Source organism: Cyrtonyx montezumae, unplaced genomic scaffold (genome assembly GCF_038088225.1).
Source record: "Cyrtonyx montezumae isolate F1298 unplaced genomic scaffold, pur_monq_1.0 scaffold_3, whole genome shotgun sequence".
Lineage (NCBI taxonomy): Eukaryota > Metazoa > Chordata > Aves > Galliformes > Odontophoridae > Cyrtonyx > Cyrtonyx montezumae.
In genome coordinates, this window is record NW_027072034.1 from 20,078,090 (window position 1) to 21,231,522 (window position 1,153,433).

The 1,153,433-nt window shown below is 37.2% G+C and overlaps 6 protein-coding genes and 1 non-coding gene across 7 annotated transcripts; 3 read left to right on the top strand and 4 right to left on the bottom strand.

Annotated features, from left to right (window-relative positions):
* Window positions 1-237,881: 237,881 nt before the first annotated feature.
* Window positions 237,882-968,677, top strand: GPC6 (glypican 6). The gene is made up of 10 exons (XM_065740816.1): window positions 237,882-238,191; window positions 468,840-468,998; window positions 642,927-643,318; window positions 774,900-775,065; window positions 901,898-902,028; window positions 909,070-909,213; window positions 913,762-913,791; window positions 959,452-959,588; window positions 967,870-968,045; window positions 968,475-968,677. Exons 1-10 carry the CDS (start codon window positions 237,882-237,884, stop codon window positions 968,675-968,677), a joined length of 1,848 nt encoding a protein of 615 aa, XP_065596888.1.
* LOC136051399 (histone H2B 1/2/3/4/6) lies at window positions 542,282-542,719 on the top strand. The gene has a single exon (XM_065740844.1). The coding sequence runs from the start codon at window positions 542,301-542,303 to the stop codon at window positions 542,679-542,681; it is 381 nt and encodes a 126-aa protein (XP_065596916.1). The 5' UTR covers window positions 542,282-542,300; the 3' UTR covers window positions 542,682-542,719.
* A 21,319-nt stretch (window positions 968,678-989,996) lies between the features above and the next one.
* Window positions 989,997-1,009,146, bottom strand: DCT (dopachrome tautomerase). Its single transcript, XM_065742899.1, has 8 exons — window positions 1,008,846-1,009,146; window positions 1,000,635-1,000,934; window positions 997,937-998,037; window positions 996,773-996,939; window positions 993,828-994,007; window positions 993,598-993,733; window positions 992,361-992,562; window positions 989,997-990,190 (listed from the first exon to the last, which is right to left on the bottom strand). Exons 1-8 carry the CDS (start codon window positions 1,009,144-1,009,146, stop codon window positions 990,009-990,011), a joined length of 1,569 nt encoding a protein of 522 aa, XP_065598971.1. The 3' UTR covers window positions 989,997-990,008.
* Window positions 1,009,147-1,018,116: 8,970 nt separating this feature from the next.
* TRNAF-GAA (transfer RNA phenylalanine (anticodon GAA)) lies at window positions 1,018,117-1,018,189 on the bottom strand. The gene has a single exon. It is a non-coding gene; the product is annotated as a tRNA-Phe (tRNA).
* Window positions 1,018,190-1,020,568: 2,379 nt separating this feature from the next.
* Window positions 1,020,569-1,032,543, bottom strand: TGDS (TDP-glucose 4,6-dehydratase). Its single transcript, XM_065740843.1, has 12 exons — window positions 1,032,470-1,032,543; window positions 1,032,174-1,032,240; window positions 1,031,736-1,031,804; window positions 1,029,613-1,029,703; window positions 1,028,478-1,028,620; window positions 1,027,772-1,027,870; window positions 1,026,891-1,026,950; window positions 1,025,047-1,025,090; window positions 1,024,637-1,024,802; window positions 1,024,065-1,024,123; window positions 1,022,113-1,022,210; window positions 1,020,569-1,021,726 (listed from the first exon to the last, which is right to left on the bottom strand). The coding sequence occupies exons 1-12, from the start codon at window positions 1,032,532-1,032,534 to the stop codon at window positions 1,021,626-1,021,628; spliced, it is 1,062 nt and encodes a 353-aa protein (XP_065596915.1). The 5' UTR covers window positions 1,032,535-1,032,543; the 3' UTR covers window positions 1,020,569-1,021,625.
* Window positions 1,032,544-1,032,633: 90 nt separating this feature from the next.
* On the top strand, window positions 1,032,634-1,051,839 carry GPR180 (G protein-coupled receptor 180). The gene is made up of 9 exons (XM_065740818.1): window positions 1,032,634-1,032,754; window positions 1,033,647-1,033,805; window positions 1,035,786-1,035,980; window positions 1,038,876-1,039,056; window positions 1,039,250-1,039,299; window positions 1,042,997-1,043,154; window positions 1,049,245-1,049,436; window positions 1,049,789-1,049,866; window positions 1,051,525-1,051,839. Exons 1-9 carry the CDS (start codon window positions 1,032,634-1,032,636, stop codon window positions 1,051,681-1,051,683), a joined length of 1,293 nt encoding a protein of 430 aa, XP_065596890.1. The 3' UTR covers window positions 1,051,684-1,051,839.
* Window positions 1,051,840-1,071,879: 20,040 nt separating this feature from the next.
* Window positions 1,071,880-1,073,493, bottom strand: SOX21 (SRY-box transcription factor 21). The gene has a single exon (XM_065742900.1). The coding sequence runs from the start codon at window positions 1,072,871-1,072,873 to the stop codon at window positions 1,072,031-1,072,033; it is 843 nt and encodes a 280-aa protein (XP_065598972.1). The 5' UTR covers window positions 1,072,874-1,073,493; the 3' UTR covers window positions 1,071,880-1,072,030.
* Between the last annotated feature and the right edge of the window lie 79,940 nt (window positions 1,073,494-1,153,433).

Consider the following 1,153,433-nt stretch of genomic DNA (forward strand, 5'->3'; position numbering starts at 1 on the left):
CTTTCATGGTAGATAGCCTGTTAGATGTGGATCAGTTGATACTAAGACATCAAAAAGATTAACCAAAGGTTAAGCTAGCACATGATTTTGATTCCAAGAGAAACTTGAGTAGAATTCCAAGAAAAAAAAAAACCAAAAACAAAAAAAAACCATTACAGCAGCATATGGTAATAGCTATAGCCTACAAGACTACCTGAGGCAGAAATGGTTTGTATGGATTTTTCTGACAGGAATTTGTCTAGTCTTCCTTTGAGTCTATTTACATTTTTATCATCCACAACATTCTATGTCAAGGAGATGCACAGTCTGTCCGTAAATGTGTTTTGAACCTGGCAGCTGACAGCTTCATTTGATACCTACTAGTTCTTTTGCTGTCAAGGGACAGGGAACAGTAGATCAGTTCTCTGCATGCTCTATCATTTCCCTCTTAGTTAATTCCTTCTTTAGAGAGTTAATCTACTTATTTACTTTTCATACATAAACTGTTTCATACTTTTTATCTTATTTGTTGCCCTACTTTATCCATACACGGTTCCTCTATACTCTTTTCTTTTTGTTTATTATTCTTTATTCATCTTTAAATGCATACAAAGACGTTTTACTCTTTAATTTACCTAATAACATTTGGTTATAGGCCTAATCAACCAGATCATTAATGCTTGTTACATCTCCCGAAAGTTAGCCAATTATGACAAGACAGGACTAAAACTGTGGCTATTGACCTTCAAGATATAAGTGCTCTCCTGATCCAGAGATCTGTGAAACTCTGAAGACAGCTGCCATCTGAGAACAAAAATGAATGCAAAGGGCATAGACATAAGGGATTCAATTGCATGAGAAAAGAAGGATCGAACTTATAAGCTAACAGGCGCATAAAAGAACAACTTCTAATATATTTTATTATTAAAATTCAATAAAATGATAATGAATCTCCATGTTATTTCCCACGTGTCTCAGTGGGCATTCTACAAAATAAATAGAAGAAAGCTATGAATCAAGTATAATTCAGACTGCAATAAATAAGATCAATGAGCAACCCTAAGGGTAGCTCCAGCACAGCAGTTTGCTACTTTTTATTAGTTATATAAATAGCCTCAAAATATTTTGTCATATGATATCCCCATGGTATCTTTTAAAAAATAAACAAAACCTTTTAATCTTCCATAAAGATTGTAACATGTTATTCAGTCTTGCAGACCTTTGCCTTACCTCCATGTACAGCAAAGGCTAATTTGTCACATTTAAGCCTTTCACTGAAACCTGATGCTCTCTTAATCACCACCTGAAACTCTGTTCTGTTTATCCTCTTTTCGGTGATGGGTGAGCAGGACTTTATTAATGCAATACCTTCTTCAGTGGTTTAGTTTTATCCTTTAATATTGATCCAACAGTTTAAATCCATTAAGAAGGTGTGAATAGACACTGTTTAATAAAATCCACAATAGAAAAGATAGGTCATAGTATTATCTTCTCTCCTACACCTTTTTTGTCCTGTGATGCTTTAGACCAAAGGCAGATTAATGAACATATGTAGATACTGTGTAAGTTGGTTCACATATTTGTCTCCCTGTTGCTTTTTAAGTTATTTATTCAGTTTTTAATATTCAAATATTGCAGTTTTAAAGTAATATTAATATTATAAATGTGATTTCATGTTCAAAACTCACTGAACTTTTCATACAGGCTACATGCCATATGTATGATATGTTATGATCATATATATGTTATGATCATATATAAGATAAATGATCTTGATGTTTTGAGCCAATAATGAACAGTGGTAACAATTCACAATAATCCTAACGAAGTGCTTTTCAAATGCATAGCATATTCAGTATGACAATATTAAGGATAATAATCTGAATGACGAGACAATATACCCTCAGCAACTTTGCAGATGGTACAGGGAAATTGTGAGGAGCTGCTTGGCAGCGTGGAGAAATAGGTCAGTAAGAAAATAATGAAATTCAGCAAGGAGAACTGCGAAGTCCTACACCTGGAGAGGGACAGCCTCAGGTACCCATGCATGCTAGAGCCTACACACTTGGTAAAGCAGCTTATAAAAGAAGTCCTGGGGTTCCTGGTGCTGACAAAGTTGAACATGAGTCAGCAATGTTTTGTGTCCCTGACAGAAAGAAGTTTAATGGTGTTCCGGGCTGCATTAGACAAAGACTTACCAGCAGGTCTAGGGAAGTGATCCTTCCCCTGTAACCATCAATTGTGAGGCCACGTGTAGAATATCATGTCTGCTTACAGGCTTCCCAGTATGGGGGAGACTCAAGTATACTGAAGAGAGTCCAGCAAGAGACCACAAAGGTGACTAAGTGTCTGGAGCATCTATAGAACGGTTGAGACAGCTGAGACTCTTTGGACTGGAGAAGTATCAAGGGGATCTTATCAGTGTAAGTCAAGAGCTGGAGGAAGGGTGCAAAGAGGATGGACCCATGCTCTTTTCATTGATGCCCAGTGCCAGCACCAGAGGCAGTATGCACCAATTCAATCATAGAAGGTTCTCTCTGAACATCAGTAAATGGTTTTTCACCCTGAGGACAACCAAGTTCTGTCACAGGTTGCCCAGAGAGATTGTGGAGTCTTCCTCTTTGGAGGAAAGTGCTTGGACCTGGGCTTGGGCTCCCTGTTGTGGGTGGCCCTGCTGGCACAGGGGATGGAGTAAAGGGACACAGAGGGCCCTTCTAGCCACAACATTCTGTGATTCTCGTTCTGTGGTTCTGTAAAGGAGATGATGAAAATTCAGTCTTATTCATATTACCAATCACTTCTTGGAGAAAGCTCAGAAGTCACATTCTTGTAAGATAAAACTCGATTTTTGTAAGACTGGAGAAGTCTTCAAAGCGTATTGTTCATGAGTTATGATACACAGCAATGTCAGTCTGAATTTATAGTGCACACTGCTCTAGGAAAAAAAAATGGAGTGATAGCTTCCTGCCATATTATTTTAGCAACTAAAGTAAATGAGCATAGCAAGAGGTGTCAGTAAACAAGACAGAGGTAATTTTCTTTGACTTTTTATTACCTTTAGATTTAAGTTATAGAGCTTTGAGTAGTAGCTAACACTTACATGTCTAGGCATGGAAAATACAAAGACTTCTTAACAGTGGTAGTGTTACCAACATGCTTTGCTCTGTGAACTCAGGGATGCAGGCTGGTTCATCTCCTTCCTTGAGAATCTTCTTAAACACTTGTTACTGTATGACTGTCAAAAAGTAATAAATGTGTATCTGTAAAGTACAAGTTTCAGAATAGTCCAGGCTGTTCTCATGAAAAACAGTTATCAGTAGCAGCAAAGAAAAATACTATTTCACTACTAACACACTGTGTGGGTGTTTGCATAACAGAGATACTAGTTTGCATGTATATCTGTTGGGGAAAGGAGCTACCAAGAAACATTTGTATATTGAAAGATACCTCAGGATTTTTTTTTTTTTTAAGATATGAGCTAGCTATGCAAACAACAAACAAAAACAAAACAAAACAACAACAACAAAAAACAAAACAAGAAAAAAATAGAACACAAATCTTTTATCTACTGACTGAGCAATAGTCCCTTTCTGTAGGACAAGAAGGAGTTTGCAGTTTTCACAGTTCAGTACATACTTTCAATGAAACTATTATGCTGCTGTTGACTCAGCAACAGACTGAAACCTGGATAAGCAGGAAATAGTTTATGTGGACTAGGTTGTGGAGCTGGAATTCTGAAGGATAGTTCTGTGCTATTTTACATCCCTGCTGTCTGATGGTGGTCTGTCCTTTCTCTAAAATCCTCTCAATATTTTACAGTCCTACAGATGAAATAGCTATATACTTATAGATGTGTTTCTGATACCAGAGTACATAATGATCTCTGAATACAGGCAGAAGAAAGTGAATAAGATGACAGAGGTATTACAGATATGCTCTTTTTATTTCACCCCTTCCATCTTCTCATCTTGAAGTCTGGTTAATGTCAGTGAAAGCTGACAATACTCGATACTCATATACAAACCATCACAGAATCTGTCATGTGCCAGCTAACTACAGTTCATGTCAGCTCTCAGTGAAGGTAAGATTCCTCCCAGTCTTTTTTGCTTTAGTCAGTTTCTTGTTATGTGAGAATTCACATACTATAAGCAAAGCCCAAAATATTTGGCAATGAAAATATGAGTACAAACACAGAATGTAATACATACATATAAGGCTCATGCACCGAGCAGGTAGTGAAAAGAGGGCAGAATAGTGCAATATATTTTTTTATTTTTAATTTTTCTTCCTAGATTTCCACTTTTTACTTCCGCAGGACTGCTGTAAGATGTTGATGATGCACTACCAATGCAATTATATGAAATCTTTAGTTATTGCATAACCAAGCAATTTATTATCTCTTTTTTGTCAGGTGTCAGAGGTATAATCTTACCTACTGGAACTGCAGGGGTTACTGCCTTGTGTAATTGCCGCCTTCTTAGATTCTGTTATTGCTGCCAGTTTCCACTGAGCCAAATCAAACCTGACAGCTGGCCAGATGCTTCTTACGCCAGTCAGCAAGACTTTGGTCCCAAAAGAGCATCTGGTCAAAAGGAAATGTTGTGGCAAACTGTACAGTCAATGTTGTTCCCTAAAAATGCCATAGTAAATACTGAAACAAAGGTACTGAATTAATTCACTAATAAACCTTGTTTTTTAACAGTGGGGCTGTTCATTTGATTTTTTCACCACAAATTCAGTTTGTCTGGTGCTAGAGAAAAGATATACTAAGCCTTTTAAGTACGTAAAATCTGTATGTCATATCTTTATTACAGCCTGTGCAACCTATAGACTCAAAGGCAGCTGCTTAGAGTGTATGCCTGCAGCACAGAATGCATTTTTTTTCACCAGTATTTGTTTAGTGAGATCACAACATTAATTTTAATTTGGAAGACCTTTGTGGAATGGACTCATAGATAGCTAGAACATTTTAATTTTTACTACAATATAATGAACAGTGAAGATGGCGTCAGGAAAAGGAAGTCTTCCTTTCTCAATATGACCTTTACTACTTCTGCTATAGAGTGTGGTACATATATATTTCTGAACACAATAATAATGCTTAGTATGGAAAGGCTGCTTGTTCTTTCATTTAAACTTTTATTTTCCCCTCACTTAACATTATTGGAATTATAATCTGAAAAAGAGACCCCTCTCTGCCTTCCTGTATTCAATTGTTTTAACAATACCACATAAAATATCATTCTGGTGTCTTCTATCATGAAAACAAGCTGATATTGTATACATACAAATTCCAGCATATGAACTCCATTTGTCGTCTGTAGTTATTTTCCTTTGATTAGAACATTTCTAGTGGGGAAAAAATGATGCCATAAAGTACTCCTAGTGCAATTTGTTTACTGAATTAACAGGATCGTTTTTTCAACATAGGTGTTTACAAATCGCAATCTTGTTTCTGTGTGTACATCAGATTATCAGCTTTTACTTCTGTTGGACTTTCTCCAGTATGAAAATGTCCTTTGAAGTTGTTACACTAAAGGAAATCTCACACAGTTCATGTAGGCAGTGCACACAAGGAAGTGGGGAGAGAAAAAGGGGTAAAATCAGGATGTAAATTCCTGGCTTCTTTCTGTGCTTAGAAGTAAGTGCAAATGTCACTGAACCTTTATCCTAAATAATTTCAACTTATTTTTACAATATTTAAAAGGCAGTTGACAAATACCCTCCTTTTCCTCCCCCTTTGTTTGTACTAAGAACATGTTAAGTGAAAATTTTTGAGGTTTGTGTTGGTCTGGTATTAAATTTTATATTACTACACAGTAGATTCCTCATGATAGTTTTGTTTGTTTTGCCAGTGAAAGGAATGTTCTGCTTGCAAAGTTTAAATGTATCTTGCATTTACATCATTTCAGAATTAAGGGCACAGGAGTAAAGATTCTATTCATTTAACTCCATCTTAATTCACCATTTTCATTTTCCAACTGAAGGGCTGGAAATTTTACATCTGTTTACTAGTGGCTACACACCATTTAACACACTAACACCAGCCAAATGGTTAAATGCAATGCTTTTTACGTATGCTAGAACTGACTGCAGTTATTATTACCCTTAGTTTAAAGATAGTGAGATTAGTTCCTGGGGAAAAATTCTAGTTAAGCACCAATTAGTATATGGCTCTTTTCTTCAACATTGCCAGTGCAATCTAGTGTGACCTATGGACAGTGCTTCAGAAGACCTAAAGTTAGGCCCAACCGTTGTTCTTATTATGCAGGGAAATAGTAATTAACCTCTCTACATTTCCTCTCCTTTTCTTCAAAGGAGTCATTTGTGTTCAAATGTTTTGCTCACAATGCATGTTCTTGATTGTTCTTTTTTTTTTTTTTTTTTTTTTTTGTTCCCAGAAACTGTTCTATCTCTTCTGTTTCCCAGGCAGATGCCCTGGACATCCCAAGGTTGTTCTTTCCATGTTTATCAGCTGAGGGGACCAGGAACACTAAAAGCAGGACCAGCTGATCAAAAGGGCTGGAACTTCCTGCTCTGGAAACCAAGCTGAGAAAAATAAAACAAAAAAACATACAGGGGTTTGATGTTGTTCCACTTGGAGCTGGAGGAACTTCTATACAAATAGATAAATGAGGAAACCAACACAGTGAAAAAGAACACCTGTGACTTGATCCTGCACTTATGGAGTTTAGAAACTTTGAGTAGGAATGCTATACCACTGCCTGAGAAACTACCTGAGACACTAAGCAGTGTTTAGGAGGACAGCTTGATGCCTTGAGGACGTCTGAGAGATCTTAAGATGAGGTTTCAGAACAGTTGTATGTAGGTGAGTGTGACTGACACTTCTTCCCACTTTTTTAAACATTTTTCATCTTTCTACATATCACCTAGACTAATTGTAGACATTTCACAGAATATGTGAGATGACTAGGATTTATATGCAGAATACTTTTTCAGTCAGAATGACATCTAAATATTTCTTGAGCACCTCCAGGGATGGTGACTCCATCACCTCCCTGAGCAGCCCAATCCAGTGCCTGACCACTCTCTCAATTAAGTTTGAAATTTTTCCTAACATTCAGTGTGAATCTCCCTTGGTGCAACTTGAGGCATTCCCTCTAGTCCTCTTGCTAGTTAAATGGGAAAAGAGGCCAGCCCCCAGTTCACCACAACTTCCTTTCAGGTAGTTTTAGAGAACCTCATCAGGGCTCAGTACAGAGGGCTGATCACTTCCCTGAATCTGCTGGCAACGCTGCTTCTGATACAAGCCAAGATACCATTGGCCTTCTTGGCCACATAGGCACACTGCTGGCTCATGTTCAGCCATCCAGCAACCAATACCCCCAGATCCATCTCCTTTTCACTTCTACCCTCATTTAAGTCATCCATAAAGAGATTGAACAGGATACGCTTCAGTCTCAAACATCATGACCTGTGATATAAATTACCAATATGCTGTGACTTGGGATGACTCAATATAAATATAATACAAAGTTTAACTTATATTGGTGCTCATTTATCTGAAAGCGAGTCTTACTTAGGAAATCAACTTACTTCAGCTCAGCTTCCAACTGAATGGCTGGTGAATATATAGAAATGTTGAAACAAGCATGTAGGGAACTACAAGTTTTATTTTAGTTGTTTTAAAAGGCCAAACGAATATTTTTTTGTGTTTGCTGATCATTATTTGTTTTCTTGATATAAACAAGAACTGTCAAGATAGTTTAAAGTAACAGAATAATAAATATATTTTATTATCATTATATAGCATTGAAAAGAAACAGTCTGTTGCATTATCAACCTTACATGCACATATGATTTCACAAAAAAAAGTATGTCTTGAATGATTTTTATATCCACTCCTTATGTTAGTTCATGAGGTTTATGATATATATACAGTCATTAATTAACCGCCAATATGGATTTCAGTTCTGTCTTAAGATGAAAGAAATCTTGTGGAAAATCTCGTGGAAAATGTGGCTACAATGTGGATGAATAGGTAGAAGCTAAATGAATATAAATCATTTAAAATAAATTAATTGTTTCCAGTTAATTATTTGCTCAATAAACAAAGAAAATTTAAATATGGTTTATAAAACTGATTAGTTACAGTCCTACTTACTTCTGTATGTATTATTTTGCATTAGCATAATAAAGAAGAAGAATTAAGGCGCTCTCTCCACAGAAAGTAAAATATAGTACATCACTTAATGGATTATTTTAAAGTTACAAGTTTTAAGAATTTAAAGCTATGTGACTCAAATTATGCCCTCCAATGCACACAATATATTCAATTTAAATGAATATTGATTGACTGGCACAGATGAGAAGGCTTGGTTTTCTATAACTGAAGGAAAGACAATGCAGGGGCACGGTTGACATTGTCAATAGGCAACCAAATTCTTGATAATAAATCTTTCTTTATGTCTTGTGGGTTTATATTTTCTCTCCCTTCCCTTCCCTTCCCTTCCCTTCCCTTCCCTTCCCTTCCCTTCCCTTCCCTTCCCTTCCCTTCCCTTCCCTTCCCTTCCCTTCCCTTCCCTTCCCTTCCCTTCCCTTCCCTTCCCTTCCCTTCCCTTCCCTTCCCTTCCCTTCCCTTCCCTTCCCTTCCCTTCCCTTCCCTTCCCTTCCCTTCCCTTCCCTTCCCTTCCCTTCAGGTGGGCAGACCCTAGAGGGACCAGATTCACTGGCACTCTGCGTTGGTAGAGCCAACAACAAATGGTGACCCCGACGTGATAGCCTGTAAGCCCGTGGAACCAGGACCACGGAAGGCTGGTAGGGCGAACGTTCCGCGGAAACACGCTGACTTGCAATAGTCAGGTGAGTGGTGCCTGTGGAGTCCTGAGCGCTAAGTCCGTTAGTGGCCACGGAAGTCAGGAGCAGTGAGGATACTGTGGCCGGCAGCTAGTCATTCCTAAGTTGCGATATCGGAGCCGTGCCGGTATGGAGCAACTAATTAAGGTACTCCTTTATTTGTCTAAGGATTACTACGGCAAGACCACTCCTTCCAAGAAGGAGATTGCCAAACTTATGTCTGCTCTTATGGGAGGATGCTTTATTTTCGCCCCCTGGGATGTGTTGCATCATGAGAAATGGGAGGACATTACATCTGCCCTAGCACAACACTCCATGCAGGATACCACGACTAAAAAAGCCGCTGAATTAAAAACTTGGGGTTTAGTATTGGGCGCGCACAAGGCAGCTCGGGAGGAAGGGAAACTTTTGCGTGCCGTGCACGAACTTGATGATCTTGAGATGTTCACGGAAAGAAAAGGGGGGTCGGGAGGCTCTTCTCCTTTTTCAGCTGACTATGAAGGAAGTGGCTCAGGACCTTGTGCAACAGACCGTTGCAAGAGGAAAGATGACGAAATATTTTCTGCCGATACTGCTAGCATGAAGCCGCCTCCACAGCCGGATGAGTCACCGTCGCCGCCTCAGCTCACTCTGACGGCCCCGCCTCCATATCCGCCATTATATCCTTCTTTGCCGCCCTCTACCAAGGGGCGGGTCAATGATGACCCCGCCTCTCTCGGTGGGTGGCAGGCAGATGATTCAGGGGTGGGACCAGGACGCGGGCGGGAGACAGATGCTTTGGGGGAGAGATTTGGATGCATGGACCGTGAAAGTGCCCATCTGGGCGGAGCCTCTCTGCGGAGAGGTGAAGTACATCTGCAGCCATTAGTCACAGATTGGACAAAGATTAGGGAAGCTTTAGAGGAAATGACCGAAGGAAGTACAGCGACCACTGCTAGAGAAATCTATCGCCTCGGATCCTGATAATTCACAGAACAGACAAAGCATATGAGAACAAACACCTCGGAAACACACTATATTTGGCCTGATTACACTTCTGACCATAATCCCGGTAGGACTCGGGGTGGTAATGGGGCCACAACCAGGTAATGTTTGGGTAACTTGGGTGAATCAGACAGGTTGCCAGGATTTCTGTTTAGCCCTACAGTCGGCCACCTCCCCCTTTAGAACTTGCTTAATCTGCGTCCCTCTAAATTACTCAAGAAATATTTCTATGTTTAAGGGTTATGTGAAAAACATCAGTCTCTGTGAATTGTTTTATAATGACTCAGCGCCCAACATGTAGCAATGTCTCATACAACTCTTAAATATCACGTCCCCTTGGAACCCACAGGAATTGGAGTTGTTAGGCTCTGAAGGAAAGCAGAATGCCCATGAATCTGGTCCCTCTAGGGTCTGCACGCGAAGAGCTGCCTGACCAGGGCCAAATGACTACATCTACACACCGATACGGTGAACAGCAAGAGGTGTTTATTGTTAGCAACAGCATCCTTATATAAGTCTAGGTTACACATGCGCACTACTACTCTTAAATGACTCAGCATTCTTTCTTCTAGTATATTCTAGAAACACTTGTTTATGTTGATCCAGGAGAGACGATTCTTCTCACGATATTTCATTGTCCTTCTTGCCTTGCAACAATTGCCCATGCTGCATGCATTGGTATAGATGCACTTCAGCTGAGATATCTGCCTCACCCCTTTCTCCAGCACAGCCTCCTTAGGCTCTTTACTGGAGAGCCCTGTTTTATCCCCTTCTCCCATCACAGCTAGTTTAAAGCTCTCTCAATGAGTCCAGCTAGCTCCTGTGCTAGGATTCATTTCCCCCTTTGAGATAGGTGCATTCCATTTAACTCAGATATCTGAGTTAATTAACTCAGATATCTGACTTGTAGACTCTTGAGTTAAATCTGATCCTCAGTTGCATCTCAAGTGCATCCCTGAGAATTTTGTGAAAAGGTTTTTCTGTGTCTAGCAGAACTGTTAATATGGTCTCAGATGTTTAAGATAAGAGTAGAATGGATAATATCTATGCTACATTTGATTCTGCTTCCCGATCTCAAAAACAGATATAATCATCTTATTTTCCTGACTTGCCTACTCTTCTTGAGCTCATCTACATTCAGATGTAAGATCTGTTGTAGTTGAAAGACCTTCAGCAGAATGCCTTTCATAAAGCTTAAACAGAAGCTGTGCCATTCAGATATGCCTGGCAGAAGGAAATATATGTTTTCCAAAGGCTACATATGTTCCTAAACAATAGGAAAAATAAATTCTGAAACTATCTAAAAAAGGATATTTAACTTCTTAATATCTACCTAGTCTAAAGCTAGCCCAAATCATTTGATGCTAGTCTGAGTCTTATAATGCTAGCCTGAATCTTTTGAGTTTAATGACAGTTCAGACATAGTGGAAGAAAACTCACTGAGCTGAAACTCATCTTCTGTTTTCCTGCACAGCAAGAACTTCTAGAGGCAGTAGAAGGCCTGAAGTATAGATATACATTAACAAAAACATTATTTGAATTTATTAGTGTTTAGTCCTATTTTTATTATAACCTTTTCATCATTACCTCTGCATTTTCACCAGCAACGAAAAATAACTTATATGCTACATTTGTAAAAGTCTGTGTGTCCCTCCAGAACATGGTTTGTCTTCCATATTGTTGTTTCCACTTTTGGCATGGCATCACTGTGCTTACTGTGCTCGCATCCTCACTGAGCTTACATTCACTATTTGGTCTCAGCAAGTATCAGTGAGTGTCACTAGGTAAGATTATTTTCCACATGGAGAGATTCAGTGATATAACTTGCTTCACATGCACCTCCATGTCAGAGGCCATTTTGTCAGACTGCCCTTTTACCGCCATCCATCACACACCAACAAAACTGAATTGAATATTGTTGGGAAGTTTCAACCTCTACTGCCATACCACAGACATCTTTGTCTGACATCATATGCCAACGTAATAAAATAGGAAGCATTACTTTCAGAGCAGGCCTCATAGATAGTTATGTTTGTTGTTAATAGATTGAACAAGAAATAGGTTATTATAGTTTTATGCAGATGTATTCTTACTTCTCGCATTGAAATCATATCAATAGAAGTCAGTATCAATAGCTTGAATTACACTCACATTTGTAATTTAGATCTATTTAAATTATGGGATGGTGTTCAGAGTTGAAAGTGTATTATCTCCTATAATGTTAAGCCTCTCTGTTGAACTGATCATTATTGAACTGATTTTGCTTCTAGTTAGCAGTACTTGAAATTCACTTAATACTCTAATTTGGTGTTTGTCTCCTTGTTTAAATTTTAATACTTCACAACGTAAGTTATTTTAATAGACTCATTATAGCGATATTTTAATTGTTTTTGCTGAGGTGTCCATGAAAAGAGTAATGGGTTATGACTCAGTAACTGCTGAGGCTTCTAGTGAGATCATTTATGCATTCTTAACACACTTCTCTTTGAATTTACTCCCCAGTAAAATCTATTATCTAAGGTGAAAACATTCATTGACTTGTAATGGTAATAATAGTATCTGGATTTTTGAGTAATATTTTGCATATTATTGGCACTGAGGATAAAATAAAATGAGCAAAAAATCCAAAGGTGTTAAAGATAAACGCAGAGGTCAATGTGAAAGAGAAAGACATATAAATATATCATGGCAAATGAATTCCTGGAGAGAAAATAGATCTATTAAAGGGATAAAATAGTGCAGGCCAATGAAACATGTGGCAATTTAGAAACAGTTGATGTTATTTTGATTTGAAAATTTTCTTCAGAAAAGTAGTAATATGAAGACTCCATGAGGGCAAGATTGAACATGTGCAAATCAGCCAGCTGAGATTCTGTGCTTCCCAAGACATTAATGAAACTGTTTAATAACTAGAGGAGATTTTTCAAAGTTTAGAAGGACAAATGATGTTCTACTCCACAAGTTATAGTCAAGACCCAATGACTGCATATTTTTGTGTATATACTGAAGAGGGACATTATATCTTGTTACAAGGAGAATTATCAGCAAACTAAACACATACATAGGTAGTTTTCTTTTTTTTTCCTCTTAAAAAGAGGAAGAAATGAAAATGATGGCAGAGTCTCAAAAGTGTGACTTCCATTTCAGAACCTTGCTATTCTACAAATGAGGCCTTAGTGTGAGAATTGTAATGCAATTCCATGGCAATAAAGTTGGATAAGAAAGAATCATTATATCATAAAGAATCACTTTGTTTTGTGATGTAAATTTGTTTCCTATACAGAATTTGCTGATAAATATATTTTTTTAATTTATGACCAACAAAGGTCATAGCTGGAACAGAATGAAATGAAACTCTGTCATTAAATGAAGGTATGAGGTTAGAAATAATTTTGTTTTTTATGTCTAGGACACTATGTTAAGAGATTGGTGTTATGTATATTTTAATAAATTTACTTTCATGGGTGTCAACCATTTACAGGCTGGTTCATCCAAGTTCTGTGATGAATGCGGTGGAGGGATCCACAGACCCACAGCCCAGGAAGTGGAAGGGGGAAAAGGGGAAAACAGACAGGGGGATGGTCCTAAAAACAAAACAGCAACATCAATCTGAGGGGGAAAGCTAATTTACTAAATGAGACAATATAATGCAGTATAATTGGAATTGAAGCTAATACATAAAATGAGAAAGAGAATGTTTGAGAACTGAAGTCCTTACAGTAAATGCTGAAGATGAGAAGGCTAGGGAGCTCACATGCTGCTGGTATGATCCAGAAGGGAAAGAGAAGGATCTCATGACTTGCCAACAGGTTTATCTTTCCCTCTGAATGGAGAATAGAAAAACATTCAGTAATGCAAAGTCCTCTGGAGTACATAGTTCTTCCTCTTTTGAGGCAGGTATACTTGGAATTATTGTTAATCCATGAAACTGAAGCATTAACTCTTTAACTCTCTGCACAGCATGGTGTTATGATGTGGAATAGTGATAACAAAAATTCATAAAAACATGACAGTCAGTTGAATGTATATTACCAGCATGTTGTCACTGATTGCAGTGTGTTCAGAGCATATCCTAATTTTGTTTTCAAGAGTCCCTCCTGTACCTCCATGTCTTGTGGTAGCAGTATACATACACCACATTTATAGCACTGCTCTGAATGTGAGTCTATCAGGGGAACTTTGTGAGAAGAAAAGAACTGCCACACAAATCATCTGCTATCATACCCAAAGGCCTCATTCTAAATAAACCTAAAGAGCATTGCAACCCTCAAGATAGATCTGCTCGTTCTCAGGCTTTTCATAACTTCACTGAAACATTTGTCCTAGAAATCAGAGAGAAATCACAAAAGTCTGGGTCAAAGTTGCAGCTACTGTTCCAGACAAATTACTGGGACTCAAAAATTCTGGATAAATGTCCTTCTATAATTGCTTATAAATGAAGAATTGAGCCAACACATCTGCCTTTCCTTTGCAGGTAGTATGGCACTGTTTTGCAGAGCAAGAACCTGCAAAACCCAGCACTTCATGTCAAAAGGAGGGCAGGTGTTCTTGAAGATTCAAAGCAAGTGTTTTTGCTAACCACTGCTACATGGACTCATTTCATTTTATTTTACATAGTATCCACTAATTTTATGGTCAAAAATACTCAAAAACATCTTCCAGAGATATACTTTTTTTTTTTTTTTCAGTGACCATGAGACCCCAAAGACACCTCTAGATACTAAATATCATTCCCTTAATATTCAGTGTGGTAATGGTGAACCTGATAGATATGAAAAGTAACATAATTTGTAGAATGAAATTTGAAAGAAAGAAATCTTGAGCAATGTAATGTTCTTTTGTTCTGTGTAATTTAGAAAGTACTCATTTTTCCATGTGCAAACATGTTTTCCCTTTTGTGTTAGAAATGGACTCAGTTTAACACAACTGATCTAAATGAATCACTCCTGTCCCTGAAGAAGTTTAATATGTTGTAAAATAATTAATATTGTTCAGCAGTTAACTAAGTAAATTTGTTCCTGATATACTTATTGCAGTGAACAGAAAATGAGGATTAAAGTACCTAAGATTATAACTGAACTTACATCCTTTTCAAAATCCCATGGAGAAAAGCATTGCTCTACCTTTAATCTATTGTGATATAATCTTTTATTATATCTGTACTGAACTTCATAATTCTTTATTAACTCCCTGTACAACTATTTACTGTTCAGAATTGCTACAGGTTCCTTTCTCAATCCAAGTACCCTGGCTCTAATGAAAAAAAGAAAGTCAAAGAAGATTATTATTTGTGTAAGACACTTTAAAGAAAGATACTGAGGTGTCAAATGTATTGGTATAGAGATATAAACCACTCAGAACTAGCACTTAAGCATTTCTAATAAATAAATAAATTGGTTTTATTTGTTATTGTGCCAATATTGAATTAATGATCTTTTTAATGATATGCCTATATTATTATTATTTTTCCCTCTTTTATAAGTATGAACTGAAGTATGGATTTTGAAGACTAGTGATTAAAGAAAGTATGAATAATTTTCTAAGGGCAGCTCCTCAACTGTAATTACCAGACTAAAGGCCTGACCATGGTAATCTTAACAAGGATCAGATTAATTTGCAGCCTAAGAGCACTGACATTACACTGATGCTTTACTAGAGGTCTTCTCTTCATACACAATTCTTGAAATTGGCATTTGTTGTCATTGGTCACTTTACCTCTCTGATCTATCATGTACAGTGCTTACAGAAGGCTAATTAAATACTTTTTCTTTTAAGAAACAAAAACATTTGGTGTTTTGAACACCTCCTTTTGCTGAATTATTTATCCTAGGCTAGCTAGCTTGATCAAATACATTTTTGATCAGTTTTCCTTTTCTACTGAGTTCCCTGGATAGGAATTTTTATGGGCTGAATTTTGATGGCCATACCAACGTTTCTCTCTTTTGCTTACAAGTCAAGGAGCAATAAAATTATTTTCATGACATGTTTCTCTTATAAGGTCAAGTATAATTTAAAATCTGAGAAGGTTATTCATTATCTCTAGGATCCAATCCTGTACAGAGTTGCGCATGGTTTACATGCTGATTTCTCCTTTAATGTCTATTGATAAGAGCACTTTGGGTGTTTGATATCTGATACGAAACACAGCTTTTTACAGATGGAGAAAGGATATTGTCACATAATAATATCCCATAGGATAGCTCTTAATTGCTATCTCTACTTTTATGTCTTTACTGCACGTATATAAATCCCCGTGCAAAGATAAATCTATTAAAAGGTGACCTGCTAAGTTTTTAATTTAAAAAATAGAATTCTGCTCTCCCTCTCTCCTCCTATTTTATGATCCTCAACTAAGAGAAAATAATGCATCTGGGATTAGAAATATCATAATTACCTTTTTAAATATAAAATTAACACCAGAAGAGATTGAGAATAGAGTAGCTCCTTATAAAAGCTCAAGTGAATAACTGCATAAATGTCTTAGTCTAAGGCCAACAATGGGAGAAAAAGCATAAAGTCATGTATTTATATATTTAAAACATCAAAATTATCTATTTTTTTCTGTTTATGTTTCAGTGTCTTGCAGCCTGAATAATCATGTATTATCTGAGATCATAAATTCCCAGAATCTGAATCCTTTTTTGAAGTCTCACCCAAAATCTCAGAGGAAGGAAAAAAAAAAGTGGAAAAAAGATTCCTTGACATCATTAAGCTTTTGATCTATCCTTGACAGATTATACCTTTAGCTTTTGTTAACAAACACAACAGAGAACTTCAGGAACTTTGACCAGAAAGCAGATTCTTCATTAAAAGAGATACAAATATGTTCTTACTTATAGTATCTCTGAATTTGTCCACACTATGTTTATTTCTGTACAGTCAGCCAACTTTAGTGTAAGACTTAAATATTGTCTCATTTGACTCTTGGTATAGATCTGGTCATGCCAAAGAAAAGAAACTGGAAACTGCTGAAAATGAGAAAGATCTGAGGCACAAATTTTTTCACTTACAGACTAGTTTCTTGTCTTCCTCAGAGGAATTGATTATGCCTCTTTACTAATTTGTAAGGGTCTGTCTTTAGTGCTCTAAACTACTCAGGCCAGTCAATAAAGGCATTGTGCATTTTGAATGGCTTTGTTGAATCAGATGTTGAAAACAGGCTGGAAATACTTCTGCTTATGGTCACATGGAAAACAGAATCAAGATTTTTGCATACAAATACCAGAAGATAATAGAAAAACCATTGTTTAATTAGCTTGTCTTCATATTCCATACAGCTCCCTGTATTTTATCTCTTTGTAAGTGTCATCTTAATCTTTTTTTTTTCTTAATTATTATTTTTATGTGTATTACATGAGACGAATTTGCATTCTCCAACCAAATGAAAAAAATCAACATTTCAAAATACTTGAATTTTAATGAATCTTCCAGTTTATTTTGCAAATATGTTAGTGGAAGTTTTGGTGACAGAGAGCTGTTAGGTATTGTGTGCATGTTTTATAAGGGAGGAAAGGGAGGTGGCCAAATAGTGGGATCTTGGCTTCATTCCATGGTAAAACAGAAGGTAATTCTGGTACTGTCCAATCAAATTGCTCAAAGTGTTTGCTGGAACTGGCTGCTGTCTTACCCATATATTGTGTAGCGTGAACATTTACTGTATGTATTTGTCAGAAAGATTATTCTGGGTGTTCACAGTGCAGCATGATTTCTTTCCTAAAACAACTGTTCCGGGTCTCTAGAGCAGATGGTGTCACTTTTTTCAAAGTTTTTTAGTGGACCATCACTAATCTTGTTTTGCATTGAGTAAAAAATATTATTTCAAAACAAACATTTGAAAAGGGGAAGTTAAAAAAAAAAATCACCTCAGAATCAGTCAGTATTACGAAAATCCTTTGTGCTAGGAAAATAATCAGATGAATAAATACTATTGTGGGTATAGTATGATTCATTCTATATCCAAAACAATTGAGAGCATATTTAGGTAAGATTCTCACTCTGTATTTTGCTTTCTTACATAATTCAAAGAATTTATCCTAAAGCTGCAAGCGATGAGGTAGCCTGTTTTTAATCTCATGAAAATTAAAAATTAGTTGCATGTAAGTTTCTTTAAATTTCCCAGCTGTGATTGTTTCTAATAGTTGCAATGTTTGCTTAGAATAAGTAAAATGAAGCTTCAATACACAACTTATTTAAGGGATTAAAGGAAATAGGAGTAAAATAAATAAATGGCTCAGTTTGTCTAGGTTCTCCAAGTACTTATTAAGATCACATGTATAAAATATGGACAGTACACTTCTAAAACAGTTTAAGTTGACTTAAATTTGTGTTATTTCAATTACTTCACTCTCACACTTGTCTGGTCCTGAAAACTCAACAGGGATGCTGCCTAGATGTGTGACATGAGAACAGGAATGCCAAGGCACAGATGAAATTGAACCTGACAAGTGACATGAAAAATAACAAAAAAGTATTCTATTAGGTACATTAGTCAGAAAAGAAAGGCCAAGGAGAGTGAATCTCCTCTGATAAATGAGAAGAGTGCAATGGCAAGAACATGCATGGTATAAGCTGACATATTCAGCAACTTCTTTGCCTCAGTCTTCACTGGTAGTCAGGTTTCCCATGTCCCTCACATCCCTGAACATCTAGATGAGGGTTAGGGGGACAAAATCCATTGCACTGTAAGCTAAAAGAAAGTTTGAGACCAGTTGATGAGATTGAGCATGTAAAAATCTATGGGGCCCATAGTCATGCATCCAAAGCACTGAAGGAGTTGACTGATGTAGTAGCCAAGCCACTCCATCATATTCAAAAAGGTGTGTCAAGGTGTGTACAAGATGACTAGTTGATCTGATATAGCTACTATTGCTTTACCAAGTTCAAATTGTCCAATCCGATGGTTTTCCATGATGGAGTAACAGCATCAGTGCTCAAAGGATGGACTTCTACAAGGCATTTGACATGATTCTGCATGACATCCTCTAAGGTGGAGAAATGTGGATTTGAAGGGTGGACTATTTAGCAGGTCAGGAATTGGTTCTATAATCACAGCCAGAGGGTGTGATCAATAGCTCTATGTCCAAGTAGAGACTGGTAGAGGAGGAGTAATCCTAAGATGTCTGTCTTGGGACTAGTGTTTTTTTAATATCAGTGACCTCAGCAGTGGGATTGAGTGTGCTCTCAGCGAGTTTGCAGATTATGCTAAGCTGAATGGTGCACCTGGTACAACAGAAGGAAGGGATGCCACGCAAAGAGAACTGGAAAAGCTTGTCAAGTGGGACCACATGTACCAAATGATGTTCAACAAGTCCAAGTGCATGGTGCTGTACCTTGGTCAGGACAGTCCCAGACGTGAGTACAGACTGGGACATGAGCTCACTGAAAGGAGCCTCGTGGAGATTTATTTGGGAATTTTGGTGGATGAAAAGCTAGACATGAGACAGCATTGGGTATTTGCAGCCTGGAAAGCCAACTAAAACATGAGCTGCATCAAAAGAAGCATGACCAGCAGGGTGCGGAAGTTAACTGTGTATCTCTACTCTGTCCTCATGAGGTCCCATCTGGAGTACTATGTCCAGGTTTGAGGCCCCCAACACAAGAAAGACCTGGAGCTGTTGTAGTGGGTTCAGAGGAGGGCCACAAAGATTACCAGACCTCTGGAGCTCTCTATTATGATAAAAGGCAGAGGGAACTGGGTTTGTTCATCTTGGTGAAGAGAAAGCTACAGGGAAATCTCACTGAAACTTTTCAGTATCAAAAGGAAGCTTATAAAGAAGACGGTGGCAGACTTTTTACATAGCCTGATACCGAGATGTCAAGGAGGAGTGGTTTTAAACTACAAGTAGGAAGTTTTAGGTTAGATCTTAGGAATAAATTCTCAGAGGGTGGTGAGGCACTGGAACATGTCGCCCAGGGAAGTTGTGGATTCCCCACCCCTGGAGGTATTCAAAACCAGGTTGAATAGGGCCCTGAGAAACCTAGTCTGGTGGATGATAACCTTGCCCATGGCAGAGGGGATAGAACTAGCTGACCTTCTGGGTTAGTAATGGGGAAAAAAAATTAAAATAAGAGCTGGTGATGCAGGAGGGACACCTTATAAAATGTCCCATATTAAATCCACAATGTTTATTATTAATTATTAATTATTAAAAGTGTATTTCTTTGCTTCAGTATAGCAATTCATTTACTTTAAAAATATCTAAACAGTTCCATGCATAAATATTTTTATTTCAAATGAATAGTTTGCACTTTTTTCATATTAGTAGAAATGTAATACAGTATTGAATATTTCAAGCATTCATTGGAAACTAGTCATGGAGTTGAATGATGTAATTCTGAGTGTATACTGGTATAATGTATTGCCAATAAACTCAAACAGCTTGGAATTCAGCCACTAAAATCCACCTGCAGAACATTTATTTTGTTCCTTAGAGGAAACCTGGTAAATCCTACCTACAGGGAGTCAAATGATTCTTGTGTGAATAATGGAGAAATGATGCTATCCTTCAAAGAATTTTTTTTCATGTTAATGAAATATGAATATTTCTTTAGCTACAATTGAAGACAGAATCACATGAAAGCTCAAATAATTCAGATGTTTGTAAATCAAATATATGTTATTTCTATCTGCTCTTTTTTCTGTCCAAACTCCTCTGAATCTGTGTATGCCTTCAGGGTCATGTCATGGCTGACTTCTCCCTGCTTCTCTGTACCAGGTGCCTTGAAGAGTACCTTATCAAGGGCTTCAGCATCAACCTCCCAGTAGAATTCCAGGAGATATTCAGGATGGTGGCATGTGCATGTGATAGATTGCAGTAATTCCTGTGCAGAGCCTTAATTTGTCTAAAGATAACAAGAAATTAGGAGGTGAAAAGCCGTTAATATGAAATGTTGCTCATTTCTCTTTCTTAAAAACTCCAGGTATCATTTATTTTATTCCACATTGCCATGTTTGCCTACTGTTTCCATAACAGAAAGAATTGTCTGTTTAACAAAAAAAAAAAAAAAAGAAGTCACAAAACCTCTTCTGTTTGGTCCTTTAAGTTTTATAATTTTATTTAGGTGTCATGGTTGTATGTCTTTTTGTTACTGGTATTCCACATCATAACATCATGTAAGGCAATGGGAGTTAAAGAATTACTAATGCTCCAGTTCTGCGGACTGCCACATTTTCAGTTATCTGGTTCTCAGAGAAGAACTACATACCTCAGAGGACTTTGCTTTCCTGTTTTACACTCAGAGGGAAAGATAATACTACATGCAAGTCTGAAGACTGCCCCCTACCAATGCCTCAGAAAGTGATCCAAAAAAGACCAAAATATATATGTTAAGTAATTTTTTCTACATTTAATTGAATGTATCTCACTGAATAAGACTTCTTTGACTCACTCTGTACACAGTATTAACTACAAAAAGTCATCAGCAGTAATGAAGATCAATATGATATTGCGACTTGTGTTCAAAATGTGTTCTGATATGATTTGTGGCTTTTGAATATTCCTCCTTACTTCTACTTAGAGTAGAATGGTTATTCATTCAGACTGATGCAGAGAATAGTCAACAAACATTATAAAGTTCATAGGTCCTCCTGCATGCAGGTTGAGAAAATGACTAGGTTTTTTAACAATACATTAGCTTTAACCATTGTTAAATAGTTCTCTTGGACATGACACTGATAATACCATATATTATTTCCTCATAGCCCTCTTCCTCTCTGCCTTTTTAACTAAGAGTGCATGAATGAAAGCAATGGAATTAATTTAACTAATGAATTGAAAGGCCACATGACCATGAAGTAGCATGAATTGGTCTATGAGACACACTATTTTTCTGAAGAAAGAAACATTTCAATGACCTTTCATCATCTAAAGAAAGTGAACAATTATAATCATAAACCAGGACTCATTAGTTTACAGATTAGGAAATTTTAATATATTTTAACATTGTTTAAACTTGAATTGCTTCTCAAGTACACTCTTCACAGCACAGACATTTGAAGAGACTTGCTTTATTTCAGATGTGTATTCAAAAATCTATTTGCAATAGGGTTTTTTGTTGTTGTTGTTTTGTTTGTTTGTTTTCAGTTGGGTGAGGTGCCCAGGACCTTGACAGGCTGTAGAGGTGGGCCCATGCAATCCTCATGAAGTTTAATACGGCTTAGTGCAAGATTCTGTACCTGGGTCAGGGTAATCCCAACACAGATATAGACTGGGCAAAGAATGAAGAATTTCAGAGTGCTGGCTGATGAAAAAATCTATATGAACCGACAATGTGTGCTTACAGTCTAGAAATCCAACAACATCCTAGTCTGTATCAAAAGAAGTGTGGGCAGCACATCAAAGGAGACGATTTTTCCCCTCTTACTCTATTCTCATGAGACCACACCTGAAGTACTGCATTCAGCTCTGGGGACTCCAACATTGAAAAGACATGAACCTGTTGCAGAATGCCATGATCAGAGAGCTGGAGCTCCTCTCCTATGAAATACAGGCTAAGAGGGTTGAGATTGTTCAGCCTGCAGAAGAGAAAGCTCCAGGGAGACCACATAGTGGCTTTCCAGTACTTGAAGGGGAACCTCCAAAAAAGACAAAGAGGAATTCGTTATCAGGAAGTGTAGTGATAGGACAAAGTGTTACAGTTCAAAACTTAAAGAATGTAGATTTGACTTATGTGTTAGGAGGAAATTCATTCAGAGGTAGTGAGACGCTGGCATAGGCTGTCTATAGAAATTGTAGATGAGCCATCCCTGGAGGCATTCAAGGCCAGGTATCTTAGAGTCCTCTTCTGTCTTTTGGTTCTATATCAGTAGTTTACATCAGCTGGGACATTTAAACTGACAGCCTCTACATTTAATTGATATTTCATGGCACTGGTGACACATGGCACAGTCTCCTTAGAGCAAAGCCATAGATTTCTACAAATCCCTTCTCTTGTTGCTACATCTGTCTTAATTTTAGGTAGCATTCATTGTCTGTATTTTCACTGCCTGTATTCAAATGGAGAAAGTTGCTTAGGAAGGTGTCTAATGGACTGGGAATTTCTCTTGCATCATTTTCTTTTCATACTGTCAATACTTTCAATCTATACTGTTACAAGACTTGTCTGTGAAAAGTATTTGTTCCTAGACATTTTTTTTCCTCAACTTGGAAAAAGTTATATATACTGGAAACTTGTCAGGACAGGAAAGCAGAATGTCATCTGTGGTGGTTACTCAGATTTTTTCCTTTTTCTTTTCTCTGCATATTAAAAAGCATTTTGTAATTGTAAATACATAGAATGACTCCGAGTATTGTCTTGAGTAAGCACAGAGTACTCCTTACAAAAATGAAATGATTGCTCCTGATCTGATTTCTTAATCTGTTACACATTTTCTCTCCTTTAACTTTCCATTAGACTCACCAATGTGTGAAATGTTCTTCATGATACCCACAAATGTATTTTAGTTATATGATTCCACTTTCAGTTAAAAAGCAAGATGTGTTACAAATGATTTTGAAATTTTCTCTATGCAGTTCACCTCTCATTACTTTGTGCAGGGTGTCTGCTGGGCTCTCACTGCACTTTAAATTAAATGGTGATCAAAGTCTCATGGATTTAAAAATTTACTCTGATCGTATTTCTGACCAGGAACTTAGGACATGACGATATACTTTATTAGTAAGACATCAAAACAAAGAGCAATCATTTTTTTCTGTTCGGTTATATAAGCAAGCTCAGTTTCATTTGGTGCTTTTTAATATACTGAATCTCTACATGAGCTCTGATTTGTATTGCTAAATAAAATACAATTTATTAGTATGACATGGTGCAATAGCTTGCATGACTAGAATGCTATTATGAGTGGCTATGTTCTTCTTGGGAAAGGCAGACCAGTAAGACAAGATGGTGGAGTTGTTCTTTATGTGAGACAATAACAGTAATGCATCAATCTCCACCTAGGGGTGAATAATGAATGAATGGAGATCTTCAGAGTAAGAATTACAGGGCAGGTTACTCTGGCTTATACTATTGTGAATGTTTACTATAGGCCACCTTATCATGAGGAGGGAGTCCATGAAGCCTTCTACAGACAGCTGAAAGTAGCCTCACGATCACAGACATTGGTTCTCATTAAGGACTTTGATCATGCTGATACATTCTGGAGAAGCAACACTGCCAAGAAGTTCCTGCAGAAAGTTCATGATAAATTTCTGACACGGGTGTGGAAGGATCTGACAAAGAGAGGTATTCTGCTGGACCTTGTTCCTACAAATAAGAAAGTACCAGTTGGGCATGTGAAAGCTGGGAACAGTCTTGGATGCAGCCACCATGAGAATGTGGAGTTCAGGATCTTGCATGGAAGAAAAAAAGGCAATAAGACTGTAGAACTGGACTTCAGGAAAGCCAATTTAAACCTCTTCAAGAGCCTACTTGGAGGTATCCCAAGGGTTACAGCATGTCTATTAAACCTTTCAGCTTGCCTGGGTTGCACTGAGTGAAGAGGAACTGTTTTGGGCTGCGTATAAGTAGGTTGCACTGAAAGCAATGCCACCTATTTATTTCCATGGAAACCACAAAGAATACAAAAAGCAAAATTACACTACTTGATAGTACAAATTCTGAGCTACAAAATGCTCTTTCTAATCTCTCTTTTTGTCACCATCATTAGCTATCCATTTTCACCAGCGACGAACAAGAGCCTGCATGCCATACTGGCATGAATCTGCACCAGTGGAAATAACCACTGTCACCGTTGCCACTGCTGAAACCCACCACCTCACTGTGCCAACATTCCCTGTTTGGTGTCCATGAGTGTACAGCAAGTATTAATTAATGTCTGCATGAAGGAATTCAATCACACACCTTTGCTTCATGTGCACTTCCAAGTCAGATGCTATTTTTGGCAGACAGCCCCTCTACTGCCATTGCTTTTGTGAAACTAATGTATCAGAGAAGACGTTGAAATGTGTAGGGAGTTCTCAAGGTGTTCATCAGTGACTTCTGATGAAATTGTACTCTTCCTGTACTTCATCTTTGAAAATAGTTGTTCACAAATGTGCATATGTCAAAAAGCCATGAAATGAATAAGGCAAGAATGTGAAGTGAGGGACATTTTCTCTGATAAGACAGGTCTTATAAAAGTCAAGTAAAGAGACTCATATTTTTCTTTGAGTTGAATATCTTTGCAATTCTGTGAGTTCTATTTGAAAGTTTACAACTATTGGGTGTTTGCATGGGGCCTGGGTAGGCTTCTTGATGGGGAAGAGCCATGGACTGTGAGATGGACATGCTTGGATTAGATCACTGTAAGATAATGAGGCCCAAGAAAGTTGATGGACATTCAAGTATCATTTCTTCCAAGCCCAATATTGGTGCATCCCTAGGAGCAAGAAATTAGGCAAAGGTGGCAGAAGACCCTCATGGATGAGCAAAGAGATCACTTGATGCAAAGCTCACACCGAAGAAGAAAGTCTAGTGATTGGGAAAAGGGGTCTGGCCACTTGAGAGGAACATAAGAATGTTGTTTGGACATGCAGGAATGCAACACAGAATGCTAAGGCCCACTTAGAATTAAAGCTGGTGAGGGAGGAGGTCAAGGGCAACAGGAAAATGTTATACAGGAAAAGTATGTCAAAGTGATAGGAAGACTAGGGAAAATATGGGTTCTCTGCTGAATGAGGTGAATATCCTGTTAACAGAGTACACTGAGAAGTTGGAGCTACTGAACCCCTTTGTTTCAGTCTTTACTCCTAATACTTCCCCTCAGGAATCCCAGACCCTGGAGATAGAGTGAATCTTCCTCTTGGTCAAGAAAAATCTTGTTAGAGAACATCTAGGCAAAAAATCAGTGCACACAAATCCGTGGCTCTAATAGGATGCATACACAAACACTGAGGGATCTATCATCTTTTAAAAGTCATGGAGAACAGGAGATATGCCTGAGAACTTGCAGAAAGTCAGTGTTACTCTAGTCTTCAAAAAGGGCAAGAAGAAGAAGCTGGGAATCTATGGGCCAGTCAGTGTCACCTCAATCCTTGAGAAGATGATGGAACAACTTATTCCAAGAATGTGAAAGAAAAGAAGGTTACTAGAAGCAGATGATGCAGACCCACCAAGGTGAAATCATGCTTCACCAATGTGATAGCTTTCTATTGTATCATGACTGGCTGGGTAGCTGATGAGAGAGCAGTGAATGTTCCATATCTTGACTTCAGTAAGGTGTTTGTTACTGCCTTCCATAACATCCTCATAGATAAGCATAGTCAGTGTGGGATAGCTGAGTAATGAGATGGACTAAGAAGTGGCTGACTGGCAGAGCTTAGTTGTGATCAACTGAGCAGTCTAGTTGGAGGCCTGTGGATAGTGGTGTTCCCTAGGGAACAGTTCTGGGACCAATCTTGTTCCACTTCTTCATCAATGACTTGGGTCATGGGATTGAATGCACCCTGGCAAGTCTGCTGATTAAACACACCTGGGAGAAATGTCAGACACACCAGAAGTCTGTGTTGCCATTCAGTGAAACCTGTACAGACTGAGAGTTGGACAGAAAGGAACCTGATGAAGTTCAACAAGGGCAAGTGTAGAGTTCCATACCTGGGGAGAAATAGACATATGCATAAGTACATGTTAAGAGTTGATGTGCTGGAAATGAGCTCTGTGGAGAAGGACCTGGGTGTCCTGGAGGATGACAGGTTGGCTGTGAGCCAGCAGTATATCCAGGAAGACCAATGGTATTCTGTAGTGCATGGCCAGCAGATCAAGGGAGGGTCATCTTCCACTCTACCCTGATTAGGCCACACTTGGGGTGTTGTGTCCAGTTCTGGGCTCATCAGTTCAAGAAACACAGAGAACTACTAAAGAGGGTACAGTGGAGGGACACAAAGATAACTGGATCATCTCCCTTATGAGGAAATACTGCGAGACCTGGTACTGTTCAGAGTCAAGAAGAGAAGACTGAGTAAGGATCTTATAAATACTTCTAAATATCTAAAGGGTGCTCATCAAGTGGATGGGACCAGGCTCTGGTGGGCACCAGGTGATGCCCGAAGACAACAGAAGTGGCAACAAGCACAAACTGAAGCATAGGATAGTGATAGATCACTGGAACAGGCTGTCCAGAGAAGCTGTGGAGTCTTGTTCTCCAGAGGTACCCAAAATCCAACTGAATGATTTCTTGCATGATCTACTCCAGGGAATCTGCTTTAGCAGGGGGTAAAATAGATGATCTCCAGAGGTTCCTTCAAAACCCCTGTGAATTGGTGATTCTGTGCTCCAATTTTTATTTCTCTGTACCCATCCTAGTTTAAAAGGTATTTGCCTATAGTAAAGGTAGCTATATGTATATATGCATAGCTGCTCAGTGCATATAAATATTTCATTTGGTCCTGTTTCTTCTCCTAGTACTAGTAACATCTCCTTCTGCAGATGAAGGAGAGGATTAACACAAATAAGATCAAAATCACTCCATTTCCTGTTTCTTTACTGTGACAACATAGGAACTGTAGAAGCAACTACACTACTAAATCAGTCTCTTTCATTAGGTTCCTAAAGTTAGGAAATTCAGGAATTGATTTCATTTTTGAAACTGACTCTTGCAGAAACAACATGTTTCTTAAAATGTGCTTTTTAGTAAGGCTACAGATGAACAAAAAACATCTTGCTCCTATGTCAGGCTTCAAGTTTGTATTTTAGAGGGCAAAAACTTCAGCAAATGCACTGTAAATTTTTTAAGATTATTTTTGCTGTTTCTCTGAATCCTACCTAAATACTTTTCCTATCTGTGATTTTTAAAGTTTGCTATTTTTCCAAACAGTAATGAAGGATAAAAATTTTCACAAACCGTTATTAAGACCGTTATTAATAAAATAATGCAAAATTTAAACAAATACATTTCTATGATTAAGTAGCATGTTTATTTTCTGTGTTGGGCTTAATTTTTTTTTAAATAGTGTTGCTACATCAAGAATGATGTTAGAAATTGTGATTCCCAGGGTATCAACTTCACTTTTTATTTCTTGCTTAAATCACAACGAAGTTTTTAAGTTATCTCCTCAGCCTCCATACTAATACAGGTGATCAGACTCCAGTTAATCATTGTTTTTCATGCAGTGTGAGAAGTAAGAAAAATCATGACATTTCAGTATTGTACCTGAGTGTAAAGACTGCAGGATTTGTCAACAAATACATTCAGAGATTCAGCAGTTTATAATAGTTTAAGCCAGCATGCAAAAAAAAAAATCCTCAGGAAAGTTTTGAAGCAGTTTCAGCTCTAAATCATTAGACTTACTGTCATAAAATACATTTCATTGTAAAACAGGAAGATAAGAGATTTGAGCTAGCACTGCGGCATTGTGATAACAATCACTAATGGTTTGATTCTAATTCAGAAACATGTTGACTCCTAGAAGATAAATGAGTCTCCAGAAAGAAAAATGAGTGTCAGTAACACTCTTTACACCAATACAATTGCCTGACCTAGGCAACATAAGAGTCTTTGTTCTTCAATAAAATTATTTGTCTCCTGCCACCTCCCAGAGTAGAAAGCCTTAGAGAGTAATAATGAATTGTATTTTAGGACACAATTCTTAACTCCGTCAGTGAGATTCATTAGCAGCAACATGAAAATCAAATAACTGAAATGGGTTTAAACTGTGGTATCATAGTAAAACTGTCAAGGTTGTCTGAACTTTGTGGGTATTTTGCAAGAACTTTAATCTGATATTTCCAAGTATCTATTGCTTAAGCCTGTTTTAGTATCTTGAAATTCAAAACTTGAAACAGTAAGATTCTGTTTTCAGTAAAAGTGATAACACAGTCTAGTCAACTTACATTCAGCATTATTAAGTGGTAGACCTGTTGAATGTAAGTTACCACATGAGATGCTCACACACTGACTGCTGTCTTTGAGACAGGGACAACTGAACAGCATATGAAAATGTACTGTCACAGCAGCCTACAAAAGTTTGCATTGAATTTACCTTGCTACAGGATTTTCTGCTTCCAGGAGTGAAACCATTATGGTTTGAAGTGACCATTTCTGATATTGCTGTTTAGTTTAGTGTTAATTAACATAAAACACACAAAAACAGAATTTTTCTTGTACAAGGAAATAAAGCCATATTACTAGAAAAAAAAAATATATATAGGTACAACAGGATATACAACATGGAAAAATTGACCTCAAATTGCTTTCCCAAATTTATGTACAAATATATGACAGAATTTGGGATAGAACACAGAAGTGAAATCCTGACTAATTTAAAAAATGGCAAAGATAAATTGTTTTAAATAGTATTACTTTAAGTATTTCATGATAGATTCCCTTAACTTCACTTCTGGGCCTTGATTATGGATTCTATACTACATAATATACTTAGGTTGCTATGAAAGTAATGCCTTTTCTTTATTTCCATGAAAATTACAACTATTTATTTCCATGGGTACAAAGAGCACAAGTGCTATTCAATAGAGCAAATTCTCAACTACAGAACAGTATTCTTCAGCATAGTCATCATTGTTAGCTACGCATTTTCACCAGCAATGAACAAGTTCATGCATGCTGCACTCATAAAAATCTGCATGGCTGTCTGGAGTGTGGCTCGTCCTTCATGTTGCTGTCACTGCACCACTCACCACCCTACTGTGCCAGCATCCACTGGTTGGTCTCTGTTAACAGTCAGCAAGCATCAATTAATGTCAGGGGATGCAGTTTTTTTTACATGAAAGAATTCAGTGACACACCTTGATTTCATACACACTTCCAAGTCAAATGCCATTTTATCAGGCTGCCCCTCTGCTACCATCTCTCACCATGACCAAATGTAACAGAATATTGGTGAGAGGGTTCAAGCTCTACTGTCCTGACACCACTGTCTTCCTCTGATGTCGTGGGCCAACACAATGATACAGGAGGCATTATTTTTGTAGATACCCTTGTATAAAATCATTAGTCAAAACGGAAAATGTAGCATACATAACAAAATTAGTTTAGTGGCCTCTAATTCCTTCCACAGACAAGAAGGAAATGTGAGATTTGTCAAACTATACTGGTGGGATAGTAAGAAATGTTTTGCCTTATATTTCCGTGCTAGAATTACTGGGTGTCTTGTGTCTAAAGAAAGCATAAATGTGTGCATTTTCCAAGTTTTCTAGATGTTACTGGGTAAAAATTCAAATGACAGTATTTTAGGAATCATTAATTATGCTCAATTCTCAATTATCATCTAATGCCCAGAAAAAAATGTTAAATTGAACTATATGAATTATTCATCACCTCCAATACAATATGAACACTCTTCTTGTTGAGTACTAAGCATATTTAAGTAGTGTTGTAGAAGGTGAATACCTTTCTCACAAAAGAATACAAGCAACTATGCCTTGATATTTATGAACTACAGATCCCAAAGAATCAAAAAATATATACTTTAGGGTAAGAAACAAGGAATTATAACTGTTAAAAATAATTTTAATAATATATTTGTTTATACGGGCTTCTCCAAATGTAACACTCCCTATTTTATTATGTTGGCTCACAAAATCAGAGGTGGATGTTGGTGGTGTGGCAGCAGAGGTTGAACGTCCCACCAATATTCCATTACATTTTGTTGTGGTGAGACAGATAGCAGCAGAGAGACAGTCTTACAAAATGGCATTTTATATGGAAGTGCATATGAAGCAAATATATGGAATTGAATTACCCTCTGATGAAAAACTACACCCACTGACATTCATCTGTGCTTGCCAAATGTTTATAGAGCCCAAGCAGTGGATGCTGGCACAGTGAGGTGGTGGATGGTACATTTCAGCAGTGATGACTAACACTGGTCACCTCCACTTTAGCAGATTTTTCTGAGTCAAAATGCAAGCTCTTGTTCTTAGACAAAAATGTCTAGCTAGTAGTGGTGACTACGTTGAAAAATAGTGTTTTGAAGCTGTCAATTTGCTCTATCAAATAGTGTTATTGTGCTCTTCGTATTTATTGTTGATTCCATGGAAATAAATTGGAGGCATTACCTTCATAGCAACCTACACATATAATGACTCTGCACACTACCAATAATAAATTTTTCAGTTGTGTCTTCAAGTTTAGTGAACATAGCCTTTTTAGCTCTGAATTGTTCAACATTTTTCCTATGTGTTACAATTTCTCTTTTGATTCTCTCTCAGTTCATTGAAAAGTTGATCATAAGTATCTGACAGGGTTTTCCTCTCCATCTGCAGTTATCACGCTCAGTACGCAGTCACTGGATAATACCAAGTAACTTTGTAGCAAACTTTACATTGTAAATGATAATTTCATAGTAGTTAGGAAGACAGGAATCCAGGAGGTTCTGAAAAAATCACATTCCCCATAAAGATCAACACCCATTCCTGGCAGCTGTTTTTCTTTTTCTTTTTTTCTTTTTTTTCTTTTTTGATGAAACATTCTAGAGAGGGATATATACAAAGTAATATAACTTTTTTTTTAATTTATTTACTTAAAGCATTAGTATAACTTCAATTTCATTGGGTATGCAAATACTTATGTTTCAACATGAAACACAGTCAGGTAGAGAACTTGTGCTAGGTGCATGGCCATACTTGCTGCTCAACTCTTATCTCCCTTTATATCTCTATTTTTGACTATTCTCACTAGCTCTGCTCAAAAAAGAAGAAGTTACATAGGAAGATATGTCTAAGCAGTATGGATAGAAGATAGAAGCATGGATCATTCAAGTCTGTTCCACAGGACTGATGTCTGACTCGTTCTTTTTAATTTAGCAGGCCAGTCATAATCCACACCTCAACCTCAATTTCTAACTGTTATATCAATTTGAAAACACTTTGAGGAAAGTCTTATTCATCTTAGAAAGACAAGTACCTATAAAAGACATCTGTATTTACTTACTGAAGAATCTGAAGACAGACCTGTGATTAAGTGATATCTATGTCTAATTTAGTGCCTAAAATAAGATACAACATGTTCATTAATACATACATTTTATTACAATTACATTCAAAATTTAACAACAGTACTAGTACTTCAAATAAACTTTATAAGGCAGAGGAAAAAGGAGTCAGCAGTCTAGATAGTTAAAATATAAAATAAAAAGTATTTAAAATTACATAAAAGTAATAATTTCAAAATTATGATAATGAAAATTCAATTCAATTTTATCATATTTTTCCATTATATATATAATGGAATTTTATTTTGTGAAAAGCTTCCTAAAGTATTTTTAATGAATCAAGAAGGAGACACACAAAATGTAGAACTGTCATACAGAAGATAGGCACTGCATGATGTTGGCTGGCAAGTTAATTAATGTTTTAGATGATTATATGAGACCAGAGTTTGGAAGCATAAACTAATAACACATCTACTGTAGTTTAGACTTGTATGGATAAATATTTATCTACATCTAACACTGAAATTTGTACCGTGTGAAAGTATGAGTTTTATGTTAAAAGGAAAATTTCAGAAAATACATTCAGGAGTAAATTTAGGGGAGTTTATATATTTTATATATAAACTATAATATATATATTACATATTTAAATTCCAAAATTTAAAAGTGCACATATATATGCAACAATTTATGTCATTTCAAGTATACCCTGAAAACAGGAATACTTGTACACTGATCTTTATATAATAACAAAGTACTTCTGGTCATCTTGTAGCAAGTTTGTACAAAATGTTAATAAAATTATTAATTTTAGGAAGAATTTGTAAGTTCCAGAATTATAGGAAATGAATATATTATCCTGTACCTACTGTTACACAGGAATGTTCACCACGTAGACAGTATCTTCATATAAAATACTGAAAAAATATACCTGCATCTTCACCATTTTTGTTTTCTTTATGGAGGACAATTTATTGATATTTATACTCAGAAACTTGTTGCAGCTGTCCATATGGAAGCAAACAGTATTATCTGTGATGTTCTTGAGAGAACTGAGAGAGCTGCTTACATTTGTCAATTTTGTTGCACTGATGAAGCCCCCATTAGTACCACCAAAGGACAACCTGAGCCAGGTGGGTTGTCACTGGGAATCTCAACTCTCACAAATACCTGAATTGATCTCGAGGTTATGTCCATTAAATAACAATACAATCATGAAAAGTAAACCTTAGTGAGAGGCAATTAATCACAGAATCACAGAATTGTAGGGGTTGGAAGGACCCTCTAGAGATCCCATGGGGGTCCAACCCCCATTTAAGTTTACCGAGTATAAATGTTTCCTTTGCTTTTAGATACTGAGAATTCTCCTACCTATCTTCAATTCTAGAAAATCTAGAAATTCTAGAAATTATTTCTATAGCTCTTTACTAAAATCTGTAGCTGTCTTAGGTATCCAGACAGCTTTCTCAGATGCCTGAAGTAACCAGGCACCTATTATTGCACAAAAAATACAACCCTTGGAAACATATATAGACCTGATTCAAAATACTCTCTTATGGTACATATTCCAATCCCATTTTTTTCACAAATGGTCAATTTTTTATCTGTCTGAACACTGGCTAAAAATGGAAACTACAAGATAGACTGCCTCTATCTTCCCTCTTGTTTTTCTTTTTTTAATCACAGCACAGAATGGAAGAGATCTCTCCAAGAAGTGTGAATAAGATACATAAATATCCTAATCACTACAAGGATTTTAAATATTTCTGTGTTTCAATAATAAAAACAAATGCATTGACAGCAATTAAAATTGGTGAATTTTACACCAGAGACAAGTTTATCCTGAAAGCTTTTCTATTTCACTATCAAAAGGATATTTTTATGTGTACTGATAAGAAAAAGAGGCAGAAATGTGTTTCCCATATCAAATAGTGCTTATTATTCTGTTATTGAAGCTGCCCCAGCAACCAGTGACCTGCATGAGAACTTGTGCTGACTAGCTCCACAGGTGTCCAAGCTTAATGTAGCTCTGGAGTGCTTTTAATAGATAAGCATACTCTGTCTGCTGTGGGAAAGAAAAATAGGACAGGCAATCAGACAACCATCTTCCCTAACCTGAGTGGAATACTTAACATAAGTCAAGGATAAAGAAAACAATCTTCTCAGAGCAATGCTTTGAATTGTTGCTGAAGGAAGATAATACTCATATGTATGTATGCATGTGTATGTATATGTGCACCCGTTAAGAGCAATACAAGTACATCAGATGAAAGACTGCTTTGTCTGCTTCAACTTGACGAAGTAGAAATCCTTTCTACATAATAATCTAGTTATTGTGTTTAATAAAATGGTTAGAAAATTTCATATAAAATCAGAAATATATAATGAAAAACATACTGACCCATGAGGAAATGAAATCTTCCTCAGTCATTTTAGTTATCTAAAATTAAAATTTTAATGTTACTGGATATGATAGCATAGAATAAAATCTCATTAGGTTTTATATTTTTTATCACGCTTTACCCTTTATTGAGTTTTATTCCCTTTTTATTGCCAATAACAATCTATAGTAAAATGACTCCATTGTAATATTGCAAATCATAGTTTCCCTACTACTGATTCTTTTCTTTCTGCTGATGTATACATGAACACATTCGAAAATGGAATAACAGATTTTTTTCTTGATTTACTAGAATTTTTACTATTATTATTATATTAGACCTAAATTCTAAACAGTTACCTATTTATATTTAATATTTGTGATTTAAGTCTCAAATAAGTATCTAGAGGGCATGAATTCTACTAGTATGAATTTAAAAGACCAAAGATTGCTCATTGGTTTATCCGTCACAGAAGCTTTAAGCACTTCTGAAGTACAGGGCATCTGTCAACCAATGGAGTTGCAGTATCAATAAGCTGATAAAAAGACAGAGAGGAAATATGAATTATTTGGCTGTTTTATTATCTCTGAACTGTCATCTCACATCTCAGTAACACCGATGTGAATGGAAGATGCATAAATCAATGTGAGCTCACTTTAACACTGGCATGTAGCTGAAGTTTTGTGTGCTAAAGGAAAATTATATATAGGGAGAAAAAAATTGCAGAGAAAGAAGGCATCCAAGAAAGAATATTTATGTCAGTTTCTCTTCAAATATAACTTGTGATATATAATCACATAATCATTAAAATTGGAAAAGACCTCTAAGATCATCTAGTCTAATCACCTACCAACCACCAATATTGCCCACTAAATCATGTCTCTAAGTGCTACATCTACCTTCTCCTTAAACACCTCTAGGGACAATGACTCCGTTGCTTCCCCGGGCAGCCTGTTCCAATGCCTTAACACTCTTTCTAAGAAGAAATTCTTCCTAATATCTAATGTGAACCTCCCAATATAGGCTAAGATTTTCCAAATATTCAACGTTCTATGTGTATATAAAGAAAAAAGAGATTTGAGAAAGACCAATCAGGTCTAATTCTTTTTTCTGAGGTGTGATCTCTTTAGGTGTTTAGTGCTGTGAAAGTTAGACTTCTCTTTAATTTTTTTCTCTTTAATTAAAACTGAAATATTTATATAATCATTTTTCCAAAGCTTGTTACTGATGTAAAATTTTAGCTGTTAAGAGGCATGGCAACCACTTGAGAGTTAACAACATTGCCTGTGCACGTGTATTTAAAACAATGAGCAAAAGGATAATTATATTTACAAGTTACAAAGGTCCCTTCGATTTTGCAATAAGAAAGTCAAATAGTGTAGAATTGCATTCCACACATTCACAGTCATTCAGGATTATTTACTACTACTCAGGAAACAGAGTATAAGAATTTATGTTATCATGATCACAGAAGAAATAGGTATAAATGCCATTTCAAAAAAGAAATAATCTTGATTTTGTTGTTGTTGTTTGTTTTTCATACTACCTTTTTATTTGGCATTTGTTTTTATTATTCATCCAATATTTTAGAGATCTTTAAGGTTCTAGGTTCAATCACTGTGCAATGATAAGACAAAAGTTTTTTTTAAATGTAGATCATAATCGATATAATAATTGATAATTATATATGAGTCTGAAGCCTGCAACTGTAAAGAAAAAAAAAGTGTTTAATGTAATGTATATAAGTTGTCTCCTTAAAGAGATGATGAAATTCACACTCCGGTGAAATAAGAGAGAGCTTTTCCTTTCTTTTCAATTATGCACTTCGCTTATGGATTCAAGACTCCTGGCATTTCAGAGAGGAGGTCATGTCTCAACAAGAGTCCCCTTGGCTCTCTACCATTATGATATGTGTCATAATGGGAACAAGAGGTGAAGCTGATCTTGAATATCAAATTTTGAAGTCATATATATGTATAACATATGGTGGTCATAACTCTAGATTAACCCTGTATACATTTACTTTTTTGGAAGACGTTATCTTAAGATATTTATATTTTTCTAAAGAGATTATACTATGACACAAATTTCAGAGTACATGAAACAGAAAATGCCATAGGTCTACCAAATATGGAATATGCACAAGAAATAAAAGTGAATGTTTTATTGTTGGTAGCTTTTTTTTTTTTTTAAACTAGAGAACTAGAGAATACTTCTTCAGCTTCACTGTACCAGCACCACTATTATTTTTTCCATTGCATTAAGAAAGAGGAAGGGGAAAGTTTATTTATGAGAAACTGATGCTTGTTATAAAGAAAGGGAAAGATGCCATCATCTGGAGAGGTTCATCCAGCCTGCTTGTTTCCACTGCATGTTACCAGGCTCTCTATCTCCCTGCATGAAACCTGATAGTTTTAAGGTGTCCCTTGTTGCCTTTCTGCTTCTAAAACAGTTCAATCTTAGGTCATGCAGTGGTCAAGATATTGTGTACGCTCCTTCAATAAGGTTATAAATCATATGGATGAAAAAATATGCTCGTTGATTATTATGGAAAAGTACAGTATACTTTTTCATCTTTTTCTCTTCTCAAAGTGAGATTTTATGTATGCATAAATGGGTTCTTCTAAAATCAACTAAGAAAACTCTTTCCATTACTTACAAAGCAGTAAAATATTAACGTTTAAGAGCAATGAATTAGAACTTTGATGTGATCTTATGAACATATGATCCTCAGTCTAAAAAGGGTGTGCAGTCATTAGCAAAGCTTATGAAATAAAAATAAACTGAAATTATTGTCATATGATTTCATTAAATGATTCTGAAAATTATGGGTAAACAGAGACAGAATAAGATTTTATTTCATAAAAATTTAAAGTTTTTGATCCACACTGCAGAACAGATTGGATCCTGCATTTAGATCCTCTTCTGGTCTTATAAGACTTGGGCAAATTTATTCTGATACTATTTTAAAAAGAAGAGTAATGTTAATAACAATTTGTCTTCCAACAGAAGAGTGTAACCCCTTCAGATTTGATGTTCTTTCTCTTCTGGGCCATGTTTGAACAGATATTGTTATTCATCTTGCTGATATTAGTGCCCTTTCTGATAAAATATAACATGCTCCCTTTGTTGGTAAAACCATATAAAACACATTTTTTCACCACAGCACTGTGACAAGTGAACAGCATTGTGGCATGTGATATTACACATTACAAGCCTAGATGCATAAATCCATAATTGACAAAAAGAGCAACAAAAACAAGAAAACAAAACCAAGGATTTTAAAAATACATATATTTTTAAGGAAATATCCAGAAGCTGCTTAGATCACATGCCCTGCTCAAATAGTACATTCTTGTCACTGAATCACAAAACTGTGGGGTCTTGAAGGGGCCTCTGGAGAACATCTAGTCCAACCCCCCTGCCAAAGCAGGTTCCCTGCAAGTTCCTACACAGGAAAGCATCCAGGTGAGTTTTGAATACCTCTGGAGATGGAGACTCCACAACCCCTCTGGTCAGCTTGTTCCAGTCTCTGTCACCCTCAAAGTGAAAAAGTATTTCCTCATGTTTGTATGGAACTTCCTATGTTCCAGCTTGTGCCTGTTGCCCCTTGACTTGTGGCTTCACACCATGGAAAAAAAGCCTAGCTCATTCCACTTGACTCTTACTGTCTAGATGTTTATAAACATTGAGAAGATCCCTTGTCATACTTCTGTCTGTCTTCCAAGCTGTCCAACTTTCTCAGCCTTTCCTCATAAAGGTGATGTTCCAGGCCCCTAATCATCTATGTGGCCCTCCACTGGAGTCTCTTCAGTAGTTCTCTGTTTTTCTTGAACTGAGGAGCCCATAACTAGTCACATTACTCCAGATATGGCCTCACCAGGGTAGAGCACAGGGGAAGATGAACCTCCCTTAATCAGCTGACTACACTCTTTTTAATGTACCCCACAATACCATTCTTGTCCACCATGACACAACATAAATCCCAGAATCACAGAATTGCAGAGGTTGGAACGGACCATTGAGATCATTGAGCCTAACTCCTCTGCTAAAGCAGGTACCCTACAGTAGGTTGCACATTTAGGCATCCAGATAGATCCTGAATTTCTCCTCAGGAGGAGACTCCACAACCTCCCTGGGTAACCTGTTCTAGTGCTCCACCACCTTTACCATAAAGTTCTTCTGCATGATAGTATGAAACTTCCTACATTCAAGTTTTAGGCTATTACTCCTTGCCCTATTGCTACACACCACAGAAAAGAGCCTGGCCTCATACATTTCCTCCCTCTAGGGATTCATAAACATTAATCAATTAGATCCCCCATCAGTCTTCTTTTTCCCAGGCTGAACAGAACAGGTTTACTCAGTCTTTACTTACACAGGAGATGCTCCAGTCCTTTCTGGACCTCTACTGGACTCTTTTCAGGAGATCTGTCTTTTTTTGAACTGGAAAACCAAGAACTGGATGAGCACTTCATATATATACTCACCAGAGCAGAGTAGAGGGGAAGGATCACCTCTCTCAACCTGCTGACCATGCTCTTTCTAATGCACTCCAGGATGCCATTGGCCTTCTTGTCCACCAGGGCACACTACTGGCTCATGGCCAACCTGTTGTCCACCAGGACAACCAGGTCCTTCTTTACAGTGATAATCTCCAACCTGTACTGATGCATGAAGTTATTCCTCCTCAGGTGCAAGACTCCGTGCTTACTCTTGTTAAACCTCATCATGTTCCTCCCTGCTCAGGTCTTGTTGAACGGTAGCACAGCTTTCAGGTGTATCAGCCACTCCTCCCAGCTTTATAACATCAGCAAACTTGCTGAGGGTGGACTATGTTCTTTCATGCAGATTACTGATGAGGATGTTGAACAAGACCAGATCCAGCACCAACCCCTGGGGAACACCGCTAGATACAGGTCTCCAACCAGACTCTGTGCCACTGATGACAACCCTCTGTGCTCTGACAATCAGACAATTCTCAACCCACCTCACCATCCACTCATCTACCCCACACTTTCTAAGTTTCATAACAAAGATGTTGTTGAGGATGGTTTCAAATGTTTTGCTGAAGTTAAGGTACACAACATCCACTGCTCTTTCCGCATCTACCCAGCCAGTGATCACATCACAGAAGGCTACCAGATTGGCTAGGTAGATTCATAGGTTCATAAGGTTGGAAAGGACCTACAAGATCATCTAGTCCAACCATCCTCCTATCACTATCCCTACCCAAGTACTAAATCATTTCCCCTTGGTGATTCCATGCTGACTATTCCTGACAACCTTCTTCTCTTCAAATTGCCTGAATAGGGTAGCCAGCACAAGTTTGTTCCATCACCTTTCCAGGAACAGAAGTGAAGCTGACTGGTCTGTAGTTTCCTGGATACTCCTTTCCCTTTTTGAAGATTGAAGTGATGCTGACTCTCCTCCAGTCTTCAGGTACCTCTCCAATTCACCAAGACCTTTCATAGTTGATTGAGAGTGGTTCCGCAACCACCTCTGCTAGCTCCCTCAGCACATGTATTGTTATAGTAACAACAATAATAGCAACAATTAGTTTCTTGTCAGTAAATTCCTAGGAAAGAGTCAAGTCATTCACTTGGAACAAATGATTGGTTGATCTCTGATTGTTGTGGAAGAAAAATGTATCAAAGACAAATGTATCACCTATTTCCGAAGATGACTCTGAACTGTAAATTGTTTAAAGCTGGGAAAATAGCCTGAAAAGTATCACACTTTCCATACTGATCCCTAAACATTAGCTACAAGCTGTTATTAGACATAAGGACCCACTGAATATGAACTGTAATCTGACTGTAATTTTTCACTCATGTTGTTTTGCTACATGATTTGCTCTATTTTCAACCCCTGTTCCTTTATTATTTAATTAAAAATGTAGTATTGGTACGTGGAAAAAAAAATTAGGAAGGTCAGGAAGAGCACATTCAAGTTTTCTATGGTATCATGAAAGAATAATAAATAGAAAATTAATCTGCAGTACTAAAATATACACTGAACTATGAAAATGCTGACATAGATGACCTCACACAGGAATTCAGTGTAACAGTGACATACTCAAGAACAGACCACTTACTCTCTGCCCAGAGGCCACATGTAGTCTTGGACAGTTAGTAACATGGCCCCACAAGATCGCAAATTTTAACATTACTATGTGATTTTCAGTGATATTTTTCATAAGTTGATCATGCTTCATTTGAGCACAGACTGTATAGGCAACAACAGAACCCTGTGGAGGGGATGGTACAGTGATGTGCACTTTGTCTCTCACACACGCTGTTGAATGGAAGCCCACGTATATTACGTTACATACACTTAAAATGCTTGTTGTGTAAAACTTAGCAAATACCCACAATAAAATTTTGGCATATGTGTGTGTCTGTGAAGGCACATATTTTTGTTATTAAGGAGACATGTAAATTTTCTTATTCAGTTATTAAACTTGGGAAAATCTAAAATTGCCAAAAAATAACCAACTGATAAGACTTCTGAAAGCCAACTAGCAGAGTACTGTCTACTAATAAAAAATGAAACATGTAGCATGGAAATTTTTAATTGTAAATTTTGGAAGGGTAAAAGTGACCGCAATATCTGCAGACCCTGTACCTCCACACAGAAAAATATGACTGCAAGAGTTGTGATTTTCACTGCCAACATGTTAATCTAGTTTTTAACTGTTGTGGTATAGGAAGTACAAAAAGTTTACCAAAAAGCTTGTTGCTCATTATATTGCTGTAATTACACATACATATTTATGAGAAAAAAGCAACTTTTTTTTGTATAATTATGAACATAAATATGTTACCTGCAAATTTTCAAATGGAATGCATAGAGTTACAGACAGACGTTCAATTGAAAGAAAAGCTTGATCATGTCTCTTTACTAGACTTTTATAACTGCTATATTTCCAGTGAAAAAATATTCCTTGCCACACGATCATTTCTTATTTATGTCATCACTCTTTGCTGTATCATAAGTAGGTTACTTAGAAATTAATGCCTCCTATACATTTCCATGGAAACTACCACAGATACAAATAATGCTATTTGACTTAGCTACAAAAAACTGTTTCAACAAAGCTACCACTATTAACTATGCATATTTGTTACAAGTCTGCATGGCGTGCTCACAAAAATCTGCACCAGAAAAGCTGAAAGCTGTACATGACTGTCCAGAATGTGGCTTGTTTCTCACATCACTGTCACTATTGTTGAAAACCATCACCCACTGCCTCAGTATATTCACATTCACTGTTCGGTCTGCAAAAATGTTCAGCAAGTTTCAGTGAATGTCAGTAATTGCAATTTTTTCGGTATGGAGGAATTCCTTTCCTCGTACACACTTCCATGTCTGACTGCCTTTCTGCTGCCATCTGTCACATGGCAAGAAAACAATGAAATATTGGTGGGAAAGTTCAGCCTCTACTGCCGTACCACCAACATCCAATTCTGACGTTGTGAGCCAACTTAATAAAATAGGAGGCATTACTTTTGACAAAACCCTCATACATTTCTGAACAACAGTTTTCAAGGCTGAAGCACAGGATTTGATCAAAACTTTCAGATGAACACCTTGAGAACACACTAAGAATTTCAACCACTTTCTTCAAAGCAGATACTGACACATTAGTTTCACATAAACAAGGTCAAATATCTCACTAGACTTATGTTGTTGATCTTTTCTTTGTTTGTTTAATTAAAAAAAAAATCTAACTGTTACATATTTTCTATGAGACACAAGACAATTCCTCTTCTCTCTGTGGATCTCTGGAGGCCAAAGTACTGGTGACCCATGCCCTGGAATCATAGGGATTGGAAGGGATCACAAGAGATCATTGAGCCCAACCCCCCTGCCAAAGCAGGTTCCCTACACCAGGTCCTAGGGTACCCAGGACCCCACAGCAAGATGGCAATTATGATACAGAATTCCTATGACCTTCAGGAGCTGCAGCCCAGGGTCAGGAAAGATAATTTGTAACAGCCCAAATGTCACTAGCTTTGTTTTGGCAACACAGCTGAGTCTGCAGTATCTCATTTCTGCATTTTTAAGAATGAACTTTGAGCTTTTCTCTGCAGTCTTCCCTGAAGTAGTTTCTACCTGAGTCAGGTCTTGCAAGTTTAAGTATTTTTCTTTTACTGCTGTAATTTTTAGTTAGTTAATTATTTTGTTTTTATTTATTTTCATCCAGCATTAGTTACTGCTTTTATTTCCTACAAACCCTATATCATTTGTATCCTATCACATCCACAGGTAATTTCAACAAGAGCATTTCATGTTGCTATTTTTGCTTTCCACATGCTACGTGATATCCTAAAGTCTTGAGAACCAACACATTCATTTTTGTCAGTAGGCATTTCAAAGGACCATCTTTGCTGAAGTTTCTTGTTTGCTAGAGGAGACCTCACTGATCAGGGAATTTATAAAATTTTACTGACTGTTTTAAAGCTCATGGTGTTTAAAATGAAAAAACAATGTTGTTTAAAGTTTTTCTTGAATAAAACGTGGCATTTATGTTCCACTAAAAGAAGGTTAGAGAATAAAATGTTTTTTGTTTGTTGGCTTTTGTTTTGTTTTGGTTGTTTGGTGGTTTTTTTTTGTTGTTGTTTTTTGGTTTTTGGTTTTTTTTTTGCTTTTTTGCTTTGTTTATGTTTACCAGAGTCCGTTTCAGGATGCAAAATACAGAACATAATGCTAGAGTGTGTACTAGCACTACGTGATGCATTATGAAAACTTTTTATCACATTGAGAAATAGGGGAAGGAGACTGTATCACAGTTAAAAAGCAGTAAAACAGTTAAGCACCTCACTACAGTTGGGGGAGTACTTTATAAGAGTAAGCTTTTCCAGGCTGCTGTGCCACACACTCTGACAGAACCTCTTGGGCACTTCTTGGGATGAGGAATTTATCCTATTGGGAAGCTTGACACCCTTCTGTGACTCTGCTGCGGACAAGAGAGAAACACTGGATCATGAGCTAGCTCCCTCTTCCCTCTACTTCTTTTTATAAAATTTTCTTTCTCAGTAAGGAAGCAATAATATACTGTCCATTTAAAATATCTGCAGTACAACCAAAGAGAATGGGAGGATATAATCATATTTGCTCCCCATCTGCTACTTATGCATGGATAAGGTCATCGTTGAGTCAAACTTGCGCACAGCTCTGTTTAAATCCTTTTTTCTAGTGCCAACTTACTTAATTCTTGTTTGAAAGACAATACAAAACTCAATTTTGTCAGAGCTTATCAGAACCATTACATGAAATTAACCTCCAGGGCTATTCTCCATAAAACTCCAAAAAGCTCATTTTAATAGTTTACAGACAGTTAAAGCGAGACAGTCACAGAGAAAAGTAACACATTGCTTCTCAGTAAATAAATGTTCACAGAAAATACTGAAATTACTAAAAATGAAAATAAATTAGAATATGGAACCTATTAGTTGCGCTTAAAAAAGAGGCACAGTTATCATTAGCATCAGTAACCCTTTCCATCAGGATACAAGAACTATGGAGCAATAGCACAAAAAAAAAAAGAAAAATTAGCTTACCCCTTCTGATGTGGCAACTCAAGAGAAGCACAACCTGTAATTGAAAATATACTGTTTCCTTAGTTGCTAACTCTTAAATGAGGGTGAGAAGGACTGGATCCAGGATTCATTCCTTCTGATCACTCAGGTGTACTGTTTGCACCCAAGCTCCCTGGGTAAACCACACCTTCTCAGCTGGTGCTCAACCATCAGGTTAAGCTGTGATCTATCAATTCTGCTGCAGGCACAGTGTTTGTTGATGTACTTATTCATGCTCCACCTGCATTTATTGGCCCATTATAGTGCATGACTGCATGCTGTTACATACTTGGAAAGTGTAAATTGCTTTATACATTTACATTTTCCTCCTACTGGCTGTTTTGTTGTAGAGGATTTTTTGAAGCAGCTCTTTTTATTACAGCAGTCAGACAACATCTGATGGTGGAAAAGTAGTTTAGACCCATCAAGTATTTTCTAATTTTTCTACATGAATGCCTAAAATGAACATGTTTGGCTTACTTTCTGATATTTCAATCTAATTTGAAGTTTTACGAATGATTTTTGAGACTGCTATTTTAATTTAAAAATGTTGAACTTCTAAGATTCTAATTCATAATTATCACTATATATAATATATATTTTCTTTTCAACTCTTAAAAAAATTTTTTATAGAACTTGACAAGTCATTGATATATGCTGTCTAGTCCATATTTAATTGAAAAATGTGTTAAAAAAGGCATGTTAAAACAAGTAACAGCAGCAAGATAATAGAATTGTAGAATCACCAGTGTTGGAAAAGACCTTCAAGATCATCTGTCTAACTGTTTGTCTGTCACCAAGAATGCTGACTAAACCATGTCCCTCAACACACCTAAACATTCCTTTAACACCTCCGGGATTAGTAACTCCACCGCCCCCATGGACAGTCTATTCCAGAGCCTGGCCACTCTTTTGGAGAAGCAGTATTTCCTGCCATCCAACCTGACATCATTGTCTGTTTTAGTGCCTTTTTGCCAGAAACTGTCCAATTTGTTTTTTATTATTTTCCTACACAATATATTATTATTACTACTGTAGATTTGAATTAATAAATCAATAGTTAATTTAATAGAAATTTTCCAGTTTATTGATTTAAATTATATTTGTCATAAGATTTTCCTTTTCTTTTTCATTTATTGTAATTTTTGCTATTACTACACCGTTCTATTTCTACCATGACTGCGCTATTCCATTTTTACCAGAAATTATCATCTGAAAGCTTTACAAGCAATTAATTTTTAAAATTTGTCTTGAGACAAAGTTCAACTTCCAAAGACTGTATCAATGCAGGAAATAATTTTCAAATTGCAACACAGCAGTATCTTTTGTTTCTAATTACTAATAGCAAAACAAAATAGGATAAAATAAAAGCTAAACAGGGAACAATGGTAATACACAGTAATTGTTAACCAGAAAGAATATATAGGGTAAGAGTAAATAGCCTCAAATTGCACCAGGATATGTTCAGTTTGGATATTAGGAAAAAAGTATTCTCTGGAAGAGTGGTCAAGCATTGGAACAGGCTGCTCATGGAGGTAGTAGAGCCACTGTCCCTAGAGGCATTCAAGAAATGCGTAGATGTGGTAATTAGGAGCATAATTTAGTGGGCATGGTGGTGATGGGTTGATGATTGGACTAGATTAGCTTTTCCAACCTTAATGATTGTATGATTCTAATATAATCATAATGGATTATGCTCTCACAAATTTTGAAAATTAAAAAAATATATTCAGTAAAAATCCTTCTGGTGTTGGAATCTTTGTGTCGTGTTAAGATCGCAAATTTATTTTAGTGAACATTAAAATATTACTATGATGATGGAGTTTGAAGCTTTAAGGAATAGTTAATGTCTGTTTCTTACTGTTAGCATAATAGTGCTATTCCTAGTAGAGGAGTTGTATGTGATCAGTTTCCTCAACTAACTTAGAGTGTACTTGATTGATTATTTCAAAACTGAAAGTACTTGACGAGTATTTTTAGGTATGAAATATAAGAGGTTACGTACCTTCCTAGCTTCATTTTTATGACCTGAATCTGTATTATTGCCCAAACTTATGTAGTATTATACAAAAACATAACAGAAATTAACTACACAAAGTTTTGCTTTCCTCTAAGAATATTTTTTTTTTCAATGTTGAAGCTATATTGACTTCCCTCTTAATATTTAAATATCTGCTTCTCTGTGCCATCAATATACGTTTTTACAAAGTCTCAATTGACACAATATTCTGGTATTATATTCTATTGAGTGTAATTTGCTACTGAGATATCAGTACAAGAGATAAAATCACAAAAATGTTGCATACATAGACGAACTAATTGGATATTTAATATAGAATATCTGTCAGTCTCAACTTTATACTACAACATTTAAAAAAAATTAAACAGTGAATTCTTCTTCTATCGCACGAGCATCGTGAATGATCCATAAACAAGGAATTTGTTGTATAAAAATGGTTCATAACATAAGAAAGGTTTATGGTGGTACATATAGTAGGAACATAAATGTAAATGCAAGATACTTCAGAAAAACAAGCATGTAAAAATACATTACATTTTTATTTTAAGAACAAGTACTTCTTGTTTATTTTGAAAAGATATCAGACACAATTATACTGCATAACAGAGTGCAGTATCATAACTGCTAAGCTAATGTAGAGCTGCTTGAAGTTGCTATATGCAATGTTAAACTAGGTAGACTTAACAGCATGCAATTTAAATTTGTTCTGGGCTTAGCAACCTATTATGGCATCCTAGCAAATATAATGAATTCATCATCACCTTGTTTTTACACCAGGCTATTACTATTTTAATTAATATAGTGTGTGTACACCACCCTCATGGCAATATCCTTAAGGTCCCCTTACAACCTAATCCTTTCTATGATGCAGCTTCTATTGGAAAGAGAGAGGTCGCATGTTGTAACAGTTTCGTTTTTCTACTAGCAGTTGTGTACTTCCAATCTGGTCTGTCTTTCATTCCTTTCTGTCAATAATGTTATAAATAGACTGGTTCAAACTAAAGCATCATTTGAAAGCTTTGCATCAAGTCTCAGTGTCATTAAGGAATTGATTGTTATGAAATTGTAAATTCTAAGTTGCAGCACGTTTTTAGCTACCAAAATATATGTAGGTCCAAGAAAGAGATTTTTTTTTTGTATTTTCGTAGTGATTACCATCTATGATTTATAAAGTAGAATTTATTTCCAGATTCATATCATCCTAGATTCATGTAAGGCCAACCGTCAAGCACAGCTCTGCTGCAGAAGTACTCCAAAGAAGAGCAGTCCAGTTACATAACATTAGCACTGATTCACTGTTCGGAGCTTGTTTATATTATATTTTATGTCATATAACCATGTATTTATTTCAGCATGCAATTATATTGAGAAAATAATTCCAAAAATGGGGAGGTATGAAAATGGAACTTTATTAATATTGAAATAAAACAATGTTCACGTAATAAACTTAATAAATTGTTAAAACAGTGAAAAAGAGTAATAAGTTGTTAGATTTAAAACAGAAGCAAGACTAACACTTCCTGCTCTGGCTTCTGCCTATGCTAAGTACAGTTAAAGCAATTTTGGATTAAGATACTCTTTCAGTTTTAATTTAGACAGAAAGGAAAGCAGAAGGAAGCCAACAGTTGTTTTTATGAAGCAAGGAAGACCTCTTGACTCCCAGCTCCTGGACTATAGTTTTGTTGCATGTACAACCTCCAGACTAATGACACTGGAAGACTCATGCTTATTGAAAGATAACTGACTTTTAATTGAAAGAACAAACACTGCAACTACAAGAAGTTTCTCACTGTGTTTGCAATCTTTTTGTTGTGTTTGCCTCAAAATCATTCAGGTGGCCTCCACCATTTCATCAGGCTGTTACTGACTGTTATCTACAAATCCTGTCATCCTCTGAAGAGGGAAAAAGTAATTGCAACGTCCTATCTCTAATGTGGGTTCTCATATTTTTCATAAGAGAAAAGTACGCTAGACAAAGCACTTTGGTCTTTTCCATTTTGTTCATAAAGAGGGCTAGATTATTAGAGTGAAGCCCTCTAATGGGAGATCCAAGCTTCAATACTGGTGGAGACGTTGGAGAACATCCTAATGCTAATGCTGCTCTTAGATGTGTTAAATATGTTTTTAGACCAGGGCACTGGGATATAAAAGCAGCTTAAAATCACTTCTGCATTCCTTCTTTCTCTGTTCTGAGTGAAGATCTGATTTGGTCTGGGGTGTGGATGTATTTGTAGAAACAAAATCTGCCAGGGCTATTAAGTGGCAGGACATAACTTTTTCACAGAAGTCCTAAAAACTACATTGCTCGAGAATGTCAGAGTTCTCCAGGGAAACAATGTTTCTAAATTATTTCCTGCTTATTTGATTCTTCTCAAGCAGCGTCTTCAGGTCCTGCTTGACCAACCTCATCTCCTATCACTGGGTGACCTGCCTGGTGGATAAGAAAATAGCTGTTATCATAGTCTACCTAGACTTCAACAAAGTCTTTGACACTGCCTCTCACAGTGTTTTCCTGGGGAAGCTGGCAGCCTGTGGCTTGGACAGGTACACTTTTTGCTGGGTAAAGAAGTGGCTGGAGGGCTAGGCACAGAGAATGGTGGAATTGAATCCAGCTAGCATCTAGAAAAAAGTGACATTCCTTGGGGATCAGTATTGGAGCCTGTCCTATTCAATATCTTTACTGATGGCCTGTATGACAACACTGAGTGCATCCTCGGTAAGTTTTCAGATGATACCAAGCTGGGAGGAAAAGTGGATCTGCCTGAGGATATGAACGCCCTACAGAGTGGCTTGGGCAGACTGGATTGCTGCACTGAGGCCATTGGGGTGAAGTTCAACAAGACCAAGTCTGGATCCTACACTTAGGCCACAACAAACCCAGGCAATTCTACATGCTTGGACCAGAGTGGCTGGAAGTGAGCTTTGTGGCAAAAATGGACAATGTGGGGTTTTGTCAGTGCTCAGTTAATCACGATTCAATAGTGTTCCTAGGCTGCAATGAAGGCCAATGGCATCCTGGCTTGTATTAAAAATAGTAGCAGTATGAAAATGGTCATCCCCATTTACTAGGCTCTGTTGAGGCTGCACCTTTAGTACTGTGTTCAGTTTTGTGTCCCTTACTATAAGAAAAACACTGAGGGCCTAGACTGTGTCCAGGGAAGAGCAATGAAGCTGATGAGGAGTCTGGAGCACAAGCCTAATGAGAAGCAGCTGAGAGAACTGGGATTATTTAGTCTAGAGAAGAGGAGGTTCAGGGGAAATCTTATTGCCCTTTACAATTACCTAAAAGGATGTTGTGGCAAAATGGGGATCTCATAGAAATCATTGTGTAGAAATCTTTAATAAAACATCTTTACTTTCTCTGTATCTCTTCTACTGCACTCTTTCACAAAGGAAGATTCAGCACATCAATATATCAGGATGTTTTGTTGTTTTTCTTTGTTGGTTTGATTGATCTTTGTTTTTTCTGTTTGTTATCATACTTAAAATTTGCCTTTTTTATGATGGACAATCAAATGTTGATAGAACTATCTTTAGTAAATCCCAGCTCTCTTACCTCTGTGGCAATAACTGTTTAGAATCTTTGTATATAGTTCATCTTGCTTTGCTATGCGCTCTAATTTGCACTAATCAACACTGAATTTCATTTGCCATTTTATTGCCTACTCAGTCAATATTTTGACATTGTTGTGCACATCTTATCAGTTATCTTTTATTTTTATTACACTGAATACCATAAAATTATCAGCAAGTTTTATTCTCACTACCTACCATCTTCCCTAGAGAATTCATGTGTTTACTGAGCAACACATAGCAGGAGAAAGAGGGACCTAATTTGGATGAATTCTATTCTGTAAGAAAACAGAGCACTTGTTTTGTTGTTTGTTTTCCAATTTTTGATCTGCTATTATTATCGTATATTAAGCAGGCTAGGCAGGCTAAACAGGCACCTGTCTAGTATGAAATGGAGAGGCTGATGACCCTGCCTGTGGCAGGGGGGTTGAAGATTCATGATCCTTGAGGTGCCTTCCAACCCAGGCCATTCTGTGATCAGTTCTGTCAAGAATGATTTATGTATAGATGAGTCTACTTTGGGGAGAAGGGTGTGGACTATAAGATTAATTGTATTTCCTGCCAACACAGTTGGTTTTGGGTTTTTTTTTTTTTCAGATTCTATTATAACTGTTAAACACTGCTAATGAGCTCTGTTTTGATGGAAAAGGTAAAATTATCACCTTAAGCTAAACAATTTGTCAGCAAGTTAACAGAGACCATTCTTATTTCATTGCTTCTTTTATCTGTGAGACATCTGTGACTTAGATCTTCTACTTGTTAAGAAATTTAATTTTTTTAGGCATTTTTTCCAACTGTGTACTCCAAGTTTTTAGAGACGTCTTCTGTGCATATATTAAAAAAATCAAACAAGGGTTTTATCACATGGCTGGAAATTCATAGATTCGTTTTAGTTTTATATGTTTTACAATACTTGCTCACAGTAATACACTGCAGACTCTTGTACTGTTTTTCACAGACAAGAAAGTCTGAAATCTGGAGCAGGTCCTTTTGCTGAGCTCTGACTTGTTTCTCAGAAAGCATTTACCAAAGTTAAACACTTGCCATGATCAAGAGCCCTTAAGTTTTTTACTTCTTTCTACCATTTCATTTAGTCTTTCTCCCTGGCAGAGGTTTTTGAATGGAATTTAGCTCCAGATTCAGATATTTAAATTCAGTTGCCTAGATGTATATGCCTTCTACCATTTTCAATTCCATAGCATTTCTAATTTATCTACACTAGACTGGTAAAAATAACATACAACATGGGAGCTCTGTACATTTTGGGAGCAGGAGCTGAGATTCCAGTCTTAAATACAATCTTAGAACATCCAATCTTGGAATATATTTCAGATACTTCTTAGACATCTGTGATTAGACACCAGTTATATGAAGATAACTGAGACATGCCTTTCAGTTGTTTGTTTTGCCATGAAGTTGGTAATCAGAGATAAAATGAGAGATTTAATCTCTGATAGGGTATCACACACTAATTTCTTATTTTCTCACTTCATGCTACCACTCTACTTGTTCTAAATATGTTTATTTTGTTGCAAGTGCTTTTTCATTTTTTTACTAATAATTTTTTTCTGCCATTTAAACACTGCTTACTTGACTTGATCTACACTTGTGGGCAGGTGATTTTTATTGAAGAAACTCTCTATATGTACCCTAATATCTGTAAACGCTTGCAAGGTATTACCTACTTGTACAATAGATTTGTCGAGATTTGTTTATTAATTAGATGCAGAAAGAAATAAATTATTTTGCCGTTTAACTAGCTCACAGACTAGGAGTTTAGATAACTTCTCAATATGTCAGTACGCAAGAGGAAATATTCTTATGCCTCTAGCTGAAATAGCTTATGAAATTATTCCTCACAGCTGCTTGTTGCTGGCCTTACAGCTGAGCTGTTATAACTGATCATGCTAATTTCCAGTCCATTTCTGTGCAAAGTGAAATAGATTAGTTAAATCTAACACTGAATCTGTTTTAAAAACAGACTTTTCTTGCACTGAAATGTAGTAGGTTTCCCGGTGAAACAGCTATGATTTTAACCATTACTGTTATATGGAAAGGAGTAAAACTAAGGGAAAAAGAACATTTGGGTAAGCGGTATGCTTCGAATGGAGATTAGGTTAATAAAAGTAATGAAAGTTTGGTCTTACAGGAAAAAATAAAAATAAAAACAAACAAAAAACCTCAGAAACCCCTCTGATTTTCTTATATTGTTGGCCATGCACTCTCTACATTGTCTAAAACAAAATGTGCATTTTATTAAGTCAAAAAGAACTAAGATTATTTCTATGAAATGCTCATAACCTCATCATTTCCTTAATGTGACTGAATTTGCAAAGTCACAGACTAATTACATCATCAGTTTATGCAAATCTGAAAAAAGTTGCCTGTAGGTGGCCTAAACCATCAGTTGGCTTGGAAAATCTTGTAGAAATAGAACAGATACATCTTCAGGGAAGAATCTGAGCAACATTGTTCCACATTCTTTCCTTTTTTCTCATACTGGCTTAAAATATGTTTCCTGTGGTAAGGCTATATATTCAATTGCTGAATGGCTCCATCTAAAATTATAGAGGTTAAGGGAAATGAATTCTTAATTTTTTTTCTTCCTGGCTGGTTATATGTGCTCAAGAACTCTTCTTTGAGAATATTTTCAAATATTTTCTTTGGGAGAGCCAAGAGGGGTTGTATAGATCCTTCATCATTCTATACCTCGATATGTCTATAGTAACAAGCACACACAGAGTGGCAGCAGAGATAACGCCATTGGACTCTGAGCAGGTCTGGCTGTACCTGATATCATCTGTATATGAGCTTGTGAAGCACTATGGGCTCCAGCACTAGCTTCTCTTTGCCTGTTCTTCATCAGTATAACCAGTGCAAACAAAATAAACCAATTCTGCATGAGAGATTAGCTCACAGATGAAAAAGTCAAGATTTTGAAGGCAAGCAGTATAGAGGTTTTGTCGAGTGCTTACAATACTTTGATTTGTTTGCAGCTACATCTGTATGTTTCACAGCCACAATTAGTTAGGCTGAGAGTGCTTCTAGGTTGCTCTCTGAAAGCCATCAGCAGCTATGAGAACAGCAGTACATCCAATTGCTTAAAGGCCAAAAGGCTATAACCTGTTCTCAGATATATGTTTTACCATCTGGGCTAAGACAATGTAACATATCTGGGAAAGAGATAATCATCCTATAGGAAACTCCAGATGCTTCACTGCTTATGGCACATCCTCTCATTAAATGAATCAACAGCTGCAAACATGCCTAATTCTCTCATCAATTTTACTTTCTTGAAATACTGAATTATGTTGGAGAGTTAGCTCTCCCTAGAACTCTGGGAGAAACACTGCCTCCGAGGAACTTCTTTGTTGGCAAAATTACAGTGACTGACCATGGATAGATCTTAGGGGACAAAGGCATAATTATGGATACAGAATCATGTATTTTTACCTCTATAGGATAGTTTCTGGCAACATTTCTGAGAATATAGGGGTTTTTCAAGAGCATGGGGTGCAATACATGGTCATTTGAATAAATATATGGCATGTGAACCTTGAGCAGTTATTTTTCTTAAATTTGTTTTCCAATTTTATTTTTGTTTGAACAAAATTAATTGTGCTTTTCATGTTCACTGGAACTACCTAGAAAGGAAAGAACAGAAGTAAAGGTGAGTGGCTTGGTTTATCTAAATACTGTTTTAATCATGACATGGATTAGTTAGATGGAAAGAGCATGTTGGAGCTACCTTTCCCTTTCCTCTTTGCTTCTTGGCATTTTTAATGCCTTGCAATAGGAAGTAAAGGTATTGGACTGAAACTGAGTCTACTTTTTTTTTTTTTTTTAATGAATCCACATTGGGTATTTCTAAGCTTAGTCTCCTAATGACCCTTGGCAGATGGATTGCAAAGACAACAGTAATATATTAAAGTATGAGGGATAAAAATACTTTCCTTTGAAGTTTACAACAGTAACCTCAGGAATGGGCAAGGAAAAGATTTTCCTGAGTATGCCCATTTTTCTCCTCTATAGTTTAATCTATGCTTTTTTTTCTTAACTTCTAGGTTGCATTCGCTCTATGCTATCCCAAGGATAAAAAGAATCTGTCTCTGAAATTAAGCATTCAATTTTGATACACCTTTGAATAAAAGTACCCTATCCATTGTGCTCTGTTTCTTAGTCTTATAAAAGATTCTGTGACGGAGCTTTGATCCTGAAATTTTACTTTCCCAATTTGTCTACTTTCATTCTGAAATCAAATGCAGTTATCAAGCAAGTCCAAGGCTGCTTTTCATCTTGGATATAGAAAAGAGCTCAATCTGCATCTAAAAGCATGTTCAAACCATACAGTTTGTTCCCATTATAGAGGCAGATACTGAATTATGCAACAAGTTCCCAGTGAGCAATTACGTTTTAATCACTGTAAAGATTTTTTTCTGCAAAAATACTTCTATAGGTTATTTATTTCAAAGGATAGGGATTGTGCCCATATAACTTAAATGGGAAAGTGTTCAACTTCCCCCAGACAAATTTCCTGGCAGGCAGCATACATGAGGAGAGCAGTAACTGATACTGAAACCACTTTATTATTATTCTTTCTTCTTCTTCTTCTTTTTTTTTTTTTTTTCCAACGAATCTTTAACACAGCATGACCAATAGCAAAGACTCAGTTTGCAGTTCCATTTGGCCACTCATGATTCTCTTTCTTGAATTAGAAACTCTATGAATTATTTTTACTTTTCTTAAATGGAGTGTAATGTTTACAGTATTTACCTTCTGTGCTGCTAAATTGAATAACCATATACTACTACAAAGAATGGCTGAAAATAGAAGCTCATTATACAGCAATGTTTCACTGCAGTTAATGTTAAAATAAAGGTTTTACTAGAAGTGAATATATGTAATATTGTTCGGAATTAATGATTTACCTCCCATCTGACATAGGATATAAATTGTGCAAGCTAAGATTTATCTTCAAAAATATATTGCATGCACTTAAAAATACATGCATTTATTTAAATTTCAGGCTTCAGACAAATTTCGAAGTGGGCTGCTGCAGGGCTACCAGGAACATTTTGTGTATTTAACATGGGAAAACAAAAAAGATGAGTGTATTAAAAAAAAAAAAAAGAAGAAGAAGAAAAAAAAAAGAAAAAAAGAACACTTCTTTTGTTGATATTTCCATAGAGAATTTGAGCATTGTCTGTAACTGCCTCTTGTGCTTCCCTGGTAAACAAAAATTTTCACATTCAGTTATTGCCTGCACTGTCCCTCAAATTCAAAAGCTTTTTTGTTTTCAGTTGTAAAAAAATTACAGCCCATGGTGAAAAACATGCCAAATGAAATAGTTCTACGCATAGAACAGGCTTGTATAGCAAATATAGAATCAAGTGTGGCTGTGATTGCTTAATCCATCTCTGGCAAGAAGAATAAGGGCAGGGGAGCATGTTTTGAAATAGCAAGTGCCAATCCATTTGGAGATTTATAAAGCAAAATAAAAAATTTCAGCTCCACTGAGGAAAACATTGCCCAGTACTGGTGGAATGCAAACATTCATCAGTCTGCTCCAACACCACCACCCTGAGATTCCAGAGAAACTGCTGTGAAACTGCTGTACTCCACAACCATCTGCTGAGTTGTAGAACCAGTTGCCTGAATTGACATGCATAGGTATTTAGATAAATAAAATGATGTTTAACATGAATCCGTGAGACATATTGCACATCCATACAGATTGAATCATGGAAGATCTCACGACCTAGAACTTGCAACCAAATGTATTAAACTCTGTAAAATATGAATGGACAAATGAATTTTATAACATGGACTGTATTATGTTTTTGTGATTTTCTCTAAAAGCTCAGTATTTACAGTGCCTTATTTCACAGAAAGAAAAAAAAATAAAAAATAAAAATTTGAAAAAAGATTTTTGCAATGCTCATCTGAAGGTAAAAATATACTTGGACACTGGGGATATCACTAAATCACTCATAACAGCTTGTTCCAAATCTTTTGTATTCCATGAGAGGTAGTTAGGAAGTTCAACATCATAGATATTATTTCATAATCTCTTTTTTTTAATTATATATCTATTTTAAATATAATTTTCAAGAACAAATATTCAGTAATAACTGGAATATATTATATATAAATGTAGTTAAAGGATGAGATACTACTAGTTCTATGTGTAGACTGGAGTCCTTTCAAATCAATATGCTTGGCCAGATGTTAGACGAAGTCTTCACAGTTTGCTAGATCATTATTAACTTTAAAGATCTTAAAAATAAACCAGTACAGGACTAAAGCTAATGTTTTCAGGAAACTGTTACCTGTATTCACAGTTTAAATGCGAGAATATTATTTTTCTTTAAATCTAGCTGTTGACATAATTGCCTGAGAATCTCGTTTTATATATTTATTTTTCAAATGCATTCATGATTGATTATGAAAAAAGAATCCTAATTTATAAAGCAAGCATAACATAACAGTTCAGAAATGAGACAGTAACTTGCATGGAGACTTCACATTTATTAATTTGTTTCCTTGTCTTTTTTAAGACTATTTTATGATATTTATATATTTTATTTCACTGACTCTCTGTTTTAAAAATTTTTGGTTATCAATCTGAAGCAGTGAAAAAGCTGTGATTACAGATTTTCCCAATGAGACCTGTAATATTTGGTGTGTCAAATAAAAATAAGCAAAACAAATAAGCATACATTAGAAGCTAGGAGTGTAAACAGAGAATGGAGGAATCTGAAGCTAATGCACTCGAATGTTTAGTAGTGTTTGTTATGAATAGAAGAACTGAAATTTAAATAGGACTCCTCCTGTTTTGACAAGCTACTTGCCTCACACTTACGTCTCCATTCATTTTTTGTTTTGTAGCCACAAACTCTACTCTAGCTGAAATGTATAGTACTCTTGTCTGAAAATGTTTTTCTTTTCTGTAGTCAACTTCCCCATTTTTCATTTTAGAACCTACTTTCTTGGCTCTTATATTTAACTCATACTACCATTGCAATTGCCCTTCCTAGTTTGCCAGAGAAGCTATTGCTTCACTTATTACAAATTTATCATCATATCTGGTGTACTTAGCTAATGTTTGCTCAGTACTTTGAAGACTGAAAGTGGTATGTAAAGGCTTAGCACATCCTGGTTATACAGTCAGATTCTGTTTAAGTTATGTGCCCACTGTATTTATAGAATAATTAAAAGGTACTTGGATCCTTGAAATAACAGAAGCATATTTCATTTTCCACCATCCTAATTAGGATATATTATATTATTATCAGCAGAATATTCTATTTAATTGAAATGTGAGAAAACCTCAGGAGTGAAGTCACCACAAAGATTTGTATTTGAATAAAGCTCTGGTATAAGGTTCTATTACTAATGCCACAGGTATAGCAGCTTCTCATTATATTTTCATAATACAGTACTTTTAAATGCTGAATAAGAAATGGTGAAATACTAGCTGTTCTAGGATTAATGAAAATTTTAGTGTAGGATATATATATAGAGAGAGACAAAATTTCATGCCAAATGGAAGATTTCATGCTTTGGGAAATGAACTACTGAGGGTAATGAACAGTATATTTTATTTACTAAATATATTACAAGCATGTGCCAGATTAATAAATATGAGGGTTGCAATCAGGACAACCTTAACAGTAATGATGATACTATATCTTATGAAGAGGATACTGCCACTAAAAACTACAAATTTTGATCAATTTTCTTTGTTTTATTTGTCCTTTTTATTCATAGATGCTTCGTGCATAAATGTATTAAAAAACAGCCTAAGGAAAGTAGTTTTAAAATTATTTTTCTTCTAAAGTAGAGTTTCATTCTATAGTAGTATCTATTCTTCTTGTACTGTCAGCTAGTGAGACCACAATAACCAACCATGAATTTGTCTCTGCCTTGGAATGACTATTTCATCATTAGCTGGTGGAGCTAGGCACATAATGAAAGCCACTAGGAAATACACTTTATATTAAACACTTATTTCTTTTATTGTGATAAGAAGAGAGAATCAGAGAAATCCAGGCTTTGTAAGTTTCAGTGTTCATAATAGTCAGGTACGCCTTATTCTGAACTGGTTACAGGTCTATGACTTCATGTCTGTGTGATGGGAGCAACATCCAGAAATTTTACTTGAACAATTAGTTAGTTTAAAATTGGTGCTTTGTATATAGAGCAAATTATATCCCAAGTAGGAGTTTTGTGTTTTTCACTACTTGCATAGTTACCTTGTAGATAAATCTAAGATATACTTGGATATCGTTAGTGCTTTAAGAGGAACTTTTCTGAATCCACACTTTTCCTAAATGTTTTCACATTTCAATCAATAAAATTTCTTTTCTTGTAGTATTTAGAATGATCTATACCTGGACACAAAAAGTTTTGATTAACACATACAATTCATAAAAACAACTACATGCAAAAAAAAAAAAAAAAGGATGGATTTCATTTAAAATACAAAGAGTAAGTGGAAAAAAATCCAAGGTACATAAAAGTACCTCCTATGTACCACTGAAAGGTGTAAAACTGATGTGGTAATAGTGAGATAAAGTAACTACTAAAATCAATTTACTTACAAAATTCCATTGTGAGTTCCTCTTTTTATGTTGAAATTCATTTACTTTTTGTTCATTACCGTATAACATTATAATAAAATTATATATAAAATTATAGCACAATTTTCTTAGACTCTACCAAGACCTTGAATGAAGCTGATTACTTGATAAATGGTGTTGTGTCTATACATTCAAAAGTAAAAAAAAAAAAGTATATAGAAATTTCATGAAAATATATCTAGTCGTGAAAAGCTGCTGTTATCTAAAAATTTGATTATTTTATTTTTTTCCAGATGGCCAAACTATTTCTTGTAAAGTCTTGGAAGCAATGAAAATACTTATTAAGTTTTGCTATCATGTTACTGGGAGGACTTCAAAAAATACACATTTTTAAAAAACTTTGTAATAGCATTCTGACACCATGCTGATAGATTATTCTTTTCCAACACTGTGGTTAGTGTTTGAAGGCTTTAGTAGGTTTTCTTCTTTCAGTGTTACTGAATTTGTGAATAATCTGGATTTCAGGGCCACTCTGATATACAAAATTAGCTTCTTCGCTTTCATTGTGAGATCATCGTGATAGTTATAGATTGCTAAGTATATGACTATGCATCACAAATAAGGTAATTAACTGTTACACTTCCAGTGACATTTGTTTTCTTATTCACTTGCAATTCTGTTTCATTCAATCAAGGAAGAACTAATTTGCTCATCTCAACAAGAAATTATCATATTTTGTAATTGATTAGGAGAACGCATATTATATTTCTCATTTCTCTTCAAAATCTCTTTTACACACTAATAGAAAATGCCCTCCAGTATCTGGAGCAAGGACTAGGATCTGGTATTCCCCTCTTCTGCATAACATCTTAACCATCAGGTGATAGAAAAAAACTCCTTATTTAGATCATTCACTCATCTCTGGGCTGAAAATATATCTGTATTGAATCTGTATTGTATCACCAGTTCAATCTACTCTTAGTTATTGCAAATACAAATTATTTTAAGCTAAAATAAGTTGGTGGAAAACACAGATTTTCTTTTCTGGAGTGCTCATGTAAACAGGTTTGTCAGAGGTTAACTGCAACAACTGGCCTTGATATCTTTAATTACAGAATCACAGAATAACAGAATTGTAGGGGTTGGAATGGACCTCAAAAGATCATCGAGTCCAACCCCCCTGTCAAAGCAGCTCCCTAGCCCAGGTTGCACAGGTTGGTGTCCAGGTGAATGTCTCCAGAGAAGGAGACTCCACAGCCTCTCTGGGGAACCTCTGCCAGTGTTCTGGAATGGTGATACTTGAAGAATAAATAGTCCAAATTACCTTCTGCAGTTTTGAATTTACTTTGTCTGTTTTCTAGTCTGGCTGGGCTTGCACTGAGTCTGGTTTATACTCCACACACAGTAACATTATGCTGTAACAGAGTGGATATTCTTTATTGAGGGGCAAGATACATTTACACTGTGTAAGGATAAATGCAAATGCACAACTTCAGGGCTGCTCCATGGTTGTTCTGTTCAAATTTCAGAGAGAGAACCTTGTGTCTATCCAACTCAAGTAGCCAGGACAAACAAGTCTGAAGTCAGACTGTACCAGTCTTGGGTGGAGAAAGACAGTCCAAATGTCAGCCGTAGAATTTTGGGATGAAATTCATCTTTTCATTGGAATTAATATATAATATACATTGTCTCACTTAAACTCTTAAAATATGAGATTTGGGATATAACAAGTGGAACTGGTGTCAAATGGTGTGAATAACTTTACACAAAAGTCATGAGAGTTGAAATGTTAAATGGGAAAAACAATCTACTACTGAAACAGTTCAGATTTATGAAGAAGGTATGTGTAATTGACATAAGCCAGAATCACACAGAGAATTATTGTTATATAAAAACTGTCAAACTGGAAAGTGCTGTGCTATGAACTCATATAAACAGTCCTATCTGAGTCCAGTATTATTTTAATTAACAGCCTCAGGGGTGAAACACAGGGGAATGTAATGTTATTTAAAAAGGTAAAAAGTTGAGGAAAAATAAAAAATATTTTTGAAGCTAATGCTTTTGATGATTGATAGAATTTTTTAAAAAATACTAGTTTGGTAAGATGAAGAAATTACTTATGTGGTTCAGAATAGATTCAATTAGAATTACGTAACCTTTTTTCTCTTAGAAAACAAACAGTTAAATTACACTGCAGAGTAACTGAGGAAGCAAGAAGTGCTTAAAAATAATTTCATTTTATTTTTTCCTTGACTAATATTAATAAACATTTACTGCAATTGTGATCTAGATTTATCAAGGTTTATGTCCACTCATTTTTCCAATATTTCCTAAGCTTACCTATGAGGATACTATGGGAGACAGTTTCAAAAGCTTTGTTGAAGTCAAGATAGACAACATTGACTGCTCTCCTCTCATTGACCAGTCAGTCATGACACCATAGAAGGCTACCAGATGGACTGGGTATGATTTCCCCTTGATGAATTCATGTTGTCTACTCCTGATAACCATCTTTTCTTCCTCTTGCTTGGAGATTATATCCAAAACAAGTTGTTCCATCACTTTCCCAGGGATGGATGTGAAGCTGACTGGCCTGTAGCTTCCTGGCTCCTCCTTCTAGACTTTTCTGAAGACTGGAGTGACACTGCCTATCCTCCAGTCCCCAGGTACATCCCCCACTCTCTGTGAACTTTCGAAGTTGATAGAGTGGCTTAGTAATCGCTTCTACCAGCTCCCTTAGCTCTCATGGCCACAGTCCATTGGAACTCATGGATCTGTGTGCATTGTGTTTGCCTAAATGATCTGTGGCTATAATCACTTCGTGCTCCATTAAGATTCTGGTGTGTGAACTGATCAGGAGATCTCCTGTCATTTTTACAACACAATCAATACAATCCAGAAACAGTCTTTGGATTCATTTAATGAATGAAGAAGCAATGAGGTCAACAATGCTCCAGTGAATTGCTTGTTATTTTCTGGAAGTATTCTTCTTCTTATTATTAATGTAGAACACCTTTCTTCTCTGTGTTTTAGAAATAGTGGTGTTAGCGAGTTTTCACAGTAAGAAACTCCCTCAAGAAGGTGTATTAGCACATTTGTTAGCAGAATATGGGTGAGACTTCCTGTTTTAACACTCATAAACTTGCTTTTACTCCTTAAGAACTTTACTTCTACTGATTGCTAAAAGGCTCATCAATCTTATACCAGAAGTGAAAACATGAAACGTGTATGAGGAGTCAACGAGAATTAAAATAGTACTTCTGATTTTATGTTTGAAATCACTAGGCTCTATATCTAATAGCTGATATTTACATAAAGAAGAAAATATTTCATTTGAACAATTGTCAAAAACACTTTTATTCTAAAAATATTTGATTTCTTTTTAATCTGAAAAAGTTAATGAAAGTCTTTTGCTACAAAATATCTTTATGACAGATAAGTATCTTTACAACAGCTTTATAACAGGTAAAAATAATAGTTGACACAATAGTGATGAAAAGAGTCTTTCCATATGTAATATCTAAACATTACTTTGTTTTTGCTATGCAATTGTGCCTATAGGAGGGGATTTTAATATTGAATATGTTTTCTTATGGGGAGCACTGTTAGAAAATAGCAACAGCAGTGTCTAAATCAGACTCATCAGGCCTCAACACAGTCTGGGTCTCAGCTAGGGCAGCTTCTTTGAGCAGTGGCATCATCAACACAGGTAGTCCCAGGTTGAGGGCATGTGGGAGTTCTCCCTGCCCACTCCCACTACATAGTTCAACAGAATGTAAACGTGAGGGAGTAAGGAGTAAGAGGAGAAACCAAAGGAGCACAGGCTGTTAAAATCCAGAGCTGGACAAATAAATTGAAGAACCTAGGGAGTATCTAGGCATAATATGGCTTCATTCTTTCTTCCTCTTTTACCCTTTTCAGACATAAGTGAGTGATAAACCACCCTACCAGAGCCAAAGCCCATATGCCTGTAATGCTAGCAGACGCCAAAGTACTTCACTTACAACTAGACATTAGAAACAGCCTGCCTTCAATATGAAACACAGCAATCTCTTAAGTCTAATGAGATTTTTTCTTAGCACCTTCTAAAACAAAATCCAATCTTGTACACATCCATCATCTCACACCTCCTGTGACATTTTCTCCCAACTCTTTTAGCAGTCATGAACTCTTCCTTGCTCCTTTCCTAGGTGGCCTGCCTTGTATCAAGGTTGGGCAGTTTCTGAGACTCACGGTTGGACCTCTCCCCAGTTCTGCTCAGACAGCATTTTAATGTGGTGGAATAAATCATGGAGCTCTCCAGCTGTCTACCACCACTGCTGATTTTCTTGGCTTCTGTTCCTCAGATCATAGGTCTTCACTATCAGTGACAAGCAGTGAGGCCAATCACATTCCCTCGAAACTGTCTTAGTCCTGATGTTTGCTGTGGGATTTTACTTCATGATGCTGCTTCTATGGAGGGTCTGGTGGAGCCATTCCCATCCCATGAGCCCAGCACATGGTCACTTCTATATGTCAAGATTTTCCCTGTGTATTACTAACATGAATGATAAAGGTTACTCTCTTTGATTCAGAATTGTTTTCACACTTAGTTCTAAGCATTCTTCCTCTGGGTCTGTGGGTATATTACAGAGATGTCAAATTTTAGGACTGGTATTTCCTTCTGACTTTTTTACCTTTTTCAAATATATCTACTTGTTATTCTTTCTCTATTACAGAAGCATGTGTTAGCTGTCTCAGAGGCTGAGTAATACGTGTATGTACATGGAACAATAGCTTGGCAGCCTTGTAACTCATTGGATTCCCCTCATATCACACAGTCTTTGCTGTTCTGGTATGATTTTCAATGTCTTAAAATCAAGATCTTCATTTCATTGTGTACTTTCAGCCAAAACCTCTTTGTCTGAAAGCTGTGTTTGAGTGCCTGCAGCTTGTTCTATGTGGTTTGTACTGCTTCTCCCTTGACATTCTTTGCCTAAAATGCTTCGTGTGCACCCTGGGTGCCTGGGACTGAAGCCCTATTGTCTCTGCTACAACACAGGTGGAGGCAGGCTGATTTTAATAAGAATTCATTATTATCTGGGGCTCCAGCCCAGTGTTTAATATCACTGACTTGTCCCTCTCAGTAAATCAGAACACCTCTACTATGTAACATTAATCAAACTAAATACATAGGCTGCTCTGAAAGTAATGCTTTCAACTTATTTTCATGGAATTCATGATTCCATGAAATCATGATTCATGGCATGATAACACTGCTCGATAGAGAAAATTCTCATCTACAAAACACTATTTTTTAACACAGTCATCATCACTGGCTGTGCATTTTTGTCAGTCATGAGCAAGAACCTGCATGCAAGTGCTTGTAAAAATCTGCACTAACAGAGATGACCTGATGTTGCCACAGCTGAAATACACCACCCTCTGTCTTAGTCTGCTCAAATCCACTGTTTGACTGTTTGGTCTATTTCAACATTCAGCAAGCATACATTCATATCAGCAGACACTATTGCTTCCACATTGTGAAATTCAGTTCCATCCCTTTGCTTCATACACACATCACATGCTGTTTTGTCAGTCTGGTCCTCTGCTGTCACCTGTCACATGGCAGCAAAATGTAATGGTGTGTTGGTGGAAAGGTTCAGTCTCTACTGCCATACCACCAACATCCTCCTCTGATGTCGTGGGCTAATATAATAGGAGGCATTACTTTCAGAACAGCCCTCATTATATTAGAAACAAAATATTCAGTAGCTGGTAATGAAGCAGTACCTTTTCTTTATCCCTGTGTGGAGTACTCTTAAATCCATACACATCTCTTATTCATATGTTCACCTTTTCTAAGCTTCCAGGCATGATGATTTTTATCAAATGATAATGTTTAACAATAGGCAAATAATATTATCTAACAGGTGAAATATTTATTCTTACAGTTGCCAAAGATGATGATAAGTGCCATGCAATGCTTCTGTCCTACACCTAGCTATTTATTCCTGCAGAATATGGTCCTTTTAATGGCTTCCATTTAAAGTTTCTTCTCACATATTTACTAAAATCTCTATCACTTTATAAACAGAAAAGTCCACATATCCACACATTCTTGCAAGTATTTCCATAAGAAAATCAGGATATGTTTACCATGAGAAGAAATGGTTGCTTTGACCCCTGTTCCCAGGCTTCTGAACCACTGATCGTACTCAAACTATTGGCCCTTGAAGTACCTTTATCTTGCTACACCGACTCATTCTGGATGACTGACTAAGAAAGATGAGGTAGGATCATGGTTAAGACTAAAACTGTATTAAACAGACAAAATAGCTCAAATCAAGTATTTATATACAGGATATAGTATTATATATTTTATGAGCAAGTCATTAAACAGGTGAGACTCCATATGGGAACTCACAGATCTGGCTCGCTGGTCCACTTAATACTAAGACATGTTGCAAGCAGGTGCTAGTGCTCAAAGCTTTCGTCTGTATGCAGTAATGCATTGTTGGCTAGACTATTTAATGGTAGCTGTATAAAATCATTCTGTATTTAAAAATCAGGTATGTGTGTTTGAGTTTTGATCCCATTTACTTTCATATAGATTAACCTATTATTTTAGTTGGAAAAAAACAAAAAATTATTCTAGTATGGGGTTTTAAAGTTTCTTCTGAAGCTACTGATACTAGTAGTATTTTAGTTTTCACAAGGAAAAAAAGTACAGAATTTAGAAACTGGAAGTTTGAGTGATTACTTGATTCTCACAGCACTGGCAAGAATATACATTTTTATCTTTGTAGATCTCCCTCAGTTTGTGTAGCTCTTTTCATTTGTTTACTATATAGACAAGGCTGAAAGCCGTGATCATTTTCTGAATAGGTGAATTTTTTTTCCAGGTTCAACTGGAATCTTTCTTGTCTTGGAAAGTCTTTATTAATTCTAAGAGCTCCTCATGTTGCTAAAGTTGGAACCTGTCTTCAAGTGACCAAAATGACCATATTTTGTTTGTTATTAAGGAAATGAATGTGATTTATATTGACTTTTTTATACCTGCTACATCTCTGTGCTGTAAAAGCACATCTATTTTAACTGACAGAAGAGCCACAGCCATTTCCTTTTCCTGTAAAAAATAGAAGTCTGTAGACATATATTCACTACAAGTCTTTTAGCTAGTGGTTTTTCCTAATAAAAAAGTTTTCCCTAAAAGGCGGCAATTGCACCAGGAGCAGCCCAGCAAAATCTCAACCTCAGACCTATCTTCTTAAATGCATTTGTATCAGACACAAAATTTTAGCTATGTAATAGCCAAAATAACTCTTTAGGCTGATGGAAAAGAGAGGAAAGAAGAGGACAAAACTACCTAATCTTTTAGTGTCACTTGTGCCACATGTCGTTACTGTGGGTGATTTCTCTATGGTAGTAATTCTCACAATTGTCATCCACAATATCATTATTCTAAAATATTTGGGAACACCCACTTCTGTAATGCTCTTGCACTCATCTCTTCTTCATTTTTCTTCCTCTTTGCAGTATCCAAAATATACTCACAAATTACACACTTAATAGTACTTTCTGGATAGCTGATGAACCATCCTCACAACATTTGCAAATCTATTCATGAATTCTGTATCCATGAATAATGGAAGTAAACACTTGCTGAAAATCTAAATACTTTATTCATAAATAAAATGATATGAGATGGAGAGAAAATAATTTTGGTTTATTACAACTCCAGGTGGCACAGTGTAGCTGCCTACAAATGCATTTTAGAAGTTTGTCACAGAGTATAATGTGTACTGTATGCACGAGAGAAACTGATACTCTATAAACAGCACGTGTCAATTCAGCAACGATTTTCTGGTGTAAATCATTTCTTTTATTGTTGTTGTTGTGGTGTGGATATTATTAGTATTATTATTATTGCTGTTGTTGCTATTACTATTATTACTATTATTGTTGTTGTCACTACTGTGCCAGCCAGGAGTCTCCTCACCCAGCTGTCATCCTAGTTGGACATATCTTTGTTTTGGCTGAATTTAGATTACAACAAGATCATACCTGAGTTAAGCACCACTGTGTAGCACATCCTTTATAGCTCTTCATTGGAAAAGGATGGCTGCACCCAAACTCCCATCCAGAATAACTAAATTGTGTTTTCCCTTATGTTTAGCCTTTCCTGAAGGATATCTAGTTTCATGGACAAATAGTATTTTTAATCACCGAATCACAGAATAGTAGGGGTTGGAAGGAACCTCTAGAGATCATTGAGTCCAAACCACCTGCCAGAGCAAGCTTCTACCCAATATTAGTGGATGATCTATCAATTTACCAGTAATTAATGATTTACCAGTAAATAATGATATCTGTGGACAGTAGCATTCCCATACGCTGGCTTAGGTGCCAGCTCTGCTGGCATTACAGGTACAGCCAGAGAGAAGCAGGACCTAGGTTTATTCATCCCTACCGAGGAGGTGGGATTGCAGGTCTGCAAGAACAAAAAGGAATTACAGCAACCTCAAACGTGTATAACAGGTTGTGCAGCTCGCATCAAAGTGCCTAGCACCTCTGCTACAAAAATGATGCAGCTTGTTAGGGGTTGGTAAATCAGGTGATGTTCATGCAAGAGATGTAAAGCAAGGCAATGTCAGGGCTGGCTCTAGAGACAGCCATGAGAGCCCCTTTTGCCCAAGGGCTTGGCAGCTAAAACCAATGCTCTGTTGGTGAGATTACTCCACTAACTGTTCTTTTTCCTAAATAACACTCTACAGGGTGAATCTGAACTACTTGGCACAATAATATTTTCTAATAATAGTGTTGTTTTAGCTGTGATAATATAAACATAAATGAATAAAAGTCTGTAGTGGGAATATCTTTTATTTTGTCAGCTGCTACAGTTAAAAAAAATAATAGCCAAAATACAGAAGCTGCCATTAATCTGTGGGCTATAGCTACTTCACAGGATACTAGCGAATCTGGTTCATGCAAACAGTGTCACTGATCCATTTTATAATTTTAAGTTTTTTACAAAAAATGAAAAAGTGAAAATAGTAAAAAAAATCCTTGCCCAAAGGAGATTTTGAAATTATATTCTCTGGTTTGAAAACCCGATTGGAACATGCTTCTTCCTTAAATAAACAAAGCAGAAAACACTTGTCTTGAAATAAGCCCAATATAAGTAATCCTATATTTAAGCAATTTGTCTGGGTTTTTTTCTTGTTTTTGTACTCTGAAAATGGTTGAAGAGGCTGGCAGTCAAAACTAGTACAGAAAATGGAAAAATATCTTGCAGCGACCAAATAAATTAACTTCTTCAGGACATTTTAGGGTTTTTTTGTTTGTTTTTGTTTTTCATTTTTGTTTTCTTTTTAATATTGGATTTACTTTAACTGTGCTCTTGACCCTTGTGTCATTTTAAACTGTGTTGTGTTTTGTACCTCATGTGTGACCTCTAGCACTATGTGAATATTTCCCAACTTCCCAAGACAATTTCCACTTTAAGAATATTTCATGAACATTAATGCTATTTTGCAAAGTTACTTTAATGTTTGTCTTTGATTTTCAAGGCATTTTTTTCTTTTGCAGTTCTTTCTCTGGTGCTTTTAAACTCTAATGGAGTACCACCCTGGCATTTTCTGTTTAACTGGAGGCCTAATAGATTGGCAAAAGGATCAGAAGTACTCATTTTATACATTTTTTTGAAAATGCTTACTGCTTTATAGTTCTGACTTAGTAATTAAACTGGGATTGCTCTCTCTTTTGATGGAAGCTCATTTGAAGAGTACTAAGGAACAAACAATATTGGATTGCCAGTAACAGTGACAATTCCTATATTTGGGTTTTATCCATCATGTTGAATTTTTCTAGTGTTCTACTAAGTAACCTTATTTTCTACTGAATTCAGAAAGAACTGATAATGTTCCATATTCTGCTGGATTGATCATTTGTGATCCTGACACTCTCACTGAATATCATTACTGATATTCAGGCTAGGGATTTGGACTTACTTTTGCAAAATATTTTATGTTAAAAAGATATTTCTCACTGAGTTAAAACATACAAAAAAATCAATCAATTGAAGGAACAACTATGTTCCTATGTCTAAAGGTCAAAAATGATTCATAGACTTCCTCAGTATAAATAAGTGCTTTGGGTTGAAGAGGATAGGCTTCAACAGACAGTGGCTGGCAGGGAGAAAATAAAACAAAGCAGCTGTCCAATCACACACTGCACCCATTTAGCCTAGCATTTTATGGTAGCTAGCATCCTTTTAGCAAAATGAAATATAAATTCAGAACTAGAATATCTCTTTGCATACACATGCATTTATTCATAGTTTTGTGTTGATTATATAAGTCTTTTTCTAGATATGAACCAAGGAACTCATTTTCCTCTTCTACTTCTCTGTTTTAAGAAGCAATGACAGTACACATTAAATACATCTCACACACACAAGGGTCTGAGTAAATTCATACATGGTGAGATTGTTTCAAAAACTATATAATCAGTGAAATTCTCCCAGGAATGTTCAAGAAAATATAGTTTCAACAAAATTTGTTGTAGGAATCTTTTATAAAATACTAAGGCTTATGCATCTGGCTTTTGTATATCAGAAAATGTGATACTTTAGATTAAATTAACGTCTGTTAAAATATATTTGCAGTGCAAAAATATAACATAAATCCAAAATAGAAGCTTATATTCCTTCTTTAATGTAACAATATAGAAATCCTTTAGGGTATTTACATTTTTTGAATTTATTTTTAATGTTAAGAAAAGTAGGAAAACAAATACTAATATTGATACAACTAAAGTAGGAACAAGTAATATATATTTGAATATACTGTAATGCATGTTATATTGTCTTCTTACTATTCATTTACTGATACATTTTTAGTGTGCAGAAATCCTTTTGAGAGGGTTCAAATGGGACACAATACATTTCCAGTATTTTTTTGCATATGGAATGACAACTGCAAAGAAAATCTCTGACAATCACATAAACATCATCCTCCCTCATGAATATAGCTTAGCTATGTGAATGTAAATGTTTTTTCTTGATATATGAAGACAAATCAGGACAAAAACCAAATCAAACAGCAGCTAGTGAATTCATGACTCTTTACTATGGGAATTTCATTTAGGACTGCAATCACACTAAAGTTTTAAAAAATGGAGAAAGAAATACACCATTTGCTAAAACGTTTTTATTTGCAGTATGCTAATTTGCTCTGGTGAGGTCTTTACTGTCTTTCATTAATTAATGAATGGAGCCCTGGGTGTCCATTCATGTCCACCTGGGAGCCCTATGTATTTGCCTAGGGTTTTTCTGTTCAGTGTCCAGAAATAGGTGAAATTGATCAGATCAAAGTTGTCTCCTAGACTCAACCTGGGAGAAGGACACACACTTTCTACCAAGTAAATTAAACAGTTAGCATGTGCTGAGATTTCTGAGAATGTTACAAATCTAAAAAATTCTACATCACATTTTGGGAGTGTCAAAAGAAAACAGTTATGAAAATTAATATAAGGGGTCATACAAGGTTTTGGAAAGTGGTAGAGGATAAGGCAGAGATGAAAGCAGTAGGATGAAAGAAACAGAAGAGTGAATTTATCCAGTGAATTCTACAGTGTCAGAACAAGTACTGAAATGGTGGAACTGACAACAACGTCTGAAGAAGAAAAATAAATACAAAAATGCTGTTGAATGTGCCTGAACATGCAAGGGAATGTTTAGTACGGTTATTTTTTATTTGATTTTGAGTTGGGAAGAAGTTACCAATTTAGAGGGAGAACACAGCATACACTGATGGGTATAGACCCTGAGGAGTGCAGGAGCATGATCTGCAACAGAGATCTCCTTCACAGCTGTAGTCAAAAAGGAAACGGCAAAAACCTCTGGAGAAGATGCCAAGAGTAACTGACAAGTAGTTTCATGCTCTAACCTTTTAGTTCTGTACTTAATAGCCAGTAAAAATAAATGCCAAAGGCAGATCCCAGTTAAGGATTCCCAGTTAAGGAAATTACACCTGAGTCTGAGCTTCCTGCACAAGTTATGTATTTATGAAAATATTATTTTTATCAGTACAATTTGCAGACTACATTGTGTCAGTTGGACATTACTGCATTACTTGCAGTATCACATACTTAACCCTCATATCACTTTTTCTTCATAAATTAGTATCTTCAAAGTAGAATGTACAACTAAGAATTCTGTGATTAGATTCACCTTGAGAAGAGTTAATTCTTTCTGCTGGCTTTGGACTTGCTTCATTCTCCTGGTACTAATTCAGTGATGTTTTTTGTTATTGTTTGTATTGTTTTTATCGTTGTTGTTTTTGGGAGGGGTGGGGGAGGGAAGCGGGGAGGAGATTCATCTTATACTGTCTGAATTAAATTTAGTAGTATTTTCCATCTCCCTGCCTTCCTCACCCTAACTTTTCCATAGCTGCATAAAAGGATGCTGATTTGGAAAACAATGTTTACAGGGAATAAGAGAATAAATCTTCTCCCTTTAAGGAAGTACCTCAGGAAAATGTGTAGAATGTGTATAAAAGCGTTCAACACTAATTAAATCAATCATCACTAAAAATAAGATGTTAAACAGTTTTTTTAAGAAGTTCTTAGCCAAACTCTAATTTAACTATGCACTTTGAGAACAAAACCTTTTAATACAGTATCAAAAGGCTTTAAAAAACATGCTTTACCCAAGGCATGTTCATTTAGCTGATGCACAGGCATATTAATTGTCAACGAGAGTGACTCACGCCCCAGTGATGCTGATTTTGCCTTTGTCGGAACCTTTGCATATCAGATGCTTTAGTAGTGTATGCTGCTTGAAGCACTGGTCTGTACTTCCCATGGGCATAGTCCTTTCCTTTTGTAACTGCTGATAAAGGTAATGCACCAGTGTTTTGGCGAATGTCTTGGAGGACTGGAAGGATCAGGAATTCAAGATGAGTTTACAGAAGACCCTGGGCATTAGGCTAGGGGAGGTTTCTTGGAGTTTTAAAATCCATTGCTGACACCCATGTACTGAGCACACCTCTTTCTCTGCCATGACCTGTCTCAGTAACAACCTCATTTTTCACTCCAGCTTTCCAGCCTTGCCAGAAGCCTCTAGAAATCTGATTCCATTCAGCCATACTTTGCTACTGTCCACCTCATTCAACTCTATGCATGCCTGGTCTGCCACAATTTGTGCTTGGTTTCTGTTAAGAGGAGAAAAATTATTTTCTTCCTCTTGGGACAAGAAAACCTCTTTTTTTTTGTTGTGTGGTTTTTGTTGTTGTTGTTGTTTTTCCCACAATGCTGAAGCAAGCTTTGAACAGACTTGGAAATTAAAAGGAATTGATCTGAATCTTAGCAATAGCTTCAATCTTCAATTAAAAAATAAAAAAAAAAGTTTTCAGCAGACTGGACACAAGTGTAGTGGACAAAAAAAAAAAGAATAAGAGAATAATTCATCTTGATTGAACAAAAGGTAAAATTTTAAATAACTTAGGTGAACATGTTAAAGCTCTTTGTTGCCTGTCTTGATGCCATTTGACTGTTGAATGACAAATACAAGTTTTAGGGATATCAAATCCTCCAAAGAATCATTTGTTATTAAAAATACTTCATCAGGCTTTCTTGAAATATCAGGAGTAAAGCTGCTAACATTCTGAAGAACTTCCTAGAGAAAAAATAGTATGTAACTGAAGGAAAGTCTCAGTTTCCATGATATATTTATGGTGTCCCTTTTACAATACATACACATAATGATCATAGATTAAATTAATCATGTTATGCAATTTGATCTACTAGTTTAATAATGTTTACGTCTCAATTAATATAGACTGATTCAGCTAAACATATACAGGTGTGAACTTTTCTGGAGTCACTTTTTGTTTATCTTTGTGTAATTGGGAACATTCAAACATTCAATCCTGATTGCACTCTACCACTTCCTGAAGGGAGGTTGTGGTGAGGAGGGGATCGGCCTCTTCTCCCTGATAAATAATGACAAGATGAGAGGGAATGGCCACAAGTTGTGCCGAGGAAGATTTAGATTAGATTTGAGGTAAATTTTTTTCTCTGAAAGAGTGGTCAGGCACTGGAATGGCCTGCCTAGGGAGGTGGTTGAAGTACCATCCTTAGTGCTGTTCAAGAAGCGTTTAGATGAGGTGCTAAGGGATTTGATTTAGTAGTTTAGTTGGTAGGGATGGTGATAGGAGCATGGTTGGACTAGATGATCTTGTAGGTCCTTTCTAACCTAATGTATCTATGAATCTATGAATCTATGAATCGAATCTATGAATCTATGAATTGGGTGCATTATTGTCCTGAGTGTTAGTAGCACCAGAGATGATCTGTTTGGAACACCTTTCTATGAGGACACAATGTCTATTTCTTAAACTGAAATAGAAGGGAGACTTACAGCATATCCACTGTTTTTCCATCCTCACCTTTCCACAAGTGATAAAGCTTTTCCATGGTATTAAAACCAATTTATTCTGATCTAATTACCAAGAACCCAATGTGCTTGTATTTTGGTAAGTATCCTCCTTGTTTAGCAGTGAAGTAGTTATAGAAATCTAACAGTTTTTCCTATAAATTTTGCCAGATTAGCTTTTTTTTTCCCCTGATTAATTATAATACCTGTCATATTTTTTAATCTTTCTCCATTTCTCCAATGCCTGAAAAATGTTCATAACTTTATCATTCTCCCTTATATCAATATCAGATATCATTTCAAAATAGTTTATTTCCTGTGCGTTTAAAATTATATAGGTGAGTGTTATATAAATCCAGATATAAGGTGTTTCTGAAGGGATAAAAGGATAGTTGTATTTCTGTGTCTACATTTGTGTTTTGTGCATATGCCATCCATGTTAAGCATGACTTTAAACAGAAAAGCAATCCAGATTTTGCAAGAGATAGTTTTCAAAACGAAAGAAGTCTAATTGATGTCTAACTATCTGGTTAAAAAATCAAACAGTGAGATCCTCAAAAACACTCTGCTCTGGGGCATTGACAAAGGGTTTCACATTCATATATAGTCTTGTAAAATCAGTAATCTCATTCAAAACACATAAGCCATTGATTATAGTAGAAGTTGAGATGGAGTTATGAGCAGATTAAGGTTGTTTACTTAATGTGCCACCAACAAATACTTTCCTTTTTTCCTGTCTATCCTGATTATGTTCATAGTTCATATTTAAATATTTAACTGTTATTCAGAAAGAAGTGAGCTGAGAGCAGTCCTAAATATCCTGCTTTTTAGCACCTGGCTCCTCTTAGGCCCATTCAAGGCGTCAGGTTTCCTAACAGAAGAAATGTCAGGGAGATTTAGGTTAGGTATTAGGAGGAAGTTTTTCACTCAGAGGATGGTGACACACTGAAACAAGATGCCCACAAAAGCTGTGGATGCCTCACCCCTGGAGGCATTCAAGGCAAGGCTGGATGTGGCTCTGGGCAGCCTGGTCTAGTAGCTGGCAACACTACTTCACCAGAGGTAAGTACAGGAGGATGATCATCTCCCTACTGCTGCTGGCAACACTATTTCTGATACAAGCCAAGACTGGTCTTCATGGCCACTGAGGCATACTGCTAGCTCATGTTCAGCCAAGTGTTAAACAAAACCCACAAGTCCATTTACTCCACATGGTCTTCCAGCCACTCTACTCCAAGCCTGTAGCATTGCCTGGGGTTGCGGTGGCCAAATACTGTACTCAATACTTGGTCTTGTCAAACTTCATCCCAATGGCCTCAGCTCAGTGATCCAGCCTGCTGAGATAGCTTTGTAAGGCCTTCCTATCCTCAGGCAGGTTGACACTTCCTACCAACTTACTGTCACCTGCAAACTTACTGAGTGTGCATTTAATCCCCTCATCTAGGTTATCAGTAAAGATACTGAACAGGACAGGCCCCGGTACCAACTCCTGAGGACTATCCCTTGTGACCAGTCGCTAGCTGGATTTAATTACTTTCACCACCATGCTCTGGGCCCAGCCCTCCAGCCAGTTTCTTTCCCAGCAAAGGGTATACCTGCCCAAGCCACAAGCTGCCAGCTTCCCCAGGAGAATACTGTGGAAGACAGTGTCAAAGGCTTTGCTGAAATCTAAGTAGATAACTTCAACCCTGATCTCTTGTCCACCAAGCAGGTCACTCAATGATAGGAGATCCAGGCCTGATCCTCAAATTGTCCCACATGTGCCACGTGGTCTCTTTCAAGATGATCTGTTCCATAACGTTACCTGGTGCTGAGGTCAGGCTGACAGTCCTGTAGCTCCCCAGACTCTCTTTACAACCCATCTTGTAGATGGAAGTCACACTGGGAAAGCCTCCAGTAGCCTGGGACCTCTCCAGTTAAGCATGAATGTTCCTTGATGGCAGAAAGCAACTTGGTATTCACCTCTACAGCTCTCCCAGCACTTTCTTGTTCTCACATGACAGTCTTAAAAAAAAATCAAAGGAACTACTGTCCAGATAAAGAAGTTGCAACGTGGATTAAAAAACAAACAAGCAAACAAACAAACACTGGAAAATTATTTTAGGAAAGAATTAACTGTGGCTTACTGTTAAAATGTAAAGGTACTTACTGTATGATATCACAGAACTCTATCCAAGGCTTGGTAACATATTTCACTCATAAGAGTGGAATAAAGAACATTTGTATTAAATTTAGATGTTACGAAACTCTAGGTCTGCAAGTACTTTGGAAAATCAGAGAATATAAAAAGAAGAGAGAGAGAGAGAGAGAGAGATCCATAGTAGTAATAATATGTGTAAGAAGAACATAACTAAGTAGGAAGAAAGGCTTGTTCTTAAGTGGAGACTGTGGTACAAACACAAAATGTGGGAAAAAAAAAGGAAGTTCCTTAGAAAAGTTGCATGGAGGACAGCTGAATGAATGGTTGACAATATTTATTATTGGAACCTTGAGAGAACAGTTTTGCTGTTGAGATATATAAACTGCAATGACATACAAATTATTTTCAAAGCAGTTTTTGTTTTCTTCCCTTCTATCCTAAGTGTTTAATTACCAAGCCAAAGAAACAGGGATAAGAGTTTGGATGGTAACAGTATCTGAACCTACTCAAAGTAAGACTTCTGCAGTACTACCCTTGTTACCTACTACCAAATGGAGTGTGATCAGCCACTTACCTCCTGGGCTGAATCACCTATGTCACAGAATCACAGTCAGAAGAGTTGGAAGGGACATGTGGAGATCATTGCACCTAACCCCCTGCAGGTTCCCTAGAGTAGGTTGTACAGGTAAACATTCAAGTGGGTTTTGAATATCTCTGGAGAAGACTTCTACCTCTGACAGGTTGGCTGCAATTTGCTATATTTTGCCTATTTATATTTTGCAATGAAAATATTCCAAACAATTTTAGATATGTACTTCTTATATTACTTGCTCTAATTTCGAAATAGACAAGTGCTCCTTTACCAGGAACCTGCCCATGATGACACTGAATCACAAGATATCATTATTTAGAAGAGCAACTGGATAGCCCACCAGACATGTCAATAATACAACTAGATATTAGGCAATATTCCTTAACTGTAAGTTCTTTTTATTTTATCTTGGACTTCAGACTGTCTAGAGGAAGCATTATTCAGCTACTTTTCTATAATGTTCTTCATTTTCCTTTTCAATCTCTTTTGTTTTGTTTTGTTTTTCTTTTTCCACAATGTAAATTTCATGAGGGAACAAATGTTAAACCTCTCTAAAAGTATTTTATTTCATTAAACCAAAAGTAACCAAAGATCCTTGTGGATCTGAATGTGGACTTAATTAGTTTAATCACATAATTTCTCAAAGAAAATTGCTCTTCTAGTAGTGTAAATGAAGGTCAACTTCTAATTCACTGAGATTTTCTGTTTCATCATTTCTCAGTCATATCTTCTTGGGAAAGTTTTGGAAGTATATATAATTTAATAAGTATTAGAGAAAATATAATAAAAAAGGATGTACTTTTCTTCATGTACAGTGCTTTCTAATTTTTTTCCTACATTCGGTCATGCAAGATAAAGTTCAAAATACAGTCAGTCATACACCCTATTAACATTTGTCCTCAAGGACAAAGAAGGCCAGAGGAACTATTGGACATAGCTAGGAACTTTGGAAAAGTGAAAAGATCACTTAACTGGTCCATTAGAGTGAATTTAAATGCACAGCCACAAAGTTTCAAGTTTCCTGAGTGGTTTATGGCAGTGTTCTTAGTATAAGAAAAGTTTGTTCCACTAACATTATGCATTTATTTATTTATTTTAATTTTAATTCATTCTTTCTCCTTTTAAAGCTTTTGGAAAAGCAAGCTCTCTTTGTCATAGTCAAATATACTCATTGTAATTGCAAAATCATAAGTATACAAGGAAACTGTCACTCTTTTCAAAAGGTTATAGATCAGATTTATAACCATGGCATTCATACCAACCATTGAACCCAATGTTCTTATTGGCATTGCAATTCAGTAACTCCACTGATGTCTATCATCTTCATCACTGCGGACATCAGTAGTTTATTCATTTTATGAGAAAAGAATAAAAAAATATTGTTTCCCTGAAGAGTTTGTTTTTTTCACTTGTTGGTGCACCCTCTTCTGAGAAACCAGTGCATTATTTCCTGGAATTACCTTGTCTTTGTACTACATTATGGTACGGCAGATGTCATTAAAAACCATCTACCCTTGTGGGGAGAGAGGATTAATGTATCAGAATTTATAGCATCTACATTTCAACTAGGTACTTCACAGAAAACAGTGGGGTTCTACATGAGAACTGAGATTGATCTAACCATCTGAAGCTCATAGCAGGACGAGGCATATAAGTTAGTTAAAGTATGAATATGAGAATAAACATGAAAAAAGTGCAAAAATAAGAGAAAAGAGTAATAAACGTGTATTTTGTGTTTATACCTTATGTAGGTTAAGGCTTTTCTTGATAAGTGGTTTTAACATTTTTCTGGGAAAAAAAACAATATTCTATTGTTAAATTTGTATTAGTAAATCAAATATGCTAGGGCCTGATTAGAAGATGAGTGCCAAGGCAGTTTAAAGTCACAAGTCTAAACTCCTCATCCCTTTCTGACAGAGAAGAAAAAAATATATTATTTATTCTGTTTACTGAGAAAATCCTACAATGTGTTCTCTTCTTCAGACGACATCTGAAGAAGTGGATCAAAATCATTCCAGGGAGCTAAACTAACCATTACCAAAATGCCACTCATTAGGCTTATCCTCCTCGTTTGTGTAAATTGTTCCCATAAATGAAGTTTCCCAGAAAACTTCCCAGAAAAGTTTCCCTGTTTTATTGGGACAGTTCAAGATCCATCAGTCTCATCTACTTCACCTATTATCTGTATCCTCTGGCTCATGGTAGCTGCTTAGGTAATAATTTACATGAACAACAAGAATATAGTTATCATTAATCACTTCCTGGCATATTTTTCCAGTTCTTGCGAGTCTACAACTAAGGTATTTCTTAAGCCAGAAATATCTGCTTTTGATGGTAAAACATTAATGCACTTTCACGCAACTGCCTAGATGTGAGCTAAATGCCTAAGCTTTAATTATGGTTAGCAGACTTACATATAGTTAGTGAACTGTTAGACAAGACAGTCAATAGAACCTCAAGAGATATTCAATTCACGCTAAAGTAAATATTTGAGGTTCAGGTACTTAAGCACAAATGTCAAGTTTCATCTGAAGTACTCAAGTTTATCTCAGCAGCTCTGGACAAGAAAGGAAGGGTTTATTGTTCATTATCAGATTCACTGGTCACTTGAAGGATTTTAGGACTTCAGAAATAACACAAAAAAGTTTAAGGGAATAAGCTGGGCCTTTTCTATCTAATGCTTCTGGCTGGCTTTCTTTGCAGTAGTTCTGTAACACAATCAAGTTTGGTTGGTTGGTTAGTAGGTTGGTTGGTTTCATGTTGATCTGGTTTTGATTTTTTTCATCTCAGTATGCTTTGTCTTGCCTTAGTGTGTTTTGCATCTAACAGTTTCCACTACTATGCCTTTGATCCTTTTAGCAGGAAGAGTGAAAAGCCATTTTTGATCCAATTAACCATTATTTTGTACTCTTAATATCTATCATCATCCCTAGACATTAGAACTTCACACTGACAATCAAATTGAGAATATCCAGACAGAAGTTTTTGATGAGGTTTGAAATTTATCTTTTGGGCTCTACATAACCTTCCAAACAACTTAATTGCCCCAATTTGCTCATTCTTTCCTGGCGAATTTCCATTCACTTGATTTTTTCAGGCTTTGTACTCCTGCCAAATAGTAACTCACTTGGGATCTTTAACATTTTGAGTCTTCCACGGCATCTCAAATACTATCTACTGTCTATTTCAATTAAGTTATTTTTCTTTAAAGTGTTTTTCTGAAATGATGCCCAAACCACTTGTGTTCTCAATCATCCTACTTTCCTCTTATAATTTTATTCTTTTTGGTTATTTTTTTTCTCATGATTGATGCTGAATATACTTTTCACCCAATGTTCTGTTTGTGAAAACACTAAAGTCCATGGAAACTCTTCTATTAAAAAAAATAATAATAAAATTAAAAAAAAAATCAATTTTTCTAGAGAAATGTACTAGTCTTGAACTGTAAATATTTCACTTGAAGTTTCCAATATACATGTTGGATTCTTCCTGGTGAGTCAAATTATTTGAGATTAATTGTACTCTTCATGACAAATGAACAATAAATTAATTATAATCATAGTATCTTTGTACAGCTTCAAAATGAAGGTAGTGGTCTTCATTACTGTACATTAAATCTTGTTTTCAGTGTAACCATGAATATTTTTCTTAGATGACAGAATTCTTAATTCTTAGAATTAAGTATGATTGGCCATGTTTTAGAGTATATTCAGTAAATGAACAGAGAAAGCTGACAGCAACAGCTTGAGATGTTTGGTATATAGGCAAGAGGTTCCACCACTTTAAAATATGACTGGGGCAGAATGAGGAGTGTTAGAAATGTAGAACAGAAATGATTGATTCAAAAAAACCACGTACTTTTCCAAAACACTAGCCAAGTACTCTAAGCCACAGAGAACTTAAAAAGCTTAAAATAGAAGAAGGCTAAATGTGGCTCTGAGCAGCTCAGTCTAGTGGCTGGTGACCTTGCCCAAAGCAAGAGGGATGGAACTAGATGATCTTTGATGTCCTTTTCAATCTAGGCCATTCTGTGATTCTATAATTCTTCCAGTTTCTTGTAGTTTCCTATTTCATAATCTGAATTATAAAATAACATTGAAAAGGAAACCCACACAAACTTAACAGAGTTCTCTTAATGTGTGCATAATTTTCCTTTCATGAAAGTGAAATGGTGTGTATCTTTCATTCTCACCATATATAAAGCTATTTTATTGAGAACAGTACATCAGAATGCACTATATTTAAATACTTGCTTTTGCTGTTCCAAGGTGGTAGACTAGGGCATAGAGAAAGAAGTCATGTGCAGAATTTTTTTTCCATTTCTTGAACACAGAAAATCTTCATCTTTGTCATTGTTTTATGATTTTTGGTACTGGTATTCCACATCATAACATCATGTAGTGCACTTAGAGTTAAAGAGTTAATGCTCCAGCTCCGTGGATCATCGATAGTTCCAGGTATACCTGTCTCAGAAGAGAAGAAGAACTACATTCCCCAGAGGACTTTGCAATGCTTTGCGTTCTTATGTGTTTACGCTCAGAGGGAAAGATTAAAACTGTCTGCGGTCATGGGACACTCTTTTCCTTTGGGATCGACTCAGCAGTGGGTGCTCACTGCCGCCCCGCCTTCAGCATTAGCGTAAGGCCTTCAGTTTATCAGACACTCTCTCTTGCTCATTTTATTTGATTTATTAGCTTTAATTCCAATTATATTGTATTATATTGTGTTATTTTGCTTTCCGATATCTATTTAGTAAATTAGCTTCCCTCCTCAAATCATTGCCGCTGTTTTGTTTCTAGGCCCATCTCCCTTTTCCCTTTCCCCCTTCCCCTTTCCTGGGGCATGGGTCCGTGGGTCCCCCGCACCAATCGTCACTGAACCGGGCCGAACCTGCCCGTAAACCACTGACAATCTTTCTGTATTCTTGTAGCCACACAAGTGGGGGCAAGTATGACAGTAAAAGAGATGGAAATCAAAGCTGCATTGATTAACTTTCCCCATTGGCTGGTGATGAAAGATGATTCTTCTGTGATTCTAGTTTTTGTGCTGAGGATATTTGGCTTGTGAATCTTGTCATTACATCTATCTGCTGCTGGTGTGACTGTCACACCTATTGCTTTCTGAAACAATTTTCTGTGTTTTTTTGGTTGTAATAACGTTATTCTTCAAGGAAAATACTATTCTTATGATTGAAACTATGATAGAAAGAAGGGAGATTGAAACTGGAAAACAATAGCTTATGAACTGGAGCCCTCTATGGGCTGATGGATGCTGAGATTTGAGTCCCTATTGAATTTGAGGCAGATATTTGTCCCTCTTTTCAAGTAAATTAAACTACCTCAACTTCTGCAAAATATTTTATACTGTCCCAAGAAGCATTCTTATCCCTAAACTAATGAGACATAAATTTGATAGATGGACCATTCCATGAGTAAGTAATTGACTGAATGGTTCCATTCATATAGTTGTGGTCAATAATGCTCAGAAAGGTGTCAGTGCAGAACACCACGCAGATGTTTATTCAGACTAGTACTCTTTGCTGGTGTCACAGACAGTGGGATTGAGTGCACACTTGACAAGTCTGCTAACACCAAGCTGTGTGGTGTAGTCAACATTCTGGAGGGAAGGGATGTCATCCAGAAGGACCTCAACAGTCTTGAGAGATGGGCCTATGCAAACACTGGGAAGTTAAAGAAGGCCAAGTGTATAGTTCTGTGCCTAGGTTGGGATAATCTCAAGAAAATGGATGGAGAGCAGCTCTGAGAAGGACCTAAGGGGCACTGGAAATTAAAGATCCTTGAGGTCCCTTCCAACCCAAGCCACTCTCTGGTTCTGTGATGATTCTGGTTAATGAAAAACTCAACATGAGCTGGCAGTGCATACTTACAGCCCAGAAAACCAGACGTCTTGAGCTACATGAAAAGAAGTGTAGCTAGAAGGTCTAGGAAGATTATACTTCCTCTCTACTCCACACTCATGAGCAAAAAAAACCAAACAACCAAAACATTTATATAGCAAGCTAAAGGTATTGGGATCATTGGGATAAAATCTGGGTGTTACTAACATGTATATTTCAGAATACCATTTTTCGTTTCATCATCATCACACACCACTTGGAAAGAAGCAATAAAACTAATATCACAGCTTTCTCCAAACTTATATGTTCATAAATATAGCTATGTGAAGTGTGATTTTTTTTCTAAATAATCATAAATTAAAAACACAAAAAATATTAATAGACTGTAATCCAAAAATATGAAATAAAAATATATTGTATAGTATAGTTTATTATTGTATTAAACATTATAAATTTAGTCCTGTTGTACACTCTTCCATATGTATATAAAAGGGATGTCTTCAAATGGTCATGCACAATCTATGAAGCAAATAGAGGTAGAAATCTGAGAAAGATAGATAATCAACAGAACTGCACATTCTCGCAGTTAGATGTTGGATCTGACTATCAGACTTAAAAGAAATTTAGAAACATTTTGCTTCTTATAAATTCCTTCAGATATTCATCTAGATAATATTTCTCTTCATCACATTTATTGAAGCTGTTTTGTCCACAGGCAAAGAAGGAGATGAATTACAAGCTGATTATGTCATCAAACGGTAAATATAAATATCATGCTGCCAACTCAAATCAACTTCGGTACACGTTGCAGTGAAAGTGAATGAGCATCTTCTACACATACACTGATAGGCGCCTAGAACCATTAAATGGTATCCAAGTCAAAGGTATTCAAAATGTGATAATTGCTATACAGGTGTTACAGAAAATTTGTGTTTTTTACTGTGACAGTAAGTAGCTAACACAATTCTTGATAGTCCCTGAAACAGCTCTTGGTATTTATGTGCAGTGAACTGAATCATATACTGTGTATCTACACTTAGGTGATAAATATTGTTCTGATTTTATCAGACCATTGATTTCCCAGGTGGGATTCAAAGAACATCAGAAAGGTCCTAGAGTTATGTTTATTCCTCCCAGTGACACATCCCTCCTTCTATGCAGTCCCCTGATGTTCAAGATTCCAGGTACTTCCTACAGTATTAGATGAAAGCCCTCCTATCTAGTTTACTGGTCTATTCAACAAGGCCTTGATTGCAAACACACATAAGGAATGTGGAAATCCATATTTAAATCAGTTCAATTCTGAACTCTGTTCACTAGCATCTTGCTTTGAAATTATAAGGTGCTGGTTATGAAATTAGAATATGTGCCAGAGAAATGAGAGTGAATGGATGCACAAATAGATACACTATGAACAAATAAACAAACAAAATTAACAATGAGTCACAAGGAAGTTAAGTGTAGCTGGAGCTGATATAAAAGCAGTATAAATCTAAGGAATTTATCACAATCAGGTTCAAATGGATGGACCACCGAGAGGATGGCTTAGAAGCAACAACCAACCATACAAACAAACCAGGAAGTCCCATACTGGGCTGAATGCATTGTGTGGGAAATACATGGAAATGCAGGAATTACCTGGTAGACAAATCATCAACTCTGACTGCTACATCATGACTGTGACTAAGATGAAGGTTAGAACTTCCAGTGCTGCACCAGAGAAGTCATTTTTTCTCTTGCAAAATGAGAATGTCAGGATTCATAGCAGTTTGAAGACCATGGAACACATGGTTAATTTTAGCTGGGCTGCCCTACCATACTCATAATATAGTTTGGATTTGGTGCCTTCTGTTTTGCATTTGTTCAGTCTGATGAAAGATGGAATGCTTGGGCAACATTTTCCTAGCCATCAAAGCAGGTATGAAACAGTGGATCACCTCTACTGGTGCAGATATTTATGGGCATAGCATGCAGGTTCTTTTTCATTGCTGGCAAAAATTCATAGCTGTTAGTGGTGATCATGTTGAAAAATAGTGTTTTGTAGCTGAGAGTCTGTTGAGTTAACACTGTTAGTGTGCACTTTGTATCTATTGTAGTTTCCATGGAAATAAAAAGGAGGAATTATTTTCAGAGCAACATATATAGATTTACAACTCAGAATTAAAGTTATCTCAATTAAATATTCGAAATCTTTCTTGCACTCAGAATTTATCTCCCAGTGCCCTGACATAATTACATTCAGCTAAAAATATCCTTAGTTTTATTTTCTAAATTGGATTATTGCACACTTTGAAATCATTGCCTATTATTCCTATTTCTTTCTCTGGGTGAATCCTTGCTTTTGTTTTAGTTTGTGCCAGAAACAAATTGAAATAGAAGTGCTGAGCACATGGATATGCAGCAGTTTGCCCAGAAATAAATGCTTCACAGCTTTTCTTCTCTTCTTTCATATCTTCTCCCTGTGGGATAGTTTAGTGGCTTGGATAGCATTAGTAACAGAGATACAAAGTACTGTCTCAAGCTAGATATTATTAGTGCACATTTCATCAAATCTAAATATTTTGAAACAATAGTTCTCTGAATATTTGAGTCGATTCTAAAAACCTGCAAACATTACTGATTTTTACTGCACTTCACATTTTTTAAAAGACAACAAAATAATTCTGGTCTTGGAGATAAATTATTTTTTGGACTGTTACTGAAAATATTTAAAAATAAAAGACATTCAGAGTAACAGTTCTTTATAATAAATTATCATTCAACTCTGACAATTCATAAGTAGCTACATAAATGCTATATATGAATAACTTTTCAGCTGCTATTTATTTATTTATTTTTAACTTAGAACTGCTGTAGTCAGGAAATTCTTTTATTTGGATTTCAATGCAAGACAAAAAGCAACCACTCAGCCTCAAAATAAATAGAAAAACACAGACCAGCTGTTAATAATTCTTACACATCAGGTATTCATTGCTGTGTAAAACAAAATTAAATTTTGGCAAAGAACTAGGAAATCTATTTAATATGGATTTCTTTAACAAATATATATATATTACTTGGAAAAAAAAAAGTTTACTGTTTCACTGAGCACTATTTTGTCAGCTTCTCAGCAATGCTCCTTGTCTAGAAAGCTGAAGAGAATTCTGTACGTGTCATATTTGCTCTACGTTTAGCTCTTGGTATTAATCTCAGTCTGTAGATGAAGGGGTCATTTTTAAAAAGGTCTGAAATACTGAAATACCAAAACACTTCTGCTGTAAAGTTTCCACCAACAATATTTGCCTTACAGTTTGGCAATGAATGAAAAGCTCACTTTGAGTTTCATTAGGTAATGTGAGAATGTCATTATCCCTAATAGAGTTAATATAGTGTAAAGAAGCATGTAACGATATGACGTCTTAATTACATTGAATCCCACAATGAAAAGTGTTAATTTTAGTACTATTTTTGTTTACTAAAATGCCTTTCTAAAACTAAAAAATACTTCAAGAAAAGTATACTAGCATCTATTTTTTAAAATTTAACTATTTTAATTATTTTAACTGTGTTTCAGTAGTCTTGTTTAATATCTGATAAGAACTGTCACAGTTATACTTCTGTAGCACTAAAATATATTAACATACATACAGAGATATATCAGAGTGTGCCTCTAAAAACCATGCACATAACATTGCTATGTGTATTAGAAAAATAAAACAGGGCATTTAATAAAGGGGGGAATAGTTATTTCTATGTGTAAAGAAATAGTCAAAATAATGAAATATTGTATATCTATAATCATTTATAAAAAACAATTCATTTGTTAAAAACACTTTATAACTTATTTTTATAATGACTATACATTTCTTAATTATAGTGGGGGGTTTTTTCAGAGCATAAAAGAAAGATAGTTCAATAAATATTGATATGTAGAAACCTACATTGTACACAGAAAGGGCTTCATAATCAAGACTTATGAATGTTAGTGCTAATATTTCAATAGTCACGAAAGATAGAAATTGAAAGTATATATCCAGACACAAAAAATCTATGTACTTTTTGGATATTTTTGACTAAACACATCCTTCAAGAAATTGTAAATGTACTGAATTTCTACACTACAGAAAAGTTAAAAATTTTCAGGGAAGAAATTTGAGCATACAAAGCCAGAGAGTAATGTTATATAAATATATAAACATATATATATAGTTTTAAGAAAAAGCTTAGCTAAAATATCATTATTTTCACACTTCATTCTTGGAGGCACACAATAAATCACTGACCTTGTAAACTCAACCTTGCCAACATTAGTAGACGCAGAAAAGGATGTAATAAAACTTATGGTAGACTTGCTGGCATACACTTTGTTTTCCTTGGCTTTCTATGCATGTAAAATGACCACTGGGCTAGGATTTCTGGGTTTTCAGTCTCTCAAATGTCATGGAAAATGGTAGAGACAGTACGATTTTAAATATTTTTCTATGGGGAAAATGTTGAAACAGTATAGGGTGTAGCCACAATTAAACCAACTGCTGTGAGCATGAATAAACTAGGTAATCATGCAAATCTTGCCCATTTCCCATATACTCCATCTTTAATAGTCATTTGATTCTATATCAACATACCTAATCTATACACCAGTAGACTTTTTTTTTATTTTTATTTTTTTAAATAAGGAAGATAGTTCATTTTTCTATTAAAAAAATATCTGAAAGTAGATCTGGTTACTCCAAAATAAATCTATATTTGTTTGCATTTTTTGTAAAGCTAAATGATCACACTTACTTTCATTTTGATTTGAATCAGTATTCTTTCTGAATATTTGGACCAGATTGCTTCACGCTTCTGTGCCGAGGGAATCAGCATATGAAGTAGAACCAGTGAAAAATCAAATATTTTTTGTTATGCAATCTGAAATATTGGTCTAGGAGATGCAGATATGGCTAGAATTTTTTTCCTTCATATTCATTCTACAGGGCAAAAATGCTGACTAGAGCCTAGCTGTAGTTTTAATACTATTATGGAAAACTTAGATCATGAAATATTTTAAAGAAATTCTATAAGAATATGGTGGTTTTATGATTTTTTGTTATCGGTATTCCACATCAAAACATCATGTAGTACAACTGGGAGTTAAAGAGTTAATAATCCAGTTCTGTGGATCATCGATAGTTATGGGTATACCTATCTCAGAAGAGATGAAGAACTACATACCCCAGAGGACTTTGCATGGCTTTGCATTTTTTCATTTTCCACTCAGAGGGAAAGATAAAAAATGTTTTCATGTAATTGAGACACAGGTTCTTTCCTTGGGTATTGACCCAGCAGTGGGTGCTTGCAAGCTGTGTTGCTTTCAGAGTTTAGCGTAAGGCCTCTGGTTTATCAGACACACTCTCATGCTCATTTTATTTGATTTATTAGCTTCAATTCCAATTATATTGTGTTATTTTGCATTCCAATATCTTATTTAGTAAATTAGCTTTCCGTTTCATTGCCACTGTTTAGTTTCTAGACCCATTTCCCTTTTCCATTTTTCCTTTCCTCCTTTCTCTTTCCCAGGGCATGGGTACATTGGTCCCCCACCCCAATCATCATGGAATCAGGCTGAACCAACCCATAAAACACTGACAAAATAGAGACAAAGATAAAGGGAAGTTACATGATAAGAACAGAGGAAGATTACTCATTTTCACTCATTTGTTTCGCAGGTTCTTAGCAACAATAAAGAACCAATAATAATCACCTTCAATTTCAGAACTACCATATTTTTTCTGGAGAAAGTATTTCCACAGAGGAACACTTTGAAAAATATCATCTGAATTGAGACGCACAGGGAAGAGAATCAGGATAGAATTTCTAGCACAAGAGACTAAGCTACGACAGTCTAAGTATATTGTGTCAGATAAGTCAGTCTTCAGGCTTCTAGGAATTTTTTTCTTTATAACTTATACATTCACTTCAATCCAGTCATTCCTGACATAAAATGTCTCATTATAGGAAATTTATCTTCAATTTTGTGTGACTTTGAAAGATCATTATCGATTGCAAATTATAAAAGTTCAACAGAATGTGGCAAAGTGAGTAAACCATAATCTTATGGTAGTAAACATTTGAAATGTATTTGAAATGACTGCTGTGTTTCCAGGTTTTTAAATAGTAAGCATTCTCACACCTGATTTATATAACCAGCTACTTCAGCTGAACAGATAACACTGAACTATGGATAATGTGTATTAATTCCCATTCAAGATGATTTTGATCTGCACATAGATTAACAAGTCCATAACGAAAAAGATTCCATTTCAGTAATTAAGTCATTTTGATCTTGTGTGTAATACAAGTCACTAAATTTGATGAAGTGCATATTCTCCTAAAGTATCCATCTATATTCCAGATCATCTAAAAACAAGCTTGGGAACATATAATCATTGAGGTCTACGTTTCTTCATTTTACGGTTTACACTGTATTTTTATATTGGTTTGACTAACCACTCCTAATGTGAGCTTCTCTGGGGTTACAATATTTTTACATACCACATAGTTACTGTAGTACTCTGTGGTCAAAATAGAATGCATCCGTAATACATTTTTATTGAATTTTCCATTAAAATATAAACAATCTGGTTTACTTATATTGCAATACACCAAGTACAAAAGTGAAAGGATTTCATTTTTTCATTTAGAATTAAATCAGTCCTAAGAATTATAATTTTGCAACAATACACAATTGTGCTTTCTAAGGATTTTGGTGGACTTAAGGCATAATATTTTCTGTTGCCTATTTACATACCACCTGTGTGGAGCAAAAGTTGTATCTTCCCAAAATCCATCTCGTATTTGTAGTTTGTATCTGGAGAGTTAATCACTGAAAATAAACATTATACAAGTAGATATGTCTCTACTTTCAATAATGTCTAGCAATTTAAAGAATATATGAGGTCTGCTCTAAAAGTAATGCTTCCTGTTTTATTATATTATCTTACAATGTCAGAGGTGGATGGTGGCATGGCAGTAGAGGTGTGAAAAGTTAATTAAAAGACAGAAGACACACTTTATCTCTTCCTTCCAGATGCTTCTCATCATGAAATGTCATTATGGCTAATGATGTAAACTCATTGAAATCATACAAAATTTTTGAATCATGATGAATAGGAATGTTGTTGGAAAACAACTACACTTTGAATGATAGATTCAAAGAACATTGCAGGGATCCATAAGGCATCCATAAGGATTATCCATAAGGATAGTTGAGCCTAACTCCTGACTCCACACGGAACCATCAAAACATCAGACCAAGTGTCTGAGAACATTGTTCAGATGCTTCTTGAACCCTGGCAAGCTCAACTACTTCCCTGGCTGCCATCCCTCTGATGAAGAACCTTTTCCTAAACTGCAGCTTGACCCTTCCCTGACACATCTTTATTCTGTTTTCATGGGTTCTATAACTGGTCATCAGAGAGGAGAGATCAACACTTGCCTCTCTTCTCTTCATTGTAAGGACACCTCCAGAACTGAAGAGGTTAAGATGAGATAGGAACAACATCATAGGCAGAACATGACATTGTAGTGAATGATAAAATAATTCAGACTTTGCTGTAAAAGAAAGAAGTATTTTGAGGATTTTTCCAAGATGATGAAGTTCAATGAATTTACAAAAAGTCTATCCTTTGTATTTTTGCTTTCATAGAATCAGAGGATCATAGAATGGCTTGGGTTTAGAAGGGGTCCCCAAGGATCATTAAGTTCCAACCTCCTTGCCACAGGCAGGGACAACAACCTCCAGGTGTGATGCTAAACCAGGTTGCCTAGGGCCCCGTTCAACCTGGTACTGAAAACCTCCAGTATAGGATGCCTCCCGGGATGGGGTGTCCATAGCCTCTTTGGGCAACCTGTTCCAGTGCATCACCATCCTCTGAGTCAAAAACTTCCTCCTAAACATCTAACCTAAATCTCCGCTGTCTTAGTTTAAAACTATTCCCCTTTGTCCTATCACTATTAACCCATGTATACAATTGTTCCCCCTCCTGTTTATACCCTCCCTTCAAGTACTGGAAGGCCACAGTGAGGTCTCCCCAGAGCCTTCTCTTTCCAAGCTAAACAAGTGCAGTTTCCTCAACCTTTCCTCATAGGAGAGGTGCTCCAGCCCTCTGATCATCTTAGTGGCCCACCTCTGAACCTGTTCCAAGAGTTCTGTGTCTTTTTTGTGCTGGGGGCCACAGGCCTGGATGGAGTACTCCAGACGGGCCCTCACAAGAGCTGAGTAGAGTGGGACAATCACCTCCCTCTCCCTGCTGGCCACCGCTTTTTTTAATGCAGCTCAGTATACATTTGGACTTCTGGGCTGCAAGCATGCACTGCTGGCTCATGTCCAGCTTCTCATCCGCCAGGACCACCAAGTCCTTCTCCGTAAGGCTGCTCTGCAGCAGTTCTTCCCCCAGTCTGTATAAATACCTGGGATTGCCCTTTTGAATCTCATTAGGTTCGTACTTGCCCACTTCTTCAGCCGGTCCAGATCCCTCTGGGGGATAGCTTTGCTTCCCTCCAGTGTATAGACTGTACCGCTCAGCTTGGCGTCATCCTCTAACTTGCTGGCAGTGCACTCAGTTCCATCATCTATGTCATTTATAAAGATGTTGAAGAACATCAGTCCCAAGACCAACCACACCACTCATGACCAGACTCCACCCAGACACAGAACCGTTGATCACAATCCTTTGGCTGCGACCATCCAACCAGTTCTTAATTCATCAAACAGTCCATCTTTCAAATTCATACCTCTCCAATTTAGAGAGAAGGATGTAGTGAGGGACCACGTCAAAGGCTTTGCAGAAGTCCAGGTAGACAACATCTGTCATCCTTCCCCTGTTCACCAATGCCATCACTCCATTGTAGAAGGCCCCCAGATTGGTCAGGCAAGATCTGACCTTGGTGAAGACATGCTGGCTGTCTTGAATCATCGCTTCTTCTTGTACGTGCCTTAACATGACAACCAGGAGGATCTTCTCCTTGATCTTTCCAAGCATAGAGGTAAGACTCACCAGCCTGTAGTTCCCTGGGTCATTCTTTCTCCCTTTCTTAAAAATGGGAGTAATGTTTCATTTGTTCCAGTCACTGGGGAGTTCACCCAACAGCCATAACTTTTCAAATATTATGGAGAGTGGCTCAGCAACCACATCAACCATCTCTCTCTGAATTCAGTTTCATGAGGAGGTCTAGGGCTTGTTCCACTGTTACAGTGGGATGGAATCCATTCCTCTCACTCACACCTAGAGTTTCAGGGTCCTGGCAGAAACCATGAGCCTGACAGCCAGTGAAGACTGAGGCAAAGCACTTACTGAGCATCTCAGATGTGGGCCACAAAGATGATAAGGTCCTGGAGCACTTCTCTTATGAGGAAAGGCTGAGAAACCTGGGTCCATTCAGCCTTCAATAAAGAAGACTCAGAGGGCATCTGATCCATGTCTATAAATATCTAATGTGCGTGAGACAAAGGGATGAGGTCAGACTCTTCTCAGCTGTGTGTGGTGATAGGACAAGGGGAAATGGCCATAAGCTGAAGCATAAGAGTAAGAACTTCACTGTTAAGGGTGACGGAGCAGTGGAACAGGTTGCACAGAGAGGTTGTGTAGTCCCCTCCTCTGGTGATGTTCAAGACCTGCCTGGATATCTACCTGTGCAACCTGGCCTAGGGAGCATACTTTGGCAGGGGGCTGGACTCGATGATCTCTAGATGTCCTTTCCAATCCCAACAACTCTGTGAGTCTGTGATTCAGTTTTTTCCATGTCTGAAGAAGCCAGTTCTTCAACTTCATTTATAAGAGGGGAACACTCTCCTTGGTCTGTCTCCTCCAGTCTATGTGTTTGTAGAACACCTTCTTGTTATTTTTCACATCCCTTACCAAGTTCTTCTCCACCTGTGCCTTTGCTTTCCTGATCTTTTCTCTACAGATTTGGACAACGTCCCTATAGTCTCCCAAGGCTACACAACCCTGCTTCCACTTCTTGTACATTTATCTCTTTTCCCTCAGTTGAAGCTGCAGGTCCTTGCTCAGACATGCTGGTTGCCTGCCTACTCTGCTTGATTCTTTCTGCTGTGGGATGGAGAGCTCCTGCACTTGCAGAAAAGTGTCCTTAGAGAGCTGCCAGCTGTGTTCTGTTCCTATGCCTTTCAGGCCAGTTTTCCAGGAGATCCCATTCAGCAGTTCCTTGAGCAGTTGGAATTTTGCTCTCTTGAAGTTCAGGGTACTGACTCTACTTTTTGCCAGTATTGCATTCCTCCAGATTACAAACTCTACCAGGCTGTGATCACTACAGCTCAGGCTGCCTCCAATCTTAACCTCTCTAAGACTCTTCTCTGCATTGGTGAGCACCAGGTCCAGTAACCTCAGGTCAGTCCATCAAGTACCTGGACCAGGAAGTTATCCTCAACAGACTCCAGGAGACTCTTGGATTGCCTGCCATCCACCATGCTGCTATCCCAGCAGATATCCAGGTGATTGAAATCCACCATCAGGACAAGAGCCTGTGAGCACAACACCTCACTCAGCTGAAGCAAGAAGGCCTCATCAACAGGCTGCCCCTGTAGTAGACAGGCCTGTAGTAGACCCCAATCACTAGATGTACTTTACTGGATCATTCTCTGATTTTCACCCATAAGCTCTCAAACTGGTCATAGTTGTTACTCAGATATAGCTCTTCACAATCTATCCTCTTCTTAACATATAGGGCAACTTTGCCTCCCCTCCTACACTGCCTATCCCTTCTGAAGAGCCTGTAGCCCTCAATCACAGTATACCAGTCATGAGATTCATCCCACCATGTTCCTGTAATAGTAACCAGATGATAATTTTCCAAGCACAGCATGGTTTCCATCTCCTCCTGCTTATTTCCCATGCTGCATGTAATAGCATAAAGGCACTTCAGCTGGGCTTTCAGGAACACTACCTTGTCTAGAGGGGCTTTTCCACAGATTTTGAAAAGAAATCTGAAATTTTCCCCCACTGCTTCTTTGAGAGACACTCGACTTTCTTCCCCCACAGGATCTAGTATAAAATCCCAGACTATTTGCTCTGTCTTAGCGAGCTTAATTGTATCTCCTTCTCCCTTCCTACCTAGTTTAAAGCCTTCTCAATGAGCCCCACTAGCTCTTGGGCTAGAATAGTTTCCCACTTAGAGACAATTCATGCCCATCTGTAGCTGTTAGACCAGGAGCTGAGTAAATTGCCCCATGGCAGTGGCGGGCAGCACTGCCATCCCAGAGGCTTTTTCTAAGGCAAGGATCATGGACGTGGATCTGTTGCCCTGGGAAAGCCCAAGCCATGTCAGCCACTCCCGTGAGAGCTGCCAGGCCACTCTGTTAGCTCAAGGTTCCCCTGGTAAAGGAACCAACCGAAACCCCCATGTACCTCATGATCAGTCATTGTGGTTCTGGCTGGGATGGCTCTAAAGCAGCTAACCTCAGCAATCAAAATCTGCCCTTTTGTTTATATGGAGGGAATAGACACAGGGGCATCAATGTTCTTGACCCTTTTTTTTTTTTTTTGGTAATTCAATTTTTGATGTGGGCTCAGGTCAGTAATCAGCAGTAGACTGTATATACTTCTCAGTCTGTTTCTGAGTTCTTCATTATATTACAGTTAGCTGACACCTTAAATCCTTTGCCACATAATAACTTCACAACTCTTCTTTCTCTTGACAGCACTTATCTGAGCATACAGTGAGGTAGTTCTAAAAGTTACCTTAAGACAGAATAAAACTACCTCAACAAGAATGATCATAGATCTGTTCACTCAGCCCTCCATATTTGTTCACTATGACAATCTTGCATGCACTCGTGTATGACAGCAGGTGGGTTTATACAGCTGATAGATATGAGAAAAATTCTGAAAGCACTATGCCATAAAATGTGGAAATTTTACTAAATGTGCATTACAGCAAAAATGAAGGAGGACACTTTAAGATACAAACATTTGGAGTGATTAATTAATCTAATCTACAGGCTGTGTTAGCTGTAAAAGATAGAATTACTGACGTTCTAGATGGACTTACCAGAATAAATTGCAAAAGTTACTTCATCACTTTAGCAATGGAAATGGATTTAGTTCTTATTGCACTTCTGCAAAATTCATGTTTTATACCTTCATCTTAAAAATAGCATCCAGACAAATAGTAAGATATTGAAATGTTACAGTAAAATTGGACATTAAATCTTTGGAATATGAAAGGTTAAAAGGAAAATAATATTTAACTTTCTTAATGAGCCTAAGTAGTAAAATTCTGCTTCAACACAACCTTTCTTGTTTGTCCATTACTTCCACAAGTTTCAGTTCAACTTCATCCCTTTGTTCTAGATGGTAGATTTCTGCAGCTCAACATTGATTATAAACCTTCTAGAGAAAACTGGAAGAGATTAAAAAGGAACCATGTGGGTAAATTATTTTGAAGGACACTAATCCATATTAAACTCCTGATTCATAGGATAGAAAATAGCACTGATAAAATGAAAATTCAAAGTAAGAAAAAACTGTAATTTCTATGTAGTCTGCTTTACAGGCTGTTAGCCCTATTATTATTTTGTATTGATTACAAAGCTTTTGCTTAGGTTAATGAAAAAGGTTCTTCAATAGATAAAAAGATTGAAAATTGGATTTCTTCACCTAGAACTGTCATTATTGACAATGACAATTCCTGTATGCAGGACCACTGAAGTAATAATGAATGTGTTTTATAAAAAATGTGGATTTAGAGGCCATTGGGAGGGAAGGTAATAGCATTAGAGATAAGGAAGGTTACTGTGGCTGTCTCCCTCAGAGGAAAAACACAGTTAGTTTTCTTTATCCAAAATGAAAGCAAGTATTCTAGATATGTAATACTATGACATCTGCTCAAACAAGCCTACAAGCCAAAAAATATAAATTAATAATTGCAAAAAAAAAAAAAAAGTAATCCACTTGTGATTCTTAAGAATGCATAAGAAATAAATATGTTTTGTTTTGTGGCATTCTTTATTTGTGTTGCATTAACTCATAAATGGAAATACTGAGTTCATTAATATATAAGGTATCACTATTAAGTTAAAATCAAGACTTTCAAATACTAGACCAAAGTCTTAATACCTGCTGATCTTATAGTTCAAATGACTTACAGTAAGATCATTTGTTATGATCTTTCTCTGATGCACAGATTTCATAGACTATGTGCAGTTAAACTTGATATGTTGCATTCATTTCTTAGTATGTGATAAACCACGCAGAATTCTCTTAGTTAATGTTATTAGGCAGACATATTAATTGCTTTCTAACAGTAACTGTATTAGTATTTATTTCTCTGTAGATGACTACTTGTGTCTTGATATTCTCTGTGCATTTATAATTGTTATTTGTACTGATTTGTGTACTGTTACAATGATAAATATATAAAATCAAAGAGGAGGATTTTAGATCAAATTATCTTAGATTAAATACCAAGAACTTGTGAAACTTTCTGCAGAAGAATTTTTATGTTTATTAAATGAAAGGACCATAGAAATGTTTAGATTGGAAATGATCTGTAAGATTAGTTAGTGCATAGAGCAAAAACTAAAAACAGCTCAGTGTTTGAAAGAAGTCTTACCTGCACCTTAAGGAACACTACATTATATAGGCAGTGGTGTAGCTTTGCCAGAGGAAACTGATGTCACATAGTAGATGAGATAAAGTAAAGCCAGATTACTTCAAGGAGGATACAAATGTAATGATTATCATCATACTTTATATGTAGAAACAAAAAAATGAGTCATTGATGATAGCCCCATATGAAGGCCAGTTAGATGTAAATTTTCTGTTTTCTTTGCTCCTAAGCAAGCATCATCTCACTTTTCCATCTTACATTGTTGCACATAGATAAGGCTTAGACCTTTTGTATTCATTCTCATGGTACTGACTTGGGATCTGAAACAAATTCCCAAGATACTTTTCTTAGGAATAGCCATGAAAACCCATTTCACTGAAATAAATGACTGTCAAGTAACAGAGGTGAAATGTTTGAGGATATTTAGAAAATACTGCTAGAATTTCTATGCAAATACAGGACCTTCCTATGATGCTAAGCAATTCTCTGAATTTCAGTGATTTCACTGGTTTTGTCTACACTGCCAAGTAACTTGTGAGTTGTCTCTTGGTTTCAGTTCCACTGCCTACATAGTACAAATGTTAATTCATGCACAGTTTAGTGTTAAGAAAAACCATCTCTATCCCTCCAGAACAAGTTCCAAGTTCTGTAGATAGTTCTTTCTAAAGACTGCTTCCAAAAGGTAAAGCAAACCGGACAGGCAAAGGTTTGGATTTCTCTACCTTACTAAGTCCTTCAATAGCAGTCTTTTCATTTTCAAACCACTTTCCCATGCCTGGGTATCATATCCCAGAAACTGTAATATACTCATTCAGATTTGTTTTATAAAAACACCACCTGGTAAGTTGCATCACAGCTTTTTTTCCCTAGGTACTTTGAGCTAAAACAAACAAAATAATAACTGGAACATTGAGCCAAGAAGACCACTTCGTGTGGCTGAGAAGTGATGCAGGACACTGCAGTGTGTAGTAAAGGTTTTTCCAGAAGTTGCTTCTGTGTATTGCTATTACTGAGCATGGTAGACATAGGCCGTCCAGCACCACCTTGTCTCAATGATCTCCTTCTAGGATGTGTATTTAGCTGTGTAAATACAGCTACAATGACACCTCTTATACTTCAGCAGGAAACTCCTTCATGGAGTACTGTATCCTCAGAGATATTTGAAAACACTGGAATCTGATTCAGTATTTTAATGGCAATATGGCAGTTCTTCATCCTACCCTTTAACACCAGACAAAATTAATGCTGAAACCATGAACCTATATCTGAGTATTCCATTTCCTTCTTCAGAGTTTACTAATGTCTCTGTTTCCACTATAGTGGGAACTGCAATAAATAACTCTAATGGAGGAGACGATTTAGTTGTCCACACAAAAGTGCTAAATGCCACTGGAGATACTCATAATCTATCAAAAATATTCTGTTGTGATTTAACTCAGCAGGTAGCTAAGAATCATAGAGTCATTCACTCACATTCCTGTCAGTAGTTTAGGGGCTGGTTCAGTCTGATTCCATGACTAAGGAGGTGAAGAGACCCACAGACCCACACCCTGTGAAAAGAGAAAAGGGGGGAAGGGTAGGGAGATGGGCCTAAAAACAAAACAGCGACAACAATCTGAGCAGGAAAGTTAATTTACTAAATAAGACACCAGAATGCAAAATAACACAATATAATTGTAATTGAAGCTAATAAATCAAATAAAAGGAGAGAGTGTCCAAAAACTGAATATCTTACTCCAGTGATGAAGAGAAGATGGCTAGGGAGCATGTATGCTGCCAAGATGAGCGGAAAGGGAAAAACAAGATGTCTTGTGACATGCAAACAGTTTTATCTTTCCCTCTGAATGGGATAGTGAACGGAACAGTGAACAGTCCTCTGAGATACGTATTTATTCTCTTCTGAGAAAAGTATACCTGGAACTATTGATGATCCATGGAACTGGAGCATTAGCTTTTTAACTCCCAGTGCACTACATGATGATATGCTGTGGAATACCAATAACAAAATATCATCAAACCATCGTAACTCCCCTCCCAGTGGGCAGTGAGAGAGAAGTGTAGAAAAGAAAATGATGAAAAGTAGAGCTCATGGGTTGAGAAACTATTTACTAAGATATTTACAAAGCAAGTGATGCACAAGCTCACCATCTGCTGACCAGTGACCAACCAGTCTTTGAGCAGTGGACGTTCTTCCCATTCCTGTCCCACTGAACTCTGAACAGTCTGTCAATTATTTTCACATGATGTCTTATGGTATAGAACACCACTTAGGACTTCTTAGCTTAGCTATCCTGATTCTCATTCCTTTCAGCTCCTTGTGTCCCCCAAGCTCCTCTTGCTGACAAGACTGCATGAGCCAAAATACAGCATCATACCAGATAATAGGAAGAAAAATATCAACTCTTTACCATCTGAAACCAGGATGTGTTCTTACAGGGCTTTGTAAGAAATATGCCTATTTTGGATGTGCAGATATATGCCAAGTGCAAAATAATCATCATCTAAAATATCAGTATATGTTATATAGACTGCACAAATACAAAAAAAAAAAAAAGTGGAATGAATAATGTCATAAGAATTATATGCCATTATCTTCTTAAATTCGTCACTTTAATATCTGCATAACACTTCCTTCAGTGACATTAGGGATGGTGTTCATACATAATCTCAGTATTTCTGACACAAACTAACCCTTGTAGCCACTAAAGGAAAGGAGATGAAATTCTGCACTGACAAAACAGGAGTTCACCTGCAACTTTAAAAAGGATTTATTGAATATTTTAATGAATGTATTTAAAAGATACATTCGCCTTCATATTTAAAATGATCTCATGCAACTGTAAAGTTGTAAGCACATTTTCAGTGTGGGTATTTTTCTGGCTTTTCAGTGGTTTTTGATTCCTTCCTTTCTTCTTGCATAAGGTAAAATGGCTGTAGAGAAAGTAGCATGAATTTATGAGAATTATGAGAATCATTCACTCTATTTCATAAGGATTATAAATGTTTATCCACTATGCTCCAGGGCACACATTAATCACTGAATACCAGACATTAGGGGTCCCAATGGTCTGGTTACCTAAATTATACACTATATCGTATTGTTTCTCTCACTTCTAAAGAACTAAGCTATGGTCATAGCTAGATTCAAATAGTAAAATACAAACTTTACTGTTATGGAAAAATCTATGTATTTTGGTTTTGAATCTCTTTCGCCTTGCAGTTACTGGCAACCTGTTGGGATTGATCCACAAGATAAAATTATATATTGCACTCAAATTAAGACTTCAGACCTCTTAGAAAGATAGAATGGTAACATAAATGAAAATCATTTTACAACATATAATTTTAGTATTCATAAACCTTGTTCTCTATGCTAATTCATTAATTTAATTGATGGGGTAGAAAGTATCTAAATGTTTATATACAGAGGTTGTACTGAAAGTAATTCCTCCTATTTGTTTCCATAGAAACCACAATCAATACAAAGAGGACAATAATACTATTTTATAGAGCAAATTCTCAGCTGAAAATATTATTTCCCAATATAGTCACCACCACTGGCTATGTATTTTTGCCAGCAATGAATAAGAACATTCATGCCGTGCTTATAAAAATCTGTACCAGTGGAAGAGACCCACAGTGTCATAACCAGTATGATGGCATTGTTGCTGAAAAACACCACCTGCTGCCTCTCTGTGCTCCCATTCACTCTTTGGTCTACATGAACATTCAGCAAGAGTCAGTGAATGCTGATAGATGCTATTATTTCCTCATAGAGGAATTCAGTCACACCTTTGTTTCGTATGTGCTACCATGTCAGATACCCTTTTGTCAGGCTGTCCTGCTGCCATCGATCACACAGCAACAAAATGTAATAGAATATTGTCAGGAATCAGAGAATCGCAGAATTGTAGGGATTGGAATGGACCTCTAGAGATCATTAAGTCCAACCCCCCTGCCCCAGCTCCCTAGCCCAGGTTGCACAGGTAGGCGTCCAGGAGGGCCTTGAATGTCTCCAGAGAAGGAGGCTTCACAACCTCGCTGTGAAACCTGTTCCAGTACTCTGTCACCCTTACTGCGAAGAAGTTCTTCCACACATTTGTGTGGAACTTCCTATGTATCTGTGACCATTTTTTCCTATCACCATACTGTGCTGAGAAGAGACCAGATTCAAAGGATCAATTTCTATTGCCACACCAACGACATCTGCCTCTGACAACATGAGCAAACGTAATAAAATAGGATGTATTACATTTGCAGCAGCCCTTGTAAAATATGCAGTATCTTAAATATATAAGTAACAATCATTTTAATTCGTAATATTTTCCTTAAAATACTACAAAGAAGAGGAACAAAAACATAACACTAATGGGATATTTTACCTTGTTTTTGTGAAACTAATGCATCAGGCCTGCTCAATGGAAGAAGCTGCAATTCTTTGCGAGATCCCAAGATGCTTATCAGAGATTTTTGAATGTAATTTTACTCTTCCTGTATTTCATCCTTGCCAATTGTTAGCAAATGTGCACATTGTCAAGAAGTGATGACATGAATAAGGGGTGATTGTGAAGTGAAGGATATCTTCCTCTGGTATGACTTGAGTTAGTAGTGCACGAACAATTTGGTTGTTGCTGTGTGATAGGTGTGTGCCTGGGATCACTCTACAGAGAAGAGCCAACAGGGTCAGTGGGAGGTATGTATTGTGAGTCATGCTGGGCCACATGCCACCTGCAAGACATGGGGTTGGACATACATGTTCTACTTCCATACGACCAAAATCTCCGACACTGTGGGCCAGCATAACAAAATAGGAGTCAGTAGTTTTGGAGCAGCCCTCATAACAGTAGATTCCATAAGGCAAAAGCCTTCATTCATCTAAATGAATCATTTTGACCCTTTATGCCCTTTCCTCACATACGTTGAAGCTAACAGAGCTTAACTGATAAACAATCTTGAAGTATTAAGAAGTTCAGCTGAGTAAACTGATTTATAATTCAGATATGGCAAACTGATGTGTACTGCTGGGTAATTTATTCTTCTTTAAAATCAAAACCTGAAACCCAACGAAGCTCCACTGGAAAAATTCTTGAAAGTTAACATTTTTTTTAGCCTTTTTGGATCAGCTGTTAATTTCTTTATTAAACAAAAGCTAAAGAAAATAAAAAAGACACATCTTTCACTGTGTTTATTTCTGACTTAATTCTCAGATATCTTTTACATCACTTTTCACCTTTTATAAATCTATTCATTTAAAGAACAGTTAAGTAATATATGTTACTCCTGTATTTCTTGTTATTTTACAGCCATTTTTGTTGTGGTTTATTTGTTTGGGTTTTTTTTAATTACTAGTGCTGAGCTGTGAAACATTTAATATTTATAGAATCATGGAATATTCAAGGTCAGAATGGACCTCTGAGAAAACCTAGTCTAGACCTCTACCCTTTTTCATTCCATTTTCCACTACCTCATGTAAACGCATACAATACTTGAAGAGTGTGACTTACATGCACTGTATGTGTACTATAATGAGGGAGTCCTCATGGGTAATACAGCTCATGCTTTCTTTTTTAAGTATAAATACATCATTTTCTACAAGTATAGATATAGCATAAAAATATGAAAACAACATCAAGAAATTGTTTTCCAGGTATCCTTCATGATGTTTTTCTTTTCAGATATCTTTTTCTTCCCTCACTGAGACTTCATGGACAATATTACGTGAACTTCATATGGAATAGTCTCTGAATACTACTTGTAATAATACACTGTTTGTACTTTTCTTTCAAATAACTAGATACTTTCAAGAATTTTGTGATACTTTTTAAGATTAATGGTATAAAAACACTGTTTAGGGAAGGACCTGATATATACCGAATTATAGTTTTTCTTACCTAGTGACTTTTCAGTAAAGAAATTTGTACAGTATTTAAAAGCAAGAAATGAAAGTTGTCACAGCAACTGCTATGTAAAAATGGAAGATATATGAGGTATTTTAACATGAATCTGTAATCTTGATAGGGTAAATACATTTTTAAATGTTTTTTAGATATTATGCACTTAGGAATAGAACCCAGAAAAGAAAGGGAAGAGAGATACCTTAGGAGCTCTAAAGTTTCAGCTGGCAAAAGTCTGGTGAAGTCAAGAGAATGTTTGGTAACTACAGTTCCTTTTTAATTTGTGGAATGCTAATGCAGAGTCCTCATTTATTTTTTTATTTCTGAAAATTTACCAATACCATTTCTGATATTTAGTTGATATTCATCAGTGTTGTTGTATTCTTGACGCAATAAGTTTGTTTTAGCTCTTGCTATCTGTAAATTTCTGAAACCATTACTCTGACATCACTGTTCCTTCATTCCTTTTAATCTCTGTTCTTTTCTTTTAATCTTTTCTTCTTTTCTCTTTTCTTTTCTTTTCTTTTCTTTTCTTTTCTTTTCTTTTCTTTTCTTTTCTTTTCTTTTCTTTTCTTTTCTTTTCTTTTCCTTTCTTTTCTTTTCTTTTCTTTTCTTTTCTTTTCTTTTCTTTTCTTTTCTTTTCTTTTCTTTTCTTTTCTTTTCTTTTCTTTTCTTTTCTTTTCTTTTCTTTTCTTTTCTTTTCTTTTCTTTTTTCTTTTCTTTTCTTCTTTTCTTTCTTTTCTTTTTTTCTTTTCTCTTCTCTTCTCTTCTCTTCTCTTCTCTTCTCTTCTCTTCTCTTCTCTTCTCTTCTCTTCTCTTCTCTTCTCTTCTCTTCTCTTCTCTTCTCTTCTCTTCTCTTCTCTTCTCTTCTCTTCTCTTCTCTCTTCTCCTTTTCTCTTCTCTTTTCCTCTCCTCTCCTCTATTTAATTCTATCTTCTTCTGTCTGTCTAAAATGTTATATTTCCTTAATTGACATCAATGAATTTATGAACAAATAAACGTGCACTGTAAGAGGTCACATTTTTACAGGTACCCTGATATTGTAAATTGCATTTCCAGCTTCATATTAAATATATTTCTACAGTACTCCAGTTTTTTTCTTTTGTTTATCTAATCTCTATTTTTTTTAGCCTCATAAAAGTAAAATAATAAAATAATTATCTCATAAAGATTCTTCATGATCTTTCTTATTAATTTGGGACGTTTCTTCAACGAGTTACCAGTGTTTTTTCCCAGCTCATGTGTTATATTGAAATTTAGATTATACATGTAATGATTTAAATAACTAATAATTGTCACGGTGTTATCTGTGACAGTGACCCAAGGGAAACCTAGAAGGGAGAGAGGAGAGAAAAAGAAACTGCGTCAGTGGCCACACGGCCGCCCGAGCAGAGCCGCGCTCCAGGGGGGAGGGGGAAAACAGCGGGAAGAGATTGGTCTACAAGAAGACAACAGCACGATCTGAGAAGGAACAGTAACTTTACTAAATATAATAAAATTGAACAACTGAGAGAGAGACAAAATTTCCAAACCAAAAGCCGTGAGCTTACATTAAGGAGGAACTGCAGGGGAAGAACACGTGCTGAACCTCCATGGCGCCCAGGCAGAGCGCCGCCCAGGCAGAGCGCCGCCCGGCATCCAGTGCGGAGCTCCGCCCCTCTGCTGCTCCCACAGCATTAACTCCTTCACTGCTGCATGATGCTCTGATGTGGAATACTGACATCAAACCACAACACCTGCTTAAATGAATTTTGCATACAATTTCATAGTAACGTTTTTTTGGTTTTTTTTTTTGTAAAATACATATTCTACAATTTTTCCTATTTTTCTGAAACACTACCCCACCCTTATTCAAATTCTTCTTTGAGACTCATTAAAAGTGTTCACACCATAAGAGCTGTATTATGCTTCTTTCAGAATATCATAAGAAAAATGAGACATGGAGAGAAAACTTTTCCTTTCTCTTCTTGAAAGCCTTGATAGGGTTTGTGTGCTACCATGCACAACAGAAGTTCATTTGGTAGTCATTTTCCCTTGAAAAATCATCTCAGTTCTGATAGATAGTAGGTAATGAGGCAAGGTGTTCAAGGTTAGACTCCAGATACACAAACACTTTCTAATTTGGTGTCAAGCTAGGCCATTATTAAGGGACGTTCTTTTTAAAATCTTTCAAATGTTTAAAATATTTGAAATCCCAGTATGGGTCCTTGGTAGGCAAGCTTCTACTGTTCAAATGTCATAGCCAACTTCTGGCATATTTTGATTATCTCAATAGAAAAACTCCATTTCAAATGAAAATCCTTCATGACTTTAAATATAACTTTTAAAAATCAAAGTTAAAGTCTGTTGCTGAATATTGCATTACTGCTCCAGTTATTCCAGAGATTTTAGCAGATCAGGCCTCAAGGCTGTCAATACCTTTACCTTTCACAGATTTAAATATCTTTAAAAGATGCTGAAGAACATTAGAAATGCTGTAAGTGTTCCACTATAATAAGATATTGCAATATATACCACTGTTTGGTGAAATTCTTTGGCTGATTAATCTTTTCTGAAACAGACTAGGATAAAATTTTAAATTGCAGCCACTAACTGTGTTTTGAAGTTAATGCTGGAAACAGAGATTTCTATTTAAAAGTGCTGCTTTATACAGGTTCATGAAAATCTTTCACCTGGATTTTTATTCGTTCCCTAAAGATTTATCTTCTGCTCTGCTACTGTTCCAGTTTTCCCTCAGTAAAATCTCTGAATCATAGCAGAAACTTCTGAATTCCACCATTTTCCTACCTGGAATTCTGCAAGGCCTTTGACACGGTCCCACACAACATTGTTCTCTCTAAATTGAAGAGGTGTAGATTTGAAGAATGGACTGTTTGATGGATTAGGAATTGGCTGGCTAAACACAGCCAAAGGGTTGTGATTAATGGTTCTCTGTGTCAGGGTGGAGGCCGGTCATGAGCAGTGTCCCTCAGGGGTCGGTCTTGGGGCCAGTGCTCTTCAATATCTTCATCAATGACATAAATGATGGCATTGAATGCACCCTCAGCAAGTTTGCAGATACCAAGCTGAGTGGTGCAGTCGATACATTGGAAGGAAGGGAAGCTGGACAGGCTGGAGAAGTGGGCCCATGAAAACCTAATGAGGTTCAATAAGGCCAAGTGCAGGGTGCTGCACTTGGGTCGGAGCAACCCCAGGTATTTATAAGAACTGGGGGAAGAGTTTGTTCCTATGTTTTGTTCCTTTCGCTACAAATATTTGTATAGTTATTACTGCAAGTTTTCTATGAACTAGGAATATTAAATTCATTTATAGGAAAAAACACCTCCATGACTGATTATGATATGTGAAAGATGGTATACGTATCTGAATCTGATGCATAAAAGGATGTATTTATTTAAATAGTACAAATAATAATTATGATTTAAATAAGTATAGTCTAGAATTAAATTTAAAGACTTTTTTTAAGATAAAATTGTGATAACCAATTTTTTAGAAATGTTTTTAATTCAGTGATATTTTTTGTAAGATCATGTCTAAGTATATTTTTTCAACTTCTTACTTCAGTAGTCATATCTGTGGGCTTGTGGAACAAATCTATGGGGATTAATAGATGAAAGGCATGCTGTATGCTTACGCTGCAATTCTAAGGCATATTCATTTAACATTAGAGATTATATGTAGCACCTTGGTATTTCAGTTGGTCAAAGGAAAATATATTGCTACAGCTCAATGTTTTTTAAAAACACTTTTTTCAAGAAAACTTCCAAAATCTGAAGTTTTCTTCAGAGAGGGAAATAAAAAACTCTGAGATAATTCATCTCATAAAAAGAAAATTATTCCCTTCCTATTTCCTGTAATACTCTCAATGAAATTTTCCGTAGATATTAAATCTGCCTCTCCATTCAGCAATTAATATTTAGGCACATCATCTTCAGATTCAAAACACATACTCTAATTGAAGACAGTTCTTACTCAAGTGAGGTACCTAAGAACAGTTTTTATAAGTGTTTTACACACTGGAAAAAATTTGCTTTGTTTTACCCAGAGTACTTGGTGAGCTCAGTTTTGGCACATCTTAGAGCTGGATTTTTGTCTGTCTGTTAAAGTTAGTCTTTTTAGATATGGGAAATTTTCATTGACATCCTGGAGAAATTAGCCCTAAACATTCATTTTGGTTCTACTTCCAGAATGGCCTTGGAAAAAAGCCCTTTAATCTACCTTCTTTGATGATCCACCAAATACCCATTCAGTGAAGCGCTGAGTGTCTCATCTTTTTATAGACAGGCTGCTACTAAATGTGCATGATAAGGAGAAATTTCTTCTCTCCTTGTCAGCCTTTATCATTTTTCTTGCTCCTTGTGTATCCACTTGCATTGTACTCAAATAGCTAATTTTCACAAATTCCAGGTAAGAGCACTGGATCAATAAATCCACAAAATAGCAGTCTACTCTGCTATCTGAGTACAGCAGCAAGAGATAAATTCATTCTAGCAGATTCTTCAGGTAACATGATTGACTTCAACTGACTCTAATGTATTTTTTCAAAGCTACAGGAAGGATATTAGAGTACATATAGCAGGTTCACAAAGAGCAGCTTTCCAGTTGCTTTTAGATAAAAGGAGTATTTTTAACTCAGGAAACAAAAAAGTTGTTCCTTTCAAAAATGAAGATTCTCTGTAGGTTCTGTTAAATTAGCTTAACAAAGAGGACAACACCATGAATAAAGTATTTATACTTCATCACAGTCCAAAAATAATAATAACTAAAAAAATTTTTACTAGTTTACTCATCTTTACAAATTATTCAAAGTAAAGAAGTATTTAAACAATGAATGAAAAACAGAAGACTGTAAATTCAGCATCAGTCAAGTTGTGATGAGCTTCATTCCAATAGTAGAACTTATTTACTGAATTATATATGTATTAGACTAATTACATAAATATTGACTTTGCTTTACTTTTTCAGTTTCCGTGTAATTACAATGTCAATATTTGTTGTATGTAATAACACTGACTTTGGACTTGTTAATTTTGATTGATATTGTTATATAAGAAAGTCTAAAAGTATGAATAGCAAATATAAGGACCTGATAAAGCTTCCAAATCTAGATGTGTCTCCAAGACTTTTGTTTTTTGATTGCTTAACAAGGTACAGGAAATATATTTTTTATGATTATGCCCTTGTTCCATATAAAGCTCTCTACTGAGATGGACAGTATTCTATCCTGGTCCAAAAAAGTAAAACTCTTCAGCCCAGAAGTCAGTAAGAAAATTCCTATTTGAAGTTAGGCAAATTGCACCAAAACTGAGGTTTGTATATATCAACAAACATAGTTTGCTGTGTTCTTTACATCACGTTAATTTGGGATACAGATAGAAGCAATTTCATGTGAAATTATTTTATTTTCCCTTTAGATCCAAGAAAGATGTAAGTAGTGTATTTCAGTCTGAAAATGTTTGTTGAGATATATATGCACAATAAAATCTTTGTTCATAGCTGGCAGACCTTTGAATTATTTTCAATGATGAATAGTCATACTCTTTACTGTATCTTTTTAATTTGGCACTAACATGACAATCAGAAGCCAGTGACAGTACATGTGCTGAGGATATACACACTTTTTCTAGCTGCAACATGTTGCCAGAATTGACAAAGACATGCATCATCCTGTATTTTCTTATTTGTCTCAGCAGGGATGCCAGACAAGACAAACCTCAGCGATGTAAAGCAAATCCATCAAACCATCAATGCCAGCACTTTACACACAACTGGAGCAGGCTGTACAACAATAGTGGATTATATGACATTTATGCCAACTAGTTTGGTAAACTATTTCTCAGTCTTTGGTAACCGTTTTGATCTGTCTCGTTATATGTGTCTTATTGTCATTTCTTTATTCTCACTCACAATCCTGGAATAAAAGATTAGTAATATGTTTGACAGCTTCTGTAATATCAGCTTATCTGATCTTAGGCCTGAATATTAACAAAGTTGTTTGTATAATATTTTTCCTAAGTTTTTAACACCTGTATTATCATGCACAATCTTGTTTTCTTAACAATATTTTATGTAAAAGATAAGTATGAAAATATTTCTCTTAAAAGCAAATTTACAAAAAGATCACAGAATCACAGATACACAAAACTGTGGAAGGGAGGCATGATGATAGTCTGGAGAAAACTCTAGAGTTTTTTTTAGAGATTCTACTCAGAGCAGAATCCAGTTGGTACTTAAATGACTGAAAATGGAGACTTTGCAGCACTTCTGGGGCATCCTTTTCCATTACTTGAACCATCATAGGAAACATGTTTTCTGTTCATTTTATATTTAAATACCTATTATTACCTATTATTACCTATTGTTACCTATTGCATTTCAGCCTTGTCTGTTGCCTCTTGTCCTGTCACTAGGGACTCTGAACTCTGTGCTTTTTTCTCCGTACCTCCCTTTCAAGTGTTTATACGTACTGATAAGATCACCCTGATGTTTCTCTTCCTTGAACAGTACAAACTGCTTGAACAGTCCTGGCTCCCTAAGTCTTTCTTTGTAAGAAAAATTTTTCTATCTTTTAAAAATCTTAATGACTTCGCAGAACTCACTCCAGTACATCCGTGCCTCTCCTTCCATGGGAAGATCTGGATACAGCACTGCAAAAGTAGACTCTTCAGGGCTCCAGAAATCACCTCCTTTGTCCTGCTAGCGATGCTTTCCATAATTCAGTGTAGGAGGCTTTTGGTTGGTTTTGCTTCCATGTCACATTTTTATGCCCCGTTCAACTTGTTATCCCAGGTCCTTCTTCATGAAGCTGCTTTCCAGCCAGTCAGCATCAGCATACACAGTTACATGAGTTATTCATCCCAAGATGGAGGAGTAGCATTTCCTTTTACTGAACTTCATTAAGTTTTTATCTGAAGATTTCTCCATCCTGACAAGATTCTTTTAAATGGCAATAACTATTTGTTATATCAGCCACTCAAAAATAAAATAGATATTAATCACTACATATGCATGAAAACATATAATTGCATTTTATCTGGAGATAACAGAAAGGCTTGGATTCAATTTTGTGTTAAAATATCCCAATCTGTATGCCTACATAATAAAGAAGGCACTAAGAAAGGTATTAAAAAGTGTCTGGTCAATTCCACCTGACATTTCCTCAAACATCCAAAACATCCTTGTGAGACCGACATATATGATACATGATTTATGTGAAATTCCAGAGGCTCCTTTAAAAGGAAGCCGTCTGGTTTGGCAGCTGGTGGCTAAGTGGAAAAGTCTTGAGTATCCCAAATCCCAAGTAGACTTAGACAATTATGTGTGGGTCAGTGAAGCATACATCAGATGTCCATCAGTAACATCGGGAGCTGAGATACCCACCTGACATGGTGATAAATGCAAATCTGAACCATAACATGAATTCCCCCTCATATTCTTACACTTCATAAACAGATAAAAATGTTCCACAGTGCTAATAGTACATTATATATTACTATTAAACAATTTGATTATCCTGCCATGGCTAAGTCCTATGTCATTCTTACTAGAAAGTATTCAAGAATATTTTGCTTTTATTTCTCCTTTATAGTCCTCTATAAAACTAAAGCCAAAAGAAAACAATACAAAAAATGTACAGTATTATATGTACTTACAGTGAATGTAAAACTCTCCCTAGACAGAAATACATATATATATATATATTATATAAGAGAAATATAAAGGCCTATATGTAAATAAATATTTTTATTTTCAAATGCATGTATTAGTCATTAGTGCACAAAGTGTAACATACAGGTAAACAAAAATAATATTCAGAAGTGCAAGTGAACGTCCATGCCCAGATATTAAACATCATTAATAAGCATGTTTTACATGCTTTACTTAAAGATTTTCATATGCATGTTTTGTAAATAAGTCCTTCAGTTTCACTTGTACTGCATTCTTAGCATACACTGAATCTATGATACTGGTAATTTAAGGGAAGAAGATATGATTTCATACTTTTCCCCTCTCATACCATCCCAAATCAGCAATCTGTCTAGGTCTGCATTTTTATTTTTATTTTTTAAACAGTGATGAGTACCAATCCCCTCAAGGGAAATGGAATAAAACTTTGAATAGGATATTCATAACTAGAGACAAAATTCTAATACCTGTTACTCAGAATTAGATTTACATTCCAAAGGACTTTGTTTCCATTCCTCACTTTATTGTCTCGTACAAGTACTTACTGATGGCATCAGATGTTCATACATTACAGTTTATTCTACAGCAGCTTAAAAGCACAAGCCTCATTTTCAAATAATGATATCAAGTAGATCCTAAGGCTTCATCACACATTAGTTATTGCTCTTTATTACTTCTCCGTTTGTTCACAGATAGTTTGCCTTATTTCCTACAGTGCATTCATTCAAAATAATTGCTAAAATTCCTTCTGGAGTGGAAAACTATGTCTCTCCTGTCTCTCTATATCTCTTCATATAGATTCTGGGACTACTGAGGTAAATCTGAAATTCCCTAAATGACTGCATTGTCCTAACTCCCCTCTTATTCCATTCACCTCTAAGTACCACCACACATTCTATATCATTGCCTATATTGTTCATCCAGGCTCCATCACATTTCTTTCATTATACTTAACATGTCATGAAGAACTTGCCTCACAGGAAACCAAGGCTCTTTGTTGGTGTTTCTCAAGATTACCTTGGAAGGGAGACAACTCTGCAAGAATCCATCAGAGCATGGCTGTAGCTCCAAGCTTGGCAGCTATAAAACAAACACATAAATGGGCAAACAATGAAAGAAATACCTGAAACATTGTCTGCATTAAAGCCTACTATAAAAGGAAGAATAGTCATTGGTAAGCAATGAGAAGAAAAATGAGAAGTATAACAGGGAAAGCAAGGTATGAAAATAACAATAATAAAAAAAACCCACATAGATTGGACAGTATGACAATAAAGGATTAAAAGGATCTCTACAAAATAGCAGACAGTATGCAGTATGGATGTAAGCCAGTCTTTCTTGGTGTGCAAAGCTCACACAAGCAGCACAGGGCAGCATTTCTCAGGCAATGACCTGTGTCTAGGTTGCTCTGAGTGCTTTCGTTTGTTTCCTCTCAGCCATTTTAATAGTCTAAAACTTCTCTGTATCTCAGAAAACTTTTGTCAAATAAGATTATTGGGGTTGCACTGAAAAATTTTTATATATGACAATGTTGTAAAAATATCAGTTTTACTTAACATATTTAATCACTCAGCATTCATATGACATTCTTATTAAAATTGTAATAAATATCACTAATAAAGTTGTGCATCTGGTTTCAGTACACCAAAAAATAGCATTGAACACTAGGTGAGAGACTCATAAAGGATAATTTCTTTGGGGAAAGTGCAGTTATTTGAAAAAAAACAACAAAATGCCAGTAGAATATAAGTATAATTAGAAAAATACATCATTTCAAAAATCCCTGATATTTTTATTTAGTAAGATGGAGATATTTTTCATGAGTGTTCCATTTTTAAAGAAGAAATTCTTTATATGTACATATATATATAAATGTATCTTGGACCTGATTAAAAAAAATGTAATTAAGTACAGTTTTTCTCATAACCAATGACCTCGCAATTGAAATAAACATTTTAATATGACATCTTTCTTGAGTGTGGTTGGTGAAAGAGAATAAAAAGCATTTATTTCCTTAGGAAAAACAAAAATCACTGTTCCTTCAATGGCTAGTGAAAGATGAGCACGTAACAGGATGGAGAGAGAGAGATAGACATACACTGTTAATTTTTCTACATCTGTAATTTTGTTTCTTCAGATAACATTCACATTCAGATTACAGAAAGTTTTAGATTTACTTGCCTAAGATCTCAGATAAGACTTAATACTTTCATAGTTCACCTTCATATTTTCATATAATATTTACATCATCCTAGAAATACCAATTAAAATAAATGGTGATGTTAATTCTACTTATGCTTTTTAAAGCTAAGTTCTAATCTGAAAGAATTGTGTAAATGAACATCTTATTCAGCAAATTATGCCTTTTTCTGTGTGTTCTGACTCATAACTGATCATAATAGGAGAAATATGAAAAAAAAAAACAACCTTATTTGTGACCACATTAAGCTAAAAAGATTAAATGTTCCCAAGGAAAAAAAAAGAAAAAAGATTCTGCCCCTGGAAAGCTCAGCAAGTTGTTAATAACATTCTATCTTCCATATCTAGCTTACTGGTGATGTACAAACAAGAATTCTAGCTTGACTTCCTGATACACACAAAGCCTGCATGTAGGGTTGTTGGAAATTTTATCATTTACTCTATTTTGTAACTTGCAGATGTGAAATTCTAGACAAAATATTCCTGGCACCCCATGAAGCACTTTTATCAGCTCACAATGAAGAACATGCAGAGCTTCTGTTGTTGGGAGGACTTGATCAATTTATCTTATCACCCCTTGCAATGCACAGGTCTGTGCTAAGATCACCTGCTGTGCATGCCTAATTTAAGGTTCACAGCTGTTTCTCTCCAAGTCTGTCAAGCAGTCTAAGTCAATTGTTAGTCTTGAATGGAAGTCACACAGAAGTTTTTCTCATTGTCAGTTTCTGAATTTCCAGTTTCTCTTAGTGCCACAGTCTCCCATTCGTGCTGTTGAAGAGTTTACAGGACTGTGTAGTGAAACAGGTCAGAGTACTAATGACTCAAAGGATCTTCTTGGAACACTTCACCTTGCATATTGACGGCCAATCAAACCTAAGTCTGATCTTTGTAATATATATTCCACATATGAGTGCCTATAACAGATCAATTTCTAGTCAGTCGGCTGTAACATACTGACCAAAATATGCATTAATATATTTTAGCCTGAGTCACTTCTCTTTCTTTGTCCCTTGTAGATATATCTGTAGGGAATAAAATATTCTTTCCTGTTTACTTGCTATTTCCTTTACCCATACAATATAGGCAACTCCTTTGTACTGGCTGTTGAAAATATTTTTCATGTTTGTTGACATTCCTGTTTTCTGGCAGTAGTGTTTCTAAAATAATAATCTTTAATGTTTATTATTTCTCAAAAGATCAAAAGTTTAATCACATAAAACAATATATGTGATACCTAATCACTGACAAAAGTAAAGGGCAACATGATCCTTAGGAATAAATGTTGCTTGTCATGTATTTGTACTGTCAGAGCATCAGTAGATCTGCTAAGTAGTGCTTGTGCCAAGTTCTTCTTTTATATATTTGTGTAAGTATAGAATTCCGTAAATATAACTGCAAGCATAGCTTGGCTTTGTACCACCTGTGTGCAAAACTGAACCAGTGCATTTAATACAATAATATTGTTTTTAGAAGGGCATCACAACATTACAGGTAATAGCAAAATGTATTTCTCTATTTTAAAATGGTTAAAAGAACAGTGTGACAAAAAAAAATTCAATTTAGCAAAAAAAAATATTAAATATCGAAGTTAAAATTTTAACATTTTTATAATCTAAGTAACAAATATAAGAGGAAACTACATGTGCTCAGATATGTAAGTAAACTTACACGCTAACAATCAGTTAAAAGAGGTATTTTGAAATATTGTCTTACTGTCTTTGATTTCAGCCTTTCACCATGAAAATTCTGCTATCCTTTAGACATAGAACAGCTGCTGACAATGAAACATCTGTGAGAAATATTGAGGTATACTTTTGATAGTCAAAAATTTTCCTACACTGTACCACATTAGTTATAACGCTCTGTGAATAAAAACCACAAGAGATCACCGTTATGAAAGATTGCCTGTGACAGTAAGTATCCATGCAATTTCGAATCCTGTAAAACATCCCTTGATTAAAATAATATAAAATTTCTTTAGTCCTACCTTTCTCTCTAGGCAGATGGGAAAACTAATTGATTTGAACTCATGTATCTAGAACCTAATGTCTCACTACCTGACTATCTTCTGCACTCCAGATTAGTGCAGCTGTTAAAACACAGGTGCTTATTTTTACTTTCAATGGCTTGTTTACATACAAAGAGGAAATGAATCACATATATAAAGCAAAGAATTTACTGTAAATATAATTAATATTTTAGCAATCCAATAATCATTATTAATCAAGATTTAATTATTACAGAAAAGAGCATAATTGCCTAGTTACTTTTATACAGAAAGAATGTAAATAAGTGTACTATGATAAATATGATATATACATTTTTTTTCTAATTTTGTGTTCACCCTTCCACTCTTCATTTAGTTCTTAAAATTAGTAGTTTCAGATTGCTGAAGAGAATGTGATGAGGTTGTCCCAGAAAGGAAAATGCTGATGTTGATGGTTTATTATTTCTTACCTCCATATCTTTTTAATGTTTGCTAAAATATTTGTGTACCTTTACTCTTCCTCTATCGTGTGTGATTCATGCTTACATACGAATTTACTGTTTATGGTTAGATACAACCTACTGGTTCTCTTTTTTACCTTTTTTCTTTTTTTCTTTTTATCCAATTTTTATTCTGTTTCTATAACTGGTCACAGGTGAGCAGTTTATAGCCCTGGGGTCTCCAGGACAATCCTCATGCCCTGTCTTTTATTATCCTGCTCCTGTTCTCCTCTATTTCACATCCTGTATCTATGGTTCTCAAGTCTTCTGCTCCTGTACTACATCTGGATATCTCTCCATTGTATCATTGTGTTAAAATCATAAATATTCTACATATACAGCTTGTTACTGCTGTCTGTATGAAACAGCCATTGTCTCATATGAGGATAAATGAAAATAAAGTAAATTTGGTGTAGCCACCTGGACAATTAGGAAAAAAAGATGCCACCACAGATAAACCAACCAAAACAAAACTGCAGGCAGATCAAGAAGAGTTTGAGCAAGTCTGATGTGCTTTGATCTAGAGGCCTTGGAAACTCAATACAAGTCTGACGGATGCTTTCCAGCAATATTGTGCTCCAACAGTATGCTGTTACACTGGGATCCTCTGGGATGCCCACTCCTTCCTGGTGCTGCATAGAGGCAGGGACTTTCTCAGACCTATTATGCATTATTTCTGACAGCTCCCAGAAGATGTCCTAGGGCACCCCAAAAGGCAAAAGAAGATTGTGTCCAGCTGAACTGAGTCCTCATGATCAATGGAACACCTTAAAGAATTGATTTCTTTCATACTGAGAAAGGTATCTTTGGCCATGTATGTCTGTCCTGGTAATTAACAGAGTAGTTGAAGACTATCTAACATTTAACATACGTTGTTGAAAGAGGTAAATATAACTTTTATCATAGGATTTGATTCAGCTAATTCACTCAAACTATTATTTCTTGCAGAAAACTACCTTCTAAAGCATTTAACTCTTTGCCTTAACTTACCAGGGAATTTGATTACTTACTGGTCTTCTACACCACCAGAAATTCAGGCCAAGTCTGGATTCTACTTCTTAAGAGTTTTGAAATTGGATTCACAAAATATCATACCACAGCTTGAATCTAGATTATTATCCACTTATGTATGGATAAAAGAAATATGCCACTTTATCTAACTTGATTTAAATCAATAATTAGAATCTGAAAAGCATATGCAAATGTATGTTTCTGCAATACAAGCTAACACGAAAGGTTCAGAAATTGCCAGAAAAAGGAGAAACTAGGGATACAGTTAAAATCACTAGCAATTGCAGTGTGTATTTAGATCTTCCAGACAAGAAGTCTGCAGAAATATGAAATGTTATCGTGATTACTATTAATATTCTAAAGTCATTTTCATTTTTCACTTTTACCCTTAGGATCCTTTGAAACAGGAATAAACAAACTCTGATAGATTGTCCAGTTGTTTTTGCTCCATTGATGTATGGTAAGAAATGTTTACCTTTCTGTGTATTTCACACATAGTACAACTGCATCTGAATATACCTCACAGGAAGCTGCAGATACAAAAGACCATACTTCTTGAGAAGACTTGAATATAATTTCTGCTCAGGTCCTCTTATCCTCCCCACTTCAAAAAAAGCTTATTCTGTTAACAATTTTCTTTTTTTTTTTGTTTTTTGTTTTTTTAATAACTAAGAGAACATTCGCTGGAATCGTTTGATGACAACTTCTTTCTCTCTTCTTTCCTTAGTTTTTTTATTGGGTTGAAAATACAAGTATTTCTTTAAGTTACTGTTGAATCTTTTTTGATTTACTGATTATTTTTCTAGGCAAATCAGTTTTACTGTGTACTTGGTGATCTTATTCTGAAGAGGAAAAAGATTCCTCCTTAGAGGATGTGAGACACAGTCACTCTGTTTGCAAATGCTTGGGAAAATAAGGAGCTGTTTACACAGTACTAAAGAGGTGAGAATTGACAAGTCTAATCAACCTGTAAACCACCTCTTTCAGAGGCAGTGATTTGTTCTTTTGCTTCATGGTTGGACTTTGCTAATAGCAACAGCTGAAGCACTAAGTTGATCAATAAACTTTGAATAAAACAGAAGTGGATAGAGATAGTAATGGCTGCCTTCCTTAGCTGCCATGCATGACTTTGCAGGTGTACTTGTCTTTCAAATATTTCTGAGGTTTGATGAACCATCAGTTTATTTATGCTTCATTTTTATCTTGACCTTGTTTAAGGCCTACCTAAGTGAACTCTTTTATGTAACATTGTTTTCTACCAGACAGATAATGCTCACTGAGCACATACAGTGCAATTGAATTTTCCACTCTTGTGGGTGAATTTTTAACCGCACTTGCCTACATATGTGGTAAAAAAGTAATAGAAATTAAACCTAGTCTTTGTTACTTTGAATCTGTTTCTATCAGAAGAGTTAAATATCACTATAAGCCACATAAAGTGCTGAAAACATTTCCCACTGTTTCACTTGAGTTTAATTCTCACCTGTTTCCTAAGTATCCATCTCTACTAGTTTGGGATATTGATGAACATCTTTTGGTTTTGATGACCAGCTGTTGATGTACAAATCACAGTTTGGCATTCACTCAAATACTTTCTGATATGATTTTCTTAAATGTTTTCTCTCCTTCCTGCCGTGATGGACCCCACACACACAGTTAACCTCTGGTATTTATTGTGTGAATAGTAATGCTTTTCAGACACTCCATGCAGGACAACAGGAGTTAACAATGCTGACAACCTTATCAATGAAAAGCAAAAGAAAGAGTTCCAGATTTTTTTAATTCTCTTTTGCACCAAAATTTTTAAAAGTAAGGTAAAGATAAGAAAATTTTGGTTTAATCTCCAAAACCTTTTCAAATTTTTGAGTAATTCTGAGAAGAAATATGTCTCCCTCAGTAACAAATTTGTACAAAGCATTTGTGGCAAAAAATTAAAATCACATAAAACTGACCTTATTCTGTATTTCTAGAAAATAACAGGAATTTCAGATCATATTATTGGAGAGATTTATAATCTCGTGAACTTATTTGCTCATATAATATTCATTTCTGTTTCAAATTGAGATAGATTGTGTTAAGGAAATAAAACTTACCAAATTTTGTGGCTGACCAAGGAAATGCAGATGAAAATTGCTCCTGAGATTTTCTGTTCAGTCTTCCATTAATTAATATACAATTACCCTCAGTGCTTTTTAAATCCCCACCCATAGGGAGTTGTGCTGCCTCCCTGGTGCCCAGGTCAGGGACATCACCAAAAAACTTGCAAGTCTGGTTTGATCCTCTGATTATTATCAATTACTGTTGGTTCAGACAGGCAGTGATGAAATCACTCAGGAAAGCCTGTGAACTATCAAAAGGGATTTCAGGGGTTTAGGGAGGTTGGTTAAGGGAGTGAAGGTACAAGTGGTGTTTTCCTTTCTGCCTTCTGGGGTGGTGAGGGATACAGAGCTCCCTGGGAAAACTCAGGCTATGAATAAGCGACTGAAAGGCTGGTGTCACCAGAGGAACTTAGGTTCTTGGGGCAGTTTACTCAGTGCCTGGCCTGATGGCTGTGGGCAGGTCTCACCTGTCTCCAAGGGGAAAGCGAATTTAGGTCAGGAGCTGGCAGAGGTCTCTCATTTAGAGAGCTTTAAATTAGGTTTGAAGGGGAAGGGGAGAAAATATTGCTCAATAGGGTGGAGCAAGAAGTTCAGAGTTGTCAACTAGATCTGATGGGGGAAGAGGGTGGAGGTCAAAAGGACAGAGAATGTTTTGGGGACATTGTTGTTGTAGGAGATTGCAGGGAAATTGTCCTGTAGGATCTTGTGAGGACTCCCCAATGGAGTCATCACTGCAAATTCCCCACCTGAAGTCTTCTTGCATCCCTTTAGAGACACCTGCACCTGCTGATTCCCTAAAGTGTCTGTATACTAATGCACAACAGCATGGGAATTAAACAGGAAGAGTTAGAGGTCTGCATGCAGTCACAAGGCTGTGATCTCATAGCAATCACAGAGACGTGGTGGGACAGCTCACATGACTGGAATGCTGTCATGGATGGCTATGTGCTTTTTAGGAAAGAGGATGGCGAGGCAGGGTGGCAGAGTTTCTCTTTATGTAAGAGAGCAGCTAGAATGTATCAAACTTCACCTGAGGGAGGGTAATGTGGAGAGCTTGTGGGTCAGAATTAAGGGTCAGGTTAGTGTGGGGGACACTGTTGTGGGGAGGAGGAAGTTGATGAGGCCTTCTACAAGCAGCTGGAAGTAGCCTCATGATACAAGATGCTGGTTCTTATGGGGGACTTCAGTTATCTGAATATTTGTTGGGAAAGCAACATTGCCAGGCACGCGTGACATATCCTGCAATGTGTTGAAGATAACCTTCTGATGTGGGTGGTGGAGGAGACAATGAGGAGTGGGGAGTTACTGGACCTTCTTCTTATTGATAAGAATGGGCTTGTTAAGGAAGTAAAGGTTGGGAGCAGATTGGGATGTAGCGATCACAAGACAGTGGAGTTCAAGATCTTGAGTGGAAGAAGCAAACCAAAAAGAAGGATTGCTACGCTGGACTTCAGGAGAGCCGACTTTGATCTCTTCCAGGACATTCTTGGAGCTATCCTATGGGCTAGGGTGTTAATAGGCAAGGGGGACTGTGAGAGCTGGTCAGCATTTAAACAGCACTTGTTCCAAGCTCAGGATCAGTGCGTCCCTGTGCACAGTGAGAGAGTGGGTGGTATGTTTCCATAATGGTAAGAATTATGTGAAAGGTAAGCCACATTCTAGACAGCCATGTGCAGCTATAACGCCACAAAACTGAGAGTATCTTGATCAGCTTGTCTGCATGAATCATCTTATGGTAGTGACTATGAAAAGGAAGACTTTGTAGCTGAGAATTTATTCTATCAAATAGTAGTATTTTTCTCTTTGTATCTGTTGTAGTTTCTGTGGAAAGAAATAAGACATAGTTTTAGAGCAAGCTATGTATTTTGCATCTCTTATAATCGTCAATTTTAGCTTTTTTTTCCAATCTGACTGTTAATATTCAGTGAAGATCTGTTTCTTTGTTCGTTTGCTCATGTCCTGCTAAAAGGAAATCCTATTATCGTTCTATATAGACTACTCTTACAACTATTTATGCCAAAAAGTCATTAATATGAAGGAAAGTAAGTCAAAACGTCAGCTAAAAGATATTGGTATGCAAAATTCAGCTTTGGCTGCCAGACATACTTTTCAGCTGGCATCTCTTTATAAATTATACAGACTTCAATTCTGAAATTAAAAGAATCCTCTAAATTCATAGAACTGTATGTTTCCTTAGGAAATTTCCTGATGAAACTAATGAGAGAAACAATAAACTTCAACCCTTACTTAATGCTTTTGAGATAGATCTGAATATGTTTAAGGAAGTAATTCTGAGTTTACTATTTGAAATAGTGAATGTCTGCATTCCGTGAATTAAAAAGTTCCTCTGTCTTGCATTAACAACAGCTTTTCACTCCAAGTTGCACCATCCATTTTGAAATTTCTGAATCACTTAAGATGAAAGCCACAAGATATTTTATTACTCATAAGTAATAAAAAAACAATAATGAAATGTAAGTCAGCCCTGGCAGGAAAATCTCATAAGGCTGAGGAATTCCAATGAATACAGACTTTTCAGTTTCAGAAGGAAAATAACGTTTCTATTTTTTCCTGTTAAGTGTCAAGGTAGGTTACACTCTCTATCATACATATTTTTGTAGGTAATCATGTTGATATTTCTTTTTATATACATCATCATCTTCATTATAGTGCTCTTTTCTCCTTTCCTTCTACATTCACTTATGAAGTTGATAACATATAAACTATCTGGGACCATAAAATCCTGAAGGATTAGTTTATCACAGTGGTTGGTTAAGTCAAGGATTGATAATGCACCTATGAAATGTTTTAGTTTGAGCTTGTATAGTTTTAGCCAAATTACTAACACTAATTGCTTTATTCATTGGCTTTTTTCCAGAGTCCTTTGAAGAACAGTGCAGTTTTAGGCAACTAGTATATCAGATGATAGACAACTTCAGCAAAGAGGCTGAGGTTTGAGTGAGCAGAAGATGAACTGCACCAATCTCTGTAACTGATTCTTCCAAAATAGTGTTCAAGATGATAGTTTGACAGGGCAACATCAGGATGACTGCAATGCTGCAGTGAACGTTGTTTGTTCAGTGGCTAGATAAAAGATGTTAGATTCTTGCACTGTCACTCTGAGAGATTTCAGAAACACAAAAATGGCTTATATAAAAGACCCATAAAGTTATCAAATATTAAAGCAAAATTTAGTCTACATTTCATGGAGGTTAGCAATTATCATTTCTCAAACACTGCTAGTTGATTTAAATAAAATGTTCTTAAGAATTTGTGATATATAGCACATTGTGTTGAAATAGCTTTACATCAAAACTTGACACTGGCTTTTCAGCAAATTATATCTTAGCTGCATGATATATGTGCATAGAATGTCTCTCAGACTGTGAGGTTAAAAAAAAAAAAAACCTCTTGCTTGCTGACCTACCTCTGCCCTTTATTTTCTACTATTCAGGCTCTATCTCATTTATTCAAAAAGCTTTAAAGCAGTGGGTCTCTGAATGAAATTGAATAATTCAATTTGCCAAATTCAAATATTCCATGTAAATGTTGTTCCATTTTTTTTGCTTTTTTATATAGTAAGTACGAGATTTTTATTTCTATTTATATTAGCATGACACAAACAGTTTGAAGTAGGAAATATTAATACAGTACAGTGTAAACAATGACCAATTTCTTGTGCAAAGAACCTCTAACAGATAAAAATTCCTTAAAGGATCTTATCTCTTCCAAAATAAAATATTATCAGCAGTTCACTCTCATGGTATATTGGCATATAACCCAGCCTTAGACAATTAAAATAGTTTAGCAGTAGCACCAGGAGGCTATGAAAAATGTTGCAGTAGATTTTTTTTTCCAAAGATTGAAAAAGGTTGTATCACTTCACAGCACCTCCCATAAGCACCTGTTATTTTAAGAAACCATGAAGTTAAATAAACATTATGTAATGAATCTGGGATTTTATTTAACTGATCAATTCTTTAGACACAATTATATAACATTTATGGAAGTCATTTCTGAAAGAAAAGATTATTAGTAGTCAACATGGATTCACCAAGGAAATATTGTACAAGACCAACTTGGTAGCCTCCTATAATGAGGCAGATGAGGGGAGAGCACTGAACATTACATACCTTGACTTCAGCAAGGATTTTGCCACTATCTCCCAAAACATCCTCAAAGGTAAGCTTAAGAAATGTGGGATTGGTCAGTGGAAAATTGAGAAATGATAGAGTTTAGGGGATTGAAGTCAACTGTACAGTTTAGCTGGAAGCCTTGTGCTAGAGACGTTCCCCATTGGTTGGTATTACGTCTGATCTTATTTAACATCTTCATCAATGACCTGGATGGAAGGATAAAGTGCACCCTCAGCAAGTTTGCTGATATAGCTAGGAGGAATGGCTGACACACCTGAACGCTGTGCTGCAATTCAGTGAGACCTGAACAGGCTGCAGAGTTGGGCAGAAAGGAACCAGATGAGGTTTAATAAGAGCAAATGTAGAATCTTGCACATAGAGAGGAATAACCACATGCACTGGTACAGGCTGGGGGATGAGCTGCTGGAGGGGAGCTCTGAGGAGAGGGAGTTGGGTGTCCTGGTGGATGACAGGATGGCCATGAGCCAGCAGTGTGGCCTGGTGGCCAAGAAGGCCAATGGGATTCTGAGGTGCACTAAAAAGAGTGTGGCCAGCAGGTTGAGGGAGGTGATCCTCTCCCTCTCTTCTGCCCTGGTGAGGCCACATTTAAAGTACTATATCCAGTTCTGGGCTCCTCCATTTGAGAGAGAAAGAACTACTGGAGAGTCCAATAGAGGGCTACAAAGATAATTCGGAGCCGGAATCATCTCTCTTATGAGGAAAGGCTGAAAGACCTGGGACTATTCAGCCTGGAAAAGAGTGAGAGAGGATCTTACTGATGCTTACATACATGAGAGCTACTCCAAAAATAATGCCTCTTATTTTATCATGTTGGCCCACAACATTGGAGGTGGGTGTTGGTGTTTCATAGCTGAGAATTTGTTCTACTGTATAGTATTATTGTGCTCTCTGTAGCTGTTCTAGTTTTCATGGAACTAATTAGAAGGTATTACTTTCAGAGCAACCTATATATCTAAAGGGCAAGTGTCAAGTTTATGAGGTCAGGCTTTTTTCAGTGGTGCCCAGTGACAGGGCAAGGGGCAGTGGGCACAAACTAGTGCACAGAAAGACCTATCTGAACCTGAAAAAAGTGTTCTTTACTTCAGAGGTTCCAGAGCACTTGAATAAAATTCTCATGGAGATTGTGGAGTCTCCATGTCTGGAGATACTCAAAACCATATAGATATAGTCTGGAGATACTCAAAACCAGCTGGATGCTTTCCTAGGAAATCTGCCCTAAAGAACCTGCTTTAGTAGGGGAATTGGACTAGGGGATTGCTAGAGGTCCCTTCCAACCCCTTAAATTCTGTAATTCTTCAATATTCAGTGGTCCCTACTCCTGGGAACACTGAAAATGTTATTTACATCTATCTGATGGAGATCATATTTAAATTTGAAGCTTATGTACTCAGTACTCAGGATTTATCTCACAGCTCCTGATCCATTTCATAGAATAGAATCCTAGAATTCTTAGAGTTGGAAGGGACATTTCAAGGTCACCTAGTCCAACACCCCTGCAATGTATAGGGACATTCACAGATGAATCAGGGTGCTCAGAGCCTGGTTCAAGCTGAACTTGAATGTTTCCAAGGATGGGTCATACACTACCAGTCTGCTCCACCTTCACTATAAAAAACTTTTTTCTTATATCCACTCTAAATCTGCTCTCTTTTAGTTTGAACAATTTCCTATTTCCTATCACAACATCCTGAAGAGCCTGTCCCCTTCCTTCTTATAGACCCTCTAAAGATACTGAAATGTTGCTATCAGGTCACCTCAGTGCCTCAGAGAGGTGTTCCATCCCTTCGATCATTTATGTATCCCTTCTCTGGATGATCTCCAACAGATATATATCTCTCCTGTATCGAGAACTCCATTTCTGGACACAGTATTGCAGGTGAGATCTCACAAGCACAGAGTAGAGAGAGGGTCAAGATCACCTCCCTCAACCTGCTGGCCATGCTATTTTTGGTGCAGCCCAGGATACTTTCTGGGCTGCGAGGCCACATTGCTGGCTGGCTCATGTCCAACTTGCCATCCACCAGTACCCCCAAGTCCTTTTTGTCAGGGCTGTGCTCAATCCTTTCATCCCCCAGGTTGTATTGATCATGGGGGTTACCATTACTAATGTGCAAGATCTTGCCCTTACCTTTGTTGAACCTCATGATGTTCTCCTGTGCTCACTGCTTGAGCCTGTCTAAGTACTTCTGTATGGCATTCGATCCCTCGTGTGATTCCACTATGCCACACAGCTTGGTGCCATCCACAAACCTGCAGAGGGTGCACATAAACCTCATACTTATATTGTAGTAATTTGTTAAAGTAAAACTTTGAGTGTATATTTAGGATTCTTTCTAGCTTTACATTCTAAATTACATTTATGCTAGGACATCATGAATGAATACTCATTTGACATATTCTCAATCCCAGCTGCAATTAAAAGCTATAGACAAAACACTCTTTTTCTAGATGTTATTATAACTACACGTTCTTAAATGCACAGAGTACAGCCTAGCTAATTTTATCAGCAGTGAAGCAGAAGTATAGACTGAAAATATTCATAGTTAGAAGTAAGAAATATCAACCTAACTGATAGCTGAAGGCTTTTTTGTGATTTTTTTTCCCTGAAAGAGGCAAAAATACCTTGGCCAAAATTTAAGTTAATAAGACTCTTAATTTTTGGTTCTCAGGAAAGAAAATAAATTTCATCTTCTAGCAAAACTCATTCTCAAATAATTATTTCAGAAATAATAACAATAAAATTATGGGATGGGGAAAAAAGTAAGTCAGTTAGTACTTTTAATTCTTCTGGCTAATCTTCAGACAAATAGAGGAAATGGACAAAAAAGAAAAAAGTTATGTACCTCCAGCTCCACATAGCAGGAGATTTCTAGGAACCAGAACATGTCATTCTGTAACAGACTAATATTTTATACCATTGCCTCAGTTTGCTGATGAACATGTCCGAACATGTCCAAGCTAGTCCTGGGCAAGGGTTGTGAAATCCTTTGTCTAAGGGACAAGCAGATGGGCATGTCCTGAGGCAACGAAAGAGACATATGCTGCAGCTGAGTGGCCGCTGTACACTCTTTTGTGTGGTACTCATCTCTGTGGGGAGATAGCCATCTCAGAATATGCTTGCCTGGCACTCTAGCATGGGATTTGCCACATAGGCAAGAGAAATGGAGGATAAAAGAGGGATCAACCACCATGAGATTGGTTGGGTGTTCTTCAATTGGAAACCTCATGAGCTGATCCCTGCTGCTGAACTCCCTCCTGGGCCTGCTGCCTGAGACATGCTGCTTTCTCCTGGACCTCGCCGCTCCTTCGAGGTGTTCTACCATCTGAATCCTCCTGAGCTGATCACTGTTCGCTGCTTCTCCGGTGCTGACTGACGCTGTTCCTGGACTTTTCCCTCGCTGCTTCTTCTGTGCTGACCCGGTGCCGCTTCTCCAGGACAGCTGCTTGCTGCTCAGGGCTGCCCGTCGCTGCTGCTGTTCTCCCCGCTTCTGCCGCCCCTGCTCTTCTGCCTCGGACCGTCGGAGCCGCTTGCAACCGGACCGCCCCTGGGATCCTGGCTGCTGACTTTCCCTGCATTGTACAAACCCTTGCTTCTTTCCTATCTTTCCTATCGCTTGCCTTCCCTTCCCCATCACCCTTATTGGTAACAGTGTCTGCTTTCCCCTTCCCCATCTCCCTGGTCAAAATTGGTAATAAACTGGTCGGACCAACATTTGAACTGTTGCTTCTTAATCTCACGCCGGGTATATACATAATCTAAGAACCTCGTCTCCCTCCTTCATACTGGAGTGTGACCCATACAGGCAAATCACTAAGACTATATTTAGAAGAGCTACGCATAAATTAAGGCATTTTCCTAATATGTTTTCTACAGTTGCCAATTCTAAATTTAAAAGATGCAGTCTTAATGGAACAGGAAATTTCTAGTGAATGTAAGATACTGTCAGTGGTTTGTGGGCCAGTTTGGCCCGGCTCCATGACTAATGGGGTGGGGGACACAGAGACCCACACCCTGGGAAAGGGGAATGGGGAAAAGGGAAAGTGGAGGGAGATAGGCCTAAAAACAAAGCAGCAGCAATGATCTGAGAACTAATTTACTAAATAAGATATCGAAATGCAAAATAATGTATTGAATAAAGCTTTGAGAAATCAATTGAAAAACAAAAAATCAGTGTTCTCCACAGTTCTTCTCCAAACATATATATATATATATATATAACTTTTAAATATATAAATATATATATAGTATATTTAAAATATATACCCAGAGTGTGGGTCCATGGGTCTCCTGCCCCTTTAGTCACGAAACTGGGTCAAACCAGGCCATAAACCATCGACAAGTGTATTAGCTTAAAGAAATCTACCATGGTATACCTTATATTTTGAAACTTTTTAAAGGAACCCTGAAATTCTGAAAGACCATGCTGTGAATGTAACATAAGTTGTGTTTGAAGACAGAAGAGGTGGAAGTCATTTCACCTCAGCTCAGTCTTTTGAAAGAATAATATTTGGTTCAGGCCTGTCATCCATACACTCTCTTAATCAGCTTATTATAGTCTTCTGTGACAGGAAAAATGAATCAGTCTCTGGAGATGTATATCTTCCTCAATTTTCTGTATAGACAGCCTCTATGACTAAATTACATTAGGTACCTAACTTTTTAGTTAGCCAATAACAAGACTCATCCCCAACTCAGATGTCCAGCAGGAGAGAAAGATTTAAGACTGCCTTAATCATCTCTTCAACTAAAGAAATTCTAAATACATGTATAATTATGAAAACCTTAATTAAAAGGAAAATATTATTATGTAAGGAAATTAAATTGATGTTAAGTATCTGAACTTATGCACTTATATTTGACAGCAAAGCTAAAATTTAAAAGTTAAAATTTTAGTTAACATTTTCTTAGAAATCAGAACAAACCATTATCTTGCCTTGCATCTGACAACTAACATTACTAAATCGGTTTGGCAGGATCACACATAAATTTATCATTCTGCTATTAGATATAAATTTCAAAAACAACTAAGTCATTTCCAAGAAATGTTGATGGGGAGAGTCTAGACCTGAAAGGAAAGGCTGGTGCATTTTAGATCTTTCCTAATGAAAGTAATGAACAAAGCAATAACATCAAATGGATTAAATATTACATTAGCAGCCTATTTCCAAAGGTTTGATGAGCCTCTTGCTTGATTCATTTGGTATTTAAAACTGACATGTAAGACTGAATAGAAGTTTGAAGATCTGAACAACTCCAATTTTGTATAACAAAACAAACCCAAAAGCAAAAATGTTCCTAAAGAAAACAAACCCAAAGCCAAAATTTTGCCCAGGTGGTCAAGAAGAACATGGTATTCTGGCTTGTATAAGAAATAGGCTGCCAGCAAGAACAGGGAGGTGATTGTCCCCCTGTACTCAGCTCTGGTGAGGCTGAACCTTAAGTGCTGTGTTTAGTTTTGGACCACTTACTGTAAATAATACAAGGCCCTAGAACATGTCCTGAGAAGGGCAACAAATCTGGTGAGGGATCTGGAGCACAAGTTTTATGGAGAATGGCTGAGGGAACTGGGATCAGTTAGTCTGAAGAAGAGGAGGCTCAGGGGAGACCTTATTGTTCTCTACAGCTACCTGAAGGGAGGTTGCAGTAAGGTGGAAGTCAGCCTCTTTTCCTGTGTAACTAGCAATAGGAGAAGAGGGAACTTAGTCCCCAGAGGTGTTCAAGAAATATTTAAATGTACTAATAGACATGGTTTGTTAGGGAAATTGATGGTACGTGGAAGGTTGGACTAGATGAAATTGGAGGTATTTCCAATCTTGGTGATTTTATGATTCTGTAGTTCTTTGAATACTATAAAAAAAAAAAAAAAACATTACAACCGCTGTTACTGCCAACAAAACAGCAATAAGAAAAGGCTTTAGTTGGTAAAGCTCTGCTTTAAGGCAAGATTATAGAGTAATGCTCCCTCAGGAAATGACTCAATTTCACAGATGTATTATACAAAGGCTAATGATTCTGTTGCCAGTATTGAAAACACTATTTTCCAGTGGCAAAACTAACAGTAAGTTTATATTACCACTAATTTTCTGGCTATTTTTCTTCATTCATCACCTCATATATTCCAACAGTTTTGCTTCTAGGTAAATATCAATTGATATGGAAAGAAAACATTTAAATGTGTCATAATTCTAATCACATTTGTAACAGAACTATTAATATTTCATGTTCATTTCTCATATATCAAAGAGATGAGATAAGCATCTCTAAAATACAGAGTCAAAGAAATCTTGTTTTGTTTGCTTGGTTTTGGAAATGATCAGTAAAGAGGATTAAGATCTTCCAGCAGCTTCTACTACCTTGAGAGAAAAAAAGATCTATTTACTTGCCAACTTATGAACACAATAGTATTCCTGAAAATAATGCTATACAACTATATTTTAGTAATGCTCAAGGGGTAAATAAAAACTATTTTTTGGACCATGTTTTATTGACTGTTATACTTACTGATGGAGAAACTCTCCTATAAGGAATGTAAAAGTTAATGGCAGGAATTTTCAACTGTATGGAACAATTATTTTACCGTGACAGAATAGAACTGAACAAAATGAGGCCTTGAATTTATTTACATTAGCTTTTTTTTTTTTTAATCTCAAAGATATTATCTCTGAAAACAGTCAAGATCTGCTGTTCTGTCAAATGTGAAGGTATAAGTTTTTATCAAAATATCTTGTTTAAAGTCTAAATTTAGAAAAATATATTCACCAAGGAGTACTTGGGAATGCGTTTTCTTCTTTAACATAAGAGTTGTCATATCTCCAGGGAAATTTTCTCTGCAATAAGTATTAACAATTGTTGACAAATGAAAGAGAGGTGTGGCGATAGGAAGAGAAAGAAAAAAGAGAGGGAAGGAAAAGGAAAAAGAAGAGAAGTATGAGAAAGAGAAGGAAAGAGAGAGTGAAAACAGGAAAGGGGAGAGGCGGGAGGAAGACAAAGCAAGGGAAGGCAAGATGCAATAAAAAGGAAGACATTTCATTTCTTTTCTCTCAATCACCTATTTCAGAACTATTAATTTTGTTGTTCATATAAATGTCCAGCCTATGGACAATAAATTCCACTGGTTGATACTACATTCAATTTATGTGTACATATATATATATTCTTGAATTTAGTGATAATTTTACACGCAACAACAGTTTTTTTCTTCTTTGAAAAGAAGAAAAGAAAACCTCTAGTTTATTTTTCCTGCTACCTTCATAGGCAGGATCAATCTCCTAGTGAGCATAAGCTTGCATCTTTCAAGTACTTCCCCCATTGCTTGGTTAATGTTACATGTTAAGTAACATGGCATTGAGAGAAAAGGTCATAATAAAGAAAGGCATTTAAGTAAAACAAAATAATGTTTAGTGGTTGTAGAGATAGGGTAAAACTTTATTTAATATTTTTGAGAATTCATTTAGCACACATATTAAAGCTCATCTTAAATCTTGAAAAAAAGCTAATGATTAAATTCTATAGTTATCTCATGAAAGAGAAGCACAGCGCTTTGCTAGAAGTCACTGAAATAAAACCATTTATGTCTGGATGATAGAAAACGTTAGTAGGCAAACAAACAAACAAACAAAAACCTATCTTCAGTTTTGTTTTGTTTTGTTTTTTTTTCAGGTAAAACAAACTGCATTAAGGTCCCTAGTACTTTAAATAATACATTTTGCCTATTTCTCATTTCCTTCAATAACAAAGCTTTAAAAAAATTTGCATATCCTTATGTTTGGATTTCCTGAAATACTCTGATAAAAGCAAGCTATGTTAGGTAGCATGACAAATCTTATAAATGCCCTCCATTTCTTGTGACAAAAATGTCTACAGATTCCTCTAAACAGCGGGCTAAATGGAGATCACTGGTTTGATTGAAAGCATACTTGGGCAAAAGGGACCACCTGGAAATGCATCACAAGTGACACTACTGAAAAATACTGCTGAAAGCATTTCTTTCCCCTGGGTGGCATAAATTTTTCTACTTGTGCTGGTCAGCTCACTTCAGTACATTTATCTACAGAACTGTGCTTCTTGGAAGAGCCAAACTGCCATATGGCATAATAAAGATCTTGCTTAATAAATCCAGCTAAGGAAATATTTCTTCAAGTGGTTTGTTTGTTTGTTGTTTTGTTTGTTTTGTTTGATAGTGCAGTTTCCTGGTTGTGCAAAAATCTGGGTCTGATCATGAGGACAGTGTACATTTTACAGAGTTACTACTTCTCTATTACTTGCAACATTGACTTTCAGAGGCAGGAACTATATTTTTCTGCTGATACATGTCTGTCTTTATGAGATTCTAAACAAATTAAATGTAAAACAAAAGGTGATATTGGCAAGCAAAGGTGGTATGTAGTGCTTGTTTATTTTTCTTCCTTTTTGTTGTTTTTGTTTTCTTTTCCCTTCTCTTTGAAGTGTAATTCCAAAGGAAAATTTGCATTCTGATTACAAAGCCAAAAATTAAATGCAAGTAGCAAATAAAAAAGAGAAGGATTATTGCTCCCCATATCCATTAAGTCTTACATCAAAAAATAAACAGGTACCATAGCTAGGATTTCTAGGACAGCTACCCTTTTATATAAAAGCTGAAAAATCCATTTCTTTAATAAAACTTCCAATTTGTCATATATTGAGATGATGTGTGTGCACCTATTTTATAAATACTGTCTTCTAGTGCAGTCAAATATTATCCATCATATGTGTAAAAATTATAGCACAATAGATCTATTGTAAGCACTTTTGTTGCTACAACAACTGAATGGTGCAGTTGAAACACTGGAGGGAAGGGAAGCCATCCAGAAGGATCTGGACAGGCTGAAGAAGTGGGCCAGTGTGAGCCTAATGAGGTTCAACAAGGCTAAGTGCACTTTGGCTGGGGCATTCCCAGGTATTTACACAGACTGGGGGAAGAACTGCTGCAGAGCAGCCCTGCAGAGAAGGACTAGGGGGTCCTGGTGGACAAGAAGCTGGACATGAGTCAGCAGTGCACACCTGCAGCCTGGAGGGCCAGATATATCGTGGGCTGCATTAAAAAAGGGGTGGTCAACAGAGAGGGGGAGGTAATTGTCCCACTCTACTCAGCTATTGCAAGACCCCATCTGGAGTACTCTATCCACGCCTGGAGCCCCCAGAACAAAAAAGACACAGAGCTCTTGGAACAGGTCCAGACGAGGGCCACTAAGATGATCAGAGGGCTGGAGCACCTCTCCTATGAGGAGAGGTTGAGGGAACAGCACTTGTCTAGCTTGGAGAAGAGAAGGCTTTGGGGGGTCCTCACTGTGGCTTTCCAATACTTTAAGGGAGGGGGATAACATTGGTTCATTACTTGACGAGAACAGTCATGTTATAAACAGGAACAAAATGCAAAGACCTTTAATGCCTTCTTTGCCTTTGTCTTCAAAACCAACAATGGGCTCTGGGATCCCATGTGTCCCAAGTTGGAGGACTTTGACTGATAAATCCAAACATGTGCAGGTTTTGCTACTTTGTCTGGATGCATGTAAGTCCATGGCATCCAATAGAATTAATTCTAGGGTACTCAGAGAGCTGGTTAATGTCATTGTGAAACCTCTCTCAATTATTTTTTAATGGTCTTGGGAATTTGTAGAGTTCCCAGAAGACTGGAAGCTGGCAGACATTGTTCCAGTTTTCAAGAAGGGCAAGAAAGAAGACCCTTGTAATTACAGGCCTGTCAGTAATCTGTATCCAGTTTATAAATAAATCATTGAAGAGAACTGATCCTAAAATTAATGTCAGGGAGAACCCCACTAGTGAATTATCACCAACCTCATGTAAACACATTAACCATATCCCTTTGAGTCCAACCCATCAACGGATTTTTCAACCACTGTATTGTGTACTTGTTAGCTATAAACTGGACATTTTATCCTGGAGATTCCTGTGAGAGTCAATACTGAAATATTTGCTAAAATCCAAAAAGATCATATCTACTGGCTTCCATTTATCTAGATAGGTAATCTCATCACAAAAGGACATGTAGACATTTCTGAGGATATTTCTCAATTTACACAAATGCAAAAATCTCTAGGTGTTTGTTTGTTTTCTCTTTTTTGTCTGCAAATCTTCCTTACTGAAACTCTTAGAACTTGGTGACATCATCTGCTGTGCTTGACACTTATTTATGTATGTACCATTTGTTTCTGATAACTATCCACCTATTCTACATGTCTATATCCCAATTATCCCAACCATCCACCTGTCCCTCACGCAGTTCTGCTAATCTTCAAAGTAAAAACAAAACATGAAATATTTTTTTGTTAGAATCTTCTTGTCTAAAATATAACATCCAGCACTTGATTTTTGCTTTATTTCTTTTTTAATACTTGTATTATTTGGTTATTTTTCTTTTCATTTCCTTACTTCTTCAGTGCGGTAATATGTAATCTGTTCTCCCCCTGTCCCCACTGGTAGTGAGACTTACTGAGTGTCTCAAGTTCATGTGGAACAGTGCTACTCTAATACTGCCTGCCTATACAAGCTATCCATATCTTCACCTTCCCACTGTTTCCTGCATTTCAGTTAAACATGCAGTGAGTCAGATGAACATGTTGATCCTGCTGGAAATTTATCACAAAAAAAAAACCCAAAAACATTTATTTTCAGTCTCAGAACCACTTCTCAGACAGAAACTGCTTTCAAGAGCACCACTTCAGATGAAGAAATGCACAGAACTCCTTCATTTGAAGTGGTTGCATCTTGAAAGATCTGCCTAAGGTTAAGAAGGCCCTATTGAGGGTCCTGAACAGGCTGGATGGATGGGCTGAGATCAATGGGATGAAGTTCTACCTACCAGTATCAGATCCTGTACTTTGGTCACAATAACTTCATGCAACGCTACAGGCTTGGGGCAGTGATTGAAAAGCTGTGTGGAAGAGAAGGTTCTGGGGGTATTGGTCAACACTTTGCTGAACGTGAGCCAGCAGCATGTCCAGCTGGCCAAGAAGTCCAATGGCATCCTGGCTTGTATAAGAAATAGTGTAGTCAGGAGGACTAGAGAGTCTTTCTTGGCAGGGCTGTGCTCTGTATACAAGCAGAGCTAACACAAATGACTCCTGGTTTCAGCTTTCAACATTTCTGTACAGCTGGGCACTGTCTAAAGAAAGGATTGCTTCTTGAGCAGGAATAAGAAGCTAGATCTGCATATGAATGAACCTTTACACTCAGTGACAGAAGATTCTTAAGAGAACAACAATGAATGTAACAACAAGTTAGGCAATAAATAATGCAGTTTAGAAGAAAATTTTCAAAGCAGCAATGATTTAATCCAGAAAATCTTTCTGACTTACTACTTACATGATAAGTTCGTGGTCATGATAAGTTCACTTACCTACTTCCAGAAAGAATTGTATAATTGCAGATAAAAAAGCCAAGCTTCCCTCTGTAATCAGCACTGGTGAGGCTGTACATCAAATGCTGTGTTTTGGGCCCCACAGTACAAGAAATACATCAAGGCCTTAGATCACATTCAGTGAAGGGCACTGAAGGTGGTGAGGTGTCTGAAGCACAATTCTTATGAGGAGCAACTGAAGGAACTGAGATTGTTTAGTCTGGAGAAGAGGTATTTCAGAGTGGCCTTATCACTGTCTACAATTTCCTGAATGGAGGTGTTACAGTTGGCGGTTGTTTGGCAAGGCTCTGATGGAAAATGGGAGAACATCATTTTCATAGATCCCTCTGTTAGTGTCCAAATTCTTGAGGTCAGAGCTTTCCCATTTAGGTTCTTCTTACGGGCCAAAGGCGACCTACGAAGGAGAAGCAGCCGTTGCTGATGAGGCCTCCAGCTCTCAACCTGGATAACCTTAACATTAACTCCTAGGAAAGGGCAACAGGAAGTTCTTGTGAAGTGGGGATTGGCCTCTTCTCCCAGGCAATCACAATAGGATGAGAGGGAATGGCTGCAAGTTGTACCAAAGGAAGTTCAGTTTAGGTGCTGGGAAAAATTTCTTCTCCAAAATAGTGGTACTGCATTAGAACAGGTTGCCCAGAGAAGTAGTGGAGGTTACTGTCTCTGGAGATGTTTACAGAAAGGGTGGATGTAATACTCATGAACATGGTTTAGTGGGAAATAATGGCGGTAGGTAAATGGTTGGACTAGGTGATCCTAGATGTATATTCCAATCTCAATAATTCTATGATTCTATAATTCTATGATATATTTCTACCTGTATGATATCTAACAGGCAGTTACCTGCTTAGTGTATAGAATCTTAGGTCTTTATGTAAATTAACACCTTAGTAAAACCTATAATCTTAATTATCAGGCCTGTAGAGACTTTTATATTATTAATTGAGTAACAAAGACTCAAGCACTTCATGCTATATTTGACATCTTTCACTTATTATTCCTTGTATCAGTTCTCTACTAGAATATGATGCAATTGTCTTTTAGTTCCTACAAAAACTGAAAGAGGAAACCAATGTGTCACAGTTAAATTTCTCAGTGATGCTGTAGCTATTTTTTGTCTTTTCATCAGTGTCTTTCTTTGGAGTTCAGACATACTGCCACCAAAATTATTTTCCATTTTATCACTCAGAATTTGGTTTCTATCTTCTTCAATTTGGTCTCTGTCTCCCTTAATTTAGTTTAACAGTCACCCTCCTTAAATCTTTTTATTACTCCATCTCTCTTTTTCTTTTTTCCTTTCTATTAACAGGCCACATAATCCACTATGCACTTTCTGTTTAACATCCCTCTGTGATTGCAAGAGCAAGCTGATAATCATCTGCTGTATGACCTTCTTTGTCAAATTGCTCCCTCAACCTCACTTACACCATGAGAACTGTGCTCACTGCTAAGTACGGTTAATAGTTTATATTGTCCATTACTTGCATTCACTGCAATGAATGTACCTTAATGAAGGATACAGCAGCATTGTAATAAAACATTTTTTGCATTTCTTGGCATTTTCCATGGTCACTGACATCAGCACTTTTTGTTCCCCAGTGATTTCACTACTTTAATGGTCTTTGAATTGAGACTGTATATTGATCTTTCATGAACAGACACTTTGTCTTTTGTATATGACATGCAGTCTCCATGTGCTTTTAAACACTTGGAATGTCACCAACATAATAGGGTTATGTCATCTTAATATAAGAGAAGGGAAAGGAATGATTCTCTCCATATTTTGAATGAAACTCAAAGAAATGTCTGAGCTTATAGAGGCCTACAAAAGTCTTAGAATATGGAAACATTTTTTTTTGTGATTAGTAAGAATGATTAATGATAAAATTTAAGATCAGACAATATAACAACAGCCATCATAGAACAGTTTCTGTTATAGTTAAGCATCTTCTTGATGCTTACCTCTGTAAGTAACTTCATCTTTTCAGCTGCTCATAGAATTTATAGGTTTTTTTGTTGATATTATTGATTACTGATATTACTGTAAGTGCTGATGTTTGTTACTTTAACACACAAAAAAGAGAGGTATTCATCAAAAGAAGCATGAAAGGTGAAAGAATAGCAATTTAGGGAAAATATTCATAAATATCCAGTAAATAAATAATTAAATTCTTAATTTAATCATCATAATCATGACTTCTAGCTATAATAATACAATGCTCATATCATCAAGAAATGCCTACAAAATACAGAAAATTTGGATCTGGTGTTTATTCCTGGCATATGCTCATCCATTTTTAATATTTATAAACTGCTTTCAGTGTATTGGGGAATTTTTTTTTTAATATTGCAGTTTTACTTGTTCTTTAATATACATAAAAAAAGGCTTAGACTGATTAACCTTCCTTCCTAGAAACTTTTCTTAGTAGTATGAGTGATTTTATATGTTATCTGAGTACATTTTAAAATCCTGAAGTATACTATACTTAACTTTAGAATACTTTAAGATAAGGTTTAAGCATTAGTTTAAAGGCAGTTTGTTGTTCATTTACAACAGTACAAAGTCGTTGAAAATGAGTGTAAAATTTCTTGTACAATATGTGGCATATGAACAATCTCAAGTGAATATCATTGTCTGTCCAGGGCACTTGCTGTTTCATTGTCCACTTTATTTTCCATTATTTTTGAGCATTACAGTGGAACAGCTTTCCCAACAAGAGACCTAGTTAACACTTTATGAGACAGATTTTCAGAACTCCTTTTGAGCTTTGCTAAATTGAATATGTGAAAATAAAGTTGTAATTTTTAAGAGCAGTGCAGCATTTTGCTACTCTGATTTGGAGAATGAAATCACATGGTACTGTCCTGGGAATAGTGATTTTACTCACTGTGAAGTGCACGACTATTATTCAGTTTGATTGATTAAGGAAAGTATTCACTAAATTAAGATTAAGCAAAGTCACCACCTAATGTCATCACTAAATGTAATCAGGTTCATGACATCTAGCTCATCTAAATTAATCTTATATACTTTTCCATTTTTTAATAAACAGTAGATTGATTCTAGTAATTATTAAGTAGTAAGCGGAGAGTAAATAATCACGGAATCACAGAGTTGTAGAGATTGGAAGGGACCTCTACAGATCATCTAGTCCAACCCCCTGCCAAAGCAGCTCCCTAGCCCAGGTTGCACAGGTAGGCGTCCAGGAGGGTCTGAAATGTCTCCAGAGAAGGAGACTCCACCACCTCTCTGTGCAGCTGTGCCACTGCTCCCTCACTGCACTGTGAAGAAGTTCTCATGCAAATATTTGCAGAATGTCCTATGCTTCAGTTTATGGTCATTTCCCCTTGTTCTATTGCCATGTACCACTGAAAAGTGTCTGCCTTGTCCCTTTGTCTCCTGCACCTTAGATATTTATAGATGTGGATCAGATCCCTTCTGAGTCTTCTTTTTTCAAAGCTGAACAGACCCAGGTCTCCCAGCCTTTCCTTATGAGTGTGATGCTCCAGGGTCTTTATCATCTTTGTAGCTCCTTGCTTGACTCTTTCCAGGAGATGCCTGGCTTTTTCATAATGGGGATTCCAGGACTGAACACAGTACTCCAGGTGAGGTCTCACCAGGGTTGAGTATAGGGGAAAGATCACCTTCCCTGACCTGCTGACTACACTCTTTTGAATACACCCTGGGATCCCATTGGCCTTCCTGGCCACCAGGCCATACTGCTGGCTCATGGCCAACCTGTCATCCACCAGGACCCCAGGTGGTTCCTCTCCTCAGAGCTTCTCTCCAGCAGGTTAATCCTCCAGTTAATCCAGTTAATCCTCCCTATGTGCAAGACTCTACACTTGCTCTTGTTAGACCTCATCTGGTTCCTCTCTGCCCAAATCTGCAGCCTGTTCAGGTCTCACTGAATTGCAGCACAGCCTTCAGGCATGTCAGCCATTCCTCCTAGCTATGTATCATCAGCAAACTTGCTCAGAGTGGGCACAATCCCCTCATCAAGGTCATTAATGAAGGTATTGAGCAAGACTGGCCCCTGCACGGACTATACAGGAACACCACTAAATACAGGCCTCCAACTGGAGTCTGCACTGCTGATTACAATCCTCTGAGCTCTGCCAGTCAGCCAGTTCTCAACCCGCCTCACCATCCGCTCACCTATTCCACATTCCCTCAACATTTTTCAAAGAGAAGGATGCTGTGGGAGACACTGTCAAATGCTTTGCTGAAATCCAGGTAGACTACATTCACTGCTCTCTCCACATCTACCAGTGATGACATCATAAAAGGCTACCAGGTTGGTTGAGCATGGCCTCCCCCTGGTGAACCTGTGCTGACTACTTCTAGTAACCTCTTCCAATTGCCTGGAGACGGCATCCAGAACAAGCTTTTCCATCATCTTTCCAGGGACAGAGGTGAGGCTGACTGGAATAATAAACATAAATAACTTAATAAATAATACATAATTCAATAATTGACAGGATATGTGAGGAAAAAAATAAAATAATAAAAAACAACTTTTAAAACTTGCAAGTGACAAGGAAGGAAGAACACATTTCAACTGATTTGATGTGAAGTGTGCTGGTATTATATAAACTAGATATACTTTCTGCTAAACAGTTCAGTCACTTCTGGAACAAGATGAAATATATTTATTGTCAGACCAATGAAGTGAGAAATATCCTTTAGTGTCTGGCTATTTGTAAATAACTCTATTCCATTGTTTCATTAGCAAAACATCAAGCATCTTAACACATCAAGTGATTTATTTTGGGATGTGAATGGTGAATTTCTGTGTTCCTTTTTGAGATTACTGAAACCAGAGCAGATGAACTAATAAATTTCCTTTTTACAAAATTTTATTTTCTATGTTCTCAAGAGAAGAAATCTGACAAAGGAAACCAGAAATCTGGTGACTCAAGGCAGTGAAAAGACTGTTCAGTTATGAGCCCAGAGCATAGAAATGATCTGGATATACCAAAATGAGTCCAATGAAGGGCTACCAAAGGCACTGGAGCATCTCAACTATAAGTGGCTGAGAGCTGGGACTATTAAGCCTGGATAAGAGGAAACTTGGGAGAGATCCTATCAACATGTTGCTGAAGAGAAGATGCAAAGAATATTTAGCCAGGCATTTTTTAGAGGTGCCTAATGCCAGGACAAGAGACAGTGAGCACAAACTGGAACATAAGAGGTTCTGTCTAAACATCAGAAAGTACTTCTGTGCAGTGTGTGTGACAAAGTATTGCCCAGGGAAGTGATGGATTCTTCCTCCTTGGAGATCTTCAAAAGCCATCTGGACATGGTTGTGAGCAACCTGCTCCATGTGGCCCTGGTTGAGCAGAGGAGTTCGACCAGATGACCTCTAGAGGTTCCTTACAACCTATACCATCTGTGATTCACCAGAACAAAAACCAATTTGTTCTAAGATCTATAATGTTCTATCTTTCACACTAACAAGAAAGTCAGATTTTAACTTACAGTATTTAAAACAAGATCACAGTGTGACAATGCCAATGAAACTACCTCATCTGTGTTGCAACTGCACATTCACTTTCTGAACTGTATTTAAAATTCTAGTTCTAATTGGAAAGAGTAGAACGTAAATAAAATGTTATCACATGTGTTGACTCTGTCCCCTGCTATACGCAAAAGAGAAAATGAGTCATTCTGTTAAAAGCTTAAAATTGAACTGAACCAGATTGTGATCAGAGCTCCTTTTTGAATAAAGAAAACATTTCTATATGACAGTGTGAGATTTGATCCCAGGCTGTCATTTACCCATGGAAATAGCAGTAATTGTACCACTGGATTATGCAATTTTTACTTTTCTGTCTCAGAAACTGATACTACTACTCATTACAGGGAGGCAAGAATGCAACCTTATTTCTTCTTGCAATTCTTAAGAGTTCATCATGGTTATTCAGGAAGTACAAATACTCAGCCAGTGTTTTTTAGTTATTTTTAGCATTTTAAGAGAGATTACAGCAGTCAATTTATCAGACTAATGGTAAAGCAACCATAGAACTGAGTTTCAATGAAGAGAAATATATTTTCATAACAGAGCTTGAAGCAGTAAAAAACAGATTGGGACACACCCTGAATAATAGTCATAATAAATTAAATTACCAAATGATCAAAAAGATTCTGTGGATAGTTTGTTGCTGTTGCAGTTATTCTATATTAAAATATATATTATATATATATATTATATAATGTGTATATTCTATATATTATAATATGTTCTATTCTTTTACATTACATTATATTAAATTTCTATATCAAAATGACTTTGACAGGTGAAAAAAACATTCTAATTATGGTGAAATGTGTAGATGTTTTTCCCCAGTGCTGAAATAAACATCTTTGTAAATATGATGCTCACTAATTCATTATTTTTCTTGCAAATATGACCAAAAAGGATCAAGAAATAATGGACAATTTCTATTCATTTATTCCATACCATTTACTATGTCTAATGCAGTTCAATCAATCCATGGTGAAATTAGGAATGAAAAATTTATGAATACAAAACAAAATCCAGCTCCAGAAAGCAACTTATTCTCACTGACTATCTTGGTCCTGTTCCCAAGGTTGCTATATGTTTTATAGTAAATAGTCATTGAATACAAAACAGTTGTAACTCAGTAGACCAAGCCTCCATCTGCCACACATGTTCAACCTAAGCATATTTCTTCAAATACTGTGAAGATCTACTAATTGAAGATGAGGATTTGGGGATTTTTTGTGGGACATTTGATTGGACTTCATTCATTAATTCCAATTCTAAATTTCTGCATTTCACTTTAAATGTCCTAATGAGTAATACATTTTCTAGGACTCCCTTCTTATTCAGCTGAGTTATTCAGCTGTTGAAGTATATATTTCCATGTAAATAAAGAGGATCAAATGGTGGCCCACAGGCAGTTTTAATTTTAATCATCAATTTTTTTGTTGTCCTTTGTTCCTTATTTATGTTATAAATGTAGATCTTGTTTATTTGTCCACCATGTTATTTATTGTCCACCATATTATTTAGTGTTTGGTAACCCTGCTCATGGCAGGGGATTGGAACTAGAGGATCTCTAATGTCCCTTCCAATCAAAAACTTTTTATAATCCTACGATTATTAATTCTCTCATTGGTTGGGAATGACACGAATATTCTAGTCCTCAGCTATTGCAGACAATATTCTGTCATGGTGGTTTAAGAGGAAACTTCATAAATCGGCTATTTCTTCAGCAAAATAAAGGAAAAAGTACTCAGTGAAACAGAGACATCAAATGAACATGGAGGATGAAAAAAAAAAAGGAAAGGATTTTGACCATATAAAGTGGCTTAAAATAAAAATACCTGAGAGGTACTTGATGTTCACCATCATTATAAGCACACATAATGTTTATGAAAACATTTTTGAATAAATATTTAATATGGTCTATGAAGGATATAAGGAAAGGAGAACTTATTTATTTTCCCCTTCTTGGTTTGGAACATTAAGGGAAGAGTTTCAACATTTTCACCATGAGCAGGATGTGGATTTTGCAGGGAAAAACATAGAAAAAGGCCAGGACACAAATTTAAAGGCCAGAGGTGTATCTGGTACAAAGTTCAAAGGACATTAGCTAGTCCAGAAAAGGACAATCTAATTTACTCCTACTCAAAGGAATTTGAAATCTGGGAAGAAGAATGCACAGTACTCTATTCCAGGCAGACAGCAAAGCTAAAAGCTGAAATCTGTAAACATAAGGCCTACATTACAAAAATTGCTTGCTGATTGGTTAAGAAAACTTGCATGTCAACATACATTATGTTACTTTGTTGTGATATAAACACTACTTTCTGCCAAAATAAGCCAGTAATTGTGACCCATGTTTCTTTTTAGATTTTATTTTTCATCGCAGAATGTCCTTTAGTACATCTTTCTGTTAAGAGGAAAATAAATATGAAATTTAAATAAATAATAATGAAAAAAACAGCTCTATATAATCTATGCTGAAATAATTCTACAAAAAAAAAATGCCAAAAATGTACATTACCCAGAGTATTTTTTAAAGATTGCTGATATTTTCATAGTTAACACTTCCTTTATTCAATGTGAATACATAATATATACTGGATTATTATCGTTTTCTTGGTCTTTTAACATGATATGACAATTGTTAGAGTTTTCATTAGAGGACTTCCTCATCAGGTTTATCGTTCAGAATTTGCTACTGCAACTGCTAGCAGTACCAGTGAACAGCGAAATTGAGAATGGTACAGCTGATAGATTTTACCCTATATCAGCTTTGTGCTAATTTAATGCAACACAGAATAACATTTGTGTTATTTCAAAAGTAAAAGATGCTACCTGTGGGATTAAATCACTATCAGAAGTTTCTCATTCTGTTATGTGTAAGTCAACACAGCACTGAAAACAGGGATTTTACAAACTTCATTTGTGATAATAAGCTTAATGAGCAGCATTGAGAAATGTCTAAAGAACTGAATTATGATGATATATTATTTGCCACATAAAATTTTGTATTTTTTATGTCTTAGTTCATAAAAAACACACTAGCTCTATTGGCACACAATTAAAAGTGGAAATAGCAATGTGCATTTTAAACATCTACAGATCAGGTCAATCACTGCAGTGAAAACAATCTCCAAAACAGGCATAAGATGTAAAATTAGACCACTCAGACTTGCTTCTTTTGAAAGCAGATGTTTACAGTGTTTTGTCATGTTTTCTGTTCATTAAGCAGTAAAATTCCCCAGTTTTAGTGCACACCATTGACAGGGAAAAGGGGAAGAGATTAATATACGAGACCTATTTCATTAAGACACGAAATTATAAAATCTGAATTTGGTGTCAGAGGTAATGATTGCGCACCAACCAAACAGAATGACAACTAACTTCACAATTATATGCAGCTGCAGAAGAAAATGAAGAAAAAGTTTTTAAAGGCTTCATATTTAGAGACTTGTTTTGGCTATCCAATTGCCCCTCTGGTCCCAAATCTGAAAATCTTCTTTATTTGATTTTTAGTATGTCTGAGAATTTTAGTGTCTGAAAGGCACGGTTTAAAAAAACTACCATAAAAGAAATTTATCCCATGAAAGAAACACAACATAAGCATAAAAATAAAAACAATGATTTCATGGAATATGACTTTATTTGAAAATAAACACAGCATCTTTTGCCCTAATACTGTCTGAGTCTTCTATATTGGACTAACAGTTATGATAGAAGATACACAGGTGACTACTGTCCTTCCAGAAGAGCATTTACGAGGAGAGAATTAAAAAAAGTAACTAAATTAATGAGTGCAAAATTATGCTAGGAGGAAAAGGATATAGAGTCTATCAGAATTAATTCCACTATGGACTACAAGAGTTTTCTAGTCCCTGTGGTATATCAGAAACATAAGAAAAAAGAGAATAGATAGGCCCCATATTTCATAATTCATAATACAATGATCTAGTGTAGAAAATTTCAAAATATTTTTTATACATCTAGATTTTCTCTATTTAAACAAGATTTCTTCCATAGAACTTTGACCAGCTTATATATGAAGATCTGGTGTCTCCTGTTTGATGTCATATCTTTCTGAAAACCATTTGATGTCCTTCGTTTGTTAAATTTTTACAGTGTTTTGTTTAATCAAAATGATCGTTATTGTTCAGAATGTTCTGAAGAGAAAGAATCCTTGAGTAGGATACAGAATCATAGGATCATAGAACCACAAGGTTGAAAAAGATCTACAAGATCATCTAGTCCAACTGTCCACCCATTACCATTGCTACCACAAGCTACTAAACCATATACTGTAGCTCCTCATCCAGACATCTTTTGAACACTGCCAGGGACAACGACACCACCTCCTCCCTGGGCAGGCCATTCCAGTGCTTGACCACTCTCTGGGAGAAAAAGTTTTTCCTTATGTCTAATCTAAATCCCTTGCGGCCATTTCCTTGGGTCTTGTTTGCTGCCTGGGAAAAGAGGCCAAACCTCTTCCTTATCACTACCTCACTTCAGGAAGTTGTAGAGTGCAGTGAGGTCTCCCTTGAGCCTCCTCTTCTCCAGCCTAAACAATCCCAGCTTCTTCAGCTGCTCCTCGTAAGACTTGTGCTCCAGACCCCTCACCAGTTTCATTGTCCTTCTCTGAACACGCTCCAGGGCCTCAATGTCCTTCTTGTAGTGAGGGGCCCAAAACTGAACACAGTACTCGAGGTGCGGCCGTACCAGAGCTGAGTACAGGGGGATGATCACCTCCCTGCTCCTGCTGGCCACGCTCTTTCTAATGCAGTCCAAGATACAATTGGCACTCATGGCCACATGGGCATACTGTCAGCTCCTGTTCAGCTGAGCATCAACCAACACCCCTAGGTCCCTTTTGTATAGAATCATAGCAGAAGTTTTTAGCAGACACTAGTTGAGAAAAATCCTGAAGCAACAGAAGATGCAAACAAACAGATATGTTCTGTGAGATCTATAACGATGTATTAAAAAGGCATAAAGAATATGTATTAGAAAGTAAAGTAACAATTGACAACAGTGGTGGTAGTCATAAAATAAAAGCAAAAGGCTGAACAGAATGATAAAACAGTTTTGAATGTTTGCTTCTCTTATTCAAGGCCAAGATCATTTTGGCAAAAGTTACTTTGTTGTGGGTTTTTACTTTGTTCCTATTTAAAATTTTCCCTCTTATAGTAGTAAATGCCTAGAACTGTGAATTTCCATTTATTTTATCCTTAGATTGCGTCAAGCAAATAGAAACAGTGCCTCCACTGCTGTTCAAGACAGATTTTCTAAGGTTCTTTTGTCTTGGTGAATGCCCAAGCCACATCCCAACTACTGTACTCTTACTTACACAGGATAAGGTCTTTTCAACGTGGAAGCCATCACTTCTTTTAAATGATTACTGGTCTAGATGTCTAGGACATGAGGTTCATGTTTCCTATAAGTCAACTGATAGGCATAGAAAGCTAAAGACAAGGACTGCTGAAGAAAAACCAAACACACACAAACTTGTTTTCTTCCAGGTGTTCCACATAGAATCTTTGACTCTATTGCAAGTTACAAAGGAAGCTTGAGCTTATTAGAACTCTAGACTTAATTATACTCAGTCTGAAAATAAACAAGGAAAGGATAGAAGGTGGAAAAGAGCAAAAGGTAATCTACTTTACAATACAATCAACATTTGTAGTTAGTAAACTGATAATACAGACAGACTGTGTCAAGAATTTCTGGTGGTGTTTCTACAGAACAGACTAGTGAAGGTGTCTGTGAGGTGTAAAAGAGCAAAATACCTGAATGACTTTTGTCAAATCAGAACAATTTCAGGGAACTCACTTTATATGCCATATATATATTTATGTTTATATAGTCTAGTGTTTATAGAGAAAAAATAATTTCTCACCACCACAAGAATCATGAGAGGAAGATCCTGCTTATGCCTAAATCATTTATGTTATTTTAAAACACTTCTCATCCTTAAAAGTAATAATAATCTATTTCAGTCACGATTGTATAGTAGTTAATAATAAACTCCCATACTTCAGTAAATACAATTAAAATTTTTCATTAGCAGAATACAATTTTAACAACCAGCAACATCCTCAGGGACTGTTGTTGTAGTCTACTATACGTATTTCTTAGTATATAGACCTTATTAACTTCCTGGTCCACCATCAAACCTGGCTAGGGAAACAGTTTAAAAGGAAATGTATTGTTTTACTTCAGTCCTGAGAATGATTTTGGAAGAACTAATGTTTATTTTGATGCTGCAGTTTGTTGCTATAAAAGGTGAAAGAGAAAGACAAGTAAGGAATTATAAATTAATTCTAATTGAGTCTAATCTTTGAAAAATGACAAGATAATGACCATAAAAGAAGTGTAAATTTTATTTGGAAGAAAACAGATAGGCAATTAAAAATAAAATTAAAGAGAAATAACAATCTGCTTGAAACTATTTCAAAAGCTTATGTAAATAACTCTTGATCAGGTGAGCTGGAAAGAAACTTTTCAAGAGGGTGCAAGAAATTTCATAACAGAAATTTATCTTTAAAATAATTGTAGTATGAAGCTTTTTATAAGAAGGATTTTCTTTTTTAAGCATAAGCACCCTTTGTGCTGCTGTATAATTGATATTCCATGAGTTTCTTTTTTTATGTCATATATTTCTGTTGGTTACTTTTTTAATGCTAACATATGTACAACTAGTTAGACAAATATAATACGAATTTTGAAGCAAATATTAATGAAAGTTTACTTCTGTGTTTTTTATTAAAATTATATATATATGTATATTCCTCTATCTTAATAACTCAACATTTGTTTCTTTTCTTTCCAGCAATTCTTATAATCTCGTTGTTTGTCTCATGTAGGTATATTAAAACTGAGCTATACTGTCTCAATATAATGCAGCTCTGGGAAAGCATCCAAATATGGGAATGCTCTTTTATGATCAGTACAACAAAACTGGATAGATTACTTTTATCATAGTCAACTAAAAAATACGTACAACCAAGGAGTTAGATGCTGGGAATTTGAATTTAACAAAAAACAGTGTAACAGTTTTCCTGATTCATAGCTAACATTTTCAGCATTGATACTCTTTGAAAAATATTTTACCTTTTACAGCTATTTTATTTGTAGACAACATCATTCAAATAGTCTTTTATGGCCAGCTTTTTTTCCTATGCAAGTTTTGCAGACAGAACCACAACAAAGTGGTGTTGTGTAATGTTTAAAATCTAACATAGTACAGCTGCAATTAAACAACATCTCATTACTTGTAAAGTGTTTCCAGTCAAACAGTCTTTTTGCTTCAGTAGTTTACTGGTTTCCTCATCCTGGAATCTGAAGGTTATTTGAAAAGAAACAGACAGATAATTTGTCTTTGCTGGAAGAGTAGATTAAGGGAACATTTTAAAAAGAATGAACTCTGAAGGTAGCAGAGTAGAGTGTCTAAAATATTATTGGAAATAGCTTTCCAGCGTTGTTTATGTTTTCTGGCTTCAAGTACAGGCAGTGCAGGATTATGAGTGTCAGCTAATAAACATGACAACTCCAAAAGGGAGTCATGAAATGACAGCAAAACATCTGGTAAGTACAGCAGCACCTAGAAATCCCAGAACTTCAAAATCATGGATTTGAAATGGCTGTGAAAGGCAGCAAGATATTAAATGTGCAGCCATTCTTTCACAGGTCTGTAGCAGGTTACTTGCCATGGGAAATAACCTACAAGTCATGTTTTCTTGCTGTTGGGCTTTTTGCCTTTGTGATTTTGGGATTTATAGGACAGCCAGAGCACTGGCAAATATTTAAAGCTACATGACCTTTATGGAGCCTTTATCAATGAATGACCTTAAATAACACGGTTAGTTTTAGTTACAATGTACCCTGATTGACATTGAAATCCCTGTTCTCCTAAAATCTCCTCTTAACCTTTGAACTATTTCCTGAAGTAAAAGGAGTCATTTGAAGAAAAAGGTTTGTTATTGCATCAGATGAAAGAAAATGCCCACTTAATCTTCTCAAGTGCAATTTGCTCAATGTAGATCACCCCAATTGCTGTTGAAAGCTGAGAAGCTATACAGCTTTTATTATTTTCTCTAGAGACTGAATGACAAAGTTCAGGATCATTTCAGAGAATAAAGTCTTCCAGAACTGTAAAGGAGAGAAAGTCACAGGTCATCTGTAACCAAATATTTTGGAACAATAGCTTGAGGCATAATAAACATGCATACAATCTGTAAAAAATTAGGCCCCAAAAGCAATAAAATGTGAAGATTTTCTTTGGATAAATTCAGTAGAATAGAAAAGAACAAACAAGTTGGATGAAATAGATTCAAAACATCATTCACTCCTTGTTATGGAGCTTAAATTAAATTCAGATCAGTTTCTGATCTAATCTGCCCATCACATTGTGTGTGGACATTTAGAACCTGAGGCTAATACTGACAAAACCAATCACACGTACAGCAAATTGCCTTACCTTTAAGAAGGCTCATGCATATCAAAAGCGAAAAAAAAAAAATAGGGATAGAGTCAGAGACATAAATGAGAAAAGAGACAATGGGGCAAAAGATGTGTGTACTCTGTGGTCCTCCAGGATTGTTGTTTGGTATTAAATATAATTTCCCATAAATAAATGCTTTTCAAAATGTTGAAAAGATGGACATGATAAGAAATGGTGCCACCTCAGAGGATAATATGACTAAGTCAACAGAAACAAGGTGAGGCAAGAAAAATGAAAAAGGAATGGGAAAGTAAGGGAAGGACTTAAAATATGTTTTCTGGATGAAAACATTTCTTGTTTTCTAATTCTACTTCAGTTGAATTCTGCACATATCAAAATATGTGTAATCAAGTCATGCCATGTACTATTTGAGACTATATGACACGCTGACCTCATTAGACAGAGAAAAATAGAACATGAATGATACACCAGCAAGGTGAATTACAAGGTTGAAGAAAACTGTGGCAAACACTATACAGCATAACATGTATGGAATATCATTCGAGCAATATAATTAAAATTGCAGATATTATAGCAAAATGAGAAGCTAAATATGCCAGTTACAATTTACAAGGAACAGGAAGAAACTGAACCTGAAAAGTGTGTTTGCACATTCATTTCTAAAGTTATCTGTACATTGAAGGGCATGTGTACACATTCTGAATTCTGTGAATCACTGCATACCCTGTTAAGTAATGTAGGGATGGTTACTAATTATTATAATAAAATATATGATAACAATATTGGTAATGAGAAAAGTAATAGATGCTCTGAAAGTAATGCCTCCTATTTATTTCTATCAAAACTACAGATACAAAGTGCATGGTAACACAATTTGAAAGAGCAAATTCTCAGCCACAGAACATTGTTTTTCAACAGTCTACACCATTAGCTATGCATTTTTGTCAGCAATGAACAAGAGCCTGCATGCTGGACTTGCAAAACCTGCACCAGTCAGGGTGACCAACTGTTTCACAGATGCTGTAATGGCACCATTGCTGAACTGCACCACTCACCATCTCACTGTACTCACATCCACTGGCTGGTCTCCATAAATGTTCAGCAAATGCTAACAGATGCCAATGGGCACAATTTTTTCCACAAGGAGTAATTCACTGACACACCTCTGCTTCATACGAGCTTCCATGTCAGATGCTATTTTGTCAGTCTGCCTCTCTACTGATATCTGTCACACAGCAACAAAATGGTGGGAAGGTTCAGATTCTACTGCCAAACCAACATAATAAAATAGGAGGCATTACTTTTGGAGCAGCCATCACAAATTAAAGAATATATAGATTGTTGTGTAGAAGATACATTAATCTAGATGTTGCCTAAGAATGAGTAAGAAAAATACATTATTTGATCTTATTAAGAAAACAATCGACAAACAGAAGAGTCCAAACTGCCATTCCTTTGTAACACTGCTACAGAAGTTTGGCCTCAATACAAGCTTCTAGATACTCTGAGATTGTATAGTAACTTCTGAAATACAGAAATGAACATCAAAGCATACTTGAGGCCACAGCATTAATCCTTCTGTAAAACTCATCTATATTTGAATATTGGAAAGCTTCAATGGTATTGAAGTAATTGGATGCTGTGATACATGTTCTAGGGAGTAGATTCATAAGCAGCTGAGCTTGTTGTAAATCACTTCAGAAATAATTTTCTCATTGTTCTGAAAGCAATTGGAGACAAAGGCTGTATTGTTCTCATGCCTTTCAAAGCAATATAATAACTAATGTTTACAGATAGAAGGAAATATGAGTTCAGAGAGAAAAGCAGGAAAGCTCACCTCTGTAAGCATGGCCACTGCTCTGGTTCAGCATAAGCTAGTGATGAAACAAGACTCTAGAACAAATAGGGAAAACAATCTTCTGAAAGTACCTGAATTGGTATACTGACTGTTGAAGATGTTTGAATAGCTAAATTAAAATGATATGTTTCAGATTTTACATAAGATTACTTGAGTAACCTTTGAGATTTGCAGCTTGAAAAACAAATCTTAAAATTCATACTGTAACTACTGCTCCCTCTTTCTGCCCTATATCTCTTCTCTTCCATCCCACGTCAGTGATCTACTTAGGTAACAGTTCTGATATGCATCTTACCAGCATTTTCTATTAATTTGGCCTATATATTTATCACTGTCTGCCATAAATTACAGTGATGGTTGTTGACAGAAATGTTCCTTAAAGCTCTTTCTGCTTATAAGAATGAGCTAAGGAGTTCAAAAATTTATGCAGCACATTTTATGTTCCCAAAATATCATTTTTGAATAGTAGATGTTAGGGTGAGTCATTGTGATTCTGATAACCTAACTGCTTAATTCCACCATAAAGTCAATGCAAAGAGAAAAAAGCTTTGACTGCTGATGCTTTGGGAGCTCAAATGCCTCAGTTAGATTGCTCAATTGGGTAAACACCTTTAATAAATTGAAACTCAGAAAACGTGAAGTCGACTAAAATCATACTGAAATCATGCATTCTAGTAAAAATTGGTCTCTTCCTCATGGCTGGAAAAGAGATTTTTCATATTAGAATTAAAGCATTGTTGAATGAAATAATATTCCCTCATCTCACTCCCTGACTATAGAAGTTTTATCTCATAGGATATATATAGTCATTCTGTTTCAATGCAAGATACGTAAGTGATATTCAATCAATTCTGTTGCTTTACAGACTGCTAGCCATAACAAAACTTAAGAATGCTCCACAGCAATGAGAAAATTTTGAAGGAGACCAAGCTATACTAAGATCCTGCCTGAGTTACTAACTATGGCTGAATTGTCTATGTTTGACCTCAGTACAGTCAGAATTAAGTTACCTGGATCTAGCCTATTGAATGAATCTACTTAATGCTGAAGCTTCTGATAATTCAAAATTCTTCCGTTAATCTGAAGTTGATCTGAATTGTCTGGAAAATCTCCATCAGTTTGCAGGAAACAAATTTCTTTTTAAGAAGCTGGAGGAAGAGAAAAAAAGAATAAGCAATAGCTCATTTTGGGCCTTCTTTTCCTTACTTATTCAGTGTAATAGAAAATCATGAATAAAAAATGCCAAATGGGAAGCAAAAGTTTCTGACTGAATAAGTAGTTGTAGGGCATCTATGAGGTCACAGTTTGAACTGGTGATTGAGCACCTGGTGAAGGAGTGTGTCTGACCCAGGAAACACAGGCAAGTTGCTTGTACCTGTGGAACCACCCTGGGTTCATATAAGGGCCAGCCTCAGAAGATAGAGCATCACTTGGACCTGGGCTTCTTTCTGAATAGAAATGCTTTGTAGTCAGTGATCACCTTTATCGGTTGGGTGTGTTAAGTTCTCTGTTTTGTGAATAACTATTGGCCTACTTGCAAATGCTTTGCTTGTTATCTCCAAGAACCTATCAAAGTCATTTTCGATGAAAATTGAACGGGTCATTCAAGCAACCTATTTGGAAGTACAAAAGAAAAAATATAAAGCTGATTTTCATGTTGAAATTTCTGTTTCACAAGACCTAGTAAACATAGAGGTCATATTAAAATTATCTGAAGAGGTGTGTTGGAAGCCCACAGTGCCCTGTACAGATCACTGCTCGGATCTTATAGAGTTCTCTGTTATTAAAACCTCTTATAAGTTCAGAAGTGAATCAAGATTTGGAAAGAACAAAGTTATATGAAAAGTAGGTTTCAAGCTAAAAAATAGTAAAATAAGAAACTTTATTTCTTAGAGGGAAAAATAGAAGGAAATTGTGAAGGTGGAGGGTAAGTCTCTGTTTTAGCTGCCTGACATTACAAAATCCCCTGCAATATGTTAGTCTTGATTAAGCACTTCTGTGCAGAACTATCTTAAGGAAAAGTGTATTTTTAAAAAATGAAAATAGAAAAAAATCTTTTCTCACCTTTCAAGATTAAACAGAGCTTTGAACTAGAACTATAAACCAAACAATTCTTAGCAGCAAACATCAGGACATTCTTGATTTCAAAATTAGATCCTGTGGTCTGTATGCTTTTGAACAGCAGGCATTCCTGATGCACTTTGTCTGATCTTTACAACCTCTGCAAAAGCAAAACCAGTGTTTCAGGAAGTTCCACTTCATTCTGTAAATGTTCTAGTAACTTATGAAAAAAATGAAAAAATCCCTCATATACCATGGCTATTAAAAAAAAAAAAAGTATTAAAAAAGACTGCAACAGACTTTAGGAATGAAAGTATCAACAACAATTCCAACATCTCCAGATACTTCTGATGGTGAGCACGTCAGCTCATTCCAAGGACTTACCTAAAGAATAATGAGATCTGTGAGAAAGTTTTATTCTACATTTTCAGCTTTCAAGGAGCTATAATAAACTGTATGAGCTTAGGTAATAATTTATTATATTTAAAATGGAATCTGTATAATGCATTAAAGGAAACTGAATGCTTACAAATCATATATTTGTAATTCATATATTTATAGACCTAATTTTTTGACCAAGTGCATACATGCTGTATATTTTTTAGTCATATGCTTGATTTTTATAGCATTTGTTTGTCTAAAGGCCAAGACAAGGACTTGTCAGCTTATTATATTACCCTGCCAGTAAGAAGGCTGTGCCATTTGTTTTTTTGCTGAATAGTAAAAATGAAGGCAGTTAGATGGGGGGGGCACTGTCACTTGGGGACTGGCTGAGCAGCAGTCAGATGATGATGAGCAGTTGCACTGTTATTCTCTTGTTTTGTTCATTCTTTTTGTTGATATTTCTATTGTTTCGGTTATTGTTTTTCTTTCCTTTTTTTCTCCTCCATTATTAAACTGTACTTATCTGAATCCGCCTGTTCTTGCACTTTTCTATTTGGTCCCCAAAAGGGTGACCAGGTGAGAAGTGATGGAGGAGAAGAAAAAAAAAGTGTGGTTTTCATCTATCTGTCAGGTTAAACCACAACATACAGATAAATGTATATACTAAAACAAATCTCAGAATAGGAATTGATTTTTTTTATTATTTTTATGTTTTGTGTAACTTTTTCATATTCTTTTTTCCATTTAAATGCTTTTTTTTTTTCTCTTAAGGAAATGCAAGCATATCACAGTCAATGATGTCAATGTTTACAGCATTCTTCCTAAGCATGTTAAACATATATAGAGATAGTTGTTTGCAACAGAGAGTTATATAATAGTTGGAGATACCAGAAAAATATCATCAGAAAGTGAGGTGTTTTTTTACCAGCCACAATAGCCCCTGCCCCCCAGCCAGGGGGGGGAAAGGGATAATAGAGTGTATTGGACTGTGTGGATTCGATGGCCTGGCACATCAGAACCACAGAAATATAAGGCCCTGGTGGACACTGGTGCACAGTGCACTCTAATGCCCTCGAGTCACCAAGGGACAGACTTAATCTATATTTCTGGGGTGACTGGGGGTTCCCAAGAGTTAACCATGTTGGAGGCTGAAATAAGCCTCACTGGTAAAGACTGGCAAAAACATCCTATTGTGACTGGCCCAGGGGCTCCATGTATACTTGGTATTGATTACCTCAAAAGGGGATATTTTAAGGATCCCAAAGGGTATCGATGGGCCTTTGGAATAGCTGCTGTGGACGCAGACAACGTTAAGCAGCTGTCTGCTTTGCCTGGCCTATCAGAAGATCCGTCTGTGGTGGGGTTGCTCCACGTGGAGGAGCAACAGGTACCGATTGCTACAAAAACGGTGCACAGACGGCAGTACCGAACCAACAGGGATTCCTTGCTCCCCATTCATAACCTGATCCGTCAGCTAGAGAGCCAGGGAGTGATCAGCAAAACTCACTCACCTTTTAACAGCCCCATATGGCCGGTGCGTAAAGCCAGTGGAGAATGGAGGCTGACGGTAGATTACCGTGGCCTGAATGAAGTCACACCCCCACTGAGTGCTGCTGTGCCAGACATGCTACAACTCCAGTACGAACTGGAGTCAAAAGCAGCCAAGTGGTATGCCCCCATTGACATTGCTAATGCCTTCTTCTCAATTCCATTGGCCACAGAATGCAGGCCACAGTTTGCTTTCACCTGGAGGGGCGTTCAATACACCTGGAACCGTTTACCCCAGGGGTGGAAGCACAGCCCAACCATTTGCCATGGGTTGGTCCAAACTGCATTGGAACAGGGCGGTGCTCCTGAGCACTTACAATACATTGATGATATCATTGTGTGGGGCAATACAGCAGGAGAAGTTTTTGAGAAAGGAGAGAGAATAATACAGATCCTTCTGCGAGCTGGCTTTGCTATCAAGTGAAGCAAAGTGAAAGGGCCTGCACAGGAAATTCAGTTCCTAGGTATAAAGTGGCAAGATGGACGTCGTCACATCCCTACAGATGTGATTAACAAAATCACTGCCATGTCTCCACCCACTAGTAAGATGGAGACCCAAGCTTTTTTGGGTGTAGTGGGCTTTTGGAGAATGCATGTTCCAAACTACAGTCTCATTGTGAGCCCTCTCTATCGGGTGACGCGGAAGAAGAATGATTTTGTGTGGGGCCCTGAGCAGCAGCAGGCTTTTGAGCAAATTAAGCAGGAGATAGCCCGTGCCGTGGCCCTGGGGCCAGTGCGGACGGGACAGGATGTAAAGAACATCCTCTACACTGCTGCTGGAAAGGAAGGTCCCACTTGGAGTTTGTGGCAAAGAGCTCCTGGAGAGACCCGAGGCCGACCCCTTGGATTCTGGAGTCGGGCGTACAGGGGGTCTGAGGAGCGCTACACTCCAACTGAGAAGGAGATCTTAGCCGCGTACGAGGGGGTTCGAGCTGCTTCTGAAGTAATCGGTACTGAAACGCAGCTCCTTCTGGCACCTCGATCGCCAGTGCTGAACTGGATGTTCAAAGGAAAGGTTCCCTCTACCCATCATGCTACTGATGCCACTTGGAGTAAGTGGGTTGCGCTGATTAAGCTCGGATGGGGAACCTCAGTCAGCCAGGAATCCTAGAAGTGATCATGGACTGGCCTGAGGGTAAAAAGTTTGGAACAACACCAGCAGAGGAGGTATCACATGCCAAAGATGCCCCACCATATAATGAACTACCAGACAATGAAAAGAGATATGCCCTGTTCACAGATGGATCCTGTCGCATTGTGGGTAAGCACCGCAGATGGAAATCTGCTGTGTGGAGCCCCACACGACGAGTTGCAGAGGCCACTGAAGGAAAAGGAGAATCAAGTCAATTTGCAGAGGTAAAGGCTGTCCAGCTGGCCTTAGATATTGCTGAACGAGAGAGGTGGCCAGTGCTTTATCTCTACACTGACTCATGGATGGTGGCAAATGCTTTATGGGGGTGGTTACAGCAATGGGAACAAAATGGTTGGCAACGGAGGGGTAAACCTATTTGGGCTGCTGAACTGTGGAGAGACATTGCTGCCCGAATAAAGAATATGGCTGTAAAGGTGCGCCATGTAGATGCTCATGTTCCTAAGAGCCGGGCAACTGAGGAACAACAAAATAACCATCAGGTAGATCGAGCTGCCAAAGTCAAGGTGGCTCAAGCAGACTTGGACTGGCAACACAAGAGTGAATTATTTTTAGCTCGATGGGCCCATGAGACCTCTGGCCATCAAGGAAGAGATGCAACATATAAATGGGCTAGAGACCGAGGGGTGGACTTAACTATGGATGCTATTGCACAGGTTATCCATGACTGTGATACATGCGCCACAATTAAACAAGCCAAGAGAATGAAACCTCTTTGGGGGGAAGGGCGATGGCAAAAGTATAAATATGGGGAGGCGTGGCAGGTTGATTATATCACCTTGCCACGATCTCGCAGTGGTAAGCGTTATGTGCTCACCATGGTGGAAGCAACCACTGGGTGGCTTGAAACATATGCAGTACCCCATGCTACTGCCCGAAACACCATCTTAGGGCTCGAGAAACAAGTCCTATGGCGACATGGCACTCCAGAGAGAATTGAGTCAGATAATGGGACTCATTTCAAAAATTCTCTTGTACATACTTGGGCCAAAGATCATGGCATTGAGTGGATTTATCATATCCCCTATCACGCACCAGCTTCTGGTAAAATTGAAAGGTATAATGGGTTGTTAAAAACAACGTTGAAAGCAATGGGTGGCGGAACATTTAAGCACTGGGAGAAGCATTTGGCAGAAGCCACCTGGCTGGTCAACACTCGAGGATCCATCAATCGCGATGGTCCTGCCCAATCCAGATCTCTACCTACTGTAGAGGGAGATAAGGTCCCTGTAGTACATGTAAAGAACATGTTGGGAAAAGCAATTTGGGTCCTTCCAGCTTCTGGAAAGGGTAAACCTCTCCGTGGAACTGTTTTTGCTCAGGGACCTGGGTCCACTTGGTGGGTGATGCAGAAGAATGGGGATGTTCAATGTGTACCACAAGGGAATTTGATGTTGGGGGAGTGCAGTTGGTAATTCCATGTATATACATATATGTGTTGTGTGTGTATTTAATGCATGTTAATCATTGTTCTTCTATACATATATATCAAGCATGATGTAGTGATGTGGAATAAGGGGTGGAATGTCATGGTTTTATGATTTTTGGTACTGGTATTCCACATCATAACATCATGTAGTGCATTTAGAGTTAAAGAGTTAATGCTCCAGCTCCGTGGATCATCGATAGTTCCAGGTATACCTGTCTCAGAAGAGAAGAAGAACTCCATTCCCCAGAGGACTTTGCGATGCTTTGCGTTCTTACGTGTTTACGCTCAGAGGGAAAGATAAAAACTGTCTGCGGTCACGGGACACTCTCTTTCCTTTGGGATCGACTCAGCAGTGGGTGCTCGCTGCCGTCCGCCTTCAGCGTTAGCGTAAGGCCTTCGGTTTATCGGACACTCTCTCTTGCTCATTTTATTTGATTTATTAGCTTTAATTCCAATTATATTGTATTATATTGTGTTATTTTGCTTTCTGATATCTTATTTAGTAAATTAGCTTTCCTCCTCAGATCGTTGCCGCTGTTTTGTTCCTAGGCCCATCTCCCTTTTCCCTTTTCCCTTTCCCCCTTCCCCTTTCCTGGGGCGTGGGTCCGTGGGTCCCCCGCACCAATCGTCACGGAACCGGGCCGAACCTGCCCGTAAACCGTTGACAAATAGCTCATTTTGGGCCTTCTTTTCCTTACTTATTCAGTGTAATAGAAAATCATGAATAAAAAATGCCAAATGGGAAGCAAAAGTTTCTGACTGAATAAGTAGTTGTAGGGCATCTATGAGGTCACAGTTTGAACTGGTGATTGAGCACCTGGTGAAGGAGTGTGTCTGACCCAGGAAACACAGGCAAGTTGCTTGTACCTGTGGAACCACCCTGGGTTCATATAAGGGCCAGCCTCAGAAGATAGAGCATCACTTGGACCTGGGCTTCTTTCTGAATAGAAATGCTTTGTAGTCAGTGATCACCTTTATCGGTTGGGTGTGTTAAGTTCTCTGTTTTGTGAATAACTATTGGCCTACTTGCAAATGCTTTGCTTGTTATCTCCAAGAACCTATCAAAGTCATTTTCGATGAAAATTGAACGGGTCATTCAAGCAACCTATTTGGAAGTACAAAAGAAAAAATATAAAGCTGATTTTCATGTTGAAATTTCTGTTTCACAAGACCTAGTAAACATAGAGGTCATATTAAAATTATCTGAAGAGGTGTGTTGGAAGCCCACAGTGCCCTGTACAGATCACTGCTCGGATCTTATAGAGTTCTCTGTTATTAAAACCTCTTATAAGTTCAGAAGTGAATCAAGATTTGGAAAGAACAAAGTTATATGAAAAGTAGGTTTCAAGCTAAAAAATAGTAAAATAAGAAACTTTATTTCTTAGAGGGAAAAATAGAAGGAAATTGTGAAGGTGGAGGGTAAGTCTCTGTTTTAGCTGCCTGACATTACAAAATCCCCTGCAATATGTTAGTCTTGATTAAGCACTTCTGTGCAGAACTATCTTAAGGAAAAGTGTATTTTTAAAAAATGAAAATAGAAAAAAATCTTTTCTCACCTTTCAAGATTAAACAGAGCTTTGAACTAGAACTATAAACCAAACAATTCTTAGCAGCAAACATCAGGACATTCTTGATTTCAAAATTAGATCCTGTGGTCTGTATGCTTTTGAACAGCAGGCATTCCTGATGCACTTTGTCTGATCTTTACAACCTCTGCAAAAGCAAAACCAGTGTTTCAGGAAGTTCCACTTCATTCTGTAAATGTTCTAGTAACTTATGAAAAAAATGAAAAAATCCCTCATATACCATGGCTATTAAAAAAAAAAAAAGTATTAAAAAAGACTGCAACAGACTTTAGGAATGAAAGTATCAACAACAATTCCAACATCTCCAGATACTTCTGATGGTGAGCACGTCAGCTCATTCCAAGGACTTACCTAAAGAATAATGAGATCTGTGAGAAAGTTTTATTCTACATTTTCAGCTTTCAAGGAGCTATAATAAACTGTATGAGCTTAGGTAATAATTTATTATATTTAAAATGGAATCTGTATAATGCATTAAAGGAAACTGAATGCTTACAAATCATATATTTGTAATTCATATATTTATAGACCTAATTTTTTGACCAAGTGCATACATGCTGTATATTTTTTAGTCATATGCTTGATTTTTATAGCATTTGTTTGTCTAAAGGCCAAGACAAGGACTTGTCAGCTTATTATATTACCCTGCCAGTAAGAAGGCTGTGCCATTTGTTTTTTTGCTGAATAGTAAAAATGAAGGCAGTTAGATGGGGGGGGCACTGTCACTTGGGGACTGGCTGAGCAGCAGTCAGATGATGATGAGCAGTTGCACTGTTATTCTCTTGTTTTGTTCATTCTTTTTGTTGATATTTCTATTGTTTCGGTTATTGTTTTTCTTTCCTTTTTTTCTCCTCCATTATTAAACTGTACTTATCTGAATCCGCCTGTTCTTGCACTTTTCTATTTGGTCCCCAAAAGGGTGACCAGGTGAGAAGTGATGGAGGAGAAGAAAAAAAAAGTGTGGTTTTCATCTATCTGTCAGGTTAAACCACAACATACAGATAAATGTATATACTAAAACAAATCTCAGAATAGGAATTGATTTTTTTTATTATTTTTATGTTTTGTGTAACTTTTTCATATTCTTTTTTCCATTTAAATGCTTTTTTTTTTTCTCTTAAGGAAATGCAAGCATATCACAGTCAATGATGTCAATGTTTACAGCATTCTTCCTAAGCATGTTAAACATATATAGAGATAGTTGTTTGCAACAGAGAGTTATATAATAGTTGGAGATACCAGAAAAATATCATCAGAAAGTGAGGTGTTTTTTTTTTTGTTTGTTTTTTTTTTGGCTACATACCAAAATGATATTGCTTGATGTATTCTCTTTTTATTACTTTTTTTTTTTTACTTTATTTCATTTAAGAAATACAGATGTAGAAGATAAGAAAGTGTATAATGAAGATAAGGAGATAAGGAATGAGAGAAACAGAAAATAAAAAATATATAATTAAAAACAAAACAAAAAAAAATCCAGGAACCTGAAATTTTAGTCTCCTTTTCTAAAAAGACATGGAGGGCAGGTAAAAACTGTGAGAACAGGACAAAAGTAATGAAATTTTGATGCAGGAAGGAACTGAATAAATACTAAACAAGAGTAAAGCTCTTAATTGTGTTTTATGCAAGAATAACTTCAAATGTATTGTGATTGAAAACTCTATCACATTCCAAATGATATTTGTTGTCAAGCTAATCATGCCAGAAGTTACATCAGCATTAAATTGAATGTCTATAAAATGCACTATTTTGGGCTCACACATAACTAAGTCTACATCCAGACATTTCAATTCCAAACTTTCCTTGTCAGTTTCTCTTTACTGACTTGGTCTGCAGCCAAATTCTGAAAAAGTCTTAATGAAACAACTAATAATTGCAATCGTCAATATATAGATACCACAGTAAGAGGTGAATTAAAATTGCAATAGTGCCAGACCTGGATTAGATTGTCAAGGGACAGCAATTAATAAAGAATGATGACTGTTCTCTCTGCCTGACGCACAGCGCAGTGCAGGCCACTCAATGAAAACTTTCAGATAAATTTCTAATTGTTCCATGCACAAGGAGTTTAAACTTTAGAGAATGAACAACATAGATACATAGTTCACCATAAATAATTCATCTTGCCTTCATCACTAAAGATAAATAAAAGCTCAAGTAAATCTACACTAGGAGGTCAACGGAAAATAAGACTTACCAGATCCTTAAATACTTTGTTTCCTACAATGTACCAGGAAGGCGAATTACTAAAGAATTCTCTAGTTCAGTATCTAAACAAAATAACTCTCTAAATTCAACAGTTACACACTAAAAGGCTACTATGGATAAACCCCAATAAACATTGAAATAAATCATTGTGATGTGACATGATAATTACTGTTTCAGAATTGTTTTTCTTAAAAGCTGTCAATTTCAATTTCATTTCTTTGCATTGTCAAACTACGTTGTTTACATGTTGAACCCCCAAGTGAACAAGCATTAGAGAAGAAAATGGGAACTGTATTTAATCTTAAAATAAACAGTAAGACTTTTCATGTGTATTTTCACTTCCAATTCCTCACTTTGTTACTTTTACATGAATTAAAATTGATCTTTATTTCAGAATTTTCTAATGTTTGCAGAAAATAAAAAATTCACTTAATTAAAATATGTGTACCCCTCTAAAGGATCAGTTCTGGAAGAGCGTCCCACTTAAAAGCATCAAAGGTCTGAAATTTTATCAGTTTTTTGTAACGTTATTTTTTTGACAATAGTACTTCTTGGTGTGAAAAATTACCTTATTATTGCACACACTGAAATCATTAAAAATATTAATGATATAAAAGAATGATACATTCACTCCTTGGAGTTTTATCAATACTTTGAAATTTTGACTTTGTCTTTCTTTTCAACCTCAGGAGTTCTGTGGTAGCAGCTATGGCTGGGTCTGAGCAGAGTATTGAGTTAATCTGTCCTTTAGCATCTTATACTAAGTCTTTCATACTGCAGTCTCTTAAAAAAATTCCACAAGTGTTAGACAGTGCTGAAATGTTCTTTGCTATACCTTCCATATTGAGTACTGAACATCACTTTTCAGTCCATATCTGAGGATGAAGTTTCTTTTCTTGCCTTATTATGGATGGATTGTCACTGAATAATGAGCATCTTGTTCTCCTTTGGCAGACCTAGCACAAGCAGAGTCAGAGTGCACCCTCTCAACTCATAGGGTTACTGGGGTTCTTGGCCTGTTTTATTTCTTCTACTCTTCAACAGACATTACTGGCTGTGGTAATTTAATAAACCAACACACTCTGAGTGTAATTTGAAATACTAAAAACTCATTCAGAAAGATCATTCAGTTGTATAGGAAGTACAGTACCTTATGACAGAAAGTTGCATGCCTGTGTGCACTGAAGCTAGAAAGACAGCACAAAACAGTGCTTTAACTATGAGCTAGGAACCACTCCCATGAAGAGACGGTTAGTTCATTTTAAAGAGAGCCTAAGAGGGAAAGAAATGAAGCAAAACACTTTGAAGCAAACGGCTCAGGGAACTGGTATGACTCCCAGGGGCACACCATGTGAGCAGCATACACACTCACAGACACAGGCTGATACAACTGTCTGATAGTGACCATTTACCTTTCCTTGCTCCAGTCCTCCATTTGCAAAAGGGATGTATGGGAACTGTTGAATCACAGCCTGAACCACTCACTGATCTCCTGAGGTGAGCGCTGAGTCAGCCATGGGAGCACAGGTGAAGACAATTCACCTGTGTGACTGAAAGGGGTGGAGTCTGGCTCCATCTCTCCTAGACCTCATTTAAGGGCTGACCACCACAAGAGAAATTTCTTTTTTTGGAGATCACTTCTTTGGAGTTTCCTATTGCAGGCCTAGGACACAGATGAGTATCTCTCTTTATTTCAATTGCCTCTTTTCTATCCTGGTAATTAATCTTTTTAATTATACTATCTATAAAATATATTGGCTAACAATACCATTTGGTACTATTCATTTTGTTAATTTTACCCCTTACAAGAGAACACCAATGTTGCCCTATCTGAGAGGCTGAAAAAATATATGATATTTCACAGACACTAGGAAATCCTGTCACTGTTGAAATGAAAGGAGAAATCATTTCTAACATCAAAAAGTGTTTTGTTAATCAAGCTGCAAAGGATAATTAGGTCTTCTTCACCATGTTGTTACTAATGACAGGACGAGAGGGAATGGCCACAAGTTGCGCCGGGGAAGATTTAGATTAGACCTGAGGAAACATTTTTACTCTGAAAGAGTGGTCAGGCACTGGAATGGTCTGCCTAGGGAGGTGGTTGAGGCACCATCCCTAGTGCTGTTCAAGAAGCATTCAGATGAGGTGCTAAGGGATTTGATTTAGTAGTTCAGTGGCTAGGGATGGTGATAGGAGGATGGTTGAACTAGATGATCTTGTAGGTCCTTTCCAACCTAATGAACCTATAAGTTCTGTATCTCCTCATCTGTCTGGAGGTTTGATTGCCATTTGGAGAACAGCATGGTATAGTGTATTCTCTTCCATCTTATTTCAATATGGAGTGGGCATATACATATATTACTACTAAAAACATCAAAGAATTTGAAAGTGGGAAGCACGCTCCACTCTGAGAATTTAGAATGTGCTCTTTAGGAACTTTAAAACTATCTTGTACATGTCATAAACAATCATATGGCTCAACTTGAAGATAGTTTTTTAGGAAAGCAATAGCAGTAGTGAGGCTGTGCTCCACTTTTTACGTTTTTATTTCTTGCTAGTAAAAGAGAGGCTAGACAGCAATATAAATGTGTTTAAACCACAAGCTTTGAGACACAAAGTCTTTCAAACGATTGCTGAGAAACATTAAGTATACTGTGAATATGCAGATTTATTTATAAGGGTCTGTTTTTGACATGCTGAAAAATAATTCCTGTCAGAACGTTCAAATAAATGAGCTGAAGAATTACATAGAACAAATTTAAAAAATTGCCTTGCAAAGTAGTATATCAATAAGCTTCTCTGGCCACATTGGTCAGAAGAGCATAGCAGGAAGTATCTGTTTTCAGGACAAAACCCATATTCTTTATATAATTAAATAATAAAATGACAATTATGCCACTGGAGGGGAAGAAAAAACAAAACTTGTGTGTATAATTCATACATATTACACTGACATTTGTGAGAGACAGCTGCTGTCCTTGTAAATTTAACATATGCAAACATAATGAATTCACAAAATCACTGAGTGGTAAAAATTGGAAGGGACTTCTGGAAGTAATCTGGACCAATCCCTGCTCAAAGATGGCCACCCAGAACCATATACAAATGGCTTTTGAGTCTTTTTCTGGAGAGCTACTTTCCATGCAAGTAGCCCCAATGTGTCATGATGTTGGGGTTTCTCCTCCCCAGATGTAGGACTTTGTTCTTCTCCTTGTTGAAAATACCTGACATTCCCAATAGCCAATTTCCCAAGCATATCAGGATTCCTCTGGATGGCTGCACAATTCTGGTTTGTCTGCCACTCTTCCCCGTTTTATGCCATCAGCAGATCACGAGTGTCATCATTCAGATTATTATGGAAGATGTTAAGGAGGAATACCAGTACTGATCCCTGGTGTACACTACTAGTTACTAGTCTCTGTTTATTCTTGTTCCACTGATCACTGGCCCCCTGGGCCCAGATGTTCAGCTAGTTTCAATCCACTTCATAGTCCACTCATCCAGACCATATGTCAGCAGCCCCTCTATGAAGAACCTGTAGTTGCTTGTTTTAAAACCCTCAGCTGACTCACTACTCTACCATCATAGAAGGCAATAGAAACATAGAATCATAGATTCTCCTGACTTGGAAGGGACCCACAGAAATCATTGAGTCTTACTTCTGGCTCCACACAGGACCATCCAAAATTCAAACTCGATGAGAGTGGTGTCCAAATGCTTTTTGAGCTCTAACCGTCTTGGGACTATGACCACTGCTGTGGGGAGTGTTACTGCTGTGGGAGTTCCAGTACTTAAAATGGTTTCTTGTGAGAAAACATTTCCAAATACCCAATGTGACCTACCCCTGATGCAGCTCCATACCATTTCTTCTGGCTCCACTGTGACCACAGAGCAGAGCTTAGCACTGCTCCTCTGCTCCCTGTGGGAATCTGCAGCTCACTGTGAGGCCTCCCCTCAGCCTCTTTCACTCTAGACTGAACAAATCAAGTGAATTCAGCTGCTCATCTGTCTTCCCCTGTAGGCTCTTCATCATCTTCATTGCCCTTCTTTGGACTGTCTCTACTAATTTTATGTCCTTTTTATATTACAACACCCAAAACTGCATTCAGTGACTGAAGTTAGGTGATATCAGTACAAAGCAGAACTGGAAAGTCTCTTTCCTTGATCTTAATTTGCAAGTAATGCTGTGCCTTATGCACCCCAGGGTGCAGTTGATCCTCTTGGCTGCCAGTGCACGCTGCTTCTCATATTTGACTTGCCATCCACCAGAATTTCCTGATACATTTCCATGGGGCTGCTCTCCAGCTTCTCACCCTCAGTCTGAGTGTATATTTAGAATTGCTCCATCACAGATGTAAAATTTGGCACTTGCTCTTGTTAAAATTCATGCTATTGGTGACTGCCCAACCCCCTAATTTCTCAAGAACTCTCTTAAAGGCCTCTGTACTCCCAAAGGTATCAACAAGCCCTCCCATTATTATGTTTATTTTTAAATCCTACTTTTGATGTCAGTCAGAAAAAGTTCTTTCATTGCATCTCTTAATAGTACTGTATAGAATCATAGAATCACTGAGGTTGGAAATGACCTACAGATCATCCAGTCCAAACGTCCACCTATCACCAATAGTTCTCTCTAAAAAATGTTCCTCCACACAATGTCTAAACATTCCTTGAATACTTCCAGGGCTACTGACTAACTCCCTGGGCAGCCCATTCCAGTGGCTGACAACTCTCTGGGAGAAGAGGTATTTCCTAGCATCCAGTCTGAATTTTCCCTGGCGCAACTTGAAGCCACTCCCTCTAGTCCTATCACTAGTTACAAGAGTGGAGAGGCCAACTCCCAGCTCACCACAACCTCCCTTCATGTTCTTATAGAGAGCAATAACATCTCCCCTCAGCCTCCTCTTCTCTAGACTGAACAACCCCAGCTCCCTTAGCCACTCCTAGTAAGGCCTCTGCTTCAGAACCCTCACCAGCTTCCTTGTCCTTCTCTGGACACTCTCCAGAGCCTCGATATCTTTCTTGCGGTGGGGGGCCCAAAACCAAACACAGTACTCAAGGTGCTGCCTCACCAGGGCTGAGTACAGGGGAACAATTACTTTGCTGCTCCTGTTGTCAACAGTATTTCTGATACAAGCCAGGATGCCATTAGCCTTCTTGGCCACCTGGGAAAACTGCTGGTTCATGTTCAGCTGAGCATCAGCCAGTAACCCCCCCCAGATCCATTTCCTCTACACAGTCTTCCAGTCACTCTGCCCCAAGCTTGTGCTGATGCCTGGGGTTGCTGAGGCCCAAGTGCAGGATCTGGCACTTGGTGTTCTGAAAGAAATACTATTAACGGAAATAATCTCAAAGTTTCACATGGGGTTTTTCAATTTAAAAAGTCATGATTTATTGAAATGATCTTTTTGTAAGAGAGTGGCACAGAAAAAATATGTATTTTAACTGTCAAAGTTTTTATCACTTTTTAAAATTCTGTTCTTCAGAAAAGAAGACTTTTAATAGAAGAATATAAATGTATCTGTAAAATGAAAACTAAAAGACAAAATTATTTGAAATGTTTTAAAACTGTTGTAGAATGTTTTGATTAATCTTTATATCTGTTTTTCTTTCTTGCATTTTCATTAAGATATATTTGTCGTGAATTACGTGTTCCTTTCTAATTCAGAAATTTTTTTTTGAATGGGAAACAAATGTCACTGTAGATTCTCTAATGTTCATTAAGATAGTATTACAGAGCTGAACTTATTCATTGATCATATATAACCATATTTTCACATTCAGTTATTTCTTTTTAATTCTGTTTGACAAGCAGAAAACTCCCCTCTTCTTTGTCAAATACAAAACAAACATAGGAGTTTGCAAAAAAATAACCTACTTCTGTTTGTATAGAATCATAGAATCATAGGGGCTAGAAGGGACCTCAAGAGATCATCGAGTCCAACCTCCCTGCCAAAGCAGGTTCCCTACACCAGGTCGCACAGGTAGGCGTCCAGGCGGGTCTTGAATATCTCCAGAGAAGGAGACTCCACAACCCCCCTGTGCAGCTGTGCCACTGCTCCGTCACCCTCACCGTAAAGAAGTTCTTGCTCACATTCGTGCGGAACCTCCTGTGCTGCAGTTTCTGTCCATTTCCCCTTGTCCTGACTCCACACACTGCTGAAAAGAGTCTGGCCTCGCCACTTTGTCCCCCACACCTCAGATATTTATAAACCTGGATCAGGTCCCCTCTCAGTCTTCTTTTCTCTAGGCTAAACAGACCCAGTTCACTCAGCCTTTCTTCACAGGGGAGATCCTCCAGGCCCTTCACCATCTTTGTGGCCCTGCGCTGGACTCTTTCCAAGAGATCCCTGTCTCTTTTATACTGGGGAGCCCAGAACTGGACACAGTACTCCAGATGAGGCCTCACCAGGTCAGAGTAGAGGGGGAGGATCACCTCCCTTGACCTGATGGCCACACAAATTGATACCAGTTACAAGAATGTTTCAGCTGATTTCTTGTTTTTTAATAGGTTCAAATCACAGCTTTTGATGGCCAAAACATGGAAAGCCAAAAACTAAGATTGCATAGTGCTATTCTTTATAAAGTAACAAGAACAAGAAGAAGACAGTGCACTGTATATTTTACACAGTATTTAAAAAGAAAGAAATGTGAAATCTAAACTCTTCACAAGAGAAGCTAAACAAAAGATTTTTAAGCCCCATATACTTGTATTATATCAATACATAAAATACATACAAATATATATAATGATATGCAAAATTTTAACGCACAAGGAAAACAGCTGTTGGACCTTTCTTTGGTGTCCATAGGTAAAAAAATATGGTATAAGTATTTGCACTAAATCAAATCTTAAAAAAAATGTATTTTTGTGTTTAGTCATTAGTGTTATGTTTTATAGCTCATAAATCATATTATACTTTATAGTATCTGAAACTAATATTGGGAGATCTAAAAAAAAGCTTATTTAATACTTACATTTATGCTTGCGACTGATCAGAGACTAGTATTTTTATTTCAGACATAGCAAAGTAGAACACATACACTAAATGCACTACAGAAACTTGTTTTCAGTTTATCCTTAAAGATGCTTTGTAGTAGAATACATTTAAGTTTTGTCTAAACTTAATTCTATACATATTCCTTCCTTCTTCTTGGCTGAAATTTCAAATACAAATCAAGTTACTCATATACTGCCTCAATAAAGTGTTCATAGCGCAATTAAAAACTTAACAATATCATCCCCAGGGTATCTGCATCACTTACGAGAGTAATATACTTGCAGAGACTGGACATATAATGTCATAGAATTAAAGAAAATCTAAATATAGCTCGCTGAATAACCTTCTTTGAGATATGAGAAGAATGCGTGCAATATACTATACATTCTGGTAGAGTCAATGTTTTCTATTATATTACATTTTCTGGGGCATTTATACTTATGTTCTCTGTATTCTATCTAAGCAGATAAAAAATGTGATAAGGAAAGCCATTATTTTCTTTCTTGTCAATCCTTAGATATGAAGAGTTTGGTGAGGTGGGAACAGCAGCAGCAGCAATAAGAGAAACAAACGCCTATTTTTTTGAAGAACGATTTGTATTTTTCCCAAACTGTTTGAGGAGATCCAGTGAATTATTCACTACAAAAATTATATAAACAACTGTAGACACAGTGTTTTTTTCATTCAAATTAGTGATTGCTCTGAACCAAAATAATAGATATGAATATATAGAATCATAGAATCCTTATTGCAAGGGACCTTAAAAGTCATCTAGTCCAACTGCTCTGCAGTAAACAGGGACATCCGCAGCTAGATCAGGTAGCTCAGTGCCCCATCCAATATCACTTTGAATGTTTCCAAGAATAGGACTTTCATATCTCTGGGCAACCTACTCTAGTTCCTCACCACCCTCACTGTAAAAGACCTTTTCCTTATGTTCAACCTAAATCTACCCTCTTTAAGCTTGAAACCATTTCCCCTTACCACAGTTCCTGCTCAAGTCTGTCCCCTTCCTTCCTGGAGCTCCCATTTACATACTGAAAAGCTGCTACCAGGTCACCTCACAGCTTTGTCTTGTCCAGGCTGAACAGCCTCAGCTCTCAGCCCGTCCTTGCAGAAGATGTGTTCCATGCCTTGGATCATTTCTTTGGCGCTGCTCTGTACATGCTCCAACAGGTCTATGTCTCTACTGTCCTAAGGACTCTACATATAATTTTACTTTACACATATTTGCAACTTGGTAACAGTTTCTAATTTCCAAAATGGGATCAGAAGACCACTTTTTCAACATGTCTTGCATTTCTTTATATTAGACTAACAATGAAAAATTGGACCATGAACAGTAAAAGAATCAATCCTTAACAACATGCACAATTATGTCTGCAATGACAAAGAAATATTCTTGAAAATCTAATCAAAGTAAACTAACTTGTTGAAGGACTGGAAGGTCAATTTGAGACAAGGGACTTGATAAACAGAGTAAGTCATGTTGCTCACAAAGCTGCCCTGACTTGAGATGTTTGTCTTCAGAGCTGACTCAATTACACTTTCTTTCCAGTTAATTGCATTCTTGATTTGTCAGCAATGCTAAGTTCTCTATTAAAAGCTGATACTTCTAAGTGTCTTCACAAAGCAAGTTCTACTGAACAGCCTTGATGAAGTGTCACACTCTGTTAGAGCTGCTACCCTGCCTGCAAGTCTGATTGTGTGTGAACAACTTGTCAGTGTTTTTACGGGCTGTTTCAGCCCGGTTCCATGACAATTGGGGTGGGGGACCCACGGACTCACACCCTGAGAAAGGGGAAGAGGAAAGGGAAAAAGGAAAAGGGAAATGGGCCTAGAAACAAAACAGCAGCAACAATCTAAGCAGGAAAGCTAATTTGCTAAATAAGATACCAGAATGCAAAATAACACAATATAGTTGGAATTGAAGCTAGTAAATCAAATAAAATGAGCAAGAGAGAGTGTCCAATAAACCAAAGGCCTTACACTAAACACTGAAGGTGAGACAGCTAGTGAGCACCTGCTGCTGGGTCAATCCAAAAGGGAAGAGCCTGTGCCTCGTGACACACAAACAGTTTTTATCTTTTCCTCTGAGCAGAAAATGGAAAAATGCAAAGCAATGTGAAGTCCTCTGGGGTACATAGATCTTCTCTTCTGAGACTACTGTACCCAGTGCTATTGATGCTCCATGGAGCTGGAGCATTAACTCTTTAACTCCTACTGCACTATATGATGTTATGATGTGGAATACCAATAACAAAATCATAAATGAATAACACAATTATACTGGAGGTATCAGTTAATGAAATTGATGTTGAAATGAAATAAATCCCAGGATGACAATATGATAATGCCATAACATGTTTCAAAAGAAAAGTACAGCTATCACTATTTCAACTGGTTTCATTATACTATAATTGCTTTTGATATCCTGCAAATGATTTCAAAGGGCTGCAGAAAGAGTATATGAGTTGTTTAATTCATGCAAACAAGCCTGAATTCACTGTTTACCTTTCTATATCCTTCATACTAAACACAGCCTTCTTCTTAACCACATATCTTTTTAGACAAAAGGAGGCTTTATGTAAGGATGTGCCCTCTAGTATTTCTAGTATAGAAGTGAGTTCATGGAGGAGTATGAAGGAGTCCACTGGTTACACAAAACAGCTTGGTTTTCACTGTCTTCTTGAATGGCAGCTCCTCCTGTTGGAGACAAACATTGACTGAAATAAATTATTGCTTGTGTTGGGAGGACATTTCTTGTCTTCTTTTGATAGAATCTCCATAGGAAACTCCCTCATTCATCCATCCCACCATCCATTTGAAAGGTTGTGTAGAAGGAAGAGTGGAAAGGTTGGTATACAAAAGAGTTGAAAACTCAGCTTTCAATTCCCAGATACAGGAGATTTACAAGACAAGAGGGATCTTCACTTTAGAGTCTAGTGCTCAAAGCACTCTATCAAGCTGTGGAGTTCTGGAATATGCTCCATTGAAGAGTTGCTGATTTTAAAACACCAGTAATAATGTAAAGAACTGATTCCCACTTGGGTTTCCCAGATGCTAGGATAGCAATGCCTTAGGCCTTTAGCTCTGGAGAAAGACTAAGAAGTGGTCTGATACTATTTATAGTTTCTTCAGGCTTGAAACTTGTGTCCTGCATGACTCGGTCCTACAGAGAGAATAATTTACGAGAGTTGTAATCTTTGTTATCATCATGCAATTCATTTCATTCTCCTCTTATCTCAGCACTCATTATTATAAGTTCTATAAAGTAATTTCAGTCAGTATTCTAGAAGACATTGATTCACAAGGTCATAAAGGGTTGGGGAATAGGATGTAATGTATCACATAAAAAACTCCAGATGTATTTTTCTCGGTATTGTTCAGCTTACTTCCTTGTCTGCTGTCAATGTATGCATTCTGATTGAACGTATTTTTCTCTATGAGTCAGAAAAAATAAAATGGAAGACACTGTACAGTGTGCAACATACTTTCACCTGTTTTTTCTCATGTAGTTAATACACTTACACACATTTGGTATTTATTTAGCTTGCTCATTTGTTCAATATATATTTTTTATAATTCATTAGAATAGATACATAAATCTGGCAGACACATGAAACTGCCTGGGAGTTGCTATTCTTTCAGCAGAGGTTATCATGCAGATCTAAACCTTTTCATAAACTAAATATATAAAAATGATGTAGAAATACAAGATTTTTCCTATAAAACTATACTTCATAGAATTCAAAATACAAGAATACCTGGATGCATTTCTATTAAGAGAAACATGGTAGGAGACAAAAATATGACACTACAGAGACACTGTGCTATATTTCCTAGAACAGCACCTCTCATCTGCAGCCCTTTTCAACCACAAAAGAACGTTTCCAAAAATATGACAATTACCTTCAGCAGAATGTATTTCATTTACAATTTAATGAACAAACAAACAAACAAACAAACAAAAAAAGCCCTAAATGTGGAATATTTACTTCCTATTTTTCTATTTTCCTGCTTTGGTTGATACTTAGCCTGCATGTAAACAGGTATCATTTCATGAACCTGTTGCAGATATCTTGCAGATCACTGTTGAGAAACAGACACAGATTTGAACACTCCATGAGCTTGTTTGATTTGGCCCTTTTATTCAGATAAATTATTCTGAGTAGCATTAGCTGCTATGAATCATTTGCAGTTAGTCTAAATTTTGCTAGAAGATTTCTGGTAAAGCAAGGGATAAAAATTAGCATCTTGTTACATACATAATGTACACTCTCCATTTCAAACTCACAAATATATGTGCACACATACATACATTTTACAATATTTTCTCTTGAGATTTGATTCACACTGGTTATGTTAAAGTTGTTCTCTACAGTTTGATCTTAAGATGTTAATGATTTCCTTGAAGGTGCTAAAGTCCTAAGACCTTCATGTCATATAACACCTATGGTACTAGAAGTCCTATTCTAGAGGTCTATTTCTGCAGCTGCAAAATCTGCAGTATTTTTGTCTGACTTCATTGGAAACCGTGTTGTACTTTTATGTTGAAGTAAACAGAGCTAGCAGAAAGACTGACGTTTAAGTGAATTCATAGATGACTGGAAACTAATAACTATTTCATCCTGTATTCTTAATATGTTATGAAATGAGGTTTTGCCTCTATTTTAACTTGTATGAAAGAAATGTCATGAGATGGGGGAATATTCACCATTAAAATCCCCAAGGAACTCATTATAAAGATGAATTGATTAAAATATTGAAAAAAAAGAGTGAGAAGTTAGACTGAAAACAAAAGTGAATATTGCAAGGGTTTGGCCTTATATTTCAGGACTTATGTTTTTAATGTGCTCTTGTTTCACTGTATTTTGGCCCTTTTTTTCCATTGAAAAATTATTTTTGGTGCCAGAGAAGATTTGGAAAGCAGCAGAGATACTGAGAGAACTTTAATATAACTCAGAGAATTGAATGGATATTTCAGAGTAGAAAAAGAAGAGGCAAGGAAAAAAGAGATTTTCTTGTTTCTCCTCAGAAAAATTCTGATTATTTCATTCTACAAAATGTTACATTCATTGCAGCACAGTGAATGTTAAAACATAAGGAAAAAAATCAGTAAGTTATTTAAAAAATGGTTCTGTGGAATTTTTCAAGCAAATCCTCTCTGGCAGTAAAAGTATTTATTAGTAATTACTAAGTATTTATAAACTTTTTTTTTTCTTTTCCTTTTCTTAACTTTGCTTAACACTTCTTTGGGAACTAGCTCTTGGTGGCCCTGCTTTATTAATATACAAGATGATGTTACCTAGACAGTACAACTGAGCTTACTTTGAAGGTGTCTGTCAATATACAGAGTTTAGTACAGTCCAGGCATTGTGCTTTCACCCTGGTGCAGTAGTGAAGTATCGTCCAGCAAAGTGAAATGCTTTCTGAGTACCAGAATATCCCTGCAACAACTCCTTATGATTTTACATAGAGACTTGAATTACAGCAATGCAGTAGAGATGAAAACTCTGAGTCTTCTTTTTTCAAAGCTGAACAGATCCAGGTCTCTCAGCCTCTCCTCATAAGGGAGGTGTTCCACACCCTTTATTATCTTTGTGACCCTCTGCTGGACTCTTTCAAGGAGATCCCACTCTTTTTTGTACTGGGGAGCCCAGAACAGGACACAGTCCTCCAGGTGAGGCCTCACCAATGCATTCTGTTTAATGTAGCAGAGTATTAATTATTTTTATAAAATCTAATTTATAAAGATTTGGTGCAAAATTCAAACCCTTAGGGTTAAGTTCTGTTGATCAAAAACAGATTTCAAAAACTTTTTCTATTGCTTTGGGATATTCCCTTTGATCTCCAGGTGCCTTTTATAAAAGGCATGGGCTATCCAAAGATTTCATCTCGTGTTTCATACAAGATTTCATATTTCATAGCCCTGAACTATCTGAGCACCCAGAGTAGTTCATACTATATACATATGATACCCTAATCTTTCTCCAAAGTTGATAAATGCCTACCTTTCCATTACACTCAAATGATGGCTGGTATCATGTCATCAGATACATAACTCTCTAAACTCACTTAGCTACAAAGCAGTGGATGAAACAGTGCTGAACTGCACTGACTGAAATATCACTATGTTCTTCTATTCTGTCCATACTCCTCCAGAAGTGTATATGGGACTTCCATGGATCTTCTTTAGGGTTTGTCAATGAGTGAAATTTAAAAAGGCACTGATGACTTTAGGTGGGCATCTGAATCAAGTCTAAAATCTCCCCACAAATACAATGGCATTTTAGACACTAATTTACAAACAGAATCCTAAATGTAGTTGTCTAAATCTGTGTTGTAACTTGTCCACACTAGCAATGAACTTGCTTTCTCTACAAAGGAGCAACATAAAACAGATATTTAAAATTTGAGGATACTACATTTAATTTCCCTACAGTGACTGATGTTTGTGTTACTTCTGCACAGCCATTGGCTGTCAAGGCCATATGACTTGAGAACAGTTCCTATGACATTAATGAGAAGATTAAATATTATAGTAGAAATAAAAATAAAAAATAATCAAAACTTTTAATAAAAGTATTGCTTTTGTGAAAAAAGTTATTTTGTAATATGAAAATAATCTAAATTCAGATACAGTTGATTACATATCTGAGACTACAACAAAGCATTATACATAGAGACCTTTCCAATTATTTTGCATTAAACATCTTCATTACTTTCTCTCCAAGTCACTATTTGTAGCTCATGACATTCCTGCTTAACAGAATCTTGTGTCTGACAACTTGATTGGAAAAATGCTGGTTTCCATTTCTATTAAAAAGAGATTTCTTTAATACAAAATTAATCAATTCACATATAAATTTATTGTGTAACTGAGAGGAATCTATATTCTTTTATTCATTATTTTAGTCATCACTTTATATGCACCACAAAAGCTTATATAGCAAGTACCTGCAGCTGTTTTCTAGCAGATGGCCATAGTCAGCAGCTGATTTTTTACTGCTGTTGAGTGCACAACATTTAATTCAATGACCCAATAAAAAAAAAAAAGGCCTACCAGCCTTTTAAAATTATATAATTTGTCTTTTTTCTTTCCGCTTGCCTTTTAATTGCCATATAGCTTCATCATAGTATTTCCTCAGGTTGGTTAAGATTGATAGGATTTGATATTTTTTTATATTGATTCCTCCTGATTTTTGAATTAGTACTCTATCTGCCCACTGCAGACATTCTCCTCCCTAGGGGAAACTTATGTTGGTATCCTTAAGACTTAAAAGATATTTCAATCGTGTTTAGAGAATAGCTGAGAAATTGGGTTAGATGTGTCTAAGCACACTGTAAATATAAAAATAATCCACTTGGACTACAAGACCAAAAATGAGACCAATTGGTCCAAGCTACCTTGTAGGCTACTCCTCCTGGGAGGTAGCAGCACCACAGAGATTATTAGAGGTTGCTTTACAGGTTTTTAAGCAGTAGTCTGTGGTTCGATGTTGGCCAGTAATAACATTTAAAACAAATAAGAGCTAATAGTGTCCTCATAAGTGCTACTTTTTTTTTTTTTTCTGCTCACTGAAGTCTGATGCACAACTGCCTAGAAAGGTACGTGCATGTAAATAAACAGATATGAACACTAAGAAAGTTTAACTGAAAAAGTAAATAATGCACCCATCAAACTGTATTTATTCACTTGTACCTTCTAAATGACCCTGATTTTTCATATTAACTCCATAGATAAATGTATATTTCACTGTAGCTCCTTTAATATTCTTTACACTGGCTTAGTAGGAACTTTGTAGAGAAAATTTCTCAGTTCAGGTGCTTTGAATTTCTAAAGCTTATCTGAAGGTCAGTAATTTCTACACAGAATTGAAGAAGGAATGATTGGGGTTATTGTATTCAGAAGTCACATGAAGTACAAAAATCACTTGTGAAAATTTAAGTTCTGCCTCTTCAAATACTAGGATCTACATAACAGTAAAGTCACCATAACCCAAGGGAATAATTTAGTGAAGACTTCATAGATCTCTGGTTAATATATAGTTTCTGCTAATCAGAGTTCACTTAATCAGCACTCCACTTGATTTTAGAATAATTCATTCTAGGATAAATTGTGATTTAAGTGTCTTAGAAATCACTCATACTTTGCAGCTTGATTGGCAGATATATTAGGCATTCTTAACCTTGCTCTTGCCACCCTTGCAAACAGGTTTCTCCTTTTCCCATTTACACTTCATTTTGACTTCTAATGCTGGCATGAATGTCATGAGTAAAGATAATGAAGAGAGCAACTCAAAATCAAAATACTGCAGCTGTTTTGTTCTAGCCTGTAGTAAATGGAAATACATGATCTGATAAATAGAGAATTAAATGTGGAAGAAAATTTTCAAAGAGAAAAAATCGAAAGATCTATAAGTAAAATATCAGGTGAAGTGTTTGCTTTATTGCTGGCTCCTCCATGTAGACTGCTAAATAGAATAATATCTTGGTAGCTGGGGGCCAAGGCACCTTAACTCTAACTCTCTAGTTTCAGCGATGTATTTTACAAACATTTTTAAGTTGCTTGGAGAATTTAATCATTTTTATTTCTCCCCCTACTCTCCAGCAGGTAAATTAGCCCTAGCATATGGATAAATCTTAATCAGCACTCCATTATGGAAGCTGCTGTATAATCATTTGGGAGCGTTAACATAAAAGTTGTTACACAATAACTTAAGAAAATTTGGCCCTTCTTTGAATGTAATTTTGGACAAAATGACCTCCAGAGATCCCTTCCAAGTCAAATAGTCCCAGAGACTCCAAAGCCTGAGTTTTCTTTCAGTGAGTTTGTTTCTCATACTGAAGACAGATCATAACAGCTCAGCACCCCATCATGGGAATAAAGTAAGGATCAGAACAAAACAAGACAAACTACCATACTACTACAACATCTAATGTCCTTCACACAATAATCAAGAGAATTAGCTACAAGGAGAGTGAACTGTAGAACTAATTTTTCCCACTGACAAATTATGGCAATAACTATGTCCTCTACTTAATTCAGGACCTATACACAGATGAAAGAAGCTTAGATTTCAGTGCAGCATCTCAACAGGACTGCTGAGAGCTCTTATGCTTGTGATTTCACTGATACATCTACCTGACTGCAAAATTATGAGTTCCAAACATAAAAGAGATCTCGTAGGAATTACTGAAGTGGCTATCCTTGGTACAGATCTTTAGTGGAGTCTTTGCAGTTTTGTGGGTTAGAACTGAACATGGTGAACTGTTGTTCTTTCTTTTCATATGTTTCTTTAATCAAAGGTAGACATTTGAAAAATCTTTTAGACTAAGAAAGTAAGGTCTAACGTTAGCTTTTAACTTATCCTTGGAATTACAAAACATGATGAATTTAACATTTTTTGTCCTTAATGTGCCTATTATATTTATTCTATTGTAATGTAAAGTACAGAGTTTACCATCTTGCACAACAACGCTAAGGTACATTGATCTGCTTGTGTTGTAGTACACCTACTTAAGAGTACACTGAATTATCTCATTCTCTAGGAACAGATTGTTATTTGAATGTGCTTCTCTGCAATTGGAATGGGTGTTTGAGTGATAACTGATTGGATGACCTACCCACACTCAAGCAGAATATAGGAAGTAATACAGCATATTAAATTGAGGAAATAAATCTTCTATTATTACTGTCTTCTAAAACACTAATGGAAAGTTCAGATTTTTATGGCAGCTTAAATAAGAACTAGAAAATGATGAAGCAGGCAGGATTAATTGAATGCCCAGGAGATATCACAGTTGCTGGTCAGCCATCTACCTGCTGGTCTCCTGCAGTCATCGTACAGTACATCAGTGTTCTCTGTCCTCCCTGCTACATTCAAATTGCCTATTTGCAAAAGCTGGGTACATTGGTTTTATTTTTTTATTTTTTTATATGTTTGACAAGCTTAATCTTCAAATTGTAGGGTCTATTATTGTGTTGACTTTATATGTTTGTACATAAAACTCAAAATTTTTATCTAGGATACTTACTTGCTCTGTAACTGACAAATCAGCAGCATCATATGGAAAGTTGTGCTGGGGCTGTGTCCAGTACAAAAATATGTCTCAATCATTTTCCTTAACCTCATAACCTAAACTGTCTTCAAACTTTATTGTTTTTAGATTTATCTTTCATAATATCATGTCTGGTGTGCATCAATATTATGTTTACTCTGGAAAGAAAATTCAATCTACAAAATTTAAAAGAAACAACTATAGCAGATGTTTACAGTTGACTATTGTTTTTGCAGAATGGGTTTTGTTTCAGAGTCAGTTAATATTTTGTTGGAAAATTAAACTCCTTTCTTGAGGTGCATTGATTTAGGGTTTAACACCAGCTGTCAAGATATAAGTTAATTACTATTTGGTACTTTTAATTACAAGATACAGTTCAAATTCTTTAGGACAAGGTAAAGTGAATAACAGTTGTCACCAATAATTACAGACAGTTTTCAACACCCTGCCTTAAAGGCCCTGAGGTGCTGCTTTCTTAAGAGGTCAAAGATTAATGAGTAAAAGATCATACTTCCAAAACTTCTGGATGACATTTCACTTGCAGAATTGTTTTATTTATCCTCAAATATTCCTTATCATTCATTTTTAACATTGTTCAGACCATCAAACACATTTAACTTCTATTCTTTTGTGCTTAGTCATTCCAGGAAATCTCCATGTCACAGAAACACAGAAGTTGGAAGGGACCTGTGGACATCATTTAGCCCAATCCCACTGCTCAAGCTGGTTTCCTAGAGTAGGTTACACAGGAATGCATCCAGGTGGGTTTTGAGTATCTCCAGAGAAGAGACTCCATAAACTACATGGACAGCTTGGTCCAGAGCTCTGTAACCCTTCATATAAAGAAGTTTTTCTTTGTGTTCAGATGGAACTTCCTGTGTTCCAGTTTGTGTTTATTGCCCCTCAACCTGTCACTGGGCATCACTGAAAAGAGCCTGACCCCATCCACTTAACTTTCACCTTTCAGATATTTATAAGCACTGGTAAGACGCCATTTCATTCTTCTAACCTCCAGACTTGGTCCCAGATCTCTCAGCCTTTCCTCATATATGTGATGCTAAAAAAGATCAGGGGCTTCTATTCAACTTCGTAGCCCTTCAATGGACTCCCTCCAGTAGTTCCTTGTCTTTTTTTTTTTTAACTGAGAGTCCCAGAACATATAATTTACTGTTGCTTACAATGTAATACTCACAAGGTTTGAGGTGAGGAAAGACCTAATGGTGATGAATCTTTTTTTTTTTCTTTTTAATAAACTCCCAGAAAAACCTGATAGTCAAAGTATAGCCTTGTGCAAGAGAAAAATAAACAGAAATCTTGTTAAAAGTGAAATGGTCTAAGAAAAACTGTTATTGCTTCTAAAATTCACTGATAACTTTTTTTTCTCCTATCCATTATGTGTGAAAAACATAAACAAGTAAATAAAAGAAGAAATTTAGATCACGCTACTTCTTAATTAAACTCTAATGGATCCCCTTTGAGACCTATATGAACAGCAAAATTCATATGTAGTCTGATTTACATCTGTGCATAAATCTGGTTCACAGGTGTTTACTTCTTCTATCTAGCAATAAGCCAGTTTTGAGGACTGGCATGTGATCTAAATCCTCCTCTCATCTCTTCTAAGAATCACAGCCCAGAACATCCAAAATAAGTGTGCTACAAACTGTGAAACTGCATTTCTCTTAAATATCTGCACTTTAGTACTATTTAACCCTTCCTCAAAAGCCTCCTGCAACGGACAAGTTAGTTGGAAAGTAATAGCAGAAGACAGAAAGCATAAAAATGGAAAATGGTGCTGATAAGACAATTCCCACTGACACCAGCTGCTTTAGGTGCCTTCTAGTGATTATAACTTCACTGACAGAAATGAGGAGAATGTGTGGTTTCATGATAGTGTTTACTGAATAAGAAAATCACAGAATTCCTATTTACAAGGTATTTGTAATTTTCATTTATACATGGGCATGAGTGTATGTGCACAGACAGTGATATAATTAGTTCTCCTTAAATGGAATGATCTGGAAAGTGTTTGAGTTGTTGAGAGATGAGATATTACAAAGAGGTGAATAGAGCTTACATCTTCAATGAAACTGCTCCATGCTGAAAAAGATTATATTTGTTTTAAGTGTTGAACTTCAATTACATATTAACCCACAAACTACACAAATTGCCTTGAGATATTGGCACCTTCCTACAAGTTTCTTCACTAGCTTTAGTCAGTGTACTTTACTTAAGTAAGTTATGCCCTACTAGGATAGACGCTGTTGTGCATAAAAGGAGTCTTAACTTCTGGACTGACTAATGCTTGTTCTCTACAATCATTTTTTTCCCAGAACTTCTGTTGACCTCCATGAGCAACTGTGGTAAGAATGGAGTTGCCAGACATCTCAGTGTTTTCTGCCTGATTTGTCTCCAGAGGAGATGCCTTCAAGACGCCTGCTTATGATGGTATGTCTGAATGCAAGAGGAATAACAGCATGTTAAAAGCTTCAAAATCAAATTGAGCTGATTTTGTATGGGAATTCTTGTGTGCTTTTCTTTGAAGAAAATCATCTAACTTTGTTTTAAGATGATTTAGGTACTTGAGATTTTTAAGTGTACAGTTAAAGTTTTGTTAGAAAAGATCTCATTTCAGTTAAATGTAAGTCTTTTTGACAGAACTGTAAGTGAAACGTTCAGAAGAATTGCTGTCCTCATGTTAGTTTTCGAGTTTTCACTGAGAAAAAGAAAATACATGGAGAACTGTTCAGGGACAAATTAGTTGGGGAGGCACACACTAGAAAGTGTGAGATGGGGAAGTATCTTAGTCTCTTAATGAGCATTTCAGTTATGTCATTTTAGGAAAGGTGCGAATGTTCAGTGCTTACATGTATAGTGTACATGTAAGCAGTTACAGCTCTGAAGTGAATCAATTTATTAGAACAGTTTCCTTCAAATTGATTTCTATAGGCAAATAATAATGTGGTTTATCTTCAGTGAATGACTGGCAGTCATAACTTCTAGTCATGTCTGACAAGCAGAAATATTGAATCCAATAAGTATTTTCATTTAGATAAAAAATAATTGATCACAGAATTTAAGATACAAGCCAGAAATATAGGAAGGAACTAAAGTATCCGAAAGAATTATGGGGGGGCATATTTTCATCACAAATAAATGAAGGCTCTGAAGGTGACAATCCAAAGACCTGGCAGCAATCAAAGTTGATTATACTTAGGTACTACTGAGGATCTATAATGTCTCTATATGCCAGTTCACTGCTTATATGAAGACTATTATAATATTTTCTCAGTAAATAATTAAATGATGTAAAAATGATAGTTTCGCCTTCGTGAAACAGCTTTAAATGAGCATTGTGAACATGTTTCAGATACTTTGCTACCTTGCTTCCTTTCAATTCATTGAATCATGGAATCATCAAACAGTCTGGGTTGAAAAAGGACCTTAGTGATCATTGAGTTTCAATCCCCCTGCTGTGGGCAAAGTTGCCAACCATTAGACCAGGCTGACCAGAGCCACATCCAGCCTTGCCTTAATGCCTCCAGGGATGGGGCATCCACAACCTCTATAGGCAACCTGTTCCAATGTGTCACCACCCTCTGAGTGAAAAACTTTCTACTAACATCTAACCTAAATCTCCTGTCTTATTTTAAAAACCCTTGCCCTATCACTATTAACCTGTTCAAAAAGTTGTTCTCCCTCCTGTTTATACCTTCCCTTAAAGTACTAGAAGGCCATGATGAGGTGTCCTCAGAGCCTTCTCTTCTCCAAGCTAAACAAGCCCATTTTCTTCAGTCTTTCCACATAGGAGATGTGCTCCAGCCCTCTGATCACCTTAGTGTCCCTCCTCTGGATCCATTCCAAGAGCTCTAAGTCTTTCTCATGCTGGGAGCCCCAGGCCTGGGCACAATTCTCCAGTGGGGCCTTGCAAGAGCTGAGTGGGACAAACACCTCCCCCTCCCTGTTGACCTTTTGTTAATGCAGTCCATGATACAGTTGTCCTTCTGGGCTGCAAACATGCACTGCTGGCTCCTGTTCAGTTTCTTGTTCACCAGGACCCCCAAGTCCTCCTCTGCAGGACCTGCTCAGAATTGCCAGTCGCCAGCCTCCTCTACTTGATTTCTTCTGCTGGGGTATGGAGAGCTCTTGCACTCACAGAAGGGAGTCCTTAAAGAGCTGGCAGTTCTGTCCTGTTTCTATGCCTTAAAAAATAGTTTTCCAGGAGATCCCATCCAGCACTTCCTTAAGCAGATGGAATTTTGCTCTCCTGAAGTTCAGGATCTTGACTCTACCTTTTTTGCCAGTCCTGCATTCCTCCAGATTGCAAAATCCACCAGGACATGATCACTCCAGGCCAGGGTGCCTCCAATCTTAACCCCTCTAATTATACAGACTTTTTACATAGAGCCAATCATATATAAACTGGCAAGATATGAACAGATAGTAGGTTAAGAAAATCAAGAAAACCTTGGAAAATAAAGGGACTTAAGATGCATTACTCCCTCCTATTGATTTTTAAGACATATAAGTTTATGCACATCACTTTAGCTGTGAGATTTGTCAATACCATCACCATGAAAACTCAGAACTCTGGAACACACATCACAACTGGGCATCAGCAAAATCTAAGCTGACATCTTCATAATCATTTCTGTTACTACAAGTATTTTACAAATAGGACCTTTAGTGCTTATGCAAAGAATGGTAGGTGAAAACACTTTTCTTCTGTTATAGTCTTCTGAAAGATGCAAACTAAATTGACATAGACTCCCCTCTGTCAGCACAAACATCCCTGCATAAGGGATTTTTCTTACACAACGTTAGTAAAGGATGAGGTTTCTTCATACCCTCATCTATGAAATCCCTGCTCTCTCTCCTTTTTGTCTGTGTTGAGTAAAAGCTGTGGTGGCATTGGCAGAATTTGTGAGTCACAGAAGAATTGCATCAGGATGAGTTTGATGTGGGGCTATAAAATTAGGTGTTCATGTCTTCCTCATTCAAAGGTGATTCCAAGGAGTATGGGGAAAACTAAGTAGTGCTTGGGGACTGTAATGATGTTAATCTGTGATGTGGTTGTCGATACACCACTTTCTCTATGGTGATATACTATTTCTAGGAACCAGTCTATGTAATGTAGGTTATGTTCCTTTGCTTTCTATAGGATACTACTGGGCCTGCTGCCATCGCTCTTAATCAAATGTCAGTGACACTGCTCAGTAATATTAACTGAATTATTGTGCATAATGTCATACATTATAATTTTTTATACTTCTATAATTTTCCCTTCTCGGTTACCAAAAAATTGCTACTCTGCTGGATAAATGAAATGCAGGCAATTATACATCATATGCACAATTATAGTCTAGATATCATAGATGCGTGAATATATACATACAGTACATACTACTATACTATATAGAATATATATATATACACACACACATACTTACATATTAATATTAACCAACCCATACCAAGGTATTCAAAGTTTTAGCTGATTAGTTAAACAAATTTAGTGAAGCATAAAATGCATTTATGTCAGAAACGAGCTGATATTCCACCCCCTCCAGTGACAGCAGAGGTACTCTAAGGTGTGGTTCACAAAATTTATGCATCTTTACCATTAGACAGTTAGACATAGTTATACATGTATACCAGTATCTTCAAGATAGTCCTATCTTCTTGTGAACTTATCATGACAGTAGTAAGTCAGAAAGATTTTCTGGATTAAATCATTGCTGCTTTGAAAATTCTCTTCTATACTGCATAATTTATTGCTTAACTTGTTACATTAGTTGCTGTTCTGAATCTTCTGTCACTGAGTGTAAAGGTTCATTCACATGCAGATCTAGCTTCTTATTCCTGCTCAAGAAGCAATCCTTCCTTTAGACAATGCCCAGCTGTACAGAAATGTCGAAAGCCAAACCAGGAGTCATTTCTATTAGTTGTGTTTGTATATATAGCACAGCCCTACCAAAAAGGATTCTGGGTACCCAGTTTGCATTGATAATAGTGGGAATTGCCGTGGCCTAGATGCAGGGTGATGATGCAAGGATTTAATGATTATAGTTACATTTTCTCAACAATTATGAGGGACAACAACAACAAAAGTAGGCATTTTTTTGTTTCAGTTTTTTTTTCTTTGCTAACATGAAAAATACAGCTCTCGTCTCTAAAAAGAATTTCATTGCCACAATAAATTAAGCATTTGAACTTGCTATCTAAATACTACACTGAATTAAACTTATGGGTCATGTAACACTTCTAAAATGAACCGCATTTATGCCTGCAACAACGAGTAATTAAACTATTCAATGATCTCCATTATGCGCCTAACAAAAAGGTTCAGGAGAGCAATTAACACACTCCACTACAGCAAAAACAGTTATTAACCAACAGTAAAATAAACACATCGAAACAATAGGTTTGTAAATTAATAGTTTTGTAATGATAAGATCTGCAAAGATTAGCAGCTGTTTGAGAACTTAGTGTAGAAACACAGCAGTCTTTTTCCATTCCTAACAGAAAAGGTGAATGCCATTTATCTTGCATTAGGTAGATAAATAATTACGATCTAAAAAAAAAATCAGCATGGGTGGTGAATGTGGATTTGAAATTATCCTCTGATTTCAGAGCTGTTTTATTCACTATTACGTAGGATAAATATTGTTTTTTTCACCTGTCAGTAATTACATTGGATTTATAATAATTTTGAACCAAATTTTAAAATTAACAGCAGGCATCGTAATGTATTGTAGAATTCAACTTCTGACTTTATATGTTTCATTTTTACTGTAAATGTTAAATCTTCATTATTATTTTTGTACTGAACCATAGCATGTCTATTTACTTTTTTCTTCTGATTTTTTTCTCAGTTTTTCTTGGAGATTTCAAACAAGGATCAGGAGTACTTAACAGACAATTAATGGTGCTAAGTACCCCTCTTGTGCTCTGTATTCAGCGCTGAATCCATTGCCACTTAAAAGAATATGCCCCATTATTTTGTTACCAGTGTTGCTGAAGGAAGGACAAGGTTGGTGTCATGGGCCTGAGTTTGTTTATGGATGTGTGCATCTTCCTTTACTCCTGGAGGACAGGCTACCAATCTAACGTTTCAACGGACAGATGGGGGAGTAGTTTGGGAGGCCGAACTTTGTTGGAGGAGTCTGTCCTTTTGCTCTTAAGCTGCTCTAATGGCCGAAGCTATTCTGTAAGTGTGACCATGGCCGTCCAGATCCAGACCTGCTGACTCAAATTCTTGGCTCCACCTAAGGACAGTTCTCTAAAACAAGCTTGCCTGGCGATTACTGGACTCTTGTCTGAGCATAGTAACTAACTGTCATAAACGCTCAGAGTCCAATCTGTGTTTTTGGAATATTTTATTACAATCAAAAGGTGAAAAGCAATAAGCAAGCAGCGCTGGGTGTGCCGGGAAGTTTCCGCTCCACCAACGACGCACTCCAAGAAGATGGTTCCCTTTTCTTTTATACAGTGTCTTATTTAAAATTCCCTGAAGTCCCCTCCTCCTTTCCGTTAATCATTTTATTCTTTTACGCTTGCATGGCTAGTCACTAGGCGGTCGCACATTCCTTCAGGTGGTCTTTGGGATGAAGTCTGTTTGTCTTCCTCAGTGCCCTCTGATTCATCCCTCTGGGCTCGGCCTTGCAAGATTTGTGTTTGAGATGCTTATCTCTGCCACCCCTTGATTAGAGGAATGCCACTCCGGCTCCATCTTGCAAGGTTTTGTGTTTGAAATGCAGATAGAGTTCTGTTCTCAGTTTATCCTTCCATGCCTTAGAAGGAAATTTTATTCCTTTAAGCAATTTTCTCTGCCGATTATGGTTAAGGCTAGATTACAGTTATTGTATCAGCATCCTTGACACTGTCTTTTGACACGAATCACATCCACATGTTTTACACTTAGTTTGGGAATAAATAATTGGTTGTTATTGTTGACAAAGAATTGTTGTCCACTGGCACTTTAAAGTCATTCTGGATCCCAAGGTAAGTTTAATAAAAGATCTTAGTCCTTTTAGTTTTGCTTTTGCCCTCAGTCTTCTGTATTTATGGTTTCAAACCCTCCTATGTAATTATTTCATAATTTCATATCTCTTAGCCTCCTTCAATTAAAAGCCCATGTATGCAATAAATAATAAAGAAATTAGGACAACAAAAAGAAAATAATTAATTTCATGAAATCTGGTTACTCTGTGCAATGATTTCATGGACCAAAGTTGTCAGTATAGTGAGTTCAGAAAATTTTTACCCATGGTTACATTTCCCCATTTCCTTTATGTCATCTTTCTAAAATTATGAAGAAAAATCCAAGAAACCTTATGAAGTTTTCTTTGAAGTATTTGGTGCTCCTAGGCACTGGAATTCATCTTGCGTAATGGTTTGTACTGTATATGATTCCTTCTTTCTCTGCACTTTGATTTGAAGCCATAATCAGTTGAATAGCCCACATTCATGTAGACCAGCTGATGATGTTGATACAAGGGATCTTATTTTTGTATTCAGCCTCACCTCAGACATGTGGTAGCAGTGTCTCTGCCAGCCAAAACAAATGTCTTAAAAATGGGTTTAATACTGGCAGTTTTTGCAGCAGAAGTTGCCTTTAAAATGTCCTTCTGTAAGTAAGAAAAGATAAGTGAAGAAGTGAGATGTTCAATAGCTTCCTTTGCATTTCTTTGAGTATACAATTTATCAGCTTTACTTCCCAATAGAAATATAAGAAGAAAAAATGTCATGCTTTTAAAGCTCAGACAAACACTGTAGATAAAATTACTTGACTTTGTAAACACTATTGATTACAGACGTGCCATCCCTATCAAAGAAAATTTTTTTATATACATATACAATAAATGCATGCGTTTTAGAACACTGTTTTATATTTACCTCATTCTGTTTTTATTAGCAAATAAATCATTATTTTGATCATGAAGAACTAGGAATAAATAATAAAATGAGAAGAATAGCAAAAGCAGCAAGTCTTCCACAGCACCTTCTGGAAATTTCTCCTTCATCATAAAAATGTCTATCAAAAAGAGCAGGAGCTTTTCTCACTCACGTTTTATTTTTGCCAATACTAGTAATTCATCATCCTGAAGTCCCTTAGAAAAAACAGAATCAAATGTTAAAGAAACACAAGAAACTTAGAGGTTTGTACTGAAGCCATGCAGAACCAAGACCAAACCATGCAGAAAACTGAAGGGAATTCCATTGCAATTTGCTAGTGTACCCATTTTCTGTCAAGCTCATATGTGTGTCTTGTGGCTACATGAACATTCTCCAGTTCTCACACCTCTACATAAAGGTAAAGGCTGTCTTTTTCTATGTACTAGTAAATACCAGAAATTAAAGCCATAGAGCAAGTTTAAATCAACCGATACATGAGAATCACATCAGAAGGAACATAAATATTTACATTGTGGGATTGTTTAGACTGGAGAAAAGGAAGCTCAGGGGAGACCTTAATGCTTTCTATAACTAACTGAAAGCAGGTTGTGGTGAGGTGGAGGTCCAGCTCTTCTCCTGTGAAACTAGTGATTGGACTAGAGGGAGTGGCCTCAAGTAGCTCCAGAGGAGGTTCAGGTTGGATGTTAGGAAAAATTTATTCTCGTAAAGAGTGACAAGGCACTGGAATGGGCTGCCCAGGTAGGTGGTGGAGTCACCATTCCTGAAGGTGTTCAAGAAACATTTAGATGTTGTACCAAGGTGCATGGTTTAGAGAGAAATATTGGTGTGGTAGGTGGACCATTGAACTGGATGATCTTAGAGTTCTTTTTCACCTTGTTCATTCTATGATTAAAGCAACATCAACAAAAACCAACACAGACAAACAAGGAAAAAAACAACACATAGCTAACTTTAACCCTAATAAAAATAGGCATTGTATATGCAACTGTGCATAAAGATGCAAACAATCTGCCATTAATTAAAAATACTGAGATTACTATCTGTTCTTACCAAGAGATATTCCCCTTTCATCCCCATCCAGTTAATACCAGAATTCCTCCCACTGTCTCAGGTTGTTTTTACATTTTCATTTTATACTTTATTTTAAATAGAGGTCTCTGAGCTGACTTACTATATGCCTTTCTCTGAAGCGCAAAGCTTATCCCAGCAAAAGTTGTCATTTCTTTACGTTGCCTTGTTTTCAGCACTGTGCACCTGCAGCCCAGAAGGCCAACTATATCGTGGGCTGCATTAAAAAAAAGGGTGGCCAACAGGGAAGGGGAGGTGATTGTCCCACTCTACTCAGCTCTTGCAAGACCCCATCTGGAATACTCCATCCAGGCCTGTAGCCCCCAGAACAAAAAAGACACAGACCTCTCGGAATGGGTCCAGAGGAGGGCCACTAAGATGATCAGAGGGCTGGAGCACCTCTCCTATGAGGAAAGGTTGAAGAAAATGGGCTTGTTTAGCTTGAAGAGAAGGCTGGGAAGACCTTATTGTGGCCTTCTAGTACTTTAAGGGAGGGTATAAATAGGACAGGGAATGACAGTTTACATGGGTTAATAGTGATCAGACAAGGGGGAGTGGTTTTAAACTAAGGCAGGGGAGATTCAGGTTAGATATCAGGAGGAAGATTTTCACTCAGAGGGTGGTTATGCACTGGAACATGTTGTTCAGGGAGGCCCCATCCCTGGAGGCATTCAAGGCAAGGCTGGACATGGCTCTGGTCAGCTTTGTGTAGTGGTTGGTGATCCTGCTCCTGACAGGGGGGGTAGAAAAAAGATGATCTTTGAGATCCTTTTTCAGCTCAGGCCTTTCTATGATTCTATGCTTTTCTTGGCTTTTTTTTTTTTTTTTTTTTTACTTTTATTTCCAGTTAGTATTAGTATTAGTGTTACTTATTAAATACTACTTTTTTTTTTTCACAAGACAATTTGTATTTCTCTACAGTAGCTTTGTAGTGTAGTTTAAGCTGAATTTTGTTTGTTTAGTTTTTTTTTTTTTAATGGCCTAAAAGCAATATAATACTGTTATGGAAATGCAATTGAGAAAAGATGAGAATATTTTTTTCATATGATTAATGTAACTCTTGCACTTTTTCCTTGATATAAATAAAGCCAATGGGAAGACTCCTGATAAATTTAAATCTGATTTAACTATAAAGCAGAAATTTTCTGATCCTGTGTCTTTTAAGCATATAATCTATATGAGCAATACTCATAGATTGTTTTGAGCTCTTAAATTTGTTTTTATTACATAAGAGATTGCTGCAATGAAAAAAAAAGAAAAAAAAAGATTCAGGAATACATTAATCTTTAATGCATTACTCTACTTACTCTCTTACAAATCAGTTGACAGTAGATCTTACCTAAAATCATTAATCTCTGTAAAATAAATGCTGAGTTTGGCTTATATCCAGGCAGTATGTCTTTTAAATAGCTGATCAAGACAAAGTTTTTGAAAATTATTCTCATTACACTTCGGGTACATTTAAAATAAGAGGTAGCAATCCCACTTCTATGGTCAACAACAATATATATTTTTCCAGTATGTTAATACCTAAACTCAGTTGTAAGCATTGTATGCTTTATATCACAGAATCACAGAATTGTAGGGGTTGGAAGGGACCTCTAGAGATCATCTAGTCCAATCCCCCTGACAAAACAGCTCCCTAGACCAGATTGCACAGGTAAGGCGTTCAGGCAGGTCTTGAATATTTCCAGAAAAGGCAACTCCACAACCCCTCTGGGCAACGTGTTCCAGTGCTTCGTCACCTGCACTGTGAGGAAACTCCCACACGTATTTGTTCAGAACTTCCTATGCATTAGTTTATGGCCATTTCCCCTTGTCGTATCACCACACACTGCACAGAAGAGTCCAGCCTCATTCCGTTGCCTCCTGCTCCTTAGATATTTATAGACATGGATCAGATCCTCTCTGAGTCTTCTTTTTTCAAGGCTGAACAGACCCATGTCTCTCAACCTCTCCTCATTATTATCTTTATTATCTTTGTGGCCCTCTGCTGGACTCTTTGCAGGAGATCCCTGTCTTTTTCGTACTGGGGAGCCCAGAACTGGGCACAGTACTCCAGGTAATTATCCAGGTACTTATCTATTTCCTACCATACTACTTAATGCAGATGGACATTCTTGCATTTCACTAGTTTGGATGTGAAGTGGGTTTTCATGAATTTCTGTACTAACTTTGTAGATCTATGTAAAGGTTATTTCCAGATCTGGGATTTCCAGAGTCTGGTGATAAAAATGATCAGGTGCTTCTGATTTCAAATATTGGATCCTTCCTTTCACATACAGGAATGTGCTTACACTTCTGCAAGCTGTTTCCTATTCATTTTATGTTATAACCCTGATAGAAATAGAAGAGAGTATATTTATCTCTTGCAGTGCTGTGGAAATGCAGTTACAATACTGTATTCTGAAGCACCTCATTTAAGATTTATTTGTCTAAATACATATTTATTTATAAAATTAGAACTGCTTTTGGTTTTGCTTAATTTATCTTACAGTAGTCTAACTCAAACTTCACAAAAATGTATACTTCATGGCTTTTCCTAATTAGTGTTTTCCTTCTATCTTCTTCCATCCAAGTTTAATCCTGATAAATTTACAGTAATATTTCAATCAGGAAAGCCCATGCTGCATTTCTGCAAGTTTATTAATTAATTTCTTTATTTCTACTTTTCCCAGAATTCTTTCCAGAAGACTGATTTCAATATGGAAGTGTCTTGGGATTTCTGTGAATCAATATACTTAGTTTCTCAGCTCATTGTTGTTATTTCTCTAACTTCATCAAAATCTGTCCACTTAATCTGGGAATATATTTTTAATTTAATTAGTTTAAATAAAAAGATTTTAAATTGTTTTCTATTATATTATTACAAGAAATACCCAAATCAATATAAGTTTAGCATCACTTCTTTCTGATTCATAATGGCAAAGCAAAGAAATCAGCCAGTTGTCACTAATCTGAATAGACAGTATTAATACCATCATTAGTCACATTTGTTCTCCAACACTGTATTTAAGAAGTGAAATCCTTCTGTAATGATACAGTTCTCCATTCAGCATCAGACTGGTCTTTGTATATCAGTTACAGCAAAATTAATTTTGAAGTCTTCTCTGGTGATTAAGATCTTACTGTTTTTTGAAACTTCATTTAGTTTCACAAATGTTTCTTTGGAAGGGCATGAAAACAGACAAAAACCTTTATGAAGGCTGAAAATAAATTATTGAATACAACATAATATGTAGAAAGACTTCTTGTAAAAATGGTTAAAAGAGCCAGCCTAAGACAGGAAACTGAGTAAAATTATTTTACTTCCATTTATGATTTATACAAAAATTCTGTCATAGAAAACTAGGAATCAAACTCATGTAAGGTATTGTAGAAGACTTAGGTATATTTGGAGACAAAGAATAATCAGGAGTCTGGGAGCCCAGGATGTATCTTCACATTTGCCATGTGATTATATTTGTAATACACATCTGATAAAATAAAGTAAATAATAGAAGCATCAGTTAGAATGGGAGAGAAAGAAAAAAACATATTTTTGCAGGGATAAATCATCTGCAATTAGAAATTCTTGAAGCAAGCTAATTTATCTTTACAAGACACATAAAACATTGTCTGTACTTAATTCAAGACTCAACCCCTGTGCTTGACATAGCTTTCCTCACCTACCATGATAAAGTAATTACCTCAAGTTATGAAATAAGCTACAACAGAAAATATTTAACAGTTCCAGTCTGGTGAAGACATCTGGCTGGAAGGCAGAAATTAGTGCAATTTTTCTTCACTAAGATACATCCTAGACAACATTCTCAAAAAGTCAACTAATTTTAAGTTTGAAAATATTTTTTAGAAAAGAGTATGTCTTTAAATGCAGTCAAAAAAAAAAAAAAAAAGAAAACCTGCATACTTCTTTTGAATTGGTTACATCACTTTAGATTGGACAGCGGGTGCTCACTGCCGTCTCGCCTTCAGCATTTAGCGTAAGGCCTTCGGTTTACCAGACACTCTCTTGCTCATTTTATTTGATTTATTAGCTTCAGTTCCAATTATATTGAGGTATTTTACATTCCGATATCTTATTTAGTAAATTAGCTTTCCTCCTCAGATTGTTGCTGCTGTTTTGTTTTTAGTCCCACCACCCTTCTCCTTTTCCCTTTCCCCCTTCTCCTTTCCTGGTCCATGGGTCTGTGGGTCCCCTGCCCCAGTTGTCATGGAACCAGACCAAACCAGACCAAACCAGCCTGTAAACCTTTGACAGCAGTAAAGTCATTAGAGAAACTTATTGCTAGAATGTAAATATTATTCTTTTATTGTAATTATCTTTTCCCTGTTGTCATTCATATTTATTAAAAGCAGACCAAATTATATATGTAACAAGTAAAATTCCTTAAAAAATATTCCATTGAATAAGTGGTATGCATCAGTCTGGATGACCTGTTGCATTGCATCAGTTGCAAAAGTAAGTTGGTTACTTTAAAATAAATGCTTCTTTTTCAGATAATTGAAATTGAGTGACATGGATTGAGTTGTATTGATGAATTTCATATTTGGAAATTTTACCAGCTTTCTTTTAACTGTTTTCAATATGCTTTAAAAAAAAACCTTGCTTTCTTTTTCAAAGGGGCTTAAGAGTCAAACTGTGTGATCTGTAAAAGGTAATTTTAAATTAAACCTGTAATTGCCCTAATAATTAAATTTTAGACTGTGTAGGGACACTTAAAAAAAAAATCACAGAATGTCAGGGATTGGAAGGAACCTCAAATGATCATTTAGTACATTCCCACTGCTGGAGCAGGAATGTCTAGACCAGATCACACAGGAACGCATCCAGGCAGGTTTTGAGTGTCTCCAGAGAAGAAGACCCCACAACTTCTCTGGGCAGCCCATTCCAATGTCCTGTGAAGAAGACTTTTTTTTCTTGTATTTATGTGGAACCTCCTATGTTTCAGCTTGCACCTGTTGCCCCTTGTCCTACTGTTGGATATCACTGAGAAGGGTATGGCTTCATTCTCCTGACACCCACCCTTTATGTATTTATAAACAGTAATGAGGTCACCTCTCAGCCTCCTCTTCACCAAACTGAAGAGACTGAGCTCCCTCAGCCTTTCCTCGTAAGAGAGATGCTTCACTCCCTTAATGACCTTTGTGGCTCTGCACTGGACACTCACAAGCAGTTCCTGTCCTTCTTGAATTGAGGGGCCCAGAACTGGACACAGTATTCCAGATGAGGTCTCGTCATGGCACAGTAGAGGGGGGAGGAGAACCTCTCTTGAACTACTAACCACAACCCTTCAAATACTCCCCAGGATGCCAGTGGCCTTCTGGCCACAAAGACGGTGATGGATCATGGTCATCCTGCTGCCCATGAGGACCCCCAGGTACCTTTCCCCTACTCTGCTCTCCAGCAAATGATTCCCAACCTATACTGGTACCTGGGGTTGTTCTTGCCCAGATGGAAAACTCTGCACTTGTTAGAGAGAAGGGGAGAGAAGGGAAGTTATTCTGCAAGTGTAAGTTTATACCCATACTTTTTAATATGCAAAAACCCTCACATGAGAAACTGAAAGGTTTTCCTATCGTCATGGACAGGGAGATTAAATACTTAATCTGATAAAACATGGGAATCATGAGATTAGTAAGTATTACTTGTTATACCTCCTCTGTACATTCAGATTTCACATCTTCCTCGGTTCTTGACTTAATACTGAAATTGCACTGTTTTAAGATTCATTTTCAGTATATTTTTTTAGCTCAATACAATTTTTTCTCATCATGAATAACTTGTAAAATGAATGTTACTATTTTTTCCATTGTTTTTTTCATACTGTTTCCCTTCTAAAGCTACAATTGACTCATAATGGTTGTGATAGGACCATTCTAGAGACTTCAGAAAGATTATTTCCTTTGAGTCATTACCTCTCCAGAAATAAAATACCTAATTTTTTTCTTTTTAATTTATTGAATAAGCTTAGGTTTTTAGACAGCTGTTAATTCAGAGTCCTTTTTCATTTGCAATGAACAATGAATTATTCAGTCTTACAGTTCTGACAACTTTGATGCAAATTATATTTTCTTAAAGCAATAAGTTCATTAATTTCACTAAGCATTATAATATATATGTTTGTTTAGTTATTGTATTCTGTATGACATACCAGTTCAGGGGATATTAGTATTTTATAAGTGTACTTTTTTTCCTGATAGCAAATTATGTAGTGAACTTTTCCACTGGGATTTTAGATCATCTATTTTTCCTTTGAGCACCACTTACACAGTCTTTTCTGGCAGAGAGAAGTTGATGAACAATTAGCTGTTCACTTAGGGCATCTTCAAACTTATCACCTTGCTATCTTAATAAAATAAAATAAAAAAAAACCTGTCTGTTTTTTCATGCTGTTCGTAATGCTGGTAGTACTAAGATTGGTTCACAGATCAAAACTGAAAGAATCCCAGTTTAGAATTGAATACATTGTCCCTGAATCATGATGACTGGGTTTGATTTCTAAAGGGTGTTACAAACATTTAAAACAAATACTAATCATTTCTGAAAATATATACTTTGTTATGAAGAACCTATTTTGCTTCCATGAAATTAAAACTTTTAGATCTCCATTCCTTTAATTTTTAAGCCATGTATACATATTGTCACCTCTGTTATTCTAGATGATTCAGATGATACTGGTAGGCCACCAAATACAATAATCTAATATAATCTTAACCAATTAAAAGCAGTATTCATTGTTAGATTAAAAAGAGTTACACCTATTTTTCATCTGTCTTAGGGGTACCATTCATTAAACTTTTGACCTATCATTACAGAACTGTATTTCACCATTTATGGAGAAGTTCACATTTTAAGGACAGTAATGATGTACTTAAGGACAAGTAAATTGACATCTGGTTTAAAATAAAACTGTAGTTTATAACTCCCCAGGAATTTCTTAAGATAAACTTTATCTAAGTACATGATATTGATGATGTGGTTTAGCATTTATATTTTCATTTTTCTTCCTACTAAAGTTCAGTGTATCTGCTTTGACAGTACAAAATAGTATATTTGTAATTTTGCAAAGCATGAAACTACTAAAATAATTTTTCATTACCTAACTTTAGGTAATGACAAAAATAGTAAGTAAATAATAAAATGAACAAGGAAAAAAAAACTAAGATGTTTTTGTAACATAACTGTATGAAAATTTTTCATTCTACTGCATGAAAATCCTTTTACCAATATAAGACAGATGGAATCATGAAGGCTAAGATAGCTGATTGAAATTTCCCAGTGAACATTATTCTTTTCTTTTTTTTTCCAAAGTGTTTTTTTTTCCCTTTGATTTCTATAATTTCAATGATACTCTCCAATGAATAGTAGGCGTATGTCTCATGATAGTTCCCTAATCAACATAAGATTTGTAAACCTTAGATGTTAGTAATACAAGTGGAGCTTGATATGCTGATTGAGTATGGATCAGGGTGTAAGCACCATGTCCAGGCTCCAGGACGACATAGCTGGGATGGGAATTTGTGGTACTATGGAACTGATAAACTTCAGAGTTGTCACCCAGAGTGAGCAGCTGTTCTGTTGCACCAAATACAAAAAAAAAAAAAAAAAAAAAAAGAGTATGACTAGAATTACTCAGACTCCACCAGAAAATGAGAAAATAGTGGCCTAAGAGAGAAGGATTTTTTGGGAAATACCACAGCAGAGAAGAAGAGAGAGCATTGCCAACTTCTGGGACCAGCCTCTTCTCCACCCCACATAGTGACACCAATTGGGTAAGATTCACACACTCAGTTATGCTGGGTCCTTCCCTGAGATATGTAGAAATCTCTATAGAGTTATTCTATAATTTAATATGTTTACAGTCAGCTGTATTATTCACATTCTTGGTACCTCAATCCAAAAGAATATGTAAACTGTTGCTTCAGTATAGAGCACTGTTCATTAAGCTAGTCATGGGAGTTCCCATTGGGTGTGACCACATTCCTTATGAGAGGCCATATGAGCCCATTTGAACATGATTATATGAAGGTGCTTCATGCTATAGGTGAATCTGTGATAGTGAGACTTCTCATCAGGTGCATCAAAACTCCCTAAGGTTAGCCATGTTAGTCTACTTCAACTTGATCTCACCTAGAGCACAAAATTGAGTATTTAACCCTTAATTCAATAGATGCAGAAAAAAGCTTGAAATATACAGAAGACTGGCATCCAGTTTTGGAACAAGCAATTTATGCATTTTAGTATACTTCTGCTTTTTTAAAACACATGACTTCAGGGAATATCTCAATAGCACTAACAAAGACCAGCCTATTGTATTACAGATTGGGAAAAAGGCAAAATCTTGCTCCGAATCACTCTCTAGAAGAATCTAACTTTAGAGACTAAATTATCAACTGAGAAACCTTTATCTCTCTATTGATTTTTAAAGCAGCAAATTATGATCAGCCTCCCTAAGCACAAATTAATCCTTAAGAAGAGTTTTTCCTTAATTAAATCGTGCCCCTATATGATGTCACATAACAGAATATTTCTTCAGTGGTTTGTTAGTGCAGGCAGCCCTATGAAACTGTTGGCTCTGCAAAAGTGTGCTAGTTTTGGTTGAGATATAGCTAATTTTCTTCATAGTACCTCTTATGGTGCAGTTTTGCATTTGAGACAAAAACTACATTGGTAATTCACCAATGTTTTCACAGCATCACAAAATCACAGAACTGTACAGGTTGGCAGGGACCTCTAGAGATCATCGAGTCCAACCCACCTTCCAAAGCAGGTTACACCAGGTCGTAGTCCTACACCAAGACCTACACCAGGTCGCACAGGTAGGTGTCCAGGTGGGTCTTGAATATCTCCTGAGAAGGAGACTGCAACCCCCCCTGGGCTGCTTGTGCTCTGTCACCCACTGTAAAGAAGTTCTTGCACATATTCATGCAGAACCTCCTGTGCTGCAGTTTCTGGCTGTTTTAGCTGTTGCTGAGCAGTGCTCGCACAATCTTCTGCTTCTCACATTTCCCTGCCAGTGAGGAAGCTGGGGGTACACAAGGAGCTTGGACAGAACATAGCTGGGACAGCTGACACAAGTTGACCAAGGGAATATTACATAAAAAATGTTGTTCTTGCTAATAAAAGATAGGAGAAAAAAGGAGAAGAGCAAAGAGTAATTGACTTCCCAAGCAAATCTGAAACGTCTTGGGCCTTGCTTTCTTGGAAATGGCTGAACAGCTACCTGCAGGTGGGAAAAAACCAAATTCCTTGTTTTGCCTTATTCACACAGCTTTTGCTTTACCTAATAAATTAGATATATCAACCAGTGAGTTTTCTCAGTTTTACCTTTCTTATTCTCTTCCCTCTCCCTAGCAGGGAGGAAGGAAGTGGCTGTGTGGTGCTGAGCTGTCTACTGGTGTTAACTCATAACAAAAAGCATGGGGCAAAGGGAACAGTATGCAAGTTATATCACAGACAGAAATCAAAGAAGAAATATCCTGGAATATTCAAAGTTAGAACAAAAACATCATTCTTTGGAACACAGGAATCATTTAGAAATACTGGAATTTTATTGTCTCAGAATGTCAAATCTTTTTCAATTTTATTTTGATGTATAGAGAAAAGCAAAACTGTAAGCATAGGTTTTTTTTCTAAATAAACAGTACTGAACTGAAGAAATGCTCAGTTTCCATTTCAATCAAAATTAATTGTAGGCCTGTGGTCTAAGATAGCTGATAATCTTACATTTGCCTTCAGTTATATTTTATGAATATGAAGCAGTATGAGAGTAGGTTTTGTTTTTACATGTTTGGAAAGCACAGAAAGGTCTGCTTTGGACAGTATTTTCTTCTAAGACACTTGGACTCAGAAGCATTTGTGGTCTGTGATACAGACATTTGAAAATGAAATGAACATGCTACCAACTGCTCAGAGAGGTTAAAACTGTTCTTAGATGTAACTTTCACCAGTGGCAGTCCATTATGTATACATACTAAAATAGACAGTGAGTGCTTAATGTCCACAACCAATCTCCTTAATTATGCATCTCTGAGATACAAAACTCGTTTTACATGTTTTTGTCTGTAAATATACTTTGTTAAGTCACTCACTAATGATTTACTTTCAGAAAATAAGCATTTCCCCAATAGCAAGGTCACACACATCAAATTATCCACATTTAGTTAATAAGTGTTACTGTATATAAACTATAGAGTAGAGAAAATACATTAGATCACTATGTCTCTGATTCCCCAACCAAGAAGTTCTGTAGGGCTGCACCATTCCTGATACGATTTGGAAAATTTCACTTGCCAAACAAATTCCCAAAACAACCAGGTCAGATCTCCCAATGGCTTAAGCAATCACTCCTAGCCATCTGCTTTGGGAAAAAAGAAGCTAAATGTCAAGCAAGCAGCACCTGTGGATCCTGTTTTGTCTCACAGACCTCCATTATCTCTTACTTCCCACTACTCAGAAGTGAGCATCCTCCTGACAGGGAACAAAGCTGCATTTTGACATCTTGAAATGCTTTTAGTACTCATTTCTGCTCAGCTCTATTAACAAGGTAATTTTGTGCCAAGAGAATAAACTCTCACAAAGTAAACTGCATTTATAGCTATTTAGGAGACATTTATACCAATTTAAACTCTTAATTGTACAGGAGATATATACACTATCAAAGGATGATTTATACACTTTTGATCTTAGTTATCTAAGAAAAGAACTGAGTAAATCACATTTCAGTCTTAGAATGTTAAAAAATATACTTAATTGTGCTAAATCTTAATTACACTGATTTCACTGGTATGGATATTTTTAAAGTATGTAGCTCTTTATGTTATTCAGTACATTGTTATTTCCTACTAGTTGGATACTTGCACTTTCAACAGTAGGAAGTTCATTGAAGGTTAATAAGAAATTCTGAGTTTTTTATTTAAATGATCACTTTAACTGGAATCATAAGTGAGACATCCCAATTTTTTAGAACTATTGTTTTATTGGGTTGTGGTGTTTTTGTCTTTGTTTCTTTTTATGTATATTTTTTGCTTTACATTATATCTGCTATATATTCTTTTATGTTTTTAATCTGCCTTTATTCAATTAGCCATATGGTAAACATATTCCCACAAAAAGTGAAAATTTAAGTTATTAGTCATGCTTATATTTATATGCTAGCATTATGCATTTCCATTATTATTGTTTTTATGTTCATTTTCATGTTGCTATCAAAACTCTTTCTGGATTACCTTCTTTTCATACTAATCACAATTAACTTTTCAAGAATTTAGAAGAATAAAATGAAGACTGTAAAATCTGAACTTAGCTCAGTATAGATGGATAAAAATTAAGCTAATGTAACAAATATTGCATTGAGTTTTGACTAGATTTGATCAGGTAATTCAAGAGTGTAGTTAGGGATACAACTGTGAAGCATGCACATCACTGAGTACTCCACTGCTCAGGAGATAATGTTTATGATTAACTTAGATCAATTAATTGAGTTTTAGTACAATGACATTTTATGTTTATTTATGGACATTGACTTGTTCATCTACTTCAGACATCTCAAGACTACTCCATATTCAGTAATTTAAAAAAATACTTCAATGATGGAAATAATTTTTGCACCATGAAGGAAGTTTAATATTTAAATATAAATATAACTGTATGAGCATAGCCAGAGATAAATACAAGGTCAGAAATGTCATACATAGAAAGGAGAAATATAATGTAGTATTTTACTGTCATTCCACTAAACATGCCGGTAAGCCAAAACAAGGTTTACAACAATGACTATATATATTGTCACACTATATAATGTTTTTACCCCTTTTGCAAATTCAAGTGTTAATATTTGTATTAGAATCAACCATTGTTTCTCTAAACATTAAATATTTTTAACGTATCTTTTACAAACTTCTAGAAAACAAACATCAGAATTTCTTCTGGATTATCTTCACTGTAATTGCAGGCAACTATTCAAGAATTTAGGAGAACAAAAAAAATAAAGGTAATAAAAATTCAGTGGGGATTAATAAAAAGATAAGCTAATGTAACAAATATTACATTACATTAAGAACAAATCTGAATGGACATAAGGTGGAAACACTTGGAAATTCTCAAGATAATTTCTTCAATTTTATTTCAATTTCTATTGAACTACTCTTGATAATGGCAAAAGTACTCCGTTTGGTTTTACTGTAGGGTACCAATTCTCATATAAATGCAGCCAAGTAACTAGGACTATTGCTGATATCCTGATAAAGATAAACCTTTTTCACGTAACTATCAAGCAAATATAAGGGAAGACAATAATGACATTAATGTCTCCATTTGCATCTCCCTTCAAGCCATGATTCAACCCATCCTTATAAAAATAGCAGAATCAATAAAAGTTTACTCTAAAATCATTGAGACTGGACTTAGACTCCCAAAATTAGGAAAGGTCATTCTTGTACTTTGTAATTTTGAAAAAAAAAGTACTGTTTTGACTGCTCTTCTTGCTGAATTTCTAACAACAAGAAAGCTTCCCTCAGTAGAGAAGTGTTTTGACTGTGTGGGTAAGATACATCTAACTTAACTTTAGACAACTGTAATTGATCTCGTTTACAGGGCTTTCTTTAGAGTTAACAGAGATAAGCAGGCAACTTAAATTAACATATTTATCTATGAAAGTAGACTGGGCAACTAATCAAAATAGGCATGCTGATTCACATATTTGAATCCAAAATCCAGTCCTAATTCTAGATATGTTTTCAGTGAACCAAATGCCTTTCTCTTTCCTCCTGCCTTCTTCTCTCTTCACAGTTCTTATTCCTCAGAATATTATGAAGATACTTTTGCAGTCTTATTAAGAGAGATTAAATACTAGTTTAAGTAGATAATCAATGTCTGCTAAGATAGATCACCTTATTAAAGAGAAATTTAATTTTAGCCATCTCCAAAATCTGAGACATACTATATAATAAAAACTCAGGACAGTTCATCAAGGTTAGGTTCAGAAAGAAATGTATTAGATTAACAAGAGCAGAAATAACTACACACAGTCAAAGTAAAATTAAAAATCACAAATGTAAGGGTAATTTCTGTCAGTATAGACAAAGAAGAATCATGGTTTATAAATCTCTTGATTAACCTTAAATGACCTTCTGACTTTTCAATTATCCAGAAAGAAAGAATATCTACTTCATTATAAAAGATATTTGTTTTTGAAGAGGAGGGGCAGCTATTTTAATGGTAAGTTCTGAACTGAGAAGAAAACACTAACTTCTGTTATCTGCTTAATTACTTTCTTCTTTTCTGGTTAATACAGGCTTCACTTTTCTTCTTTTTTATGATTTCATATACAATCTGATCTACATCTTTTGTGATGCAAAATTGTTGCCACTTCTATACTGGTGGCTCCAGAAGAAATGTTTATTCTCTAACGTGTAATTAAAAAGCATATACCAAATTACTGGTGGGAATTGTATCATGAAATTGGACAAAACCTGAAATCTTTGCTTCATGTGCATGTGGGCATTAATAATCTCTTCAAATTTATGGGATTAGTGATTACATTTATGCACAGAATTGAGTGTGTAAGTGAAGTTAGGTTAAAAAAAAAAGCTAGGTTAAAAAAAAAAGTTGTACTTGCACGTGTCATTTTTCTGTGAACAATGTTGGGTTATCTCTACATGAAAGATTCAGCTCACAGCAGAAATCACTTGGTGAAAACATCCTTGTGACCTTGCTTGCTACATGTTTAGAGCACTTACCTCAGTGTGCAGATATACCTTTCCTCTGTGATGAAATAAAGTCAGATGGTGTATTTCAATATAATATATTTAGAAGTATTGCAAGCAGGAAGACAAGATTCAAAAACATGAAATGGATCAGATCAGTGCTGAGGTCCACCAGCATCATCTGGTGGCACATGGTTTTGCTAGTGTTCTGTAGAATCATTAAGGTTAGAAAAAAGATTTAGCAGTTGGGTAGGGATAGTGATAGGAGGATGGTTGGACTAGATGATCTTATAGGTCCTTTCCAACCTTATGAACTTATGAACTTATAAGTGCTAAGATCATCTAATCCAACTAACCCATTCACACCATACCCAGTAAACCATGTCACTAAGTGCCACATCTACCTCTTTCTTGAAAGCCAGCAGGGATGGTGACTCTCTAGGCAGCCTATTCCAATGTGTTACCACTTTCTGAGAAGTATTTCTTCCTAATATCCAAGCTAAACCTCCCCTGAAGCAACTTGAACTCATTCCCTCTCATCGTATTGCTGTTGCCTGGGAGAAGAGGCCAACATTCACCTCTCCACAATCTCCCTTCAGGAAGTTGTAGAGAGTGATGTCTCCTGTGCCTCCTCTTCCCCAGACTGAATAATCCCAGCTCCCTCAGCCGCTCCTCATAAGACTTGTGCTCCAGACCCCTCACCAGTTTTGTTTCTCTTCTCTGCTCCAGGGCCTTAATGTCTTCTTGTAGTGAGAAGCCCAAAACTGAATACTGTATTCGAGGTGCAGCCTCACCAGAGCTGAGTACAGAGGGAAGATCATCTCCCTGCTCCTGCTGGCAACATTATTTCTGATCCAAGCCAGGATGCCATTGGCCTTCTTGGCCACCTGGGCACACTGCGTGCTCACCCTCAGCTACCTGTAGATCAGAACTCCCGTATGCTTTTCTATCACACCGTTTTCCAGACACTCTGCCCCATGCCTGTAGTGTTGCCTGGGCTTGTTGTGACCAAGGTGCAAAACCCAGCACTTGGTCTTGAACACAATCAGCCTCAGCCCAGCAATCCAGCCTATCCACATTCCTATGTAGGGCCTTTCTACCATCAAGAAAATCAACACTTCCTCCCAGTTTGGTGCCATTTGAAAACTTACCGAAGGTGCATTTTATCATCAGTAAAGATGTTAATCAGGACAGACCCCGATACTGACCTCTTGGGAATACCACTTGTGACCAGCCACCAGCTGGATTTAACTCCATTCACCACCTCTCTCTTGGAATATCCTTGCAACATCTTAGTACTCTTCCTGAGTTACCTGCTTCTTCTTGTAAAGGTGTTAAATTCTTTTTTTTCTGAACTCTCAGCAAAAGTTCACTGTACAGCCAGGACAATATTCTTCACCCTTGTTGTTCAGGACTATCTCCCAAGGTACTTTCCTAACCAATAGGACATGGTATATTGTAAAGGCCAGACACAATATAATATTTTTTGCAATTATTTTGGCATTTGGGGTGAGACAAAGCATTATACTCATTCATTATAGGCATATTTTTTTCTTGCTAAATTTTTGGAATTCAGTCATTGCTGCTAATTCAGTTACACCGAATTTCATTTCTCCCAGTTCTCTTCTCCTGTGTACCTCAAAGACTTCCAACTCCTACTTGTGCAATTAGACATAGAAGAAAATATAGAAATGAAAATCAGGAGAGAGATCTCTGTTGTGCCAACCAGATCTGTAAAACTTTGCAGAGTGTTTTTAGAGGTAGCGGGAGAAGGAAATACAGTTCACATGACAAGATGCCAAAAATACTAAACAACTGATTACCACATGTTATCTTGTGACCAGTATTGCATAAAATTTTAAAATAAGAAATCTATTTTTCCAAAGACATGCATAAGTCAGACTGGTCAGGCTGGATCAGGCTCTGGACAATGTGATGTATCTGTAGATGTTCCTGTTCATTGCAGGGAAGTTAGACTAGAAGACCTTTAAAGGGTCTCTTCTACCTCGAATTATTCTGTGATTCTATGAACAAAACGTTAGTCCATGCCTTCCCCACATAATTTGACATAGATGTCCAAAGACACATTTGAAATTAATGATATCAAAGTTACTTAAAAATTACCTTCTTGCCTCTGACCTTTGCATGATCAAATCCTCCTGAAAGATGGGTAGAAAGAGTGAGGGGTGGAAGAGAAGATTTTTCCTTCCTTTGTATCTAGCTGCTGTTCCTATACCTTATGTCTATAGGAAGACATATCTTGTCTGTGTTTCTAGCTTCAAAAATTCCACTTTTACACAGATTCTCATGATAAAAAGCTACATTATCTGTTTTCCTTTCAGTCTCAGGTGCACCTGGGATAGAAATTTTTCTATTTTAATTTTGAAGCTTGAAACAACAATGAATTGTTTGAATCGTGTCAACCACAGAATAATGTGGCAGTGTATGCATTCTCCTTTTCTCCCCAAACTTGTCCCTGATTTCTTCATTTATTTCTGCATTTAGGTGTTTTGGTAAAAATGAGCTCTTAAGTTTTATAAAGGAAGTGTGCATTCACTATACAGAAAATAGGGGAGGTGGAAAACACTGTTTCTACAACAAACAAGCACACAGAATGATTTTTTCATAAAGTTTCCAAAAGGAAATCTTTTAACATATTTATGAGTGAAAAAAAAAATCATGTAGAGCAATAGATGACTATGGTCTGTTGATCAACAACTGAATCAAACACAGGCAGATGACAATGCATTAACGCATTTGTTCCAAGGCATCCAGTGTCAGCTGCAGTAGAACTTCCTATTAACTTCCTTCTTCTTCATTTCCACATGCCACCTAGTGACGTAACACTGAATCACAGTACACAAGCTTTTAGAACGACTGGGAATTAACAGCTTATTGTGAGCTGGTGAGGAGACTCTCGTTAGGGATTTAAAGCTTGTCATGGAAACAACTAGTAACACAGCATGATTGGCAGCTTTACTTATGAGTGAAATTTTATTTTCTTGCAGACCTCCAAGGACACAGAAGCAAAACTAAATAAATAAATAAATAAATAAATAGAATGTATCTGATTGATCCAAATTTTATTTCCACTATTTGTGTCCATGAAAATTAGAATACTAAAAAACAAATGAACAAACAGAAAAAAGTCATTCAGATGTTAAAATAAATTTAAAATTTTGTAAGACAGCATGTTTGTTAAAAGACTGCATAGCAAATTCAGTTAATGTATAGAAAGAGCACACAATCCCTTCTTCTAACTTAGACTTTTAGAATATGTAGCCTACTTACCTCTGCATATTTTCATCTTTTAAAAAAAATCATAATTCTATTAATATGAGTCCTGCATTTTTGTATTTTGATTTTCTAAGAGAACATAGAGAAACAGAGAGAGCATGTCCTTTCCATCTGCAGCCTAAGGTCATGTTAGACTGATGTTTTGACTTTTGTACACAGTATTGCATTTCTCAGATAGAACAGTGGGATTACAGACTTTGTCCTGGGAATTAGAGATTTTTAAGATGTTATTTTAGCTACTTTATTAGAAACAGCTGCCCTAGAAACTCACTAGATTTAATTATTATAGCTTTAAAATCAAAACTGTTTGAGAAGGCACTTCAAAATAGAGATATTGTGATCTCTGAAAATTCTTCCTGCATAGAGGAAAGATGCTAATGAAACAAAATGATGGGGTACTCGTGATGTTTATCAAAATATCATGTCTGCTTTCTCTCAAGTGTATTTTTATTGTACACTGTCTGAGAGGTTCTTCATTACATACACAGTCCAGACATTAGAGATTCAGCATGACTTTATGTAATGCAGATCAGAAAGCATTTGATGATGACAATTTAATATTTGAAATGTAATGAATTATTTACTTTGTGGCTCCAGAACATCATCCTCTAACTTGCCACTTTAATAAAATTAAGCTGTGAAGAGGTACAATCTCAAAACAAAACAGGATACCAGACAAAATCAAAAAGACAATTATTATACAAAACTGTTAAAAGATCTTATAAGTGAATACTGTTCCCTTTGAAGGACTACGTGATTGGTAACATAATAATAATAGTGAGATGTTTGCCTATACTTTTTTTTTTCTTTTTACCTGTTAATTCTTGACCTCTTTCCCCAGAAGAAATATCTCCTAATCTGCACTTGTGAAACCAAAGTTAAAATAATCAAATCTGTTAAAGATTTATCTGTTGCCTTATTCGGCTGCAATTGTGCAACATTAAAGACAGACACCCTGCCTTTCAACAGGATTTAGAAGTTGCAAATATGAAATATGTTCTCCTGCTTTGTAGATTTCTCTGCACATGGTATGACTTCACAGTTATACTGTTTTACAAAGATCAAGCATAAATGTATTTGATGACAGTCCATTTGCATTGCTTAGAGCCAGCCAGACTTTTTCTCCTGACAGGATTTATGTTCCTGTCTTCCTAACTTCCGAAGTCTACCATTTACAGGCATAATTTAGACATTTAATTTTGAGATTAAATGGAAGTGTCAAATGTCTAAGCAGAGAGTGTGTTTGTAATGCCAGTACTTCATGAAAAAAAACCTGGGTTGGTGGTTCACCAGTACTTGACAAAAGGCAGAGTGGGGAAAGGGAGATGGAGTAGGCTTATGGACTGACAGGAACAAATCAAAATACTTCTTTAATTCAGGAGCTAAATATTCTTCTGTGACTCTGCTGATTCTACTTCAGCCTGTCATAGATGTCAGCCTCAATAAATGGGAGGATGGGACTGATTCATCCTTCCTAATGCTGTGCACTACAGCTGACCTCAGTCTCTCTTGAGAGTTCCCAGAGCGTGCTGAATTTATTGGTGTAACCTCTACCTCATAACTAAAATTTTGAAACATTTTTTTTACTTCAGTTTAAGTGTATAACATACATTTTAATTGAAGCAAACTCAGGGTAAAGAAGGCAGCACACACTGTGCTGTGCAGGGAATCTACCTTTGAAAGGTGATGTGTTCATTTGGTATTTAAACCCCTACTGTTTTGCAGGGGGAGGGAAAGGGAGCATACAGTGTAATCTGCCATAGGCTGTCAGTGATGCATTTACCAGACAAGGACAGTGTCTGTTAAATTTAAATGATAACCTATTCTGGTTGAAGCTAGACAGAACAGCTTCCTGCAGCTACTTTGCAAGAGAGTAGCAGTTTTGGATGAAGTAACTGACTTGTTAAGAATGTTTTCCAAAAACCTCAAAGAAGCAAAGAGAGAAGGAGAAGGTGAAGAGAAGGAGGATGAGGGAGGTTTTATGTTTAGTGTCCAACTCTGAGAGTAGGATTCTGAACTCATTCAAGTATATTTCCCTAAAAACAAGAGTGTTTTCTCAAATGTTAAAGAAACTATGGCCACTTCTTTGGAGTAGATTATTGTTAGTAACAGAACACTTTGCTGTAATAAATCTATTGAGCAATACATTGTGCACCATATCTCACTCAGAGGTAATAATTCCCATAATAGACTGAAACCATATGCTAAAACTATTGAATTATTATTATTATTATTATTAATAATAATAATTATTATTATTATTATTTATCCACAGGAGTTGCAGAAGATTTTACAATCAGGTATTAGGTTAATTGCATAATTCAGTCCACTTATACCCTGCCAAATCCTAAAGGGAAACTCTTTTGAATATATACTGCAGAGAAAAAGAAGATAGGGAGCAGACTGATGACCATACCGCATAATCACAAGTTCCCAACTAACTTCCTATTGAGACATCCCAGCCATTTTTTTTTCCCCAAAATTAAAACTGAGCAGGATGAGGGATATAGTCAGTTCCCAAAAGCATAAGGAGAAAACAACACTACACATTCTTCATAGAATCACAGAATCATAGAATGGCCTGGGTTGAAAAGGACCTCAAAGATCATCTAGTTTCTACTCCCCTGCCTTGGGCAGGGTCAACAACCACTAGGTCAGGCTGCCCAGAGCCACATCCAGCCTGGCCTCGAATGCCTCCAGGGATGGGGCATCCACAGCCTCTCTGGGCAACACGTTCCAGTGCGTCACCACCCTCTGAGTGAAAGACTTCCTCCTAATACCTAACCTAAGTCTCCCCTGTGTTAGTTTAAAACCATTCCCCCATGTCCTGTCACTATCAACCTGTATTAGCAATCATTCCTCTCCTTTTCTTCACCCTCCACAGTCCTATAAAAACAATCTGAAGACATTTAGCAATCTGAAACACCAGCACTCTCCTATACCTTCCCCAATGCATGCAACAGATAATTTCACTTTCACACTAAAACACCATTGTAGTGAGTTGCAACACAGCCCTTTGTTATTTCAGATACTCCAAACAGAGGGGCCCAAAAAAAAAAAAAAGGAAGAAAAGATCATGAAATAATATTTATGTTCCAAAGATGTTCTTCCATCTGCAGTTCAGAGATGACCCAGGATTTTCTTGTAGATGTTCAGTCCATCAGCGCTAGATTATGCTGTTTCTATATATTGTGTGTCTGTGCATCAGAGCGAAGCAGTAGGTCTGGAACGCACGGGTTGTTTTCTGGCTCTCTTATGGAGCAATGTACCTGTTTTGTATAGACTGTATGGGTAGGATCATTTTTCTCAGGACAACCCAGTCATGCATAATGTTACCCACGTCTAGAACACATAAGCAAACAACCTATACTTTAGGAAAATGGGCTTGCTTGAGCTATGTTGCAGTTCAAGGTTGGAGGATGAGGAGTTTTGTGATAGGGTAAAAATGTCTGACATAAAACATTCTAATATTAAGCCTAATACAGCCCAGCAGCACAAAATATACAAGTGACTCTGCCAGTCAGTGAATAAATAGAGTCAGAGAACAGTAAGGAAAGCATGTCCTGATGATCTTTATTTAAAAACACCCTTCTATTAAGGAATAATTCACTCTATGCCACTGACCTGTTACATATAATTTGAACGTGGAATGTTTTCAGGCTATGTGCTAAAGGAAGAATTAACTGAATATATGAGTTGTGTATGATCCTGAGAGTATTAAATTAACTTCTTCTAATCTAACTCATTATTAATAATTAATGCTATATCACTACTATGTATCATTCTGCATGTACATTAGTAATTTAATACTAAGAAAAATCAATAATATAAATCAAGTAAGAAATTTAAGTGATATCAACATAACTCAATTGTAAGCATTGGGGATTTTCTTCTTCCTTTCTTTTTTAAAAAATGCTGTAGTTTATTGCAGCTTAGCTGGAGAAAAATGGAATAGTAAAAAGTAAGTGGAGAAATAGTCCATTAACAACACATTTCCAATGTAAGTTTCTCAGTATGTCAAAATATAGTACATTTCGAAGAGCAATTGAGGGTTTATACAATTGAATAAGTCATTGTGTTGCAATAGATTCACACACCTCAGCTGATGGTATTTTCTAGTATACATGCTCCTAGCTTGTGATCAGATAACTTGAGCTAGCATACCTTTCTTCCATTAACTCTCTGGCTGATCCCTAACCTTCAAATTAATGTACAACACTGAAATACCACAGGCGAATTGTTAAACAAACAAACAAACAAACAAAAAAAACCTACCTAGACTTTTAAATGTGTGCATTTTATCTTATACTGATGGAATGACTTCATGGGATTCCAGGGTTTTCTTTACATCTGAATATGATAATCAATCCTTATTGCGAGGGAAAGATATATATATATATTTATATATATACTTCTATATTCATATGCATATATTAAACATATTTTACCAAACCAAGAGATAGCTTAATAAAAGCAGTGCTCTCTTATCACCTCTCTTAAAACTTCTGCATCTTGTGAAGCTGTGTTCAAGAATACATTCCAGGTGCAGGCTGTTGATGAGTGATGCTTCCCACTGGTCCATCTTAGGACCAGTGCACTTTAACATTTTTATCAATGACCCAGACAGATTGAGGGCCTGAATGTACTCTCAGCAAGTTTGATGATGACACCAAGCTGAGAGGTGCAGTTAGTACAATAGAAGGAAGAGATGTCATGCAAACTAACTGGGACAAGCTAAGAAAGTGTGCCAATGACAACCTAATGAGGTTCAACAAGGCTCATTGCAAGGTCAGGAGAATCTCAGATATGTTTACAGACTGGGAGAAGAACGCATTGAAGGCAGCCCTGGGAGAAGTACTTGGGGGATTCTGATGGATAAAAAGCTCAACATTAGACAGCAGTGTGTTCCTGAAGCCCAAAAGGTCTACTGCAGCCTAGGCCACATCAAAAGAGGAGTGCTTAGTGGTTTTTGATGGTTAACTCTTACACACATAACACTTTTTATACATAATTCTTATATATTACCTAGAGATACATAGAGATTTCCTACTATTGCTAAAATATTCTAATGTATGAATTAACAGTAAGTTATTTCTATTTAAAATATTTATTAATTTAACAGCATCCACTTAAGATATAAAGAGCTGTTTTTCAGAAATAACAGTGGTTTAGTGCTACCTCTGCAGAATGTCTCTGAAGCTATTCTTTTAAGTAAAATGGGCACCAACCAAATAAAACTATATAAATGTAAATAAAATATATTATAAATGACCAGGAAAGGGGAAGTAAGCAGATATTTGAATAGCAACATTATCAAAAATAAAGTTAAATGTAGACAGGAACATTAAGCAAGAATATTGTACAATAAATAATAAACTATGTCCCTAACCAAATCCATAAATCAGACTTTACTCATCTTTAATCTCTCTCTTGAGCATTGTAGATGTAGCTTCAGTTGCCTAACTACAACCCTGACTGGTGTTTGATCCCTGGGACAGCCCAGTTTGCCTTAAAGCAATGCATTCAGTCTTCGATCCATGCCCTGTGCCAAATTTAGGCTTCATTTTCACTCTAAATCATATCTCTTCCCATATTGCTTTTAAAAGACTTCTCTGATTCACCTCAAGTCAAAATTTGAGAATATGCACTCTACAAAATTTCCTGGTGATTGTTGTGCAGCCATCAGAAATACACTCTAGAAACGGCACAATAGAACTTCAGTCCTGCCTCCAGGGTTCATCTCTGCCTCCAAGGTTCATCTTCAGCTGTCATGGTATCATGATTTTGGTATTGGTATTCCACATCATAACATCATGTAATGCATTAAGAGTTAAAGAGTTAATGCTCCAGCTCCATGGATCACCGATAGTTATGGGTATACCTGTCTCAGAAGAGAGGAACTACGTTCCCCAGAGGACTTTTTGTTGCTTTGTATTTTTATGTTTTCTGCTCAGAGGGAAAGACAAAAACTGTCTGCGGTCACGGGACACGCTCTTTCCTTTGGGATGGACTCAGCAGTGGGTGCTCGCTGCCGTCCGCCTTCAGCGTTAGCGTAAGGCCTTCGGTTTATCGGACACTCTCTCTTGCTCATTTTATTTGATTTATTAGCTTTAATTCCAATTATATTGCTTTATATTGTGTTATTTTGCTTTCTAATATCTTATTTAGTAAATTAGCTTTCCTCCTCAGATTGTTTGCTGATGTTTTGCTTTTAGGCCCTTTTAGATTTGCAGATTTTTTATGTTTAAGGCTTCTATGTTATAGCCTTCTGTACCCTCCCACACAAGAAAAAATGAACACGACTTTGTCTTCTTTAACTCTCACTTTAATTATTGACCTTCTTTCCCATGAAAGTTGTAATATTGGCCAAAAATATCTTTTCAAAATGGTTTTGTATAATGTCAACTACACCTAAGTATTTTTAAGATATATCTCTATCTCTTTACATCTTCTACCTTACAAGCTGTTTACAACAGTTAATTATTGTTGAAATGCAACTAAACTAAAATCAGAAATCTCTTAAAAATAATAATAAAAATAAAGTAAAATTGTGGAAAGAGAATTTAGAAACAATTATTTTGATGAAAAGTTAAATTTCAATGTTATCTGCTATAGTGCACTATATATTGTAAAAACAGACATTGGTGTGTCATTTTTACATGAAAAGGAATTCAAGACTGCAAGACCTTTTTTATAAAATTAGCTGTACTAACAGCACAACTCTTTCAAGAGTAACAACGTAATAGTAATTAAAACAAAAACCAAAACCAAAACAACAGAAATCATTAGAAGAATGTGTCAATACATGAAGAATTTTATTCAAATTCTAAAGAACTGTGGTAGTGTTCAGTTTTCAAATCTTAAAATAATAAAGGACTGAAGAAAATGAGGTATCAAAACCCTTGAAATCTTAGTTTTTTCAGACAAGGTGCTAATAAGAGAAATGCAAGTAGTGATGCATTCTTCGGTTTTATGGACTAAGAAAGAAATCTAGCTGTGGAATTATTATGTGACTTAGCACGTGCTGCAACCAGCAAAGATTCTATTTAATTTCATTCTGAAGTCAAGTTAGCTCTCCTCACTAAATTTGTACCTGTCTTGTGCTTACCTTCCACACAACAGGAAAATGAAGACACCTTATGCAAGTGTGTTTGATTACTATTAAGAATAAACTTTTATTCAGTGTTCTGTTTTCTGTATTTTCTTCTAAGGCAATGTAGTGGCAAAGACTGTCAGCAATTAAGATATTTCATTATTAGATATCTTGAAACAAATACAGGATAAATGCTTATAAAATAAAAACTGTTGATACAATTAAATACCCTGGATTAGGTGTCATCTACAAGAGCACTGGAGTAACCACTTTGACAGCATATAGATGGACACTTGCTAAATATAATTAAAATGAATCTTGTTGAATATTCTGTGAAGTAGATGACTTTATGTTGAAAGACTGAAGATTATCAGTCAGAATAAACTAACTGGATAACCAATACAGTTTTTCTCCTGTTCTCTGGTAAAAACAAAAACAAAAACAAAACCCAAACCTTTTATTTTGATGTTGGTGACAAGAATGGAGCTGCTACAAAAAAATTTAGATAATTGCCCCAAAGATTTTCCAAAGAAATAACTTTTCTTTGCTGTGACTCATGCAACATCAAAGGCTAAAAAAAATAAATCCCGTTCTTAAAATTTGCTTTATTGGTGGGAAGACTTGCATTGATATTTGAAACAACTAGAGAACATCTGAGTCAAACAAATAAGCAAGATAGCGAAGTGCAAGAAAGCTTAAGCTTTCATGTAAAGTGTGTGTGAAGAAATAAAGACTTGCACTAAGTGATTTGACTAGTGAAGTGCTGTGAACTTCTGAAGTTGGAACTGAAGCATTTGTAATTGCTGTTTGGGCCTTAACATCTATGACTGCTGGGTACTCATTCACTTTATTTCAGAAAACTCAGGACAAAAGAATAATTCAGTTCTCTTACATGCAGTTTTGACAGTTGATTAAGTTTTATTCTAACAGACATTAAAATCAACTTGGAAAATTGAAAAAGAATGCTTTTGACTGTTTTATAGACAGTAATCCTCTGATGGCTCAAATTCTAATTAGCAAATGTCCAGACATTTGAAGCCATTCGTTATAACAGGTGTTTAATACCTTTACCATTTTGTTTTTAATATTAATAACAAATAATGCACTTGTTTTTATGTGGCTGCAGGTACAACTCTTGAGGCAAAGATAGAAATATTTATAAACGTTACAGAACAAAAGGGTAAGCACATACTTAAATGTCAGAAATTATTCTCAGTAAGTGTCAAGGTACTTTGGTACCTCAGACATAAAAGGAAAGTCCAAGAAGGTGTACTTCCCTGATGAATGACACAAGCAAGCTGGTAACAACAGACAAGAAGGCTGAGGCACGTGTCTTCTCTGATAACTGCTTGCTACGTACATGTACACATATGTGTACAACAAACACAGAAAATGTTCCTCATTTCTGTTCTCCTATTTATTTTTTTTTTCAGATATATGACATTGTTTTTCTTGATCCTTTTTATATTATACTACCAAACCTATTGTTTTTTGTGTGAGGTATCACTGACTTTGCACTGTCCTGTTTGGACAGAGGAGTAAATTTTTTAGATTATTTATAGAATTTTTCAAGATCATTTTTGATTGAATCTTATCCAACTGTGTGCTTAGAGTATAAGTGATAATTTCATATGTTCTTTAACATTGTCTTCTGTCCAAAGGATATACACATCCACATGTTTCAAGGCATTCACATTTAGGCACTTAAGATTGAGAATTTATTTTTCCATAATGAGATTCAGATTTTCAGTAACATTGACAGAAATTAATTAAAAAGTCTTGCTTTAATTAAAATCCATTGCTTAAGGGATGCAGGTGACTGTTTTGTGTTTCAACAAGTGAAAATAAACCGTCTGTGCTGTGATGACTGGACAGACAGTGATATCCATCATCCTCTTCATCTAGTTAATGGACAGGACAACCATCTGCATGATGTGTGTTTCTGTGAATTCTGACATCATGCATAGCAAGAGATCATAGTGCATTAAATCATGATAAGTCATAATCAATAAGTGGTTTATCAGCAGCTTTCTATTACTACCACAGCTTTTACTGAACACTGATCATCTCATTTTCAAATGTTGTTTTTTGTTTCATCAGTCATAGTGATATGCAGTTTTCCCTACCAAAATCATGGCAATCAGTGATTTTTCATCAGGCTTCTAAGATCTCAATCAGCTCACCTTAAAATCACCAGTCTTTATTGCAAACAAGTCAAAAGAGATGATCCTTTCCCTGTGCCCAGCACACTGGAGACCATATCTAGAGTACTGTGTTTACCTGTAGGTTTCCTGCACAAGACGGACATAAATGGAAAGAATCTTGAGGAGGGCCTCAAAAATGATCAAGTGACTGGAGCACCTCTCCTGCAAGGAAAGGTTGAAATAGCTGTGTCTGTTTAGCCTAGAGCTCAGGTAGAATCAATATATATAAATAACCTGAAAGGAAAGTGTAAAGAACATATAGCCAGACTCTTTGCAGTGGTATTTAGGACAGGACAAGTGGCAATGACCTTTTTTAACATCAGGGAACACTCTACTATGTGTGTGACAGAGCACTGGTGCAGGTTGCCAGGCAGTTTGTAGAGTCTGTTCCCTGGAGATCTTCAAACACCATTTGGACATGGTTGTGGGTAAGCAGCACTAGATGGTCCTGCTTTAGTGGGTTTGGATAAGATTACCTCCAGAACTACTTTCTTAACCACCTTGTGATTCTGTGAAATTTGTCACAACCATTATAAAGATGATGATGAAAATGCACTTCAACCTCATAAGTGTAGGAAGGAAATTATTATGCGTAGTGCTCATACAACAGGATTATTTGAAATCTCATATCTTATATAAATAACCTATATGTATGTGTGTATTTGTTTTTAGTGTAGCAATCTTGGATTCCTTCTAAACATCCTTCAAACTATTTCACTTAAAGATGTCATATTTAAAACTAATAGAACATTGTCTTGATGTACGATCATTGTCAGTGCCAGATGAAAATTTTTGGAAAGCTACCTATTTGTGAAACAAGAGATGCTTTTGGTGATGAATAAAAAAATTGTATATTTAGTGAAGAAATTAAAACAGTAACAGAAGTTTCCAGAATTAGCTGTTCTGTCTGCAAAAGGAAATATAAATTGATATTGTTAAACTAAAATCATTGATATATTGTTCGCTTTGAATTTGTATCTACATTAGTATCAATAACTTTGAAGAGGAAATCAATGATTTCACACAAAAAGAGGGTATTTAACATGTCATACTGTCAGAGATTATTAACATTTCAGAAAGAAAAGGGAAGAGTGTTAGTTTGACTCAGAATAAATACATTTAACAAGGATTTTTGTAGGAAATACTTTACTATTAAACTGATAATACATATATTCATGTTAAATATTCTATTTTTATTGTCAGGTCATGATGTTTATATTAGAATATATCCTTCCATATTTTTAAAATTAGTCATATGATTAGTCTTTTAATAATTATTTACATGCTAATGTTAAAATCACAGTGTCAGATATTTTAAATAATATTGTTAAATAACAGTTCAGTTCTAAGATCAAAGTTTAAGCCAGATATAACTGAAATAACTCTTCACAGTATTTTTCTCATCTATTGCAATAAATATTTCACTGTTGCAATTCTAGGATAAATGTCACTGTTAATCAAATGGATGTATAAACAACTGTATTGGAATAAATTGAAAAAGTATAATCAGCCCGGTGTGCAAATAATCCTGCATCTTTTCTGGCAAATATTATTTAATCATATACTGACTATGGACAGTGATAAACAACAAGCAATTCACCACAGCAGTAGTTAATTCCTCCTCATTAGTTTATTTCATTCAATTTCCCCTGATTTGAGAACTTAACTGCCTGAACACCCAAGCATCTCTTCTTCCACTGTTGCCATTAGAGCAGTAAGTGCTCTTTCAGCTGACAAATGACAGCCGAGATTTTCCCTCTCTTCAGTGCAATCATGACAGTGATCTTTTTCTGTAGGCTACATCACTACTGTGAGAATCAGTAGTGATGTTTGATCTAGTTACTTAACTCAACATCTTAATGATAGCAGATTTGGGCAGAAGTTAGGTGGTGTCATAGTCCCCAGTTCTTCTGACGACCACTGGAGGACCATCTTATACAACCACAGGTGCAAGAAAGACTTCGATGTAGTCTAACAGTGCTTTTGGGGAGAGACCAGCATTGCCAGCGGCAATGTCAGACTTTGGAGTTGGTCAACACATACATTTATGTATTTTAATTTCACAATTTCAAGACAGACTTCTGAAATTCTAGCCAGGACTTCTGTATTTAATAGGTTTCAGATGTTTGTGCAATCAAGGTAATGTTTCTATCTGGTGATATTAAAGAGAAGAATGTAGATACACCAGCCACTACTACTGCTATTGTCTAGAACTGAAAAATTTACCACAATTTATTTACAGAATCAGATGTTTGGCACCATATCAGATAACAAGTCCTTATATAAAGGCTTAAGCAAAAGCTTTCAGTGCAACTACACAATCTGAGACTTAACCTGTGCTACAGATGGTAATAAATGGAGCAACCAATGAGCTTGGAGACACACTGTACTAGTGTGTGGCAATTATTTATTCTGAATTTATGTCCTGTTCATTTTTGGAATACTGCTGATACTGAATGCTTTGGGAGTTGTCAGGGAACAGACAAAGGGCAATTTGTAAAGTTAACTAGTTATGGAAATGAACATTTTTAAACCATGAAATTCACTAATGAATTATTGTGCTTTACTTCTTGCAACAGCACCCTCTTTTGAAGCTACTCTGAGCTATGTAAGAATTTGTAGCTATCATCAACAGATCTTATTCCCATATAAAAGGCAGAACTATCTCCCATTATGATTTCCTCCTGGAAATACTCCCTGCAGGAAGATAAACATATGGTAAATGTGAAAAAGTTAATTGGCTATATACTGACTGTAAAAGTTAATTAGCTGCATAGTGTTCCATATATTGGTATTTTAAAAATTTACCTTCAGATGTCAGAAGTAGTCCTTTCATTTTCCTGGATATGTCACCTCAAAATTAGCTTTCAGCAAAGTTCAATCCAATATAGATCTTTCTGTCCAGAGACTGTATGTATCTCTTACAGAGAAATGTTACACTCTGCTGATAGTCATCATAGAGAAAAGAAGTGCATCCTTAGTATTCTTTTCATCTGAATTTGTGAGTGGCCTGTCAAAAGGTAACCTGGGGCAGAAGCTCTAAGTTTTAAGCCAAAACAACTCTCTGAATTGATTTGTTGTCTGGTCACATAAGTGTAAATGCTCAAGAAGCAGAGCAGGAGGGGAGTGTTACATGTAATGTGGGTAGAGTAAACCTATCAAGAGACTATGGTTTAACACTTCCCATATTTTGCTTCAATGACTAGTCCACTTTTGAACCTCAAATGCTGAAGCTTAATTTTGACTCATATTTAGTCCTGGAGCAAGTTTCAAAACATGATTTCTGTTAGAGACGGGGTATGTGAAGCTCACAAGACTCCTCAGTATGGTGCAACAGTGATTTAACAGAAATGTACTGACACCTGTTAATGGCCATAGTCAGATTCTTACATTTCTTATAGTGCTTACAGTCGAAACACATGACTAACTGTAAAACAAAAAAATCTGCCAGGCTTCTCCACTAGAGAACAGAAACTGTTTAAAATTCCCATGTAGCTGATCAAAAATTGCTCAAATAATCACGCTCTATTGTGATCCTGATTTGATGCTCCTATAAAGTGCTGCCTATGAGGAAAAACATGGAATCTGCTAGAGATTACAGATACTTGAAAGGTGGGCTTCAAAATACCTGACACAGGGCCTTTTAATGGGTTTGGATCCTACCATACTCTAGATGTTGAATTTTGCTAGAAGGTAGCATTTTAAAATGTGGTATCATGCTGAATGTCAAAGTGGTCTATACTCAAGTCACTGTTAACAAACACCATGAAGTCAACACAGGAAAGGAACCCCTGATCATTCACATCACTTTCATGAAATTTCCATCTTGTAACAAAACTGAGGGGAAAAAAAAAGCAAGATCATCAGTGAATGAATACCAATATATACCCAGCTCTTCTCACCACTGTTTCTGACTTAATTGGATAGTAATACACTGACAAATGCTATTTTAAATTTTAATTCATTCTTTCTATGGAGATTATTTCCAGTGAAACAGCAGAATTTTCTGAAGTGTGATAAGTCCTGCATATTTGAAGCAGACCTCACTGGATATTATATACAATTCTAGTAAGTTTTTAGATTAGAATCTGCTTTTTTATTTCTCTGCTGACAAAACTTGAATAGTGTACAATGATCCTGTGTTGGTCAAACAAAGCATTGACCTGGCTGTTTATTCTGTGTTTGACAGAAAATAAAATAAATAAAATAAAATAAAATAAAATAAAATAAAATAAAATAAAATAAAATAAAATAAAATAAAATAAAATAAAATAAAATAAAATAAAATAAAATAAAATAAAATAAAATAAATAAATAAAATAAAATAAAATTCTGAGATGCTAGACTATAAGCCTTTGCAAGTAAAGGCAAACATGAATAAGCTTCAAGAAAGTTTTGTGCTTCTTAAAACAGCATAAAAGTAAATTTTTAATGCTCAGGTGCAAAGCTAACACTTGACAATCTAACAACTATTAACAACTGGTCACTTCATTGTCAGATGGTTTTACCATCAGGTGTGCTTCTGTTCACTTTTTATTCCTGTGAGCTTGATAAAGTATATGAGCTTTGAACACATCTAGTACACAGGCCTTATTAAAGACCATTTTTTGTTTATAATTATTACTAATATGAGAAAGAATAGAGGGAGAAGGAGAAGAAGGATGGGTATGCCCAGGGTCTTGGAAAGTAGATATAGGTGACCAAAATTCCTGCCTCTCTTCAGGCTAAAGATCCACAAACTGTAGAATCACAGAGTCGAGTCCAACTACCCACCTACCACCAAAATACCCTCAGTACCTTAGTATCACATCTAACTATTTCTTGAACACTTTTTGGGATGGAGACTCAGCTGCCTCCCTGGGCAGCCCATTCCAGGCTGATCCACATCATAAGGTTACTATGAAAGTTCCACAGTAGTTATTCCTCTATGCAATGAGATTCTGGCTGCGCTGAGGAATGTAATAGAATAAGGAACAGAAAATATGTAAATTGTCAATGTGACCAAAGGGAGATGAGTTTCGTTCTTTCTCTCTGAGCAGTGAATAAAATCCAAGTTTTTATTTCTACACTGAGCTATTTTCTAATTTTGTAAACTGAAGCATAGGAAGTTCTGCACAAATGTGCATAAGATCTTCTTCTCAGTAAGGTTATGAAGTACTGGGACAGGTTTCCCAGAGTTTCTGGAGTCTCCTTCTCTGGAAATATTCTAAGACCCGCCTGAACGCCTTCCTGTGCAACCTGGTCTAGGGAGCTGCTTTGGTGGGTGGGTTGGACTAGATGATCTCTATAGGTCCCTTCCAACCCTTACAACTCTGTGATTCTGTAAACTAGTCCTGAAATGTAGGAGATGGGTACCACTACTACGTACTGCTGATGCTTCTTTACTAGAGTCTTTCATTGCACAGTCAGATATGTGCTTTCTAGGATCTCGGTCCTAAGTGGTGAAAGCATCTGTTTTATCTCTTAATTTCCAAGAAACTGGCTCTAGGGTTTCATGTAGGAGTAGCAATTGCCTACCTTTTAGGAATGCAGCTGCTTTAAATGTTTTTAATTCTTTTTTGAGGGAATAGCTTTTCTCTCCCAGTTACGTCTGTATTCTACTTCTGAGTTCCCTTTGGACAGGGTGGAAAGCAGAGACCTTTACAGGGTTTATATACAGGGAACAGTGAGTTCAAATAAAAATTAGTTATGAGAATATGAGTGATGTCATTTCTGAATGAAAAAAAAAATCTTCCCTTTAGCTTGTTTCTGTAACTAATACAGATGATAAAATCAGCAGGTTACAATATGCATATCTGTTCTATGAGATTTAGAAGTTCATCCTAGCCCTTTCCAGCTGCACATTCATCATATCTCAATTGTGCACATGATTTGCCTTCTTCACATAGTGTATTTTCATTGGAAGAAATATTGGCAAAGCATTCAGATGGGTCCTCTGACTTGAACCAAAGAAAGATCAAAACCATAATGTGTTCAGGGAGAACATCTATCTCATCCTTTGGACATCTTGACAAAGCCTGCCTGCATAGAGCATGGTTAGGACCTACATACTTACTAAAAACAACAACAAAACAAAAACAAAAATAAAAGCGCTCTATCACGAGAGTGTATACAATGAAGTATGTAAATATAATTTATAATTTTGAGCACAAATTACTTACCCTACAGAGCAGCCACGAGATTCTGTATGTCCCACAGTTCCCTGTGAGTCACTCCCCACACACTTACTTCAAAATGTCAATAGATGTCCACAGTGTTTAGTTAATCTTTTTTATATATGTCAGTGTTCTCCTGAAGAGTGGGAGACTGGCTCTATCCCAGACAGTGATATGAACGGTCCTGAAGGTCTGGCAAGTCAATCTACATTTTTTAATATGGAGGAAAGTCTAGATGAAATTCCCGTGTACCATTGTATAGATTCATAACTGATGCCAGGGATTTGAGAGAAGCATTTTGAAACCTCACATTCATTGGTTAGAATTTTTCCAATGTCTCTGTATCTGTTATATATTTTTGGAGTGCAACTGAACCTCATTACTATATCAGGCAGGCTGGGCAGGTAGTCTCAAGGGTAGCTGTTCTTATGAAAAGACAGTAAACTGGCCTGTAAGAGAGAGAGATGTGGATTAGAAATGTATGAAGAGGTCAGAAACTGTGTTACAAGGGGGTTATTAATAGATATTAATACATCATTTGTTTTCCTGGAACATAATTGAAGTTAGTAATGTTAGATGCAGTTGAACAGGTGCATGAAGTCTTTAAGGTTATGAGGTTCAGAAAGATGCCAGCGGAATCTGGATTTGCTACTTATTTTCTCTGTCAGTGAGTCTAAGTACAACGTAACTATTTACCCTTGATGTTTTTGATTAGTATGGATAAAAACAATCTTATTATAAACTTCAGTATGTTTGACGTAACTATATTTCCAGATTTGAAGCTGATCTTTACTGACTAATATGACTCACTGTTTATACTTTTATATGCTATGTGAGTTGAACAATACAGCCATGTGGTGCTTCAGTTACCGAAAAGCAGTCAAACAGAATCATCACACCTGGAAGACTTTTATCTCAGAAAATGTAATTCGTATTCATGCTGGAAATACATGTATGTTCTTAGTTCTGTGAGCTTTAGTTACTGAAGTATCATCATTTTCCACGTAATTTTATTTTTACTTTCCTGTTTCATTGGTAGATGCTAACCAAATGCTCAGCAGCCTTGAACCCCTAATCACCTGTCTACATCTTTTAATCATTCTAAGAAATGTAGAGAACTAATTCTCTCATTTGCTGTCTTTTTACCCATCATCTCCTTCAAATTTTTCAAAGAGAAATGTGAATATTATGGCATTTTCATTGATCATCTCTTTTTAATGCTTAAACCTCTTAAGTATTTCAAGAAATATACTTAGATAAGAAAAGAATGCGTATGCCCTAAAGTATCTAGTAAGAGCCCTTGATTTCACAGAATCATAAAAGCTGAAAGAGACCTCTGCAGATCACCTACTCCAATCCCCCTGCTAAAGAAGGCTCCTTTAGAGTAGCTTGCACAGGAAGGCATGCTGGTGGGTTTTGAATATCTCCACAGAAGGAGACTCCACAGTTCCCAAGTGACCAGACCCTTTCTCCACATTCTGTAGATTCTCTTCTTTCATTTTTCCATGAGCTCCTTGCTCATCCATGCAGCTGCCCCGTCACCTTTGCCTTATTTTTTACTGTGTTCAGTTTTGGGCCCCTCACTACAAGAAGGACATTGAGGCCCTGGAGCGTGTTCAGAGAAGGGCAACAAAACTGGTGAGGGGTCTGGAGCACAAGTCTTATGAGGAGCGGCTGAGGGAGCTGGGATTGTTCAGTCTGGAGAAGAGGAGGCTCAGAGGAGACCTTATTGCACGCTACCACTTCCTGAAGGGGGGTTGTGGTGAGGAGGGGGTGGGCCTCTTCTCCCTGATAAATAATGACAGGACGAGAGGGAATGGCCACAAGTTGCAACGGGGAAGATTTAGATTAGACCTGAGGAAACATGTTTTCTCTGAAAGAGTGGTCAGGCACTGGAATGGCCTGCCTAGGGAGGTGGTTGAGGCACCATCCCTAGTGCTGTTCAAGAAGCGTTTAGATGAGGTGCTAAGGGATTTGATTTAGTAGTTCAGTCAGTAGGGGTGGTGATAGGAGGATGGTTGGACTAGATGATCTTGTAGGTCCTTTCCAACCTAATGTATCTATGAGTATATGAATCTAAAAAAAAAAAATGCATCTGAAACATCAGTAGTCCAGTGATGTCTAAATGAAGCCTCTTATTCTAAAATAAGTATGTGCATATTCAGAATGCAAAAAATGAAAGAATAGATTATTCAGTAATAATTGTTAGCTTAAAAGTAAAAATTAAGCCACTCTCAAAGTGAGATTTTTATTGTGTTAGAGGCAAAATTGATGTGGAATTGTAATTATAAATGCAGATTAATAGGTAATTGAATAAATAAATTAATGTTCAACAACAACTGCAACAACAAAAAAGCTCAGAATAAATTTCTTTCACAGACTTTTAGGAAAACTGAAAAATGAGATACAGCTTAACATAGGTACAAACCAGGTTTTATTTTTTTCTCTTTTACTGGGATATCATATGATTCCAATTTATTTTAAATCAGAAGCTCACACAATTATTGCAGATTATATTATTCATGCAGTTGTTATGCAATATTTAAGACATCTTTTGAAGGAGCTTTGTATACAAGTGAGTGTTATTTGTTATCCAGTTAAACTAGGGTTGTATTTGGACAAACAAAACTATTGGATATAAGGTGGATCAAATTCATTGCTTGTGTACTGGTTTACTTCCTTTAAAGCTAAGTGAAAAATTCATTCCACATGCTCATGCAAATATTTAAATAAATAAATAAATAAATCATACAGCAAATGTATAATATTGTACTTGAGATTAATAGGATCAAGCTGTCTGATATTTTCCTATATATATATATATATATATTTTAGTTTAATGGTTTTCCTATATATATATATATATATATATTTTTTTTTTAGTTTAATGGTTTGAGCAGTTCTCAGATTTGGAATCAACAGTTTTTTTTCCAAAACATAAAACTAATACCATAACCCCCAAAATTTGGCATGTCATCATAACACACTGTTAATACAATTTTAGGTACCTCATTGGTCTCATTGCTCACATACCATTTTCATACTTTTTTTTGATTGTTTGTTTGTTTTTCCCTGTACTTTTAAATCTTGATATAATTTATTTCGTTTAATATATTGCATACAATTTTTGTATAAATGTAGAATTTTAAAAGCTGAAATAATATGTGTGAAGGAGTACGACAATGAAAGCCAATCTTATGGTCTATTCAAGTTTCAAGATTTCTTGATTTTGAGGTTTTGATCCAAATCTTAAAAGGAATGATATTTTCAAAATACTATTTCTTATTTTATGAAAAGTGATGTACTATTAAAAAAAGTTATGAATTAAGTAAAATATTTTTTCCCATACTATCTTCAAAAAGGAGGATGTTGTAATGTGCTAAGAGTCTGATGAGTTATAGCAGATTTAAAACTCAGGGTTTTGTTTTTGTTTGTTTGTTTTTTAATTTGCTTAACAGTTAATCCCATCAAAAGATAGGTATTTTCAAAGCACTAACATTGATTCAAAATCAATTCCAAATGGGAGAAAAATGAAGACTTAAGGTAATGTTAATATTTATTTACTATTTACAGTACTCCAACAAGATAGAAAAGAATAATAGAAAGTTTTCTCCCTTTTTATATGTAGCATCAATGCTTTTATTAAGGTTTTCTGCTTTCTAGGGATAAACTCAGAATAATTTTTTAACTGAACTTTAATTCATAATCTGGTTGTGTCTATTTTGAATATTTGCATACAATTTGCATAAACAATTCATTTACTATCAAAAGCTTTTCCCAAAAGATTGAAAACATACTTGTTAATCTGCTTTACATGAGGCTAAAGTTAGTTACCTGAGCTCATTTTCTACTACTATTCCTTATTTTACTACAGTAAAATATCATTGTTTTGAGATTCACACTGTGCATTGATGGCTTTATCCATATAAATATTATTGTTTGAAGTTTTTGATAGTAGAGTTCAGTTCACTCAGAATGGATTATTTTGTGATTATATTCCCTTGATATTAACTGATGCTATGCAACTGTTCAGCTGAAAATTAAATCCTGAACATCTGAACATCTCAACACTATAAATAGCTTCTTTATATTCTCACGTGCATGCTCATAAGCAAGGAATTAGTGGAACAGGCTAACCCCATTCCCATGTCTGCCTTTGAACACTGAATTGTTAATCTTTTACCTTTTGTGCTTCTGGATATCTCTATGCTCCATGATTTCTTCTCCAAAAGGGAGATGCAAGGGTATTGTAAAATTTATGTTACTGAAAAGCATTTGCTTAGTTGAGTGACATAATAGGGTTCAATAGCTTCAAATCCTTAGGTGATTGGCTTGTGCATTCTTCACACTCAGCATCACTGTCGTTAGTGAACTAGAGAGTTTCACAGAGTGTAAAAACAAAGATCATACTCAAAGGTTTGCTTCAACCAGCACTATCAGTAACGACACACACATGTACAAGTAAATAAACAAGTAAATAAGCATAAATAAGAAGCTGAACCTAACATAAAACTCTTAAACATTAGAAACATAGAAAGTTTTTTGGAGCTTATGATGTTTCAATAAAATAGCATCAAAGAGAAAGACAGCACACTTTTCTGTACTCTTTGATTGGAATCTGAATTGAAGCAAGAGTGACAAGGACAGAACCAGTTGTATGTATGTAGGTACTTGAGTACATAGGTACAGAAGGCTGAGCATAATTTCATATACCTCAATTATATGACATAAGAGAGATCTTATCAATGGCTAAAAATATCTGAAGGGAGGATGAAATGCAATGAAGATGCAGCCAGTGACATGACAAGAGGCTGTGAGCACAAACTGGAACATCGGATGTTATGAGCATCAGTAAATGCTTCTTTACTACGTGACTGATGGAGCACTGGCACAGGTTGCCCAGAGAGGCTATGGAGTCTCCCTCCTTGGAGAACTTCCAAAACTGCCTGGACAAGATCCTAGGCAACATGCCATGGGCAGTTGTACTTGAGTAAGAGGAACTAACATCCTCCAAAGGTCCCTTTCAAATCCAACCATCCTGGGATTCTGTAATTCTTATATTATCCATGGGTTAATTCTTTTTCCATGTTGTACAAAGATTTCATTGTCATGTGGATTTGTAGGATTTATCATCCCTTTATTAGTTTAATGTAATTACCGTGGCTGAATAAGTAAATTTTCCGGACTTTGGTGCTTGTCATGGGCATAAAGAATCATCACGTTTTAACATGATGTAGAGGTGGAAGAGTTGCATAAGGCTCTTGGAGAATTTCGCTATTTGTGGTACCAACAATTACCAATTCCTTGGTGTTAAGTTTCCTGTTTTTGCCTACCACGAAAAATCTCCAAATTCTCTTACTTTTGGATCAGATCCTGTACACCATCTCTTGTAGAATATTCCCATGATTACCATGATGTTCCAAGTCTGCACCAATGAGATTTAACTGATAAGGAATCTTTGCTAACACCAGAAGGAACAAGGCTTCCAAAAATCATGCAAAACACAACAAATTTTATATTTCAGTCTTCATGGCTTTCTTACCTTTCCTTGAAGGTGAACTATTTCCTTAGACACAGTGTTTGTTTGTCCCAGCTATTTCATGTGGCTTTCTGATTAATTAAGCATGAGTCTTTGACTTTTTCTTTAGGATACCAAATGTGTTTTGTCGCAAAGATTTCTTCAAATTGCTGCTTACACTTCCTAATATTTTCTTTATTTTTCTATGGAGTCTCTCCACTACAGCATGCTGTGCTGTAGTAGTTTAGTCTCAGTGCTTCAGAGATACTGCATTTTTCTATCTATTCCCTTCCCTCTTCCCCTCTGCTCTGCTCCAATCACTCCCTTGACTTCCAGTCTTTCCCAGATCCTTTGTTTTTGATGTCGTGTTTTTCAGAAGGATAGTGAGGAAGTTCATTTTTGTAGGACTATGTTCCTGAATAAATAGGCCTTTTGTAATTTTTCACTGGGACTGATGCACAGAGGTAGGAGCTGATGGAGAAATTATCAGATTTTGATGATAATATTGCAAAACAATCATCTTTTTGTTAGTATTTATTCTACATGGTATTGCGGAATTTATGTGGCTCCATGTTTACCAATAAACTATTATGTTGTTTTCTCAGTAAAAATCATTAATGATTTTTCATTTAATGCTGAATAAAAACAATTAAATTGCTTTGTTTTAGAATAAATGCAGTTTATTATTATTTTTTAATGAAAGTGTAGCAAGGATTTTGAGATGTTATTACAATTTAATTTGTTTATAAACAATTCATCTTCATGAAGCAGATATATTTTAACACTTTCATGTTGTCTAAGGACATATCTCTAAAACGTTATCTTGGCTTGCTTATTGGTCTGTGACTTTTCTTTCTTGCTTTTAAGTGCTTCTATGAAGCTTCAGCACTATGTGAAAACACTCAGTTTTTAAAGCCAAAACTTTCAGAAAATATATTGGAAAAAAATATTCTCCAATACCAGTAGGACAGAACAAGATTAATTTTCAATAAGATTTGTGTTTTCCTGTTCTTTTGAACAATAATTTTAGTCATGTTTAAATTGATTAGAATTTTAATTTTTTATTTGTCTGTTGTATGGACTTATAAAGACTCAAATGAAAGAACCCTACATTTATCAGAATTGTTAAACAATGTTACTAAAAAAATCTAACAACAACAAAATTTTTCTTGACTCTGAAGGAACTACAAATGTTGCAGTCATGGATCTTACTTTTTTTTTTCTTCTTGAATGGGAGTTTAAGTGCTTTTACAAAATTGTTTCTTATTTTCTTTTCAGTTAGAGTTTTGTCTCACTTAGAGCTTTCAGTTTTCTGAAGAGCAGCACAGTAACCAAAGAAGGCCAGACTCTCAGTCTGTTGTCAGAAATCCCCTCTGAAAATCCCGTCAAACATTTCTATAAGCTTGTCCTTATTTATGTCATTGGACTTGCAAGTACTCTCAAGAATGTGAATATATTATGCTATCAAATTGCACTCTGCTTCTGAACGAGGACAGTTCAATCATGACTGTCCCTTAGCAATACCTACGGAGAAAAGAGGATGATGATAAAATTTAAAGATACTAAAATTCTCAAGCATTAAACAGTAAGAATGTGATCCGGAAGCCACTGAAAATTCTTATGACAATCTTAATTTCATATTTCATAGTGCCTAAAGTTTTTGCTTTATTTATTTAAAAGAAGAAAAAGTAAGCAAGTAAAGTAAATAAGAAAAAGTATGAAAATTCGGGATTCAGATGATTTGCATAAAATTTAAAGGCTGCTTAGACCATGAAAAACAAGGCATATGTGATCTTTCCAAATGTATATGTTAAAAACTTTTTTAAGAGAGAAAGATACAAGAAATATTGATCAGTTTATGAATATATTCTGTCTTAAAGGTGCTGGGTACATATTAGTGCCTTATTTATTGACTTCAGTGTGATAATTCCATGCATATAATTCATGACTTGTACGTTTTCATTTGTATGGAAATTAGAAAGAAATCATGTCAACGATTTTTGATAAGTTATGTCTAGCAACTTGATATGTTCTTAGGAGGCTGCAGGTTTGGCAGCCAGAATGAATGTTAAGCTTTGGAGCAAAATCACTGGAGCATTTGATCAATGAGGGGCTTTACTTGGTACAATGAGATGATTTAATACTAACTTAATAGTGTATATTTGCACTTACAATCATTAAATACATAGCTATGTTTTTCCAGATTCTCTACATGTCCCACAGAAAAACCATGGCCTTGGTATTAGTCACTACAAGATGTGTGGAATTTCATTATGCAAGTAGGTCACTGGTAACCTCAAAGTGCATGTGCTGTTATAATGTTGTGTGAATGCAGAATGGAATTGCATTTAAAGATATGCAATTTTGCTGAAGGGTTTTGGAGAAAATTATGAAATTACACTATACTACTTTGCTGTGTAGTATACTGTCTTCATACTTCATTAGTGAAAAAAGCGAATGGTCAGCACAGTAATATCTGTATCAGCTAATACTAATGTTTTGTTAATTGAACTAATTTTCAATTCATTAATTTTCATCAAGGTCAGATCAAATTTTTTCTTTTTTCTTTCTTTTTAAATAATAATGTATCACACGATTTATAAAATCACCTCTGAACTGTTGGTAAAGGAAGCATTTCAAAGTATTCTGGATACACCTTTTAAATCCCCCTAGTCTTTTTAACTGAAGAAACGATACATTTCACGTCAACAACTAACAGTCTTTATAACCTCAAAATACAGTCAAGGATAACAAATTGCATGGATGTGAAGTAAATTGATTTGAAGTATCAAGGACAAGTAGTGGTGGTGACCTACAGAGTGGAAAGAGGATGCAAGTTAACGAGGTGGATATAATGAAAACTCCCTGAACTGACCTGTTACTCTCCACTTTGAGGTAGACTGAGCTATATGACTGCACCCTCAGGAAGGAAGTAAAGCTGACAGTTCAGAAGGATTTAAATATATAAAAAGCCATATCTAGCAGGGTCTTTTTAAACTCCTAAAATACACAAGATATGACCAAACAAACTAACTAACAAAACTGCTTCTTTTAATACACAGTAGAAAGTGTTACATCTCCAGGAATAAAACTTGCTCTGTTTTGCATGCAAAAAATATGTGAAAGGATGCTGAACTGTACTTTCCATAGCGATCACTTTATATCATGCTGGATTGAATGGATACCCAAAAAATGTTCAGAGCTTTCTGCTGCTGGAAGCTTGTTTCCAGTCACCCATTCTCCTATTGACTTTCTTTCAGAACATCAGAAAACTTCACTGTCAGGTGGGAGGGAGAATGGGTTTACATTCAAACTGATGAATCACGTGTATGATTAATTAAGGCTTATTCATGTAAAGAGGTTCTCTACACTCTGACGTTGATTTCTGTGAGCTTAAAGGGAACAAGGATGTTATTTTACATGTCACTAGTGATAAGGTGGAAAGTAAAAAAAAAAGAGATTTCTCCTTAAGTGCATGAAATGAATATGAAGCCATTTTCTCAACTGATCTGGAAGGATTCAGTAACTTCATAACTTCTTGAGTACACAGGCATCTGTAAAGCCCAGAAACAGTTCAGTAGGTGTTTTGTTCCAGCTGTTGATAATAGCCAGAACTGGTGGGAGTTACATTCAACAGTGGAACAAATAAATGCAGCTATGTCTTATCTAAGTCAAAAGCTTCAAATTTATAATTAGAATTAAAATGGTTCATTTGGAAGGAACCTACAAATATCAAAGAGTGCCACTGCCTGACAACTTCAGGGCTAACAAAAAAAGCTCTACAGGTATTGGTAAGGGCATTATCCAAATGCCTTTTGAATCCAGCAGGCCTGGGTAATCAATCACTCCTCTATGAACTCTGTTCCAGTGTTTGATCGGCTTCACAGTAAAAATATCTCTATTGCCATGTAAAATTTAGTACGACATCCTAACAACTCTTGGTAAATCCTATCTGAGCTTCATTATATAAGCTAAGTTTTTAATGACTGGATCAAATATTGCAGTAAATTACCTGAGAAGGTTATAAAATACAAGAGTTGAAAACAATGCTTAAATACTGAGGTCATGCAATTCTGCAGAAGTCTATTCATTTTATTGAGAAACCTTAAAGCTTGCATTAGAACACTTTGAGTATCCTTGTATTTCTTTTATACATACTGTCTCATAATATTTTAGGATTTGGGTTTTTCTTTCCATTCAATAAAAGTAGATACAGGACAGCATACATAACAAAGCATGCATTTTTGTTTGTTTGTTTGTTTGATTAAGTGCAGATAAGGAATGATTTTCCTTTTTAATCCCGTTTCTCTCAGAGAAGACTTTAAAGTCCTTTGAAAAATGGCAAAAGATTGATACCACTGTGAAATTTACATAGGATATCACAGAGATGGTATGTAATCTTTAAGACTTTCTCCTGTGTTGGAAATGTTTTGGAATTCAATATATTAAACCATCTCAGATAAGTAATAAAATTGAGATGATTTAACCTTAACATATCTTTGTTGGCTTTTTTTTAATAGGTAAATATTTGTAAGTAAAACTATCTTTTTTTGGCGTCTGTTATGCTGTGAATCTAAAACCTTATTCTACCATCCACAGAATATTTTTGCTTAGAAGTTCACGGAGAGATTGATAAAAAACATATTCTAGCAATAAATGTGTTAGAGGAGCACTTTTTTGCAAGGATGCTAGAAGTTAATCAAGAGAAGATCTACTTTTTCCTTCCTTGTTTTCTACAAAGCCCTGGGAAAGGAAGTTATTTATCCATTCTCTTTAGTATTGTTGTTGTGGAATAAATATTCTCTTTCTTATTTTCCTCCTTTTATCCATGGTTTTGATTACTTGTTGTGAATATCCCTTCTAATTATTTTCAGTTGTAACGTTAAAATGAATATTGTTATTGCTTTGTCAGCATTTCATTCCACCAGTACATTCTCTACTGAGAAATAGTGTCCTGGCTATACTCAAACCAATCAGTTTGGTCAGAGGTTTTTCTTCCTTGCTAACTTCATTTTCTTTAAAAATGTTGATATGGATGAAGTTCACATAGGTGTCCTCTGTAGTTTGTGTTTTCTGGCAGAGTATTCACAAAATAACGTAGATTAGAAAATGAGAAAAAAGGAAACACTAATATAATGATGGTGGCCCATGGGAGAGATCTCATTTCCATATAAAATATGTGCAGTATTTTCATTCCTAGATTAGAAAATGGGATAACGGGTATTGAGACTTCAAATGGTTGAAAAAGAATTCAGCTAAGTATTCTGAGGGAACTCTTAGCAGAAAGTGTTGAGCGTTGCTCAGCAGTTGCCATCATGATCAAGATATATTTAGTGATAGAACAGATAGGATAAAGCAGAAATATTTGGGGTCATTGAATAAGTCACTAATGTTTTGTTGACAATCGCAAGCTGAGGTCATTCTATTTTTGAACATCATCTTCCCCTGTTAAGCTCAAATATTCTGGTTCCCTTTAGAAAGTGAATATCTTTTAAAATTCTCAGAAGCTAACACTTTGCTCAAGATTTGCTAGATTCAGAACATCTCATCTGTGGCTAAACATACGTGCATAAATTCACCCCCAGTGCAGTTCATATGGCTACCTTACATGTGTAATATATTTACAGTGATCACTGTCAAGAGAAATTCTCATTAACACTTGTCACTTTTAATTAAATATACAGTAAATATAGAAGCTCTATAATAACATTGTAGAATATAAATCCTATGATAAAATTGCAGATAGACTGAAGATCTAAAATCTTATTGATAAAATATGACGTTTATCTCCCATTGAGATTTCAGGCTGTTACCTTCTTTACTTCTAACAGTTTGGCAGAACTGAGTGGAGAATTATTAGCAAATATTGCCCAGAAAATCCCAAAGCAAAAGAACTAGAAGCGTTCCTTTTAGATATCCTTAAAACTTTCATGTGTTCAATGTATTTTGAGATTTTTTTCTATTCTGTTGCTTACTGTAATTATTTTGCAGACATATCATTCATACACACTAATTTGAATTTTGCATCATTCCTTGTTATCATTTATCGTAAATTAACCTTTCATGTTACCAAATAAAGTATACAAAAAGGGATCAAATATTTTCATTTAACTAAAAGATGAAATCTTTTTCTTTCCAATCAATAGATAATAGAACTGTAACATGTTACAGCATACAATCTTTTTATAGGTCCACACTCTAACTCCCTTATGATAAATAAAGGTCAAAATTTTATTTCCCTCCCAGATTAATTTTTTAGTAGAAAAAAAGAGAAGAAACAAACTACCAAAAAAAAAAACAAACAAAAAAACATTAAAGATTACAAATGAGATTTTTTTTCAGTTATAACTAGTTTCTTTTTGCAGTTGTTGTATATAGTTGTCAAGAATTTGCAGGGAAAGAAAAAGAGTGCCTTTATTAGTCATAAATTTGGTAATAAATCTTTCTCTGCAAGAAGAGAGGTCATAATCTGAAGTCTGTGTGTATCATATAGGATATATGTTTGGAAACTCTAAACCTACACCATCATTTTAAAGAAGTGAGCTTATCATTCAAATCTCCTTTCAAAACAAGGCATGGCACTATTGCTGTTGATGGTCAAGGGAAAGATCCAATGTTTTCTTCCTGACTTTTTGATCAAGTAATATAAAAGTATGATAAATAAGTATGCTGTCCCATAAATTCATGATAGTCATTCTTTTACAAAAACAATTTGTCACTGATAAATGTAAGCTAACAATTTCAGCATAAAATTCTTGGATGATAACATCTCTAAAAATATTTATATTCCTATTTGCAGTCCAACATCTTGTTATTAATTGACTAAAACAATATCCTATTTTAATGTTCAAAAACCTTAAACCATCTCTGCACGAAGGAGTCGGATTTCTTTCTCATCTTATTAGTTTTATTTACACATGTACTCTGGAGAATATGAAATAAGATGTAGCTTTCAGATTCAGATGATCTAGCACTTTTATGTGAGCACATAAACATATTTCTAGAAGCTCAGTGAAGATATTAAAGGGATGAATTCAAGATGACAATGGAGGCAGTGAGTGGCATCTTTTCTTCCCACCACAGCAGAAAATATATACTGTACAGTATTCATACTGTTCTCTTTCACTCCAGTAATCACAGTGCATTTCAAAATGCCAGTGTAACTTCGTCACAAACTGATAAAAATGAGTAGATCATGTGACTCAAGGGTTGCATATGGGATATGGAAATGTGCTCTTCAGCTAACTATTTGCATGTGGCTTACATGTCCCATGCGTTAACACTTGAATTATTGAGTCTCTTCTGTTTTGAATCTTTCTGCTTAATCCTTGTGTTTTTCCAGTATGTGTTAGGCTTAGTATTCAAGCAGTGTTCAGACTTGCAGGTTACAGACACAAAGCAGCAAATCTCCGCCCCAAACTTTTCTGACAAAATTGTATGAAGTTTTAAGCCAGAAGATTTAAGATAAAAACTTTGAGTAAATTTACAGCAAGGAATCACTATGTCACGGGCAAATAGGGCTTCAGGGGCTCCTTGACACTTCTGGTCTATAGCACTCAATATTCAGGATATGTCTGTCCCACCCTACCAAAACCAAAGGCTACATGTTGAACTAGTTGGCAACGTTAGTCTTAAATAATTAGAAATAATGCAGAGATTCATTTACATATTTTATTCTACAATCTGGTATATATCTAAGGAATATTACTCCATTACTCCATATCAGTGTTTTCATTTTTGTTGTTTGTTTGTTTGTTTTAATGCTTTTTTTTTTTTTTTTTGCAATACATTTTTGCATGTTATCAATGATTTGAGTTCATTTTTTTGTCTATTTATCTAGAATTCCTTCAACAGCTAGAGTCGTGAGACTCCAGTTAATCTAACCTGAAATCCAGACAAGGGAACTCTGCATGAAGGGTAGACTGAATGGTAGACAGGTATCCGCAGCTGGACCCCCTCCAGGTGAGGTTACGTGCCCATAGATTCATACAGCCATACATTATCACCGGGGAACAAGCCATGCACACACCTTTATCTTCTGGGTTCCCACAGTTTCAGTACTGTTTCATCTGCCTTGGAATATATTTTTAAGGCTCACCATTTAGTAGTTGCTGTAGAGGAAACTGTGAAGGACTTTCAGCAAAGGGCAGACCAAGCAAGTTTTTCCTTCTCTGACAGTGGCTCAGTGCAGGTTCCTATGCAAAGAATAGAAAAGGACAAAGTTATAGAGAAAATAACTGGTTACTCAGGTCGTTCCTGAGTCTACTCTGTGTACTCAGTCATTCTCAGCTTACTTTTTTTCCACTACCTTGTCTATTCTCTCTGCAAACCCATGGAAATATGTATTACATTCTATACAATCATCTGTTTATTATCCCTATGTGTACTCCAAGTCAAGGAGTTGTAGACATTTTCCTGTTACAAGTGCAAAGAAAACGAAGAAAATGATAGAACTCTACCTGAAGTGTCTTTTTCTTTAATCCTCATAAATGGCTCCTTCTCTACCTTTATCCAAAAACCTGGCCTTTCTTTTCCATGCACATTTGTGTGTCCAGGAATGAATGCAACCCAGCAGCCTCCCCCTTCACTCCATTCACTGACATTCCTAAAAGATCTTTTCCTTCTGTAAAGAAAGATAAAACAACCAGAAAAAGCTGGCAAGGTGAGCGTGACAAGAAATGAAAAGGAAATCTAGTCTCCAATAAAATCTCAAGTATTATCATAATGCATATTCCAATTGAAGTTTAAGACGGCCTGTATTTTTGCTGAATGTATAAGGTTTTGTGATTCGTTAGACTCCCATTCATTATGAAAATAGACCAGCAAATTACATCTTTTGCAAATGGAATCATTAGAGCTGTAATTTACAAAATATATTAAGCCCTTTGATCTTTTTCAGAGAACATATCACATACTTTTAAAGACATTGCTCAGAAATTGTAATTTAAAAACTATAAACCTTACATTCACAGATTTAAAGCATATATCAGCCTGTACTTTTCTACCAGAAATAATGTCCATGTTCTGTCTATTGCCTAACGTTGATTCAACTTTCAGCTGAACAGAAAAAAAATATGACTGTGGAAATTGGTAAGATATGAATGCAAATTGTCATAAACAGAAACCTTTTGGCTTTTGTATTACTCTGGCCTATTATCTGAATAAGTTAGACTTTCTGATAATAATCTATAGCACACTGAACGCTTTAAACTCTGTGTGGTATTGCTAAAGCATTCCCTGTAGTTTCTTTTCTGATATAAGCATCCACCCAAAAAGAAGCAATATTAGTAAAAAAAAATATATTAATTCATAGTCTGAGTGCTATTTGGAAATTACTAGTTTTCTTTGACTTGCATATCAAGTGCTTTTTATTTTTAGTAGTTACTTTCTAATGATAATAGGATGGTGCAAGAAAAAAGGATAAAAATATACTTAGGCATTTTTAGGAATCTTCATTGTAATCTTCTTGTACAGTTAAGAATCAGAACAGATGTTGCATCTTATCCATGGATTAACTGAAGAGGAGCATATTTATAAAAGTACGCATCTGAGAATAAACCTGATTTTGTGTATCGTTTTATTTATGAAAAATGGCTTTTAACTACTGAAAGGTCTAGTCAAAATCTGCCTGAGCTGGAAACCAGTCACTTAGAAAAACATCATCATGATAGTGAAAAAGAAGCAATATTTAAAGTGTCATTCCATGGTCAGTTTAAGACCTGCAGAGATATATAAATACTTTGTTTTGGAACTTTGCCAACATTTATTCAAGCTTTAAAAATATTTTTTACTTCAGTGAAATTGAGTGTAATAACAGAATTTCTCTATATACGTGCACTGATGATTTTGCTGTCTTATTGTAAAGATAAGTTGCGATTTAAAAAAAAACATTCAAATCTTCCCCTTTATGGAAGTGGCCTTTTTTAAAGATAAACTAACTGTAGGCACTTTATTTAATAGAGAATGCCATATGGTTCGTTATTTGTAATAAAAATGGGCAGATAAAGTCACACCACCTGGGGGAAAAAATGACACAGAAGTAAATATATATATATACACAGATTTATGTTATTATGACTGGCAGCTCTGAATCATTTTCTGCAGTCATCACCTAAAAGGAGCAATGGTTCTGTCCAGCATTTGAGTACTTCTGCTGCAAAGCCCAGGCATTTCCACTTACCCATTCAGTTGCTATGATATTTACAATATAGCCATAAACTTCTAGAATTTGTTCACAAAAGGTTTCATAAAATGAACAGCTAAAATAAAATGCTGCGATTTGCCCAAAATAGCATATCATGCAGTTTTCAAGAGCAACCATTATTGCTTATAATTAATATGGTATCACTGATTACCACTTATAAACCTTTCTTTATGGGAACCTAATCCTCCTATATTATGCATAACAGAGCATATGGAATCTTAGATCATTTTTTTTACCTTCTGTCTCTAAAAAATACAGAGGAAAGAAAGCTAGTTGTATTTCATTATTTTGTATATTTAGCAGGTCTGTTTTCTTGGCTTTGATTCCGAAAACCTTTTCTATGAGGACTTATCTAGCAGCTGTGTTGACAATTCTATTTTTTCAGTGCAACTTCAAGAGCAAGATGACTTCTTCACACCTGTGCCTCTAGAGCTTTTTTTTTTTTTTTTTTTGGAATGAATTTGGGCTTTGCATTAATTTTGCAGAAAATATCATACAGTTGGAAAAAAAAAAAAAGGTTTCCCTTTCTTGTATAAAGTGAAAAAGGAGATCAATTTGTTATGTGCAGAGAAAAAAATTCTATGAAGGCTTTGGAAACAACATGAAAATAGGAGTACAAAGACATTTTCATGCTGTCATACAAGCCTTCTTTGAACTGGCTATTAGAGATTTCTACTGGGGCAAATTCATTATTCGATTTCATTCACAATGTTGCCTCAACACCATGAAATTAGGGGTTTACGGACTTTTTACAGTGTCTACCTGGGGTAGATACTGTAGACTAAGAACATACTCTTCACATAAGTTCTTCATAACAGAGTTTTAGTGAAAAAGGAACATGTTCAGATTTCCCCGTTGGGATGCATGTAGAAAAATCCTGGAGTGTAGGTGACTTGTTCCTAAATATCCAGAATGTTCTCCATATTCTAAAAAAGGACATTGGAAATTTTCATGAGGTTGGATCCCCTCTTTGATGAAGATAGGATCCTGCCACTCCCACACACAGAATGACAGCTTCTGAAATTCTTCAAAGACTTCTCATGCAAACAGGGCTAACATCACAGAATTTTTTCTCCTGTAGAAATCTATGGAAACATCAGAGTCACTCCGGCAGCAATAATTCTATTGGACATCTGAGAATCTCACTGATTATTGGTTCAACCTGTGAAACCTCTTTGCTAGAAATCTATTATGTGAAAGCTGCAAATCTAAGGAGCACGTAGATTTAACGGTGAATCTAGGAGTCAGCTTCTTTTTTGTAAATTTGAGTTATAGAACATTTTGACATTTCCCAAAGCTTTATTGTCAAGTCAGATGAAAAATGCTTTTGTCAATATGGTCCCTTTATACCCATGACATCAATGAGAGTTTTTTGATAACACCTGAAAATAAATCAGTGTATCTTTCAAAGTTACATCGTTTATCATGTTTACAAACTGAAATAACTGAAAAATAAAACAAACAAAAAAGCACAAAACTTCCCCATACAATCTCATTTTCATTCCTATGCACTATACATTATCATTTTCTAAATTCATAATCATATTTTTCCACCATGTCCTTTAATTGTTTGGAGCTCAAGATGATGACTGCTTTGCAAATGATGTAGCAATTCAATATTTGGTTTTGTACTTATTGTTTAGAGGTTCCACGTATCTTTTCTGGTACAACATAAAACTGTCTCAGCAATGTGGGGCAGAGCGTTCCAGTGACTGGGGGAACTGATGCTGTCTGCTGCTCCACTTTGCATTGATGTTTTTATTATGATGTGGTGTGAATAATTACTTCTAATCCATTTGTTACACAAGTAGTTGGAAGCAAAGGTTAAAAATCATTTGTCTTCCACATTTTGGGCACAACTGTAGGAAAATAATTTGCAACAAAACAAAACAAAACAAAACAAACAAAAAAACCCAGTCATCAACACTTAATACGAATTAACACTTATTTAGAACAATTTGAGGCAGGGAGCAAGAACAAAAGCTGTGATCATGGTAAATCTGATCAGTAGATGCATGGCAAACTCTTCATTCAAGGTGAGATCTATGCAGCTACATTAAATGTTCTTGTTGGAGAGGATTCTCCAAGAGGGTAAACGATGGATTTTCAGTCTGGTTGCTGAACAAGTATAATATTAAATATATATATATATTTAATGTTATTGTTTCTTTCCACAGAAATTGAAGAGAAGTAAAAGCATTCCCTGGTGATTCAAATGTTCAGTTTCAGTAAAACAAAAGGTTTCTCTTTGGTGCTTATGCAAATTAATTGAATGTATTGCCTCCCAAAATTTATGTTGGTTAAGACAAGCTTTTACCAGTTCAGAGGCACCAATACATGACAACTCAGAATCAAGCCCATCTCAGCTGGAGATCACTTTAACTGGGAAGGTTATTAATCACCATGTCAAGCAGAAGGAAGCAAGACTTTGTTCACTATTTTATATGTATATTAAGTTGTTTCTAATTCAGCAACCAATATTCACTTGTCACTCCTAAAATAACAAATTAAAGACCATTTTCATCAGACATGAAACACACCAGTTATGTGTTTTTTATAGTCTAGGACAGATGAAAAGGGATGGATATTGTGAAACCGTATTGAATATCCTCATAGTCTAGGTCTTGAAATACGAGATACTTAATTTTGTGCCTATCGTATTTGACAAGAGGTGTTACGTTTCTAAGGGATTTCTAAAGCCACTGGCTTAGAAAACATTCTGACCTGGGCTTTCTTTGGATCTCATCCACTTTGTACAAAATTAATTACATATGTACTGAGAACACACAATGATTCTCCCATGTGATGAGTAGGAGATTTGTTGAAGTGGTAAAAATATCTGTTTTTAAATGTGAAATTCAATTAGAGCTCTTGGGAAAGCAAGTGCTCCTTTACCTTTTAGGACTCTGATGCTGATGGAAGCCTCAGCCATTGATGTCAGAAGCAGGATTCAACGGAGGACATGAGCCTGAGTTTCCCACAGCACTTTTCCCTATAATACAAATGTTACAACGTTATCGCCTAATGTAAATCACCGATGTACTCTCTAAGGCATAAACTCAATTGGTATTTGCAAAAAATGGATGGGCAAATGAGCATCACTTTTCTTGAGCAAATTTACAGTTTTCTGGAAAATAAGTGGCAGTTAGATGTGCTCCTGTGTTAATCACAAAATACCTTTTGCTCTTTTACAATGATTTCTGCACTTCAAACCAGCTTGCTCTGATTTTTCTCATTTACATCTTTGAGATTGTGTCAAGTAATTTTCCTGTGGGTTGAAGAAACATGCAAGAAGATTGGATTGTGGGGGAGTCTGTCATGCTTGATATGTGGTAAACCAGCTCTTGGCTGTGACCACAATACAAAACAGAAGAAATCAGATACATGTAACACTCTCCACATCCTGTCTTGGGGTGAACAGGATGTATCTTAAGATCTGCAGAAGTTTAGATTTATATGGTGTCCCTACAAGCAGCTTATTATATGTAGTGGGCAGGTAACACATGGAGTTCTCCATTTTGGTACTGCTAAAGTGGAAACTTCCATCCTGCCCTCCACTAGGTGAGGCTGGATGATACTGTTTGATATCACTACAGCACCCATTCACAAAAAAAAAATCTCCTCAGGAGTACTAACAAAGACTGTGAGATAACTAAACCTTTAAAACTAAGAAGCGTGTTAAGATTGAACAGGCTCATTAAGTGAAAGAACTCTCTCATCAACATCCTACCCCCTTCCCCCTCCCAGATCTTTGCCTTCCACCCTCATCTCACTGGCCCAGACCCAAAACTAATATTGCAGTTACTGTGACACCGTACTGTTACCTAGAAGTTTGGATGAATTTGAATGCATCTTGAATCATGATACCGGTGTGGCATTGCTGTGTGCCTCCTCACTGGTAAGTGTTCTTGAGAGCTCGCAGTCTTTTATCTTTGTTGTTAGCCCTGCTTTGCCTCATCCTAGGCCTAACATCTCTGTTTGTGTACTTTTGACAAAATACCATACATCTCTACAGTACTCATAAAAGGAACTGCAATAAATCCTTTCAAACTCTAACTTCAGATTTTACTATCAAGCGCTTCAGAATGGAATATTTTTCTTTCTCCCAAAGTAGAGACAAAATTCACCTTGAAGGAATTTTCTTCGCTTCCTTCACTCAGTTCCCTGCAAATGCTCATTTGCAGGAGAGAATTTATGGCTTCGTCCTCTGTTCTCCTCTCCTAGGGTGGCACAAATTACCTGGGTCAAGGACTGCCTTCTTTTTCTTCCCCTCATCCCTCTCTAGCTCCCACACAGGGACATCCTTAGTCCTCTCTCGCGTGGATGATGGGCTCCTCCTTATTCTGGCTCTTCAGCTCCAGCATTTATGTGAACAATTGATGGTAATTAATGAAAATCAAAGTGTTTATGGGACCCACTCTAAACCCGACATTAAAGAGAACAAAACTGCCAACGAGTATCTTTTTGGACTTTTATAGTGGGCAGTTTATAATTTAGAGGCTCGGAGTGGCTGGATGTTGGATGAGAAGGAAGTTTTCAGAGCTGTGGGTGGTTTTCCTTCCTTCCTTCCTTCCTTCCTCCAGCAGATAGCGATCCACGCCGGGATTTCCTTCCCGCTCCCGTATTTCAGCGATGCAATGTGTAGCACGTTTCGGCGAATGTGTGTGTATGTGTGCGATGTGTGTGCGCGCGTCTCTCCCTGGCTCTGGCTGCCTCCAGGATTGCTCCCTGCCTGCTTCGGGAGCCCGCTCCGGCGCTGTGCGGAGCAGAGGTTTCCCCGGCTCTCGTCAGTACAGGCACACGCACCACACGCATGCACACACACACACACACGCGCGCACGCACAGAGCCGCTGTCCAGTCCATCCCCACGCCGCCTACTGCCTCCACCACCTCCAGCCTCGCAGCGGCGGCGGGCACAGCTCCGCGGCGGATCGCACCGCGGCTCACCCGGCTCTCCGCGGGCAGCCGTCTCAATCTCCACACCCTAGAGGCAGATTTTTCCTTTCTTTTTCTTTCTTTTTTTTTTTTAATTATTTTTTCCCTTTCTCTTTTTGATTTTTTTTTTGGCTGGGGAGGGGGCGATTTTTGCCGAGGAGACGCGGGGACGAGGCTGCCGCTCTCCTGCCCCCGCCGTGCGCGCATGTGTGCGTGTGCGAGCCCACCTCCCCCCCGCCTCGCAAAAGTTTGCCCGGGCGGTCGGGGGGCTCCCGGTCCGCCGCCCCCGCTGCCGGGGGACGCGGCGCTGCGCGAAAGCGCGGAACTTGCGCGCCGCGCCATGCCGGCTGCGCGGGGGGCTGCGCACTGGGCCCTGGCGGGGCTGCTGCTGCTGCTGCCGCCACTGCCCGCGGCCGCGGGGACTGAAAGCAAAGCGCGGAGCTGCGGAGAGGTGCGGCAGGCGTACAGCGCCAAGGGCTTCAGCCTGGCCAGCGTGCCCTACCAGGAGATCGCAGGTACGGCGCGGGGAGCGGCGGTGCGCACCGCCCGCGGCTGCGGGGTATGGGATGGGCGCTCTGCGCGGAGCGGCTTTGCCGGCCGGCGGCACCCGGTGCTCGGTGGTATGCGTGGAGATAAAGGAATACATAAAGGCTGAAAGAAAAAAAAAATTCCTAACGGGAGGGGGGGGAGGGGGGGCGAGAAAAAAAAAAAAAGAAACAAAAAAAAATTTAGAAATAATTATAAGAGGGCGCTGGGGATGCCTTAGCGGCGGTTTTGTTCGTCTGCAGAAACTTCTTGAGAGTTGCAGCCGGGTTCCTGGAGGCTGAAAGCTGTTCCGCAGGGGATCCCGCCGTGCGCGGAGGGAGATAACTTTGCCCTCCGCCCGCGGGGATGGGGAGGGTGGAAGGGGCGGAGGGGGCGCGGGGGAGGGCAGCACCGCACGGGCCGGGCACGGCCCCTTGGGGCGCTCCGTCGTCGCCTCAAAAGAGCTGAGCGGCGGCAGCTGCCGGGAGGGACTCTCTCGCACGACCCTTCGGCTCTTGGGTCTGCCTGCCGCCGAAACGTGCCCACAACAGGTTATCACTCCGTCTGCCTGCGAAGGTGTTGGGCTTGGCTTTTACTGTGATTTTCCGGCTTTTCCCTGCAACCTTATCCGTATCGCATCTTTGGGAGTGAATGAGTAAAAAATGTGTCCTAGGCGGATAATCTCTTAGCAATCAGAGAGCGTGACAAAAAGAGAGAAATAATATGGGGAAAGGCATGTGCGTGAGCTGCTCAAATTGGGCTGCTCGAGCCCTCAAGATAGATTTCTGCTTTGCTGCTGCCGCTTTGCTGTGAGGCACTGCTGTTTGCACGGTGAATGAGGAGCCCCTCGGTTTGCTCGCTTCCTTAGAAAGTTGGAAGGAGGAGGTTTTTCTGGAGGTGAAATAAAGCCACAGTTCCTCACTGTGCAGCACTTAGCACTTTTCAAAGGAGGAATGATAAATGTGGAGAATTTCAGGACAGTGAGAGTGTGGCTCACACTGGGAAGGCTTTTCCACACTGCCACTGCAGCAATGCTGAGCCCATCTCTGCACGGCACAGTGGGTCTGACCCACCAACATGCATTGGGACGAGGCAGGAAGACACATGGCTGTTCCTGTCCCGCAGGCACCTCCGGCCCTTGCGCTTGCTGCCAGTTATCTTGTCCTTTTATGCTCTGCTTTAAAATCTCCCCTTAGGTTGCTCATCAGTCAGATACAATCTTTTTTTTTTTTTTTTTTTCCCTGAAAGTTCCCCTACGAGCTGTAACACTTTGGCTATGCAGTCATGCTTTCCTTTGTTTAGCTTACCTCTACCTGTCTTAGGACAGGGTGGTGAGATATACCCTGTCCCCTTTAAAAATAATAATGACATACAGTGAATTTCAGTGTTCCAGTGACTCTGGACTGACACTTGTTGCTTTCAGCTCTTAGGCTTATTTACTTTCTGAATGTAGAGCACAAAGTCAGTATGCAGTTTTCAGGGGCTTCTCCTGGCAACCCCAATGGCAAATTTCTATTAACATGTGTTGGTACAGAAAGACTCAGTTACATCCCAAGATGCTCCTCAGCTTCTTAAGATTTAGATGTAATGTATACTTTCTGGTTAAGAAGTTTGTAGTTCATGCGGATGTAATGGGCATCTCAGAAAAAAAGAACTCACAATTGTTTTCTTTGTGGCCTCCCTGCCATGGTGCTGGTTGGTATACTGACCTACAAGCAGTTTGCGTGTCACTGTTTGGGCTGTTGGAAGGTCCAGATGTACTTCAGAGTGCTGGTTTTGGAGAGGTGCTGTGAGGCTGTGCCACAACGCTGCAGCACAGGCTCCTGTTAGCTTGGGAGCCACCTATGTGCAATGAAGCACAATGTTGGAAATGTTTAATTAAAGCAACCAACACACAGTTTTCAGAATAACTGCTTTCATTCTGTTCTTTTCCACCACCCTGGTGTGGTTAAGGAAGCAGTTTGTTACTGCTATGAAACAAGTGTAGTCTATCAAAAGCTCTATGCTTTAAAGATTTCAAAGTGCTTCATTACATTCGTATTTCTGAACAAATGTTTTCAAAAGATTTTGCATCTTGATAAAAAGTTGGAAAATAGTAGCACACAGCATGGCTAATGTGTTTTGATTTAACGTTATTCATATGTTTCCATTTCCCATTTCCTTAAAAGCTCTTTTCTGGCTTTCTGGCCAGGGTTGTTGGAACTTGACAAACCAAGCGGTGTTGTGGTGCTCTTGTGCACAGAGCTCTACAGTGTGCTCAGATGGGAGGCAGCAGGCACAGAGCTGACTTTGCTGGGAGGAGCTGCACATCCAAACTCATTTCATAGTTCTTTGTAAAGTACTTGCAGTGAAGTTCTGAATGGAGAAGGTTTAAGCTATAGATTTTAAAGCTGTAAGGCAAGTTTTTCCAGTAGCCTTTTTCTATTTTTTATTGTTTTTAATATAAGTGAAATGTGTGTTGAAGTTAGCAATGCTATGATTATGGCCACCCCCTGTGCTTTCTCAGCAATGCTAAATTGTTGAAAGGAGTGGTGTAGCAGCTATTTATTACCAACCTTGCTGCACCTAATGCCTTGTCTAAGAGGCAAAGTCTGGTGCTGAGGCTTTCACTGAGTATGGCACACGAAGCAGGTTTACAGCTTAAATCATCGGAGTGAGTCCTCCAAAAAGGAACTTTGCCAAGGAATGGTGGGGGTGGGAGGACTTGGTCCTGTGCAGACCAGCTCTGGACAGCAGGTGGGCAGCAGTGGCTGCCCTTGTGTAATTCATGCTGCTGTAGAGTGGAGTGTCCTGCACTTGGAGAAGAGTTGAACTGTCATACTCACGCTACTGTGATCCTGCATTTAGGGGCTCTGAGCAGAGCTCCTGATTGGTTTTACAGAAGTGTTTTGCTGTAGGAAAAGCTGTCACTTAAAGAGTTGATAGAAAAGTAAAAAGCCACTGAATGTATATGTTAGCAATACTTCTTTAAATCTGGATGTGATTTCAGTAACTCCAGGTATCTTACAGGAAGCCAGGAATGAGAAACAATGAAGTTAGAGAGTATCCTTGCCTCAAACTGTTCTGAGGGAATGTCTGGCTATTTCAAAGTAATAGATGTTTCTGAATTGTAGCCTTTCACTTTCAGTAGATCTTTGTTTTTTAGCAAAAGTTTTTATTTTCATTCCTTCATTTAGCTAAAATAGTGTTTAGGCAGTGATGCATTAAAACATATAAAATATATATTGGAAAGGTGAAGAGCATGTTAAAGAGGTTTGTTTCTTTTGATTTTTTTGAATAGTTGCCAAATAATATTGTATTTAAAGAAACACTCTGGTAAAATGTCCAACTGTAAAGATGCTGATTTCTAAACACTCCTTAAGAAATTAGAGAGCTTTGTTCTCCTGTGCAGATGATGAACAAGGTGAGATTCTGGCAACGCAGAGGCACTGTAGGGAAAGTAACTGAAATGAAAGCAGAAGCAAACCCTTCATTTCGGAGGTTTGAAGGTCAGGAGTCACTTGAAATTGTGCTTTGATGAATGGGTTTCATACTGGCATAATACAGAGATGTTGACTGAAGAAAACTAGCAAACATAATGCAGTTGCTTGTAGCTCTAAAGTGATAATAAAAATAATGAAAATAAACTCAGTACTCATTATGCAATTGAGCTATTATTTCACATCAGCTGTTCCAAGTGATGAATGTCTTGCTTTCTTTTAGATAGCTCTAACATGTAATGATACATGGAGGGAACAACAGTTGAAAATCCTCCCAACTTAGTTAATGTTCTCTTTTACTGTTTCTTTATTGTGCTGCTGACAATTCTGCACAGTACCTGCATACCAGAAGACGAATGGGGGTTCACAGAGAACTTGTGTAGCATCTCATCTCCATAAAATAGGAATTACTTTATTGAAATCAGTAACATAATTGATGCAAACTTGTAAAACTTGATTTGGGCCATTAGAGATATATTCATTCCCAAATTTGTTGGTGAAAAGAACATGGAAGTGGAATTTGGTGTAATCTCTGCTCTTTTTTTGTTTTAGCCCTGTTGCTGAAGTATTCTCTACTTCTGCTATTTCAGCAGCAAGCACTTCTTTGGTCACGCTCCCTTATGGCCTCCCCCATTCTCTGATTTTAGGTGCACTGGTGCACATGAACATGTGCTTTTACCTAGGGGAAGTATAGCTTTTCTGAGACCTGGCTGCACTGTCACTTTTGCATATATTTATTGGTATGCATGTGACTGGTTCCATTAAAGTGGATACAACCTATGTATGCACATCTAAACCTAGAGGTACTCCTCATATGCTCAGGGCCTTCGAGGAGAAATAGCATGTTTTTAATGCTTATGAATAATTGATCCTGACTGAGAATTTTAAATCTCAGCATCTGGAGTCTCCTGATCTGATTTTATTGTAGAGTATTTTGGAAAAAGGGATTTAAAACAGAAACGGCGGTGCTTTAATAATTAGTGTGATGATGAATTTCATTGTATTGTACTCTAATCATACTTTTTTTTCTTTCTGTCAGCAATCTGATTTATAATCAAAAAAGCACACCTCTAATATTTTCTGCGCTTCTAACCGTTAATATATTAAACCATTCTAATGTTATATTAGTACTGATTTCATCATATGCTATTGTGAAATACTCCTGAGATTAGGTGGTGTTCAGACACCAGAGAGGTCAAGCACTATGTTAAAAGCTCAGGCCATTCTTTTTATATTACTGCAATAAAGAATGTATTCATTTCATTTATATTACCACTTCGCTCTCATAAAAGGTCAGTTTCATCTGAATGTACAATTACTTGCAAATGGCAAATCTTATAACAAGTGATCAACAATAAAAGCTTTTCTGGGTAATTTGTCTTTAAAATTACCACCTGCCATTTGTTTGAATGACTCAAAGATCTTGTAATATCACTTGAAGATCTCTGTCTTATTCCACATGATGTATGTAAGAAAACCACACATACTAATATCCCTTTCTGCTTAGTAAAGTAAAAATGCATAATTACATTTAAGTTTCTAGTTGAAATAACAAGGATGGTGCTTAAAAATCCATTACAGTATCAAAGTATCAGCACTCCCATTACTAGCAAAATGAAATTATGTTTTCAATGAACTAAGACTTCGTGCTACCCTTCATACCTGGTTAATGGGTGCTGTCTCCCTGGAAAGGGAAACTTGATTCTGCGGCTTTGACTGTTCATACTGTCAGGCACAGTTATTTTAGTAGCTTAAATAGATGTGAAAGAATTAATACTTCACCACTGGTTCCCAAGAACAGCTTATAAGGGTTGCAGTTTAAAATCAGTACTGCTGTATGCTAAACAAGAGAAAACATTACAAGATGCAAAGTTGTGTTGCATGTGGCAGGAAAACACGTCTGGTGAAATCCTTTGCAGTTTATTCTTCTGCGCTTAAAACTGCCTGGAACATACTGAAACTAAGGCATGCTTTCTTCACTGTTTATTGCTACGGAGCACACGCTCACCAAGTAATCTTCCCTGCCAGACTTTTAGCTCTTCCACAGGAGGTTGTCACAGAGACCACCAGCTCCCTCGCACGGGCTTTTTTCACCACCGTGACCTTTCCCTTCGCGCGAAGCCGAGCCGTAACACTTTCTTCTGCTGAGCCAACGCCAACAGCTGTCCTCGGGGGCCTGCAGGCAGCTCCGGGCCCGGGGCCTGCAGCCCTCCCTCCTTCCCCGGCCGCGCTGCATAAGCCGGCTGCGCCCGGGAGGCGGCTCTGGCGCCCAGCGCCGAGAGGCCCGCAGGCGGCAGGGCAGCACTGCTCCCGGCTCCTGGAGGAGCGGCTGTCTGTCCTCCAGAGGAAGCGGATAGGGCTGGTGCTTCCAGCACACGTAGCAAATTGCTCTCTGGCTCTCGTAGCCCGCGCGGTGCGTTACCTTGAGCTTCTAATGGGCTTTTAACAGCGTTTCCAGCTGAGCAGCAGATGTAAGGGATACGGAGCGCGGAGAGATGGGCTGCGTTTTCGTACTGAAAGAAGCATTTCTGCGGATGGAGGGATAGCAATGGAGCCTTGGACCTGCTCGGTGACCTGCTGGGTTAAAAATAGCAGGGAAAATCTCCAGAAATAACTGGAAGAGTCCAATGTTTTTAAGAGATGCTTCACAAAGGCTGTTAAGTTAGGTATGCTTACAGAGTAATGCTGTCAGTTGTATCTCTGCCTATGTGTACAGGCAGGTAAAATCGTGACTTTTACCTGGAGTGGCTTCAAGGCCACGTGTAGGCACTGAAAATATTCAAGACCCACCTGGATGCCTATCTGTGCAACCTGGTGTAGGGAACCTGCTTTGGCAGGGGCTTGGACTCAGTGATCTATAGAGGTCCCTTCCAACCCCTAAGATTCTGTGATTGTGTGAAAAACAGTTATTAACCAACAGTAAAATAAACACATCGAAACATCAAAAAAAAAAAAAAAAAAAAAGAACAACAGCTGCACATTTACACAGAGAGGTATTTGCAAGCCAAGCTGAATCTTTATTTCATGGGACCCATCTAAAAAACATACGTGCAAACATGAGTTCAAACATACGCACAATAAAAAACAGCTCAGAGCTCAGTTCATACACGTCAGGAAGATCAAAGGCCAAGTCAGCTGTGGCAGCCCCATGGCTTGGGCAATCCAATTAGTTCAAACCCAGTGCTTGCTTAAGAAGTAAGCAGTGTAACCTGCCTCTAAGGTAAAAGCAAGACCTCTCTGTTGCCAGGAACAGTTCTTTCTGTATCCCCATAGCAGCAGCTTTTGCCATGACTATGGTGACAGGCTCATTTCTGTCGCAGGTCCCTTCAACCTATATGTTGAGTGCTTAACTTAGACTGCATGGATGTCCATCTGGCTTTTGTCTGAATTCGTCTTGGAGAAAAGTTGACACATAAGTCTGTTTCACGACTGGTATCAGACTGTAATATAGCGTAGCTTGAGAATGTGGGTGAGTTCTGCCATGGTTATGAGAACTCGGAAGGTATGTGGATGTTCCCCACATCTGGATAAACATAGTCTGTGAATGTCTTGGTACAGTTGTGTCTAATGTTTGCACTTGAATTTTAGGCTGTGGTATTCCTTATAACCTTGATTTTTCCTTTGATAACTCATAAAATGTAGTTAATAAAGGAAATGAAAATGACTTCCTTAAACTGAGTTATGTTTCAGGAAGTGGAGCGTAACACTGGGGAAAGGATCTTTATGTGCAGTTATCCCACCAAAAATGTGATTGTGCTGATGGATGGTTGTGGCCAGGAGTCTCCCACTAGACTGCTGTGTGCATTTGCTCTAGGTTGTTTTCAGTCCAGGATACAGTTTCATGTCTTCCAGAAATGTTCCCTTTTCAATTGCACTTTTCTAACTTTTGTTTTTCTGTTGTTTTCAACCACAGAACAGAGGTGAATTTTTGGACAAAGTGTGTGAATTTATGGTTGCAGCATTTAAATCTAGAGAGACCCTTCATCTTGCCTAGTGAGAGCCACTAATCTGTGCAAGGCTTTTGGAAAGTCTTCTGTGAGTGTAGTAGTCTGACTTTGCAGTCCAAATGTGCAACTCTAGGGGTAGTAATGCAAGCGAAGAGTTAAGTCAAGGAACATGGGAGAAAATACAGGGTAGACTGAATTGCTAGAGAGTGTAGTATCTGGAATATGAAAAAAAACCCAACATCATTGCTTGAGTCACTTTGCAGTTGCTGTGTTAATTATTAAGGACTTTTTCACAGTTAAAACCCTATCAGTAGATATTTCCCTGTTGTTATTATCCAAGTGATTAAACATCCCATACAAAACAGACTGTGGTGACTGGACTGGTCATGCTCCAAATTAGAAGTTCTAATCAAGATGTATGAGTGTTTCTACTGTCAAAGAGCTTGTTTCTTTGTTTTCTGGACAAAACACTTTATGATTCAAGCCCAGTGCATAATATGTAATTACTCCATTGCAGACATAACAATGCAATTTTTGCACAGTTCACTGTGTCATCATAATTTTATATGACTGTGCTCCATAACCTGAGAGAGCAGACTGTGAGTGTCTAGGCTTTAATTTCTTTAACCCCCCCCCCCCCCCCAAAAGAAAACAAAAACAAAACAAAACAAGCAAGAAAACAAAAAAAGCAACATCAAAAACCAAAATACCTAGCCAAAACAAAAAATATCAGAAAAAAGTTGTAAAAGGCTTCAGACTGAAGTAGAAATGCCAAGAAAGTGGGACTCATCCTTTTGGAGGTTGCTTTCTGGTAGATAACTGATGATTGTAATGAAGCTGTAAGAGAAGGCTTGCTTTCTTTTCTTGCCTGGCAGCACCATGCAATGTGCCAATAGTTAACAATATTCTTATAGTTTATTAGAAGAGAAACTACCAGCAGCTGAGCATTCCTGGATATTATCCTCAGCTTTGCACTTGACTTTATAACTGTGTTGTCAAAATTTGACAAGCCATACTGGTAAAGTCATCTGTTCTCCAATACTGAATAGGCTGAACATCTGCCTGGGACGAGTGATCATAGTAAGAGCACTTCACTAGCTTAGGGAACTCTCTGCTTGTTATGTTGATGTGTGATCGTTAATGTGGTCAGTTTACTGGGCGTCTGCTGGTTTTATTGCACATTGAAATTTGGGGTTTATGAGGCAAATGGATCGGATTATTAGACCACAGTTTTATATACTGCTATTTATTGTTGTTTTCACGTTTTAAATCTTTTCTGCACCTGAGGGCACCCATTTACAGTTATTCGTGGCTTTGAGGTGTAGAACAAAACTGTGCTCATAGTAGGGTTGAAATATAAATTGTTAAGAGCAGTGGCAGAGTGATTCTTTGCATGTCAGATGTATCCAGTGATCAGTCAGTGGACTCTAGAAACTGTTGCAGGACATTTAAATACTGTTTGATTTGTTTTTTCCCAAACGTATTCTAGTCCCCTGGAAGTTCTAACAGTGCAGTGGTTAATCAAAGTAGAGGGGTGATTACTACCTAGTGAGGACTGGCCAAATTTGAAGCGTTTTCCAGTTTTTGCCTTTAAACTGACATAGTGTTTGACAAAGAATGTAGCTGCAAGTTCAAACAGTGACTATGTCCTAATTAGTTTCACAAAATTCATTGACAGTGTAAACGCATATTCTAAATATTTACTTCTCATATATTAACATTTGGCTTTCCAACTTTAACGTACATGATAATAGTGTGTATGCACAATTCTTATTCCTTGGTTGAAAATAGCAGTGAACAATTTTGTCCTTCAGCATTATATATATTGTAGAGAAATATGGAAAACATCTCTTGAACAGTTTCAAGCTCAGACCATGTTCTCTTTAACTGGTTAGATCCTCTGCAATATACAATATTCTCAGTCAAAGCTTTGCATAACATCATAAAAGAAAATGGCAGAATTGGCCCAAAGGAAAAAATACATAATAAAGCATAATAAAGACCTCTCTCTTTTTATTTTTATTTTTTTTATTTTTTGTTTTAGTTTTACGAAGAAGTATATAATCTGCCAGCAGTGCAGCTGCAAAAATTTGGATTAGAAAAATCATGCTAGTCAAAATTGCAAAACAGAGATACAGTTTTTTTCTAAGCAGAAAATGAAAATCTAATTTAAAAATTGAGATATTTAGAATAATAGTGCAGGGGAGGTTTGTTTATTGAATTGTCGGAAAGCCAGCAGCAATATTCCTTAAATATTTCTGTTCCAAGATGGTCTATCATGCTTGCTCTCAGCTAGCAATGAGCATTGCTAATTGAATATCTGGAACATAAGTAACATGTATTGTTTAAACACATATACCTGTCTTTGCAATGTAGCTGGCTGATGAAGAAACATCTACCTGAAATTGACCACTGAAACATCAGTTTGTTTGTTCTTAAAGTCAATCTTCAGAGGTCCTGTACCTTTCTTTGAAAGTGAAGACCAAAGCCTCTTTCTTCTTTAATTACTGAGACGGCATAATGATAGCCATGTATAAATTGACTGTAATCAGATTGGTTGTGGGACATGAGCAGACTTTTGTTAGTAGGTTTTTTTAGTCAGTCTGCCAAAACTAATTTCTGCCTATCTCCATTGAATGCAGCTGATGGCAGAATTTGATTGAGATTTAATTGTCTGATATTTTGGTCTGTTTTTTTTTTTTTTTTTCCCGAACTAAGGAGACCAATAGATGATCAGATTTCAAAATTAGAATTTAATTGTGTGAAGAACAAAGTAAATACAGAGAAGGGGCTGTCCTTACTGCAAGGAGATTAGATTATGTATTTATTAAAACATTTCTTCATGAGACTTCCATGTCATATGATCATAGAAAAAAGACATATATATCATTAAAAAACTTTTTTATTACTTCAATAACACGTATTGAAAGTATGTATGATGCTTTATTTTTTAATTGTAATTCTGAAGGGCATTAACTTCATATCCCATTGAGTGTACTGAAGTAATTGATGGGTCCTTTGTGGAAGTGTCCTTGTACCTTGTTAATTAGTAATGTAATGTCCAAGTTTTCTTTTTAAATCAGCTCCAGCTGGACATTGTAAATCATTGTCTAGAACACAATCAGTACAGATACAGGCAAAACCACAAACTCTTGTTTGTACCTTGGTGCCAAAATCCAGTTGCTGATGGAAACATAGAAATAGATTGTTGTTGAAGTGGAGCTTTTCCATATCTGATGAATGGATTTAAATTGCTCTTCTATTCTGATTAGTTGCCAAGACACTTAAAAAGTTAGCTGAAATTCTATTATATATTAGACACCCTTTTTTTTTTCCATGGTATATTATAACATTGTGGATAAATTTAGAATTATAAGTGAGGTCCAATTTTCCTTTTAACATTAATATTGGTTTTCTTTCATGGTCAGTATCTGATTCTTTGAATATTCTAAAGCAATTTCTACTTTTCTGGTGTTAGGACAGTCATTGCCATTACCTTAATACTTAATGGGCTTCTCCGGCTAAATCTGCTTTTGAAGAAGAAGCTCTATATAATTTCTATCTGAAAAATGAATAGAATCAAATGCAAGATGAAAAAGATTATATAGATGAAGAGCAGATTCATGCAGAGTTTAGTCTGTTACTGAACAAGGCAGATACGGGTCCATAAACTGCAATTGGGCTGAAGAATCCTGCATGCAACTTCGCTATTGATTTATGTAGTTCTAGGTTGGTTTTTATAGTCGTTTCAGTATCATTACTACAGTTACTGTACAGCACAGACAATAAACTTTCTAGAAAGACTAATGGAGTTGGCAAATTAGGATCATCATCATTTTAATGGCTGATACATAAATGCTAATCTTCTTGTTCCTTTCTGTGATGTTAGAAGCTGATCAAACTGTTGAATTTAATGACTGTTCAGATGAGTCATGCTGAAAGGACTGATAGTTCAGAATAAAACTTTTCAATTCAGTACTGAAAGTTCTTATACCTTTGCATTACCTCAATAAGAGGATACAGAGATACATCTTAATTAATTTAAATCCACCAATATGAGTTATTTATATTTTTTCATGAGCCCATTCAAATGTGCAGAATAAGCATCTTTTTAAGTTGATAGTGACAGCCAGCAGTCACATTTTCTGATTAGCAGATACTTGTATTTTTTTATACTCTTACACCAACATGAAAATCACATTTGTAAATATTACTAGTATTTATTCTATGAATGTTTTTCTGATTTGTATTTTTATTTTTCCCCTGTGATCTGAAAGTGCTGATCATTTAGGGCTCTTTGAAGCAAAGATATTTACTAACTTGTGTTAGATATAGCAGAAATGTAGTAGTCAAACAAATTGCTGTTGAAAAAAAAACTCTTGGCCTAATTTTACAGGAGAGGTGCACACATGTCTTTCAACAGTGAAGAATTAGTTTGCCAAGGCAAGCTGAAGAATATATTCTGAACATTTTCTCAATTGCTTGTGAGGGACTTCTCTTCCTTTTCTTTCTAAATCATTCTTTTCTATTCTGCCTGGATTTTTTCACATTCACACTACATGGAAAAATTCATGTCTTCATACTTCAAATGAAGATAACAATAACATATAATTCACATTTTAACATTCCTCATTCCTTTTTGGAATATTTAATGCTTCCACAAAGGGTTAGGCCACCACTGTGTTAATTGAAAACCTCTTATTTAAGATATATTCCTGCCTTGAAGGATAAGGTTTTGTGTTGGGGCTTAAGGAGATATGATGCAGCGTGTAAGGAGATACAGCATCCATCGTGGTGAGTAATCATTCAGTAGGTAATCTAGGATGATGATGAGTGAGAGGTTTGAATCTTTGTTTCTCACCTTTTGGGAGAGTATCTTCAAGGTTGTTCTGTAGGAACGCCTCTGTTCTTTTGAAGCAGTTTCACATTTCACAAATAGTGCATAAATATTTTTGTTGGAAAGCAAGCTGACAACCATTGTAGGTCTGGAACCCCTCTGTGAGGTGTGGGAACTCTTCACTCGGTTCTGTCCTATAAATAATTACTGCATGCAAAGCAAAAAAAATTCAATAGAAAAGATTGCCATCAGGTTGCCAGAGAGAAGCTTGCCTATACTAAACCCATTTGAACATAAGGTAGCTTTGAAATAGACTAACACTGCTATTGGATCTTGAAGCTTTCTCAATAAATAATAATAAAAACCCTCAAATGACTTGAGAACTTATTAAGACAGAAGGTTCTTTTCCCTTATTTTTTCCTCCTTGGGGAATATTTTAACAATTCCTATTTTCTTTCTATCCTGATAATGTTATTTAAATTATTAGTAATAAAATACTAGATTGCAAGCAGTCAACAATAATCTAAAAGCTGTATGAGAAACACTTTGCTTTATGGAATAATCTGCCAAAGAGTTCTGATGGGAAATCCATTGCTTGGGTCATTTTATTCTAAATTGAACAAAGCAGAGTGCATTAGATGTTCTGTCACCTTGTTAGGATTTGTCAGTAGTGATTACAAGCCTTTTTTCTTTAAGTACTCTAAAGAATCTAACCACAGTGAAAACAAGCATCTATAGCTTGCACAGCCAGGGACCAGTTTGGATTAACAAAACTCCTGATGTAGGTGGCTGCTGGCCCTTCAACTTTGGGATTCTCAAGTGATCTAATCCCTTTTGATGGATCAGTTTTGTTCCAAGCAAACACACAGCCTGAAAGGGTAAGTCTTCCTACTCCCACTGTGCAGAATCCTGAAAAAGGAGGGGGTGTAAGAGAGTACATAGAATATTTCCCACTCTCTACAGGCATGACTCTTTTGTGAAAAAGCAGTAGAGGTGACTATTGGAAGTGCTCAGAAATAAGTAGGAGATATATATTAAGAATAATGTTAAAAGTGAGTTTTAGTAGAGCTTAATTTCAGGAATGGGTTAATTCTTCCTCAATCTTATATATATACATGAAAAAAAAAAAAAAAAGAGGAAGCATTACTTGGAAAGTGGTTTTGTTTTCTTGTTAGGGGAGGTGAGTGGTGGGGCAGAGCAGGTACTCGTGGACCCCTGTCAAAGGGTTCAATGTTTTTTCATTCTGTAATACATACATCTTTATTTTATTAATACCACTGGAAAAAAATATTCCATGGAGAATTAGCAGAAGAAATCTTAGTGTTTCCACTGGAAATGGAACTGTTCCCCTTTTAAGGTGTTCCATTAAGGTTAAGGCAGAAGAGAGGCCTTGAAGATCCCATGGGTTCTGCCTGCTTTCAGTAGGAGTTTTATTTGCTTCCTGAGCCTAAATACAAACTCAGCAGTGGGAATAACAGCAGTTTTAAAATTTTCTCCTGGGGAAATCACTTGACTTCAGAAGCAGCTTAGAAGGTTGCAAAGGTGTTTTTGGCCAACAGGCACAAGATCATTTGATCTAAAACTGAGCTCAAAGTTGCTGTTTGAAACCTCCAGGATAATGAGTCAGTTTCAGAAAGAATGGCTTCATTATTTTTTAATTGGGCTGCTTTTCAAGAAATCCAGAGCTACTCATCAAAATACAAGAGATGTTCCAAATATTACAAAGTTTAAGAAAATTAAGTTCTGATGAATCTATGTACATGAAGTGAATCTGTTGATTGTATACTGCTGACCTTCACTAGTGAACTCTCCTTCTAGTATCTCATGTGGAAAGCAAAAAATACATCACTTAGGCAGTATATAAATATAAACTGAAGATAAGTACTTAAAATGAAACTAACAAGACCTGAACGATTTTGCAAGGTTATTTCAGGGAATGGTTTATATAAATGAGAATAGCTTTCCTTTGTGATTAACACCATTATATTCTCATTCATTAAGGTCATTATATTCATTCAGGACTAAGCAGCAAATTTCAGAGGAGCTTTGAAGCAACAAAATGAGAAAAGCTGTAGAATACATAAAAATTATGATGTATATACTAAAAAAGTAAAATGCAGAGAGGGCTGTGGAAGGTTTACATTCAGCTTGCTACTGAATTGTAATGTGGGCAGATGTGTGAACTGAAGAATTATTTCTTGTGTGGTTACATATTTATATATACAACCATAACTAAGGATGTGGCTATGTGGTGCAATGCTGATGAGTGAACATAAAAGCCTTTCTGAGACTATTTTTTTTTTTTTTTGCTTTCACTTTAAATGAATTTCCTCCTTACAGCCATCTATCTGAAAATAAAACTGGAATCATGCCTTGCTTGCTAAGAATATGGTAATCATTTGACAGAAGCTTAGTTAGTGCTAAACTCAAAAATTGACACGATACAGTTATCACATATTTTTGACTAAGTGTTTCTGAGTGACTAATGATTTCATCAGTTTTTTTTTTTTTTTCTTTCTGAAAGTCCCTCCCCTTAGACCTTCTGACTCTTTGTCCTTCATGAAACATTCTATAAGTTTTTGACCATTGCATATTCCCATTACTGCAGCTCAGTAAATTTGGCATGGTCTCAGATGCTCTTCCCTAAGGACCCATCCTATGGTGAGCCTTTTACTTCACTATAAACTTGTTCTGTCTACACAGCATTCTGGGGAGAGTTTCCTTCCTTGACTTATTCTTGGTTTCATATTAGATAGAATAGTCTCAACAGCCCATCATTCTCCTTGAATAGTCAGAGGAGTTGCTGATTCAGTGAGCTCTAGTTTTCACTGATTATGTTATAGAGTTCCTCCACATATTATTGCTCCTCTGATCATTGCTAGGTCTTTGTATGACACTTTTTCAGTTAGTCTTTTACTAGTGCTGTACTTTTTTCATTTTCAAATTATCTTGATGTTCTGCTTCTGACACTTCAAACTGTAGTCTCTGAGTCTTCTAACATTCATGTTTTAGCCTTCTCTCTGTGCGTTTTCTGTCAGACTCTGTTGGAAATACTTTTTTACTTCATGAGATACAAGTCTGGCTTAATCTGTATTTCAGAAATGATTCTTTCATATGAGGATATGATTCATCATTGCAGTTTTTCCCATTTGCTGATTTTGCCAAAGTCTATGGTAAAAATTGGATTTTAGTAGAGCCAGGACTTCTTTCTCAGCTCATAATTTTCTTTCCCTCTATTTGGATATTTTTGTGGACACAAAGGGAAGGACAGTTCCCTCAGTCTTTGTGTTGAGGAACAGAAGCACAAATTGCTTAAGTTTGCTCTGCAGCTATGTAGGGGGAAAATGTCCTAGCACAGTAATATTTGCAAGAACAAAATAAGCAATAACTGATGTTACCTTCTGTAACTTTAAGTTATGTATTATTACAGTAGTTTTGCTCAAATTTTGATAATATCAGAACCTTATTTACAAACTCTGATGTAACCTCACTCTAGTTAGTCCTGGAATTTTATTTTTAATTCCTAGCACTTAAAAACAGTAAGTTCCTATTCTTTGCAAAAGGGATCTGAAAACTACCAGCTCCATGAACCCACCACAGTAGAGGTCCTAGAAGTTGAATGCCAAAATCTCCATGTGCTGATAAATTGTAGCCTTCACGAGCCAGAAGAAAAGACAGCTCTATGAGGGGACATAGGTAGGAGATGACAACGATATCCTTGTAGTAACGTGCCTCTGTTATCAAATAAGCCCCAGTTATAAAAAGCTTTCCTGTTTCTTCATGCCTTGGTTGTTTTACTCAAAGTACCAGTGTTGTGCAGCCCAGGTGTTCCACCTGATCTGCAGCATGGAATCCTCAGACTGGCTGACCTGAAAATATGTAAGTCTATTTCCAAACTGAATCCTTAAAAACATCCCTTATCACTCCTCTGTAGACTATCCATACTTAGGTTGAAAACTACTGCTCTCTGTTGTTTCATACTATGTGGAGAATAATGCGTTGGTGAAGAAGAGAGTGTTAGATCTGTCTGAAAATGGAAGGGAAATCAAATGAAGATGTTAGGAATGTGAAGTTCATTACATTTTTTACCCTGCATTTGAAGGATGAGAAAAGTATTAGTGGCAGTACAAATGTACCTTGTTAAACAATAATCAGCACTTTGGGAAGAATACAAAGGAGAAAATAAGAAAAAAAGCAGTAGTAAGACAGGATTGGCCATAATGTGTTAAAAATGTACTGCATTTGCTATTCTGCTGTAGTCAGAAAAGTCAAAATCCTCCTCAGAATAAAGAAAAAAAGGCCTTGTGCTAGACTGCAGCCTGATAAAATTGCCATGAAAGTAAGCTAGATCTATGCAAAACGCTACTCACATACCACTGACGATAATATTGACTCAAGATAAAAAGAAGTATATGGTGTTTTGGGAGTGGAAAATTAATTTTTTCTGTTAGCATGGTAATTTTTAATGCAATTATTTCATAATTACTCCAATAAGATTGAAGCAGAGATGTTTAGCATTGACAGTGGCTTTATAGCTTTATTATCCTGTTGAATATTACTGAAAAATAATCAGGATAGTAAATCCGAATATAAAAATAATCTACAATTCCCATGGATTTGGATTCTTTGTTTAACACATATGCAAAAAAAGCTTCATTTAAAATAAAGGTATATTTTTTTCTCCTTTTCTTTTCTTTTCTTTTCTTTTCTTTTCTTTCTTTTCTTTTCTTTTCTTTTCTTTTCTTTTCTTTTCTTTTCTTTTCTTTTCTTTTCTTTTCTTTTCTTTTCTTTTCTTTTCTTTTCTTTTCTTTTCTTTTCTTTTTTCTTTTCTTTTCTTTTCTTTTCTTTTCTTTTCTTTTCTTTTCTTTTCTTTTCTTTTCTTTTCTTTTCTTTTCTTTTCTTTTCTTTTCTTTTCTTTTCTTTTCTTTTCTTTTCTTTTCTCTTCTCTTCTCTTCTCTTCTCTTCTCTTCTCTTCTCTTCTCTTCTCTTCTCTTCTCTTCTCTTCTCTTCTCTTCTCTTCTCTTCTCTTCTCTTCTCTTCTCTTCTCTTCTCTTCTCTTCTCTTCTCTTCTCTTTCTCTTCTCTTTCTCTTCTCTTTCTCTTCTCTTTCTCTTCTCTTCTCTTCTCTTCTCTTCTCTTCTCTTCTCTTCTCTTCTCTTCTCTTCTCTTCTCTTCTCTTCTCTTCTCTTCTCTTCTCTTCTCTTCTCTTCTCTTCTCTTCTCTTCTCTTCTCTTCTCTTCTCTTCTCTTCTCTTCTCTTCTCTTCTCTTCTCTTCTCTTCTCTTCTCCTTCTCTTCTCTTCTCCTTCTCTTCTCTCTCTTTTTTTTCTTTTTTCTTTTTTCTTTTTTGTAGTAAAACAATTTTTGAACTAAGGGAGATAGTTTTTGCTTATATGAAATTGCTCTTACTACCTAAAAGTGTTCAATACCAAAGGCTGATGCAACTTCAGTCAAAACTGGGGACTGTGCAAGCATGTGGATGGCATGACAGGACAGAAACAGGTCTGCTTACAGGTACTTTAATCTCTCCTTCTGGGTTGCACATTGCCATCAGATGTGAACTGTATGTGTTGATGATTTTGATGTTTATAACTGTGGTTTTGGTAACAGCAAGTAAATCCAAATTTTAGGAGAGAAACACAGGTGCAGTAAAAATGCCTTTTAAAATGGTGTTTCAAAAGAAAATAATAATAATAATAATAAACAATAATAATAAACAATAATTATAATAAAAAAAACAAAACATGGTAGCATATCGTGATTATAATCTGCAGCCATGTACTGTGAAAAGTACTTTATCAGAAAAATTATTTTTACAAGTTATACTGGTATTATTAATGAATTGTTGTGATATTCTCCATCGCCTTATTTAACACTAATTTGTTTTTATAAACATGTTATTAAAAACATTTTTTTTTGGTCAGGGTATAACTACTTTACTAACTCTAGAAAGCAGAAGAGCCTGGAGTGCTACGTTTTGGTCTCATGCTATAAATTGATAGAGCAAGGAAACAGTTTATTAAAAATGCTACTTCTGCTAATTTATTCCTTTTGAAAAATCCATAGTTTCAAATTCTAGGTTACTGACAGCACATAGACAGACACTGAACCAGGACCTATGATCAATATTATTTAAAATTATTACTTACTGTTCAGTTTTGTGGGGGAAAACAAAAACAAACTAAAGTAAAATAAAATAAAACAAAAAAGTAGTCTGAAGAGAAATTGAGCTGAAATAAAAAAACAGAGGAAGATGAAAACTGGATTTAAATGATGATTGAATTTGCATTTGCATTTTTTTTTTATGTTAGGGACAAGTAGAAGAGAAGTATCCAAAGAGAAAAATAGTTGTAAGCTCTCATACAGTGAGATCAAAAGGGAAGTAAGTTGGAAGTATAAAGGACAGATAAGAAGAGGCACACCTTGGCCAGTATAGAACAGCACATAGGCAAAGGGAGTGGCTAGTGATAATTTCAGTTCAATGTGATTTTTAATTTATTTGTGGTTATTTTGCTTATAGCTTCTATAGAATTTTATTTGCCATTACTTTCGAAATCTCATCAAACACAAGTGTTTGTTGGAGTATTTCTGACAGTACTAGTCTCTGAAATTCACAGTTGTGATCAGTTCCTTCAACAAATCTTTTATCCCGTTGCTCTGATTCTCATAATTAATAATTCTCAATCAAGTGCATTTTATCAAAGGCTGAAATTGTTAAATATACATTGTTCATGATCTCATGAAGAAAATCCAGTTTTAAAGGTTTTGATTCTCCACATACATTACAAGCATAATATTACTAACTGAAAAAGATCAAAGAGCCACATTCTAAAATACTCTTAATCTAAAGATAGATGGAGAGTTATTACTATTTTTTAATATATGTTCTTAATGTATAATATGACAGTCAGTTTCCAAACCCCTGCAAAATTCTGAAATCGATTTACTGAAGACAAAACTTGGTATCCTTTTGGTTATATATGCATATATATGTACAGCTCTATGTAGGCAGTTGAAGAAAAGCCGTCCATTTGCTGACAGTTGTGAAATAATTTATTCTACTCTTTGTGTGAGAAAAGAGGATACTGGAGTATGAAATGATATGTGATACTACAAAAAGAAAAGCAAGCAAAAATGAAGATGCTGTTTCACCTAGAAGTGAAGGCTGGAATGTAGGCAGTATTACAAATGTGCTACTGTGTGAAAATCAGTCTACTTAAGAGGGGCAAATTCATATCTAAACTGGAATTAAAATGACATGATGTGGAATTTAGATATGAACATTTTGGAAAACAGGTCAGGCAACTTCTCCAGAATCCCATCACCTCCATGATCACCACCACCCCCATAAGTTGCATTTATTATTTTTCTTTATTATTATAATATGTTCTTCAGCATCCTAGCCATTAAACTACTGAGTCAGAAGAGCGCTATTCTCTTGCCAAAAAGTTTCATTTGGAAAGATGTTTGGCACTATGATTCCCAACTGGATTTAGGCATCTGCTTAATCAGGTCTTTTGTGGTCCTGTGCTTGACATATGGATATTTTATGGTTTCCCTGGAATTATATAGGTTCTTATGATTTCTATGTTTTCTTAGTTCTTTTTACATTACATTAAATATATGAAGACGCATAAAATATGTCTTTTGTATATAGTTCTCTGGAGAATGGAAGATTTCTAATCAGGATATTCTGCATTGTTCTCTGGAAACATTCAGAGAAAGTACCTACGTTACTGTTTAGTATAAATCATTTTTGATGCAAATATTCCCGTTATCTCTACTTGAGCTGTGCTTGCATTGCAGTGTGCTCTTGGAGAACACAAGCTGGACATCCTCTGGTTAATCAGTGGATGCATTCCAACTACTACCAGATATTCAAGTCCACAGGCATAGATCAGAGGAGGTCTAAAGCCTTCATTGTCTATAGTGTGTGTGTCAGGTTGTCGTCATCAGTGTTCTACTCTACAGGTTTTGTCATGCTGCTGTGCACTACTTTCTGATGTAGCCACAGACTTCTTAAGGCTTTCTTTTAGCTACAAGGTAGTACAGGCAGTCTGAAATACTTTGTGGCATTAAGGTGCCTAACTCTAAGGCAGTGAAACATTCATGTTCGTAGTCTAAAGTAGATGATATAAATGCAGTTCATAGTGTCCATATAAAATAGTGCAAGGCAGTACAGGCAGCATCTGTTTATCACTTCTCATTTTGGTTCACCTTCAGTGAGTTACTCTGCCTGTGCTCAAATTGAACCCACTGAATCAGTGATAACTGTATGGAGTGGCACAGTGGATCTAGATCTCACCAAGACTTCGATGTTTCAATTTTGATTATTAATTTTTGTTGTTGTTGTTTTAGAGGGACAATGATACTACTCCTACTAAAAATAAATAAATAAATAAGGAAACTATTGCAATTAGGAAAAGAATAACCCTTCTTGTTCTGAGATATACCCTTCTCCCCAATTGCATTCATTTGTTTGTGATCACTTAATCACTTATCTAGAACTAAGCAAATAATTTGATTTTGTACTGGGATTATTAAGTAAAATATTTAAATCATTAACTAAATATCCAGGTCATGTTAACTCCAATTTTCTAGCTTATTTTCTCAAAAACTGAGTCCTATCTAGATTCACTGTCAGTTCAGATATTGTTCCTCCCTCCCAGAAAACACAGCCCTCAGTTCATTCCAAGAATAGTTTATTAGTGCACATTTCATGTCAAGACTATAACAGATGAAGTACAGAGTGGTACAGACTTCAGCAATGTACTTTTCTATAAATTTCTGATTTTACTAAGCATCCATAGGATATAGTTTTCCTTACACTTAAAAGTTCTACACTAGTTCTTAAGCAGAACCAAAACCTGAAATGATTAGCTTGTGAATTATTAAATTTATCAATGGTGATTATATAATATATGATTTTATTAATTATTAAGACAAGTCTATAAAATATTCTTAAAAAAACTTACAATAATAGAATCATAACATATTTTGGTTTGGTTGGGACCTCTAAAGCATATCCAGTCCCAGCCCCATGCCATGGACAAGGCTACCACTCACAAACTCAGGATGTCCAGAGCCCATCCAATCTGGCCTTGAGTGCCTCCAGGGATGGGGCATCCACAGTTTCTCTGGGCAGCCTGTCCCAGTGCCTCACCACCCTTGTATGACTCCTAATATCTAAGCTAATGGGTCTCCCTTCTTTTAGTTTGGAAATGTTTTCTCTCATAAATGCCATATCTGGTAACTTAGTAAAATCCCTTTATTTTCGTGATATTTTTTGTTCTTTCACAGACAAGAAAGAACCATATTTTTAAAGTTTCAGATACTCAGCTTTTGTTGGAAGTGTGCTTAGCATTTTATATTTTCAGTGTAGTACTTACACTGGTTTCAGCTGTAGTCTCCAAGTAGATCTGCATATCAGGCTCCATTGTGTCTGGTTTTGAATTCCAGAAAGTGATTAATGTAAATGAAGAATCGTTTGTGAAAGTTTGGCTGAGATGCAGGAAACTAGCAAAAGTAATGCTACAAAGCAGTTCTCCATGCAAATTCTCTTTTGTTCTGCGTACAGAATAATGCCCAATCTCACCCATTCTAAAACCACTTCAGTTCTATGCTGTATTGTAGTACATGTACACAAGGAAGAAATAGTTCACTTGTATAAATGCTAAATATATTAACTTTTGAAATGAACTTTAAACAGGACTCAATGTATGTATAGAAGTTTCAGTAGAGACATACTGAGTTTATACTTTCTTCTTACTACGTGATCTTTTTTTTTATATATAAAATTCACTCCAAATATGTCTTCATGTGATCTTTGCCCTGCTCAGATCATATCTTGATTCATTAAATGAGAAATGCTTTACAGACCTTTTGTATTGTGATAAATCTCCCTGATATTCAGAGAGTAGTAGCTTAGTGAAAATTGTGTTAAAATGGATTGGGAATATGATGGCATTCATTGACAAATGTCAGGTTAGCTGTACAATTAAGTGCTATGTGACTTTGGCTAGTTGGTAAAATTAGGAGATTTGCTTCAAATGATGCATGGAACAGCATCACTATGCTGCTCTTCATTTAAGATTGTTGGAAGGAAAGTCAGAAAGGCATTTAGGGGAAAATGTAATAATACAGATGATGCACAGTTTGATTCTGAAGAGCATCTGATTGGGATTTGGGTTCATGCAACCTGATTTAACAGGGGTTTTGGACTACATAATCTCCTGAAGTCTCTTCCAACTCCTGTGTTTCTGTTTCATATATGCATGAAGAGGGTTATTTGAGATTTAACTCACATGTCCTTTTCTTTATGAAGTTACCTCTTCTTTACTCACTGTAGGTCACTATGGGACCAAGAAATAACTGATAAGAAAACATATTTTGCAAATGGAGTGGATTAGTCAGCAGAAAGTCTGGGTAAAGGCAGCAGTTAAGGACTAAGGTTTGGTTTATATTTATATCTGAGCTATTCCAGAAAGGTGAAAAAGACAGCTCAATCAGATCAAGTGTCAGATGCTAAAACACTACTGTGTCAGGTTCATATAGAAAAAGAACACAGACTTATATTAAATATGTCACAAAAAATGAGGATTATCTTCTTAGTTAAAAATTAAATTTATATATAATGTTTCTCATAGAACGATACTTTTAGTACATTAGCTTTTTAGTGGCTTTATTTCTTTTTTTTTAGAGTAATTGCAGTTATTGTACCACGAAGTTCAGGATGTCCCTGAAAAGTTTGTGAGTGAGAGAAGCTTAGGATATCTCCTCATCCTCCCATGTTAGTAAGGTTCCAAGTTAAGAGCGAATTACACAATTTGAAGAACTTGCAGTGTTTAAGAGAGACACTATTGTGTGATATTCTACCACACATCCAATACTTTTCAGTTGGCACAAGCCATTTCTGTGTTGTCAGATTACCATTTCTATGATTTCACATCTGTACCTTTCTAAGTTTGTTTCCTGTTATCGTTTTGGCCTTGTGATGATTTAATTTTCACTAGTGTTCAATTTTCATTATATTGAAATCGGCAGCATCGAATGCAAGTACTATCTGCAGCTCTATGAACCTGTACCAACAGCAGTATGGCTGACAGTGCCATGTCCCTCACTGGCAACAAAAATGTGCCTCCTTCACCATAATTTTAACTGTCTCCACAGCAACTGACAGCTCAGCTGGATTTCCCAGAAGTAGATCTTTCATGTTGAAGGCTTAATTTCAAGGCTTAATTTTAAATTCTAATTCTAAAATGTGTGCATTGCCCACATCTAATTCCATTTGTGCCTTCCCTGAAGTCTAAAGAAATTTCATCTTCTCTCAGCTCTCTCCTGCCTTCTGACATAATTGCCATAGCTAGTGCCCCAGTAGATTTCAAGGAGCACACAATAAAGCAAAACAAAAAGCTAATTTATTTTTCTCCTATTTAACTCCCATCTTCAATCCATACAATCACGTTTAACTGAGTATAGGCAGAGTCTCCATCAACATCCAGAAAAGACAGAAATTAAATGTGATGTAACTGGACGGTGTACTCCAAGACAAGTATACAGCAAAGATTTTTCATAAAATAAAATCTTAATCTTCCTCTTTGTACACACTCAAGTATCCTGATTTATTTAATCTCTTTGAAAATTAAGTACAGAATATTTTCCTTAACTTTACTGATCATGGTCTTCCTTCTTTACACATTTTTTGAGTATACTGTCCTGTTAAAATTGTCATCCTGGTGATGTGCATGGTAAGGTTATATAGCAATTCATTTTTTTCTTTGCTATTAATTAACAATTCTTAACTTAAATTTTATTTTGAACAGCTGCTTGACATGAAGAACAATAATCAAAGGGTTTAATTGTCTATTAATAATAATGAAAGTTATAAGAGTCCAGAGCTATTTATCTTCTTTTAGGACTGTTCCTTCTTTCCTTGCACATGCAGTACTTTGCAAATAGCAGCTGATTGGGAATTTAATCTATCTTTATTTATTTATTTATTTACAAATTTTGTTTGTTTTTGTTTTTAACAAGTGTCTCAATATTGGGAAACCTTTATATAACCCTTCAAAGTTAGCTTTTATCCTTCCTATTTATGATGATTTTTTTTTTCTCATCATAAGTTCATAAGTTCATAAGGTTGGAAAGGACCTATAAGATCATCTAGTCCAACCATCCTCCTATCACTATCTCTACCCAACTACTAAATTAAGTCCTTAAGCACCTCATCTAAACGCTTCTTGAACAGCGCTAGGGATGGTGCCTCAACCACCTCCCTAGGCAGGCCATTCCAGTGCCTGACCACTCTTTCAGAAAAGAAATGCTTCCTGAGGTCTAATCTAAATCTTCCCTGGCGCAACTTGTGGCCATTCCCTCTCGTCCTGTCATTACTTATCAGGGAGAAGAGGCCTACCCTCTCCTCACCACAACCCCCCTTCAGGAAGTGGTAGAGTGCTATAAGGTCTCCTCTGAGCCTCCTCTTCTCCAGACTAAACAATCCCAGCTCCCTCAGCCGCTCCTCATAAGACTTGTGCTCCAGGCCCCTCACCAGTTTTGTTGCCCTTCTCTGAACACGCTCCAGGGCCTCAATGTCCTTCTTGTAGTGAGGGGCCCAAAACTGAACACAGTACTCGAGGTGCGGCCGCACCAGAGCTGAGTACAGGGGGATGATCACCTCCCTGCTCCTGCTGGCTACACTATTTCTAATACAGGCCAGGATGCTGTTGGCCTTCTTAGCCACCTGTGCACACTGCCGGCTCATGTTGAGCCGAGCATCAACCAACACCCCCAGGTCCTTTTCCTCTCTACATTCTTCAAGCCATTCTGCCCCAAGCCTATAGCATTGCATGGGGTTATTGTGGCCAAAGTGCAGGACCCGGCACTTGGTCTTATTGAACCTCATCCCATTTTGCTCAGCCCAGCTGTTCAGCCTATCCAAATCCCTCTGAAGGGCCTCCCTACCCTCAGGCAGTTTGACACATCCTCCCAGCTTTGTGTCATCTGCAAACTTACTGAGGGTACACTCAATTCCCTCGTCTAGGTCATCAATAAAGATATTAAACAAGATGGGCCCCAAAACTGACCCTTGGGGGACACCACTCGTTACAGGACGCCAGCTGGACTTAACTCCATTAACCACTACCCTCTGGGCACGGCCCTCCAGCCAGTTCTCCACCCAGAGAAGAGTGAACCTGTCCACACCACGGGCTGCCAGTTTCCTTAGGAGAATACTGTGGGAAAAATCAGACTCTGTTCATCTTTTATCAAGCATTAGAAGTGAAGTTCAATGACATGAGAACCTGAAAGACATTGTTGATATCTCCTCATAGTGAATACTGACTATTTCTAACACATATTTTCTATGTGCTAGCCACTTATTGAGACATAGAGACTCTTCTCTCTCCTCTCATGATATCTCAGTCACTTGAAGACTCTCTTGTGGATATTATCAGAAGGCTTTTGGAAATAGAAGTACTCTGTTAATCAGTTGTAACTTATCATATGTATTTTAGAGTAAATAAAGAGTTTTGTTCATTTGATTCACAGATATCCACTGATTAAATCTTTTGCTGTTTCTTAGGTCATGTGGGAATGAAGAACAGAAAATAAAATAATAATAAAAAAAATCATTGTTCCAGGTGTAGCCTTCATCAGGTACAGAGTTTGATTTAATGTAAAAAAAAAAAACAAAACAACTATGCATGTTACATGCTTTCCTATGTTCTAGCCTAGATTGGGGTACATTGCAAGTTACATGAAAAGTTGAACCAGAGTTGCCTGATGAAATATGAGCTCACTATTTTCTGGAATGATTGGTTGTTGCCAGACATCTCATATTGCCAAGAGAAATTCGTCATTCTGAGTTGTCTTTGTTGAAAGGAAAAAATTGATCTAATTCTAGTTATGAGTCCTAAAAGCTGCGTTGAAAGCCTTTATGAAAAACCCAGTACGGCACACTAACTGCCAGAATAAATAAACAGAAATATAGTTTTTGGATGACCAGTAAGAAGAATGTTTTTCAGTTATATGAGCAAGCACAAAAAGTGATAAGTGGAGTTGCTATGCTGTGTTATCAACATATTCCAAGAAAAGCCTCTTTCCTAGAAATGCCAACATTAAGTTCATTTTAGGGATACCTGTTTTATTTCAGAGCAGAAAAGTCAGAACTTTGGAACACTGTTCTTACAAACCCATGAAGATTAGAGGGAGCTTTCCAGAGATAACACAGAGAGGATATTTGACTAGAGAAGTATAAGCACAATCTTGCAAACAACTTCTTTGAGGATAGATGCATTTACCGATAAGGTATGAAATATTAATTCAGACAAGTACTTCTTAAAACTCAGATATCATTCATTTTCAAAATAATTCCAAATAGCATTTTTCCTTTCAGGTAAGTAGCAGAGCTTTTATAATAGTGCTATCAATCTGAGAGAGAGAAGTCACGACTTCTATTTTGGGATCTGTGAGAATGAATGCATGGCTATCAGTACATAAATGTACCATTTCTGCTACTGGTCATACAAAATAGAGGAAAAAAAATATACATAATACATAAAGTTTGTTTTGAATTTCCATTTTTTTTGAAGATGGTCTGGGTTTAAAAAGAAATCATAACTGTGAAAAATTGTGCAGTAATTGATTTGTGGACCTCAGTGTGACAAAGGGTAGGGAAGTGCAACTTTGCTTACCTGGAGCTTTCTTTTCTTTCAGGAATGAAAGTCTTCAGAATATTCTAGAAATGAAATATAGAAATATGGAGATTTATGTCACTGTGGTCTATTTTCATGCTGTGCAGTACTAGAAATCATTTTGCTTTTTTTCCTCAATGCATATATTTGAAACAGTCTATTACTTAGGCATGTAACACTGAATTAACTCGCTTCTGAATGTTGGCAGATAATAGATTGAAGATTTGTGGGATGAGATAAGGTATCACTTCTTTGATGTGGCTTCTTATGGCCAAACCCTTGTTTGTTAAGTTGCTTCTTAACAGGTAATGAGAAAATTCAATAAAGTTACAAGTGTGGGGGGTTGTTTTCTCTCTCTCTCTCTCTCTCTCTCTCTCTCTCTCTTTTATTTTTTAATTAAAAATGACTTATATAAATTAGAACCATTAATATCTATAAAATATTCCGGATTTTTATTTTTTTTTAGTCATGAAGCACTGAGACTAGAAGACATATCAAACTGTCAAACCCACTTAGATCTTCCTTCTCTGCTCTTATTTTCCTTATCCCCAGGTCTACAACTAAACTCAAGTATTTTATTACAATATCCAATTATGGTGTTTTGGTTGCTGAAGTTTTTATGGTATGGTTTACATATACGGTATTTTTTTTCTGAACTTCCACCTTCTAGCCTCACCTCATAATGCAATGTGTTAAGCTGTGGGTTTTGTTAGCAAATCTTAATGGCAGCCTGCTTTCAGTGTGTTTTTTGTGACCACACTTGAAGTGCCCATAAAAAGTTATGATTCCCACAAGATGAAGATATAAAAGATGCAAAATTCAATCCTCTACCTCATAGTCTTTTAACCACAACATTATTTGAATCAAGGACAATATCATTATGTGCCATAAAACCTAGTACTTTTCAAGTGTTTCCCCAAGAAATTTTGACAGATAGGACAGACAAAATCCTTTCACTTGGTCTAAATTTACTAGAGATTTTTGAAGACAGCTCATGTTGTAAGAAAATAGTGAAGATAGAATTTATCAGTGTTGATACTGTAGCAATGTGCAAGGTCATCTGTATTCTAGATGAGCTTTCATCAGCAGTATTTCAATACAAATCAGTTGAAAAGCTACCATGCTTAGTACACTGAAAAACAACTGCCATACATTGACTGTATCCTACTGTAGCAGTCAGGGGTGCATCTTTGGATAAATCAGAAGGATTTATCTTGAAGAAGACTAGTTAAAACTTTTTAAAATAGTCATAGAGCAAGATACTAATAAAGCACTAAGGACTATTGTAAAATCAGTGCTTGAGCTTGCAATATAGTCCTCTCTGTACATTTCTTTTCCTTTCTTTTTCTTTTCTTTTTCTTCCTTAATATGCATGTTAAATTCAAAAATTTAGAGAACCATACTAGTTGAAAGTACCAGCAAGGAAAAATGCCCTCTTTGCTCAAAACTGTAGTAACACTCCCCCTTTCTCCGTGACAATGAGTGCCTCTACAGGGAGGAAATAATTCTTTAGATTTGTCTTCTGTAAGCATCAGTTTTAACCCTTCCTTTGCAGTCCCTCCTTTCTCAGTCATATTTTCTTTCTATCAATTCGTATAATCTAGAGCAGTATCCGAACAGCTCATTTCCAAGGAGATTCCTCTCCTCTTTGTCTTCAGCAACTGAGGTATTTAGCATATCTTTAAAACTAGCTTCAAATGGGAGCTCACTGTGTCTTACTTGTAGTTTAAAATTGGTTCATGTTCCAGCAGCGTGAAAAGTTTCCCCTCATTTCCACCATATTGTTGGGATAAAAGGTGTCACAAGGTGGTATCATGTATTTCGAGCAGAACCATAGAATGGTTTGAGTTGTAAAGGACATTTAATATCATCTAGTTCCAAATTCTCTACTCTAGGCAGGGACACCTCCCTCTAGACCAGGTTGCCCAAAGCCTCATCCAGCATGGCCTTGAATGCTTCCAGGGAAGGGGCATCCACAGCCTCTCTGAGCAACCTGTTCCAGTGTCTCACTACTCTCATAGTAAGGAATTTCTTTCTAATATGTAGTCTAAAGATAAGAAGCTTCCCTCAGACTTGTAGGGCCTTGGAATTATAGGATTATTCTTCTGTAAAAACTTTCCTCAACAAAAATATCCTAATCAGCAGGACCTCAAAGCTCATAAGACATTCCCAAACAATTTCAGGAAGATTTGGCGTTTAAAAAGATCTCTGTCTACATTTATGTGTGCACGTAGCGATATATATCTACATACGTACTTATGTTTTTACATACTATATCTATATATTTCACCAGAAAATGACATTTCCAGCTCCACTGTCTTTGACCACAGCAGAAGGCACTTAATAGGCTGAGAAAATAAATGACTGAACCAATATATGTATATTTTTAATGGAAAGTAAAACCCCAAGAAATTTCCTGTATTTTCCCTTATTGAACTTTCTTAGTTAGAAAATAACTTAGATATAAGTCCCGTATCCCTCTTCTAGAAGGCTGCCATGGCTCCTTGCTGATTCCTGAAATGTGCAGATCATTTGTTGTAGAGCTAAAGCTGTTTCCCATATTTCTTTGAGGTACCCATAGGCACTGCTGCCCTGAGCATTTCTAAAAGCTGATTAACTAGAACACTAGTGTTCCTCAGTGATGAAATTTTAAGTATGTAAATGCTTTGAGAAAAATACTTTTAAGCTGCAGTGTTCTTTGTGAGCAGTATAATCAGCCTGTGATATGGATTGTGCAGGTAGAATAAATACAGCTGCTGTGTTGTGTTCTCCAAGTAACAATGTTTCATATAATGGATCAGCATGGATTCTACAGCTTGTAACCACAGAAAAGCGTGAGATTTAAAATCAAGAAGATTGAAGTGTTTGACGTCCAGTAAGGGGGCTGAGATCAGAAAAGTGAAATCTATTTAGACCAGATATTAACAAGATGCACTTTTCAGAGTTTTATTTAGTTATTCCTTCAGTCATACACTAGCTCATTTTTTTCAAGTATGCTCTCTACTGCTATATAGTGTGCCAGTTTTTCCTTGTTATTGCCAGGAAGCCATTGGGAAATGCATCTTCCTTTCCTCATGTCTATTGTGCTTATTTTTACAATATCCTGTTCTCTAGAAATATACTTGCTATTCTCTGGATGCCCTGGAAATAGTCAGTTGTGTGGCTGGACACTTTTAAGTATTTCAGTACCTTTGTTTAAAGATCTACCATGTCCTTTCATCAGGAATGTCTTCCTGTCTGTCAGATCATTTAGTCTGTGTTCTCTATTAAAGAACTAAGTAGCATACTGTTAAATATACATTTGCAGCAGTGGAACCTAAATACAGACACATACAGCAGGCTTAAGGATCCATTTAATAGCAGCAGTCTTCCTTGTTTGCTCCAGCTTCTCTGAAAGGTTTCATCTCTCTTGCTTTACTGTTGGACCAGACACTCCCTCTATCAATTGAAGCTTATCTCCAGATCCTTATGCCCTTTTTAGTTTGTGTATCCTGAAGGAAATGCCTCCGAGCAAAAGCTAGCGCTTTCCTCTGCCATCCTGGAGCTAGAATGTTCTGGTCTCTTTACTTGCTGTGTTAGAAAGGCTCTTTCTTACACAGGTGAAGGGGTTACCTTCCTTCCTCCCTTAGGTTCCTTGGGTGATGCTTCAGTGACTGCAGTGACTTCAAAGAGGTGAACAGAGCAGTGCCTGATGGAGAGAGATGTGTGTGCTTAATTTCTCCAAGACCTAATTCTAAGAAGACTTACAAGAATTTGTCTGGGATCAACACACCTCTAACATGCCTCTAATTCACTGAAAATTGAATTTTGCTCCTCTTCTTTTGTATTAAAAGTATTATGACTTGACAGGTGTTTCAAGATTTGGGCATAAAATGTAAATATGTAGCTTTAGATTTTTGTGCATCTTAGACAGCAGAATGTTAAAGCAAGTAACAAAAGTTCAGACTGGAAAAATAAAGCAGTGCAACATTAAAAAACGCCTGAAGTACAAGGTATGAAAGTATACATCCAATATACATAAATGCAGAAACAGGTTTTAATCTTGATACTACTGTTCTTTTGCTTTTTTTTTAATGTTGTTTCTACATATTGATACATCATTTTAGCAGTTAGGAACTCTCGCCTTTAGCCACTGTTTTGTTCCTGAGTATGCCTTGGGAGAGATTCAGTAAATGAGGTCATAAAAGTTAATCCATTTTTATCTCTGGCAAATCTTAGTCTCTTCAGAAACAGTAAGTCCACAATCACAACTTTCCTTTTTTTTTTTTTTTTTTTTTTTTCTGAGGAAGGCCCTGATCATTGATCCTACCAATTTAAATCATGTTTTAATAAGTAATAATTTACCTTGCATTCTCTTTATTTTATTGAGGCTAGGCAGGAGCTTGTACAGACTACATTATCACACTAGATATAGAAAAAAATTGCATGACTGTTGTAAAGATTTTGATTGCATCCACTGTGTTTCTAAATGAGAACGTCACCAAACAAGCAGTATTATGATACAAAACAAAACTTCTCTAGCAACAAAAAGCACCTTGTAACATAGGTAGATCACAAAATGGGAGTGATGATCTAATGCCTGTTTTAAAAACAAGATGGGTTAAAAAAAACAACACCTTAGAGGTATGTTTAGATCCCTTTTAGAACCACTTTGAGAATAAATGTAATTTCAGTAGTGCTTTCTGCTATTGCTTGCTATGAATAGACTGCACTCCTGCTTCTAAATGGGAACAAACTCTGTCCCTTCACATACAGGTGCAGTTCCCAATGAAAGAGATGTCTCTATATAAAGTAGTTTCTTGAAAAGATTTTCAGCTGCTAAGAGGCTTAGAAAAAAAATTGGTTGATGTACCATCCCTGGTGACCTAACATCTTTGCTCTCTCGATGGAGTTTTCAAAAGCTTGTACTGAGGACCTCCATAAAAATCATGAAAAAAAAAGAAGATAATTCTTTATAAAAAATCTACACTAAACATTCACATGCCCCCCCCCCCCCCCCTGCCCCCCCCCCCCGCTTTCCAGGTACTATATGAGGTTGAGAATTAGGTTGTGATATCCCCAGGAAACTCCCCACCGTGAACATGATCGATAATGCCCTTAATCCATCATGGGGTCATTTCTACATTCTGCAGGCACTACGAAAACAAGAGTTGCTATAGCATCCAAGGACTGTCATAAAATTAAAACCCAGCAATTGAATTCATGTTGAATCAACTCCATTTTCCTTTTTTTTAGTTCAGTTGTCTGTTTCTGTCTAACAATGAAATGTGTTATTCCTTTTTGAGAATATGCTTCCACTGTAATTCCTTTAATTAAATGGTACTAGATAGATTAAAGTACAGGATAAAATCACTGCTGAACTGGGCATTCAGGGGAACAACGACATTCCAAAGAGCTGAGGTCAAAAGTTGAAACTGTGGTCTTTTTCTTTGGGATTTATTATTAATGTCATCACATAAAGCTCACTTTACCTACTCATAATATTGCAGACTGTCTTCCTTACTTCTTCAGACTCATCTCATGGGCAGTCCTGAGCTCCTGAGCAGTATTTACGACATATTCCCTTTTATTTATTTATTTATTTTAATGTTTTATATTTCTTGGTGTCTTTTTTCAAACTCGAAGCACAATCAGTTCTATAGAGTATATAGTGGAATGGTCACTTGTGGTTGTATTTAATAACTGGGAGAGCAGTATGAGGTCCATTTATAAATTATAGCAGCATGAAATGTGTTGTATTTAACAGCTTGGGAAATACAGGAGATATATTGCCCAAGATCAAGAACAATTGATTAAAATACTATCAAGAGAGGCATACTTATGAGACTGCAGTAACTCTGAGTCAGTGCTTAAATTCTGGTTTCCTGACTGTTGGATCCAACCATTGTCTTGCACGTGTAAAAGCAACATAAATAATTTCTGAGTTCCCACCCTGTTAAAACTTTGTGCCCTGATGAGTGACAGTAGGATTTATCGAAATACAGACAGGAAATGTATAGCAAAATTAATGGAATATTTTGTAATTTTTTTATGGACTACATAAAGATGGCACTACTTGCAGTGGCAGCCTGTGCTTTTTGGTTATCTTTTAGTTTGTTCTCAGACTACATGGAGACTTTTATTTATTGCGTTATGTATTTGGTGTTAAAATACTATATTAAGAAGTCTTTAATATTTTATAAGAATATGAGATTTAGAGTTAATATTGTCTCTGCTGTTTCTACTGGTCGATGTATTTTCCTCTTCCTTTCCCTTCCCTTCCCTTCCCTTCCCTTCCCTTCCCTTCCCTTCCCTTCCCTTCCCTTCCCTTCCCTTCCCTTCCCTTCCCTTCCCTTCCCTTCCCTTCCCTTCCCTTCCCTTCCCTTCCCTTCCCTTCCCTTCCCTTCCCTTCCCTTCCCTTCCCTTCCCTTCCCTTCCCTTCCCTTCCCTTCCCTTCCCTTCCCTTCCCTTCCCTTCCCTTCCCTTCCCTTCCCTTCCCTTCCCTTCCCTTCCCTTCCCTTCCCTTCCCTTCCCTTCCCTTCCCTTCCCTTCCCTTCCCTTCCCTTCCCTTCCCTTCCCTTCCCTTCCCTTCCCTTCCCTTCCCTTCCCTTCCCTTCCCTTCCCTTCCCTTCCCTTCCCTTCCCTTCCCTTCCCTTCCCTTCCCTTCCCTTCCCTTCCCTTCCCTTCCCTTCCCTTCCCTTCCCTTTCTTCCTAGCTCTGAGCATAGTCTTAATCTTAGGTTTAAGGCATAAACCTTAGGGCGTAATGTTCAAATGCTATCTGTAAAATGCTGTGGAGGTTCCCAAAAACTTGGTAAACTTGTTTAATCCCAGAGAAAATAATGGACTGCACATCAACACCAATCTCTTACCTCTCTCCTTTCTAAGTATGGACAAATAGACCGTGTTTAGTGAAGTATCTTACAAACTACATTGTCTGAAAAAAAGCCTATTTGAAGATCCCTTTTTCAGATGCCATTCTCAGCGTCACTGCTTTTATATCCTTACTACCTCTGCCTGAACATAGTTTATTTCAGCTCTTCTGTACTTTTCATTACAGCTAATTTTGTCTCTTTTATAACTCTATATCATGTGTTTCTTTGGATGGCCTTTATAAGGAGTTGGAAAATAAAGTTGCTATCGCAGTAATGAGAAGACTTCCTCCTCCCTACCCCCAAAAGAAAATAAAACCAAACAACCCTTATAAAAATAAAATTTAGCTGCTGAACACTGAATATAACCACTGACTGATCTCTAAATGTCAAGATTGGAAATTGCATTTGACATCTCAGCCCTTTGTCTAACGCATGAGAGCAGTATGGGCTACAGAGGTGAGAACTGGCTGTGAAAAAGCAGAACTGCTACAGGGCAAATAAGGAACTTAGGGTTTCTGAATCTGTGTCCAGAGTGGTCTAGATTCTTCTGTTAACTGGTGCTGAATGAATTTCATAAACAGTGCTCAAGTGCATAGATCTTCTTTTCCACTTGAATATGCTGCCACCTAAGCTACAGAACCACACTCTGCATTTTTTTTCCCTCTTGACTAAAAAAGCTGGAGTGTGTTCTCTTCCAGCCAGAATAATGTGTTACCAACTTGTGAAGGGAAGCTGGATGTCAGGGGTTGTCTTGCTCCAATTTATAGGAGGGAATTAGCTTTCCCATCTCAAACCAGAGCTGAATCTACTAGACAGGTGTAAGTAGAGGAACTGGAAATTTAAAGGGATGTATTTTTATTGGTCCTGCTTGAAAGAGGAGAGGAGAATTTCAAACATATTTTTAAAAAAGAGTTGCTTCCTGTTTTTTGGGAATGTTTTTGTCCTGGGTATATCTGCAGAATTCTAGAGAGTGCTTAAGGTATAAGTGGGTCCACTGTGCTAATTGTCAGCTAATTCCAGTACAGTTTCAGGACTGTTCTTTGAGTTTAATTGGATCCTCCATCAACATGGATTGCATATCTCTTATGTGATAATACTGCACAGTGTAAGTAGCTGTTCTGCCGATACCTGATTTCTTATTCAAGTCACGTAGCTTGATGCTTTGTATAAACTACAGGATAGCAAGAGATAGAAGAGACAGGGGCTTGAATTGCTGTAGACAAAATGGCTGAAGCAACATCTCTTGAAAACGTTCTGAGCATATCCTTAACTCACTGACTCACTCTGAAGCATTTTTTATTTTATTTTTTTCTTTTTTTTTCCTAAGCTCTTCTAACTTAGGTATGTATCCATAATAAATTTAAGCCCACTGTTGATGTGTGTATTTTTATGGATAGTCTACTCTAACATTTACAGACAACATACTGAAAATAGTTCAACCTAAACTATTGAAAAATAGGGAATAGCTTTGTGACTTTGTGTTAGATTTAAGAGTGCTGATTAACACCATAGATTGGAGGTGTTTGATTCCAGGATGTGTCATAATAAAATTTAATGTACTCAGTCCATCATGGAAGGTAGGCAGAAGATTAACAACCTTCTTTCTATGTTTGGAATTAGCTAAATGATGACTTCTCAGTATTCCTAAACCTTGAGAAAATCTGTCACATACTAAAGGAATTTTTTAGGGGCATAGGAATTTTTTCAGTAGTAAAAATAAGTTTATTTGAGTTAACTTTCACTGGAGTTCAAGGATTATGTTATTGAATTTATGCATCTCTGTTCTTTCTGAGTCTATCTTAAAGTGCCTGACTTGGTTCTTGTACTTCTTTAGTGTATGTCTGTTTTTATTTTTATTTATTTTAAAAGCTAGACCAACATAGATTAACCTTACTCTGTGACTATGAACGTCTGAGTTATTACCTGGTCTGTGCTGCTAATGACATTGCCTTCACTGCTGAACTAGGGAAAAGATTCACTACCTTAGCACCTGTCTGTCTCTAATCTGGCACCAAGTTGAATTTAGCAACAGCCGGTTCTCAAATTACTAAGTTCTCCTGGCAGCATATACCTGATTTCCATCAAGAACAGAGGGGGAAAACGTATCTGATACATAAAAAGGAAAAAAAAAAACAACAAAAAACCAAGATTTGGTGAATGATGGAGTGAGAAGAAGTTCATGATTTTATTTGTTTATTTTAAATTGAATCAAACATCAGCTGTATTTCAGGAAATGTTGGCTCTTTAGATTTTGCAATCTTTTGGCCGAGAGCTCAGAATTTGTATTTTCTGTCCTAAGAAGTCTTGGGAGGGAACAGTCTTACTTATAGCAGATACTGGCAGAGTATTGAACATACAATGAAGAATTATACTATTTCTTTGAGTAACAAATAACTTGTCATATCAGTTCCCCGTGTCATCCATATATTTCAACAACAAATCAGTATTTGGTGACATTTTAAAGTATTTTTGAACCAGGCAGGAAGATATTATGAAATAGATAATTATGGTAGATCATTTTAAACTAAATCACTAACAAACAGTAAGAATGTACGCAGTAGGGGAATATTTGTACTTGAACTTTTGTGGTGCTGTTTGGCTGTGGAATATAAGAAATGAAAAGAGAATGATTTTCGGCTTCACCTCATGCCTCTGCATGAAAAATTTGGGTCATTCAACCCACTTAGTTGGTCACAGCTAAAAAGTTGTGAATTTGCAGTATCCATTAAGTGAATGCTTGTGTGTATTTTTTAGGTAGGACTTCTGAGCTTGTTAAAATCAGAAAGGTACCTTAATAGATTACCTTAAAATATGTCAATTCTTGTAGGATGGTAGCTGATAAATTGCTTATTTCACCTATTTAGAAAATCCAAGTTATAGAAAAAATATTTTTTTTTCTTAAACTGTTTCCTTTTTTTTTTTTCTTTTTATTTTTCTCATCGGTTTCTTATTTTCCTTTCTAGTTAAAGTGTTGAAAGATCCAGAATTAAGGAGAAGCAGTTTAATGTGGGTTTGTTTCCCTTGATTCATAATTGAATTACAGAGTTCTTTTATCTCTGGATATGCATATATTCTGGTAATGGTATGCAGTCTGCCACACTTGACAGTAGAAATAGGCAGATAACATTGTTAGCACTGTGCATGTTAATGTTAGGATTCTTGTTTCTTTTCTATTCAGCTACATCTGCTTTCAGAATTTAAAAGGGCATAACTATCTTTGAGATTTCTATCTTCCCAGTCAAATTGGTTGAAATTGGTCTACTTTGTTAAAAAAAATAAAAATTATGAAAACAGACAGACTGTATTATTGAGAGCCTTGTTTCTACAGGAAACCAGAATAAAATCTGCCTGATAAAAGTCAGATTTATCTTCTGAAAAAAAATCCCCTCACAATTCTTGTATGCTATAGACCCACACCACAATTGGTGACATCCTGAAACAATTACTATTAAGTAAAATGAGGCACCTAAATACAAATTCAGAAATGTCAGATGCTATCTTCTATAAGTTTTTGAACCTGAGCAGGTATAGTTTGGCTTAGCCACCCAACTACTGAGAGCCTTCCAGTCCTTTCTTACATGGTTATCTTGTTGCTATCTTGTTCTGTGAGTCTGTGAGGAGAAAATGTAGATGAAGAATGGGAGAACTACAAAAAGATAAAACATTGTTTTCTCCCTACCTCCTGTTGAAGATCTAAGCCTTTTCTTCTACCTGCAGTCTACCTCTCTGTTCAATGTCTCATTTCTCTAACAATGTGTAAGGAGCACTATAAAACTAACTGGAAGGCACATTATGAAAGAAAATGGATATATTAATTTCCAGTTGTATATTGCATCATGAAAAACCTTGCTTGTACGTTTTAATTGGCATACATAAACAAACAAGAAAAAAATATTTGGATAAATCATAAAAGAATTGCCAAAATCTAGCTTCCTATGGAGATATGTGATATGGAGAAAAGAAAAGAAAAGAAAAGAAAAGAAAAGAAAAGAAAAGAAAAGAAAAGAAAAGAAAAGAAAAGAAAAGAAAAGAAAAGAAAAGAAAAGAAAAGAAAAGAAAAGAAAAGAAAAGAAAAGAAAAGAAAAGAAATAAAAAAGAAGAAAAGAGAAAAGAAACAGAATTTAAAGAATTTTCTGTCTTGAAAAGAAGTTAAACCCAAATTTCTATTGAGACATTTGATAATGTGAAAATGCATTTAAAATATATTAAATTCTCTGGAGAAAAGAAATAAAACCACTACTGTAATAATAGAAATAAAAAGAGTAATAGATTAAAAAGAGTATATTCAAGAAGTACAATTAGATCAATAAATAAGAATGTCTGGAAATGTACACAATACAAAAATTTGGCTTGGCGGAATTATCAAAAATTTGACAAGGTGTTTGCTAATTGGTTCTGTATTCTGAAATATGACACATATTGCAAGTGAAAACATGTGAGATATGCATTATTCGTGCAACCTTTAGGGTAAGAACTGGTCACTTGTATCTGAAAACAATACACAAAGCATGTCTAGTACATGAAGCAGGAAATCTGAACAACTATTTCTACAGAAGTCTGCAACTTAAAGCTTTAGTTAATAGAAAATATCTGCACATTTTTAGAAATTTAAATAGCCAGTGCTTATATAATAGTACATTTGGAAGTGAAAAGCTATGGAAATGGCTGAAAATTATGTTAAACAGAATGCAGCCATAGAAAATCCATTTATTTATACAGCGTGTAGAATATAGTAAGTTATTTAAGAGAGGTGTCAATCTCTAAGTTAGTTATCTCCCTCTACATGCAGTGGATATTAACAAGCTCTCCAGAGTTTGGTTCATTGTATTCTAAGTGTATGACTGGCTTAAAAATGGAGAAAAACAATGGAAGTAGTTGAGGAGTTCTTTTAATCAAAGCCTCTTTTACTTTCAGACTGGTGTTTTAGATGTGTTGATTTTTGTTGCAACATCTGCAGCAGGTGACATACACGTTTTAAAGACATGTTTAGATAGTGACATTGTAACTGTGTCAAGAGAAGATTTTTTTTTTCAATTTCACAAAATTTTGCAAAGGTAAATGCAAGATGTAGATAGTGTATTTCTTCCTCTCCAGTTTGCTCAGAGTTATTTTGATTAGCTTATTGAGTTCTAAAAATCCTTTTTCTCTATTTCTACTTCATCTGAGTTAGTACTAGCAAATACATTCAATAGGAGTTCTACCAAAGAGCAGATTCTCGTTTCAGATTCCCATAGTAATACATACAAGATATGATGACAACCATTTTTATTTCAGTGATTGAGGACAGTAATGAAGTCAATTACATGCACCTAAAACTCGTTCATTGAAGCCTCTAATGAGCTGTTATATGATTTTTTTTTTCATATCTTATTGTGTAGACACATGCTATGTAGTAGGGAAAATATGAAAAAATAAAACTTCTGAAAGAGGTACATAATTTCTAAGGGTACAGAAATATCAAGATCATAATACTGTTTAGAAATTGTTAATCATTCTAATAAAATGGATTGCAATTGATTGATTGAGGAGTTGCAGTGCAATAACTTGATGCTGCACTGTTATTTTAGCTTGCAGCCTGAAATTATTTGCCATCATCACCTGAAGAGAATTTTCTTTTGAAAAACTTGTTTCTGAATTTTTCTGCTACTGAAAGGTTGCACTGTTTGTGATCAGTGGTCCACTGTGTGAAGACCTGTGGCAACGCTCATCAGAAGAGCAATGCAGAGTACAGTTGCAGTATACTTTAAAATGAGATTGGTGAAGCAGGAAATACTCATACAAGGAGACAAGGAGGGTTCCAGTACCTGGGGAACAAAGTCATGGAGACTAGCCTTGTGCAACAGTCTTCAGTGTGAGATTTTATTCATTAGTTATCAGCGTTCTTCAATTTTTAACTAGTTTCAAAGCCTACTGTAAAATCACAGACATTGACTCTGATGTATGTAACTTTTGGAATCAATCTTGTCTTTTACAAGATTTCATTTTTTAATGGGCTTGTATAGCAGTTATTTGTACTAAAATATATACACTTTAGAGAATAGTAGTTGGCAGTAGAAATGTGTGTTACTGTCACAAGAACTAATCTTAAAACAACATTTTCTCTGGTACTTTGCTTCAAATGTCTCAATCTAAGGAGTGGAAAATAATCTACAAAACTAATCAGGGCTAAAAAAAAAAAAAAGAGCTGCCAGGTCACTTTTATTGCGTAATCTAAAACCAGAAAATATTTTTAAAGACAAAAATGTCTTTTTTTTTTCACCTTTTCATTCTTCATTTATTCATGCAATATAATGGCTGCACAAGAATTGTGGTCTATTTATCCCAAGAATGTGATGCTTTTATTCACATCTGTAAATATAATGAGCAATAAGACCAGAGCTTAATTTTATTTAGTTAATGGTAGATTTTCTTTCTCAAAAATAGCCTCTGAATTTCCAGTCTTAATGAATAACTATTACAATAAGAATGATTAAAAACAAAAACAAAAAACAGACCCACAAATAATAACACAACCAAAAGAAAATAAAAAATACCAACAAAATAGGCTTAACATTTCTCCAAATGTTAACTTTGTTAGTATCACATCCAGCCCACCTTTGTCTATAATTTCATAGCTTTTTATTTATTAACTTCTTTTCCTGTTGTTTCTTCCCTTGTCTTTTAGGGAGATCACAGTCTTCTTACCCATTGTTTTATTCCATCATGTGCACCTGAAGTTATTTTTTCTCAGTAATATATTTTTATACTTTTCTTGGAATATCTTTCAAGTTAATATTTTAATGGATATAATTTTTCTTTCAAATGTCAGGTGTAGTATAGAGAATTGTATTAAAATAATTAATTAATGGACAACTTTTAGGACAACTTTTTTCCCTTACCTGTTATTTTTAGATAATATACTGTAATGCAACACTCTTTAACTGTTTAAATATTCTGATTCAAAGCAATTGCACTTATTTCTGATCTTGAAGCCTGATTGCTACATTTAAAATCATTCCAATTAAATCAGTACCACATCACTGGATTTATATCTTAAAAGATCCCTCTGGTAACATTGCCTTCCTGTGCAAATCCAGATTCTGTCATTGCTGTTTATGTTATACTTGCCTAACAGTGATTCAGTGATTTTCATGTCGCCATAAGAAATAAGGAACTGTGCAATGGAAGACTTCTGTCCTTAGAGAGCATAACCATGAGAGTGTACCATGAGCACATCACCACTTATTGCAGCTTCCTTTAGTGGTTTCTTTGCTGAATCAGAATTACCAGCCTGACCTGACACAGAGATCAAGCAGTACTCAGGAGATGCTGAATTCAGGGCAAAAGAAAAAGAAACAGATAATACTTTTGCTACAAAATGCCTCAAGACAAGATTAAAAAAAAAAAAAAAAAACCTTGTGATTTTGGTAGTGGCTCTGTTTTTTCCCATTCCCTTTCCTTTAGTTTTTGAAGAAGCTCTTAATGTTCATTCTGAACTCCATACTTCATCTCTGTGTGTATAGTATTAGAGGAAAAATTAAGACCATTTTGAGCCAGCTTCAGTCCACACCTGAGAAGAGGCTTGGAATGTGTATAGATGGAAACAGATAATGCTGACGGAGTAAAGCTATACCATGAGGTATACCTGTTCATTAGCTACCTGCTTTCTTCCTTTACCTAACTGATGTAAAGCTCTCCCTCCCCCTTCAGTGTGTTTAGCATTCTTCCTCGTCTTCCTTTTCTTTTACTGTATATTCCCACTCTTTCTCCCACTCCTTTTCCTTTAGGTAAAGTTTTTATCAACCAGTGTTAATGGAAAATGTCAGTGTCAGTTTTCCATCCCACTGTACATTTCACTCCAAGCTGAAAGCCAGGTCTCAGGTCTGATGCTTCCATCCTTCCCACAGTGTCTGGTGTTGCACTCACTTCCAGCAGACCAAGCAGTGAGAAGTTGTACTCCAGAGCATTCTCTGCTTAACTACAGTAGCCCTGAACAAAGGCACATTCAGGCACTGGGGGATTTCTTAGAGCACTCAGTAGCCAAACTCATTTCCAGAGTATGGTAGGACTTTCAGAATATTGTTTTACCAAGATTTTTTACTTTTTTCAATGAATATGAAAGATTGCTTTGTTTACACCTTTTATTTTATTATTCCATTGTGCAAACTGACAAGTTATCTGATGAAACTGAGAAAGGAATTTTTAAAGCTCAGACAAACAACATCTTTTACCCCCTTTCCCTGTATAAGTTCAGTCTGGAATTGTATATCTGAAAGTTTTTCTATAGTTATAAAGAATAAACAAACCAGCCAACCAACCAAAGAAACAAACAAAAAAAAACAAAAAAGCCCTCAGCCTTAACAGGTAATATATATCATAGAATTATAAAATGATTTGGGTTGTAAGGGACCTTTAAGACCATCTAGTTTCAACACGCTGCTCTAGGCAGGGATACTTCCCTCTAGACCAGGTTGCTCAGAGCCCCATTCAGCCTGGCCTTGCATGCTTTCAGGGTAGGGGCATCCACAACCTCCCTGGGCAACTTGTTCTAGTCTCACCAACAGAGTAGATAAACATATATATATTTTTTTGCAGGTACTGGTAAAATTGTAAATTCCTGAAAGTAGAGGATGTCATGGAAAATTTTGAGCAGTACGAATGCTTTAATTTCCTGTCTCCTGTAAATAAGTTCCAAGTTTGACTTTTATCAGCATTTCTAGAAATAATGAGAAATAACACAGAAATTTAATAACAGTGTCGGTATCATAATACTGATTATAATTGGATACGTAACATAATAACATCACACTATCTTCAGTCATTCAGATTTGACTTAATGTAAGGTTAGAGTGTTTTGAATCTTATCAAGGTTCAGCAGGATACTTAGTTATTTTCTGTGGCAGAATTATTTTATAGCTTTACCAAGACTTAGAAGGGAGAAGTGAAGTTAAAAAAAATATACCTTTCTTTATGCAGATAGTTGTTATTTGATATTCTGTTTGTATACATAATAGAGTAGTAGAACAAGAAGAAACCTTTTATACCTTTTGTTTTAAGGACATTTGCAAAATTACTAGATGAGAAATTCCTCTAATAAAACTATGTTCAAAGCATTATAAAATTGTTGCAAGGCTGCTGTTTATGAATAGTCCACCTTCCAGCTCCTTTGAACTTGCTTTTGACACATGGCTATGCATATAAATTAGTACCAGAGGAATCTGCCTTGTTTTTTTTTTTGAGAACTGCTGGAGAAACGGAATGAGAGACACAGGCAGGTGGGTCTTATACCACACAGTTCATGTCTGATTGTCTTTTAACCCTCCAGTAAGGATCTGGGATGTCATTTTTAATGCCTTCATCATAGTACAGTGTTGATTCTGTTTAACAGACATGGAAAAACATGGAAATGCTTTTTATTTTCTATTTTTCTATTCCAAAGATGTTTTCTTACAGAATTTTAATTTGTTTTTTTTGTAATACCATGAGTTATACAAAAACCAGTGTTTCTTCAGCTACCATTAATCCTTACCATTTTCTCTTCAGATTCCATGGTTTTTCAAACAAAGGCAAAAAACACAGCATAATTTTTAGCAGTCTAGTAGGAAAACTAGTACTGTACAATACATGTTTACCTAGAGTAAAACATTTTTACCTATGAGTGATATTTTATATTAAAAATATATAATAAAGGGTTAATCCTTTAGTGAAAACTTACCACATTTCTCATGCATCAACAATTTTAAACAAAAGCAGTGCTTCAGATTTTTTGATATTGATAACGTGCTGTAATTTAGAAGGTATATAGGGAATGAATATGGGGAACAATCGGAATTTTCACCATTTGCTAAAATCTGTAAAATAGATTATGCCTTCTGAATAATAATTTCCACTATCTACCATAGATGGAATATCTTGCAGTCCCACTTGCAAATACCATGTTTACACATTGCCTACTGCTGTGTTGTGGGATGCATTATCATAAATAAAAATGAAAGATACTGTCAGTTTTGAGTATAGCATATCAGATGCAGGTTTTCTAAAGGCTGTACACTTTCAAACCACATCTTAAATATTTAGTATGCCTTCAGTAAGTTCCTGATAACGTATCTTTAAAAAAATCACAATAATTTAAATTTTTAGCCATTTTCCTTGTCATTATATTTGTTGTATTACTGCTTACAAGGGTCGTGTTACTTCTTGCATAGCAACTAAAGGGAGTCCTTTAGCTTAGCAAAAGACAATGAAATGTTGATATTTCCCTTTAACATGGGGAATGTGCTTTTTCCTAGATTAAAAGTCTCTCTTATCTAAACCACTTTAAGTTTCTAAAAGATTGCGAATACTTGAAGCCAAGGACACAGCTCAAAGAAACTATGATTATGATTCTTGAATCTTTTATTCTCAAACAGGAATAATAAATAATTTTATACTCAAACAGGAATAGTAAATAAAAATAACAAAGCTTTATGATTATTTCTTGTCAAACTATGGACACTGAGGAAAAACGTGTAACCTTAGCCATCTACAGTCAACAAAGTATGAAAGCTTGGAACAGAAGCACACAACCTTTCTCACTTTAGACAAGTGAAAACTGTGACAGCAGAAGATGGAAGTGCCTGGAGAAGTCCTGATGGCCATTAGATGTGCTGAATTTTCTGATAAGCCAAATGTTTACTCAAATCCCCTTGGAGCAGAAGCGGTGAACTTTTAAGTTTGATACCTGACTAGGTTAATTCCTTTTGACTTCTCAACTGCTTGCTGGTACCACACCAGCTTACATTGACAGATTTTTTTACATGGTGTCTTTTGGTGCTTATTCAGCAAAAGAAACTGAAAAAAATGAGTACTTACAATCATAATTATGAGAAGATTTACTAGCGTAGATAAAATGTGTTGACATCATGGGCTGTGTGAAGCTGGTGGGATCACTACTCAGCTTGGCTTGCCTACCAGGGCCGATCTCAGGGCTGCCCTTTCTCACTGGTGTTGCCACAAGTTTACTGGCATTAAAATTAATGCAAACACTTTTGTCCTGATTATAAGCACAACTTTCTAATTCATGTAGAAATACTTTCTTCCTGGTCATGGATCATCAGCTTGTCTTTCATAGTACTCTGGTGGGGAGAATTGTATTATTAGTGCAAAAATATCTGATATTCATTGAATATGATCATAAACTGCTCTCTAGATTCTTCATCAGAAATGCTTTATCTCACTTTTACACAAGTTTACTTTTTTCTGTTATAACTGACTTTCACCATGTGCAATTAAAATCCTTCCCTTTATGTGGGCTTGAGATTTTTTTTTCTTTCTTTCTTTCTGGAATCTTAATTCATCTTATTCTTAGAAGGAAGAAGTAGTATGTTATATGTTACATGTACTAGTGATCTTTTTTATGGTTATTGCTTTCATTTTGGACCATGTCCTTTGTGTTTCTCATTCAGTGCTGCTGCTTCACAGAAATGTGAGAGCAGTCCTAACTCAAATAATGAACAACTCAGTCATCACATTATAAATGGTAAGAATTTGATTCCTTTTACCATCTTTAAAAATAAAATCCATTTCAGTCCTTAGGTCCAGCTAAAACCTCAGTAGAAATACGTTGAATCTCTTTCTAGAAAGAAGAGTATTTAATTCTGTTAGCTTTTTAAATATATAAATAAATATAACCATTCAAATAGAATTTGGGAGGTTGGGTGTTTCATATTATAAAGATTCTTACCAGAAGTCAGGGAGTATTCTGTCTGGAGTAGATGTAGACAGAGGAGTGTTATATTGGGCACATAGTACTGGTCTGTGCTTTGCTACCAGTGGATAAGCAGGCAAATTACTGGAAAGAATAATGTAATCTGGAAATGAAGAGCACAGGGATAAATAAAATATACTGCGGATTGTTCAGCATGACTTTTGTGAAAGGAAGTAATGTCTCTGACTGGTAACTTTTGAAAGAAGTAAGGGAACATAGGACAAAGGTTGAACTAGTTAATATAATCCGCTTTGATTTTCAGAAATCTCTCAGTAAAATTTCTTATCAAATAAGTAATAAGAAATAAAGCTTTCATGGAACAAGGGGGGAATGAATAGTTCTGTGTCATAAAAAATAAAGGAAAGAATAATTCTGATATAATAAAAATGGTCAATATTTACAACAGTGGAAAAATGAACTTTCGCAGAATATTTATCCTAATGTATGCATAGAGATAATAGATAGATGCCAACATTTTATAGTGATACTAATTTATTCATGGTAGTATACTAAAAAGAAAACTCAGATTTTGAGATAGTGAGTGAAATAGTAGTAATACAGCAGATGAATCTAAAGACATGCATGTTGGGGAAGACAAATTGCATCTATACATGTATGTTGATAGAAGTTGTCTCTAAATTGGCTGTTAAAACGGAAAATGAGTTTTTGAGCTAGACAGTTCTATAAAACACTGGAGAGTGGTGACGTGTCTCATCACAGATATGGAGTGGTGTCTCCAAAAGAAGACCTAAGTAGAATAAGACTTTAGTAAGATAAAAGAAGTGCCTGAAGACGTGTAAGGTAAAAGCCTATAAAATCCTGCTGCGGGTGGATAAAAAATGATTATTCACTTTTTCTTCTAAGTACCATGTCTCATTAAATCAAATTGTAGAGTAGAAGGTATAAAATTTAGGAAAAGGAAATATTTTTCTCATGCAGAGCATATTGCAGTCATTGAGTTCATTTCCATAGGAAATCTTGGAGTCCAAAAATGCACAGAGGTTCAAAGAATCACGGAATTCATGGAATAAGGTTGCTACAAGGAGTGTCAAACATTAAGAGCCAAATGTAGGTTTCAGAGCACTGAAAACACACACCAAAGAGAACTGGGAGAAGATGTTATAGAAGTCTTATGTCTTTGCTACATATTAAGAAAATTTGTAATTATAGTTATATTCATTATATAATGAATAGAAAACTTGCTCGTGGTGGCCCTGGTAGAGCAGGTGGAATGGACCCGGCAAGCACCAGAGGTCCCTCCAGAACTCAATCATTCTGCAATTATACTGTATCAGACAAATGATGGATCTATATTCTGGCTGGTACTCCTATTTACATAAACTTTGAGCCTAATATGAATCTCACTCCTTGTAGCCCATGCTTCAAGTAACTGTGATAAACCCTGGTTACTAGATCATACCCTGCATTCACCCGCCAGTTTCTTGTGTCAGATATAGACCAGTAGGAAATGGTTAGACAAGTGTGCAAGATCTCCCTAAGCACACATTTATGCTTCCACTGCTGCTGCCTATGACCCCTGGCTTGTTGATTTTGTAAACTGGAATTTTTATCTTTTTTTTTTACTAAATACCTTGTGCTGGATTTTCATATAAATACATCTGGTTATTTGTCATGTAATTCCTCCTGTTGCAACAAAGATGCAAGCCAAGAGCCTACCTCTATGACTGCTCTGTTAAGGTTGGAATGGCTTCTATGTATAGCAAAGGTTGAAGACTACTAGAGGGCTAACAGACTACTGAATGACAGTGACCTTTTCTGTTTGGCCTACTTTTTCCTGCAGAGCCTGCCTGTGGGTCTGGACAGGACCTGTTACCATCTGTATGCACAGTGACTATAAGTAAACTGTTCTCAGTTTTGGGGTTACTCTTATCTACATATCCCCAGTATTTTAGTGTATGTGCCAAGCCTTTTGGTAAAAGCAGTACATTTTAAGAACCAGATTTTGCACACACATGTGCCTATGTGTACTTTCATTTGCTAGGGGCAGTTTACGTTTCTACTCTGACTCCTGTTATATGAGTGAAAATGAAATACAGAGTGGATTAAACATCAGATAAACACCTAAATACAGGATACATACTCCTAGACATGAACAAAGTGTCTAGGCACCCCAAACAGACCATGTTGTTTTAGCCAAAATAGTGTATGTGTGTAAGAGTACTATTCAGCCCATGTTAAAGCTAACAAACAGACTGAATATGATTCAATTGACTATAATGGTCCCATCTGAAATATCCAGCTGGTTTACAGATGCTGCTTCAGAAGGATAAATGTGTCCTATCCACCGGGCCCACTGGAGTGATTTGCATGGAGTGAAAAACCTTAGACAGTACAAGCTTCCTGTGAAAACAGCTAAATCAATCACATTTGCTTATCTGAGTAACCTTCTGAACTCTGTTGTCCCTAGTGGATAGGTGTACTTGGTTTCTTTTTAGACACTGCTTCCAGCCAAAGTTGAGTTATACATTTCTCAAACATTACAAACAACAGAATATCACAGTAGGCATTCAGTTTTTAACAAGAGAAAAGGTAACTTAAAATATATATATTTTTGGCTCCTGTTGCTTTCTACAGGCAATAAATGATATGCATACTTAATTTGTCAGTATGCATGGTGTAATTCAGTCTTTGAGTATTAACAGATCATAAATGATTGCTGGAAAGGTGAGAGAACTGGAACTCCTTAGGCTAGGCCATCGTCTCCACAGGACCACGATGAAGACTAACATTTCTTTGGAGATGGCTTCCTATTTAATTTATGATAGCTATCTGTAACAGAGATACAGTGGGCTTATCAGGACAGACATGGTCCTAGCACTAATGTACTGTAATATCAGTACAGTTGGACTCTCTTGATAAAAAGATAGCTTCTATTCTAATCAGAACATCCTATGTATCCTTTGAATAACATTATTTCAAAAATAGTGCTATCAGAATAGGTCAAGGTCATCAATAACCTATTACTTTTTGTATTATATATGAGTATTTGAAAGTGTGTGAAGTTGATAAACATCTAAACCTTAACTTGTATATCATCTCATGCAGAAAGGTACTACAATGTGATTATTAAACTGAGAACAAAATGAGCCATCATTAGTTTATTCTGACTGATACTAATTATATTATTTACTTTTTTTGAAACATTTATTACAAGTAACAATGTGTACTTAGGAGGAAACAGCATGTCTTCAAAACATGTTCTCAGAAGTTTCCACTTGAGGGAGGAAAAAAATTCCCAGGTTCTGAAAAATATTTGCAAATGCATAGTTCAAACTAAAATCGAATCAGGCTAATCCTCTGGCCTTTATCCCACAACAGACCAAATTAGAGGATCATAAAGATATTAACAGCTTCATGTTAATGTATTAATTTTTAACTGTATCTAGTTCTTTGTAAAGTTTTCTTTTTTCTTTATTTTTGTAGCAGGTGTGGCTGAAGCAAGGGCATAAAATTAGTTAATTGTTGAATTTCTTTGCAGACTAGAGCTTGAGTCCTGACATCCTGAGCTGTTTGTGACTTTCAGAATGTTTGCAGCGCAATGTCTGTAATTTTACATTTTTAGACAAAACATGCCTCCTGTAGATACATTTTAAAAAGTTCAATTTTGCTTGTCGAGGTGTATTAAGATAATGTAAATTATATAAAGCTAATATTATCTACCTGAATTCTGTACTTTGGGGTAAAAATTATGATCAGTTACAATATTCCTGAATATCCTGCTAAAGTTGTGAAAAGTAACACAATTGAAGATATTAGTCTGATTGATATCATTATTATTTAATTAATTAAACATCTGCAGTAACATTGAACCTGAACCTGAACTGATCCCTGAAGAGTATATCTTCAACAGTAGTTACATGAAGTAGCTGGCTTATGAAGTGTGACAAATTCTCTAAATATAATCTTGGGGTCATTACTTCCATTACAAAGTACCTGTGCCTGCTGAAATCAATAAATTCAAAACAGTGCGATATAGCTCAGAAAGTATCAAGGAGAGAAATAATGAATACATATGCCTGTAATAAAAGGATCTGTATGAAAGATTCATCTTTCCATCTCTTATTCCCACTCCCTCTGATTCTAGAGTTGCATTTCTTAGAATATTTCTGTTTCAAGTAGAGTTACAAACATAATACATACACAATAATATGAGCAATAAATTTCATTCCATTTGCAAAGTTTCTGTCAACTTTCTTTGTATTGATCAGTTATTCATTCACCCAGTTCTTCCAATAACGTTTTCACATGCTTTTGTCATCAGTCTTATGTGCTCGGTTTTCAGTTTTCAGCTGTCATTCTCAGGGCTGCTAATTTTTCAGTTACACAGGTGCCAGAGTAGTAGTTCCATCTATTCTGACCAAAAGGAGAATGGTCAGCATTTAAACAAAAGTGCTGAGGATTCCAGAAAGCTATCTGATCTGGAAAACCATGTTCTGAGAGTATTGAGGCACTATGGTAATGAGTAGTTTCTGAGATCTGATTTCTTTTTGTATGAGCAAGTTTTTATTTTTTAATAGGCAAGCATTATAGTTGTCAACTGAGGTGCTATTTGGAAATATGCATGGGTGACAATGGGAAAAGGAAAACTGTAAAAGTGTGAGGAGAATTTGTCCTGGTCTCAGCAGGCCTCTGCCTTCTGGTGAGTTGCACTTAGTGGTAATGCTGATTAGTCTTTCTTAGAAAGTGAACATTTGCTGTCCAGAAGTCTCCATCAGAGTAGGGTTGCCAAGGGCACTTTGAACTCTTGGGTTCAATTACTTTAAGTTCTCATATGTTATAATAGCACATTTTTGAACATCAGAAAGTGATGAATTAAAGAAACATTACCTACAAATTATGAAAAATGTATGAAAGTGTAAAACAAAATATTCTAACATTGCCCTTCTGATTCAAGCAGTAGCTGCCATAAAGGATGTTCCATAGTACACCTTAGTAATAATGGGATTACTTGTGGTATATGTCAAACGTTCACATTTTCAGAATATGCACTGTTGTAAGGAATTTGTTGAAGTTGTCTGTGTCATTGTGAAACCTGTATTGAGATGTTAACATCTTCGATGTCCGAAGCTGGGATTCAGCACCAGAGATCACTTGAATGTAAATTTCTGCAAATAAATGTTATGAGTTAGATTAGATTCAGTTACCATGGCTTAGGTGTATCATGCTAAGATGCCCTGTCTAAGGCATACATCGAGAACTGGTGAATATGGCCCCAGCCATGTCCTAGTGCATCTCACTGAAGACAAAATAAGACTAATGAAGATGGCGAAGCTTCAATAGAGCCTATGCTCTATCTGTTTTATATTGTCTCCATGTCATGGTACCTTGGAGAGTCTCAAATAACTTTATATAACTGTATTGAAGTAATCAATTCTATACATAACCATCTGTTTACAACAGTGGGAAATTGTTTGTATTTAGACATATGAATATATCTAATTCAAAAACTAAGCATATCTCATTTTCCGTACCGAGACTCTGCATTACAAACAGAGAAGCATTTTTCATTGTGATGGATAACAAAACAGTAATATAGATGACATGAATCAAAGCAGTAATAGCACATAAATAAAGGCAGTTTAGGAAAAAATATGCTTGTACAGGGGAGAAGTGATGAAATTGACAAGGGCAAGCTGCATGATAAAGAGAAGTGTAAAGTCCTGCACCTATGGAGAAGCAACCCCAAATATTTATCCATATAGGCTGGAGCCCACTCAGCTGGAAAGCAGCTTCAGAGAAAATTACCTGGGGCTCCTGATGGTCACCAAATAGAATGTAGCAGTAGCATGTCCTTGCTGTAAAGAAAACCCTAATATCCTGTGCTGCACTAGCTATCACCAGGGTCCTGCAGTACAAGAGAAATAGTTTAGCTACTGGATGTCCCTTCAGTCCTCAACTAGTCTGTGATTCAGTGAAATTTTCTACATTAGAAAGGATTCTATGATTTCCCAGTAGCTGCTTACCCTTGTTTATATGCAAATATTTTAGACACTGATTTTATAAATAGCAAACACTTGTTCTTATCCAGGAACTACTGGGATGATGTCTGATATTGCACTGGCACTGATTCCTAGAAGAATGCCAATTCTCCAGAAAACTAAAATAAATTAAGAGAAATATGTGTATATATTTTTTTTCCCAGACAAACATTATGTCTCTATTGCATGTGCTACTTAGGGTTACTACTTTAAAATGATTTCTATTTTTACCGAAGTTTCCTATCAATTACTTTGTAGTTTTGTAGAAAATAAAAGAAGAAAAATATAAGAAAATTCTGGGTTATTCATAATCAGCTATTTAAAATTAAACTTGAACCTTCAACTGCCTGAATATGTATATAACACTGAGCATTGGCACAGTTTGCATCTTTAATCATCTTCTTTACTGCATTAAGATATTTTGCTGAGTGCAGTGTCTTTATATACCTGTAGAGCAAAGAATAAGTAGTTTCAATTTGAATATGCAGAAAAAATCAAACATGAAAACAACTATTGCATTTTTGTTGATTGTTCTTTAAAATGTGTTTTATAAAATTACATCTTTCTCTAAACTATTTCAGCATCTATAAGTTAGTCATTTGTACCAACAGAGGATATAGCCTATGGTCTCAGGTGCTAGTTAGCATTTTTTCCATATTCTCAGAAACAATATGGAGAACATAAGACATTTGCTTTTCACACAAGCAGGAGTTTCCCATTAGTAGCTTTAAAAGGTCATTTTTTTTTAATAATCTTTCCTTGCTTCTTCAGCATGATTTTACTCCTAATGCTGATGCTGACTCTTCTTGTAAGGACCGTTTTCATCTTTTGTTACAAGGTTTTTAAATAGTGCAATAAAATCTAGTGATGTGGTCATTGTCATATACAAAAAGCCAATAGTGAGACAACTTCTGCCAGAAGTGAAATTGGAAGTGTTATCAATGATATTGTTTAGTAAAATAATGTGGGTTTAATTACGTTTTATAAGAACTGATAAAAAAGTAGTATACTTGTTAAACATCATTTCAACCTATCTATTTACTACACTGTGTATTATGTATGTTTTACGAATTGCTCTCTAAAGTCAGTGTGTTGAAATTAATTATTGTTATAATTTAGGTTTAAAACAAAACAAAACAAAAAAAACCACTGCAGAGAATCATTTGAAATCCCAAGGACACATTACTAGGATGTCTTTTGATTTGAGGAGTGTCATTGGATGCTAAGAATGCAGCATGATATTTCCCTGTTTACAAATCCTGCTGAAAGAGGATCAGTGAAACTATTGCTTAATCTGCTTGCTGGTCATTCTGAGTTATAGCCCAAATGTGAAAAATCCTATGTCTCCTTGTCATCAGAGAAAACTGTTATGTTGGATTTGATTTTTTGTATCAATGATGTGTTTTTTGGTTTCTTGGGTTTTTTTTTAATTTGTTCATGAAAACTCTAGGTGTGATTACCTGTCTAGGTAGGTAATATAGGTGTATATCTAGGTAGGAATATCTAGGTGTAATTACCTGTGTTCTGCATTGTAAAGCTTGCACCAAAAATCTAAAATTCCTCTGTAGATAATATAAAACTTTTTACTGGGAACTAACAGTAAAATAAAGCCTTGAATTATTTTTTTATAGCTTGATAAGTGGGTAAAATTTTTAGATGTGCTCAAAAAATATTCCCAATGTTTTAGTATTTATACAGTGTTGCTCAGAAGTACATTGCCTTCCCAAGAAGCTCATCTCAGGTGCAAGTGCAGCAGAGCAGCTGGGACACAAAAAGACAACTTCTTCTCACCTATCTGTACCTGTCCACATTGTAGACAAATGGGAGTAACTGTAAATGCTATTCAATGGAAAGAAGTAAACACTTCTCAAACGTTAATCTGATCAGCATTAGGATTAGGTATTTCATGCATGAAGTTGCCTATTTCTCTGCAACGACTAGAAGAAATGGTTAAAATTAATTTCTTAGAGATAGGTATCTGTCATGTAAACAGTAGGACAGAGAAATTCCTGCTCAGAATTTCTGTCATTTTACGCTGGCAAGACCACAACACCTCATTAATGATAACCAATATTTTGCATAAAAGGAGGCAAATATACACACATAGCCTACATTTTTTGTATCGTTTAAGGAGATCTTTTCATTGTAGCAAGAAATTATATTTAAAGATCAGTGTCTCTGAATGTCAGTTTTGTCCATGGGAGGACTGACTGAGTTGAATAGATTCTGCATTGAATGACAAAATATCCTGAAATTATAATATTTTAATTCCAACGTATGCTTACTTAGTAAAGTGTATTAAATATGATTGGAATACATATTTAAGAAAAAGACTATTAAATGAAGTGGAAATAGTTTAGTGACACAGAAGCACCAGCTACTAAGTGACCATGTATGTTTAAGGAACTAAACCAAGAAATAAGTTGTTTTTCAAGATATGTAAGACATTAAAGCTCCTCATTTTTCAAACCCTCATATTTTAAGTTAAATGCAGTATGAGTGTAAACAAATCAACAAAGTTTATAAGACTTGCACCTTCTAAAAACACTGGGTCATGTATGAAGTATATACCAAGAATATGACATATTTAGCTTTTATATTTGAAAGATATATCAGTTGATTGTGAAAATTGTTTAATAATTTCTCTATACATTTTGAGAGAAAGGAGTGTATGTGATCTGAAATACTTACAAATTAGGAAGTCTAAATCAAGTGCAAGTAATTAAAATTTGTGATGCCATCTGTTACTTGCAGAAAGTAGTAATAATATTGCTCAAACAGGGACTCAGAGCTGAAACAGTACATTTAAAGAAAGCTATTACTCTGAACATTAAATTCATTTATGTGTAGATAATAGATATCAGTGGGGACCATTTTTTAAAGTATTTTTAAATGGATTGAGTATTAAAAAAATTTGCAATTTCTTCACAAAATTGTTTGCTATTATTCTATGTTTTGAGTCAACCATTTAGAGGAGCAGCAGTTTTGAAAATGTCTTTTCTGAAAGGATGAAGCTATGGTAAAGCCTCATATATCTCAATAATCAAATGTTACATTCAATGTGCAAGTAATCAAGAATAAGCAGAACACACTGTGCAGGTAAAAAGGAATTGTAGCATCTATTAGGCCTTTGTGGCTTTTTAGAGTAAGCAAAGAACTACAGGCCACCGCGTTCATTTGAAGGATTTCCACATTTATCACAGAATTGTAGGAGCTGGAAGGGACCTTTAGAGATCACCCCGTCCAACCCCCCTGCCAAGGCAGGTTCTCTAGCCCAGGTCACACAGGTAGACATCCAGGCGGGTCTGGAACGTCTCCAGAGAAGGAGACTCAACCACCTCTCTGGGCAGTCTGTGCTGGTGCTCTGTCCCTCACTGGGGAAAAGTTCTTTCACATGTTTGTGCAGAACTTTCTGATTTAGTTTGTGTCCATTTCCCCTTGTCCTGTCACCATACACTGCTGGAAAGAGTCTGCCCTTGTTCCTTTGCCTCCTTCTCCTTTGGTATTTATAGACGTGGATCAGATCCCCTCTGAGTCTTCTTTTTTCAAGGCTGAACAGACCCAGATCTCTCAGCCTTTCCTCATAAGGGAGGCATTCTAGTACCTTTAGCACCTTTGTGGCCCTCTGCTGAACTCTTTCCAGGAGATCCCTGGTTTTTTTTTTATACCAGGGAGCCCAGAACTGGACTCAATGCTCCAGATGAAGCCTCACCAGGGCAGAATAGAGCGGGAGGATCACCTCCCTTGGCCTGCTGGCCACGTTCTTTTTTGTGCACCCCAGGATCCCATTGGCCTTCTTGGCCACCAGGGCACACTGCTAGCTCATGGCCAACCTGTCATCCACCAGGACACCCAGCTCCCTCTCCTCAGAGCTCCTCTCCTGCAGGTCATCTCCCAGCCACTACTGGTGCATGTGGACTCTATCCCCTCATCAAGGTTATTGATGAAGATGTTAAAAAGGACCGGACCCAGCACCAACCTCTGGGGATCACTGCTAAGTACAGGCCTTCAACTGGGCTCTGCACCACCGATCACAACTCTCTGAGCTCTCCCAATCAGCCAGTTCTCAGTCTACCTCACCATCCACTCATGCATTTCACACTTTCTTAGCTTTGGTATAAGGATGCTCTGGGAGACAGTCTCAAATGTCTTGCTGAAATCAAGATAAACTATATCCACTTTTCTCCCTCCTTCAACCCAGCCAGTGATGACATCATAGAAGGCTGCCAGGTTGGTCAAGCACAGCCTTCCCCTGGTGAACCCATGCTGACTACTCCTGATAACCTTCTCCTCTTCCAGTTACCTTCAGACGGCATCCGGAACAAGCTGTTCTATCACCTTTCCAGGGATGGAGGTGAGGCTGACTGGCCTGTAGTTCCCCAGATCCCCCTTCTCTGTTTTTGAAGGCCGGAGTGCCATTGGCAATCTACCAGTCTTTAGGCACCTCTCTCATTCTCCAAGACCTCTTAAAGATGATAGAAATGAGTTCAGCAATCACCTCTGCCAGTTCCCTCATCACGCATGGATGCATCCCATTGGTGCCCACAGATTTATGTACATTGATGTTGCATAGATGCTCTCCTATCAGGACTGTCTCCTGTGAGGACTATCTCCTCCCTCATCAACGGGGAGCCTTCCATTGCCCTGACCCTCTCACCCTCACAGGAGAGGGAAGTCCTGAGGGGGAGTTCCCACAGTAAATACAGAAGGAAAGAAGGTGTTCAGCATCTCCGCCTTCTCTGTATCCTCCGTTACCTGAACAACCCTGTCATTTAGTAGGGGACCCACATTTTCCCTACTCTTTCTTTTACTGTTGACATACTTAAACAAACAAACAAAGAAACAAGCAAACAAGTAAACAAATAAATAAAAAACAAACAAACAGAAAAATCCCTTTCTTATTATCCTTTATCTCCTTTGCCAGATCCAATTCCAGGTTGGCTTTGGCCTTCCTCGTCGCATCCCTGCAGGCCATGATAAATTTCTTAAGAGTGCTTTGGATTTTGACTTACTGCCCTGTAACTCTTCAGAGTTAGCTGTTAAGGTTTGTTCAACTGCAAGGAGTCTATGTGTGTTGGAGAAAACAACATCATAGCTGAGAACCGTAGAATCATAGACTATCCTGAGCTAGAAGGGACACAAGAATGATTTGAGTCCAACTCCTGGCTCCACATAGGACCACCCAAAATTCAAAACCTAAGTCTAAGAGGATTTTGCAAATATTTCCTGAATTCCATCAGCTTCAGGCCACGACCACTGTCCTGTGGACCTCTTGCTGTGCCCAAACACTCTCTGATGCAGAACCTTCCCCTAACCCCCAGCTGCCCCTCCCCCTGACACAGCTCCATGCCGTTCCCTCGGGCCCTGTCGCTGTCACACAGAGCAGAGCTCAGCGCTGCCCTTCTGCTCCCTGTGAGAGCTGAAGCAGTCATAAGGCCACCCCTCAGCTCCTCTGCTCTGAGCTGCTTCTCTTACTTTCTGCCCTCCAGAACCTTCACCACTTTTAGCACTTTTTTGGCTCTCTTTTAGACACTCTCTAACAGTTTTATGTCCTTCTTATATTCTGGTACCCAGAACTGCACACAGGGCTCAAGGTGAGGCTGCACAGCACAGTGCAGAGCAGGACTACCCCTCCCCTTGCCCAGTTGGAGGTGCAGGGTCTGGTGCACCCCAGGGTACAATTGTATCTTTTGGCTGCCATGGCACACTGCTGCTGGCTCCCAGTCAACTTCCTGTTAACCAGAATTCCTAAATCTCTTCTTGTGAAGCTGCTTTCCAACCTCTCTCCCCTAGTCTTTTTATATATATGTACATCACTCTGAAAGTAATGCCTCCTTATTTATTTTCATTGAAATTACAACAAAGAACATAAAATCATTTGAAAGAGAAATTCTCAGCTATATAATGCTCTTTTTCATCACAGTCACTACAGTTAGCCATGATTCTTTTGTCAGTGATGAGCAAGAGGATACAAGTTGTGCTTGTAAAAATCTGTGCTAGCAGACATGAACTCGCTGTTTCACAGCAGGTAGGACAGCATCCTTGCTAGGAAAATGCTGCCCACGCAGTCCGTCTTTCACTGGCCTGAACAAATGGAGGTCAGAAGGCACCAAATACACAATATACAGTGGGTGTTAGGACAGTCCAGGCAAGACTGGCAATGTGGAATACCCTGGAATGAATCCCATCAAATGCCATAGGCTTATATGCATCCTGCTGGAGGAGCAAATTCCACACCTGTTCAGATGTGGCTGGGAATTTATTGTTCCTGCAGTCATAATACTACCAGTCAGGTTCTGGGGGTCCACAAGGGTCCTGATATCTGATTTAGACAATTATTTGTAATTATTTGTATTCCCTGCTTCAGCAAAATGATTATATTGCTGTTAGATGCATTGTGAGTGTTCTTGGAAGAAGGGGATAATAAATGAATGTGTAATCTTCATTTTCTACTTCCACTGGATTTTCCTTGACCTTCTGGTTGATAGCTGAGTAGGTTTTGGGAATGTAGGTAAAATTTAGTTTAAACCTGAAGTCAAAGGTTCATGTTTGATTTTGTCTATTTTAGTAGAATCCTAGATTGTTCCACTTGACCTCTGTAGAACTGAAATGCTAATCATTATCAAAATAACTGCATTGGATAGATAGTTTCCTACCACTTGCTGAAAAGACCAAGGCTGTTTTCTAGGGAATATTGAGGATCTTTTCCACTCCAGAGTGGAGCTTGTGGTATTCAAGATGACCTGATTGAAGTTTATAACATCATACAAAATGACACAGTAGTATATGATCATATAATTCATATCACAGTAGTATATGATCAATATATGATCATCTAGCTTGACACAGAAGTCATTATTGGATCAGTTTTGTGCTGCTCCTGATAAGCATTTTTTCTTCACTGTCATTCTTATCAGGCAGGTTCTTGCAGATATAGTACTGAAATAAGAAAACTACTAAATCTGGCTCTAGACCTTGTGTAACTACTGTGGCAATAAGCTAACTCTGGGCATTTTATTTTCCTTGATACTTTAACTGATACCCATTTCTTGTATCCTCAGACTTTTTTTTTTTTTCATTGCTACTCTGGTGAGTGCAGCATCATCTAAGCTAGAGTTACCTTTGTGAATAATCATGTACTGTAAATTGCCAATTACATAAATTCTAACAAAATAATTAGTTACAAAATGTAACTAACATGTTTTAACTTTTTATAAACTGCACCAGTGGTTAGAAATATTAATGCCTAATATTAAGTTCAACAAGCAGAAATACAAAAGAATTAGAGTGGCTTGAGGATGCTGCCTGTCTTTGACTTACCTATATCTATGATCTAATTAATATTGAATGTTATAGCTATAATATATCCCAGATAAGCCTTCCATTCAACTAGAAGACTAGACATCAACTAGCAGTTTTGAAATCGTTTTATTCATAAATGTTTTAACTATGTATAAAAAGAAATTGCAGCTTACTATTCCCTTAAAAAATATAAACATTGACATAGGCAGTAAGATGACAGTCATAATCAGAAAGATGAACAAGTTGAAACTGGTTATGTCTTCTTCATATCTAAAATTAATCTATCCTCTTTCTATTTTATACCATTACCCCATGTCCTGTCACTAAACTCATTGTTAAAGAGTCCCTCCTCATCCTTCCTGTAGGTCCCCCTAAAATTTGCAAAGACTGCCATAACATTTCCCTGGAATATTCTCTTCTCAGGGCTGAACAACCCCAGTTTTCTCAGTTTTTCTTGAAGGAGAGGTGCTCCAGGCATTTAACTTCTCTCATGGCTTTCTTCTGAATCTACTCCAACAGATCCATATCTCATGTTTGTGGCGCCCCAGACCTGAACACAGTACTTTAAGTGGTAGAAGAGGAGCACAATCAGCTCAGTTGACTTGCTGGTCACATTTCTTTTGATGCAGTTGAAGATATGTTTGGCTTCCTGTTTCAAGTGCATATTTCTGGGTCACGTTGACCTTTTCATCCACTGGTACCCTACAGTCCTTGTTTGCAGGGCTGTTCCCTATCCACTAATTGCCTAGTATATGTCTTTACATTCCTGTGATGTTACATATTACATAACAATAAATTTGCTCACTTTAAAGAGTATAGTGTAAAATTACAGAATCCAAATATTTCTGCAAAATGGATTACAGAATAATAACCAAAAGTTCATCTATATTGTTTTTTTTTTTGTTTGTTTGTTTTGTTTTGTTTTCATCAGCTCTAAATTATTAATAAGCTAGAGATTTAGAAACTGAGAGTTCTAAGAATTGTGCATTTATTACACTGATAAAGTTTTAGAAATTATTTTAGCTTATGAAAAGTTTCAGTTTTTATCGGCATTGTTTACCTTGAAATCATTGTGGCATGATTATGACTGCTAAACAAAACTCTTAGTTCTTAGTACACATAGACATATTCAGACACAAAACTGCAGGGAACTAAAATTAAAAGGCTACTGCTCTCTTGATTGTGCTATTAATAAAGAGAATACAAATAATCTTTTCTTTATGTAGTCTGAGGTACTGAAAGGAAAATGTAAGTTCAACAGGATCATTCTCACCCCTTTGCTCCAAACACAATAAAAGATTGAGTATGCTTTATAGAGTTAGTGTGATTTTCAGTTCAGTTGTTAGTAATTGTTTCCTTGTATCTGTGCATTTTCTCACTTTCTTTGTTTGAAGGTTACTAACATGGACCTTGCTCAGAACTTGCCTAACAATAAATTGGTTTAAAGAAGGAAAAATGTTATATGATCTCACTAATAAAAGTGGTTTTGCTGGTTTTATTAACAGCTGAATACTTGAACTGCTTGGATGAATGCTGCCTTAATTCTCAAGCAATTTCAGTTAAATGAATAGGTTTTCCTCCTGAAAGATGATAACAAATATGTTTGAAAGCAGACTTTAGTTTTGCCTAGTAAGATGCAAATATATCATTTGTTTTATATTTTTTACTATAATTCTCCAAATGTTCTGTGAAATAAGAAAAGCCATACATCTTTGAACATATTTTACAGGTGTGTATATATGCTTTACATGTATATTTGTGCAATTAGCTGCTAGCAGTGGGCAGTAAAATGGTTATTGTGTACTCTCCTTACCATGTGGAAATGAATTTCAGAATTAAAAGTAGCTTATTGCAGAGGAAATGTGCTCATCCACTAGAAGAAGAGTGTCATAGAATCATAGAATCACCAAGGTTGGAAGAGACCTCTAAATCCAGTCCAACTGTCCTCCTATCACTAATGTTTTCCTCCAAACCATGTCCCTCAGTACAACTTCTAAATGTTTCTTGAAAACCTCCAGGGACAGTGACCCCACCACCTCCCTGAACATCCCATTCCAGTGCCTGAACCCTCTCTTGGAGAAGTATTTCGTAACAGTCAACCTGAATCTCCCCTGGCACAACTTGAGGCCATTCCCTCTAGTCCTGTCACTAGCTACATGGGAGAAGAAGCTGATTCTCAGCTCACCACAACCTCCCTTCAGGTAGTTGTAGAGAGCTCAGGTGACCCCTGAGCCTCCTCCAGCCTGAAAAATCCCAGCTCCCTCAGCCACTCCTCATAAGACTTGTGCTGCAGACCCCTCACCAGCTTTGTTGCACTTCTCAGAACATGCTCCAGGGCCTCAATGTCTTTCGTTTAGCGAGGGGCTCAAAACTGAACACAGTCATCTGTACCAATTATTTCCTGTTCCTGAGGAGAGACTTTGAAGCGGTAGTTCTGGCACTATTGTTCATCAAGTGTTAGCACGATGGCCAGCAACCCTTAGGATGTGCAGAAGTGCTAGCAGGAGAAAATGGAAACACAGCAGCAGCATTTATTCCTTCAAAATGATGTGTGTGGATTTTATTATTTCCCTTCTGATATCACCTTAAGAAGAAGAGTGAAAGCATACCTGACACTAAGGAAAAAGAAGAAGAAAATCCATTAAGTCGACTTCAAACTAAAAGGGACTTAGAAAACAGACTGGGAGCAGAACCCACTGGTGCATCTACATCCAGATACTAATATTAAAGAAGTTCTGGTTTAGTGGCTTTTATGAAAAAACATTCCTTGCCTTAGTTAGCCTACAATGTCTCAGTTTTGGACTTAAAATATTTACTGCTTTTTTTCTGAAGCTATCTCATAGTTTGTTCCAAAATGGAGTGTCCCTAATTTAGACCAGAAACTTGTTAAAAACTTTAATATATCAGGAGACCTCAAGCCACCGATTTCAGTTGCTGCTTCCACATAATTCATTGCTGTAAATCCTTCATCTTCTTTCTTTAAGAAGAGAGGAAATACATTTGGAAGATGATTTATGTTCAGATATGTGGCTTATATTGGTTAGTGTTTAATAGCTTAGCTACTCTCCCACAAATTCTTTATAAAAATAATGGTGAAAATTTTGTGATGACAGTACTAACATTTGTCAACAGAAATCCTGCTTTGATTCACTAAGCCAGACACGAGACTGAATGGTTTACAGGTGTGGGAGTGAGATAAAAAACAGTAAGACTGGCATTCTAAAATCAGGCATATCATGTTATTTGCACCTGTTAATTGGTATCCTAGTATTTGTTGTTGCTGTTGCAGTAGAAGGTATTTACCAGGAGCAAATATTCATATCACAATTCATAACGCTCTCAGACAACTGAGATCATTAAATAAAGGGAATGTAAAGCTAGAAGTGACCTGAAGAGATCATGTAATACAGCACCCATAATGAAATCAGGATCAAGTGCATCTATATGTCACAGACTCTTGGGTATATTCTATTCTTTAGTTGTGAAAGCTTTTCCTGAAGTCAGACATAAAGCTTTTCTTCAAATGAAGGTAATCTTATTCATTCTGGCTGCAGGAACAATTCATCACCATGTTTTCTGTGCCACCTTCTATCTACTCTAGTCAAATCCCTCTAACCCTTTGTCTTTCTGCTCCCACTTCCTCCTATCTGCACCTCATGAGCTCTTTTCAATTTTCCTTCAATAAGATTGCATATTTTTCAATTTTATATCTTGTTTTCATTTGAATTTTCCATTTTTTCTAGGAAAAATTGCCCCAAAATATTGACAGTTTTCTGGATAAGGTCCACTATAACTGAGTAAAAGATAAATGCTTCCAGTGTTTAAATAAAAAAATTCATGTTAACAAATCCAAAGCAATACCTCTCTTTTCCTGCAGCAATGTCTTTAATGATTAATGACGATTCATATATATTTAGGGATATAAACTCTTTCTGGCTTAGGGCAGATCCCAGTCTGTTGTCATTATACCGTTGTATTTGACTCCCCTTTTTAAATATCGCGTGTCACTTCTGTATTGTAGATTTGTAATTAATTTTTACCAGTAGGTTTATTTGGCTTGCCATGTTCAACTAGGATTCAGATTGTTTCCACAATGGTTTGGAAACTTTCCCTGATTAGTACCATGATTAAGCTAAGAGCACTGTGACCACTGTGAATAGACTCTTCTTTACCACAGTGGAAGTACTGAATAAGGCTAGGACAAACGTAAGCTTGCAGTTGTCAGTTGTTTCACAAGTTATTAAGGAAATATCAGGGCTTTTTTTCAGTTGATTTTCAACATATTTTGTATTGTCTGCTGTTCAACTCACGTCTACTGTACACAGTAGTCTGTATGAGATGTAATGTATTTTCTGCCTGGCCTTCATCTGCTCAACAACCAGTAGGATGAGGTGTTCCCAAAATGTCCATATCAAATCTCAGGTGAAGTCCTCAGTGATTGAAAAATAGACAGTGCCGCACCTATTTTTAAGAAGCGTAGAAGGCAAGACCCAGGGATCCACTGTCAGCCTCACCTCAGAGCCAGGGAATATGATGGAACAGATCTTCATTAATTTTTTAATCCTGTTAATCCAAAATGAAAAAGATTTGGTCTAACATAGATATGCACTTTATATTTTGATCACCTCAGCTTGAAATAGAAAGCTGTGTGTTGAAAACATGACAGTAACCTATCTGGAATGCTGCTGGACTTCAATGCCAATATTAACATGTAATAAAAGAAAAAAAAAGTGGAATTGCCAATATTGGATCTAATTCTATTATTCAGATTTTAATTTTTCCTTATTGTTACAAAGAATCAGAAGAGGTCCTTTCAAACTACATACAATTTTTGTGTAAAGACAGTCAGTAAAGTTGATAAGGATAATTTTAGAAATAAAGCTGAGTGGCTCAGTTTTTGCTACAAAAGAAACGTACAACTTCAATAAATGAGAACATTTATATCTGGCTTCTGGGAAGAACCATTTGATTTGGTTGAGGCAGTTGTCGCTGATCTTACAGTTTCATTTCTTTAATAAAAATTGAAACATTCCAAGTAATGATATATATATGTTGATATTAAACCTTTCACTGAAGATAGTAATCATATTGATATAAATACATTTCACAAGGACAGTAACGCTTGGAAGTGTCATATTTTATCTTAATTCAAAATGAAATCAGCTGAAAACCTGACACGAGTATCATTTTACATTATTTGAAATATTGGGGATTGTTTGGAACATCTTTTATCGATATGGCTCTAGAATAAATGCATTCATTTTAATTCCTTTTGAAGATGATTGCAATAGAAAAATAGTCTTTATTATTGAATTAGCTTTATGCAGCAAAGTAAAGCTTAAAAAACAAAAGCAATAAAGAAATAAAAGTAATACTTCATTTCTTTTCTTTCTTAGTTTGTATTGACAAAGACTGGTTAGTTGCAGGTTAAACTACAATTGTGTCTGGATTTAAATGAGCAAGCCATAGATTGGATAGTTGTTGCTGCAATAAAGAAGTTGGATATAGATTCTCTTAAACTCCTATTATGGAACCTAACAAATCTTTTTCAAACACTGGGATTTTCCATCCCACATAGAGAAATGTTTACCTGTGTTTATGGGAAATGTTCAATCAAGGCCTGAACCTCTGATGGATCACCCAAGGTGAGCACTGCGTCAGCTGCAGGAGCACAGATGAAGGCAATTCATCTGTGTGACCAGAAGAGGTGGAGTCTGACTCCACCTCTCCTAGACACCATTTAAGGGCTGACCACTACCAGGGAAGGCTTTCTTTCTGGAAATTGCTTCTTAGGAGTTTTCTACTGTGAGCCTAAGATAAGGGTGAGCAATTTCGTTTATTTTGGTTGTCTCTTTCAGTTGCAATAGTTTTTCTAACTGTACTGTCTGTAAAATTTCTTGGCTACAATACTATTCAATCTGTTAACCTTGCACTGCCCATGTAACTTTCCTATGTATTTGAGGTTTAGTGTTTAAACAAATAAAAGGATCAGAAGAATATCTGTGAATAAAATTGCATGATCGTTCCTTGGATATTTCTGATTTTTTGGGGGGCAGCAAACATAGTTTCTACTAAGAAACAAATGTTTACAGACATTAAACTTCATTTCTGTTAAACAGGAGTCTGTATATTTATATTGCTCTAAATTAAGAAATTCTAGGGGCTTCTCTTCAATGTGATGAGAGTTAGTAAAGATACAGTTCAAAGGGCACCTTCTAGAAGCTTTGGTAAACTCCAGCCCTGATTAGAGATCTGTGAGTTGCTGTTGTAAAGTGTGACTTAGAAGTGATGAAAATGGATTAATATTGCTGAACCTAGAGCATCTAACATTAATTCTGTCTGTTTTAGGCAGCTGGGTGTTGAGCTGCTGGGATGTGCATTGTTCTGACAGTTGAACACCACACAGGCTGTCTGCAAGCTGCTGGGTCTAACCCCAATTATCCTTGCACCTCTAGTCATTCAGTTTGAGTTGTGTTATTTATTCATTTATTTCCAGTGGATGGTAAAGTCCTTCCAAAATATTTAAATCTGTATATGAATGAGAAAGAGAGTGAGTTCACACGTGTGCTTTAAAAAAAAAAACAACACATGCTAAATCATGACTTTTATTCTGGCTCTAGTGCCAAATTGAATAATCAGTTTTACAAGAAAATAACAATCTTTTTGTAAGCAAGAGTAGTTGTATTTTAGGTATGAATGTGTCCAGGTCTGGGCTCCCCAGTATAAAAGAGACAGGGATCTCTAGGAAAGAGTCCAGCGCAGGGCCACAAAGATGGTGAAGGGCCTGGAGGATCTCCCCGGTGAAGAAAGGCTAAGTGAACTGGGTCTCTTTAGCCTTGAGAAAAGAAGACTGAGAGGGGACCTGATCCAGGTTTATAAATATCTGAGGTGTGGGGGACAAAGTGGCGAGGCCAGACTCTTTTCAGCAGTGTGTGGAGACAGGACAAGGGGGAACGGACAGAAACTGCAGCACAGGAGGTTCTGCACGAATGTGCGCAAGAACTTCTTTACGGTGAGGGTGACGGAGCACTGGCACAGCTGCACAGGGGGGTTGTGGAGTCTCCTTTTCTGGAGATATTCAAGACCCGCCTGGACGCCTACCTGTGCGACCTGGTGTAGGGAGCCTGCTTTGGCAGGGAGGTTGAACTGGGTGATCTCTAGAGGTCCCTTTCTACCTCTATGATTCTGTGAATGCCATTGCTATATATTGCACGTGTAAGAACATTCCATAGAGATTATTTTTAATGATTTATCAATATCGAAGTCTTCTTTCTGATATGTTACCAGTAGTTTAGGTTTCAGTCAAAAATTAAAATAAACCTTTATGCTATAACAGGAACTTTTTTGTGATGAATCTTTTAATGTATTAGCCTCTGGCAGGTAATGCACCAGCCTGGAGGAAATTCTGAAAGCATGTTAAAGTGCATCACTGTATGCAAAATCCCAATTTTCCTTTTAGTTCAGAAATGCATGGTGTTCAGTCATTATGTAAAAGAATATTTATGAGTTTACCTTTAAAGAAAATGAGGTTATGTAGAATGAGTTAAACAAAAAATTCAATCAGACAAGTAGAAACTTTGTCAAAGTGTTTGAAATAGGGAAAACAAGAAGAATAAAGGGAGTGTGATCTCTTTCATACTACAATTAGATTTGATTAGTCTGAAATGAAAAAATCTGTGCAGTAAGCTGTAAATAATAATTCAATTTTGTTTAAAGTTCTAATACAGTTATCTATGCATTGAAAATTGCAAGTTGGTGCATGGAATCTTCCTCTCTGTGGGAATGAACATGTTCTGTGAACAACTGTTGGAATTAACCAAAACAAATCTTCAGCTAATGGTGAGACTTCAGATATGTCTTAGAAGAGGAGCTTAACAAGACATGGAAACGCTTGCAGCAAAACAAGGCAAGCAAACTGTTAATGTATGACAGAGGAGAGACTGATGAGCCATTTTTGCGTTGGACCTGTGCTGGTAAGGTTTATCTCAGGTCTACTGGATCACCAGGATTTACATGTGGAAAGGCACTGTCCAGTGCAGTTGGAATCAATTTAAGGATTATTCAAGCAAGATCAGAAGACAAAAATCCATAGAGGGCTGCTGCTTGATGGTGTTGTGAAGCTATTGTATTTTTGGATGTTTATAGTAATTTGAAGGACGTCTCCAGTGATGAAGCAAATGATATATCCATTTCAAGGAGGAAAAAAACAAAACAAAGAGTGTAGGGAGTATTTAGAAACCTATATGCCAGACAGCTTCACCTCCATCACTGGAAAAATGATGGAGCAAAACAGCATGGGAATCATTAACAGATGCATAAAAATGAGAGAGTGGAACTGGCATTTGCTAAGGGAAAATCATGTTAGACCAGCCTGGTTGCTTTGCACGATGACATGACTGTCACGGTGTACAAGAAAAGAACAACGGAAAGGCTGTCTACACAGACTCCTTCACTGTCCTGTTAACCACATCAGGGCTGTATGGAACGGAGAGGAAGATGGAATAAAGGGAAAATTCAGTGCTGGGAGGAGAACGCTAGAACCACTATGCTGCGATGATTGCAATTAGCAATACCAAGTCCTGTGGTCAGGAGTTTGAGAGGTGTTTCTAAGGGCTGAGACTGCTTAGCATCCTCACTGTTGGCTGGATGGTGGTATGGCATCTGCAGCTGACACACAGAAGTGGAGTGAAGGAAGTTGACATGCTGGAGGGCAGGGCCACCATTCAGAGAGGTCAGAGCATGCTATAGGGGTGGGACCACAGTGACTTTGTGCAGCTAAAAGCATAGATTGGAGTAATTCTATGCAGTAGTGCACACAGAACCAAGTACTGCATTGCAGCTATGCAGAAGAGCCTGGGATCAGGGTTAGTAAAAACGAGCATGAATTTATGGTGCACCTTAGTAATGTAGGCTTACTGCCTGCTGAGCAATAAGTACACACTGTTATTGAGAGGAACTTGTCATTGCCTCTGATCAACACTGATAAAAGTACTTCTGGAAAAACATGCTCTATTTTGTGCCCTGTGATGAGAATGCTGGTGAAACAGACAGTGCCCAATGGAAGGTCGCTAAGATTGTCAGGAGGCTGGAGAAGAAGAGAGAAATGGTTCCTTCTGTCTAGAGGAAAGAAGGCTGAAAGGGACCTACCTGCATTTTTATACTATCTGTAGGACACTACAGAGAAAACAAAGTTAGATGCTTCTAATTACCTAACAGAGGGACAACGGGAAACTGTCACAGATTGCTATCGGAGGTATCTCCACAAAATATTAAGTGGAGGGAAGGCTGCACAGAGAGTTGGTGATATCTTCAAGCTCTCTTGCATGAATTTTTGAAACCCTGAGAAATCTGATCCAACTTTGCAGTTAGCCTGGCCTTGAGCTGAAGCTTGGACTCAACACCTGTGGAGGTACCTCCCAATGTCATTACCTCTGTGGTTTGATAAAGACAGCTTCCCAGCAGCAGGAAGCCACATGAAACATGCAGTAGAAAGTACAAGGAGGGTTTTTCTCACCTTCTTCAACCTGCTTTGTGAGGGCATAGAATGATTTATTATATAAAGGAACAGAAAGTGTGGACTGTAATACAACAAATAAATTATAAGAGAGCAAACTAGAAGGACCGACACCTAAGATCACATTGCAAATAAATCTAAGGGAAAAATACTTACAGCCACTGACAGTTCATCCTAGAAAATATGCGTAAGGGAGAAGCACAAACCATCCTGATGTTTGTGACTCCTATGAAGTCATTCTTTTAATGAAGCCTTGATTTCTTCAATGGACTAAGGGTCAGGAAAAATCACTTAGAAAGTGGAAACTAGGTAAAATTAACAAATTATTGTACATAAAGTAGCACCAATGTGAAGGGTGAGAAAACTGGAGAAGCCATGGCACAAAACTATGTATCATGAGGGGGAGAAAAAGAGACAAACTGAAAGTCATTTCATAAACCTATTTATAAAAGCAAGAAAGGGAAAATATTATGAAGTAGGAAAGAAAGCAAAAAAAGTGGTACTAAACCTGCAAAGACATTTAATATCTTTTTCACTAATTAAGTCTATTCCCTAATTAAGCACAGATAATATAACTACTGTGTCTAAAAAAGGGCTAGGATGTCAGATCAGAATGACGAGCTTTTGAAAAAATACACGAAGATACTAGATATCTTTAATTGAGCTTGGCTTAATGAAGTTTATTTTATAGTGTTTAGGTAACCAGATGAAGCACTCTCAAGACCCACTGACAGTTCTTTCTTGGGGAGAATAGAGGGAGTTTCAGGAAACTCAAAAAAAGAAAACCAAACCTGACTCTGTTCTTGTTCTATAAAGGAGAGGAAGGAAGAGCTAGAAAATTACAGGCCATCAGTGTGATTTAAATGTTTTAGAAAAAACTAACAAAAATAACGAAAACACTGGAATAAATAATCAAATTAAATGAAATATAATCATCTCCATAATAGCAGGAATATGAGTAATAGTCAAGATTTTGTCACTGAGAAATCGTATAACATCAGTTTAATATCCTTCTGTGAAAGGCTAACATTTCTTGGGAAGAGCATGATTGAGGACGTGTCTAGTGAGATAATTTGAAAATCTTTATTTGTTAAGGCACATGACATTTTCATAAGATCTGTTTATAAATAATTTTTAAATGAAAGTTAACTGCTCTTATGTGACTGTGAGACTTTTTTGGTAAATACGCAAATTGTAGTGTTCACTATCAAGCTGTGTTCTGTAGGAATCCATCTTCAGTCATGTACTATTGCACATTTTTGTTAATGTCATGGTTGATTAAATAAAGACCTACCTAATTAAATTTTGACCAGAAGTAGATGGGAGGGGAAGATGAGCTGAATATGCAGTCATAATAAGAACTCAAAAACTGTTAAGTTAAAAAATAAGAAAAAACACTTCTGTGATGACATTGATAAGATCTAGTTTTAGGTGAAAGTAACTCTCAATATAAATACAAGAAGAAATATGTTTGAAATTGAGCTTTAGATGTCTTGTTTTTATCCTTCACTGTAATCCATCTTATTTTCATTATTATAATACTGATTTGGCCCTATTTTGAAAATAGTGCTTCAGAAAATGTAAATGATATCTTTACACATTTCTTAGGCTTTGCAGTGTTCTTAGCTTTGTCCTCCTCAACCTTGAGCTCTCTGCTTAAGAAATGTAGAGAAGGAAAAAAGTAGCTACAAAATTTGAATTTTAGAAAAATATATTTTGCCTCTGTAATGTAGATTCCAATATATTTTCATTCTGTACTCATAACATATTGAATTGTAGGAAATAGTTATGTTTCACATGCTCCTCTGAAGCAATTGTTCCCGACATGTAGACCATGGTTAAGAGTTGGACTAGGCGTCATAATGTTTATGGTTACTATTTCACAAAATCATGCAGCTTTTATAATGTTCTCAGTCAAAAGATTTCTAGAATATGTGTTAGCTTCTGAGAAATATTATGGGACTAGTGTTTGTAGCAGATGCTTTAGAAGTTATCTCTACTGGATGTAAAACAGAATTTTAGTGCATGGATTTTAATGATTCGTAAGACTGCAGTGGTCACTTTTATGAGACATCTCATTAGAAAGGTATCAGTGTTATGGAAATAATGATTTTATAGGTGTGGTTATTGTAGACTATTCACATTTTTATCAACATTGCCTTGATTTTCACACAATTTTTTTCTAATTTTCAAACCACAGCCATCTTTACCATAGTCTATCAAGTGAATTGTAAGTGATCTCATAAAAAATGAAAGTAAAAAATTATATGTAAAGTTCATCTGGATTGGAAAAAAGTGTGCTAAATTAAAGGATACATTTTGCTGGTGTTCATTATAGCATTCTTAAATGTTGTTGAAGTTAAGATAGCCTTGCTGTAAGGAGCTGATTTTTCCAAGCTGAGAATTCTGTGATTTTTCCTTCTGTCAGTTGTCTACTCTGCTCACAATACAAAGGACCTAATGAGAAATTCTGAAAAGAGACTCTCTCTCATGCTTTTTACTCAAGTAAGTGTTCTTTAAGAGGAAAGGAAAGACAGTGACTTTTTAAATGCTTTTAAATGCCTTTACTTTCATACTTCAGAATAGTCGTACACTAAGTTAGTTTGACTTTTTCTTAATTTTTTAGCAGGGTATGCAGAGGGTCAGGAAAAGAGAAAACAAGCTCAGCACTAAAATCAAAAATATTTTGGCCATATTGATGACATTTAGGTTGGTTTCCCGGGCTTGCATTTTCCTAACATATTCTAGACACCTTGCTGTCACACAGCATTTAAGTTAGGCTGGATCACTGTAAGTGGAAAATACTTCAGAGTATTGAATCACAGCTACTTCACCTAGATAAGATCCTGTTCTTAATACAGAAAACTTTCAATAAGATGTAATCTTATACTTTCTGTTCCATATTTGGTATTACAGTTTATTTAACTACACCATTTTGCATAACAGGTAGTGTGAATTTCAGGTCAATATTTGATGGGGTTTCTAAGATAAAGCATGAACAGCCAACAAGAACCACGTAAATGAACACACTGAAATAACAGCAATGCTCTAAAATAATTTAATTATTCCTGGCTCCTTTGGAATTTCTTTTAATCACTGGGATTAATTCAGACAAAGTACTTTTAAAGGATTTCAGTGTTAATTGATCATTACTTTGAGAAGTTATTATGTGAATTTTGAACTTGGAGCTATCATGCACTGATGGTGAGTTGTTTTTAAGGCTGCTGAAGTAGTATGTTCTGTATAAACATATGGGAATGATTTATGTCTGGAAATGACTGCATGCGTAGCACAGAAACTGAAAACTGCATGTAGTGGCTTGCCTTGGGACTTCACTGAACTTGCTGAATCAAGTAGACTAAGATCTATTTGAATTTGTGAGTACCTATGCATAAAAGCATTAAAAATATAACCAGCAGGAGTGAAGCTAAATTTACAGCCAAGATTCTGGATAAATTAGCAGCATTCAAAAGGCAGTGCTTGATATGGTTTTAATAAAGTTATTTGAAACAAAGCTTCATAGATTCAAAATAAATTTTTAACCTTCAAAATTTTGAGTGTAGTTCAAGACCAGCTTCTTTCTTACTGAGCACTTGTCACTAGGCAGTAGATACAATTAATCTCAAATCAAATTGAATAATAATGATAGTCACTGGAAGTGGTTGTTGTTTTTGTTGCAGATTAGTCTGCCTCCTTGTTTTTATTCTCTCTTTCTCCCATCTTTCTGAAACTATTGCCTTTTGAACTTCTCCAGTTCATTTCTATTGAAAATGTTTTCAGTTTCTGTTTTGGAAAATCTTCCACTCCTCAAATGAAGCTTGAAATTTTTCCTTTAGAGTGATATCTTTGGCTAAGAGATTATCATTCATCTTCTTTTTGTATTCTACAATCTCTACTGAATTAAGAAATGTACACTTTTGTCTGAGTCCCATCATTTTTTATAAGACTAGCTATAGGTATTATAGCTATAATATCATGTAGATACAGCATAATACTGAACAAAAGTTTGCTATAATAAGGGTGGCTTATGTTTATTGTGCCACAGTGCAATGCTGTACATAGGCACTAAGTTGTGTTCAACCTGCAAGTCTATTGGAGTAGTTAAAATAGGACCTCTTTCTATTAGAGGTTTTGAAAGAGAAATGCATTTACCAGAGCCGATGTGAAAAGAAATGAATTCATCCTCCAAATTCATGTCTGGCATGTGATTAAAGGGATTACTGGAGGGTGCTAAAGAGGTGGACAAGTTGGAAGCTAGAGCAGTTGTGCATTCTCTCTCCCAGTTATATTAAGTCTACAGTTTTGTGTGTGAGCAAGCATATATACAGAACTATATTTTTGTTTGTGCTGGATTAACAGGACAGTGTTTTTTTATGTTAAGATGTCAGAAAGTAGACAAGCATATAAAGCATTACAGTTTTTTCATTTTTAAAATCTCTTGGCTTTAATTATCTTTTGTGATAAATGAGAAATTTGAGTAAAACTAGCAATGTAACAAATAAGAAGCTCAAAAATACTTAAATTTTTCTCAGTTTTCAAAGTCCATAGCCAGAGCAGACTGAGCTGTCCATTTTTTTTTTAAAGAAAAGAAGTAGATAATCTAGTGCAGAGTGAAAACTCAAACTTAGATATCCTAGACATCTTTAACAAAAAAAGGAAATTTGCTAGAGAATAAAATATTTTTCAGGAAAGTAGAGAGATTTACAATTTTGAAGACTCCTTACTTAATGTGATTTGCTAAACTTCTGCACTGTATCATAGAGCAGTAAAATATTTCTGGGTTGACTTTATGAAGAAATGAAGCGGTAAATTGCATTATGTTTTGTATTATCTCTGTCTACCACTAAACAACACAACATCAAATTGAGCTCATATGTTCAATAGCACAACAGCTATTACTATAAAATAAAAACAAGTGAAAAAATCCAAACAAGTTCTGATAAACTAATTCTGTAAATAACAAATTTTCTTTCTCATGCAATCCCTAATTTCAGGACAGAGAATGAAAATGTTTAGGTATTCTCTGCGTTATTTCAGTACATAGCACAGGATGGTGAGCCCAAGTTTACAACTTTTTAAATCTGTATATGTGCTGCAGCCTTGGTTGTGTGTCATTAAAGAGGCTTTAACCCATGATCTACAGGTAAGAATCTGTGTGACTCTAAAGGTCAAACCAGATGAACTGAAAGTAAGAATTTTGAATCCATTGTTTTTTGAATACTAGTCATTATCTGAATATTCAAGTGAATTAAGTGCCCATCTTCACAAGAAACTGGTCAATATCTACATGATCACATATGCATGACATATATTCAATATGTGTTAAAGGTACACATTTAGTCAATTAGCTTCATGTATCATCTAGAGAGAATTTTCTGTTACAGAAATGATAGAGAATATCAGACCACTAGGCTATTAAATATTTCAAGATATGCAGAAGTCAGAACAACCATAAAATGTTTCTGGGGTTTGTCCTTTATCCATCTCCGAGCAGATCAGTAGTTTCTGGAGTTAAACTATAGTGGCGGTAATAATGGCCGTGGAACTTGAAAATGGTCAGTGAATACTTCAGGTAAATACATAAAAGTAGTAAAATTAAATTCCTGACTCTGATACAGTATTTAGTGCACCCTTCATTCCTGATAGCACACACCTTAGACCTGACCAATTTCAATCACACAGAGTTTGTTATTCTTTCATTAGAACCCATTTGAAAATTATTACTCTGAAAGTTAAAAGCCCTTTTGGAAGCAGAGATGGATGAGGGAAACTTTGAACGATAAGTACTTTGAGTTTTTTTTATATTTCTCTGCTGTAAGTGCCACATTTTAGTAGCCTTCAGGATGCTTTTTCTTCCATTGAACAGACTGCTTCTCAAATTTTGCTACATCTTTCACCTCTAAAATTGCAGATTCAGTAGTCTGTATCTCTCAGGCCATATAAAAGTCTCTTGAAAGCTTTTTCTTATCAAATCTGTACATATATATTTTTAGAGAGAACAAAATTAAGCAATTTAGTACTATAGGCTACTGTATTCACTAACTTTGCAGAACTTTGGTGTCACTAGGGATATTTGAAAAGTATTCACCAAAGGAATCTGAGATTTCCCTAAGAAAACTGGGCTTTTAAAGAAACTGTCATTTATCTCCAGGCAGCAATAGGGCAGGAGCTGAGTGAGGACAGCTGCTGCTTATCTAGAGATAATGCAGAGATGGAAATGAAAACACATGATTCTCACAGGCCACATGGTTAAATTTGCACAGATTTACTAGTATTTTAACCTGTGACTCAAAACAGCAAACATTTGAGGAGGTGAGAGATTGTATTTTCTAACAAAGGGTAGAAATAGGTTGTTTTTCCAATGAGGAAAAGAAAGAATACCCAGATTGAACAGTAAAATGAAAATTGTCAGGATTTGTTGCCTCCAGTCTTTTTCTATACCTATGGGAAAAGAAAACTGTTCCTTCCTGGAGGTAAGAGAGAGTCTGGGGTTTGGCAGACTTCTCATTGGACCAGCAGGACATGGTCAGAGACTGTCTATCCAAAATCACTGTGTGCAAATACATAGGTCCTGATAGGATGCACCAATGTGTGCTGAGGGAGCTGGCGTTTTGCTGATGATATAAATCTGGGGGAAGTGGCTGACATGCCAGAAGGCTGTGCTGCCTTTCAGTGAAACATGGACAGACTGGAGAGTTAGGTGGAGAGGAACCTGATAAGGTTTAACAAAAGCAAGTGTGGAGTCCTGAACCTGGGGAGAAATAACCACATGTATCAGTGCAGGTTAGGGAATGATCTGCTGAAGGGGAGCTCTGCAAAGAAAGACTTAGATGTTCTGGTGAACAAGAGACTAACAATAAAACTTCTTAGTCTATGCATATAGCTTGGCCCATGTTCACTTTACAACAGTTTTACACTTGTCTGATTCTGTTAAAATCAAAGGGAATTTACTGAAGTGAAACTGCAGCATCACAGTTATAATCCAACAGTCTTTCATAATATTGTGTAGGTTGCCTCCTATTCATTTCTCTGAAAGTTGCAACAGATGCAAAGAGCATAATTATTTTTGATGGAGGAAATTTTTAATTACAATGCACTATTTTTCAACCATCACCTCATTAACTATGCATTTTTACGAGCAATGAACAAGATCCATCATGCTGTGCTTGTAAAAGTCTTCACTGGTGGAAGTAATTCAAAACTGCTATGGTAGTGTTCTTGCTAGAAAAAGCATTGCTTACACAGTCCATCTTTCACTGGACCAAATAGATGGAAGTAAGAAGGTCCCAAATCCAGATTCTATGCTCAATGTTGTAGGACAGTTCAACCAAGACTGGCCATGTGCTCCATGATAGTAAAAACTTGTATAGGCCTGTTGTTATCATGTTGCAAGATGTTTTCTTCCCTGACCTGACACTTGTCTTCTCACTGGTAATAATGTGACTCAGCAACCTGTCGCATTCAGCCCTGGTACAATAGGTTCAGACAAACTTGCGTATAGTGTTCTTTCTGTTTCTGTGTGAACATTTGTTTGATCAACCTGGCACAAGCTTTGTGATATTCCAATGTTGCCACCATCATTTCCAACACATTGAAGCTGATACTCAGTTCTGTACTTAGTTCCCTGGTCATATTCTGCCAATTTGCACGGATGAGCTGGTTGAAACACTCTTCATTTTGTTATGTACTGTCTGTGCACTGCCATCCAGCGTGTGGCTTGTCTTTCATGCAATCATCACCAATGCTAAAATGCATCCCCTCACAACCTACTGTGCTCATATCTACTGTTTGGTCTCCTTAAACTTTCAACAAATGTTGTTGAATGTCAATGGACACAATTTTTTCTATGTGGAGGGATTTAGTGACACACTTTTGCTTCAAAAGCGCATCCATGTCAGGTGCTATTTTATCAGACTGCCCCTCTGCTGCTATCTGCCGCATGGCCATATGTCATGGAATATTAGTGGGAAGGTTCAAACCCTACTGCCAACATCTGCATCTAGCATCATGGGCCAACTTAATAAAGTGGGAAACATTACTTTTGGAGGTGTTTTTCAAACAGGTAACTTGTCATTAAATATACATCAAAAACAAGCAATTTTTTTGTAGTGACCAAAGAAAACTTTTTTAGTGCAGTTCATTGAATGTGTGGCTGTTGTAACTTACCCTAGAAACAAATTTTCCTATCATTATGGACTCGATGGGGACCCTCCTATGAATCAGAAATATATGTCATGATAGGAGGCTGTTAGTGTACAAGACGAAAGCATCATTCACAAGACCTCAGAAATGCATGTGCCGATGAAGAAATAACCTGGAGCAGAATTCAGTGCATGCCCACTTTTTTTGGCAACTGGAAGTAGAAAAATTCAGGTGCAGTAGAGAAAAAAAACTGAAGCAGAAAGCTCTTTCAGATGTTCTAGACGTGAGAAAGGGCAAAGCTGCAGCCAGTGTTTCAACTGGGACTCCTAGCGTTTAAGGTCCTTCAACGGTCTGATTCAAAGGTATTGCACAGGAACTTCTTTCAGAGGTTTGTTTTTATGAGATCTCCTACCTCTAGCAGAAAGAATTGTCTAGGCAGTATAATTTAACTCCAATATGAAATAGAATAAAACTTGTTCCCATATCCTGCATTTACCAGGTTTGGGCTAGCAGAATGTTTAATTGGAGGAGTTCAAAACATTCCTCCACCCGAGATTAATGTCAATATGGCAACACTGATACCCATATAAAAATACTATTGTGCAGCATAACATGTGGAGTCTGCAGAATGCAGAGGGAGTTCAGAGAGCTGAGGCTGTGCTTTTCTCTACTTCTTTGGACGCTGATCAGGTTTACATTTCCCCCTTTGTTAGCAGGACTCTTTTCTGTTGTTCTTTTTTTATTGTTTTATGTTTCATTAATGGTTTCTTGCAATACCTGCAGAAGACAGGATCCGACACTTTGGACAACCGCAAAGAATTTAGGATTTCACATAGCAGGGAGAATTAATCTAGTTCTGAACAGGAAAAACATTTAACTGATGAAAATAATAGTTGGATTCTACAAGTTAGTGTTTATGAAATTGTCTTATTTTCTAAGGCTGGCTTAAAATTAAAAACAAAGGATTATGTAATCTATTTTATTATTTGTATGGTATGATGCTTCAGTTAAAATTAAAAGGAATTGCTATTAAAATAAGCAGTAGTCTAAGTCATTTTTATATGACTCTCAGTGCTTAATAAAAGCATAGCTGTTCGTGTAACTCAGTATAATGTTAGATAGCAATAAAATGTCTTCCTCATTACAATCAATACCTATGAATAGCAAAGACCTGCAGCGTGCCATGGCCTTTCTCATCAGGCAGCCTCACTTGATGTAAGGAAAATTGCTATCGTCTTGTATGAAGCCATTTTAGCATCACCCTGAGCTTAATAGAGCAGTCTTTCATTGCATGTTAACAAGCTGAACTATTGCCAAGAAGTGTTTAAAGAGACAAACATTGTCAACACTCTTTGCCTGCAAAGACTTTTTTTGGTGCATTTAGTATGTTAACATTAGTTTGAATTCTGTCAAAACAGATATTCATTATTTTATTTGACAAACCAGTCTATTAATTCAGGCTACAGACAGCTTCTAAGTAACAGTAGCTTAATATCAGCATACTTTTGGTAAGTTTGAGCAGGTATGCTTGTGGCTAATTTCATCATGATTTAGAGTGAGTTAAAATGTGGAGCATAAATGAACATAATGGGCAGTGCTGCATAGCCTACCCATTTTTTTGGTAGACAGTCATTGTTTCTATATAATATACAACATGTTGCTGTTGTGGAGTCAACTCGCATCAGAAGTGATGGAGTGACAATTGTCTCATAAAGGGAAGATGTGCTGACATGCTACAGGCATTTATAGTCACGTATGCTTGCAGCTATATATGATGCATACTGATTATAGCATTCACAAAACATGACAAATGAAAGGACACTAGGCTTAGAAGTTTTGTGTAAGGTGAATGGTTGTGTGAAGAAACTCAAGAAAAAGATAACTGCATTGGTCTACATTCTGGGAAGGAAGAGATAAAACCTTGAATGTACAATCTGTCCAAATTTGATAACAGGAGAAAAATAAAACATGAAGGCTTTTTGGTAACATATATCAATGTTATGATTTCAGCAGTTGGGAGTGTAATAAAGATTCATTATTTGTGCTGCAGTGACTTCCAAATTGCACAAATGGTCAAGCCAGCTTTAAGCATCTGCCTCCCATTTTTGTAAAGCTTCCATTGGCAGTTAGAGACAGTAAAAGAAAAGAGGAGTTGATGAAGAAGGAGATAGGCTGGTGTACACTGCAGTAGATAGATCTTCCTTGCTTTATATTATTGCAACCCCAATTCCATAATTTACTACAGTGTAACCAACCCCCTTTATTGCTAATGGCACAAAGCCATACAGTATTGTCATACATATCCAGCTGCCTTCTCTGCTGAGTGCTCTTCAGGTAGACCTGATGGATGCTATGTAGTGTCAGAGAACTACTAGTGGTTTTACTTGTAAGTCTTACTGTTAGGATTTTACTTTTCAGTTAGCCTGAAAGGATGTTATCGTTTTTATTCAGTGCAGAAAATGTACTCATTTTATTCTCTGCACCTGGTCAGTAGCCTGTAGCTTCACTAGATTTCCTAGAAAATTTATAATTGGACTTGAAAAGGGAAAAGAACACATAGTTGTTAGCCTGGACACTCTAATTTCAAGTGGTTTTTGTGAAACTAATGTGAAATTAATTCTTTGTCTTGATTTGAGCTGGAGAAAACAGAATAAGCTCTTTAGATAAGATCTTCTATTTTCATGCAGTTTGAAAGTGAGCAAAAAACTCTTGAAATATAATAATGCTCTTTCATCAAGAGGAACTTTTTAGTTCCCCTTCCTAATGGAAAGGAAATTGTAGTCTTTTGTGACATGTAGCTAATGTGTGGGAAAAAGTAATTATTTAAAGATAATTGTTTTTCTTTATACTTTAAGGAATGGCTGGAAAACTGTAGTGACTTAAAAAGATGAATTAAATGCAGTTTTTATACCAGCTGTGTGTTAAAATTCATATTTCTTGCTAATTTTCTCAAGATACACAGACATAGAAAGAAGACTTCAGAGCAATAAAAAAGCTAAAACATAAAGAGATAAAAATCTCACAAAGAAGGGAATTGTCTTCCTGTCATACTCGAAAAATCACATGGAGTCAAAAGGAGGACAGAGGACTGCTATATAGTCCCTTGGGAAACAGTCCTCCTCTATATCCCAAAGAAGGATGATTGTGCATCAAAATCAGGCTCATGCTACACCAAGCCTCAATACAAGCACTGTGTTAGTTGAGACAAGGAGAGAATGAGAGGAGAGAGCAATCAAAAGGGAAAGATACAGGAAACTCCCACTTCATTTAAAACACTTCCAAAGTGATACGTTCCTCAAGTAATGTTTAGAGGCAACTCTGAAATTTAATACTTTAGAAACACATGTAACAAATATACCTTATTTTGTTTTTCAGGAATCTAATCTCCATTTTTAACTTTTCATGTCTGTGCAATGCCAGTGTAGCAATGCAGTGGTGACAGCAGCAGTGCAGCCAACACAGTCACTTTCAAGATTAGATTTAGAAGGCTGTGTAAGAAAAATGGCTACAGAAATTCAGTTGCTGAAAAGCATCCAGAATGAGTACATACCTGAAAATGGATTGGAGATTATGGCGTGGTTGAATGTACAGCCTGGTAGATCATGGACCAGGTTTAACTGAGTGCTGTTGCTGCTTAACTAACTTGTTATTATCCTTGTTAAATGCTTGTTTTTGGGGGGCGTTTCCTGTTTCCCTGAGCTATGTCATTTATTATAGTTGTGTTATTGCTGAGAACTACATGTAAATACCAATAATTCCAAGTAGCTATACTTCTGATATCATACAGATACCAGGATTTTTAAGCAACAGTAATGCTTTTTGCACATTGTGAGAAAAACTAGGGCACAAATCATTTACTTTTTAGTTGTTCTTCCTAAAAAAAATGTTTGAAAGACATTTTCTAAAATGTCAACTAATTCGGTTTTGAAAATGAAATACATTTAATTTCATTTCTTTATAACCTTGTACCTGAGATGTCTCACTTTGAATGTGTAAATAAAGTGGCCTAAACCAAAAGGAAAATAGTGATTAGAGGTACATCACTAAGATAGACATAAAGTTTTGGTATATTGTAATCCGCTTATATCTTACTGGAGAGTTTTGAATTCTAGTTCACTGAAAGTATTGGGCTTACAAACATTTTCACTTGTTTTAACAACATTTTAAGTTCTGGAGAAGATTCTCAGTGCTAATCAGCAGCATTTTTGCTGAAGATTACATCTGTTTTTGTAAAGAAACAGTGTTTAATAAGTGAATATATTTGCACATCAGGGTTTCTCTATTTTTTTGTGAAGTTTGCATGAAGTCTTCAGAACATTTTTCACCTTAACGTACTGCACCAATACGTTAAAGCTTTTACAGATCAGCAGGGATGCTTTCTTGGAATTTGCACTGGGTTCATAAAATTATCATTGTATTCCATTTGTTGAAGTAAATTTCATCCCATCCATCTGAATAGCTGCGGAAGCTGCAGCTTGCTGGCTGCAAAAGAAAAACACTAGCTGAAAATTTGAGGGTGATCCTAGCAAAAGAGTAAGACAATTCCTAATCCAGATCAAATTACAGTCTGAGAAGTATGGAGATAGAGACAAACATAGGACTTCTGCCTTCTGAGAACTGGAATCAGTCTTCTTACTGAAGGTTGCCATGCTAATTACTTAAGAAATCCTTGTTAGATAGCTTTTGACTGCATGCAGATGAGCCTTCATTTAAGAAACAAAAATAGCTGTTGCACTTTCAAGTACTTTGTGGTCAGCTTGTGGTTTATGATGTTTTATGCATTAAGCTATAATCAGGGTGATTGGATAAAAGAGCGTGATATGCAAACAGCCATATGGTTTGGAAGTAGATAACTAAAATCAACAATATACATTTATTTTCCTGCGTCAGTCATTCAGTCCATTATGGAGAAACAATTTAACGGTGCAATTACAGGAAAATTTATGCACAATTCAATGTAAAGCAAGGTAATGCTGAGGTCTTCTAGGAAGGAAAAGAATTTATTTTTGAGTGTGTTTATAAAAATGTGATCTAATTAATATCTCAGCATGGTGCCTAGAATTTAGTTTCCTATTTGACTTTGAATTTTGTGGAATCTGTCTCTTGAAGAGTTGAATTTGTAAAAAAAAAAATACTGCTGTTTATTTTGGAACTTTAAAACCAATGTTGAGGGAAGATTTTACATTGGGGAACCGAATTAGGACCCATAAATTCTGTAGTCTATGATGAAAGATTCAAACGCTTTTTTTTTGGGGGGGTGGGTCTGTGTTTTCATACACTTGAGACTTTTTGAACCCTTTATATAAATGTAATCTCTCTATCTCTCTTTATCTCTTTCTGTCTCAGCCTGTCTCTTTCCCTTCCCTTGACTGTTTTCTGCATTTGAATTCTTCCTAATGAAAAAAAAAAGTTGGAAGAATAGTTGGAAGGGAAAAGTGGAGAGGTCTGCCTTGCCCTCACAGTTTGAATTTAGTACTGTTAGGAAGGACGGTGTCTGTTGTATTTTTTGTTTGTTTTTGCATTTTTTCCTAGTACAAGGGGCACACTAATAAACAAAAAGCTTTGTTGCTTTTCTGGTTATTTTTATCTTAGGAATGTTCCTAATTTTACCTCAAGATATATTTGATCTTTTTTTATAGACTCTAGTTTAGCTATGATAGTAGAAGTATAAGTAGTTAAAAATAATATGATTTTGATCATACCAGTAAATGCTCGGTGGGACTTTATGACTACAAGGATTCTGAATTTGGTAAAAACTGTCAGAAATTCACACCTAGTGTATTAAAAGTCAGACATGTGAAGCATTTTGTGTTTCAAGAAATGTTGCAGTATTATGGTCTAAATGATCATTTAGTTGTATTGACCCCCATGGGTAAACTTTTAGTTCCTTTCTGCTGGAAAACTTATGTGTTTGTATCTCTTAGATCACAGATAAGTAATTCTACATCAAAATTCATCTGCCATGTAGTGAGCTACTTAAAAATATATGTATTGGGATTAATTATCTAATTAAATATGAAAAGGCAGTTTTTTGTGTTGTAAAATTCATCCATTGTTCCAGGGATTTGTAGAATAGAATAGAATAGAATAGAATAGAATAGAATAGTACCCAGTAGTTTGCTAAACATGCCAACTAATACATAATCCTACTTCAAGTGCAAAAACTAATGGTGCTTTATCATGAATAACTGCTTAATCCAAAGGCAGTTACACTCAATGGTTGTCTTTGTATTGACTCTTTAAACCAAGTTGACTTTTGTTTCATACCTTTCCAGCTTCCATCCCAAAATCTTTAGCTTTCCAAGTACTCCATACCTACCATAAATACACTACTTTGGTGTATGAGCTCTTAGTCTATGATTATGAACAGATACATATGCTATATAATATAATAATTCATTCTCCATGTTTCTTCTGCCTGTCATCCACACTTCTCTTACTCATGCAAATTCCCCAGTTTTCCCATTTTCTTTTATTTTCTGGGCAGGACACATTTATTCTGACAGATGTGTTACACGTGCTGTAAATTGGCATGTTGAATTCCTTTGTTCCTTAAATAATTGTGTTAGGAGAATAAACTAGTCAGAACTACTAGATGTGATCATTAAACCTGTAATCTTAGAAATGCATTAAGCAGATCTTAATCTATCTGTCAAAAAAGGTCTAAAGGAAGCTCCTTGGGAAAGCATCAGGTTCCCCAATAGAAAGCACATCCTCAACCCTGAGCCCTACCATTGCTAGTTCTGAAGCTGATCCAGGTATCTTCCAAGGAGATAATATTTTGCTGCAGTTAAGGTGATCTATAAATTGTTCCAAAGAGATAGAGCACTTACTGCAATACGCACGTAATTATAAAGCTGCTAAGCAGTCTTGGATGAAAAATCCTGGCAATCCCCCAGATTTCAAAGCTGTTCTAAACAAAAAATGCCAAGAAAGAAAGAAATTTGTTACCATGCTATCTGAGTTGCAAGTTTATAAAACCCGATCGATAAGTTAAAGAAAAAAATACTTTATTTTCTGACAATGGGATTAAAAATGAGAAGTCTTTCTATGGCAGTATGTGCTACATAGAAGAGTATAGTTTTTGGCATGCAGTTCATTTTACGATGGAAAACTTGGTGGGATTGTAAGCTTTATAATTAATCTCCTTTCCTAAATGTCTCTAGGATATGTTTTCCTTCAATTCTTTCTGCCTTATACATTTGTTAGGACTTTGTTTTACTGTTCCTTCAATTGAAACGCTCATTTCCATAGAGAAAAAAATTGTAACTTTGCTGGCTCAGGTATTAAATTTGCCATTTGAATATCACCTCTGAATAAGATGTGGTGTTGCAATTCCCTTTTATACAATAATTTGATATGAAATATCTCCATTTAACAAGCACCCAATCACATTTTCTATCAGTCTGTGTATTTAAGAATACACTTGATGCAAACATGCATAAGGAATAGTGTATGTAGTTCTTTACTGAGTCATGGCTATTTCTAGACACAGTGGTAACCAACCACTGAGAGAATATGGAATTTATATCCTTGTTGATCCCCACTACATTTTTTTTCTAAATGTACCACTTCTGAATCCCATATGCCAGTAAGAATCTAAATCCTAAAAAAGCTCTAAGTTCATAACAATGAGATGTGGGTCAGCGCAACATATTGTGTTTTCCATCAAGCTAGCGTGAATAACAATAATTTTGTCTAAAGGTGTCACAAATGTTTAGATATGAAATGAAGCTATAGTTTCATTTAAGCCGTAAGAGAATGAAAAAAAAAGGAGTCTTTAAGAAAACAGATGAGGTAATGCTGTATGACAGCACAAACTATGGTAAGATCCAGATGGAAGATGAAACACCATGCTTGGTTACTAACATCCCTTCTTTACCTTTTCCTTTTTCTCAGCTAACCAGGTAAAATGAAAGCATTATGTCAGTAGGTAACTATATATTTTACACCCAGTGCCTCATACAGTCAATTTTATTACTGGGTAAATTTTGTAATCTGTAATTATTCCACTGTGCTTTTTTTTTTTTTTTTAATCTTTATTTTTTTATTTTTAATGTGGGAAAAGATGTATTCCAACCAGTAAGGAATAAAATTCTAATTAATGACTTTATTGCTTGTATTGACAGAATTACCCTCACATTAATATTCTCCTTAGTAGGAGAAAAGTTTTACCAAGGTGAAATGAAGTTTTGTATGCTCACTGATTTTGAAAATGAAAACTACATTTAAGTGCATTTTTTGAGAAGTTTTTGTTATGGATTATATTTTCTTAGATTTATCATGAGATTACTATATAAAAATTAATAATAATAATTAAAAAAGATTACCAAAATACTGTAATTAATTATCTTGTATAAGATTTTGGATCTTAGTAACGAATAGAAGATAAATGATATCTCTGCTACTAAGTCCAGAATGATACAGAATGCTATTAAAACTTATCAGAAAGAAAGTTTTTGGAACAGTCAACTTTAAATTGATTTGCATTGCTCCTTTGTGTGATAGGTCTGTACTTTACCATCATGTGATAAAATGCCTTTAAAATGCTATGTCTCCACTGTGCTACTGGAATTAATTAATATACAATTAATATGTTAGAACAGGTATTATTTCTCCTGTGTTCTTTGATTTGGGATGATCTTATTTTTACCAAAGTTTGTTATCTTTTATATGTAGTTTTTGGATAATGGTTATAATGTAGGCCTGTTTCCTGTGTATTCTGACATCTTCCTTCCCAAAACCACCTTTAATTTCATTAAAACAACTCCTGAAAAAAACCAACAGCAACAAAAACAAAAACAAACAAACAACAAAAAAACACCCCTTATTTGGGGGTTTGAAATTTCTCTCTCAGTATCTTGCCTATCAATTAATTACTACTTTGAAATACTATGAACCAAAATTAAAAGCACAAGAAAGGACAATAACTTCTGTGTCATTAAGCAAAATGACCAAGTTCTTGATCATAAACCATCAGTTATGTTAACTGGAAGTTGGACAAGAGTTTTGTCTGTGAAAAAGTGCTAGCATCATTTCCAAGATGCCACAGTGACATAATTGTATTGCTGCGAACAAAAATGCCTAAGAATGAAATTCCAGTGACATTGAAAAAGGGATGGCTTGTCAGCAAGGTGACTGAGGAAAGATGATTCTACTTCAGACATGTGGAGAATGGAGACACCTGTATAGATTTTTTGAAAGCATATCTATCCCATTTGAAAATTTAGGTCATAAATGAAGGGTTTTTTTGTTTGTTGTTTTTGTTTTTATTGTTTGCTTGGAATGCTATCGTGTACCCGTTCCTGTTCCTGTGTAGCTGAGGTGAATTTAATTTAGACCTGCTGAGGACACTATGGCTATTATCTGTAGGGACTACAGTCAAAGATCATGTCTGACTACAAGATTTGGAAGATACTCATTGTCTTTTCCTACACCCTTATAACCTGAGAAGCTTGAAAATGATTAAGCACTCCCAGAGGTACTTGGATATGTAATTGCTTCAAATTTATACACAAACAGAGCAAAAAAAGAATAACACTTCTGGTGAACTGAGTGGAGAAAAGTTCACGGAATTCTTAAAAGTTAGTTTGAAATTTCATGAATGCCATCAGTTGCCAAAGTTCTTAAATTGAATATTTTAGGAAGCTAGTCAATCACATTCCAGCAGTGCTTTCAATCTGTGCTTTCCACTTTATGCTCGAAGAAGTAGAGGAATGAAGTTGTACTTAAAAGAACACTATAAACATTCTGATTGAATGTAACAGGAGTGAAAGATTTTATGTTGAGTATCTTTTTAGAGAGTTTTCTCAGGGACCCTTCTCCTCCATGGTATTAGAGTATTTTATGAATTGATTACTAAAGCTATTTCCAGACTCCTTTTGCTGCATCTTGCTCTTCTGTCAGATTGATGTATGTATTTTAGTAAAAGGAACTTCTGATGTGGATGAGAAAAGACTGCTCAAACTCTCCCTTTTCTGGCATAAAGTGCATACACTTACTCAAATATCTCTTAGCTTATTGGAGAGAAGAATGTTCACTGAAACTGTCACAAGTCATTGTGCATAATTCTGAAAAAAACACAGACAAGGAATATCAGAATTGGAAACCTAGGAGCAAGAATATTTCCCGGGAGCCCTAAATCCTACTTATTCTAATGAAACAAAAACTCATTCAAACTAAAAATATGAATCAAGATAGGTACAGAGGACTTCATTTTCTGTGTGTTTGTACAAACATCATACGTAATAAAGGAGACAGTGATGGTTCTGGAAGACTGAAAGTACATCTAGCTCCTCACAAATATGTAGAACAACATCCCAGAATAAGAAGGGTGGATCATTACGATTTGTGGACAGTCAAACAGCATCAGAACATTCATGAAGCTTTAACAAAATAAGATAGGCACAATTAGAATATGACATGCATGGCATGGTCATGAAGACAAGTGTTAATATTAGATGTGGCAACAATGATGAAGTCACAGAATGATATGGTGAATAAAATAGGATGGAGATATTTTCAGCATAGAGTTGGGGATGAATAGGTGGAACTGCATTTATATGGGATGGAGAAGAAATGGTACAGTGGTGAAGAGACAAAATCAGGTTCAGAATATGAGGAATGCAGCAACTGCACATTTTGATATGAAAGGTTATGTCTCTCAAGCAATTATGTTAAGAGTTTATGTGTATTCTGACTATAAGGCACTAGAACTACTATGTGAGATAAGTCCTATGTTTTGTATATGAGGAGGAGGATAGAATTATTCACTGATATGCAAAAAAAAAGGAACTAAAGAGCTCTCAGGCTTGTCTAAGTTAAGAATTCTATTTTAGCCATTATGCTGACAGTGAGGAACTTTGTGAAACCTATAGAAATTTAGAGTATGCTTGAGATATGCTGACATTCTCAATGAAAGTAAGGTTAAAGTAGGAAGACAAACTGAAAGGAATGATCTCAGAAGATGAAAGATGAATATTTCAGGAAAAATCTCATGTCAGATACATTTGAAAAATAGGGTGAAAATTATGTCTTGATTTTGCTTGCAGCTGAGAAAAAGGCATAGGAGCTATCTCTGACATGTTGAGTTCATGGAATACAAAGAACAGAAGTCAAGCAAAAGAAGAGCATCTCCAGATACAAAGTATAATTAGGGGAAGATATCAACCTAGAAAATACTGTAAGAAAATATTTAAGATGTCAGGGAAGATAGATAAATGAGTGATTCTGACCCGTTTCTATCATATTATTATAAAATAGAAATGAGTGAGCATTTGGACATATATGATGTCCCTAAAGAAATTACCATGTCTATCTTTGTCCCTCTCCTTTTATCAGGAAGACTAGAAAACAGCTCATAGAAGTTTTATATTTCATTATATTAATCATGTAGCTTCAGGAACCAGAGCACTGTTTATACACTAAAATTCAAGCAAAAGAAAAGTATACGTTTCTTTTTCTTCAGAAAGAGCAGAAGGGTGATAGTGACACATCTTACTGAAGAGAGTAGCATATACAGTGCACCTGACAGTCACAACTATCAAATGCAGAAGAAAGAGAATGAAACCAAGGCAGCAAAGGGCAGACACCCCCATCACTTTCCCAGACTCCAGTTTATACCTCTTCTGTCTTATAATACGTCACTTAGTTTTATTCCATGATTCAAACAACACTGCACCTCACATTGCAGCCCTTCTGATAAGCTTAGACTGATGTGATCCTTTCAGTCATATCTCTATGGAAGAAGACAGTGACAAGTAGAAGCAGTTGGCTGACTTGGTAATGACCCTACAGTTGCAACAAGCAAGCTTCTCTAACAGAACTTTGTACATTTCTATTTGCATGATTTCTTTGATTATGTACTACTCTGTGGATACACAGCTAAATACCTCTCTAAGTTTAAGTACTTGATATGGAGATCAATGTTTTCCTACTGGACTTGAAAAATCTTTTCATCAAATCTAAGATCTTAAAGCAAAACTTGTAAGCAGTCATGTGACAGAAAGCAAATCGTGGTGTTCCTGGAATGGAATGATGATATTTTTCTAGAAAACAGATTTTAAATGTATCACTCTGTTCAGTCTGGAGAAGAGGAGGCTCAGAGGAGACCTTATTGCACTCTACCACTTCCTGAAGGGGGGTTGTGGTGAGGAGGGGGTGGGCCTCTTCTCCCTGATAAGTAATGACAGGACGAGAGGGAATGGCCACAAGTTGCGCCGGGGAAGATTTAGATTAGACCTGAGGAAGCATTTCTTTTCTGAAAGAGTGGTCAGGCACTGGAATGGCCTGCCTAGGGAGGTGGTTGAGGCACCATCCCTAGCGCTGTTCAAGAAGCGTTTAGATGAGGTGCTAAAGGACTTAATTTAGTAGTTGGGTAGGGATAGTGATAGGAGGATGGTTGGACTAGATGATCTTATAGGTCCTTTCCAACCTTATGAACTTATGAAAGCCTTATGAATCATCCACTGCATACCTTAAAGTAATATATGTGGCACTGAGACCTGGCTTGAAAAGTTGGCAGGCCTGTGAGGGTGAGGTCTTGTTGTCTATCCCATTGTTCTATCATCAGAAAAGACTGTTCTGCTTCTTTGTATTTTCTTTTGACTGCCTTCAGGGGAAATGTGTTCACTTAAAAATATATTTGTATGAATGATTCAAGGTTAAAAAGCAACAAACCGACAAACTAACTAACTCAAAAACACACACAAAACACTTTAATGCATATATGCATTACACCAAAGTCTTTTCTCAGTTATTTCACTATTGTAACAGGTTGATTAAATAACATTTTGCATTCTGCCCTGTAGTCCCAAGCCTTAATGAGTTTTTAAGTATGTATTTAATTTGCCTCAGGTGCTAAAACTTCCCTTTAACCTGCTTAGAGTGAAAGCTATAGTTAATAGAGCTATACTCCTAAATAAAAATATTTTCTTCCTTCCTTCCTTACTCTTGTCTTGTTTTTTGATTTCCTATGAGGGACAGGGAACACTGTTGGTGGGAGTATCATCTTCCTTCCTCTTTTTTGACATTTCTCAATAAACATTTTAAAACATGCATACATGTATATTTTATATAAATACATTGTGCTTTATATGTTTGTAGAAACAAATGTGTATACAAAACACGCATGAACATGCATATAAAGTATTACATGTTAAAATTATAGAAGAAAAAAAAGTCATGGCATCTGGCTTCTTTCCTCTGCAATTCATCTTCTAGAATGCAAATCAACATTTTATACACGATATCATGAGGAATATTCAGAAATGGAGGTATTTTCATTGGTTTCTGCCACGTCTGATCTGTACCTAAGTCTCAGAATAGGTGGGAAGAAGCAGTTAGGGATGTAGTAAGAAAAGACCCTGACCCACCTTTATTTACTCTTAGTTTAAGATCACTTTTTGGGGCTTACCCAGAAAACAGAGCAAGTTTTATGATAGCAAGAATTCTCATTTTTCTGTAATTCTTTGAAAACTCACCTCAAATTCTTTCACTTCAGTGAATGTACTTAGTATAAACTTTCTAGAGTTCACGCCACCATACATATCATAAGCAATTGCTCTGTTTCATTCAATTTCTTAATTGAATTAACTTCCAAACCACAACAAATCTGAGTTCTAAGCTTCAGTGCTACTGCAAATTTGCTGAAAAGTCTAAAATCACGTTCCTGAAGAACCACAGAAGTGTTGAAGTGTTTTTATTACATATCACCATCATGAGAAAAATAACCAAATCTGTATTTATTGGGAAAATTATACATGATCTTACTGTTTGTTCTGGTTTTGACTGAGATATATTTAATTTTTATTCATATCAGCTAATATGGTGCAACATTTTCTAAATGTTTGGGAGTTAGTAAATACATCAACATATTTTTTCCCAGTGCCATGGAAGAATATCCACCAGTTAAAATGTATTTTCTGCATATCCTCTTATACTACTTTTAGATTTTTTTTTAATCTGTATTTATATGTTTGTGTTAAATTAATCATAGTTTAGTATAAGAAATAAAATATTTTTGCATTGGATTGTATGGTGTAAGAGCAAGAAATGAAAAAAATAAATATTTTGCTCCAATATAGCTGTATTGAAATGAATGCAAGTATTATGGCATATATATCTATCTCTATATATCTCTGTATGTTCAGATTTTCTGACTACTGAAAGAAAAACTAGTACTTTCTGGAATTGATGTAAAGTTTAGTTCTGTGATATGAGAAGTGATTTTAAAATGCAGAATATTAGTGTAAAAGCATTCACACAGAAACATGAATAAGCAAGACGAATATGGCCTGAAACAATTCAAATTTTTTTGTTTGTTTCTGATACTGTTCAGATTATTTTCTGGACATATTTAGATGTGCATTTATGTTTTATTGCTATCTGATCTGACATACAACACAATCTTAAAACTGCTACAAAGATGCAAATCTACATCACATTATATTTAATAATACTGTTATGAAACAGATGGTATTTTCAGTGTTAATTCATGAAAAATGTGTTTTGCATGACTACTTGAAAGAATTAACTATGTTGTTTCCTATCCATGTCCTGTTAAAATCTTTCTTTAACCCTACTGTTCTTGTTGTAAGTGTCCAATGGGATAAAATTAATCCCCTCAACCATATGTGCTATTCAGTGCAGAGCTCATAATACAGTTTTTTACATGTTCAAAGTAATTTTTATGATTCTTTTTCTGTATATAATTCCTGATTTAGAGAGCATATGACAGTTAAAGTCCCATAACTTTCCAGTTTGACTAGTTTTTAAGTTAATGTCAACTTTTTGATCACCTAAATCTAAGAGAATGTAGGAAAGATTTGAAAATGCATTATTCCATAGCAGTGTTTTTTTTTTTTAAAAAAAAAGAAAGAAAATTATTTCACATCTTCTAAACATTTTGTTCTAATGAGAAAACTGATAAAGTGAACTTAATTGCTAACTTTAATATGTAAATCTCATCAGAAAGAATAATGACCCATCTAATGAAGACAGCTAAAATACTGAAGGTTGTGGTAAGGCAACTTAAGAAAGTAGCACTAACTGGGAAGTTTAACAAAATATGAACTTATTTCTGTACTCCAAAGAAAATCTTAGAAAAGGTACATTAGTAAATTAGCTAGGTTGTCCTCTGGTTTTGAAATCTATTCTGTTCTCTCCCACTGTATGAATGAACCCAGAAGTTTTCTTCCAAGAGCCACACTTGCCTAAAGATCTCTGCCAGGAGTAGTTAAATGCAGCAGTAACATAACACTGTCATTATCATTTCCAAGCAAAAAATAGCGTGCCCTTTCCAGCTGTTTTATTTTGAATGATGAGTACGAAGCTCAGTGCTATCCTCCATAATTAAGAGGCCTTGAAGATCTTAGCCTGGAGGTTGTTCAAGCAAAATATATTCTCCAGCAGAAACATATTTTATCTCAGGTAGAAATGTGCTTTAGTGGTTTAACCGCAGTTATTATGGAGACATACACATTTAGCTTTGGTCAAAAACCATGAGCAGCATTTGTATTCGAGACAACAGGCACTCATCAGTGTAAATTTCTGTCTACTATGCAAGGTGCATCTTCTGATCTTTTAGAAAGAGATGGAAAATTGGATGGTATTTGGAAAAATCTTTCAGCTGAAAAATGTCAATAAGGTAATCAATTGTGTTGAGACCAGTACCAGAAATTGACTTGTTGGAGAGGCCACAGGGATGGTTACAGCTGCAGGAATGAATTGTGTATCTGCTGATTACACAGAACAAAGGCCGTAGTTTAGAAATTGCACACAGGCTTAGCATCTCAAGGCTGTACCAGAATCTCTCATTTGATGTGTCAAATCAGGGTGGAAATACAGAGATACAGTCTTCCATAGAATCATAGAATCACCGAGGTTGGAAAAGACTTCCAAGACCATCATCTACTCCAGCCATCTACCTTCCACCAGTATTTCCCCACTAAACCATGTTCCTTAATACCACATCTAAATGTTTCCTGTACACCTCCAAGAGCTGAGACTCTACTACCTGCCTGGGTGACCCATTCCAGCACCTGACCGCTCTCTCAGATCAGTATTTCCTAACGTCCAATCTGAATCTCTCTTTGCACAACTTGATGCCATGTCCTCTAGTTCAATTGCTAGTTGCACGGGAGAAGAGGCTGACTCCCACCTCATCACAATCTCCCTTCAGATAGTTGTAGTGAGCAGTAAGGTCACCTGTGAGCATTCTCTTATCTGGACTAAACAATTTCAGTTCTCTCAGCTGCTTGCCATAAGGCCTGTGCTCCAGTCCCCTCATCAGCTTTGTAGCCCTTCTCTGGATACGCTCCAGGGCCTCAATGTCTTTCTTGCAGTGAGGGGCCCAAAACTGAACTCAAGGTGCGGTCTTACCAGTGCTGCATACAGGAGGATGATCACCTCCCTGCTCCTGCTGGCAAAACTATTTTTGATACAAGTCAGGATGCCACTGGTCTTCTTGGCCACCTGGGCACACTGCTGGCTCACGTTTAGCTGAGTGTCAGCTAACACCCCCAGGTCCTGTTCTTCCACTCAGTCTTCCAGCCACGTTGTCCCAAGCCTTGTAGTGCTGCCTTGGGTTATTGTGATCAAAGTGCAGGACCTGGCACTTGATATCATATTGTTGGGTCTCAGCCCAGCAATCCATCCTTTCCAGAATGCTCTGAAGGGCTTTCCTACCTCAATACTTTCTCCCATCTTGATATCATCTGCAATCTTACTGAGAGTGCACTCAGTCCGGTCATGCAGGTAATCAGTAAAGCTATTGGAGAGGACAGGTCCCAGTACTGACACCTGAGGAACACCATTTGTGACCAGTTGCCAGCTAAATTTAAGTCTGAAATGTTCCGTATATGTTTCATGCATTCTGTATGGAAGTGCTTTCTAAATACTTTGTCTTCAACACAATAATAAATACATAAAGGCAACAATAGAGTGTGATTACAATGATACAGTTGGTGCATGTTAACAAATGGAAGTAAATGCGAAACATAACTTATTACTAGAACACTCACAGTCCGTCTCCCCACACACATTTCTTTTATAATTTTTGCAGAACTATAGTGTTTAATTTGTCTGTCTGCAGGTCACAGCTCCCCTGCCATGCTACTCCCATAAATAAATAGAAATAATAGCCAGTGATTTGAAATGATTATCATTCACCTATTGCCTGTGCTTGTTCTTAAGACATTAACTTGAAAATATTGGCGTCATTATATTTTTATTTTTTTAAGTAGATTTGGAAGAAATAATCATTTGACCATATGTAAATCTATTCTTCTTCTTAGATTGTTACTTTCAGTGAAGCACTAGGGTACATTATTTTAATAATCCTGTAAAAATGTCAGAATGTTTATGAAGTACAAAAGCTTTTGCTGTTGAACTGCAATACTACAATATTGCCAGGGTAAGGTGACAGTTCATTAAAAGGCTGGTTTAAATAAAAGAGAGAAGTAATCGATAAATGGAAATGAGAAAATAATCCAAAAGAAATCCCAAGGAAAGGAAAAATTAAAAAGGGCTTAAAGGAATATGTATTGTCATTGCTTCCTCAAAAAGATGGTAAGTCTGTCACATACGGAGAGAAGAAAATGATGGACTAGTGCTGAAAAATACAAAATGCAGGCTTTCCTGATATTGATTTAATCTTTGATTTTACTGATTGATACACATTTTGTTTGCTGATCCTGGAGCAGCAAGCAGCATTAAGAAATATAACAGTATTTACCATGGCTGTGGAGGAATACTTCAGAATAATCTCTTTTTTGTTTTTTGCACATTAATATGTTCTTGTAACTTCCCATAAATCGTTTTTGTCTGGAAAGATTCCTTACACAATAATGCCAATTTATCTGCATGGAATTTTATTAACTGATGTGGTGTAATGTTACTAATGATACTTCCAAACATGATACTACTAAGAGGGGTCTTACAACTTAATTCAATACTTAAAAGTCTTTTTTTTTTGGAAACTTTTTAATGAGTTTGGATGAAAGTGCAGTTGGAAGTTAAGGATGAGACAAAAATGAGTGAAAAAAGTTGTCACTATTGCTTTTTTTCTTCTTTCTTAGGAAAAGCAGAATTAGATTACATTTCTTGTCAGAAATCACACAGGATTTGCCATTTCCCAAATCCTAGCTATGTGTTGAATCCTCTAAAGCAAATCTTAGATTGCTTTTAGTTTGTAATTTTGAAATAAACTACCTTGTTGAAATTTTTGTATATATAATTTAACATTTATGGATTCTGTGGAAACCCAAACCATGACAAGACTTAATCATTCTGCAGTTCCCATCTTACTGAGCTAACTTACCATAACACCTCCTTCTTGGGTGGGCAGCAGAAGAAATAGCAATAACACCATTTCTCAGCCACTTGTAGCACTTAGTCAGATCCACATCTTTTCTGAATAGTGTTTTCTTTTTGATGCTAAGTAATTGTTGCTCAGACGGTTATGGATTGAGTTCTTGTTAAAAAATAAATTAAATTTAAATAAATAACACCCTCCACGACAGTTTGTTGCTTTGCATAAAGCAGTGCTTACACTGGGAATAAAGTCAATCTGACAACACTGTTGATCACAGTCTGGATGGAAATGGATGTCTTTATGTTAAGGGTCTTTGCAGCAGCATGTTTAGACTGGATGACACTTCCTGAACCACTCATCTGGTGGCCTGTGTACTATACTGCTGTAATGCGTGCATGATCCATTTAAAAAATTATCTTCAATGATGTAGAAAATATTTCCTAACCATCTTAGTTATGTGCAGCAGACATGACAATTTTTGTATTTGTGGGAGTTTTATTCTGTATATTTTCAACTAACTACTGATGAATTCCACTGGCGGAGTTGCCTGTGATTCCCCATTCAGGATGTTAATGAACACTTTTAAGTACACAAATTGAATGAGGCACAGAAGGTGCTGCCTGGGGGAATCTTTACAATTTTCTGAAATTCCCACCTGGAGAGCTCCTGTAACTGCAGCTTCTCAGTCACTTAGCTTCAACTCAGTCCCTTGACTCAAGCTAGCCCACTTTCTTTTTCTCACAAAGTCTTTTCCCTCTTTTACCTTTCTTAGTGTCTATAACCAAACTGCCCCTCCATCTTCAAAACTAAAATATTTTCCCTTCTTCCATACACTGGTAGGAAAATTCTTGATGCTTTTTGATACCAACATTATTGGAGGTCAGGTTTAGGGGATTAATTAGATAATGGCTTGTGGCTGTTTTGTCAAATTACATGAGGTTTTTCAAATTAGATGAGATTTGTCATTTATCAGTTGTAGGCCTGGGCCTAGAAAAATGTGAGTAAGAGAAATAGTGGTGTTTTAATGTTATTAAAATATTATACCTCTTGGTTTGTTTTTAGAACAAAATTTGGAATAAAATACCCACTCAATAACACTCAGAAAACCCCACAATATATATCTCATATTGAGAGCTAACAGTGACATATTTCTCAGGTCAATCACCAATCTGTCAGGCTTTCTTTCTCTCCTCTAAAAGCCCTGCAACAGTTAAACCTACTCTTCCACGTCCTCTTATTTTTGTGATGATGCTCTGAAAATCACATGAAGCTTCATTCTGAATCATTTACCTGGACTGACAACTTGACATTTAAAATGAAATATTGTCCTAGCAGAATGAATATTTTTAAAATGTATCATTTAGTTCTGTTAATGCCATTATCAGCACTATTTCAGAGATACTGTATTTTTTTTTCTTTTCTGTTTTGCCTGACATTCTTTCAATAATGTCAACATGAGTACTTCTGTATTGGGCTTTTATAAAAATCTCACATTTTTTTGTTTCCTTGAGAATTCTACTTCAGATGACAGTGCTTTAACTGTTAATGCTTTAACTGTTAATGCTTTAACTGGTACATTGGTGACAAAAGAATGGAATATGGAATATTTGGTATCTCAAAAAATATTCTGCAAACCTTCTGTCCCTCAGGGAATGTTAGCTCTCATTTACTAGACTGAGCTTCAAAAACAGCTAGTAACGTGTCACAGCTGAATTATCCTCAAACATGAGTAATGGTTATGTGCATGCGTTGCTGTCAACAATTTTAGTTGACACAGTAAATTCTTTTTATCTGAGCAAATTTTAAGTTATACCTAACCTGTAAAGTTGACCCCTTCCTAATTGGCAAACATACTTGGGAAATGCTGTAGTTTGAATGCTTAAGAAGGAACACAAAGACTGCAAATGAATATGAATATAAATTGATATGAACTACCACACATTTTTGCAAAGACCAAGAATATGTCTGTGATATATTTAAACAATTAACTATGTCTCTCAGTTTCTTGTCCAAAGGCCTTTATAGATCTTTCCGTTTTGTTTTGCTTAATGTTATTCTGTCTGACTGGTCTTTTTATTCCTTTTTTTTTTTTTTTAAGAGATGATTCCAGTCTTCTTGCTGTGCCACTAATTGTTCTGTTGCTGAAGTAACATGAGCTAAAGCATTCTGTACTTGAAACAAGGACCTCTCACACATGAATTTCACTTCTATTGAAGATGTACTCTTTTTTTTTTTTTTTTTAAACCTGTACAGACTGATGCTCTAATTGCCAAAGTCTTGAATTAGTACAGAATATTTTCACTTGTTTGTAGGGCTTTTTTCACGTCAGATTTTTCCATATGCACTTCTAATGACTTATGTTGTAGAGATTAAATATTGGTGGCTTTGTTATACCATCACAAAGATTTTATACAAAATGTGTCTAGAGACATTTCATATTATTTCATTACTTTGCTTTTAATACTTATTTATTTCATTACTTTGCCCGTATTTCATTACTTTGCTTGTAACTTCTAATAAATAGGTTAAGTTCACTACATAAAGCTAGGACTCCTTGCATTTTTTTCTTCTACTTTTCCCTTACTCTGTTTCATTAGAACACTCATACGCTGTTCTTCTAACTCTCCAGCCTTTCTCCTGTGCAACATCTTCTCATTTTACACTCCTTTCTCCTGCATCGATGTTGTTTGTTGCTTCACACAGGCTAGCAGCCCCACATACAAACACTCCTTACACTTTATTTTCCACTCTCCCCACCTCAAAATAATCTTCTTTCCTTATCTGTTAGAATCTTCATAAACTAGAAGGTACCTTCTGATTTCAACTTTCCTTGTCAGACTCCTGATATCTGGAAATATCAGGATATCTGGAAATCTCACATTTCCAATCTCCCCAGTTATAGTGGCCATGCGTGGTACATGAGAAGAGATGTAGGATACCATTTTACAAGATACATTGTTGTATTAATCCTGGTATACCAAAACCATCATTCATTGCCTTAAACAACACAAAAATCCAATTATCTTTCCCTGAAATTTTCTCAAAGCGACTTTTTCCTAAAGTTTCCCTTTTCTTCAGATATATCATTTTAAATATTTCTCTTGGCCCAGCCTGGATATATTTTAGCCTCCAGACCAAGACCAATATACTTTGTGGGATTTGCAAAGGTTTCTGAGAAAAACAGTGAGAAACAGGTCTTACCAGAAAGGTATGGGTCTGAAACCCTCAGCTTATTTTCTTACCTACCCTCTCTGATGACTTTCATATGTGAGCTCTAAATGCTAAATATGACACAGAAGTTCAGTGAATAAAACCTATTACAAAAACATAGCTTCTCAAATTAATTTATTCTACTACATACGTTATTATTGTTTACAGTGATGGGCTCTTTAGCACAGCTCTTTTAGCTGAGATCATAGTTATGTTTTTAATGCTGATCTTTCAGTTGTCCTCACTTTCTGTGTTCAGTTCCCCTTTAGATCTGCTCCTATTAGTCCATTCTACTTGCAGAAGCAGTCATAGACTGGGAGAGCTGTACCTGCAGCAGCAATAATTCCTCCCTTTGTATATCTGTGCAGGAAAAATGTGCAAGAATTTAAGTTTGGAGTGCCTGGGAATCGCCTTCCTTTCTTTTTATTTTCATTTTTTTATTTTTTAAGCTAAATTCATTAACAAAACTCACAGCACATAAATTATAAAATTAAGCTATAATTGATTAATCTGCAGAGTAATTTCTTAAAAACCTTGGAAATATTAGAAATATTTCCTAGTGAATTTATTTTCTCCTTATATACATTTTCTCCTATCTTCTATCATGTCACTTATAAGTTCTACATGAAATTGTGGTTGTTTTACATAAAAAAGTGATAGTAAGTCTGGTCTGGATTGAAGAGCCAGAAAGAGAGACACAGTAGATTAAAAGTATAAGAAATAGAAATCCATTTTGTGAGATAAGTCTTGATCAGATGCTTCTTACCAGAAGCATAAACTTGAAAGTGCCTCCCAGAAATGCACATATACTTGCAAATAAACCAAAGCAAATATGTCAGCATATAGAACAGAATCATCCTCTTTTTTTTTTTTTTTTTTTTTAATTGATGGAAGGGCAGCTGCTCAGAATACAGATTATCTGAAAGTGCAATAAAGATATTTTTCCAAGGCTAATCTACTCTTGCACTGACAGCACTGTATAACTATACTGCATAGTGATATCACTGTGAAAACTTGGAAGCTGACATTTCACAAGAACTCAGGAATCATCCAATAAAACCTACAATTTTATAATTTAAAAGCAATGAAGCTGCTCTTGAATGAGACTATATTCAAGATGTATTCCTACTGAGAAACATTCTATCTTGGGTGTAATGTTTCACTTTTGTTAGGACATGTATCATGCTAAGATGCTTTGTGCAGACACATGAACTTGGTCGGTGTTAACTTCAGGATGTCTGCAATCTGCAGTGAGGTGGAAAGGTGTTCCGTGGAGCTCCTGATTATACGTGAGTGTTTTCACTCTGTTCAGGACATGTGAGTGTGGTCCTGAGAATTCTGTGCAATAATGACTTCCCTTGACTTTCATTTTGTAATAAATTCTCAAGTGTTAATTGCTGTTAAAAATCTCTGAGTAATCTAAATCTACACAGAATCTTATCTTTTATTCTTTAGCAGAAGATTCATTTTTGGTCAGCTGGAGTTGGGCAAGACCCTTTGAAGCTGAAAATTGCAGTACTTTTCACTTATAAGATGATGTCCCACTGGGTGACATCAGAAACATAAACATTATATTGGGAAACAATTAAAAGTTAATTGTAGCTCTTCATGTTGGTAATAGATTTTACATTTGTCTTCTCTCGTCTAAACCTCTAATTCTTTGCCTGTCATAAAACATACAATGTACAGAATCTTCTGGTACAACAAGCTACTGTGCAAAGCTGGTTGAGTGTGCAGAGGTAAGCTGTTGTTCCTGAAGGGCACACAGATTTGTGCATTGTGCTTGTACATAACTGTGCTGTGACTAGACAGATGGGTGGCTATAAATGAAAAATCTTTCAATTTCCACAGAGATACATACAGTAATGTCCTTTAGACATTCTGTCATGGTAGTGCACACAATTAGCTACAGTATATTAGTTACTCTGCTGGATGCAAATCGACATCTTTCTGTAAGTGTAGTAAAGGGACAAGCCTATCAAGTGTTATCAAGATACCAAAACTTCACGTATACCCATCTCATGTTTTTTATTTGCTAGCACACTGAGTCAGAGGTAGAGGGTGTAATGAATGGACAGTCCTATGTTCATTTGTAATGAACCATGGTCTGAAGTTTCATTTCCTTGTCCATTTAAATGCAAAGGAACACATTTCACTTTGTAATGAACCACATGCATCCCTGTACAGCTTCACTGAAACATCAGTTTCTTCCAAAGTTTCTCATCCAGATGTAATAGCTTCACAGTGGAGACACAGTGGCTAAACACCAGTAAGGACCTAAGTCAGAAATAGAGTCTTCCTTTACATCCTTTATATAGAAAAGAGATATATATCCTGCTGTTAAATTTAATACTTTAAACGCAGCAGGTGTTTCAACTTGGAGGATTTCCCTGCTATTGCTACTGCAGTAGATATCTGAGTAGCTGTTATGATCTTGCTGGATAGGTTGTTTTAACTAAATAATGGACAGTTTTCATTTAACAACTTAATTTGATATGTTCACATATAAAGAAAGATCTGTCCACTGCCAAGAATCATCAGCAGTCTGAGGATCTGTTTTTCTGTTCTTATATGTGAGATCTCTAACTTGTCTTGCAAAACCTTGCTTTCAGTCTGACAGCTGGTGATCTCTGAAGGACCAGTGGCTGCCTTGCACCTCTGAAAATTGGTCTTTAAATTGGGACCTGAAACACCAGCAGTGACATAATTTTGGAAGAACTGGAGGTCCTTAATAGCCTCTGTAAATGCACACCTTTCTCAGCCACTGTGGAGATGCAACAAACCTATTTACACTACTTTACCATGAATCATGTTGTGTAAAGATCTGTACTATTTCTTGCATCAGTTCTGCCTTGGTTAGTTAGCAATCTTACATTTCTCAGACATAATAAAATTATTAACTCTTGAGGAGCAAATTTCTCTCTATTTATTATAAGGTAATATAGATATGACTGTCTAGATGTAAGTGCTGAAAGCTTATTGTGTAGATTAGTCTATATTAACCCTACCCTTCACATACAGCAAAATATTTTACTGATTACAATTTGTGTCTTCATAGTCTACTTTCTCTTAGCATTTCACTCCACAGATACACATATTTGTATTAATCCATGGATGTGACTTTGAGAAGGACAAAGTACTAGCAATTTTAAAATTATAATAAAAATTAATAACTCGTTTTTATTTACACAGTTTTTCAATGCATTCAGGCAATACCCATGCCCATCAGATCTCAACATGCAACACTGTTATCTATGAATAAATAATAGGAAGCTGATCTGTTTTATTTTAAGATTTCTCTTTATATGTGATAAAGTGACACAAATTTTCAACCAAACCTTACATTTTATTCCGTGTTAAACCCTTAAGTAAGGCAGACAATGTTATGTTGCTAACAATAAAATTCTGTCCTCTCATATTTACACAAGAAGTTGCTGAAGAGTCTGGATAGAACTGTAGAAGGAATCAAATATATCCATAGTATTTAAAATGGAAAAGGCTTTAAGAAATTGAGTCTTCATCATGATATACTAGGAAAGATCTGGAATGTCGGCCCAGTATTTCTGGAAAACCAATCTTCCTAAACTGATCTTGACTGATCCTGAAATCCTGGATCTCTCAGAAAAATGATCTTATCTAAATCAGGTAGAGACCTTCTCCAATGATACAAGCCAACTGTAAGACTCTTCAGGATGTATGACAGTGGATAAAGCAGTTCATACACATATCCCTAATATATGTTTATTGTCGCTGTTAGAAAATGTCATGGTAATCTCAAGTTTCAACTTTTAAGAAGTTGATTATTTTTCCCCATTTCCCTGCATCAAATGGATGTAGTTTCTCCATTACCATGAATGTGATTTTGTAGTCTGGAGAATACATGATAGGCCAGCAAGTTGGTGAAACACCTTCATATAACTCAGTTCTGTGAGGCACCCTCTCCTTTGGATGGGGCACGCCATGAGGCCACGCAGGGGAAGGGTCGCCCTGTGATGTTATGATGTGAAATGACAATAACAAGAATCATAAAACTATGACAAAATGTTTGTTTTACTCACAGTAGGTTTCACAATGACTGTTTTCTTTTCAGTAGTTCACTCCTAATAGTATTAGAGTTTGGGTTTTTTTGGTTCTGTGGTTTTGTTTTTGTTTTTTTTTTACTCTTTTTTTTTTTCTTTTTTAATGTATTTTCAGCAAACTTTCGATTGTTTTGGAAGAATTTACTGATCTGTGATTTTGAGAAGTAGCCTTGCCCTCTGGTGTACAACTGTTCCATGCAGTAATTAATTATTTTTCATCCTATGGCAATATTTATATTTGTATGGTTGGGGAGCTGTTGAAGGTTTAGGGCTTTAGCATTATCCTTCTTTATGTCAGGTTCATAATACTACTATAATGTTGCAATATTTCTAACTACCTGTTAAATTCCTTCTGAGATTCCTCATACAAGATTGTTCTTGAAAGGGAAAATTCCTCACTCTGGTTATAAACTTCTTCCAGTGTTGACAACACTGAAAGCAATTTAGTAACTTCAGCACTATTGTTGTCTTGTACTGAGCTTTCTCAACACCTTTGAATCTAGACTTCTACTTTAATGTCTTCTTTAATTCTCATGCAGCCTTCTCTAGTACATTTGTCAAGCTCCAGAAAGATCTCAAAAGCAGAGATGCTAAAACAGAAGCAACTGCAGCAGCTCTCTTCGGGAATGAATTTGCTCCTTGGCTTAAAGAATACTACTTTGAAATGAAAAATATTTATTTCCATTCAGTTTAAACACTCGTAAACACTCTCACACAATTTACAAATGTGTTTTTTTCTAGTATAAGTAGTATACTTTAGCTATATCTGAATATAATCACTAAGTAAAACATAGTGAGTCTTCCTGGAGCTTGTTTAATTCTTTAAGTGCACATAGGAGTGGATATACCACTGAATTTTCAGTACAGTCATTGCATTTAGTTCTCTTGCCTGTCACCAGATTTGCTCTCTTTCTTGAGCTTTGGCCAGCTCTAATTAACTACTGATTCTGAACCATGTATTAGTGCTAGTTCTCAATAATACTGGCAAGTTTTTGGAGAAGACTTTGTTCCCCAGAGGCTTAATATGTCTAACCAATTTGGAGTGACTGTTAGGAACCCCATTACTGTTCCTTACAACTGTTCATTGTGACTGTAATTCGAAGAAAACTCCTCATGTTATGAATAGAACACTTACATGTATTAAATCTGTGTTAAACAAGTGTTCTGGCAATCCTAAAAAGATGAATGACTTGTACATTATTTCTGAGCTTTTGAGTTCAAGTTATAGGTCAATTCCATTAACAAATTCAGAGCTAAAGCTTGATTAGCATTGCTCATTTCACAGAAAACTTCCTTTAGTTTACGGCAGGCAGGCTGCTGTTCACCTTCTAAGTTCATCTGATGTTTTTGTACTGAAGCCTTTGATAACTACTAATCTAGCAAAGGTTTAGTATATTTTTAAAAGTCATCTTGTTTTCTCAGAAAGCACCAGATGCTGCTTTGATCTCTCTCTTCTAGTGTTATTTAAAGTTACTGTGTCCATTTTGGAGTTTTGCAAACATGCTCACATCTGCTGTTTTTTAATTCATCAGAGAAACCTGCTCACAAGTTTATCATTTTAAAAATAAATTCCTTCTATGCTAACAGTGTTTCTTGCTGTGAGAAGTTAGCTAATAATTTGAGTCCCAAGCATCTTTTGTGGTAGAGAAGAAAATGACAATGAGATTGAATCCCTCTTTGTACTTTGTTGTGATACAGAGGATCATGTCAAAGTCCTATTCATGAAGCACAGTACAGTAATGAATAGTGCTTTTATTCACAGGTTTAGTTTGTCCACCTGGCTGCTTTGTTGCCTGCTATGTCTGCTCTCTGCAACTTCTTTTTTAATCACCCAGACTCAGAGACAGGCTGTCATAGTTTTATGATTTTTTTTATCAGTATTCCACATCATAACATCATGCGAGGCACTGGGAGTTAAAGAGTTCGTACTCCAGTTCCATGGACTGACGAATTTCTGGGTACTTGTCTCTCAGAAGAGAACTACATACCCCAAAGGACTTCACATTCCTGTTTTCTTCCCAGAGGGAAAGATAAACCTGCAGGCAAGTCCCAGAGACTTCCTCTTTTGCTGTTCATCTCAGAATTGGAGGTTTCCTAGCTGTCTCACGCTCAGCTATACTGTAAGGTTTTCGGTTTTGGGATACTCTCTCTCCCATTTTATTTGATTTATTAGCTTCAATTCCAATTATATTGTATTATACTGTATTATTTTGCATTCCAATATCTTATTTAGTAAATCATTTTTCCTCCTCAGATTGGTGTTGCTGTTTTGCTTTTGGGTCCATCTTGCTACCCACTCCCTTTTCCCCCTTCCCTTTTCCCAGGGGATGGGTCCATGGGTCCCCATCCCCATTAGTCATGGAACCAGGCCAAACCAGCCCACAAGCCTTTGATACAGGCTGTACAAAGTGAGCTGGTGAAACACCATGCTGACATCTATCCAGCACTTGCCTTCGGACTGGGAAGTGCTTTATGTTTATTCTGTCACAAAACTCGTGTTCAGCAGTCAGGAAATATTTATTGGCTATCACAGGCATCTTTGAGACAGATAATTGGCAACAGCACTAAATTTTGAAGTCATTTGACCAAAGCATACCATATTAATACTTGTCAGTTGACAAGACAGATAGCAGGGCTTTACACATTTAGTAACAATGATTTAACACCAGCTTTTTCTTAGGCAGTGTCTGTTTTGAAGGAAGTGGTAGGGCACAATGCCTAAAGCCCTACATTCTCAGCTATCACACAAAGCGTTATGCTACTTTTCATTGTCATTTACTTCTGCTAATTAATATCCATAAGTAAAAGACATCATTTTGAAAGCTTACATTGTATGTGAAACCAATGTCTTGTAGAATCACTTGTTGAAACTGGAGGAAGAAAATGAATAGGACAGCTGAAAAACTATGAAACAGTGTTCTCCTAGAAGAACTCCAGAAGTCCCTTCCAACCTCAACAAATCTGTGACCCACTGATGCTGTGACTGTGAACCAAATGTTTATAGAAATTCTCAGGTGGGAAACATCGTGGCCTTCAGCTATCTATGCAAAAAGTGGAATTAGTTATACATCCCCCAAAAAAGATGTACCAAAGATCTAGTTGTCTTCAGAACAGTGCCTTCTTCCTTACTGACATTAGTCCAGGTTTGCATAAATTTAAAGAGATATCTAATTTTAGAAGAGATTAATGCCTGACAAGTTCCAAGTATACTTTGGACCAAAGAACTATCTGTAGTAAGTAATGTTTTTATTCTGATCTGTAAACTAAATAAATACATCTTGGACTCTTCTCTAATTATCTTTTCTGCTGAAGCATTGGTTTTCTTTTTGTGCTATTCTAAGCATTTTTGGTAATGACATATTAAAACCAAAAATAATTATCAAATAAGAAATGATTTTGAATGAAATCTTTGGTCACCTATATCTGCAGTATTTTCATTTTAAATACCAACCTAATTTATCAAAGAAAAATGGAGATCCATGCTTCTAGGTTTGCTCTTGTTGAAGAACTTTTAAGTTTCATTTTTGAATGTTACTAACTGGAAAGAAATCTTTTTCAAATTCCCCTTTTGCAACTGCTCCTCATTTTTACTATATTTTTAGTTAGTTGTTCTGTTTCCATGGACTATACAGATTAGTAGACCTCTGGATAAGGAAACACACACAAAAAAAAAAAAAGGCACAAGGGTAAGGAGTATATCTTTTTTGACATTTTCAGAAGAAAACACAAAAGACAAAAGGATTTTCTTTCACAATCAGGATTATAAAAATGGGCACATTTTGAGTGTTTTGAAAGTTTCAGTTACTCTTCAGGCAGCAGTATCATTAGAAGAGTACTTCAGCAGAGCTCTTTTCTTCCTGTTGAATTGTTAGTGTTCAACATATTATAGCAGCTGCGATAGGATTTAGATTTCATCCCTTCTTTTGTTGAGAGAAAAATAATTCTCTTTCAATGAAAACAATCTTAACAACGCTTCTGTAAATTTCTGAGAATTTTCTCATCTAACTGAGGTCAAGGTCACAGTTTTAAGATAGGGTTTTCCTTGTAGGTCAGGTATCTCGTGGCCTGATCGTAATGGACTTGTGAAAAGCTTCATCAATCAATCAATCAAGCTCTGTCTATAGAATGACTAAACAGTTCATCAGTGTGCTAATTTAATTGCTGCTTGCCCCTCACCAAGTTGGTAAAGATACCATTGTGGTCTCCATAAATTAAAAATAGTATTGTGCTAACGTACCAATAGCAATTAATTATTCATAAATTCTTATTTATGTGATTATTCTTTTGACTGTGTTGTAAATGATATTTAAACCCTAGGCTCTATTTTTGGAAAGCTTAATTACAAAGAATTGCCATTTACTCTGAGGTGCATTGAATCTCTAAAGAATAAAGGGAGAAAATAAAAGTAACTGTGATCCACATCCTATTTTCTTCATGTCCATGGGCCATTATATAGTGAAAAGGTTAACAATCTGCCTCTAGCATAACAGGCTTCAGCTTGTTCTGCTTTAAAAATGCATTTATTATATTCTTAAGTGCTGGAAACGACATAGACAACTTTTATATCCTTAAAACCCTCAAATAATACTGAGAAATACACAATTAAGCAAGCAAAAAGGCAGGAGTCATATCCGTTAAAAATAATTCAGGACATAAATAGCTAAGTAGAGGCGACAAAATAAGACACTCTTGTCTGTGGACTTCTGTAATTTGCAGTGATTTTCTGCTGATTCTAGTAGCAGTACTTCTTGTAGCAGGGTAAGGGAGGGCTCTGCCTACTGCATCCCAGTTCCACCTACAGCAAATGTGAATAGAAGTTATTTCATTACTAACACATATATAACAGGCACACACTGTATCTATGTAATTCTGGCACTCTAGAAGGCCTGAGAGTTATTCACATGAAAACTGTTCAGAATCATTCATTAGTGTGTACTGCATGTTAACTCTAGTAGAGAGTTAAGCAGCACACAGCCTCTCACTTCATGTCACTCCCTACTCCTTCCCCCCTCAATTAGGACAGAAGAGGAGGAAAGGAAGAATAAGAAAAACTTGTGGGTCAAGATAAAAATTGTTTAATAAGTGAAGGAGAAATGGAAGAGGTCAGAAAGAAAGCAAAATGAAACAAATGAGGCAAATGCAACCACTCACCATGTCCACGTATGTAGACTGACGCCCAGCCAATCCCTTAGCAAAAGATAACTAATCTCCCTAGATGTCTACTTTACCCTTTATATTGCTGAGCACAATGCTATATGGTATGGAATATGGTTTCTTTTGCTTACCTGACTGGTTGTGTCTCCCAAACTCTAATGCACCCTCCATCTATTCAACTCTGGGGTGACTCATTGAGTGAGAGACAGATAAGGCTTTGAAGCAGTGCAGTGTTCAGCCATAGCTAAAACGTCAAGGGTGTTGATCACAAATCTAAAACAAAGCATCATGCAAACTGCTATGAAGAAAATTAAATCCTTTCTATCCAGAGCCTTTACAATGTTGAAAGTAACAAATAATTTCTTGAGCAATATTAAGATTTATTGCAAGGTAGATCTCTTTACTCTGAATCCCATGTTGCACTATAGGATTCCTTTCCATTTTCTGTCTCCTTCTTCTTGCTGTTCCTCAGCGAATAATGCCAGATTTTTTAGCTAAAGATATTGTGTCAGCTGCTCAAAGTGGTGTGCTGTAGTTATAATTATTCTTCGATCTCCCTAGTTTCTAGAGAACAGTATCAGTAATCTGGGTTGGCAGATGATGCTTTAGCAGAACCACTGACTTGATGCAAGTAATACATAAAAATGGCTCTTAGAGCAGCATTAAAAACAGCTGAACAAATGAAGATTACAGAACATTTCCGGCTGCTACAAAAATTTAGCTTTGCCAACTCTGTTAAGGTGACTCTACACATAGCATTCTTGCTACATTAATAACAGTGAAGACTACATAGCTAGAACCCAAGAGTTAGCTAATATTCCAGCCAGTATAATAACACAGAGTCACTTCTAGGGGAATCATCAGACCTGGAATGTGTAAATGATTTTTTGCAAAGAATCTTCAGGATCCTATTTATTTCTGCTGGCTTGTGATGCATGATAAATGCATACTGCTTTTGAAAGAAAATAAGTAGTATGTTACAGAAGAAAACATACTTTCTCTTTTTGATTAAAAACAATACTTCATTTGTCCTGCACTACCCCAAAGTGCAATTGTAGACACTTCACAAAGCCTTTTCTGGATTAGGAACACTTACCTCCCTTCCCATCAGCAACAACAGAACAACCGAGTTTGCTTTTTTCTCCTTAAAACTGCTGAAAAAGAGATGAACTCCTTCCCCTAGCTGCAATTCAAGGGAAAAAAATGAAGGATATAATGTAATCACCAGCACTGAAATCTCACTAGGATACTGAGCGTTATTTCCCCTGAATTCCTCAAAACTGTGTCACGGGACCCTTTATATAGTTATAAGCAAACAGGACCACAGTTCCATGTCTGACATGAATGACTGCCTCCAGCAACAAAGAGCTTCAGTTTTGGACATTTGTTTAGTACTGAGTCAAAAATGTCACCTGATGATTCATAGTCTCATTTTCTTCTTTTATTATTATTATATTTTTTGTTGTGGTGGTAGTGGTGGTTGTTTGGTTTTGTTTGTTTACTTATTTCTCTTGTGTATATATATAGCTTGACATAATATTTAACAGTGAATAAAATGAATCAGCCAGTACCTATAAAACATCCTGTACTCTTTAATGCTATTGCATAAGAAGAACACGTGGAAAATGTATGACAATACTTCTGTCTTCTTTTAGCTTCATCTTAAATGATGAAGCTGATCAACATCCACTAAAGAAAAAAAAATACTTGACAAGAAATTTGAATTTCTTCATAATTTTTAAAAACTAAGCCTTATTTCTCTTGTGTAAAAAGTACCATATTTTCAAAGAATAGGATAATTAATTTCTTTTATTTTTTAAGTGAAAATGGCATTCAATAGTCTTTTTTTTTTTTTTTTTTTTTTTTTTTTGTGTGTGTGTGTGTGTGTGTGGTTTTTTTTTTCTCCTAGAATTATTTTTACAACATTTAGGAACCAGATGCATGATACAATAAATAGATTGTGATATACACAACAGTTTGTTGAAATAAGTTTGTAAGGTTCTCTACTTGAGGTACCAAAGTAGAATGATACATGTTTATGAGAAAGATTTCTCATTTCACAATATGATCAGCTCTACATTTTAATTTCACAAATGGGTTGATATGCTGCAGTAAGCATATAAAATGAATTTGTTCACATACTACCTAATTAGGAAAAAAAAACCTTAGAGCATGTATTTACTTTTTAACTCATGAAATTCTCATTTATTTGCAGGGGGTGTAGTAAAATCACTGATTTGGATGAATATATGAAATCAGCACCAACACATTGACATTATGAACATAAAATCAAAATCAATGCTGCTTACTGAAATAACTTTGGCAGTTACTTTGCTTCCCCAGATTGCTTTCACTATTAGAAGTCATGCTACTTCCGACTTCCTTTTTAAAAATGTTAAAATTTTTTTAACTTTATCAAAGCATAAAGTTCTAGCTAGTGCATACCTGGAGAGAGATGTGGGCATCTCCATTATTTTTTCACAGCATTTGTGTGTCCTTGCTGTGTAAAGGAAGAATGTTCTTTTGAGGAGTTTGTAATGATTTTAAATCTTTCTTTTTTTCCTCACCTACCACTACATTTTCCCAGGTTTAAGCCTGTCTCTTGTGTTTACAGTAACTCAGCTCTACTGAACAGCAAGGCAGTAGTAACATAAGGTTGTACGGTAATCCTTTTGTCCAACAGTTGCACCAATTTGAACAAGTGGTTCAAGCCAGCAGATGTAACAATGTTACAGCTCCTATGGAGCCTGGAGGCTGTGTGGTTGCCTTGAATAGTTCTTGGTTGCTTTTATTTGATTGATTTTTTTTCTTTTTTTTTCTGTTATTCAGTGCACAGAGCCTTAAAATAGTGATTTTGAAGTGCAGCAGATATTGGTTTCCTTAAAATCTGATCGCATCGTCTTTGACTTCAAAATGTAGGAGGATAACGTCACTTGCATTATTACATGCAAAATCCTGAAAGAATCTTGCATGTGTGAAAATAGGGCTGAATAAGGCAGACTTTCATCTCAACTTAGTCATTATTTTAGGCAGAAATTCACCTGTGGCAATGTAATTATCCAAGCAAATTCTTGTCTGTTTTTATCAACTATATGCTGATTATATTTCTCTCTGTGGACGTGTCACACAAGCAGGTCAGAGCAAATGTATTCACAGATGCAATTCTTAAAATTTCAGGTTATCTATAGATGGCCTACTATTAGGGAGACAAAATTTTAACAAGATAAGAACAGATGAATAGAAAAAGTGGTATTTGGCAGAAATACAATTACAAATTGTGTAAAAATATTAATAATCTGGAAAAAAAAATTCTACAAAACCTCACAAAAAATGTAGAGTGTATTCTTACAGAGATAGCAATACCAAGTGTTGTAGTATTTTTACATGAAGTAAGAAACACTGTTGTTGTTACTATCCCATTGCTATCTTTTCAGCAAACAATAATCCAGCTCTAGAGTATTGTCAGTTTTGCTGAAGGAAAATATTTAATTACAATAAAGACATATTAGTTTGTTAATTGTCAGTGATTCAATAGTGGTTGTGAGATATTACTCCACTGGACAAGCAGAAGAAAAGGGCAGATAATGAAAGGCACGCTTTTTCTGAGAATCCATCTCTTCATTTATTTAGCCAAGGATTGTTATCCTTTTATTACCCTGTAATTTGAGAATAAGTTCACTGAACAACTGTGGAGGCCGTTAGGAGTTGTCATGGAAAATTTATTCGCCTTTGAATAGAAGGTGGAAGCAATGCAGCAGAGGCTGTGCTGCTTCTAAGTGGATAATTCTCCTTTTGCAAGCTTTTTAATACTATGTTTATTGTTTTCTACTGTGTCTCCTTAGACTGTTCTTGGTTGTCTCTGCTGCTCTTGTCAAAAATAAAATTTATAGAAGCTTGTCCCCAGAGAACCAATGTAATTTTATGGAGTGACTACACTAAAAGCCTACAGTGAGTCTTAATAGAAACTGCAGAAAACATAGTAAAATCCACAGCTCTTTGAAAGTTAAAGGACTGGTGACTTTTTTTTCTCATCACTTCCATAAAATACTGGTAGCTGTAGTAAAATAGAGTCTTACAGTGATATAACTCCAGTTCAGTTCTCAACCAGGTTTGTAAAAGTAAGTGCCAGTGAAGTTAATTAAATAGCTACATTGCATTTTAAAAGCATGTGTTAGATTTCCTATAAAAGTAGCTTTTATTCTTGTGTAATAGACATCTTGAACACAAGAGAAGAATCTGTTCCTTACTTTGGATGAAATATTACATAACTTTAAAAAGACATAGAAGATGCTTTCATTTAAGAACAGAAATAGACTGACAGCGATAAATTAGTCCAGTTACCAATTCACGGGACTGGTGCTACTCAACAACTTGAAGCAATAATTTTGCTCCAATTGCATTTTGAGAGTAAGGAGTAAGGGAAATCCTTATTTGATTGACACTGTATTAGACAAGAAAGACATCTGTAAGTAGCTATACCATTTCCAAACATTGTTTTACCAGTACTTTAAGTAATTTGCATACCTTGTGGATGTGCTATGCTACAGAAGTATTTGAGAAAAGTATTTTATTTATTCTAAAAGAAATTAATCCTTGAGCTTTGAGTCATTCGATAGGCATTCAGATTCTTTATGAGTTCCTCTTGCTAATGTCTTTCAAGGAAAGAGAATGAAAAAGAATCTGAAAGTGTCTGAAAATACATTCTTCAGATACAGAGTCAGCTGGTGAATTCAAAGTCAGTAAGTTCATGGTTGTCTAAGGTTAACTTTGAGATCAGTGTTCTCTTCCACTGTTGAGGCTGATGTGTTTACAGCTCAGTGTTTGAAATCTGGGGCTTTCATTGTGATATTAATACCATCTATTCAAGTAAATATAAACTGACAGTTTTAGTGCATCTGTTCTTACCTGTGCCAATTTATCCATTCTTTCTAATACTTATCAAAATGGGGTGTGCAGTCCCCATTAGACCTATCTCTCTTGTTTTAAAACCTCTATTTTTTTCCTGAAAAGCACAATACTCTACTGAATGTATCTAGATTCTTTGTGAAGTCATTTTTGTCATTCATATGAAAAAAAAAAATGCTTTCAGATATTCACTAGTTGCTCTGAAAGTAATGCCTCTTATTTATTTCCATGGAAATAACAACAGATACAAAGAGTACAATAGCACTATTAGATAGAGCAAATTCCTAGCTACAAAACTCTTTTTTTTTTTTTTCAACAATTGCACCACCATTAGCTGTGCATTTTTGTCAGTGATGTACAAGAGCCTGCATGCTGTGCTCATCAAAATCTGCACCAGAGGAGCTGACCCACCATCAGTGTCACTGTTGCAACTGCTGAAACACACCACTCTGTGCTCACACCAGCTGAGCATAATCCAGCAGAGTGCCAAGGCAACCAAGAAGGCCAATGGCATCCTGGCTCGTATCACAAATGGTTTTGCCAGCAGGAGCAGGCAGGTGATCATCCTCTTGTAATCAGCACTGGTGAGGTTGCACCTTGAGTACTGTTCAGTTTTGGGCCCCTCACTACAAGAAAGATAACAAGACCCAGAGAAGGGCAATGAGAGGTGAGGGATCTGGAGCATGAGTCTTATGGGGAGCAGCAGAGGGAGCTGTGATTGTTCAGTCTGGAGAAGAGGAGGCTCAGGGCAGACCTTATCGCTCTTTGCAGCTCGTAAAAGGAGGCTGTGGCAAGGTGGAGGTTGGCCTCTTTTCCTTGTAACTCGCAATTGGAATAGGGAGAATGGCCTCAAGTTGTGTCAGGAGAGATTCAGATTGACTATTAGGAAAAAAATCCCCTCTGAAGATGTGATCAGGTGCTGGAACAGGGTTCCCAGGGAGGTGGTTGAGTCACTGTCCCTGGAGGTTGTCGAGAAACATTTAGATGAGGCACTGAGGGACATGGTTTAGTGGGGAAATATTGGTGGTAGATGGATGGTTGGACTGGATAATCTTATCAGTCTTTTCCAGCTTTGGTGACTCTGTGATTCTGTGATCCTCTGTTTGGTTACCATAAATATTCAGCAAACACTGAGGAATGTCAATGGTCACAATTTTTTTCTAGATGAAGGAGTTCAGTGACAACCCTTTGCTTCATACTCTCTTCCATGTTGGATGGCACTTTGTCAGACTGCCCTTCTACTGACATCTGTCATATGGCAACAAAATATAGTGAAATATTGGTGGGAAAGTTCAACCTCTGCTGCCATAGCAGTAACAGGAACTCTTACCAACATTTATTTGCCAAATCTCTAGTTCAGACAAAAAAAAAAAAAAAAAAGCCATAGTTCCAAGAACATTATTAACTGATCATCTGCACCAGTTGCAAGGATTTTGACAGTAATTTTTCCTCTTAGTTGTTTCATTACCGAGAAATAATGAATATGAACTTATAATTGGATATTTCCATGAGACATATACTACTTCCTTTTTTAAAACCTCAGACATTATTTAATGGATTCATTTCAACCACTGCCTTTTAAGCCATATATTTTCATTCTAATTTTCTTCTGCTTTTCCTTCCTTCTTTCAAATGGAGGGTTTTATACAAGCAGAGGTTTCTATTGATGTTGTTAATACGCTTAAAGGCAGTTTCTGGAACAGCAGTTACAGCCTGAAACAGAATAAAATAAATAAATAAATAAATAAGTTGAAACAAAGATAAAGATGTGAATGTTTCAAAATTGAAATTTTATGATCTTCCAAAAGACAAGTAATTGTCATTTGAGAAGACAGTAGTCATTGATAGATCAATATTTTCAATTCAATTTTCAATTCAGAGAGCTTAGAACAAGCTCTCTGTAGGAAGGAGCTGCAAGTAGTCTTGGTGCTTTAGGAAGGCTTTTCCTGGTTTGGTTTTGTTAGCATTTCTAGACTGAGTGGGCTGTTATCACCCACAGGTCTTCCACATCCAGACCCTCATACCTGTTGTAGAGAGGCACCTTGGTGGGTGGAGCAGGCAAGGTGGGTTTTCATTCACAGCTTTGTACGCAAACTTGCCTCCATCCGCTCTTTTCTTTAGAGTTCTTACCTCCAGCCTTGCAATTTTTATCCTCAACCTGATGTGATACAGGCTGCCTTGGGATGGTGTTTAATCTTAACCACTGTGACACAACTATTCCGCTGACACTATCCTTATCCTTAGCTATGCAGCCCTCTCCTCCTACCCTGAAGTGTTATAGAGCTGCTGGCACACCAAATGTACTTATGCGGCTAGTTCCTGCAGCTTCACTGAGATTAGACTCTTCGGATGGTTTGGCACTGTCAAATAAATCATCTGCTTCTTTGTGAATTGTTAGATATGTTAGCTAATTCCCAGACTCTTCAGTGAAGCAAACCATAATGTTTCCTCTCTCCAAGGAGAATCCAGCTGCAGTTCAGGAGATGTATAAATCTAGGGACAAATAATTCTCAGCCAGGACAATACCAGGTTTGGTTTCTTTTGCCCTACACAGTCCTCTATGCTTTCCCAATGGACCATGTATTTTCACACACACCATATGTTCTGATGTCATACCCTTCACTCCCTTAGCAGCATGCTAGTGTACATACCACTCTACTTAGACAAATTGCATGACAGCCTTTCTGTTATTTCAGGTATTCAAACTGCAGCAACTTGAAAATCAAACAATCATGTCTAATGGCCACAAAGACACTGCATGAGGAAGTGAAACTGCTCTGCAGGACTATGCTGTTGGTCCAGCCAGGAGGGAGGAAACTCAGTACATGGCCTGGGGCCCAGGGATGATTAGCAGTATAGGCATAGTTTTGTCCTTTACTGTCAGATGCAATTAATCTGTCTGCTGCAGGATATTTGCTTGCAATAGCATAGCTATGTTAGCAGAATGATGGGAAAAAGAAACAAAAAACAAACATATAATCTCAGAGATGAAAAATAACCTTACAGTGGTATATTTTTTCAGATAGATTTGGCCAGTACCAGGGAGGTCTTTCTAGTCCTGCTCAATCTTATATCAGTGTGAAGAAGCAGGACTTACAGTCAAGCCATGAAATAATAGCTACTTTGAAGTCATGTTCACACATTACTCCTTTTAACTGCCTGATATTCATGGAATAGCTTGCTCTTGTATGTCTTCATACCAGTGTCACTTTATGGTGCATCATAGCTTTGTAGTGCACTCAGAGGGAAAACCAGTCATTAAAACGATGAACTGTGCCTGCTTTTCAGTGCCTATTACTAACAAGACATGTCTAAAATATTCATTGAACATATTTAATGGGTGCTGACAAAGTACTTCTACACATATTTAGGTTTTTAATGTATAGTTAGACAAATTAACAAGATGTAGCTGAAGATTAACTTTTTGACTCTGTCAAATTGATGGAAAAGGTTCCCCAATTGGAATTCCATTGTTTTCTTTCTCAATATTTTATCTACACAGTGATGTATTAAGGAAATAGTGAGATTGTAGCTCTCCTTGAACATGCCAAATCTTAGAAATAGTGATAATTTACTAAGTTAAAAAAGAACCTGCATATTAATGACCTAAAGGACAGAGCACAGTAAGGATTATTGAAAGTATGATTTTTACCTGAAAGGTAACTGCAAAAATGGCTCCGTAGAACTCCATACTTAATGTTTCTCTATCTATCTATCTATCTATCTATCTATCTATCTATCTATCTATCTATCTATCTATCTATCTATCTATCTATTTCTTTATCGCTAAAACTTGCTTACTTGGAAAATGCAACAATACTACTTTTCTAGATCTACCATCCCTACTGGGCATTCCATCTGAACTCTCTGGCATAAAGCACTTTAGCAGCAAGGGTGCTTTTATTACTCACCCATGTGTAACCTTCTCCCAAGGGATTATCTTCTGGAATTCCTGTGAAAGCCTACTGGAAGACTATGACCATGCTGTTACTTTTATCTGAGGGGTAGGCGTGAGAAAACAGAACTTAGTAATTTCACAAGTAGCACTAGCACACTCAAGAAATGTATAGATTCAAGGGCATCCAGAAAGTGATACTGATGGCAGTGAATGAAGTGAGCAATCTGTCTAGGATCGTTTCCTCCATGTAGGTTAGGTTAAAAGCACAATCTGGTCTATGCTGGCATGTGACCTGTATGCGCTTGATTACCTGACAGTAAAAAATAGAAAGAGACAGGTATATTCCTATTCAATCTAAAGTATTCATTGCTGTTTCAGTCTGTGTAAGAGCTGAGTTTCAGAGTAATTTTCTTGTTTAGTGCATGGTTTGGAGAAATAATATTCTAAGTTCTTTCTTCTGTTGTTGAAGGGAATATCAAAAATGGAATTCAAAATGCCTAAAGGTAAGCCTTGAAAATATCTGATACAGACTTTCTACTCAAGTTATTGTCTTAGCAGAAATTTCCATCACATCTAGCTTTTTAAGTATATCTAGTGCTCCTAAGCTAGCAGGTTATTTGCCCTAGGCTTCCTTAGTAACAGCTGAGGGAGACAGATATTTCCAACAGACACATCAGGCAACTAAAACCAACCCTGGAGGTAGTTAAGGAATGTTTAGACATTGTGTTGAGAAACATGGTTTTGAGACAATTATTGGTGATAGATGGACAGTTGGACTAGATCTTGTATGTCTTTTCCAACCTTGGTGATTCTATGATTCTAAACACTTTGTACTTAAATGTAAATATTAAATCTTCTATTAGAAAAAGAAAACAAAAAGGTGGATTTGGAATGAGAATGTATTAAAATTTGTGTCCCAAAAACTCTAAAACAAACTCAATGTGCCGCATCATCTTTAGATTCACTAATTTTAAAATAAATAGGAATTTGAGTATGCTGATGTAGCTAGATCCTAGATAGATCCCCACAGATATTAGTAAAATAATTCATAATATGTGAATAGCTACTTAAACAGTAAGCTTTTTTTTACATTTGTTGAGCAAATAAAAGTGAATTGTAACAAAATAATCAAACTTACATACACCTGTATATGATGTTCTTATCCAGTCTCTTTTGCAGTGTATAGGAACATTGCTTATAGGCTTAAATAGCACTGTATGTAGTGGGTGTTTGGAAGTTATATTCCATCCATAATAAAATAGGAGGTATTACTTTCAGAGCAGACTTTGCATGAAATAACTATTTTTCATGGAAATACTTCCTGCACAATAATAATTTGTATAACGAAAAAAACAAACAAAAACAAAACAGTAGAATCACTGAATACACTGAGTTGGAAGGGATCCACCAAGATCATGGAGTCCACATGGCTGCACACAGGACTACCGAAAATTCAGCCCCTGTGTCTGAGAGTGCTGCCCAAGTGCTCCATGACCTCAGGCAGCCTGGGGTTGTTGTGCCCAGTGCCCTGTGCAGCCCGTTCCATGCCCACCACCCTCAGGTGCAGCACTGTCCCTAACCCCCAGCTGCCCCTCCCCTGACACAGCTCCATGCCGTTCCCTCGGGCCCTGTCGCTGTCACACAGAGCAGAGCTCAGCGCTGCCCCTCCGCTCCCTGGGAGAGCTGCAGCCGCCATCAGGCCTCCCCTCAGCTCCTCTGCTCTGTGCTGAGCGCACCCAGGGACCTCAGTGCGCCTCATATGTCTTGCCCTCTGGAACCTTTACACACTAATTGTTTTATATCCTTCTTACATCCTTATATCCTAGAGTTTGAACTAGATGATCTTTAAATGTCCCTTCCAACCCAGGCCATTGTATGACTACTTTTACTTGCAAAAGATTCCTCATTTTTAACTCATACGTTCTCTATACCGATGTGCTTTATTTAAAGTGTAGATAAAGGCCCTATTTTAAACTAGAAGTCTGATATATTTTTTCATCATGCAAATGATCATACATTTTATCAGAAATTGATGTTTCTCATTCAATCTCTTAATGTGAAAATCTATGTGTAGTTATTTACAATCTTTCATACTTCATTAACTGAAATGATCACCTGCAGGCTTCAACTCAATCAACTTGTTCTTCCAGTACGCTAATGACTAGATCTACTCAGTATATTAATGATAACTTTTTCCTCTTCAGAGAAGCAGTCTTTTATATTGTATCTTGAATTAACAGAGGACATTTATTTATTTACCTATTTGCTTAATAAGTGAACGTCTTCTATTATTGTGATTTTTCCTGTTCTTTTTCATGTGAGAACTGATATCTTTTGTATTCTTTTCTAAAAATGAGCAGACACTCTACTATTGACTATGCAGTCTGTAGTACTCTATATCCTATCTGCTGTGGAAAAAGGATTTGATTTTTTCCTAGTATTGTGTATATGGATACTCCTAAAAAATACATAAAATAAAACATTTGAGGAAATAGAACCATATATTCATTGTATTTGCACAAGACAAAGAATGTGGGAATATTTTTTTTCACTTTTTTATTGTTTTTTGTTACTTTGTTTTGTTCTGTTATGATTTCATCTGTTAGTATAAGAATTTGCATACTTCTAAGTTGGTCCTATATCTTTTCTCAGGAACTATAGACAGCTGTTTTGTGTAGTGTTCTTATGCTCATTCTGCAATTTGTGGGTACATGGCACAGCTGAATTTATAGTGAATAACCCTCTTCCAGAACTACCTACCTATTTCGATTGCAATAAGTGATATCCTATAATTAGCATTCACTTCAGAGATTTCAATATCTAAAGTTAGAGAATTGAAAAATATTTTTAGGATCACAAGTCCTCTTTCCCCGTTTTAGGACTAACAAAAAAAAAAGAAAAGAAAAATTTGCTACTGCGCTTGTGAACCATTCTCTCTTTCCTTAGTATTTCTCCACTTTAGTTGAATTTACCATATGTTCCTAGTGTTATTTAAAAAATATGCATTTTGCAATCAGTTTCTTTTTTTTTAATTTAATTTTATTTTACTTTAATATATACATTAATGTACTACGTCCATTTTCTGTTCATTGTGTTGGTCTGGATGAACCTCTATATCTGTACACCTTTAGCTCCACCTTTCCACTCCTTGTTAAGAATTTCAGTCTGCAAGGTAATTTGAAGAAGACAGGAAGAGGGGCCATTTGTGTCAGCATTCAGTAGCAGTCTCCTCTTTAAAGCATGTTCAGTACAAGCCAAAACCAAGCACGGTATTTGCTGTTGTCATATTTCCATCTGTTTCGGGACATCAGTTGGTCTGGGAAATAATTTCCTCATATTGGAATTGTAGCTTGTCTTACAATGGAAGAAATACTAAATGTGTTTGCATTTTTGTGATTAGCCTCCTAAATAATCACTCAATGCAAGACATAATCAAACATCTTCAGGTGGATATTATAAATCCACTGTAGATATTTGTGAAACAAGTTTCTGTGTGTTTTGTTTTACTCAACTCTCCACTTTTTAGTTTGGTATTCTATTTAATGTGGCCTAGCTGGATGGATGAAGGAGAGGAACTGTATGAAAAATAATCGACAATTTTATATCTTAATCAGTTAATTATTTTTTCTACCTCACTCCAGAACGTTGCTGATATAATCTGAGATGTAGCATTTGCATTTATCAAGTTGATGGAAATAGTATGGGTGTTTTTAAGGTGGAACAGCCTTAAAACCTGCTTGGGATCACACATGAACCTAAAATATAAATGTTTGGAAGAGGCACTAGATCAAAATTTTCTACCCAATCTGGTTTAATCTCTTTAGACTTAAACTAGTCAGTAAAGGGACTCACGTGCCATTGTCTTGCACTCTCATATGAGAACTTTTGACAGAGTTCCTGCTGTTAGAGGCCTTTGTTCTGCTTCCACAGAGATTGAAACATGCCCATAAATGTGACAAATGTCTCCCAGACATAATTCCACTGGCTTCAATACAGTTACACAAGGGATGATTTGGGGTATTTTCAGCAGTACTTTGTGGTTTTAGTAGTTGTATGCATATAGTTTGGAGCATGTATTTAAACTGCACAAGCAATTTGATAACTGTCCCAGAAAGATGTAAAATTTTGTCAGAATGATTGCTTTGTATATTCCACAGTTAAAAGACTATTATATCATTTACTCTAAAAGCTTAAGATTTTCCAACTTTGAGACTTCTCATTTTTCCAGGAAATGCAGTGTCTTGTCCAGCATAATGCAATTTTTTTTTCTGTTGTTTTTTTAATGAATCCTCACAGAACTAAATATTTATTAATGATACAGTTGATTTAGTACCTAAGGCAAATACATCTTATTAGACGAAAGACAAGAAATGTGAAAAGTCTTATTTTTCTCAGGGGATGCTACACTGCCAAGATTTTTTAATCTTTGGCCAGACATCTTCTTGTCTTGTGAATAAAACCAATTGCTGTATCAATTCCCTGTATTTGACCAGAGCCAGGAATGAACTAGCAGTTAGGCAATTAACGGGCTGATGCGACATCCCATGTCTGTGCTTTCTCTTTGCCCTCTTTATTTTGCAGTATGGATGTGCTCAATTATTCAATCACAGAAGCTTTTAAGCTAATTGTATTTGGGCTCATTTTTAGGCCTATGAGGTCAAATGTGAGGCTGAAATCCTTTTGGAGGTCTTTTCTAACTATTGCTGAATACCAGTGTCAGCTCTGAACATTAATGTTGTGGACATCTTGGTCCTGCTAGGAGTTGCAAACAGGCTGTTGGCTCTTTGGATGTCTGATCTGAGCCATTCGAAGATGAAAGACAGCAAAGCAAGGCTTGGCAGAGGGATACTCAACAGGTCTTCATGTTTGAAGCATCAGACTTTTAGAGGTCTTTCAAAATAGCCGATATCCATCTGTTGTCAGTCCTTTGGTGAGCCTGATGCTCGGAGCTTGGGTCAGAGGTGACTGACTCTAGTCTCTGCAAGTCTGCTGGGAGGCAGGCAGTTCTTGGCTTCTGTCCAGCAGAAACTTACCCTTAGGGAAGAGCTCTCTCTTTATGACCAGCGTTTTTTAATTTGGTAATGCTCCAAGCAATTCTGTTCATAATCATCTCATTCGTCTATACAATCACCTGTATAACTGATGATTTTCTCTTTTTTTTGCCAATTAATGTTTTAGTAGAGGGAGGGTGATAATGAGTTTTGACTATTCCATAGCCTTTCAAGAAGTGACCAAGGATTGAAGTGTCTTCAGGATTGTCCAGGTATACTGGGTCACAGTTCCTCAAAGTTTCTAAACTAGGTATCAAAAGAGATTATAACTTGATTGCAAGTTGCATGTCAATATCAGCTGGTTAAAAAGGATATGCACTTCATTCAGAAACGTGTCAAGAGGCAAAAAGTTATTTTTTATTTCAAATTGTGTGGTTGTTTTTTTTTTGTTTGTTTGTTTTTTGTTTTTTTGAAAGCAGCAAAGGAATGGTGTCAGAAACATGAGAAAGCACTTAATGTACCAGATGCTTAAAAATAAAGTAAAGCTGCTTGAACAGAAGTAATGCTGAGCATCAGCAATAGTAACTATTCATTAGGATTCTCCAGAACACTGGTATGCTGTGTGAGAACAGTTTAATTTGTATTCTGGGTTTAATTACAACATTAGACCTTAGACCTCTCTGTGAACAAAAGCTTCCTGCCATTCTGACAGCTTATTTGATAGCAGCAATTGTTAACCTTGAAGCCGCCTCAAATGACATTTGAATAGTGTTATGGATTTATCCTGCACATCATGCTGTTTTGCTCACTCTCCATTAAACCAAACAAGACACCTCCAGGAGACTGTATTGATTCCTGACCACAGATCCTGGCTCTGCAGGATACCAGTCTATTCCTCCGAAAGGTTGTGCTCTCTCAAAAATCTTCTATGCAGAAAATACAGATTGCACAGCAGCCAAGACCTATACATGTGACCATATAACCTAGTATTAATAAAGGTTATTGTTCTTCTGCTTCTACTACATCAATAGGGCAGTACCTCTTGCAAAATATATGTGTACACTGTTTTTCTAAAGAAGCTTTATTAGTCTAACAGGTACTAGATGTATTTAACTTGTTGTTATGTGTGTGCCTCAATGACTTCTACCCTAACTTTAAAAATAGAAACATCTCATTTGCTGTTAACATTTTTCTTCCATTGCCCTTTACCTCTGGGAGAAAACACTACTCTGTTTTTTCGACCTACCTTGCAAAGGAGATGAGCCCTCCGTGCACCTTTACATGTTCTTTTATGCTTTTGATAAATTGGAAGATTTTTCTGCTTTAAATATTCTTTATGCACGTTTGGATCTGGTTTTCTTTAGAAAGGATTCCTTTTTTTTTTTTCCTTACTGTTATGGGAAAATCTGGGTTCAAACAGGTGGTTTTTAGCATGCTTTTAACCATGCAGCAAAACACAAATACATGTGGGACGAAAGAAATAAGTACAATATTGTTATGAATCTTGTTATTTATGGATGTTTTGTTTCTCAGTATTTGAACTACCATTTTTTTCAGCCTTATGGCCTCAGTCTTTGTTTCCTGCAAGAGGTACTGAGTCACCCATTCAGACAGCTCCTAATGTGTCATATTCCATGTAAATTTAAGCCCCTTCATCTCCATGAAAAGATGGGATTTTGAATCCCATATTTACTTCGCAAACTTTCCAGACACTTTTGATAGATTTTCTGCCTTCACATATTCAAGAAATAATATTTCTAAAGACATGTTCATTTCTTTCTTTCTAGGCTATACCTGGCAGTCAAGGTAATGACCATGATTGTGCAGTATAGATTCTACTTAGATGTCTAAAGAATGCATTCGCTAAATGGTTTTGTAATCCCACTGTAACAATCCAACATAACTGAGACATTCAGTCAAAACCAAATGCAATTTAAAAAAAAAAAACACGTACCCTGTTCTTGGATCTTTTGTACTGACTGACAATACAAGTTTGGTGGTGCTGTTCATTCATACATGTACTCTTGAACCTAATTTGCAGTTGTTGGAATATTGTCTGGAGGATTGGAATTACCAACTGATCTAGGAACATGATAGTCTAATAACCTTCAAAGGCTGTTGAGAAATGGTTGGGCTTTTGGTTACAATTATGAGGAGAAAAAAGCCAGTGTCTTTCTATCACTGCTTAAAGTAAAGTAAGAGGATTAATAGCAGTACACAGGGCATTAAAGGCTGAACTTCAGAATGACTGCTGTCAGTGCTTTTCAACAGACATGATCAGTATTTTTAGTTATGATGTCAATTATAGTACTAAGTTTATGATTTGTAAAACACTGTGTTTTCTTTGCTGATTCACCTGCAATTGTTCAGCTGTGAAACATCAGTAGAATGCAAGCTGGTCTATTTGTTTTTGTTGTTTTTTTCTGAAAATTGTTGGTGATCCTTTACTAAAGCAGATTATTGAAAAAGCTATTCTATGGATAGTGAGGCTTGTTTTATGTGTCATTTCAGAGCCACAAAGGGCATATGCATTCACAGTTCTTTTCCAGTAATCAGTAATGACCTCTGGGATTTTTCAGTGGTGTTTATGAAGCTAACTCCTGAAGTTTTGGTGTAAAGCAGATGTGAAGAATTAAAGCATTGAACATGTGGGAACTGATGCATAGAAGAAAATTTTTGTTTGGTTCGTAAGCAAAGAAAAACGCAAAAGCGTTCTCTAGAACATGCTCAGATTTGTTTTCCTATTTTGATTGTATAGACAACAGGAAAACAAACAACAACAAAAAAAACCCAATAAGTTTTTATTCTGAATTCTTCCATTCTTATGTCCAGTTAGGGGACCACAACACAAGAAGGACATTGGGCTGCTGAAGTCGGTCCAGAGGAGGACCACAAAGATAATTGAAGTGTGGAAAACTTCCCTTTCAAGAGTAGGCTGAGCGAGCTAGGGGACTATTCAGCCTAGAGAAGAGAAGGCTCTGAGAAGACCTTACAGAGGCCTTCCAGTACATTTAGAAGGCCTAAGGAAAGCTGAGGAGGGACTTTTTATAAGAGCATGTAGTGACAGAACAAGGGGAAATGATTTTAAAATGGAAGAGGGTAGATTTAGACTAGATATTAGGAGGAAATTCTTTACTGTGAGTGTGGTGAGACACTGGAACAGGTTACCCAGTGAGGTTGTGGATGCCCCCTCCCTGGAGGCATTCAAGGCCAGGCTGGATGGGGCTTTGGGTAACCTGGTCTAGTAGGAGGTGTCCCTGCCTATAACAGGGGGGGTTGGAACTAGACGACTTCAAAGGTCCCTTCCAAACTAAACCATTCTATGATTCTATGATTCTGTACAAGTTCATGAAGCTTAATGGAACACAAAACAAGAAATGAGAAATCTTCCAAAGTTATGTATTCCTTTAAAGATATGTCTAAAAAAAAGAAGGAAAAAAAAGACAAAAAAGAAAAAAAAGGATTGCAGTATTGCATCTGCTGTCTATTTAAATCTGTGTTAATTTACTTTGATGTTAATGTCATCATTTCCCTATTTGTAATAATCTAATGTGGTAAGTCTAGTGAGTATGGACTTTATTTCCCCATGCTCTGGATTCCTTTGTATGTAAAACAGAGTAGTTGCTGATGCAAACAGAATAATCAAAACTACTAATCTGAACATCAGTCCTGAATTAAGGCTATTAACTAAAACAATGACATTAGAGGGCTGAACTGTAATTTACTTTGTATTAAATTAAATTAAGTGGAAAATGTTAGCATTATTGTACTCTGAGAATTAAATACTTCTACCTTCTAGATATGCATAAATACAGGTGAATTTTCCTTCTTGGTTTTTATTGTTATTACTTCAGGAAAAAATGCTGTGCAGCAGCTATTTTTTTGGCTCACTTAATGTAAAGGATTCATAAAGGAAACAGTGTGACTTTCTAGCAAATGAAAAACCATATATTAAAAAGATTAAAAAGATAGGGAATATTAATATATTTGAAATTGTTTAAATAAAATATTCTTACAGGAAACTGTAACTGACTAAGTGTTTTCCACATAGTGATATCAATTATTGTGCAAACTTAACAATAGATCATTATAAAGGTCACAAATTAAAAAAAAAAAAAGAAGAAAATTTAAACTGTCTCAAAATTTTGAAACTACCTATGGAGAGGATAAATTGGTCAGTCTCCTGCTTTTTTGCAATGTAAAATCTTGTATTCAACTTCTAAAACATTTACATGTTTAAAATACAAAATATTATATAACTGCAATATATAATAATATTATATATCTGCAATATATAAACATGTTCATGCTTTCGCAGCGAAAAACGACAAGTTTTTGTGAGCTAATTTTTGTTAAAGAAAATCTTTGAAAATGTCAAAAATATAAACTATATTAAAACATCTAATTTTAAGTTTACTAGGTGACAATTTAGAAAAGAATTCTTCCATGCCGAATTCAACACCAGATCTTCTTCTAGTCCTTTCCAGGTTCTTCCTAGGGACAGTACCAGATTCTGCTTGTAGAATCTATGGTAGCACATTGGAAGAGAGATACTGTTGAGTGGCAAGTTAGATTTAATATACTTGTACAAATTTTTCTTCTGTTTTGCTTCTCTATTGCAATTTACACAATGAGCCTGTTTCCAGTGTTGCAGAAACTGGTAGTATCACTGCGTTAAAATGGACAGGTAATACCTATCTGTAAACACTGCATATATGTCATAAATGCTGTGGCTATAGTCTGAAAGTCGATAAAGGTGAATTTACTGAGCTGAGACAGCAGTTCATTTTTAATAAATGCTTAAATGAGTTGAATCTAACTGAATATATTTGCTTCTTTGTGTGAAGAGGGCAATTATTAAAAGTAAAGGAAATACTGACATGATACTTAAGTTACCATGTACTAGATATAATAAGTAATAGATTTAATAGGTAAAATGTTATACTTAATAAGGAATAAGAAGTGGAATAAGTTATACTTAATAAGGAATAAGAAGTGGAATAAGTGATTATGATAATTATTTGAAGTATCCTTTTCTAATATTTATGTATCCAAATATTTGTTAGAATAATAACGCATTTCTCAGAAGAAACTGAATTGTTCAGGCCAGTTGGAAATCAATCTTCTGCTGGGAAAAACAAAAAACAAAACACAATGACAATACTTTGACTCCAATATTTTCCATTTATTTATTTAATCACGGAGATATTTATTACTCTTCAAGGGTGGATAAGTCAGAAGTCATCTCTGTTCTCTGTGCTGACTGAGTGCTTACTCCTATGTCCGGGCTGGTAGTACACCATACAAGCCCTTTGGTGCATCTGTTGGCACCAGATGATCCCATCATGTCCTCAGAGTTGTTCTGTGTCATTGTGGTTACCCATACAGAGGTGTTGGGCACTGCTTGAGATAACACTGAAGCTAGAGACACTCACGCAAGGCTAGCAGATAGGACTTCGATATTTTGGAAGGATGATATTTATATGTAGGAAATTCAGCTCTTCAAGAATTATCAGTTATAGATTTTTATGGATTTCCAGGAAAATGGCACCAGAGACATCGGTCTGGTCAACTGAACACTTAATTAATATTGAGCAAAAAGAAATGCCTTGAGGACTGGGAGCACCTCATGGCTGACAGTGTTCTGGGCAGGATCTTATGAAAATAATTTCAATTTTGCTTTTGCATTGATTTCTGATTACAAAATATCTCAAGGATAGAGATACTTCTAATATTTGGATATCATTAAGTTCGAACTCTTAGAGGAGGCTGCTCTTTAGTCTGACTGTCTTATTTTAGTACTCATGTTTATGCATAAGTTAAATTAGTTACTCTGAGATTATGCACAGATTCTACATCACTCACATCCCTTCTGCTGGAAAACTGAAATAAAGGTTTTGTGTTTTTCCACTGAGACCAGAATTACATATTGCAGTTCTTCATTTCACTGTTAGAAGAGCCACAGTGCATCCAGGCAGAGCAGAAAAGGAGAACAAGAACTGTTGATCATCCATTATGGCTCTCCTACAGCTGCTAAAGAAAGGTATTTTTGATCATAGAATCATAGAATCATGGTTTTGGTTGGAAGGGACCTTAATAATCATCTAGTTCTGATGAAATGATTGCAGACACCCTTCACTATAACAAGTTGCTCAAAACTACATCCAGCCTGGCCCTGAACACTTCCAGGGATGAGACAGTGCCAGTGTCTCGTCACTCTCATAGTTAAGAATCTCTTCCTACTATCTAATCTAATTCTACTCTCTTTTGGTTTAAAGCCATTACATCTTATTCATTCCAACAGATCCATATCCTTCTTCTGTTGAGAGTCGTAGAGCAGAGTACAGTACTTCAGGAGGGGTCTCACAAGGGCAGAGTAGCAGGGACAATCACCTCCCTCAACCTACTGGCCACACTTCTTTTGGTGCAGCCTAGGATACTGCTGTCCTTCTGGGCTGCAAGTGCATATTGCTGGCTCTTGCTGAGTTTCTCACCACTCATCATCCCGAAATCCTTCCTGTCAGGCTAGGCTCTCAATTCAAATTGTAAGCTGAAAAGCAACTTGTTTATTCAATTTCTCATAAGTTTCTATAGGACAATTACAGTCATTCAGCCAAAAAACTACTTTAAACAAAACCAACATAAACTGAATTGAACTGTGTTCCTGGATTGTAAAAGCAGCCAATATGAACAGTCAAATATAGCTGGGTAATTAGCCTTCACTTGATGAATAACACCCGTCTGTTTCTTTGTTTTTAGCTGAGCAATAATTTGATTGATACAAGATTGATATTTTCAAAAACACGCGCTTGAATTTTGTAAAGTCTAGAGTTGACTAGTGCCTAAATTTTAAACTTATTTCTGTAAATAAATTTACCACACATAACTACAGATAATTGAGCCAAGAATAAAGCAACTGTTAAAACTGATACATGGAATACTACATTTTTCAAGAAAGTAGGGGAAAAAAACCCAACAAAAAAACAAAAATAGCATACTTAATAGAGAAATTTTCACACTGCTCATTATTTCTGAAGACAGTGTTTCAGTCGAGATGGCTAAGGAATACTGTATAAGGAATAGCCATGCAAAAATCTCATGAAGCTTAAAATATTAGCTTGGATCTTTTAAGTACTTGTCTGCTTGAAAGATTCCTTTTCATCTTCATGAAAATGTTGATTATGAATTATAGCTACCTCTATTAAAAAAAAAAAAAGGAAATCTGTGATCATTAAGGCTGCTGATTATTTGTATATTGAAATTTGAAGAAAATATAGAACTATAAACTGCTCGTTATTTCGTACATATTGAAGATTAGAGATCCTGATGAAAACATTCTCAGAACAAGAGGGAATAATTTCAAATAGTTAATTAAATATACTATTTAAATTGCCTTCCGTCATAGTGATGTAGAACTGCATTTCCAGAATCATACAGCTTTAATAATGTGTGCTGGAATTTTAATACAGTCCTGATACAATTTTCCTTTACTTTTGCAAAAAATGTTGTGCAGTGGTACAAGAGAAGTGTATTTTATGAAGACACTCTTGTTTGAATGGTTTTAAAAAATGACAGATAGTAGCATGCATGTTCTATTAAATATAAACTCTTATGCATATCATACTGATTATCAGATACTTATTTTGAAGGGTTTTTATTTTGAAGGGTTATTACTATTTATTATATTATCTTTGAGGTCCTTTTTAACTCAGGCTATTCTATAATTCTACGATTCTATGATTCTAAACAGGAAGCATTTCTTTCAGAAGAACCAACGTATTTTAGAAGATCAAGGACCTTGATCTTTAAGGAATTGATTGAAAATTGCGCATGAAAATGATCTGTCTGACCACTTTGCCCTGGAGAACATGCTCAGTTCTGTGCTGGTGATACTGTACTCTTCATTTGCCATACTTGAAAATATAAATTGTTATTCAGCTTATTTACCAGTTGCACACTTCGTGCCGCTAAATAAAATCTATCACTTAAGTTCTTATCTCTAGTATAGACTCTTTGCTTGACTGTCTTGTTTGTTGGTATGCCATGTTATTAAAGGAAAGAAAGCAAATTTACTGCAAGAGTATAATGCATACCAAATATTGCTGCGGGGTTAAAGAAATCTATAAATAAACAAGTGTGAGGATAATTTGGTTCAACAAGCCAATTTCTCCTTGAAAATGTTTCTGAAGATCTTTCATCCAGCTGTCATACAAAGATAAAAACAATTAAATTATATCCTCTGCTGTCATATCCTGGACTTCAGTAGCATGTAAAGACTAAGGCAGGACATAAAATGTCCAGCTTAGATACTGTAGAAATCTTATGGGGGTTTTTTTGTTTGTTTGTATGTTTTTTGTTTGTTTGTTTGTTTGTTAAATAGGGCTAGTGTCACTGCCTAATTACACCACAGTTTTGATGTTGAATATTGCTGACACTTACTGGTCTTGCAAACTGCACTACTTTATTTTATTTTATTTTTTAAACTTAATAGTTCTACATACCAGCTCGGTGGTAAAAAAAAAAATAGTAAAAGAAATGATAATTGAAATATATCAGGATATGAGAAATAGGAAGAACAGCATTCAAAACTCTAACAAGGGAACAAAGCTGTATTTTTAATAAAAGGTCCTAGGTATTTAAATTGGTTACTTATGTCTTCAGTTTAGACCAGCCAAGAAGAAGAAATACTCCTCAATACATTATATTTTTTAATGATACATATGGTTCATTAGTCAGATGATGTTGTCCAAAGAGTCTGTGAAAGATGCATCTTGAATTTTGTGTGACCAAAGTATCTTTCAGTTGAAAAGCAAACGTCAGTCAAATAAGCAAAAGCCTCTTGTCACATTAATTTAATAAATTAACAAATATTAACTTTATTGATTTTGTACAATAATATTATGAATAAATGTTAATTTGATCATTTATTAATGTTATGAACTAATACACAGTATTCCTTTCCTTCTACTCAATTGAATGGATGAAGGAATCAGGAAAGAAGATAGAGTAAAAATAAAGTAGGAAATATGAAAATTAGACACTTAAATTGGCTTTATGGGAAACATGAACTGGGAGAAGCATACAATTCAGGTGGGGATAAGAACTCTTTAAAGGATGAGTAGTGATAATAACAGGAGCAAGAGAATAAAGCCATTATTCCAGGAGCAGAGTCGCATACTATATATCAGCAATTTTCTTATGTAAACAGCTATCAGTGAAACTCTGCAGTAACTTTTAGTCTTTCTAGTGCTAATTTGCATAAAAGGGTTGTTCACTGCTCCTCTGAATTTAAAGTTCTAGGGTTCTGTCACTGCCAATTATCCATATCATTTCCAGTGTGATGCAACATGATATCATTTCTGTGTTATTGTGATATTAGATGAGAGGAATGCTATGTACTACCATGGAGAGTGTTGAAAATGCATGGGGAAGTGTGTTTGCCTCTTAGGAATGAAGTGTGATATCGCTCTGTGTGCCTATTTCTTTGTCCTAATCTGTACAAGAGTGTACCTATCTTCCCATGTGTTCTTGTCATGGTTTTATGGTTCTTGTTATTGGTATTCCACATCATAACATCTTGTAGTATAGTAGAAGTTAAAGAGTTAATGCTCCAGCTCTGTGGGTCATTGATAGTTCAGGGTATACCTGTCTCAGAAGAGAACTACATACCCCAGAGGACCTTAAGTTGCTTTGCATTTTTCCGTTTTCCACTCAGAGGGAAAGATAAAAACTGTCTGTGGTCACGGGACACTCTCTTTCCTTTGGGATGGACTCAGCAGTGGGTGCTCGCTGCCGCCCACCTTCAGCATTAGTGTAAGGCCTTCGGTTTATCGGACACTCTCTCTTGCTCATTTTATTTGATTTATTAGCTTCAATTCCAATTATATTGTATTATATTGCGTTATTTTGCATTCTGATATCTTATTTAGTAAATTAGCTTTCCTCCTCAGATCATTGCCACTGTTTTGTTTTTAGGGCCATTTCTCTTTTCCCTTTCCCCCTTCCTCTTTATCAGGGCATGGGTCCATGGGTCCCCCATCCCAGTCATCACGGAACCGGGCCGAATCAGCCCGTAAACTGCTGGCAGTTCTGAATGCAGTGATTTTAATAACATGATAACATTCAAAGTAAAGTAATGTCCAGGTTTTATCAGTGTTTCATATCATCATCACATGGCAAGCTGTTTCATGCTGGAACACAGTGCTGGGAAGATGCACTTCCTGCATCCTAGTTACTGGCAGTCTCAGTTATTCTCATGTAGTTTCAGTCTCTGAGGAAGGAGGAACTGGGACTCCAATTGTTCTTACAAACCCTGGAAGAAGTGCTTCTGGGTTGGCCAGCCATGACTTCCAGCCAGTAAGTTCTCAGAGATTCTCTTTTTCCTCCTATTTTGGTTCATTTGATTTATTATTCTTCATTATTCTGCATTATCTCACATTCCTTTTAATTAATTAGTTCTTTTTTTATCTCAATCAAGTTGCTTTTCCTATTCTTTCCCAATTTTTGGGGGGACTGCAGTGATAGGATGACAAAAGAAAGTAGCTTGAATGTGCACAATTTCATAGATCTTTTCATTATTAAATAAAACAAATGTTTCAAACAGAAGTCTCCTGTGAAGAAAGGCCAAGACAACTTGGACTAGTCAGTCTGGAGAATAGGTGGCTCATAGGGTTCCTGCCAATATCTATAAATGCCTGAAGAAGGGGTGTTCAGAAGACATACTTTCCAGTGGTTCCCAGTGCTAGGACAAGAGACAATGGGCGCAAACTGGAGCACAGGAGGTTCTCTCTGCACATTGAGAAACACTACTGTAAGGGTAGCTGAGCACTGGCACAGGATGTTCGGAGAGGTTGTGGGGTTTCTTCCTCGGGGATTTTCAAGACTCATCAGGACATGCTGCCGTGCAAACTGCTTTGGGTTGCCCTGCATGAGCAGAGGGTTGGACCAGATGGCCTTCCTTCCAAACTAAACTATTCTGTAAAGTCTCAATTTTATATAAATGCCTTTCAAATTACATATTGATCAGATAGTGATATTAATAATAAGAAATGAAGATTGAAAAATGTGTGAATATGACATTCAACAGCTTTGGAAAGGTGTCACAAAGTGTTGAAGACATGCAGTTGCATAAGAAATAGACATATTTAGACTGAATATATAGAAAACAACTCAGCAGTGAAGAGTTACATGATATCGAAGACAGTTAGGAAGAGGAAGGTTGGAATATGTTTTTCTAAGAAGCTCAGAAAATGTAAAGAAAGCAAATTATATTAATTTCATTGCTTTGCAGACCCAAATATTCTACTCACCATTTCAGAGCAGGGCCTTCATTACAGTGCATTGTTTGCCAAATAAAGATTCCTGAAAGCATTCCATTTATGGTTAGTATTTCTTTCTCTCAAACCACACAGAGGCTACCTTGTCTTTATTCTCAGTGTTTTCTGATCCACTTAGGCAGGATAACTGGTTGTCACTTCAGCTAATTTTTTTCTTTATTTTACTACAAATGACAAAGAAGATATTGCAAATAAATATTAAGACAGAGATTCTCAATATTTACGAAACTATAAATATTTTTATAAAGCTTGGAAGTCTCTGATAAACTAAAAAAAAATCACTCAATGCATTTTGTCTTCTGTGTAATAATAGTGTATTGTTTTTATTTTAAAATAACTTGGTTTAAAATACTGTTAATAGATGTTTATTTGATCACAGAGACTTGCTTTTTTCTGTTTGGGACCTATGGGTTAATTTCCACCTGAGTTGAACAAGTAGTAGAAATCTCACAGACAGATGACAAATCCACATACTTGAGGGGAAAATAGTGCTATAGAATAGGAGAGAAAACAAATTATTTTCTTGATGCACTATTCAAGAGAATTCTTCTTGGCACTGTCTGGCTGTATAATTTTGCGATCAACACAGCATTGATCTTTCTTGCCAGTGTATACAGGGAAGGAGATAAAGCTTATTGTGTTGAGGGAGAAAAGGATAAATATTCTTTGGTTTCCAATGCTCGCAAAAAGCTTGTTGCTTTTCTACTGCTCCTTTTTTTCATGTGTGTCACAGAGATGCACTAATACTTTGAGTTTATTCATTCTTTTGTTAACCATATAGTGGACATAGAGCAGTCACAGTTGAAGAATGTATTTTTCAGAAATTCATTCATTCATTCAGGAGCAGTCAATTCAAGAAGATAAATAAATTTCTGACAATGTCATTGATTGTGGAAGCAACAGAACACTATGATCAAATAGTACTTTTGTTTTTGTCTGTCAGTTTTAACAGTATCTCCGGGCAGTTGATTGAAGGCCTCTTTAAAAATTATATATAGGTTACAAAATCTGCAGGTCTTCCACAGGTGAGCACCATTAAAAATGTGTATTAAGGAACAGTAATACATTTCCTCCAAGGAAAAAGGCTAATGAAGAAATGAGTGAGAAAATAGATATCTTTGTTTCATGATGGTAATTTATATGCAGTAAAAACTGTTGAGTGATTTGAAATGGAAGAACCTTCATACACAATATATTCATAATTTTTTCATATAGCTAATTTATGTTATTTAATGTGCTAGAGAGAAAAGTCAACAATGAAAAAATGCCTGTGTCTCTGTCAATTAGTAGAGAAATACCTACTGTTCTATTCATAAAGCAAGTATTATTGGTGAAAGAGGTAGTTATATATTAGAGGACTCATAGCTTGAAGACCTAGTATAGAACTGTTATTAAAATTAATACTTAATGAAGTTCATTCAGCTTACTTCATATGTGATGCCAATGATTGATTTTCGCAGTCAGGCTAATGGAGCAATTTTCTTCACTCTTGCAATTACATTACTGCTAAAGCATTCTTCGTTTTGTTCTCTGGTATTACAGTTTTATTAGAATTTTTGAGTGTCTTTTGTTTCTCATACTGTTAAAAATCTCAATATGGAAAATGTCACAGTTTTTTCTGTGGAAGAAAAACTGCTTTTTTGTATTCCCACCTCCTCTACTGGCTGACTTCTCAAGGGCAATCAATATATTCATGGTGGAAGATATTTTAAAAAGAAAATGTCTGTATGGCTTAAACCCATTCTTATAAATCATCAATGGAAATGCTGTAAGAGGGAAAAAATAGCATAAAATATCTCATTTTAAATGAGGTTAGATGTCTTCACATTTATGTTGAAATTTATACTAAGAATATATTTTGTTATTTAAGTGAATAAAAAATAAGAGGGATTAATGTTTTTAACAGTTTTCTGAAGAAAAAAAAGATTAAATAATGCAGATCAAACTGGTCCATCTCAGAAATAGACTGGTTCCAAACAAACAGAAATTATTTCAATCTGATGAAAACAGGCAATGTTGCATGGGATGTGTTTAGCTCTGAAAATCTGCACTTATCCAAATAGCAGTAAAAAAAAAAGAGAGAGCAAATTTGAATGGTCTTGTGTCATTAAGTACATGCAGCGTGTTGAACATGTACAACATGCATGTTTGGATTGTTACATTTCTATTTCATCAATTATTATATTCATATTAGAAGTCAGTTGATGCTGACAGCTTTCAGTAAAGGTATTAGAAAAAAAGACTTCTCAAAATGATGCATAGTAATTAAATAACTGAAATAATACCAGAGTAGTATTTTCAATTATTCTTCTAATTCTCTTTGAAGAATGCATTTAAATGAAATTGGAGGTATGTAGGTCAATGTATAGGCATCATAAAGCAAAGTCAGATCTAAAGGCAAAATCTGCTGTAGTGTCATCAAGATCCAAAGCACGTTTTGTTCACCATGCATGGTAAAAGAACAGTGTCTTCTTTAGAGTCACTTGATCTCTGTGGTTTATAATCCATGAAAGCTAAGAAAGTGCTGAATGAGAGGGGAATGTGAACTTATCAACTGAAGACTAATTCTTTAAACTGAATGTGGATTGTGAACTCATTTATTCAAGAAGTACAAATGATAATAGAAGAAAGATTTTCACATACAAATGCAAAAGTCATTTGTGATTTCGTACTATTGACACACATACAATTAAGTAGAAGGTAAACAGCAACAACAACAAAAAGGGACACATTTTAATGTTTTTGTTTGTTCATTTTGTTGTTTGTTTTAAAATAGCTGGAAAAGCTCTTTTTTTTTTTTTTTCTTTTTGGTTGGTTGAACAGAAATAGATCCCAAGATGATTTTAAGAAGCTACATAAACACACTGGGAGATAGTTCTATCATCTAAGTTATGTGCTTAGTGCAGAAGACAAACAGCTGAACACTCACTAGAAATGTGACCTTTTCTAAAGGTATTTGGGTCTCCTCCCAAGTTGCTGAATCTTAAAAACCTTCTTCATGCACATTCACACTTTATACTTGAAGATGTTAGAATTACAAGAACTTCATCAGTCTGATAAATAATTAAGGCAGATGAATTTAATGTTTTAACGCAAAAAAGTTGCATCTGCATGAAGCAATTTCAAAAGGTTTAAAATGATTGTAGATGGCACAGGAGTTCAACGAGACAGGTAAAAGGGAAAGTTCCTTGATAGCTTATCTCTCCATGTCCCCAAAAAGACATCTCTGTTCTTTAGCCAAGGGACACAGATAGCCCTTCAGTAGGCCATTTTAAGTAAGAATTGTGTGCTTAGATATGTATATTTAGGCTTCATGACTTTTGCACTTTTTCAAAATACCTGAAATAAGGTAAGAGCCAGATTGCTGCCCAAATGAGTAGTATTTTCTTAGCAGGTTTGTCAGTGTTTTCTTGCACTTCTTGAGGTGTGGCCTGAGAATGGCAACGGGAAATTTGAAGTGTACAGTGTATGGAGCAAGGGAGCCAAATCTATACTTCACATGTGCACCACTCCATCTAAGCAAACTATACCAAAAACATGTTGTGGTTCTAGTCTTGGAGGGAGTTAATATGCTCACTATAGAAGACGTAACGTATTTTGATTGCTAATTACCACAACAATAACCCAAAGTGAATTGAGACTTGAAGTTATAGAACCCGGTAGATACTAATGGAAGAGCTATATATTGACAAGTGCAGACTAGTGATTAATTGTTCACCAAGCATATTTAATTTAAAATAATTATTTGGGGAGGGGCACTGATTGAGATACAATGTGTGAATGTGAAACTTATGACCAACAAATTGGAAACAAAATTAAAATGTATTTTCAAGTGCAGTAGTTTTGTAGTGCAGTGTTTTACATTTCAGGACCATGCAAAATTAAGAGCTAGTTTGAATGTGTTTTAAGGGCTTTGAAAAATATATAGTCAGTAATGACATCTGAAATTATTCAGATGCATGAAAGATTAATAGAAGTCTAATTTGATGCATAAGAGTGAAGATCCACGTAAAACTATTTTAGGACATTGCCTATGTACCTCTCTGGTTTTGGCATTACATAGAATTGCTGTGCTCAGTGATGCTAATATATTGTCATTTGGCAATGTACAGGTCTCATTCACTTGAGTAAAGTACTGTTGCCATGAATGTCCTCTGAACACACGAACTTGACATGCTGATCTCATTCAGTAGCCTGTAGAATAAAGAGTAAATGCCTGCTTCCCTCTCATCTCTTTCTACTCAGCCATTTCAGATATTTTTAATATGAGTCACAGAATCAAAGAATTGCCAGGGTTGGAAAGGATCTCAAGAAATCATTGAGTCTAAACCCACTGCTAAAGCAAGTACCTTACAATAGGTCACACAGGTAGGCATCAAGCCAAATCTTGAATATCTCCACAGAAGGAGACTCTATGACCTCTTTAGGCATCCTGTTCCAACACTCTGTCACCTTTACCATAAATATGTTCTTCTGCATGTTAATATGGAACTGCTTATGTTCAAGTTTTAGGCCATTACTCCTTTTTCTATCACTACATACCACTGAGAAGATCCTGGCCTCATCCATTTGCCTCCCACCTCCCTTTACATATTTATAAACATTTATCAGATCCCCCATCAGTCATTTCCCCAGACCAAACAGATGCAGGTTACTCAGCCTTTTCTCATATGAGAGATTCTCCAGACTCTTAATCATCTTTGTGGCCTTCCACTGAGCTCTTTCTAGGATATTCCTGTCTTTTTTTAACTGAAGAGCTCAGAACTGGACACAGTAGTCTAAATGTGGCCTCACCAGGGCAGAGTATAAGGGGAGAATCACCTCTCTTGACCTGCTTGCTTGTTTTAATGCACGCCAGGACACTATTGGCCTTCTGGCCACAAGGGCACACTGCTGACTCATGGCCAACCTATTATCCACCAGGACTCCAAGGTCCTTCTCTACAGGCAGCATTACCAGGCCCTTCTATGTCACAAGGAACTTCATCCCCTTCTTCCATCTAATCTGGTTTAAAGCTCTGGTAATCAATCCAGCCAGCTTGCTCCCCAGAACACATTTTTCTCCTTCTGATCAGTTGCATTCCTTCTGACACCCACATCCCTGGTCTCTCAAAGGCCTGCCCAAGATCATAATACCCAAAACCTTGACACAATCCCGACACAATCCTCTTAGCCAATAATTTATCTGATCTATTTTCCTCCTTCTTTCCAGGGCCCAGTCACCTGCTAGGAGGACAGAGGAAGACACTACTTGCACTCCTGATTCCTTTGAATTCCTTTTTCTTGAGTCTTTTCAAGGCTTGCAAAGTATCTTTTAGTATTCTGTGATTTCCTCATTGCAGCCTCCTGTGACCCTAACTGAATTACAACAATTGGATAGTAGTAATCTTGTTTTATCAGATGCAGAAGTCTTCTCAACATCTCTGACACATGCCCCTGGAAAACATCACACCTCTCTGGAGAAGTTATCTGAGCATCAAATGAAGGCTTCAGTTTCTCCCATCTAGGAGTCCCCAATTACTAAGACTGTCCTTTTTTTGGCGTTATTATGTCACTGTTCCTTCTGAGAAGAACTCATGGATGATGAGCTGCTTGCAGTGATGAGAAATACTGCTGTGCTGCGCAGTATTACTTTTTGAAACGCTCTGGGGTCCAGTTCTGCTTGAATGCTGCTGAACAGCAAGAATAAGTTTACCAGTTCATGTAATTGTGTTAGTCAAAATGACTACAAGTATAATAGTAGGGTTACTGTGAAAGCCTTATGCTTTTCTTAACAGTCTGCTTGGCATAGACATTTATGGTGGCATCATTTGAATATTGTAAAATAAGAGAGTATTTTTATATTCATCTCAATAATATCATCCTATCTATGTTAAGATAAATATTAAATGCAGCAGTAAAACTGCATTTGAACATCTGAATGTTGTTTTGAAAATTCAATTAGTAAAATGTTTATGCTTCTTTTATGTGTGTATACGGTCTTTAATTAGATAGTAACATTCTCCTAACTTACCTTAGAATGGGTGTCATAAACAACTCAGTGTGAGATTCTACTCTATTATTTAAGAAATCTTTCCAGTGTGCTGAAATTATTTAAGGGTTTGTGAGAAACAAAACCAATCATGAACTCAGACTAGAGCCTCAAAGAAAATTCACATCTTAATTAAAAATGATCCAAACACCCACTGTTAAGAGTTTTTCTCAAAGGGAGCTCAGGGAGAGTCAAAGTCCTCAACAGATGAGTTTTCTTGCCTTAACTGGAATGAAGAACTATTTGTTATTTGTCACTTGTCATTACTTTTATTCTTTTGAGTTTTTAGCAGCCTATAATTAGAAGAGTTAACATAAGAACTTCCGAGAATCTTTCCTTAACTTGGTCTGTTTCTGCATCTGTAAAATGGAGCTGGGATCTATCAATAAGGATTGTATAAATAAGCTGAGTTTTTTATGCATAGTGAAAATAAAATTCATTAGAATATGTTATCAGTGTTTTGAACATCTTGCATATATAGTAATGCACTCGGTTTCCTCTCAATATAGTTTTATTTTCCTATGGGTAATTTTTGGCAATCTGGGACCTTCAAATACTGATTACACCTGAACTGTTTTGTGTAAAAGATTCTACATCAATAAATGCGGATGGTACCATAGGTTATGAGATATTCTATGTGTTGATCTTTATAAATCGATAGATAGATAGATAGATAGATAGATAGATAGATAGATAGATAGATAGATAGATAGATAGATAGATAGAAAAGGGGAGAGAAAGGAAATAGAAGGCTTGCTGTCTGTACTTTCACTGTTCTTCACTGAGCCCAGTCTTGATTCCCTGATAGGCAACATCCCCAGCTGTCTATCATGACTAGTATTCAGTATTCCCTAATGTACCCTAATTTTCTTCATAAGTTCTTTCTGTGTGGGCAAAGGAGCCAGGATGTGATCCAATAAATCTGGGGCTGAGTGTCTTGCCCGTTGCCCCTGCTCTACAGAACACATCAAGCTGATGACTGTGAGAAAGCAAGCTTCATGATGCAGTGCAGTGTGCCACCCATCCAGTCCAACTGCAAGGAGGGCATTCACCCTAGTTAATCTGATGTAAATTGTCCATTAAGTCAAAACATACCAGTAATTGTTGTGTCAGATGGCTAGTGAAGTTAAGTCTTTGGCTTCTGTTGTTCTTTGCCTGCATCAGATGTTTCTGGATGAGCTGAACACACACTTCCAGAAATGTTATCTTTTCTTTGTTGAGGAGCTTACGTCTAATTTCTAGCAGGATCTCGTTCATCCTTCTTCCAAGAATGAGAGGAGGGAAAGAGAGATTCCACTAGCTTTGTAAGGAATAACAGAAACAAATAAATATCAATAAGAAAAAAGTCTAACCACTCTTTCCAAAAATTCTTCCTAACATCCAGTCTGAACATCTCCTGATATGGCTTGAGGCTATTCTTTCTTGTCTTATCGATGTCCTATGTACTTACTTTGTTCACATACATTGTTTTGGCCATTGCTGGAAGTATAAGGGCTAAATAGGCTGCTTTATGTTGTATTATCTTCAGCAGAGCCAAAGTTTCTCCCTGTGTCTTCTGATTCTTCAGGAGAAAGTGTCCATGGAGCTTTCCTTGATGGCCTAGAAGGCAGGATGTTTTCTCTGACTTCTGACAAGAGTTAATTTACAAATCTGAATTCCCTGTCCTGTTGCAGCAATACCTGTGTTTAGTTTTAACTTGCTTTAAGGGGAAGTTACCAATCTGTATTATAATTTTGTTGAGAATATCATGATTATTTAGTAACATGGCCAAGCCTCATGCCTGTACCAATGATTGTGCAGAATACTGAAATTTCTCAATTTTCACTGGGAAATAGAAGAATGTTTAAATTAGTCAAAACATAGCTCTTTGGGGAGTTAGGTGAAGAGCAGAAACTGTGAAAGTAACAATTGATCTTTCTTAAACCTTTGAAATGACATTAATGAAAATATGCTTTTGTGAGGTAGAAAACAAGTAGTAATGAGAAAAGTCTTAAAGAGATGGCAATTTTACAAAACATGAAAGAAATAGCAATTTTATTCTTGGTGATGAACTTTAACAAAAGGTATATATCTGTCTCTTTTATTTTAGATCAAGTGTTTCAATTGCCATGTGAAAAATACAGGACATTGTTTAACCCATATAAGAACACAGGACATTATTTAATTTAGTGCTAACTAACATGTACACTTCATATATACATACACTTTGTAGACATTCAGTGTGGTGGTATTGTAGATTTCAGTAGTAGTAGTTGTTGCTCTACATAGTGATAATTAATAAATTGTAAACATGAAATAAATTCAAAATAAAAGGAGGTTTGGAACGAGTATGTTTTGAAGAAATCCACGAAAAAGCAAAGCAAAGCGAAAAGGAAAAAGAAAGAAAGGAGAGGAGAGGAGAGGAGAGGAGAGGAGAGGAGAGGAGAGGAGAGGAGAGGAGAGGAGAGGAGAGGAGAGGAGAGGAGAGGAGAGGAGAGGAGAGGAGAGGAGAGGAGAGGAGAGGAGAGGAGAGGAGAGGAGAGGAGAGGAGAGGAGAGGAGAGAAAAAGGAAAAAGGAAAAATGGAAGGGAAGGGAAGGGAAGGGAAGGGAAGGGAAGGGAAGGGAAGGGAAGGGAAGGGAAGGGAAGGGAAGGGAAGGGAAGGGAAGGGAAGGGAAGGGAAGGGAAGGGAAGGGAAGGGAAGGGAAGGGAAGGGAAGGGAAGGGAAGGGAAGGGAAGGGAAGGGAAGGGAAGGGAAGGGAAGGGAAGGGAAGGGAAGGGAAGGGAAGGAAAGGGAAAGGGAAAGGGAAAGGGAAAGGGAAAGGGAAAGGGAAGGGAAGGGAAAGGAAAGGAAAGGAAAGGAAAGGAAAGGAAAGGAAAGGAAAGGAAAGGAGAGGAGAGGAGAGGAGAGGAGAGGAGAGGAGAGGAGAGGAGAGGAGAGGAGAGGAGAGGAGAGGAGAGGAGAGGAGAGGAGAGGAGAGGAGAGGAGAGGAGAGGAGAGGAGAGGAGAGGAGAGGAGAGGAGAGGAGAGGAGAGGAGAGGAGAGGAGAGGAGAGGAGAGGAGAGGAGAGGAGAGGAGAGGAGAGGAGAGGAGAGGAGAGGAGAGGAGAGGAGAGGAGAGGAGAGGAGAGGAGAGGAGAGGAGAGGAGAGGAGAGGAGAGGAGAGGAGAGGAGAGGAAAGGAGAGGAGAGGAAAGGAGAGGAGAGGAAAGGAAAGGAAAGGAAAGGAAAGGGAAGGGAAGGAAAGGGAAGGGAAGGGAATGGGAAGGAAGGGAAGGAAGAGGAAGGGAAAGGGAAGGGAAAGGGAAGGAAGGGAAGGGAAGGGAAGGGAAGGGAAAGAGGAAGGAAGGAAGGGAAGAGGGAAAGGAAAGAGGAAAGGGAAGGCGAAGAGGAAGGGAAGCGGATAGGGAAGGAAGGAAGGGAAGGGAAGGGAGGGAAGGGTCGGAAGGGACAGGAAGGGAAGGGAAGGGAAGGGAAGGGAAGGGAAGGGAAGGGAAGGGAAGGGAAGGGAAGGGAAAGGGAAGGGAAGGGAAGGGAAGGGAAGGGAAGGGAAGGGAAAGGAAAAAAAGACGATTACCATATATCCACGAGTTCTCAATTCTCCTGGATATAATTACCATTTCCTTACCCCTGTGAGAACATTAGAAATTCAAGGCACACTTGCAGATCAGTTTCTCATTGAAGATACAATGATTATTTTTTTTATTTTTCCGTCCGTGAAATGCAGATTTTTTTTTACGAGTTCTATTTTTAATCTGACAGAACTCACCTCAGGATTACTGTAAAGCATTCTGTTTAAAGTTTTCAGTACTAGTTATGTATCTAGATATGTTTCTTTGGCCACAGTTGGCTATGGCTGTGCTGATTAAATAATCATAGCAGTCTTCTGGTTGATGTATTTAGAATTATATTGAGAGTTAAAGAAAATATAGCATGAGTGTTAAGTAATCTGTATATAATCATGATACTAACATTTTCAACAGGTTTTGATATTAGTTGACATATTTCATTTGTCCATAAAGAGAATATATAGTCTCACTTTTTGAGGGCCTGTTGTTTAAGCATGATAGCCATGGGAGTCATGAAGGAATGTAAGAAAAGGAGAGGAAAAAAAATTGTAATTCAAAGTGTGTGTTTCACACAATAAAGATTTCTAAGGAAGCTGCTTAATTCAGAAGGCAGGAGACGCTGACAACAGACAACAAGATGAATAGATAAAATTCATCAAGGATCTAAGAGACACTAAAGCTAGTGTAGATATGCAGTTTCCAGAGCCTAACAGTAAACACTATGTAGACTGTCAGAGGTAGTGCATTCTCTAAAAAATGTCAATGTGAAGAATTGAAACAAACTTGAATGTACTGTTTCTCACAAGGAGCTGCTTCTTTGTTTTTATTATTAAGTGGATACAGTTGTAGCTCACTTTAAATAATACAAATGTTCGGATAAGTTAATTATATTAAATCCTTACAAAAATATAGTGTTTTAAAAGTAGTTGTGTGTGTGTGTGTGTGTGTGTGTGTGTGTGTGTGTGCATTTAACAGAAGACAAAGATTTATAAAGGGCAACAAATTATTGTGTAATTTAAATTTAATAAAACATGCTTCTGTGAGAAAGTTTTTTTTTTTTTTTTTCTTACAAAACAACAGCAACAAATCACAAAGAAAACCCTCGACTTCCAAGAATACTGTATAGAAGTACATGTCAGGAAAGTTCTTTGCATGCAGCTCTTCCAATCCTTTTAATATAGTTTTAGTCCTCAATTCTCTCCTAGGATAAGCAGTATTTATTATTATTTTTTTTTATTGTAAATAACAAAAATGCACATTAGAAAATTAAAAGAGAGTTTGCAAGAAAGACACTTGAGTCAATAGGATAGAGAATTAAAACAAGCCATTGTATAGTTCAGCTTTGTGTTGCAGTACTGTGTAAGGTTCCTCTTGTGTGTCCTTGTTACTTTAGTATGAGCAATGTAGTGTAAAGTCCATGCAGATAGTTTTTCTCTCTGACAACAGAGGAGGAATGATTTGGTAATAATTTTGTAAAAGAAAGACTGATATGATAAATCACCGATTTAATAAGGTCTTATAAGACCCTTTACATTCAGACTCAAGTTCTGCATTTTCTATCTTGTACAGCAGTGCAGAGGAATTATGGAGATATCTGCCTGAAAAAGGCAGAGAAGCTGATTATGACAATTCTGGGTTTTTTTAGTGGTTATGGAGATTTTGAGCCATTTTGTCCTCATGCCACTGTGAACTTTATGCCTGATCTTAAGGTTGAAATCTCAGAGGTGTTGCTCTCTGCTTATCTTTGCTCTGCAGATCAGTGACTAACAGTATTTATTTCTCTTTGAAAAATCAGTAAGTTTTCAAGATGATTATACAATCAAAAAGGATTGATTCTAACAAAGAACTCTGAATAGGCAGTTCTGGCTTCAGCCTAAGCAAAAGGCATGAAAATAAACAAATCATGGGAATCCTTTTTTACACAGTACTTTTTCTAAAAGTATTCACAGAATTCTAAGAAACTTCTTCCTTTCTAAAAACCTCTTCTAAACTTGACCTCCATCAATAAGCCTATTTAATATCTATATTTTGTAATCTGTATTTTCATGGTGTTTATTAACATGAACTGAGCATCACTATCCAATTTTAACTGGTGCTGTACAAACACAGATGGAAAAAGAAGATACCCAAAATATGCAGAAGATAAGAACTACCAGATGGACAAATTATATTTGAGGAATACAAGGAATGATTAGCCAATATAAGTACACATTGCTGGCAGTGTTTTCAGTGTACTTTTGGATTAGACAGTGATTTCAAAATAAAGCTTTTTTTTTTAACCTGAAAATACAGTTGAATAGATGTGGGGACTCGTTGGGGTTAGACCAGTGAATCTGGTTGTAATTTTACTGTTCAAGGATTTTTTTAGGATTTTTGCTTCCTAAGATTCTCTGGTATTTCTAATTGTTTAAATGGTTCCCTCGCTGAATTTTTATATTCAATTTACCATGTAGCAAGAAGTAGTAGTAAACAGAGGAAAGGTGCAGCTTATCTGGGTATTCTGAAGGCAAAATGAAGTAGAAAATTAAAGATATTTATCTTCATTATTCTCTTTTAAGCTTGTTATTAACATATTCAAAATATAAAGGAAATGAAAAATTCTTATTCAGACCCTGAGTCCAATAAATATTTTAATGGGAGGAAATATAGCCTTTTTCTTGCATCTCACACTCCTTTCTTTCTTTTTCTGGAGTAAATGAAGTTGCAGCTGTTCTGTGGAAAACCTTGTCTATTCAAACAGTTATTGTGTGCTGTGGCTCTTCAGGCAGCTGCTGCCAGTAGAGATCTTCGTAATAACCGAGCAGGTCAGCAGTCACCAGAAAGTATGCACAAGAAAGTCAAGCTCGAAAATATTAATGGCATCAAATTTATCCACACATTGTGAATTTTTTAATATTAGTAAATGTTAGATAAATTATAAAGGAGAAAGTTTGAAGCTGAATATGTGTTGCTGTACATGATAGAACAGTAGCTTCCATTCTGTCCTACTCACTTCCTAAGCTTCCTTTCACAAAGAACATTTTAACTTTAGTTGCCTTTCTCTCTATGTCAGAAGAACACCATGAAAAGTTACAGACTACTTCTCTGAAATCCGTAGTTTTGAATTCCATTTGCTGGATAGGTTTGCAGATGTGCACCACTGCCAGCATAATGTACTGTCCCTATGCATTGATGCCTATGACAGTACGAGCGCAGCCCTGGTGAAGCCTCCAGTGTGGCAGGTAAGCCAGATAGTATTCATAGTATCATAGAATCACAAGGTTGGAAATGACCTACAAGATCATCTAGTCCAACCATCCACCCATTACCATTACTGTCAAAAGCTACTAAAACCATATCTTGTATCTCCTCATCCAGATGCCTCTTGAATACTGCCAGGGACAGCAACTTCACCACCTCCCTGGACAGGCATCTCCAGTGTCTGCCCACTCGCTGAGGGAAAAAGTTTTTCCCTTATGTCCTTTGTGTTCCAGTACACAAAACCAAGCCCCAGATCTCGTTTCATTCACAAGTGATTCATCCTTACTATCAGCAGTAGGGTGTATTTGTGTGTCCAGGAATGCCCAAGAACAATGTTTTCCCTAAAGCAGAAAATCTTTGATTTCCTGACAGCCATGTAGTAACCATTCAACTCATGTATCTTTTTTCTAGACTGAATGCTACTCCAGTAGAGAAACAGGGTTCACTAATGTAAATAAGTGGAAAGTACTGCCATTACAGAATCATAGAATCACAGAATTGTAGGAGTTGGAAGGGACCTCTAGAGATCATCTAGTCCAACCCCATGCCACAGTAGCTCCCTAGACCAGGTTGCACAGGTAGGCATCCAGGCAGGTCTTGAACATCTCCAGAGAAGAAGACCTCTCTGTGCAGCCTGTGCCAGTGCTCCATTACCTACACTGTGAAAAAGTTCCCACGCTCATTTGTGCAGAACTTCCTATGCTTCAGTTTGTGGCCATTTCCCCCACATCTGATTGCCACACACTGCAGAGAAGAGTCCAGCCTCATTCCCTTTGCCTCCTGCTCCTTAGATATTTATAGATGTGGATCAGATCTCCTCTGAGTCCTCTTTTCTCAAGGCTGAACAGACTCAAGTCTCTCTGCCTTTCCTCATAAGGGAGGTATTCCATGCCCTTTATCATCTTCGTGGCCTTCCAGTGGACTCTTTCAAGGAGATCCCTGTCTTTTTTGCACTGGGGAGCCCAGAACTGGACACAGTACTCCAAGTGAGGACTCACCAGGGCAGAGTAGAGGGGGAGGATCACCTCCCTTGACCTGCTGGCCATGCTCTTCTTAATGCAACTCATTGGCCTTCTTGGACACCAAGGCACAGTGTTGGCTTATGTCCAACCTGTCATCCACTAGGGCACCCAGGTTCCTCTCCTCAGAGCTCCTCTCCAGCAGGTCATCCCTCATCCTTTACTGGTATATGCCGTTATTTCTCCCTAGGTGCAAGACTGTACACTTGCTCTCATTGAACCTCATCTGGTTCCTTTCTGCCCAACTCTGCAGCCTGTCCAAGCCTCGCTGAATGGCAGCACAGCCTTCTGGTGTGTCAGCCATTCCTCTCAGCTTTGCATCATCAGCAAACTTGCTGAGGGTGCACTCAACCCACCTCACTGTCCACTCATCTATTCTACACCTTCCCAATTTTGTTATAAGGATGCTCTAGGAAACAGTGTCAAACGCCTTACTGAAATCAAGGTAAGGCTACATTCACTGCTCTCCCCCCCATCCACCCAGCCAGTAATAACATAATAAAAGGTCACCAGTTTGGTTGAGCACAACTTCGCCCTGGCGAACCTGTACTGACTATTCCTGATAACTTGCTTCCAACTGCTGGGAGATGGCATCCAGAACAAGCTGTTCCAACACCTTTCCAAGGACAGAGGTGAGGCTGAGTGACCTGTAGTTTCCGAATCCTCCTTCTTGCCCTTTTTGAAGACCAGAGTAACATTGGTTATCCTCCAGTCTGCGGGCACCTCTCCCATTCTCCAAGGCCTCTCAAAGATGATAGAGAACAGTTATGAGCAATCACCCCTGCCAACTCCCTCAGCACACGTGGATGTATCCCAGTGGGGCCCATGGATTTACATACACTGATGTTGCTTAGACACTCCTGGACCATCTCCTCCCACACCAAATGGGAGCCTTCCTTTCCCCAGACCTTCTCACCCCCATGGTCCAGGGAGAGAGTTCCAACAATGAAGACAGAAGCAAAGAGGGCACTCAGTATCTCCACCTTCTCTGCATCCCCCATTACTAGAACACACCCCTCATTTACTAGGGGACCCACATTTTCCCTAGTCTTTCTTTTACTGTTGACATACCTAAAAAAACCTTTCTTATTATCCTCTGTCTCCTTTGCCAGATCCAGTTCCAGGTTGGCTTTGGCCTTCCTCATTGTATCCCTGCAGGTCCTGACAACATTCCTATATTCTTCCCAAGAGATCAGACTCTTTTTCCACATTTCATGGACCTTTCTCTTCCCTTTGAGTTTATGCATGAGCTCCTTGCTCATCCTCACAGGCCTCCTGCCACCCTTGCCCAATTTCTTACTCACAAGGATGCACCGATCTTGAGCTTTGAAGAAGCGCTGTTTAAATGCTGACCAGCTCTCACAGGCCCCCTTGCCTTCTAACACCCTAGCCCACAGGATAGCTCCAAGAATGTCCTGGAAGAGATCGAAGTCAGCTCTCCTGAAGTCCAGGGTAGCAATCCTTCTTTTTGGTTTGCTTCTTCCGCTCAAGGTCTTGAACTCCACCATCTTCTGATCGCTACGTTCCAATCTGCACCCAACCTTTACTTCACTAACAAGCCCATCCTTATTAGTAAGAACAAGGTCCAGTAACACCTCCACTCCTTGTTGGCTCCTCCACCATCTGCATCAGAAAGTTATCTTCAACACATTTCAGGAAACATCTGGAGCATGTGTGCCTGGCGATGTTGTTTTCCCAACACGTATCTGAATAATCAAAGTCCCCCATAACAACCAGTGCCTGGTATCCTGAGGCTACTTCCAGTTGCTTGTAGAAGGCCTCGTCAACTTCCTCCTCTTGATCAGGGGGTCTATAATGCACCCCCACAACATTGTCACCCACACTACCCTGCCCATTCGTTCTCCTCAGGTGAATTTTGATACATTCTAGTTGCTCTCTCACATAAAGAGCAACTCCCCACCGCAATCCTGTTCTTCCTAAAAAGCATGTAGCCGTCCATGGCAGCATTCCAGTCATGTGAACCATCCCATCACATCCCCGTGATCACTATGAGATTGTGACCTTGTAACCACAAGCAAACCTCTAACTCTTCCTGTTTATTTCCCATGCTGCATGCATTAGTTTAGAGATGCTTAAGGGAATCAGCAGGTGTAGGTATACCTAAGGGGATTCAAGATTTCAGGCGGGGAATTTGCAATGGTAACTCCTCTGGAAAGTCCTCACAAGATTCTGCATAATGATCTAGAGGTATTTCCCTGCAGTCTACACCTACAATGTCCCAAAGCCCTTCTCTGTCCTGTTGACCTCCAGCCTCTTTCCACATCAGATCTAGTTGATAGCTCTGAATTATTTGCTCCACCCTAGCGAGCAACATTTTCTCTCCTTCCCCCTTCATACATAGTTCAAAGCTCTGTCAGTGACCCCTGCCAGCTCCCCACGTTAAGCTGCTAGCAGTAGTACTTTTTTTTTTTTTTTCTAAGAAAAGAGAGAATTAACAACAGCTATGTTTAAAGTATACTATTTGTTTTTAGCTCTGTTGGTGTACTTTTTTTTTTTTTTCAGAGACCAGCATACATCATATGCTGGCTGCAAAGAATTTTTTTTTGATAAAAATACTATCGAAGTAACCCCTCAGATTATACCTGTTAGCTCACTACTTATTGTATTTTAAATAGACTTTGTTAACATCAGTTGTTGTGTTCAATATTATTACTTTAAAAATACTCCAAATAAATCATTGGTCATCCAGGAACATTGAACTATGAGGTAATCCATTGGATTAGCATGTTTACTCTAATTGTAATGAAGTGTTATTTTACGTGAAAAGGTTTTAATTAAGGAAGCATCAGTTTTCTTTAACAGCAAACCATTAATCAGAAAATGAAATTATAGAAAAAGAAGATGAACACACCTCATCAACTGAAAACAAATTTGGCATAAGTATAGAAAATGATGAAGTCTGTTTAATACATAGATTGCAGTATAATTAAATCAGAGGCCATGCACTTCAATAATAGTGACTGGTCTTGGAAAATAGCACACCACTGCACATAATGGAGTAGAACAGAGGTTGTGATAAAAGCTCTTCAAACAGACTCTGTGATGATCACAAGCTAAAAGGACACATATTATTTTTAAGAATGTTTATAGAGAAATGGACACTAAATAAAAGTAAAATATACTGTTGAGCTTGTAAGCTTTGTAAGTTAGTAAATTTTTTGCTGGTAAGTTTTGGCAATTATAATACACAAATGTATTAAAAGAGGTCTCTGAAGTTCGTATTCTGTGAATTATTTTGTAAACTTTTCTGACTTCTTTCAATCACTACATGTGCAATAGAAATGAAAAAGAAAAAAAAAAGAAAAAATCTTTAACATGAGTGACTCATTAGCTCTGCAACTTTACAAAATTAGAGACATACTTAATGTATAAATGTTAACAATTAAAAAAAATCGGTTCTTTAAATTCACTATTATTATTTAATGAAAGTCATGTATGTGGATATCTGAGTCGATGACAAAGTCGTTACCATTATGTATAGCTAAGAGAGCTCAAAAGACCTGAGGTGATTTTTAACTCAGTAATCAGGGCTGCATTTTTCGTAACTTTGTTTTCATATATCATGTGGTGGATAATATCGTGTTGTTTTTTTGTTTGTTTGTTTCTCCATGAAACATAGATTTTTAAAAGTAGTAACATATTTTATCTTTCTCTTTTGCCCTGATCAGATGTCCTTAGTAAGGCAAATGAATGAGCTGATGGCCTTAGCTGATGACCTCAATGAGACCTCAGGGTTATCCATATAAAAACTTTCACCAATTCTGAACCACAGTTTCCATTCCACGTCATTCTAATGGCCACTGCCCAAATACAGATGCTCAACGTCTCCACATAAGCAGCCTTGTACTTTATGTCAGAGGGCAAAGGTAGAATATAATATTTATTCATATGGAGAAAGCATTGTCTAAATTTGTCACGTTAGCAAAAAGCTTAATGAAAACTTAAAACTCTTCATTGGTTCTGGGCAGGTTTATAACAAATTCTGATCAGCTGGAATCCAGCTAGATAATAAAAATTTGAGCTCACTAAGTATGTAAGTCTGATTATCAGGTGATTTTTGTAAGGCATAGAGTGATTTTGCATTTGGTATTAAGTAAACAAGTCATTTAAAAGAAAACTAAAATGCCAAGAAAGGCCTACATTTCTTTTTGTGATATGATAAGTTTATGGATCACCTTCTCCAAGTATACATCATTCATAACATTTAAAAAAAAGGTAAAAAAGTGTAATATGATATTAGAATTCAGTACTTACACCTACTTTTCATATATCTAAAATGCATAAGAAATATATATGTTTGCACACACACACACACACACTTACCAGAATTAAGAAGTAAGACTCACTAAATGTAAAGGAATATGTTTTGTGATCACAGCTGACTGACCAGGAGAAATATAAGCATGAACTCAAGAGAGATTAGGAAGTATTCCAGCATAGACCATCTAGTTTCACAGACATCACAAGAGCTATGCAATCCTAAGTACATTAAAATGTCTGGACAAAAAAATGCCACATCTGTTACAAATATTACTTTATAAGTAAGACCTCTTGCTTTGTAGCATCATTACAGAACTGCCAATGCAATATGAGTTCATTAAAATAACTTCCTGTTATATTTATATGACTCTAGTCATATGTCAAATGAAGTGAAATGTTTGTATAAAATAATTCACATGCTGTGGTAAATACTTCACAACATGCCAGAATTAGAAATATTAGCTCTTTGCTTTTCAAAAAGTAAATATTGTATGTAAAACTTTTGCACATTAAAATCTGACAGATGTTTCTTGTTACTTTCTTCATTAGATCCAAAGTATTATCTCAGAGTTCTGTTGGATAAAGTAGAGATTTCTAGATCCAGACTGAAAATTAGTAGTAATCAAAGGCTAAGTACTTTTTTCTTGATTGGCAGAAAATACAAACTTGCTTTGTTACATTCTTTTTTATGATTGTGAAGCTTAAGTTGTTTTTGATAGTAATGGATATCAAAATTAAATTTAGTATGAAAAGTCATCTAACAGTCATAAAATCATGGTCAATTTCATCTTAATGAAGATGTCACTCTAATATTCCAACTTGCTCTTTGGTATGAAACCAAAATCTAGTTCAAACTAACTTCATAGGTTCATAAGGCTGGAAAGGACCTACAAGATCATCTAGTCCAACCATCCTCCTATCACTATCCCTACCCAACTACTAAATCCAATCCCTTAGCACCTCATCTAAACGCTTCTTGAACAGCGCTAGGGATGGTGCCTCAACCACCTCCCTAGGCAGGCCATTCCAGTGCCTGACCACTCTTTCTGAGAAAAAATGTTTCCTCAGGTGTAATCTAAATCTTCCCCGGCGCAACTTGTGGCCATTCCCTCTCGTCCTGTCATTATTTATCAGTGAGAAGAGGTCCACCCCCTCCTCACCACAACCTCCCTTCTGGAAGTGGTAGAGTGCAATAAGGAATATATATCTACTATATTCTATATATCTATATATCATATATCTACTATTATTATTAGCTATGGTATTGATATACACATGAGCTATATAATGTATATAAACTTTAGTAGATTTAGGATTACCTATGTAAACCTCACCACAGTATTATTTCCAAATTGTAGCTGCCTGTATAAAGCTATTTCAGGGTAAGCTGTTCAGTTCTCCAGCCCCTACTAATTGTGTTGATCAGTGATACAGTTAAGTAGGCTTAACTCCATTACCACCTCATCTTCCTGGGACATCTCAGCTGGCCTCCAGCTGCCAGTCCAGAAAGTCTGGGTGCCCATGTTGCACCCTGATGTATCTGTAGCTGTCTTGGGTACTCTAAGGTGTAGGGTTTGTAAACTGGAGCTGAACTGCACCAAAATGTCATTAATTTGACATACACAGTCTTTATCAGGATCAGATTTATTGTCCGGCTTTTTCCCCCAGTCAGATATAGAATTTTATATATATAGAGAGAGTATATATATGTGTATATATGCGTGTGTGTGTATATATATTTTTGTTATATATATATAACAAGATAAAGTTATATATATATAACAAAAATGCATTTTTTTCCGACATTTGTGGCGTAGTAACTCAAACAGATGGGGGAAAGGAATACAGTTACATTAGTCTTGGTAACATTAATGAAAAAATCGTAGGGCAGCTAATCTACAGAAATTGCACAGCAACTGCTTTGAAAAGTACTGGGTTTCTTGTTACAGGACTTAGAAAATTGCTGGATTCATTCACATTACCTATTTGGGGCCTCTAGGGCTTTTAGATGATTTTAGATGGTTTCATCCCAATCTGCTTCAGATTTATAGATGAACAGTAATGTTGAGAAGTTACTGCTGAAGCTAAAAAATAATGTCATTACTTTAAAGGATTTTTGACTCCTCTGTTCATTAATGGAAATATCAAAGAACTCCAAAGGACACTGAGAACATATCCAGAATATCCAGTTGTACCTGCTGAGTATATATATTTTTTTCTACTTACGGAAATTATGTACTTTCACAATTCATTTCTCCTAAGCAACAACAAAGAGATCAACTAAATGCAAACAAATATTGGCAGTGAAAAGAGTTAAATTATGAAGTGATTATAAATTATTAAGTTTTCTAATTTTTTTTTTCCTTAAAATAAATTCCATAAAAATTAGAAACACCAGTAAAACTGAAGAGCTCCTTCATAATTTCACCATGTGTGGGTTTGTAATATCTTCGGGATATGGAGTTTATCAAATACACTAATATTTATTGCTGCTTTAGTATTTTTTCCCTTTCTTTTATGTAAGGAGATGTGTACTGCTCACTTATGAGTCTAATGCCTCTAGTTTAGTGACAGGTTAAAGCAACTACAGAAACATAATAAAACATATGGGTCCACGGCATCTGTGTACTCTGGAAAGTATTAAACAAATTAATTTTATATTGTTGTTTTGTTTGTTTGTTTATTTGTTTGTTTCCAGAGAATTTAAATTATGTTTATTTCATTCTTTCCTTGAAATTTACAGAAGTGGAGATTCCAGTATATTCCCTGAAATGAACTTTCTTTTTATTGACTTTTTTTTTTCATTTATTCTGCTACCATCTCTCATCTCTGGCGAAAATATATATATACTTTTATATTTACAATTCTATTAGAAGTAAGATTTTAGGTTACAATTAAAGGCCATCCATCATGATCACTGTACTGTTCCATTCAATTCTATTTTCAACCATTAAGAACTGTGCAAATTCATTTCCATAGTGAGTTGAAATTTTACAGAAAACATTAGTTCTGTTATGGGAAAAAATTTGTGATCCATGATCTGTTCCACAATTAGCTTTCTGCACACCAGTCTTCTCCATAAATTTGTTTAGTTTTTTTTTTTACGTACAAACATAGAATCATTTGAATTGGAAACAACGTTTAAGGGACATTTAGTCCAACCCTTCTGCAATGAAAAGGGATACCTACAGCTAGATCACGTTGCTCAGAGTCCTATCCAGCATGGCCTTGAATGTCTTCAGGGACAGGGACACAACCTCTCCAGGGAACTTGTTCCAGTACCCTCACTGTAATTTCTTCCTTATATTCAATCTAAATCTACCATCTTTTAGTTTGAAAGTATTTCTCCTTGTTCTGCCACAACAGGTCCTCCTAAAATACCTGTCCCCTTCTTTCATATAGTCCCCTTTCTATACTGAAAGTCCACTGTCATGTCTCCCCAGAGCCTTCTCCAGGAAGCCACATGTAAAGTCTCCATTCCAGCCACACGTGAGGTCTACATAAATACTGTGAACAGGTCAACTAGATATGCATTTGCAGGAATTCATGTTTATCTCATCTGAGATAAGCCAAACCTCCAGAGTGCTTCATAGATGATGATATCTGTTCATATATTTCCTACCACGAAGTTAGGTCGTCCTCACAACATTAACTGAAAACATGTTCAATAAACACTGTTAAAAATGGTTCCATAATTAAGTGGTAACATTGCTAAGCTTTCTCTTAAACAAAAATATTCTTATGTCTGTCATCTGCTCCAAGTGTCTTTCCTGTTTTTTTCCTTTATGAAAGAGAACTTGTAAAAAAAAATAAATAAAAATAAATAAAAAAAAAATAAATGGCATCAGACAAAACCTATTAAACTATTTATGAAGATACAGAAAATTTTGTTGTAAAAGGTATAAAACACAAAACTGGATAGTAATTAATACAACTGTACAGATATTATAGAAGGACAGAGATTTGTGGTCCATTTGAGGTCATCTTAATACATACCCAAATTATAAAATATTTGGCAACCAAAAGCACAAAACACACAAACAAAGCAGATAATATAGTACAGTTCTTTAAGCAGTCTAAAATTACAGAGCATGTACCAAAATAAGATGCTCTTCAATATTTGCATTGTATACTTGGATGTGACTAAAAGAAAATAAAAAGTTTCTGAAATATTTTTTTCTTCATATTTCAACGAGTAAAAAAAGAATAATAAAAAAAAAAATCCAACGGTTCTTCTTGTTTGTGAAGTCTTTGCATAACCATGAAGCCTCAGAAATTTTGCTTGTATGAGTAATACAGACTGATTTTGTACTAGATACTAAAGCTGACTTTATTAAAGGAACATAATGTGATGAAAAAGTTCACAGAATGGTTCCATATAATATTAATAGTAAGATAAAATTATTCAGAGTTACAGGATGAGACTACACGGTATGAAAAATGTGTTTAGTCTAGTGGGCAGAAATGTGAGCATACTTTTTTTTTCTCAATGATGATTTTAATTGATGAGCCATTCTAAAATGCCTGAAGAGTTGTCAAATGTAACTCACAAGATTTGAAAGGATCACCACAGAACATATTTTTCACTCATTTTCTTGGAGCATCAGAAAATGCTCTGGATGCCTGTAGACAGCTGTTACTTAACCATCCCAAGAGAGTATTATGAGCACTGTTACTAACAAGAGCAAACTACATGCAGTGATAATGAACTTCTTTTTTTTTTCTGCTGCCGAAAGAAAGTGTAAGGCCATAGGGAGGTGCTGGATGCACAAACTTGTCAGTCTCATAGATGTCAGCAGTAAAATATTCTTTTGTGATGTCTCAGGCTTTTCAGACTGTCCTGAATAATGCAGACAAATTGAGAAGACATTTGGATTTCACACTTAATCTGGGGAAGGCATTTTCAATGTCCTTTACTAGCATCTTATTTAGGTTATTTGTCTACTTGCCTAAGCCTGGCAAAGTTCTTGAACCTATCATTCATGAATCTTTACTCTGACAGCATGATAAGATAGCTTCTGGAGATGACAGATATTAACATTGTCATAAATGACTACTGTCTATCAAGACATCCTCATTTTGCCAGAGGAGTAGAATATTACAACTGGACAAATGCAGTCATATTCTTTATTTCAATTGGGAAGACAGAAATCGAGGGAAAAGGTAAATATTCTGTGTCTGGAGGGTGCATAAATATGGCTCAGTAATGATAACCAGCAAATCTCATTCACTATAACTCAAAAATACAGTTTTTCTTTATAAAATTCATGGTGAAATAACAAGTGATAAATAGCCTGTAGCATGCTCAAGGATAATACAGTATTTTCTATTTTGCAGTTTGCTGGGTGCTGTAGTAGGAACCTCCAAATTTAAAGGTCTACTGAGTTTTCAGTCAAGATTTAGACATTATATGGCCTGTAAACTCTGATAACCAGTCGTGAAATATTTTCATTATTTTTTCTTTCTCAAAGTTGTCACTATGTTTTCCAAAATAGTTCGCTCCAAAAGTAATGCCCCCTATCTATGTCCATATAAACTACAATAGGTAGCACAATAACACTATTTGATAGAGCAATTTCTCATTTACAGAACACTCTTTTTCAACAGTCACCACCATTAGCTGTGCATTTTTTCCAGCAAACAAGAGCTTGCCTATGATGCTTGTAAAAACTGCACCAGTGGAAGTGAACCGCTGTCACTGCTGCCAGTGCTGAAACATACTATCCACTACCTCACTGTGCTCACATCCACTGTTTGGTCTCCATAAACGTGCAGAAAACATCAATAAATGTCAGTGTCAATTTTTTCCACATGGAGGAGTTCAGTGACACACCTTTGCTTTGTACACACTTCCATGTCAAGCAACATTTTGTCAATTTGCTCCACTGCCATCTGTCACATGGCAACAAAATGTAATATAAGGCAAAAAAGCTCAATCTCTGCTGCCATATCACCAACATCCCTGGTGTTGCGGGCCAACATAATAAAATAAGAAGCAATGTTTTCGTGGCAGCCCTTATAAATGTAATTGCTAAATTTTAAGGGTAAAGGCCAACACAGAATTTTAACTGACTTCAGTGCACTCAATATTTACATCTAGTCACCAAGCCTTCCTTTTTGTTGGGAGATAAAGACAGATTCTAAAAGAATTTGCAGGGTGCTACTACAATACTAAGTATTATAAGCAATTACATACATTTGGTAGCAAAACTCAAACTCTGTTCAACACATAAAAGACAAAAAAAAAAGTCAGACATTACATTTCTCCAGCTTGATCACTGAGAGAATTTTAAGCGTGGAGTATTTTGTATCTCTTTATCTTAGAATTTGTTTCTCTTTGCTTTTTAGCATTTTGTCTAAATGTATTCAGTACATTGGCAAGATTTTAGGGTATAAGTTAAAGCCAAAGATCATGACAGTTGTGTCTGTTGCATTCACTATCTAAAAGCAGATGATATTTATGTCATTCAGATAGAATGGCAACCAAAGCAAATTCATCACTCTGTAATAACTTTCCCAGAAAATCCATGACTTATCAGAGATATTGTACTCACTGTACCAGGCATTATGAAAGCAAATAAAGATCATTTCACATACAGCTTTAAGAAAAGGCCTTTTGGCAAAAGATGAGTAAAAGAATCAACTCAGCCTTTGAAAAGTTCAAGTGAGAACATCAATAATTCTACAAAACAAAAAGCTATTTTTGAAGTTGATATTGTGCTTCAACGGTTCATTTAAAAAGCTCAATTAAGTTTCCTGTAGATAATGCCTAAGCACAATTGGAATATTGTTAAGATTTATGTAGTCTTTTTTGGCTTTTGCAATAAAAGATAAGGCGAGGAGTCTGAACACTGCACTCTCAGGAAACATTGTATTTTATAGTTTTAAATGGTAGTTGGTTTGAACTTGAAAGATTAATAAACAGTATTGCTTTAAAGTGGTTTGTACAGAACTCTCGATCAGCTCTACCAGTGCTACTGTTCTGAGCTGCTCAGAGCAAATATTGATTATATGAGAGGTAATTTGTGGTTTGTGAAACTTGAACCAATAAGATCACATATGCACTTTTTTCTTTTCTTTTTTTTTCCTCAAGTGTAAACCTCTCATTCAGAAGCATAAACCTGATGTTCTTACTCTGTGTGTCTCAGTTGTAACTCCAGGTGACCGTTCTGTGTTAGAGTCTCCAGCTCCTAAAGCCTGGATCCTTCTGTGGAAGTTAAAACTGCACTGTTTTTTTCACTCAGACACAGAAGTTAATGACCAAACTGGTTTTCAGTATTGAATACTAGATATGTGTAGAAAGAGACCAAAGAAGAACTTTGCATGAGTACTGTGCATACAAGTATCCTCACAAGACAGTTACAAATATCACAATTTTCTTTGAGTTGACATTTTAGAAGAAAAAGTATCATAGTATATGCCATGAAATTGTGTACAAATGAAGAGATCTGAATGAGGGACATATTCAATACATACAAGAATAAAATTGTTCAGGATACTACAAGCTCACAAAAAATGAGCTGTATATTTAGATTCTGTAATCAAGTGTGAAGTTTTTAGCCTACAGCTTTTGACCCATCTCTTGAACCAAATCACTCAACAATATTTTGGCGTTTATTGTCTTCCATACTTTTCTGTACTGAGAAAGGAAAAGAGAACTCTGGAACACTTCCCATTAAACCAGAAGCTGATTTCTGCTCTTTCTGTATTGACTGCTACATAGATATATAGATAAAAATACTCTCTTCTGACAAAGACAGAATTAAAAATAAAAATAAAAAAAGGAACTTCGATGAAGTGAACAATGAAAATGTCATTTTTGATTGTAGATCTTAATGCTAACTCTTCATTCTCCTTTCTACATTCTATGACATTTAGGTGTTATATTCAATAGCTACTGTTAGGACAAAGGTACTTTTTTCAAGAAGAATGTGATGCTTACTTTCTTATTGCCTTAACAGTTGGCTTTGGCATTATTTATTCTTTTATTCAATAAAGGGAAGCTTTCTAGTAAGTGATTTATGTTCTTTCTTTTTAAAGATTGCAGAGGCATATACTCTGTTCATAGAAAAAAAGAAGCAGATTTTTAGGCCTTTCTTTTATGTCATGTCTATCCTCTTTATATCATTTTAATGGTTCCTTCAGTTTTTATGGAATGGAAGCTTTATTGAGTAGTCAGCCTAAAATACAGTGGTAAATATTATATATGGCCTAAATAAGTTGATTGTTATTTTGCCAACTGGATGTATGAAAAATATGAAGCTCCCCACTGTGATCATCTAAACAGAAAGCACATTTAGTCTTGGAAGAAGCTGGAGCAGTGTACTCTCCACAAGAGAAATGAAGAGATGTAAAAAGTTAACATCCAGGGAGACGAAGCAATATCCTAGCAAATCTGTTTGGAATTTTGGTTGGAAATAATGGCTCATTCCTCCCCATCTCTAAGCAGTTTTTTAGACCTGTCTTTCCTCTCTGCCTTCTCAAGTAATCTGTAATAAGCATTGTGTTGCATGAGAGATTACAGTCTTTCTTGGAATGTATCCTCATGGCATAGCAGGAGTTAATGTCAACTGTTTGCCTAATGGATTTATTCTACAAAAACACTCACTAAACTGGCTGGTTATTTCTAAATGCTTGAGAAGCATAAAGCAGCTTCCTTGCATGAACGTAATCCAAGAGTCATAAGAACTGTTTTTGCCCTTAGAACAGATAATTGAGGAAAAAAAATTCCAATCAAGATAAGTCATGTTAAAAATCTACATGTTATTGAAATCTATCGTTGAACATGAAATAGGTGCTCTGTACATTCAAGATAACATATTTGGAAGTTTTTGGAGGTCTCACTATGAGAGTTTATAGTGTTGGTGAAAGTGGACATTTGGCTTCTGTCTCCAGAAACAGATTAAGAACTGCCTTAAAAAGTAAGATTTTTAAGATGTTGGACCATGTAAAAAAACATTTTCTTTCCAGACATTTAAAATTTACATTATGAAGCTTCGTATACAATTGGCTAGGCTGATCTCTCTCTCTCTCATATAACCTATAATCTCTCCATAATCAAAATGTAACATCTGACTGCATGTGTCAGTGGGTCTAAGAGAATTATTGAATAGGATAAAACTCATAATTAACCTACAGCAATGATAGCCATATCAGAGAATTGTACTTGAGAAAATGAGGCCTAAGTTTCACTGTTGCAAATATGGATCATCAATCAATAAAATTTCCTGAGCCAAAACATGTCATATTCTGCAAAAGAAAGATGCACTGTGTTAGAGACATTGAAGCTATTGCAGACTAAATTTCCCTTCACTTTGGAGTAGCACTGAATTTTGGAGGAAGTTGTGAAGTATCATGGATTGAGATATGTCAGACTTCTCACTTGAAAGATTCATGCCTTCCTGGATCTTTCAAGGTCTTTGAGATAAATCAAGTTGAAGAATGACAGCATGTAATGTCTTTACAACAGAATCATCTACATTAGCATTTTAGGTAGGTTGTGGAGTATGCTTTCAAAAGAGGTGTTCTCATCATCCCACCTTTCAATGTTTTTATTCCTATCACGGAAATAGTGTTGAATGCAGAAAGCTAAGGCTTTGGGAATGAAACTGAGAAAGCTTCGTGTCTGCAAATATCTTGTGCACCACAAGAGTGAACAAGAAGAAACTTATAGGAAAAAAAAAATAATCTTACCAACTCAGAAGAAAGTTCTTTGTACCACAGATTTCTGAAGTTGTAGTGCACTGCTTGCTAATGTATAAATGATGTAAGCGCAGATATAAAATCAGTAACTGATTTGCTTTGTTGCTCACATCTAGGTAGAATGTTTTGTGTTGGAAAACCTCATTTTCTTTAGGAAAAGAGGTAATATTGTGATGGAACTTCTGTAGGAACAATTTATTGGTAGCTGAATCTATGCAAAGCTTTTAGATGAAGTTTTAAAGTTAAGAGTTCAGCCTATACCAGAGCTAGCTTCATGCTATCTAAGCAGATGTTCGATTTTCTTCAGTATATGTCAGGACATAATTTGTTTTCACATACTGACATTGTTAAACTAATGATCTCAGCAAAAACATCATAGCATGTTTGCCTGTAATTGTATACACACGTGCAAAGATATTCACACACACAAACACCAATTGGACTGAAGAGTTTGTGATGGCTGTACTCTGTTTTCCTTCCAGTGGCTTCTCATGGATCTTAGTTGTTGCTGAAGGAATTTTGGCAAGCACTTGTGAAAAAAAAACATGTAGCCTCAAACAGCTGTTCCTACCTAAAATACGTTAATGCAGTTAATTAGTGATGACCTTTTAGAGTATTCATCATGCCATTCCATTATTATCCTGAAAGTTCACTTTAAAGGAGATATAGTTGGTCCTGCAGGGAAAGGCTGAAAGAAAACTCACTTGGATTTTATTTTTATGTTAATGTTAGAAAAGAGTAAATGGTTTCTGCTGGGTAGCCTTAATTTGTAACTTCATTACAAATATCTTAATTTTGTGTTATTGAAAACTTCCTTTGATTATATTATTCATTAGATGATTACTTAGGTGGAACATGAAAGTCATTTGTACCAAAATTGCTTAATGGTCATGCTTTAGCATATTTTCTTGCAGAAAATATCTAAATAAGCAATATAACAATGATACTCAACATACCCTCACAAATTCATTGAGGACTGATAATTAGGAGAAATATTAAGGTTGTTTAAATACAGTATATGACTGATTTCTTTTTCATAAATATTCAATATGTTTGTGTAAGGATGCATGCAATTATTGTTGTTTACTTGAATTTCCATTTTTTCACTATTTTTATATTTTATATGGCTTCTTATCAACATGCCCTTCTTTTTCAAAGTGCTAAGACAAGTTTCCCCGCATTAAATTACTGTCTGTATTTCTTCATTTTAGAATTTCAAGTTACTACCACAAACTTGGAGTTGTTCTGGTGCTTCTTGCCTAACCAGATGGTGGCACTGTGATATTTTTCAGTTTACAAACTACAATGCCTTAGCCCAAAGTTAGGTTTAGGGGACAGTCACTCCGAAACATCTGTTATCACAGTAAAGTTAATGAAGTATTTGATACTTATCCATCAGGTCACATAATAAGCTAAACAAATTCACCCTTTTTTCATATGTGTTCCAAGTATACATGGTAATCTCCAGATTAGCATAAAAATGTACCTCTTGTAAAACAAGTCAATGGGATCATTGATGATGAAGTTTCCACTCCAAATTTTTTACACAGACTCAAAAAGAAATTATTGATAAACCAGAGAGATTGTAGTTGGTCGGTCAAGTATGGGAGGTGATGCTGTTCTGCCAAATCAATGCTTGCATCTCTACAGAAGCAGCAGGACAATACATCTTCGTGTGGGAGAACTATCTATATAATTTAATGAATAAGTTAAAGAGATATATTAATTTGGGAATTGGACAGAGATGAATGTATGTGTAAGTCACAGAGAGCATCCAAACAAACAGTCTATAATATCCAGTATGTTTCAGGAAGAAGAGATTCTCGTGAAGGATGTGCAACATGAATGCAAGACAGCAGGATTCCTCAGGGTGTATTGAGGAACTGCATATATAGGGAAATCTTTTAGATTTGATTTTCATACAGTTAGTTTATTACAATAAACATTTGCAAATATTTTCTATTTTACATTTGACTTTCAGAGCTTCTTATCCTAGCCTAGCTTTGTTAGGGGAAATGAGTTATATAAATAACCTCATCCAGTTAGGGGAGGAAGGAGGGCTAAATACAAAACCTACACTGCTAGAGACACTGTTACAATTACCTAACTTTGCAACAAGTTATTTACAGTCTGGTTGCGAACAAGTAACTTGGCCCAACCTTCAAGTTATCATTACAGATGTCAAGAAATGAATTTTCCCAAGACATGAGTGAAAATTAGTGTAATAAAATAAAGTAATAGAAAGTTCTCATGAAGCTATGTGTTATTTGAGTGTCTGTGTGCTGCTCACTGTTCTGCTGGATCACACAAAAGAGAACGTAGTCAATTTGGGCAGATCTAGGCAGATAAATACAAAGATGCATCAAAGTACTCGTGTTCCTTAACCTGAACTGGAACTAATTTGTTCTTCACTGTCTGGTTTAGTTTCCAGAAGCATAATTAAAACTTCTAATCTGATTTTGCCACTACTGTTTGTTCCTGCTGTTGTCATTCACACTGTCAAAGGACAATTACTCTCATTAACCAAACAAAAGTACTGTTTAGGGGAATGCAAATTCCAGAAATCTTACTCAGCACATGGAGTATAATAAAGGTATGCAGTCTTTGTCTGCTAAAACTTTACACATCCCAAGGGCAGTGAAGCAGTGAATTTTTAGCTAGTGTCATGCTTCTTTCTATACCCAGTGATTAATGTGCTGGTAAAAACTTTATGTATACTTAATCACTCATAACCAAACATATCTGATTCCATGCTGCTAAAAACTTCAACAGTTATAACTAAATGACATCAGCAGAAAGAATCCAGCTAAATCTGGATCTGGGTTGTTTGAAAGCTTAATGATGATGTTTAAATCTTCCTCCATGTTATACCACAGCTTTTAAGGACTGTTCTTGTGATTGTTTATCACAAGAGGGAAGAATAGTTGAGCTCTTTTGCAGTGTTTTCTTGGGTAGGAAGGGAAAAAAAATGAGACAATGCAAAGAGATGACAAATCTTTCAATTAAAGTCTATATTACAAAGCATGTAGGAAGACATAGGCATGAATTTCCAGCTGTCAAGTTTGAGAAAAAATAAAATCACAGGAAGGTAACTGTAGGTGGTGAAAATAGGTAAAATTAGGAATGGAGGTAGAGGAGGTGCCAGGTTTTGGATTCTTCTTTCTCATCCAGATATAGTCTAACAAAATGAAGATGTTCTTCAGAAATAAGTCAATTAAAAACATACAGCATACTTCCATTCATTCTTCCTTAACTTAACTTTCCTTTCAAGAACAGATATGCAAGCTCTTAGCTCACATTTTTGAATGTGAACTCAATTTAGTTCACAAATTTTGGTTATAAGTACACTGGGCTGTTATTTATCTTATGCCTTCATGAATATATTTCTTCAGCATTTTTCATTGTTTCATTGTTTCTTCCTATAACTTTTATGATTTAACATAAATACTGTTTTCTAAAAACATGTATGATTTTTAAGACGAATACCTTTGGAACAGATATAAATTCTATGAATATTTTGAAATGGTTTTTTTTTTTCTTTTTACATACTCACACATTACCAATAAATAAATAAATAACCAGCCCACCATTTTCATGGACTTTATTTTTTTATTTTTTAATAGTCTATTTTGTTGCTGTTGTTTTCTTTTGTTTTGTTGAGAAGATATTAAGTAATAATAAAGCAGAATAACTCATGAGATGGAACATTTACACCCTGATTTTATTCCATTTCTGTGGTCCCCTGAAGCAAGTGATGGATCAGTGGTCTAATTTGTTAATTCCCTGAAGCTTGAAAGAGATATCTTGGGACTAAAGAACATGGAAGCTCTCTGAAGCAATGCAGTATTCAATTATTTATTTGCCTCTATCCTTAAAGACTTCTTCAGTTCCAAATCTTCCCATTTCTCCTATATAATTAATGAGAAGTATAAAATAGAGAAACTCGTCTGTATTTGAAAGCATGTATATATTTTGTTTCTTTCATTTTTCAGAAAAAGTATATAAGCATGTGTATAGCAGCTTCTGCTTATTTTTTCATCATGTATTGTATGCCCATGTGTTTCATTATGCCTTGAAAATGAAGACAACTCTTTCACCAGATAAAAAGTTTAATTGTAAATACAGTTTACAGGAAAATATATAAATGACTGTATAGAATGGATTTACACATTTACATATGGAGCCATTTTAAAATGGAAAGGGGAGTGCTAGATCATTGTTTTCACTTAGTAATATTGAGATGGACATCAAGAATCTATGAAGTCCATGTTGCTTGCTGAACACAGACAATGTTTTACAACTGAAAGAACAGCCTCACCTCTAAATTATGTGAGTGTATATACTAGGAAGGTGTAAGTTTTAGGTATATTTTCAAGGCTGGGGAAAATATTGAATTCACATCTTTCACTTTAAAGGTGGACTCTAAGATAACAGCCACTATTGCATTCTGTAGCTGTACTTTTGCTCCTGTTTCTTGGAGAAAAAAATATATTTGAAGATATCAACCAATTGCCCCCAGTATAATGTGAAATATCTTTGCTACACCAGTAAGGAAATTCCAAGTTGTTCATCCCAGTGCTTGATAGATTCCAGACCCAAAGACCCCAGATGGATTCAAAATTTTCTACCACCCCTTTTCTACTGTTATTCCTTTTTTGTAAGGTTGGCAGAATCAAGTTGTCAGCAAGTGCTTTTTCTCCTCCAATGAAAAGTCCCAGGTGAGAAGAGACTGCTCCAAGCTCGCATTGTCTGTGCTCTGAACCAGCCCGGCAACAAACTTGCAAGAGTAAAACTCTCAAATATCATAGGTTAGACTTTTAAAAGTATACATGTGCTAGAAAGTATTGTAAATATCAGGCTCGGCACAGCCCAGGAGCTGAAGTTTCACATTTTTATGCCTGTGGATCTTTGTCTCCTTAACGCACAAAAGGTAATGAAGCCTGTTGAAGTGCATACTCATTCATTACTGTGATTTCTAGACAGTTGTTAGATTATAGTTAAAATAATCCTAGGAGCCAAATGAGATTTTCAAAATCCAGCTAATAAATATGATAGGGATTATTTAGAACATGTAAATAGTTCTTTACTCCTGTCTATCACATACTTAACCATACTGAGGAAAAGTGTGCATGTGTGAAATTCCTTATCTGATTTCCAGACTCACAGTTCTTCAAGAAATATAAAAAACTAATTTTGAACACAAGGTATTCTTTGTATTTGGATCCCCTGTATGGTTTCTTAATGAGTAAAACCCAGTAAACGTAGCATTTCAGTAGTAGTGTAGTCACAGTATTCTAGATATTATGCCTTTCCAGTAAATGAATAGTCACTGCTCTTGTCTGAGGCACTTCTATAATTGTTTTCCAGAGCAATAAAGCCCACAATTTTTGCTCTTAACTGCAAATTTCTGACCTATAAAACTGTTCGAGGAAAAAAGTGTTTTATTTCAGTACTGTCCTCTTCCACTTTTTTCAGACAGATCTCCATAACTCATGAGTTTTCCTATGGGGGGACATATGCTCACTTGTAGTTTTTAGCAAGCATACCATTTTCTTAAAATTCATAGCCTTTATTAATTACTGATGTACTAAACTGAGACTTTTAACACAATAATGCAGATACAAAAATCATATTTTTAAGTGTAGAAAATTTAGTGATTTATAGAACTTAGTTATTGCAAGAAATCTATAAAGAGTTTAACAGAATTGTTTATTTTTCTGTCTGGATTTAATTAGCACTAGAAACTCCAAAGTAAATGAAATTTACCCTTGAACGATAGTAAAGTTTAGGAATATAAGGAAGTGGTTTTTTTTTATTTATTCTGGAAGCTACATGAGCTGTGCTGATAACAAATTTCTTAATTTGATCACATTAAGAAGGCCTTTCATGTTATTTTAAATGTTTACAGCCACTCAGGTCGTGTCATGTGACTCCGGAGGCAGGGTGCATGAAAGCACAATATCACCTCTACATTTGTGAGAAAAAGGTGGGGAGAAGGATAAATATCTTAACAGCTGTCCTTGCAAAAGATTATTTAAAAGATGTAAAAGCCTTCATTTACCTTCAGGAGCTATGACATATGGTCAGAAATGGTTTGAAGATTGACTGTCATCTTTGTTGGATGAGATTCAAAGGGTTTTTAACAAGGATCTTGCCCCCTCATAATCCTTCTAAAAATCCTTCAGATTCAGAAGGCAGTATATACAGAAGTATACAGTATATACAGAAAGTGTACAGAAAGCAGACAGAGATTAATGGGTCTCACATCTTTATTTATTTATTTATTTATTTACTTACTTACTTATTATATAAGGCAATTAGCAGGGATTAGATGAAATAATATGTATATCTATATATGACTTGTGAAAGTGCACCTTATATTTTTACTTGCAATCTGGTTTGTTTTTGGACACTATTTTGTCATGTGCATCAGTGACAGATCGTTCCTTATGCAGTTAATGGAGAGCTCAGGTGTAAATTTGCATGTTGCTCACAGCATGATTTAGAGGCATGGGGCCACTCATTCCAATTACAGCTATCCATTTGGTATGTATCTTCCTCCCCCACTAGTTACCAGTTGTAGATTTATTATTTTGAATACATCACAGGACCTTTCCACTGATAAAAGCCCATTAAAACTTGTGAGTCCAAGAAAGCAACAGGAAGGTTCTGAATGACAGGCCACATAATCAAGAAAAGCAATGGATAATGGTTAAAGGGCCTTACCACTGAAGTGCTTGCAACTGAAAATGATCTCAACTATTCATCGTGAAATCTTAATGGACAAGTCTTTTCTAACCTATTTTCCAAGCTGAAGCTATGGGGAACAGAATTCTGCACCTGAGGGAATTCAGAATAAAGCCCTTAACAAAGAATATTGAAAGGTAATTTGATCTCAAGGTATACTATCAGTGAGATATGGCAAAGGGCACCTTTCTTATCCCTCTAAATTTTGCATAAGTCAGACTGATTTAAGCTCTTGCTGAATAAAATCTTCCAATTTTATCAGACTTGACTAGAATTTATTGTGTTCCAGTATAAAAATAACAGAGAAACATAATACTCCAATCATATTTTTAAAGGTATCTTCAGAGTATAATGTTATAGCACCTGCACAGTAGAATTATAGTGACTTTCAGATTCAGTGTCCTTGATTGCTTCCTGAATATCAGTAATACATATCACATAAATAAGAAATCAGTCATCTTCATATGTAAAGCTTCTCAGTGTCTCCCAGCTGGGGTGAGAGTAGAATGATGACATCTAAGAGAGGGAAACCGGGGGTGGCCATCATGTTAGTGCTTCACTTAATCCCAAGGGGAAGGAGACAGGAGGCACAGTGCCATCCTTGCATGTTTTCATGGAGCTGAGTGAAGGCTGTTGGGAGGAGGAACCAGCACTAGTGATGATTAAATAAGAATGCAAACTTGGGTAACTGAGAGCACAGAGAATTAGCAAAAAGTAATAAAGTGGAGTTCTGTCACTCTCTTCCCTTTGTTGTTGTTGTCACTGAAATCTTCTCAAGGAAAAATATCTAAAAATTAGGTTGTTGTTTTCCATGTTTCCAAGTTAGATGAAAGCTCAGACAATATTGCATGAAAATAAAACCCCTTCTTCCTTCATCTGTTCACCATGTGGTGCAAAGTGAAATTTTATGTTTTAACAGAAACATACTATAGTAAATTACAGGAAGATTCTGGCTACACAGGTTTTGTCAGGTTAAAGTTGTCTATAGCCATTCTTGAGCACAGGGGCCAGCAGGCCTGCTTGTGATATTCAAATCTGCTTGCCACAAGGCACTGCTGAATGGAACATGCCCACATATACAGTTGCTGTGCACAGTCACTGCTTCGTGCTATTTCTAACTCCATTTTGACATAATTGTCACTTCAAGGAGGACATTAAGCCATAATTCCCTTCCTTCAGAGTTCTTTATCTGATGAAGTTTTCACCTGCTTTATTGTTGCTTCAAATGCACTAAACTTCTACTCAGTGTCATCCCTTCTGGCCGGAACTTTGTTTTCCTGACATCAATACATTCCTAACCCTCAGACTTGCATAAATTTGCATAAATCCACCAATACTGGACCTCCCTTGTGTTTGTACTCTTCTCATTGTGTGACAGAAACACAAATGATCAAAACAGAACATCCAGACCTGCCTGAGAAACGCTCATATCCTGCAAGGAGGCTAACTTGAAAACATTATTCCAGGGCAGAACACCACCTACTACAGTAAAAAATGCCCCCCCTGCTGCCTGCCCAAGGGTGTAGACCATCAAGTGCTATTCCTAGAGGAGCTCAGAGGAGATGGGTGCTACCTGGAAGGAGAAGCTAAGAGGAATATGTCTTCAAAACTGCCCGTGGTACCCCTAGTTGTGATGACAGGGAAAAGACAGGGAGATGGCTGTTTTCTTCACACAGAGCTCCAAGCTGTTACTGAGGCATGGAAATAAGAAAAGTAAAAGTAAAAACGTAAGGTTCTTATATAGTGGAAATGGAACCATAGGGAAAAAAAAAAGAAGTCTGCAACTGCATCTTGAATAAACAAGATTAGTTATCCAAGACTATAGTGAAGCAGACTTGGTTCTTTGTGAGAGGGTTCATGTATGTGCAGGCTCATGTATGGTGCCTCCAAATTGCTCCAATGGGGTATGTTTCATAATATTTTTCATTGTTTCTGAGATGTAGAACTAAGCTCTAGCAGTTTTCTGAATCACTTGAGTTTTGCTTCTTATTAATGCTGATTTTAATCTTCAAAAGGAATTTAACAGCATAGAAAATGTACCTTCTAATTTCTTCTTATTTTCTTTTTCTTTTTTTCTTTTTTTTTTCTTTTTAAGTAACTTTATACTTGGAAGCAAATCTTAATCATTGTCATTTGATTGTTTTATGTATTTCACTGAGCTACTGCACCATGACTTATATTAATGTTGTAGAATGTCAGGCACTTCTGTGATCTTTAATACTTTTTTTTTTTTCATTTTTTTCCTGTATTTTGAACACAGAGACAAGGTATGTAAATGACACATACCAGCACAAATATATTACCAAGAACGTTAAATACCATGTCATTGTTTCATTAAATAACTTCCAAAAAATGAGTTTGTAGTATCTACAGTAAAAGATAGCCAATAAACTTACATAATGAATTTATAAATTTATCCTAATCAAATGTTGGTTTTCAGATGTAATTTCTTGACTGAGCTCTGAGGCTAAGGACAGCTCAGTGGGGGGGCTAATTGTGCTACTAATATGAAAAGTAGAATCATGAAATCACAGAATCATTTGGGTTGGAAGAAACCACTAAAGGTCATCTAGTCCAACCCCCCTGATGAACAGGGGTACCTACAGCTAGATCAGGTTTCTCAGAGCTCTGTCTAGCCTGACCTTGAATGTCTACAGGGATAGGGTATCCAGCACCTCAGTGTCCAGTCTGTTCCAGTGTTTCACCACCGTTACTGTAAAAAATTCTCCCTTACATCCAATCTAAACCTACCCTCTGGTCATTTGAAGCCATTTCCCCTTGTCCTACCACAACAGACATTGCTAAACAGCTTGTCCTCTTCTTTCTTATCTCTTTAGATACTGAAAGGCCGCACTCAGGTCTCCTCAGGACCTTCTCTTCTCCAGGATGAACAATTCCAGCTTTCTCAGCCTGTCCTCATAGGAAAGGTGTTCCATCCCTTGAATCATTTTTTGCGACACTTCTCTGGGTGTGCTTCAGCAGGTACATGTCTCTCCTGCACTGCAGATTTCACATCTGGACATAGTACTCCAGTTTAGGGTCTCACCACCACAGAGTGGAGGATCAGGATCACCATTTTTGACCTGCTGAATACTATTTTTTTTTTTGTTGCAGCCCAGGATGTGATCAGTCTTCTGGGTTACAAGAGCGCACTGCTGGTCCATGTTCAATTTCTAATCCACTGGTAGCCCCAAATCCTTTTCAGCAGGACTGTCTTTCATCATTATATTCCCCAGCATGTATTGATTTTGGGAGTTGCCATGACCCAGATGCAAGACCTTGCACTTGCCTTTCTTGAATCTCATGAAATTCACCTGAGCTCACTGTTCAAGCCTGTCTAGGTCTCTCTGGATGACACTGTGCTTCAGTCAGATTAACTGCACCACATATCTTCGTTTCATCTGCAAACTTGCTAAGGGTACACTCAATCCCACCATCGATGTAATTGATGAAGATATCAAAGGTTGCAGTACTGACCCCTGAGGGACACCACTTGTCCCTGATTTCTATCTGGACATTGAGCCATTGACCCTAACTCTCTGGGTATGATCTCATAAGCAGTTCCTCATCCATCCAACAGTCCACACAACAAATGCATAACTTTCTACTTTGGAGAGAAGGGTGTTCTGGGGGATTCTGTCAAAGTCCAGACAGATGACATCAGTGGTTCTTCCCTTGTCCACTAGTGCAGTTAAACCATCACAAAAAGCCACAACGTTGGTCAGGCAGGACTTTCTTTTAATAAAGTAGTTGATTTCCCTTACAAATACATTTCTGTAGATTACTAAGTCAAGACAAAGCACTGTTGGGCAGTTTGGAAAACTACAGATAACAAATAAATTCTTTTCTTACAAATTTATTTAGACGATTCTGATGAAATTTTTGAAATATCTGTGAAATATTTGCATTGCTTCAAGTGACTATTCCAGTGAGTGGGAAAAATGGACTGCTAAATTAAGATATTGCATTACAAGTGTCAAGACTAACATATAATGTGAAGGCAGAAGACTAACATATAATGTGGGTGAAGGAACCATTGCTTCTAAAAGGAAATCAGTATATAATAACAACTAATATTAAATTTCTATTCAGTATTGGGGGACATCATTTCCAAGGTGTCTGCAATAGACTTCAAAGTGCATTCACATTACTTAAGTAGGTACTATAACTAATCTTACCATTCAAATATCAAACCAGTGTGACCATTTTGAAGTGGACTAACACTGAACTTTAACTCTGTAAATGTATAGAACAGTGGAACATTCATTGTAGTTGTACAAAAACAGATGGTGATTTTACATTTCTGCCTACTTCTGAGAAGATACTATTTCTACTTCCTGATGAGCAAAATATGTTAGAATCTCTGTATCTATATCTCTGTATCTATAATAAGCAGGTTGAAGAAACCTGAATTGTCGATAGATTAGTGTATTAGGACAATCAGGCTTTTGGCTTATGCCTTAACTGCTATGCTTAACAGCTATTAGTATTTTACATAGCAAGGCCGGAGAAGAGTTTTGTCTTACATCATCTTCTGTAGTAAAGACTTATACTTATGAGGTCTCAGAGGAATAACATGCAAGCAGGTCTGTGTTTGAATTCTTAGCTATTGATTGAAGTCTCTGAGGCTGGGTTCTGAATTCATTTTGCATGATTTTGTTGCCAGTGCATCTAATCTGTTTTAGTTTTAATTTAGGGAATAGCTTAATATAGTGCTCTCAATGAAGCATTTGTTTCGCATTAAACACTGTAAGAAGTCTCAGCACCTAGTGTAAAGCTACTGAAAAAAAATCTGTTATATGGCTTTTTAATATCAATTGTAATTTCATTGTTGTCCTACAACTATGTTGTCTGCATGGTGCATGAATGAATGTCCATGGTTTAGAATAGGTTTAAGACATATGGATCTAATAACTTTTATGCCAAAGTTCCAAGTTTATTTCGAAGTTTAATAAGTAAAAAAAATTTGGAAAAACAGAAACAAAACAAAACAAAAAAACTCCAAACCATTATCTTCCCAATAGATAGATAGTGCAGATAATCTCACTAAAATTATTTGTTACTATTTATTTGGTTTTGATGCAGGCATCGATATTTTTCTGTCTCATAATTAATTTCATCTTTCATTATTAAGAACTATTTCTTAGACCAAATTCTGTGACTTAACCTTTCTGATTTTTATAGCTGGTTGGAGAAGATCTGACTTTATTTTATTTAGTAAGATGTTGCTAAAATAGGTCTTTGAGATATTTGTCTAGATCTATCTTTTACTTCTTAATGGAGAGAAAAAGTCTGATAAAATATTGAGCCACAACCTAGAATGAAGGGCTACCTTTCAGGAAACAATATGTAATCTCAAGTGAATTTGAAGAGAAAAGAAATGTACCAAAAGTGAGAAATCATAAAAATGCAGTGCACAATATTTTATTCTAATCCTAAAATTCCAATTTTGTCTTAGAAGTACTATTAATAGTCAGTTTTGATCAGTTTTGTAAGCAATAAAACATGACATTCTCACTGGGAACAGATAAAATAGTTGGAAAAAAACAAGTTGCCTAAGTATACGTACATAAGTACTTATTTTATTGTGATATAAACCCAGATAATGAAGTTCTTTGAGATAATGTTCATTAAAGAAAAACCATGTTGTTCTTTGTTTTAGTATTGTTGCAAGTCTTCCTTTAATTTCCTCATAAAGCTCTGAGGATTTGTATCTTCAAGATTTAGTCCATCTGTAATTCTGAGCAATTGATATGGCTCTATCATCACTGGATTTAGATGCCAGTAAAGCCACTAGTGATTCAACATTTGACTGTCTAGCTTACAGAAATTTGAAGGTACCAAGTATATGTTTTTCACCTTGGTGTCCATGCATAAATGTGATGAGTTTTGGAGAAACTGATTTTTGAAGCAAACCCATTTCCTTTCAAAAGAATGGAAAATGAACTGATTTGCAGGTCTCTACAGTATATGCAAGGTATGAGTAACCCTGTCAGGTTTACTCTTTCAGCATTCAGCTGACTACTTAAGGAAAGAGATATTAATTCATTTTTAATGTTAGGAAAATTCAGTCATTAAAAAGCAGATAACATAAAATGCCAGAAATGCTTTTAACATTACACAAAGTGCTCCAGTTGCCTAAATAGCTTGCTACTTTTGGAGATCTAGATATGCTGAGGTATTAAATATTAAAATAGAGGTTTCTTTCTAAAATGCAATGTTTCTTATCAGAAAAAAAGAAAAAAAAGAGTTTGAACAAGTAGTGCTGTTGTATAATGCATGATGTTGATAATAAGGCAGTCTAGAAAAATCATTTTTCACACTGTAAGATTGGTTTGCATTTTGTATAAGAAACACCCTCTGTTCATGTTCTCTTAAAACATTATAGAACAGTGCTGTCGAGATGCATACGATTGGAAGTTTGCAATACACTCTAAGTCACATGAGGTCTATCGTGGGCTTTTATCAACCCCTTTAACAGGCTATCCATAAACTTGATTGGAATTTCATTCTCAAAGAGTAGTTATCAATGCTTCAGTGTCAGTTTATATGAATGCATTGAAGGATTCTGCAGGACCCATTTCATGCCCAGTGTTATTTAATGTGCCTGGTACTGATTTGGATGAAAAGTAGGAATCCTGTCAATTCTATTTTCAAATTACACTAACTTGTTTATATGCAACATTACTGAAAAAAAAAATCTTCTAATAATTCTGATATGTTGTAGAAAACACTGGGGAGAAAATGGTGTATTATCCAGCAAATGTAATTTAAAATAATAAAAGAATTTTGGAGAATCACATTTTACGCATAGGCTAGGAAATGGTTGATTATATAATATTTTATACAAATAGGTATCTACGGTCACAATGAGCTAAAAGGAGAGGAGAACTAAAATATGAGCTGATATTGAAAAAAAAAAAAAGCAGAGAATATAGTGGGAATAAAGATAGGAGTATTTTCTGAAAGATGTATGAAGAAACTCTGATATGCAATGGAAGAGTGTTTTGTACAGTTTTGAACACAACAGCTCAGAAAGAGTGATTTGTAGCAGTGAATCTCGTGTAATAAGAATTATCAGATGATATGACCTCTATGAAAAGGTCGAGGAACGTGAAGTTTTTCAGTTAAGAAAACGTTTTGAAACTTGAAAAAAAAAAACGTATCTATTAAAGAAAAAGAAAGAAAATATATGTTGCCCAGGTCTATTTAAAAAGTAAATCAGTAGTAGAAGAAGCTTAAATCAACAGTGGCAAACACTGAGTAGTGGGAGATAGACAAGAAAATGTGTATTCTATTCCAAAAGAGATTTTGTTGGAACAGAGAGAAGATAAAATTCTGACCCATTTCAGGTACCAGTCATCATCCTGCAGAATAAAATAAACCAAAGTCTCTCCTCAGGATGGAGTTGGGGTTAGGATTAGAGTTGCCAAACCAATGATCTCATAAAACAGTAGTATTTAATTTTTTTTTCTTCATAATAAAAGTTACTGCTTGATAAAAACTACATAGTATATCTGGGGGTACTTTTGATGTGTGACTTTCAATTTAATTTGTATGGACAGAATAACACACTTTTTACGTATGGAAACATTTATTTTAAGAAAGTTTCCAAGACACTAGAATACTTTCAAACGATATAATTCGAGAGATGGAGTAGATGGAAGTAATGTATTTGTTACTGTTCACTTATGATCATATATGCAGGTCTGTTTCCTGTTTATATTTTTTTGTTGTTGCTGTTATTGTTTGTTTTTGTCTTGGTGATAGCATGCAATGATATGGTTTAAGAACAAAACCAACAATGTTTCCATTCAACATTAAATATTAAACTGTCTCTACTGAGGGAAAGTGAGAGGCTTAAAATACAGCTATATAATAATATGTAACTAAAGGACTTGATCTGAAGGGACTTCAGATTGGAAGGACATGACCTTGACTTTGAGCAAATCGCTTTGTCACTTCCTTCTGTTCCCCTTGGCCCCACTTGTTTCATATAAACCATATAAATTAACGTTTTGAAAAGCTATGCAATGTGTGCCACTCACTGTGTATTTAACAATAAAGCCAGCCCTGTTCCAACAGGAATTTTGGGCATGATTACTGTTTAATAATAAAAAACGTGAAACAGAAAAGAAGAGGTTGTGAATAAGGTTGATATGCAAAGCACACATCTAGTCTGGTTAGACGCATTAGACTTTGCAGTGAAATATTAGTACTATTCAGACAGAATCAGTTTAACCATTTGAAATATTAATATTCATCTCTTACTGTGTTATTCACAGTAAATTTCTTAATCACTCTAGTCATCTGCATGCATTTCTTGTATAATGCAAATCCTTCTGTCTTTCTTGTATTCTAGTATAATCAAACTCCTCTTCCATAAGTATTTTCATTGAGATATGCTTACTGTTATAAGTTTTAGGATTTTTTAATGAACTTTGTGCTTGATATCTTGAAGATAGATACTCCAGAACCATTTTACAATTATGAGTTCATATTAATTCCACTTCTTCCATGCATTTTGTTCTCAGTATGAAGTGTTGACGTAGTAATTTTAGAAACTGTTGATTTTAGAGTCTTCATTTCATAATAAAGGTAAACTTTCTATTAATCTGTTATTTACAGTACTGTAAGTAAAAATGTTGCCTGCCCATTAAAGGCAATTAGATCCCCTGAGCAATTTCTGCGTAACAGAATTTCCTCAATGTGAGGTAGGTTTTCTGAATTATTTCAACAGAAAAAATGCCTCCAACTTAATAAATTCGGGTAGTTAGATGGTCTACTTTGGAAACTATTGTGAGTCACAGCCAGGATTTACACATTCAGCACCACATACATGTTCCTGGGAATCAAAATTATGGATTCTGGTGCATTCCTGAGGAGTTTGTGAGCTGGAAAGTGATAGAATAAAGTACTCAAAAATAAAATTAAAGTTTATAAAATTATATGAGCCCTTTAAGAAAAAAAATCTAATTTTATCGTTAGTGTGATAAAAATGTAGGTAGATAGGTATCTCTCAGCTTCTCAGATACATTTTTAACTCTGAAAAAAATAAAAATTACAAAAAGACAGATTTTGCCACACCTTACTGTGCATGTTCCCTAGATAGGGCAATTGAAACTGAATTCAATCAGTTCATTTCAAGATGCTGATGAATCAATACATCTTGCAATCAATACATCCTAATCATCCTAGAGACTTCAGAAACTGTCAAATTTCTAAGGAAAGATATTTTTATAACATCTGATATTGCCTTTAATATTTGGATACTACTGATATGACATTTTTATAGAACAAGATCAATGTCTAGTTATTGATAAATTATTCTAAAACATTTGAATGTATTTTTGTTTTTCAGGAATATTTCTCAATTACATTTCTAGGAACTAGTTTCTACTCTTTGTGGTGACCACACAACCATAAATCTTCACAGAATTACAGAACAGTAGGGGTTGGAACGGACCTCTAGAGATCACCCAGTCCAACCCCTCACCAAAGCAGCTCCCTAGCCCAGATTGCACAGGTAGATATCCAGGTGGGTCTTGAACGTCTCCAGAGGAGATGCCACCACCTCCCTGGGCAGCCTGTGCCAGTGCTCCATCACTGCACTGTGAAGAAACTCAACTTTAACTAATTTCACATTACATCAGATACTAGTTTTTTGAGTATCTCTTGTATTATTCAGTCATTATAGATAGCTTTATACCACAATTTAAGGGAAGTATATATCTGAAACTTGAGTGACTGAGCTCCAATACTCAGGCTCCCTTTTACAGTCAGTGACACAAAATAGGTAACCTTTCCAGAATGCAGTTCATCTCATCTCAAGATATGTATCTTCGTGAGTCAAGCAAATTACCTTCAGTGAAATCTAGTTTACTCTATCATTGTTGGTATCTTAACAGTGATGATTAATTTTTAGATATCTGAAATTGGAGAACATAAATCTTATTGCATTAGATAATCAGTACTGCAAGTACAAAAATATTTATTTAACTGAAAATTATTTCCTGGAATTTCAGATGTAGCTCTTGATAAATTTTATAGCTCATTTGTTGATAAGATCTGTTTGTATTTGTCACGTATCTTGCAATGAGAGGAGCATACAATATGCAACATTTGGAAAATGTTTTCAAGAATCGTTAAAGATTCTGCTTTAAAAAATCTGAAGCTGCTTACGCTACTGTATGTCTGTGTTGGTAAAAATGATACAGATATTTTTCTCAACGAGTTTCTGAAGATGAGAAAATCATACTTTTGTTTCTTATAAACAGAGGAAGCAGAGTTCTATTCTGTACTGTCTTTCAATTGTTAGTAATTTACACGTATGCCAAGAAAATCTTTATCAAGTCAAAATAGCTGGCTCCATATAATTCAGATATCTCATAGAATCATAGAATGGTTTAGGTTGGAAGGGATATTTAGTTCCAGTCACACAGCATTTTTTCTGTAGGGTTCCATGGACTTTCCCCTATTCAATGAGTCCCTGGGCAAGAGGAGCTGAACTGCCTGATCTGAGATCTGCTGACCATCAGTGTATGCAATATGAAAGAAGAAATACACAAAAAACAACAATGCTGTGATGCTGCCAGGGCATTTATTGAAGCCTGGTCTTGCTCTGAAAACACCATTAGAAGTAATGCTTCCTTTCTGTCACCTTCTATACAGTCATGATTACACATGTAATGTTTCCTGCAACAGTATAGCAGAATGAATAATGAAGAGATATGCCAGGTATGGAACACTGTGTCCAGTACTGGGCCCCCAGTATGTGAGAGTCATCGAGTTAATGGATAGAGTTCAATGAAAGACTACAAAAATTTTGAGGGAGCTGGAGCACCTCTCCTGTATGGAGTGCAGAAACTGCTCAGCCTCAAGGAGAGAAGGCTTATGGAGGAGGATCTCATCTATGTATACAAATACCTGACGGGGTGGTGTTGAGAGAAGAAAGCCTGGCTCTTTTCAAGGGAGCCCAATAACAGAACAAGAAGCAGAGGGCAGAAAGTAGAATACACAGGTTTCCTCCAAACTTCAGGGAGCTGTGCAGGTTGACCTGACAGGTCATGGAGTCTCCCTTTTCGGAGATGTTCAAAAACCACCTGGACGTGGTAGTGGGTAGCCTGTTTTCAAACCTAAACCATTCTGTGATTTTCTAGTACTATAGTTTGTCACAAGTGATGACTGAAACTGTAAAATTCTTTTGACTCAGATCCAAAGAAATTTCAGAGGTTCCACAGAAACAGAGATATGCAGCAAATCTGAAACAAAATTATTGTGTTCTCCAGGAAATATCATATTCAATACATTGTATCATATGTAAACAGAAATATATAGCTAAAAAAAGCAATGTGAAGTATGACAAAAGTAACTTGAGAAAAGAAAGGTGATTTTTTATTTAATCAAAACTTAAACTACTGCATAATCACTCAAAACCAAAACTATAAGACAAATCAGCGAACACACTACCTTTCAAGGACTGAAATCTACACGTAAGAAGCATTTATTTTCCTGTATGCATTCAGCTCAGAAAAAGAAATAAATGAGACATTCATATAATACAAGAATTTGCATATTCATCAGTTGGATGGAAATGAAATTTGCAATGTTGACATGATAAGAGTTGCATTTCAGTAGCATTGATAAGTGAATGTCATTTTTAGGAGACAGCCTGGTTACTTTGGCAACTCATGCATTATTAGTCACTTCAGATAAGTCATCCTTCTTTCATTACCACCTGTGGCCTTTGTCACTGTTTCCTAGTAACATCAAATTGTTTTGATAAAAAGTAATTAACGTATTCAGTTGTAACAAGGCTATACATAAATTGGATCACTCTTTATTGTTTATTCTCAAGGTAGCATAACACAATATAATAGTAAATTTGTTTTCTTTTATTTTCTTAATTCCTAACTAAACTTGAGAAAATTATGCTGAATTAATGAAGCACCTGTATATCCAAACCTATTAAAATAATAAAATTTAGCTTTAAAATGCCACGTAGGATAACTGCTGTTTGATTAACAGAAGGAAAAATAGCTGTGAGTTAGAATGAAATAGAAAGTGATAATTGTGAGAAGTTTGAGAAAATTCAAACAATTCAGAGATACAGAGATTATTTAAAACCACCTCAAAATATATCAGTGATTTCTGTAGTGAATTTGACTGACATTATTTAACCACATTTTAATATCTAATAGGCATAGGACAGGAAAACAAGCTTTTAATATTTTTGTACTGACAGCATTATTAGATATTATACAAACGATTACTCATTAACTGTTCATAAAATACATGTTTGTATGTAAGTGTGTACATGCTAGGGCCTGTGTTTTTCATCATGTAAAATGCTTTTGTTGCCATTGCACCTAACATGTCAAAGAATCACAGAATTGTAGGGGTTGAAAGGGACCTGTAGAGATCATGGAGTCCAACCCCCTGCCAAAGCAGCTCCCTAGCCCAGGTTGCACAGGTAGGCGTCCAGGCGGGTCTGGAACGTCTCCAGAGAAGGAGACTCCACCACCTCTCTGTGCAGCTGTGCCACTGCTCCCTCACTGCACTGGGAAGAAGTTCCCACTCACATTCGTACGGAACTTCCTATGCATTAACTCAGTATTCAGAACTCTGTAGGGAAACTGTACTGCTCTTCTCCAGTCTGAACAGCCCATTCTCTCTCAGCTTCTGCATGTATAATAGATTTTCTAATCCCTCCATTATCTTCATACCCTTTGCTGGACCTTCTCCAATCCATCCATATTTCTCTTGGGCATAGTACTCCAGGTGTAGCCTCACCATTAGGCTGAGAATACAGGAAAGATCACCTCCCTTGATTTGCTAGCAGCACTATTTCTATGACAGACCAGAAAGGCATTGGTTTTATTTACTGTAAGAAATATATTTAACTTTTTGTTCAATAAGGCATGTAGGTCCTTGTCTGCAAAGCTTCACTCCATCTGGTCAGCTTCCACCTTGTACTGATACATCTATGCATTATTCTTTCCCAGGTGCAGGAGTTTTTATTTCCCTTTGTTGAACTTCCTCTTAGTCCTCTTCTGAAGTCTGTTGAGATCCCTATGGATGGCAGTACTATCCTCTCTGTTTCATAAAACCTGCAAATCTGCTGGAGGTGAGCAATGTCCTATCATCCGGTTCATCTACCTAAGCGAAGATAAAATGTGCTCACTGCTCTCCTCTTATTCTCCTCACTGGTCATTTCATTGTAGAAAGTTATTGGTGTGGTCAAGCATGATTTCCCCTTCATAAATCCATGCTGACTACATCCAGTCGCTTTCTTGTACTTAATATGTTTGGAAATGTCGCCCAGGATTATTTGCTCCATCACCACTAAGGCTGACAAGCTTATAGTTCCTTGGATCTTTCCCTTGTCTTTCCTGAAGATAGAAATGACATTTGCTTTCTTATAGGACTCAGGAATCTCAGTGTCTTGCCATGATCATAAAGTTTGGTTAGTTTGCACTATTTTTGTTCCAATTAGTTTTGGAAACAAATTTTTCATGTTCTTTGAAAGCTTTGTAGACAAGCACACCATCTTCTGTTGCTGTGTAGGTATGAGGTAATTTTTTACCATTTCAAAGATGTATTTCATAATTTCATATTGATTATAACAAGTAATGTATTAAAATGTATCCCATTTTTAATAACAACAATGATAATAAAACCTGCAATTAGATATTTTTCATACTGAAATATTTCTGCATCTTGACTAGAAAGAGTATAAATTGTGACTTTATGTCACAATGCAAATGTTATACAGTGTTTCCAGGAAGCAAATGCAGTGCAATTCTTTTTTTCATTTTTCTTCTCTCTTTTTTTTTTAAGGTACTATTCACTTGACTAATAATGTATAATTCCAGTCAAACTTTGTTCAATCTGGAAATAGTAAGTTATCAAATAATTCACAAATCTATCTTGACTATTGGTTTAGAGAAGAATATAAAGTCTTAATGACCAGAGAAAAGGGCAAAATTCATCAAATAAATTATTCATGAAAAATGATTGCCCATCCTTAGTGACATTATGAAGAGTAATGGTCTCCTTTTACACTATGACTATTCAGGCCAAACTTAATCCAGAAGTGCATTAATATTTGAATTTGGTATTCTGAACTAATTGAGTCAGCATTAAGAAGTTTAATTGAAATAACAAGACCTTGATTTTCCTATCTTGTTTTTAGAAATATGCTCTTGTACAGCTCATACTAGTCTTTTCCTAATTTGATTCAATAAAGGAAGGACTGGGAGAAATTCAGAGTAAGATCTTGAAGTTTCAGTTGACATGGGAACAAGTTTCATGCAACAATTGAATCCAAAATTACTGCATAATGCCATACAGTAAAAATCTTTGCTTCAAACAGTAAGATCAGCAGTGGTCCTTATTGCTCATCGTAGTATTGAATATGTGCCTAGAGATGTTGGGAATAATTCCATCACACACAAATATGTTCAAAAAGACACTTCTGTTCAGCGTTAGCGAGAAGTGAGCACTACAATTCACCTCATCTAATTTCTAAACCTCTTAAATTAGTCATTTGTTTATGTTGTCAGATAGGACACATTTGTAAGTGAGACAATGAAGAATCATCAGAAAGCAGTTAAATTATCTCCCTTAATTATAGAGAAATGGCATTGGTAAATGTACATGTTTACACACATGAGAATCTGGTATAAGAAAAATGAGAGGTGAGATCACAGTTCCTTGACCATGTAGTAAAATGTACTTGATAAGAACTCTGAATGTATGTCTGCTACTAATTTTTCAGTTTCACTAAATGGCAAGGGGCTTTTTCTTGTGGCTTTGACTTAAAATATATATATATATGATTTCATTCTAGGGAAAAACTTGTCATTTTATGGACAAGCCAAAACCAGAATATAGTTTAGCTTAATGCTTGATCTGTTTGCAACTCTTCCAGTTTCACACGATTTAGAAGATGAATATACTATCTGCTCAAACACTGCAGCTGTGTGGACTGAAAAACAACAACAACAAAACTATATACATGACTTTTCATGAGTATTTATACAAGAATCTTGATCAGAAAATCACATATCTAAATCAAAATCATAAATTATATATAACTGTACTCCCATGTGGGAGTTGAAATTGAAGGGTTCTAAGCATAGTTCAATTTTAGTGATATAATTATGGGTCCAGACTTATAAACGGAAGAGAAATGAAATTTGTCAAGCTTAAGCGAGTCAATCTCAGTATTCAGAAGGTGTTCCAAAAAGAAATTCCCTCCCCTTAGACTAAGAGGTTTTTGTGAAAAAAATAAAAAAAAATTAAAAAAAACAGGCCTATAAATGCTTTTTTTTTTTTTTTCAATAAATTTCAGTACAATATTAATAAGGAAAATAAATTACTTGAATAAGGTTCTTTTGCTTCATGGTTGGACTTTGCTAATAGCAACAGCTGAAGCTATCTGCAGCACATTCCTTTCAAATGGATAGAGGGATGGCGCAGAGTGTAATGTTTATGTGTATGAAAGAGATGGTTATAAATATTTCACAATTAAATTTTGTTCTCAGTAACCTGAAACTTGAATTTGGAATTATGTCAGTATTAGTAACTTTTATGTTTAGCCATTTGAAAACGATAATTAAAAAAAAAAGAGAAAGAAAGGACGGAAGGACGGAAGGACGGAAGGAAGGAAGGAAGGAAGGAAGGAAGGAAGGAAGGAAGGAAGGAAGGAAGGAAGGAAGGAAGGAAGGAAGGAAGGAAGGAAGGAAGGAAGGAAGGAAGGGAGGAAGGGAGGAAGGGAGGAAGGGAGGAAGGGAGGAAGGGAGGAAGGGAGGAAGGGAGGAAGGGAGGAATGGAGGGAGGGAGGAATGGAGGGAGGGAGGGAGGGGGGGAGGGGGGGAGGGGGGGAGGGGGAGAGGGAGGGAGGGGGGGAGGGAAGGAGGGAGGGAGGGAGGGAGGAAGGGAGGAAGGGAGGAAGGGAGGAAGGGAGGAAGGGAGGAAGGAAGAAAGAGAAGAAAGAGAAGAAGAAAGAGAAGAAGAAAGAAAGAAAGAAAGAAAGAAAGAAAGAAAGAAAGAAAGAAAGAAAGAAAGAAAGAAAGAAAGAAAGAAAGAAAGAAAGAAAGAAAGAAAGAAAGAAAGAAAGAAAGAAAGAAAGAAAGAAAGAAAGAAAGAAAGAAAGAGAGAAAGAAAGAAAGAAAGAAAGAAAGAAAGAAAGAAAGAAAGAAAGAAAGAAAGAAAGAAAGAAAGAAAGAAAGAAAGAAAGAAAGAAAGAAAGAAAGAAAGAAAGAAAGAAAGAAAGAAAGAAAGAAAGAAAGAAAGAAAGAAAGAAAGAAAGAAAGAAAGAAAGAAAGGAAGAAAGAAAGAAAGAAAGAAAGAAAGAAAGAAAGAAAATCATTGAACAGGGAATTATTATATACTTAATTTGGACTCAAGGAATCTTTTGGATCCCTCCCATCTCAGGATATTCTATGATTGAATTCCATGAATCAGATATTTTCAAGAAAAAACTCTACTGGGTCCTGAGATTTTCTTGGATTGTAGTAATTGTTTAAAGGACAGGAGATTAAAGTTAGGAATAAATAGCTGGATTTCCAAAAGTGGAATGTTTCACTTAAGTATGAGTTGAGAATTGTGCTCTTTAATATCTTTATGATTAACAAAGAAAAAAAGGCAGTGGAGGGAGGATAATACTGAAGTGAAGAAGCTGCTGATCATGTCAAAGTATGAGGGGCACCTAAATTAAAATAATTGTAAATAACGTAGTTGCAGTTAAGTATGTGAGTGGACAATAATGACCTATCAAGTAGCTATTACTTTCCAGGGAAAGAGTTTTTGAAGTCATGAAGACACTTGTTAAATATCACTCCTCAAGAACTGTAAAAATTGCAAACACAACTTCTGGAATTTTTAAGAATGCCCTGTAAAAAATAAACTAATTATGTTAACATCCAAGTAGCTCTTCTGACCTCATCTTTAATACTGCATTCAATTATGCTGATCTCTAATCTAAAAGACTGGAAAAGCTTGAAAATGTGCAAAGCTAATCAGAAAATGAGGATCAAACATCTATATGGCCATAACAAGGATTATTAAATAGACTGAGTGCTCAAGATTGAAAAGAAATGGTTGGCTGAGATGATGATGATGATGAAGATCTCCATAATTTATAGAAAAAATGGTAGTTACCATGTTGTAATGTACAAGGAAAACTGGTCAGTATTCAGAAAAACTGAGAGGCAGTTAGTTTAAGAGAAACATATGTAAGCACTGCTCTCTCATGACCCATGATTTTTTAACAAATATAGGTTCATAGGTTCATATGGAACTCAGAGGATGTTATTGTGGCTGGATATACAAAGCATTCTAAAAGCAATTGCCAGAGTTGTTAGCACAAAGTCTGTTAAACTGCAACAAGCCCATTATGTACATAAAGTTCCTCATAAACCACAGATTTCAGTAAGTAGGAAACACATCAAAGGAAAGTTATCAATATGCAGTCCCTTTGTTCTTTTTCTCAAGGTACCTGCTATTTTCTCTTTTTTTACATGTGACTATGGTGGACTATGTCCACCAGAATACTATACTCTGTGGATCTACTGTGTAAGATCATCAAATCCATGTGTACTCAGCAATAAAAGCTGAGGAAGGGATAAACTCTCATTATGAAAACATTGGTCTTCCCAAGCAACTTTTATTAAGGCTCTGTTTCCGAAGATGTACCTAAACATTACTTGCTAATGGGAAGTAGACAACAGCTGTTTTTTCCTTTTTCTTTTTTTTTCTTCTCCTTTTATTAAACTTCACTTTATCTTATCCAGTGAGCCTTTCCTCATATTTTTTTCCCTCTGTTCTTCTGAGGAGGAGGAGTGAGAGGTTAGTGAGAGGATGCTGCTCTTCTCCCATTGCCATGCTCTGCTCTATGCTGCTGTTGCCTCACCTCACTTCTCAAAACTGCACAGTTTTGTGCATCACAGCATAAGAAGTATATAAGACCATTAGAGAGCGTCCAGAGAAGGGCTATGTATATTGTGAAGAATCAAGAGAGAAAGACACGTGGAACAGATGAAGATCCTTGTTTTGTTTAGCCCAGAGAAGGGGAGGTTATGGGGAGGGTTCATGGTAGGCAACAGGGGAGCAGACAGACAGGCACAGATTTCTCTCTGGTGACAGCTTTGGAACCCAAGAGAATGGCATGGAGTTGTGTCAGGGGAGAGTCAGTTTGGGAGTTAGGAAAAGGTTATTCACCAGGGGGTGGTGGTAATGGAACAGGCTGCCCGGGGCAGTGGTCATGGCCCAAAGCTGATGGTGTTCAAGACAGGTTTGGACACCTATCTGAGGCATAGGGTGTGAATTTTGGGTGGTCCTGTATAGAGCCAGGAGTTGAACTTGATCCTCGTGGGTCCCTTTCAACTCAGGAGATGCTGTGACTCTATGATTCTGTGCCGCCAAGAACAGTATGAAAATATGTTGTGGTTATAGCTACCTAGCTAGAGCTGCACAATGCAAATTGTGATTACATCCAGAATGAAGACTTTGCAGATACAACTTCCCTCGGAAAGTAAAGAGGTCACAATGTCAAAAATGTGTGGTCTGATATCGCTCATTCTCATCACAGGCAATTTAACATGATTTGGATCCACACTTTAAACACGCTAAACCAGCTACAATATTTTTGATCCTACATATAACACGGTGGTAATACCTAATACCATGGTGCAAGTGTAGGTGCAGCAATAGTATTTATCCTATATTAAATTAGTAAGAGTTTTACCACTGAATTTAACAAATAAAATACAGGTGTTACCTGATATTCTAATACTAACATTTTCATTTTCTGGAATTATTAATCAGAAATCGTTGCAATATAATTATGTATGGAAAATAAACGAGATAATTGCCTTCAATGACCTTCCCATTTATCTTTATTCATCTTCATTCTTGAATAAATCCAGAGAATGTATAAAAGCATTTCCTTGTGACTAAAAATGTGTTATCTTTCTTGTTTTTGGGTTCTTTTATAATTATGTGAAAGGAGAAATCACCTCACTCTATGAACAGCAACTTCTTTGGTCAGGGAGCATTCAGAGACAAGCCATGAAATAAAGAACAACATAGTGGAGATATCAGTAAAATAGTAGAATCAGCATTTCCTGCTGTATCTGGAAAAGGATGAGGTCTGCCTTGGGAACTAGTGCTTTGTAACAGTGATTGGGCAGGAAGCCAAAAGGAAAAATGCACTTCAGAAAAACAAAGAAAGGCTGGTAGTAGAATAACTTGAAATTTAGACATTCACCCCCTGTCCAATACAGAATTGAGTTTATGTAAGTAACCTGAACTAGCTATATAAAAATATTTCCATTAAAAGCTGGAGATTATATTCAGTTAGGCCTACATGAGCGTTGAAATAGAAATATGTATTACCCTAAATAAGTATCTATTCTTGAATAGTACATGTGGAGTTCACAAAACCTAGGTTTTTATTTTGTTACTGCTTCAGTTCATTGCATATTTTGTTTACTTGAATTTGTTATAAAAGGCAATCAATTCTAATAGTCTACATGTAAATATGGATTACTTTCTCTTAATCTATTTTCTTCTTCATTTAGTTTTAAATGTAACTCAACATTCTAGGTGCTTTCACAATAAGAAAAGAACATATTAGGGATTTGTTTTTTCCCCCAAATTGACATTTTTTAAATTCAAACAACATGAAATGATGGAACTGAAATTTCTTTTCATGCTGATGAAAATCTTTCCATCATAGCAGAAAGTGCTCTTATCAAACAGCAAAGGTATGTGGACAATGCTAAGCTGAGTGATGTAGTTGATACTGCAGAAGGAAGAGATGACATCCAGAGCAAACTGGAAAAGTTAAGAAAGTAAGCCCTGGCGTACCTAATGAGGTTCATCAAGGCTAAGTGCAAGGTGTTGCACTTGGGTCAGGTCAATCCCAGATAGGTATAAAGATCTCCTTGAGGGCAGCACTTTTGAGAAGGACTTGGGGTTCCTGGTAGATGAAAAGCTTAACATGATCCAGCAGTGTGCACTTGCAGTCCTGAATGTGGACTGTATCCTGGGATGCAGTTGTTTTGCAATCAGAAGTTGCATGACCAGCAAGGTGAGAGAAGTGATTTTCCCTCTCCTATCTGCCCTTGTGAGGTCCCATCTGAAGTACCACATCCAGTTTCGGGGCTCCCAAAACAGAAAATATATGGAGATGCTGGAGGAGGTCCAGATGAGGACCACAAAAATGGAATCAACTTTTTATGTGGCTAGTCACAGGACAAGGAGAAACTTCTCTTTAGAGAAGTTGCATTCTTCTATTTTTTCCACACGAATCCAAACGAGAAGGCTGATTAAATACTTGAAAATTTTCAAGTCAGGCATTAACTAATTTATGAAGAAAGTAGAGTATTACTGTAGAATCTTTGGCCCTACATCTTTTAAGAAAAGTATACTACATATACTCTAGTGAAAAATTCTGAACGATAGAAATAATTTTGAAGCAGGTTATCCTAGTATTTACTTTCATTTATCTCAGGATTTATAAAGACTAATACAACATGAACTGTTCTTTGTTTTAGGAAAATTATAAAAATGCTGTAAATACAAAACTTAAGGGATAAATGAACTTATCTCTCCTCATTTATATCACAAATATACAATAACCTTTCTGACGAGATCCATTCTCTTACATGTTCATAATTTGTTTTCCTCCAGAGTTAACCAGTAAGAAGATAATTGGTTGAGTGGTTGTATGAACATAGCTAAATTTTCAATTTATTTACCACCACTTCAGATGACCTGTTTGTGTTCTGTTGCTAGAACAATAATGAAAAAGAATAAGGTTTAGCAGATTATTTTTTCCCACCTTTCAGCTAGGAGCAGCATCAAAATGAGTAATGTGGCTAAATTTCCAGTATCTCTTTGCTTTTAAGTAATTGTGAAGATTTTTCAGTAGACATGGCAATAGCATGCAAGGATACAGTAAAGTGTAAAAAGTAAAAATGGATTTCACAGCAGTTTTTTGTATGCAGCTTTAGAAGGAATAAAACAACACTTGTAGAAATAGATGAAATGCAAAGTGACTGTCCATAACCACTTATTTCAACAAAAGTTCTGATTCTTTAAAATTTTCTAAATAATTTCAAATCAGTAGACTTTCCCCCATAGGACTACCTATGTATTACACATATGCAGTTGCTAATGCAGTACAAGTGCCTGAATCCTGATCTTCTAAACTACAGAATTATGCTGTCTACTTCTGTCTTACATAAGATATTTATCATTTTTTACGTCTTACATATGTTAAGCTATTCTACAGAAAATTGAATAGTTTCAGGTGTAGAGACTGAGGAAGCAGCAACCTTCACCATTAAGTACCCTAGCTGGAATTCATCTCATAAAACGACAGGCACTAAAGAGCTATTAAAATTTTTATTCAGAAGAAGAAATGTAGTTAATAGAAAGAGCTAGATAATGGGAACAAAATAGAAGTAGATATAAGTTGGGCTCTATTCAAAGACAGTCATCTAGAATATATTGTAGGTAATGACATAGACAACTAGTGACAGTTATACAGCTAAATATAGGTGAGATGTTCCAGCCAGACTAGAAGAAATAATTTGAGTACCATAAAAGTTTGGATTAAGTTTCCTCAGGACATAAGAGCTGACTTGGTTGTCATTTGTCTGGAGTAAACCTCCTGTCTGGTGAAATACTGGAAGACAGGAACGCCACGCTCAACAGCTCTTGCTCCTCTGAATTGTCTCTGTGCCACATAATGTCCAAATGTCTCCACAACGCTTAAATCGTTTAAGGAAAATAAGTGGTGAAATCACACTTTGGGAGACCAATAATTGAAGTATGAAAGAAATATTCTTGTTTACAGCAGTATATCTATACAGTTTAGGTGTTCTCAAAGACTGAAACATTGGAGCTGAAAATATGCGTATAATAGTTTAGGTACTCAAGGAAGGCATGTACTACCAGTGTTCAGCAACAGTAGTGCATGGACTTCAAGGTGCTTAATTTATGAATTAGGCATCAGAAAATGACAAATGAATGTGTACGTTCCTTTTGGGAATTTAGTGGAAATGATCTAATTCTGTTCTCTCTCCTTCCTAAGTCATATGGGAATACAAAATCTTTGTTTTGTGTGTTAATTCTGAATTATCTGGGGAAAATACTTGTCCAACCTTGTTAACTTCCCAAAAGATTATAGTAAGAAGCTATGTACTTTAGTTTCCAGGGAAAAATAAAATAAAATGTTTGTTTGTTCAAATGAAGTATGTCCAGTGACTATTACTGTGTTTAAGTGGATCCATGAAACAAACAAAAAAACCTGAAAACAACAACAGAAAGAAAAAATAAAACAAAACAAGGGAAGGTCATTGCTTTGTCACTAAAGTAAAAAACTGTATTTTAATCTTTGCTATTGTGCTTGTAAGCTTCATATACTTCCTCATACTTTATGTAGTTATGTTGATGATCTGGGTTGTATGTCTCTGTGCATGGTACTGGAAGCCTAGGAATCTAATTTTTGATGGTATTAGTCATCTGAAATTGGAAGATACTGGCTTAACACTTAACATCGCATCTCTTTCTCTTTAGTTCTCTGTCATAGCTTTCGAGAAGGAAAGCTAGGAACTGTCATTAAACAGAGATAGTCTATCCTCAAACTTACAGAATTTTATAGCAGCCTCATTAATGATCCATATCTTTTCTTTTTCTTTTCACTTAAAATTATTTCATACTGAGTATTCATACTGAGTGATTTTGCAGCTGATTCTGATCTCTGACAGGTTTTTCCTTCTATGTCTGTGGTCTTGCCTCCTGTGACTATCCTTGTCTACATTTTCTTTAGTTCCAGTCTCTAGTAGCCAATAATAATAATAAGGGAGGGTGGGTGATAAAGAACAAAATAGCATACAGACAACTAATATCTAGCAGAACAGTTCAGATGTCAGTATTTGATGCTATTATCTTCTCTCTCAGACCATTAAACAGCTGATGATACTGAAATGAAGCAGAGAACTGCTTTGGCAGTATTTTGTGTGTAACTATTATGCCTTCCCTCCTAGACTAACTATTTCTAGAAACATTAGCTTAGTTGCCTCAAGGAAAAATTCTTTACAATTTCAAATGGCAGCTGAATTAAATTTTCAAACTTTCTGGAAGTTTATGGGCTAAGAAGTTCTCCTCAAAAATTTTCAAGTTCACAAGTCTACAGACAGATATTTGAATAAAATAATGCTAGCCTCCTTTTCTTTTTCTGTCTTTTCTTCTACATTAGTATTCTTTTTGTCTTTCCTACTTTCAATGAATGAGATCAATTCCATCAAATTCTGCTCATCTCTTTGTCTCCTAAGACACTAATGAAAATATCAGCTGCTTTGTATCAGAGACCTTGTATCTAAATGCAAGCCACAGGTGACCATTCTAAGATGATAATGTGAGAATGCAGTATTCTGCTGTGCTAAAATGATGCTACAAGCAAGAGGAAACAACAAAAATAGACAAAACTACCAGATGAAATTTTGAGTGGAAAAAAAAACTTTTTTGAAAATTGACATAAGCAACATTTTAAACCAAAACAGATTTTTTTTGTATGTTTGTTTTAACAACTGTTCAAGTGAAGATATAAGGATCAAAAGAATAATTTAAATATATGTCATAGAAGAAACTAAGATTTCTGATCTCTATTTCGATTTTGACAAAATCCCATACTTACACAGAGATAACATTTTACTAACAATGAACATTTCAAATTTTCACAGAAAATCTATTCTACTATTTAATTAGCTTTACTGTTAGAGAATGCTCATATTTCTTAAATAAATTTTCCTTGCTGGAATGCAATGCCACTCTTTCATATTTTGTACGCTCTAGGCATGGAGTATAGCTTATTTCCTTTCTTGTTTGGGCAGCTTCTTAATATTTGACATTTCAGTCATTTTCCTTCTTTGAACAATAAATCTGTCTGTTTCTGTATACTATTATTATTAGACATCTGTTTATTGTCCCATGTAGAATCTCTTTAATTTCACATTTTTCTTAGAAGTGCAAGGTGCAAAAATAGCCCCAGTAGACTTTTGAGGCCTTGCCAAACTCAAAGAATTATATTAAATAACTTTCAAAACATATTTCTCTGTTGTGTGACACTGACATTTTACAGTGGGACTATTTCCTTCACAACTGCCACCTTGTCAGCTGTTTCTCACCTATAATTTTTTCAGTTGATCGTACTAACTAAATGAAGAACATTATTAGTTGTCAGGTTTTTTTCTTTTCCATATTGAACTCCATCCTGTTTCTTTCAGAAACATTTTTATGTTTCATTTTTATGTTTATTGGTCCTGTTTTCAAAACCATTTTTGATTTTGATGCCCAGGAATTGTATAGATATATTCTCTATTTTGTCATCCTAGTTGTCAATGAGGCATGAACAGGATTGTTTTATTACTGGATCTATGCCTGTAGATCATCATACATCCTTCCAGTCTTACAAGGAGCTATGGATAACTACTCCCTGAATATAGTTCTTAAACCAGTTTTACACATGTCCTAGAATAGTTTGTCTGTAATGTCACTTGCTCATGAAAATATTTTATGAGAGAATGTCAAAAGAATTTTTTAAGTTAGTATATCATGGAGTGCTCTGTTTTTCATGAGTCTTCTTTCTTAGAAGGAAATTGAATTGGATATGTTCTTGACAAATGTGTGCTAGCTGTTATTCATCTTCACGTTATCTTCTATGTTTCTAAAATTTATAATTTCTTCCAGAATTGTTTCAGGAACTGAAAATAAGCTAAGCAGTTTATAATTCCTTGTATGTTCCTACTCCCACCTGCAGGAAATAAAGGTTGTGTTTGAACTTTTCAAATCTTCTGAAATGTCAGCATTCTCTCCGAACTCTGAAAGATAGCCACTAATGTTTCTGACACTGTTGCAGCCAACACTTCGTGTACTTTAAGTAGAATTTCCAGAGACTTGGTTGATTTGACACCTAATTAAGCCAGATATTCCCTTCTCTGTTCTTTCTCTATTTTTACTTGATTTCTTGTCTTTCTGTTAGTCTCTCAGGTAGACTTGCATGTAGTTCCTAATATGAAGTGGTGGTGCTGTTTTAGCTTGGTTTGTTTGTTTTCAATTTGTCACTGAATTTCCACTGAAAGGTGGACTCAACACTTATGTCTCTAAATTGCCAATAGAAGTAAGAGTCAGGCTGTCATTCAGACACCTCATTTTAGAGGCTCAGTGCATGCTTAAGCAGAAATGCTTCTGATTTATTCTGTATGTCTAGAACAGACTGTATCTCAAGGCTAGAACAGTGGGGTCAGTTCACATATCTGGTACAATTTCAAATTTCCTACACTATCCTGTTTGGTTTTGTGCTGCAAATTCAGAATTCTGAACACTCACATCGATGTTCCAGATAAACCAAAGTGTTTTAGGAGCTTGACTGCTATGTTTAGGCAACTGATTCTCTCTCACCTTAATGCTGATTCTCATGCTCTATTGAACAGACTGACATTTATAAAAGATGAACACCTATAAGGTTGTATCATTTTAACCCCTCTCTGATTTCAGAATTATTAAGTTATTGCTGGTTTGAAATATTCCTGCTTCTTGTGAAAATTATTCACCTTCCCTTTCTTTCAGAAACAGTTCCATATTCTTAGATATTTTATTACATTCCTTTATTCTTCTGTACTATAGAAATTAAATTTGAACTCCTCTTTTCCAGGCTTTGCATAACAGCTAATCTTCTTCCCTCTTGTATCCTAAAATCATAATCCCCTATTTGTGACACCAGAACTGGTTGCTGTTGAAATAATTGCAGTGTTACCAAACCTGGTTAAGAGTTCAAATGGAGAAGAAACTAGAGAAGCAAACAAATTCTTAGAAATAAAAAAAAATCGACTCAAATGTTAATTTCTTTGGTAGTGAATACAGTATTAAAGCAGAACTGTTTCTATATACGTTTTTTTTTCAAGTTCTACATAATGTATAACTGTTACGTTCAGCCAGAATTTTTTTTTTCTCAAATTTCTTTGTAATTAATGTTAACAAGAGATAAAGAGAGAAACAAAGTAGAAAATATGTATAATACCGTGAACAAAAGTATTTCTAATACATATTCTGAAGTGGCAGAATGTATTCTGTGTCCTACAGTCACTGCTTGCATGCATTATTCTTACTTTTATTGCTGAAAATTATTGCATCCAGAAGTATTCTATGAAGCTCTTTTTTCTGATTGGAATTTTGTTTACTTGTTTGCTTTTGAAAAAGCAGAGTATTTTCACACATGTATGATAAATTTGAAAAAAAAAAAAGAGAAAAGAAAAAGATGAACAAACAAACAACAAAAAAAGTACAAAGTAGAAGTGGTTCAATTGAATATCAAACTTGAATGGATAAAAATATTTCTTAGCATCCCAAAAAAGCTGCTTACATTAGGGTAAAATAGTAATGCTGCCCATTTATCATCATGTGTAAATAATACTGGCAAATCTGTCTCTTGTATGCTGAGAGTACCAGTGAACATCCAGTTGCAGATGTTTACACTAAAACACATTGACAGCTTGCAGACGTTTTAACCCAGAGACAAGTATCTCTGTGTGACCACTAATGATCTAATGTATCAAAACCAGCCACTGAGATGAAACAGTAAGAGGAGACAAAGCTACTAAATTAAGTACTACTAGTGGATATGTAGCAAAATTGCTGATGGGTTCTGTAGTAGGCGTGCGTCCTAGCTATGCACGTAGAAGTCCAGACTCTTAAGTGCATATGATTTATTTGCACTTGAAAAGTAAATTGTGTTGATGTTCTGTGCATTACTGTGACTAAATGAGTAAGTCAAGAGGAGATAAAGTCTGAGATTTTGTTTTATTAGGTGTGCTTAGCAAACAAATGATAGAGAGTTAAAGCTGACAGTAACAATCTTCAACATTTAGTTGATGATACATAATCAATTTGTCCTGTGTCATAGGTGGGAATACAGCTTTAAATATACTACATCTTCTCACTCTAAAACAATACTATATTGGTTATTTGAGAAAGAACTATATTAAGCATTCCATTGAACTTGGAAAGAAGTGTTCCACACACAGAGGAGTTTCCACTGAAGTCAGAATAACTTGTTCCCATTTCTTTGTTCATTGCAGTTTTGAGTATCTTTGTTCCTCTGTACTGCTGTTATTCTCTCCAACGTCTGTGCCAGTAGCCTTCATGCTGCAGGAGATGTTTTGCAGACACGCACAAAGTACAAAACCTAGGGATCCAAGAATACAAAGAACAAGCAAACTATGAAAGTAGGGAAAAGAGGGGGCTGTTATGAGAAATCTCTTTTTCATCTGTGTAAATTCAGATTCTGGACAAGACATTAAATGCAAACTTCCTGAAACCTTAGGTAAATCATCCAGCCAGCACTGGGCTCTATTTCTAGAACTTAGCTGTCAAACAGATTGTGTAGTATCGCCTAATCAGTGTAACTGCATCCTTAATACCCAAACTGGTTCAAAATCTCTCTTCATTTCAAGTATAAGTTACAAAGGGAATGTACAGGAAAGTTAGGGAGGGACTTCTAATAAGGGCATATGTTGACAGAACAAGGGGAAATGGTTTCAAACTGGAAGAGGATAGATTTAGACTGGGTATTATGAAGAAATTATTTACTGTGAGAATGGTGAGACACTGGAACAAGTTGCCCAGCAATGCTGTGGATTTCTCCTCCTTGGAAGCATTCAAGGCCAGGCTAATTGGGGCTTTGAGCAACCTGGTCTAGAAGGAAGTGTCTCTGTCTATAGCAAGGATGTTATAAACAGATGATCTTACAGTTCCCTTCCAACCCAAACCTTTCTACGATGATGATATGATTCTATGATTTATGGAAGGTGAACTTCAGCATTCCTACCAATGAGTATAAGGAAAGCAAAATTTCTAATTCTGGTGAAGAAAAAGTGACCATCTCCCTCCTTCATACTTCATAGCAGAGGCATAAAAGCCTGTCTAATAGTATCATGGAAATACTCGATTTATAACAGATTTCTTTCATGAGATCTATGTGCAATTGAGAAAGGAAGTTTAAGTGTGGAACAAATTTCAGACTATTCAATGTATTTTTACTCAGTGAATATGATGATGCCATGCATACAAACTACCACACTTTTGTTAGAAGCGTATTTTGATCACAGATATAGGAAATTAATAAAAGGAACTCATTTGAATCTGAAAAGTGTAAAAACCCAAGACCATTGAAGATCTCTGATTTCACATTTCCTGGTATTACATGAAATTATTAACTCATACTTTGACACATTAAATAACACTACAAATTTAACCAGAATTGATTAAATAACATATTTTCTTTTAAGAATTCTATTCAAAACTGTAATTTAATCTATAAAATGCTTGGCTGTGGCAGCCAAGCTTGTTCACAGATCCTTGAATTATTCTCTTGGGATCTTGTAAGGATAGCTTCAGTTTGTAATTGCTGACCCAAACAATCATCAGTGACTTTTAAATTTGTGACCTCTAGCACTACCAAAAGAGAATTTATCATTAACTTTAGATCACTACTTTCATTCTGAACCTCCAGTAGCTTCTCTTTATTATTATTATTATTATTTATTTTTTAATTTTATCAAAACAAAACTGAAACAAACAAAACAGATCATCATTGTTACTTGATGAGGAAATACAGGTTATGGCTCAGTTTGCACAGTAGCGCAACGTGGATCTGTAGAGTGAAATAGCAGGTGCTGAGGACCTGATGTCTACATCACATACATTTAAAGGTGCTTATTTCATTTTTCCTATAGTGTTTCTGTGGAATGCATTTCTGTTAGATGCTGAAATGTCTTACGTAGTCTTAGGTAAAGTCCTGCAGTGTATCTTTTTATTTGCTGCAGTTTAATTAGAGAGCAAAGCAGATTACACCTGCTGTTTGAGATATGACATGAACTAAAGCACTGCAGGTGCAGGTACTGGCAGAATCACTTCAAAATCTCACTCCCGATCCAAACCAAAATGCTAATGTAGCACACCCAAGGATTAAACACATATAGAGTCACTATGAGGTAAATGTACCTGGGAAGAAATGTTCATTTTTAAAGAGAAAATGACCCATGATTCTTGATCAGGCAGCAGCAGATACACTATAGCTAGTCTGTTCTCAATCTATTTTCCAGCCACACATAAGGGTACACAGTATTACTGAGAAACTTCCTAAACTCTCTATTGGTGATGACAGTTTATTCTGCCTTGAGGGCACTAGTGGATGTTTGCTTGGAATCACCAGAAAGACTTCCTGAAAGGCACAGTTATTAAGCAAACCAAACAGCTAGAGAACTTTGAATTTCAAAGATCGATTGAATCTGATTTCAGAGTACTCAGCTTGAAAGATGAAATGACTTTGTGTTGTACTTGACAAAAATAAATAAATAAATAGGTTCAAAAAAGGAATGACCTGTCTGCTAGTTTGATTTTGTAATAATCTGCTGTCTGGTCCAAGTAATATGATAGAAATATGAGAGAAGTGAATTTACAGAATGAAACAATTTGTGTTGATGACCTTATGCCCTACAATATGTTTTTGGGGGTCTTTTACCTCAAGATAACCATAGACTAGTTTCATGAGTACCTTTTAGGTGCCAAACCATTTTAGTCCAGTAACTGGAGTGTATCTTTCAGTTTATTTTCATTTTAAAGGAATCCGTTTCAACCTCACTGAGGCTGCCCTATAATGTGGACCAAAGTGGATGTCTGCTTCAAGTGTTCTCCAAATTGAAACAAAATGCTAGTGTGGGTTCATGTTGCTACTTAAGAGACTCCTAGCCTTCTTGTCTCCTCATCACTATTCATTTTCACATTTCCTCAGTAGTCTCTTTTGCTAGCTAGGAGTCTTAGTTTATCTAACTCCTCCTAAAATATGAATCTCCCGAATATGAAAGCCTTCTGTGTTATCATCCATGTTGCTGTCTTGAGTTTTGCCATCTCAATGGGAATTGAACTTCAAAGTTAAAATCCTTAACTACTCTCTGACTGCGTTATAGCTGCACTAAAAAAGGAAATTTCTCTACCCAATTGCAGAACCCCTGGGTCAATCCCTGGAACTGAAGGCTCGTAATGGACTTGTTCTCTAGGTTGACACAGTCACTGTGGAGGTAAAAGAGAAAAACAACCTCTTTCAAATACAGGGACAGCATGTAGGAGAAGTGGCAGGAGATGTTCAGGATGCTGGAAATTTACAGAAATAAAACAAAAACAAAAACAGCAAGGACAAATTGGAGGAAAAAAATAAGGGAAAAAGAAGAGCAGGAAAGTTTGATCACTTTTCATTCAGAAATCGTAAGATAATTCATTATTGCTCTGTAAGTAACTATCAAGTACACTGAAAAACATTCTTCGTAAACAACCATTACTGTTTGTTTGTGCCTATGTTCACACCTTGCTTTTGGACAGAGGTGAAGTCCTGAACAGAGCTTTCACATCATCCTCACTTGCTGAGATGATCCATCACTCACTGTGATGAGTCACAGAACTGTTTACATTTACAAAACAACAAAACAGAAAAAAAAAATCAGAAAAAATCTTGAATAAATAAATAAATAAATATCTCCACTCCAGGTGAAAAACAAATATACTCTAATGCTTTTGTGAGGGATGAGAGATAATGGCTCGTTGTATCGCACGTCTGTTGGGAACATTTATTACAGGGGACTACATTAAATCTGAAGCAGACACCTTTGCCACATATACCATTTCAGGAGCCTCAACACCATCTGCTTTGATCTGCTGATCCTCTTCTATTGATCAAAATTACTTGCTAACATATACATAGACTCAGAAACTAACTGGTAATTAGCTTGAACATCCAATGCATCTAACATTTAGAGCAGGGCTCATTATGATTTCACAAAGGTCTAGTGACATTTAGTTTGTTTTGTTTTTATACAGTAAAAAAATTGACTTTTAGAAGAGTTATAGACCCCTGTAAGCAGTCTGGAAAGGCTGGAAAGTCACACACTCAAATGTTAGGAAATGTCAGCATTAAGGTTGCAGAGGTGCCTAGCAGTCACAAGTGCAAGTCAAGTCAATTAGAGTTGAGTTTTGGAAGTTTGACAGGCCTTAAGTGCTAATACTATTATAACTGGGTTCTGTGTGGCTTTTAAAATAATAGTGTATAATTTGGATAGCTTTTTTTTTTTTTTTTTTTTTTTTAACAAAGGGCTCATTACTGTTAGTTCATTAGCACTTTCAGACAGACACTGCTGTCAGGGATTTGTATCTGTACGTTGTGACACAGAAATAAATGTATAGTTCCATTTTAGTCAGTGCTAATCTCTACCAAATTGCTGTCAAATCTCTTCTGAATTACATCTGGTCTATTGCAGTGCTGAGGCTAGTTCTAAGTAAAAACTAAGTTGTTCTGGCTCTTCTGCTGTTATATCTGCCCTCCAGATAGAGAGATACACTAACACTGGGAATGTATTTCTTCTTCATCACCACTTTGGTGTTATACTGCAGCCCTGGACACAGACCTCCAGCACTTCCTATACCAAACTTGTAACTTCTATTTCAGGAAAAATATACTTTCTACAGGGACTCCCAAAATCTTTCTGGGGCCTCTTTACTTAAAAATGTGACCTTGTTTTCATGTCAGTTTGTCTAATTTCATATTCTAGCTGAGACAGGAAAGAAGAAGCTGACCAGCATCTGATTTAATCAGATTATCTATTCTCTTGTGTTCTGATATATTTTCCACCGCTAACATTAGCTGAACTGGCAGTACATCTTGCCAGTTTTTCAATATGTGTTTTCAGGCATGAAGATAATAATATAGAATTCTTCTTAATGTTGCCTAGCAATAAGATTAAACATGGTTAAATGAGTCAATGTATTGGCTTGCAGTTCTCCTGTTGTCTATAATTTGCTGTTTGCATTTCAGTTCCTGTAGCTGACAATGCCATAGTGGACACAAACTGAAAATATACATGCCCCAAATTAACTAAGTACTTATTTGACTCTAATGCTTTTTAGGTAGCAAAATACTATTCAAGTTAGTCTATGAAAGGTCTTTCAATCAAAATTAAAATGTTTACAGAAAGATAACATGCTTTTCCAGAGGCACTTCTAAGTAGAATTTTTTTTTATGAACAGAGCTAGTTAAAAGTCATGTCAAGCGTCACAGTAAATATTCTTTTCCAGTTTATGTATTTTTGGAACAGAAATATAAATCAAATTATTCTGAATACTTTTGAAAGACAAGGAAATTACATCTAAACACTTTTTATCTGAGGAGAAAAATGATGCTTTCAAATAGCCACAGAATGCCTCCCATGCCATTTTAATTTGTTTTAGTAAATTGACTCCTTTGTTATTTGTTTCTCTTTTGCTTGATTCTTATTTCTGATCAGTGTTTTCTTCTTCTAAGGAGGTTTTAGAGATGATATATGCACAAATTATTTTTTTAATGACACAGAAACTTAATTTCTTTCATAAGAAGATAAATAGAAAGTTCTGGTAAATGTCCTGATGGCAAAATACCAGATTTCTTAGAAACATACGACAATCTTGATTGCTCTGTCAATTTAAATGTTCACATATAACCAATTAAGGATGAGAGTCTGTGAGAGCAATATCTCTCATAACTGAAGCAAGAAGACTTCATCAGCAGGATCCCCTTGATCAGATGGCTCTGACCACCAGCTGTCCATTATTGGGCCAGTGCATGTTTTCACCCACAAGCTTTCAACCTGATCCCCACTGTTCCTGGGAGGCAGCTCTTTGCACTCTATCCATCCCCTAACATAGAGTGCAGCTCCTCCATGCCTCTTTCATAACTTTTCTGAAAAGCTTGTAGCCCTAGGTCATTGTGTTCCAATCATGTGAATCATCCCACCATGTCTCTGTGATAGCAATTAGGTCATATTTCCAAATACACCATGGCTTCCATCTTTTCCTGCTTGTTACCCAGGTTATGAGCACTGCTGTACAGCAACTTCAGCCAAATTATTGGAAAAGTTATCTTCTCTGAGAAGTCCTCATGAGATCCTTTGAGATAAGTCAGAGTCTTTTCCCCACTGTTTCCTAAAGTGACAGCACTCCCCATCCCTTCTTTGTTACGTAAAACTCCATCCCCTTCCCCCATCACATCTAGTTGAAAGACCTGGTAATCAATACAGTCAGCTTGCTTCCCAGAACATTCTTGACACACCTGCTCAGTTGTGTTCCATCTGATGCCCACATACTTGGTCTCTCAAAATCCTGTCCAAGACTATAGTACCCAAAACCTTGATCATGACACCACCCATGCAGCAAATCATGCATACTAATTTAAGCTGAAGATTAACTGTTTTTTTAGATTCCTTTTCTGTGTAGGATAATGTGAGAATATATTCATAAGTTACTGTTTTGTTTTGTTTTGTTTTGTTTTTTTTTCATATAAATATACCAAGATTAATTTGTTAAATTTTGAATAAGAAACGGTATGTTTAATGGGAAAAAAAAAGTAGACCATGTATGGAGAAACTTAAAAATATAAAGGCTTTCAGATATTCCACAGAAATTGTTTTTAGTTGGAATATATCTTAATATTGCTGCTGGATTCAGTGGCAAAGTACATTTAAATAAGCAATATCAAGAATAACAAACTATCAGTAAAATATCTACCTTTGGAGTCCTGTTATACCAAGCAGATGATCTTCTCCTATAAAAGAAATCAAGGCAAACATATAGGTGTTTTTTCTTAATGTAAAATCAGGGAGGTAATCTTTGAAACTAGAGGGTAGAATATGCTCAGAAGATAGGAAGAACTGAAAATGAAAGATATAACACCTTTCAAACAAAGAGAAAGGTATGATTCCTAGGTCTTTCCTTGACGGATTAGTTTCAAAGAATCTGTGCAAAAGCATAATACAGCTCACTTATAGATGCACAGTAAGAAACTTATCTCAACTTTTCCCTCAAGCAATCTGAATTGTGAAGGTTCAGACTAATGCTGAAAACTGCATTAACTGTTTTGTGCCATTTGTCATTATGTGACATGTATATTTGAGGATAGTTAAAGTAATTCATAATTTGGCATCATCTCTATCTTGTAATTACAATTACAGTTACTGTATGGTATGGTAGACTTTGTTTACTGACCTGAGTGAATATTTGTATATGTTTAACAAAAAGATTTTCAGATTTGTAATTGAATGTGTTAAAATTGTATATGGGTCTCCTAAAGTTGAGTTCTTCCTCTTGCTTTCAAATAAGAGGTAAAACAGTTACAACTAGATAAACTATACAACAAATGGAAGAAATACTTAAGAAATAAGACAGCTTATCTTACTTAAGTAACAAGATAGAGAAAACCATTTGAAGTTACTTATAGTGATGCTTCTATGACAAGTGAAGCAAAAGATTATCTCTGTCTATGCAAATATAACTTCAGACAAGCCTCAAGAGCACTTACATTTTCATTGGAGTACAGTAACTGGCATGTGCCTTCATAGAATCATAGAATCATAGGGGTTGGAAGGGAAGTCAAGAGATCATTGAGTCCAACCCCCCTGCGTGTTGCCTTTTCTCGGAGTTAATGGTCTGTGGATCCAGCCCCACTAGGGTCTGTGCACCCGACCTGCCCGTCTGGGGCCAAATGACTGCACTTCACACCAATGTGGTGAACAGCAAATGGCGTTTATTGTTAGCAAAAACATCCCCATATATGTTAGGATAGCGCATGCGCATTACTACTCCTAAGTGACTCAGCATTCTACTTTCTAAAACTTTCTGGAAGCAACTCAGCAAAAGTGGGGAAGTGTCTCTTCTCGCAATATCTCGCTCTTTGCCTGTAACATCTCCCCCCCCTTTTTGCCAAAGCAAGTCTAATGCAACTCAAGAGGACCCTATCGCGTACATCCCGAAATCCACGTGTTGCACCTATACATACCATTGTCCTCTTGAGTAAGCCATGTAAGCCTTGCCCCGTTACACCGCGAACGCAATTTTCCCAATTCTATGCCCTTCTATCTAATGGCTAATTTTGTGCCTTAATCTACAAGCTTTCCTTAACCCTATGATATTCTATTCTTTGATCAAAAGCACGATCTAGTACATTCTGCAAGCAATTCTGTGTGCATGGGAGTATGCATGGGATGATCAGTAACAGTAAGACAAGTGTCAAAAGGGCATCTCCTAGCAACTTGAATACAGAAGATAACCAATTAGCCCAGTTCCCAAAGATATTCCTCAGCCAGTCCCCAATCGGGTCATTTTGAACTGTTATCTTTTGCATGTGTTGCTTCAGCCAGTCCCCACAGCCGAACCTCGTCGCCACAGTCCTCTTTCAATGTGTGTATTGACCTTCTGCTCCGTCGCTGTGTGAAACTTTGGGCTATGTTAATCCAGTCCCTCATCTGTGGTGATAGAATAGTTAATTTTCCCAGGTAGCATGGCCCCCCAACCGCCTTGGCACATCGCTATAACGGCCACTGCCACCTGGGTTGGCTCTATCGGGTTAATCTTTTCCTTATCTAGCACATATTTGATGGCCTCTCCTGGTGTTTGAAACTTAGTGGGAGCCGAACACAACAGGGCTTTTACTTCCTCGGACGACCTTTGTTGAAGGCAGTCTAAAATAACCGGATTATGGACTGCTCTCGGTAGATCTGAGGCCTCCACAGCTCTTATAAGTCTATTAGCAAAATCCTGAAAGGACTCTGTCGGCCCCTGACTGATTGCCGTCCACGGCGTATAAGGTTCCGTGCTTCACGCGAATTGCCTAAACGCTGTTAAAGCCGATTCTGAGGTGGCCAACATTTCATCCGGCTGCAAGCGAGCGACCTGGTCTTGTGGTGTTAGCAATCCTGCTGCAGCCCCAGTTAATCAGGTGATATCAGACCCATGGACTGGGTGGTCAGGATAACCCCTGAGCTGTGGCTAATACGCGCTTAAGTTGGCTAATCCATTCTTCCTTCCATACTGTAAACTGAACCGGCTTTAAAACAATCCGCAGAAGTGCCTCTATGTCATACGGCAACAGCAGGCCGGCTCCTGCTAAAAGCTCTAGCGCATTCAACGTTAGTGGGGATCCCAAGCCTTTTTTCTCAATTGCCTCTACTAAGCGGGCAACACCCTTTGGGTCCAACGGGACCCAGAGGGGGCCTCCTTCCTCTACCACCACCGGACGTACAACTGCATCAGATGGGGATGTTCCAGCCAAGGCCTCTCTGATCCCTGCCCAATCAGTGATCTGGGACTGTGACCGCGCTCTGCCCTCAGAGGAGCGGTTCCGAGGGGTCAGCAGGGATCTGCCTTGCTATGGTCGGGAGAGATAACAGGATCGTCCTGCCCCACTGCGGGAGGTAACACCGATAGAGAGGGATACAAGGGCGGGTAAGGAGGTGGAGCCGACGTGGGGGGCGGCGATTCGGCTGGTCGAGGCGGCTCCAGGGGAACTGTTTTGTTCTGATTGTCATTGGGCACCATCTTATTCAAGTCTGACAGTCTTTGTTGCGCATATTTCTCCACGCGATCAACTGTGAAAAGAGAAGAGCCTCCCGACCCACCTTTGCACCCCGTAACCTTCTCAAGGCTGTCATGGTCGCACACAGTGCGCGTGAGCTTCCCTTCTTCCCTGGCCGCCCAGCACCAACCCCCAAGTTTTCAACTCTGCGGCTTTCTTAGTCATAGTATCCCGCATAGAATACTGTGCTAGGGCGGCCGTGATATCATCCCACTTTTCGGGGTGTATAACATCCCGGGGAGCGAAGATAATCCCCTCCCCCATCAAGCAGGACATGAGCTTAGCAATCTCCTTCTTTGAAGGAGCATTCTTGCTACAGTAATCCTTAGACAAATAAAGGAGTACCTTAATTAATTGCTCCATACCGGCATGGCACCAATATTGCGCTCGGGAACGCCTAGCTGCCGACCACAGTATCTTCACTGCTCCCAACTTCCGTGGCCGCTGATGGACTCAGCGCTCAGGACGCCACAGACACCACCCTTTTGGCAGAATGTCGCCACACTGGCCTTCCATGGTCCTGGTTCCGCAGGCTCGCAGGCAATGTCAAACTTCTGACAACATCATGTTGGGGTCACCATTTGTTGCCTTTTCTCGGAGTTAATGGTCTGTGGATCCAGCCTCGCTAGAGTCTGTGCACCTGACCTGCCTGGCTGGGGCCAAATGACTGCACTTCACACCAATGTGGTGAACAGCAAATGGCGTTTATTGTTAGCAGCACCATCCCTATATAAGTTAGGGTAGCGCATGCGCATTACTACTCCTAAGTGACTCAGCATTCTACTTTCTAAAACTTTCTGGAAGCAACTCAGCAAAAGTGGGGAAGTGTCTCTTCTCGCGATATCTCACTCTTTGCCTGTAACACCTGCCAAAACAGGTTCCCTACACCAGGTAAAGGCAGCAGGTGCCTTAGAATTATCTATTTGAAAGGAATGATTTTTTAGCATTTTTCACGTTTCTTAATTTCCTTTCAGCATTTTCACTTATACAATTTATCCTATATTGTCAGAACAGTGAGTACATCCTTTAGGACCAAATATAAATGTACCAATACATTATTATTTATTGCCATAAATATATTTGCTTTATGATGTTGTCTCTTTCCTTTTTCATCATCTATTGAATAAGTGGATCTTTAGTCTTTACCATTTCTGTCTATACTCTCAGATTATGAGCCAGTTATGCACCAGTGTGCCTACAAAAGATCAACAGTTTATCAGTGACAGAACTACTCTGAGAATATCCAGGTCTGCATGTGAATACTAAAGAACTTATGAAAGAGCATACGTATGTTTCTACCAGCTGTCAATTTTCAGCATTCATAGTGCAAATTTATTCACATTAAATTTTGACACTTGTAAAGGTGATTTCATAATATACAAATATAAATAAATACAGAATCACCTGATTTTGTAATAGAGGTATGTCTCAGAAAATAAATTTTGGCATTTGGATGAAATTACACAATCACACAGAATCACAGAATTACAGGAGTTGGATGGGACCTAAAGAGATCATTGAGTTTAGCCCCTTTGCTAACACAGGTTGCTGTGGTAGGTCACACAGATAGGCGTCCAGATGAGACTTTAATATATCCATAGATATGTAATTGAACAAAATATGCTTACCTCTTTTTTATTTCTTTTTTCTTCTTAAGTTCTAACTCCAAGTCTCTGTTTTTCTGCTACATTTTACAACAGGATTATCATATTTAATTTGCAGGAAGAATCAAATGAGAATGAATTTCTTGGCTAACTTTGAGATTTGTAACTAACCTAGTTGTCAGAATGACAACACAAGTATATATTTTCTTTTTACTCTCTGAGACAAAATTTAGAAGTTAGTAATTTATGAGCTAACAGGATTCCAAAACCAGGAAGGTTTGGAAACATCAAGAAAGATTTAGGAACTTTCTATGCTATAGTGAGTTCCCAGAGTTTTTATTTCAGTGATACTTAGTGAGATGTACTTGCTGTTTTTATAACTAGAAGCTTCTGTGTGAATGTACTTAGTACATACTTCTTTCCAGAAGTAATGCTTCGTATTTACTCCATGGAAACTACAACAGATACAAAGAGCACAATAACACTATTTGATAGAGCAAATTCTCAGCTATAAAGCACTCTTTTTCAACATAGTCACCACTGTTAGCTATGCAGTTTTGCCAGCAATGGACAAGAGCCTGTATGACATGCTCATAAAAGTCTGCAACAGCAAGGGTGACCCTCTGTCACTGTTGCTACTGCTGAAATGCACCACCCAGTACCAAACTGTGCTCACATCCACTATTTGGTCTCCATAACTGTCCAGTGAGTGTCAACAAATATCAATGGATGCCCTATTTTTTTTTTTGTATAGAAGTATTTCAATGGCACCACTTTGCTTCATCCAGACTTCCATGTCGGATGTCATTTTGACAGAGTGCACCTCCACTGTTTTTGTTGTTGTTGTTGTTTGTTTGTTTGCTTGCTTGCTTGGTGTTTCTTTCTTTCTTTTTTGAGACAGACAATAAAAATAAAGCACTAAGAGTCAGAAAAACAGTTTCTATGTGTGTTATAAGAAACAAAATACATGAGCATCTTGGAAAATGCTATGAGAAAATAGTAAGAATTCAGGCATGGTAAGTCTTACCCATCATCACATCTGAAATCAGATCTACAGAACTTAATTGAATAAAATATGCAGACCACAAAATTCACTTTTTCTGTGTGAATTAAACATTATTGTCTTTAAATTATGCTGATAATAAAAATATAAAATATATTTTCTTTCATCAATACATGGTAAAATTAAAAAGCTTCTTAATTTTTTTTTCAAATTTTTTTTTTTTTATTTTTGAATTAAGCACCCTACATAGATTCCTTCCCTAAAGATGCATACAACAATGTAATATACTCAACAGGTAGATCTTTGGATCTTAAGAATACACCATCCTTACCACAGTTTAACAATGAATTCTCTCATCTTCATTTCAGTTTCTTAGACATATAAGATTATGATAATGAAGAAACATTGTTTAGTTGAATTGCTTGGTTATTGTTTTATTTCTTTTTGAGTTTCTGTCTCACATGCTATATAAGTGATGTTTTGAGAGTTTCAGCCTGCTTGCCTCAGATCATTTTTAATTTTAAAAGTCTAATTGTCCCTGAAACTAGCCCATATAGTAGATTTCAGTGATACTCAACAGTTAATTCAGAGCACTGAAGATAAGGGACCTTACAAATAAGGAATAGTTTATGTATTATGACTATGTGTGTATCATATATCTGAAGTTTTATGTATCTGTGTTTCTGTTATTGTGGTAAACTGACAAATAGTAATGTAATTTTAAATAGAGCAGAAACAACAGTCAGTAAAGTAAAAACTAAAACTTAATGAATTTGTTTAAGAAAATAACCCAGAAGCCTAGTATTTTGCTACAGATTTCATCCAGAAAAGTAGAGCCACATTGCCTTTTCAGTGTTTCAAGAAAAGGCTAAACTTTTAAAGAAAATTTATATTCTTGCTCTTCTTTAATGATTTCACTCCTCTTTTTCACACTCCATATGTTTGATATGTCACTCTTACATAGTTATAAGAGCTACTTTCAGTTATCCACTTTTGGATGGGTTTTGGCATGAAAAAATATGCAAATCAACATAACCTCCTCGAAGTTACTGTGGAAACAAGGGTTCTTTGAAAAATATCGAGATATTGCATTCACAGTCAAGCTGTACAACGTTGCACAAAATCTTGACACCAGAACACTGGGAAGATATGGAAGCCTTGGAGCTTTTGTCTGTTTGCAAGCATGGCTAAAGTAGAATATTGCTTGCAAAATTGACAGATTTGTAGCCCCAAAACACATGGCATAGACAGGCTCTTGCTTATATTGCTCTACCTCATCTGGAACAGAAGCTGCCTACGTGATACCACAATTCCTTGATCCCGATACCTCAGTGATTCCATGACTGACCAATGTTCTGGCATTATTTTTGCATTTAATCAGTTGAAAGAATTTGAAATGAGATATCTTATTCCATCTAAAGATTTAGCATATTTTGCTTTTATTTGCTTATTTATTTGGAGCTTCTGTAAATTCAAATAGCAATAGCAGGGTTCTTTCTGGGAAAATGTTGCATTAATTACACCCTCAATTATTAAAATTTTGAGTCATCTCCCTTTTTGTTTCCTTTTCCTTCAGTTTCCTTCCTCGTATTTCATAACCATTAGCCTTCATTTGAGAATTTAATTACAGTATATAAAATCAAATTCTAAAGATTGTGATCTGATTTAAAATAATAATAATAATAATAAAGAAAACAAAAAGAAAATAAAAGCTGAGTCACAGTTGAGCCTTAGAGTTACACAAAGCTATGTATTGATTAAAAAGGCAAGTAGGAATCACAGAATTGTGGAAGTTGCAAGAATCACAGAATTGTAGGGGTTGGAAAGGACCTCTAGAGATCATCAAGACCAACCCCCACTACCAAGGCAGGTTCCCTAGACCAGGTTGCACAGGTAAGGTGTCCAGGCAGGTCTTGAACATCTCTAGAGAAGGAGACTCCACGAAATCTACAGGCAACCTGTTCCAGTGCTCTATCACCTGCACTGTGAAGAAATTCCCACACACATTTGTGCAAAACGTCCTATGCTTCAGTTTGTGACCGTTTCCCCTTGTCCTGTCTTCACACACTGATGAGAAGAGTCCAGCCTCATCCCTTTGCCTCCTGCTCCTTAGATATTTATAGATATGGATCAGATCCCCTCTGAGTCTTCTTTTTTCAAGGCTGAACAGACCCATGTCTCAGCCTTTCCTCATAAGGGAGGTGTTCCAGGTCCTTTATCATCTTTGTGGCCCTTCGCTGAACTCTCCTGTCTTTTTTTTTATACCAGGGAGCCCAGAACTGGACACAATACCACTAGAAATCATCTAGTCCAACCCCTCTGCAAAGCAGGCTCTGTAAAGCAGGCAGCACATGTAGGCATCCATGCAGGTCTTGAAATCTCCAGAGAATGAGAATCCATAATGTCTCTAGTCAGCCTGTTCCAGTGCTTCATCACCCTCACCATGAATAAGTTCCTTTACATATTGGTGTGGAAGTTCCTAAGCTTCAGTTTGTGGCCATTTCTCCTTGTCCTGTCCCTACAGACTGATGAAAAGAGGTTGGCCATGTCCCTTTATTTCCCACACTTAAGATATTTATAAACATTAAGATCATCTCTCAGTCTTCTTTTATCAAGGCCTTTTCTCCAGGTCATGCGGCTCTCCTGACAGGGAAGATGTTCCAGGCCCTTTACCATCTTTGTGGCCTTCCACTGGACTCTTTCAAGGTCTGTCTTTCTTGTACCAGAGAACCCAGAACTGGATACAGTACTCTAGGAGAGACCTGACCAGGGCAGAGTAGAAAGGGAGGATCATCCCCATTCATCTGCTGACAATGCTCCTTTTAATGCACTCTAGGGTCCCATTGGCTTTCTTGTCCACCAGGACATACTGCTGGCTCATGCCCAACCTAAATTACACCAGGACCAACAAGTCCTTCTCCACAGAGCTCCTCTCGAGCAGATCACACCCCAACCCATCCTAATACTTGTAGTTATTCTCACCAAGGTGCAAGACTCTACACTTGCTTTTGTTAAACCTCATCTGATTTCTTACTGCCCAGCTCTATAGTCTGTCCAAGTCTTGCTGAATGGCTGCACAGCCTTCTGGCTTGTCAACCACTCTGCCCAGCCTTATATCATCAGTGTACTTGCTGCGAGTGGACAATATCCACTTGTCAAGGTTGTCAATAAAGATTGAATCTGCCCGCACCCAGCATCAACCCGTGAGGAATACCACAAGTCTCCAACCAGAGTCTGCACCACCAATCGCTCACTGAGCTCTGACAGTCAGCCAGTTCTAAACCCACCTCACCATGCACTCATCTATCCCATACTTTCTTAGCTTTGTTATCAGGATGTTGTGGGAGACAATGTCAAATGCCTTACTGAAATCAAGGTAAGGCTACATTCACTGCTCTCCCTCCATCTTCTGAGCTGATGATGCTATCATAGAAGGCTATGGGGTTGGTTGAGCAAAATTTTCCCTTGGTGAATCCATGCTGACAATTCCTGATGACCTTCTCCTCTTCCAATTGCTGAGAGGTGGCATCTAGAACAACCTGTTCCATCACCTTTCCAGGGATAGGAGTGAGGCTGACTGGGATGCATCCCATCAGGGACCATGGACTTGTGCACATTGATCCTACCCAGGTGCTCCTGGACCACTCCCTCCTCAACCACAGGGAAGCTCTCAATTTCCTGGATTCTCTCTTCCCTTCAGGATCCAGGAGTCCTCACTGGGAGTCTTTGAAGCGAAGATCAAAGCAAAGAAGCTATTTAGCATTTCTACCTTCTCAGCATATCCCATTACCAGGACACCCTCATAGTTCAGCAAGAGACTCACATTTTCCCCAGTCTTCTTTTTATTGTTAACAAACTTTAAAAAAGACACTTCTTATTATCTTCTTTGCCAGCTTCAGCTCCAGGTGAACTTTAGCCTTCAACATTTCCTCCCTGCAGACCCTGACCACATTCCCATACACCTCCCATGATAACTTGTCCTTTTCCCACATTTCATAGACCATCTTCTTCCCTTTGATTTTATCCATGAGCTCCTTGCTCATCCATGCATGTCTTCAACGTCCCCTCCCCTATTTCTTCCTCTTAGGGATGCACTGATCTTGAGCTTGGAAGAGGTGCTGTTTAAATGTGGTCCAGCTCTCACAGGTCCCCTTCCCTTCTAGCACTGTAGCCCATGAGATACCTCCAAATAGGTCCTAGAAAAGGTCGAAGTTGTCTCTCTGAATGTCCAGGGCAGCAATTCTACTTTTTTCCTTACTTCTTCCACTCAGGTTCTTGAACTCCACCATCTCCTGATCACTACATCCCAAGTTGCCCTCAGCTTTCACATCCCGATCATGCCCATTCCTGTTGGAAAGAACAAGGTCCAGAAGCACCCCTCCCTTTCTGCGTCAGAAGATTATCCTCAGTGCAGAACTGTCTGGACCGTGCGTGCCTGGCCATGTTGCTTACCCAACAGATATCTGGATGATTGAAGTCCCCTATAAGAACCAGTGCTCAGGATTGTGAGGCTACTTCCAGCTGTTTGTAAGGAAAATAAAAGTTTGGCTGAATTTTATTTTTGAGGTTTCTGGGTTCATTCAGATTTGTAAAAGAGAAACTTAGGCACATCAAAACTAAGGATGATCTGAGCTTTTCTGTGTGAAACAAAACTGATGAACTTTGTTCAGTTCTGAGCAGCTGAATTAAAGTGCAGAAATGATCATCCAGTGCTATGTGAGTATTTAATCAAGTAAGATGATGTCAGTCAGAGACAACTGTATTTCTTTGATTGATCACACTTTCACCTGTGCACACATTGTTCACTATATTACTTCTACCCTGTATCTAATTAAAGTGTTCTGCTAATACAGCCCTTTGTAGATTAAATTCTGTAACATTCATAAACCTGATTTGCTAATAAAATAACTGACAGTTTCAGCTTGATCATTTTATACTTTGCATGTGTCTTGTCAGACAAGTCTTAGACTGTATCCTGACTTCAAATGATACATAAAATTAGCATTAAATCTCTGCTTTCCAATTCTCTTTAAAAAGTCTGTATTCACAGATCTGAAGCTTGACATGAGGTACACAGTAGCTGCCTTTAAAACTGCAGAGAGCTCTCTGTTCATATCTTTACTCTAGAATTCATTCCTCAAGGGAACAGTTTGGCAAAAGCCTTGAATCTACTTTTAGAATCTATTTATTTTATCTTCTTTACCTGAATGTTAACTTCAAATTATTTTTTTATGATCACATTATTGTGGGACCTTACAAGATTTTGTCACTAGCATACGTGCCTAAGTCTTGCTACTTTATACTTTTTTTACTGTGCTGCACTGGGAAAAATATTCCCAGCAGGTCAAGTGAGGAGATCCTTACCTGCTCTTCAGTACTGATGAGGCTACTTTGCTCAGTGCGGGGATAGAGAGTCCAATGAAGGGTCATGAAGATGATGAAAAGACTGGAGTGTCTTTCCTATCATGAGAGGCTGAGAGAGTTGAAATTGTTCAGGCTTCACAAGAGCAGAAGCATCATAGTATATAAATACTTTAAAGGTGAGGGCAAAGGAGATGGAGCCAGCCTCTTTTCAGTAGCACTCAGTTATAGGACAAGAGGCAATGGGCAAAAAAATGGAACATAAGGTATTCCCTTTGAACATAAGTTCAGAGCTGTTTACTGTGTGGATAATGGTGCACTGTCACAGGTTGCCCAGAGAGGTTGTAGAGTCTCCCCTCTTGCAGATCTTCAAAACCCACCTTGACATGGTTCTGGTCAAATGGTTGTAGGTGAACATACAAAAACAGGTGATTGGACCACATTACATCCAAAAGTGCCTTCCAAACATAAACATTCTGTGATTCTGTGATGCCAATTTTAAATAGCTTTTTAATAGGATATTGTTAATAGTAATAATAGTTTCAGATTACTGTAGGAATTGAAACTTTTTCCATGCAGTATTTCCAGTTTCTTGCAATAGAAGTGCCTTAGGTATCACAGCGGGTGCAGGTGTTTACTTTGATTATTTCTTAGATATCTTAGACTTCAGTACAGTGATTGTTTTGGCTGAATTTATAACCAGATTATATATAAGCAGTCTTTGAAGTGTGACCACAGATTTATAGGTTATAATGGTGACAGATTGAAGCATGGACCTTTAATAATGTAATACATGAATCATTCTAATTAATTTTATCTCAAATAAAACTTCACTTAAAAGCCAGTATGTTTCATTCATTTTCCATCCTACTTAGCCAAAGAAAAGGAAAACTAGGACTGTGATTCTTGCATGGAGATCATGATCTGTGGGGGCTCGTATATTTCACAGAAAGTATTAAGGAAAGGGAAATAAATAATTCAATAATTAGTCAACAATCAATAATAATTCAACAAAATTCCTAAAACACTGAGATAAACGAAAGTTATATACTTTTATTGCTGAATTTTACTTTCATTTATGTTTATGGATGAGTAACTTCAGGTATGTAAGTAACGGAATACACTTGGGATGGGGCAACCCCGAATATATATACAGACTGGCAAGGAAGAGGCTGGAGGGCAGACCCACAGAAATGTATCTGGGGGTCCTGGTTGATGACAAATAAAAAAAAGTGAACAATGTAATTTGTCAGCCAACCATACCCTGGGATATATCTGGTCCAACATTGCCAGCTGGGTGAGGGAAGGGATTATCCTACTCTGTTCTGCACTGATATGGTCTCTCCACAAGCACGGTGTACAGGTTTGGGCACCACAATGTAAGAAGGATATAAAACTATTAGAGAGCGCCCAAAGGAGTGCTGTGAAGAAGATAAAGGCTCTAGATAGCAAAATACAGGAGAGACTGAAGTCCCTTGGTTTGTTCAGAATGGAGAATATGCTAAGAGGAGGCCTGGAGGCTCCAGCTTCCTCTCAAGGGGAGGGGAGGGGCAGCATTGATCTCTGCTCTCTGATGACTGCAACAGGGCTTGAAGGAATGGCATGGAGCTGCATCAAGGGAGGGGCAGGTTGGTGGTTAGGGAAAGGTTCTGCACTGAGGGCAGTGAGCATGGCCTCAGGCTGCCTGAGTTCGTGGAGCATTTAGACACTGCCCTCAGATATAGGATTTGAATTTTGGGTAGTCCTGTGTGGAGCCAGGAGTTGGATTGAGTGATCCTTGTGTATCTCTTCCAGATTGGAATACTCTATGATTCCATAATCCTGAAGTGTAACCTCTAGGTGCTGAAATTAATATTATTTATGATGATGATGATGATGATTGCAGAAGTTTACTTTGAACCCTGTAGATAGCTCTTCATATTTGAGAAAGCAGTGTTAATATAAGGTAAATAGCTACTTTATGAATTGTCCTGACTTATTAGTTTTTTTATATAAAGTTTTAGAATTGTGTCGTGAGACTATGCAGTATTAATTTTGGATGATAACTCTATTATGATACATTTTTAGTTTTAGATACTTTATTTATAACCATACTGGCAGAATTTTAAACCTACTCAGTACTGTTATGCTGTATTTAAAAAGTATGAAAATACACTGGGAATAATCCTAAAGTGATGTTGAAAAAATGCATGTAGTAACCTGATTCTTCTTTATCAGCTAAAATTGGCATTGATAATTAAAACACTCAGGAAGTAAATTTGCATTTGGCAGAAAATGGTTGGAAACATCTGTACAAGTGCTCAAAAGTGCTGCTGTGCTGAATGGGCATAGAAAATAGCCAAAAATTTTCAAAGAATATTCATTAAACACAGCAGTCATTAAGTGATCTTTGAAATTCACCAAATTAATTACACTGCTTTGAAGTCACCTCAAATGTAGACTTTTTATTTGAAAACAGGACACAAGGGAAAACTTTAATAAAATGCTTTTGTATTTTCTATTTAATGGAAGATGTATAGGATTTGCTTTGCTTTGCCTTCTTTTTTCACAACGCTTTTCAATGAGTTAATAGCACCTGCATTTAATTTTCCTCGTAATAAATCTATAAATCTCCTTCAAAATCATAAAGAGTTGTGACAGCTATTAACTAGTTATGTATTGTACTTATTGGGACTATGAATCCCTAATTTCTAATTTAGAAAAGTGCCAACACAGAAAAGAGGTCATTAACTGGCAGATCTGTATATTTTTGTACAAATTTTACATAAAACATTATGAATTAATTGCTTTTTTAACTATGTCTTAGCTTTACAGAAACTGATTTGTTGCCTTATCACATAAATGCAGGTGAATCTTGGTATTTTTTTCGTCACAGTGACACCCAAACTTGGCTACAAATTTTCTAAAAATGTTTTCAACTGTTCCAAAGGAGGGTTTATTTTTTCATTTTTCATTATGTGCATTTAATTACATATGTAATTCTGTGCAAGTTTTCATCGTTTCCACATAATATTGTCTTGAACAAGTTTTCAGGGTTGATTATTTGAATTGTAGAATCACCGAGGTTGGAAAAGATCTACAAGATCATCCAATCCAACTGTCCACCTATCACCATTAGTTCTCACTAAACCATATTCCTCAACACAAAGTCTAAACATTCCTTGAATACTTCCAGGGTCAGTGACTCCACCATCTCCCTGAGCAGTCCATTCCAGTGCCTAACCACTCTGTCAGAGTAGTAGTATTTCCTAACATACAGTCTGAATCTCCCATGGTGCAACTTAAGACCATTCCCTCTAGCTCTATTGCTAGTTACACAGGACAAGAGGCTGACACCCAGCTCACTACAACCTCCATTCAGGTAGTTATATAGAGAGCAATAAGGTCTCCCCTAAGCCTCCTCTTCTCCATACTGAACAGTCTCAGACTGAGCAATCCCATCTCTCTTCTCTAGACTGAACAATCCCATAATTTAGTCATTATGAAGAACAATTACCAAGTTTTTTCGAGGAAGATATGGTGCCTATCAGTCCAAGCTCACGATGTCCTTTCAAGTAACAAAAACAATATACATCTTCTCAATTTTAAATGTTCCCCTTCCACAAAGATTGTAAGATGACTCAGGAGTCTTTTTTTTTTTTCTGTTAAAAATTTCAATTCAAGAATCTATATTAATATTACATAAATTTAGACTCTGTGTATTGATGAGAATTTCTTTTCGCGTTGATCTTCAGTCATAAATGTCAAACCTTTAACATTAAAACACCTGAAGGGCAAGAAACAGTGTTCCATTCAGTTAATGATTTTAAAGAGACTGAGTCTTGTCATGTATCTCAGGCCAGAGAGGGGACTGACACAAGGACTATAGTAAAAAGAGCTAATGTTATTCTTCTTTTAATGGGGAAAAAAAAATAGTGCAAACAATAGAAACACTTCTCAAACACTATTGGGAGCAGAGGAAATCTGCAATTTTTGCAGGCTATGCTCTTACTCTTTCCTTTAAAATGATTTCATTTTATTTTTGTCAGTGATTTCTGTGGCTACCGATACTATAGAAGCATAGTTGCTGTTAATTAGAATGAATTAGAAGATTTCAGGGCAAATGAAATTATGCTAGAAACCGTTGATTTAAAGAATATTGTAAGCATTTTTTCCTGATAGACTGCTGAACTGTCCTCCCAAGTTTGTTGGATCTGCAGTGCAATGTAGCCTGCCTTGTGTCCTCCTTCAGGACCTCTTAAAGTCAATGGTAGTGTCGTGCTAGCTTTGTTAGGCTCCCTGAAATAAGAGTCTTTTGGCCTTTGAAGGATGCTACACTGATCAAAGACTCAGGATCTTTGAAAAAGGGATGAGGACTTGTTCAGCTACTGTAATTCAAGATTCATTTTGTACAGAGGGTGTTAGCTCAAAGAAATGCGTGCAAGCCCCTTCTAACTGCAAACATGAAAACTTGGTTCATTTGCTAGGAGTGCAGCTATAGCCTTTGGATGCACAGGGATGGGTAAGATACCCTGACAATTTTACCTGAACCAGAAACTGAGAATGTTTCTGTATCTTATCATAAGAAATCTGGAACCACAGAGGTTTTAACCTAGAGACTGTAACAGAAAAAACACAGAGCCAAAAATTAGGAATCCTTTGAGTCTTGCTGGCCTCTGCTGAAGGACAGTACTGTTATCTGAACCCCTTTCACTTCAAATGCCTCCAGTACTCCAGACACATCCACCAGCTGCCTCTCTCTTCAAAGAGAAGTCCTTGTGTCCCAGCTTGAATGAAAGATGACAGGTCTTGGACACTCCAGCCCGTAGCCCAGGCTCTTGGACATCTGACAGCTGGTTATTGAAACTAACAACCTGGTTACAGCAATGAAAAAAGATATCGAGCATGATGGTCTGCATTACTGAATCTAGAGATTCACAAGGAAATAACATTTAGTGAATATGTTTAAGAATTTCCTGTCTGTTCATCAAAAGTTTGACTATCTATGGTGTTAACATAGAGTAATCTCATATTATAGTTAACAGTATTGACACACAGAAGCTTTAGTTTCATACTGATAATTAGAACCCTTATAATTCAGAATGCTTTTATTCATAATTCACTGCACCTTTTTTTTTCAGTTCAATGAACCAAAATTTGTAAAATTTTAAAAAGTGAATCAGAGCAGCTTAAAAATAGTCCCAGAAAGTCAATAGGAAAATTCTTAGATAAGAGTATTTTCCAATGGCACATTAACGGTGGGAATCTGTAGCCATATTTCTACCTCCTATGTGAGCCCGTATCCTCTGTTATTGAAGAAGCCATTTCAGTACTATCTACTTGTGTAGCAGTGGGCAGAAAATGATCTGAGTTACTAAATTCCTTAAGGTTTACTTTGGGAAATCACAGAGCATTCTGTTGTACACCTTCAGGAAATAACTACTTATTTTTGTAGTTATGAGACCCTCATACTCCTCCTCATGGAAGGAGATGTCACAGGCGATAAACAACCAGGAAAAAAAAAGGCATTCCTCTAGTAAGGCTGTCTTCTCCCACCTGGCACACTGAGTGGATAGGAACAGTTTTTCCACTGATCTCTGTGAGTCAACTCTCTTAGTCACTTTGGGTAAATTTTCCTGTATACCAAGAAACTCTGCAAGCAGGAGATATACAACATAAAATCAAAAAATAATCATTTTCTAGTTACTATCCTTGATTGATAACTAGGAGTAATGAGCTATGACACAAAGCAGAGGTGTGATCAGTGATAAGACACCCAGTAACTCTCCAGTGGCATCCACAAGCTCGCTGGACAACTTGTTCCAGTGTCTCACCGCTCCCACAGTAAAGAAATTCTTCCTTATACCTAATCTAAATCTAGTATTTCCCAGTTTAGAGCCACTTTTCCCCATCCTGTTGATACCTATCCTTATAAAAAATTTCTCCCCAGCTTTCCTGTAGACCTCCTTCAGGTACTTGAAGGTCTCTATAACGTACCCCAGAGCCTTTTCATCTCTAGGCTGAAGAGTCACAGATCTCTCAGCTTGCCCTTGTAGGAGAGGTACTCCATACTTGTGATCATCTTTGCAGGCCTCTTCTGGATCCACTCGAAAAGTTTGTTGTCTTTCTTGTGCCGGGAACGCCTTAACTGGACACAGTACTCCTTAAGGTTCTCATGAGAGCAGAATAGAGGGGCAAAATCACCTCCTTTGATCATGCTTATCTTGATACAATCCAGAATACAGTTGGACTTCTGTGCTGTAAGTACACATTGCCACCTCATGTTGAGTCGTTCATCAGCCAACACTACCAAATTTTTCTTATCAGGGCTGTTCTAAAGACATTCTCTGCCCAGCCTATATCTATACTCGGGATTGGGAGTATGGGTTGATCATCCTTTCTCTGGATATGCTTCAAATTACCGATGTTTACCATCTTTTTTTTTTCCATAGTGTTTTTCAGCTTCCAGTGTCAGCAGTCTCCTTGAATCCTCCAACTCTCACAATGTTGTTAGTAATTTTCTTTCTGATACCTTTCACAGCTTTAGCCTAGACTTAAGTGTGGGCTTTCTCATACTGTAACAGTAATTAAATATGTAAAACTGAGCCAAGTTCATAAAACAAGGACAACCAGATGGACAAATTTCAGAGTTTCTGCTAATGTAAATTAATGGATAGGCCTTGAGCAAGTACAATAGAGAACTCTAAGGCCTTAATAAGTTACATTTAATACATTTAATACATTTAACTACATTTAATACTTAAATGTAGCCTCCCCTTTTTCACTCTCTTTTCCTCAAGTAGTTAAGGAAACGGGGAATCATAGCACCATAGAACCACCAAGGTTGGAAAAGATGTACAAGATCATCCAATCCAACCATATACTTGTCACCAATAGTGCTCACTAAACCGTGACATTCAACACAAAGTCTAAACATTCCTTGAACACCTCCAGGGTCAGTGACTCCACCATGTCTTTGTGCAGCCTGTTCCAGTGCCTGACCACTTATCATTTCTACATATAATTGTTTCAAACAAGTTTTCAGGGCTGATTGTTTAAATCACAGAATCATAGAATCACTGAGGTTGGAAAATGCATACAAGATCATCCAGTCAACCATCCACCTATCACCATTAGTTCTCTCTAAACCATGTCCCTCAACACAATGTCTAAACGTTCTTTAAATACCCCCTGGTTTGGTGACTCCACCACCTCCCTGGGCAGCCCATTCCAGTGCCTGACCACTCTTTGGGAGAAGAGGTATTTCCTAGCATCCAGTCTGAATTTTCCCTGGCACAACTTGAAGACATTCCCTCTAGTCCTATCACTAGTTACAAGAGTGGAGAGGCCAACCCCCAGCTCACTACAACCTCTTATCGGGTATTTATATAGAGAGCAATAAGGTCTCCCCTGAGCCTTCTCTTCTCTAGTCTGGAAGTTAAAAGTTCTGAGTTCTGTGATTACGCTGAAGAGTATCTCACTGAACAACTTAGCAGAAGAACAAAAGTTTTATTACCAAACTACATAATATAAACCTAATCTAAGACCAGCATGATGTATCTTGTAGTTGTCTTTGTGAACTATTTCTACAACTGAAATTGCAGGAAATTGTGTAATTATGAGCTAGAAGACTGGAACACAGGTTCATCTGTTTAATGGTAGTATGGAAAAGTTTTCTCAGGCTGACCAAAGCCATATGGAAAATGGGAGAGCACTGTTAAAGAACTTTTAAACTGATGTCGCTAAGTTTAGTATTTTAGAAACATGAATTTTATACATGATAATAACAGTGTTCTACAGGAATCTGCATGGGTCTACAGTATGCTTCAGTGCACAATCAGATGAAATGATTGTAGGTCATGCTGCTTTAAGCTTTGCTGTATGTATAATAGTAATGATGCTAACTTGTTTTGGGCTTGTCCCTGAGGACTCAGTTTGGCAGTATAGCATATGCAGTTAACCTCAGGCAGCTCCACGCTGTTGTATTTCTTTGGATACTTGAACTAAGCCATGTAAATCCATCTGTGATACATCACGAGTTCCGATCACATATTTGAATGTCATTATTTAATACATATTGATTAAAATCTTAATAATTTTGTGATTGTGTATGACTTTATCCTGCTTTCTTAATAACAAAATTGTTGTGAGTGCAGCAGAAATACAAAACATGTTTGCGCTGTGCTTTATGTTCATGATAAAGCAATATGCCTCTTGTATTCACCTTCTCACTGTAATGGTCTAAAAGATATTTCTGATATTGTAGTAGGGGACATAATATACAGCAAAAGTCAGTTGGTGGGGAGGAGAAGTTGGCTGCTGTTCCCTGGTGGAAACATGCTTTGAAATCAGAAAATTGCAACCATCTAAGAAGTGAGATGATGAAACTATACAGTGCTGAATCACAGCCTTACAGTTTGCTTTCCACAATGCAGTGAACAAAATGCCTGTAATACACCCCCGGAGAGGTAACTAAAGAGTCTTCTCACAAACGGTGTGATCAAAAACCAATTGTCTGGCAATGTATGCTTGGAAAATAAAATGAACCTGAGTGTAGGAGTAGTGGTACTGCTTCTAGTAGTTTAGTTAGGAAGACTCTAGGGACCTCAGCTCTTTCTTTAGCATCTGTGTAGTCCTACTCTGAACAGGTTTGCCTTGGCCTCTGCTTCTGTAACATTACTGAGGGCTTCCCAAGGACAACAGGGTCAGGGCTTGTTGTAAATGAATGTTCCCTGTGGGACCCATAATGAAGAGACTGTTAACTAATTATCGGTCTGTTTGGAAGGCATTCATTTTTTAATTGACCTCAAAGCACTCAAGGAACAAAGGAAATCTGATGAAAGATGATTTGGGTCCAGGGCAAACAAATGAGTCATTTTCTTTTATAGGGTAGTTGCACATGTTTATTGGAGCCCACTGGACATGCAAATTTTGCAAGCTCAGATTTCCAGTGATTAAAACCAGGGGAGTCATGTCTGACAACGTAATTTCTATGTTACTGACAGCTTTCCCTCCCTTCTGTCAGCTGCTGTTGTTTTCTGTGCAAATACTGCTTCCATCATCACTTGACAGGCCAGTGTTACAAAGGAATTAATTTAAACTATAATCTGTAGCCTTTCGTTTTAAGTAAGAAAGTTTGATTCTATGATTTGAATGTCAGGTGCAATTTTAGAGAGGTTGTTTGGCAGGCTGTTATGCCCTACAGAGATTATTATAAATTCAGAAGAAGCTTCGGGACTTGTGGTTATAGATCAAGTTTTGTCCAAAAAAAGTTTTCATTTTCACTATTTGAATGGTGACTGAGGTGATGATAAGTTGATCGTGAATGTAACTTAGCTTTAACAGCAAAATAATTAAATTATTACTGTTTTAGAAGTTCAGGGTTTTTTTCTGTTTAATTTAATTTTGAGTTAGTCAATGATAGCATTTGTTTTTCACATACATGAGTGACAAAAGGTGGAAATACTGGAAGAAAATTATTTTCCAGACTAGAAAAATTGATAATGTGGTCATAAAGAGTTCTCCTAAGCTTGACATTTCACCAGTGGAGCACTTAAGTAATTGATAACTTCGAAAAGAAGGTGTGCAGAAACATAAGTCACCAATACAGAAAAAGATCAAAATCTCAAATGAGTAGGTAAGAATTAAAGGTGAATGAGAGTGATTTATTTTTATTTTACTAATCATATTTTTAAAAGTATCTGGAGGAAAAAAAGAAAAAGAAAAAGAAATTGTAGAAATATTAAATCCAGAAACAAAACTGCAGCAAATCCAGAGCGCTTAGTGATAAGAAGCTCTGAGTGATGTAGTAAATTATACTACTTTGTCCACAAAGGACTAAATATGAGCAGGTCTGAAGCAGATCTATGAAGCCAATTTTTGTAATTGTAAAAAACTTAGTTAATAAGAAAGCCCAATCACATTAATCTAATTAGCAGTATGAAGAAGCAGAAGTGATCTTCAATATCTTCGGACTCTATTAATGCCTACAGTGACCAAGTTTGAAAGTGCACCTTGAATTTACCCATGTTATGTATTAACTTGGATTCATTACCGAACTTATGTAGTCACTGTGAAGACTATGTTTCAAATCTCAGCAGTCCTACAATAAAAGCAAAAAAAGGACAAACAAAAATCTCTTCTAAGCTGGCTTTTTTGAAGCCAGCAAAAGTGCTGTGCCTCTGCCAGAGGGCTGGCAGCTTGTGGGTGGGCTACAGAGCTAGCAGGGGTGGTAATTAGATTCATAGATACATTAGGTTGGAAAGGACCTACAAGATCATCTAGTCCAACCATCATCCTATCACCATCCCTACCCACTAAACTACTAAATCAAATCCCTTAGCACCTCATCTAAACGCTTCTTGAACAGCACTAGGGATGGTGCCTCAACCATCTCCCTGAGCAGTCCATTCCAGTGCCTGACCACTCTTTCAGAGAAAAATTTTTTCCTCAAATCTAATCTAAATCTTCCCAAATGCAACTTGTGGCCATTCCCTCTTGTCCTGTCGTTATTTATCAGGGAGAAGAGGCCCACCCCCTCCTCACCACAACCCCCTTCAGGAAGTGGTAGAGTGCGATAAGGACTCTAACGGCAGTGCCCACTCTTAATCTCTTGACCTTGACCTTAACCCTTGGCTGCTAGGCTATAAGCAGCCCTACAGAGGGTGGAAGCTAGCTTCTGCCCACACAACACACTGTCTACACTGCAGTAGAAGGTGTAGGAAGTGGGTGGAGTGCTAGGGCACAGGAGTGCTGTCCATCTTTGCTCAGGCGACCAGCTCTTCTATTGGCGGTCCCTGAGACCACATTTTTAAACATGGTCTTCACCAGACAGCGGGCTTGCCTCAAGAAGACTGTGGTGATTCAGACAGAGGGCTGACCAATAAATGTGGTCGTTTAGGTATCTGGCTGCAGGGAGAGCCTATTACTGCCGGGGAAGGGTTGGAAGGATTCCACCTGTGCGAGGTGCAAGCAGGTGGATGAGCTGCTCAGCCTGTTAGTGGAGGTCAAGGAGGTGGTGGAAAGACTAAGGACAATCAGAGTACAAGTGGGAGATTGACTGGTGGAGTGACTCTACAAGAAAGACACTGGGATTGCACCCCCAAAACATGGTGGACCCTCTCTCATGCCACAGTCATGCAGAGGGAGCCAACTTGAGAGGAGAGGAGGAATGGCAGCAGGTCCAAGCTCAGTGATGCTGACAACCCCCATCCCAACCTACCTTGGTTCCCCAGGTGCCTTTATATAATAGGTTTGAAGCCCTGGAACTGGAGGGAGAAGTGAGTGAGGATGAGGTGGGAGGTCTGCCTCCAAAACTGTCTAAGGTGAGGCAGTCAGCTTGATGCCTCAGACTGCCTTCACAAGGAAGGGAAGAAGAGTAATTATCATGATTCCCTTCTGAGAGGAACAGAAGGCCCTATATGTTTCCCTGACCCTACCCTTAGGGAGGTGTGCTGCCTGCCTCCCTGGTGCCAAGGTCAGGGATATTTCTAGAAAACTCTCCAGTCCGAGCCACCTCTCTGATTTTTATCCTTTATTGATAGTTCAGGCCTGCAGTGATGAGATCACTGGCAAAAACTGAGGACTATCAAAATTGATCTCAAGGGACTGGGGAGGTTAGTTGATGGAACAGGCATACAAGTAGTATTTGCCTGTATACCGTCAGTGGCAGGGAAGGACTGAAATATCCAGGAAAACCCATCTTATAAACACATGGCTGAGAGGCTGGTGCAAATGCAAGAATTTTGGGTTCTTTGATCATGAGGAGGTCTACTTGGCACCTGAACTGAGGTCTGCTTATGGGTCTTGCCTGTCTCAAAGAAAGAAACAAATCTTTGCCCGGGAGCTGACAGGGCTTGTGGAGAGGGCTTTAAACTAGGTATGAAGGGAGAAGGGGATAAAACTAGACCTGCTAGAGATGAACCTAGGGGAATGATAATGGCATGACTGGAGTGCTGCAATGGCTACAAGCTCTTCAGAAGGGACAGGCAGTGAAGGAGGGGTGGTGTGGCTCTCTGTGTTAGACAGTGCTTTGATGTTACTGAGCTTGTGGCTAAGGATGATAAAGTTGAATCTGTATGGGCAAGGATCAGCGGAAGGGCTGACAAGGAAGACTTCCTGGATGGGGGTCTGTTACAGACCTAATTAGGATGAAGAAACAGATGAGGCATTCTATGAGTAGCTGGCAGAAGCTGTGCCAGCCCTTGTCCTTGTGGAGGATATCAACATCACTGGCATATGCTGGAAATACAACACAGCACAGAAGAAGCAGTGTTGGAGGTTTCTAGAGTGTATGGAAGATAACTTCCTTCTGCAGCTGATGAGAGAGCTTACAAGGGGAGCTGTCCCGCTAGATGTGCAAGTCACAGAGAAGGTCTGGTGGGAGATGTGGAGGTTGAGGGCTGTCTTGGACAGAGTGATCATGATATGGTAGAATTCTCAATTACAGATGGAGCCAAGATTTGGGACAGCTAAACTGCTACCTTGGACTTCCAGAGGGTAGTCTTTGAAATGTTCAGGAGACTAGTAGAGAGGGTCCATTGGGATTCAGTCTTGGAGAGTAAAGTGGTCCAGGACAGTTGGTCAGTCTTCAAGAAGGACGCCTTAAGCACAGGACCAGGCTGTCCCCATGTGCCGGCAGTGAAGAATATGGGCATAGATGAACAGGGAGCTTTTCTCAAGGCTCCAGGAGAAAAAGAGAATCTATCTTCTGTGGAATAAGGACTGTGCAACTCAGGAGTACAAAGAAGTTGTTAGGATGTGCAGGGAGAAAATTAGAAAGGCAAAAGCCCAGGTGGAACTCAACTTGGCCACTGGGTTAAAGGGGAACAAGAAACTCTTTTATAAATATATCAACAGTAAGAGGAGGAACAAGGTGACTCTCCATTCTTTACTGGATGCAGCTGGGAATGTAACCATTGAGGATCCTTATCCTGAGGTTCTCTTCTTTACATCTGTCTTTGAAAGTCAGACCTGTTATCCTTAGGGTACTCCACTCTCTGACCTGGAAGTCACAGTTAGGGAACAGAATAAACTCCCTCAATTCAGGAGGAAACAGTCAGAGACCTACTACTCCAACTGGACTGCCACAAGTCCATAGGACCAATGAGATTCACCCAGGAATGCTGAGTGAACTGGTAGAGGTGATAGCTGAGCCAATTTCCATCACCTGTCAGCGCTCCTGGTTGATTGATGAGGTCCCAGAAGACTGGAGGCTTGCCACTGTGACTCCCATCTACAAGAAGGGTTGTAAGGAGAATTTGGGGAACTACAGGCCTATTAGCCTGATCTCAGTTCCAGGTAAGGTTATGGAACAGATTGTCTTGGGGATGTGCAGGACAACTGGGGATCAGGCCTAGCCAGCATGGGTTCATGAAGGGCAGGTCCTGCTTGACCAACTTGATCTCCTTTTATGATCTGGTGACCCATCTGTTGGATGAGGGAAAGGCTGTTGATGTAGTCTACCTAGACTTTAGCAAAGCCTTTGACACTGTCTCCCACAGTATTCTCCTGGGGAAGCTGGCATCTTGTGGCTTGGACAGGTACACTCTTTGCTGGGTTAGGAACTGGCTGGAGGGCTGGACCCAGAGAGAGGTGCTGAATGGAGTTAAATCCAGCTGGCAACCTCTCACAAGTTGTGTTCCCTAGGGGTCAGTGCTGGAGCCTCTCCTCTTCAGTATCTTAACTGATGACCTGGATAAGAGCATTGAGTGCACCCTAAGTAAGTTTACAGATGACACCAAGTTGGCTGGAAGTGTCAATCTGCCTGGGGATAGTAAGGCCCTACAGAGGAATCTGGACAGGATGGATAGCTGGGCTGAAGCCAAAGGGATGAGATTCAAGAAGACCAAATGATGGATCCTACACTTTGGCCACAACAACCTCAGGCAATGCTGCAAGCCTGGGACAGAGTGGCTGGAAGTGTAGAGAAAACGGACCTGGGGGGATTGGTCAATGCTTGGCTGAACGTGAGCCAGCAGTGTGCCCAGGTAGCCAAGAAGGCCAGTGGCATCCTGGCTTGTATCAGAAATATTGTTGCCAGCAGGAGGGAAGTAATTGTCCCCCTGTACTCAGCACTGGTGAGGCCACACCTAGAGAACTGTGTTCAGTTTTGGGCCCTCACCGCAAGAACGATATCAAGGCCCTGAAGCAGCATGTCCAGGGAAGGGTAATGAATGATGATCATGAGGGATCTGGAGCACAGGTGTTATGAGGAGCAGCTGAGGGAGCTGAGATTGTTCAGTCTGGAGAAGAGGAGGCTTAGGGGAGACCTTATTGCTCTCTATCACTACCTGAAGCAAGGTTGTAGTGAGCTGAGGGTCAGCCTCTTCTCCTGTGTAACTAGTGATAGAGCTAGAGGGAATGGTCTCAAGTTGCAACAGGGGAAATTCAGACTGGATGTTACAAAATGCTTCTTCTCTATAAGAGCAGTCAAACGCTGGAATGGGCTTCCCAGGGAGGTGGTGGAGTCATGAATGTCTTCATGAATGACATTGTCATTGGGGTGAAGCACACCCTCAGCAGCTTTGCTGATGACAGCAAGCTGTGGAGTGCAGTCAGCACACCAGAGGGATGGGATGCCGTCCTAGAGAGGCTTGAGCAGTGGGCCCAGGTTAACCTCATGAAGTTCAAGAAAGGCAAGTGCAAGATCTAGTACCTGGGTCAAGGCAACCCCTATTACCAATACAAGCTGGGGGATGAAAGGATTGAGAGCAGCTTTGCTGAAATGGACTGGGGGTACTGGTGGATGGGAAGCTAGACATGAGCCAGCAATGTGCCCTTGCAGACCAGAAAACGAACCCTATCCTGGGCTGCATCAAAGAATGCATGGCAAGCAAGCCAAGGGAGGTGATTCTGCCCCTCTACTCTGCCCTAGTGAGGCCTTACCTGGACTTTTGCATCCAGATGTGGAGCTCTCGGTACGTGAAAGAGACAGACCTATTGGAGCATATCCAGAGAAGGGCCACAAAAGTGACCCATGGAGTGGGCAATGAGGACAAGCTGAGAAAACCATCAAGAGCTCTCAGCTCAGAGAAGAGAAGTCTTCAAGGTGACTTGATAGTGGTCTTACAGTATCTAAGGGAGGCTACAGGAGGGAATAGGACTGACTCTTTAACAGGATCTGTGTTGATAGAACAAGGGGAAATGGTTTCAAGCTCAGCGAGGGTAGATTTAGGTTGGATACAGGGAAAAAATCTTTTACAATCAGGGTGGTGAGGTACTGGAACTGGTTGTCAGTGATGTGGTTGATGCCCTGTGCCTGAAGACTTTCAAGGCAAGGCTGGATCAGGCCCTGTGTAACCTGATATAGCTGTGGATGTCCCTGTTCATTGCAGGGGAGTTGGAGTCAATGGACTTCAGAGGTCCTTCCAACTCTAAGGATTTTATGATTCTGTAGACAAAACAATATCATAACAATATGGTAAAACACTCCTTTTCCCTTCTATCTTTTCCTTTTCTATATGATTAGGATAGAAACTATTACACACTGATTGCCTCAGAAAGAATTGTGGGTTATATAACATGCTATGGAAACATCAAACTGCAATATAAATATAAAATGTTTTATTAAATGTTTCTTCACACTTCAAAAAACATTGTAGCACAATTACCATATTCACCTGCAGATTTTGACAATTTGAATCGTGTGAGGACAGATGTCAGATTACACCATTAATAAAACTGAAACTGAATACTGAATCTCTGAATACCGGAAGGTAAATTTCAAGTTGGAAATTGATTTGATTTATATAACATAGGACGCAAAAAGAGATATGTGGGTCACCATTTTTAGTTGAAAATGGTGGCTAGAAGAGTTGTGGCAGGTTGCTGATAATTGCTGATTTTGTACTTTTTAGTCTGATAAAATGCTGGTAGCCACATTCTGTCACAAATAGTGATGAGACACGGTTTACCACAAGGAAAGCCTAGTCAGCTACATCCAATGCCACTTGTGACATCAAAGTCTTTGCTAAAATTAGCATGTATTTTTAGACCGTATGAAGTTTCCCAGGGCAAGAATTGGTAGATTAGCTGTGAACACATATTCAGCCTGCAAAATGCTTCATGTGGGTAAATACACAAACCAGTGATTAACCTCCTTTCAGGGTAATAGAGCAATATATTTCAAAACAGAAATGTCAAATGATCCTGTTCAGGAAGTAGAGGAAGCACAATCAAATAGAGCCTGCAGAGTTTTTTCCAATTCAAGCAGATTCAATCACAGATGTGCACAAAATAAGGAAAAAATCCAAATTAGAGCACACATCTCTGAAGATAAAGAAAAAACTACTTTCATTTTGAGAAAATTGAGACTACTTTTATTTTTTGAAGAACAATTCTCTGTTCTAATAAAAGTTGAATGCTACAGAATCATATAATTACAGGGATTGGAAAGGACTTCAAGATCAAGTCCAACACTCTGCTAAAGAAGGTAGCCTACAATAGATGACACAGTTAGGTGTCCAGACGGGTCTTGAATATCTCTGTAGAAAGTCCACATCCTCTCTGGGCAGCCTGTTGCAGTGCTCTATCACCCTTACCATAAAGAATTTAGTACAGAGCTTCAGGCTTTACAAGTTTTAGGCCATTACTAATTGTCCTATTGCTAACTCAGTATGTTTAATAAGAATAAACACAAGATAGTAATCATTGCTTTTAAAAATCTAATTAGGGTTATTATACAGAGAGTGGTTTGTCAGTGAGTTTCCATTCACCATTTCCAGGAAATGGCCCAAGATTTTGCCAGATTGTCAGTCTTTGGAGCCTGCAGCCACTCATGATCAGTGCAAGCATAATAGAGCTTATGAGCTTCAAATTCTTAAGACTTCTTTGTTTAGTGCACTTGAATGTCTTAGACTGATCAGAGGACAGGCATTCCATTGCCACAGAGGAAAGATAATTGTATTTATTTTATCTGTAATCTGACCTGTGCCTCTAGTGATGGAATCGGAGGAGGAAAAAGATGAAATTGAAACAGAATATCAAGAGTAGCATGATTCTATTTCTTTACAAGAAAATTCAGGGAGAAAGTCTAGAAACATTTTAAAAGAAAGATGATTATAAATTAGCAAATTATGATGAAGACAGGTAGTTAGTGTAGATGGTTTAGGAAGACACATTGTTAGGAGAGGAAGGCAACAGGTTGACATAGAATTTGAGAGCACTTTATGTAATTGGAAATTTTATGTGTCAGCAGTTAACAGCTTCATGAATGAATGAATATCCACTGAATTAAACAAGGAAACATAAGGAAAATATGTGCATAGGTAGAAAAAATAAGTACAGCAGGAATCTAAGTATGTAGTGTGGAAGTTAGATTTTAAAGTAAAGTAGTTTTTGTTGTAAAGTAAGACCACAAATAAAAAAATGAGCAAAATTAATACTGATGCAAAATTGACTTGTTTTCTGAAGTCAGTATACTTTAATGTGTCATAATATTCAGCATGACATAACATCTGTTGTAGTTTAACTCAGTAGGAAGCTAAATGCCATACAGCCATTCTCTCCCTTCCCTACTGTGGTACAGGAGAAAGATTGGAAAAAAAAAGGTAATACTTGGGGGTTGAGATAAAGACAGTTTAATAGGGCAGAAAAGTAAAGAATAATTATAATTAAAAGAGTATACGAAACAAATGATGTACATTGCAATTACTAACAACTGGCTGACCAATGCAGAGATAGTCCACACACATCAGACCCCTCCTCTAGACAGCTCCTCCAGTTTTATTCTTCAGCATTACACCAAATGGTATGGAATATCCCTTTGGCCAGTTTGTCTCAGCTGTCCTGGTGGGATACTTCCTAAAGATTTATAGCTGTGAGATTTTTAAAAAGAATTGAGACTGCAAGAAGTCTCTTAACGTTACAGTTCATATCTTACAAACTATTGCAGAACAACAAATTAAGTCGGTAAATGGGTCAGGGTTGAGGAATGACTGAGCTTCAAATCAAAAGACTTAATTCAGAAAGTAAACTAAAAATTGAAATAAAATGACAGCAAACTCAAGACAATGTTTATTCTAAGCATGTACAAACCTTTTTTGATGCTGTTTTCAAAATGACGCAGCAGCTAAATGTATTGTACTCCTGGGAAGTGTAAACCTCAGGGCCTGATTCTCCTTGCTACATAATAACAATGGTGAACAGTAGCCTTAAAGTAGATATAAATTGCATTTAAATCTTCTTTATGGCTCAGCAGTGATACAAAGGAGCCTTGATAGAAATGAGAATCAGGTCCCCCATATTTATTTAACCCCTGGGCTTTGTATATCATTTTGTTTGCACCTCTAAGAGATTTGCAGAGGGCTTTTTAATCAGGATTTGGTGTACAGAAAGCTAAATGTTTTCATTGCTTTACAAGTAGCTTTAATCATACAGGCAGATCATTCTTTTTATTTCTCGGGAGGGAATGATAGAATTTCCTACCTTCACACAAACTGAGCTAAATGTTTCTGACACCCTAGTACAGTGTCAATTGGAAATTCACATTTCATGTAATAACAGACCATTTTAATTTCATGAGCTAAAGAATTGGTTTCCACTTGCAAATTGTACTGAAGAAAGCAATATTGTCAGAAGAACTGGCACCGTGCTTCAAGAGATAAATCTATTGAATTAAATAAGAAGCTTTCATTACCTTTTACATTGCATTTCTGTATAACATAAGCATTAATTAAACTCTTCATTGCTTTCTCCCATTCAGTGAAGCATTTGCTTGATCTGACAAGAAATGCTGTCCAAGAAAATATGTGGCACCCAGACACAATCATTAAAATACACTTACTCAAACAGAATGGAAGGAAGGGGAAAAGGGGAGAATGTTTTAGTACATTTGGGCAAGTGGAACCTACCTACAGAAATACATAATTTATGATTTTTGAGTTTTGATAGCAGGAAAGCTCTGATGGTATTTCTCCAGATATTTTGAACATTAAGAGAAAACAAGCAATTGTCTTAGGATTTTTAAGAACACATTTGCTTATGTAGAAGGCTTCTTCAGTTCAAGAATCATTTTCATCTTGAGATGTTTCTGAAGTATCAATACAGCACTGCAAAGTGTCTCTCTTCACTGGGAGAGCCCAGCTATGGCAAAACTGTTGATTAGAAACAAATTGTTCCCAGTGAAGTGGTCAAATCTTAAAGATATCTTTACATAGCCCACATTCTTGAAGCAAAGTTATATGTATATTGGGTTCTGATGTGTTTACATGTGTGTTCAAATATTTTTAATGCCTTTTTTCTTCCAATTCCAGGGGAACATTTGAGAATCTGCCCTCAGGAGTATACATGCTGCACATCAGAAATGGAGGACAAATTAAGCCAGCAGAGCAAACTGGAGTTTGAAAACTTGGTGGAGGAGACAAGTCACTTTGTACGCACCACTTTTGTCTCTCGGCACAAGAAGTTCGATGGTAGGCTGGATATAATATACATATTTTCAAGGTTATGGGATTTAAAAGTTGGTAAGCCAGAATGAATGCTAATATAATTTTCTTTACAATTTGGTAAAATATTTGCAGTTGTCAGTTTGGCTAAGATAAGTTATGGCTGGTATACTTACCAGCCTTATGAGTATTGCCTTTAATTACAGTAACATAAAGAATCAGACTCTTAAGTGCCTGCAGGCTTGGCTAATGTTGAAAAAAAAAAAAAAGATTAGATATGCATAGGGAGGTTTATAATTTTTGTCTCCTGATTTCAAATGCAAAATTTAGGTTTGAAATTATGTTCACTGTTGCAAGATGAACTGTGGATCTCCATGATTTTTCTATTGGAAAGCGGTTTTTTGTACTCCGACTTTTTGTAGCTTTATAACTACAGTATTTTCCTACATGATTTTCTTGTGATATGTACAGTCTTGTGGAGTCCTTCTGGGGCTTCTAAACAGACAGGCCTCAATTGCATTTGGGGGGTACTTTTATGCAACTCACTCCAGATGTATTGTATACTTTTTTTTTTTACCTAAAAGGAATTGATAAAGTCAGTTTTCTAATCAGTTTTTTCTGGTGCTTTTTCAGAATTTTGTAAATTTAAGAGTTTCTTATCACATTTTCTTAAATAATTGTCTTTATGAATGAACTTTTTTGCAGGTGTATCTCTATTTGCATGCCACAGTTCACTGAGCTCCTCTTATAAACTGCAGATTAATAAGGAGCAAAAGAGCTTCAGAATATTCAGTCATTTTTATGAAAGAAATATGTATGTGTTGAATATCTTTCTGAGAATTTCAGTATATGTATAGATAGAAATGACTCTGGCACTGAGAGGTGTAAATCATCATTGCAGAGGAAGAAGAGCTGCTTCTTTGCATGGAGGTAGAAATCCTACAAACAGGCCCTGTAAAGCTGAGGAAAACAAACAACAACAGAAAAAAAAAAAAAAAACAGCTAATGAGGCACATATACATATGTAGGAGAATAGTGGAAATGTTATTCTTGGAAGTGGAAGATTATGTAGAAATCTTGAGATTGCATTATGAAAAATTGAAGATGTCCCTCACTCTGTGGAGTAATTCTGGATCATTCCTTTTATCCTATTATAGATGATGTTTGTTCTGATACTGATTATCTCAATATGACACAGAGCAAATTCTAGTGTAGTTTATAAAATGTCTCTAGTCTTTGGAAGGACTTGGTGCGGATGGCTGTGCAATGTCCTACACTGTTATGCCTTCAATTTTTAACATGAATCTTGAACTTTCATGTCCTATATTTTCAAAACTGTAGTTGTCCTTGAAGGACTTAGAAACAAAATCTAGAAGCTGTGCACAGTGTTGCAAGTCTACAAGCAGAACAGATGTTTGAAAACAGCAACATTTGCACAGCTTTCCTTGTTTTCTAGGAGGAAAGCAAGATCACTGGTGTTCAGTGAACAGTGCAGTTTAATGAAAATACTGGGCTTCTTTAAGACAGAGTTCATGACAGGTGGTATATTATTAATTTTCAGTCAACATGTGGCATTTTTGTTTTGTAATGAACTTAAGCATATTATGGATTTTTCAGTAACTCGAAATGCTGTAAAACCATTGTCTTTATTGATGGTAGTGAACCTATATATAAGTTGTTGACGGGTTATAAATATTGTATTTTGGGGTTTTTATTGATCTCCTCTAATTGGATTAAAAAACTATGTGGCTTATCATACATTTTTAAAGGTAATTTGCAATTCAAAGTCTCAATATTACTAAAGAGCATTTGAATTTTCTGTACAGTTTTGGTATTTTAATAATGTTATAAAACTATTTAGAATTGGTTCACTTGTCTGGAAAAACTACATAGTCTTTCTATAGGGATAAACACATTCACAAAAAAATGCAGATACCTAATAGGTTATCTTTCTACATAAAAAAAATCTAGTCATTTTTCAGTTTAAAATGGTATGACACTTTTTCATGTAAAGCAAATATTAGATTGTTAGATAACTTTTATATTTTAGTTCTTCAAGATCACGTCCTTTTGTTTTGCTTTATTTTAATTTGGTAGTTTGATTGCACAAAGAAGTTTTGAAGCATGAATCTGCCTTTAGATGCTAGTATACCACAAATGATGAAACAAATACAGCCATTTGTGATCATCCCATGCAAGTTTTGCACAGGACCTATTTTATCAAGAGTAGGAAATTTAAGCCATACCAGAATATATGAGCATTTAAGAAAAGCTGAGACAGGGAGCGTATTGTGATTGCTCCCTGGAGGAGTTATTCTGAACAATGTTGCTGACAGCCTGCATGTTTGTACAGACATCTATGTCATTCTGTAAACTCCTCAAAGTGGTGTGGAAGTTCTTGTTGATTTTTAATATTAATTTTATATTTATTTAACGATAATACTAATTTTTGCAATGTAAGGCTTTCTAGCAGTGCATGAACTCTATGTTGAAAAATGATCTGTTCTTTGTGTACCTTGCCTCTCTTATCTTGCAGTAGTTTGAATTCTCTATCATTTATATTCTGGCCTTCATTCATACACTTAAGTATAGGTTAGAGGATTTTCTGATTTGCTTTTTGAGAGCTAATCTAAGGTCTGCTTTCCCTGTCAGGGTTTTGCCCCTGATTACTATTCATGATCTAATTTTCATCAATGAAACTAATTCTACTGTATCTTAAAGATTGCCTATTTAGCCTCAGGTCAGTCATATAATCTTACACAGAATCACACCACTGTTGAAATGGGAAGCCATCTCTGGAAGTAGTCTAATCAGTGTACCCCAGGGTCAGTAACTGCAAATTGCTCAAAACCATGCCCACAGGGATTTTGAGTATCTCCAAGGATAGAGACCCCACAAACTCTCTGGCAACCTGTGCCAGTGCTTAGTCATCCTCACAATGAAAATATGTGTCCCAATTAATTTATTTTTTTAATGAACTTGATATTTCAATTCTATTTATAACTTCATGCCCATTGTTTCTTGTCCTTACACTGGGATCTCCTGATCTCAATCCTTTACTCTTTCAACAGCAATTTATACACATTAATAAGATCCTCCTGAATCTTCTCTTGTTTAGGCCGAACAGTTTAATTCTCTGCCTTTTCTCATATGTGAGATAGTCCATTCTGTAATAACCTTACTGGATTTCTGCTGAACTTGCACCCATATATCCATATTGCTCTTGTACTGGAAGCCCAAATCTGTACCAGAACTCCAAGTGTGGCCTCACTAGTGCTGAGTAGAAGGGAAGGTCCTAAATGTCATTTCTAGGTCACTTTTTTATTTCATTTTACCTGATGTACAATACTTTCCAAATGTCTACAATAACAAAAATCTGGAATAACAATACACAAGAATAGCTAAAAATGAAATTATTTACAGAGAACTGTAGAAACTACTAAATGTTTTGGAACTAATTACATGCTTTTCATTTTAGATGGCAATTAGTTCTAGCATCCTAAAGCCCTGTATGATCTTATTCACTTCTTATTTATTTGAGAACAACATTTCTAAGGGACTGTTACTTTGGTGTGACTTTTAATTGCTCCACTCCTCCAGATCATTTTTTTAGGTGTGTGTTTTATTCCTCATAGTATGTGTAACTTTGCGATATCTGATAGTCAAAAATCTGACAGTAGTATTTCTCATTTGGTTTGTATATCTTAAATCATAAATGTGAATAAGTCACTACACAACATGCATTGCCATTTTTCTTGAATAAGCCATACATACAGTTGTTTACGTATCTGTATCTGAGGTCAGTCTGTAATGCCCTTGTCAGTATACTCACCAGTGCATTGCCATATTGCAGTCATTTCCAAACATTTGGTATCTGGAGCTTCACTGCTGGGTGAGTGAGGATCCAGGGAATCTCCTCCTGATAATCTTTCCTAAGAAAGCCTTGAAATTAGAAAAATTCCTATAAAATAGTAAATAATCAATTATGTCAGCAGCAGGAGATACAAACCCTCCCTAACTCAAGGAAAAAAAATAACAAACCTTCACACAGGCAGGAAATACACAGGAAGTGAGGAGTGATGGCAGATTTTTCATCTAACTAAAGTCTGAGAGTGGGACTAATTCAATTGAACAGACACAAAACCATCAGCTGTTTCCTGTTCCTTGCAAGAGACAAGCAATCATGGTCTAATTCCTAGGCCCCCACTGCATACCTCAAGGCAGCTTAATATATATTATGCTCCCAATGTAGTTATAATAGAATCATCTTATTATCAACAATTCCCTTGCATAGTGGCATTGCTGAGCAGCTGTTTCACAGACAAGCCAATTCTTTTAAGAACTGCTCTATCAGCAGCCCAAACCAGACCTACTGGAAGGTTTTAACAGGAATGTTAATGAGAAGACAAGTATCTGTTCAGTAACATTTTCTCACCAATCCTTTGAATAACTATAGAAAAATTGTAGAAAGTAAAATTATTTAAGCTTAATTCATCTGACCCTGATAGGAGATACTGTCTCCTCATTCTCATTTAAAAAGGATGGAAATCTTGGCAATGGTGTTAAAATGTGTAAGAATAGCTGTGATGAACTTGAATGGTTATAGATAGCCTTCAGCAGAATGTATGAGGTATGATGCCATGGAAGGAAAATAATTTTCAATAGCACAGGAACTGATCTACATTGTTATATCTCACAGGGGTTATCATTTCCCATCTCTTTCTTTCTTCTTTTTTTTTTATTTTTTTTTCCCAGTTGAGGGAAAACAGCAATATATGTCCATTAGTGCCTCATTTATTTCTTTGTCGTTACCAGAAGTTGCAGTGTACATTGAAGAGTAGAAAAGAAAATTTCAAATGTAACCAACCAAAACAATACCTGTAAGGGTAGGTAGCATCACAGAATGTATTCCCCTTTCTCGCACAATTTATGGAAGAACTGGGAAGAAAAAATATATCATTAAGAATCTTTCCTTGATATGGGAGGTGGCAAAAATGTGTTTTATGAAGTGTCTTTCCAAGAAAATAAGAATTCTTAAATGGGATAAACTTTTGTAGCAAGGTATATCTACCCAGAATAAATTCGACAAAGAAGGGAAGAAAACAAGGGAGATGTTTAAACTCAGAATATATACAGATTCAGCTAAACGGACAATGAAAGATTTCTGGCCTTTCCCCTTCCACTCTTTTTGTTAAGCCTGCCAGACCAGCTTAGGCCTGCCTTATGCTTGAAGCTTAAGTTATGTTCATGGACTTCTGCAGAGGACTGTGAAGCCAGCATGACTCTACTTGCACACTGTTACTGTCACAATGTGCAGATAAAGCATGGACATCGAGGAGCACATTTTTTCATGCTTTGCTTGCATTGAAAGAGCATGATTTTCACTTGGTTTTCTTTCCTCTGGTTTTTTTTTTTTTTTTTTTTTTTTTTTTGAAATAAAGAATAAAAAAAATCTGCCTTTTCCCGATAGCTATTTGGAATTCAGGAGGCTTCTAAGGAGTGTGGGAACATCAGATAGATACATCACCATCTGCCAACATTGTGCATCTACCCATATTATTCTAGTGCTGCAGTGTCTGCAATAGAACGTAAACTTCACTTTATGAACACTATGATATCAGGTATTTTGGCTTTTTAGTAATGGTCAGAGCATTGGTGTTTTGTTTTCTATGCATTACGTAACTTCAGTGTAACTTTATGTTTCCCATTAAATGCTACACCCATTTTGGGACAGGTGGGTTTTTTAAAACTCTACAACTGTTAGGCTGCCAAGGAGTTAGCAGGCCATAATTTCTATATAACTCATCCTATGTTTTAACAATGTAACTTATGCACTTCTTAAACTACAGGCCTTATAGTAATAACATCTGCTGACTCATAGCATGTAATTGTTTGCAAACCTTTGTAGGACATCTGGTGCAAGTTTCTAAACATTATAGAGATTTCTGATAAAGGATTCCTTACATTTATTTGACAGGCAACATTTAATTGAATATAAAAGTATCTGGACCTGATCTGGGCCTATCAGGGTTGATAAAATACTCAGAGGAATCTCTGTTGCATATGAATATTTTAGAGTTTAATTCTTTAGGATTTGCACTGATAATACTATTTAACCTTGTTTTATATTTTGGGGTAAATTTTGCCTGTAAATCACACTTATGTTAGATCAAAATAAATTATGTTAAGATCAGCTGAATGATGAGAGGCTGCAAGTCTGTGAATCTTGGAAAGGAAGTATTGGCCTTATAGTAAGGACAGTCTCCTGCCAGGGCTGTAAACTGCTATATCCTGATCAGCTGTCATGCTGAAAGGCAATACCACAGAAACTGCTGTCTCCTGCACACTGTTGCAGCCAGCACAAGCCATTTGCAATGGCTTGTTCTCCCTGCTCTTCTGCAGCTTCATGTGCTAAGTGCAGCTCAGCTCATCAGTGGAGCGTGTAATCTTCCATCTAGCTGCATCAGTTTTATGAAGATACAAGGACAAGCTGCTGCACTGTGCTGGAACGCGTGGATGTTGTCCACTCTCACAATGATCTCATGTGAAAGCATGCTGTCCATGTACAGCCAAACCTTAGAAGGCTTTGAGGGGCCAAGGATTTAGCATTTTTCCTATTAAACAGAGAGCAGAATTCGACTTGTTGAATATTAGAAGCCCACAGAGTAGAATACTTCTGTAGTAATAGGAATTATAGACACAAGTCACACAGATCTAAAGTTTACTCAAATAAGATAAAAATCTCTTCTTGAAGTGTGTATTTCTCTGTACTGATCAGAGAGGGCATTTGGTTCATACATAGGTACTTATACACTGGAAGTAAACAATTATTCACTTGAATTCCATTCTGATGAATACAGTGATGAAGCATCCAAACACTTTTAAAGACTCTGGGTTTCTCTCTTTTACCAAGGTCATACCCTTCCCAAGTTCTGTACAATTTTGTGAGGAAAAAAAAGAGGTATTAAAAATACTGAGGCAAGTAAATACTATGGTGGTGAGCTAGTTTATTTTGCTGGTTGAAGAAAAACACTTCCGAATTCATATGATATTTATTCTTCACTTAAGCTTTGAATATGGTGTGTTTTTAACATTTTACAAGGGAAACTGTTTTCGTAATTTATTTTCCAAGCCTTAAACATGCTAGTCCATAAGTAAAATTACTGACTCATGAGATAATAAAGAACACTGCCTCAAGTTCATAACACTGATGTCAGACATCAGTATTCAGACAATCAGCCATCAGAGTCTATTAGCCATCCCTGATTCTTGCTCAGACCGTAGTTGTTCTCCTGACATACTGCAAGGACAAAATCATTCAGTAAGAAATAAACTGTAAATAACAACCAAGCTTGAAAACAGAGGTACTCATACATAGTATCAGCACCCTGGATAATAGAAATTGTAACCTTATCAGCAAGGGTCCCCAGCCCTCATTAAAAGCAGAAATTCTGTTTTTGAAATGGATGTCTTGACTGTAATACACTGGCATTGTCCTTTTGCTGCCCTTCTCTTGTTAATTCTTTCACTTGTGGTATCATGAGAGCACCAAAAAGCTATTCCCTATATCTGAGTTAGGAAATACCAGTGCACAGCTAAAAGGCTATCCTTGATATTGAATAGCTACACTTGCAGATAAAATGTTAGACATATGTAAGGAAGGAAGGAGGTGAAAACAGCTCATGTCAGTAGTGTAGGCTATTTTCAGTCAATAAAATCTCAGCAAGATCATGGCAAAAAAAAAAAAAAAAACAACAGGAGACAGTCATTGTGTACCAACTTTAGTGAGTGGGTGCAAAGACGTGATTTCATTTCTACAGATAAGAGCAAATTGGCAACACAGTACATATACCATGCTGAGGAGATTATGTTCTTAAGTAATTTTTCCTTTTTTTCATATTGAGGTATTTTCATGGGGGCAAGCAGTTTAAGGAAGGTGCCAACTTATAAATCCTTACATCAAAACTGAAACAAGGTTTGATAGGACCTTGGAGTCATGTCTGGAAGACAAAGTGATCTCTGCTGTCTATGAACTAGTATCTGAAGCAATAATAAATAAATAATAAATAAATAAAAATAATGTCTATTTTTCTTCATTACTTTTCAAAAACTGAAAACAATTTTTTAAGAAAATACCGTTTCAATAACTCCACAAAGCAAGAAGTAAGACTTGAGGATAAAAAATGTATTCCACATCAAGACAGTGCTATACAGAGTTAGTACTGAATTTCAGTATTTTAAGGTATTTTGAAGGGTTTGAAATGAAAGCTGAAGGTCATTTTCGAGTGAAAAGTCAACTATTCACATTTAAAAGAGGTACACATAAACTAATAAATTTTTGATACCTCTTGTTTATCACACAATGAAATACTATGAATTTGTGAAATGTATCGGCACTATTAGACATCCTTTTTTAATTTTACAGGTGTCTAAAATTATCTTTTTTTTTCCCTCAGTTTTATAAGCTAATCTCAGGAAATCAATGTTCCCACAAAATCTGACCAATCATGGAGCTTAAAGGTAAAATCTCTCCTTCTAGTAATGCAGTCAATGGGAATTGTGACATTTCAGACAGAGGAAAGATGTTTGTAAATCAATCGACTGATCTCTAGCTGTACTGCATACCCTGGACCACACACAGAACTCTTATTTGTCAATGTGAAGCTTAAATACCATTTTAGAAGCATCAGAGTGGCATAAAAACAGTTCAGAGATAGAGAAGAAATCGAGAGCTGTGTGATGCTAGTAACAGCTGCCCAAGTAGGCTAGCAAGGAATAACCAACATCACACATTTCTGTTTCTATTAAACTGTATAAGACTTATTCTTGGAATATCATTAATAAATGGAAATCCTCCAACACATTCCTCCATAACTACACTTTCAGTATTAGCCATCATTTCAACAATACTGATAATTAAGCCATTTTAAAGATTGAATTTTATTGGTTTAAAGAATTTATTTAGCAGGTATGCAGCTATACTATTTAAATATTAATCAATCCATGTCTATGTCATACTCCTTAAAATTCGTATAAATAGATGTATCTTCAAATTCCAATAGAGGGATTTAAAACAAATTTGTATCATCTGAAAGATTTTGTGCCAGCTGGAGTTATTTTACTGCAGTATCATTGCCAGACTACATTTCATTGCCAGACTACCTGCTACAGCAAGCTGTGAGGCCACATGCTTGAAGTTAGGGACGTAACAAAGTTCTCTGTAGGATAGGAATCCCTACAAGACAGTTTCTCCGTTAAATAAAAATGAAATGTTAAACATCAGTTTTTATTATTATTTTTTAATTTGAAAGTAAATTCATATTAAGTGCTTATTTAGCCCTTTTATTGGAAATAACACTGCAGCAGATGTTTTAACCTCCAGTCATAGCATCCTTCTCCTTGAATAACTATGGGCATATCTTCATTATTTTTCACACTATCATGCAACTAATGTATAGTTGTGATCACTGGAGCAGGACTTGCCTTATTAAATCTGTACAATCTTGTGAAAGTACTTACTTTCCTGCCTAAATAAAGTATGAAAATATTGGAGATCTTAGAAAAGTAAAGGAGAAACAGATAGCATTTTCAAATGCACTATGTAATAGTGCTTCATGTTGAAGGAAGGTATTGCAAGTCAGAAATCTGACTGTACCCAAATTCTATTATTCTCTGATTTTACACAGTCCTTAAAAAATGAAAATAAACAAAAAAACAACACCTGCAACAACAAAAATCACTCAATGGCTTGGACTGGAATGGATTTAAAGCCTGTCTAGTTGGAACCCCCTACCATGGGCAGGGGTACATTCACCAGATCAGGCTGCCCTGGGTGCATCCAGCCTGATCTTAAACACCTCCAGGTGTCTACAATTTCTCTGGGCAACCTGCTCCAATGCCTCACTCCTCTCTGAGTAAAGAATTTGCCTCTAACATCTAACCTAAATCTCCCTTCTTATAGTTTAAAGCTGTTCTACCTTGTCCTACTACTTATCAGACTGTATTAAAAGTCAGTCTTCCTCCTGTTTATAAGCTCTCTTTAAATACTGAAAGGCTGCAATGAGGTCACCCTGGAGTCTTCTCCAAGCTGAACAAGCCTGGTTCACCCAGCTTTTCTTCATAGGAGAGTTTCTGCAGCCCTAGATCAAAGTAATAATTGATCAGCTGTAACAGCAGAGCCAGGGAGACAATACTACTCTTGGCACGATAATAAAATATTTAACTGTTCACAGGGTAGCCTAAAAGCATAGGGAGTTTCTGGTATCTTACATTTCTACATTCTCTTCCATAATGAGGTGGTTGGTGGTTTTTTTGTTGTTGTTGCTTTTGCTTTTTTTTGGTTGTTTTTTTTTTTTTTTAGCTGCTTTCTTTCACATGCAAAGAAATCCATGACAGAGTATAAGAATAAGATTCTGTGATAATGTGGTAAAACTGAACAAAGTACAATGTGACAATGTAATGTACCTTACTAAAAATAGAATTGTACTGGTTCAGGTTTTCAGATAATAAAACAAAAAACTAAGTATGATTAAAATAATCAAACTCATATGCCTTTACTTAAATTTAAAACCCCATGTGTGAAAAAATAACTCATAACTTTAAGTAGTTGAGTACTAATTCGTTTACAAGGGTTTAAGATACTAGTCCACATTTGTGTTGGTACCAAAATGGGAAGCTAAATCTCAAAGATAGACTACTTAAAAAAATAATAATAAAAAAAGAGCTAACCATATGCACTTGTAGCTAAAGAGAACAGTGGTAGCCTGAGGTACGTTAGCAAGAGCATTCCCAACAGATTGAGGGAGGTGTATCTCCAAATTTCTTCAGCCCTGTTAAGACAACATCTAGAGTGCTATGTCTAATTCTGGACTCCTTGATTTAAGAAAGCTAGGAAACTACTGGAGAAAATCCAGAAGAGAGCTGCAGAGATTTTTAGAGGCTCTTATGACAAAAAGGCTGAGAGATCTAGGACATGTCAACCTAGAAAAGAGAAAGCCAAAAGGGGATCTTATCAACTTAAACAAATATTTTATGGAAGAGGATGTCAAAAAATGGGCCTAGGTTCTTTACAGTAGTACCTAACAACAGATCAAGGGGTAATGGACACAAACTCAGCGGTTATGCTTTAACCTGGCAGACAGGTCAGTGTCACACAGCTGCTTGAAAGGAAACAATTGAAAAGAAAAAAAAGGAAACATTTGAAAGGAAACAACAAGCATTTAAAAACCAAACAATCAACAACAACAACAACAAAACATTCCTGGCTTGACTAAAATTTCTGAATGTCTTAATCTCTTAAATTGGCATCTCTAATACTGCTGTTTATAAACTGACTAAACAGGAAATGTGTTATCATCCAGGCTGGCAATACTGTTATCAACGCTATTTTGTTGTTTTCAGTACTTTAACCATGTCCAACAAAGCTGCAATTCATACTTAAGTTATAAATAACAGTGATCTTAGAGGTATTCTACATAATATCTGAAATGAAAATAAATGTTTCAGAATGGTGAATAAGCACAAGCCCAGTGGGCACTTACTGAGAAGATTTGTATGCAAAAGAAGATATTCCTGAATTACCTATTGATAATACATCTTGTTATTTTCACATGGGTATGAGCAGTACTGAAAAAACTCACAAGTTAACATTATGACCAGAGATTATTTCTGGTTTGTTACTTATAAATCCTTTCTTAGAGGCATTATATTTCTATTTATTTATATTTTATATAAAGAGATGATTTTTTTTTTTTTTACGTGGTGCACCCTAGGCATATTGCTAACAGGATAATTTTTCTCCTGGCTATAGAGTGCTCAGATAAAAGTGCAAAACAAGGCATATTATTTATCAGTGAGTTTTTAAAGATAAAGGTATAAAAATTACATAAAGTAATACATTTCCAGATTTAAAAATCAAATGAAACTCACATGGGGGCCTCAGTGTTCTTAGGTATTGGTTCTTTTTTTCCTTTAAATCTCCTTTTGTTACTGCAACCTTACATATCCTTCCATTTGAAATTGTCTTCTTTAATACTATTAAAGTTACGAGTTTAACCATGACCAGCCTTAATATTAGATGTTGAAGCTTAAGATCAAGGTCACCTTTCTGTGATGATCATGCATACCACCAGCCAGTTTTAAAACAGCTAAAAACTTTTAGCTTGTTAAATTGGAGAAAATAACCATAGGTATTTTTTGTTTTGTTTTGTTTTGTTTTGTTTTGATAAAAGAAAGGGGGGTGCTGTTGTTTAACCCAGCAGGTAGCTAAGCATACACAGCTGTTCACTCTCCCTCCTGCAGTGGGATAGGGAAGAGGGTTAGAGAAAGGTAAAACTCATGAGTTGAGATAAAAGCAATCTTTTAGAACAGAAAAGGAAGGTAAAATAACAACAGTAATAATAGTAGAATATAACAATCAAGTGGTGTGTAATGTGACTACTTCCCAACTAGTGGCTTCCCCTCAACGCCCCAGCTATGTCTTCCCCATTTTATTATTCAACATAAATTCTTATGATATGGGATATCTTTTTCTCCTGTTTGCATCAGCTGTCCTGGTTTTGTCCTCTCCCAGCTCCTTGTGCACTCATAGCTCCTTACTGGAAGGTAGCACAAGAAGCTGAAATGTATTTGACTCTGTGTAAGTACTGCTCAGCAATGAAACTGAAACATTTTTTCTCTGAAAGAGTGGTCAGGCACTGGAATGGCCTGCCTAGGGAGGTGGTTGAGGCACCGTCCCTAGCGCTGTTCAAGAAGCATTTAGATGAGGTGCTAAGGGATTTGATTTAGTAGCTTAGTGGGTAGGGATAGTGATAGGAGGATGGTTGGACTAGATGATCTTGTAGGTCCTTTCCAACCTAATGTACCTATGAACCTGTGCCAGTGTGTGATCAACATTCTTATCTTGAAACCTAAACACATCACCGCACTAGTCACTACGAAGAAAGTTATCCCAGCCCAAACTAGAGCAAACACAAAGAGGATGAGGAGGAGAAATGCAAAAATTCAGCAGTCTAGCCATGTGTGGCAAGTAATTTTGGGGCATGAGGACAAAATAATGTCAAGAATATGACAAACTTAAGAGGTCTGGAAGTTTGAAAGTAACATGAAAATTTAATGCCTTAATATTTACATTTAGCAGCAACATGAAAACATCAAAGCACTAATGTAGATTTCAAACTCTTAGGAAAGGGCCATACTCTTCTACCAATGCCTTGCCACTTAGCCTGTTACAAAGACTATCTGACTACACAGCAAGACTGAACACTATCAAATTCACTAATAGACCATCTATGAATGAGTGCAGCAAGTTTTGCACTAGCTAAGAGGCTTCTTCTCAGCTTTTGTTTGCAAAACATGTGTGAGTTAATTGAGTATCACGTTTATGTAGTGCTAGCATATTGACCTGAAGTCTCTTAAGGAAATAGATCCAGGTTTCACCTCTAGATGTACTGTGCTTTACAATGGAAACAGCTCGCACTTTCTAAGATGATAATGTTATTTGTTCATTAAATAACTGAGGTGAATTGTAGCTTTTCTGCACCTGATTCTTTACTATTTGTAAATGATTGAGTAGTTCCTTCTTGGAGAGAAGTTATCTTCTAAATAAAAGTCACATTTCTTTGTTTGTCAACTTATGTTTTGAATAACTGTGAGCAGTTCAGTTTACAGTAAGAAACCTGATTTTCATGACTGTAGGAGAGAGAATAATCTGGTTTTCCTTCCCAAGTGTTCAATGCCATTTCAGAGGGAAATTGGAGAATACTGTAGAAATAACATAAGTTTTTTAGGGAGTCTATAGAGAAGAATAATGCAAGGGACATATTTCGTGTCAATAATCTCAGAATCATTCTTTCAGAAAGATAGAGAACTTTTATGATGATGCTGTCAGTCTATCATATTTAACTGTTTAACATAAAACATGCTTCTGGACTGTCAGGCTTTTAATTAATTAATTAATTAATTATTTTAGGTAAGATATGAAGAAAGGTCGAAAATGGATTAGAAATCAATTGATAAATGAGTTATTCTGAATACTTTCTCCTGCACCATTCACTATAAAAGAATACAGTTCACCTTAGCCACAAAGAAGGACTTCACACATATTATTCATAGACAGTAAATATGCAGAGGATTGTTTTCCCAGCACCAGCACCACAGGGATAGAAATCATAGAAGTTAAATGAGAATGTAAATCCCACAATCTTAAACCTTTGAACCTGAAGTATACTCATTCATTTTTTAAGAAGTTTGACCTAGCCAGATTTTAAAAGTTTTTCTCTATGTGACACTCATTTTTCACTTCACATATCTTAATTTTACTGTTTATATTTTCTCTTTAACATTTGTAATTACCAATCTTGATTTAATTCAAGTTTTGTAATTTCTATGTGAGCTAAGTAAATATTCACATATATAAGATCTAAAAAGATGCTAAAGGAACTGAGGCACATAAGGGCATTTTGAATTTCTTGGGGTCACTCAGTTCAGTAGCAACAGAAATGCAAACAGAATCACAGAATTGTAGGGATTGGAAGGGACCTCTAAAGATCATCTGGCCCAACCCCCCTTGCTGAAGCAGGCTCCCTAGACTAGGTTGTACAGGTAGGCATCCAGGTGTGTCTTGAAAATCTCCAGAGAAGGAGACCCCAAAACCTCCCTGGGCAGCTTGTTCCAGTGCTCTGTAACCCTCACTGTGAAGAAATTTCCATGCACATTTGAGCGGAACTTCCTATGCATCTGTTTATCACCATTACCCTTTGTCCTATTACCACATAGAATCAAAGAATCAAGATTGGAAAAGACCCACAGGATCACCTGGTCCAACCATCCACTCATCACCAATAGTTCTCAGTAAACCATGTCCCTCAGCACAATGTCCAAACGTGCCTTGGGTCACCTCCAGGGTCAGTGACTCTACCACCTCCCTGGACACCTCCCTCACATGCTGCTGAGAAGAGTCTGGCCTTATCCCTTTGCTTTCTGTGCCTTAGGTATGTATAGATGTGGATCAGGTCCCCTCTGAGTCTTCTATTTTCAAGGCCAAACAAGACCCAAGTCTCAGCCTGTCCTCATAGGAGGGGTGCTCCAGGCCCTTTATCATCTTTGTAGCCCTCTTCTGGATTCTTTCCAGGAAAAAAAGAGGGCTCCTTTCCATTTGCCTCATCTTAGATAGACCCTCACCTTTCTTTATGTCAATGATGTAAAGTTTCTAGAGATAGCCATGGTTTTTCTTGGTTTTCATTGATCCAAGCTTGTTCTGTAAATTTTACATTACAAGTTATATTTTCCCTTATAGTCACTTTTTGTTTCTTTTTCATAAATTCTTTTCTGTTCAGGTTTTAGTGTAAAAATATCTAGACCTGTACCCAACATGGAGAGAATGTATCATGCTGCTATAGAAGGTTCTGCTGTTTTACCATTATCAGTTTCTTGCCTTATGAATGAAATTGATTTTCCCTTGCTGCAACACCATGTTGCACATTCACATTACATTTATTACCCTCAGATCTTTTTCCCTAGATATCTCCCTTTAATTTTTTTCTCTTTATTTTAAATGCATTCACCTACATTTTTCTAAATAGAACCAAGTTAAATACATATCACCAATTTTTATTTTCAGTCACTACAAGACTTTTTGTCTTACCTCTGTATTAGAGATTGCAGAACCTCTCATTTTGGAAGCATATACAAATTTAATTAATGGGCTGTTCACTCCTTCTTTCTAGTGATTAATAAATGATTTCTTTGAGAAGAACACATATTCTTTATCTGACACAAGCTCTTTCAGATATACTACCAACATAAATAATTGGACTGCTGAAATTCTGCCATACCCTCTCATCACTGATCTTCCAAAACAACAGTGCTCTCATTGTATTAGATTTCTGCTGTGCAGCTTCATGCCAGTTTCCCACAGCTGAAGTGGATCACTGAACCCCAGTTATTTATCAAATGAAGGCTGCCTTTTTTCTTTGGATCTGTTACCAAATTGCACCAGACTTGTGGCCATCTTAAATTCAGTGTTCATAAAATCACTTAAGGTTGGCTGGCAATAAAGTTGTTTCTGTGAGTATTGTCACTGAACTGACTGCTGTTTTGTCTGTCCCCCTGGATGCTGCACTGCCTATTCAATCTCTAGAATATTAGACAACTACTCGTCCTTGGTTTGTTCAATTTTTCTCCAAAATGAACAATAAATTCATTTCTTTCAATAGAACTGGATGGATTTTTTTTAGCTAGTAAATTATCTCCAGTGCATCATTGCGTAGTGAGCTAAATATAAATCATTAATATTAAATTTCAGAATATCTTGCAGCACTTCTTAGCTACTTAATAGAACCCTTTGACTGTAGGCTCTGTAGGTAGAAACTTCAAATATCATTTCCCTAAGAGATTTTTTCAGTTCCCAGAGATCTTTTACTTACTTTATTTCTATGCAGAACAATAGTTAATAAAAGGCTTTTCATGTCATACCTAGCAGTGAACAACTGTTAAGTCCAGTGATGCCTATTTAGGTCTCCTCTAAAGTTTATATCTTATTCATAAAAGCTGCCTTTTAGGCTGGCTACAGATGGTATGATACTTTCTTTAGGCACATGCATTATTTCCAAAAGCAGCCCATAACTTTCAGAAGAGGAACAAGAGTATCGCTTAATAAGACATGCTCTTAGCAAAAATATACTTTATAGCAGGTTCTAGCTTTTGGCCTTTCCTCCTCCTTTCTGGTTTTGCTGTGCTATTTGTCCTCCAGGGAAACATTCTGATATCACAGGTACTGAAAGTGACAGCAATTGCTAAATAGTTGTATTTGAATAACAAGAGTAATCTCTGATATAATTAACTATTTCAGTCAGTGTTTACTGAATGTGATATGAATAGTTGTGATTACTTACACTAAATATTGGTACATTCATATAAAACAAACAAACAAAAAAGAAAGAAGCAAACAACAACCCTGTAGATAGCTATTGCATATCTTCAGGATAAAAAGTTAGACAAGAAATGAAAGCAGTCCTATGGTCAGAAATACTTTGGTAGAAAATATATAAGTAACAAAGAAAAATGTCTATATTCTATGTATTCAACTGATGACAAAATGATAGATATCTTCAAACTCTATGAACACACTTAGGTCCATTCCTTCCAATTTGAAAGTATGGCGTGTGTAATTAGCTTAGCATCTACCTGTACAGCACTGAACTCTGAGCTATCCAGATAAGCTCTCAGAAGACTGATGGAAATCAGGATGTCAGATTCAGGTTTTCTCTTGTTATTTATCTGCAGAAAATACAGAGTTAAATGTTCCTATATTCCTTACACAACTATTGCTTGAAGATAGCTTATTAGAGAAGTGATTGATTTATGTTTTGACCTTTACTGTTCAGTAATGATCTGTTTCTTTTGCCTTTGGAAGAAAAGAAAGTGCACGTCTAACAGAATAGCCCTGCCACAATCTCAAAACTTGTTGTTTTAAATGGAAAAAAAATGAAGCCTGATATTTGAAAATGCTGCATATGAAATATATTAATAAGAGTGATGGTATTGACGAAAATACTAATATTAATTTCTGCTAACATACCTTTTATGTGACCTTGGAATATTTCTGAAATGTGTATTGTGTATACCCATATACCCTTGTAAACATGAATAGATGTTGTCATTTATTCACAGAAAACTGCAGTAAAAAGTGCTTTTAATCAGATGTCTTATAACCTACATTTAAAACACTTGAAGAACTTTGAAAACACTTTCTGTTTAACACTCTGTATTGAAGTATTTCATATTTTATTTGTTTTCATGTTAAGGTTTGTTTCTGGAAAGAAAAGCCAACCCCTATGATGTTGAAGTATTTAAGAACTGAATCTTTTTATTATTGCTTGTTAAATTTCAAGTACAGCCTTGTAGTATATGCTGCTAATCCCTAGAAACACTGCTCTGGAAAAAAAAAAAAAAAAGAAAAAGAGAAAGAGAAAGAGAGAAAGAGAGAGGGAGAGAGGGAGGGAGAGGGAGAGGGAAGGAGAGAGAAAGAAAAATCAGGAATGTCCTGAAATGCAGCAGGTGCTGGTTTTGTCATTTCAACATCAGTTTGGGGTTCAACAACTTTGCAGGACTGAGATTGTCAGTTTGCAGGTGTTAAAATTAAAAGACTGTGAGGCCAGCTGCATTCAAGCACTGTGAGTATTCACGGCAGGCATTCAAGGGCATATCATGCTTGAACAACCTGATTGGCTTTCCAAAAAAATGACTGGCTATCTGAATGAAAGAGGAGACATGGAAGTAATATACCTTGACTTTGGTAAGGCTTTTGATGCTGTCTCCCACAGTGCTCTTCTTTTGGTAGTCAATGAAACCTGGACAGCCTTATCTGACTGCTGTGTGGGTAGAAAATTGTCTGGACTGTCATACTCAAAGGGCAGTGATAGGCGACTTGATGCCTGGAGGTCAGTGCTGGGGCCCATATTGTCCAGCAGCGTTATTTTTGATCTCTGTGGTAATGCAGAACAAATCCTTTATGAGGCACAAAATTAGTGTTGATATGAGTAATAATTGAATTTCAGTCCAGAGGTCTATTGAGGAAAATTTGGGTGAGCTTGAAGTCTGAGTCAACAGGAACCTTGTGAAGTTCGAGTAAGAGAAATGTATAGACTAGAAAACAATTACCAGAGAAATATCTTTACTAAAGGGTCACAGTGGATGCCAGGCAGAACATAAACAGTGGGCTTTTTGCCTTATTGTGACAAACCCATGTACTGTGATATATGAGGAGGACCATAGCCAGTGGAGAGAAATTATAATCCTCCCTCCACAGAGAACTAATTTTTTCACCCACTTCAGCAGGATGTGGAGAGGGTGCTGTAGAAGGTCACAAAAAAATAAGCACCTATAATACATGTTACATGGAGAATATGAGATAGCATTTGATATGACAGAGAGGAGAAAAAAGGAGAGCACTCTGGATGTGTATGGACACAAGTGTTAGCCATGTATGGAAAGGTGGGTGAAAGTTTCTCATTTTATCTTGTTTAATCTTCAGTGTTCTGTGCACACTTAGGCCTCTCTGTTCCTGCTTTTCTTGGGTTTGGTAATATAATTATTCAGGCTGCTTCCTTCCCATCTTTGGCAGTTAAATCTCTTCATCTTGTTCACTTCTGAGCTGCATCCCAGTATCAGTCTTTCCACTAATATTTTAAACACTGTTCTCTCTTTCTGTTATTGAAAATAACTATGTTGGTTGTCATTGTTCCCAGTTCCTGATGATTCATCTTGCATATGGTAAATGCTGAGTCACAGCCTGAACCTCTGATTGAGTACCTGGAGAAAAGACCCAGGCCAGAAAATTGAAGGCAATTCACCTGTGTGACAAGAAGGGGTGGAGCCAGGCTTAACCCCACTTAGACCCCATTTAAGAGCTGGCTGCAACAGAGGAACGATCTCTTTTTGGTTATTTCTTCTCTGTGGAGTTTTCCCTTATAAGCCTTGGAGGTGGGTGAGCACTCTTTTTCCCTTCTTTTTTAACATCTACTTGCTTGTGCTGGTCCTGTTGCCATTAAACCATTACACCTTGTTAAATACAGAGGACTTAAGTGTTAATCACCCTTGTGATACTAGGACTTTTCCATGTAGTTTTGTTCCTTACGTCTTGCAGCTTTAAAACTTCTCTTTCCTTGTTCCTACCTCTCTATCTCATTCTTTAGGTTTCTTTTTCTTTTTCTTTTTTTTTTTTTTTTGAAGCAGAATGTCAGTGTGGATGACTTCATCTTATCAAACAGTCAACTCTACTGATAGTCAATGGAAAGAAGTAAGGATTAACAGAGGCGAATAATATTTCCTGCTTTATAATAGGTTAGACAAATGTATCTTGTGTGTGGTTTTTCTTCTCTACTGGAGTGAAGATTAATCCCCTCTGATGTGTGTCACTGATACTTTAAGTGAGAGGAAATCACTATAGATCAGAGTGATCATAGCCAGAAATAATTATGTTGCCGCCATCTCTCGTTAATAGGAGTTGTTTCTATAGCTCTTTGTTATTCTTCCCATGTTCAATTTTCTCTACCAAAAATTGTGTTGGCCTTGGTGTTTTCCCATGTTTTTAATATCTTATTAGCAGGCACAGCATATGGGGGTATTGCATTTCTTTTTTATTTATTTATTTTTTTTGCTGCCTTTTGCATGTACATGGATCAAAAAGTTTTGAACTCTGAAGCTGTTCTAAAAACATTAAAACAGTTAAAGTACTGAGCACCTCCCCTTTAGATCTGTTATGAGGTATTTCAGGCAGCAGAAACAAGGTAAATGCTTTTGAGTGTTTATTGTCTTTCCATTTCTTACATTATTGTCCTCTGTTATGTTGAATGCCATCAATGTTCCCCAGCCTGAGAAGCATTATGCAGTTACCGGCTGGAACAAAATGCTTCTGCTGTCTTTTAGGTATAACAACATACAGCCAATGAGTTTTTAATGGCTCTTTATCACAGTTGGACTATAATAATAAATGCACCAAGGTTTCAAACACTTAAATTCTCTTTATCTTTGACTCAGGATATAGAGGAATCTAAATGAGAAATGTAACTAGAATACTTCGGTTTACAAAAAAGTAGCCAATACCAAGCAGTATTTGTGGTCTCCTTGAATTTAAGCTTGTTTGACTTAATATTTTAAGGCACCAAAAATCAACATTAAGCTAACTTTGTTGTGAAAAATTGTTATTCCCTTGGCCAAACAATCTCCTTCTTATGGCCAAAGCCCTTTTCTCTCATCCACGTCAGCAGCTGTGTTCCATAGTGATCCACGTGCCATGGCATATGTTGGCTTTGTTGGTACATCTTTGCCTATCACGTACAGGCTGTGTCTGCCCCCACACACTGAATCACAAGGTTGGAAAAGACCTTTCCACGGAGGCTTTCTCATTGTGTATTGTTTTTGTTTGTTTTTTTAACCTGTGATTAAATCCATCATTGTGATTAAGGGTTTAGAGAAGTTTCTTGATTACTTGTATTCCTTTCAGAGCAGTTAACGTAAAATGTTATTGTAATATTACAATTAAACACAAGCATATGCTTTTTTAACTTATTTGGTCTTGAAAACCCTTCTTCTATATCTAGAAATTAACCCAGAAATCCCGTGCCAGCTTTATTGGCTATGTGAGGATGTCAAATGGTGCAAGAACCTCACATGTTGGTCTAGTCAGGTTTTTCAAATATAGTATAAGCCCAAGGCAATTTTTTCTGATTTGAGGAAAAAAAAGGCAGTATTTCTGTGATCAGTGGATGAAAGAAAAGGCATAGCAGCTCAAAAGATGATAGAAAGATTTGATGATTTATCTGTGGAACAGTTGGGTTTGTTGAGTTGCTTTACCAATGTGTGGCAGACATAGCAATGCAGGAGTGGACTGACATTTACATTTTGACTTGGTGAGCATGAAAGTTGGTATACTTTAAGCTGATGTCTGTAGAATAGCTATGTGAATACTATAGTGAGGGTATTACTGTGAATCAAAGTTGGGGCTGTCTAGGCCACAGTTAAGAGCTAGGTCAGCCAGAGTAATTGTGCACCCTACTGTATTATGAAGGGTGGCAAGGAGACCATTAGGTACTGCTCTTAAGTATAAGAGAAAGTAATGGTCTCAGAGTCAAAGGCCTTAGAGGTCAGGAGGTTATATTGCTTATATTGCTTTTAGTAAGAAATAGCAATGTGACAGAGGAAAAATAATAATAGGGAAATGATTTGGGTGTTCTGACTCTTTTCACAATTTTTCTTATTGACAGGCAAAAGAAAAGAAATTCTCTTGTGAAGGAGAAGATAGGTAGAAAGATAATTCATGCTTGATTGGAGCTGATATGTTTTTTTTTCTTCCTGAGAGTTGTTTTAAAAATATTTATTTTCCTACCCTTATTTCAAGAATGCATTTTCACTGAGGTAAAAGTCAGAATCTGCATATAAATGGAAAACCTTCAACACCATCATGGGAAAATTTCATTTTCTTGTGCAAGGGTAATATTATTATATGCACTTCTTAATAACAAATGAAGTGTAAAACAGAATATTTTATTTAAATGTAAATTTTGAAAAATGAATGCAGTGTTATCTCTGAGCTCACTCGACATCAGAATGCTAGTACAGGATAATAAACACTTAAGAAATCCATACTTGAGTATCTCTGGTTTTAATATAAAATTTTAATAACTAAAAGTGGTGCAATTCAAGACATCTTTATTTATGAAAAGTGATTTGTAGCAAGTAGGATTTAAGCATGCTACTCTCAAGTTTGTTTCTGTTGTGTATTGGGGGGAGTACTTTCACTTTTCCTTGATAAACTGTGTATGATAAGAAATGATTCTTACTGTGGCTCCAGTATGGTGCAAAGACTCTGCTAGTCTCACAATTTTCTTCCAATTATATGTTACTGAATTCTTTGCCTGCTCTATAGATCTGTTATTGTATACTTATTTTTGGAGTTATCTAACTCAATATATTGTCTCCATTTTTTTTCTTCCATTTTCACTTAACAGAACTGTTATGGATGTCCTGGGTTGTCAAATCCAGATGAGGATTCATGCAGGAGTCATACAGTAGTAGTGCCCTGCTCCTCTTTCCTACACAAACTATAATTGAACCTGTTTTTCTTCTTTTAATTGTTACTTAGTGAAATTAAATGTACTGTTTTAAGAATGGTCTTAAGTATGTCACATATTCATTGTGACTTTCACAGCGTTCTTGGCAGTTTCTGTTCCCCATTTTTAAAATAGGATAACATGTAGTAACTTTATTAAGATTGGACATGCTTAGCTAAATATTGCTAATAAGAGGATACTAAATCTTCTTCCTGATTTTAGTAATTCAGAAGACATTGATCTAGGTAACTATTACGGGCAGAGTTGTTAAAATCTGACACTTTTTAATCTGTAAACAGTAATAAAACATCTGTGAATAATTGTGTATGAACAGACTAGGACTGAAATAAAAAAATGCAGCAATACAAAATTATAAAATACAACACTGCTGTAAAATAACAAAAAAAGCAGCAGCCTTTCAGAGGAATTAGTGTTGATGCCATTACAGCTTTCTCACTTTGTTTATTGTGCAGTGACCTGTGACTTTGCACTCTCTTCAAGTCTTCATCTATCTGCAGTATTGAAATCTGTTGTATATCCAGACTGACTAATTCAAATCCTTTGAATATAAAAATCAATACATCACCATGTCAATCAACCATCCTTTCAAGCAGAGGCACCTTTTATTTAGGAAATAGAGCCTTCAGTTTCAGTTTTGAGAGACTTGGAACCTGATAGTATCCTCCAGTTCTTTACTAATCAGAAGTAGGAGGATCAGCATCTCTCTCCATTAAGCATCTGAGAATTTCCTATCTCTGCAATTCTTGTGCAAGGAAGGCTTTAGCAAATATTGAAGGGGGTCTAAAATAAAAACAAAAAAATGCACAAGAAAAAAATGGTTAAACACATTACTTGATATGATTATGAATGTTGTATGAAAAGTTATCTTACTAGAAATCTTTTGGAGAACTGCATTAATATATAGTACTTCTTGGATTGTTTTTTTTACTCCTTTCTTTAAAAGCATAAACCAGTGTTTGTACCAAGTAAGAAATGAATAGCAGTATTTACCTGAATGCAATTTTTGAAAAATTAAGTAGGCTTAGCATATTGTATTTCATTCTGTAGTACAAGGAGCAAGCAGAAATAAAAACATATAAAATATTCATTGTATGAATTTGCAATAATGGCTGTTTGGGTTTAATTGTCCTTTTGTTGAGAATCTGGGTCCAAGCATCTTGTGCTCAACAGGAGTGCTTCCTTGGACTGCAGAGAGCTTTAATTTACATCTTGCAACACTGATTTGAAGGTACAACATTAGGGAGACCTGTGCTTAGAAGAAATATTTTGCACAGGATTTGCTTTCAGTTCATTAGGATAATGAAGATTAACCTCTTAGCAATTGTAATGTGGTAAGTGAATCAGTGTTATAAAAAGTTCTTGAATTCCAAGCTTTGTAAACTATTTAGTAAGCTTCTGTTATAACTTACCAACACTAGTGTTATTGCAAATCCAAATAAACACCCTGGTGATTACAGATTACAGTCACAAATCCAGAAGGTACAACACAATATACTTTTCTCAGCTAAATTAATTATTTCAGTTCTGGGAGACTCAATAGTAAGATCTGAACCACCAGCTGGCAAATATGTACAGTCAAAACATTTAACAGCAGGTTTTTACATTAGTAACAGCTAGAATCCATTTCACAGAAAACAGCAGAGAATAAATGATTCTCATTTTAAGAGTCCTTAAGGCTAAAGTGCTTTATTCTCCTTAAATGTTCTGACTAACTAGCTCCACATGATGTCATCAAGATTAATTTTATGTGGGTAGTTTCTGCTGCAGAGATATAGACTTGTACACATTTCTACTGTGAGAAGTAAAGGTGATGGAACAGAACAACGAATATAAAACAAAATTGTCCAATTTCATAAGCAGACTTCACGTGGTTTGCTTCTGAGTGTGATGGTTTTTCTTTTATTTTTTCCTACTTGCTAATACTGTGATTATAATGTCAGATTATATAATCAGATACCTTCTTATGGAAGTTTTCTGTTCTATAAGTTAACACAGAGGCTTGAAATTTTCTGAGAATGATTTTCAAAGAAGCGGCGTCAATGCTCTTCTAGAAGGCTTGCCAAAAATAATAATAATAATAAAAGCAGTATATCTAGAAATGTCAGCATACAGCTGTGGCATCAATAAGATAGGGTAGAGTGGTTTGGGGTTTTTTTTAATGTTAGTTTTGTTTTCTAGAAATCATCTTTTGTCATCTTGTTTGAAGGAATCTAATGAAGGGATCTAAACTAGTTGTTATAAAGCATCTTGTTCAACGCCAACTGTGTGAACTTCCATTACAAGTTGAAGGAGTCACAAATCAGTTTTATAAGCATCTCTACCCAAAGTAATTTGAGAAACCCAGAATAACTGAAATAACTCTATCAGAGTACCTAGCACAACACAAGTTCTGTTACAAACATTGCTGAGACTCCTTTATTTATTTAAAGAACACTGATCTAGCCTTGTTGCAATCACAGGAATCTGTGTACTAATTGCAATGGAGATATATGACATAGTACAGTTTGGAGATTTATGTTCTTCTAATCTGACACTTTGAAGCTAGAGATTAGACTACTGCGTTTAAAATGGCAGGAGATGCCTGTGTTTAAATGATTGAACTTGCAATCTAGCCAAAATTGTCAGTGGAAGCTGGCATTTCTTCAGCTATCTGGTAGGATAAACTGGGTATTTTTCCAAATCCACTGAGCTCATTCATTTGCCTAAACAGTTGTCTAAATACATAAACAAAGGATCTTTGTGTCAAATTCTATGTGAGGTGTTCAGAATATCCAAGACATTCTAGGTCATTTCAGTGACATTAATTTTTTTTGCAGCAGCAGCAGGTTTTCAGCGTTCAAATTGAAACTCATCAGCTTCTAAAGTCTTCAGTATAACAAGAGGCCTTCATTTTATTAGAATAGATCTCACGTATTTTGAGATGATTGAAATTAGATGTGAAGTTAGATGTTTGTCACAGGGGCTCCTCTATTTATATTTTTCTAGTCTGAAGCCAATGCTTCCAGTGCTTTGTGTGGACGCAAAGAGTGAGGAAAGTAGGATGTTCCTCAGGGCACCTGAGTAGAAGTATTAAGTAGGTGTTTTCTCTCGCCATGTTATACGAAAGTTAGGATGGGTGGAAGTTAGTGTCTGTCTGTGCTACTCCAGATTCCCCAGATTATCTGCTGGTAGGTAAACCTCAGCTATGCTGGAGCTAAGTTTTCTGTCATCACAGCTGGCAGCCAGGAATAGTATTTTGAGGCATCTCAGGGAGCTCTAGACGCTTTGTCAGACACATATTTTCTTGTATGGACAAATTTAAGGAACTCATCACAATTCTAGGGTGCAAAACAATTATTTGCTGTCTAATACAGGCAACATGTAGCTGGCAGTGATGAGCTACTAGATTAAGCACCTGTATAATCCTGCAGTGAGATACTGAGAAAATCTGAGCTGGCAACCATTCAACAGTCTGATAGGGAACACGTTGATCCTCAATACTCATAGATTTCCATTTCCTTTTCTTTTTTTCCCTTTGCTTTTATACTTTCCTGTTTCAGTGTTTTACTTCTTGAATCTTTGATTTGCTAAACAATTGCTCAATTATCTCAGTGTTTACATTCCTTATAATGAATGATGTACGTAACAGGCTTTCCCACACTCCTGATAGAATTTTCTCTGTAGGACTAAGCCAGGATCACCCACTGCATCAAACTGGGCTTGGTTCAAGAAAGCAGTGTGCCTGGGCTGGGGGCTACAGAACTGAGCATGAGATGTCCAGAAGACTTATGTTATTCTGAGGAGGTAGATGAAGGACAGGGAAGATACTGAATGTGCCTGAAATAATGCATAGTGTGGGCAATCATTCCTTCATATGCTAGCTCCCTGATGAGTAGGTGCAGTCCTAGTGAAGTCACTAGAATTTTGTCCAGCCTAAATCAATTTGAAAACCTTTTGAATTATTTCTAGAAATGTTAATATTACAATACGTTGATGAATTCAAAGGTGATAGGGCTTACTGAAAATAAATGCAAGAATGTTTTCTCTGAAGAACTTTATATCATAGAATCATTAAGGTTGGAAAAGACCTACAAGATCATCCAGTCCAATTGTTCACCTGTCACCAATAGTTCTCACTAAACCATGTTCCTCAACACAGAGCCTAAACAGTCCTTTAATACCTCGAGGGTTGATGACTAGATCACCTCCCTAGGTAGCCCATTCCAGTGTCTGACCACTCTTTTGGAGAGGAAGTATTTCTTAACATTCAGTCCAAATCTTTCTTGGTACATTCTCTCTAGTCCTATTGCTAGTTAAATAAAAGAAGAGGCCAACCTCCAGCTCACTACAACCACCCGTCAGTCAGTTGTAGAGAGCAAAAAGGTCTCCCCTGAGCCTTCTCTTCTCCAGACTGAATAATCTCAGCTCCCTCAAAGTCTGCCCTCCTGAAGTCCAAGGTAGCATTTTTGCTACAGTTTTGTCCATCCTCCTGTCTCCATCAAGAATTTTTAACTGTGCCATTTCATGGTTACTGTGTCCAAGACAGCCCCCAGTCTCCACATCTCCTACCAGACCTTCTCTGTTTATGAATGGCAGGTCTAGCAGGGCAGATTCCCTGGTAGGCTTTCTCAGCAGCTGCAGAAGGAAGTTATCTTCCATATGTTCCATATATCTTCCACATGTTTTAAAACCAAGTTATAGACTGCACCTTGAGCTCTTTGTTCAGTTTTGGACCCCTACTACAAGAAAGACATTGGACCATGTACAGAGAAGGGCAACAAAGCTGGTAAGGGGTCTGGAGCACAAGTCCTATGAGGAGTAGCTGAGGGAATTGGGATTGTTTTTAACATATTCATCATATAATTGCGTTCTACATAGCCCACATCCCTCTAACTAGCCATGAAATATCTGTACAGCACAGGCTGCCCAGAGGCTGTGGGATCTCCTCCCTGGAGCTCTCCAGAAGCTACATGGCCATGGGCCTAGGCACCCTGCTCTGCTTGGCACTGCTGAAGCAGGACCTGGTACACAGGGGCACAGAGTGCTCTACACCCTGAGACCATGATTCCTTGAAAAAAAAAATCATTAGATTAAAGGAAGTGCAGTGAAACTTCCATGTTGGGTATTTGTACAGCTAAGAATTAAAAAAATAATGTGCTGTCATTGGTAAGTCAGTAAGTGTATGAGAATCAGCAGAGCACCTGTTGCTTTTAACTAGTGCTATCTATGCTATTGCTTCTTAACTCAGAGTTAGCGTATAGGTTCAACTTAAGTACATTGTGAAGTGGTTGTGAGAATATTATTGTAAATAACAAAATAATTGTGTTATTTATTTTCCAAGAGTAATAAATATACATGAAAAGCTTATTTCTGACATTGCTGAAACAGCGTGTCATTTGAGTAAATGCAGACTAATGCCAGAAAAGTTTTCAGAAGGCCTTGTAAGTCTTTGCCAAATATAGACACCTAATTTAGTATAAAATACCCACATCCTGAGAAGGAAAGAGATATTTTATGAGATAACTTTAAATTTAATCTCCATTATTTTATCTCCATTAGAAACTTTTCTTAGCCACTTGTTCACGAAAATGTTCTCTGATTGTGAAAGGAAGAAAAGCATACCTGTAAGAGATCTTAAATTATATACTGTGAAAAATATATCTCTAGACAGTTGGCAGTATGCAGTCATCTAATGAATTTTCAGTACTGAAAAAGCAAGTTTGAGTTTCATCATCATTTTCAATTCAGTCAAGAAACTTAGGAAAAGCTGTTGTATTGATAATAATAAAAATACCATAGCATCATTTTGTAACACAATTTCCATTTTGTACAGTTTTTTGTATAGCTGGGATTTTTGTCCCTTTTAAGTGGAATAGCTGCTACTGAGTCAGAACTAGCAGTCAGAACCCAAACTAGGTCCCTTCTGTCACACTGCAAAATATAAGTATGAAAGAATTCTCTTTCATCTTGTGATTTAAATTCTTGTGAGAAAAGTTCCATGGAAGCAAGAAATAAATGTACTTCCACAGAAGTACAAAATAGGTACATTTAACTTTGAATGGCATGCAGGAGAAGCGCTTTTCAGTGTGTCTTTCAATTCATGCCAATTTGCATTAGAAAAGTGTTTAAGAATTTAACATATTTAAATAAAGTCTTTGAAGGGAGTTTTTATATTCTGCATAAAAAGATAGGTATACAGCACTATTTACTGATTTTTTTTTTTTAAAGCTCTGAATGTTAGAGAATGTCTTTCAGGAAGAAAACCTATTTCTTCAAAAACATGCCTGAAGGTTTTTTATGTGGATACTCTATGTACTATCTCAAATGTTGAGTTGGAAATGATAATTTACAGAAAAAAATCAAACAGTATAAAAGGTTTTTTTGTTTGGTTGGTTTTCTTTTTTTATTTTTAAAAAGGCATGTAGTCTTGTAAAATGCAACATCAGTAGTGTTTGAGATTATATTTTCAGCTATGAAAATGATGCTGAGAAATCTGAAGCTCTATAAATTTTAGAACTAAATGATTCTTAATTTGCAAACTTGTTGAAAGAGTCTGAGATATCAAGTTGACTTTCAGAAAGATGACCAGCAGAACTGCAAATATCTGTTACGGAATCCACTTCAAATCTGAATTACCGTTTTGAAGAATAGCTTGCATACCATGAGCTCATGATATACACATGTTTGATTGTATCCTGTTGACCCTATTTTGATGGGACATTAACTTCCATTAGGCAGTTCACTTGTATTTCACCTGATATGTCAGCCACAGTCTATAGTAAAGACTCAAGGCTTCACAGAGTATTTCAGATAATATAGCCAAGATTTGCTGGGAGATCAAGACCAAGTATTTGCTCAAAAGCACAGAGCAGAGTGGTTTTAGTGTAAATAAAGTTGTGCAAGGAAGCATGAAATTGAGAGAGTTCTCGAAGCCTCTAGGAATGAAGGGAGCTAGTGCTTCTGCTACATTTTACACGCTTGGTTGGGTGATTTGTTTTTAAAATGGGGTGAAATAAGATAAGAAATCAAGAAATGTCCATTATGCAGACCCTTTTCCTTAGAAGGTTATAATGCTGAGAGCCAGTAAAATGCATGGGCAAGGGAGAAACTATCAAAAAAATGTTATGGTGATGTGAATTGAGTGTATTGCAAACTTTATCACAATTTGGTTTTAGTGATCTTTTTTTATTTGTCCTGAAGAAAATAAGAACTATTCACTGTCATTACTAGCAAAAGTCTTCATTAATATCTGTGCTATATTGCTTTAATTCTTCAAGGTAGTTCAAAAGTAGTACTTAGGAATTTTTTCTCAGAATTTAAATGTTTACCTCTGCAGCCCATTCTGATTGTGCAACAAAATTAATTAACACATTTTCTGAAAGAAGACATTATAGAGCATCTGTAAAAAATGAATCTGTAAAGTACTACAAGGTAAGAAATGTGGGGTTGTGCTTGAAGAGAGCTCATACAGCTGTTATTCTTCATAGCTACTTACAGTGAAATCTTAACAGTCTGTGCAGAATAGATAATTTGTGATTACAAATTGATGAATTTATAATAAATGGGATTTTTGAGGCTCTGTTTCTTGCATTTTGTAAGCCAACTCTGTATTCTTAAAGTACTTTGGTTTGAAAGTGCAAGACAGAGAAGAAACTGATTTATTTGTTGTTCTTCTGTATGGACTTTCTATTTTTATTTTTTAACCTTTTGTTTCTCAAAATCTAGCCATCCATGATTTTGAGTGTTCTTTTTTTTTTCATATCTGACATTGTGCTGGTGTTAAAAGCTTAATTAAAGTGCCTACATGTAGTCAATGATTTGAAATGACGTAGGATACTGCTTATGATCTCCACCTATCACTTCAAAAAAGCAAAGGCTGTGATATATCCCATACATCCCAAATAGCACTTGATATTTTTTATTTAGGCACCTGAATTGATGCCAAAGTTATTTTTGGAGTAAGATCTGTTTGCTTATATATAGATGCTTAATGTTCAAGAGAGTGAGCGGTACTGTAGAGCATCTTGAATGTAACTTAATGTCAACAGTTTATGGGCTGGTTTGGCCTGGTTCCGTGACGACTGTAGTGGGAGACCGCCGGGAAAGGGAAAAAGGAAAAGGGAGAGGTGCCTAAAAACAAAACAGTGACAACGATCTGAGCAAAATAACACAATATAATTGGAATTGAATAAAATGAGAGAGAGTGTCTGATAAACCAAAGGCCATATGCTAAATGCTGGAGGCGAGATGGCTTGAGAGCAATTTTTCTAGAACTGTCAGATATCAGATAGCACTTATGCAACTTCTGGAGTAGCAGCTGAAGGGCCAATAGGATACCCTAGAGAATTTCAAATCTTGCTAGATACTGTGTTCAAGTAAATGAGTTCAATAAAACTTACATCTCTGCTGATGGCAGTGAGAACCAAAGCACATAAAGAAATGTGGAGATCTTTAGCTGAAATTTGAACCTCTTCCTTGTGTGTTTGTTGCTGTTATTGTTGTTTTGTTTTTTCCTTAGTGCAATTGTCTGTGCTGTTTGATATGTCTATGATATTCTGCCTGCCCTTTATCTATGAGCCCCGAATTTCTTGATTGATCTTCTATCACATCAACCGACATCATGTCAATGCCTTGGATAAAACAGAGTATGCCAAAGACCTGTAGACACTTGAGGTTAGGTAACTGTTTGAAATGCTTAGTATTTATGTCAATGAAGTGATAACATCTCAGGAGCTTCAAAAATTTAAAGTATCCCTGCACTTAGGTATAATGGCAACTAATTTGTAAGCGTATGATCAGAGCATTTGGAAACAGGAAAAAAAATCTGTCTTAAATATCTGCACATAAAAAATAATAAATACGATTAAAATATGATTAAATAAAAGCATTATTCTTCCAATACATTACTTAAATCAGCCATCCACAAAGTAAAATTTAGTGGAGATTTTCAGAATGAAAAAAAATAATCATACCATTTCATATATGTGCGATATACATAGCTGTTTAACATATCGATTCCTCAAAGGAAAGAAACTGCAATTCAGTACAAAAATGATAGCATTATAAAAGATGACTGATAATCTGAAATACTTAGTGAGGTTATGTCTCACCTCAAGGAGAGAAGTAGAAGAACACCTAGTTATGTATTTTCCCACCAACTGAGGTGTTGAATGCTGTTCAATGCCTGTAGCATTTTTCATCAGATTGCTTAATGAAAGTCTTCTATATCCTCTGGAAACATGGAAAATGAGCTATGACTTTCTTACTAAATATTGAATCTAAGGGTATGGATACTACTAAGTTTATCAGAGAAGAGGGAATCATTATTTATTTTTCTCTCAGTGTAAATCACAGTCTTTATAGTAGCATAATCAGTGGTAAGGTGTCAACTAGCCACTAACTCTCTTCTGCTATTTACCGAGAGTGAAAAAATGGCAAGGAGTTATATTTGGCTTTAACAGGTGAAGTACAGTTAGAGTTTTTTGAACAGAGACAATACAAAACCACAACAGTATGTAGAATAATTGATTACTGTATAAGGACATTGCTCTATTATGGTTCAGAGCTGCATTCCTTCTAATTCACAAATATTTGCTACCATAAAGAAGTCCATTTAGTGTTGTCTGATATCTGGTCATTAATTCTGAGTCTGGTCAATCTTCCCCTCTTATGCTTTGTGAAGCTCTTAATCACAATTTGCCCCGTAAGCCAGCAAGACCTGTCCCATCACTGGTCCACATTGCTATTTGGAAAAGTAGTTTCATTACATACTGCTTATGGAATATTTTTATAACCTGTTCATTATTTATTGTTTTGAGTTTCTGACTATTTCACTGCAATTAACCTGTCACTAAGTACCTTAGATTCTTGACAGATTCAGTTACCTTTGCCATAAATTGTTGGCTTTGACAGATTTGCTAAGCGTTTTGCATAACTCTTTGCCTGTGTAGGTTTCATTTCTTTGAGTCTGCTGTGTTCTTCTGGACTGGCTCTATAGTTTGATTTCTTTATCCTCATTATGCTTTGTCCGTAGGTTTGACACTCACCATCTACCTTGGTGGAAAAGCTTGCTTTTAGTTTTAACTTCATTCATTGTATAAAAAAGATGCTGTTATATGAGGATGCCTGTGTATATGTTACTTGAGACTCTGATTGACTTAATACAAAATAGATTTGAACAAAAAGTTACCTGGGTTGTATTTTCATCCTCAGACAGAAGTATAACTTTTATAATTAGACTAGAACTCATATTCGCCATTAGTAATAGTAAAATTATGGTTCTACAAAGGATGAAAAATATGCTTTATTTGCCTACTGAGGAGCTAAAATAAATTCACAGTGTTTGGCTCTGATCTGACTATCATTTTCTTTATTATAATTATCATTTTGTTGGATGGTTGGTTTGATTTTTTTGCTTTCTCTCCCTTAAGTTATCTCTGTTTAATACTGAATTAATGTGCCGTCTCTCCCTCGGTCCTAATTTCTGCATAAAAAGCTCTGCTTCTAATGTCATACACTGTTGTGTTTCCAAACTGCTGCTATTCTGGGTGATGTGAGTTGATTCCATGTGTGAAGGACTTGGATCTTAGTAAAATTTTATTTATACTTACTTCTCACAGAATTAAAACAATAACAACAAAAACCTAAGAAATTGGTAAAGGGACAGCTGAGATTTTTTTTAAAGAGATGCACCCTGAATTCTTCGTGAGGTAGAGAGACACAGATGGCTGTGAACTGATCTTGTTTGAATTTGTTAAAATAAAATGACAGATGTACCTTAGAAATTGAAGACAGGTGTTGCAGGGAGAAAGTTATTACTTTGTGTCTGACTTTGTTTGTAGACAGCTGGTGATACATCTCTTTTTCCAGTTTCTTTTATAATGGGAATTCAGGCATTTTATTTGTTCTCATCTTATATGTCACTTTCAAAACATAGTTAAGTGGTTTTAATATTGACTACCAACTGCAATAAATAAAGACTTGATTTTCAGGGTTGCCAAGTATCCACAACTTCCAGTGATTTTTGTATGTGTTTTCAAATTGAGGTTCTCAATCAAAAATAATAAAATGGAAATATGTCAAATTTTTTTTTTGTATTTGCATTTGAGTCCAAGTTACCCAGTATAAGAATAGTTGGCATAATGATTATGTACTTTGCAAAGATGATGATTTTGAGTACATACAACACTGAATATTACAGTTCTGTGCATTGTACTGCATGTCATACTTTTAATTCCCATTTACTAGTAACACTGAACAGAGTTAACTGTGGAGTTATACTTTATATTATTAAATCAATGCCAGAATATTCTGTGGGCCCATGTACCCATCCCAAGTCATCACATTTTACAAATCAGAAAAAGAGTTAGGGTCTTGTAATAAATTGACAGACCAAGCTGAAGGGAAACTGGACAGTAAAACACATTTTTCTGTGGAAACTAAAAATTGAAAGGAGAAAAATTAGCTATCAGAAACAGTTATGTTTAGTTTCCTTCTGTTAATCAGTAAAGAAGTTTAAGAGGAAAGAGTAGTTGGCAATTGGTGAAAGAAGGAGATATTAATAAAGCAGAGGTGAAGGTCTATGATATGTTCAGAGATAGTTGGCAGGGTGTCACGGAAAAAAATGGAATGTGCAATATCTTTATTCAGTCCATAACTTTTACTGTCCAGTATAATAATGGGATTTAGTTTCCAGGCTCATCTGTTGAAGGTATTTTATAGGTTTCACTTGAGTCTCAGGAAAAAGAGTGATGAACTGTTCTGTGAAAAATTGTTTCCTTCAACAACTGGATGTTTCTGTCCTCTGCCAATTGTCTGCCCATTCTGAAATGCAATATTTATTTGGTTTAAACTATATGGCTTCTATAAGGATATTCAGTGCAGTGACTGAAACGTTTCACATTACCTGAGGTGAATGTCTGTAGGACATACAGCTTTTGATGATTCAGTTGTTCAAGCAATTAAGTGTGGTAGTTTAGGATACAAATTGAAAAGCCTTACTCTTTTTAGTCTGCAGTGATCTCACGTTACTGATGTCTGTTAATTTTAGGGGAGTCTCCCTCTGAATGTGTTAATTGAAGTCAGAGGATTCTTTATCAGCAAGGTAAAAGCACAGTGCCAAGAAATTATCTTCCAGTGTATGATCTCTACTTTTTGTATAGATTGTAACATGATAATGATTTCTTTTAATAGATTTCAGGGTAGAATGATATGTAACACTGACAGTGCTCATTTAAGCAAGGCTGCAAGGTCTTTTTTGGAGAGGCAGGGGTCAGTTGTCTAACAAGGATACATATAATTCACGAATAATTCACATATGTTCTAAGATATGCCCTGTTTTGCCAGAGGAGTGTTAAGTGGAGATCGTCTTTCAGTTATTAGGGGAGCATTCTCCTTCCGTCAGATGCCTTTTTGGTTTGAGAACCTAACTCAATGGCACTTGTACTTTAGTTTATCTGAGTGTTTTGCTGATCTTCTATATTAATAATTCTCCAAGAAATACTAACATTCAAATAGTCATTCAGTTTAAAAAAATGCTGTCAAACATCCTAGCAATAGTGATGAAAAATCTCACGATGAATGGAACACCTTAAAATTAAGGCATCTTAAATAATCATTACTCCTTGAAACACAACTAATGTGTTCATCATTAATTTACAAAGGTTTCTTTAATGAATACATATATTAACACTGTGTAATCCTTCTTTGATGTTCTCAGTTTGCTTACACTTTATCCTTCATTAGAACCCAACATCACTTGTACAGAAAAATGAGTTGCTTTCTGTGTTTTTGTGAAATACTGTAAAAAAAAAAGTAGAAAAGAAATATTCCAACAGATATAACTGTGATAATGATGCTGCCAGATCTGGATTTTTTTTTCTTTTTTTTTTTTTCTTTTTGGTGAATAGTACTGTAAATTAGTGGATGTTTTGATTATTCACTGGAATAAGTAGAATTTTTTGAGGCAATAGTAATGTAATACCTATATTCATAAATCCCAATAGTCATAAAAGCTTCAGAAATCTATCTTCATATTTCTACCTATAGTACATATAGTACATGGTACTAATCAATTTTAGGATGGTGAGGGCTTTATCAGATAGCTACAAAGTTTGAATTAATTACACCCTGGTCTAGGGAGCCTGCTTTGGCCAGGGGGTTGGACTGGATGATTTCTAGTGGTCCCTTCCAACCCCTACAATTCTGTGATTCTGTTATATATTGTTAGTATCCAAAATGTCTAGTTCTTAAGAATAAGTGTATGGTTTATGATTTCTTCTTTTTGTTTGACTGTAGTTTTCAATCCTAGTTCATATTCTTCAAGCTAGAAATAATATTTCTATCTGGGACTATATACAAATGTTTTTTTTTTTTTAATGTTGTTATATAAGTCATTCTGAACATTGCTGATTAGTTCTAATTTTTCTAACGATTCCTACATTTATTTATTTATTTATTTCCTTCTGGAAGGTTTATAAGTGAACAGAGTGAAACAGAATGCTCATTGCACATAGCAGGTTTCAAAACTACACTATATTATCCTACATGGGCTGTTGTAGCCTAGATCTGCTTCACACTTGCTGTCATTGGCCATGATTTGTAAAGAATTTAAATGTATTAGTGAGTATATTAGTTCCAAAAGCATGAGTAGTTGTTTATTAATAAACTGAAAAAAAAAAAAGAAAAAAGAAAAAAACAAACTCATTTGATCTTTAAAATGATCAAGATTAATAATGCAATATGGCAAACATACTACTAGTAGGGGCATAGGGATAGAGCCAATGAAATTTTCAAAATAAAGAATTTTTTTCCTGCTAGCTACTAGAAGCATGCTAGGAGGATATAGTGAAGTGCATGCTCAGTAGCTAACAGTCAGGAAATTTCAGCTTCTAGATTTCTTTCAACAGTTACAGTGGTGATAAACTCCTATTCTAGACATTTGAAGTGATAATAGTAATAATCCTTTAAATGAGATAGATAAATGTCTAGGAAAAAGCACATTTGCAAAAAGCAAAAACAAAAACACGTATTTTTGGTTTGAGTTTGTTTACTGCCTTCTTACACCTATCTGTGATGGACAAGCAAAATTTTTGGAAGTTGAATTGAAAGTCAACAGCACCAATATTGTCATTCTTTTTCCTGGAAATCTTTGCTAATTGTACTGGCATAACACCTTTCTTCCTCATGTATTTTGGCACAAGGGTAACTTTAATGTTGCATCCTTGCCTGATTAACTGCATCAAAAAATAGATTCCTTTTTTGCAATAGATTCCACTGTTTTGGGATTATGACAGTATAAGTGCACGAGTTGATAACTATAGCTTGTTTTATGTGCATGCAGCTTTCCTATCTTTATAAGTCCCTCAGATTCTTTATTAATTGAAGCCCTCCTCATACTACAGCTTCAGGACTTCCAAGAAGGCCAGTTCATTTCCCTTGATCAGAAGTCCTCTAGAGTTACTAGAAGCCCACTGACGTTAGCAAAGTGCCTGATTTGTCCGCAATTACAAGTTTCTGTCTAATGAAATTAGAACAATCAATAATATACCATTTTTGCAAGTGCAATGATTGTTGACATACTCAATTTCATTTTAAGGATAGAGATTTGGTGGAGAGATATGAGAAAAACAGATGTATTTACTCATGTGTTGATAAGAGAAAGTGATCATAAATTGTTTTCTTCGCCTTCTTTTAGTCTGTGGAGTTTAAAGATTATTTTGGAGAAAAATATGTTTTTCACCCACAATTTTCAAATAGTTTTCTTTTTTTTCTTTTTTTGTTCCTTTTTTTTTTTTTTTTTTTTACATTTTTCTTCTTCAGCTCTGTTATGCAGAGCCAAATTCTTTCTTTCTGGTCCCTTCATATTTCATTACTTCTGACAGAGTGCGCCTCAGGAGACACTGCATCACTCTAGGTAATTTCATCAGTGTCGAAATGGATGTTAGCCAGTGGCCTTGACACTGCAAGTTAGTCTTTTATGAAAGATTTAAACAGACAACAATAAGGCATAGGATAGTATCTTTAGACTAGGCTGGGGAGAACTCAAGTGTCAGAAGCATACAGCATTCTCTTTAGTGTTTTTCAAATTTTCTTGAAGGTTTTACGTTTGCAACAAGACACATACTTTGAAAAATCAAAGCAGTACTATTAACTTCCAACAAGTTTTCAAATTTACATTCCAGAATCTCTCTTTATCTCCTCTTGCTCTGATGTAATAAAATGCTGTAAAGTCTAACAGTCATCCACATGTACTGTTTCTGTGAAATAAAACAGCAAACACTGAAGTACTCACTTTTCCTTCCTGCAAGTTATTTATCCCTTACTGCACTCTACCACTTCCTGAAGGGGAGTTGTGGTGAGGAGGGGGTGGGCCTCTTCTCCCTGATAAATAATGACAGGACGAGAGGGAATGGCCACAAGTTGCGCTGGGGAAGATTTAGATTAGACCTGAGGAAACATTTTTTCTCGGAAAGAGTGGTCAGGCACTGGAATGGCCTGCCTAGGGAGGTGGTTGAGGCACCATCCCTAGTGCTGTTCAAGAAGCGTTTAGATGAGGTGCTAAGGGATTTGATTTAGTAGCTTAGTGGGTAGGGATGGTGATAGGAGGATGGTTGGACTAGATGATCTTGTAGGTCCTTTCCAACCTAATGAACCTATGAAAGTTCTTTGTAGTAATAAAAAAAACCCACAGCATTCTATTTGTACATTAAAATTACTTCTTTGTATTAATAAAAAAAAAACAAAAACACAGCATTCTGTTTGTACATTAAAATTACCAGTCTGTGAACTATAGCAATGAAAAAAATAATTCTGAGTCTTTAATATATTTAAACTGAAATATTAAATTTTATTTAACTTATTGCTATACAGGATAAAACGACCTCTACAACTGAGACGTGTTTTATTAGTATTTTATTAATATTTATTTTTCTGTTGTATTTTCACAGTTTGTAGCACAAATCAGCTTAAAATGTTGCCTATTATTTAATATTTTAGAACATATCCAATATGTTTCATTCTTGGCATGTAATGATAATTCCTTGGATAAAGAAACAAAAAAATGTTTGTTCACACATTGTATCAAAACCATTGGAGTATTCATTCTGCATGTAACTAATTTTGTTCCAAGAAGTTGTTTTTCATCAAATTTTCAACATAGACTATTAATGCTATTAAAGTAAATGATTTTTATACATGAATAATGAGTTATTTAAGTTGATCTGGTAACAGCCTGTAAGTTTGCCTCTTATTTTCTGGGGATTATTTAAAAAGAAGGATGCAGCTTACCTGATTGGGGCTGCAAGTTCAGGGAGGTCTGAAATAGGTAAGATTTAAAAACAAGGAAACAAACAAAAAAAACAAGCATGGATTTCTGGTCTGCAGACTGGAATTCTATCTGCACAATTTGACATTATAGAAAGGTTATTCTAAGGTTTAAAATAGTAGTTATAAGCTTGAAAATAATAGGAAATTTGATTTAATTATTAAAAAATAATTTTCTTTTTATTGGCTTCCATTATGAACCAAACTTTATTTTAGGGTCCCTATTTTTGACTCAGTAATCCTTCATCTGTTATTACTATTAATGTTGCTTACCAGTTGGTTACCATGGAAAAATTGCCTGCAGTCTGGCTAGATTTAAAGACTCATATGCACCTATTTTTGCTTGAACAGATCCATCCTTTGTATTCATTACCCAAAACACTTCTGAAAGAACACTGAGAGGGTTTTGAGTTAGAGTTAGTCTTAGGATTTCTGGATAAATAATCCAAACTATAGTACACTGTTACACACTCACTTGCAGTAATGACATAACTATTCTTATTCTAACCTGTAGCCTAATTAACGATGCTAAATGTCTGTCCAGTAATTATAATCCCTTGTAAAAGTAACTTTTTATTTATCACAGAAACAGGAAGAAGGCCTGACACATCTTTATCAAAATACTTGTAGTTAAGCCTTCCAACAATGTCTCATACTAGAACTGTGTAATAATGCAGAACACAACGCAGCAAACTGAAACCTTTATTAACTTACCCACTGAAGAATGAAGTCTCTTCACTGACAGACAAGTGACATGAGTGAGCAAAGAGATTTTTATGCAGTAAAAGGAGAGAGGAGAGGAGAGGGAAATGAATCATTTAAAATTCTGTGAAATTATGTGGAATTTTCCTATAGGAGATTTCTAAAACAGAAAAAAATCTACATTCCCATGAAGTGCTCTAGGCTCAATGAGAGACATATCAAAGAAGTTCTATTTTTTTCTTTCTTTTTTTTTTCCTTTTCTTATACTGTATTTATAGGTTGTCATTTTTGTAGTTTATGCATATTACATATTTATGTGACAGTTACTCTTAGTTTACATATATTTCAGTGATGGAAATAAAGATAAACAGAATGTTTAGAAAGAATGGGAAATACAAGTAAGCTTTTCAGTTTTATTTCTTTAAAAATGTTAAGAATATGATTCAGTAGCAAGCATGGAAACACTTCCTTATGCTTTTTAAACACAAACTTAGGAAAAATATATAAAAGAGATTAATCTTCTCAACCTTGACACATCTAAGGCATAGATGTGTAAGTCTGAGCCAGTTCCCTTGGCTCCTTTTATAGTCTGAAGAGATAAGCAAGGCAGAGAGTAATTCATCTTACTCCTCTTAGATACCTTTCTTACCATGACATTAATTTCCCTTCATGGACCGTAAAGGGAGCTTAGAATGACTAGCTGTGATTTAAATGGAGATACCTGAATTACAGCTAACTAACTGTCCAACCGTTTAAGGCTGAAGACAGTGTTAGACTACAGTCTGAATTTCTATAGATCACATTTCACTGGGTTGCTGAATCCAGCAACTTAAGATAAGAATGACATGAAACTGACCTGATCTTGAGGTTAGCTTTAGCTTATCTGTTGGGGAGGCCCTTGTCATAATATACTAACCTGAATTCTAAGATCCACAGGGGCATGCACCTCTGTAAGAAATTAGGTGGGTGAACACTCTGCCTTGTTTTTATATTTCTGATGTTGAGATATAAGAAAATCTGTCTCCTAAGCAAGTGTGCTTGGCTTTCTGATTTTTAAGTTATGAATACAGAAAATTATTCTATTGCAGCTACTAAGATCCTGTTTTACTCTAGTTGATTGTCTTGCCTCTCTGTTGTCTGGTTCCAGATATCAGATAATTGTCTCAAAAGTCAATTTGTCTTCAAATAGCATTTTGTTCATTTCATACGCACTGACTTTTTACCCTCCCAGGAAATGCCTTTCAGTGTCCTCTCAAAACACCAATTCTGTCTATTAAGTGAAAATGACCCTCTGAATACTATGATTTTCAATCTTTTTTTTTTTTGAGAATCTGGTGCTTGGTGTTTCTTAATTTTCATTTTCCCACCATTAAAATATTATTATGTTGAGACACAGTTAATACAGTGTATCAAATCTCCTCTGATTCCTGTCTGTCTAATTATATTACATCTGTTCAAAAATATATCATTACAAGCTTTCTATAAAATTTCTTATAGACTTCAAAGTTTTCTTTCACTTACAAATGCTTTCACAATAGTGGTCCAGGATGCTGTGGCTCTCTGACCATCTTTTATCAAATGTCGCTAGTTCTCCAGCTAGGCTTGCATGCATCATACTGTTATTTGAAATGTTCTCATTATCAGCTGAGAACACTGAATTTAGTCTTTCGCAGCTATAGCCCAGACTGCATGATCCAAATTCAGCAAACTGACAATAGCCTGTTTTTCAAGTTGACATTTAAGGAACACAGGTGTCCTGGAGATTTTTAATGGGTTTTTAACCTGTGAAATACGCTTTGCCTACTCTGAAGAAAGCCCTTGATTTCTGTGATTTGAGTACTGATAGCATCTAGAATTTAATTTATGATGTATTAATTAGCAGCCACTGGAGGAAATAGCATGACATATTTGGGGAAGTTTCTTAAAATATGCTAAATTTCAGTTGATACTTTCACTTGATTCCTGAGATACAGAAAACTCAACAAGTTGACAACTCATCCATTATCATTATCTCAAAAAATAGGATAATGTAAAATATGCAATACCTCCAGAACTGTTTCTCAGTTTGATGATTAACAGACTTTCTATGCCTGTAGATGATCATTCATTATTCTTCTTCTTATTAGTCATGTTTTCATACTGATCTGCATGCATGACAGCAAGCTTTTTTCCTATCAAATTAATTTCCCAAAAATTCCAGCTCCTCAAGGTAGTCTCACCACAAGAATGCCTAAGGGACATATGTTGGTTGCATACATCTATGCCAATTTCAAACAGTACACTCTTTTGCTTTGAGTAACTGGACTCACATGTTCTTGTTTAGCCTTTTTCTCCTCTGGTGTGCTTGTTTTTCTAGCTTTTTCACCCCTGTATACTATCCTACTCAATAAATATCAGCAACTATACACACTTGGAATCACAGGGTTCATCAGGGTTCAGATTTCTGTCAGACCTCAATTCTGTAGATTTTATTTATGTGAGTTTTGCAGGACACAGAATGGAAATATTTAATGATCAAAATCTCCTCTCACGCCTTTTGTCATATCTTAATGTTAGTTATTGCTTTTTCCTTTTCGCCTTTTGTTCAAGCTCTGCTCTGTTTATTCTGACATTCCTTAAGAATTACATCTACTGCTCAGCCATCGAATTAGCAGCTTGTGAGAGATTACCCATGGTACTTGGAGTAGAAGGCACTCTGCTTGGTCTCCATCTCACACATCAGTGGCTGGGGAACTGGCAATTTGAACAGATACAGTTATAGAGAAAAAATGAAGGATCTCTGTATAAGAAGTACAGAAGTTTGAATCGGCTTGGATTGCATAACTTTAAAGTCTAAAAAGTAAAAATATTTAGATATATAAAGAAGAATCACAAGAATATGGGAGAAGAAGAAAATAGCGTATAAATTCAGGTAAGAGTTAGCAGATAGTAGGGCTGTCAGTTGGTTTAGTTAGCTCTTGTTTAGAAGGAATATAAATACTTGAAACAAGTAGTAAGTTAGAGTATTTTCCTTTGACACAGCAACTCCCTGTTCATACCAGTCAGTGTTTTGCCTTTCTTTGTAGTTCCATCCATTTGCTAATTTATTATATTAATACATGTAAGGGAACTATTAGGTCATGGCCTGAACTGATGATAAGCAACTAGTGAAGGGAGTGGCTGACCCAGGAAGCAAAGGTACATGCACTTCCCAGTGATCCAGGAACCACCCCTCCAGCCTCATTTAACCCCCCCCCCCCCCCCCATCTGAGGGGGGAGGCCGTTTCCTTAATTAAGATTACTTTCTTCAAAGGAGTGGTTTTATTTAGAATTAGAGCTTGTTATACTTACCATTAGAAAATGCTAAAATTACAGTGGTCTTCACCCATGAATGATGATGATTCAGAATGATAAAGTTCACCTTTTTGATCACATAAATTTTTAACAAAAACCTTACACCCCCATCCTATTCTTTCATGCAGCATATGAAGAACATCCTGTTAGCAGGATGCCATATTCATTTTTTTTCCTGTTTTTTAAGATGTACAACAACTGAGACAGGACTGATGAATGTGAAATAGAATGGTACCATTATTAATGAAGCCATAGTAAAATTAGGAAAAAAAGAGTAGAGATTTTGGAAATGTTTGTCTTTTTCCCATTCTTAAGTCAAAGCAGCAGTATATACTTGTCAAGAGCAATTGTTCAGGAACCTGTCATTTAGACCATCTCTGAAAAGGATAGCCAACAGAGCAGAAAGCAGTGAGAGGAGTAAGTAAGAGGTGATAACATAGTTATTTCCTGGGGGAAAGAGAGAGATTAACTGTAAAGCATAGTAGGATTTGGAAGGGAGACAAATTCCTGGAACCTACGCCTAGATTTTAGGAATATGTCTTTCATCTACTCCATGAAATGGGTTTGTATCTATATTTTTTACTTTCTGGATGTACTATGAATAATCATAAGGTTAGGTTTAAAGAAGTGCTGTGTAAATTGTAAATGCAGTAGTCTCCTCTAGACTAGGATGATGCTAAAATTAGCATATGGAGAACACAGGTCTCCTCATCAGAACAGCGTACCCAAAATTAGTAGACATCTTACTACAATAGTGCTTAATTCTCAAACTGAAAAATGGTTGTAATAAAATCTCTTTAATCTTAGGTATTTGTATTAATGGAACAATAGTTTACTTTAACAAAAGTACCATGGAAACAGTAATTAAAAGTATAATTTTGTTTTCAAAGAAGACTTTAGTAATATGTACTAAATAAGGTATGGGGTCAAAAGCTGAGGAAAACAAACAAACCTTGAATAACAATAAATGTGACCAGAAGCATTGGGGAAGAAATATAATGAATTGTAACTAAAGTATTATGATGAATGTGACAAAGAGGCTGTAAAGTTGCATATGTATGCGCAATATTTCTGAAAAACTTCTAAGTGCTTCAATATATAACCACGCCATTTGGCTTAGAAAAGGGTGTGTGTACTTCACAGGAACAGAATTTTGTGTTTCTAACTTCTTATAGAACAATCTGCAATGTGATCAGCTATAACTGTGTTGATAATGAATTAGGGTCATCATCACTCTTTTTCCAATTAATGCAACAAACTGCTGTAGCTTCAGGTAGTGGAGTAATAAATAACAGTAATGGACTGTTTTTTGTCTGTGTACCAGTTGCAATGGACAATGCAATATAAGGAATCCAAAATGTAAAAATATTAAGGACCTTTGAAGTTCAATTACAATTTCTTTAAGAAAATATACATTAACAATTAGAGATACCTATACTACATTGTCTAATCTTGGTCCCTTGTTTCTGTAAACTTGCACCCCTTTATCACAAATGCTATTTCTCACTCTCCTGTAGAATATTTGGGCAATTGCCTCTGCTATAATTTTATATTTTTTGCCAGTCAGAGCTGTTTTGAGAGCATAGCTTTCATGATTATTCAATTTATTTTCAGTGGCACCCCAGTTCTCAATTATCAGTAGGAAAGATGAGGAAGCATATCTGGATAATTCAATCATAGTAGAAGAGACCACAAACATTACCATTTAATTTTAGGTGCAATATTACAGTGTCTCTGTATGAGTTAGGTGCATAAATTCCAGTTATGGTTAAAGGGGAATGTAATTCATTTATCTGCTGTCGGCATCTAATGTCATTTCAGACATCCTGGTTTATTCAAAGTATCCACGTGGGGCTAGCAGGTAAGATGGCCTAGTGATGACCATGTCATTCTTAATCACCCTCAGGTCAGGCAGATTGTGCTGAGACATTTCAGATGGCAACATTTGCCAATATTTAAACTACTTATTTAATGTTCTACATTTAAGCAAGCATGTAGGCTTGAGTGTCTACAGCCTGGAGCTTAAACCCAATTTGTAACATCTAAATGCAAAAACAAAAGATTGCTGTTAAGACATCACCTCTTTTCAAAGTTAAGAGGATACTGGAGCTTCTCAACTAAATATTAGTGAAAATGTATTGTACTTCCTCAGCTTTTGCTTTAATTATATTCTCAGAGATGGTCATCAGTCTTACTTTAGTTTTTTTAAAAAATTACCCTGAGGAAAAACAATCAAGACAAGTTCCTGAGTGAGTTATGGGTTTTATGTAGCTATTATAAAAGAGAATGAGACCTTACAATTTAAAGATTTGGACAAGTATAAATGTGGGCAATTCTTCTGACTTGTTCTTTCCATATTTGTCAGTTTAACTATTACTTATTTTAGGTTAATAGTTTAGCTTTCAACAACAGCCAATCCTTTCATCATGGAGTTCAGACTCAACTTACAATTAGTGATCCCATGATGGCTGTATCCCTACCCCTTAGTTCTATTTGGAATTAGATTCCAGGAGGATTTGCTCATGGAATTTGCACTAGGCCATTCTTAAGGAATAGGAGGAATAAAAAGGAATAAAAGGAATAAAAAGCCACATTCTAAAGCCACAGAAGAATGAGCACCTCAGTTAGTCTTTTAGTCTCAATTTATACAACAGAATAAGCAGAAATATTTTAGCTTCCTTGAGAGTGACACAGGACTTAAGACTAATTGAAAGCCTTTTTTAAAACAAAAAAAATCAATCTTCACATCAGCTTGAAAAATCTTCTTTGCTGACTAAGCTTATCAATATTGGGGCAGGATGCTAATCATAACACTGGATGTTTGAGCTGTTATATAAAACAAGGAAATTAACTTATATTTAAACTCTGTTTATTGTTAATATAAATTATGTTGATTATTAGCCACTTTGTACAGAAATGGTTTTGGTTTGTTGCCAAAGAAAATCAGTTTCTCACAGTCTTTATTATATTTCAGTAGGAACGATGCATAAATGAGTTCCTGTTAGTTTACTGGAGGAAATTAAAATCTATCTGTAGATTTAAAGGAATGTATATATTCATTTATTGTTCTTTAAAATAATGGATCTGTTGGTTAAATCACAAATTCCATTGTAATGTGTTGTGAAACATATGCTATATGAGAAGCTTGGCATTTAGTTGAATGAGGCCCTGGGCTGTCTGACCTAGAGGGTGGCAGCTGCCTGTGTCAGTGGAATTAGAACTAGATGATATTTAAGTTTTCTTCCAACCCAAGTCATTTTATGGTTCCATGAAAACTTCTCTAATGTCACACAATAATATGAAATTCTGTAGATTGAGGAAGATGAGAAGAGGTAAAAATGAGGATAAATTTGTCTCATCTAATAACTTATGTGTAATCTGGGGACAGGGCATATAGGTTTTGGCATACTTTATATGAATATAATCATAGAATCATTTGAGTTGGAAGGATCCTTTAAAGGTCATCTAGTCCATCTCCCCCGCAATGAACAAGGACATCTACAGTTTGATCAGGGTGCTCAGCACTATCTACACCTTGACCTTGAATGTCTCCAGGGACAAGTGATTACCACAAGTCTGGGCAGTGTGTTCCAGTGCCTAACCACCCTTAATTATTTTTTCTTTATATCATATCTAAATCTCTCCTTTTTAGTTTGAAGCCATTTCCCCTTGCCCTATCACAACAGACCCCTTCCTGCATATAGACCCCCTTTAGATACTGAATGGCTGCTCTCAGGTCTCCCCAGGCTGTAACGAAATCCCTCTTTCTGGAGCTTCCCAGACTCCACCCTAGTGAAGGTGGTGCATAAGATTTACAAAAAACAAAAACAAAAACAAAACAAAAAACTGTGTACAACTGCAAATTCTGATATAAAGACACAATGTCAACATTTTTGTGACCATTCGTTTTGTTTGTTTATCTTAATCAGTTACCATATTAGTAAGTCTAATGCACAAAAGGAAAGTGCAGGAAGACTAAGTGAAGAGGTGAAAATCAAGATATAGTGAAAGCTGTGTTCTGAATTCAGTGCCATGTTGGCAGTGTCATGCTGTTTTGGTGATAATCTGTATCTGAGACGGGGTGTAAAAATATTTCTGAAAAAGTAAGAATATCTAAGGTTATGCCACTGTCCAGTCATCAGATATGTTAGTGTTCTTTAATCACCATCATAGTTCAAGTTTGTTTCATCCTGTTTCAAACTGGACAGCAGATGATGTTATCACAGAATGGATGTTTTTCTGTTTTGATTTTAGTTTTAGTTTTTGATTCTTGGTAGGCTTGATCACTGGGAAAGCTACAGATTTGTGCCTATTGAAAGAAGGAGGATGGCTTGGGTTTTTATTGTGGTTTCTGGGGGATTTTTTTGTTGTTTTTGGTTTAGTTTGTTTGTTTGTTTTCCCCTCTCTCTACAGTACTGACTATCTACAGCATATTAGATGTTCCCTTTCATCATATTTTAATTTTAGAGTTACTGAGTAACTGCCATTACTAAGAAAACTTCCCTGTGTTCAGTTTGGTTGGTTGTACAGTGATGTTAAACACAGACTTTATATTTAGACTTAGAGTTCTGAAGCACCATACTGTTTTATCCTCATTTGAAGTGCCATCAATTCTCTGATGCAAGCAAATATCACATAAAAACTGGCTTGATGCTAATATGGACCATTATATTCTATAGAGAAAGATTTTTGTCCTTTACTTTGTGACAGGGTCTAAAAATAAGCAATTAGTGTGACACGCTGTTCCGAAATCATCCATGATTTTGATGCATTCATGCTTGCCCTTTTTCATTAAAAGGGCATAAGTACTTTGTTCTGGTTTCAGCCAAGACAGTGTTAATAGCAGTACATTTTTTGGTTGCTGAGCAGAAGAAGTACACCAAGAAGAGCTGCTACCTTTATCAGGGGATGGGGTGAAGACTCAACTAGGTCTGGTTGGCCTGAATTAGGCCAAGGGGTTATTCTATACCATATGCTATCATGCAGGAGACAATATAGATAACAGGAGTTGGACAGGAGTGAATTGCTGCTCAGACATTACTGATTGTCAGTCAATGGATAGTAAGACACTGCATTGCTAGTAGGGTGTCAGTCACTGAGCAGTTGTGCTGTTAGCTGGGCACTGGTTAGCTGTGTCATGTTCTGCCCATGGGTGTAAAGGTGACTAGATTCACAAATCCCCTCGGTTATATTAAGGTGAAGCAACACTCAAGATCCAAACCCAATTAATCATCAGTTTTAATGAGAATCTCTGTATTGCAATTATCTTCAAAGTGTTAGCACTCTTACAATTATATCTGCTTAAAGCTGCAAGTCTGAACAATGTGACAAAAAAAAAAAAATTGAAATAAGACTTCTGCTATTTAAGAGAAGAAAAGAGGGGGGTGGGGGAGGAGAAAGATTCTAAGAAAATGAAATCATCTGTATGGACTCTATTGTTGGCCCACCCACCATGGGGATCCTCAGTTTGTGAAAAAGTGCTCATCCAGTAGTTCCTAATTTCAGAAGTCTCAAAGTCTTCCGAGTTTCTCATAGTCATTCTTTTATGCCTGCTAAGTTCAACAAATTAATTATCAACAACTCTACAGTCAAAACTCCACAGTCAAGAACTCCACCTGAATAGGGAAGTTTTGGAAAGAGCAAGGCTCCACTGTCCACAGGGCTCCCCCCTCTGACTACATCTTCAGCAGTTAACCTGTTGTCCTGGTGATGGTATTATCTTGCAAGTGTTTGAGACAATTCCAGATGTATCACAGATAGTGTTTTTCATTGGTCTGCTACAGGAAGGTAGCAAGTAGTTGTACTGTGGATATAAATACCCAGATAGAGTTATCATCACATTTTTGTTTCTATATTCTTTTTCTATCTCAGTAAAGAAGTTTTATCTCCACTCATGTTTTATTTTGCATCTGCTTCTCTCCCTCATCCTACCTGGGGGGACCAAGCAAACTAGAGCTTAGCTGCCTGCCTTAAACAACAAAATACTCAAAGTAGTATTAATAATTCTTGAATGATTTTAGAGCCACTGATGATCCTACAAGCTGTTTTGTCCATGTATTCACTGTCAAACAAAAGCAGACACTACATTGTGGCAATCCAGCTTAAACATCTGATAGACTACATTCTCACCTTGAAGCCTGTCTACTTGTTATGTTTTACATTAGATTTCTCTTACTACTTTCAAGTCTTGGAACACTGCATATTTCATTTTACTTAATATTTGACATTATTTGACCTTATGAGCAAATGCTTCTGTTTTTATAATCATATAAATCATTTTATTTTCTTACTTTAATGCAGTATAAAAGTATATGGGAAGTTCCACACAAATGCGTGTGGAAGTTTCTTCACAGTGAGGATGACAGAGCACTGAGACAGGTTGCCCAGAGAGGTGGTGGAGTCTCCTTTTCCGTATATGTTCAAGACCTGCCTGGACACTTACCTGTGCAACCTGGGCTAGGGAGTTGCTTTGGCAGGGAGGTTGGACTAGATGATCTCTAGAGGTCCCTTTCAACTTCTACAATTCAGTAATTTTGTGATATATTATTAAGCATTTATGGTGGACTACTTCACAGGATGGTGAAGTTCTACTGTGTTTATTCTCTTCCCATCTCCTCTCAATCCATTTTTTTTACTACATCTGAGCATGGAATTTGTTAATGTATTTACTTGCTATGCTGATCTGTATCTCCTTATCAACAGTTTACCAGGCTGATTCAGCCCAGTTCCATGACAATTGGTGCGGGGGACCCATGGTCCCACACCACAGGAAAGGGGAAGGGGAAAAGGGAAAAGGGAGATGGGCCTAGAAACAAAACAGCAGCAGTGATCTGAGAACTTAAGCTAATTTACTAAGTAAGATATTGGAAAGCAAAATAACGCAATATAATCCAATATAATTAGAATTAAAGCTAATAAATCAAATAAAATAAGCAAGAGAGAGTGTCCGATAAACTGAAGGCCTTACGCTAACACTGAAGGCGGACGGCAGTGAGCACCCACTGCTGAGTCCATCCCAAAGGAAAGAGAGTGTCCCGTGACCGCAGACAGTTTTTATCTTTCCCTCTGAGCATAAACACGTAAGAACACAAAGCATCGCAAAGTCCTCTGGGGAATGGAGTTCTTCTTCTCTTCTGAGACAGGCATACCTGGAACTATCGATGATCCACGGAGCTGGAGCATTAACTCTCTAAGTCTAAATGCACTACATGATGTTATGATGTGGAATACCAGTACCAAAAATCATAAAACCATGACATCCTGAAAATTTAATTGTATGTCACAGTACAGACAGAGGTGAAATTTAATTCAGAAAATTGTTAAATATATGCATTTAGCTAGTTTCAGAATCTTTGCCATACTTGAGATATACCTTCTGAAGTGACACAATTTTTATTCAATTAATATTATGAAGAGAAAAAGCAACAACAGGAATAAGATTTCCTGGAAGTAATGCTAGATCAAATTACAATGCCATAAAGATAACTTTTATAATACATATCCACTTCTAAATCAACTCTTCTTTCATTATCGAGATCACATCTGAATAGTAAGAACCATTTAATTAACTAATACAATAGGCCTTTTTCCATCAGCTCAGAAGAGGTGTGCCATGAACCCCAAAATTCACTGCAACAGTGAAACAGGAAAGTTTTCTGTAGCATAGAGTAGAAGTGTGCCACTAAGAGCAGGCATGTGAACTCAGTTTAAAAGAGAGATGGTTACTGTTCAGCACATGCTTATCTGCAAAAATATCACAGAACTTAAGCCTAGGCAACAAAGTGAAACATCCAGTCTATCCACTAAGAATTTAAGATGTCAGTATCTGAACTATTGAGTAGATTGCAGACCTGAAATGCAATGCAAATATTCATATTTAAAGCTATATATCACAGTGCCAATGTAAGGCAGTACTTACATACACTCAAGCCTTTGGAAGAATGGGCAGCATGCTAGAGGCAGGAAATCATGTGCAGTCAGAAGCAAAGAAAAGAAAGATTATTTAGATGAGATACACATTATACAAGTGCAACAAATCTTGCATTTTGGAATAAAGGAACAAAAAAATCACAATTTTTGACCTAAAGAGGGAAAGAAATTCCATTCAAATCCCGAAAGAACAATCTGTGACTTTTTTTAGAGTATTTATATGAAGTGTCAAACATCTTAAGTACAGTGTGCCAGCAAGACTGTTTTCAGAAACTGTTCTTTGTGCAATTTTTTGTAACACCCAAAAACCAAACAGAGCTCATGATTCCTTCTCTGTGAGTTGCATGGGAAGCTGGCAATAGCAAGATGATCCTGAATGTTTTGCTGGAGTGTAATTTCCTCATATACTTTAAGTCTACTCACCTGTTCCTGATCTGCAATGCTAGTTTACCATAGTTTTCTTCTGGGTGAAATTAATCACATTAAGGACTGTAAGAGAGAGAATTGTTAAATGGAAGCATTTGCCATTCTAAGTTTGAATGCAGGAATTCAGGGAACATTTGTGTGGTAGAGAAAGAACTAAAAGAAGGATATAAATATAATTTAACACACTTTTCAGTATCATTACAAACCAACATGATTTACTAGTAGAGACTTTAGAGTAGTTTGGATGTTTGGATCACTTAGCTGAAATTTTTCACTTTCAAATTTCATTTCAGAAGTTTAAAACTGGATAAGTCTGAGATTCCAGGAAGGTTTCTAAACTCCAGATTTTACTGCAATGTCTCTGAATCCAGGTGTAAATGTGCTAGTGTGTGTCACCTCATTTGGACTTTTGGCAATATCTGAAACTAATTCATTGTCTCCTCCTGTGTGAATTCTGATAATGCCAGGGGGCTGGGCTGCCATATGCTTTCTATATTAATTTTGGCAAGAATAGTATTGCTTCAGTTCACATTGCATAACATATTCATAATGTAGAAACTACTCTTGTCCCAGTGGTGCTGCTGAGCACAGTACTTTGAAATCCTAGAGTTAAAGCAATAGTTTGAAAATATATATGTATAAATATATATTTGTTTTAAGTGTTGCAAGTAAGCAAGGGAAAGTTATCACTTGTGAAATATTCCATATTCCTTAGGATATAAGAACTCAAAAACAATGTTTTGGCTTTGTCTTTGAATATGAGATATTTGATTAGTCACTGTAGATGTAGATAGAAGACTTTGATTGTTTGAGCCTCTGTGGGATAATATCAGTAAATTTCCTGGGGTTTAAGGCAAATTTAGTTGAAAATTTAACATTATTTCTTGTTCCTAATAGAGCCAAAACTCTTAGCTTGCTTAAACTCTCTTCAACACAAAATAAGATTTTTATCTATTTGTGAACATATGCTAACATATACAAGTCAACTGTTTTCTGCAAATGTAAAAAATACAGTTTCACTTTTTCATGATTTTGCTACTCAGAAAGATGTTTGGACAGTTCTGACAGATCAAAATAAAAATTCTGATACATAAAAAGCTCACATGGCTGAATCAAATTCCTCAAAGAATAGTTCTTACCTTTTTTTTTTTTTAATAACTATTTATGGAAGAAAAATACAGTAGAATTGTGATAAATATAGTGTACTTAAAAGCTCTTGCAAGTTTCTACTTTTACTGAACGCCACATTTAAATTGACAGTGGTAACCAGTTTTTGGTTTCTTTATCTCTAGGTGTTCATAAAAGTGTTTTAAGTGTTATTTTAAAGGTATTTCATTCTTAGCATGTCTCCTTGGAATGTAGCTTTTGTTTAAAGGAGAACAGTCCAATTTAATTTTATGGTATATACAGTTAACAGTTTAATTCCTTATGACAAATAATGCTACCAAGAAACTGAGCATATACTTGAAAAGACTATAAAAATTTAATTACTCAAGCATAATGATTTTACTTAACCACTTTGTCTTTTACTAGTACTAAATGAAATCAGTGTATTTCAAAACACTGTGGAGCAGTAAGGAACATTTTGAAAACTGGTATTCTCTAGATCATTACTCTTTGGCAATAATTATATAACATTAATGTAAACATTTTCAGGAGCTCTCTAGTTATTCCCTCTAACTAATTGAAGTTGCAAATAACAGCAAACCACATAGTAGTATGTAAAATGTACAGCACATAAGAGAAATACATACTTTCTTCTGAAGACACCTTCAGTTACATAGTGTATTATTTATAGCAGTACATATTTAAATGATTATTCTGAAATTTTGGAAAAAAATCTGCTTAATACTGTAGAAGGAATTTCTCTCAACAATCTTTGAAGTTGATCCAAAGTGATTTATGGAATGGTTTGGAAAAGAAAATTACCTGACATATTTCTCTACAAATTAATGCAAGTTTTAGCATAGTCAGATGGAATCCATTTTCTGTATATGCCTCATTAAACCAAGTGGAACTGTACGATTGTATTTTCAAAAGAAAATTTAAAAATGTCATGGAAAAATGTTCATTCACTTGCAGTTGAAGAATATATAGATACGTCATCCATGAGAAAAATCTGGGTTAAAAATATTTTATTAATTTTCCTTCTTTAAGATTTTGCACTCTAGGCTTCCAAATTCCATTTATTGTATTACTTTTATTTCTAAGTTCTTATTGTTAAATGTATGTTGGATCAAGGTCAATATCAGAATTGAAGTATAGAGGGTCACTGGATCTTCCATCTTGGGTACAACTGCTAAAGCTGTACTATTAGTCTTGTTATACTTTTTCCAGCACGTAAGCCCACATCTGTTTTGGGGTCTTTTTTAATTTCTCAAAAAGCAGTGACATAAAATAATGGGAAATTAACTCAGAGATATGTACTAGGGGGTGAATATTTACCAGAAAGTTATCAGAACCACAGCTGAAGCAGTACGTTTTTATTAAACCTAAATTTTAATTTATATTATGAAGTAAATTGTGGCACTTAGCATTGAAAATGATGCAGCACAGAAAAATATTTGCTAAGATATATGCCTATATTCACTGTCTTATTGAGAGAAAGATCAAGGTTAAAACTCTTCATGTCTGAATAGCAATGAGCGACTGAAATAGGTTTTCAATTTACAAACACAATCAGTATTGAGAAATGAGGAAATATAAAATGTGTTAGCAAAAGCCAAATGGAGTTCACTGACAGTAGGACAGACTCCACAAAGTTTTATGTCTTCATAGGGTGGAAAATTGAGGCCTGGGCGACATTTGCTTATCTGTGATGTTACAGATATTTTTCAGTATGCTAAAACAGATCTGTGCTCTATCAATTGTACTGAAGTTATAGCTATTGCATAGCTTAGGAGGAAAAAAATGCCACATTGTCAAATTTCTAGCAAAGAGTTAAAGATTTTTGCAGAACTGCCTAATTTCCAGACAGACAGCAATTTTAAAAGTAGAATATTAGGTATAAAATTCCTTTGATATTTTTCTCCTTTATTCTATCCTTATAAATATTTGGCATTCTTACATTCTTCAGTAGTAGTTCTGTAATCCTGTGAGAAATTACCATGGATTAACATGTTCTGCTTCTAGTTTCATTCAGTTTTGTTTTTCTTATTGGCAATAGCACTTATTTGAATGGGAGTCTGTCTTGTGTCCTGCCCAATGTGTCAGGCAAATGATGGAAACCCACTGCTAGACAGTAGTCTCATACTCAAATTATTTTAAACCAAACTAGTAAACTCAAATGCAGAGATGCATTCAAAGCCTTATGTTAGGAAGAGTTTGGACATTTTCCTAATTAAAACAATGACCTCAAATGTATTTATATTTAAGAGTAGACTAAAGGTAATTCACAACTGTATTCAGTAAGGCAGATTTTGCTCATTAGAACTAAAAGCAAAAATGGGGATGGTATGTAACATGCTTGTCTTTACCTGGTTTAATACCACTGGACATAATTGAACACTGAGCTTTTACAACTTAACTGGGAGATCTGAACTAGCACAAGGCATTATTTATTTACTTATTGATTTTTTATACTTAGTGCTCTGTTTCTAAATACGTATGGCTGGACATGGTTTTTTAGTTTTGCTATAGTTTTTTCATTTAATTTGACATGGTTTCATCTTAACATTAATTTTTGGAATTCATAACTTGGGTTTTAAAACCTCAGCAGGCATAATTACGTGTTCTGTATATATGCATCATATCTAGTTTGACTTTTTTTTCATAACACTCTTAATGACATAATGTTTTGGACTTGTGAAATCAGTGAAACTTTTTTTTTTGCTACAGAGTACTATTTCCAACAGGCAACTCTAAAATCTTTTTTTTTTTACTGTTCATGAGAACATAAGTTTTGTGTTTTTTTTCTCTGCACTTAAAAACAAAAATGCTAAGTGAACAAACCATGAAACTAGTCCAAAATGAAATGAGGTACCAGGTACACCTAGAATAATGTTTATAATTACTCATTGTGTTATTATAACTTCATATTTTGAAAGATAAATTGTTAATAGAAATCTTTAAAAGGAAGCACTGAGGAAGAAATTAATTTTCAAAGAAAAACATAATCTGTGCTTGACATCTCATTTTTGTTACCATATATAATTTGGAAGTTCTCACCACTCCACTGGGGAAAACTACTTTTAGATATATCTGTGTACAGTATATTAAAGTGCCAACTTAACTCTAAAGATTCTGAATATAACATTGATGATATATGTTGATCTCCCTCAGTTCCACATCTACACTTTACTTGAACACATCAAGGGATGGTGATTCCTCAGCCTCTCTAGGCATCTTGCTCCAATGCACTACCACGCACTGAGAATCTTTTTCCAAATATCCAACTTAGTATCATCAACTATTTCACTAAGTTTTGTTTTGTTGTTGTTGTTGTTTTCCAGTAACTTCTTCACTGAGGTTTAGGTTTAGGGGTCAAAAGAAACATACAGTTCTCTTGTCTTCTTTATAGTCTGTGTTATGAAAAGATATAATGTAATAATTAGTGAATTAAGCCTCTGATTTATTTTAGAGTTGTCATATGTGTCTGAAACGTGGGATGTGAATGGTAGATTTAAGGTAATACAGCTGCCATCACCTCCTTAAACACATTTTCCCAATGACTAAGTACAAAAAGTCTCAGCTTTACTCTAGTTTCAGTTTCTACAAACTATTTTTACTTCTGATAAGCTGTTTATTACCAGAAACCATTTATTCATTGAGAGCCTTCAAATAAACCATTCTTAGCATTCTACTTGCTAAAAAACTAACACTACTTCAAGAGATAAATGCATTCTTTATGCATTCTTCAATCCTCTAGCAATTCATCAACAGCTTTTAAAGCATCACTGCAAGAACTTCAGTAACAATATCAGTTATATTGCACACTAAATAATACAATTTCCCTAGTCCCATTTCTTGGCCTTTTTCCTTGAAATTATTCCCAGTAGCTGCTGTTTGTTATTTGTAACCCTGCACTGTTAGCTTATGCTGAACTTTAATCCCAAGATCCTTTTCAGTGCTATTTCACTTGAGATTACAACATTCAGTGTTCATTTCAGCTCAGATTCTCTAGGTAAAAGTAATTTTAAGTCAAAACTGACCATTCAATATTTATTTTTTCTATGTAACAACAACAACTAAAACGAAATCTTGATTTTTTTAATTAATTTATTTTCATGTTAGTAACAGGTATTTAATAACAGACACCCAAGCTTTGTTCTAGTATAATATACCATTATTTAACCTGTGAACCGTCCAACTTCTAAATAATCTATTGATACACAAAGTATTGCTGCTTGTTAAAATGAATGCCTTTTTTAAAGGAGTGCTACAGTCCTGCTGCTTGGCCACCTCTTGACAGTAAAATGACAGGACTCATCTGGGCTTTTTCATTGTCAAAATAATCTTCATATTGAAAGCACTCTCACTGTTGTAATAATTCTCACCCCATAAAAGAAGCTACAAGACACAGGAACTTCATTCAAGGGAAGAAGATATTTTTCTTGCTTAGTGAATTGTCAAGTACTTGAGAGCCTGGATTAAATAACAATCACATTTGGAATGAGCATAAATACCTAAGTTTATTAGTTTGTAATTTATATTGTTGAAATACAATCAGTTTCTTCTCATGAGATCTGTATCTATGCTTCTTAATCTGATTTCTGTTTTGTAAAGAACTGGAAAACATATCAAGCACTTTATATCTATCTTCAGCTGTTATTTTTTTCCACTGATATTTTTGTTCTATACAAAATCTACACTGAGAATTTCAAATGGCAAAAGGATTATGGAGTCTGCGAAACAGATTTTACTTCTCCATCACACATAGACTCCACAATACTGTTCATCCCTATCTGAGTATCTATGTTGGAGATCTGGATCTACAAAGCTATACCTGTATACACCTTCAAGGCTAAGAAACTTTAGTTTTAAACAATTTCGGAGTATGGAGGCAGGTGAAAGAAGGCTTTTGGGTCACTGAGACTGTGAAGTTTCCTTCAACTTATTTCTGCTTGATCCATGGATCCCTCATATATCTACAATCCCAACAGCTTCAGAACGTCTCAGGAAGACCTCAAAAAGATTCTCAACAGGTCTTCTGAATACTCATCCTCCTTTGTAAACAATACTAAAGGAGCAGGATTTTCTGTACTTTCCAGGGTGGAGAAAAACATTTTATATTGTGAAATAGAAAAAAAAGTAACATGATTTTATTAAATTCTGTCATATATTCCATAATCTTTCAATGTAACAGTCAATAAGAACCACAGTTCATTTCAGAACTTAATTCAAATAGAACATTTTATTGTTTAATTGGAAAAGGTACATACGTTCTCCTGAGTAAAGGCTTTTACAAGTAGGAGGATAAAAATAAAATTTGCAATAGATAATCTGATAATGTGTATTCTTTTAAACACAGTGTTTAAAAATGCAGAGGACATAGTGGGCATGGTGGTGATAGGTTGATGGTTGGGCTAGGTGATCTTAGAGAACACATGCAACCTTAATGATCCTGTGATTCTGTGAAGAGAAGTGAATGAAAAGTTCATGCACTGGAGAAAATTAATGTTCTTCTGTATTCACTATTTTAATTCCATATACCAAAGCTTTTAAAATATAATCTATACATCATTCAAAATATAAATAAAGGCCGATTTTCATTGACACTCAGAATATAGTGGTACATAAAAAAACCATCTAATTAAATCAGTTTCTGGATGTGCCTTTCTAACTTGTTCTCATTGAAAAAAAAGAAAAGGTATTAGATTCATAATTGTTAGAATGCATCATGATGCAAATTGTCAGGTAGTAGAAGTATTTTGTTGAACTTAAGTAAATAATTTATTCTTGAATATTTCTTAAGAATATGAGCTGGCATAGTTGAAGGTTTTGTCAGAAAGCTGCAGTTGTCTGGTAAAACTTTCATATAACTTCCATATAGTTTTACTGCTATGTCTAACAATGACTTGTCTAAGAATAATTAGATATTTAAGAACTGTGTTGCTCAGGATTCTGCCAGGCTGAAATTAGATGCTGTGAATTAATAGTACTAGATGTTATGTGAAAACAGACAATTCCTGTAGTATTTATATTACTAATTTTTATATATGACTGAACTACATGAATATTTAGAGCAGTGTGTAACACTTATGGATATGAGCTATAGCTCCATCAGTACAATCATAAACACAGATGGAAACCAGGAAAGTGACACATTTTATGTTAATTAAAATCACCTTGACAACTGCAGAAATCCCTTTATAGACTTCTTAGCATTCATTTACATGTAATTAATCAAAATGTTATTTGAGAAGACTTAAGCTTATTTCAGGAAAACATGTAAATGTTATTCTTTTTGTATGAGTACATTTGAAATAGTGTATGAAATGCATTTTTTTTTTTATGATGCATGTTTCCAAAACTTCAGTGTGAACAAATGAAAAAGAAACAAACAAACAAAAAAAAAAAACAATGGGTTATTTTTCTTGGTTATCTTTTAAAAATCTTGTTAATTAAAAGTTATTTTATCTTTTATTGAATATTTTTAGTACATTTAAAGACATAACCAAATATGCAGGGCCATTCTAAAAACCATTCTGTTTTGATGACCACACTATAAACAAATAATTAAAATTCTTATTTGTTCCCTACAATGGGAATTTCAGTACCACTTTTTTTCTTTCTACAAGCCCATGATCCATAAGATTGAAAAAATCTCTTAAGAGCTGCATGTGAGTGAGCCTGCTAACCTGTAATGCACAAATGGTCATCAGTCATTTCTCTCACCTTTCTCTGTTCTAGTTTTACTCACAGACTTGAGATGAGTGCTGTCTGAGCATTAATCTACATAATATTAGCTGTTCCAGAGACCAAATGCCTTAAAATTAATACTGCTATGTGACAGCTGTGGAATGCTGACTTTTAAAGTTTTGCAGCTTTGCATGATCTAAGTAGTGTGTGCCTAACGCAGCTTAATTGTTACAATCCAAGAATTTTCCAAAAAGCCTAATATTATATTTGGAAATAGAATTGGCTTTCATGTACTACAGATGCAGTACGTACTAGGTCACTTTAGAAGTAACATTGCCTGTTTATTTCCAAGGAAACTACAAGATACAAAGAGCACAGTAACAAAAAAAAAACACTCCTTTTCAGCACTGTCATCTTCATTAGCTATGCATTTTTGCCAGCAATGAACAGGAACCCTCAAGTCTGCACGATGCAGTTGTAAAATGTGTGTCCAGAACATGTCTTGTATTTCACATCACTGTTTCCATTGCTAAAACACAACACCCATCATTTCACTGTGCTCACGTGCACTCTTTTGTCCCTATAAACGTTCAGCAAGTGTAAATGAATGTCAGTGGGTGCCCTTGTGTCTGCTTGGAGGAATTTAGTGACATTCCTTTGCTACATATGCACTTCCATGTCAGATACCATTTTGTCAGACTGCACTTCTGCTGCCATCTGTCACACAGCAACAACATGTAACGGGATATTGGTAAAAAAGTTCAGCCTCTACTGCCACACCACCACTATCTGTCTCTGATATTATGGGTCAAAACAATAAAATAGAAGATATTACTTTAAGGGCAGCCCTCATATCTCCTTATAGGCAAAATTGGAATGCACTGTCGTGAATGGTTTCAAAGTCAAAAAAGGTACAGTAGAAATAAATTAATCAAGAAAGCAGAACAAAAACTTATGGGAAACAACACCATTTCTTCTTCTTTTTAATGTGTCAGAAGATCTACCTCATAGTAGACAACAGGATGCTAAAGAAAAAATAAAAATAGCCTTACATTCTCTTAAATCAAGCTTCTAGAACACTTCTAATTACTTTCCAGTAATCCTATGATCTGCGATTGTGAAATTCCAAGTCAGAAATCATGTCCTTACATTAAGTGTCCCTTGATGAATTTTTATTTCCAGAGCCCTTTAGGCACTGTATATGTGCCATCCTTTTAGTAGGTGATAGAAAAGAAAAACAAAACAGGATGAAAAGAAGTTAATTTGCACAGATTAATGTAAATGAATGTGACAGACCTCCAAAGTGTAGGAAGAAGAATTTAGAATAAATGTATAATATTATTTTCTACACATACCAGTTCTGCAACTACACAACCATTTCAAGCTTTTCAAAATAAACTAAACAAATCAATATGAAAACTAGATCTTAACAATCTGTTTTTATCTTTACTAAAACATGTTTTTTCATGCCATCAGTACGAAAAATATTGGCAGGAACTCAGCTGGATTAACACATGGAGCTGAAGCTGAGTGTATTATCAATTACTGAAGAGTAAATTCTTCTATTTGTCTGATACCAGATTTGTTGCCTTTAAATGAAAACATGCAGTGTAGTTTTGCTAACTAACCTCGTCCAGGACTTGAATTGTATTTCACACCTGAAATAAGATGTCTCCTGCTTACCTGTCCTGTTGCTGCTTTATTCAACAGGTGTTTTATCAAGATAGAAATGCTTATGTACTGACTGAGCATAGAGGTCCATCTAGCTCAGATTTGCCTCTGACAATTGCCAGTAATAGATGAATATAAAAGCAGGACAAATACTGATCATTCATTACCTTGTTTAGGTTTTTGCCTACCACAGAAAATAGTAGTGCTGCAGGAAAACGTGCTGAATTTTGACATATTTTAAAGCTTTTTTTAGCACTTTCTGATACAGGAAAACACAGTTATCACTACAGCTGCTTTCTTGAGCAGTGAGAATACTGACAGCAGCTGTACAATGAAGTCTCATACAAGCATTACACATTGCCTATATTTGTTGAAGTGCTATGTGGTGTTATTTAGGGACTCCTCGTTTCTATTTATTTTTATTTGAACTGTATTTGTAACTGGGCTAGGCTTTACACAGAGTAATTTCCCCCCACTGCTTCTGGTGATAAACACCAGCTGTCAACAGTGAATGCTGTGACATGAGAAGCATACGCTGATTTTCAAGACAAGGTCAAATGACAGGTAGTTAAATAATGTAGAAAGCATAATCTTCTGAACAAGCAAAAATCTGAGTTTGGCTCAATGTTTTTCACAAAATTTACAATCAGCAGATGGCAATGCAGAGGTCAAGCTCCCAGACAGAATATATCATGTACCTGAATAAATAATTTGTGTATAACTGGAATTCTATGAGAACTGTCTTTTACTATTGAGGTATCTCCATGACCTTGTGATGTTAGTCTAAACATTTTATAAACTGCAGTCTGAGTTGTGTTATAAGGATATTCTACTTGAAATCATATGTTGCTAGTAAATGCAGATTTATATAAGTTATACAAATATGTTTGAAGATCAAATGATTTTAAAAGTCAAAATATTGTGTTTCCAGTGCTTAATAAGTTGTTGTGTGTCCTTAAGAGTGTCTTAATGATGGGAACAAGATAGTAATCATATCCTTTGGAATTTAAGCCAAATGCAGCTGGTTCTAGGATTGTTTGGTCAGTCTAGTGACTTTCTATTCATATTCCTTTTCCACTTAGATCTCACTTCCTGTGATTCATGGTGCATCCAAAGAAGTGTTTCTTCACCTTGTCTAAAACTCTACATTTAACTGACATAAAATTAGCAGTGTTCTGTACTACTGTAAAAGCTTAATTTTATTTATTACTTAAACAAAATTTCTTTATATTTTTGTGAAGTTAGAGAATTGCATAGAATTATTCTGCAAAAGTTCAAATGAGCTCAGTAAATATTTTCTTACTACCCTTTTGGAACAAAAAAACAAATGCATATATTTCTAAAGTAGATCTCTGAGGTACGTTTTAAGAATGCTATAAAACAGCAATCTAAAATCAGACTGTAACCAAAGCCACAGTGAGCTGTGACAGATGTAATAATATAATGCCAGTGGAAGATTTTTTAATGGAAATGTCAAATACAATTGTACTAATAGGAAGTTAGCTCCCTATGACAATGTAAGTACCATTTCACTGTCAGCTAGGATCTTAAATGATTCTTTTCCTTTTATATATTTTATTTTAATAAAAGAAATTAAAATACCGATCAAAATCTATGCTAAAATCATGTTAAGGGTTTTAAGGAAATAGGCAGTGTAGGAAAATTCACAGATAAAGCTGCCACAATATCCAGAGATTAAAAGCAGTGGAACAACCCCCAGGAATTGCTTGCCTTCCCTGAATTGTCAGTTGATGATGAGCTGATAGCAAAGTGAAATATTTCTTCCCACTGAGCTGAAGGTGTGATATTGACTTTTGAAGGTGCAAAGACAACTTGATTAGACTGAATTTATTCTGTATTTGCTTTCTAGTTTTAAAGAGACAGTCTCCTTTCAGATACTGGAATACTAGTAAGCAGAATCTCAGACATTATGTTCTTTTAAGCACCCAGGATCTTTTCCAAAATAAGAAAACATTGATGAACTACATGGATCTTAAAGATCATAAGATCTTTGACCATAATGACACAGAAGACAGCTTTGAAAATAGAATTTACAGTTTTCAACCCTACTTACTGTTCTTAAAATAGCCATATAACTTTGGTTTTGAAAGAAAGTTAACACAAAACATTTAAGTGCTTCATTCTTTCTCTCTACAGTCACTTTGTGATAGTCACATTCTTTCACTGAGCCAGGAAGTGAAAATAACCTATAGAGTTCATACCTATTACATCAAGGAGAAACATTACAGCTTGAAGATTATACAGATTACTGGCTATGAAAGTCAAGTGTTTATGTAACTCAGATGAAGCCTGTGGTTAAATAGCATTATACTCCTGTTCTGCAAAACTTTTTCCAATCCCATTGACAGTAGCTAGAACTTGTTTAAATGCAATTTATTGCTATGTTTTTTGTATCATTTGAATAACATCAGGATCCAAATCTCACTGAAATAATAAGGGTAGATAATGTTGTCCCATTACATTCACCAAAAGAGGCATAAAGGATGTCAACGGGTATCTAATATTGCCATTCCTAGTATTTGAAGATGACCTCAAACAGTTTAGCATATGAAATGAAGCAGGGAAATATAAATTTCTTTCTGACTGTAATGAGAAGATTCGTGAGTTTGGTTTGTTGTTGTTTGTTTGTTCATTTTATGTTTAGTTTTGATTCCTTTTGCTTTTCAGTACACACTTTCATTGTTTTGAAGTTGTTCCATTATATTTACCATACTTTCTTGTATAGAAGAGTAAATATGGGAATACTTTGCAATTGGTCTTATACACTATGTTTTATATGAGGAATTTTTCAGCATCAGATTGTCATAGATATTTAATGGCTAAAAATCAAGAAAATGTTTTCATCTAAGATTGCAGAAAATAGTTTCATTTCCACTATCTTAAAAAGAAACACTTGTAAATATTAATAAAGTTCATTTTCCCAGGACAGATTCCCTAATGTTAGCAGTAGTGTGGTGGCATCCTATTACAGAAAACCGTGATTTTCCTCTCACCCATCATATTCTTATTTTTTCTCTATCTTCCAGAATTAGAATAGCTATTTTATATGATTATTATATTTTCTGATCAAATTTTTATCTATAAACAATGGAATGGAATGGAATGGAATGGAATGGAATGGAATGGAATGGAATGGAATGGAATGGAATTGGACAGTTGGAAGGGGCCTCCAAAGATGTCATTTGACCTGTCAAGCAGCTCACAGTTTTTTGCTCACCCCCACCCCTATTCTCAGTGGACAGAAAAGGAAGAGGGAAACAATGGTAATTATATATATTTATAAATATTTTTTAAAAAAGTGATGCACAAAATAGTTGCTCATCACCTGCTGACCAATGCACAGCTAGTCCCCAGCCAGGTGTTTATTGTGGCCTGAACATCCTCTGGTGCAATGGCACAAAATTCCTTTGCACCCTGTCACTGCTTACCAGGGAGAAGAGACTGGTGCCTGTGCTTAATGCATATTGCAGTGCTGTTTGCTGTTGCCAAGGCACATTACTGAATCATTTTGAGCCCACTGCTGACCATCCCTGTCAGGTCCCTTCCTGCAAAGCTCTTATCTAGCCTCTTTTCTCCCAGTCTGTACATGCATCTGTCATTACTCCATCTGAGGTGCAGAACCATGCATATTTATTTACTGATCTTCTTGCTACTGATGGTTGTCCAGTACTACAATCAATCTATCCCTCATCCATCAAGAGTGTCAATAGAACATCCCAGTTCAGTGTCATCAGCAAACTTGTTAAGGGCACATCTACTCATGAATCCAGATCACTGATAAAAACATTGAGCAGGACTTGTCCTGGAATTGAGCCATGGGTAGTTACTATTTGTATTTTGTATGTCATGTCTTTTAATCATGTGTAACATAGTGTAAAAATACTAATATAAGGGTTTTATGATGAAAGTAGTCAGGAGGTGCTAGTCTTTTCCTATTGACAGAGAATGGAGCCAACATGATCACTTCGACTCACTATCACGAGTTATAATCATGTATAATTACCAGGGTTTTATCCAAATCTGTGGGGTTAATCAAAGTGTAACAAGACTTGTAAGTTTCTTTGAAGATTGAACATTGCATAGAAATGAAGTTTTGAAAGGTTGATTCACATGTCCATGAATTGGATCTTTAGTTAATTTTATATAAAAATAAAAACAAACAGTTCTGTTTTCAAAGGTATTAATTATAGAGAGAATTTATGCCCTTCTATTTTTGGTAACCTTTACATGTGAGTTTCACTGAGATTTTCAGTATTTTTCCTGAGGATTTTTTTGAACTGTTACATTGAATATAATCTGTAGTTTGTATTTAATGTTTTAGTATCATGCAGTATATTGAAGAAGTAACCTACTTCTTTCCAAGAATTCAGACACTATATATAGCATAAACAGATGAGAGTAAGAGAAAACATTTTATTATAACATGATGAATTTAATAGCTATATCAAATTTATGAATGATTGAAGAACAGAAAAATCTAAGTTCCAACTGTATATACATAAGATAAATGCAGTATCCTGTCTGTTCAGTCCATAAAAAGATGATGTTAGGACAAACAGCAGTGAAATTAGATAGTTTCTGAAAAAAGAAAAAAAAAAAAAAAAGATGATTAGCAAGATTGAGTAACAAAAATAAAAAATTAGGAGTTATATATGAGAAATGACACAGAACTCAGTAGTAGCTAGGTGAAATTGCACTTATTGGACAACCATTTTGCAAAATGAAATTAAATAATGTATTTTTGTTGCTTTTTTCCCCCTAGTACTATCTCAAGATAAACTGTATATAAATTAACTTGAAAACAACTGGAGAACGACACCACCATAGAACATACATCAAAATAAAATATTTTGGAAACAAAATCACAGTGCCATCATGCATTGTAGCAGAGGTTAACAAATCTAGTGGCACTATACTGAGTTTTCAGGGATGTGCACAATTCAATCTAGAATGCACTAAAATATATTCTTTAATTTATCAGAGGAAGACTTTGGCCTTCAGAGAAGTGTTCATATCTTTCACCAGTTTCAGAATTTGGCTCATATATGCAAAGTTGTGCTGATTTTCCAGAATGGCAGTTCTGCCACAGCTGTCAGAAGCAGTAGCACAGTGTAGTGGAAGGGATATGATCAAGGCTGCATAGAAACGTAGTGATTAGGATAACACTCTATATCTTCCACAGAAGCAAGTACACAATCAGGCTACATTTTCCATCTATATTTCTTTCTGTGGCAGAATGAAGAAAATGTGGCTAATATTCAACATTATCTTTCACTCTAGGACCTGAAACATAGCAGAGAGCTTGAGAGGAGATGCACAAAATTTATGTTGGGTATGATTCTGTACTGAAAGATTCAGTGAAGGCAAGGAGTGTTAACAAGGAAGAAGTCGCAATGCATTTCAGTCTCAAAGCTCTGCATACACATTTCCTCTTCAGAAGGAAAAAAGGTTGGGTACATAAAAGTCACTCGTATCTACAGTCTGTGGCTAAGCATGCTAAAATTATAACACATGCATGAGCTCACCTCTTTCTGAACGCATTCTGTTTGGAAGCTGACTTCACATCCTTGGCAGTCACATTTTTTTCTATGCTTTTAGTGTTTTCAGTTATGCATGGAGAACATTTGTGTACAAAGATATCTCTGGAAGAAGGATAATGTTCTATTTTTATTTCTTGAAAACTTTCTAAATATATATTTTCAAAAAAAAAAAAAAAGGAAATAAAAAGGAACAAGGAGAAGAGACTGGGAGTTAAAAGTACATCAACAGCAATAAAAGTATTCAGTCAAAAAAGTGTAATATGTTACATTTAAACTTTGGAAAACGTTCAGTTGCTAACATACTGGGCATTAGTATTAAAATATGACTATAATTGTTGTATTTAATTGAAAGTAAAGCATGTCAGTGGAGGAAAGGACTCTATTTCACCAACATAAAGAACTATTGAATAACCTACTAGCAATTTCTAGAGTAAAAAGGAGGTAAGAGAAAAAGAGGAGTATATTGCAATTAATAGTAATGTAGAAGTTAATACAAGGGCCACACTGAAAGTAATGCCTCCTATTTTATTATGTTAGCCTATGATTTCAAAGGCAGATGGTGGTACAGCAATAGAAGAGGAAGCTTCCTGCCAATATTCTGGTACATTCTGTTGCCATATGACAGATGACAGCAGAGCAGCGGTCTGGCAAAATATCATCTGACACGGAAGTGCATATGAAGCAAATGTGTGTCATGGAGTTCTGCCATGCAGATCAAGTGGCACCATTGACATTCATTGACACTTGCTGAACAGGTTATGGATACTGAACAATGGATTTGAGCACGGTGAGGTGGTGAGTGGTGTGTTTCAGCAGTCGCAACAGTGATGTGCAAGACAAGCCACATTCCAGACATCCACGCAGATCTGTCACCACGAAATGAAGAACACATCAATCTGCTCATCTATGTGAACTGGTGGATTACAACCAGGAAACTATGTACAAAGCTAAATACTGGCTTCAGCGTTTTGGAAACAGTGAGGCCAACAAATGCTCACAAAGAAACAGAAAGAGCATAGTATGCAAGTTTGTCAGGAACTATTGTATCATTATGAGGCTGACGGTGACAGTTTCCTGGATCACATTATTACTGATGATGAGATGTGGTGTAACCACTACAAGCTGTGGTCAAAATGGCAGTCCATGGAGGGATGACATGAAATCTCCATCAAAGAAAATCTTCAAGACACAGCCTTCAGCAGGTGAAGTGATGTGCGCTGTCTTTATGGATGGTAAAAAGGTGATTCTTCTGTGGATATCCAGGAACCAAGCAAAACTATCAACTGTGACTGTCATGAGTCTAACTAAACTTAAGGCTTGAACTTCCAGAGTCAGGCCAGGGAAAAAGACAACTTTTCTCTTACAACATCATAATACCAAGCCCCATAACAGTTTGAAGATTGTGGAGCACATTGCCAGTCTTGGCTGGACTGTCCTAGTATGCTCATCATATAGTCCAAATTTACTGTCTAGTTTGTATTTTCTCTAATTTCTATGACATAAATAGGAGACATTTCTTTCAGAGAGAATGTATTGTGTAAGCATCTGCAAATAAACAAATAAATAAAACCCAGAACATGCAGGAGCATGATGGTTAAATAGTAAAAGCTTTAAGGCATGGGTCTTGAACACAATACAGGGAAAATACAAAGCAAAAATACGTTAAGGAAAACAACTTATTATATTCTTTGGATCCAAAAGCAAGTAATCACATACATTAAATTTCTTAGCATTATTTTTTTATTTCAATGTACTTCAGATGCAATTAGTGAGAGGCATATACTTTTAAACATTGGTTTAAAAGAAAGTCTTCACCTGAAACTGAATCATTGCACTTGGTACATTTGCACTTCACAAAGCAGTATTTACAGGTAAAAACTGCAAACTTTATCTAGGCCACTGTCAGGAAGTGATAAATGAGGTCACTGGTAGTGTAACCCCACTTTTTTTCCCATGGGTAATATTGACTCCCTTGAAAGCATACACTGGTGAGTTTCTGAATACGTAAGGATTTCTACTGACTGTCTGTGGAATAGTAGATTTTGTATGACTTCTGCAATGTTACCTTGTCAATCAGGAATGAAAAGTGTATTCATTGGAGTGCTGCTTTCAGCAGTCCATATATAACTATTTTTAATAAATAGAAGTAGGGAGTTGTTTGTTGATACATGAACTAACACATACTAATAGTTCTGTCTATCAATTCTATCCAACTAGCATTTGCATTACAGAAAAGTCAATGTTAGAGCATTTTTAAGCAGTCTTCCATACCTCTTCTCATGACTTTTTGAAATACTAAGTCTATGCTGGAATCAATGGAGATGTGGAAAAATTATGTGATATAGGAAATTTACTGAAATGTTACCCAGTGTACATCTTTCTATCCTGTGTAAAGTAGCAATTATCTGTCCTATTTTCTATTTAATATATGAATTCCCTTTTGATACCAAGAGTTTGCAATAATGCGGTGACATAAATGGGCCACAGACTAAAGCAAAATTGTTAGATTGCAGTTTGCAGTTAAATCAGAGTTTTAAAAAAGAAGATAAAAATGCCAGACAGGTGAGATTTTAGTACCATAGTGCCTTCAGTATAATGATTCTTTGATGAGCTGATTTCAGAATCATGTGACTCTTTGGTTCAAATATACATTTATCTCAGGATTAGGCAGGTATGTTCTCCAAGTCCCGTACAAATCAGTTCCACATCATGTCTTTAAAAAGCACTGCTGATACATACAGACAGAAGGAAAATATGTGATGAAGATCTATGTTTACATGTTGAAAATACATTTTTTTTATGCTTAATTTTGTGTTTTCCAGTGCATTAAAAGTGCTCACCAACTATGCTCTAATGCAGAGAATACTTCTGTCATTGTCAAAACCATGACTTAACAAGAAGAAAACAAGAAAAAAAAATTAGATGATGAATCCATTCTTTATAATGGACTTTTAAAATTTCTACTGGGAGAAATCCGGCATCTGTTAGTAGAGTTTAGATGAAGAGGAAGATGGAGAAAAAAAATAATTTTAATTCACTATATATTGGCATCTGTAGAAAGATGACAGTTTCCTTTAATTACACTCATGCCTATGGAAGAAATCTAAGAGATCAGTATCTCAGTTTGTATAGAGATAATCTACCTTTTAAAAAGACATTACTGTTACTTTTTTCATTCCAAATAAGAATAAAAAGGGTAAGAATGTACAAACAAAACCCAGTCAAGCAAAATTTAGAAGTTCCAAGTGATCTTAATAAAACAAGGATTGATTTTCTACAAGATACAAAAGGGCATCGGTATGTTTTTCTGAAACTGCTTTGAAAAGTGTACAGTATCTTGGCTTCCAGTGTCTTGCTTTGTAAAATAATTTCTATGATAATATAAACTTTTTGTCATAAGTAAGAGATGGAGTAGAGATGGCTGACTGTGTGACTGGCTAAGTATTATGCTTCTGAAGCCCTTTGGGATTATTCTGCCCATTAATGTGCATCCTCCACCCAGATTCTACTCATTCTATAGCAATTAGCATCATTCCATACTTTGCAAGCCTCATGCTCTGCAGTGTGTGAGAACAAGTGTGATTAGTCTGTTATAGGTATTAGTCAATCCAGATTTTTGGTGAAAGTTTATTATTTTTCATGAAAAAGTAACAGTAGATTTCAGCGTTCTTTTATGTTGCTCTAAAAGACATCTTCCCATCAACCTCTAGTAAATTCTGTTCTGTCTTTGTATAGGTGCATGTGTATATGTGTTTTAGCAGTGAGACAGAGAACAGAATTGAAAGGCCTTCTTCAGTCAAATTAGTGCTGAAGATTATTTAATAAAAAAATGTTCATGCTAATGCATTTTGTGAGAAATGCTATATTCGTATGGCTATAAGGTCTTTTGCTTCCATTTTAGATTGCAGATGTGACTGGGTAATTTGAAATCCTTAATTTTTCTCCTCTAAATTTCCTTTTGAATGTATCTCTCTCATTCCTTAATCAGCCCTTTCCTGCTAACAGTCCCCTGAGTCAGATAGAACCAACACGACCTTGAGCACCGATCAACACAGATGTAGTAAATTTACACAGTATCATGCAGTTTTCCTTGAAAATGTGGAAAGTGGGGACCTATATGTTCCTAGACAATCTGAAATGAAGGACAGCTTAAACTAGAGGCTTTTGACATTTCAAACTGTTCTTTATGAGAAATCACTAACTTTTGTGACTTCTTTCTCCTATCTGAAATAGCAACATTAAAGACAATAAGTTGGTATGCAAAAATAGTGCTGCTGAATGAGACTTAATCACACAAGGAGGAAGCACAAGGGTTTGCGTGTGCAGCGTGACCTCACAAATCAATGGACTTAAAACAAGCGTGCACACATCAGCATGCAAAATGTTTTTTTTCACATTTATTTTCATATTCTCCTTAATTAGATGCATGAGCCTATAAAATAAATGTTTCCACTTTTACACTGTGAGAGAAAGAACAGTGCTACTCTCTGTTAATCCAAAGGCCATTCAAAATTAATTCTAATGGCAGTAAAATGTATTTTCAGAAACTCTGTACTATGAATCTGGTAAGAAATAGATCTAAATAACAGAAGGTCCTTCACAAATACAAAATTGTCCTTGCTTCACTGACCCAAAAGAGACACTTTTAAATGAAACAGGTGAGTAAAAATGTCTAAAGGGACTGCTGTATGGACAACACTGAAGGCAGCAACCATAGTTTGTTAGTTGGTATCTGTAGCCAAGAATTTTCTGTCATGCCAGGATGAGTTTTTGTCATGGATTTGGAAGATGAAGTTGTTCATGAAATGCTGAAAGAAAAAAAATATAAAGAAGTATATTGAAAATCTTAGAGGTGGACAAAGAGGGTTAGGTGAAGATAAGTCAACTAAATGAGGAATGTCAGTTTTGACAAAATGCTTCAATCATTAAGAGGTATAATTGACAAAAGGTAATGCAATCAAATGTCCACACTAGATTTTTTTTATCAACATGCTTTGACTATAATGACAAAAAAAAAAAAATAGACAACTTACTGTTCTATATCTGAACTTGTTTGCATGTAAAACTTCAGAGATAAACAGTGACCTTCATTTTGAATAACTGTCATAGTTCCCCCTGTGGGCTGGCTAGAGCCTGTCAACTTGCAAAATGAAGTTTAGAAACTGGTCTTTAAATTTCAGATCTTGAAATGAGAAGTTAATATGTTAATGTTGTAGGTCAGTACATGCTCTCAAGATTTGTGACTGTCAGTACCATTCACAGATGTCTTGCTTATGTCTTTGTATTGCTCTTTGCTATTGCTTATATGGCTATCACCTGGAATACTAGGAAGAATAGCATGGTAGAGAGCTCAGACTTTCGGGCACTGCTGAATGACTGAGTCATATTTGCCTAGTAAGTACATTGGGCTCTAGCCTAGTATTCTAGCAAGACTCAAGAAAGATAAAAAATAATTTCCTTCTTGAAATAGAGGGGTAAAGATGTTTCTGTTTTATAGCTATCTTCAAATACCAAATTCCAAACTACTCTGAAATCAAGAAAAGACACTGTGAAAGTTTAAATGCAATCTACTTTTAGAATAAATTAGGTTCTTAAATGTTTCCTGAAACTTTTACAACAGCTGTTCAAATTATATATCAAACCAATCGTGTACTGATGGAAACAACATGACAAGAGCTTGGGGGTTATCAGTGTACATGAACAAATTATCTTCAGTTCCACTATATATGGCGATGATGTATTGTTGTTCTCGGCAGTTTATGGAATAGATTAACTTGTTGCATAAATGCTATTTTCTGAAACATATTCTGCTTTTTTCTAGCATTTGGATACACAAACAAGCCACAAAGACACATTTTACATAAGCTGACATCAGTAGACTACTTATTTGAAACAGAATCAGTTAGTGCTGACTAATTACTTATGACGTATATTCAGCATATATTTAGTTTAAACATGAAATCCTGTAGTATTTGATAAGAAGTATGTTAAAATTGTTTATTCTGGTGACTGAATTTGATTGGATTTTTCTTTAAAAATCTGATCTGAATGGCATTAAAGAGTAGGATCAGGCACTATCAGAAAACTCTTTTGCATCCTCAGGGCTCTATTAAAGCCACATCTGAAATTATTGTTCATGGGGGAAAGGGCTTTGAAGTAATTGATATTATTTGTGTCTTATTTGAACTCCTTATGGCAGATAGAACTTAAAATAAGGATTCCTAAAAATTCAAAGATTTCTTAATTTCATGGACATTGGACATAGTTACCCATTAGCAGTTTTATGAATTTTCCATGTTGAGTAATCACAATACTTTATTGATTAGGAGTTTCTATTCTTTCCATAACTAGTACTTTTCACATGACAATTTTTCTAGTACATTTATCTGTCAATTATTCTATTTCTTATGGTCACAGGACTTCAAGAATTTGAACTCCTATAATAAACTAATACATCTCTCCTAATATAAAGATTCTTCACAAATGAGTAGGGGAACTCTAGAAATTCTGGAAACTCTATATTGTGCAGCCAAACAAGTGTTGTTTATTTATTTATTAATTTATTTTTAAATTCTCATTTGTTTTGGTTTCATCCCATAGAAAAGGAGATTTCATTTAGACTGAAAATTATCTTCATCCTTAGGAAAACTGTGAAAACAGAGCAGATAAATTTCTTTTTAAAGGGAATTACTGTATGAAGAAATTCATGCTTCAGAGCTTTCTAACAAAGAGTAGAAGGAAGACGAATTCCAGCAGCTTTATTCTGTGATTTTCAGCGGTGAAACATGAATTTCCTCACAAGCTGTTTGGAAATACAAGTCGTGATATCTTAATGATGTAAAATGAAAACAAAATGGGAAATCAACCAATTTTCTGATGAAGTCACAGTGAGATCCTTCCTTGTTAGGTTGATGCTATGCCAGAACAGCTCAGAGCCAGATCATAAGTAGTGCGTTGGTGGTTTGTTGTTGGAAATGCCTGAGCCGGCCAAGTCCGCGCCCGCCCCGAAGAAGGGCTCAAAAAAGGCGGTCACCAAGACCCAGAAGAAGGGCGACAAGAAGCGCAAGAAGAGCCGCAAGGAGAGCTACTCGATCTACGTGTACAAGGTGCTGAAGCAGGTGCACCCCGACACGGGCATCTCGTCCAAGGCCATGGGCATCATGAACTCGTTCGTCAACGACATCTTCGAGCGCATCGCCGGCGAGGCGTCGCGCCTGGCGCACTACAACAAGCGCTCGACCATCACGTCGCGGGAGATCCAGACGGCCGTGCGGCTGCTGCTGCCCGGCGAGCTGGCCAAGCACGCCGTGTCCGAGGGCACCAAGGCGGTCACCAAGTACACCAGCTCCAAGTAGGGCAGTCCGGACCTTTGTTTTTAACCCAAAGGCTCTTTTCAGAGATTTTAAAAAAAAACAAAAAAAAAAAAAAAAAAAAAAAAAATGGGCTGTGACGTCGGCAGCGTTTCCGCCCGGCTCGCGCCCTCGCCGCTTCGCTTCCTGCTGCTAAAAATTTTTTTTTTAAAAAATTTTATGGGCAATAAACAAGAAGAGCTGGAAGCCATTGTGAGGCAGGCTAACTATGACCTTGTAGCTATTACAGAAACATGGTGGGACCTCTCCCATGACTGGAATACTGGGATTGATGGCTACAAGCTCTTCAGAAGGGATAGACAGGGAAGAAAGGGTGGTGGCATAGCTCTCTATATCAAAGAGTGTTTTGATGTTGAAGAACTAGTGGTTGGAAATGACAAAGTAGAGTGTCTATGGATTAGGATCAGGGGGATAGTCCTTAGAAGTGACATCGTGGTGGGGGTCTGTTACAGACCACCTAGTCAGGATGAAGAAATAGATGAGATGTTCTATAAACAACTCGTAGATGTTGCACGATGGCCAGCACTCGTTCTCATGGGGGACTTCAACTTCCCTGATATATGCTGGAAATACAATACTGCGCAGAGGAAGCAGTCCTTGAGATTTCTAGAATGTGTGGATGATTGCTTCCTGACTCAGCTGGTGCAAGAGCCTACCAGGGGAGATGCCTTGCTTGACCTACTTTTCACTAACAGGGAAGGACTAGTAGGGGATGTGAAGGTTGGAGATTGTCTTGGCCAGAGTGACCATGAAATGGTGGAGTTTGCTATTCTGGGTGCCGTCAAGAGGGTGACTAGCAAAACTATTACCTTGGACTTCCAGAGGGCAGACTTTGACCTGTTCAGGACACTTGTTGCAAGGGTCCCTTGGGACTTGCTCCTGAAGGGTAAAGGGGTCCAGGAAGCCTGGATGCTCTTCAAGATGGAAATCTTAAAGGCACAGGAGCAGGCAGTCCCGGAGTCCTGTAAGTCAAGCCGGAGGAGCAAAAGACCAGTGTGGATGAACCGGGATCTTTTGTTGAGACTCCGAGAGAAAAGGAGAGTCTATGTCCTCTGGAAGATGGGTCAGGCTACTTGGGGTGACTACAGAGAACTGGCCAAGATCTGCAGGCAGAAAATTAGAAATGCTAAAGCCCAGCTTGAAATTAGGCTGGCTACTGCTGTAAAGGAGAACAGGAAACCCTTTTACAAATATATTAACAGCAGGAGAAAAACTAAGGAAAATTTCCCTCCTTTACTCAACGAGGCAGGCAATATAACCACAGATGATAAGGAAAAGGCTGAGGTTCTCAATGCCTTCTTCACATCTGTCTTTAATAAACAGGACAGTTATCCAAATGGTACTTGCCCTGACCTGGAAGTCTGGGACGGGGTGCATAATGCACCCCCTGTGATTCAAGCAGAGACGGTCAGAGATCTTCTCCTCCATCTGAACTCCCACAAGTCCATGGGGCCAGATGGGATCCACCCAAGGGTGCTGAGGGAGCTAGCAGAGGTGATTGCCAAGCCACTTTCTGCCATCTATCAGCATTCCTGGTTATCTGGAGAGGTCCCACAAGATTGGAGGCTTGCCGATGTGACTCCCATCTTCAAGAAAGGCCGTAAGGAAGACCCGGGGAACTACAGGCCTGTCAGCCTGACCTCGGTATCAGGGAAAGTTATGGAACAGATGTTATTGAGGGAGATCACACGACACGTGCATGGCAATAAAGGGATCAGACCCAGCCAGCACGGGTTCACCAGGGGCAGGTCGTGCTTGTCCAACCTCATCTCCTTCTATGACTGGGTGACCAGACAGGTAGATGAGGGAAAGGCTGTTGATGTAGTCTACCTGGACTTCAGCAAGGCCTTTGACACGGTCTCCCACAGTATTCTCCTAAGGAAACTGGCAGCCCGTGGTGTGGACAGGTTCACTCTTCTCTGGGTGGAGAACTGGCTGGAGGGCCGTGCCCAGAGGGTAGTGGTTAATGGAGTTAAGTCCAGCTGGCGTCCTGTTACGAGTGGTGTCCCCCAAGGGTCAGTTTTGGGGCCCATCTTGTTTAATATCTTTATTGATGACCTAGACGAGGGAATTGAGTGTACCCTCAGTAAGTTTGCAGATGACACAAAGCTGGGAGGATGTGTCAAACTGCCTGAGGGTAGGGAGGCCCTTCAGAGGGATCTGGATAGGCTGAACAGCTGGGCTGAGCAAAATGGGATGAGGTTCAATAAGACCAAGTGCCGGGTCCTGCACTTTGGCCACAATAACCCCATGCAATGCTATAGGCTTGGGGCAGAATGGCTTGAAGAATGTGGAGAGGAAAAGGACCTGGGGGTGTTGGTTGATGCTCGGCTCAACATGAGCCGGCAGTGTGCCCAGGTGGCTAAGAAGGCCAACAGCATCCTGGCCTGTATTAGAAATAGTGTAGCCAGCAGGAGCAGGGAGGTGATCATCCCCCTGTACTCAGCTCTGGTACGGCCGCACCTCGAGTACTGTGTTCAGTTTTGGGCCCCTCACTACAAGAAGGACATTGAGGCCCTGGAGCGTGTTCAGAGAAGGGCAACAAAACTGGTGAGGGGCCTGGAGCACAAGTCTTATGAGGAGCGGCTGAGGGAGCTGGGATTGTTTAGTCTGGAGAAGAGGAGGCTCAGAGGAGACCTTATTGCACTCTACCACTTCCTGAAGGGGGGTTGTGGTGAGGAGGGGGTAGGCCTCTTCTCCCTGATAAGTAATGACAGGACGAGAGGGAATGGCCACAAGTTGCGCCAGGGAAGATTTAGATTAGACCTCAGGAAGCATTTCTTTTCTGAAAGAGTGGTCAGGCACTGGAATGGCCTGCCTAGGGAGGTGGTTGAGGCACCATCCCTAGCGCTGTTCAAGAAGCGTTTAGATGAGGTGCTAAAGGACTTAATTTAGTAGTTGGGTAGAGATAGTGATAGGAGGATGGTTGGACTAGATGATCTTATAGGTCCTTTCCAACCTTATGAACTTATGAACTTATAAGGAGTAGTCTGCTAGTGGAAAATGTAAAGCTAGGTTAGGCCCTATTAACAAGCCATTATTGATAAATCAAATCAAATCAAATCTTTGTAAGATTGAGTGATGTGGACTGTCTCACTGCTATACTGCCTAGGACTTCCCTACCTGATATATCATTCCTGTCTTGAAAAAAATCTGTTTCGAGGAGCCCCAAATGGAATCTGAAAATAGACTAAACACCAGAAGAAAATCTGGTGTATAATGATAAGACTTGCTTGTCCCTTCTGCCTGGCCTCTAAGGCTTTTCTTGTCTTCTTTAGCAGCCCCAGCTGCCTCAGCTTCCCAAGCCAGCCTGGGAACTACCTCTTCTTCCCAGCTACTCTGTCTGACAGTTACATAATGACATGATGCACATCCCAACTGCAAATATTTTCATACCCTTCAACAAATGAAGTTTGATTGTTCCTACCACAATTGTTTGAATCTGTTGTGATTTGGTTCCAACCACAACTTAAGACTGTGAGGCTTTGTACTATACATGTGCATTTCGATTTTTCTGCTTACAATACACGTGCTTGCATGAGTTTACATCATATTTGCACTTTTTTCCCTATGATGTATTAATATTAAATTCTACCAGAGGCATCTAGTAGTTTTTCTAGGCATCTACTAGAAAAAACTACTAGATTTGGTAACTCTCTAAACATTTCCTATCTCCAAGATTGCAGATAGTAGATAATTTAGGTTTTCAATAGACTCGTATGAGTTATAGTAAAGCTTAAAGCAGGCTATATCCATTCTAGTTTTCATCAGTTTGAAAATATTGACTCTTCACTTTGTAAAGCTGTATTTATGTAAGACAATATCTTGCAATGAAAACAAGGAGACCAATCAGTAAGAGAACAAACAAGTGAGGCACACCTGCAAATTTCATTCAAGGGAAAGGGAAAATAAATGATTATTAAAAAGCAAAGAGAATTTTCTGTAGTAATCTGACACTGCTAGTATGCATACAGTTATGGAGTAGTTTTATTTGAAAGCACTGTAAACTGCCCAGAACTATTCATGTCAGTGCAGAGTTATGGCAAGTACTTTTTTTTTTACTTGTGTGTGCTCTACTGTGCTCTATCTAAGCATGTTTTCATTCACTGTAATAGTTATTTTCCTAAAAAAGTCTGATTTTAGAATTATGCTATTTCTGATACTGACTACCTGATGTATGTGTATTAAATGGTATACCTCATAGGTCTATTCTTCTCTACTTCCTACAGCTATGAGTTTTTGTTTTCCTTAGTTGAGAATGGAGAACTGTATGAGCAACCCTACTTTGTGTCACAAAAGTTTCTCTGTGATGAATGACAAAAATATTGCAGTAACAACAGAGATTCAGGGCAGAATCAAGTGTTTACATGAGGGAGAAATCTTGTCACACAGTTCTGTATGCAAAAGGAGCTTCTAAAACTTCAGTAGCTTTTCATTATAACCCACAGCTACATGGATATTAAGATAATTTCCTCCCCTTACTTAATTTCTTCCCCTACTATAGGAGATTAATGCTGAAGCTTTAAGTGTAGAGCATATACAGTCACCTTTTTTGTTTTGCACTGCTAACATACTTATCATACAAATGAGCATACTGTGACAGAAACAGTATTGTGTACATGAGCACTGAGAAATTTTCTTGCATACAGATGTTTTTGCTGTTCCTAATTTCTCAGTTGTATCTTAGAACAAAAAAAAGTTATGATGCAGCTGATTAACCTGCAAAGATTATGGATTCTCCTATAAATAAATATGTGTAATTGAATAACATCAGAAGCCCTGGGATCTGGCGGAAAGAAACTTTTGTGGGGGACTTCTGTGTGTGGCTAGTCTTGTTTAACATTTTTATCACTGATCTGAATTTTGGAACAGAACACATCACTAGCAAGTGATCATCAAATTAGAAAGTGCTGTTTACATTCTTGAGGGTCGAGAGGCCTTGCAGAGAGACCTAGATAGATAGGAACACTAGGATATTAGCAATGGTATTGAATTCAAAAAAGGAAAATGATGAGTGCACCACCTAGGATGGAGTAGTACTGGACAAAGACTGAGAGACAAGTAGTTGAAGAGCAGCTCAGCAAAAAAAGAGACCTCGGAGTGTTGGTGACAGCAGGTTCAATATAAGCCAGCAGCATGCCATGGCAGCCAAGAGGGCAAACCACATTTTGAGGTGCATTAAACACAGCATCACCAAGCAGTCAAAAGAGGCAACTCCCCCATGATATTTAGCACTGGTGTGGCATCACCATGAATACTGCAGGTAGTTCTGGGCTCCATGTCTCCCTGGTAACTGTTGATTAAACACTAGAGAATGGCACAAAGCTTAACAAGAGAAAGTTCAGACTGGATATAAGGAAAAATGTCTTTATCACGAGAGTGGTCAAATATTGGTTCAGGCTGCTTAGAGAGGCTGTTTATGATCCATGCCTGTCAGTATTCAAGAGACAGTTAGACAATGCTCTCAGTAATATGGTTTGACATGTAGTCAGCCTTGAGAATGTCACACAGTCAGACTAGAACATCTTTGTAGGTCTCTACCGACTGTTCTGCTCTCCTCTACTCCACTCCACTCTGCTACACTCTATTCTTATCACAGCTTTGCACTCAGAAAACTGGCCAGCTGTCTATCTACACGGGGGGTTATAGTGACGTATAGAGTGCTGGATATGACCAGAGACAGACAAGTTTCAGAGTCCTTGATTTACTGAGGATTTCTTCAGTTTAAGTATACAGGAAGAAACTGCATTTCTTTTATGGACGCTGTAACCAATTTGTATTGGCCAATAAAATAAATCAAGAAACTTCCAGTAAATCTTTCTTATCCTCATCCTATTAATTTTCTAACACTGAACAAATGTACCAGTAAAATGTGTACCAGTAAAATGACTGGACAAGTATAGTTGTTGTTTGCACACCTTTTATCCTAAAAGAGCTCAATGAATATTAAATGTTTTTAGGGATGCTTAGTAATGAGTATATGTACAAGTTAATGTACATATTAATCTTTCTGAGTAGGATGCTAGCAGTTTAAAACATAATTACTAAGTAAAAAAATAATTTTCAGTACATAGATCAAATTTTAATTGACAGACTAATTACAGCAAGACAAGAAACCTTTGAAATTATTTGACTGAATGTTGGTTTTGCATTTTTCCTTCTCTCCCAACCCCTTTACAAATCATATAAGGCTTCACATAGTCATATAACAATAACTTCTTATTTAATGATATAGAAATTTAACCTTTGGATAAGAACAACAAACGATTGCATTGTATGGATATCATAATTGATACTCTAAGAGGACCAGAAGTAATTAAAGTCTTAAAGTATTTATTGCTGTTTAGCTTTCAGCCAATGCAGGTAGTGAGCAGTCAAAATTTAAAGAGTTCTTTGTAAAAAAAATCTAAACATAAACTTTTAATAACATAATGTTTTAAGGTCTTGAAAGTTTCTAACTGAAATAAGAAATTCACAGTAAAGTATAATTTTATTAATTTGTGATGTTTTTGATAATTAAGTCAACCAAATTATTAGAGATACTGTCATTCAGCAACTCAGACTTTTTCTCAAACTGTGTAGAAGCATAGAAAATCTTAAGGGAAGATGAGACAGACTTTTCTATCACTCCAGCATAATGCTCTATGGGAGCTCTGCTAAAACTCACAAATGTCATAGGATATCTGCAGAAGATTTTATAAGTAAATTAAAGAGATACATTCAAACACAAAATATTTTAGAGATACAGGAAAAGAAGCTGTCTCACAAGAACAAGGATGAAACTGAACTATGAATTTCTTAAAATGTGAAAGTTGTATTTTATTTCCTGATATTATATTTTCAATAAACTCTTACTTAATGGTACACTTTCTGAAACAGGAAATAAGCATTTAAAATATGCACTCTAAGATTCATTTTTATTATAAGGTATTTCTAAGGTCAGCTAATCTGGTTACATAAAACATCACAGAACTGCATACTTTAAGAACCTGACTGAAATAGTTCACACAAAATACAAGGAGCATACTGCAACTCTTTTTTTTTAAGTGAGAAACAGGTGTAGAGATTTTGAGATTATAAAGATGGAAACACAAGAGACAGATGTTGAATACAATAAGGAGATAATGATGTATGTATGATTAATATATCACTAAGTATGGTTTGGGACAGTTCTGTATGACCTATTTATTCAGATTAAAAGCATGTGCTCTAAATAACAGTAGGCTTTTAATTTAATCAGAATTTGTCTTTATACTGCCAGAACTCAAACGGAAATGTCATGGGCATTTAGGTTGATGAGACCTTACAGTTGCTATATCATTCTTGTTAAGGACAGTAAATGGCTGGATATTTGACCTTTCCTGTTATACACAGTTACACTGAAAAATTATAGAAGCTGTAGAATGTTGTCATTAGTACTTTGCTAATGCAAATCAAATCATATTTTTTGAATATCTACTTATTTAGGATACTTGAATAATATCAGTTGTTATTCACATAAATTCACATCCCAGACTACTTTCACAAGACTAGATTTAAATGTATTTCAAATATATTTTTTATAATAGATGATGCACACCAATCCTTAATGAAGCCATACATTAGAGGCTTGATATCTCAATATCACATTGTTCATCAACCTCAGAAAAAATCTCTGCCTTGGAAATTAAATTCTATGCCTGCAGATTAAAGCCATGATTTTTATTGAAACAGGACATAAAAAGATACAAAAATCTGTGTTTTCATTTGGGCTTCACCTTGCCCCAAAATTCCTGAAAGACAGTGTTGTAGACCACTACTTATTTATTTATTTATTTGTCTTTCTTTCATATTCTGGGATCATCCTAAATGTTTACTATAGACAGGCTAAGTCCAGTCAGAATGGTTGTATGTTCCATGAGTTGCATCATGTTACTGATGCATAATACAGAATCACAGAATTGTAGGAGTTGGAAGGGACCTCCAGAGATCATGAAGTCCAACCCCAGGTAGTCATCCAGGCGGGTCTGGAACGTCTCCAGAGAAGGAGACTCCCCCACCTCTCTGTGCCACTGCTCCCTCAATGCACTGTGAAGAAGTTCCTACGCACATTGTGTGGATCTTCCTACGAGCCAGAAAATTACTTATAAGGATTGAAAGATATTGAAAGAGCTGTGGTGCACTGATGGAATTCAGCTATTTATTCACATTTATGACAATGCACTCTTCTCTTACAAACCTGAAATCAGCATTGACATCTGCAATCTAACTATAAATCGGTACACTAAGCCAGATGGAGTTGTTTAAGTGTAAATACAAGCATTTTAATTAGGTGCTTACATTATGAGAATGTTAATAAAAATCTAGGGTCAGATTAAGCCTAAACATAATATTAAATGCCACATGGTGTGTTCTCTGACACACATGCACATCAAATATCTTTTCATGATGTTTTTACAGATCATACATCTTTGTTACTATCTGAGGTACTGCTCAGTAGCTGAAGCTATCAATCTCACTTGCATTATTTTTTCTTCCTCAAACAATAACTGCCAACAACATGCCAATGATCTAATTATTTGCTATACACAAACATTTATATAAAATATTATGAATCTTAAAAGAGTTGACTTCACTTCAAATTAACTTTATGTACAATAGAAGATTTTTAAATCCCTGCCAAATTCCTCTTATTACAAAACAAACAATCAAACAAGCAAGCAAACAGAACTAATGTAGATGACTTTCATTTGAAACACTAATACAAGGAAATTAATATTTCAGTTATGAAATTCCAATGAGAGAGATAAATGAAAGGGACCGTAAAGATGGACTAACAATCATTAGCCACTAATAATACAGTAAGCATAAATAAGAAAGAAGAAGCTAGATCAGCTTTCTGAGACTGTTTTCCTTTTTTTGAATCTAATCGTTTTCAGATGTAACAAGAGGAGGGTTTATCTGGTCTTTTCCCAAGTAGAAATATCTGTTCACTTGAAAAAAACATGGAATTTTACAAATTTTATTAATTTATTTTGAAATTATGAGAAATTAAAATTTCTCTTTAAATATCTCAATAGATTTAATAAAGTAATCATAAGAGAATAGAAAATATATTAGAATTAAATTAATCCTTTAAGCAGACTGATAATGAAGTTCACGTGAGTCTTAAATATGCAGTGTTTCTGTGAGTATTTCCAGATAAAATATCAAGTATGGTTGATTTGCTTTTTTTTTCTTGAATGTAATAATATTCAGAAGAAAAATCGTTTTTAATAAAATAGAAAAGCACGAGTTTATGAATTTCAATTAATTTTTACTTGTCAAAAATTATTTCATATTATTTATTCTGAGAAAAAAATCTTTTTAATTGCTTTGATTTATAGACTTTCCAGTAGCTTTTGAGTGCACAGACATCTCTGTAAATCTACTTATACAGATTTTTCAGTTCAAAATAAATTAGGAATTGTACAATATAGTGAAAACTTAAGTTGTTTTGTCAAAATGCAATACAGCTGATGCAAGTAAGACATACACCCACTGTAATTCATGCAGAACGATCTGACTTGAAGATATTGTTTCTAATTCATGGAACAATTAGGTTTTGGATGGAAAACTGCAATCTCATTTCCAAGCTTTTGTTGCTGGTCCTAAATATCACAGAATCATAGAATTGTAGAGGTTGGAAGGGATCTCAAGAGATCATAAAGACCAACCACCCTGCTAATCCAGGTTTCCTACAGCAGATCATGCAGGTAGGTGTCCAGAGAAGGAGGCTCCACAAGCCCTCAGTGCAGCCTGTTCCAGTAGTCTGTCACTCTGTCAGTAAAGAAGTTCTTCCTTGTGCTAACATAGAAATTCCTGTGTTCCAGTTTGTGTCCATTTCCCCTTTTTCTATTTCTCTAACATCAGTTTGCATTTCAAATTTATACATATATATGTAAGTAGCTGTTGTTTAAAAAAAATGTACCGCATAAGGGTGGTAGAAAACTAGGCAGCCACTGTGTGGGGAGTATTTAAGGGTATATTTGACTAAATCTAACGATAGATGTCATTTACCCTAAGAGATGCCTGAAATTTTGATGTCTGGACTACAGCTGCTGGCAATAAGTTTTAAGGTAGGTGTTTCTAAGCGCCTTTTGGATCCTTACTTTCGGATGCACGTATTTTGTTTTTATTTTGTTGTTTGTTTGTTTTCTTTTTTTAGATCTATCTGTCATCAGAGACTACGAGGGGAGTTTAATTTGATAGCTCTTACTTAAGTAGTTAGCTTACCTTTCACAACATGTTGGAAGCAGTGTGCCCTAAGTGATCTCCAGGTGCCTAAAGGACACTGGAATCAGTAGAAGTCCGTTTCAGATATATAATCAATTTACTCTCTGCAAATGAGATGGACTGCTACAAAAATTGTCAAGAGTAAAGTGATTATACCTTTAGCATTCAAGGTAATCAATTAGCCAGACTGGAATATGGATTAGCCATTGATACTAATGTTGATCTTAGTTCAGCTCCTTCATCTTAAGACCTTTCCTCCTTCATTCTCCTGTTCTGTTCCCTCTTTGAGCTTGGAGTTATCAATCAACATCTTGTTGTGAGATGCTTAATTCTGCTCTGTAGCTGTAAGTGTAATAATTTCCTGGGATACTTTTTTATGAAGGAAACCCAACTGCTATTCAATATATAGCATGGCTGTGATTTTGTACTTTTGAATTTAAATACATTTATTTCTTATATCAGTGTCTGTTGTCAGAATTTTTGGTACACAAAGCATGAATGGGAATTTTAAACATAGCTGAACATATTGGTGAAATCATTAAAAATGAAAATGTGAAAAAGCTGTCTTTCCAGAAAATGTAAATCTCAGAACTGAGCTAAAACTCTGATTAGTTATCATAATAATTGTGTAAAAGAAAGATGATAAAAGTGACAAAATTAAACAAGTCTTTGTAATAAAGGATAATTGAGGTGATTCTCATCTCTGATGTTAAGTATTCTCTCAAACACCAGATTGATGCAGAGGGAAACATTAAATAAAATAAAACAAAAAAACTTTTCCTTATAACTATTAATGTAATAATGACAGTTACAGATGCTGTCTTTTACTCATGTCCAATCTCAGGTCATAATATTTATATTGCTCAATGCCCAAGCATTTACCAATATCAAGCCAATGGCCATATCAGGTCAGTGAACCTTCTTCAGAAATCAATAATTTCTTATGTAGAGAGGGAAATTTAAAGAGGAATTATGTTATTTCTAGTACTCAGTTTATGTATAAATATGTATAGACAAACTGAGTACTAGGAATAATATATTTCCTGGCTGATTTTATTGAGGACAATTGACACCAATGTTAGAGTTTCCTGGTGCAATCAGTATTTTCATAAGGCTGAATAACTGTGAGACAACAAACATTTTCTTTCTTCTAAAGAATGATATTAGTCTTTTATGAATTATATGGAAATTTAGTTATGGTATATTGTTGAGGTATTATTCTCCTTACAAGATTGGAGTTATTCTATATGGCAGCATAGTTCAATCAGCAAAAAAACACCCAGTTAGAGGTATGTTCTGGTTTTGGCTGGAATAGAGTTGATTTTCTTCCTAGTAGATAGTGTGGTGCTGTGCTTTAGATTGAGGAAGAGAATAATCTTGGTCACACAGTACTACTTTATTTGTTGCTGAGCAGCGCTGTACAGAGTCAAGGACATTTCAACTTCTCATGGTTTCCTGAGAACCAGGAGCTGGGGTACACAAGGAACTTAGAGGGGAAAGAACCAGGACTGTTGACCTAAATTGGCTAAAGGGATATTCCATACCATATGGCATAATTCTGAAGGATAAAAGGGAGGGGTGAATTGGCTGAGGAAGTCTACTGCTGTACAGGGACTTGCTGGGCATAAGTCAGCAGGTGATGAGCACTTGGTTTGTATATTTATGATCATTTTTATTTATTTATTGTCCCTTCATTTTCTGTTCTATTAAACTGTATTTATCTCAACTCAGGAGTTTTACCTTTTTCCAATTATTCCCCATCCCAGTACAGGGATGCCAGCAAGTGGCTTTGTGGCTGGGTTGAACTGCAAAATACAGCTAGCAAAACTTGTGCAGTGTTTTATTATGGACTTTCATAATGAAATACCTGTAAGACTTGCACACTCCATCATCTTGCCTGGCAAGTGCTGGAAATATTGAGAGAAATAAGGCATTTCCCTTATGTAATGAAAGATGCAAGGCTTGCCTTTTTTCTTTGAATAAAATACCTTACTGCTTCACAAAAGAAAAGTCCTATAATTGTCACATGTGGTAGCATTTGAAGAGTATGAAGGCATTTTGTCTAGCTATATCATCAAAGATACTTCGATGATATTGTTAAGTGAAAAAAAGAAATAAAAAATTATAGTGAAATACTAGAAATGCTAAATTTATTCTGAGAAATATAAAATGAGCTTACTCATCTAAGGATATCTGTGGTTAATCTTGGGGAAAAAATTAACATCAAATTATGCTGTAAACAGAATTGTTTCAGAAAAAAATACTTCTGTGTGGAGAGAGCTCATTCTTATAACATAAATAGGGAACCAAGGGTTGAGATTCCTTTTCTGCCTAAGTGGACAGAATATTATTTTCCTTTAAGTAACCCTTACTCTGATCATATTTGCTTCCTGCATTAGGCAGAGAACATCAGGTGACCTCTTCTCCAAACTTTCTTTGTGCTTTTGTTGTTGTTGTAATGTCCTGTCTGACTTCAACAATCACAGTAAATATTGTTTTTTATAGGGAATGAAGGAGAAATCCAATGAACAGATTATCTTCTTATGCCAACCACAGTCCAGCTAAACTAAAATATGAAGTGGTTTATGGAGCATTAAATTGAAACCGTCTCAGTTAAAATACAATCAAATGACAGGACACAGGCATGTTTTATTTAAGTGCATTTCCTACCTGTCAGGAAATATTGAGAATATCACTCCTCCTCACAGTTTGATTATTCTATTATCGAAAGAACGGGGATTGTCAGAAACATACATGTTGATTTAGTGTTGCACTGATGAAACCATTTTGTTTGTGTGATGTGTCATTTTTCATTGCCTTCTTATCATGGTGTTTCAGCTGCACCCAAACCAGGACTTATAATTGCTTCAGTTTCTTCTGGTAAAGTTAAGTCAGTGTCAGTCGTTCAATACCTTTTGACTGCTTTATGTTGGATCAGTTAAAAAAGAATGTGCAGTATGGACTTTTACATATGCATGATGTGTTATTCCTAATAATTATAGTTTTCCTCCTACATAAGAGTGTGGCTGCTACTATATGTATCAAATATAACATATTTAAAATGACATTCTGCCATAGGGTTTAGAGGAGTGAAAAGAAGTTTATATTAAAAACACTATGAAGCAATGTGGGCATCATATGACACACTTGTGAAACACCAAGTGGAAATCTAAAAACAAACTCCATTATCCTTTGTAGGTAAAACTCAAGCATTTCAGTGAAAGGTATGTCACCATCCATACATTCAACAGTCACTCAAAGGTGAAGATAATACCCATCTGAGCATCATGTACATCTATTCCTGTATTTTTTTGAAATGAGGTGCATGTGGATTAGGAAAGGGCTGTGCATCAGTGATTAGCAGTTGCTGGAATGTGGAAGCTTCTTCCTCCTGCTGAGTAGACAGCTGTTGAAGCAGATTTAGGAAGACACCATAATTTTTCCTTGATGCCCATACAGAGAGCAAGAAATTAATAGTCTTTTATTAGTTCTACATTGGCTTGATATCGTATACGAAAATAATGGAGACATGTCTGCCATGTGTCAGACAAATACATTCAATAGGATATTTATCTCTGGAAATAATAATATTAACTATTTAACTTTAACTGCATATCAAATGTGCAAGCACAACTAGCTGTTTTGTTATGTGTTGTGGTTTGAAGAGTTAATCACACTAGACCCTTCCCTCCCCTCAGGAGAAGGGGGGGGAAGGAAAAGGAAAAAACCTTGAGACAGGAATTTATTAGAAGGAATGTGAGGTAATGCAGATTAACTAAGAATAATAAATAAAATGAACCAAAAATAAATGGGAGGAGAGAATCAGTCCAAGTCTTTAGCAGCAGATTATTAAACTTTGCTTACAAAGGGTGTAAGCTCAATTCTGTTTTCTACTAATTTCTCTGGCAATGGCTGCATCCCTAGTAATACCTTACAGCTGGTGGGCTTCTTTACCATTGAGATCCACTTTACTTGCTCCAGTATGCCAACACTGAAGTATCCAGGTGACAGTTTGGAGATTCTCATTTCAAGATGATTACAAAATCAGAATAAAAAAAAAGATATTACTGTAGAATTTCTAGGTATCTTTGCACCTTTGCTTTAACAGGAATGATCTGCTGTAGGATGAGATCTACTAGGCTGGCTGAGTACTATTCACCCATGCTTTGTAGTAACTCTTCACTCATATCCACTGAAAGAGTTTCCATTTATAAAATAGCTTTTGTGACTGTATATTTAATGTGAACTTGGGAACTGATTAAAGCAATGTGACTCAGAAATGCATACAAGTAAGATCACAGGTAACATTCAAAGAGAGATATAAACTGTTTTCTATTGCACACACTGGACAATATGTTCTAATAGAAGTAAAATTCTATGTTCTGTTGCATTCTGTGAAGCTGAAATCACTAAGATTTTCTAACTTTGTTGGTCTTTACAAAAGACCAACTCAAAAGTAATGCTTTCTACACATGCAACACACGCACAGCACTGGAATAAAGTCTACCTCCTCTCGCTTGTCTATCTAATTTTCTGTGGAAAGTAATTATGAATATAATGTACTTTCTTGATAGTCTCTAATCTATACTTTGATGGCAAACATGAGAACTATCTAGTGCTACTGCCGTAGGGAGAACACTCCCTGTTTACTTTCACTTACATAAGGCAGAGTAAAGATACAGGAGATAAATACTTCAATGAATGATACCTGTGTGAAGATGTCAGGTCAGACACATTTTCTGTCAAAATCTTAGAATCATAGAACTATAGAATGGCTTGAGTTGGAAGCAACCCTTAAGATCAATTAGCTCCTACCCCACTGCTATAGGCAAGGACCTCCCACCAGAGCATGTTTGTTCATAGCCCCATCCAGCCTTGCAAAAAAGATGACATTGCTTTCCATATTTGTAATTAGCAGCTCAGTTCTTCTGTGTAGAGCAGAAAAATGATCACATTTCAATTTTATAACCCCACCAAACACATTGTTTTGAATTCCCTTCACTCAAGAATCTTCAAGAATCTGTCAGCATTTCTGCCTCCCTACCCACCTTACCTCTATCCTGTATCTGAGTTGCTGTTGTTTTCATAAATCACTACTGAATGTACGTTATGCTATCCTCTAAACTAAAATTGGTAGAGCCACAGAAGATACTAATATTAAGACTTTTTTATGTGTCCAAGATATTTTGGTTAGGATTCGTATTTGTATTCTTTTGAAACAGTAAAATAACCATTCTGTCATCTCCACATTGGAAGTATATTGTTCAAGTGATGTACAAAATAGTGACATTTACTGCTTGGAAGATTTATATTTGCCATATATAAGTGAGAGCTCCTATTGCTAACTCCTCAGAAAGCTAATTAGAGGAACATGTCTTGAAAATCTTTTGAATCATTTTTTATATATTTTTTTGTTATTTCATTTTTGAGGTGTGGTTTTGGAAAGATTATTGAGGTTTAACTCAATGGAATATAAGTATTTCAGGCCTTTTTCTTTGGAAGAATTTAATTTCTCTTTGTTTATATAAAATGTGTTCTTAAATCTTCAGAATAATCTGCAAGTTCTGATCTGGAAGATGAATACAGAAACAAAGGAAGCAATATCTCAGATGAATCAAAGCAATGCAGTATTTTTTTCTTCTTGATTTACAAGTTTTAGCTAAATAACTATATACTTGTATGCCAACATTTTCATGATAACCCCACTTTGCATGAGCTAGTGCTTTAAACTTTCAAATTTGATTTTAAATATATTCTATTTTTTTTATTATTGCTTTTAATACTCACATAGTTCCAGTTAACTGTATTGATTTTCAAGATATTATTTTCAAAAGAACGTATTTCCAATTCTTTGTCTTAATAAACTTTATTTTCCTGATGGATGTGAAATGTTATTTTTTTCTTTGATGTGCATTTGTATGTGCATATTATGAAATACTTACAAAGCTGTTGGACACCAAGAGAAAATGGGAGGTGTAAATACCTCTTTCTAGTTCTGTATCTGTTTCTAAACTGAATGAGTTGTCAGGCAAAATCATTTAGCTAAGACTGTGTATTAATAGAATTTTGTTGTGCAGTATTGATCATTTTCAAACAGGCAGTGAAAACACTTCAAGATTTCAAAAAATCTTTAATTTTACTTGCACATCTTTTATTTAACATGCAATGCTTAGCTGCTCAGACTGTTTGATGTGTGTTTGTATAGAAGATGCCTCTTTTCACAGTTACTTTGCAGTTCAAGTTCTTCATTACCCTGCTTCTGAGATGGAGGCAATTAGAAAGGTGTAAAATGCTGACTGCTATGGACATTGATGGATCTTGAATGACCATAACTGAAACACTGAACCTATGTTACAAATGCTATATATATAGTGAATAAATGTCAAATATTAATATGGTTAGATTTATGATATGATATTTTTGAAAGAAGGCAGGCTGATTTTCAGATAATGTGTCTACCTATATCGATTCCACATTAGACGATCTTGGAATTGCTACAAACACCAAGGCTATGACAGCTAAATCTATACTTATAATGAAGTCTCAAGAATCATTGTATCATAAAATCATTAAGGTTGGAAAAAACCACTAACATCATTTAGTCCCAGCCTTAAGACCATCCAGGCCTTTCCCATGTAGTTTCTCCAGCACTGTGCTGTCCCATCCCTGTGGGAATGGTCTTCCCCTCTCTCTGCAGTCATTGGCAGTTGCTGCTTTAAGCACCCTCTTCCAGTGAAGCCATTCCCCCAGAACATTTTCCCAGCAGTGCACCATGCTTCCTGCTACACCCTGCAACTGGGAATGGCCGCAGCAGCTCATCCTAACTGCACCTCAAGTGGGCCAGATCTACCAAGAAACTCAGCAGCAGCTTCACCTGCATGCACTGCAGCTCCTGGTTTCCCAACAGAGTCCAACTGCAGCAGCCAAAGAGCCAGGCCTGTCTCCCTCACCATCCCCAGCCAGATGGTGGGGAGCAGAAGGCAGAACTTTCTCACATTTTGATTCTGACAGGATTCATGCCTTATAGTCTTTTGAACTTGGGGCAGGAGTGGTGTGCTGTGGAAGAAGTCTGTTATTCCAGTGCTGTGGAATTATGGTGCTCTCAACATGGTCACACTTTCATTGTCAGATTGAATCATTTCATTTTTCAGTCCAGAAACCTGTTTTCCCTGATGGTTCACAATTCATGCATACAGAATCACTCCTGAAATCCATTTTGGAGTGGAACAACTGTGCCTTCCTGCAGATAAGACTCAGGAGGGGCTCTGCTCAGGCTGATCCAAGGATTGCTCCAGCAGGTGGGAAGACTGCCATGTTGTTCAGCAGACAGCTCATGCTTTCAGCTTCTTGCTATAGAAGCAAAAATTTGACAGGCATAAAGGAATCTGATTATCAAACCCATTCCATAAATAATTATTTAAGAATTATAAACGTATTCTTACAGTGTCTTATACCTTAAAATTAAATTTATCCCTGTTAAGACCTCAATGAGAATTGGTGTTGCATGGTGAGAGAATACTATTTATGGTGTAGTGGGTATGCTGAAGAGGCTTGTGGAATACATATTACATGCAAACTATAAATAGCCTGAGTATGCTTCCAGGCTAATTTACAAAGAGAAGTATGGACTTGATTCATTCACAATTTAGTTATGGGAAGTGTCACTCCCTGTAGCATATTACAAGGACCATGTAACCAAGATGTACAAATATATCTAAATACATGTATATGCATATAGATGGGTATAAAATATATATTTTTTCCTCAGAATGGATTAATAAATCTCAATTAAGCACTGGCCCAATGGTTGAAATGCTATTGAAAGGTAAAATTATTAAAAATATAAACATTGTACTATGGAGTACTGTCAGCACAGTGTCTGGAGAAAAACAAAACAACAACAACAAAAAAAAAAACCAAATACTCTCTTTTCATGCTTAAAGACCACTAAAGAAGTGGACAAACTGAAATTTGATGGCAGTATTTATTTTTGCTGTAAGAGAGACTCCAATGAACTCTGTCACTAGTGGGTTTTAGCAGTTGGATGTCAAGGACAAGATTTAGAAGTTAGCATGGTGAAGTCTGAATGATAATCTAGGAGAAAATATCCATATTTGAAAGTGATTCAAAATTATTTAGTTTATTCAAAGAAAAAAAATAAAAAGGATAGAACGTAATAGAAAACTGGACAGATTAAGGAAATGGGATTATGGTTTCAGATAAATATGCTGTTGAGAAAAGCTAAGAAGTCCATTTAAAGAATATTTGCAGTGTTTAACAGCTCAAACTTAATTGCATAGATTTAGGAGAATAATATCAGAGAGAATAATGGAATAGGCAAGACACAAGTAATAATAATAAAAAATATTATTTGAGATACACAAATGAAAAGATTAAAACTCTGTGAAGAGAAAGGGAGGAAAAGTACAGGAAGTTGATTAAACTCTGTGAACAGGTTGTAATGATATGTCCTTTACGCTATAAGTTATAGTCAAGAGAAATCTTGTACATTTGGTACAAGGAAATGTAAAGATTATACCAACCTATAATTATCCTTTCTTTCAAGTTCTCCCAAGGAAATTGAATATTAAAATGCAAAAAATGTGGGCAAATACTTGCAGAAATCATCTCTACATCTTTTGCTAGCCAATCTGAGAATGGTAGCAATATGTCGTGTTCTTTGTGACCAAACATAAAAAGAACAGAAAAGTTCTGTTATATTCCAGAGAAAGAAATTCAGAATCGAGTAGGCAAAGATAAATTATTTCCATAAACATCTAAGAACCTGGTAAATATACATGTCAGCTTAAATATATGTATCTGCAGATAAATGCATGAAGATATGTTGCATTCATTAAATAACTAGCTCATTTAAAATGAGAAGAAAGTTTTAAAATGTAATAACCTTTCTACTATGTATCCTCTGAAATTATGTATGAACTGAAATTTTGCTTTTATATGATGGGGAAAATTGATAAAATTTCCTGCTTGACAATTATTGTTTTTATGTTTAAGCATCTACCATAATATTTTCCCCTTCTGTTTCATTCTTCTCTTGCAGAAGAAAGGCTTAGGCCTGATGTATTACGCATAGAGCTTGTTCTGCTACATTATGAACTCTCAAAAAGAATCACCAAATGATAGTTGAGAAAAAAGTAGATTTATAATTTGATTTCCGATATGAAAGGAGCTTGCATAAGTTTGTCTGTCAGGTTATTCTCAGTCATTTCTTTTAAAATTTCCACAGGGACTTTACTACTACTACCACTACTACCACTACTACTAGTACTACTCCTCTACTACAACTACTACTACAAGATGGCTGACTCCTCTTGAGACATGTCTGAGCTATATTCCTTCCTTTGTTATTTCTGTCTTAGGAACTGACTGTTGTCATTCCCTGTGTGATCTGTAAAGGAAAAACAAACAAACAAAACCTTATTTTTAGAAGTTTAAATGAGGATTTAGTTTAAAGTAGGGTTGGGTTTTTTTTGTTTGTTTGTTTTTTTCCTGAAAATGAACATAAGAACGTTTATAGCTATAAATATATTGATCAATTGTTATAAATATTTGTTTTCTTTTCTTTTACATATAATCTTGAAAACACTTGCCATGTTGGACTTGCTATTTCTATTGTCTGCCTCATGAATCAAGATAGACTATTAGAATATATCCTGCTCATGATTTGTTATCTTTCTGGAAGTAGAGATTAACTTTTCCTTTAACCTGAAGGAGAGATCTGGAATTAGATTTGCCCTTGTAGTTCCAGCACCACATCACATCTTCACCTGAAGTGACATTTGCACCCTTTGCTGCTCCCTGGCAAGTACCATGCACAAGTAGTGAGCCAGCTGCTGGGAGATGCTGCATCCACCTTACAGCTTGGCCTCAGATCTTCACCACGGGGGAAATCCTTTTGCAGGCAAATATGCTGCAAGCAACTGTAGATAAAGGGATTAACCAGAAAGGAACTCTTCCTTCTTCATAGCCATAAAAATACAGTTCTGGGAGCAGACTAGATATTACCTGTAGCACAGTATGTGATAATAATCTACACTACTGTTTACTGTATATGTAATAATCCGAGATATAGTTGATATATATTTTGTGCTTGTGCATGGTGCCCATCACTGTGCAGGAAATAATGGATTAACACTCTAGTAATATGTAGGAATGTACAAATGAAATAAATTTTATGTAAAAAAAGTCACTTTTTGAAGATTAAAATTTTCTGTTATTATAACATCTTTCCAGTTACACTAAATTTTTATTTAGAAAATTTTAATTTTACATGGTGTCATTCCAGATTAGGAGTGTAAAACTGGATAGGCTGAATTTGTTTAAAGTCAGTCTTTATAGACAGAAGTATCTGAAATTCACATTTATTTTTATTTACATTCATTTTGTCAAAATAACAACAGACTTCAGGTTTCACTGTTTTTTATTCAGCCTATGGCTTCCATGCATTTAACCAAATCACAGTCTTCAGTCCTTATTTTTACTTTCAATTGTAAATGTAGAGAAAGTGTGAAGAAAATGGGAGAAAAATCACTGTAAGAGTCAAAGGTGTCAAAAGGCTAGGTCCACACAAGAGGCAAAATGTTTATTTTTTTTAGATAAAGCTTTGCAGTATTTCTGTGATGTGAAATAGATGTGAAATATCTGCAAGTAAAATTTAACAATTAGTTTCTCATATGACCCCAATAACAGAAGTTCCTCAGTCCACTCTATTTTAAAATGTCAGAAAAGCTAACTGTAGTCTGAGTGGTTCACCAAACGTGGGGCAAACAACTTTCATTATTATATATTATCTGTCTTCAGAACTGAACAGCATTTAATTTTCAAAATTAGTACATCGCTTATGCCTTGGAAACCATATTTATTTTTATCATTTCATTTAAATATTCTGAGTAGGTCAGCATATAATAATCTTTTCATCACTAAAATATTTTCTTTCTTACTATATTTTCCAGGATTGATACTTACTGCAGTTTTACTTGTGACTGACACTACAAAATTCAATCTCCTCAACAATTAAAAAAGCAAGCACACATTTTTCAAGAGTTGGTCTGTTAGATAGATAAATATTGATATATTGAGTCTGTCTGCTTTGTTTTAGTGTACAGTATAACACAATTAAAGTTGTTTTTAAAGTCATTATAAATTAATTCAGTACTGCAGATAGTTCTTTCTTAAACCATTTTATTCAACTTCGATAAGTTTAGGAAAAAAAAGATTGCTTAACAGTATTAAATTTTATATTCAAAATGTTAATCTGTGCTGTTAATATTCTAACAGCTAAGGATAAGTTATTTTTCTATGTGAAAATGTACTCAGAGGCATGCAGCTGTTTGCAGGTAGGCTTAAGTTAAAACAGTCTCTGAATATCCTACAATGAGAATGTAATCCAGGAAAACTATTCATACTTAAGCATTGGTTCTTTAATATATTTCTGTAACCTCCTGAATATAGTGAGTGTACTCAAAAGGATAGAAATCATTATTTTCCAGAGAGGTAAATGTTTCTCTGACTGAGACTGGGAAAAAATTGACACACTGAGGATTAATGAAATAGATGGGAAAGTAATAAACTCATATTTTACACTCACCTTAACTTGTAGAAAATGTTTATTAACTATCTGGAACAACTGTGGAAAGGAAACATTTTAAGAAGTTAGAAGTTTATATTAGCAGATGAAAGTTTCAGACATGAGTTTCATGCTTAATATAAATCTGACCCTGAAGTTCAACTAGAAGTAATAGGGTATTTTTGATTATTTTTTTTAATCTTTTAGGGAAATATGTACATCTCTGATTTATACTCAAATAGGCAATAACGTCCTTTTGCAAATAGGATACATGAGCCATTTCTCATTTCTCTAAAACAGGACTTCAGTCCATATACGCACCATTGTGTATGTAATCATAGGTATACATTAATCACATGTATTTTGCTGTTGTTTTTAAGTAGTAAAGCCGTGCATGAAAATGAATCAACATTCCATGAGATTTAAAGCTATCAGGTGTAATTTTCAACACTGAAGTACTAATATCAGTTCCAAAAAATGTGCAGTAAGAGGCCATTTCATGAAGAAAGGAGTGTTTGTATTTTCCTTGATGAGATATGTTCCATTACCCTCTTAATTCTGACATTTGCCAAATGCTTCATATTTGTAGGTAATCTTACAAAGACAAAATAGTTACTACCGTCACTCTGGGAGATGATCGTCCCCCCTCTACTCTGCTCTGGTGAGGTCCCATTTAGAATACTGTGTCCAGTTCTGGGCTCCCCAGTTCAAAAATGCAGGGATTTCCTAGAAGCAATCCAGTGGAGAGCCACAAAGATGATAAAGGACCTGGAACATCTCCTGTATGAGGAAAGACTGAGACACCCAGGTCTTTTCAGGCTGGAGAAAAGAAAACTGAGAAGGGACCCAATTAATGTTTATAAATACCTGATGGAAGATGGGAGGCAAATGGATGAGGCCAGGCTCTGTGGTGTGTAGTAATAGGACAAGGAGAAGATTTTTCTTCTTAGATCTGCTTTGAAAGTTATTAAATAAATAATTAATTGAAGAGTAGAAGGTAGATGTATCAAAACAAAGTGTTTAAAATGTGAACTTTTTTGTATTTCATGTCCTCTGCCATCAATAGTCCCCCCTTAGATGACTTATCTATTTTCTTCTGAGTCAATAAGAAGTGGCATTTGGGGAGCTTCTAAATCCATATCTAATTTGTTGCTTCAACTTTGATTTGAATTAATTGTGCATTGTTTTGAAATAAACTATCAAGTCTTCGAACACAAGGACATTGTAAAAGATGATGGCTAACATTTGCAAGAGAATATTTAATATATCTTAAGTGCCACTAGAAAGTCTTCTTAAAATTGATTTACCGTTCATAGTATCAGCACAACAAATGTAAAAAAATATAATTTAAGTTACCATTTGAGAGTGTTGAAGTTACCATTTGAGAGTGTTGAACATGTAGTTTGTCTAGAGATGCTGAAGCTGGATAGATGACTGAAAGATAGATAGTAAGAGTTGTATACATATAAATCCCTGAATTCTGCTAGGTGTTCATTTACGTATTTCACAGTGGCAGTTTGTGTATAACTTTCATACCTTATCTATGTGTCAGGAGCTTTGAAATAAATTAAGTGCATAGAGACCACAGTAGCATGAGTATTCTGTGTTAAAACACAAGGTTTTAAGCTCTACTTGTCCTGATAATTCACACTTTATTATTTTTATTGGGATTTATATACAAAGGGGTCTGCAAACCTGCTACGTACAGATCTAAGACTAATGGTAATAGAGGATCAGTAAGAATTCAGATCAGCAGTGCTTTAAGATGTAAATAAAAAGAATCCATAGTTCATTATTTCTTCACATATTTTGGACTTCTAATATGTTTAGAATCCAGATTCCTCATATTTAAAAGTAAACAGTCATCTTGCATGACTACATGAACAAGAGTAGGTAAAAAGAAACCAAAGCTATTTTATTTATTTATTTTTAAGGAAGATATATCTTTTAGCATTACATTCATCCAAAAGCAGACAGTCTATATGATCTCATACCTGTTTCCAAAATTTTCAGTGTGAAGAGAAAGGAAAACTGGCGTCAGACACTTTCTTAAGTAATCTTATGGAGACAGTAAGAGTTGAGGATAGTACAGCCACAGTATGTATAAGAAACAGTGAGGTTTCATCCAAACTATTCTCTGCATTTCAGAATATTACAAATGCTAGTGGTGGGGCACATCTAGGCCCTGTGTCATTTTCAGGTAAATGGCCTGGTTGTACCCATCTTTATTGTGTTTTGCAAGTATACGATTTGCATAGAACAGAGAAAATGATTTGGAGAGTCTGATTAACATTGAATTTGCATGTATTTGCTTTGCATGTACTTTCCCAAACATCTCTGCTTTTTGGTTTTACTCTTTGTCTTCATGTATACCAAATTCAGTTGTTTCTGAGAGAAGTTATAACTTTGTCCTGTTTGCCTTTTTTTGGTTTCAGGCAAGTATCTTTGACCCTTAATAAAGCATGTCCACAGAGCAGTTTTGAAGACTGGACTTCTTGTCATTAACTACTGCACATTTCCTGGCATAGATATGACCTGTATCACTTGATGCAAACTGTGCAAGACAGTGATTGTGGAGTACATCTGAGGGACCGTTTCTAGAGTGGGATACAAGAAGCACCAGGCTTGTATTCCTCTAATTTGCAGAGTTTCTGTGCCCTATGGCAATGCTAGTAACGCCTCATTTGCCCTCATGCTGCCTTCTGGCACTTGCAAAACAAACCTCAGCTTAATGCTCTAAAAATATCACTTTAGTGAGTCGCACAGTGCTATATCAGACAGATTGAAATGTAAAAACCAAATTCAGCTCTGGGACCTCAGCACAGGAATGACTTGAATCTGTTAGAGAGGTTGACAAAAATGGTAAGAGAATGAAGAAGAAAGGCTGAGAGAGCTGGGCTCTTTAGGCTGTAGAAGGCTCTGTGGAGGTCTTACTGTAGCTTCTAAGCACTTAAAGGGGGATTATAAGAAAGATGATGAAGTACATTATACAAAGGCACATTGTGATAAGAAGAGGGGCAATGGTTTTAAGCTGAAAGAAATTAGATTTAGACTAGATAAAAAAGAATATCTTGTTTAATATCTTTATTGATGACCTAGATGAGGGAATTGAGTGTACCCTCAGTAAGTTTGCAGATGACACAAAGCTGGGAGGATGTGTCAAACTGCCTGAGGGTAGGGAGGCCCTTCAGAGGGATTTGGATAGGCTGAACAGCTGGGCTGAGCAAAATGGGATGAGGTTCAATAAGACCAAGTGCCGGGTCCTGCACTTTGGCCACAATAACCCCATGCAATGCTATAGGCTTGGGGCAGAATGGCTTGAAGAATGTAGAGAGGAAAAGGACCTGGGGGTGTTGGTTGATGCTCGGCTCAACATGAGCCGGCAGTGTGCCCAGGTGGCTAAGAAGGCCAACAGCATCCTGGCCTGTATTAGAAATAGTGTAGCCAGCAGGAGCAGGGAGGTGATCATCCCCCTGTACTCAGCTCTGGTGCGGCCCCACCTCGAGTACTGTGTTCAGTTTTGGGCCCCTCACTACAAGAAGGACATTGAGGCCCTGGAGCGTGTTCAGAGAAGGGCAACAAAACTGGTGAGGGGCCTGGAGCACAAGTCTTATGAGGAGCGGCTGAGGGAGCTGGGATTGTTCAGTCTGGAGAAGAGGAGGCTCAGAGGAGACCTTATTGCACTCTACCACTTCCTGAAGGGGGGTTGTGGTGAGGAGGGGGTAGGCCTCTTCTCCCTGATAAGTAATGACAGGACGAGAGGGAATGGCCACAAGTTGCGCCAGGGAAGATTTAGATTAGACCTCAGGAAGCATTTCTTTTCTGAAAGAGTGGTCAGGCACTGGAATGGCCTGCCTAGGGAGGTGGTTGAGGCACCATCCCTAGCGCTGTTCAAGAAGCGTTTAGATGAGGTGCTTAAGGACTTAATTTAGTAGTTGGGTAGAGATAGTGATAGGAGGATGGTTGGACTAGATGATCTTATAGGTCCTTTCCAACCTTATGAACTTATGAACTTATGAACTAGATATCAGGAAGAAATTCTTCACTCTGAGGATGGTGAGGTACTGGCACAGGCTGCCCAGAGAAGCTCTGGATGCCCGGTCTCTGGGTATATTCAAGACCAGGTTGGACAGAGCCCTGGGAAGTCAAACCCTGTCCATGGCAGGAGGGTCAGAAGTGGATGGCTTTTAAGTTCTCTTTCAACCCAGGCTATTTTATGGTTCTATAAAAAGAAACAGCTCTACAAATAGTATCAGTTAATAACAACTAGGTACTGCTATGTAATGTGCCAAACTCTCACATGGCCAGAGAATGCTCTGTGACCATATTTTGTCCAACACTGCTTGTATTGTTTCTCCTTGGTCAGTAGCATAAAATAGGCACTTCTTAAATGAAACTGATTTCTATTTAGTATAAAGTTGAAATCATACTAGCTAAATTCTGCTGTAGATTACATTACTAGGTGAGGTCATTTCCACTCTGAATGCAACAATTATTTCACTATTCACACCTTTGTGTTTGTTGTTTTTGTTGTTGTTGTTGTTGTTTGGATGGGAAGTGGGATTTTTAGGAAGATTTACAGATAGTCTTTTGCAGTTGCTAGACAGATTTCCCCAGTTGGGAGAATTGTGCCTGTTCAGGAGTGCTCCTACAGATAGTACATGATATACTGAGAGCCCAATGATAATGGTTTGTGCACTGGAAGAGAATTTGCCCTTGCTTAAGAAAGAGAAATTAAAACTAAATAAAACAAAACAAAATTTCACTTGCAGTGTCACAAGTGTTGAATCTTATCTTGTTAGAACAAATGTACAGATAAGCCCCTACAGTGTGATCTCAGGTTCAATAAACAGCTTAGTTATTAAGGTTAAACAGTGCTCCTGAGAGATATGCTAATGACCGCTTTCTTTTTAACAAATATAGTTTGAACAGTTTTGCATTCTGAAGGGACACAGGGTTGGAATTACTCACAATGGGATGATTAACAATTTGAGAAATTATTTTCTAAAAAGGTTTGTATAGTAAGTAACCTTTAAGCAAAATGTTAGAAAACAAGTACATTTTATTTGGCAATTAAAATATCCTGTATGTAATCTTTAAGTCCAAATAAGTATTGAAAAATACTCAGCTTCATTGGAAGTGGTTCTTTGCAATGCCTGCATTTCCAACCAAAGTGAAAATTCATTTTTCCTCTAGTATGGTAGATATAATACAGTTAAGCACTGGCATAAGTTTGAGTCTGGAATTGAATTAACAGTTAATGTAGTTTAAGTAATGCTTTGATTTAAAATTGAAAAGATTTGAATACTGAATCTATTGTAAAATGTAAGAGGTTTCCTAGTATCCTAGTACTTCTGCTGTATCAGTAGTAGTATCTAAACCTGGAGGAAAGATAACATGGAAGGTGACTTAGAAGTATTAAAAAGCTTTCTCAATAACGCTCCATTGCTCCTCAGTACAGAAAACACTAACAAATATTCAGAACTTAAATATTTAAATATAATTATTTTGGAGTAAATATTTCTTTCAAATATTCTTGGCTAAACGCAACAGTATGGAAGTTTTTGAGTGTCTAATGAAGCCCATGATATTTCTGGCCTGGAGAAATCACAGTATAAAACACTAACAAGCAACCCATGCTTCAACTGAGTAAAGAATGGCTATAAGCAGAGAAATACCTTCCAAAAACAGCACAAAAAGATTCAGAAATTACCATGTATTACTGTTTTTCTTAGTCAAATTGTTGTTTTTGCACGCAGAAGTGGTGATTTTATAACAGTAAAACTGAAAATAAGTACAGACTCATTTTTCATCAAGGTTAATACTCTTCCTTCCATACACTTCTTATCAGAAGACAGGAGAGTAGTGGCAAAAGTTTGGCTAGAGTCATAAGTTAAACTTATCCTCAGATATATTAGGCTTTATTTAACTTAAGATTCTGTCCCTCTGGGCAGACAGATGGGATGAAAAACAACAGCTTTTGTTGTCAGATCACAGGGGCAAACATGTCATCAGGTAACATACTTCATTTCAATTCACAAAAAGTATAATTTTATGCAGAATGAGAAGCCCCAGTGTTTGGAGAAGAAGAAATTACCAAGTTCATTTTAAAGTTCAAAATTCTGATTTGTTTCCCCAGAATCAGTCTTAAAATTTCAGCACTCATCTCTGGGAAACAAACTGAAGCTATGAAATCAGTATGGAGGTATAAAGACAATAATGGCACAAGCATGAACATGAGAGTATGCTGTCATTTTAATCCATGATCAGCCTTAGATAATCATTCTTGCAAAGCGTAGTTTGACCTGAAGGATCAAGTATTTAATCAGAGGCATTAATTAATTTGTTCTGATGATTGTATTAGATGGAGGATGCAGGTATAAATGAACTACAGCAGTCGTTTCCTAACCTGTAAGTGACACTGGTATCACTATTACGGAAGCAAGCATCCAGCACATGCTTTGTAAATATCATAGTTTTAGAACTATTGCAGCAATGCATCCATAAACACTACAAATGCAAGTTTTTCAAGGTTATAAGTTCACAAAAATAGAAGTCAAAATTACAGAAGAAAATTGAACAGATAACTAAATAGTATAAATCCTGATATTCTGTACATTTAAATGTCATGTTGTCTCACCATATTAGTATTACACATATGAGCACTGTTCTGAAAGTAATGCCTCCTGTTTCATTATGTTGGCCCAGAATGTCAGAAATAGATGTTGGTGATACGGCAGCAGGCACTGAACCTTCCCATCGATATTCCATGAAATTTCTTTGCCATATGACAGATAGCAGCAGAGGAGCAGTCTGACAAAATGATGTCTGACATGGAAGTGAGCATGAAGCAAAGGGTTGTCACTGAATTTCTCCACGCAAGAACAATGGCACCCACTGACATTCATTGATGCTTACTGAACATTTATAAACACCGAAGAGTGGATGTGAGCACAGTGAGATGATGGGTAGTGCATTTCAGCAATGGCAACAGCAACATGAACAATAAATCACATTCCTGAAAACCATACAGAGCTGTTACACCACAAAATGAAGAACATCTCAATCAGCTGATACATGTAAATTGGTGGATTATAAGATAACTGTGTACAGAGCTGAATATTTGCTTCAGTACATTGGAAATGATGGTGTCAAAATTGGAATATCGCAGAGCTTGCACCAGCTTAGTCCCACAGCTGCTCACCCAGGAACAGAAAGAACATAGTATGCCAGTTTGTCAGAAATTATTGAACCAATACAAGGCTGAAGATGACAGTTTCCTGGATTGCATCATTAGTGGTAATGAGACATGGTGTCACCACTACAAGCCAGAGTCAAAGCAACAGTCTGTGGAGTAGCAACATGTGAATTCCTCATTGAAGAAAATGTTTAAGAAGCAGCCCTATGTGGGTAAAGTGATGTATACAATCTTTTGGGACAGGGGAGAGGTGACCCTTCTGGATTTCCTAGAATCCAAACCATTGCTACTTTTCAAGTGTGGACTAAATGAAGTCTTGAACTTCCAGAGTCAGGCCAGAGATGAAGACAAACTTTGTCTTACAACAGGATAATACCAGGCTCCATACCAATTTGAAGATGGTGGAGCACATTGCCAGTCTTGGCTGTCTTGCAACACTCACCATATAGTCTGTATTTAGCACCTTCTGACTTCCATCTGTTTGGGCTGATGAAAAATAGACACGCAGTCCAACATTTTGCAGGGCACCCTTTTCCTAGAAAGGATGCAATCATAGCAGCTGTGGCTCAATGTGTCACCTCTACTGGTGCAGATTTTTCTAAGTTTGGCATGCAGGCTCTTGTTCATCACTGGCAAAAATGCATAGTTAACAGTGGTGACTATACTGATAGGAGGCATTACATTCAGAGTGACCTATGTTCACTTATATACAGGTCGACTTATTTAGGTAATTTATGGAAATAATCTCACCATCTCATTTGTTCTTTGAAAAGTGTGACGCTGCAATTGTATGAGTAGCAATAGTAGTAGAACTTTATCTTGTTGACTGTCAGTGTGAAATTTACAACATGTATTTGTTTCCAGTGCACTTGAGTGCTTTATGAGTGTAAGTAAATAAGTTAAAAGTTACATTGAAGCATCTTCTCTATGGTGTTTAACATGAACAATGAACACAAAATAAACAAAATAAGAGTAATCCAAGTAAAGATTTATCCTTTGCATATCTATAAGGAATCAGATCACATTTCTCATTTTGTAAATGAAAAAAATAGCAACTTATAACCCTGATACACCAAGGAAAAAGAGGATGATAACTAAAATAACTGCATTCATGTTTATTCTCATCACAACTCTTGTCTTCATCATTCTTGCAAACTCCAAATTTGTCCAATTATCATTGATAATTATCAGTTATTTTCCCTAGAGAGTTATGTGATAATCCTTAGATCCTCTGTCACTTCACTTCAGAGCCTCAGTAATCCTTGAGAAAGCCTTCTTAACTACATAGATTATCTTTGTGTTTCTCTCTGACAGCTCTGGAGGAATCAAAGTTTTACCACAGACTTTGTTATAACAGCATAACATGATTTAGTTACAATTGCTTAGACCATTTAGTGTTGCAGAGTCAGGAGTGGGAGGTTTATTTCATAGCGGAAGTAAGAAAAATACGAGAGAGATGTTTTTCTTGGATAGTAGGTTATGACCTGACACTTTTTTACTCTTGATTGATTTTCCTTTTAGTAATGGAGTGTTCCTGTCCAGATAATTTGTGTTGCTGTAGTACTGTAGAGAGATGATTTCAGAGCAATCAGATGATGTTCAGGTCATCCTCTACCAATAATGGGATAGAATCCTATAATCAATGCAAATTACATTCTTCATTCATTTATTAAATCTTCTTACAGATGAGCAGTCTAAAAGTTTTCCTAAACTGTGGATCAAGATGACTAGATGTGAACATGTGCTTTAAAAGAAAGCTAACAGCTAATTCTTCCCTACCTCTTTCCTTGACACATTACTCACAGTATGCATAACAGTCATTTCCCAATAACACGATCTTTTCCTTGGAGCTTTTGTTAATTTGATTCAGTCTCATAACAAAGGGAGTGTGGGAGTGTGGAGAAAGGCTTTAAACTAAAAGTTTCCCCTTCCATGGAGGAGGTATACAAGTCTGTATTCTCATAAATTATTCATTTATGGTGCTTAGCTGTGCATTGTAGCAAACTGTACATTTTATTGATGCACCTTTTAAGAATGCTTAATAAAAGCTACAAAACATTTTCAGGAGTACACAGGATTCAGAACAGAAGCTTAATACCATACATCTTGGGACACTGAAAAGGACACCTGAATGGGAAAGAACAGTTAGCTACTGCAGGGTTGCAGCCATATTTCCTCCAGGTTTATTCTATCAAAGAACATCCATGCAGGCAAAACATAGAAGAAACACATTGTAGAAGAGATTAATGAAATAAATATCTCAATAGCACTAATTTGAATTTAAAAGAATGAACAGATGGTCTTTGTGTAAGTATGAGGATAAAATTCAGTGTATGTGTTTGCTAATACAGCTCTGCTCCAAGAAAACACACCTGTTTATTTTTTGATAACAAAAATATTGTTAATATAGTTTTTGTTTACAGTTATCTTTGCAGTTAAATTACTCTGCAGTGTTTTAGTCCCTTTTGTATCCAGGCAGATAATTAGCTTTAAACTACTTAATATTATCCATATAAGTATTTCTCCCCGTGGGTCCAGTAACATTAATCATGACATCAGCATAGCAAGGTGATCTTTCCAGTTTCCTCAATCCTATCTACACCATATGGCAAATGAAGTGTAACTAGGAATAGAAGAAATATTGTATATCCACAATTAGAAAGTAGTTTTTTTTTCCAAGGAACAATAAATCAAAGATAGATCTACTACCATAGATAGTATTGCTTATCTTTCTAGTAATGATGGAATTGAAATATATCTAAAACTGCACCAAACTTCACTACATTGCCCCAAAAAAAAAGAAACATACATTGAGTATTTTTTCATAACTCAGCCAATATGCATGAGTGATACAGTGACAAAAGGGCCATATGTTGTCACCTTCAGTCTGTCCCTTCCTAGTCAGCCACTAAAGTGTTGGTCATAAAAGACTATGCTAAGGAAAGACTTCAAGGTACAAGGGCAGCCCAGAAAACAATCTCTCTTATTTTATTATGTTGGCTCATGATGTCAGAGGTGGATGTTGGTCGTATGACAGTAGAAGTCAAACTTTCCCACCGGTATTCCATTTCATTTCATTGCTGTGTGACAGATAGCAGCAGAGGGACAGTCTGACAGAATAGCATATGACATGGAAATGTATATGAAGCAAAAGTGTATAATTGAATTCCTCTAAAAATGGCATCCACTGACATTCACTGACACTTGCTGAATGTTTATGGAGACCAACCACTGGATGTGAGTGCAGTGAGGTGGTGGGCAATGTGTTTCAGCAGTGGTTACAATTGGTCTTCTCCACTAGTACAGACTTTTACAAAGACAGCATGCAGTTCATTGTTATGAAAATGCGTGGCTAATTGTGGTGACTATGATGAAAATGAGTGTTTTGTAGCTGAGAATTTGCTCGTATGAAATAATGTTATTGTGTTCTTTGTATCTGTTGTAATTTCCCTGGAAATAAATAGGAGGCATTACTTTTGAAGTGTTATAACTATTTCCTGCAATTTTGTACAAAACAAGACTTAGTCTCGAGGACTCAGATTTCATTGTGATTTTCAGGAACCTGAGTTGTGAGTGCAACATAGCTTTATTATGATTTTGAGAAAAGAGATTGCTTTGTGTGTTCAGATTGGATACCTCTTTGAAAAAGTCTACTCAAGTGGAAGGACACTTCACATTAAAACTAACATATAAGTATTTAACTGCAAAGTTTGGAACTTGGTTATAAAGAGGAAAATAAACTGAATATCTGTGTGTTCTCAGTGAACTCAATGAAGTTCTTTCTTTGTTGCTTTTATATTTCTGATAACTTTGAGGGATCATGGGGAGTTTTCTGAAACTCCCTTTTCTTTCTAAAATTGTTCAAGATAGAAATCTCATGTCTTACATACACTTTTTAAGATTTTTTTTCTAGTACATTATTCTATAATTCAGTTAGAATTTAATATAACTACAGCAGACCTTTTAAATAAATATAACTCAATTTTGCCCCAACTGTTTCTTTTTGTTACTGGTATTTAAAAGGAAAAATGCAAATACATTGTTCTTATCTGACTAGCAACTTTACTGAATATAGCTTTAATTGTATTTCTTCATTAGCCTTTGCACGCTAAACTGACTGTCATTCTTCACAATACAATTTCAGATGATGTAAACTGCAAATTATGTAAATAAAAAGTAAAATAATGAAAGGTAATTACAAACTACATGTTTTCAGGAGTGATGCCTGTACATGCTCTAACAATAAAATTAAATTCATGACATAATGACTCAAACTAGATAAAGAAGAGACTACTAGTTACTGAATTAACTAGTTAGGCACGAGAACATGCTTTCTTTTTTTCTGCCTTCTTCCATTCTTTCTGCCAGTTCTAGACCCTCTGATGTCATGAGAAACACATATTGTATTCTTTAGACCAGATCGTGTAAAGGGATTTACATTTTTTTTTCACATAAATTAAGGAACACTCTATTCACCTACTTAAATGTAAACACGTTATATCATTCTTTTTAAAGCTTGCCAGCTTCATGTTTATATGGAAAAGTAACATGAAAATGCAATTTAACATATTTTTAAGAGCAATGCGACTCTGAAAAATGAAAGAACAAAATTACTGATGCTTTATAAACTGCTGTTATATATTATGCAAACTTTCCACACAGCTGTGATGAATTGTTGTTCCTCATCTGTGCTCATATTTACACTACAAAGAATAGTTTGTAATTCAAAGACTAGATTCAAATTCAAAGAAATTTGAATCCTAATATGTACAAAAATGATTTTCTATGAAAATACATATGTGAAAATGCAGTGCTTTCCAGTTGCTGGAAATTCTGTAATTTGTATGTGTGTACATATACCTATACGTATACCTATACGTATACCTATACCTATACCTATATGTATGATTATGTCTCTCGCAGATTTAATGCAGCAAAACTTCAAGGCTCCTTGAATATTTGGTTCCATTTCAGGTAAACAGTTTAAAAATCAGGTCAGAATCAAATGAAAAATACATGTCATGCCCTCAAGCCAAGAAACATGTTCTCCATATCATTTTCAAAAACTTAACATACCATGGGTAGCAGGTTGCGGTGGAAAAAAAATAAAGGAAGAAGGAACAAAAGCAATTAGAAGATAATTTAGCCCCACATATGTCCCACAGAGGTTAGCAGTTAGAGATCAGCTCACACTGTGAGTAAATTTCATTTTAGATTTCTTATCTTGCTTTGGAGATTAGAGTGCCAAAAATAGACCTTGTTAATAGACATCAGGCTCCATTTCACCCCATTGAAAACTTTTCTTATTCTGTACTAAATCCTGTTATCCTTATGATTCTCATTTAGTTTACAGCTACCTTGTTTATTTTCTATCTTTCTTTAGATTTATACATAAATAACATAATTTCAGCAAACCTCATTCTTGTTGTCTGTCATTACACGTAACAAGAATAAAATTAGCTAGAAAAAGTGTAGTTTTGCACAGATAGACAAGTGCTGTCTTATAATGGTACTTATGATGTCTTTCATCACTACCTGAATATATTACTGCATAAGTAAAATATACATATATACACACACACACACGTATATATATACTTTCTCACTGCAGTTCTCTCATCTTCTTGGCAAGAGATTTGACTCTAATGCCTTGATCACCTTCCAATATTCTTTGCCATAATGTCGGTTCCACAATACACTCAATTCAGGAATGAGTAGAAACATTTGTTCATCATATAATTCTATGGGTTTACATACAGATCGGAGGCAAAATGTGTAGAAGCTTCCCTTTGAAAGCGATTGTATCTTAACTTTAAAGATGTCCTGAGTGTTTTGCTAAATCAGGAAGAAGTTCAGCGTGAAGAAGTGATTTTCTTCTAAATTTGATACTGTATCATTCTCTTTTACGCAGCATTTTTTGTGATGGCTTACAGGAAATCCTGATAGATAGGTCTCATTCAATCAATTAAGGAGCTATCAATTCACCACTCTTTGTTTCACTTATGGTTCATTTTGCAAAAAAAAAAGTTTGTGTTTTCAGCTTCTTTATCTGCTTTTAAAAGTGCTCAGAAGATTTCTTTAGCAATTTGTGATTCTGTGAATATCCCATGGGAGCAATTTGTACCTTATGTATTATTTCCATGGTAACTTCAGAGAACAGGAGCAGGGTTGCATGCTTTGTTACATCCATCTCAATTTAGTTCAGGATATGCTGTGTTGTTTTCTTTTTTTCCCAGGGTCAGTTTTCATTTAAGAAAATATTAAATGGCCTGTAAAATGAAGATTTAAAAGGCAAATGTCCTTTAATATAATATGGTACTGAAGTTCTTTTTCACAGTACATTAGTTTTCATCTTTGAATCTAATATCAGGGATCTTTTTATTATTATTATTTTTAGTAAAGCAGTAACTGAAGTATGTTTTAAGTTTGTGTGATAAAAAGAATGTGGAATTTATCATGAGCTTCTTGGAAATATCATCCTGACCTTTTCACTGCATCCTTCCTTGTTAATGGAAGTACTAGTCATGGATAGATGCAACTTTATTTAAGTTAATCCAAGCAGCTAATTGGTTTGAGATATTCTCAGGAGATATCCTTAGGTGTCTCTGGTTTTGCTTCCTTTTAAATTATAACACTGAAACACTTTTCTACATTGTTATGTGCCTACTTTGCCCACACTTACCTCCAGTACAATTAAAGTATTTGATCTCTTTGTTCTCTTTAAGCCTACCAATCCTACTTTCATTGAACACAGTGTTTCTTGTACTCTTTTTAGTCCTAATTTTATAAATATCTAGTTACAAATACACATCACTAAATGGGACTCCATGTTCACCTGGTGCTACTACCTAGCATTCTTGTATAGGTGAAGTAATTGTCTCCAGGATCTGGCTTTTTATTGGTTGTCTCCATATTTGTATCCTTTGACCAAATACATATTAGTTTATCAGTAGATTACATGAAACGCATTGAGATAATGAGGAGCATGTAATGAGTGATACTATGAAAAATGAAAACAGAAGGTACTACTGCTGAGGGACTGACATGACATCACGAGACATTTATTAGAATATTAGGTTTCATTTGTTTGCATATGTTTTCTTAAATGTTAAGAAATACTATTTAAGGCACAGTTCGACTTCATTATGAAGCTGTCATGTTAGAAAAGCACACTTTGAAGATCCTGAAATATACTGTATGGAAGTTGTTTTTACAAAATATCAATAGAAAATATACTGCAGGGAATTGTTGCGCTGTGTAGAGGCAAACTTGCATTACAAACATCTGTATTATGCTGTCAGCAGTCACCAATAGATTCCATGATGTCATTTCCTGTGTGAAGTGGGGAAACAGCTATCAGATGTATGATGGAAACAATTTTATTTAATTATATACAATATTAACATACCAACAATTTAATGATTAGAACTGCATCTCAAAGTATGACTTTAGAATGTTTACATATTTGTTTCACAGTGATGCCATTTTTTTCAGTGGAAAGTATCAGGATATTTAATATAACTCTTCATTTTGAAATTCTAATTGACCTAGACTCCAGATTTTCAAGAAAGAAAATGGCTGAAAATTGAAAAACATCTTTCAACAAAATTTTTCAAAACTAAATGTTTCTACCGAAGTCATTTAATTTTCTGATTTCTGTAGGGAGACTGATTTGCATTTGTTGATTTGTTAATTCTTTTTTTTTTCCATCCTTGAAATGTTTGTATACATTTCTCACTCACGTCTGTTTCAGAGCACACTGATCTAGTCGCATTTCAAGTCTGTGGAGGAAATCGTTGCACACTAAGTCACTTTTTTGACTGAAGCAGTGGAACGTGGATGTATGATTTTGTAGGAAGTGTTTGCTATTGTAAGGGACACCTTTTCCTGTAAAGATACTTTGGCTCAGCTCCATTCTCCTACTCTTCACAGTTTTCTCTGACTTCTTAACAAGGGCTTCCACTGTTTTCTCAACTTGGTGCCTAGAAGGAAGCGATGATGACTGGATATATTTGTGCTCATTATGTGCTCTTTTATTGTGTCTTTTCTTTCTATACTGCATTCAAGATTAAAAAACTACATCCATACTCACTTTCCTATGTAAAATGTTCCATCATAAGTAACTGTGATAAGGCATTAATAGCAGTGTCTGCATCTCAGCTCTGTAACTAACCGCATAAAGGAAAGGGGAGAGAGTTGGTGATGCCATATTCATATATTGTGCATATATCGCAGGTCAAAGAGGATCAACTATGTATGGATATTGTTGTAAAACAAAAACATTAATTACAAACACTGTATGAAAATCACAAGGGCTTTGACATCTTTCTTCTTTTCCTGAATCCTTGTGAATAATTTTACTGCCTATCTAAAAGTAACATTGCCATTAATTAAAAGAAAATTTCAGCAATTAGTTGGTGTGTAATAGTTTTTTCTTCAAAGTATAAAGCTTAATTTTACTATCTGTTTGAAACTTTTAGTTATTCCACTGCAGGTAGAACGAGAATATAAGATAAATTCCCTCCATTTTGTGAAACATAATTTTCATTTGTCTTGAGGTACTTGTGAAAGATTATACAATATAATATAATAACTATTAAATATTAACCAAAGTAGACATGAAGCAAAACATTTGAATATGTTTGAAATAAATACAAGGTAACTATAGATACTTCCAAAAAACACCTCTTTACGATCATTTAATTTGGCATCGTCTTTGCCTTTTAAAATGATTTTTTCAGTCTGGTTTTTTTTTTTTTCAATAAGATGTTTTTATCAGAGGCAGCATTCAATCCCTTTTTTTCACAGTCTTCATAAATTTAGGCAGCCAAGAAGTAGTGTGAGAAACACTCATGTTCAGTATCCCGAGTCAGGCAGAATTTGCTATGAATCACAATTTATTTTACATTTTTGCAAAAATGAGTATCCTACTGAATGTAGGAGGTAACACACTGGTACTACCTCACCCCCACACACGCTTTGTTTACGTTGTTCATACACACTTTGTAATCCAAATTCAAAGTTCGTTGCTTTCTCTAACTAGAATTATTTTTGTATCTTGTTTGACAAATATCATCTTCCTCTGTCCTGTAAAGCAAGCAGAATTTACATGTAGTTGCCAAGGTAGCATCTCCTGTCATATACCTACAAGTTTCTTTAATCTATTCTTCTTAGATTTTATTTTGCAAGGACATCTTCTCCTTTCCTCTTTCATCCCAATTCCCCCTTTTCCTATTTACTATCTAACTTGTTAATGTACACATTCTTTGGGCCTAACTGCAAGCAGAAACTTGTCCTGAATCACGAGCCCTGAGGTGCATCCTTTTGGTTTCACAACATTCTGTTGCTATGCAAAAACATCTCTTTCCCCACAGTATGGGACCTAACTTCTACTACCAGCTTATTCTACAGTGATTTAATTTTATATTTCCCAAGACTGGAGTAAGATCTTGAAGCCAGGTCCTTGTATTGCCAGAAATGTAGGACACGTGGGAACTCTAAGTAAGCCTGATCTATTGTCACTGTGAACAAGTTCCAAGATTACCTTTTTCCTGTGATTTTTAATATAAGAGAATATGAAATACCTGCAGCGTGGTTCACAACACAACATAAATTTCTTCCATGGGACCTCTCATTCTCAAACATGGTGTGCTTTCATTTTTAATGATCATTGTAATAAGAAAGGAGATAAGCCTTAACTAGCACATTGCCACACATCTGAGAACAGACAGATTCAAAGTCAGTCTGACCTACCCCACAGCAACCCTGAACTTCAGTTTTTGAAAAAGACCTGAAGAACTTCATTCTACCAGACGATTACAAATAATGAGAATTTAGGAGTCAAAACCCCAACAACTATTGAATGTACCAGAAATGTAATCTTTCAGAATCCTTTAATTTTTGTAATTTTGTGCATTTGGGGAGATGTAAATTAAGAATGATAGGAATCACTCAGTGGCACAAGAATCACTCCGTGACTATGCAGATGACTCTCCATAATCTGCTTTCAGTAGGTTGTGAAAGTGAGGTCACTGTTTCAACTTTTCCTTTAATTTCTGACTTCTGCACTTGAAAATTTTGAGCTCTAAACTAGATTTTGTAATTACTCTTACCTGCGGTGCAATGACTGTCTGCCAACTCATTAAGATTTATTTACTATCACTTGCAAAAGTAAAACCAGGCCATTAATCCTCCCTTGTAGTGTGACCTACACTTCATAGCTACTGCTGTTGCCATTATCGGTGCATTTAGTCTGAAGGTGACAAAATGCATTAAAGATGCTAATAAGGTAGGAGTCTCGACACCCCTGCAAGATAATTAGGCAATGTTATTCTATACTGTAGAAGAAAGAGATTTGAGTAAACTAAGGACTGATTATTTTCTCTAATATGCATAGTATTTTTAGACATAATAATTTATAGGAACAGAATTGAACGAAGGCTTACATGCAGCACCATTCACTCTTATCATAAGATATTACAACAGCGTATTAGTGTGAGAATATTTACTTTCTACTTTTCCAATCCCATGCAGATTTATATGTGTTTCAAAATGGGGTTATGAATTGTCCAAAAATTATATCTACTTCTGAAATTACATTTGTGTCTAACATAAACAAAATTGCCTAATCACAATTGTCTAAACAAATGTGATTAGGTAGCAACTCTGTCCTAGGAGATTTTCAAGACTAGATTGGACAAAGCCCAAGGCAACCTCATCTGACCTCATGATTGATCCTGCTTTGATCAGGAGATTGGACTAAAACCTCCTGAATTATCCTGTGAACCTATCATAAAGTTATAGAGTTGTTTGAGTTGAAAGTGACCCTTAAAGACCATCTAGTCCAGCTCTCCTGCAATGAAGAGAGATATCTACAGCTAAATCAGTTGCTCAGACCCCCTTTAGTTTGACCTTGAATGGGTCCAGGGACAGGACATCCAACCCCTCTATAGGCAATCAATTCCAGTGTCTCACCAATCTCACTGTAAAAAACATTCTTTATATACAATCCAAATCTTCCCTCCTTTAGTATGAAAACATTTCCCCTTCTCCCGTCACACCAGACCTTGCTAAAGTGTATATCTCTTTCTTTCTTACTGCTCCCATTTAGATACTGAAAGGCTGCTACCAGGTCACCTCACAGCCTCCTCCAGGCTGAACAGCCCCAGCTCACTCAGAGTGTCATAGTAGGAAATGTGTTCCATCTCTTAGATCATTTTTGTGGCCCTTCTCTGGATGTGCTCCATCTATTTCTCTCCTGTACTGAGGACTCCACACGTGGATGTAGTACTGCAGGTGCAGCCTCACAAGCACAGAGTGGAGGGACAGGATCACCTTCCTCTTCCTGCTGGCCACACTTCTTTTGTTGCAAACCAGGATGCAGTTGGCTTTCTGGGCTGTGAGGGCACATTGCTGGCTCATATCCAGCTTCCCATCCACCAGCACCCCCAGTTATTTTCAGAAGGGCTCTGCTCTATCCTTGCATCCTCCAGCTTGTACCAATAGTAGTATTTGCCACGACCCAGGTGAAAGACCTTGCACTTGGACTTATTGAACCTCATGAGTTCTCCTGAATCCATAGCTCAAGCTTCTCTAGATCTCTTTGGATGGCATCTTGTCCCTCAGGCACATCAACCACACAAAATCTATGTTTTTGGAGGTTTTTTTGTATTTATTTACTGCTAGAAGCTGCACATCAGTGACAAGTATATCCATGTATCATTAGTGTATTATTATGTGTAGGAAACTTAATATTCAAAGTAAGATTCGTGTAGAATGCATTTGATTAATTGTAATAAAATGCCATAGCACTAGAACTTCTTAACATTAAAGGAATGATTGTGCCTTGTCGAAACTCTCTTGCATTAAATAAGCAAATGACTTAATTATACCTAAAAAGCTTCCTAACAGAAACAGATAATAGTCATGGAAACTGGAACCAGGGGAGGTAAAATGTAAATGGCTCAGAATCTTTTCTGAGAGCCCACAACACACATTTTCAAATAGATTTAAAAATTACTTCAAATCTGAAATGAAATTATGATTCATCTGTTGATTACAGAATTGTAAAATATGTTTTGTTGGTGGCTAAGAGTCATGCATAGTGTCTTATACAATGATTGCAGATGAGTTTACTTTTAGTATAAACTTGTTATTAACTTTCACCATCCAAACCTTAAGACTTGGGACCACAACCTTTCTGCAAATAAATAATTTTCTTGACTCAAAATGTACGTAAGATTGTTTATTTTATGAAGTCCATGATAAATTCTGTGGGTGAATATACACATTAAAACATCACAGGAAGTGCCCAACACATTTTCTTCCTTTAATTCCTGGAACTTTTTAATATTAATTATTGGTTTTTATATATATATATATATATATATATATATTTATTCTTGATTATTTTCACAACTCTTCAAGCTTAAGGCAGAGGTAGTCTGTAATTAGGGATATCTAGGGAATCCCTGGAATCAGGGTTATGCTCTCTGTCTCAGACTAACTTGCACTGTCAGTAGGGGACCAAGAATAAACTCTTGTGATGCTGTGTGTCACCTTGGCAGAATGAAATGCTGTCCTTTGTATTTGAAAGATAATTTCACCTCCTACCTGTGTAGGAAAGGTATATTAAAGTCAACTGTTAGAGGGTGAACAACTAAATCCAGGCTTTTCTGCAAGGTCCTTTCACAGTCAGGAAGACAAATTAAAAGGCTGAATATCCTATTTGAATGTGCAGTTCACAGTGCAAAAACTACAACTTGTCAGTCTTCTGAGAAAATACTGCTAGTGAAAGTTGCTACTGAGATCAGAACAAAGAGACTACAAGAAAAGAAACTTACTCCAGAAAGAATGGAGGAAAAGTTACAGAAACAAAAATACTGTACAAGACAGACATTTGGTGCCTGCTGCAATAGCACACTGCTTGTAAGGCTTCATAGGGGTTGAATCTGCTTAGTGCTGACTGCTTGTAGGCACTGTCAAGGTCTCTTCTTCAGAGAATGACTAAGAAGTTACTAAAGGAAAAAGAAGTCTGACTGTTGTATACCTAAACTTTATCATCTGTCGACAGTTCTTGAAGTTAAACCAAAGAGCACAATCTGATTTTATTTTCACCAAAGACAGTATATATACAGAAGAGATAAAAGAGCATAACAGAATGCAAAGCAATTGCTTCCTTTGATTTTACTTACATGAAATATTTATAACTTGCATTCACTTTCTGTTTTCCACTCATGTTGAAAGCATACAACTTAATACTTATGTGGAAAGCATGCACCTTAATATTTGTCACGCTGTGAATGGACCACAGTAGCAATCTGAAATCTGACCTCCTGTCTTTGTCTGGATACCTAATCGGACCTGTTGTGGTACAGCTCTGCAAAAGGAAGAATGTTTAAACTACTCTATTTTTTTTGCATGCATTATGTATATTTGATTATTGCAGTGAATAAACACAGTCTGACTGTGGCTATATAGCTATTGACAACTAGAAACTAATTTATTCTTAAAGGAAGACATTTGGATACTGTAGATTCCCTGTTCAGAAAGGCAGTCCAGTAATATGGTGACCACCAGCTTGGGTATCCTGTTTTGCTCATTAGTTATTCTATGAATATATCCATAAAATATAGATATTAGTTCTGCAAAGAGCACATACAAGTTTAGCCATTAGGAAACTGTCAGGATCTCATCCAGTGAACTTAAACCATGGCAGGAGCTTGCAAGATGCCTGTGCTGGGGCTTCCATCGCTGACTTCCAGCACTGATAGCATCAGTGACCAAAACCAGAATCAATAACAAGAGCTAATTATATATATATAAAAAAAAGATCTTGAAATAAACATGACCTTGAAGAGATTTCCTACATGCTGGGACTTCCCTTTTATTCCCCTCTCAAAGAATCATGGAATGTATCTATGTTTATGGAGCTGGAGCTGGGTGATATGCATCTCAGGGTCCTGACGAACCTAGTGGTTGCCAAAACACTATCCATCATATTTGAAAAGTTATGGGTGTCAGGCAAAATCCCTGGTGGCTGTAAAAAGGGAAATATCACTTCCATTTACAAAAAGGGGAAGAAGAAGGACCCAGGGAACTACAGTTTGGTGAGCCTCAGCTCTGTGCCTGGGAAGATGATGGAACAGATCCTTCTGGAAGACATGTTAAGACACAGGGATGAGCAGGTGATCAGAGACAATCAGCAGACCTTCACCAAGGGAAGGTCATGCCTGACCAATCTGGTGGCAATTATTTTAATTTAAAAGTGGGAAGACTTAGATTAGATGTTAAGGTTAAATTATTCACTGAGAGAGTGGTTGAGTACTGGAACTCTGCCCAGAGAATCTGTGAATTCTCCTTCCCTGGCAGCGTTCAAGACACGGTTGGATGGAGCAACCTGATGTAGCGCCTGATTAAGTGGTTAGCAACCCTACCCACAGCAGAGTGTTGGAACTAGAGGTTCTTTAAGGTCCCTTCCAATGCAAGGCATCCTATTATTCTGTGATAACAGGAGATGAATGCAATTAATGACAAAATAAATTTGAAGCACAGATTTTCTTTAATATTTTTTTCTGAAACAGCTGCACCAGCCCAAAACAACTTTTTTTCTGCCATCACTGCTCTCCCCTAGCTCTCACATAAAAGTATAGTTCTGACCTCTGTGTTCCTCTATCTTCCTCACTTTACCTCATCTGCTTTCTCAGTGCATAGCAAGATGGATTAGCCTGGGTGTTCTTTATTCCTAATACCTTCAGAGATAGCACCTGAAATTGAATCACATAACAAGTTTGTACTTCCTCTAGGTGTTACTGGGGTGCCCTTTAGATCTGGAATATGCATCCTGAGGAGCCTCCTGAGTCCTCTTTGTTTGATAGATCTTCAGCAAAGGGACAAGAGGGACTGACACATGGCAGAAAACTCTAGTCCTCGTGCTGCCTTCTCTCACGTTGTCTGATTTCCACCTCAGTTATTAGAGAATTTTGTCTAGATAACCATAATGTAAAAGCCCATTCATGGGTCTGATGCACTAGCTTTGCAAACCACACTTATGGACTTTGTAGTAGTACATGAATCTTTTCTTTCTGTAGCAGCTTGCAGTTTCAATACCGCTTAATAAATTTCAGTAATCTGTAGAAGGTAGATGCAACAAAAGCTTAAAATCTACAGCGCAGCTTCTAGAATGTTTTCTTTTTTTAATGTTTTTAAAGTAAGGTAAAAACTAAGCAAATATTAGTATCATTCTGTTCGATCAATTTTTTTTTTCATTTGGGATTTTTTGGTCTTTTTAACTGATTTACTTTCCATTTATTGACACAACTGAACTCCTGTAGAAAAAGAGCATGCAAGAAGGAAAATATTCTCCACAAGCTGTTGCGCTTTGTAGGAGCTTTTCTATTCTCTTCTGGGATCTAACCTGAGGTCAGACAACATGTGAGCTACGCTGATGCTTCATGTACAATATCTGAACTTATAATATATTAAATGGAGCTGATAGGAAATATTTAGCAGGTATATAGTGTGTATGTCTAAAAAAAATAGATTCCTGAGGAAAACGAAAATAACTAAAGGTGAACATTTATTGAGTCTGTGGGAGATCTAAATTCAAATCTGTCTCCTTTCATGAATACTGGGAGCTTGTATTTATGGTTCCTTATAACCAGGTCATACTCCAACTTTATGGACATTGTTACACAAGAACCTCTCATTCCTCTTTTGCAAACATGTATTAATTTGGAACTCTTTCTTAAAGCTCTTTGTTTCTGGGCCTGATTCTTTTCATAAGATTTCCCTAACTACACAGATCTGTTCACCTGAAAACCTAGACAGATATTTTTTCTTTTCTATAAAATGGAAATTTTCCATATCAAGATCTATTCTTGGATCTTTCTTCATTGCCAGATTAGTCCACATTAATAAGAAAGGCAGAAGATTAAATAACTTGTAGTATCATCACTATACCACTTAATATATCCATTTCTATTTCTTTCTGTATATTGTAAATTTCATATAAGTCAAAGTAAATTTTTCTATGTGTAACGTTGGATCAGATCCTCATCACTTCTAAGTTCTGGTTAAGCCCTTTAAATTCAGTGGGATCCTTTTTGTTTAATGTTGCTTGTACAACAACAACAATTAGGAAACATGGAAGAAATGCATTGTACTGGTGAAACTTCCTAGGTTAGCTGACATAATTGTCATCAGCAAGTCACACATTCTTTCTGATCTCAAGACGGAGTGAGGGTTGACTCTTCCTATCTAGGGTTGTCTATTCCTATCTGCATCAGAAAACTATATTGTATATTTTCAATGATTCCATATATTAATATTTAGCATTATTTTGCAGTTTCAGGAAGATCAGTTTCAATTTTTTCTAACCCACAGTTAACTGAGTCACTCATCTGTTTCCTAATGGCCTCCTATCTTTGTTCAAAAATATACACTGTAACACGTTACTTCTGCATACACCAGTTTGTTGTTTGTATGGTGCTTTAATTTACTGTTCTGAGTGAAGCACCAACTGTTTATAAAACAACTTCTGCCTCCCATTGTAAAAAACGACTTGCAATAATTGGTAGATGGGCAGTGACCATGCCAGAATATGCATCAATTTATGTCTCAGAAACTTTACTATTAATAAATTTACTGTCAAGTTTTAAGATCAAAGAATAAATTACAACACAATTTTTCAACACAGTCCAGAACACTTATTAAATAGCATGTAAATTGAGGTCAGGTGGAAGGATAGCAGTACTTCAGAGGCTTTGCAACTTGATACTCTAGCTTAATGTTGGGATAAGATTCTCTCTTCGAAGAATGCTTGCAGCTGACAACGCTATCAACAACTGCAGCTCATTAAGACAACAATAACATTAAAAAAAAAAAAAGCATCAGATATATAGGTAAAACCAATGATTTTGCTTGTATCAAGCAAAAAGGCACAGAAAAGGGACTCCTGGGATATCTGAGGGAAGAAACTCTGATGCTAATTGACATGATTTAGAAAGATGGCTCTGTTATTGCCAGCAGTCTAATTTAGTCATTAACTCCCCAATGCTGAAGCAATCAAACCGGTTGTTATAATTTTAGTAGATGGTTAACAAGGTATGCCTTAGAGTACTGATGTATATGCTAGAAGGTAGGCTAAAATAATGTGAAAAGAGCTTACTCATAAATAGATTTTGTATATCTGGTTATGAAACACCAGAGCTTAATGTTATTTGTCTGCTGAATGAGCTTTATTATATTTTGGATGAATACGTAGAAGTAATTTGTCATGAAACTATGGGAGAAAAAAAAGCAAAGCCAAACAAAACTGTCTACATCTCCTTAATTTCACCACTTTTCAAATTAAAATACTTACATTTTTACATAAAAAATAAATTTTTGTTAGATAGAATTGTTAGCTAGAATTTTTGTTTTTTGTTTCCTTCCTGTACTGTATGCTTGCACTGCAACCTGTATTATAGTCCCTATATTAAAGAACTTGATGAATTTTTTCCTTTCTATACTGTGCTTCCTTTGCAGAAAATGCCCCTGTATTTAAGAACTCTAGTATTCAATTGGAAGTTATCAAGTGCATAAGAATTAAAAATGTAACTTTATTGGAATTAGTGGCAAATGTAACTGGTTATCTTAGCACAAAGTTTGGTTTGATACTGTCATAAACTCTGAAACTGCCCTGTAAGTTTCATGCTTTCTTTCCATATTATAACAATGTCCCGTAGCATGTGCTACACCTGCGGTACTTCCCGTTGATTGTTCTAACCAGCCTCTTTGCTTCATGTGGTTCTGAAACCAAGAATGTGTAAAAATTATATGGCAATCTGTTATGGTTTTATGATTTTTGTTATATTGTAAAATCAAAAATCATAAAACCATAACACAATCCCTGCAGATAAGCCTCTTTCCAGGCTTCCCTTCTACCCAGGAGAGATCTCTGTGCTTCTCTTGCTTTCCTCTCTTGACCTTCTTCATTAATCTCAGCGTAAAGTTGAGTTAGATAAGGAACAGATACCTGAACAGGAAGGAGAGGAGCCAAAAGCTCCGAGGATAAGGTGATTTTATTGCCACAGCATATATACAAATGACCCAAGTTTCCAGTTTTTTTTAATATAAATTTTTGAAAAAAAAAGAAAATAATTTTTTAGTGTTCTATGTGGTCTGTTTTTTGATATTTTTCTTTCACTTTTTTTTTCCCAAGAAAACAGTTTACCTTCAACATGGAATGTTTAATACTAATGACAGGCTATTTCTGCTTATATTTTGATTCCAAGAGAACAACATAATATATTTAAAGATGAACATTTGAAATAATAATAATAATAATATGTTTCTTTGATTAGCTGGAATCTGCCAGAAGGTCTAGAAAATTTCTCAGAATTAACACCCTTTTGTGATGTTATGACATTATCCCTGAGTGGTATAAACGGGCATTAGAAAATGATGCTGTCAGGGATGGATTAAGAGAACTGATGCATAAGGATTCAAATCTCTGACCTCTTATTTGAGTTACCTCTCATGAGTGCTGCAGTCCACTGGGAGAAAGATAGAAGTGATAGCCTTTGTGAAGCAGAGCAGATGAGTGCTCTTGTAGATTGAAGGGCTTTTGAAAAGTTGAATTGCATGCAGGTCAGCACAGTCAGCATTTACTGCTATCTACTGCTAGGGCAATTTGCATGGGAGGAATTTCCATGAAGCTTCTAGAAACAATTGCAAGAACTTACTGTTAGATGGGGCGATAAACAATAAGAATACCAACAAGCCATCAATCTGTCATTCACTGTCTGATCTTTTTCTCTTAATATTCTGTAAAGTATAAACTAGTCATAATTTTCAGCATGCAGAACAGGCAAATGCCTTACTTCCCTTCCTCTCATACATATACGTTCAAAGACCTTTACACTGGGACAGTACTAGCTTCACAACAAGGAGGACCCTAATAAGGCAGAAGGCATACTCAAACGGTGATTCTCTCTGCTTGACTAAAAACTTTGCCCATATTCTTCGCTAATGTCTCCAAGGAGAATAAGAGAGGAAAAGAGGGCTGGAGAAGAGCTTTATGTTCAGCCCTGATTACAAGAACTGTCATGAGTCACAGCTGAATTTCTGTGAGGTTTCCATTTTTCTAGGTGTGAAAAGATACATGGTGTTGTTGGTCATTTTGGCACAAGTTAAAAACACCTGGGTTTCAGTAAAGTATTTTTAAGAAGATTTCAGTGACACCCCTTTGCTTCGTATGCATTGCCATGTCAGATATCATTGTGTCAGACTATCCCTCTGCTGCTGTGTGTCACATGGCAACAACATGGAATCATCAGTGGGAAAGTTCGGCTTCTACTGCCATTACAACATCTGCCTCATGTTAGCCTTCATGGGCTAACATATTAAAATAGGAAACATTACTTTCAGAGAGGCTCTCACAGGTTCATAGGTTCATTAGGTTGGAAAGGACCTACAAGATCATCTAGTCCAACCATCCTCCTATCACTATCCCTACCCACTGAACTACTAAATCAAATCCCTTAGCACCTCATCTAAACGCTTCTTGAACAGCACTAGGGATGGTGCCTCAACCACCTCCCTAGGCAGGCCATTCCAGTGCCTGACCACTCTTTCAGAGAAAAAATGTTTCCTTAGGTCTAATCTAAATCTTCCCCGGCGCAACTTGTGGCCATTCCCTCTCGTCCTGTCGTTATTTATCAGGGAGAAGAGGCCCACCCCCTCCTCATCACAACCCCCCTTCAGGAAGTGGTAGAGTGCAATAAGGTCTCCTCTGAGCCTCCTCTTCTCCAGACTAAACAATCCCAGCTCCCTCAGCCGCTCCTCATAAGACTTGTGCTCCAGACCCCTCACCAGTTTTGTTGCCCTTCTCTGAACACACTCCAGCGCCTCAATGTCCTTCTTGTAGTGAGGGGCCCAAAACTGAACACAGTACTCGAGGTGCGGCCGTACCAGAGCTGAGTACAGGGGGACGATCACCTCCCTGCTCCTGCTGGCTACACTATTTCTAATACAGGCCAGGATGCTGTTGGCCTTCTTGGCCACCTGGGCACACTGCCGGCTCATGTTGAGCCGAGCATCAACCAACACCCCCAGGTCCTTTTCCTCTCTACATTCTTCAAGCCATTCTGCCCCAAGCCTATAGCATTGCATGGGGTTATTGTGGCCAAAGTGCAGGACCCGGCACTTGGTCTTATTGAACCTCATCCCATTGAGCTCAGCCCAGCTATTCAGCCTATAGCCCAGCTATTCAGCCTATACAGATGGTCTGTGAAGTCCCTTCCAACCTCATTCATTCTATTATTCATTCTATGAATATTTTCACCTTAATGAAATGCCAGATACATGTGTTCTATTACAGTCATACAGTTAGGTGACTGTGAAAATATGACCTTCTATAAATATGCCTAAATTAGGGCTCATGGTTATGTTGTTCTTAATGAGGAAAGGCTGTAGAAATAAAACCATATTCATGACAGTAATTTGAATAATTTTTCCACGAAGTAGGATTTTAGACAACAGTTCTCTTGCTTTTATTTATTTATTTATTTATTTATGAATTAAAGATCCAAAATTAAGATTCAAAATTAATGATCTGGGTTCTAACAGGTAAGGCAGTGAGGAAAGCAGTAAACTCAGTGAGACAGACATTACAGTTAAAGTCACAAAAATGTTAATTTTTCTGAAATATCTTCCACAAAATGTTGAAAATTGTAGGTTTTAGAGTCCATGAGATCGTTGGATTTAAGTTTTACAGTTAAAATACAGGACTCCTTCTGATAGAAGACTACTTATGACCATGACTGATCCCTTAAACCATGTTTTCTTAATTACTAGTATTTCAACAGACATAATATTGTATCTAGAATAGTTAGAGTTCCTATGCTATGAGTCTTTATTCAACTCAATGATTAACCTAATTAACCATTAACATATTTAAGGTGTATGCTTCTTAAGTGAAGTGCAACTACTGCAAAACACACAGCAAGAGGACTGCCAGTGGTAAAGCAGTAAGCAAACAAATAGGGCAAGAGACTTGTTTTAATGTACTACATTACGAGATGAGGAAGATAAGCTTGAGTGCAAGTAGATAAACAATCCAATACTCTGGTGGGATGTTGTGTATCAGAGACAGAATACAGTGCAGATCCTTTGAGATGAGAGTAGCCTGATCATATTTCTCATCTCTCAGCAGAAAACAAAGAGCAGTGTATTTAAACATGCAGACTGTCATGCTGAATTTGGGAAACTGGGTTGAATGTCAGCAAGAAATGGGTAAGGTAGAAGTAGGAAGGAGGGAGAGAATGACTCACAAGTTCTCCAGCCCACGCGCATTAACAGAAAAAAGTCTGACCCCATGGTAACATTTGTCTGAGAAATTAATTTGTTAAGATAAAATATAGTCTTTCATATATACGCAATTCTGCAAATAGTCACAGACTGGCAACACTGCTCTATTGTATCACATATATAGCCAACCTTTTTAATCATTATAATTTTTAAACATTTTATCTAAACAATGAATTTCAATACAATTTATGAGCTGTATTAGAAAAATAAATATTAAAAAAAATAACAAACAACACCACTTTTAGGTCTCTGAATTTTTAGCTGTAATTTATAGATTGCAGAATATTTTAATGGCCTGATGAAGTGCAGGGCAAAATGACAAAAGAAAGTAATGACATTTCTTCACATTTTCCTTGTCATTTCTTATTTAAGGGGAAATTTGTGACCATTATCTGTTAAAGTGACCTGCATATCTTTCATAATATCATCATATGCATAGGACCTGATACTTACTGCCAGTAAGACACTGAAGATTATTCTCACGTAAAAGGTTAATCATGTGCATAAGTGTTTGCAGGAAGAAGCTATTAAAATTTGCACTGTATGCTCCAAGTACCAAGGCAAACCTTGAAGAAAAATTCCATTCTTTAGTCTGTGACTCTTATCTGGCTGTTTTTTAGTCTTCAGCTCACACACCCATAGTCTGAAGTAATAGCAAACAAAAGGAGAGATACCAGCATTACAATTATTTGGAATATTTCATATCAAAGCTTATAAAGTGACTAAGAAATAATCAGAACCACCACCTCACTGCTAATGCAAGTGTTGGCTCTTCAAGGTTGAATGCTCTTTACTCCCAGTGGTATCAGAAGCCGCATACGGAACTATTTGCTCACAGCATGGAGAACACATGAGGAGAGTTGTCCTAATACAGTGTAACATGCCTACTTGAGAAACCCATCAGATACTGTCTCAGTCCATGTTAGAGTAGAAGTGGTAACATAATCTACTCTGCCTGCAACTAATAATTCCATTACATTCATTTCCCACACAAACATATTTTTAAAGATCTCCATATCCAAAAGGTATTTTTAATTTTCTATATTGAAAACAATGGAGACAGAAATTCAAAACCATATGTAGGAACGTCGACTGATAAAACTAGGGACAGATTTGTCTTTAATATGTATGGTCGTATTTCATATAATTACTTTTTTTTTTTTTTCATTCTGATTTTCTTCTAATTAGATCAAAAGTGGAGGTTGTATCCTACAATCCAAATTTCTATCATTTAAATTCTCATCTGAGTAATACTCCAGTAGCAGAACACAGTAACATCTGTGAGGCTAAAATGCTTAATTTCTTATCTGTCACTGTCTCTTTCAGTGCACTATGTGCAAAACACTCCAACCATCACCTGTTTTGTGGGCATATTTGTTTTCTAGTTTTATTGGTTTGACTGATTTTGTATCCAGTCTTATAAATTATTTTTTCCAAATTCATTACAACTTTCTCTTTTTTCATCCATATTTGTCCAAGGAAGTTGAGTATATTCATCGACTTAGATAATGAAGTACTAAGGTAACATTTTACTGAACTCTCAAAGCAATTTCTGTGAATCTGCATTTGCTAGACAAAGTTTACTAGACCCATTACTTTCCCTTTGGGTGCACTGCCTGAATCACCACCAATGCAGAATCATAATTCTGACTGCAAACTCCAGGTAGAAACCAGGCTGGGTAAGCCTGCAGGGTTTTAGTTTAAGAAACCTAAACTCTGCAGATTTTTCTAAAGCATTCTAGCCATCGTCATACTAACATATTGCAGGATACTGAACAACATTAGAGGCAGCCCACTTGCTATGCAAAAAGCAGAAGTACCCAGTGCAAAAGAAGATGTGTACATTCTGGTAGCAAGAGTGATCTCAGAGTTCAATGTTCTGACACTGCAGTTCATACACAATTAAATAGTTATATGCACTCCAGATTCAAACACCAAGACCTAAGCCTGTACAATAAGTTGCCACCGTGGAAACTACCTTTTTACCTTTTATTAAACATGAAAAACAAGCAAGTAAACTGAAACTAAAGTAATCTGAAAATGCACAATATTCAATAGATATTAAAATTCTAATGGCCCCAAGAGTTTCTAGAAAAAAAAAATAGAAAAAGTCTTTCTACTTTACAGTTTTCAAATCGTCATGCTAATAATTATTACTGTCCTTCTGGAGGACAGTTAAAAGGTTAATTGAGAAGAGATGGAACTTTCACTACTACACTTTTGTCTTGTATCCTTGAAAACAAAATACATTAAACAATACAGATATGAGAGAAACAGACAAAACAAAACAAACAAACAAACAAAAAACCAACACAGTATCAGTGATGAGGGCTAAGTCATACAACATAGTTTTTCTAATAATAATAATTAAAAAAGGCAGGTATTACTTGCTATCAGCTAGCTCAACACTCAGGAAACTTATGGCAGTGTCAAGCTGCCACAGATAGTACCATTAGCTGTCTTCCTAGTGATAAGCAATCAAACAAAAGAGAACATGAGTATCTGAGACCAGCATAGTTGCAAAGAAATGGATTAGAAGTCATAATCTGATAAACACATCTGTTTTGAGATACCCAGCTAACAAACTGTGACCACTTGTATATCTGAGGCATCTGAAAAAGTGACAATTCAGCCATTTGCAAGAGGAAGGTCTACCATGTTGAGTATTTTTCAATACAAACCTGTGAAGTGAAAACCAATTCTGGTGTGGATTGTAACACACCAAGGCAAAGAGTTGGTGGATGCTGTTGTACAGAAAGAGAGCTATGGTAATCAGTCCAGCTTCCAGTTTTACTTGCACTTATCTTTAAGACAGTTTCCAATGACAGTGTATTTTGTTGTCGACAGAAAACATCTTAGAAGTTGCTGGTGTAGCTCTGTAACTGGGAAGGTTTGAAAAGAAGAAACAGGAGGTGAAGATGAAAAGGATACATGAAAGCAAGTGTTGTCAGGAACTTAAATGTCACATTTCAAATAAAGGCTGAGATCTAATTGAATCCAGGGAAAGTGATGATATCTTCTATGTGACTTTTTAGCTATGGTCTGGATAGATCATTTCTAAGAGTCAAAATGAGGAAGAGATGTTAGTTTGTAGGGAGGAAAGAGATGAAAAGAAAATCTAGCATATAGTACAGTCAAAGGGTAGTCCTCATTCAATTACTGTCTAGCTATGGAACCTGATGACAAGGATACTTCCTCCTTCCTCTTCGTTTGCTCACTAGTTAGAACTCATATATATTTTATCAGTTCAAAGAAAATAAGCTCTGATTCATCTTATCTATGTTCCATAGTTTTTAGGTGATGTAAGTAGGAAATCTTTGAAAGATTCTTGTTTCATATTGCAATTGTTGGCTGAATTTACAAAGCACTTTCTGCAAGTAGATGAGTCAGGAATTTTTGTTACCTTGGGCAGCTATAATATTTTTCACAATAATAGTACACTTTCCATTATTTGCTGTGAATGTATCTAGACATTAGTTAGAATGAAATTAGTTTAGACACTATTTCCTTTGTAGCAACTCTGAAATACTTTGGGAAATAATCCAACGAAACTCAAGATATAACTACAGAAGAATATATGCTCAAGTTTAGCATTAATTAAATTAATGTAAAATTAGCTCAAACCCAGAATGTTGTCAGCCTGTAGACATTGAATTCAAGATGGAGATAGAGAAATTCACACAATGTTGGGTGAAACTGAGAGAAAGGTTAGAAGACAGATAAAAAAATATACTGATTATACTGTGAAGAACGTAGCCATCTAGTCCTCTGCAGGATGTCTTGTTGCACTGACAGATAAAGAGGCCAGGGAAATTATCATCACTAAAATTCTCCTGCTGAAAGTCACCAGGAAATTCTCTTCAAAGAAGGTGAGAGGGGTCTGAAAGCCAACAGAGAAAGAGAGATTGATGAAAAAAGTCTTCAGTTATTTCGTGTGATATACTTTACTGATTCTTGGAGTGATTTGGTAGTCTAAACTTGCTTAGCTAAGTTTAGCCTGAACTTAAACCAAGCCTAACCAAAGTTTATGCTAAAAAGCAGAGAAAGGATTGAGTACTGTCTCAAGAGAACTCAAAAATAATAGATATCTGGAAGAGTTAAGAAACTATCAGATGGAGAATGTAACTACAGTGCATTAGCAGGTTATTTTCCATTCCTGTCTAAATAAGAAGCAATAAGAAAGTCTGAAATTGAATGAAAATACAATTTATTTATTTATTTGTTTGTTTGTTTGTTTATTATACTTTGAATTATTGTTTCTATCACTTGTAAACACTTTATGAAATAGGTCTTAGCTATATATTATGTTCCTACTCACTATATTAGTGTACATATATAGTATGCAAAAAAGTCAATTATTTCTCAACAGAACATTTCATGACTTATTTTGCAACCTCTTATGATAAAGAGTCTGCTAAGATTAGACATATGCTTTTACCTCTGTACCCAACAGACTTAGGCTTGACCTTTTATTTCCAACCCAGCTGATGAAATTTCTTTCTATAAAAGACTGAGAGTTGTTTTGAAATATGGTTGCTCTTTCTGATCTCCTTGGTATTACATCTCCAACTGCAAGTGGTTTTAAATTCCTTTTTAAAATCAATAATGATAAAGGAAGCATGCAAAATTCTATCATCCAAGTGTCACTCCACTGAAGCACCTTGTCCTTTCCTGTACATTGTTGCCTTAAATCTCATGTCATTATGGTATCTATCTCATTCATTTTTTTGTACAGACATACAGGATCTATGAACAGAAAGATAAGATATATTAGCAGAGATTCCTTCGTGGTGAAGTCCAAGATAAATTGAGATTCCTAAGTGTTAAAAAAATATGTCACTGATGGATTTTTGGTAGAGCAGATGGTCTCTGTAACAAGGAAAACAAACAAACAACATGATCACCAATTAAAACAATTTGAAAATCCTCAGAGCTGAAAGTCTGTAAAGTCAATACATAGAGAAAAAGATCTAACATTAAATTAAATAATAATCTCAGATTTCCTGGATACTGAGAAATGAAGGAGGTAATTGAATCCCTGGCTCACTACAACTTCTATTAATCTAGAAAACAGAAAAAAAAAAAAAAAAGATTTAGGAAAAAAATAGAAATGTAAAAATCAGCAATACCTAATTCCTTTCTCTAGTAGAACCACTGGAATATCTGTGTCAATTCTGTGTCCAGTAGTGGATATGGAATGTATAATTAATTTGCTCTTTTCACTTGGAAGGGATCATGTCTTTCTCTGACAGCTTTGATCAGAACAAATCATCAGACCTCTTAACCACCTCCTGCTGTGGATGATTAACACTCAGAATTATAATAAAGTGAAAAAGTCATTCTGCATATGTTTTTCATAGCTGTAGCTAGATACAATATCCCTAGCTTATGTCTTCTGCCATATTAAGGCTATATTTATACACTTTCATATGTCCCAAAATTTCAGCATAGTCATAACAAACATAATGCATAATTTGATTTGCATTGTATACTTGAAAGGCTTTGCAAAGGTGTCAAAGTCTTTAATTGGTTCTTTGTTCAGTGTTACAAATAAAGGGAAAATGAATCTCAACGTTATTAATAGTTGTATTACTTCGAGACAATGGTATTGTGCATGACTAGAGTAAAGTAGTATTTTTTCTACACATTTCAATATAAATGCATAGTTAACATTATGGTCCTTTCTTTTCTTTTCCTTGCCTTGCCTTGTCCTGTCTTACCTTTGGATAGTATCTTGATGTTTACCTTACATCATGAACACTACAAGATTGTCTCAGACTGAAGCAGTACAAAAAATTATCAATATAGAAATATTGTTTCTCGATAGCAAGGTATAAAAATAAAAGGAAAAATCTTTCACATGACACATTTTTAATAGAATTGAATGTTTTGTGTACTATGATCCAGTAGTTTATAAATTATCATTTAAAATCTTAATTAGAAATTTGTAAAGATACAATTATTCTCATCTGGGAGTTAACACAGTAAGATTTATGTTGCTTGCTTTACTTTAGCATTTAGACCAGCATTACCATTTTTAAATTCAGTGAAATATTACTGGTCAAAAGAAAATAAACACATTTGGCAATGAGATAAAATAAGGCAAAAAAATGTGTATTTAGTGAAAACAGACTCCCAACAGAATCTATCCTAATTGTTTCATTAATTCAATAAAGTATTAAGCATTACAATTATGATGGATTTTAAAAGCTTCCTTAAAATAAGATTATATTGCTAATGGTGTCATCCATCATTTGGATTTTATCTAACATTTGTAATTTCTAATGTCCAAAAACATTTAATTGAATTCAGCTCAGCTACCCACACATGCAAATTCCATATTGGCTGAAGTGCTTGCTGGATGAGACTATTGTTTGGATAGAATTACATATCCAAATATTTGTCTTTTTGTTGCCAATTATTTTTCCTCAGTTCCTGTCAAGATACACTCCTGAAATACTGACATTTTTTACAGGACTTTTACCATTTTGTCTCTTTTACATAAAATAAAGCGTTTACATAAGTTTAAAATATTTACATTGTTTAAAACTGAATTTTACCACATGATATGAGTTTTTATGAAATAAAATTGTGTGTAATATTAAAACAGCAAACACGAGAGTGCTCATAATATCAGATTGATGTTTGCTTTTGGAGAGAAATAACAGTGATTCTGTTTTCTAACTTTTATTTGAGCCACTGCTGTGCTATCAAAAGGGAGTTTGTCTAATTATTCTCTGAACTGACTTGAGGCTTGAGTTTCCATTATATAGTTGATACCAATTCACCATGCTAACGTCGTAAAATAGAGGCACTATTTCCAGTAATTACTTCTAAACAGTTGTTTGTTCTCTAAACCACATACACCTGCTTCTTACAATAAAGCATTCAACTTGCTGAAAGACACAATTCTGTTAGCTTTTTACTTGCTTACCTGACCTCATCATTTTGATACTGTAAATATTTGCAAATCAATGGGTTCACTGTTTACAAGCTCTCTTTCAGAGCTTGAATATAAATCTTATGTGATTCAGACCTGTTGCAGATTATCAAATATTGTGTTAAACATAAAGTGTTGACTAATGTTAATTTACATTGTAGTCATCTTACGTTCTATTAGACACATATTAAAAATCTCAGTTGGGTATTCTTTGAGACAATCAAAGCTAAAAGGTCGCAGATTTCATGTGAAATAAATGTCACGTTACTCACAAAAAGAAAAGCCTGTAGGTATGCAAGATCTTGGGGTTTTGTTTGCTTGTTTGTTAGTTTTTAAGGAGAATGGCCACTAATCTAAAACGTTTGCATCTTGAAACTTCGTTCTAGCGATGGCCTCTCCACAATAAGTTTCTGTGCAGAAATGGAGCTTTCTTCAACAAGTTGATATTCAGTGAACGTCCTGACTTGCAGTGCTGATGAATCTGTTTCTTCCTTCCAAATCATGATGTGAAAGTGACCAGACTGGGTTTAGATTATTTTCTCTCTCTTCTCAGGACCCATATTATTAGCATAGTTTCCTTCCAATCACATCAAGAACTGTGTCAGATACATACATTTTGGAGTAATGTTACAGAACAACTAAACAATGTACTTAGTCTGCTACTGAAGGTTGTGAATTAATGATCAAATCAATTCAACAGATTGTCATATATTACTTGTAACTTGTCTTAATGTTAGAGATGGAATTGGTCCAGGAGGTGTTTTGTGCATATTAGAAGTGGCAGAGTATTTCCTGATAGTGTTTTCTTTGTAGGAAAATCCAAATAACTGGAAAAGGAGTTCATTACTTTTTTGTGCCAGTATAAGAGAGCTTTTGCTGTCACAGCCTTCCCTGTTCCATAATGGAACTTCTAATCAAACCCAGAAACACTGAAAGAGAAAAAAAAATGCAGTATTGTGGTCTCCAGAATGAGAGTGCCACAATGAGCAGATTATTCACTGATATAAATACATACTATTCAGGTTTTCTTTTAGAGCTGTTGCATTTCATATGTCTAATTAAATATTAATTTATGAATATCTCAAGTCTCTAGTGTCCCAAGTAACTCCCTTGCCTACTGAATTTACCCTTATTTTTATCCAAAGAGGAAGTTCTTCAAAAAAGTATGCATGTTTTAAATAGATGCAAATTCAATAACTTAACAATTTTGTCTGTTAATGCTGCAACAAGAATAGCAACAACAAAGATATGAATCAGTCATAACCAAAAAGAAACCTCAGAGAGTGCCAAAGGCTGGATATCAATTCTTCAATCATTAACACAGTGGTTGGAAGTTGAAAAGTTAACTTTTATGGAGGTACTACTATATGGCACCTGAGATGGGAAAGAAAGAAACTCAAATGCTGTTCTCTTGAACACTATTCAAAACTTAGTCTAATTGGTAAGGATCTCTAGGCACTGCCCTGCTGGGCTTTAGTGATTACTCCTCTGCTGAGGGCTCTGGGAGTATATTATGCTTCCATGTTTTTCTTTTTTTCCTTTCTCAACATTTTTTTTTTACTTTATGTTTTTGCTGCAATTTAGCCACTCAATGATCAATATTTTTACTCTGTTTTCATGCAATCAGGTACAAGAGAGCTTGAATTTCTGGAAACTACAGCTTGAGGTAATCCACTAAGTGGGTTAAGCAGAATGACTGTGAGATCCTGTCTGAGCTGCTTCTCCAAATAATGACTACAGATTTGATGTCATAATAACAGCTGTCAGCAAACAGCGTGTAAAAGAGTTTTTGAAGTCACAATTACTGGGTAACCTCTGTTCCCATTGTGTACCAGAGGCATGTTTGATGTGCCTTCTGTTGCCCTCCTGCCTAGCATCACCACAGCTTTGGGCACTGTACATGTCTGCTGCTGCTTGCAAGATGATTCATGCAGTTAAGCACAGCTTATACTTCTGCTGTAGAAAATGAATAAAAGTGACACCAGCATGCTGCCTACATAAGATGTATTTAAGCCGATGACTTTTCAGTTCAGCAGGAAACTGTTTTCCTTTGCATTTGGGATTGGTGTTAGCAGCAGGTTGGAAGTGACCACTCCGTGATAGCTTTTGTCTGTAATTGGCCTTTGCTATCCTGACATAGTTGATCTCAGTGGGAATAATTAATCTTTCACCCACTCCGGATATTGACTGGGTAGTCTGAGCTTAGAGAGATCAGCTAGAATTTTTCTGAGTCACCAGCAAATTGGCACAGGGAGAGGTGGGATGAGAAGTGATAGAGATCTTCTATGAGTATGAATGTTAAGATCATGCAGTGAAAAAAAACAGTACATGCCTTTGTTTTTCTTGCAGAGTAGCTGAACAAAATATTTTCAAAATAACAATCTAAAAAATGTTGGATTGATTGAGATCTGCTGGTTACGGAGGAAAATATTCTTTGCTCTGTTTAGAATGTAGATATCTAATACTGAAAATAGATATATGATTCTCCTGCTAAGGTAAGGTGATTACCTAAAAATAGCATCCATGTAAAATGATTTTATACGTATATGTATATAGAAAACATATTATAGCTTTGAAAACATATTTTATTGCTGCTGTTTGTCTTTGCATTTAAATTCCATCATTTGAAGTCCTTTAAATGTTATATAAATCAAGAAATCCAGTATTCCAAGAATATCTAAAAGGCACAAAGATACACATTTTGACAGTGCAGTGAAGAAAATTTATTCAGCCAATTCTTCGCAAAAAGCAAGTGCAGGAGGAAAAGGCACTCAAGTGTTCTTTCTTGTGCTCCACATATTTCAGCCATTGCTGGGGGAAAGCTATTGAAAATGAGAGAATTACTGTTTTGGGTCCTGTAACAGCTCCATGTTTACAGTAAGCAGCCAGAGATGAAGAGGAGAAATTAGGGTTTTTTCTTTGCTTTCTCTTTTTCTATTGCTTTATCCCAAGAATGAAGATACCTATCCTTTCCAGTGTTCTCACACTGAACAGATCTTTCATACTGTTTGAAAGTCTTATTGTAAGGGTGAAAATTTGTTTTATTCTTGGTAGATCAGATCAGGTTACCCTGCAGTGATAATTGCGTTTAACATTTTGTAAGCCCAGAAAGATGTCAATATAGATTTGAATGTTAAAGGAAAAATTCAGGAGGCCAATTCATGGAAGATTTAACTATTCCCATCTCTAGAATGTGAATCTTTCCAGTATCCTCATTGTGCATGCAGGAATTTGGACAGAAATTCACTTAAATCTATTCTAAACCAACATTGCTGTTGAGGATAGGATTTTCTAGGCAAAGAATTTCAGGACAGGTATTAAAATAAACTAAAATATATAATTAAATGAATTATAATTCATTGTGAGCATACATGGCAGAATGGTAATTGATTTAGTTATCTTTGTATATTATTTACTGTTCTTTTTAGTTTAGAAGCCAAGGCTGGTCATAAATGGGGAACTTTCCATTTTCAGTTTTCTATTTCAAATTATTCATATTTTGAAATTTCTTTTACTGTTATTGGCTGAAAAGTTATGTATATTTTTCTTTTTATGTTAGATTAGATCTTGCTTTCAACATAAAATATCATATATATATAAAAATTAATATACTGTTCATTCCAAATTGATTTTGCATTTTTGCTAGTGAAGCACAAAATATTGCTTTCCATCCAACAGTCGTAAAATATCTAGTTAATCATGCAGAAATAGCATCAGGTTTTTTTTGCTTTTTTGTAAGTTTCATTCTAGACTGCATTAATCTGTAGGCAAGGGGCTCCAACAGCTTAAGTGCTTGTAGAACATTGTTCCAAGAAATAGATATTTTTCTCTTCTTGTTCCTTCATTTTCAAATTTTGTGATCTTATTACCTGTACCGATGCTACTGAGTTATTAAGCACTTAAACACTGAATGTTTTCCTTTCCCCTCCCCTCCCTCTCCCTTCCCCTTCCCCTCCTTCTCGCTCTTCCCTCCCCTTCCCCTCCTCCTCCCTCTTCCCTCCCCCTTCCCCTCTTTTCCCTTCCACTTCCCCTCCCCTTCCCTCTCTCTCCTCCTCTTACTATCCCTCTCCCTCCCTCTTTCTCTCCACCCTGCTTCTCTTTTCTTGGGGGAAGGTTGAAGGTTAGGGAAAACCTTGATTCCCAGACATTTAGACAGTCATACATATATATATTTTATTGTTTTAACTGACCAAAAATTTATTCTAAACCAAATGATCTAATGGTCCTTCTTGCTTAACTCTTTCAAATAGAAAAATATAAAACACATGTAGGGATGTTTGCATAGTGGATCCATGCATTTTATGTGTAAAAACCTTACTATTATCTTTGTAGTGTAATAGATGATAGTGAGAGCAGATAACAGATCATTTTAACAAAAACAAGTGAAATCATAATTATAATAGAAGATTGTTATTAACATTTATAGCATCTTCTGTTCTACTTCTCTAATATCATATTAATACAGTGTGCAGAAAAGCCAGACATTTTAAGACTGTCCTTCAACAAAGAAAAGATATTTTGATCAGAACTCACAGCTTGCCCAGGTTATCCAGGGTTCAGATTAAGTTCGTGAAAGTGAAACTTTACCTCAGCTATTTTTTTATGTTATAGAAACAGCATTTCTTTTTGTCTAACCTTCCTTGGAGATCTTATTAAAGTTTCACAACTAGCTCCTTCATCCCTGCTGAGGTTTATTGTTTCTCTGAACATTTAACAAATAAGGTTTAGAAAGTTTGGGGTTTGGGATTTCTCTGGGGTACAAATTAAACAATTCTCATTTCTTTCCAAAATCTTCTCAATAGACAACCAGTAACTTGTTCCTATTACAGTTCCATGTCTTCCTTTACTTTAAAAAGCAAAAATTTCATCTGCACTATGTTAAGGTAAAGAATATGTTGGAAGGTAAAAGTTAGAAGATATGCCCAGTGGACATGTCAAAACTATTAAGTCATCATAAAACTAATCTTTTGTAATTCTTCCCAGAAGCAATAGACCGTGATTTCATTGTGCTTTATAATCTAAGAAAGGTCAGACCAGTATCTTTAGTCGTTTAATGAATGAAAACTTAAGAACTCGCCTGTGCTTAGGATGATGCTGATTAAGTTAGTCTAAAAACAAATAAGATCTAGCTAGAACAGTTTGAATTTACCTTACACTGCTGTTTCTTGCTGCTTCTCTAGGTTTATAGCCCCCACAGCTGAGGTCCAATAACAGACTGTGGGAATCCTCCCACTCTCAGTGCAAACCAGCCATATTAATTTAAGTCAGTACAGATGGCCCTGGCTAACTTGAGTAGTTACTTAGTGCCACTCAGTTCTTGACACGTGGTGCCATTATCACTACTTTCAAAGGGAGCGTTTTATGGTCCTCTATGCTATAAACCTACTCAAAATTACTGACAGGAGATAGTCCTAGAGAACGCCAGACAGATTTGAGAAACCAGATTCTCATGTTTGAGAGCTCTGGTTCTTTAAAATACCAAACTGAAGACTTTCTGTATAGTTAATGGTGTCAAATGCCAGTGTGGTTCAAATCATTTCATATCATACTTTTTGTTTTAAAAATGCCTCTTTTTTTTCTCTTGGCCTCAAAAGAACTGCTTGGATTGATCTTTTTTTTTTTTTTTTTTCTTTATGCAAAGAAAAATTAGTGCTGTTTAATAAAAGGAATGAGTGGAGCTTGTTTTAAAAGTATTTTAAAGTTCTTACTTTTTTTTGGTCCATCTCTAATGCCAATGCTCTGATCAGATTTGATCTAATGTGCAATTTATTTTTTTGTTTGGGAAATATCATCTTTATATAAATGGGAAATATTATTCAATATTTCTGCTCTGAATTACTGCATACTGTTGATGAACACTGTTAAGGTATACTCTTCATGATCAAATATATCTATGTTGTTAACTGAAAGAGACTCAAGAATTCAGCTTGGTCAGCCCCTGTTCATCCACATTAGTTTTTAAGTCAGTCTTTTGATCTGTTTTGGACATTTTAAATTAGCTCTCCCTAATAGCACTAAGCATTGTGAACACAATGTTCATGAGTAAGAATTTATATATTTTTTTTTGAATACTGATATTTTAGGGTAAGCTAACTGACAAATTACTTAATCTGTTCATTCAACTATTTGTGCATCTGCTTACTAAATTTCAGCTTTGCTCTTTCACACAACTTTAATGACCTTTTTCCAGAAATTCTCAGGAAATGACCTTTATCATGTGACCCTGCCTTCTACATATTAGATTATTATGTATGGAGACCAGAAAATAGAAGATGAAGTTTTTGCTTCTATCGCTTGTGTAAAAACAGGGACAGATGATTGCTGTTTTGACTCTCACAAATGATTAAGAATATGCAATTATTGCAGTAATATCAGTACTTAGCCTCCGGAGAAAGGAGGAATGAATTGCTGCCAGCACCTTCTTTCTGCATGTTGTTGCCGAGGGACACATAACATTCCCCCAGGGCTATGGTTGCTCCTGCTTCCTGTGCAAGGAAACTAGAAGATATCTGATATTTTTCACTTGTACATTCCTAAAGAATTCTGAAAGATCTCAAAGATCTTCAACCTTTGGAGAGATTCTTAATTACATTTATAGCGACTGAATTGCAATATCTGAAATATGAAATGGTGCTTGTAGATACATGTGTATCTATATGTATATGTATACACGTGCATATCTATACACATATATATGTGTATAGACACAGGTGCAGATACAGATACATATAAATGTATGACAAGTTGCACTGATGTCAAGGAAAAGAGTGTTTTATAATAGATCCTTCCCTTTTTCTCCTTAACAGGTTTAAAAATAGCTCTCGGGAGTTGCATACAATAATGGCACCATTTGATTAGTGCTGTATTTTAGAAATCTGTTTCAACTAAAATTGCCTTCATAAGTTTTCATTTATATCAGAATAGGGAAATGGCCTGCAAAGATCTGTGGATCATTTTATTACTTTAGTTTGGGACACTGATGAACCAGCATGTCAGTGGTCTGCCTGCATGGAAAGGGTCATACTGATTGAGATTCATAAATAGTATCCACTGGTCATGCTATTTTAGAGCAATACTCAATCTAGGTAATTATGGTCTGTTGCCTCTGCTGAAAACAGACACTATATAAATCCTTCAGCTGCGGTGGGCTTGACAGACTGAGAATAATGTGCAGGTCCTCAAAAAGGATTTATATTCAAGGTCCATTTGGTAAGTGTGTTGTCCCATTTTTCATTTCTCTGAACTGACAACAAACTGAACTAGTTGGTTATTTCTCTCAGATGCTATTATAGTGATGGGATGATCAAAGACCTGTTATTAATCCAGAGTCATTCAGATGTTACTCAGATGTTACTACTAACAGTTTCAACATATTAATTTGAGTATTGATTTCTTGTTTAATTTTTAAAAAATAAAGGTATAACTACCATGATGCAAAGAATCATATAGAAAACAGCTCCGTGCCATAAAGTTAATTTGAAACACGTATGCTTACCCTTGCTTGGGAACATATTGTTTCTTCCATTCCTCATTTTTTATGGATTTAAATTCAGTTTAAATTAAAACAACTTTCAGCATTGCATTAACTAGAATATGTCCCTTAAACCTAATATATAGTAATGTACATAAGTTATGCATGTTATTGCATACATTTTGGCTTTACAAGGCCTTGCAGTCTGAAGGTGGAGAGATCAAGGAATGTTTTGCTTTGTTATCCATTCAAAAAAAATAATCTTATAGTCAGAATAACTAATTACACAGTGCAATATGACAGAAGAAATGCACATAATTATCATATCTTAGAAATAATAATGTTTTTGTTTTCCTGAGAATAGTCTTAAATTATTTTTAAGTATATTTTCCATTGTTAAGTATGTTTTCCATCTGGAGAGGAGCTCTGTAGATAGGGACCAGGGTGTCCTGGTGGACGACAGGTTGACCATGAGCCAGCAGTGTGTTCTCGTGGCCAAGAGGGCCAATGGCATTCTGGGACGCATTAAAAAGAGCATGGCCAGCAGGTCAAGGGAGGTGATCCTCCGCCTCTACTCTACCCTTGTGAGGCCTCATCTGGAGTATTCTGTCCAGTTCTGGGCTCCTCAGTATAAAAGAGACAGGGATCTCTTGGAAAGAGTCCAGCACAGGGTCACAAAGATGGTGAAGGGCCTGGAGGATCCCCCTTATGGAGAAAGGCTAAGTGAACTGGGTCTCTTTAGCAGACTAGAGAGAGAAAAGAAGTCTGAGAGGGGACCTGATCCAGGTTTATAAATATCTGAGGTGTGGGGGACAAAGTGGCGAGGCCAGACTCTTTTCAGCAGTGTGTGGAGACAGGACAAGGGGGAACGGACAGAAACTGCAGCACAGGAGGTTCTGCACGAATGTGCGCAAGAACTTCTTTACGGTGAGGGTGACGGAGCACTGGCACAGCTGCACAGGGGGGTTGTGGAGTCTCCTTCTCTGGAGACATTCAAGACCCGCCTGGACGCCTACCTGTGTGACCTGGTGTAGGGAACCTGCTTTGGCAGGGGGGTTGGACTCAATGATCTCTTGAGGTCCCTTCCAACCCCTATGATTCTGTGATTCTATGATTCTATGATTCTATGATTCTATGATTGTAATCTATAGGATGTATATCTAGAATATCTATATGATATCTATATGAAGCAACAAATGCATATTGTTGATCTGACAGAGGTTATGGTAGGGATAATTTGAAGTTAATCTAATTGTAATGATGAGTAATAAAAATATTAGTGCTGAATCCATGATTTTTTCCCAGTAAACTACCTATTTTTTGATAATACTTCATATTTGGAAATACCAGAAAAACAGTCTGGAAGGTCATAACCTAAGGATATGAAGAAGGATAATAGCCTTCTTCATATAGCCTACAGAAGAAATAGGGAGTTAGTTGATTGTAGTAAAAAAAAAAAAAAAAAGGTTTTTTCTGTTACTCATGAATAATTACTGTTCTAAAACTGTGTTAATCTTACTTGACATCTACAAAGCACTGAAAATTTTTTAAACAATTGAAAAGATTTGTGGTTAAAATGAAACCATTTCACTTCTTATTACTGAAATCATCAAACTATACAATACGTTGATCATTTTGAAAAAGAATTCCCCCTTGGGAAATTTGGTAAAACATATTTATTTAGTTATTCAGTTCCATTTGAATAATGAAATTAATTTCTTGAAGCCAAATCACAACAACGTAAAACCTCCTATAATATTGTACTATAAAATAGAAAACAGTTTAACCAAAGATAAAACAAATGTACTGTAGATAGGATTACAAAAATGAGACATTTTTTGGTAGTTTTGTTCAGCTGGTTGAATTGGCTTTTTAGTGTATTTTGATGGTGATGGTGGTTATTTTTTTGTGGAGAGTGTTTGCCTCTTTTTGAGTTGAGGATTGGCAGATTCCTCAGTGAGATACAAAAATAACATGAGACCAAACTAGGTTTGGTTTACCTTATTTTTTTCTTCTTTTGTCATCAGCTATCGAGCTGAATTTATTAGTACCTCTATTCTTCTGTCCTACTAAAATGCATCAAACTCACTATATTCCATATAGTAAAATACACAATTTCAGCAGCTAAATATGCATCTGTGTATACATGATGAAATCAGCATGCTATATGCAAAACAACCATCTAAAACCAATGAGAATGCATTCAATATTATCTATAGAAGTGATATTTTCAGCAAGAAAAGTGATATATTTTCAACAAATAGTGCAATCAAAGAAAAATACTCATCTCGCTTTGATCATATTTCATCGATGTTTTTGAAGAAATTTGGCTTTGACCACTCTTGTCCAATTTGAAGGCATCAGCCACTGCAGTACTGATGCCTAGCACAAGGACTGCTGTGTGTTGTAGGAGGAGTAGAAAGGTCCCCCCCATCAGCAGCTAGTTGCAGAAAGATGGTAAAGGAGTTTACAATATTATTTTGTGATTATCCTTCCCTCTTCACCATAACAGTATTATTTCCTGTTTACTCACTGCTTAAAAAAATGTGCAAATCTCAAGTGACCAAGGTTCTACCTTGTGCCTGTGTGGCACAAAGTCAGTGTGAGGTTAAAGTAAGCATTTAGTAAAAATAAAATAAAAATAAAAATAAAAATAAATATAAATATAAATATAAATTCAATATATACTATATATTACATAATATATAATATATCATGATTAAAATGTAATTATATAATTATAATTAAAGTAATATTATTTAAATTGTTATAATTAAAATAAATATTATTATGTGATAATAATTATGTAATAATATGTAATAATAATAATTATTATTATGTATAGTATTAAATCTAAGTCTCTAATCTCACTTCCTCTTACTACCAAACATGGTGATAATCTAATCTTCAAGGTATTGCAGACTCTTGGAAACTTTTCAAAGCACTTGACTTAGCCATATTTATTTTTAGAAGGAATTCACAAATAAGAATCCTTATCTTCTTTATTGATGCACTACAGCTAAGTTTATTTCCATGTAATTTAGTCATCTAATCAAAATATCAGTCTCAGGAAACTTATTTTCCCTACAATCCCACAAAGTCAATGAGAGAAAAAAATGCATTTACAGAGATTCAAATCTTACATTTCAACAAATTGCAGAAAACACCATATAGTATCTGGAAAAGTTATACTCTATATTTAGCTCCCTGAAAAGAGGCTGACTAAACATGGTACCAGTGTGCACTGATGTATTTTTATGTTCCATACATTTGTCTCTTTTGAAGAAGGAGGAATATTTCTATCTTAAATTATTCTGTAGAAAGAGGGTTAGACTCTTCTCAATTTTGGTGCACAGTCCATCAAATGTATGGTGGCCTTGAACATAATGCTGGTGAGAGAGTCACCAACAGAAAGATTAGCTAAAAGAAAGTGTATGTGAAATTTTGTAGAATAAGTGAGTTAAACTGTCAGTGAAGATGTCCTTTATGATTGTGGAACTCATTGAAGCTGGCAGCTCATGGCTTGGACGAGTACACACTTTGCTGGGTAAGGAGCTGGCTGGAGGGGCAGGCCCAGAGAGTGGTGGTGAATGGAGTTAAATCCAGCTGGTGACTGACCACGAGTGGTATTTTACAGGGGTCAGTACTGGGGCCTGTTCTCTTCAATAACTTTAATGATGACCTGGATGGGAGCATTGAGTGCACCCTAAGTAAGTTTGTAGATGACACCAAATTGTCTGTAAGAGTCAACCTGCCTGGGGGTAGTAAGGCCCTACAGAGGGATCTAGACAGGGTGGATAGCTGGGCTGAAGCCAATGGGATTAAGTTCAGCAAGACCAAATGCTGAGTCCTGCACTTCAGCCACAACAACCCCAGGGAATTCTACAGGCTTGGGGCAGAGTGGTTGGAAGGCAAACCTGGGGATAGTAGTCAGTGAACATGAGCCGAACATGAGCCAGCAATGTGTCCAGGCAGCCAAGAAGGCCAAGGGCATCCTGGCTTGTATCAGAAATAGTGTTGCCAGCGGGAACAGGGAAGTAATTGTTTCCCTGTACTCAGCACTGGTGAGGCCACATCTTGAGTACTGTGTTCAGTTTTGGGCCTCTCACTGCAAGAAAGACATCAAGGCCCTGGAGCATGTCCAGAGAAGGGCAACAAAGCTGGTGAGCGGTCTGGAGCACAGATCTTACGAGGAGTGGCTGAAGGAGTTGGGATTGTTCAGTCTGGAGAAGAGAAGGCTTAGGTGAGACATTATTGCTCTCTACAACTACCTGAAGGGAGGTTGTGGTGAAGTGGGGGTCAGCCTCTTCTCCTGTGTTACTAGCAATAGGACTAGAGGGAATGGCCTCAAGTTGTACCAGGGAAGATTCAGACTGAAAGTTAGGAAATATTACTTTTTTGAAATGGCACTGGAATGGGCTGCCCAGAGAGGTGGTGGAGTCATCGACCCTGGAGGTGTTCAAGGAACATTTAGATGTTGTGCTGAGAAACATGGTCTAGTAATAACTATTGGTGGTATGTGAACGATTGGACTGGATGATCCTGTAGGTCTTTTCCAAGCTTGGTGATTCTATGATTAAGAAACGAAGAACATGGTTGTTAATTTGCTATACAGACTTCAACTTAGTTAGTATCGATTAATCAGTATCTATTACACTGGCAGATGCCTTTTGGTTTCCTGACAGCCTGATTTTGTGGGTTATGCAGCTAGGAGAAGAAATCTTAATAGGCATAGAAAAGGATAAAGGTTTTGTCAGTGATCACAGTGGTATGACGATCTCAGTCAGGCAGGGAATTTTATTATAGTGTGTCCATGGTTTATGGGCTGGTTTGGCCTGGTTCTGTGATGAATGGGGTGACGGGACCAGTGCACTCACTCTCTGGAAAAGACGGAGGGAAAAAGGGGAAAGGGCAGAGAGATGGGCCTAAAAACAAAATAGCAGCAACGACCTGAGGAGGAAAGCTAAATTACAAAATAAGATATCAGAATGCAAAATAACACAATATAATACAATACAATTGTAATTGAAGGTAATAAATCAAATAAAATGAGAGAGCGTCTGAAAACCAAAGGCCTTCCTCTAAAACTGAAGACAAGGTGGCTAGGGAGCTCACACACTGCTGGGATGATCTGAAAGGGAAAAGGAAAGCATCTCGTGACTTGCCAACAGTTTTATCTTTCCCTTTGAGCAGAAAATGGAAAAATGCAATGTAACGCAAAGTCCTCTGGGGTATGTAGTACTTACCTTCTGAGACAGGTATATCCAGACCTAGCAACAATCCACAGAACTGGAGCATTAACTCTTTAACTCCCAGTTCACTACATGATGTTATGATGTGGAATGCCAACACCAAAAAATCATAAAAACCATGACATAGAGTTAGAACATACCTAGTGGTGGTCCAGAATGCTTTTGTATTAGTAATTCATGCCCTTTCTTATCTGAAGCCAAAACAGGATTTTTTACTTTTTGTTTTCTTGTCTGTTTACTTAGTCTACAGAACATAAGTTAATTAAAGGGATACTATAGCATTTAAATGGAAGAAAAGGTTGATGGGAAAGCATGGGTCCAGCAGCCTAAGTACTCAGGAGTTAACAGATTTCCCAGAGTATGCAAATGGAAGTCCATCTAATGGCTTACTAATGAAATGACATGCAATATTCTATGATTGCCCTCAATTACCCTATGCAAAGCAAGAATTAATTACTAGTATTGAAGAAGTTCACCTTTGTCCCTCATTTCAGGCTCTCATTTATGCTGAGTGTTTCTCAGGCGATATTAATAGGCATCCAAGTACTTGATAGCTGTTTTTTTTTTTCTTTTTCTTTCCCCTTGTAACACAGCTGATCCTTTTATGTGATAACTGTAGTCTAATCAATCAATGGCTAGAGCAAGCATTAAGGTATATACAGAGCATTTCAAAAGTGCTGAACCTACCTATGTACTGTTTGGCACTTTGTTGTCCGGAATTGTAGTACACAGGGTGGTTAATTTGATCCATTTGTTTTCCAACAAAGACTGCCACTGCCAAGTTATTTTAATGTAATGCTATAAATCAACTTGAAGGTGGCATTAAAAAAATAAGCCAAATAAAAACAACCTAGGGATTCATCATTTTTGTCTGTTTCTCTTGTTTAAATCAAGAGATGTATTTCTAAAAACAAACAAAAAAACTATATGTTCATTATTCTACGTTTTCTGATCTCCAAGTTGCTAATATAGCATTAAGTTTGTAGAATGAACTCACTGCTTGTGTGTGATTTTAAGTTACATTCTGTGCATGTTTATTTAGTGAAAGTCTAGACATAAACAGAGGCAGAAATTATTTTTTAAAAGTTAATATTATGATTCTGAAAATAATCATAATTCCTCCTATATCATTTGCAGTGAGGTTGACTATTTATTTATTAATTTAACAGATTGATGGAATACTGTTGTAATAGAGGACAGTGTTGTTATATAGGAAAACAGACACAAACATATTTATTCTAAACATTTTATTTTAAGCAAAAAAGGCTTTTGTAGGTTAGGAGGTGTGTATCCAGACAGCTATGGATACTGCAGATGTACATTAGGGAGGTATGTTAGGATTTTTTTGCATTTGCTGGTTGTCAATGCTTTATAGGCTGGTTTGGCCTGGTTCCATGATGAACGGGGCCCCCCACCCCAAGAAAGGGGAAGGTGGAAAAAGGGAAAGGGCAGGGAGATGGGCCTAAAAGCAAAACAGTGTCAACGATCTGAGAAGGAAAAATAATTTACAAAATAAGATATCAGAATGCAAAATAACACAATACAATAGAATATAATTGGAACTGTAGCTAAAAAGTCAAATATAATGAGAGAGAGAGCATCTGAAACCAAAGGCTTTACTCTAGAGCTGAAGGAAAGACTGCTAGGGAATCTCCACTGCTGAGATGACCAGCAAAAAGAGGGAAGTCTCAGGACTTGCATGCAGTTTTATCTTTCCCTCTGGTGGAAAACAGGAATGCAAAGTCCTCTGGGGTATGTAGTTCTTCCTTTTTATCTGGAAATCTGGCAGTTCATGGAACTGGAGGATAAACTCTTTAACTGCCAGTTGCGTACATGATGTTATGAGGTTGAATACTGATAACAAAAACCATAAAACCATGACACTAGTATAATGTGCAGTTGCACACGAAGGCTGAGAGGTACAGGAAGAGTACAGGTAGTGCATGAGAAATAAATTTCAAAGACTCAGAAACTTCAAAACTTTCTACTCCCCAGTGTCAGCTAGTAGTGAACCGCTAGTGGAGAACAGCTTCCAAAATCAGTTGTTGAAATCAACCTGCTTGACTCTGCTGTGAAAGGTACTGTAAATAGTCATTCACTCAGCAAAGAGTGGGAGGAAGTTTACAAAATCTCTTGCTCTTTATCTTCTACAAAATTCCATAGAATGGAGAGACATCTATTATGCATTGTCTGTGCTTGAAGTCGTCAAACAAGCTTTCTTTGTAGAGAAAGAATAGGCACTTCTAGGGCGGCATTGCACTCATTCGTAAGATAGAGATATAGTAGAGACCAATATAATTGCTCTCAAAAGTCCCTACTTCTCACTGTAACTAAAAGAGGAGATCTAGAAAACTAAACCTGTTGTAGGTGTCCACAGAGATGCCAAGATAAGACAAGCCCCATCTACAGCAAGTGACTTAGGAGTGTTTCTGTTCCATTTGGTGCTAAATCAAACTGGTTATTTTGAGTGTTATGTTAAGATTTCTGAAGCTGATCCTATTCATTTTCAATAGTTACAAGATTTCAACTGAAATTCTTTTAAAATGGGCTGTTTGCCTTTGTACTGAAGGAGACTGTTATTTGTCATAAACCAGCTATAATAAAAAAATACCTCAGAAAGCATCTCCCATCAGGAAAGCAATGTTTGACCATAACAAAGCATGTGGAAATCCATGTCAATTTGGCATAGTAACCAGCATATTGTGAATGAGTTCAGGATAGACAGCCAAGTCACCTAATCAAATAAATGTATTCCAAATTGCTTCTAAATAAAATATGGCAACAGAGGTACTCAGGCAAAACAGAAATATATTCAGACAGTAGTCACACTAAACACCTATTCACTGAAGACCATTTGAATTTTATATACTGCACTTGGACTCTTCTTTATCATTGTTAGTTTGTTCTAAGCAAAAGGTACAAGAAAAAATGTCATCATTTTTTTCTTTTGCTAATAACAGTATTTTTCAGTAACTGTAATGCATCATTTGAACATTGATAATATCTGACTATATTTCATTAGTAAATGAATTCCAGGTAAACAACTGGTAAAAATAGGAGCTGCTGAAAGAATGGATTTATTTTCCACCAGTTTTCAGGAATCTTTGTATGTAATGAAACTTCTGTAATGTATGTCCAATCTTAACTGAAAATAATTAAATAAGTAAAAGTTCAGAGCCGTAAATTGTGAGATAAAATGATTTTTTGACCTGCATGCACAGTAAATTTTTCACATGAAGGCAACTAGTGAAGATTTTGTACTTAAATTCTCAGATTTTGGATTGAAATAACTGAGAGAAAGCTTTCAGAATCTCCTTTCAGAACAACCTTTTGGAGGTGACTTTTGAATTGGAAAGGACATTTACCTGATAATGAGTAACGTAACTTTCACCTTTGCTTATATAACGTTTTGCATATCACTTTTTCCTGTGTCCCTTCTGCCACTATGAGTTTTGGATCCCTCTATAAATCTTTCCTGGACCCAGCACTTTGGTCTATTTAGATCAACATGTATTCTGCATGTTTAAAGAGCAGGTGGGATTATTATAATTAGTATGTCTACCTTGAGTTTTTGGGTTTGGTTTTTTTTTGAATTTTTGGGAAAGAGTATTCACTTCTACTCAGTAAACATCTATACCTGACCACAAAGAGGACCACAAAGTGGTCAGGCAGGGGTCAAAGCCAACACTTAGTGACTCCTTAGCACTCTTATCTTTTAAAAATTCCATGATAAATATAAAAAGTATTCTTCAGTTAGAACATTATTCCTGAATTTCTCTGTTTGTGGTGTTTTTGCCTCATATATTAATATATGTAAATATACCACTAAAATATATTTTTCCTCTCTTACTTTACTGATCAGACTATGAAAATCTCTGTTGACTTGGAGAAATTCTGCTATTGCTCAGATTTTCAAGGTGGAGTTCATTCAGTGTTACTTTTGGATATAGATCAAAATAGTTCTGGTGCAGAAAACTTTATGTTGACATTGAAGAACCATTAATAGGGAAGAGTACAAGGAAATACTTCCAGGTTAAACGATCTTCCTTTTGTGTTTAAGTAGGTTATGCCTTACAAGTTTGTTTCACTGTCCTTCCCACCCTCTTCTATATATTTTTAAGGAGATGGATAGGAAATGAACTCAAAGATGTAGGTACCAAACACTTTCTCTTATCGTGCTCTTCTTTAAAACTGTTATTTTGAATCTTCTGAAGAAGTATTAATTTTGTCTTTGAACTCTGCAAATGTTTTCTAAAATTGCCAAGCATATTTCAAGGAAGTATACCTCATGTTATTTTGAATACTGTTGGCCAAATAATACTGTGACATCCACAACTAAGCCCATTAAATCAATGTACAATGAATATTACTCCTGCATCTCCTATTCTTCCTAGTTCTTGTCTGTATAAAGTATCTCACATCTATAAACACCTCCATGCTGAGATATGATTTTCAGCACTGAGGGAAACATTCAAATTGATACGGATATCCCCTTAAAGAATCAGCTGGCAGCCAGAAAATGCTCTAGGTTACAACTGAAATGCTTTTCACCATGCAGAAATATGAATGAAATGGCATAACAGGCAATATTTTAAATAAAGTATAATTCTGGTGAGATTGATAAAACAGTGATAAAACAAAAAGCATCTGTTCAAGCAGGACTATAAACAGTTTTCAGTCCTTCCCTCTGAGACAGCTGATTGCGTTCCCTTTCTTGTTGCAATCTTCACTAGCAGTCTAAAAATTTTCAGTTTTTCTATCTGGCAAAGCTCACTCTAAGCTGTTCTTTATGACCTACCTTTGCTGTCCATTTCTGTCTTTCCATAAATGGCTTCTGTTTGTCCTGCCTTGCACTGTTCATCCCCCCATTAATTCTTTGGCATGCTGGTTGTGTCTCATGCTGTTTCTTTTCCTCTTCTACCCAGGTGAACAAAGTCTGGGATTTGGTCCACTACTTTTCTGTTATGACATCTCATGATACCACTTTTCAGGTTTCAGGAAAATCTTTGGCAACTTCTATCTTGTTCCTTTTATTTCTGTCCAAAAGTTATACTTCAGTTCTGAATAATAGTATCTTAGCTTAGGTTCACTACTCACACCCAGCACACATCTGACAGAAACTTCCTACTGATAGTTTCAAACTTTTATCCTTTGTAGTAGTCAGATAGACAAAAGAAACACTATATTTCTCATCTCTTTTTCAACAAATGTGTTTTTCTAACTTTGTAAAAGATACAAAATGACCATATCCTTGTCTTCTTTATTGATCCCTTTTCTCTCCACAGGAAGCCAAGAAACAGTTTTTGTCTTCTGAGGCTCTTGACATTCAGGGAAATCCTAAGAAAGGAAATGTATGAAAATAAGTTTGTACCTTCTTTAAGAAAAGTATGCAGAAGAAAAAGAAATCATTTTTGTCAACCAAACACAATCTCCAATGACCCATAACTACTGGGGATCAGTGTCCTTTGTTAGGAATGTCTTCCATTAGATCTGTTTACTCAAACTCCCTACAACCTGACCTTGAAAAATCAGGCATACACAACTCCAGGTAGCCTGTTCCAGTGCCTCACTACCCTTATCATAAATAATTTCTCCCTTATGCCTAACATAAATCTACCTTCTTTCAGTTTAAAGCCATTACCCCTTGTCCTATTTATATTCCCTTGTAAAATGCCTCTCTCCATCTTTCCTGTAGGTCCCCTTTAGATACTGGAAGGCAGGTGTAAGGTCTCCTCTTGTCTTCAGTAGGCTAACAGGCACAGTTCCCAAATCCTGTCTTCATCAGAGAGGTGGTCCAGCCCTCTGATGGTCCTCATGGCCCTCCTCTGGGCCCACTAAAATAGGTCCATGTCTATGCTGTACTGACAATTCTACATTTGGACACCATATTCCAGTGTTTTCATGCAATATTTGTACCTATTGTCTCACTTTAGCAAAGAGAGACTAGGCCTCATTTCAATTGTTATTCTTGATGATTTATGCCATTTCAAGATTACCTATATAAAAAAAATTGGTAGACATGACACAATAGCTAGAGCTATGGTTTTTTTTTTTTTTTTTTTTTTTTTTTTTTTTTTTTTTGAGATAGCAGCAGATTAGAAGAGAAAGTATGGGGATTGATGAGGATTTCCTGCAAAACCACATAGAAGTTACAGGATTCATCTGAGCTGACTACTTAAGAAATGTTAAAAGACTGGGTAATGCAATTCATAAAGATAAGATAGTGAAGAGAACCTATATAACAGACCATGTTGGTAGTCTTACATAGACTTAAGAAATATTTGGGTAATGCTTTATTACTCCTGTTACTTAATGTATGTTGTAATTAACGAACCGATCTAGAGGCATCTGCTGCATTAAGATCTACAGCTGATCTAAAACATCAGGGCCAGTAAGCTGAGAGCATACACCAATGTGGTGACAGCAAAATGGCATTTATTGGTAGCAAGCACTCGCTTATATGCCCTGTGTGTTCTTTGCCCTCAAGCGTGTGTACATCCTGGTACGTCCACGTAGCACAAAACTCGGTACATTCCTGATATTGCCATGTAGCAGATAACAAAGCAGATAACAGAGCAGGGGAGGTCCTATTGTGTCACATCCCGGTGTCGCCTCATTAATGCCTAATACAGCAATGTACTTCTCAAGTGTAGTTGATTTTAAAATGACACTGGCAAGAGGAAATGTAGTTCCATTAGGTTTAAATGTATGTATCATGTCCAAAAATATACTAGTGAGTCGATAATCTGGGATGTAATGTGGTTCAGCTGCAGTCATACATTCTTAAAATAAGAGCAGATAAATAGGAACAGAGAAACTGAAGTGATTGCTTACAGAAATTGAAATTGTCTGTGGGTGGCTGGGTCTACAACAGAGCACTAGAAGAAGCATATTTATGCTCCAAGATATTTGTAGAAGGTGAACAACAAAATGTGTGAAATGAAAATTAGTCAATGCCAAGAACTACTTGAAGTATAGCAGAACTAAAGAAAATCTATGTTGTTACGTTCTTTGCAATGTACTTCATTATTTTGTCATTTTACAGTGTTTTTGATTGTAAAGTATGTTTAAAAAAAAGAAAAAACCTAATTCTAGAACTATGTCGTATCTTGATGTGGACTTTGAAAAAAGTCCTTGCCACAACTTGTATCCTTACCACAACTTAGCATTTGATTCCTGCAAGTTTTGAAAGCAACATATGAGCAGTTGCAGTCTAAAAATATCAACAAATTTTTAATAACAGTGAAAGAAGTGAACATCTCTAACTGCACTGCCATGGGAGCTCATTTGATGGTATGTGGTGTGCTATGAAGTTTGACTCTCATTCTGTTTTGATACGGGTTATGATACACAACTGGGATTTCTTTTGTGTTGCCTATTTCACAGGATTCTAGCATCAGTAACTAAATGGTGGGCTTACTGTCCTTTTTTTTTTCCTTCTTCTTTCAGGCACTTAGTCTGTATTTACATTAAATTAGAAAAAAAAAAAGGGTGAGCTTGTCATTTTAGTGATTTTACTGGTTTTGCTCTTTCAGGAATTCTTATTATTTATGAATGGAAGAAAACTAAAGTTATCCAAAGTGCTGAGTGGGTTCAGATACACTGGGGATCTGTGCTGAAAAGATTTGCATGGAGAAAACTTTAGGACTTTACAAAGATACATGATAATTTACATATAAATTGATTTTTTTTTTAATGGCAAAATGCTAGCTTTCAGGATTTGAGGGAACAGGCATAATGTAAATTATACTTCGTTGACCGCTGAATAAGTTAAAAAATGAAATTATAAAAAATGTAATTTGAAGAGGAGAAGAGAGGAGAGGAGAGGAGAGGAGAGGAGAGGAGAGGAGAGGAGAGGAGAGGAGAGGAGAGGAGAGGAGAGGAGAGGAGAGGAGAGGAGAGGAGAGGAGAGGAGAGGAGAGGAGAGGAGAGGAGAGGAGAGGAGAGGAGAGGAGAGGAGAGGAGAGGAGAGGAGAGGAGAGGAGAGGAGAGGAGAGGAGAGGAGAGGAGAGGAGAGGAGAGGAGAGGAGAGGAGAGGAGAGGAGAGGAGAGGAGAGGAGAGGAGAGGAGAGGAGAGGAGAGGAGAGGAGAGAAAAAGGAAAAAGGAAAGAAATGGAAAGAAAGGGAAGGGAAGGGAAGGGAAGGGAAGGGAAGGGAAGGGAAGGGAAGGGAAGGGAAGGGAAGGGAAGGGAAGGGAAGGGAAGGGAAGGGAAGGGAAGGGAAGGGAAGGGAAGGGAAGGGAAGGGAAGGGAAGGGAAGGGAAGGGAAGGGAAGGGAAGGGAAGGGAAGGGAAGGGAAGGGAAGGGAAGGGAAGGGAAGGGAAGGGAAGGGAAGGGAAGGGAAGGGAAGGGAAGGGAAGGGAAGGGAAGGGAAGGGAAGGGAAGGGAAGGGAAGGGAAGGGAAGGGAAGGGAAGGAAAGGAAAGGAAAGGAAAGGAAAGGAAAGGAAAGGAAAGGAAAGGAAAGGAAAGGAAAGGAAAGGAAAGGAAAGGAAAGGAAAGGAAAGGAAAGGAAAGGAAAGGAAAGGAAAGGAAAGGTAAAAAAAAGAAAAAAAAAGAAAAATCTCACACCTAAAATTTGTCTACCTTAATCATTAGGGAAAACCCTTTTTCTCAATTTCTGTATTTCTTTAGAGCAGTTATCATGTTTCAGAATGGCAAAGATTAAGAATTTAGCTAATGCTGTATCACTTTATGTCCTGGGCTGAAGATCAGGTCTCAGCGATCTGGAAATAAGATTGCCCATTTCATACTGATTACGATCTGTTTGCAACACAGAGCATTTTACTGAGTTTGAAAAGTCCTTACAGGGCATTAGATTGGAAAATGGTATATTTTAAAACGTGCAGTCAGGAAAGGTAGCAATTATAGCTCCAGAGAAACATCTTTAACACAGACTAGAGACAAAGTTGAGAAAAAGATTTTCAGGTGAAGGTGGTAACTAGATAAACTCCTAGATCTGTAAGTAAATAATTTTTTTTTTTGTATTTTTTATTTTTTTTACTTTTTGAGTCCTGCTGTCAAGGGAAATTCCTGAAGGAAGCACTTGTCATTGTTGGTTTCCTTTGCCAATGCAAACAATTCCCCCTGCTTTTGACTAACATTTAACCCCCTTTATTAAGAACAAATGTCCTAAATAATAGCTTTCAGCTTCTGATTTCTGAGTAGAAGTAAAATGAAAAAGTAACATTCCTACCAAGAGAGAGTTGTTATTTCCCCATAGTAATTTCAGTATTTCAGAAAATATTGGACTAAGTATTTTATTTCATTCTATCTTATTTATCTACATTAAACTTTGAGATCAGCCTGTTATTGTAGTGAACATCTAATTCTTAGCAGGAAAAATTAAGTTCCTAATTATCTGCTTAGTTCTCAGTTTTCAGTTGCACAAATAGAATATAATATTTCCCAGTGTGTAGCCATATAAGTCTTTCTGAACATGATAGGAATTAATACTCATTCTGAATCAATGGCTATATAACAGATCTTATTTCTTTTCCTTGCTTCAAAGCTATGAAATTTAGAATCCCTACTGAGAGTAAGAAGTTTGAGTTTTAAATCCTTTAAAATCAGGTCAAGCAACAAACACCTAGTAAAACCAAGATTAAACAGCAAGAGATAAAGTTTAATCCAATTCTGTTAGATTTTGCAGCAGAAGAAACACCTGAGAAATATAAATCTTGTACTTCATTTTACTCCAAGGCTTGCTGTTCCTTCTCCAAACGCAGTTTCTTTCACAAAAAATATTTTAAAAAATTAAAGCTTGCAAAATTAAATGTCTGTTTAGTACTTAAAATTTAGTTTCCTGGCCTAAAATATATTAGTTTTGGCAATATAATATCTAAGCACCTCATATACAGGTTGTGCTTTCAAACCTTTTCCCAAGAAGGCAACATATGATTATTGCAATTGTTATGATGAGGAAGTAAACCATATAGTTGTACCTTTTCTACAGGAAAATCTCACTTTGTTGGACTTACAATCCTAAGCATCACCTAGGCCATTTAGTGATGATTTTTAGATAAATTTAATATACTTTGCATTTGTACCATCAGCAGAACAAGGATGCATACAGATTTCATATGACTGCTTCCAGGAGGTCACGGGGTCATATTTAAACTGAAAACACACAACTGTAAAGAAAATCAAAGGCAGAGCTAGGTTTTCAGCCTTGAGCACCTCCTTTTTATTCTAACCAATGAACATCTAACATTGTTTTTATCTGGCTTTACTGAAAATGAGATGGGTAGTTACTCTGTATTGCATATTCAGTAGAAACAGCAATCCTTTAGAACTGAGGGGTAGTGATATGTAATGCTGCATGTAGTTGGATACCGTACTTATACATGCCGAATAAATGAGTTCTGTGAATTTTCATGGTCATTGTATGCTCTGCAAGTGTACAGAAACGTACTTTTCCTATCCAGTTTCTTTGACATCAATCTCACTGTGTATAGTGGCAAATGACCATCCTCTATAACAGTGACCTAATGGAGGTTGAAATCAAGTATGGAATTGGAATGGGTCCAGAGGAGAGCCATGAAAATGATCAGAGGGCTGGAGCACCTTCCCTACGAGGACAGGCTGAGTTAGGCTTGTTCAGCCTGGAGAAGGCTCCAAGTAGACCTTATAGCAGCCTTCCAGCACCTGAAAAGGGTCTAACAGGAAATCTGGGGAGGAACTTCTTACAAGAACATGTTGCGATGGAGCAAGAAGTAATGGTTGCAAACTGGAAGACGATATATTTAGAGAAGTTATAAAAAAGATATTCTTCAGTCTAGGAGCAATGAGACACTGGAACTGATTAAGAGAAGTCATGGGTACCCCATCCCTGGAAGTGTTCAAGGCCAGGCTGGTCTAGTGGGAAGTGTTCTTGCACATGGCAGGGGGTTGGAATGAGATGATCACTAATATCCCTTCTAAATCAAACCATTATATGATATCGAGTCTATGAATTCCATCAGAAAAGCCTTTCTACTTTTGCAGTATGTTTCTAAGACTCATATATCTATTTCCTTAAAATTTGAACAGCCATTGCTTTCACAAACTGCCCAAATGCTTTTGATTTTCACTACACAATCAGAGATCCAGCTTTCTGGATTCTCATTATAGTATGTTAGAGATAGTTATGATAAATAGGTGTGTGTAGCATGCATCACAAAGCATAAAAATTATTCTGGAAGAGAAAATTTGTATAGCTATGCTATGGCCACTCTTCTCCCTCTGCCTAAATAAAAACTTCCAAAACCTTAGAATTCAAGAATTCATCCATGTTTTTTTGTTTGCTGTTATTTTCTCACATTTTGGTTCTTAGCACCTTTTGGTTTGGGATATGTGCCTTTGGAAGAACCAGATGATATATCACAATAGTTGTTGATTTCTCATATGGTGTCATAATGTGAAATCCTATTTATGAATGTTTCTATTCTAGAATAGAAAACTTGTTCCACTGTATTCCACTGCTTATTTGTGTTTGTTTTGTTTTTATTCGTGTTTTTTTTATTTGTTTGTTTTAACTTATGTAAATATTTACTAGAACAGGCAGAAATATTGTTATCCATTGGAGTTTACTGTAGAAAAACTGTCTTTTCAAAGCATCAGTATAGCCATGATTGGGAATAATTTTTTTCAGTGATTTGCAATGGAACATTCTGTACAGAAAATATTCATCAGTTTTCAGCGTAAATCAGAAGAGCATAGGTCATCCATTTCTACAGCATAAACTTTCTTCTTAAAAGACTTCTTCAGCTTTATTTCCTTGATACTTTTATGGGTAATTTGTTGCAGAAAGTCTCTGGTCCATTCATTAGAAATATTCTAACTTCACCAACTCTAAGCTGCATTAATAGCCTTTTGTTCTTATGCCTATTTTATCCATCATCATCTTAGATAGTTGTCTTTTGTCCCTGGAGTTTAACTCTCATATGTACTGGAGAGTAATCATATCTGGCCTCAGTCCAACCTTCATAATATCAGGTTAAGCATGACAAGCTCTTTTAGTGTCCTGTGGTATGACAGATTCTCAATTATTTTGATTATTACAGTGGTCACATTAAAAGTGGCCTATGAGTCCCTTGTTGATACGCTTAATTTGCTATTGTATTTCTTCTTAAAATGCTGAGGAGACAATCATAAAAAAATGAAATCCATAACAAAATGAAACCTGTTCATTGCACACTCCTTCCAATGATCCTTTCTCCCTGTCCTTATTATAATAGAAGGCTATCAAATAACCCCTAAATACATTTATGGCATTCATAAGCTGTGGTTATAATCAAATGAATGTCAGGAGGCAGCTTTGATTCACCAGATTGTTGCTTCCCATTGGAAGTCTATGCTCTTTATCAGTTAAATCAGCAATTGCTAGAGTGGTTCACACAATTGGAACTGATACATTAAGTAAGTTCAACCTTATTTTAAGGTAGCTTCAGGACAACATTTGCTTTTCATCTTGATTCCCAAATTGCTATCACACACCATGTTTTTGCAGCTGGAGGTTCACAAGGTCTGTTCCATGGAAAACCCCAAATGTCAGTTACTATGAAGTTAGAAGTATTGTTTCTGTTCTTCATAGGGAATGGCTCATGTCACAGAGTGTATTTGCTGCTCCAAGTTAGTACAAGCCAGTTAGTACATGCCCACTTCCCTTTCTCATACCTCAGGGTTTGCAGTGTGTCATGTCATCTCTAGTTATATTTACCAGGAATGTGACTAAAAGGGTGAAACTCCAGTGGCAATGACATTTAAACAATGTACAGAACTGACAGAACTGACAAAGCTACCTTTTGCTTTTCTTTTTTCCCTCAGATAACTCTCAGAAGCTCCCATAGTGGGAAACAGCTTACAAAGTGTTTTAAGATCTTTGGTGAAGAACATCAAATAGATGTAAATAATTAATTTTCTTTGGGCTAGTATAATGTGCATTAATATGCCTATTTAGTAGACAGTGCAATCATTTCAGTAAAATATAAATACTGTGGGACTGATAAATATAGGTATGAAAAAATTACTGTGTTATGTTAATAGCCTTATGTATATCTTCTATTTAGGTGTGGTGCATGTGTAGGCTTTCATTTAGCCACATTTCCCACCCCCAACACAGCACAGTTTACAGTATTTGAATACATCTGCCCAGGGCAGAGTTCTAGTAGAAAGGAAAATTTAGGGAGTTTTTGCTAGTTCTACTTTCTAATCTACTAGTTGGTTTTTGTTTGTTTGTTTTTATTGTTTACAAGTTGGTCACTGTAAGCTGAATGCTTTTTAATAATGCCAGAGAGCACTGAAGCAAGAACTGCTGCATAACATACTTAGGTGTTACTCCAGAGACAACTTAGAAGTGCTGTATCAGAGAAAAATCATTTAGGATTTTTAAAAAAATAAGGATAATAAGAATCATAAGAGGTTAAGAACTCTGTTAAAGTGTAATAACTGTCTATAAATATTCAAAGTACTGTTGAAAGTTATGAATGAAGAAAAACAGCTAATATGAAAGAATCGATCAATTTGAATTTCTGACTACATAGTTGTAGGAACAAACATTTTCTTATCAACTAGTCACTTTTCTGGAAAGAAATACACTTTTTCATATTTAGCTTACAAAGTGAGAAGAAGCTTATAATGCATGTTATTCCAGGGCAGTGAGTTTAACAGTCAAGATTTTTAACATTATTTTTATTGTGGCATGAAAAGATTTGCAATTAAAGTTTACAGTGGTGTATCTAACTAATGATAGTCTTAAAAGATGGCAATGAATCTGTAGTCATGCCTATTTTAAGCACTCACAGCTTTATGGGTTCCTGCATTTTTATGAGAAAGATCTACAACTGTTCTATCTGATTGATGCACACTTCTATATTTTATGTGCATTCACTAAGATTGCTGTGGGCATGTCACTGTAAATAAAAATACATAATACTGACTTTAAAAGTTACACCGCTAGCACATGCATACACATGAGAGACCAAGCATAATATGGAAGATATATAGCAATGCCAGATTATGTAGATTATTATCTATTTTACACAAACTTTTAGAGCCACATAATTTTGTAAGAGTGGGTTTACCAGTGGTGTAGGTGACATGTCAGAAATCGCACTGAGAGGAAAATGAGAAAGAATCAACCGCTTTGATTCCCATGACTAACTCTGCAAAGTTCAGGTTATTTCAGACCTCCTCCTGAGCTTCTAGGGTTTTGTTGATTTTTTTGTTTGGGCTGGGTTTTGTGTGTTTGTGGTTTGTCTGATCATGTATTTATTTAATACATTTATTTAAAAGAATACACATACTTTCTCTTACTTTATGGCTGTCTTCATTACTTTGGACAGTGATGGATGAATGTAACCTTTTAAGAGTCCAGACTCCAACTACAAAAGGACTGTGTGAATTAACTTTGGCACAAGTATACAAGTATTCAAACAGGTGCTTTGGAACCAGAAGGGAAAGGCTGCCCAGAGAGGTGGTGAATGCCACATTCCTCGGCACTTTAAAAGTCAGGCTGGAGAGAGCTCTGAGCAACCTCAACCTCAAAACAGAAGTTTGGACTAGATGGCCTTTAAATGTTCTTTTCAACTCAAATGATTCTATGATTCTATGAAATGAGAAGCAGAATGGTGCAGCAAATGAGAAAAGGAGCTGATAACTGTAGGGCAGGTAACATTTCTGCACTTTAGAGGACCAACAGCTATTTCCAGCTCTGATCCTTCCGAGTCTCTCAGTCTTTACCAAGGTAACGCTCAAGGTGCATGACAGAAAGTCTCTCATGTCAGATCATTAATCCTCGCCTCAGAAATTTAAAAGTATTTCATTAGCAGTTTCCTGAAAGATTGGATAAAAAATAAAAACCAATTTGGCTGCTAATTCAGAGATCAATATGTTACTGGGCAAGGTAGGGAAGAAGGAAAAAGTTTCAAGGCCCATTCAGGCTTCATTCATAGGATAATATGACAGTGTGTAAAAGCAGAAACACTTGCATAGTTTGTTTTCTGAGCTTTTTAAACTTATGCATAAAGGTGTTTTTTTTATAACAGCTGTTAAGCTGTTATCACAATGAGACAGTGTCATTCTGTATTTTAATCTAGGATAGATGCATCATTTGAGGGGTAAATCACCATCAGAAACATTCTTGTTTGTATTCCTTAAATTAAGTGTTTGGGTTGGTTTTTTTTTCCTTGATATTTGAACTGTCAAGATTTTGTCAGAGATATGAGCCTCAGGTGATGTTTTCCTTATGTGAAATTTTAGGAATGTAGGTTTTGGTTCATCAGAACTTTTCCCAGCACTTGCTGAAATGCCTGTGGAAAAAAAAAAAATGATGTCAGAATATTGTGCTAACAAGAATCATTGCCAAATGATAAAATATTATTTTTTTTACTTTATATGCAATTATGCGAGAAGAAGCAATTATCTCTACTTTAATTGTTTCATAGATGAGCACAATTATGATGTTACTCATTCCATTTGTGGACTGAATGTAAAAAATAATATCCACATCATATAGTCAGAGATTTCATTTTAAAGTAAACCTTACCAATTTTAGATATATTAAAGCAATAAAGCAAGAGATTAAACTTTCATAAACAATAAGAGCTCATTGTTTTGTAAATGGATGTATAATAATGCCTTTGTAGCTCAAATGAAACCATAAAATTGACTGGGCCCCTTTGTCTTTCCGAAAACTTTTGATTTATCCTTTTAATCATTTGTTAACTTTTTTTTTTATGGCAATTAGGTATTGAAAATGGGCTCCAGTCTTTTTGCTGCATTACTCTTCTCTTATTGAACTGCTGCCACTTCTTTATTATGACGAACAATTTAGAGGTGAAATAAAAAAACAACCTAAGTGTATGCAGATCCCACACTACAGGAGTTTGTTACTAATGAATAAAGCAATAGCTGCAATTGGAATGTGAGATTTAGCTTTGTTTGTGACATGTGCAGCAAAGAGTGAAAAAGTAGATATGGCTGACCAATGATTGCAGCTTCTGAAAATCCCTGATTTCTTTCAAGTTCTTCAACTATGTCTTATGATCAGCTGTATTATTTTCTTTTTCATTCTTTCAACTTTCATCTTTTTTTTTTTCTTTTCTCCCCCCTTATTTAATTATTTGTTCATTTATTTTATTTTATTTTTTTTTAGGTAAAAAAAAATAGAGAAAGATTGAAAAGCAAAGAAAGGGATGAGGCTGGACTCTTCTCAGCAGTGTGTGATGATAGGATGAGGGGAAATGGCAACAAACTGATGCATAGGAAGTTCAGAACAAATGTGCATGGGAACTTCTTCACAGTGAGGGTAACAGGAGCAGTGGCACAGCTGCACAGAGAGGTGGTGGAATCTCCTCTGGAGATGTTCAAGACCCATCTGGACGCCTACCTGTGCAACCTGGGCTAGGGAGCTGCTTTGGCATGGAGTCACTATAAGTCCCTTCCAATCCCTACAGTTCTGTGATTGAGAGGGGTTGCTCAAGGCTAGGAAATGTTAGTCACACCCTCTCTGTCCCCTTCATCATGTTATGGCTTCAGGGCTAACAAGAATAAAGAGTGCTAAGAACATCTTTTGTCCTTGAACAAATCTGTTGACTCAAACTGCCTTTTTTTTTCTTTGGTTACTTCTGAGAGTAGAACAGCCCTCTAGAGAAAACTGCTCCCCGGAAGAAGAAAAGTAATAACAACAGCACTATTTCACTTCTTATTTCCCACTTCAGTACAAACACACAGAAATATTATCCATCTCTATGTCCTCAGTCTACAAAGAGGAGAGAATTTTAAGCTAGGAATATTTCAATATGCTGATAGAATCAAGATCTTCATATTTTCAAAGCCCAAATACTCTCAGTACATTTTTTTTCTTTTTCATTTCCAACATCTTGTCTTCCTGTTTTTATTATTATTAAACTATTTATTGGATTTTATGTGAATGTATTTGAATGCATTATTTTAGCCTTTCACATCAATTACTATCTCTATCTCTTCTCTCTTATCCTGACAAATATAATTAGCATGATTGTGCGAATTAATCTGACCTGAAAGTAAACCAAAGATTAATATTTAGACATCATGGAAGAAGATAGCAAGTTTCAAAACAGCATGAGCTTTGATTTTTTGCATTTTTGTGTGATTTTCGATGATGATTTTCCTCAAATCATGTCAGTCTGTCTTTATTTGTATGATATTCATCTAAACGCTGATAGATCTGTGCTGTTAATGAAATAGGGAATTAATAAAGAGGAGTTTCAGGGCTGAGTGTGAGATTTTTACTTTCATTTGTCTAAGCTACTGACACTGTTTGGCTGTCACTTTTTGTGGTATATAATTGTTTGTTTTTTGTTCTTTTGTGGCATTGTGGTGGGTTACCAGCGCGGATAATAACAGATGACAGTTCCTTTTGTGGAAGTTAAGAACTAGCTGATTAATTGTTATTATGTTAAACTCTAGAGGAAACCTTGTAATTACACCACAAAAAGCTACATTAACATAATGTTAAGGGTCTGACTTAGACCCACAAAAGCAAGAAAATTCAAATTTAACAATGAAAAGCATGAGGTTACTTGTTTGAGGCCAAGTGTTGTTCCTCAAAAAGCACTTAATCTGACTATTATTGTTGTCTTTCTATGTCATTAGAGCAGTTCCATTTAAATCAAATTAAGTCCTTTGATTTTTCTTTGGGCTTGCAGATCAGGCTTTGTATTTGGAGTTAGGTCTAATGCTACACTTCATGCTTCTAGATGTCTAGTTTTGTAATTGAAACGTCAATGAGCTCCTTAGTAATTCTTTCGTTTGCAAGTATATTTCCTGATACGCTACTGGAGTAGTATTAGTATTTTTCTGTGCCATATTCTGGTTATAGGAAAAAAAAAAAGAAGCTGTTTCTTTACTTCTTTGGAAGAAGAGGTGCCTGGTTTACGTCAAGGAATGCTTTTCTGAAAGCTAAAATTTTCCAAGTTTAAATACATTATTTCGGACATTACTGTAAATGATTCTCCTGTCTTGTTTCATGTCTCTACACTTGTTTTATCTCACCTGTACTGACTGAAGATTTCAAACACATGTGCAGACATACTATTGAGATGAAGTGTACCACTAAAATTTGCGTAGTGCAGTACTTACAGTAATTCAGTCACTGGTGTGGCAGGGTGACCAAAGGGACTCTTTAATACTTTCTGTTCCTTCTATCCCAAACCTTGACTCTTGGAGAGCTGCAGCATGCACCTGCAGCCCAGGCTGTTTGTAGCCATAACTTTCTCCAGGTAGCTGTTTGAGAGCCTTGATTTTCCTAAAAGGGCTTGATTTGCTGTAGCTCCATTCTGTGTGAAAAATTTTGGTAATATATATCTAAATTCTCTGTTCCCTAGCCTTTATGCTCCTATAGCCTGCTTTGCATCTATCATGGGTAGAAAATTACACATAACTTGATAGAGTTGCCAGTGAAAAATTCACACCCCCTGTCAGAAAGAGATAACTCCTTCAACTTCAACATCCTTCTATCTCATATGCTTGACAATTATTTTCACAGGCATTTACAGAAATGTAATGTTCAGCACTTCATCTAAACAAGAGTCAGAAACATATATGTGCATCACTTCCTCACTAGATCACAAGATAAATGCTTAGTGAGTTATTTCTTTGGCCTTTTTAAAAATATTCAGTATAAAATTACTTTGAAGAGCTTCTTACTGTAGGGGACAATAATGTAAAGTGAACTGTGTCTGTTAAACGTATATATAAATACTTTAAAATATTTAAAACTCACTCAATCGTGAGATTTAAACAATGCCAGTGGGTTCCAGAGATATAATTGCAGTTCTAGGAATGGACTTGATTGTGAGCTGCCAAAGATAAAGCTTTCATTTTTCACGTCACTCTGAGGCTTAAAATTCTACCAAATTTTTACCATTTAGTTATTATGCAAGCTTCTCAGCCACTGCTTTTTAAATATGGTGTAGTGTTTCCTGATTTGGGAAGCAGAAATAATGCAATCTTATCTGAAAAGAGTTAGTTATTCCAAACTTCTATCCCTCTATATATGCAAAAAATAAATTATTTAGAAGAAAGACAGTTCTAAATATTTTTTGTGAGGGGAAAATATTAATTCCTAGAGCACACAGTTTTGCAGTGTTGTCCTGGATAGGAGGGTAAAACATCCCTTTGGCTTTCTCTGACTTTTTCTGATGCTTTTAAGTGCACTTTTGGGGTGTTTCATCTGTTTTTCACCCTCTCTGCCCATCTCTCAGAGAGGGGTCCTGCTGCTAGCATCTGTATCCAGAAATCAGGCCAGTATCCTGGCTAACTTGTGGAAATACTGTTGTTTGCATAGACTTAAATTTACTATCTCTAGCCCTTGAGTAACACTACTTTACTTTTACGTCCTTAAACTTCAGAGCTACATATTTTGGTATTTCTGAACTGGGGCAAGCTACAACCTCAGAGGGTGCAGGAGCTTTCACTTGCTTTATCTTACAGGATCCTAAACTGATGTATGGATCACTGAAAACAGAAACTGTCACCTAGAGGATATTCTCAGTACCTGTAATAATCACATCTCTGCATTCATAAACACACAACATAAATATTTGATTTTTAAATACATTTGCATATCTGTGCTTGACTACTACATTAAAAATGATCCCTCACAAGCTGCAGATCTCTTAACTCTTAGCTATTCTACATATTGTACAGCTGTCATGATGCTAGTAAGATTCTTTTTGCTCTATGATCAAACAGGTATTTAAAATTCAAAGCATTCAGTATGCTTATCATTATTGTAATTTCTATGTCTTCCTGTAGATACTAGGATAAACTTTTCCACAATCCAAGCACCACCCACCTAAGATGCACTTTTAGCAAAGTTGTCAGCTGCATGCTGAATGAGTATCTCACTATTTTTGCTGAAGCTAGACCCTTGCCGAACTCTGCCTGTTGGGGCCCACTTAATTTGAAATAGTTGGAGCACTGCACAGAAGCTAGACAGAAGGATACAAAAACTACATTGGCAAATGATCTGTCAAGTGACCCATGAACAAAATCGAGATTGAGTTGCCCTTTGAAATAAACCTATTTGAATTTTATTATCTCTAAAGCACCTTGTGTCTCTAATCTTGTGAAAGGTTAGTATTCTATCCATCAGAGCAAGATTAGAGCTCTAGCTGATGCTGTGCTTGATGATAACCTAACGCAGCAGTTAGGGCTGGAGAAAAGAGATTCATTACCATCAGCAGTTCAAAGAAAGACTGGGTAAACAGATGAGCAGAAAAGTAGGTTCACAGTATAGACTACATATATTCCAGGTCAGGGTAGCAGAAATCAAAGGAGCAAAATGTCAGTGATTTAAACCCTTTAACAATAATACAAGTAAGGCAATGTTGTCTTATTCCCATCTTTTAATTTTGTGTCACAGATTAGCGGACCCAAAAGTCTGCTGCCTACCAAGCTGAAATGGTAATCACTTCCTCTGCATACAAATCAAGAAATAAGGAAGCTAAAATTTAAGGAATAAATGAGAAAAACTTGTAAAAAATATTCAGAACTCGTGAGTAGATCAGGTTTCCACCTGGCAGGACAGCATGTATAGGCAGAAGTGAAATAAGCAGATTCTGTGATATTTAAAAACAGTGACCTATTTTTATTAATTCAGAAGTTTACCTGCTCCTACCTGAGGTAAAAATAATTTCTCAGGTGTATCTTTCAAAGCACACATGACATTTTGAAAAAGTTTAATTGAAGGGGCAATGTTTTTTCATGTCCTTGCATGTCTGAAGTTTCCAGATTTTATACTATGATCTGAATTGTCTATATGATCAAGCTAATAATAGTGTGACCTCACTTCTCCATTTAAAAACAGAAAAATGATTAAGTTATTCATTGTTCTGTTGCAATGTCACATCAACCTATGTAACACTTCAAGAACAGAAGCATAATCTAAAGGATGAAAATGTGTTATGTTTTTCTAATTTCTAAGTTCCTCCTAATAGACCTGGATACTTGCCTCCGGCTTTTTCATCCATCCAGAATAGACCATGTATTTTCTATCTCACATTTGGCATTAAAGAATAACAAGAGGCCCTTTGGACCCCATGCCAGAGTATCAGCCAGGAGCAAAATAACATGAGACTAAATTTTTTATTTGCTTTCAAAATTCACAGCAATGCAAAGGAAAAAAAAATGGAGAGAGCATCTGAGATTTTCCAAAGACAAAGATATGTTAATATAGTAAAATAGTTGTATACAAAGTAGTTTCAACAAATTACTCACAACATGGAAAACCAGTAATGATACCAAAGTAGATTTCAATTTGCAATAGATTGTACTAATGCTAGGAATATAAGAAATGATGATTTCCATCTGGAGCACTTCTTTTACAAGGAGAGGCTGAGAAGGCTAGGTCTGTTCAGTTTGAAGAAGAGCAAGGTGCAAAGACTAAAGAGGCAGGCTTTGTTCAGTTGTGCCCCATGCCAGGATAGGAGGCTGTGGACACAAACAGGAGCCCAGGAGGCTCCCTCTGAACAGCAGGAGCAGTGCTGCACTGTGTGGGTGCCGGAGCACTGGCACAGGCTGCCCAGAGGCTGTGGGGTCTCCTCCCTGGAGCTCTCCAGAAGCCGCCTGGCCATGGCCTGGGCACCCTGCTCTGGGTGGTGCTGCTGGAGCAGGGGCTGCGACACAGGGACACAGAGGGCCCTGCCTGACACAGCCAGAATGGGGCTCTGTGAATTTTTAAGCAAAAATAGGTATTAACAACAGCAACTAACACAAATAAGCATAGATTTGTAACATTAAGTGCTTTATGACTAAATACATACTGTGGCTGTATGGCATCTATTGCAATTATTGTGATATTAAACAAAAAAAAAATCAATTGAAATGTATTATATGCATACATATTATGGGCAGACCTGAGTGAATATCTATTCTGTACAAGAGTTGAATATGTGACTAATAAAACAATGTTTTTTCAATGAAAGTGAATATTTCCTAGATAATGGGTCAAATGAACAATATAATTTAATACTGAACCCTAATAAAAAATCACCTGTTGGAACACATTTTTAGTTATATAACTTGTAATTGTAGAAGTGCTTAAAGTATAAGGCCATCTATTATAATGTACTACTTATGATGTTTCTTACTGTGGAAAGAGAACAGGTGTAATTAGTGTCAGCTGATAGGTAACACACCCTATTTTTTAATTTTGCTGAAGTTAAATTAAACTTCTTTTCATGAGAGCTCAAATGTCATTTATGTCCTCATACAAGGAAGTGTGTTGTCTCAACTGAAATCCAGGAGTATTTTTTTTCTGAACTTTTCAAAGAAATCTCCATCCTTTGGAGTGGGAGGAAGGAACAATAAAGATAGTATTCTAAGAGACACCCTCCTCTTTTCCATACAGGCCTAAGTTCCAGACTGAGATTTTTGCCCCCAAAGACCCTTTCCAAAGCATCAATGTTTTCGAGTTGTGGTTTATCACCTCACTGTAAAAAAAAATCAATTAGATTTCAGTGTTTCTCCTGGCCAGCCAGAACCACCTCTCAAGTGAATAAACCAGCCCTTAGTCAAACTGTCTGCTCTGAGACTAATCAAGAAGCCATTCAGTGGCTTCAGTTCTGTATTACAGTCTGGCACACATATTACCCATTTGTGTCCAACCTGTTGGCTTGCCTGGGCCACATTTAGCAAACAGGAATAGTCTTTGCCACATATGAAATATAGAATAGAGATTTTTGATGCAACTTTACTCTTCCTGTGTTTCATCCTTGGCAATAAGAGTTCACAAATGTACATAGTGCCCAAAAGTGATGACATGAATAAGGCATGACTGTGAAGCATGGGATATTTTTCTCTGGCAAGAGAGGTCTTAAAAAAATCTGGTAAAGAGATACAATCAAATTTTATTTTGAGCTGAATGTCTGATAGCAATTCTATATAGTCCTAGTGAAAATTCACAGGCGATGTATTTCTGTTGACTGAAAAATGGAATCACAAATATACAAAAAAAAAAAAAAGATGATTTTGGAAATTCTCTAATTCCTTTATAAAAATGGCTGCATAGTTCAGGAAAAGAAGAGGAACAAAGAGGACAGATGAGGAAAGAAGGGGACAGACTCTTTAGCAGGGTCTGTGGTGATGGAACAAGGGGAAAAGGCTTCAAGCTCAGGGAGGGTAGATTTAGGTTATATAGAAGGAAAATATTTTTTACTGTAAGGGTGGTAAGGCACTGGAACAGGTTACTAGTGTTGTGGTTGTTGCCTTGTCCCTGGAGACTTTCAAGGTGAGGCTACATCAGGCCAGGGGCAACATGATCTAGTTATGATATCCATGTTCATTGCTGAGTAGTTGGACTAGAAGGCCTTCAGAGGTTCCTTCTAATTCTGAGAATTCAATGATTTGATGATTCTATGTTTTTCACTGTTCATAGGACTGTTTAGCCAGTGTATCAAAATGCATACAATTATTTGCCTTATATTGAGCTTGCCGTAGTTCAAGTTTCATTTCAAAGGCTGTTACTGTCTGAAACATAACACAGATAACACGTTAATGTATTTTTTTACTGTTTCATACAGATCAAGTGATTTTTATGTCTTTTAATGGCACCAAAGAAGCCATTTCTTCTGTGACATTATATTTGTTATCAATACCTTTGATGAAAATGGCAATTGAAGCTGTATCTATAGCATGAGTATTTTCATCTAACTACAAAGTATAAATTTGAAATTAGCAGCTTTACTCTCAAAAGTTCTTTTGATAGATGTTCTTATTTCTTCGCTTCACTTGGCGATAGTCCAGTGAGGCAAACTAATTTTTGACACATTCTATCTGTCCTGCTTTCCATACATTGCTTAAGAACTCACCATCAGGAAATGGCTTTGTTTTGCAATGAGATTTGCTACCACATAACTAACTTTTATAATAGAGATCATTTGCGTTTCAACTTTTTAAAAAATATTATATTGAGATGACAGACTTTACCAGTTCTGCTATTTTGTCTTTACAAAACATTCTTTAATATGTATTGAATATGGCAGCATGTTTCTGCATACAATGCCTTTTTAAACTGTAATCTTTGAAAACTGACACGATTTCCTAGCAAATTAAGCATAATGCCATATTATTTGTCAGCACTGCACTGCACCCTCCTTCAGCCAGGCCATTTGGTGAAGAAGAGCTACCATCATGATGCAACAGTGTGCCATGGTGAGAGCTGAGCTGAGCCACATGCAGCCCACAGGCCATGGGTTAGACATGTCTGACCTTACCTCTGATAACCATAGGGCTGAGTTTAACAATAGTAAATGGCACTTCTGTTTTGGGATCTGCTTGTTAAAGCAGTGCCATTTTTTTCCCTTTCTACTCTATGGTGTCTTCTGGACCAACTCGTATTTCCCTCTTTTATTTATTTTTTTTTTTTTAATGAGAGAAAAAATAATCTCCCAGTAAATTTTTAAGATTGTTGTAGGTTATAGACATGGCAAAGGGTTTTCATTCAGGGTGTTAGATGGTAAATAACCATAACTAACTCCCTAACTATTGAACTGGATATTTAATAGCCTTTAGTGGTGCATAGAGAAAAAACAAAATAGGCTCTGTATTTTAAAACCATTGTTTCACTAAGTCCTATAGTTTATATACTGTTAATATCATTTTCATGAAAGTGTTAAACATTTTTCAGGAGAACCTGTGCTGACTTGTGAATTTTTTATGAAGTATTATGAATTTTTATGAACATATGATATAAAATTCACAGATATCCATGAAATGATACATGTCTCTCTTTGGTCGTAGATATTCTTGACAATAGTACTGTTGCAAGTGTTTAAGTGCCTGGTCATAAATATACTAGAAGGTAGCCTTATGATGCACTGTAACATTTTGCTTGCATTTTATGAGTACCTCACTTGGGCACTTTTCACTTGATAAGAAAAGTTGAACCTTCAGCACATGTATAAACCTTAGCGTATCTATGAATGACTTGAAAAGCTATCTCATTGCTTCCTTTTTATTCCCAGTATTTTCTTCCTTGTTTATCACCATAAGCTAAAAAAAAAATTTGAGAGGTTCTTAAAAATTTCAGATTTTGTAATTATTATGAAGGATACATCAACTTAACTAAAATCCAAAAGAATATAAATTGAGATTCTAGTGAAGATTTCAAAAAGCATGCTTTAATATCTAATTTCATAATTTTCAAGTGAAAGTGATATATTTCACCTGATTGCAGGATTGCCTGTGTAGAACCAATGGCATGATCAAGTTTCATATTAGACTCACTGAAGTGTTAACAAATGAACTGTTGTGGAGAAGTAACAGCAAGTTTAGCATTTGAAGGCTGCACCTGAAACCTCTGAAGTTGTAGATAACATTCACATTGACTTCAGTGTAGCACAATGAAGTATTATGGGCATACATCAATGCATATAATCAACCTTGAATAGGTGACAACTCCTTTAACTGCATATTAATGTTCATTTGTGCAAAAATTTCTTTGTACACCTAGTTAAATCATGTTTTCAATTGCTATTGAAGGAATATTGGATTGGAAATTGGATTAGGTTGACATTCTGATAATGATGTTTGATGTGTAAATAGTAGCCTAACTTTTTTCTCACTTGTTTGATCTAACCTGTCCAACCCAGCCCAGTATAGATGTGTTTGTTTCCTCCCCCCCCTTCTGTCCCTCATCTTAGCACAGGGCAGTGCTGTTTGCCTTGTCTTCATGCTGCAGAGTGGGGAGTAGGTGTGGATGGAGCCTTCACAGTCTCCCTTTACTCTGGGTCTATTTTTTTCCTTGCAATAGCCTGTCTCAAGCTCACAGAGTGGGCCTAGGAAACACAGTGTGGAAGAAGTCATAGACTCTGGTCAGGAGGGAAGGAAAAAGGCTGCTGTGAATTACCTTCCATTATAAGGTTTTACAGTAATCTAAGAAGTGGAGGAATTAAAGAGGGGACAGCGACCTTCATCTTCACTCATAACCTTTGAGATTACACTGACTCCTAAAAATATTAATAATATCCAAAAGATTTCATAATCTTATGATATTTATAGATGTAAGACCTCTAGAAAAGGTATCAGTAGCCATTATCAGCCAAGTCATTTCACTCATAGGTGGTTTTATTCTGGGTATAGGTAGAAGATGTAAATCACCTATTCTGAAATTTGCAAGTATAGAACACTTTTAATTATCTGACCTGTCTTATCATTAACATCATTAAATGTGATGTTTTTATATTCAAAATTTGTTAAGAGAACATAAAAAGAGGAGAACACTTTCAACAGATCTCATAACACTGCAAAATTTGTTGTTCCTAATGGGAGCTGAAATTTGTTTCCCAGTTGTGAGCACTGAGTATTTGTAAAGGTCAAAGCTATAAAGGAATTTTAAAATTAATTGTTCAAATTCACTAAAAAGTAATACCAATACTCTGATAGCTTCACGAATACAATTTGTTTGCTCTTGAATTTAAATACAAATGCATTATCAAAAATAGAGGGGGAAAATGATCTGGTGTAAGTATTCTCCTTACATCAATTTTTTCTCAGTTTCAAAGTAAAACTGAGTTATTGTGTCTTGTAAGTTTAGTTATTACTAGGAAAAATGTCTCTGGAAACCTAAAATAAACAGTTAGTGTTATCTATTGATCAGAAACCCACCATTTAAGCCTATATAGCGCATGTAATGCTTTCAAACCACATTATTCGCTTTTTCTTTTCAGTTGTTCACAATGTAGCTCAATATGCCTTTGACATTATACTTTTGAATTACTTCAGTAGTGGACCCAAACTGTCTTCCTGATGAACCTCTGTCTAATAAATGAAAGCTGTATAAAAATGTGTTTGCAGCACAGGACATACACAGGACATATTCTATCATATAAATGCATCAACATTAAAAATTAGGAAAAATTATTTCCAGCATTAACATTTCTCATGGCAGTCAATTTTGGCAGCAAAAATAATTTACAAGATATATATGTTCAAACAGTTTTCAGCTTTGTCTTATATAGATTCTCCTCTCCAACACTAGTACTTGAATGCCTTCCAGAAGCACATTAAGCAACATGACTAATGTCTGTCCCATTTTTGTTCTTTTACTTTGAACTGAAATATTAGATTATTTTTCAAAAGGTAGCTGCAAGTTGATGAAATATCATCTTTGCAATGAACATAAAATCTTTAAATTACTATGAACACCATGGGAAAAAATCAGCCTTTGCAGAAGCAAGTACAGTTTCTCTTGATGTGGCTGGACAAGTGCCCAGTTATGTCAGGATGGAGTAACTATACAAGAGCAGCACAAAGCAGTCTATTTTCCTGATGTATGGGAGATTTTCTGGCTTAGAAAGGAAGTGATCCTTCACAACAGTATTCATTTTGCTGGACAGGAATGGACTACAATGTTTTCTAATTAATACAACAGGACTTCTCTCTGAAACTGAATTAAGTGTCCAGTTGTCTTGATGATGGTGTATTCTTTTCCTAATCTTGTATAGAGGTACTGATGAAGATAACACTTAAAATCTTTTGTCTCTAAACATAAAGAAGGCTAATTTTTTAATGGCATAGAGACCTTTGAGAAGACTAAAAATGTAATAAACATACTGATATTCAGAGTGTGTATCAGTTTTCCCACAGAACACCTTAGTGTGCTGTCACGTTTAGATTAGTATGCAATTTAAGATTGTACAGTTACTAGTAATACTTGTACTGCGGTATATATGAAGACTGTAACCAACCTGGATCACACTGTAATATATGTTGTAAAAGTACTCAATAAAAGTCTAACCCTCCTCAAAAGCTTTTGTTATGTTCCAACAAAATGATTGTGGGATTGCCATATGGTATGCTTGTGAAATGTAATAATAGTCAAACAATCTCAGACCAGAGAAGCTGTCAGCAGCTGAAACTCTTATGCTTCCCTGTGACAGACTTATACAATTTTTCCAGATGAACAGTGCAACTCTCAGCATAGCTATGGATTGGGAGGAGTCAACATTTACATTCTTTACAGTAGTCCCTTGATACACACAGTGTAATGGGAGAGAACTTGAGGAGTCTAGATTCCCTGCTTTTGTGATTGTCTTTCACAATTGCTATTCAATTACACTGGTCTAAAATCTTGGCTTCAGTCTTAAAGTAGACTTTGAGCCCCAAATTCTCTGCCATCTTTTTGTCTTCCAGAATATACAAGTAGAAAGCTAGATGTATTCAGCAATACAGGCAGAATACATCATTCCTTAGAAGAAATGCTGGATGTGTAAAACAGTAGTCAGAATGATTCAGACGTCAAGGATACCAACGTGTCAGGGTGGGAAGTGAGAAACAATTTTATTTTGTTTTTCTTTAAAATTGCTTTGTAAGAGTTAGTGGATAATTTGGAAAAACAATAGAGAATACCTCTAAACTGTGTATTGTGGTCCTCAAGTTATTGTATTTGACAACAGAGAAGAGCAAGTTTTGGGTTATTTTAGATTTTGTGTATATACATAAACTTTTTGGTGAAATCATGTTCTTTTCCAAACTGAATTTATACCATCTAAGAAGCTAGGTTTTGATGACAGCTTAGACATTGATGCATATATTAGAATGCATTTTCCCTTTAATAAATGTTTTGATGTAGTGAGTGTGTTTTCAATGTTTCATGTATGCATTTTTCATGACAACCCTTTTACGGTTCTCTGGGAGATCAAAGACTGCAACTCTGCACAATTTCTGCCACAAAGGAGTTGCTCCTTTCTCACAGAGTCCATGCAGCCACAGTGTTTGGTGGAGTCAGCTTTCAGTTGATCTCTGCTGCACATCCTCATATTTAGTGCATACTTTTTCTTAAGTGCTCTTGTCATTGTGCCTCTAGCACTGAAAAGATTCTGCATTTCCATGAGTCACTGTACCCGCAGCAGGATTATTTATCAAAAGGGTACTCATATCATAGCATTAGCCAAGATTATAAGAAGCCAGCATGTCCCTGCAGAGATCACACACAGATGTGTCTATGGACAACAATCACAAATTTAGAACCTGGCATCCTAGAGCTGGCTGTGGGATGTCTCCTGCATATGTCTGAATCATTTCATAGCAGCAAATATACATGATTTGCCAAGGCTATTGCCATCTCTTCCATGCTGTCTGCAATGCACCATTTACAGACCACAGCAACCACTGAACCCTTTTCCAAAGGAGATTTAAGAAGGCTGACAAATGAACTAAAGGAAGATACAATCTCTATAAAAAAAAAAAAAAGCAGCAATGTCTGCTTTTGTCAGATATGTTTAAAAAATGACTATAATCTCAGTGAATTCCTTGGGAAAAATTAAACATCATACAGCAGATAAAGGATATTAGCAAAATACATGATCACACATTTCCAATGTACAAAGAGGTATTTTGGGTACTTCTGCTGTGAATGGTATCCCATGGGATCATCTTCCAGTAATAATAACTGCCAAAAATCAAAACATAGAAATAGATAATTGTATAGGCCTGAGTAGGTAAGAGGCACAGAAGTAGTAAAGTATGAAATGCATTTAAAAATGTGAAGTCTGCTGTTCCGATACAATTAACACAAACTGAAATTAGCAGACTAAACGTGACACAGACGGTGGAGGAGTTCTAGTAAAGTACTTCAATAGAGTAGTAGATTATTGAAAATGCCAGCATTTTCTTAGTATTTCCTAACCAAATAATATTTTTGAAGGAGATTTTGCTCATTTCCAGTCTTCAAGAACATTTACAAATTAATTTTCAGATTTATTTCCATAGTGTTCTTCTATACTGAAACAACTTCATCTAAATAGAACCTATCTTTGTCTAGTTATTTTAAAATTGTTACAATTTAAGTTCTGACATCATATTAATGACTTGACATTTAGCATACCAGATGTAGTATACTGGCTGTGAAAAGTTTTGGAGGCTGGGATCTCTACATTAAATAGTAACTGGAGGGAAAGTGAAATTGAAATTATTTTAGAGTATTTTTGGTGTTCAGTGTTACATGTGCTACATCTTTCTACATTCTTGGGGAATCCAGGATTTGCTTTGTTTTTCTTTGCCTGTAGAAAAAGCTATTTCTTATCCAAATAGATTAATTTGAATAGGAAATTGCTGTAGTAACAACATACTAGGACAAACCATAGGAACGTAATCAAGAAACCCTTTATGCTTTGCTAATATGTCCTTGTTTGTGTCTCCTTGTTTACTTTGCAGAATTTTTCCGAGAACTTCTTGAGAATGCAGAAAGATCCTTAAATGACATGTTTGTGCGAACATATGGCACACTGTATATGCAGAACTCGGAGGTGTTCCAGGATCTCTTCACAGAATTGAAGCGTTATTACACTGGAGGCAATGTGAACTTGGAGGAAATGCTGAATGATTTCTGGGCTCGGCTGCTGGAGAGGATGTTCCAGCTCATAAACCCCCAGTATCATTTCACCGAGGACTACTTGGAGTGTGTAAGCAAGTATACAGACCAGCTGAAACCATTTGGAGATGTACCCAGGAAGCTGAAGGTTCAAGTGACTAGAGCGTTCATTGCTGCACGGACCTTTGTTCAGGGGCTGACAGTAGGCAGAGAGGTTGCAAACAGAGTATCCAAGGTAATTTAAAATAAGAGTTTCTTAAGTTTGAATTTGTGTCAAATTTAATAGACATCAAAATATGATTATACTTGGGCTATTTTTTTTAATATTGGGTTGATTTTTTGAGTTTGTGTGTGAGTGTGTACTGGTAGACACACACTGAGTATATAGGTAGAGATAATGTATTTTATTCCTTCTGGAGATATTACAGCAATACTGACTGGAAATCATTTCCCTGTGCTTAGGACTCAAGGAAGTAGTGGTATACACCAATGTTATACCATGTCATTAGTAATTCAAAACTTATATAAAAGATTATGGTTATGATCAGAATTTAATTGCTTAAAATTATGCTGCATCTTTCTAGGACAGCAGAGCCCTCACAGCATTCATTCATCATGCAACTGGGTGGTGGATTTCATTAGAAATGTCTAGTTATGTTCTTGATGAGACCACTAGTGACATCTCTGGAACTTGATCTTTCCCTAAGGACAATTTGACTGACATTTATATTAGTTTTAATTACTTATCAATGCAAATATTTATAACAATTTTAACCCTAGAGGACTACGTATAATAAATACTATGTGATTAAAAAAAGCAACAAACAAAAATAATACATTGGGGTACCAGAAATGTGCCTTGAGTTACTTCATCTTACATAGTATTTCAAAATCAGATGTACTTATTTCTGAATTGATGTTCCAGTTAAATGTATGTTCTATGATCTGGCTATTTCATGGTTCTATATTTGCATAGTTCTGAAGCTCATTAGTTCATAACAGCAGCACAAGATTAAGGCAAGAGGGAAAAAAAAAAAAGTAGAATCACACTTAAATGTCTCCAAATAGGACAAAAGCAGCACTGGTGCTGTAGGAATGGCTTTCTGCATGTTACACATCAAGCAGCAAAAGAACCTACCACAACTATCACTGGCAGATAATTCTGGTCTGCAAGGAGACAAATTTATCTCATGAGTCTTTTTGTTTGATTTTTGTTGTTCTTTTTTTGTTTTGTTTTATTTGGTTTGTTCTTTTTAGAATCTTGGAATTCTGTAAGCAAAATCCTTTTTGCCATTTTGTGTCACAATTATATAAGAAAGAACCATCAAGACATTAAAAATATGGATGAATTATAAACCAAAAGTACCCATAATCTTTCAGAAATGAGAAAAATCAGTCTGCTTTCCTAACAGCCCAGTAACAGGTAAATGGCTCAGCTGAGTGAAGCTGGGGCAAAGGAATAGGAAAGGATGATGGTTTAGTGGTGATGGTGGTGATGGACTGACAGTGGACTTGACTATCTTAGAGGTGTTTTCCAACCTTAATGAATATATGCTTCTATGATTTTGTGATATTTTGAATTCTGAAGTGGTCAAGTGACATCCATTATGAAATGCTGAAATCATCATAGAATCACATAGAATCAGAGGGGTTGGAAGGGACCTCAAGAGATCATCAAGTCCAAGCCCCCTGCCAAAGCAGGTTCCCTACACCAGGTAACACCTTCTAGACAATAGTTATATACAGGATTTTGATGTTTGCCTTTTATAATACTTTCTTGCATTTACAAGCCTAAGTTTATTCCTCTTTACTGTTTCTCTTCATTGAAATCACAGCAAGAAGGTGAAGTAGAGTAGCAGCTTATAGAGTGTCTGATGGACTGCAGTTCAAGTGCCCAATATGATGAGGAAACTCTAGCTTCTGAACTTTCCTTATCCTGTATGATGTGATAGTTTGCAATTAGAAATTCAGAAGCTACAAAGCCAGAGAGACAAGCGAGAACATGATGGGATTACATGGTCATTTTTGTGTTAAGAAGCTGGTGAATTAAACAGATAATCCTGGTTACCCAGATAAAATTGAACTTTCTTCCTCTCAAGTCTTTCTGGGCTACAGAGTCACCTTTCACTTTATTTCTGGCACTGCCAATTCTTTCAGTCTTTTCTAAATGGTGACATTGCATCAGCATGAATTCCCAACCCACTTAGTCTGGCTGGAGGCAGATACTGCTGTTTAGCCTCTGTGTGTGTAATGCATATATCTACAGCCCCAGGTTTCCTATGAACAGCAGAGATCTCCTTGTTGGTCAAATTTAAAGTGAAAGTGCCTAGCTCAGATATCAACTGCTGTCAGTAGAAATTAAATCTTACTGTATCAGCAGGATCAAACTGTAGGAATTAAGCCATGCAGATCATTAAATTTATGTGTAATTTGTGAATCCCAAAGATATTAAGATGTTAATTGTCTGCTGAGATGTCACTTACCCTATACATCTCTATAACTATATAGAATGTGCAGGTGTTTTCTTTCTCTCATACCTCAGAAGTGTCTACATCTTTCTTGCTGGGTTTTGGATGCAAGAAGCCTTTCAAGAATAGGCCTTGTCACCAGATTGCTAAGTGATTCTAAGACCCTATAATGCAAATTATTAGCTCCGCATACATAAATTGAGCCTTGTTATAGTATCACTTGAAGGTGGAAACAACAGCTCAGTAATGTTCCTGATTCATGTGTGTGCATGTATGGGAGAGAGGGGTTGGGAGTGTTATTTGTTGTTGTTGGTTTGTTGTTGTTTTTTTTTACATTAAAGCAATGCTTTAAAATCTTTTTAAATGCTTGATAGTTCAAGATGCAGTGCAAGCTATTTGCTTTTAAGTATAGAGTGATGCTCTATTAGACTACATTCAGAATATTACATTTGGTTTTGGGACCCTATCATGCAAGAAATATGAGTTCAGTGGAGGGTACAAGGATGGTCAAGAATTGAAAGACTGCATTGGGATGACAGAATGTGGGGCTGGGACTTGTTCCACCTGGAGGAGAGGTGGTTTTAGGTCATCTACCAGCTGTCCAGGAGATGCAGTGAGATCCTCACAGTGGGTAATGATGGGATGTGATGGATACGAGCTGAAAAAAGAAAGAGCTCTTATGTAAGGAGAAACTTTCCAACAGCAGGACAGTCAAGCAGTGGATCACTTGTCCAGAGAAGCTGTGCAGTCTCCATCCATGAAGGTTCTGTCCAGATTGTATAAGCCCTCTGATATGATAAGGACCTGTATAGTCTGACCTCTGATCTCACCCTGCATTGAGCAGCAGGTTGAACTGGGGAATCTCCTGAGCTCCCTTCCAACTCAAATTATCCTATGATCTTTTTAAAATGTTAATTAAATTAACATTTCTACTTAAATATAAAATATGCTTTGTTTGACTTTCACATAAAAATATCAGTGGTAATATTTATGCCCATGAAAATGTTAACAATTGCTGGTTTTAGTGACTTTGTCATACACAGTCTTGTAGGGTGGTTGAAAAGAACCTCAAGTGGGCCTATATTTGTAAGATGTATAAATTTCCTGTGAAGATTTGGGGATTCAAACTAAAAAGAATGGGCTTATGGAACAGACTCCATCCATGGTGCAGACCCATGTTGGAGCACTTCTTGAAGAAACTAATTTATTAATTTATGCATAAGAAGTGCCACACACCAAAGGTCTGTTTAGTAGGTTTTCAGTTGATTTTTTACCTTAGTACCCAGTAATTCAAAAGTCAAGCAGAGCTTCTACCTAGTATACTATAGCTAGCAGATGGGTTTCTGAGTGATAAGTAAAAACTTGGGCTAATTTTTTGTATTTTTTATACCAGTTTGTTAGATCCTAAAAACCTGTAGAGCACGTTGATCCATTTTGTTACATGTTGGTGGAGAACCTGCTGTTCTTTTATTTTTATTTTTCCTGTAAATACATAGCACATTCAAATGACAATGCTTTTAAATGTATTTTGTTTTTCTCAACCTTTTCCTGGAGAAAAATAAAAAGCAAAGCCTATACCAAGCACATTTAAAAAAAATAAAATGGAACACAAATTTCTTGTCCAGCTGTGTTTCAGTATGTAATGTATTTCATGCTGAACCGAAGAAACTACTGAAAATGTTTCTGAAGTTCTTGCCAGCTGTGATTTCCAGTAATGTGATAGAGAAGGCATATGCTTTTTTTTGTGTTCATCTTTGACTCTGTAGGAGCTCTGCATACTTTACAAATAAATAATGGTAAATTATTCCAACTCTTAACAAAATATTCCTGATGATCACAATACTCTCTTTGAATTCACAATGTGTGCCAGAAAATGCAAGCAGAAAAAAGTACTGAGGGCTAAGAAATTAATATTAAATAATTAAATAATAGAGATATTTTATGATTTTGCATTAGCTTTGGATTCATGATATAATTTTCCAAAGTATATTTATAACTGAATTTCCAGCATTATAAAATTTGCTGTACAGGAGACATTCCTCATTATATGAAGAAGAGCTCTTTACTAGTAAACATAGCCTATAGAAAATATAAGTTCACAGGAAAACATTAAGAGTGCAAGTAAAGATATTTCAGAAAATGGTTTAAGTCACTAACTGAATGTGTATTTGCCATAAATCTCCTACTCTTTGGTACGAGCAGCACAGTTTTCTTATCAAGTTGTTATCCCACTAGAATAGCATTTCACCCAAAGAATTTTTTTTCCTGAAAGTATTTTTTCCATGTGCATATCATAGAGAAATTTATAAAAATAAAGAAAAAAATCCCACAATTTTTATATCTCATTAAAATTATTTTTGCCAGTTTCATATCTTAACCAAGGTAAATTCACAGTGAGAACACAAGAAACCAAATGAACAAAAAAAACAAAACAAACAAAAAAAAACGGATAATGAAGTATGACTGGTCAGCTCTTTCCAAAATTGTAGTCTGTGGACAGTTGTCATTACCCTACTGCTGCTCAGAGCGCTATTTTAATCCCAAACAGATAGTTATATATTCATTGGTTCTTGCTCTGAAATTAGCTGTCTAGAAACATGAAGTCAACACAGAATATATCTGTTTACATAGATCTGGGGCTTTAGATATTGTTTGCTAGTTTTGCTTTTCTCTAAGCCTGTTTGGGCACTTTCCACACAATATATGCCAGGATAAGGACAAGAAGAGTTATTCTTAGTTTGACTTCGCCTTTCACACTCACAAATTCATGCTACCAGCAATCAAAGTAGCTTTTATACCAGGTATAAAGTGAAGCTTTGCTTAGGGGCACTATTAAGAGCAGTTAGTGATTTTGTCAGTGACATCAACATTAAAAATTTGTGACCCAGCCACTAAGAACTTATTTCATTAATGCATTAAATGTGAATTATCATTTATTGCAAAATAAAAAAAAAAACATTACACTACTTCTTTCTTCAGTACCTACCATTGCCTATATGTCCGCCTTCTTTTAAATCAATTAAAAGCACTTTTCCCTTGAACCTTATTAAATTATGTTTATATCAGACTTCTTATTAGGACCCCAGTGATATATATGAGCAAAGTGAAACAAATTTAGTAATACAATTATAAGGTTAAACTGAAGATTAGTAGTGAAAAGCAGTCGCTAGTAATTGCCTGTGATTACTTCTACTCACAGAATGCTAGACCACTGCTTTTTAAATACACTGAATCAATATTCTTACAAACTCTACTTTTCATGCTTTATAAATAAACATTCAACTCTTTGTGAGAGTTATAAATAAAGGTCAATATTGAATGGCACGCTGATTCAGAATGTAATTATTTCAGGGAAGGGGAAAAATATTACATGCTGATAAGTCAGGTAATTAAAAGCCAAAACGCATAGTACTTTAATGGTTGAAAATGTGATTTGTGGAGTGTGACAGATAAAGAGCTACGTGACCTGTTTACTTAACATCACTGGCTGCAAAGATCAGATTTTCTGAAGTTACAGAGGAAAAAAGAGATCTAAAATGGACTACAGTTTTCACCAAACTTCTATTCTTAGTTCAATTCAGGAACAGCTGAGATGAGGAAGCATAGCTTTTATGACTGCTTCTGGATCTACTGTTTTAAGGTTTTTCAGTCATTCATTTTTCGAGTTTAGAGTTACTGTACGTTTCCAGGAATGGGAAATTCTTCCACTCCCTGTTGCTCGGCTTCCTTAGACAGGGATTTCATGAATTGTCCAGCCAGGGATTTCTCAGGGCTCAGAGTGGAGAACTACAAGGTAGAGGCCTTGAACACCTCCTGTATGAGGAAATGCTGAGAGACCTGGGACTGTTCAGCCTGGTAAAAGGGAAGACTGAGAGGGCGCCTTATTATGACTTAGAAATATCTGAAGGGTGGGAGTCGAGCAGATGGAGCCAGGCTTTTTTTGATGGTGGCTAGTGACAGGACAAAGGACAACAGGCACAAACTGCAACACAGGAAGTTCATTATAAACATGAGGATAATCTTCACTGTAAGGGTGACTGAGCACTGGAACAGGCTGCTCAGAGAAATTGTAGAATCTTTTTCTCCATAGATATTCAAAACCTGGATACTTTCTCGAGTAAGCTACTATAGGAAGCTGCTTTAGTAGGATGTGGGATTATATCTCTAGTGTTGTCCCTTTCAACACTTGTGATTCTATGACTTCTGTATCACAAAGAGTGAATAGTGTCTGTACTGAAGTGCTTTGTGGGACATATCTTTTGAATTGAGGTTCTCCAACTGTTCTAGAATTCTTTCCTCGTCTCAAGGAAAAGGGTACAAACCAATTTAATTAATATGCAGGCATTTCACAGGAAAATAAACGATCATAAATTGGATGTCTTTCAGATGTCTCAGACTTACTGCACATACACTGACCTGCTTTCTACTTTATGTGCACCAGAACATCAGATAGTCCAGAAGGGTAGTGAGGAGGAAAAACTGATAATGAAACAGTCACTTTAGTGAAAGCAAAATGATGAGTAGGATGCCTGCAAAAGCTGTGGCCTATGTCATCGTTATCAGAATTGTCAGGTATAATCCAGTCTGGCCTCTCCATCTCTTAGGTCTTTAAATTTCATTCAGTTAGCTTTGTATTGACCTTATTGACCTGAGTTTAACTGAGTCATACTACTCAGTAAGATATTCAGTCTTGTTCAGCATCACTGAAGTAGGTCTATCAACCTGGCTTATTATTCAACACATGCCATTTCACATTTCAACATTTGCAGCAGTCCTATCTTCTAGCTGATTTCACTGTATCACTCATAAGCAAACATCTTCAAATACATTGATTACAGTGCTTTTGCTCAGTTTGTACATATTTTTTAGTTGTCTATGGCATACAAATTGTTCTCTCTTCAGCTTCATTTGAAACTTCTACCTATATACTCAGATTGAGAGTGAAAGCATTTTAGTTTAACATTGCCACTAAATGCTATCATAAACCTTACAACAAGGCTTTCTTTAGAACTAATGTCAACAGTTTACGGGCAGGTTCGGCCCAGTTCAGTGACAATTGGTGCGGGGGATCCACGGACCCACGCCCCAGGAAAGGGGAAGGGGAAAAGGGAAAGGGGAGATGGGCCTAGAAACAAATCAGCAGCAATGATCTGAGGAGGAAAGCTAATTTACTAAATAAGATGTTGGAAAGCAAAATAACACAATATAATACAATATAATTGGAATTAAAGCTAATAAATCAAGTAAAATGAGCAAGAGAGAGTGTCCGATAAACCGAAGGCCTTACGCTAACGCTGAAGGCAGACGGCAGCGAGCACCCACTGCTGAGTCCATCCCAAAGGAAAGAGAGTGTCCTGTGACCACAGACAGTTTTTATCTTTCCCTCTGAGTGTTAACACATAAAAATGCAAAGCAACACAAAGTCCTCTGGGGAATGTAGTCCGTCTTCTCTTCTGAGACAGGTATACCTGGAACTATCGATGATCCATGGAGCTGGAGCATTAACTCTTTTCCTCTTAATGCACTACATGATGTTATGATGTGGAATACCAGTACCAAAAATCATAAAACCATGACAATTAACAAAAAGGCACACTTTATGCATGATTCCTTAGAGTTTTCATAGCAGTTGTGTTCCTCACTTGCGAAAGGTATTAATATAGCATCTGCAGAAGATAAGTAGAGAGAAAATGACTTTTTCAGCGGAAATCTTAGAACAAAGGATAGACCCTAATATATGTCATGATATACATGATAGCACAGGTGAGTAAAAGAAAATTCAAAAGAATCAAATAGAAATAGTAAGGAAATTAAAAATTCTGAAGTTTAAGCAATGAAAAGAGATCTATATAATCTTTCAATAATCTGGCTTAATAAAATGTCTATTTTTACAGATTGTCTTCATCCTATTTCAAACTCCACCTGTGGAAATTCTAATTTCCAATTACAATTTGATAAAAGCAATTTGTTTTATTTCTCATATGAGGCTGAAGCCTGTGAAAATGAATAGGTTCTTCTGCCTTTGCCTTTGCCATGCATCTCACCATTTCTTACAAACAGAAAAGAAAGTTAGTATTAATATTAGAGCAGAAAATAAAGCATTTCAGTGCCAAGAGAATAAAAATTCTGGTCATCTATAAAATTTTAAAGTTATCCCTGTTCTCCATTTCCTTCTTCTCATGGGAATGTTTTATACCACAAGCTTGGTGAGCTGTTGTTTTTTTTTTTTTTTTGTTGTTGTTGTTGTTGTTTTTTGTTTGTTTGTTTCTGTAATATTTTCTGAAGAGGAAACGTTACTTTTTTAATAAAAAAGACTCATTTTTTGTTCTTTTGAAAACCCCCAGGAAGAAAGGAAAGACAGATTCCTTGAATAAAAACAAAATGCACCAGACAGAATGGTGGTAGATCTTCCAATAAAGTTGGGAAGATTTAGTTAATCTCAGTTATACACCTCTCTCACCAGTATGTTCTGTAGAAAAGAGCAGAAACTAAGTCTATTGTGAGAGGATCATAATACAAGACATTCCAGTGTTTGTGTATTTTTCATAACAATTTGCCACCCTTGCACAGCTGTCATACAAGGCTTTGCTATTTCCCAAAACCTCCCCCTTCCTGAAAATGGTTTTGCTTTTAAAACTGTCCAACATGTTTTGATGTTCTGCTATGGTGCAAGTTTAAATTCTGGTATTTGATTGCATAAGATTTATCAATTTTACATGAAGTAGATTTATTCATGAAGCATGTACAGACTCGCAGCTTCACCCCTACTTACATGATTTTCATTATTGCCAAGCGAAGAAATTGTATTCTTACTTGCATTTCCTCCCATTATTCTTTTCTGCCCATATGTCAGTATTATCTGTGGACCAAGAATCCAGTGTTTAAGGCAGTATCTAGCAAGTTGACAAAGCTAACTGGGAAACTCTCTCAATCCTGAGTAAGCATTCAGCATGCTGGGATTTTTTGCCAGAGTACTTGCAATTCTCTCCACACGCATACAAAAAAGAGACTGATCTAGTTTTTCTGTTTCAAATGGATGCTTTACGTATCCAGTTGGTAGAAGGATGCCTAATTTATCAAAGTTGTGGATCAGAATTTCACAAAATAAGCCTTCAATGTTCAAGTACAAAAAAGAAATTTCAAATTTCATTCTATTCTTCAGCAATTTTCCAACTCAACTTTACTGCCATTCACTGTTATGTTATGGCGCACTGTGACATCTGCAATGAACCCCGTTTTTCAGACATGACCCCCAAACAAGTGAATGAATATGGACCCGAGCCCTTGGTCTTCCCTGGGGAATGCAATAACTGACCAGCATCTGTGGTGTCCAAGATGTATGAACTCATGTCAACTCAGACAAGGAGCCAGGTCTAGAATAGCTTTACAACTCAACCAGTTTTTCTTGTAGCTCTGTGTTCCTCAGTGTTGATGCAACAAGTAAATGGGCCAAAAAAATTTTGATCTGTATTCACACTGAGATAATCTTCAGATAATATGTGGCTAGTTTAGCAGTCATTTTGTAATTCAAGACAGAGAAAGCCCAAGGCACACTGCTATGTTTAGTTCAGAAGACCTTAAGCTAAACTTCAAGGACCTGCTACCATGTAGAGTGTAGGAAGACAGAATCAAAGGATGTTCAGGAAGCTCTTAGCAACACATTCACCACATGTAAAGATGCAGTTGAGTAGGAAAGATAAACATCTGTGTATCATTCACCATCATACATCTGTTCTTTTTAACAATTCACATCTGCAGTTAAAGAAAAACATATGGAAACTCTTAGATCAGGGATAAACTGCTTTCAGAAACTTCCACACTGACTAAAATTTTTGGGACTTCTCAGGATATTTCCTGTTCAGATGTATGAAGATAAGAAAATCTCTTAATTCGGTACAATTTTTTGATTGTTACAGAATTCACTGGTACTGGCAATAAGCATTTAAATGTGTTGAATATATAGAATATACCAACTGGAAATGAATGCAACACTTCACCTAAATTAGAATAAAAATGTTAGTAAATAATGTTTCCAAATTAATTTATGCTGTATGTAAAATCTTAAGCTTCCAAAGTTTTCAGAGAAGCTGGCTGCCAGTTTCTACTACTGTGCACTTATTCTTGCTTCAGTTTTGTTTTAGTCTTTGTTTTAGTCTACAGCTACAAGAATTTAAAAAGAAAAGAAAGTGTCATAAACTTAAAAACTAAATGCAATAGAATTTACTAACAATATGAAAAAAATAATGGGAGAAGGGGTTAATGTATATATAAAACCCTAAACAGTAGAAAAATGTCATTTTTCATCTGATCCCAAAGAATCTACATCTTATTTTCAGTGTGATTCCTCAAAAATTCTTCTGAGAGAAATATCTTCCAGACTTAGTTTGGTGCTGAATCAGGGTGAATGTACAGTGCATATTTTTGTACCTAAGGGTCGATTCTCTATTTAAGATTCATTCTCTGTCTCCCTCCACATCCTCCCACTTTCCCTCCTGAATCAGTAAAAACTTCTACAGCCATTGACTTCAATCTAAACTTACTTAGGATCTGATTGTACAGATTTGTATAAAATCAGGTACCAAACAAAGTTCATTAAAGCAAAGTTAATTACAAAGAGCATGAGGAACTTATTAGAGAAAGATTACTGCAGTGTAAAATTGGATGTAATAACAGATTTTTAGTCAAGAAATGACCATTTAAAGGTATAAGAACAGCACTACTGGTTAACATAGATAAAATGACTGTAGACTATCAGTATATGCAGTTAATTTCATATAAAATCACTATCAGTAAAATTTTGCCCATGCAACTTACCAGAAGTTTAACAATTTTCTGAAGCATCACTGCCGTCAGAGAAATTGTGAATTGTGAAGCACAGCCTCTAGAATTCTTAAGGGCAATTCTCATGTTCTGAGGTAATACATTACAAACTGAAAGATAGAAAGAATTGTATTCATGAAGAAGAATATGAAAAAAATCCACTGCTCCCATTGACTTGATAAATTCTTGCTCACTCTTGCTACCAGATTTGTTTGCAGCCTAAGGATCAGTACAGGCACAACATGTAACAAAGCACTGAAATTTGTATACCTGTGAAAACGGATTGGCATCCATCACTTGCTTTTCATCTCCTTATTATTTATTTCACAGAGTGTTACTCTATAGTTAAAACATTCTATGAATGATTTTTTGAGCAATAGTTATATAGAAACAATACAAAGCATGATACAATAGAAGTGTTGACAGAAAAGAAAACTGCTAGAGACTAAACTTTCTAAAGTTTTGAACATTTCCCTTTTATCATCCCATCTGCAGAGATTCACTTCTACAAGGACGTTCCCATAGGCAATATCAATACAGTATGGAGGTTTATGAGCCAAGATAGACATCAAAAAGAATTTTAATAAGCCTTGACAGATATATTTCATTAATAGTGCTGATGTAGTGAGGTAAGACCTACGCAGTGGGGTGTGTAAAGCATTCAGGTATGCTCACTGTTGGCTAAGATATAGCATGGAACAGACTGACATTTGGTAGAAGATATAAATATGTTAAAATATATTGAATTGTTTTCTTTTTTCATGATCATGTGTATTTTCCTGGTAAATGTGTGTTGCTCCTTAGTAGGACTACATATCTATCAAAGATTAGATCTCGAGAAAGTGAATGAACTAACTGCTTAATCAAGTGAAGATTTGTTTCTGTTGCTCTGTCTTCAGACAGGCAAACAGAGATTCAGAGTAATATGCTGTCAACTAAAGCAGTGGAAGAACTCACCATGTTACATTGGAAGTGAATTGGACTACTGCCTTCTCTGCACAGGTCAATAGTGTTCAGATGCATTTACCTTTGTTTAGGTTCAAATATATTTCAACATACAAACAGAAGGAGAGGAGTAGTGTTGTACATCTGCACAAACTGCTGACTCTCAGTGTTAGTCACCCTTATAAATATACCAAGGTAACTTTAGTCGTTAAAGATATAATGATGGAAAACTTGCATAAGCATGACAAGAATGACTATATTTGCAATCGAAGACATTTGTAGTGTATTTCATTTAAAATGTCAGGAGTAGAGAAGATGCATTTCTTAAGAGCATAATGTTATTTTTTGCCTATCCAAATTTTCACACGTGGAGCTCTGTAGTTGTTATTTCTTACTAAAATATATATGATTAAACTAATAAGTGTAGTTTCTTCTCTAGTCTGTATTCATGCAGGCATCCAAATTATGAATTAGTCATACGTACTATGAATAAAGAATGAAACTAGACAGAATCAACTTTAATTTCCTTTAAAATGTGTTGATTCATAAATAATTTTCCTGAAGTCACACTATTAAAAAAGGCATTACTGTTGAACTGAAATGAAAAGTGTCCTCTTTAATCTGTTGCCCCAGATGTATGTTGAGTATTCATTATTAGAATAACAAGACCTTGTAAAATGAAGAACAGGTGACATGACAAAAGAGTAAAGGGAGACTGGTTTTATAAAGGCAAGAAACAGCTGTTGGATAGTACTTTCTGAGACAAATAAAGCCTGGTTGTAGAAATTTCAAGCTGCCTGCTTAAATTTCTGTCAGCATAGATTTTATTAACTTATCATTCTCCCAGTAAAGGGATCTATAAGCCAATTCAACCAATTTTGCTATGATTGCTGTCAAAGGTGCAGTGACATTCACTAATCTTTTTCCATGATCTAAATGTGAGGAATTTTGAACAGTTGTCTCAAATGGAATGATTAGGTCACAGAGCAGTAAGGTGAAGAAAAAACAAAAGGAAAAAAATAAAGAAAATCGCAGTTCTCTATCTCTACGCTATTAGTGACGTGGATCAGGAAGAGACAGTGATGGGTATTATCTGAAAGGCATCCAAGAACTGCTCCTGTCAATATTCATGTTAGGGTCTGCTACTACAGGATCACATAACAAATGAGGTTTCAAAAGAACAAAACTGAGGTGTTTGTAAAGCCTTTGTGTGTGCGTGTGTGTGTGTGTGTGTCCTTTTTGTTTTTCCAGTGTTAGACAATTTAAAACAGCTAAACAAACAAACAAAGAAACAAAAAACAACTACAAAAAACGCAGAACTATGTGCAGATACAAGTGTTGCTGAAGTATCGCCACAGTGACGCCTTGGAATTCTGTGGTCCCCTCAGAGTTATTTTCCATTTAGCTAGGTAAATTTATCTTGGAGTATCGTTAATTTGAGGAGGGGGAGGGATTTTATTTTTTTGCTTTGGGACCATAATTTTCAAGTATTTTTGGTTTATTTGCTTTTGTTGGGATTTTTTTGTTTTGTTTTGTGTTTTCTTTTTTGTTGTTGTTGTTTTGTTTTGTTTTCTGTAAGAGCTGATAGATTGGTGGGTTTTCCTTTTTGTTACAGAGCATGAAATGAACTTGGCAAAGGAATTACTGCTTCACTAAATACAAACAGCCATTTTCAGGATGTGCCTGAGCATTTTAACAGGTCTTGTAGCAGAGCATGTGGTTTAGCTAATGAGAGAATTGACTTCAGATTGTTCCATAAATTGTATCCTGGTGTATTCAGAAAGCTATAAACTGATTTACTGTGACAGAAATCTCTTCTACCTCTGAAAGCTGTGGGAAAAGTAGGCTGCATAATTTGAGTCCCATTTTTAGTGCATTTGAAGGAGAACTTTTGTTGGAACAAGTAGCTCACATTAGTCTGACCATACTATGAAAAGGGAATTAAGTATCTGATCATGTAATCTCTTCTCTGCACCCTTTATCAGTCATGGCATAGTATTCCTAAGAGCGTGTAAAAGGTTTATTAGTTTGTATTATACATGACTAGTAATAGAATTTCAAATACATACTCAAGAATAAAACTTAAATTGTGTGAAACAAACAAAAAAAAAAGGACATATTTGTGTTAAATTAATTTCTAAGTTACAGATTAATTAGACAAATTGGAAGAATTTTTACTTTTGTTTCTAAAAAAGAAATAGTGTACCCCTGTTTCTCTTATGAACATCACAGAAATTTTAGCATATATTTCTCATTAGTAGAAAAAAAATGTCTCTGAAGCCTTACTAAACTAAGAACTTCAGAATTTTAGATGAAAGCTGACCTTTACTGACTTATTTATTTTTATAGAGATTTATTCAGAATTGTATTTCTATGAAGATGAAGGCCCCTTAACTTAACTCAACTAGTCTGGGTCATTATGCAAAAAGCTGTTACATTCCTGAATAGAATTCCAGATAATCCTTACTTTAGATTAATTTAGGTATGAAAGTTTGAAGTGTATTTGCCAAAGGCTAGTTCAATGAGCAATGAAAAGTTATGTGTCTCCAGAAAGCAATTCCCTTCTTCAATCAAGTGAATTTACCTCAGAAAGTTGCTATCCAGTTTGTCAATATTAATATGCAATATAGGATTCTAGAACTATTAAAGATTATTAGAATTTTAATCATGAAATCTTATAGGTACTCCCTTTTAATTAATTAACTTAAATGCAATTGTTATTAACATTTTATTCAAATCAATTTTATATAATACAATAATGTATTGTAACTGTAGTTTTATTCAAATCTATTGATAAGTATTTATAAGTTAGACATCATGAAAATGATTCTTGAAAGAACACACTAAGGCAATGATTTTCTGTAGAAATTAACTAGTTTAAAGGTAAAAAATGTACAACCTTAATGTGTTAGAAGATCACCAGCTGAATTTTTTTGTTCTTCAATAGGGGATCTAAATACATGGCAAACAAATATTTAGTAAAAATACGGAGTCTGAGAATGTCAACCATAAACTTTATTTCTTAAATTCAGATATGAAAATACTGTTGAATAATGAAGATGTTGGCAAAATAAAAATCGGTCAGTGATAGAAAAACATCCTGAATTTCATAGCCTGTACAATTTACAATGTTATTTAATCAGATATACAGATTAAAGTGGTGATACAGACTATTTTTGTGTTTCTAGCCATTAAACTTCTGTAGTAATATATTTACTGTTTTTATCTTGTTCTGTCTCTCACATTCTAATCGTTCCTCTTCCATATCCCACATTCCTCAAGCAGTAAATAATTGCTTAGGAGTTTTCTTTTGGTTTGGTTTTCTGAAAAAGGACTTCTTGATGCAAAAAAAAACAAAACAAGTTTATATGTTTTGGCTTTTTTTTGACTGGGAGTAGTGTTACTTCCAATCAGCAGGATAGATATATATACATAATGCATGTTCCAGTGTTGGATCAGCTGCTGCAGGAGAGTCATGAAATGGGTCAAGTTTGAGAAACATTTTTACACAGTACTGTTGTATCCCACCTGTTGATCATATGGAGAAGCTTTTAGATTTTATTCATCTTTTCACTTTCGTGTACTTGTGCTTAACATTGTGCAATTAGCACAGAGGCCTCGATACCACTTACTTACATTAAAAGCATCACATTAGCAGGAGTGTTAACTGTCCTGGGAATACAGTTCTTCTCTATACAACTTAAGAATTTATATTGCTGGAAAGGTTTCTAAAACAGTACTTTAAAGAGTTATATAAAAACTTATCTAAGTATGTACAAGGATACATAGCTTTGGTTACAACAAAAAAATATATATATATATGACTAACAGAACTAGTGAGATGACTAAAATTTGACTAATAAACCTACCTAAATTGCATTTCATGAAGCATTAGGTACTGTCCCATAATCAATCACATTACATGTTTTGACTAGGTCAGTTTCCTCAAGGTAAATGTTATATGCGAATCCTCAGTGTGGTTACCCTGGCATATCTGTGCATGAGACAGTTTTCTCCTACAAATACATGCAGCGAACACTGGTGGACTGCATCCTTTGCTGCACATGTTGACTTGCTGTACACCCTTAATGGGCTGCCCTGGGTACCTTGAGTAATTTAGTTCTGCCTGGCAGAATCAAGTGTCTGAAACCACCTTGTCTTTTTCATTTCCCTCATTTTGGCTTGGGCACTTGGCACTGACGTGCCGCTCTCTTTAAAAACAATGCTCTACATGCAGATGATATGGCCTTGGCAGTACAATATATTGTCTTCACCCTTCCCCAAAGCCGACTGGCAGCTGTGTCCTGGAAAACTGGCACCTTACCTTACAGGTGGCATTCTGCCATCCATAAGCAATCAAGAGACTCAGCAGCAAAATGATCACAAATGAATATCAGCTGTTAAAATTCAAGAACCAATTCCAAGTTATTGAGTTGCTAGAAGCATCAAGTCTTTATTGCTAAATGCAGAAGATTTTACTGCACACAGCATGCTGTCTTTCACATAAGTAAGCCTAAATTAAAGAATAATCTTCCATATAATATATAGCTCTCTGTGCTGTTCCATGATTAGATAGATACAGTTTTTAGGAACATTTTGCAATTAAAAGTCAGAAAATGTGTTAGATGTTCGCTATGTTGCCTTATCTTGCACAAGTTTCTGAGAAGCAGACTGTGGTCAGTAGTGAAATAGACTCTTATTGTCATAAATAAATGAATGTTTCATACAATTGTGTTTTCAGAATGAAATATAGGAAATCAATAGTTGATCTGAGTACTGCCTGTACTACTGGGTGTAGATCTTACCTCCTTAATCAAGAAATCAGAAGGTAAAAAAAGTGCTAGAAATCATATGACAAACTTAGGCAAACTTAGATACCATTTGAAAATGTGATTTTGGTATGAGAAATAAGTTATATTTACTCACTTTTAATGGATTTATGGTTCTTTTAATTGAACTTTGTTGGAACTTTGTATCAGTAAATCTGAATGCTAAAGTAGGTTCAGTTGAGCTGAAATGAAGGTTCACTGAGCCAGAACCCTGTATGGTTCTGTCTGCAGATGGATGAAGTATTTGTAATGAGGAGCTGGATACTGCACCAAACATTTGAGACCGAAAAGCAATAATAAAATTCAGGTGTTTGAATTTTTTTTTCCATAATTCTGTAGAGATTGTAGTGCTAAGAAAAGTGAAATAATGGTCTTTAATTTTTTTTCTTACCACACAAATATGACACTGAATGCATGTAGCTGGCTGGAATGTTAATATTACGATGACATTTTTGCATGCTTTATTCTCAGACTAGAAAAGAATTTTGATTTATCACACAGTTTTTAGGGCAATTTTATTTGACCTTTTCTAAATACTACATCCATTTATCTCTGGGCACTTTTTTCCTGTGACGTAGAAAATCTGAAAACCAGGGTTGTTTCTGTCTTATCTGGCCTCACATATTTAGTTATATTATTAACAATTTGTTTCAGCCTTAGCCTTCTTAAGCAGGCTAATGAGATCCCCCAAAATGTCTTCCAAAGTTATTAGAAGTTTTTAATTTACTGTCCTCTAGGTAATTTTAACCAGTCAGACCAGCTGTATGGATAAGACAAAAAGAATAGGGGAATAACCTCTGGCTTCAAGTTGCACAGATTAAGTCTATATTCATTCGCAGACTACATTGTTTTCTTCCATCTGGAATAAGTAAATTTGGGGCTGATGTGGCTTGATAAAAGACAATGGTATATGCTGGTTTCCAGCACCTCTCCCTCCTTACACAGGAATGGGTGTTATCACGGTCGCTGTGTCAATATTCAACTGGTCTTTGCATTGAGGAGAAATCTCCCAGTAGGGTATGGAGGTACAGAAGAGCCCTGTGTGAAAGGAGATACCCAAATCAGGGCTTTCCTCCAGCTGCTCCAGGAATCTCTGGCATGTAGTCTCTTTGCAGTGTGAACCACCCACCAGGACAGTTCAAAGAGTATATGAAATCTTTGGATGCTTCCACAGCTGACTAATTAAGGAGAAGAAAAGAAAAGAATGTCAATGCTTAGTTCACAGCCAATTCATTCTGAAACTGAGTATTCAGTTTTAAAAGACCTAAGACCAGTAATTTTTAAAAAGGACGGAAACATCCATAGATGGAACTAATTTGTCACCTCTTCTTTCACAAAGTCAGCCCATTGTTACTGAGCTGACAAAGTGAACTCAGCATGAGAATTAGGTGTTTGCCAAATATTCTAGGTGTTTATTTCAAGAAGTGGAGATGGTACTATACACAGGGAGGATACCATATTCCAAGATGAATTGGAAGTGGTATTCTGTGAGGTTACCTACTCCTCATAATAACAGTGTTAATGTGAAAGTAATGCTTTTTCCACACCATTCATATCTGGGCCACTGAGCCTCTCTTTCAAAAGAGATGACATGACAATTAATGATCCTGGTAACATTTCATACCAAAATATAGATTGGGTTTATGGATTTTTCAGAGGTGTCCTCATAAGGAAAGGATTACAGATATCATTTACTTTACCTTTTGAAGACAGAGCTGAGGTTCTCCATATATTTCTTGATCCACAGTGTAAATGATATTGCTGTTACCAAGAGTTGATAAGACCTCTAAGGCTGACTAACTACCCATAAACATAAATATGAGAAAGCATCCTGTTAACAACAAAGAAACTACAAAATGATCCAGATGCAGCTGCATCTCACATATGCTGGCAGTTAAACATCTTGCAAATGCTGTTGACTTCTCTTGAATGTGGTTCTTGTTAACTGTACATTAATCCTATTTGTATGCAGTGGTTATGTAAATTTCTTTATATAAGACTTTTTTTTTCCCCTAGCATATTAGACTTGGGTACAAGAGATCTTGATGATACCATGATTCATAGGAAGAACATTACTGTGCATAAAATATTATACATAGAGGCATGACAATCACTGCAAAGTAGTACTATGAATCTTAGGTGGATGTCAGAGATTTAATATAGTTTAACAGAAACAGAAAAATAACAGTAAACTTTTTATCTGAATGTATTTATTGCTCTATTCAATGAGAACTGCATGTTTTGTGTATTTGCTATTTTCTTTCTGTTTATAATATATCTAAGTATGTCAACTTTGCACATTATTTTGACTTAGCAAAAAACGTAAAAGCGCACTCAGCTTTAATTTCTTATTACTTTTCTGAAAAAAAAAGAAAAAAAAAAGAAAAAAGATTACCACAGCTAAATCTTTAGAGTTTTAAGTAGAAAAGATTATTCTTTTTTAGACATGTATCCTCTAGCATTAGGACTAACACAATATTTACAATAAACTGATTGAAAAATGTGATTAAATTGTGAAGACTGATGTTTTGCTAAAATGAAATGATTTTTGAGAGAATCCTGAATCTTTCTAATGGAAGTTGCTACTCTGTCATTGCCATCAGTAAATTAAGATTCACTCTTGCATATTACATAGCTACCATTAAAGCTGACTTTTAAAAGCAGATAGATAGAGATTTAGGAAGCTCAGTCTGAGACACGCCACAGAAGCGAGAATCTCTGAATTCTGCAATTTCTTTATGTATAGGCTCATTCATTATGTCACTTCTCGAAAATTTCACTTGATGTTTAATAGAAAGCAAACACCTTTTTTGCTCTAAATCACTTTTAACTCTAAAGCAGACATTTGCTGCTCCAAATTGATAGCAGTTCCTTAATTCAGGAAATTCCATGTTATCCAGACTATGGACATATCTAGACCTCTGATCTAGATTTGTTTCAATAGCCCTTGTGAGCTGACTTGGCAGTTTGGGGAGCTTTTCTTTCTTTGAAAGCATCTGTCTTTATACCTGTAATAGTCTCACAGCACATTTTCTTTCCAGAATGATTTGACAGCATGAACTCCAGAATGGAGTGTTTTAAGAGTCAGCATCTTGGATCAGAGAGGGAGGTTCTCAGAATAAATTTTGTTTTTGATTTATTTTTCCTCTGTGGCTTGTTCTTTGTTTTGTTTCTGCTAGGTCAATATAAACAAATGACACTGAGTTACTATTGATTAATTATGAACTGTCATACCTAAAAAATAGGTCTAGAGTCTTTAAAAGTACTAAATCTTATCTCAGTACTGTAGAAAGTTTATGAATTTACAGGTAAAGCACTGAAAACATGGCTTTTCATATGGCTATTTGTGAAATACGTGGAAAAATACAGACTGATAAGGTGGTTCTTTTGAAATAAATGAAAAGAACATAAACTATTTTATTTCTAAAATTTGAAGATAACAGCTTTCAAACTCAACAAGGCTGCACTAGACAAAAAAGTATTGTCTACTGACAAATGTGAATCAAGAATAAAACAAAAGCAGTGAGATTGATCAGATGGAGGTATTTAGTTCAGTCTGAAAAAGATTTGGCAACGTTCTTTTTCAGACTGAAAATGTTTTCCTGATGTCCGTGTGCCAACAATCCAAGAAAGATATTGAAAAACTTGTGAAGGCTCCGAGGAATACAATAATAATATTTAGAAGTAACTAAAATATACCACATAAAAAGAGACTGGAGGAGTTAAGTCTATTTCTTTGTGACAAAAATAATAATAATAATAATAATAATAAAATAGAGACAAAAATAACAAAATAGTATAAGAGATTATTTAATCATGTCATTTACATGGATATATGTGGGGAACAGCATTCTGATGATAGAAGGGTTTTGCTTTTAATTGACGAAGATAAATGAAGATCCTCTGGCTGGAAACTGAAACTCGGCAAGTTCAGGCACTATTCAGTACACGCATTTTAAATTATGAGGATAATTATCTGCAGAAACAGCTATTCAAATGTTATGATGGCTTCCCTAGCACTTGAAATTTTAAATATTAAATAGGATATTTTTTAAAATAGCCTCTTTCATAAAGCTCCACTGCATTTCTAACCTAGTTATTTGACTTGAAGTAGGAATTCATTCCAAGACTCATTGGCTGTGTTTTGCTAGTTTATAAAGCAGATGCCTATAACTGTCTGTTCTGGATTTAAAATCTTATCAGTGAAAAGGATAAGAACTGAAAAGAACTACTTTAAAAAGGTTATGTGCAAATTTAGCCTGATCACACTCATTTGCAAAGTATTTCAGACACATTTTTGACCACCTAGATATGACAACATGGAATAGATTCAGTGAGGAACGCTGGTCTTGATGTTTTGTGTGTTTCTTGAAATGTTTTAACCCTGTGCTCAGGGGCATTTAAAGACATCCCCTCCCCCCCCAAACATTTTAGCAGTCTGCGATTTAGTATTAGTTTTGTGACTTTAGTGGGCTGCCATTATTATTAAAGCTGATAATGCTAGCATTTAATTTTGTAATGTGTAATCTGTCAGTCCTACACTACAGACCCTGCGTGTTGTTTGCTATACAACCACAGATTTTACATTCACAACTTGTATATGAAAAGGGACAAATCTCCATCTTTCTTCTCATACCCAGGGCAGATTCCATCACTAAAAATCAAAGCCTATGCCTCGTGTTGTTTCTAATTCAAGGGAATTGTTTCTCAACCACGCTAAATGGATTTTATCCACTGTATCTGGAGCCTGCAAAAGACAAAATCCCTTCCCACTGCTTTAAATTTCATAATGTAAAATGGATCCTTAGGTGATAGAGTGCGTGATCTAAAAGACCTCCTCTCCAAGTTAAGATATAGGGCCTTCCTGTCCATTGAACAGGAACAGTAGAGCTGTACCACAGAGAATAACATAGACTAAAGCAGAAGAATGCACAGCTGGGATTTTCAAAGCTCGTGCAAGTTTGGAAATAGGACTTAGGATGGTATACTGTCCATTAAGTGGGGCGTGCAAGGTATGACTATATGCACAAAGAAAGCCCTGAAAAAATAAACTCTTAACTTTGATATGACAGTTGCTTGAAATAAAAAGTGGAATAACTCTTCCTCTTTCAGTTCAGCTCTGAACTCTTTTTAAAAGGCCTTTTAAGCTTTTCTAAAAACTGCAGTTTTTCCTTCCTACTTCTAGTTTACTAGTTAACAACCTTGGTACTTAAACAGTGTTATCTAATGAAATACACGTATTTCTTGTTTAGTGAGCCATCTCTCATAGTATTAGCTGCACAATCAGCCTGTTGGATTAAAAAAATGGTAAGAGCATGCCTCCATAAAAAAAAAAAAAGAAAACTTAGTTTAAAATATATTTAAAATATCCATTTAGCACCAGTGATTGTACAAACATGGATGTTTGAGAGACAGGAGCAATTTGTTACTTAGGAATGTTCGATTATGTAATTTGACTATCATTTATGATACTAAGTTCTAACAAATATCAATGTAAATATATACCCCAAAGTCCTCATGAACATTGAAATAACATCAACCTCAATACTTTAAAACATCAGCTTATTTCAGCATGGATAATGATACAGGAGATTGGAACAAGGCACTTGCTGTTAAATATATTGGCTAGGATATTAAAATTGCTTTGTAAATGTCATTTGCAAATACATCTGGATATTGAAGCAACCTAATCCATACAGTAAAACATGATCTTATATCATGCTGAACATCTTATGCTTGCTTCTGAGTTGGAAACATTTAAAATTTTCAGTCTCTTCTTATTCTTTTTAGCACAAAAAGTATATAATAATAAAAGATTATAATTGGATTGTTTGCTGAGTAGCAGCAGGATTTTTTTCAGGTTGAAAGCAGAGCAAGACAGACGAGCTTCTGTGGGTGACTTTTGGTGCTGAATTACCACCTATTTGGAAATACTCTATAGTTATTAGTATGGATACTTTTGTAGAGCTTTTGTGAATGCTCTAAATTTAATGCAAAAACAGTGTTTTCAGTTCGCTGCTCATTATAAAAGGGAATAAAAGCTTGAAATTTTTGAAAAATATGTGATTGACTTCATAACAGCTATTCTTCAACGCATTTTAAAGCAAAAATGTTTGAAATGTCATTAAATATGAGTAAGAGTTCAACTGTTTCTCACAGTCTGTTAAATAAGCCAAAGAGAAACAAGAAAAAAGCAAATATCAATTTATGTTTAGATAATTTGATATTGTAACTGCAAAACTATTCATTAATTTTCTATATGAATGATATTCTTCTGTATTTCTAAATTTGAAAATTATTTCTGCTCAAAAAAGTGCTAAAACATGGTACGTTTGCCAGGGTAGATGTACTAGGATAGTTGATGTGATCCTTCCCAGTATCTAGATTTTTTTAATAAAGTTTATACTTCTGTCCAATTCACACAGCCCACATTTTTCTGAGGCTATTTGCAGGCTAGGGAGGTTTGTATTCAACACAACTATCTTAAAGGGCAGAAATATAACGTGTTGTCATCTGGTCCACTACAGGCAAAAGGAAACAGCATTGAATAATGTTTAATATTACAGTATGTGATTGCATTGTTCCTTACAGAGATGCAGGAAAGTCTTATTTGTCTTTGAGATCTTCCATTCCACAACTTTTTCTGGATTGGAGCACTAACTCCCAGTAGAAGACTCTGCTTACAGTCTATATTTGAGCAAACATTCAGCTGTAGACTGTGGTCCTACCAAGTAGAAATGCATCCAAAGTCAGCAGGGAGGCAGATGGTAGCAGGTTCTCCAAGTTGTGACAGTCATTAGTAACTGTCGCTTTTCATCTCAGACTGAACAGTTTTCTGTTCCAGGTGACTTTAATTAGTCTCTTGGATTTAGTCCTTATTCCTGATCACTGAGATTGTTGGTTAGTTTGCAGGAGCAGTGTGGGAACCAAACCTTTGTACAGTGGGGCTCAGGTGTCATCTAGGATGCTGTAAAATGGATTCCCGACCAGGACAGGAACATGTCAGTGCTCATCCTCTTTATTTTGTATCTGGAAGGCCTTTCTATTTCAGTAACTGCCTCAGACAGGAAAAGAGGCATGCCAGCTAAGACTGGAAGGGTAGAAAACACTCCTGTAGCAATGCTTTCATCTCCCTTGGAGATTAACAGATGTGAGCTGAGACTTTCTAAACACCGAATGTGTTGGAGCTTGACATGGATGTCAGGCTTTCTTTGATGACTCTGGAGGTTTTGTTGGTTAAGAGATTAGTTATCAAACTTACATAACAAATAAGGATTTTAAGGATTTAAGCTCAAGTGATTGTACGGTTCTGGCCATATATTGTAACACTATACATATATATATATATATATATATATATATATATATATATAAGTTATCAATATTCACTGCAATTATCAGATAGCTGTCAGTTGCCAGCCAGGACTTTACGCCTTTTTAGCATTGTTTTCATTTTTTGCTTGCTACCCTCCCCTCCAATTTCTCACGTTTTCTTTATTTCATGTAAGTTTTGTCTGACAATGAATCTTTTAAAGTTATCCATGTAACAAGCTGCATATCCAGCTTCAACTCCAGCTATATTTTTTACCAGTTTTGTCCACCTGTTATTTACTCTGATACTGCACTCTTATGATTTTGATTGCAAATCCTGTTTGCAACAGAGGAGTATTTTGCAAAGTAGCTTTCACATTGTGAATAAACTTTCTTACAATATTTTTTCCAACATAATATCCTTTGACACTACGATTGCACCATATTCTTGGAGTGCTTTCTTGAACATACCCATGATTCCTTTCTGCTATGGTACAACTATGCTTCTGTACTTTTTATGTATTATACTTTTGCAGTACAGATTGGTAAAATGGTGGTAAAGAAATAGGGAGCAAATGCCATTATCCATAGATATATTGAGATATATTGTGGACTTCATTTATTTTTGTTGTTGTTTGTTGTTTGTTTGCTTGTTTGTTTTTGGCAATAGCTTTTCTCTCCACAAGATTTTTCCATGCATGGGGGTTCAGGTTGGATAGTAGGAAAAGTGCTGATAGTAGAAAGAGTGGTGAAGCATTGGAACAGCCTGCCCAGGGAGGAGGTGAAGTCATCATCCCTAGAGGTGTCCTAAAACTGTATAAATGTGGCAGTGAGAGACATGGTTAGTGGGCAATATTGGTGGTAGTTGGACAGTTGGACTAGATGACCTTAGAGGTCTTTTTCAATCTCAAGGATTCTACAATTTTTTTTTTTATAACAAGCATGGATTCGTTTTTAGTACTCTATTAAATGTAGATCTCATTTAGATACACTTTTTTCAGCTTTCTTAATACTGTCTCATATTCTGTCCTCACTGATCATTTTGTGCAGGTGTTTTGAGAGAGGCTATTCTTCAGAGCTGTCCTGTGTTGAAAACCACTGTGCTATTTGCATGTTTTTTTCTAGTGCTTTTTTATCATCAATAGAACTAGAGCTGCTAAATTTCAGTCAGAAGAATAGCTGAGATAATTTTTCTTAACTTCAAGATAAAACAACTTTTACAATATCAATGTGAAGCATTTCGGGTCTCACTTTATCATTTTCTGCCTTTCTTCACCAGAAGAAAAGGCAGATAGTAGTATTGCTGTCTTGTTATTCCTCCCTCCTACAAAACATCTATTTCTACTGTAGGTGGCAGTTAAGATTGTTTGTTCAACTTTATCTCTATTAATGTAGCGGGAGGAAATCATGTGTCCTGGCTAGCTGCTGTGTATAGAGCTTCTTTCTCTATTAGGGCAGTGTACTTGAAGTTATAACGTTTTCTTTTCTCCACTTGAAGGTCAATGGGTCTGTCTGATTTTTAGGCAAGGTCTTTGTCCACTACACTCATGCAGTTCAAAATTTCCTTTCTCAGGCAACCCTGCCCTTTTGATGGACAACAGTCAATTAAATAAAGTCACCTCTTGTAGTTGTATCATTTATTCTACTTGCAAACCAGATAGAATGAACGAGGATGGCAGAATATGACAAATTATCTGCTGAATGGGAAATATGTAATGGCTATTAAGACTCAGTTAAAACTGATTTTAGTAAATAATAATAGATACACAATGAGACTATAAAAAGAACTTATTCTGATATGAAACTAGAAACTTCCTAACACAGATCAAAACCTAAACTGGGATTTTTGAAAGCTAGCCACTCTGAAATTACTCGACCCCTTAAATAAACACTTTTTTTTCTGTTAAACAATAGATATTCCTCAAAAAAATTAACTATTTCTTACTAACAGCAAGTTATGAGGTACAATAAATATGTATATTCACATATACATATAGAAATCATTCTATTCATACTTTAATCTTCTAATTAGACATTTTAATATGGAAAATTAAAATAAAAAATCTCCTTGATTAGTTTTTGTTCTAAACTAAAATATTTGTAATTCTTTATCTGTGGGAAAGTAATACCTTCAAAACAGATATGCAGTAAAGTGAAGGAAGAAAATATATGTAGATTACAAAACACAGGTAAGTCAGCATTTTTCCAACTTTGGTATCTAAAGTTGGGAGAACCCTAAAAGTGGTTTTATTAAACACTGTAGTAGTGACTTCATTTCCACAGGTAGTGAAAATTTGTCACTGTTGATGACAATAGAGCTGGCAGGGCCTATTATTCTTGAAAAACAAGTTATACTTAGTAGGGACACAAGTACAGATCTAATGGGGATCTTTTTCTCCATCACCCAATAGTGGAGCCAAAAAGAATATTTTGCATAATCTCACTGAAGTTTCCTACTTCTTTTATGTGTACTATTCCTCTCACTTTAGAAAGCCAGCTTTCAAATGTGGTTTTGACCCTAGAAATAGCAGATCGGTTTTTTGAACTTGAGCACAGCAGGTACTTTAAGGCTAGATCTACACTCAAAGTGTGGACAAATTCACCTGACATAGGTCAAGGTCAGCAGTCACCAAGATTGATCACCACTTAGAAAATACAATGACATCTTGCTGAGGCACTCTATTCCTCTTTCTATTTAATGGAAGGAGGAGAACAGAGAGTCCATGCCCCTCCATGGTACAACAGTCAGACTTGAGAACTTCAGTATGGGAAATCCCAAAGTTCAGAGACAGCCTTGATGTTCTCAGAACACAAAGAAACACTAGAGATATTTCCTTTTCACATACATTTATTGTCACTTCTACTTAATGAACATGAAACATCTATGGTATCTGTGGGAGATCTTGCTCAAACAGTTCTGAAGATTTTTTTGCAGATTTTAGCTGAAATAATGTATTGATTGGATCTTGTGTTATGACATCTGGAATGCTATCTCCAGCTGTATTTGAATACTGTTCATGTAGCATCAAATTTAAGCAAAGCATGCTCGCTCATTTTCATATTTTCCATATTTATAAAAACATTATTTACTGGATCAGTAAAAATCTGTGTGCAGGTCCACTGTAGATGCAAATGAGTCCAGCTACTTTGATTTTAAAGGACTTAATTTGACTGACATAATCTGAGATTTTAGCCTACTGCATTTAGCTGTGTTTTACATTAAACCACACAAAGGGAGGAAAGATGAATTGGCAACTATTTTCTATCTTCTCTTGAGTAGATTCTGGACAATGATATCAAGTTCAAATCCACAACACTGTAAAATCGAAAGAGCTGGGATAAAGCAGCACTGGACCCATGAAACAAGACTGAAATTAATTCTAACAGGTAGTGCTAGGACGGAACAAGTCAAAGTTGCCACAGTGTCTGAAGTTCCACTGCTGTGTTTACTGTACAGGTGACATAGGACCTCCCAGACATATCTCTGCTGAAATGTTGTTGCTTGGGTTACTTTTCAGCTTTCAAGTTAGCTGGAGAATCTCCCTGTGTTTTAATGAAAAGAAAAATGCAGCTGGGTAGCAACATCATCTCCGGGAAATCAATGAATTCTTCATACTTTATGGAATAAGATAAATAAAGAGAATCCAAAACAGGGTGTGACAGACAGGAACAAAGGAAGGAGCTCCAGCTAAAATGTAAGCTTGGGAAAATACAATCTCTGACGTGTAGATGGCAGCTATGTAGGCTGGGCTCAGTCACCTGCTCCAACCAGGATCTACCTGCAGCACTTAAAGAAGGATTACTGTATGATAGCAGTGTTCTCTGTCTATTTTCTTAAATATATAAATTTAACATTGAAAGCCTACATCTGGCTAAGTCCAAGTCATGCTCAGGATGCCTCTACAGGTCTTACCAGCCACTTGTTTAGTCCATACTGATACATGCTTCATGTTATTGAAGAAGTAAACTGCACTTCCCAATACATTTTCAGCACTACTCGCAGAGCTACATGAGCTATGCTGATACTGTTAGCTAACAGCCAACCTCAAACTGTTCCTCAAAGGGCATGATACCAGCTAGCTGGTGATTGTGCTGCTTACCAATCCTGTGCATATGATAGCAGCCTTGGAAAGGAAGAGCTATGGATATAGCTCACTGCTCATTGAGACGCTTAAGACTGAGCCCTGCCTCTGCTTCTTTCAAGGGTTTACACATACTAATATAACTTTGTGTTATGCACCTGGAGAAAGGAATGTTGGTAACCATTTATATAATCTTAACATTATGGTAGACATTTGCTGATACATGTATATGCATGTATGTATTAATTATATACAAACATGCACACATTCACATTGAGATTATTCACATCGTTACCATAAGAGTAACAGTGTTATACATATAAGGAAATACTATGTTACTATGTATAAATATTTATATGAGGACATCATCAACTTGAAAATCTCACTTGCTCCATGAAAGCATTTTTGTTGTTTCAAGGCTTATGTGAAGTTAATGTAACTGTAAGGTAACAGAGGTTGAAATATTTGATCTGTTTTTCTGTTTATTTAGTGTGTTTGACAGCTTTTCAGATATGGCAGGTTTCCTCAGCTAGTCATCATCACCTTTAGTCACAGACATATTGTTGAAAACACAGAGAAACTACCTGTCCTTGATCCATAAAATTTTTAAACACAGCTCAAGATGTAACCAGGAAAAAACTGAGGAAACTTTTGTTATTTCTATGCTTTAAAGAACAGACATTCTGTAAAGTTCTACACAGATTAGACCCGTTGCCAAAGCAATCTGTGGGCAGATGTTGTCCTTGAAACTATTCTTAACTCATCCCATGAAACTAATTCAATTTTAATTTGATAATCTCCCTTTAATGGTGTTTATTGTACAGTCAATGCTAGTTAATAGGAATATCCACTTCTTTGCCAGGAGGTGGTTACTTGTAACATAATGAGTATTTCAGATGTCATGCTAGATATTATGGATACCTGAGAATTTACTATTATCTTCATATATGAATAGGTCCCTTAAATGTCTTTTAAATTTGAGGGAACATTAAAGTATTATTCAAATACATGAAGAAATATTGTTATCATTGCAGATTAAACAATTCAGCTTACATTTCTTCCAGCTGCACAGCTGAAAATGAGCCTCTTTCTACGATGATGGTAGCTTCTCATCCTTATTATGTAGCAGAAGGGGATATTTACATTTTATCCATCATAATGAACTATAAGTAAGCCTTAGAAAATGTTTCCATTTGTTGGAGATGACCCTTGTTTTACACCTGGAAAAAAACAGAGGCTTTGCTCCTCCAAAGATGGATTGACTTTTATAAGCAGGGCTGTCTCCATGCAGCTGTGTTTGAGTTCTGGCTTGAGCACAGTAATGATTAAAAAATGTGGAGGAAAGTAGGCAAGTGATTCTGAGAAGGAAATGGACCAAAGTTTATTTTTTCTTGAAACAGTGTGAGATTTGGCTATCCTCTGTACCTTTACAACAGAACGTTTATTATGCTCTCAGGAATGGCTGCTTTACTGTCAACTTCCCACACTCACTTTTTCAGCAACATCTCTTGTCACTTTAAATCTTCTTTCATACTTTTAATTGCCTCTCTTTAAGGGAAGACTGCCAATGTTTTCTAGCTATATTTAAAATTGGCAGGTCAAGAAAATAGAAGAGCAATTTTATCTAAATTTTTCCTCCTAATTATATTTATCTTGTTGAATTTTGGGCTGAATTCAAGGCAAGTCTTATTCAGATGGTGGAATATTACTATATTGCTTGTAAATGGAGCAATTGCAGTTTGTTAACTAATTAGTTGCAAGCAATTTGTTCAGTGAGGTTGTGGGAGGAATGACCATGGTGTGAATGAGCTGGGTGGAAAAGAACAGTGGCTGTAATGGAAACGGGCTATGAATTACTGTGTTGTGAATGGCACAGCTTCCATTAATCTATGCTGCAAAGAAGAGCAGAGCAGTCTATTTGCAAAAACCACTTCCTATATGATTTTTTCCTTTTTTTTTTTTTTTTTTTTAAGGATGTAGGCTGGTCTTGGGGACTGTTCTGAAGTTCTGTTCTGCAATTCTGACTGTTTGCCTTTTGGCTTTAGTTAACATTTCGGTTTTTCTCTACCTTATTTAAATAACTGATAAGTCTCAAGAGTTCAGGATAGTGAGGAAGAGGCTCAAATTGCTTCTTAATTTCAATTAAGTTTCAAAATAATAAAAAGTGCATTGTTTAAATAGTTATGTAGCTGTTAAATTACTGTCAGACAAAGTAAGAACTTAGTGTTCCAGGATAAAGTTAAGTCATAAAAGGAGGGCAAAAGAGGGAATATAAATTTTATTAATTTGCTATTTAAATGGCACATCTTAAAATGCTGTTTGCTTCAGTGGGTCCAAAATATAATTTATCTGTTATGTTCACTTTATAGCATTAGACTGCCTAAAGCAGTAACACCCAACAGCTGAAGTAAATGTGTTGCCAAACAAATAGTGAAAGAGGGAATTAAAGGGAACACCTGTGTCTTGTTATTAGAAATCATATACATGCTGGACATGTAATGGCCTAAATAATACAAATTTAGCTAGAAGTAACAAAGCAGATGGAAACATCTGTATCTTATATGTGATGACAGTTATTGGATGGTAAAGTACCTGGTCATGTTTTTCCCTTCAGTAAACATTATTTGTGTAGTCTCTTTCATCATTTGTATCTTTAACCTTTTTAGAGTTATGATATAGGATGAAGATTGTTATGCTGTCATTGTTAACAATTAGAAGATTAGCACAGGGGGACAGCCTGGTACAGGTATAAATGCACAGGTACCGATGTAAGTCCTTCAAATGTCTAGTGTAGAATTACAATGAGCATACTGATTGGGATAAATAAAAAAATAAAACATTAGAACTTCCTTATGTGTATTATTTTCTCACTAAAAACAGAGTGCTGGATTTTGCTGAGATGACAGGCAGCACTTACAACTCAAAACTTATGAACTTGAGGTTGAAGGAATTTAGCTCAAATATCAGATGTCTGCAGTGAAGGTACAGAATACACAAGAAAGATGTCCTGTTCTAGTCAGTGTGTTAAATGGAATAGGGAAACCATTCAGCTGGTTAGATGTCAGTATCTATTTTGGTGTGAGCTGAATAACTCTACAACCTCCATCAGCTGTATTGACAAAGTCCTCTGACCACAAACATTGAGCTTGTGAATTGAAACTTAGGCAGTAAGATATTCTAAACTGAATGTCTGAAAAAAATCCAAATCTCACTTTTGTAGTTCCTTTATACATAGACTGCTTCTAACATGACAGTATCTGCAGTAGTTTGGTTACCTTAACTGTCTAAACTTTTACAGAACTCTGTTAGTTGCTGCCTGACGGTGGTGTGAAAGATAGCTTTCAGATGTATTTTTAGGTAATGTATTCTCTGGCCAATATTTTCTTAGGGAATGGAAAGAAACACAGCAGCAACAATAAAAACAGATCATATGCAACGTACAAAACAGACAGGACTTTAAAATGAAATATATTATTCTCTATAATATGAATTTGAACAAAATATCAGCAAAGAAGAATTCTTTAAATTGTTCTATCTGTATCAAACACTTAAAGGAACCAAGTGCAAACCAAGTCTCTTAGATTCAGATTTTATTTTCCATGCCTCAAAAAAGTGGCATTAAGAATGATTTTTTTCAGCTGGAAGGTATTTTTTACTTTGTCAGCAGACTGAGATGGTTTCAGACTGGACATAATCAACCAGAGAAATTCTACGGTGAAGTTTAGAATACACAAGACAAGGAAAAATCAGTTTACTTTTCTAGTACTACTTAATGACATGCATCATGCCTTTTAATAAGTGACAGTGTTCCAATAAGTGATTTTGGAAGTATATCTAAGATCTGACTTGTTGTCTGTATAGATATATGAATATCCTAAACTGCCCTTCTGCGTCACTTTGCAGTTTTCATCTGATGCTTTCAAATAAAATGCTTCCTAATACACCTATTAAACTTTTTTCTGATATCTTCTTCATCAGACCACCTATGTGGTTCATGTATGAGCTAATTCTCCTGAATTCGCTTTTGTCACTTTTTGGCATAGGCATAATGGCTTTAGTTGTTATAGCCGCTTGAATAAGTATAGCTTGTTTGTTTTTTAATTCTCCTATTGTCATTTTCTCAAGGACTTCCTACAGATGATCTGCAGAGGTCACATTTTACTGAACTCAATAATTTTTAGTTGTGTTCTGGGGATAGCAAAGCACACTCACAGTTAAGAGGTTCTTCTGACACAAGAAAAGTAGTAGTTGCAAAAAGAAAAACAAATGAACAAATGAAAACAAATGAAAAATTTCACTGAATTTATTAGAAAGAAAGTAGATCTTACACTCTTCTGTTCTACATCCAGCTATTAAGCAAGTTATATAATAAAAAGGAAACATACAGCTAATGAAATTGCATTTCTTAATGTATTATTCACCAATCTCTAGGGTTTCACTGCTATTCTGTATTGCTAAACAGTTCCCATATTCATTATTCAACGTGCAACAAAAAAATCAAATTAACCAGACTATTTGAGTGGTAGATCAGAAGGCAGAGAACATGAATTTCCTGAAGAAAAACACTTTTTAATTTAAATGTTCTTATACTCTACCACAGAATTTTCAAAACCACTCCAAAGAGCAAATCTCGATTTTTAAAAATGTGCTGTAGACCAGCTTTCCCTAGAGATGGTAATGAAGCCACCTCTCTACTGTCAGATCTTTCTCACTCTGCATTTCCAAGGCACTAAAGAGTTTCCTAGGTTGCTTAGTTCCTGCTTATATCTCACCCGTACAAATCAATGACAGCTGTTGTCTTGTGATAAATGTATTGCCACCCAATGTACTTTATTGATGGATTCTGCTTGTGGACTTTTGTGCACCTTTCTTTAAATCCTTGGTGGCAGTCAACCTGGTAAAGCTGAGGAAGGCAGAAACACTGTAGAAAAGAAAAAGGAATGAAGAGAAAATACAGCACTGCTTTCTTTAATGCAGTGAACCTTATTCTTCAGAAAGAGCAATTTAACCTTTTTTTATATTTTGCATCATTTGCCATTTGGGTATGACAGAATTCTATTTTCATACTTCATATGCTGCCCATATGTCTCCAGTAATGACTCTTTCCAGTTTTCATTTCTAAAGAAATTTGGTATTCCAACGTTGGTTATTACCATTACACATACTAGTTTATAGCATTAATAACCAGTCATTGTATTAGGGTGTAAAACCAATTTAAGGGCTTCAGTCCTCTGAAATTTCATGACATATTGAATGATTGTTCTTTCCACAGGCAGTGTATAAAATTTTTTAATCCATTAAATTGGAAGTTCAAGCCTCCAAAATGTTTCTTTATGAAGTCACTACAAAACCAAAATTCCTTCTGCTAGAAAAACATTTCCACACGACATGACTGAGGAAATCATGTTTGTTTATTTTCAAAAAACTGTAAGACAAAGCATCATTCCTGTATCTACTTTCTTGCTTCCTTTGCCCATCCCATCATTATTTGTTAATGTCCTGCTTCCTACAGTGAATTATAATTTAGTCCTTTGTGTACATTTCCTGATCTTGGTGCATGTTCAAAAATTCTAGTGTTTGTTGATGTGTGTGTTTAGAATATTTCCTTCATCTAAAATAATATATTTTTAACCCGCCTTAATGGAGGGGGGAGAGAGTACACAAAGGCCACTGAAGACCCAGAATTTCCAATAGATAAAAATAAAGTTCCCAAAGCCATCAGTATATTAGCCAAATGTGAAATTAAAAAAGCTCTTCAATTAAAATGACTTGCGATCATTGAACTGGCCAGGCTTCAGTAGGAGCACCTGCACTGTAGCACGTGCTGTGGAGTCATTCAGCCTCTTGCCAGCTTTTCCCAGTGTGTTGGTAGCAGCATAACCTGCAAATGCTCCCGTGGGATTCCTAATAGGTGAGTGTCAATGTATTTCACCTTGCAGGTGAGCCCCAGAGCAAATTATACTAATGCGGATTCCCAAAATGGTTATTTGGGAAGGACAACATTAGAGCATAATGATGGATATTGCAATGGATATGTTAATACTTAATTAGCTAACCTACTTATAGTCATCTCTATAGCACTCATTATCAGAGCAGCTGTGATCTGATTATATCAGCAATCTGAACTTTATCAAATCGTTAATTTTACAGCATTAACAGTTTGGGAAGAGAATTATAAAATGGCTAGCACTGCTGTTATCGTAATGCCTGACATAGCCCAGTTGCAACTGCTAATTAAATATGTGATCAGTCTTTATTATGGCTAATACCTATTTGTCAGCTGTGGAGCATTGTAGTTTTAAATAACATGCCATTTATGACTTTTTTTTTTACTTTTTTTTTAATTTTTTTAAATTAATACTCTGAATGAAATGTAATCTCTTGAAAGGCCGTTTCAGTATGGCAAGTAGTCTTCATTCTTCTGGACACAGGGCACAGTGCCTTGTGACACAGTTAAGTGCCATACATAAAACAACGGGGTCTTGTTTGACAGTGCTGCTTGGAATAGGTGCCAGAAAATATGTGCTTATTGGTCTCTGTGAAAGAACGCACGCAAGCCAGGTGGGATCTCTGAATTCCTGAAAACACAAAAAAGTTTTCAGTGTCTCTATTATGTAGAGATAACGTAGAAGTCTGGAAGAATGAGAACTTAGAAACATACCTCTTTTTATCTTCTGTTAGCTGACTGGAAGAGTTCATGTTTCGCTGTACTGATGGATAGCTCAGGAACTGCCACATTAGCCGTTATGATTTGCACTGATCTGCGCTGGGTCTTGAGGGCAACAATCATAGATAGGGCTAAAATGTGGATTCTGTTTATTCTCATAAAATCACTTTCATAGCTATTCAAGAATATTTTTTCTCACTCAGTTGAACTGAACAGCCTCATTTATTGCTACAGATTGAGTCAGCTTTCTGTAACAGTAAAATGTATTCCTCTTGATACTTTGTTAGACTGTCAGTGGTAGAAGTCGAAGTCATTTGTTTACCCACAGAACATGTTCTGTGGAATCAGTGGCACAACATGTTTTCTAATACATCCAGTAGTTTTTTCTAACTTTGAAGGCATGATGCCCAAAGTGAGTAGAGGTTTTTCAGCTTCATGTCCCTTGAGCTGCTGGTCATTAAACTTCAAAACTGCAGCACTCTGCAGTTATATTTTTTGTGTATGAAATAAATGAGTCTGAGTCATTGAACTGAGACCATCAACTCATTTTGTGTATGCCCCTGAATAAGCATCACAAGGAGAGAAAGAACCATGTGAAAGGATAGTTATAACAATCTTTATTGTTCTCCTTCAGCAGATCCAATAATTTTCCTGTTGTCCTGTTTTTAACCTTTATAAAAGAGGAATCTGAAAGGGCAATGTAATTTTTAACATATTCCCAATCTACATCTAGGTTCAGCTCATTTTCATTTCATTTTTAATATTTAGACTTTTAATTCTGAAACAGACTGTCTTTCCTGCCTCCACTCCCCAGAAGCTATTAATTCCAAATCACATTAAGGTAAAAACTACAAGCCACTCAATGAGAGTAAAGATATGAAATACTAGTAATTGCATTATTTCTTACCAGCACAGTGGTACTCCAGTGGAAAGTACAGGAAATCCCATTGGATCACTTATAAAATCACACTAACACTGCTGAATCCCCAAATCTCTGAGAAATGTGATAAAAAATGTATGTTTTATCAGTTAGTGATAAAACCATACATGTCTGTGTCATTCAGGTTTTTATCTCATGCTCCAAAATATTTATTTCCTTGGAATCTAGCAGTTAAGTTTCTGGTCGTGTTTTGCACACTTCAGTGTCCATCTGGAAATAAACCTTCTTTATGTATGTCACACTAGCAGAACTTGTTTTTTGTGTTACGGCAAAAGTGCTGTCATTTGTTATTCTCCTATCTAATTTCTTGTTCAGAACATTTTGGACTTTTTGTAACACTGTTATTTTAAATAAAGTATTCTGTGGAAGAACTTCAGTTTAGATGAACCAAATATCGATGTGGTAATTGCAAAGACACTGGCAAGCTTTTGTGACTGAGTGGCATGTATTTTAAAGGAAGTTGGAAGACCATGATCCAATAAATATATTAGTAGGCATCTAATATTAAAATCCAACACTATGGACATAATTTTTCATTCTTTGACACTGTTCAATTCCAGCCTCAATCTAGAAACTTTGTGTTTATTCTTATTTTAACAGTGAGACTAAATGAACTCTTAAGTTGACAGTTTTAATATAGTGTTAAGTAATTTATCGCTTTGAGACAAAATGGAAAATTACTGAGAAACACCTGAACATAAAATAGGAAAGAACATTTTTTTGGGTGGCCATAGACATTCACCAAAAGGAATCTTTAATTCACCAACAGGAATCTACCTGTCCCTGGTATATTTGAGCAATGATGTGAGGGGCTTGTGTGCAAACTCAGTGCCCTTCACATTGATCAGCTTCAAACTGACATTACAGATATAATAGGAAGAATGTTCTTCTCAATAAATAAACAAATAAATAGTCCCACAGCAACTGATTGGCTTTTTTTTTAGCCTCTCCTCTAAAAGAGAAAGGATATGAATCATCATGTAGTAAAACTGACAGCTGAGGGGGTGCAATCTCTTAAAAAATGCCAAGAACAAGGAGCACAGTGCATTCTTGCATGGCAACAAGCTTTGTGGTCTTACTTTACTTCTAGCTCTTGCATTTGTGTTTTTAGTTCGCCATATCTCCCAGGTGCTACTGCAGAAATGAGCAGGATGTGAGTGAAGAAAAAAGAAAAGTTTTCATCAGGGAGATGGCACAGAAATACAAAAAGAAGCAATGAAACAAATTGCAAGATCTACTCTTTGTTTACATGCCAAACTCTAGCTAAAGGAACCATCCACAGCTTGAAAAGGGTCCTGCCAGAATTTCTCTGCAATCAAATCTGAATTCAGACTTTGTCTTGGAGACTGTGATTTTATTGCCACTCATGTGCATCCCAAGTAAACCACCACTGTCTAAACATTTCATACACAGGGCAATTTGTCAGATTCTAAAGATGAAACCATAATCCCATAGCATGTTTTTATACCGGGTAATGTTTTCTGCTCCTTATTCAGCACAATATGTTCTGCATACAAATGAGCTCCAACATTAAATGCTTTGGTGAAGTGCTTTTTACCTTATTTGTAAATAACTTCAGAACAACTGGAACAGGTGGGAGTGAGGGAGGGAAATATCTTCTGTTTTGAATAACTAGCATATGAAAAATGCAATAATATCATGTGTTTCTGCAGGCAAACTGATTTCCTTTCAAGTTCATTGAATATCAAATCTGAGCAATACTTGCTCTAGGATATTATGGAAGGTAAAACAGAGGACTCCAAGTGGTAGATAGGAATGGGCATCTTCTCAAAACTCTGTGGGAGGTGTTTTCACGTACCTAGAATGTATGCAATTTAAACATAGTAGCACTGCTTCAAGCAATCATTCTTTTAATTGATCCTCAGGCTTTCATTCAGTTGCAATATGGCCTAAAAAACAGCATACCACTTGTGTGAATGAAATATAATTAGAATGCAATTCAGAGACTATTCCAGAAATTCTTTGTTTTGGTAGGATTTTATATTTTTTAAATTAAGATCAGTTTTGAAGTAAAAAGAGAGTTTCATGAACATGTCTGGTTACGTAATTACTTTTTCCGAAATCCTTTCAAAGGATATCATCACTGACTTATTGTTAAAATTAAATGCTTTAGCTTTATAGAAATTCTGTATTTGTGTTTTATCACTTTCCCAGCAGCTTACTTTTCCATCTTGGTGCATGACACTTGTAAGACTTGCATGGACCTTCCTCCTTTAAGTAATATAAATTATGTTATTTTATTCAAACCACTGGAATAAATTGCAAAATGCTTTTTCTTTCATTTGTGGGAATACTTAGTGCAAGACTACAACTATTCTTCAGAAATGTATTCTTCTGAGATCTAATAAAAATACTTAATGATATCAAATGAATTCAGGTTTTCCTAAGCAAAGGTGTTTTCCTATATTCTAGTATCAGAAACTGAAGAGATTTAACTGCTAGGAGCATATGAATCTACACATAGTGTTCTAGTGTTATTCTGTGGATTAAAAAACAGAGTTTCCCAATATGGTTAGATGTTTTGTATGAAACAGCTGGCAGCTGTCTTAAAACTTTTTCATTCCCTTAAAACCTATGGTTAGTTTTGAGGGACAACCATCTGCTCATAACTTCTCACATGTAATTAGAACTGAAATAAAATCAAAGTGTTACTAGTGGTGCAAAACTAAAAAATAGAATATTGACTTTGTTTTCTTAAGAGAGGGTTAAAAAGTGTTGTTCAGTGGAGCTAAAATGTTCAGTCTGTGTTAACTGTATATTTTCACCAAAAAAAAAGTGAATGACTCCTGTAAGGAGTGCAGCTTAGGAAATTCTAAATAAAACTGTTCACAATGGGAATTAGTATAGAATATGTTACTATGGAGATCACTTGAGCAAAGAGATACAGAATTCTTTTAACAATTTTTTTTTCCAATGCAATATTTAAAAGAATAATGTGAAGAAAATAATGTATTTACAGAATTTAACAAAATGAGTTACAGCAGTTATGGTTTTGGTGATGGAAGAAAGTGGGCATCTTGTATTTGTTCAGTAAAAACTGATGAAAGCTGTTGTTAGACTGCAGCAGTGAAGAACTCTAAAGCAATTCTCACAGTGGTTTGCCAATCCAAATAATGCCTACAGGAAATTGTATCTTGAGCTATTTTCATACTTATTTAATTGTTGTGTGTTTATGACTGCTATGTGTGCTATGAAATATTTTTATAAAAGGATAACCCCAATTCAGAGAGGACAGAAGTAGACATGCATTTGTTCTAAGGATGTTCCAAGCAATTAATTTATATACTTACTTGACCATTTCAGTGGCATGAAAGTCTGTGAGTGGCATAATTTTATGTCATGCTGCATTTTAGCTTTCTCGAAGCTTTGCAGTAGAGTTTATCATTTTTTACTGGCAAAAAGAATGTGGGAACCAGTGAGCTGTGTACAGAGGTGATACATATCCGAACTGAATATGTGCAATTCTGAAATGCAAAGATGTAAGAAGGGAATTTGAAGAAAAAAATAAAAAGAATAAAGAAATAGAAAAATGAGAAGAAATTTTAGAAAAGATGGATGAGTGGAAGTAAAGAAAAAAAAGGGAAGGTAATATTTTATTGGAAGTTATCTCAAGTCTTCATTTCTGCAATGGTCATTACTAGTCTTTATGTGACTTTGATCCTTTCTTAATGGACTTTCTCTTTGCCAGTTGTCAACGGTCTACCGGGCTGGTTCGGACCTGTTCCACGACAATTGGTGTGAGGGACCCACAGACCCATGCCTCAAGAAAGGGGAAGGGGGAAAGGGATAAGGGAGAAGGGAGATGGGCCTAAAGCCAAAACTGCAGCAATGATCTGAGGAAGAAAGCTAATTTACTAAATAAGATATCAGAAGGCAAAATAACACAATATAATACAATATAATTGGAATTGAAGCTAACAAAATGAGCAAGAGAGAGTGTCCGATAAACCAAAGGCCTTACACTAACGCTGAAGGTGGACAGCTGCAACAAACACCCACTGCTGAGTCGATCCCAAAGGAAAGAGAGACGGTCCCGTGACCACAGTTTTTATCTTTCCCACTGAGCGTAAACACATAAAAATACAAAGCATCACACAGTCCTCTGGGGAATGTAGTTCTTCTCTTCTGAGACAGGCATACCCATAACTATCGATGATCCACAGAGCTGGAGCATTAACTCTTCAACTCCCAATACACCATATGATGTCATGATGTGGAATATCAACAACACAACAAAAAACACAAAACCATGACACCAGTTCTCTTTCTCGCTGTTAGTTAGCTCAGTTATTCTTCCTTCTTTTTCTTATTCCCTTTTCTTTACAACAGTTCTTTTCTGAAGAAAATTTCTGGGTTCAAAGGGCATTATTTCATTTGTTTTTCGTGATTTTGCTAATTAAAGTGGATTCTTAGAAGCAACGATAGCCAACCTAAGTTGTTTCTGTTCTTGATTTTCCATCGTATTTCCCACATATTTTGAGTTAGATATTTTCTAGGACTGAGATTTCTACTATTCCTGTCATATGACTGTTTTTTTATATTCAGGCTAGTTTAGTTTTATGGACTTTCCAGAGTTAACTATCTTACTGATTTTACAGATAAGAGTACCAACCTTCCTTCTGCTTATACTGAAAAAGCTGAAGCCTGTCCTCTGGTTCAGACATAATCAAACACTATAAGTACAGCCTGCATGGCATAATTAGACAGGGCTTTAGAAGAGCTTAAAAGCCAGGGATGATAGTGATATTCGTAACTGGTTAAAAAAAAAAAGACAGGGATCTCCTTGGAAGAGACAAACGGAGGGTTACAAAGATGATAAGGGATATGGAATACCCCCTTATGAGGAAAGGCTGAAAAAGAAGACTCAGAGGGGATCTGATCCATGTCTATAACTATCTAATGAGCCAGAGGCAAAGGGACAAGGCTGGACTCCTCTGCAGTGTGTGGTGATAGGACGAGGGGAAATGTGCGGAAAGTTTCATGAGTTTAAGATAGGTCTAATCCAGGTGATAGCTCAACTAAGCAGAATTAAAATTTAGTCAGACCAAGTCATATAACTTCATATTTGCTACAGATAAAGAGAATTGAGGCACACAAGCATTCGGCTGAAGGAGTAATTTTCTTCTCCTTCTTTTACAAGGCATTTTTGCATTAAGTTCAGCTTCTTCCTAGTTACAAATGGGAATGACTTCAGTTTAAGCAGAAAAGATACCCATTTAGTTAGCACAGACTCTGAAGTTATTCCTGTATCTTCTTTGTTTATAATCTTAAATCAGCTATCTTTTGAGAAAAAAAATGATAGTCAAGGAGAGTATGAATTCTGAAGCACTTGAGAGGGAAATAGCAGAAACTAGCTATTAAAAACATAAAAAAGGAAATGCAGTGAAGATGAGTGTGAGGTACTTTATATTCAAAGCTGAGATGAAAGCATTGTGAATTTAAATTAGTGTAATGACCTACAAAAGCTACAGCAAGGTCGCTGGAATTATTTAGCCCTGGCAACCCGAAGGTATTCAGTTTTGTTTTACTTAGAGTTCAAGTTAAACATAAGCACCGTTAGAAGTCATTTCAGCCTTCATGTGGACGAAAGATTGCAAAATACTTTGTTTTTTCTAAGCAATGCCCTTTGCACTGCTCTACACTGTGTAGGAAAATATTGTTGCCCTATTTTTTACCTTGTTTGCTTATGTATTTTTTCTTTTGCCACACTTGCTTTTTCCCTTTTCTTTTTCCCTTTCCTTTTCCCCCTTTCCTTCATTTTCTTACTGAAGTAAAGATTCTTAATTCTCATTCTCTACTTCTTTTCTCCTGGTGTGTTTCTAATTCTTTTTTTTCCCCTTCGAGTGTTGAAACTTGAATGTGTAAGGCTCCTGAATCTCTGTAACACATAAGGCCATCATCCACTCTCCACTTCAGCAATCTATTGAAGTTTTTTTAAGATACTTGCTATATTTTTCATAAAACTCATTGTGCTCTGGAGCCTCATTCACAAAGTTTAAGTGGAGACAGTTGACAATTCTGAGAATTGAACTTCAGAAATGATTCAAAGAGGATGTTTTATTTTAACCTGGTAGACAGATAAGCACCACACAGCCATTCACTTGCTCCCCCTCAGGAGGATGGGGAGGAGAATTGAAGAAAAAAAGACAAAATCCCTGGGCTGAATTAAAGGCACTTTAATAGGATAGAAAAGGAAGGAATAATAATAATAATAATGATAAAAGAAGATACGTAACAAGATTAACAGTGCAGCTGCTCACCACCCACTGATGAATGCCCCGCTGGTCACCAAGATATTGTTACTTTCCCAGTAAACTTCCCCAGTATGATGCCATAAGGTATGAAATATCCCTTTGGCCATTTTGAATTGTCTGTCCTGCCTGTGTCCACTCTCAGCTTCTTGTGAATCTCCAGCTCCTCACTATCAGGGCAATGTGGAAAGCTGAAATTTCCTTGTCTCTGTACAGCAGGGCTCAGCAACAGCTAAAACTTTGGTGTGTTATCAAAATTTTTCTCATCTTAAATCCAAAACTTGATACCATACAAGCTAATAGAAAGAAAATTAACTGCATCTTACCACTGAAAAAGACAGTATGAATCTTAGTTTTGAAATAAAATGAATCAGACTACTATGATAACATAATCGTAGTTTCCTTGTCCTAACCCCAAGAAAGTGAAAATACACTTTGCCTTGAAAGTGAAAAACATTTCTCTGCTGGAAAAAAGTTTAGAACTTCAATTTATTTTTTTCTTAGATTGTGTCCCTGGATAACCAACCTGTAATTAGCAGCATTAAGGGGCACAATGCCCAAATCAACACAGAAAAGCCATTTGAAAAAGACATCTATACTATTTGTCCATGTGATTAAATTCTGGATTAGCTGTAATCTCTCAGGGGAAAAAAAAAAAAACCTTTCTGTGGACAGTTAAATTAATACATTGATTCAGTGCATGTCTGCAGCCAAAGGGAAAACATTAAGTGCATTTCTGTTTCATAGCGAGCTTTACATAGAAGAAAATGACATAAGCACACTCAAGAAGATGAATGCCAGCTTGAAATGTCTTGTCAATGACCCCAGTAAGAGAGAAAATATGAGACAGTGACCCACTGTTTTGTCCTAGTATGATAATTTCTGTGTTCCTATTATAAAATGAACAAAATTTTATGTGCAAGAAAGAACAAAGAGTTCTGCAGATAATAGTCAATTAGAGGATCAAAGGCTAATTAGGTAACTTCTGAAAAGTTTTGAAGGTGATACAAGCATCTAAGTAGGGAACTGTCACAGGAGAAGGAAAAGATGCTCTTGGCACATCTCAGGAAAGGACAACCAAAGATTTCAGTGACTCTTGTAATAATAATGGGAAGAAATATGCTTAATTAAATATACCAAAAAGAAATTCCTTAAATGAGTGATTCTACAAGTAACTGGTGGAATGACTGATCCATGGGACCAAATGAATGATGATACTGGTTTATTCTAATTTAAAATAGTTCTTTTGATATACTTCGTTTCTTGTATTTGAGAATAATCAACATAAATTATTTTATAAATATGACTGTATAGAGATAGATATGCATGCACAATCATGTATTCTCTTTGCCTGAAATTAATTCTTATTGGAGACTGAAGGCAAAAAGGTTAGAATTATATATTATAAATAATATTATATATTATAGAATTAATAGATATTATATACTATATACCATTTAGAGTGATTTTGCAGACACATAGGAAAGTAACTTGCAGATTGATTTATTCAACTTATACCAAATTTTACTAGATAGATAACAACTGATCTACGGGAGATTATGAATTTCAAAAGAAGGGAAAGAAAGAGAGATGACTATGCTGTGTGCAAGTACAAACATTCAGGCAGGTATAAAAGTTGTTAGAGTGGAGCCTGTATCTCTCATGAAACTAGAGAAAAAGCTCCTGTATTTATGCATTGCCATCCTTCTGCATGCATTCTCTCAGGAAGCACTGGCATTCTTCATTTGTGATAACCATTTTTTAACATGCAACCACTCTACAACTCCCATGAGGTTGGCTGATTTAAGCCAGCTTTTTCATCCATCCTGCAGGATTACTTTTGAGACCATGTAGCTCTACAGTTGCACTATCATACACTATGGTGCTCGGACAAGGGCAAGGACAGGATTTGGACACCGAAGCAGGGCTGTTGCTTTCTGCCTAAGTACAAATTGTCTTCAATAGATCATGGAATATCACTTTTACATGTTCCTTCTTTAACAGATCAATTTGACAAACTCATCTTCTTTTCCTATGTGACACCAATATTTGGGTTTTCATATGTTAATCTCATTTATAAGGCAAATATCAGAATATATAATATTTATGAGTTATTATAGTCTGTCTCCAAAAGTCACCATGTGAATTAATGTCTGCCCTGTTTCATTGCTACAGCATAAACTACCAAGTAGCTTAGTTGCTTACATACAGCACCTCTCCATCACAACTTACAGCCAGGTACCAAACAACCTGAATTACATTCAAACACACTGAATGTTTCCCTAACTTGTTATTATCTTTTAATGTTAGATATTCTAAAACTGCAAAATGTACTAGTGAAATTTCTTTGTTGCCAGGTTTTGTGTATTTTTCTTATGAAGGAGTGTGCTATGTCGTGGAGTGTGTGGAATTACTCCTCTTCTTCATGCAAGAGAGGGATGTAGCAACGTGCTACTGTGGTCACCAAGGACAGACAACACTGTCCAGGTGTCCTCTTGTATTTGGCATAAAGGTCCATGTCACTCTCAAAAAGATTGGTTAAAATATACCAGATAGGTGGAATTTTCATTTATAATTCTTATTGGGGTTCTTTGGTGTATTTGTTTGTTTTTAAGATTCAAAGTTAAGAAAATATTCAGTGTTTTGGAAAAGACACGAAGACTCGAAGACCTTTACTCAGCAATTTTGACATGCTTGGAAATAACTCTATTGTCAACATGATGTTTTTATTGATTTAAAATATAGAACTTCTATCACATAGGGCAGACTGTAAAAATCTAGTTAGGGTAGTATGCTAGCTAAGTTAGTAAGTTAGGGTAGTATGTAGTTAGTAAGTTAGGGTAGTATGCTAGCTATCTGTTCTTGCTGCCTAGGTGGCCAGAGTGAGATACCAGCAACAAAAGCAATTCAGTTAATCCTAGGAAATATATTTAATATATATAGGTGGAAAGAGTTGCTGTCTTGGACCATGTTCCTCATAGAAGACTTAAGTTTGAGGAGATGAAGTACGCTTCTCACAGTTAACTGCACCATTTTATTTACAATATTCTTCTACTGTCAATGGGAATTAAAAGAATTTAGAAAAGAGTGAAAACCTGTGCATCTGAGAATGAATAAAGATATTTCAACAAGGGCTAATACCAATTACATTTTATTTTCTTTGTTGCCCTTTTTACATGCTGTCAGATTATTATTATTATTTTTTTACATTTTAATTACAGTCTATTTTTATTGATTGTACGTGCATGTTGATTGTTAATTTTTGCAGACTGCTACACAGGTTCCTTAGAGGAACTTTTATTCTTTAAAGGGAAACAGATGATGCATATTATCTAATTAACTAAGATCTCTGTGATATTTTTTATGAAGTATCCTCTGAGCAGATGTGTGAAAGCAAATATGAAGCACTAGCAGCTGAAAACAGATGGGACTTTACTCTGGTTGATATTTGTGCAGGTTCTGCATCTTTAAGCTAGAAAGCTCTAGTTTTCTTTTTTTATATGTTATTTAGATAACAGTCACAATCATGACAATGTTTCCTCTTTGTCTATTTCACCTTCCATTCTGTTTCAGATAATGTTTGTTTTTGGGGTTACTTTCATGAAATTTATATCCTCAAAAGTGCAATTTCAGAAAAACATATATGTTGAATCAGTGCAAGGCTTGTGTTTTTCATAGATTTTGATCCTACAAACTGCTCATGCAGATAGGAAGTATGTATTCTGGTGTACAGCTAGGTAGTATGTTCCAATCTTTAGGAGCAAATAACTCCTCCATCTATTGGATTTACATGGCAAGATAGGTAGCAGAGGGCTGCAGGGGTGGCCTCTGTGAGAAAAATCCAGAAGACACCCCATGATAAGAGCTGGCTCTAAAAGGGACCCCTACTTGCCAGAGCTGAGAAACTCTGTATGCCTCTGGGAGAGCAGATTTAAGGCAAAATCTACTGCACAACAACAGCTGGGGGAGGAGAGTAAGAAATGAGAGGGAACAGCCCTGCAGCCACTGAGGTCAGTACAGGAGGGCAGGAGATGCTCCCTGAAGCCCAGGGGAGGCTCACAGAGGAGTATGCTGTCTGCAGCTCATGGTCACTATGCAGAACAGATCTCCACATGCAACCATGGAGGAGCTCACAGTGCAGTTTTAGTTTGGTTTTAGTCTCTCCTTGCTCTAGCCTGTTAGTAATGGACAATATATTATGTAGGTTGCCCTGAAAGTAATACCTCCTATTCATTTCCATAGAAACTACAGCAGAGGTGTTCTACAAGTAACTAGTAGATGTTGCACAATGGCCAGCACTTGTTATCATGGGGGACTTCAACTTCTCTGATATATGCTGGAAATATAATACTGCTCAGAGGAAGCAGTCCATGAGATTTCTAGTGTGGAAGATAGCTTCCTGACAGCTGGTGGAAGAACCTATCAGGGGAGGTGCCCTGCTAGACCTGCTCTTCACTAACAGGGAAGGACTAGTAGGAAATGTGAAGGCTGGGCATTGTCTTGGCCAGAGTGACCATGAAATTGTAGAGTTTGCTATTCTTGGTGATGTCAAGAGGGTGACTAGCAAAACTGCTACCTTGGACTTCCGGAGGGCAGACTTTGACCTGTTCAGGACGCTTGTTGCAGGGGTCCCTTGGGACTTGCTCCTGAGGGGTAAAGGGGTCCAGGAAGCCTGGATGCTCCTCAAGATGGAAATCTTAAAGGCACAGGAGCAGGCTGTCCTGGAGTCCCGTAAGTTGAGCCGGAGGAGAAAAAGACCAGTGTGGATGAACCGGGAACTTTTGTTGAGACTCTGGGAGAAAAAGAGAGTCTATGTCCTCTGGAAGATGGGACAGGCTACTTGGGAAGACTACAGAGAACTTGTCAAGATTTGCAGGCACGAAGTTAGAAATGCAAAAGCCCAGCTTGAACTTAGACTGGCTACTGCAGTAAAGGAGAATAGAAAATCCTTTAAAAAAAATATTAATGGTAAGAGAAGAATTAAGGAGAATTTCTCTCCTTTACTTGATGTGGCAGGGAATGTAACCACGGAGGATAAGGAAAAGGCTGAGGTTCTCAATGCCTTCTTCATATCTGTCTTTAATAGACAGAGCAGTTATCGATTAGTGCAATGCTATAGGCTTGGGGCAGAATGGCTTGAAGAATGTAGAGAGGAAATAGACCTGGGGGTGTTGGTTGATGCTTGGCTTAACATGAGCCGGTGGCCAAGAAGGCCAACAGCATCCTGGCCTGTATTAGAAATAGTGTAGCCAGCAGGAGCAGGGAGGTGATCATCCCCCTGTACTCAGCTCTGTACGGCCACACCTCGAGTACTGTGTTCAGTTTTGGGCCCCTCACTACAAGAGGGACATTGAGGCCCTGGAGCATGTTCAGAGAAGGGCAACAAAACTGGGGAGGGGTCTGGAGCACAAGTCTTATGAGGAGCGGCTGAGGGAGCTGGGATTGTTTAGTCTGGAGAAGAGGAGGCTCAGAGGAGACCTTATTGCACTCTACCACTTCCTGAAGGGGGGTTGTGGTGAGGAGGGGGTGGGCCTCTTCTCCCTGATAAATAACGACAGGACGAGAGGGAATGGCCACAAGTTGCGCCGGGGAAGATTAAGATTAGACCTGAGGAAACATTTTTTCTCTGAAAGAGTGGTCAGGCACTGGAATGGCCTGCCTAGGGAGGTGGTTGAGGCACCGTCCCTAGTGCTGTTCAAGAAGCGTTTAGATGAGGTGCTAAGGGATTGGATTTAGTTGTTGGGTAGGGATAGTGATAGGAGAATGGTTGGACTAGATGATCTTGTAGGTCCTTTCCAACCTAATGTATCTATGAATCTATGAATCTATAAGATACAAAGAACACAATATCATTGTTCAATTGAGCAAATTCTCAGCTACAAAACATCAGTCTCCCTACAGAAAGTCTGTTTTGCCCATGATGGTAGCTGATGAGTGATCTCCCTGTCCTTATCTCAGCACTTGAGCTCTTTTTCATCATATTTTCTCCTCCTCTTATATAGTTTTGCTGGAGTTAAGCTTTCCATCAGGGTGAGACCACTGTACTATATAGTATGTCCAGACAACTCTATCATTATCCAGTAATGCTTCACATTATTTACTCTCCCATCTCAGAATGACATCAGTTACACAGAATGTGTTATCAGATTTTCAAGGCCCCGAACACCACACAAACTTCTGAAAGTGAATTTGTGCTCTTTTGAAAGTGACAGAACAGTAAGCACCAAGAATGTATCATAAAAGGTGCCATTATCCTGCAAAGTAGGTTAGATGTATTTTCCTGTCATAAGAAGTAGAGATACACAGCATTCATAATGTGTTGCTCAATTTCAGTGATTTTATGGAGCATTGCAACAGTCTCAGTGTAGTGCTTTTTCATTTTGAAATACTATTTTATTCTTCACAGATACACCACTGATGGTCTCTTGTCTGCTGCCCTCTTTTCTGGACTAGCCATAATTGCAACTCTCTTATGGAATGATTGCAACAATTGCTGAGATGCTTTCATTTTCAAAAGCTGTTTCTCACTTTCTTAAACAAACGTTTAATGCACTTGCCTTTATATGCATTACTTAAGTAAAAAAAACAGAGAAGTGACAACACTTATTTTAAAAGCATAATTCTTTTCACAGTTTTGGATGAAGCAGAAGCTAAAAAAAAAAAAAAAATCCAGACCAGAAACACAAACTCTGAAATCAAAATTGATATATTAAGAAACTCAGAAAATAAGGAAAAACTGATGAATAAAAAACATTACTTCCTTTTAGGTTGTTGAATGCTAAATTATAGAGATATTGTATAATAGTACACTAAGTTTATGTAATAAACTAGCTGTAAAAAATATTGCATATTTGTAAAAAATAGCTTTTATATTGGTTTCAGAGGTCGTGGGTATCCTCTGTCTTGTATGTTAAAACAAAAATAATAGGTTACTTTTTATCAATTTATTCTTTTTTAAATAAGACCCAGAAACCTTTTGTATTGCACTGTTGATACAGACAAAAAAGGGGAGAGAGAGAGAGAGAGAGAGAATAAACTGTTATTTAAGACAGAAAACTACTTAACTGAAAGAGAAGAGAACAAGGCAATTTTAATTCTTTAGCTTAGATAAAATCAATTATGTTGCTGAGGTCAGTACCAAGTAACAAATAGGCTAATGATCTGGATGAGAAAGTAGGCAGTGAGTTGAGTGGTTATTAATACCAGTGCTGTAAGTTATTTCAGTTAATTAACATGACTGGGAAATTAAAAAACAAAGCTGTCCCTGAGCAGCATGATGCCTACAAAATTCAGCCAAGCTGACTGCAATTTTTTTGGTTGAAAATAACTGAAATAAGTGGCTGTTCCAAAGGAGAAGTTTATGTTGTAAAATTATTTGAGCTGTTTGTGACAGTTTGGCTTAGAAGGAAAAAAAAAAAGTTAGAAAAAGCAACCATAAAGGCTATTTCTCATATAAGAAAACCAAAAAAAAAAAAGAGAGAGAAAAGGAAAAAAAGGAGAAAAAAAAAGGAAAACAAGGATGTCATAATGATGATATTGCAAACCAAATATAATAAAACCTTCAGAACTACAGAGAATAATTGGGAACAAAATCAATCTTTTTTTTTACTGGGTAGGATGTGGCAGTGTTACACTACTGAAGGATAAAGAAATTTGTTCCTTAACTTAGCCAGGAAGGCCTGGGCATGTAGAAGGCTATAGAAGGAGACAAAGGCAAAAGTTTGTTCCAGATCATCCTCAGCTTCTGCAGTCACTCATATAAGCTGATTTGATTTGTCTTTATGCCTGACATGCCTCATGATGCTTGTTCCTATGTCAGGAAAGAAGAATCAAGCTAAATAAAGAACATGTGTCTGTCTTTACATATGTGTAATCCTGAATGGGTATACATTACTTCGTAGTTCAAGTGAAAGCAAAGATGCTATAAAGTCATAAGCCGCAGGAACATAATCCATCAACTGTGTTGGCAAGGAAGGAATTTTCTCTCCTTATGAAGAATATTGCCTTGGGTGCATTACAGATATTTTGTCTTGCTCAAGAGTATGAAATGTTTGATCATTACCAGTGGCAGGGCTGCCACTGTGACAGACCAGTTGTCTGATGCAGTCTGACAAACATTGTGTTTTCATATTTAAATTTATTCAGGATTTCAGCGTGCTTATGAACTTGATCGGGGCATAACTAACTATGCAATACCATTATGTTTGTCCTGAAGAAATAGTTATAGATTCTGAACACACAATCTCTAATTAGAGCAAATTACTCCTGATGAAATACGCGATCTGAAAAAAGGGAGAAGAAAAGGTGAATTTAATTTCTAGTGCCACAGGGAGGTCTTGACTGTTCATAAACAGTCTTTAAGCCTTTGGAGCTTCGCTTTGAAGTGGTGGCTAATAGAACTGGGCAGGAAATAGCCTGATTACCATTTTAGTTAGTAACTTTGAGCACAAAAGATATATTTACAACAATAGCCAAGATTAATCATCTTCAACTGAACTTGACATTTGTTTAAGAAAAAAAAGTAAATTGAATCCATTAAAATGAAATTAAATAAATTAGGATATTCATTGCTTATCACTTTCTCATTTAAAAAAATATATGCTTGCAGATCTCAGACCTAACTAAGGGGGAAGGGTTAACGTTGATTTATATGGGTTATGACACATTTATATACATGTTATTCCCTTGTTAATACAAATTTGCATCACTACAATCTCTGCTTCACTTTGTAAATCAATCGCCAATGTCTACAGTGAAAAGGCTGGGAGAGATGTACTAGTTTATCACAAAAAAATTGTATCTGTAACGGTATGACTTTATTCCACAGAGTTTATCTGAACTCTTTTCAGTCCATGAGGCTCTAGTTAGGTTTTTTTTTTTTTTCCCCTACAGAATAATTCAGTGTAAAGCTTGGATGAAGCACATCTCCCTATTTGATCCTTGTTGTACCACTATATCAAGGAAAAGCACTTGTTGCTTATTATTATTTTTTTTGTTTTTTATGTTTAATGAATATATTGCAGAGCAATTGCTCTTCTGCTTGTTTCTTCATTGTTCAGTGTTTGTTAGCTCAATTTTGTGTGGAACTTAGAAGACTACAAAAAAAGCTTGCATTCATGAAGAAAAAAAAAATTGATCCTACACACCGCTCATTTGAAGCCAAGGACTTCCAGACATTTAACAATGAAAAAATTAGGTCACTTATCAAAAACAAAGGGCAAGGAATGAGTGGTTGGACAAAAACAAAGGGCAAGGAATGAGTGGTTATGGTTGGACTAGATGATCTTATAGGTCCTTTCCAACCTAATGAACTTATGAACTTATGAACTTATGAGTGGAAAGAAGCATAAGTAAGAACCATAAAGGTAGATGAACACTAAGCTGTTCATCACAGTGAGTTTGTCTTTTGTTTTGTTTTTCCTGGGGGTTGTCTCTTTCCTTGCTGGTCCAATTTTGTCTGATGGTATAGCTGTCACATGAGGTGTACTCTCATTTGTTTTCAGTAAGCAGAACATGATCAGTCCCTTCAGTGACCCTAGTTCCCCTGTTTGCCCGTGGACCATTCATTTCTGTCTGGAGGAGGCTTGTGAAAGCTGAGTGGCAGGAGCAAACATGAAAACTATTATTTTATCTAGTAGCAGGCAGCTTCCTTGTTAATAAATCTTCTTATTACATCTTCAATGTAGATTTCAAATGTTTTATATTCTATTTTCAGGTTTTTTTTAATGTATTAGCATATGAAACTCTCCAGGAATTTCTTACTTCAAAATTGTTGCAACTCAGGTGTGCAATATGCTGACTGCTCATAGTTCTCTGTACCCCAGAGACAAGTTTGTTTAACCTAATCCTCCCATGCTAAAACATGAGTTTTCCTAGCCAGATGTTCAAATCATTGGCTTGAAATGCTTTGAGGACCTTAAAAATGCACTTTTTTTCCCTCCCTCAAGTATTAGTATGCCTTTTATCTTAAATTAGTGCCAGGTGGCTTTTAAAAACACTGACTCCTTTTGTTTTCAAGTCATTAATTATTCAAGTTTCATCCATTTACTTTATCTTCCAGTCTGAAGGAGCTCTGATTCCTCAGTGAGGAAAGGGACCACAGAAAAGCAGAACTGTTTGTATAAAACTGGTACTTTTTATGATTCAGTATTGCAATTTGTTCAGATGAGTGCAACTATGCTACCTCCTAATAGATCCACATATTCAGAAAACATGCAGCAAATTAACAGGTGAAATTTATCTTCTTGCAATTCGGTGTTTTTCAGCTCTGAAGAAATGATATTTTCTAAGCACATTTCTGGGACTGTACGCAGCAGCTTGTATGTGTATAGTATATATATTGTGCCCTAGAGACAATGAAATTTTAGTCCAAGTCCCATAAGGATACTTTTAAATAATCTTTCCCACTGATATCTAGTCTCCTTAAATATTAGTTGTGCTTTTATATTAAGAATTACCAGTATAAATAAGGTTTTGCTCCATTTTCATGTATCTTTATTTGAAAGATCAATATAGATCTAGTACGTCAATAAAATTGAGTTGTTTTGACTTGGACACAGACTGGAAGACCAAACCTCCAAATCTGAACCAAAGACTGTTTTCTCAGATGCCTAGTTTTAGATTTAACCTGACATTATGCTGCCTCTTTTGCATGCATATTGATACGCTCCTTTGCCACTATGTGAACAGTTTTATAAAGCTCTGTATGGAAGAGTCTATGTGCATACTCTAAAAGTTCAAAGTTCTAGTTCTAATGTTCTAAGAAGACTAGAAGTTATATTATAGAATATATGTAGCCTACCTTGAGACTAAAGCCAACCTTAAATGAGAAGGCAGATGATAAGTGTAGCAGAAGAGACGTGAGGACAAAACACTCACACATTTTGTCCTCTCCATTAACGTTATTTGTACAGATAATGTTTTTCTACTCCTGCTCCAGAACAATGTAACATAGACTTTGGGGCAGGGTAACTCACAGAAATGCTTCTTGGATCCCTATATATCCTAGTGCATGAAAATGCGTATCCATTACAGGCAAAACATATATTCTGTTTTCTATTTTTGGAAGATATCTATCACACTAGGCTACCCATAATGGAAAAAATTTCCCTCAAAAGACAAAATGTATAGATTCACCTTCTGCTTTAAAATGCAGCATTTAAATTTTTACCTGATGTTAATCACTCAGATGGTGATTTTCTCAATAATTTTAAGTGCTCAAAAAGTAGATTTCCATGTGGGGCTTTTTGCAGAACCCTTCTGTCAGGAACGCTGAGGACTTGTACCTGTTCCAACTTGCAGTTATTCTCTCCAGATCTTGACTGAAGCACTCTAGGTCAGACTAGAGTCAAGTGAATAGGTTTGTTTGTTTGTTTGTTTCTTTGTTTGTTTATTTTTTAAGAAAACCTGAGAAAAATAAGATCCGGCTTTGTGTCTGAGCTTGTCCTTTCAGAAAGAGAAACTGGCTGTCCTCCTTACTGACTGCAGGATTTTCTTAACTGACATGGATCAGTCAGGTCAAAAGGTGAGAGAGACAGAAGCATAAACAACATGAACGCAAATCTAATATCATCTTAGGCTGCTTCTCTTCATTCCCTTGCCTTGAACAAAGACAACACCAGCAGAGCATCTCTGCTGTGCATAGAGCTGCCAGATTCTGAGGTTATGCCCTTTTCATTAAACCAAGAATGGGAAATAGCAGAGGACAGGGAATCCAGGTTCACTTCAGTTGCTGTCTTGCTTTTCCATTTCAAACACAGCATTGCCACCTAATATATGCCTTAAATAGTTCAATAGTTTTCTGTATTTGTTTGGATAGTCCATCACATTTTCAGTAAAGTGCATTATAATTATTTTTCTCATACATCAAAGAGAAAATATTCTTGTATATTGTAAATGAACCCTTGTATTGTGACTACTCTGTGAGTCATCTCTTTGGGGAAGCAAGAAACAGGCCTCATCTTAGTTAGTTCTAGAGTCAGAAACAAAACAGATGTAGCTGCACCTCATACTCAGTACTGTGAAAAAAATGCAGATGATGATAGTCAACTTCAGAAAAAAAAATCACACAAATAACCCTAACAAACTCTAAAAAAAAATTAAAATATATAATGTATAGCTACTTTACCTTTCAGTGTCTACTTGGTGATAAACACACCTTTCATTGGAAGTGGTGAGTGAACAAAGTGCAGTGTTATCAAAGAGAGAACATTCAACTTACAGATAGATAACTAATGTAAATAATATATATTAGGAGTTTCACTTGATTTCACTGAAGGAAATGTATCTTCTTTTATACGTTCCTTTTCCCCTTGTGTTCATCTCTTCTGTTCACTCTCCAGTCCATCAGCCATTTACACTTCTTACTTAGCAGGTTTTTATATTTTCTTTTTCTTCCTTATCACTCTTCCCAAAGGGAAATCCTTGCATTTTTATATTGATTTCTATGATCAGTTATTCCCTTTCTCTTATTTACTTCTATCTGCTGAGGAAATGCTACTTTCCATAGAGGCATAATAGGCAGTCATTTAACTCCCTAGCAGATTGTAGCACAAATTCAAGAGAAATACAGGCCTATTCTTTTCTCCTTGAAGAAGCTCCACTGGGGACAACAAAAGTCTTTCCAATATTTACTAGCCTATATATGGCAGTCATATTGGAAGCTTCTAACTGTTCATTGATCCATCTCTTGAACTTCTTGATCATATCAGTGCTGACTCATGTGTCCAGAAAAGGTCACATAATATCTGACAAGTTGCTCTAGCTGCATAAAAAGGAAAAACTTCAGTTTTCCTCCTTCCAGGCCAGCATTGATACAATCAGGGGCTAGACAATCAGGCTTCTCTTATCAAGGAAATAAGAACAAAATAACTCGAGTGACTTTAAAACTGATCACAAACATTTCAGAACCAATAACAAAAATTTAGATCAGCTTTTTTTTTTTTTTACTAATCCAAAAAAAGTAAATCCTATAAACAGGAATACAATGACTGGCTCTACAAGTATTACTGGATCTACAAGAATTGTAGACAACAAATCCTCCCCTTATTTTTGAAGATTCTCTTCTTCTTCTTCACCATTAAGAACTGGAATGTTTTTTTTGCTTACGAACAAATTTGATTTTGAAAATGCTGATAGTCATATGTGCTCCTTATTTGGCATAAAGAGGAGTTTGAAGCTGAACGCTTTTTTAACCCATGAGTGCATGATAAAGAATAATTATATATTTATTTATTTCAACCAGCTCTTTTCTTGATAAGACAAGCAATGGAGACTGAGAGGGCTTTGCAGGACTCCTATTCCCATCTACAGATGCACAGCAAAAGGGAACCAGACTCTTCTCAAAGGTGCTAAGAAGAGGTATAGAGCCCCAGTTGCAGCATGGGAAATTCTAATTAGATCCTAGGACTTATATTTTCCCATGAGGGAAGTCCAGCACTAGAACATTTTCCCAGAAAGACTGTGGAATATCCATCATTATAAATATTCATAATTCAACAGCAGAAGCTACAGCTGGAACATCTTTGAGCTGAGAGTTGAACCTCTGAACATTCCTTTCAAGCTGAATTTCTCTATGTGTCTGTGACTAGTTGAAATACAACCATGTTGCCCAAAAGAAATGACCACCTGACCTGGAAGACTGTTATCTGAAAATTCAAGTGGTGATTCAGAAAAATAAATATTATATATGCAGTCTTTATGTATTCAGATGTACTGTTTTTTATGCCTTTTATATCAGTGGAATGTCCAATGTGACCAATGATGTTAGATTTGCAGAGGCAGATTTTGATTTGAAAAATAAAAATTTTAAAAACCATAAACAAATTTACATTTTGTCGAGGAGTTTCTAGATTAAATTCCCATTTTTGAATTAAAAAAAGCTACCTAAGCTGAGTAGTAACACCCTCAGTGACATAATAGCTGTATTGTCAGTTCTCTGGGCAATGTTCTGTAGCTGTCAGATATGTTTTTGTCACTGTTTGATCTAAAGGTACCCAAAGCAACCAAGTTAAGAAGTATAATTATATTGGTTGAGGGGATGTGTAGCTTAGGTTTTATTTACAGTGCTCTGGAAATTGAATAATTCACCTATAGCTGCTCTGTAATTATCCTCAGACCACTGTAAGTAAACAGTAAATTTTTATGGAACCATACACTTAAGTATGCATTTAATATTTAAGTATGTAGTTTACTGAAAGAGTGAAAGTCTGTAGTTTGTCAGCAAAATCACATTGAATACACTCACTTTAAACATCACTAACAGAAGACTTAGTGCTACACAAGGCTAACACTGCTAGAGGGATTTATTTAGAGGCACAGTGGCATTTTTAAGGACTCAGAACTTGATACACAAAGAGCTCTGATGGAAACTCTTTCATTCATGTGAAACTGAGCTGAGCTCGACAACTAACATTATTTCTTTTGTGTCTCTCAGTATTGCTGATTTTTACACTGCACCTGAAGTACCTAAGGAGTTTTGTTCTGTAACATTGTGAGTACTGGTTTCGAACACTTTGCTGAATTCTGTCTCTGAGGCTGAAAATCTGCTTGCATTAGGCCAGCCTTGATGGGATCCGATCCCATCATTTAAAGCTTGCTCTCACATTGGATTGATGTTGCACCAGTAATGATCACATGGGGGCTTGTAAATCCTTCTTCATCTTCCCTTAAGCCACATATCTCACCTTCATGTAGATTCAAGCAGCAAAACAAATGACACTGAGGTGCCTCGGACTTTCCAGTCACTATCCCAGGTACAGCCATCTACGCTGGAGACAGTGAAAATGAATGGTCTGAAACTAACTGAAAGAAATGGATAAACAGGTAATCAACTACAGAAATAGCAGTCAAATATTACAAAATGGATAAACAGGTAATCAACTACAGAAATAGCAGTCAAATATTACTCTGTACTGTCAAAAAGTAGCCTATTTTGATCTATAAAGCTAACTAAAAAAGGATTGGAGGGAGACGTTAGAGGTAGAGGACAATGGAATTTAAGCTACAGAGACAAACATTAATAAGTAATATATATCACAAACTCTGTAGGTCATATGCATACACAGGATGTAATGTGTAAAGTAGAAGACTCAGCTTAGATTTATAATTTATGATCCAAGGAACTACAAGCATTCCATAGAGATGTTGTGCACAAATCTTCATAGCTGTCTCATATGTTTTAGTCATATCTTATTTCAAAAACATCACGTCTTATGTCCAAATAAAACAAATGAGGTGGGTTTTTTTATTGTTTATTTGTTTGTTTGGTTGGTTTGGTTTGGTGTTGTTGTTTTTTTTTTTAATTAGCTACAATTACTTAATTGAATAAAAACAAGAAGAACACAAGGTGACTGCTGAAATGAATCAGACCAAGAAGTTTCCACTGGTGCATTTCAATCTAAAATGAGCCTTCAACTGAGGCTACACTCAATAACATTGTTTGGTTTTGCAGCCCTGTAACAATCACTCAATTTCAGGCAGCTACCACAAAGAAAGATCTTCTAAAGAATTAATGAAAATTGCTGTAAAACAAATAAAAGCGGAAGTATTTCTTCTCTTTTAGTTGCACTTTTGTTGTGGTTCTCAGCATGTGTACTTCTGAATGCCTGTATTCTGAAGTGAAACTAAAAAGAGAACTCTTCAAACACTTAGTCCTTAAGTATCCTTTTATTGCAATAAGATTTATATGCATTATACATTCAAGGGATATTTTTGTTTAGGCATATCAGGAGTCATCCCATAGCAATTAAAAATCATTTTTCCATTAACTTTCATGCCTAAAAGGAATTAATGACTCCATGAATCATAATTAAGGCTTCCATTAATTTTGGCAAGCAGAAAGCCAGACATTCAATGGGCTTTCTTGTTATCTTTTTTGTCTGTTCTAATGCTTCATTTTTCATCTTGCTTTCATGCTAAGATCTCCATGCATTTCCTTCATATTTCTTTACTCTGCTAGGCTGTGAAGTCATTGAACAGCAGAGCAAATCTGTTGAAGGATAAGCTGACTGTAGCAAAGCACTTTGGATATTTACCTCTTATTTTACTAGAAAGCTTGGAAACAGAAGGCAAAAGCTGTGTTGTTGCTGTTACTGCTGTTTTGAATTTTTATTTTTATTTTTTAATGTGAAGCTGGAAAACGTTAACTGTATTTTCCCAGGTGAGAAAATTGATAATTTTTCTTATTGGTGCCCTGCTGCTTTTCCCCAGCAGTCTGTGATTTATCAAATAAATTTGTTAACAAGGTCATATTTATGCCAAAGGAAAGTTTTAAAATTTGTGTATGAGTGAGTAACCAATAACTGTAGGGTAGTTTACTGACTTCAACTATTCACAGATTTTAATAAGTTCTTCTAAATGAATAAGAAGAAACAACAAATAATTTTCAATAATCAATAATTTTATTGAAAATATTTCCATCTATGGCCTGATGCAGTAACATCTTTAGTCCAGAGGAAAAACGTGTATTCTATTTAAAATAAAGGATATATTTTCATTGTCATAACAACCCAGGACAATGGATATTGAACATTAACATATGTATTTACTTGATTTGCCACTAATCAGATATCCTGTGATAATCTTTTCTTCTAGAAATTTGAATCTTCTTTTCCCTCTAGTCACCACTTTGTTTATATCCTGTCTCAGACATCTTCACTAATGAAAGTCAAGCACTGAAAACACAGTACTTAACATAATTAGGACCAAGATTCTCTGAGGAAAAGAAATTAGAGATACTAGTGGACAACAGGTTGAGCACGAGCCAGCAGTGTGCCCCTGTGGTCAAGAAGGTCAATAGTATTCTGGGGTGCATTATAAAGAGCACGTCCAGCAGGTCGAGGGAGGCAGTCCTTCTCGTCTACTCTGCCCTGGTGAGGTCATATCTAAAGCACTGTGCCCAGTTGTGGACTCTGCAGAGTCTCCTAGGAATCTCCTAGAAGGAGTCCAGTGGAGGGCCACAGAGATGAATAGGGGCCTTGTAGCATCTTCCTTATGAAGAAAGGCTGAGACCTGGGACTCTTCAGCCTGGAGAAGGCTGAGGGGGGTTCTTGTCACTGTTTATAAATATCTGAAGTGGAAAAGGCCAGGCTCTTTTCAGTAGTATGCATAAACAGAAGGAGTAAAGAGCAGAAACTGGAACACAGAAAATTCCATACAAACATAAGAAATATATATATATATTTATTATTATTAATAATAATAATTTAATTTTTTTTATTATGTGCCTGTCAGAGCACTGACAGAGGCTACGCAAAGTGGTCGTGGAGTCTCCTTCTCTAGAGATATTCAAGATCCATCAGGACACTTCCCTGTGTAACCCACCTTCTTTAGCAGGGGTATTGAACTCAATTTGCAGAGGTCCCTTCCAACCCTTACATTTCTGTGATTCTGTGATATGTAAGTGCTTATAAATAGTATCAGTGATGGTAATAACCACTGTGTCTGAAATTAAAAGAACTTCCATGTAGAGGAGGCATCAAGCAGTTACATACTAAAGATGCATATGAACACATGGTTGCATTTTTCACTTGCAGTAAAAGACCATTTTTCCTAAAGTAGTATTACAATACAAACACATATTGAATAAAAATAAAAATAATTAGTTATAATATAAGACACTGGTGATACTAGCAGGGATAGAATTTCTTCCCTGGAGCATCTTTTTATTTGAATGGCTTGAATTGTTTATTCTTCTCAAATACCAACTTCTTAGTACGCTTTTCACCCAGTGGAGCAGACTAGGACTTGCAGCCTGCCACTTTTACCCCACTGCCATCTATTTGTGTACTATCTACTTTTTTACTCTCTTTTTTGTCTCTTCTCTCTCAGAATTTGCAAGAGGCTAACCATGTCCTGAATCATTGCTCACCTCTGCCTAGCTGATTGCAAACAACACTCCATGTCACAGATCTTCATATCTAAAATATTTTTTGAAACTAACAACAGTAATCATTTTATGAATATACTTCCTTCTGCTGAAGAAGGGATTGTAGTCTAGTAGGGCCTTCTTCACTACTACAAATCCTATTTCCACATTAATTCTGAAGATGGAAACTTATAAGAACTGCTTGTTAAACAGTGATTTTTTTTCACTTTACAATGTGAATACAAAATATTTGTGTCAATTTTCCCACAGGCCCAGAGAATCCATAGTAGCTCAATTTGTCTGGTCAACCAATACTTTATAGGTCTATATATGTAGCCTGTCAGTGTCCTGGATCATGCTAAAATATGTCCATAATTCTTAAACAGCACTCAGAAGATTTTACAGAGCCATTCAGTGCCTCATCTATGATTCTTAATTCCTGAATGAAAAAATATGAAAAAAAAAAAAAGAAAAGAAAGATTGATTTATTTGACATCTGACAATACCTTTTACAGGTTAGAAAAGCATTACCAAAACGTAGAAGAGATCAAATTAGTACAATATCTGAGTGGGGGTACAGGCTGGTCACCACAAGATTTCCCATATTTTGGAATTTGCCTGTGCCCATTTATCACTGACTTCTGTTATGATTTTGGTGGCAAGCTGCCACAGTTTGGAATCTTTGTCCCTATTCTTGCTTTTGCATATAAAAATATTTCTGGTTCTATTCAGTGAGAACCCAGTTTCAAACTTTTCTGTAGATTTAACAAAGTAAATCTAAATTCAAAGAGAATTTTAAAAAGATATTTTAATATTATGTGGAAGATAGTTGTTAGTATACTTGAATATTTGGTTGATTATCCTGTAATGCAACTGGGGGAACTTTTTTCATAAGTCTCTTGAAAAAGTATTATGAAGAACAAGTTTCAGTCTCCTTCCCTTGGGGTCAGAAAAAATCTAGTAAATAATCTACTATATGTATCCCTATAAGCTACTATTCAGAAGGGAACAATGCACTCTAAATTCCTTGGAAGATATAACTATGTCATAAAATAAAGATGAATAGTAGGACACTGAAGGATCCACCAACACTTGCTTCTTTTCTCTCCCCAAGAGTAGCAGAACATTTTCCAAGTTTCATCACAGAAGCTTTCAGCAGAGATGATTTCTTGCCCAAAGGCACAGGAAGATTAACCAAGTCTATACAACTGCTCAACCAATAACTCATCTGAAAAAGAGTCTAAAGAGCAAATTGTAGGCTTTGCAAATGCAATCAGTTTATCAAGGTCAGATAAGGACAAGAGCCTGAATGGATATGGTTCAGGATAAAAATTGAATAGAAACTGATACTCTGTCATTAGGACGAAAATGAGACCACCTGCTGAATCACAGGGGTGAAATATTGCATTCTGCAAAAATGCACTGCCACTAGAGCATAAACAAACTGAAATCCCTCCTGGTGATCAGAAATTAGCTTTGTAGTTGATAAATTTATTACTTCTTCCCTTTTACAAGTTTGGTACAGTGAAATTACTGGTGACATTAGACATTTATGCACTATGCATAGATGAAAAACTTTTATGTGAATTTTTGTTGTGTCAGTGCACAGCAAGCTGCCAACAGTGACCTCCAGTATAATCATCATTAGTGATGGGGCAAGATAGCATCTGCTGAGCAGCTAGCACCTGACAGGTGAAATATGTAATTGAAGACAACATTTTGATTGAAGAAATATCCCATAAGAAAAACAAAAACTCGGAAACCCAAACTACTTTACAAGCTTGAATGTACAAAACCAGGAAAGAGGACTGTTCTCTCTGTGATGTGAGTGAAGAAAGGAAGCTAGAGGGGAGTGGATCATCACAGGATAAAATCTAAGAAGAAAAACTATGTAATGGAAAATGTGACACACAGTAATATTTGAAAATAGGCCAAGGAAAGTTAACAAAATAATGGGTCTTTGCAAGTCTTACTGGTAGAAATCATCTGCTTCAATTTTTTTTGTCATTGTTTTATTTTTGTAGTAATTGTTTTAATTTAAAACTCAAAAGAATGTATTGACTAGTACTTCCTAAATATATATATTTATATACAATGACAACACCATCCTTAGGTAATATTTTTCCCTTATAGTTGATTGGCCTTCAGGATAGAGGGTAGATGCAAAAGATCTCTTAGAGTTTACTTTGGTGTTGTGCTTGTCTGTATGAGTCTATGAGTCACTAGGAATTTTACCATCACAAAAGTAAAAGGTATGCTTATGAATCTTTCCCTTAAAATCTTTTTGTCTTCCTAATCATACAGGTGAACTGTAGAAATATGACAGCCTTTGACTCATTATTTGTGTCAACATTGTCTTCCTTCCATCCTATCACCCTAGTCAGTAAAAACCTTTGTTCCCAAAAACGTTCTTGTGTTCTGGTGGGACAACATAGCTGAAACTACAAAGAGATCTCTTCTCCAGAGATGAGAGCCTTTGACACCACTGATGTAATGTCGTCAGCCAGCTGTTTGAGTTAAGCTCACATTGTTTTTAGAAAGTAATGGTAAGGTAAATGCTAGTCAGTGCCTCTTCACCTTAGGCCATTAGACCAGGTCACAATAGGAGCTGCCACTCATGTATGAATAAAATATTACAATCTTAACACTATTGTAATTCATATAACATGCTCTTGCTACTTAAAGTTTAATTTAGTAATCACTTTTGATACCTACATAAATACAGGTGCAATAAACACTTTTTAATTCTTGTCCAGCTAAATTTCATTAGTTTTCCGGCAACATAGATTGTAGATCTGTGGTTACCTTTTCTGTTACAAGTTTGATCTTGTCATATGATGTGCTCTTTATACCTGAATCTGCTCTCAAATTCTCCATCCCGGGAGGTGTTCAAAGCTAGGTTTAATGGGGTCCTGAGCAGTTTGATCCAGTGGATGGAGTCCCTGCCCTCAATGGGAGAAGTTATGACTGGATGACCCTTTAGATCTCTTCCAACCCAAGCCATTCTGATTGTTATTTAGCCAGAAAGGGTTCTGTGTACATACACACTACATACAGGAATACAGTGAGACTGAAATTAGTCAAAAATAAGTTCAGTACAGTGTTGTGGAGATTGGAGGTACAGAAAGAAAATACCTTTTCACCCTCACTTGGTTCACATAAGGTTGCTTAATTTTTGTTCTCCTGACAGTAAGATTTATACCAAATAGGTCAAGGCACCTAGAGCACCACTGCTAGACTTCAGGTTCACAGAACAGATCACAAGCATTAATAGATCACAGATCACAAGCTTGGGTGAACTCTGTAACAATAGCTTGTCAGACAATGGTGGAGTTATTATGTTTGGTTTGTTTGGTTATATTTTTATAAGGATTTTTTGAGAACAATATTGGCTTAACACAATGTTACAAGTTCTTCTTTCTTAATTATCATTATTTTTCAGAATTTAAGCATTTTTAATGTACGAAACAAAACTTAACCCCTTTACATTATTGTCTTTAATATAGCTTAGCTTCTTACTTGGGGAGGAGACTAAATTAAAAATATTAGGAAAGGTAGCTGTAAGCTGTAGCTGGAGCTACTAAGTCCAGTGCTTCAGCTGGTGAAACGAAGTAGTATTTCTAATATTGAAAAAAATTTAAAACTACTTGATCATCTACCCCTCGACAGTGTACTTGAAGTCAACTCATGGAAAAGCATAAAAGAGAACAATGACCTGAAGCCAGATTTTCACAGATCTCTGTAATAGGATTCTTGTCTTAATTTGTGAACATAATTGCTCTGTATCTATGTCTCCTTCAAGTCAATTGAAGCTCCTTCCAGAGTTTGACTCATCATCTCTTAGAGTAGGTAAATTAACTAAAAAGGGAGCCTAAGGTATCTTGCTCAAATGTAGATATCTAATTTTAGAGAAGTTGAACCTCACTTAAGTCAGTGAAGTCAGATCATAAAGTACATTCTTTGAAATGATATGCAGTGCTACTTTCCAAATCTTTCACGTAACCTCTAAACCCAATCTAATGAAACATTCGTTATTTTTTCAGAGTGGAATTGCACTGTAAGGACTTTGTTTTTATTTTGTTCTATCTTTCTAACACTTCCCATGATTCTATCTTCTTGAACTCTTTTCATTCTTTGTTTCCAGGCCTCTATTCATTTCATTATTCTCTGCTGTTTTTTCCCTTACTACTTATTTCCCTTCACTCTAGAAACTGTACTTGTCCATTCTTCCCTAACACTATGGTACATCTCAGTGTTATCTGAACTAAAAGTAATCTAATCAGCTATTATTTTATTCTGGGAAGGAATTTACTAACAATATCTTCTACTCAAGCTAAATCCCTGTTTATCTGATGTCTCCACATTGCCTGTTCTGAAGTTCACCTGACAAATAATTCTTGCATTACCTTCTTCTATATCATTTTGAACAGAAAAGACAATTTTCTTCTCACATGGTCTATTATGAGTTGGCAGTATTAGTCTCCATTTGGAATTTCTTCCAGGTCACACCTAAGTATTGTAGAATAATTATGCATAATATCAAATATAGGCCATTTGTTATGCATTCATATTCTTTTACCCACACTGCCAGAGTCATGTGTTATCCTTTTTTTCAGTCTTCATGAATGCAATCTTGCTTCCTTCCAGCATTCTTGCTAGAGTTTCCAGAATGTTGCAGATTGTTCTTCTAAACTTTTTTGCTAAAAAAAATAAAAAATAAAAAAACACCCTCTGCTGGTATCATTTTCATTAAATGTAAAAGAGGATAATGTTGCTATTAGCTTTGCAGCTTATCTCCCCCTTTCATGCTTTTATGAGCCCTGCAAAAAGCTCACAACCACACTGCACCATCAATCCACCCCCCTGGTTCCTATTAGAAGCATCCTGTAATAAGTCTCGTTCAAATCTGCTGATATGATATTCTCAAAGTAACAATGATATTGAAATAACTGGTACAGTTGATACACTATTTCTGTTGCCTTTCCCATTGCTTTTCAATTTTTGGTTCAATCTTTCTGAAGAGCTGCTTCTCCCAGTGATTCTATTATACTAAGCTTGTATGCTTCCTTTCATTCTGTTCTGGGTTGGTTTTTTTTTTCTTTTCAGAGATTTTCACAGTATTTAGAAAAGTGTCCTGATCTATAGATAGAATTCATAGTAGCCATGCAAATTAAAATAAACAAAAATATCAGACAACTTCAGGATTTGATGTAGTATAAATCAAAACACCTGTTAGCAGCGTGGGGTTTTTTGCAGGAAGTAGTAGAATTCATTTTTATGGTTTTTTACACAACAATGATGCACTTTCAGATGGCTAAAGAATATTTAAGCAATATTATAAAACTGTTGTGGGTGTTTTTCATAATCTGATGAAAATTTTTACAGTCAGGAAAAATAAGGTAATGCAAAATTGACTCTGTGCAGATTCTGAAGAAGAGCATACAAGGTTAGAAGTGATCATACATTCCTTTGAACATTGAATTTCGTGAAATGACTGTCACAATTTTGTTCCATCCTTCACAGCTTCTGAGTGGGCAATATTCACCCAGTATGGTTGAGAGTGGATTCATAATTTCATTCCATATGGCTCAACTGTACTGTTACATATTATTATTAAATTTAAACTTATAGAGATTTCTGTATGCATTGCTATGTAGTGTAGCAAGAACACCTTAAGTTAAGAAAGGTGTTATTTCTGAATTACCATTCTCAAGTAACAGAACTCAGCAGCCATGCTTATTAAATCAAAACTTTAGAAAATAAAGCATAAAACCAATAGCCCATATCTACAAGAAATATGTTTCTCAAGATTTGAATTGCTCAGATGTGAAAAATCAATAAAGTCTGTACAACTACGTTTATACTGTGCTGGGATTTTTATAACAATAGAGTCTGACAAATTGCATGTTTCCTTTGTCTAGGTTAACAGTAGTGGCTAATTTTGAGTCTATAAAAGAAGGAGAATATATAAACTACAAAATTTTATATTTGTGCTCCACAAGGAAAGCCTGCATATTTGAAGCTGCTTTACAGAGAAAAGTTACTTTAACAAATTAGAGATCTCTTTGGCTCCTCAATATTTGGAAGATATAAAAATAATCTGAATTTGTGGCTCACAAGCATGTGGGACATGGGGGCTCAGACTACAGCACGATAATTTCTTTGAATGAACCCACAGTTTAAACCATAATTCAACTTTTTTTTTCTTGATTTGAAACAACCAGATTCCTGCAGGTAGTATCTCCTTCCTCTTTTTATTAACTTTTTATTAGAATTCCGTCTTTCTTACTTCTTTTTTTACCTTTTAGTAAATATAAGAAAATCACCCTTCACACAAAACTGTAGACAAACTGTAGAATTCAGATGGCCTTAAAAGGACAGAATACAAGTTAATCCTTACAAGCTTCCTGTGAACAATAACTGATAGATACAGACAGAAAATAGCTAATGGGCTGTGAATAGGTAAACAATTCACAAATCTAGAAAAACTTTATCTTATTTAGTCATGCTTTAAATAAAGTCAAAGTAATTTAAGTATTTTTTTAATATCTCTTTCTGCATGCTGTAGCTATGTTTATATAAAGCAATACCTCAGTCAGAATGTTGTAATTTCTAATTCAATACATGAGGAAAACAAAAATAAATGTGTCAATGGTTTACGAGCTGGTTCAGCCTGGTTCAGTGAGGACTGGGGTGGAGGACACACAGACCCATGCCCAGGGGAAGGGGGAAAGGGCAAAAGGAAAAGAGAGACAGCCCTGAAAACAAAACAGTGGGAACAATCTGAGGAGGAAAGCTAATATAATAAATATCAGAACGCAAAATAACACAATATAATGCAATAAAATTGGAATTGAAGCTAATAAATCAAATAAAATCAGAGGAGAGAGTGACTGATAAACCATAGACCTTCCACTAAATACTGAAGGTGAGATGGCTAGTGAGCACCCGCTGTGGGGTCAATCCAAAAGGGAAGAGACTGAGTTTCATGACACACAAACAGTTTTTATCTTTCCCTCTTGAGCGGAAAATGGAAAAATGCAAAACAATGTGAAGTCCTCTGGAGTACATAGTTCTCTTCTGAGAGAGGTACACCCAGGGATATCAATGATCCACGGAGCTAGAGCATTAACTCTTTAACTCTCAGTGCACTACATGATGTTATGATGTGGAATACCAATACCAAAAATCATAAAACCATGACAAAATGTAATAACACAAGGAATCAGTGTGTGCCGTTAAGACTACGTTCACAATTTCCTAGTGCATATGTTTCCTTCCTGCACCACTCAGCTCTGTGACATCAATCTCCACAGCTATAGGCTGCTTCCAAAAATATGCTCCTCCAGAGAGGTCTTGCCCAGTTCAGAAGTTGAGTACACCCCCTGGCCTAGTGGAGGATCAATCTCTAGCCCTCTTTTGTTTTATAAACTAGAGAGCTGAAGAGACTGCCTTTCAGATTGTAGCACAAGCACAGGTGATCAACTTTGCAGGGACAGGGAATATTTTTATTAAGCCTGTTGTTCTGAAGAGGGAGTGGGGAGAGTGGATGAAGTATTGAGAAGTGCAGGGACAGCAGTTTTGCCCCCTTACTATATGAAAAATTTAAGAGTTTTCTCTGCATTTTCCTACCACCGTGGCCTGTGAAACTCCAGAAATATGACTTGTCCCTTCACTGACACATTAAACTATTGTGAATGATAATGAGCAGCGTATTTGAAGCAAATATAAAAATAGAGATCTTATTTTTTGAGGCAGGATGCATGCTTTACACAAGCTTCAGATTTAATTACTTCAAATGTCCTGAATGCAGGCAGAAAATCTCAAAATACAGACTTTGGTATGTTCTGTGTGTTCAGCCTGCCTGAGGCTAATGCCTGGGGTTTTTAAAGATGCATGGAGATGTTAAACCGCAGATCAGCAAAAGCAGTAAAAAAATGAATACTACTGAACATATGTGCTCTGCCTCTTTCCTTCCCAATGAGAAAGGTGTTTTAAATTGAGCTGTCCAGATTTCTGTTCTGCAGTTCTTACTAGAACAACTAACCTCTGATAACAGCACTGAGTATTCAAGGACATTTCTCTCCTTTCAGGACTTTGCTGGGGAGTCGTAAAGTTGTTCATATTTTAAAGACCAAAAGCTATACAGAAAAAAAAATGTAACTAAGTGAGCTTAAGGAACACCCAGTCTTAATCCAAATTGATTCTTTTTATGAATCTTTAACAGAGTTATAACATTACTTCTTTATAAGGAAAGCTTTTTAAACGAAAAAGTGTCAGTTGTCTTCCAACACATTAAAATGCAACCAAAACGACAAGCATCTATTCTAAGATACAGAAGTTATCTCAGAACTTAGAATTATCTATAATATTTCCACCTAGTATTTGGAATATTAGCGTTATAAGTTAATACTTAACTGCATGCATAGAAATTGAAAACATACATGAAAATTATTCACACTTGCTACCTGATGAAAAAGTGTTTTTCTGAATTTTCTACAAAAGCATACATCAAAGTACAATAATGTAACATTTCTACCAGTTACTTTGCCCAGGGATCAAACAAGGTTATCAATCATAGGAAGCAAAGCCATTTCAAGGAAAAATTACATATTCCATAAGAATAAGGACAGCTGTCCCTTTCTGACATTGCCTTGCTTAGTGACAGTATATTAGGTCATCCTGAAATGCTGTGACCATTAAACTCCAAAATTCCACTCTATAGGTCACTGAAAACCCTTTGAAATGCTTTGTTATATTTCAGCCACAGATAAATGAAGCAGAAAATGATTGTTAGAGACCTATCAATTAAAGAGAAAAAATAAAAAGATCTGCTTCCCCTTTCCTGTCCTTGTTTTGACAGATTTATTTTAGTTTCTCTAATAGATTTTTTTTTTCAGAATTTTAAAGACTGAAGGAAAAGCTTGTGTGTAGAAATAATACTATCAGTTTTGACCAAGTGAATAGAATTTCTGCATGTGAGATTTGTTAAAATAGTTTTTCACTCCTGTCATTGGTGATGTTCTACCTGTAAATTGTGTTGTCTGATGCATTGACGAGTAAGATACATGTACTCTGTACAGTTGATTTGCATCTTTGATGCAAGAATAAGCATTTTTTTTAAATGTACCTTTAGTCAATGTCTTTCTACTGCCTATTTTATCAGCATTTGCCCAGTCTTACTCTACAGTCCACACATGAACTGCAAACAAACAAACAAAAAAAAGCATTTTATAGATCTCTTCCTTCTCCATCATTGGCAAGCAATTTCATTTCTCACATACTAAGGTTTGGAAGTACTGAAACAATTCACAGCAAGGTCACATTTCTCTTGTTTCATGCCTATTCTTGTCTCTGCGGCATGTTCCATGCAATGGTGCAGCAAAATTCTGTTTATGCAGCAACTGTAGAATTCATAGAGAGGAAGAAACATTTCTTTCCAAATTTGATCATGTGTATTTTCTCATGTATGTTTGAAGATACTTTCATATATGAAGGATTAAACATGCATACTTGAGAAGTTCCACTGAGAATACGAACTACAAGTGACAGATTTTTGTCTGCTTTCAACAAAAATAGAAACTAACTGAAGGCAAGAATGACACACAGAGTTTGTTAGACAGAATTTTCCTGCAACAGTAAACTATCAATTTCTCCTCATTTCAGCCTATTTCTATCCCACTGAGGTTATGTGGGTTCATTATCTATACATATTTTGTATGAAGATATCTGTGTTCTGCATGTTTTTTCCATAAGAGTGGAAATCATTTAATAATACTGCCTTGAGCTTTCTATTTAAATTTTCATTGCACCTGGGAAAGCTGCTAAGTGAATGAACATCGACTTTCTGAGATAAAAATAAACCTATAGTGCTTTATATTTTTGGCAAAGAACCAACATTTCCTAATTTCACCCTTTTGGATTGTTATGAAATAAAATTCAACATTAGCGATCTGAATTGCTAAAAAGATAAAAGTCCAAATTTGCTTCAGCATTTTTTCCTCTCATAATATCCGGATTTATTGGTTCGTAAGACGGTATTTTCTTGTACAGGTCAAACATTGTCAAATTGTTTAAGCTATGGTATATGTTTGTTGCTTGAGCACAAGTGAACACAGATTTTTACATATACATTAGCAGAACACCAATAATGGCATAGCAAAACTTGTGATTTTGTCATTTGCAAACAATGAGTATGTGGTCATCTACCTGTTGTTTTTGTTTACTTACTTTTTATATACTGGCAACTTATATTCAGAGTACAAGCAAGCAATTTTATCAGAATTAAAATAGACAATCTGGCAGTGGTGGATGAGGAAGAGAGGAATATTTATACAGAAGTGAGGAAGGTGGAGGGGATAATACTATAGGTTGCACTATTCTTGCTTAGCAAATGTGATAAAAATAATGGAAATGCTTAATACTGATAGAAAAAAAGTAGTTTATTCCATACCTTCTAATTAACTAATTTTTTACTCAAACTTGAGAGGGAAAGTGTAGCTTCCAAAAGTGTTCCTTATTCTGCGTTGTTGGTTGGTTTGTTTGTTTGTTTTTGGTTTTTGCTTTTAATTTCCATCAGACTCTTATTTTTCTTTCCATGAAATTTTACAGTTATAAAACTAAAGCTCCAGTTCTGTTCAAAGAATTACAGGACATTTAAGGTTAGAAGACACCTCTGGAGGTGGGCTATTCCAAAACCCCAGTTCAAAACTGGAACGAATAGAACAGGTTACTCTGGTTAGATTTTGAATACCCCCAGTCTCTCGGGGCAGCCTTTTCCAACATTTGATCAACCTCACAGGGAAAAGAAAGAAATGCCTTTTATTTCATGTAGCACCACTGGCTTTGTCCTTTACTACCTTCCCATCAAGTATTTATACACATTGATCAGATTCTCCCTTAGCCTTCTCTGCTCCAGGCAAAAAAGTCACTCCTCTCTCAACCTTGTATGAAAGATGCTCCTATCTCTTAATCATTCTTTTAGTCCTTTGTACGAGTCACTACAATATATCCACAACTGTTCTGTACTGGGTAGCTCAAAACTGGAACCAACACTCCAGATGTGATCTCACCAGTACTGAATAGAGGTGAAGGATCAACTCCCCCGTCCTGATGGCAACTCTCTTCTTAGTGTATCCCAGCAGGCATTTGACTGTCTTTGCCACAAGAACACGTTGCTGCCCAACTTGCTAACCACTAGGCCCCCTTTGCAAAGATTTTTTCCTACCTGTCAGCCCCAGTCTGTATTGGTACATTACTGTTCCACCTCATGGACAGGAATTCATGCATCCTGTTGTTGTTGAACTTCATGAAATCTTTGCTGACCCATTTCTTACATGTAATTGATAAACATCTCTCAGTTTTACATTACCTACAGACCGGCAGATATTGCACCCTCCCATCAGTCAGGACATTAATGAAGAGGTTAAATCATTGCAGCTCCAGTATCAGATTGAGGGTTTGTAAAGGCAAAGGGACCAGCACAAACAAGATGTTACAAAAGGAAGGAAAAATGAATGCTCACCTGTCTCCAAGGATCTAGGCTCACAAGAAAAGAACTCTTTGGAGAATCTCCCACAAGAGATCCTTCCTCAGTGGCAGTCAGCCTTTAAATGACACTTCTGAAAAGGTAGCTGTTGACAGCTGTCTCTTCCCCAAGCTAAAGAAGCCCAGCTCACTAAACTCAGCCTTTCTTCACGTACTGTGTGCTCAAGTTCCTTCACCATTGTCTTGGTGGTCACTGAGTTCACCCCAGTACATCAATACCTTTCCTATAGAGGAGAACCATAAAAAAAAAAAAAAAAAAAAGCAGTCTAGACATAGTCCCATAAGTGTCAAATAGAGGGGTTTATATGTCTCAACCCACAATGCACAGCCCAGCTTGAAGCCATCCTTCCCTATAGCAAAGCGTCATAAGAATCATAGAATATGGATCAATTGGCAGGGACCTCTAGAGGTTGTCTGATCAAGCAGGGATACTTAAAACAGATTGCCTAGGATCACCTCCAGACAGTGGTTGAAGATCTCTAGGAGTTATTGGTCCATTTGGCAGTATTCTTCCTCAGCTTGTTAACAATGGAAGAAATAAAATAACCATGCTCCAAGTAGAAAAAACTAACAGAGACCAAGACTGTACTTCCACGAGGGCAACCCTAGACAAACTGAAGGCTAAAATCAGAATAACATAATTATATACAATTTATCATCGTTGATTCCAGTTCAGGGGCAGCTCACAGGTCTGTAATCAGGAAAGAATTGTATAAAACAAGTGCATCCTGCATTCTACCTGATCAGTTAAAATACACAACAGAAAGAGATTTATTTTGATCTGCAGTGGCCTGTAGCTGACTGAGTTTATCATCTCTGGTTACAGTTTCCCAGAGTTTACCTTTATGAATGCGTACCACCTTAAGACAACAACTAACCAGCAGTGAAATTATTCATCTTTTAGAAGCTGTCAGATTTTGTCCTCAGGATGCAAGGGATTAATCCAACATCAGTAAGTTGGAGTTGATGGTGATGGTTTCTAAGACAGTGAAACTGGAGATATTTTGGAATGATTAGGCAAAAATGGGGGTCGTGATTCATATCTGGTCCAAACCCATTTTGTACTGCCTTAGTGATTCAGCAATACTCAGACTTGTTATTAATGTGTATGAAACCATTATCTTAACTTCATCAGTGTCCCTAACCAGTGGGAAAAACAGATCTATTGGAGCTCCAGAGGCTAAAAGAATGGTTATTTCTACTAGATACTTCTCATTAGGTTTAGCACCTTGCTCCACTTAGGATTTTTTCATAAGTACTCTTTGGCACTATGCTACAGATTAATTTGCCATGTTGAGCGAGAGAAAATACTTTCACTCATAGAATGGATAATAGAAAAAAAAAAGCTTTGAAAGAGTAGGCTTAATCCAACACTGATTAACCATGTAGTCAATACATAGAGGATCCATGTTGCTTCTTTTCTTTTAATGAAGCACTCTACTCGGCTGTAATTTCTGACTCACGGTATCCTGTTACTAAAGTTCTTACAAACAGCTCAGGTGGAGAGGGGAGGAGGGACACAGTTCCCCTTAACTGTAAGTAACTTTTTGTCAGTGAAGTTAACTCCACGTTTCTGAATGTTTTTGGCCTTCAGGTGGTAGAGTTAAAACCCCAAATCCATTTTTCTGCAGCAAGTCAAAATCATGCATTCAAACTTTGCAGTCAGCACCTGCATTTTAAAAATTAGCAGATAACCTGAGATAGTAACAGCTTGTGTATCTTATATCCATCCTTCACTGAGTGGGCTTTTTTCTTATCATTTCTAGCAGGCTATTTTATTTTATGAAATGGGAATTCAGTACAGAAGGTACTAAGAGGTGTAGGCACACATGCATGCATACATGCACATAGCACACTATGCATACCACATACAAATTTCTGACATTTAAATTTGAAGCAGAAAAGAACACCAACAGGGATGTCTCTCTATAATAATTAGCTAATACTGAACACGCCAGGCTTTCTCAGAACTTGCTCGCATGTAATTCTCCACTACTTCAAATGAGTTTAAGGTCAGTTATTTCCCTTTACTTTTTTGTGCACACCCATTCTTTAGGACAGAATAATAGGTTTTCAGGGGACCATTTAACAGATTCATATTTGAGGAATCAAGTGTTTTCAAGACAGAATGGTTGACGGGTTCAATTTCCATTTCAAATTCAAAGTCAACTTCATTCTTATTAAGTAAGTATTGACTTTCTGCAAAGAAATTCTAATCAGAATGCTTCTGACAAAAGGAAAGAAATTGAGAGTAGAAGAGAGGCTGTATGAAAGAAGATAAGATACTCAGTTTCTCCTTTTTCTCTGAAGAGGAATACGTTCTTTGTCATTCAGAGTTTGATGTCCAAAAATCTCTTCAAAGCAAAGACTGAGAAAATAAATACTAAAATTTTGGACACTTTTCCTATCTGAAAAGGTTTGCTGTTGGTAACATACTTCAAGCTACCATGACTGCTATAAATATTTGGACTCATAAATGTTTTCTGGGATTATGGGATTGGCCTTAAATCTCTTTTTCAGGAACTTAATACCCAGAGGATACTTTTATTTTCTTGTTTAATACTGGATGAAGACTTCAGCACTTTACAGAGGCCAGAGTATGTAATGCTATAATGGGATGGAAAGTACCACAATAACAGCAGAATGGCAAAGTCCTTGACTATGGCACATGAGAACAAGCTCCATTACAGCAGCCAGAGAAATGAAAGAATGGAGCTACTTGCCTTTAGAAGGCCACAGATGGGCAGAAATCTCCAGCAAGTAATGCTTTTACTTTCACTGCCAACACTTAAATGAAGTCTAGGAACAGGTGGGTCCTGGACCCCTTCCAGTTACTCAGGTACATTTCATGCACCTGAGCACCCATGGGCTGGCTCTGCTTTCTCATCATGACTCAGCATTTCTGTTAGAGTGAGAAAGAACCAGTAAGATTATTGGGTTTGATCATGGAGAAAAATTGTCCTAGAACTTATGTCTTGTGATGGACAGATTCCTCATTGGCCTCATCATTTTTTGAAGGAGACCTTACTGAGAGGTGGAGGTTATTCCAGATGATTTCCAGGAATCTCATTCTACCTAATTGCTTTCTATGATGATATAAGTGAAAATAGATCTAGCCAGTAGCATACCTGCTTTAACATCCTGGCTCCATAACAAGCTAAATTTTGGACGTGCTTCACTGTGTTTTCTTCCTTAAAACAGAATTACAAGTTTCTTTACTAAAAGATTTTTCTCCTGAATGTCACCACAATTTTTCTATCTAAAAAATATGACAAATCACTTTCCCAGTGGCCATGGCTACATGTTGTTTGTAATCATGGTCAGCAGCAAAGTTAAAAGACCAGAAAAATGCAAACTGTCACTTCATCCTCACCAGAGGGCTTTATGAATGGACTGATATGAATGTTGTTAGCTTTCCAAGCTACAAGACATTTTAAATGATGGATGAACAAAAGCATCATCTGTGCAAACACTGGGATGTTTGAACCCAGAGGAAGGTTTGATAATTAGTCATGCAGAATATTAGTAACACCCTTTGGTCATATTCCAGGTTCCTCCTGGATTACAACACGATGTCACAAATCATCAGCTGCTGTGACCCGTATTTTTACAGAGGCAAAGTTTCCCGGTGGTAGTTCTGAACCTTGGAATAATATTTATACTCTGCTTTCTCCCTCAAACCTGATAGTATACAGTGAGAATTTCATTTAGCAAAAAAAAGCATTTTCTTCTTAGGTTTCTGGAAAAAAATGAATGTTGATTTATTTTTCTCTTCCATTTCTAATGCCATCATCACTGCAGAACTAATTAGTTCAGTAGTAGACAGCTGAATAGTTTTCTACTATTTATATTATCAGCCTACCTATTTAATTGTGACTTAAATACACAGATTCATTTATGTTACAGCTTCAAATGAGTACTCAGATGTACTTTCCAGCCCCACTGTGGGCCCTAGGCTACATGGAGGGAGGTAAATGAGTGTAGAATTTGAAAGCAATGGTTTGTTTTCTGCAGTCATTCTGAAGGAAGCATTTGCTGAGAGGGAAGGTGTTTGACTGATACTGTGCATGGAAGAAACAGCATAGTTTCATCTACAGGGTCCAGGAGTGTTTGTAGAACAAGCACATGGCTAAAAATGACCTTTCCATCAGTAAGCTCAACAAATTTGATCTAAAAATCATTGGGATATAGCAAATAGGGAATTTTATGCAACTATTTTCTGCAAAAGCACTTTCAAAGAAGGGCTGCACTTTAAATCATTCAGTCTCAAATAGCGTTGGACTGTGAGGACAGTTTGGAGACAGAGATTATGTAAAAAGTAGTAAAATTTAAATCATCTCTTCAGCTTTAGGGTTCACTAGCAACTAACAGATTTCACAGTTATTGTCACTGAAAGCAAAGACCCATATGCACTGAAGGTATCAAAATAGTACTGTAAATTACTCCAGAAATTCCTGATCTCCTAATATTATACCTTTAAACTGGATCATTGTGAACTTAGTTCAATAAAATTAAAGGAAGAAGAAAAAAAAAAACAGGTTGGGCTGACAGGTTTAAAATGGAACTCAGTCAAGCACACTTTCCTGGACAAATGAGGCAAACTTCAATGTACACATAGCTGAAACCTCCTGTGATGAATTATTGGCTCTGTATGGCAAGACATGCTGGCTCTGACTTCAATTGTCTGCTTTAAAACACAAACCTCCTGCAGAAAAAAGATTATTTAGTTAGCTAAATAAAGTGCTCGTTGAAAATCCTAAGAAATCATTTGCGTGATAAATAAGGTTGCTTATTACCAAGCTACAATGATTATAGCTATTTTATGAAATTTTAATTACATTATGTGACTGCTCAAATATTGGTTTTGAACATTAATCAAGTTACTTGGGAAGCATTTCACGGAAGGGAAAATAAAAATGAAATGGTTTATTTACTTATCCCAATGTATTAAAAACAAAATTCAGCAGGGAAATCATGAAAAAGCCATCAAGAAGAAAGCACTGCCTCAGAGTGCTCATAGTCAATAGAAGTCTGAAACAAATTTTCACTTGAATGATTCAACAGCATGGACTCGGTAGTATCTCCATGCTCCAGACAACACAGTATGCTTAAAAGGCTACGTGTATAATTTTAAAAGTAAGTTTATAGCCTGAAGCATTCATATACTTTACATGTTCAGGAAACCATAAGATATTCCCATGTTACTGGGTAAACATGATGTCTATCCATTTTGTTATTCAAAATATAAAGCTATTTATGTGCTCTGAAAAGTCAATAAAAGTTCTTGGTCAGAAGGATGAGAGAAAGAGTAGGCAGTAAGGTGTGGTGAATATAAGTCTGCATTAACTAGACAGAAACAGATTGACACTGAACTGATGTGACAGATCCCATGTTTTGCCACTGCATATGTTTCCTATCTCTGTGATTTATTTCCTGTGGTAAATTGCACAGGACAGAGATGTCACCAGAAGTCTGCTGCATTATTTCATTTTATTTTTTCATTAGCCTTCAGAAACATGCCAGGTTTGTATTAACACTGCTGACTCGAACAGCAGTTCCTGGGCACTAGCTGTGCATAGAGTTTTACTATGTATGGATCAGCACTGGCTGTGGCAAAAGCCTCCTGATGGCAATTCATCGTTTATGTCCATCATTGTACTCAGTAAGACCCTTTAAAATGAGATAAACGAGCTCCTATCTCCCTTACTGCGTGACAGAAGAGAGGAGTAATTACAACTTAGCTCTGCTTTTTTCATATCCACAAATGAAGTGATGTGGGGAAAAAATGGAGGCTTTTCCCTTCCTTATCTCCCTCACAGAAGACGACAGAAGATCCTGAAGATTTCCACCCAGTCAGAAGCTGCTGCTGGCCCAGGAGATACAGGGAAAGGACAAAAATGAAACACCAGATGATGTTTTGTATTTCTGTCCAGCTGTATGAAAAAAAAATATGCCTTGCATCTTGATGATGGTACACATGATATTCACTCATGAGAAGCTCAGAAACCTATTGCTTTACTCAGTTCATACCATATCCTTGGACATCCTTCTAGAAATTCTCCAGTACTGAAGAGGAGGGCTACCACTAAGTATAGACAGGAATGTGGTTAGTCAGTTTACAATCTTACTGTGATTTGACACTTGCAAATCAGGGTTATAGCTTTACTGTGTATCTGGCTATGTTGACAAAAAATTGAGTATAAGTCACCAAAAGTGATGAGAAAAATACCAATAAGGAAAGCATCAAAATTTTTTTGCATGATGACTTCTTAATTTTAAGCATATCAAAACTATTTCTTAAGACATATCTGTAGTTTTCTTTCAAACTTGTTGATATTTGTTTGAAAATAACAGGTTTTAATGAATATGTTCAAGTACTACATTAACTTCTTAGCAATGAGAATTACTTGATCATTTTTTTAGATTTAAATCTGCGTTCTTCACAAAACTGTTTTATTTTTATAGTGAAAATACGCCTTATCCAGATAAAATATTTGAATTTATTAATACTAATGATATCTAATATCTAGTCAGATTTGTGGTATTTGCTTTTCCTTCAGACGACACAAAATATCTTGGAAGAGAAAAATAAAGTAGAACAGCTTAGAGATAGGATGATCAGAATCTGAATTTTTTTTTTTCATTGAAGGATAAAGTAGCAAGAAAAGCAAAGGATAATGTAGGTACTCTAAGTGTGATTTAAACTACCATGAAACATGATTAACCCTTGCTACTCATTAGCATTAGCTACTCATTAATCTCATTCCAAATCCTGTCTATGTAAATCAAAATTTTGGTTAGATCATTTTGAAAATATTGTCCAATGTTGCATTTTCATTAAATGCCAGCTCAGATATTCTCTTATGTTAAAGACATCAGCGTGAAGGACTGGACATTTGTATTAATGCATTATGTTGACTTTTTAATCATTTCTGTTCTTGTTTGTTTTAGACTGAATTTTTTACTACATGTACATAGATCAAATTCTCCATACTTGATAACATCCTAAAGTCTGGTTCAAGAGTTAAAAAGATATGTATGTTCAATTTTTACCTACCTGTTTAACCAAAATTGTATGGTAAATATGGTAAAACTTACAGGGAACATAGTAAAATTGATTTGTCAAAAACTGCTCAGGGCTGTGCACTATTTCATAACTCCTGAAGGTGCCGTTAGCCAGGGTAGTTGTTCCATAGCATTTCACCTGGGCATATCTTAAATTAACTTTGAATAGTGGAAAATTGAGGGAAAAGAGAGACATTCAAGGAAAATTATTTTTTCAGTGCAAAAGCTATTCAGGCCCAAGGATACCCACATTTCTCTCTTTTGAACTTTTTTTTATTCAAGCTCAATAAGAATTGATTAAGGATATTTTCTATTGCAATAAATATGTAATTATTTTGATTTTGTAATACTTCTCATTCTAAATAATCCCTTGAAACATCAGTCATCTACTAAGGGACTGGAGATGAATGCTGAATACCAGTGCAGTTGGACAGAAAATAGCTTTTTGTAACATCAAAGTTTCAGGATTTAAAAAAACTGTTTCTCCAGGTTTTTTTCTCATCTGGTTAGGGACCACCACACTCATGTGAATGGGAAAGTTTCTTCTTGATTCATATTATGCAGACATCATCCTAACTCGTCCTCATTTCTTTTCCAGCTGCTGTTGTGCAGCAGTTTTTCCCTTTCTTAAATCTGCTCTTCCAGAGGCACATCTTGTGTTGCTCACAGGTCAGCTCTGACACGCAGTATCTCCTGGACTCTGCTCACAAAGGCCACCCCTGCAGCCTCCTGCCACCAAAACCTTGCCCCATATGCCTGATACAGCTTTCTCTAGTTGTCTCACTGCATGTATTAACTAACGAAAAAAAAAGAAAAAAAAAAAAAGAAAAGAAACTTGGTTGGATCTCCTGCTCTTTTCTTGATACAAAACCTAATCTTTGACTTGAAAATATTCTTACTAAAACCAATTTAACAGTGTGGTGGGTTGACTCTAGCAAGCAGCTAAGCACCCAACATAGCCACTCACTCCCTCACCTCCATCACTCTCTCACCTCCCCACCAGAATGGGGAAGACAACCAGAAGAATTTTGGATCACAACAAAGGTGATTTAATAAGTCAAGGAAAGAGCTAGCCTCTGGGCAATATCTACTTTGCAAGATAAAACTCCTCAAGTTATTATTTCATATGGAATATCCCTCAGATCACTTGTACTGGCTGCATTCCCTTCCTGATTGTTGCCCACCACCAGCCTTCTCACTGCGAGGGCAGAATGAGAAAAAAACCAAATCTCAGTGTGCAAGCACTGTTCAGCAATAGCTAGAATGTTGTGGGTTCAACACTGATTTAGCTTCATCTCTAGAATGTAGCATGGTACAAACCGCTGTGGGGAAAATTAACTCCATCCCAGCCAGACCCTGCAAAATCAATTAAAGCAAGAGACGTCAATTTTGATAATTCATTATTTTCTAATGGGAAAACTGGTTTGCTGGAAAAAAAAAATCCCAAGAAGCTGCATACTAATAATCAGTTCTAAAAAGTTTCTTGTATGGGAGCACAAACCTTGGTTTCCTTCCAAGGAAACAGTGTAGAGTGCTTGGTTACTCATTTATTTAATTTGAAATGACAAGATTGCTCGACTGCCTCACTTCAGAACATTGCTTATATTGTATGCTCAATAAATGAGCATGAAACTAAGGGAAGAAAGAACGAAAAGACAAAACTACAGGATTATATGTTTAGAAAGGCATTTACATTAATGTTCCTGAACTTATCAGGGTATATATTTCCTGTCCCTATGCTATTTTTTCCTGTATTCCTCTCTGTATAATTCAAGGGTTCTGCACTCAGTATGATCAGGATGCTTTTTTAGTGGATGTATTATGGAAAAAAATATTTTTTATGAAAACAATGTTAAAGCACAAACTACGAATTCTAAATTCCTAAATAGCTCTGGGAGGTTTCAAATGTAAAATCTATAGATTAAAAATAATTATAAAATCATTTGTGTTGCAAGGACCATTAAACGTCATCCATTTCAACCCCCTGCAGTGAACAGGGAAATCCACAGCTATATCAGGTTGCTAAGAGTCCCATGGAGCCTGAACTTGAATGTCTCCAGGGACAGGGCTTCCACCATCTCTCTGGGCAACCAGTTCCAATGCCTCACCACCCACCTTCTAAAAAATGTCTTCCTTATATTCAGTCTAAAATAATAATCATATACATTAATGAAACTTGAAATGACATTTCCTAATAGGACTTGGATGTAAGATAATATGTGTCGCAACATCTAAACTAGAATTAGAATTTAAGGAGCTATAGAAATAGCCAGATAGCTGCTCTTTTAGCTGAGTTAAGGGATTTGGAATCTGATTGAGTTGCACTCTCGTAAGCCTCCATGAAGCAGAATCACATTACATAGAATATATAAGTGATGCAGAATCAATACCAAAACAGAGATGGTTTTCTGTCCTCCTTAATTTAAAATCTGGTCTTTTTTTTCCCCTCACAGTTTCAGCGTGGATCAACCTTTTTCTCTTCCCTTGACCTGGAATTTTCCCTGTGTTTTTCTTGTTGTTCACTGGAGCCCTGAGCACCGCACATTCACCCTGTGCATTTGCTAAAGGACGCAGCTTCTCTTAGTTACTGAGATACTTAAATTACAGAGGATCTTTCTATGGCACTGTCAAATTCCTCTCCTAATACAAGAAAATTTCTTACCAATATCCATTGTGTCTTTTGTTTTCCCCTCAAGTGTAATGTAATTCTTTGTTTGCTTTGCCTTCCTCTGGGTTTTGACTAAGTTCTCCAAATATTCCCAAATGCCTTGGTAAGGTCTTAGTCCCGTTTAAATTACATAGAATATAAGCATTTGGTATTTTAAGATGCTTTATAAATGATATTCCCTTTAAGCTATTTTTAGAGTGATGCCTCTGATAAGGGAGAACTTTGAAGCATGGTGACTTACTTCATAGGCTAGGTTGTTGTCATTAGGTTAAAAAACTACTGATGCAATAATAAAACAACAGAAATTAAAACTTTTAGTACCTTTATTATAGTCACATAAATTGTCAATCTAAATTAATGCTTTAAAATTAAGAGAAAATTCTTCTCTGTGACTTTCTGTCATTTGGTTTAGACATCTTAATATCTCACAGATAAGACAACAGTGGAAATCTCTCTTTCTCCCCTGCATCATATTTGGAGGTGCTCAGGTGCCTATGTCAGCATTTTGAATTCTGCTCCCAGAAACAACACATATCAGGTTTGCAAAGTGACATTGAAATCACTTTTTTTTTTTATCCTTTTCATCCTTAAGTTTTTTTCCTACTCTGAGGTATCCCTTCCAAGTTTTCTTTCAAGCTCGAATCATATTTCAACTAAATTGCTCTTAACTTATTCTTGCTTATTCTATGAAAATATCTCAACAAAAAGAAACACTGATGTAGTGTGCCTAAAACATTTGGCTTTGAGAGTACTGTAGTTGGAAATGAGCAAATTCTAGGAAAGAAAGCAATGGAATCTAAGAAAGTAGAGAGGGCAAAGGACAGAGAGAAGGAAAATTCAGGTTAAAATAGCTGTTATCCTATTTTATAAATCCTACCCAAATTGTGTTTCTTGATAATTATATATTTGCGCCTTAGAAAAAGACAGGATGTAAGGTTGTATTTCAGAGATTAGAATAATTCCTGTGTTCCTGAATTGAGTAGGACACTTCAAGGGCATAGAAACCATAGCTCAGTTTTGAAGCTATCTATCCAGAGATTACATAGGTTGCTCTGAAAGTCATTCCTTCCACTTAAGGAAACACGTGCACACACATAAATATACATATATATGCTTGCAATATAAAGCAAATTATAAAGTAAAGCTATTTGAATGCTGTTGTATAAATCCGTGATCCGAGATCAGCAAGTGCCTGGTTTGCATTGTATTGATTGTTTTTAGGTACAGGGGAGTCCTATACAAACCCTTGAAAAAATAAGAGAAGATAATCAGAATATATCGGGTGGAGAAAAAAGATTGACAACTCTTAAAGCTAGCCCTAAAGGGAAAGAAATACTGGTGACATGTAAGACACTGGGAAAAGGAAAGAAGTCTACATTTCAAGTTAAAATAAATTCTGTTTTCTTTTCTAACTGTGATCTTCATTTTAAGCATTTATTCATAGTAATGATTTGGTCCCTACAATAATGTACAAAGGAGAGCTGAAGAGCTATTTACAAATATTCCAAATTGTCATAAATATCAGTTGAGATAGTTGCAATGGATTTGGTCCTAGAGCTGAACTGCTTATGTATTTTTCAGTTTACAAGAGTTTATAAAGAGCGTTTTCTTCTTCAGTTTTAGCAAAACAAAAAAGAATAAGAAAAAAAGAAAAAATAGATAAATCAGTGTTGCTGAAACCTAAAGGGATATATATCTGTTGGAGTTTAGATTAGCAAGCAGTGGTTATCTATACTAAAATTTTTTAATGGAAAGTTTGGAAAAACTAATTTTGTATTTTTACCATGAATTAAGAGGGTAGGAATAAATACCATACAGACCTTTCAGATGAAAAAAAAATTGGTCGAGAATTTATTTCATATTTCTCTCTGCTTTTGTAAAGAAATGTAATGAACGTTTTTCATTTTCATTTGTATTTGTTCCATTTGTCTAATCAAGAAAGTAAAAAAAATAACGAAAATGATAGTTTATGATAAAGCATGGGGGGGAAAAAAGACCATTGTGCCTGAGCATATTTTAAAGATTCATCTTTAATCCTATAAATTGGATGGAGTCTTGCTAGTTATTGCATAACTTTATGTCAAGAAAATTGGCAATGAGTTGAACAAAAAAGTCTTAGTAGGTTGTTGGGGTTTTTTTATTTTGAAGTTACTTTCAGATATTTCCTCATGGTGAATTCTTATGGTTTCAAATGGCTTTTTAAATTTATTTGCATGAGCAAATAAAAAAATCAAGCAGGTACCAGCTCAATACATTGTTAGAGTAGCAAATGCTCCCAACAGCCGTTCTCTTCTGACTCTCCACAGTAGTAGCCGTTCTTCTCGTGTAACAGAAAGAAAAAAATACACTGTTCACTCACTCTAACAGCACCGGAGCTTTGTTTGTTTAATTTCTGTACTTAGCATGGGAAGTATTTATTCTTTGTAACCTAGTCAGAAAGAACAAGAAGCACTGGTAATTGAGTGTAATCTGCTCTTTAATCGTGTAACTTGTCACTCTTCTAGTAGTCAGATTTTTAAGCCAGTGGCACTCCCTGATCTTCAAGGACAGCATTAAACTTATCAATTAAAATTCAATTAATTTGTTGAAAGGACACTTATTTTCTATAAAAGAATTACAATTGTTTAGAAAATACAGCTGCTTTTAAGTTGAGCTTCTTTCTTTTTGTTCAGCTGTCACTCACTGTACCTCCATTGAAAGCAGTTGAATTAATATTATATTTTTTTCTGAAGTAAACATTGAACTAGAGGAACAAACCCCTTAAAAGCATTGCTCAGTTTTCTGCATCATATCATAGACGGAAAATGCCAGACCGTCTATCACTCCTGTCAACACTACTGGATAAGACCATTGTGGGCACGCATTCAGTCTTTAAAAGAATCACTTTGGCAGATACTGAATGGAGCTGCTGACATTTTGCTCAGAAATTCAGTCTGATCGCATAGTACAAGGAGACTGAAGATTAGATCAGACGTGGCTTCCTTTTCCTGTGATTCAGCTTCAACAGCATGTTTAATTCCACATTGCTTGTTATTTCAATTTTGTTTTGGCTTCTGCAACTTTCAGGGTCTTTTACTGATAATCTACTGATAAATTCATGCAGATTTAAAACAATAATCAATTCAGCAAGCTGGAAGTTATTTGATTAGTGAGGAAAAAAATATTAAACGGAATCTTGGATTATACAGTAGCAACTTGTTTATACCTTATTCTAAAATAAGATTTAGTATGAAGATAAAAGGATAGTATTTTATGACAGTAGAATTTCTGCAGAAATTGAAGTGTTTCAGCATATTTTCCACACAGTAAGGGCTTTGTTTCCCTACCTACCCATTTTTTCTGCTACAGACTCCTTAATTTTTCTTCTATCAAAACTCACTCATTCTTATAGCTCATTTCAGGGATGTATTCAGTATTTATACCTATATTTCTTGTGTGTTACATTTAAATGTATTTTCTATAAATTCATAAATCTGTAAAGGTTTGTTCAGTTTATTTACATTCCTGTCTGGACAGTCTTCCTACTTTTTGTAGTGCTTATGTTTATTATTATTTATGTTTGAAGTGGATACTGAACAAATAAAAATACATGTACAAACTTCCAAAGATGCCAAGCAGTCAAAGTTTCTATTGCCTTCGACAGAAGCTTTGTGAAGCATCTTAAAAATGTGTGAATAGAGTCCTAGTTGAAGATGTATGTTTCACTACAAATTATTTAAAATTTCATGACTGTACAGATGTCATGTCTGAATGTTAAGAGGCATTTTTGAAGTTGGATGAAGTAGTAGATGCCTTCTGCAGCTATGGTAACTTCTAGAATTGTAATGGCATTTTATTTGTGTTAAGCTGGAAGCTGGATGGGTTTTTACAGGGCATGTGTAAAATAAGTTACAGTTATTGATAGACCTATCCTCGACATCTTTTTTTGTTCTTCTTGTTTCTTTCCATTTTGTGGCAGCCCTTGACAACTAAAATTGGTTTTACTTCATCCATTCTTCATATCAGAGAAATAAAATAGCAAGTACTGACATGTCTAAGACAAGTTATATCTATGTGATATCACTTCTTTTTCATTTTGCTCTGTCACCTTGTTTTTATTCCACACTCATCCTCACTCCGAATGAGGGGATACACTTAATGTGATAGTTCTGCTGAATACATTCGGGATGTTCAGTTCCATCATCATTATGCCCCATCTACCTTGAATGAGAAAGCATGTTTGAAAACAAGATTTGAACTACACTTTAAAATATATTTTCCTGAATATATTTTTTATCCAGTTTGCTTGCTTAAATGCTGCCCATTCATGGATTTTGTCTTTTCTATGCCTATTTTTCAAGTAAATTGTGAAAGTAGTTGCCTATTGATAAAGTCAAATTGTTATCTTACATCCTATCTCAGGCTATTTCTTTGTTCTTCCTACAATTTCTGAGGTTGAATTTTGAGAACAAAAGGATGAGTAAACACATGTTTTGAGTCAGAGATAGAGACAGTGAGAGTGAGAGACCACAAAAATCTACAATCCATTATACTACAGTTAACTATTCCAACTAAATTTCCCACCAGCGAAGACCTTTCTCTTTTATACCTCTGCTACCATTAGGATCTCTTTGCAGAGAATTCACTAAGAATAAGTGAGGCTTTGATAACTATTTAAAAAAAGGCTTATATGTGGATTTTGCCATTTGATTCTACTATAAGTACTCATAGTATCTTATTCAAAGTGATTGTTGTATCTTTTCCACTTATTAACATGCAAAATCATATGCTGTCTTCTCAAAATTTAGGTTGCTTTGGTGTCAATCATTAGTAATCAATCTCTATGTTAAAAAACATAGTGGCATTATACTCCATTATATTTACATCAATCAATCATGTAATATCATAATATTATTGTATCTGACAGAGTGCACAGCCAAGAAAAACTAACATTATTTACTAGAAGTATCTTAAAGGGATGTTGTTTGAGTTCCAGTGCTAACGACAGAGAATGACATACAGTAGGAAGGTTCCTTCGCAATGAGTTTGTTTTTCTCGCAGTAACGTTGAGCTTTTTGTTGTAATCTCATGTGACCATGTATGTTTATATTTCATTTTACACTCAAGTGAAGGCTAGTTTAATTTTTCCACTTCAGTATCACAGAATCATTTGAATTCTAGAAAATGAATAATAAAAAAGGTGGATGTTTTAGGAAATTTAAACAGAAAAGAGTAGCACTTATTTCCTGCTTGTATGGGAACATAGAGAAATACAGTTGATTTTTAAGCAAAATTTAGTGATCTCTGGTGTTACACATACTTAATCTTTTTGCTAAATATAAGCACAGCTGTTAAATAAAATAATGTTGATTATTATATAACTAGTAGACCACTCGTCTTGGGATTTTTGCTGTTGGATGAACTCCTTTTGACTCTACAGTGTATTTTCTAAGTCTGCATTTTACCTTCCAAAGGAAAGCTGAAGAATGGACTCCCAATGTTAGTGTTAGTGAAGCAGAGAAGTAGATACCTGCCTGATTCTGGGAAGCCATACCAGCAACCGCTTCTCTCATTTTACTCCTTCAATAGTTTTCATTTCATTGCTACTATTCTTACTACTTGGAATACAACTTTTTCCTTGTGCTTTATTTCACCTTTTTTTGGAAAATGTTGTTGATTTTTTTCACATAATTTATTGTAATATTTACTTTAGAAAATATGTTATGTGTATCTTCTTGTCACGCACAAATTATACCAACCAAAATCGATGATTTATGGATATTTAATTTTGGCAAGCAAAAATTCTTTTCTTTTAAACATTTTTTTAGTTTGCTGGAGAGTTTGTGGGAAGGCAAAGTTATGCACGATGCCTGTGCTTGCTAAAAACACTTTGAAAGAAATGGAAGCAAACTAATCTTTTCTTTTGTGTTGTTTTGTTTTGTTTTGTTTTGTTTTGTTTTGTTTTGTTTTGTTTTCTGCATGCACCAGGGTGAGTGGCATCATGTAATGAAAAACATATTCCATATTTCCAAATGTCATGAGCTTCCATGATATGAAATTCAACAACCACCATCTGTGGCTTTAGATGGTGATAGGAATTGACAGAAGAAATTTTGTACTTGCTAAGGATATGAACTATGGGAGTTACAGGAATGTTAAGGATGTATACAAATTTGCAGTCAGTGTATACATGTGGATGTGTGTGCATTTTCTTATGTGCTGATCCATTTTTTGCTTAGAAAGATATTATTTGCTTTTGGATCATCTCCCTTAAGCAGATGGTATCTTTGTGATTGTTGTGACACTTCATTGTTGCTGCTGGCGGATGACTCACCAAAGGAAAATCCCAGCACACTCAGTAGGAGAAAATAAGGCTGTTTGGTGTTCTTTGTTACATCTCATTTTCTAAGAGAATTTCAACAGATGTGACAATTTTGCTGAAATGTTGTCAAAACAATGGTAACAAGTTGACAAATCAAATCTGGCTCATGTTCAGTCCCCTGGTATTATACCAGTTCAACGGCAATAACAAGGGAATTTATTCAGTGTCATCCTTGACAACTTGATCACTCTAGATGGCATATTATAATTTTTCTGTCTATAATTCTTTCTATAATTTTTCCCATGCCTTGCTATCTGTGTTGCATGTTATTCTTTCCAGTATTTTTAACAATTATTTCCAAGGGTAGAATAGTAGGCCCTGGTTCTCAACAGATTTAAAAAAAAAAACAAAGGCAATTATAAGTACAGGAATTAGGATTCTGAGGTCAAAATATGATCAAAACTAAGTTTTTGTAGAGAATTGTCCTACTGTGCTATTTTCCAATGTAAAATTGGGAATAGGAGTACAAATAATGCATAACACTGGAGTCTCATATACGCAAAACTCCGGAGTGTTTGACTGCATCTGATGAAATGTGATAAATGGGTTTTTTGAGGCATGTTATTTTGCTCACCCAACAAAATATTCCTGTGAATCCAGAATGGGATTTTTTTTTATGAAACACGTTCCTCTCTGTTGAACAAAACCGATGTTGACAAAGATTTTGTTGGAATGACATAAGAAAAATGGAAGAGAAGGAATCCAAAAGGATGGACAGTCTTCTTGAACTGATTATTTGATTCTGAAAACAGGAACACCAAAATCTCCCTCCCATTGTCTGAAATAGCATGCTTCTAACATATTCACTTATTTGCATATTTGGTTGACTTCTCATCTTTGCACCTGGTTTTGTTGTTGTTTGGCGAGTTTTGGTTTATTTGTTTGTTTGCTTAACATGGAACATTAAATAGTTATTAGACAGAGGCCAAAAACACTTATTTCATAAATTGACGGTCATTTAGAATTGGATTTTGAACTTTTCAGATTCCATCTCTTGATCTCTCAGGGTTCTACTCATTATCTTCCAGGGTTGGTTACTGTGTTGAGTACTGCCGAACCAGAGATACATTGTGAGAATGTGCAAATTCACAGCATAATGTGATTAAATGATTGAAACTATATAAACCAATCAAAATTCTTCATGTACAGCCTGATTTTCAGAGTATGTTGACTGATTCACCATTTTACAGAAGTGAACACTGAATGCAAATGCAAAATTTTAAAGCAAACAGTAATTGATGCTGGGAAATCTGAATGAGGGAGACAGTATGCTCTGGAGAGTGTCATGTGAATTGTAATGTCAGTGTTCCGCATTTGGATGACATACACAGAGAATATAAAGAAAATGTGGGCAGGTAGAAAATTTGACCATCCTCACCAAGAGTGAAAAGAGATGTAATTTTTTAAAATAGGTAACATACTTTCTTTAAGCAAATATAAAGCTAGTTCTCACAACTGACAACTTATTACTTTGTAAAACTAGTCTTTTATATACAAAATGCCAACGAAGGGAAGGAAGGGAAGGGAAGGGAAGGGAAGGGAAGGGAAGGGAAGGGAAGGGAAGGGAAGGGAAGGGAAGGGAAGGGAAGGGAAGGGAAGGGAAGGGAAGGGAAGGGAAGGGAAGGGAAGGGAAGGGAAGGGAAGGGAAGGGAAGGGAAGGGAAGGGAAGGGAAGCAATATCCATATATTTTCACAGTCAAAACCCATAGCATATATTTCATTATGTTCCAGTATAGCTTATGCAGCGGTCAAAGCAATGGATCATGGCATTTTGAGAACTTTAATCATTCATTTCAATTGTTTTTTTCTCTTGTTGAGAGGACGGCTTGTATGAATTGAATTGACCCACAGAACCTGTTGTTCTGGTCTCATGAAACACAGAAGAATGTCTGCATTGTTTTTCCTCTGGGAAAGTAAATATTTTTAGCAGCAATCTTTAAAGATCTACAGGAATTCATCACACATCCTATATCAGTTTCCTTTTCTTCTCTTGTTCCCCTTATTTTTCTTTTTTCTCCTTTATCTTTTGCTGTTTTTCTTTCCTTTTTGCTTTTTTCCCTTATTTCCTTTTTTTCTTTTTCTTCTTTTTATTTTTTTTCATTTATTTCCTTTTTTTCCCTTTTCTCTTCATTAGAAAACAACAGTTGCTCACTCTACCTACATTTAGGACTTCTTGAATGCCACTTTTCTTATTCCATTCTATCTTGTATCTTACTCACTAACTTGATTGTTTAATTGGATATGATATGGCAGAAGATAAACTAGATAATTAAGTCATATATAAGCTCTTGAATTTCATTTGTATTAGAGTAGAAATCTTTATAATAGAGATGATGTTCTGAGATAGCTCAAGATGTATTTTTTCCCACATGTTAAAGTTAGAAGGAGGGAGGAGTAAAGTAGATGGATCATGATCTCTCCTCCACAGGGTGCTGACTATGTGAAATTAGAAGTCTACCTTTGTTGGCTAATTCTGTGACTACGATTGCTCAGAACAAAGCAAAATAGGTCAGAACACTGGTGACACTGAAGTAGAACTTTGATTGACTCCTGCATGACCCTTGGGCTCCAAGATAGCCCAGGGTCAATTCTCGATACTCGAGTCTGACCTTGAGTAGTTCCATCTTCTGCTGTCATATCTAAAATAAGGTTGTTCTGTTAAGATAAAGTTTACATTAACAGATGTACCAAAGGGACATATTTGCCAAAGCCAGGGGCAGCGAACTTACCTGCCTTTTTCATGTTCTTTACTAATCTGTATTTATGTAGTCAGTGCAGGCAAATCTCTGGAGACATACAGACTCATTTGCAGGAAAACTACACCAGCAGCACTGTATGATTAGTAACCTTCCATCTCAAATCAGAACATTATAAAGAAATATAGATGGAGATTTGTTAATAAGAAAAATACAAAATACAGTTTTGCGCTTATTGAGAGATTGGAATAATGTAGCATGTTAACACAGCATAGCCTACTTATTGCTGGAATTATTATTATTTTTTCTATTATTTTTTAAAAACCTGTAATGTATGCTGGAACCCTGCAGTCATCATACTGAATGATAATCCCTGATCTTGTAAAACTTTAAAATTCATTTCAGCCGTTACTTTGTGAAAAAAAAGTAGAAGGAATTAGATGGAAACAGGTAGATTGCAACAGGACAGATGAGAATTTTAAGGAAAGAAGGAGTTTATATTTTTTCAGAAACAGAAAAAGTTTATAAAAACCTGCCTTTTGTAATGAATTTACTTCTGTGCACAAGACTATTCAGAAAACTGGAGATCTGAAAAAAACTTTCCTACTTCTGTACTGTAAATGTGTGTAAGTTCGCTGCAGACACGTCCTTGAATGTGCTATAGCTATACAGCATACCTAGAAGGTCATTTAGCCGAGATGGTAGTGCTATACTACTGGTCCCAGAGTTTGATTATCTGCTAACTTAAGTACCTTCATGCTATGCTTCACTATTTACTTCAAGAATATGCCAACAGTCCAGGGGACAGCCAAATCAAAGAAGAAGATCTGAGCCTTCAGAACACACAATTCATAAAAAAAGACCTTTCTGGGAAGTATTAAAATTCAATTGCTTTAAAGCCAGTTACTAAATTCTGCTCTCCATGAGAAAGTGTATTTTAGTTATAACCAGTTATGAGTTTTTGATCCAGTAAAGATCAAATGGTCAATTCTTAATATTTCTCCCTAAAGTGATTTCTCTAAACTTCACAAACCTTTGCACATTATCTGGAACGTGCTGTGAATTTTGCTGTTATTGCTCCTATTTTCTTTTCTATTATTTCGTCTACTATCAAAATATCTGTTTACTTTTCAGCTCTGTATTAAGCCAGCCTGTAGTTAATCTTGAAATCTAATAATTTGTTTTTCATTTCTCTTACATTACAAAGAAAGGAGCAGCAATTTAAACACATATGAGGGAACTGGCCTACGTAAAGATGGCAGAATTACAATCTCTTTTATTCTGCATGTGTCTCAGAGGAGCAAGACTGATCATTTTCAGTCAATAATGACCTTGTTTGAGTGACCCGTAAGACAAACTGCTGGGTTATTCAAAGCACCAGATTTCCATTTCTTCATCACTTCTTTTTTATTAACACTTCACAGCAGAAAGTGTCTAAAAGCTGTCTGTGAACCTCTCAGTGCAGTAGATCCATAAAATCAAGACACCTGCAGGTAACATCACATCAGAGGAAACAGCTCATGCAGCACTCTGTCGGTACCACCTCAGTTCCCACCTGAGGACAAACACCAAGCAGAATATGATACGTTCCTGAAACCCTAGAAGCAGTATACAGCATGTAACAGCAGCCAGGAAGCAAGGCTAAACGGTGGTTAGAATGTATGGTTTCTGTGGGACTGACTGAACTTAGTCTCAGGGTAAGGAGTAAGGATCTGGCCTTCTGTTGCTGTAACTGGTGAAACACAAGAATGCTGCTGGAACAGTGTGCAAGCAGTTTGTGTTGCAAGTGACATTTCAACAGAGGCATGAAGAAGCCGAGGGAACAAATTTGCAATTTGTTTTTGTGTGTGTGTGTGTGTTTCTTAATTGAAACTGATACAAAGATAAGGAAGGACTGGAAAAAATATACTACATAGTTCAGGATAAAAAAAGTCTAAGCTTTCTCGTCTAGAAGCTCTTTCAAGGGGACACATACTGGTGTCATACTGTGTTAGGTGGGATAATTGGTAACAATGGTCTGAAAGTTTTTCATAAAAATGCCTCATCTATATACAAGTAATATACTCTGATAGACAGTGTCACCTGACCTTGTTATGTCTTATTCATTCCTAATTAGAAATGAGGCATCCAGATGTGAAAGGTCATTACACTAGCTTCTATGACACCCGTCATAGCACATTTGTGTCACCTAGATTCTGATTAGAAATGCACTGAACAAGCCCAGCTCTCTCTGCCATATGTTTCTTGCCATGTTCAAGGACCCGCAGGTAAAAAGAATATTTTGTCTACCCAGATGGTTATTGCCACATTTGGTTTTTTTTAACTTCCATACTGCTAATTGGTTCACACTGATGCCAGCATACAGAGATGTCATTTTATGGTAATAATGATAACATTGATAGCAGTTCCCTTTTAAACTGTAAAATTTTAGTACTTCCCTAGGCAAAAACAATTATAAATTATCTTTAAATACTAATCTTTTGAGGGTACCCTTACTTAGGAGTGAATGTTGTTGTCTTTTTTCCTTTTTCTTCTTATAGCTTTCTGGAAAGTCATTTCATGCATGTTTACTGAAGTGCTTATGGTTATAATAAATTACAACAATAGTAAGGAAAAAAGAGTGTTTATGTTAAAATAAAAACTTATTACTGTATTTCAAGTTATATGAAGCGTGTAGCAGTCATCATATTTTTCATTTGCTGTTATTGAAGGTGAATCCGGATATTGCATTTAGTCTGAATAGTTTCTTATTTGGCAACCGATACCTTTAAAATCACTTGTACCACTTGCTAAAGAAGCCAACATTCCAGATGAATCCAGGATAACAGAATCTGGCTCAAAATTGATACCGCCAAAATTGAGTGATTATACTTTTGTCTCAAATTCACTTGAGTAACCAAAAAATCCAGGGCCTTCAAAGTCCTCAGAAATGTTTCTGTAATGGCTTCATCAGTCTCCAGTAATGACATGTGTAAGGAACATTGTTAGTTTGGAAGGAAAGATCTATGATCCAAAACATGCTTTGCACAAGCACCAGTACACACTGGCAAGTCAGAAAATTACTTATCCAATGTTAATACAAGGGCATTTTATTACCTACACACTAGATTTAAGTTTTCCCTTTTCCCTGAAGACTAAGATAGACTCTGAGGTCTATGGAGATTGCCATGTATCCAGCTATTTTTCTCCGAGTAGAAGTATATGATTTGTTACTGAATAAATACGTCTGTTGCATTTTTTAGGGTTTCAGTATGCAATAAAAGAACTTTACATGTTAATCTTTCCTACAGTACAGCAGAGAATTTACGACACCCAGGGTCTTGCTGGAAAAAGTGTATGTGTTGTATATATTCTATATATGTATGGTAGCAGAAGTCTCGGTAGACTGATGATGTTTCATTCCGACAGCTTGTTCACAGCTTCTGTCCCTAGTAGTTTAGCAAGCTCTGCTGAGGATACAAAAAAATGGAATATTGGCCTACTTGTAGATCACTCAAATCTGAACAGGTTTTCCCAAGGATCGACACAAATATTTTTGTGACTTCTTCCCAATTTTAGACATCCACAAATGATAAAAGGCTACTTAAAACCGCCTTGAGAGTTGTTTTTCTTTTTTGAAAAGCTAGAAATACAGTCTGTTTTTGGTTTTGATTTTTAACTAAATGCTTAAATTGCTTGTATTTCCTATTACTTTGTTGCCATATCTTCTAAGATGGTCAACAGACGTAGGGCAGATTGCAGATCTACAGGTTCTCAAGCTATTTGTTCTCTGACCCAGAGAAGGTAATGGTATGGTATAGCTCCTGTCATAAGGACTAAAATGTTTTCCACCCCAAAGAGACAGGTTTTATCAAGATGTCTCTGGGAAAGTGTTGACCCTCAGACAGTTCCCAGACATTGTCTGCATCATTATAGGTGATACAAGTACAACTGGGCATCTTGACCGTTGTGAGCCATCTGCCCAGACCTTGCTCTGGCTAAGCTTAGTCTGCAGCAGAGGCTGTGAGGCTCTGTCAGAGCCCTCCCCAGGGGTGTACCAGAGTGGTTTATTCCCATGGTTTCCCATGGTTTATTTTAAAACTACTTATTTATTTTTAACAAAAGCTATTTAAGAAATCTCTTAGATGCTTGGAGACTTTCTCTAGAAACTTTGTTATTGGCTACAGTAGCTTCAGGGATTTTTTTTAATCATTTTCAAACACAGTTGGATTTTCTAAGGGCACATCAAAATGTTGATGATTCTGACTGAAGTTTCCTTTTGCATTTCCTAGTCCTTAGGGTTTTTAAAAGAAAATAAAAAGAGAGAAAAAACATGTTACTTGAATTTTTATATTATATAGTGAGGTCAGAAGTACCATTATTTATGGAGACTGCCATAGTACTCATAGTAGTTGATGTTTCACTACCACAAGCCAATTTGGAGGGCGGTCAGATGTGTGTTAAAAATCCATTTAATCAAAATATTAAAAATGAAAAGTCGGAGACATGAGATAATTGACATGAAAAAAAAAAATTAGAAGAAAAGCAATTACTATGGCTGAGCATGTCAGCTATATAGCAGGTATTTTCTGTGTTGTGAATCCAGTTGGTATAACCTAAATATTCAGTTGAAGATCAGTGGGACAAGATAGAATTCAGTCTGTATTCTTGCAAGATGCAAGGCAGCTTGGATTTCCTTAAAAAAGGAAATTGCAGTTCCCTGTCTCCTATCTCCATTCACCTACACTTAAGAGAAAACTGTTAGTGTTGGAGCTGGAACATGGTCAAAATACGGGATCCAAAAGTACTAGGAAAACTAGATCCCTGTGTTGGCAAATCTATGACTTGAGGAATCAGTGGAAATTATTTCTTTTAGAACAAGTTTAATAGCTTCTAAATTACTGTGTTCTTTATAAACTGCACATTTGCACATTACCTTACAGGCTTGGAGACAGAGACAGCACTCACTGGATTTACCACAAAATTATCCCAGACACCTTCCACCTTTCCAGAAGCATTATAACTTCAATCAGTGAGAGACTGGGCATCTCAAACAGCAGAAGCTTTAGAGTCTGATAGCTTTGCATAGAACAAAAGTGAATCATAGATGGAGACCTTAAGGTTTCCCCAAATTGGCACTGTAATCTGTCTTCCTTCCTTTTTCAGGCACCTTGCCCTTAGAAAATATTTGTTTTCTATGAGTAGAAGAGTGAGCGGGCCTCATTGCCCAAGAAAAAAGGGAAGGTACAGAGCAGACGGCAAGATTTTCTAATCCAGTCCAGGTAAATCAAGATTCTGGGGGTTTTCTTTTGGATTCTTGAAGAAACACTTGGAAAGCTGCATCTGGAACTTGTACAAAATACCATTTCCTACTTCTACGTTGTTTCAGAAGCAAGTTCTATAATAGCAGAAATACTGGTGTGTAAGGTAATTAAAATCTTCAGTTTTCTGTGGGAGGGATTTGTTTGCAAAATACATGGTAAGAGTGGAAAATGAGGCATTTAATATTATGAGATACATCACTATGTCTGGGCTTTTCAATATTAATAGTTATTAATTGTTATAAATGGTCATATTTTAACTCCAGCTTTAAAGGAAAATAATTTTCAACATTTGCTTTACAATTCTTATCTGTGCCCTGGAAGTGCTTTCTAATGCTTCTTAATCTTTTCTGATTGAGTCTCTACCAACTTGAAGTATTATTGATTGAAATGCTTTATAGGAGAATTAGTATGATCAGCTGCTCTGTGAACTGACTTTGAAAACATTAGCATATGACATACCACACCTTCTCTCATTCAAGATTTAGCAAAGTGCCAGCTTATCTACATGAGGTAGCTAATTCACTGTCTGATATCTGGCATAACTGCAGATGGAGGGCATTAGAGTTGTCTTGGCAAACAGCTGAGCACATTGAATATAGATATTTTTAAAGGAGTGTTGATTGGAAGCAACATATGTTGTAAAAACTTGGCAGGCATTTCACCTCATTTTCATTTCTGGTTTCAAGCCATCCAGCAGCCAGAGTAATCACGGGGTTTTGTCCAGGTTTAACTACTAAAAGATAAGAAAGTGAGAAGTAGATTCTTCCTATCATAGATTTCCTCTATCATTCTCATATCATTTCTCCTATCTCCCATCATTGCAGAAATACTATTTATGTTTTCTCTGTAAACACTTACAGGATATACAGGATAGTTTTAGGATAAGTAGGTCACTAGCATTCAACAGTATTTCTATTTCATGGGATCTTTATTATTACTACTAAGTGACATAAAGAAACTGTATTCTGATGGCAGTCATCCGCAATCGTTCCAAGTGAAGTTTAGCCATTGATTCAAAAGAGGTTAACTTTGTTCATCCATTTTTCTCAGCTCCAAAGTACAACAGTTCCATTAACAGTTCCATTGGAGTCTGAGGATGCTCATGGAAGCAAGCAGCAGAACAATTTTTAATGGTGATCCAATGCTTCCTACTGCCATCCACATAAAATAGAAAGAAAATCCAAGTTACTATGCTCAAGCATTAGCATATTCATATAACAATGAATTAAAACATAGTTAATTTTTAGTAGTTTTCCCGTAAATATACCATATCTGTCCCTTCTTTTGTATTTGAAACTGTGCATAGGTATCCTTTGTTGAAATTATCTGCTATCACCTGATTTTGAAATTAGGAGCTTTTGAGCTGATACACTGAAAACTGAAATATTTCCTGTACTTATTCAGTATTTTGTCTTAACTTCAAATATTGCTTAAAATATTTGTCAAATATTTCTTTAAAATGGTAGAGTGCTGTAAAACTGGTGCCAAGGTGCAAAGTGACAATGACTGCTAATGTGTTATATGGTTGATTATTCTCAACATGCCAACAAATATACCAGTTGTATCAGATCTTGCTAAATATTAATTTTAATGAATTTACAGTTACATTTCTATTTAGTTTAAGTAATAAGTGGTCCTCACTTTTCTCCATGTGTTTAAATCAGGTGATATACATTCATCTTTGCAAATCAATTTCATTGCCAATGAACGTTTTGTGAAAACCTATGAGCAAGTATTAAAAACAGAATCAGGATTCTGAAGAGTCTGTGGTATTTTTAATTAATTGTATAGACTGAAACCAATTATTCTTTATTGGAAGCCATGCTGTGTAATTCCTGTGTTTGCTATTGGTGTAGAGCTTACTTCACTGCTGCAAAAGAGAAATGATTGCATTTTTATGCATGATATGTATGATATGCATTTTTAAAATGCATTTTTATGAGGTTATCAAAATATTTGTTATGGAACTGCAAAACTATCTGCATGAATGTCACATATGTCACATTTGCCATTTTGACAAAAAGCCTGGGACATTCGGGACTAAAATACATAAACTGTTACAGTTTGAAGAGCCAGCTCCGTATCACAGAGGACAGTAATGCCCCATATTTCGCACAGACCAACACACAGCGTCTGCAGTAGCTCACACTCTCAAGCATCTTACCTTCTCAGATGCTGAAGGAATCATTTTGTTGGCACTTGAGACCTTCTCCAGTTTCAATCCCATGTGATCCCCCCAGGAGAGTGCTCAATGGGGCAATATTGTTGGTAGGTGAATGGTTGGAGCAGAGGGTCTTAGAGGCCTTTTCCAGCCTTAATGATTCTATGATAGCCAGCAATGGAAACTGGAGCACAGAACTCCAAATCTAATCGCACAGGTCACATCTCCTAGAGATAAGATGCTCTGTGGAAGGAGGCTGCGGCAGATGATTCTTGTCATCTGCAGAGTAGCATGGTTAGTGATTTACACAAATATTTGCACTTCTGGAAAGTTTAACTCAATAAAGTATGATTGCATGTAATTTAACAGAGATCTGATCAGTATTCTTGTCCCTGGGTAGTGAGAATTCAATCTTTTGCTATTCAAATACTAATTAAAAAAAGTCTTCCACTGATCCTAGTGATAATAATTTCACTGTATCTCTTTTCTTTACAGGACAGAATATCTTAACATTTAATTACTGTTAACAAGACCTTTATGGGAAATTTTACGTACTGTAATAGCATTAGCATATTAAATGTAATTGCCAGGTGGCCCTCTTAGGATTACTGTTTCCAACTGAAGCCTATTCAGCTTCTTCCTTTTTGGCATTTAACCATCATTAAATGTAGAAAATCATTCGTTTTACTCCTTTCTATGGCAGACTTGTAGCTGAAATAGACTAAGTAGCTATTTTATTTGATCAATAGAAATTTGATCTGACTGCATTCTGATTTGGAATGGTCTGAAATAGGAGTTAAATCAAAGTCAAAATAACCACAGAAATAGTTACTTCTACATAGAACTAAATAAATCACAAGCTATCCCATTTTTCTTCCTTTCAGGATGCCCCTTATTAGGCACATACAGGAATTTGCTTGTAAGAGGCTGGAGTTTACCGTTGCTTTAAATTTCTAACAATCTGTTAATGCTCTAGAAGTGCATTCTTGACTAATATAAGGAAACTAACTTTTAAAAGTCATTCTTAATTTAATAATATATGACAAAAATTGGTATTCTACAAGCCCTTTTTACTAAGTGAACATACTTCATCCTTTCAGTATATAGTAGTGAGTTTCACTGCTTCTCTGGTTAAAATAGTAAAAAATGGGATAAGAAATTGTTTTCATAAAACAGCAGGTAATATTCCCCATGCTGCAGAGCTGTCAAGAAGCTTCTGACACTAGTAAGAAGTGAACAAAACATTGATATCACCAATCTTCATCACAAGAGTTACTTTTTAGTTGCACTGATAATTAAGATTAACATCTAACCACTGTTTCGGAGCGTTTTAATTATCAGTTCTGCTAAGGTTAAGATATAAAGTATGTGACATTGCCATGCATAGCTGCTTTGCTATTATTTTTCCTGGACTCATTTGCTTGGTTGAAGAATAATATATAAGTTCCTTTGGCCCTGCAATACAAGCTTAGCAACTCACGTTTTCAGGTGGCACAACCCATGCTGGTTTAGAGCAAGGAAATATATGTCCTTTTATACCTGATTTGGTTTGCACATTGTAGCGATCCTTACAAAGCAATGAATGCTTTGCTTTCAGAAGATGCCAGCTTTAGAGCACAAGGTCATGTTTGTATCAAGGAAGCACTCATATAGATCTGAGAGATGATGTACCAGCCTGCAAAAGCACTGCATGCATGAAAGGTCTTGGTTTTGGCTTTGGTGTCACAAAAAGAAAGTCAAAGCAGAACAATACATGGTATAACTTGATAATAGCAAAGATTCCTTTTTCCCCCTAGTCTTAAGGATTGTTATTTAAGCTCATTTTAGTTCATTCTTTTTGTAAAGAAGACTTTTTTTTTCAGCAACTCTCTACAGTGTCATCGTTTATATCTTTGCACTTTATAGAAGAATTTTTTTTTCTTCATGCATATGTGTGTATTTGATTGTGCAGAGGAGACAGGCCCATTATTTTTTTCCTCTCTTTTTTATTTAAGATTTTCCAGATGTGTCAATCTGAGCAAACAAGAAAAAGACTTTGATGGTTAAATCAAATTTTATTAAATATAGCATGTGTCCTATTATTTTAAAATATGGAGATGAAGATTGCTATGAAAACACTGATTCTCTTTATGTAAAGGATATCATTGTTAAAGTGTTATTTTACATGTCAGATCGTTAGGACATTACAGAGCTGCTTCCCTTTGTATGGCCTGGTGGCTGACGCTCATCCAGGCACTCAGGAATACCAGCGTAACCTTTCCTAGCAAGCTAGGGCTGGCACCTCAGCCTCTGTATGGGTATCATAGCAGCAAAATTCAATATTACCATCTTCACCAGCCTTGCTGAGAGGAGAGAAAGGGAAGCAACTTCCTTAAACTTACAGTTTGGATTCACTACTCTCTTTTTGCTTAAGGACTGATTATGTAAGTGATGTGTTCCATTGGACCATATTCAGACAGAATTTATCTTGGAAATATCCAAAGCCTTTTGGGAATTTTTTTTTCCTGCATAATAAGAATGTAAAGTTCAGCAAAGAGCATTAGTCTACAGACAGAATGCACACAACTGCCCTTACTGCAAGGGCAGCCCTGACAGCCAAGAGACAATGTCTCCAGGTATCTGATTTATGAACATGCCCAGACCTACTTGGAATAAAAGTAAAATGTACTTCACTTCTTTCACTGTAGAACAATAAAAGAAAGATTTGCCAATGGAGATCATTCTAGAAACTACAGTAACTCTGAGCTCCTAAAATGGCCATTCCCAAGAAAGTTTGTTATGAAGAAAAATAAATAATGGTAAAAAGCTTAGGAGACCTGAAAACTACCATATTTTAGGGCATAATATAAATAAGCCTGCCAAAGAAAGCACAAAACTCATGTAGGACTATTAGTACTACTGTTCAGTATCTTACATTGTAAATATCTATAGAGGAGCATTAATGCCTGACCTTATTTTGATTGTGGGCTATGGTTACAGATGAGCAAAAAGTGGCCAAAGCCCAATGCTGTATTCTGAGCTCATAAGCCATAGCACTTGTAACCAATTCATAGATTGGAGACAAAGAGAGAACAGACTAGAAGAGTATTCAGCCAAACAAACGAATGAACTTTTTTCTGTAAGTTTGTTAAAATTAAAAAGTTGAAAAGCAAAACAATTATACACCCAAAGGAAGCAAAGAAGTCTAATTCCCACGTAAAAAAAAAAAATTGATTATTTAACAATCAATGGGAATATATATATTCATTTTTTTAAAGAGCAAGCTATGAATTCACTGATATACTAGCCCAGTTATGCAGAAATTCTAACATGAAGTGATAAATTTTTGACAGAAAGATGAAATCTTTCAGAATTTTCTAAAAGATATAATAAATAGACAGAAAAAATATACATAATTGAAAAAAGGAAAATTTGCTCCACACATTAAGTAAACCTTCATTCTGAGTTTTTTACTAGCCTTCTCAACATGTTGAGGAAATAATTTCCTCTCCTGAAGGAGAGAGAGAAGGATAGAGGAGATTTGTACTGAAAAGTCTATAATCTCAAGAATATGAAAGAGATGACAAGATTTTATTATCTTTAGTGCTAGCAGTTTTCACAGAAAAATATAGATTTTCAATGAAATGTCCTAAATATATGTTCAGGAAGTTATAATTTAGCAATAATAGAAAACAACTGTCTATCAATAGCTTTCTACTTTAAATGAAAGTTTAACCTTTATTTTATTTTATTTTATTTTATCATCTTATACAGATACTGTATAAGTTCAAAGCAGGAAAGATTCATTTCACCATCCCAGAGTTCTTTGCTATTTTTTCTCCAACAAATTGAGTTGTAAGTCATTTTCAGGTGTTTCCTCCGATAAGCTTAGGCAAGTGTAATTTCATGCAGTGCAATTCAGCCTTACATTCCTGCTGTGAAAGAGAGCTCAGCTTGCTTTCTGGACAGAAAGGCAAAACCCTCCAGAATTACTTAATGTCAGTTATATTTTCTTTGCAGTGCTATGTAACTCTTTCCTAGGAATGGAATGTACCTCATGATTCCATCCATTCACTGCTAAAACCAACAATATAATTTTAATAAAGTTTTTATTAGTATTTAGAAAGTTACATACTTAGGAATAGCACCATTTTAATATCACAGATAATTAAATGCTCTGTTTAGCCAAAGAATGGAGTCAGCAGTGAAAGTTTTTATGCTGCAGTGAGCTCTGCATGGAAAGAATACTTTGCAAGACTGGGCTATAACATAGCCATTTTCAGTCTGATATCAAAATGGAGACTGAAAATGAAACAGCCTTTATTTTCTTGCCTAAGCTGAGGACTTCAGGCTTGCCTGTAAGAAGATTATGATCTGATTGTTTTAGTAAACATTATTTCATTGTATTCCTTTACTTTTAGAGGAAGGGCTGTAATACTGTAGAACTTCAAGGCAGAAGAGCAGAATAAAGAATTTATGGCAGAAGCTTTTTCTTATGTTTCAATATTATCTTGGTTACTACTTGACACTTCTGTAAAGTGATTATTTGAAGGTTAATTGCCTTTCAGCCAAAAGACTCATAAGGACACAAAAAAAAAACCCAAAATCTCAAGGGATAACAGGTTTTTATCAACCATTCTGATTTTTTTTCTCCAACTATTAATTACATCACAGTATATGTTAAGTCAGTTATCTTACCTCATTCCAATAAATACATTATGGAATACATTATAATAATATAATATAATCCAATAAATACATTATAAACAAATTATGAAACAAAATTTCAGTTCATAAAAAGTAAATTAATATAATTATTTGGCTTTGTTTTGTTTGTTTGTTTATTTGTTTGTTTTAGAAGTTAATAAAGTGGTTTTCACAAAAAGTGAAAAGACAAGGCATGCTTGGTAGGAGACTGTGGCACAACAAAATATGAAAGGCAGTTGTCTGAAAATTATTCTAAAAATCCTCATAGTTCAAGGCAAGTTCTATGTATATTAAATTGCTCCCTGTCCCATTTCCTACTGTTACCTGTAGTTATAATGAGCAAATTCCCTATCCATTACCCAAAAACCTTCTTACATATGTGAATAAAAAAACTAATCACAGTAAGGAAAGATTTGTCAAATGAGCATTCAGAAGTTTCTGCTCTGCTGCTGGACTTGAAGAGAACTTTTCACAGGCAATACTCTTCAATTTGGGCACAGGGATGAGCAAGAGAAAATAACATTGTTCTTTTGTTTGGACAGAGACAGATGAAAATGATTCTAGACAAAAACAGCTAAATGTGTAATTGTGCACACACCACAGCCATGCTATTCACCCATAACAGCTGTTTAACAGTGCTTCAGCCTGAAGAAAAGAAAACTCAGAGGACACCTCATCACTACGTTCTGGTATTTAAAGGGTGCCTACAAAGAAGATGGAGACTCCTTTTTTACAAGGAGATGCATGGAAAAGAAGAGAGGAAATGGGTACGAGTTGCTCTGGAGAGATTCTTATTGAGCTGAAGTGTACAATTTTTTACTGTGAGGAAAATTCAATTACTGGAATAATTTCCCCAAGGATACGGTGTATTCTCTAGCACTTAAGAATTTTAAGGTTCTCCTAAACAAGGTGGACAGTCTTGTCTAGGCCTTGTTTTTACCATGAAAGGTTGGACCCAGTGATCTCTGAGTTCCATAGACTTTTCTATGATTCACTTCTCTGCAAGCTATTTTTTACTTCTCATCTATTTCCCATAATATTGTCATTGGCCACAAACCTCCTACATGTATAGTGGCTTCTATTGTTGCTTTATCTGTTTCCTTTTTCAGGGAATTTTCATGCAGTTCCTGCCAATACAAGTGGTTATATCACTCTCAAAAACATTTTGTCTCCATGTGTTATAGTAGCCTCTATTATATTACAGTTCATTGCACACTAAAAGCATAAAAGCTTTCAAGTCAGTTGACTCTATTGAGGTTTCATTTGCCTATTCCACCAGCCATCATATACTTAAAGCAGAAGATAAGTGTTCAGACTGAAGTGGCCCTCCTCTTTCTCTGACTTCATGTGATACTTCTATAGAATATTTGCTTGGCTGTCTAGAGGAGTTTCATGTATTGCTCTTTCTTGTGATTTTCTTGCCTCCCTTAAATAATAGTCCAATTTCAAAATGTGATGGAGCATTAGATTCCTTTTTCAGTGGGTAACAATTACTTACTGGAAAACATTATTTTCTCTAGTTTATTTAATTATCTATTTTTTAATAAGAACCCTTATGATAACCTCATTTAGATTCTTAAGTTTATTCATATGGATTAAAGAAGACCTGATTAGACAATTTGTCCCATGTGAATTATCAGGATATGTTAAATGCTTGGTTCTTTTGAAATAATCCAAAGTTTTAGCTTTGTTACAAGTTCATAGCTTTTTGTAAACCTTATACTGCGTTCCTGGATGAATTTTACACATAAAATACAGATAGTTTGTAATTTATCATCTGCTTCTCTTAATGCTCACATTCTACTAGTCATTTACAAACGAAAAGAAAAAAAAAGCTCAGAAATTCAGATCAAATATAAAGGAAATAAAATCTAAGTTGAACAACACTGCAGGGTAAAAATTAACATGACAGGGAAAGATTGGGCCTGTTAAATGAGAAGAACTAAGTACATATGGTGGAATTCTTTAGATAAAGCTCAAAATCTGGAAATCCTTTTTTTCCTTATGTCCTTTGAGACAGAAGTGTATTTCCCTAAGACATATGCCTTTTTACCTTCTTTGTAATATTTCTTAGGTACTGTCTAATACAAAGCTGCTCAAAAAATAATGTCTTCTATTTTCATAGACACATCGAGTATTAGAATCTTTAGAGTTGGTACGAATCAACTCTGAAGGCCATCTAGTCCAAATCCCCCAAAATGAACAGGGACATCCACAGCTAGATCAGGTTGCCCTGGTCCTGATCCAGCCTTGCTTTGAAAGTCTCCAGGGACAAGGCATCCACCAAACCTCTGGGCAATCTGTTCCAGTGCCTCACCACTCTCACTGTAAAAGATTTTTTCCTTATATCACCTTGAATCTATCCTCTTTAAGCTTGAAATCATTTCCCTTTGTTTTATCACCACAGACACTGTTAAAGAATCTGTCCCCTTCTTTCCTGTTGCTTCCCTTTAGATATTGAATGGCCAATATCAGGTCACCTCACAGCCTTCTCTTCTCCAGGCTGAACAACCCCAGCTCCCTCAGCCTGCTCTCACAGGGCAGTTGTTCCATCCCTTGGATCATTTTTGTGGCTGTCTTCTGGACATGCCATGTTCTGGACATGGCTTTCTGGGCAGCAAGAGAATGTTGCTGGCTCATGTCCAGCTTCCTATCCATCAGTACTCTTTGGTCTTTTTTGGCAGGGCTTTGTTCAAAGCAATATCCCGGACCTGCTGTTTGATAACAAGGACGGTCTTGTGGGGGAATGTAAAGGTTGGAGGCCATCTGGGGCATAGTGATCATGAGATGCTAGATTTCTTGATCCTTGTTGAAACATGGAGGGAAGTCAGCAGAACTGCCAGCTTGGACTTCTGTGGGGCAGACTTTATCCTCTTTAGGACCATGGTTGAGAGGGTCCCTTGGGAGTTAGTTTTGGAAAGCATGGGCTGGAAATACTTTAAGGAAATTCTTTTAAAGGTTCAGGAGCTGACATCCCCAAGTCATGGAAGACAAGCCAACAGGCAAGGAGTCCAGCCTGGCTGAACAGACACTTTTGGCTAGAACTCAAGAACAAAAAGAAAGTTTATGGTCTCTGGAAGAGTGTGGCAAGCTACTTATGACAATTACAGGTATGTAGTGAAGCTGTGCAGGAAGAAAATAAGAGGAGTCAAAACCCATCTAGAACTGAACTTGGCCACAAAGGTGAAGGAAAACAATAAATAATGTTATGAATACGTTAACAGCAAGAGGAGGAGTAGGGAGAATCTCCATCTCCTGTTTGTCGCCAAGGACAACTTGGTGACAAAGGGTCAGGATGAGGCTGAGGTGCTTAATGCCTTCTTTGCCTCAATCTTTAATAGGAAGACTAGTTACTCCCTGGGAACACTGCTCCCTGTGCTGGTAGGTAGGGATGGGGAACAGAGTAGGCCCTGCATGATCCATGATGAGATAGTTTTGGACCTGCTCCAAAAGCTGGATGCTTACAAGCCCATGGTGTTGGATGGATTATACCCTAGAGTGCTGAGGGAGTTGGCAGATGTGATTGCCAAGCCACTCTCCATCATCCTTCAGCAGTTCTGGCTAACTGGGGATGTCCCAGAAGATAAGAGACTGGCAAACGTGACACCCATTTTCAAAAAGGGCCAAGATTACGATCCTGGTATCTACAGACCTATCAATCTCACTTTGGTGTTCAGGAAGGTTATGAAACAGTTAATATCAGGAGCCATCATGGATCAATTAAAGGTCAACGATGAGATCAGACCCAGTCAGCATGGGTTCATGAATGATAGATACTGTTTGACAAACCTGATTTCATTCTATGACAAGATGACCTGCTTAGCAGATGAAGGTAAGGCTGTCATTGTGGTCTACCTGGACTTCAGTAATGCCTTTAACACTGTCCCTCACAACATTCTCATGGAGAAGTTGGCTTTCCATGGTTTGGATGGGCATGTGCTCTGCAGAGTGAAACACTAGCTGGATGGCCAGGCCCAAAGAGCTGTGGTCAGTGGAGTTAGATCTAGTTGGTGGCCTCTCATGAGCGGTGTCTCCCAGGACTTGGTACTGAGGCCACTTCTATTTAACATCTTTATCAACGATCTTGATGAAGGGATTGAGTGCACCCTCAGTAAGTTTGCAGATGACACCAAGTTGGGAGGGAGTGTTGATCTGCCTGAGGGAAGAAGGGCACTACAGAGGGACCTGGATAGATTAGATTGATTAGCCAAAGTTAAATGTATGAGTTTCAATAGGGCCAAGCGTCAGGTCCTGCATTTTGGTCACAGTAATCCCTGGTAACCCTACTGTCTTGGGAAGAAGTGGATGGAAAACTGACTGATGGAAAGGGACCTTGGTGTACTGATGGACAGTAGAATGAATATAAGCCAGCAGTGTGCCTGGGTGGACAACAAGGCCAATGGTGTCCAGGCTTGTATTAGGAACTGTGTGATGAGCAGGACTAGGGAAGTAATCCTGCTCCTGTACTTGACATTGGTGAGGCCTCACCTTGATTACTGTGTTCAGTTTTGGACACTTCAGTACAGAAAGGACATTGAGGTGCTGGAGCAGGTCCAAAGAAGGGCAACAAGGCTTGTGAAGGGCTTGGAGAATATGTCCTATGAGGAGAGACTGAAGGAACTGGGGATGTTTAGTCTGGGGAAAAGGAGGCTGAGGGAAGACCTTATTGCTCTCTTCCAATATCTGAAAGGTGCTTGCAGCAAGAGTGGAGTTGGTCTCTTCTCACTAGTGACAGGATGAGGGGAAATGGCCTTAAGTTGTACCAGTGTAAGTTTAGGATGGATATCAGGAAACACTTCTTTACAGAAAAGGTTGTTAAGCACTGGAATAGGCTCCCCAGGGAGGTGGTTGAGTCACCATCCCTGGATATGTTTAAAAACTATTTGGATGTGGTGCTCAGGGACATGATTTAGCAGAGGGTTGTTAGGGTAGTATGGTTAGGTCATGGTTGGACTTGATGATCTTTAAGGTCTTTTCCAACCTGAGTGATTCTATGATTCTATGATTCAGCCCTTTCATCCCCCAGCTCATATTGGTAGTGAGGGTTGCTGCAACCCAGTTGCAAGACCTTGCATTTGAATTTGTTGAACCTCATGAGGTTCTCCTGGGCCTAATGCTCAAGCCTGTCCAGATCCCTCTGGCTGACATCCCATCTCTCTGGTATCAAACACATTTCACATCTTGCTGTCATCAGCAAACTTACTGAGGTTGGACTCAACCCATCTGTCAATGTCATTGATGAAGATACTAGAGTGTTGGTCCTAGCACTGAGCCCTGTGGGACACCACTCATCACTGACATTCAGCCATGACCACCTCTCTCTGCACTCAGTCCTGCAGCCAGTTCTTTGTCCATTGAACAGTCCACCCATTGAATCCATATCTCTCCAGTATGTAGAGAAAGATGTTGTGGAGTAACATGTCAAAAGCCTTACTGAAGTTGAGATAGATTACATCAGTGTGTCTTCTCCATTGTTGCAGTGACACTATCATGGAAGGCCACTAAACTGATGAAGCAAGATTTGCCATTGGTGAAATCATGCTGGTTCTCCTGTATCACCTGCCTGACTTCCATGTGACTTAACATAGCTTCCACGAAGCTCCATGATCTTTTCTGGCACAGAGTTGAGACTGACAGGTTGGTAGTTCCCAGGGTCATCCTTTTTACCCTTCTAAAAATGGGTGTGATGTTGCTTTTTTTTAAGTCACAAGGGACTTCACCCGATTGGCACAGCTTTTCTAATATCATTGAGAGTGACTTGTTGACTACATCAGACAATTCCCTCAGGACTCTGGGATCCATCTCATCAGGACCCATAGACTTCTGGATGTGATTTTGCTACACTGGTCCACAATATCAGAGGTGGATGTTGGTACTATAGTAGCAGAGGTTGAACCCTCCCACCAATTTTCCATTACCTCTTGTTGCCATGTAACACTTTTACTCCTGAAATGTAATGCAAATAAATCATGATATGAGTGAAAAATAACAATAAGCACACACCAAGAAAAATGAGTGGAAGGATGTTAAGGTGCTAGGTGAGGTTAGCATGTATATAAGAAAAAGTATCTTCTCAGCCTTAAAAATCTGGTCTTCTTTGTCCAGTACCGAGGGTCTATGTTCATTTGACTGAGAAACTTCTATTGCTCCAGTTATCTACCTTCAGAGCTCTTTTATCCATAGGCTTGTTTCACAGCCTAGGTGAATTTCCAAATGAAGGTGGCAGCCTAAATTTTGAAGCAAGGCATTGCCTTCCTAGAACACTTACATAGATCAAGTAGAAGTTGTTTATTGCTTCTAGTCTTTTTTCACCTTTTAGTGTTTTTAATTTTTTATGTATACAGGGATTTCATGCTAAAACTGTAGCATGCAAATATTACCTGTAGCATTATGGTTGTCTTCCAAAACCCATGTCCTCTTTTGTTCTGTTTCTGTTCCACATGGGAAACTTATGAGATTTGATTTTTGGTGTGCGTACTATAGCTGTTAGTTTAATGGCTTGGAAAATATTGTCACATAGGAATCTAAAACTTCTAATCCATGAAATAGTTGTGTAGACCAAATGTTCACCTACTCTCTCTACCTAATTTTTTGTTACTATTTCTCAATTGCTTTTTCAACTTCTAGGTTAATTATCTTTGAATCAAGAAGTATTACTGGGCATTGAAGGCATATGTGCTTTCAGTCACTTTTTTGCTTTCAGTCCCAATGAGGACTTCTGTTACACTTCTCAGTTTTAAATGTCTGTGCTCAAATTCAAGCCATCAACAAACCAATGCAGCCAAAGCAGGCTGATGACTCAGAGACCTTAATCAGTGTAGACTGTTCTAAACACAACTGGTTCAATTTCACAATCTCCTTGAGCTCAAATGAACTATTGACTTATATTAAGAACTACTATCGCTTTTCATTTCAGTCTAGCCATATTGCTAAACTTGTTTGAGTCCAGTTACCAAATTCAGTTCAGAAATGCAGAGCATATCAGACAACAACAAAGGTTTACCCCAGTTTTTCCAACACAGGCTTGCAGCTTTTAATATATGGCATTTTTATGAGTTAGCTTATATATCTACTGCATTTTCTTCTGAGATACACATCTCAGTGAACAGCTTCCAAGAATTTTAACTACAAGTATACTTGCAGGGGGCTCTAGTGCTTGTAAGAGAACCCATACTTGTGAAGAAGCAGTGCATTTTTTTTCATTTAGTCTGATCTTGAAATCATGTACAGAAAGGAACTGTGGGAAGGAGAGCATTTCAGTCATCAGAAATTAAGCCTTTTCTTAGTATTTTCTGAAAAAATACAGACTTAAACAGCATTGTTATCAGTAAACAGTTTAGTGCTGTGTCTGCAAAATTTGGATAATGAAGCAACAAATTTTAATTTAGGATTTGTGGTACAAAATACTAGATACGTGCTTACTTAAAAAAAAAAAATTAAGCATATACCAAAGATAAAAAATATATTTCTTAATACGAAAACCCAACAATTCTTATGGTCAATTTTCTACTATTCTAAGAAAGAAAGAAAGAAAGAAAGAAAGAAAGAAAGAAAGAAAGAAAGAAAGAAAGAAAGAAAGAAAGAAAGAAAGAAAGAAAGAAAGAAAGAAAGAAAGAAAGAAAGAAAGAAAGAAAGAAAGAAAGAAAGAAAGAAAGAAAGAAAGAAAGAAAGAAAGAAAGAAAGAAAGAAAGAAAGAAAGAAAGAAAGAAAGAAAGAAAGAAAGAAAGAAAGAAAGAAAGAAAGAAAGAAAGAAAGAAAGAAAGAAAGAAAGAAAGAAAGAAAGAAAGAAAGAAAGAAAGAAAGAAAGAAAGAAAGAAAGAAAGAAAGAAAGAAAGAAAGAAAGAAAGAAAGAAAGAAAGAAAGAAAGAAAGAAAGAAAGGAAGGAAGAAAGAAAGAAAGAAAGAAAGAAAGAAAGAAAGAAAGAAAGAAAGAAAGAAAGAAAGAAAGAAAGAAAGAAAGAAAGAAAGAAAGAAAGAAAGAAAGAAAGAAAGAAAGAAAGAAAGAAAGAAAGAAAGAAAGAAAGAAAGAAAGAAAGAAAGAAAGAAAGAAAGAAAGAAAGAAAGAAAGAAAGAAAGAAAGAAAGAAAGAAAGAGAAGAAAGAAAGAAAGAAAGAGTAACTGAGGTTTTATAACAGAACAGTTATATGTATAGAAAAGCTTATTTGATATGAAATTAATTTGGGAGAATAAATCTTTTCCATAAAATTAAAGTTGAATGTTATATAGGTTACATAGATTTTTCTATAACAGTTTTCTTCTCTTTTACTTTTCACTTTCCATGGAGTTAGTGTATACATCACAATGGGAAAATAGATTCTTGCACCTCCCAGTAGTATAAGTAATGGACTTAGAGAACTCTATAATGAAGATCCATCAGAAACTGCAGTAACAAATTTTTGACAAATGGACATTCCATAAGTTTGTTCTTTCTTACTCAATAGCAGTCGTTAACTGCAAGACATGGCTGGCTTCATCAAGAATTCTAGAAAGGCTTCATTCATTCTTGTGACTTTATTAATAAGAAATCGTGAACCTGCATTAACCAACCAATTTAGATAAGACCATCTGTTGTCTAATAAGATGTGACTGTAATTTGAATAGTGATTTTGTAGTAAATGTATTATGGGACGAAGGACAGATAGATATTAGCTTAGTCTCATTAACTTCCAGGAAAAAAGTGTTTGGTTTGCCAGTATGGAACATGTAGTGTTTCTTCTTTAACTATTAGCACATTCTGTGTACAAATAGATCTCCTGTCTCTGTCTTCCCTACAATATTATACAAGACAGCAGAAACAAAAGGACAATAAGATATGACACATTTTAGAATACTCTAACCACTGGTAATAACTACACTTTGTTCTTAAGACTATTTTGATTCTCTTTGCTGCTATTAAATGTCCTGACTGTCATGATGATGAAATGGCAGGCTCTATCTTATCAGTATCATCTCAATATTATTTGGCTTTGATTTATTTAGGAGCCTTCACTGGGCTAGTATGCAAAGCTAATGTCAGCTAAGTACCTTCCAGGTTTCAGAATAATGACTACGTGACATACCTACTCAGACTCTCCCAACAGCTGAGTTTTTAATATGTCTGTTAAATAATCCTGTAAATTAAGTTTTAATATTCACCATGATGCTGATATTAAAATTCACTGTCCAGTTAAATAACAGGATACATTTTTCTTCAGACCTACAAACACAGCATTTAAACCATCTATATAAAGATTTAGTAGGAAATAATTGCAGATCATCTGTGTGCCAGTGACTTTCGAAAAGCCATCTTTAGAAAGAATATGTTGTTTGCTCTGCATCACATTTTTGTTGAGCAGTACTTTCAATTCTCCTATGCCTGAATGTCTTTCAATACAGAAAACAAATGGTTAACAAGGAATACAGCACTATTTACAAGAAAGTAGTATTAAAAATTTAAATTATGTTGAATGAGACATAGCCTTTCAAAATTTGTTCATATTCCCTTAGGACTCTCCCGTCTGGAGTATTCAGTAGATCGTGGCCAGCAGAGATTTGCTTACTTCTGGAAGTTTTAATTTAGAAAATGAAATGAATAATGTATATTGGAAGTATGTATATTATAAAACTCCACAAGAGTTTTATAGAGATTGGGGTTTTATCAGTATCACCAAGCTCTTCAGACTATTTGTAAGTTCTGTTTCTTTATTTATTTATTCTGGTTTCTATACACTTCTAAATTGCCTGAAATTTTAGCAAATTATATTGCAAGGTAAAACTGTTGAGAAAAATGTTATTGAGGTAGCACATATATACAAGATACTAAATTTCCTTTCACTTCTTGCAACTGACTTCCTCACTATGGATATTAGATATTAAAAATTACATCAACGCATTTTGTCCTTCCAAGTTTCACATCCCATAGATAAAGGAATATAAAACAGAAAATGATACCAAGCTTCCTTTCTCTATGCTTGGCTGGTGTAATCTTTACAGTCTACTGAGCACTAGCTGAAATTCAGGAATTGATGCTGACTGAAAACTAAGGGACCTTTCAGAAAAACAGACAGCTATCCTATTTCCTAGTCAAAGGTAGAAAGCAATACAGTACCTTGCTGAGAACTGCCTGGCCACCTCTGGCACCAGGATCAAAGTGGGCTTTAGTATGAAGAAGGGGGTTCTCCATGGGAGTATACTGAGCTCTTCTTGCCTCCATAGTAAGGATACACTCATCTCCAAAGAACAATGTTTCTAAGCCACCATGAAAGTAAAAAATCTGGAACTGATTCTTTTAATAAAAAGATACAGTTATTGTATTGACTTTTTCGGAGAGGTAGGATAATGAGTTTTCTGTGCGACTTAATGAAGTATCACAGAAAAGAAATTACATAATGTGAAATCTTTAGACAGAATTGAAAGAGCACATTTCTTATTTCCTGAACAGTAAAGATTCATTGTGACTCCTCATTTCTTAACAAACCCTGAAGTGAAAATTCTGTTTCTTCATAAATCCCAATCTAACAGTCTGAACTGCGAGTTACTTTATGTTTGCATTGCATTCAATTTTTTTAAAGTTGTAAAAGAATATCCTCACAATTTTCTGAAGCAATTCATGTTTTAGCAAATCTCTCTAGGGAGATGTAAGGATCCAGATGCTTTTTCTATTTGCAGGAGTACGAAGTCTTGGCAAGCAAGTAAAATCCAGGCAAAATGAAAATGTATTGCAGGTGTCAATCACTAACAAAAAATCAGAAGATTCTTCATAAACATGCACTTACAAAGATATGCTCCAACAACAGGCCCAAAAACTTAAAAATAATTTCAAAGCATGCCAGTCATTTTTCTTTTATTTGTATCTTTATGTGTTGGTTTTGCTGACATATTTTTGAAATTCTAAGATGCAGTTTTTACTTCCAAGGAACATGCAAGTCATAAAGCAAAGGAAGGAGATTGCTTTTCAGCAAAAGCTTGACTAAGTTAATCATATGACAGCTTTCATTATGTTGTGGAAGGTTGTTTTTGGGCCAGGATAGTTACACTTGCTACATATTTTAGAATTTAAGGCAATGTATTATACATGTGAATTCTGTTGCACAAATCATATTCAGAAAGCAGTCTTTACAGCTTTTGGAGAGGGACAATAAAAGCTTCGATTTCTTTATTTATAATAGCTATGGTTAATTCAGGATGTCAAAAAATGTCATGACTTACAAAATTTAGTGACAATGCAAGAGCAAATTAGTGCAGAATCAGTGGTCTAACTATTGATTCTTATTATGGGATCTTGCTGAATGAACTCATTATCTAATTAGACTTGTACTTACGCTATAAACGGATCTCAGAGTAGATTGCACTTGGTTTTGATGTTCATCTTCACTTTTCTTTATGGTTCATAATATCAGTTGAAAATTTACAAGAAAATTTGCATTTATTGTACTTCAAAACTAATTGCTGTCATTTTCCCCAAAAAATGAAGGAAGCAAATACATTTTCACACTTCCATTCAGAACAGTCTTTGAAATCAAATAATTCTGCGTTCAGAAAATTTTGAGATCAAATGTGCTCTAAATTTTACTCAAATAAAACAGTGTTTGAAAGATTTTCCTGCTGTATTTGTTTGGTTAAAATTTGTATTTGTTTTCTGAAGTCTCAGAAACCCTGAGATCTTAAACTGTAATGTTTCTATTAACACAAACAATTTGGAACGCACTGACTACTTAATTGGGACCTAAGAAACAACATCAAGGGCTTTGCTATGGAAATCTGTTAAGAAAGTTTAAATTAAAGCATCTACTCAATGACTCCAAGATTCATTGAATACTCAAAAGGACTTTGATTCCTTTTTGTAATCTGGGTGCTCTTGATTTTCATTCAGATCTATGTGGCAATTTTGTGACTGAAAACATGTTACTGTTTTGTTTTTAATTTGATTAATTTTGTTTTTAATTTAAGACATATCGGCTTTGTCTTCTAGACCAAACCCTATGTTGTCTATTTTTGTTTTTGAATACCTAGAAATGAAGAAAATGCAATAGATGATCATTGTGCTATTCTCTGAAAAATAATGGTGACAATGGGCAGAATGCACATCTTAAATACAGGATTATGTTTGTCATTTTAGAACATGGGAGCATCTAATTATGTGCTTGTGTAATATATACTACAGCACAAACCCAGTCTCACTCAGGATATGAGTCTTAAATAAATTATAATTATATTGAAGGGAAAATCATAACTCAGTGAGACTGAAGTTTCATTAAAAGTTAATGAGAGATTTAGTCTACCACTGATCAAATAAAGAAAAATAAATCTTTTTTCTTATAATAAAAACTAAATCTTCAGTTTAATCTGAGGCTAGCTGCATCCCACCTTGTTTCTGAAAGCTTTTTCTTCTTTTTTTCTTTTATATACAATATTTTTAAATTAAAAGAAAACATATCCTGTATAATTCACAGACTGTTGAAGATAATATATCTGTGCTTGAAACAAACACAGCCTTCTGCAAGACTTACGAGTGAGATAGCCAAATGTTATTTATTCCAAGGTGTTGAACAAATTTTTGTTTTAAATACTTTTCTCCTTCTCATTTAAATTCTTCTCTTGAGAGAGAGAGAAAAAGTCAGCGTGTCAGATGGGAAAGTAACATAATAGCTTTATGTAATTGCCTTCTCTAGTTGCTGCTTACAAACCAGACAATCCTAAAATCAACAAATAAAATGTAATCTGTAATGTTTTTGCTTACTAGTTTTGTAACTGATGAGTAGACACTAAGTACAGTAACATCAAATATGTTCCTGAACAATGTATGTTGTGTTTCTTAGGTCTCATTGCTTTTCCTTCACAGATGTATCTGAACATTCTCAGGGCAAAAGGCTTACGGTGTTAGAGGTCAACAAAGACACAGAGGAATTCAGCAAAAGACAAATCAATGAAATAAGGGACAGATTTTCTAAGGACTAGTTGCAATCTAGCAAGCAGTTTTACACTTCCTAGATGAAGTGTGAAAGAAAGCTTAGCCTTTCAACCAACAGCAATGATTCCTTACATATAATATTTATTCTGAAAGCTTTGCTAGTGTGTGAAACTTTAGATCCTAAGAACTGTTTTACAAGCTGTAAAAAATGTGGAAGTTCACATTTCTTCTTCTTTAATCTCTGTTTTCTTTTTTTAATTTCATTTATTTATGTCGTATAGAGAGATAGAACAGTGCCCATCAAACAAGACTTCCGACAAATCTCTGCTTAATTTATTTGATTATTTGTAAAGTGATCATGGTATAATTTCTGTGGAATTGTGGACTGAAGAGCAGAGTAATTGTGATAAAATTAGATGTAAAATTAACAATAATGATGAGGACTAGTTATCAACTATGTTTTTTTCTCTGAGAGATAGAAAACTGTCCTTTGGGAAGAAATGAGCAAATTGGATGCTCCCAATTTAAACTAGTCTCAGTAATTAATCGTGAGACCACTGACCAGATATCTTTTTACTGACATGAGGAATTGGCAGATGATGCCATTTTGCCTCCTGGTGCTGAGATACTTGTGCTGCAGAATCCAGTTCCTTTTGGCTTTAATTGGCTGTTATGTCTAAGGTGTTATATGTAAGGATTCTGACAGTCAGGGAAGTATAAACGAATTTACTCTTTCTATTGCTCTGGAAGCAAACCTTTAAATTCAGGCAGTGGATGAGGTGTCCGGGAGACCTTGCACAGATTCCAACTTTATTGCACTTGATCATGTGAATAAGAATTTGAACCTTGGTTGTTGACAAAGCACTTTTCATTCAGCTGCAGTTTAAGAAAGAATACAAGGTATTGTCTTTCAGTTTTTGAAGAAATGTTTCAGAACCCTTTTAAGACACAGGTATTTACAAATGGTATTTTTCTATAGGTATTGTCAGAAAAAAAAAGATTCTTTATTACATGAAGAGAAATGGTGAAATTGTACATTTTTTCTTTGGGTTATAGTTCCTGAGCTGAAGATGTAACACTCGGTAACTGTTCCAGTATCCACCTTTAGATATAGATGACACTGTTGGGTTTGTGGCATTACTCACACCCCTAGAAAATCTATCCTCTCTGTGAAAGTTTTACAGAAGTGATATTCTTGTAGCCTTTTTCACTGAAGGTCAATGATATTGCTGCACTAATGAGGAAATCTCTCCTGACTTGTGAAATACCTTTGTGTTTTGCACATTACTGAGACTTGCCTTCATTCTAAAAGGTTAGGAAAGAGGTTGTGGTGGTGTAGTTGACAGTTCATCCATACTGGAGATGGTAATGATGAGACATCTTTCAGCGGGTTTATAAATGGATATCTGGCATTGAGAGAGCCTTTATGGTTTGAACATCTTTATCCCTGTGGTTCTGGAACCCAGACCACTAGGTAGATTGTACTTCTGAACATAAATTGTGCTCCAACATGTTTTATGTATCAGGTGGCTTAATCAGATAAAGACAAATGGCCACGAAAAAGCTTAAATACAAGTTCAATGCCATGTAGCCATTACACTGTGCTATGCCTTAGTTTTACTGGACCTTCTGATTTATCTGGTTGTAAATTCAGTCATGTGCCACTTAGAGATGTCATACACTCATATTTGTGATGTTCTTTCAGTTTCAGCATGAATGGAGTTTTGTTACCTAGCAAGGGCTTATTCAAAAGGTTATAGGAAATCTTTCACTTTTTAAAAGAGAACTTGTTATGACATGGGAGAAACATAAAAATTGCTGTCCTCACCTGACTGCAGGTTTATTCAGGGTCAGTTCATTCCAAAGCACAATTTAGTCTATTATAACTATAACATCACCCCACTGAGGGCTATGTGGCGGTGGTAATACAGCCTTGGATTGCCCACACAAAAAGATCTGTGGAAGCACAATGGATCTGGATTTCAACTATGTAAAAGAACAGAACACACAAGGTGCTTTCATGCACAGATATATCATCCTGGAACATAGTCACAATGTGACCACAATACCTAGAAGTACTGCAGTATCAGGTTGATGCTGTTACATCTTCCTCAGTTCTCCAAATCCATTTCATGTAAAGCGGGTATCAGATATTAAAGCAGTAAGAACAGACAATGCTCTTGTTCTTAGCCAGTGGCTGTTGATTGTGTTGGAACAGGGGCTTCAGTTTTTACTACAGAGCACTTCCAGATCACTGAGGATTTAGGATCACTGACTCTTTTAGGATCAGTGTTCCCAGTGAATGCTGACAAATCTAAATCATAACACACATATGAGTGATCTCTGCAGCTGATAAAGTGAGAAATATAAGACAACTAAAGCTGTTTGTGGTGATAATTGAAATTATTATTTTTAAACTGATTATGGCTAAATATCTGAGCCAAAGAAAATAATTTTAGACTATATTTTTTCACAATTTAATGTCTTAATTTTGACATTTACAGTTCTGCTGCTTTTTAGGTCCCAGTCAACACAGAATGCATCTTTCTGTTTTGTTTTGTTTTGTTTTGTATAGAGATAAAATATTTAAAGAACAGTTTACCTGATGGGGATTTATGAAGAAAGAAACATTAAAAGAAATGCTTTCATATGCTTGTAGATGCTACTTCTGTTCTGTACATCACCTAAATTTCATGGTAGATTAAATCAAGATTTAATAGCAAATTTCACATTTACTTTGTCTCTACATAAAAGGAAAAAGCAAATCTGACTGTCAGATATGTTTTTATAGTATAAGTTTTGATTTTCTATCTGCAAGTATGAATAAATAACCAGTTTAAAATCACAAAATTTTCCTTTACTTGATTCTTGCTTATTTCCAATCAAAGTTAAAATATCTTTTCCTTCTACTAAAATATTTTCCAAAAATTGTAGTGCCTGAGTTGTAATTTTTAATAGAAGCATTTTGCTAGGATGATTGATTTCTCTATTCATTGTCAGGGTAAAGAAAATGCATGAAATTTTACTATAGATGTACATGATTTTAATCTTTATATGTTTATGAGGAAGATTGATCTTTAGCTCAGGACTACTTTGTTTTAACAGCATCCAATAAAATATTCTTAGACAGTTTATATATTTGGCTTTGTATTATGTATTCATCCAATGCTGATACGTTGTTCTTATTTAGTGCACATTGCAGAGATAGAACACTGAAAAGAAGGTACATTCTTATTTCAGAGACACTAATTTTCCTAACTTTTATCAATTTAATCTCCTTCCTACATTCCTTTTATAGTTGCTTGGAAGTAAGACACATGGACACTTATGAGTACCACTCTGCTGTTAAATCATTTTACCTATAGTGAACAGGAGATATATTAAAAATAAATAAATAAAATGGTAAAATAAAATAAAATTATAAAATAAAATGTAGATCCATTATGGAGGAAAATACAAATCCGCTTTTTTCTATGCAGTTCCAAAAGCAGCAAGTGCAATACTCAGCAGAAATGTGGGCATACATCCCATAAACAGGTCGTTGCAGACCATAGACATCATCCCAGGGTGCACTTGAGCATCTGTTAAATATTTTATATATGGTATTTATATTTACAAGTAGCTTTTTGAAAATTTAACAAGAGGATTTGAAAGACCATAAAAGAGGAAATGTTAACATGGAGCTATAAGGTGATCTCACATGATTTGGACCCACATAATGCAGTGGGCATTTATGGCACCTATAAATAGATGGTGAGCTATTTATAAAACATTTCTCTACTTCCGTGGTACTCTGAATATGTTATCAAGATACTGTGTTTCATAATGAGGAGCTAATTCTTGACTACTAGTACATAGCAATGTATCTGTCTAGATCGTTCCTGGGATATTCATAAGATCTGATAACCTTCATTTTAGAAGTCAGGAAATAGTTTAAGACATTTGTACTTCTGTATGATCCATGAGGAATTTATTTTACTGTTGTGTCTATTAGGCTTCTTCTTGTGGTTCTTCCATATCATGAAATGAAGCAGAAGTATAAGAATTATATTCTGTTGAGCCCCAGAAAGCCAACATCTTGCTCTCTAATGGGATCGAGGATCTACAGCAAAAGCCAGTCTTCAAAGAAGGCCTAGCATCCATTCCTAAAGTGGTGCCTGTATTTTTGCACCCATCTTGTTTCTGGCAAGGGGTGACCAGTTTACTGCCCAATAATGGACTTAATGTTTCATTTAAAGACACAGAGATCTCTGCTATTTGGCATTTTGAATTTCATGCAGAGGTACCTAGAAATATAAAAAATAAGAGAAATCATCTTTTGTGTCTATACAGATTTCTTTGTTTTGTTTTGTTTTGTTGTTTGTTTGTTTCTTTTAATTTACAGAGCTATATATGCCTTTTTATCCTTCATATTCATTTGAAAAAATGCTCATTGTACAAATATGATGAAGCTTTTTAAGCAGAGGCATCAACCTTGTAGTTGCCTACTTTGTTATCTCTATAACATTTTTTTCTCCAGTAAAATAACTCATTCTTAGTCCTAGTTCATTTACTTCATCCTCTATATTCTGTGCTGTATGCGGCCTAGACAATTAATCTGTCATATAGGAAGGCATCTGAAGGGAGTATACATATTTTACTTGCTGCGTCCAGCAGATACCCATTGTCAACAAAATCAGATCCTGATTACCTGGCCATAAACTTCGAAGTGGCTTTTGCATCAGTGGCTTTTGCATCAGAACTCCATGTATCAGGATCAGGAAGGAGCTGGAACATATTGGGTCAACCTGTTGTCACTTGTCAACTCAAATCATTGCATAACTTATCACTGGCCAAGACTGTCAATATTATGTCCTCATTTATTTCTTTCTAATCTTGGCTAGTGTGCTCTTGCTGACACTGAACAAATAAGACATCCCATAGCCTTCTGTACCACTCTTCCTGCCCTTTTTAAGTCAGTAAAATAACTCACAGACCAGTGAACATTGAAAAAAGACTTCTTTGTGAGTTCTTGATAGTACTTGTGAGGGATCAGAATAGTATTGCTGATCCCTCTCAATTTGAGAGAACAGATTTTCTTCTCAGGTGTTTTTCTGTTTTGGACTCTGAATCATAGGTAGTCAGCATGACTTTCCTCTCAGATATTTATTCTGTGCGTCAAGTTTCTCAGGTGTTATAAGTAGGACTGACTTGGCACATCATTCACATCATTTTCTTATCCAGATACTGCTGCACAACATGTCTAACTGCTTGATTTGATCATTATCTCTTGCTGCTGCAGCTATTTTCTTTTCCACCTCATCTCTTTCAGAGAATTTTCACTCCTGATTATCTGGGGTTATTTTTCCAGGTTATTAAGGACCACCCCTTCAATTTCTAATTTGTACCTGGGCAATACTTTACCTACATCTCTGTTACTTCTCTTTTCCTCTCAGTGAGAACAAATCCATTTCTACTTGATTATGCAGAGTCTTATCTAGTCTTTTTTCCTCACCATCCTTTCTTAATGCATCTTTCAACTTCATTCTTCTCCTGACTGTTCTGCAAAGCAACTGCACATCACTGACCACCAACATCCTCCTGTTTTCTTTGTTGGAAAGAAGAGATGGATTCATCTTCCTTAACTTCAGATGTATGCATAAATACGTTTACATAGTGTTAATATTTTTACAGCCCCACAAGAGACAGCAATACACACCTATTTTAAATGACTGCTTTTCAGTTGAATTGAATTAGAAATGAACCTGGGAACATAAGTTAGAATTAGATTTTGATGTCTGGTCAAGAAAATTTTAGTAATATTTTAAAATTCTACACTTCATATATTTTCCTTTTACTTCCCAAATAACAGAAGTTTCTGGGGAATTTCTGATCCTATTGCTTGCAGCCATGTCTAAATTTATTTTGCTTTGGTTCGTTCCCCAGTATTGTGGGTTTATGCCTCTGACTTCGGAGAGGAATCTGATAATATTATATATTTTATTATTTGTCACTGAGGCCACTTTCATTGCTCCCCCTGCTGTCTTGTACTGCAAGACCCCATAAACAATTTTTTATGCCATATACATAAAAATTGCAATAGAGAAGATGATAAACATTTGGTCTAACACAGTCATGCACAGAGCTAAGCCACAGAAGGGGAACAGAAATTGCCAAGTGTAGTATATTTCTTAGCGATCTTTCAGTGTTTGAATGCTTCATTTTGGCTACCAAATTACAGCTAATATCCTCCTCCTCTTGTTCTCTAGAGACAAAGCCCAATTGCAGCATTACACTTAAATTAAGAATAAATCAAGAATTGCACTCTTGATTTGATTCCTATTGGCTCAAACACCAAGAGGGCTTTTGTTGACTTTATTGTACATTTTCTGTTTAAATAATTGTGCGTGTTCAAACTTCTGCTGTCTAATTATCTGTGTTTGAACATTCTCCTAAAATATTTAGAGTAGTTTCTGTTTCTGACCTCTACTGGTTTGAGTTACTGGAAAATTAAGTGCTTACTTTCCTATTTAGCTAAGTCCTTCTTATCTATCTGAAGCCATATACGTTTCTACACAAACACAGAAGAAATAATCACCTTCTCTCTTTCAAGTGAGCTACAGTAGGAAAGTGGAGGAACTACTTTTCATTAAGAGAATTTCTTAAAGTTCATTTTCCAGAAGAGATGGTAGAATTTGAAAAGCCTAACAGCTGTGAGATTCTATCCTTATTTCTGTATAACAAGAAACTTTTCATCTTCTGGGAGTGGAAGGAAAAAAATATTGCAAAGATTTGTCACCTTATCTTTGCCCTTGCAATGCTGGAAAAATAGATTCCATACCTCAAATTCTAGTTTGTGTGAGCTCATCCACGCAGCATATGAGAAAGAAAAATATTTTCCAGAAAATTTGGAGGGCAGGTTTTTCAGCTCAGAAATATCTCATGGGATGTAAATCTTTGTGTCCTGAAGTATTTTCTCAACCTGCACTGTTTTCAGTCTCTTGGTTTAATGATCCTTGTAAGCAAACAACTTTTTTCTGCACCTAGTTCATTTGCAATTGATTATTCTCCTGTCATGTAAAACAGGATTTATGAAGAATATTTTAACATCTAGACATGAGTGTTCAAGCATTTCAGATTGTAAAAATTTAAACTGTAAAAAATAAAAAGCTTTAAATCATCACTGAGAAGTGACTCAAGAGAGAAAAAATAATTAACTTTATACAAAATATCCTGTGACTATAACTTTTCAAGTACCTTTCTAAATTTGGACTTTCCATATTCATGTAAACTGATATGCATTTTTTTTTAATTTCCTAAAAATAGGGAAAGCTATTCTTTTCCTCTGGATATGGATATTCAATCTCACAGTTGAGTAAGCAAGCATTTGAGCATTTTGTCCTTGTGATTTTTCGTCCTTGACTTCCATAGAGAAATTGTGAGATTCCACAATTCATGTCTCCGGTGATGCAATCTCCTGATGAGGCTGACAATTTTTCTACAGTTTCAGAACTACACATATTGATAAATTAGAAAAAACACTGTTGAGAGAGATACTTATAAGCAGCTTTGAAATTTTCTGGTGCAGAACTTTTCTGTTTTTATCCAATTCCAGTTAAAATTAATAACAGAATCACAGAATTGTAGGGGTTGGAAGGGACCTCTTCCTCTAGAGATCATCTAGACCAATCTTGCTGTCAAAGCAGGCCCCCCAGACCAGGTTGCACAGGTAGGCATCCAGATGGGTCTTGAACATCTCCAGAGAAGGAGACTCCACAACCTCTCTGGGCAGTCTGTTCAAGTGTTCCATTACCCTCACTGTGAAGAAGTTTCCATGCACATTTGTGTGGAATTTCATACGAATCAGTTTGTGACCATTTCCCCTCATCCTATCACCACACACTGCTGAGATGAGTCCAGCCTCATTCCTTTGCTTTCCACTCCTTAGATATTTATGGGTGTGGATCTGATCACATCTGAGTCTTCTTTTATCAAGGCTGAGCACACCCAAGCTTCTCAGCCTTCCCTCATGAGAGAAGTGTTCCACACCCTTTATTATCTTTGTCGCCCCCCACTGGACTCTTTCGAGAAGATCCCTGTCTTTTTCATACCAGGGAGTTCAAAACTGGACACACTACTCCAGATGAGGCCTCACCAGGGCAGAGTAGAGGGGGAGGATCACCTCCCTTGACCTGCTGGCCACACTCTTTATAATGTACCCCAAGATCCCATTGGCCTTCTTGGCCACTAGAGCACACTGCTGGCTCATGGCCTGCCTGTCATCCACCAGAACACCCAGGTCCCTCTCCTCAGAGGTTCTCTCCAGCAGCTCATCCCCCAGTCTGTACCAGTGCATGCAGTTATTCCTCCCTAGTTGCAATACTCTACATTTGCTCTTGTTAAACCTTATCAGGTTCATTTCTGATGTTCAGGTCTCTGAATGGCAGCACAGCTTTCCGGCATGTGAGCCATTCCTGCCAGCTTTGTATCATCAGCAATCTTGCTCAGGGTGGACTCTATCCCCTCATCAAGGTCATTGATGAAGATGTATTACCTATGATGTTTAATTTTTTCATCTCTAAAATGGAGGAGTTATATCACTCTGCCTTCAAGAGCAATACACATACAGTTATACAATTATAGATATACTGAAATGACTGAATAAGTATGAAAAATAGCCCATATTTTAATAAGTGTGGGAAGAAATATAGTTTCTCATGATTTCAAAATTGTTTCCATTATAAATAATTGAAAGAGTCATTTCAAAGAAGAATTTCTAAATGTTATTACTCTTTTAGGGAACAAAAAAAAAAGATTGGTTCCCCTAAGTTGTAATGGTAAGTGCTTAATATTGCACAATTTATATCTGATGGTATATATGTAATTTTTTTTTATATTTTTAAACTTTTCTAGAATTTGGCTATTTATTATTTTTTTAATTATTTATGAGCATGTTGAACTCTGAATGATATATCTTCTAGAAAAATAGTTTATTGGATGTGGAATTATTAAAATTACATTTAGAATGTTTTATGTCTTATTGAGATATAGCATCCAAGAATTGTAGGAATCTTGCAGCTGTTTAACCGATGGCAGCATTTTATTTTTGTTTGAGTATAATTCAAACATGAAGTCAAAGATACTAATACAAAGTCATAGGCCTCAAAACAGCCTTTCACTTGTCAGGGGTACTATGTACTGATAAAAAAACAGACAGCAACTTTTATTTAGGAGATCGGTACTAAATGAGACTTTTGGTTGCTGTAAGCAAGTATTTTCAAAGTGACCTTCTACAACATAAATTCCCAATTGTGTATGGCTGAGGCAGAATTTCCATTTATGTATCAGATTATACTGTATGAGCAGTGAGCTGAGATCTTAGAATCGAAGAACCAGACTGAAACAATGAAGAGCACTTAAATAATACATTCAAATACGTAATGAATATTTATGTGCATTTCTAATTAGATACATACTGTCATATTTTCAACTGAAATCTTTTGAAAATAACTTGCTTGATATCTGGAATATTAAGTGAAATCAGCAGTAATAAAATGCTTGTGCAAATAGCCAAAATATGATCAAGAATAAAATGAATCACTTGGGTCTAGCTGTGATCAAGACTAGTTTCAAGAGAGAAAAGAGGAAAAGTGAAAAGGAAAAAAAAACAAAAACAAAAAATACCCACTATTCTCTAAATTTTATCTGTTTCCCCCATTTAAAAATAAATAACAAAAAATCAATAGATACTAATTTTATCCTGTTGAGATTATAGTGTCAAAGGTGTATGATGTAAAGCAGTGACTGACTGGACTGATGTTTTAGTCTTTGTACTGAATTTAATTAAGCATCAAAGGAAAGAAAAAAAACCTGTGTCTTTTAGGATAGGTGATCTAATGGTTTCTGGCAATCCAGTGTAACCTATAAAGTATACTTCATTGTACACCTCAGTCTGACCCCAATTACATAAATCTAAATGTTTAATTGATGCTACAATTATTTTTAGACTTATTTCATGAGATCAGGAACAATTTTTTTGTTATTAGAAAAGTTTTCTTAGTTCTAGTGTATTGAATACAACAAAGAGCAATTATTGTATTAATTAAAAGTTTTGGTTTTCCTTCTCCTCTGAAATGCACCAGCATGAATCTTTCCTTATTTCTCATTTGAATTTGTGTATAATTTTGGGTAGGAAATACTAGAATTAGACTGTCATATTTTTTGAAGATGAAATGTTAAAATTAGACTATCAAGTTGCCCACAGATATATTAACATTTGGTGGATGAATATGGGAAGACTACATGTCTCAGTGGAGTTTGCATTTCCCCATGAGTTGTTTGAGACATGCTAATGCATGCAAGATCAGTCTCTGACCTGGGAACATGCATAAGCATTGCATTATTATCCTCATAGTCCCAGCTGAAGCTCTTAAAGTAATTAGGCTAGGAACAAAATTATACTTGGAACCAGCACATTTTGTCCATTTATACTGTTAAGTTGGAGACAGACTACATAGATAAAAAACAACATAAAGATTCCTCAGTTTCTCAGGCAGTTCACCATGCCTGCGCAGGGCACATGACATTGGGTTATTGAGTGGGGAGATGGATGATCTAAACAATGCACTTTAAAATTCTTTCCAACTAGGATCCACTTACATGGAATATATACCTCACTGTCTTGTAAAAACTCCCTTCTTTAAAGCAAAGCATGTTAGCTCTCTCTGAACACTGAATGGGAAAGAAAATAAAACTTTCCAGCTTTTATCTAGCAGGTTGGTTGTTAACACATTCAAACAGTTTGAAATAAAATGAAATCATCTTTCCTCTAGACAGGAAGATCATTTAGTGTAGGAGCACTTAAAATCTACTTTCTGGACCAGCTGACAGTTACACCTCAGGTTTTCATGTTAAGGAATGGCATCATGTGCTTCATAATGAGATCAATTCCACAGGAAATGTTGGAAGGGGTTGTGTGCCTGTTGTGGTACTCAGCTTTGATGAATTTTGCTCATATTTGACAGATTTTATTATATGTCAAGAAACGACAGGATCTGGGCCTAAGTATGGCTTTATACTCTGAATACATCTGATATTACTTGGGAGGAATGTCTCTACTGTAGCACCAGACAACATATATCAGTTACTTCAGTAAGAAATCTCCTGTACATACAAGTGGAGAAATAGTGTATCAGTATTTCTGACCCTTTCAAGGTTCTTTAACCTATTTTTTCTGAACTTTTTTATATCAGAAAAAAAATATTCAGGTTGTTTACACAGTAAAGCCAAGACTTGATTATAAATACAGATCAGCTACATAATAAAGTGTCATTTTTGAAAATGTGTTATGAGATAAATAAATTTCATGTTTTTCACCAAAAAAATGTTATCTCCTCAATTATTTATATTTGCAATTTTATATTGCAAATTCTCTCTTCTATTTGAAATTATATTACTTCCAGAATTTCTAAAAGGAGAAAACTTATGTTCAGTAATGAAACCCTAAAGAATCTTGGTGTTCTTTTTTTTTTTTTTTTTTTTTTTTTGGGGCATGTATGCATAAACTTTCATTAAGATAAAGACAAAGCTGTCAGAACGTGTTATAAAGTGCTGTGGTGTAACATGTCCTGCGGCTACTAGGCTCAGTCAAAATTCTGAAGGGTACTTTTCCAACATGCTGCACTCTGTGCATGCATATACTAAAATGAAGATGTCCTAGTCAGTCAGGGAGACAACATGATAGAATTAAGGATTCCTCTATGACAGTTTCTCCAGTAATGTCATTTAATATGTTCTGATTGATTCATAAAACATGACTTACATTAGGACCATTTATTTCTGAACTTTGAAGTCTATGCAAATTTCTCTGCTTAGTATACAAGTAATTTCAATGCATTTTAGAAGACTAAATAAATAAGTAAAAGCCTACAATAACAAATATTATTTAAAGCTGATGAAGAGCTTTCCTCAGCAAATGCAGATTTTGAATACCTCTGAATGAAATGTATGTCTGCCTTTTGACTTTTCTGCAGAAAAGTACTTTAGGATGTGAGAGATTTCAGAGGAGTTTCTTCAGTTTGTTTTTAGTTTGGATTTTGTTGTATTTTGGTTTGTTTTTATGCTGTTTTTGTTTGCTTTTCAAGATGGAAAGAGAGGAATGAGAAATGGGCTTTGAAAATACGTTTCATTTAATTTGCCAACAGCAAGATGTGTCAAGCCAACCTGTTTAGTTGAAAATTTCTACAATAATATATAGATTTCGTGTGTTCTCTAATAAAATCTAAGCTGATTTCTTTCATAGAACCATAGAATGGCCTGTGTTGAGAAGGACCTCGAAGGTCATCTCCCTGCCTTAGTTTAAAACCATTCCCCTTTCTCCTATCCCTATCAACCCGTGTAAACAGTTGTTCCCCTTCCTGTTGATATGCTCCTTTCAAGTACTGGAAGGCCACAATGAGGTCTCCCTGGATCCTTCTCCAAGTTAAACAAGCCCAGTTCTCTCAACCTTTCCTCATAGTATTGGTGCTCCAGCCCTCTGATCCTATTAGTGGCCCTCAGAAACCATTTGAAGGGCTCTGCATCTTTCTTGTGCTGGGAGCCCCAGGCCTGGATGCAGTACTCCAGATGAGGCCTCACAAGAGCTAAGTAAAGGGGGATAATCACCTCCCTCTCCCTTCTGGCCACCTCTTTTTTAATGCAGCCCAGGATACAGCTGGCCCTCCAGGCAGCAAGCGTGCACTGCTGACTCACGTCCAGCTTCTTGTCCACCAGGACCCCTGAGTCCTTCTCCACAGGGCTACTCTTCAGGAGTTCTTTCCCCATTCTGTATGAATACCTGGGATTGCCCTGGCCCAAGTGAAACACCTTGCACTTGGCCTTGTTGAACCTCAACAGACCCAACTTCTGCAGCCTGCCCATGGCTTCCCTTCCCTCCAATGTATCAACTGCACTGCTTTGCTTAGTGTCATACACAAATTTGCTGAAGGTGTGCTCAATTCCATCTTCTATGTCACTAATAAAGATGTTGAAGAGCACTGGTGCCAAGGCTGACCTTTGGAGGACACCACTCATGACCAGACTTCACACAGACATAGAACTGTTGATCACAACACTTCGGCTGCAACCAGCCAACCAGTTCTTAATCCATCAAACAGTCCATCTTACAAATCCATACCCCTCCAAGTTAGAGAGAAGGATGTGGTGAGGGACCAAGTCAAAGGCTTTGCAGATGTCCAGGTAGATGACATCCTTCACCCTTCCTCTGTCTACAAATGCCATCACTCCATCATAGAAGGCCACCAGATTGGGCAGGCAAGGTCTACCCAAGGTGAACCCTTGCTGGCCATCTTGGATCAATTCTTCATCTCATATGCGTCTTAACATGCTAATCAGGTGGATCTGCTCCATGATCATCCCAGGCACAGAGGTGAGGCTAATTAGCCCATAGTTCCCCAAGTCATCCTTTCTCCCTTTCTTAAAAATGAGAGTAATGTTGCCCTTTTTCCATTCACTGGGGATTTCACCCAACAGCCACAGTTTTTCAGACATGATGGAGAGTGGCTAGGCAACCACATCAGCCATCTCTCTCAGAACCCTGGGATGCATATCATACGGTCCCTTGGTCTGTCTCCACCTCCCTGTGTACCTGTAGAACCTCTTCTAGAACATTCCTGTTGAACTGTTTTTATCCTCTAGTTATGCTTTTCATGAATGGAATCACCACTACATTTTCACAGGTCAAGATCCCATAGGTATAAGGGCTGTCAGCACAAGAACCAAGGTGGGCTTGAGAAGGAGACAGATGGAAGAACATGTGCATTTCAGTCAAACCTGGGAGGTCAATCAGGTTTCAACAGCTTTGTGTTGACTAGAATTCTTGGCAGAGGAAGAAGCACAATCTTAATAATGAAAATAACTTTGCTGAAAAAAACTCTTGGTGGTGACTGGCAGAAATACAGCTTTAAACATCAATTTCAAAGTAATTTTGAATGTTCTCTATTTTATTCACATCCCTCTTTGGTTGCTAATCTTTTTGTAAAAGTGGGCCCATTGTAGGTTTGGCGTATATGGACAAAAAAAGCTATACATGTAACCATATAATATAATTCTGAGCAGTTGAAATAATTAATATAATCCTTACTTGGATTTATATTTAGTATTTGGATTTTCTTGTGATTATTAATGTTGAAGTTCTACTTTTAGTGCTTTTTTAACCCCTGGGAAATTCACAGAATCATTTTCCTTGTGTACTCTTTAATCTCTTGAAGGAACTGACCTCATCATTCATCCTTTTCTTAAATAAAGGCAGTAACAAAGACTATCTCCTTTTCTTCTTCAAACTGTTTTCCAAAAGCTTGTAGGATCTTACTGTACCAAGACCTGAAGTCAAATTTTATTAAAATTGGTCAGCATGTTCTAAAGCTATCAGAAAACAATAGCTAAATATACCATTGCACACCCCATCAGATTGTTGTGTGAGTAAAGTGCATTTCTCTAGGAAAGCAAGGCAAAAATCACCAAAAATCACCTCTGAGCCTAGTCAGAAGCTTCTGCTCTAACTTCTAACAGAGTTGTTTTCAAAAAAGGCTCAGTGTAATGAAAATATTTTGCACCAGAAAAAGGAAAAGAAATCCCAGGGGAGAAGAAAAAAAAAAAAAAAGAGGAGGAAAGAATTGCAATTTTAGTATGACCCTGACAATAGAAACTGTATCAGTCAGTTTAGCACGCACTGCTATAGGGCAAAGTCAGATTCATGCTTTCACACTCTCTTTTAGCACAAATTTCCATCACTATAGAAAAACAGTTCACATTCATATTAATCTGTTGCATTTATTCAGAAGCCAACAAAATGAGTGAAAGGAAAGACATTGCTTTGCACTTTCTTGTTCAGAAATTCTCAAATCACTGAGGAACCTGTAGCCCTTCTGTCATTGCGCTAGACTGTCACTCTGACACAGGAAACATATGCTCCCCTGCACTGTGACAAGACATTTTGCAAGTAGTATCTAACATTGCACAATTTTAGTGCAAGATAGAGTTTCTGTCCTGAAAATATATATTATAATAGCATGTAAAATTTTAAAAGTCTGATCTGAAACAAGTGAGGAAATGAGAGGATAAGGGAAATAATGTTTAACCAATGAAAAATAAGTGGTTATCCAATGTGCTCAATTTGGTCAGTTTAAGAATAGAGTATTCAGTGGATGTCCTCCAGAAGATTTATCCTACCCTGCAATAAATGGGATAAAAAAACACCCAAAAAGATTTATCTCTCTCCATTGGATATGGAAGGTATTACTGAATAGAAGCCTGTCATTTTGATGGCTACAAAAGATGAGAGGAAAGATCCTATCATTAGAGATAACAGGGGATCCTTAAGAAAGAAATCTTTCTAACCTTAATGCTCCCTCAGCAGGAAAACCATATGCTTCTAGTGAAAACTGTATTAGATATCAGTGTAAGCTTATAGCTGCACACTACTTCTTTCTGTAAGCCATACACACATTAATGATTTTGACTGAAAACCCTAAACTCACAGGGTGTCTTTCCATTGACTCTGACGGCAGTTCTAAGTACAAGTGCAGCCATGTTGTGCTATACTGATGCTTAACTTGAAATGCATTAGGCTGTTGTCAATAAAATGCTTCATTATTGCTGAAGATATTGAAAGACAAAATCAAACAAACAAAAAAAAATAGCCTGATATCTTTATGAAGTTGTCTGAGAAAATAGAAGGGTGGTTTTTTTGGTTTTTTTTTTTCTGAGAACAGGATTATATCCCTTTTTCATGGAGCATTTCTGAATAATTTAATAGAAATGATCTTGGATTTACTGCATTTTAATAAATAGGAGAATTTCATCCAGTGTGACTGGCAGTTCTAGCTTGAATGAGAATAGGGTAGCATCACCTTGGGATACTTCTGGTTAGGATCAATCAGTTTCTGTCACACTTATTTCCTGGCTTTTTTTTCCTTTAATTCCAATAAATTTCATGGGGGAGGGCTGGGGCAGAAAGCTCTGCCAATCAAGAGGGGAGTGTTGATTTTTGCATTCCTGAAAGTCACTGCTGGCTGTACTGAATGAAGATAATGAGTAGGAATTGTTGAGCATCATAGGAGGATGTTATTAAAGGTTGAGATCTCACAGATTGCCCCTTCTGCGCTTTTTGCTTGAGAGGCATAATCTCAGCAACCCCAGCACTCACAGAACAGGAGATTGATTTCCTCCTTTTTCTTTTTCTTTCCCCCCTTCAAACTCTGCAGGTCAGTCCCACCCCAGGGTGCATCCGGGCGTTAATGAAGATGTTGTACTGCCCTTACTGCAGAGGACTTCCCACTGTGAAACCTTGCAACAACTATTGCCTCAATGTAATGAAGGGCTGCCTAGCAAATCAGGCTGATTTGGATACTGAGTGGAATCTGTTCATAGGTAAGAAGAGTTTAAATATTAGTGGAAGGAAATACTGCTAATAGCAAACATCTGCAGAGTTCTGTAAGGTTAGAAGATTCTGTTGGTTAATACTTGCAATGAAACAATTGCAGATGCATCTCATTTTCTAGTTCAACTTCCTGGACTGCAGTAGGAAATGACATTTCTATCCCAAAGCAATACACATTTCATATTTCGTATTTCAAATGGAATTGTGTGGTGTTATAAGTTCCGATCTAAATTATTATATGATATGTGAAATATTAGATAGTTTTATTAGGAAATGATAAAAAGCTTAACATGGCTGAAAAAGTTTGTACTTCAACTGAAAGCTAGGATCTTGCAAGTTGAGAAGATAGTAGCACTTTATAACATCTATTCAACATACATTACAAGAGCACTTTTCTTAATTTTGGTAGAATATAGTATACATAACTTAAAAAGTTACATACATGAGAAGTTATTAATTCCCCGTTACCAGTTAAAATGTGCTAATGCCTCTCTTTCAATGTGATGAATAGGAAGTATTAAACATACGATCAAAATTTAAGAACAAAGTATAGAAACCATATTTAAAGATAACTGCTATTACAGCTTTATTCACGTATCTCTTCACTCTGGTAAAATAAAATGCAAAGGAAGTAATCTCCTTAACAGTAATTCAGACATCCTGGAGCAGAAGAACTCTTGGAAGATTAACCTTAGACAAGAAATAAGACCTTCAAGTTGCTTTTGGTAATAGATAATACAAAGCTAGGATGAGAAATTAGTCAAGGCTATATGATAATGATAAAATAGAAAGAACAGAAGCAGCTAGTTATATATCAAACCTTTGTAAGCATACTAGGCTAAATTGAATCTGGGGAAAACAGATCAGCTGGAAAACATGGGATAAATTTTCTTTATTCTACATAAAGAAAATATTTTCTTCTTTTGTAAGACAAAATATCAGCAATCTCATTTGCCTAATTTCAAACCCCACAGACCAATGTGACTTTGAAAGTATGACTCTGACTCACAATGCATTTTTACCTTACTCAGCACAGCGGTGGTACAAGATGGATAGGGAGAAGAAAACAGGATGAAAAATGAATCAGAGTAAGCAAAATGACAAACGCTATCAAGTGTGCTATAAAAAATAGCATAAGCAGAAATGCAAATAGCAATAATGAAAGTGATACAAATAGGCATGCCTTCTCAGTTCCTTGTATTGGTCAAAGGAAGCTACCACAGGAAGATGCATAGTATGGGGGAAACCCATGGTATTACTGGTATGAAAGGAAGAGTCAGTTCATCACCTGAAAGCTAAATAAGAGTGGATGAGAAATAAATGCCCATCTGTTAAAGACATGGTGAAATCTACTTTCCCTTTGAAGTTAAAGAGTATGCAAGACCTGAATTGTCAGTAATTATGATCACAGAAAATACTGTAGGCTTTTAGAAAAAAAAATTAACTAAAATAAATAACAAAGTTTTTTATTAAGGTAAGCACCTGTTCAAATTAAAAGCTGGAAGGTAAGATTTCAGGCCTTAAGAGATTTCATTTTCTGGGGCTTTGAATCCACTGAGAGATTTGGGCAGGGTAAGTTTTGTGCTCAGAAGTGTGGAAATGCTTCCAGCTTCAGACTTTCAGTCTGATGAAAAGCCCTTGTCTTCATCAATGTATTTCACATTTCCATTGTTCCTGCTCTCAGAAAAGCAAAACTGCATGAAAGCTAGTACATTTTGTTAAAATATCGTGCTAATTTATTAAATACCATGTAAAACATCAAGTGCTTCCTCAAGGCAACACAGACTGCTATGCAATTATCCCTTCATGTCAGCGATGACAAGACAGTATAAAGCACTGATACATCAAGACATATTTCTCTTTCTTCTACCTATACAACTTTCCCTGTACAAATTGATGGGGGTTGGATTAGAGGAGAGAGAGAGATCTCCCTGTGTTTGGAAAAGATATTCTGTTTTATCCCATTTTGTGAGAACCCTGACAGCTTTGCTGGTGATCAGAGTACTCAGTCCTTCCTTTACAAAAGATTGAAATCCAGCAAGTTGTCTCTGTCTCTGACAGCTGTCAGAGGCTTTCTAATAATACATGCAATTCCCTAGTACTAAACACAACAAAACTTCTTCTCACTGAATTAAAACGAACGGCAGCATTTTACAGTACCACTGAGCTATGAGAGATTGGAAAGTATGCATGAGCAGTTTTTATTCCTGTTCCAGCATTATGAACCATGCACTAGGAAAAAAAAAAAATTTGTGAACCAACAGTCTCTGCATAGGCAGGAATCCTAAATAATAGTGCATATTGTTACAAATCATAATAGGTTTGCATAGTTTATAATCTGGGGATTGTAAGGTTGTTTTGGCCAAAGTTAGGACTAGGAGAAAGCTCCAAGGTGTGTTTGTCAGTAGCAAAGTAAATAGTATCTCCTGGAAAGCATGTTCTGGTATTGCTCTGTAGTTAATTATCCAGCAACACCAAAATCTACAAGTGAGGAGGAACAGAGGTATGTAAATAGGTTCTCTCTCAAAAGGATGTGCTATAAGTTCCACATAGTATATAAATGCAAAATCCAGTACTGAAATCACATTGATATAGCACTAATAAATCTTACATTCACTTCCAAAGCTAGGCAGAGTAGGACAGCTTCCCCTAAACATCTGGTGCTTTCCAAGATTTTATAGACTGTGAAAATTGGTAAGAGGTGAAACAGCTGCAACAGCATGACACACAGTTTATTTTACTTTTTCTATTTGTGTTACCTTAAAGTCTGTGTAATTTCTGTATAACTATTCACAACAGGCTTTTTTTATTTTGTTGGTTTTGTTATTGCACAATAAAAGCCAAATGTAGCACATCCCGTTCAAGCAAAATTCCTATGAAAATCAGAATTTTGCCTAAGAAGATATAGTTATTAATATCTATTAAACTGTAACGATTGATTGCTACTTCCAGGTATCTATGTAAAATTTTCAAGAGGTAAATCAACTACATTTACTTCAAAAATACACACTTTGACAAAGCTTGCTTCTGACATTTTGCCTATGAGCTACCCCTCCCTTATAATATCCCTCACACCACTCTCAGGCGAAGTTAGCCAAGGAAAGATAAAAAGGATGAGTAGAGGAAATGCACTGCTCAGGAAGGAGATTGCTTCAGGGGAGGAGCTGACTGATACCATGGAATAGAAGAAAGAGGATTTTCTCTAGGTCTCATAGCCCAGCAGATACAGTCAAAATTATGCTTCTCTCCATGGAGCTATAGCAATTAACAATGACAAGGATCAAGGATCCCAGTGTTCATTCCATCACAGAAACACAAAAGAGATGAAGAAGAAACTGTTCTCACTTACAAAATAGGTCTTTTCCAACCTTGGTGAATCTATGATTCTACAAAGATTTTAACCTATGTATCTTAGGGAACTAAGCACAATTTCAGCAAGACTGTTACTCCTCTTCATCAGTAGCCCCATTTTTCAGTTCCTATTTCTATCCTCCTCTACAGTTGATCAGCTGGTTGCCTTCAAGTTCTCTGTGTCTCAAGTACCTGAGGAACTAGCTCCCCTTAGTGGGCACCACACTTCCTCTTGGAGCCCTCATTCAGTTACAGAAGCAATACCCACAGAAAGGTGATTTCTACATATGTAGGAATCTGCATCAACTGAGTCAGTGATGACTCAGAATGGCAGAGTGGACAAAAACCATTTGGTTTCTGCTGAAATAGGGTTTCACTTTGTCCTGTACTGGGACAAAAATGTAGATGATGCTAAACCTAGGTGCTAAGCAAGATTGTGAGCCAAATATACCTCTTATGTAATTCAACGCAGCAGAAGGGTGAATATCCAGGTAACTGCTTTAATCAGAGCAATGACTGTACTTGGGCTCCTGTTGTGGACATCTAAAATAAATTATAAATGCTCTCTTGCTGCATTTAGTGGCAGTGTACTCCAGTGTAATGCCTAAGTAGATCATGTTTGCTTTGCTGCAGTCCATGGAGGTTTGTCACCGCGTGGCTATTTATAGCAGCAGAAATTACAAGTAAAATATTTTTTATAGAACCATTCAACAGTAAATCAGGCATGCTTGACTTTGCTCCTGAGTTTAGAAGGAAGGACATTGGTGTAAACCCTTCAGAGCTGTGCTGTAACACAGAGGTGCTGTGGATTCTGTTTTTCCAGAGCACAGCTCAGGACCACATCTTTGTCCGTGAAAAGCAGCCAAGGGGCACCTGCGCTTGGTCACTGTCACAGCTGGAGAGGAAGTGGCCTTGTTAATGGTGTATCTGATATTTTAAAAGTGTTGTAGTGTAGCAAGGCAGAGAAGGCTCTGATGTGCCCTATTTTGATCTTCCAAGGCCAGCAAAGCCAGCACCCAGCTCTGAGAGCCAGAGCTACCTCTTACTGCCAGTGTCTTGCTGGTTACTTCAGACACAGGGGAAAATCATATTTGCAAGGTTTCAGCAAAAGCTTCTCCTGCCAGTCTTGAAGGTATTTCACTTACCATCAGTGCTGCAGCTCTGCATTTCTAATAAATATTCATTGTTGTGCTTTAGGAATCCCTCTGTATTCTTCCCATTGGTATGACTCAGATACTTACCTTAGGAGAACTCTTGAGACTGAGCATACCATGCAATCTTGGTTATAGCAATTCAATCATTTTAAGTAAAACTCTCCATCAAAACCTTAACTATTTACTCCTAATGAAAGCTTGAGAGTGATGAAAATATGCAATCAGTTTTATTTACTGCTTACAAAAGCCTTCAGGACTGTGTGTTTTCTCCATTTCATGTGCAAGCACAAAGATAAATATTTTCCTATTAAAACTTCAAAAGACCACCCAGATTTGTTTCCTGTTACTGGTTTGTTATTGAGCTCTTTGAGAGTCACTTCGGTTCATGAAAAAAAAAAATAAGTAGGAAAAATTCTTGTTCCTGCTTGATCATGGTAAGTAAGAACTAAAAAAAAGATGTTAGCAGTTCCAGTTACCAGGCACTTCTCTCTGTCAGCTTCCTCTGTAAGCACTGTATGAAAGTAAGCTGTATTACTTATTATATGTTAGCTTCTCTCAAGGACACAGGGAGAAAAAACTAAGTGGTATCCTTCCTTCCATGAATGGCTTGCAGAAGATCCCTGCAGCCCCACATTGTCACTACTTCAAATTTCTCGTACAAATTCTTTCATTTTTGTCCTGTGGACATAGCATGAATACTTAAAAATGAGCATTAATATTTCGTATGAAAACTAATAGCATTCATAATTAAAGCAGCCTACAGATCAAAACCTATCAAGCCTTATTTTCAGTCACTGTCAACTTAGCAGACGTTGAAATGTTCAAGATGCAATCCTCCTTTCCTGCTTCCTTCCTGAATAAAATGCAGTGTGAAAACTCTAGTGAAATCATCTTTTCCACACATCAGAATAAGGAAAATTATATTAACTCAACTTTAATAACCTTTTCTTCACATTTCTTAGAGAAACTGTAGTGCCTCCAATGTTTTCTTTAATTCTCCTGCCCATGTATACTACAACAGCTATATATATATATACACTGATCACTACTCCCTTAGTTGAATAGGTAAGGTTTGGTGGATGGCTGCTGAGGTTCTGGAGCTCAATCCCAATTATAAATGAAAAAAAAAATGGAATCTGTAGTTTCAGATTTTTTTTCCCACTTTTGCTTCTCTTTCCCAAAAAACAAGGGAAAAATGGTAGAACATTGTTGTGTGTTACAAATGAAAATGAAGTTGCTTAAAAAGTTCTGAACAATCAGATGGGAAAAAAAAAATGCTTCCTTCAAGACCTACCTTCTCTGCTGTGCATAAGCAGCTCTACCAAAAGGAATTAGCAGTGTTGTTAAAAGTTTTATCATCATTAATCAATTATGACAGTTCAGGATAAAAATATACAGCTAAACAGTGAGCTCAACATGACAATATTTAGTTAAAAGATTACAGCATTATTATTTTAAAATCCTCTAATAAGCACTAGTCTCCATGATTCCATATTTTCCCTGTTTTTATGGAGTCACTGCCTGTGGCTGATGCTTAGGCAAGTTACATAGGAATATCCCAGAAATAAAGAGAGTATCATTATTCACTGAACAAAATAACAATGCATAGGAGCAGGAATATATTTGCTTTTTCTGTTGTATCTCTTCACTCAGAAGTATAAAGGATACATAATCTGGGCATGGAATTCCTCGTATGGTAATGAATTCAGTCTGAGAGCAGCCCTCTGAAGTTGTGTCTGCCAGCACCATGCAAATGGCATCAGAACTTGCCTGCTTCTTAAACTCCAGTTACCTTGCTAAACCTCTGAACCTCTCCACTGAGACAATACAGTGTCCTGCAAGCAGCTCACAGTATCCAGTACCATGTACATTTGCTCTAGGATGTTTCACTAAAGAACGAGGTTCCCTCCAGTGTGACTAAGGGATTGTCTGCTCCAGTTACAGCTTTGGGAAAGCTGGGGCTCATCTGTCTTGATCTTGCTGCTAGTTGGCACCATTGATAGCTCTTTACTAGGAGGACATCTCCTGGAGGGATACTAATGGCATCACTCAGAGTAACTCTCAAAAACAGACTGCTGACAAGATGCTGTGGATATCTGAAGATGCGGATGATTAGTGTAAGGACACCAGCAGACTTATTTTGCTCCCTTGATTTAACTGAACTTACAGAAATGAACTATACTGAGTGATTATGCACCTTATATCAAAGGATAGAAATATATTACTGTGTGAGAAAGACATCACCCATCATTAGGACACATGACAGTTACACATACAGGATCAAATCTGGCAATTCCAGCATTCTGACTTTGCCATCCACATGCAATACACCTGAATTGTGTCATATCAGCATTAGTGAAAAAAGCTTCTCAAGCTTGAAGTGGAATCAAAGCCACAGACTCTGCATTTACACCAGGAACAAAGGAGCCCTAAGTCGACTGCAGCATTTATGTTCTAGAGCAGAAATATCACCCAGAAATAATAGTGCTGATCAGAACTAACAAAAAAATAGTTTAAAAGATTTTACAAATACAGTCAGACACAAATGAAGAAATATTAGTTCAGTTTTCATTCCTTATCTTCAACTCTTTCCCATCAAAGGGAGTTGACTGGGGTAGTCACACTTCATTTGGAGGTTGCATGGAACAGTAAATTCCCATTTTTACATTCAGAAGTGCTGGGAAAGTTGTTTTGCCACTGCCCTTTGAAAAGTTTCTCTGAGTGAACATAATGATGTTACATGAGACATCTTTACAAAGAGAGTATGTTCACTCTTAATTAGCTGAATATCCTGTGATACAAACATCATTATTTTGTACTTCTCCAAGTCCATATCTGTACTGTCTTAGGGGAATTCTTGCTTCCAGGATCACAGTAAACAGCACTGTTTACTTCTATTACTGTGTATATTAACAGAATTTTCTTCTTTATGGGAATCACAGTTAAATATGGTCATTGAGAGCTACATCTCTGTTCATCTGTAGGGGCATCACTCAGACACTGTTGTGCTGATTTTCTCAATTCATAGGCCAGGGACCAGCTGAGAAATGTGCCCATACCTGTTTGTTTTCCCTCCTGGTTCTAGGAGTTTGAGAAACTCAGTCTCTCGATGGGGCATTTGAAATAAGGGAGTGAATAGAGTGCATATCTAAGATTCCAACTCTTGACCATGCTCTTAATTTTCAGTTCCCAGAAATCAATGTGGGTTGTTTTGTTTGTTTCATTTTTCAAGGAATATAAAAACAACTGATGAATGTGGAACTTTGGAACTTTTTTCCCCCTTTCTGCAAAAGCAGAATATTTACAAAGGGTATATGTTTTTAAATTACCATGAAGCGATGTTTTAAGTAGTCTTTATAGTTCTCTGCATAGAGGACTTGCAGGACAAAATCAGGAGTCATAGTTCTGAATTTAAACTGCTTGAAGGTAGCATATGCAAGTATAATTTTGAACTGAATTAAAATACAGAACAAAGAAACTGTAGTTTTTAGCTGTAGTTGGCCGTATTACAGCACCGTATCTAAACTGCAGCCGATACCCATCTCATATGAAAGCATATTTGGACAAACAGCCTGTCTGCATAACTCACTCCTTCCTTTCTCACAGCCTGTCTTTTGGGTAAGTAGTTTTCATTCCTTTTTGGCAAGTAAAGAAGGAATAAATGTTTAAATAATTATGTTGGGAAGTGGAACACTTTATTATTTCTAGTTTATTGATGATTATTGATAGATACAATTAGAGATATTTTTTTCCAAAACAGAATCCTATTTTAAAAATATGTACAAATTCAATTAAAAAAACCCATTTAGTTAACTCCTGAAGCAGTTAACTAAATTAACTTTGAACAATATAACTACATTTATTTTAAAAGTTACAGGTGAAAGGAGACAAATATTCATTCAATTTGAATATTGCTGCTTTTGTTTCACTTATCTGAGTTAAAGTATATTACTCTGTGAAGCCAGATTATGTTATTTTCACAAGCATATATTTGTTTTCATCAATATTTGGATGAGGCAGTATTGATAAATAACATGTTACCTGAATTTTACATTCTGCAAATACTAATATTTTCAAGGGAAGACTAGACAATGATTTGACTTTACCCCAAAAATACTGAAGATATTATTACAATTTTTGTCTCTGTGACCACTCTTCTGCATTTTATTTATGCTCATATTCAGCTGAGTTTAAAATCATACAGCTGGGAACAGACTTTTGTTGCACTGTACCACCAACTAGTTATTTTAAAATATTTAGTCTTGGAACTTGCAATTATGGGTAGAAATTATTACTGGTCAACTATTTTATGAAAGCTGCACAAATATTAATCAATTTCCATATACTGAATATAGAACTTAAAGCTATGAAATGATATTTTATATTACCTGTTTTCTCTGTCAGATTGATTTACCAAGTATCTCAGATTCTCTAAGCTCCATATTAGAAACAAACATCAGATTATGTTCTCCATTATTCAAGTGAATGTCATGTAGTGATGAGTATAACTCAGAGCTTATTTGTTCCACAGCAAGAAAATTCCCTACCTTCCTACTACCAAAAAACAAGTAAATATTGAAAATGCTTTATTGAAGTTTTTCTATGATATCAACAATAGAGGATATGAGTAGATCCCTTACCACTTCTATGTCAAAGCAAAATTGTCATTGGCTTACACTGTATTGTAATTTTGGGCGTTAGCCTTTACATGATGGAGGGTAGTCTGTTTATGATAATGTCTAATATCTTTCTACAGCCTTATCCTTAACAGGATAATGAACATACTTCTTTCAGAAACAAAGTAGTGTTAGCAACCTGCCTGATTGTCTCCATATATAAAAATCCATCTCCTGTATATGAAGTATATTAAAAAACAAACAGAGAAATCTCATGCTATGGGTAGTCTGCAATACACCATTCACGAGACATTTGGGGTTTTCTTAATATCATTTTTTAATGTTATTTTAGTCCTTGAAGTTGAGTAAGTTTCAACATGATATTTCTGAAGCAATGACTACTTAATCCAGAAAGAATGCAAGTGATAAACTGTAGTTTTGATTTTAGATTCTTGTAATATCTAGTAGACTAAATTATTAATTTTTTTAACTTTAATTGCTTTTGCAGGTCTTTTTTGAGCCATAAATAAATGATTGCACATTGTCAAAAGCTCTAAACCTTATTAACAATATGGCAAAAGTCACTCAAATATTTAATTTTATGTGGATATTATACAAAGTACATATGCTCCCCAATGTAAACTAAACGTTCGTTTCTTTTCTAATGAAGATGTATAGGTATATCAGGGCACAGGTTACACTCAGTCACCATTCTTTAAACTTCAGAAAGAGTGGAGGGTTCTTAACTGAGCTATAAATTTCTCATGACTAGGCAAGAGACTACTATAAAGATCTCTACAAAGTGTCCTGTATCAGTGCCATATTTAGTGGAGCAAAATCTCAAAACCATAAGGCAGATCAGAATTTTACTGAAGCAATATTCAGGAAATCATTCTTTCTTTCTGGTAAGGATCCCATGAATTCCCTTCTTGCAGTCTATCCTCCATTTCTTCTTGTAAAGTTTTTATTCTGATGTATTTATTGGTCACGAAAGCACAGATTTTTCCTCCTTTCTTTCTGCTTTACTGACAAGAAGTCTTACCATTTCTGTAGGCAGGGGAGCTGGTTTGCCCCAGAGTGATATTAGAGAGCTGATATGGCTGAAATTGTATGAGCATTTTTTGCAATGGCAAAATCTGAATGCATTCTGATGCATTTGAAGGCAATATGACCATGATATGAAAAACTCAGCTCTTATAATTCTTATTTTTCTGTATTACTCAGTGTCATTTGCCCTGTAATATAGCATTCAACACCCCTTAATGTCATTTGTATTGCAAGTTAACCTATGGGAGCTTAAATTCCCATGACATGCATTTTTCATTTAGCCTCCAGAAGCATATACTGAACTTTCCATGTCAGTAGTAACTCACCTTTGTAATATCACATTTCAGTTTGCAGCATCGATAAAGAGCCTTTCTATCTGTCTTGTCTTGTTAACTCTTAAAATAAAGATAACTATGTAGGGAAAAAGTAGCAGCTTGAAAAATAAAGAATGAAATCTCAGTTCCACTGGATATTTATTACTGACCTCAAAAGAGAATCAAATTTTTCAGCCAAGCTTTACAGCTCAGTGTAACATTTTAAAATGAGATGAAGGTCAGTATTCATTCTCAGTGGGTAGGTTATATCAGTACCTTGCACTTAGCTTAACTGTGGGATGAGAGCAAAAAAAATCACTAACTTGAATGATGTACAATAGATAGTTAAAGGAATAGTGCCAAAAAGCCAAAAAGTTCTCTTGAGCATGTGCCCATAAAACAAGGAGCACTCAACACTAGATAACTTGATTTTCATAGATGAAATGATACAAAAAATCTTCCAGTAGATATCACTGTTCTAATAGAACATGTAGAATCATACACGCATTTTGTTATATTTCAGCATCCTTATTTTACATTGATTAAAGAAAACTGTTAAACACAGTATATAACTATTGGAAAGTAAGAACGACAGCTCTCGTGCTCATAGGTATAGTTTGTGATAGCTGTGATTTCATTCATTCACATGAAAAAAGGGGTTATGTGTTTCTCCTAAGAAACTAAAAATGAATCTATGAATATTTTGTTACTTGAAACTGCTGATATCTGCAGTGCTGGAAATGTCCTTTAAACCAGATTCTCCTTTTCATAATGTACTTTTTACTTAGCTTCAAATGAAATGGGTTTGTTTCCTTTCTATTTTATTATGATACATTTTTATGTCACAAAAACCTTTCTGTGCGAGGCATGAGAGATGTCTGTTCCAAGTTTTGCTGATGGCTAAAAGCACATTTTCATAATACGGAAATCCTCTATTCCAGATATTAGTGACTGACATTCTCATTTCAGTATGTTGACTGCACTCAGATAAATCACATTTAAATTATTAGAGTTAGGAGTACTTTCATAATATATAGTTTGACTGTCTTCTCCATATATAAATAATATATTTTTAAAGTCTCTCTCATTCATTTATTGATATAAGTGCATAATATGCTTGAGTTGCTCAAATGCCGATGCCAGAAAAATACATATAAAATTGAGTAATCTGACAGATGTATATTTTGAAGATTGCATATTTAAATTAATATTAAAAATAAAAAACAGTAGAATGAAAACCTATGGTAATAATATGCCAGTAGATTTTAAGAAGCCTCTTTGACATTTCAGTTGTGATGAAATTCGTCTATGAAAGTTTATTAAAAGCATAATAAATGCTTACTCAGGTTGAAATTACAAGAGATAGCATGGCAGGATTTTAGCTGTTACAAATCATCTAGTAATGGAAATCTGGCAGTAAACAACACATGAAGATGTAATACCACTGATTTTGAATGTAATGAAAGATACATTCAAAAAATAATTCCCAAACAAATTCATTTTCTCAATTTATTTGTTATCAACTAAGGAAGAGAGCAAATGCTTATTCTTTCTTTCAGTGACACCACCTTCAAATCCCTATCCACATTCAGTTCAGGCAGAAAAAAACATCTCTGCTAAAATCTGGGGAGTTTTCTCTCCCATTTACAACAGTAGAGTTGCTGCTCAAGCCCACTAGGTAGGGTATAGGGTATAGGTATAGGACTGCATAATATTTAAAGTCTAACACATGTATTTGAAACTTGGCAATACTGAATGCAGTCATAATCCCAGATTCATAATAAATATTTCATTTATTGTTCATGGCTGTTGGGTGAAAACCCTGGTGACTGGAAAAAGATAAATATGACTCCTATTTTTTTAAAAAGGGAGAAAAGATAACCTGGGGAACTACAGGCCAGTGGGGCTCACCTCTGCAGCTGGGAAAATTGTCCTGGTTACCATGTTAAGGCAAATATGAGATGAAGAGATGATGTTCTCCCGTCTGTGCCTTCTCAAGCCCACCTTGGTTCTTGTGCTGACAGCCCTTATACCTACGGGATCTTGACCTGTGAAAATTTAGTGGTGATTCCATTCATGAAAAGCATAACTAGAGGATAAAAACAGTTCAACAGGAATGTTCTAGAAGAGGTTCTACAGGTACACAGGGAGGTGGAGACAGACCAAGGGACCGTATGATATGCATCCCAGGGTTCTGAGAGAGATGGCTGATGTGGTTGCCTAGCCACCCTCCATCATGTTTGAAAAATTGTGGCTGTTGGGTGAAATCCCCAGTGAATGGAAAAAGGGCAACATTACTCTCATTTTTAAGAAAGGGAGAAAGGATGGCTTGGGGAACTATGGGCTAATTTAGCCTCACCTCTGTGCCTGGGATGATCATGGAGCAGATCCACCTGATTAGCATGTTAAGACACATATGAGATGAAGAGTTGATCCAAGATGGCCAGCGAGGGTTCACCTTGGGTAGACCTTGCCTGCCCAATCTGGTGGCCTTCTATGATGGAGTGATGGCATTTGTAGACAGAGGAAGGGTGAAGGATGTCATCTACCTGGACTTCTGAGGAAAGGTTGAGGGAATTCAGTTTGTTCATCTTGGAGAAGGCTCCAGGAAGACACCATTGTGGCCTTCCAGTTCTTGAAGGGACCATATCATTTACACGGGTTGATAGTGATAGGACAAGGGGTAATGGTTTCAAACTAAGGCAGGGAGATTTAGGTTAGATGTTAAGAGGAAGTTTTTCACTCACAGGTTGGTGACACAGTGGAACAGGTTGCCCAAAGAGGTTGTTGATACTCTATTCCTGGACACATTCAAGGCAAAGCTGGATATGTCTCTGGGCATCATGCGCTAGTGGTTGGCAACCCTGCCCATGTCAGAGGGGTTGAAACTAGGCAATCTTTGAGGTCCTTTTCAACCCAGGCCATGCTATGATCCTATGATGATTCTTTTATCAATGAAAATAATAAGCATTTTACGAAGAATAAACTCTTTTTTCTTCATTTTGAACTTGGTTGCAAAATCTGTCTGTCAGAAATCAATTTTGGATCACATTTTGAGCACTAGTCTACAAACCTACACAGAATTTGAGAGATTTGGGTATATCATTAAAAAAAAAAAGTCTTGTTATGGTAATTAATATCATATATGCTAGTCTATGGTATACAATCTTCATGGAAAGGTTGCCTCAATATGTGGCAACTACATGTGTTCTATTATGCTATAGAAGAGATAAGAGACACAGAGATCTCTGGTTTGGTGATTTTCAGCAGAGGCTTTTTTGAGGTGAAAAGGATAGATTTTCTCAAAAAAGAAAAAAATCACTTTAGCTCAGGGTAAGCTGCAAGATCTTCAGGCACAGAAGTATTATTCCAAGCACTGAAGCTTCCTAATGTGAACATGAAAAAATAATTAGCTTTTCCCCTAATCCTAACTACATTTCAAAATGTAGAGAAATATACTGTTTAAAATAAAAAGTAAAAATTGGATTGAACTAGTACTTACTGAATTTTCACTCTCCTTTTCATTACTTTTTACTGAAATTCTATTGAATAAATATCTATTATATTGCCATAGAATTCCTTGAAGAAGAGGTAGGATTAAAGGCAAATGAGTTATTTTAAAAATGCCACTATCTTTAATGGAAACTGAGTTTCTATTAAATTTCTTTCATTTCAGCCTGAATTCCATAGCTATTCATCTGTAAAAAGTCTTGGTTATCCATCAGATTCTTAATTTAAACAAATACAGATAAGAGAACAAATACTTTTGTTTGAACCTTATTTTACTATAATTTTGCTGAAGGATATAAAACAAGACCACCAAGTTCATATTATTGTGAGTGACTTCATAAGAGACAAAATTTGAAAAGTCAGTATTGTACGTTAACAGTATGAGAAAAGGTATAGAGTTGTGCTACTCCAAGTTATATGTATATGAAGATTATCATTCTTACTGTTGACTAAAAGGAGATGTGAAGTGAGTTCCAAGAAAAACATTAGGAAACATGTTAATAAACAGAATTTAAAACATTAAAATGTTCTTACACTAAAAAGCTGTATTTAAGCAGAGGAAATAAGCTGTTGTTTGAAGAATGGCAGCTGCACTTCATCTCTTTGGGGAGAAATTGAGAAAATGGCTTCACAAGTTTTAGAGAAATGCCAAGAATATGAGTGGGCACAATCCCAATCAAAACATCTTTTGTAATGCTATTTGAAAGTTATTATTCAGCGCTCTGTAAATGCATATGTAAACGCATATTTGGTGAGTTAGAAAAATATGTAGAGGTTAAAAACAGGCCTTTGAGTATCATGGTTTTTTCTTTACTTGATCATAAGTCATAAAAACAAGTTTTCCACCTGCTTTCCTGCTATGTAAACTAGCAAATTTTCACAGCATTCATTGAGTTGATATGGATGGTCAGTTACCCAGATGCAAGCACTTTGATTAATCCCTACAAATCCATATTTGAGTCTTACTAGATTCCTTTTCAGTTCACAGGCCTTAGTGAGATTTCTGGGCATATTTTACAGGTATTTGTTCTAAATTAAGACAAACCATTTCCTAATTATTGCAGTGAATTGCCATCATTTTGGGCAGCTACAAGCATTGTGATGACCTACCCCTTCCCTCTATTTTAACAATTAAGCTTAAATCTCGTTATGAAGGACTGTGTGCCTAGTGAAAGCTGTTTTTTATCTATGGATGTCTATTCCCACAACATCATGGTGGAGAAGGGTTGGAGAGTCTGTATGGGTTGGTGATTCAGGTCACACAAAAAATATTGCTAAATGAGATGTAAAACACAGGGTAAGACCCTGCTACATCTTTTTACTGCAGTTGGCATTCCACCCCAGCTGTATTTAGTTTAGTTACTAGTATCTGCTTTACATACTAATTACAATGTAAAAATAGCAGCAGAGAATTGAGCCTAGACTTTTCTGTGCATAGATTTCTCTGAGCTCCCAGCTGAGTCTTGTAATTCTCGTGAGAGCCCTAGCCACTTCTGTCGGTACTTGTGAAGCTAGGTTGGACGTTCCCAGAAAAGATACCACACTAGTAGTCTAGTGTAGCTAGAGACGATGAATGAGTTAACTGCCTTTTTAAAGTAAAGAAATACACAAGCAAGAAGGGATGGCAAGTCTTAATCTGTTTGATTTCCTATATGTACAATTCCTGCAGGTATAAACCTGAAAAAGAGATTAATTATCACAATTTAGGGCTTATATACTCATAAACATCTACTAAGACATTGCAAAATTCCCAGAATGATTCAGATTCTACCTCTCCATTACTGACTTTCAGTCTGAAAATGGCTTATTCAATTCCCAGTTTTTAAGGCTATAATTTTTAGATTTCAACATACATTCAGAGAAGTTATCATGACTATCTGCAATTTCACATAAATGTAGTGAATTGTGCCTTTAGGGAGCTCTAGCTCTAGACAGCTGAAATTATTTGTTTCTCTGCAGAGACTCACTGTGTATGTAATATATGTAACAATGATCCATAAGAACATTGGAAGCAAACAATGCAGATCTCATGGGCTCTGAGCAGCTGCTGACCAACGCAGACTGCACCTAGCCTTTGGAGTATCAGTGCATTTTTTATGCTTTTATGCAGAATTCTGAATATTGCCTGAAGCTTTGTCTACATTATTAGCTGATCCAAGTTGACCTAAGCTGATGCTACTTCAGAAAATAGTGATACCAGACACAAATTCTTGCACTACTCTGTGTTTCTCTCTCTGTACTAAAGAATTAGCAGGGCCAAAGAGCTCATCTCTGTGAAAGCTAATCCACTTTTTTTTCTTTCTTTCTTCCTTTCTTTCTTTTTCTTTTCTTCTTCATCTTTTTTTTAAATTATTATTATTATTATTTTATATCTATTTGCTTTCAGACTTGTTCTTACTGTGATCCTGTACTCATACACCACAAGGGAGGGAATGTGCTGTGAGCTAGGGTACCTATATAAACAATGAAACGATACCTACATCTGTGTTCTATGTTCTAGTTTCCTTTATTAGTTAGCCTATAACAACAAAAACCTTTTAAACCTTTTCTTCACTATAGAAAAAGCCCTAGCCAGATGACCCTCAGTGAATCATGGTAGTGAGGTACCCAGTCACTTTAGACATTCAGGAGTTAACATTATACCCCAAAACTAATAGCTGGTCTCCTCTCCCCCAAATGAGAAAAGCAGAGCCTGAAAGCCTCCTCCTGCGAGTCTTCCCATCTGAAGGATCAAGGATCTGTCACTACTGTTACTACTGTCTGGTATGGGAGGAGGATTTGGGGCCAATGCCATGTTTTCTCCTAAGCATATGGTCTGGCACAGAGTGGGAAGGTGTGACAGAAAACATTTATAGCCCTGTGAAGGCAGTATCTGAGCAAGCTAGATTTGGGAATCTCTGTCTGGTCATGATTTTAGATTTGGCACCTGTCCTGATAAGCTGGGTAAGGCAGTGATGGCAGCCAGCTCTGTGTGTTTGTACCACTGTCTCTACAGCTGTTCCCTTCTCTTGTGATCCTGCAGACAGAGCAAGGACAGGCAGTACAGAGGGAATGAGCTGTAAGATCTTGCAGAAGAACATGGGGAGGGAGAGAAAAAAAGCCCCATAGACCAGCAGTGTCAGTGGAAACACCAGTGAGACTGGGATTTCCTAACTGAGCTGGATGTTGCAGAGAGATAAAGCTGTGGGTAACCACCATAAACAGCCATAGTGAAGCCTGTGGAGAGATTATTAAGACCAGAGCCACCAGGAAGCTAATCCAACCACAGTGCTGGGACAGGCTTTCTCCTGCCTTAACTACCTGAATTAACTCATATGCCACCTTGTAGCAGAAGAAAATAATTCAGAATAAGAGATGGAATGAGGGTTTAGCCTCCATTGGTAGATCTTTAGGTAAATTTAGCAGTAAAATCCCAAAAGTGAAGGAGTATCCTGAGATGGCCAAGACAGTCTAAGATATAGATGCTACCAAAAGCAGTGAACCCATTTCAAGCTATTGTTCCTCCTATTTTCCTTCTCCTGATCACCTCTCCAATCTTGAATCATCCTAATTACCTAGTATAAAAATAACTACACATGAAAAAATTGTTTGAATTTCTCAGCCAGTTTAGTGAGCAGCATAGGCTCAAAGTGTGTTCAACTCAATTAGAAATGCAAATTGTAATCGTAACTTTACATGAGACGGCTGAGGTCACCGCTGCTATGAAAAAAGATTTCCTCACTTACTCCTTCTCTATTACTGTGACCTGACTGCATATTTTCACTAACTTCTTCCTCTTGCACTCTGATGCTGATAGGAGGTTGTTGACAACAAATCCATTGCTCAAGAATGAAATAATCTCTCCACCCAACCTTATCCTTTTTATTTAACTGGGTTTGTTTTCTGAATGATTACTTACTTGTCTTGACTTCTCTTTAAATTGGATCATCACACGATGCATGCTACAGACACTGCAAAATAAGCTCCCCCCTTGTCCTTTCAAAGGCCAGCTCCTAACTGTAACTTCCCACTTAAAAGCCTGATTCCAGTTCCTTGTTAGAGTTATATGCAACACATTGATGAAAAATCATGTACCCCCTTAAAGAAAACAAGCTGTCCACTACTTTATACAGTTGGCAAATACATGAGCTTATCATTCTAGATTTAATGTTTGTTAGATATTACCTGGTTCTCAGGATTCTCTTTCCAAAAGAGGAAATTTGTTATGCATAATTTTCTATTTTTTAATTCATGTTCTTTCTTCTTTTTTGTACACTAGTATGAAACAATTGTGATTCTCCTTTATTTTAATTTCCAACTTATCTAATTAAAGGAATCTCGCAGTATGATACTAATGGATGCTTCTTTAATGTATACTGCATCCCATTGCAATGGACCAAAATGATATACAGAGTTAAATACTTTTATGAACAGGAAATTGTGAAGAAATAGGTGAGTAAAAACACAATGAAAATGGTGGGAAAATATTATCTATTGTGATTTTGAATAGTGGGCTACTAAGTGGAGATATGTAGAAAAGATGAGAAAGGTGGCAAAACTGTTTAAGAAGGTTTAAGCATGACTAATGTTAACATAGTGGAAAAATTTATTAAGATGGTATTAGACAGAAAGAGTAATGAAATATGAAGCACAGGCAAAGTCTGGGTGGTACCTTGCAGCAAATGTGTCATAGTATTGCAAAAGGTTAGCTTTAATCTGGATTCTGAACGTAATGCCATATTTAATATATGTTTGTCATTGTATCTGTAAGAAATAATGTGAGTAGTTATGAATACAGGGCATCTTTTCAGAATGCTTTGAGAAAGACTGCTTCAACTTATCTGAGAATTATGTTGAACTTTTTTTTTTTTTTTTTTTTTTTTTTGCGAGAGAGAGATGTGTTTATAACGAAATCAGAACTACAATATCAGGTCTGGGCAATCAGCGCTGACAGTAAAATTAAGGGAAGGTATCACTAAAGGAGTTGAAGATGAAAACTATGATCAAATACAAAATAAAAAAAGCTTTTATTAAAGAAGGAATGTGCTCCGTCTTCCAGATTATGCGAATTTCAGATAATGAAGTGTTATTTCCTCATAGCTGTGTTTTAAATTACTGGATTGCTTTTTGTATAGATGCTAGCAAGAACTAGAACATGGTTAGAAGAGTCTATGCAAATGAAATACCACTTTTGATAAAACTTAAATATGGACAATAAAATATACTTCTTGTTAAAGTACACAAGGTACAATCCTAAAACTTTATAACAATAATCTCTTCAGAAATGGTCAAGCAGGAAATGGGAATTTCCTAAGTCGCTCAGTAGGACTGCATACTTTATTAGCATATTATCCCTTCACATAATAAAGCCATGATTTCACACTGATTTTCAGTAGTAACTTTGAACACATTAAGGTCTCATTGAGCTATGTATTATCTTTAAAAGCTCCTTGTATGGTTGATACATTGCTACAGCCTTTTAAACCTCAGTGATATCATGTTACAGAAACTGCAGTCAGCATCTCAAATAGATATTTTAGTTAACAGCGTTCTGTGTTATCTCCTAAATAAACATGAGGTTTTCTGTTACCAGAATCTTCAACACTAGCACAGTTCTGAGACAAGCTTGAGGAGGACTGTAATTACAGCAATTATGGAGAAGTAATTTACTGGTTGTATAAACTGAACAGCTTTGAAAAGGAGTGGATCGACCATAAAAAGAAGTTCAATATTGAAAAATAATATTTTAGAATTGGTGAAATGGTTGTTATGTGGATAAGCAAATTGTAAATATTTTGCCTAAAGTGAATATATTTTTGTTTTGGAAGCCGTTATAATGTATGAATTTGTGGTTTATAAAAAGACTTAGAGACGCTGGAATTATAGAGAGATATGCAGATCTCTTACTACCCATCTGGTATATACTAGGAGCTTACTAAAGAAAGAAATACAGTTAAATTTACATGCCTTTGGAAAAAAAAATCAACATTTTGAAACAGGTAAAAAAATTATTTATTTCAACAAGTTGCCCAGAATAGCTGTGTATTCCCCCTCCCTGGAAGTGTTTAAAGCCAGGTTGAATGGGGCTTTAAGTAACCTGATCTAGTTGTCCCTGCCCATGGCAGGGGGTTGGAACTAGATCTTTAAGTTCCCCTCCAACACAAACTTTAAAATTCCCTCTGTGAAAACCAGAAATTATGGAGGAGTGCTCTGCACAACAATTTCCTCACAGATGGAGAAGGAACACAGTCTGGATGCACACACTGGACCTGATGGGCTAGGAGATAGGTGTCAAATCTTTCAGCTTGCCTGGAACACACTATTGAAGAGGAATTGTCTTGGGCTGCATTTAAAATATGTAATATTGTTAATGTACGTAAGTAACAAATACTTCTTTTATATATATATATATATATATATATATATATATATTAGAACTTAAAAAAAGAAGGCAACAAAAAAATAAAACTGGTGTGTTTGACATTTATGACCTAGAGTTTAGACAAAGTTTCATGGTCTACTTGCGGTAAGAATGGCAATGTTTAGATCTCACTTACATGTCAAGCCAGAGCAGCCCAAAACCTAAGATAATTAATTGGATAATAATAATAATCTTTCTTTGATCTAATGCCTGAAAATTGATGGTCTGATTATCAGTTGCCTGTTACCTGCCTATTGCAATTTTACATTCCCATTTGTCTCAGATTAATAGCATCCATTACGAGCACTGGCTAAATTCCACAGTCAAACTAAACCACATGACAATTGTTATGTTCTATTGCTTTGTAGTAAGTCTCAGCATTTAATCACATTATCACTACACTAAGCTATTATAAGCAAGTCAGGAGCAAATAATGAGGTCTGAGTAACTATTTACAGTAATTCAAGCTTTGGGGATTGTTCCATAAGAAACTGTCACTTATGCTTTGCAGGGAGAAAATTAAGATTTCTGTCTATGAGTTAAATGCTACTGAAAAGTACAGAGCTTGGATGAAGCCATTGTAGAAAATAAACTGATTCAAAAACAACCTCACTACTATAAATACTTTTATTTTTTATAGAGAGTCTTTGATGCAAATGGTCACAGTTACTCTGCACTGTATGAGGAAAGGTACACTGACATAATAAAAAGCTCTTGTATTCCACCTTTAAAGATTTGGTGTATTAATTTGGCAGAATAGGGCTTATAAAAAGACCTTGCTTACATGAACATCAAAGCTGAAGGGTTCTGTACACTATGGGAAGAGTATATCACTTTTTCAGTAGGAAAGAATGAAGGTATTAATGGGGGCTCATAAAATGAAAAAAGAGTTTGCAAGTGGATGAAATGCTGTAACCTTTGGTCTTTTATTTGTAGTATGTCCAGAATTCTTCATTTCTATTTATAACCTATGTTCTTAAAATTGGTGAAGCTTAGCAAGTGACAACAGTAGAAAAGATGCCTATTTGTAAAGATACCTGTTAGTAATAGAAGTATAAATAAAGTTTTTAGATACACAGAATGAATCATAGAATCATAGAATGTCTTGGATTGGAAGGGACCCCAAAGGTCATCATATCCTAACCTCCCTAGCACAGGAAGGAACTCAAAGTAGTCCTGATTATTCCAGGTTAATTCCAGTGCTCTCGGGTTGCACAAGGGAGGTTTATACTGAACATTAGGAAGACTTTTGTTATGGAGAGGGGTCAAGAAAGGAAAGGGGTGTCCAAGGATGTGGTGGAGTCCCCATTCCTAAGGGTATTTAACGGGCTTATGGACATGATACAAAAGGACATGGTTTAATGATGAGACTTAGTAGATCATGTTGTTGGCTGGAAGCTTCTTCCAATCCAGACGTACCTTTGGTTCTGTAATTCTTGGATTCTATGAATTTAAATACATGTATGTCTTTCACATTTATTTATTCACTTAAAAATTCTTAATCTTTAGACTATTTGCCTTAAAATAACTTCATTCCATTAATAAATATTAACCTACAAAATAGTCTTGTAATTGAAGAAAATATAATTCATACAAATGTACGTACCGGGAAGACAAGCCCAGCACAAAGGTAGGAATTATTTTATTCCTTTCAAATGAACAAAAGTATAAATCAATCCCCCTTCATATCTCCAAATTTATTATTGAACCAAGATTAATGTGTACTTATTGTCGAAAATTTTTGAACTAATTTCAGATTTCTACAGGTCAACAGGCCAAAGGTATCCTTAAAAAAAAACAAAAAAAAAAAAAAAAAAGGTAAAGTTTAATTCCATTTCTGAACCTTTAAAAAAATTTCATTTTCTTCAGCCTCTTGACTTTGACCATGTTTCTTATTAATGGATTTCTTTGATGGGAAATAAATGAAAAGGATTACTGTGTTGCTTTTGAATTCTATGTTCTTACAAGACAAAAATATTCTGATGTAAGGCTTTCAAATCAACAGGAAAAACGAGACACAAGTTCTTGTAGCAGAGTATTAGAAAGTAAATTATTTCAGTTTCCTATTTAACCAAAGCAGGAAGCCCATTCTGTAAAACTTATTAAAAACACTTTTAATTAGAAGATTATTCTCATATTTAATTTGCTGTGAAAATTCAAGGAGTAAGAAATATCACTTTGTATCACTTTCAATTCAACATCATAGAAAGAAAATCTTAATACAGGGATGTAGTGCTAAAAATTGCAGGAAGGTGTTACAGAGTTAGTTTGAGGAGACTAGACATGGCATTAATTTGTATATGGTATGTATGTTGTATATAATTATAAGGAATAACCTGTCTAGATAACAAGAGGGGGGAAAACATTATGATAAAGTTCAGAAGCGTATGTAGTTGATGAGATGGAGAAAAGCAGAATGCTGTCATAGATGCTAGCAGGTATGAATGAGGATATGCTCTGAATGTTGCTGATGTGAGAGGAATACAGTCTGGTTTTCTAATAGGACAAAAATAACAGAAATTGGAAGCAAGACTTTTAGTTTACTGTTCGATAACCTGACCATGCTGCACAAATCTTAAAAAAAATGTGATTCTGATTGTCACAGTTCATCTAGGATAAAGGAATTCACTATTTTATTTGTAATTAATCTATTTGTTTCTGTCTCCTATAAGCAAGGCAGACTACTTCTACTGTTTCTCCTAGCCAGAATTTACTAAGACAGAACAAAAACTCAGTTACTTACTTTTCAAGTGGAAAGACTATCAAACAAGCTTTACTTGTCTCTCAGTGACACAGAGTGGACTTTTTCCCTTTGTGTATCCCTATTACCTTGGGCTGCACTATGGCCCTGAGAGAGTTAACTAGGCAAAATAGAGCAAGGTTTCAGAAAGCAACCTTGCCCTGAGCTTGAATCGTAGAATCATAGAATTGCTTAGGTTGGAAAAGACCTTTAAGATCTTCTAGTCTGACCATAACCTACCCATACTACCCTAAAACACATTCACAGATGGGACCATTGCTTTCTGAGAGTGACTTTCTTTTCTTTGTGCACCTTAAGATAAGCAAAACTCTTGTGTGGCACATGAGAAAAGCAGAAAGGAGGTGAGCTAAAAGGCTGAGTCTATATATCAGTGGTGTGGAGAGGTTGAATGCATTAACGATGTCTAACAGACAGGCCCTGAACAGCTTTGGGGTTAGAAAATAAACCATTTGCCAGCCTGGGCTTCCTTCCCATGGAAATGAAGGTGAGGAGGGAACAATCAAGTAAGTCCAGGTTTCATCCCGTCACAAACAATGACAAAGTCATACTCATTTTCCTTAGAGATGGGTAGCATTGACAGTTCAACAATATAGACATAGCTAAGGAAATACATGCAAAAATTTCAAAATTCATGTGAGATCAAGACTTGTAGAGAATCTGCATATAGATAGGCCTAAGATATATGAATTCTATCTGCATACAGAGAACCAAAGCAAGAATCAAAATCACAGAATCATGGAATCACCAAGGTTGAACAATCCCAGTTCCCTCAGCCACTCCTCATAAGGCCGCTGCTCCAGACCCCTCATCAGCTTCATTGCCCTTCTCTGCACATGCTCCAGGGCCTCAATGTTTGTCTTGTAGTGAGGGGCCCAAAACTGAGCATAGTACTCAAGGTGCAGTATCACCAGTGCTGAGTACAGAGGGATAATTTCTTCCCTGCTCCTGCTGGCAACACTTTCTCATACAAGCCAAGATGCCATTGTCCTTTTTGGCCACCTTGGCACACTGCTGGCTTATGTTCAGCCAGACATCTGACAACACCCCCAGGTCTGTTTCCTCTACACAATCTTCCAGCCATTCTCCCCCAAGCCTGTAGCATTACCTGGGGTTGTTGTGGCCAAAGTGCTTGGTCTTGTTGAACCTCATCCCATTGGCTTCAGCTCAGCAATCCATCCTGTCCAGATCCCTCTGTGGGGCTACCCTCGGGCAGATTGACATCCTGCCAGCTTGGTGTCATCTGCAAACTTACTGAGGGTGCACTCAGTGCTCTCATCCAGGTCATCAATAAAGATATTGAAAAGGCCCTAGTACCGCCCCCTGGAGAACACTACTCGTGGCTGGTCACCAGCAGGATTTAACTCCATGCATCACCTCTCTCTGGGCCCAGCCCTCCAGCCAGCTCCTTACCCAGGAAAGAGTGTACATGTCCAAGCCGTGGGCTGCCAGCTTCTCCAGGAGAATACTGTGGGAAGATACACAGCGTGAGTAGAATGACAACCAAGTGATACTGTAAAAAGGCAATTTAGTAGGAGAATAGTATTTCTAAACAATTTAGACAGTAAACACACAGGGGAAAAGTTTGTGCCCTCTGATGGATTTATGAATTATTTTTACCATTGAAATTATCTCCTTGTGAAACATAATTGTTTAAAAATGAATAGGAATATCAACATTTACAAGATAATTAAAGCACTCCAGTGGCATATGAACAATCAACAACTAGACTTTCTAAAGTGTTGAGGTAATTTGAATATAGGTGACCAATGGAGGGAGAAAAAGAGATTTTTTATACATTTCAGAATTGGTCATGCTCATAAAAGTGAGTAAGCAGTGTTCCTATGGGCTTATATCTCTCCATGGGAATTTTACTGAAGATTGATCACACCATCTTAATAATTAGGTTTACCTCTGATAAATAGATAAATAGATAAATTAGTGTCATTACAACTTACTTGTTGTAAACTAATAAGGTTGAAGTTTCACATTTAAGAATGTATTTTATTTTTGGTGTTACATGATAATTCAAAGTAATTAATAATTTAGAAATAATTAACAAAAGAAAATTCCAATTTTTTTCCTTGTTTTGGAAATTGTATACATACTATATGTGAGATATTTCCACAACAGAAAAAAAAAATCATAAAAGGTGAGGGATGATTTCCTTTATTTTGATTCAGAGTGAGTTAAAAAACTGAAAAGTGAGGCTAAAAGCCACAGTCAATGGCTCAGAACAGAAAGCTCTCTAGAGGAGCAGGGCCTGCAGATCCAGGGGTAGCTAAAATGGGCTAAATCAGCATACTTAAACATCCAAGGGCTGTTGTGGCTATATGAAATACATCTGCACCTACAATGAAGCTGGCCTGTTGGAAATCCAGGGCTTTAAGGTAGCCCATTAATGATATGCAAAGTGTGTTGGAGATATTATCTTCTTTGTAAGGTGATGTATCTGTCTAAGAAAAACAGTGGACCAAGTTTTCTGCCCAGTATGTTTTCTGCCCATATCGTATTGCATTACTGCTAAAGCAAATAGATGGACTCTGTTTAGTATTCTGGGATCAACCATGTACTTGACGAGGGGGATATGTGAGCTCTTTTGCAAGAACTATCCCAGTTATCACAAATGCAGTTCTGAAGACACACATGCAGCAAATAATGAATAAGTAAAGCAAATTTGTCCTTGATCCTGGTCTTGGGTCTGCTTCTGTACACCTCCATTAGGCCAGGCAGAAAGGAATTACTTCAACAGTGGTAGCTTAACAAATGAGGAGTGGATGTAGGTGGTTAAAATTAGAAACCTTGAAGTGGTTCCTATTTCTTAATCAGTCTTGCTATTCACCATCTACTGTTGACAGTGTATTTTTGTATGCACCTCAAAGGGCATAAATGGTATCAAAATCTTGAACAGGTGATGAAAGAAAATATTCATCATCCTGTGTCAGTACAGAATAAAAGTTGTCCCTCTCCCACAGGATTCTCGTGGAGTTCATAAATTATAGTCATCTTTTGCAGTAATGCATTATATCCTAAATAAGAAGTGCAAAAAATCCATAGCAGAATAATTAAATGTATTAATTCCTTTTCTGTCCCAAAGGGATTGATCATGAGTCTTAAACAGTCCAATTTCTTTTATTTTATTTAAAAGCAAATGTAGTATAATCAATGTTAAAATTCCTGATTAACCATGAAAGCTCTGGTTGAACAAGTGATCCCTGACATTTTCATAGATTTAATACAACTGCAGTGTGTAAGCAGGACTTATTAGTAACATAGGACTGTAAGCATAGCATGATATGGGTAGAATTCATTCCTTTTCTGTATAAATGTTAATATCCTGTATAGATGACCTTGCACCTCCTTCACATATATGTTAACTCAAGGCAGTAAGTGAAATTTAAAGCCTAACTACAAACAACAGTGGACAGAAGAAGTAATTTTGACTTATGAGGAATCAGAATGGAGTTTGCCTTCATTAAGGTTATGGATAAATAATTATATATATATTAAAAGCTAAACTGTGTAATGGAGATAAGGTACTGAACATAAAAAGAAGGAAACAGTATTACGGTTTCACTAAATACGTGCACTAAATATGTGCATAGTGTAACCAAGGCAAAGAGTTCACTAAATCCTTGGGATTTATAGGCAACCAAGGTAACTCACTTTGCAGGTGGAGGGTCACATAAAACAGTTTCTATAACAACCTTTTATTTTAAAAGCTTGCTAATTTTTTCTTCGATGGTGTTGATGTGATGTACTTCGTGGTGTGACTGAAATACATAATAGTTCATGTTGCTGTAAAAATTGTTTTGCCACTTGTTCAGGATGACCTGCATAACTTACAAGTGGTATACTGACAATAAAACCTTAATAGCACCCCACACTATTATAGATTCTAACCTTATGTTCATACATACAGTTGTGTATATCATAAAACACAGACTATTCTTTAGCACGCCTTTTAATATGACAAATGTCAACGTAACTTTAGCAATATGAACACCCTTTACCAGCACAGAATTTGTTAATTTTGTGTAACAGAGTGAAGCCAGCTGGAATTCTGGCTGAGAACACAGCTCAGGTCAGTCTAGCCCTTGCTTATAATAGAAGTTTAAGCTACTCTTAAGAAAACTTTTATCTGTTTTTGGTTTTCTTACAAAGCCTTTTCTTCCTACATATCATTGCAGGTAAAGTAGTTATTCTAAAATAAGATATTTCAAATGTTAGTATCATTTCCATTGCCTAAACAAAATTTGTATCAGGCAGACCAAGCATTAAAAGTGCTGACCTAAAGTTACATTTGTGAAAATATTGAGCAACAATCTTTAAAGGGCAAAGGGATTGCAATCCCTGACAAGGGATTTGATCCCTGACAAAGGGACTGCAGAAAGGACACTCTCCCACCCCCAGAAAGTGAACCAGTGGTGTGGCAAAACACATGCAACCCTGCATCACTTCACAGCTTGATTTATCAGTACACACTGTTTAAAATTTGTTGGAAAATTCAAGATATTTTAGTTCATGTACCAGTAGCTAATATGTTAAAAGCACTCAGCTCAGATGTGGCATTGTTTGCAAGAGACACTTAATAACATGGTTGTTTACTCTTTTCCTCATTGGTGAAAAGAACCATAATGTTTCAGGACCATCTCAATACAGAGTGATGAAATATTTGAAATTATTAAAACTTAACAAGATTCAATAATCATTTTCTATTAATCTCTCCTGGAATTTTCCCATGAGAAACTGATTAGTGAGGGTACAGTTCTCCCTCTGAGGGATTTCTTGCCATCAGGAGGGTGATCATGATGATAACAGTTCTTATAAGGGGATGTATATTTAATTAAATGTAAATCTGTGAAGGAAATAACTGTTTCTAGGGCATTTAAATTGGTTTGTTTCAATGCTCATGTGTTTATACCATAAAGCATATATTAGCTAGCAAAGGCCTGTCACTTGTTATTCAGTACATACTTCACAAGGCAGACAATCAGAAACGTTGCAGAGACAACGTGTTCCATCAAGGTTATCAGGAAAAGTTAGGGAGAGGAAACATGACTAGATTAATTGTGCATCCATTAACAGACTGCAGTTCAAAGACTCTATGCCTTTTATCTTGCACAAATATTAGTAGAAGAGCATATATCATTAGCAAAAGGAAAACAGTGACTGCATATTTAAAAATCTGGAGAGCAGCAATGACCCAGACCAGAGCTAAAGCCTGGTTTTAAAATTCCAGAGTTTTGTGAATTTAAGTCCATGGTGAGTATACTGATTTTTACATACTAGTAGCTAGTTTTTAGTTATTTAGACTATGAAATATCAAGGCCATTATATATTCTAAACAGATTATGCCACACCACAACTTCATTAGGGGGGTTTCTGCTAGTGTGCTGAAACAAATGTTTGTATACAGCTAATTAGAAGCACGTTTCTCAACAAAATTCAAACACTAGTGAACTGACAAAGACAACCTTCTAGCTTTATTATTCTGTGAAAACCTGTAGCACAGCTTTGGTCTGTGGTATATCTGTTGTTCAGAGGAACTTCATTAGAAGACACTTAAAGGAAAATGCAGGTGTCTTACTGAAAGTAAAGGACAGCCCTTATCCCTAGCTGTAGCTGAATCAGGACCAGTAATATAATTCAGTGCACACCTTAGTACTGGGTTTAGATTTTTTTTTTTAATTTCAAAGTAATAAAGTACTTCTAATAAATTGGGTGCTGCATGCCTCCTTCTTCACACTTCCAACCTTATGTCACTACTTGTAAGTTCAGGTACTGTGGTGGGTTTTCCTTATCCATTCAGATGTCCTACTCAAACTTCTCACTTGCTATTCTTCATCTGCTGGACAGGAAAAAATAGGATGAGAAGAAAAAGGAGATTGCTTACGAATTACAATTGTTTGCAGAGCAGACTCAACTTGCGGAAAATGATTTTAATTTAGTGTCAGTTAAAGCAGATTTGGGTAGAAAGAAACAATAGTAAACGTTAAGAAATATTTATTTCCCTTTCCCATGCTCATTTCCACTCCAGACTCTTCCATTTCACCCTGACAGGCACAGTGGGAATAGATGGGAAGGTTTGGTGAGTACACAGCAATTTATCTTTGCTATTCCTTCTCCCTCATGCTTTTCCCTCCTCAGGTGTGGGCTCCCACAGGCTTCAGTCCATCAGCTGAAAGTCTGCTCCACAGTGTGTCCTACATGGGACACAGGAAACTTCCTGCGTCAGTGCCTGGAGAACATCCTTCACCTTCTCCTTCTCTAACCTCAGTATTAGCTGAGCTTTTTTCAAACCCTTGTACTTCCCCTCCCTATCTCCTCCCCCCTACACACACATATACATTGTGTGCAATTTTTGCCCTTTCTTACATGCACATTCCCTAAGATGGTACCACATTGGCTCTTCGGTCCATGTGTGTTCTGTGGTGGGATCACTGAAAGCAGCTGGAAGTGACTGTGCAGCCATAGCATCAAGTCAATGGAGAAGCCAAAACCTCACAATGGATGCTCAAAATGGGAGCAAAGCTGACAAGTCTATTTTAGATCATAGTTTTCTTAAATAATCAGTACAATCAATGGAGACAGATGGGCATCTCTGAACAGTACTTCAAGTCTTGGGGAATCACCCACCTGAGGTATTTGTGTCTCTTCAGTTTTCTTATGAAACTGTAAACGTCTGTTAAATTGAACAAAGTAAATCTCCCAAGCAGAGTGCACAGCACCTTATGAGCTATTTTTATCCCCTCTACACACTTCACTAAAACGGCACAAAAAATTATAAATACTGAACTGGATGTCACAAATATACCACCAAGCTACTTTAATCAAATTTAATTACACCTTTTTACTTGCTTTAAATTTGCCTACAGGTGCAATAAAATAAAAGCATGTATGTAATGGATCACATTTGCAATTCTAGCTGGGATGGAAAGTGGGCTGTAAAAAACATAATTGTTTTCAAAGCACTGAACCAGATTAGCATGGATTAAAACATTTTTTTAAAATACATGACAGAAATCATTATTAGTGCTTGGCACATCATCTCTTGTTACACTGCTTATTTCTTCATTCACAAAATGTAAGGACTACATGACAATAAAAACATCATGTATTTCCATTTCCAACTAAACAAAACTTAGTAAGTGAGATGAGGTGGTCATTGTCTGCAACACTGAAAATATGTTAGTGGCAGGACCACTGGTTCATAATCCAGACTCTCTTCAACTAGTACACAATGGAGTACTGTTGTAATCGAACAAAAGAATTTGTGTACACTTTTGTTTGAATTTTTTTTTTTATAAAAAACATAAAAGAGAGCAGAATGCAAAGTGAGAATAAGTAGATAGCGCTAGTTAGAGTAAGTTATTCACACTACCCAAATTTTCTCAGCTTTTTTCTTCATACATTTTTTCCCAAAGGAGTGTGTCTTGCAGCTGTCAGGGTGGGTGGTCGTCCAAGAAAGGAGATTCTGGGAACTGATATGACCAGAGGAGTCCTAAGCAATCTTTCATTATTTGTTTAGGCAGTCAATAATGGGTCAACAGAAAACTCAGGAAGTCATTCACCAGGAAACTCTGAGCAATTGTGCTAGATGTAGGAGTGCTTACAGTATATGATGCTGTGTGAGTAGCTCCCTTAACCCATCGTTTTTGAGACATTAGAGCTGTTCTGAGAGGATTTAACCAGCTATATTCAAACACAATAAATTTGCATTCACATAATGCCAGGAATTTGCATTCAGTAAAGTTATGTCCAGGATAATAACCTCCAATCAAAAGTGTGAATTGATACTGAATGAATGTTGACAACTAACATTCAAATTGGTTAAGATAAAAGGACACCAAATTATAGAAAGTAGTAGCAATAAATTAAAATGTTACCAAGTCCTAGGAAGGTATCTGTTTCTACCCAAGTCACTTTAGCTGAATATTCCCTTTGCAAAGTATCAGCATATCAGATTATCATTTTAAAAAGATTTAGTATGTGTGATTTTATGGATTATACATATTCTGATATCAAGTTTCACCAAGGACTTTCCATCCAGCTCCAGATATTCCCTGAAAAATGTTCATTTTTCTGAAAAAGGCAAATGCCATGTAACCCAGCCCAGAGATCTTGTAAACCAACTGATTGCCACTTTGTGTTCTTGGCTCCTGGGTACTTAGTTTTATCTCTCAAGGGCTTTGCTACAGCCATAAAGAACATGAACAAATTCAAGTCTCATTACTTGACTCTAGTATTGTTATTGAAAAGCATCAGGATCAATTCATTGATGATAATTGATGGCTATTTAGTAAAAAAGAAAAAAAAATCACCTCATATATCAGGAAGTCTCAGAATCAGTAGCTATTTAAGGCTGAAAGATGATCCTGAAAGATTATAGTACTTGCTAAGAGGATGTACTTATTTCACCAGAAACTTGTCCTATCCTCACTGTTCCCCATAGGCTCCCCAGGGTCAGAGATGGGAAGACTTTATGGACCATTCTGGTTTGAACACATTTGCATTCATTACATTGGACAGAAATGCATAATGTCTGAACACATGCCTGTAACTCAGGTTATCCTGAATTATAACCCTTCATTAACTGCAGAGCCCCTTTATTGCCCTGAAAAGTTCTTTATCCATTTCTTCAGCTGTGAAATACATAACGCAATATTAGAGATGAAGTGATTGGTCAAAGGCTTCTAGGTTCCTGAGTCACATACTGAAGAGCTTGTAAAAGCCTGAATTATAATTTCACAACAATATTAAACCACTTCCATGAGAAATAGCCCAAGCATTATTGACAGTACGCATTAAACAGTCCTCCTTTTGGAAAATAAATAATAGGCATGGCATTGGAAATGATCATATCACATGTGCGCTGGAGTATATTTAAAATTTGACAATGAAATTAACAAGTGTAACAATGAAATTTCGTAATTTTGTCATGTAGTTCCACATAAGCATAAAGTAAACATACAGTATCCATGCCTTTGGAGATCTGCAGAGGGGTTTTAGATTCAACACATGAATGTGATTGCTCTGGAAATAGAAGAATCTTTTTTCAGGCAAGTTAATGCAAGTCAATACATCACAAGTCCAACTGATGATTTTATCAATTTTCCTCTTCACCTACTTGTATGAAGGCTACTAAGGCTCCTTATTTCCTGCAGATGTTTGACTCTACCTCTAGAATAATTAAAAAAGAGTAAAATTAAATGACGCTTAAGCAAATGCTGACTCATCAACATGTTTTCTCTGGTGTTAACAATAAATGACTGACAAAAAAGTGGGAGGAAGAGGTGTTAATCGGAAAGGAGAAGCATAGAAAAGCAGGAAACGAATGTGGATGGAATGGCTCACAAAGAGAAAGGCAAGGGATTTTGTTATTTAGAATTGTGCTCTAGAAGGAGCTCTCTGACGTCACTTGATAGGGGCAGGATCCCTCAGATGCTGCCACTTTCATGGCTCTAGCATAGGCCTCAGAAGTATATGTCAGTATATTTCTAGCAAGGTCTCAAAGGTAGATGCCATGTTAAAAACTAAGCAAATAATTTGTTAGATCAGGCTTCTGTTTTTCTTGCAACAGAGTCTTTCCAGCTCATTTATCTTCATTTCTTTGGAACTGAAGTAAAATTCACTGTTAAATATTTCCTTTGTATCTCTGCTTGTTCTCTATTCACTGTCCTTTCCAGAATGGTCATAATGATGTCATGGTTTCACCCTGTTAGGCAGCTCTGCAGTACATTGCCACTCCCTCACTCTACCCGGGTGGGATGGGGAGGAGAAACAAAAAGAAAAAAATGCAAGAAATCATGAGTCAAAATAAGGCAGTTTACTAAGCAAAAGCTGTACATGAAGATAAATACAAAAATTCATCCATCACTTCCCATCACCAGGCAGATGTTCAGTCACTTCCAGGAAAACAGGGGTCATCACTTGTAATGACTTGTAATCACTTGATTGCCGAGCCACTTTCTGCCATCTATCAGCATTCCTGGTTATCTGGAGAGGTCCCACAAGATTGGAGGCTTGCCGATGTGACTCCCATATACAAGAAAGGCCGTAAGGAAGACCTGGGGAACTACAGGCCTGTCAGCCTGACCTCGGTATCAGGGAAAGTTATGGAACAGATGATCTTGAGGGAAATCACACGACACGTGCATGGCAATAAAGGGATCAGACCCAGCCAGCACGTGTTCACCAGGGGCAGGTCGTGCTTGTCCAACCTCATCTCCTTCTATGACTGGGTGACCAGACAGGTAGATGAGGGAAAGGCTGTTGATGTAGTCTACCTGGACTTCAGCAAGGCCTTTGACACGGTCTCCCACAGTATTCTCCTAAGGAAACTGGCAGCCCGTGGTGTGGACAGGTTCACTCTTCTCTGGGTGGAGAACTGGCTGGAGGGCCATGCCCAGAGGGTAGTGGTTAATGGAGTTAAGTCCAGCTGGCGTCCTGTTACGAGTGGTGTCCCCCAAGGGTCAGTTTTGGGGCCCATCTTGTTTAATATCTTTATTGATGACCTAGACGAGGGAATTGAGTGTACCCTCAGTAAGTTTGCAGATGACACAAATTTGGGAGGATGTGTCAAACTGCCTGAGGGTAGGGAGGCCCTTCAGAGGGATTTGGATAGGCTGAACAGCTGGGCTGAGCTCAATGGGATGAGGTTCAATAAGACCAAGTGCCGGGTCCTGCACTTTGGCCACAATAACCCCATGCAATGCTATAGGCTTGGGGCAGAATGGCTTGAAGAATGTAGAGAGGAAAAGGACCTGGGGGTGTTGGTTGATGCTCGGCTCAACATGAGCTGGCAGTGTGCCCAGGTGGCCAAGAAGGCCAACGGCATCCTGGCCTGTATTAGAAATAGTGTAGCCAGCAGGAGCAGGGAGGTGATCATCCCCCTGTACTCAGCTCTGGTACGGCCGCACCTTGAGTACTGTGTTCAGTTTTGGGCCCCTCACTACAAGAAGGACATTGAGGCCCTGGAGCGTGTTCAGAGAAGGGCAACAAAGCTGGTGAGGGGTCTGGAGCACAAGTCTTATGAGGAGCGGCTGAGGGAGCTGGGATTGTTTAGTCTGGAGAAGAGGAGGCTCAGAGGAGACCTTATTGCACTCTACCACTTCCTGAAGGGGAGTTGTGGTGAGGAGGGGGTGGGCCTCTTCTCCCTGATAAATAACGACAGGACGAGAGGGAATGGCCACAAGTTGCGCCGGGGAAGATTTAGATTAGACCTGAGGAAGCATTTTTTTTCTGAAAGAGTGGTCAGGCACTGGAATGGCCTGCCTAGGGAGGTGGTTGAGGCACCATCCCTAGCGCTGTTCAAGAAGCGTTTAGATGAGGTGCTAAAGGATTTAATTTAGTAGTTGGGTAGAGATAGTGATAGGAGGATGGTTGGACTAGATGATCTTATAGGTCCTTTCCAACCTTATGAACTTATGAACTTATAATGATTTCTTGAGAAGACTAGTGCCATCACTCCAAACATTCCCCACATTTTTCTTCCTTATCCCAGTTTTTGTTGCTGAGCATGACACCATAAGCTATGGGATATCCCTTTGGCCAGTATGGGTCAGCTGTGCTGGTTGTGTCCCCTCTCAGCTCCTCGTGCCCCTCTGATCTTGTTGGCAGAACAGCAAGAAGCTGGAAAGTCATTGGCTCTGTATAAGCACTGCTCAGCAACAACTAAAATATCACTGTGTATCACCACTATTTTCATCACAAATCCTAAACACAGTTTCATATGAGTCTCTACAAGGAAAATCAACACTAAATGGTGTAGGTAGCTACTCAGATTAAAATAAATTTGTTGACAGGCTTTTATCAATTTCACTTCAAACTGGAGAACAGTGATTTGCTCTTGGGGGAGGTAGGGAAAATTCTTCTAAGTTTTCTGAAAGCAAACAGTTTTTAGCATAGAAAATGACTAGTATGCCAACACAAACAACACAGCATTTTCCACCAACCAAATTGTAGCAGTTGACTGTGCACATTATTTTGAAATGCCAGCAGTCAGAAGTGTTTTCTCACTGCTGGAAAAAAAAAAAGTACTGTCAACAACGAAAGTCTATATTGACAAACTGTTGAAACCAAAACCAAAGCTCTGGTTATATCTGGTGCTTCATGACTATCTACTAATGCTTGCTAGGGGCCTCAGACTAACATGAAGAGCTTTGTTTAAAAGTACAGTCCAAAAACCAAACACAGTGCTGTAATGTTTATAAAGTTCCGTGAAACAAGACATCACCTTGAAACCATTTTATTTTCCAAAAATAATAAATAAACTTCAGCATAGTGTTCTATTCTCTTTAGTTCTAACACTTTTGCCCATAAATTAACCCTTTCTATAGCTATGCTGTCAGCACTCTATGAGCTCTTCACAGAATCACAGAACTGTGGGGGTTGGAAGGGACCTCTATAGAGAGATCCAATCCCCTGCCAAGGCAGGCTCCCTAGACTGTGTTGCACAGGTAGGCATCTAGTCAGGTCTTGAACATCTCCAGAGAAGGAGACTCCACAACCTCTCTTGGTAGCCTGTGCCAGTGCCCCATCACCCTCTGTGCAGAAGTTACCCTCGTTGTGAAGAATAGTTAGGTTTTCCAATAGAGTTTTCATTTAATGTTGAAATACTCATTGTAAAAGAAAAAAGAAGTAAGTTCATGGATCTAGTGTTTCAAATTCAGAATGGTTTGTCAACCTGAACCTGAATGTCCTTTGGTTTCTGAAGGTGTAGGAGTTTCAAGTATTACAAATGCACTTTTAGAATCCTAAAATTTATAGGTCAGATATGGTGAAAAAAGATCTATGATTTTAGAAATCTTAAATAATCTTAAATAAATCTTAAAAAAATATTATTTTCATTTATTGGATTCATAATTTAACATTAATTGCTGTTGTGGGATGGTCCTAACCAGAAACTAGGAACCCACAGAGCCACTTCCCACTGTGGGGAAGAGATTCAGAAAGCAAAACAATTTAGGGGTTAAGTTAAAATTAGGTGAATAAGTGAAGGAAAGAAGGGAGAAAATGCAAGTGATACAAATATGATTACACACCAACTATCCTGGGCACAACAGCAGCCAGCCGGACTTCAAAAAACAGCCATCCTGTAAGCCACAATCTCACAGTTTTGTTGCTGATCTTCATGTAATATTGCATGCGGTACCCCTTTGGCTGATTTGTATCTGCTGTCCCAGCTGTGTTCCATCGCAACTTCTTGCCCAACTCCAGTCTACACACTGGGGGAACAAACTGAGGAAAATAAAAGCTTCAGGCTTTCCACTTGGGAAAGTGTCTCATCTTAACTATATAGATAAAATATTGGACTTGTATACATTTTTCTTCTTGCTGGCAAACCTCTCTGTAGGGAAAAAAAAATTAAGGAAGGAAAGGATAAGAACATTTTTTCATTGCACCTCAAAAAATGACCACTAGTTCTCTGGTCTTTTCCCAGATAAATTTTGTCATCAAATATTATGGAGTCATAATAGATTCTTACACAGTCCCTCTGTTTTAAATAGCTTCTTAAAGATTACATAACAAGACAGTCTGACTCATAATATAAAGAGGTGTTTATAACAGTCCTAGTCTTGTTAAAGTATATAAATAGGTGGTCAGATTTGCAGATAGTATGCATGGTGCTTTAAATCTCTTTAGGATTTGAGTGCTGCAATTGTGAATTGAAGTGCTAGAAATGCTGAAGGCAGCAAGTTTATGTTGCTTAGAGGGATAGGCAAATTTCCGTGCCTTCTTAGCTACCAAGACATGTATTCTGTACCTGCATCAGCAGCCTGATTTTCAGAAAAGAGCAATATCAATTCCCTCTGTCAATTCCATCTGGCAGCTGTTCAGGCAGCCTGTCTCTTCTGTGCATTGCTGGTGTGACAGTGGGTCAGAGGGATCCATCTCTGTTTAACATCTGAAATGGCATATCTTTATCCATTCAAGCTTTTACTTTTTTCACCCTCCTCTGAATGAAATGATTACTTTTAAATAGGGCTAAAAAGGGCTGTACCTGGGATACAGTGCTCAATCAGTGGACTGGTCCTACTTCTCTGCTATGTCAAAAAATGTATACTTGGGTTCTTAATACAAACTCCATTCTGATAAATAATTATAGTGTACAAACTTCTCATTACAAAATACTAATGAAGTGTAATTGCTCTAAATGTAACAGAATAACAACAGGAATAAATGGAAACATGTTTTGGAAGTAAGTTATTTCAAAGTTTTTGTTGTGGCGTGGTTTTACTTTAAAAATAATTAATATCATTTCAATAAAATTTGCATAATTTTAGATGAGTCAGGATCTAAACTAAGTCCGCTTAAAAATAAAATCAAGAAGTAGATACTTCGTTTTCATAATTGCAACTGTTGTGTAACACTTTGGTACATGCGCACTGTTACTAAACTGTTTTAAAAATTGAAGAAAACTCCATATTCAAGTCTAATTATATCAAAAGCAGAGTCAGTGACACCAGAGTAATCTTGAATATAACATTCATAAAAAAAATGGAGGTGTTCTTATGGGACTTCTGATAGTATTAATAAGAGTTTCATCAAATCAAGAGATGTTATTAAAGAGATGTGCTGTATATATCTTAATGACAGACTATTTAAAAGCTTATCAAGATCCCAAATGAGAAGAGTAATTACCTTAATGGGATGCTGATTCTTTCCAGACATAGGGCACCAACTGTTGGAAGTAATTTCTTCATCTCCTAATATTTGACTTACTGAAATAAAATAAGACATGCAATTCTTTTTACTATAAAAACAAAAATAATCACTCCTTTAAATCTTAATCTCAACAGAATTCCATTGAAATATCCGAACTAAACTACCATTTACATTTTTTATTAAGTCTGGATTCATTTTAAATATAATTTATTGGTTGTGGTATGTTGTTAAATTGATAGAGACCTAGGCTATTACTTCCATTTTGTTACTTTTAGAAGGACTACCTGTATCAATCAAGAAAATTCCATTTTTGATCCAAGAGTCTGTTTTTTCAGTCGTGTACAATATATCTAGTAAAATTTAGGTTATCTGAAGAAATGAAAACTAGACCTGTACCAGAAAGATACTGCTCAGTTATTTACAGAAAAATTTGAAAAAAGAACAGAATGTGGCTGTCTTTCTGTGGAGGAATCTTCATTTAAACATCCTTTACTAGCTATTGTGCTTCTTGCTTCATTAAGTAGCAGTTTTCTTGATCAAATTCTTTGTTTGTATCCAACCACAATAATTATGAAAAGAGCAATCTAAACATCAAGGCCCTTCTTTTTTTTCTTTTTTTTCTTTTTCTTTTTCTTTTTCTTTTTCTTTTTCTTTTTCTTTTTCTTTTTCTTTTTCTTTTTCTTTTTCTTTTTCTTTTTCTTTTTCTTTTTCTTTTTCTTTTTCTTTTTCTTTTTCTTTTTCTTTTTCTTTTTCTTTTTCTTTTTCTTTTTCTTTTTCTTTTTCTTTTTCTTTTCTTTCTTTTTTTTTTTCCCTTGGGAATTGGATAAGGCTCTATTTGACTAAGAAAGCCCAGAGAAGGAAATCTGCATGAATAAACCACTTCAAATAGACCTCTCTTGGCTATAGGTGATAGGTCTGCCACTTCACCTAAAAGGTCTCTTATGAAAGTACCTTTACATATGAAAACAGGAGGGTTTTTATTTGATCATTTTCTCCATGTGGTTTTGACTGGGTCTGCTTTACTGCCGATTAAATAATCTCTATTAGGCTCAGAGCTTTCTCAGATGATGACATCACTGCTTCATCACATACAACATCACATACAACAGGAGTTTGCCAAGGAGCTTGGATTGTCTTATCTTTCCCCTGCTCAAGGGTAGCTGCATTCACAGCATACGAGGTGTGTCCACAGGGCATGCTGGATTTTGGCATAGAGACAACCTACTGAGCTAAACAGCTGATAAGTATTTTCAGGCTAAAAATATTTCAGGTGCCCAGACTCAAATGTAATATGTATCAAAAGTTTTGTGCTCCCTTGTTTGCTACACACTGATTGTCAGAATGACAATTTACACGTATGTAACTGTTACTCTTAAGCTTATCCAATAAACAGTCTGCATCCCTTCATGATCCTAAAACATCATGCTTAATTGCAATGTCTCTTGAAAGGGAAAAATTTCAAGTATACACAGGTTTAAAGTCTTTTTCAAGACTATCAGATGGTAATATGCTTCTAGAGGCAACTATTTCTTGACAGTTTTATACCGTTTTCTTAAAAGAGCAGAAGCAATAAAATGGCTGGATAATTACTAGTAAATGCCCCCAGCTTGCTCAGATTTTTGGAGCTGGTAACTAAGCCAGTATTGTAATAAATACTTAAAGAGACTAACATGTCTCCCTCATCAGATAAGTGTACAAAAGAAAATTCTTCTGATATTAAGCTACAATTAAAATGTCATTTGTAAACAAAATTATTCTCATTAAAAAAATTTAAAAGATGTAAAAGAAAACTTGACCCATAGGATGTATGATTGTTCATCTTTATTTTGACCACGTTAGAAACAGCTTGAGCTTTCCTGGAGCACATTTTTGTCTTATTTGCAGTGCAGGATACAATTACAAAGCAATTTTGTTGTTAGGCAATAGGAAGATGTTGTGTAAGCAGAAGGCGATGACAGCTGAAGGTTTTTTATGTGGTTCTGTAATTTACTAATTAGAAAAGATCATCCTAGCAAACAGAACTGCCTCTTGAGATAATGCTTAATGAACATTTCAGTGACTGGATACCTTTAAACTGTGGTCAAGATTGCTACAGTTCATAAGATTGCATTCAACAAGACTGCATATTATAGCACACAAATTTGCTTTAGCTTTCATCAAAGAATTTTGAACTGTTTAGCATATTTATATCTCTTGTATTTACATTTGCTGAAATAATTGAATTTGTAGCAATTATAAGCCTGTGCAGATCCCTTTAACTGTGTATATTGATTGTTACACTACATCTGTTTTACCTCATTAATAATAGTCTTTTGACATAACGCCTTCACACAGACATCAGGTGTCATTCCTTCAGGAATCATTTGTTTGGGGAGATATACTCAAGACTCCATGCAATGTAACAAGTGCCATACAAACTGACTGAATCTTAACCAGATTTTTGTGAACACAGCCCATAGCTTTGGGAAGATTCCTTGCAGAAAACTCCTGCTAAGGCTTTGTGAGGCTAAAAAAGAGCTCCTCGGAACTAAACTTTCTTGACAGTCTTGATAGATTCCTTTGTTTCTTGGGGCAGAGTGGAGAACAATACACTGCCATTAAAAACATAATGATATAAAGCCAGTGGCCATTATTGAGCCAAAGCAGCTGTTCTTCTCATCTTCTGGGATGCAGTCTGGGGCTCAGCAGCTAATTGCTGATATTGCACCACTACCAAGGAGAGTGAGGGATTTCTATTCATGTTGTAGAATCACTGTTTGGGATGCAATGATCTTAAACATTTGAGGAGCTGAGGATTTTAATGCATCATGGGCTGGAAGCTGTTGCCATGGTGAACCCTCACCGCATGCTCTATCTTAGCAACAGGCTCTGTGGGATGGTATATATAGCCCACCTCCAGTGAAACAACAGGAGCATACTTTATGCTTCGTCAAGGGGGTAAGAAATAAAAGCTTATTAGGTGCAATATATGTAGAAATTTGTCAGATCAGAAGTGACTGAAGATAACTAGTATGGAAATAACACAATACTAATGTAGCTTTTCTTGTTTTTATTGTCAAGATAAATTAAATACATTAAAGAAATATCAGTCTCGTGGGTATGCAAGCAATGCTCCAGCTTTAACAGTTTATGCTTCACCTCTTTTCCTCTTCTTTTGTGTTTTTCTCTTCCAGAGATCCTTCTATCTGTACCTGGAAGGATTCTATGATTCTATGATTCAGTCAAAGAAATATAATTCCAACATCATTTCTTTCCTAATTAATTTTCATCATCAAGACTGCTGTATTCCTGCAGTACTTCAGTAATGTTTCTGCCTATTCACAGAAGTTTGTAGTAGAGGACCATATTAGCAGAGATGCTTGGGAACCTACCACTGAGTACCATCATGGCACCTAGACACAAATAAATAAGAATTCTCAGTGCTTTTCACTTGAGTACATGGAAGTTAAGAAGCAGAAAGAATTTAAATGCAATATCTTTATATCTGATTTACAGGTATCTGGCTCCCAGGTTGCCACAAACTATACACATTTTATACAGAAAGACATCTGGAAATGCACTACTCAGTAGCTAGCACACCATTAGCTAGGTGTCTGAATTGCTTGAGAAAGATTCTTCTCTTTATGAACAGTGTTTCCAGCCCCAAAATGATATCAAATTTGAGTCTCCTCCTCTGCTAACTTCAAATGCATATGGGCATCTCAGTATCTTTTTTTGGATTTAGGCCTAAGTGCAAGGTTGTTGTTTTATCTGCATGTTTTGCTAGAAGTAAAGTGATGGCAGTAGGAAAACTATTTGACTGTGCAGTTTGGCATCAACTGTAGTATGGAACTACTGTTCAGTTTTGGAGTTTTCATTTGTACTGTCATTTTGTTTTGTTTTTATGTCATATCAGGTTAAATCATATCCTCTTGGTCTGGCTGAATTTTCTTTTTCTTTTTATACACATATCTACTTTAATTCACAGAGCTTAGTATTTACATAAGAATTCTTGATGCTACCTTGGAAAAAAAGCAAATTTAATATAAGGCTCTCTTATTTTCTTAGATTATCATACTCTTTTAATTAATAACTGTTTTAGAATTAATTATTTTACCAGAGGTGGAGGTGACATAGGAAAAGTAATAATTAAAATATTATTAAGGACAAATGTTTAAACTTCCCTTATAACACAAGAAAAGCCACAGGATTAAAGAAAGATAGCCATTGGTAATTATTCTAGCATCTGTTATTTGAAATTTTGCCCACTAGAATAAAACCTTGTTGAAAACAGGAAGCAGTAACCAGCACTAAGGAGTTCCTCAAATATACCTGCGCTGTCAGAGTTTGGTTGTGCCTTCCAGACCTGGTCTTGTATTTTGTCTAGGGCTGTGACACTGTGTGGGATATTCTATTCTTAACTGGAGCAGGAAAGGAACTAAATGACTGCACACTGGGAACACGAAGAGACCGGTCTTGCAGTGCCTCATTTCTAAGTCTAACATGTAGGCAAAGTACGTCATATGCAATTTTTACCACTTGTTTTGTATAGCTGTCTACATGCAGGTTGGTGTCAGACCTGTTCTTCACATGACATCTTGAGTGATAAAAGGTCCAGAATGATTGGAGTGACCTTGTCTGCATTTTATTGCCTGAGCTCAGCAGAGTGCTGTGTTCCCTGTGCTACTTCAGAGGATCTCTCAGAGCTTTGCCAGGACAGAGGCATCCTGTGGCCATGGCTGATAGAAAAATGGGCAACATATTTTCTTCAGAATGCTCCTTGCAGCACTTCTTATTCCTTCTTTGAGCCATTTTTAGCTCATTGGTTTGTCACATTATCTTACAGTCCCAAATGGAGAGTTTGCATGCTTGCCTTTTGCTCCCTTTTACAGAGAAGGAGGAGAACAAATTCAGTGGGCTTCTGAGCACAGCTTCTGTGCAGACGTGGTGGTCATTAAGGTTAATGACTCTTCATTGTGCCTAATCTAGTGACTGGTGCAGAGCTTTTCAGAAAATGACAAAATTCCCCCTCCATAGACTGAAATAAAAAACCCACAGTCTTTTAACAATAATTTTATACAGCTGACTAGATCTCATAAATTGTACATAGGTAGAATCCCAAATCAAAGGAAGAAAATTTGAAAAGTATTTCTCTCAGATGCAAAGATACAAGTTCAGTTCTCTGCGAGATTTTGGGTCACTAACTGTTTCCAGTATTTTCCCCTGCCATTTCTAAACTTCACGTCTATAAAATCCCAAGTAAAATCATTTGGGTGTTGAGAACAAGACAGTGGAGTAAAAAAAAAACAGCTACTCTGGTTCCCTGTAATGACAAGGCACTCAATATAATTATATACAGTGAACTTGAACTTAGCATATATGAAGTAGGGGACTGAAAATTATCTTTGAGATTCATTTTAAACTTAGAGAGTCTTGAGGGAATATACTGAGAAGCACTTGTCAGTCTCACAACATCTGCAGCAAAGATGCCTGAGCAGAAGGGCACATTACCATATCTACTGAGAGCAGGAATGTATCACCGAGAGCCAATGATGTATATCGTCAAGAAATGCCTAATAAAATTCAATCTAAATTTGGTTAATCCATTAATCATCACAATTTGAGTTACTTTGGTTAGGATGAGCCTTCAAGGCTCTGAAGAAGAGTTTACTGTCTTTGAATTGAAATTATGTGTCAGTGATCCAAGTCAAACACAAAATAAAGTCCTGAAAAGAGTCAGTAGATAGAGCCAGACTCTTGTCAGCAGTGCCGAGTGAGATAGTGAGGGGCAACAGGTACATACTGAATGAATGGAGGTCATTTAAGAACAGGAAGAAGATAATTTCCCAGCAGGATGGCCAAACACTGGTACAGGGTGCCACAGAGGTTTTGGAGTCTCCATCTTGGAGATAACACATAAGCTAACTGGATGTGGTCCTGAGCATCCAGCCCTAAGATGCCCTGCTCTGAGTAAGGGATTGGACCAGGGGATCTCACAAGAATACTTTGTGCTAGAAAGTAGTAATCTAGGATATACTCTGTTTTCCCCATTCTAATCCAAATCTCTTCCCCAGAAGAAAAATAATGCATGTAGACATTCTGCACAGAGATACATTTTTCAGTTGTAAAAATCAAATAAATTTTTACGACAGCAAGCAAGTAGTGCTGACATTTTTAAGAAATTGTTTCTTTGAGGGATAAATGGCACAGCAAGCTCCAGAAAAATCCTAAAAAGATAATTCACCAATATGCATTCTGGGGCAGGAGAGTTCTTTAATTTCTAAATTTCTATTTTCTAGCAGCAACAAAAAAGATTATAAATTTTTCAAATGTGTTAAATAACATCTTTCCTGTTTCTTAGCTTTTTTTAATGTTGAATGTGCTTGAGAGATTTTTTGAATATTCCTTAACTTTTCCATGATAGAAATCTAAGTGAGGGCATGCTGAAACATTTGTGCTCACATAAGACGCTATGCCAGTATAAGAAGAGCATCTCTGTGTCAAAGGCAACACACTGCAATACTTAATCTTTATTTCATCAAAATATTCCTCATCTGATGTAACGGTGATAATCTCATCTTCTGAAACACAACCACTGGCAAGATTTTATTTGTCAGAAGGAAGTTATCCTGGCAGTAGTGTAAATCTGTTCTAGATATGCCTGGAGGTAGGAGTATGACCTTCTTTTCCAGCTCCATGCAAGTGTGTACAAAGATATTTCATAAGAGCAAAGTATCCAATGATACTTCTGAACACTGATTGCTATTTATTTACAAAGTCACCTGTGACAAACTTTTTTATAGAATGAGCAGATGTAGAAAAGAGAAGCTACTAATTCACATGCTTTGTAAATTCACCCTTACTTTCCAGGCCACTGTTTGATCTTTGCTGTTGGGTACACTCAGTCATTTGCCAACAAGATGAGTCTTCTTCAATCAACTCTCCTGCAACTCCCTTCTCCATTGCTTGCTTCTTGTTGCACATGAAATGCGGCCTCTCTGCTCTTTGTGCCCCAGGGCAGAATCACATATAACAGTACAAAAAAAAAGGCAGCATTCATGAGTATTTGGTAGTGTCATAAGATACTCTAAGCATCATTTTTCCTTTGAATCATTAGTGAAATCCTAGTACTATTGATTCAGTGGATTTTTTCCCATTCAGCTGAGCTTGGGTACTCCCATATGCAACAGTTGGATTCATTAATCACAGAAAGACACAGCCATTAAATATGTAAACAATAAGGCATTGACTATTTTGTCAAAAGGCAAATATGAAATAAATAGCAATGATGTGATAAAAATGTGCATGGAATACTAGACCTAATTCTTAACAGTATTAAGAGCTTTTTCTTGTTTTTTTTTGCTTTGTTTATTTGTTAGGTTTGGAGGGAAGGTACCAAAAAACAATCAGGCTTCTAGTACTCCAGTTTCTTCATACATTTCCTTAAGATCAAAATAGTGATTATTTGCTTTAAATCTAAAATGATGTCACATTTACAGAAGATAATCTTACATAAAGTTGTGTATTTTTGTAAAAGGAAAGTAAAGAGATACACCTTTTTATAAAGTATGTCACAGTAGATTAACATTATAATAATAAATTGTATTTCAGTTTGGCCTTTGAATTTTGAATTTCATTAATGAAAACAAAAAAGCTATTTTCTTCTGATTAGTGATTACTAATCAAAGCAAAGCTTTTTTGTTCAGAAATAACCCAAAGTTAACAAGCAATGTTTTCTCCCCTACATTACAAAGCATCAGGGGAAGCATTCTACTGAAAGAATACAATAATCTGTTTTTTGTATAAATAATAGAGAAATCACCTAGAAAGTGAATTATTGTTCCCTATCTTTTTTTAACAAGAGCTGCCTCCTCTTGCCTCAGCAGAGTGTGATTCTGGGTGCTCAATTGCCTCTTGTTTTTGCAGAGTTATTTTTTCATATCAACTTCAGCTTGTGTATCCTGTTCGAGAAGCTTAACTATTGCTATGTTCAGAAAGGATGCTTCACTTACTGCATTTTTACTCACGATTGCACTGATCTGGCATTTGAATTTGGACAAGTTATGCTGACTAATAAATATAGTAATTAATCAAGGCTTCCTTAGGAAGAAAAAAAATGCAGATAATCAATCTTCAAACATTTTACCTTACCTTGCAGTTCTGCACTTTTGATTAACAAATGCACTGCAAACCCATGTAGTTTTAGCAATCCTGTGTTATCCGACAGAAATGGGACAAAATCTCAAAGATCCAGGTCTATTTATAAAGAATTCAGCTTCTGTTAAGTCTCCTCAATTGTGAGCTAGGAGTTTTTTTTTTAAATGTGAGTGACCTCTAGAGATAGCTGTGTTTCTAAGCTGACTGTAGAAGATTACTGTTCCTAAACTCAGTAGGGTTCTACAGACATGCCACAATTCACTCCATAATTCTTTTAAAGTTGATTTGGGACCAACTACATTTGAAAATCCTAGTTCATCTCTGGACTTCAGAAAGTTACCTTTAATATTGAAAACCTATAGATGGACCCCTACCACAAGCTATCTCCAATCATTCTCCAAGTCTGAAGAGATACCTTTATAAAAGTTGAAGAGAAATTGAGTCAGATTAACATATCCAGAATTTCCACAGCTGTTCTGAAATCTGTTTTTTCCTTGAATTCCAAACAAAAACAATTAAGAAAAAAATCGTTATTATCTAGAAATTTATAAAAAAAATGGCTTGTGAGATAGTCATAGTTACATCTCATGTAGGTTTGATATTTTGATTTACTTAAATCCAGTCTTGTTTAATGTTAAACATGTACTTTGAGATATGTTAACCTGGACTCAATATATTAGTTCAAATTATACTGGATTTTTTTATCTATCCTTAAAATGGTTGTGAAATAACCAATTTATATATATCCTACTCAAACATGATACACTCTTTTCTAATTTGCTTATTGCTCTTTTTCAAAGTGATACCAGATTTCCATTCTAGGAGGTCAGTCAGACTCAGAACATTCAAATTTAGCATCCTTATCATTCTTTTCTTTAATTAAAAGTACCAAGATAGTAATGATTCTCTTGTTAGGAAGCTGTGACTTAAGGTTTTGTTACCATTGTGTGATTTTTGCTGAAACTGGATTGAATATCTGACAGTAAATAATGACCTTCACTCTAGAACGTTCAAAAGTCTTTGTTTGTGAGTATCTATATTTTATTCCTCATGTTAATCATGAATTTTTATTCCTGTATTTTCTGTGACCCATAATTTTTTTCCTTGCCATTTCAGCTATTGCACTTTCCTCGTATTTTTTTGGGTTGGTTTCTGATATTCATGTGTTGTAGTTTATGAAAGGACATCTGAAATAACAAAAGCACCAGCACTTACGCTTACTTTGCTTGGAAAACAGCACACATAAATCCTGTGTTGACTTTTAATTGCTTCACACCATGACATTAAGTGCTGCCATATAATGTTATAGTTCCTAGTCACCTGCCTAACCTAGAATAGGCACCCCATCCCCCTCCCCCCCTTGAATCTATACTTATACTTTTATCTGGTTTAATACCAGATATATCAGCAAAGTTGAAAAGATTCATATTTCGTAATACACAGTCATGACTACTTGGAATTTTATGATCCACTCTTCTATTTACAGTGATAGATTTAGGTGGACAGTTTCTTATATGCAGCAAAATGTTCAGAAATGTCCTAAAATACTTCTAATTTTACACAAGAATAAAATTTCATTTTTTTTAAACCATGGAAAATGTAATGAGGAATATAAGAATTTCAGACAGAGGGCAGAACTCAAAATAGCCAGGTAGGGCACAGCTTAAAGTGGACCTGTCAAATTCTTTTACTCAAGCTTTATGGGGGAAAAAAATGCCACTGACCTAAGAAATCTGGTGGATAAGTTTCATCAAAACCTTAATTCCTAGTAGTCTTTCTTTAGTAGCTCCACATTTTCTGTTGAAGTAAAAGAGCAAAATCATTTAATTATCCATGTCATTATAAATTACTGACCATTTGCTATGGACTAAATGGTCAATAAACAATACTCAGATTTAAAGGGACCAAAATTCATGGTTCTTTCTTAGATACTCAGTTCATTTGCTAAATGTAGCTGTGTCAGTTTAGTTCAATATTTGTGGTAATAATCATCACAAGTGCTGGCAAGACAATTGGGAGGTTTTCCAACAGTGTCAAAAGAGATTTAGAATTTGATGGTGCAAGGAAAATGGATGACTAACAATAATGCAGGGGAAATGCAGTGTTGCAATCCCTCATCACATTTACAGTATCCAGCTCACATATCTTGTACCAGTTTTTCTTGGCTGAATAGTAGCTGATTCTCCAGCGAAGACTTAATGGAGCAAAGATGAGACTAAGAGCAGGCTGAGCACAGGACACAGGGGAACATATTAAGGCACCTGGGAGTACTTTTTTGTTTGCATTTCATGTGTCTGTCCTGGCTACATTTCAAATCCTCACCAGGAAAATCTGATCTCAGAGCTGTTTAACTGCACCCAGTACCAATGGCAAACAATTAAAATAAAATGGGATCTATTTCATGTATCAGACATAAAAAATAATAATAAAAAAAAACTGGCTCCCAAAATATATAAAAGTTATTTAAGATTTTCTGCTAAGAGGTGTTTTTTATCAGCTTCCTCCACATATTTACCTCAGCATCTCTTCTGTTCTCCCTCAGAGTCTACTCAAAGGACTCCTACCTATTTCTTTTTGTATCACTTCACAGCCTCTTTGCATCTGAATCTCACTTGTATATGCTCTACTCACACAAGAATGTTTAAATAAATAACATTTCTCCCTTTTAAAATACTACATGCTGCTGGCACACTATATGACTTATCTCCTCCTGCCTACACCAATATTTTCTTTACCAAGACTATTCAGAGCACAGCAGTCAAAGAGCCTAAGCTGTCAATTTTTTTTCTATTTTCTTTACATAGTGTAGTGCTGAGGTCCACTGAGTTTCAAACTATTGCCATGGTACTATAATTAAAAATCACAAAAAAAGAACCACATTAGGTTTTTTATTAGAATTTAACTATCTGTTTCTTTTATTCTTACTGCTACTCATTATCCCCAAACTTAAACTCCTGGTTCCATTCAGATGTGTTTTTAGTTTCCCTTATTTAGTGCGCAAATCAACCTATGTTTTTGCAAGTGTTGAATATCAGCTGCCTGATGCTCAAACAAGTTCAAACTGGTAGAACACATTCACAGTGCCATGTTACTAAGCATAAATAAAAGAGGCTGCTGACATAAAACCAAACAAAACAATCTTGAAAATAATAATAAAGTGATCTATGAAAATCTACCTTAAAAAAAATATTGAAATGAGGAACTACTATGATAGCCCATGCATTAATACTTGGGTGAGAGAAGAGATAGCAGTAGAAAAACAGTTTTATCACATAGTGAATTGAATGGCTCTCATGAGCTTCTGTAGTTGTGCACATTTTAGTCAGATCTCAAAAAAATGAAAAAAGTCAGGACATCACATCTGTTGCTCACTCACTAATTAGATAAGTGTGCGTGAGAAATGTGATCCAGAGGAAGCTGTTCAAGTTGCAAAGAAGCTGCACACTCTGCAATAAAGTAATAATAATTGAAAACATTTTAAAAAATCCCCAAACAAAATATTTCCCTAAAACCTAATTCCTGTTTGTGAAGTTACAGCTAACTCTGTGACTGCACCCATTTTGACCATTTTCTATAGCTTGAATTTTTAGCTTGTTTCTTTTATATATTTGGGATAAAGCACAAAGCATGTTTGTTTGAAATACTGTTTTAAAAGTATGCACATGCTGTGTTGTTCTTTGATTTTTTTTTTTTTGTCTTGAAGCACTTATGACTTTCTGTGTATTCTTTGCATTATCTAATTAGAACTGTAGAAAGGTGAAAATGTTCACATAATTTAGTGATGCTTACTCCTTTGAGACTCCTAACCGCAGTGTTATCTCAGGGTCAGTTCTCAGCAATGCTTGGATGGAAAAACAATTTTAACCAATTTCAGCCAAATTCAGAAAGTGGATAATGGTGGGAAAAGAAGTGAGACTACAACTGAGGGTGTGAAATACAGCATCAAGACATAATGGTGTATAGGAAAAAGCCAGGAAGTAACTGATATACTTAGCACACCTCATTAGTTCTGCTACTCATGAAACAACTGTTGATAGCTAATACTTTACAGTAACGTATTACTGTTGAGTTAAATAGCTACAAAAGAAACTCCCTTTTTATTTGGAATTACATACTGAATTAATGAGTTGCAAATAGTAAACCAATCCAGCTTCAATAAATATCATTATGAGCAGCACTGGAGTTACATACACAAATGTTTGAAGGAAAATTATTCCGTAACTACAATAAGATTTAGAGCACAGTTATGCTCCCTAAAATATAAGTACTTAAGGAGAAGCTTACCATATGTTTAAAATTATCTGTAGTTGCATTTATGATCTGTGATAACAGTGCATATATTTTCTGGATTGCAGCACTTTAGAGGTTTTCCACTTTATTTTTATAGTGTTAGTGTACAATTCACCTCTAGCAATTTATAGTAAGGCTTTAAAAATTCAAATTTTAAAGTAAAGAGTTTCTTTCTATGGCAGTGAGTAGTAATTTCAATCTACATTAAAATGGTGACTCGTTCACATTAGAGAAGCCCAAAATAGCTTTTACTGACAAGTTTAATAAACTATATTTGTACTTCAATACAATGCCAAATTCCAAGATGTTAATCCTATTCTAGGATTAGCACTGATGTTATTTTCTTCTTTTTAAAAAAGGCAAATCACGGTAGCCTTGTTTACACCTTTACAGCATGAGGCTTTATTTTCTTGTCTGAAATTGGCAGAGAAAGGCAAGGCACAGATAAACAGTTCTGAAAGTGTGTTCACCTCACCACCTGGGCTTTGGCAAAGTCTGGTATTATCTCATTCTGTTTTCTCAGGTAACTGCACAGAAGTAGCTAGTCAATGTACATTTCTGCATGACTGACATTACTTGCAGAAAGACTGCTGTTGCCAAAGAGAAAAAATCATCTACATAGAATTAACAAGGCTGTGGCTGTCTGGACCTTTTTCACAAACACAGACCAAGATCCCAACTTTGCTTTGTGCAAGATGTTCATCTCATTATGCTTATCATCAGGCCAAAGGATCTGTGTGATAAGGTTCTGTCAGAAGCTGATGTGATCACTCAGTTGCTGGCTGCAGCAGACAAAATAAGCCATGCACTTACAGAAACACTGCTATGGGTAGATGGTACCCAGAAGAGTAAACTGCACAATGTGTACTACGTGTACTGTTCAAAAATGAGGTAAAATTACATTTGAGAGTCAGTTGGGACAAAGACTTTTCTGTGGGGATCCAATAGAAAACACTGAGTCACTGAGCTGTAATAGACACCTGAATCAGCTACTTCACAGCAGGCTGCGTTCATAGATGTTCTGGGACCAGTCCCAAAGAACAGAAGGGAGCTCTGTAAGCAGGGCTAGAGATCTTTAGCATTGATGCATTGTTACAACAGAAAGGGATCATCCTTTATAACCTATTGGTCTACAAGGTAGATCATACTGTTCCAAGTATGATCCATTTGTCTTTCCTGTCAATGAAGATAAACAGATAGCTTCAGAGGGCAGTTAAATTCTTTTTGAGATAGAGGTCTTAGATAAGTCAGGTGAATCCCATACAAGGTGCATTTATTTCTTTGTATTGATCATGAAAGATTAGCCAAGCTGTTTAGTTCACACCTGATATTGAGCATTTACAGATCTAGAGGGACAAATAGCTCAATCCTATTAGAACTTTCTACTGAAGGCAGTGGGAGTTTAAAGGCAGTCATTAATTCACATTAAGTATCTAAGCTTTAAACATGCATGTGCATATGAATTGCATCTAAGACATTCTTTTTTAAAGAGTGTACTTAAACAGCATCTCAGAATAGCAATTTAAGGAAAGATTAATTTAAGGCTGGAGATATTTCCATTAAATTAAGTATTTTAAGATATTTAAGATATTTCAAGGCCAGGCTGTTTTGGTGGGAGGTGTCTCTGCCCTGCAGGGGGTTGGAACTAGGTGATCTTAAAGGCCCCTTCCAACCCAAACCATTCTATGATTCTGTGACTCAGTGATTTGTTGTGACTATCAGTCCCAGTTGCATTCTAGCTCTTTAGTGTCTGCTAAGTTTTTAATTATTCAGGGAAGATTCTGATCATTAGAAAGTAGGAATATGCAATTTTCTCTAATTATAGAACTGAGATCCTAGGATTGTTTTCTCTCACTGAAAAATACCACTTTCCTTTGTATTGTTAAGGGTTGGATTTTTACGTATTTTTTTTTTCTGTGTTTGATTCATATGCTTCTAAATTGAAAATGGCACTTTGAGCTTTTGGCAAAAATAGAAAAAAATATTCATGACAAAATATATGAAGTTGCTCTAAATATTCAAAACTTTTCTTAAGTATTCATCTGACAAAGAGTATAAGAAGAAATGATGTGATAAGAAACTTTTCCACTAGCATGTTTAAGATGAGTTTACAATGGGCTGCTGAATTACCCCTCAGGAACTGGGCAGCCATTGATAAGTTCATGGTAACTGAACAGGTTATGCTATATTGTACAATGCTATACTATGCATGTAGATTAGACATGCACTTATAGGCACGCCTTCATCTTCAGAAGAAAAACTTCTTCTGCAGACAAGAAGGGCTTCTTTCTTCTGTGAGTTTAATTACTCCGTACAAACTTAAATTGAATTATTCTGTATTTGCTAATGAAAGGTAAAAAGACATCACTGTCTTCTCTGCTTACATCATCATAAAAATTCACTTCAAGCTGGAAACTCTCCCCCCACAGACTGTGATTAGGAAGGATAGTATTCCACCAATGAGTTTTTTAAAATCTATGTTTCAGCTTTATTAGGTGATATCAGACAACCAGAAATCTGTAACACCCACTGTCATGCCTCATAGTTGTTCTCTGTGAGTTTGAGCACGTTTGTAGTTCTCTACACAGAAATTCCTCAGACATCCCAATGGCCAGATTAACACATGTACTGATGGAAGTCTTCACCTGCCATAAAGTTTAATAGTGCTCCATCAAAATCAGAATGTGCATTGGGATATTTCAGAGACTATAAATCTTGATGTCTTTAAGGTAAAACAGTCACTTAATGTATCATTGACTCTACATGTCATTTCCCTTCTCTGTCTCAACTAATTCTTTTCCATGACTTACAGCATGTTCATGGGTTTGCATGAGAGTGGATTTTTGCTGTTTTCATTGGAAGTACACTAACTACAAAATCTTGAGTGATCTGGAATTTCTAAACTTCAATTTCAACTTTTGCACTGCTATTTTTGGGGGGAGAGGGTTCCCTGAATTTATTCTTAGTTTTGGAAATTATTACACATAAGTTCTGTTGTCACCTAAAACGATCAATAGCTTTAATAAACTGAGTTTCATTTCCAGCTCTACTGATAATTCCAAAGCACAGGGAGGTATGTTACATCTTTGATGAACAAGTACTATTTGTATAAATAAAATCTCAGAGCGATGAAAAAAAAAATTTGTATTCTCAAACTGTTTAAACTTTCTGAAATCAGGGTCTTGATCTTAAAGTAACATGAAATCCTTATTATTTGGATTAAGTGGATTAAGGCAGATATGAACACATCCATAGTGTGTATAGCTACCACACAGTCCAACATCCTCAGCTGGCCACCTAAATAAAACTAATACTTTCAAAATCAAACCCAAAGTGATTTGGCCCCTAAAACAAGTGATGGAATAGGAAGGAGCTCCCAGGAGCAATGCTTTACTATGCTCTGTAAAGTTGTTGCTATTACATTCTAGAGTCTAAACAGTAGACTTTATTTGTTGGCCACCTTTCTAATACTCTACACTCTTCTTCGCCAGAGAAAGTAAACACTCAGATATACCTCCACCTCTCTCCCCCAGCTGAAATTAAGACGAGGTTTGCTGTTGGCTTCACTGGGACTTGGCCTTTGCTTTGTGGCATCCAGATTTAGATCTGCTGTCAGTCTTTGAAACATGACTCTTTTTTCCTGCATTGATGATCTCTTTTTCCCCAGTGCTGATTGCAGACTGTTTTAGTGACATTTCATTACAGAGTCAGAAGGACATCACCTCAGAGAGGCTTTTCTTTGTGTGTTTATGTTCTAGAATCTCTGAGTAGACGGTAAAGATAAATTGGCAGAAAGTAGTTGAAGGCAAGCTTGAACTCGGTGTTGCTGAAAGTTGCATCTCCATAAACATCTTTGTTCCAAGTAAAAGAAAGTTCTTAAAATTTTAAGTTGGTATTGATAATAGAGAAAATGAAATTAGAAGGGAAAAAAAACAAGTAAACAAGAAATAAAAATGTAAACTCTGAATACATTAACAGTAAAGGATATACAAAAAAAGTGCTGCAAACTAGAGCTGTCTGCTTTCAAAATCAGAAAAGCTGTTTGGGCAGTACCATGAGCTAAATAGCCAGTTGGAGCAGCTACTCTCATGGCTCCTGGTGCTGCTCCTTAAAGAAGTTGTTATGGAAAGCTTATTTCATACCCCCTTTAGACTCCTTCTTTTTCTTTCCAGCTAAAATATGTTTCTGACATTTTTCCTATTTACATGATGTTTTTTTTTTTCCTATTGAGACAAACACCTTGCCTGATTCTCCTGCATTTGTTGTCCCAGGTGCACAGGTATCTAGAATTCAAGGGGCAAGGTTTCACTGGATCACAATGGGATTACTATTTAATTAATTTGATGTCTGTCAAGCAATAAATTTTTAAGTTCAGTTCCTTTCTGACTGGCTTCCAAATGGTTTAGCTCATCTGCCTACTCTCAAACCACTGCCCACTGCGATTTTAGGCTAGCCTGTTCTGAATCCACCTCACTTTCCTTCCAATTCTAAAGTTAACAGACTGAGGAAAGGGGATTATATCAGACATTAAGAGCTCATCTCCTTTCTTGGCTTCTCTAGGGGATGCGCTCTCCCACAACCACTTTTGTCAGCTAACTAAGTCTCTCCTATCGAAGGCCTCCCAGACATGGGTGGTGACCTTGAGTTCCCCTATGGCTCATTAGAGCTTGTGGCTTCTGCTCTCTCCTCCTGTATGACTTAGATTTATAATAGGGTATTTGGAAAGGCTGTGAGCCTGTGGTTTGAAAGGTAAGTGGAGTAGATGTTATATTACAGCATTGTCTTAATTGAGGCTGGGAGGGAATGAGATGACAGGAAAGGATTCAGTGGCCCAGGAAATGCCTTTCCAGCTGAACGCACCTCTATCAGGTAACTGCCTATCATGAGCAATAAAACAGCCAGGACAACAAGGGTCTAGATTTAAGTTACCACAGTTTAGCAGCTCTTCAGTGCTTGTTATAGAGTGATATAATGGAAAAATCTATTTTTTATTATCAGGAAAACTTGTTGTGACCAGGAAAGCATTACTGTGACCAGTAATATCCCCGAAGATTAATAAACACTCCAGCGCAGAGAATAATGTGAGGCTTGTAAGACATTCTCTCCTACCTTAACTATCTGATGCTTATCTATATGTGTTTTATCAAACACTCTCAAAGGGAAGGGAATACCCTATCATTCATGTTAGAAAGATATCTGAAGTCGGTCAAATGTCACTGCATCTGCTCAGAGCTTTTGATGTGGCCTGCAGATAGGCTTAGAAAATATAAAAACATAAAATAATTTCGGTATATAAATTGGTACGAATAATAGTTCCAATAACAAGACTGTCTATCAGCTTTGATAGTTATCTCAAATATTCCCGTAATGTAGGATTTCTATTAATGATTAGTAAAAACTAAATAATGCTCCTGTTCTTCTCCCTTGGAAAGTAAAAAATTTTTGCTTATTCAGAAATAAAACCATGATCTCTTAGCAATCCCCTGGCTGATATGTTCCCAGCAGAAGTTGTCTGGGTCACATCTTATTCCAGATGTTACAGAGCATATGTGTATATCCATAGCACAGCAGAGAAGATTTGTAAAATATGTCACAAATAACTAGGGAGAACTGAAAATGTCATTACAGAATACTCTTTGACCTTTTTGATTTCATCATTTAAAAATTTTAAATGTCTTCTTTAGAGTGTTGGTTTTGTTACAAAATGAACCCAATTTTTTTTCTTTTTTGTGCATGAACCTTAATATTTGACAAAAACAAACAAAAAAACAAAAAAACCCACTTTTTGGGTAGAATTATGTATCCTACTAGAAAACTCTGAAACTTGCTAGCTTCATAAGAAATCCATCACACATGCTCCAAAAAGGATTTTTGTGTGTATCTTTTAGGTGCACTCAACTTTATTTGCATCTCAGCATATCATGATAGCCCCAGAATATCCAAAGCAGCAGTATTATTGAGTAGAATCCCAAACCAAAGCAAATCAAACTCTGTTTTGGTTCTTCCCCAACTTCAACATAACAACACTTTGCCATATGCTGGAAGGTTGGGCTGTCACTACATATTTTACACAATATTAAGCAGCATGTGCTGTAGCTAGTACACATAATCCATCATTTGAGCCTGTGAAAAGTGAGACTTAGTTAACTTACCCTAACTGACCTACTATTTGAGATATCTGCAATAAGTGAAAAATAGAGACTGTCTTTAAAACCACCAGCTCAAAGAGGGAGATGCATCCACATCATTAAGAAAGGAATTGTTATCATCTACTTGTGAAAATAAGATCAGTAAAATAAGCCACACATCCCAATATAAAGATAAGCTTACATAACATACTGAGGCATTCTATGGACAGGGAATGTATTGTGTTCTATTTTTAAAAGGCTGAGGTAACAGAAATCATAAGCAATGAAAAGAAGGTTTTAAATAGTGATGAGTTAAATTTATTTTTACTTATTTGGGATACTTAGTTTGGTTTGGTCTGGTATGGTTGTTGTTTCCTCCAAGAAAAAGTTAAAAAGTAGTGTTACAGGTTTTGTTTGTGTCTGTAGTTCCTTTCAGTCTATCGCAGCACCTAGACTGAGTTAAAAGTTCTGGATACTGTGATCTAGCCCCAAAATTACAGGGGTGTTTTGTTACCTGTAAGCATACATATGTAACTGTGCAGTCCTAAAACTTCTTGGCTGCGTTAAAAGCCTCATTCACCATCTGCGTTAACTGGCTTGACTGTGCAGACACCTTAAGCCCTTTCCCCTAAGGAACTGCAGCTAATTTAGCAAGTGATTGTGCAAGGGATTTTGTTCATGGACTAAACAGTCACCTTTTGCCCCCCCAACCGTAACAGATGTAGTTCTGATACAGAGAAGTCCAGCTTACTCCTCCATTTTCTTATTTTTTATTTCTTGCCAATCAAATCGCAATGCCAGCACTTGCCCACCTTCCTGAGTCACCATAGTAAGTTTAGGTTTAAAATCTCAGAATAGCTTCTAAGAATAAATAATATTTAACCATGTTAAAGTAAACAGAGTTTTCACAACTGTTTCTCCAGAAAAGAATTCCGTTCTTGCTAGTTCTTCAGAAAATGCTATTGTCTACATATAGGTGTTCATTCTAAACGGTGTAGTATAGATAACCTGGAATGCTTATGAGATTTATAAAAAAAAAAAAATCACTCTACCATATGCTCATAATAAAGGAAAGGCCAAACAGCCAAGACTAGATTCCCATTATGTAAATGAGTTTAATACTTTCTGCACTTCTTCCTAAAATATTATTAGTATTATTCTAGGTATTTTCAAGTATTTATCTAGGTAATTTCAAGTATTATTCTAGGTCTGATTTTGATTCTATTTTCTTGTACAAGAAGTAAATCCACTGAAGTCAGTGAAGTGTCACAAAAGGAGAGCTAATACAGATTAAATCAGTTTAGTTTTGCTCCCAGTTGCCCCCATCCACTTTTGAAACCATTCATGCTAAACTGCACCTGTAATCTCCAGGAGCTGAAACATTACATTTAAGAAATGGAGGATCCAGATGAGTAATATCTGGAAATGTTTAATAACATCTTGAATCTAAGTGAAAAATAAAGCTTCATGTAAAGCAGTTTGCTAAGCTGAGTTGACTTGCTGCTTAAGTGCTCTGAGTGAAACAGGTTTTAATACAAACATGAACTTGAAATAATTTTCCCTGACTGTGGCGTATATTGATAACTGCTGTGCACTATGTTGGTCTCTGTCCAAACATCTTACTATTTACATTTAAGATAGTTTCATTGGTAATGGTATGGAAATTACTTTAAATTAAATCTTACAGCCTAGGCTCTATGCTGAATACATATGGAATCTGACTATCTTGGAGCAAATACTTTTACTGATATATAGAAGAAATTGGTTTAATTTTGGCAATTAAACCAGTCATATTTCAAATTTGGTTACTGGCTATCATTGCAAACTACCTTGAATTGAGTACATTTTCTTTTTTTCTTTTTTTTTTTTCCAGAAAATACATTACAAGAAACATGTTATTTAGATTATTTGGAGCAGCAACAAAGGTTTACTCTGTATAAATGAGATTAAATATAATTAATATAGCTAGGATAACCATTCTATGACAACCAATAAAATAATAGGCTAATAATGTGCAGATGAGTCACCAGTTGGATCTGAACCTTCTTGTTTCAGCAAGTTGAGTTTGTAAACATAAAACGATATGAAAATTGCACACTGAAGCTGGTCAACAGAGTGTGCTCAGAAATTTAATTTGTTACCACATCACTCTAGCTCCATCTCTGTAGGGCAAATATCTCTTAAAGACTGTTGCATTATTATGCTCCAAGCAATGCTAAGTTTCTGAAGATTTTCAGTAAAGCTTTCTAGTAATGACAGAATTTTGGAAAGCAAACAATGCAGATTAAAAGATACAAGTCTTACCTAAGGACTCTTCAAATCATGCCAAACACAATGTCCTACTAAATGATACAAACAGTGGAAATGCTTCAGTATCAGTCAGATGTGCTGGGCTCTGACTTTCCATTCAATTTAGCGAGTGTTGGATCAAACTCATTTACAATTTGGGAGCAATGTCAGACAGTAGCAATGTTAAATCAGTCAAGGCCGTTGACATATTTTAATTCAGCCAGACAGGCCCCTGGGCTGAAAGGAAACAACTCAAAATCAAGCAAGCAAAGAAACCATTGAAACACAGACTTGATTGCTGCTGTCTGCGTGCTTCTATTTTCAAGTGAAAAATATACTTCATTCACATCTTAAAATACTTATAAATTCACACTTCATTCATGAAACTACATAGAATGGCTAGTCCTTGCAACGGAGCACTCTCAGCATTTCATTCACGTTTTGCTTCTGTTGCAACATATAATCTGAAATGCTTGACCTGACCCTTTGCTCTTTTCCTGTCTGGAATATTATATGTGATATAGCATCAAATTGCCTTTGTCCCTGCATGATTAACAACATAATTTGAAATACTTAGAGGTTATGACACATTACTAGAAAGATTAAGATACAGCATTATAAATGGATAATATTACTATAAAAATAGCATAGTTTTACTCTTTTTTTGGACCAAAACTATAAATCATAACACTTTGCCAGAGTTACACTGATAGTTACACTAATTTAATTAGGAATCACAGTATTTCAATTATCCCTGTGAAGAAAGATATATAGCAAAATTAGAAGTGTTTCCCTTCCGTGAAAGGCAGAATGACGTTAAAGCATAACAACTTCTTTCTTGTAACTAATCAATTCTATGAAAATTTATAGAGCTAATGTAATAAAAGGCCATAGGTAAGAAAAAAAGGTCGTAAAGTAATGAAACTAATAATATTAACAGAGTATTAAAGCAATCAATTATTAAAGAGACATAAAGGTTAACTGCCCGTGAAATGAACATACTAATTCAATGTTATTTTATGATGTACTCACAGTTTGTTTCTAAATTTAGTTGAGTGACTCAAGAGAAAATCTACTTACAATTATTTGTGTTGCAGTAAAATATACCAACATTCAGATCAGATTAATGGCAAGCATACGTGTTGGTAATGTTCACAGAACTATGTGTTTGTCAGGATTTCCTTATTTCCACCTCTGCTCTGAACTACTTCCCTCTCTCTTTGATAGATAGAAACCCCTTGTTGATTTTGTTCTTTGTTAGGTACCCAGCCTTGTTTGAGGTACAACCAACCCTCTAACACCTCCACCTAAGAACTTTGTTTGTGGAGAGCTCATCACCTTCCTTGCAGCAATAAACAGACTGAGATACTTGCAGATATAATAAAAGGATTTATAGGTAAATTTATTCCCCTGGGTGAAAACTGAAATTACTTAGAAAACTATTCAGTCAAGGTACTATTATCCCTCTGGGTCAAGAATACCAACCCGCTTGGCAAGATAGTTGTGTTTTTCATTTGAGATGTTATCTCAGACTTGCAAAGGTTGACTCAATGAAAGGTAATGACAATACACACTAAATGTGGAAAGATGAAATTATGAAATATTCTTGCTGGATTAATGATGTATTGAAGGCTACAAACAATTCTGCTGCCTTTTGTCCAACTTCAATGGGATCAATTAGATTGGAAAGGACCTCAGATGGTCTACTCCAGCCTTCTGCTCAAAGTTCTGGATTATACCAGATTGATTAAAGCCTTACAGGGCTCTATTATACATGTGTAATTTATCATACACGTTTCTATTTCTCAGAGTACACGTTAGCTTTGCATTCCCATTTTAAAGTAAAATACGTACTATAAAATAACAGTGCTATGAATTAACGAAGAAAAATGAGGTGCATATTTTTACATAATTAGCATACATCTAAGTATCTTGATAGTTAGCACCTATGTGATATTTCACAGTTTTGATTTTGATCAGTAGCCAACTGCCCTCATCCTGGATACTGATGTTGCGCATCAAGCTTTTCCAGTGGCTGATAACAAGCGAGGACTAAGCGTGACTGTGAGTGCTGCCTGTATTGCAGGTGAGAGGTAGCAAAAGGCAGCAAAAGCTTCTAAGTGGGCTGTGAAAGGCAAGACTGTTATCTTTGACAAAGGAAAAGCTCTTCCTACTGTTGTCTATGGTTGTTTAGCTGTGTGCTTAAAAAACTTGGGCTTCATACATCTGTTCTCCCCAAAGCTCTTTGGTGCTAGGGGCTTTGATAAGTTACATCCAATCTTCTCTTTCTCTGAAATGAGCTAAATACTGCCAATGTCGGTGCTTAGATATGGCCTGAGTGCCTTGTGAACCTTTGCCATATAATAAACTAAATGATTGCTTTGGCTTGCCTGTGTTTTGTACTTCAGAAGTAGAAGGGGAAAGAGCTCTTATGCCTTGGGGCTGAATGGAGTGAACATATTATGGATTAGTTACAACTCGGAGATGCTCATAATTGCGAATGGACTGACTTCCTATGTATTGTTCACTAACAGCAGCACACGCAGATGCCTCTGATTTCATTTACTATTTCAATATATGTGATACCACAGAGATACACCCTCCTGATGGCTATGGGTCTGGCAGCACGACAGTTCTCACTGTTTTTCCCTCACTCTCAGTACTGTGAAACAGCTCAGCTTTCTGGCTTGTACCAGCTTTCCAGTTTCTTCTTTTCTTCCATCTCCTCTCCTTCCACAGTGAAGGGATCTGATGCTACCTCCCTCAGGAGATGTCAAGATGGTATTTCTTCTTTCTGTCCCTTCTCTCTCCCTTCTTATTGAGGGGAATTGGAGTTGGAAACTATTTCATCTCTCAGCCTGTTTACCTCTGCTCTTCTTGATTTGTGAGCATTTTCAGCCCTGGAAGTAAGAGACATTTGTTCAACTCTGGGGAGAGGCACAGCATATCACTGTACCACTTCTAGAGTACAATGGTGAGGCATTTGCCCCAGAGTGAAGTTGCTTCTCTCGGCTCTGAGAAATCACTTGATTTGTATCCCATAACAGAATACCTCCACTACTATAAGCCATTTACCACCTCTTCAGTATCATTTTGTTTCCTGAGGGGTTTGTCACAGAAGTTGCTTTTTCCTTTACCTCTGCCCAGACCTCATCCTTCATTTGGTCCAAACCACATCCCTGAGCTGTGCTTCTTGACTAAACCAAAACAAAACAAACAAGCAAACAAAACAAAAAAAAAGATGAGTTCCTTATGTGATTGAAGGATAATCTAGTTTCTGACAGAAACTATCGGTTTTTGAAATCTGACTCCTTTGCTCAGCTGTGTGAGCTGCAGACAGCCTGCATTAATGTCTGTATAATTCCCTCTCCTTCTGCATAAGTGAAGAAATCACTAAGTCGTTGAAAGCTGATATACTGTGGTTTGCAAGAGTTTGTCTTCAGACACTTGCCTCCCTTTTGGTCATTAATTACAAATAGATTTTAAAGTCTCATTGTGGCCTTTCTCAGCTTAAAGCGATGGGAAAGCAGCACTGCTTCTTTGCTCTCTATGCCTATTTAGGTCCTTGCCTAAAGCAGAACTTGTAGGTTCACTCCTGGAAACACAGTGTGACAACGACAGGGAAAGCACTGGCACTTGCAGTCATACTTTCTCATGACTGAACTGTGATAAGGTTTTTTAATGTACCAGTAGATCTGTTGGAGCCAGAGAAGCAATCAGTGTAGTACTTTGGATCAGAAGCTACATTTATAACAATAGCTTCTAGGTCTGGTAGTGGTTTTCCCTTTATCTGTGTTTCTGCAGCAGAAACAGGTGGATCACACAGGCACAGATGTCTGGCATCTGGTTTTAAATGTGCTCATCTATTTACATCTGAGTGAGCCATGCATCCCACCAAATTGGATTCAAACAGAGCAACACTAAGTAGAAAGACTGAAATTTCTTACTATTCCATACTGTCACTGCAAACTGCAGGGATCATTGGTTTGTATGCAACAACCAAGAAGTGGCACGGTCAAGTTCTGAATGGTAGAATTGTGTGCTACAGTATCATAATGGAGACCCCAGAAGAGAAAAGCAGAGCATCTCTCTGGGATCTCAGATCAGAAACAGCAGTGCATGAGTTGATGACTAGAAAATGAATCTTTTGAAAGGTAGAATCTTTGAGCCCCCTACTTAACAAACCTCTACTATAGTCTGGCATATGATACCTATGAGATTGCCAGCTGTCAGTCTTCTTGAATTAGCACGGAAAATGGTGTAATTTCTCCAAATGTTTTGAGGGTGGTGTTTTTTTGTTTTGTTGTTGCTTTTTAATATACTGAGGAAAGCTTTTTCATTTGAAGTCTGAGGAATTCTATGAAAAGCCTGAAAATCTATTTTTTCTCAACAGGCTTTTCACATGTTCAATCAAAAAAACTGGAACGGAAAATGAAATTTTGATCAAAATAAAGGCATTTCTGCCGTCACAGAAATGTCTTAGAGGGAGAAAATTAAAACTTCCCTACATCTCTTCTGCTTATTTTACACAGAATATTTAAACTTTTTAAGAAGGCCTTTTCTAGAATATTTCAGAAATATATGTACAAAGTTGTCTATTTAATTTTCAGCTGATAAAAACGTATTCTTACAATCAAAATGCAGAATGACTGTAAAAACTCAAGTGGAAGCTATTTCAAAATGGTCAGCAAATATTAGTTTACATTTTATAGCAGGATTTTCTTAATTAAACAGGCACGCAAGGAAATTGTCTGATTTTATTTCATCTAATTTTGTTCAAAATGAATACAAGCTGGTATTTTTTAGGAATCACAGGCAAAGCAGATTAACTTCACAGGTTGGTCACAGTACGTTTGCCAGACACTTCACAAGGAGGGATTCTTGAGTATTTTTATGAAGAAGCACAGAGGCACAAGCACTGTAGCTGCACAGCATTTATGAAAGACAGAGATCTTTTGACAGAAACTACATAGACATACAATCAGCTGACTTCTGTGCCAGACCAGAGACTGAGATAATAAATACCCCAAGAGGAGGAGCTCTGTCCCACTCTGAAAAACAGGCTCCAGTTCTTCATCCTTTGCTTTAGACTTGGACAAAGGCTAGCACTACCTAGAGGGTGATTCAACTCCTTGGACTTCTGTAGCTATATAAAAAATGGATATCTAGTCTTAGGTGCCCAGCTGAGGTGTTTTCATTGTCAGTGCAGAAAGACTAGTGCCTAACGCTGGTGAGATGAATCACTCTCTGAAGAGCCTGAACCTCTACTTCTTCATTGTATGGACAGAAGTCTAAAAGCATGCTCTTGTTCTATATTCAACTTTTAGCAAACCAATCATACCAGAAAGAGAAAACAGTGAATATGCACAGTTCAATATAGGCAGTTATTATAACCAGTATTTTTTTTTTTAGTACTGCAGCATCAGTTTGCCCTAAAAAAACTTCCTTAGTATCCTTTGCATTTGGAGTCAAGGGAAGTTTACATGACTGCATGTTCTGTATTTTTCCATAATAGGAAGATTATATATCTGCCAATAGTCTAATGAAGAAAGTGGTATGAATCCAAAGCGTCCGTAAAACCATCTGTACACATTTCAATTCAGTCTGCATTTTATGTGCACAGATCATCTCCTGTCTGTAAGTTTGAAACAAGGTTAGTGTTCATGTGAATTTGTATTCTGTCTGCATTGAATTCAAAGTGACCAGATTCTGTTTGATTTGCTGCACACTGAACATGGAGTTACCTTGTGCGTAGATAATGACTGCTTATTTTAGATTCCCAGATGACAAAACCACTGCATTGGACAGTAATGAATCTGGTAGAATGCTCTTGAAAAATGTGAGAAGGCAGATTGCTGCTAAATGCAATAAAACAGACAGTATATGGTAAAGAGAAATTAATATAATCAAATGAGGTCATTACTTCACTGAAAAATTGTGAAGAGCAACTTCTAGTAGAATCAGCCATATACTGGAAGTATGAAGGTTGCTCTGAAAATAAGGCCTCCTGTTTGTATCCATAGCAACAACAGATACAAAGAGCACAATAACACTATTTGTTAGAGCAAATTCACAGCTACTAAACTCTTTTTCAACATTTATCACCACTGTTAGCTATGCATTTCTGCCAGCGATGAACAAGAGCCTGCATATCAAACTCATTAAAATCTTCACCAGCAGAGGTGACCTGCTGTTGCTGTCACCACGGCTGAAACACACCACCCACTACTCACATCCACTGGTTGGTCTCCATAACCAGTAAGTGTCAGTGAATGTCAATGGCTGCAATTTTTTCCACACGGAGGAATTCAGTGACACCCCTTTTCTTCATACACACTTCCATGTCAGATGGCAACCTGCCAGACTGCCCCTCTGCTGCCGTCTGTCACGTGGCAACAACATGGAATGGAATACTGATGGGAAATTTCAACCATACCACCAATATCCATATCTGATGTTGTGGGCTGGTGTTATAAAATAAGAGGCACGACTTTTGGAGCATCTCTTGTGTGTATGTGTATGTGTATATGTGTGCATATATATACTATATATGTGGAAAGTATTGTGTATAAAGAGTGGGTATATAAACATATATAGAGAGATAGTATATATATACACTATATATAGGGAGAAAGAGAGTCTGAAAAGAGCTGCAAGGAGTGGTGTACAGCTGTCATATATGTGGAACATGGAAGGTTTTTTTAATCTATCTCATACAATAATATGAGCCAAGAAATTTTAAAAATAATAATTTTGAGGAAATCTAAGTGGAATTTGTAACCAATGAAATGTGGACACATGAAATATACACATATTCCATACTGTAAAGGCAGTGCAAGTGCAGTATATCTTGTCTAAAATAAGGTCATTTCAAAACACTGCATGGAGTGCACAGTGTCTGTCGCTTTCAAATAGGTTAATTTCATTAGCTATGACCAATTCAGTATATGGTAAATTACAATTGTGATGTCTTGCCCTAAAACAATTACTCTAAACTGCCTGGTGATTGTTGCTGGGATTCACCAGCTGACTGCAGTCATCTGAGGTAGTTCATATTACTGAGATGGGAAACCGTATTAAACAAGGAAGCAGAGGAACACTCATGCAGTACAGTTCAACATGCTAGCCTGCTCTCAGCCCGCCCAACAAGTCACGTGAAGCAAGTTAGGAGTGCAAAGCAGATGGCACGGGAAGCCACAATGCAGTGGACCTCTGCACTCAACAGATGGCAACGACAGGATGCAAGAAAATCATCAGTGTCCTTGTGGACTTGGGAGCACAGCAGAAAGGCTTGTGGAGATAGCTACTGGGGGGTCGGGCCACCACAGTAACAGCCAGCACATGTCATGAAAATTCAGCACTGAATTTCAGAAATGAGCTCTGTATATGTTCCCTCTTCCTTCTTTCATCTAAACCTTTAAGGAGAAGTGTTCCTGTTCTATCAGAAAGTTGGGTGCAGATCCAAATTTACAGTTTAAGATGATCTTCTCAAGCTGTTCCCACCTTTTTCTTAAGAGTTTATTACGAATGCTATGTCAGCCTTCCTAACTGTAGAATTTTTTTTCTCTGAGTAATTCCTGTTCAGTTCTTGGAAATATCTTTGTATGTTCCTATTTATCTCCAGCTTTACTTAAGTCTAAACACAATAGTTACATTTTCCCTTGTGACATCTACTTCCTGTCATATCCTGAAGAAACTGTGGGCTCACACTGAAGAGTGAGTTTGGTATGTCGTCACCAATGTTAGGTTCATGTAGAGGGGTACTCAAGATGTTCTAGGTAGTTTGCAAGCTGATGTTTCCTAACTCTTCTGACATGAAGGACCAGTTAATCTTTTCTAAAACCACATGCTGAGACCAATTCACTGTTGTTTGTGGGAGGGAGAGAAAGAAGAGATAATAAATAAAATAATGAGAAATTAACTACATGCAAATTATTTAATAAAAGCATGGTGGAACTGTTCTAATTACAAAGATTTTAATTGCAAGTTTTGATAATAAGAAAAATAATTAGCAATGGACTTATGCCTGAGGATAGATACCACTAGTAGTCAGGAATTATCTCATGACTCTATCAGTTCACAACATAAGGCTTAGGATAAACGTTGGATGTTCAGCTATTATTTCATTTTCTCCCTTCGTGTTTTCCTACTTGTTTGAATGATGTGAGATGTTAAAACAACCATATTTGCATTTAGACGATATAACATCTACTCATGTAAATTGATATGCAGATTGAGAGGATAAAGATACAATCTCAGACTCAGTAAACATCATATATACATTCCAGTCACATAGGAAATGGAAGGGTATGAGGTTTTGTGCACTTTGTAAATACTTTGAAATTATTTTTTGGGTGCAATATTATTTGAAATTTGTTATAAAAGATATATATGAAAGAAATTTGTTATAAATTTCTGAAATGATTTTTCATAGATACAAAGTCACAGCTTCACCATTCTAAAACTAGTTCAGTAAAACGAGAGTATTCTAGTTTTAGCAGGTTTGGATTCTTGCATTGTAGACAAATAGATTTTATTTAGATTTTCAGCAAAGCAATGCTTCGCTCTTATACAGGACAAGTATCTACAAATATTATATCAGAAATAATTTATGCAGATACTCAGATATGTACAATTCCCTGAAAATTATCGTAGGATAATCCACAATTCTAGCTTTGACATTTGTCTCAAAATTGGCTGGATTCACATTCTCCTCCATATGCTTTGTTGGAGCAGATTTTGGGCCAGTATCTCTGAAAATACTTGCCTCTCCCCACAGCTGGGGGATCAGGCACTCTGTAAAACCAAAACATTAATGTGAGATTGTATTTTACAAAATTTATGCTAATCCATATCTGAACCTGCATAGATTATTAAATTTTCAGTAACGTGGTATTACAAAAAAATACAGTGAACAGATTCAATGTACATTCTGGAAAATAATATAAAAATGTTTTTCACTTAAGGTGACATGGAACCTAGTTTTAAAAATAAGCAATTTTGAAGTTAGATGAAAAGAGTGAAGAGAAGAAGGAAAGAAGGTGCAACCAGTAAGGACCAGTCAGAAAACAGGAATTGCAGATCACAGAAGTTGAGAATAATTGTATAAAAAGTTTCCACCAGTTTAGGTGGCTGATTTATTTGAGTCTCAGTGTGTATTTTTGTCATAAGTAATTAGGGTCAAATGTGTCTCATTTAAAGGCTCCTGAGGCAAGTGTGGTTACCTTTGCTTCTCACTGAAGTAAACCATGAGGAAAAGCTGCGTGAGCTTAGGACACATGACACTGTTCTTGGAAGTCTGTCTCTCTCTCACTCGATGACTAGTTTCAGGTAGATGAAGTCTACCTGTTGATGTGGAATGAATCTAAGCTTTACTATGTTTCTCAGATATGTTAACTACTAACCCTCGTACTGACACCGGCTTCAATTATCAGTTTGGTGTTTTGTAAGGATAGTAAGGATGAGTGTGTGATAAATAAAAACAAGATTAAAAACAAGGCTGTCTTGAACACAGATTGGAAAAATATTGACGTACTCTAATCAAAGATCCATAAGAAGGAAAAGTATAAGGTCTCACAGTTAACATGACATCTTTGGACTATCCTCAGTCCTTCCATGGCACTGGGATGTATCACCATAGTCAGTACAATAACATTCTAAACATTAAAGCACTTGAGACCTGCAAATCAGGTTGGGTTGGTTGGATTGTTAGCAGTGCTCTGGCACTGAAAAGAGAAAACAGAGCAGTCATTTGCTATTTTTAATCACTCATGCATGGGTCCAGTATTTCTCTGGAGCTCATTCTAAAATGCAAGCATCATCAACAGGATTATGATTTTTAGAACATCTGCCTAGACAAAAATATGGCTGAAATGAGAGTAATACGGTCACGGTGCCAGAACAGTGAGAACAGTAATAACAATTGCCTCAATGTTTATTATGATCATAATTTTCTTCCCACTATTACACCAAACAGTATAATTTATTGCAGTAATATGACCTGGCTATGAATGATTATACAAATACTTATTTATACAGTTCAGAGCGTTTATACATTCATACTTTCTGATGAAAATATATTATGTACCAACAAAAAGAAGGTCTTAGATAAAAAAGAAAGCAAATTTATTTTTGTAATTGGTAGCTATCCATGTGGAATCCAAGCAGGGTATGAGAAATGACTGCAAATGTGACACAGCCTGTTGATACTATGAATTATCTATTAAAGTATCACATTTGTTATCATCCTCTGCATCCTGATCCTGAACTATGTGAATTCACACTCAATAACAGGTGAATGTAACTTTGAAGTATATTCAGCTGCTGAAGATAGAAAATAAGCTCTCAGGAAATGAGTCTCAAATAATCTCTGATTTCAGAATGAAAAGAACCTGTGTTCATTTACCATCTAAATAGGCTTTAAAGTGCTGAGCCTTAACGGTATTTCTTACAGCTTTGGGACTTAAGAAAAAAAGCACCTGCTTAAATTTGAGGAAAAGATGTCTTTGTGTAACAATCTCTTTTTGGTCTCCAATTGGCAAAAAATGGACCTAATCTTGAGAATATGTGATCGTACAGGTAATTCTATTCATATTAAAACTGTCTGCCGTATTCAGTGGTACTGCTCATAAAAGTCAGAAACAAGCTTTTTCGCTTGATCAAGTGCTTACCAGATCCAAAATACCTAAACTCAAAATACTTTAATATATAATATATTGTGTGTTATCTTTTTTTCGTTTGGAGAAAGTCTATTCTGATATTTTTATTAACTCATTTTCATATAAGAAGACAAATTTAAAGGAAGCTAATATATCTTGCAAATGCTTTACAGAAATCTATCGTGTCCTCATTTTTTATAAGGAAGCATAAGATACACAGTGACCTCAATCATAAGTCATGTTAATGCAGTACATACTTAACGCTTCTCAAAGACATGAAACATGGATTTCTTAGATCAAAAGGGTCTGGCATCCAAAGAGCAGATCTAAAATATATTTGAAAGCTATTTTTAGTTTACTAATATCTGACATGAATGTATCCATGTAGTGTAAGAAGTGTTTCAAAGGATGCTGTGGTACATTAGATATTAAAAGTAAGCTGCAGATACTAAATACACACAGCAAGTTTTGAAGTAAATGTCAAGTTTAAACCAGAGTTAACATTTTATATAGATGAATTTCACTTGCATCTGTCAGTCTAGCAAAGCACATGTATTCCTTTCCTATGGGAAAATTGTTAGCCTTCTTTTCTTTAATCCTGAGAACAAAATGATGAACTTCCTGTACATAATACAGCTTTGCTGCAAGGATAATTTTCAGGCATACTCAGCCAGCTTTAACCTGACCTTGCTCACAGTGTTGGTAATCATAAAGCTTTCAGTGCAGCAGTGCTCCGCTAGTCCTAAGCACATTAAAAATATCCTCTGAGAATTGTTTTCTGCTGAAGAATAAAAAGGTAAAAGATCAGATCAGCTAGCTGATGAAAGAAAAAGTAACCAGCTGTTTTCCTTGCTACCTTGAGATCCTTCATTGGGCTCTAGTAACAAGGGAAGTAATGGGGCCACATGTTAATTATATATTTCTCCCAATATTTCACTAATTTTATACACACTTTTGGACTGACATGTGCAAATTATATAGGTTTGTTTGTGGAATATTTTTTCCATTTCCAAAACTGAAAGTGTGCCTTTTTCATAAGGCAGATGTACATCTTGCATTAGCTGGCAGCATGCAATGAGAGTGTGCATATCCAGCAGCAGCAAAGGCACCCAAAATCACAGTGGTGTGAAAGTAAGCCCTGCCTTGATTGCATCTCAACCCCGTAGAGCATCCTGCCATCGGGGCAGGGCGTATAGGTCAGCTTTCCATAGGTTGTATGCCCTTGACCCTGTAGACAAGGAGTGGTTGACCACATCTTTTAATAAATAGTTAAGCTGACTGAACCAAGGTGTTTACAGATGCACTGATGTTTCTAGAAGTCATTTACTGCAGCTTTTCCAGTTTCAACTGTGTTCCTTGCAGCATCCTTGACAAAACATTTTCTTGATGAGAGTGTTCCTTGAGAAGTTCCTAAGCTTTGAAAAGAATTAATAATTACAGTAGTAGAAGTTCAGAAAGAAACAATAATAATAATAGATACATTAATTAATATCAGCCCTCTTTTTGGTCTTTGGCTTTCACTAATTTATAGATTTAATTTAAAATAATAGCAAAAGCATTATGAAATATCAAACATTATTGTTTGTATAAGGATTAAAGTAAAATTGGCAAGCACAAGAACCTGAAAAAATGGCATTCTACAATGCTTTCTCATTAAAGATGTTGGATTATTACTTTTTAAGGCACTGGATTAAGTTACGCATATATCTGTAAAAAAAAAAAAAACTACCACCTGCTTACATTAGTCTCTAAACATTGATATTCAAACAAATTGAACCTTGCTGATTTGGGGTCATGCTGCTTATTTCTGTATTAAACACAAAAACGCAAATATCAGATAATCACAAACCGAGGCAACGTTCACTCGTGAACCCTTATGTGTTCTCATTCACACTTTAGAAAACATCTGCATTCCAAACTGAGTAGGATGTTCCCTACCATAGAGAAAATTTCATTCCACTCCTATTTTAGGCCAGCACTAATGCAGTGTTCATTCTAATTACTGTTCTTATGTTGGCAGAAGTAAGAGAAGGAAATAAAATATCTGTGCTTCCAAAGATCTGTAGATTCTTTCCAGAAAACAAATCTCTCAGAGCCTTTTTCTCTTCTGCAACATGGTGACAACAACATTTCTGTCACAAGCAAAATTCACAGACAAAATAGACAGTTTATGATGCTTACAGTCTAAAGTTTCTAACAAACAAGGCACACAAGCAGGTGGCTAGCGATGCATTATGGCCTGATGGGATTACCATAAGGCTGGGACTCAGGAGGATACACCACAGATGGGTATGGAGCTGATTCCAGTTCAGGAGCCAAATAAAAGCTCAAAGTGCTATCACTGAGCTAAAACCAAATGTTTTTTCCACAAACGCAGCTTGGGTTTTTCACTCTCATTCAAATTTTCTTGTGCTTTATTGGTATGCTTTCATTTTTCCTTCTCACTAAATTGTAGACAAAAAAAAAAAATGTCTGTACTATACATTTCAATCATCTAACCCACGTGAAAGTAAATAATTTCTATGTAGTACTTTCTTCATGTGTCAACCCCATGGACTAGAGAGTTGGTCTGACTTTTGGATGCCAGCTTGGACACTAACGTCACCCCACCTCCAGTCATGACCAGGTATGGGATGTTGTGAGTTGTGAAACATGTACGGGTTTCTTTTAAACCAGGGATATGTGGCCTTTTGCCTGCTTTCAACTTTAGATACACACCCTGGCTGTGCAGATCAGGAGAAAATATAATGTTCCTTTTCCATGTCAAGTTTTAGTGAAAGAGGAGGCTCCTCCATGACTGGAGGCTCTACTGGGTTACCCAGGAGGTCCTTGCATTTGAGGTGCAAGTCCATGGGAAGGCACAGAGCATCCTCCCCTGCTTCTGTTACTTTCTTCTGTGATAAGTCTCAAGTTGCTACACCTGGGAGCCATATTCTTTTTCTTTTTTTTACACTCTGTCATTGTACAGTGGCAGTAATTTTACCTCTTCTCACAAATCTCAAATAAATGCATGATCTGAGTGCCAAGAACCAGTCCCTGAGGGAGTTCATTGAAAGGATCTGATGACGAATAACAATTTCAATTTACAATGACATTTTGAGACCTATCAGATACCAGTCTTTAACCACTTTAAAATATCCTTAGCAAAGCTTTGAAATAATTTTCACGTATTAATTACAGTGCCATGTAAGATCAAGTCAAATTCCTTCTGTAAGTTTAATTCAACATTTTTACCATCTCCACTGATCTTATGACTCATAAAGAAAATATTTTAATTTGATCTCCATAAACTCATACTAACTGAACAACTACAGTTCTTTCAGCTTTTTACTTCCTTGGTCTGTAGTATCCAAACCAATATTTTGCCTGAAATATTTCTCAAACTAACTTTCTTCATGCATTTCCACTTATTAAAAATTTTAAGTAGAAGTGTGAAATACTGATTTCTTCTTTTATTCAAGTTTTTTTTTTTATTTTAATTCTCTCATTAAAAAATATATACTAAAATATAATTTTCATTTAAAGTATCTACAAAAATAGGCAATACCCATGGTAGCTTTATAATTTTTTAAATATCAGTTGTGAAGACTACAAGTATTTTCTAGTTAAGAATGTTCAAATTTTACAATTTTTCGGATCAGTTGTGGTCCTGAAGTATATGCACACAAACATTTGCTCTTTTTTAAAAAGCAACTGGTTTGAAAAATCTTAAAATTAATCTTTATAGTAAAGAAAGGAAATTATGTCTGCACTGGATAAATTTAGATGAATATCAATAAGATTTTTTATTTTTGAAAAGGGATATTTCTCTCACATCTCAGTTAATATCACACTTATGCCAGTAGAGTGATTGCCCTACTATTTTGTTCTTAATTTTACTGTTACTAAATCTAGACTAAAAATATTTGGAGAGCAGCAACATAAAACTTTTAACTTCAGAGCTGCTTTGGCTATACTGAAATGCTAGAATATCTTGTGCTATCTAAATTCTCTCAGGTGAATTAAATTTTCATAGCAGGAGTAAGGTTCAGCATTTCTTAAAGTGTCTTCTCTATCATTGTTATACCCTGTTGTCTTGCATGCACTAACTTTGACGTTACACATTTTGAAGAAAAAATTAAGGTCAGGATTTGTCATAGCACTTTTGAGGAAGAAATCATAGAATCACAGAATTGTAGGGGTTGGAAGGGATCTCTAGAGATCGTTGACTCCAATCCCCCTGCCAAAGCAGCTCCCTAGACCAGATAGATGTCCAGGCAGGTCTTGAACTTCTCCAGAGAGGGAGATTCCAAACCCTCTCTGGGCAGAAAAGACATTTGTTGTGAGGTAGCATGTGAAATTTCAGAAGAAGTTACAATAGAGTGTGCACACTTAAAAATCAGCTTTATGACAGAAAATTCTCTCTACTCTTATTTGCAAAATGGTAGTCCATGATTCTGTAGCTGAATGGTGTGAGAAAGTGGCGTATGAGATTAGAAGAAGGTGTACTGGACCACAGGGAGGGTCCAGAAACACTCTTTCAAATTGCTTATTTAAAATGCAGATAAAAGGTGATTTGCCAAAGTCAGTTTGAAAGAATTCTATACACACACTTTGATACACTGGCTACAACAAAATATTTTTTCAGATTGACTGTGCCCACTTCTACTAAAGCATAAGAAATCCCCTTTCAGAACCTTAAATATACACAAACAAAAAATAGCATGAAGAGATGCAGAATCTTACTGATAGACTTACCAATATTTCTCTTAAAATACTGAGGCTAGGCAATTCAGTTTCTCAATATTTCACATCGAGGATAATAGTATTTTATTGAACCTCTGTTATTAAAAGCATATTCACTAAGATATGTCAGCATTAATGCCTATATCTTAAAGCTGATTTGTCCCACCTGAATTCATACTTAAGAGGAAGGCCAAGCTGCTCAAGGCACACATCACAGACTTCCAATGGATAGTCCAAACCTTGTCTGTTAGTCCTCTGGAATAACCATATTTCTGCACTGATAATTTCTGTTGTAAAATTTGAGTCTTAAGATTTAGTAAAACAAAAAGTTTGCAAACAGTTCAAGATGTACTGGCCAAGGGCACTTGGATTTATATCAGAGAACAGAGTGGGAGAAAATGAGGGAAGACAGTGAGGAAAGAAAAGCTTAATATACATGAAGCCACACAAAAAAAGCATTCAACTACCTGTCAATTTGGTAGAGAGGAGCTCCTTAGGGAGAGAAATCTGAAGAGGTAAAGAACTAAGGCTTTCTAAAAAAAAAACACAAAAGGATATCAGAAGAAACATTACATGGATCCTGAGGTTGTGCAAGCAGTGCATGAGGGGTGTAACTCACAAGCAGTATCAAGCAAAAACAGCTGTATTAAGGTATAGAAAGCATGACTGTAGTGAGATGACATAGGTTCTGGTGTGGATAGAAGATATATCCCAAGTTTGATAGTGAGGCTTCCAGGAGTAAGTCACATCCCATAGGAGTTCACTGCACAGGTTGCTGCTAGGTGTCCTCCAGTGCTAATGCAGCAGTTACTGAACCAGACAAAAAGCTGTCACTAAAAAGAAGAAATATTATTTTACAGTGCAGTACTGGACTGGTTTTTGAATATAGAGTCTGCAAAATTTCCATTCAATATTTTCTTAACATCTATACAATATTGAAAAGTAGAGTTTGCAAGGAAGTTTCAGGGGCAAATAGGCTAGATAGTTTGGAAATCACTACATCATTACCTTCGAGATTAAATCTGATGTCCACAGGACAAAGGCAATCTAACAGTTTATTTCAAGATCTGTGGGACTTGGTGGTTAGAAAGCAATTTGAAGAGAAATTCAATAGGATAATTTTCTAAGAAATAGCATAAGTTTCTGAACACACAGTCATAAATATGATAGTACTATGAAACCACAAAATCTTGAGTCTCTTTAAATGTTTTCTGGTCCTCTGATACATTACGGATACAATAACCAGCATCTCAGGAACTGAAATGTATTTGCCAGAAGTAACAGTGAGGAGATCAACAGCAAAAAAGAGTGTATGTTTTTGCACACCATCTAATGGTAAGGAAGTGAGAGATGCTCAGATGAGGAGGCAGAAACAAAGACAAAACAATGTCAGAATGTGCGCATAGACATGCATGAACTCTTGAAGAAGCAAATTAGGGTAATGTGGATCTATCCTCAACTATTATACAAGTGACTGCTGCTTGAAAATGTGCTACCCTACTAGAGCCATGCAGTAACCCAGTCTATTAACTGAACAATTTTAATTTTGTTCTATGCAGAGCAGTTACAAGGATACTGTCACCATGCTAAAGTCTGTTCAGAACATGTAAATTACAAAAGTGTATGATAACTCAGAATTGATTGGATGCAAAAGTCTACTAAGGATTGATAGAAAAACCTGAGGTAAATTAGAAAGTCAGAGGTGAAGAGGAGAAAAAAATAATGCAGGTGTCACTTGGAAAATTTTGAAAACAATTTCAGAGAAAAAAAATTTACAAAGAGGGAGATACATTTGGAAAAAAAAAAAAAAAAGATAGGCATAGAAATTGTGTTTTGTAAATAAATTAGGATGAAACAAAAAAGGGAAAAAAATCTGATAGCCTCCAGCTGAAAATAACACAGCAATATAAGGAGTTATAAGTGCAAAGAAGAGATGAGTAGTCTTAAGCAAATTGTTAAAGTTCTGAATTAGTTCTCATTATATAGCGGAGGTAAATCAAGATATTTAGTAGTTCTCTGGCTAAGGTGCAACATTATAATATACATCCAGCAGGGAAAAAAAAGGAGAATTTAGAGAAAAAAAAAATCAATCTTTGGCTAGGTCTGCATGTGGTAAATAGAACGGGATTGCAGATGTGAGTAGGGCTCTTTGCAATTGTGTTCATAACCTAATTAGGGTGGTAATTAGGACACAGGTAAAACCACAAAAGGAAAAGAAAAGGATGTTAAATTTCAAAGAATGAGTTTTAGAAGAATGTAATAGCACAGGATGAAATCAAGTAGGATAAATCAATAGAGATAAAGGACTCAGAGGGAAATGGAAAACATTCAAAGATAAATTAATGTATGCCCAAGGGCTATGCATGTAATCTAGCTAAAAATACACCAGAAATAAAGAAGGCTAATGTTGATGAAAAAAGAAGCACAAACCTGAAAATATACACTCCAGTTAAATCCCAGGCACTGTGTAAAATGAATACAGCTGAACAACTGAAGGTGGAAGATGAAGCTAATAGTACATTTAACAAACAGCATGAATAATTAAAATACATTTCTTAAAGCGGAAAAGAATATACTCTTGGATATGGAAGAAATCAGAAGATAAAGACCAAAATAATCAGAGAGTGGGATATTAAGTGTACAACACTGAAAGAAATTAAAAAAAATAAAAAAAATAAAAAGGTGGTATTATTGTTTATACCTGTTCACGTTTTAGACTCCAAGCAGAAACAGTTGTAATAAGTGACTTCTACTCTGATAATTACTTCTTACAACACTCCATTAGCAAACAACAAGGAACTATATGAAAAACCTAAGATGAGTTCTAAATACCTCCTCTATGATTCAGACAGTTAAATAACCAATTTATGAGTGCTTTCATAGGTAGTAATTGCATTATTAGGAGACTGACCTCTTATTATCATTGATTTCTGTCCTGGTTTTGGATCCAACTCCACCTTAAAAAAAATAGCAACAGAAAAATGCAGCTAAGTAAGCTAAATACTTAGAGATATACTGCGTGCCTTGTGTATATATGTAACTCTCAATAACATCAGGAGAAACTTTGAAAGTTCAATGTCTTCCAAAATTTCAAGCTAGAAGATCGTGAAACACTTTAAAAATTTCAAACTACACTCGGGCAGAAGCATTAAAGGAAAACAGTGCTGGACTTGCCAATTCAAAACAGTGAATCAATAACTCCTCTGTCTGGTAATGAAACCCAGCCTGCCCCATTCAAGATTTTCACCAAAGCACCTGAAGACCTGAATTTCCCTGAGAGCAACATTTCTCTTTCCTCAAAATAAAAAGGGAGTCTGTAAAAAATCTGTACTGGGGAGACTAAAAAGGAACACAACATACTTTATTGAGGATCCTAAAGTGTGGGAGGGTAAATCAGGTTTGAATAGTTTATTACCATAACTACTAAAACAATTGCTTACTATACATTATAATGAAACAAGAAAATCAAATGACTAACTGCCTGGATTTAGTTGATAAATGTGCTACAATATATGAAGCAGAATGGATCTGATGAGATAGCTGGCTGAAAATGAGTAATTGATAATTGTTTTGCACTGGTAGGTCTAACTTATTTACAGTCCATAATCTGTCTTTCTGTAATTTTTCTAAGTATATGGCACTTTCTTTTTTGCAACTAAATAAGAAAATATCTTGACATGACAGAAATTGAGTTCATCTTCTATAAAAAAATAATGAATTAAAAAGCTGAAATACGGGACATGAAAGCAAACTATTACAGGAAGCAAGCATCTTGAAATTTCCTCATCTGAAGGAAGGAGAAGGAATGAAATTTATGTTTCTATTTTGAATCTGATCCTCTATCCTTGCACCCTTCTTTTTCCCTATTGTTATATAATGCTTCAAAAAAAAAAAAAAAAACAAATTTCCTCTTCAGTGATGAAAAGAAACTGAATTAAACCTATGAAGTTTTCTAATTAAACTTAGAAAAAAGTCAGGTAAAAATGGAGGGTATTTAGGAAATCCTTGCCATATGACAGGAGAATCCAAAAGAATCCACCTCACGTACCGTTAAGAGGAGTAAGATGTCCACAAAGGCTGCTATGAAGTTCACTCTATCCAAGCCAGACCCATAATAATATCTCAGAAACACAGAAGGGAAAAAAAAAAAGAGAGAGAGAGAGAGAAACTTATGTTGTATTAAAGGCTGAGGGCAGAAGTATCTATTTTTTGCCGTGAGCTAAAGAAAGGCTTTGCAAAATTAAAGCAATGAGATTCTAGAACAACTTTGTACAAGCAATGAGGACAAAATTCGTTGTTTTTAAGGAGCTTCCTCATACTATTTTGAAAAACATCGTAACCTAAAGTCTTGAAATACCAAATCTCAGTGATGTGCATTTATTTCAGTCTTTCAGTCTTTTTTTTTTTTTAAAGAAGCTACCATTAAACTCCAAAAATTGCCTCTATTCCCTCCCCTTTTCAAGTGTGACAGATAAATAATAAATCCAAAGCACAATGTTTGCAGGAGATTTGGGTTTAACTATGTTACATCATATCCCTCCTCTCAGACTTCAGTAGCCATTTATACACTGGGATCCCTGCTGCTGTAGTCTGCTGCTAAACTGAACTGTGTTCAGAAGGACTTCGGGTCAGACATTTAAAGGCACAAGACCAAAGAAACTTTCTTCCCAGCCAGTCCACGAGTGTAGTCCATTTTCCAGCATTTGAGGATTACACAGTATGGAATTATTTATCTAAAAATGCTCCTTGAGATAATCAGGGCAGTCTCGCCTCCTTGTTGACTCCCACCTCAAAGCAGAGATTGGAAAGCAGTTTCTTTTATCTTCTACGGCATGCAATTTGTCTCCAGTGGTTCTAGACAACTGCATTCTGTGCAGTTCAATCTAGTTAAAGTAGTAGCAATAGCCTGAAGCAGCTTGGAGTCTCCTCTATGGAAGATGGATATATCTAGGCCTCACTGCAGAGTGACACTTTTAATCTAGTCCTAGGATAGTGTCCTCACTCCTCTGAGACTCCTCCTCATCTCTTCAAAGGGAAGTGATGAAGGACATCATTTATAAGCTGATCTAATGAGACACTACACTCTTTTAAGAGAGCATTTGGAGAAGAGAAATCATTAAGGCTACTCTGTGAATAAAGCCTTTCAGCCAAACTGAATTAACTCCACAGATGTTTTTGCTATTTTTCCTATGTTTTTTATGTTTTCTATACCTTTTTCAAAAAAAGTAAAAATACTTATTTGCAAAGTTGAGGAAGGCTGTATGGTTTTTGAGGGTTGTTTTGGAGACTTGAATTAAAGTGAGTTGGGAATTTGCTATGAAGTCAGGCTTCTAAGGACTTCATTAATATGCTTCAGATAAAGCTTGCCACTGCTTCCTTAGAAAAGAACATAATACCAAGAGAAAACATATTCCTACTATATTCAAAAACAGGACAATAAAATCATCACTGTGATTGAATCTGAATACAATAATCTTATCCCTGAAAGTCTCCTCCATCTGCTAAGCACTTACAAGAATTATTTGTTTGAAAGAAAAAATCGCTTTGAATTAGATTTGCCTAGTTGCTTTCCCAGGATTAATTCTTCACTCTGCTCTGAGGTGCTACATATCTTCACAGCTTTGGAAAATCTGTGCTGGAAGGAATGAGAGATACTGGAATCTGTACCTTGGCATTCTTCCAGCAGCACTGGTACCTCCCTTTGCAGAGCATGAAGACTCACTGAAGCTTCAGACAAAAGAATCAATCCATTCTTCTCTTCAGTGAGAGTATCTTAACAGATGTTCCCTTTGATTGTACTACTTTTTCAATATCAGCATGGAGATTACATGATAGGAGGGAATCATTCTTTCCAGTTTCGACAGCTAGAGGAACAAAGCTATGATTCTTTGAAAAATCAGTCACAAAGACATTTCTTAATTTCAGGTTTTAAATTCAGGTTTTCTTTGAATCATCTTTTCTCTATAAACAGATAATTCCAGAAACTTGAAATCACCATGAGTGGTTAATTCTTATGGAATTATTTTCTTTGCTCTAGAATGTATTACTTTAAGGGTATCTAAATTACACTTCAAAGAAAAGCTAGGGTATAAGAAAAAGCCCTCTCTAAAACTACTGACTGAAGATAACAGAAATTTTTCTATAAATAAAATAAAATAAAATAAAATAATAAAATAAAAACATAAGACAAGCCTGTTAAAGGTAGACAATGGCTAAGGTCAGAAATATTTGGTACAGTGAAACATAATGCCTTGCATCACATTTTACGTCACAACAAATCTATGGGGAGATCAAAGTTCCATTACAGAGATACATAAAATTCCCTTCTAGCTTCATATTCCCCTGGATATGTATGTAACAAATATTCTAGCTTCTACTGCAGTTAAAAAAAAAAAAACAAACACTAAATTCAAGGTATTTTTTACTTCATGCAAACTTTTCCCCACATGTATGTCTTTTAGGTCTCTTAGCATCTTACACAGGACCTGTCATTCACTGACTGTGCATTTAGAAGCCCAGTTTGTAATAAAGCAGTGCTCATCAATGCTTAATGCTTTCTCACCCTCTCAGTACCCAAAAGAATCCAACAGACAACAGACAATGGGCAATATTAGAAAAATGAGGCAGAAGAACAAGTTTTCTAACAAAAAACTCAAGAACTGCAGTCAGGAAACAAGCCAGATGCCTGGTCCAATTAAGGACCACATCAAATTCAGAGTTACCATACTCATAGCTGTCAATGTGGAGTTTGATAAAAGGGTTTCTTGCAACAAGATGTAATCTTTAAGATTCTTTTCAAGTATGTGTGGTAAATAATTTAGTTTGCCCTTGGTTCCTGTACTCCTAAACTGGCAGTAATGCTCATTGGTAGTCAGAGAACACCAGGTTATGTTCTACTCTCTCTGGAACTGCTTGGATACAGCCCTTTCATCCTTAGAAACTGTATAAAGTTAGGATCTTGTGTCATATGCTTCTCTTCAAAACTACTTTTAAGTTCTTTGTCAAAAATGAACAGTATAATTTGGAGGTGTTTAGTGGCTCTTCTGCAGCCTTTCTCTGCAGCATATTTGGGATTGAGGAATGTGGATTGACTGCTATGAAGCTGGGAATCAGGAGGGTGCCTTTGTAGAGTCTCCAGATCAGCAATGACTGGCCTTCCTGTCAGCCAGAGGTTTAACATAGCCGTTCTCAGCTTATTTCTGAGTTAGCCAAATATTCCCAGGCACAGAAACATCATCATCTATAGTAGTAAGTCTGGGTCATTTTGGTCTGTGCTTACTAACACTCTCCCAAACAGTTCCCTAGCTCAATTTGGTTTATATGCTCCAGAAACATTTCCCAGTACCCTGCAACTACAGAATAAAGCCAAGCCTCAAGCCGCACTATGTCAGATGGTGTCAGTGCTTAGTTATGTACAGAAGCTGTCTCAATGTCCTGATAGCTTGGCAAGCATTTGGCATTCATCAGTATTTCCCATCTTTCCCATATTAAGTCAGGAGTCCTAGAATCTCATGAAAATCAGACCAAGATATCATTACCTTCCTTGCATCACAGGCATGCTGATAGCTCATGTTCAACGTGGTGTCTGTCCATCAGGACCCCCAGATGAATGATCCCTAGCATGTCCGGGTGCATAGGGTTATTCTTCTCCAGGTGTAGAACTCTGAACTTCCCTTTGTTCAATATGAGGTTCTTTTCAGACTCTCTCTCCAGACTCTCAAGGTCTCTGGATAGCAGCACAGTCCTCTGGCATATCAGCCACTCAAAAGTTATGGGTCATCTGCAAACTTCAACCTATTAGCCAGATAATTAATAAAGATATTAAATTGGACTAGACCCAGTAATGATCCCTGGGTAACCCACTAGTTACCAGCCTCCAACGAGGCTGTGTGCCAGTGACCACCACTAATCAGCAGGCCCAGGAAAGGGAATAATAGATATCCAAAAGAATTGAATAAGCATGAGATAAAGACAGATGATGAACAGCATTGCTAGCAGAGCCAACTAGCCAGGTAGAGCCCAGTTGAATTTAGCAGACCCAGACTCCAGCTCTAGCAGTGTATATTAGCTTGGGCAAAGCACCAGATCCATGTTGGCTCTGTTTATTAGCTCCATTCTACCTCTTACCAACAATTCCTTGGACCAGGAGTGCTGATGGAAAAAAAGAGCATAGACACAGAGAAAGAAAGCTGTATGAACAATCATGCAGTACCAATTAAACTCTTTACATCCTCTCCAAGGCAGTCATGCCAAATTTGGACTAGTTCTATGCAGAACCATTTGGTTGACTTTGAATAGTGGAGGGAAACCAAATGCTATTTGTTTAGGCTCTGTATAGCATCTTAACTGCCTCTGTGCCAGCTTGACCCTGGCAACTATGGAATTACCTTCTCACAGCACTGTATACTAGCAGAACAGTTATAGTTCTGCAGGGAACTAGCTCAGTGTCCCTGCATCTGCAAATCCACTACCCTAAAACTTGTAAACCACTGCACATAATTGAGAGTTGATGGGGTAGAATTTATTTCATCCATGCAAACTCTCATTAATCTGTACTTTCTGAGCAGGAAACTGAAGGGAAGGAGAAGTTAGAGGACATTTTACTGAAGTGAATCCAAGTGAAACATTAAGAAATTCATTACTATAAATTGTAGGAATAATACATGAAGCGAGATGGTTTGGGAAATTAAGCAAGCCTCTGTTCTCAATTGCTGTGGTATGAATTCTATCCGATCATTTTCTATGTGGCTTCCCTTGTTAGAATAAGTGGAAGAAACTTGCTGAAAGGATTGGGACAATGCAGACTCCCTGTCACAACTGTCAAACCAAAAATAGTCTGGCCATATTTTGCCCCTCACTTTACAACAGAAGTTCTGAAAATTCTTCTCAGATTTATTATTGAACAGCCTTCTCTACTCAGTAGGGCTGCTTTATATGATCACTTAGTTATGTCAGTGTTGTATTTATAAGAAAATAACCATTTAGTCTTCAGTAATCTTATTAGTCATTCTCAGTAGTTTACTTAAGTGATTTGCAATGCCTATCATCTTAGGACAGGTAACAAAAATATACTTCATGGTACCGACTGGCAAGCCTTACTTGATGTTGCATAACTAGCCAACTGTTTTTTAAGAGGTGATATTTGGGCATAAACACTCAATAAATCACAGAATAATTCCTGTTTCCATGGGAGTATGGCACAGAAACAAAAACACTGGATGTGTCAGGCAGCAGACCTCAGAAGGGAACATTAGACAACTTCTGGTAAGTTAAGATGCAGAAAAGGATTGATTGGAACAGCAAAGCTGCTAATTATAAGTAAGAAAAAAAAATGCTTAGATTTGCTGATCTTTTATGAGGAATAACTCAGCTGCTAAGAATATATCTGAGATTTTATAGAGGCTTGGTCTATTTATTCAGCATAAAATAGAACAAATATGTTATTTTGTTTTAAAGCATCAAAATGGCAACACCTTAGTACCCTGAAGTAATTATGGAAAAAACTAAATTAAGTAAATATATTCCTTTTCTGGTTTTGCCATCTCACTTAAAAACTTGTGTCCTGAAAATAAATGATAGATTTGCAACAAGCATTCGATTACATTAAATTCTTGCACAGCCATTCTAAAACTAAGCCAATGTTATCTGTGTGTGTGTACTGGGAAGGGAAGGTTGTTGGGTGAATTATTGTGCCAGTAAAGCTTTCTCTTATCAGGCTGCCAATAAAAAGCCAAGTGGGAGGAGAAGTGTAGTTTTACCATTACATATAGTATGACTTTGAAAAAGCAGTGTCCAAAGTTTATTGTAGAGATATCTGTAGGGCATATATTATTTCTGTTAAAGTAAACTCAAATCATAATAGGTGATTTAAAAATAAATTACAAATTTTTGTTCCATTATTTCTATTCCTAGCAAAGTCATTGATCACATTCCTTCATTGGCAGCAGATATCATAACTGTATTTGTAATGAAAAAGAGAGTGTTTTAGAAAAAGCTAAAAAAGAGCTACAGAACTAGAAATACCTGTTTTGGTATCTCTGAATGGATGAAACCTCCTGCTGTGGATTATTTGTGGGGCACTCATTTTCCTCTCTTTCCCGAAGGAAGTCTGCTGACATAGGGCTTGAGTGCTAATGAGTTCCTGCAATTCCCATAACTGGTATAACAGATGCAAAACCCCATCCGAATCATACACTTGGCTACAGGAGAGGCAGAAAGAAGCATCTGTTTTCAGTAAATGAAGCACTACTCAGCATTTCAGTGCACGAGGGGAAAGAAACAAAGAGTGAAAGCCTAGCCTAAGGTAAACTTTCATATTCAGTATAAATGTATAAAAGATGTAGTTATTTTAAAGCAGTAAAGAAAAAATAAATCCATATCTCTTATGGAATAAACCTCAAAACAACTATGTTGTACATGTTAACAACAGAAGTAAAATCTTTGGATTCTGTCAAAAACAAAACAGCAGCATGATATAACTTCATGTTTAGACAGTGTCTAAATGTAACACTAACGTTTAAAATCAGATTCATTTTAATAGATTGATTAAAATAAAAAAAATAAAATTAATTAAAAGATTAATTAATGTTCTGCTTGAATATGACAACCAACAAAGAGTCTCTTTCTAAACTGACAAGAGTCATGACTTTCAGAACATCTTCTGGAAAAAAAGTGTAAAGCTCTTGGCACATTTTTTGCTCACTGGCAATACTATTATTCATACTATAGAATCATAGAAACATAAACATTTTTACATTGGAAGAAACACTTAAAATCACCAAATCCAATCATCACCAAACACCAACAAGGCTACCACTACACAATGTCCCTCAGAGCTACGACATGTCTTAGATACTTCCAGGGATGGGAACTGGAGCATTTCTCTGCGCAGCCCGTTCCAAAACCTAAACACCTTTTCCATAAAGAAACTCCTTCAGTTTCCAATCTCCAACCCTCCTCTGGCACAACGTGAGGCCCTTTCCTCATATCCTTACATGTCCCTTTCACTTATGTGTCCTTTAAACATCCCTGAGGCATTTAAGTCCAGGTTGAATGGTGCCCTGTTGCAGGGGGGTTGGAACTTGATGATCCTTGATGTTCCTTCCAACCCAACCCAAGCCATTCTATGATTCTCTGATTCACTTGTTACCTAAGAAAAGACTGATACTTACTGGAAGCTCCTTTCAGGCAGTTGTAGAGACAGAAGAGCTTCCTTTTCTCCACACCATACAAACACATTTCCCTCAGCCTTTACTGATAAGTCTTGTTTTCTGTTCCCTTCACCAGCTCTGTTGTTCTTCTCTGAATGTGTTCCACCAACTCAATATCTTTCTTGTAGCAAGAAGCCTAAAACTGAACACAATACTCCAAGTGTGGCTCCACCAGTGCCACATGCAGGGGGTCAGTTCTTTATTCCTGATGGCCTCCGTATTTCTGATACAAACTAGAATGCCATTGGCCTTCTTTGCCTCTGGGATACACTGCTGGCTGGTGTACTAGCACCCCCAAGTCTTTTTCTGTTGCATAACTTTCCGGCCATTCTTCTCCAAGCTTATATTGCTGTTTTTTGATCCAAGTATAGCACCTAGAATTTATCTGGACTAACAGTTGGATGTGGACCATCAGTTCAGCCCATACTTCCTACCCTTGGGTAGATCAGTACTCCCACCCAAACTGGTATCTCTGCAGACATAGAAAGGGTGCGCTTGATCCCTCATCAAGATCAAGATAATAATGTGAAATAAAACTGGCTTCAGTACTGAGCCCAGGGGAATACCATTAGTGACCAGCTGCCAATCATATTTAACTTCATTAACAATGACCATTTGGGCCTGGCCATCCACCTAGTTTTTACCCAGCAATCAGCACATCCATTCAAGCTATGAGCAGTCATTTTCTTCAAGAGAATGCTGTGGGAAACAATATCAGAACTTTGTGAAAATCCAAGTAAACAAAATCCTAATGATCTGGAAGAACAGAATAATATACAACCCTGTATTACTGTAAATTTAGTTCTGATGAGTTGCTTTACTAACTTGACACTTTATGATGTGATCCTTACTAGTGTGCAGTTTTACTTGATCAGGAAAAATGTCAAGAAGAAGGATACATAAAGAAGTGCAAGTGTCTTAAAGAGCTCTTCAGTTTGCACTGAGAAAGGATTTATAAAACAAAGCTGCATTTGTGCCCTTAATATCTTGTCTGTAAGAGCTTTTACTTACTTCTTGAAGAGTTTTCTTAAACCCTTTCTGAGTTCCATCACTGCTATTTTTTTCCAAATTCCTTTAGGCTCTTGAATTCCTACTGCTTCAAATATAAACCTGAGTTATTCTCAGTTCAGGATGGATATTAATTTTTCCATTTACAATTCATTTCCAAATACAATGTTTTTAATAGCTCACCCTTTATAATTTATTTTCTAAAGGAAGCTATTTAATTTAATCTTCTGTGAATTCTTGATACTGGCTTAAATTGTACAGAAAGTGTAACAGAAAACAGTAGAAATGGTATGAGGGTAGAGGAAATAGGAGACAGGATGCACACAGGGTTTTGTTTTCTTCCTTGGTTCTAAATCACCATTATATTCTCTATAAATTATCTTCTGTTTCAGTTTATTTTTCATTTCTGTGCTTGGTTTTACCTGTACTTTAGGAGATATACTCAGGAATACATCTCTCAGCACTTCTACATGGATGTCATCCCAAGATCATTTAATTGTTCCTATTACACATCCTACAGAGTGATGGAGACCTGGTCTCACATATTATCCTCGAAGGATAAAAATTATTTACATTCTTTAGTAGTCTTCACAGAATGCACATTCTTATTCAGTGGGGATCATTGGCTCCAGCATAGGGCTGTTCTGTTCTGCCTATAGCATCTAATCACCTTAAAGCTGTAACTGTTCATACTGCTTCTTATCAGCGAAATGGAAAGGGGAAATGATGCAGACAGACATCTACCACTATTTGGTATTTTTATTTTATTCTTCTGAAAGGGGCAATTACAAGGTTCAGTTGTCTTAATGAAGGCCAAATCCTTTTAGTTTGATTTGTTTCTTGGCAATACTACTTGTCCCAGAAAACTCATGCCTAGCTGCCCTAATTTTCACTTCTTCAGAATATATAGTGGAAAGCAAGAGCTGCAATGAACTATTCTGCCGTACAGAATAGATGTGACTGTATCTATGCCCTATGGCTTGGCTACAGTTTTGATGATACTGCAAAAATATTTCCTGCTCCTGAATAATATATATCAACACTGCTGTTGCAGCACATTTACAGTCCTGTTCTGAATATTTTGCATGATTTGGAATTGTCCATAACATATATGGACATATATAAAATAGACATCCATGTGTTTCCTTCTTTTTTTTCCAGAAATAAAGGTTTCTGAATATAGAAAGCGGTTCAAGGGCACACAGTATTACAATGCAGACAGAGAGAACAGGGGAATGATATTTCATTCATTAATCAAGAAAGTGATTTTATGCCTACAATGTCTATAATTTCTTTGAAGTTTTTTCAGATAAACAACTAAGGCCTGATTCCTCACATTTTTCTGCTCTTCCATTTTCAGTGTAATCTTATTCTATTAAAAAAAAAGATCAAACATAGCTATAGTGCTCAGGCTGGTTTAAAACTGAGCTGAGCAGATTCAGCATGTCTATAACAAGCTGTTAGCTGTCCCTAACTAGAAATTCTTGATTAGGTATAATTATTTACCCGCATTGTCCATTGCTCAATATATTATTTTAGTAAATGACAAAAATAAAAAACCCAAAATACACTAGTCTCCTCATATTACTTTAAGGAAGAAATCTCTTATTGTTTTGTTTTTTGTTTTTTTCCTATGCTTTTTTCTTTTTTAAAGTACAAAAACAGAATATATATGAAATAAAGTATTTTGCTAAACGGTGCCAAGGAATTATGTTGTTTGATTTTCCTTTAGGTAGCATACAGATATTCAGATGTAAGGTTTCCTCTTATTATTTCCTCTCCTTTCCCATACTTAATGCCACCTTATTAAATGAAAAACTGCAGAATATTGTTGCTAGTAGAAATGTTATTTTTTGTAACATTTGCAGATGCAAGCATTTTCCATTTTTAGAGGGGAAAAGTAACCAAGAGGGTGGTCAAGCACTGTAATTGGTGGCCCTGAGAGGCGGTGGATTCTTTGTTCCTGAAGATCCTCGGAGCTCTGTAGAGCACAGTTCTCAGCAACTCGATCTGCATTTGAAGTTGAATGTTCAAAACTGGCCTTAATGACCTCCAGATGCCCCATCAAATCCAATTGATCTATGATTCTACAGTCATCCTCATTAGGACTAGCAGATGACAATCCTAATCCAATAAATACAACTTGACCTTTCAGCAGTTTCCTTCAAGCTGATAGTTCACTAAAACTCTGAAATTTGAGGAAAAATCAAGCTATTTAGAATGAATCTTGGATTTACTGTAGGAGGAAGAGAGAGGCTTTTTTGTTTGTTTGTTTGTTTGTTTTTTGTTTAAACTGTGGACTCTAATTTGTAATTTATACAATAGTAAGATGCTTCCTTAAGAAGATTTGAAAATCTCTTGATATTACATTCTTCTTTATGCAGTTTGTTTGGGTATAAAATTTACACCCTTTTGTACTCCTAAATCTTTTTTTTTTTTTTAATGAGGAGAAGGGATTAATCAAACTAAATATAGATTGCCACATATCTAGCTCCTTAGTCTTCTTTCATAATAACTGAGTTACCATGTAAGCATATCACCTTGGACCATGGTAGAGATGGCTAAAATAGGTCGAATGAACAGTGTTTTTGAAGTGTCTGCTTCTGTCAAATGACGTCAACAGTTGCCTAGAGTACTTCATTAGCAAAGCTCTGAATACCTACAACCACAGATATATATCTGAAGTTATGTGAAATTGTCTCCATCTAAGAATGTGGGTTATGCTTAGAAATACATATCTAGGAAAAATATGTATCCTGTAGACATTTCCAAGTCTATGTTGCTCAATTTTCTATAATTGCAGAGTAATTCTCCATTCAGGAAATCTTTGATCAAGAGCCATAGTAAATAATGTCCAAAAGCAATTTTGTAGAAAAAGAAAAATTATTTACCATTCTCTTCTCTGGGGTATAAGGACTGTTGTATGTTTTAGAAAAAGACTTTGATTTAGAGGAGCTGAATGCTATTCTATAAAGTGTTCAGTCAGAGTGCAGAGAAGACTTCTAATTCTTAAAGATTATTCTGTATTTTGCATAGTAAGCTTTTGGTGAAGCATTTTTCCAGAAAGTTAGGAAAATATTTGGTCTGATATTTGTTAGAAAAGCAAGATGTCCAGGGATGGCTTATCTGCTACTCATGCACAGAGTTGCAGGAGTCCTTAGAGAATCTTAATGTGAAAGATAAATATTTAGAATTTGCTTTTTTTCCAAAATGGTGCTATCTCTGTCTTGTCTTTGACTGTAATTTTAGACACCTACTGTCTTTTCTGCTAGCAGTCTTAAATATTTTTTGTTGTTCTATTAATGAGAATACAGTCAAGCCCTCAAATGTAGCAACATGAGAAATATAGCTCACAGTTTTGCTATATTATAGAGAGATGGAAAGATACTTACCAGATGTACAGTGTTATTCCTTTATTTTATTTTTTGCTTCCATGTTAGGAGATATCATTACAGCCCCCTTATACCTCTTTTCTTTTTTTTATACTTGCCTAGACTAATGCTCTGCAAATTTTCCATTATAAACTGAAAATACAAGAAATTTTTCTGGATTCACATTTCCTTACCAAACTGAATGTCAAGCTGAAATTAATCAAAATAAATGAATCTCCCTTCTCAGTAAGGACTTCAGTGGAAGTCATATGGATAGCAATGCTACAGATGCTAAAAGAAACCATACTTGTTTCCTCACCCAGCGCAATATTAAAAGAGAAATTTTCAGGATACCTCTGTTCAGAAAAGAATAAAACAAAGCAGTTGTCTAACTTACTGGAAATTCAGTTCAGTGGGTTTTAAAATGTTCTAATAGTGCTGCATCTTCCTTTCAGCTACTCAACAATCTTATGTTATTTCTAAGATATACGTTAAAAAAAATTCAAATTTTCAGTGTTAAGTAAATATGCATTTAATTCACTTCTAACACTTGGCCATGCTTTTATATTTCTCTCTGTTGTGACAGTAACAGTAATATTAATACATAATTAGATGAGTAGAAATGCCTTGAGTGAATAGATGGTAATGGCTCCTTTGGAGCCATACTTAAGTATATTCTATAGCAAATACATGGTTATGGACTTGTTAAAACAGACATTAGTTACCCAGTAGTCCATTATGGCTCCTTATAGTCTACCATTTGAGTAGATCTATATTTAGAGTCCTATTGATCAGTAATTAAGAGATAGCACAGTGGCAAAATGGAAATATATCATAACCAATCTTAAAGAAGTAATTTATAGAAATTGTAAAAAAAGCAGGAACTGGTAAACATCTTATGTACTATTTTTACTTTCATGTAGAAACCAATAAACTCAATAAAAATTATAATGTATTAAAAGATTTCCTTGTTTAGTCTGAGAAGCTTACTTCATCAAAATTAATTTTTAAAACAGAGCTATTAAAGAAGAAATAATGTAAGTCACCATCGTGTATACAGTCTTCAGCTACTCATCGTAAAAATGAACTTTACCAGTGATGAAAGTAAATCCTAAAAAAGGGAATTCAGCCACTTTTAATTTGAGCTTTCTGAAGTTTTCCCATCCCCTTAGTGTATAATAGCATACAGGTAAGTTTATCCACTTTTCTATTTTTAATTTAGGTCTACATTCATATAAATGAATTTATAACAGCTAATTTCAAATAGCTAAAACTCTATATTAGAGTAAACCTAGAAATGGTGTTTAGGCACAGCATTCTTTTACACTTTTCAAAGTGCCACAGTAGTACTTATCCCTTATGATTTTGATATGATACTCAAGATACTGGGACATGATTAAATGCAAATCCAGAAAGAAAAGCTTCTCCTCACTTGGCTTACATTTCACTCCACAAGGAGACTGCGGTATTATTACTTGTGTTGCGTGCAATGGAATTGTCTAACTCACAATAGCTTTTTGCAAATGTAAAGATTTAGTTACCATGTTTGTACTCAATGAGGAAAAGAGGGATATTCTACTGTGAGCTTGTCTTCTAATTGTTCCAATCTCTGTATTAACATTAATTAGCAAATTCATCTTTCTGTCTCTCTCACGTGGGACATGTTCTGTCAAGGTTGACTCGGCAGGGAATTTAATTAATTTATCAGCAAATTGGATTTTTCATTAGATGCCCTTGCTTTAGTGTTTTTGTTGCATATTTATTTATTTATTAGAATTTTGGTGGTTTATGTGACTATAGGCCTTTTCATCTACAATTCTCTAATGGAGAATTTGTTAATGGAATGGTATTGAACAGGAATACTTCATTTATAAAGGGTACCCAAAAGAGAAGCTCTGTCTGTTTCACTGGTCATTTGCAAACAAGTACTTCTGTTAGCGGGAACTTTTCCTGTGCAGGCTTCTGGTCTATTGGGAATACTATGTTACAGTAAACCTGCCAATAGCTGGATGTATAAATGGCTGATATTTACGGCTTGAGTACAAAGGGTATCTGTGTGCGATAATTCAATTCAGGGAGGCTAATCTCAAATGCAATTAATGTTCACATTCCTTATGTGCCCCTATGGTAGTCTGTTTGCCCAAGGAATTTATTGGAAGTGATACATTTAATTAAACTTCTTGAAACTCCTGGGCAATTATATAATTTAGGTGATAAGACATCGCTTTTGGAAAGTAGAAAGAGGAACAGCACAGTTGTTGTATTCATTCTTTTCATGAGATTAATGGAGGGTGTGTGCGGCTGTGCTGATAGTGCGTGTCAGACGCTGCTCAGAAAAGCTGGTTTCCTACAAAGGAAAGGTGGTTTCTAACAGTTGGCTAAACAAAAGTTAGAAATGTTTTGATCTTGTGTTGATTTTGATTCAGTAAAGTAGTTGCTGTAATTACTGTGCGAACAAAGGTGAATAAAGAAAAACTTTCCAAACAGTACATAGGACAAACGTGGCTTGCTATATTTCATTGGTGATTATTACTTTGCTGATAGTAATAACTTTTTCTGCCTACACGTATTCTTTATAACTTGTAAACCACATAACTTTAACTGAAGAGATATCACCTTACTTGATGCCAAGATATTTTCCATTTGATCTAAAAATACTGCTGTTAAACAATGACAAATCTGAATTTTCATAGAAAAAAAAATTGTTTTTCTTATGTTTTGTTTTTTGGTGTTTGTGTTTTGTTTTGTTTTGTTTTCTGTTGTTTGTTTTTTTTTTTTTCGTTGGTTGGTTGTTTGGTTTGGTTTGGTTTTTTTGTTTTGAGATTTTGTTTGTTTGTTTATTTGTTTGTTTGTGAAGCCAGGCTACACTACCCTTATGCTGTGCTGATTCTGATTCTAAGATAAACTATAAAATACATGAAACTGTTGTCTGTGTTTAGCAATCCTATTGTGTCTACGTGAGAATTCAGGAAGGTAGACAATGAGTTTAAATCCCCATAGCCTGGTTCTGGCTCCTGCAGTTTAATAGATTCATTGCAGGAAAAAAATGCAATATACATGTTGGTGGGTTTCAGTATAGCAAGGAGAGATTAATTTTTGGTTGATTTTTCTCATGCACTTAAGAGATTCTGAATTATTTCAGAAATTTTCTAAACTACCTGAGAATGGACTCTGGGAAACATCTGGTGAGATGACACAGTTAGCTCTATTAAAACCCTATAATTCTTAATAAAAACTCAATTCATATTTCAAGATGATCTTTGCAGAGAAAAGTCCTCCTGAAGTAATTTTATTTAAAAAATAGTAATGATAGTGATAGGGTTCATGAACAGAATTCTAAGACAGATATATTCTCCAGAGTCACCAGTGTCCCACACATACTTATTCCTTCAGAGAATGAAACCATGAGAATGGTGACATGTTGGTCACACTTTTGTTATAACAGAGTGAAATTTTCAAATACAGGTACAGTCCCAAAATACTAACCAATAGATGTGACAGAATCACAAAACAGCTTTGTCTCTTGAGTAAACATAATCATTCTCCACCAACTAATGTGTGTGTGTATTTTTCTATCTCACTCAAGGACATATGCTTATAAAAAATCTGCTGATAATATATATATCAAGGAAAAACAGAGTGAAAGATAGCAGATATTTTCTAGGGTGCTTTGGAGTGTATTTTTATAAGAAGCACAGGGATCCCTTCAAATGGCAAAAGTGATAAACAAACAGTACCTACGTAAGGCTGAACATGTGGTTCTTTCATGTCTCTTCAAAACAATCCAGGCTCGGTTGGAAGAGAAAGGAGATGCTTCTTGAATAATATGAACACTTTTCCTTCTTTTGCTTCTGTACTGACATGGTTTCCATGATACAGAATACCACAGAGAGCTTGTTTGTGTTTTAGAAATGCCATATTTCTCCTGAATTTAAGCATAGATTACTGTTGGGGGCTTATTTTCATCTTTAGGGAAATAAACTGAGAAAATTTTCATCTTTGAGAAAGTCTCCTAATACTTAATTCAAGGAAAAAAAGTGGAGAAAGGAGATTAAAGAGACAAGAATAAATGAAAATGTGTGCTAATTGCAACCCAGCGTGAGTCCATACATCTTACCATGTGTGAGTGTGCCAGTCTTCAGACAATTCTCTGAGCTTCACTGACAATAAGGTTATAAGGTACCCTACAGTCCCATTAGTTAGACTGTTTATTCATTATGTGGAACTGTTGAATGCTGAATTCAAAAGAGTTTAGGCTTTCCAGTAAGGATCTTTTGAAATTTCTTTGACAGCATTTTGATGTTAAATATTATTCTAATCTATGTGAAATCCTGTAAAATTTCAAAATTAAACGTGCAATTTGTAAGATTTACACCTCCTTCCTTTTCAAGCAGACAGAGCATAGCTTTGGACCCATGTTTGAGCCATTCTTGGACCTTTTATATTTCACTACTAGCCCAAGTGCAATTCAGAGCTTTTCAAGGCACCTAAACACAAATTCTGTGTGACATCTGCAGGCATAGGAGAGGCAATTGTATCTCACTGACTCTATGAGGACTTTTCATTTAATGTAGGATCTATACAGAGACAGGGTTATAACATTATCTCCTACTGCAGTGTTCTGGGGGAGCTGATTAAACCAACTCACTCAACATTCCTGGACATTCTAATGGTAAAGGAAGGCTGTGCTGCAGGAAATAACTAGATCTGAAGAATTTTATTGTTCTTTCTCTTAAATAAACTCAGATACATCTCACTACCTCCTAGAAATTCATGAAATAATAATATCTCTTACTTATTGTGGATTGGTAATGAAGCTTAGCATTTGTTTCTACAGCAAAATGTGGAAGCATAATTATACTGCCATTGTAGGAAGAACATAAATCACCAAGTGGCAGAAACTCAAAAATTACTCAGAAATATGAGCATCCAAGCAAAGAAATGTATTGGTAACATTATCCCAGTAAGTATCATCAGAATGAAAAGTCAGACATCTTGGATGCAAAAATTTCAGCATCAGGATAGTAATCTGATAATATGGAGATGAGCTTAAAGCCCTACAATTCAAGTACTCATGAATATGGCCCAACTGCACATTGTAATGGTTTCTATTTGAGGGTGGAATATCTTAAATAGAAGTAATGACTGTTTCTTTAAGAAAAGAGCAAAAAATAGATATTACGTGGAGTTATATTTTACTGGCATATAAGCTACAGGAACATGAGTTTGTATTCTGTCCTTTCTGTAGATACATTAGAAATAGGTAGATAAATGCTCAGTTTAAGTAAAGAACGTGGGTGGTAAATCAGAGTCCCAGTTAATCATAATTATGTCTGACAGAATTAAGCATCATTTAGTGGTATTTTAAATGAATAATAAATACAATAGTAAGATGAATGTTCACACAAATTTTCTTCGAAAATTCAGCAACATTTTTTTTATTTTACAATAATTTTGGACTGGACCTTCACAGACATTTTTTAACACATATCAGCATCTTCATCTTGTTGTTAGTCTAAGACCAGTTATAGAAATGTCAGTAAAAACTGCTGCTACCTGCTTCTTTGATCCATCAGTTCAAAGTCTGGGACCTCAGTCACTGTGGCTGTGGCACACATCCTCCCAGTTTTTTCTCCTCATGCAAGAAATCTGACTCTTTTCTATGCTCTAACATTTCCTGTACTCTCCAGTGTTTTCAGATCAACTGAAGGAACTGGGTATGTGTCCTGCAAACTGGCACCACTCCCTGGAGTTTAAATCAAGGGTCTCTTCATCTAGTCTGACTGTTCTCATGTCTGTACTAATCCCAAGGAGAGAGAGTGCATACAAGGCATTGAAACCTCTGTAAATCAAAATCAGTTGGAACAGAAATGTCCACTGTCAGGGAAGTGGTATAACATGCACTTGGTGAATTTCATTCCTATAGGATGCATGATCATTTAAGTTAACATGGAAGAAGAGAACCTTCATGCATTATTTTCATTAGAACCAGATAATTTGTTCTATGCTTTTCCAACGCAGTCAGAACTTAAGTGTTGCAGGTGAGATGTGACAAGTTTTATGAAAAAAAAATAAAAATAAAAAGCTTAAGGTGAGACACAAAGTGGCATATCATTTCCAAAAAAGTTTCACTGCACCCTATTGGAGAAAATAGGCTGTCATATTCCATGAGAAGTTATTTATTCTAATAGTACCTTGCCTGTCTTTGTGTTCATACAATCACTGGCATCCTTTAGAGCATTCAAGCTAGATTTAAACATCAGACAGAATCAAATACAGTTGTGTTTTTATCATTCACATCCCTTTACATTCAAGGATAACCAATAGAAATGAGATTCTTGTTTTCCAATGTCACATTAGAGATCCTCCAAAAATATCTGAGTAACAGCCATGCATTTTCTGGATAAGTCTGTCATTTCCCTTTTATGAACCTGGGTAACAGAACAGCTCTTCAGAATACAAATGGGTGGTGTTAAGAGCTCTGCCATAAGGGAGAACATATTTTGGATAGTATGTAGTTCAATAAAACATCAACAGTATAAAATATGGAAGCACACTTAAGGTGTGATGTGCTTCATCAAACCTGTAATTTGTCACACAGGCAACAAAAGCTTTGGATGCAAACTGCAGCTACTCACATAAATTGGCCCTAAGGTCTATAATGTTATTAAAATACAAAAAATAATTACACTGCTTCTACACATAGTACATGAAAGCAGATGCTTGTTCAGGAGCCCTTGTGTAATCACTCAGCTCTACATCCAAACTGTAATACTGGTTGACATTAAATATTCTGTAATGCTTTGGCTTCTCCATCGTGAAAAAGTTTATGTAAAATTAAATGTGATACAAAACAGGACAAAGAGGATGAGCAAAGAAATATCTTCCATAATAGGAGTGACTCTGTGAAGCAAGTTGCTTCACCTTCAGAGATACTTCCAGGCAGATACTGTAGTGATCTATAAAACTTTGAGAACCAAGGAGAAAGTGCATAGAAAATTTTCTTCCAGCCTGCCATGATGCAAGGAGTAAGACACATCTGGTGAAATCAACAGGTAGCAAATTGCAAATCTGCAAAAAGAAGGGCTTTTCCAGACATGATGTGGTTAAGATTCAGATCTCATTGTTAGTGTTGTGATTGCAAGGAATTTTAAATGTGTTTAGAAAGAAATTAAGCAAACGCATGAAAGAAAAGCAGCAAGATGTTTCAAATACAAAGATGCCCTCTGGCATTACAGTGGTTCAGGCATGTTTCTGTATGTGCCTGACTTCCCTTTCATGCTTTCTTAGGCACCTGCTACTATCCACTGCCAATAATGAACTAGATCAGACTTTAGTCTGACCTGATGCAGACATTTGCAGCTCCTAAAACTACCTTAAACATCTACAAAACTTAAACCACCTACTTATTTATTTAATGCTACATAAAACAGTGTCGCAATTGTAAATATGTTGTATATAGTAATAAACCATATTTCTGCATCAGCTTTCACTTGTGTCAAACTTAGTAAATCGTCCATTACACCTCATCCTGTTTTCTACTTCTATATTATCTGAATACATGTGGCTGCACTCATTAATACCACTGGAAAACAGTGATGTAAATCCTCATGTATATGTACAGAAGAATAGACCCCAAAGACTATTACTGTGAAGAACAATATGACATTACCTAACTGTGAAGTAAATCTATTAAATATTAATTACACATTGATTTAGTCTGGCTGGAATTCAGCATTAATGGTTCCACTTAGTGTTACCTAGTTTTTTCAAAATTATGGCAGAAGAAGATTATAGGGGAAGTCATAAATGGAGCTGTGGAATGTGCCTTAACTCTTCATCTCTAGAAAACCTGGGTCAAATTCTGACTGCCACATACAGATGTGACTTAGCAAGTGTCACTTGTACATTAGTGAATGTTAGTGTGTGTCATAAAACTCCTGATGAAAAGGGTGAGTTTCTTCACTGTGAGGGTGGTGAGGTACTGGCAGCTGCTCAGAGAAGCTGTGGATTCTCCATTCATGGAGGCGTTCAAGGCCCAACTGACAGGGATTTGGGGAAAATAGGAGGTGCCCCTGCCATGGCAAGGAATATGAAACCAGATAATCTTTAAGGTCCCTTCCTACCCAAACTATCCTATCATTACATTTACTGCTGTTCAAGACAGTAGTTAATCTTTAGTTTAAACACTGATTCTCAAATGAATCTGGAAAATGATGATTACTCAAAGTGAGAAAAAATGAGGTGAAACAGCCGACTTTATCAGCATTTTGTCTAGGTATACAATAGAATTATCAAAGGAAGTAAGCAATATACAGCTTAATGTACTTCTGTTTCATGTTTCTTACAGGACTTTGTGTAATAATGTAATGGATAGCCGTGTTCATGGCATACTTAGTATGCAATCTCCATATTAGAGAAGCAAGACGCAGAATCTAAGAAACATCTTGTTTTCAGGCCAGCCTTATTTCTCAATCATAAGAATTAGATAGGTTTTTTAAAAAAATGTCTCTGAAAAAGAGCCAAGAGGCAGGTACATACTCCTCAGTGAAAGAGTAATGTGTAACAAAATGCTCTGGCTGAGCAAAACCTATGCAACACGAGGTCATATATAAGCCTGAAGGTGAAGACCAGTCAGAAATACCTCCTGTCCAGGAGCTGCATGCTTGTGTTAAAATGACACTGCATGGAGCCAGTCTATCCATCTTCCTTTAGGAACGTTTGTCAGAGTGAACTTGAGTCTGCCCACATCAGACATGTGAGGATGCCCTAGATCTCCCTCTAAGCAAAACTACATAACTTTCATTTCATAAGATCCTGGAATGAAAAAGCTTTTATTTTTTCATGTTTCTATGTAAGTTAAAGAAGAGTTGTTCTGTTTTGCTTTGTTTACTTATTTTTCAATGCATTTATACACATATGAAGAGCATACTGCGATTCTAAGTATAAATTGAAACACTTTAGATAGGAGCTGAGCTTTGAAGTGAGGAAAGATGCTAAATAAAGTTATAAATCTCATACTGTGAAATCCATATGCCTATTCCTTTTGGAGATCTCATTCTTTGTTATTTGAGTTCATCACTTTCGCTGTATATCTAAATTACTTGGTTTGCTTTCTAACACTGGCAACATTATTTATTTACAGTTGTTGTTGCAAAAGTAAAATGCTCTAAGAAAACACATGTGACTTAAAGCCATTGGAAAAAGCACTAGGGTTTTCTCCATTTCACAACCAAATTTATTTTGTTGGTTTTAAAGCTTTTCCAAGGTCAAAACGACAGACTTTAGTATAAAGTTAAAACATTTACACAGAAGGAAAACTAGAAGAGGAGTTTATGGATTAAGATTATCTTAAATGTTCCCATCAGAATGTAGTATGCGTTACAATGAGAAAAGAACTATAGAATCACAGAATCATGGGATCACAGAAAGGTTTGCATTAGAAGGGATTTTAAAGATCATCTAAACCCACCTATCATGGGTAGGGACACATATCACTATATCCAGTTGTCCAAAGCTCCATTCAACCTGGTCTTCAGCACTTCCAAGGCCTGCACATCTACTGGAGAATATCTCTTTTAATGCTGATATTTCATCTGCTGTTTGACATGGTCCCTGCAAGGAAAAACTGAAAGGGGAGACATCTGTGGTAGCCAGGCACATCACCATTAGAACATAAACATTTTGTTTGAAAGAAAAAATATCTTCTCCTTACATAAAAGTTTAATTTAGTCTACCTATGACACTAATTGAACATTTAACTTTCATCTAGACACTTCTGAAATGAAAGTTGTGTTCTTCTCTTCTTCTATAGTAAACAACAACCATCGCTGACTGTAATAGCTGTCTTCCAAGTATAAAGTAACTGACCAGATAGGCAGGCAACTTCAGCATTAATTGAATTAACCAGACTGAGACCCTCAAAGTGTGTATGATTTACTTGAAAATTTAAGAGACAGGAAAAATAATTTTTAAAAGTTTAAAATGTTTTAAAGTAGAAATAATTTACTTACATTTTTCTATGAAAAAGAATATTTGCTAAAAGCTTTTAAATCTGTCTGCATAGTAATATATTAAATTATTATTATTTTAATATATCAGTCTTAAGAGCATTTATTATTTCTCCTAAAATATCTTTTCATTTTAATCATAGAAAAATTACTTGGAGTGAAACTGTAGTTAATTTAATGCAACACATTATTAATCTTAATTTTTTATTAGCTTTTATTATGAACTTCCTATTAAGAGAAACAAAGAACGGCTTAAAAGACATTAGGTAATTAAAAGTTGTACTCTGACATTATTTATCTTTGGTTTCCACTTATCTTGCTTTTATAAAATGCTCACTGTTATGTTAATGAATATTTGCAGTGAAAATATTTTAAAATGTTTTGTGATTATTAAACTGCAAGGTAAACAAAATAATTTCATACTTTCAACTAGTAGTTTTGAACCTCATATAAAACAAGTAGAGAATACAAGATAATGAACATTTCATCATTCTACTTTTTTTTATCTTCTACAAGTTGTAATAGGTTGCCTAGCTAACCTGTGGATCAAAAATTAATAAAACTAGTCTTGTGTGGTTAATTGTGATATATAGATGAAAATCTTGTATTCTTTCTGCATCTGAATTGAAATATTGGTTGTTTTATAATCAACATAAATTTACCCATTCATTTCAGCAGAGGCAAATTTTGTAGTGGGAGTAGATCTGGGGCTGTAGCTGCAATGTATATGTACATCAGGTTAGAATATTCACTCCTGAAGACTGTTTCTCTCTTCTTACTTTACTATTTCTCTCTTTCGAAAGTAACTCCCAACAAATCTCTCATTAGATTTTCTTTGTTCTTGGGACTTTGCAAATCCCAGTCAGCCTATTTTAACTGCTCACTATTATTAGTCTTCTTTCATTAAGTCTTGCCAGAATTATTACAACAATTTTCTTCTCTTCTACTCCAGCCATACAGAACAGACATTTGCTTCACCGCTTTTATAGCTGGTTTCTGACACCAGTGCAGAGATTGTCTCTTTTCCAATGTTCCTCGTATTCTCCCATTGCACTGCGTGTCATTTCAACATCTAATAGGAAATTCTATATGCTGTTGTTATTAATCACCATGACTTCTTCAGATAAAGTTGACCTGTTCTCTTCATAAAGCGCTTGTTCTAATCAGAATTCCCTACTAGCTTCTTTTCATTGAAAAGAACATTTTGAAATGTTCTTTTGAAAAACAAGAGTTTTTCAAAGTGAGTCAAAATCATTTGCATACAAATGTTTCAGTAGAAAACCATGATTGCATGCTTATACAAATTACTATTTTTGCTTATGAGTGAGTACACAGAGAGGAAGTACAGAGCCAAGCAATTCAAATAAGCATATGCAGAAGAGCTTCAAACAGCATAATATTAAAACAGAAAAATATTTCTAGTGTAGGCAGATTCTTTTGCTTAGATAGAACTGCTTTTTTTTCTCCAATTAGCCTCTTTTTATAGAGAACTCTCTACTCCATTCATCCTTCAAAAATTTCTTTTATGGGACAATGTTCATATTAAACCTCAATTTAAATTGAAACAGGAACCAGTAGAATTTCTCCCCTTTTACTTTCTTGCATTTCAACTAAAATAACTTTCCAGCACTGCAGTTATACAAGTACATGCACACAAGTGACCAGTTCCCATCACACCCTCTAATACATGTAGGTCACCCTGAAACTAATACCTTCTAATTATTTATATGGAAACCACAACAGATACAAAAAGCACATTAATAATATTTGTAGAGCAAATTCACAGCTACAAAGCACTCTTTTTCAACACAGCCACACTATTAGCTGTGCATCTTCACCAATAATGAACAAGAGCCTGCATACCACACTGTTAAAAACCTACACCAATGGAGGTGTCCCACTGTCATTGTCACCACTGCTGAAACACACCAGCCACCTCCCCACTGTGCTCACATCCACTGGTTGCTCACCAGAAACATTCAGCTAATATTGAAGAATGTCAACGGGTGCCATTTCTTCCACATAGAGGAAGGAATTCACTTACACTCCTTTGCTTCATGCTCACTTCCATGTCAGATGTCATTTTGCCTCCCTTCTGCTGCCATCTGTCACACAGCAACAACAGAATATTGGCAGGAAGGTTCAACCTCTACTACCATACCACCAACATCTGCTTCTCATTTTATGGGCCAACATAATAAAATAGAAGGCGCTACTTTTGGAGCAGCCCTCATATGTCTGTTTATGAACTCCCTCACAGAAGCCAACATTGTGAATCTCTAATCGACACTGAGTTTAACAGTAGGTCTGTTTTCCAGCGGTGTTGGTCTATGAAAAATTGTAACACATTTATTAATGGCACAAAAATCCATATTTTGCTGACAAATTGCCCCATCTTTAAAAGTTTTATGCACTCTTTGCTTGCAAAAGCCTGAAGAACACTAGTGCAATGCATTCAAATAATCCACATGAAATGAGTTGCATTTTCAAAACATGACAAACACTACTTTTCCACTTTTCTTTTTCTTTTTACATTTAAGAAGCAAATTTAAAATGCTTGTGTTACTAATTACAAAATAAAATATCAATATAATAACCTAACAGTTTAAAGATTAAAAACTTAAGTTAGAGAAATATTTTCTCTGAGGCTGTAAAAGATTACTTGCTGCCAGATTGAACTGTGGCCTCAGCTCTTAAATAAATTTAGTTTCAGTACTGTTGCTAACTGTGAATGTCTGAATCAAAATCTGAAATGGCTACCATATACTCTTTCTAAAGTTCAACTTTATCCTGATATATATTGAAAAATAAAATAAAATAAAATAAAATAAAATAAAATAAAATAAAATAAAATAAAATAAAATAAAATAAAATAAAATAAAATAAAATAAAATAAAATAAAATAATAAAATAAAATAAGATTGGCAAAATAAGATTTCATAGTTCAATACATAGCTCCGAACATATACATGTAAGATAAGCTCACAAACTTTAGGAGGAGTTATAACAGTAGCATCCCATATATTTTTTCTCACTTAAGCATAATAAAACACAACATTCTTAAAATATTGTTTAAAAGAAAGTTTAAAGGAATCAAAAAGGAATTTGTTCAACTTCTAATGTTATCATAAGGTACCCAAAGTATTCAATTTGAAAAGACTGTTCTTATTTGTCCCTATGCTGCAATGAAGACATGATGAGAAGCCTTTTTGTTTAAAAGGACCGTGTTTTGCAATTAACTTCCATGGAACATGTTCTTTTTTCTGTGAGGAAAAATGAGGAAAGTAAAAGGAAAAAAAGTCCATTTCTAGTTTTGGATATGGTGCAAAAAACAGGAATTTTCAAATAGGGCACAATTAGTTTAAATCAAGCCTTGTTCTTAGTAGCTTTTCTATGATGCTCTAGGTAAACTTGTGATAACAAGGCAGAGTTTTTGATATCGAGGCATTTGATATTTCAACAAAGAGCTTACTACTGTGTTTAGATGTACTGAATGGTGATGTACTCAGCTTTCATTCCTTAAATTTATGCCAGTTCTCTGAGAGTTCCAGATTTGGAAAACTAATTATTTAAAACATTACTTTCACTTCTTATCTTTTTCTTTCCTCTTTCTTTTCTTTTTCTCCCCTGCTCTAAAACTCATACAATGGGATTTTATCAGCAGGAACACATTTTTTCCCTGAGTCAGCTTGAGTTTCTGATAGACTTCTGCAGAGTCAGTTCAGGGAAAATTCAAATTTAAGTAACACTTGATTTAACCATGTAATAAAAATATCAGCTTAATGTACACTGATGCTTTCATGCTATGTGCCCTACTTTCAGTAGCACATCTCTAGCGGCATACTCTAAAAATTATCCAGGCCTTTAGAAGAATATCCACTTGGTATTGCACAAGGAATAGAGAGACTGAACTACCCTTGGGGTAGCTCCTTAGATTAGAACCAACAAAGAGAAACACTTGTGTTTAAAAAGAAAAGAAACAGGTGTTTGATCATTTATTAACTCAGACCATTTTTTATTGAAATGCCAGAAGCTTAACAGCTGACCTGCAATTCCCCGTCAACCTCTGTTAGAAGTAGGAGCCACACAGATCTGCACTCTGAAGATACACCAATTTGAAAGACCTTTCAATATGCAAATTGTAGGTCACTGGCTCCTGATGAACAGACTAAGGAAGAGAAAGATAATGTTCCTTTTGATGGATATTTATTCTCTTTAATCATGTAAAAGCACCATTTGCTTGCACACTGTTTTCTTCTTGCATGGCTTCCCTGGCTAAGTGCAATTATCATTCTAAGACAATAATTATGTTTTGAGCTATGTGTATAACTCACTTCAGTATGTAGAGGCAAACCCTACCATTTTGAGTGTTCACTTCAATGTTAATAGAATAATTTTATGAACACGAGTTAGGGAAATAACATGACCCATTCTGTTTCATGTTCTTCCTCTTTGCCGAATAACAACTTTACCACACCATCTGTTTTGTATAAAATATTTATCTGTATACATAAAAAAAGAGACCGAGAGAGAGAGAGAGAAAATAGGACACTACAGAAATAGAGTGTTTGAGGACAACTTAAAAAATGCAATATATTTAAAACTTTTTGGATTAATCATGAGGATAGTTTGAAATTTTGTCCTGGAAAGGCAGCCTTCAGAGAGTTTTAGTTTATGATCAATACTTGCTGAAGGACTTTCTAGTTCATGAGTTGTTGGTTTAGAAGGGAGAAAATTTGCAGCAATAATACTGGTCTGTACATACTAAAGAAAAGTTACAGGGTAAATCAACACATTAATATTTTCATAGAAAATGTTGAGGCTGCTCAAAGTAATTAACTGACTTTTAAAGAGTTCAAAAGTGGGGCTGCTAGCATTCATTCAGTAAGGAAGATGAAGTCTACTTCATCACAGCTTACACTTGATCCTATCAGTAGAACCGTTGCTGATCTGGCTATGATGCCTTGGCTGATGCAGACAAGGGTATCTTTCTGGGGGCCTCTGCTGTCACCTCTCTCTGTTAACTTAATAGAAAATTACATGTCTATTAGCTAGAAGCATGGATTCCCAGTAGAGGATTTGAAAACAAAGTTTATGCTGAGGAACTAAGACTCACAGAATTTTCATTTCACAGCTCCCCTGGCCCTGATCACCAGTGCCCATTAGTGCTGGGGTAAGATGAATGTAGTCTTGAAGTACTCCTTCCCATGCAATTTTCACCCAGTGGGATCCAGTCTCTACACTCACAGCTGCACCACAGGAAGAACCAAAACACATTGAGTGAGGGCAGGCAAGGAATACACTTTAAAAAAGGTAACTGTGGTACAAATTAAAGCACTAATATGTGTGCATCCACCATAGTAGAACAATTTCACTGGATAGTTAAACTTTATGTGCATGCTGGGTACCTAGCTTAGGAAAGAACTTTGTTTACATTTTCAAGTTTTGTTTGAAATTTTGAATCTTTAAAGAAACCAAAAAAGAGTTTCAGATTCTCTTTATATTTTTTTAATTATTAATTCTAGAATAAAATTCTCTGTTTTTTTCTATCATTTTTCATGTTCTTTTATTCTTCAGGTCCTTTTACTAGGTTGCCTAAGGAAAGGAGTATCAAAATTGCACATAATGTCTGATCAAACAAGTCTAACTTCAATCAGCAATAGAAGAATCTCTATACCCATTTTACAGCAATTAAAATGAATAACAGATTTTAATGCTCTACAGAAGCACATTCTGGAGCTTTGTTCTTGGGTATTGTAGAGGAAGTCTTTACAGCCTGGACTATCATTTTTTAGAGAGGGACACTCTCTTCCCCCCTTTCAGTGTGCAATGAATTTTGCAGAAAGACTCTTCAAAGGGCTACTGAGTTATTTTATGTAGTTTTTGAAATTTTGTCCTCCACTTTGCATTATACACTTTTTGGAAGAAAGCATGTCTGCATTTTATTGCTCTTACAGACAAGCCCTCTTTCCCCTGCTGGGGACAATATAAAAAAAAAAAAAAAAAAAAAAACCCAAGCCAGAAGCTTTTTCTCTTTCAAAGTGCTTCAGGAGACAGCTAAATTTACAGTAGAAAGGTAAGGTGGAATGGCACAAATGAGCTTGCAACACTTTCTTTCTTCATTCCCTATCTAGTCTCTGTTTGATTAATAGATAACAGAAAAAGAGAAAAAAGAATGTAAGAGTTGAACCTGAAATTATTAGAAACACAGAGGCCACAGCTCTCCCACAGAAACAGCTGTTTCTTCTGAAAAATTCCTCTAGCTTATTTGAAGATGGAAATAATGTGATAGAAGAAGGTTGTCATATATTATTTTCAAACTGGGGGCTCACCTGAAAATTTGAAGAACAGATTAGGCTATGAGTAAAGATATGATTGAACAGGAAAAATCAAGAGGGCAGCTGACTTTCTGCCTTTCACTGCCTTGAGAACAACCCATTCTCATAGCACTTTCTGTACTTCTCTCTAGCTACCTTAGCTCAAATAGACATAGCGCTCAGTTTACATTCAGACTATTGCATAAGTGCTAAATGATGCCCACTAAAATAAAAGGAAAACAGTTCCATGCTGTCTGTGGTGTCAGTGACTTTCTAATGCGTGCATTGATTCAGTACAGCTTCAAAGCTGGGTACTTGGGTTCATAGATTTGTTTGAGTTGGAGTAACCCTTAAAGGTCATCTAGTCCAACTCCCTACAATGAACAGGGACACCAGCAGCTAGATCAAACCCTGGTCCAACTTAATGCCTACAAGAATGGGGCATCCATAACTTCTCTGAGCAACCTGTTCCAGTGCCTCACCACCCTGACTGTGAAAAACTTCTTTATATCTAATCTAAATCTCCCCTCCTTTAGTATGAAACCATTTCCACTTGTCCTGTTACAGCAGACTCTGATAAAGAGTCTGTCCCCTTCTTTCTTATCGTCCTCTTTCAGGTACTGAAGAACAGCCTCTGCTCTCTTAGCCTGTCCTCATAGGAGAGGTGGCCCTCCTCTGGACATGCTCCAACAGGTCTATGTCTCTACTGTACTGAGGACTCCACATCTTGATGCAATACTCCATATGAGGCCTCACCAGCACTGAGTAGATGGACAGGATCATCGCCCTTGACCTGCTGGCCATGCATCTTTTGATACAGCCCAGGATACGGTTGATTTTCTGGGCTGCACAGACACATGACTTGCTCCCATCCACCAGTACCCCAAGGTTCTTTTTGACAGGGCTGTTCTCCATCCCTACATACCCCAGCTTGTACTAATAGTGGGGGGCTGCCACAATTCAGGGGCAAGATCTTTCACTTAGTTTTGTTGAACCTCATGAGGTTCTCCTAGACCCACTAAGCCTGTCTAGGTCTCTCTGAATGGCATCCCTTTCCTCAGATGTGTCAAGCACACTCCAAAGATTGGTGTCATCTGCATACATTTTGGGGATGGACTCAATCCCGCTGTCGATGTCACTGATGAAGATACTAAAGAACACCAGTCTCAGTACTAACCCCTGAGGGACAACATTTGTCACTGATCTCCATCTGGACATTGAGCCATTTACTGCTATTCTCTGGGTGCAAACTCATAACTCAATTCCTCATTCATTGAGCACCCAACCCATTTTATATCTTTCCAATTTGGAGAGAAGGATGTTATGGGGAACCACGTCAAAGGCCTTACTGAATTCCAGATAGACATCATTGGCTCTCCCTTTGTCCACTGTTGCAGATACATCATCATAAAAAGCAGCAAGGTTGGTCAGGCAGGACCTACCCTTGATGAAGCCATGCTGATTATCCTATTTCACCTCCCTCTCTTCCATGTGCCCTAGCATAGTTTCCAGGAGGATCTGCTCCATGATCTTTCCTAGCACTGAGGGGAGGTGTTAACAGTCTGGTGGTTCCTTGGCCATCTCTTTTAAAAATGGATGTGGCATTGCCTTTTTTCCAGTCACCAGGGAGTTCACCTGACTAACACAACTTTTTAAATATCATTGAGTGGCTTGGTGAGTACATCAGCCAGTTCCCTCAGAACTTCAGGATGCATCTCATTGGATCCATAGTCATAGATGTTCAGGTTCCTTTGGCAGTTGTAAACCTGATCTTCACTTACAGTGGGAGGGGCAACACTCCCCAAGTTTCCATCTTCTGAACCATCCACTCAAGGACTGTGTGTGGAGAAGTTGCTAGTGAAGACTGAGACAAAATAAGCCGTTGAGCATCTCAGCCTATTCCTTGCCTGTTGTTATTAGCCCACCTGTATTTCTTAGTAGGGGAAGTATGCCCTCCTGGACCTTCTCTTTCTATTTTATATACCTATAGAAGGCTTTCTTACCCTTCTTTGTGCCCCTAGCCAAGGCCATTATATGATTCTATGAAGTGCCAAGCCATTTCCTTTTTCCCTCCAGGGAAGGAATAGATAAGAGTGGCCAGGTTATGCTTGTAGCTCTAGCACAGTTGGGCAGGACAGCGAGGGAGAGGAGAGCATGAAGAAATGTCTCAAATTACACTTGCCATCACCCACTGGCAGAAGTAATGAATTTGATTTTGGGCAAAGTGGGGGTGGATTGACTTAGAGAGGTGGCTGATGTTCCTCGCCATTTGGACCTGAGCTCCTAGGTAGCATATCAAGGAGAAATATCCAGCAGCAACTTATACTGGTTCCACACTCTTTTACTTATTTGATTATGAAATAAAGTATACTTTCTCTGTGCCTACACTATTATAAAATTTGAATAAAGATAGTATTTAATTAATATTAGTCACTTTAAAGTGCAAACAGAAGACATTGTATATTACTGATGGAACCATTTGCATTTTTGCTGGTGACACATATCTCCTTCTGACTTCCTTCCCATTTTACATGGGTCACAAATTCAGCTCCTGCTCACGTTGTCTTCTGTCTGCAGTTAATGATGTGCCTAGTTGGAAAAGTGTTGCCGAGTGGTCATTTAATTCATTTTGATCAAAGTCTGCACCTCATATCTTCAATCAGAGTGAAAGTGCTTGGCTGGGTGCAGTGCTCAGTAATCAGTAGGGATAATGTACAAGCAATCCATCAGTGCTTGAAGCTATTCTGTAGGGGCTCTCTCAGGGTCCTGAATTGCTTATCATAAGCAGAATTGATGCATTACATTTTGTCCCAAACTTTTCTAAAAAAATTGTGGAGTCATTTCTGGAATTATTCCAATATAGCAGGCTCGTAACTTGTTTTGAGTCAAGGTCATGTTCTGTAGCTAGGTTTCTGATATCTTGCTAACATAAAACAATTGCTGCATCCCCCCCACAGTCTTGGTCAGAAAAATATATGCACCCACACATCCAAGGTTCTGCACACACTGATACGCACTGGAGCTCAGCTGCAGGGGCTATCATTGCTCAGCTCACCACTTACAATGCAGTAGGTTTTTCATTGTAAACCTACCCAAGGGGAAAAAATGCAGAACTCTGCATCCTGAAATCCTCTGTGAACAGAAGTTAGATGAGAAACTTCTCACTTCCCTGCCAGATTGCCAACAAATTAACATCCATAAGAATTAAAAGAACAGCTTATTTTTAAAAAAAAGTGTGGAAATGAGTTTCTAAGAGCTAAATGCTGGGTAGTAGAAAGTTGATCCAGTTCTGATAGTGCAGGATTTCCCATCAACAAACAAGTCTTGACGAGACATCATGGCTTCTCCACCATGAGGCAAGAATGTTCCATGCTGCCCCATCCTGTAGTATGTGAAGTCCTCAGCTTAATTGCTTTATTGTACACATTATGAATCTGAAACCATTAAATAATTCATTTGGTTATTTTCTGTAGCATTTTCCTCCTGTGGGTAGTAGTCATAAATCATAACAATGTGCAAGAGACAAAAAAAAGGATTACAAAATGCTAGAGTATTCCAAGGGTGGAAATGACATCTTTTACCCAGCTCTCTGTTCACCTTCTGAACTGGACTCATGCACGGGTCAATTTTAAGCAATGTAAATAATCAAGCCCCTCAAATCCACAGAATATGCCAATAACATATCATGTGGATAAAACTGTCTTGTCTTATCCTTCATCCCTGGAGCCATCCAGCCTCCTATAAATTTTGCAAAAGGATAGAAGGATAAACTTCAGTAGGTTCCTCTTGTCAAATGGATCTAAGCTAAACTGTGAACAGCAAAACGCAGCAAGCAAGTGGCTTTTGGGGACTACATTTTTACAGGGCTAGAAATTTGTGTTTGAATTCATAAATGCACTCTAGCTTTTGAGTTTATTTACCAGGTACTAGCAATTAGCAAATAGATACTGATACTTGAAGCCAGTGTTCAACCATGTTCCTTGAAGATTTATTTACTTGCACTTTCAATTGTGAAATCTATATGCATGCTGGTGGAATTACATGCATGTGAATGCATACAGCCACATGTACATAAAGCACAGTCTCACAAAATAAAAGTGCATCTACATCCAGACATGTAAACTTCAATCTTCTCTGTAGAAATAAGTAGCATAACTGGCCCTTGATAATCTAAAAGATAAAAATTGGTCTCAACAAATTCAATATAAAGAAGACATTATTTTGTCACCCTTCCCTGCAAACTTTAGCAATGCATAGGAGATTAATCAAAGCAGGCTTCGCAGTTAAAATTCTTTGATCATTTTTTTAAACAAATAATGGTAGCTGGGGAAAGGATCTCATGACATACACCACTAATACTGCTTTAGGGACAGCAAGAAACATGAAATAAGAAGAGCATTCAAACAGAAGCACTTAGTTTTCTAAAACTGTCACAAGAAGACAGATGGATCATTCTTTGCATGAACTCCTTTGTTCTGCAGTTCTGTGCTGCAGAATTCATCAGCCCTGACTAAAGAAATATCTTAAAAGATGCAATACATTTATCCCCAAAACATCACCCTGTTCCATGTTCTCATTACTAATCTGATGTATGCAGCCTGCTTCATTTTCCAGAAACATTCTGGCTACTCTGCTGGAAACAGTAACCATGTGAAATGACTTTTTCTGGGAGATGAAGCTGGCGTGAGGCACTTTGGGTGGCCCTCCCTCCCATGGATGTACTTTTCTTCTGGCTTATCTGAAGCAGAGAAAGATTTGTTATCTGCAAGCACTGCAAAGAGACCCGGTATAGGAAGCCTAAGGACTGGAATATCAGCTGTCTCTGCTGACAATTTGATATGAAAACAAATGCATTAACCTAGAAATTCAGTATCTTTGGATATGTGCTCTCTTGTAATTCTCCGCTATGTAGAATAATATATTCCTTCTCTTGCATCAAACTTCATTAAAAACCTGATAAATAAAATGTTTTTCTAATGATTAAATCAAATTTGTATGTGAGATTGTGATACTTGTGGAAAAATGAGACGGGAAGAAAATTACTGGAAATTTTCTAAATAAATTAAATTCATTGTAAAGTTTCCAATGATGTTTGCAGATTTTTTCAGCTCATGATCCAAGAGTGAAAAATGCAAGTGACCTTTAGAGACCTTTTCCTTTCACCTAATTCTGCTTACATAGCCTTCTTATTGAAGGAAGCAGGTAGTAGCAGATAGGGTGCTGTACATTTCAGATAACTGTCATTATCTTATTTGTTGTGCCATCTAGAATTGCTGGATGAGATGGGATTGGAGATGTCATAATACTGTCCTTTTTTAAAAAAAAGAAAGAAACCATATAAAAATCTTTGTATCCTGTTGACTCCTCCAAAAGCTCAGGGAGAATGTGAGGAAGTGACTGATACAAACTGAGGAGCTAAAGAACTAAACCGAATGTGAATAAGGGTATTTTATCTGATTATCAAGAACATGCATCTAAAGCAACACAGTGTAATCTATAAGTAAATCCATAAAACTACTGGTCAAAGAGGATGCCCTAATAGTAAAAGGATAAATAACTACATAATGACAGCACTTATCTGAGAGACAACATTTTTTCAAACATAAAGCAACCACACACCAGAAAGCCTCAGCTGTATCTTAAATGATAATAAAAATAAAAATCTATATCTAAACGGAACCAAAAAATATCCAGAATAAATGTGTCTTTGGTGGCCTTTGTCCCCATGAATAATTGTTTTGTTGTTAAGTGCATAAAGGATGGAGTTTACCCTTTTCCTTCCCTGTACAGCAGATTGTTTTTCTGATCACATCATTCTGCTGTCACAACCCACTAAGCATTTTCTCAGCCACATAAAGTCTGTCAGGGAGCTGGAATGAATGCAAGCTGGCATGTAACTAGTTACTCCCGACTTCATCTGCATTTATTGTTACACATTATTTTTCTCCATGAAACACACTGGACCATTTAAAACAAGATGAATTTATGGGAACTTTGTTGTTTTAGGAACTAATAATTTTTATACCAAACATTTTCAGAAAGGCTCAAATCTCTTGGCATATCAAGGTATATCTTTACTGTTGATGTTTCCTTTTAAATTTATTTCGTAAATGTGTTCAAAGCTCTCTACTTTCTACGAATAGGATGGTTACTGTAGAGTAACAGTGGTCTAATAATAACAGCAGATGTAGGAAAGGAGTCCAGATGAGAAAGACAAATTGGGCACAATCTCACCCTTGGGTTTGTTTTCACAGTGCCCTAATGCCATTCAGCAAACCTTTTTTTGCCAGTGCTTCACTTCATTGTGCTAGCTTTGACTTTGGTTACAGATTCCAGCACCATGGCAGTCCCCCATTTCTACTTATGCAAAATGGCCTCTCTCCAGTGCGCTGTTCCTACTCATCCATCTGGGAACATTTTTGCCTTCAGTGCACACATCCCACTCTGAAGCTGTTCTAGCTGCTACAAAATGGTCACAGTGACCACAGCCTTTCAACACATGGGGCATGCTCCTGGGTGCAACTAGCTCCTGCAATCACTTCTTTCATCTCTTGCTACAGATCCCAGGATGATGGAGGCCACCTGAGATCTTGAAGTAGATGTTGGCATCAGTATGACTACTTGATGGTAAAAGATAGTAAAATCTGCCTTTAGAGCAATCTGCCTTTGAAAGGTAGCCTTCTCATTCACACAGTCTTTTTAATTGTTCTAGAGTAGAACACATCCAGCTAAAAATGAATACTCATGTGTAAGGGGTTTGGATTCCAGAAAGCTCCATCTGTACTTTACAGGTCTCCCTGCACCTCCCTTAGGGTGAGATTTTGTCCTCGGTGTGGAGATGCAGTCCTTTTTCAGTTAACTTAAACAAGTTGTGTGACTGCACACCAAGCTGGGCAGATACTTTTGTCAAGTTTTCTTCCACTGCTTTCTCTTTCCTAGGCTGTCTCTTGGAAGTTATATTTTTCATACATAAAGACTAAGTCCTCTTTTTCACTCCCTCATGAAGATTTCTGGGCTGTGTCATGCATCCTAGACAGGAGAAAGTGTCCAAGGAGACTCACAAACACCACTGTGTCCCTCATTGCTCCTTCAGACACTATCCATAACATGTCGTAATACCATGAGGGCAAACACTGTTCACTGCATTTTGAAGAACAAATTTATAAACATCTATGGATTTTTACCTTCTACTGAAACATTCATGTTAAAGGGAACCACAGATATGAATTACAGTCAAACTTCAGCATGCTCTTTTTTAAGGGACCACTCATTTCACAGTAAACTGATTTGCCCTCTTCAAATACCTGAAAGGTAATTGCAGTGAGAGTGGGGTTGGTCTCTTCTCAGTGGTGATAGGTCACAGGACAAGGAGAAACGGCCTCTAGTAGTGCCAGCAGAGGTTTAGGTTGAATATCAGGAAAAGCTTTACAGAAAGGATTATTAAGCACTGGAATAGGCTCCCCAGGGAGATGGTTGAGTCACCATCCCTGAATGTGTTTAAAGTCCATTTGGATGTGGTGCTCAGGGACATGATTTAGTGGTGGGTTGTCACACTTAGGGTAATATGGTTAGGTTGTGGTTGGACTTGATGATCTTGAAGATCTTTTCTAACCTGAGCAGTTTTATGATTCTATTCTACTCCTTGATTAGGTAACCTACACTGTACATAGGAAAGAGGGAAGGAAAAGCTCTGTTGAGAGCAGCCCCTGAGAAGTATGCAAAAATATGTTAATTTTTCTGTGTCATCTCTCTCATTTTAAATTAGTGAGATTCCTTCTATCAAAGGAAGGTTCTGCCATTTCAAACATTATCATTTTACATTTGATTGATTGATACTTTTGTGAAACTTCTGCTTTTTTGTATACTATCAAGCAATTGTGGCCTGGGATATGTGAGAAAGCTGAATAAACACATCTGAAATACAGTCACAATAATTTGTTCATGAATAAAAACTCCTCCACACACATTTGCAGAAAAATAATGAAATAAAAAACATTATGCGAGGGGTGTGCTTAATTTGGTGTCTGTTTTTTTATTTTTTTGTTTTGTAAATATGAAGATAAGAATGTTTGAAATAGTAGAAATAAATATTTTTACTCCCTTTTTGGATGATCACCTTTAAAGGACAGACTGGTTCTACTTCTACCCATGCAAATCATCCTTGAAGCAGCAAGTCTAACCTACTTTCCTGAAAGAAAATAAGAACGGTGTCTCTCTGCTTTAGGAAAAAGAGTGTTTCTAGGCTGCTATGAGTATTTTCAAAGCCTTTTGGCACTCCTTTCTGGGCGGGGGAGAAACATAATATTACCAAGTAAATCGTCATTGTTTATGGGGGCTGCTCCAAACATAATGTCTTCTATTTTATTATGTTGGCACATGATGTCAGAAGCAGATGTTGGTGGTATGGCAACAGAGGCTGAACTACCCTGCCAATATTCCATTCCATTTTGTTGCTGTGTGACAGACGGCAGCAGAGGGGCAGTCTGACAGAATGGTGTCTGACATGGAAGTGTATATAAAGAAAAAGTGTGCCATTGAACTCCTCTACGTGAAACAAAAATGGCACCCATTGACATTCATCAACATTTGCTGAACATTTATGGAGACCAAATGGTGGATGTCAGCACAGTTTGGTAGTGGGTGGTACATTTCAGCAGCGGCAACAGCAGCAGTATTTGTCCTCCACTGGTGCAGATATTTATGAGCATAGCATGCAGGCTTTTGTTCATCCCTGGCTAAAATGAACAGCTAATGATGTTGATAGATTTATAAGTGAGATTTTCCTCCATCAAACAGTGTTCATCTGCTCTTTGTTTCCACAGAAAGAAATAGGAGGCGTTACTTTTGGAGCAACCTACATATGCTATTAACTGTTGTGCTTCCTTACAGAAACTGTGGGAAACAGTGAGGACATAAAAGATGTCTTAAAGTTTACATTTACTGGAAGAGGACCCAGTTGACAGGTCTCATGAGGCCTTTTTTTAGTTAATTGGCTTTTGGCAGTGATATCCGCCTGTGTAAAGATTTCCCACCCCAGCAGACTGGATCCAGTATCCAGTACAGCATATCAGTATCAGATGATGTCATTTTTTTCTCATCTTTCTCCTTGAAAAAATATATGATAACCTTAGAAAGCATTTTAGACAATTAGACACTGCTGAATCAATTTTTAAAGCATTGTTTGCTGGCTTTTATTTTCCTCACTTTTGTTCTCTTTTGAAAGCATGAAAAACAATTCCCCCATAGATGCTGTCCTATTTCATTTGAAAAGTATTGTTTTTTCTTCCCCATGCTCTGAGTGAAACCAAAACTGACATAGCTTATTTTGTTAAATAGTAACAATAATATCAACTTAATTACTACCCAGGCCTGTCATGCCAAAACTTGACTATTTCTGTACCAGCACTTGCTTTTTGTGATAGTGGATCTGCGTCTTTGTTCATGTTTATACCTGCATGAATCTAGAACAGTTGCAATGAAATCAGAGTTAGTATCCCAAACACACTGGGATGCTGCACTGGTTATAGCAGAATTTGACCAACGTATGCTGGTTAGCAGAGATGTCAAGTTAAGTGAGTGTGAATTGAGTTTGGGAGCTGCTTGATCACTTCTCTTGAGTAGCAGTCGGTGTCAGAGGAGGAGCGCAGGTGGGAGAGGAAGATGAGACAGAGCTGGGCAGCGGCTCAGTTGCGGATACACAAAACTGACACATATGGGGAGACCATTGAAGTGGGAATCCAGCATGAATGCCTTTGCAATAAGTTAGCACCTGCACCTTAATCCTTAACTAAAAGAGAGTGGATGGAATCTCCCTCCAGAAGTCTCCAGAGATGGCTGCATCTTTTTATTTATCATACAGGGAATCAGAGGACTATTTTTCTAAGTGCTTAAAATAGCAGGAAGAGGTTAAAATTAAAAGCTATGGATAATTGATCCCAAAACATCTCCATACCTCCCTAGTTTCCCCTGTCTGGTTTTATGACATTCAGCAGCCTTATAGGGAAATATAACAAATTGATATTCATAAATCTCTCTTGTATGAAACGGGTTGATAAAATAATTTTTCCAGTTGGAAAATGATGATTTTAGTAAATCAAAATTACTTGAGGGAATATTAATAGGATGGTTCCTTGGCTGCTGGCCTGCAAGTCTTGCCAATGTGCAGCCAGCCAGCAGTCTTTCTGTGAAGAATGTTCCATTCTTAAATTTTTAACCCTCAGTTAAAACAATTTTTTTTCTGCTGTGAAATTTTTAGTGGATACCCATCTTTTATTTTTAGGCCAACTTTGCCTGTGTGTTGTTATTAATATTTATGCTGATTACAACATATCAGTCAGGTGGCCTTGTGCAATGAACATTAGATTTTTATATTAGTTTGACCTTCTCTGGACTGGATGAATATTTTTACTCTTGATCTCCCAATCATTTAAAAGAACAGAACAGAGATCATTTAGAAGAGTTAAAGAGCTCAAGTGCACAATTTTACAACATTGCCCCTATCCTATTGATTAGTTCTGTTCCATCCCAAAAATATTCTTAGTGCAGCTAGGCAACATACAGAACTTGTTCTTTCCTTTCAGGAGGAATGTCGAAACAATAAAGGATAAGTCATACTGACTGTATTGATTTGAGACAACCTTGATGAACACAACCTTTTGAGATTAAAACATTTATCTGGGGGGAGAGGGAAAAAACATTTCATTTGTTACATTGGGTCTTATTGAAAGGCAATGATGTTAGGCATCTAAAAATTCTCTGCATAGTGGCAGGCTTTTAAAGGCAATGAGATAACTGCAGCACATTTCCATATTAATCAATAAAATGAAAGGCAAAAATCAATTTTGTCTGTGCAAGTGTGTGTGACACTTCCCTAAGAGCCATACCATTGGGATGGATAGCTGCCAGCAGAGCTGGCCATAGGTTGATTATTTATGGCAAGGAAAAGCATTAAGTCAGCTTAGTGACAAAGTAGCAGGAAAGATATTATTCATGGGATGTCTATTCAGAAATCTGGCATTGGTACCTGCAAAATGCTATTTCAGATCTTAATGACTATTGTGGTTTCCTACATAAAACGGGAACAAAAAAAATATTTTGGTCAGAAGAATAAAAGGCTGAGTTTACCAAAGGAACTGAGAAATTTAGTTTCGAGACCTTCAAGAACTATGAAACCTGTGATATAGTCTTGGGATTATCAAGGAATAAAGAAATGAATAAACTCTCTAGTTTTATATTCTGCTTCCTTATCCCTGTACTAGAACAAAGCCTCAACACTAAGTCACCATCTCCGTCATACACTGTTTGATAATCTCATCAAGATAGTGGAATGCAAGATTACAAAGTGGATGGTTTTTGAAAGCTTGCATTTATAATTTCTGTTATGCTGTATCCAAAGTGTTATTTCAGTATATTTTTAGGAAATAAACTTGTTCCTTTGGTTCTTCGCTCCTACCTGAGTTATTCCCAATAATTAGTTTGGGCTTTGTGGTCTGATTTTGGAGTAGCATTTTAGGGATTTTTTTGTTTGTTTTTGACATTTGTTCAGGTTATAATAGAGTGATCTAGTGCAAATAAAAAAGATGGTTTTTGAGTGATAATAGTTGTCTCAGAGTCCATTCTTGCCTAAAATATGTTAGAATTTATTTATTTTTCTTATAAAATCACATCACTTGATATCATTTTACTCCTCAGTCACATAGAACTATGAGATTCTTCTTGGGTTTTCTGCAACATCTTTCCTATCCTGAATAGTAAAACTAGTGCACTTTTTCACCTAACAACTTACTCCCATTTCTAGATTACAGATCATTTATGAGTAGGTTACAGCAGCAAAATCTTAAGCATAGAGTCCCATGGAGTCTCTTTAAAAGCTTTTGGAGCAAAATTTATGCCATTCTAAGCTTTCTACCAGCAACTTAGGCTGTAATCTTAACTTTTAGATACCAGAAGTGAATGGAAGCCCAGCATTAAAATCACCAAAAAAAAAAAGTCTGGGTCATGGAAGGATCTGAGTCCATTCTCAGGTGTTTATTTGTTCACACGGTGAACAGAAACCTGTGCCCATTGCATCTTGTATTTTCACTCCACATCCATGCGAAAAAGGTTCCCCAGCTTCCAGAGTATATTTTATAACTTTTAAGCACCTGAGACTGTGATGAGATCCTCTTTGAATCAGTGCTTTTTAGCCTGAGCGAATCCATTTCATTTGGCCTTTCTCTGTTTATCAGGTTTTCCATCACCCAGGTGGCCTTCCACCCTTCTCTAAAGGGTGAAATATGAGAAGACATTTGGCATGGAAAATCTGAATTATAAATAAGTTGTGATGAAGATGAGGAAATCAGCTGAACCAAGAGGTTCAAGGCAATTTTCTGATTTAGAGATTTGTGTCATAAAGGGTATCTTCAAAACAACACAAATTAAATCCTATTTCAAAAGTTTGATTCAGTCTGGACAACATAATACCAGAGAGGTTTTTTAGAGATAAATGAAGAAAACAGCAAAAGGTACAAGGAACTCATTAAAAAAATATTAAACAGTGAAAAAGCAAGCACAGAAAGCTCAGACATAGCTCAAACTAAATGAGAGTATGATAAATATCAACAGGTGTCTGAGGAATACACAAAAAAAGGTTGTACTGTTTAAGATTATATAATATAGTTTATAGGAATAATTCAGTGAAATTAAGCAGCAAAAGCATTATACAATACATGACTGGAAAAATATTCTAATAGGAAGGATAGAGTAGACTGAAATAACTGTAAGAGCACAGGTAGTCTTTCAGCATTAGCAGTGGAATGGATAGAAAGATCATTGAGGACATACTGTCTGTGATCCTACCAACATGAGCACTTATACACAGGACAGTTTTACTAGTGAATAGATATGTTGACTAAGAGATATTAGCCTCTAATTTACCATCTTCAACCATTTGAGCACATCTCATCAAAGGACAGTGAGAAAGATGCATGTTTTTAAAACATCCCAAGATAATTATCTTAAAAGAATTACACAGATGAGTATATATTAATACAATTAAAAGAATGGACTGTAGCAGGAAGCATATGGGAATGTATAAATGAGAGCTATTTTATCTACTAACTACATTTTCTGCAGCTGATGGTAGTACTATTTAAACATCTCTTGGCGTAAGGAAGAAGCAATAAGACAAAGATTTTATAAATGTGCTGCATTTTATTCATTGATTTATGTCAGACATTCAGACAGAGCTCTCAGAAACATTTGGCAGTAACATTTGCTTGAAGTCTGGTTCAGAACATCTTGCATTCAGCTCCCATAGGGTAGTAGAATCATAAAAGCAGGCAAGGATTATCATTTTGCCTGGTCTTTGCTCCTTTCTTTTTGCACATGTGAGAAAATAAGACATCATCTAACAACAGTATATTCAATTATTTAGAGTTGCTTGAAGTTATAGAAAGACAAAGAAGAAAAATGATTTTAATATGTGTGGGGTTTTTTTTCAATACGTGGTGGAAATGTCAATGTAATGCAAAATGCTGAAAAAAATTAGCAAACCTACAGTACAACCTACAAAATTCATTTTGTTGCTATCAGCAACAATAAGATGACATCTGCCTACCAATATCTTTTTCATACATATATTGTACATGATATGAAAGTGATTTTTTGAGCTGTTAAAAGAGAATGTTAGAGAACAACCTGGTGGAAGTGATAAGTTCTCTGCAATTACTGGGTAAAGAAAAAGTTAGCTCATTTGTAACACAGGCAATATTTTTTTCTTTCTTGTGAGAACAATAAGTGATCTGGTCATAAATCAAAATGGCCACATAGCTGGCCAGAAATTTCAAAAAACATATCTGCAGCTTCTTGTAAGTGAAAGTAAACACTGATAATAATTTATCAGATCTGACCAGCTAAACATATTTTTTTCAGTATCCCTTTGTAATTAAATACAGATCAACCTTAATAAATAATTTTATGTTGGTAAGTGAATATCCAAATGGAAAACACTGAGATCCCCTTTATATAGATGAAACATGAGTTTTAATAGAAGTAACTCCTACCTCCTAAAAATAAAAAAATAAGAAGAAATTTTCAGGGGAAGACTGAGGATTTTAATGTTACACATGTGGAGATTAATGATAGTTAGAAGGGAAATCTGTCAATTAAGTCTCATCAGAGTAGAATAGTATAGTGTTCTCATATGAATATTAATGTGAAAAAAGGTAAGGTATATCCTAAGAAAAATACCAGTATTGGCATCACTGCTGTGTTTTACACTGGTTTTCTGAGAAAAGTGCTCTTAGCATCTCGTTAAATGTGACGTGGGGCTTTACTTTCTTCTTCTTGAAATCTCTTTAGTAAATCATAGTGTAGCTGTAACAGGTTTGGCAGAGAATTACACAGATGTCTTTCTGTTGTTATTATATTTCCAAGAACTCAATGTGTACTTACAATTCACTTCTCAATTTTTCTTCTTATTTATTTTATTTCGTTAATTTACCATCCAACACTCCAAAGATTCTATGGACATTAATTATTTTTAGTGTCACAATGGAAAATTGATTGAATTTTACCTACCTAATGCTGTAAATTCAACTCCAACCACTGCCTCTCTCCACCCTTGGACAGAAAGTTGTAAGAGTACTGAATGTGTGGTGCTTAGTAGTCCAGCATATTTACAGTTATATCCTTTTGAAAAACTGCCATTGCCATGCCTAAAGTCATGGTAAACAACATTCAGTTGCTCAGTGTGTTTACAACTTGTCGCTTGAAGTCCACTGGCTCATGTGTAGACAAATCCTTTGAAGCTTCTCAAATAAAATTAATTTTTTCATTTTTTTCACAAAGAACTGTATGAAAAACAACTTCCATTCCTTCATAAATGTCAGATAAAACATACCAAAAAATAGAAACCTCCTGAAATTTCAGATTAGGTTTTTCTCTTTTTTTTTCATTGGAACAAAATGCACCTTACACTTTCGTGGAGGACATGCAATTCAGTAATTTAACACTCTGTCTCCCTGAAGAAAACACGTTTTTAAAGAATTCTTCCACAGGTGCTTTTCTGGATTCCTCCGAGGAAAGCTCAGCCACTGATTAGATCTCTCTGATAATATAATAGTAGGACAACATAGGTGGGCATGAGAGGAAAAATATGATGTCATAACCAAACAATTCAGATTTAAAAAAAAATCCTTATCAGTTCTCTGAGCCTTAAAGGGAACAAGAAGCAAAAGAAGCAAAAAGAAAGTTTCCAATTCTCACATATTCTTGATTATAGGAAGGTAGCAAGAGAAAGAAGACTCTGATAGCTTCTAAAGGAACTTTTTAATTCAGTTTGTTTAAGCTGTTTTGGCTTTTTTTGTTTGTTTGTTTGTTTTTCAATTGTCAGATTTCTCCCAAATCAGTGTGTTCTACTCTTCTCCTTCTGTTTCTCCAATCTGGGATTGGAGTTTTCCAGAAATTTGCCAAGAAGGAAACGTAACACAAACAGGGAGAAAACATTTTTGGTATCAAAATAAGTAAAAAAGACACTGTCTTGATGCAGTTATGCAGTTCATAGGAGACAGAGGCAGATTCTTGTGTATTTATTTTTTATCTATTGTTTTATCCAATCATGTTCAGGGTTTACTAACCTCGTCAATCATGGCCTTCTGCATATATAAGTTAAACAAAACATTACAGCATAGTGATCAGCTGTGTCTTGTTCTTTTCATTAAAATTGGACCTATAAACTACTTTAAAAAATTTAAACTCTAAGAAAAATCTGAAAAGTAAGAAGAAAATTTCTGTTGAATCTCATATGTTGCTTAGAATGAAGCAATGTGTTTCTAAGACTCACTATCAAAAACCTGTGTTACTTGTTTGCATGGATAAGTTAGTGCAAAAGCATTTAGAGCTGCTGTGTACAGACAGCAGAGACAGACCAGATCAGACACAGTCATCACACTCCGAGATTTTGGTTCTTGGGTTTTTTCACTGTATCAGGGAGATGCCCACTCCTGAGAAGCTGTGACACTTACAGAGAGTCACGTGCCATACACTCCGCACCTTCTCAGGACTGTTTTGCAAGCCCATGTCCTTCAGCAAGCAATTAGTTGAGGGGGGTTGTTTCCAAGTTTCTAACCAAGGTTCAAACCTGTGAAGCAAGAATGACTTAAACTATGTTCTTGAATGACTGTAGATAGATGCCAGCTTTTTGTCAAGGGCTGTAGTACATGGTGAAGGAAGATGTATTTTGAAATACGCAAGGTAAAATCAGAGGATTCATATAATTACACAACACTGTCTATGTTTATTAAAAAAAAAAAGGCAGTCAATTAATCTATCATTTTTCATTTATTACACAAACAGAAATTAAATTCTTGCTAACACCTGAGCTGACTGACAAATTATTAAACAGAAACCTATGAGTCCTACTGAACTGAATTATGCTTTATTTGAGTTCAAGGGTCTGTTCTTGACAATTCAGATTCTCAAACTGAGACCTATATATTTTCCTGACTTCATTTGGAAAGCTTTCCATCTTCTCCTATAATAATACAACAATTTTAGGAGGAAAAAAGAGACTTGGGACAGAACACTGTACATATATTTTTATATGATTATAAATTTGAAGAGCTACAAAAGAATCATTACACCTTTTTTAATGACTTCTCATAGCTCTCAGACGATTAAATTTCATTTGATTTTCATTAATTCAACCTAACAGGTTATATTTAATTAAATTGTTGAGAATACGTTGTGTATGTATATTTTAAGTATTCATACAGAATTGTGCAAGTGAATAAAAAGGTCTAGGAACAGAGTTAGGGTTATGGCTAGCAAATAAAAAGATAAAACCTAATCAGTTGAGGGAATTTCTTTTCTGAAAGAGTGGTCAGGCACTGGAATGGCCTGCCTAGGGAGGTGGTTGAGGCACCATCCCTAGCGCTGTTCAAGAAGCGTTTAGATGAGGTGCTAAAGGACTTAATTTAGTAGCTGGGTAGAGATAGTGATAGGAGGATGGTTGGACTAGATGATCTTATAGGTCCTTTCCAACCTTATGAACTTATGAACTTATGAATATTTTCAAAATGAGGAATCCATCTAAAGAAAACACGCTGTTTTTTCCTAGAGAGAAATGTTAAGAAAATTCAGCCTGAATCTTAGTTGGAGAGCTAGCTCACAAATTCAGTAGAGGCTACTGCAATAGTGATTATGTTTCCAGGAGGCTTGAATACTCTCAATAGCATGATTTCCTCATTCTTCAAAGCTTCCTTAAGACTAGGTCTGTCAGATATCACCCAGATAGGTTTGACTTAATATTAGGGATAACAGTGGTTAGAGAAAAGATAGTAGGAAGAATTCAGTCAGACAAAGACTGAGACAATAATTTTGCACTTCATGGAAATGTCACTTACTCGTCTTCTTTTTCCCAGCTGAGCTGATACTCCTCCCAGAAGACAGGAGTAACTTATCAGTCCAGCCACCAATAAATCATCTATAACTCCACACATCTTATTGAAACCAAAAACATCTCTTTTCACTTTGTACAAGAGCCTACCTAAATTTTGCAATCACCCAGGGCTTCCAGCCTGAGATGGGCCCTAAATTGTGCCTTCAAGTCCGTCAAGTAGCATAGCTACTTGAATGAGCCTCTAAAATAATGTTGGACAAATCTATTTTACCTTAGACCTTCAAACGTTTTTCTCTTTTCTTTTCTTTTCTTTTCTTTTCTTTTCTTTTCTTTTCTTTTCTTTTCTTTTCTTTTCTTTTCTTTTCTTTTCTTTTCTTTTCTTTTCTTTTCTTTTCTTTTCTTTTCTTTTCTTTTCTTTTCCTTTTCTTTTCTTTTCTTTTCTTTTCTTTTCTTTTCTTTTCTTTTCTTTTCTTTTCTTTTCTTTTCTTTTCTTTTCTTTTCTTTTTTTCTTTTCTTTCTTTTCTCTTTTCTTTTCTTTTTTTCTTTTCTTTTCTCTTCTTTTCTTTTCTTTTCTTTTCTTTTCTTTTCTTTTCTTTTCTTTTCTTTTCTTTTCTTTTCTTTTCTTTTCTTTTCTTTTCTTTTCTTTTCTTTTCTTTTCTTTTCTTTTCTTTTCTTTTCTTTTCTTTTCTTTTCTTTTCTTTTCTTTTCTTTTTTCTTTGCCTCTCTTCTCCTCTCCTCTCCTCTCCTCTCCTCTCCTCTCCTCTCCTCTCCTCTCCTCTCCTCTCCTCTCCTCTCCTCTCCTCTCCTCTCCTCTCCTCTCCTCTCCTCTCCTCTCCTCTCCTCTCCTCTCCTCTCCTCTCCTCTCCTCTCCTCTCCTCTCCTCTCCTCTCCTTTGCTTTTCTCATGTGGCTATAGCCCATGTGATTGGAACATGAACTTGAACCCAAGCTCTTAAAGCAACTGTCAGATGTGTGACCAGAAGATATCTAACAAGGAAGTTCGACACAGCAAAAGGCTCACAGAAATCTCTTGACAGCCAGGAATTAACCACATTCCTCAGTCTCTACCTATTTCCATTACGAAGACTAAGGCTGCTATTATAATGCAAAAACTAAGGTTATGAATTTAGTTAATATTCAGAAAACAGAAGCTGGTGCACTAGATGTTTTTTTTTTCTAAAGACACCAAATGTCTAACCAAAGAATAGACCTTAGTTTCTATCTTTTAGTACTATTCATCTTGAAGTCGATGGCACTTTGCTTGAGGTAAGGTTGTTCTGACAGTTGAAGATGTGATTCTTGTTCAGTCAAGGATGATACATTTTTCTGTCACACAGATGAAATTCCTTTTCAAGATTTAATTCAGAACTAGCAAGCCTTATCATCAGAAGAAACAGTAAGTGAATTAATGCTACCACTTGTTCTCATGAAGGATCTCCTGCTCTATTCTCATACCAGAGGTAATCTATTTACTGACCTACATTTCAATACAGCCCCTTATCTCAAACACGTACTTGAGCTCAACACCAGACTTGTTCATCTTGTTTGTTTTCACATTAAACCATGTCAGAGTAAAGAAATACCTGTACCTAAATTAAGCTGTGAGCTACTCCTGTAATAAATAAATAAATAACAATTATTTTATGCATAAACTCCAGTCTTAAAACAAAGCCCAAGCCTCCAGAATCCAGTCACCAAGACTTTTGCCAGAACACTGCTTACCAGTAGCTTTGGCAGCTAGGATTTAGGCTGATCTACTTGTTAATTTCAAAGGTATAAATGTTTTATACGAGACATTCTAAATTTGTGGGGAACAAAGCCCTTTACACTAGACCATATTTTCATCTGTGGAAAAATTAAATAAATACATGTGCAGGTATATATATATGTGTGTATGTGCCTATAAATGTATATATGGTTGTATAAACTATATATATAAACTATAATATATAAACTATTTTGGTTCGTCTATCAGAGTTAGATGCTGTTTTCAGTGAGCATCCCTTTGAAAAGGGTTTAAACTAAAGCATTTTAAAATAACAGACTGTCAAAATAACATCTCTGTTTGAAACTGAATTGCTATCATCTCATCATTTCTCACAGTTGGTGACAAGTATAATACACCCCACTCCAAACAAGAGACATTCCCCTCTTACTAGCCTTAAAGTAGAATGACATAATAGTCCTGAAATTACAAAAATGCTTAGGGAAAAGAAGTTAATTTAAATTTCAGTGGGCTATTAAGACATGCACTGACTGCATATAAACTCTTAACATACTGTAACCCTCAAGTCAGGCTGTGCGTGGTTGTTCACTTCTCAGCTACTCATGTGAGACACCAACTTCTTCCCTACATCCACAGATGCACGCTTCTGTGGGAAGGAAGGTGACAGCCTTCTTTCCAGCAGACAGGAAAAGAGCCCCAGGACTCTGCAGCCAAGTGCAGGGATAGCACTGACATCAGAGTGATGGGGCATTCCGTGTCTCTTGGCATATCTTTGCAAAATTGGTACTTACTGCAGCAAAGAACAAGTGAGGTCTGTTTTAAGAGGAAGCCTGGTTAGTACGTTTTGAAGCCTAAGACTGAGGAATAAAACAGAGAATATGAGAAGGTTTTTGTCTATTGTGTTAATATTGCTTGTGGGCACTGTTTAAATGTACATCGATTCTGGAAGTCTTACTTGCTTACATATGAGAGGGAAGAAATATGTTGCTCAAAGTACAGTATAAATGCAATATATCAGACTGCAGAAACTGTGATAAATCTGTGTCTGTGTGTCAATGGACATGAGATATGGAAAACTTTTATTAATTTCTTTTCAGTTGCTTTGTTTTTCCTTGTTAGTAAACTCTATGAACTAAAGATTTTTTGAGAGGGTCTCAAAAGCAAATTAAGTAAACAATTCCTTTTAAATTCAAAAACAAACAAAGAATATATCTTCCTGCATAAACCTTTCAAATTCAGTTTGAAATGTAGCAGGGTGAATGTAGCTTATACCTATATACTATGGCAGAAATCCAATATTCATCTGTTGTATATATTGAGAGAAAATTAGATCATTAAGGTCTGAAAGAACAGCTGCTTTAATTATAACACCCTGATATATCATATCAAAGATTTCATCATCTCACACAAAGAACATACACCAGGGATTTATTTCTATTTCCCGTTTCTTCTTGGGACAGAGAACACGAGTGTGCTCCAGAGCACTAGCTGCTTCAAGTTGTGCAGTGCTGTGTAAAATAAATGCACCCCAAGCTCAATAATGCTACAGCAACGTATATTAATCTAACTTTTACAGTCCTACTCGTCTTCCTTCGGTGGTGGTGAAAGGGGAGGTATTTCTGCTGTCCGGGGTGCTGTACTGCAGGCAGGTTCCCCACTGTCACATATCCCCACACCGCTGCCCAGCATTCGGTCTGCCTGAGGCACCTGAAGGTACCCCTTCTTTAAGGGAATGGCTGCTTTGTGTTTTAACAGATGCTATGCTTCTGGTAGCGGAGAGATTAGAGGGACCATTCAACATTGAATCAGTCATGGATCCTATTGATGTCAAGATTTCTGAAGCCATCATGAACATGCAAGAAAACAGCATGCAGGTGTCGGCAAAGGTACTGTGTGGGTCACGCCTTCTCTGTTGCTCACTATCACAAGGAGGAGAAAAAACTTGTCCAGCACTTCTGGAGCCTAGGCCTTAAGAGAGGTTGTCCAGACAATAGAAATTACATTTGTTCATTCAACAGTTCAACATGCTGCTTTTCAATCCTTCGTCTAGTTAAACAAGCCAGAAGTTTTTTAAAATGGAGCCACAGGGAGAAAAGTACCATTTAGCAAACTTCAAATTAATAGATGCAAGAACTCTGGGGAAAACATACTGCTAAAAATTAGTGGTAACTGTGAGTAATATTCTGCAGAGCACACTTGGTAACTTCTGCTTGTGTCTTATCTGCGACTCCCCATATTAACATCCACACACATTTTGATCTGTTTAGGTCAGACTGAAGCACAATATGTTTGAGGTGAATAGAAAATGATCCATTTAACCTCCTTTAATAGCCTCTCTAGGGAAATATCATTACATTGGACAGCCTCTGATTAGCAGACCTCAGTTTGATGGAGTTTTGTCTGGATTCTGACATAAAGATAAACAGAGTTAATGATACCAGCGTCCTCCTTTCCATTTTTAGTGTGTCTGTGTACACAGATCACTGCTACCTCTGAACTCTTCGTTAATAAGGTCCTTTGAATTCAGTAGCAAGGGTTGTTGAGCCAGCCGTCACCAATTAATGTCTTTTCTTAATATGCATCAGTGCACTGCAGTTCAAAAAACTGAAAGTCAATAGTTTGCCAGGCTCTCTGCATGAGGAGTTTCCAACCCCATGGATTTCTCAGCAGCCAGTTAGGTGCTGGTGAGACAGCTACCTGAGTCAGTGAGTTTCCATTGCTTGCAAAGAAGCTGCCATAGATGGGAAAATTGTGGGGATAAAAGGCAGGAGGCTGAGGTTAACATTCTTCCTGCCAGTCCAAAATTAGATGATTTTAGAGGCCCAGTGCTGTAGGATTAAAAAGATTTCCTTCAAGATGCTATTACTTTCAACTTCCCTGAAGTTACTTCGATTTTAAAAGCAGTCTACATCCTGCACAACGAGACTTTGTTCTGGCTGCAGTGATCAATGAGTTTATCAGCCAGACATTTGGGGAATCAAAGGCCAGCTTCAGAAAACTCAGACCTTACCTCAGAAAAGAAACAGAAAATATTTTTACTGAAAGCTGACCAAAAGCTCAGGTGTATTTCCTTTTCACTTACTCTGATCTCACAGTATTTCTGCTAGTCAGGAAGCTGCATTCCCTGCCATAATCCAGTGACATCACCTTGGCACAAGCTCATCTCACTACTCATTTGCAATAGAGCAGGCTGTCTGTCGTATCCCTCAGAAATATTTTATTTGCTGTAAAGGTTAATAAATCACTGAAATTCCATTTGCACTCTAAAGTTTTTCTTCTAAAAGAAGTCTAATCCAATAATTTTTCAAAACTATATCAGTGAAATTTATTTCATTGTATTTTCACTGATAACTGAGCTGGCTTTGCTTGAAGGGCTTTTGAATTTTCTGTGTAGATCGTTATTCTTCAGAAATGCATTTCCCTGTTTTCCTCAGTTATATCCCTCTTTTCTCATGCCCTAACATATGGCAGTGTTCTATTATTTAAGTATGAGAGAGCAAAGTCTTTGGGTTCAGTTCTGTGATCTTCTGTGTCTGTCGTGTCAAATCTATAGAGATGAATGAGCAGATTTTGCACCATTCATCTATTGTCTAATTTTTCCCCCTTATACACACTGACCACTCAGATCTTCACTGAAAATGACAGATACCTTGCCAGATGCAATGGGGTGCACAGAATGCAATTGCAGATCTAATGTAGGAGAAAAGCCATGCTTGTCAAATACTCTGAGACTCTGCTCAGAAAGCTTCAGGCAGGGTGTTGAAATCACACTATTTTCTCTTTCTTCAAACAATTTCGTTCCTTGCATTTGACTGTATCTACTGAAAATGTGGTGACTGGGAATCACAGCCTTTTTTCCACAAGTCAGTCAGCGCATTTTCACAATGGGAAAATGATGATGCACTAATGTCATGCCTGCAACAGCCACATACACACAGATTATTCTTCACCATTGACATGCAGGTTTTTCTAACTGAAAACTTGGCTGATGTCTGGAAAGAGGCTCTATACTTTGTTCAGTAGCACTTAGGGCCATTTTTGTATTGCTTCTCTCTTCAAAGGAATGAGAAAAATTACAACAAACACTAGGTTTTTTTTTTCCCAAGGAATTCACTAATCTCATTCCCTTTTGAGGCAGAAGACCCAGAAAATGCTTAAAGTAGTATCCATCCCTCTCCTGTTTCAAATATTTCTGTAAACTTCTCTGTTCCAAAAATCATTCCCATTAAACTGCACTATTCTTGTGTTTGTGTTGTAAGACAAGTTTTGTATTATACCATCTGTAATTTTATATTGAAATTTATTTGAGAAAAAGATGTTTGGTATAATGCATTGATTGCACATTCCTGTGCATAGAAAAGCAAAATTTAGTGATAAACATTGTATGCTTTTCAATATAATAATTGTGTTACAATATGCATAATCTATTCAGAACGATTTTTCTGATAAATAGTCTTCATGGTTACAGTTATACTGATAAATAAAAGGGGGGCTAAGGAGCAGGGCCTGACCTTGAGGCCAGGGTGTCACAGACCAATTCATTTCTATACTGCTGAGACCTACATTCTTTGAGGTTGGTTCATTCAGCAAAAAACTAGTAGGAGCAGTCCAAGAAAAAGCCAATGACCTAACAGTTAATCAGTGCAGACAGTCAGAGCTTATTGCTGGAGTTCACTTCTTGTCTTTCATTTCCTTAGAAGAGACAAACCCTCTGTCTTTCACTCTTGATGGGTGCACGCCAATACTGAAGCAGAATTATAGAGGTGCCACATGTACCTCCTCTGTCTTTGTACTTCTGATCAAGGACATACAGGCTCAGCCATACCCCAGTATCTGTCACTGCATAAAATGGAGCTTCTCTGTACCTAGGCCATTGACTTTTCTTGTTTGTAAGCTGACTGTACTTGACTCTTTCACCACAGATCACATTAACCAGGTACTATTATTATGCTAAAATCTTCCAATTCATCCTGAGGCTGGAATCTGTTTTCTTGATATTTCTCTGCAGTTTATTTTCAGCACTGACTGTTTAGAAAGTCTGACCACAGATCTCTAAGCTTCATGCGCTGCTCACCTTGTATGGCTGTCGTGTCCCTGAACAACAGCCCCAGTAGGTCTTTATTTTGCCTCAGGGAAAGTCACATACCTGACAACTGCAATATTTGGAGATGCTTTTCAGAAAGTCACAATGGTTTACAAAGTCAAACCCCTAGGCCCTCTGCAAGAGAAATCTACATGCACTGACTCAGACCTGAGGGTCCCTTTCCAGAAATATGCAAGAACTGAAGATCCTCACAACCAATTTCCATAGCCTCATCATCTAACACTTGCAGCCGTACTGGCAGAGTACCTTCTGTAAAACATCCTCGCAGAGTGAAAAAAAAATATCAATCTAGGCTGTCTGTATGTTTTAAAAGTAGGCTTAGCTACCTGAGTCTACGCAGACTCCAGTAGTCTCTAAGGGCAATGTCTGGTGATTATCAGGTTGCAATAGAGTGACCATACAAACACAAGGAAGGATTTCTTTACTGTGAGGTTGACAGAGCACTGACTGGAACAGGGTGCCCAGAGGTTGTTGTGTCTCCTTCTCTGGAAACATCAGGACCTACCTGGACACTTTCCTGTGTAACCTGCTCTAGGGAACCTGTTTTAGAAGTGGAGTTAGACTGGATTATCTCCAGAGATCCTTTCCAACCCCCTACAATTCTGAGTGATCTTGTGTTTCTCCTGATAATGTCTGAGACATCTTATCCTCCTTACTGAAATCTCTGTCATTAGGTAGTGATACATCTTTATTATTTGAACATAGAAGTGGTAAAATTAGTTAACTTATATATCATTACTCATGGCTCAGCTCATATTCAAAATATAGTCATAGCAGACATATGCTTAACTCTTAGCGTCCTATTTCCTGACAATATTCAGGGAGTTATCAAATATCTATGATCTTTTCAATCCTGGCCTAAAGAAACATGCTTGACATTCTTCACAAACTTCACATAAGGCTGACAGTAACTTTTCCTTTCTTTTCTGCTTGAAGTTAAAGAGCAAATCCTACAGCTGTTCCATTTCAATAATAAGAATATTTAGTATCTGACTTCTTCAGAGATTGCTTGTTTACAAGAAATGGAAGAAAACTTGCAAAGCAGCAGAAAAGTGCTGCAATTCCTCAAAATATAGAATATTCCCAGTTTTGTTGTATCAACATAGTTTTGTCTTCATTGCTCCCCAAAACACAACATACATTGGACCATTTTCCACATTTTAAAACATCTGGTTTTATACAGATATGTTTGGCTGCTCTAAGTGTTATTTGGATACCATGCCAAGATTTTTGTTCTTCCTTAAAGGCTATCCCCATAGCTGAGTCTCCCATTAGCGAGTCTTAAATCTACTTTTATCTAAGTTGATGGATGTGCCATTTTAACCTATAGATGTAAGTCCCTTTTTGGCAATTACTTCAGCTAAAAGGATGAATGAGCTCCATGACATAGCAGACTACCTCTGTATTATTTATAAGGAGGAAATCTTCATAAAACTACTTGTCCAACTTTCTTTTTAAAATAGCCATAGAGTTTTGTATTAACAAAACCTCTTCATTTATCTGTGTTCTTTCCAGAGCCCTGTACTTTAAGAATATAATGGCACTTCAGGAAAAAAATCAATACTGTTCTATCTGAAGATGAGAGAGTCAATGGAGCAGACTCATATGGAGACACTCAATAGGAAACACTGAGTACTAGTATGTCTAAATATGACTCAAAGCTTCATAGGTTCACAAATTCTTTCTGCTGGGATTCAAAATAGTGACTTCTCCTAGAAAAAGAACTCCTTTTTTTTACAATATGTACTCACTCATCCTGAAGTAGGTACCTCTATTTAGTGAGTTCAATAGAATTAATCCTTCACTGGCTCCTCTGATTCGATCGCATGGCTTCATTCATATCCCTGACCACAGAGGTTTTCTGCTCTCTGTGGCACCTTAGGATGTATCATATGAGCTTCAGCTGCAGTTCAGAGGGGAATGGTCTCTCATGGGTCTTGTGTTAAAACAGTCTCAACAGATGCCCCAGATATCTTAAGATATCACAGATGATTATAAATGCTAATGTGAAAGCAACCAAAGGGAGCTTTTCATCTCCACCGCCTAAGATGGGAACTTAGATATTTAGCTCAAATATAGACACCTACATACATGCACCTACATTTTGGTTTCTTAATTTCAAACTGAATTGCTTTTCTAAATTCAGATGTAGTGGACAGCATCAATTATATATAAAGTGCATTTTTTTGAAGAGTGGATTTATGCTGCTTGTTCACAGCATGTGTAATGGAACTTCAGCATATTTTCTCATAAATTGTTCTGAACAGCTCTGTGAAGTACTTAATGTGCTTCTTCTTAGGGAGCATTTGTTAATTTCAGGTATCAGCTTTACATTTTCTGTCTTGTCAGTTAATACCTGGATGCAAATTAGAAAATGTGGTTTTTGCACTCAAAATTTAGTTACAGATCATTGCATCCTTACTGCATTTTTGCCAGGCCATTTAAAAACTAAATGATTTCTTCTTCCACAATCTAAAAATTGATATCTAATTTCTACTTCTGTTGTCTGGCTGTAAATAATTTCATTCATACGAAACTACTTACTACAACTATGAAATGAAATGCCATCATATCCGTGTTATCTTTTCCTGTTTGTCACAAGAAAAATTAAATTATGCAGACTTGTAGCTACTCCACATGATCATACAGGTAGCCTAACACACTTCCTGAAAGTTAAGGAGAAGATTCAGTGCCCACACTTTCCTCTGAGAGTCATGCTGCATGTTTTGCATAATTGCCATTTGTCTCTGTAAGCAAATAACCTGATTTAGTTTACCAAGAGGGATTTCATAAATATCTAAAAAACAGTTATGATTTCATGTGTAAGTTATCAGCAGTCAGAAGAAATATGTAAAGTTTTCCCAGCATATACATTCATCATTTCAAAAAATAGTTTATGTCAGGAATTAGGATTTTGTAAAAAGCAGCTTACAATAAATGATTTTTAATCATTTAAAAAGAAATTTTAATTTCTTTTTCATCTGAATGGTAGCAAAATGCTAAAACAGTCAAACTGTAACAAAAAAGAAGGGCTACTCCAGAACTGAAAAAGATGACATGAAGACAAACACTAGGATCCTATTTTGTCAAAGACCTTAAAACGTTATTGCATGAATATTCTACCTCCTTTCAGTTGACTGGCTTCTGTGTGAGTTCCTCTGGGATAAACACTTTATATTCATAGTCAAATTTGTCTTCTATCCACATTAGCTTGCACAAGGTATATGCTACTGAAACTTTTTTCCAAATGAGAGAATATGAAAAATCTCATAACTCTGAACATTGGTTTTATACCTAGAAAACAAACACACTGCCAGATAACCATTCTCACAGTTGCCCACTAAACACAGCATCTCTCATATCAGGCCAGCTGAGGAATAAGAAACTAATCTAGTCGTAAGATCATCACTGACCTTTTCTTTGAGACTACAAACAAAACTACAAGATATGAAAAACTACCATGTCAAGAATCATTATGAATTATCTGTGATTTTGTGTAAATATCATGTTTAACAGAAGTTGAAGCAATTATTAAAGTCCTGCCACAAAGGACACATTTGTACTTTCAAGTGTTAACTTCTTAGAATATTCTATCACCTTCAGGAATTAGGTGTTTTATAGGGACCCTACATGTTTTTATATCTTCACTGAGTAATTTATAATGTTTAATTTTTAATCAGATTTTTGAGAAAGTGCTCTATTCACTACTATCAAAATGTCAGTGAAATAGGAAGTTTCAAATATATGAGAGTAAAAAGAGGATGTAAAACACCAGCCTCCCTCTTTTTTACGGCTGTCATGCAACCTATAATGTCTTTTGCAGGTTTTCCAAGGATGTGGTCAGCCTAAACCAGCACCTGCCCTGAGATCTTCCCGTTCGGTCCCTGAAAACTTCAACACACGGTTTAGACCATATAACCCAGAGGAGCGACCTACTACTGCTGCTGGCACAAGTTTGGATAGGCTGGTAAGGCAAAATGTACTCCATTCTTCAATAAGTAGAAATGATTTGGTAATACAGTAGAAGAATGATAATCTCCTGACATGTTTTTTTAATAATTTCATAATCACTGCATATAGTTTCTATGCCAACTGTTCTGGCATTCAATAAATCTTTTTTCCCCCATTGGAAATACTACAGAATTGCATTCTAGGAGAACAATATGACTCACTTTTTATGTATTAGAAAGGTTAGAAGAGAATAAATTCTTTCCCGCAAGCCAAAATTTAGTAGAGCCAAAAAAGGTACTTTGCAATATGAAATACCTTTGAAAAGTAATCTATGATGATATTTTATTTTATATTTTATTAAAATATTTAAAATATTTAATAATTTTTAGCAATTCGTTCAAGACTTGCAAAGGCACATTGATTTGTTCCACTTCTTTATTTAACAATGAAATAACTTCTTTATTTCCATCAGTCTCAGAAATTGACTTTTATCAGCTTAAACATGAGTGATAATTAATCTTGCTTTATTTATTCAATCATTTCAAAAACAAGACTTTAACACCAGATTATTTTCTCCACTACCAGTCATCAGATTTCCATTTCAGATAATGATGTTCCTACTATTTATACATATAAAGATTTATAGTAAACTAATTACTATAGCTTCTATTCCTATCTCAGCAATTATCTCAAAGTAAACCAGTGGTCCAAAGTAAAGTGCTGCAAAGCTTCTGAATCAAAACAGACAGTATGGCACAGACTCCACTTACCATGCTCATCACTCAGTAGCATAGCATTGGTCTGTCTCATAGAACAGATTCATGTTCAGGACTGCAGCAAGAGTGAAAAGAGAGGAGCACCCAGCTGGAAACAGCTGCTGTTAGCTGGGCCTGAGGTTTTATGGGATGTCCTCCTGCTGAGTGCCTGACAGCTTCCAGCTGCACTGCAGCACGACAGAGCCTTGCTATGGTACTGAACATGAGTCTAAACTATCTAGAGGTTATTCCAATATGCACCAGACATCCAAATACACTAATTCAATCAAGACTTGAGTCTCTCCTTGGATCATCGTTCTGTAAATTCCTTTAATGATCACCACATCCACACCACAGGTCACATCAAAGTTTTTCCAAGAGCCTATGCTGTAGCCCATCCATTAATCTACTGTGTTCCCTCAGTTTCTGTTGCACCTCTAATGAAAATTAGCACATTATCAGCCAGGACATGGGATTGCTCTGCAGCTAAACCCAATATTTCAAGTTCTCTTTTTCTCTGGAAATGGTATAGCCTTGTCCTAAAATGAGGAATAGAAAAGACCTCCATTGTAGAGTTATTTCTCTCTAATGTGGTAGACTCATAACATAGTTTGTATCTCAGGCTAAAAATCTTGCTGGTGATGCTTAGTCTATATTTGACAGGATCTCCATTTATCTTTTCTCTTTAGATTCACAGAAGCTGTCCTTTTTGCATGGTGCAGTGTAGGGTCTTTGTAATTAACCTAGAACTTTCCAAGTTGAAGTAAAAGGTCACTGAAGCATGTAGGCTTTAGTCATTCTCTGGTCAAAGGTAAAGGCTGAAAAAGAGGAAGGTGAGAGAAAAAGCACAAAGAGAAAGGTTGGCAGCACAGGTCAGCTTGGGTCAGTGCTACATTGTAAGAAATGTTGGAATATTTTTGCAATGAAAAATGTTCATAAGACCTTCTATGTTCACTTAAGAATGCTTCTAAACATTATTATCTTTTTACACTACAAACTTCCAAAATACTGGACAGCATCTTGAATAAAGCAGTAATGTGGATAGATGCTGCTGGCCTTTAAAGGCTGTAACAAATGCCAGTGAATGTAATCCCTTATTACTCATAATAATTTCTAGACTTCCAAAGGGGATTTCTCTCTATGTGATTTAACAAGCTTTATTGAGGCATTCTCTCAGAAAAAAAAAAAAAAAAAAAAAAGAGAGAGAGAAAAAAAAGAATTTAGTATTATTGCTTTTACTTCAAACAGTGTTACAGGAAAATGCTTGTTTGTCTTTCTTGTTTGTGATATTTAAAATAATAACTATTCAAGCCCTGTCAGCTACATGCGTTGGTATCAAATCCATCTCCAAATGGCAGTGACACGTGTATTATCTCCTTTTGGGTTGAGAGCAACAATCCCTGAAGTGTGAGATGGCCACTGATCTGAGCTGGAGCGAGGAAAGGCTGTTTATGTGGATTAGGGCAGAAGGCCTTGTTTCAGAGCTGTAATCCCTTAGCAACACTTGGGAAAGGTCACTGCCTATATCTCACACCATCCTGGGTAATTTTATCCAGAAGGATATAAATGTTGCACTCCTGCCTCACAGGAGCACCATCCAACCTGCCTACATTAGGCTTTCAGTGTGTAACATGATGAATCATTCCCTGAATCACATATTTCTCTTCACTAACTATAGATGGAGCCTGGAGGACCATCTTCAGTTAGATCCTCTCCATCCTTGCATCATTAACAGGACATGAAGAATACCACCCAAATCAGCTTTCCAGTCTGCACACTGGTCATTGTCTATTGCTTATTAAATACAAATGTACAGCAGGATAAGAATTTTGATAGCAGTGTCAAATGTTTAAAGCCCAGCTTGATTATTATAAATGTAATAAATACAAATAAGGAGTAACTTTTTTTTTTCCTCAAGGAGGAACTTTTCCTCCTTGAATCAGCCCTACATTATTGCTTTTGGAATTCTGTTTTGGATATTTTATTCATAAAAACACTGTTAGACCATTTAAGTTTTAACTGTCACCACAAAGTCCAAGCATCCGGCTATGTAAACCTCAAAAGGAGAAGTAACAAACAATTCTGCTTTCATGTCTTTGACAGCATGTCCTTAGAAATGACTGAGTTTAGAAAACATTTCCTCTGCATCTCAAGCATGTAGCATATCTGAATCAATTTTTATCACGTGCTCATATTCCTGTTTAAGAGCTTAATTCAGTTGAGTATATTTTATCAGTTATGTTGCAGAAAGCAGATCTCTCATAAGAAGCCTGTACTGAAACAGTCAGGTACTGAATTCTTTTGAAAATGTGCTTCTTCATCCTTGCTGAACTTGTTTAATTAATCAAGCTATTGCATTTCAAGAAGAGAGGTTTCCAGGTGTTACTGTCACAGCGGTAACCAGAAAAGCTTAACAAAGAAAAAACAGATCAGAAATAATTGTGAGAAATGCGAAAAAGACCAAAAGTGCATATAGGTGAATTTAAATGTATTGGATGTATTTAGGAAGCCACATAGAGCTCAGGAGAGTCGTCTAAGCATGAGTGTAAAGCACCATCTGAGACTCCCGACAGTACTGGAAACAAGGGACTGACTGATGTGGTGCAGAGAACTAGAGAAAACCCAGGTACCTCTGGAGCAGCAGAGGGGAGCCAGGTAGAATATGCTGCAGCATCTCAAGCAGAACCTATGTTCAGGCAATTACATCAAGTCTTTTCAGCATGGGGCCTAAAAGCCAGGCTCTTTCTGAAGTCAATGGAGAAAGACATATATCTTTGGAGAGTGACTCACCCCAGCAGTTACAGACACCTCTCACCAAGTGGGAAATGAAAGGCTCAATGTAGTTATCCGCATTTAGATATTCAACACTGTTTGAGATGCCTCAGGGTATCTAGGACATCAGACTGAGCTGGCAGATAGGACAGTCCTTCAGGATGTCGGTGCTCTCATAGACAGGGGTTGAAAGCCAGGTAGGACACCTGAGAAGATGCCTGACATCCAGCTGTCAGGTCCCTCTAGTTGGGATTCAGCTGCATAAACAGTTACTAAATACTACTCGACATGCCTGTGTTTTTCAAGATGTCTAAATGTTACTAGAAAAACCACAGACAGCCTGTCTGGAAGAAATATGGAAACTCAAAACTACTGAATTTATTTTATGAGCCTATATTTAGGTAACACTGAATGCATTTTATATGCCTATATTTAGGTAACTGAATTCCAATCTATTTCTCTCCTGATTAAAGCAGAACCAAAAATGAGAACTTAAATGCAGACCAGCAGTATAAATACATGTAACTACCTTCCCATGTTTGACGTCTAGATGACTCTCTTAGGTGTGAATATCTGTACTTTCTTTCCACTGTTAATGGAAAGAAATGATGGCCATCATTCTTTTGTCTAAACATAAATTTATGCAACTGAGATGTGATTAAATATTTCTAAACTATATTTTATCTCATAAAGTACATATTTAAACCTCTCAGATAAATCATTCCCTATCCCTCTTCTACAAAGTGCCAAATAGTGCAAATTTTAGGCTAAGGCATCTAGCAATTGCATCTGATTAAGATAAGTACTGCCAGAAACTAAACAACATTAACTGTGGAACTCATCTGTTTCTGTAGAGTATGAACTAAGATTTCTCATTTAAAATCTATTGCTTTATAAAACTCGTTATCTTCTCTGTGGTTGCCTGTTTGGTATAACCTGTTTTGTTTTTCTTTTCTTTTCTTTTGTTTCTGTTCTGTTTTGTTTTATTTCATTTTGTTTCTTCTGTTCCCTGAATCTGTTTTCCTCTTGCTTCCCAGAGGACTATCTGGAGGACAATGCAACATGGTGTAAGCTTTGGTATTCTTATTCTTCATCTTCATTCCCATTTGTCTTTGTACAGTGTTGGGCAAAACACTTCTTTAAGTTTCAGGTTCACAATCCTTACTTTTTGTGTCTCATGTAGGCTAAAACACTGGCAGCAATTTTACATTATGTCATTTGATTCTGCCCAGTGCTTAGGGCTGCTGGTTCCTTCCAGAAAGGGGTGCATTCCCTCAGTGAACTAAAAGCCAGCTTAAGTGTCCTCATGGTCTCAGCCCCCATATAAGCATCAGTAGCAAAGCAGACGCTGCAGTGGTACTGAGCTCTGAGGGTCTATGTGTTCAGACAGCACTCAAACAAATGAAACAAGTTCCCAGGCCATCTTTGGCTTCCTAGAGTTGTCCTTGTCTCACTGTTTGATCTTGGGCTTAGCACGTAGGTGCTTTGTGTGAGTTCATGAAGTAGATCACCATATCCTTCCCAGCTTCAGAAGTTTTGTGAGTCTTATAAGTCCCTGAGTTTCGGATAAAGGCAGCAGACCAAGAGGAGGACAGGAAGGCAGCACCATGCAGGTATGCATCACCTCACTTGTGAAGCATTTAGCTTGGCCTATTATATACTGCTTCTTAGCAAGACTAAAAAGTCTACAGAGAGCAATGTGTTGATATAGCCATACCTACTTCCTGCATTTGAGCTGCATCAAGTACCTCTGAATCCACCATGCCATTGTACAGCACAGCGCTGATTTTATTCACCTGGAATTTCTCCCAAGAATGTAAATGCAGTCTGACCTGGATGGATGTGTGTAAAATAATTCCACCTTTTTTTCTTTTTTTTCCTTTTTTTTTGGGGGGGGTGGGGGGTGGGGGGGTGGGGGAAGGACATGGAAGCTTTCTTGATTTTCCACAAGGGAGCAGATGTACTATTAACCATGTAATGCATAATGCACACACATACTATGGAGACAGGCAACTGAAAAATTGGCTATAGCATTTGGGGAGTGATTTACATTCAAGCACGGTATAGTGGCTGCATAGACAAGTGGATGCACCTAGTCTGAAAATTAAACCCTTTCATGCTCTTTACCCGAGGGAGGTGAATATATTTTGTCACACTTTGTAGGAAAATGTTGCCTTATCTTCCATCCTGGTTTCCTTAAAATAAAAGTAAATTAAGTCTCAGCTTCTGTGAACAAAAGACCCTGAAGTGGCTAATTTAGGAATATATAGGATGTATTTTAAGTGTCCATTCATTCATATTTTTAAAGTATATTTTATTCCATCGTGTAATGATTTTTGTTACACTAAAAAACTTAATAGTAACCTAAGAAATCAGTTGTGAACAATTCCTTCCCAATGCTCCAGAACTACATGAAGCAGAAAATATAATACAAAAAAAAAAAAAAAAAAGCAGTAGACCAAAATTAACAGGACAATATACCTTGAAGACATTGATCTGAATTGCCTGGCAAAGCCTCTGGGGAACTCCCAGCAGCAGAGTTTTGTTAGAATCCATTTAGTCCAGGGTCTAGAAATGTTAAATATATGCAATGATAGCGTAATATTCCTGAGATAGGATGTTTATAGTCCCGATTTTATTTCTCAAGAGATTCTAGAATAAAATCCAGTACTTATAAATCTTAGAGGGTTTAAAAAACTGAAATGAATTTTTCAAACACCTTTTGCATACAGAGCCCATAGGGAAAAATGCAATGAGTCTGTAAAAGACTTCATAACTCATGAAGTATTGGTCACACATTTTTAAGAGTGAAGTTAACAAACTCACACAGGTGTTTAAGATGCCTACTGACTTCTCACAGCCTACTCCCCCTACCAGGTCTAGATGCTGTACTGTTGGATGTGTAATCTCTTCCTCTGTGCTGTTAATTATCAGCAGATAACTCCTGTAAAATGCAAAGGTGCTCAGCTCCTCCAATTTTAGATTTTGTGTGTTTAAATTCCTATTTCTTATTGGCTCTCTGGATAAAACATGTAACATAGAATTAATAAATATATTTTACAACATTTGTTATCATCATTTGGTGTCAGATTTAGGATTTGCTTGGTTCCTCTCAAATAGGTATTTGCTTAGAATTAGATTTTGTTTATTCTCAGTTTCTGTGTCACTGCAACACCTAAGTTTAAATGTGTGCTATCACTTCTTCCTTCAGGTTAATACTAGTTTCAGGTGGCAAAGGCAAGTGAATGATGGTGGCTATCAAAATCCTCCTGGGAAACTTGGCAGAGATCTGTTTTTAAAAACTGTGTTATTATTCCATAACCCAGCTGAACAGTTCTGCATGCTGCTGTCCCTGATGCATTGCACTCCTAATGTGCATGAAACAGTTACTAAGAAAGTGCTTTATTACAGTGGTTGCCTTCAGCTGGAATAGGTCTGCCTGCTGTTCAAACTTGGTTTAGTATAAGCAAGGAAAACCTGTCTTCCAGTGATAACAGAAACACAGCTCTCTACCTTAATTGTCCACAAAAATGTAAAATCTTGATTACCATGCATTGTCTCCCTTGCCTGAACAGGGATGTGTTGTCTGACTGTCCCACTGAACACAGTGTTTGTTTGGGCATCTTCTAAACATGTTAGGAAGTTGAGCTTCCTTTATCTGATGGGTGTGAAAATCCACTTCGAGTCAGCATCTCATTTCCAGGAATGTCTCAGAGATATAAGCAGTACAATGTACATATGTTACCACGATGTGGCATAAGAAAACTGTAAACAGAATCTGCTCCCAATTACTAGACTTCTCTACACACAGTGAAGCTGAAAAAAATGACAGTTATGGGTCTTCTGTTGTTGATGCATGAAGTGATTCCTGAACTTGGCTATTAGTATAAAGGAAAGCTGGATATATGGTCTAAATTTTGCACACGTGTGCATATCAATCAATAAAACCATGAGGTCGGACTTATTTGCTCTATCTTTTAACATTTCTAATGTTTTTATTTTAAATCTGAGCTATCACTTCATTCTCCTATTAATCAATGTCGAGAACTAGACAACTCCAGACCTTGCTTAAGGTACTCATTTGGAAATGACAAGAATCTGAATTAACTTTGAATTTCACATTTCTCTCTACTGAGTATGAAGAGAGTCTGAATGATTAGCTGAGACAACCAATTTGTAGATGTCTTAATGTAACTGCAATACCAGGTTTTTGAGTGAGGCTTTATGAATCAGAAGTGCACAAAAGGAGAACTGCATCTGTAAAATGTACTGATACATATTTTTAATCATACTTCTAATCATAGTTACTGTTGTGGCATCATCAGGCACCTAGGAGGCTTGCTAATGTGCAGCAAAAACAGTTCATTCTGGAGGCTGCACAAGTTGGCCAATGGCAATTCCCCCCTGTAAACCTGGATGAAAATCCAGTTCCTTCCATTTGATATTTTTGTCTCTGCTCAGAATTTTTCAATACTCAGAAAGTTTTTGTTATCAGCCTCTAGAAGATGAGCCTAAGCAGGAAATATATCAACACTGCTCTTTCAACTGAAAGGTAGATCACATTTCATGTGTCTGTGCATGAATCTTCGCAGAAGGAAAAGTGAATTCTTAATGTTCCTGTTAATGCTACAGAAAGATAGTGACTATATAAAAATCCTCTGCACTTTAGCATTTTGATGTGATACTAAGAGAAGAAATTGGTAGCAAAGCTTCTATCCCTACTTGCAGTACATGTACCATGCTCATTTAGATGCTTCCAAGTAACACGAGAGTAACTATGACTGACTACCTGTCTAAAAGGTGTTATAATGCAATGTATTCTTATAGGGTTAATATGACTACCAGCAACAGGTTCTAAAAGCAATAATAAGTTTCCATAAGAAACGGGATTTTGTAATATGTAGCCAGTTCATTTACCACTAGAGAACTAGAGGGTCCTTTTGTGCAAGTGAATCGTCTATAAAATATGCTCTCAGCATCAAGCTACATGGGCACAAGTATGGCGGCCAACAGAGAAATTAAAGCTTTGATTATTTCTGAATTGGAAGCAGTGATTCTCACCCTCCAAAGAAAAATATGTGTTACCCTGTACTGGCAATTAGTTCTCTGGAGCCTTGTGCACCAATTTTTATTGTGCTAGACTGCAGCACACAAACATATTGTGAACTCATATCAGGAGTGTGCAATCCTGGACTCCACTAATAACAAACAGTAGGTTACAGCAGACTAAAAACTGATTTCCCAAGCTAAACATCTCACACATTTTTCTTGGCTGTAATAGAAATCGACACCTTATGTACTTTTAAGTATACTACTAGTAGTTAAAGGTAAGTAAAATACTGGAACTAAAAATATTAATCTCCGTACATACAGTGACCCTTTTGTGAACTTTCCTTAGACAGGAACAAATATTTTATATTTTAAAAGATTTCCTATATTGTCTTCCTCTTTTTCTCTCCTATTCTGCAGTTACATCAGTGTATTAATCTAGGTTGTTTGGACAGCAATACAAAATGTTACTTTAATGTTACTGCCCATAAAAAGAAAAGATTGAGTGACTAGATATTAATTGATGGGAAAGCCAAGACCTTTAATAACACTGGGAAGGAAGAAGGAAAGGCTTCATTGTATCTGAGTCTATCCATCATCAACTATTAATTAGTTGAAAGTTAAACATGCTAACAGACCCAGCAGCGATTTTTTTATTCTAGGTCTGGGTGTAGGTCCTTGCATCACCATAGTTTCAACACTAGGGTAAAATGCATAGCCCCTGTATTACTACTTCAGATACTAAGTCACCCTGAAAAGCAGGAATATATCATCAAGATCTTTCAGGAAATCCCACTCTGGACAGTAGCACGTACTGAGGTACACAGCAATAGTGAACTACAGCTACAGGAGTAGGAGTTCATTTTATGGGCTCCCTCCACAGCCAGCTATGAAAACAGGCATTTTCAGAGCATAATTCCCACAGTCTAATGTAGATGCCTGCCAGAGATCACATGAATAAACCCTTTGAAGTATCAGTGTTTCTCCGTCAACTATGAGGAACTTTGGACTTGACAGATACTTAGCTTGCAGAAGACTAGAGCTGAGTTAGCTGAACTCCTACTGAGCAGTCAATACCTAATTTCTGCACAGACAGATTTACCAAGGCAAAGGTGACTTGGGGCATAAGTAAATATGTAAATATCTGTTTGTTTTCTTGTATTTTGCTTTTTATACTCCGAATGCATGTCATGTGCATGTCACTAGTTGTTAAAAAAAAAAAAGAAGTGATATTCACAATGTCTAATGCAGTGTCTATAATTCAGGTGGAGCCAGGTTTGTTAATCTCCCCTGGTAGCAATGAAGAGCTAGTTAGGGTGATCAATAGCAGGCAGGATTCATCTGCTGAAACACAAATGCCTCATGCTAAGGGAGAGGTTCTGAAATATCAAGGTATCTACAAGGAGCTAACAGACGTGATAAGGTCCTTGCAAGAGTTCTTTAGTCTTCTGAATACTCTAGAGGACTCTGAAATGGCATTAGCCTCAATTATTTTTGTTATTGAATGAGAGGTGTAGGAGATATTCATTAGATCCTAAATGAGACCAAGAATAGGCATTTGGCCAACTGAATAATTCCCTGGACTCCACTGCCTAAAAGACCAATAAACTCAACAGAGAGAGGCATCTGCAGGAGAACTGTGAGGTCACAGCTCGAACTGGTGATGAGGACCTGGTGAAGGGGTGTGGCTGGCCATGGGGCACAAGCAAATTGTTTGACCTGTGTTCCTCACATGACCAGATCAGGTGGAAACACCCTGGGCTTGTATAAGGGCCAGGGTGAAAGGGGTATATTTTGGTCCTGGGCTGTTTCCTGAAGAACGCTGTGTGGCCAGCCCCCCTTCACGAGTTGGGTGAGTTCTGTTCTTTGTGACTGTTGGCCTATCTGTGAATACCCATTGTTGCCAAGAACCTGTCAGAAGCAATTTTTCTCTGTAAACAGAACAGTATCTAAGACCTCAGATATGGTGTAGGTCCTCCAGGAAACCTGTACAGACATGTGGAAGACAGAAAGGCTTTCAAAGGCAGTGGATACATGTGTGCAGGCGACTGAATTCTACCCTAGGTCTACACTGACACCCACGCAGAGAGCTCTTAGATTCAGGCAAGAGTAATGCATCGTGGAACTGAGAATCCCATTCATTAGTATGGGAGGAAACTGCATCTGATACAGTTAGCACTTAAAACACGAGGATAATTGCATGAATTCAAAGTACTTTGAATTTTGCTTTCCCATTACATATTTGGTTGGTGTAAACAGTATTTAGGGACCCAAATGTAAAGGTCTAGAATGAAAGTTGCCTTTCTTCTTAAACATTCTATCCTATAAAGACCCCAGTACATAACAATAACTGTATTACCTAAGTGACTAGCTATAGCCACTGAAGTAAAAAGCTAATTGCTTTTTTTAATATAATGTACCTACAGTTCTTCTACATTAGAAGTGTGATATATATGCAGAAATAACAGGAATTTGAAAGCCACATTTCTGCAGGGAAGAACAGCAGTCACTTAGAAAAAAAATGTGCTGCTTAAGAAATGAAGCTGAGAAGAAATCCTATTTTCTGTGAGCTTATAATGGATGTTAGTGGGCATGAAGTCAGATAACATTTATAATCTTAGAAATACTATGTAAATAAAAGAAAACCTTTCAGCTGCTATTTACACATTTGTATGGAATCTAGCTGACCACACAAATCACATCTCCCATGTCACTAGCTGAGAGAAATAGTAACTTTCAAGGCACAGATGATCTGAGCTTGTTTCTAAGTCTGAATTGGATTGAGAAGCACCTGTACTTTGCAGTTCCTGTTTTCCAGTGTGGATGCTGTTGTACTGTGAGATAAATCCCATTCTCAAGATCTCACAATCTATAAACCTGGGTAAACAGGGAAATTACTATTGTACTCTTCTACAGTAATTACATTTATTTTGCTTTGGCAGTAAGGGGTCATCTTGTGGTAGTTAGACATTAAATACACATTAGAAATGTGTTCCTGTCTTGAAGACGTTAATGAAAGCTTCATTCCAGTAGAACATACAGAGTTCCTAGCCATTGCCTGTTGTCTCTGTATGATTTTCTAACTATTCATTTGTACTATAGGAGTTGAGAGTGCTTTCTGGAATGCATGATTTCCATAATACCTAAAGTCTGAGTTGGCAATATCAGTTTGTCCCTTGAAGGAAAGAGGAAAAATTCATTGCAGCCTGCCCCTGTCGTAGAGATTTCACCTCAAAGTGCAGAACAATAATCAAGCAATTCTGTACAAGGTACAGGACTCCTGAGGGTCGTGAATACTCTTGTCTTTGTGAGGCACAGAGCACTTTCTCAAGTGGTCAGTGCTGGTAGAGGGTGAGACTGGGAGACCTCAGCTGTTTTTATCTACAGCCTACCTCCCCCAGATAGAGTGATCACAATGGTCGGAAAGAACAGCTCCTGGATTAACCAACCTTGTCTTGCCAGCTACTCACCAGCAAAATTCCTTATTCACAGCCAGAATTTACCTAGACCTTTGTTAGATGAGATGTGGTGAACTCAGTTCCTCTATACCTGCAGAGAGAGGCTCACCTTCATCACAATTTTCATGAAATCACTCCTTGCTGGATAAAAATCACTGTGGCAAAACTGAGTCCCTTAAAAATCTCTTTTATCATGAAGACAACTGGATATAGATAGATAGGAGGGAAATTGACTGGAGGAAAAATACTGCCTGTGAAACTGCAGTTCACACAGGAATGTGACCAGCTGCAAATTAATGTTGTGGGACACAACCCTTGGAATTTTCAAGCTAGTTGTGGAAGCACTTTGACAAAAAAAAATCCTATTTCCCACAGGTTATAATACTGATTTATTTCTGTGCTAAAATGTGAAATAACACGGCTGGCAAGTACTCTTTCAGAAACCTAGAAAATAGGTGATGATATATAGGGACATATTCTTCAATGCCATTTTTCCTTTAATGTCTCCCCATGGCATAGGCACCATAATCACTTCAAGGCCACTCATACCCTTGTGAAAACACTCTCTTGTCAGCCATTCCTTTAATCAGAGTTCTTTCAGATTAAAAGAAAAATTAAACACATTAAATGGGTGACATTCTAAGTGGGAAGGTGTGACCAGAGTATTTCTATGTCTTACCCACCTAAAGGTTTAATTCTGACCTCCTGGACCAAATAACCAAGGCTGCTTGCTCTCTCTCTCTCTGACACATCAGCCCAGCCCTGCAGGCACTCAGTGTATGCAGCAGCTTGTCCATGTTATTAGCACTCTGCCCACACAGACTTAGTGCAGACACCCTGGAAACTCTCCACGCGTGAAGGAAATACAAGTTACCTTGTTTTCAAGGGCTCAGCTGCCATATAGTGACCACACACCCCATGTTTCTCACTGAGATAAAACCCACTGAGTTTATACTCATATTTTTTTTCCCTCTCTGATATGAAAGAGTGCCTGACACATAAAATCCTGGTTGGTTTTGCATTCATTCAAGTGGCCATGCCCTAAACAAGCCAAGAATGTTCTGTCACAGTGATAAATATCAGGATTAGCCATACTAAAGTTCTCTTCAGGATTTGTTCTGCTTCTGAATGCAATGCTACCTGGTTTTGAGACCTTACTCCACTAGCTGTTGGCTTGCTGAGGTGTTTTCCAGCAATACTTAAACTGTAATCTGTGCTAATGACAAACTAGTGAAGAGTCCAGTTGCACAATCTACTTTTTAATTCTAATGGATAAAATTGCATAGGCAGAGGAAATGTGCACTGATAAGAACATACCTGTAAATACTTCATTCTGACTTCTCTTGTGGAAGTTGCCATAGTAACTTACGGGGATAAGTTAATCGAGCCTTGCCTGTTATCAGAAACCAGCCAGAGAACAGAATCCCAACTATGGATCTTTAGGCAGCTGCTAAAAGTCAGATTCAAGTTCAGCTGGAGGTAAATAGGGAGGGGGTCTGTCAGGCAGAAATCAAGATAGAATACATCAGTATAAAGAAATTACAGAAGAAAATGGAGAAACAAGGCAGGGCAAGGGAAGTGCTGTAGATTTTTATCGCTAATATTTAAATATTATTACTATTTATGTTTTTCTAGTTTAGAAATTATGTTCATTTAAATATGGAGCAAACCATACGGGATATCAGAAACATTACTTGTATGAATAGCATGCTGTATTTGCAAATCAAAGCAATCTTTCTTCTATACTCAACCATATGGGGGCCAAGCAAGCATAGGAATATCAAATTGCCTTAGCTCCCTTCTGCATGTCATCATTTATAATTTTGTGAAACCTAACACTCACTTTCATTTGCCATATCTCTATGTGGATGGATGGTGATTGTGAAGGAGATAGGAGGCATGATTTTGATGGGTCAGTGCTTGATTGACAAAAAATTATTCCGTGGCCTACAACAGTCACCAAGCAAGGTTCTGGATTTCCTGTTGAGGGTGTCCTTGAGCACAGGGAGAAGAGGAACAGCAGGGAGAGGCCTGAGCAGTTCTTTTCTGTGTTGTGAATGTGCAAGCATGGAGGTTCAAAGTGGGCAGGAGTATCCTGACTTTGTTTGGGGAACTGGCAGTGCTTATGTGCAGAGGCTAAGGCTTTTGAGGCATGTCTCCTTAGCAGCCAAAAATGGCAGGCAGTACAGTTATGAATACAAAAGGAATGCCAAGAGGCACTACTCTTCATCAATGGGATCATCAACTTTTAGCTTTTTGGCTGCAAATGATACAAAATAGCTTGAGCAAACTTCAATCTTCATCAGAAGAGGTGCTAATCCTGAAAGGATCCACAGGAATTGAAGTTTGAATTTCAGCAAACTAATCAGAAAGAAAAAGCTTAGCCTGGCTTGGAAATGTACTTAGCAGCCATCCGAATTCCACAAAGAGCAATCATCTCCACATACGTCTTTTGAAATTTTGACAGTTTTCCTTAAGGAAAAGAAAATGAGATAAAATTGATAAAACCACCTTCAAAGGTATTTTAAACATTGTGTTGATCTGGATTGCATAGTACCTTTCTTAAATAGCTGGAATTCATCTGTGGGATAACAGGTGGGACATTCTACATCTTAATAAATAAATAAATAAATAAAACTGAGAAGCATACCAATTTAAAAGGAGAATGCATAAGCCAGTTCAAATAAAATAAAAATTGACTCTATCCTTCCTCCTAAGCCTGATGAAATTCAAGCATTTTTGTGGTTTGAAGAAAATCGTTGGACCTGTTTCTTATTTTTCTGGATACATTCCTTTTTAGGACTCTTGACATGGTGAAAGTTCTATTAATCTATGAACTGTATAAACACAGCTTTTGCATTGAGAACTTGACTTTGAAATGAATTTGGATACTGATCGTCCTAGCCCTTGGCCATTATATCATATTTCCTTTCAGAAACAGACAGAATATATGAATAAGTCAGGATCTCTTTGTATGTTTTTTTTATTGGGTTTTAGTCAGGACTAGAAATCAAAATACATGAATAAATGAAGCATAGCAATCTTCTGACCCAGTTTACTATTGCATGTTAAAGCAGAGATTGCATCTGTATTTTATCGATTTCAAAATATTAGAAAAGTAAACTATTCAAGTTTAGGAATGACTCTGAACTAAATTCTAATGTGGAGCTTTAAAATGAATCATAATTGGGTATCTCCTTGGTTTGCTGTGTAATGCTGCAGAAGCTGGAATACATCTTCAGGTTTGCATAGTCCAGGCAAAGTTTTCCTGGAAAGAAAAGAAAGAGACACACTTGAAGATGGGTAGTTCAGATTGAGAACAGTGTACTGAGTGCTGTGATGCTCTTCACTTTTCTATTTCATCTGTATTTCTGTAGTTTGAATTGCAGCTTTCAGCTTCTCTACTTGCATATCATAAGCAGAATCTTGCAGAAATTACATTAATGACAGTGAATTTCTCCTTGCTTTTAATGATGGAACCTATGGTCTCTTATTTTTTTCTTTCTACATCTCAGCCTTCCTCCTGAACCTTCAGTGGAGTTCTAACTTTTTGCTTCTTCCACCACAGGCTCAGCATACGATAGCTGTTACATACTCAGCTTCATGTGAAGATTCATCTACAGTTGTATTGTAGTTAGACAATACATCTATAAGAAAGAAAACTTAATATGTAAATGTCTTTGATCAGAAAATATGGCAAGAGCATGGGGTAATAGTCTTAAAATAGGATATAGTTTAAAGTCATTCCCAGTGTGAAAATATTCTCTTTGCATAGTTGAAGCATAAATGATGTAGGATTGATGTTAGAGCCTCTAGAAACCCTGTGAACTCATCACCACCAATGAGTTTATTTGCTCTATGCCTCAAGATAGAGGAATTAAAAGAGCATGTAAAACTAGGAGCAAGTTGATGAAGAAATTAAATGGTACAAAATGACAGGGAGAAGACAGGATATGTGACAACCAGTAAAGGGTGGATCAAATGTTTGAATTAAAATGACTGTATGTGCAGCCTGAGGAAATGAAAGCTCTCATTCCCTCCAACACAGTTTATAAAGTTTTGCTCTAGTAATGAAAAATGGAAATGAGCCTCTGTAATGAATTACAACAATTATCTCTCTGCTAGGGCAAGACAGCTCCAAATCCTGTAATATTGCTCCAAGAAAAAAAAGCACTGTGCTGTAATTCACCAAGCACCTCAAGAAATTCACAACGTTTTCTTATTATCGTTCCTCAAGCACAAGGATGCTCAGCTGCCAGTGCATGGTACTGCTGGTTTTCATGCTGTTAGTAGCCTCTGACTTCACTGGGGTGTGTTGTACAGAGAGAGCCTTGCTTATGAGTAGCTGGTTGACGCATAGAATTAGATTGATTTCTTACACTATTACAAAGCAGTAATTTACTTGAGGATTATGAGTCTGGTTAAAATAAAATCCAATTTGTTTCTCACTTACAGAGCTCAGATAATTTGTGAAAAACAAAACTGGTACAAATCATATTTCAAACTATTTCTTTTCTACATCACTCATCATTAAATATAAGAAGAGGAACACCATTTTTTCCTGCTAGTACTAATGTAAGTAGATCTTTCTGGTTGTTATACTAATGACATAACTCATGCACTAAGGTGAAAGGGCGTGCACAACTGTACTCATTCCACTATACGTAAGAAAGCTGTACTTCCTTTCACCATACATGTACATAATCTCACACAAAATATTTACATTAAATATGGTTTAAACACATTTTAATCCTTAATGTCCCAACTTTTAGATAATGGTTCATTAAATTACACTTGAACTGAGAAAAAAGTTCACTAGTAATGGGAAAAAGCATTCATTGCAGTTGGGTTTTCTTAGTTTGTGTAAGTCTAAAAGTCTGTTATCTCTTGGACTTTTCTTTCTTGAGGAAAAAAATAAAAAACATTTTTAATCTGCTTTCTCTTCCCCTCTTCCTCACCCCCAGGTATGTTGATGTCTATCTACATTAATAGAAATTGAAATATGTTGTTTGGGAGATCAGTGTTGATCAATTAATGGAGGTTCTTCCTCTGTGATGCATCGCTGTTTTGTTGGAGCGTTATTTTTATGCAAGATGATACGTTAAACCAAAGAAGACACTCACAGCATCTGTGACATCTTTATCTTAATTTTTCCTTGTGATAAAATTATGTATTTGTATATTTGTATCATAGAGATATAACATACAGCTGAGTTTTTCAAACTTTGAACTCATGGTCTAAACAAACCTTCCTGTTAATAGAGATGTTTTAAGCACCCAAGCAAGAAAAATTTAAACATCCTGTGTCTGTACCTCCATTCATGAGGGAACAACCTCTGCAGTTAACTGTTTAAAATGACAGAGCCTGTTTTCTCTCTTTCTTTTGACGGTGATAAACTCTTTGCATCATAACCAGCCCCAGCCATAAATCTCACTTAAGGCCAAAGCTGTGCATCATCTTGTTGTCAGTATGCAGCAACGCCATCCTGCACTCACAGGCTCTGAGCTTCAATCCTGGTATTCAGAGACAGTCATAAAAATTGCTTCTGGAGCTTTTGTCTCAACACACCAGGACGACCCTGATTTCTGAAGGCAAGACAGGCTTCATCTGTCAGGATTCCTGTTCCCAAGCAGTTGCTGGCAGAGCTGCCCTCTGGGAGCCGCAAAGTGCCTGTGGCCATTGGCTAATCAAGATGCTTATAACTGTCAAGAAGCCAAAAAAAAAACAAAAAAACAAATAGACACGTTGTCTGCCTCAAGATTTTGCACAGTTCACTGTACTGTGAAACAGGGAGAACTGAGAAGAAAGAATGAGACTGGCTAATTGCCAGTTCTGTGGTACCTTATTGAAATGAAAATAAGCCTAAAAGCTGCATGGCATAGGAGAGGAGCAGACCCCTGAGGCTTTAATCTGAGGAACGCAGAGTTTATAGGATGAGATTTCATCCTGCGGCTGCTGCTTTATCCCTGTGGGTCTGCTTGTTATGACTGCCCATGAGTAACCTAATGGCAAGCTGCCATCCCTCTCAGGTCTCTTTTTGCCTCTTTTCCTTATGGAAAGTTTTTAATGTTTTCTGCTCAATCAGGGAGACACCGTTGTTCTTTTTCCTCCAGTTTTGAACTACACAGTTAAAGTGGTGTCATGGGTCATTTCTGCTCTGGAGAAACACCAACTAGAAAGTCAGAAGTCAGCTCAGAGTGAGCTGACATACCTCTGCCACTTGGCACTGTGCTACTAGCTTGGGTTCTAGAGGCAATAACATCGCAGCACTGTCCTGCACCTCTTGGCCTGCCTCTCCATAGGACTGACTGATATCAGAATGGCACTCCCATCTAGACTGTACGTCTTAAACCAGCACGGCTTGGGTTAGCTCAAAGAGCTCTGACTGCTATGACGTAGCCATGCCTCTTGTCCATCCTCTTCCATTCCTTTCTAAATAACACAGAGCTCTCTGTGTCAGTCTTTATCTTGCTTATGGCATTTATCTCCTCTAGAATGTATTTTGTGCTATAGAGGTTGTCTGTTATCAGTCAGCTCTTTCTCCAAATCTGTATTGCCCAGAGCCTGGTTTTGATGCATAACACAGGAATGAAAAATTTGAAATATAACGTCAGCAACTTAAAACATAAACATGAGCCCAAGCTGGTCACCTAGGCCTCCTACACTTTCACAGGGTAGGCTGAACAAGCCTCTAGAAATGATTACAGTGGGAATGCAGACAGCTAGGCTATCCTAAATTTTAGGTGACTGGTGATGTGAGTTGAATGTTACTTGCGGTGAACAGCAGTGATGTACAGCAATAAGGTATGAGTTCATGAAATGCCTTAGCCCTTTAAGCAGTACCTTTAGAGTTTAGTTGTGGCTATATTGCTGTCTTAATCATGACTGGGGCCATGGTATCATGAGCAGTTTTTGAGGGGTGATCTTTCATATATGATCATTTCTGAACTATGCCAGAAAATCAGGCTGGGGAGCTGACCCATTCCAAAATGTTCTCAGGACTGGTAGAGTTTAGGTGTATGGACAATATCCAGTAAGTCTTGAAGTGTTAACACTATGTTTAAGGTACTGAAAAAAATAATAAATAAATAATCTAGTAATTTAGGACACAAAATGTAGGTGCAGAAAAGCTCGTCCTAGTAGTTACATGTGTATGTTCTCAGACTCTGCACAATTTGGATCCTCACACTTCCTCTGTCCCAGGTTTCTTTTTCCAAAAATAAAAAAAAAAAAAAGAAAAGCTGAACAAAACCAGTAACAGACACAGATGTAATGATACAGAATAGAAAGAGCAGCAGTGCTCTCTCTGGTGTGAATGGCACAGGAGACGCTAGAAAAAGAAAATGGCAGAGAGACAGATTTTTCAGAAGAGACAGATCTGGCCTGTTTTTATCAGTGTAGGAGAGCTTTTAATAAGCCACCAGATAGACTGAGAAAAGTAAATGGAAGCTTGTGAGAATGTTACAGTATATTCTCCCAAGCTAAGGCAGACAATTGAAGAGTTCAACTACTAAAGTAAAAAGTACAAAGTAAAGTACAAAGTTAAAAAATTCCTTTTCCCTGAATATATGGCTCAATTATGTAAATCAAGAGTATTAACATTAAGAAACTATATTTACAGTAATAAGTACATGGAATGAAGCAACCCAAATTAGTTATTGACAAAATCTGATCTGAAATTAAAATCTATATCCAAACATTAGTGACTAACATATCTCTGATTTTTGGAGGGACAATATTCAACATCCACTTTTAAAATCTTCCTCTATAAATATATGTTTAAAAATGAAGAAAATCTATACTAAAGGCATTAAGAATGGATCCAAAAATTTAAAGATTCATAGGCACTTAATGTCCTTTGATTTCAAAAAGGAATGTCTGATCTTTCTGGGTGAATGTATGTTTCTATTAGAGCTGTGGTCCCTTGTATAGCAACTTCTTTCTTTGTGATTTGGTGCACACGATTTTTTTTAGAGTTAGAAATCAGAATGGGATTTGCAGGTAGAACAAAGTTTGGTCAAATAATAAATTATTTATAAAATAGGACAGCACAAGAGAGTGATCTAATCTGAATTACTTATGATATTCTGTTTATGTTACCATCACAGTAGCCTGTTTAGATGAAATATGCTTTGACAAATCACGTATCTGGGAAAAATAGTGCTAGTCAGACCAACAAAATGCAGTATTACCCTACAAAAAAAGACTGAAAGAGACTGTGGATATAGCAGGAAAAAAGCCAGGTGAAGACTTCCATCTTCTGCATCTAGCCATAACAGATGCAGTACTGAGGAATACTAAGGATTCATTTCTTTCTCTGAATAGGTAACAGATGGATCCACCTAAATCACTGAATAATAAAGGGCTGGGATATGATCAAGACCAGAACACTGTATGGCCACACTGCTTGTATGCTACTTTGTTCTCCATCACAGTTTAGACTCATGTTAATAAATACTCTCCAAGACAAATGAACTGTTCCTAAAAGCAAGCAGTAAGGGCACAAATTCAATTTGCTTTTGACCTCCTCCACCTAACACAGTCCTCCAACACTATCTCTTAGCATTTGCTATCCCCATATCACTCTTGGAAAATTCTGACCAGGTACCTGGCACACCTGAGGATGTGTAATCCATAGGTCACAGGAAAACCTGGCTTAAGTGCTACATTGACTAGATGTGTGGAGTCAAGTTCTTGAAATCATCACTGTGAGGAAATAAAAAAGAAAAAAACATATTTTTTTTTTTAAGACTGATAGGAATGGTGAAAAGTGAGAACGGTGTGAAATGCATGCAAAGGTTAGAAAAAAATGTCTTAAAATGGAAAACTTAAAATTAATCCACTCAGATTATCAAAAAAGAACAAGAAGTGGTTGTGGGCATGTTGTTCCAAACTGAACATAAGTTCAAGTACTAAATAATTTTATCTAAGCAACAAAATAGGAAGTGTCTATCTTTGGATGATGACATTAGAAAAAAAATACCTTTGAAATAAGGCATTTGATTTTACAGCAAGGATGTATAACCACATAAGCAAACTAGCAGAGACTAGTGGGTTCTCCCTGTCATTTTTGAGTCATTTTTCATCTTTATTCAACTGCAGGGGGAACGGGTGAAATATCTTTTGCAGGAGGTTAAGACTGAGTTCCCCTTGTCTGCAATATCAACAGACCTGCTGCTGTTAATTTAGAAGATAAAGAGTTAGCTGGGAATTTTCATTACAGGAGATTTGATAAGATTTAAAATAGATCTTGATAAAAGATTTACTGCTGTGTGATCTGCACAACAGATCCCAAAGCAGTGTGTAATAGCATACTGTACAGCTTAGTAAGCAATAAAGCAGTGGTTATATTCCATTATATTCTTATATCCCTTTTCCAGACCAATTCACTAGGTCACTCATGCTGGAGTGCACTAAAGGAATCCAATCTTGCCTTGACAAAGGTATGTGGCAAGGCTTTGTTGGAGTGAAGAGGTTTTATTTGCCTTGTCAGGCATAGGTCTAAAGCATTCTTTGGAACTGTAGTTGTGAGCTAAATACGGAGGAGATTCTTAGAGTCTTACAACATACTTGAATGGCCACCTGCCACCTCCCAGAGTGCAGTTATACTGTTTTAATTTTGATGGTGATATAATAATATTTGATGATATTCACACCTGCTCTTCCCAGTTCACCTAAGTTGTCTCAGGTGTTCTGTAATGCACCTGCAGACAGCTAACTCTCTTCTAGCTTTCTAACTCACAGAGGTATTCAGTTGGCTCACTGTGCCAGGTGGAACCATTGGGACAGATAGGTGAAGTTTCATCAGCACACTGTAGGCAAGCCTCCCTGTGTTGCTGAACAACTCCCTAGCTCCATTTTGAGCTAGACTGTTTTTTCTTTCTTGTGTCTGTAATGCATTTTATTTGATGCTGGGATAATCCCCACACTAGAAATAAAGTGCTTGAATTCCCTATTTCAAGGAATATTGAATAATTCCCTATTTTCAAGTTGCTAATTAAGTAAAAAAGTTAGACTACTTTATTTATATTGAAGGCAAATTTGATTTTGAACCCACTGAGAAGCAATAACTTCAGAACTCTATTATGTGACTGTTAAGTAGATGTTTTTCATGCTTTATTTATGGCCTGATTTATACAAAACTACCTGCAGCATTGTGACCATTTAGGAACACCAGCAAGTTCAGGGAAATTAGATGCCACCTGAAAGACTCACCTACGCTATGGCCTCCAGGAATTAGTTTCGAGAGAGAACTCAGGTACTTTCAAGATGTATGGCACAGTGTTGTTCTTTCAAGCCCAGTACTGAGACTGAAACTTGGAAGCAAATAGATTGATGCAGGATACTAAATAAGCACAGAAGTCCAATTAAAAGTAGATCTGCTGAGTAGGTGATGAAAGTTCTCTGACAAGTAATAGAAAATTTAAGTTGTGGGGTATATCCAAGCCTACCTTACATTTGGAGCCTTCTGAGGGTAGAAATAAACATCTTTCAAACTCAGCAAGACTCACGGTTTCCACCACAAATGTGAGTGCCACCTTGCTGTAGTGACCACATACCTTTTCTATACTAAAAAAGGTTCAAGCACTGCCTTGCAGAGGGTGGGACATGGCCGTTGTGTTGCATTTCTTGTTGGTTTGGTTTAGGTGGCTCCACTGTCCACCGACAGGACCTCAGGGTAGCCTCTGAAATGCACTTGACTTACACTGCTGACTTCTGTGCAATCAAGTTACCTCAATCCAGCTCTCTCACTCAACTTCTTGGACCAGGGGACTATCAGGTTTTTAATATTGCACTGGAAAACACAGTGTTCTGGTTCTTTTCCATATGTCTGTACAAGTTCCTTCTGAGGTAACTATGCCTCTCTTTAATCAAGACTTGAACTATTTCCGAACAGTGTTGCTAGACAATAGTAGATACCAGTCTATCTTGCTGATGATTATTCTCTCTCACATCACAGCTTCAGAATCCTCTTTTTGTCCATGCATTAGAAACAGGAGGAATACAAATGTAGGACATACTGCTCTGCAGGGTAGTTGTGCCATATCTCACAGCTTATTTTGGCTGTCAGTAACCTCCTGTCACACAGGTCAGCTTTCCTCTGCGCAATATCTTGAACAGTCTGAGTGATGAGGTAAATTTCTCCCAATTACAGCATGTTGTAACACCTCAGAACAATCCAAACCTTTCTTGTGATTTTTTAAGGCTTTACTTTTGAAGCTATTTTGGCTATTTGGAGTCTGGAAATAAGCACTGTCTCCAGTGTCTGTCAGTGGTTAAAATGTCTTCTTATGAGAGGGAGAACAAGCCTTCCTGCCCACATTCAGGGCAATGTTCAGAAGTTTTATTTATATATATGTCAGTTTAAATCTCAGCTTCAAGTGGTGTGACCTAGCTGCAAAACCTGCCAACTCCCAGATGTTCTTTGTCTCCTGCTGTATACTTATCTCTCAGAAGACTACCCTGGGTCAGGGGATGCCAATGATTACCCATATTTCTTTCCCACGTTCAAAGCAATCATTTTAAACCTACACAGTCTTTCTCACAAGCCCTTGTCTGGGTCTTGTTGAGGACGTATATTACTACTCAGTATGAAAACTGCAGAGTCCTGCTGGACTGGCTATAAAATATCTGCAGGTTCCTGCAGGTTTTTGATTTGTTGCACAGTACTAGATGAAAATCCTTTCAACTAAATATGAATGAAGACTCGGGGTTTATATAGTGCCATCCAAGAAGAGAAGGTCGTCATAACTCTACATTCTGAAAACAAAATGAGGGTAGAAGGAGTGTAATTAAGAATTTCTTCTGTAAGTAGTAGGATAGCATTTGCTAAGCTCTCTATTTGAACAGTTTAGTAGTATGGCACCACTGACACTTGTTGCAGGTTCTTGCTGACAAGTGTTTGGGCAGATCCCAACAGTAATGAGATTCAATGTTTTTTAAAAATAAGTTTGTCACCAGCTGACAGAACATTGTGCTGTTACTAGTACAGGAGAAAGGGAATGGCTTACAAATCTTTGTTTCTATAAACAAGAGACTCTGTACTCTTCTGTTTGAGAATTTACTGTCAAAATCATACACGATTCTTAATGACTAGATTGTGAAAAAACACCAAGAAAGAATATGAAGGTAAATCATTTCTGTAACATGCAGATATCTCGACTTTGCAACACGTCTCAGAAAAGCTGTGAGGACTCCTTTCCAAATGTACCAGTAGTGATGGAGAGTATTTCTGGATGCTCTTGACCTGGGATGCCCCCCGTTATCCATGGCAATGAAGCCTTTGCTTGAGTGCCTGGATTTTTTTGTAGCAGACAGAATTTTTCCAGTTCTTTGCCCTCCACCTTGTCTCACCACTGTTCTTACACATCCCAATCTCAGATACATCATGGGAAAATATATATTGTGGAATTGAGCTGGATTTATTCTTTATAGTTGCTCCCACCAGCTGTGTTTCCTGTACAATCTGCTGGCTGCAACCACTGCCCTGCTGAGATATCTCTACCCAGTAACTTCCCTGCAGGGTTTCAGTTCTTTTAGAATGGGATCATTAACAATGGGATTTTCGTATAAGCTTTGTAACAAAAGAGAAATTTCCTTTTCCTTTCTTAAAAAAAATAAAATAGCTACAAAGTCTGAACTCTTTTAGCTTACTGTTTCACCTGCCACAGGTTAAGATAGCATATTAAGGTGCATTTGGCTTGATTTGACTGCCAATATTCTTCTAAATACGTGGGCTGAAGTTCTGTTTCTGCCCCTAAAAGTGTCACCATTAAGGCATTAATATATCTTGTCTGTTCTAACCAAAAGCCTACAGATCCATCTACAGTTCTAAGAGAGCTCTTTCTCATCCCTGTAAGAAGTGCTGACTCCCAGTCTCTTCGTTCTTCCAAGGTTTCAAAAAAATTACTTGTACGGAGAATAGAAAATCCTCCATTTTTCACATTTATAAAGCACCTAGGTGGTATAATTCTCCAGAAGGCATTACCCATACTCATGAAATTCATTTGTTGAAAAATAAATAGTAAGTTTTATTTCTTTTTCCTTTCAGATTTAATTTCTAAAAGGGAAAAAAGATAAGATAATGATCCCAGTATTATTATTCCAATATAAAATAAAGCTAATATGTGGTACAATACTCCATGTGCAGGTGTAGAGCATCTGCACATACTTCCCATATGATGTTTTTTATCATCACAGTGATGAAATAGGTAGATATAACAAGTATTCATTCAAACATGATAATCTTCTAGAAGGAAATCAGATTGTTTAACTGCTTTGGAAACAAATAAGTCTTGTTAGTTCATTTTCAAGTTTGTATTTCAAATTATCAAATGTTCATGGCAAATTGTGAATTCATTAAGTATGACAAATTAAAGGAGTTCAGTAATAAACAGCCTTAGGAGATCATTGAACAAAATCATCACAATTATATATAAAGCTGCTGGTGAGACCTTCATGCCAAACAGCTTTGAATGTTTTCTGTGCTAATTTGTAACCTAGCTGAACTACATAACAACAACAATAACTTCCTGGTTGCAGTATTCAGACATCATCAGAAGTGTAGGGAGAAAGAAAATAAACTCTTGCCAAAGGCAAATCTTTCCAGTGCGGTCAGGCAGTTTGTAATACATGCTAAAAACTGTGCTTCATTTTTAGGAGGATTTTATGTCTATGAGAAAAAATAATTTAGGTAGCCTATGATAGTGCTGGTGACAGAAAACAAATTCTGTCTTCATTCTGTGTTTTCCTCATGCAGTACCATGAAAATGGCATAGACATAGATAGTCGTTAACAGTTTTCTGTCTTTTCTGGACTTGAAAACATTCATTAACCTTCCTTTTTGTCAGAATCCCTGATAGCTGCTATCCAAGAAATTTCTGAGATTCAGCATTCACTCCCTATTTTTCTGCTCCATGGTATACATGCCTGCACCAAACCTGAGCAAGCAATATCAAGTAATAACTATTCCTTTAATTTTCTTGTGCCCTTTTAAGGTTTTTTACATGGAAAGTGAGGTCATTTCTCTAAAAAGGATAGAACTGAACTGTATGCTTCACCTGTTCCTGTTTCCTATCATGTCCAGTTCTCAAGAAGGAAGAGGAGTAGAGGCCATTTTACAATTCAGACTCTAAGGACCTTGATTAATTGACTGAGATTCAGAGTGGTCACCCAGTGTCGTGTTTTTATGTTTTTTTGTTATTGGTATTCCACATCTTAACATCATGTGAGGCACTGGGAGTTAAAGAGTTAATGCTTCAAGTCCATGGACTGCTGGTTTTCTGAGTACCTGGCTCTGAGAACTACACACCCCAGAGGACTTTGCGTTCCCATTTTCCACCCAGAGGGAAAGATAAAACTGTGTGGAAGTCCCAAGATTTCCTCTTTTTGCTGTTCATCTCGGCAGTAGAAGTTCCCTAGCTTTAGGGTAAGGCCTTCGGTTTTCGTGCACTCTCTCTATCTCATTTTATTTGATTTATTAGCTTCAATTCCAATTATATTGTATTATATTATTTTTGCATTCCGATATCTTATTTAGTAAATTAGTTTTCCTCCTCAGATTACTGCTGCTGTTTTGTTTTTAGGCTCATCTCCCTACCCTCTCCCTTTTCCCCTCCTTTCCCAGGGCATGGGTCTATAGGTCCCGTGCCCCATTAGTCATGGAACTGGACCAAACCAGCCCACAAATTATTGACATTTGGCTAAGTCAGGGAGTTTAGGTTGGAGAGCTTGAGCTCAGAGATGTGCATTTTCAGACAGATGTAAATGCTTTTGCCATTATTTATATAGAAATTTGAACTTCTGTTTGCTGGCACTTGTAGTCCATTTATAAGACTTAGAATAGTTTTAGTAGTTAAAAGGGTCCATATAAGTAGCATTAGCAATCAATAAGCTCTTTCAAACTTTCCCTCATGGTAAATGAGAAGTCTGTAAAACTCTAAAGGTATTGAAGCAAAGCTTAATCCCTGGACAGTATGCATATATTAACCTCTACAAAGACTTTATTCAAATCCTTAAATGTCACCAGCCTCTTTTCTGTTTCTTCTGCATCATATAACAACACACACAACATGAGAATTGACCTTTATTGTTTGCAGGCATGCCTGAGGATATTTACATAATCCAGACAGCACAGAGATGGTGGCTTCTGTTCCTTAAAAGATCTAACTTGAGGCGGATGGAAAGCAGCATTACATACTCACAGAATAATTTAGAATAGAAGGAACTTCTTTAAATTATGTGGTTCATTCCTTACTCCTCACCTTTCCATCTCCTTTCAGTTTAAAGGAGTAATGACTTCAGACAGGCCTGTCTTCAAATCAGGTTGCTCTGGGCCTTCCCACAGTCACGTTTTGAATATCTCTTAAGATGCAGATGTGTCAATAATCTCTTCTGATGTTTGAGTACCTTCACTGTGTAGAAAATTTTCCTTTACCTAATTTGAATTTCCCATATTGTCAGTTGTGTCTACAGACTGTCACTCTCAGGATGTGGACCTTCAAGTGTCTGGCTCCATCTTCTTTGCCACCTTCTATTGCGAGCAGCAAAAGGATTCCCTACTTGCTTTCTCTTCTTCAGTATGAACAATGCAGTTCTCTTATCTTTGTATGTCATATGCTCCAACCTCCTATCCTATAATTAGAAGTTTGTAAGGAAACACTTTCTTCTCATTCCAGCAGAAACAGAAGTCAAAGAATGGATTGCTATGAGGAGAGATAAACCCCTTGGTGGAACGCGTGACATGAATTCCACAAAATTCAGCGTCTCACAGAAGTATTTCAGTATCTAGCCCAAGCAGTATTACCACTGCATCCATCAAAATCAGCCCTTACCTTACCACTGGGTAGTATTAAAATGACATGATACAAGAAAAGGCAAAAAATAGCTTCCTACACCAGAGCCAATGCTTTGATAACTGTGTATGCACTGTGAGAACATGTCAGTGGTGTGCATGCTGCCCAAGGAGAATAATAGCTGGAAATCTCCACAAGCATTTTCTCTTCAGATTGTAAATGGGAGCTCTGAAGTTTGACTATTGTCTTCATTTTTCAGAAGTTGGGGTTATCTAGCCATGAACCCCATCAGTAGGCAGCATAAGCACAACACGTCAAATTTTTCTCAAGAGACATCAGAGTCGGGATGTCTTTCTAATGCACTGTCAGGTCAATTAACGTCTGCATCCCCAGTGGTTTCCACGCTGCTGAGAGCTTTGAGGAAAATCAAATGGGACAGAGCAGCTAGTTCCTCCAGTGTGGAATTCAAAACTGTCTTGCCTACAAATTACCTAACCCTTCACTGGGTCCTGTGAAGCCCCAGCGGGGAGCCAAATCCCATTCAACTTGATTGCTTCCCCCTTAAAACAAGAGGAACATGAAACCTTCTTGGATTAATGCTATTTGTACATCACTCCTGAAGCTGCTCTCCCCTGCCAGGCAGACACTGCCCAGTAACAGCCTCAAGTGGTACAGGCATGCACACCCACATATAGAGCAAAATGCATGCAGAGATAACACATGTCAAAGACCTCTAATTACTGAACAGGTAAGTAACTTCCTCTTAGCACACCGCATGATTGAGTCCTAATTGAGCATCACATTCCTCCTGGATGCAAAAGCAAACCATTATGGACAAATGAGTCAAGAAGCCAAAATAAAAATCAGTCAGGTAGCTCAAGCACACCTGACAGAGCTATTTAAAGGATTCTGACCATTAGCTATCATTTCAACAATACCAGTTTCCATACTGACATGAAAAGTGGCAGTGGAGCTATTTTCTCAGTCTCTTGCTTTCTCACAAAAGGAGACAAACATCAGACACAAAGTATTCCAAAAACCGTGAGCTGTCTTTGTCACTATCACATCCTCATCTCCCTCTACTTATAGTGTTGAGTTTAGAGGTGATAAGGTACATGTCTGAACAGACAAATACTATTTTTAAGACTTACAAGTGTTGCTTTGTATTCTACGTATGGAGTTTTTTCTACACATGGATGACTACACTGATTTTTAATGTGGGTCCCACAGAGATTTTGCTGATATAATCAAGATATTTACACTGAGGCCTTTAAACGTATATATTGTTATCTTTTCACTGTTTGAGTTTTATGGTAGAATTTTCAGTGAGATTGTGATCTGCATAGTTTTTGGGGTTGTTTTTTTTTCCTTTGCCGCTTTTGGAAAAGGTATTTTTTTCTCAAAATGATGGAAGCCAGCATAGTTTGGTGATTAGTTTTACAAAACATTGAACAACACAATTTGAGATTGTTTTTGTTTAAAATTAAGCCATTCCTCAGTGTATCATTATCTGAGTCTTCCTGCCACTCAATAAAAGCAAAGTCTTCACAGTAAACCCTTTTCTGTTAACCGAAAAATGGGGAAATACAAATAGCAAGTCTTAAATCACTTCTCTTATTTGACTCTTGGCATCTTCTTTGCTGAGGTCATGTTCTCTCTCTCTCCCAGTTTATATTCTTTCTTTGGCTCTCAGTGAGATATTGAAATTTTCTGTCATGGAAGGTAAATGTTGATCCTTTCTGTAGTTTATCCCATTAGTGCAGTTCAGTGGAAACAGTGGTACAAATTTGGATGTCAGTTTTGCTATGTCTGTGTCGACGTCTTCACTAGAACATGAACAGTGTCAACAACAATCTTCCCACTGCTCTCAACAGATTTTGGAACCAGTCTTTTAGGGTTAGATCCAAAAAGAATGAGCACAAAATTTTATTGAGTGAACTCAGAGCTAAATCCAAAACTTTTTAAAGTCAGGAACTTTAGCACTGCTTATATCATACCTGAGGACAGTTTTGTGCCTGTGTGAGATGCAAGACAAATTCCAAAACTTAAACAGTCTTCAGTCTTTCTCTTGGAAACATATAAAATATAGCTACTTTTAGTGTTTTCAGTAGAGTTTTTCTGAAGAAGCAAAGTTACCAGGGGAAAGTTTGAAAGTTGGCGGTGATTTGTTAGCAAAAAAGGGTTGGGATCCAGTGGTCTAAAAGGAACAAGTCACTGCCTAAAGCAGGCTAACATTTAATTCCTGATTTTCTTAATATGTCTGCCAATTTAGTCATCAGTACAAGGAATCACCTCCACATATAGCCTGGATTACATATCTTTGAGTTTTTGACTTAGATAGTATCTTGAACCACTAGGCAGAGAACATCTTCCAAAATTAACATCATGTCTTACAGAGCTTGTTATCTTAGCATTTACTCACATATAGAAAATATGGGTTTAATTCTTTCCCCTGGCTGAAGAGACTCCATGCTCCTATCTCATCCATCTGCCTTTTGTTCTTCCTGGCACCAGAGCACCTTATGACTGAGCCTAGGTAGCATACAGGAAAGATGTTGAAAAGTATTAGGGCAAAAAGTGGAAGTACCATTATAGCTGGTTGTGAAGCATAGCAATCAGAAAATTCGCAGCCCTCACAGTACCCATTTGTGTGGTGCTGGGCTGACTTTTCTTCACTTGAATTTACTGCAGTACATTGGTTCCTGTGTCTGTAACAACACCTTTATCAGCACTTTATGTAAGAATTGCTGGCTCAAATGCATAGGTAACTCTACACTTGTGTAGGGCAGATCACTCATACTTTACCCCTCTTAGATGCAGCATGAAAAAATTACAGCAAAACAAAACACAATGCCTGAGTCCTGAGTTTTACCAAAGCGTTTCAGAGTCAATGTGAATTCTGTAATAGAGATTGCTCCTCTCCTTGCACCAGTACCTCTTTCCTAGTGAGTCCCACCTCATGGTATTTGGACAGCTGTAGTTCTCCACTGAAGATAAAACTTCTGTCTTTGCTTCCACATCTCTGGATGAGGAATCTTTCCATCACCTATGAAAAGTCCTCCTTTGATCATAAACACAGAAGCCTTTTACCTGTTTTCTGTGGAATACAGACTTTTTCAGTGTTGTAATTAAAGGGTATTAAATCATGCTTACAAAGTTTCTTTTCCATTTGGGCTAGGAGGAAAGCTGAAACATGCTACTAATTTGTGAATGCATCACTGGTGTTGTCTGTTCTGTTAGAGCTAATGACAGGTAGAAAAGATACAGAAGTGTAGCATAAAGGTGCTATCTCCTACTTCTGACAAATGGCAATTTTATAGTACCTGTCATTTTGGAATGAGTTCAGTTTTGGGCTGCACTAAGCTAAGGTAATTTAGACTACCATTGATTCTACTTTTATGGCATCACTCATAAGTATTAAAGCATTTAACCCTCCATGAGGAGCCTTGAACTATAAATGGATTTCTGTAATAAGGATGGTCTGCTCTTTTATAGTGATGACACCAGATGTGTGGTTCCTTTCATAGCTGCCTCTAATGATGTTGCTTGAAAAATAATTTAATTGAAGACAGTGAAGCTACTGTTAGAGATGTTAGAGCAAATATTTTTACCTAGCTGAAATCTTTTCAGCCATTTTGAACTGTCTTTTCTGAAGTGATATTGGCTGAGTTAGAAATCACAGTGAGCAAACTAAAAAAATCTATCCCAGGTAAACAGAAAATACAGAATAGGTATTAATACAAGGCACCATGATTCTGTCCTAGAGTCCACAGCTAGGGTAATAACACCATACTGAGATTTTTCAGGAAGCAGCTTTGTTTTTCAGGAAATCTGAGCACCCAGCCTGTTCCAGTGATTTCACAGGATGCACCTGCCTGCTCCTCCAAGAGCAGCTCTAATTCAATAGTCTAAGTATGGATGTAGCAGACTAACTTAGATACCCTCTTAAAACAATGTCAGGCATAATGTTCACAAATCAAACTGCATGCAGAAGAAATAATCTAATCTAATATAATCAAATACAATCTAATCTAATACTGCATCCAGTGAAGTCAATGGCAACATTTCTTTCCAGTTGTTAGACCTTAGATGTGAATACACAAAGGAAGATATTAAGTGTATTCAGTTCACAGATATTTTTTCCTACTGATGGTTTTTTTAGTTTAAAATATACCAGCAATTAAATTTTCATCCAATATTGCTGGAAGTAAGCATTATTTTTCTACCACTAACAATTTCCAATTCTCTGTGAATTCCATAGCTGCCAGGGGACAAAGCTCTGCAATGCGTGCCCATCTGTAGTCTGCAGACCATCTCTTCCTCATTACTGGAAGAAGACAAGTACCTACCAGATGCTGTTCATCAGTGTCAGATTAGCATCTAAGATATGTAGGTTCAATTCTTCTTCCAACTACAAAGAGATCTTCTAACATTTAATCAGCACCTACCTTTTAGTTGTCAGACCTCAGATATGGTACCTACTTGCCAACTGAAATGATGTAGATCAGAGAGGCATCTGCACGGGACACACTACGTTAAGATCATTTAGACTACTATAACAAAACAAATAAAGTAATTTAGACTACCACATGTAACACAAAATATAAGTCACAGCAGTGCCTCAGCATGACAGCAGGCATATACCCTTCTGAAATAACAGCTGAAAGCCAGGTAGGGTTCTTCATCTCCAACATCACTGACAAATTGTGTTTGGACAAACAAATCATGTCCATCAAGCTGGATGAAAGAGTTTCTATAAGTCGTGGAAATGGCACCCTAGCCTGTAAGGATGTACCAATGCCACTAAATACAAAGAAAGCTAGGAAGTTGTCTTTGACTCTTGCAGCTCTCTCGTGCAAACTGCATTATTTACATTGCTGAGGAGTAGGTTCCCCCAGAAGCAGACTGCCTGCATCCACAGACTGCAGCACCTGCATCTTGAATCTCCTGTAGGTCTCATGCTCTATTTCTGTAATGTAAGAAATTGCAGTTTGCATGTAGGTGTGCTTCCAGTTCAAACAGTGTGATATAATGTGAAAGCTATGATGCAGCCCACTGGTGTGGTGGTATATGTGTCATATATCCTTTCACTTGGCACACAGGTTTATGGTACCTCAAGAAAAGGCAAAACCTGACAGAGTGGCACTAGAGAGCTGAAGAGTATCACCCATGTGCAGTCAGCACACTGCACAAAATACCACACTCTGTAGCTTTCCTGCTTAGGGCAGGGGAGGTCAGTGTAATTGCTAACAGAAGCTACATCCCAATAAGAGTGGGTGGTCTGTGGATTATGTGCATGCTCCACAACCCAGAGTTCAAGAGAATTATGTACTGTTCCTGTTTACAATAAGGCTAACCAAAGTGGCACGCCTGTTGGTGGGAGAGGGAGGCTCTGGGGAAGCATGTAATCAGGACATTGATTTAATATCAATTCTGATTTAAGTTTCTTGCAATAAAGTGGGCTGTGCTGACTCAATGCCCCTGTATGCACGTGGTGTTCCTTGGATTCCAGATAAGTAAAATCACGGTTCTTTAGAAAGAAAATAACACCTTTGTTTTTATTTGGGGGAAGGGAGAAAGATGTACCTTATGTTTACTGTTATTTCAAAAATTATAAATGTTGGAAACCATACATATTTTTTATACAATGTATTTACATATCAGCTCAATATAAACTTCAAGAATATTGTTGCTAATAGAGGAGCCATGCTTTCATACAGCTATGCTGTTGTAAACAATTTTTATTTTTTACATGTGGACACATGGATAATTTTATGACAATAGAGCTGCAAGCTCCCACTGGCAAACCTGAGTATTTGCCTTCATAGTATCATTACTTTTGCATATTACATTTCTGTAGGATGTAGGATTTCACTGTATTTTGCCCATGTTAGAAGAAAATATCTCCTAGAATTTCTAAGTTGTCTCAGTTCCAAGGAATGGTTTATTATTTTTGTCAGTAGTGCTTTTTCTTTGCTGAGATAAATAGATAGAAATCAACTCTCTGCTGAGAGAAAGTAGGTTAGCTTGCTGTCCCTAAGGATGACAACCAAAGCTGTCTGCTCCCAGAATTTTATTGGCAAAATTCTGTTTGTGATGAAAATGAAGTTGGTCAGAGCTGAAATGCAGGCTTCCACACACTGAGCAAGACCAGCAATCCATATTTGGAGTCACATTAACACTTAAAAATCATTTTAGTGAACTGTGAACTTAGTCTACGTTATGTTATTGCATCATTCATTGCATAGGAATCCATTGTACATACTTCCAAAGGAAATTTTAGCTCTGCTCCTGGAGTTGTGATGCAAGTCTTTCTTTCTACAATTTATTTTTGCTTGACTTATTGGGTTCATTTTACTTGTTCCCTCATGTTGCTCTCACCCTCCCTAATACTGTAATGCATTATTCCTCTTTTATGGTAAGAATCATCTGTAGATTTTTCAAAAATCTGTGTTGTGCTCAGAAATGTTTGTTCAGCTTATTTTTCTGGGATTTTTTGGTGCTTACTATCTTCTGAATTCTTTATAAACTTCTGAGAAAAATAAGATACTAGAACCAATACGTGTCTGTTGTCTGATTTTGAAGGGAAAATGAACTCATCTAGAAACCATCCCTAGAATTTGAATCAATCTTAGTTAGGGTTACTGAATCTAACATGTCAGGTCTTAAAAAAATGTTATTGATGATTTATTTGGCTTTGTTTTGCAATGAAGATATTTTTCAGAAAATTGTTGCAAAGTAGCAACTGTGGCAACCATGGTGGTTTGGAAAGAGAGTTAACAGAAATATCACTGTGATTAAGTTGTTCTTAAATTCTTGTTCTGCTAATTTTTCATGAATACAGCTTGATCTTCCAATGGACTGAGATGAGAAGAAATGCTTTAAAATGGTTTTTGTGCACAAAGGTTTCTGCTGCTCCTGGATGGTTTTAAAGTAGGAATTTCAATGCCTGTATCTTCCAGCCATATTCAAGGGCACCTTGGTTTAAACTGCAACTAGTGCCCCAGTGTATAGTCACAGGGTTATTTCTGCTCTTTGGGGAGAGAATCAGACTGCTAGTGCATATGTCCTTCATGGCAGAATATCTGTCTAGAGAGAGAAAAGCAGATGTATGTATAAGTCTAAAAATCCCAAATATAGCCTCTAATAGGTGTGATAATTATTTTCAGGAAGAAGTGATAAGATGCAGTTTAAATCCATAGGGCACATTGTTCCAATGAATGTGTGGTGTATTTATTAAGATACTCATAGGATTTATAGCTGCTCCAGAGAAGTACATCTGCTCTATGACTACAGGCTACAATAGTTGCCGGGAAAGTTTCTTGAAACTTTTTTAATATGCTTTAACCCCTTGCATGCTGAGTTGATATATCTGAAAGTGAGTTGTCCCACTTGGTCCTCACTACCAAAGGCTAGAGGGCAGCTCCCACCTGCTCTGGATGCTCAGGCTGGGACAATGGCTCTGGCTTGAGTCCATGCTCAACGCTGTTGAAACTCAAGTTCACAGCACCTAAAAAATTGTAATTCCTCCTGGTTTCTGGGATCTATGTCAAAAACGTAGAAGGGAAACATAATTCCATAATAGCACCTGATTTAGATGGCAGGGATTGCAGAACAGATCGTGGCATGTAACAACAAAGAATATGGGTGTATGAGTTTACTTACATTATACACCTGATAAATGGATGCTAAAAAAGCAGCCCAACAAAAGCCCATATCTACACTGCACACTTAGTAAAGCTCTACACACAGTGCTTCTACCCAAAAAATCTACTGCTCCATAGCTGTGCTTAGGCTGGCATCTCCCACCTTGAAGCTGCTAGGGAAGAGTCCCTTCAACTACTTCCTTACCTCTATGTGACTGAGCATGAGTGCTGCTCCCCAGTATTACCAGCCATGTGTCAAGACAGATTGTTTAATGTCACACAGGAACTGGGGAAGCACATGTCGGCAGCTGAGTACGAGTGTTCTTAGGATGCAGCTCATGCCAGCTGAAGGAAAGCTGGTAGAAGTTGCTCCTGTGTCTCAATTCCCATACTTGATCATGGTGCAGGGGACTCAGCACAGGAAGGAATACTGTCTCACCCAGGGACTGGCTGCATTGCAAGCTTCCAAACCGAAGCTGGAGCCACCAATGTACAGGTGGTGCTGGGGGTGGCAAGCAAGCTGGGCCACAGCCTCAGTGCACACAAATCATGAAGGACTGACAGAGCTAGCTCCAAGGCAGCTGAGGACAGAGCTCCTGTTCTGTAATAAGGACAAAAAAGAGAGAGAAATTAAATAGAAAAAAAAAGAAAAGAAAAAGTGGGAAAAAAAGAACCAAATGAAATAGAAAGGAATGGATTTTGTACTGCATTTCATGCCAAGTTACCAGTGCTGAGACCAAAAAAAAGTGAAACCTTATCGCTTCTTCTGCTTTACCTGCAGAATTCTACGACCTGTGCTGCATGATTGTTCCTCCTGGTGCATGCCCATTTGTGGCTGAAGAGGTGAACTGTGGAGAATGTAACTAATTTCTTGGAATTTAGGGCAGAGCAGACAACAAATGCTAGTTCTGTTGGCAAATGACCAATCAGGCTGTTACTCAGAAATATCAGAGCAACCCTTTGCCATTCAGAGTGCTAAGGCAGAAGAGTACCAAATGAATGAGCAACCATCACAGTGCCTTGCTTGATATGGAAATCTCCATTAAGATTGTATTCTGGTTCTTCCTTGTGGCAGTCTTCCCACAGAACAGCAAGATGTTAACAGGGCAGAATAAAAGGTGTGCTAATAAGGGTAATTTTATTTTCTTTTTTGTTGAACACTGTATTTGTTTCATGTTCTTTCTTCCACTGTGCGTAGAAATTAAATTAGAGATGAAATTATGCTGGCCTGTTTCTTTCCACAGGGCTCTTTTTTCAAGCCACACTTTTTGAGCATTTGTACTAACTTTACATTTACTCCCTTTCCTCTACAAACAGCAGGTCTCCTCTGGGAACCTGCTGATCTTGTATGCAAAGATGTTGGAGCAGTTGATAGAAGCAGAATAGTTTGTCTGAAACTCATCTCTTCTCTTTCCATTTTTTTTATCCCAAACATTATCTCACTGATATGAAAGACTTCTATTCCTTTGCTTTTTTTTTTTTCTTTCCTCCCAAATTCCCTGTGTTTACTGTTATTGGCTTTGATGGATGGATGAAGTATGATAGCCTGAGACACGTTTGACAGAATACAACTTTGGCCTGCATAAATTACTGTCAGAGAATTTTCACGGAAGTACTGAAGTAAATTTGCAGTGACTAAAAAATGAGATATAAATTATAGCATAATCACTGCTGCTGAGCAGTTTGATGAGTAAAGCGATTAACTGAGTTTATAGTTTAGGTGAGTACTCACACTTTTTCCTTATAGCTTAAAACTGCTCTGAGATCTCTGAAGGAAGGGATTTTAAAAAGGACATTTTTTTTCCCCACTACCTTGGCAAAAAGCATATTTCTTTTGTGTCAACATTGTGTCTTTACTCTCACAGGTAATTTGGAGACTGCAGTTTATGATCTTGCCTCACATACCTATATAAACTCCTACATGAGAGCAGCTAGGGCCTATCCCTCCTGTGCTAACAGTTTCCCAATCCTTTTCTGCTCCATGTCACCGAATCCCAGGTTTTTTGGAAGACATTCCACATTCTTGAATTACTCCAATTAAGAGAATCAGAAATGTAACAGTTCATAAAGCTCTAGATCCTTATGGGATGCTCCCGAAAATATACTTCAGGCAGTGCCCTATATTTTACACACTCAGTGTCAATGGTAGATTTGACTCAGTGAAAATAATCTCTCCTGTCTGGTGAAGAGCTTCTGACTGTAAAATATCATTGTTTTTTATAGCTACAATAGAGGGAAAATGTGAATGTTTCCATTATTAGCTTTATTTCATCTGAGACACTATCATTTGTGAGGCTGCGTGTTTTCCATTTTGAGTTTTTTCACCCTGTAGAGAAGGCTGGTTTTAGTTTTTATAGCCAAAATTGCAGATTTTCTAGATTTTCATCTCGAGTCTTGTGAAATTGCTTTTCTTAAAATCTACTCTCTTCACTATTATGGTAAAAGAAATCCATTTTTCCAACCCTTGTGACTGTCACCAAATCCCCAGAAGCACAAATTCTTAAGCTTCCAGATTAAGGAGACAAATATACGGCAGCATTTGTTGTGCTTAAAACACTATTATTTTCATGGTACACTTGTGGCAGTGGGAACATAGCTTCTGACTGCTGGATGCCTGGTGTGGCCTTGCATGAGTCCTCGCCGACATGCAGCGCCAGATCAAGGTGGGGAATGCACTTTGAAAAAGAGACAAATAAATAACCAGCGTGCAGTTGCTTTAGTGGTGAGAGTGCAGGCACAGAGGCCAGGCTGCTTTTAAGCTGCCTGCACACAAGGAGCAAGCATTGATCTTCTGTCCAGCAACTCGCATCCATCAGGAGTGCTGGCTGGGAGGGTGCTGCCCGCCAGCCATGGGCAGCTCTGCAGCAGGTAGCACTCGATTATACTTGTTTGTGCTCACAGACAGCTGCAACGAGAAGACAGAAAGGGATTGTCCAGGATTTGAGGGAAAGGGAAGAATGAGACAAGCGTATTTTGCTGTTTGTGAAGTGAATCCCTAGCTCACTCCTGCAGCTTGATTGCTTTGGGTCCTGTAGCGTTGCTTTCCTTACTGCCCTCATCAGCTTGCAGCAGCAGATGCAGAGTATCTTCTTCCCACACCCTGCTTTGGCAATACACACCTCAGTGGCAGCATCCTTATCACTGCAGAGCCTGCTGGGACCACATGCCACACCAGCCTCTATAGCCTCTCTGATGCTGGGGTCTCCTACATCAGCATGAAGGATTAGAGGAAAGGGCAGGAACAGTGTGATGGTCAGTGCCTGTGCCAGCAGTGCCTGCAGCAGACCAGAGGTCTCTGCTGTCACTGCACATGAAGGGCAGCAGCCAGAACTGCCTCCCCATTCCCAGGCTATCAGGTGCAGAGGCCATAGGTCCACATCCCCCATCTCCGCCCAGCCCTGTATCACTTGTCTGTATCACCTTCTGAATCAGCCTCACTCGCTGCTTGTCCTTCATTCTTAGGGCAAGACAAAAAAGAGCTTCACATACACAGCTGCCTGACTCAAACTTGTTCATCTGGCAGCATCCCTGCTCTGCAGTAAGTAGACCTGAAGTGCCCGGATGCCATCAACACTCTGGGAATGACAGGGAGATGGATGGTAACCTACAAACTCTGCCCAAGAACCACAATAAATACTCAAGCAGCAACACTAAGTCTAGATGCATCATGTATTTACCTGCTTGATTTAAACTATGCTACATCATTGTGAATGTTAGGTAGACATATCCTTGGATGAGTGGGGAGGCTTATTACCTAAAGCAATACCAAGGAGGGAAAATAGACTTTCCATTATAAAGAAGGTACTAGAGATGTAGGAGTAATACTATGCACATTCAGCAACTCCCTGTATGATTTCAAGTAATTTTCTTGGCATACAATTATTTTTCCTACATATATAACAGAGGTATTACTTTCTCCTCACCCTTTCCCTATTCAGAATGAAAACTCCTTGAGACAGACACCTCATTCAGATTCACACAGTATGCTGCAAATGCTTGCTGCTGTGCTCATCCTTATCCACATAAAACTCCTCCATTGGTGTTTGTTCTTTAAATTGTCCTGATTTGATTCTACAGATTGTCTGGCAGGCTGTGTTGAATTTATGGCAGAGATGAGCAGTGTACCTTGAATTCATACTGCTATCTGATTCATTGGGCTAACACTCCAGACTCCAGAAATATGCATGTCCTAGCAGCTCTAGTATCAAAGTGAACAAAAATATTAAAAAGGCTCTATTTCCTGATTCAAGATTGGATTAAACAGTACTCTTGCAAGAATATTTAAATTCATGACATTTCATCTGGCCATGGCAGAAAATGGAAAATCAATTAGTCTCATCAGATTTTGCTGTTCTAGGATAAAAGATTTTTGCGAAAGCCTTATTACTTTGCTATACTTCAAACTGGACTTAAATGTATCCCTCTTTTAGAATGATCCTGAAACTCTAGCTGTAGCTGGACCCATACCCACTCTTTCTTGTCTCCTGCCTTCCTCTGGCAGCCATGAAGAAACTGCGTGCAGTTGTACCATTAGGACCCAGTAATTGGAGTACTTAACCCTATCCTGAAAGGACAATGGAGTGCAGCCCTAAAGCAGCAGTGGATAACCCATCCTCTCCTCAGTAGGAAGGCAATGAAAGTCATTAGTATATTGACATGGTAAATTAACAGTACAAGGTTCTTTCTTATTCAGATTGTTTTCCTGATAAATTCTTTTCCTGCTGAGCCTACTGATATTCATACTTTCCTTGCCAAAATATGGCATTTTGCAAACATTTCTGCCTCTGAAAATATTAGTGATTATATTTGTATGTGCTATAAAACCAATTTTGTTATATCATCTCTCATCTATAAAGAAACACTGAAAATGAAACTGTGAATCCACCTTGGGTGGCCTGCAAAGAAATTTTGGACAATACCTACAGAACTTCACATCAGCACAATTGGTGCATGTAATGCCATGAAGCCTCTATGTTAATTTTTATTATTTCCTCACCATATATATTCACCACTTGCAATAATGCAGATTTGTGTATTTGAGATAAAATAATCCAGTATGCAAATATCTAAGTCATTGAAATCTAGCTGTGGTTTCAATTGAGCTGAGTGAGTGACAGCCAGAACTAGTAGAGAAGGGAAAGCTGAAGAGCATTAATTCTGGCTGAAATGAAAACATGACATTGGAAGAAGCAGGAATAACCACATGCATCAATACAGGTTGGGGAGGAGCTCTGTGGAGAAGGACCAGGGTGTCCTGGTGAACAACGGGTTGGCCATGAACCAGCAGTGTGACCTTGTGGCCAAAAAGGTCAGTTGTATCCTGGAGTGCATTAAAAAGAGCGTGGCCAGCAGGTAAAGGGGGGTGATCCTCCCCTCTACTCTGTCCTGGTGAGTCTACATTTAGACTACTGTTCTGGGTTCCCCAGTTCAAAAAAGACAGAAATCTCCTAGGAGTCCAGCAGGGGGACACAAAGATGATTACGGGCCTGGAGCATCTCCCATATGAGGAAAGGCTGAGCGACCTGGGTCTGTTCGGCCTGGGAAAAAGAAGACTGAGAGGGGATGTGATAATATGTGATAATATAAATATCTAAAGGGAGATGGGAAGCAAATGATTGAGGCCAGGTTCTTATCGATAGTGTGTAGTGATATGACAAGGAGTAATGTCCTTAAATTTGTACATGGGGAGTTCCATACAGACATGCAGAAGAACTTCTTTATGATAATGATGATGGAGCACTGGAACAGACAGGTTGTGGAGTCTCCTTATCTGGAGATACAGACGACCCATCTGGATACCTACCTGTGTGGCGTATTGTAGTCTACCTGGTTTAGCACAGGGTTGGACTCGATGATCTCTTGAGGTCCCTTCCAACCCCAGCAATTCCATGATTCTGTGAGTTTGGGATGTTCTGATAAAGCATTATTACAAGTTACAGTGTGAAGAAATGCATCTTGCCAGGTCTAATTTCTTTCGCAAAGAAGGTGGATCCTGGCACTGACACAGGGACAATAGCATCCTCAAGCTCAGGGACTTTGCATCACCCTTTCTCCCCGTTCTTTCTTTCCCTCTATGGTGAAGAGGAGAAGGATACCTACAGATAGGTTTGCACAACTTAACCCCAGAAGGAAGGCAGCCCCCAGATCCCAGATCTCCCCTAGGACTGTTTGGCCGCACTAGCCCTGCACTGCTGGGCAGCACTCCACCAGGCAAGGTAGCATGTTGCCTCAGGCCTAAGGGGGCAGGGAAAGTGCTGCACTGATGAGTTAATCACTTTGCAGCATCAGATGTCGAAGAGAAGAGGTCGTTGTGCACCTAAGCTACCTCAAAAAAATATCTGTCTCTGAGAAATGGAGGGTGACAAAAGACTTCTGAAGTCCACAGGCAAGACTAAACAGTTCTCAGTATTATGAAGAAGACATCTCTGATGTTTTACAGTGCTGTACAGTAATTTCAAAATCTTAAGGTGAACCCATCATCTAAACTCTTACTTGCATACTCTGTTGTTGCTTCGTGTCATTTTTTTTTTGTCATCTCAGCACAGTCTTTTCTCCGTCTCTCCACACTGGGTGAAGAGCTGGATGAGCCTCCTGGGGCTGAGGGAGAGCAAGGTTGGAAGCCCAGAAGCTGCTGCCAGGGTAGCTGTCATATTTCTGAATCCTGGCTTTTTTTCAAGGCGTCAAGTGTCCCCTGAGAGCTGCTTCAGTTTGGAAGGCAATGGAGCTGTGTCAAGAAGAAACCACTAGAAGAATTGAAGTTAAATGTAAGGCTACTTCAACTATGAAGTACAATTATCCTTCTTGCTCTGATACGAAAGGATGCACCCTAGCTCTTGCTGCCTTTAGAAATCATATGCTTTTTGTAGCTGTTGGGATGCTTGAACTGCTTGTTTGTTATAACACCGGCAATTCCCTGTAAACCCTGGAGTCTGAAGAAAAGAAACAGCCACTTCACTACTGGTACCAGATGAACATTTCCAGAACAAACAAAAGCCAGCATAAGCTTGAAATACTCTATCAGTGATTTATTTACATTAGCTATTAACATTTTTGCTTGGAACGATGAAGGACTGCTCAGAAAGAATCAGTACTTAACTGCTAAGCCTTGCCACAGAAAAGCCTTGCCACAGAAAAGCCTCTGGCATTTTATCTTAAAGATTCAAGCATATTTTTGGTACTACTTTTATACTTATCTGTAATAAGAAGCTGATTCCTCTGAGTGCTTTGGATTTGCTTAAATCAGATTTAGGGACCAGCTTTTTAGCACTGCTCCCAGGTACTACAGGAAGAGGGAAAGCTGATGCAAGTTCTTGCAGATTTTTGTGTCAGGATGCTGAAGTTTACAGCAGTTCCTGCTTTCCAAAGGAAGCGTTGTTACTTACTGGGGAGGTAAGTGCAATGATCTTGTCCTGACTTACCTACTTAAGGATGTGGGTAAGTCAGAAGTAAGGATCTGCAGTCACGTTTCTGGAAAGGAAAAGAAATGTGGCCCAGTATGCTTCACCAGTTGAAAGATTCCTCGTCCTCTCCCCATAGCCAAAACGTATGTTGAAAATGGGAAGAGTTTGGTGTCAGTCTCTGCATGCTGGTGAGCAAGAATGTCTATGGTTTAAAAAAAGAAGAAAAGAAATTGTCTCCATTTGGTGATATGAGGCAGTGTTAAATTCTGTTGAGATCTGTGCAGAAGGCAGGAGGTAGGGTCTCCAGGTTAGTGTTAAGACCAAAAGAAACTGGCAGTGCTGTAAGGTGCACACTTGCTTTGGTCAAATTATTTTTGAGCAAAGGACCACCAGCCCCTTATATCAGCCATGGTACCTGCCCCTGGAGTTAGTTAACACACAGCGTTGAAGCAGAAGCATTGCCAAACCACAGATGGAAGGGAAAATCATGTAAGCACTTCTGCAAATCTGTAAATTATTTTCCTTAAAATGCATGCCATGGGCAACCTGGTTTTCATTAAAATGCATGTTCTAGATCAAAGCTGAATTAACCAAAAGGCCTCAGAGATGCACTTTGATCAAAGCTGAATGAAATGATGAGCCAAAGTAGTACCCAGGACACTCATAACCTGCAGGAGACTTGCACACGTCACTGCAGGCTTGGAGGTATACCTTGAGCATCTCCAAGGGCACAAAAGTCTTAAGTGTGGGTGAGTAGGGTACTGTGAATGAGGATAAGTTTAGGAATATTAGCACACAAGCTCAATCTACCTGTCTAAAGTTCTATACCTATTGCTTTGAGAATTCAGAATAATAATTCTTTACTTAGTATTGTTAAATACCTTAACAACTTCTTGTCAAGGATGAGAGTAGCCCTTAGAGATAATGAGAGCAAACCCCCTTTCATTTCACTTTAAAACACTCTGGAGAGAAACATCTTGCTCTGGAAAGTCGCCTAGCTCATTTGTTTCATTTCACAAATTACCCAAGCACCCATTTGTGTTTTATAACTGGGATTCAGCGTTAGTTCTTGATTAGAAGAGCTGTCATCTGCTTTTCTAAGCAGAAACATGAATCATGAGCAGGCAGTTATCCAGAGAGGTCTGGATCATTTTAAGTTGGAAAGTCGCATTTTAAAAACCAAAAGCAGAAAAAAACAAAAAAAGTTTGTCTCGCGAGAAGGCCCGGGTGAATTTCTCAGAACTTGGATGTGCAGAGAAATTATCAATAACTGTAAAATTTCACAGCCCCCTTTTTAGATCCGCAGCCTTAACATTTTGTAGGGAAATAAAGCTTTGGTTAACCTTGGCACTGGCAGACCTCATTAAAATAACAGCCTGTCACTTTCAAGTTTAAAATAACAGGGTTGTCAGTTTTATATTCAGCGGAACAATCTACGGTTATGTTCTCCGGAAAACAGCGCGCACAGAGCGAGGTTTTACAGCGGTGGGAAGCTGAGCAACATCGCCATCTGCGGGTCCTCGCCTACTTCTACAGGTGCTCGCCATCTCTTCCATGTCCTCTCCATCCCCAAATCGTCATTGCCCGCATGGGACCTGCTGCGCTTGGCTTCTGAAAAATACTCTGTAATGAAGTGCACGGTTTTCCTCAACTACTCGGCACTTCAATTTTGTGGTGTGAGACAATGCGAAAGTGTACGAATGTATGAAAAAATAATCGACATATGGGGCGAATGCAGCTCTGCTTCATTTGTCCCGAGTCAAAGCAGATCGTCTTCGCTGTGGTACACAATGTGCACAGAAGTTTTGAGCACCTAGTGAGGCATTCCAAATAAAAATATGCATCTAATCTCCCCATACCTATTCAGAGGAGAAATGCAAGTGCTTAGAAAAAAACACTGAGAGAGAGATACTTGTTAAGAAAATTCAAGTGTCTGAGTTCCATACTGTGAGCCTGGTTCAGCTGCTTACATGTAAATGCTTTGTGTCTCTGAGAAACCTATAGGAAGCTGGTAGGTGTAGCAGAGGACATACGGGAGACACACATCTTCCTTGAGGGACAGCCCCTAAAACTCTGGAGTTCGAGGTAACTGCTTTTGATTAAGCCCAGTTTACAATGAAAATGGCATCGATTGAAATACCCAGCTATCTTGCACTTATCTGCTTGTGACATATAAGTCTTGTACCAGTTGTGACATTCACATGCACCAGAGAAATATATATAATAAGCAGTTACAGACAGTATATAACGTGTTTTTTAAGCCTGCTGATCGAGCCCTTTTAAACAAATTCTTGGCCATTAGTCTTAGAACACTTTCAGATTAAACCCCTAATGGACATAAATACTGATCAATGTATGAAAGTCCTGAGCAGTTTTCTGCTGGTATGACATAACAGAAATCAGTACGTAACAATTTGCTTGTTCTTGCTACCTTGCCATGTTTGTGACAAAAGGTACACTCTTCATGAGCCCACAAACAGCTCCAGCTGTCAAGATTCATATCCATAAATCTGATATCAAGCTGGCCATCGTTATACAAACTCTGCATCCTTGTTCATGAAGGCTGCAAGGGTGCTGGGTATCTGGCTGGGGATGCTAGATGCATCTAGGAGGAAAACGAGCAGCAGGCAATGGAAAACAGTCTGGTTGATCATCTGGAAATAACACAGCTTGGAGAAGTGACATTAATTAAATGTTGCTTGTGAAATCAAGTCCCTGGAATTATATCACCTTCTCAGAAACATCTACTTGAAACATCTTCAGAGAGGCTGTACTGCCACATACAACCTGCACTGCTGCATCATCCAGAGTGGCCCATCAGAGAAGCAGTGTCCAGTGAGTAGCAAGAAAGTGCTTATTTCCAAGGCATAAAGGGTTAACCCTCACTGAGATTTTGTGTTCAGATGTTTGTGAGCAACCCCAAGTACAAGGTATTAGCAGAAAGGCAAGCCACATGTCCTGCTGGCATTTCAGAATAAAGTCTGCCAAAGTTTTTAGGGCAAACAAAAAAAGTATGATCAAAAACGTTATTAAGAACAAAAAAAAAGTTTAATAACCTTTTTCTTCTTAACACAAGCAAGATTCATATTTTATTTATTACACTGAACCAGGTTTGGTTATGAGCACACTGTAGCGTCTTTGAACACCATTTTAGCATCTCAAGATGCCCCTCTGGCTGTGAGAGTAGGGATTGTGTTGGTGGAGGTGATAAAACTGGAAGAACTCTCAGATGGACTTGCCATGGAGAGAGGAGGAGGAAATAAGGGAAATTACTTTAAAAATAAAAATATTGGAATATCACCTTTAAAGTTTGCTTTTTGGCTGATGTTCCTTCTGGACACACACTGTCCTCCTGCTGAGGAAGCACGTTTCCAACTGAAGCAAATTTCATAGGAAATTAGCTGCCAGCTTCACAAGTTCCTTTTTTGAATCTTTCCTGCTTTATAAAAGATCGTCAGCCCACTTTTAGTTCTGCATGGTATTTTCAATGCATTTCTGAATTATCTCGGTGAGTTTTTCGAGTTACCCAGATATCCTGAGCTAAAACAAGGAATTCTAAGGTCTGATTCCTGCTGAAATAATGGGCCTGTTTTTTAGCTCATTCCCATTCTCTGCAGTTCAAGGTGAGTAAAGAAGACAAAAATCTTGTTCAGCTCTATTTACCTGCTTGAAATTGAGCCTGTGCTGGCAGGATTAGAAGTGAGCTCATAAGTGGTGGTGTAAATTCTGCTGAGGAATTGCACAGCCCATGTCACTGCCCTGGTCACAGAAGTCAGTGGCAAAAGCAGGAGATTAACTGTTTCTCAGTGTGGGTCATGTAACTATAATATTTTCATGACTGGATATGAAATTCTCTTTGGAAATGATGCAAACATTTAATTTGTCTCACCTACGTAGTAGCATTTCCCTTCTGTTAGTAATAATGGATAAAAGCCAGGCTTATTTAATATCCACTTATTTTTAATAGGCATTTATATAATCCTCAAATAAAATAAAAATGTAACTCTTTGCACAGCTCTTGGTATATGCCTTTTCTTATGGGAGAACATATTCAAAATAAATGTAGTATCTTCAAAGTAGCTGAGGAATAGTTCAAAAATAATGTCAGGGCAATATCAGGGTTATAGCCAGGGAAAGTCAGCCTAACTGAGACCAGCGATCTGGCTGTCTATATCTGAATAAATCTCTGCCAGATAAAGTGGGAAGGAAATTTGTAGAATTTCAAAAACGCAGACATCTTGTGCTTAAATGTTTCCACAGAAGTCAAACTACGTTTGAAAGTTAATCTTTAATTCAGACCAAGGGAAATACCCAGGAATCATTTACATGGTCGCATATCACTAGGGAGATGCAGTAGTTTGAATTCATAAATCACAAGCGAGCAAGGTTAACTGAACCTTTAGTCTCTTTTATCTCATTTTCAAGAGACTGTACATCTGTTACCTATTTTTTAAATGCTGGTGGTGATCAAAATGATGTACAGTGGGAAACATGTAACTGTGGGGTCTAATAAGACACTTTCTGTGACTACGCTCGAGTTCCCAAAACTGAGGGCACCAGAACCCACAGGCAGAAGTTTTGCATATCATGACATGCATTGCATCACCCATATGTATTCTGAATATAAAGTTATTTTAAAAATATTTCAAGCTTAAAGAGGGTAGACTTAGGTTAGATATATTATGGTCAGGGTGGTGATGCACTGTTACAGGTTGTCCAGCGTTGTGGTTGAAGCCCCACTCCTGGAGGCTTTCAGGGTGAGGCTGGATCAGGCCATAGGCACCCTGATCTAGCTGTGGTGTCCCTGCTCATTGCAGGGGAGTGGGACTAGATGGCCTTCAGAGGTCCCTTCCAACTCTAAGGATTCTATGATTCTATGATTCAAACTCACTGACTACCTGCACATCCTAGAGTCATCGAGACAGGGCTGAAAATGGTAATTTCCCTCTAAGCTTGAATCATTTTTGCTTTTTCTTTTTTTTTTTTTTTTTAGTCAAGTACATGTCTTCTCTGTAGGGTCTAAAATGGGAGTGACACCTCATGGGAATGCTTGGAAGATTTAACTAGCTGTGTTCTACCAATGATCATTGGTAAAGTAAGATCATCTTTACCAGACGTACTTCTGTAACACAAAACATCTTTACTGTAGGAAATTTGATAATGTGCTATCTATATGCAGTACGCATATAGAGTATGCAGACATTATTTAATATCTTTGAAAATCGGTGGGGAGTGAGATTCCTTATTTCAATTTTCAGAATGTATTTCTGAGAAGCCTGTTCAGTGTGCCAACTGTGAGAACTTCTTTCCAACTTTTATTGGATTTTATGAAAATAGGAAGTTTTTTCTCAAAATAGCAGTTCTTTCCTGGGGTAGGCCAGGAAGAGGAAAATCACTTTCCAGTGGGGGTTGGCTCACTTGCGGTTCTGAATAGAAGTCTGAAGTCCAAGAGCACCAACTCTAATCTATTCTGATTATGGTAGAAATCTGAATATAACTCTTAGCATCTACGTTGTGAGTAGCTAAAAATAACTTTTGGTACCAAGGCAGTTACTGCTCTGAAAACCAGTTACTCACCACCATCAGATTACTTGTGTAAACGGCTACCCAGAAGGCTCAGTAAATGATAGAAGTCTATCCCCTAGGCTCTTGAATTGCCCAAGGTCACTTGAATGGACGCTCCTTCCCACAGACCCTTTCCACTACTTTTTCAGCAGTTTCTTTAGGATTTCTCCGTCTGATTTCCTCTCCTAGGAGTTTACACAGCTCCCTGTGAACCTCAGGAAGTAAATTAAGTGGCTTGTGTTGATTATCTGCACCACTGATGGCCCTGAGATTTTTATCTATAACATGTAGAGAAGGAGGAGATGCTCTCTACCTGCTGCCCAAAGACCCTGGTCCCAGGGACCTGAGGCACCCTGCAGGGCAGGCATCCTGAGATTGTCTTCACAGCTACTGAAACCCTGCTCACAGTCTGTAAACTGGGATTTAATTTTTGGCTTGATGAGGCTCCTCTACTAAGAATATAAAGACTTGCAAATGCTACTAGTATTTGTGTTATAAAACTAAAACAACTAGAGCTTGGCAAAGGTTATGAAGGAGATTTACAGGATATGGAGTAGATTTATAGGATAGCATGAAATGATGTCAACAACTCACAGCCAAATACTGTCCTGCTTATTTCTTACGAATGAAAATACACACAGAGCTTCTGAAATAACATCCTTGGATGTTTCTATCTCCTGGCATATAAAGTGACATTCTACAGAGTTTAAGCACTGCAAAGCAGTGTGGGTCATTTGCTCAGAGAGCTATCATGTTTTCAGAACAAAAGATAAAAGAGATAAATAGCCGAGTACAATATTATACCTCAACAACCTAAAAGCCAATCTCAAAACTGAAGGGAACAATGGAGGGCTTTTATTTCTCATATTTTAAAGAATAAAGCTCAGTGATTTCCTTTGAAAGCTATTCAGCAAGTTCTCCTAAATCCTATTATAGCTTAACGTAAAATGTGTGTTTCCATAAGAACAACAGTAGCACCAGTCATCCTTTGTAGTCTGTCCTTTGCTGTGTTCTCTATCTATTCTTGTGGATTTTTCCACTCTAGTAAACCAGTCACAAAACAAGAACTGATAACATTTCAGCCAGAGCATGCATTAAGTTGGTGCTGGAAATTCAGTTTGTTCCTGCTTGCTGCTTGAATCTTGCCAAATTAAATTATTGTTCAAGGAGTTTATAACATACAGAACTGTTCCGATACTGTCCCAACATTTTTTGAACGTGAAATCTGTTTTCATCTACAGATATTTATCTGCATCTAATAGCAAAGATGGATTTAGTCTCTGCTTGCATGTATATACACAGAGCTCTCACTGTTACCAAGATTCAAATGTACTGCAGTGTATTCAGCCTTTGTGTCTTAAATCAGTTGAACATCGTGCCTCATTTTTTCAGAAGCTGCACATACAGATCTAAATATAATATTTATTTAAGGCATGACCAAGCCGGTGGGTGAGATATTTTGTCTGATGAACACTGTTTAACTCAAATGACATTCAGCAGGCTGTGAGGCATATTAATTCTTAGAAAGATTTATATTTCAGAAAACCTCAGACAAATTGAGAATAGAAAGAGCAAGATGTGAGATGCTTTTTCTTAATGTCTTGCCTGGAAAATGGTGACTTTAATTATTTGCACTCTCTGAACCCAAAGGTACTGTGCCTCACTCATAAATACAGGAATTTCAATATTAACATCTTCAGTCCTTTTAACTTCCACCTCCATCTATTGTGGAATTAAACAACCTATTATTTAAAATGATAGCTAATATGGCTGATGTTTTTAACTGTCTTTTCCCTTTCATTGTCTCTTAATCAGGTAACAGACATTAAGGAAAAATTAAAGCTCTCTAAAAAGTTCTGGTCAACATTCCCCTACACAATCTGCAAGGATGAGCAAGTGACAGCCGGCTCATCAAACGAGGAGGACTGCTGGAATGGCCACACCAAGGCGAGGTGAGGTGGAGTCTTTCCTACCAGACTCAGTGTAAATCCCCACCAGGCATGAAACAAAATCAGAAAACAGTGTTTTACAAAACAATTTGTAAGAGTGAAACAAAAATGGGGAGAGCAAGTAATTGTCCACACGCAGCTTGCAGCTGAGATTATCTATTGTCAAGGTGCCATTAAAGCTGAAGTGTGAGTCACTGTAAATGTGCGCAGCGTGCCAGCATATGAACACAGAAAATGTTCACTGGTTTAGCTCCAGAAGGATAATTTATACCAAGATTTCTAAGAGCTCTTTAGCTCCATTTAGCATCCCTGTGTTGGGACTGACAGCTTGTGAAGCAATTGCACTCTTGGGATACTGTACTGGGATGAAACAGAAAATTGGAATTTTGGCTGTATTTGCTATTGGCTGGCAGAGCTTAGGGTTATTTGCTGGGAGCAAAATAAAATGAAAAAAAAAAAAAAAAAGAAAGAAAAAAAAGAAGAAAAATAGCCAGCAAAGAATGAATGTAACAGTCTATTCGTTATCTTGTGCAGAAGGCTTGATCTTTTCTTAATTCCTCGGAGACACTGTGGTCATCTGCCCTTGTTAGCGATGACTTTTCTGTGAGTTTCATTTCTGAGGTTGGTTTGGCTCTGGCTGTGGCTGGGCTGGTGTGGGTGTCTCTGAGGGTCCCAGTGTGGACTTGTCACTTGAGAGAGGAGAGGATCTAACTAACCATGCTGAGGAAGGGAGAGAGAGAGAGGAACAAAGACCACGGCAGGAGCAGGCAGATTTCAGGTCTGAAACAGTGGCCTGTGATTTTGGGGAGAAAGGAGGTGTTGAGAAGTTTGAGTGTCCATTCAAACACCCCAGAGCAAACACTCCAAGGTTTGGGGGAGTTCTGTAGGTGCATTTTAAGATTTCCATCTTCTTTTTGCAGTATTTATCAGCTGAGAAGCCTGGTTAGTTTCATGGCAACTCCTCAGATTAATGTTCAGAAGCTGTTCGGTACCTCTCTCCTCTGCTGATAATCTCCTTGATTAATTTAATGCAGACATATTGCTGAATGTGGAATCACAGCTTCAGAGCATCACCTGACAACAGTCTCAGCAGACCCAACCACAGCTTTTCTGTTTTCTATTTTGTATGCATTCACAAAGGAAATGTGTAATTATTGTCTTAGTAGCAGAATTCAATAAATGCTTCAGGTGGAGGGAATAGTAATAAATCAGATAGCATAGGATGCCATGGCCTGTATATGAAATAATATTGAAAATGTAATTAGCTTGATATGCAAAATCACCTTGGTGAACAAGGACATTTACTGCAGCTTAAAGAAAAATGATAAATGTTTCCATATTCATATAGGCTAGCATCAGATAGCAAATGTTAATTTGCAAGAGCAAGGGTGGCAAAATCCAGCCACTGTGCATATATCTATTTATCTTCTGTGTGTCACTTGCCAAAAGCACCCCTGTGCTGTAAGAAGAGTTGCATTTGGAGTTCTGGAGAATATCATAGCAGCTCTTGATGGGGAAAAAAAAAATTTAGTCACCTCCTAATTCCCCCACACATTAGTACTACAAAGGAGAAGACAACACGGTGTTGTTGACTGCTGGGAAAGGAGATTGTAACTTGTTGATCAGATTCTGTGGCTGCACAAAGAATTAGAAACTTCGAATTGCCAGATGCACATTGTGCCTCACACTGTATTTTACACATCACCTTTTGATTCTGCTTTTGCAGGAAAACAAGGGATCACAGAAAATGAAAGCTAGGCCTTCTCCTGAGAGAGGCATTACGCCAAGGTCACTTGTGGTTATTGCGGTCCCCAGGTATCATTCTGCTGCCATGATTAATTTACAGTGACACCAGTGGGGGCTAAATGAAGTTTGCCAACTCACAGATAATCATAGGGTAGCAGAGTGATCCATTATAGCGTTCTGGAAGGCTGCACTTGGCATGTTGCTGATCCTCTGTGAAGAGGGGTTTTAATGAGGTCACATCAGGTAGAAACCAGGTACTGTGAAAATGGGAACACATTCATTAAATGGATTAAAGTCTTATTTTGGAAACTTTTTGTTTTTTTAAATAGCTTCCTCAGATAAAGTGCCTTTGAGAGAGATGCCAAGCTGAGCTTCCCATCATATCTATATTCATAAAAAACTAGAACATAATTTTATCTTTAAATAATGAATGTCTTCTGCCAGCTGCACTGAGTCTCATTTTTTTTAAGACATTTAGGATTTAAAATCATCATTAAAACCAGACTTTGCAAATGTAGTGCTTCCCTATCTGCAAATAAATCTTTAGGAACAGCTGATAATTTCCTCACAAATAGATGTTTCTTAGAGATTGAGGAATATTCCCAGGAATTAAGGAATTCAGGGTTTAGGAGGATTTACACCAAATCCCAGGTATTATCCCTTGAATAAACAAAATTGACTGTTACTACAGTGAGAATGGCAACCAAATCTGCAGCTGCTCAAACGAATGGGAGAAGACCATTGAATGGCTTTGGCCACCTCAGCCAACTGGTTTCAACAAACCCACATGAGAGATGGTGCTCATGTCAAGAACAAATAGATAAGGAAAACAGGAATTGCAAACAGAAAAGACAGATAAAGCTGAAAAATAAAAAATAAAAATAAAAGGAAAAAAGAACACCAGCATTTTCAATGTTGAATTCAAAATTATAGGGTATTTCACCAAAATGAACACAAGACTGCATCTCAGCCGGCCTGAAATTTTCTCCGCCTGATGCATGTAGACGAGCCCCTACTTCCCTTGCAAAGATCCTGGTGAATTCAGGTGGGATGAAGCACTCATCTGAGCATTGCCTCCACTGGTAGAGTTACTCCTTGCTGGCCAGCAAAGCTTGCAGTGAGAGTGAGTTGACTGTGCTTTACCAAGGTAGACAAAGATAACCAGTAAGTACCACTGGTGTAACTGTGAATAAATCACTTCTTGTAAGTGCAAAAACTGCTTATTCTTACCTGACAGTCCAAGTTTATTTTTGAGGATTCTTCCTTCAAACAAAAACTGGCAGGTGAATCACTATCTCCTTCTGCTTTTGACTACTCAAGCTTTGCTCCAACCTGGAGCAGAAATTATTAAAAGAACACTGAGCACACCCTTTGAGTGCCTCCTGAACAAGCAGAATTGGATGAGGTGATCCAGTTAGCCACACAACCAATTTTCCACTGCACTTATCTATCTGGACCAGATGTGACTGCCTACCCTATCCTAGCCAGCATAAGCCTGTGCTGCATTTTGTGCTGTACTGCCAATAGTTTGGGGCACCTGGAAAAAAAATGCCAGTAGTGCCAGGGTGGGATGCTCTAATTATATTGTAAGCAGTTGCTGTCATGGTAAAAACAGTGCCCTGTAAGGCAGGTGTCTTTCAAAAAACAGAGCATTCCTCCTTTCTTGTTGTTATTATTGTTTTGGTTTGGGTGTTTTTGATAGCTAGGACTTTTATATAAGTTACCTGAAAGATTCATCAGTCATTTTTAAACTTTAAAAGGAAGTAAACACCCTAGAACTTTAAATGGATATTAAAAATAGAGGGACAGAGAGAAAGAGAAAGTGGTTTTAAATAGGCTTTGTGGTGCTTGGCTATGGTATGCCAGAGGCATTTTTTGTTGTGTCTGCTGAGACAAGCAAGAACTGCAGAAAGGCTAAGAGGAATAGAAAGCATTAATATTTTAGAAAACACTGTAGATTACACTAAACTCCTGACATAGCTGAGCAAGGAGCAAACAGCAGAAAACAAACAGCATTATTCAGATTCTCTGCAGGCCAAGGGCTAAGAAAGCTGATTCTTTTTATTTTCTAGGAGAATGCAAAGGACAGATATGGCATCAGGTTGGCTTTTTTTTTTTTCACATTTATATTGGGCACATAGTTCTTGTAACGGCCAAGCATACAAAGAGATCATTAACAAGAGCGGAAGCAGCAGCAAAGCTTAAAATTCACAGGGGTGTCTCCACTTACAGAACTGCAGCAAAAGCAGCTGTGTGCAACAACTTTGCCCAGCCAGCAACAAATCTTCTGTCAAGATACAGTCCCAAGACAAGGCTTCCAGTGCTGCGTGACTTAACCCTACCCAGCACACATCAAAATGCTTTTGTCAGAACGTGTGCTGTGCTGCTTCTCAGAGGCTGTCACTCAAGAAACACCTTGGGCTGCGTGTTTCCATATCCATACCAGTCCTTTAGAGAAAGGAAAATAATTCAAAGATATTCACATTTAATATAGGCTTTTCTATTTTTTTTTCCCCAAGGAAACAGGTCAACTAGTTCAGTAACAACAGCAGAACTCAGTTTCACATTCGGAGGTGTAAATTAATGCACTTAAATATAGATGCCTGTAGGTGAGCTTGAAGATAAGAAGTCAGTTGTACTGCCCAAACTAGAGCAGTGTCTAAGACAGGTATGACACAGGAGACCACCTCCAAGAGGTAGGGCACTATCTGCTAGAGCATTTCAAGAAGTCAACAGTGTTAAGGTACCTGAACAGGGCCCCAGTATCCAGTGAGTGTGGTCAATGAGGCAGGTTTCAGCTGCCTAAACACAGCTACTGTCATGTGAGATGCTTCCATTAAGACACTTGCATGAAGCTGATGCTTTAAGATGCTGGACCTACAGGGTATTCAAACCTTACTGGAGTGACAGCAGGGTACCAAGCAGCATACCCCTTTTAGATAAAGTAGAATTCAATACTCAATTCACTTGCTAAAAGAAATATCATTTTAGGTGCCCCAGACATCCAATACATCCTCATCATGCATGTATATATGATGTAGGACCTATGAGAATCTTCCGTCTTTCAGAGGTGGTAACTGAAGAGGTAGAAATAACCAAGAGCATCTCAAATTGCACCAGATGTCTATGTTTGCACAGCTAAATCCCAGCAGATGAAATCTAATGAACTAGTAATTTGGCCAAAGACATATGGAACTCCAACATCTGTCCCCACACCACTGATGAATATGCCTCTGTCTGGTATTGACTAGATCTCATGTTGACCAGATCTGATGAGTGTGGAACACTGCTCATAAACACACAGCTGCATTTAGACATACAAGTATTGCTATCTACAAAAGCCTAAAGACTAGTCCTCAACCTGACTTTCTAAATTTTTTGCACTTAACACCCTAAATGCCAAGAGGTTCAATTGCCTGGAAATATAAGTATCCACCTACCTTCTAAGTGAACACACAGTAACAGATTTCTTGTGACACACACCCAGGATGGCTAACTTACCCACCAAGGTGAAGTGCACCAGGCTGTTCTCGTAAGAGGCGAATCACTCTGTCACCTAGAGAGCACATTTGGGAGGTAGCTTTACTGGCTGGCTCCCATCCTTTCCCCAGCATGTAAAACACTCAAAATCGAGGTGCATCTCTGCCTAAATTAGTTGTCTGTGTTATTCATGTTGGATCACACTGTTTCATGTGCTTAACATAAAAACTTCTCTAAGCCATGCTAACATGATTTTAAAATGCCTGAAATTCAGTGAATTTACCTCAGGCTTGATGAACTGATCTGCATGATGCTCTCTGTAGAACTGTGTTAACATCCACCTACACTAAGAACAGACTTAGTAAAGCCTAGATTTAGATGCTCTATTTGATAATTCAACGTAAACCTAGGTTGTGCGGAAACTAAGCTTTCTATCACTTCTTATAGTTTCCCTGTTTTAAAAGGTAGTTTTCTCTTATGGATCTACTGTAATGATGCTGTTGATTTTGTGTCCCTAGCATCTCATATAAAACCATCCTGTGCATTTTCAAATAAGTTGAAAAATGTCTTTTTATGTATAATTTATTGGATTTTTTCCTATGAAAGAAATTGCAGCTCCTCCATGCCAAAAATATTTTGGGAATCTTCAGATCCTGAGGCAGGTGCTGGCAGAGGGGCAACAGACTGAATCACTTTCAGCAACCTAATGGACTGGTACATTTAAAGTTAGATGATCTGCATGACATCGAAAGCAGGATGAGGAAATCAAACATAAATTAGTCAAAGAAAGCTTGTGAACTGCAGTTGAGAGTTAGCCATAACTTCACATGGACTGTTTGCAATGGAGAGCACATAGACTTTAATACTAAACAAATAAAGCAATCAGCAAAAATGACCAATGATTTCAAGTCACTTTTCGCTGCTAGCAGCTCTGACCGTTGCAATGGACAGGATAGTGGACATCTCCTCCGAGTCAGCAGGGCAATTCTTATATTCTTAATTTTTTAATCAACTGCACCTTGAAGTCACTGATTTACTTCTAGGCTGAGCAATTTATCTGCAGCAGCCATTTCATTTGTAGAGACGTGTGACGGATGGAGGTGCTGTTTCTTTGCAGCCCAGAGCTTCCCTGAATGCCAAGGTCTCTGTCTCGCTGCCTTTGGGCAGCTGTGCAGAATTATTTCCAATTTCTATCTTTGGTGATTCATAACAGTGTGGTCTGCAGTGCTCTATGCTAGGAGAAGTGGTTCTGTATTCTCACTGTACTTAAGACTGTACCACAGGAGTCTGGATGGTATCCCCGCAGCATTTTTTTTTTCTTGTTATGGCACTAGTGAAACATCAGGAAATGTAATTCAAGGTTGGGCATTTTTGGAAGTCGTGTTTTGTTCTTCTGTGTTTACACTCCCCCAGGATTACTCTCATGTAAGCTTTCAAAGGCCACTGGTGACAAATGAGTCTCATCTTGCGATGCGAGTACCTATTATGGTGAAACTAAACCCTTCCCTGGCTCAGCAATGCAGTCATCATTTTGTGAATCACCAGAAGCAATATAAAAGTGATTTTCCTTTAACCACAACTTCAGCAGGGAAAGTCCTTTCTTCTTTCTTACTTTCAGATATGCTTTTAAAGAATTATATTTATTTTCCAGAGCCAGAAGAACAAAACACAAACACTAGAGCCAAACTGAATATGGATACAGAGGTTGGCATCAGTGCAAGTGAAGTAAAATACTTTTAACTACATTTGGTACCAGACATCATAAAAGTTTGCCATTAGTAGGCTAGACTACGTTATATACCCACAGGAGAAGTCCCACAGACATCGGTAGAATAGCCTGTTTTGTTAGCTAATTACAAAGTGGATCATAACCTGATAATGAACATGAGCAAAGTGTAGATCTGCCCCAAATCCCTTGCAACCTAAATATGAAGCAAAGAAAGTACATAAAAAGGACAGAGAAGAGAGAGCAGGGAAGCAGCAATACAATATTTTCTCAGAATACCATGCCAGAAGAGAGAGTAATGCCAGACCCTTTTCAGCCCAGCTGTTGTAAAATGCACAGATAATTTTTAACAGGGATTCAAAGCAGGAAATAAGGTAGCTTCACAGATGCCTATAAGGAGAGTTTCCTAAGTGCAGAGAGCAGCAGGGGACAAAGTGTGCATATTTAACAAAAGATGATGAAGACTTTTACCATGGCATGATTGGAGTAATGGGCTGATTTTTATAGGAGAGAGAGATCTGTAAAAGCGCACTTGATGCCTGTGAGCAGCATTAGACTGCATTAGCCAAGGTCATAGAAGGAAATGATGCAGTAATCAAGAAATGACAAGCTAGGAGCCTGAATAAAATTTCAGATGTATTGATGGATAGCAAATGCCATGTCTTAAATATGTTATTCACAGAGCGTGTGGGATAAAAAAGCATAGCCTCTTTATAAGGAGTACGGACCAAATAAAAGAGAATATTGGAGACTGGTAAATTCACACCACCATTGTGGGTCTGGATGTCAGATAGGCTGGAGATTATGTTCACTATGGTCAAAAAAAGGATGTGAGGAAGGGCTGTAGAAGAAAATGTATTAAGTGCTTCTGTTAAATGAAGTGCACCATAAAGCCTCAAGCCTCAAGATTGGCTTCTGAACTATCCCAGAAAAAAAGAATTCATAGTTTTTAAGCAATAAGAAATAAAAGCAGAAGAATTCACTGTTGAATACTTAACTTAGTGTACAACTGTTCACATCATGATGTGCAGTGACTTACTGTTGGCTGGTGAATCTCTTCTATGGATTACAGTCAGTGCACATGCTGGGGAGTATGTGAATACTTACGAGTTTGGATAGCTTAAATCCTCTCTGCTTTCTGCACAGCCAGGATACTAAAAAGAGCCCTTAGAGTCTGTAAAATTAAAAACATATTTTTAACATGGTTTCACTGGAGCCATTTAAGAACTGTGTAATCATTGTCAATGTTAAGTTGCTTAGTACAGCATTTACTGTACAGTCCTTATTTTGAAAATTACTGCATTTAAACTAATCATTCATCCTGTGATATAGATACTTGCCAGAGATTATGAATGATGGCTTGACCAACCAGATCAACAATCCAGAAGTAGATGTGGACATCACAAGGCCAGATACCTTCATTCGACAACAAATCATGGCCTTACGTGTCATGACAAATAAACTGAAGAATGCATATAATGGAAATGATGTCAACTTCCAGGATACAAGTAAGAAACTATTAGTTCTCCTTAAATAAATGTAATTTTGAAATATGTTTATAGATCAGTTCCATTTGAATGGTTTTCCATGGAGTTTGTGCTCCCTGCTGCTGATAACATACAAAAAGTCATCTTCTGTCCCATTTGTTTCTTTTTCTTCTCTTGCTTATCATCATATCAAGTGCACAAGACACTGAGGGCTTTCCATTATGTCAGCAGTCTTCTCCTTTTTCAAAAAGGCATTTCAGCACATTAAGTGCCTAATTCATCAATCAAGGTGGCTTTCATTTGGATGCTTTGCTGAATGAAATTTACCATCCCAAACTCTTTACTTAGGTGTTCATCCCCACGAGGGCACTGGGTGGGACGGGAGTGGAGAAAAGAACAACTACTTTGGCTCAAGGCACTCACTCTGTGTTCCTCACTCCCTTGTGCCAGGTGATGAGACGAGTGGCTCTGGCAGTGGAAGCGGCTGTACAGACGACATTTGTCCCACTGAGTTTGATTTCATCATGACCGAAGCACCGCCTGTCGACTCAGACAGGAGGGAGGTGGAGGCTTCAGCCACACAACCTGGCCACTCACTGCAGACATTGCTCTTTGCCTTCATCAGCCTCGTACTGCAGAGGCAATGGAGATAATCTTGAAACTGGTCAGAGAAACTGTGTTTTAGCTACAGAAACAGCCAACTTCCTTCTTTTCTTACACTCTTGGACAATGGACCATGCCACAAACACTTGCAGTTTTCTATGCGAAGAGAGCAGTACTGCAACCTGCTTCCCTTTTTGTTTTCCCAAAGAGCACCAGGTGCCAGACTGAACTGCTTCCTGTTTTTTGCAGATATCTCTGAAGACAATATCCACTCTGAAGAGAATTCTTTCTCAGATCTTTATTACAGGAGACTTTCTAAGCTTCATTTCCTTTTATGCTGCAGAAGTAAAAGGATCTTACAGTGAATGTTTCTTTTTTTTTCCCTAATGAAAAAAAAAATAGAGGGGGGTAGAAAGAAACCAATGAAGCAGTTTTCTTTCTGAGTTGGGCCTAACTCCAGGTTGCTGCCTGAAAGTCTGAAAAATCAAGAGAACAAAAGGACAAGAAAGAAAAAAAAATGCAACTATTCTTCACTGACAGCCAGGTTTCCTTTAGGAACTTCTGTAGAATAATTCAGGTCATCTGAATGATCACTGCTATAAAGAGGCAGACTGGATTTTTTTCCAACACTAAAGGTTTTTTCAGCGGTGAATGTTTTGCAATCATCTGCCAACCACTTCAGATTGGTATGAAGTTAGAGAAGCTGAAAAACAAGTTCTTCTTTTAGTATGATAGTAACTCAACTATTTTCAGAATATCATGTTACAGCTCCTTAGAATTTAAATCCTAATGCGCAGTTAAAAAAAAAAAAAACAAAAACAAAAGAAAGAAAGAAAAAAAAAGGTAGTAGCACGATTTTGCCTAGCTTCTTTTAGTTTTTATCCATGTTATGAAATTGGCAAAGATTTCCACTTAGCTCACCATCAGCCACGGTGGTAATGCTAAGCAACTCTCCTGACAAATCTCCCCTCGAGGGTTTGGGAAGAAAATAATCTCTTGTGATAAAATCTCTTTCCTTTTATCACTGTTCTGACATCAATTAGGACTTTCTGCTACTATGTTTATTATCCTACCAAGATGGCAGTTCTCTAATGGACTAACAATGGTGACCAGATCAATAGTGTATTTCACATCTAACTACATCTTTCATATTACTTAATTTCAGTATCACAGGGATTTCTTCTACAAATTTCAGAACAAATATATAGTACCGACATGGAGATTTCTTTCGCTTTTTTAGTCTTAGTATGATCATCTATTTTTATATATATAAATATATATAAATCACAGATTTTAACTTCTTAATTACAAGCTCAGGGTTGACACTTCTTTGTAAAAAAAAATATGTTTGGTCAACCAGCTCTTCTGCTTTTGTGCTACTTTGAAAAGCAACCCTTTAATGACTGGTCAGCACAAAAATCAAAGAGGAGAATTTTTTACATATCCAGTTGTCCATTTCTTAACAGATTTGCAAAGTGGGGTAGATAATCTCTCTCATCTCTATGTATTCATGTGAGCATGGAAGTTCGTGTGACAGGGCTAGAGAAAGTCATGGATGTTATTTGTGATGGCAAATGTACTCTCAGATTCTTCAAGGATACATTGCTTTAATAATCATTGTCTGAATGGCTGTGGTCCTGGCTAGAGTTTCCTTGATTTTTATCTGATCTTAAGACCTGAAGTGGAAGCTATTTAAATCCTGGACAAATGAGAGTAAACAGACATTGAAGACTTCCTCCTCTATCAGCTACAGAAAAAGGGCTTCTGTGATAATTCTGAGTAGTGCTGAAAAGATTCTGCAGAAGCTTTTTTTCCTTATTCTTTTGGTGACTCTAAAAACGGTACAGATAAATTATGGAAATACTGTAAAGCCAGCCAACCACATTACAATTTAACAACAGAGCAGGTAGATCATAACCATTGCAATCTCTTTTTCTTGTCAAATTATAATTAGCTATCGATTTAGGCATGACATTGAAGTATAAAAAACATAGCACATGAGGATAAAGGATGCTTAAGCACTTTTACCAAAAAGTATTTGCAAACTATCTGTATAGCATATCTAATAAAAATGCATAGGTTTTGAGCCACTTATATTCCATTCTTATTTTTTCTAATTTGTTTGTTTACTGTGCAGTGTAATGATCTATTCTTCTTGGCCCAGTTTACTGTTCAGGAGTAACTGGTATATGTTCAGACCAAGCATGTCTTACACCAGGTTTAGCTGTGTTTCTTGCCACTCTGACAGCTCACTCTAGGGAGAATCTCGTGATTCAGCATTCAGTTATTTCAGAAAGTTATACCGTATTAAAACCAATTCCTACAAGTTGGTTTGGTTTGGTTTGGTTTGGTTTGGTTTGGTTTGGTTTGGTTTGGTTTGGTTTGGTTTGGTTTGGTTTGTTGACTGTGGTATAGCAGACACCAAGCAGAAGATCCTCTTTTTTATTTTTCCTGAACTTACACATCATCTTCTACAGGAAGGGGTTTCTTTGGTCCATCTCTATCGACCAATGAACATATCTTTTTCATGCTATTCAACCTCTACAACCTTGTTTTGTTGTTCCATTGTATTCTTGCTCAGTAGAAACTGGTACTATTTCTATGAGATTGTTCTTGTTCTGGAAGTTTGTCAACAGGTAATGAAATCCAGCTGCTAAGGCAGGTCCTCCATTATAGCTGCGCCACACTGTGGGTTGAGATACTGATGGATTCCTAGGGTCCTTGTGTTAATTTTGGCCTAGGTATAGACAATCTGATGACATAACTGGGTATCCATTGTGCTTCCAGCTATTTGTAGACCTCTGTGGATCCTGGGCAAGGAGTAAGAGGGATCACCAAGAACAAGGGCCTTGCTAAAGGCTGTTCTCAGAGTGAGGGGAGGTAAATGTTCTAGCAAGGATCCTGTAGGAGAGGCCCTGCTCTACTTTCACTGTATCTTACAAACTGCTGGTGAAACAACAAACCTAGCTAATCTCTGATGAAATGGGACCGTCTTGTGGGAGTTCTGTCAGAAGTGTACGTCTTCCTTATTATTTCTCTGCTTATTTTCCTACTATGCATGGTGATATCTTGTCAGGAGATGGAGATTCCTTCGCATGAGGTATTAGGCATACATTTCTTTAATAGTCCCAGAAGGTTGAATACCCTCTTTATGCATTGCATTTTCCTGAGATTAAGAGAGCTATTAAATCTACAGAGCAAATGAAATTGGGAAGAAAGGAAAGAAAAGAAAAAACAGTAATGTTCATAAATGCGAGAATCTGCATAATTTCCAGTGCTTCTGTTTGCACCTCCTTTACATCCAATAAGTCTTCTTTCAAGGTAATTTTTCGGTATGCTGCAATTCAAATATTTCTCTTCTGCCAACAGCTGATAAAGTAAGGAATAATAAAGAAGACAATTACCTGCTCAAGAAAGAGGACCCTAGTTCTAAGGAAAAATACTTTAACTGTATAAGCCCTTTATGTGGCGCAACCTAGTTCCTGCCATTTTATGCTCTTTTAAGGTGGAGGCTCTTAAAAAATTTGGTGCAACGAATCGTATAACCAGTGCTAGAGACCTTTTTGTTAATATTAATTAAAGCCATTTTGCGTTGTCCACAAAGTTTTAGTGTTTAGTGTATAGCAGATTTTTCTATTAATGCCTCAGTACTCACTTCTGTAACTGCAGTGCAGACTGAGGTCTGGCTACATCTCAAGCATTTCAGAAAAGGCAATTGGAAAGGGAGGGCAGAAATTTCCTACTGAACAGTAATACCAGAGGAACCTGTGCCTATGGGTTCTGGTAAGGGCTGATTTATCCCAGTTCCTTAAAAGCATCACAGAGCTCTGTCCATAGAAAGCTCCCAAAATCTGAGTGTCAGTCATACAAATCATCCCAGTTCTGTGTGTTTTTAGGAAGCATCGTTGCAGCGTGCTTTCCCATAGCTGCGTGAACCAGTTTGTGCTGCTTCCATAAAGATGGCTGTGAGCTAGAGCTGTCGCAGGGAGGTGGGCTGTGTGTAGTGTCTCAGCAGGCAGCAGTTGCCTTCAGTTTACTAACTGACCCTGAATCATTACCAAATGTATCTATATTTATTCACCAAGACTTTCTTTTACTCCAATATGAAAAAAATAAATTATAGCACTAATGTGAGTTGTAGTTTTTGTTTTTAATTCACTTCCGAAGATAAGCCACCAAAAATGAATACAGAAAATTATAGAGTGATTCTGATGTGAAAATCAGTTTTTTGCAGTTATCCTTATGGAAATAAGTATCTTACATACTTCAGATATTAAGAAAAAAACCCACATTTCTAAAACCACAAAGCTAGTATATATATATGAAGCCACAAACTTTCAAACTTGCTATATGAGAATTAAGAGTTAACAACTGTGAAACATCATGTATCATTGCCAAACCCCTAGTTTCAAAGGTAAATTGAAAGGCTGTCTCAGTTATGGATTTAAGAATACGATGCCAAAATGCAATAGAACTATAATGTATACTTTCAAAAAAATTAGGGCAGGTGATGCATCAAATAAGGCAATGTTTCCATTCCAGCTACTCACCCAGGCTGTGATAACTCTATTAATGTGTTATCATGACTCCTTTGAAAAAATGGTTAATACCATAGTGCTGTGGTAATAGAATGTGTGAAAGAAAAATAGTATGACATTAGCTCTTTTCTCATCCATTAAAAAGCATAGGAGACCTAATGCAGAACAAAGAACTCTTATTCTGACATTAAAAATAAACTTCTGGCATCAGGCAAATGAGATGATCTCGAATTTATTGTCAGGATATTTTCCAGCAATCCACTATGTTCAGGTTTGCTGACCTATGTAAGTAAACAGTCACTTGTAAGTTATATTTGCCAATGTAACATGAACATGAAGCATTCATCTCCAGAACTTAACTACTTCTCTGCTGAAATGACTACATAGTTTACAATTCTGATTGTGTATCCCATGCAACTGTTTAGCAAATTGTGTATTGCTTGTGTAAAGTCTCATCCCTCCTAAGGAAAATGGGAGCTTTGTCATTGACTTCGGAGGATAAAAGACTTTTATTATAATCACAGAGAAAAGTAAGTCTTTTATGGAAATTAGTCATATTCAATGTCTTTCTGACTTTCAGTAAGACAACATTATTCATACAAAGATGACATTATTATCTTCACCCGTGTGTCCAAATTTTACTTCAAAGCAGTTGCAGGCCATGCCCATCTTTTCCAGAGCTGAGGTCTCTATACTGCCCAGAAGGTGAAGGAAGTCACATGGATTTGCCTATAGCTTGAAGTCTACATCATTAAATCAAAACAGTTAAAAAAAAAATAGGTCAGTGTTTCAATCAGCTCTTATTTCAGCTTACTTTTAATTCTGTAGTGTTGATACTTAACACTGCAACAAGGATGAAAGGCTCTTGTTTCATGGCACACTGGATTAATTTTTTTCTGCTTACTTTTCTTCCTTTATTCCAGTACCAGGAAATTTGTGAGACTTTGTGCGTTAAGTGCTTCGCAGTATCCAATGGTGTCATTTGTTTATCAAACAAAGAACAGATGCCTTAGCAAAAGAAGTTGTTGTTTCCCTTGGGAGGGATGAAGAAAAGAAAGTATTGATAGCAGAAAGGAGGTGCAGAATGGCAACTGTTTATCTTGGATATAGTGAAGTGCCTTCTGTCAGTAACTCTCAGGATATTTAGATGCCAAATTTCCAGGGAAGACAAATCTACTTCATTTGAAAGGAAAAAAAGCACAGATTTATTATTTGGTAAAAAATATATATAACAACTGAAGAATGAGTGAGAAGAGCAAAGACAGCGATGCCAGGCAGATAGATGACCACAGAAGGATTAACAATAGGAGAGACTTGAGAGTCACACTAAGGACATCTAGTGCTCTTCACTTCTGTCCAGCTCTTACTTTTGATCTATTGTCAGTGAATTTACTGTGTAATTATAACCATCCACTTGTGTATATGGCAAAGACCCAAATACAGCTTCACAAACCAGTGATATTTCTGCAAGACTCTCCCCCCACCACCCCTCTCTTCTTTATTTGGAGGTTATTTACCTCTTTATTTTTCAGTGTGTGAGGAAGAATTTACTACCTAAAACAGATTTCTGTGTCTTTCCTAACATTTTCCATTAAAAATATCAATTATTTCAAAACACAAGTCCTTCACATTCTCACAAAAATAATTTGTTTACACTGTATATGTAGAATGCTTTCTTATCAAGATAACTGTCATGTGGATTTAGGAAAAATCCCATCCCACTAGTTGAAGCAACAGTTAGCAGAGATCTCCCAAGTTCCTTTACTACCCCAAGCACCAGGTTATAGATGAGCTCTGGTGTTTTTCCTCTCTGTACTCCTCACTCCCCACATCAAAGCATCATTCTGGCCCAGAATTAACATCTGTTGTGGTTGGACTTACTGATCTTGAAGGTCGCTTCCAACTGAGCAATTCAATGATTCTGTGATTCCATGATTCCCATCTGTCTCTCCCTCCTCCTTACGCTGCACAGTTTTTCTGTCTTTGAATTACCAGTGGTCCTATGACCATTTTCTTCTCCAGGTTGAGCCCTTTTCAGCCAGCTGCTAGCTGCTCTGTTTTGTTTGTTGTTTGGCGTTTTTTGGGGTTTTTTTGCTTTTTCTTTTGTTTTGTTTTGTTATGTTGGGGTGTTTTTTATTTTTGACAGAAAATGTAGCAGCAAACTGATTTGGTCCACTTCTTTTTGTGCTTTGGACTTTTTTTGTTTTGGTTTTGGGAGGGTTTTTTTTCTTTTTTCAGTCTTTATCAGAATCTACCTTAAGCTTTTATTTCCTGTTCTGAGCATATACTCCAAGGATATGCTCTTAACCACTCTGATGGCCATAAATTCTGATGACCCTTTTTTCAATTGGATATTATTTACAACTTATAGACTACATGTGACTCACTCATTTCGTTGTGTCAAAACATTGCGTCTTCCCTATAACTATAACATATAGTTTGTGTTTCGTTGTTGTCTACTGTGCTGATGAGCCAGTGGCAAGAAATTTATGGATAATCTATATCAGGATTATCTTAACAGGTAGCACCATTAGGAGACTTTCATATCAGTTCTGTAAGTGTTTGTTTTGAGGTTTGGTGCTGGATTTTTTTCCTCTTATTTTAGCTTATATTTTGAGCTTTGTTTGATTTATTTTCACATTGGCTGTGTGTAAATTATGTCATATGCATGTAATGTAGATAGAGGTGAACTATTACTGTCTTTAGAAAGCACAGACAAAAATTAAGTAGCCAGTCTCTCTTAATCTGCTTGCATGAACTCTGGAGTCATGAGTACTTTTAAAAATCTGCCCAAAGAGATACCGGAGGACTTCAGGACTCAGCTTTATTCTATTAGTTGAGCTTGAGACAGCAAGAATATTTTGCAAATTGTCTGTGAATGTATGTGAGCATGGGAAGGCAGGGAAAGGAACACTTACATCTCAAAAATATTTTGAAGACTTTCCAGGTTTTCCTAATCTGACCACAAATTTACAAATGAAGAGTTTGCATTCAGGTGTTCAGAGATCTCAAACTAAATAAAATGATGGACTTTTATGTACATACTCCTCCCATGTTGCTTTGCTTTGTTGGTAAGCAATATCATTTAATTTCCACTTGCAATTTTATTACGTTTAGTAAATTCAAAGAAAGCATTTTATTTAAATAGGTCAGATGTCTTTATTTTGGTTTCAATTGACATTTATAGTTTCTTGTTAAACTTTTATGATTCCATACCTTATGAACGTTGCTTGAAAGCATGCAAACTGTTAGTTCTGAATTTGATGCTGTATTTCTGGATTAGTATTTAACATTGTTAAATGTGAGTTGCTGGGGGGGATTTTCAAATGCAAGTCAAGTTTAGAATAAAATAGGTTTTACATAGAAACAGGGCTGAGTAGAGAAAATTTCTTTTAATATTTAGCTTACTTTTCTACAGATCCCATTTTAACATTTCAGCCTAATCTGAGACTAAATAAATAATAGAATTTTAAAAGATCATACCTGAAACTAAATGATACAGCTTCTGTTTTGCAGGAGTTCCTCAAAGTGAAAGCAAAATCCCAAGTTCTCCCATTTCCAAATGCTACTTACAGTGTTTCATCATTTAGTAGTACTCAGCAATGTACATATATATAGCAGTGTATCAAGGCAGAGTTTTAACTTTCAAGGCAAAAATTCTTCATGGTATTGTAACTTCAGAGAAGTAACGTACCATGGACAGAAACAAAAATTCATACAGTTGATATACAATTGTTTTGATATATTTTTGAGATAGGTTTCACAGAGCCCAATATTTTTTGTGTAAAATGCCTTAAGTCACTTTCTGTAGGGCTAATGCAAATGAATTTTTTTCTGTATATACCTTTTTATAATAATCACTTCGGATGCAACACTTTTCTTTCCACTACTATCTAATACAGCCTTAGAATAACATTTAAACTCAGATTATGAAAGCTCCATGTTATCAGCTGTAAATGCACTTTCAATCCAATTCAAGACTTAGAACTTGGAAGCAAGAACATGTGATAGTGCCAAGAGCACCAAGGCCTTACTGATGGACAACCTTTCCATTTTTTCAGGCTTGAAATCTTTTCCTACTCGCTCTTTCTCCTCTCATCCCATCTATCTTCATGAAAACTGGCTGTGTCTGTGGGCCTAGGGTCATCTCACCCAGCACTAGGCACTTCAGGGAGCACGGCATTTGTCAGGGCTGTCTTTCTAGATCTCTAAAGATATCTCTGTAGCTGGGCTGGAGCTTATCTATTCACTACACAGGCAGCCTGGGATGACAAGGTCTGTCATTTAGACCTCATTAAGGGCCTGTAGGTAGATGCCACTGGTGAGACAGGCAATCCACGCTTCTCCCAGACTCTTTTCTGTCTTTGTCGGCACAACAGTGCCTCTTCTTCATGCCATCGCTGGAGTGAGGAGCCTGGACAGGGACCCCATGAGGTAAAATTATGTTATGACTCCTTCATTTCTGGGCTGTACCAACCCTGATATAACTAGACATGAAATCAACATGCATTCACTGATCTGAATTCTGTCTAATGTTGTTTCTTTTATAATCTTCCCTATAAGACTTTTCAACCTGTCAACTATTCCTAGCTGTGGACAGGCACTGTGACTGCCTTCAGTGTGCATATGCACAAGGGAACTGAGCTCAAACGGTTCTTTCTTAAGATTCCAGATGCCTTCCCAAGGCTGCTAAGAGCTGGATCAGAGAGTTAGTGAGGAGTGTGGTGCACATCTCTGGAGGGCAGACAGCAGATTACTGCAGTACCTCAAGAGTGACAGGAGCGATAAAAATACCCATCAGGTTTAATCATTAATGCATTTAGTTTCTTGTCAGTTTCAGCCCTTCCCATTGAAAGGGAAGTACGCGTTTTTAAAGAGGTCAGTAGAAAAAGCAAGGCTAATATACACAGAGTAATGCTGACAGACTACTAATATACCTCTTGCAAAATTGCTGGTAGTTATGGAAGAAAATAACCATTTAAAAACTGAAAGTAATGAAGTGAAATTTCCTCTGAAACTCCTACTATCTCATGGGACTCCATAGTAAGGAAAACCTTATTCTTTTATCAGCCTATCTTTTTGGTGTTGGTACTTGAAACATGTCAGAAACCAAAAGTCCTAGTTGTAAAGCGCTCATTCAGTCTCTGATTTCCTAGGTCTTCTCTTTTCCACTTTGTTTCAATTTTTGTATTTCTGAGAATGGCATGCTGACATATTGTATGTGTGTATGTCTCTCCCTATTATATATAATTATTTTCACATACACACACACATATAGATCAGTACAGCCACAAGCCAGCAATATAAAAGTACATATTTTATAAAAGACTCGATTTACTACAATACTTGACACAGATCTAATTAGGAGAATCCCCTCAGGGTCTTCTGCTTTAGAGATGATTATAACTTTTGTGTCTACAAGTTCTGTTGTAATTTTCTAAAATAACTGTGAAAATTGTGAGTTTGCAGATGTTATTTTGCAACAACTGCAGAGAGAGAGAACTATCCAGATAAAAACAGCAACCTAGGAGGTATCTCATTCACAGTATTTGGGGGCTTTAATGTTATGGATTTCATTATTTCTTGGCTTTACTTTGAACACAAAAAAAAAATTGTAAAAGATTGCTAAGCTTTTCAGAACCCTTGACTCCTTTCTTTTAGGCTACAATGATCAGCAGATGATGACTTGGTTAACTATCATCCTACTTGGTTATTTTTTCAAGATGAAATTTACAATTCATAGAGGGTGGCTCTCACTTATAATGGTATCATCTTATACTGAATTACATATTTGTAATCATACTGCCACTGTCCATCATCCAAGAATGACATAACATCACAGTACTCAATGGATAACCCTTGCAGCCACTGGATCTTTTTCACCACATCTTTCCTTTCTGCACACTTTTCCCCATAAGGTTTTGATTAGTAGAAATGCATTCAGATTTCCCTGGGGATAAAAAGACAGAAAGTGTGTGACATTTTCAAGGCAACCTCAGATGGTACTGTTCGATCCATTGCTTTTCTATTTCCCCTTGAGTCTTGTACTAAGTCCAGTGCACAAAAGTTAATGTAATTTTCACAAAGCAGTGATCAGTAATGTAAATACCATTTCTTCCCTCAAGACTTATAATGAATTCTGTGTTTCTTAGGCTTGTTTCTTTCACAATCTGTCATGTCAAGGATGTTAAAGATGATATTTGGAAATCATAGAACTGTTAAATCATTAACTGCTGCATTCCTGTCCATTAGTAAGAAAAGTTTGACTCCAAGAGTATTTTGTTGGAAGGGTTGTATTGACTGTCATTTACATATATATATATATATATTTGTAGTGCTATGCCTGCTTCCTTCATATACCTTCAATTACTACCAGATAATGAACGACCTTCTATTAAACTCATTTTTTGTAATGCATCTTTCTAAAATATAGGTATTAGAAGACATCGCTGCTCAGCCAAGGCAATTTTGCCTGGTGCAATATTGTGTTACTAGACAAAGGAATTTGGAAAAGGACATACATTTTATTTTCTAAATCAATACTTTCTTTTGCTGCCTACTGAAAAATCTTTTTTTAGTATTTACAACCCATTTGAGAGTTAGGATAGGATTGTAATATTCAATAACAGACTGAGACAATAGCTAGCATTCTTAAAGATTAATTCTATTTGCCCTGCCTTTTGCCTGCAAATGTTATCCACATAATGCTTTTCAGAAAAAGTGTACCTTGTTAGTTCCCTTGCTTTTTAGTATACATATATTAATGAATATGTATTTTCATTGACAACAGTATAAGGCAAGTTATTTCTTTCATAGTGTTATTCTGCTGTTTATTCATGTGCATATTTTAAATATGCAATGGCTTGTTCGAAAGTCTAATTGATTGTCACTGATTAATAGCCAAAGCTCTGTTTTTGTTTAGACACCATAACATAAAATTCTGATAATTAAATGGAAGTTAAATTCTGCTTATTAGATCTTAAGGATATTCTTTTTGAAATCCCAACAATCTCTTTATCAGTGTATCTCCACAAAAACACTGTGTTGAAAATGTTAGAAAACATAGTTTTTCCAGTTGTCTTTATTATGAGAAATAAAGAGACTTTCCTCAGTTAAACAAGAAGATACATTGACCTTATTAATCTTGCAAAATTGGACTGATAATGCATTAAAATACAGAATCCACGATTAATTAACTCTACACACAGAGAGCACAATATCTCAACTGAAAAAGATTTCTTGTCAGGATAGTCATACACAGACCATCTACTATAGGCACCCAGCTGCAGCAACTACTGTGGCATGCAGTGTCAAGAAAGCAATGAGGGTCAAACTATCTGCCACCCAACACCATCAGATTTTGACTGTCTAAGCCTTCGGAACTAGCAAAATTTTCTCTCTACATATAGGTGCACATATTCACTGCTACTACTCTCCGTTGACAGTACCAAGGATACTTGGTCTGGCATCATGGTATGATAAACTGTGTGAATGATTCATGGCTATCTTCAGCTTAGAAACTGTTATAGTCATGCACAATGCCCTAGCAAGTGGCTTGCATACAGCCCTTTAATCCAAGCATTAAGGACAGCTGATCAGAAGTAGTTATTTTTGAAAATGTAACTATTCCCATGGCTTATGGACAGTGCAGTATAACTTCTCCTTTCAACCTGAAGTTAGAAAGTGGTACAGCAATCTGGACAATGTAATTTCTGCTCTGAAGACTATGCAATGGAGGATCAGAAACACCTTCTCTAGCCCTTCTGGTCCTCTTTCCATTGAGCTTAGTGAAAGTTTGCCATTGGCTCCAGTCCTAGGAGAAGCATATCTAACAAATTTGATACTATTAAAAAATTTGTGCTTATATCTTTGGTGTCTAATTCTCAAACAACCTTGATAACACACACTTTATTCTTTCACAATTACATCAGTAATGAAATATGGGGCAATCTTTTACACTGTTACTTAATATTCAGTACTGTACATATAAATACATGGCACCTCAGTGAAGACATTGACATGCCTTATTCATTCTAGCTATTTTTATAGTACTGGTTTTGTTAGATTGCTTTACAGCATAAAGAATAAAACTATAACTTCTCTGGCTTAAAATTGTCCAATTCATTTTTATCCAAGATGTGTTAAACAAATCTATTCATCTTCATCAATTCTTCTCATTTTCATCACCCTTCACTCACACCCTGGAGGCAATGTATCTTGGTTGAATATAGGGGTTTGATATTCTCTGATGGACTACAATAAATATCTGAAGTAAGAACATGCTTTGTGGTTTGTTGGCTGTAAAATGAAATGTGCTCTCTTCAGAACAGTAATATTAACCCTATGATTGCCTGCTACTGGAGAATTGTGAGGTTAGATGAATCTTTAAAGTAGTTTGAGTTCATTTTACAGCATTCTTTTTCCAGCTATATTTATGTACAAGCAATGTACTTCTAAAATATGCCAGAGAAGTGAAGAATACTGTAGAAGTGTCAATAGTCATGGCATCTGAAGATTTCAGGCAGTAGTAATTTATTTATTCACTTGAAAAAGACAGGAGGAGCTTTCTCTGACTAAGTGTAAGATAGGTAGTTTAAAAATGACACAGTGCTTTCACTTAGTTTAGAGTCAATTAGACTGCAAACTGAGTTAATGATACTTTTTATTGCAACAGTTGAACTGTAATAAACACCTTTTTTTTTTTTACATAAGTGTCCCTGGTATACAGATCTTAAAATGTAAATCAATATTGCTCTTTAAGAAACGTGGGATTTGTTAAAAAAAAAAAGATCTGTTTCTCTATTCTGTTTGACTTGTTTTAATTCTTGCAGAGGAGTCTAAAGTGTTTAAATATTTGATGCAGCCTCTTTACAATTCTTCTGTTGATTTGGATTTAATTTTAAAGGAATTGCTCAGAATGTTCTCAAGAACATCAGATGAAACTAGAGGCCCAAGATTAAGAAACAGATCCAAATTCCTAAATTCAGGTGAGCCGAATTCCATCTTTAACAGGTGCAAGATTTAGCTGAACTGAATCTCATCTTGAGGCAGGGTTCTGAGTCCAAGTACAAGTAACAGTGACATTCTAAATTTTGTGTTATGTCTTGGATTTTCTAAGATCTCTAGAATAGCACCGGACACTTCCATGGGGTTCATTGAGTCAAGGTTTCCATTACATCCAAGATACCTTTACGTAGCTGGTAGAGCAGCTGGAAACCCATGCCATTCTGGGTTAGGGGTTGGACCCAATGCATGGCACTATTAAGCATTTCTAATGGCACTACATTACCTATTTACAGGTACCCACAGTGAATATCTAAGATAAATGAAGCACATCACCTTCTGGGGATGTCTGTCCATCAGTTGAGTGAGACCAGCTGTTTAGAAAGAGCATTAGTGAAAGAAACATTTGAGCAGTGTTGAGAGTGTATTCACTCTATTAAAGTACACTGCGTGCTGTGCTCTCCATTCTAGAAAAAAAAAAATTGAGCTTTCAAATAGAAAATAATACTTCTGTAGTTTTCAGACTCTAAAAATGATTTTCTGAATGTGATAATTTTGCAGTATTCTTTACTCTTTTAATGCAAAGTGAACTTTGCTGTACATGCTTCATGACCTAAAAGGAGGAAAAATAATTACTTACCTGAGAACAGTTAAGTGTAAGCATCAGTTTGAAATTCTGCTGCCTCCCTGAAAAGACATTACCTGCAATGGCTCTGACACTCTTCTGTAAATCATGGAAAATCTGATAATTAATAACACCTTTTAATTATTATTCTTTTCTCAGGCATCTACCACAGGCTTCTTTTAGTTAATGGAGCCTTGCTTTTAAATCCTGCTGGATCCCAATGAAATTCTATGGTAAACAACCTTTTTCTCTATCAGATATGTGTTTCATGCCTGTATGAGACACTGCAAATCTGTCGTGATATTTCTATCTCATCAGCATGCAAACAAATTCAAGGAGAATAAAATGTGAGGAGCTATTACAACAAACTGAAATTGTAACTAGCTGACTGTTTGAAAACAGCAGATGCTTTCCCTTGAATAGCAAGGCAAATGTTCTGGCTTCTTCTACCTGTTAGAGATGATACTTGAAAAACAGTTTTTAGCACTGAAATAGTATTGATACACTAAATCCAGAGGCTTTTCTGAATTTACTAGCATGCTGTTGTTTTAATACTCTACTGAACATAATATCATATATAATCTGAATTGTGTATCCATTCTCTTGATTGTATGGGCAGTACAGGTGGCTTTCTGAAATCATGACAGAGATTAATAAATCCAGGAAATACAATTTTCCTCAGTGATCCAGGAAAAACTGTGGCCTAAGATGTTTTCTGATGCGTTGCTAACCTCAGACATACCAGAATGCCATCAAATACTGATGCCAAGCTAATATAAAAGATGTGCAGGTGTCAAGCATTGTCAATATGATGTAAGTGCAGGAAAGTAAGTGTGGGACAGAAGGAAGCGGAGAAAAGAAAGAAGCTCAGCAGTCACAGAACAACTGAATTAAGAGGAAGTCATGTAAAGTCAAGTCAAGTTAAAATGCCCTTAAATAGTACAGAAAAAAGATAACAAGTATGGATTGTGTGCTTTTTAGGTTTGAAGTCTCTATTTCATCTCTTTTTTCCTGGTTGATGGTTTTCTTCAGTTGTGTGTTTATCCATTTTTGGCATGGAAATTAATTAATGCAAATTAAGCAGCAAAATCCACACAAATACAGAAACAGCTCACAAACTCTAAATTAGAAGACTTTTTACTAAAAACTTTCTTCCTTTAACATCAGTCCTGACTAGTCCTCAAACATCTGAGTATATACAATACAGATGGTTAATTCAGGGAACGTTCTTTCAGCTACACATTTCTTAGTGCTGTTTAGAACAAATTGAAAGATCCTTAACACAAGTGGAAATATATACACAAGTGAAAACTTGGGAAATTCTGTTCCAGTGAAAGCCTGGTCCATTATATTCTCCATTAAATTTGGAAAAGAAAGAAACAAGTCTGACATTCCCTGTCTGCAAAGTGAATTTGTTGAAACTTGCCAAGCAAAAGTAATATTCTAAGCAATCATTTTGTTGTGCAATAATCAAACTCACTTTGCCCCATGAAACCTGTCCTTAACTTCACTTCTGAATGAAAAAAAAATGTCTTGGAATATTCAGGAAAAGCAGGGGGAGCAATTTTGCACAGTACTAATAATAAAATGGTTACCAGATAGCAACTGTACTGATCCTGGATGTCTGAGAGCAACCAAGACAAAAATGAGCAGGAGGCAGCAGATGTGATGAGCTGACACAAATTCATCCATCTGAATAACACTATTAAGAATACATCAGAAAAGAATGACTAGACAATCCCCAGATCAAGCTAAAAATATATATATAAATATAGGCAAAGCTGAAATGAAAGATACCATTTTATTCCTCCTTTTTCAGTTTTGAGTAGGAATAAGACTTCTATTGGACTGCTTTTCCAACCTAGCAGTCATGAGAGTATTCGTTCTTACCAGGACATAGACATAGCGTAAACAAGCACTGAACTCTGTCATCACTCTCTCCATATGTCACGATTAGATTTTTTTAGTCAGAACATTGCTTTAAACAAAAATCTACATTAAAAAGAAATGTATCTGCAAGATCATGAGTCTCGTTCTAAGATTACAGATGGCAAGAGTTGGGGGGGGAGGGGGAATAAGAAAAGGAGGTAGGAACATATCTGTCCTGGATGAAAGGATGGTTTTTCCTCCTGTTAAAAATCCAGCTTTTCCTTTTCTCAGAAAGGATTGTGCTTTGCCTACAGGAGTGGCATTTTTCAAATCTTTGAGCTGATTCTGAACCCATAGTCTTCGGCACACCGAGTGTTTGTACGCATCTACAGAAGAAGGCTTTCTGTACTTCACTGAAGTTTCTGTTACCAGGCATGGGGAGGTGATGCATTTGATTTGATGCATCCACTTTGTGTTGTGGCACAGATCTGTGCAATCATAGAAATACTGTAAATGAAGCCATTTGATCACTACTCTGCTGGGTATCTAAACCAATAGGACCAGCAGGAACAGGGAATGCCAAGCCAGAGCACATCTGCTAACATAGATCCTAAGGATTGCAAGTGAATTTGATGTACACCTGCAAGGGCTGAGCACACTGTAACACACACCCCAAGAGGAGCCAACATAGAGAGAAACAGCCCTTCAGTCAGGTCTCCCTGTTCTGAGCAGCCACCAACCGTGGGCTGGAAGAATGCGTTGGAAAAAGCCCTGATGGAGTCTGAAATTCTGCAGTAAAAAATGAAAAAGAGACCAGCCAGGAAAATGTAATAAGAACTTCAGACTCTGTCTGAGATCAGTGACAGCCAGACCAAAGGAAGGCCTTCATCAGCCTTATTTGTGGCAACACACATTACATGTTTAAGAGTTTTTCAGTTAACTCCCACAGAGGAAGTAACTGTTAAACTGTTACAGATGGACGAGTAATAATACATCTTTGTTAAAAATTAAAAAAAATAATAAATTTTAAAAAAAAAGTTGCTGAAAGATGTTTTAAGCAAAAGTCACCCAGAAAAAAAATATATATATATATATAAATATATTAAAAATAAGTAAATAAAACAATGAAACTCAGGGGATTTCCTGAAGCAGAAAGGAATAAATCTGTAAAGAGACTGAGTGGTCACTCAGAGATGGCAGGGAAAAAGGCCTGGGAGAAGCCTGGGACACAGCAATGAAATCACCAAGTAGAGGAATCCACAGGATGGGATTTTGTGACCACATCACTGAACATTTCAGCAGTTCCATGAGAGAAGAATGGACACATAACCCAGCTACCTTGATGATACTTTCTGGAACATAAACCCTAATAAATAAGAAATCAAATGATTTTCCTGTTGCCAAGCCTGGAGTTGTCCTTCATACCACCTCTGCTGTCTTCAAAAAGCTAAGCATTTTTATCATCTTGGTACAGGAGCCAGAAGAGTAGTAAGTACACAGTCTTCCAGTGGTGCTCTGGAAGCACAGCTTTAGCATCATGTTGCAGTGGGCAGCTTTTTCAAGCGGTACTTTCCTACACATAGCACAACTGGGGCAGAGAAGGAGTTGTATTTCCTGAATTGGAAGAGTGTTCTGTAATCTTGCCTTACTCTGCCAGACATCAATCCATCTAATGTAATTCAAACAGACAGCAGAGCTCTCTGCGACATGACCGCAGAAAATTGGGAACCACAGAAGTAGACCTACCACAGCCAACACCACAGTGCTGAAAAAGGAGCTTTTTTTATCTAGTCTGTGAGAAAGCTTGAGGGCAGAGATAAGGGTTGAAAAGACTTCATCTGAGCTGGAGATAAAGTTTCTGCCTCCTTTATCCTGGCACTTCTCAAAAGTGCTGTCAAAGGCAACTGTCGGAGCCAGTGCCTGCTTTCTTTCTGTTCTGCCTGAGAAAGTTGCTCCAGAGTTCTTGGGTTTGTCAACGGGCCAGAGACAGCAAGGCACTAAAAGAAGGAGAGGTGAACAGGAAGAGACTGTCTGCTCTGGGTGAGACCTGACCACTTATTCCTTCTGCTGAGCAGTTTGGTACATTCAGGGTGAGCTGCTCTTCATAATGGCTCACATACACACTTCTCACCCTCATCATGACATTTATTAGCTTAGTTTGCAAATCCCATCTGTCCTCGCACATGGGTGGCATCAGGGCACTTTGAGGGAGGAACACAAGGTGACATTGCCATGAGCACAGGTGGGATCAGTGAAGATCAAGATAGGAGACATTCAAGGTCAGGCTGGATGTGGCTCTGAGCACCCTGATCTAGCCCTAGGTGTATCCCTGTTCACTGCAAGGGAGTTAGGTGTCCCTTCCAACTCATCAGTTCTGTATTTCTATGTCAATCAGACCTGCAGGTACTGTTGTTAGATGAATATCTGGAGACCCATTAAGTGCTAGGCTGTGGGTCACACTTAGAGATCTTAGATACTGAGCTGTATCTCAGCTGCAAGAGCACTGAAGTAGGATCATTGGATTGTAACCTAAGGTAACAGGATCATTGTTCGTAACCTAACTGTAACCACTTATATTTGGAGGGCACTTAACAGGCTGCATGTACTGTATAAAAAGCCAAGGAGGTACTTCAGAATTACTGTTTCCTTCCTAGTTGTCACCAGTCTACATGCAAGGTTCTTCACTATTAAATTTAGCTGATGGCTTTTGAGCCTCCTAATTTCTTTCCTTTTTCTTCCCATCACAAGCACAGGTACAAGACAAAAGCAAAGTAAAGTAAGCAGTTAATAGGAGGTCAGTAAAAGCATTGAAACTTTCGATTTTATAGTAACAGTCATGACGTGTGGTTGCTTGACATTGCTTCTTTCCTAGATCAGGCACAGAATCAGAACAAATTTCTCTTTGAGCAATCAGCTGAACAGCCAGCAATGAGACTTAAGCTCTCACTTCCATCAGAGAATTTTCATGATAAGATTTTGCACAAAAGCAGAGGCCATGCCTGACAGAGATGATGTGGCCACCACCAGCTTAAAGCAGAGCTGAAGAATTAGGCACCTGACCCACTGCGCGATTCAGAGCAAGGCATTAGCTGCCCACAGATCCTACACAGTCAACTGAGAGAGCAATTAGCTATTGACTAGAGAGAATTAAACTCCTCAGAAGGATAATCTACTCAAAAGCAAAGCATGCAGAGCTGGAAGCTGCACAGGTCTAGGTAATAAAATGGCTGAGAAAGGGATAATTTTGAGCAATTCTCCCTCTCTGGAACGTCAAACATTCAGCTGCATGTTACATAATCCTGTGTGATTCAGAGCCATTTGTCAGAAGTAAGCACCAATTCAGCAGGGATTATTCTGAAAGGTGGAGGGGAAAGTGGGTGGGAAGTGATGTCTGCACCAATCTCAGCTTGAAGTCATCCCAGAGTGCATCTCCCTTCTGCCACCTGCAGAGAGCGACCACAGAGGTGGATGTGTTCATCCCTTACTTGCTGGGGGCAGCTCAGTTATGAATGTGAGAGGAAAAGGCGATGTGCAGAGAAGGGCCAAGGGTAGAAGTGATGCTGACCAGGTGGACCCCTCCTTGTCCCCGGTTTTGGTGTCCACACCCTGGCACTGCAGGGGATGTGAAGGCAGGGCAGGACACCCCAGTCAGCACCACCTCATAGCCAGCTCAGTGAGCTGAGGTCAAGCTTTGCACTGATTTGTGCAGCCAAAGCCCCTGTGTGTCCTGGGCTCTGGAGATTGGAGGTGGTGTATTTTCAGGATTGATGGCTCAGCTGAGGAGTCTATGGGAGAACTTATCTCCTCTCGTGGGACAGAAGAGACACTCTTCATCCTGCCAGGTCAGTTGCAGTTTGACTTATGTAATGATCGATTGAAGATATTTGTGAACACCTCCATCTAAAAATGTATTCTCTATATTTTAGCTCAGACCGAGCAATAACAAATATTAAACCAACCTTCAAATCAGGCTTGTTACAGAATTTCCTTCATCCTTTTTGCACGCTCAATCTTTTTTCTTTTTAAGCATGAAGTTTACTTTCGCTTCCTCCTCCATCTGGACTATACCTACACAAGCGACGGAGCAGCCTTCCCAAGTCTCCAGGTAATTTCCCAGTGAGCCGCCAGAGGGCAGGCCGTGTTCTCTGTACAGCTCGCCTCAACCAGATTTTGACAAAGTGCACGAATGAATTATTATTAAAACGAGGCCTCGAAGAAATCTCACATAAATCATTACTAACTGGATTTTTTTATTCAAGGCTACCAAAGCAGAATTTTTCTTAGACTCAAGAATTACACGCTGTAGCAAATAGAAAATCAGAGCATCCTGTTAATACAACACATGCACCAAATCTGACACAATCTGTTCAGGACTTCAACTGTTTTGTAAACAAACATTGAAGAGCCACCCAAATGTGGTCCAAACCTGTGTTTAATAAAGAAATATAGGGGACATTTATAAAGAAATGTTTAAAACGGAGGTTTATGAAGTGCCATACTCAAACCCTTATCTGCAGACTCAGTTAACATAGGCTATCTCCATTTGTTACCTCAAGTCCTGTGTATTTGGGTCTAGGTTCATGAAACAGTATAGAAGAGCTAAAATAGACGTGGACAAGCACCACTTTCAGCTTCTGTCAGATTCCTAACCTAGAATTAAAACACAAGTATCTATCTGGCTGTAAAGGGAACTCCTGCTTTTAAACACATTTTAGGAGAATTTGAGTGAAGATGTTTATCAGCTGCTAATATTAGCTTGATCAGAAATAAAATATGGAATCATATGAATTGATTTGATTATGCTTCTAGAACAAACTGTAACCATGGGGTTCCCACAGCATTTTCCTGCACTGCACAAAACATTTTTAATCCTCTCCAAAAGATTACATTACTTAGAACACTTACTGATAACCATCAAATAATATGCTATTCAAATATATATGTAGAGTTTAAGACTTTCAGCACATCCCAGGGCTGCTAAATGGAATAAAAAATACATCGAAGTTAAAAAAAGAGTATCTCATTAATTCAATATGTTTTTCTTCTACTTTGATTATTAACTTTCTTGATCTAACTCTATAGAGATCTGGTGACTTTTAAGAGTCACACATATAGTACAGATAATGCTTTGTAATGAGAAAATTCTGACCTGTCTTGGGCCTTTCACATATGTACCCAGAGAATTCATATATCACAATTCACAAGATAACTGGAAAAACTGAAAGAAAACAATGTAGTCAGCTGCCAAAGGCATGTGTGATAAGGTTGGCTAAACTATGCTCAGATTTGAATACATCAATCAAGGTCACTTCTTAGCAGAATGAGCAAAGGAACAAAGCCAGGGCACTAGGCCTCTTCCATGTACTTTTTGGAGCTGAATCTCACATTCATCAGCGGTTCAAAACCTTTTCTCTGCCTTCGGTGTTGGAAAAGTACAAGCAGCAGAACAAGCACAGCCAAAGCTATCAGTGCTCCTCCAATTGTTGATCCAACCATGGCAGCCCATGCTTGGCTTTCTTCAAGTGAACCTGGAAACATAAAATACCAGAAGTGAAGACAGACAGTGATTTCATTTCTCAAATCTCATGGAAGGAAGCAAATTTCCCACAGCCTGCTCATTACTATTACTGGTATGGCTAAAGGAACCAGAGGCCACAGTGGAAGGTGGTAAGGCACTGTGTAACCAACACACCACCACCAGAGACATTTCCTGCCAGAAAAGTCTACAGCTGAATTTAAGCTCCAGTCTTTCAAACAAATGAAAGTGTTGAGAATGGGAAAGATTAACAGTAAGTTATGGTCTTATTTAATTTGGCCAAAATTATGGGTTAAGCAACTCCTTCTAGAGGGACATTTCCATTCAGCTGTTTCCAAACTATTTTGATCAATGGAAAACTCTTTTTTCTTTTTTTAACAGACCACAGTGCAGTCTATTGTTAAGTTTTTAACAGAAAACACTGCTTAGTACAGTTCTGCTGGCCAGCTCCAAATCACAGCCTCTGCTTTTGAACCACTTCTAAGGAACCAATGTCTTCTGAGATAATATTGTCCATTCTTACAACAACCCTGCAAAAATGAGTTCATCTCAGCTCCACTTCACTGAATGAGTTTGTTTTGTGTTTTCCTTCATGCTTTCAGCAGCAGTTGCCTGTTGTCCTGTTCTGAAAAATACTACGGATACTGAGGCAGTATCAACTATGTCTGAAAATTGGGGCTTAAGGTATTTAGAAGGTGTTTAGACATAAAGGTTTAACTCCAGGGGGCTTCAGAAAATGCCACTTTGACTATAAAAACAACTAAAAGTTGTGTGCCTATATGGGATTTTCTCTGCCAGCAAAAGAGTTAAGGACAATTATTCTCTAATGAAGTAAATTACCAATGTTGTTTGCCACTGTCTCACAAATAAGGGCCAGGAATGCACTACATGTGTTAATTTATAACTTGATTAGGTAAAGAAGAATTATCAAGTTATATGTGTAAAAAAGAGGGGGGTTTAATGTAAAGAACTGTATTCTCTGAACACTAACTATCCATACAAGTACAGATACACTGCTTCACAAAGAGCTAATAATTTATTTAAGCAGGAGTCAAGCAGCAGCAGAATAATAAACTGCCTTTGTTAATCTCTAGCTACGTTATGGCAAAGGGGTAGCAGTTCCAAAGCAGAAGCAGGGACACTAGCCCAGAAGGAGGAAATCTGAAACTCTGTAAAAGGAGAAGTTTCCATTTTCAAGGGAAATTCTAGAGACACCCCTGAGAAAAGCACTTCCAAGGCAAACAGCATGCCTCCATAAATCAGAGTTCCCCTGCACGAATGCAGCCTGAGGAGAAGGGTTTTGATCATCACAAGCTGCAGACCTTTAAACTGTTTCCACAGATTAAAACCACAGATACATGGTAAGCACTTAGAAGAAATTTCTGGACACATAGGTTAGATAAGCAGCTACTGCCTCTTCAAGAAATACTGATATGGAGAAAGAAACTGATCAGATTTAAATTTAGTAAAACAGTTGAAGCATGATTTTCATACATTTCTTACACTTATGCCTTGTACTTATTTGTAGCTTGTGTTCCAAATTCATTTTGTGCATAAACGCTTTGGTTGGAGGGGCAGGAGGACATTCTTTTAGTTCTTTAGTCTGATTTGTGGCAAAGGTAATTTCAAATGAGCAGAAGAACCCTTAGGTGTAGAGGCATGGAAAATCTTTGAAACTGGGGGTTTATAATAGAAGCACCTAGAGATATCTCTCCAGCATATCCAAATTTTAGGAGGGTAGACCTCTAATGAGTTCCATGGGACAGTATGATCCAGAGCCCTGTGCAAAACATATGTTTCCTAGCAAGAAACAGTACCTATACAAGCTTCCTAGCAGAGTGCCTGACCTCTGACATGTTAAAGGATTGTGTAACAGACATTACTAGTCCTGGGAAGAGGAGCCAAAATCAATGGTTCCTCAGCCCCAAAGGAGCATTATTCTCAGTGCCAGAGCACTTCAAGTTCACACATTTTGCTGCAGAGCAGAAGCAAACTAAGTATACACATTTTTGCAGCTACCACAGCTTATCTGATGAGTTGTAACTACCTAAACTATGCTATGGGATTGCTAGTGACCAGGTTTTGGGAGCAGAGCTTTATGTTCCAACTGTCTATGTCACTGAAAAGTTGAGCCGTCTCATCTCTTGGCCTCTGAGACGTACCTGGCAGGTCAATGGCATAGGTGTAGCCAAGCTGCTCCGCAGTTTGGAAGAGCTGATCATTGGTTACAGGAGGGAAAAAAGGGACCATGTTGTACAGTCTGTTGTGACCGATAGGAGCCAGCTCCTCAGGCCAAGCATTGTCAGGGGGGTGAAACCGCTTCATCCACTCATCAAAGATGGCATCAGTGAAGGAGTGAAGAACCTGCAGATTGATGCACACATATTTATTAGGCTCTTTCTGAACTCAACAACATTTAAAGCAGTTCCTTAGTTCAGCACAAGTCTTGAGACAACCACCCAAGGGACCGATGAGGATGCTGAAATTTCAGGACTTGTGTAGGGGTTCAGACAACAATCTGAGACAGTTCAAATTAATTTATGGTACATTTATGATTTTGATTTATCACCATGGAAAAAACTTTGAGAGTACTTTATGGATAATCCTGCATATAAAATTATAGTACAGTAAATTAAAGATTTGATAGTATAAAAAAGAATTCACATAGGAATTCAAGAATTTTTAAGAAAACAAACCATAGAACATAAGTATTCTGGTTAATTTCTCCATCAAAAGATTGCAGTCTTAGAATAAAGGTAAGAAAGTAATGAATTGCTTTACAATTTCTCTGTATAATTGCCATGGTTTAATTTAACAAAGAGGAAGAGAAAATTAGCATGAATTTATTAGGTGAGGAAGATATGTAGCAGAGTCAGCTGATGGCTTTTTATTTGCACACTGCTGTTCGTGCTGCTCACTGCAGTGCAGCAACGTACTCATGCACCAATGAAATCACATTTTTTATTCCTCAAGAGACCCTGAAATTAAATGTGATTCCTTTTAGCTTCTGAAGTTTGAAACAAAGAAAAAACTTCTCAGTCTGCTGCTCTAAAATAATTAACCCAATGTTCAGGTTTTTCTTGTTGCTGTAGAATTGTCTGGAAAAAGACATTAACTTCACATCACACCTAATAAAAGGATTCAGGGGCAGTCTGATAGGTAGCACTTCCTCCTTGTGAAACATAGAAACTTATTCTATGTTTCACAAATCACCCTAGGTTTTTTTTCCATCTTTATTTGCCCATCACACCAAGCGTGGCAGAGTTCAAGGAAAGAGTTGCCCTTTTGTATTTAAATAATTTGTTACTAGGGAATTCACTTCTATTTCTGCTAATTTCTGGTGAGACAGCTGGCTTAGAGACACAGCCAGTAGCACTCACACTGAGGAGAAAGTCATACCACAAAGATGGGATCATTGGCAGCGGCATGAGGGAGAACACTGGTTCCATTCAGAAAAGAGTGAGCCAAATTATGGAGGTTCAGCATCGGCGAGTTCAGGGCTCCCTCTGGTTTATTGAAGCCTTCCAGTGCATTCCTGTGGATGGGTAAAAGCAGCACTGAGTAACCATATTTTGCTGACAAATGCACAAATGAAAAATACCCATGACCCAGCCAGCTCTGGGACATACCTGAAGCTCAAACTGGAATTGCGGAAAAACGGAGGGCTGTCAAACTCACGCAGGGAGAGGCATCTCCTGACATCCTCCACAGTGGGCAGCTGTTCACCAGAGTCCCTCGGTGGCCTTCGTTGCAGCAGTCCCTCATCACTCCCATTGCACAGAGTCACTAGGCGGTTGTAATCATCCAAGCTGAGTATGAAACAAAAAGTAGCTCAAATTAGGAGGAAGGGTTTAAGCCTGTTTTGTTGTGGGGGCTTTCTGTTGTTGTTTGGTTGGGGGTTTTTTTGTTTGCTATAGCATATAAATTGTCCAGATTGCCCAGATAGGTTGGGGGTCTCCTCCCTGGAGCTGGGCCTGAGCACCCTGCTCTGGTTGGCACTGCTGGAGCAGGGGCTGGGATACAGAGGGCCCTGCCTGCCTCAGCCATCCTGGGATTCTAGGGCCCTGGTTGTAGGTGTGAGAGAGCAGATCCAAGTTACAGGCATCCCATGAGGAGGTTCAGTTCAGCTCCCACAGACTGGAAGCTGAAGCTACTGCTGAACTGCTGCCATGCCATGGCTTACAGTGACTTTGTAGCCTCTGATGGTCAGTCATTTGGACAGAGTCTCTAGGCTCATCTTCAGCAGAGGGGACACTTTAGAAAAAGCAAGCAAAATTCCCTTCATACCTCCTCTCCTCCCAAGAACAGTTGTTGCCAGACAGTCTAAGAGGATCTGAGCAAGGATAGTTTTTCACTCTTAGAAAAATGAAAAATGTGAGAAAGTTCCTCTGTGGAATGAGCTAAAGAAAATAAAAGTGTGACAGAAACAAGTTTTTACTTTCCATCCTTCACTCCTTTAGAAGAAAAAATAAGAAATGTATTGCATTTTTCAGGAACCAGAAGACAGCCTGCTGTTGCAGATGTTTCCTACCAGTTAGGGAAGGGCAAGCCCCTTATATCAGGGAGGAAAAGAGGGAAGAAAGAGGAGAAAGATAGTGAAACACTCAAGAAAAAAAAAACAACTTTGCTATTTAGTGTCAAATGAAAAGGCATTTTCAAAAATTCCTGAAATAAACAAAAGTCCTCCACTGTTTAACCTTGACAAGACAAGAGTTTAGTCATTTCAGTATTGAAGAAAAAAAATCTATCTTAGAGAAAAACTATGGCCAAGTGTTACAGCCAATTGTGCTTAAAGGCAGAATTTCAAGTAGCGCTTTAGGTACCCATAGAAAGAGACTCTTGAAAAGCCTTAAGCTTCTAGTACCTTCGTCTGGCTGACTGCATGCTGCCCCAGATCTGACAGGATGTAATGTGAGCATAACTGGCAGCATCTTATGCTATACTGCCCCAGTTCTCCATGTGAACTCATCATCAAAGCCCTGCATTTTAACCAAATCAATATATGCCTACAGACAGCTGACAGCAAGAATGTAGTTCTCTATGTGTTGTCTTCTGTGTGAAATCTCAGCTATTTGAAGTCAGCCATAGAATCACAGAATAACACAGTGGTTTGGGTTGGAAGGAACACCAAAGTTCATGAAGTTCTGATCCTCTGCCATGGGCAGGAACGTCTTCCACTAGATCAGGTTGCCCGAAGTCCTGTCCAGTCTGGTCTTCAACACTTCGAAGGATGGGGCATCCACAGCTTCTCTGAGCAATGTGTTTCAGTGCCTCACCACCATCACAGTGAATAACCTCTTCTAATATCTACTCTAAATGTACTCTCTCATAGTTTAAAACTGTAACCTCTTTCCTATCACTACACTCGCTGAAAAAGTAGTAGTCCACCTTCAGATCCAGAAGGCCACTGGAGCACTCTTCTCCAGGTTGAACAACCTCAGTCCTCTCAGCCTGTCTTCACAGAATAGGTGTTCCAGCCCTCTTATCATCCTTGTGGCCTTCCTCTAGACCCATTTCAACAGCTCCTCATCCTTCTCTCACTGGTCTGCAGATCCCAGAGTTGAATGCAGTACTGCAAATGAGACCTCACAAAGGCAGAGAAGAAAGGGACAATCACCTCCCTGACATGCTGGTTACAATTCTTTTGATGCAACTCAGGAGATGTTCGGTTTTCTGGGCTGCAAGTGCACATTACATGTTCGTGTTCAGTTTTTCATCAACCTACACCTGCAAGTCCTTCTCTGCAGAGCTTCTCTCTATCATTGCCCAGCCTGTATTTAAACTTAGGATTGCCACAGTCCAGGTGCAGGACCTTGCACTTGGCCATGTCGAACTTCATGAGATTCACACAGGCCCATCTCTCAAGTCTGTGCAAATCCCTCTGGATGGCATCCCTTTCCTCCATTATGTCTACCATACTCGACTTGGTGTAATCTGAAAACCTGCAGAGGGTGTACTCAATTCCACTGTCCACATTGCCAAAAAAAGATGTTGAATAGAATGGTCCCAGTACAGACCCCTGAGGAACACCACTCATTACTGGTCTCCACCTGAACACTGAGCCATTGACCACAACACTTCAAGTGTGGAGATCCAGTCAAATTCTTATCCACCAAGTGATTCATCCATCAAATCCATGTCTCTCCATTTTAGGGAGAAGGATGTTCATAGAATCATAGAACGGCCTGAGTTGAAAAGGACCTCAAAGATCATCTAGTTTCAACCCCCCTGCCATGGGCAGGGTCACCAACCACTAGAGCAGGCTGCCCAGAGCCACATCCAGCCTGGCCTTGAATGCCTCCAGGGATGGGGCATCCACAACCTATCTGGGCAACCTGTTCCAGTGTGTCACTACCCTCTCAGTGAAAAACTTCCTCCTAATATCTAACCTAAATATCCCCTGCATTAGTTTAAAACCATTCCCCCTTGTCTTATAACACTAGTTATAAGACAAGGGGGAATATATATATAGTATATATATATATATATTTTATATATATATAGTAACACTATCAATCCATGTAAACAGTCATCACCCCTCCTGTTTATACACTTTCCCTACATATTCCCATACCTGTTGCAAACTATTTGCCACCGGGAGAATCTGGAGTTCAGGCTGATCAGCCCAGGGTCATCTGGCCGTGGTGCTCCAAAGAGCTGGTCTGTGCACACGTCACACGTATTTCTACCTGTTGCAAAGTCCCAGTAGGGAAGCGCAAATGACTCATTGCCCATCAGTCGCTGAAATGGACAGAAACAAATTAATAGAGGATCTCCTTTAAAGGAAAGAGAAAAAGTATTTCCTGCAAGTCATGCCACTGGCTATTCTGCTTTCCACTTGAAGGCAACTACACACACTTCACAGTGCTGCTCCAACACTTTCCAAACACTGGGGTGTTGAGTCAGACCCACTAGTTAATCTGTTGTTGGATTGCCCTCTCTTTGGCCATGTTAGCTTTCATGAATGCTCAGAGACTGAGCAGAAGAGCAGAGGTATAGATTAATCTATCCTTAAACAATTCCAAAGCTTACTGAGTATCGGGTAAAATTGTGCACATATTTTGTTTTTACTCCAGGAAGGGTAGCACTGGAGGAAAATCTGAATTTGCATTAACAGAGGAATATATTTGCTTGTGTTTTCTTGTTAGATACTATTTCATGCAAGAAAGTTGCTATAATTATTTAGATACTAATTATCTTCATTAGAGATGTGCAAAACTGAAATACAGTAACACTGCTTATGTAGAAGTGCTGCACATGAAAGGAGACGGTGCTTTGTCAACTGAATGTTGGGCACAATAACATATATTCCTTTTAAAATACCAATACCTAAATATATGAAAGTAATAAATATATAACAGCATAGGAAATCCTCGGTGTGGCTTTCCTGCTCCTTGTCTGCTTTCCAGCAGATGTTATCAACAGGTTTTACATAGGTGGGTGTTTATTTTGATTTCATTAATGAACACTGTTAATTCGCATCTTCTGTTCTACATTGTGAAGGAGAAAAATCTTGACAGCAGCTTCCATATCACTGTTCACAGTGAGAAGCTGTTCAGTCCTCAATATCTTGAGAGCAATAATTTCCCTTTACATAAAAGAGGATCCATGAGCAAACACTCTTGACAGCTTGTATAAGAATCTAAGTCCTAGGAAAAAACACCCTTGGATGGAGCAACAAAGATGAGTAGCAAAAGAGGGAAGTTGTGTGAGAAAAGAATGAGGCTGTTTAGCTAACCTGCAGGTCTCTTTCCAGCAACAGCAAATGGTACCTGTGCCAAGTTACAAAGGCAGGTCCTTGATGGGAGAAATCAATAGCTGTGAAGGGGCGGCCAGGCCCTACAAAAGAAGATAAAATAAACACTTCAGCACCAAGTGAAGCTAGAAATAAAGAGAGCACCTTCTGTTGCCTGTAGCTGAGTTAAATGAAAACCTTCAGCTCTGCACTTTTGGAAAGAGTGCACAGATCAAAGGCTGCAATGCTTACAAGGGATGAGATGGGTATTGTGAACATTTCTTCTCATTTAAACTGAGTTTTTTTAAAAACAGTCTTATTGTTGAAAATATTAGCTTGTTCTCGTGTTCAGTAGCAGGACTTTCATGGCTTATCTATCAAGAGAGCATCAACACTTCCCATATCCTGCCAATAGTAATTCAACATATCCTTTACCACTTTTCTTCAATTCCTGCTTGTTGTTTCTCTTCAAAATTCTGCTGGCTCCCACTATAGAAGCTTCTGAAGAAAACAGGTAAAGTGATGAGGGTTTTCTGCAGCAATTCATAAGGAGGCAAAGCAGGAACTTGGTCAGGGGAAATCTGGCTGGTTTTAGTTTTGCTGCTGTGCATTCTGGATAGCTGCAGTCCTGACCACTGTTTCCCTTACTGGCCTTGAGAAGTTCAGCATAACAGCTCCCCCACAGTCTCAGCTATCCTCAGTGAAACCAGGGTGCACTTTTCTCAGAAAGTATAACGACAAATTTTTTCTGTCTTTCTTTAGCTGCCTGATGCACCTTTTTTTTTTTCAAAAAAAAATCTAATGTCTGCAAAAAAAATCATAGAATCATAGGGGTTGGAAGGGACCTCTAGAGATCATCGAGTCCAACTCTCTGCCAAAGCAGTTTCCCTACACCAGGTATGCTACTTGATGCAACATATTTTAGCCCTATGTGAGAGAAAGCACAAAACTACCTGTACTGTCTTTGGTATGGAAATACTATTTGCCCAGCAGAACATAAAGGCTAGCTATGCTTTTAGAATTAAGCCTCATGACAGATTTCAGGAAGAATCCAGATTTGTTCACTCTAGAAATCCATCAAATGTTGAGGTTTCTTCTGAGATTTGTAAATAATCCTAATCTTATTTCCTTACATGATTAGATAATTTGTAGTGTCCAACAGGCACTGTAATGATGAAAATAAATAAATAAATAAATAAATAAATAAATAAAAATAGAGACATACCAGAAAAGTGATCCACAAGAAAAGGCACTAACTGATCTGACAACACAGATCAAACAACAAAACACCTTGATGTTTCCCAGAATACAAAAATCTTCCCGGTGTCTGAGTAATAGTATTAGAGGGCAAGAAACTCTTCTCAGAAGAGTTTTCCACTGATGCCTGTCTGATACAGCAGATGTTTCTGAAAATGATAATTAATCTAGCAAGTTTTAAAAGTATATGCTTTTAAGATGCAAAAATATCCATAAAGAATGAACTATGTCTTTAGATGGGTATTTGGTTCACAAAGATTGGGAAGATCTATTTTCTATTCAAAATTAACCCATTTCTCTCCATAATCAAGTAATCAGAAAGACGTGGACATTTAAATTCATAGATTTCTACGAAGACAGATTAGTTATCATTCATGGTTTCACTTTTGACAAGAACTATTTCAAGATAATTTCAAGCAATTTTGCAATAAAGGCATCAGTAAAATATCACATAGAAATGTGCTTTGACACCTACCTACATTTCCTTGTTGCAGTTGGCATCAATTTTAATATCTGATCAGCTGACACCCTTTTCCATATTTTTCTTCACTACAGTATTTGGAGAGAAACAGTCTAGTGGGAGAAATCCCACCATATACATGAGACATTGAAAGAGTAGGGGACTCAAGCCACACTTGGATTTGCTTATTACTGCAGCAAATGTCAATGCACATACAGGTTAATTTTTCCCTGCAGCAGCACTGGAAGTTGCTTCTTTCCTTTCCTCCATGACTGTCCTATCACCTGAAGGACCTTTGCTCTCCCTAGTCTAGATAGAGTGCTTCATTCAGCCTCATAAAGTGGGACAGTGCCAGGAGAGGAAAATTGATAAAATCTACTGTGGGGTAACAACTGCCCTGTAGCAAAGGGGTAGATGTGGCAGATTTCACCAACTGTCTCACTCAGACGGAGATACTTGAATGCTAAACTCCACAGCCTGTACACAGGGCTGCTGGGTAGAAAAGCTATGCTGCTGCCTCTTCCCGTGGAAGCTGGGCTTTGTGAAACTGTGCTGGCATAGGTACTTCAGTCTAGAAGAGCCATGAGGACTAGGAATTCTGATCTGGGAGATCACAGAGATAGATACCTAAACTTCTAGCCTGATTTGGTCATTGATTGACCATGCCCTTGTTCACCCAGTGGAGTTATCTTGGAGCCTGTGAGCTGCCTCCCTATCAGACAGAAGAGACATCAGTGGCATCAGAGTGCATTGGAGCATTCATTCACTGGGGTCAGACTACAGCAGGCTGAAGTAAGCCTGAACTGCCCTCAGTTGTGAACTGTTGGCTCCTCAGCACCAACTGTTTTACTGCACAGACCTTCTGCATCCTCACAGCATGCTGAAGTAATGCAGCTGTGGCAAGCATACTTACCACTGTTCAGCAATTATACTTTTCACCCTTTCATTTACTGACAATTCCCCTTGGATAAGAAAAGCACTAACCTAGGAGCGTGTCTCTAACAGAGTAGTAATGAAGCCAAACAAAGAAATTATAAATGCTACAGTTGGCAATTTGTGGTTCCTCTCCAGTAGGACCAAGCAGACCCATCCAGTGCTGAGTTGCAATCACGTAATCGGGGTGGATGGTCGTCTTTGCACGATCTAGGGCATCAAAGAACTGCTCCTTCTCCTCTGCTGTCAAGGAATGGATGTTCTTCCTGACAACTGGTGTCTTCCTCACATTACAGTCGGGGCCTGTCCAACCAAACTTGCAGTCACCACAGTTATAGCCAGCAAAGTTTCCTGAATGAAGAGGGAGAGAACAGACATGAAATTATGAATCAGAGAGAATTAACTTTGAAATACAGAATTATTACGAATTATCTTTCTTTTTCCCCCAGATATTTCAGTTCCTGGAAGGGGCAGCAACTGAACAGACTGGCAGCTGCCAGCTGGTTAACTAGAAGGATGGCTTGCATCCCAGAGCAGGGTGGGGGCCAAGAATCACTCAGCTGTTTGGGGAGGAAATGCACCGGATAATGGGCTTGATGCCCCAAGGCGCTAAGTGCTCTATGAAGCCTTCAGGCATGTGAAGAGTCTAAGCCTCTAGATGAACAGAGGGCTAAGCACTCCAGGTTAAGCAGGTGATTAAACGCTTTGCTTGATTGGCTCTCGAGTGCTCCCAGACTTCCAGGATCAAACTCAAAAGAAAACACAGAAAAAAATCCGCTAACAATCAAAACAGTTCTAAAAGATTAGGAAAAACTAACGTCTTTTAGCAGTGTATCCAGGAACTAGTGTGGTCCAGTAGAAGCACTGGGGATGCTGCTGGTCATACTTTAAGAATTATTAAATAGTGCTGAAATGAGAGCCTGAGAAATAGCACAACATCATCATTCCCCACTGGCATCATTCCTTAGACAAGTAATCAGCTCTACTTTCCTCTGTTCTAGTGGCTGGTGACCCTGCCCACGGCAGGGGGGTTGAAACTTCATGCTCTTTGAGGTTCTCTCCAACCCAGGCCATTCTATGTTTCTATGTTAACGTGGATCCTCTAAAACAGAGCTTACTTCAAACAAAGCACAGACTCAGTGGCCCTCTGCCCACCATGGCCGAGTGCCAGAAGCAGCAGAACAGCCCTGCTGCAGCTCCTTTTTCTTTGGCAGGGGGAGAGGGGGATGATCATTCCAGCAGTGCTTATCTGCCTCTGTCCTATGCACAGGAGTACAACTTGCAAAGCACCAGTGTGCAAGCATTGCTGCTAGGGGGAAGAAGGCTGGAAGGAGACAACCAGGGCTCCTCTGAGATCCTTTCTCAGTTCTCCAAAATGTGTACTGAAATTCTCTCCAACCTCAGCTACATATACATGCTCCTCTATGACTATACCAGCTCTCTACCAAAATGCTATAAAACCTCACTGCTCCCCCCGTATATCTGTGTAGATAGATCCAAATGGGCTTGAGGTTAATACAGAGATGAAGAAGTGGCTTGTGAAGAGTTCCTGGAAGAACAAGATGTCCCCGGACTATAGGCTTGAGTCTGCGAGCAAAACAACAGTAAACACAAAAGTAGGATTTCCGATTGTTAGGGCCTATAGGGCCTAATACCAAATTTTAAAGACCTCTAAGATTATGAGGGATGTTACTCAGAAGACTGTATAGCTTACAGCTAGCTCTAGGGTAAGGGGTGCTGAGCTGTAAACATGCATGACAGACTCATGTGAGACCTTCCAAGAGGTCATAAGAATGTAACTGTAGGTTCAGAGGTATGGTTAATTCAGAGGCAAGATCAATAAGTTATCATGAAGCTCAAGTCCATCTTAGGGACCAAGAGGGTGAAGACTTTTAACTAGGTTCTGAATCACACAAAACCCAACAGCATACAAAAAAGACAGTTTCCAAGTGTATGGATTACATTCCTCCCCAGTGCAGGTAGGAGTAGCTGGACTCAGATGTCACATTCCAGCAAAGAAGAAATCAGAAGCTATGGATCCACATCATTTTATGGGGCTGATGGCTTATGTCAGGGGAAAAAAAAAAAAAAAAAAAAAAAAGCAGTTTTAGCTGTTGTGCCTTCACATCCAATGGTAGAACTTAATCCTTTTTAAGAGAAGAATGGCAAAGCAGGAGTTAACCACTCACAAACTGTCAACAGCCTTTTATGAGATCAGCAGTCATGCTTCCATTTATTCGCAGCATTGGATAAGCATCACGTTGTATTGTCTGTGTGCATCCTTGAAATGATGCACCAACAGAAACAAAATGAGTGCCCTTTATCTCTAAACAGCCATACTGAGGTATACTCTATGCACCTCTTCAGACTATGAAAAGAGATTTGCAGAAGCCTGAAACAACGAGTCATCTTCACGGGAAATACACTTTTCTCTATTGGCATGGCTTCCGTAGTTAAGTGAACCAATGACACCTTGCTTGTTTTCCTCACTCAGATGTTAATTATATCCAGTTGATGCTCTGTGGGATTTTCTCCCTTAACAGTCAGATTTATAATGTAACCCCAGACATCTTTTTTTCCACCACTTCACCAGACATTTTTCAATGAGACATGAGCTTTTGCTGTGCAAGAAAGGGGACTGAAGACTAGAGAGACTGGTAAACAGAAGGAATCCATCTCTAGGCAAAGAAGTATCTCATTCTGCAGTCTTTCTGCTGATTGTGTCAGACGTATTTTTAACGTCCACATGTCTGTTTGGCAATGCAGAAATGCACACAACAATACTTCATGAAATCAAAAGATTATTTTTGTCATTTTCTTTCAACAATCTCCATGCATCATGGAACTGTCACCATGTAGCAGCTGAAACAGCAAGAAATGAAGTTGTTACCCACTTCACAAACACAAATGACTGCAGTAGGCAGATGCAGCTTTTTTATGTTTAAGCCCAAGTACTTTTCCTGTATTTGTTTCTAAAACATTCTCCTAAGCCACTGGTGTGGATATAATGCATAGTGTCTCCTCTTTGGTATAATGAAACCACTTAACACTGACCATTTTCTGCCTTCGTTTGGAAGCTATTGTTCCTTTGTACATGGCTCTGGTGAGATGGCACTTTGAATATCATGTTCAGCTTTGAGGTCCTTGCTACTGGAAGGATGTTGAGTTACTGGAGCATATACAGAGAAGAGCAAAGAAGATGGCTAATCCTCAATAACAATAGTTACTGAGGATTAGCAGAGTGAACTAGTATTGTTTAGTCTGGAAAAAAAGGAGGCTGAGGTGACATCTCATCACTCTCTACAATTACCTGAAAGGAGGTTTCATTGAAGAGTGCGTTAGTCTCTTTTCTTAGGTTATAAATGATAGGATGAAAGGAAACAGCCTTAATTTGCACCAGAAGAGGTTTATATTAGACATCAGGAACAATTTCTTCACAGAGAAGGTCAGAAAGCACTAGAATGGGCTGCCCAGGAAAGTGTTAGAGTCTCCACCCTGGAAGTATTTAATAGATGTGCGGACATGGAACTAAAGGACTTGGTATAGCCATGGGACACAGTATATTGGGTTGATGGATGGACTTGATGATCTTGAAGATCTTTTCCAATCCAAATGATTCTATAATTCCATGGAAACCAAGCAGCTGTTTTGACCATTACTTCCACTGAAACAACAGATTTGAAAAATCACCATATTTCAGTATCTCAAAGGTAGGATCAGGATTGCTACCATGTAAGACAAATTGTTAACTCTTTTAACTCTTCCTGCATTTATTTCAGACAAACTCTTTGGTTGTAAGTTATGGAAGACCTGTACTTACTACACTAACAGGACCTGTTTTGATAGGGCTGCTCTGATAATAATGCCTCCTGTTTAATTCCATTGGCCCATGACATGAAAGTGGATGCTGAACCTTCTTGACAACGTTCTATTACATTTTGTTGTCATGTGACAGATGGCAGCAGAGGGGTAGTCTGACAAAATTGTATTTGTCATGGAAGTGCGTACGAAGCAAAGGGATGTCAATGAATTGCTCCATGAGGAAAAAATGGGACCCACTGACATTTATCCCTCAGTGCATGCACAGTCTTTTGGAATAGGAAATGGGTAATCCTTATGCATTTTCTGGAACCTGGACAAGCTGTCAGCTCTGACCACTACATTGCAACACTGATTAAGCTGAAGGCTCAACTTTCCAGAGCCAGGACAGAGAAGAAGACAACCTTTCTCTTGCAATATGATGTGCCAGGCCCCATACCAGTTTAAAGGCTGTGGAGCACATTGCCAATCTTGACTAGACTGTCCTACCACATCCACCGTATAGTCTAAGGTTGTCACCTTCTGACAATCTTCTCACAGGTGGAAACCTGCTTGGGCTGATGAAAGATGGCCTGCATGGGCAACATTTTCCTATCAATGATACCATCATAGCTGCTGTGAAACAGTAGGTCACCTCTGCTGGTGCAGATCTGTATGAGCACAGCATGCAGACCCTTGTTCATGCAGGTAAAAATGCACAGCTAATGGTGGTGGCTATGTTGAACAACAGTGTTACTGTGTTCTTTGCAGGTTATGTAGTTTCCATTGAAATAAATAGGAGGTATTACTTTCAGAGCAAAATATATCATTTAGTGTTATCTTGCAACCACATTGCCTTGCTACAAGTTAATTAAGTACATTTTATAACTACTTCTAAAGCTTCTTCTTGTCTGGTGGGAAGGCCAGCATATCAGCTACTAGACTTAATTGGCCATGTGCTTACAGTCAAACAACAGAGTTTAAACTTTCTGTCCCCAGCCTGATCAGACATTGTACAGGAATGTTGAAATACTTCTTTTTTTCTTCAAAAATTTTACAAAAACACACTAAAAGTTCAGTACATGCCCACATGCCAACCACAGAAAGTAGTGGAAAAAAATATGAATGATAATTACTTTTAAGTAATTATCAAGCTGTGTCATTGTCTGATCAGCATCATGGTCTGAAATAACAACCACATGACTGATTGCAGTAAAGTTTTCACAATAATCCTCTGTAATGTGTTTTTATAATGCTGTACCAGATCTATACATCACAGTTCCCTTCTTTAGAATTTAAAATAGCACTTAGTTCACAAGTCTTCTAAAATAGTATTCTAAACCAAATTATCTATCCTGTTGATGTACTGTCCATTTTCAGGGTCAATTAGAACAGGATATTCAACGTTTTGCCCAATTCAATACTTACAGCTTATATGTGTTGAGTACAACAAATCATCGTATTCTCCCTCACATACTACAGCACAGTCACTAGGTCATTTCAGTTTAAGAATTTATATATACTGAATTAATTTTAGGTGAATTTCAGAATGCATACAATAGATTCAAAATTGAAATTAGCCAGAAACTAAACGTTCATTGTTACCTCCCAGCAACATCCATGCCATAACCACAGCTTTTTTCTAGAGATGATTTTGTCAGCAGCATGTTGCTAGGAACATACAGCAAGCAGCTGACAACAGCCTTACAATTGTCTTTTTGATCATGACTCTTTATTTAAAACAACCAAAAAAAAGTTAATAAAACAGAAAGATTCAGTTTTTCCTATGTTATTCCACTGTATTTCTCCCCAGTGGAATGAAGACTAATGAATATTATCTGTTAAAGCCAAGAAACTGAAATGAATTGCTTTTCTTTTTTCTTCTCCATATAAAAATCAAATTAACCTGAGAAAACTATAAAAATAATCAACAAAACAATAACCAACAAATCATGAATGTTTGTTTGCGTTTGGAATTTTCCTTTTCTTCAGAAATGTTTGGTATACAGGCCTAGATGGATATTGTTCTCAGATGTTTTTTCCAACATATGGCCAAATTTTCAGTGGTCCTTTTATCTTTAGCAATTACATTTCTAGCAGATAGTTCAAACTGAGCACTTACTGCAAGAACTCTAGAATCCCCATATGGAAAATACTGGCCATCAGCAATGTGGCGCAGTTCAATAGCACTGACTAACTAAATGTAATCAGCTACATAGAAGCAGAAGTTCCCATGGCTGCTGTTTATGCCACATGTGAACAATAAATAAGACAATGTCAAGATGGCACCAGGATACAGCTGCTTATATTGTTAAAACTTCAGAAAGAGCATTGGCATACTCTGGAGTGTGCACTGGCCAGGAACCAGATAGGTTTCAGATAGGTGGTTTGCACAAGAATTTGGAAAGTAAGATACTTCAACAATACAGACGTGCACTGTTACACCTCCCTTCAAAAGAGCATATTTTATTTACAGACATAGCTAGCACAGCTGTGGATGCCTAACGAACACACTTCACACCACTGAAAACTGACGTGTAGAAAATAAATCCAGGTAAAACAGAAAAAAAATCTAATAGATACAGAATCACAATCGCCACTACTGTAAATACACCAAATCTAAGTTGAAACCCATGAAATTATTGACTTTGTAGCATTATCCTAGAAACACCCTTCCTTGTAGCACCAAGCTGACCACAGCAGAACAGAGCCCAGGAAACCTTTCTTGAAAACATCTTACAGCTGCCACCCTAATGATTTACTGCTGGTATAACTAGGGAACCTGCAAGGAGAAAGAGGAATACAACAAACAAAATTTTAAAAACAAACAAACAAATGAAAAAACACACACACACACACACACAGAGTAATAGCACAAAAAGAAGCCAGATTTCTGTAGCTGAGGAGAGCTGACAGCTCAATATAGACAGGGAGTGTGAGACTACATGGCATTATAATCACATAACCTAACCAAATATTAAATACTGGTGCTTACTTTAATTTGGACAAACAAATCAATGACTGCCCACATTTCTCCCCACCTTAATCCAAGGTTTTGCAGGTTTTGATACCCTGATTACTCAAACTGTGTAAATATTAGTGTATGTCAGCATGCTTCATTGCTCTTCCAACTCTGTCTATGTCTATATGAGATTCCTGACTTTAGTTGTGGAGGTATACGAGTCATCTGCCACCACCTCCCTGCTTTCAGTTCGTAACAGATTTGCTAAATTTTATCTCATGGGCTGAAATGTTATATTATGTGTCTTTCTCAGATTTAGTTCAGCTTTTTTGACAGTGAGAACCAAGGTATACTTCAGACAAAATAGGTCTGCTATTTCTAAGGATCAGGTTGAAGAAAAGTAGGCTATTTCTCCCAATGCTGGGGACTTCAAACCACTTTATATTTCCAACAAGATATCCCAAGGTGTTTTTGAAATCCATCTAACAGGCACCTTCAGTGCTAGAGACATGCCTTTAGCCTGACTCCCTACACCGTGCCCTGCCAGAACTGCAAAGAGTCTGAACAGAGACTGGGTTCCTGCTGGTTTTAACCTTCCTTAAATGAGGGCTGCACTTCAAATAAGGAACTCTCTCCTTAGCCTACTAGTCTTAGTAAAAAACAGCCCTTTGGGACCTTCAAGCACATCAACTTCCTGATCCATTTTGCCTTCCAGTACATGAAGACGAATGCCCATGTTAAGCTTTGTGTGGAACAAGAAAATGGAGGGAAAAGATAGGGTAGCCTCTTTAGCAGCCTTGTAGACCCAAAGATTAAGTTTGGAACATAGCAGTGAAGCATCCAAAACTCTGTGGAAAAAGACGGAATACAGGGAAAAGTCCAATGGTAAAGAGGAAAGCCCAAAAGATTGCATGAGGCAAAATGCTTTTTCAGTTCTTGCTCTGAAACCCCCATACAGGAACTACTATGTCTTTGTCATAAACATTATTATATTTTTAGGAAAATTAGAATACTAAAAGCTTTCTTAAACTCATAGGATAATATAGGTTGAAAAAGTCTCTCAACACCATCAAAGTCCAGCCATCCCAAACACTACCAAGTCTGCCACTAAGCCATGACCCCAAATGCCACGTCCACTAATCTTTCCAGGAATGGGGACTCCACCACTTATGTGGGCACCCCTTCTGTGAAGAAATTCTTCCTGACATCCAATCTAAGCCTCATGCAACAAGAAGCCATTACCTCCCAACCTATCATTTGAGTTCCGAGGAAAGAGGCTGATGCTGTCCTTTCTGCAACCTCCTTTCAGGCAGTTGGAGAGAGTAATGAGGTCTTCCCTCAGTCTTCTTTTCTCCAGACTAAACAATGCCAGTACCCTCAGCCACTCCTCATATCCTTTTTTTCTAGTCCCTTTGGGGGCCTCTTGATTCCTTACACCATCTGGGATCCTTCAGAAAAATGCTCACAGATACATTCTTCCCCATCCCCTCACCCCTGCTCACCTGTGCACCAACAGCTCTGGTTGAAGAATTTGAGGGGCCACCTTTCCCGGTCATCCACATTTCGAAGGGTGTAGGGGCCGCTCCATGGCTGGGTGTCCACCTGCACACCCTGGCACCATCCCCTGCCCTGCAGGGACCCACACACGTTGCCTGGCTCCAGCCCCAAGGCTGGGCAACAGCGCTTCGACCGAATGGCCTCCACTGTCATGCAGACACGGGGGAACTGTGCCTCTGCCTGGGGAAGACAACAGCAGCTCAGGTAGCTCAGCCCAACCCAAAAAAGCCTCCTCAGGGCACCCATTACTATGTGCAGCCTCTCCTCCGGACCCAAGTGAGTGGAGCTCAGAGATCTCCTTTGTGGGACAACCTGGTCTGGCAGCAGCTCTCCCTGGGATAATCCCTCTCACTGCTGAGGATGCTGGTGTCGGGTGTTTGTTTAATCCTGGTCTCTAATTGCCTTGAATGCCATTTAAAAGACAGAGTTTTGGCTCTGCTGTGCCTGCCCAACAGCCACAGCTTTAAGCAGGGCTTATGTAGAGGTTGGGAGAAGCCTCATTAGAGGGATTAGCACAGCGCAAATCCTCGTGTTTTGCACATGACAACAAGGGCAGAAAAGACGCCCAAGTCCTGAGGGCTCTGGCAGCTTGTCAAGAGGGTGAATGCCTCAGATTTATTTCTCCAGGTTTTGTCAGGCTTTCATGCACTCTGAGAAATTGATGGTCTCATTTTAGCTGAGGTGGCTGAAGAAACTTTTTAAACAAAACCCTGTAAACAGAGATAAATAGAAGGGGAAAACCTCTTCTTTTTGTAGCTCACTCACTGTTAGATAACATTTCTCATGAAAGCAGCAGACAATAGAAAATGAACTGGAAGTGCAGCGGATATAGGTACATCATTAACAAAAATTAATAAACCCAGTAGTAACAGCTTGGAGACTCCATCTGCTGACTGTAGAATTCCAGTGCTTGTACCATAAATATTTTAGCGGCAAGTGGAGAAGGATTCATCTCCTAATAGCCTTTTTGCATACAAAATAAATTATTTAATTGATTTTAAAGGGTGAGTAGTACTTGTCTGCTCTCTAACCCTTCCCCCATCATTACACCAGAGATAACTGTAGGGTTGGTCTGGCCGACGGACCTTCACAACAGTCACATTCAAGCATTTATTACCCACCTGGCAGGGCACGGTCTGTAAGATCAATAAATACACCAGACATGCAGATAAGCAGTTTTGCTGAGAACATTGAGAAAAATGACTTTGAAAAGCTGCTAGCATGCAACACTTTTTGCCCATGATGCAACTCCTGTACTAAAAGAATGAAACTATTCAATCAAAAGTAAGAAGTTGAAGACCTCAAGACCATCTTGTCCAGTCACCAACCCATCTCCACCAAGCTCATTAACCACACCCCTTAGTGCCACGTCTACCTATTTCTTGACCACTTTCAGAGATGGTGACTCCACCACCACCCTGAGTGGCCCATTCCAGCACCTCAACACTCTTTCTGAGAAGAAATTTTTCCTAATTTCCAATCTGAACCTTTCCTGATGCAATTGGAGGCCATCACCTCTCATCCTATCATTAGTTATGTGGGAGAAGAGGCTGATCTGTAAAATATGAAATGGTTTTAAACTCGTCTTCCTTAAGATTCAGTCTACCTGCAACAGGATTTTCCTGCTGCTGTCCTTGACACAACACTCAAAATAAGGTAGAAAATAAGGCTAATTGTTGGAAAAACATGTTGCAGAAGTTCAGAAATTAAAATGAAGGCACTAACTCAAAAACAGCCTTAACTAAGCTCCTTCTTTTACTACTCAGCATCTAAAAACACCTCTCTGTCTTGGGAAAAATCAGTCCTTGAAACTAGGTTAGGTGAAGTCTTGAGACAAAGTTACCAGCACACCACATTACTGCAATTAACAGTGCAAGTAGGAGAAATAAGTAATTCAGAGAAGCTGGATAAGAGCATGGAGAAAAGGAATAACAGTTATATGACACTACGGAGATTAGTTAGCAGGGAAAAGAAAAGCACGAGTAGAACAGCAGCATGCAGTTTTACTTATGATCACTTCCTTCCATTATAACTATGTAAATTTACAGAGCTAGCAACAAGATAAGGCATGCAGAATAGATACAGAGTTGGACTTTGGTCCTTAGTCCTCAGGGTCCCCAGCATGAGAACACTGGGATAGACAGACAGATGGACAGATCCCACATCATGTCACAGCCTGTTCCGAGCCTGTTGATCCCACAGCATGACACATAGAGCCTTCTGAGCAACATTTCAAAAAGACAGTTGTTCTTCATTACCCAGAATTTACCACAGCTTCCCCTCAGCTATTTAGTTAAATAAATAAGTCACTGTTAGGGCTACACAATATTAACACTATACAAATTTTACAACAGCATGCTGAATGACTTTTTATTTACTACAGGGTTTTCCTGTCTCTTCAAAATGAGTATCTCTATGAATTGGCACTACTGATGAGAGCTGCTTCTCTACAGCTATCAAAGAATCTTTCAAACAACTTACAAGAGCACATGAGCCATGGCTGAAGCCTTGGAGACTTGCACTGTCTTGTCAGCTCTTGTGAAATACCAGGGTCAAGCTATCACAACTGGAATTGTAGCATACTGATTAGTTAAAATATTTAGGCTTTGCATTCGAAGTATATGAGCACAGTATCTCAGCTACCTGGCAGTCTGTATCAATCAAACCTAAGATCAAACTTCTCACCCTTCTGCCGAAGATCCACATGGGTACCTAATCATCTTGGGGCTTAATATATTCTTTTGTTGTTGTTTTTTTCTTTTTGCAAGAGAAAGAATAAAGAAACAGAATACTCAAAGGTTCAGCAGGCAAAACAATTCCTACACACAACTCACACAACTACTATAGAAATTCCTGAGCTGTAAGTAGGCAATAGGTTCCCGCTTTTTTGTTAATGAGAGTATTGTTTCTCAGGCTCCTTCTACTGTACTCAGGCACAGATTAGCATCAACCCAGAGAAGTACTTAGCCTTTGGAATTTCTGAAGGATTTTTTTCCAAAATAAAACGTTCAATATATTCAACTGAAAGAACATGATTATTCATATTGAGCAGCAATAATCCCGGAGATAACTAGAAAGATAATTCTATATAGAAAGCTCCAAGCAGGAAAGGATCAAGGTGAAAGTGAAAAGAAATGAGGCAGGAGGAGCAAAATGTAAGTATATGCTCTATCAACAAAAGAAATTTTATATTAAAAAAAGAAAAAGAAAACTAAGACACCATATCTTAAGATACAAACACATTAAGTGAATCCTTGGTATCTCAAGCTGAGCGTGCAAAAATGATGAAAGCTCCTAGAATGGTTTGGCCCTGTGAATATTTTTCTTCCCTTTGAAGAAAATATTACACCTCTGATTCTTTCTTCTGCCTAGTCTTTATCTTGGTTTAGGGACATCTACATTGTCATAAACCTCATCTGAATAAGAATAGACTCGTTCTTAGAAAAAAAATCAAACAAGTATTTATCAGAGTTAGGAACTTCTGCTGTACTTTTTGAGGTAAATTAACCACACAGTTGTGCTTAAACATAAAGAGATTTAAGGAACAATGCACTGACTAAACCCTACCACTGTTAAATTGAAGGCAGCCCCTGAGCACTCCACTCCACAATTGCTACAGCACAACGCTGGGGCATTTATCATCTCCTCAAGCACGGGAAACTTCACTCCCTTGCCTAGTGGAGTTTTGTCTCTGGCACTCATACTTCCAGCTATTTTAAAACAGGGATCTTATTAATGTTTATAAATATCTTAAATGTAGGAGACAAAGGGACATGGGCCAAAAGGACCTCTTTTCAGCAATCCACGGAGACAGGACAAGGGGAAATGGCCATAAACTGAAGCATAGAAAGTTGTGCACCAACATGCAAAGGAACTTCTTCACAGTGAGGGTGATAGAGCACTGGCACAGGCTGCCCAGGGAGGTTGTGGAGTCTCCTTCTCTGGAGATATTCAATACCATCTAGATGTAAATCAATTCAGGCTAATCTTTAGCCAATGCATACATCAAACCCTACTCTTGGATCATATTTTAAGTGATGGATAAACGTTTTGGCTGCTGACTGTTGTCAATTTACATGCTCAAGATTTTGTAGAGCAAGAAGCATGATCTAAGGCAGTTTTCCAATGCTGCCACTAGGTATATATTGTTCGAATGAGAGTCTCACTGATCAATCTCTGAAGAAAAGCTACTTAATATAAAAGGTGGAAGCCAATTCAAGAGCAGGATACGTCTATCAAGCATCTTCTTCATTATGCAACCTTTTTCTTCTGCTACTTCGCTGCTTGTCTCTGCTCTCTCTGATCCTCCTAAAAGTAGAGTCCCTTGAATATTTTCTCCCTACATTTCATTCTCCTTCCATCCCATTCTGCCTTTCCCATCCTGTATGCATACACTGCCTCTCTTTGATTTACATCCTCTCTTCTTCCACCCCCAAAGATCACTGCTCTTTCACAGCCTTACCCTTTGTCTCCTCATCCTGCAGTTAGGAGAATGAGGCCAAAGTTTAGGCATGCAGAGCAGCACTGGAGATCTCATGATCCCACCCTTACACAAAATGCCTCTTCATAAAAACAGCCTCATCAGTTCCTGCTTTCTCATATTTACATTTTTTATCCAGTTCCTTACTAATTTACTGAGCGCTTTTCCTTTAGAAGCCTCACTAAAAAGCTATCTACATACCACAGTGCATTCATATATGCTAGAATAAAAAGCAACTCAGAGAAGCATAACCTGGCCAGGCCTCACATCAAGTACGTTAAGACTTCAAGCCGTGATTCCATCTTGAGTTAAATACAGTTTCATGATCTTAGGTGAATTTCCTTTCCTCAACAACAATAGGCCTGCCACGTTTGTGTGCTATCAGGCTGGACTCTGGGTTGCTCAAGCATTCCTTGTATTGTGAATTCCACTCATCAATCTCTCCATGGCTTTATCAGCAGGCTTCCAGGTGACAGGATGAAATTTATCTCATCTGAAGTTAGACATCTATTGATTGCTCAAATCTACATTTAACTGGTCACCAAAGGCTCCCTCTACGGGCTCCTCTCTTACTGGAGAGAAATAGCTGCTTTTAGGGTATAATTCACTTGGTTGTTTTCTGTGCTCACATTAGGACAAACTGCAATGCATTGCACAAAGGCATAACCTTCTTCATTATTTATTGTAAAGGGAGTGCAGGGTTCAGCAGTACTCGATACACATTAAAGATCTATGTTCAGACAGATGAGTCCCACCTGGGTTTTCACTGATTCCTCACCAGGCCTCACAGTCCAGTTAAACTTCACTCCCACAAGTCAGGAGAAGAACGCAATGGGAAATCACTACTTAAAGGCACCCACTTTGCAAGCTCCAAGTTTGCTTACACTTTGCTTCTCACTTCTCTAAGTTCATACGATTGCTGAAGCATGTGTATATATACAATTTATTTAGGAAGATCCTAAAAATCATACAGTGCTTTAGTATAGTAGATGTGTGGGGCAACTGTTTTCCACAGCCTTAAATAAATATTACGTTAAATTGCCGATACTCTTTTACACTTGAAGTCATCTATTATTGCCTGTGCATAGTTCTATCCATTTTTATCAGAGGTAATGAGCATTTCTATTTCCGTTGCAATATCTTTTTTTATTATTGTCTTCTGCCTTATTCCCTCATTTAACAAGTCTGAAAAAACTCTTCAGAGATCAGAAAGCAGGATCATCATTCAGCTAACAATGTAGCATGTCATTTTATACCCAAATATATATTTTTTTCCAAGGCATATCAGATGTACAGTTTACAATGTACACTTTGCAGTGAGGTTGGGGTCAATATCTCCCACATAATTAGCAACAGGATTAGAGGGAATGGCCTCAAGCTGTGCCAGGGAAGGTTCAGTTTGGATATTAGGATAAATTTATTCTCTGTAAGAGCACTTGGACACTGGAACAGGCTGCCCAGGGCAGTGGTTGAGTTGCCATCCCTGGAGGTGTTCAATAATTGTTTAGATGCAGTACAAAGGGACATGGTTTAGCAGGAAAATATTGGAGGTATGTGAACAGTTGGACTGGATGATCTTGGAGGTCTTCGGCAACCTTGGTGACTCTATGGTTCTATGAAGGAACAGGGATGTAGCTTAAGCTACTTACAGTTTATGTAAATACAGTACTGACTGCTAAGGATGTTTTTGTCTACCAAGGAACACCACTAATCTCAGAGTAGTCAGCTGACAAAGCATGCGTATATAAAGTCAAAGAGACCTACCACTTAAGATTGCCATTCTATCTGCACCACAGCTGTAGATACCACACATCCAAAGGGTGCCCAAAGACTTCTATCTCTAGAGCTGTTTCACCAGCTTCTAAACTGGACTAATTCTTAAGGCAGTCATAAGTATAAGACAGGATTTGCTTACTGAACTTCAGCACCTAGGAGGTAAAGAGCAAAATCTCAGTTACTGTGCAGTTCCCAATAATCGATCAAGAGAAAGAAGCAGCTTCACAGGATGACCCATCCCAGGCATCACTGAGAGGTAAATGACCCAATCTGTGTTTTGATTGTCAGAGGTGGCACGGGTGATTAACACGGACTCAGACATTCAACTTTTAGATGTCTGAAGTAAAGTGAGATGAATCCCACCATATACAGCTATGGTAGGAAACAACTTGATTTACATAGAGTAGACACTTGTTGGCTGACAAAATGTGAAGTTAAACATGAGTTATTTCAATATCCTAGTTTGGACACACGTGGTGCTCTCTATGTGCAAAACTCAGAGGAAGCCAGCAGTCTGGCTAGCACACAGGCTGCCTTTGTGGCCCATCCTGCAGCACACACTCAGGGAAGATGTGAGCCAAAGAGCTCACATGCATTATAAAAGGGGTAAAGCAGAAGACCTCATAGAATCACCAAGGTTGGAAAAGACCTCCAAAATCACCCGTCCAACGGTCCACCTATCACCAATATTTCCCACTAAATCACGTCCCTCAGCAAAACATCTAAATGTTTCTTGAACATCTCCAGGAACAGTATCTGCCATCCAGCAGTAGAAATTGTCCCAGTCAGATTAAAAATATTTGCAGATCCAAGTCTGGCTCTGTACTACATTGATAAAACAATTTGAATACTGACAGATGGTATCTGAAATAAAATCAGAAATCTCTAAGGCCTTGATCTTACACTAGTACTAGAGCCAGTTCCAGAAGCTACTCTTCTCTCATTATTTTTATTCAGGACACTGAAGTTACTACTTCTCCTAACTGAAAATAGGAAAAGGAAGAAAAGATACTCATCCCCCATGTCATGTGGGTTAGCCCTCAAGAACATTGCCAGTCAAAGCAATGAATGTGCCCTTGCTTTATGCAAGTACACACACGTACATCCAAACAAAAATACACTGTTTCCCCTGAGGTTCACTGAGGAATAAAGATAACACTGATAAACACAGCAGGACTGATGGTCAAAAGTTCACAACTGCCCTAAATCTTCTAATCTGAGTGTTCTGATCTATACTACAAATTCTGTATTTCAACATTACTGTGGAATATGAGTTCTGTGCTACTACCAAAGCACAAAGCAGGAGCCTTGAGATACACTGATGGGATGAGGGAACATCAGGCTGAGGGAAAACTCCCAAGGAGCTGGATCAGAAAAGGCTTCCTTCCAAAGGGGTCCTGAGTTGAACTCAGATAAAGCTATTCTAACTCAAAGCAAAATAAAAAAGACTGAATGGAGAGCACAAGATTCTAGAAGTGCATAATCAGCTGGATTTATTTTTCTTTTTAAATGCATTTCCTCCCCAAAAAAAAACTGCGAAACACACAACTAGTTCTGTTTCGTAAGATCAGATAACAGACAGGTGACAAGTAAAAGGAAAAGAAAAAAAATCTTAAAGCTCTGTGTGAGTCTTGACTCACATATTTTGATTCCATTGTATTGATCATACTGCATATCTAAATGAGATTTAATGGATGCCCGTAAATAGCACAGGGGACAAAGTCAAGAGACAGATACAAATCTTCTCTAACAAACCTATTTTCAGTCTAAGGAGAGGAAATTCTATGACATGTAGGGTAACCTTTGCTCATCACAGAGAGGCAGGCAAGACAGTAAGAAGCACCAAGCAGACTGCCTTCACAGGCAAGGGGGGGGGACTTACTGAAAAAGGAGGCAGATGGGAAAGTCTAGGGGCAGGAGGGAGAAGGAGAATCTCATCTGCACAACATTGCTCCAGTTTGCATTCACTAAACCAGAGATTCAGTCAGTAGCTAAGGATGGTCGTGGACGAGGCAGTGGAACCAAACCCCACAGACTGTGGGTATCTGAATCAGACTGAAACAGCACTGCAAATTATGATTTTCCTTTGAATTCTTTGTGAGGTGCCAGCTTTGGTACCTGACTGTAGATTAAAAATGCAGCCACATTTGAAAAATGCAGCCACATTGAAGTTTTCCAGCAGTACAGAAAGATTCTTCTGACTGGAAATAAAGTTTTCAACTGAACCAACATGAAAGTAGCATGTGTCTGCTTCCTAACAGGGGAGACAAGCTAATAGGAAACTAAATGGAAATAAAGGCATCCACTGGCAAGAAGAAATCTGGAAACCAACAATGCTAACAAGGCAGAGTAAAGCAGATAAAGTTGAATGAAAAATGCCTGAAAACAGAGTGATATAAAAGCAATAAAGCTAAAACACTCGGGGTTATTTTCTCAGAATCTGCCAAATCACATCAGGAAGCAGCAACAAGCCTGCAAAATCAGCCAGAAGTTTAGAAATAGCAGAATTAAGGTTCTCCCTTAATTTTATCTGTTTCTCTCACCTCGGGCCTGCAGCATGTGCTACCCAAATCCCACACCGAACAAGAATTGGGTTCTCTCGTCAGCACCCCATTGGCGGTCACTCCAGGGTACAAGAAACGAAGCAGAGAAAAGGTGTAACAGCACTCATTGCAACAATCTAATAGTTTCAAAGGAAGGGGTGTATCTGAACGGACCGGTTACGTTCAGCGCTGCTGTAATCCCGGCCGGCTGCCGGCAGACGGCGCTGCTGCCCGCGCGGCTCACGCTCAGCCCCTGCGTCCGGTGTTTCCAAGCGTGAAGGGAGCGCGGCCCCTCACTCGAGGGGGGACGCCCCGCAGATTGTGCGTGTGGGAGCACCATCTGTCTGCTGATGCCTCCGGGGTGTGTTTGGAGAGAGGAGATTAAAAAAAATTACAAAAAGGAAAAGTTAAACAGTTTGCCGAAACCCGGGATCGAACCAGGGACCTTTAGATCTTCAGTCTAACGCTCTCCCAACTGAGCTATTTCGGCTCACGTCGAAAATGGTCGTCAGAGGTTGCTCCAAATCCATTCTTGTGGCTGATACTTTACATTCTTCGAAAGGATTCTGTTGGAATTCTTACAGCACCAGGCACACCACAAACGACAGGCCTTTGCCAGTGTGATTGTGCCCTGATGCAAAGCTAGCATTAACACAAAAATAGACAAGTATTTATATTCAGAAGAAAAATGCTTTGCCTGCAACTCCTTGGGGATAGCAAAAACTAGAATACCCTGTGGGATTCAAGAGCATTAAATCAGCAGTCCTTTTGCCTCAGAGTTTTCAAGAACTGTGCTCTGAATTCTGATTGATCCCACACAGAGCCAGAGTATCTGCAACCAAGGAGGAAGTACAGCCCAGGCCTTGTTTTTCAGTGGTCTTACTCAAGGACGCATCCATAAGGAAAGCTGTGCCTGCAAACCTGCCAAGGCCAGCCAAGACTATTTATGATGAAAACTAGCTTATTGGCACAGTTCAACATTTATTCCATGTCCCATGGCCTGACCTGTCTGTGAGGTCATCCCTTACACTCTCCGTGCCATTGCCTCACTCTCCTCTCCGTCCAACAACCACACATCTCATTGCCCCGTGGTTTTACATCACAGTGATTGCTTTACTTCAAAGCAATGAATGTGACCACATAATGATTCAAAGATTAAACCCCAAAAACATTTACATAAACTCAAACCATTTCCACTAAGAGATCATCAGTAACCTTTTTGACACAGCTGCTCTCAATAACACTGTTTGCTCGGACAGCTATATGTGTCATTAAAGCTTGCATCTTCAGCATGTAACCATTCAGAATAACTTTCAAAAAAATCTATTCACTAAATCAATCACAAAGTGCTTCTTTATTTCCAACCCAGTAAAAAAAAAAATCAATTAACTTGTAGTAATGTTTCAAAGCCCATGTATCTGTCAAACTAAAAAAGTAGATTCAAGATCTATTACCTCCACTCCTAAAATTGAAGGCTCTTTGTAATCCAGCATAAACACTGGAGAAATACACCTTCTTCCACCACAGTTCACCCAGACTACCTGTCATATTAAGAATGACTATGGCTGACATGCATCTCTGCAATACTTCAGGTATTCCTGTTACTGGCCTTTGTAAAATACAAAATGGTCAGGTGGATAAGGAACACTGTGTACGATAAGGAAGCTGTCTCTCAGGAAAATAAAGAAGAAAATATATGAATGTCATGGTTGAATCAATGCATGTTTGATAACAACATGCTTAAATCTCATTGGTACAAGGGTACATAGTCAGTATGCCACATGTTCTAATAGACCAGCACATATTAAGACCTGTAATTTTCACTCCCAAGTGAAGATTTTGATTACCAAATAGGCATCAGAAATTCAAACAAATGCAAGTGCAACACAATCTAGCAAGGTGTTTGTTAGGAGGTGAAGTTAACAAAATGAATACCAAATGGTAACCTCAGCCAATATATTCTGTAGATGGTATAATTAGAAAGATTATTGGAATGGAAGAGACAAAAGAGACAAATGATATAAAAAGAAATGCTCACCCATCTCCAAGGATCAAGGCTCACAGGGAAACACCCTGCAAAGGAGAGATCTCTAACAAGAGATCCTTCCCCAGTGGTGGTCAGCCCTTAAATGGAGTCTGAGAGAGGTGGAGTCAGACTCCACCCCTTCTGGTCACACAGGTGAATTGCCTTCATCTGTGCTCCCACAATTGACTCAGTGCTCACCTCAGGTGATCAATCAGTGGTTCAGGCCGTGATTCAGCAGTTCCCATACAGCATTATTATCCCACCTTGTCACAGATACAAATGTTTCTAGGCTTTAGAATACATATTTGGTGTAAAAGTTAAGTCTAGAAAGCTTACTACTCAGCCTTAAGATGAATTTTATCAGCCAACAGTAGCACTTCATCAACAGCACCATGCAATACACAAGAAGTGTGATGCAACTAGGAGCACTGAAAGTCCAAAGGCAGCACTACCATCAGCAGGGTCAGGGGCACTATTAAGGGTTCAACTACTTCCAAAGCTCTGGCATGTACAAAGCTAAAGTAAATGCCTCAAACTCTATTCCTCCTGCATAAGAAAAACACTTCTGCATATACTTGTTCTAAAGTCACTCAAATTAACAGTCAAAACAACTCTGATCTGCAGCAAGAGACCACTCTAGAGGCCAGAGTGCTCTAGCATCTTAACCCTACACTTTCACAGCTCTACATAGCAGAAGTGCCTGGAACTGTGCTAAATACTTACACATCTGATAAAAGCAAGAAGAGTTTCTTTTTTTGCATATCTCATCTCAAATATCAAGCGAGCAAAGATCCTTTTAATACACATGGATAATTAAATATATAAAAAAAAGATCAACAAACCTACTTTTCCAGCTGGTATGCACTAGCTCAGTTTATTCACCCAATTAAAGTGAAACCAGTTACACTGTAACTTACAGCAATAAATCACATTTGAACAAGATTTATTGAAAGATTTCCAGAACTGAAGTTACTTCTGAAATTTTACATTAAAACTCATTGTTACATCTTTAAAATTTGCCACAAAAACAAAGAGTAAAACAGTGTTAAAAAAAAAAAAGGAGTGCCAACCCGCAATTCAAATGAAGCATTTAAAACTTTTCCTCAATAAATTGCCTTCATATCACAGACAGTTATGTTACTGGAATGTCAACTGAGTACTTCAAGTCTGTTACAGTTCAGGTAAAAGGCCATAATAGAGTAAGTAGACAACATTAAGACACTGAAGCAAAGTTTAAGAAAGGCTTGTACAAATCTCAGTAAGAGCTGTTTTCTTGACACCTTTTCTACCTCTGCTCTATTAAAAATTGAGCATTAGGAAGGTAACAGTTTAATTGGTCATCTAGATAATACTGCAACAAAGAACCATGAACCATATGGGTACCATACTTAGCTTTTATCAACTGATTTATATTCTCTAGAAAACAGTTATCTTTTCCTCTTGATTTACAACAGAAGACAACTGTTTAAAGTGACAAAACACACATTACACTGTAAAAATAAACTAATGCAGATGAAAAGCTTCTGAGCTAAATATATTCATGAATGAATACATTCATTCACTGGAATCCACACATTGTTATCATAATCTTCTCATTCCAAATGAATAAGGAAGATTTGACATGTTACACTAATTTTTAACATTATAAAATCCTTCACCCTGCAGAATACTAAAAAATTTTCAATACCCAGTGAAGATAACATATTGCACCAAAAGCTGAAATTAATGGATTAAACTCATAAAGTGCTAAACCCTTCTGAAGTTATGCTCTACTACAGTTCTGTATTCATCGTGGCTTGTGTTATATCAAATACATTAAGAGTTCAATGTGGTCACTTGATTGCAGGCTTTGAAGAAAAGACTGTGAGGTAGAATAGACTCCTTCAGGCTGCCTGCCCCTTTATGGAACATTAAGTTGTGCAAATGGCTCTGCCACAGGAAAGGGCTCCAAAGCTTTCTCTGCATTCTTCCAGTTGTGAAAGTTTTCCTTGTACCATTCAACTGATATGAAAAGAATGTTGGGAAAATCAAATTGAACAAAAATTATATTAAAAAAAATCACAGATATCACAAAATTAACAACAGAACAGACACTTAAGCAAAAATTTTAACCTACAAGATCCCAAAAATCTAGTTTTAGTCAAATCTAGTTTAAGTCTTCAAAACTCACTGGAATTCATTTTTACTGCTAAAATACCTTATGCTACTTTTAAAATATTTTAAAAATCAGTTTTAAAAACGAGCTAATTGTTCATCTAAAATTAAATTGATAAATACATTCCCTTTAGTTTCTCATTAATTGGCTGATAAAAATCATTTCTTCCCCTCTCCCTTTTCTTCCTCCCCTAACTTCCAAATCTATTAATGTAAAAAGGCATCAATCATACTTGTTTTCTTTATTCCTTCTTTCCAAGGCACTTTAGGTCTCCATCCTAGATTGTGCATTTTTTCTGAATTCATTGGATATCTCAGGTCATTGGTAGGTCTGGTGAAATACAAATCACACAGAAAACAATTTGGTTAGACTCCTTTCATTAATTAGATATACAGACCTTCAAATTGCCTTCAAGCCGTGATTAGGTACACCTCAGGTTTGAGCATTCCTTTCAACATGAACAGATTACATTACTTTCATAAACAAAGTGGCAACCAAGCACAGCTACAAGAACACAATTCAGTTTGCACAGTCAACTACCTAGAATTTACTAAAATAAATATGAATTAATGTTTTCACACAAAAATGAACAGTAATCTCAAACCACTGTCAGTGCAAATCAGTGTGCATGCAGGTCTTTAGACAGTCACTAAACAAGCCAGTGTTCTCTCATATCAGCACTCAGATTTCTCACTATACAAGCCCACAGATATTCACACACTTCAGATCTGAAGGACAAAGATGTCCAAAGCATAGCCATTACAGAGGCTCATTAGCTGCAACATACTTCATAATGCTGAATATACAGAATCACAAACTGCAAGACAACACAAGATATCCTTCCTTTATGTACAGAACATATTTTTGTTTCCACAGTCTGGCAGTTAGGTAGCCTAGTCTATCACACGTGCATTACTGACACTAGGATGTGTCAAAAGTACACAAGCACACAGAAGCAAACTACTTAATAGTTACTAGAAACAGTCTAATCTCAAGGAGAATCGGAAGTACTTTTTGAAATGCAAGTAATCATCACAGTTAAAGTCTTTCAAAATTCAATAAATATTAGTAAGGTATCCTAACCATTGAATCTTTTGAGTTGGAAGGGGCTTTTAAAGGTCATCTAGCTAAACCCCCCTGCAACGAACAGGGACACCTACAGCTAGACTAGGGTGCTCAGAGCCCAAATCAGCCTGACCTTGAATGTCTCCAAGGACAGGGCACCCACCACTTCTCTGGGCAACCTTCGAGCCCATTCACCACTTGGGGACAGGGCCCAACACACAGGAATACAATCCTTAATCTGAATTACATGAGAACCTACTGAACACCCACATCATGTGAGCCAAAGGCAATTTTTGTTCAGAGTCCTGTGATAGATTTCGAGAGGATTCTGAAAAACTCTTCCTTTTAGAAAAACACACTTAAAGGCACTTCAGTTGCCTGATAACTGTCCAAACATGAAGAGAAAGTAAATATTAGTAGGACCTTTAGAATTCTTAAATGCTATCAGCAGATATGTGATTTCTAATCACCCTAGAGAAAGAGTCATGTCAGAAGTATGCAAAGGCTTATTGTTGCTGCTGAAGTGAAATGGAGGAAAAGATAAAAAAAAAGAACAGAGCCAAATCAAGTCTGCAATTAAAGCTGCAAACACTCAGCAAAACCATTTATAGAAGCTACTCATTTTTTTCTGCTGCCCTAGCTTTGGCACTTTGCTGTTCTACATCTAAAGCAGTAGCTTCAGATTAAGCTAGAATTCTAAAATTAACTACACTCTGTAGATACATCACTGACTATGGAGGGTAGGTAGGTCTCACCTACAAAAAACACAAATTTGGTGTTAATGTGACTAGTTCAAAATATTAAAGCTAAATGAGAGACAGTGGGATTCATCTGACAAGTTAAGGACACAGAAACGAACTATCCTTAAGATAAGATTTAGTTGCTATATAAAATTTATCCAAGCCCCAGAGCAAGCTTCAGTAGTTTGAAATTTGAAGAAAGTTTGCTATATAGCTCAGGCACCAAATCCAGAAACAAGTTTAAAAAAAATAAAGTAAAACAGGTCTCACTTCCTCAAAAGTTATCCCTCTCACTGAGCAAAAACACTTTCACAGAAATAGAATGTATTTGTATTCTTCTGGATAGAGCTCTCCTGCACAAACTTTGCTCTTTTATTACCTGTCTTTAACATAGTCCATCCAGTGCTCCATTTCAGATTCTGAACTGGTCTTCTTTATCTGACAACAAGCAGGTAGGAAAAAATACATTAAAAAAACCACACCATTGCACATTCTTCACATGTTAACAGAACTAGTTTTAAATATATAAGACTTAGTTCGGTCAAAGAAAAACAAAAACCCAAACAGAAATGTCTTTTGCCTGAACAGCCAAACTACTGAAGTTATAAAACATCTGGAACAATTCCAATACCTCTTCCCCAATACTTAACTAAACACACAACTTGTTACATTTTCAACCTCCACACTTTCAGACCAAAACACAAACAACCAACACAAAAAAGACCAAATGGCTTTTAATGATTACACCAGTTATTGTCTCAGACAGGATAACTGATGCAGAAGTGCAGTTTGTGATAGCCTGTCCTGCACATAGCACAGCTGCCACAAAAAGGTTAACTCAGTGCTTGCAGCAGACCTTAGAAAGGCAACGTGTTCTCTTACAGAGTTATGAACAGCTCTCTGCTGTAGAATCTTTACGTGCAATGCCAAGTATTGTAACTGTTTACTCACTAAATGGATTAACTCCTTTGCAAGCTGGACAATGGACATCTCGAAGTTAGTTCCAATGTTGTAAATTTCACCTGGCTTCCCCTCCTTCAGGACGGTAAGGAATGCTTCTACTACATCAGTTGCATATAGAAAATTCCTTCTCTGAAGTCCAGAGCCATGAATACAGCTTAAGAACAGGAAAAGGCAGAAGATTTTAGTTAATACCTAAACAGAAGCACCCCATTTAATAAAATGCATTTCAGGCAGTTCTACTGTAAGAATTTACCCCACCCCAAAGTACTTCAATTTAAAAACCTGCACGTCAGCTGTTTTGGTATATGCTACTTCTAAAATAAGCAATTCATAACTTAATTAGGAAACTGTAAGTAGCATGTTTATTAAATAACTCATTACACACACAAGTTACATACCATTTTCTGTTCTGCTGCAACAAAGATATGAACTTCGGAATAACCTAAACAGTTGAACAAACAAATATTTTAGAAGCCATTATTCTGCAAAGAACAGAACCAGCACCCATCATTACATGCTTTAACAATAAGATTGTTTCAACAGTTTAAGTTCAAACTTCAGCTGAAATATAAAATCTAAGTAAAGAATGCACCAAGCCTAGAAACAGCAAGGATTCATATTTCCTAGTGTAAGAAGAATATTTGTACACCACAGTTGCTTTTTCTGAAGTTCACAGTTCACTGCTGTTTTCTGTGTTGGTTTGTTTTTAACTTTCTCTTGTGTTGAGATGCTTATCTTTCTGCTCATCCATTACAAATCAGAAGTTAAAAACACGATGAACAATTTGTGTGTAAATCGTTATTTTCACACACAGAAGTGTGATGGAGTTTAAAATAGGGTTGACTACTGCCAACTGTTTAGAACATGGTTTAAACATGCAGTAAGTTGCAAGAAACCTATGGGGAAGAAGTAATTAAAAGTCATTAACAGTCATTAAAATAGCTAAATTTGGAAGAGAACCAATAAAGAATTTCAAGGTGACCCGATAGCAGCCTTTCAATACCTAAAGAAGAGCTACAGGAAAGAAGAGGACAGACTCTTTAGCAGGGTCTGTGGTGACAGAACAAAGGGAAATGGCCTCAAGTTTAAAGAGGGCAGATTTAGGTTAGATATAAGGACAAATGCTTCCACAGTGAGGGTGGTGAGGCACTGTTACAGGTTGCCCAGTGATGTGGTTGATGCCCCATCCCTCGAGACTTCCAGGGTGAGGCTGGATCAGGCCCTGGGCAACCTGATCTAGCTGTGGTGCCCCTGCTCATTGCAGGAGGGGCTGGACTGCATGGCCTTCAACAGTCCCTTTCAACTCTAAGTATTCCATGATTCTATGAAGGTAATAAACCACTATTCAAGTAATATGCATTAGCTTTCAGCATTGTATTTGCAGTCATACGTTCAGCTACGTGCTTCAATATATCCTAAAAGCCTCACAACAGTTGTCCTAGACAAGCTTTTAAACTGAAGCCACAGAAACATTTTTGTTAACTTAATACCCTAAACTTAAAAGTAGCTATCCTAGATAAAAGATACATTTCTCTTACCATTTTTTTTTCTTAGAACAGGAATGAAAAGTAAATACTTGAGGAAGAATATAAACTGAAAAGAAGCAAGTAGTGATAGATCCCTTAAATATACTCCCAACATCAAACAATCTGTATCCATACATTCCAGCACAGATAAATGAATGTGTGTTTTAAGGAACACTTCCCTGCATTATTGCAGACACACAAAATACTTATTTGATTAAGAACTAACAAAAAATTAACAAATCAATTTTAAAAATAAAAGCATCACTAGAAAAACAAGATACAGCTACACAAGTCTGATGCCAAAGGCTCATCTTCACATTATCCAAACAGGTTGGAACATCCACTTTATACTAGACATACTGCCCTCGAGTTCACTTTCCAGAATGCTGCCTGTTATTTAACATTGCTAACTACTGCATGTAAAATGTCAGCTTAAGTCATTTGTAGACAGTGGAATAAGTACAGAAAAACTGCAGCGAAATAGAAATATCTAACTGATGTTTTATTGACAACCAGAACAATTGTATATGTCGTGCTGATTGTAGGATATTTTACTGTGAGATCAGCATATAAAAATCACAGATAAGCATGCACAAATATATTTGTCAGACAGTGAACTTTGCAAAAAAGCATTCTTAGAAGAAGAAAAACAACATTACAAAAACCTTAAATTATAGTACATTGAAGCACAAGAGCACAGCATAAGCTTAGCTTACTTTTTCTGGATACTGGTGTGGTCCATAAACATTACTACTCCGGGTGATAACAACTGGAAACTTGAGAGCATAAAAAACACATGTGATTATATACTAAGTATATATAACTAAAATCTATAGGGTTCTAGGTAGTCAATAAATGACATCTGCAGTGTTTCACCACAGATTTGAATGTTCCCACAAATATTAATGAATTAAGCTACCCATATAGCTTCCAGGGAAAGGCCTCTGGCTTTCTTAGTCTGTAGAAGCATCAAGAGTGACAGATCTTCCTATCTCTCCTAATCCCCTTTGGGGACCCACCACAGGACATTATGTACATATTGCTGACTGAAAACTTGCTTACTCTTTTGTATTCCAAGTAAATGTTTCACAGTCATATCATAATCAAGTCAGACTGATGTCAAGAACGTCTTTGCAGAATGTCATGTCAAAATGAAAACAATAAAGCATTGAAAACTCAAACTATCTTTGCCTAAACAAATTTGAACAGTGGTTTCTTTCATCTTTTCTCCACTGATAAGACTAGTCAATACAACTTGAATTTCAAATATTCTGCTTATGAATGGATGTCCTTCTAGCTTACTACTATATTTTCTTAAATTGCTACTGTTCATTCATTTTTGGGAAGAAAATATTCTAGACATTATGGTTCGGGTTTATTTCCCAGTCTGAATTTAGTTGACTCCTCCTCAACTTCCTGCAGTACACTTCCACCAGTAAACAGCAGAAGAGCTCTGATCCATCGAAACTACAACACTAGCATTCAGGACAGAGTTAACACCACATTGTCTACTACTGATTTTTCTTTTGAATATTTATGACGTGTCTAAGAGTGGAAGTACGAGCTTCAGAGCTCTTGAAGCTTCCATGGTACTTACTTGGTACCTCTCCCAGTACGACTGAACAAAACATTCTGCAGCAGCTTTAGAGGAGGCATAAGGATTTGTTGGACATTTTGGTGAGGATTCATCAAATTCCTGAAATGAAAGCTTGCATTACTCAATTGCTTTTGTCCAGGTACGTTTTCAAGCTACAAAAGCTACAGTTGCAACTACTGTAAACATCCCTAAATATTCAAACAAACTAGACTGAGAAAGTCACCTTTCCATTAGGCTCAGAGCAACCTGATCTAGCTGTGCATGCTGACTGCAGAGTTGGACTAGATGACCTCTAAGGGTTCTTTCCAACCCAGAAGCCTGAAATGAAGGAGAGACTAAAATGGCTATCATAACTATCACTTACACAAAACACAGTTCTTGTCTGACCTTTGCCTCTGAAATTGACTCCAACTAACTTCCTGATTTATTTTCCTCTCCCAAGAAAAATATCTTCAAGAACATCAACTATGATTCACAAGGAGTATCTACCATTTATAAGTTCTCAAATGTCATTAATGACACCAATCTGTTTAACTAGTATGCATTCAACATTTTAAATACAAAACAAGCTACAGAAAAGCTTCAGGACAATTTGGATACTTGGCTTTCTAAAAGCAACTAGTACCTGCTTGCAAGTTTAAGTATTATAAAAAAAACATTTAAAGAAGCCAAGAAAAGCTAGGCCCCCACACACTTTTAAACTCACCTGATCAGTGCTGCCTCCATATACTTCATCTGTGCTGACATAGACAAACTTCTCCACATTGGCTTCATGGGCAGCAGCAACCAGTACATTAGTGCCATAAACGTTCACATAAGTGAATTCCAGGGCGTGCCAAAATGAAAGATCTATAGAAAAGAGTAAAAAAGCACCACACCACAATTTTGTGTAAATTTAGGCAATACACAGCTTTCTATTGAACCATAAGAGTTAAAAGTAGCAACATAAACAGGAATTTACCATCACTTTGATTGTCAGGTAGCAAGGTTATTAAATGAAGACACTTTCTACACTGAACATAGAGACAAAAAAATCCTTACTCCCAACAATAGGCCAAAATGAGAAGCAAAAGCTTATTATCTAGGGATATTCAATTTGAATAGTGTTAATTAATTTCAGTTAAGTGGCAGCATAGCTAATTCCCCTCTCCACCATGAAGCATCAAGTTTACTAAGAAAAGCATCATTCAAAAGCATAATATATCTCCATTACTGTTAATAAACTGCCATCTGCTTTAATCCTTAGAATTGTTCCACTGACCTAATTAATGACTTCATGCATATCAGTATTAACAATTCTGAGACTTTTCCTGGAGAACTTGTCAGTGACTTCTGTTCATTAAGGAAGTAATGTGCTAGGGATACCTCTTATTAGCAGTTTTACAGAAGATTGGCAATCTGAAATAGGCACTTCAGTGTGTAATCTGTTTTGTCACTTTTTAGAACCCTGGAAGAATTCTAAAGGGAGCAATGCTCACTCCTAACTTCCACTCTAATTTTTGCTGCAAGGTTGGAGTCAGTCAAGGGAAATTATCTTCATGATACCACATGACATGACCACACTGGCAGCTACACATGCCTAGACAGAATTTAAAATTTATGTATCAAATAAGTATATATACACGGTCAAAATAAATAATAGCCAGATGAAGCAGTTTAATTAAAGCTGTGAACCCCACCAAGTTCAAAAGGTTACCTAACTGAACCACACAGTCCATAAAGATGTTAAACTGTGCATTTGTTTTACATGAAGGGGAAAAAACAGAAGAGATGAAAAATATCATTACACTACTTCAAAACACGCATACAAGAATAATACTAAAACATGTTACAGTGCTCACCTACATGTGTCTGGGCTGCAAAATGAAGAACTATGTCAATTTTCTCAGTTTCAAAAAGTTGTTTTATAAAATGAGGTTCACAAATGTCCCCCTAAACAGGAAAAAAATAATTTTTTTTCAATAAAAATAGTAAGCTTTAAGTCATACCAAGCATCACATAAATTGTCAAAGCAGGCATAGGAAAATGTTCTGCAATAAGAACAAGCCTGCAAAGCCAAAATACGTCTTATATCAGTCACAGGATTACACAGCTCATTCTTCAATAAGAAGAACAAAATTAAGACTGCCCAGTTAAAAGAGGAATCTATAACCTCAAACAGTAAACAAGATACTGAAATCCAGAGCGTTAGATACAACCAGAGACTTTATTTTAGCTCTCCACAGATGCAAAAGCAGCTAGCAACTGAGTTTGGGGCACTATGCCAATGCCACGTCTAAAGATGATCTCACGTTTTTTAAGCAATAGCTTCAACCATAGTGGCATCCTTTCAGGATTTATACTACTTAACACGAGAAGCAACACCATCTCCAAAACATACACAGCAGAAGTACAGCATGCAGCTTGTACATGAACTAAGGTTGGGATGCACGCTCATTGCAACTAAAGTTTGCAGATGGTGACACCCAGTGGCGTTAAAGATGAACTTCATTTTCTCAGTTGTCAAAAGCAGACAAGTTTTCCAACGTTCTTTTTTTTTTTTTTTTGGTTCTGTTTTAACTACCAGAATAATCGAGATACTTGGAAAGGAGCTAGGAATGACACAAGAGTCATTTGTTAATGTGACAAACAAACAAGGGCAGTTTCCAAGAGTAAATATGAACTAAAAAGAAGCTTTTGATACTTAAAAGGCAATTAACGTAGCTCAACTGCACCTACATTTTCAGAAGTTCTCATGCAACTTCTCCAAACAACAGCTTCAAAGAAGTACTGCATTCAAAATAAATAAATTTCTTAATATGGTTAGATTGTTTAATTGAAAACAAAACTGTGTTTTTTGGAATTTGTTTTAAGATTTTCCTCTTCCTTTAAAGAAAGAGCATTCAGTAAGATTTCTTAAATGTTTCTCTTTCTTCTAAGACACTATCAGATGTAGACTGTGTCTTGTACAGTCTATCTATACAGCACTCATACACAAAACCAACAGCTACGGGGGTCACCAAACAAGTGTGAAAAAGTTTGATTCCCAACTTTGACTGAATTTAAGAGAGAAGTTGAGTCTGTTTTCTGCCTCTGAGAATAGCCGCCACATTTATTAAACTGAATAGAAAATTAAACCATATGCTTTTCTCTGATACCCTGCAATTTCAGACAGCCTAAGCCAGACAGAGGGGCCAGCATCAGCACTGACTGCCAAACAGCAGAATCTTTGCACGCAAATCCAGCAGCCTGAGTATTTATCTGAGCAGTAAGCCTAAATTCATCCCGTCTGAAGTTCAGAATATCAAAACAGAAAACTAATTTAAGCAGCAAACATTTTATGAAGAGAAAGCATACCTCAAACCTAGACCATGTTTCAAAACAACTACAGAATACCTAAGAGCAGTGGAAGAAACAACATAGCCTCATCTTCAGCACAGATAGAATAAAGAGTATGTTAGACAGCATGGAAAGTGACAAGCTTCAGCATTTAAATGTGAAAAATCTACGAGTGCCAGATAAGCATGAAGAAGCCAGATCTGAGGTCATCTTGTCTGTTCCACCTATCAAAAGCAGTCATAGAAGTGAAAGAATAATCATGAAACCAGTTATCTCTAAACTCCAAACCTTTATCGTACAACAAAATACACTTGTTTTCAAAATCTGCTTCATGTAAGAGTCAGGCAACAGTATCACACAGCTTTACACCATCAGAATTCTCAGCTGAAACATAAGGTCTTTTAATAAAGGTATACAAATGATGTAGTTGCTCTTACATCCATCTGAGCGTCAGATACAAAAGCATGCTCCAGACACTGACTTATTCTCAACAATGAATTAGTAGAAGCAATTTCAACTTCCATTTACTGTAAAGCAGTGGCCTTATCCTCAAGCTTTACAAAGCTGTGGAAACTACATTACTTTGCTACAAAACACACACAAGAAAAAAAGCAAAAAAAGACAAGAAAAAAAAAGGATTTATTACCTGGATAAACTTGTAGTTTTCCTTCTCAGAGATGGTTTCAAGATTCTTCAAGCTTGCACAGTAGTCAAGCTACAGAGAAATACCAACAAAATATCACCAGTTTTCAAGAAAACGGAGAAAGATAACTCAGCCCCAACCCAATTATTTTGCAAGTTTAAGAATAAAGCAAGAACTTATTTAAGTGAAGAGCTATTTCACAAGCTAAAGTAATGAAGCATGAAAAACAATGAAATCTGGATAATAAATTCAAAGCACTTTGATATCATCACGTCAAAATCCTTTTCTTTTTTAAGATAGCAATCGTTTGATGCTTTTCACATGGAAACAAGTGAAAAGCCAAAGGGAAATTCAACAAATAGCATTTCAAGTTGACTTCAACCTACTACAAAACTTTATTAAAGGGGTCTCGGCTGGCAAGAAGGCAGCCAGCCCACTTACCTTATCTAGATTTATAACCAGGTAGTTGGGATAGTTTCTGACAAGCGACACAACCACGTGTGAAGCGCTGCAGGACGGAAGATTAAAAACACATTTAAACCACAACATCAGCTTTAAGGCAGCAAAGCAACGACAAACCACAAGCGCGGCAATAAAGCGACTCAGGAGTCGCGCTCAAGAGGAGAGCGAGACACACCCACACGAGGGCACACAAGCTGGCGGCATACAGAAACGCGACCGCACGCAGCCGCGCCCCGGGACACGCCACGAGTCCCCCCCGCCGGGCCCCATCTCACATGAAGCCGGCGCCGCCGGTCACCAGCAAGCGCTTCTCGAAACGCGGCGCCGGCGGCCCCGACATCGTCGGCGCTTTACGGCGCCGTGCGACCCGCCGCTGCGCATGCGCCCGCCCGCCCCGGGGCCGCCGGGTCACGTGGCGGGGGGGCGGCGGGTCCCCGCGATGGGGTGGCGGCTGCTGTGGGTGCTGTGCGCCGCGGGCGCCGCCTGGGGCAAGACGCTGCGGGGCGGCTTCGTCAGCTCCGGCGCGCGGCTGCAGCCCGTGGCACGCTTCCAGTTCCGCGGTAGGTGCCCGCCGTCTGCGAGGAGAGAAGGGAAGAATGGAACGGGGAGCGGAGGAGGATTGAAGCGTGACCTTTGGGGGTGCCGAAAGGGGAACGATGGGAGAGAGGGGTGGGGTGGGGTGGGGTGGGGTGGGGTGGGGGGGGGAGCGGTTCGTTGTCGGCGTCCTGCGAAGGTTAACGTGGAAGTGCTGTAAGTAGGTCCGAGGTGGGGGGAGGGGGCGGGTAAAAGCGTTGCTCGAGGCTAAGAGAAAAGCACTGTTGAAAGCCCACGGCTTTTTTTTTTTTTGGTAGAATTTATCAGAACAGGTTTGAGGACCACGGAGTTATCAGGCAACATCGTTTGTGTCAAACGAGCTAATTCTGAAACGGCAAAAACGTGTCAAAGTCCACCCTACAGGAAGACTCACAGAATAGCACTTCTGAAGCTTGATTTTCTTTGTAAATATGTTTTTATCCATTTGTTTCACAATTTAGTGTTTTAGCTCTAATCAGTCAATAACGTAAAGGTCCATTTACTCAAGTCCTTCTGCTGTTTGACCCAAGAGCTGCCCCCTGGTACCTGTAACCATGCCATGAAAGTCTTGAAAAAGCAATTGGGGTGGAAGGAAGAAAAATATGATCTGGAATTCTGTTTGAAAAGGAAGAAGGAAGGGGGAAGTAGAGAAGAGTGCTGCCATATGGGTTATGTTCTAAGTTTATTTACAGTACTGCTTTCGTACTGCGTTACTGAGATGTAAAGAAATTGTGAAAATGTACAAACGTAGAAAGAGGTAAAAAGTTTAGAAGTGAAGCTTCAGTGGTGCTCCTTAATCAAAATCTATGTTACGTTAGCCTCCTGTTTTTATGACTGGCATCAAGGCAGAGCAGTTGATTCTGTTTTTTAAATGTCAAGGTGACCATGCTGTTCTGTGTGTCAGAATCACCAATGTAGCAGCAGCTGTGACAAAAGAAGCCAGACTTCACCTGTTTCAAGCACAGGAATGGCTGAAGCTACAGAATCACATCCAGGATCACAGCTGTGCAGAGAAATTCTCTAAAGCTCAACTGACAAGTGAGTTCCTATCTTCCTGTTAAGTTATGTGTGTTATTTAGAAACTTCAGTGTATCAGTGAATTTGGACTTTGCATCAGCTTAAGTAAAGGTAAGAACTTTGACCTTCTGTAATTTAAAAAGATTACAAGTATGCAATTGCTTCTTTGCATCACATCAGAAGACTTTGTTTGCAAGTTATGATTTAATAGACTACTGGAAAATGACAATCCTTGACAAACAGTGACCTTACTGCAAAGAGTTAAACTTGCTGACAGGTTCTACTCTCATGCTTTCATTTGCACACCACTCAGAAATGAGGTTCCAGTTTGCATTTACTCATTCAGTACAGAAGTTTTCTGTAGTTCTGCTTGGAGTAAAAGTAAAATGTTTTTATTTTTTTAAAGTCTCACACCTGTCCTTAAAGAGGTTAGCGTATGAAGAATTGTGGAGAATGTTATTGCAAGATGAAACCAAAGTAGTTAGAATGAATAAATGGTTGATGTAGTCAAATGTGAAGACTAGATCCCTAGCCTGTGTGTCAATAAGGCTATACCAAAATTCAACTGAGAGTATGAACGGAGAGCAGAGCTACCCCTTCTACATGCTATTTAACTTATTTTTTCTTTTCCATTAGGCAACATATGAAATAATTAATCTATCTTCTTACAGAGGTTGCTTTCCTTAAAGGAGCTGTTTCATTTTGACTATTTGATTAGTAAGATACGTAGTGGAACACATGCTCAGTCTTAGCTACACAAAACAACTTTATCAGAACACATTTTTTTCTGCTTCATGTGTTCTCCAAACTTGTATTTCATGACAGCTGCTGCTATGTCATGTGTTTCTTCCTGGATCCAACTGTTGATCGTGGAAGTACGTGCTTTCAAAGAACAGAAAATAACTTGAAACAAGTTTGTTTGAATTGCGTAAATGTTTTTCATAAGCAGGCTTTAAGTTAGAAATTAGTTCTAAATATTATCTAGAACAGGTTTAGAGATAATGAGTTTGCCAAGGGTTGATTTATGCCTGTGTTTGTAGTTTTTCTCTTAGAGAAAAAGGTTTGCGTAAAGACTAGCTTCTTTTGTAGAATTTTAATGAACTTAAAATATTCAAATGAATCAACTCTCTTAGTTCTACAGAAACAGCTTTCATCTATGGTGGAGCTGATGAGTGGTGATCACTGTTACACTTGTTAATTCCTTAACCAGTGTAACAATGCTTGCTCAAACATACAGAGCCACGGATTTAATACACAGCACATTCTTATTTTGGAGAGCTTGCCTAATGGTTAGCAGTTGATTTGAGGAAAAATACTGCTGGCATCACTAAGCAGATGAAACTTTTCAGTCATGCACGGTTGGTTTTAATGTCATTAATTTGAAATGTGGATTTTTTTTCAGTGGTCTCAGCCCCTTAGTGTCAGTTGAAATTGTGACAGTTTGGGAAAGATGCTATAAAATGTGCAGAGTTGTACTTCAAAGCATGCCCATCAATTATCGATGTTCCATGTGGTTGTTCTTGTTCTGTGCTCTGAGTATCTTTGAAAGTAGGATAGAATCAATTTCACAAACATAATTTTTTTTTGTAATGAGTCAGTATCTCCTGGCTAATGCAGAAAACCTGGTCCCATTGATACTGTATACATTGTACCAGAGAATAGAAATGTGCTGAAGGTAATACTGTTTGCAGTTACTGGCTTCTGGTGGAATGGAGCCATCCTAGGAAACCCAAAAGCTGAGAAATGGAGTACAGTACGTATCCTCACAAGCCATTGACTGCGCCTAGTTGAAACCAAAGATGAGACTGGAAGTCTGATCTCAGGTATTGTGGTGAGCTTTCAAAGCAGAGACTGTTGTATGCTGCATGTAGTTCATAAACTGTAAATGATGCATATTCAAATTCTATCTTCATTCAAGGATGAGTTTTTTAAAAACAAGTTAATCAAGTATCTACTCTTGTTTATTTGTCTGTTTGTTTGTTTGTTTGTTTTCTTCCAAAGTGACTGTGAACCACACAGAGCAAAATCTGACAGTGTCCCAGATTCCTTATCCGGAAACATGGTATGTGTTTTATGTAGACAAGTTTACCTGCGAGGAGAATTATTCTGAAACCGAGGATATTCAGTTTGAAATGGTCTTACTAAATCCAGATGCAGAAGGGAATCCATTAGATCACTTTAGCGCAGGGGAGTCTGGTAAGATTTTTTTTCTTAAAATTAGATTTGTAAGTTAAGGATCTGATCCCCCAAACAAGTCAGGAGTTACTATGCTTGTGAAAATATGGTACGGGGGAAGGGACAGCAGAATCTTCTACATTTCAGGTCTGACTTTCTCAAAGAAGAGTAAACTTAAATTCATATTCTAATACTGTGGAAAAATTATTGCCTTTCTCTAGAGTGACTTAGAAAAGCTTAACTAAATACAGATATAGTATACAAGGAAAGACTGTTGACATCCTTGCTACTGGGTTGTTTTGTTTCTTTTTTTCTATTAAAATTGATTCCATTTGATTGTGAATTGAATCCCTGATTTTAATCAGTTGGTTTATTTAATGTGTGGAATTCCTTAACTAGACTTTGTAAGACTTCAGTCTGTGCAGTATGAGTTCATGTCCAACATAAATGTTTTACCAGTACAAGGTCAGCTCACCATCTAGGTTTTTCCAAGTTTGTTACTCACTTTGTTAATAGGCTGCACGCTATGAAATGTTTCGATCCTATGGCTTTTTATTTAAAAAAAAATACAAATTTAAGTCTTTAGACCCCCAAAGAAAAAATTCTGGAAATATCTCAAGGCAGCAGCAGCAGATAAGCATACATAAGAGTGTGTGACACTTTGGCCAGTACAAATCAACTGAAATGTAGTGCTTAGCTTCCCTGCTTTGGAAGGCCTAGTTAGCATGTCACTGACTTTGACCAGAAGTTGTCTTCATGTTCTGATTTAGCCTATGTACCCAGGACTAGCCTTACAGCAGTGCTAAGAATTGCATGCTCGACTGTCCTGGTTGGTATCCACTGAATGTAGAGGGAGCCAAGGCAGGTTCCTTGGTAAAAGGAGGAAACTCTTCACACTGAAACCATCAGAGGAACCTGTAAGAAAGTTACTTGTCACCTGTTTTTCCAGACTTCTAGGTTGACTTACTCCTCCTCAGTCGTGCTTCTTACTCTGCACATGTGGTTTATCGTTCTAATTTGGTGAATTCTGTATGAAGAAGCGAATTCTAAGTTAATTCACTTATTCTCAAAAAGCAGTCATAGCGTTCTTTTGCTAAATTGAGAGACAGTCAGTCGCATTGTGTGGCCTTTAAGTAATGTGCAGTCCTAGAGAGGCATCTCAGCTCTGTATATTTTTTAATGAATATTTTCAAAATTAGGAAGCAGAACTCAGACAAGCTTGCATGCTGAGTAAGGAGATCTATAAATACTGGTATAAATGCTGGTATTTATAGCTAATAAGGAGGAAATAGGATGAGCTTTACATGCCATGTCTTCCATGGTTGCAGATGAACACCTCTTTATTCAGAATGAAAAACTGCAACACTGCCAGCAATCCTGAAGTGACATGCCTATATCTTTTCAAAGAACTGAGGAGGATTTCTTCTCTATAGAACATTAGACCATCAGAGAAGAGGTCCAGGTTCATTTCTTGTATTTTATTTTCTTTGAGGGTGGTAAGATATTTACATAGGACTGGCAGTGGAATTTGAAGTTTCTAAGAGCAGCTGACCAGGTGAACAGCATCTGTAGGATTGTGAAGTTAGGCACTTGAAATGAGCATGTATATATTTTATTTTCTGTGTCATAGAATGGTTTGGGTTAAAGATCATCCATTTGCAACTATCTGATGTGGGCAGAGATGTCTTCCATTAGATCAGGTTGCCCAGAGCCCCATCCAGGCTGGCCTTGAACTCTTCAAAGAATGGGGCATCCAACAGCTTCTCTGGGCAGTGTGTTGCAGTGCCTCACCACACTCTGAGTGAAGAATTTTGTCCTGGTGTCTAATCTAAATCCACCTTCTTTTCATTTAAAACCATTATCCCTTGTCCTGTTGGTACACTCCCTGATTATTTCCCCAACTAGGTGTTGTGGAAGTAGGAAAACTTAAAAAGACAGCTTGAAAATTACTTATGTTGGTTTTTTTTTTGTTTTGTTTTCTTTTTGGTGGAATTGTTTTGGTTGTGGGTTTGGTTGTTGTTTTTTGGTCTCACATGGGTTTGTCACAGTTTCTTTCTAGTGGCAAAGAGTTTTCTATCTTAAATATGTAGTGTTTTTAAAGTGCACTCAATCATCATGATGAGAAATAACATATCCCCATTGTCTTTTCCAACCTCAGTTGACTTTGGAGAAGACAGATAAAAGAATGTTTTCTTGTTGTTTGGGATTCTCCTTTTTGTCAGTCATAAATTATGCAGAGGTATGCAAGGGAGGCACAGCCATTCTGAAGTGTTAGATCTTTAGTGAGTCCTTGTTATCATATGCTCTTTATGTCCCATTTCACTGTATGCATTTTAGACATAGAACTTAAAGCACTAGCAAATACTAAGAGCTCATCTAACAGTTTTCTGTATTTGTCAGTTCTGTTGCTTGAATTGTTACGTAGGAGAATAGTGACACCCAGTGGTTAACTGTGTCCTGGGTTTCTCTCTTTTCAGATTGCCTTTAGTAATTGTAGCAAAAAAAGAAATCATTAAAAATGAGTCATTTAATGAATATATATTTCTGATGAATGGGCTGCAATAATTTTATTTTTATCAGGAAGCTGTGTGCCATTTTATAGTATTTCAATAATTGCTATAAATCTTTTCATGTTTGAACAGAATTTATCCTAAACTCAGAAGAGGGTAAAAAATACTTGATATTTGAAAAATTAAATTGAAGTCTTGGGTAAGACTTTCTAAAAAATTCATTGAGTCTTGGGTAAAATATGTTAGGTTTTGCACATTTTATCTTTACTATTATTTTTGGATGACAATAACTTTGTATTATCCAGTGATTATATAAATAACATATGGAGGTTTTTGCTCACTGCTAGCAATAGCATTTCTGTATCAAAACTGAGCTGTATTTCTTTTTTTCTTTCCCCCCTCACAGGACTACATGAATTCTATTTCCTACTTGTCCTAGCATACTTTGTAACAGCTTGCATATATGCACAGTCCCTATGGCAGACAATTAAGAAGCATGGACCAATGCATACTGTATTAAAGATGCTTTCAGTTGCGTTACTGTTGCAGGCTGGTTCAGCTTTTGCCAACTACTTGCATTTCTCAAGGTATCTTTACTTTTGCTTTTAATCTTAAGACTTGGAGGACATGTTGTTTTAAAGTTTAGTACATGATCTTTCCTGTGCTGATTCTTACAAAACATAGGGCTGACTTTTTAGAAGTTGCCTAATTGTAATTGTAGAGAGAGCACGAACTTAAGGATTGCTTGCTTTAAAATATCATCTTTTATTCTGTTACCAGTTATTCCAAGGATGGAATAGGAGCACCTTTTATGGGAAGTCTGGCAGAATGTGAGTATGCTTGTGTGCTGGTTTTTTTATATATTCCTATGTGTTAATCCATATAAGGCATTAATGAATGTACTTCTTGGACTGAATTATTATTCTTCACCGTATCACTGGATTTCTAACATGAAATGTTGAGCAATTTTTAAGTCACTCTTCTGAAAAACGTTTTATTTTGAAAGTTTATAGTAACTGTACTTAAAGCCCTATAATTGTGATCCAGCTACAAACATTTACCTACGTAACTATCACCTGAATAAATCTTTCAATATGTTGAAGAGTTTTACCAAGTTTGCATGATCCACTGAAGCTTTGGGGGAAACTATCACGTTCTATGGAGTGTGTCATTTCAGTAGCAAATTTAACATTGATTATAACAAAAGCATGTTTGATAGCACAAATGATAAGATTAGAGTGGTGCAAGAAATGCTTCTGTGAAGAATTGATGGTGACAAAGCATCCTTTGCTTTCCATATGGATTTCCTGAGTTCTGTGAGCTGAATTATTTTATCCACACTACCCAAAATGCACTAGTTTATTCTTGCAAGTTTGGAGTCTAGTGTTGCTCTTATTTATTTATTTATTATTTCTGCCTTGTGTATTTTACGTTTGAAGCATTTAGCGATTCTTTCTGAGCAAATATGTTGCCTTTTGATTGGTCTGGAGCATGCCAAGAAAGAAGCACTACAATAGTATAGGCAAGTAATAACCTATGTAGAAAAATACTTCCCGTCATAGAATTCATTTAGAAACTTGCAGTTGGAAATAACAGCCTCTTGATGGCACTTGGCTCCACAGTAATTGATGCTCTTGTTTTAAAAAGTCAAGTTAGAAGTCTTTGCAGCCTCTCTAGCAACTGGGTTTTTAAATTTTCCTTCTTGTCTCCTGAAATGAAAATAAGTTGACACTATATAACTGGTCATAACTCCTCTCCACTGCAAAATCCAGTGTTAACTGTGTAACCAGAACTGCAGAGAAAATAGCTGCATCTTAGATTTGCTGTGTATGCGTGTACGGATTGAAGTGGAAGCCATTCTTCTATTGCTTACAGGGAAGGTTACTAAGTGAGGTAGTGTCTTTGAATCAATACCTGAATTTAAGTGACTCAGCTAAGAGGTTTTCGTACTGTTCTTAAAATTTGTGGTTCCCAAAACAGTAAGAAAGCAGAAGGAAAAGTAGAAAGCTTCAGTGCCAATTACAATTCTGAAGGATCACCGATAGCAAGTGCAGTTTGGAGATGGAACACGCTGCCATCTTTTTTTCTGTGTTAGAACAGAAATCCTTGTTAAATGATCCCATTTTCATTAACTTCGCTGGGAGCAGAATTTCTTCTAGAAACCTGTTCAGATGCTGTGCCAAGCAATTATTCGTTTCCCAGCGTTATTTAATCCTTACTATGTACAAAAACCTGTCACTGTCTAACTCATCATCTGAATCAATCATACAATCATATAAATCACATGAATAATCCTGGCACGTAAAAGCATCTCAAACAGCCATCTTTTAACTTCTGATAAGATCAAAATGTGAGAAGTCAAATGGTATTATTATAGCTGTTGAACAGCTGAAAATGTTGTTCAGGCCAGCTCCTGTTCTTAACCCTGCCATGAGTGGTTTCAAAAAATGTTTATCAGTGTGGTGGTAGGTGCTTTATAAGTATATATTTAAAAAAAGAAAAAGCATGATGAAATCAGACAAAGTGACGAAGTCAGTATCAGTTCAGTAGTGTGCGACTTTACACTGATCCTAGATATCTTGGGATCATTATTTTTTCCAAACTTTTCTTCAGTATAAAGCCTCATCTTACTTGTAGGTAAGATATATGTGGCACCAAATACTGAAGCCTGTACTGATTTTTGTCTTAAACCATTCTGCCTGGGAATCCACTTATATTGTTGCCACACTGAAGAGCAGAGGAATGTGTATCGAAGACTGACTGAGAGATGATGTCTGTCTATAACTTACAGGGAAGGTTACCTTAAGGACTGAGAGAAAATGAAATGATTGAATGCTCTCTAGACCATCCAGATTTATTCAGACATTTCCGTAGTCTGGATTTGTAATATGGGTTTGGCATGCCTTGAGCTTACATAACAATTTTTCTAGGGTGCACCATGCCTAGATAGCATTGTAAAATAATTACAGGCTTTTTGTCCCAAGATGCCAGTTCATTTTTGAAGTTTGAGTCTACCAAAAGCTCATGACAGTTGCTAAATAACAAAGGTGTCTGAAGATGTTAGAAGTATGTAAGCATATGAAGTATGAGAATACCAAATAAATCCCAAGAGCAATATGTTAACATGTTGAATTTTTTTATATCCATATTTTGCTAGTGTTGGTGAGCGTCATAGAAATACAGTAGCTGATCTTCATTTGGCATAGATCCCTTGTGTGCGTGTTAGTCTGTGTACAGAAGCAGCATTTTCTATTGTATATGGAAGTATATCTATTTTTTTGTACATTCCAGCTGTTCCATAAAAACAGACGTTTTCCTCTACGATGTAGAAATATTTTCCTTATATCTGATAACAGAATTGGAAATGTCAAGTATGGAACTAATTTAAATGAACTAAAATATGAAGTGAATAAAAAGCGTTGTTGCACATAGTGACCATCTCTAATTTCTGAAACAAATTTGAAATTTACATAAGAATTGATTTCTCAAGTTGCTTTTAGATCTCTGCTACGCTAGTATTTTGAGCCGGTTTACACTGAAGTCCATATGCCAGCTTTAAAATAGTTTGGTAAGTTTCAGTCAGAAATTTACCAGCTCGATAATGCTTGTGGATAGCTTCTAACTCAGGATTTTTCTGTGATTCTATGAGCTTTGAAGCTTAACAATCACCCAGAAATAAACTTTCAGTTCTTTCTAGTATAAGCAGTGCTTCAACAAGGAAGGAAAAACAAATGGTTTAGTATATCCTAGCTTGAAATTTTCCTTACTCAGATACAGCATCAAACACAGGTTAGAGACACTGATTAAGAAAGTAGCTTCATGGAGTACATGTTAATTGTTTCCAGACAGAGGGGGAAAAAAAAGTGTTCACAGTGAAAGAGGCAAAGGGAGTCTGCATTTAACAAAGTACAGACAGATAGCTGCTTCAAACTAAGTTAGTGTAGGGTTAGTCATTGTATTTGCCCTTTAAGTATCTGACCGTGGAATTTGTCCCAAGTATTTGTGTTTTCTGTTGCAAGCAACGCCTTCCTTAAGACAAAATGCAATTAATTTAGAAGTACAGTGCCACTGTTTGATTTTTGAACAAAAGTTTTGTGGGACAAAGAAAGGAGTTCATTTCATTGTGTTTTATACTTGCAGAGCGATTAACATATATATGATTTTAGTCTGCTGGCCTTTATAAGTCTGTTAATGCAGGTGGATTCCTGAGCCTAGGCTTCTTTGACAAAAGAGTAGAAATTGGAAGAATGTGGCACTGTGCCCATGTCATTGCAGAATTACAGCATAAGTAGAGGAAAGCTGGTAGCGGGCTGTTTGGTCATTTAAGATGACCAAAATATCCACATTCTGTGGCAAATCAACTTCAGTTAATCAAACTGTTAGCGAAGACTATAAGTGAAGGTGATTCTGAGGCATAAATATCCATCCTTTGTTTGTGAGTGTAGTAAATAACTCTCTTTGTTTTTAGGAAAAAAAAAATGTATATTTTTTTGTGGTGACTGTATGTTTTTCTTTTGTTTTTAATAGTGTGTGACATAGTCTCTCAGATACAAATGCTTTATTTGTTGTTGAGTCTGTGTATGGGCTGGACAATGGGCAGAATGAAGAAATCTTACAGCAGACCTCTTCAATGGGATTCCACTCCAACATCTACTGGCATTGCTGTAGTAGTAGTTGTTACACAGGTTTGTATTTTACATTCATACTTATACTAAAACATTTGCTATTAAGTATGACAGAACTGTGAACCAACTAATTTCAATATCTTATGAGAGAAGTGTATCAAGACCTGCTGAAAAAAAAAACAAAACCCACAGCATAATGTGCACCCAGCAAGTCTAATAAGTAACAACAGTTCCTCTTTATTTTAACAGTTTAAGGTATAGCTTCACAGCATGTTTTTGTTCAGCAGTAAAACCACTTAAGAAGTTCCCACAGTTCTCCAAACTCCTGGTTGTATCAATTGTTCATAGTATTATACTGTAAACCAGATTAGTGGAATGATCTAGACTGAATGAGAAGGGAAAAAAAAGAGGTTTTGGTATGATCTTACCAATCTGATTTGCAACTTGGTCCTATAAATAGCTGTAATCAGTACAGTTGCGTGGTTGTGAACTGTGATATCAGTGCTGAAAATGAGGGGCATGGGAGGAAAGGTGAGAGAAAGATTCTTTCAATTCTTTTTCTGTCACCAAAAATGTGGGTCTGTGTCTTCATCTTAGAACCACTCAAATAGGATGTCTGATGGTCTTTTCAATCAATATAAGGCAATTCTTTAAAGGTTCATACTCACGATTGTTCTTGCAAATATACAAATGATGTGACACATAACTTCATTCAAATGTTTTTATATTAATATAAATTAGAAAGTCAAGTAAACCTGTAACTTAAAAGTAAATTGTAATGGAGATCATCCAACCCTGGTGGTGTCTTTTGTAAACAAATTTTTTTAAATCACAGCATAAAGACAAGAGAATCTGAAAGCCATTGAGAATGAGAAGAACAGGGAGAAACTGGAGACAGTAATGAGGAAGAGATCATACTAAAGATTTTATGCCATTTGAGTAATGTCTCTAATTAGTGCTGCTTCCAAACTAAATAAGTGGACTGCTGAAACATTAAGAGTAGCTGGGAGCTTACAGTATTCTTGCTAATTAAGAATATAAACCAAAGCCTATTAAGGTCAATGGGACTGTTGAAATTTAAAGATGGGTGTCAGAGTAAGGTGGAATGAACCTACTAGCACCAGTACTTTTACATACTGGTAGTAAAGACTTCTAAAGTGTTTAATTTTATTCCTGCCTCTCCTCTGGTACATACATATGGATGTGTTAATACCCTGTCACTTGAGACTGGAAAGTTTGTTGTTGTTTTTTCCTTTTTACTATACATAGAAAGGGCACTTGGTATCATCAGCTTGATCTTTTTTTAGTGGTTACTTGTGGTAAAAATTGGGGCAAGCATCATACATCCATGCTGCCCCAGTACTGGTCCAGTAAATATATATGTATACCGTTGGCTATTTGAGCACCAGCAGGGGATTGGTATTAAGTTATCTGTCTTACTGTTCACTATGAGGGCACGTTTCTGCCACATCTCCCTTCTCAGTACTGTTGGGAATGTCAGTTTTGGTAGGAGTCTTGTAGGAACAGAATACATATATCAGAGTATGTCATTGCCTGGGTGGTTCTGCTGTCCGTTTCAGTGTCTGGTGTTCTCTGACACCAAGAGTATCCTTTGCCTTTCTGGAGTGCATATTTTCCATCACACGTTCAGTACATACAATTTTTTTTTCTGATTATAAAAGTATGCAAGTCTTGAGCTCAGGGGAGCAGAACGTGGGCCATGTTGTCTCTATCTGTGACCTCAAGACCTCATTCTCTGATTTAGTCTACTGTTTATCAGTCTAGATGGATGTGCATCAGATCTGCTGTAACAGGGCAATCAGTGATGGTGGTCAGTGATCACTTCTAATGATAAAAACATCATCTCCTTTCTGTCCTGCTCTTTCTCAAAAATTCTTATGGGAGAGCCAGCTTCTTTCCATGCCAGAAACTGGATAGGCCTACTCATGTAAGCAGAGATTTGTCGGGATTGCTACAGAGGATACTGGAAACAGCATGCGTTACCTTAACACAGCTTGAACTGTGTTTTATTGACGTTCTGCTGTTATCCTACTACTAATTCACATTCCTCACAAAGTTTTCAGGTTGTTTTTTCAGGATGGGTGTGTTGGTCTGTTTGTTTTTCTTGTTTCCTCTCCTCTTTCCATTCACGCTATTGATTCTTGGTTTCTGTTCTTTCAAAAATGCCAGCAGTTTCACAGGCTGTGTTTATGGGTTATGTAGAGTGCCCGTTGCCTCCTTGTCAACAAAATCTCATATGGTCTTTGTGGCTGCAGACAGGTAGCATCTCAAAGGGGGAACAAGTCTTGTCATTCATCATCTCCCTTTTTCCTAACTTGTTTTTTTTTTTTTTTTCCCCTCTTTCATTCTCAGAACAAAAGATTCCCAGGCCATTCTGCATTCATTAACTATTCCACACTTTGCTGCTGAGACACAAACCTTGTTCATAATGTTCTACTGATAACAAGCCTTTCCCATCACATTGACCCGAGCAGTTTCCACTTTCAAGGCTGATCAGAGTGGAAGCAGTGATTATAGAAGGAAAGCTTATCACACTGACCAAAATGCATATAGAATCTTAGTGTATTAGAAATCATGCTTCACAGAGGTGTTAGATACACTCCAAAGGTGCACTCAGGGTGAGCTCTGCATCTGACCTGAGATCTGAAACATTTGTTACAGTACCTAAGTTCATGACATTATATATCCAGGTACTAGATACCAGCCTTGCTCTGCTGCCATCTAATTTCCCTTTTGCTTCCCCCTCACCTTTATCTCTCAACAGTTATCTGCTCCATGCAAACCTGCTCTTACTAAAGATTGAATGTTATCTTTCTCTAAAGTCATTGCTGGCATTGCAGGGGGGAGAAGGTGTTCCACCATAATTGTTTCCTTCTGACAGAAAAGGTGACTGTTTGGTTCTTCATCATATGGATGTGGAGGTCCAACTTGTCTAACAGGAACATCAAAATAATGTCCTTGGCAAACTAGCTGTTTGAGGGTGGCCAGTACTGGACAGTGGTTGGTGTCCTGTGACTGGTGTGTTACATAAACAAGGAGATGGTCTTTTTATTTATGAAGAAGCAGTTGTGACTTTAATGTTGCACATAAGCTGTGCACTTAACAGCTCATCCATTCTTCCATATACAGCCTGAGCAGAGTTGTTGTGTTGGATAATCATTACAGTATTTACCCTGATTTATTCTCAGAGGTGAAACAGTTCTGTTCAGTGGTAACAACAAAATCTGATTTCATCTTGAACATGTAGGTAACTGTGTGTTTTTTTTTTCATCTCATTCCCAATACTACAGCAAAGGGAGCCAGACGTGTCCTTTTTGTGTCAAGGTGAGGTGCTTCAGGCCTTACTAATGTTGTTCTCAGGCATGGCCACAGAGATTTTGAGTTCAAAATCAAGTTTGTCTGTGAAAGCTCTCCCTTCACTGAGAACACACTGTCTAATCCACTCTAGCTTACAAACACTCCGTAGCACAGATTTCTGCTTTATAGAATGCTGCTTTTCTCTAGCGAGCAAGAATAGATCCAGCTCACGGTAAGAGCAATGACAAATCTTTTTTCTTCTCCAGGTTTCCTATGGGTTGCACTGACAGTTCCATTTCTACCTCTAATGCTTCTGCTTCTAATTATTTTGGAATGGCCTGGCAAAACTTAAAGAAGCTGAACTTCTGTGATCTTACACTGCTGTCACTGCATACAGTCTTTGTTCAAGTGTGTTGTCTGCACAGCTTACATTCTTCTGAGGGCTAGTCCAGAGAGTACCATGTTGTCAGATGCTATTTTCCTATTAGGATTTTGACTTTGTTCTCGTGATTGCTTTACTCCAGCTCTTTGTCATCTTCTCATGAAAGTGGCTTTCTTCGTTGATGTTACTTTGGTGGTAGGCTGATTCAAACCCTCGTGAGCTCTGTTTTTAATGTTGAGATAGCTGTGGCATCTACCTAAAATTCCCCCTTAAATTGATATGACACTGCATATTCGTGTCAGGAAGATTCTGTATATGATTTTTCTAAAATGTTCTTAGTGTATGTCCAGTCCAAGGATATTAAAGATTGAGTTCCTATGTGTAAGTGTCAAAAAATGAAATGCTCTATACAAGACTGTTGTCATTCTGTACCTGGTAGATTCCTTGATGTTTTCTGGGCATATTGTACCTCATGCTTCTGTGTTGAGAATTCATCGGTTTTGTACCAAAGTCGGTGCTTTAGCCACAACTTTACCAAACACTATGCTGTTTCTCAGGATTTTAAGAGCCATTTAGTCTTATTTCTGGCTTTATCCTTGAATCACAGAATTACAGGGGTTGGAAGGGACCTCTAGAGATCATCTAGTCCAAGAAGGGTTCTCGGTGAAGTAGTTTGATCATTTTGAGTCATTTGCTTGGAGTTGCCCAGAGACAGTGTTTCAGCAGCAGTGTTTTAAAAGACATTGGTCAGGTTACTTACTAGTAATCAGTGATGTTCAAGACATGTGCTTTACACTTCTTACTCTCCTGTATTTCTATTTTATGTTCAGATGGCTGAGAAGTAATTAAAACAACAGCAGTCATGCTCACTGTGTCATAGGCTGAGTAAGGGAAGGAAAAAGTGAGAGAGTACTCTCAAAGCATTTTCTTAGCAAAAACAATCCAGACTCAACGGATGAGACTTGAGGACACCCACCTTTGGAATGCACAGGTGTATTACTCATTTTAAAAAAAAGTTTATATCAGTAACCTTTCTGTCTTTATAATATTGATGTAGTTAGAAAGTCTTTGAATTTGTTCAGAAGGGAATCTGACTAATTTAGATTTCTAAATTGAGGCATACAATGTCTCTTTCTGAAGGCCTTTAGAGCTGCCTTGCTCATATAAATCAAATTTGACTACCTTTCTTCCGAAAGCCTGCATTATTAGACACCTGAAACCCAAGTGCAGGTTAGATGTCTGCAGTAGGTGGACTGGATTCCAGCATATATTCAATTTTTAAAATGCCACTCAGCTGCTACGTGCTGCTGGGAGTCTAAATTTTATGGGTATTCTAATTGGTAATGTTAACAGTCCCGAACTCTTGAAAAGGCTTTATTGAGCAAGACCCAACTTTCATGCAACTCTGCAAGTAGGCACCTGCCTTCTATTCAACTGAGACTTAGAAAGTAGGCTTTTCTTAATCTGTTTTTCCTTCGAGAACCTATCAGTATTCTTTCTCTCAGTGCTCCTCTAACATTGGATTCTACAGCAAGTGGATACAGTACTGTTTTTCTGAGAGTTAAGGTGGATTACTGTCTTGCATGTAGCTGTCTGTTGGCTGGAGTGTTTGTCAGGTGTTGCAACAGCACTTGGAACCTGTGACGCTGCCTTTCATAGTCCCTAAGAGGTTTCCAAGCCAGTTGCTTGCAGAGTCAGGCTCGCTCACAGTTTCTGACCTAGCTGATGTTAAATTCTTTTTTCCACGATGGCACAGCTTCAATAGAAGGGGTGGAGAGTGGCCCACCCAAGAACAGCCTATAGCCTGGCAGTTAGGGCACTCTCCAAGGAGGTGGGAGATGTGAGTTGGATTTCCTTTAGGCAAAGAAGGGAATTGTGGGAGATCTGAGTTCAACTTGGGTGAATGCTTGATCCTTCAGGCTATTGTATAAAAGGGGCAGCAGCACCACCCTCTTACTTCCCCATCTTTAAAAAGAAAAGTGAATCCTGTTAGGATTTTGAAAGAAAAGGCGTAGTCGCCTGCCTTTGAAACAAGCTTTACAGGTTGTGAATCCCAACTGGAAGCGGACACCTCCCTGTAGCTCTGTGGAATCGTTTCAGTGGGCTTCCTGCTGAGTAGGCTGACTGTTTAACTGCATTCATGTTTTGGATCTTAGGCTAAAGTGCTACGTTGCTTCCACCTAAGTTAGAGAAAACCGTAGCTTGTCTAACTTCCTGCAAGTTGCGAAATGCAAGTAATAAGACCCTGTTCCTGCCAGTCGAATTTAAAGTAATGCACAGTCCCAGAAAAGCAGTTCTGGCCAGGGTTATTTGTTGTGCAACGTGGCAGCCTACAGCAGGCAGAGAAGAGCATGACCAGTTGTGCTGATAATCAGGTCCGTGATATGAAGATTGAGGTTTCATGTAAGATTGTTACATTCTAAATGTATGTTGCTGTTGTTCTTTTCCAGAGCTTTTTATTAATTTGGGAACAGTTTGAAGATACTAATCATCACAGCTACCATTCCCACCATGGCGTAGCAAGTGGACTGGTTATTGGCCTCAGAGTTTGCCTGGGTTTGTCACTGGCTGCTGGTCTCTACCAGATCATCACAGTGGAGAGAAGCACGCTGAAAAGGGAGTTCTATATCACCTTTGCCAAAGTATGGGCTCCATCACGGAAACTGATGCCTTTTGCTGTAAATGTAATTGTGGCACGCAGTTGGCTGAAGCCCTGAACTGTTTTCCTCCATAAGAAAGTTAATATTTAAGTGTCTGATTTGATTAAACTGCACCCTGTCATCATATTCTGAGCAGTCATTTTTATTTGACAGGGAGCATAGAGCTTTTCTAAACAGAAATCCCACCTTTCATTGTGTGGTTTTCATTCTGTTGATTGAAAATTAAACAATGGATTCATAAAAAAGACAGAAATGTAAATGCAGCTCCTTTAACTGTCATCTCTTTCTTCTTAGCTGGCGTATAGTTATTTTATAACTTACACTCTTCTTTCAGGCCTGCATTCTCTGGTTTTTGTGCCACCCATGTCTTGCAACCGTTTCTGTAATATTCAGAGAATATCAAAGGGAAAAGGTATGTACAGGCAAGATAAAAGAGATGAAATTTGAATAGTAGTTGTTCTTCATGTTCAGTGTTTGTTAGCAAACTCATGCTCTTAGGCTGTTAATCTTATGACCCCAAAGCAACTTGAAAAGTCTTAGTCACACAGCTCTTATTGATGCTAATGTGAGTCATACTTTACAAAGGCATACTGGGTTTGAATCATCTAAGGGTAATCATTCCTAGACTAAGGGAGATGGGGAGATGGTTAAGTCAAAGGAAAATGTGGAGGGGGTGTTTTGTTTTATTGTTTGCTTGTTTGTTTTTTAATTAAAAGCACCTTGGGGGTTCTTTTAACAAAGCTAGCAGAAAGATAAATCAGTGGATTTTTTTTTTTTGTTGGCTTTTTAGTCTTCATCGTTTAAAAGCTTTACGTGGCTAAATAGTTCAGGGAACTTCTAGCTGAACTGTATTCTGTAGATTAATAGACCTGTCCAAATGCATAGTTTGGTTTGTGAGCTCTGAACATTTAAAAACAAAGTTGGGCTCGCTGGATTTCTCGATTGCTTAATCACACTGGGAAGTAGAGAAAACTAGTGTACAGTGTCTGCCCTGTTCAGATAAAGCACACTTGTATTCTGAGGTGATTGGCTACCTCAGTCCAGGGTAGTTTACTTCTTTACTTTATAGCTACAACCACCTTACATTTATATGCAAATATTTTCAGAAAATGAGCTTCTCTTTGTGTGGGGAATATAGGAAGAGGGAGAAAACATTGTACTAAAAATATATACTACTCATGAAATATTGATACAACGAAATGCCATGTTTCCTTTTTCTAAGGAAGAAATTTGGGGAGAAATGAAGCCTCCTCCAGATCAACAAAAAAAATCTGTTATTAGTTGCTCGGTGGATACATCACTGCAGTAGGGTGAGCAGTCTCTGGAGGTGGAATGAGCAAATAAAATTTTGCAGTATTTTGAGAGCTGGAGTTTACTGAAGGGAGAGTGTAGTTGCTCTGCTCTTGGATTTTGAGAAAGTTTAACCACAGTGTGCAGCTGGAGTTCTTACGTTACGACGCATTTCCTCCTTTAAATGCGTTTAGGTGAAATAAAGAAATGCACGATCCATAAATACTATATTTGTGCAAGAAAAACGTGTATTTTTATGGACTGTCCGTACCAAAACTTAGATTTCTGTTTTCTCAGAAACACTAGTTTCCTTGATGGTGTTGACAAGTACTGCCTTATACGTCTCTCACAGATTAAGGGACTTGCACTGAGAAGAGGTCTAAGTGAGACTGTTAAATCACTCCCATCACAGCTCCACGACTGTGCTAGTTCAGAGTGTATTCAGGGTGTTTTTTTTTCCCCCCTCTGTTTGTTGTAAGAAAAGAATATCTAAACATCACCTCTGCTTATGGAACTGCATGGGTGGTGAATTGCAAGTCTGAAATTCCCCGGAACAGAGACCGCCAGAAGGGGTTATGTGTCTTGCCTTAGGGCTATCTGCTGATTTGAAAACATCCAGGTGTGAGAGCCTAAATCTTGGACTTGAGCTTCGTGTTCAAATCTTTTGTAACTGCAGCAGTATTAAAAGATTTGAAGTTAAGCTTCAAGCACGCACAGAGTGTGCTAGCAGAGATTTATTTGGGTTTGTTTTTCACTTTTTCTCCTTTTCTTTTTCTTTAGATTATTACCATGGGCGTTATCCTCTGTCAGTGCATCTCCATGGTTATCCTCTACAGACTTTTTCTCTCTCACAGTCTATATTGGGAAGTATCTTCACTGTCATCAGTGACGTTGCCACTAACAGTATCTTCTGGACATAAAAGTCGACATCGCTTCTGAGATGATCAGGAAGAATACATTATGTAAAAAAATGTGCAATAATGATCTAAATATGCAGGTATTTTTGTCGCAGGTATGTGATACATTGGTTTCACTGGAAAACTGGGTGATAGTGTCAGAGCGTTTCATGGAACTTTGATCTGACCAAGGTCTTTAGATTCATCTGTTAAAAGCATTGCTGAGAGGAGAAATCTGTAATTTGAGCAATTTCCTGAATGCAGTGTATGTGTAGCATGTGGTGCTGAGCCATGTCACGGGAAAGCGTAAGGAATCTTTATTCTCCTGCTCACAGCCACAGAAAAAAACGTCCTTACTTTATATCAATGCTAGGTTTGAAAGTCTTATAAATACAGTTCTTAAATTGTCTGCAAGCTCAAACAAGTCTGATATAGGCCAGTTGTGAAATTGATGCGATGCCTTACGATGAATACAAGTTTTTTGGTACTTTGTTGTTTGGGTTTTTTTTTTTTCATGCATTTGGAAAAAAATGCATTTTATGTATAAAGGAAATGGAAACAGAAGAGGGAAAGTCCACTAAAAACCTATGTAAAATGTTTACAGCTGTTTGCAGGAAACTTTCCTTTATTTGTTGGTGTGAAATAAAAGCTTTTATTTGCAATTACTGTTCATATTGGTTAGAACTGTGTTGAGAATGGGAGCAGTGTTTATATTTTCCTCTTTCCAAGTAAATGTAACTAAAAATTTCACCTAGTAGTGAAGATCTAAACAATATTTGAGGCTTAAGAGGATACAACAACATAAAGGTAATTAAAACAGCAGGCTCACATTTTTTTTAATGCCAAAAAAAAAAGGAATGGGTGATGTGGCACTAGAATTTTAATCCTGATATAATTCATTTCTCTTACATTGAGGATTCAATCATAATTAAGCCATATACACAGATTAAATTAACAGAAGCATTTCATATAAATGTTGGTTTCAGTCATCAACTACCCATGAATTCCTGCCCAAGGATACTTAATCAGGATTAAATTTTCTATGAATAATTGAAAAACAAAATACTCACTGGATTTGTTATAATCCACGTTGGCACTGAGTTCTAAGTAGTTGCCATCTTCCATCCATTGTAATAAAGCCATAGTACTTTGTGATGCCCTAGCATTCAGAGAAACAGTGTAAATATATACTTTATTGAAGTGCCTATTTATTGTGGGTAGGTCGTGCTGACATTTTCCTTCATAATAAGACCATACCTATTGCCATTGTGACTGCAGTCTTTCTTGGATTTTCTTTCATTATTTGTCATATTGTAGCCTTCTTACAGTGAACACTTGTCTCTTTGCAGCACTTATTTTTATTTTCAGGTAAATTAATAGTCGTTTCTTCTCAATGGTATGCATCTAATTATGCCTCTATGAAAATGTGAAGACACCAGTATTCTAGCTTCAAAACAGCCCTAACTTTTCATTCACGTTTGCCTCAGATGTGAGCATAGTTGAAACATAAGTCTATTCCATTTCAGTTTAGAGGTGAAAGTAGACATTTGCCTTTGACTAAGGCAAAATGGCAACATGACAAAGTTGCTCATTAAATCATCTCCTTTCTTATTGTTTGTAATTCAGATCAAGAATGGCAGGTTGAGGCTGGAAAAGATGAGATATTATGATTTCACACACAATCTTCAGAATGATTAAAAGATTAATTATTACATTCCTCTGATAACCACACAAAAATATTATTGGTTAAAACTTCAGTCTTTATTTCCCTGCTTATCTCTGTACTTTTCATCTTCTCAGAAAAAAGCATCCTGTTTTTGATAAGTGTCCAATAATGCAGTAGAAAAGTTCTATCTGTCCTCACGTATAAGACATGAAATTTGCACAGAAAAATAGAGTTTTCTGATAGACACAAGAGCTCTTTATAGCTCATGATCTGTCACGATGAAATCTTTAACCTGCGCAGAAAAACTGCGTGTGACTTTCAAAATAGATGTTCTGTTTTATTCTCCAGCAGTGTTTTGTTGCTTCCTGTAGTAGCTCTGGCTTCAGTCTGTCCATATTGAATGGTATCTTAATTTTACCTTCAAAATATACCCTACAACAGTTCATAGAGCACATTCAGAATTCATAGTTCATCCAGGTACACATGTGAAGTGTAAGATGTTGTCTCCTAATCTTTTCCAGATTGCCCCGTAGATCAACAGGTAACATTATTCTTTTAGTCTGGCATCAGATCCAATGGTTTGAAAATAACAATTTTATTGTTAATGTAACTGCAGCAGATAATATCATTTTCTGATGCTAAGCTGCACCATGGACACGGATTTCTGCTCGGACCTATTAGCATTCTTGCTAACTGTCATCCACAAACGGTGAGGTTTAAGATCATTAATGCACGCTGTAGAGTTAGGTCAGCGTCACTGTGATAATAATCAACGTCTGTTAATTCGGTGTGTGATATCCATGGGGGTAGGGGGCATGAAGTCTTCAAAGATGGGCTGTTTACAAAACTTCATGCTTGCCTGTGCTCTGGCTTAAAGCTTACTGCCTGTGGGTCGTGCCTTGGGAATGGATTGAATATGTGCCTTATCTTCTATATTCCATGGGACCAGCTGATACAACCTTGCTTTTTTTTCCATGCTTATTCATACAGTTACCCAATTTATCAGTTTGGTTTCATCACCACCTCTTAGAAGAATGGCTTCCAGCCTTCTTCTAGTCGTCCTCAATAAGTGCACCCTCACTGAAAAACCTCTGTTTGCAGACTGTGTTTTCCATCACCCCACCACCCCCCGCAAAGAAAAGGTTTGCGTGGCAGAGCTGCAGTTGTGCCGTGGATGTGAGCAGCTCATGCACCCACCTCAGCTGCGTGCCAGCCCACAGCAGTGGCCAGGAGCACTCCTTCAGCACGCCCACAGCCCCACTGTGTCAGGGGCACGGTTTGCACCAACTGAAAGCGGCTGCCCACCCAGGGAGCTCTCGGCAGGAGGGCTGTACCCGGGTTGCAGCTTGCCTGCCACCTCACAGGGAGAAACGTACTCCATGCAAAGGCAGCTCCACCAGCTGCTGGCCGTGCCGAACGGACGCTATTGAGTCGAGGTTGAATGGCAACTTGGTACTTGTTAGGTTCCGCTGAAAGTAAAGTTGCAGAGAAAGGGTATACTAATTCCATTGTTGGTGCGTGGAAAAAATAAGCAGATGTTGACACGGTCACAGACTCGAGCTGTGCTCTGAAGAAATTCACTTCTGTGCGTGAGGGGACACTTCCTTGCCAGTCGTCTCCTTTACTCCTGGCACAGATGCCACTTAGTGTCAATTACAATTTATTGGTTGGGGCAGGATGGTTGTTCAGGAGGAACGGGAGTGAGATCACCAATTGAGCCCACGAGACCCCCCACACGCTGTGAGCACTGATAGTGCTGCATAGCTCCCAACCCCATCTGGACTGGAACTGGTGATGTAGAGGTTGGAACGGTGCTCCAGCTCACACAAGTCCTCTAAGCTATTTGCTCCATAGGGTATGTTGATTGTACTTTTATTTAAAGTGCTTCAGGTAGGAAAAATGAATATTTACAATTAAATGCATGTAAATGGAAGTGGAAAGGCTTGATTGGAAAAACATCAAGTTTCTGATACATATTACTATACTAAGACCTCCCACACAAGACAAACATTTATAGTCAGATCTAATGAATATTCTTTTCGGATTCCTGTGCCAATGGAGAGCCACAGAAGTAGCAACATCTTTTTGTTTGCATCTTGGTCCTCTACAGAACTGGAAACAACTTTGTTCTGTGTGAAATCGTGCCCCTGCCTGGCACTTTGTAGACAGTACTATCCAGGGTGATTGGGCTGAAATGGATATTAAACACTTTCCTGCGTGACTGTGCAGCGTACAAGGAAGAGGAGATCCTTGAATGTCAAAAGAGAGAAAGTGTCAGGGTGTTTCTCAGTGGATTGTTGTTTAACCACAGCGAATCATGACTCGACTAATTTTGTGGTCAACAGCAAGTTCCAATTCTCATTTTTCTTAAATCCTTTTCTAGAAGAAATATTCCTGTCTTACAGACTTCTACCTCTTTCACCCCACTCTCTTCCCTTCCCTTTCCCCTCTCTCACACATGATCTTGAGTGTAATGGGTGTCATTTCTCTATCTCTCCATCTGTTCCCACGATCAGCACTCACAGTCCAGCCCCTACTTTGCATCTAGTATGCGTATTCTCTTTATCCTTGGTCTGTTTTGATTTCATGCTTTTCCTGTCTCTCCCTTGCCCTCTCCGCTGTGACTTTAGTCTCTCTAGCCATCAGAGACCTGAGGGTGTGGTTTGACATTGCAGCTTATTTGGGCTCTTGGCTGCCAAAAATGAGCGTCCCCTTGGCTTGCTCTTGCTTCCCTTGAAGTGGTGCTGGCTGTCACCTAACAGTTTGAGTGAGATGAAGCCAAGGAGTTACACTGGTAGAAAACAGTCTTCAGCAGCAGTGGCAAGTCAGATCAGTTCTCTGTGATTTCAGCTCACTGAACCAGCTCACTAGCATTTGGTGAACACCGCTGATGCAGGGGATGGGGTAGGACAGGCGAGATTAAGGGGGCCAAGTTCCCCTTTGGAGGGGCAGCTGTGAGGTCAGTTGGTTCTTCTGCAAACTGTAGCCTACTGGCTCCCATCTCCCTTCTGTATGTTTTCTGTTACGCTCTGCACGCTGTGATCTGGCCTGTCCCTTCTCTTTAAGGCCCTTTTTCAAGGGTAGGGTCAGGTTAGTTTTGGGTAGAGAAGTTACGAGAGGAGCAAGATGGAGACAGCCGTAACTTGAGTGCTGCCACTTTTTTCAACAGATGGCAGCGTTGTGGTAGAAGGTGACCAAGAAGGTGCTGCTGCTCTTCACAAGGGCTGCCTGTGCACGGGGACACTGACTGAACATCAGCAGCCCCGTGAGCTGCAGTTGCCCACAGTGGGTACTCATGAAGTAGTGGGTACTGCTGAGACACAGGTCTTCACGTGGCTGTGATGGAACAGAGAGGATCCTTCTCACCTTGTAGCCAAGTAGTGCCCCTGGGTGGCTTGGTCAGTCGCTGTAATGCTGCAGCAACAGCAAACAGACTGGGGGAGACTGTAAATGAGCTATCCTGGGGATCTCTTCTTTAACACAGCAGTTAGGGCTGTAAGTATGCAGTGCTAGAGTGGATACTTTTTCACCTCTTTTCTGACCATGTGAACCTCTTCAAACAATGGAGTTATTTCCAAATCAGATTTTTTAAAGCGGAGCTGTTAGGCAGAGATCAACATTTACATAAGACTTCTATTTAACCTATTACCTATGAAAATTTACTTCAGGCTCCAACTTGCTTTCCAAAGTTTACAGCATACGAAACAAATGGTTTTTTAAAATTTTCTTACTTACGAGTACCTTAAATTGTGTTTTCTAAAAGGAAAAAGAAAAAAAAAAAACCTGGAACCTCACCAGTTTAATTTGCATTTTGGCTCTAATGTAACTCAAAATAGATTAGATTAAAAAAAAAGAGGGGGGGGGAATTTGGCAAGTGATTACTCAATTACATGATTTTACTGCTTTGGTATTTTGAAAATAAAAATGAACAGATCTGTTTGACTTTGAAAAGTGCCTGGTGCACGTGTGCTGTAACCACTTCTCAGAAAGCAGAGGGAAGGTTCCTCACGCGCGGCGCTGCCCGCAGCTCACATCCGTGCTGTGACAGCCTGCAGCAGCCGCGAGAGCCGGGGGGGTCAGCGATCACAATCTGCACGTTCAGGTAATGCTGTGTGGAAGTAATGCAGAGCAGCTGGGTTGGGCTTGGAAAACAGGCAGCACTCAGCAGCGGGGCTGTGCTGTTCCCGTTTCGTAGAGGGGGAACTGGGGAACACACTGACAACTGTACAAGGGCACAGAGGTGAGCAGCACCAACAAACACTGTCAGATTTGCTCGTGTGGAGCTGTGTGAGTGTCTGATTTCTGTGCATTCCCTGCTGCTGATTCCCACGCAGGCCCCTCCCTGGTAGCCTGCTTATCTCACCTCTGTGCCGAGGGCAGGCAGCTCTGCTGAGCCCTGCCAGGCCAAGCAGGCAGTGGCATTGCTTCTCAGGGCAGAGAGGGATGGAGTGCTGTATCTCAGTGCAAGGAGCAGGGTCCTCTGTTGCTCCTGTCACCCTGAAGTGATGGGGGAGAGAGCACCTGGTCCCCTTGGGGTGCCTGGGACTTTGTCAGCTGCTCTGTGCCATGATCTGGTCACCTCCCCTCCTCTTTCCATTGAGCAGCTTTGGTACCTGGCAGCTCTGTGTGTACACATAGCTTTTCCCACAGTGCAAGGCCGCGTTGCTGGGCACAGTGCATCAACAGAAATCTTGCCTTGTCCCACCCCTGCCCAGCAAACTGCAGCTCTCCTGGTTGGTTCTAATGGGGATCAAGCCCTCGTTCTGCTCTAGCAATGACAGGGTGGGCTCAAAGCCCCGACACAAAGCTGGGAGGAGAAGTGAGCAGTGGTTGTTCATGCCACAAGTTGCAGTGGCCCTGCTTGAGGGGGGACGGCTTGCTGGAGAAATGCGCATTGACGTTTCCATCTTCCTGCCTGCATGGTGGTATACCTCGGTCTGTCTGGGCACCAGCAGCAGACTCAGTGTTCTCAGAGACACAGGAGGATGAACAGACAGAACCTGACATTGACCAGACAGATTTCTGCAGGCAGGAACAGCAGTGCCAATAGAGTGATGGGGTCGAGGGAGAAAACCAAGTACTGTGTCCCAGAGTGAGCTCTGTCAGTCAGGCTTGGTGCGGAGCCCAGGTTTTGTTTCAGCATGACCCTGAAGTTACCTGGAAGTCTCTCGGCCCCACGCAGTGCGTGGCTGTCCCAGGCAGACGCGCTCACCTCTCTCATGTGCCACGCAGAAATGAAACTCGAGCATCACCTTCAGAAGCCCCTCAGAGGTCAACCTCACCGCGGCGTGCCGAGCTCAGGAGGAGCTCCCGAGCGGCGCTGCGAACCTCTTGGGCTTCACCTCGACCCGAAGAGCGACGCATAGGGAGGACAAGGAGGAAGAGGAGGAGGGGAGCTCTGTGAGCCCCGCGGCCGCTCCCCCTCACGGCTGCGAGGGGCGGGCGGGGGCCGGGGCGCGGAGCGGGGCCGCGCGGCCGACGGGGGGCGCTGTGGTGCGGGGCGCGGAGCGGGAGCCGCCTGAGGGCGGCGGAGGGCGCGGGCTGAGCTCGGGCGCGCATCCCTTGGGGTGGAGTTCGGGCTATTTTGGGGGTCTATTTTGCCGTTTTGATTTTTTTTCTCGTACACCTGAGCTCCGTGCTCGGAGGAGGCGGCCGGAGGCTGAGGGAGGGAGCGCGAGGAGCGAGCGGGGCTTCAGAAAAATCCCGACCGTGCGCGGTGCCAAGCGCTGTCCTTTCCTCTCTTCTTTAACGCACGCTAAAATTCTTCACAGCATCTTAAAGAACTTTTTTTTTTTTTTTTTGACACAACAGCTGCAAAATCTATTTTCTAAACAAAGATTTATACATATTTATATGAGCTTAATCCAGATTTTTTTTTTAATAAATCATTCTCAGAACTGCAGAGGTAAACTATATGTAAATACCTCAAGTAATAGGCTTGTAGTGCAAATCACATCATTTTATCTTCAATTTTGCATTCGTTTTTCTGGCTTAAAGGTGCATCAGAGATATGCATTTTAGCATATTCAGAACACGGGGCGTGAAATTAAATGTTTGACAGAGTGAGAAAAATATACAGACTTTGGAGATGCCTTAAAAATAGTAATTTATGCAGATCTAGAGGAGTGAAATCATTTGCAATGGAGTGACCCTCTCTCCAGGAATTTTTTGCTCAGTGTTCTTCCCTAATCTCCCGCTGTATCTTCATTTTTCATTGAACTAGCCAGTTTTCTGCGAAGCAGTCTTGTAGATAAGGGAAGTGCTAAAAGAAGAAGAAAGAAGAAGCTCAGTGGGTCCGTTTCCATTGCACTTTTACCCAAGGCAATGGGCAGAATTTAACGGATTCCTTCCAACATATGTTTTTGCCAGATAAGTAAACAGTGTGTGTCGGAAATGAAAAAGCATTTGCAATTTAATGACATTACAGCTCTCAGCTTAGGCTGGCGTGCTGCGAGGCGAAAAGCAGAAAGAGAGAGGAGAGGAGAAAGAGAAAAAGAACAAAGTTCATCTTGCCTTTTGTGCATTTTTATCAAGGAAAATATTACTTCTTTCCCCCTCTTGTTCTCCTTTCTTTCTCCCTTTGCTTTTTTGTCTCACTCATTTACATTTTGTTCTTTTCTCTCCTTTTCTCCCCTCTGTTCACTTTTACCTTTCTCTCCCCCCGTTGCTTTTCACCACCCCCTTCCCATTGTGTCTCCGGATCCATCCGCACGGCCCATTCAGGTTTTTTTGGGGTTTTTTTTTTTCTTTTTTTTTACCTAGAAGAAGCTGTTTATCCAACAATGTATCTTTCTTTTTTGTCGTGTCCCCTTTCCCTCCCCGCACACACACACACACACACACACACTCCCCCAATTCCTTTCCGTGCTGTACTCCGAGCGCCGCGGCTCAGCCAACGGCGACCGTCGCCGGGATCAGCGCACAAACCGGCACCGGACGGGGACGGGGGGTCGGGGGCAGCGGTGTTTGCTGCTCCCCCCTCCCGAGCCGGGCACAGTGTCCCGGAGCCGCCGCTGCCACACGAGCGTGGGATGCGACCGCACGGTGCCCGAGGGCGGTGGGGGGAGCGCCGTCAGATGGGGACACGGTGTGGGAACGGGGGGACTGGGGGGGGAGGGGTGGGTGTGGGGTGGGGTGGGTGTGGGGTGTGGGGCACTCGTGCGAGTGTAGCGTCGTTTTGCCGCGTGCTTTTATTTATTTATTTATTTATTTGTATCTATTCATTTATTTATTTATTTTCCGACCATGAAATTACATCTTCCACATCTTCCAGATCCGGTACTTGGTAAGTAAAAAAAAAGGGAAATCTGTTTGGACATAAGGAGGTAACGTAGCTAGAGGTGGTAATTTAATCAACCGAGGATATGTTTCAGTGTGTTTTTTTTTTTCTTCTTTCTGGTCTTCTAGGCATTAGCACTTTAAATTCATTATGTCTGTTTGACAGATAGACGCAGCCTTAAGGATCTAGAAATGAAATCCAAGAAGTACAGCCCGCTAGAGGACATATATTGAAGTTAAGAGATTAAAACGGTCCCGACCATCGCAAACAGAACGGAACATCTCGCATTTCTCATCCCTTATAAGCATGACTATTTTGCAGATGTTAAATGCGGGCTGCTCTAATTACAGACGAGGGGAGGGGGGCCCGCCGAGCGCCGGGCTCGCCAACTTCACAGCGATGGAGTGGGGTTGGGAAGGCAGCGAGAGCTTCGGCGTCGGCTCAGGAACTTGTACAAGGGGGATTTTCCCTATCAATAATTTAATAAGGAGGCAGCAGCCTCTCCTGCGTGCTTTAATGACTCGAGGATCGTGCGTGAATTTCCTATAAGCGAATAACAAAGGAGCCAAATGAGAAAAGCAGGGCTTTCTGCCTTCTAACTGGGACACCGAGGACTCTGTGTCATTACAGTAATTTAGCAGTGTTAATGATCTGTAATATTAATACATCACACTTGAAAATGGGCAAGAGTTGTCATAATTAAACGCATTAAGCCACAATTAAAAAGTCATCTAAGCACTTGTACAGATACCGGTGCCGATAAGGCTGCTCATTACCCCGCCAACCTCTGTCCATGCAGCTCCCAGCCTCCTGCTCTGGTTGCAGCTGCAATGGGGTCCTGTGTGGGCCAGGGGGCTCCTTGGGCACAGTGGGGAGGGGGGGGGGCTAGGCCCTGGGGGAGACTTTGACCTGGGGCTGAGAACCCTGAGCCCCAGGGTGACTTGTGCCCATTCCATCCTGGGAAGGCAGAGTGTCCTCCACAATATTCCATAGGGTCACAGGCTGGGCTGAGTTGGGTTGATTGGGTTGGGTTAGTTGGGTTGGGTTGAGTTGTGTTGGTTTGAATTGGATTGGGTTGGGAGAGACCTTACATCCCAACTGTTTCAACAGCCCTGCTGGACAGGACTGCTACCCAGTAGATCAGGCTGCCCAGGGCCCCATCCACCTGGCTTTGAACGCTTCCAGAGATGGAGCATCCACAGCTTCTCCAGGCAGCCTGTGTCAGTGCCTCACCACCTTCTGGGTAAAGAATTTCCTCCTAACATCTAACCTAAATCTGCCCTCTTTTCATTTAAAGTCATTCCCCGTTGTTGTCACTGTGCAGAAGGGGGGCTTGGGACACATCACACTGCCCTTGAGCTGCAGCTCTACAACAGCTCACGGAACCTCGTCTCCAGCCTAACTCTGCCAAATATCCAGCTTTAAATGAATCTATTACAAAAAGTGCTCAAGCTCAACCAGATCAGTGCTGATACCCAGAGCATTTCTCTTTCCATCCCTGGCAGATTTTTCATCCTGTGGACATGCACAGTGATTTTTAGGCTGATTTTCTAATGGGGAAAATACTGTACCACCTTGCAGTGTGAACGTGTAGGGCTCTCTGGTGGTCTCCTCTTAAACACCGCTTATCTCTTTGGCCAAATTCAGTTATATCTGGCTGAGGAAAGATGGGTTCGAAGCCTTTTGTCATGCAAACAGTGGCTGGGCACAGGTGGAAAGCCCAGTCTGGTGCCTCCAGAGGGGGAAGGCTCCAGCACAAACCTAATCCTATCGGTCAGACACAGAAACCATCAGTATTCCCACTCAGAGAAAAGTTCTGGACAAATATTGGAAATAATAGATAAAATATTATGAAAAACTGGTCTTGTTTCCACCCAAAATCTGTAACTCTATGGAAACATTCTCACTTAACCTGGAGCTATCAGTGAGCAGCTGCATAATGGTGGATGGACAGAGCAGAAGGACATTGCCACTGGTGCTGGGTCCAGAGAAGATTCCTCAGATTTGGGTCACGCTACACCTGCTCATGCCTTCTCTGCTCACACTGATGTCAAGAAAAAAACAGATGTGTGAAGTCCAACATTTGGATGTGGCACAGTTGTTTCTGGAGGTCCCTGTTTTCCATTGAACTGTTGCTCCTCTGAGTAATAGTGTGATGATCAGAGCTTGCTTTGGGGCCACTGGTGCTGAGGAAGACTTTGTACTTGTCAAAAACGTGCAGGTATAAAATGGATATGTCCTGCAGAACCACCAAGACGAGTGTCATGATACACCAGGGGAAGCGAGTAAAGTTGAGCTGTCACAGTCATGGAATATTTGGTTATGTGAGCATTGATTTCTGGAAGGGAGATCTCTCTCCCTTTCCCCCCAGCACCTGTCACTGTTGTACATGTTTTAAAGCTATATGACAGGAGGTTGTGCCCTCCCTTTCAGATCAGAGCTAAATCTCTGTACATTGGTCCACCTGAAGAATCTCACACCCTCCTATTTTTCTGTCTCACTGCTTCCTTGAATCTGCCTTACATCCAGGCTCAATCTCAGCCTCTCTCCAAGCATCTGGATGCAAAACAACGTTTGATTTGAGATGGTGCTTAGGTCCATGGTTGGAATACCTTGGAAACACTCGTGTCAACCTTAAGTTGGAAAGGAGGTGCTACCTGTTACCTTCGGTAATGGGAGCGGACTTCATATGGTCTGTGGTCCCCTTACACCAAAGATTTTGCAAGCACAGAGAAGGGATATTTGCTCCTCAGAGCTAACGTGGAATCCTGGGAAAGACTTACACCACATGTGGAATCCCAGAGGTATCGCTGGAGCTCAGCCCTGAAAACACTGTCTCTGGATATAGCGGTTGGTGAGTCTGCTTTGGGGTGTGGACCCCGAGGGTCAGCAGCTGAGGCATGGTGTAGGTGAGCCTGCCTGAAGCCCCACTGAATGAGCAGGTGAACCTGCCCCGGACAAGGTCTACACATCACTCCAGCCCTGTCAGCAGCCCTGTCACCTCTGAGCAACCACCAACACGCACTGCCCAAGGGACACAGTTTTGGATTTCATGATTGCTGGCTCCAGGCAATCAGCAGCAGGAGAGCCTCCGTTCTACAAGCCGTGGCCCTCGGGTCCCAGCGCTGGCTGACATGAAGCCATCCCCAGCTCGGCTGTCACCTGGTGCTGCAGGGAGCACTGGGCACCTCCTGCAAATGGATGGTCCTTAGGAATCCACCCACTGCAGGTGGGATTCGTGGCTCTGAATGTAGGGTGGTGGCTTGGGATTCTCTGCTGCTGGGAATGTCCCACAGATGTATACAGGAAGCTTCCACATGCGCCTGGTGATGGTGTGTTGCAGAGAACCCATGAAAGAAGAGTGGTTACATGATCAATTGCAGGACGCAAAGTACACATTTTATTTGGAAACATCACATTTTGCCATTTTGAAAGCAACTGATGACCAGATTTTGGCAAAACATTTTTTGACTGAGACATAAGGTATGTATAAGTACATGTAAAATAAATCATGATCGTGTGTGTATGTATTTTAAGTCCTGACCGATGCAAATGGTATTCTTCAGCAGGCAGCTTAAGGTACACCCTGGTGACAGCAGGCATGACACAAGACACAGACAACCCAACATGTGAACAGAACGAGGGCAGCCATGCAGTCCCTCGCTCTCGTTGGGCATTTGCTGTGCAGCCTCTTGCTAAGGAGGATGGTAGGAGAAGGGCAGTATACAGCTAACCTCACTGAGAGCTCCTGAAACATAGAGTTGGTGTTCTGGGAAGAGCTGGTGGAGGAATTGGGATCAGTGGGCCATGGAGACGATATCAAAAGCTCAACAAGGCAGATGCATGTGGAGCAATTGTGTAGGTAAAGGAGAAAGATGGAGTAATGCCAGCACAGTGGTTGGGTTGAAACTTGGAAGCTTCATGGAGATGAGGGGGAAAGCAAAGCAGGAGGTGGTCACATGTGAAGGAGACCCACGCACCGATATTACAGGATATTGAGAATCAAAGTACATTTTAAAACAGGATTTTCAGAAATCTAAATGATGCGTGTGATGACCAGAGTTTGGTTTGAAGGATACGAGGAAGAAGAGGTCAAGAGATGTCAGCGGGACTATCAAGCGAGGGAGAAGAGTGGAATAAAATGCCTGAAACCTGGGAAACAAGGAGCTTGCTCTGAGCTGAATTAATGCTGCTATGTTAAAAATCAAGAAGATCAGGCACTCTGGCAAGACCTGAGCAAAGGACGTTGTGTGCTGCTGTGGTGGAAGGGGTTGATGAAGCTGTCTCCATTTGAGCCATCACAAAGGGGAAAGGGAAGAGAAGGGTGGAAGAAGGAAGTCTTCCCCAAGAGAGGGGGAATGAATCTGGAAAATATGTCCTCAAAAACCAAAAACTCACGAAAGATACTGAAGAGTGTAGCTGCAGGTTGCAATGGCAGCAGAGAGCTTGAAGAGGATGAGAGCAAACCATGGGCTGCTGGAATGTGAAAGGATGTGGGGGAAACAGTGCTTTGCAAAGAGCACGCTTTCCTTAAAGTGTTGCAATCCTAAATACCTTGCAATACCTAAATCCTTCAGAAACGAGAGGACGTTTCCCTTGTTGCGATTTAGAGGTAAAACACTGCTCGTTTGGAAGGACTGAGCCTCGGGTACATCGTAACAAAAATCACCCTCGAGTATGTGAGAGGGAAAATCAGAAAATCGGTACAGGCGCCTTTGATCAGCAATCCTTAAACATCGTGTCCCCGTCTGTCACCCGGGAGCTACGTCTGTCACTGGCTCGTGTGAGCGGGACATTCTGAAGCACAGTCGGGACGTGTGAACCGAGGTCTAAACGCTCCCGTGATCCGCCATCCTCCTCACCTTCTCGCTTTGCTGAAAGGAACTTGAGGCACGGACCAAAAAACGCCCTCCTATGAGTGAGCGATCCAGGTGCAGCTTCAGATTTATGACCTTCGGAGGAGCTCGGAGCCCAGACTTTAATAATTAATTTATTGCAAAGCAAATAAATAATTAAGTAAAAAGAATAACGCAGCTGGGAAAAAGCCTGATCCTGGTGAGAAACGTGCCCGCTCTGCTCTTCTCCCACTGCAGTATTTCCCTGGTGTGAGCAACACAAACCTGCTGCGGTTGCTTATACATTTGGGGCTTTTTTTTATTATTTTTCTATTTAAATTGCCGAGATTACGTTCGAAATACAGTAAAATAGCCGTGATGATATTACAAATCCTTCATGAAGGAATCCGAGTGTGACAATATCGCGTGATTTGTGCGAATGTATACACCTACGGGCATCGTTTACACATGTTTTGGTGAGCACCGGCCAGCGACGCTGCTTCCTGCGACGCGTGAGTGCTGGGATGCTGGTTATTAAATTCAGCTGATGAGAAGCATCCTGCACGCAGAATATTCAGGCCGTGAAGGCAAACGGGCAAACATACCTTTAACCTTCGGTCGTTAGAGTAACGAGGTCAATAAAGGTCTGTGGAGAAGCTCTAGCGGAGCTCCGCACACCCGACCGTGTCTGTGTTTCCCTCTAGAAGTGTGCAACGTGAGATAAGAAAGCAAACCGCCCGTGGAACAGATCCCCGCGGAGCAGGAGGTGGGACCCTCCGCAGCCGGGACCCGGGCATCCATCCCCGTGACTCGGGGAGCTCTGATTACAGTTCCCTCCGGTGCACCCTATTCCCACGGGTGGCCTCGGCGGGTCGGACACGGGCAGACGGGGGACACGGGGACGCGGGGGGGCGGTCGCATCCGTCGCAAGGGGATGGGGGCTTTTCCCATAGAGCGTTGGGAGCCGGAACCCGGTGGGTCCTCGATGCCGGGGCTATGCCCGGAGAGAGCCGATGTCGGGAGTAGCTCGATCACACCGAGATAGGTACGCTGGCAGTGTCACTCGTCCGCAGGAGGGCTCGGTGTTTTCTGCGGCGCTAATTGATTTCGGTTCAAGCTTGATCCCTCTTAAAACATGAACAGATTTAATGGTTCTTACTCCCGAGCTCTGCGCTATGGAGACAATTCGGCTTATTAAGACGCCTTTAATAAGCAGCTAACAGGCACCGGCTAGGTGAGCCGTCCCCCGGCCGCAAAGAACGTGCGGCCCCACAACGGGAGGCAGCGGGGGGGAGGGGGGGGTAGCGGGAGGTGTCGGGCACGGCCCCGGAGCCCTCCGCACGGAGCGGTGCGCAGCCCGAGGGCGGTCCGGGCTCGGACCGAGGGGAGGGGGGGGTACGGCGGGGGCACCGCTCCGTTCGCCTCCTCCCTTCCATTTGAAACAACAGCAACAACATACAAATAAAATAATAATAATAATAAAGGTAAGAATTTGCTGCGGCCCTTCCTTTACTTTTTTCTTTTTTTTTTTTTTTATCTCGTACGTCTCGTATTTCATTTCTGGCAGGCAAAGAAATCTTAATAAAAAGAACGTGTAGGAGCATTTCCAGGGGAATAATTTGATCGGGAATCATTGCTGCTTTTGGAATTAGTCCTAAAACTTATTAAAAGTTGAACAATCCCGGCACATACATTATTCTCTTCCAGGGATCTCTTTTTTGCTTTCAGAGCCTTTTTTTTTTATCCTCTCTGCTGAGCCCAGGTACCGCTGTCGGGGAGCGCAGGTGTGTGTGTGGGGGAGGGGGGGGAAGGGTGAGGGTGTGGAGAGGGAGGGCTTTATTCCCCCTGAGCTGCTCGATGGCATTTAGCAGCTATCAGCTCCGTCCCTTTTTGTCTCCATATCGCGGTGGGAGGGCAGAGGGTGCCCCGACGGGACGGGATCGGATGGAACGGGATGGGATTGGGCGGGACGGGATGAAATAGGACGGGACGAGACGGGACGAGACGAGACACCCTCTGCCCCACTGCCTTTCCCGGGTCCTCAATCCCCTCCTTGTTGCACTTCCCAGGGCCGCCGCCGGCGTTCTGGGGACTGGAGCAGGGGCCCTCGCCGCCGGCCGGCTTGTGCCCGACGGACTCCCCGAAAGATCCGAGCCCCGCAGCTGGAAGTGGCCAACGACTTGTTGTAACTGGGAAGGGAGCGGGAGGGAGTAAAGGGAAACGCTGGATTGAGTCTGACATTCCAGTAATATATTTCCGTGAGAAGAGTTTTAAGATGTCCTCTGTAATTTCCCATAAGAAATCTGGTTATACTGGTTGATTTCAATAGGAGAATTCTCTGCCTGCAGGCATAGGGTGAGTAATACGCCGTATGTTTCATACTCCCCTGCTAATATGATAATAAACGTATTCAAAAAAAGCACCGAGGTGTTTACAGCGCGTCCCTGCCTTGCTCCGTGCCTCAGTGTCCCGGCGTCGCGAGCCGAGGACCGTCCGAGGAGGGACGGGAGCAGAGCAGCGGCGGCCGAAGGCAACGGGAGGCGGAAGGCAGAGCTCGTTCACTCATCATCACTCTCATCCCCCTCCCGAGTGCCACCTCCTCCCGAGCGGGAGAGTTTGCGGGAGCTCCGGTACGAGCCCGCAGCGCGCAAATAGCACACGGCCGTGATTCCCCCGAGCGCAGGTGATGCGGGGTGGGGGGGGGGGGGTGTTAGTGTTTGAGATTTGCCCCCCTGCTCCGCGCCCTGGGGTTTCCGGCACTGCTGCCGTGCTAGTTCGGCAGAGAGGTCCTGGGGCACGGGAAGGTTCCCCCAGCGCTGGGTAATTGGGCGCAGGGGAGAGTAACTTGTGCGCAACTTTCCTCTCCTTTCCTTTTCCTCTCTCTCACAGGCAAAAGACCGTTCATTAGGAAAACAATTAGCGCCGCTCTGTTTTTATCCCCGACCAGTTCGATCTCTATCAGTTCCGAGACAACGCTAATAATGGCAATGATTGCTTCAGTAAACATCCTGCGCAGGCATTCTTTCCTGGTGTGTGTGTGCTGTATTTTTTTTTTTAAGACATATAAAAGTTCCCTCACTCGCTCGGCCATTTGCATAGCTCCATCTTTACCTTTTCCCATTCAGCCCCGCAAGAAGCATATCTATTCAAAGCCCTCGCCAAAAGCGTATCTATTCAAAGGGCATTTAGTCCATTTCTTTCTTGGCCGGTAAACCTATTCATCAATTGTTCTGCCTTGTAGATTGCATTCTAATGCTAATCTAGCGTGTTAAATATCTTTTTGTTCCCCTTTCACCGTTTTGTCATTCAGTTTATCCAGTTTTGGTCACCCATTTTATTTATTTATGCGCCTGCTCCCATTCAGGGGCTCATGTATTTTTTATTATGTTGTTTCACTGTCATGCAGTGTCAACTCAGTCTATTCAATGGGGGCTACTTGAAGGGCCGGAGGGACAAAGCGTGTACACATCGCACCGCCATTCATTCTGGCCAGCTGGAGCGGCTGAAAAAAAAACCTTGTGAAAAGAAACGCCTCACAATGGGCACAGAAGAAGTGCACAATGCTAACAGTTTTCCAAATACCGCTGATTGGTTTCCTCACAATGAGGAGAAAGCCGCCGCTTTTTCTTAGCTCCACTTCAACAAACAACGCTCTCACAAAACCTCCCAACCCCGGGTTTTGTTCGCGGACAAAACCTCCTCGACTGTCTAAACGCTCCCACTGCAGGACAAAAAAGAAGGAGAAGAAGACGAAGAAGAAAAGCTCTTTTCACCATTTCCCCCTTTTCTCTCTCTCTCTCTCTTTTTTTTTCCTCTGAGAGAGAGAAAAGAGAAAAGGGGGAGAAGGCGGAGAGGGGGGAGAGGGGGAGAGAGGGAAATTGTCAGCGAATTAATAATATCAGTCCTTGAAAAGGAAAGTGCTGACCTTTGGGACGCACCGGGCTGGGTGAGAAGGAGCGGGGGGGAGACATGAACAAACTTTCCACTGCTCTCGGACGGCGGTCGGGGCTGAGGGGGGGTGGAGGGGGGGGAAGGGTTGCGGCGTCCGGCGCCCGTCCCGAAGCCGTCCGTCTCCGGCCAAAGGATTTGCGTCGCAAATCAGTGCGGTGCTCTCGGAGCCCTCGCCCGGAGGCGGAGAGCGGCAACGGGAGCACCCGAAGGGCAGGAAGTCTCCGGGACGGGGCAGACTCTGGGGAGAGTAAAAAAAAAAAAAAAGACAAATAATGCGATAGTAACGATGATAATTAAACGCTACAGAAGGAGGGACGAGCAGCCCCGGCCCGCCTCGCTAGCGGGGGAACTCTCTCGGGAGCCGCCTTAGCGTCCCGGGGAGGGCCCGGGCACCTCCAGCGCGGGGGAGGAGGAAAGGAAACGTGCGGGGCTGCGGGGCAGAGCGGGGAGGTCACGGAGATTTAGGGCTGGGGCGACTTCCAGGGAAGCGGCAGGAAGTTCCGTGTTGAGAAGTGATGGGCTGCCACAAAAGGGAACGGCGGAGCCCTGAAAGGATTTAATTAACCGTGTCAGGGATAATTACCCCTGGACAGTCCAAATTAGTTTTGCATAATCGCTCAGAACCATATGAATTAACTTATAATATTGCGAAGCGCTGGGGGAATAACAAAAGCGGGATCGCTTTAATGAGTGAATCGGGGTCACACGGACGGGCGGCTGCGCTCAGCTCCCCAACTTTCCACTTTTAAACGCAGTTCTGAGGGGAGCGCCGATTCGGAGGGCTTTTCCTCGGGAGCCGACGATGCTGTCGCAATCGAGAGTGCGAGCAGCCACTCTGGAGGGAAAGGAGATATCTACGTACGTAGGTGTAGATAACGCACGCAGGGACGCAAATAAAAGCGGCCGAGAGCTGCGGGCCGGTGCCGGGCTCCGTTCCCTGGGGCGGCCCGCTCCGTCCCCCGCCGTAAAGCCGCGTGCAGGTGCTCCAAGTGAAAACACCGTTCCGGGCAATAGGAAGGGCAAGGTCAAAGGAGCCGTCGGGGTTCCGTTCGTCACCGCCAGGAACCCCGAGAAACGCGCTGCGGGAACACACATCCGAAATATTTCCTGGCGGCGGACAAATGACGCGGGGCTGTAAAAGCGGGGCGACGCCAACCAGATGCAAAGCTCGGGCACTTCCCGCTCCCACAGTGGCACTGGGAACCCATGCAACTCTCTTCTGCCGTCCACGAATGCTTTTTATTATTATTAAGATAACACAACGTGGCCTTTTTTTTTTTTTTAAATCTTTCCTATTCACGATTAAAAAACGTGATAAATCTTTTTTTTTTTTTTCTTTTGGCTCGGAATAACAATGGCCCGATTTAGATATCCCCGTAAATCTATTCACGGTGAAACAAAGAGCGCCTTGAGGACACCGTACACCTCACCTGGGGCGGCGCGGAGGGGCGATGCGATGGGACCTGCGAGGAACGCCACGAGAACGAGAGGGGTTCTCCTTTCCCTGCTCCAGGCTTTATTTAAACTCTTTGTTCAAAAATGAGCAGAGTGGCAGTCGGAATCTAATGTACAGATATCGTTCAGACGTCTAACTTTAAATTAGAAGGTCACACAAGAAAACCATTTACACGTAAATGTTAAAACCAATACTTAATCTTTGTTGATTTTTTTTTCTTTCTTTTTCTTTCCGTTGTCGTTTTACTTTATATTACATAAAGCCAAAATGAAAACTAAATACAGGTTAGCCAGCTTCATTCACAACCATTAGTCAAAATATACACATTACAAAAGTAAACCAAAAAGAACTCTATAAACCGAAGGAGGATTCCCCTCTAAAATTTGTGTTCCGGTTTCAAATCGTCATTTGCAATTGAATTGCGGTCGCTCTAAATTCAGCTAAACAGGGAGGGGAGGGAAGGGGGGGGGTTCTTCCGAGACACAGTGACACACTCCGTGTTGGGGGGGGGGGAACGGGGTTTCTTTAAATGAGAAATACTCTTCCGTCAAAGCAAAGCTCTGCTTCAGTTCAGCTACATAATAAATAGATAATTAGCACTCAGACAAAAAAGTCTGATTTAACCTTAGATCATATCGCGATCCCCGAACGGTCCCGCAATATGTTTATTCCCTTTGAAAGGCATTCCATCACTTTTTTTTTTTCCTTTTTTTTTTTTTCTTTCCCTTTTCTTCAGGTTCAAACCGACTCGACCGTGGGCAAAGGAAGCGACAGACTTTCCGATCCGAGACCTAACGTTGCCACAGACAATTTACACATGTACAGTCCCGGGCTGACACCCGCGGAGCGGAGCGGCACCGCCCCACCGCTGCCCCCGTGGGAACCGTCCCATGGAGAGGGGGGGCGGGGGGGGGAAACGCCGCATCCCCGCGCGGCCCTTCCCGAGCCCTCGTCCCCAAGAAAGCACTTTTCGAGGGGACGGACGCGGGGAGGGGGGGGGAGGGGGGTGTTCTTTTTTTTTTTAATCTTTTTTGTTCTTTTTTTTGTTGTTCTTTTTTTCCCTCTTTTTTTTCCGTTCCCTCTCAGCTCGGCTATCCGCATGCAACACACACACGAGCTCGAGGCGGGGCGGCGCGCAACAGGTCGACGGCGGCCCCGCCGCTTCCCGCCCGGCTCCCCCCGGGCAGCGGCTCACGGCTCGGGTCATAGCGCGGCGGCGTAGGCCGCGGGGTACGGGTCCAGCTGGGGCTTGCCCATGCCCGGCAGGAGGATGTAGGCCAGCGGAGGCTGCAGCCCGGGCCCGGGCCAGGCGCTGCAGTTGCAGGGGATCATGTAGCCCGGGTTGCCGGGGGACGGGTGCGAGTGCGTGTGCCCCCCGGCGGCGGCGGCCGCGGCGGCGGCGGCGGCGGCGGCCCCGTGGAAGGCTCCCGCCCCGCCGGCGCCGGGGTAGCCCAGCGAGGAGGCGTAGGGCAGCGCCGAGCCCGCCGACGACGACGAGGAGATCTCGGCCATCTTGGAGCCCAGGTCCAGCAGCGAGTAGGGGCCGCCCGCGGCGGCGGCGGCGGCGGCGGCGGCCGCGGCGGCCGCCGACTGCGGGAAGAAAACGCGCGCGGCGGCGGCGGCGGCGGCGGCGGCCGCTTTCTCGGGGTTGCCCAGCAGCGAGTCGGGCCCCAGCCCGCCCGCAGCCCCGCCGTGCAGCGCGGCCGCCTTCAGCCCGTGCGGGGGCTCGTGCTCGGCCACGGCGCCCAGCCCGTAGGGCACGGGGAAGGCGAACTTGTCCTTCTTGAGCAGCGTCTTGGGCTTGCGGCGCGGCCGGTACTTGTAGTCGGGGTGCTCCTTCATGTGCATGGCCCGCAGCCGCTTGGCCTCGTCGATGAAGGGCCGCTTCTCCGCCTCGCTCAGCAGCTTCCACTCGGCGCCCAGCCGCTTGCTGATCTCCGAGTTGTGCATCTTCGGGTTCTCCTGGGCCATCTTCCGCCGCTGCGCCCGCGACCACACCATGAAAGCGTTCATCGGTCTCTTGACGTGGTCCACCGGCTTGGACATGGTGTCCCGCCGCCCGCACTCCTCCTCGGCCGGCTCCGGCTCCGCGGCCGCGCCGCGCTCCGTTCCGCCCCAGTCAATCTCGGCGGCTCCGGGCGCGGGGCGCTGCGGGCGGGACGGGTGCCGGTACCCGCCTCGGAGCCTCTCTCCGCGCCGCCGTCCGCCGGGCCAGGGCTCGTCCTCGACGGGGCGGCGGTCAGCGGCCGCCCGCAGCCATGGCCGCCCGCGGAGCGCGCTGCGGGGCCGGCGGCGGCGGCTCGGGAGCTGCGGGGGCCCCGGGGCGCCGCGCTCACAGCCGCCGCGCTCCGCCCGCGGGGCCGCGCCGGGCCGCCCGCCCCGCGCACATACTCGCCGCCGCCGGGCGCCGCGGCCTCCTCCACCCGCCGCTCTCCAACTCGGGCGAGTTTCGGGCGGGCTGCGGGGCGCTCCTCCCGCCGCGCGGCTCCACCGCCCGCGCTCCCCCTTCTCCGGGAGCCGCCAGGTCTCTCTGGGTTTTCTTGGCCGCCGGCTCGGAGGGGCGGCGGGGCGGGAGGGAGCGGCGGGGGGCGGACCCCTCTCAGAAACGCCCGGCCCGGCGCTGCGCCCGCCGCCGCCCCCTCTTCCTCCGCCTCCTCCTCCTCCTCCCGCCGCACAGCGCGGCTCTACGCACGCCCCCGCGCCGCCCCGCGCTATATCCCCGCCGCCTCCCTCCGCCGCGCTCCGCGGGAGGGGCGGGGCTTCCGCGAGGGGCGGGGCGCTGACCACGCCCCCGAGCTCGCCAGCAGGTCGGGGAGGGGCGGGGCCGGCTCTGCGCACGCGCGCCGGCGTCGGTGCCCGGCGGCTCCCGCGGAGCGTTGCCCGACAGCGGCGCGGGTGCCGGCAAAACGCGTCCGTGAGCCGCCGGGCAGGCGGAGCCGCGTCCCGGCTGGGAGCTCCGTCGCGATCCCCGGTCGGGACGAGCGCTGCACGTTTCCGTGCGGAGCGCTGTCGGCGGGCGGCTCGCGGGGCCGGGGAAGCGCTGACGGCGCCGCGTCTCCCCGTCGGTCAGGGCAGACCCGCTCGCCCTGTCGGCGCTCCGCAGCCCGGCTCCGACCGACCGCTGCGGGATGGGGAAGCTCCTGCTGGAACACGCCATTAACTCTTGCACGGGCCCGCAGCCGTGCCAAAAGTTCCGAGCGGCTGCCAGCGGCGCGGAGAACCCGCGGGCGTTTGGGGCTGCCCCGTCTGCAGCTCGCAGCCCGGGGTTAGGAACGCTGTTGTCAGCCCTCGTTTGAGCGGGGGGAAAGCGATTTCCTAATTCGCAAGTCACCCCTCCGTTATCGCGCGGACCGAAAGCTTCGAATGGCTCTGTCGCGGCTCACGGGTGTTTTTCCAGTCTCAAATGAAACCCTCCGTTCGAAGCTGTCGCTGCCAAAGCGCCTTTTCCTTCCTAACGCCGGGCAGTGACGCCCTGCTCCTAAGCCGTAGACCCGCGCGGTTATTTCTGCGGCACGAAGTGATGGGAACTCCCTTCGGTCCCGCTCGGATGCGGCGATCCCCCGAGCCCCGACGGGGAGCGGAGCTCCGCGGGGCTGAGCTCCCGATGGGTTAAGCCTCAGCCGTAGCTGGGCGAGGCGTTAACGGTTGTGATAACGCAGCGTTATCGATACGCTGCCCACCCGATCGTGGGATTTGCCTGCCTTTGACCTGGCCACTTCTGACGCACGCAAATTCTAGGGCGCGAGCTTTCCTTCTCTTACCGGGGGAAGAAAATGAGCGGATGCGCTGTCGCTAGACAAGAAATTCCAGAATACAGCGCTGTATCCCACCGAGCGAGACCCTAGTGCTTTCTGAAATATTCGGGGTGAGAGCATCTCCCCCGTACCCGGCTGGTCTCCCCCGTACCCGTTCTCCCGACCCTGAGCGCCCCGGCTCTGCTCCCGGGCAGCCACGCTTTAGAAGCTGCCTTATTTCAAAGCCAGGTTTAGAGCGAGTTTCGAGGAAGCCACCCCCTTTCCTCCTAATTTTGATTTGAACTTAACAATGGGGTGGCAAGAGAAGGAGATAAAAAGTAGGTGAAGAATGGCGGTGAGCCCGATAGCGATCTGCACCTAATCGTTCCGACTGCGTGCGTGGCTGACTCAGCTCCTCAATGCCCCGTCGCCGCGCCGTGCTTAGAGAGCCGCAGCGCTTTCACGGCTTTGTTTGCGCTCTCGTTTCCACACGCCGACTTGGAAGTTGACATTTTTCTTTGTGTAGGTATCAGCCACCGATTCCACATCACTTTGCGCTGTCAAAAGTTGCCGAACGCTCCGCTTGCCTCAAAGGCACCGGCGGGATGGCAGCTCCCACCCCGCAGAGTCACTGAGACCCTCTTAACAACGTGGAGCGCACCTGTGGTTCGGCAGTCCCATCCTGTCCTCTCCTTATCGTGCATAGCGCGCTACGTTCATTCATTTGCTCTTAGACAGCGCTTTTGAACGCTCGGTATTATTATTTTCCAATAACATTCACTTATTATTAGAGCAGCTGGTAGCCCTAGTGAAGTGCCTGGCAAAGGGCTCCATCATAAAACGCCGCTTTCTAAGTTTATAGTTTCTAATTTGGCTGTGAAAGTGTGATTCTGGCTGGAATTCGGCACTCGAGTGCTCAGCTGGAGAGTAAACTTCTCATAATAAAAATACTGGTTTATTGGGTTTGCTATTTTAAGTTACAAGAGATATAACCAAGTTTTTACTAGTTCTGGAAGCCTAGAGAAGTCTCTCTTTTAAAATTATTATTAAATGTTACGATTTTGGTAAGGATATGATAAGTTCTGGACGTTTATTTTATGTATGTATTTATTTATTGTGTGCGTGTGAGAGATTTAATATGCAATTATTTTTTAGGCAAGGTAATGCTTCAGCTCTCTGTGCTTTTGGATCCTGAAATCACTCCTGCAAGGACACCAGAGGCTGGTAGTTCTGGGCAGAGGATGCTGATGGGGTCCTGACTACTTCCAGCCACACAGAGAAGTTTAAAATACAGCCTATCACGATCTGAACAGAGATGAAGTAAAATTCGGCTAATTTGCATGCATTCCATTTGTAATCCAGGCTATTTTCATGTACTATTCTAACTCATTTTTCTTCTGCTTCTTAACCTTGCTAGGTTTGCAGAGATTATGCAGCCTGGGAAGACTGACCAGAGCAGCAGACAAGGATGTCATCGAGGAAAAAAAAAGGAGATGGGTGGTCACTTGCTAGGACCTGAACACTTGACGACAATTGCCTAGGATCCGAAGGGGCAAATTAAGCTTGCTGCAATGCATTTCCTGGTCAGAATTGGATGGCCCAGAACAGGCAACCAAATACCTCTTGAGCACAAAGAGCTACCTAAAGCCTATCAGAATGTGTAAGCTTCCCTCCCTTTTCTCCAGTGCCAAAATCAGAGTGGATGGAGACTGCTGATTGCCTAGGGTCCAGGTTTTCCTGTCTGAAAAATTGCCTCTAGCTTTTATTCGAAGGAATTCATTTTTCCAACAAGTGAACCTTCACATTACTCCCATCTCTGTCTTGTACAGCCTTTACGGTGTGGTTCAATAGCTCGTGGTTCGGAAAGAAGATCCTTGTTTTTTTTTTTTTTTTTTTTTATGTCTTCCCATTCTTTCCTGAAATAAAAACATTTTAATGACCAGTTTTGTTCAGGGATGATTCATACTCATAAACCACCCAAGGCTGCTTTCTTAGTCATGAGTGTTAGACAGGTACCAAAAAATCCATGCAATTTCAAAGCCAAGGTCTTCAATTTCACTGGATAAGATTGTTTAAGTGGTTTGGTTACCTCTCACAGGCTCTTCAGGGTATGTAAGTGTGCACAAGGAGACTAAAAAGATTGGAGCTAAGTCTTTAGGCTGTTCCCTTCTGAAGAAAAGCAAAGCAGAAGTCTTTGCCTTTTCACTACAATGACTTTTTAGTTGACTACAAACAAAACAGGGACTCTTAATGGAAGGAATTTATATCCCCTTTATTGAACATAAATTCACAGCCTTTTCTTCTATGTGGACACTGTCTTGCTTAACTGTAAGACTGTCTGGGTTCAGGAAGAAACAAAATACCAAAGACACCCAGAAAACGTCAAGGCTAACAATCATGTGCCACTTCAGATGGACAAGTGACAGAGGGGGTCTGTGCCTACACCGTATACCTACATTAGTACCTGCACCTACATTTTAGTTGTGATCTGCAAAGCAACAGCTTTGCAAGAAAATCTCTTCACTCATTTTATTTTGGTTTCCATTGAGCAGTTTCAGATGAGACCAAATTGTCAGATGCCCTTCCACTGCCAGCAGGAGTGTGGTGTGAGAAGATCCTGGTTTAACCTACATCAGCTGGATCCAGAGACCATAAAATCAATGTTATTTAGTACTCTTGATTCAGACAGATGACAATTACACTTTTTGTATCCATTTATTTCAAGTGCTTCTGGAATGAGCTTTACTACCTCAGGTCAGTGACAGAAGGCTTCTGCTCCTACATGATGAGTGTTCTGCTGAGAAAGTAGTCTTTCCACTTCAAGGTTGTTCTGTGAGTTACCTTTTGGCATAAGAAGTCAAAAAATAGGATTTGAAGAGTTCTTGGTTGCCTGGCCTGCATCCTTACCCCAGCCTTCAGAATTCTACTCGACTTTGTATTGTCTTCACAACATACTTTTAATGGTCTCCAGCAGAATATGTAATAGCTCCCATTGGCATGGACTTTGAACTGAAGCTGTCAAGTGTTCTCAATTCTTCCTGTGCTAATGTATCAGAACATTACCTAGATTATTTTTTTCTCACTCAAGTGTACTTATAACAGTTTCAATAATAATAACTGTATACATTTTTTTCTTCTATCCAATTACAGGTTTTCTCTCTCATTTTCTTTATCAGTAATATCTCTTGTTTTGAATAATTTGTACGTGTGTGTGCTGGAAAGGTTTTTGCAATCATATAACGACAGGGAAACAGATTAATAAGCATATTAATAATGGTTGCATAAGGCTGAACATTTATACCAGAAAAAAAGATAGCCCCTTCATCATTGTGAATGGTTTTGGTGGAGTATTTCATCTGGTACCGGACTTTACAAAAGACACAGTCACAGGATTGATCAGAGGTCTGAAAAATGTGATTTACAAGAAAATTCTGACAGGGATGTTGTTACTTAATCTGGAGAGGAGATGATTAGAAGACAAAATGGTCTTGAAGGGATTTAAAAGTAACTGCAAAGATGAGAAAGTTAAATTGCCCTCTGTGTTTCTGGGGATAGTTGAGAGATAATGTCCTTCAGATGTGTATTCGAGTTGAATGCAAGAAAAAATAGGCTACAAACAGTGTGTATAGGTATGTAGAGCCTCTCCTCGCCTGGAGAGGCTGTGGGAAAAATGAGGGGTATTAAGAACAGGTTAGACTAATTTGGCAAGGTTGTCAATGCCTTTCAACAGGAGTTCTCTTCTGCCTGGCTTTGAATGAGTCTGTGAGATGGGAATAGTCAAACTGAAGTTTAACTCAGTTCTTCCTGAACTGAGTTCACCAAGGCTCAGACTCCTCAGAGCCCCCCTGTTCTGCCCATTCGTAGCTCACGTCTTTGCTCTTCCTCTCCTATGCTTGTGACCAGCAGCACAGACACCACACTCCTCTGCACTGCCTGAAATGCTCATGTATGCCATCATCTCCGCTCAGCACAGCCCTGAAGCGGGCTAAGCAACGCTGTCCATCTTCTCCCCGGCACAATCCCATGAGCTAGGATTTTAAAATATTTGGTAATGAAAACTCATTTCAGTATGCAAACAAAAGGCATTTCTTTCATAGACATAGTGAAGAAATGGTTCCCTTTATTTATTTGACACTGATTTCATCTTCCTTGGCAAAATCTTCTAATTATCTGTGAGAAGCCCTTTTCCTGAAATGGCTTTGATATCATTTTCACTTTATAACCTTTCTGTTTTGTATCAGCTCTCTGCTGAAAACACGTGTAATGCATCTTTTAAACTTCATTTTCTCTTCTAACTGCTCTCCTCAGATCTACAGTTATATTTATTTTCATAAAATAGAGGATATCATTTAAATTAAAACATATATAAGTTATTTGAATTGCATAGCGCTATGCAGCATGAAAAAAGTGAGGGTTAGATACTATTAGCAAAAAAATTGGTAGTGGTGTAATGAGTAAGTGACAAATTTAGTCTTTGGTGTACTACGTGTAGTTGGCTTATTTCAGCCTGTACTAGGCAAGGAGGTTTGTAACATTTACAGACATCTTACTTTTTTCCATAACAGTAACCCTAGTGAGGATGCTTAGTATCGGTGATGTAAAAGTTAAAGACAGTTTTCATTAGTGTTTCGTGTTGAAAAGAAGAGTTTTGTTACTGTTTCTACAAAAAGAATAAGAGAGCAGAACGTGCATTAAGCAGTAGATCTCAAAATTTGCAATTATTTTTCTTGTATTTTACCAAATGCTGTTTATAGGAAATGAGTGAGGTCATGTCAGAAATTCTTGTTTGCCCCGAAAGTCAATGATTCATACTTGCATCTTTTAAAAGATCTTATAAGAATTAGGATCTTTTAAAGTACGAGGATGTCTTATTTCCATTGATTTTAATTCCCTCAAGGAGATTCATTGGGATTTTATGTCCTGAATTTCTTGAAAATATCTGCATACTCTGAGTAGAATCGGCCCAAAGCACATTTATGCTTTATGATAGAAACAGATCTTTGTGTTATTTCTTGTTCACCCCCGTCCAGTTTTTTAATGCTTCAGTGTTTTCCAACTAGGATGGTTATACAATGGTTATAACAAAGGCTATATAAAGTTCATTTTTCTTAGATCTATCTGGGCTTTACTCCATTTTGCAAGTAGAGTACCAGTCTTTCTGGCTCCTGAACACATTGCCTTGAAGTAAGCTAGTATGTGACCACTTAGTTTCTCTATGCCAACTGCCTGTGTGCACACTGTTACTCTCTGATAAATATAGGAGAAAGAAAGAAAAATAACTTGAAAATAGCATTCAGAGGAAAAACAAACACACCTCCCCCCACATGCTACAAGTTAAGACTGAGGGAGAATTGGTATTAACAATGGAGTAGATTACATCCTAGGAATTTGTGAGCTTAGTTCATGGGGATTTGAGCTTACTGTAGAAAAGAGCAGCTCTTATTGTAGAAAACTTGTAGATAGCCTAGCCATGGCCTCTTGCTGGACTGTCAGCACTCTGATTTCTATTTTGTAATACACAAGGGGACACTGAAGGACATCTTAGCCACAAAATACATTCACTCCAGTTGCTTTTCACCGAAATCCAACCTATTTTAGCATAGGTACTCTTTTTTTTTTTTTCTTTTCTTTAAGCGATTTAGCAGTTAAAAGTTGTTAGGTGCCAGAAAAAAAAAAAAAAAAGTTAATGAATAATTTTCTGTATTGCTGTAATCCTGTTACAAAAACGTGCTGCAAATGTACCTATTAGATCTGACAGTGTCATTCAGTGAAACAGCAGTAACTGATCAACAAAACACCATGTAGTTTCACTTGCTACAACTGAAATCTGTTGAAAATAGCTGTAAAGCTCTTATCTGTCAGTGGAACCAGGCTTTAAAACATAGTTTGTGGAGACACAAATGCAAAGTATGATCCCAGTCTACTAAAATTAATGTAAATGTTCCCGTTGACCCATGGGAAATGTGAAACTTGTGTCCTTTTGTTCTGCTGGGCTTTACATGGACAAGTAAAGTACCTTCACATTTCCCATGCAATCCACACATGCATTAATTAATGTTGGGATTTTCTGGAATAGAATTATGATGTTTTTTCTCTTTTTTTGATTCTCTCTCTCTTTTTTTTTTTTTTTTCCCTCAGGTTGCATGGGAATGGCTTGAGAGTATTAACAATAAGCTTGGATCTACCAATGCAAAAAGATAGGTAGATAGGAAATAAGAAGTAGTTCACTTGTTTGTTGTAACAATGATCTAAGATGTAGCAAATACCAAAAGCATTCTTTATTATCTGAAGACTTCATTCAAAGTCCACTGAAACACATCCTAAACTGATTCCCAGGTTGACCGAAGGCAGGCAGTAAATCAAAATGGTCGAACCAACACTTCTGACACCGCTGTTGAGTTCAGGTCTTCTTAGGTAAAAGGCCAGTTCATTAAACCACTTTGTTGTTAGTCACCTATTCTTTGCTTATCTCTTGCTCTGTTTAATGGCATGACTGGTTATCTGAAAGATAAGGAGTCGGCTGAACTTTCAGTTCCTACCACTGCAGGAAAGACTGGAAGTGCATAATCTTGTCCCTTCAGAAGAATGAATCCCTTTCCCTTTGTCTCTTGTATGTGTTAGTACTATCCCTTCAAACACTCATATGCTTACAGATTTTCATAAAGGAAGAGATGAGTATAACATGGAGTTTTGCCTCAAAGTGTAGATGCAATTAGTTTACTCTGGCTCACAGCACACGGAGTTTAAGACAAAACAATAAATTAAAACCGTCAGGATTCCTTCAGGCACTCTGACGTTTTTCTTTCTCTTCTTTTTTTTTTCCTTTTCCTTTTTGTATTTAACAGGAGGTGGCGGTTGTAACATTTGCAAAATAATAAGTACAATAGGTTGACACTGTGATATGATTACTTATGTAAGTGCTTAGACATACAAATACCTAAACACTAATGTCATTATTGAGAGTCATGGCAGTTACTCCAGCCAAGTTAATAAAAGATCATTACTATAACTATCTACACAGGACTGAACACGATGGGGAATCTGGGCAACGGGAAGCCTAACAATACAAAATGCACCAAAACTTTATGCTTTGTGTATTTGTGGGCATGTGCTTATTCTAACAAGTAATCAGAAATAATTAAATGTGTACTTTATCTGTAGGGGTTCTTAGAGCTAAAATTGTAGTCGAAGATTTTGCCTCTCTTCTTCAAGGTATTTCATGTCCTTATTTTCTCTGTTGAGGAAGCTCAGCATAGCTAATTCAAGCACGATTCCTCTGTAGTTTACATGCTCCTGGATCTTAACATACAGATGTAAATATCTGGGTGTGAACTTGCCAGGTATTATATACAGCTGACACAAACAACCTAACCAGATAGTTCTGTGAAGATAACAAACTCATTTCTGTATTGGTTGGGAATTAGGGCTCAGGCAATTGTTGCTCTTTAATGATTATTTATTTAAATTGGTCTCCCTCAAGCAGAGAGCCACTCCTAGGCTATGGCTGACTGGACGAACTTCACAAATCAGACAAAACATTAGAGCCGGAAGTCTCTCTAACCTTCCGTACCCAACCTCTGCTCTCCCCGTTCCCCCAAACCAGGATTTTTCCACTGTGTTACTCTGTCATTCTTTGCATCCAGAAAAAGCCTGCAAAAACAAGCCTTGTCGTGTTATGCAAGGACCAATGAATCTCAGTTCTGGCAGGTCAGAGGGGAAGTAAGTATCATAGTGAATATTTAAGCTGTATCAGTAAGTATGCCTCCTTAAATAGGCCTGTTTCCAACCTGCATTTTCAGACAGTATCTTATCTGAGCATTTCGATACAAGGAGAGCAGCTGGCCTTGAATTAACCAGAATCAATTCCACTTAAGGTACCTGATAAAACGAGTATTTCCCACTGAGGCCTAGGGCTGAGTCCAGTGCTCCTCTGAACGCACAGGCACTCCACACAATCCCCTCCATGAAGTGGAAAGCCACATTGCACCAGCAAAGTTTCTCACAGAACACAGGGACAACCACGTATGAAACACACTGCATTGCCATCCTGTGTCAGATCAACTGGTTCTAACCTCTTTCTGGAAGGAAAATCAGAATGTAGATACAGCATTACTGGTAGAAAATGAATAACCATTTTTCAAGTGAGTGTCACTGCCAGAATAGTTTTTAAATATCCCTGAGGGATGCAGGTATTATAGCTTGAGGACCCATACAGCAGGAGACTCCTGTCTCCTGTCTCTTCTGGAATCTGCCTCTTTCAGCACCTGTCCCTTTCTGCTCTGGACCAGTGCTAAAAGCTGTGGCCAGATTAGTCAGGTGATCCAGCTGAAAGCAAACTGTCTAAAAACAGAAGACTGCAGTTTTCACCAGCCACACAAACACACCCGTTTGGTTGTAAATGCTGCTGTATGAGAAGCAGGGGAAGGATGAAGTCAAAGAGAAAGACTGGACCTTCAATTTCAGCAGTCTCTGTCTGAAATCAGCTAAGCCGCTCATGAAATCTCATCCTGTGTGACAGACAGAAATTCAAACAAGGAACCACAGAATCTCAGAATTATAGGAGTTGGAAACAAAGGTGACCTGTTTACCTGTTAAAGAGTGAAGCAGGGATGGATTTTGCATTATCATGAATTTAAACTCTCCTTTGAGAGAGAAAAACAACACCAGCAGCAGCTCATGAAGGCCAGCAGTCCTGCTGATTATGCTTTCAAATGCCCTGGTGGCATCTGTGAATCAAGTCTTTCCTTTTTTGCTTTGCAGCCAACATACAGTATGTTGAAATAGATAGATTTGGCATAGATCCATCATCACTGGCAGTTTCTCTGTATACTCTGTTTACTTAAGACAATGAAGTATTGGAGAAAGATGTTTGAGGCTGATTGAAGAGTAATCAGTAACATATCTGGTCACTACAGAGCAGGCTGTAATAGGCTTCCTCAGACAATAGCTTCTGGCCTGGAACATGAACAAGCCATGAACGAAGCCTAAAACTTCTTTACTTTTTTTTTTTTTTTAACTGTTTTCCCTCCAGAAATGAAGAGAAAAATAATACTTCTATGTTCATTCTAGCCTTGACTAGAATTTCTGTCGTCCAGTAGACAGGCAGGGAAGTTCCTACTGCAGTAGCACTGCTAGCCAGCAGGGGCAGTGGTGGCACAGGTAAAGGCTCTTGAAGAGACTTCTTTTGCTCTCTCCTTGCACTGGCGGCTGTGGCAGCTCAGAAGTCTGTGGCAACGTGTTGGTTTGGAGATTTCATAAGTTCAGGGCCATATGGGAGCAAGGGGGTAAGCTCTCTTAGTGCCATTCCTCTCTTTCCTCACAAGCAGATTTCCAAGGCCCAAACTTCCTGGTCACATCCCATCTCACAGTGCTCAGCTTCCTACGCCTTTCTTTCTGTTATCTCAGGATCTTCAAAGTATAGAATAATAGAATGGCCTGGGTTGGAAGGGACCCCAAGGATCATCACATTCCAACTCTTCTGTCATAGGCAGGATTGTCCGCCACTAGATCAAGTACTAGATCAAGTTGCCCAGGGCTCCATCCAACCTGGCCTTGAACACCTCCAGGGACGAGGCATCTACAACCTCTCTGGGTAACTTATTCCAGCACCTCACCACTTTCTCTGTGAAGAACTAATCCCTGACAAAAATCTAAATCTTCCCTCCTTTAGTTTAATACCATTTTCCCTTCTCCTATAACCACCTGTCGGTGTAAAAAAAGTAGAGTTTCCTCCCGTTACTAATCTCTCTTTAAACACTGGAAGGCACAGAGAGGTCTTCTCGCAGCCTTTTCTTCTCCAGACTGAACCAGCCCAGCTCCTTCAGCCTGTCTTCATAGGAGAGACACTCCAGCTCTCTGATCATCTTTGTGGCCCTCCTCTGGACCCTCTCCAAAAGTTCCACATCTTCCTTGTTGATAAAGAGTACCAGACCCAAGACAAACCCATGAGAGACACCATTATTCACCATTCTCCACCTGGACATAGAGCCATTGACCACAACCCTCTGGCTGTGACATTCCAACCAATTCCTTATCTGCTAAATAGTCCACCTTTCAAACCCATACCTCTCCAATTTAAGAATAAGGACGTAATGGGGGACGCTGTCAAAGGACTTGCAGAATTCCAAGTAGATGACATAATTTGCCTTTCCTTTATCTGCAGATGTCATCACTCCATCATAGAAGGCCACCAGATTGGTCAAGCACGACTTTTCCTTGGTGAATATGTGCTGGCTATCTTGAATCACCTGCTCATCCCTCATGTGCCTTAACATGTCTTCTAGGAAGATCTGTTTCATGATCTTCCCAGGCACAGAGGTGAGGTTCACCAGCCTGATGCATGAACTTCCGGCTCCTCCTAACTCCATGAGACACTTCTCCAGGATTAAAGAAGCCCAACAGAGAGGAGCACGCTTATCTATAGCACTGACATCTGTAAGAGGAAATTGCTGTAGTTTCATACATCTTAATGACTGAATATTTCAGTAAGAGCCTGCATGTCCAAACACTGGACCAGATCCTCACTGATTCAAATCTATCAAACATCCATGAAGAAATCCCTGGCATCACATTTATTTATCTTCATCGACCATTTGTCTCATTGTCTCTAACACCGATGAAACCACAAATGGTGCTCCAAGATCATTTACCTTGATAAAAATTGCAACAAATTTAAGAAACACAGATATGTAAGCCATATTACAATCTTTATCAGCAGCACCCAAAACCAAACTAGAACCATTAGCCTTCAAGGACAGACTATTAAAATAGGTTCTCCACCTCAACAAGATAAACCTGTCCATAATACATATTTGTTTCCATGAGGAAATCACTTTGATCTTGAATGCAGCCTTTCAACAAATTAGAAAAACAAGAAGAAAAAAACAACTCCAAAACATAACTAAGTATTCACATAGATCATTGAGACGGAGTAAGTAAAGATATGAAGTTATGTACTGATGCTGCTATCTAGAAATGAAATGACTTGATTTCATTGTTGCTTGATCCTTAAACTTCAGCGTGAGACTCTACAGGAATTTCTACTGGAGATGGCTGAATGAGGACATCCACATGAGGGTTTAATGCACTGTAATTTATGTACATTAATTCTACAGCCTCAAATCATTCATAACACATTTCTTGACTGTCTCTAGTTAAACAAAACACATATTTATTTGTGATTGAAGTCATAGCTGTGTTTCCTAGCACTTGTAGGTGTGGCTCAATGCATTTATTGTCTTGATGTATGTGTTTTTCACAAGCCACGGAGCAATGGCCAGTGTATGAGGCAGAGTGCTCCGCCAGCTACTCCAGAATGATAGAGCATATGGTCAAATAGCATTTCTATCCATGATCTCCAAAACTCCAAAGCCATTACTGCTTACAGAAAATGGTCTTTATTTATATTGAGTAAAGTTTTGTTCTTCATGCTTTGAGTTATACACTATGTCAATTATGTAAAAATACTTGTTCTACATCTGTGGCGGTAATAATATGTCTTTCACATCGTAGACTGTTCTCTATCCTGAGTTGCATTCCTCATGTTGTGGGTTGGGTGAAATGTCATTGAAGCTATGGGTGTAACCACCACCTTCTTTTAAGGCAGCTAAAAGAAACAGTTATGCTTCTCTGTGAAATAATAGCAACCTCCACCCCAAACAAAAACGCATGTTGCTGATTAAAAACCAAAGTACACACATAGGCTGCACAGGCTGAATAGTGTAAGAGAGGGATTTGTCTGCCTGTTGTTTTTGCTGGAGCAATATGTATGCTTGTGTACGTGTGACTGTAGTGCTGCTGGATGTCTATAAGAACTTCACAAGGGATAGATGAGGAAGGAGGGGTGGTGGCATGGCTCTCTATGTGAGAGAGTGTTTTGATGTTGATCTTGGAGCTCGGTATTATAAAGTTGAGTAGAGGTAAGGATCATGGGGAGGGCTGACAAGGCAGACAACCTGATGGGGGTCTGTTACAGACAGGATGAAGAGACAGATAAGGCATTCTATGAAAAAAAGTTGCATGATTGCCAGTCCTTGTTCTCATGGGGGACTTCACCTTACCTGATATATGCTGGAAATACAATGCAGCGCAGAAGAAATAGTCTAGGAGGTTTCTAGAGTCTATGGAAGATAACTTATTGACTCAGCTGGTATGAGAACCTACCAGGGAAGGTACCCCTTTTGACCCACTGCTCAGAGAGAAGGACTGGTGAGAAATGTGGAGGTCAGGAGCTGCCTTGGACAGAGTGACCAGAAATGGTAGAGTTGTGAAGTCAGGAGGAGGGGCAGCAAAATTGCTACCTTGGACTTCTGGAGAGTGGACTTGAGCTGTTCAGGACACTGGTGGGGAGAGTCCCTTAGGATTCAGTCCTGAGGGGTAAAGGAGTCTAGAAAGGCTGGTCGCTCCTCAAGAAGGGAGTCTTAAATGCACAGGAGCAGGCTATCCCCTTGTGCCACAAGATGAGCTGGCAGGGAAGGAGATCTGAATGGATGACAGAGTGGTTCCTAAGGCTCCAGGAGAAAAAGAGAATCTACTCCTTGTGGAAGAAGGGATAGGCAACTCAGAGAGAGTACAAATAAGTTGTTAGGATATGCAGGGAGAAAAATAAAAAGGCAAAAGCCCAGCTTGAACTCAACATGGCCGTTGGGGTAAAAGAGAGCAAAAAACTTTTTTACAAATATATTTACAGCAGGAGAAGGGCTAAAGAGAATCTCCATCCTTTACTGGATGTAACGGGGGACATGACCACTGAGAATAAGGAAAAGGCTGAAGTTCTCAATGCCTTCTTTACCTCTGTCTTTAAAAGTCAGACCATTTATCCTTGGGGTACGCAACCCCCTTACTTGTAAGTCTAGGATGGGGAGCAGAATAAACCCCGCATGATTCAAGTGGAAACAGTTAGAGACCTGGACTGCCACAAGTCCATGGGACCAAATGGGATCCACTCAAGGATGCTGAGGGAGCTGGCGGAGATGACAGCCCTGTCAGCACTTCCTGCCACGACATAAGGAGGAGATGGGGAACTACAGGCCTGTCAGCCTTACCTTAGAGCCAGGTAAGGTTATGGAGCAGATCATTTTGAAGGAGATCACATGATATGTGCAGGACAACAGGGGATCAGGCCTAGCCAGCATGTGTTCATGAAATTCAGGTCCTTCTTGACCAACCTGATCTCCTTCTATGATCAAGCAACCTGCCTGGTGGATGAGGGAAAGGCTGTTGACGTACACTATACATATGCAGCAAAGCCTTTGACACTGTCTCCCACAGCATTCTCCTGGAGAAGCTGGCAACACATGGCTTGGGCAGGTGCACTCTTCACTGATTAAAGAACTGGCTGTATGGCCGGGACCAGAGAGTGGTGGTGAACGGTGTCACATCCACCTGGGGCCTGTCCTGTTCAATATCTTTATTAATGACCTGGATGAAGGCATTGAGTGCACCCTCAGTAAGTTTGCAGATGACACCAAGTTGGCAGTAAGTGTCAATCTGCCTGGTGATAGGAAGACCCTTCAGAGGAGTCTGGAAAGGCTGAATAGCTGAGCTGAGGCCAGGGGGGTGAAGTTAAATAAGACCAACTGCTGAGGCCTGCACTTTGGCCACAACAACCCCGGGCTACGCTACAGGCTTGGGCAGAGTGACTGGAAGGTGGTATAGAGGGAATGGACCTTGGACAGTTGGTCGATAGTCATCTGAACATGAGCCAGCAGTGTGCCCAGGTGGGCAAGAAGGCCTATGGAATCCTGGCTTGTATCAGAAACAGCATTGCCAGCAGGAGCAGGGAAGTAATTGTCCCCTTGTACTCAGCACTGGTGAGGCTGCACCTTGAGTACTGTGTTTAGCTTTGGGCCTCTCACTGCAAGAAAAACACTGAGGCCCTGAACCATGTCCAGAGAAGGGTAACAAATCTGGTGAGGGGTCTGGAGCACAGGCCCAGCTGAGGGAGCTGGGATTGTTCAGTCTGGAGAAGAGGAGGCTCAGGGGTGACCTTATTGCTCTCTGTAACTGAAGGGAGGTTGTGGTGAGGTGGAGGTCAGCCTCTTATCCCAGGTAACTAGTGACAGGACTAGAGAGAGGACCTCAAGTTGTTCCAGAGAAGATTCAGGTTGGACACTGGGATAAACTACTTCTTCAAAAGAATGGTCAGGCGCTGGAATGGGATGCCAAGGGGGGTGGTGGAGTCACTGATCCTGGAGGTGTTCAAGAAACATTTAGGTGTTGTACTGAGGAACATGGTTTAGTGAGCAACACTGGTGATAGGTGAACGGTTGGACTGGATGATCTTAGAGGTCTTTTCCAGCATTGATGATTATATGATTCTATATTCATATCTTCCTGCCTCTAACATGGACACACAATCACAAAGAGAAAAAAAAAAAAGAGTAAAGAAGGGGGAAAAAAGGAGGATGGAAAGAGAGAGAATACAAACCTTATCATTTCTCATAAGTGTTCAATACAAAATTACAATTTAATAATGCTTATTTCTTGGTATAGTCAATAGATTTTTTCCCTTCTTTCTTTCTTTCTTTCAAAAAAAAAGAAATAATGATGATAAACAATTGTTCAAGTTTTTGATCTGACATAGGTTATATAGTTCTCGCTGTAAGGATTCCTGCACTATTTATAAACCAGTTTAGCTTTGCACTTGTGTTGCAGAAGGATTGAACTATAGCTTTGCAGTAGATTAGTTTTCTTTGTATTATTCTATTTATATATCTGGTTGCTCTATTATGCATTTTCTTTGTACTATCTTATAAACTCATTGGGACATATCTTCTTTTCTATTGTGCTCAGAAGTGCCCACCATAGTATGGATTTAAAAGCAAAATTAAATACCCAGTATCCCAGGCTTAGAAAATCATTGTTGCTCTGTAGCTGCAATGTAATTCTGCTTACAGTTCTACCTACCTACATTCAGCTTATACAGAAAATGCAATTAAAGACATGGATTTTTGAGAAATGGGAATTATTTTCTATGAATCATAATGACTAAACTTTGTCTGCTTCTGGCCCCATATGCCATACTCAAGCTTTGCTGAGGAGAGCTTTTGATGACACTTGTATGTTCCTGCTACAATATGCTGTGTAATATCTAAGCATGTTCTCAGCTCAGTTGGCATCATTTTTTGCTTGGGGTCTCCATGCCTTTGTGTCATTTAATTATAGATGTATAATCTTTGCATTTGCTGTTGAACTTGGACAAACTAACGTGATTATTTGCCGTGAGAGGCCTAAGAGAGGGGGGAAATATTGAGTATATTAGTAAGCAATAAAATGTTATTCATGTGATAATGCATCTAAGCATAAATCAGATTCTAATATTATTTTCTTACACTGTTGAATTTGGTATTCATGACAATAGGACTCACAAAACAGACTAAAACCAAGCAGTGTGGGGGCAGCTGCTGTGTGAGCTTTGCTCCCAGCATCTCCCAGGCCCCCTTCATTTCAATTTGTTGCTGTTGTCATTCTGTATCTCCTTACTCAGTAATGTTTATTGCTTAGACAAACATCTTCTGAATTCTGAACTGAAACTACCATAATTTTTTCACTACAAAGGCTCTGAACGGAGGTTCCTAGGGGTGAAGAGTCAGTGCTCTGATACAGCATCCCAGTCCATGAGAGCAGAGAGTAAAGAAGTGAGCACCGTGCTTAGTTGGTTCTTTTTTATTCTCCCCCGCACCCACAAAACATACATGGCATGCAGTAAAACCCCAGTCTAGAATCAGGCAGAAGACATTTGTTTAACGGTGATAGCATTCAGACAAAGGCTTAACAGGAACGTAACTGGTATTCATAGGCTATTTTGGTCAATTAAGTCAGTTTGGCCTTTTGCATTCATCTAATCGTAAATTAAATTCAAGTCCCATGATCTCTGAATTCATTTGCCCCATGTTCCTCCAAATGGCCCTACAGAACTAATTCTGCATGTTTTCTGTGTATTTGTATATTTATAATAAAAATGTAAATTAAAGAATCAAAACCTGGTAGCTTCACCTCATAATACTTCACTTGAAGCATACAGGCAGAGAGTACACATTTGAAAAAAAAAAAAAGTATTAGTAGCTCTAGGAAGCATAGAGTGTTTAATATCCAGATTAAATACTGGTAGAGCTTGAGCTCCCTTTCTGTCAGTCTATCACCTGCTGTTGTGAAAGGCTCCTGTCACATATCTCCTGACCAATTATGTCTGCAGCAGCTTGGGAAGAATCCTCTGTGTGGCTGCTCATGGTGCTGTGGGCTATGAGCAGGAGACGGCCCTGAATTATTCTCAGGGTAAACCCTTTATGGGTTTGAGAAACAATTAACTTATCTATTTTCTACTAGTCCGAAAGCTTTATGGGTAGCACAAATGTAAATTTATTTTAACCTCAAATCCAATGTATAGTTTTTGTGAAACTAGAAGTAGGGAACCAGTGTGATTGGAAGATACATTTCAATTAATTCTTCCTCCAACGCTTTATCTCCTCGGCATCAGAACCTTTTATAGTGTTAAAATTAACAATTATGCAGCTGATGGCTGGCTGAAACCACAAGGGGATCTGGAAAGGGCCTCAGATAACACAACATGTATAAATCATTCAGGAGAACAATTCATGAAAGAAAAGTTATCTGTGTTTTGGATGACATTGGAAGAACTAAATAGGAGTCAATTTGAGGAAGGGACATTTTCCTCCATTGTCCAGCTTGGCTTTTTTTTCTCTCTCTCTTTTTTTTTTTTTTTTATTGTGTTGTAATATACATTTTCAAAATTAATTAACCATTAACAGCAAGATAAATGTTTCTTCTTGTGTTAGGGAAATGTCGGCCTCACTGGTGAAAGATTATTTCACATGAGCAGCACTCCTAAAGAAAGCTGTTGCCAGATAAGGTGGCGACTGTACTTTGAAGAGGAACAATGAGAAGTGACAGACAAGCCCGTGTTTACCAAACTGAATAGGGGACTCGCAGGTTTCCGCTCACCACTCGGTTACCTAAGCACAGTGAATCAGGGCAGGAGTGCTGTTTCACCGACCCCTATCAGTAACAACGCAGTGACTCCTTCAGAATATAATAATGTGCCATGAAATCTTACTCCAGGCGGTAATGAATAACATTTTTTTTTTAATTTCACTTTTATGAAACGTTTAAAAAATACGCTGTTGGAACTGCTCTTCTGTTCAAGCATTTGGCAGCTGCAGAGGGTTTTTTGTACCGTGCCTTTTCTCAGCATTCAGGCTTTTGATTCCAGGTTGGGGTGTGAACACAGCATGACATGAATGTGAAATCTTTCCACTTTAACCAGGCCAGAGATGTAGAAATAATAAGACGATGTTCTTGTTCTGCAACTCAGGGAAGATCTAAATTTGGCAGCCATGCTAAACACAGAATGTCTTGGGGCTTGTGCATGTGAGGTGCTTGAAACCACCATCCCAGCAGGAGCTGGCACCTGGAGCAGTGCGTAGCCCACCTGCTCTCAGAAGGCCCCCGCAAATGGGAAACTTCTGCATTTCTGTCTCTGAAATTGCAGAATGGGCTTGGAGTGTAGGGTGGGCCAACCTGTCTGCACTGTGCTCCTTGTGGTCTTTAGTAAAGTGCTCTGTTTTTCCTATTTTTTATGCTGCATGGACACACACCATGCTATAGTCCTGAAACTGACTATTTATAGAGCAGAGACCTCGAATGGTACTGCTAACTACTTACAGCACCAACAGCTTCTTTGCAGATAGGAACCACATGCATCCATGCTGCAATATGAGGATCTAAACCAGCAGGAAAGAGCAATAAGAGCTGGACATACACGCTTCTTATATATATAAGAGGGTAGTTTCCTCTTTCTAACACATCTCTAACAAGTCATGGACATAGATGGGTTTTTGTTAGACATCAGCACTCTGTTTGTTATGCAAGCAGTATTTACACATGTAAATGCTGTACAGAGATATGCATAAAACAGCTAAACAAATACAGTATTTATTTAACATACATTACTCATACGAATGTGAGGGTGTCATTTTTCAGACTGTGAATAATCTGTTGCTGTTTATTTATTTGAAAATTCATTATAGTGCATCTTACTTCGTTTTTCCATCTCTTGCTAAATAGTCTTTCTGCTGCTCCATCTATGGTACAAGCACTGTTTTTACATGTGAGTTCTTCAGCATCTTTAGATTCTAGCAACAATATTCATTGTTCAAAGGAATAAAACAGAACCCTGATTTCTATTACACAAGAGTTCATATCCATTAACATCTCTTACTAGAACATTTAAGCATCTTGCATATTTTTTCCATTCAGATCCAAACACATCAAATACAAATGTGATGGGACACAGATGCAGAAAATATTTGGTCAAATCACAGGTTTTGATTAACCAACAGAAACATATCTGCTAATTTATGGGGGGAAATGTTTTGCATTAATTTTAACATGCAGGCAATGACTGAAGAGTTTATTTTCTCCCAGTTACAGTCAGGAGGTTAGATTAATCTGGGCACTATGAAAGTAAGACAGATCTTTGCTATGTATATCATCCCAAAAATCTTCAGAAAGGTCTTGGAAAATATTAGTTATGCTCAATAATGACATATTAATAGTGCCCAATAGAAATTACTCACATACATGAATGTTCAACAAGTGACTAACCCCCTTTATCTGGTGGCCTGTAAAAGCAAAGGGCTGAGATCCTTTGCTCTGCCAGCAAGGAAGGGGAGTAGGGAGAGAGAGGGACAGTTCAGAGAGAGTAACAATTGTTTCCCAGGTCAAAGTTGTGTCCCTCAGCTGCCGAATCAGACTGGAATACCTCAGAGGCTGCTCTATTTTGTGCCATTTAGCTATACCCCCTAAAGCACAACAGGCTGGATGCAACCATGTGAAAGCTTGGAATCTGTCCTGCTCCATGGGTTGCTCGTGCCACAGTGACAGTGTAGGTTAGGGATCACCCAACTAAAAATGTCTTCTGCTCTCGGGGAAGTTCACAACCATCTCTGATTTGGTTCACTTTGTTTGGGGGTATCTGGCTCCAAATTATTTTTACAAGCTTCAGGAAGCTGAGTTTTGGAGGGACATTTCTTGGGCTTGATGTGCATAATTAACTTCCACAAGTGGTGAAATCAGGTTTTCTAGTGTATTTTCATTTGTTTGCTTGCTTTATTTTTATTTATTTTTTGGCACAGCAGTATTCATTTCTGGAAAAGTAATTGTAGCCCTTGATTATATAGAGATAAATAAGTGTGGTTTGAATGACAAGGACACTTGGAAAGGAATTCTTGCTGGGGTTTCACATCCTGCCCATAAGGGAAGGGAAGAGGTGACCAGATTCTTAAAGAATATCAGCTATTCCAAGGCTGCCCTTTTCCTCTGCCAGGAGTCATGGCATATGGAGGAAGGATGGCTGAAATGAACATGTGTCAGCTTCTCAACTCTGGCAGTTTCAAGATTGATGTACTCACTCTAATTGACAGATGTTCATCCTGCTTTACCAAGCTGAAGCAGAGTTCTTTCAGTATCTGTCCAGTGGAAGCAGTGGCATGAGCAGAATGCTGGCACTGCTAATGCCTCCAGCTGCTATTGCTAAGTACAGAACTCAAGACATCAAAGCCGTAAGGTTTATTGATGTGTGGCCTTGCTCTAAAGCTGTCCTCTCTCCAGCAAGAAACACTGCTTCATAAAATCATAGCATGACTTAGGCTGGGAGAGATCTTGATCTTTAAGCTCTACTCCCTGTGCTGTGGGCATGGCTGCTACCCACCAGCTCAGGCTGCTCAGGGTGCATCCAGCCTGGCCTTGAGCACCTCCAGGGATGGGGCATCCACAACTCTATGGGCAGCTGTGCCAGTGCTCCACCACCCTCTGAGAAGTGATTTTTTTCCTCACATCTAACCTAAATTTCTCCTCTTTTAGTTTAAAACCATTTGCCCTTCAATCTTTCTGTTTAGTTTCCCTAGTATAAGCCATACGTTAAAACACATTCATCTAGTTTTGTAAGGACTGATTAATAAGCGTGGGCAAACATCCAACTGTAACTTCATTTCACCAAAAATACAGATTTAGGTCAACTGACATTCTTTACAATTGTGTAGGCTTTATTCTTTCCCAGCAAATCTTTCTTGATTTAAAATTCATTTGTTAAAGTGACTGTTCCATTTAGCACTTTCTAAGAAGATGTTTCCAATTTTGTATTTTAATTACATTCCTAATGTAAATAAAAACTGAAAATTGCAAGAACCATTTTGCTTTGAGTCAAATGTTTTTTTTTCTCTAGGTTTTCAGAACTGACAGTGCAATGAAAAACTAGCTGATCTTCCAGTTCTCTTATTCCAGTTTTTCTCCCAGTTCACATTTAAATTTGCTCTCTAGTCATGTGGTCTCAAACTCTAAAAAATAACTGTGCATTAAGAAGTCTCAGATAAACCTTACTCCCACATAATCTCAAGGGAGAGGCACAAGTTGACTGGAAGGAGAAAAGCAGAGGGTGCCAGGAGGAAAGAGGACAGTGAAGTTATACCTCCTTCCATGAGAACAATATCTCCACCATGGCTGAAGTCACAGAGTATTTTACAGGTAGCCCACAGCTTCCAAGTGCAAGAAAACAAAAATTGCTGAGTATTGCTTTTCTGGGTAACAGTGGCTGTGTGGGGCTAGATGGCTTCTTTGCATGAGAGCACAGCTGTGTCCTGAGCAGGAAAATCAAAGATCATAGTGCACAGGGCTGCTGGGTTTGGTGCTTGCGGGATGTATTCCTGAAAGGACTTCGGAATGTAAAATTGAGCTCAGATAAAGTTTAGGATTCAGGTAAAAAAACTGAATACCTTGCGTTTATTCCTTGGGTTCCCCTTGAGTTGTGATTCTGGATAGTGAATGAAAACATTGGCCCAAAAGACAGAAGCATCTTGTTGGCAGGGAGCTTTGAGGCTGCACAGGAAAGATCGCAGGATGGAAAGAGAGTAAGAGTTCACAGTAAGGGTGATTCTTCACAGTAAGCATGACGGAGCACTGGGCCATGCTGCCCAGGGAAGCTGTGTAGTCTCCATCTCTGGAGATGTTCAAGACCCGCCTGGACACCTACCTGTGCAACCTGGGCTAGGGAGCTGCTTTGGCAGGGGGTTGGACTCCATGATCTTTAGAGGTCCCTTCCAACCCCTGTGATTCTGTCTGTGATTCTGTGAGAAAATCCATGCAGATTTGAGATTAGGGCTGTAACTTGGCACTGGGAGGGCCATGTTCCCATGTTGTATACTTCGTCCAATGTCTGCTTAATATATAGTACATAAATGGCCATTGGTAGGAACAAATCAACGGCTGTTCTTCATCAGTCCATTCCTCAGTAAGCTCATAACCACCATGCCACAGAGTGATGCTGTATTTGGGCTTTATCTACACAAATCTTGTAATCTTCTCAGTGCTGGTTGTTTTTCTACACAGGAAAATGAAGGTGTGAAACTAGCCCACAATTTTTGCAAACAAGCAGAATAAATCATACATGTAGCAAGTATCTTTAGAAAGCAGAGTACATATCCAGAGCACTCACAGGAAGAGCTGTTAGTCTTCTTGTGAATATTCCCACCCACTCCCATGACTCTTGTGTCCATGCTGGAAAGAGGCCCAGCTTCAAAAGGAGGCATTGCATTTAAATAATGTGGGGCATGTTACTCTAAATAGCACTGAAGTCAAACACGGCTCATGTTGCTGGATAAAATACCTTTTTGTATGTATTTTCCTTTTGAATACAGTCTACAAAGAGATGGTGAGATTTAGTTTAATCCATCAAAATAATTTGTTCCAGCATTTCCAAACATCTGCCCCAAGACAGGAAGCTCTCAAAGACGCTTCCTAAAAATACCTTTGATTTTGATGAGTTGGCATTTTCCTACAAAAGCAAGAAAATTCCTGGCTACCTCTAATTCTTTCTAAGATGGAGAGAAGATTTAATTTTATACATACTTTTGGGGCCTTGTCCAGTAGGATGACATTCAGTTGGGCACAGACTGCCTCTGGCTCTGCACTGTCACACAGAAATTGCCACGTAGCAGTTGAGTCACTGACCTAGTGAAGGGAAAAGGGTAAATGATAGGCATAGATTAGTTGCAGTGTTTAGCTGTGGAATACCACAAGAAGAAAAGCATTTACAGTGTCTTAATAAGTAAAGTGATGTTATAAATCATCCTACAAAGAGAAGAAAAATCATCTAATTGCATGGTTATTTTCAAAAATGATGAATTTCATAGTAATCTGCATATCAGGTGCCTCGTCTGCATTTTAGTGCTAAAAGGCTTCTGTTGACAGGTATCCGGCTTCTGTTGCCTCTCTTTGATACATCACATAGTTATTTTCTTTTTAATCTCAGAAGAGCAAAAATATTGTGAGCTCTTTGCTGGTGCCAGTATGGATAGAAGCCATCCCTGAAGAGAAGTATATTGCAATTGGCAAGATATAAATCACCTATTATATAAATATAGAGGTGTTTGTGTGTCAGGATGTTGACACGTCATTTGTGGGAAAAACTACTGCCTTGGATGCTGAAAGCATCTTTCAGATCTGCCACTCATGAATTCTCCTTCCTCGCTGTTTTTGTGCCATCTTAACTCCTTGTCATTACAGCCATATACAAATTTCTGTCCAGATGTTGCACAGAAGTGCCTTGAGAGAGAAAGAGGATTTCCTGCTGCACTTTGAGTTAGAACAACACTGTTCAGGGTTTGTTTCAGGGTTTGTGCACTGTTTTTTTTTTTTTTTTGTTTTGTTTTGTTGTTTTTCCCCAATAACTCTCTTCATTCACTTGTTTCTGTGTGTAGGAGCTTTGTTCTCTACCAACACTGCAGTTTGAAATGGCCTGGCTGTAACCTTGAAGCCCAGTAGTTAGCTTTTTACAAACCTAAGCTCCACATCACTGCTCCTTGGCTTGTCGTTTCACAGAATCATAGTGGCAGGGGTTAGAAGGGACCTCAAGAGATCACTGAGTCCAACTCCTCTGCTAAAGCACATACCCGTTATTAGGTCACACAGGTTGGCATCCAGATGGCTCTTAAATACCTCCATAGAAGGAGACTTCACAACCTCTCTGGGCAGCCTGTTACAGTGCTCCATCACCTTTACCATAAAGATCTTCTGCATGTTATTATAAAACTTGCCATGTTCAAATTTTAGGCCATTACTCCTTGTCCTATTGCTACACACCACCAAGAAGTGCCTGGCCTGATCTATTTGCCTCCCACCATCCTTTAGCTATTTAAAACATTTATCAGATCCCCTCTCAGTCTTCTTTTCCCCAGGCTGAACAGACCCAGGTTACTCAGTCTTTTCATATGGGAGATGTTCCAGTCTCTTCCTATTTCTTCTTCTTTTTTTTTTCTCTTAATTTATGAACTTCCTCCAAGCCAGCTGCAAATTCACCAGCAAGCTGAGGAGATCCTTCCCCTCCAATAGCTCTGGTGAGGCCACAGCTGAAGTACAACATCCAGTTCTGCACTCTCCAAAACAAGAGTGATGCGGACATTCTGAAGCAGGTTCAGCAAAAGGTCACTAAAATGATTAAGGAAGTGGAGCATCTCTCACAAGAGGAAAAGTGGAAAGAGCTGAAACTGTTCAGCCTGGAGAAGAGGAGGCTCGGAGGGAATCTGATCTGTGTCTATGAACACCTGAAGGGAGAGTGCAAAGAAGATGGAGCCAAGCTCTGCTCATTTGTGTTCAGTGACAGAACAAGAAGTGATGGGCACAAAATAAAACACAGCAAATGCTGTTTAAACATGGTTGGACCATGATGAGAGAGACAGTCTGTCTATATATACATTAAACAATCATACTAAAGAGTAAAACAGAAAGACCATTGGAGGCTTTCTTGCCACGTGTTATCTCAGATCAAATTCATGCGAGGATTGACTTATTCTGAAACCATAACAAAAAATAATTCACAGCTGTAAAATACTGAATAAACACTACATTGTCATATTTTTATTATTTAAATGGCTTGAACAGTATTAAAATCAGTTAGAATTCCTCAGAATGAGTTGCTGAAATTAGTTATCTGACCTGGATATGAATCAGTAACCCAGAGCTGCAAAGCCATGCATGTAATTATGCCACTTTCCCCACTTTAACTTGCTTTATTATGATAACTGTAACCAGCCGTGTTATGAAAAACTGCTTCCACACTGCATATATAGTCTGTTCTGAAATCAGATCAAAAAAATAATGACCTGGGCCATCTTCAGAGAATAATTAATTAAATATTTGTGTTTCAATCTTATATCTACTTTCTTCAAAAAGTCAATGACTTCAACTCTCGCATTTATTTATTCTTCCCCAACTTATTTGAAGTTCATCATCTATTTGTTAGGAATCAAAGTACAGTACTGTACTGAAGAAGTAGGCTGTCAAGACAAGAAGTGGTATCAGTCTAAACAATGTGCAATACAATGACAGAAACCAAAACCTTTGCAAAATATGAAACAGGATACAGTAAAGAAGCGGTTCCATTAAAAACAAAACCTTCATTAGTAAACTGCTGGAATCATGATGTCATTTTATATAACCACTTCAGGTTTAATGGTGGTTTGCTATCATGAAGGATTTTGCAAATGTTAAAGTTATCAGTGTTCCCATATACGCCTTAGCTCAGCAAAGCAGTTAAGCATGTGCTTAAGTCTCATTCTGTAATCTCTTTCTCTAACCATAAATCCTGCCTCATTGACTTCTGCACTTTTTATAGCTTGCTGAGGGAAATTCATGCTACCTGTTAGGCAACATAACAGTAGCATGACAGACTAGTGCATGACTGCACCTTGTTTAGTATTTTATTAGAGAACACTTTTGGAAATGGAAGGCAAATGCAATAACAGAGATAATCACTTCATTCTTCTCATTTCTGTTAGCCCCAGATGTTTTAACTCATAAATGGTGTGTTGCTAATTACAGATGATGCCGTTTGAGATATTAATCCCTCAGTTGCATTCACTATAATTATTTTTTTTAATTGTCCCTGCAGAACGTATAAGGCTTTGTGTAAGCCCTGAGTTCAGATGTGATCTGAAAAGCAGCTCAGGAGAAGGTGTATACACTATAAGATTTAAAGTATAAATACAAAGATATAAAGAGTAAAATAGGAGTTTCTTGATTTGATGAGGACTGCTGTTTTCCTTCAAGCCTTTGCATGGATTAATCAGCCTGGTGATTGTATCTGTCTAGTATATTACTATAAGTTTGTACATTTTATATATCCATGGATACCTCATTTCTGAATGTCAACCACGTACAAGCAGATAAAGTGAGCACTTTTATTTTCTTACAGAAGAGCCTCACTTTTTGTGTATGTTACACACCAGAATGATTTCTAGCACTATGGATGGACTGGGATTGTTCAGTGTGGAGAAGAGGAGGCTCAGGGGAGATGTTACAACTGCCTGGAAAGAGGTTGAGACAAGATGGGACTTGGCCTCTTCTAGCATTTAACTAGCAATGGGAAGAGAAGTAATGGTCTCAGGTTGTGCTGGAGAGGTTCAGGTTGGATATGAGGACACATTTCTTCTCCAAAAGAGTGGTGAGGCACTGAAACAGGCTGTCCAGGAAGGTGATGTAGTCACTGTCCCTTGGAGGTGTTCAAGAGACATGTAGATGTGGTGCCAAAGTGGGTTAGGGGACATGGTGGGGATGGACTCATGGTTGGAGTAGTTGATCTTAGTGGTTTTTTTCAACCTTAGTGATACTAAGGTTCTATGATTCTATGACTGACACTGCAAATGGAAGATGCAGTTCCCAACTCAAAATCTCTTACAAGTTTTCACATCAAACAGGCCTAGAGTTTTTTGAAACTCCACTGGGTGATGTAATGTCAGTGGTTTACCAGGCTGTTTCAGCCCGGTTCTACGACAATTGGTGCGGGGGACCCGCAGACCCACAACCCAGGAAAGGGGAAGGGGGAAAGAGAAAAGGGAAAAGGGAGATGGGCCTAGGAACAAAACAGCGGCAACGATCTGAGGAGGAAAGCTAATTTACTAAATAAGATATCGGAAAGCAAAATAACACAATATAATACAATATAATTGGAATTAAAGCTAATAAATCAAATAAAATGAGCAAGAGAGAGTGTCCGATAAACCGAAGGCCTTACGCTAACGCTGAAGGCGGACGGCAGCGAGCACCCACTGCTGAGTCCATCCCAAAGGAAAGAAAGTGTCCCGTGACCGCAGACAGTTTTTATCTTTCCCCCTGAGCGGAAACACGTAAAAATGTGAAGCATCACACAGTCCTCTGGGGAATCTTCTCTGGGAAATCTTCTTCTCTTCTGAGACAGGTACACTCAGAACTATCGATGATCCATGGAGCTGGAGCGTTAACTCTTTAATTCATAATGCACTACATGATGTTATAATGTGGAATACCAGTACCAAAAATCATGAAACCATGACATGCAACCTGATCTAGCTTTGAAGTCTGCCATTTTCTGGGCAGAGCATTGAACTAGATGACCTGCCATTTTAAATGTTATTTTAGTGAAAAACAGAAGTAATAGAGTAAGTCATAATGTCCAGTAAAACGCCATTATTTTATTATACTCCATACGATATTGCTAATTATTAAATAAATAATTGTATGCCAACATGTTAGAAAAACATAATGAAGAAAACAAAATAAAATTCTTCATGGACGTATTAATGCTATTCTTCAATAACAGCAAAAACCCTGGGAACAATACTGAGAAAATCCTGTTAGACAAAAGTGGCTGAGAAACGTTCTTCATAAGAAATGTTGACATTTAGGAATTCGCAATTGATTCAATTCAGAGTGAAATCAAATATTTCTGATATACTGCACAAACATTAGTTCTGAAAAACACTGAATTTCAGCAACATTTCAGAATTCTGTCATTGTGTTTCATATGACATTCTCTGTTTTCAACACAAGAACATATAAATATAGTGTTTCTTATTATCAGGTTATTTTTGTCAGCAAAATAAAGTATACCAGATTTGTTCCTACTAGAAATTTCTGCAACAGAAGTGAAATCTTTAGAGGAGTGGATCTTCCCATAACCTTTGTTAATCACAAACGGCGTTATTAAAAGTATTTAGATGTCAGCTAAAACTTATTTTCTACTATTTTTCCTGAAACACATTTTTAAAATATAGAATAGACACCACAGAGATTTGTTATTATTACTTTTTTTTTCCTTTGAAAAGAGTGAGTCTTCTTTTGGGAGGAGAAGAAACATGGCCAAAGAGATCAAAACTCACAAAGGAAACATCTATGTTTCTCTGAGTCTAGAATATAGAATCATAGAACAATAGAATCATAAGATTGGTAAGGACCTACAAGATCATCTAGTCCAACCATCCACCCATTACCATTGCTACCACAAGCTACTAAACCATATCTTGTAGCTCCTCATCCAGGAGCCCTCTGAACACTGTCGGGGATGGTGACTTCACCACCTCCCTGGGCAGGCAATTCCAGTGCCTGACCACTCTCTGAGAGAAGTTTTTCCTTATGTCCAATCTACAAGCATTCAAAACTAATGTAGAAATAGAAGGAGAGAAGAAAGAATAAAAGCAGAATTAATTCCATCTGGATAGATATAAATGTTAAATAAAATGAAAGAAAGATCTCTAAGAAGCCCATGAGAAGATTAATGTTGAGCTGCCACAGACAGATTTGGAAGAGCTATAGAGTGATTACTGTATAGAAAAAATGGAACAGGGAAAAATTGTTTTATCTGCAGAAAAATCATTTGAGCTATCTACAGTAAGTTTTCCAAAGGGAAAAAAACCCTAAGATCAGAGAGTTGATCCGGATGAAGTTAAAGAGAGACAAATCAATAATCTTGCTTAGGTTTGCTACAGGAGAAGCATGTACTTCTGAGGAATGACTAAGCCAAAGAATCTGACAGAGATTTGCTCTGTTCAATGTCTGAGTTTTCATTTGCTCAACAACATGCAAGGTGAATCACTGAAAAAACTTATCAGCTGGCTTTGAATAGATTCTCTTGTGCTCTTCTGGAGATGTAACACTCTCACCTTCCTTTCCTAACATACAAAATGCCATCAGCAATGAACACCAGAATCCAAAAAATCCAAAATCCATGGCAAATTTGTTGATTATCTGGGAATGTGCAGCTCTGCAACATCCTTACAGATAGCCTTCAAAGTGCTACTGGATTGTGGAAAATCCACTTGTGAACTTCCTATGTTTAGGAGTCAGAAGAATACAAGATGGTGTTGCTCTTTCCATTGCTGGACTTCTCCAAGCAATAGAGAAGTCCTCACAATGCCCAGTCTCACATCAACATAATTGCTTTAATCTCAGGGCCCAACACCATGTGTTTGTGTGTGTAAATAATTCCATTATTGTTCTCATGAAGGCATGCTAAGAGCTCTCAGAACCATGAACTTTGCTGACTTAGTTTTGCTTCAGTTTTTCTTTTTATCCATGATCATTCAGATAGATACTCTGCTGTTACTCACTAACCATGCCCTGAACATTTTTTCTACCGACTTTCAGTATTCCCAGGACATGGCCTCAGCTTTTCCTGGTGCTATCCTGGAGCTTAACAGTCAGAGCATGATCTCATGGCTGTATTTTTTTAATAAGACATACTATTATTAGATGTTTGTTAGATTTGAGATAGATGAGACCAACAGTTTCATGCCTAAACCTGAGAATCCCTCATGACCACCAAGTTTTGGCTGATCGTAGAGATCTGTTGTAAATTGATAATAAGGGCTGGGACTTGTCTTGAGTATCCTGTGTTGTTAGTCTTAATCAATTTATGCAATTAATTAGGATTAATTAATTAACTTTTGACTAAACCCAAAACATTTGGAGTTTTTCTGTGTAAAAATTCAAATTGTCAAATACATAATCAAATTCAGTCTTCTTCACTGTGTTTTTGTCAGATGCCATCAGTATGGTGGCTGAACCATCAAATATCTCCTCGTTTATATTAAATTTGCAAATGATACACTTGTGGCTGGAAAAATTATATCTTCTCTCTGTTCTTTGTGGTGGAGGTGGGAAAGTTTACAGATCCCTTTTGGCAATGGCAAAACGTGGTTTATGGTAATTTAGGCTAACCCTGGCCTCCCATAAATAAAGACATGACACCCACACTCCAAGTCTGATGCTTCTCCCTAACATATAACACTTCACCTGTTAGTACATGGGATGCAGCAACCCCAGTTTTGGCTATGATTGTGCCTTCTTGAAAGACCACTTAGTCTGAGTTCAACTCTAAAAGAGTTTACTCCTGTACAAGGATTCATTAAACCTTTTCATTTTCTCTTTATTACAGTTTGTACCCCGTGTGCTTTGCCTGCCTTTGCATGCTAGTGCTCCCAGGGTCATGCAGCCATACCGTGCGCCCAGTGCCTTTGCAGTTCAGTCTCTGTGTCTCTCATGTGTTGAAGGAGGTGTGACAGCCTGTGCCATGCTCTGCAGTGCACTGTGCTGTACTCTGACCAACTAAAGTAGGTAAATGCATTTCCATGGAGTTTACAATAGTGCAGAAACAGTGATTCTTCCCAAAGGTTCTCAGAGCATCTGCTTTGATCTCTCCTGGGGTTCCTTTACATCAGAACCTCCAGTGGAAAGTATCAGCGTTTTATCTACTGTGAAAAAAAAGTTGCATTTTCTGGTGAAAATGCACCAAGCTTTTAACACAGACTGAGAAAACAGTGTTTCCCAAGGGGGTATCAAACATGCTCAGACGAGTGCTCTGTTTTCCTAAGGACACCTGCCAGAACCTTGCTGACATACCAAGCATTGAAAAATGTTTGGCATCAGCCATCTCTCTCAGAATTTCTCCCCTTGTTGACAGTAGGAAACAGCTATGTTATGCATATTTCTTTAATTCATTTGGCTCTCTGCACAGCAAAATGTTTCATGTCACCATTGATTCCCAAAGAATATCCAAAATATCCAGCTCTTCTTTTAATCTGAGTTTTAAGAAAAAGAGAACTTCAGAATGGGAACTGAAAGAAGATGGAAGAAGGTTCTTTTTCACCTTTATACCGTTCTGTGATAGGAACTTCCTAGTCTACTGGAAAATACTTCTGATGAAATGTTAGTTTCTTTGTCCTTTCTGCCCCTAATCATATATACCTGGATTTTATTTATTTATTTATTTATTTTTAGTTTACCATTGGGTATGTTTTCTTGTATAATTATGATTTTTATCTTCTCTGCTTTACCCTGTATCCACGGTTTATTTCACATTTTAACCTAATTAGAAGCACAAATTCCCATTTACCTTCTTCGGACTGTGTGGCAAAAACTTCTTACAGCACCACTCTTTTGCATGCAAACATCCATCTCTGCCTTCAGAGCTTTGTATTCCTCATTGCACTGTGTAGGAGACAAGTCCAAGGGTGAAGCAAAAGCTCTTTTCTTTGGTACGAAACTAGCAGAGTTCCACATTTCTCTGCACAAATTTCAGGACAGCCCCACTCACGTACAGTTTTTGCTTTTGGACTGTTTATGCCTGAATAAGATCCTCTGGCCAATTGCTTCCTGTTGTAGTCACATGCTCTTCTGCCAATCAAAACATTACACACAGCTATCAGGCATTATTATCAACACCTGTACTGCAGCACCTCTTTTGTTTGTGATGAGTAATTTAACAGCTCAACACTCTGAAACTTAAAGCTAATATTGTCAAGTACTCCAAGAAGACAAATTGCATGTATTTTATTTGTTCGATTATCATCAGATAGTTTGGGGATCCTATTATATTATTACGCTGTGGGTTTTCAGGAAAAAGAAAAGAAAAAAACCAAACTCATTCACACACAGGAACCAAATAAAGAAAAGTTTTGTTGGTGTGGCAGCTTGCTTTGCTTGTTGGAACTGAGCTGAGTTGGGCATCGGTGGCCGGGGTACCTCTGGCACAAGGAAAGCAGAGTGCTGTGTTGGTGCTCCTTAATCAACTAGCCTCAATCCAAAATGAAACCTTCTGCATTCATTCAACTCCTAGCTAATGAGCCTGTCCATTTCTTTAATCTGCTAAACATCCAATTCCTGGTGTCTGTCCAATATTGCAAGTTTTTGTGTGCACATGATCTATTGCCACTTTGCTGAATGAAATTCCCTCCCTCATCACAGGGACAAGCTGTCTTTGCAGTGGTGGTTGGCTTCCACCACCTTGCTCAGCTCAGAGGTATGACCAAATTGCTTTCCTACGCTGAGCAGTGCAGGCAGTGGATATTCACATGCTTCCCCAGCTGTACAAACCGCTACATAAGCAATACAGTGCCCCTTCTTCCAAGTAACCCCTGTGAGCAGTTGAGAAAAATAAACCTATTTCTCAAGAAAGGTATTTTCTTGGGGAAGCCCTCCTTCGCCTTCGAAGCTCTCCTGGATGTTTAGCTTAGAAATATGTATGGGTCAGACTGGTATCAACAATCGGTCAAAATAATTTCCAATTAAAAATACTTTAGGATGGCTGCTACCTTTTGTTTTGTGGAACTTAGTCTGGTAATAGAGCAAAGTCACTATTTGATGGATGAATTCTACAGCTGCATGTTTAGTTTTCTAAAGTGTAGGAGCTGTAAATGCTCTCTCCCTGTGGGTTTATGCATGTAAGTTGAGATCAGTGTGGACAGTCCTTCCAATCAAAACGCTGTCTTCTTTCTTATTGATGGTTGGACTAGATGATCTTAGAGGTTTTTTCCAATCTCAGTGATTCTATAATTAAAATAGCCTGTATGGTCTGTAGCCAGTGCATTTGGTTGCCTATATTCCTTCTCCTCAAAGCAAATATAATTTTTCCCTCTGGCTTCTCTTATATCTCCTCTTGGCTTATAATGATCTCAATTCCTCATATAATTCCTCTCGATATCTTACTGATAATTTGTTATTCACAGTACTGATCCCAGCTGCCATTTTCTACTTCAGATAATTCCATGCTATATTCACTTCTCATGTTTTACTCTTACTTCCTCTCTCTCTGAGCAAAGATAAGAGGGAATGGCATCCTAACAGCATGGTCTTAGCGGATGAGGAATTCAGACATCACTTCCAATGTAATATTGTGTCATGAGAAACACTTCCTAGTTGTACAGATATAGAAGTAATGAGCAGGAGTAGAGGGGTGATAGCACTTTTTTTTTTTTTTTTTTTTTCTTTGGCAGTACCACAGCCACTATATGAGGCTTGGTTCTGGTATTTAAAAGAAAAATAAATTGAAAAGATGGAGATGGTGTTACAAAAAATGCAGAAATAGATTTAAGAACTGGAGAAAAAGTCTCTCTCTCCCTTATCAGAAAGAAAATTGAGAAGTGACTTTATTAAGCATATAAATCCAATTCCTGGGAGGAAACACTGAGCACTAAAATGATCCTGAATTCAGTATAGAAAAAAACTAGTTGGAATCTGAAGCTAAGTCAATTCAGGACAGAAGTCAGATGCCTTTTTTTATATATAACAGTGAGTGGGATTAACCATTCAAATTATCTGCCATGCCATAGATATTCTGTCTCCAGATATTGTCAGATCAAGATCAGATATTCTGCTAGAAGTTATGCATTACTCAAACAGAAATTATCCTTTCATCGAACAGAAGTTATTGGACCTCACACAAAAGTAATTGGGTGATGAAGTAATAGCTCTAATATACTGTAGATCAAGTTTTGTGATCTAACTGTCCTTTTTGGCAGTAGAATTTAAATACCTAAGTGTGAGTTTAAAGGCCTGAATTTGAGGATACAGTTTTGTTTTTTTCAGCCATTTCCTGTGGAAATATGTTTCTTAGGATCACAGAGTTTTCTGTGCTTGGTTATAGGGTTCTCCATCACCTATAATTTCCCATCTCCTAGACTGAGTAACATCTGTGTAGGTTCTTCCCTTGTTATACTTCTAATTAGCTTCATAAGCTAATTAGAATTCCACAAACACCATGTTGCAAATATCATCAGCTCTGCAAACTCTGTATGTGTTGCAGCACTCCAAAAGCTTTGACCTGAGAATATCCCTTCTTGCCCTAAAGAAGTTCTTATCCCCACTGACAAAAATGGGGAGGCCACAGAGGCAGCAGAGGCTCTGATTTTGACAAACTCCACGTTCAGGACTATTTGCTCATGAGCCAGTGCTGAAGTTGAATAAGAAATTTTGCTTCTGTTTGTCAGTGCAAATTCATTTGCATGTATTCATTTCATATTTCAGCTTCTTATCTATCTTGCCCCAGCATGCACTCAGCACAGCTCAGCTGAATACAGTGGTGACACTAATGATCTTTTAAAAACTCTTTGCAGTTAACCAAATAAGCACATTTAGTTGTCCAGTGTCTGGAAACCTCTTACAGAGTAATTCTTAGTTATATTTTTATGGCTTAAGATGTAGGGAGATTTTGCTTGGGAACACTCACATGCATATTTACAAAATCAGGTAATGTACTGCAGAATTGCAGAGGTATCTGTGCTCAGGTAAAAGCAGGATGAACCAAGCTGTGTCCAAGATGACCACACATAACCTGTGGTTCAGGACTGCCTTCACTATCTATCTCTGCACGTGGTAAAGTCCTGGAGATTATCTCACTCTTCATGACCTCAACAGGATCCTGCTCACAGTTCAGTCATCGTGAATATGCCTGCAGGAGGAAAAGACGTCATCTGGACTGCTCTGTATGTAGGGTATGTGTTACAGCACTATGGCGATGGGAACCAGAGAACGTGCATGTTCATGAACAACACTGAGCATGTCTGAGAAGTCTAATGCAACTCATTGCAAGGCAGAGGAGTTCATTTGACAGAGATACTGTAAACATTAAACATTTTTATGTCTTGGAGTAGTGGAAATATTCCTCAGCATAAGTTCATAACAAAGCTGGAAGGGGAGTCTGCAAACTGATAGGCAGGTAAATTAACTTTTCCCCTGAGAATACTAATAGTAAGAGATTACCTATTTTGTAATTACAAAAGTGGTTGAAACACATGTAGGTATATCTGAGTCACACTCTTGACATCAGTAAGGTCTTCAGCTGAGGCCAGATTTGCCATGCTGCTATTGTCAGGGGATGAGTAGCTAATGCTATTTTCTGCAGTGCCTCATATTTCTCATACTTTGAGATCGGGGATATCTCTAAAGGCGAAGTAGTAAAAGAAAGGAAACGATTCAGAAATTCCTTGATACTTCACTATTTTATGTCTCAATTTTGGGAGGAAAATGTCTGTGGCAATATGACAACATGGTACATTTCTGCTTGTATGCCTAATCTGTTTTATTGTTTTGTCCACACCTATTCATAGTTCTGTTACTTCTTAACTCAATGTCACCCAGAAGCCCACATTTCTCTGTCCTGTTCTCAAGATCCCAGCTAGGACAGGGTTCTCCTCTCAGCAACCTCAGCAGCCACGGACCAAATGCCAACACTGTCTGCTTTCTAGCCACCAAGTGATTTATTCATTTTACTCAAAGCGTGAGGCAGAGAGTTTGAAACCCTTTCTGAGCTCCCACTGAGGGTACGCCACTGGTCTGAAGTCACTCAACAGGCCAGTATGGGACTTGGTAGCACCTTCTCCAGTTCACAATAATTAGGTTTGCTCTTAGTCTCCTTGATCCCAGCTAGCCCAGGAAGAGGTAAATACACGTACTGGTGAGAACCCAGGTCTGCAGGCACATGACATTTCCTGCCCAAATCCTACAGTGTCTGAACTAAGCATGCGGGGCAAATATTTTAAAATGGATGCAGCAGGAGATATCCCAGTGCTATAGTTATCCCTAGTGGTCAACTCCAACACAGGGAAATATTTAAATCACTAGGATATATGTACTAAACTGAAGTCAGCTGGAGGGAGAAATGCGATCTGAAATTCCATAAAACCATTTCAAATTGAGTACCTAATAAATTTGTTTTGAGAACAAACTCTCTGTACAACAAAAAGTAAAATCCAACATAAAGCTAATGGGATAAAATAATAGAGTGTGAAAATAAACACTTTATATAAAAGCAACAAATGTAACACTGAAGTACAGGGCTCTCTGAAACAAATGCCTTCTGAAATAACTTGGTGCAATTAAATGATCGGTGAATTATTTTCCTGTTCTGGGGCATTTACCATGCGCTGTCACCAGCAACAAATCCCACTTCCAAAGAAGGATGATGGGTGATGTTCTTGATCTCTGATGACTAGAGAGCCTGAAGCATGTGAAAGGCAGCCACCAGCAAATAGTGCTGTTCTACACACGCAGAACACCTACACGGGTAGCTGCTTCCAAGTACGCAATTAAGTAATGAGCAGAAACCGGTATGATTTAGTCCTGTTAGAGACTGCTGAGACTCCAGCTGAGGCCTTGGTCTGCTACAGGAACTGCTGTGCATATATAAGGAGAAGGCCTCTTTCTTATCACTTTATAGACAGGAAACTGTAGAACTTTTACAAATTGAAAGTGCAACTCATGAGCCTAAATGAAAGCATCTCCTGCTATTGTAAATATCTGAAGGTTATCAAAACATCTGCATGAGACTGGAAGATGCAGATGGGACTAAGAGAGGCAAGTGTTTGCCAGGCTAGAGTTGGAGGCAGGACAATATTCCAGTCAGGACACCTAAAAAGGTTTTATGTTCAGAAATCTGAATTGCTGTCCAAATGATCATTTGTGGACTGAATCTACTTCTGGGCAAGATTTAAAATGCAGATATTTTGAGAAGTGGCCCACTTGCTTTCTTGCCTACTCTCAAAAACAAAAAGTATAACTCAAGTAGCCTTTATCATGTAATGATATAGATATCTCTGTTCCTTCCAGACTAATACAGAAAAATATTTCTGAGAAGAACCCTAGGTTGTTCAGATTCGTACCCTAATTTAAAAAAGTGAATTCAGTTACATATAGTAATTACTGAAACCCTGCCTACTTGCAAATGTGTAAAATTTTTGTGCATTGTAAAAGTAACAAATAGCATTCCAATTTCACTCAAAAAAAAAAAAAAAGCCCTTTTATTGCTAAATCATTTCCTTCTTTATGTGAGAATTTCTTTAGCTTGGGAAATCCCATCAGAATCTGTTCAGTTTAAGTATTTTTTCTCCCAGCCCATTCTAACTGCTGTCTATTAAATGACTTTGTGGCTTCCTGACACTGTAGGCAGCTTAATTGAAAATTTGATTAAGTGAAATAATCGCCTGTTGTACAGCAAGAATGAGAATTTTTGTGGGAGAGCTGGTTTCTTGTCATTCATCTCTGTCAGATGAATCTCTGCCACTGTGTTTTGATGCACATTTGAATTGATGTCATTGCTGACAAAACAGTCCCAGCCCATCCTTTGCTCTTATTATGTTTTCCACTGACATTTCTGAGAAAATGATAAAGATCTTAAAGTTTCTTAAGGACAAGATCCACAGTTCCAATATCAGCTCTGGGTGATCTCTAACTACATATCACTAGTAAGGATTTAGCCAATTGAGTAGCTTAACTAAAATAGCTCCAGCAGAGTTGGAGGGTATAACAGCTTTCAAAGAAGATAGGAAATATCTCTGAGATGTGGAGAGCTGCTCTCCTCATTGAGTCCTATCCTATCACATAGCATAACATAACCAGAACCTTTGACTCAGGAGCGACCCTTGAATTCATCCAGGCATCGGAGCTGAACAAAACATGAAGATGGTTGCTACGTTTCATTGCCACATATCTTCAGGTTTTCAGTGGAGGGCTACATTCTCAACATAGAGTTTTGGAAAGCTTTCCTTGTCTCCCAAGTAGACTGCTGTGGAGGGCATGGGTATGAACTCAAGCATTTCAGAATCTAACAATGAATATTCAGGCAAGGAATAGCAACCTGGAAGGAAATAAGAAGGAGGGCCACAGTATCACAGCACAAAATCAGTATTCAAAAACAATCGCTTAATGTTTATTTATTTATTTTTTCTTCTCCACATTGCAGGGGTTTGTGTTGGTAATGAACGTAGCTCTGTCTGCAGGAGTATGACTCACTGAATTTCTTTAGTGTAAAATCATTGTGTTCCTCATTATGGTTAGGTATTTAATACAAAAATACGTTCTGATATTTATGTCAGTCAGTTTTAGAGAACTGCTGTCTGATAAGGGAGAAAGTATATTAATCTTTCTTGACTATTCTTGTTGACCAAAAGGAAGGGTTCAAAAATTGATGGCATTAATAATCCAATTGTTTATAATGGTTATGAATAGGCTTTTCATCTCGACTAATATTTGAAATACAGGTTCAGTGGTGTGTCAGATTTACAAATGTGGATGATCCTTTACCAGGAGAATTGGGAATAGGACAAAATGTGACGGACAGCATTCCAGTCTGAGTCAATAGTTGCAAACTAGTGTGTGCATTAGAGTTGAGTGTCAATGGGTAAACACAACACATACTTCTCATTGTTCTGTGGTCTCAGAGGATTATGAATTTTCAAATCTCGTTCCTGGATAAACACTGTATTAGAAATACTGAGATGAGCTAGTAGAGACAAATGTAGCGTGCAGAATACCTTGGAAGAGAAATATAAGATCATGAGAAAATGAGGCTAGAAGGGACTTCAAGAGGTCACCTGGTCCCTCCACCCCCTCAAAGCAAGGTAAACTATGCCTATGACATTCCTGACAGCCTCTTGTCTAACCTGTTCTTGAAAAAAGAAAAAAAAGCAGTGACAGAGATTCTACAGCCTCCCTAGGCAATCTATTACAAGGCTTAAGTAGGAAGTTTTTCCTAATGACTACCCTGAATCCCCCTTGCTGAAATCTAAGCTCATCAATTCTTGTCCTATCTACTAGGGACCCAGAGAACAGATGATTTCCTGCTTTTATGAATGCATTTAAAATTATGAAAATTTCTGACTTAATTTCTCTGATATAGGCCTTGTAATTTCAGGAGGTAAAAGAAGACTTAAAAAAAAAAAGACAGAAAGTAATCAGGAATAGGTGTAGAGCAAGTGTATAGGAGTAGGATTTCATGTCTATCAACCACTGGTGTTTAAATAAATGAAGATGTAAAAGTGACATACAATGAGTGCATATTTTATGGACTAAAAGGTTAAAAATCAATGAGTAAGAATGCAATTTTGGACTGTAAGGAGAGCGAAGAAAGATCCTTATTTTTTATAGAAATCACATCAGGCCTAAAAACTAGAAACCGTTTTTAGTGCTTTTTGGTCATTTCCCTCAAAGACTGGGTTTTGTTTCACAAAACAAAAATTTGTTTCTGATCTGGGGTTTGTTTCACAAAAATGACAGCTGATTTCTGACTTTTTTTCCAAGGCCTTGGAAGGAGAGGCGAATACGAAAATGAGAGAGAATATTTTGATCGTTAGGTTCACATAGGATGCATCTCTGTTAGCAGAGCCATTCGGACCAGTAGGGCAGTAAGTAGGGTGAAACAGTACTGGGGACCTTGTGTCTACCTGTGAGGAAATCAGATAGGGAAGACCTGTAACAAAGGCTGTATGAAGGCCCAAGGCTGGAATACCTGTGTGAAAGGGGAGTACCATGCATGCACTTCTGGAACCACATCCTCTTCCCTAAATTCAACACATGGAAATCCAGCCGACATATGCCAGGGTGTGGTGTGAACCAACACACAACTGGTGAGGATAACCCTGAAATCCACTTCAGAAGCTTGATTTGAGCTAAAATGCTTATTTCTTATGAGGTCAAGGAAGTGCCAAGCTGTGCCATTTCCCAAGTTATGCTCTGTACGTTATTTCAGCAGGCAATTTCAGAGGCCAGTTCGATATTAAACACAGAAACAGGTCAAGCAAAACAGAACAATTTCCCTAACCAATGCAAACTTCAGTTCTCAGGACAGTTCTTCCTTTAAACCCTTTCTTTAAATCTCTGGATTTTCAGTGCCAGATGTGTCCTCTTCACACAGCATGTCCATTTCAGGAGTTCCCATTCACTTCTGCTCTCCCAGCCACTGCCTCCTCCCTCAGTTTTGCTGCCATACTTGTTTGTGAGCTGTGAGACTCATCTAGGCACCAAAGGGTCAGAGAACGGTGTACCAACATGGCCAGAGTGGGTGGTGGAAACTCTTTACATCGTTGATTGTCGCAAGTGAGGAAAAAATTGTCAGTCCTCACTCTCTGGGAAAACATTGCATCCTGACAATAAATATCTGTCAGACAAAGGACTGTCAAACAGCTATTGGTTATTTCATTGGTGCTTTCCACTTCCCCCAAATTAAGTAGGTTAAAGAGGGAGAAAGCTGAGGAAGACAGACCTTAAGGGACTGCATTTGTTGGGCTGACAAGGGAAAGAGCAATGTGGATAATGAGAACTACAGGAATCCAGGAAAGATAATGGATCCTTGTTTTTGTGTTAAGTCCAGAAAAAATGGATATCAGAAAACAAAAGCATATAGTGGAGGCTACGTGGAAACAGTCTGATGTCCTTGTGATACTTCTTCCATTTTTCCAACTTAGTAGTTTGCATGGTATTTTGAGCCAGAACAGAGAACCATTTTTTTTCCCTTTAGAAATTTTTCAGCCAGATCAGTGTCCTGACCTTCTTGACTCTACAACCACATAAATGACCAACAGAGGATGAGGTTTAGGAGAAGCAGCAAGGCACTGCTAAGCCACCACAGCCACATGGAGAGCTCTGTATAAGCACTGTATAGCCAAAGATGAGTGAAATGCAAGCAAGATTGACTGAGGTGAATGACAATTGGTTTATTCATCACTGTGGTTTGGGAAGCACTTAGTATGATTTAAAATAGGAGAAATGTCCAAATATAGAGACTTGCCTTGATCTCCCTGGACACAAATCTCCTTTAAAGTCAGGATGCAATTCATTTTACCTGTCTTCAGCCATCTAAAAGTTAAATATTTAAGCCAGTCACCCCAGGCTCCCTTTGTAGTCAGTCAGGAGAAATAGGCATTTCCAGAGGGTGATTGATCCCTACTTAAGCTGGATGTCTGACACAGGTCACATAATTTGCTTTCTGAAGGTGCATAATTTTCCTGTTGACTCTGAAGTGAATCCAGGGTGGCTAACTCAGACTCAGATGTCTGATTTCTAGATGTGTAAACATAGGTGAGATGAATCCCATCCCAGGGTATCTCACCATTTGGGAACCTCTGCAGAGCTCTATGAATTGTATTTTACTTCCATGACTGGAGCACTAAGAGGTCTTTACATTAATAAGGCCTCGTGGGTCAACGACAAAACTCCATTACTCCAGGGGAGTAAGAGCCAGTCAATACTGAAAAACTACTTGCTGACTGAGATGGCCTAATAATTCTTTTCCACTATGAACTTCTGATTTGTGGTTTATATCTGTTCTTTTTTTTAGTTTCTCCCTCCCTCCCTCCCTCCCTCCCTCCCTCCCTCCCTCCCTCCCTCCCTCCCTCCCTCCCTTCCTCCCTTCCTCCCTTCCTCCCTTCCTCCCTTCCTCCCTTCCTCCCTTCCTCCCTTCCTCCCTTCCTCCCTTCCTCCCTTCCTCCCTTCCTCCCTTCCTCCCTTCCTCCCTTCCTCCCTTCCTCCCTTCCTCCCTTCCTCCCTTCCTCCCTTCCTCCCTTCCTCCCTTCCTTCCTTCCTCCCTTCCTTCCTCCCTTCCTTCCTTCCTTCCTTCCTTCCTTCCTTCCTTCCTTCCTTCCTTCCTTCCTTCCTTCCTTCCTTCCTTCCTTCCTTCCTTCCTTCCTTCCTTCCTTCCTTCCTTCCTTCCTTCCTTCCTTCCTTCCTTCCTTCCTTCCTTCCTTCCTTCCTTCCTTCCTTCCTTCCTTCCTTCCTTCCTTCCTTCCTTCCTTCCTTCCTTTTTTACTGGAACCTTTATCTTCAGGAGATGAAGAGTTGAATTTGATGTGAGTCATCTCTGTGCCTCACCAAAAAACAGTGATTTGAATTCTTAGAATGATTTGAATGGACGATATAATGCAATTATGTAATGGCAATCATCACAATCAGGTAGATAACTTGAAAAAGCTTTTTAAATATGTGTGCAAATTTCCTTGTATATTTGGTTGAGGAGTTTTTGTCTCTAAGCAAGCATATTGTTTAGCTGTAAATAATTACAAACCATTAATTTCTGTAATGTATAATTGCTGTTGTCATACTTCTGTTCAGGTTCTGTCATGATAAGAACAAGTAGTTTGTTCTTTTATTTTTCCGAAAATTGATTAGAATTTTCAGGTGCTATATGAAATTCCTTGGTCTCGCTACTATGATAATGTCTGGGTCAATAACCGTGCCAAGCTTACCAGGCATCACTGTGTGTCTTAGCCTCCATAGAGGAAAAAAAAAAAGAAACAAAGAGGAGTTAAAGTTTTAGTGACCTGTTTCAGGATGTTTTCCCCTCCTGCAATTTGTTTAAAAGCTATCAGAGCCCATTTTCACTCAGGAAATAGTATTTTTGTTTACATGTAATGAGTTTGTCTTTCGACGGCCATTCACTTTAATTGGTGTTTGACTCTATCACAACAAATGACATTTGTGTTCTTCTGAGCAAAGAGCTAGACCACATACAATTAGAAATACTTTAGCTGACCTTTCATAAACCATGATCCCCAACAAAATTGCTCAGAATTGCATTAAAAAATGGTCTTACATCTTTTGTGGATACAGACAAGATTACAGGATACTTTTATTTTAGAATAATTACACAGTGACCTTCAGTGCTATTTGCAAAGGTCATATTCTCTTCACATACCCTTGATTTCCTTTCAGTTTTCCCTTTTGTCCCACCAGACATAAATTTAGCAAAGGAAGAAGAAAGAGAGAGTATTTTTTCTGTGGCTGAAAACTGAAGAAGATAGTTCAAAGTCCCCATAGGCACGCAGAGGGCTGTGGGCTATGATAGGCTATTTTCTACCATTTAGCTCCTGTATTATCACTACTCCTTTTTCTTCATTATTCTCCACTTATCACATGCAGCATCACTACAGAGCCCAAATAGAGAGTTGTAATTACCCAGCTGCCACCTGATAGTACCCCTTCTATCATCTTTATCTCACAAGGCCTTGCTGTTTCATCATTGGATAAAACTTGCCCATGGCAATGCCTGTGATAGCACATCTCAGAGATACATTTAAAGTTTACTCATTTATCGCAGAAAAATGCTGAACCCATGCAATTATTAGATACACTTGCCAATTTATTTGTTCAGTAAGGCTACTTTAACTCCTTTTTCTATCAGCTATTTCTTCTGTTCTTCTTGAAAACACCGAGGTCACTGTTGGGCACTGAGATGAAATAGAAAATTTCTAAACCATCCAGGCAGAAGGCAGCCCAGAGACTCATTGATAAAAGCAGACCTGTGCTTCCCCTGGCTGTGTAATGTGAGATACATCCATTTTGTGCATATTTTTTTCTTTTAGTCAGCTCTGTGGGGCTGACTTGTGGGTCACATGGCTTGAGCATCCATGCTTCCAAAGTAGATTTCATGCACTGTGACATGACTGTCAGGTCCAATCCAGAAATACCACATTTGGGAAATAAGTGGTCTGCTGACAAGTGTAAAAAGTGAGTGTAAAAATGTGAGGACATGATATTAAATGTATCCAGATGCAACTGCTCTTTGAGTAGTCAGCATCTGCTCTGGCCTTCATGTCTGAGTTTGATATTTTAAATTGGTAATTTGCTTCAAGATCAGCACAAGCTTCTTGTTCTACAGTGAGAAATAAAATATAGAAAATGAGAAAACAGAGTAAATGAGAGAGATTTTTTTAATGTTCAAATTAGAGTTTAGCAACAGCAGCACTTCCATCTGAATCCCACACCAGCTCACAATTTGGGGAGCCTCGTGGAGATCCCAGTTGTTATGGTAGATTTTTACACTGAAGACTGAATTTGGGGTGTGTACTGACTTTTTCTGCAACCTTTGGCAAGTCACTTAGGGCAGTGTTTGAAAACAGTGGAGTCCAGTGTGAGGCGTGGTGAACAAAGTCAGTACAGACATTCAGGCTAAGCTCAGGTGTGCAGCAATTAACCCTCTATGTGATGTGATACCTGCTGTAATATTCACCCCTGAACTAAACTTCCCACAATGACACTGTTATTTTAGATAACAGAAAATCCTGGATGTGTGATGGATCAAAAGCACATCTGGCAGGCTTTATTGTTTCCAGCTCTGTTTCCACCTTAGCCTGGGTTATTCACAGTGTAGATGTGGCTGCTACTCTCTCAAATCCCAGCTACCAAGCGGTAACAAGCTTGGTTGGATCCGAGCTGGCTGTGCATCCCTACATCCATGTGTAAACCACTTGGATAAATTACACACAGAAAACTGCGAGCTGACTTTGTAAAACACAGGGAGAATGAGAACCTATGAACAGGAATCAGGGAAGCCAGAAAATTGAGAATAGTACTGCTTAAACTAGTCGGTGGCAAATCTTGGGGAGGAATGTGTGTCTGAGCCACTCAGTAAGGACAGTTCTTGTCCAGAGAGAGATACCAACCTCCCCTGAGCTTCTCAAGTGGGCTGCAACTTTCTGAGCCTCTGATCTTCATCCAGGACAAACCTGCCTGGAAGGAAGTCTGGCAGAAATTTCCTTCCCTCCGTCTCCTGTGGCCACCAGCAATGGCCGTGTGGTTAGAATGGTGAAAGACCTTCTGTCAGATGGTCACCACACGTGATTTGGAGAGCTCTGAAAGTAAGCAGCACAATCACTGAATTTTTATTTTATAAACAATCCTGCATGCATCTCAGTTTCATATTGGAAAATGAAGAAATCATGAAACTTTCTTGTTCTGGGACAAATAGTGCTGAGACCTGTTCTCATTGTCAAGATCACTTACACTACTTGTATTCTGGCATTGCAGAATGGAAGGGGTTCTTGAAGGCTTTCTGGAAGAGATCTCCTGAGATGCAAATGGCGAGAGAGACACAAGGATCCCACTGGGCCTTCTGTTCACCTTCCAAACATTACACGAGTAATGGAGAAATTCATGTAGCATGAAACTTACAATGTTCACCAATGTGAGAGAAGACATAAAAGCCTTTACAAAGCTCCTAGCCACTTGAAAAAGAGAATGCCAGATAATTAATGGAAATTGGCATTGAATATTGGCTCCATGAAGTGTGTTAGAGTTTTTTATTCTCACCCTCAATAGTTGTGAACAGTGTACGTGTGCATCCTGACACAAGATGACATATTATGGCATGAATTTTTAACTAATACTTTATGGAGGTTGTGTGCGTTCCATATATTTTTACTACTTTTTAGCACTCTGCTCTTTAGTACAGAGATCATTAGGCAGTTACTACAAAAGAAAAAAAAACCCACAAACCTATTTCTCTTTTAAAAGCAGTACTTCTAATTAAGCAGTCACTGCATAGTAGAAATGGAGTGCCATGCAGTGAATAGTTGGCTTGCATGAGCGAGTAAATGCTGACAGAGAGACTGAGCAGTCCACCAGCCCTAAGAGCCCTTTATTGCAGATATAGCAGTCATTTCAACATATACCATGGTAAATATTCAGGAAATAAAATTATTAATATTATTTAAATGCCTGGCTTCATTTTAGAAATTTTAACTTTGAAACAGAGCCGAACCAGATGCTGTCTTTCTTCAGTGTGCCAAAACCAGCATATGGCCTTCCAGACCTGGCTGCTCCCCCAGCTAGCACTACATATTTTTCCTTCTGAGGAAGGCAAGCCCAAGAGGTAGCATGTTCATCCTCCTTCTCTCCCAAGGTAAGCTGCCTTAGAACCATAGCAGCAGAACATTTGTCTTCTCCTGTTTGCTGACTACTACAAAAGACCTCAAGAAATTTGAGGGTCAAGCCTCTGTGCTGTGTATTTGTCATGGTGAGCTAATGGTGAGGAGCAGATTGATACTTCTCCTCACTTCCTCTCTTACACAGAGAGTGGGACAGTGATTTTCCAGACGGAAAGAGGTCTGGCTCATTCCTGCCTTGCTAAGCATGGTTTTGGCTATGTGGGATAAAAAAAGAGGCTGAGGATACCTCATTGCAGCCTTCCAGTATTTAAAAGGGGATTATATACAGGAGGGGAATTAACTTTTTACAAGGGTAGATAGTGATAGGACAACAGGGAATGGTTTTAAGCTCAAGGAGGGAAAATTTAGGTTAACTGTCAGGGGAAGTTCTTCACAGAGAGAGCAGCGAGGTGCTGGAACAGGCAGCCCAGGGAGGGTATGGATGCTTTGACCTTGGAGGTGTTCAAGACCAGGTTGGATGGGGCTCTGGTCAACCTGGTCTAGTACCAGATCTGGAGGCTGGTGGCCCTGCCTATGGCAGGGGGTTGGAACTTGATGATCCTTGGAGTCTCCTCTAACCCAAGCCATTCTATAAATCTATGACTCTGTGTGAAGAGCTGTGCGGTAACAGAAGGGCTGAGTTGCTCTTTTTATCCAGTTCGAGGAGAAGGAAAAGGATCGCCACATCCTGAGTCTCCAAAGAGGCTCCACTGTCAGCTGCAGAGGCTTGCAAATGGTTTCAAGGACAATTTCTAATCCCATTCCAGGCAGAAGAGAGGTTTCCACCATTTGTACTTCCCCAGCTTAGTGTCATATGTGTGTCTACATCTGTGTAGGAGCACGTTCCAATCACCTTCTTCCTTGCTATCAGGGCCTATGGAGGCTGATTTCAGGTAGGATGTGCAGGGGAGAAGTGCCAGCTTCCCAGCACATCACCATTCTAAATGATTTACCCACTGCTCAGGTGGGTGCACAAGAGAAGGCAAGAAAGCATCTCTCCATCCTTCCCTACCTGCACTCCTCAAAACACAGAGAGGAAAGCAGCCTCATTCTTCCTTTTCATCTGTCCCCAGCAAGCAGCACAGAGATCACTGCAGCCTTTTAGAAGTAATGACTTGGTCTATAGCAGCAAGCAGTTCTGGCGGAAAGTACGCATGGACCTCTGGCTATGGCTTACCTCCACTCCATCCACTGAAGATTCACACAAGTAGCAGACCTTTTCATTGCTGCTTACTAAGAGAATCTCTACCACTAACAAACCATTTATGGCATAGTGCTACTATCTGCTGTCTGTGCTGCAGCATCACCAGACCTTCCTTTTGGGGAGCACAGCTCAGATTCTGATTATTCTGTACCAAATACAAAAGCAGACAATGTATGTGCAAAAGAAATATAGACAAGACATATGTAAAACAAATAATGAATGCTAACATTAAAAAAAAAAAAAACAAAAAAAACAACCAAAAACCTCAACACCCACCCCCTCCAAAATTCCCCAGAAAAGAAGAGCTTGGGGAAAAGATTGTAGAGATTTTGTGGATTCACAGTGGTACACTATAAATCATAGTAAATTGAGAACGAGTCACAGACATGTTGGCTCTGTACTAAACCACCTTCACATATGTGAGGTTTGAGCTTATGAATCCAAGGCCAGGGCCCAGTGTAGAGGGCGAGGACATTGTCACATGCTGAGTGCCATGTGCAGGTTACATGTTTTCTCACAAATGCCTCTGTTGTTTGCAGTTTTTCTAAAGGTCTAACTAAGTACATGGGATTGAGCCCATGGTTCAAAAAAGGTACATGCTTGAGAAAAGCCCTGTTCAGGAAGGCAGTCCCACACTTGATAAAAGTTAAGCATAAGCAAGTCTAGTACTCAGATCACTTCTGGGCCTGAAATAAAGGACACCCATTTGGATACACCAGAGTGTGAGCTCTTAAAGCACTTCAGTTGTGTAAGATATGTCTGACATAGGTCAAGTCCAGGCAGGAGATAGAGCAATAGCTGTAATCCATTATAGATTTTCTTGAACCTCTTATTTGGCATTGTTTCTAAATAGAGGAGAGGAAATCCGTCTGCCTTAAAGTTGTTCCAGAAAGAATAAATCAGTCTCTCCATCTGTGCAATATTCTTTGTATTTCTGAACTCATCACACAAAATGCTTTTTATATATTCATGCATGCATGCATGTACTTATATATATGTGTAAGTTCCCTGAAATACCTTTTCTGGTTTTGTAGCCAAAGTCAACTCATTTTCAACCCAGTTATTTATAGCAGATTAATTTAATAATTTTTATTATGAAGTTTTGGAGCTAGAAATACAGGTTTAAACAAAAATATACAAATCTAGGTCTTTCTAAAAGTGTCTGTACTATAAATCCTCAGGTTAATCTTGCCAAAGCACCACATTTTCAAGGCAGAAACCTGGTCAACCAAGGCCAGGATAAATGGAGAATTCTATGGTGCCCAACAGTATCAATTACCTTATAGCACAGAGGCAGCTCAGACACAATGAGGCCTAAATTTTGGTATGAAATACATAAAAACAAGACTTTTTTTTCTTAATTCTTGTTGTTATTTCCAGAATGCCCTGAGAATGCAATGCTGAGACTAATTGAGATGTTACCTGTGACAGTATGGAGTTTATAAAGAAGTGGGCAAGCTATGTTCAGAATACCTGTTGGAGGTGTTCAAAGCCAGATTGGATGGGGCCCTGGGTAGCCTGAGCTGATGGGTGGCAGCCTTGCCAACAGCATGGGGTTGGGACTGGGTGGGCTTTAGAATCATAGAATCATGGAACCACCAAAATTGGAAAAGACCACCAAGATCATCCAGTACAATTGTCCACCCAATACCAATAAACCATGTTCCTCATGGTTTAAGGTCCCTTTCAATCCAAGCCATTCTGTGATTCCACGATGCCATGATTTGGTGTTACTGCTAGTTCCACCGCAGCACCGATCTCTGTGCAGCCACAGAGATGTAATCCATTCTCCATGGCATATATCTCCTAAATAGAATAAATGAAAACACAGTGTGAGCAGAGAATAAAGAAACAACTACAGACAGACAGACAGTGTAACTCTGATGCTGTTAGCAATGAGTAGTTGTCACCCAAACAGGAATAGATCTCCCACATCTTCTGAGGCTCAGACCAGTACTTTTCACAAAAGACATCTGTGACTTGTTTCCTTTTCTCTTTGAGAGGAAAATGTCTGAAGTTATATACTGAAAACGGATTGTTTTTGTGCACTGTGCACTAGGACCAGAGGCTAGCAAAGCAGCCTATCCAGAAACCAGCTCTTCAGAAACTAACACAGACACCACCTACCCCTGCAAAAGAACAGGCTCAGAATCCTTCCATGAAATGAGATAGCAAACGTAGCAGAAGGTTAGCCTTATGTCTTCCTCTGGACATAAGCATTAATGAGATACTTCATATTGAATTTATCAGGCCTAGCTAGTAAAAAGGCCATTCACATAATATTTTACCTGGAACCACTAATTACAAGAACTTTGTGGATGCCAGACATTCAGGTAATACTATAAGTGTTGGCTTCAGGCACTGGTAAGGTTTCAAGCTAGTTAGACATTCCAGTATATTTACTGGTCCCTAATGATAAACCTGAATCAGTGATTCCTATTTTATTCTTGTTAAAAAGGACCTTGCTTTTCCTTGACAGATTCTGTTCTAATTTGTTTCTGCAACATCATAAGAACTGTTTTGTTTCATGACTTATTTCATTTATTGCCATGCCAGCAAAGCTAACTGTTTCACAAATCCCAGGATGATCTATAGCACCCAGGATATCTATCTTGCAGGCTTTCCAGTACAGCAATTGATTTTAATGCTAAGTTACATATTTTTGTAAGTAGCTGTCCCCCCACTTCTCACCTATGTTCAAAAGTGTTGGATGAATACCATTTAGTTGTAATTTCAGCCAGTAGAACCTGAGCTTTTAGGCTCTGTCTTCACTGCAATACTAGCTGTGTAAATTGGAATCTAATATTAGGGAAAGACTGAGGGGGAAAATGAGGGATCAGCTCCACTGACTGCAGTGCTTCTTGCTTGTTGTAAGCTGAGCTGTAAACTAAGCAGAGCTACAAATGAATGTCTCGCCATTCTGTGTTAAGAAAGTGTTGATTTTTCTAAACTCCATTTCCCCTCGTTTGCCTAACCAGGGCCCACCATTCTCCAGGAATTACTGTTTTCACTAACACAGCTGCCCCTCTAACACAGATGCCATTTTTCCTTTTTCTCCCTGCTGGGCAGACCCTCAGGATGATCTCACTTGAAGCCCATGAAGCCTCACAGTCTCCAGCCGTTCCCTGAAGCAGTTCGAAGGGCTACATGCATTTCAAGGGTTTCATTCGCCTCTCCCCTCAGCCTCAGCTGAAGTTTGCAAAATAGTTTGAAAGCATTTTTCTTCACAACAGATCTAAAGATGCCTGATACTTCAGTAATCTGGTAAATAGCAAATAAAACTCTTGGGCATACTCCCTTGATACTTCCACTACTTTGAAAGACAAAGGCAAATTGACTGCCAGACGCGAGTTCTCCAGTACATAAATCCTTGTCTGCAAAGCCACAGAAACTTTGCACAATGCCTTTATCTTTCCTCTCTTTGACTGTGGTGATATAATGGGGACACTGTGTTCAAACAGCTATTTGCTGGAAAAAAACTGCAAACACTCCAAAAATTAAACCTAGCACAATTGCATTCAGGCTAATGAAAGCCAGGAACGTCACAGAGGTGACACTCTCCATCTTGGCAGCGAGGGTGCATTATGGGACCTGTCACTTCCCGGCACTCCTGACTGCCAATCTCCCAGAGGGAGTGGGGCTCACAATGCCCACATCTTCCCCGCCGCCAGGCCGGTGTCACCAGAGGGCAGTGGGACATGGTGGGAGGGATGGGGACTCTGGGCAAAGGTGCTCTGTTTCCCCACAGCGATCCGGATGCCCACACCACTCTGTCACCAACATTGGTGGCATGTCCCTAGGCAGCTCTACCACAGGCTGGTTCAAAACACTTTTACTAAGTGCAAAATAGAAAGTCTTAAAAATACTGTTTCGTCCAATATTTATGTGAGAAAGAGTAGTGGCAAAACTACCTATGGCAAATAGTTTATCATTACTTACTAGGAAAATCATCTAGGACTTGCTTGTTTAGCCCTTAGCTCCTACAGTGCAAGGTGGCTGGTGCCAAGAGTTGGAGCTCAAGTGGGTACTGACCACACAGAAGACTCAGTAGCACATCTGTATCAGCTGGTTATCAACTGCCACTCCAGACTGGCATCATGGATGGCCCATGGGTGAGGTGATGCATGTGTGCAGCACAATATGTTGATGCCGACCAGTGCTTGAGCTCCTCTGTTTCCAGTGCACTCACCCAAATGAGCTTCTTCCTCCTGCTCTACAAAAAGTCATATGGAGGGGACTCTTCCACCTGACTGTTCAAGCACGTAGCAGTGGGTGTCAGAGGCTCCCAGTTCCATGTGCCACCCATAAAGGGGAGGGAAGGGGTAACCAGATTCTGCTGAGGAGTGGGATGTGACACCCAGGAGCGCAGAGAGGAGGCTGTGCATGGCAGAGGTATCCTAGGACACCTTTGTGGGTGCAGAGGTGTGCACAGAAGGCAGATACCCAGTTGGCTTCTCACAGACAAGGCGTGTTCTACCTCCAGAAAAGCAGTCACCCAGAGTCATAAGGAGTTAGCTAGCTCACTTTTTCAGCCCACAGACTTGTTGACTACCCATGAAATTTGTTCTGAATTCTCTCTGACTCTGGGTAGCTCTCCCAGGACCAACAGCCTTGTAATGGAGTGTTTAGCACAGCGCTTGGGCCTCTTACATCATCTTAATTCAAAAGCTAAAGAATAGCAAGGCATTTGCCAACTAGCCAAAATAAAAACAGCAGCGACAACCCCAGTTTCCCATTCATTTCCATGCACACCACAGCTATGTGCAGCCGTCCTGCGCCTGCCGCTGCCGGCAATGCTGCCGCCTGTGCTGCCGGCCGCCAGGTGATGGGCAGGATGCCTTGCTGGGCCGTGGGCCAGCCTGGCACAGGAGGTGGGACCCAGCACTGCTGTTGGTTGCAGGGTGGTATGGGCATAGGGCAAACAGTTCTCTGCATTCCAGCATCACAACAGGAGCCTAATTAAGGCTGTAAAAGTCATTGATTCTTTGATTCCCAGATCCCCACTCGTTCACCCATCATAGAGTCCTCCTTCTTCTCCCACTCAATGGCTGTTAAAGTGTTTTTCCAGCCAAGTGGCTGTGGTGGGAGCTGGAAGGCAAATCCCACCCTGAGTGCCTCCCATTTTGAGGAAGGGAGGTCACAGGGGTCCATGTCTTGCCTCAGTTCACATGCAATTATTTAGTGACTTATTTAAAAGATTGATGGAGAACAACCCACGGAGAGAATGAGAAGCCTACCCTATAGTTTAAAAATTAAGTGACAGAGGTGTCATTGTTCAAATCTTTGAGCAGGAAAGAAAATTGGATTTGATCTTCCAGATCCTGTGTGAATTTAAAATGATAAGCTACACCCTAAAACCACCATGGGCTATGTGACTGACTACCTTGTATCCCCATCTCTCTCACAAGGAAAGTGGAGAAATTGCCTCCAACCCACTCAGTATTCTTCTCCGATAGAGTGACCTTTTGGTTGTTTTTCTTGTAACCAAAAATTGTAACTCGGTTTGGAAAAGTTGTGAATCACAATACTACCTCCCACATTAAGATTAAGAATGAGGAAATATTTTGGTTTTCTGGTTTCTCTAATTAAAAACAAACAAACAAACAAACAAACAACAACAACAACAAAACTTTAGCTTGCTAGCATTTTTTCAAAAAACAAATTCTGGTAATATAAAATATAATGGAAATGATATCTTGTCTCTTCAGAGATTAAAAAATGGCTTTTTTCAATAATATATATTGCAAGCATACAGTAACACTGTTACTTAAATAATCAAGTGAAAGAAGTATAACCATAGTGGATCACACCATCAAATACATTACCATATAAGTTTGTAGAGATCCTAGCGCAACAGACACTTGATGTTAATCAAGGGTATCTAAATTCACCACAACAGAAATGTGTAAGTATTGCTACTGCAATGACAGCCTGATGCACGAATTCAGCATCTTACACCAGAAGAAGGTTACAAATCACAACAAAGCAAACAACAAAATACGTAAGGATATACTGGATCCTTCTTCCTTGTTAATTTGGAAAAGATGTTCTCTTTAATCCTGAGGATTTATTTCTTTTGCCCTCTTTTTAGCTTTCTAGAAACCTTAACAAGAGGCCACATATTCACTGGCAGACTCAGTTTCAGGTATTCCAATGGTTCGCTTTTTCCTGAATCACAGATCATGGACTGCTCTATCTCCTAAGTTACAGCAGGGGGTTAACACATCTGCAAGAAAGTACTCTGTGTAGAAGTAGCAATGCTTTATGAAGCCATAAGCACCAAGTTTCCTCAAACTGTTAATCCTCAAGCATGTAATATGATCTTTGCCCATTTCAAGAGGTAAGTACTTTACAGACATTTCATAACTCTTCATTCTCAGAAATTCAGCCTACTGAATTTTATGTTCCCTCAGCATCTCCCCATCTTGGAGATAGAGGGAGTTCTATGAATAAAAGGATGTTATCTCCAAATTGGTCTGTATTGCATCCAGCACCCACCCAATGGCAGAATCAGTTACTTCCCTTTGTGGATTTGGAGAAACCATAAACCATGACTGGAGGGAAAGAGAGAAAGAAAGAAAGAAAGAAAAGAGAAGAAAAAGGAAAGGAGTGGATATAGGAGGGGATATAGGAGGGGAGAGGAGGGGAAAGGAGGGAAAAGGAGGAGAGGGAAGAGGAGAGGAGAGCTGAGGAAGGGTAAGGGGAAGGAGAAGGAAAGGAGAAAGAACAAAGGAAGAAAGAAGGAACTTCATATTTGTCAGGCAGCCTTTACTGAAGACTGAACAGTCCAATGCTAAATTCTTGACGAAGACGAGTCAGTAAAGTTGGACCAAGGTGGGATAATCCTATTTAAATTCACTAAGATGGCCCCTTGCTGTGTAACTTCTCAGAAAAAATGGCTCGACACCAGTGCATTTACTTTTCTTAAATGCTCTTTCCTATTATCAATTTACTCTAGTTTTAGTCATGACTGCAGATGCTCAAGGCCTTGTTTTTGCCTCCCTTGTTAAGTTCTTGAAGGAAGGAAAATACAGGCTGTTTATCTACCCCGCTATCGGAACGACTGCCAGGCAATTATCTGCTGGAAGCAGTTTAGTCTCATTATGAGTGTGTGAGCTTCTACAATAGTCAACACATTCTCCAAAAGAAACATTCATCGTCAGATCACCTTCTAGGTCATCATTGCCAGGCTCAGGGATGGCACCACATACATCACAACAAAAGCAAGTCAGCGCTTTGCCCAAATGTGCAGCCAGCGCTTTTGTCTGAATGTCTTTCCAGTTCCTTCCTGTAGCCTTGAAAAAAAAAAAAGCAGTAATTGTATAGGCAGGGAGAAAAAACACTGGTGCCTAGCACCTGTGCAGTAGCTCAGAGGGCATTATACTTGTTCAAGTTTGCAAATAAGGGCTGCTACTGTAATTCTCGAACAAAAGGAGCTATTAAGATAAGTGAGATGCTTGCTCCCTTTCCTGCCAGCTGAGCAGCATCCTCATCCCGGTACCACACACCCCCCAGCCTCCCACTCGCCTGCCCGCTGTGGGCACCGGACGAGCTGCCTGGCAGACTGGGGCTGGAGTTCACCCTTTCCTCCCTTTTTGATCTCATTAGCATGAGATTCAGACAAGGCTGCTCCATTCAGAGCACTGGATGCAGCCTGGTTTGGGGGGTCTCTAATTCCTGCTTCTTTCCTCTTTGGTTGCACCAAAGGGAAAGCAGGGGGTGAAATCATCTAACTGCTCTTTTCTGAGGGCAACAATGAGTCCTGGTTGTCAAGAAAAATGCCATCAGCTAACAAAGCTCTCACAGAAGGTACACACCAGTATTTTGGTGAAGCTACGTACTCAGGAGTTGGCATTTCACCACCCTGAACAAAGTTATGGGTCATGGCAGACTACATGGCAAATTGCATCCATCCCAGGCTTTCTGCCTCCTTCTTAAAAAGTAATATTTAGAAATGAAGAGAACAATCATATGGAGATTATGATAATTTAATATACAATCTCTCATAATGACTGACTTGCTCTGTTCCATACTGGAATGAAAAATCACTCCCAATGATGTTTTAAAGTATTTTATATATGTATGTTTTCTTTTTTTTTCCCTCAATATATTTATATCTACCTGTATTTTTAGAGGGATTTACAAACTGCACGTAGTAACCTCTTGATCAGTATGTGATAGTGTTTTTCTTTGGAGAAAGAAATGAGGAAACAGAGACACTTACAAAGGCGTGACTCCCATTTCTCCCCACCTCTAAATGAAGTCAGCATCTGGCTTGGATATTCTTACATTCTTGTTGTATTTCTAAGATAAGAAAATAGTTGATAAAATGATTACATGAGCAATACGTAGATCTCTGCCCAGAAGTGTCTAGTTCCTGGGACGTACCCGAGCTAGGAAGTGGAAAGACCAGGATCTGTGCCCAGCAATTTGTCCAGGTGCTGTGCATGAATTTTTCTTCCTTGTCCATTTGGACTGCAGAGCCTATGTAACATCATTCTTCATTATGTTTTGCTATACACTGTTAACTCCTGGTGTACGCCCCATGCACTCTGTGAAGGTCCTACACGGTTTTATAGAACCTAATTCTTGTTTTCAGACAGATAAATATCACTTACTAAGATCAATGTACTGACATTCTCATCAGGACACATCTCAGGCATGGCAAATGATTAATGTTGCTGAAGCACTTGACCTCCGTCTTCCTAAATCAAGAGACTGATTTATTTTTCTTTGTTGCCCATTGTTAGCTAAATCAAGTGCAATAACCTTTCTTTACAAATGCTTGAATATTAGTCTTTGGCTCCTCCTGTAGATTGCCCCGTCTTCTTCGGAGCTGCTCTTCTTTGAACAGTTAGGGTTTGCTTTGGAAAAACCAAAACTGTTACGACTGGATTTTGGAAAATCTTCTAATTCAGCTTCTCACAAGTGCAAGGCACTGCTGAACTGACCATGTCCCCAAGAGGGCTTCCAATAGAAAAAATGTGTTTGTTCCTTAAAACACATGCTACCTCTGCCACTCCCAGCAAGCTACCAGCTAAACTTTGACTTGGAGGAGAGCTACATGCAGGCTGTGAAACCAGAAAAAGAGCTAAAGGAAGCTCCAGTCACATCAGTTGTGGATGTGAGTGCCTTGTCCCTTCTGCAGCTTTGTGCTCCTCTCCACACCTTCTGTGTGCATCAAGGTGCAGCTTTTTGCTATTTAAATGTACTCCATGAGGAACGAGGCGGCTTTCAAGTTTTGAGCAGAAGAGCAATCTTCAAAGCAGCCCAGAACCTGCTTTAGGTAGGAATGCGAAGGGATGGAATAAAGAGCGTGGGAGGCATGGTATTATTTTGGAAACAGGGAAATCCCAATTTTATTAACATCCCTGAAGAATCCAAATCTTTCTGCACCTGGGGTTTTCCCAGGTGGGATGGGGAAATACATTTTTCCATTCGATAAATGCCTGGATATGGGGCCAAACAGTAAATTTGAGGTAAAACAATGTTTCCAGTGTGAAAACGACCTATTTTAAAATACCTGAGCTTCATTCAGGAATGCTCACTTCATCACCACAGAGTTTAAGGTTTTGCAAATGTGCAAAAATGCCACATGCTTTTCTGAGCTCCATGACTTGATAACAATATTGCAGTAGCAGATTATCACTTGATATGAGCTTTCACAAAAACACAATGCCTGAAGCCCCACAAAGGCTTCAGTGCTACCTAAGTCTCTCACGATGGTGGTGGAGAGCTCTGAGCTGGCCCCAAAAGATACCCTGCCCCCTTGTTGCCCCCTGTGCACCAATGGATAGGGCAGATGTGTCTGGTTCCCTGCCCAGGGCTGATGGCCCTTGTGTGGGATGTCACTGAGGTGCAGCATCAGGCCTGGCAGCTTGCTCACACCTCCAGGTGTTGCTACTGAGGACCCAGGTTCTTGTTTGTCACAGAATCATAGTCATAGAATGGCTTGGGCTTGAAAGGACCGTAAAGCCCACCCAGTACCAGCCCTCCTGCCACAGGCAGGGTTGCCAGCCACTAGACCAGGTTGCCTGAGGCCCCATCCAACTTGGCCTGAGGTTTCCCAGGGTGTGAAGGGGCCCTGAGCCAAAGCGATGCTCTGTGTTCATTATGTATTGTAATGAAGCACTCTAAAGCCCTACTCACCCCTTGGAGAAGAGAACAGGCCAAACTGCCCAACTTGCCTCACAACCCAGGAGAGCCCTGGCTGGTGCTCCATGTAGGAGTAAATGAAGCCAGAAATTGGAGGGAAAAAAGCAGGGACTTTTCTTTGTAGGAGATGCCTTAAGATGTCACCTCGTGCCTACAGCCCATGTCTGCAGCACAGCCATTGTGCACTCACAGTACTAGGTAAATGAAATAAAGCAATGATAACAAATACGTGGTGCATTTCAATGACTAAAATGTTCCCATGCACCAAGCCACAAGCTTGAAAACTCCATATGTTTATTTAATTGCAGTTTACTGGGATCATGGTAATTAGAGATAAAACAGATCTGTTAGATTATCCAGTTTATTTTACTGCAAGAGCGGTAACTTAATAAGACGTATTAACATACTAAATTCATCCTGCCCTATATTTCAGCCAAAATGCTGAAGAGATATGTTAGTGCAGCTTGCCTTCATAATAAAATGGTTGATATCTGCTTGCTTTTGGCTGCAGTGCTCCGATGAGTCATTTTAGAAAAGGCTTTTTTTGTCCTCATTTTACCTGTACTCCAGCCTTGCCACGCTGCTCCGAGCACCTCCTGACCATATTGCTCTGGATGGAATTAACTGTGGCATGGGGGCTGGATTCCTGGCGCAAATAATCTCTCAGAAAGTTACCCTGGCTCGAACTTGCGGGAAGATTTCTCTCTGAGCTACAGGTTGCAGCTGGGCTGTCTCTCAGTGTGTGCTGCTAAGTGCTTAGACTGGCACTTTATTATCAGAATAGAACAAATCTAGGCTAATGTGTGTAGTATAAAGAGTCCCAGGGAGCCAGGGCTCCTCATTCTCCAACCATTCTTTCCAGTTTTTCTGCTGTTGCACTCTGGATAATTGCAGTTTAATTGGGTGACATGAAATGAAAACTGTGTCCACATTATCCAGGATTATCTCTTTTTCCTGAAGCCTGCCACCAATTGAAAGGAGCCCATTTATCAGTCCAAAGAGCTGTGCTCAGTTGCTTTTACGAGCTGGGAAGAGTGTGAGAACAGGCTGGAAGTGGGAGAAAAGGACTTGACAGCTAAGAAAAATTATTTCAGTTGTTTATCACAAGGAAAGTTTATCTGATTCTTTACAAAATGATACGGAGGCTCAGAGTGTCAAGCCATGAGTAATGAACATTGACCAAGTTTGCTTCCTCAACTTGATGTGCTCAAACACTGCCTCCCTTTTGTGTGGGCACAGATCAACTTTAAAAGCTTCTTTCAGGCAGCATGAATGCACTTCATTTTACCAAAAAGAACTTTGTATTGATAGCTAGGAAAAAGGAAGGTTGTTTAAAAAGGAAGGGTAGACAATCAGGACAAAATGAAGAGCTTTCAGTTTCCATTATGAGCATGTCGCTCTATTCTTCTCAGCTGTTTATACATTCCCAGCACAATAATGCCTCTTTGCAGTAATATGTTTCCCCTTTTACACTATTCATATTGAAAAAAGCCCTCACATCATGACCACAATAATAAATACTATAGAAATGTGGGTATAATGTCAATTTGCATTCTGTGAGAAGATCAAGGTAAACCTAAAGGCCAAAAGAATATTCCACTAATGCTCATTCATCATTCTACAGTTCCAGGTAACAGAAGGACCTTGTCACTACACCGCACACCCTTTCAATTGCTAGTGCATCTGTGTGAATATTTTACCCTAATGCACTGATTGTTAAATAGAAAGAGCAGTCTTTGAAATTGTCTACTGCACTCAAATCCCTAGCTGCACAAGGTCTGGGCAGGAGTGGTTTCTATTCAGAAGGAAATAGAAGGCTTTAGTTCAGTAGGCACAGTGTTTGTGAAAGCCAATGAGGATATTAGGAGTTATTAAATTAAAGTTTTCAAAGAAAAAGGCTTGCGATCTATAAATGACTACTGTAAACATACTGTACATAGCTTGTGTAGATGACTGGAGCTACAGCAGATGGCCGGGCACTTCTGATCTTAAATCTTGCCGAGAAAAGAAATTAAATATGTACAAACTAATGAAGTTGCCTTTTCCATCACTTACACCTCCTTTGAACATTGGTAGCTGTGTTAATTATCACTTGCAGCACACCTCTGCACAGAGGTTCTCTCACAAGAGCAGCCAGTCCAGCCCTGCCTCACTCCCTGGGCCAACTCCTGCTCTCCCTCCCTACAGTCAAGGTATTAATGCCAGAGCCCATCTTGACTCCATGGCAGCAAATGGGAAGAGCATCCCCTATCTGAGTGGCCCTAGGACCAGTTCACTCTGCCTGTCTGTGCACCGGGAGTTCTTCAAGAAATATACAGATAATCCAGAGCTTGTACTTCCACTTTTTAATACTTAATTAACTTAAATGTCATGGTCTGGGGCTTAAGCAAATTTCTAAGTATTAAAAAAAAGCAATGAGATTTGATGCAAGGGACTGTATTTGCCACTGGGGATTTTTAACATCTTTGGGGTTTTGAGTGCTTGTTGTTGTCAAGGATTTACTGCTGGACAAGGTGAAGCTCGAGGAAGGTCCAGGGTGATAGTCTCAGTTTGCCTGTTAGGATGCTAATGATGGTAAGCAATGTTTGGAAAGGGAAAAATAAGAATATTTTCAAATGTCGCAGCAGAGGGTTCTTAACACTCAGAGACACTCATGAGATGCCACCAGTTGTAAGCTGGCCCTGAACGGTGGCTGTTTACATCACAGAAATCAAATTATTATGTATTCAGCCACAGTCTAGCTAAATTTCTCCATCCCAGATTTGGCTTAAATGAAAGAAATAGGAAAAATAATCCATTCCACCTTTCTAGATGTTAGCTGTGGAGGCAAGCCATGAAGGAACTGGAATGTCATACAGCCTGTGTAGGTGCTTGGTTATTTGCTAATAAATTGTCACAGAGCAAACATTTTGACCATTAGAAACACGAAAGGCGTACTCCTGGGAGAATGTATTTTAAATGCTTATGGATTTCAGTTTCACAACCTGTGGCAGGAACGGTCCATTTCTGCGCTGTCTTATGCAAATTTACCAAAACAACATATATCTTCTAAGCATTAAGGAAAAAAAGAAGCGCGCTACGAAGCCAAATAATTCACGTCTCATTACAGCATATAGCCAAACACGGGGAGATGAAAGTTGTCTTTATCCATTGAAAATGAACAACTCCCCAGCTGGAAAGAGTGGAGAATGTTTATCAAAGCTGGATATTGTGCGTCTCCCAGACAGCATTCTCTTTTTGTGTACAGCAGATTATAGAAGTTACTCCCTCCTCCCAGTGTGTGGCTGACTACCTTTTTTTTAAAGATCTGCAGGAGCTATTTGCCACTCAAAGCTGTATTATAGTTTATCTTCCTTTTACTGATCCATATTTTCCATACTAGGGAATCATGGAGGTCAGAAAAGTGATGAGAAATTTACTTTGCTTTTTATAAATGTTTCCCTAGCAGCCAAGCATATGCCACTGTATTTTTTCTCATGTTTTCTGTTGAAATAAGTTATGTCACAAAAATGTTGCAGTTATAAAGAGTAATGTGAGTAAGTCAGTAATGCCCAAGTTAAAAAAGGTGACCTGCAGCTATCTGTAAGTTTGTTCTAACATATTCCCTTATGCAGACTATTTGCTAAGGAAAGTCCATTTCATTTGACACGCTCCACCTTAATTAAAAAATTAGGTTGACCCACTCACACCACTTTTCTTTGATTAGACATTATCTGAGGGGAAGGGAAAACAGTTCTGATATTACAGAGGACAGGAGCAAGGCAGTCGTAGTGAGACACTTATTTCAGCTTTGTGAATGGCAGCATTAGGTCTTGCCTGCCCAACCTATCTATGTCTTTTAGTCAGAATTTCCTTAACTTCCTATTTTACTGAAATTAGTGTTCCTTAAGATTATTAAAATCTTTTTTTTTAGCATGTTTCCACATCCAGCAATGCTTTAAAAATGTATTTATGTCATGGTTTAGACACTATAACTTACAGGGGTTGGGAGACTGCAGTAGTACCAGGACAGCCCCACTTACGTGAGCCAGAGGTAAGTGATTTGTTGTGCTGCCAGTCTGTATCTAGAAAGATACAAGTGAAAAAGCATGTGGCTCAATATAGAAAAAGATATAAGCATGCTACATGCAGTATTTGATTTTGAATGACCAGTGTGTGTAAGACGTGTTTTATTAAAAGGGCTATTTCACTACCCTCTGTTTTGCTGAGTTTTCCATACTTTTAGATGCATTACCTTTGCTATTTCATTCACGGTGTTGCTACTGAGAAACAGGAAGAAAAAAACAAACACCTAATTTGCCTCTTTACATAATGGGTTTCTGTAACTTTGCTGTGATGGGGTCTCATGTCCATGGCCTGGCCATATATATATCCAAGATTTTCGAAAGTGGGGGTGCTTCCATTTTTCAGTAGTTGTGTCAAAAGTGTGGAGTGAGGAAAGTACAGAATAGTAACATATATGGGTCTTTAATAAGACACCAGCTTTCCTTCTGAGCTACCCTGACATTCACATGGTCTAAATCAGGGTGTTCTTCTTCAGAAACATTTGCTGATTCCACAGCACGTGTGACATTTCATAATGTCCTTGCCTTCATAGCTTCTAGCTTCACTAGATTGCATGCAAATTCCCTCAGATGAGTTGTGGGTGCTTCAACAGACCCAGCAGTGGAGACATACGCAGGAGGAAAAGGGCTTCTGCAGGAGCCACATCTGTAAGTCCCACTTCAGTAGGAGGAACTTGTACAGTAAGAGACTGCAAACATTTTAGGGATTTCAAATGTTTTAAACTGCAAAACTGCTTTTCCAGACATTTAGGCTCTAAGTCACCCTTGAATAAACCAAGGAATTACCAGCAGTGGGAAAAAATTCATATCCCCTATGTATGGGACTTTGGTAAAACCTTGTTTTGGACATGTAATTTTAGGCATTTGTGAAAAATTAATGCCACACAAAGAGAAAACTATTAGTAGGAAAAGAGTATCTGTTATCATATAAGGATCTAGAAGAAACTGGCTTCATTATATGGTTATAGTAAGATGTAATAACTCTCTGTTGTTGATGTTTACCGCTCTGATATATTTCCAGAGTAGAGTTACTTCATCTAAGGGGAATGCAGGCAAAAGAACAAGTAGATACAAACTGGGCATAAGTAAACCTTTCCTGGAAATATGGTTCTGTGCTGTCATAAAGCAGAGAGTTTGGATCAGCCTTTTATTTGGAACAAGGTGGGCAAAATACTAACAACACTTCAGATGGAGTCTCTTAAATAGATTATGTGGTATGCATGCTTGCTATAGCAGATGACTGAAATGAATGACAGGTCCCTGCCTGCCCTATATTACTGTATCTATAAACATCTTTCTTATTCATTTTTCACATATTAATTTCTTCCTTACTTTTTCTCACTCTTGCTTGTAAGAAGGTGGGTAATTTAGAGGACCAAGAAGGAAATGCTGATGAACAATATAAAGCAATGTCAGTGAATGGAGATTTGAGTAAGCAACATTCTGCACTAAGCCATGGCACTGTATTTGACCAGTGGAAGGTACTTTGGGTACTTTGTTTTCTGTCACTTGTGATAGGACAGGGCATGTCAGTGACATGGGAGCGCAAGATGTTGTGTCTCTATCTAGATTCAGTCAGCTGTCTTCATCACTGGCAGTGAATGGTCAACACAACTGAGGCATTAGTTGACACTGTTCACCAAAAGAGATAGAAGAATCAAGTTACCACTCAACATTTATACTCTAGGCACCTATCAAATAGGAACTGCATGGAAATCAACAATCCTCTAACAAATAGCCCCACGGACCACAAATCTTACAGTATCTCATTTATGCGTACATTCTGGAGTTGTCATATTTGCTTCAAACCATGAAATTCATAAATCAGGATTTGAAAAGCCGTACATTACAGTTGGTTTCAGATAACAATATTATGAGTTTCAGATGAAAGGGAACAGGTTGGCCAAACATCAGTCCAATCCCAAACTCGTCTCTGGTTTTCCTCAAAAAATTTGAACACATTTATCCTTTTTCATCCAATTTCACATTTTTTAAAGAAGATCCAAAGAACATCATCTACATAACTCTACACATAGAAGGTACTCTGATAAGTCCCTTCATGTCAACTAACTGAACTTCTTTAAGTGAAAATCAACTGAGAACCTCCAAACATAAAAGACCAGTGTTGATGTCTAATGTAAGCTGGGTGTTTCAGGTTTCCATTGTGGTCAATGGAGATCATGGCTGAGATGTCACAGGACAAACATGTGATATCCTTAGAGCCTGCCATAAGGTATTCAAGATATGTTCATGATGCTGTTAGATGCAACTAGGATTCCTGGATACTGGGAGAGAATCAGAATCATTAAGCTTAGAAGCCACACTGTGTGCATTCATGCTATTGAGAAATTTGCTGATGATATTTATAATAACCAGCTGGCTTTAATGGCAGTTTCTTAGCCTGTTGACTCATCAGGACAGGGATTGGATTAGTCTTTATAAACTCATCTATTTGAGGCTAAACAATGCACTTTTAATAAACTTCTAAGGTGAAATTATTTCACTTGAGCTTGAAAGCTCATGCAGCTCCTTGGCAAGTAATAATTTAGCATCACAGCTAGTATAAATGAACCTGGTGCTCCAACTGTTCTTGCTATTTGTGACAGTACCAGGTGTCTTTCACTCTGGTCTCATCCCGAGAAGCTCTCCGACTGCTGACCTGTGCTTGGAAACACTGGAAGAACAGGCTGTTCCTAGACCCAGTTTTGTGCTGTGTGTCCTGGGACAGGACTGTGGCAGGACAGGAGAATATATAGACAGTGCAAGCATCCATATGCCTACAGCTTGTGCCTTTACATCTGCCTTGAGTATGGAGTCTTTCTAGTATGCCAAATTATAACCAACGGTGACCATTTCTCTTGAGTTTGCAGTGTGGAAATCCACATTACTACACACTGCTTACTTAAGTTTCTATATTTTAAGTTACTGCTCAGAGATCATCTTGCTGAAAAAAAAAACATGTAGTCTGCTCCTGTGGTGGCTGTGGAGATGTTTAACAAATGGTGCATAGCAGCACCATGCGTATTTCCATCCCTGTCTGGCACCTCTTTCTGTGTTAGTGCTTCCCTGCATTTACCAGCAATAGCTTGGCTTTCTCATCTTTATTCTTGCCATTTTTCTTTAATTTCTCTGTTTTCTTCCTTTTTTTCTTGGCTGCTAACAGCCCACTTAGATGACCAGCTAACATACCCAAGTCCTTCAAATGGAAATCTTCAAACTGAAAGTAGAAATTCTTGTGCAAAAGCTCCCCCCCCCTCCTTTTTTTTTCTTCCTGCCATTCCTACTGCATTTTTTCATCAGATTTCTGTTAGACCATATTTTTTAAAATTTTATATTATTTCCAGCACATCCCACTCATCTTATATATTAATGATTTTGCCTAGTGAGGCCAACAATTATATTCTGATGGTGTTGAGACAATGTCATTTCTACAGTAACTGATTTCACTGAAGATTAATCTTGCCTGCATTTTGCACTGCTTGGTACATGTATCATCCTGGGCCCATGCTAGGAAGAAGGGAAGGTGGTTAGGAAGAAGTATGTCAACTTGAAGGTCCACCTATACCCCAGGACAGATGTTTTCCCAACAGGTTCACAAGTCTGGAAAGCTCACTTCTTGCTTTAGAGAAAAGTACAGCAAAAGCAAACAGAACTTCCCAGGACCCCTCCTGCAGTGCTAGTATTTCTGTAAGATGGTAGGAGAGGGTCTAGTCCATAAAGCTATGAGCAGACCCAAAGGACCAGATTCTCTGGGGTAGCAATAGCCAGCTTTTCAATCTCTTTATGTTTCCCTTGGATTTTGTAGTGTGCCTGAACATCTGTGGATCCCTCTGCTGCTAAACTTTATCAGGCTGCAGCTTCATTAGCAACTGGTAATTATCCCACAGTCTTCCCCTAACTCAATCAGGGTAGCAGTAATGAAGGTGACTGATACAAATCTGTTCCTTTATATGAGATGAGTGACAGAGAGGAAGAACTGGAGTCTGGATTACAGTGTTTTAGTTCTCAGCAACTGTAACATTGCCACAACCCTAGGGTAGTGTGCTTTAATTTTTGTCATAACGTCAGGTGATTGTTCACTGCTTGTATCTTTCTGTAACCATAGGTGTCCAAAATGTTGGCCATGAGAAGGAAAAACAACTGTTAAAATACAGCCACTGACCTTTTCAGTCAAATAACATTGACCTCAATGCATGTAAGACAGGCAGAGTTTGTTTTCAATATCTGTTATATGTAATTTAATTATATTGCTAAAATTCTGACTCACTGTCACCACAGAGCAGAGCTCAGCACTCCCTGTGAGGAGCTGTAGCTGCCATGAGACCTCCTCTCAACTCCTTTGCTCTGCAATAAGCACACACAGGGACCTCAGCTGCTCCTCACGTCTTGTCCTCTCAACACTCTTCATATGCTCCACTACAAACACAGGGCAACATCCAATAAGCTTGGAAATAACAGAGGCTTCAATGAGATAACTTACTGCAGACTAGTGACTACCAATGTAGAAATAACTACTCTGTTAAACATACAACTCAAAATATACATTTCTGAACTTGATATGTGCTCCTTGTAGACAAAGAAACAAGCCATTATCTTACTTGAAACCACTCCCAGCTGCCCCACTTGCTGGCTGCAGTAATGATGTGATGTGATGGAGAAGGCAGAGCTGCTCTACCTTACCAACACACAGGCTCTCCAGACACCCCTGGAATCAATTAAAAACTCACCTTCCTTGGGCACAACCAGGTCCTAACACTGTAAAACCTTCTCTGTGAGCCTGAATAAATAAAAATGAAATACAATGAAGATGTCCACAAGAACAGGGTACCGAGACCCAGCTCGTACAATGGGGAGAAACACAGCAGGGCCATTTAGCATGGCAGCCTGAACTTCCCTCATATCTGAGCACAAAATTTTTCTTTAATAAATGTCAAACTTTATTTTGACTCCCAAGGATGGCCTACCTTCCCATTTTCCAGTGAAAACAAAGTAGAGTCTACTTGGTTAGGTAGCAATCGCAGAGACCTTCTCCCACCGTAAGTGAAATCTCATTTTCCCAGAGGGAAGGCTGCAGCATCCAGGTGCTAGGAATTGTATCACCCAACGCCACACAGATGTACAAATTCCAGCTGACATCAGATGGCTCCCAGAGTGATCATTCTCAAAGCCAGCCTAAACTTAATATTAGCTCACAGCTGTGCATTCATCATATTAAAATCAAAAACAAAAACAAAAACAAAAACAAAAAAGCTGGAGTGATACCTTTCTCCTGACTGCAAGAAAAGATCAGGGATATTAAGTAAAAGCAGTAAACTCTCCAGGAGCCATCTGACCTATAAAATGCTCCACAAGAGTATCTTAAAATTCATTTTCCCAAACTGAGCGATGAGATCTTTTTCCTAGCACAGCTACGCGCTGTTGTAGACAGCCACCAAGCCATCTTCTGCTGATCCTGATACCAGTCTTGTTGAGCTGCTTGGCAAAAGAGCCCTGCTACCTCCACTGTTCTTTCCAGATGCATTTCTTTCTGCAGCCCAAGTGTGATGGTGACAGGGCCTGCAACCTTTCTTATGCGTGCCTCCACTTTGACTAAAAGAGCAATATTTCTGTGATCTTCAGCAAACAAGGTGAGAAGCAAAGGCTAAGCCTCCTGTTTGCAGGGGCAGCCCATTGATCTGATGCTCTCTGTAGTAGGAGGAAGGACTGGATATCTTTTGGTGGGACTGGAATTAAATTGGCTTTGACTAAGATGGAAATCAGGACCCAGTTTTCTCTCCTTCTATAAGGAAATAAAATTAAAGGAATACAAATGAATCCGTACTTCAGTCTGTTGTCTCACAGATATTAGTTTTCTCAATGCTTGTTGTACAGGAAGCTTAAAAATGCTTCTGTTAAATGGATGCTTTCGGCATGACTTAATTCTAATCTTTCAGGTATCATAAAAACAGCCAACAAATACATCTGTCGGAAAAAGCCTGCATGCACGTGGCCTCTTTCAGGATGGATCCTGTGAACTGTGCTGGGACAGATGTAGTGCCGCCTTACAAGGACTTCTGCAGGGGAACAGAGTGGGATAAGCTGATGGCTTTTACCATTTGAGCATGTGGTTCTGCACAGCAGAAGATTCCACGATGCATTTGGGGATCCCTGGGTGGTGCCTGCATACCTATAGCTGATGCATATTTCACAGCAGCTCAGGGATCTTTTTATAAAGCCCATTGACCAAGAGAGGGATTGGTCTTTCCCAGCTACCAGCCAAGGAGACTGTGTGTACACATGGTGATGTGTGAATCCTCGGGGCTCTGGTCTGTAAAGGGTTACAGCGAAAATGTCTGTAGAAAATCAGCTTTAAAATGTTATACAACAAAACATGTTATTGCTGGTATTTGAGTCAGGCTTGATAATGCATTTCAGGCTAAAATATTTCTTTGATTGTCACAGAAATATGTGGAGAGCCAAGTGTTTGCTTTCAGTGTTCAGAATATATTTGGTTGCATTTCCTTACCAGAGGCTAATTGTCTGAGAAACAGTTTTCACATCCAGAACTCTTGATACGGTGCAAAAAAATAAAATAAAAAATAAGAGTACTGGGAACCAAGAAGCCTTATGTTGCTGATTATTTAAGAGTGAAAGGATTAGTAGTGGCAGCACCACATTGAGGCACTTTTTAAAAGAAATGTAGGTTAGTCATTGGATCGATGTGGGTGCCCAGAAATCCTTCCCAGTGCAGAAGTTCAGGCACCACGTGTATCCTGGCTGTTTGTTTATAAATACCTCAATAGCCATTTTCAGTAAAATATGGAAATTCCTTCATTCTGGAGCCGCTCTGTGTTAGATCATTAAGCATGTCAATACTGCTGAACAATCAAACAGAAAAAAAAATGGTTTAATCTGCTTATGCTGGAGTGCTTATTTATTATGATCGTTCATCAACAAGACCTGAAAAAAAGGGGTTTGATTATATCCATTGGTTAAATACCGCACAGTACACAAACGTGGCAAACACAAGAAAAAGATGGGCACACTGCCTGATAAAGAATTACACTGGAAGTGAAAGGCTGACCTACAGTCTGCAAATGTTAATCATTTTTACACCAAAGTGAGTGTAACGTTTCTATAGGGAAATTACTTCAATCTGGTCAGTGCAAGGAGCAGTTTGTATAATCGGATTGCAAATAAGGTTTGATCACATTCCAGCTTAATCTACTCTCTGAGCACCATTTACAGCACTAAATCAAACACTGGGAAGCTGCAGGTGCTGCTTTACAGTCATTACACCCAAGGGGCAGGGACTTGGTAATAAACAGCAAATAAATTGAAGCACTGACTTGCCTGCTACAGGGCATTTCTAATTATCCTCTAGTTTAGCTGGAAATTGTCATGCTCTCATCACAGCCTATTTTAACTGCTACTGAATAAGTGTGACACTTTTAGACTGAATTAACTGAGAATACGAATAAATGTTTTTTTTTTTTTAGTTGTGGGGGGGGGATCAGAATTAACTTGCTAAGATGCAAGGAGAACATTGTGTTTTCATGTCCCCGCACTGGAAGTAGAAACATAACAACTTTAAGCCTCATATATTTTAATTATGGGCTGAAGACCTATCAAAATGAACAGCACTTATTATGATAGCTCACATATTACTGAACAGGCTGGTAAGCAGGGCTGCAGCCGCTCGTGGTGTAGTTTATCCAACGCTGCTCGTAGCGATGTTTCCTAAAACGTGGCAGTGGATGCTGAGAACAAATGGCAATTAACAACACTGTACACTGTTGCTACAATAAATTTAATAATTATAGGGAGATGGGAGGAAGATAAGACCCCTAGCTTCCAAAAAAAAAAAAAAAAAAAGTTGTTTGGAAATGCACAGATAATTGCAGTGATTAAAAGCCACAAATATCTTAGCCATTTGTGATACCTCTAGATCCTCCCACCCAGCTTTCATTCTTGTAACTTGTCAACACAAGTCATGTTCAGAAGGAATGCCGATATAAAAATACATCTCTAGTGGGGAGTAATGCACTGTGGCAACACAGGTATGCAATGCACCTTGAGAGGTGATGCAGACATCGTTTCCAGTACTTTTAATAGGATGTGTGATATAGCAGAACACTTGACATCTGCAGGCGATTATGAAGCTGCTGTTTAGCTCAAGACCAAATCTAAGCCTTTTTCTTGTGTGTGTGGTGGTGAAGGGATACAATGCATCTAATACAAGGAAGCTTTCTAGCTTTTCAGTGAGAAAAAAGCTAGACTGAGCTAGATAAGATATTATCTCTCCCTATTTTAAGATGACATCATTGTGTAAATTTCTGAACTGGATCGACGTGACAATTAATAATCATACTGCCACCCAGATGTGGATGCTTTTTATTAATACACTATGAAATAACTTTCATCGCCTTTAGTTAGTTGTTATCCCTAGTATCTTTAAGATAGTATTTAACAGGTAATCGTAAGAAAAGCACTCAGATCACAATCCTGTGAATAATCTTGCATTTGCTAATGATCAGGAGAAAATAAAATAATAATAGAATAATAATGTTTGCATCTATTAGCAAAGAATTAACAGCTTAAATGATTTATTACAGGAAAAAAAAAAAAAGAAGTACAATTGCCAATTTTACAAACCTCAGCAGCTCCATTTAGAAAGCTCCCCTTTACAGGTAGATTACACAACAGGTATCACTGCCAAATGCTGCACAGCTGCTGCCACCCAACATTCAAACAACCTCAGCTTGCTGACCTGAGGAGGCTCCAAGGGGAGAAGCAGGATTGCATGAGCACTGGGCCAAGTATTTCTGTAGAGGGTAAGTGCATCTTTTTGTCAGGATAAAGTCAGTTGTAGACGGGAGTGATGGTGTAGCAGATGTTACACCAGGGATATTACACTGCCTATTTATTGAAATACTGCTGAGGTTTCTACCTCAAGTAGAGGAGTAGAGACTGGATTTCTCTTTAAGTGTCAGCTTTGAACTGTTTTACTGGAAGAACAGAGTACAATCTGGCCCCAGAAATAAAACGTGTTTAAAGGCCCAGAATGACTGAGATCTCTGTTGCTGATGGGTACAATCATTTTCCACACACCAGCCAGGCTTCAGAACTGTGTATTTATTTGTGGATGTTACCATAAGGGCACGAAGTATACGTTACAAGCAGCATCCTGCTTGCAATGCTTTCTTTCTCCAGTAGCTACCATTATTTCCAGTGGCCACAACCAGAGCCACTCAACATTAGCTGGCAACTTTATTTTACTTTTTTCTTATGGAAATGCAAAGAATGTTCTTTTGTTACATGTTGATTTGGTATGGTGTCTGCATTTAAAGTGCGTCCATGTTGTAGATGAGCTATGCTTTTCACATTATGTTCTTTCTTTTGGTTTTCAGGCAAATTAATTAACATGATACAGAAAAGGGAGAATACAAATGCTGAAGCCCTCACTTTAAGCCCTCATACTCTTTTGTTCTCCATTATTGCACCAAATTATTTAATTGGGTCTCTCTGATTGTGCACAGACACAGAAAAGAACACAGTCTATTGTGAGAAGCCCTATAACCATAATGCAGTATCAAATTCAATTCCCATCAAAAGTGCTTGCTGCTAAAAGCCTGTACTGTGGCTGCAGATTAATGAAGATCTGCATTGAGCAAAGTGGTGGTCGTAGAGACATTATTTTTCTCCAATAGAAGGCCTATTCTTGAAGAACAATAAAAGCATAGAAAAGCGTTAGTCTGCTTATGGATGGAAATAAATCAAAATGAATAAGAGGGTTGATGGAAATAGTCTGAAAGCAGTAGAGTGGAATTCTGAAAATACTGTTTTTGTTTTGTAAGGATTTTTTTTTCCCATAGCCTCTCAAAAATGCTGCTTGATGGAGGCTCAAAAGCCTTGGAGTGAAGGACAAATTTGAAAAATCAGAAACTAATTGTAGAAAATCAGCATTTCACAAATGTATTTTTTTTCTGCAGAAATGTTGCACAGAATCAGGGATCAGAACAGGAGGAAGATGCAAAGAAAAATGAAAATCAGTTAGATTAACTAATGTACAAGCCAGATCCAAAGAACAATGAACCACTCTGAACAGCATGCAGTTGTCTTCAGATTAATTAGTCTCTTTTCCTTTTTTCTTGCCACAATTAGGTACCTTGTTGATTTTTTGTTAGTTTGTTTGTTTTTTCTTCTTTCAAAGTCAAAATCAACACTGTGCTTGGTTACATCAACTGTTAGGGCCAAATCCCATCATACTAACCAGCAGTAAGAATATCACTAGTGGCTGTATCTGGACAAATCCATTACCATAGTGCTAAACATTTTCTTTAAATAGCCAGATAGTTACTTCACTTTAGAGGAGTTTTCACCCAGCATGGCTTAGTGTTGGACAGGTCTGAAGAGTGAGTAGAGTACTCATGTAAAGCAAATAGGTCCAGTCCTTGTCACACTGTGGTCAGTGATGGCAAGTCAGACTGGGAACAGAAAAGACCAAGACTCACATTACCTGAGGTCATGCCCCAAGTCAAGATTCCTAGGCTAGGATGCTAAGCAAGTTGAATTTTCTCTCCGAAGTTCTGTCTTCCTCATCTGCTTTGACTGTGTAAAAAGAAATTGTGGCATTTGTCATCCTGACTTAGGTGTGGGTCACTGTTTACTGTTTGGTGACTAAAATGAATCAAGATGAATTTTAAGCAGAGATTTATATTTTTAGTTCTTACTCCTTCATCCAATTTCCAGCAATCCAAATGCATGTACAATCATAGGTGATGCAGAGAAGAAGTGCCCTATTTGTATGTTTGCTCCAGAAATGATTCCACCTGTTGACTAAAGACACAGTTCTTAGAAATAAAAAAAATTAGCAGTAGGTCATCAGTAAATGTTTTGTTCCTATTATGTTTGTCTAGTTTTTACCAGTTCTTTCAGGTCCAAGGCACTCACAAACTTGAAATCCTAATGTGAGAAGAACGCCCATTCTTCAAAGAAGTCATGTGCATGTCAGAATAGAAACAAAGCCTCTTTCCAGAGCTGAAACACCAGCTGGGTGATTCTGTACAATCTGTACAGCGACTCCATAATAAACTACCTTGTGATGAGTTATGTTGTCCTGCTATTCAACACATTAATCTCTACAGAATCACAGAATTGCAAGGGTTGGAATGAACCTCAAGACATAATCGAGTCCAACCATCCTGAATTAAGTCACAAAAAGTATGCAGCAACTTTGAATTGTGCATTAGAATACTTTGTCACTAGACTAAGCACTACACTCTCTCATTTAGTATTATTATCTCCCAGTTCAAGCTCACTATAGATGAGAAGGAATTCCAGAATGGCTCCAAGGAATAGTGTCCCTCTGGTGTACATGTATTGAAATAAAACATTTAAAAGGGTTTACTTATGGGAAGATTTCAATCTCAACACACTATACCTCCTCAGGAAACTGCCCCTATGCATCCAGACCCACTTACGCTAATTTCTGGGTCAAGATCTGTCATCCTAGAGGTCGTGAACACATGTGGGGTTGGTCTGCAGATACAAGCTGGTCTGAGCATGTGCAGCTGTATCATTGAGCATGTCTGGGCAGTTTAAGATACTGTATATCACGTTTACATTTGTGTGCAGTCTTATGATCTTCGCACAGAATTAAGAGTAACTAAAATTTATGTTGAATAAAAAGGTCTCAAAATATAAGACGGTTAACCACAGGCTAACACACCCTTTCCCTGGCAAAGGATTCTGTTCCCGTGAAATGCTCAGAGTATCCCACATTTCTGTATGGGCTGGAAGAGATTGCACAGGACCAAAGGGGCATTTTCTTGGGAATGATCTGGAGCTGCCTTTAAATGGGAAAGGGAAGAAGCATTCACTCTGCTTCTTTCTAAGGTCACAGGTTGCAATCATCCTAATTTGTGGCACAATAATCCTCATTTTTCAGACACAGTTACACAGCACTGTCAGGTAAAACCTTACATTTTTCAGGCAGGTCTTTACCTGATGCAGATCTCATCCTGCCATGGGCAGGAAGCCATGGCACTGCCAGCAGGTGACTCCCTGGTCTGAGAACCTCTGACAGCCACAAACCACCTGCACAAAGGCCCTGCAGGAACATCAGCAGCCATGCCAGCTAGCTATGGATCCTCATGGTTGTTCTCCTGCCCACTTCAGGTCACATGAAGTTTATAAACCCTACTAGCCATGTCAAATGAATTAATTATTTTGGATTACATTATTCATGCAGCAAACAATTGTAAGCCTGACATTTAAATACTTTTGCTGAACTCTAACCCAAGGACCAAGTGGAAGTTCTTCACTCAGCTCATTCAATCAGACAAGAAAGCAAACTAAACAAAATCAGACAAAAGTATATTCAGCTCACACATAGCTCCATCACAAGCTCATTCAAATTGTTGATATTTGCTAGGAAATGGTGCAGAACCGTACTTGCAGATTTATACACCTGCTTACGCTCTAGGAAAACGAAGGTGGAAGTGAAAGTCTGTCCTGTGCTGGGGGAGAACCCCTAGCCTTTGCTGCAGCCTAGCTAATCTCTCCACACCAAACATTTCAACTTTGCATTTCCACCATCAAGTTATCTCGGCACAGATTCTCACCAGTTTTCATAAGCTACAGGATTTGAGGGGTTAACGACGAGAGCTTCTTATCGGGCAACTCCTTTCCCAGGCCAAACTTCCCCCAGTAAATGCTGCGAGCACCTCACGTCTGCACTGTCTTTGAAACACCCATCTCTGTTTTGCAACAAAGGCACTCCAGACACAGTGAGCTTTGCACTGTGTTATAACTTTCGTATTACCCTTTGCGCAGCCATTTTACTTCAGCTGCATGCTGTGTATCATTCATTGCAAGTTTACTTCATTCTCTGGATTCATGGCTGATGCTCTCTGGACCATAAAATTTCAGCTGCAAAACCAGAACATCTCATTATTTCTGAAATATCGAGCTTGTATCTTCTTGATAAATAATTCCTACTAGTATAATGTATCAGACTAAAACATATTTTCTGAGGCCAGTGAGGTTAAAGCGGCAATCTCACCTTTTTTAATTTTTTTGCCCTGAAGACAGTGATTTCCATATATAGAGTGACCCCGGTTTGTGTTGAACATGGGGAATGAGGATGAAGCATGAAACGACACATATTGCTGTCAGAGATTTGAAATGAGGCCTGCTAACCTGTAGGCAGCCTTACAGGACTAATCAGTCCCTCACATTACCAATGTATTCAGATTGCTGCATGCAGCAGGCAGCAATGACTGGGGAAGTTTTCTTTTTTTATCACTGCCATTGACAAACATTACATTTTAATGCGATTCTCCCTTTCCTTCCACCGTCTGAAAAAAATCTTTTGACACCATATCTCTGAGACACTGGTCTCATCTGGTTTCCTTGATGCTTGAAGAGTGGGTGCGACTGTGTTGATTTGCTTTTGAATATACATTAGTCAGCAGTGCTTAAACAGCCGATAACATTTTTTCACTCTTGTAGCTGACAACACAAACTCTTTTGAATTCATCTTGTTTCTTAAACTTTGCCTCTGAAGTTTAGAGTAGCCCAAGACACCTGAGCTGAGTTTGTTTGGAGATGATGGAAGATGCCTGAGCAGGAGTGAAAGCTGAAGTGAAGTCTTGCTAACGAGAGCTTTCTTTTTATAGTATTCCAAGCATCAGACAAAACATTAACAAAAGAGCTTCTCAAATCCCTAAATCCCTGACTTTCCTATTCAGAAAACACGCCCAGCAAAAACTGGTTTTCCCCTTTTACTGATAAATGCAATTTAAATATACTCTTTCAGATGATTTTTGTACTAAGTAATATTTCATCTACAGGCAGTGGTATTTCTCATCTTCTTGGTGTTATGTGACATCTCTGATTCAAGGTTTGGTTCAGGAAGAGCAAAGCAAGAAAGCATAGAAAAAAAAAAGCACTAGCTGCCCCAGTGAGTAGTAGCCACCCAGTGCACAAATCCATACGGTGAGGGTGGAATCTCCAGGTTTTGAGGGAGGAGAACCATATGGTAGGAAGGGCTGCTGTTCAAATGCTGACTTCTCCCAGGTAGATAAAGCACTGGTGCTCTCTGCCCATCTGTATCACTAGGTTTTCTCAGCACTTTCTAACTGAGATCCTTCTTAGGAGAGGAATACGGAACGTGCACCACAGCTTGCCATGTTTGGTTCTGGGCTTGCTTTTAGGACCAAAATATAACAAATAGTGAGAGGAAAAACGCATGCTTTTGGTCTGTATTATCTGTAATGCTAGGGAGTTTTGCGACGATGTTTTGCACCCCTCATCCTCAGAGAGTGCTGCTCCAGGGTGGCTTGGGACAATGTGATCCACCCTTTCTCCCCACCCTGGGCTGTGCATTCCTTTCCCCTCCCTGCTTCTGGCACCAATGCTCATCTGAGTCCCCAACAAGCTAGCTCCAGGCACAAAATTAGTTGGAATCTAACTTGGGATTAAAAAAAAAGTAACAAGAAAGTGAATGAAAGTCTAAAACTGTTGTGGAACCAGATCCTAAATGTGCTCAGCAGCTTTTAGAGACAATAAGCACCCCACACTTTCCAACCCAACCTTATTTCTTCCTGGAGAAAAGGGGAAAGAGAAGGAGATGTACTATCCTAGAACTGTTCCCCAGTCTGTGAATCCATTAGTCATCCCTCTGTACATCCAGGACTGCCCCTGTCCACTCCAGGAAGAGCAGCTCTGGCAGTGGAGTTATGTGGTCACACCAGCACAATGCTTTATTTAACTGGGCACATGTCAGTGTTTAGCTTGAAGATGGTAACAGCTGGCCCCTGCAATCAAGCCAGGCTGCAGGTCTTCTGTGGGTTCCATGTGGGGATGCCAGGTACTAGGGAAGGCATTTGTGCATGGGCAAATGCACTGAGTCCCAGGCCTGCATTGGGAGGAACTGCATGGATGCACCATTTCACATTCTTCCAGTTCATTCCCTCAGTCTGGAGATCAGCCCCCCACCTTGTCATCGTCTGTCACTTCTCAGTGCTTAATTCCCTCTCAGGAGGATTTACCTGGAGGTTCAATTTACCGCAAAACTCAAAAGCAGCTCTGGGGAAACGTCTGCTCTTCATGAAACAGAAAAAGAGAAAGTTACCACTGAGGTTTTACATGGGTGTTATTTTTGCCCTTGTGTAATGTATGCAGTTGAACTTGATTTTTTTTTCTTAAAATAAAAGAGCTTCAAAGGCAGTTTAAATAAATAAATAAGCTTGATGAAGTGATAGAATTTTTCTGGAGGAGAGATCATCATAAACTTCATTTTAGACATCCTTTTTTTTTTTCAAACCATGGCATCTTGTTTTTAGAAAGATGTTTGAAGTCTTTGAATTTGCCCCTTGGACCCATTTAAATCTAATTTCTAATCCCTTAGTCTCTGTAATCATACGAAACCTCTATTTTGGTATTATCGTTTGAGTCCTAAGTATTTGCCAAAGACATACTATATCATCAAATATTTGTCATATAGTTGTGATTAAGATGTAGAGCCCTCAAAAGAAGTTGATAACAATTTAAACAACTTTGGAGTAAATTAAGGGATTTAAAGGATTAGAAAAGAGATAACAGATGTTAAATGTGTACAGATTTTTTTTTGTAAGTTTTGTTTATTCTAAAATACCTGCCACAAATCATGAACTGCAGAAGCTGTTCTTGCACATGTCATTCCCATTTTCTGCCCTCTCTCATGCGAAACAATTAAAAGTAAGCCATCGCTGCCATTATTCAGCAAGGCATTTTACCTCAGCAGGACGTTTAGTTTGGTGGATATAAAAATGGCTGTGAACCTAACCCTGCAGCTCCAACTCCTGATGATGTTGTGTCTCTCCAGCAAGGTATAAATCAAACCCATGTGCTCCTAAGTCTCACCATGTACGTAATGGGCCATGAATGTCCCTGGTCATCATGGTGCTGGCATCTGTCTTGTGTCAGAGCAGGCCTCCAGGCAGAGCCCTGCTGCAATAGGTTGGGGGATGGAAAGAGGACAGCTGGGAGAGGAGAGAGGTCAGACCCATGCTGGGGTTAGTGTGGGGCCATGACTCAAGCAACCTGGAGCTGAGTGATGCTGCTGGGGCTGATGTAGCCATTATAAGGTAGACAGGGGTTCGATCAGTGTCCTTGGCAGGGGTTCATCTTTTGTCAAACTAGTGGCGGGTTATCTCGTGAAGAGAGAGTTCAGAACCCAGCCCTTTCTTCCTCTTGGAGGTCTAAAATATTAAAAGCTTGTACAAAAGCTTCTTCCTGCAGGTTTCATTTTGTCTGCGTGGAGAAGTGGGTTTTCAAACACTGAGAGAGCTTCTCTCAGTCGCGGAAACCAGGCAGCACTTCTAGTGGAGCACTCAGAGGATTAACAGTGCTTGTCATACGCGGTGTGGCAGCAGCCCTAATGCAAGGGATGCTGCTGCAGAAAGACCTGGTGAATAGTTCTTATCCTAAAATGCCTGGAGTTGAAAGAGGCAAATGGAAGCAAGCGTGCGCAGAGGGCACCTCAATGAAGCAAAGGGTGGCGGAAAGTATTTGTACAGGCAGGAGGGTTTGGGGTGACTGGGGTAAGAGAGGATCCTGACGAAGCTGTAGTGCTGCTGAATGTAAGCCAAAGCTTGAGCTGAGCAGCCTTGTACCTGGAGCAGCAGCTGGGAAAGCATGAGACCACATCTGAAACTGTGTGTTTATACCAGGTGCTGTTTTATAAGACGGGTATCGAAGTGATGGCAACCAAGCAGAAAAGAGCAACAAGTGTGAGAGAAGGCCTCAGGTGCTCCATCAGGAAGGGTGGTGAGGAGAGCTGGCAAGGCAGGAGGAAGGGACTGCGCAATGCTGAGCTGTCCAAGAGCTGGGCGTTGCGGGTGTGAGAAGGAAACAAACTCCAGAGAATGAGAAGACAAGGTTTGCACAACGTTTCTGCACACTCTCTCCCTATAGAGGGTCATTAGTATGAGGAACACAATAACCCACAATTGTCAGGCAGCCCGGGATGTGTTTACAACACAATGGTTTGCTGCATTGGCAGGAGAAGCTGCACAGCCTCTTGGAAACCCCCTTGTTAAAATTCTCCCACCAAACTGAGGGTTATATGACAGAGATAAAATCAGAAAAGCTAAGACACAAAACGCATTTCAATTAGCAAGGGACATAAGAGGCGACTAAAGAGGTTCTTCAACACAATGGAAATAGAAGGAGAATAAAGGGAAGTATAGCATCCATTAGCAAAAGGCAACCAGAGCAAACAAGCAATGATGCAGAGCAGGCAAAAGTGTTAAACATGTTATTTCCTATGGACTTCCATCTCTTTTGTTTTTCAGGTTTTGACAAAAAGAAGGAGAAAATTGAGCAGATACTATATTATTATTATTAGTAGTAGTAGTAGTAGTAGGAGGAGGAGGAGGAGGAGTAATAGTAGTAGTAGTAATAGTAGTAGTAGTAGTAGTAGTCGTAGTAGTAGTAGTAGTCGTCGTAGTAGTAGTAGTAGTATTTTCCCAAGGAAACAGGATTTCAAGATAGGACAACAAAGCCAGGTTGCACTGCAGAATAGTTCTGGTAGGGAAACAGTCAAACCAGCTAAATGGGACAGCTGAATCTACAGCTCTGAAAGAATGGGCTGTCACCCACAAGACAACGCCAAGCTGCCACCAGGAGAAGCTGGGCACTGCAGCAGTAGCACCATGCTGAGCTTCCATGCCCTGCTTTCTTCACTAGGTAGGCAGTTAGACACAGGAGTGCTGGCATCTTTTGCTGGACCTAGCTCACTTCCCCTGTTTTTAAATATGCTAGGTTTATGGGATGACCACACAAGCAAGTCACTCTGAGGGAGGAGGAGGCATACACTTAGTGTAAGTCTGCTGCCTTGCCATAGCTGCCAGGGCACAAATTCTTGCCATGAGGTACACATGAGAGAGTTTCCCCTTCAGAAAGTAAATGAGGGGTAAACTGTCAACCTGGAGAAGGAGAACTTACTGCAGGGAGAGGAACAATTAAAGCAAGTCAGCTTTGAGTCACTTTCACACTTTAGCAAACCATCCGTAATTAGTTCCTGCATTCATATCCTTAGCACTAGGTTGCAGAGAAATAATTCTGAAGGATATATTTTTCTCTTTTGTGTTCAGCAACAGGCTGCATTCTAAGACATGATCTGCCAAAATAGCTGCATTGCTTAATTGATCTCCCCAGGCTGTTTGCCCTAGTTCCCTCACTACGGTTACAAGTGAGTGCTACTCTTTAACTGGTAATGTGCGAGTTTCTTGATGGGACAACCCAGCAGACATGTTCCTGGCAAAAGGGAGCAAAAAGTGTGAGAACACAGATGAAATCTTTTGGAGAGTCTTGAGTAAAATACCAGAACCACATTTTGAATGAGAAAAAGCACTTGGGCCTAATTCCAAGCCAAGTGATTTGTAAGCCAAGACCAATAGACTTTGGATGACATTGTAAGATGGGAAAGTGTTGTCTTGCTACAGATAGTCTGCTTCCATTTTGCACTGTTTGCATACTCTGTATGTTTTGGACAAATCAGCCTTATTAAACTAATATTTCAACTACTCTTTCAGACATCTGTAGTATTCTCCCCTGCCCAGATCACTGTGATTTTACTTCTGAAAACTAAGTAGAACTCTTGCACTGTTGTGATGCATTTTTTGCAACCTCCTGTGCCAGACAGCAATCACAGACTTGGACACTTACTCTGTTCCTAGTGGTAGGCACTAGATTTGGATGCTGTGGCAATGGCTGAAGCCCCAGCTGGATGGGGTGAGGGTGCACCTGGTGGTGCAGTTACCTCCATCTGAGCAGCCTAGAAGATCCCTGGGCTGTGCAAGCGTGGGCACCTCACTCTTGAGCAAACACTTGCGTGTGAACATCTTG

What these genes read in the sequence shown, in the direction of transcription:
- TGDS (XM_065740843.1), bottom strand. Translation starts at nt 1,032,534, where the DNA reads ATGTCGGGGCCGCCGGCGCCGCGTTTCGAGAAGCGCTTGCTGGTGACC. An exon ending in TGCAGCCCAGACACATGTAG is followed by an intron (nt 1,028,621 to 1,029,612) that starts GTGAGCACTGTA and finishes TCTTTTCTATAG; the next exon opens with ATCTTTCATTTTGGCACGCC. An exon ending in AGAAGGAATAAAGAAAACAA is followed by an intron (nt 1,021,727 to 1,022,112) that starts GTATGATTGATG and finishes TTTTCATATCAG; the next exon opens with TTGAATGGTACAAGGAAAAC.
- GPR180 (XM_065740818.1), top strand. Translation starts at nt 1,032,634, where the DNA reads ATGGGGTGGCGGCTGCTGTGGGTGCTGTGCGCCGCGGGCGCCGCCTGG. An exon ending in GGCACGCTTCCAGTTCCGCG is followed by an intron (nt 1,032,755 to 1,033,646) that starts GTAGGTGCCCGC and finishes TTAAATGTCAAG; the next exon opens with GTGACCATGCTGTTCTGTGT. An exon ending in TCTATATCACCTTTGCCAAA is followed by an intron (nt 1,049,437 to 1,049,788) that starts GTATGGGCTCCA and finishes CTCTTCTTTCAG; the next exon opens with GCCTGCATTCTCTGGTTTTT.
- GPC6 (XM_065740816.1), top strand. Translation starts at nt 237,882, where the DNA reads ATGTGTGCGTGTGCGAGCCCACCTCCCCCCCGCCTCGCAAAAGTTTGC. An exon ending in GCACAAGTTTGGATAGGCTG is followed by an intron (nt 909,214 to 913,761) that starts GTAAGGCAAAAT and finishes CTTGCTTCCCAG; the next exon opens with AGGACTATCTGGAGGACAAT. An exon ending in AATGGCCACACCAAGGCGAG is followed by an intron (nt 959,589 to 967,869) that starts GTGAGGTGGAGT and finishes CCTGTGATATAG; the next exon opens with ATACTTGCCAGAGATTATGA.
- LOC136051399 (XM_065740844.1), top strand. Translation starts at nt 542,301, where the DNA reads ATGCCTGAGCCGGCCAAGTCCGCGCCCGCCCCGAAGAAGGGCTCAAAA.
- SOX21 (XM_065742900.1), bottom strand. Translation starts at nt 1,072,873, where the DNA reads ATGTCCAAGCCGGTGGACCACGTCAAGAGACCGATGAACGCTTTCATG.
- DCT (XM_065742899.1), bottom strand. Translation starts at nt 1,009,146, where the DNA reads ATGGGTGCCCTGAGGAGGCTTTTTTGGGTTGGGCTGAGCTACCTGAGC. An exon ending in CCAGAGCTGTTGGTGCACAG is followed by an intron (nt 1,000,935 to 1,008,845) that starts GTGAGCAGGGGT and finishes CTCTTCATTCAG; the next exon opens with GAAACTTTGCTGGCTATAAC. An exon ending in TGCTGGAAAGAGACCTGCAG is followed by an intron (nt 996,940 to 997,936) that starts GTTAGCTAAACA and finishes TGTCCATTTCAG; the next exon opens with CGACTGATGGGCAATGAGTC.